This window comes from Plecotus auritus, assembly GCF_963455305.1.
Source record: "Plecotus auritus genome assembly, chromosome: 1".
NCBI classification, from domain to species: Eukaryota; Metazoa; Chordata; class Mammalia; order Chiroptera; family Vespertilionidae; genus Plecotus; species Plecotus auritus.
In genome coordinates, this window is record NC_137770.1 from 189,418,129 (window position 1) to 190,571,561 (window position 1,153,433).

The window sequence follows — 1,153,433 nt, forward strand, 5'->3', positions numbered from 1 at the left end:
GTAATATACAAAATGGAAGAAAGCAGTTCTTTAAATCCTTATTGAATGATAATATTATTATTCATATATAGTGATTCCCTCCTCCGAAGTCTTCCAAAGCTGAAAACAAAAGCAAAATTCAAAACCACAAAAACCTTGGTAAATGCTATTTAATTTATGCAATAAATTCAATGGACGGTAGAATTTGCATCTTGAAAATGAAAAAGGAGCCACAGTCTATTTGGAGATAACAATGATGCATAGTCATTTTCTTATCATTTAATACAGAAATACTAGCATTGGGCTGCATTCTGACTATTATGAATATACCTTCCACATGAAGAACATTTGTGAGGATAATTTGTGTAAAAAATTATGCCACATTATTAAGAAATAATTCCTTAGTTTTATGTTGTCAAAGGACTCTGATAAATGTGCCATTTCTATTTTGAAAAAGCATAACACTTTTTCTTTTTTGTTCATGGCAGAGAAACAAGTCATAACTGTTAGTGAAAAAACGAGGGAAAGTTCTATCATCTATCTATCACCTCCTCAATACTGGGCTGCACTGTGTTCAGAAGAAAGGCCATCCCCATGCAAAAATAGAAAAGGAGGGTGCTTGGTGGATGGTATTTTAGTTCAGTGAGAACAGTTCCTTCAACACTGCCTGGCATTGTGCAGAGGTGCCAGAAATATCACTATTTAGAGATTTGGGGACTTCTATTTCTGATAATATGGCTTAACAGATGTCTGGAGTAACCCTTCTTGTAAAGAACATCTACAATTCCTAGAAAAAATTTAAAATTAATGCTTAGATAACCTATAGGAAAATAGGGGAGATTACTGGAGAAATAACAAGAAAACATGAATCAGGAGGGCAAGAGACAGAATTATTTTAATGACCCCTGAAAAGGGCATGGGAAAACAGTCTTGGGATTTGTACAGGGTGGAAGATTGATCCATAAAGCTGGATTCTCCACTACCACAGTAGGTAAATCAGAAGGATTCTTGCTTCCTGGGGGACTGTGTAGGCATTCTTGTCTGCCTCTGCCTTGGCTCTGTGTGAAGCAGGAAGAAATGAGTTTCTTGAGAAGTCTCCATGAAGCCTGCCCTCAATTGATATTTTTGCCCAAATCCTTGCTATTAGGGATTGAAAAACCTTCAGCTAAAAGCTAAAGTTCCCTCAGGCTTTGGGTATTCCTAGGCCCCAAGCAAAATCAAAGGCAAATCTCTCTGGAGGAAATAATTATAAACTCAATGAAGTCCCACAGATAAAATTCCTATGCATATGAACAGACAATAAAAATCATAAAACATGTGCAGAACCATGAACAAGGAACCACAAAAATATCAAACTACAGAATCAGACCAGCAAAAACTGTGGGTATTGGAATTTATTGAGTGCCAAATGTGGTATGAAAATTTAATATTTTAAAAGAAAATGCAGGAGCCCTAGCTGGTTTGGCTTCATGGATAGAACATCGGCCTGTGGACTGAAGAGTTCCAGGTTCGCTTCTGGTCAAGGGCACATGCCAAGGTTGTGGGCTCAATCCCCAGTAGGGGGCATGCAGGAGGCAGCTGATCAATGATTCTTTCTCATCATTGATGTTTCTATCTCTCTCTCCCTCTCCCTTCCTATCTGAAATCAATAAAAATATATTAAAAAAATAAAGAAGATGTGGGATGGCATCAAAGTTCCATAAAGGACAATAGTCTATCAAAAAGAACCAATTAGATTTAAAATTAGAACAAGAAGGACTTCTAAAAATGAAATATATAATCACTTGTGAGAAACCCAAATGACTGTTTACACAGCAGATTTGACATGGTAAGAAAAGAAATAATGAACTGTAACATGCCCATGAAAATAGTGGTGCTAGCTGCAGGAGGGCATCTTTCTCTCTAGCTAGCTGGAATTACAAGATCTTTTCTCAGTAGGAGCAAAAGGAGGGGAGCGAGGGTAAGAAGGTCAGAAAGTTCTTAATTAGCCTTGCTCAGCCCTGGTTTTCTGGTCATCTATTCCATGCAGACTCACTCTGCTGAACCCTCTTACTCTTCCAGGTGGTCTTCTTGCCAAATTTAAAAGGCTGCAGGCCACTTTCTTTTCAGGTGCCCACCTCTGGAATACATTTACACCTTGGGAACTTATCTACATATCCTTTGGCCTGACAAACTTGGGGTCTTGAGGTCAAGCCAAGGTGGTCACTGCTCCCTTTTTCCTGCCATTGGCGCAACCGTGATTTCTTGCTTATTGGCTTTTTCAGGTGGGAGTCAGCCTCCGGTTCAGTGTATACCCAACTACAGCGATCACATATTATCCTCTCTGACTAGTACTCTTAAAGCGCCTTTCAAGGATTGGAAACAAGGGACAGGCACCTCCGTATCCTCTCAGCTCTCTTTGGTGATGGTGGAGAGCAGACTTACCCTACTTTAAAAGAGCTCTTTAGACAAATTCTTCTCAAAAATCCTCTTTTATTCTATTTCATTGAGTCTACATTGGTTATGTGTTGTTGAATAACAAGTTATTTCCAAAATCAGCAGTTTAAAACAGCAAACAGTCTGAGGGTCAGGAATCGTAGGTCTTTCAGATTCTCTCATGAGGTGGCAGTCAAGGTGTCAGCCAGGTTGCAGTCACCTGATGTTTGGCCAGGGCTGGAAGGTCTGCTTCCAAGATGGCTTACTCATGGGGTTGTTGGTGAGAAGCTTCAATTCCTCACTGGCTGTTAACAAAATACCTCCGTTTCTTACCACGTGAGCTATCCATAGCATTGTTCATGACATAGCAGCTAACTTCCCCCAAAGCCCAAAGTGAGTGACGTGGGGGAAACCCAGACAAAACAGTGGTGTCTTTTATAACCTCATCTTGGATGACATACTCTGATTTCTATCATATTCTGTTGGTTAAATGACACACCCCTGCACAATGTTTGAGGGGATACACAAGTCTGTGAATGCTGGGAGGTGGGGGTCATTGGGAGGCATCTTGGATACTGGCTACCACACAACCTATTGTAAATGTATCATTTATTTTATGTACCACTAAGAAAAAAATGTTGACAATTATGATATACCATTAGGTGTGAGATATATCTAACTTGAGAAATGGTAAAATGTGAAAGAAGTGAGTCTTAGAATTGATGACATGCAAAATACCTTCCTGTAAGTAAGGATATTTAAAAAATAATAAAATTGATTATTTTCATTGAAAACTACATCTTGATCTAGAATATTTTTTTTTGGAATTTTCAGTGATATTTTGGGCACTTCAATTGATACCACCCATTTATCCTATCCTGCCCCCACCCTCTTACCTTTTTCTTGAACCATTCTCATGTACTAATTTTCTGCTGCATGCTTCTAGTTTGAATGCTAGTTATTTCTCTCTGCTTATTTCTTTGGTGTAAACCCCTTTATTATTAAGTACCAACAGAGTGCCAACATTGAGCAGAACATCATGCAGATTATAGTAGGATACAGATACTGTTAAGCAGCTTTGTAATCTCATTTTATAGAGAAGATAAGTTAAAGCAAGCATAATGAAAATATCTACTCAACTGGACACAGAGAAAAGTGCTTGATTTTAAATAAATAATTTGACAAACGTTCAAATATTTAAATTACATCTTTGAAGGTCTGATGAACCACACACTTTTTAATACAACTTATTGAGAAGTGTTTACTTAAGTAAATTCAGGTTGATAGTAATTTCTGTTTTGGTATCATATAACTTGGTCATTTAAAACTACAAGATTTGAACATATTTACATTGGGTATTTGGAACTATTTTTCAAATGTTAGGATGATTTTGTAGGGAAGGGTGTGTGTATAATAGAAAGCATGGATTCTGAATTTCAGCAAAGCTAGGTTGAATGTAGGTTCCACCAATTACTCATGGTGCCATCGACCACAATGTTAGCCTTTTTGAGCTTCAGCTACCTTTTCTGTAAAAGAATAATAATATCACCCTTTCTTTCAGGAAGTAGGGAAGTTTAAATAAACACAACTTACTCATGTAAGTAAAGCCCTAGCCTATTGCCTGGCACATAGTGGCTTCCAACAAATGGTGGTTATTATTATTATTTACCAAGAGGCAGTGCAGAATTTGATGTGTTGTTCTGGCTTCATGTCTGTCTAGGCTATGAGAGTATTTAAAGAGAAAGTGGGAATTTGGGTATTTGGACAAGTTCACAATCTGCCAGTAGTCTTATTTTGAAAAGTACTTAAAAATCCAGTCCATAGTGCAGACCATTTATTTTGAATATGTGTTTTAAACATCATAATAAAAATTGCATTTAAAGATAAAGGAATATAAATGCATTACATTTGAAGAAAAGAGAAGTTCTAGCATCGTATTTGATAAACAGTACAGATGACATACCCGATAGTAATGTAGCATACCATAAATAGAAATAATGAAAACATAGGAAATAACCATCATTGATTTATTATTCCTTTAGATTAAACAATGGTAGGTCAAAATAAGGGAAAGAAATAGAGAGACTTTTTGAAACAGTTGCAATGTAGGAATCTTTAGCATGGCTTGTTTAGACTGAGTCTAGAAAAAAAGAACTTTTCTGCGACATATATTTAAAATATAACACTATGTGACATCACTGTGGAAGAACTGAGTTTAAGTGGAAAAAGAAAACCATAGGCTAAGCACAGTGCTTAAGTCATAAACTGGATGATTTGAGGAAAGATTAGAAAAACTGAAATAACCAACAGACAAAATAGATGTATTTTTAAGAGTCTAGTGAAAATACTAAAGTCTAATTTCCTTTTATTTGGAAAAAAGAAAAATACTTGGAGTCATTTTATATATGACTAGAGGTCCAGTGCACAAATTTGTGCACATTGAAAGGAATTAATTAGAAGAAATATTTTAATATCACTATTCGCCCTTTCTCTATAATAGAAGTGTCAACCAAAATCACGATCGACAATGACAGATGGAAACACATGTGCGATTGGCACCAGCGAGAGCTTTACATATATATAGATGAACTTGCTTAATTAGACCTCTTTCTGATTTAGCTAAACTTTTTCCAGCCCAGTGAAGCACCCCAACTTTTCTTTCAGGTAATTGTCAGCAACACAGCAGTAAATATCAACACAAAGCAGATTATTATTTTAGATCACACAGGGAGAACAAAGGGTGAAATATTTAACTGCAGCAGTGTTTGGCTGTATTCTGCACAGTGAGAAAACCTGAAGTCATTTTCAAGGTCCACCGTTTCTTACTTCTTTTCAGTCAGGTCAAGTTTCTAAACTTTCTAAATCTCCATTTTCTGGCTAATGAAAAGAAAATACGATTCCACCGAGTCTCCTATCTACCTACTCGAGGACTTCTGTGAGAATCAAATGAGATGAGGCACGTGAAAACGCTTCACAGATATTTGGTTAAACTGTAAAATGTTTGCACCTGGCTATAAAGCAAGTCATGTTCCTGGGCTCAAGAAACTCCAAGGAGGCTAATCATTACTAGGGAGAGGAAGCTGGGTGTTGCTACGTGATGTCATTACTTGGTGCCCACAGCCACCATTTCCGGGCTGGGCTGGGCTGTGGGCCACATTTTGCACCATGGGGTCTCGGCAGCATCAGCTGCGATTTGGTGGAGTGTCGCTTGGGGTGGTGGCGAGGCCTGTGTCCCACTTAGGGGAAGCCAAGTGTTGCTTTATGGGTGCCAGGTTTGTGGTGCCATTTCTTTGTAAATATCCAGTGTGCATCACGGCAGCTCCTGTGTTGAGCATCTGCCCCCTGGTGGTCAGTGCACGTCATAGTGACTGGTCAGATAGTCAGAGGGACACTTAGCATATTAGCCTTTTATATATATAGATATATTATTATTTTAATGATGTGATATATATTTAAATTTTTAAATGAATTAAACTAACAGTGATGTGCATTACATGTAACATGCAGCTTCCAGTAGAGATACATTTTAAGATTAGAGATAATGTTGGAACTAATAGTTATTTTGCTTTCAGACTACCACTATATTATTTACTGTTAAACCAATAGGCAATGTTTTGGGAAATTAAAGTATTAAGTAACCCCCCTTCCATCAGTCCTTGTTTTTATTGACCTTGCCATTGTTTTCAGTGACTTTGTTGATTTTTTTTTCCTTTTCTTGGCTTTCATTATCTTGGCTTTGTCAGTCCTTGCTGGTTATACTTCTTTCTCCTGACCCTGAATGTGGGCTTAGTTCTTGACTCTCTGCTTTGTCACAAAAGTCTTTCTTTAGGAGACTCATTGAGATGCTCCTCAAATCTTCTTCCTTGGCCATGACATTTCCCCCCATGACTTATTTCCTCATCTCTATGTGCCAGCAAGACATACTTTTTTTCCTTTTTCATTTTACAGTCAATTATGCTTGAATCATTGAAGTCAGCTTTAGCTTTTCTCTTCTTTATCTCCATCAAATTAGTTACAATTCTTCATTTCGATTCATCTGTTCAGAATGGCAAGTCTCCAAAGCTCTAGACTCTGGTTTCTCAACTATGAGGGAAGAATGGGATGGTGGAGGTGGCCAAGCATAAATCAATAGGTTGCTTCCTATGGTGAAGCCCAAATTGAGGCAGCCAACCCACTAAGACACCTTCACAAAGGTGTTATAATGTGATAATGTAAGTCAATATAAAATGATGGAAGTAAGGGACATAAGACTTGAAGAAATGGGTCTGAAGTGGATAGTAGGAAGTAAAGTTTGGTGGAATTCCATGAGCTGTCAGAATATCATCATAAGCCTTTTTATAATGTATCTCCAGCCTTATAAAGGGAAAGATCTCTTAGAGGCACTTCCTTTATATGAATTTTGCTAAGGTCTCCTAGTTGGTTTATGTCTTTACATTTTCAATACATGCTGTATACTGTTTTCAGGTAACTTTCCTTAAAGCAATATCTTTACCCATGTCTCCTCCCTGCTCAAAATTAGTTTGACTCTTTTATTCCAAGGGATAAAGTACTTTGCCTGGCAATGAAACCTCCCACAGTTTTAACCATTACTTACTTATGGGACCCTAATTCCAGGAAAACCAGGCTACTTAGTACTCACACTACACAATAGGTGAAGCCCCACATCATTCTCTCACTGTCCTTGTATTATTCCCCTCCACAAAAAATAACGCCCACAATTTTATTTGTGAATGTAAGGCCTCCAGATTTCTTCTTTGTCCTTGTCCTTGTCCTTGTCCTCATCCTCATCTTCATCCTCCTCCTTGTCTCCTTCTCCTCCTCCTCCTTTCCTCATCCTCTTTAGTGGGAACAGAAACACTTTGTATTACTGAATAAGCATTACACCAGGATGTGATGTGCATCACATGCAATACACTAACACATTGCAAAGCAGAAAAATATGTACGTTCCCTCCAATGTGGCCAAGCATATACAACCCATTACATACATGCTTTCAAGATAAATAATACCTAGGGTTCAAGAGGGCTCAGTAACACCATTTGTCACACATAGTTCATCCTCCTTTCACCTGATTATTGGAATGACTATCTGTTAGCATATTGGGGTCATCCAGAGGAAAAACAAACTTCTCATGTCTTTATGTCAGGAGAGAGTTTCACAGTTGGAGCAAGGAGCCCACTGAGATTAGGCTTCTACCCTCCCACAGGAACTGGGAGATGGGGTGCTATCTCCCTTGATGGTTTACATTTCAAAAAGATGGCTCCCAGGTTGCTTGAAAAAGACACTCCTGGGTCATAAAGCTGAAAAAAAAGGATATATTTTAAAAAGATGAGAAAGTACATAGACGTTTTCTTAGGTAAATACTCTGAGAAAACAGAGGGGCATATTTTTTCATGCTGAGTGACACTGACACATTTCAGCACAGCCTGGAGACACTTCCCATCACCCTGGGAACACAGTGTGACAGGTGTGGGACGCTGTCACGTAGGTTGTGACAGATTTTCTAGGCCAAGTTACAAACTATCTGTACCTGCTGCAACCTATCAGCTAATTGCTGTAGCCATTAGCAAGGGCATCCACTACAACTGCCAACACGGTTGGGTTTTATTATATTCCAAGTATATTAACTGGTTTAATTTTGTATTTAATCCTTATTTATTATTACTTACTAATATTTTATTAATAAAGGTGAAGTAACCTATCCAAACTCATCCTACTAGTAAAAATCAAGGTTGGCTTTATTCCAAAGCTTCACTCTTTCCTTTTACACCTTATTTCTTTATTATCTAAATCTCCTGGTTGATTTGTTATTCATTGCATATACATATAGGTTCTATGCACCTATCTGGATTTTTAGCTTCTGCCTAAAATTCTTCATAACCTCAGAGTCTAAAGATAGTGTCATATGTGAAACAGGTGCTCAGTCATGAACTGTGCTGTTTACGCAGATGCTTCAATATTTCAAGATTTGGAAAGGCAATCAAAAGTTGGCTAGTTATTTGAAGTATTTTGTTCCACCTGAATTTTTTAATAGAAATGTTTATATGACAATAATGAGAAAAATTCTTAGAATGTCAGTATCACAGATTGCATTTTCTCTTCATAGTTGCTTCTGTAGATAAACTACATTGTACCCTAAGCTATTTTGACTTCATTGTGATGCTAATGTGTATGTAAGTACTATCAGGGGAATATAACTGACATATTCATTGTAGTTCCAAGTATTTCTGAAGTGAGGGACTAGAAAAGGAGAGAACTGATGTTGCCAGTGAAAAAGAATGAAACTAATGAGAAAATAAACTTTAGTTTTCAACCTTTAAAAAGTCCTTTAACAAATAACAACAAAGGCTCAGGAAAAGAATTAAAATTCATGAAAAAATCTTTTATGCACTTCTTAATGTGTTTTGCTTCCTAATATATATTCTGTTTGCTAGGATTTTTCTAATTTTCATTATCTTAATAATCTGTTCTCATTTCAATAATACTCCCAGTTGGATTTTATATATACTCCTATGTATCATATACCCTTTTTTATTTTTATTGAATTTATTGGGGTGACATTTGTTAATAAAATTATATACATTTCAAGTGTTAATTGGTCTAGTCTTTAGGAAAGATTGTTGAACACAAAAGGAAGCATTTTATACTAAAGCTAGAGGCCCGGTGCATGAAATTTGTGCACGGGTGGGGGGGAGCCCTCAGTGCAGCCTACACCCTCTCCAATCTGGGACTTCTCGGGGGACCCGGGTATCAAGCCTAAACCGGCAGTCGGATATCCCTCTCACAATCTGGGACTGCTGGCTCATAACTGCTCACCCCTAACTGCCTCTCCTGCCAGCCTGGTCATCCTCAACTGCCCGCTCCCCCCCCCCCCCCACTGGCCTGGTTGCCCCCAACTGCCCTCCCTGCCGGCCTGGTCACCCCACACAGTCTGCTATTCAGTCATCCATCCAGTTGTTTCGGTCGTAATGGCCCCTGGCTTTTTATATATTAGGGTATTTTGAATAGTCTGTAGTTGCCCATTTTTGCTTATAATTTACTAGAGGCCCAGTGCATGAAATTCGTGCACAGGTAGGGTCCCTAGGCCTGACTGGCAATCAGGGCCAATCTGTGGGGCGACCAGCAGGGTGATTGGGAAACCCCCTGCCCCCCTGCTCACACCTGCCTTGGCCGACCCTGCCCCCCACCACCATCACTGGTCGCCTTCCTTTGTGGGGTGACCAGCGGGGTGATCGGGGGGCCCCCACTGGCACCTGCTTTGGCTGGCCTGGGGCCTGTAGGCTGGGGGCAGCTCCTGCATTGAGCATCTGCCCCCTGGTGGTCAGTGCACATCATAGCACCCAGTTGTTCCACTGTTTGGTCGATTTGCATATTAGGCTTTTGTTATATAGGATTAAGTCTACTTGATGAGTTTCAAGTTACTGCTTTGGTACATTTAATAATAAATGATTTTTCCAAAAGTATTTAATAATCTGTTATTTTAATTACATTCTCTCTCTGATGGGTAAAAATAGAACACTTTCTATAGCATTGGATAAAAACATATGGATTTTAAAAAATGTAAGGTTTGAAGAGAAAACACATTTAGATGGTGATTTAGAAATGGCAAGTACCACATGTTGAGGAAATGAATCCAGATTAAAAAAAAAAAAAACACAACCTCATTTTTTTTCTTAGATATACACTCTCAATTTGCTGTTAAACCATTATTCAACAAGTATTTATTGACTACTGTGTGCCTTTAATATTCACACTATTAATCATAATCTCCAACAACACTTATTGAATATGTACTGTGTGTGATTACTGTACTAAAGGGAGTTAGTAGTTTGAAATGATTAATAGTTTGTTTATTTGCAGTACAGCCAGGCTCCACTGTGTGCTGCTTGGGGCTTGACGTTTCAGTGAGGTAAGCTGTATTATGGTTAGAGAAAAAGGTTGGTTCATGGTCATCTGAAGCAAGGGAATAGCTTTGGAATGACAAAAATGTTTTACATTACACCAAATTTTGAAAACAATACCTTATGTATTTTTCTGTAAAAATTTTCATTCTACTTCTAGAGTGCCTACTATGTATTGTATATGAATATGCAAAGTACTATATGGATAAAAAGATTAATAAAACATAGTAGCCATATACAAAATGCATTTATTGCTTACCTTCCATCAGGATGGTTCTTACCCTATGGCATGAATGATTTTATCATTTTCTTAGAGATTTAGGTATAACTGTTAAACTCCTAGGAGAAAACATAGGAAAAAAGCTCCTTGACATTGGTCTTGGCAAAAATATTTTGGATATGATAGCAAAAGCACAAATAAACAAGTGGTACTACATCAAACTAAAAAGCTCCTGCACAGCTAAAGAAACGATCAACAACATGAAAAGGCAACTTATGGAATGGGAGAAAAAATGCAAGCCATGTATCTGATAAGTGGTTAATATCTAAAATATATAACAAACTCACACAGCTCAACAGCAAAAAACAGACAATCTGATTTAAAAATGGACAGAAAAACTGAATAGCTTTCCCAAGCAGACATACAAATGGCCAACAGCACATGCAAAGGTGTTTAAGATCACTAATTATTAGGGAAATGCAAGTCAAAAACCATGAGCTATCACTCATACATTTTAGAATGGCTATCATAAAAAAGACAAGAGATAACAAGTGTCGATGAAGGCGTGGAGAAGAGAAAGCCCGTGTGTAGCATTGGAGGGAATGTGAATTGGTGCAGCCACTATGGAAAACTGTATGAGGATTCCTCAAAAAATTAAAAACAGAACCACCATGTGATCCAGCAGTCCCACTTCTGGGTTTAGATTCAAAGGAACTGAAATCAGGATCTCATAGAGATATCTGCACTTTCATGTTCATTACATTATTATTATTAGAGGCCCAGTGCATGGATTCGTGCACCGGTGGGGTCCCTCGGCCTGGCCTGTGAGGATCAGTGGACCTCCACGCCATGGCAGCCTGGCCTTACTCGCTAGCTCATCTGGCTCTCGCCCGATGTCCGTGTCGATCCTGCACAGCACAAAGTAGTGCGTGAAGCAGCAGGCTGCCAGGGAGGATCCCAAGCCCGAGCCAGTGTCAGGCCGCTCCTGCTCATCCAGGCCCCACTGTGCCTGTTGCCACCAGGCTTGGTAGGCTTGCTGCCACGCTGCTGTGGTCTCCGCACGCCCATGACCGCACAGCCACTGCTCATCATCGCAGCCTCACTCCTGTGCGGCATTGGAGAAGAGAAGAGGCGCGGGCTCACACCCAGTCAGTCTGGATGCTGGTCCTGATCCTGGTCCTGGTCCAGATGGGGGAGGGGCGCACCAGGGGAGTGTCCATGGGAGAGGCTGCATCGCTGCAGCTGCGCTCACCAGCCAGCTGTGAGCCCAGTGTCTGGCGCTCATCGGTCAGCTGAGCAGCACTCCCCCTGTGGGAGTGCACTGACCACCAGAAGGCAGCTCCTGCATTGACTGTCTGCCCCCTGGTGGTCAGTGCACATCATAGCTACTGGCTGGTCATCCGGTAGTCTGGTTGTTCGGTTGCTTAGGCTTTAATATATATACTAGTGGCTGGTGCACAAAATTCGTGCACCAGGGGGGAGTGTCCCTCAGCCTGACCTACACCCTCTCCAATCTGGGACCCCTCAGGGGATGTCCGACTGCCAGCAGTCGAACATCCCTCTCACAATCCGGGACCACTGGCTCCTAACTGCTCACCTGCCCACCAGCCTGCTCACCCCCAACTGCTCTCCCCTGCCGGCCTGCTTGCCCCCAACTGCTCCCGCCCCCAGCTGGCCTGCTCGCCCCCAACAGCCCCCCCACCGGCCTGCTTGCCCCCAATTGCCCCCCTGCCGGCCTGATCATCCCCAATTGTTCCCCCCCTGCTGGCCTGATTACCCCCACTGCCCTCCCCTCCTGGCCTGATCATCCCTAACCACTTCTGCCTTGGCCCCGCCACCATGGCTTTGTCAGGAAGGACATCCAGAAGGTCTCCTGGTCTAATTAGCATATTACCCTTTTATTAGTATAGATATTATTTAAATTTATCTTTATTATTGAAATTATTACAGATGTCACCTTCTTTTCCCCATTGACCCCCTCCACCCCTTTCCCCATGCCTTCACTGCACTATTGTCTATGTCCATGGGTTATGCATATATGCATATAAGTTCTTTGGTTAATCTCCCCCCCCCCTTGCATGCTTCCATGTCTCTGATCTAATTGTCAGTTTATTTTGTTAATCATATTCCACATATAAGTGAGATCATATGATACTTGTCTTTCTCCGACCAGCTTATTTCACTTCCATGCTGTCTCAAAGGGTAAGAGATCCTTCTTTTTTACAGCTGCGTAATATTCCATTCTGTAAACATACCACATCTTTTTTAGCCACTCATCTACTGATGGGTACTTGGGCTGTTTCTAGATCTGAGCTATTATAAACAGTGCTGCTATGAAATTATTTATAATAGCCAAGATATGGAAACAACCTAAGTTTCTATCAATGGATGAGTAGATAAAGAAGATGTGATATAAATACACAATGCAATACTATTCAGCCATGAGTACGAAGGAAATCCTCTTATTTGCAACTTGGATGAAACTTTAGGGTATCCTTTTGATTATCTAAGAACTCCTTTTTGACTATCTAATTAGTATTTCTCCTTGTAGCTTGCTGCTAAAGTCCTACATGTTAGTCCACCTTGGGATATCTGCTAAATTCTTGCTTCCATACCTAATGAATCCCCTTACTAACCAACTCTAATTGCTAGATGGCAGACTAAATGGTTGGTCTATATCTTCAAAAATGACTTAATATGAAGAATATAGTTTTATAATTCCGAATCAGCATATATGGCCTGACAACTACTCATTTTCTTATGGAGACACTAATAGCTATCTTCTACTGAATGCTGTAGGTCACATGTTATGAAGTGCTTTATTCAAAAATAACAGCAAATATGCAGTGAGTACAATGTGCCAGGATCATTCCAAGCTCTTGTGTGGGATTTTCTTGTTTCATTCACATAAACCATTCTAGGAAGTGGGTAATATCACTATCCCTATTTGCAGAGTGAGCAAATATATACATGAGGATTTGAATCCAGGTATCTTATCTCCAGAACAGGAGCCCTTGACCACTGCACTACTCTTACTGTCTAGCTACTGAGATAGTTTGAAATCAGGACTTTCAACATTTCAGGCTTATGTTGTACCTTCAAGATTCCTTCTAATATCTGTGAAACGAGGTTTTAAAGATTTGCCCTTCTCTGCTTACAGATTATCTTCCTCTGAAAAGTTTTTGCTTCCATTCTTTTTAAATGGGGCTTCAAGTGTCAGGATCAAACTGTCAGAACTCAACTTTAAAACTGAATTTAAAGGGATCATTAAACACTAGTAAATTTATTTCTTTATAGTATATAAAACGAAGAAAGCATCACACCTAATGGGTGATATAGAAGGCACTGGTGAGTGCATTAGCATAGCCAATGAATCAAGCATCGAGAGTAATGGAAGTCTGGGGCCCAAAAAAACAGTCCTAGAATATGTACGTTCATGCTTAGGGTGCAGTTTTCATAGGTACAGTTAATTACAAGAGGAGATTTGAGAGCATTCACTGTCTTGTTTTCTTGCCTTAAATGCTATACCACTCTTTCCTTTATCGGTTGGATAGTATAGTACACCTTGTGTGAAGATTATTTCATGAGAACGGAACAGTATATTGTTCTGGTTCTGGACTTTGATTCCTAAAACTTGACTGGGAATTCAGGGAAGTTATAAAAGAAATAGCTGATGTAGGCTCTGATTTGAGGACTTGACAATGGAAGAATACAACTGAGAATTATAAATTTGGACCCGACATCATGATTATTACCTTGGCTTTGGTATTAAACATCATAGTGATTTTTTCTTACCTTGGGATGGTAAACAGACACAGTTAAGGAAATTGTGATTTATAAGAAATATATATATTTGGTTTGTCAATCAAGCATAAATGGTTCAGGAGGCTTCATTAGAGTTAAATGACAAAGTTTTTTATTTTTTCTTTCTTTATTGATTGAGGTATTATATGTGTCCTTATCCCTCCATTGCCTCCCCTCCTCCCCCAACCCTGATCATGCCCTCACTCCCTGGTGTCTATGTCCATTGGTTAGGCTTATATGCATGTAAGTCCTTTGGTTGATCTCTCCCCCTTTCCCCCCACCTTCCCCTACCTTCCCTCTGAGGTTTGAGCATCTGATTGATGCTTTTCTGTCTCTGGATCTGTTTTTGTTCATCAGTTTATGTTGTTCATTATATTCCACAATAAAAATATGAGTTACAAAGGTTGTAACTCAATATATAGTTGTAACACAGCCACATTTTCTTCACCAGAATCTTTTTTGCAATTCTCAGGTAGGCTCCATGGAGCAGAGATTCTATCTATCTATCTATCTATCTATCTATCTATCTATCTATCTATCTATCATCTATCTATCATCATCTATCTATCTATCTATCTATCTATCTATCTATCTATCTATCTATCAATCATCACAACACTTAAAGAATTTATAAAGGTGACTACAAAAGATTTTGTTTAGAATGACTGAATTCACTTCATAGACTGAGAACTATACACAGCTAAGTTAATTAACTCAACCACAGTGGGCTTCTTACTTTATAATTCCCTCTTTCTGAGGAAAAGAAACTTTTTAGATGTATTTAATGGAAATGTCTCTTTCCTGATCTATTCCAGAGCATCTTCTTTTTGTATTGTATTTCTCATTTAATCTTTTTCTTCTCTCCCACATAGTTCATGCTAGCACTGTCCAATAAAAATATGAGTTACAAAGGTGAACCACATATGTAATTTAAAATTGTCTTGAAGCCACATTAAAAACTAAAGAGGTGAAATAAATTTTAATAGTATATTTTGTTTAATTCAATATATCCAAAATATTTTCATTTCAGTATATTGTCAATATAAAATTTTTGGGACACTTTACACTTTTTGGTACTAGATTTTTAAAATACAATGTGTATTTTAGACTTACCTGGTTTATTACAGTTTGGTCGCCACATGTAGTTAGTGTCTATTATCTTGAGCAGATGAGCTCCAGGCTTTCCATGGTCGAAAGACTGCTTACTTAGGTTTGTCCTAAAAATGTGCCCAATGCACAGACACAAAGGAGAGTGTGATGCATCCTGTGAAACTTTACCCCCATTCCCTGGCACCCTAATCTCACTCAGCCATACCTCTCCCTACCTCTGCAACTACCCTTACCTGGTGATTTAATGTTTAACCATTTTCTTCACAATGATTTAGTTATATCTTGTATTCTTTTGTTCCTCCTGTTGCATTTCTGGTGGTAATACGTCTTAATTCTTGGTTGTTACATGATAGTATGGTTTGTAAAAATGTTGACACGTTAACTAGTCAGAAGTGACAAGGAGAAAGCATCTATTTTAGAGTCAGAGATGAACTTTGGCTAATTGTCCAAATATAGGACAGTTGAATTTTTTTTTCTTTATTGATTAAGGTATTACATATGTGTTCTTATCCCCCCATTGCCCCCCCCCCGCCCCCCCGCTACTCATGCCTTTACCCCCTTGTTGTCTGTGTCCATTGGTTAGGCTTATACACATTCATACAAGTCCTTTGGTTGATCTCTCCCCCTTACCCCCACCCTCCCCTACCTTCCATCTGAGTTTTGACGGTCTGATCGATGTTTCTCTGTCTCTGGATCTGTTTTTGTTCATCAGTGTATGTTGTTCATTATATTCTATAAATAAGTGAGATCATGCGATATTTATCTTTCTCTGACTGGCTTATTTTGAAGTTAGAGATTAACCAATAACATGGATTTCGACTTTAACTGCAATATTGAGTGCTTCATTTTTGGCATGATAATAAAACAAAAGTAACAGCCCTTGTTTATATATGAGCTTATAGAAAGTATCCTTTGGCCTTAACATAGTTTGCATAAAATATTTATTTAATATTGTAATAACATAGTGAATTTTTACTAACTCATTACTGTGAATGAGTATACTTTGAGCTTTTTTCCAGAAGTGGTGGAAGATTTACATGTCCTTTAATTTTGAGAGCAAAGTTTCCCCACAGATTATGATGAAGATATTGATCCTCTCAGCCACTAGAGCAGCTGGGTTGTGCCTGGGGGTGGCCCCCAGCCTTTGGCTGTTGCCTCAGCTAGGGGCAACCTCATCTATTATCCCAGAGCATCTTGTAAATACCATTTTCTATGTGAGCCAAGATTTGGTAAAGGTTGGGAACTCTATCATAGTATATGCAAACTCACTTTACTTTTTAAAATAAATGAGATCCCTCAAGATAGAAATGTGCTAGAATGTTAAACATATACAGAGTTTTCTCACCTTTTATAGGTAATTGTGTCTCCTGAGTTTTCAGGTTCACAAATTAAGTTTGCTTTATCTTTCTCTTCTTCTTAAACCTACTAAGTCACTGTTTCCCAAACTCTAAAGGTCATACAGCACTATTAATCATTGGAAATTCTCTTTAATATCACTTGAAATAAAAAGCATTTTTTGAACTAAAAAATTAGTCAAAACAAGGTAGTTATTTTATTTTAAACTATATACATTTTCCCAATTTGATATATACTTTGAGGATATATCATTTCATTAAAAAATCACTAAAAATGTTTTAGTTTTACCCAGCCGATATGGCTCAGTGGTTGAGCGTCTTTTTATGGACCAGGAGGTCATGCTTTGATTCCCCATCAGGGCATGTGCCCAGGTTGTGGGCTCATTCCCGGGGGGTGTGGCGGGGGATGTAGAAGGCAGCTGATCAATGTTTCTCTCTCATTGAATGTTTCTAACTTTCTATACCTCTCTCATCCTCTCTGTAAAATCAATAAAAATCTATTTAAAAAATTTATTTTTATTGATTTTTAGAGAGAGAGGGAGAAGAATAGAGAGTTAGAAACATTCGATGAGAGAGAAATATTGATCAGCTGCTTCCTGCACACCCCCTCCTGGGGATCAAGCCTGCAACCAAGGTATATGCCCTTCCCAGAATCGAACCCAGGACCCTTTAGTCCATGGGCCAATGTTCTATCCACTGAGCCAAACCAGTTAGGGCAATAAAAACATATTTTAAAAAATGTTTTTTTTTAAGATATTGCTAAACCAAGTATGAATGAATGGCATGTTATTATTTGCTTAAAGAAAGATAATTTTAAATTCTTGTTTCTTATTAGTCATCTGATGTTTTCATTTTTCACTAACATGTTGTAAATATTATGCTCTTAATGTTGCAATAACAGAGTGGATCTTTAATAGCAGAGTGGATCTTTAATACCGCTAAAGAGGTCCTTCACCTTATGTGATTTAATGAAACATAAAGAAGGTAAGAAAGACACTTAAGGTCACATAGAGAGATACAGTAATGTCTCTATTGTTGTCCCTGGTGTCATAGAGAACCTAAAATTAAAAACAAAATTTGTTTTTATTTTTAATCATTCTGTTCAAAGCCTTTGACCAGATTCACAAATTGAATGATAGTGTCTCACAGAGTTTAAATAAAGGATGCCCTTGTTAGCATCACAACATAGATTGGTTCTTTTTAAAGAAGTTAAAAATATTCCTTGACTCCTTCAGAAAAAAATTATAACGTAATAGAACAAAAGCTATTGTGGTAGTATTTAAAATATTCAGCTTGTCAATGTTTGCCTGGTAATGGTTCTTCCAGAAACATTTTTTTTCTTTATTTCTTATCATAAACATTATTGAGTTAAGGCAATCATGAATATTTTTCTAAATTTATGAAAAGTTATAGGCCTGTCAAAGTCTATATTATAATAATCACATTTCTTGATCCTCTAATATATCGCTTTTTCTTTTTATTTGTAAGGTCAGTAAAGTATTTCTTTAAAAACCAAACCATTAATTTGATATAAAAGAGGAACCTTTAAGAAATGAACTTAAATGACCAAAAATTTGAGTTGAATTTATAAATGTCCAGATTTATTGGGTAAACATTTCAAATTATTTTATTAAATGATCTTAACTTTCCAATCAAAGCTATGCTTGAAGAAAACAAAATTCCTTTAATATTTTTCTTTTGGTAAAAGGTCAAAATATGCCTGTTATATCAACACATTTGAGTTTGATTTCTACTTAAAGAAATGTATGGGTAATCCTCATTAAACCTGGACAACGTGTTCTGCCTTGAAGCCAGACTCTGTAAGAACTCACAAAGATGTAAATCTAACTCCCATACCTTGAACAATAGACTACAGGACTTTAGGTTATATATTCTTTGTCTAGGAATCATATATATATATATATATATATATATATATATATATAATACATTATCATAGAATAAACAGAGTGGATATATCATATATATATATATATATATATATATATATATATATATCATACATTATCATAGAATAAAACTTCCTAGAAGTTCTCCTTATACCTCTCTCCATCTACCCAATGTTTCAGACTCATAATTGCTAGAAACTTCTGTTCTGCACAATCTTCTCACCAACACATTGTCACCATCTGGTTCTTTCTCACCCCTCTTCTGTTTTGAAGTAAACTTCCTGCTGCTTGAAGCCTCTTTGGGGAATTCGTTAATTCATTAATTCATTAATTCATCAATTCATTCATTGACTCATTGATTCATTCAGCATTCATTGAGCACTTACTATGTGTTTGACCTCATCCTTAGTACTGATGATATAGTGAACTATGATCCTCATTATCCCCATTTTATCTGTTATAATTTTTTTCAGATAACAAAAGATCCAACTCAAATTGCCTTATCAACTGGACAGAAAAGACTTCAATGGTTTATATAACTGAACAGACATGCCTTGCTTCAAAACTCAAAAGATATCCTTAGAATCCCCTTTTCTACTCTGCTTCTCCTGGGCTGCCTCAGTTTTCATGCTATGCCGGCCCCACTTGCAGAGCTACTGCTCACAGCATTCTAATACCCAATCCAGCCTAAGAGAGACTACACTTCCCCAATGCTGCAAAGAAAATTTTAGAATTGAGCTCACTGATCCTAATTGGCCTATTTTGTGTCTGGTGTCCAGAAATCACCAATATGGCCAGGAGATGAATATGCTGCTTGGCTAAGGCTATGGCATGCTTTGCTCCAGGATCCCAGAGATGGAGTTAGTTTTACATGAAGCAATTGGGCTGAGAATGTGAAAGGGGTGGTTGACCTGGAAGGAAATGTGTCAACACATTCTGAATACTCAAAAGACCATGGTCCATGCCACTGCTCTATTCCTTTACCCTAGAGGAGCCAGCATCTGCCACCCACGTTAGTAAACATCATCTCTCTTGCTGTATATGAATTTTTAGCTTCATCCAGTGTAATTTCACACCCAATGCAGAAATTTCTTTTCCTATATCCCCAATAAATTAAACCTTCATTTGAAGATCACCAGAGACAGGGTTCACTGCCTTAGAGAGGTAGCTTGCCCACTGCCTCTCTTCATTTTCCATTCTGCATTTTGCTTCATGTGGAGTTATGAAAACAGTTGTGAATGCTTAGATAGTTTTATTAATCTTCAATCATAATATACTTAAAAAATCTTCTGTGTATACACATGCATGGCATGACTAAAGATTGAATTACTCTGGCTAATGTGTCTAGAGGGTAAAAATCTAAAAAATATTGGTGGATTTTGTTTCTTAATTCAAATATAATTGTATGTACTAAAACTATGCTTAAGGAAGAGGCTATTAAATGTACAATTAGGCTTGAATATAAATTGTGCATCTTTAGTTTCATCTTCCTCAATTTCATACTGATTTGTGTGTAGGCGTTCATATCTGAAAATGAGCTAAATCTGGAGAAAACAAAAGGGCCTTTCCTGAACAATATTCTAACACATTCAAAAGGTTGGCACTGATAATGTTAATAGGTAAAATTATAAACCTCTCAGAAAGCAGTTGGCAAGCCACAATTTCTCAAAGAGTCAAACACTGGAAGATACCAAGGATAATATAACCACATGGACTGAAGATTGATAACTTGGTTTTCAGGCCCTAAGTATTTTGGAAGGCACTAAATGCTGGACTGCTGGCCTTAGGAGGAGCTATAAGGAGCCTTAACACACAACTAACACCTGCTAGCATGTACATCAAACAATGCTAAGTTGCTAGTACTTTTGGATAACAAAGCTAACGTGTTAGAATCACTAGTTCCAGATGGAATCAAGAAAGTAATGATTTCTCTAGGGTTATATTGAAGTCAAAGGTTGAATTAGAGGAATAAGCTCAGGGCTAACTCTGCAAGAAACATTGTTTTAATCTTAGTCTTCATTCTGGAGGAAATTTATGTAAGGGCACAGATGAGGTTTTATGAAGCTACTCATGAAGGGTAGCTCACAGTAGCTGATTGTTGGAGACTATAAGACTGTGAGAGATATACTCCTGCTTTCCTCTTAATGGGCTGCAAAGGATATGTGAAACGTGTGTGTGTGTGTGTGTGTGTGTGTGTGTCCATTTATAAATCAGTTAAACCATTCATCCTTTGTACTTTGCTTGTCTGCATAAGAACCAATTACATAAAGCAGGTATACAAAAGGGTATGTTTTCTTCTTTCCTAACAATGGGCAGGTGCCACTGTTTATAAAGATGCTTCTAGCTTTAAGCACCTGCTGGGTGGGGAACGTCTGGCCCTTGGGCCATATAAGGCCCTGCCAAGGCATTAGGGGTGAGTTCATTAAATGTCTGACCAAATATAGCAGGCTAATTTTTAACTTGGTAATTATTTATGGCCCGAGAATGATGCTATAAATATCCAAATGGCCCTTGGCAGAAAAAGGTTCCTTACTCCTGATCTAGATGATGAAAGTTAGTATTTGGAAACCTGGCCAGGGAAAATTTTAATATCTGAAAATCAATAGCACAGACATTATTAATTCACAAATAAAACATTTTTGGTCACATAAGATTGCAAATAAATGTTATAAAAGCATCATTTTATAGTTCATGTTTAAAAGTTGCATTTTCTCTTCAACATAATAATCACTTTCTATCTTTTGGAAAGTGTTTTAACAAAATTCAGGTAAGAATCAGGTATATGCTAATTAAGAGGAAAATAATGGACATCTTGATTTAGCCTTAAACTTGTGGTGGTAGCATTTAGTCACAGTGAACTACACAAAACTGTGCCCTGGGTCAAGACGTTTGCTTTTTCCTTTACTCTTCTCAAACAATTTTGTACTTCCTTTTTCTCCCATCAGGATGTAACATTTAAGTTTTGTTCTAGGCATCATGAAACAATGGATTGGTGACTCAATGGAATATGTCACACTCCCTCAGGAGATGTTTTGGTATTTTTGTTGTTGTCTTTATTGGGTGTTACAATGATTGGGGGTTCAACTGGCCTTTAAATGTCTGGGATGAAACAGACTTTGAACTTCAGAGAGAAGGTGGGGGAAGGTGGGTGAGGAGATCAACCAAATAACTTATATGCTTATATGCATAACCCATGGACATAGATAATAGGTTAGTAAAGGCCTTGGGTGGGGGAAGGAGGGGAGGAAAGGGGGGCAGGGGCAGGCTAGAAGAGGTCAATGGTGGAAAATGGGGACATATGTAATGCTTTCAACAATAAAGATAAAAAAATAACTAAAAAATATTAAAAGTAAAACTATAAAAAATAAAGGCTGGGATGAAGGGGACTAGATGTTGTACAAAGTGTGGGCCAGTCCCACACAAAGAAAAATTGTCCTGTGTTCAGTGGTACTTTCAAATGTCACAGGTGGCAACCTTTACATTTTATCAAGGTTTTCATATCTACTAAATTTTCTAGGAATGCAATTACTGTATAAGTAGAGGAGAGAATTTATACAACCTTTTTATATTTTCAGAGTTACTAGGGGTTTGTAAAGAATTAAAAATGTGTTACTGAAGGCAATATCACTTGTGGAATTTGAATTGCTAAAATGGATCATTCTGCAATTATAGCTGAATCCATGTTTTAAAGGACTTCTCTCCTGTATATCCAATTCTGAAGATATTTATTTATCTGTTATTTTAAAATGACAAACATAGAGAAGAAAGGTTGACAATATTCAGTGGAATATCGCCTTTTCTTAAATTCAAATTTATTCATTACAATTGAAAGGAAGCACCTGGCTTTTTCTTTTCTAGTGACACCATGCCTGAGAATTTAAAGACTGAAATGCATATTATTTTGTTATATGCATGGATTTTTATTTCTACCTTATTTCATAGTTGAGGCATATGTTGATTCTTTGAAATTGTATATGTAAGTAGGTTGCATCATCTATAAATTTCACTCAATGGTAGTAAAGGAGGGTGATAAAAGACTTGTTATTAAATCTTTTGAATAGGATTGAAACCGCTGCAATAGATCTACCTACCAAAGTGAGATGCCAAACAAATTGCAGATTTTTCAAAGAAGCTTTCCAATATTTTTTGACATGTTAGTCATTGCAAGAATTTAAAAGGAATCATAGTTTTGTTCTGTTCTTTCATTTGGGACATGTTTCTTTGTCTCCTCATTTTTGGCTGCCTCCCTGTGTTTGTTTGTATGTATTAGGTAGAGTGACTACATCTCCCAGGCTTGGTAGAGTGGCATTATGTAGTAGGTGTCCGGTAGGGTCCAGTGGCACAGCCTTCTCGTTCACCCAAACTGAGCTTGGCACTCCAGGTGAGCCCTCCCTATGCCCCTCTGTGGGCTGTGTACACCTTCCTGTTGTAGTTTAGCCTTGATTGTTGTTGGCACATCAATGGGGGGTAGGGGGTGAATTTACCTCTAGGCTGATCAGCTGCAGAGATTGACTGTGACCACCTTGGAGGATCGGCTGTGCAGGGGCCAACCCCATGGAGCAGGGCTGACCTCAGCGGAGCTCTGGTGCCAGCTGAGTCTGCCCCATGACTGTCACTTGTGGAGGTGGCTGGGTGCTGCTTCAATGTGATCTAAAGCTCTCCACTGGGTGTGCTGGCTCAGGAGGCCTCCTGGTAAAGTGCAGGCCAAGATCAGCTGCAGTTTTGTTCTGCCTGGGGCCACAGGGCATTAGCTACAAAGTGATATGCGGATGGCTTCTACTTGGGCTGGGATAATTAGAATGTGGAGAGGGGAGAGAATTTGTTTAAAAAAAAAAAAAGATGTCTTGGGCTTGGGTCCCTGCCCCATTTCTCCAGGTAATTTGGGTAGAATGCAACCTCCACTTTGTTCCCAGAGAGGCACTTCCATGAAAGCAATTAGAAAGCTTGAAGCGTGTCCCCTGCAGTTGGAGGCATGTATGCATTCTCTAAAGCTAGAGTAGTTGGAGGAGACTGTCAGCAGGATAGAGGTGCCTGTGGTTTGTTTAATTCGCACTCTGTGTTTGTGAGGTTAATGAATACATGCCCAGATGTGGATACAAGGGAGAGAGAGCCAACACAGCACCATCTCCTGTCCTGCCTTAGCCTCGAGGATCACCGAGGAGGACAACAGGATTCCAGTAGGTGAAGGTCTGTGTGAAGTGGACCATGAATGGTGTCTAAGGGCTAGGGGGTGGGAGGGGAGTTGCGAGCCAAAAGCAATGGACTTGTTCGCGTTGAAGAGGATCCACAGAGCCTACAACTGTGGCCACAAGAGGAAGAATCAGCCTTAAAGAACTGGCAGGCCCAGAGTGTGAACTGTCCAATAGGCAGGTAATGTCCTAATTCCTTTATTTTGTCTCCTTCCTCTAATGTGGAGCTTGAGAGTGAGGGAGGAAGTCCATGGGACAGAGAAGAGAAGCCAACCCACAGTCCTTCTGTGAGCCCAGTGGCAGTCAATCATAGGTATCTGCTGGGGGAGGAGGAAGAGAACTCTCACCTCGGAGTCAAGGTTGATGTGCTGCTGAATACCATGGGTTGGACCTTGTAATTCTGAATAGAGACTTTATGTAATTAAAAGTGACTATATGGACTGTAGAGGAGGAAAAGGTTTTTCCTCTACCCTTCTAGGTTATTTTGTCTAGTCTAATAATTAAATTGACCTAAGGCAGATTAACAGGAGAAAAATTAATTACATATGTATAGGGCCCCACAAGAACAGGCTATTGAGGCTTATATGCCATTCTGAGCTAAGGGTAAGGAGTAAGGGTCTGGGCTTCCATGGGGAGCAGGGTAATTCACAGGATGGTAAAAGAACAAATGTCTGGTAATTAGATGTTTTTTCTTGAATCTGCTGGGTCTTGATTGCTTTCAATTCTAAAAAGTCCATATGCCAAAGTGCCATATTTTGAGGAGACTCGCTCTGAACCTTTTCAGGACCATCTATTACATAAGAGTGAGTCAATAAGTAATGAGGCCTAATTGAAACAGATTTCACCCAGGGGCAAAGAAAAAATTTCCCCCACTTAATAAACAAGGGAATTCTCAGGGGAAGAATGTGTGGCAACTTCTTACAGGTCATGCAATAAATTGGGCAAAAACATGCTTCAGGTATAATTTGTGCTTATTCTTCTCAAAGGACTATACTCACATGCTAACTTTATCTCCTCTCAGAATATATCATTATACTTGTTATTTTACTTATACAACACCTTGGTGAAATTATATCAGCAGGTGGGGAAAGGGAAAAATTCTCCCTTCCCTGGTTCTTTTGGCTGGTTGAATAATCAACTCAACATGAAAGAGATTGACAAGAGAAAATCAAATTTAATTTTGTGGGCATAGGAACCCTACACACATGAGAGGTAGAGAGACAGAAAGAGAACATGGGTGTAAAAGACATTTTGAGCTAGGGATGAGGTAAAGAGCTTTGGGGCTTCAGAAGGTCATTTCAGGGAGAGCCCATGTTCAGTAATTAGTAGGTTGCCTTGCCACATAGAAAGGTCAAAAAAGGTTATGTCTGATAATCTCTTACGATGTGCAAGGCCCCTATTTAAAGTTCCTCTAGATAGTTAAGGGGGGTGGGGTAAAAGTTTCTCTTGAGCCTGCAGGCTGGGTTGCTGTTAGCTCGAAATAATCTGCATACCACAAAAGCAAATCTTGGGGTGACTCGTTCTGAACCCTACACTGCTTTCAGTCTCTGTGTCTGTAGAAGAAAAGGCCTGCCTTTTTATTCTCCTTTTCAGGAAGTAGAAGAGCTTTTTAAAAATCACCTACTCCATCAATATATGAGCAAGACTTTAATGATGAAAATGTAAATTCTATTGTAAAGGAATAACACATTCCTGTGTGTCCTCTCTACTCTCAATACTCCACTTCACTTTTGATACCAGATGTGAGTGTTTTCCACACATCAAGCCATTTTGCAACACCAGCTAGTGTCCTATACTTTAATTCAACTTTGAAACTATCTCCCTGAGATAGTATCAGATCCCACAGGTTAAGGGCTCAGTCCCACAAGATTGCTCTCCCCATTCCCAAAACACAGACACTATTTTTATTTATTTATTGATTTAGAAATGTAAGGTCTTAAATAAATTATCTTTTACTTTTTTTATTGTTTAAGGTATTACAAATAGTAGTATATATGTCTCCTTTTTCCCCCATTGACCTCCTCCGGCCTCCCTCCCCCTCCCCCTGCCCCCCACACATGCCCTCACCCCCTAGTGTCTGTGTCCATTGGTTATGCTTATGTGCATGCATATAAATGGGAGGAGGACCAAATATATATTTATTATTATAAATCAAATAATACATATTTCACATCACAGCATAGGGACTTGGGCTCAGGAACAGAAGACACCAGGTGGCCAGGAAGCCAAGTTAAGACCAGGTAGTCAGAAGGAAGTCAGCGTAAACTGACCGAAATAATATCACCACCCCTCAACTCCCTAGTCAAAAACCCAGGAGCAGTAGCTTGTTTTATCTCCCTTCCAACTGCCTGCTTAATCTACGGACCAGCTGATCAAGGTTTGACCACTACCAACCTTCCTAGGGAGGCGGTAATGACCATCATACCCCGACGTGCAGGTAGGCACATAGTTACCAGGCGACAATATTGAAAATGAAGCCACCTAACCTTCAAATGGAAAATTCTGCAAGCTGGCCTTTTTGGAAAAAGCCCGCCCAGCTTTTAAAAGCAGCCAAGCCGAGCCAGCCCCCAAGCAGGTTCAGAGGACCTTCCTGTCCTCTGCGCTGCCTCCCTTGTGCTCGAGCATAAGCTTAGTAAAACCTGCCTGGAAACTTCTTTGGGGTTTCCTCTTTGTTTCTGTCTTGGGGAACCCAAGAACCCAAATGACTGGAAACATATCCTGGGGTGTTAATGTATGTTTTGGGTGTTTCAAAGCATTGGAAGGGAATACACTTAAGAGGTTATTCATGTGTTAATATGTTGGAGGGACTAAAGATCTGGGTATGCAATGAATTTGAGCTCCTATGATCTACTGATGAGAGAACAGCCAAGTACAGCAAGGCTTAGTATTAATATATTCTTCAGTGTAGTAGTTTAAAGAATTTGCTTATAATTTTAAATTATTACCACCCACTAACTTAAGAAAACATTTTTTTTTTCAACCTAAATAAAGATATAAACGGAGGCAAGCTCAAATGACCAAACTTGAATTTATTCAGGAACAGCAGAGAAATTCCAATTGGGAAACACATGCTGGAGCCAGCTAGAGACAAGTCTGTTGAGTGTTTGTGTTGGGCTGTGTTTATAGGCAAAGAGGGGGAAGTTCAGCCAGAGTTCAAGCAGTAAATTCATTGGCTTGAGAACTGAGAGAGATTCTTGGCAGATGTTTATTGGTCCGGATATAAGTTTTGGTCTTCTGTGCATCAGGCAATTAATGGACCAAGAAGGAGTAACATCCCACAAGAATGTAAGAGAATGGAGAAAGAAGGAAAGAAAGACTGGAAGGAAGAAAGGAAGGAAAGGAAGAAGGAAGGAAGGAAGGAAGGAAGGAAGGAAGGAAGGAAGGAAGGAAGGAAAGAAGGAAATGAAAAACCACATCTCTACAAACAAAACATTATCTTTAAGGTGCAACATTAACAGTGATAAAGATCTGGACAGTCCTTGATGGCTTTTGCAGCTTTGGCTGAGGGAGGATCGAGTGAGGTTTCAGAATGCAATAACATTTCCTACACACCCAGTAGAAAACGAATTGTTTTCAAGCCATGGTAACAAGTAACCACAAGGACTGGTTTTCAACCTGGTTAATCAATCAATGACAACTCAGCTCAGTGAATATACTTTTTCAGGTCAACCCACTGTGACAGCCTCTTACTTTTAAAAGTTAGCCAAAATCACTCCAATGAACATGCTTTTGAAGATCAAGCTATTACCAACAGTGTGACCCAAGTAGCCATGCCTCCACAGCTAATGTCAGCCCACTTTTGCTTCTGTAAGTCTGCCATTCCCTGAACTCCATACTTCCTAAAATTCCTGTGCAACATCATAGTCTGTTCTGCTTGTGGAAATTGTGCATAAGCAGTAAATTTAGCTTTATGGTATCATTTTATATCTTGAATATTGGTATCATCCTTTGTTTCTCACTATTGTATCACCTGAGTCTCATTTGTTGAGTTCTATATTTCAATTTTTGCACTGAGAATATTACATGTTATATCATTTTATTCATCCATCCATTTGTTCATGTATTAATTTAACAAAAATTTATTCTTTGCCTACTTTGGACCAGGCAGTGTTCTTGGGGCTAGAAATAAAATGGTGAGCTGTTGTGCTGAATACATTTCATTAATCTATGTTTCCTTTTGAAATCAGAAATGTCGTGGATATAATTTGTAGTATTCATTACCATTTATCTTTGGGTGTGTTCATGTTTACGCTTTTATTAAGGTTACATAATGAAAAAATAATTTGGTCTTATCTTTGTTACATGGATTCAGTTGCCATCCTTGAATGACTTGTTCTACAATAACTTTGGAAAGGCAAAGAAAGCTAGGCAAGTGTTTGTGACATCAAGTGGGGGGTCAGGGATTTCCAGGGCAGTGAGTCACAGATATTATGTTCCTTGTTCTTTTAATTCAAGTTTCTGTAAAGACCAGTAAGTAAAACTCACCTCATATATCATTATCATTTACTAATAACTGAATTGATTCTGAGACAAGCTGCTTGCTCACTTTTATATTTGCACTATTTGGGTATTAATTAACATTTGTCAGTTACTACTTTTAGAGACATATGGAAAAGTTAATAGTCTTATACATTTTTATGTCCTTAGTCATAGCTATAATATTATATAATATTACTCATTAACTGATAAGAATAAGTAAGTTACAATATCATATAGTAACTATGGCATGTTTTATATAAGCCATGTGTGCATTACACACACACACACATATTTTTCTCCTAAAGTAATTGAGGTAAATTATAGGTTACATTATACATATGGTTCTCTAAATAGTGTAACTTTTCTAACATAATCACAGTACAGCTATCAATTTTATAAATTTACATGGATAATCTACATTTGTTTAATAGTTTTATTATTTAAAAATTTTTAATTTTTTCTGCATATTTTGTGTGCATATTTAAAATATTTTAAAAGAGACAACTTTCTCACTTTGTTAAGTAACTATTTTAAACCATTATTTATACTCAAGTAATGATCATATTTTATATAAACAAGAACCAGCTAGATCTAGTTAAAAACATAAACTCTTGATATTAGTAGGAGGTCTAAAAAATAATTTAGAAGAACACTCACTAATTGAAGAACAAAGTCAGTTCAGTTTACTCCTTTCATGTCCACATGAACTATGTAGTCGCCTTTTTTTCTCTTTACTTTTCTTCTATTGTATGAGGAGAGTGAAAACAACTTGCAAACAAGGTGACCAAGGCCTTCCCTTCACTTAAGTTGAATAATGTGCAAAGATTGAATAGAACATTGTGGCCAAGGCAGTGCCAGCTATTCAGAGATAAATGCTCAGGGACCCACTCCAATCCAAATGTAAACCTGGAGGACAAATATCAGGGAATGCTTTTTATAAATCAAGATTCTGGGTGAATTAATAAAATTAAATATTGTGTGATTTGATAAAGCCTTGCACCGAAATAGTTGTTCATTGCAAAAGGAAACTCAAATTTATTGTTTTGAGTTTAATACATGGCAGTTTTAATAATGAATATAATTTGGTAATAATACCCAAGAGCAGAATTGGCAAAATTAAGTTGAATCTGGGAGGAAATGATCTTTTTCTTTCTTTCTCTTCCTTCCTTCCTTCCTTCCTTCCTTCCTTCCTTCCTTCCTTCCTTCCTTCCTTCCTTCCCTCCTTCCTTCCTTCCCTCCTTCCTTCCTTCCTTCCTTCCTCCCTCCCTTCCTTTCTCTCTCTCTCTCTCTCTTTAAAAAAATACTCTTTCAAGGTTCCGAGGATATGCTTTTATTGATTTTAGAGAGAGAAGAAGGAAGTAGGAGAGAGAGAGAAACATCGATGTGAGAGAGAAATATCGATCTGCTGCCTTCCTTATGCACCCTGACTGGGATTGAACCCACAACCTAGGTATGTGCCCTGACCCTGGGCTGGGGGGCTTGATGTGGGGCTGGGAACTGTTGCTTCTCAGGAGGTACCTCTGTATCTGAGATATCCCTTCTGATTTTTATTAGCCACATGTCAGTCTGGGACCAGCCCATTCTACGTCTCCTACCATTCTCAATGAGGCTTCTTCTTTATATCCTTAGTTGTAGGACTTCTGTTCAGCTAGGTTTCAGGCAGCTCTGAATGATGGTTGTTCTGTAATTTAGTTGTGATTATGATGTGGTGGTGAGAGGATGTGAATACCACATTTTCCTATGCCGCCATATTGACCAGAAGCCCTATCATCTCTTGCTTCAGCTAATAACATCCTAAGTTGTTTTCTTGCCTCTACTTTTTTCCATCTAGACTCTGGTCTCCACATAACTCCTTCTCCCAGAGTGGTCCTTTAGTGTGAATCAGGCCCTGTCTCATTCCAGCTTTTAACCTCAGTGGCTTCCCATTACACAGTATATAATTTGAAGTCCCTACCATGCCTTTTGGTTACCCTCTGGCCTCATTTCCTATGGTTCTCCCATTTTCTTCTTGGCCTTTTTGCTATGTTTTGAATATACCAAACTCTGTCCTGTCTTAGGTTCTTGTTCTTCCTACTCTTCCTGCCCTGAATACACAAACTTCTCTGCTTAAATGCCTGTCTATTCTATCCCTGAAATTGTAATGTAACCTGATGTATACAGAACTTGTTCTTGCTATTTTTCCAGCTCTTGGTATGTAGCACATAGGAGGCACTCAATGAAAATTGTTACACGGATGAATGATCTCATGACAAAATCAAAGTTAACATTCTACATTTTGGAAATGGCCCAGATAAACAAAGTAGTGGTGAGGGGTAAGAAGAGCTTTCATATTTTTTCAGTGTTTATAATATTTAAGTGTACCAGAGAAAGTAGTGAGTGTTAACTAGTCCATAAAGCTTTGGGATATAATGATGAAAAAAATGGTATGTCTTCTAGGTTGCTGAAAATGAGAGCAAAGAGATGTGAGGATTAAAAATTAATCAAAGAAGATAAACCAAATTTTTTAATTATTTAGAATTATTATGTTCTTTAGACACACACGTTTGTTTTTTTGCTTTGCAACTGTACGTGAGGTATATCATGTCTATCCATGATTGTCTAAGCTTTAAAAAAATTTATTTGTATTCTTGGTATGTCATCCAACTCTTTGTAATGGTATATACTTGTTTTTGAAAGCAAATTTTCTGCATCTTCTACCTATATCTTATCTATGTTCAAAGGATTGATGTTATAGGCACCTCTCACCAACACCAGAGAGGTGTTACTGGACAGTACAGCCCCCTGAGTCAGTGGAGAGGGCTGTCCTCAACCTTGATCCTTGTCTTCTCATGTAAATGAATTTATGCGAGAGACCTTGACTGCTTTGTGAAAAGCCAATTTATTAAAGCAATTAAAGCATGCATCTTTATTGAAAAAGCACAGCAAGCAAACCTATACGTCTAGCTCATGAAGCACAGACAGATTCTCAGCTAATCTGAAGAGCAAGTTGGGTAGGGGTCTGAGACATTATATACCCTCCTGTCTATAGGTCTCAAAATTCCTCTGCTGAATATTTTGGTACAGATTAATTCTCAAGGTTATCCCCTACCCCCACCCCACCCCACAGTTTTTTTTTTTTTTCCTTTGTTGTGGCCTTCCCAGAATTCATGAGAAGCACTTGGCAACTTTATCTTGCCAAGCCTTGAGATTACTGGCTTCTCTGCATGGGGAGTAAAACTGCTCTTTTTTCCTTTTCCTTTTCGCCCTCCCTTTCTGCATTCTCTCATTAGAGAGGTTTTTTAACCATTTTCTCTGTGTCCTTGGCTGGGGAAGATAATGGCTTGTTAGTTACAAGCTGGTTGCAAATTGTCCACACTGTTTGGCCTTGTTTTAACTTTTCAGTCTCAGTTTCCCTATCCCACCTCCCTGAAATACTGTAACAAAGTCATATCTAGGTGTTTTAATTTAATTATTTTAGTTTAATATTTTATCTTGACACAAAAGTATAGTAACAGTTTATTTTATTTTATTGGTTCACACTTAGGTGATACTCTTCATGACATTAATAAATATTTTTCTTTTGACATAAATATGCTCCATATAAAAATAAAAGCCAGGAAGGAAATTGAGTTCATAAATCATTTATTTACCTGCCCATCATACGCTGAGTGGAAAAGAAAGGCTCAATGGGTTAATGAGAGAATGGAGGTGAGGTGAAAGCTTGTTCAGAGAGATCCTGACAGCCATTTTTGCCCAGGTCACACATCACAGAGCACCATTAAAAGGCTAATGGATTTGCCACTGCTGGCTGCTTGATTTAGAGTAAATATTCAACACTTCTTAGAGGAGCAATTTATTGTAAGGAGCTTGGATTCTTCCAGTCTTGTAGCTAAAAGGAAGGGAAATAAAAGAGTATGCCTTCATGGAAAGGAACGTAATGTTTGTCTGAGACTACCTTTATTTTATTTAATTCGGGTATCTTCTAAGCACTTAAAATTACCTTAATTTAATTCTTATAATAGTTTTATGGGGTATGTGATATCATTATCCATATTTAATTAATGAGAAAACTAAAGCACACAGAGGTTAAGCAGCTTGCTCAAGCTCACAGCAAGTAAGAACTTCTTCAAGGTGGTGTCGAGTTGTGCTGAAAATCTCCCATTTACCCCCCTAGGTCCACTCTCCACCTTTCTTAACCCTTCCCTTTGATCCAGGAGGCTGACCTAAATGGACTACAACAGGTAGTTGTACCTCAGTGGTCCTCAACTGGGGAGCAGATTTGATCCCCAAGAGACATCTGACAGTATCTGGAGACATTTTTGATTGTCACAGCATCTAATGGGATGCTGCTAAACACCTTACAGAAACACCCACCCCCCACCTTCATACAGAGTTACTGACCCAAAATGATATCAATAGTACCCAGGAGAGAAACCCTGTGGAGGGAGGAAAGCAATGCCAGGGGTTTCACTTCCCTGGCTCCTTCAGCTCTCTTCAGCTGGCTGCCTCCCTGGCCTGAAGGTGTCTGCTCCTCACAACATGGACGATTCTACCTGACTCTCCTTCCCACGGGGTCCAGGAATACTAAGTCTTCTACCCTGTGGGTCCTCTACACCTGTATCTTTAGAAGTAATGCTTTTATAGACAAATTCACCTCAAATCATCCTTTTCAGATGTGTCATCTGCTTCCTGTTGGGAGCCTGAGTGATAGAAGGGTGTTACCAGCAGAAGGGAGCTGGAGCCATGGGAGAGAGGTGCTTTTGCCAGAAACACTGCACAAGGCAGAGAGGAAGGGACACACACACTTGGCTTCTCCCTTTCTCTCATCCTCCAGTCTCCTGTAGTGGCTGATCCCAATCTCAAGACAGCTAGCAAGAGCTTGCTAGTCATACTTTCAACAATAAAGATTAAAAAAAGAGTGTCTGAGAAATGCAGGGTACACAAGTCAGTGAAAGACAAGGAATGAATTCAAGGGCAAGTACAGCTGGACCTGTGCAGAGCAGCCCAGAACAAGAACATTTCAAGGGTTACTGCCGTGGCTCATAAGGAGCCTGACAGTGGCTTGGATGAGGGTAAGGGACTTGCGGGGTAGAATAGAGACAGAGAGAAGGGAATCAAGTTTCTCCAACTGTCTTTGGACACAGTTCAGGGAACACAAACTTAAATGCTACAGGACTCAGGCAGGTGGTGAATGGAAGCTGTGTGTGTGTGTGTGTGTGTGTAAGGCCATCTGGGAAGAGCAAACTGTCTAAAGCAGTTACTAGGTAGCCCTGCCGGCATGGCTCAATGGTTGAGTGTCGACCTATGAACCGTGAGTTTGATTCCCGGTCAGGGCACATGCCTGGGTTGCAGATCCCCAGTGTGGGGTGTGCAGGAGGCAGCCAATCAATGATTCTCTTTCATCATTGATTTTTCTATGTATATCTCCCTCTCCCTTCCTTTCTGAAATCAATAAAAATATATTTAAAGCAGTCACTAGGTAAGAATATGGCCCTAATATGCCAGATTCTCAGAGATTTCAAGAGAAGCCAGGAATCCAGATTTTTCAATGAAATCGTTCAATTTTTAAACTGTGGAAACTAAGTCAAAAACATATACTATGAACTAAACTTGATTTGATTCCAGGCTATAGAATAGAGTGTGATGTGTTTACAACCTCTAAGCTACATAAACTAATTGTACTAGTATATGAGCCATAGACGAGAAGTGTCTAACTGTTTTGGTCTCTCTCTCTATCTCTTTCATTCTTTTATAAATCAGGACCTATGAATCTCATTAAAATAGCTACATATTGCTCATTAATCACTTTTACTCTAAATAATGATATAAATCTGCAAAATGCATTATTAATTATACATTGCTTTATAATTTTATACATGGGACTCTGTGTGAGATTTTGAGAAAAAGGAAAAAGAATTTTATTTACAAAATTTAAAAAGAAGTCTAGCCAAAACCGGTTTGGCTCAGTGGATAGAGCATCAGCCTGCGGACTGAAAGGTCCCAGGTTCGATTCTGGTCAAGGGCATGTAACTTGGTTGCGGGCACATCCCCAGTAGGAGGTGTGCAAGAGGCAACTGATCAGTGTTTCTGACTATCTATCCCTCTTCCTTCCTCTCTGTAAAAAATCAGTAAAATATATTTAAAAAAAAAGAAAAAAAGAAGAAGTCTACTAGATAAATGCACTAAAGGTTTGTGATTGAAAAACTGATAACCAGAAGGCCTGAAGCTCAGGACTAAAATGGTTAGAAAAGCCAATTTGTCGTGTCAGTCCTTATCTATGATTGGCCTGATCTCTTTGTTAAGACTCAGGGCAAAGACACAGTTTAGGGCTAAATGACTCCAAACAAAGTCAATAAATAACTGCAACATGGTGTTTCCAGAGATGTGTGGATTCCAGGAAAATCAGACCTACATAGAGGAGTGGCAATTATAAAATTGGAGACTCTAAGCCAACATATAATAGACATTGATCAAACCACACTTTAATAGAAAATGAAAAGAAACCAAACAGCAGCAAAAACCCAAGAGTTCTCACCCTCAACAAATTAAATTGTTTTCACGTTGCCTTTTAGGTATTATTCACAGGCAAAGTGATTTTTACAATATGGCAATGCTGGTAGTAGAGTTGTGATACATGTAGTTAGAAATTTAGATTTCATCCTTTTCAGATCTTAAAGTAGTGACATATTTAGTAGGCTCAGTCTTCAGGAGGATTCTTTGGGCTCTAGGATAAACTCCCAATTCCTTAAAATGGGGAATAAACTATCTGTTCCCTGCTTTTCCATTGAGCCACTCACCACTCAAGCATTGCTGCTCTAGTGCCCAGTGTTCTTGTGCTTCAGCCATACTTAACTCCCTTTCACTGTCTGAACCCACCAGACTCTTTCATGCTACCCTGAACATGTTGTATTGCCTCTTCCTTATGGAAAGTTCTTTCAAGCCTGCGTTCACCTGTTACTTCTTCCTTGAAATCTTTCCTACCTGTCAGATATAACTGTTTTCTCCTCTGTAGTTTTACAGTTTGTACATTACAGGTAGCAATTCATGGGACATACTTAAATTCTGCCCCAAGTGTCTTGAGGGTGGGTTCAGGAGAGATTTATGTGTACTGTCTCTCCTGTGCCTATCCTAAGGCCTGTACTAGTCTTGGGTATAAGGGAAGTGCCAAATAAATATTTAGTGACTGAGTGATATCTTTTTACAGAATTTTCAAAGAGTTCAGAGAAAATGTGTAAGATTGTTGCACTCCTTCACTACATATTTATCTACTGTACCTACTACTTGTCAGACATGTTCTGGGTGCTGAGGATACACCAGTAAACAGAACATTGTCCCTACACTCATACATTTTAGATGGAAAGATAGAAAAAGAACACATAGACATGTAATATTTCAGGATGGGGTAACTGCTATAAAGAAAAACACAGCCACAGAACAAGGGATAGGGTTGATGTGGGACACTATTTTAGAGAGGCTTGTCAAAAAGTTGCCTCTAGAACACCTTTCCACGAGTTGTGAATGAATAGAGAGACAAATAGTACACAGACAGGAAACAGCATGTGTAATCAGGTAGAAGCATTCTTGATTTTTCTGGAAATGGGTTAAGAAGCCAGTGTTGCCTGAAGGGAAAAAGAAGTGAAGGAGAGGAGGGTAGAGAATGAAGTCGGGAGGGAGCCATGAGCCAGAGCATGGGGGTCTGGTATGTCATGATAAGGCATTTGCATCTTATTCTCAATGTGCTGGAAGCTATTGTGTGTTTTGCATAAGGAAGAGATATGATGTAATTGATCACTGTGGATGCTCAGGGAGAGTGGACTATAGAGAAGCAAGAAAAAAAAGCTGGGGGACAGAATTAGTTTTGCTAGAACTACTGTAGGAAAATATTACAGACTGAGTGGCTTACACAACAGAAATGTATTGTCTTACAGTTCTGGAGGCTAAAAGTGCATAATCAAGCTGTTGGCAGGATTGGCTCCTTCTGAGGGCTGTGAGGAAGGAATTGGTTCCAGCCCTTTCTCCTTGGCTTGCAGATAACGGTCTTTTCGCTGGGCTACTTCACATCATCTTCCTTCTATGTGTTTCTGTCTGTGTTCAAATTTTCCCACTCTGTAAGGATACGTTGTCTTTAATGAATCATGGGCAATTCTGTATTGAATTTGGGAATCACTCTGTATTGTATTGACCTCATCTTAATCAATTATGTTTGCAAACCATCTGGACTGTATTTTTCAATAAGGTTGCATTCTGAGGTATTGGTTGGGGGTTAGGATTTCAACGTATCTTTTTGAGAGGACACCATTCAATCTATGACAGAAACTTTAAAACATTTGCTTCCTATTTTGTTCATACTTGATTACTTCATTGATTCACTGATTCATTCATTCAATAAAATTGCATTGAGGGTTTATCAGGAATTCTCCTTGGTATGGTGGATATAGTCATAAATAAACAGGAAACATTTCCGCCCTCATGAAACTTACACTTCAAGATACATGCTCCCTCCTTCTCCCAGTAAAATTTTAGATCACGTAGTCTTTTAGGCTCCGGTCTTTCCTCACCAAGGCCTATAGCTCAACTGGAAACTCCTCGTAGCAGAGACTCAGTAGAAGGCTCTGTTGGTGGTTGTAGCTGATCACTGTTCTCACTGTCAGGTTAGCTCCTATGTAGGTCTTGGGGAAATCACCTTTTCTTTTTCTATAATTCTCCTGGGCAATTGAGTAATAGAGCTCAGACTACCTGTCTGCACAGTTGTCCTGCAAGAGTTGCCTAAAATCAAGGAGAATCTGCATGGCCCTCACCATCAGAGTGCCAGTGCTAATCTGATGAGAAGGCAGTCCTTAAGAAGTGGACAGCCCTAGTTGGTTTGGCTCAGTGGATAGAATGTCAGCCTGTGGACTGAAGGGTCCTGGGTTCGATTTTGGTCAAGGGCACATGCCCAGGTTGTGGGCTTGCTCCCCAGTAGGGGCAGCCGATCAATGATTCTCCCTCATCATTGATGTTTCTATCTTTCTCTACCCTCTTCCTTCCTCTCTGAGAGCAATAAAAATGTATTTTAAAAAAAGAAGTGGACAGACTTCATCAAAGACCTCCTCAGTCTCTGAAGACTGTCTCTTCCATTTTGTTTCAGTACTGTAATTATCATGCAATCCAGACCCCAATACTTGATAGTTGAAGAAAGTGAAATCTGGAGTGCTACTGCCTGCCCAACATCTCATGGGTCATAGTGGAATTAGAATCTCTGTTTTTATTGGACTGTGCTGCTTCTCAACATATATGCAGGATTTGAGATCCATGTTTTCAGCATGCATGCCCCTGTTGAGATCTTCCCTCTTTGAATTAGAGACTTTATTGTTTTTATCCTACACTTACAAACTTATTGAAAGATTGTTTTCCCCTTAAGTGGGCCAGTGTTGACTCAGCAATAAGAGCATGAGCTTCTTTTCAATGGGTACCATGCCTTGGATTTCTTTTCTAAATCTCCAGCACATTGTTTTGTACTTATATGCTACTCAGTGATTTGCTGGTTGAATTGATGTGAATTAAATGACTATAAGAATGTCACATAGCTCTAATAGCTGTACTATTTTTTGCTTCGTTTTCTTGATTTGGTTCTCCATTTCTTGTGAAAGAGTATATCTCTGAATATCTGCTGATCAAGAAGCTGAATTTTCTCTGGGAAATTTCCAGTGAGAATCGCTGATGTTCTGAATAGTTTTCTCAAGTATAGACTGACTTGTAGGCTCAAATTCCTTCAAGATTATTATTAGTTCCACAGTGCTCCTTCAACAGTGCCAAGTAGCATATGATCAACTGCATCTGTTCTCGAGTATACACTTAAAGAACATTATCATTCATGAGAAGATGAACACTTCTGGGGCACTGGACAGTGTTCATAGCTTACAATGTTATGTCAGGATATTTAAATTTAAGTATGGGGTACAACTCTCTTATTGATTATAAATTCAATAACATGTTCAATATTTTTTGAGTGACTCTCATATGCCCAGGGTTGTGCCAGGCACTGTCATATACATTATTTAATTTTGGTTTCACAAACATTCTATGAGATGAATGTTATTATACCCATTATGTCAATGCTGACAGTGAGACATGGAAAGGCTGTGGGATCTGCTCAAGTCACACAGACATGAAACAGCACAGCTGTGATTTAAACAAAATCTGTTGATTAGTCCAGTACTCTTTCCACAACCTATACATATTCCAAATCAGCTTCAAAAGTATTTATATATTATTTAAAAGTATTCTGTACAGACACAAGACATATATTGAATTTATACTGTCATCATGGCTGTATCTTCATGAATTTAGAAAACTTTCAAAATTGGATTCCTAGTTCCCTGTCTTCCTCTCCAATATTACATTCCAATAACGATTGAATGGCATGTTTAGGATACTCTAAGAATTTTTTCGTTAGTAACGTAAAAATCTAGTAGGCATAAGTTGTATGTATAAGTTTATGCTGATGATTATCTGGTTTAAAAATATAGACCAAACCCTCTATTATATTATCAACTCTTTGATCATTTGGATGCTATCACCAGGTATCATTACTCCTTACCTTATTGTTCAATCGTACAGACTGAGAATTCACTAACAAATTAGGCAATTGCATAAATCTTATATCAGTATTTGAAAGTAGGCTCTCTAATATTAGGAAATTTCATTTAGTGGTAATACGTATCTTTATTTATAAAAAGAATATTATTAACCTCATATTTTAAATTTAATTACAAAAGTTTGGCTTGTATTTTGATTCTTGGCCTGCCTCTTGTTTGAGTACTGTGATGGCTAGTCAGAGTCATAGGTGAGAATAGCTTTTATAAATATTGTTTTTTTGTGTAGATACAGATGGACCTTGAGGGCTTTATGTTAAGTGAAATAAACCAGACAGTGAAAGACAAATAAATGCCACATGGTATTATTTATACGTGGGACCTAAAAAATATTGAATTCATAGAAATAGAAAAGTGGTTGTGAGGGGCTGGGAGCTGGGGGAAATAGGGAAAGGTTGGTAGAAGAGTACACACTTTCGGTCATGAGATGAATAAGGTCTGAGGAGCTAATGTATGTATAACCTGCTGAGTATAGTTGATAATATTCTATCGTATAGTTGAAATTTGTGAAGAGAGTAGATCTTAAATGTTCTCATTAAAACAAAACACCCAAAAAACAAACAAATATAACTCCAAACCAAAGTAAATATGATATGTGAGTTGATGGATGTGATAATTAACTTGAAGGGGGAATCCTTTCATAATGTACTATATGTATAAGAAATCATCATGTTGTACATTTTAAATATCTTACAATTTTATTTGTAAATTATACCTAATTAAAGCTGAGAGGAAAAGAAAGAATAGCCCATTTAGTGAAGTTATGAGTGCTGCAGAGTGGTAAGAAGTTGAATTTCTAGGCCAAACTCAAATATAATCCATGGTATCCCCACGCATTGTCATGCTTCTGGGCATGTAGCAAAGCAAGGATAAGGAAAATTGGAAATGCTACAGATGTGCATGGATTGAAGTATAGATAAACCTGAGTATGTCTGGCAAGAATGACTTTCCTTTATCTCACAAACCAGCTTCTGCTGGGATCTAAGAGAAGGAAATTTTCTATTAGAATTGCTGTTCAAAAGACAAATACTCTAATGAGATTTTTTTTTTAAAGCTGTTGCTACTGAGGAAGCTTAAGCTTCTTTGAAAATAAAATTTGCCCTCCATTGTTATTGTTAACTAAAACTAAATCCAGAGTTAAAAAAAAAAGTCTGCCAGGATACTGAAAAACTGTGTATAGTTGACCCTTGAACAACACATATGCAAATTTTTAAAAATAAATATTGTAAATGTATTTTCTCTTATGATTTTCTTAATGAATTTTTCTCTAGCTTACTTTAGTGTAAGAATGCAGTATATAATATATATAACATACAAAATATGTGTTTACCAACTGGTTATGTTATCAGTAAGGCTTCCAGTCAACAGTAGGCCATTTGTAGTTAAGATTTTTGACTGCACAAGGGATTGGTGTGACTGACCCCACACTGTTCAAGGGTGAACTGTACTATTTTTGTTGCAGCATATATTCTGCATTTACAATCAAAGTATGTTTAATCACAAAGGAACATAATTTGGCTAGTTATAGGTGTTCCCAATGGGAAAAAATTTGATGCTTTTATAAGTTTAATAAAAGTTGATTCAAAGTATATATTTTGCCATTAAATTCTAAGAGTAGTGCTCTTTTCACTAGGAAAAACTTTCACCAGACCAATTTTATCTGCTTTCTTTTGATGTGAACATAGTTGTTTCCTGAATGTAAAACTGACTCCTAAGCAACAGGAAAGTTAAAAGTGACTGTAGCCCGGCCAGTGTGGCTCAGTGGTTGAGCGTCGACCTATGAACCAGGATGTCAGGGTTCAGTTCCTGGTCAGGCCATATGCCCAGGTTGTGAGCTAGATTCCCCAGTGTGGGGCGTGCAGGAGGCAGCCAATCAATGATTCTCTCTCATCACTGATGTTTCTATCTCTCTCTCCATCTCCTTTCCTCTCTGAAATTAAAAAACATTATTTTAAATAAATACAAGTGAGTGTAACATGACATTATACATTTGTCAAAACCAGCAGAACTGTACAATACAAAGAGAGAACCTAAAATAAATTATGGATTTTTGTTAATGATAATGTATTAATATTGGTTTGTCTATTGTAACAAATGAACCACAATGATGCAAGATGTTAATAGTGGGGGAAACAGTGTGTGTGTGTGTGTGTGTGTGTGTGTGTGTGTGTGTGTGTGTGCAGGGGAGAGGGGTATGTGGAACTCTACTTTTCTGCTCTGTTTTCCTATAAATCTAAAATTGCTCTAAAAAATAAAGTCCATTAATTAAAAAGATGTGTGCAGAGTTAGGCCCCTTTTCTTTCTACGACATTGAAAGATCACAAGTTTACTTTTATTAGGAACCACTGGTATTTTTAAATTTTATTTCTTATTGGGGTATAACTGACCTATAACATTACATTAGTTTCAGGTGTACAACACAATTATTTGACACCTGGATGTATAGTGAAATGATCACCACAAGAAGTTTAGCCAACATTCATCAGCATACATAGTTACAGAACTTTTTTCTCTTGTAATGAGAACTTTTAAGATCTACTCTCAGCAACTCTCAAATTTATAACACAATATTATGAACTATAGTCACCATGCTGTACATTATATCCCCATGACTTATTTATAACTGGAAGTTTGTACTTTTTGACTCCCTTCACCCATTTCACCCATCCCCATGCCTCTGGCAACCACCAATCTATTCTCTGTATCTATGAGCTCAGTTTTTATTTTAATTATTCCATATGTAAGTGAGATCATACAGTATTTGTCTTGCCCTATCTGACTTATTTCACTCAGCGTAATGCACTCCAGGTCCATCCATGTTGCAAATGGCAAGATTTCTTTTTTTTTAATTTTTATGGATGATTAATATCCCATTGTATAAAGGTAGCACATATATTTCCCTCATATTCATTCACTCATCAAATTCTGTTGGTTTATCTTTCATAATTTTGCTTGTGTTTATCAAACCATTAGCATCCTCTTGTCACTATCCTAAGTCATGGCATAATAACCTAATAATGGTTAAAAGTGTAGGTAGGTGACACTCCTCTTTAGCCACATCCCTGTGACAATGAACACTCTGACTCTTTCTTTTGTACCTCTTTCTTTCCCAGATGGGACCTTAATTCTCATGAGGGTTCAAATCCATTCTAGATGCTGGGATAGGGTGACCAACCTTGGCAGTTTGCCTAGGACTGAGGTGTTGTCTGGGATGAGGGACTTGCTATAAAACCTGGAAGCCGATGGCCAATGGGGACAAGGTAGTCACCCTGCTCTGGGCCCAATTTCAACAATAGACCTTAGTTCCTTCTACTGCTACCTCCCCGCCATGAATGCGCTTGAGGCTTGGATTCAGAAATTGAATTCTTATTTGACATTCTAATTTCACTGACTTGATTCATTTAGGTCCTTCTAGTCCTGAGTCCTTTGCCACTCATTTACTGTTGGAAAGCCAATTCTTTAGTACCTTCATTTCCTGGAGAGTCTGGAGTCCTGAGACTGAGTGATAGTCCCTAGAGTGGAAGGTAGGAATCTGCTTCTCACCAGGTGTCTCTGAACAATCTGTTTTTTAAATTTATTCACACATTTCTATTGATTTCAGAGAGGAAGGGAGAGGGAGAGAGAGATAGAACATCAGTGATGAGAGAGAATCATTGATTGGCTGCCTCTTGTGCATGCTCCCCTCCATTCCCCCATGGGGGATTGAGCCTGCAACCCAGCATGTGCCCTGACTAGAAGTTGAACTCTGACCTCCTGGTTCAAAGGTTGATGCTCAACCACTTAGCCACACCAGCTGGGCAACAATCTGTTTTTAATATCTGAATTCTCATTTCTTGTTTTTCAGGTAAACCTCCATTAGTTGTCTACCTCATTACACAGGGCTTGCTAGATCTCAGATCCTGGTGACTCAGAATCTGGCCTTTCCTATTGCTGGGTCTGCATAATCAGTATTCAAAGTATGGGACCAGATTTGTAGGTTAGGAAACTCTAACTTATTGCTCACACAGCAATTTTCTTCTTGGGAATTGACTGAAAATTTTTTTTATAAACAGCTATTTAATTTAAATAGAGTAAAATGCACTGATCTGTTGTATTCATTTGTAATTTGGTACATGTAATGTGAGTTTAAATAGTGAACTTTTATCTCATATTAGCATTTGAAGTGCTCATGTTGAAAATATAAAACAATAAGGGAATTGATTTTATTCTGGTTGTCTGTTATACTTCATTTTAACTATAAATGGCCTTCCATATTTGCAAGGCCCTATGGTTGACATCTATGTGGTTAACATCTATGGCCATCACATGAGTTAAAAATTATTCTGTATCAAGATGAATCTGATTATAGTTAAGCTATAACTTGTGGGGTCTCCTTCCAGCCCTGTGGATCTGTGACTCCATATGCTATGCACTTAAAATGTGGCAGCTCATGAATCTGAAGACAGGTGCTGCAGTTTGTTCATAATGTGTTCAGTCTATTGTACTTTAAAATCGTGTTTAAATATTAATTAGAATTGTGTTAAAATTTTGGGTTTATTATTAAAGGAGTTAAAACGCAAAATAAAAAGTGTCACACTTTGAAGAGTCTTAACCAATGCTTACACCTATGCAACAACTCACACTTCTATCAAGATGTAGAATATTATCATGACTCCAGAAATTTTCCTCCTGTCTTCAATACAGTCCTCAACTGTGTGGCTCCCCCAGACAATCATAGTTCTTATTGCCATCACCATAGAATAGATTTGTCTATTCTACAACTTCATATAAATGGACTTATACAGTAAATAGTCTCTTGTCTCATTTTTTCACTTAGCATTATGTTTTTGAGATTCATCTATTTTGGTGCATATCTCAGTAGTTCATTTTAAACATGTACTATCCCAAAAGTTTCGTTTATAATGGAAGGGAGGTCTTGCTTGGAGAACAAGAAATATTCCTGAATATCTTTAGCCCTACCACAGACTACAAACATGCCATTAAATAAATAAACCTGTACACAAGGGATACTACATACAATTCTGTGCTTTTGAAAATAAGAACTTACATTTATTTATTTAACTTCTTTCAAAAACTTATGATGATAGTACTGATAGAATTCAGGTCAGACTTCTAGATTAAATACAGTTCCACTTGAAAGCAGTTTGCAAAGAATTTGAAATAGTTAAAGTTCAAATATGTAATATTATTAACAGAAGTTACCTGCTTTAATATTGGATATTTCAAAACTTAACACTTCATAGTAACATATGCTGGTAAAAAGAATTATGTAATCATAGATAATTATAATCTATATATATATAAAAGCCTAAGCAACTGGACCACTGGCCAGTAGCTATGATGTGCACTGACCACCAGGTGGCACACACTCAATGCAGGAGCTGCCCCCTGGTGGTCAGTATGCTCCCATAAGGGGAGCACCACTCAGCTGCCAGATGCTGGGCTCATGGCTGGCAATGCGCAGCTGCAGTGGCAAGAGCCTCTCCCATGGACACTCCCCCTGTGCGCCGAAGCAGCGGCGGGGCCAGGATGAGTGGGAGCAGCGCAGCACCCAGCCTAGGTTCGGGCTCCTCCCCGGTGGCCTGCTGCTTCACGCACTACTTTGTGCTGTGTGGGATCGACGAGGACAGTGGGCTGAAGTCCAATGAGCTGGTGGGTAAGGCTGGGCTGCAGTGGCATGGTGGTCCACTGATTCCTGCAGGCCAGGCCGAGGGACCCCACTGGTGCACGAATCCATGCACCAGGCCTCTAGTTAGCTATAACTGTTTATTGATCACCTACCATGTGTAAGAAGATATGCTAGGTTGCTGGAAAAGGGAACTTTCAGGGAAGACAATCAGAAATAAAGTGGATTAAGTCACAGTCAAGTTTAAGGTAAGATATTATAAATTCATAAAATAAGAATAATACAAAATACATTATAGTAAATACCAAATGAAAGGAAAGAGACACTTTTGTGGGAGTTCACATGGTAGATCAGCATGGTGGAAATGCAATGATATCAATAGGTATCTGTTCTTTTGTGTTCTCACTTTTTATTTAAAAATGTATATTTTTGGAAGTAGAGGCTCTAAAACATATCACGTTGGATTGAGACTCACAATTCAAATCATTTTGTTAAAGGCTTTAAATAAAGAGTTTTGGTTTTACCCAGTAAGAAATGGGATTTATTTTTGTGTTGATTTTTAAGAAATGAACTTGCATTAAATGGGATCTAATTTTAGGAAATTAATTTTTCCATATTATATATAAGGGACTTAAAAGATCATTTTAATCATCCAAGTATTACTGAAATGAGCAGGTTGAGAATTAAAGCCCTAAGTTATAAAATCTACCTCAAAATCTATGAATAATGTTGGGCTCTGTCACTTTTTTGTAACTTGTGCCATTAAGAATTAGCACCTAATGGAAGAAAAGGATTGGTTTTAAGCTATTTATACTTGTCATTTTAAAATTTCTGAATAGTATTCCATTATATGCATATACCATAATTTGAGTTATTTCCAGTTTTTATCTTTTATAAATAGAGCTAGCACAAGCATTTATGAAAAACTTTTTTGTGTATGTGGACATATGTTTCTATTCTCTTGGGTGACTATGAATAGAACTGTTGAGTCATTCTGTGGGTGTATGTTTACCATTAAAAAACACACATTGCCAAACCATTTCCTAAAGTAGTTTTACCAGCTTTTACTCCCACCGTTAATGTAGGAGAGTTCTGGTTTCTCCATATCCTATCCAAAAGTTAGTATTGTTAGTCTTTTTAATTTTAACCATTTTTGTGGGTGTGAAATGACATTTATTACAGTTTTAATTTGCATTTCTCTGATGACCAATTATGTTGAATACTTTTTTATATACCCACTAGAGGCCTGGTGCACAAAATTCATGCATGGAGGGGGGGGGTCCCTCAGCCCGACCCACACCCTCTCCAATCCGGGAGCCCTCAGGGGATGTCCAACTGCCAGGGATCAGGCCTAAACTGACAGTTGGACATCCCTCTCGCAATCCGGGACCTCTGGCTCCTAACCGCTCACCTGCCTGCTTGCCCTAACCACTCTGCATGCCTGCCTGATCCCCCTAACTGCCCTCCCCTGCCAGCCTGTTTGCCCCTATTAACTTTTTTTTTTTAATCTTATCCCCTTCACACACAATTGTATTTGACTTCCTTATTGGCTTCTTTCTCTCACACAATTTTTCTCCCTCCTTTATGTAACACTTTTTCCTACTGACTCATCATTTATAAACTTTTCTTTCCTCCTTATTTCCTACTTCTGTTCCATAATCCTTCCCATCTTTCTCCTACCTCATTCCCTCCCCACATTCCTTCTTTCCTTTATCTTTACCCCTGCCCTCCTTCCCCTTTTCTTTCCTTCTCACCTTAATTTTTTTCTTCACTTCCTTCCTCAGACCTGCTTTGCTCCCTCCCCCGTTTTTGCCTTCTTCCCATTCTCCTTTAAGCTCTACCGGCTCCCCTTTAAAACTTTTCTTCCCTCCCTCTTTCTCTCTCATCCTACTTTTCCCATACATTCTTCTCTACTTTCTTCCACTGTTTTAATATCTATCTGCCTGCCTAATTATTCACTATCATTTATCTTTTTTCTTTTCTGACTCCTACTTTTAAAATCTGTCCCCAGTACACAACTATACTTGATTTTCATTATAGCTCCTACAGTTCACTCATACATCCTCTTTCCTTCTTTAATTCTGCTCTCTACTGACTCCTTTATAAAGTTCTTCCCTCCCTTCCCCCCTTCTTAAAGCTTCTGTTTGGGGGAGTGTTAACCCCCAGCCCAGGGCTCAGCCCCGGCCAGGTGTTCGCTGCCCCCCCCTTCCCTGGCCTCCCCACCACCAGTCCTGCTCCTATTCACTACCTGGGATGCCTGGCCCAGCGAGGGTGGCCGAGGCCTGCGCAGCCTGGGCGCTGCTGCTGCTGCTGCCGAGAAGCAGGAGTGCCTCCACGCAAAGGCCCAGGACCGTCCACCACTCTGTCCCAAACCCGTGGGCACCGCCCTCCTGACGCACCTGCTCCCCGCCCTCCCCTGTGGTCGCCACCCCCTTCCGCGTGCAGCCCCGAGTTTCCTTCCCTTTTCCATTCCTGCGTCTTTTTCTTGTTCCCTTTCTGTATGTCTGTTTCTTCTCTCGGCCTGTCTGCCCGCAGGCCTTCCTTCCTCTCCCTCTCCTTTCTATCACCTCCTATCGTATCCTATCCTACCTGGGCTTTGTAGCCTCCTCAGCAGAGGGCGGGAATACAGCCTACTGATCCGCTGGTGACATGATGCTGTAATGGATAATTTGCATATTTCTCTATTATTAGTATAGATTGATCATTTATAAATCTTCCTTTGCCAAATGCCTATTCAAGACTTTTGCCCATTAAACAAAATTGTTTGTTTTTAGCACTGAGTTGTAGAATATTTTGATATCATCCAGAAGTTGTGTATATGAAGATATTTTCAGATAGGTTTATTAAGAGTATTTTCTTGTAGTCCATGTCTTGTTTATTCATTTTCTTAATGATGACTTTGGATAAGTAGAAGGTTTTAGTTTTGATTTAGCCCTTTGCCTCCCCCCCATTATGATGAGTACTTTGTGTTCTAAGAAATCTTGGCCTACTCCAAGATCAGAAAGCTATTCTTTCTTCTAAACGATACATTTTATTCTAGTAGTTTTATATAGATTTTAGCTTTCATATTTCAGAGTATAATTTATCGTGAATTCATTTTTATGTTTGTAATGTGAGGTAAGAGTTGAAGTTCACAGTGTCCTCTTTGATATCCAGTTATTGAGAACTTACCTTTGATACCCAAACTCAGAATACAATAACTGAAAAGTCTGAATGCCAATTACATTGTACTATGAAGTCGTTTAGCTAATTACTACATATTTTTGCTTGAGACATAGTCATCTTGTAGGTAAGCTAATTGCCAAGACTAAAAATTAACAACCAACTGGTTTTTGTTGAATATTAGAGTAAGCGAGATAAAAAAACTTGTCCAATGGACTAAAAAGACAGAAAACCCATGCAAGACTTTCTTTTTTCCAGATTCCCTCCTGAATAAAACAGCAGCAGCAGCAGCAGCAACCACCACAAAAGCTGGTCTCCTACAGTTTCCTGATGTGTGCCAGTGTCTTAGATCCTTGCCTCATCTATATCTGTCGCATGTTATATCTTTTCTGTTAACATGTGGAAGAAGCTCCATATTCATGTAAGTATACTAGTTCCAAAACATACTGTCGCATCATATAAAATTCAGCACTCCTTGGTTGTAATAGATAGAAACCCACCTCGAAGTTGTTTAGGCAAAAAGGAGTTTGGTTAGGTTCAGTTACTTGAGAAGTCCAAGCGCTGAAGCTGGTGAGGCCAAATATATATTGAAAATTTTCCTTGTGTACGGAAAAACTATTTTTAAAATGTTAAAATTTGGTAAATTTTTTTTTAACAGTGTAAGTAGTCAACTGCTCTCATTCTCAAAAAACCTATTATGTGTAAATGTGAAAAACTGGAGACTTAAAAATATGCTCTAAGTCAAAAGCAGGGCAAATGACTTAAATAAAATGGATATATTTGCCCCAAATAGTAATAATGCAATTTGTATTAGTTTTCCAGAGAATTATCTGCCATTAAAATAAAAAAAAGAGAGCCCTGTTTTTTAACTCAAATGATCTGTATTTTGCTTCCACATTCAAATTGCAGTCTAAGAACCAGTTTATTGAGTTTGATTTAGTGAGTATTTATTTAGGATTTTTTTAAATTAAAAACAAGGGAAACAGAAAAGGAACAGCGCTGTGCAAATGACCTCTGGGTCCGGGCAGGACTTACATGCTCACATCCCCTCAGAGGCTATTACCATCCTTGTCTGCTTTGACGGTTACAGATACTATGTCTCTCTTTGTGCTGTTTGCAAAAAAGCTGAGCTAGTCGAAAAGAAGAGATGGACTGTGTTTCCAATGGTGTGCTGGACTGCGGGCATTTGTTCCTTAGCGGGCTGTGTGCAGGGCCAGGGCTGCATGGAGCGATTGTTTCTCGGGACTGTGCAGACCGGCGGCCTGATGGCGTAGTTGCTGACAGTGGTTGCCAACAAACCCGATTCCTTTCCATTTTGCCTGGTCCTCATTTCGCCGGAAAACACAGTAGCTGTAGCTGCACATAGACTTTTTCCTCGCTCCCTTTCCCCCTCTCCCTCCTCCCTAGACCTCTCTGGGCTTTGACGTCACGTGTGCCCCTTTCAGTTGCCATAGCAACCCCATTCCCCAAGCCCTCTGTCGGTCTCCTCTGGTAGGTTCCACAATGGTACAGGCAGCATCACGCTGCACAATGGTTTCCAGGCAGTGAAAGAGGGTGATTCAGCAAGCCACTCTTCTCCTTCCTTAAAAAACCTTCCCTGTCTTTTTATTTTTTTCATGGGGGCTGGGAGGTGCTTGTTATATGATTACCTTTTGCTTTTCTTTTTTCATTTTTACAAATTTCCTTTTTTCTCCTCTCCCCTCAATTCCCAGGGGTTGGAGTGACTTTAAGATTGGGTTTTCTTGGACATCACCTGTCCATCTTTAATTTTAAACATTTTCCCCACCTCCAAAGAACCTGTTCCTTATCACAGTTTGGAATGTGGTTAATGAAAAACAAGTAGGGAGGATTTGGGGGGCCAACTGCTGGATGAGGACCGGAGTTCTGAAGCACGGAATGGTAGGTAGCTCTTTGCTCCTTCTGGGTTCTAACCTGTGTTTTGGAGGGTGTGGTGATGACTATTACTTGCTCCTGGGAGGGTGGGAGACCCGGGATGGGAGAGGAGGATGGTGCGGTAGGAAGCAGGTTAATGAAGTGAACTACCTCTGAGGCAGGAGCCGCCAGCCTCTCCTGTGCGGAGCATCTCTCCCCAGTCTTGGGCGTGTTGGAACCTTTCTGTTTGGAGTGAGGGTGGGCAGAGGGTGGAGGGAGCCTTCTTCTTGTGACCAGGGGTTTTTAGATCAGTGCAGAGCTACAGAAAGGAAGAGAAAAGCAGGGGTGGAGGGGAGAGGGAGAGGGAGAGGGAGAGGGAGAGGAAGAGGAAGGGGGGGGGGGAGAGAGAGAGAGCTGTGCTTATTGGAAGTGCTGACCTCAGTCCCATATCCAAGAAATGCTACGAGTTCCCTAAAACATTAAAAATCATATCTTTCAGTATGCATTTACATTTACTTCCTGAGAGGTGTAACTTAAATATTTTGGGACATATTTACATATTTTAGTTGAGAATGGTATTTATATATTTTAGTTGCAAAACCAATGGCATTACTCTTACAGAAACACTCTAGGCTAAATTTGGGCTGGGGAGAGGAGCACAGAACAGGGGTCAGGTTAGAATAAGAGGAAGCATTGGCACTGCAGTCGTATAGGTAACCGGTCCCTTTAAGAAAGTGATCTCCTAGTCACAGCAGGCAGCATTTTTTTTTTTAATGGCATGGTTCCCAGGTATTCTGTGCTGGGATACTGTGTCCCCTGTAAATGTCAGAGCTCTTGGGGGGGGGGGGGGAAGATCTATCATCAGAAATGAGCACGGCCATATATTTATCAGAACTTATGTATTTGTGCCTGCAGCAACATAAATGTGATTTATTGGAAAATCTTCAAGTAAATCAAGGTTAGAGATATCTCAAGAAAATTATATATATATATATATATATATATATATATATATATATATATATATATATCCCCCCTTTACTTTTAAACGTAGAGACTGAGTCTCTGCTTGAACCCTCTTCAAGGCATAACTTCCCGGGATACTGCAATTTAGCCACAGAAGAAGAATGGCTTATCCCAAGGCAGTGAGCTCTGAAGCAATCACAAGGTTGTTTACACGCCTGCCTTGCTGCAGAACCGGACCGTGTACAGCAGCCCTGCCTGCTGCTGGTCTGTTGATGGTAACTTTTATGAACGGACTGGAAAGAGGCAGGCTAAGTCATGGGGAGAGGCCACAGTTTAAATGGAAGGAAAATGGGTATCAGTGCACCAGGCATTCCAGCCCAAAGGTCCGGATTCTCCCTCTATCCCTAGACTGCTAGTTGTCGGACCCTGGGAGACTTCATAGAATGCTGATCAATGCGTTAAAAATGGTTGCAGGAATGACCATTAGTCTCAGAGAGGCGTCTGTAAAATTTGTGCCTTAGGTGAGCATGTATGTCATAAGCATAGACAGAGATGCTCATGAATGAGCTCGCAAGCTTCTGACTCCACTCTGGAACCCTGGGATTTTAGGGGTCGGGCAGTTTGGCTGAAGCCCTGTTGCTGCCTCTGGTATGTATTTGCTTCCCTACCTTGATCTCACTCTTGTAATTGACAGGAAGTACTGGATTAGCTTATTTTACCACCTAGAGCAAATTGAATTTTCTCGCCCCCACAACGGAAGGAGAAAATCAGATGACAAAGGTGATATGACCTTAGATATTAAAGACTCTTCATGCTTCCTCATTTGCACATTACTTCCTCCCGTTGTTGCAAAGTATCTTTAATTTGATGGGCTCCTGTTGTTACAAAATCCTCGCAGTTTTGGTAAAAGGATTCTTGATGATGAGGCAGTAAGAAATTATACGTAGAGTGGAAGAATCACTGCCTCCAGTTTCCTGCCTGCTTGCCCCAGAACAGCATCTGGCGTTAGGAGGAGTGTGTTTGCCATGCAGGAGGGGGATGTTTATGAACAGATCCCAGAGGGGCCGAGTGTGTTTTTGCTGTCATTGTCTGGTATGTCTGCAGTTGTTAGTATTTAATAGTTTATACTGCGTGGCCAATATTTTTCAAGGTTAGAATGAACTGTGAATTGACTGTGGGTGCTATAAAATACATGTATATTTTTAGATGCCAAGAAAATTCGTAGGGTTTTTCTTGTTAGTATATCCTATAGGAAAATCATAAGCAAAAGGAATTTGCCTCACCTAAGTAGTGTGTAAAAGCCTCCCATGTCTAAGGGAAGGCCTCCTATAATTAAAGGTTATTTTTTTAAGTTTTATTGTGGCTTTATGTAAATGAGCCTATTTCTTTGGATGTAATCTTATTGAAAAAGTATTTTAAGGCTGATGATAAAAGGCAAAGACTAATTGGGGGTTTTCTGGTTTATTAAACCTGGGGGCAGATGCTCGCCTTTCCTGCTCTAGTTCTGGCTTCAGGTCACATTTGTAGCTAAAAGACTTTGCATGGAATTGGACTGCTTAGTTGCTTATGAGAATAATGGACTCAAAGCAAGAGAGACTTTCTTCAATTTAAATAATAGAAAACAAATGGACATTAATTTTTTCCCCATTGCCCTACTATTTCCTCTTCAGTCTCTTTTAAGCTTTGGTTGGACATTGCAACACTTATGTAAAAACAGGCACACAGTGTCCAGTAATGGCCCGAAAGTGGTACAACGCGGCATGTACTGCAGTCTCAGTGCTTCTCCCTGCCACCCATGGATTCTGACTTCTGAGGACCAAGGGCTTGTGGAGAAAGTTGGGCCTAGAGACTCCTGAGGGAGATGCTTCTTGGTAAAGAACATCTGTTCTCTCTTATATTAGACACATCTAATATAAGAGGGGACATTTGTTTCTCTCTTATATTTATTACATTACACAAATCTGAGATGAGACACTGTTGCTGATTCAGATAAAAGATCAGGCTGCATATTGATTGTTTGAAAGAGAAAATATAACTTAGAATTGGGGCTTGAATTTCCAGAAATTTACCTGTCTGTTCATGTCCCCATTACAAAGTTGTAAGGTTTCGAATAAAGATTTTTCAGCTTGACTACATGGTGTCCTTATGAGAAAAATCAGGGCACAGAGGGGAAGTGAGAAATCTGCATGCTGTCTGTTTTAGGTACTAATTCTCCCCCTCCTCCCACCTTCATTTAATGGAGGGGAGCTTTATTTCTTATTGTGAGACCTCAGGTGATATTGAAAATCTTTAAATTAGAAAGAGATATTTCTGGCTTGAAAAGTGGACCTCAAATTTATACTTATTTTTGGTAAAGGTTTTTTGTTGTTGATTTGATATGTTGGATTCCTAACAAACCACTGTGACCTTTCTTACTGTTCTTATCCCTGGTGACTATGAGATGCAAAACCCAGAGGCTCCTGGGAATGGAAATTAGAGTTTTGAATGGAAAATAAATGACTGAAGGTTCCTTAGAAGCAGTTCCTAACCCCCAGTTGCTCTAAAACCTGATACGGTGTGCAGGTGTGAAGTTCCCCTACAGGGCAATCAGGCATTTGCAGAGTGACCTGCACAGCAATGAACCAGATTTTTGCTACAATGTGTGTGTGTGTGTGTGTGTGGTGTGTGTGTGTGTGGTGTGTGTGTGTGTGTGTGTGGTGTGTGTGTGTGTGGTGTGTGTATGTGTGTGGTGTGTGGTGTGTGTGTGTGGTGTGTGCGTGTGGTGTGCGTGTGCGTGTGGTGTGTGGTGTGTGTGTGTGGTGTGTGGTGTGTGTGTGTGGTGTGTGCGTGTGTGTGGTGTGTGTGTGTGTGGTGTGCGTGTGTGTGGTGTGTGTGTGGTGTGTGCGTGTGTGGTGTGTGTGTGTGGTGTGTGTGTGCGTGTGGTGTGTGCGTGTGGTGTGTGCGTGTGGTGTGTGTGTGGTGTGTGTGTGTGGTGTGTGTGTGTGGTGTGTGTGTATGTGTGTGGTGTGTATGTGTGTGTGTGGTGTGTGTGTGTGTGTGTAGTGTGTGTGTATGTGTGGTGTGTGTGTGTATGTGTGTGTGTGTGGTGTGTGTGTGTTTGTGTGTGTGTGGTGTGTATGTGTGTGTGTGGTGTGTGTGTGGTGTGTGGTGTGTGTGTGTGTGTAGTGTGTGTGTATGTGTGTGGTGTGTGTGTGTATGTGTGTGTGTGGTGTGTGTGTGGTGTGTATGTGTGTGTATGTGTGTGGTGTGTATGTGTGTGTATGTGTGTGGTGTGTATGTGTGTGTATGTGTGTGTGTGGTGTGTGTGTGGTGTGTATGTGTGTGTGGTGTGTGTGTATGTGTGTGTGGTGTGTGTGTGTGTGGTGTGTGTGTATGTGTGTGTATGTGTGTGTATGTGTGTATGTGTGTGTGGTGTGTGTATGTGTGTGTATGTGGTGTGTGTGTGTGTGGTGTGTGTGTATGTGTGTGGTGTGTGTGAGTGTGTGTGGTGTGTGTGTGGTGTGTATGTGTGTGTGGTGTGTGTGTGTATGCGTGTGTGTGGTGTGTGTATGTGTGTGTGGTGTGTGTGTGTGGTGTGTGTATGTGTGTGTGTATGTGTGTGGTGTGTGTATGTGTGTGTGGTGTGTGTGTGTGATGTGTGTGTGTGTATGTGTGTGTATGTGTGTGGTGTGTGTGTGTATGTGTGTGTGGTGTGTGTGTGTATGTGTGGTGTGTGTGTGTGGTGTGTGTGTGTGTGTGTGGTGTTTGTGTGTGTGTGGTATGTGTGTGTATGTGTGGTGTGTGTGTGTGTGTGTGGTGTGTGTGTGTGTGTGTGTGTGTGTGGTGTGTGTGTTGGAAAGCGGGGAGAAAACAACCAGCCGTGACAGAAAAGTACTAAAACGGCCTGCTGGTTTTCAGATGTTACCCAGCCTGGGTGCTCCCTGTGCTCCCCGACAATGAGTGTCTTAAAGTAATGAATGATACCTTCTCCTACGTTGAAAATAGCATTTGAAAGCATTCATAGTGAAGGAAAGCTCATCGTTTGTTTATTTGGTCATGTTCACTCAGTGGCTATTCTACCTCTGTCATAGCATTTACCACACAACACAGTGATTACCTGTCCCTATGTTTTCTGTATTCCCACTAAACTATAACCTCTGCCAGGGACTGACTGCGTCTGTTTGGCACATAGTAGGGGCACAATAAATATTTCTTGAACGAATGTCTCTGAGGTACAGAGTTCTCTGTTAAGGGCTATGGGTGACAGAGTTTGGGAAACTGTAACATAGTTTCTGACATTTGGGAGCTTATAGTCATTTATGGAGATGAGGTTAAATAACGAAGGTGGTATATAATTATATATTAATGATTTAACAATAATGTAATAGGAATTCGGAGGAGAAGGAAATTCACCTCCTCTGAATTGGTGGTAGGTGACCCTGGGGCCATATAGGGATGGCCTGGGGGCAGAAGGTGGTGGGGGAGGAATACCTAGGAGCACTTGTAAGCCTCTGGCCAAGAAAGGGATTCTTATTTGGGGCAGAGAGAAGGTGGTGACTATACGTCCCAAACTAGAAAGCAAAACTTATGTTTGATGATGGGGTAGAACATTGGGAACTGGCACAGTCCTGGTTGTTTTCTCCCCGCTTTCCAACACACACCACACACACACACACACACACACCACACACACACACACACACCACACACACACACACACACACCACACACACACCACACATACACACACACCACACACACATACACACACACACACACACCACACACACACACATACACACACCACACACACACATGGTCTGATATAATGTCGAAAAGTAATAGTAACAGATTGAAGTTACAAATTTACTTTTGTAAATAGGTCAGATTATGGAAAAATTACTTACAAGTCTCTTTCCAACTTCAGACCAACTTTAGTTTTATTTTATTTCATATGCTTCAGTGGTTTTTAAACTTCTCTCAGTCAGTCCTTTTCTTGGTAACTATGCAATCCACAGTTCCAATGAAGTCTTACATGAAAAGCAGAATACAAAAACATGTAACAGTGGAGCTGTCTCAGTTGAAGCTTAGTAGGATGCCTTGTATCAGAAAACCAGATCCATATCACAAAACCAATCAGTCCTGGCTGGTGTGGCTAAGTTGCTTGGGCAGCGTCCTGTGCACCAAAAGGTTGCCAGTTCAATTGGGGTCAGGCCACGTGCCTGGGCTGCAGGCTCGCTCCTGGTAGGAGGCATGCAAGAGGCAGCCGATCAATGTTTCCCTATCATATCAATGTTTCTCTTTCTTTCTCCCTCTCCCTCTCTAAAAAATAAATCAATAAAAATATTAAAAAATACAAATATTATATCACCCAAAGTAGCCATACTGATTGGGCTCATGTTCAGATTATAAAATATCCAGCTATTCTGGATATTTTTGGTTGGTAAAACCAAAGTTGTTGTGCTTGTGATAATTTTACAGAGTGGACTACCTCAAGATGTTTTATTTCTCCCCCTATGTCACCCAGCACCAATTGTCCTTCGCAGTCATTTAGTTTTCTCAGTGCAGGTGAAATTCCCATTTAAATGTTAAAATCAAATTTGTCTGTGTTTTTGCTTTGATTTTTAGGCTAGTATGAGAAACACCACGGGCAGGATCATCTCAGATCTTCGTTATGGCAACTCATGCAAGAAGCTGTTGAATTAGATCCATTTCCTATAGATGAGAAACCAAGCAAGCAGTGGTGAGTTACAAATGTGAAAACATTCCTTAGCAGGAAATGTTTAAATATCTACATAGCCAGTTTAAATATTGCATATGACTTAGTGTATGGATCTGAAGAAATACTGCTCTGAATAACGTCACTAAAGTGAACATTGGTTGGATAGAATGTTTAACTGATGGTACGGTGCTATTAATACCACGGATAGGAGCATGAGGTCTTGGGGTGCATGGGTTCATTGTATAACACCATGATGCTGCCACCCTGGATGATATCAGCCTATGTAAAATGCATGCAATGAACAATTCCATGTGGCTGAGTAACAGTTGGGTAACTGTACTTATCAGTGGTTTTATTATTTGTAACATAATTCTATATTTACCAACTTAACCTTTCTAGTAGAAGAATTGGTTCTGATCTAAATTATAATGATCCATTTATTTCATATATATATTCCTATTTCCTATATATATATATTCACATATATGCACATTCCTGTATAAATAGATAGTAGTATATAGGTATATATAGTAACATAACATTTAGATCTTTAGAAATAATGGGAGAGAAACCACATTGCAGTTTTATAAAGCTCAATTTGTGACATTTTAGCCTAAAAATCAATTTGCTTGATAAAACAATATTAAAAAAAGACCCAATTGCCTTGCTAATTGGAATAATTTTTAAAAATATTATAAAAATAGCATACACAGGCAAAATATATATTTTAATCGAATACTTGATGTTTCATAGTTACCAAAGTCAATAATCAATAGACTCCAGCAGTGATGAACTAGTTATCTGTCAAATTACATCTCTGGGAAATACAATATGACAGTGGTGCTTGTAAGATTCTAAAAGAAGCTGTTTTGAGCTAGTGATCAATAGCTTTCTTTCATTTGCTTAGCGGCTTATATAACTCTGGGTAGATAGGCTACCCTGTGAGTTAATGTATGACCCATGACTGCAGAAGACTGATGAAATTAACCCTATGCTTATTTCACATCATGATTTTCATTACAGTCTTCTTACAGTTATTTTGAGGAAGCAGATATAATAGTCATCACTATTCTGTGCTTAATCAACATGTATTAAATTGCCAATAATCAACCATTTTCTAACTAAAAGAAGGGCAATTTTATATGGCTGAACTTGAGTTATGTATCATGCTAAGTAATGCAGAAAACATACTGCCCCATCTTAAACGTTAATTTGTTGAGCACCCATTTATTGAGAATCTGTGATGTATCCGATTTATTGAGAATCGGCTCTTGGGATAAATGAAAGAGACAGTACCTGCCTTTTAAAGGAGCTTTCAGTGTAAATGTGTAGTTTTTATACAGTGCTGTGACACGGGCAGACATGGGGGCCAAAGGAAGTGCAGCAGAGGAGAGTATGCAAGGAAGGCTTACTGGAGGGAATGATGTTTTGGCTGACTACTAAGGACAGTAAGGTGTTAGCCAGAGGAAGGGGAGCAGTGGGAACATTTTTCAGTGGCCCACAGGCTTGAGAGAGCATACATTTTTGTGGGGGGCGGGGTACTAGGTGTCACTTTGCTGGGGCAAAAATGGGAGTAGTGGAGATGAAGAGGGATACAGGAGATATATAATAAAGGACCTCTAAGAGCAAAGCTAAGGAGTTTGGATTTTATTCCAAAATGAAGAACTTTTAAGGAGGAAATTAACATGACCACATTTATTTTTTAATTGTGAAATATGTCATGCACATAGAAGAATGTGTGAAAAATACAGTTTGAGAAATAATTATAAAGCAAATGTCATATAACCATTATTCATATTAAGAAATAGACTCCTGGTAAGTCTCTGTGTGCTCCTTTAAGATCACGTGCTTTTCCTTCCACTACAGGTTACCCCTAACCACCACCCTGCCTTTTGTCACACTTGTTCCCGTACTTTCCTTTGAAGATTTTCCAACTTGTAATCATCCTAATATATAAAAACCCTGGGTCATAACAACCAGTAACGACTGGAGGCCCATCAACCGGAAGTCAGTGCTGGCCCCACCCCCAAGCAAGCGGTTAGGGGCAATCAGGCAGGCAAGCAGAGTGGTTAGGGGTGATCAGGTAGGCAGACCAGTGGTTAGGGGTGATCAGGTAGGTAGGTGAGCAGTTAGGGGCGATCAGGTAGGTAGACGGCCCCTCGCAGGGCTGGCCCTGCCCCCCAGTAAAGAAAGAGGGAGGCCCAGGCCAGCCAAGCCATTGCACTCCAGCCTGTCGCCTGCAGAAGGAGGCCACCGGTGGCAGGGGAGAGGGGGGAACGCTGCACAGATGGCAAGCAGTGGCAGCGGCGGGGGTGGGGCCAACTGCCTACAGCCTGGGGAAGGAAAGCCCTGATAGGCCCTGATCTCAGGCCAGGCCTAGGAACCCTACCCAAGGGGTCCCGGATTGTGAGAGGGTGCAGGCCAGGTTGAGGGATGCCCCCCCCCGCCCCCCACAAGTGCACGAATTTTTGTGCACCGGGCCTCTAGTATAATATATATTCTTAATCACCTGATTTTGCTAAACATTGTACAATTCTTCCATGTTGATGCATGTAGTTTATTCATGAAAATTGTATAATATTCTGTTTCATGCATATATAGCAAATTTAATTTTCCATTCTACTGTTGATAGACATTTGGGTTGTTTCAATATTACTTATACTAATATATATCTATATTATCTGATTTATATATATATTTAATAAATATATTTATAATAAACTTAGTAAGTATATATATATATAATACTTTTTATACATATATATTATTCCTCATAGATTCTAGTACTCATATATAAGAGCTTCTATAGGATACATAGCAAGGGAATGAACTAAATTTTGGGGTATGTGCACATTCAGTTCTTCTAAATAATGCTAAAATATTTCCCTCAATCGGTGAGATCAGCAATGTATGAGAGGCTCTATGTCCTCATCAACACTTGATTTATAAGTTCTGAAATTTTGCTAATCAGGTAGATACATAATTGCACTTATGGAAGTTTTAATTTGTACTTTGCTGATTACTAATGAAGATGATCTTTTCGTTTTTTTATTGGCCATTTGCTTTTCCTCTTTTGTGTAGTGTCTTCTTAAAGTCTATGAGATTTGTGTTTCAGAATAATACATAGATTTAAGTTCTTACTGTGTAGTAGGCACTGTGTTAAGTACTTTGCAAACATTTCATCTTCATATCATTTTTATGATTCACAAATAAAGAAAGACAGATTTAAAGAGGTTAAATAACTTGCTAGCAGCCACACAGCCAAGAAATAGTGGACTTAGCATTTAAGCCCAGGTGGTTCTGACTCCTGAGTTCTTCAATTTCTCGGTGTCTAGAAAGTGATTAGATTGGAACCAGAGAGAACACTTAAGGTGCTATTGCAGAAATCCAGTTAAAAAGGAATAAAGGCATAAATCAAAGTATCACCTTTAGGACATATGTACAAAGCAACTGGACTTAGTAATGAATGTCGAGGGTGAAGAAGTGGAAGGATTTTTAAAAATTTCAAGTTTTAATACCTGTTGGCTAGGTGGATTCCATTTAGTCATACAATGTACATTTATATTCCAGGTATTGTGATAAGTTTTAAGAATACACTCTATGATTCCATGATTTAATAAGAGATGAATTTATTTCATGGAATCATAAAGCTTAGCATTTAAAGTGTTTATTTGGGTCAACTCTTCACTGTTTTGAAACGTGGAACCTGGTGCAAAAAGAGGTTAAGTGGCTTATTCAAGATCACATGCTACTAAATTTCAGATTAAGAATAGACATCAGGCCTGCAAAGAATGCCAAGAAAGTACAACTTGCAGAACTTTTAAATTAATAAGTAAAAATATAATCAACCTACTTTATCTCCTAAACATTTTTCAAGTCAGTTCCCTTTGAGTAAATCTGTTGTTACTACCATAAGTTAAGCCCTCATCATCATTATTAGCAGGTTTATTTAAATAGCCTAGCAAATTACCTTCTTGCCCATGACCTACCAATGAAGTCACCAGATCTGATTTGCAGTTGTTACCAGGTAACTGTCTTGCTCACTTTGATATGCTCCATTGCCTATGAAATAAATTTCCCTTCCCCTTAAAATATACCATATTCCCATTCACCCCAATTTAGGAATTCTTCTCTCCCATTGCCTGGGACACCAATGTGCTTTATTACAGACACTCAGTGTTTATTACCTCCGTGATTTACTTTACACCGTCTATTCGGCCTGTATTCACCCCACCCATCCTTTACTAACAGTCATTAGTCATCCTTTAAGATCTTGGTCATCTAAGAATGGCCTGGGGACTGACAACATGGGCATCATCTGAGAGCTCGATAGATCCCACCCAGATCTACTTACTGACTCAGAATCTTTCAGACAGGATCCTTAGATGATTTAAAGTTTGAGAGGTACTGCTTAGACTCACTTTAGACTTCATCAAGTGTTATCTTCCTATAGAAAACTTTCTTGACTCCTACCATTAGTCATTCATTTCTTCCTGGTGTTCTCACAGTAGACTATGCACCGTAGACATTGTGTTACCACACATTTTACTGTTTATGGGTCTGTCTCTCCAAACTTGCCTGGGAGTAATTTGAGTCAGATATAAGTATCTTAGACTTTTCCATGCCTAGCACAGTGCATAAATGTTTATTGAATAATTGATGAAAGAAAGGAGAGAGCAAGAGATAGATATATAGAATGATAGAACAGAAGCAGGAAAAGAAAATTATAAGAATAAAATACAGCCAAAGGGACTTTTCAGAGAAATAACTAGACTATAAAAAAAAAAGGCACCAAAGATTGCACCTCTGGATACAATTTGGAAAGCAGCTGACAGAGGGTCTGCAATGTTATTTAAGTAGATTGGGTGATAAATGTGAATACTATTTGCCAAATCCCTCAGAATCCAAATATTACCCTAATCTACACTAACAAAAGAGAAAGATGCAAATTGACCATCATTCTGCTACACTACCAGCCAATAGGAGTGAGTATGCAAATTACCCAACAAAGATGACAACACCCATAGTGGCCAGGCGGCTGGCAACCAGCAGCTCCAAGCCCTGATCAGGGACACAAACCTGCAGGGAAGCCAGCACCCCGCAGCCCCAAGCCCCGCCGGTGCTGGGGCTGCGGTGCGGGGCTTGGGGCTGTGGGGGCTGGATCCGGGACACAAACCCCCAGGGAAGCCTGCAACCAGCAGCCCCAAGCCCCGCCATGGCGGCACGGGCTGTGGGGCTGTGGGGGGCCGGATTGGGACACAAATCCTCAAGGAGGCCAGCACCCCGCAGCCCCAAGCCCCGCCATGGCGACACTGGGGCTGCGGGGCGGGGGGGGGGGGGGCGGGATCAGGACACAAATCCTCAGGGAGGCCGGCACCCCGCAGCCCCAAGGCCCACAGCCGAGGCACTGGGCCTGCTGGAGGGAGTTGAGGGGGGGTGGGCAGTGGAGACACAAACCCGCAAGAAACCTGTAGAAAGGGAGATAAACTATCATAACTTTATTTCCCTTTCCACAAGATGAGAAAACTGCCCCTGGTTTATTTACTGATGTGGCCCCCACCTTTCTACAAGCACAGGGTATGTTATGACCACTCCCAGGAAGGTCTGGTCAGAATACCGTCTCCAGGGAATAACGCTACTGTGGCAAGCCATCTAAGAGAGGAAACAAGCTTTTGTTGGGTTTATTCTGAAGGTCAGAGAACATGCCACCCCAACATATGCTGTGTTGTTATATTGATGATCTTGAGCTGCAGATGCTTGAAAAACAGCAAATGCATGCAGAGGCTTTCACTGAAGTCTCCTGATCTGCCTAAAATCAGACCCCCCAAAAGGAGCTCAAATGTCATAGGTCCCCTTCACAGGAGAAGTGTCATCAGGTAGAGAAGACTGACTCCTGTCATAGGACAGGAGAGTAGAAGTTGACATCACACCCAAACTTTGTTACAAACTATTTCCCCTCACCCCCATTCATCTTTCCTAAAAATCATTTACTCTCCTCTAAGATGTCTACATCTCCTGTCCCCTTTCCCTAGGAAGAAGGTATTTAAATCTGCATTCTAAGCAACCTTGGGGAGTTACTCATTTTCCCTGGGATCTCCCACATATACACAAGGTACACATGTTAATGAACTTTTGTTTTTCCCTTTGGTGATTTGTCTTTCATTACAAGGGCCTCCACTAAGAACTCAGAAAGGTAGAGGAAAACTATTTTTCTTCCTCCATAATTCTATCTTGGGAAATCAAGTCCCCAGCTGAACAATGAGGTTGGCTCAAGTACCAAGCAATGCCGGCTGACGGCAGGGAAGCTTCTAGGGAGAAATCAATGATACTGACATCGAAGTGGGATGGAAGGCACATGCATGGTTGCTGGTGGGAGTTTAAAGTGGTTCAACATTTTTGGAGGATGATTTGGCAAATTCGATAGAAATATTCAAGGTACATCCAAGAGTCTTCTTCTAGGAATCACATCTGCTGAGATAAAGCACAAGTGCACAAGCCCTGGTCAGAACCCAGGATGCTACTGCGGGCTCCCCTTCCATGATAAGAAAACCTGGGAACAACCTGCATTTTCAGGACAAGGTGGCATCTATACTAATAAAAGGGTAATATGCTAATTAGACTGAACATCTTCCGGATGACCTTCCAGATGTCCTTCCAGACGTCCTTCCCGACAAAGCCATGTTGGCAGGGCCGAGGCAGAGGAGGTTAGAGGCAATCAGGCAGACAGGGGAGAGCAGTTAGGGTGATCAGGCCAGAAGGGGAAAGCAGTTAGGGCAGGGGTGGGCAAACTTTTTGACTCGAGGGCCACAATGGGTTCTTAAACTGGACCGGAGGGCCGGAACAAAAGCATGGATGGAGTGTTTGTGTGAACTAATATAAATTCAAAGTAAAGGAGCAGAGGGGAGAGCAAGAGAACCGGATAGAACAGCCGGATCCGGCCCGCGGGCCGTAGTTTGCCCAAGGCTGAGTTGGGGGATCAGGCTGGCAGGCAGGTGAGCTGTTAGGAGCCAGAGGTCCTGAGGGGTCCCAGATTGGAGAGAGTGCACGGGCCTCTAGCTTTTCATATAATAGTTTAGTTTTGTTATTTTTGTTGTTGATAAAATTTTGCCAAAATATATTTTACCTTCCTAAACGAAGTGTCCTACTGTCATTTTAACTTGTCAGAGACTGGGATATTGTGTGAAAGAGGACAGAGGATGCAGGTTTGTTTGGAAGTTATACAGGAGACAGAAATAAGAGACCAGTGAGTAGAGAGTAGGTACTATCCATAAAAGGATTTTCTGGTTATTAGAATTGTTTGTAAGTCTGTGCTTTTTGAAAAGTAGTGAACCTTCTTGCAGGGCACGTATTTAACCATTTTCACGGTTGACCAAATGATACTACTTTACGTGGGAGATTGAACTAAATGACCTCTGAGGTCTAAGGTCTTTATGAATTAGGAGATGATAGTTATTTAGAGAGGTTCAGGAAGAATGAGGGTTATAATAAAGATTTAAAATAGTAGGTAACATTTATTTGAGTGATTATTTCATACCATGCACTGTTTAAAGCACTTTTTGTGCACTGCTTAATTTAATCTTCACAGAATTCATCCTACATGTGATGAAACGGAAGCAAACTTGCGGTGAGGTCATGCAATAGCAGTGGTAGAGCCCAGGGAGTTTCTGTTTTATCCCTAGGCTGTGTCCTCGTCTGAGAGGTGAAAGTTGGACCTGACTAGAGCCTTAAAATATTGATATGGTTTGAATTCCAGGTAAGGGTAAGAACAGGGCTTCTAGGAAATGATAACAAAATAATCGAAGTAGAAAGAGATAGAAATGAGCATAACAGGCTTGTGGAAGCACATACCTCACAGATGAGATGAATAAGAGACTATTCTGAAACTTGTCATGTAAGGCTGCTCTGTCTTGCTTGCTTCATGGTTCCAAGTTACCAAGATGGGAAACTAAATTCTTAGGATTAGTAAAACGAACATCAGTAGCTCTCATATTGTATAAAAATTTAAAGGCCTTTCACTGACTGGCAGAACTTCAGGCTATATTTCCCAGGAAGATGGAGTCAGGACTGTCACTGTTTGAGAGATTCCAAGTAATTTGATGTCAGATAAGGAAAGTAATAATGTTTTCCTTTAGAAGTTGGTGTTTTACTGGTCCGTATGTAAAGAGTGAATCAGCATATCTCAGATTCTTCATAAAGAAATCTGTATTCCAATAACCAATATCAGAGGAACTATTATTAAAATAGAAGTATGAGATATTTATTATTATTACTTTTTGTTAATCTTCACCTGAGGATATATTTTCCATTGATTTCTAGAGAGAGTGGAAGGGAGGAGGAGAAACAAAAAGAGAGAAACATGGGTGTGAGAGAGACACATTGATTGGTTGCCTCCCACACGTGCCCTGACCCAGTTTGGGGACTGAGCCTCCAACCGAGGCACGTGCCCTTGACCAGGAATCGAACCTGTGACCCTTCAGTCTATGAGCCAACGCTCTAACTACTGAGTCAGACTGGCTAGGACAGAAGTATGAGATCTTAATGAAAATTTGGTTAGCCTAAGAACCCTTTTCAGATTAGGGTTTATTGGAAAATGTAGTCTGCAGTTTAGCAGCAATCATTACATGTGATAATCTATTATTTATAGTGTAGATACTAGAAATTATATGCCAGGTGTTTCGAAGTTTTTGGTTTTTTTTTCTCTATCAAATGTGGTTTTTATTCAACTGACAAGCACTTTTCTACAGCTGCACTTGTGGAACATCACATGGCAAAAATGGGAGTTTTTTTCTCTAGACTTCTTTTCCTTTTTTTAAACCTTATTAAAAATGAGGTTGGTCCTAAAAATATAGAAAGAAATAAATTTAAATTCACAAAAAACTGCACATTATAAAAAAGTCACTAAAACACCACATTTGGTTATATAAAAAGCCAAGTCCCTTTTGATGTAAAAGGAATGCGGAAACTTGGTGTTGATGGTGTGGTTTCTTCCTGTTACCAGACTGATAGGGGGAGGGGAAACAAAGGAGTAGGAGTGAGTGTTTTTTTTAACCTGCCTTCCCTACCAAATACTCTTATTTATCAAGAGAAAATCCACCTAGCTCAAGGGGCAGTGAAGAGGAGGAAAGAAAAGTGAGAAATGGCCCCTTTGATCATGCCCTACCCCACTCCCCCCTCAGCCCTTCACTTCAAACTGAGGCTAGGACTCCACCCCACCTTAAGAGAGCCTGGTCCCTAGGAAAAGAGATGGAGCTGGGAGAGGAACACAAAGAAGGAACAACTGAGATAAAAGTTTTCTTTTGACTTGTACTTTTGGAAGGCCTAGGTGGCTTGTTAGTGCTTTATATCCTGAAGGCTCATTTTCAAAAAGCTTCTTTAAACTTGAGAGTGGATAACCTTGACAGTATTGTCTTTAGAAAGTAATTTATAAATCTTAATAAACACAATTGCAATGTAGTTATGATTTAAAGAACTTGCACTGCCCCCTAACTCTCCCCGCCCCCCCAAAAAAAGATTGAATAAAATATTAGGCAAAATTATGTGAAGTAGTGGGAGGGAATGTATTAAATTAAGCTCTTTTTAAAAAATCTTTTAGGAGTTCCAGCCAAATATATTCTGTCATATATCTGTCGACTATTGTCTTGCTAACCAGGGTTCGGGTCAGCAGTGTGGAATATCACAGGCAATCAAACCTAATGTGTTGAACTTCTTTTCTAGTCTTGGTCCTGAGTATAGATGTCTGACTCTGTGTTATAATTTAAGGAGCCAAAATACCCTCTGGTTTGCAACCCTCTGCTTCTGAACCTGATAAAATGTGTGAAATCCCCACTTATTCATTTGGTTGAAGATTGTACCTGTTAAAATTGAAATGTTATGAGGTAAATTTGTTGGCTAGTTACTCTGATAAACTAACTTGAGTTAAGGTGTAAATTGGTGATAATGGATTTTGAATCATAGATAATATCCACCCTTGGATAAATGTCTTAATGCATTAACAAAGGAGGCTAAAAGAATAGAATACATAGGAAATATTTTTATATGGGGAGGGAATCAAGATAGGTCTTGAAGATAATGCTGTGTTAAGGGTTTATCAGATTATTTAAAAATTTTCATTGTACAGTCTCTGGAAAAGGAAGAAACCTTGATGTGAAACTATTATCCATATGGGATATCATCTATGCATAGGCGACCAAACTGACTGTATCTATTTCCCAAATGTGTAAATTTCTTTTTCTGAAAATTGTCTTCTGCTACTGAAAGATGACTGTTCACAAATGTTTGTTCATTGATTTATTTATGAGAATAATCTTTTAAATTCGCCTTTAAAAATCATGGTTTCTAAGCTGTGCTGGGATTTACCAACATACCAGGTGAAACAATTGGCATCTTGATCACTTTAGATGTTATCAATGCAACACATTTGCATGAAGGTTAACAGATATTTTCAATAGGCAGGTTACTGTGGTAGAATCTCTGAAAAATGCATGACACAATTCTCCCTTCCTCCTTCCCTCCTTCCTATGTTCTTCCCTCCCCTCCTTCCTCCTCCCCCCCCCCCCCCCCCCCGCTCCCTCCCTTCCTTTCCTGAAATATTTACTGGCTGCCCAATCTGTGTGAGGTGCTGTAGCAACAAAGATAAATTCTAGTTAGTCGTCTCTTAAGCAACTCATTATCAAACTAGGGGCCTTTGGGTGGGAAGGGAAGGGGGAAAAACTTTTAAATGAGTAAAAAGACATCGAGTTCAGGCGACATTGCAGTTTTTAACAACCCAACTATCACCCAGGCATTCTCACTTGGGTTTCCACAGAAAGACATGAGTCCCGGTGTTCTAAGGCAGCAAGCAATTCTCAGACTTTGTAGTTTCACAATCCCTTTACATTCTTGAAAATTATTGAGGAACCCAAAGAGCTTTTGTTTATGTGGGTTCTATCCATTGGTATTTAACGTATTAGAAATTAAGATATAAATTTAAAATATTTGTGTAATTCATTTAAGGATTAACAGAAAATACATGACATGTTCACACAAAATAACATATCTTTTAACGAAAACTGCTTTTTGCAAAATAATTTAGTTACAAAGTGGCATTGTTTTACATTTTTGCAAATCTGTTTAATGACTGATTTAATAGAAGACAGCTGCATTCTCTTATCTACTTATGCTTTCAATCTGGTGTTATGTCACACCTCATGCAGCCTCTGGTAGACACTACACTACATTTGAGAGAAAAGGAGAATGAAAACAGCAAACATGCATTAATATTATTTGGAATTAGTATTGACATCAGTGACCCTCCCTGAAAGGGTCTTCAGGGGGTCTGTGTACTATACTTGAGAATCACTTCTAAAAAGCGTCTGTTGTGTGTAATGAATTCACATCTCTTTTATGTATCTAGAATGGTACTGCTTGTCCACCATCCTTGGAAAGATGGAAAAATTGTGTGTTTTGTCACTGGAGGTGAAAGGCTGCGAGACTGTCACCTCCATGAAGGCAGAGATTTACTTCTCTTTAGATATCTCAGGGCCTGGCACATAGTTGACTCTGTGACTCTCAGTGATAGACATTCTAATGTGACAGATACACTTTCAAAAGTCACAATAGTTCTGGATAGAATAAGATGGGAAATAAAGGCCAATGTGTGTTGTAGAGTCAAAGGGAGCAGCCATTTTCAACTGAAGTATTAGAAGGGATTCATGGGAGAGATGGCATTGGCGTGGAATTATGAAGATAATTTTGATAGTGTTGGAGTTATAGAGGTTACTTATAGAAAGGGAACAGAATGAACAAGGAGCAGAGTGATTTTGGGGCTCAGAAGTTTAGGCTTGTGGGACCTAGGGCAAAGGAGAAGGCAGTCAGAGATATGGCTAGTAACACAGATTGGGTCTGGATTGAGGGAGGTCGTGGATATCTATGAAGGATTTCATGTCTGTTTCTATAGATTATGAGGAGCTGCAGCTGTTTTCTGAGCAGGTTTAAGGAAATGATTCTGGCCCAGTCACTATGGCTCAGTGGTTGAGTATCGACATTTGAACAAAGAGGTTCCCAGTTCAATTTCTGGTCGGGGCACATGCCCAGGTTGCTGGCTTGATCCTAGTAGGGAGCATGCAGGAGGCAGTTGATGGATGTTTCTCTCTCATTGATGTTTGTACCTATCCCTTCCCATTCCTCTCTCTGAAAAATCAATAAAATATTTTTTTAAAAAAAAAAGTAGAAAAAAAAGGAAAGAAAATGATTCTGGCAGCAATGTTGAGAATGGTTTGAAGAGTGAGAATGGAGGCAGGGTGAGCAATTAGAGGGAAGGAGGGGATGAGAATCCAGCTTGAGAAAGAGACAGCACGACTCAGTGGAGAGGGATCCAATAGATAAAGAAGGCATCCAGGTTTCAGGTAATTTGCAGTAAGAAGTGAGAGACAGGGCTTGAGTCAATAAGGAAGGGAAATAGTGGGTTCTTTATGATTTCACTGCAGGCTCAACCATGGTATTACTAAACAATTACACACAGGACCTCGGGCTTTTGGTTTCTTCATATGCAACATGTAGAAATAGGTTGTTTGCCTATTTGTGTCACAGGAGTCCGTGTGAGGATTAATAAGCTCTTTGACAGAAAGGCTGTCTATTAATCTCAGCTATCAATAAAATAAGAATGTTTGCCAGGTGCTTTTGCTTCTATGTTGAAGGCTGCTATGCAAACATGAAATACCGCCTGGAACTATTGTCACTGTTAATAATAGTAAAACCATTGCCACAAAATGCTTACACAGCAAAGTTTTTCTCTGCCCGTTCCAAATAGGAAGATGAAGCCAAGCATGGACATCCATTCCATTTAGTTTATTATGAATCTTGCTATTTGTAAACTAATTTCCTGGTTAGCAGAGAAGTCATTTTAAGTGTATTTGAATTTCACTGCATCTCATTATTTCCATTACTCTGTTCTGGTAAGGTTTTCATTGCTCTCAGGGACTTAATTATCCTGACTTTTCTCTGTGCAAATGGAGGTTGGGCCACGTTTGATGTGTCCAGTACTTGCATCTGTGTTCCTGTTAATTATGGCTACTTCCATGAATTTAATACAGAGCTGGTCAGGCATGTAAACTCCAGAATTAGACTACCTGGGTTTAAAGCCAAATTCTATAACTTCATATGAGATCCTGGTTAAGTCACATCATCTTTTTTTTTTTTTTCAAATTTTTATTAAGGTATTATATGTGTACATATCTTACCATTGCCCCCCCAACCCCACTCCCATACCTGCCCTCACCCCCCAATGTTTTGCAGCCGTTGGTTACTCTTATATGCATGCATACAAGTCCTTCAGTTGATCTCTTATTTCCCCCACCTCTCCCTAACCTTACCGCTGTAATTAGACACTCTGTTTGATGCTTTACTGCCTCTGTAACTATCTTTTGGTTCATCAGTTTATAATGTTTTTCATTAACCCTAAATGAGTGAGATCATGTGGTATTTTTCTGTCATTGACTGGCTTATTTCACTTAGCATAATGTTCTCTAATTCCATCCAGGTGTCTACAAATGGTAGTAATTCCTTCTTTTTTATGGCAGCATAGTATTCCATTGTGTAGATGTACCATAGTTTTCTGATCCAGTCATCTGCTGACGGGCACCTAGGCTGTTTCCAAATCTTAGCTATTGTAAATTGTGCTGCTATGAACATAGGGGTGCATATATCCTTTCTGATTGGTGTTTCTGGTTTCTTAGGATATATTCCTAGGAGTGGGATTACTGGGTCAAATGGGAGTTCCATTTTCAGTTTTTTGAGGAAACTCCATACTGTTCTCCACAGTGGCTGCACCAGTCTGCATTCCCACCAGCAGTGCACGAGGGTTTCTTTTTCTCCGCATCCTCGCCAACACTTGTTGTTTGTTGATTTGTTGATGATAGCCATTCTGACAGGTGTGAGATGGTATCGCATTGTCGTTTTGATTTGCATCTCTCGGATAATAAGTGACTTTGAGCATGTTTTCATGTGTCTCTTGGCCTTCCTTCTGTCTTCTTTCGAAAAGATTCTATTTAGGTCCGTTACCCATTTTTTTATTGGATCATTTATCTTCCTTTTATTAAGTTGTATAAGCTGCCTGTAGATGTTGGAAATTAAACCTTTATCAGTGATACCATTTGCAAATATGTTCTCCCATACAGTGGGGTTTCTTGTTGTTTTGTTGATGGTTTCTTTTGCTGTGCAAAAGCTTTTTATTTTGATGTAGTCCCATTTGTTTATTTTCTCTTTGGCTTCCATTGCCCTAGGGGCAGTATCACTGAAAAAGTTCTTTTGGCATATGTCTGAGATTTTGCTGCCTGTGGATTCCTCTAGTATTTTTATGGTTTCCCTTCTTATATTTTAAGTCCTGTATCCATTTTGAGTTTATTTTTGTGTATGGTGTAAGTTGGTGATCTAGTTTCATTTTTTTGCATGTATCTGTCCAATTTTCCCAACACCATTTATTGAAGAGACTGTCTTGACTCCATTGTATGCTCATGCCTCCTTTGTCAAATATTAATTGCGCATATTGGTTTGGGTCGATATCTGGATTCTCTATTCTATTCCATTGATCTATATGTCTGTTCTTGTGCCAGTACCAGACTGTTTTGAGGACAGTGGCTTTGTAATACAGCTTGAAATCTGGTATTAAGATCCCTCCTACTTTATTCTTCTTTCTCAGGATTGCTGTGGCTATTCGGGGTCTTTTTTTATTCCAGATGAATTTTTGGAGAGTTCTTTCTAGGTCTGTGAAATATGCTGTTGGTATTTTATGGGGAGTGCATTGAATCTATAGATTGCTTTGGGTAGTATGGACATTTTGATGATGTTGATTCTACCAATCCATGAACATGGTATGTTCTTCCATCTGTTTACATCTTCCTCTATCTCTTTTTTCAGTGTCCTGTAGTTTTCCGCATATAGGTCTTTTACCTCCTTGGTTAGGTTTATTCCTAAGTATCTTAATTTTTTTGGTGCGATGGAAAATGGGATTGCTTTTTTAGTCTCTCTTTCTGTAAGTTCACTGTTGGTGTATAGAAATGCCATAGATTTCTTGGTGTTAATTTTGTATCCTGCTACATTGCCGAATTCATTTATTAAGTCTGTTAGTTTTTTGATAGAGTCTTTCGGGTTTTTTATGTACAATATCATGTCATCTGCAAATAAGGACAGCTTTACTTCTTCTTTTCCAATTTGGATGCCTTTTATTTCTTCTTCTTGTCTAATTGCAATGGCTAATACTTCCAGTACTATGTCAAACAGGAGTGGTGAGAGTGGGCATCCTTGTCTTGTTCCTGTTCTTAGGGGAAATGGTTTTAGTTTTTGCCCATTGAGTATGATGTTAGCTGTGGGTTTATCATATATAGCTTTTATTATGTTGAGGTATGATCCTTCTATTCCCACCTTGTTGAGAGTTTTTATCAAGAAAGGGTGTTGGATTTTGTCAAATGCTTTTTCTGCATCAATTGATATGACTATGTGATTTTTATCTTTCAATTTGTTTATGTGATGTATCACATTTATTGATTTTCGGATATTGAACCATCCTTGCATTCCTGGGATAAACCCTACTTGGTCATGGTGTATGATCTTTCTGATGTACTGCTGGATCCGATTTGCTAGAATTTTGTTGAGGATTTTGGCATCTACATTCATGAGGGATATTGGCCTGTAATTCTCTTTCATTGTGTTGTCTTTATCTGGTTTTGGTATTAGGGTGATGCTGGCTTCATAGAAGGAGTTTGGAAGTGTTCCTTCCTCTTGAATTTTTTGGAATAGTCTGAGGAGGATAGGTTTTAGTTCTTCCTTGAATGTTTGGTAAAACTCTCCTGTGAAGCCGTCTGGCCCCGGGCTTTTGTTTGCTGGAAGCTCTTTGATGACTGCTTCAATTTCTTCCATAGTTACTGGCATATTGAGCTGTTTAGATTCTTCCTGATTGAGTTTTGGAAGGTTATATTTTTCTAGGAATATGTCCATTTCCTCCAGGTTGTCCAGTTTGTTGGAATAGAGTTGTTCGTAGTATTTTTTAACAATCCTTTGTATTTCTGCGGGATCTGTTGTTATTTCACCTCTTTCATTTCTGATTTTGTTTATTTGGGTCCTCTCTCTTTGCTTCTTGGTGAGCCTGGCTAGAGGTTCATCAATCTTGTTTATCCTTTCAAAGAACCAGCTCTTGGTTTTGTTGATCTTTTGTATTGTTTCTTTGGTCTCTATGTCGTTTATCTGTGCTCTGATTTTTATTATTTCCTTCCTTCTGCTTACACTGGGCTTTTCTTGTTGCTCTTTTTCTAACTCTTTGAGTTGTTGGGTTAGGTAATTTATTACCCCTGTTTCTTGTTTTTTGCAGTAGGCTTGTAGAGCTATGAACTTCCCTCTCAAGACTGCTTTCGGTGTGTCCCATAGATTTTGGATTGTAGTGTTTTCATTGTCATTTGTTGTCATGATGTTTTTTATTTCTTCTTTGATCTCTCTGGTAACCCAGTCATGGTTTAATAGCATGCTGTTTAGTCTCCATGTGTTTGATTTCTTTGGGTTGTTTTTATTGTGGTTGATTTCCAGTTTTATGCCACTGTGATCTGAGAAGATGCTTGATATGATTTCTATCTTCTTGAATTTGAAGAGACTTTGCCTATGTCCCAACATATGGTCTATCTTTGAAAATGACCCATGTGCACTTGAGAAGAATGTATATTCTGTGGCTTTGGGGTGAAATGTTCTGAAGATGTCAATTAATTCCATCTGGTCTAGTGAGTCATTTAGGATTGATGTTTCTTTGCTGATTTTTTGTTTAGAGGATTTGTCCAATGGTGATAGTGGGGTATTAAAGTCTCCTACTATGATTGTATTGCTGTCAATCTCTCCCTTGATATCCTCCAGGAGTTTTTTTTATGTATTTGGGTGCTCCTGTATTGGGTGCATATATGTTTACCAGAGTTATTTCTTCTTGTTGTATTGCTCCCTTTAGTATTATGAAGTGGCCTTCCTTATCTCTTGTTATGTCCTTCAGCTTGAGATCTAATTTGTCAGATATAAGTATTGCTACCCCAGCTTTTTTTTCAGTTCCATTTGCCTGGAAAACCTTTTTCCATCCCTTCACCCTCAGTCTGTGTGCGTCTTTTTTTCTGAGGTGGGTTTCTTGTAGACAGCAGATATATGGGTCATGTTTTCTTATCCAATCCATTACCCTATGTCTTTTGATTGGGGCATTTAATCCGTTTACATTTAAAGTTATTATTGATAGGTACTTATTTGTTGCCATTCCTATTCTTTACACCTGTGTTCCTTCTTCGCTTCCTATCTCTTTTTTTTTTTTTTTTACAGCAGACCCTTTAGCATTTCTTGCATTGCTGGTTTGGTGGTAATAAATTCCCTTAGTCCTTTTTTGTCTGTGAAGCTCCTGATTTCACCTTCAATTTTGATTGACAGCCTTGCTGGGTACAGTATTCTTGGATTCAGACCCTTCCTTTGCATGACTTTGTATATTTCATTCCATTCCCTTCTGGCCTGATGAGTTTCTGTTGAGAAATCAGTTGCTAGTCTGATGGGGGTTCCTTTGTATGTAACTTTCTGTCTCTCTCTGGCCGCTTTTAAGATTCTTCCTTTGTCGTTGGTGTTTGCCAATTTAATTATAATGTGCCTTGGCGTCGGTCTTTTGGGGTTCATTTTGCTTGGGACTCTGTGAGCTTCTTGGATTTGTGTGGGTTTTTTCTTCTCTATATCAGGGAAATTTTCTGTCATTATTTCTTCAAATAGGTTTTCTATTCCTTGCTCAGCTTCCTTTCCTTCTGGAACCCCTATTATGCAGATGTTGTTTTCTTTCGTGTTGTCCCAAAGTTCCCTTAGGCTCTCCTCCTGCCTTTTAATTTTTTTTTCTAGAAGTTGCTCTACTTGGGTATTTTTTCCCATCTTGTCTTCTAGCTCACTGATGCGAAGTCCTCTGCTTCTTCTAGTCTACTCTTGATGCTTTTTATTGAGTTCTTTACAGCAGCGATGTCATTTTTCATTTCTTCTTGGTTCTTCTTCATTTCCTCTTGGTTCTTGCTCATATTGTCGAATTTGTCTTCCATTCTTTTCAGCCACCTTATGACCATTTCTCTGAATTCTTTTTCTGGAAGGTTGCTTGCTTCCATTTCGTTTACTTCCTTTTCTGGTGATGCCTGCTTTTCTTTCATATGCGGGCTGTGTCTTTGTCTCCCCATGGTCTCTCTTCTCTGGGTGTCTGGTTATGTAGTTCTCTCTCTCCTGCGTTGATTTAAAGGCACAAAATACAGCACTACCAGGTACAACACACAAGGCACTGAACAGAAATGTATTCACGATATTAATAACCTCCAATAAAGGTGACCACCAGAGAAAGGCAAATTAGGGGATAGTAGAGAAAGAAGAAGAGGAAAAAGAAAGAAAGAAGAAGAAGAAGAAAGAAAAAGGGGGTGTCAAAATGAAATTGGGAAAAGGGGAAAAAAGAAGAAAAAAAAGTAAGAGAGACAAGAAAGAGACTAAGAGAGAAAGGGAAACAGACTATATATATTGGGGATAAAACTCCAATAGAACAATCACTTATCCCAGCAAATGCCAGCAACAAGTACCTGGGGATTAATACAAACTACAACACCAACTAATATTGAGTGAGGCAAGGGAAAACAGAAGCACTAAACAAACAAAAAAATAAACAAAAGAAGAATAAGCAAAACAATCTCACAAAAAAGCATAAAAATTCGATATAATCTACATTCAAGCGAACAACAACAAAAGGACAGAGAGAAAAACAAATTTTTGGATAGTTAAGACAGCGAAGAGAGAGGTGAGTATGGACTTGGAGCAGGGGATTGGAGATTAGATATATAAGTAGGGTGAAATTTTAAAAGGGGGTAAACAGAAAGAATAGGGAAAATCTAAAGCAGGAAAGGGGTAAGATAAACAGGACACTGAAAAGGGAAAAGTGAGGAAGAGAGTGATGGCATAAAGGTAGATTTGAGATAGAGTAAAATGATGCTAAAGGAAAGATAAAAATAGAATGTAGAACATTAATCCCAAAACAAAATGAAGAGAAAATAAAATGACACTTAAAAAAAAAAAAAGATAAAATAGCAGTAGTAATAATACGGATTGAAAATAAAAATATAATAATTAAAAAGGTAAAATCAAGTGAGGAAAAAAATTAGTTTCTTGAGTAAAAGATGCAAAAAATGAAAATAAAAAAATAAAAAATAAAAATAAAATGTGGAGTAGTGAAGGTCATTCACTTCCTCTGTTGTTCTGTTTGGCATGCCTGTTTCTCAGTCCGGACAGTATTGCAGTTCCCTGCGTTCCACTGCTCTTCAGTGATGTAAGCCAGTCCTGATTTTAAGCAGGCGGTGTGTCTTAATTCGTATTCCTTTATTTTTGATTACACAAGAGTCAATTTGTGATTCAGCCCCTGGGTGGCAGTGTTTCTGGATTGACTTCCGGGTTTATCTATGGCCTCTCTAGGGAGTGTTAGAGCCTTCTTTCCCTGTGGCACTCACTACCGGTTTGTGGGAGTGGGCTGCCTCAGAGCTGGCTCTCCGATGGTCACTCCCCGCTCCGATCCCCAGGTTCCAGAAAAACAACTTTCCCCTGCAGTCTCCCAGGGTGTCCCCAACTGGGTGAACCTATGAATTGGGCTTAGTAATCAGAAGCAAGAATTTCAAGAGGAAAAAGCCCAAGTGTGCGCACTCTGTGGCTGCGCGTAAGTCTAGCACACCCCTGAAATTCTTAGGGTGTCCCTGCACTTCAGATCAAAATGGGTTGCTTTTTAGAGAGCCCTTCTGTTAGCAGCTCTGAGGACCCCCTTCCACATTCACAGATCACGCCAGCCCCAGCAGCCACCGATTTTTCTAGGCACAGACTTCCCTGGTCCTCCAGCTCCCGCAAAACGCGCGTTCCTCTCTCGCGCTGGGACCAGAGACCTCACCTTATCCTAGGCGAAATCTGACCTTTCCGTGGTGGAGTGTAGAGCTCCTCTGAACCCGTGTGTTTGCGCCAATTGGGGAGCATTGTTCTGGGGCTCGCAGCTGTTCCGTGGGTGCCGCAGTTGTCCACATCATCTTTTAAGCTTCAGTTTCCTCATCTGTAAAATGGTACTAATAATGGTGCTATTGTGGGGGGGATGAATGTAAAGCATCTAGCATTAAATGCCCAGTAACTGCCAGGTTTTGGTTTTGGTCACATTTATTACCATTAACATTAACAGGTCTTCTTTCCTAATAGGATCTTGTTCCATATCTTGTTAATTTATTATTTGTCTACTAATAGTTAACTTGGGATTATCAACCCTTTCTTTTAAAACCTAGAATGACATTCTGAAGAATCCCCAAATCTTAGATTTTATTCATTGAATCTTTATATATATACTAGAGGCCCGTTGCACAAAGAGATTCATGCAATAGGCCTTCCTTCCCTTGGCTTCCAGCGCCGGTTTTCCTCTGGCACCTGGTACCCAGGCCTTCCCTCTGACCAGAGTCTGCCTTCTTCATCTTTGCTACAGACTCAGGCTGGAGTCTGCCATCTTCGTCTTTGCTACAGACTCTGGCTGGAGTCTGCCATCTTTGTCTTCGCTGCAGACTCCGGAGTCTGCAGTCTTGTCTTCGCTGCGGCTGGAGTGCTGCTCCTGTAGATCCCTTCGCCCCCCCCCTCCCTCTCATAGTAGGCATCCTGCCCCACCTGGCCACTCCGAGCCTGGAGCAGCTGGGCGGCCGCCATCTTTGGCCTTCTAATTTGCACACTCATTTTGATTGGCTGTGGGCATAGCAGAGGTACAGTCAATTTACATGTTTGTCTATTATTAGGTAAGACTAGAGGCCTGATGCACAAAAATTCATGCACGGGTAGGCCTTCCTTCCCCTGGCTGCTGGCACTGGCTTCCCTCTGGCACCTGGAACCTGGGCTTCCCTCCCCTGGCCCCGCCGGCAGGCATCCGGGACCCTGGCTGGCTTCCCTCTGGCCCTGGCTTGGTCAGGAAGGATGTCCAGAAGACATCCGGTCTAATTAGCATAGTATCCTTTTATTATTATAGATATTTCCTATTGGGCTTTCTTTTGACTAGAACATCAAGTATTCAATTCTGCTGTAAATGTAAGGTATTCAATCACTTGTTCTGACTGGTATTTTCCATGGCACGTTGCTATTCTTCCACACAGTCTTTCTATAAAGAAATTTTGCTTGCCTTCTTCCTTATTGCCTCTTGTATTTGACTTAATCTGTTCTCAAGATCTGTACTAGTATGTTTCTGACCTTGTTATCAACCATGTCTTTCTAGACTTCAAAAGCACCTTTCCATATTAGCTCAGATCCATTGAGATCTGTTCAGAACATACACCAAGCCCTTGGCATATAGTGTTGAGGCTCTGTGGATGGTTGGGGCTAAAACCAAACCTGTGCTCTGCTCATCAAACCAAGACTCATTTATCTAATTTGCACTGGTACTTCAGAATTATTGGATTCCTGTAGTCCTGCTCAGTACCCAATCAGCTGTTATTCATTACTATTGATAACTGATGCTTATAAATTCCTGTGAGTTTTGGCTGGATATATCATTGGCAGATTCTCCTCTTGTCATAGTTGCATGGACTGAATATTCATCCATCAGCTCTTGCTACACTGTCTCTAACTTCTATGGGACAGGAACCTAATGAAGGCAATAGTGCTTACAAAAAAAAGTTAACCTATATTTGTTAATAGTGAGTCTATTTGAATTGTGGAGGACAGAATGAAAATGACTATTGAAAATAGCTGCTATTAGAGGTAAGGAAATGATTGAGTAGTAAGGCAAATCAGAATATATTAGCATTTAATCAGTGCCTTCTTTTATGATTCCAGTGTTGAGTATCTGTCTTAATCATTCTGGCTTAGAAATTGTTCAGATGACTATACCAGGAAGAAGTTTCCTTTTTGAAAATTGTGATACGCAATCTGAGGTTAGGTCACCGAGATTTAAATTTAGCACCTCACTTTTACCTCTTTTACCTACTTTCAATGTGGGGTGAAACTTATTTTACCAATTTGCTAGTTGTGTGATTTTGGCCATGTTACCTAATACCTGGTCTCTTGGTTTTCTCATCTGTAAAATGGGACCAATAAAAGCACTGATCTCATCAGACTGATGGTTGCCAGAGGGGAGGAGGGTGTAGGGACTGGGTGAAAAAGGTGAAGAATTAAGAAGTACAAATTGGTAGTTACAAAATTGCCACAGGAATGTAAATTACAGCATAGGAATATAATCCTATCTAATAAAATAGTAGTATGCAAATTGACCATACCTCCGCTACACCCACAAGCCATGCCCACCAGCCAATCAGGAGCAAGTATGCAAATTAACCCAACCAAGATGGATACGGCCACAGAGAGAGCAGGAGGCTTGGGTTTCCCCGGCGATGGAGGAAGCCAAGCTTTCCGCCTGCCCTGGCCTGCCTTGGCCTCTGCTTAAGGCTACAAAGTTTCAATTATAGAAGATAAATAAATCCCAACAAAAATGGCTGTGGCCATGGAGCGAGCAGGAGGCTTGGCTCCACTCAAGGCTACAAAGTTTCAATTATAGAAGATAAATAAATCCCAGATACCAGGGCCTCCACTTGGGTCACCGGGGGGCGTGGCTGGCCTGCAAACCACCACAGGCCCCTCGCCCAAGCTGCCCCACACCCCAAGGGAACCCTCACCCTGATCCAGGACACCCTTCAGGGCAAACCAGCTGGCCCCCACCTGTGCACCAGGCATCTATCCTATCTAATCCTCCTATCTAATAAAAGAATAATATGAAAATTGACCATCATTCCAACATACAGATGGTTGCTCCCATGTGGTCAAAGATGACTGACCCCATGTGGACACAAGATGGCTGCCACAAGATGGCCAGCAGGGGATGGCAGTTGGGAGGGACAAGGTCTGCAAGGGAGGGCAGTTGTGGGCAATCAGGCCAGCAGGGGAGGGCAGTTGGGAGGATACCAGGCCTGCAAGGGAGGGCAGTTGGGGGTGATCAAGCCTGCAGGCGAGGGCAGTTAGGGGTGACCAGGCCTGCAGGGGAGGGCAGTTAGGGGCAAACAGGCTGGCAGGGGAGCAGTTAGGCATCAATCGGGCTGGCAGGGGAGTGGTTAGGGGGTGATCAGGCTGGCAGGCAGAAGCAGTTAGGGGCAATCAGGAAGTCAGGCAGGTGAGCACTTGGGAGCCAGCAGTCCTGGATTGTGAGAGGGATGTCCGACTGCCCGTTTAGGCCCGATCCTGGTAGGATCGGGCCTAAACGGGCAGTCGGACATCCCTCGAGGGGTCCCAGATTGGAGAGAGTGCAGGCTGGGCTGAGGGACACACCCCTCCCACCCCCCTGCCTGGGCACAAATTTTGTGCACCGGGCCTCTAGTCAATAATATTGAGATAACTGTGTATGGTGCCAGGTAGGTACTAGAAATATTGAGGGCAACATTTTGTAAAGTATATGATTGTATAACCACTATCCTACACACCTGAAATCGATACAAAATAATATTGAAAGTAAACTGTAATTGAAAAAAAAGCAGCTATCTCATCAGGTAGTTGTGAGAATGTGATTAATTTTAGTAAGAGATATAAGATATCAGAGATGTAAAGTTGTAAGAACAATGCTTGGCACAGAACAAAACTTTAATACCTATCTCAAGTGTTATCATCCAGCTGAAATAGCGTGAGGGTTAGGAGTTGATTCTGGAATCTGGGCTTGAGTTCTAACTTACTGCTTAGGCAATTTTGGATTCCATAATCTCTCTGAGCCTTTGTTTCTTTTTAACTGGGACAGTGATAGTATTTAATCCACAGTGTTCATGTGAGGAATAAATGGAAAGTTCTTAGCATAATTATCATTGAATAGTAGCTATTATTTTTACACTTGATCTTAGACAAAAGGCCAAGAAGCAATTAGCTATTATTTTTGTAATTCTTATGACATGCATTATATAGTAATTATAATTATAATAGTACTTATAGAGAATTTATTCTGAGCCAGGTAAAGTCCCTGAGTAATATATATATTATTCTTCACAATACCTCACAAGAGGTACTACTATTATTATGCCCATTTTACAGATGAGCAAATTGAAGCACAGAGAGGTTAAGTGACATGTTCAAGGTCCCATACTTAGTGAGTAGCAGAGGAGAATCTGTATACTTCCGAATTATATTCTCCTGCCTCTTCTGAAGATAAAAAGTTGAATGTAATGTTTGGAGGATGAAACTAGACTGTTATGCTAATGATTGAGAGTCTCACTCTGTCCTCCTCTCTTTCAAACCTTAAATCTATTCATACCGTCAGAAAATCCCAGTTAAAATGCAGATTTGTAAGTAGCACTAGAGAAGAAAAGAAGACGAGGCAGTGTGGTGGAGGGGAAACCTGAGGTCTCTGTGGTTGTGTATGCAGGTAAAGCCTCAGTGCTTCCTGTCCAAGATGAGATCTTCTGTCTTGGGGATGAGGTGAGAGCAGGGTTCACAGAAGACTTCTCATCTGAATTAGCTTCAACTTCTCCCCTTTCTTACTGCTCACCTTAGTCACTGCAGGACTCTGTCTGAGGCCCTAAGGAATTGCACACGTTTGCTATTTACGTATTTTAAATTAAAAATGTTATGTTATTGTGCTTTATACTCTGTATGTCCCTGGCGATAGTTGAGATGACTTTGCACTGCAGACTTGCTGATACACTCTGTGTAATAGAATAGGGCCTGTCTGCAGAGTGTGGTCCCCAAGGGCGTCCGCCTTCAAGTCATACAGGTCAGATCCTAATTTCCAATCTGACCTTGGGCAATTAATTAACATTTTTAAGACTTAGTTTCTTTACCTATAAAATGAGCATATAGTATGTATCCCATAGTTTCTGAGAGAACTGAGTGTAAAACATTTTAATATACTGTCTGGCTAGAGAAGAACATTAAATTTTGTTACTTTAACGCTAAAAAACTTTGAAAAAATTGGTTTGCTTTGGATCATTACCAAACAGTTTCATTATTGAAATAATAAAAAGAACTTAGTTGTTATCATAGAAATTCCCTGAGGTACTTTTCAGTAAAATAAAATAAAGTAATTTCATTTTCATCCTCATTAGCATGTGTACTCCTGGGTGACCCCTTCTAGAATTGGGAAGAGCAAGCTGTGAAAAGGGTGTAGCTGGGTACTGTAAGAAAAAAATGAGCCTATAAAATAGTACTCTACTGTTTGTTTATAAAAGTGAAATAATGTGTGTGAATGAACTTTGCAGATTCTCAATTTCTCTGCAAATATAAGATTAAAAAAATAATTTCCATAGACATTCTGAGATGAAGAGAAGTTTGGAATTAGTCAAGGAAGGCAAAGAGAGTAGGAAGTCTTGTATTACATGTTAAGGAAAGTATGGATTAGATTAAAGGCAATTAATATTTGAGCAATTGGACTGTTGGAAAAAGGTAAATAGATAGATATGGGAAAAACATATATGATAAGGATAAAATGATCAGTTTGATAGTAAATGGAGTATTTGGGCAAATCAATGGTAGCTTGAATGATGGGAGAGGATTCTTTTTTCTTTTTTTTTAATTGACACTATTACAGATGTCTGCCATTATCTCCCACTTTGCCCACCACCACCCAGCCTGGCTTCCCTCCCTCTGGCCTTTATCACACTTTTGTCTGTGCTCTGAGATCTGTTAGTCTATTCTATGTGTTCATGCCTTTAGATATATTTTGTTCATCAGTTTATTTTGGTCATTAGATTACACATATGAGTGAGATCATGTGGTATTTGTCTTTCTCTGACTGGCTTATTTCAGTTAGCATAATAATCTCCATGTGCATCTATGCTGTCGCAGAAGGTAACAGTTCCTTCTTTTTTACAGCCATGTAGTATTCCACTGTGTAAATGTTCCACAGCTTTTTTAATTCACTCCTCTACTAAGGGACACTTGGGGCTGTTTCCAGATCTTGGCCATTGTAAATAATGCTGCTATGAACTTAAGGGTGCATATATTCTTTCTGATTAGTGTTTAGAGATTCTTAGGATATTTTCCCAGAAGTGGGATCACTGGGTCAAAAGGCAGTTCCATTTTTAATTTTTTGAGGAAACTCCCTACTGCTTTCTACAGTGGCTGTACCAGTCTGCATTCCCACCAGCAGTGCACTAGGGTTCCCTTTCCTCAACATCATTACCAGCATTTGTGGGTTGTTGGTTTATTGATGGTAGCCATTCTGGCAGGTGTGAGGTAGTATCTCATTGTAGCTTTAATTTGCATCTCTAGGATGGTTAATGACATTGAGACTTTTTAAATTCATCTATTGGCCATGTGTATGTCCTCTTTGGAGAAGTGTCTATTCAGGTCCTTTATACATTTTTAAATTGGATTGTTTGTCTTAGTGGTGTTGAGTTGCATGAGTTCCTCATATATTTTGGAAATTAACCCTTTATCAGATGTATAATTGGTGAATATGTTCTCCCATATGGTGGGTTCCATTTTCTTTCATATATATATATATATATATATATATATATATATATATATATATATAAAATTGATTTCAGAGAGGAAGATACAGGGGGAGAGAGATAGAAACATCAATGATGAGAGAGAATAATTGATTGGCTGCCTCCTGCACACCTCCTACTGGGGATCGAGCCCGTAACCCAGGCATGTGCCCTTGGCTGTAATCAAACCTGGAACCCTTCAGTCTGCAGGCCAATGCTCTATCTACTGAGCCAAACCAGCTAGGGCTCCCTTTTCATTTTGATGATGGTTTCTTTTACTGTGCAGAAGCTTTTTAGTTCGATGTAACCTCATTTGTTAATTTTTTCTTTGTTTCCTTTGCACTAGTAAATATATCAGCAAAAATATTGCTACAAGGGATGTCTGAGATTTTATTGTCTATGTTTTTTCTTCTAGGATTTTTATGGTTTTGTGACTTACATTTAAGCCTTTTATCTATTTTGAGTTTATTTTTGTGTATGGTGTAAGTTGATGGTCTAGTTTCATTTTTTTGCATGTACCTGTCCGATTTTCCCAACACCATATGTTGAAGAGACTGTCTTGACTCCATTATATGCTCTTGCCTCCTTTGTCAAATATTAATTGAGCGTTATGGCTTGGGTCGATTTCTGGGCTCTTTCTTCTGTTCTGTTGATCTATGTGCCTGTTCTTATGACAGTACCAGGCTGTTTTGATTACAATGTCCTTGTAGTATACAGTTTGATATCAGGTATTGTGATTCCTCCAACTTTGTTCTTTCTCAAGATTGCTGAAAGATTGTTCTTTCTCCTTTTTGGCTACATATAAAATTTTTGAATATTTTTTCTATATCTTTGAAATATGCCATTGGTATTTTAATAGAATTGCATTGAATCTAGATTGCTTTGGGGAGTATGGATATTTTAATAATGTTAATTCTTCCAATCCATGAGCACAGTATATGTTTCCACTTGTTTGTATCCCTCAATTTCTTTCTTCAATGTCTTATAGTTTCTGAGTACTGGTCCTTTACTTCCTTGGATAGCAAATATAGTGTAAGAAGTATACAGGGACCAATTAAATTATGAAGAGCTTTGTACACCATATTCATTATAACAGATGAGTTTTTTTTTTTTATATTTTATTGATATTTTACAGAGAGGAAGGGAGAGGGATAGAGAGTTAGAAACATCGATGAGAGAGAATCATCGATCAGCTGCCTCCTGCACTCCCCCCACTGGGGATGTGCCCGCAACCAAGGTACATGCCCCTGACCGGAATCGAACCTGGGACCTTTCAGTCTGCAGGCCGACGCTCTATCCACTGAGCCAAACCGGTTTTGGCAACAGATGAGTTTTAAGCAAAGGGTTGGAAACATGATGAGATTTGAGTGTTAGCTGTATGGAAAATGATTGGAAAAGGACATGGCTGGTGGGGAAGAGACAAGGAGGCTGCTGCAGTGGTCCAGGAGAGTCAGAGTGGTGGTCTGGACTAAGCACTGCTGAGTTAGGAGAGAAGTGGATGTGTTCAAGGACTATTTAGGAGGTAGGTAGAATCTGTAGGACTTGTTTGCATTTGGAAGATGAAGGAAATGACAGAGTCAGACATAATTTCTGGTTTCTGGCTTGGATGACTGTGTGGGTGGTGGTTGCAATTTTAGAGACAAGGAACACTGGAGGAGGAACAGGCTTGGAAGGAATATGGATTCAGCGGTGGACATGTGGCATTTGAGATATCCAGGAGGCAGTAGCATACATCAGTTTAAAGTTTAAGAAATTGGGGTGGGCTGGAAATTATGTTTAGGCCTTATCAGCAAGTAAAGACACTGTAGCTTGTGGGGAGAGAGAATCTAGGGCAAAATCTTGATGAACACCAAAAAAAGAAGGAGTGATCAGAGAAGTAGGAGGGAAATAATAAACTATATATATAAAAGCCTAATATGCAAATTGTCCATGCGGGAGTTTGACCAGAAGACTGATTGCTCGCTATGATGTGCGCTGACCACCAAGGGGCAGCATGGAATGAAGGAAGGCCCTGGCCTGCAGCTGGAAGGTCCTGATAGGCCCTGATTGTTGGCCAGGCCTAGGGACCCTACCCGTGCACAAATTTCGTGCACTGGGCCTCTGGTAAAAGTGATAAAAGCTAAATTGTACATGACATTTGCTATGTGCCCAGTACTTTTTTATATGCTTTTACATACATTAGATCAATTTAATCCTCTCAACAGAGTTTCCCTACGTATATTACTTTAATAAAGCATTTGCCCCTTTGATACAAATGATTTTTACTGTGCTAACAGCCAAATCAATGGTGCAAAACTGAGATGTTACTTACTGCAGCAAGGTCTCTGTAAATCAAAATCTGTGCTTTACATAGAAAGAAACTTTATTTATAAAAATACCATGCTAAGTACAGTGAGAATGAAGCATGGAGCAACAGTGCTTTCTGCCAGGGCCACATGAAAGTGGCTTCTGCTTCGTGCTTGCTTAATGGCACACGTGAAAAGTGGAATAAGGCAAACACTTGAAGAGGCAGTTTTGTTTTGTTTTGTTTTGTTTTTGTAAACTTCTTGAGGTGGAGGGAATTTCCTCTTTTGGGACAGATGCTGATTTGGGATGGCTAAAATCTGATTTTGCCGATGAAAAATATGAGAATCCCAGAGAGGTGAGTGGCTTACCGATGGTCACACAGGCTGTACATGGCAGAGCTGATTTATTTATTTATTTATTTATTTTTTATTAAGGTATTATATGTGTACATATCTTACCATTGCCCCCCCCCACCCCACTCCCATACATGCCTCACCCCCCAATGTTTTGCATCCGTTGGTTTCTCTTATATACATGCATATAAGTCCTTCAGTTGATCTCTTATTTCCCCCACCTCTCCCTAACCTTACTGCTGTAATTTGACAGTCTGTTTGATGCTTTACTGCCTCTGTATCTATCTTTTTGTTCATCAGTTTATAATGTTTTTCATTATCCCCAAATGAGTGAGATCATGTGGTATTTTTCTTTCATTGACTGGCTTATTTCACTTAGCATAATGTTCTCTAATTCCATCCAGGTGCCTACAAATGGTAGTAATTCCTTCTTTTTTATGGCAGCATAGTATTCCATTGTGTAGATGTACCATAGTTTTCTGATCCAGTCATCTGCTGACGGGCACCTAGGCTGTTTCCAAATCTTAGCTATGGTAAATTGTGCTGCTATGAACATAGGGGTGCATATATCCTTTCTGATTGGTGTTTCTAGTTTCTTAGGATATATTCCCAGGAGTGGGATTACTGGGTCAAATGGGAGTTCCATTTTCAGTTTTTTGAGGAAACTCCATACTGTTCTCCACAGTGGCTACACCAGTCTGCATTCCCACCAGCAGTGCACGAGGGTTCCTTTTTCTCCGCATCCTCGCCAACACTTGTCGTTTGTTGATTTGTTGATGATAGCCATTCTGACAGGTGTGAGATGGTATCGCATTGTCGTTTTGATTTGCATCTCTCGGATAATTAGTGACTTTGAGCATGTTTTCATGTGTCTCTTGGCCCTCCTTCTGTCTTCTTTCGAAAAGATTCTATTTAGGTCTGTTGCCCATTTTTTTATTGGATCATTTATCTTCCTTTTATTAAGTTGTATAAGCTGCCTGTAGATGTTGGAGATTAAACCTTTATCAGTGATAACATTTGCAAATATGTTCTCCCATACAGTGGGGTTTCTTGTTGTTTTGTTGATGGTTTCTTTTGCTGTGAAAAAGCTTTTTATTTTGATGTAGTCCCATTTGTTTATTTTCTCTTTGGCTTCCATTGCCCTAGGGGCAGTATCAGTGAAAAAGTTCTTTTGGCATATGTCTGAGATTTTGCTGCCTGTGGATTCCTCCAGTATTTTTATGGTTTCCCGTCTTATATTTAAGTCCTGTACCCATTTTGAGTTTATTTTTGTGTATGGTGTAAGTTGGTGATCTAGTTTCATTTTTTTGCATGTATCTGTCCAATTTTCCCAACACCATTTATTAAAGAGACTGTCTTAACTCCATTGTATGCTCATGCCTCCTTTGTCAAATATTAAATGCGCATATTGGTTTGGGTCGATATCTGGATTCTCTATTCTGTTCCATTGATCTATATGTCTGATCTTGTGCCAGTACCAGGCTGTTTTGAGGACAGTGGCTTTGTAATACAGCTTGAAATCTGGTATTGAGATCCCTCCTACTTTATTCTTCTTTCTCAGGATTGCTGTGGCTATTCGGGGTCTTTTTTTATTCCAGATGAATTTTTGGAGAGTTCTTTCTAGGTCTGTGAAATATGCAGTTGGTATTTTAATGGGGAGTGCATTGAATCTATAGATTGCTTTGGGTAGTATGGACATTTTAGTGATGTTGATTCTACCAATCCATGAACATGGTATGTTCTTCCATCTGTTTACATCTTCCTCTATCTCTTTTTTCAGTGTCCTGTAGTTTTCCGCATATAGGTCTTTTACCTCCTTGGTTAGGTTTATTCCTAAGTATCTTAATTTTTTTGGTGCGATGGAAAATGGGATTGCTTTTTTAGTCTCTCTTTCTGTAAGTTCACTGTTGGTGTATAGAAATGCCATAGATTTCTTGGTGTTAATTTTGTATCCTGCTACATTGCCGAATTCATTTATTAAGTCTGTTAGTTTTTTGATGGAGTCTTTCGGGTTTTTTATGTACAATATCATGTCATCTGCAAATAAGGACAGCTTTACTTCTTCTTTTCCAATTTGGATGCCTTTTATTTCTTCTTCTTGTCTAATTGCAGTGGCTAATACTTCCAGTACTATGTCAAACAGGAGTGGTGAGAGTGGGCATCCCTGTCTTGTTCCTGTTCTTAGGGGAAATGGTTTTAGTTTTTGCCCATTGAGTATGATGTTAGCTGTGGGTTTATCATATATAGCTTTTATTATGTTGAGGTATGATCCTTCTATTCCCACCTTGTTGAGAGTTTTTATCAAGAAAGGGTGTTGGATTTTGTCAAATGCTTTTTCTGCATCAATTGATATGACTATGTGATTTTTATCTCTCAATTTGTTTATGTGATGTATCACATTTATTGATTTGCGGATATTGAACCATCCTTGCATTCCTGGGATAAACCCTACTTGGTCATGGTGTATGATCTTTCTGATGTACTGCCGGATCCTATTTGCTAGAATTTTGTTGAGGATTTTGGCATCTACATTCATGAGGGATATTGGCCTGCAATTCTCCTTCATTGTGTTGTCTTTATCTGGTTTTGGTATTAGGGTGATGCTGGCTTCATAGAAGGAGCTTGGAAGTGTTCCTTCCTCTTGAATTTTTTGGAATAGTCTGAGGAGGATAGGTTTTAGTTCTTCCTTGAATGTTTGGTAGAACTCTCCTGTGAAGCCGTCTGGCCCCGGGCTTTTGTTTGCCGGAAGATCTTTGATGACTGCTTCAATTTCTTCCATAGTCACTGGCATGTTGAGCTGTTTAGATTCTTCCTGATTGAGTTTTGGAAGGTTATATTTTTCTAGGAATATGTCCATTTCCTCCAGGTTGTCCAGTTTGTTGGAATAGAGTTGTTCGTAGTATTTTTTAACAATCCTTTGTATTTCGGCGGGATCTGTTGTTATTTCACCTCTTTCATTTCTGATTTTGTTTATTTGGGTCCTCTCTCTTTGCTTCTTGGTGAGCCTGGCTAGAGGTTCATCAATCATGTTTATCCTTTCAAAGAACCAGCTCTTGGTTTTGTTGATCTTTTGTATTGTTTCTTTGGTCTCTATGTCGTTTATCTGTGCTCTGATCTTTATTATTTCCTTCCTTCTGCTTACACTGGGCTTTTCTTGTTGCTCTTTTTCTAACTCTTTGAGTTGTTGGGTTAGGTAATTTATTACCCCTGTTTCTTGTTTTTTGCAGTAGGCTTGTAGAGCTATGAACTTCCCTCTCAAGACTGCTTTCGCTGTGTCCCATAGATTTTGGATTGTAGTGTTTTCATTGTCATTTGTTGTCATGATGTTTTTTATTTCTTCTTTGATCTCTCTGGTAACCCAGTCATGGTTTAATAGCATGCTGTTTAGTCTCCATGTGTTTGATTTCTTTGGGTTGTTTTTATTGTAGTTGATTTCCAGTTTTATGCCACTGTGGTCTGAGAAGATGCTTGATATGATTTCTATCTTCTTGAATTTGAAGAGACTTTGCCTATGTCCCAACATATGGTCTATCTTTGAAAATGACCCATGTGCACTTGAGAAGAATGTATATTCTGTGGCTTTAAGGTGAAATGTTCTGAAGATGTCAATTAATTCTATCTGGTCTAGTGAGTCATTTAGGATTGATGTTTCTTTGCTGATGTTTTGTTTAGAGGATTTGTCCAATGGTGATAGTGGGGTATTAAAGTCTCCTACTATGATTGTATTGCTGTCAATCTCTCCCTTGATATCCTCCAGGAGTTTTTTTATGTATTTGGGTGCTCCTGTATTGGGTACATATATGTTTACCAGAGTTATTTCTTCTTGTTGGATTGCTCCCTTTAGTATTATGAAATGGCCTTCCTTATCTCTTGTTATGTCCTTCAGTTTGAGATCTAATTTGTCAGAAATAAGTATTGCTACCCCAGCTTTTTTTTCAGTTCCATTTGCCTGGAAAACCTTTTTCCATCCCTTCACCCTCAGTCTGTGTGCGTCTTTTTTTCTGAGGTGGGTTTCTTGTAGACAGCAGATATATGGGTCATGTTTTCTTATCCAATCCGTTACCCTATGTCTTTTGATTGGGGCATTTAATCCATTTACATTTAAAGTTATTATTGATAGGTACTTATTTGTCGCCATTCCTATTCTTTACCCCTGTGTTACTTCTTCGCTTCCTGTTTCTTTCTTTCTTTCTTTCTTTCTTTCTTTCTTTCTTCCTTTTTTTTTTTTTTTAACAGCAGACCCTTTAGCATTTCTTGTATTGCTGGTTTGGTGGTAATAAATTCCCTTAGTCCTTTTTTGTCTGTGAAGCTCCTGATTTCACCTTCAATTTTGATTGACAGCCTTGCTGGGTACAGTATTCTTGGATTCAGACCCTTCCTTTGCATGACTTTGTATATTTCATTCCATTCCCTTCTGGCCTGATGAGTTTCTGTTGAGAAATCAGTTGCTAGTCTGATGGGGGTTCCTTTGTATGTAACTTTCTGTCTCTCTCTGGCCGCTTTTAAGATTCTTACTTTGTCGTTGGTGTTTGCCAATTTAATTATAATGTGCCTTGGCGTCGGTCTTTTGGGGTTCATTTTGCTTGGGACTCTGTGAGCTTCTTGGATTTGTGTGGGTTTTTTCTTCCCTATATCAGGGAAATTTTCTGTCATTATTTCTTCAAAGAGGTTTTCTATTCCTTGCTCAGCTTCCTTTCCTTCTGGAACCTCTATTATGCGGATGTTGTTTTGTTTCGTGTTGTCCCAAAGTTCCCTTAGACTCTCCTCCTGCCTTTTAATTTTTTTTTCTAGAAGTTGCTCTACTTGGGTATTTTTTCCCATCTTGTCTTCTAGCTCACTGATGCGGTCCTCTGCTTCTTCTAGTCTACTCTTGATGCTTTCTATCGAGTTCTTTACAGCAGCGATGTCATTTTTCATTTCTTCTTGGTTCTTCTTCATTTCCTCTTGGTTCTTGCTCATATTGTCGAATTTGTCTTCCATTCTTTTCAGCCACCTTATGACCATTTCTCTGAATTCTTTTTCTGGAAGGTTGCTTGCCTCCATTTCGTTTACTTCCTTTTCTGGTGATGCCTGCTTTTCTTTCATATGCGGGCTGCTTCTTTGTCTCCCCATGGTCTCTCTTCTCTGGGTGTCTGGTTATGTAGTTCTCTCTCTCCTGGGTTGATTTAAAGGCACAAACTACAGCACTACCAGGTACAACTCACAAGGCACTGAACAGGAATGTATTCACGATACTAATAACCTCCAATATAGGTGACCACCAGAGAAAGGCAAATTAGGTGATAGGAGAGAAAGAAGAAGAGGATAAAAGAAAGAAAGAAAGAAAAAAAGAAAAAAGGAGTGTGAAAATGAAATTGGGAAAAGGGAAAGTAAAGAAAAAAAAAGTAAGAGAGACAAGAAAGTGACTAAGAGAGAAAGGGGAACAGACTATATATATTGGGGATAAAACTCCAATAGAACAATCACTAATCCCAGCAAATGCCAGCAACAAGTACCTGGGGATTAGTACAAACTACAACACTAACTAATATGGAGTGAGGCACGGGAAAGCTGAAGCACAAAACAAACAAAAAAATAAACAAAAGAAGAATAAGCAGAACAATCTCACAAAAAAGCATAAAAATTCGATATAATCTACATTCAAGCAAACAGCAACAAAAGGACAGAGAGAAGGACAAGTTTATGGATAGCTCAGACAGCGGAGGGAGAGGTGTATGTGGACTTGGAGCAGGGGATTGGAGATTAGATATGTAAGTAGGGTGAAATTTTAACAATGGGTAAACAGAAAGAATATGGAAAATCTAAAGCAGTAAAAGGGTAAGATAAACAGGACACTGAAAAGGGGGAGGTTAGGAAGAGAGTGATGGCCTAAAGGTAGAGTTGAGATAGAGTAAAACGATGCTAAAGGAAAGATAAAAATAGAATGTAGAACCCTAATCCCAAAATAAAATGAAGAGAAAATAAAATGACACTTTAAAAAAAAAAAAGATAAAATAGCAGTAGTAATAATACGGATTGAAAATAAAAATGTAATAATTAAAAAGGTAAAATCAAGTGATGAAAAAAGAAAAAAAAGTTTCTTGATTAAAAGATGCAAAAAATGAAAATAAAAAAAATAAAAAAAATAAAAAAATAAAAGGTAAAAATAAGATGTGAAGTAGTGAAGGTCATTCACTTCCTCTGATTTTCTGTTTGGCACGCCTGTTTCTCAGTCCAGACAGTATTGCAGTTCCCTGCGATCCACTGCTCTTCAGTGTTGTAAGCCAGTCCTGATTTTAAGCAGGCGGTGTGTCTTAATTTCTCGTATTCCTTTATTTTTGATTACACAAGAGTCAATTTGTGATTCAGCCCCTGGGTGGCAGTGTTTCTGGATTGACTTCCGGATCTATCTATGGCCTCTCTAGGCAGTGTTAGAGCCTTCTTTCCCTGTGGCACTCACTACCGGTTTGTGGGAGTGGGCTGCCTCAGAGCTGACTCTCCGATGGTCACTCCCTGCTCCGATCCCCAGGTTCCAGAAAAACAACCTTCCCCTGCAGTCTCCCAGGGTGTCCCCCACTGGGTGATCCTATGTATTGGGCTTAGTAATCAGAAGCAAGAATTTCAAGAGGAAAAAGCCCAGTTGTGTGAACTCCGGGACTGCGCGTAAGCCCAGGTACCCAGGGAACGCAGGGGCTGCGCGTAAGTCTGGACTGCCTGAAATTCTTAGGGTGTCCCTGCACGTCAGATCAAAATGGGTTGCTTTTTAGAGTGCCCTTCTCTTAGCAGCTCTGAGGACCCCTTTCCACAATCACAGATCACGCCAGCCCCTACAGCCACGGATTTTTCTAGGCACAGACTTCCCTGGTCCTCCAGCTCCCGCAAAACGCGCGTTCCTCTCTCCCACTGGGACCAGAGACCTCACCTTTTCCCAGGCGAAATCTGACCTTTCCGTGGTGGAGTTTAGAGCTCCTCTGAACCCGTGTGTTTGCGCCAATTGGGGAGCGTTGTTCTGGGGCTCGCAGTCGTTCCTTGGGTGCCGCAGTTGTGGATTCTCAGGCTTCCGATAAGCTCCACTTTCTGGATCAAGATGGCGCAGACTCCGCGTCCAAGCCCGCAGCTCCGGGAGGGGACCCAGCCGCAGTTGGTGCTGCCAGGTCAGGGGAACCCCGTTTAGCAGTCCCCCACCTCCTTCTGGAATTCAGCTGTCTCCCAACCAGCCAACAAACACTCCTTGTGCGACCCTCAGCTGTTCTTTCTTTCTGCTCCGGGACAAGGCTCGGAACACGTCTGTGTATTCCACCGCCATTATTCCCTCTCCCCCATGGCAGAGCTGATTTAAATCTAGGCCTTCTGGCTTCAGAGTTTGTGGGCATTTTCTCTGCACTCTTTGAAAGCCATGTGCTATCCAGAAACTCTGGGAGGAGGGTTGCCTAGAGGCCAAGGAAGATCAGGACTGAAAGTTGTTAGGTTTAGTGACATTTGCCATTAACGAGTACTCGCTTGCTGTTGTGGTGGTCTGAGAAGACAGATCTCAGTTGGTTGAGGACCTATGGGGAGGCGAGGAAAGGAAGACAAGAAATATCGGTGATACTGAAGCACTTCAGCTGGGAAGGTGAGGAGAGGAGAGTTGGTGCATTCTAAATGACAGACTTGGACTGGGAAAATAAATCATGGAAATGACTTGATATAGAGGTAGAGTAGAGAGGAATTCTTTATGAGAGGAATACATTTGAGAAACATTGTTTATTTTGGAAGAAGGCAGGTATGACCCAAAATAATCATAAAACAATCCTTGAGGCTAAGTTATAGAATTCGTTGTTTTCCTAAACTCTCTACAGCCATACAGTGATGATTTGACTACCATCACCCACCAGCCAACAGCATTAAATTTGGATGTAAAAACTCTGGCCAGAAACATATTAATTTGCGACTATTGTTTTGAGGACCTTGGGAACAAATATATTATAAGTTTTAACCAGACATAAATGGAGTGCTCTGACCCAGGACAAGCAACAATCATCTTCTAGTACATTTCACTATGCTCACTTCCTTCCCTTTATTACTCTAAAATTACAGATGGTAAGAGTTGCCTTGGGGAAGTTTCCCTAAAAATTATTTTCCTTGTGACTTTAAATCAGGGTTAATTTTGACCTTAGGCTTTTGTTTAGGTCAGGTGGACCACCATCCCTGCCATACGCTCCAGATTATTCAGGAGCTCTGCTGAAAGGTTTTGTGGAAAGTTACAGGGTGAACTGACTTGTTTATTTTTGGGGTGGGGTGGGCATAGCCACACTAGTACTATGTTGTGTCAAACCACAAACAATACCTTCAGACAAAGCTGAACTGAGATGTGTTTTCTGAAATTCTACGTAATTTGATGGGTGGCATTTTTTCTTTTTTCCATTATAAGAAGCTTAGGTTACTGAGGACATTTTTTTAAAAACGGAATCTTAAAGTTTTGTGGGTTCCACAAGTTTGTTCCTTTCCTATCCTAAAGCCACAGCATGAGTTTGATGAGCTTGTGACATTTTAAAACATAATTAAAGAACAGTCTTTCTGATGAAAGAAAATGATTTGCCTAATGATGTATTTAAACATAAAATTGTATTTAACATAATGTTTTATTTAAAATAAGGTTTATTAACTTTATTTAAATGTAAAATGCATTTATATGTAGTTTTATTTAAATACTTTAATTTTGTTGTATCTCTAGTTGTGTTTTTCTGAAATATTCATAGTATATTTGCATATTTTTTGAAGAGAAATACACATGTTCCATACTTAGAACATTTGCTATTTGGGTTAAATGTAAGGTTATTAGTCACTTAAAAGCTCCATTTAGGCATACTATCTAATAAAAGAGTAATATGCAAATTAACGATCACTCCGCTATACCCACAAGCCATGCCCACCAGCCAATCAGGAGTGAGTATGCAAATTAACCCAACCAAGATGGCTGCAGCCATGGAGCGAGCAGGAGGCTTGGGTTTCCCAGGCAATGGAGGAAGCCAAGCTTTCTGCACACCCTGGCGGGCCCAGGCCTCCATCAAGGCTACAAAGTTTCAATTAAAGAAGATAAATAAATCCCAACAAAAATGGCGGTGGCCACGGAGCAAGCAGGAGGCTTGGCTCCGCTCAAGGCTATAAAGTTTCAATTATAGAAGAAAAATAAATCCCAGATACCAGGGCCTCTGCTTGGGTCACTGGGGGGTGTGACCGGCCTGCAAACCACCACAGGTCCCTTGCCCAGGCTGCCCCATGCCCCAAGGGAACCCCCACCCTGATCTGGGACACCCTTCAGGGCAAACCAGCTGGCCCCCACCCATGCACCAGGCCTCTATCCTATCTAATAAAAGAGTAATATGCAAATTGACCATCACTCCAACACACAAGATGGCTGCCCCCATGTGGTCAAAGATGGCTGCCCCCATGTGGACACAAGATGGCCACCACAAGATGGCCAGCAGGGTAGGGCAGTTGGAAGGGACCAGGCCTGCAAGGGAGGGCAGTTGGGAGAAATCAAGCATGCAGGGGAGGGCAGTTAGGGGTGACCAGGCTGGCAGAGGAGGGAAGTTGGGGGCAACTGGGCCTGCAGGCAAGGGCAGTTGGGGGGGACCCAGGCCTGCAGGGAGAGCAGTTGCGGGGGACCAGGCCTGCAGGGGAGGGCAGTTAGGGGCAAACAGGCTGGCAGGGGAGCAGTTAGGCATCAATCAGGCTGGCAGGGGAGTGGTTAGGGAGTGATCAGGCTGTCAGGCATAAGTGGTTAGGGGCAATCAGGAAGGCAGGCAGGCGAGCAGTTGGGAGCCAGCAGTCCTGGATTGTGAGAGGGCCTAAACGGGCAGTCGGACATCCCTTGAGGGGTCCCAGATTGTAGAGGGTGCAGGCTGCGCTGAGGGACACCCCTCCCCCTGTGCATGAATTTCATGCACTGGGCCTCTAGTTAATAAAAGAAAAGAGAAGAGGAAGTAAGATTAGTGACAGAAAATTCAGTTAGCAATGAAGTGAATTTTAGTTACAAACCCAGCAAAAGCATAAACAAAACCAGGTAAAGAATCATTTCGGTACAGTTTTTTGTTTATCTTCTAAGCAGTCCTTGTAGATAATTATACTTACTGAATAACTGGTTAGGTTGTACATTTCCTCACATTAACTATAAAACATATTTCCTGAGGTTCATTTCATGATTGATTTTTTGCTTTTAATAAAAGGTGCTTGAGCCTTCCTCTTTAACAAGAATTCAGTGAGTATTTGCTTGAGGAAATTCTCAGTACCCAATTCTTTGTTGAATGAAAAACAAGGCAATGAAGCCAATTGGGAGCATTTTTCTTCGCAGTTCTGTGAAGACTGTGAGACGGAAGGAACATCTGTGCTCTCCGGTAAGCCTCTTGGCATCTTTTTCTGAGAGTGATAGACATGGATGAGGTTTCCCCAGCCTGGACTTGTTCTGATGAGACTGTACTCCTGAGTCTACAGGCTGATGTAAGGGTGCAGAGGGGGATTCTGTCATCATATTCAAACTTGGCTATACATCGTGTTTGAGAAATTTCCTGTATTCAGAGGAAATCACCAAGTGGGCGCTGTGTTCTGTCTTGCCCGTGCGTCACAAAGTGAGGGAATAGATAGCTGTTCCTCTGTGCTTTGGCTGCTGTCTCCTTGGTAGGGAATGATCTATCCCTTTGGAAAAGGTTGTTTTTCTTCTGGCTCATGCTTTGGTGAGAGCTTGAGAAAAGCTATTGAATATCTTTGATTTTGAGATGTTTCGTGTGGCTCAAGTCAACTTTGAGAGAGATAGTCATTGTTCTATCTTCACACCTCTCTTCCCAGCTTCCCCATAAAAATTAGTAGTTAGCTCACGTGTTTAAAACATATATAGGGACCTGCACTCTATCTCTGAGTTTATATATTTGTTATTGGTCATTTACAACATTGATAAGCTGCTTGTCAATATTTATGTTTTCTCTTTGGTAATTTTTTTTATACAAACCATTATTCACTTAATGAATATTTATTGAGTATTTACATTCTAGGCATTGTGCTATAATTCTGTGAGGAAGATGAATAAGATACAGTTTTTATACCCAAAAGAAATGTCAACAAATGTATTTAATATATTTTAATTAGTTTAAGATTTGAAAATGAATTCAAAATACTAACCCATCATTATAACTATGTCAAATTAACATAGAAATGAAAGCAAACTCCTTAGCAATGATCCTTATACCTTCTCTTAGTCTATTCCAGAGCTTCTGTCAGGTGTGGAAGGACAGAAAGAGAAAAGCTATGACAAAGGTGAAATTGATCTTGAAAGTCTGCTGCTTGCTTTGCTTATGGGTAATTTGTAAATCCTATTAGGTTGAGGCATTCATAAAGCTAGCAGGTACTGAACTTCTTTTTGAATACAAAGAAACTGAAAATAAGCACCATATTATTATTGTATTAATTTCATTAGAAAGACACTGGTTATTCTGAACAACACAACACAATACACCTTTATGTGAATTCTCAGAGATGTAGATGTTCATTTTAAGGGCTAAGGACACATAGATACACACACTCATAGCCATGTACACACATAATCCCATGTGTTCCCTCTGGTGGCCCACCATAACTGAACATTCCTGAATTAGGGATGTACAATTCTATTAAATTAAAAGTCTAGAAAATATATGCCTCTGTTGATCCTCATTCAAGTAAGATTTAATTGTTACTTAATTTATTACTTATGAGATTTATAACTTTGGGTAGAACTACATTTGGAAACAGTAAAAAAACAGTCTTACAATAATATAGGTTTTCTGCAAAGAGTACTTTATTTGTTATTTATTTTTCATTTTGGAAAGGTAGAAATGAGGTAACCTATAAAGAACGAGAATGGGGTTATTCATAAACTAGGGGATAAAAAGGCAAATCTGTGACTCAAAATATCTGCATAGGGGGATGACAGATGGCATAGAGAACAAGGTGATAAGAACAAGCAGAGAGAGGAGGAAGCCACACTGTTGTAAGCCCCAAATTGGAATCTTTTATTGCTGCTGGCCTGGACCAGCTCAGGACCTTGCCCTTGCCCATGTCCTTGTGGCTAGTAAAAGGCATCTTCCTCTGTATAACCAGTGGTGATTTCCTACTTAAGTAAAACTCTTATAGACAATGCAATTTAGTGTCTATATCAAATGTGTTTTCACAATCTCTATAATAGTAATAATATTTTGAAAAAGGATCGAACTAAGAGATTAATGAATTAAAAACTTACATGCATTCATCCAGCTGATTAAAATGTGTTTAAAAATGTTTATATTTAAAAAAATTTCTCTTTCATTTGCTCAGAGAGAGAAAGGGAGAGGTAGAGAGAGATAGAAACATCAATGATGATGAGAGAGAATGATCAATTGGCTGCCTCTTGCACACCCCCTAATGGGAATCAAGCCTACAACCCAGGCATGTGCCCTGGCCAGGAATTGAATCAAACTATGATCTCCTGGTTTATGGGTCGATGCTCAACCACTGAGCCGCACTGGCCACGTTATATTTTTAGAGCACATTTCATTACAAATAGAGTTTATAATAGCTTATAAACTTTAAATAGATATTGAGATTTTAGAAAAAAATAGAATTTAAATATTATTCTATTTAATTACACATTATGTAGGATATTGAGATTATGTTCTTTCAAAGAACTAGATTCAGTGCAAGACTGAAACTTGTGAATGCTTAACCATTTATAAAACTAAGTAGTACAGTAAGCAATAAAGTACTGTAATTAAGAGAAAAGTGTCAGATATTGTAAGATAGAATTTCATGAGGTTTTATTGGTTAAAGCAGCATGTTGGCTCTGACTAAATAAAAAATTCAGTATTTTTTTAAACCTCAGGTGAAATAATTTTTTTTTTAAATCTCCAGGTAAGATAATCTGTGCTTAAAAAAAAAAATCAAGGTATTCTGTATTTGGTAAACTTCACAGAATTTTCAAGGTTTCTAAGATTTGTAAAATTTAATGAATTTGACTTTAAACCAGACAGATTACATACTACATGAAATATAAACACTTAGAGTCTTTGTACATCGCATGTACTCTTGCTAAATACAGAATTATAAAAAGGTTTTTAAAGTAGAGTTAAGAATTCTGAAAATAATATAACAAGGAGCAGGTGGCTAAATACTTAACAATGTAGATTTAAAATCAAGAAACTATGTACATTTCCTATGCTACTTGGCATATTTATCAGTTGTCAGCTTAAACGGTTTACTCAATTTTTCAATAGCGATTTTATCTCCCTATTGGATGTGGTCAATTTCTAGTTTCTGTTATTTATTATTGCTTAATTTGTTTCCCATCAGTGAAAAGAGCTATACACTCGTGCTTGGTAGATTTTCAGCTATTTTATCTTAAATTCTAGTCCAAACTGACCACAAACGACTGCAGGGGCATACTATTCTAAAAGGAATTTGGGCAATTATCCAGTGGTCTGTAAGTCACCCTCCTTCATCAACATTCAGGGGGAGTTGTAAGAGGAAGGAAGAAGCTATGGTGAGCCATCTTGCCATTACATCTCTGACCCTACCTACTGCTCTGGCTCAGACCCTAACCATCTCATGCTAACCCACTGCAGTTATCTCCCTCCTGGTCTCTGCCTCAGCTCTCTCCTCACTTGGATCCACCAGACACAGTGAGGTCAGAATGAATTTTCTAAAACAGATCGAACAGTGTGCTTCCTGCTTACATGCATCCAGTGGGTTCTCCCATAAAGTCCAAATTTATTACCATAGTAGCAAGTCACCTTGTAGTCTTGTCAGCCAGTTTTCTGCCTCTACAAATTAAGAGTCTGGTTATTCCTTGAATAAGCTGCGTCCTTCCATGCATTGCCATCTGCCTGGAATATTTTGTGCTTGATAATCCCAGTCTTTGATTGGGTAAGTCACATTCTTTTCAGCAGTGTCACTGACTCTATGAAGACTATAGGAGTTCAGAATGTGTCACCCCAAGATGTGTCTCTCTGGTATGCACATTATTTGAGGTAAAGGCAACTGAGACCGTGTAGGTTCAAGAGAAACCTCTCTGAACTGCCAGAAGAATTTGAATTTTGGGCCTTATTCATAATCAGAGATTATCAGAAAAAATATATTTTTTGACTAATCTGTATGTCGGCAAATTACTAATTACTGAACATCTATGCTTTTTATCATCCTGCAATGACTCTCTGAAGCCCCCAGGTACCTTGCATTATCTTTAGCTCAGAATGTCATATAGACCTCATTTTCCCTTTCTGTCTCTGAACCTCTTGTGTACATGGGGGTGGGTCTCTGACTCTCTCATGTACGTGGAATTCCCATGCTAATGCATATAATTAAATTTGGTTATTTTCTACTGTTAATCTGTAGCCAATAGATTTAATTATTAGACTAGTCAAAAAATCCTTGAGGGTAGAGGAAAGCTTTTTTCCCTGACAAGATCTTTCTGGACATTTTCACACTCTCTCAGCAAAAAAATAATGCTCCATTTTCTGGCTCTTCATAGCTCCTTCGACTGAGAATCGTCAAGGATAAGGTTATTTTCTTCTTACCAGTCCTCTGGCATGCTGAATATCATACGTGCTCAATTAATATTGGTTGACAAGTGAAAAATTCTGCATAGGGTTTTTGCTTTATAAATTCTTTACGTGCAGTATCTCTGGTGTTGCTTTCTAAAGTTTCAGTTACCCACAGTCAACTGTGGTCCACAAATATTAATTAAAACATTCCGGAAGCAAATAATTGCATGTTTTAAATTGTGGACCTTTCTGAGCAGCATATTGGAATCTTGCACCATCCTGATCTACTCAGCCAGGTTTTTGAATCATCCCTTTGTCCAGCATTGCCAAGCTGTACACTAGTATGCTCCCTACCCAGTTAGTCACTTAGTAGCTGTCTTGGTTGTAAGATTAACTGTGGCAGTATTGCTGTGCTTATGCTCAAGTAACCTTTATTGCCAGTAGTGATGCTAGCTGTTTGGAGATGCCAAAGAGAAGCCATCAAGTGCTTTTTAAGTGAAGAGTGAGTACAGTAGAATAGGTATTTTGAGATGAGAGAGAGACCACATTCATATAACTTTTATTAAGGTATATTATTATAATTGTTCTATTTTATTATTAGCTATTAATAATCTTGTAATGTGCCTAATTTATATATTAAAATCTATAATAGTACATGTGTATAGGAAAAAACAATATATACAGTGTGGTACTGTTGGTTATTTCAGGCATCCCTTGGGGGTCTTGGAACACATCTTCTGTGGATAAGGGGGGGGCTACTGTATTCTTTTCTTTGCATATAGTTTACTCATTTGATACTGATTAAATATGTATTAGTAATTGAGTCATTTTTATCATTGCTTAAAATAAAAAAACAAGATCAAATGAATTAAGGTGAAACATTCTATGCCCATTTTTTTTTAATCTTAAAAACTTCCTTACACTGAAACTATAACAAAAATAACAATGTTCTAACAGGAATTTTATTTAAAAATTCAGATATAGTCATATCTTTTAGCAATCTATTTGAGTTCCTAGATCTGAGCACATGCAGTTTTCATCATAAACACCCATAAACACTTAGGGCCATGTTTTGATAAAATTTGAAATATTTCTAATACCACACTCATTGCTAAGATTGTTTAGTAAGTTATTTGTTGGTGATGTTAATTAAATAAATGAAATATGTGAAGCAGCATAGTATGTTGGTAAAGCAAACTGATTTTAGAACCAAAGTGTCTGGGTTTAAATACTATTTGAATAATTTTGAAAAGTTTCTGTGTTTTGATTTTTTTTTTCTTTTAAATGGATATAATAGTGGTAGCCTTCCTCATGATATTGTTTTAGGAATTAAATGAATTACTTCATGTAAAAGTGCCTGGCCACCCAGTAAAGTCAATAGTGATTATTATTATTGTTCCTTAATTACTTTACTCTCTTCCTCTGTACTCTGTGAAACCTCCCTTATTTAATTACTAGAGGCCCAGTGCATGAAAATTCATGCACTAGAGTCGGGGGGGGGGGGCGTCCCTCAGCCTGGCCTGGCCCCTCTCACAGTCCAGGAGCCCTCAGGGCAGGAGGCAACCTGGCGATCAAGGAAAGGCAACACCCCATCACACCTCTGTTGCTGCCACTGCCAGCAGCACAAGCCTCAGCCGGCCCTAGTTACCTGAGCCTTGGGAGGCCCTGGGCAGCTGGGCAGCCACCATCTGAGGCTTGCCTGCACCTCGGACATTGGCTGGGCAGCTGCCATCGAGGCTTGCCTGCACTTGGGCCGGCCCTGGACGGCTGGAGGGCTGAGGGGACTGGGGGACTCTGGAGGCAGGCACACAGAGTGGTGGCCCTGCATCGCGCCTGCTGCCCCAGCGGGGCTGAAGGAACTGGGCACCGCCACCTTGTGGCTGTGAGTACCATCATCTTTGAGGGTGGGGCAGTCAATTAGCATATCCCTCCTTATTGGCTGTGGGTGCTGCCATCTTTGTGATGGCGTGAGGGTCAATTAGCATATTCCTTCTTTATTAGATACAATTCTGTAGGGTGCTTTATTGTTTCTAGGAATATTTTCCAGTTAAAATTGCAACTTAAGATGGAAGCTCAAAGATAGAAATTGAATTAAAATCACAGTGAAAGGAGAGTTGGAAATTAGAACCTAAACTGAACTCCCTATTTCCTTTGTGTGAAAGTCCTTGTCCAAAACAGTATGCATTTTAGAAGTCAATATGCACAGAGTGCAATGGCTAAACGTATGAAAGCTGGTGCTGACTAGGAACAAAAAATAATCTTTAAATAGACAGGTTTTCCTATGGAGAGCAGATTTTGGAGAGAGAGCGAGAGAATGAACGTATAAAATTGTATGTTTTAGAGGGCACTCAGATTTATAAGTGGGTGGAAGGAGTTCATACACAAGAGTTTCTTAAAAGGGGCTGAATAAGAAATGAGAGGGACCAAATCCTATATAATAAAGAGGTAATATGCAAATTGACCCTCAAACCCTCACATCACAAGATGGCCACCCCCATGTTGTCACAAGATGGCTGCCCCCATGTCATCACAAAATGGCCACCCCCACATCATCACAAGATGGCCACCCCCATGTCATCACAAGATGGCTGGCAGGGGAGGGCAGCTGGGGACGACCAGGCCTGCAGAGGAGGGCAGTTGGGGGGACGAGGCCTGCATGGGAAGGCAGTTGAGGGTGATTGGGCTGGCAGGGGAGCAGTTAGGTGTCAATTAGGCCTGCAGGGGAGTGGTTAGGGGGCTATCAGTCTGGCATGCATAGTGGTTAGGGGCAATCAGGAAGCCAGGCAGGTGAGTGGTTAGGAGCCAGCAGTCCCGGATTGTGAGAAGGATGTCCAACTGCCTGTGGGATCGGGCCTAAACTGGCAGTCCAACATTCCCTGAGGGGTCCCAGATTGGAGAGGGTGCAGGCTGGGCTGAGGGACACCCTCCCAGTGCACGAATTTCATGCACCGGGCCTCTAGTTTATTCATAATGCTCTTTATGATATAACTTTTGCAACAGATTTTATGGATAGTGTGAGTTTCTTATGTTTAGAGATAGAATATTTTATTCTATCTATAATAATTTATTTGATTATTATATGAGAGAAATGAACAGAAGGTAATTCCTCAGAGGAAGGAGAGATGAGTCTGAGTAAATGACACTATTAATATTTTTCCAGCTCTAATCATACTTCAGCCTAAATGTTACTTTCTCTTCTAGACACCTCCTCTAGTAACTACCAGAAGTTGAGTCCATATATTAAATATTATGAAGGTGACATAGTATAAGGGATCTGAAGACAGAATATTACTTCAATTTAAATCTTGATGCTGCCCTTTATAAGTTTTATGATTTGGGCATTTTTAACCTTATGAAACCTCTTTCTATGTAAAATGGGGATAATAATAGTGCAGAAGAGATGGTGGTATTGTGTAGATGGAGATAATAAGTGTATGGGCTTAGTGTCTGGCACACAAGAAGTAATCAATACATATTAGTTATTATCTTCATATCTTGCCAGTCAGCTATTAAACTAGCCCCTATAATGTGTAATGTGCCTCTTCTCTTAGATCCTGTATTGCTACTCTGAAATCTTTTGAACTCTCCACCTTATCTTCTCTCTGGATTTTCAGTTTTTGCTTAGACTGAAAGTTTGTTTTTGCTTAGACTGTTTAGGAGAAATTATTATTGCAAAATCTGACAGACCTGGTTTAAAGTTGGATTCCGACACTCTCTTGTCTATCTATATATATAAAAGGCTAAGTGACCAACCATCTGTCCATCCAACTGTCCCACCGACTGACTGGCCAGTACATATGATGTGCACTGGCAATTTAAAAATAAACATTGACTCGCGCATGTGCGATACATATAAAGCTCTCACTGGTACCAATCCAGACAGAGTAGGAATAGTCCTACCTGAACCCGTTTTGGGACATGGTCAGTTATATATTGCTTTCTCTTGAGTTTGAAGAGCATGTGATGTTAAAATTGTAAATACTTCATCACAAGGGAAATTAGTCAAGCACTCTGAAAGTGTTTTTACTCTTAATATGATATACAGGGAGATATTAGAATAAGTTTAACCAATTTATCGGTCATTGTTTTTATCAATGTTGTTTTTATATCATGTTTTTGTTGTTTTTATATCATGTCTTTGTTGTTGTTATATCATGTTATTGTTTATTTATTAATTAATTTATATATTATTTTCATATACATTTTACTAATTTTTTTTATCTCTGATACTTCTATTATAGAGAAAGGGCAAATAGCAATATTAAAATATTTCTTTGAATTAATTTCCTTTTAATGTGCATGAATCTGTGCACCAGGCCACTAGTTGTATGATATTGGACAAGTTAGTTTCCAAGACACTCAACATGATTTGGTGAGGCATAAATGTGGTTTACACATAAATCACTTAGCTCAGTGCCTGGCACAGAGTTGACAAACACTATTTCCAATTTATTTCAGATTTGTGTGTTGCCTGACCTGCCCTGAATTTATAATGGAAATAAATGTGAGACCGCATTGAGAGATTTAGAGATTACTCAGATCTTCTTCCTGAGGGCCATAAAGAAAAGAGCAGACAGAAAGTTTACCTTTTATCCCCAGCATTTCATTTCCAGCATGCGTGCTGGCTTTCTGCTATATCTCCTGTGATAATAAATGCTATTTTCAAAGTGAGCTTTCTTCTCTGAAATCTGAAAAGTAATATTTTTCTCTCTCCTGGCCTGAATATTTCCAATTTGGAATGACCTTGGTGAGCATTTAAGCCACAAATATTGACTTGAAATTCCTCAGGAAAAAAGAAGGGGGCCTTCTCTGGGCCCAAGGGTGGGTCAATAATAAGGTCTTTTGGTAGTTCAGGGGATAATACTTATCTGATAGAAACCCTCCCTCCAAAACAAGCAACCAACCTCTGCTATTGCAGGTGACATCTCACAACACGGTTATCAGTCATGTTCACGACCAGTGTGGATTGAACTTGAATTCTGCCACGGGAGTGTGTCCCAGTTACTGACTTTTCTTTTTTAAGCTTTGGAAGGAAGTCAGACTTAAATAGAAGCCTCTCAGACTTCTGTATAGGCATCATTCAGGTGGGGTTGCCACCTCCTTGCCAATTAATTTATGCTAGAATTCAGAGTTCCATGTCTCCTTTTTGTGTGTGTGTGCTGCCTTATTCTCCGAGTTCCATAAATAGAATCTCTGTAGAACATGTGCCAGCTGACTAGATTATACTCTGAAATATTTCACATATAAGAAATGCAGTCTCCTGAGAAGTGAGAAAAGAAATTCCAAGGACAAATGCAAATTTTTCTGATCTATATACAAAATTATGACTCAAAACATGCTAGAAAGCCTTTTAAACTATGTGCATTAATTTGAGGCTATATTTTAGTTATTATAGATCAAGACAGGTAATTTTATGAAATGATGAACACTTGATTTCTAGTGGCATTTAAAATTTATCCAGTAATTCTTTACAGAGCTCCATTTAAAAATGTGATATATTACAAATGAGAGTAGTACATACCCATTTTAGAGTTACAAAATAGGTTTACTATTTGTTTAGGATGTTTAGTAAATCAATCTTTATAGACTCTTTCTTATCCCAAACTCTAAGTCACTGAAACCATTCTTTCTGGCAATAAATGTAGATATTCTACTTGATTTGGTATTAAACTATTTGGGAACTTGGAATTAGAAATGAGGTGACTCCTGAAAATATGAATCAGGTTAAATCACTGCAGGCTCTTGTTAAGGTTTGGAAATAGAATGGACTGCAATTGGAATTACTCTCCAATGAGGAAGATGTACAGGAACCTTACCTATTTGGTCTCACAATTTCTGAACTATGAATTGGGAGATACATTTTTGAATTAAAGACTTGTTGACTGGAATGTCATAGGACATCTAGTCTGACACTTGCATTTTACAGATTGGAAAGCACACATTGGACAGGTAACTGATTTGTCCAAGGTCTTACAGCCTCTTGGAAACAGACTCCATGCTTCCAGAAACCATTACATTTATAGAATTTTATTTTACTTTTATTTAAATTTATTATTGTTCTCATTACTTTCAGAAGGGCTTGGGTGGATATAGTTCGGAGGTTATTCCAGAGGGCACAAGAGGGAGAGAGTAAGTGGGGTAGGGGAAGAGGTCTCTGCCATATGCAGTTGGGGCTCATTTTGGTCAAGACCTCTGAGAGGCAAACATTAGGTACCACAAGGTTGTCAATTTAAGGACCCGAGGCAAAATCACTTGGGAGCAGTGGCTGCAGTCCCCGTTGGTTAGAGTTGTCCTGGGGGCATTGACTCCTGCAGCACATGCAGGCTGAGCTTGCTCAGGGGCCCAGCAGGCTTTCTTGAAGTTGGACAAGACCTGGGCCATAGTCTTTTGAAACGTTGAACTGAATAGTGATTGCTGATAGTTCCTTTTGCTACTTAACTTCTGAGACATCCTCTAACTCATTCGTCCAACAATTTAGACATTTTCCCTTTACACTTAGAGTTGGAAGGAACTCTTAGAGATAATCTAGGCAGTTCCACTTTAATTTTTTAAAATATATTTTTATTGATTTCAGGGAGAGAGAGAGAGAGAGAGAGAGAGAGAGAGAGAGAGAGAGAGAGAGAGAAAGAAACACTAATGGTGAGACAGAATCATTGATTGGCTGCCTCTTGCACACCGCCCCTCCCCGCCCCGCCCCATCCCCGGAGATCAAGCCCGCAACCTAGGCATGTGCCCTTGACCAGAATCGAACCTGGGACCCTTCAGTCCTCAGGCTGATGCTCTATCCACTGAGTCAAACCAGCTAGGGCTGACCCACTTTAATTTTCAAGTGAAGCAGTGATTTATAGAGAGGTTAAGTTCCCTGCTCAGGCCCCACAACTAATAATGGCAGAGCTGTGACTAACCCTCAGGGGTCTTTTCATGCTGCCAGCCTAATGTAAATTATTAATTAATGTGAAAAACCTGTAAATTGCAAGCTTCTGGTGGCTGGGGCTAGAGCTGCTTGATTTATGTAACTCCTACAATGGGCATAGTAATAAATAACTTAATAACTCCAGTTGGAGATCAGATGAAGCCCTTCAAGTTTTGCAAGGAAATAAGAGAGAAGGTCATTCTATCATCTATTCTTCTTCTTATTTTTATTTTTTACTTTTCACTTCTTTATTTAATCCTCTTCCACTCAACCTCCACCAACACCTTTAATCACTTGTATAATCCTAAGTACAGAAACCATATCTGTCCTTTTTTATTAGTCTATATGAGACCCAAACAGGTCTTTCTTCATTTTCTACATTTAGCTGAAGTCACTTGGAATGTTCCAAAGTGACTTTATCAATATTTCAGCAATATTAGGAGAAATGGAGATTAGATAAGTAAGCACAATTCCAAAACATAATAATAATCATTTGCAAAACATTGATTTTTAAATTTATTCTTCCTCTTATACTGCCTGATTATTTAGTTTTGCAAATGGATCTTCTTATAGACTACCGAAGCACTAAAATCTATAGATAATTTGAGATGCATGTAATCAGCCAAATTCTATAATTCTAAATTTGTCTTTGGTTTTTCAATTGTATTTTGGTGGGTTTCTCCATGTACCACAAATTACAATAGTCTTTGAAAAAAATGTAAGAAATATGGAAGTTTATTTGATTTATTTTGGAATCTTATTTATTCTATAGTGATTACTGATATTTATAATCTTCATAAAATCAACCTTGAATAGATTAGAAGTTATATTTATTGGGTTGAGTTATGTCCCCCCAATATTCTTGTCTATATGGAACCCATGACTGTACCTTTATTTGGAAATAGGGTCTTAACAGACATAATCAAGTTAAGATAAGGTCATACTGGGTTTGGTTGGGTCTTAAATCTATTATGACTGGTATCCTTAAAAGAAATAGAAAATTTAGATACAGATACAAAGACTAACAGGGGAAAGGCCATGGAAAGATGGGCAGAGGTTGGAGTGATGCATCTATAAGACAAGGGATGCCAAAGATTGCTGGCAACCATCAGAAGCTGGAAGAGGAGGAAGGGAAGGGTCCTTCTTTGTTTTTGTTTTTAAATATATTTTTACTGACTTCAGAGAGGAAAGAAGAGGAAAAGAGAGATAGAAACATCAATGATGAGTGAGAATAATTCATTGTCTACCTTTTGCTCTCCCCACACCAGGGTTGGAGCCAAAAACCCGGTCATGTGCCCTGACTGGGAATGGAACTGTGACTTCCTGGTTCATAGGTCAACAATCAACCACTGAGCCAAGCCAGCTGGCGGGAAGGATCTTTCTTAGAGCAAGCATGTCAAACTCAAAGGCTAACACGGGCCAAATAAAGAAGATTTAAGTTTATGTGGGCCACAAAAAAACAAACACTTCAATTTTCATAGAAACGTAGGTTTATTTCGATAGAGACATGCTGAATACAAAGGGCTGAAATAAATGAGTAATCGTTAACATAAAATAACATTACATTTTAATAAAAAATAATATTTTTTCTTGAACATTAACTTACCAGACACTGAATAATTGCACAAATGAATAAGCATAATGCAAATAAACCTATTTTTCTTGTTCTCTGAAAGTGAAATGTTTCCTGTTGTGCACACCAAACAAGTCAGTCCAAGACTAATGATGTGGCCATCGGCTGCTAAAATACTCACTGCTAGTATTAGTGCAGAGAAATGGTGCGCCTGCACGTAAGGCACATAAGGGAAATGAATGCAACACAATTATAGTAATCAGTCATTAGCAAACGTAGTTCGTTATTAATAATTATACATAACAAGATATTGTAAAAATTAAGTTATGAAATTTTTATTAAAATGTTTCTTACATATCATATTGGCTAGGCCGCAAAAATATTTGTTGTGGGCTGTGAGTTTGACAAACTTGCTTTAGAGCCTTCAGAGACAGGGAGGTTTTGCTGATACCTTGATTTCTGACTTGTAGCCTCTAGACCTCTGATAGACTAAATTTCTGCTGTTTTAAGCCAAGCTTGTGGGACTTAATGGCAGCCCTAGGAAACGAATACAGATGCTAAGGTAGCATGGCAAATAATTTCCAGGATTATAGTATCCTTATTCATCCTGGAAGAGCTATGAGGCCAATCATTCAACACTATTTCTTGAGTATTTAGCAACTCAGTTATCTGTTAGAATGCTAGGAGGGAAAAGACAGAGGTTTAACTCTCAAGAAATTAATAGATGGTTTAGGGAGATAAACACTGTAGAATGGAAAGCATAATTAATATATAATATGGTATTGCTTAGAAGTGCTGCAAGATTTCAAAGAAGGAAGACTTCATGAGGGCTTCAAAGGAAAGCTCCTCAGAAACACAGCATCTGAATTGGGCCAGGGTGGGCAGGTCTTGTAAAGGAGAGCACAGTGGTAGGCATCTTCTCTAAATGGGGAAGAGCATAAACAGAAGCATAGATGTGTGACGGAACCTCATAGGCATGGATGCTAATCTCATGGAGTGGAGGTGAGATAACTGGGACTCTGGAAGAATCTCTGATGGAAGAAGAAGAGTGAAGCAGCTCACATTCATAGTGGTGCTCCAGGAATGACCGAGCATGGTTTTGGAATACAGCTTTATCAGAGAATGCAGAGTGGTGTGTAAGCGGGGAGGGAGGGGCACGCCTCTTGGAGGGAGGAAACCTCTTGAATTTTCCAGTCACTCACTGTGTAACTTTTGGGCTCCTTTATAGTCCTCACATTGGACTAGATCAGAGCATGGAAACTGGTTTACTTTGGGCTGAATTCATCTTAAGTAAAGCTTGTACACTGTTTAAAAAAATCTAAATGTTAATTAGAAGCCTATTAAAACCCATAGTTTGACCCATCATGTAAAATGATAAAATCTGAAACCTTAGGCAGGCATTTCTACCATAGCTACAGCTGGTTGTAGTTATTGCCATTTAAATGGCTCCAGTGCTGTCCAGGTTGCCCAGATCCAATTCGACTTCCTCAAGTATCCAGGAGATCTGTTTAGCCCCTGTTGGCATTTGAATTTGCAACCCCTGGACCAAATTATCTCTGCTTGCTGCTACTGCTTCCTGAGTCAATCACTAGTTTTTAAACTGTGATGAAAATCACATCATCTTATAAGTTTTTGTACATCTTTATAAAAGTAAAATGCTTTCTTTTTCTAGCTTGCTTTAACAAATACAGAATAATTACAGATTCATTAGTACTTTAATATTGTACTGTTTCATCTTGTACTTTTAAAATCTCTGTGTGTGATAGAGAGAGAGAGCAAGAGTGAGGGGGGGAGGGAGATATGTCGGAAAGACACAGACAGATTATATCTTATTGAATTTACTGTGAAATTTCACTGGAAAAGATAATTCTTATGTAGATAACATTAGTCATATGACCAATTTGATTTATCTGTCAATATTGTCTTTTTCTCTCCTTAATAAAGAGTTAGTTTTAACTTGTTTGGTGAATTTAAATGTAGAATAGAAAAACATAATATAAATGCCAGGTTTCACCTCACTGGAAAAATTTTTTCAGATGTGAATGTCTTTTTTTCTTTTTATTAAATTTATTAAGGTCACAATGATTAATAAGATTATATAGGTTTTAAGTGTACATTTCTATGATACATGATCTGCATATTTCACTGAGTGCCCACCACCCACACTCAAATCATCTTCCGTCATCATGTATTTGACCCCCTTTACCCTTACTAGCCCCCCACTGCCCTTCCCTCTGGTAACCACCATACTATTGTCTGTGTCTCTGAGTTTTTGTTTGTTTTTATTGTTTGTTCATTTGTTGCTTTCAGTTTTATATCCCATATATGAGTAAAATCATATGGTTCTTTACTTTTTTCTCTCTGGCTTATTTTGCTTAGCATGATATTCTCAAGGTCTATCTATGTTGCAAATGGCAGTATTTCATCTTTTCTTATGTCTGAGTAGTATTCCATTGTATATATGTATCAGAAACACTTTGGTTATTTCCATGGCTTAACCACCATGAATAATGCTGCAATGAACGCAGTGGTGCATGCACCTTTGCAAAATATGTTTTTCAAATTTTGGGGGTGATACCTAGAAGAGGCGTTGATAGATCATATGGTAACTCTATTCTTAATTTTTTGAGGAGTCTCCATACTGTTTTCCATAGTGGCTGTATCAGATTACATTCCCACCAGCATTGAATGAGAGTTCCTTTTTCAAATCCACGATCTCTTCAACACTTGTTATTACCTACCTTGTTGATAATAGCCATTCTAACAGGTGTGAGGTGGTATCTCATTGTAGTTTTGGTATGCATTTCCAGTGAAATTGGGCATCTTTTTGTTACTGGAGAAATCAGGGGGTCCACTTTCCCTGACAGTGGAAGTGGGACTGGAGTGGCTCCTGTGATATCTTGAGAAATTTAATTTTCTAAAACACACACAGGAGAGTGAATGGTCTTTATTGGTGTGGAATTACATTCCTTGGGTTGCAAAGTCCCATGCCCCTTAACCCTGTCCTGAAAAAGGCGTAGCTGGGGGTCCAGCAGAGCCAAAAGTATGACCAGTGTCTAGAGTGTCTGTTCCATGGTGGAACTGGGTCCAGCAGAACATCAGGCTAGAGTCAGTTCATCAGTCTACTGTGTGGGTCTCAAATGGTTGTGGGCCGCGTGGGCAAATATGGGGGAATGTGCCCCCTGCAACAGGAGTCAGGCACCAAGCAGCAAGAGAGAGAGAGAGCCAAAAGGGTGAACTCTCTGTTCAGGAGTTTAACAGCGGCCGGTGTTTGCAGTGGCCACACCTATTCCGGCCTCTGACTTGTTCCCAGGTGTGACTGACAGGTAAGCATCTTCCCACGTCACCCAGACCTTACTGGGCATTTGTCTATTGTCCAGTCCCTTCCCCCAGTGATCTGCAGGGAATAGACTTGGGGAGTGTTAATTGCAGCTTCTTGGCAAATATAAATGGCATGCCTATATTATCTAGTCTTCCCTTTACTCTTTTCCTGTTATTTAATAACCAAGTTATTATAACGGTATCATTTTCACATATCTATTGACCATTGATATGTCTTCTTGGGAGAAGTGTCTGTCCAGGTCCTCTGCCCATTTTTTTAAATTGAAATTTTTTTTTGGTGTTGAGTTCTATGAGTTCTTTACATATTGTCAGAGGTGTTGTTTGCAAATATCGTCTCCCATTGGGTTGGTTGCCTTTTTGTTTTGTTGATCGTTTCTTTTGCTGTGAAGAAGCTTTTCACTTTAATATACTAGTAGTCCCATTCATTTATTTTTGCCTTTATTTCCCTTGCCTTTGGGGTCAAATTTATAAGATGTTTTTACAACCAAGGTCCATAAGTTTAGTACCTATATTTTCTTCTATGTAATTTTTTTTGTTTGTTTCAGATCTTATATTTAGGTCTTTGATCCATTCTGTGGTAATCTTTGTATATAGAGACAAACTGTAGTCTAGTTTAATTCTTTTGCATGTGGCTTTTCCATTTTCTCAGCACCATTTATTAAAGAGGCTTTCTTTTCTCCATTGTATGTTTTTGGGTCCTTTGTTGAAGATTATTTTCCCATATACATGTGGGTTTATTTCTGGGCTCTCAAGTCTGTTCCATTGGTCTGTGTGTCTGTTTTTCTGCCAATACCATGCTGTTTTGATTATAGTTGCTTTGTAGTCAAGGAATGTGATACCTCTAGCTTACTTCTTTTTTACTCAGGATTGCTTTGGCTATTATGGGTCTTTTGTGGTTACATACAAATCTGATAATTTTTTGTTCTATTTCTTTAAAAAATGTCATTGGGATTTTAATGGAGATTGTGTTAAATCCTAAATTGCTGTAGGTAATATGGACATTTTAATTATGTTGATTTAACTCACTAAGGGAAAAAGAGAAAATATTCAAACAAAATCAGAAATGAAATAGAAGTTACTACAAACATCACAGAAATTCAAAAAATCATACTAGAATACTATGAAAGATTATGTGCCACCAAATGCAATACCTAGAAGAAATGGATAAGTTCCTGGAAATACCTAACCTTCCTAGCCTGAATCATGAAGGACTGAAAAATCTAAATAGAACAATCAGCAGTGAGAAAATTGAAACAACCATCATAATCCTCCCAAAAACAAAAGTGCAGGACCAGATGGCTTCCCCAGTGAATTCTGCCAAACATTCAAAGGATATTTGATTCTTATCCTTCTCAAACTCTTCCAAAAAATTGAAGAAGAGGCAATACTTCCTAACATATTTTATGAGGCCAGCATAACCCTGATACTAAAACCTGGCAAGGATAACACTAAAAAAGAAAAATACAGACCAATACCTCTGATGAATACAGATGCAAAACCCCTAAAAATACTAGCAAATAAAATACAACAATATATTAAAAAAAAATCATACATCACGATCAGGTGGGGTTTATTCCAGGGGCACAAGGATGGTTTAACATATGCAAATCAATCAATGTAATACATCATTAACAAAATAAAGGATAAACATAATATGATCTCAGTAGATGCATAAAAAATTTGATAAAGTACAATCTCCACTTATTAAAACACTTAATAAAATGCATATAGAAGGAAAGTATCTCAACATAATAAAGGCCACATATATGACAAGCCCTCAGCAAATGTCATACTCAATGGTGAAAAACTGAAAGCTTTTCCTCTAAGATCAGGAACAAGACAAGATGTCCACGCTCACCACTCTTATTCAGCAGAGTACTGGAAGTCCTAGTTAGAGCAATCAGGCAAGAGAAAGAAAGAAAAGGCATACAAATTGGGAATGAAGAAATAAAAGTGTCACTTTTTGCAGGTGATATGATTCTTTATATAGAAAACCCTAAAGACTCCACCAAGAACTAGTAGAAACAATAAACAAATACAGTAAAGTGACAGGATACAAAATCAATGTGCAAAAATATACTGTATACCTATATACTAGCAATGACATTTCAGAAAGAGAGATGAAAAAGAAAACAGTTTCTTTTGCAATTGCAACAAAAGGAATAAAGTACCTAGCAATAAACTTAGCAAAGGATGTGAAGGACTTATATTGAAAATTTATAAAGCATTATTAAAAGGGATTGAAAAATTCACAAGGAAATGGGAATGTTATTTTAATGCATCTGGCAGTCATTGATATATGCATGTGTGGCTAAGGATAAGATATGCCACCATTCTTCCTTTTGTTATCTCTCTATCCCTTTTTCGTTGTTGTATGGTGTGGTGTTGGTTTTGTGTGCCTTGTGTTGCCTCTGGAGAAGTGAAAGCCTCAGTGTAAAGACAGTTTTGTTTTATTTTATTTATTTACTAGAGGCCCGATGCATGAAATTCGTGAAAGAGGAGGCCTTTCTTCCCCCGGCTGCTGGCACCGGCTTCCCTCTGACACCCGGAACCTGGGCTTCTCTCTGGCTGCCGGCAGGCACCTGGGACCTGGGCTTGCCTCGTAGTCCTGGCTTCATCCGGAGGGATGTCTGATCTAATTAGCATATTACCCTTTTATTATTATAGATTTACTAGAGGCCTGGTGCACAAATTTATGCACCAGTGGGGTCCCTCGGCCTGGCCTGCGGGGTCGGGCTGAAACTGGCTCTCCAACATCCCCTGAGGGATCCCAGATTGTGAGAGGGTGCAGGCCAGGCCAAGGGGCTCCACTGGTGCATGTTTGGGGCTGGGGAGGGATGCAGGAGGGCTCCAGGGTGTGTCTGGCTTGTCTCATTCAGTCCCTATCGGCCGGATCCCAGCAGCAAGCTAACCTACCAGTCGGAGTGTCTGCCCCCTGGTGGTCAGTGCACATAATAGTGAGTGGTTGAGCGGCCTTAGCATATCATTATCATATTGTGCTTTGATTGGCTGAATGGATGACCGGATGACTGGACACTTAGCATATTAGGCTTTTATTATATAGGATTTATTTATTTATTTATGTTTTTACTTATTTCAGAGAGGAAGGGAGTGGGAGAGATAGAAACATCAATGGTGAGAGAGAATCATTGATTGGCTGCCTTATGCATGCTCCCTACTGGAGACTGAGCTGGAAACCAGGGCATGTGCCCTGTTGGGGAATTGAATTGTGACCTCCTGGTTCATGGATCAACCCTCAACCACTGAGCCACACCAGCTGGGCTAATGGCAGTTTTAGATGTAGAGTATCAGTATTTGTTTACAGAGCATCCCCCAAGTTTTACTGAGATTCAGAAGCATTTCTTAAGAAGATATTACTCTACTAATGGCGTCCATTAAAGGAAAATTTATAGACAAATCTCATTTAAGAAGAGGTGCCCCGGCCCGCGGGGCAGCAACGAGGGCACGCAGGAACCACCTAAGAGAATGAGACAAACAAGGAACACGAAGAACGGAGGCAAGACAAGGTTCCTGATCAAGCCTCGTTTTTTTTATTCGAGTGTTGCGGTATATAAGCACTCAAGAGGGGAGGGGTAGGATAGGAAGTTGCCATGGGATGATTGGTTGGGGACTGGGTATCTGTCCTAGCTGATCTGTTATTCTGATATGGGGGGTTCTTCTGGCCCTTGGGCGCGCGGGCTTTCCTTGCTCAATCAGGAAGTAGGGCTGACCAGGGAGTAAGACCAAATTCTTCTTTTATGGCCCCCGGCATCTCCTCCCTTTCTGTTTTTAAGCGGGAGTGGGCTTTAACCGAGCGAGGGAGTAGTGACCCGGCTCCTCCCGTGGGTTTCCCAAGCCCACAGGTAACGACTGTCTCCTCTTGTCTTCATGGCTGAATTATTTCCTGCTAATTCCTCTCTGTTGCAGGAATCCACATGGTCCTGGAGTTTTTTTCTGAAAATATACAAACATATTCTCGACCAAAAGTTAATAAAGGTGTTTTTTCTATAAATTTGACTTGGGATCCTTTTTATTTTTGCCCAAATAATTTTCCTTTGGCTTATTTTGACACCATGTGTGTTTTTCATGGGTGTCTTGCTGTTAGCATAACAAATGAAAATTAATTTTCAAAGTAAAAATTTTTCTAGATGTAATTTACTTACAAGGCATTTTTCCTTACATAATATTACTCCACTATCCCCCCCTTTTTTGATTTAATTATTAGGAGGCTTTTGGAAAATATAATGCAGCCTTGATAACTTTAAATTTTAATTTTTTGCACAAAAATATGACTGCTTTAGGTTCATTGCATGTTAAGCAATTTTACCATGAAATGAACTACAAATAGAAATTTTGGTTAATACTTTAGGAACAGCCTTTTGTACAATTAGATTTTCTTGAATATTCCCTTATTTCATTTAGCCAATTTAAATTAATCTGAAAACTTGACCATTTTACTGTCAAATTTAATACTTTAACAACAATTTTAGTTAATGGAAAGGATTATATGCATCCTTGAGAAAGCCCTGAGCACTCCTGGATTTAGGCTAGATTTAGGTATAGGGCAGCTGCCATCAACCACTTCTCTGTTGCCTGGGTCTCAGTCTTAGCTGGGCCAAATCTGTTTGTTGCCTGGGTCCCAATCTGAGCTGGGCATGGGAAGCACGAAGCAGCCATGGGGCAGGAGACCTCCCTCAGAAGGGGCGAGTGTTCAAACCCCTATAATGTTGGGGGGGTGAGGATCTGTGCCACACCTCTGTTGACCCCCAAATTCTCTCCTGATGGCCCCCTGTGACTGTGCCTGTCTTAGGTTGCCCCTCCCTTGAGGAGTCTTACCCGTCATTGACTAACCAGCCATCCTCCGGGGCCAAGCAGGGTGATGTGAGGTTCAGTTCTGTCTCCTTGGTAGCCTATGCCCCTATGGCCTCCATGCCCAGCACCTGCCTTGGGATCCCCCCACTGGTGGGGGGCCCCGGCATTGATCATATATCTTGGGGAACCCAGGTTTCTTCTCCAGGGAGGACCCAGCTCACACCATTGTGCGAGAGACAGATCTATGGTACCATCCAACATGAGGTTTCAACCTCAGAATGAACTGAAAACTCAAGCAACAGCTGTGGGCAATTGAATTGTGAGAAGAGGGTTCCTTTTGACAAAAAGGGCCAATATAGAATGCTCAAGTACCTTCCCAAGGGGCCTTTCACACAGTGGAAGGAATTGAATCCTTTCATGTCCCTTTTAAATTGCTGCCAAACAACAACAACAACAACAAAAATTTTTAGATTTTTAAGTTTGTTTGGATTAATTGTACAATATGCTGTTTGTAAAATATCAAAAATTATGACATTGTAGAATAATATCATGTAAGGATATTCTTTGCTCTAAGCCATGACAATTCAATTTCAAACTGGCTGTCAATTTCTTTTTGTATAGACAAGGTCTAGTTACATTTCTGCACCTCTCAAATTTCTCCTTTTTTATTAAGCTGGAATTTTATTTTTTAAGAGTATCCCCATTAGCTAATTTGCATATACAGAGGGACCATGGGAAGCCTTCAGTAACTTTCTTAGAATACTTAATCAAATTGCTTACAAAGACATTGGCTTATTCCAAAGGAAAGGGTTGGCCCCTACGGCTTCCAAGATGGCGGCCCCAGGGGGAGCGGCAAGACATGTGGCCATCATGGTGGCTGTCTAATCCATTCTTTTAAAAGACAGTCAAATTTATATTGCAGACAAACAAAAATCTCACTAGCTGTTTCTGGTCTTTATTAGAATTGTTTATAAAAATATTGGCTTTTTATTTAGCTGAAAACCTTGATTATAATTTAAAAAGCTAATATATTTAAGTAATTAAAGTAGGTATCTTCATTTAAAAAGCAAAGCAAATTTAGTAAATGTTTATGTCTCATTCACAAGCAGCAAATGTTGCCCCGCCTCTAGCTTAATTAAGAATGCAGGCGGCTACCAGTCAGGCAGTAAATGGTGGCTTCTAATCTGTTCTTAAATTTTACTTAGATTCAATTACTTATAAAAACATTGGCTTCTTATGTAACTTAATTTATATGAGACCTTGATTATAATATAAAAGCTAATTTATAAGTTAACTTAAGTAGGTATCTTTAATTAAAAAGCAAAGAAACTTATTCAGTAAAAATTATAAGTCTGATACTTATTGGTCTGATCCAAAAGCATAAACACTGTTCTACCCCAGCCCATTCAAAATGCAGGCTGCTTGTAACTTTTGTCTTTCTTGAAATTCTACTGCTGTTGAAATTTTTGGTTATATTTAAGAAATATATTGATTTTGCCCTTCTCAGAGGTGAAAACCTTCATAACACTTAATATATATATATGTGTGTGTAAAATATATTACTTAATTTTTATTTGATAACGCTTTCCATGCTATTTCAAGTATATTAGATCGGTTAATATTTAAAAATATTTCTTTTAAGAGAGAACAGACTTTTGAAAAACATTTCAGGGCCCATGAAATGTCCAAAAGTTATTCTCAAAAACCTTGAAATATACTTGGAAAGATCAAATATATATATTTATGTATATGTTTTAAAGATTATATACTTAAATTATCTTAAAGAATATCAATTAAATCTATACTGAATCACAGAATTAATCCTCTTTTTAAAATCAGATCAATAAGTAACATTTTTTGAATTCCTAATTATCAGAGAAAACAGTATTTTATTTTCTCAAAAACACGTTTTTATATTTTAGGCATTTAATTACCACATTTATATAATTTCTCCCAATTTAATTTGAACCTTGAAATTTTAGAGCTGGCAAGTCAAATATTTAGTAGTTCTTTATTAATAACCCTTTATACTTTTAAGAATATATTTCAAAATCCAATAATTAACTTTAAATGGACCATGTTTTTTCTGCCCGAGAAGCAAACTTGTAGGTATTCAAAAGTAAAATGGCCTTTAAAGAATGGCTACAGGAGGAAAGCTGATTTCAAAGGAGCCACTTTTTATTTAAGAGTTTGCCACTAAAGGAAAAACTTTTAGGCTACCAAAACAGGTTTTTTGGCCTAGCCGCTTGACCTTTTCAGGGAAGGGTGGCTAGCAAACCTGTAGCCATTTAAATGCAAATTATCATTCTTTAAAGATGGCTGCTGGCGGGAACTGGTCTACCTGTTTTTCTGGGGGAGGGGCGTCTACCCCTTCCTCCATTAACAAAGGGCGTTAGCTTTAAAACCTTTTCATGGCGAGAAAAGAGACCTTAAACTTTCAGAGCTTCAAATTTTAGGTAGCAAATTAAATACTTAGCATTTCTCAAATCAATAATACTTTTACATTTTTAAGAAAAATACAAGACATAATCAATAGATTCAATTCTGTCCTCTAGGTTTTTTATGAGGCAAATTTAAACTTTACTTTTTATTTGCCAGTAGCTCTGTAAAACTCGGTTTGGTTTATTCTAATGTAAATTACCACATTTTTCAAAGATAGTTCCTGGCAGGAAACTAGATTACCTGTCTTCTGCGGGAAGGGTGTCTACCCCTTCCTCCATTAACAAAGGGCGTAGCCAGTTACCTGGGCTACTTAGTTCTTTATAATTAATCCATTATTTATCTATATTTCAACAATTTCTTTGAGATTCTAGAGTCAATTATAATTAAAGCATTTACTTTGGATAAATTCTATAACAGAGACAAATTTATTTATGTTCTCGTAGGCCTTAAAAGTTAACTTTTTTAACAAGGTTCATTAGCATTGTATTTTAGCCGATAGGGCCTGGGGCGGGGCTTTAGTTTTAGTTTAGATTAATAGTTCCTTCTAGGGGGAACCAAGGGCAGGTATCATGAACAAACTCAAAGAACTGCCTAAGGTCTTTTCTTTTAACCCTTATTCCTCGCGCTCTGAGGGATATCTTGACACCGTCAAGGAACATTTCATGGGCACTCAGAATTCCCCATTATTGGTCGACTGGATGGCTCTCCGAGTGACTCCTTCCCCCAAGTAAGCCTCTGGGACGTATAATCCCCGTTCCAGGTCAGCCTGAATTTTCCCGTCAACCCAGGGATTCAGGCGGAATTACTCTCTTTTCGACTCTACCCTTTACTCCCTTGCTTGCGTGAAACAGTCGGTAGGTATAATCCGCCTACACGGATCCACACAGACGGGAAGACCCCTTTTGCCCTTTTCAGGGAGTAGGAATTCCCTTTGTTGAGTCTGTGAGGTGAACGACCTTTTGTTCAAAGCAAGCTCAAGGTTTTAAGAGTAGATCTAATTGGAGAGAATTCGCGACAAGAAAGCCGGGCGACGGTACTAATTCAAGTGAATCAGAGTTCTCACAGCCGGAGATGGGTACCCTTCACTCTTCCCCAAATCGGCAAGTGAGTGCTTATTAGTGGGCAGGAAAGAATCGACCAAGAGAGCCAATAATAGCAGTCCAGCAAAAAGGGGTGAAATGTTCTGAAATCTTGTTTGAAAAATCGTCTACCTACCTTCTTCCGATCTGTCTCACGGCGGGTGGGACCGTGGCGATCTAATGCTGAGTCTTCACTCGCGGGTCCTCGCGGCGACTCTGGGGGGGTGCCTGGCCAGGGCTTCTCCGGTAGACATTCTCGTCGGGGGTCCCCAGGGTGCCCCACGTTGGGCGCCAGATGCCCCGGCCCGCGGGGCAGCAACGAGGGCACGCAGGAACCACCTAAGAGAATGAGACAAACAAGGAACGCGAAGAACGGAGGCAAGACAAGGTTCCTGATCAAGCCTCGTTTTTTTTATTCGAGTGTTGCGGTATATAAGCACTCAAGAGGGGAGGGGTAGGATAGGAAGTTGCCATGGGATGATTGGTTGGGGACTGGGTATCTGTCCTAGCTGATCGGTTATTCTGATATGGGGGGTTCTTCTGGCCCTTGGGCGCGCGGGCTTTCCTTGCTCAATCAGGAAGTAGGGCTGACCAGGGAGTAAGACCAAATTCTTCTTTTATGGCCCCCGGCAAAGAGGTGTAGAGACTTACCTGAATAGAACAGAGAAGCCCTCGGGGTCAAACTTTTTACTGCTTTGGGGAAGAAACTAACATTTTTTCTGTATATATCAGAAGTTATTAAATTTTTTTCAATAAGTCTAGGTGAAGAAATTTTAATGCAATTCTGCATTTGAGGCCGAGGGACTTAAATTTGTACACTTAATTCTGTTTGTTTGATATAGCTGTCTTAGCATCAGAAAATGTACAACTTTACCAAAGTTATACAATTTCTCTTATTTACTTTAGAAAACAACTCTGTACATACATAAGTAAAATTAACAGGCAAATCTATTCTCATACAGTGTTCTTGGAAGGTATTTTACAATACAGTATTTAGTAAGCACTCTAGAAATATTTATTATATTGGGTTTAGTATTCTACCTCTAAAACACATTTTATGTGTGTAATAAAAACTATATAAAGATATTCAACCAGTGTAATTTATTATATCAAAAATTACAAGCAGCCATCCAGGAAGTAAAGAGCCTCACATGTCTACCGTCATATACTCGAGGGAGAAACTCTGAGCTATGGGGTCTATCTCTGTAAAGGGGGAAGATAGGAGCTGGCATCATTCCTGGGGAAATGTAGTCACAATCTTTTGAAGTCACATTAGCGCTTCACAAGTTATTCTTAGTGACAATGTTAAGGATGCAGGTCCTCAAACTCCAAGCAGGAATTATCCTGAAGGTATCTGAAAATGTAACATCAGTGCTATTTAAAAAGTCTAGGTGGTAATGGTGGAAAAATTGAGAATCACAGAAAAGGTAGAGCTTCACCTTGGAATACCTCTAAAACTAATCTATATATATAAAAGTCTAAGCGACCATTTGATGTTTGACCATTTGACCAGTAGCTACGATGTGCACTGTCCACCAGGGGGCAGACGCTCAATGCATAGGCAAGGAAACATGGAACAGACTGATGAATCTTAGAGGGAAGGGGGAAAGGAGAAGGGAGAGAAGAGATTAATCAAAGATCTTATATGCATACTAGAGGCCCGGTGCATGGACCTGGTGCATGGGTCCCTTGGCCTGGCCTGTGAGGATCAGGCTGAAACCAGCCCAGTGCACTGGTGGGGCCCTTTGGTCTGGTCTGTGGGGATCAGGCCAAAACTGGCAGTCTGACATCCCCCTAGGGGTCCCGGATTGCGAGAGGGTGCAGGCCAGGCTGAGGGACCCCACTGGTGCACGAATTCATGCACTGGGCCTCTAGTGAATAATAAGAGCCTTGAATTTCCCATTTACAATTTTTTATCTGCTTAATACTCTAATATCTTATAAGCTTTTTAAATAATGTTGAGCCATTTTTGTTGATCTGAACACATTTATACTATTCAAGCAATATAAATGTGTAATACTTGTTAGCATGTCAGCAAACAGTTTGTTTTTGAGGATAAGTATGTGCATTCATGAGTGTGTGTGTGTGTGTGTGTGTGTGTGTGTGTTAAACTGTGTAATCATATAGTGCTTGGAAATTTGCTTGCCTCATACATTGTTGTTCTGAGACTATTTTTGACCTTGGACTCTCACAGGAACCTATATAACAGCCCATCTTAAAAGTAATGGTCCGACCTCGGCCACAGTAGGGGATACGGAGTAAATAATTAAAGCTGCCTTCATGAAAAGCATTCCACAGCAGGTAAGGGATAAAGAATCTTCCTTGAGAAGAAAAACTAATAAATCACACAGGGAAAAATTAGGGAAAAACAACAACAACAATTGAGAACAAGCCATCATAAATAGTGCCTGAAGGAAATGAAGGAGATTTTCAAAACAGGACTTGAGCTTAGAAAGGTGAAAACATTTCAATGGATTTCTAGGCTGACAGCAATTTTAGAGTCAACTTCTCCCTTGACATTATATACTGATATTTTTACAAATATTGGTATTATATTTATGTTGCTTGCAAGGAAGTTACTAATATTGATCAGAAAACTTCACACCTCATCGATTTACTGAGTCATATATTACTTGGTATATAAATGGATGACCCATATATAAGAGATATATTCTCTGTGCTTTTGGAAAAAAACCAAGATGGGCGGTATTATGGATTTGCAGAGGGTATAAATAACACACTACAACAGTTCAAAGGGGAGTAGTGCAGCAGCTAACTCTTAGGCCTGCAAGGGCCTGGCACATAATTTTGCATAGCGGAGGCTACAGTTAGTAAGCACTTAGTATGTGCCAGGCCCTGCTTGAATTTCTTCACATCTGAATTTTGTGGTTCTTGTTAGCAGTTTAGTGAAGAAGGTTCTATCATTATCCCTATTTTATGACCTGGTTACTGAGAAAGAGGGGGTTTCTTTGCCCAAGGTCCCACCCTTGGAAGGTAATGGGATTTGAACCAAGACCAACAGTATCTGGAGCCAGTATTTTTTTTTTGTTAATATATTTTAATGACTTTTTTACAGAGAGGAAGGGAAAGGGATAGAGAGTTAGAAACATCAATGAGAGAGAAACATCGATCAGCTGCCTCCTGCACATTCCCTACTGGGGATGTGCCCACAACCAAGGTACATGCCCTTGACTGGAATCGAACCTGGGACCCTTGAGTCCACAGAGCCAAACCGGTTAGGGCTAGAGCCAGTTTTAATCCGCTTTATCCACTGAGCCAAACCGGTTAGGGCTAGAGCCAGTTTTAATCACTACAAGTGATTTCCAGGTTATAGCAGGAAAGAAGAAGTCACCTGGGATGATTTTACATTTACATCAGTATTGCTAGGAACGATCTCCTTTATGAAATTGTCTTGCAGGCTATTGAATGTAGGTGGCAGGTGGCTGAAGGCAATGTGGCCCTTGATCCTTTCTTCCTGAGCATAAGGTCCCTACACTTACTGCATTGATGCAATGTCTGAACATACAGGTGTCCACAGAGCCTGTGACAGAGTCCATCGGTTCTTTGTGTACCTGCCCGCCTGCCTGGGCAATGGTAGAGATGTGGACATTGAATAGCATCAGTGGGGAATGTGGGACTGCATTTGAGACTCAATTATTTTTCATTTTAGTTATAGAATATGAAGTAGAGTTTTTAAATAAGGAATCAAAATAACCAAAAACTAAAATAGAGGCCAGATTCCAGTGCCAATAAAGAATACTGTCCTATAAGACTTCGTATTTGAAAGGATTCCCCCCCCCCTCCACTTTAATGTGAGGGTTGTAGGAATATTTTTCAATTTTATCAATGGAAGAAATGTCAGTGTCCAAAGTTTTCAGCTATTGAATGTGATGATGATGATGATGATGATGATGGTGATAGCAGTACTTAAATAGCAGCTGACTACGTGCCAAGCACTCTTCTTTTTTTTTCTCTTCTAAGTGGAAAAATGTTTATACAGCTAAATCCATAGTGCCTAGCACACAGTAGGGACACCACCCATAGCAGACTCTTTTCTCTCTCTTCCCTTCGCATCCCCATCCTTGCACCCCTTCTCTTACTTCTCCACTGATCCATTCTTTGTGAATAAACTATGTGGACCATCCTGAAAGTTTTAGTTGTTATTAATCCTGTAATTCAGTGGTTCTCAACCTTTCTAATGCCGTGACCCTTTAATACAATTCCTCATGTTGTGTTTTCTGATGGTCTTAGGCGACCCTGCTAGTGGTTCTCAACCTGTGGGTTCTGACCCACAGGTTGAGAACCGCTGCTATAGAGCCTAAGACCATCGGAAAACACAGATATTTACATTACGATTCATAACAGTAGCAAAATTACAGTTATGAAGTAGCAACAAAAATAATTTTATGGTTGGGGGTCACCACAACATGAGGAACTGTATTAAAGGCTCGCGGCATTAGAAAGGTTGAGAACCAGTGTAATTTATAAAGTGCAAACATATATTTCTGTGTGTTCCTTTGCATTCATGGTCCTTGGAGTGCAGGGTGTGCCTTATAGATCTGAAGACATAGGAAGATTTTATTTTTCTTCTTCTTTTAAATTCTGTGGTTTCTTTCTTTTTTCTTCTGGACAGGCACTCTTTTAAGGACTTTATATATGTTAACTTACTTATCACCCTATTGAATACTTTTAGTGTTATAAATTCACAGAATAAAATGTAAACTATAAAGAGATAGCTTTAATAACTCCTTCCAATTGCATGTCAGTTATATTAGCAAAATTAGCAGAAAAAAGAGATGGTTTTGATTATTTATTTATTTTATTATTATTATTATTTTGTTAATTCTCGCCCAAGGATATTTTTTCCATTGATTTTCAGAGAGAGTGAAAGGTGGGGGGCGGGGAGAGATAGAGAAAGAGGGGAGGGGAAAGAGAGATGTGAGAGAGATACATGGATTGGTTGCCTCCTGCAGGCACCCTGGTGGGGCTGGGGATGTAACCTGCAACCAAGGTATGTGCCCTTGACTGGGAATCGAACCTGAAACCCTTCGGTGCACGGGCTGATGCTCTAATCACTGACAACACTGGCCAGGGCTGTTGTTGTTTTTTTAAATTCTTAAAATGATTCCCCCCCCACCGCCCAATCCCAGATAGTTTAGAAAATCTCCTTTCTTCTTGGTCAGTGGTACAGGGGTGTTATTCCTCCAGTCTATTCTAACTAAGCTAAAAGTCTGGCGATTATTATTTTTAGAGAGGTGCGCTAAGTAGGCTACTTAACTAAATCATGCCATGAGACACATTCTCACTTGCAAAAAGGGGGATGACCTACAGAAATTCATGCAAGAATAGAGGCACAAAGGTAGTGTATCACCATGTTCTCTTACAAATTTATTTTCCTAACCCTTTTTCCCCCTCTGTAATCTTAAAGTCAAGATAGCAATTCAGCAAAGAAAGAAGACTGTCTTCATTTTAAGCTCTATGTAGAAATATAAGATAATAAATAATGTCAGATGTTTCACCTTTTGGGAAGAAAATGCCAGATAAAATGAATCTATTTTTTGCACTAGGTAAGAAACTAATTCATATCTTTTCCCCCTGCTGAAAGTTTAAGGTTTTATGAAGATGTCCAAAGATCACAAATAAATGAGCCTCAGACCCTATTCTTTATTTTCAAATGCCTACTTAACCTCCAATTTGAAATTTACCATGTTTAGCAACCATTTTCTTCCCCCCCATTTCTTTTTTTTTGTGTACTTTCCCATTAATATTAATCATATCATCATTTCCCTAATGGACGAGGGTCAGAATCAGAGTCATTTTTGAGAGCTCTGTCTCGCTTGATTATTTTACTCACCTTTTTGTACATTTATAGATTCTACCTGGAAAATGACTCTTGCCTTTAAAATTCTGTGGCTAGAGCTTCAGTTAAGGACTCATGCATTCATTGTTTCTTGTCTTGACTGAGATAATGGCTACTTACTGGTGTCCTCTTTCTCTCCTCTAATCCATCTGCTGCAAGACTCTCAGACCACTACTTATAAATCTTTAATTAATTATTCCCTCAGGGCTCATAATTAACTACAACCTTCTCAGCCAGGAATTCAAGGACTTTGCAAGATGGCATCATTCTACTGTTCCTGTTTTACTCCCCCTATTTGTCCAACAAGTCTATGCTTCAACCAAACTAGACTCTTCACCATTTCCTGAACATGAGTCACATATTTCTGTTTCCTGTCTTTGCACTCTTTTAGAGCTATTTCTTTCCCCTGGGATAGCCTTGCTTTCCATCTCTACCTTTCAAAATCCTATTTGTGTAGGTCTATGTGGATCACCTCCAACTCTTTCTCCTTATCCCAACCGCAAGGACTCCCTTTCTCTCTATGAATCTCCATAACCCTATGTGTTTCTCTTAAAGTTCCTTGCATTATAATTAATGTTACATTCTCTAACACTCTTCCAGCTCTGTAGTCCCCATACTCATGCACACGTGTAAGAGCTCCTTGTAAAACATGTTAGTCCAGTTAAATGGAATTGGAGTTCTATCAGAAAAGCTAAAAAGTTTGCTCTTAGCAAATTAAAAACACAGTCTGAAAGTTTATGCAACACCCATGGACTCCCTCTATGACAAGGTAGGCTATGCAAAAACATGTTAATATTCTAATTAAGGACCCTAAATGGGTGTCTTTGGAAATTTAGAGGATTGATAACATAGTAAGTCAGTTGAAGATTATTTCCCCTAGTAGATGACATTAGCTATGCTTCATTTTTTTAGTTCTGGCCACGCTTGTGATACCTGGTTCACAATTTGAGTGACTGCCCAGACTTAGAAGGTCATTAGACCCATGCTTGGATTACAGACTTGAAGCTTACTTAGCCACTTAGAAATATCCAGAATTCAAAGAAGCCCCTCATCCAAAGGCTACATATACATATGGTGTCAATTTTATTTTATTTCAATTTTGATTTTATTTTTCTGCTTCATCATCATATTTCAGAATTACGTTTTTTAAAATTCTTACTCATTTTAATTCTAGTATATGACTACCATTTAGTTACTGAAAATAGTTTCATTAACTTAAAATTTTTTTTCAATTACAGTTGACGTATAATTTATATTAGTTTCAGGTATACAGCATAGTATTTAGACATTATATAACTTACAAAGTAATCATCTTGATAAGTCTAGTATACATCTGATAAAATATATGGTTATTATATTATTACTATATTCCCTATGCTGTACTTTATATTCCCATGACTGTTTTTATAACTGTCAATTTGTACTTAACCCCTCCCCCTTTTTCAGCCAACCCCCAACCCCCCAGTTTTTGTTTTCTTATATATTAGAAACATAAGCTTTCTCAGGGGGTTGTTTCCAGTGATAATTGCTTTAGTTTTCTCAGAGTCTACATGACTTTTTTTTTCTAGATTAGCACTTACAGATAAAAATATGAATAGGAATAGAGACATTTTAAAAGTTTTAGAAAACAAACAGGAGAGAATTAAATATTGGATTAAGAAATATTCCAAAACAAGTCATATGTAGAAAATGCAGACTTAAATAAATGAATTAGGAGTGAGAAAGAGAAAACATTTTTTTAGTTTGATACTTTAAGCTTTAAAATCTCCATGTTTTTGAACGAAGTCTAACTTCTTGCACAGCATGTGAAAGCCTTCACAATTTGACCCCAATCCCCTTTCCAGTATAATCTTCTTTCCATGAATGAAATGACATCTCTCTCCTCCCATAGCCTCATCTTTAGTCATATTCAAGTACTCACTTTCCCATATCTCTTTGTTTTTAAATTTATTTCCCCCAAATCTGGAATACCTCTTTCCTCCATCAGGAAAAATTGTTCAAGACTTGGAAATGGACTAAAAGGATTACTGCATATTGTCTAGATGATCTGTTGGGCATTGTTGATTCCATAGGGGTGTGCAGAATGATTAACTTTCTATTGACCAGATTATTTTACAGCTTTTTTTGTTGTTGTAGAAAGCAGATAACAATACAAATGATTCCTGTTCATAGCAATGCAAATTGATTTTGTTCAATAGAGGATATACATCTCTATAAATCAAATACACCATTTGATACATGCTCATTTTATATATGAATAAGAGTTTTAACTTTTGGAACATTATATTTTAGCACCTTCCCTTCTCAACCACCGTGTATAAAACTCTCAGTTGTTCAGATATAGTGAAAATTCTTGCTTTTCAATTGGACCTTTTCTAATTCCCTAAGCAAAATGACTTTTTACCTCATAATGCTCCCACTGCACCTTTAATCTGCTTCTACACTGTTGCTGAATTGTGTTACATCTATCTATATTTTCCCACCAGAATAGCTCTTCTAGAAGCAGAAAACATGTTTTATTTATTATTGTATTATTCCCTTTTTTGTCAAGCATATAGCACATGACATATAGATATTTGGTAAATGTTTATTGATGAATGAAAGTAGAAGTCACAGAAGAGGGTGATGGGCATGTTTTAGTGATTGTTGATAGGGGGAATTGGCTGCTCACAGCAAAAAATGAAATAACTTTCTTACTTGTAGACTTTATGGGAAAATATGATTTTGCATGAAATTAGGAAAAGTTGAAGGAAGAAAATAAAACTAGAACGAGATCTAGATTAAGAGAGTTGAGATTCAGAGGCTTGCACTCTGGCTTTTTTCCTAAATTGCTCTACTCAAGACATTTTTCTTCTGTCATATTTTGTACATCTGTAATTCAGGAATAATAATTATGGCAATTATCAAGACAGAGGATTTCCTGTAAGGGGATGTTTGAGTCAAAAGTGGGCAGGAGGCAGCCTCATTTAGTTCATGGGGCTGTGACCGAAGATGAAAGAAATGTAAAATAAATATGGCTTTTTTAAAAAACTTGAAATATACAACTGGTTTGAAATAAAAGTAAAAAATGGTTTGGCTCGTTATCCTGAGTTTGGAAGGGTATTTTTCTTGGTGATTAATGTTACCCTCACATTCTCAACATTTTAATTTTATTTATATATTTTTAGGAACTAGTTTTTGGAAAAATATGCAGCTGTAAAAATGAAGAGATAGAATTCTTTCTGTCAAATATTTTGCACAATTAACTTTAATTGTGTTTGGATACTTTAAGACTCAGATATTTATTTGTACAAATGTTTAGGTTATCTATTCTGAAACAGAATGATTTTGAGTGTTTACTCCATAAGCAGGTCACTTATAAATAGTGGACTTAAAGATCAGCAGTAAATTCTGAATTTATGCCCTGGCAGGTGAGAAAAGCCAAACTGTTTACTAACACAGCTCACTGATGTTTCCATGGCAACGGAGGCCCGTTCCTGTCAGCCCAGAGAGCTTTGCAGTTGACTTCAGCGGTGAACTCTGTGTGATGCTGCCAAATGTCTGGCTTCTGTGTTTCCCGTTCCAAGCAATTGTTTCTTATGTTGAATACTAATGACTAGTCTACAAAGGCTGTAGTTCAATTCCACTGAAGATGGGCCTGGGAATCATATGTGGAAGAGTCGTGAGCATTTTGCCGTAGTGAATTAAAACTGTACGTGATCGGGGATTGTTCATTCCCTAACTAGCTATGCCAGTGGTTTATTAATAATATTACCTCGCTAGCATTAGGCAGCTGGGCCTAAATGAGAAATGACAGCATGTCTGTCATCATTGAATCAAACGCTTTTTCAGGAAGACTTGCTGACTTTAGCTGGCCAGCACCTTCATGTAAATCCAAGTGATTATGCACATGTATGCTAGAAGAAAAATGAATTTGCAACCAAAGTGCTTTTTTTTCTGTTAAAAATGTTCACATATTGATTGCTCTGAAATGGAGAAAAAGCAGCTGCCTGAAATGCCAGTGAAATGGCTGACAAATTTGAAATGGGAGTGGGGGTGGGGAGGGGAAAGGCGTTTGAATAAGGAAAAAAGCTAAGCAGTTTTTACTCTTTAAAAATGAAGAGTACCATGGTTTTGAAGTCCTAATTGTGTGGTGGTTATCAGTGTAGAGAATTTAATCTTTGCCTGGTCACACCCTGCAACAGGAATCTGAAGACCAACCTCACTCATCATAGTTATATTTCTTCCTAGAACATAAGTTCCTTGAAGGTAGACTGCTTTCATCATTGCATTCCTGAGAGCCAGCTCAGCACCTGACACACACTGAGAGCCCAAAGGATATGTATTAAATGTAATGAATTAAATGGAAGCCAATGGGTTCCTTGCAAGAAGTTTCTGTTATTTAAGCCCATCAAATTTCCTGGATGAAGCTATTAGACTCTTCCCTCATTAAAGAGCATAAGAGGCCCCACACCATGTCCTTCACCATGAAGTTTCTAATGTGGAGTTTCCATTGGCAGTTACTACGGCTATGACCACTCCAAGAGTCTGTTCCCGCAGACACCACTCAAAGGTGGCTCTTCTCATCAGCATCCACCCATCCCCCTAAGTAGTGGATGAATTAATCATAACTTTTATTGGTATCATTTGCATATCTAACTCTTAGATTGGCCACCCCCTCTATCTCATAACAGTCAAAGTTCTCAGTGGTTGTTCCTGTTCTGGTGCTTCAAGCTTTTTCATGGAACTTGTTCACAAGCCTTTAGAATCATACTCTATGCCCTCTGCTTCTCCTTCCTCCTCCTTTTTTAAGCTTAGCTTGTTTTCTTATGCTTTTAATATTGGCTTTCTTTACCTCACGATGTTGCCATAGAGAGAGAGGGAGAGAGACTCTCACTCTTTGCTACTATTGTCTGAACTCAAGTACTTAGTTATCTTGTTAGTAGCTGCCAATTCCAGGGGGCAAAAAGGCAAATATGCAAACTGAATTCCAGAATAATCAATCCTGAATTTCACACTGACTTTAAGAGAGACATATATAAGGAAAGCTCTACAAATACACCATAGGGAGTTTTGAAGCTACTCTATAAATAATAAATATTTTTAATGTTCTAAAGCCTTTTCCCTTGTAGAGGAATTTTAAATTGGGGTATTTGTGTATTATGTCAAATTCTGGAAAGCAAATGTGGTTCAAAAAGCTTAATATTATTTGTAGAATGGGCATGTTTTTATCTTTGAAACCCCTAATTTATCTGAATGATATAATAGACATTTAAAAAAAAAGAACCAAATTTTTTTTTTAATATATTTTATTGATTTTTTACAGAGAGGAAGGGAGAGGGATAGAGAGTTAGAAACATCGATGAGAGAGAAACATCGATCAGCTGCCTCCTGCACACCCCCTACTGGGGATGTGCCCGCAACCAAGGTACATGCCCTTGACCGGAATCGAACCCGGGACCCTTCAGTCCGCAGGCCGACGCTCTATCCACTGAGCCAAACCGGTTTCGGCAAGAACCAAATATTTTTATGCATGAATATGTGGCTGAAATTTTGGGTTCTAACATGAAAAAGTTAGATAATTGTATAGCATTGGGCAGACTTTGTCAAAACTTTAAGACTGTAATATTGAATTTCACTTATTTAATGATTTCAGGGACACTTGAAGGGACAGAAGCATTTTATCTCTAAAATTATTTACAAACATTAACTAATTAATCCTCATAACCTTTTAAAGTAAGAAATGTATTATTATCTCTCCTGAAAGATTTGAACATTGTTTGCCGTGCTGAGCAAACTCACAAACAGTGATTAAGGGTAGTGTTTCTGCTCTCAGAAGCTATAATTACTAGTAAATCCCCTTTCTAGATGCTTTCTATGTAACTAGAATAACATAGTAATTTTTAGTCTGCCTTTATGAGACTAGTCTTGATTGTTTCAGAAAAAGAAAAATTGGATAATAAATTTACAAAGTACTGAGATAAACTAATATTATGCTGCCAAAATCAAGTCTATAATCTCTTTTCCTTTTAGTTTTATTTAAATACTTTTAAAGTTCCCTTTCATGAATATTTACATAATTAAAATTGCAAAATAAAGTATATTTTTTCTACTTTTATTCTGAAAACCTAATTTTCTTATTTAGTCTCATCCCTATTTTTATTAAATTGATCCAAATTATAGACACATAACAAGAAGGCCATAACCCCATTCAAGCAATTGGTGGGCCTTTCAGGTATCTTTACTTGTAAATAGAAATTTAGAGGTTACATTAGCACCAATTACTAATATTGGCTTCATGGAGGGGGAAAAGCAGAAAAATCTTATTTTGCTTTTTCTATTCTCATTTCCCTAAATTCATTTCTCATCTTTTTAATTTATTTTTTCCATTAAGAAAAACAGAACTAAGCCAAAACCATACTGCCCATCATTTGCTTTAAGTAAGTGTTTTTTGTTTTTTTTTAAAATAGATTTTTATTGATTTCAGAGAGGAAGGGAAAGGGATTGATAGAAACATCAAGGATGAGAGAGAATCATCCCATTGGCTGCCTCCCACATGCCCCACACTGGGGATCAAGCCTGCAATCCAGGCATGTGCCCTGACTGAGAATTGAACCCCAACTGTAACCTCGTGGTTCACGACGCTCAACCACTGAGCCATGCTGGCCTGGCTGCTTTAAGTGTTTTGAAGTTGAATACAAGGGAGAAGGGAAAACAAGAACAAAAGAGGGAGGTGTTGGTGGTAAAAGTTATGTTTAGACGAGTCACTGAGGGGGTTCAGGAACAAATACCCAGTTGGCTGTCTGAAATAACTCTGATCATGCACTCATGGCCAGAAAACAAGGCTTTTCAGTAACTGTGACTAGGTTACAATAGGCAACCAATATTTATTAAGCGTCTACTAGCACTGGGACACAGTGAGGCACAGTCTGCCCTCATGGAACTTTCAGGGCAAGAGAGAGAGGAGCAGTTCTTAATTTCAAGCATTGGTGGGATTTGGTGTCTGCAGAGTGAAGGCATGGTCAGAGAAGGGCTTTAGGCATTTACTACAGCTCAGACTCTAATATTCCTAATGGTTAGAGTAGGGTCTCTGTGGTGGTTAATCTGATGTAGCTTGGCTTATTTAAAAATTATAGAGGATTCAGACCTATGTACCCTTATTATTGAGTTTTATTCTTATATTTTAAAAAGTTTGCATAGGGCCTTTTGTATGCCATGATTTGGGGAGGAATTCAATAATTAATATTGACACAGTCTGTGCTCTAGAAATGTCCACAAACTCTTGGGGAATGCAAATAAGAAAATAGGAAATGATAATTAAGTGTGATGAATATTGTTACAGGTAATCTGGAGTGGTGTGGAGGGGGTTAGCAAGCTGTAGAGAGGAACTGACATCCAAGCCAAGTCTTAAAAAAAACAGATCCAAAAAGATTATGGAAAAAGCATTTTGGGCAGATGGAATAGCAAAGATAAAGGCTTTGGTACAAGGAGAACCCAGAGAACCACTGTGACCCCAGTGATTTACGGGTAGGAGATGTCAGCCAGGAGTCTGGAGAGATAAGCAGGGGTCAGATCATGAATGACCTTCTATGTCATCTCAGGGAACTTAGAATTGATCTAGATAAAAAGAAGAGCCCTTGAAAAATTTAACAGAGGGAAGGGTCAGTATAAGATTTGTGTTTTACATCTATCACTCTGGCTGCAATGTAGGAAAAAGAATAGAGTTAAGATTAGAGCTAGGAAAGATGAAAACCTTGAATGATGTTTATAGAATCCATTACAGGGACAAAATTTTCATATGTAATCTTTTTTATTATAAAAGTATTAAATTTGTATAAACATACAGTTCTCTATAACATCTTTAAGCTTATTGTTTTTATAGAAGTATATAACCAACAGATTTACAAGTTAAGTACCAACCAATTTAAAGAAATAACAAATTCAAAGAACAACATGAGATTGATATGATAGATGGATTTTTTGTTGTTAATCCTTACCCGAGGACATTTTTTCCATTGATTTTTAGAGAGAGTGGAAGGGAGGAGGGGGGAGAGAGAGAGAAACTTTGATGTGAGAGAGACACATAAGATTTTGTTGAAGTCTCAGTCATTTCATTTAATGTAGTGCTCTAAAACTATAGGTATAGTTGCACTCGTTAATATGGAGAGAAGGAAATTTAGGATAGATGGTACCTTGGTAGTGGTGTTCTTGACAAAACATCTTATGCCAACTTAGTTTTATGCATTTGTACCTTCCTCATAAAAGGAGAGGTGTAGAATGACAACCTGGGCAGAGAAATAATAGTGAGTTATGCCAAAATAGTTACGATGTCACACATCACTACAGCCTACTCTGAAGTGGTTTCATTGCCCTTCTCACCTACAAAATCATCTCCTTTGCTGAAGCTGTCCCCACCTTTTGTGTTGCCAGCAGAGTTCAAAACACATTACTTCTATACCCCAAACACGGTTGATCCCAGGAATCTCCCCATTCACTTACTTGAATGCTTTTTCCTCCCATGTTTTGTTGAGAGAATGAAATGAAGATTATGCTTCAACATTTTATGATTTCTTTGCTAGAGATGTGGAGGGAAGAGTTCTGTTCTCTTAATAGTCATTGAGGTCAATATCACTTTCGTGGACATCATTTAGTTGCACACATTTCTGCATGTTCCTCATAACTTTTAATTAGAAATAGAATACTGGACACCATTTAAAAATAATTCTTTAATAATTAGACAAATAGTGAAAACCTTGAAAGTTCCTGATTAGTTTATCAGGATTAATTTCTTATGAATCCACTTCAGAATCAGCATCTGAGAAGTAAGTCTCTCTGCCCAGGGCTCCATTAGTGGAATAACACTGTGGCTCAGCAAGATGAGAGAACAGGTCCAGTGGAATGATCACCTTTCCTGAGGGGCGCATCATGGCCTGAAGTTTTCTTTCACTATAAGTGTAAAAATTTGTAAAATCATCACAGAAAAGGTTATATGGCTCTCCATATATTCATTTACATTTCAGACTCAAATATTTAATTCATAGGAATTTGCATCCTTAGTCCTTGGGAAATGAATTTGTTTTTTGCTTCTGCTGCTTTAACCAGGGGCCTTTTGTTCCTTGGAGTCCTTTTAGTTTGGAAGTTGGCAATATAAAGTCATCTAGGAGAGTGCCGGTACTCAGAAATGAATTATCTGAAAAACTGAAAATTTATACTGAAATGTTATGATTTACATTTTTTAAATCCCAGCATCTAGCTTTCCAGTGTCATGTCTTAGTTTGAAATGCCAAAACTAAATGCATTTCTTAAAAAAGAAAGGTGTAGAGCTCAGTAGACTATCCTTGCTCAATAAATCCTTGTACATTTTCTGTAACCATTGGCCAACAATAGGGTGTGTTTGGATGTTTTCACTAAGAACCATTCATCAGAACATCATATTGCTGCTCCAGTGTAGCTGATGCGAGGCATAGTGTGGTTAGAATTGGCTGATTCAGGACATAGAAAACATTTCAACAGGTGCTTTTTTGAAATACTGATTCATACAGGTAGGTTATAAACCCTGCTAGACTGAATGTTGTAAGGGAAGAGATTGTGTTTCTTTTGCTTATTATATACCAGTGCTTCATGTGGTGCTGAGATGTCAATAAATACTCAGTGAACAAACGACTTAAATCCCAGATCTTTTCTGATGTTGTTGTTCCCCGTTGTGCATAGAATTCTGACCTAGTTCTCCACCTGTCTGGGCCCCCCTTCACTTTCATTAGGCCTCCAGTGGTCTTTCCTATGTTTGCACCTACCATACTAGACTGTAGTTTTCCTATCCACCACCAGACTGAATGTTCTTGAGAGTGGCCTCCCTGCCTTATATATCCATGCATCATCAAAGTCTACTCAATAGTTTACATAATGTCTGGTAGACTTTTAGCAAGCTAATCTTTCAACATTTTCAAGAAATATGCAAATATCTATTCCTTTTACACATTTACTTTTCATTAAAAGAAGATGAGTCTATGCCCAAAGATAAGTTTGATTAAAAAAGAAAAAAGGCCAACTATGATATAGTGATTGATGGGTTTGTTATTTACTTATTTGGTTAGCATTTATTGAGTGCTGGATGCGAACTGGGTGCCAGGCACTGTGCTTGGTTCTGAGGAGACAACAATGAATAAAACATACCCAAATCCCTGTCTTTATGGATTTATTCCAATGATGGAAACAGACAATAATGAAAATATCTAGTCTATTACATAGTGATAAAATGCTAGGGAGAATAAATAAAGCTGGGAAAGGAATATAGGTAACTGGGAGAGTGTGTTGACATTTTTGATAGGGTGAGTGGCCATTGCTAGCATCAACAAGATAAGTTTTGAGTAAAGACCTAAAGAAAGAGATTGCCACCTATGTGAACATCTGGAATAGCATTCCAGAAAGAAGGAACAGCATGTTAAATCCAGTGGTCAGTTCTCAGTTCTCATGTGACTTATCCTCCTTTGCAGCTCCTCATGCAGATCACCTGCTCTCATAGCGCCACCCTCCCAGGTTTCCTCTGGTCTGATTGATGGCTTGCTTCTTTGCTGGTTTCTTCTCATAATTTTGAACATAGTCCTTTTCTTCTCTCTCCATTTCCTGTATCAGCAGATCCAATCCTGTGGCTAAAACCATATAATAAATACATCTAAATTTATATTTCCAACCCTGCCTTTTCTGACCATTTTATTCAGACTTGTATATCTAATTGCTTACATGACATCTCATCTACATGCATCCAAATTAAATATGTCCAAAAATTAAATTTTTATGCTCAGCCCCACTTTCAATACCTTCTTTAACTTATTCTTTACTATTTCAGTAAATGGCATAATTATTCATATAGTTGCTCCAGTTAAACCTTGGGAGACTTCTGTAGCCCTTTTTTCCTCTCACATCTCAGAGAACATTTATTGACTTTATATATTCATTTATTGAAAAATGAATTGAGGTTTCTCTTCTTAGCTTTCATAGCACCCTATTTACAGCCCTCTCATAGCATTTAAAAAACTGTGTTTTAATTGGAAGTAATTTTTCTCATTTATTAGACTGTGAGCCTCTGGAAGGAAAAGACCATTAACATTTATCTCTGATTTGCCAATGTTGGAAAAATGTCTGGGCACATAGGGGTGCTTCATAAAAGTGTATTGAATGAATTAATGATTACTTAGTCTCATTTCTCCCTAAAGAAGCAATTCATGGAATCTCTAGTATCTCCCCAAAGCATTAGGCTAGTGGCATTGTTATGATCAACTACTAGTATCTTGTATTGGGTAAAATGCAGTTCATTTCTGGTTTAGAAAATAGTGGAATGATAGTCTGAAATCACAACATTTTAGATTATAATTTTTAATTGTGCAAAGCATGTAATTTCCCACATGACATAAAATGCAGAATTTAAGATAACATTAAGACAACAAATGCAGAATTTAGAACCTTAGGTTTTGTCAAGTTTGACATTGATGTTCATCTAGTCTAATGCCTTTTAAAATATATGATGAAGTTGAGGGCCAGATCTCAGGAGATGGACAAAACTAGAGTTAGAATTTGGATACCTGGATTGCAGTCCAGTCTTTTTCTCACTGTGTCATTCTTCCATAGCTTACCCAATTTCTTTGATTTTGGTGATCACGTCTCCAGTGGTAACCTCCAAAGACTGTATATATCCAACCTCTTCATTCGATTGTATTTTCTCATATTAGATTTTCTTTTCCATATATTTAGAAGCAAGCCACAGTGATACAGTTCAGTGAGTCACACTTTTATCACAAGGATATGAACAGTGAAGACACATTAAATCCCATTTTAGACAGAGTCCAAGTTATAGCTTGATTTTTATTTTTTTAAAAAAATATTTATTGTTGGAAGTATTACATATATCCCTTTATTCCCCCCAATTATGGTGCTTCTATTTAATTTTTGACCCCCTCCAGCCTGTCCCAACCCTTAGCCCCAGGCCTTCACCCCCTATTGTCTGTGTCCATGGGTTATGCATATATGCATACAAGGTCTTGGTTCATTACCTCCCACCCACCCACTCTCTCCCACCTTCCCTCCAAGCTTGATTTTTAGATATCATCAACATTATTGAAAATCATTCTTAACTTGAATTATATCTTGTGGTGATTAGTTTCTTTAAAAAATGGGTTAGGTAAATTTATGCAATGGTGTGTAATGCAAAGATTCATGGAAGTAATTTTAATGTAAGCATTTAAACAATGAAAATTGCACTATGTCTAGAACATTTAGGGATAATAAAATTAACTTGACTCTTGAGCTTTTTAGAACACCTGCTGTTTAGAGATGTAGAATAGACCTTTACTCCTGACTTTTCTCAAAGGATGTCAGCTGCTTCCTATTTAGTGACAAATACTCTTAAGATTACTATACAGAAAATGGCAAGAATATATTTAAATTTCATGTATCGTTTATAAGACCCATTTTTTGGTTTAAAAAAAAAGCCCGAATCAAAAGGGTTGTGGATAATAATTTTGACAGAAATAGTTAATAATAAATAGATATTTAGAATACTGAAAACTAAGAACTAGAATCACCTCAAATACAATTACAGTGCTTCCATTTAACTTTTGACAAGCGGAGACAACACTTTAAAGTTTTTGTTAGTTGATTATTATGGGGAAATACTGGATCTATTCGTCTATGATTCTAGAAAATGGATTTTGCTATTTTACATTTTCCTCACCCAGCTGAATAAATGCACCTCCTCTGTCCTCCTGTAACACCTGGAGCAATCTTACTACTTTCTTCATTGCATTCAGAATGCTGTGTTATTACACGTTGATCTTTTCTGAATGCATTTTGAGGCCCCTAAAGGCAGATCTGATTCTCTATATCTGTTAACATTGCATTCTACCAAACAGACTCTAACTTGCTCTCTCTCCATTAGTTTCCAAATCCTTTTAGTTTAGCCTTTAAATTTCTCTCCCATTAGACTTTGCTGACACTGAGAAGTATCATCAACAAACCCACATTGTCACTCTGCCTAGGCTGCTCTTAGGTGGGGAACTGAAAGGGGGAGCAGGTTCTAGAGATGATGACCTTCCTCTCCACCACGTCCCTGATGTGCCTGAGGAATTTCACTTGCCCCTCATTCAGCACAGCCTTGAGATTAAGAGTAAGAACTCTGGAGCGTGGTTGCCTGGATTTGGATCTCTGCTACCCCATTTACTAGCCTTACTAGTTATTAGCTGTATGAGCTGGGCAAGTTTCTTCACTTCTCTCTACCTCAGTTTCCTCATCTATAGCAACCTCATATGGTTGCTGTGAGAATGAAATTAAGTAAGTCAATATATATAAAGTGCTTAGAACAATGCCTGGCACAGAGTAAGCACTACAAGTATTACCTGTAATTATTACTATTTATGACTATTCAGTAACACTATCTCCAGGTAGTAATGGGAGACAATACAGAATCTCTATGGGAATAAAGTTGTAAGACAACCTCCCCTACCCCTTCTTGAGAGGCACTGCTTTAAGCTAGAAAACCTAATAATTAGCACTGGGCAAGACGGCTGCAGATGCAAAGAGTGGGAAGCAATCCAGTTATACTCTACTGCTATGTAGATCAAGAGATAGTTGGCAGTGATTTGATTTGTTGGTGCATACAGTTCTTTAAAAGTAGATGTAACTATTTAGATGTTTGGTTTCTCTGAAGTTCATGAATAAAATGACACTGAGTTTACATATCTGCTCTCTTCAAATAAGTAAATATCCTTGAGTTTTAAGTAAGTAACTAGAAAGAAATCTCAGAAGTGTTTTTAGAAGATGCAAATTTTCTTTAAGAATATCTTTTAAAAGCAAGATTCCATGATTCTGGTTCAATATAGAATGTCACTGGCTTTCTCTAATGCATTCATTCCTACTTTCCAACTTACATGTCTACAAAAACACAGGAAAAGAAAAAGTCACAACAGGAACAAAACAAGGAGTGACAATTTACTTTTGCTAAATTCCAAGGGACTTTCCATAGCAAGGCCATTGAAACTAGAATGCAAAAAAGCAATGGGCAACCTCCATGGCAAGAAAGAAAAATCTTGCTCTTGTAAAAGTAGGTATGAGGACCCTTTGTTTCTTTATCACTTTGTACCCTGGTAGAAATAAAGGTCTGCCAACTCAAAGACTGCTTTATAAACCTCCTACTGTATACACACTACATTTTTTAGGCAGTCAAATGTTGTTATCCACTTGTTACTAGTATATTGTTTCTTATACCGCACAGAGGCTGACTCTGTAGAGACTGAATCAATGGGAAAAAGAGCAACAATAATATAGATGGTGATGATGATGATTATCATCATTAATATTCAGTGATCTTCTGCTATGGGTAGAAGAACTTTTTATTTTAGATCATAGTTGTTTAAGCCTTACAATAACCTATCATGAAGGTAGTATTATTCTTAGAAACAGAGGCACAGAGTGCTGTGGAAGACAAACTTGACAGGTGTTGCCAGAATGCAGAGGGAAGGGACAATGGAATGATGATAGAGTAGCTGACAGATATGGAAACCAGGGAACATAGCTCCAACCAACTAGGGAATGGGAATTATTCAGAAGAGTAAATGAGCACAATTTAGGGAAAGCTGTAACCTTCCTGAAGTAATAAATGGACTGATCACACACAGTTCTCTGCTAAGGAAGGAGAGCAAAATTGCTAAAGGTATGCTTTCTGGATTCAAGTTCTTCCTCTACCACAAGCTGGGTGACCTTGGGCTAGTTACTTAACCCTTCTAAGCCTCAGTTTCTTCATTTGTAAAATGGAGATGATAATGATAGTATGTTTCTCTCATGTTTTCTATGAGGATTAAGTGAGTATTACCTGTAAAGTAGTTCATAAAACTGACATAAAGTAAGTGCCCAATAAATGATAGCTATTATTATTATTATTACTAGAGGCCTGGTGCACGAGATTCGTGCACTGGTGGGGGGCGTAGCCTGCAGGGATCGGCCCACTGTGGGAGCGCCACTCATCCCGGTCAACCGAGCGGCTGTGGACCTGCCCTCTGAGCAGCTGCTCCCTGGTCTGGCATCTTCCGTAGAACTGGAGCACTTGCTTCTCCAGGGGGCCCCGGTCGGGTCTGGGCCCAGGGACAACAGCACTGAGAGGCGGCAGAGTAGGCGTCAGTCCCGTGGCAGCCATGAACCTGCAGCCTGTGGGCATCCCGAGAAGGCAGCAGGGAACGAGGAGGAGGAGCCTGGGGTGAGGAGGCGATGATCGCAGCCCGGGTTCCTGCCCATTGGCTCAGGGTTTGTAGCAGGAGCAGCTGCTCATTCCGGTCAGCCAAGTGGCACCCCCACTGGGGTAGCACACTGACCACCAGGGGGGAGCTCCTGCATTGAGTGTCTGCCCCCTGGTGGTCAGTGAGTGGTCAACCAGTCGTCTGGTTGTTCTGCTGTTCGATCACTGGGCTTTTATTATATAGGATTATTATTATTATTGAATGAATGAAAAGAAACGGCAAGAGAATTCATAGTCAGATAATTTAGGGAGTTCTTATTAATTAGGTTTGCTTACCTCACATCTCTTTAGAGCCTTTAATGTGCTTACCTGGATTGTAAAACTTCCAGAGGAGGGTTCTCAGATTTCCCTTTTTTCTCGTGAAGTATAAATAATATCTCATGGGAAACTGGTGTTTTACTTTATTTGTCCCCCACCCCCCCCAGCACTGTTGGTAACTTATATTGACCACAGTCTAGAAACTGTTCTTTGTTTCATACATATTGTACACAAGAATAGCAAAACAGATGTGAAAGTCTTTTATCAATGACCTGTGCTACAAACTAACCATCAAAGAGCTTCTGAGCTTCATAAAACATCATGAATACACTTCTTACTCCATTGTTCAAAATCATATAGATAGGCACTCATACCTTATAATCACTCACTCATGTCAACATCATCACCTTTAACATTGAAAATTTTCTTGGCACCTTTACATAATGTTGTAAAAAAATGAGTAAAATTGGCAAAGCTCCAGCTTCTGGGTGATTTATTTGACCACATTATAATTCCTTCAGAGTGTTTGTGGTACACTGTCTATTATCATGTCACTAGAGGCCTGCAGGATCGGGCCGAAACTGGCTCTCCGACATCCTCTGAGGGGTCCCAGATTGTGAGAGGGTGCAGGTCAGGCCAAGTGACCCCACTGATGCACGATCAGGGCCAGGGAGGGACACGGGAGGTTGGCCAGCCAGGGAGGGACCACAGGAGGGCTCCAGGGTGTGTCCAGCCCATCTCGCTCAGTCCCGATTGGCCGGACTTCAGCAGTATGCTAACCTACCATCCCCTAGTGGTCAGTGCACATCATAGCGACTGGTCAACTGGTCCACTGTCCGGGCCCTGGTGGTCAGTGCACATCATAGTGAGCGGTTGAGCAGCCTTAGCATATCATTAGCATATTACTCTTTGATTGGTTGAATGGATGACCGGACAACTGGACACTTAGCATATTAGGCTTTTATTACATAGGATAAGGTCATTATTCTTTTGAGTTTGGGAATTACATTTCTCTAGTGCCCTACTTTGGTATCAGAGTGATACTGAATTAACATAAAAAACACATTATTCAGAGATTTTGCTTTATTTGTCCCCCCCCCTCCCCCAGCACTGTTGGTAACTTATATTGATCAGTTTTATTTTATTTAATGTTTCTGTGGGTGACAGCATATTTTACCTGGCTTTTAAGAACTAACTGGACATGGGTTTATTTAGAGAGAAGTAGCTTTTATAGGAATTATTCCCATTTTACTCCATTACTATTAAGCTGTGGGGAAATGGAATTAAAAATAAATTCTCCTGCCATCCCAGTGAATTCTCTCTATGTAGGAAAGAATGAAACAGTTTTATTATTGGATAAGAGTTAAAACAGACTGAGTTGCATATCACAGGCAAGCTGTTAAGGAGATTGCAAAAGGAGAAAGAAATCTCATCCTTTTATATAGCTAGGCAGATACAATTCATGATGTGCATATTAATTGTCTTTATCAAAAGAAAAAAATAAAACTTCTTGTATCTTTATGAAAAGCAGGAAGTAACGTTCTAAAGCCATGCACATCAGTTCATGCACAAAGGTATAATTCCCACAGGGACAGGGAGACGGAGTGCCACTCATCCTCCTAGAAGTTCGCACTCAAAGAAATGGCTCTGAGGCCACCAAGAAATATATTCCTGGGATACAGAATTGGCATGAGGCTTATTAAACTTCTACACTTGATCTTAGCCAAAAGGCTGAGGAGCGATTGCTTATTAAACTTCTAAAAAGATTTATATACATCTCAGAGGAAGCATTTAAAATTTCAAGTTTTCTAACGAACATTCTAAGGGAGGGGGAGGAATACTCTTCTCTTTTTGTACTAGGGAAAATTCAACATAAAGTGGTTTTATTTTATTGTTTAATTTAAATTCTTTATTATTTAAAGTATTACATAAGTCTCTTTTTTCCCCTCACTGACCTCTCCCTGGCCGCCCCCACCCCCCAGCACATGCCCTCACCGCCCCTGTCTGTGTCCATTGGTTATGCTCATATGCATGTGTACAAGTCCTTTGATTGATCTCTCACCCCCTCACCCCCCGCCTGATCTCTCACCCCCTCACCCCCCGCCTTTCCTCGTAGATTGGACAGTCTGTTCAATGCTTCTATAACTCTGGTTCTATTTTTGTTCATCGTTTATGTTGTTCATTATATTCCAAAAATGAGTGAGATCATGTGATATTTATCTTTTTCTGACTGGTTTATTTCGCTTAGTATAATGCTCTCCAGTTCCATCTATGCTGTTGCAAATGGTAAGAATTCCTTCTTAAAAGTGGGTGTGTTTTTTTAGGTCTGTATTTACCCAGGCAATTTCCCATCTTGTTACTATTTTATAGTTGCACTACAATTTTTAATGATCTCCATTGCTCTTTCTACTTTTTCTCAGCAGCTTGCAGTTGTGTAAATATCCAGCAAGTCCAAGTAATTATAATAGAATCAATTTTAAAAATTAATGCAATATTCACTTTGAGGGAATATCTTTAAGTATAATATACTAACGGTATAATTTTTTACTATAATCCTTGATTCGTGATTAGCAATGTACAACATTCTCATTATACATGTGGGGACTTTTGCTTGCTCTTTCAAATGAATGGTTTCAGTACTATTTTGTAGCTCTTATGAAATCTTACCCACTATGAACTTAAGGAGTAGTTTAAGTCTGTAATCTGTAGTAGTTTAAGTCATTTAAATTTTTAATTGAGCATTTCTTATAAGACCCAATACATTTCTTCTGAGTTCTCATCAATCACATAAGTAACATGGTAATCTAGGCCTTTTAGTAATCAGTCCACCTTCACAAATAATTTGTTCCACATCCACAACACAAAGATACCATGGCAGTTCTCTAGTATCTAAGTCTTATTATGAGGTGCCCATTGAAAGGTACATACTGAGCTACCCAAACTATGGGCCATTTTTTTTGGTATCATTCCAACCAACAGTTATATTATTATAACAGTCAATTAAATCCCCATGGATAATAGGTAACAACTTCTATTTGCTATTTGTACTGGGATTGGAGAGAACTTGCATGATGGGCAGTTGGGAGACGGCTGAAAGACTTCCTCAAGGATCCTACATTTCAGTGAGGTTTGCTTTCCCTTTAACTTATTGTCTCAAATCTCAACTCAACAAACTTTGTTCCTTTTTCAAAGTGTGATCTGGGGACCATGTTTGCAGAAGCAAGACTGAGGGACACCTCTGCTCCCAGACTTTACAAACTGGGTCATTAGATTACAGTCTCAGGGCACACAGCACATTTGTGGTTCGCTGCAAATAATAGAACCTATGATGGTTCACAGACCAGCCAGAGCCCTGGAGACCCAAGGGAAGATGGCCAGGAAACAAAAAATAAAAGGTAGGCAGTGGAGAGCACAGCGTGATTTTCACCTGGTGAGAATTTGGCTAGAACACTGGGGCTAGGAACTTTCTGTCTGCTTGATTCTGCTTAACGGTACCCCTTTACATGTTATCCTTTTAGGAATCAAAATTCCAGTCAGAATCATCTGATTAGATGAGGCACCCTTCAGTAATGTCAGCTTCATTACAGCAAAAGAGTAAAGCGAGGGAATCATCCCAATTTGCTTTCTGGAATGGGAGACTTTGCTATGCCTCTGAATTATTTTGATATTTCTGTCAAATGGTGCTCACTTTATGCATGCACTGTTCTATGTGTTTTGCATATATTTATTAATTTGTTCTTACAAAACTCTGTGTGGCACATAGTAGTCTTCCCATCTGTACAACAAAGAAACCTGGCACTAGAAGTTAATTTATTTGCCCCAAATCACACAGTAAATGATAGAGATAGGCTCTGAAGCTAGGCACTCAGAATGTGTGTCTTCTCCATATTGCTCAGCCTTGCCAAAAATGAGATGCTTAGTAAAAAAATAGAAAAGAAATATAAAAAAAGAGAAGGTGACAAATCTACAAACAACAAATCAACAATCAAATGTTTGATTGAAAAAATATGTAATATCTATATTGTTAATTCATATATTTTATACACTTACTAGAGGCCTGGTACACTAAATTCGTGCATGGGGAGGGGGTCCCTCAGCCTGGCCTGCACTCTCTCAAAATCCAGGACCCTTCGGGGGCTGTCTGACTGCAGGTTCAGGCCAAAATTGTCAGTCAGACATCCCTCTGACAATCCGGGATAGCTGGCTCCTAACTGCTCGCCTACCTGCCTGTCTGAGCACCCCTAACCACTCTGCCTGCCTGCCTGATTGCCCCCAACTGCTCGCCTGCCTGCCTGATCACCCCTAACCACTTGCCTGGCTGCCTGAGAGCCCCTAACCACTTGCCTGCCTGCCTGATTGCCGCTAACTGCTTGCCTGCCTGCCTGCCTAGCTGATCGCCCCTAACCACTCTGCCTGCCTGCCTGATCACCCCTAAGTGCTCGCCTGCCTGCCTGATCACCCCTAACCACTTGCCTGCCTGCCTGATAGCCCCTAACCACTTGCCTGCCTGCCTGATCGCCGCTAACTGCTCGCCTGCCTGCCTGCCTGATCGCCCCTACCCACTTCTGCCATGGCAGCTTCATCCAGAAGGACATCCGGAATGACGTCTGGAAGGTTGTTCGGTTGTCCGGTCTAATTAGCATATTACGCTTTTATTATTATAGATAATTTTGATGTAATATCAGATTTACAGAAGATTTACAAAGATAGTTCAGATAGTTCCCATATATAGTCTTTACTGAGATTTCCCTAAGGTTAACATTTTACGTAATCACTAGAGGCCCGGTGCATGAATTCATGCACCAGTGGGGTCACTCTGCCTGGCCTGCAAGATTGGGCCAAAACTGGCTCTCCGACATCCCTCAAGGGGTTCTGGATTGCGAGAGGGTGCAGGCCAGGCTGAGGGACCGTACCAGTGCATGATTGGGGCCGGAGAGGGATGCAGGAGGTTGGCCAGCCGGGTAGGGGCCACGGGAGGGCTCCAGGGCATGTTTGGCCCATCTCGCTCAGTCCCAATTGGCCGGACCCCAGCAGAAAGCTAATCTACTGGTCAGAGCATCTGCCCCTGGTGGTCAGTGCACGTCATAGTGAGTGGTTGAGCGGCCTTAGCATATCATTAGCATATTATGCTTTGATTGGTTGAACAGCCGACCTAACGACAAGACACTTAGCATATTAAGCTTTTATTATATAGGATGGTACAAAAAGCAACATTAAGGAATTAACATTGATACATCACTATTACTAACCACAGACTTGAATCCTATTTCCCCAGTTCTTCCACTAATGTCCTTTCTCTGTTCCAAGATCCAATCTAGGATCCCACATTGCATTTACTTATTTTGTCTCTTTAATCACCTTCAATTTGTGCAAGTTCCTCTATCCTTCTTTGTCCTCTGTGACTGAAACTTTGGATGAATAATGGCCAATTTTTTTGTAGAGCATCCTTCAATTTGAGCTTGTCTAATGTTTTCTTATGGTTAGATTGGGGTTATGAATTTGACGAAGAATGCCCTTTCTAGTGCATTCCTTAGGGGAGTATATAATGTCAATAAGTCATACTAGTATTAGTAGTGATGTTAACATTGATCACTTGATTAAGGTGACCGGGTGTTATTTTTAAACTATAGCTTTCTTTTATAAAAGTTAGCTAAGTTAACATTTCTAATATTTAGTAATTTTTATTTTTTTATTAGCAGGTTTTATTTATTGCAAAATGTCTAACTTGTGTGGATTCCTGGACCATACTAGTATATAGTTTGCTCTTGACGTTCAGTGACTAAATTTTTGTGATTAGAACATAATCTATTCCTTAAACCACACAAAACCAAGTGCTCCATCTAATGTGTGAGCCAAGTGAATGATGAGCAGGCCACTGCATCCCTATTCTGGAGCAGACAATACAACCAAAGGCAATCCTTATTCCGATACACACTGTAGTACCGCACTAGGGAGTCAGTGAATTATAGCCAATTCTGTCAATTTAATGAGTATCCAGGCCATTGCTTTCGCTGTTCTTGAAGGCTACATTTGTTAGCAAGGCCTTCAGGCCAATTTGGCTATTAACCTCGGCTTTATGATACTATGTACAGCTCATTTAGAACAAATCCTCCATAAGTAAAGTTGTACATCTGTCTTTCGATAGGAGTGAAACCTAGGGCAAAATGGTGATGCAGACGAATTATTGGTAAAGAAAACACATCCTAATCAACCCTGTGGAAGACCATGATCTTTTCTAATGTGTTTTGCTTGTCACTCAAGTACGTATTGAAAAAACCCATCATGATTTTACACTTTTGTGTTTCACACATGTGTGTGTGTGTGCATACATAAATATATATATATATGTATATATATATATATATACACACACACACAAATATATATATACTAGAGGCCCGGTGCATGAAAATCATGCATGGGGATGTGTGTCCCTCAGCCCAGCCTGCACCCTCTCCAATCTGGGACCCTCAAGGGATGTCCAACTACCCATTTGGGCCCAATTCAGGTAGGATCGGGCCTAAACGGGCAGTCAGACATCCCTCTCACAATCCAGGACTGCTGGCTCCCAACTGCTTGCCTGCTTGCCTTCCTGATTGCCCCTAACTGCTTCTGCCTGCCAGCCTGATCACCCCCTAACCACTCCCCTGCAAGCCTGATTGATGCCTAACTGCTCCCCTGCCAGCCTGATTGCCCCTAATTCCTTCCCCTCCAGGCCTGGTCTCCCCAACTGCTCTCCCCTGCAGGCCTGGGTCCCCCCCAAACTGCCCTTCCCTGCAGGCCTGGTCGCCCCCAACTTCCCTCCTCTGCCGGCCTGGTCACCCCTAACTGCCCTCCCCTGCAGGCTTGATCACCCCCAACTGCCCGCACTTGCAGACCTGGTCCCTCCCAACTGCCCTCCCCTGCTTGCCATCTTGTGGCGGCCATCTTGTGTCCACATGGGGGCAGGATCTTTGACCACATGGGGGCAGCCAGCTTGTGTGTTGGAGTGATGGTCAATCTGCATATTACTCATTTATTAGATAGGATAGAGGCCTGGTGCATGGGTGGGGGCCAGCTGGTTTGCCCTGAAGGGTGTCCTGGATCAGGGTGGGGGTTCCCTTGGGGCGTGGGGCTGCCTGGGAGAGGGGCCTGTGGAGGTTTGCAGGCCAGCTATGCCCCCTGGTGACCCAAGCGGAGGCACTGGTATCTGGGGTTTATTTATCTTCTATAATTGAAACTTTGTAGCCTTGAGCGGAGCCAAGCCTCCTGCTCACTCCATGGCCGCAGCCATTTTTGTGGGGATTTATTTATCTTCTATAATTGAAACTTTGTAAGGCCAAGGAAAGCCAGGGCTGCGGGAGCTTGGCTTCCTCCAATGCCAGGGGCAACTCAAGCCTCCTGCTCTCTCCAGCTCCATGGCTGCTGCCATTTTTGTTGGGATTTATCTTCTATAATTGAAACTTTGTAGTCTTGAGTGTAGGCCTGGGCTGGCTAGGGGGTCAGGGAAGCTTGGCTTTCTCCATTGCAGGGGAAACCCAAGCCTCCTGCTTTCTGCAGCTCCATGGCAGCAGCCATCTTGGTTGGGTTAATTTGCATACTCACTCCTGACTGGCTGGTGGGCGTGGCTTGTGGGTGTAGCAGAGGTACGGTCAATTTGCATATTACTCTTTTATTAGATAGGATATATATATATATATATATATATATATATATATATATATATATATGTTAGTTGTGTATGTTAAGTATAATTTATTGGTATTATTATTTAAACGCTTTGCCCCTTAGACTAGAGAGCCAGTATATAAACTTGCCTTAATTTTGTATAACCTTACGAGTAGTGTTACATATTATTTGTGTGTGTTTGCTTGTTTCCTCTTCAAAATAAATGCTAATATTTGCTCCAGGCCTCCAACAGACCATGCAAATTTCTCATGTTTGGTAAATAATTTAATAAAATAAAATTTATTTTTATTTTTATTTTTTAAAATTTCTTTATTGATTAAGGTGTTACATATGTGTTCTTATTCCCCTATTACCCCCCCCCATCCCCCCACTCATGCCCTCACCCCCTGTTGTCTGTGTCCATTGGTTAGGCTTATATGCATGCATACAAGTCCTTTGGTTGATCTCCCACCCTTACCCCACCCTCCCCTACCTTCCCTCTGAGGTTTGATGGTCTGATCGATGCTTCTCTGTCATAGCAAAGGTAGGAAGAGCATAAAATTCCATCTTCATGGCAAGCCAGTGGTTAGTGTGCTTCAGCTCTTGCAATGCTTTAGTAGTTAGGAACTTGGAACATAGTGATGCTGGTTAATATCCCATTCTTGTGTACTTTGTGCAAAAAGAACTTAGCATTTTTAAAAGTTACATTCTGCTTCCCCATCTAATAACATAATCATTCTTTTTTATCTCAATGCTTAGGCACTTTAAAAAGTATCTTAGCAATCTTAGTATTAAATTTAAGTTTGTTATATGATTGCTTTGAAATAATTTTATTAGTTACTGCTAGGAGAAAATATAGAATCCTGAAACACTGAATTAATATACAGATCTTATCATTAATATATAAGAAACCATAAAAAATTTAAAAATAACTCAGTTTACTTCCCAAGATATATCTATAAAACCATTATTTTCTTTTTTTGTTTGTTTGTTTTGAGGTAGGTGGTGGGGAAGTGAGAAAAGCCACTTAGCATCAGGGAGCAGGATACAAAATTAAATATTCTATAGTTATTTTTTGGTTTCTGACAAATTAATGATCCCTCACTCAGAGAGAATGTGCAGTAGTGGTGTGTTGGAACTGGCTTGTACCAACTTGCAAGAACCAGTTAACTTCTAAGGAATTTTGTCACCTGGTTATTAAACATAGTTATCATTAAAAATTAAATTGTATAAACTCAGAACTAAGTACATGCTATTAAAAACAATGATAATAAAAACTCAAGACTCATCATTTCTCAGTGTTTTAAATTACCATTTTCTGTTTTTATTATTTTAATCATGCTCTTGAGGTTATTTAGTCTGTTGTATATGTGTCGTTGAAATACTCTATAATGGTTTACACTGTGCATCTCTTCCCAACTCAGCATACAGGAACTGCACTCGTAGCTTGATAAAATTATAATTAACATCATGAGTATGTATTTTTGTGAAAAAATAAATTAAATATGATGGTAGACCATGTGACTTGAAATCACTATTCTATTACTTTCTGTCATACATAATAGCTACCTCAGGGAATTTGAGTTTGCTGTTATATTCCATCTGTCTGGAATCCTTTCCCTTCCAATATACACTTGGCTATCTGCTCCTCCTATTTTTATGTCATTCCTTCAGAGAAATCATTTTGATTATCATTTCTAAAATTGCCCACCCTGTCCTGCCCACTCCCTGACCTGGCACATTTGCCTTCCATTGCATTGCCTTCCTTTGTTTTCACTCTAGCACTTACTACTCTCTGGAAGTACGTAGTTATTTGCTTATGTTTAGTCTTTCTCCCTTACTGTAATATAAGCTCCCCAAGGAAAGGAATCTTCTATGATCTTTTTATTTCTGTTTTTTCAATGCCTAAAACAGTGAGGCAAAAATTGATTTAATATTTGAATAGACTATATCCATGAAAAGCACCTAAATTAAAATAGGGTTGAGAGATAGTTAAAGTAATATTTGAATATGAGATAAAATAAGTTTAGTCAGAGTACTACCACTCAAAAAAGAGTCTCTAAGATGCTGAGGTATGCTGTTCTAATCAAAACACTGTTGTTGTTGTTTCTTGGTGTCATTTATGTAAATCAAAAGAGTGAATTTATATTGTTTCTTGGAGGATGGAATTGGGGAGTAGATTATGTCCAAATTCTAGTTGTAGATGGGATTTGTACATTGCATTAACGATGCTGTACTCATCTGTGGAAATAAAGCTTCTACACTAATTACATGAATGAGGGAGGGTTTTATTTTAAGGAACAGCAGCGTATTCAGATTTTTTGTGGCACTTCTCCAGCTACAGAAGCTAACTGTCAAGAACTACTTTCTTTCCCAGAAGACTTTATAGGGTGGAAGCTGAGACTGCAGTTCTATTCCAAGCTAAACTTTGTACAATATGAGCAAATAAAATGCAAAGGAGAGTTTTTAGTGACTTTGATGAAGGTGGCTATTTATATTTAAGAGCCTAGTCAAGTTTATTGTTAACTTAAAAAATTTTTTTTTGTCGATTTTAGGGAGAGGAGGGAAGAGAGATAGAGAGATAGAAACATCAGTGAGAGAGAAACATCAATTGGCTGCCTCCTGCATACCCCCTACCAGGGATTGAACCCAAAACCCGGGCATGTGTCCGGATCAGGAATCGAACCATGACCTCCTGGTCATGGGCCGATGCTCAACCACTGAGCCACACCAGCTGGGCTTATTGCTACCTATTAAAAAGTGTGATTTTGGGATGGGTATATTATCTGTAATCCATGAAGTACTGGAATGTATGTTTCATAAATTGATAAATAAAGGGTAATGAGGATATTGCTTAGGAGGGGTAATATAAGGATTTGCCGGTAATTGGGGAAAGCACTTGTATTTGTTATTTCATTCATTTATTCCACACATAGTTTTTTTTAACTCTAATTATGTGTTAGGCATTGTTTTAGGTGCTAGGAATACAGTGACAGAAATGCTTTCTATCCTTAAACAATCTAACAGGAGAATAAAAACAAGTAAACAAGGTTATTGCAACAGTGTGAGAAGTGGTAGGATGAGAAAGTTGGAGGCCTTTGAAGAGCACATAAAAGAGACAACTAGCCCAGAATTATGAAGTCTGAAAAGTTGACCACATGATCATGATTTAGCGCTGTGAATTAAAAAGTCTGACTGGTATGCAATAAATGAATTGGAGACGGTATGTTAACAAATGTTTAAAACTGGTTCTCCAGGGGAACAGAAAACCCTGATTGGTGGTATTTGCTCATTTCTGCAGTATACATCTTTCCACTATGCTGATTTAGGGCTACTGCATGGTGCCGCTGAATGTGAAGACGAGAAGAGATGGACATGGTTTACTCTAGTAAGCGGATATGGGTAGGCTCTGCATTGAGATGACACTAGTGCTTCTCTGGTCGGAGAGGACAGAGTGGAGGCTTAGAGACCAGTTAGAGGCCACAGGGAAGAGATGATGTGGTCCAAACTATGATGGTGAGATTTGAGCTATTTACAGAGATATTTAAGGGGTAAAGAAGCAGTCTAGAATTCAGACTGTAGACTTGGAGTCAGGTTTTCTCCAAATCCTGGTGCGGCCACTTAACTAGCACTGTGAGGCTGGGCTATCTTTTAGCTTCTCTGGATTTCACTGTCTCACTTATAAACTGGTGCTAAGGATAGTACCAGACTGTTAGGATTAAGAGGAATAAAGGAGTCAATAGGTTATGAAGTGCTTCAACAAGTAAAGGTTATCTTCAATCAACAAATGTTATCTTCAGCAACATAGAAGAGATTGATGATTAGTGTGATGGTGAGTGGGCAAAGAAGGAGAAATAAGAATCAAAATTAACTTCTGGTTTTCTGTCCAAACAGGTAGATAGAGATGTAATTTTTATAATCTCCCCAGTGGACTAGAGAGGATGGAAACCATTGGGTGTGTAATTAAGAGCCGAGGAAGTACAGATGGAGAGCATAGTTGTAGTTTCCAAACTTGGGTACACTTATGATCATCTGGGGGCTTTGCAAATATGGATCCTACACCATGCTGGGCTTACTGAATTGGCTTCCCCCAGGATATCTGTATTTTTAGAATGTTCCCTAGGTGATTCTGATGAAGGCAGGTCATAAAACAGCATGTTTGTCTAGAGGAATCTTCTAAAAATTTAAGTTTATGAAGAGTGTTATAGAAGAAAATAGCTGGAGGGAATTAAAGAATGGAAATGGGTGAGGTCTAAAGGTGTAAATTCTGATGGGAAGAAGGCAGCAGAGATGGAGTATTTGGAGTTACAAGTGAAAGAATAAATGATAGAGGAAGGCTCCTGGAAAATAAGATTAAGTTCAAGGTGAAAGGAGGCTAAATGGGTCCTCCACTAACTGAAGGGAAAAAGAAGGAATGGGTGTGCATCCAGGTACACTTATTGTGGTTTATGGTTAGGGTTAGAATCATAATTTGTGGAAATAATTTGAAAAGTTCCTACCTATTGTTTTGACGGAGAATGGCAAATTGTCTTCTGGTATTAATTTTCTTTTATTCTTTTTTATTTTCATTGAATTTATTAGGGTGACACTGCTTAACAAAATTATACAGGGTTCAAGTGCACAATTCCACAACACATCATCTGTATACTGTGTTGTGTGTTCATCACCCCAAGTCAAGTCTCCGTCCATCACAATTTATCCCTACTCTACCCTTCTCCACCTCCCCTCCGACCCCTAGTAATCACCACACTGTTGTCTGGATCCGTGAGTTTTTTTTAATTTTTATTTTACTTTTTTGCTCAGTCCTCCCACCTTGCTCAGTTCTTTATTAGTAAAGAACTCCCTGGATTTAGGTAGGCATATGGCCTCCTTTGCAGCTAGGTGTGTTTATGTGACTATGTTTGGGCCAGTAGGATGTGAATGGAATGTCTACATTTTCTGGGAAATTAAAGTGTCTTGCCCCAGATTGCCCTTTCTCTTTCTACTTGGTTAGCAAATGACTAAATTGGCAGCCAGTCTTGGACACCGAGATAAAAACCGCTTGTTTTCATCATGTGAGGGCATGTCAGTTTGGGGTCCTAACTGTCCTCCTGACAGAATCTAGGCTGCTTGCCTACCTACCTGTGCATGTTATGTCAGAAGCAAATAAACACCTATCTTCTTTAAATACTGGGATTTAGGACCTCTTTATTATAGCAGCTTAGATTGTATCCTGATTAGTAGAAACCGATTCCATATTCTCTGTGAAGGAGGAGCTGAAATTATTTTCTGAGAATTAGGAGTTGGTGGGAAAGGGCATAAAATTTGAAAAGAATGAGATTAGTTTAAAATTATTAGTGGGTGGAAGATGGGATAATAGAGAGAGGTACTAGGAAAATATAGAAACTTCTAGTGATCTTGAGAAACTTGAAGACCATTGCTCACAGAAAAAGGAAGCATAAATATGAATTAGCTAAGTAAACTCAACACAATAAAGAAAAAATCCCAACCAACAGTTCTAATATTCTATCAGAAATGTTCACATTTCTCAGACTTATAGTTAAAAGGCATTTCATGACAGTGAAGATCAAAAGTATATATTTAATGGTATAATACTTATTGAACAAACAACCTATACACACATAGCTTCTAGGCTTGCTTGACATCAAAGAAGTCAAACAGGCATAGAGTACTAGCTATATTTCATTGCCAAATCAAATTTAAATAAAGTGCTGAGAAAATTGAAATTACATAAGATGGAAAATGCTTTAACTTTATCATGGGAAATTTTCTGAAGGAGATGGCTTTTTAATTAAAACTCAAAATGTGTATGTCTTCATACCTTGGTAACTAGAGCACATATTATTGGTTCTGTGCTTCTACTCTCTTACATCTTTTCTAGACATAGTAAAATCATACTTAACTTTAGTATCTTTTGGCCTGGGCAGATGTAGCTCTATAGTGGTCTTCATAAGATGGCAAGACTTCCTCTGGTATTTATTGCCCTTTGGGTCTTCCACATTTGATAATGTGTGATATTCCCCATATGGATCATATAGAATTAAGTATTTGGACTCACTCATTAGAAATAGACTATATAATTTCCTTGTCACAGACTTCAGTTTTATCTTATCTGAAAAATTATGTAGATTATTTTAAGTTGTGACCACCTTTATATTCTAGCAAGGGAATACCTAGTGGCCCTAGGTTTTATGAAAAATCAGCTTGAATTTCATTCCCTAAGTAGATATGAAAACAAGAGTTTTTAATTTTTGCTTATTTATCAGGCATTATAATTGGAAGTGATTCTTTAAGGATTTATCAGGATTCAGAACTGAATGTTATCTTATGAAAAAACTGATGCATTTTCAAAATTATGATCATGGATTTAATTTTCTTTGTTCTAATCAAGATCTTTCATTTCATTAAAGTGGAGAAACTGTATAATACCACTGAAAGCTGTTTTGAAGACAAGTAAGGTGTGCTTGTACATGTAAAGCCTTAGAGAGCCTCAGTGTTCACTGGGAAAATGTTTTAATTTGGAAGGACAGAGCCCTAAGCCAAATTCTTAATTATCCTCAATTTAATTGAGAAAATTGCTTAGCCTTAGTTTTTCTGGCAAGTTTGATTGACAGATACCTACTAGCTGGAGATACACTGTAGTGCTGAGTAACATAAAATATCCTGAGACTTTCTGAAGAGAGTTGATGTGTATGTAACAGGAACAGAAATAATGTGAGGAGACACGTTTCCTGTTCCCCTGCCTAACCAATCAATTAACTATGTTGATTGGCATAATCTTTAGAGGCTGAACAATAGAATCACGGATGGGTACTTGCATGAAGATATTGTTTTGAGAGAAAAGAGAATAGCCTGGGATAAAAAGGAAGGGGAAAAGGAAAGTCTTACAAAAAATAGAGAAGAAGGTTTAGAGAAGGGAGTTGAAAGTGAGCGTGATGCGAATTAAGGTGTGAGGCAAACTGGAAATCAATAGGAATGAGGAAAAAAATGGTCTTAAAGAAGTGGGTTATAAGTTGGATCTCCTTTAATATTTTTCAAGAGGTAAAACTAGTAACTAGGATTGCTTAAAAACTTTTTTTTTTTCTCACCCAAGGAGTGAGGATATTTTTTCCATTGATTCTTAGAGAGAATGCAAGGGATTAGGGAAGAGAGAGAAACATCAATGTGAAAGAGACACATAGATTGGTTGCCTCCCACACGCACCACACCCAGGTCAAAGGTCAAACCTGCAACTCAGTCATATGCTCCTGACCAGCTTTTGAACTCTGGGCCCTCAAGTGTGCAGTCTGAAGCTCTAACCACTAAACACACCAGCCAGGGCGGAACTAGAATTACTTCTAATTACATTTGGTGGCTGCATTTTGTTTCTTTGAATACAACAATTTGCACTTGGTGTTTGAGTTTTATGTAATAATCACAATTATACATGAACTCCCTATTTTGAAGTACTTTATATTAGTGCTGTATCAAAATAAAATATGATAAAGACAGTATACATATCTGATTTCTCAGAGAATCAGACTTGGTGACTCCTGTCAATAAGACACATTTTTCAATTCTCTGGACATCAGTGACACCACTACAAAATTGTATTGGTTTCTCCTAAAATATTTATTGACCTCATGATCATGAACCTGTAAAAGTTCAAATAAAACATGTTTATTATTGCCGTTGGTAGATTTTATTGACATGATTTTAGAATAGGATAAAATGTGAATTGTTATTTTGAGATTTTTTTTTTTTTAGATTTTGCTAAAAGCTACAGCTTATATCTTGGGTTTGTTAGCTGCTCAAAATAATTGTCTTTCTTTTGTCAGGCCATGGGCAAAGTAAAATCTGTACTCACATAGCTTTTAGTTTCTTTTTATTACAGTGAAGCTTGAGACTTCCCTAAAGTGAGAATGCTGGTGTGTACCTAAATTAAACAGGAATTGCAGTTTTAAAAACATTTTAGTAAAATAATGAGATTCCATAATTAGATATATTAAAGTGTTAGTTTTTAGTTGGTTATTTTATTTTGTAGAATTTTAAAAATCCATGCAAAACAGCATTGTGGTATGTGTGTGTGTGTGTGTGTGTGTGTGTGTGTGTGTGTGTGTGTGTGTATGTGTATTTTTTAAAGAGAACTGCCAGGTAACATTGTGGTATCTTCATTAAAAGGAAGGCTGGTGACTAAGCCATAGATCCAGTATACAGAAGGACAACTGCACACTTTGCAGATGGTAGCTAAAGTGCACTCTGGGTGGAAGGCAAGTCATTGGCAGTGTTAGTGCATTTCATAAGAGCAGCAGATGATGTAATTTGCTCAATGTGCATGTTGACCTCAGGATGTGTGAGATCTCATAAAACTTCCTAAGCTTGGGCCTTCCAGCAAATATCCTCAGAAAAGATGGAGTTTGGTCAAAGACAAATGGCACAAGTGAACCATTTTTAGCCCACTTTTGTTCGGACTATTCTTGTATAGACATGAGCTACATTTACAACAACAACAACAAAAAGAAGGCTGGCAAATGTCAAAGAAAAGATGTCTGTTTTTATTCTGTGACAGTGTGATATTGCAGAGAAATTATTCTTCTGTCATTGTTCAGCACAATCATCATATATGCTTAATCCTTAACTGTCATTTGTATTATTTCATTTTATTTTTTCCAGTTTCCTTGGATTTTAGTGTCTCTATTACTGATTTCCAAGAGCTTGTTTATGACTAAAGATGTTAACAATTTCTTATGCACTGCAAATAAAATACCATGTTTTTTTGTTATTATTTTGCTGTGGTGTTTTACTTTTTGGTTATACTGAAGTTGTATATTAAATATAATAATATTCTGTTTAAAAAATGTATACATATAATTTTAAGTGTGATTTTATGTTTCTCACCCCAAATATTTAACTTAGAATTTAATAGTTGATATAATGTGTGGAAAAATAAACTTATGCTCTATTTCATACCAAAAATTAATTTGAGAGGATTATAGATTTAAACATATAAACTAAAATTTTAAAACTTCTGGAAAAAAATAATGTATTTTATACATTGGGGTGGGCAAAATTTATCAGACAGGAGCCAGAAAGTGTTAATCATAAGAGAAAAAATATGGTACATCAGTCTTAATCAAAATTTAAAAATTCTGCTTGTCCAAAGACAGTGCTAGGAAAGTGAAAAGGTAAGTCACATGCTGGAAAGATTATTTGCAACATAAAATCTGACAAAGGATTTGTTCCCAGAATATATTATAAAACAATTCTTATGAATCAATAATAAAATGACAAAGGAGTTATTTAAAGAAATTAGGCAAAAGATTTGAACAGACTTTTCACAAAAAAAAATATAGAAATAAATGGCCAGTAAGCACTTGAAAAGGTATCAACATTTTCAGTCATTAGGGAAATGCAGCTTGAAATCACAACGAATACCATATTATAACCACTAGACTGCCTACAATTAAAAAGCTGACCACCATATGTTGGTGATATGTGGAGCAATTGGAGTTCTGATCTATTGCCAATGGGAGGACAAAAAGGTACAATCACTTTGGAAAGTAGTTGGGCAGTTTCTTAAAAAGTTAACATATTCCTACCTGTGACCCAGTAATTTCGCTCCTAGATATTTATTAACCCAAGAAAAATTTATTTATGCAAGAAGCATGTTTTAACAAAATACTTGTATTTGAATATTCTTAGCAGCTTTATTCATAATTGTCCCAAACTGGAAACAACCCAAAATTTCAACAATGGTGAAATAAATGGTGATCTGTTTATTCAGAGGAATACTCCCCATTAATAAAAAAGAGTCAACTATTGATGAACACCATGACACACATGAATCTTAAAAACATTATTCTGAGAAGTCACCCAGACACAAGAGAGTATAACACATGATTCTATTTTATGAAGTGCAAGGACAGACAAAACTAATTTATAGTGATTGAATTCAAAACATTTATTTCTTAGGGGGTATGGGGATGGTCTAAAAGTGACAGGAGAGAACTTTCTGGGATGATAGAGATGTTCTATATTTTCACTGAGGTGGTGGTTGCAGGGTGTATATATCAGAAATAATCAAATTATATACTCGTTTTGTGAATCTCACTGTCAATTTTACCTCAATTAAGATTTTAATTATCATGACGAAACCGGTTTGGCTCAGTGGATAGAGTGTCGGCCTGTGGACTGGGGGGTCCCGGGTTCGATTCCGGTCAAGGGCATGTACCTTGGTTGCGGGCACATCCCCAGTGGGAGGTGTGCAGGAGGCAGCTGATCGATGTTTCTCTCTCATCGATGTTTCTAGCTCTCTATCCCTCTCCCTTCCTCTCTGTGGAATATCAATAAAATATATTAAAAAAAAGATTTTAATTATCAACTTTTATAGTGTATATTCAAAATGGCATAAGAAAGTAGGTTAAAGATTTGAGTATGAATAACATTTTTATCTTAAAGCAAAGGTAAACAAAAGGCATTTGGTTTATTTTCTACTGTTTTATCAGTATGAGTCAAGGAATTTAAGTCTTTGGGACTTCTTAGGACCTGGCTCTTCCCCCTTAATTTCAGGTGTTTTACAACTATCTGGATTCTAGACAATTTTTATTAATGTTTCTATATTCTTCTACACAGAAAACTTCTAGTCATACTAGACCATGACAATAATCTGCCTTCCTAAAATTTTGATTGTGATTGCGAAATTTACAGTGGTATTTCCCACATTTTGTTCTATAGTACTCAATCATTTTTGTTCAGACCTTACTTTCCAGTTTTAGGCAAAGAGTACATAAAAATAATCTTCCAAGAAATGTACTAAAATATTGGGTATTCAAAGTCAAATTAATCTCTTCATTTCATGTTTCAGAATGTTAAGCAACTTTTGAACAGTAAAATCCCAAATTTCTAGTTGGAATTAGAATATATTAGAATGTTGTGCTTAAATTGATAATATAATAAATGGAATCATGTAATATTTTAAAAATACTTTGAAGGTATTTTATCATCATATCTGCATTTTTTATTTAAAATTGTTAACTTTCTCTTATAAATTAATATAATATCTTTAAAGCACTTTTATAATTTTTAAATTATAATATTCAATTATTCAGAAAATCTCAGAATAACATATCTTTTAAAATAAATTACTTTAAAAATTTTAAATTTAGGCCAACTCATTGTAGAAATGTTTTTTAATCAGAATTTTCTTTCTTTTTTTTTCAGGTGCAAATTCTTGAATATTTTTTTAAATTGTTTAAAGTATTACATATGTCTCCATTTTCCCCTATTGACCCCCCCCCCCCCCACCCCGCCACTCACACCCCTAAGGGCAAGCCTCTACCACCTCAGTGTTTGTGTCCATTGGTTATGCTAATATGCATGCATACAAGTCCTTTGGTTGATCTCCATCCCTTGCCATTTGTCTCTGGATCTCTCTCTCTATATATATATTTTAAATATATTTTAGTGATTTTTTTACAGAGAGGAAGGGAGAGGGATAGAGAGTTAGAAACATCGATGAGAGGGAAACATTGATCCACTGCCTCCTGCACACCCCCTACTGGGGATGTGCCCGCAACCAAGGTACATGCCCTTGACCGGAATCGAACCTGGGACCCTACAGTCCGCAGGCTGATGCTCTATCCACTGAGCCAAACCGGTTTGGGCTCTGGATCTATTTTTTAAAAATTTCTTTATTGATTAAGGTGTTACATATGTGTCCTTATTCCCCCGCTACCCCCCACCCCCCACTCATGCCCTCACCCCCCTGTTGTCTGTGTCCATTGCTTAGGCTTATATGCATGCATAAAAGTCCTTTGGTTGATCTCTCCTCCTTACCCCCACCCTCCCCTACCTTCCCTCTGAGATTTGATGGTCTGATGGATGTTTCTCTGTCTCTGGATCTGTTTTCGTTCATCAGTTTATGTTGGTCATTATATTTCATATTTTTGCTCATCAGTTTATGTTGGTCATTATATCCCACATATGAGTGAGATCATGTGATGTTTATCTTTCTCTGACTGGCTTATTTCGCTTAGCATAATGCTCTCCAGTTCCATCCATGCTGTTGCAAATGTTAAAAGTTCCTTCTTTTTTGTAGCGGTGTAGTATTCCATTGTGTAGATGTACCACAGTTTTTAATCCACTCATCTGCTGATGGGCACTTAGGCTGTTTCCAAATCTTAGCTATGGTGAATTGTGCTGCTATGAACATAAGGGTGCATAAATCCTTTCTGATTGGTGGTTCTGGTTTCTTGGGATATAGTCCTAGAAGTGGGATTACTGGGTCAAATGGGAGTTCCATTTTTAACTTTTTGAGGAAACTCCATACTGTTTTCCTAGCATTTTCTTATTAAATATTTTCACTACTATTATATAAGAACCTTGATATTATATGACCTTAAGAACTGATGACAAATACTGAACTTCATATAATAGCACTTTGTGTTAGGATGAGGTTTAATTGTTTTCTTGTGATCTGTATTTTGTTACCTAGGAATTTATTGTTAATAGGACTGAAGCTGGGTTTGACTGAGCAGGTGGGAACAAAGAATGCAGTATTTGAAGTGGAAATACTCTCCAAATAGGAGACAAAGGGAGCGAAAGTATGAAATAATAAATGAAGTGAGCTTTTTAGAAACGAGAGAGCAGATACAGAGATGCAGGGCCTTGAGGGCTGAGACTTTTCTCACTCCCTCAATGTGTGTATACACTCCATGTGCTCACAGGCACTCAAGCACTTTCTGAATTGAATTATTGAGACACTGGAAATCAGAGGAGGAACTGAAGGAGTGCAGTGAGGTAGTCATGGTGATAAAAAGGGAAGATTTTAGAAAATGCAATTTGAATTAACTGGAAGAAGGGATTTGAAGCAGTGAGGCTAGCAAAGAGAAATTTGAATTTGTCAAAATGACAGGAAGCAAAAATATTAAGGAGTTCAGGCATACGTCATAATGACAGGGCAATGTACTCACTACGCAGCCTAATAGCTCACTCTAATAGACTAGTGGCTTCTAATGATTTATGTAGTTTATGTTTAGGAAGCATGGAGAGGAGCATAGATAATTTTACATTGCAGTGCAATAATTCATTTATCTTTTTAACTCATAGGATAGGTATTTTATTACTTTCACCTTTTTGTATAGCCTCCATATTTTGAACAGAGAAAAGTGCATTTTAGCCATTTAATAAATGTTGGTAGATGTTATAAAGTCAGTAATCAAATTATTACTGTATACCATGCACTATTTGAGACACAGGGAATATAATGGAGAACAACATAGACATAGTCATGTTCCTCAAGGAATTTATATTCTACTGGAGATGAAAAAGTAGAGGAGACAATTAACTGTAATTAATTAATTAATTAATTCACTCACTCATGCACATACTGATAAGTTATATAAAGCATTAACAATGGGCAATATATAGAAAATGGGAGAGGTGGATCAATAACTGTAGCCAGCACTGACAGGTAAGGGCTTTGGAAGATATGATACTTTAGTTGAGACCTGAATGGTGAGGGGGATGCAGCCACATGAAGAGGGTGGAAAAGAGTATTTGAAGAAGAAAACATCAAAAGCAAATACACAGAGGTTGCCATGAGCTTAGCATGTTCAAGAAAGAGAAAGAAGGGTAGTATAAACCGTGGAGGATGGGTGGTCCTGAGACCTGAGAGACAGCAGAGGCTGTTAGTGCAGAGCCTGTGGGGGGTGATGAGTATTTCAGATTTCCTTCATTTGCAATGGAAAGCAGGGAGGTAGGAGAGTGACATGTTCTGATTTATGCTTTAGAATGATCACTTTGGCTGCTGTACACATGTCAGGATTGGGGGCAGAAAGCAGCTAGAAAGCAATAGTTTAGGAGTAGAAATGAAGTTTTAGACTAGAAATGTAGCATAAAGATGGGGAGAAAATACAGCATGTAAATACATACCCATAACACCAAAGATAGATTTGATTAGGGTTGAGACGCCAAATTTTATAATTTGGGGGAACACACACTGCTTTTTACATAGTTGCATTTTTCAATATTTTATGTTGTCTATGCTTCATTGTATTGATGCAGATTTAGTAGTCAATTCAAAATTCAAGAGGATTATATTAGTTGCAGAGTTGCAAACAGAATGATCTCAAAATCTTGGCTCATTTTTGATTCAGCAAGATATAATTAACACACACCAGTCAACCATGGATTAAATGCACAAGCCTCTTCTGTTACTTTTATTATTTTACATGATTTGAATGGATATTTATATGATGTGTGCCAATTGCTACTCTAATTGACTTGGATGGTAGAGAAAGTAGGAAATGTCTATTAGGCTTGCAGTGGTTCTCAACCTTTCTAATGCCACGACCCTTTAATACAGTTCCTCATGTTGTGGTGACCCCCAACCATAAAATTATTTTCGTTGCTACTTCATAACTGTAATTTTGCTACTGTTATGAATCGTAATGTAAATATCTGTGTTTTCCGATGGTCTTAGGCGACCCTGTCGCGACCCACAGGTTGAGAACCGCTGCTGTAGAGCCTAAGACCATCGGAAAACACAGATATTTACATTACGATTCATAACAGTAGCAAAATTACAGTTTTGAAGTAGCAACGAAAATAATTTTATGGTTGGGGGGTCACCACAACATGAGGAACTGTATTAAAGGGTCGTGGCATTAGAAAGGTTGAGAACCACTGGCTTAGAGGATGCTGCTTGACTTCTGTTTCCAGATGTCTGTCATCAGCCTGTGAGTACACATGGGACCAAATTAAATCACTCAAATATTTGTCATGATTGTTAGTCACTATTCTAACCATTTGTATGAACGAAACCTTGAAACCTCACAGCAATGCTGTAAAGTAGGGACTGTTGCCTCCATTTTACAGAGAAGAAAACTGAAGCCCTAATCATTAAATAACTTGCCAAGGTCATACAGCTATTAAGTGGTAAGCTGGCATTTGAACCCAGGTATTGACTCCAGAGCCCAAGCTCTTATCCTATCTAATAAAAGAGTAATATGCAAATTAACCATCATGCCGCTATACCCACCAGCCATGCCCACCAGCCACGCCCATTAGCCACGCCCACCAGCCAATCAGGAGCGAGTATGCAAATTAACCCAACCAAGATGGCTACGGCCACAGAGGGAGTAGGAGGGAGGCTTGGGTTTCCCTGGCAATGGAGGAAGCCAAGCTTTCCACACACCCTGGCCAGCCCAGCCTCCACTCCAGGCTACAAAGTTTCAATTACAGAAGATAAATCCCAACAGAAATGGCTGCCTCCACCAAGTGAGCAGGAGGCTTGGCTCCGCCCCAGGCTACAAAGTTTCAATTGTAAAAGATAAGTAAATACCAGATACCAGGGCCTCTGCTTGGGTCGCTGGAGGGCGTGGCCGGCCTGCAAACCACCACAGGCCCCTCGCCCAGGCTGCCCCACACCCTAAGGGAACCCCCACCCTGATCCAGGACACCCTTCAGGGCAAACCAGCTGGCCCCCACCTGTGCACCAGGCCTCTATCATATCTAATAAAAGAGTAATATGCAGCTTGACCATCACTCCAATACACAAGATGGCTGCCCCCATGTGTTCAAAGATCCTGCCCCATGTGGACACAAGATGGCCACCACAAGATGGCCAGCAAGGGAGGGCAGTTGGGAGGGACCAGGCCTGCAAGGGAGGGCAGTTGGGGGTCATCAAACCTGCAGGGGAGGGCAGTTAGGGGTGACCAAGCCGGCAGAGGAGGGAAGTTGGGGTGACCAGGCCTGCAAGGAAAGGCAGTTGGGAGGGACCCAGGCCTGCAGGGGAGAGCAGTTGGGTGGGGACCAGGCCTGCAGGGGAGAGCAGTTGGGTGGGGACCAGGCCAGCAGGGGAGGGCAGTTAGGGGTGACCAGCCCTGCAGGGGAGGGCAGTTAGGGGCAAACAGGCTGGCAGGGGAGCAGTTAGGCATCAATCAGGCTGGCAGGGGAGTGGTTAGGGGGTGATCAGGCTGGCAGGCAGAAGTGGTTAGGGGCAATCAGGAAGGCAGGCAGGCGAGCAGTTGGGAGCCAGTAGTCCTGGATTGTGAGAGGGATGTCCCAGATTGGAGAGGGTGCAGGCTGGGCTGAGGGACACCCCCCACCCCCATGCACGAATTTCGTGCACCGGGCCTCTAGTTACTGTTATATTATCTCACACAACGTGGGAGCTCTCAGCTCTGTATTTGCTGAAATTAGACCTCATCTTTCATTTCCGAGGTATTTCTTCTCTTTCCCCTGGTATTTCATGCACCTAGGAAATATTTCATGGAAACTCCAGCAAATCCTCACCTGTTCTCTTGAACTAATCTTCTAACCCTCATACAGTATATCTGCCAATTGTTCCTCTTTTGGTTCCACCTACCCCTTACCCATGCCTTAACTTATGAAGCAGCCCTATTGTCAGATGTGAAAATGCTGAGGTCTGTGTTAAAGGTGCGGAGTTTGGCTGCTCAGAAAGCCATCAGTCCTCAAGGTCAGAGCAGGCCTAGAATTCATGAAGAAGGGGTGATGAACCTTGCCCCCCCTCTGGGTGGCACATTGTCACCTGGACACTGAAACAGCACTGCTTATGGACAGCGTTTTGAAAAAAATCATGAAAATAGTTTCTGCAACTTCTGCCTCTAATACATCTCTCCGTTTGTGCTCCAAATATGCTGAGGTTGAGAGCTCAGCATTCTCCTAATCTTTACATTTCTTCCGTGCCCCTGTACCAGAAACAAATGAAATGAACACCCAAACATGTTTCTTGCTCTGTGACGAAGGCCAGTGCATTTCAAGTTGGATCAGTGGATCCTCAAGAGGGTCGGTCACCCATGAGTTCCTTAGCCTGGCGGGTCATCTTTGGGTTTACTTAGGTACTTGGACTCCACATATTTTATAACAGTATTTTTTTAAAAAGGCTGCTGTTTTTTTTTTTTTTTTAAGCATCTCTTTTTAAATCCCAGGGACAATAAAAACCAAGAGAAGGGTATACGTTTTAGCAGAAAGAAACATACGAAGTAATTCTATTCAAATCTTAAAAGAGTGCAAAGCCACCCTCAGGCACAAATGTGAATGAGATGATGTTTGTCTTCAGTGTTCCCAGCCACCTCCTTTTCAACCATGGAGCCCCTTCCTTGTGGAAACTATCAGAATCAGGAAAAAATGAAAACAAATATAACTAAATTTTAGTCTAATAACTTTTTGCATTTTAAATTTATTTCTAAGTATGAGTTGGTATATATAACTTTTCTTATTACCGAAGGAATTTCAGACATCATTGAGGAGGATTAGAAAGAAGGGCAGAGAATTTAAAAAGTCCTTTCTGGCAGCCTTAAATATCACAATTCACAATCTACCAGCTATTCTGACTTTAAGGCTGCTTCACCTAGTAGGACTTTTTATAAGGATTTTCCTAATGTATCCCAAGAAACTAAGCAGAAGTGTCTTTTCTGTTCTGGTGTGGTGTGAAACCCATTTGCCTTGGAAAGTTTTTCACTCTGTGAATATTGGCACTTTGAAAGACCATATTCTTAATTTGGGCTGGAAACTGTGCCAGATATCTTCACAACTTTACAAAAAATGACTTTAATGTTAAAGGAAAATCATACACTATGAAGGCTGTCATAATATGTTGCACTGATAAGGGAAAAATGGAATCAATATGGCACTTTCTTGTTAACTTCAGATTTCAAAATTAAAACACATTATACACAAGAAATAAGTCTTTTTGAGCATATAACTTTTCTGCTGTTTATAGCTGCAGCAACTAGAAACAATAAAATATTTGTTATTATCTATAAGCAACAATCATAATAAGTAATTGTGCCTGGCCAGCATGGCTCAGCAGTTGAACATCAACCTATGAATTCGATTCTCCATCAGGGCACATGCCCAAGTTGTGGGCTCGATCCCCAGTGGGGGGCGTGTAGGAGGCAGCCGATCGATGATTCTCTCTCATGTTTCTATGTCTCTCTCCTCCCTTCCTCTCTGAAATCAATAAATATGTATTTTTAAAAAATAATAAGTAATTGTGATGATTTGATATTGTGAATTCATAGAAATAAGCAGTGGAAGATTTGTGCAGCTAAACACAATATTAAAATCTCTTAATATAGCTGAATGGATCTTTTGAATTTGAGGAGTGTTTATTAAAGGGGCTCATTTAAATATGGGCAGCAGTTAGAGAAATATCAAGGGATTGTGTCATCTCCTGGAGAAAATAACAACAGGACATTTACCACCCCCCCCCCCCATATACATGTGGGGTGAGGGGACAGTGGTTCTTGAAATCTGGAGATGATAGACAGTGTGGAGTGGACCATATGACAGTAGTGGTGACCTTGACAGCCAACCTCATGCACCCTGCAAGGAGGGAGTTGGAGGAACAAACAGCCCAACCTCTTGCACCTCCCTCCTTTCAATCTCTATGGTGGCTCAACAGGAAGCTGGGAGTCAAGGCAGTCTGTTACTGGTCAGCCTCCTGGTCATAGGGCAGACTGTGGAAAGTTGGAGAGGAGATCAGGAGGTGCAAGTGGAAGTTACCCAGCACAAGATACAAGGCGGAGGATCAATAACTTGATTTAAAATTAAGAAGAGGGCAGAGCTGGGGTGAGAGGAGAGCTAGGTTAGCATCAAATTAAACTTGAGAGACCTGAGGTTTCAGCTTCCTTCATTTATTGTACTGGTGAGAATAATTTATTCATTCACTCATTAAATTATGTACCTATTCATTCAAACATTCTTCATTTTCCACTATGTCAAACAGATGGTTATTGTCCTACGTGTAGTACCCAGTATGAGCCCAGTCATGCAGTATATTAAAAAAGGGCAAGTGGAAACATCTTCCTGGTGCATTTATTAATTTTAATTTACTTTCTGTTATCTACTATTTCTTTACTCCAAACTCTGAAAGCAGGGTCAGGGGGTCTTTTTACATTCTATTAATCAGACTGACAAGGTTAACACCAGTCACATGTGGCCTTGAATTCACTTAGCAGGACCTGGGGCAGGAGTCCCAGTTGGCCAGCAGGGCAGCATCAGGTGTACTACCACATGAGGCTCCTATGGTCTCTGCAGAAGGCATGCCCAGTGACAAGAGTTTAAAGCCGTGATATCCTTCTCAGGTATTTATTGTTCACTTACAGTTTTCCCATTCCAGATTCAATTAACCAAACAGATGATTTTTACCATGAGCAATGCCACCTAGTAACTCAGTTGACATTACTTCTTTTATCAGGTTGCCAAGGGAACAGATCTAGAAAGTGAATTGAGTGTCAACTCCTAAGAGAGAAAGGGAAAAGATTTTGTTAACCCTTTGCCCACATATATTATGCCTATAATTAGTATTTGTTGCATCAAATAGAACCAGAGACAGGCATGAAAACAGCATGGGGCAGTAAGAGTTCCTAGCTGAGCTAGGTGTGACACATTGAAAGACAAATACATCTCCTGTTATAAAAAAATAAAGTCCATATTTCATTTTGCTCCCACAAATGATGTTAGTGACCCAACAGGATCTTGTTGGGGTTCTTTTTCCCAGTCTTACAAAGGGTTCAGCATTCTGGAGAAAGGGGCTGCACGCAGATGATTAAGAAGGAGTCTGCTGACGAAAGGTATTTTTGAAAGGCATTGGGGGTCAGAGGAGCTTCCAGCTGAAGGAGCTAGAAGACTCTACCCTTGACCAAGGACCCTGCTTTTATTAAACACAATTTGTCCCAAGGCAAGGTGGAAATATACACTTCAAAGGGTATGGTATCAAAGGGTTTACAGAGATTGTCAGTTTTGGGAATAGCCTACAGGTGTTCAGGTGTTTGGCCAACAGGAGGCAATAAAATGCCCTGAGCTGTCTGGCAGTTAACAATCATCCTATTCAGGTTTGGGGGAGATGCCATTTAGCCATTTCCAACAGGTAAATTACATATGTGGCTCACCCTTGTTGAGCCTCCCAAGCTTCACCATCCTTTTGGTAAAACTCTTGTAATTATTACATGCTGGAATTGGTTCTCGTCAGGATCTTCCAAACAGATGGTTCCTAATGATGTGATGAATTGTCATTGAAACTATTATTATATAGGGTGGGGCAAAATCAGGTTTACAATTGTATGTGTATTATTTCTTGTATTATTACTTTTAATTATTATATTATTTTTCATACAAACAACAGTAAACTCACTTTTGCCCCACCTTATATGAAAGACAAGGAGCTGGTTCTAGTTCTGTTTTCAGGTAGCCCATAGAATGAGCTGATATCTTAATATTTAGTTCTCAAGGCACAAAACAAGAAAAAGATGGTGTATTTTCTCTCTCATGAAAAATCTAGTAGTGTGTCCATTCATATATGTGTTATTGAGACATATCTCATTGCCTATTCTGTGTCCTCCTATAGCATACTATCATGTTGTGCTGTAATATTTTTTATAAGACTTTTTTTTTCAACTGGACAGTAAACCTTGTGGGGACAATAATCATGTCTATCTAATTATTGCATCTGTAGCATTTTATACAGTATCCTGCATAGCAAATACTCAATAAACTTTTTTGAGTGGGTAGATGAATAAATAAAAGAATATAAGTACAATGAATACTATAGTGGATTTAAACTTTGGGCAAAAATTTTTCTTATGGGACTAAATGTCTTCATTAAATGATATTAAAATTTAAATTCCTTAGAGCTTATTTTTTAAATAAAGCCAATCACTTATTTTTCCTTTGGAGGATGACAGATGAAGATAACCCATTAATTGGTAAATAATATGACAGCTTTTGAGTTGTATTATATATTTTTTTTATAGTGAACCACTATGGAAAATATTTGCCAGGATGCCCTGACTTTCAGTGGACTTTTAATGTTATCTTCAAGGTCCCTGCAGAGCAATTCTCAAGACTAAACGATGAAATTCAATTCAGAGCACCCACTCCAAGGAAATTGCTTCCTTGAGATCCATTTAGGAAGTGATGCTGTACAAATTCCAACTAAACAACGACACCACTACTTGGAGTTTATTAATTTACTGGACTCATAATTCTATAACTTACATTTAATAGTGCCCCAAAGTCTACAAAGTTATATTTTCTTGTTATTTTGATTACATCCCAATTTTTGGATATGAAACCCCAATTTTATAAACCACAATGTCTCAAAACACAATATGGGCTCTGGAGTAAAAAATATGGTTTTGAAACCTGACTACCAACTACAGACTGTGATCTTGAGTAAGTTACTTTACTTCTATGTTCCTCAGTTAGTTCATCTGGAAACTCAGATACATGATGGTGCCTGTTTTATAGGGTTATTGAGAATGGCAGACAGTAAGTGATAAGTGTTTACTATTTTCAACTTGTTTGAAGTCAAATAAGTAGTAAAATTTGAACTCAAGTTGTCACTTTTCAGCTTGTGTTCTTGCCACCGCTCCATACGGTAATTGTAATATTCATTTAAAATGGTGCCTATTTTGCCCATGTCATACTTTCTCTGGCACTTGGAGACAATACTGCTTATAACTGTATAGTTTATATCTAAAATGTGATCATCTTGGTTAAATTTATTAGCTCATGATGGCTTGTTGATGGTTTTCATTTGTAGATGCAAATGGTTTGGATGGTAATGGTTTTTAATTTTATCTTCATACATTTATAACAGAAATTTTAGTATACCTAGTCATTAATTACTTAATGGTTATTCAAAATTACAGAAAAATATCACTGGGGGTTGAGAGCAAAGGCTTCCTTGATCAATGTATAAATGTCTCACTTTCATAGTGTTACAACTGTAAATTTCTTGATGTGGTTTGACTGCTTCCTGGTTACATAAAATGTAGATTCATTTTCACATCCATAGTATCATTAACCTTCACCAGGAGGTTTTAGGTAAAATATTGTACTTATAAATGGTACTTTATTGAAGACATAATTTTCATGCCATTCACCTTCACTTATGGAAGACATATAAGTATAGATCTAGGACCATGTGAGTGATAGCTCTGGTAGGTTGGAGGAAAAAATCATTGGAAGAGAGATTGGATATGTTCAGTTTGAGTTCTCTGTGGGAACATGAGGTATACTAGTAGATGTTTAGGAAGAAGTTAGATTTATGGCTCTGAAATTAAGAAGAAAGATTTGGACTGGAGGTATTTCAGTAGCTAACAAGAAGGGGGTAGTTCAAACTACAGTGCCTGAGATCTGTCAGGGAGAATATAAAGTCTGCAGAGGGAAACGTGGAAAAGGCTAAAAGTTACGGGATATGTAGAGGAGGCTGCAAAAGAAATGGAAAAAAAGCGAAGAGTCAAGAGAAAAGCCAAGGCAGACTGTTGTTCTGGAAACCAAGAGCCTGATTCTTTTGACAAATATATATGCTTTAAACTAGAGGATTTATAAAAAACAAAACATGTGTTTTTATTGATGTTTGGAGTGAGAGAGGGAGAGAGAAACATCTATGAGAGAGAAACATTGATCGGCTGTCTCCTGCACGCTCCCTACTGAGGACTGAGCCTACAACCTGGGCATGTGCCCTGACTGGGAATGGAACCTGCTACCTCTTGGTGCGTGGGATGATGCTCACCCAACTGAGCCACGCCAGCCAGGGCTGGACAAATAATGTCTGAGCTATTATTTGGTGTGGTATGTTGATATGTAACAATGAACACAGTGGGTAAACTTATTTGCTACTGGGGAAATGTAGACAAAGGTATAATAAATAAATTCTATTATTTTGTTAAAAGATGCAAAGTGCAATAAAAATAATAAAGCAATGTGAGAAAGACAGAATGAAGGGGTCAGTGTTGTCATTTTAAATTGTGTGGTCTGGGTAGGTAGACAAGAAGGTGGTGACCTCTGAGCAAAGACATGAAGGAGGTAAAGGGAAAAAGATATATAAATAATTTCAGAAAGGATGCAGTGGTCCACATGTTTCAGAAGGGTAAGGTAAGGTACTGACTGAAAAGTTTCCATTTGATTTTTGAAATTTGGAGTCAATCTGGAACAAAGCATGGGGAGAGGCAGAAGGAAAATTGCAATGGGTACATGAATGAATGTAAGGTGAGAAAAGACAGACAAAAAACAAGGACTCTCTTTCTACCAGTATAATTATGAAGGGAAGGGGAAATCAATGTGGCATCCAGAGACATACATTAATAAAGATCTATTCCATTTTATTATTAAATAGGGGAGACTTGAGAAAAATTATAGACTGGGGGGGTGGGGTGGGGGTGGGGCAGAAGCTAGCATAAAAGGGATTATAGGCCCAGTTTGGCAGGAGGCTGTGATTTTATAGGAGGAAGTACTTGAGGACGTGGGAACTGGGGGAGAGGGAACGGGATATAAATGGTAAAGGAGCTTTCCCACTGGCCCAAAAGTAAATGAAGAAATACCTAGTTGCTTATAAATAATTCAGTGTTGGGAGGAGGCAAATAAAGACTTTGTTTTCTCTATGAAATAAGGAATTAGGCTATTTGTTAAAATGATAAAGTAGGTAATGAAGGAAGAAGGCCTGGGAAGATTTCATATAGCTACTGTGGAACAAAGAATAGGGAAATGACTAGGACTACAGAGCAATTTTGAAGGCCGGGTTGGAACTGATTTCTATGAATTTTTCATGCCATTCACCTTCATGATTGTGCATTCTGTCTTTTCTCTAATACGCCTTATCAGTCTAGACATAGAAGAGGGATGAATAGACAGCCGAATTGATCCAGGCCTGAAGTTTTGCCTGGTGTGTGTGATAAATTGACTGAAAGAATGGGAGTTAATGGGTTTGGTGAGATTGTATTTGAAATGATACTTAGATTAGTCATAAAATAGAAAGGGAATAAATAGGGGTGGGCAGATGAATAGGGACCAGATGAAGACATGAAGGGCAAAAGAGAAGATGGAGTATGTGTGAGGTCATTGAAGATATATGAGGATATGGTTCGATTTGACCTTGGAGTTCAATATTTCAAAAACGTGGCAGTTCTGAGCGATATAAAGCCCAGGCTGTGGATGCCTAATGTGAAGTGGAGGTGGGCAGCAAGTGGAACTGAGAAGGACAAAAACTGTGAGACAAGACTATTGGACTAGTCAACTGCATGGCAATTGAATTTACCCAGCATGATGGCAGGGATAAAAAGGAAACTGCAAACAAGGTATACAGTTATTGCTGAATCTGTGAAAGACTGTCCCGAAGAAGAAAAGAGGGAGGCGAGAAATGAATCACAGGCATCCCAAAGGGAGATTTCATAATGTTTACATTCTGTGAGACTGAAGACGATTGTCTGGGTAATACTTTCTCAGTGGGTATGGTATATAGGTTCAGTATATGCCCTTTGTAAGAACGAATTAAGCTTCAATTTATCATACTTATCAATGTATCATAACCTAACCCAATCTAAAATGATTCCTTAATTAATTGAGCTTTTGCTTCTTTCACTTATACATTTTGGATGAGAGTAAATCACAAGAAAATAAGTTATTATTAAGGATTAATAAAAATGTCATTTTATTGGTCATGTATGGTTTGAGAATATATCCATGCTAGTATCGCATATTTTCTACATTTACTTCTTTAAAACTGTACAATGAGTAATGACCAAAAAAAAATTTTAATGGAACTTTCAGTTTTAAGAATAATCAAAACAGAAACATAATGTTTTAATTTGGGCCAATTTCAAAACAGGAGCATTAAAAGAATGGGAAATTTTATAACTCTATAGCTACAATTTTTCATTGTTTTCAAATTTTTGAAGTTTTCAAAAACTTCAAGTTTTTGACTATGGACAATTAAAATAAATAGGCTGGTTTTAGTTAAAGGTATATTTCCACTCTTCTCTGGCGAGGATATGCAAGCTACTGACACATTCATGCACTGTGATGAAGGCACTGGTTTAGTCTCTCTTTAAATATGGGGAATTTAGTTGATTGTAGAGACGAAAGCTATTGATAATGGTGCTATACAAAATGTGATAAAAATTACCTGTGGAAATAATGAGGAAAATTGGCTCTAGTGTGCTTGCTGTACATGAGGTTCCTATAACTGCCCAATTCAATTATTTTGTTTCTGTCTGATGCCTTGCCATTCTTTCTTTCTGTTTGTCTTTTTCATTCTTTTTCTTTACATTATCTGGCACCTATTTTTCATTGAATAATTATAAATTATGTACTAAGTACATAATAGGTACTTTTTGGTGCTATGAATCCATAGGGAAAATATATTTTTCATCTTTAACCTACATTCCATTGGGAGAAGATGAAGACAAAGAGATCTTTAAGATAAGACATACACAATTTCTGAATCACAAGGTAGTGCTGGGTTACTCAAGAGGCAGATTTTAGTTTATGTTTAGGGATTTGGCAAAACAGAGACAACCCCCTTATTTCATTCTCTCAGAAAAAGAAAATTTAGTTTTGATAATCTTTTCTAGAAATTTTACAATAATAAAAAAAAAGAATCACGATTTTTAAAATATTCAGTACAGGTATAAAATCTTGTAGTTTGAATGAGATATACAGGGGAGGTCTCCAAAGTTCCCTGTACGGCACTGCATAAGAGTAGATGGAATGGAAATGTATTGTCAGGACAGATATATGCGTTGAGAAATGAAGGAAGCCCTTCCATCTGAGACTGTCCCTCTGCCTCAGCACCTTCTTAAAAAGCTTTGAGGAAGAGATCAGCAAGAGAGGTCACCGACAGATAACCTCACATCAGATTCCATTCAGGGTCTTCATTTATCGACACCATGAAATATATTTTTAAATATCTACACAATAAAAAAGCAAGTGCATTTTTTGGGGGGGGAAACCACAGTGAGTTGCTATCAGTAGACTGGAGAGTAGCAATAATCCTAGGCAAAACTGAACCAGAGGGCTTCTCCGTTTTCTTACTCTTCACCCACCCCACCCTCTATGCTACTCAGGCCTCCATTTTAGCCTTTTCTTAAAAACAAACAAACACACACACAAACACACAAACAGACCCCCAGAATCTCTATCATTGTTTTTCTTCAGAAAATGGGATTCCAAGAATATGTCATTCTGGTTATGCAGATTGGTCACCTCAGTGATATTACTCATATGTTACATCTTTGCAAAGGATAAGCATTTGGAGTTAGTTTGTCTTTTTCTGTTGAAAGATAAGCATGGTCATAACAAGTGTTTTGGTACTTTCTGAGAATGTTTAAAAGAACACATTGTGTTTATTTTAAGCTTTTTGAAAACGGCATTTGGTTTAACATTGAGAGTGTAGAGTGCCCTCTTTCTAAATTATTTGAAAAATCAGGATCTTTTTTTAGACTACTAATGTGGGAGCACCTATCTGTTATGATGGAACACAACTCTCTGTGTATTCCTTCACTTTTAGGGGTCATTCCCTGAAGTGAAGGAAATTATTGGCTGATTGGTTCAAAACAACACTTTAACTGCATGATTGAGCTTACCTCTTCCCACCTATGATTTCAACAGTTACAGCATTGGTCACAGAGGAAAAATAACAGGTTCCTCCTACAGTCAATCTGACATGTCGTCTGGCTGTGTTGTGGCTCATGACCATTGGTGAAATTAATCAGCTTGGCTCTTTGAGAGCACATTTCTTTGACACAAGTACATTGTTAAGGCCCCAGGAAGCATTGTCCGTAGCTTGTTTACAGCAATAGCTAAGTTTCCAGAAATTATGTGATTTACATTTCTCTTTTTCTTTTCTACTTTCTCTATTTCATAATAAAGTAAAAATTTAAAGACTGTCAGGGAATGGTAGATGACTTCTCTATGAAACTTAGACATAATTTAATTAAAATTTTGGAAGATAACTTGATTCTTCACTTCAAAGTTGGATAAATGTTGGCTCTTTCTAATTATTTTAATCCAAAATTCTAGACTTTCAGTCCATATTAATAACAGAAACACAGTTTGATGGGAATAAGAGCTATTTTTATGATATACTTTACTTGAGGCTGTAGACTCTCCTCTTGTTAATGTTTAAAATAGAACAGAACTTGTCTGTCTGGGACATCAACAGGCCTCTGATGGGGATACTCAAGATGATCACAACTATAGTACAAAAAATCACTTTGAAATCAGCCACTTGCCTCTGTGATTACTTGAGAGAGATGCTTACTTCAAAACTCTTTGCAGGCTAGATAAACAGATTTATCTAATCAATGATCACAGCTCCTTAGATGTGTTAAATTTCCTGCAAAAGAGTGTAAGGAGTAGCACTCCTGTGAGGCTAGCTAGGCAGTTTACTATGGAAAGACCTTCAAAGTTCACTCAGTCAGTCTTCTTGCTTTTGGACAAAGAGAAATTATGGGAAATGGCCATAGATATTATTTCTAGTTTTCCTACTTTTGTGCACTTGTATTCATCCTCACTTCATGTGATCTCCTCTCTTTTAGAAATGAGGCTTTTTGTAGTACATTCACTTAACATCTCCCTCACTTGTTGCTTTTTCTTTCTTTTTAGTTTGAAACAGCAAGGCTTGCTTATTTCAGATGATAGAGGCTTTGTTCTAAAAAAAATGTTCCTGTTCAACCAGCAGTTCATATTTCATTATTTTCTTGATTATTTTCCATGAGGTTTGAGGGTTTTATTTAAAAAATAAATAAACACAAAGTTAATTTTTATTAGGGAATCTCATTAAAGTTCTTCAGATGACTGCATGTTTGAGCTTACTTCTTCCCACCTATGATTTCAACAGTTACTATACCCTGAGGTTTTATAAAGGGGGGTAGAGAAGCCTTGAGACAGGACACATGGGTCTGAACCCCCAAACTGTGTGACTTCAAAAAGTCACTTAATCTCTCTGTGCCTCCCTTTCCTAGACTGTAAAACTAATGTGTTGAATATGATGGTCCCTTCCAGTTTCAACACTGTTTACCTATATATATAAAAAGCCAGTGACCAGAATGCTGTAACGGCCAGAACAACTGGTTGCTATGACATCCACTGCAGCGAACCAGCCCGATGGGGGGGGGGCGGGGCTGGCGGCCAACTTCCGGTGGCCTTGCCCCCGCCCCCAGCCGGCCCTGCCTCCATGGGCCCCCACCACCCCGATTGGCCCGTAGCCCCTCCCCTTGGCTGGCCCCACTCCTGATTGCCCCTCCCACCCCAATAGGGGGCAGGGCTGGCTGGCCAATCTCCTGAAGCCCCTCCCCCCGACTGGCCCCACCTGAGATGGGCCTCCATCACCCAGATCAGGGTCAGGGCTGGCTGGCCAACCACCTGAGGCCCCTCCCCCTGACCAGTCCTGCCTCTGATGGGGCCCCACCACCCCAATATGCCCCCCCACTCTGATCAGGGACAGGGCCAGATGGCCAACCACCCATGGCCCCTCCACCAGGCCACTGGCCCTGATTGGCCCACCACCCCATTTGGGGGTGGAGCCAGCCAGCCCACCACCCACAGCCCCTCCCCATGGCTGGTCCCGCCCCCAATCAGCCCCTCCATCTCAATGAGGGGTGGGGCCCACCCCAGGACCCACCCCAGGGCCCACCCCCCATCCAGCCTGGCCCTGATCAGGCCCTGATCGGGGCGGGCCTGCTGGCAAACTTCCTGCCATCTCCTCCTCCTGACAGGCCTGGCCCCAATCCCTGATTGGGGTGGTCTGGTCGGACCCCACTCATGCACGAATTCATGCACTGGGCTTCTAGTATATTATAACACCATTGCATATTATGGTAGTTGTTGATTAATATATCTTTCTTATTCCTAGATATTAATTCTCTGAGGGTAGGGACTCTTACTCATTTATCTCACTAAATTAGGGCCTCACAATGCCTGAGACAGAGTAATAAACCTTTTTCAAATGAATGAGTGCCCTGAAAAAGGAATGACTCAGCAGTAAGATTCACAGGGAGTTGATATAAATGTTGTATTTCAGCAGATCTCAGGATCAGCGCAGAGGGAAAACCTGGATTAGATTTAACAACAACTGCTTATGTTTTACAATTTGTAAATACAGTGCATAATTATATGGTATTTGTCAGGATGATTTGGGGTATAAGAAAAAGACACCCTGATTCAAGTTGGCTTAAACAACAAGGGAATTGGTTATCTTATGTAGAAGAAAGTACAAAGAAACAGCAAACATAGAGTAGAGTAAAATAGGGCTCCAGCTTCATGTCTTCATGATTCTTTTGGCTGGCTTTTTTTTTTTTTTTTTCTTCATGTGGGCTTTGCCCTCAGAATGGCTTCCTTCATGATTGGCAGGTGGGTGCCTTCAGCATTGGCAGAAACATGCACCCTGGTTCTGGAGTAGACCTCTCTTCCTACCATGGAGTTAACATCCTTCCCTCAGTCTGATTGATCCATCTTGGGTTGTCCATTACCCTTGGCCTTCATGTTTGCCAAGAAATGCCATTTAATGATTTGCAATGTGGTTGGGATGATAGTGATTACTAATCAGGAGACCTTGAAGTTGTAGAGAATTAACTTGCCCCAGCTAAACAGGCTGAGTGTGGGAAGCATGTAATGGTTAACAGCACCAATAATCCCCCCTGCCTGCATTCAATTCCCATCTCTTCTGTTTACCTGCTCTGTGAATTTAGGCCAGGTAACTAACGCAGTTTCCTTATTTGTAGTGAGGGTGGTAACAATACTTACTTCATAAGCACTGTGAGGTTTAAGGTGAACTAATGAGAACATAAGTTAAGCACTATTGAAGTGTTAGCTTTCACTTTTAAATTATTTAACCAAAACTGATGTTGTGTTAAAAATATAAAAGCAGGGAATAGGTTCAATGTTGGTAAACAATATTTATTACATAATCTTTTTTCTTTAGCAATTTTACTTTTAGGATTATCCAGTTATTTTTGAATGTCTATTACTATGTAATGATGAGTTTCAAATTTACACATGTTGTTGAATTTGTCTTCCATCCTTTTCAGTGACCTTATGACCATTTCTCTTAATTCTTTCTCTGACATATTGCTTGCCTCCATTTCGTTTACTTCCTTTTCTGGTGATTCCTGCTTTTCTTTCGTATGTGGGCTGTTTCTTTGTCTCCCCATGATGGCTCCTCTGGATTTCTGGTTATGTAGCTCTCTTTCTCCAGTGTTGACTTTTCCTAGGCGATATCTGACCTGTGTTTAATTTGCCAATTCTGGGTGGATATTAATCGATTCAGCTGTTCCTTCTCTCTGCTCTGTGAGAAGGCACAGGGCTGGTCCTCATATTCGTGCGGCTTTGTCTCCTTCTGGACAGACTTTCTAGGTGCCCACAGTCAGAGAGGCTGGAGTCTTGGTGTTCCTGAGTTTGCAGCTGAGGCAGCTCGTCCCTGGGGGTTGTGGTTGTAGGGTCCTGGGAGGTATCTGAGGTCCCTGGTTGAAGGTAAGGCTGGGATTCAGATCACCGCCACTCTCCCCTTCAAGATGGTGTGGTCTCCGCAACAGAGCCAGCCGCTCCGGGAGAGATTTCAGCAGCAGTAGATGCTGCCTGGCCAGGGAAGCCCAGTCCGTCAGTCCCCAACAATTCCTTGGAATATAGCTTGTCACAAATATAGACACTCCCCGTACATCCACGCACTCTCCTTTCATTCTTAAACTCACACACTATCTTGCAGCTTGCCGTTCCATTGGCAGCCATCTTGGATCTTCTGAGTTTCAAATTTAAATGGAAGAGTAATCATGTGGAAAAGCAAGTGCTTAACTGCCTATTAATCATGTCTAGAAAGTAAGAAAGAATATCTGCCTTTTTATTTCAAGAGTGTGTATTCTGACAATCTTGTGGTCATTTAACCAATTATAGACAAACTACCTCACAATAATTTAGACCAATGTGTTTTTAGCAGATTCTTAAACACCATCTACTTTACCCTTTCATGTTGAAAATAAGAAAATTTAGACCACAATGAATTAAGTGGACTTGCCCAAGATTCCAGTTTGTAGCAGGACTGGTTTTAGAATTAAAGGTTTTAAACTTCACTCATGGATTGGTTTACTGGTCTATGTAATGTTCCTCTTGAGTGCTAGATCCACAAACCTAAACAATAAACAGAGATATGTTCCTTTTACTAAAAATTAGTACTTGTGCTAGTGTGTGTTCTGAAATTTGTAGTATAAAACCACGTACATAGTTGGCCTCAACAAATCAATGTCTTCAAAACAACTTGACCATAAGCTGCATAAGGGTTTCTTACAGTTAATATCATGCCACATACTAGTACACAGGATTAAAAGAGACGGGCTACACGGGCTACTGGATATGGTTTGTTTAAGTCATGTTTTCAAGGAAGTTGGTTGCAAATACTAGCTCGAATTTTTAGATGTATGTAATGACTTAGAATGTCAAGTAGATTTTCTAAAGAAAGCTATATTAATGTTCATAAAGAGAAGGAAAATGCACATCCAGAACACATTAAAATTCCTAAATATTAGATACTGAAAATATTGTCAGTGTTCAAGGATGGGGGAGTAATCTACAGCTTTCTAAATTTTACAGTATAATTTGAAAAAGAAAATCAGGCTCAAAATGGTCACATGATGCAATTAAAAATAGAAAAGGCAAAGACAATTAATAAGAAGCTCAGCACTTCTCTCCTAAAGCTGCCTTTTAAATCGGTTGCTGACATTTTATTGCCTTACCAACATGTCTTCTAGGAATCACAAACTACACATACACACATTGTGTGGTACTTTATAGTCCCTCTCTGATGTTCACTGGAAGCATCACAAGCCATTTTACAGTTCCTACAGGACACCCTTTCTGTTCCAGTTGTTCCTCAGCTGGTAGTTTACTTTTTCATGCTGAAGGATGCTATTAAGAAAATTTGTGAGTTGAGACACTAGAAATGGTCCTTCGTTTGATGCATAATTAAACAGAGACATAAGATCAAGTAAGTGTTAATGAGCAGTGATATATTTCAAAATCTATTTTAGAGATTGCAGGCATCTCGAATGCAAGAAACTTGACCTTTCATATACTCCTCATTTCACAGGTTTTGCACTATTTGTTTTCATGTTGTTATTCTTTGCTTTCATGTTATTATTAATTAAAGAGGATTTTGTGTGAATGGCCTGTCACGTTGCCATCACTCCAGTAAAAACAGACCATACAGTATTATCTTCACACCTTTCTTCATAATTTCCTTTGATCCTAAAATTTTATTATAGACAAAATAAGCACATGAAAGTAAATAAACATTGAGTAAAAGAAGAGAAAAGGAACATATATTACATTTCTCATTTTGATAACCAGGGAAATGCATCAGATTATTGAAAATCTCCTCCTTGTATTTTGATTTTCTTGTTAGCATGGATCTTGGGTGAGGATTCTAAAACTTACCAATTCATATTTTCTGGTGAAATGTTCAAATAGAACTAAAATTTTGATATTCCTTCAGTGTGCCTTTTTGAGTTATCTCAGGTCTAGATTTTAAAAGCACTTTTCTCAGGGTTGTTAAATTTTCATTCCTATCTGAGCAGATAAAGAAGGTCATTAATAAAACAAAAAGTAGACTGAACAAGTATTTAAAAGTGCAGAGAGTTTTAAACTGAAAATAAAATAGAGATAATAAAAGTGTTGACTAGATGTTATATAATATTTGGGGGTTAAAATGATTGATGTAGTAATATTCTGCTGAAATTTAAATTGCATAAAAATAAAGATGACTAAATCAAGGGTGATTTAAAAGACTAATTTATAAAATAGTGCTATAATAAGGAAATTAGTTAGGTGAACTTGTACAATTTCATTAGTGCAGGGATATCATTAATTTGGATACATAATATTTAAGTAAATATTGGGCTGGTTAGTGATATAAATCAATAATCTCAATGATCCTTCACTTACATGAGAACAGAATATTTACAAAAATACATTTTAGAGATACAATTAGTAGATATAGTCTATTTTATTTTATTATTTTTATCCTCACTTGAAGATATGTTTATTGATTTAGAGAAAGAGAGAGAGAAAAAAACACTGATGTGAGAGAGAAACATTGATGTGAGAGAGACATTGATTGGTTGCCTTCCGTATGTGTGCCAACAGGGGTGGAACCTGCAACCTAGGTATGTACCCTGACCAGGAATTGAACCCACAACTTTTTGGTGTAGAGGATGATGCTCCTACCAACTGAGCTACCCATCCAGGGTGATATAGTCTATTTTAAAAATTAGCAGCAAACTAGGTTATCAGGATATGTATAGGTACCTTACATTCTTTTTGACCATTTCCTTACATAAGAATATTCCAAATCTCTATATGTTATGTGCTATTTTCTTAAAGTGGTACAATTTAAAATCATATGGTATCTCATACACCGACAATTCACATTAATCTTCCATTTAAAATGAAATCAATAATCTTCAAAAATGAAACCAGTATGTACTTAATGGGAAATACACACTGAGTGGCCAGATTATTATGATCTCTGAACGCATAATAATCTGGCCACTCAGTGTATATTCTATATAATAAAGGCTAATATGCAAATTGTCCCCTCGACCAGGAGTTCGACCAGCAGGCAGGCCGGCCAACTGCCCATGTCCCCTCCCCCTGGCCAGGGTGGCTGGACCCCACCCATGCACAAATTCATGCACTGGGCATTATATATATATATATATATATATATATATATATATAGAGAGAGAGAGAGAGAGAGAGAGAGAGAGAGAGGCCAGATTATTATGCTTTCAGAGATCAAAATAATCTGGCCACTCAGTGTATATTTTTAATTAATCAAACTACATGATTAATTAAAAATAGTTTTTTTCAAGAGCATTACATTTTTGGTTTTGACAATTTAAAGTTATTCTATAAATATGGCATTTTCATTTTAATCTGAAAATTATATTATGCATGTGGTTTTTAAATAAAATTGGAAATAGTTGCATTTCTCATCTTAATGAAGTACAAAATAAGAGTTTCTATATATTTTTATATATTTAATCATGTCTACAATGAAAAGCCAGTTGTTTTCCTGCATTTTTAGTGAACCAATAAAAATGCTAATAATTTCCTTCATAGCATGGAATAAATACATCAGTTTATCCTACTTAAAGATGATAGTTTTTATATTCAGAGACAGGTGTTAAAGAAAAGAGAGCTAAGATTCTTACAGAGTTTTTTAAGTTATTTCTATGTGATCAAAGCTTGATAAACATTGACTAATGTAATAGGGTTTCCTTTTTCAGGTGTGGGCACAATACAGGTTCATCTTGATGGCTCTGCACACATATTACTGCCATATGGTCTTTTCATAATAGTTACTTTATGATTTATTTATAACCAAATTTAAGCACATTGAAAATATTTTAATAGTGCATAAATGGGCAGTAGATATGAAGAAATTAAACTTCCATGGGTTCTGTGCTGTGACCTTGCTCTCCCCATTGGAATTTAACTAGGATCTTTATGATTAAATTTACCAAAAGGTCAATGGGATATTAATGGGTATTCTTTAGTTCCCTTGTAAACTCATAGTGGAGATTAAAAATTTCAATGTATGGAGTATTTGCTTAAATTTTTGATTCTTCCTTTCTCTGAAAGAGAGCAAATTTAGAGGTGTTGTAGAACTACAGTTGAATGTTGCTATGTTTTGAACTATATATAGTCTTATTCCTTGATAAAATAATTATAGTTGAAATATGGACTTAAACTGTATTCTGTAGTTACTGTTGCTCATGAAAAACTCAAATGAAGAAAAGAAAGCTATACTGACTGAAACCATACTTACCTGGGAGCCTGTCTTCATTCATTTAACAAATATTTATTGAATGCCTATCACGTTCTTTGTACTGTGTAGGGAGGGTTCTGGGGATACAAACATGAATAAAAGGTATTCCTTTTCTCAAGAACTTCACATACAGTGGGTGACAGACATTTATAATTGCAAGGTAAAGACAGGGATGGAAATGTGTGTATGGTATCTTGGGATCACCCTGGAGCGGCAGTTTTTCCAATCTGGATCTGGTAGGAGTGGTCTGACAAGAATGCTAAGATGCATTTATATATTAATTATATATTAAAATATAAAAATAAATGTAAAAGTAGAAGGATTTCAGGTAGAGGAAATTGCTTGAGGAGAGGGAAAAGAGAAAGAACATGGTACTGTGGAACACTATAAGCAACTCAGTGTTTTTTAAAACAAAAAGTGAGTTGAGATACTATGTAACTCAGTATTTTTAAAACAAAATGTGAGTTAGGACAGGAAGGTGGTCTTAACGGGAAAGAGGTAAGGCTAGAGAGGCAGGCCGGGGTCAGAGCATGTGGACAAAGACACGTTATCTTACATGAGGTGGACAGATTCCCAATATCATTTTGTGGCTTTTTTTTTTTCCTGTGTCACAATGCCATTCTTTGAGAATCTCTGAAGTCTTTTAGTTCGGTTATACATAATCCCCATGGCTGGCCCCAGACTCTACCTCATACTTAATTTTGCTGACAGATGAGGAAATATTCTTAAACCTGAGAATAATACTATGTTCCCCTCGCCAAGTAGTTTTGGTACTCTGCAAAGTAGATATTTACATTTCTCGTCAACCCAGGAGAACAACTATGTGGGAAGCAGTATGAAAGGGCCCCTTCTCACTTCTGGTTCATTGGGGGTTTTATGTTATCACAACTGACAAGACAAATTGTGACATTCACAATGTGTGATTATTGGACATAAAATGTTTTTTCAAAAAGGAAAAGTAATCCATCAAATCCATTGAAAACATGCTAGCAAGTGAAGCCAGGTAAATTGGATTTACAATGCCTTGGGAGTATACATTTCTCAAATGCAGGACCGATAACCATTTGAAATGATATTGGTAAATGTTCAGGGACAGCCGTATCAAACTTTTAAGGATTTCATTTTCACTGTGGAAATAGTCTTCAGTCATTCTTGTAATATAGAGCACAGAATTCCTCAGTATATCATCCTAACATGGAATAGAAAATGAAATTCCAGGCACATATGTCATTTCTTATTTTCTGGAATGATCTTTGAAATTCTTGAGGAGAAATTAAAGTGATGGCTTCCTCCTGGATTCTTACATTGTTGGGTAGCTCATTCAGAAACAGATTGAAATAAAACAAAGTTCACAGAGTGGAATTAATATTTTAGAGGGAAATATATTCTATCTTTGATGCTCTTTATTATACTAGCTTGTATTCTATAAAGGAATTTCAAAATAATCTTAAAACTCTGGCATAATATACTGTAATCATGGCCACTAAACAGTGATATTTTAACCTGTCACTAATAGTATGCTGTTTTTCCTCTATTTTTATATTTAATTACATTTATCTCTATTATACTTGGCATTATCTAATGATTCTAAAATGCACTATGATTTTGAAATATAGCTGTCCACTGAAAGGCTGATAAGTTTGGCTTTAAATTGAGATAAAGCATAGGCTATTTAGACATCCCAGGTGATAGATCAGGAGCTTGCCTCTGACTTAGATCCCCTTTTTATACAATCATGCCTGCCAGGCTCACCTTAATGTGAATCAGTGTGTGAGCTCATGATGAAAGCAAGAAATCCTATGTAATGAAAAATAGTTTTAACATTTTAAAAATGAAATTCCATATTTAACTTGTGTGATACAAGGACCGCTTACATTACCCTGTATGCTGCCATAATCAACAGTTTTTATTGATCTTCTTTTAGAGAAATCTACTGGTAGGAATCTTTGTCTCTAGTCTTCCTGTTTTGAAATGCATATGTCTGTCTGTCTTATCTACATCTATGTATCCATCAAACATTTACAGAGAATATATAGGAGAAAAACCTACCAATGAAGCTTGTATCAGTGGGCACCAAGAATACAGTGCCTTTTGGAAAAATTTCCCAATTTTCCTAAATATGGCTAGGTAAACGATAGATGTTAATATCTTATTAATTTGTATTCAGTATACGAATTTTAAAATAGGAATAAGTGATATATTCATTCTCCTATTACTTAACTGATAAGGTATAAGGCCTGTGTCAGGTATATACCATACTGCCACATTTGGAGATTCACTAGGAGCATTCACAGGTCTTAGGGTCTACTCACAACGAGGACTTATTAAAGTGCAAGGATGCAAAGTACAGTCAGCACAAGGAACAGACTCATGGGGTGAAGTCTGCAGGAAACCATACTGGGAGTCCTGTCCCAGTAGAGTCTCAGATGACATGCCTAATTCTTCCAGCAACCAACTGTGACAACATGGCTCTCAGGGAAGCTCACGAGAGATTCAGTGACTAAGATTTTTATTGGAAGCTAGTCATGTTGTCCACTCTGTCTGGCATGCACTAAAATTTGAGAGTCTCAGAAGGAAAGCAGGGGCTCAGTATGAACTACCTTGTTTATACACAATGTAGGCATTCTTATCCATTGTGGCAATGGTAGGGACACTCCTCAAATCCAAGTCCCCATCAGCCCCCACCAAATTTCCAAGCAGACGTTTTTAAGGATAGCAGTCTCAGGATGGCTAGTAACTCTTTCTGCACAGGAACAGAGTATGTTAAACTATTCAGATTCTTATGTGGGTATTAAAATTCCCCCTGCCCCCCCCCCACACCCGAGTATTAATGTACTTTAGCAGTTGAATTTACACACTAATTGGGAGCAGTTAACTTCAAGGTGTATTTTTTTTTTAGGTCAACTAAACAACTGCTGTCTATAAATTTTAGATTACTGCAAAATAAATGAGGTTTTATTTCATTGCAATAGAGAATATTTAAGATGTTTCTGTAAATCTCATCCATTTTGGATAATTTTTAAAAACTTGCATTTCAGAAGATGAGGTTTTCTGACCTTATTTTCCAACCTAGGAGAAAACACAAGTTGAGGTATACACAGGTCCATGTAGTGCTTATGTCTTCCTACATTTGGGGGTAAGGAAAGGGAAGAAATACATATGTTTATCATTTACTGATACTGGGTTATTGATACTTGATCTTTAACTACAGTACTTTCCTCAATTCATTCTTGCTACTGACTGAAGGTGATCATTTTAAAAAACAAATCTGATAATGTCACATTTCCCTTGAAACTCTTTGATAGTAACAATTGCTCTGACTTTCAGCCTCTCACACCTCTCTATGCTCCTATCACTGTGTGTTTGCATATTTTAGTCCTCCTGCCTGGAATTATCTTTGTTCCCCCTTCCCTCTTTTTTTTGGTTGTTTGTTTTTTAATCTAGTTCACTTCCACTCATTCTTCAGCTTTCAGCCCATATATCACTTCCTTAATATTCCTCACTTCTAGGATGGGTCCCATTCTAATAGATAGGCCACAAAGCATAATACACTCTTCTTCCCTAGAGCTTGTCACAGTTGAAAATGGACATTTCCCGACATAGTTTTGATTGATCTCTGTCTTCCCTATTTCCAAACATTAGACTGAAGTCTCTCCTGTGTCTTTAGTGTGTAGCAGAATTCCAGGCCTGTAGTAAATAATGTTTGTTACCTGAACACTGTGGGAAAGTTTTATTTCTTCATGCCCTCAGATCATCAGAATTGAGGTAGGGATCTAACTTATGTGTATGGAGTTTGGGGTATTACAGAATGGCAACTAAGCCATAGTTTAAAAAAAAAGTATCCTATATAATAAAAGGGTAATATGCAAATTGACCGTAATGGTGGAATGACTGGGAAAAACTGGTCGCTATGATGCACACTGACCACCAGGGGTAGGACGCTCAATGCAGGAACTGCCTCTTGATGGTCAGTGCGCTCCCACAGGAGGAACTTCACTGCCTCCTCCGTAGTGCTAAGTATGTCCGACTGCGGCTTAGGCAGGGAGCGGGCCTAAACTGTCAGTCGGACATCCCCTGAGGGTTCCTGGGCTGCCAGAGGGATGTCTGACTGCCAGCTTAGGCCCAATCCCCCGGGGAGTGGGACTAAGCTGGCAGTTAGACATCCCCCAAGGGCTACCGGGCTGAGGGATCTCCCCCTCCCACCCGAATGCATGAATTTTTGTGCACCGGGTCTCTAGTTTAAAATAAAAACTGTGGCATGTTTATATCATTAATATAGAGGGGTGTTGTACTCACCCTGCAGAGGAAGGGTTGATCCCCACCCAAAATTTGGTTTGGATATTGAGACTAATAATGCTACACATGCATGAAGAGAGTTTGAAATGCTTATTTCTCATAATGAAGAGAACATATTAACCATATCTATAATAGCAAAATATATGCCAGTAACTGATTGGATAAAGTCAATAATTTGCCATATATTTATAACCTTAATTGGTGAGACCACAATGTTATGGTTATAATAATCCACCATGAGGTGCCATTCCTTTTTCTAGGTTTAAGAAAAGGCCAGATTTGGTTATTAATAAAGGAACAGTGGCCATTATCACCCTTTCCCTATTGATATAATAGATTTTATATCAATTCTGGAAGGAGAAGATCCATGAAGTCCTTTTTTTTTTTTTTTTTTTTTTTTTAAAGAAAATTGCAACTGCCCAAGACTTAATTTAATTTCAACTTATTAGTCTTTGTTTCAGACTGTCCATATCTGCTTTAGGATATTTTAGGGCAATAGTTACCATGACTATGGGAAATTTAGGCAAGGCAATATTTCCGGTGGTTAAGGTGAGGCATATCTATATGTCTCTAGTTTATATTTTATAACTTCCTAAAAGTATAGAAATTACTTCGTTTAAATTGAGGGGGATTCCGTAGTTTAAATGTAATTTGAGTCCCAGTATGGACATAGATTATGATAGTTTTGCAAATGATGCATTCCAAAGATATTACACTTATGAACCTATACTGTTGAGGTACAAAAGGCAATCACTTCTCTTTTATCTTTTTGTTATATAAATTTTTAAAGTACAAGTCAGATTTCCAATTGAATCAAAGTTGGGCCTCTTTTTCAGTTTTTTGTTCGTTTATTTGTTTCTACCTCTCATGCCAGTTTTTCTTTGTCATTGTTGTTCTTGTTGCTGTTATATATACCTCAGTGGGAAGGAGGTCCTTGCTTATAGGCTCATAAATTTGCTGCTCATATTTATGTTTCTTCTTTCAGAGAGCCTCAAACCAATATCTTAAGGATTAGGGTTCTCCTCCATGTCAATGGTTGCTTTAGAGGGTTTAAGGAATCCAGGTTGATGTGGGGTTTGAATTAATTCTTTGGCTGTCTCATGTGGCGGGGTGGCGGGGGGAATGAAAGGGGTATCGATGTTTTCCTCTATAACCCTAAGGGTAAAGCTCTTTGTTGATGACAGAGGTATAGGCAGCAGCTGCAAAGGCATTTTATAATGTCCTGGTAAGCCATCTACTTTTCAGCATGCCACATAGTAACTGCTTTCCCCCACCCAACAGACCACCCAGTGGGCCTACAGGTTGCACAGGATATCAGTCTTTCTCCTGACCATTCTACAGAAAGGGCCAATCCCTGGTTGATGTTGGAATCAAGACTACAGAGACAGGTCCAAGATATATGATCCAGGGCCCCTTTAAGGAGGGCCCCAATCCATATTCCTGTCCCTCAATGCCAAATGATGAAACATCTGACATAGGTCATGTGAATCTGTAACAAAAGCTTAGGAGGACTCAGCAAATATAGCACAAAGTAGCACAGCTGAGAGCACAGTCTAGCCAGCAGGCAGCATAGCTCAAAGGGCGTGCTCTTCAGCAGACAGCAGAGCCAGTTAGCAAGAGAAGAAAGATTCCCAGCAGTCGGGTAACTCTCTGACAGGCTTGCCACACCCATTGTTATGGTCACCCTGCAGAGGAGAGATGGATTCCCCCACCCAAAAGTTGCTTCAGATGTCAGGACTGGTGACACCATACATACAACGAAAGGGTATGAAAAGGCTTATTACTTACATATAATGAGGCTTCCTGGGGAGAGCAGACAAATCCCTAAGCAGGTCCCAAAATGAGTTGAGAGGGCTGTGAAAGGAGACTGGGTTGGGATTTTATTGTGGTTAGCGGGGAGCTTGGATGCGGGTTCCTGGGTGCCTGGGTCAATGATCAAATGTTTTGAATTTCCTGATGTCACCGAAAGAGAGAGCATCTGAGCTTTCTTATCAGCTTGCTCAGTTCTGGGGCAGAAGGGGACAGGGGAAAGCTCTAAAGCTGTCAGCAATCAAATGTAAAAAATGGATTCTCAGACTCTATTGTAAGAGGATGGGGAAAAAGCTGCATGTATTTTTCTGTGGGGCCTATTTTGGTGTTTGGGGTATGTCTGTTATAGAAAATGTTGGGTGTCTCATTTTTATGTAAACAATCTTTTTACTTGTGTTAAAAACCATGCTTGAGATAACCTTTCTTGCTCTCTTTTTTAATCCTCTAATTTTATATTATCTGATACAAAGATTAATATAACACTGATTTACTAAGCCTATTACTAGTATTGCAGCCTTCAATTATTATTCCATGAGTACAGTTCAAAATCATGAATTCCATCTGAACTTTACTGTGTTCTCATACAGAATTCAACTAGGAAGTCAGTCAACCAGAATGGGCATGAGCAAATGAGCTTCTCATTTTGGACAGTCATTACAGTTTATGACTGATTTATGACCACATGTGTAGATGGTTCTTACAAAGTTCCAATGTAAAGCTCAACTAGTGGGTCCATTTGTGAGAGTTCTCACAAGTATTCTCTTCTTCAATAGGTGCATGAGCTTGCGGTCAGCTCTGGCCTTGCAGTTTGAAGTTGTGGTTTGGCATCATTTTCCCAGAAGTTGTCTTCTGGCCTCGATCTTCTACTATACTACATTTAACTATATTTATTTTTTAAATTGTCTGGCACAAAGAGGAAGTAAGTTCTTCTCTTTTTTTTTTGGTTTGGTTTATTGATATATCCTTAATGCCTAGAACAATGCAATAATAGCTACTGAATAGTATGTGTAATTGAGTTCCTTGACAAGAAGCACTTTTTATCTCTTTTATAATGTAAAAATGTTAATTACAACTTTCATATTTATAAGTGTAATTGCAGTTTCAGAATCTTGCTGTCCCTCAAACAAAAAATACCATGACAATTGTTTAAATTTATTAAGATAAGTAATTAGAAAAGCAATCCACTAGAAACTTTAGAAGAGATCATAGATAAAGCAATTTATTAAGCTTACAAAAAGTATACATATTAATTATGTTTATTTGGCACATTAGATTTTAGGTATATAGAAATCTCATAAGAGCCCCAAAACAGGATATATATTATAGTCAGTCTTCAGGAAAACTAGATATGTAAGTTCTTATTTTAGAACTAGAGGCCTGGTACACGAAATTCGTGCATGGGGGGGTGTCTCTCAGCCCAGCCTGCACCCTCTCCAATCTGGGATCCCTCGAAGGATGTCCGACTGCCTGTTTAGGCCTGATCCTATTGGGATTGGGCCTAAACGGGCAGTTGGACATCCCTCTCACAATCCGGGACAGCTGGCTCCCAAATGCTCGCCTGTCTGCCTTCCTGATTTCCCCTAACCACTTCTGCCTGCCAGCCTGATCACCCCCTAACCACTCCCCTGACAGCCTGATTGATGCCTAACTGCTCCCCTGCCAACCTGTTTGCCCCTAACTGCCCTCCCCTGCAGGCCTGGTCCCCCCCCACTGCTCTCTCCTGCAGGCCTGGGTCCCCCCAACTGCCCTTCCCTGCAGGCCCGGTCGCCCCCAACTTCCCTCCTCTGCCGGCTTGGTCACCCCTAACTGCCCTCCCTTGCAGGCCTGGTCCCTCCCAACTGCCCTCCCCTGCTGGCCATCTTGTGGTGGCCATCTTGCGTCCACATGGGGGTAGTCATCTTTGACCACATGGGGGAAGCCATCTTGTGTGTTGGAGTGGTGGTCAATTTGCATATTTTTCTTTTATTAGATAAGAGGATATCTTTTTTTACCCCCCCAGGGAACCACATGATTTTGTTTTCTTATGGTTTCTCTTAGTTTCCATTTTCTTGTATCACTGGAAATACTGTGTAAAGAATAAAAATAAGGATTTGATGCCTGGCTGGTGTGGCTCAGGGCATGTTCCCAGGTTACTGGCTTGATCCCCAGTAGGGGACGTGCAGGAGGCTGTGGGTCAATGATTCTCTCTCATCATTGATGTTTTTATCTCTCTCTCCCTCTCACTTCCTCTCTGAAATCAATAAAAATCTATCTGTCTATCATCTATCTATCTATCTATCTATCAAAGGATTTTGGTTTCAGACTACCAGGGGTTGAATCCTGGTTTTACATAAATATGTGACTTTGGGCAAGTTATGTACCTTATTTGTGACTTAGTTTTCTTATCCATAAAACATGGCTGATAGGAGTATCTATCTCTTAGATAGATTGTGAAGATTAAATGAGATAATGCATTTATAGCATTTAGCATAGTTTCAGGCACAAAAGATTAGTGCTCAATAATTTCTAACGTTTACTAAATTTTAATGAGGACTGAAATGTATCGTCATATCAGCATATGGCTCATTGTAGCTTTCTTCATACACTTCCATAACCTCATTTTAAAGCTCAACTTATTCCTTTATTTAACTTATACCATCTCTTAATTGTCCAATTCTAAATTTCTAAGGAAAAATATATGGCTGATCCAGATCACAATTTTGATCCAGACTACAGAGATTGTAGCTGCCTGTCCTAGGTCAGCCCAGGCCAGTCAGCTGTGATGGAGTAAGGTATTGCTTAAAAGGTACAAAATACATGGCTTTTTAGTAGGACTGTGGACCTAATGAGCAACATCTCTAGTTTAGTAGCACATATACAATTACACATATCTGCAAATACTCGTGTATATGTACTAGTTATTTTTAATTAATTGCCTGGATCTACATTCAGATAACATGTAATATCAATTAAACCATTCTATTAAATGGAAATTATCTATGATAAGTCAATGATGTACAATCTATTTATATAACTGGTTTACTTAAAAATTGTGTTTTGTTTATGTGTTTTTCCCCACATTTTGGAATACTTAATCCATTTGAATTTTAAAGTATTTCAAAACAAATAATATTTTTCCTAGTAGAGATTATTTTAAACTTAATTGGAAATATATTTTATATTTAAAAACTAATTCATTGACATTCATTGACAGATTTTAACAAATAAATGAGCAAAATGATAGAAATTAAAAATAGAACTACTGATTGGCCCAGAAATCTCACTTCTAGCAATATATCTGAAGAAGCCCGAAATACCAATCAGAAAGAATATATGCACCCCTATGTTCTTAGCAGTGTTATTTACAAAAGATAAGGTCTGGAAACAGCCCAAGTGCCCATCAGTAGATGAGTGGATTAAGAAGGTGTGGTACATTTATTTACACAGTGGAATACTGTGCAGCTGTGAAAAAGAAGGATATCTTACCCTTTGAGACAGCCTGGATGGACCTGGAGAATATTATGCTGAGTGAAATAAGCTAGTCAGAGAAAGACAAATATCACATTATCTCACTTATATGTGGAATCTAATGAATATAATAAATTGACAAAGAAAATGGATCCAGAAGCATGGATGAATGGAACAGACTGACATATCTCAGAGGGGAGGGGTGTGGGTAGATAGGAAGAGATGAACCAAAGACTTTATATGCATATATGCATTGCCCATGGACATAGATAATTGTGTGGTGAAGGCCTGGGGTGGGGAAGGGACTGGGAGGAGGGGGGCAAATGGGGGAGAAATAGGGGGACAGCTGTAATACTATCAACAATAATATATATGAAAAAGAGCAAAATTGAAGAGATTAAATGTGGCTTAAAATAAAGAGACTGGGAATATGTTAGTTATGCTCTGGCAAGTCAGACTAATGTTCTTTGTTTTCTGTTGGGTCTGTGATAGAATGCATTTCTAGGGCAATTTTACTGTTTGCACTTTGCAGATGAACATTTCCATATCTTCTATATATATAAAAGCCTAAGCAACTGCCCGACCAGCCAGTAGCTATGATGCACACTGACCACCAAGAGGCAAATCCTCAACATAGGAGCGGAAAATACAGGCATGGAAACATGGAACAGACTGATGAATCTCAGAGGGAAGGGGGCAGGGGGAGGGCGGGAAGATATTAGCCAAAGATCTTATATGCATACTAGAGGCCCGGTGCACGGATTCGTGCACTGATGGGGTCCCTCATCTTGGCCTGTGGGGATCGGGCTGAAACCAGCTCTCCTACATCCCCCAAGGGTCCCGGATTGCGAGAGGGTGCAGGCCAGGATTCATGCACCGGGCTTCTAGTATTTGTAGATTATTCTAACAGCCCTCGGTAACAAGACTATTCACTTTATATTGAATTTGATTTTTTTTTAGGGCAGGTAAAGAGTATTCTCTCTGCATTTTTATATTTTTATTCATCTGGATAATATAATGCTAATTTTAATTTTTGAATTCAGGTATCCATATGTGAAAAAAATAAACTAGAAATTTTAAATTCAGGTTGTTATGAAAATGACAGAATTTGTTGAGAATGTCTAACTAATTTCCCTAATGAGATCAACATACACTTGAATAATAAGGGAGTAATGGATTCCAGTAGTAATCTCCAGTTTCTCCTTTAACTTTTGACTGTGGACAGTCTCTGTATTGCTTCTAATTGGACCTCCTCTGGGTACCATCTGATTTTGTTTTGTACAATCTCTACTCTGCAAGGATCTCTCTCTCTGTTTTTGCTGTTGTTAGATTAAACATAAAGGAATTTAGTAAAAGAGCATTAGGTAGTTTGTAGGTCTTCTGGTTGGCTCGAGGATCAGTCAAGAACCAAAGGTGATGAGGCCTAGGTAAGAGCCTGTGCTGGTGCTTCTGGACACCTGCTACCACTGCCCACTCCTATTACCAAATGCTGCCAAGCAGTAATCTCCAACGGACAGAGCAACAGCCACAGCAGGTTCTTATCTGTAACACTTAATTTACCTGAAAGGATACGGCTAGGGCAAGCCTTGAAGGATTTCCCACTCAGTCATTCACAAGGACTGACTCGTGATGTTGAATTTGGAGTGCTATATTAAGCATTAAAAACCTTGGCAAGTTATTTTGGCTCAATTCCTCTATTAATCTTTTCTACTCTTTCTTTTCAACTTGGCTCATGAAGATAGCTTCAGGTTAAATTAATATCTGTAAATTCTTTAAACTTATCAGAAATAAATGCAAATCCTTTGTGAGAAACTATAATAGTGTCTTATTATCTACATGTAGCAAATTAAGGGCAATGGATGGTCATCAATATTCTACATGATCAATTTTCACTAAATATTTAGTGCAGACTCTTGTTAAAATAGTCTGCATTTTAAACAATATATTTATTAATTAATTATGTATTATTTTCTTAGAAAAATTCTATTGTCTCTCTAACAGACTTTATATGTCAAAAAGAAACATAAGAATTGAGCATGACAATAATTAAGCACTTACTTTGTGCCAGACCCTGAACTAGCCTTTGAATGAATTCCTAAGTCTGATCCTTAGCTTTTTCGCTCTCCAGCTGCAGGGAATGAGAATCTGTTTATAGTCTGGGACGGAGGTCCTCTGGCTTAGTCATTGCCTGATGTTTAATCTCCTTCAACCTTTCAATGTTTTTCTTTAATACACTTATATTCCTTAGCATTAGCCTTCCGATTCCATAGTAGTTTTTAAAAATTAAATAAAATTTTTGTTTTAGAATAGTTTTAAATTTACAGAAAAGTTGTGGAGCTAATACAGAAAGTTCCTGTGCTATACTGCTGACTCAGTTTACCCTATTGTTAGCATTCTACATCACCATGATACCTTTGTTATGTTTAGACAGTATGCCTTCATAGCCCTTCATGGTCTGTGACTAGTTTCTTAAACTTTTCTTGTCTTCAGTGCTTGATATTTTTGAGGCATACTGGCCAATCAATGTCTTTGCAGAATGTCCTTCAATTAGGGTTTGTCTGGTGCTTCTCTCATGGTTAGATAGGGGTCATAGGTGTTTGGGTAAAGACCACAAATTTGAAGTGCCATTCTCATCACATCATACAAAGGGTGCATGCAATCAACATGATCTATCACTGAGAACTTAACCTTGATCAGCTTTTTGAGGCAGTGTGGGCCAGGTTTCTCCATTATAATGCTACTTTTTCCATCCTTTTTCTTTTTTACTCTTTAGATGTAAGCCACCAAAGGAGCTCACTCTGGGGAGTAGGAAGGGTAAGATGGTGGGGTAGAAGTTGTTTCACCTCCTAAGGGGGGAATATCAACATAAATTATTTGGAAGCTTTCTGTAAGAACTTGTCTTTTCTCCCCCATTTTTTATTTATTAATAATTTATATCACTGTGGACTCATGAATATTTATTTTACATTTGGGGTTATAATCCAATACTCCATTACTTATTTTGTTTCTTAAATTATTCCACATTTGGCCATTGGGAACTCTTTCAGGCCTGGTCCTTGTATCTCTTTGGCATACCCTGATTTATAGTACTTTCAATTATGATATCCCTTCATTCTCTCAAGGGTCTGAGATATTGCATATGCTAGTACATTCCATCTCAGGTCACCACCTATCAAAGCTATAACAACTGTTTCACTACTGCATGCTAGGCCTTATGACTAGTGATGGGATTGTCCTTGCCAGACAGATTATCCAGATGCAAATCTATCTTAGTCTGCTTCCCAGAACTATTTGTGGTATCAACTTTTCTAGGTTGGATTCCTTGGGAAACATATTCTTAGCCAGAGAGTGATTTGTTGGGGAATGCTTTTAGGAAAACACCTGCCAGGAGGTGGGGAACACAGCCTGGGCACAAGATGAAGCCAAATTACAATGCTGTTGCAACAGGGGTTGTAGCTGATGCCAAGAGCAGCTGTGAAGCTGGAATGAACTTACAGGGATGTCTTGAGTTATGACAAAGGGTATGTATGTGTTGGGGGTTGGGGTGGAGACTTTGTACCCTGCATTCATTGGGAAAAGGGTGTAACTTTGGGTAGGGAAGCTCCCTTTAGTAGTGGATCATTCTTTTTAAAAAATATTTTATTGATTTCAGAGAGGAAAGGAGAGAGAGGAATAGAAATATCAATGAAGAGAGAGTCATTGATCGTCTGCCTCCTGCATGCCCCACACTGGGGATAGAGCCCGCAACCCAGACATATACCCTGATGGGGAATTGAACCATGACCTCCTGGTTCATAGGTCCACACTCAACCATGCTGGCAGGACAGCAGTGGGCCATTCCTAAGAAGAGGCCCACCTGTGGGCTGTCAGCAGTCAAAATTCCCAGCAGCTGGAGAAATGAAACTCAGTCCTAAAGGGAGAATGTGGGCTTTGCAATACAGTGCTCACCATCAATAAGAAATGTGCCTGTTTTATGATCTATAAATATACTTGGTTACTGCAATTTCTCTACTGCCTTGTTTGCTGCATAAGATAAATTAGCAGAGTAGCCATCCCCTGTGGCTTTTTCCTCCTACATTTGGAACTATTCCTGTCAAGCCACTGACCTATAAAAGCTGGTGGTGATGTGCTGGACGGAGTTTTCTGGAAGCAATTTCTCAGGACTTATACTTCTACACTTGCCCTATTTAGGTTGATCCCAACCTGATACTACATCTCGATTTTGCCTCTCTCGCTTTAAACTGGACTTTCTAAATATCTAGATTTTTCCTTGGAGTTTGAACCGTGACTTTCTCAGCCTATTGGCACTTTCTAATACCCTTCTACTCCCTGGACTCTGTTTCAATGGGGTTAGGTGGAGTGGCTTTCAAGTCAGGGAAAGGGAGAACTTTCCTAACCATTTTCTTTGGGGAGGAAGTGATACAAAAAAAAAAAAAGAAGGTGAAGGGATTCCATGGAGTACATGGAGGTGGGTAAGTGGGGGGAGAGGGTGCAGAGGGGGAGGATGGGGACAATGGGGACAGAAAGAGACCTTGCTTGGGGCAATGAGCACACCATGCAGTGTGCAGATGATGTTTTATTGAATTGTACACTTGAAACCTAAATGGTTTTGCAAAACAATGTCATCCCGATAAATTCAATTAATAAAAATTAATAAAAATACTGATCCTCAGGGATACTCAAATGGTTCCTTCAAAAGTGCCTTATGTTGTGAGACAATTAAGACAACTGAATCTCCTGAATATGTTAAAGGATATAGAGAGCCTAGAGATTGGGACAGAAAATGAAAATAAACAGGAAGAGAGACATTTGACCTGATCCAAATGCTAAAACGCTAGCTAGAAATACTGTAACAAATATGCTAGGCTGGATATATCTTTAGAAGAAATTTAAAATATTTTTGTGTTTTTTTGTTAAGGAACACTTGTGAAAGTTTGAACTTGCTTTTCTAAAAAGTGGATTCAATATATATATTTCCTCTAAGTACCAACCAGTTAATTATATGATAGACATGTGTAGAGGAAGAAAAGGAAATATTCCTCTCCTACTTTTCATATGTTAATGCTAAACGGAACTGAAGGAAGACTCATGACATCACTGTCCCTTCTTGCCTGCCTCCACCCAGTCTAGTTATTAAAATGGTATTCCATATCTCTCATTCTTAGATATTTTTGTATTTTCCATCTCTTTATTATTCTGATAAATTCCTGTGAATTTCCTTCCAATTCATTAGCACAACTGTTTGTATTTAACATATTTAACATATTAGATATTTAATTTAAAAGCTACTTTTTTTCACAACGTCTGTTTAGTTCATGTTTAAATCTATCCATTTTTTTCTTATCATAGCGATAGCTTATTTTTATGGCATTTATTTTGTATTCTGACTAATGATTTTACTCATTCCAACTTGTGGTATTTCCAATTGATTTTATCATGTAAGTTCTTGTGGTGGTAATAGTTCTATTATAGTATCTGATGGTTCTCACTTGCGCTGTGTGCTTTCTTTCTGGAAATTTGTAATTCATCTTTCAGTTTCTTCTTTCATTTCTAGTGCCTGGTAACTTTCTTTGTAGGAGAGCTTAAAAATGTTTGTATTATAATTCTTGAATTGGTGAATTTCACCATGTCTACATCTTTTATTTTATCTTCTTAATAATCCACCCCATTTCTTATGCATTTGCCTTATTCCCTTATTTATTTATTTATTTATTTATTTATTTATTTATTTATTTATTTACTAGAGGCCCGATGCACGAAATTCGTGAAAGAGTAGGCCTTCCTTCCCCCAGCTGTTGGCACTGGCTTCCCTCTGGCATGCGGGACCCCACCTGGGAAGCCGGGAATCCAGGCTTCCCTCCAACCACCAGCAGGCACCCAGGACTGGGGCTTCCCTGGCAGCCTCAGCTTCATCCAGAAGTTTGTCTGGTCTGATTAGCATATTATGCTTTTACTATTATAGATTTATTTTAGGGAGAGGAAAGTGGGGAGAGAGAGAATGAGCAATGTGTGAGAGAAACATTGATTGGTTGCCTCCCACATGCACTCTGACTGGGGATCCAACCTGCAACCTGGGTATGTGCCCTGACCTGGAATCAAACCTGCTATCTTTCAGTACATGGGATGATGCTCCTACCAACTGAGATGCACTGGCCAGAGCTGCTTCATTCCCAATTTTTACACTCTAGCGAAGCCTCTAACTATTGCTTAACTCCTGCTAAATAACTTATCAAAGAATTTCTGTGGAAGCAGTTGTCTTGTCACATGAACAATATTTTAAGAGATATATAACTTTTAGATGAAGACAAGTTCAGATTCCTTGAAAGGAGACACTATTAAAATTATTTATTAGAAAATATTTTTATATTTATATACTTATATTTAGAAATATAGTAAATTATTTTTGCTTTCATACTGAAGCTAATGATGTATTTCTAGATGTTTCTGGGTAGAATGCTCTAAATCAGAGGTTGGCAACATTTTCCTATAAAGAAACAGATAGTAAATACTTTATGCTTTGTAGGCCATCCAGTCCCTGAAACAATTATTCAATTATGCCATTATACTGTGAAAGCAGCCATAGGTGATATGTAAACTAATGAATGATTGTGTCCCAATAAGACTTTATTTGCAAAAATAGGTGGTGAGTTGAATTTGGTCCATGGGCCACAGTTTGCTGACCCCTGTTCTAAATGATAGTCCACGGACCTAAGGACTTAATAATATTAATAATATCTTAAAGTGAGCATTTGCACAGTACTTAATAGGAAATTAAATTTAATTCTATTTTCTATATCATTGCCTGAAAACATAATTACTAATTTCAAGGCATATATATTTGCACATAGTTAGGAGATTCCTTTTGGGCATAGAAGATACAGAGTGTTTTTTGTAATTAACAATGAATACTGTATACACACTTGCAGACTGTTAAGAGAGTCACTTGTAATAAATACAAAAATAATTTATATATAATGAGTTTGTTAAATACCAATTCAGCTTAGAAGCTGCTGGAACTTATTTTTTATTTATTTTTATTTTTTTGTAATCAATAGTTCATTTGGTTTTCCCTTGTATGTATTACATTTCAGTGACAAACTGTGGGATCCTGGAATTGCCCAGAAAAATTTGATTTTTTGCATCTGTGAAGGTTCTCAACCCTCCTGTGGTTTAGTTGGCACATCTCGCATACAAAAAAATCTAAGTATTGATCTAAGCTATTAAAGCACAACATAGTTGCATTCTTTTATAGCAGCTGCTCTGTACCAGTTCAACCTAATAAATTCTTAAGTGTATTTCATTCATACAACTTGGCCTACTGCTTTGCTCAGAGCAATCATTAACTCATATAGGCATGTAATGAGGAAAATCTCAGAATAGTACACAGCAAGGAATGCACATATGGGGCTTCTCCCAGGAGAACAACCAGCAATTGAAAGCACTAAACTCCCAATTATTATCCCCTCCCATTTGCAAGCTCCTCACGGGTCCTATATGGCACCAAGATATTGTCACTAATTTCACTTTAGACTAATATTGAGATAATGCCCTGCCATGTATGTTGTTTCTATGCATGGGTGCCAAATGCTCTCTGCCACGCTATCAAGAAATATAATTACCAAACTAGATTTCTGTAATTCACTGAGATTATCATACTGAACATTCTCTCTCTTTTTGTCCCTTTGTGGAGGGTTCTGCAGTGACTGAGTGACTTAGTCATGGTGTTATATTTGAAGTCTTTATAATGCAAACCAGGGAAGGTCAGGATGCTTGTTTTTCTTAGCAAGATTATTCATTCATTAAAAATGAAAATGCATTGCTCACTTCAGGTGGTGGGCTGGATGTTATTTCCCACATGCCCAGGTCAGCAGCAGAGAACAAAGATAGTCCTGCTGGGCAGCACATCTTCCACTGCTGCAAACTCCTCATTCTTAATTTGTTACCATCAAAGTTATTGAAAATCGACAGGTCTCAATATGAGGAGATAATGAAGATACTTAGATTTCTGCTATAGAAGGCAGGTTTAAATTTGATTCTCCTTTTATTTAATAACATTTGCTTGACAGTAACTGTATACTAAGAATAATGCTGGGTCTTGAAGTTGTGAACATGAATAAAACATAATCACTTTCCCTGAGAAGGTAATACTGTAGTATGGAACAGACATATGAATGAAAAGTCACGATAGTGTAAGCAAAGTGCTGTGAGAAGACTGAGGAAAAAATATCCCCATTTAATGCATGCGACAAGATCATGAAACGACAATGGAACAACATATTTTAAATGCTGGAAATGAGCATTAGGAAAATGGAAATGAAATTATAAAACCATTTGTAAAAACATAAATGTTTAAAAAACTTAAAGTAAGGTATAAAAGGACTATAACTGAAAACGTGAATAAATATAAAATAATATCAATGTGCTATGGCATTTATAAAATATGTATAAGTAAAATATATGACAACAATATCAAAGGACTATGCATGGGTGGGAAATTGAAGTATACTATTGTAAATTTTTAAAATTATATGTGAAGTGGAATAATAATGTTTAATGCTAGATTACTAAAAATTAAAAATGCAGGTGATATATCCTAGAATAACCAATAAGAAGAAGATAAAAGAGAAGTATAACTAAGGTGCTATTATATAAAATAAAATAGAAAACAAAAAGCTACACAGTTCTTAAAAAAAAGGCTGGGTAGGAGAATAAATGGATTAAAAAAAAAAAAGAGTATTTTGCTGCCTATGGAGTCTTGTAGGATTTTTATGTTTTCCTGTCTTACATTCAAGTCCTTTAGCCATTCTGAGTTTGCTTTTGTGTATGGTGTAAGTTGGTGATCTAGTTTCATTATTTTGCATGTATCTGACCAAATTTCTCAGCGTGTTTATTAAAGAGACTGTTTTGACTCCATTGTATGCTCTTGCCTACTTTGTCAAATATTAATTGAGCATAATGGCTTGGGTCAATTTCTGGGTTCTCTGTTCTGTTCCAATAGTCTGTATGTCTGTTCTTGTGCCAGTACCAGGCAGTTTTGAGAACTGTGGCTTGGTAATATAGCTTGATATCTGGTATTGTGATGGAATACTACGCTGCTATAAAAAAGAAGGAACTTTTACCATTTGCAACAGCATGGATGAAACTGGAGAGCATTATGCTAAGTGAAATAAGCCAGTTGGAGAAAGATAAATATCACATGATCTGACTCATATGTGGGATATAATGATCAACATAATTTGATGAACAAGAATAGCTCCAGAGACAAATGCTAGTGTGGGGGTGGGGGTTAGAGAGCAACCAAAGGACTTGTATGCATGCATATTAGCATAACCAATGGACACAGACACTGGGACGGTGGGGGCTTACCCTGGGTGGGAATGGCCTGGTGGGGGGGTCAATTGGGGAAAAAAGGAGACATATGTAAAACTTTAGACAATAAAAAAAGAATATAAATATAAAATACAGAACAAATAGTACAATGGTAGATTTAAACTCAATAACATTCATGATTGCCTTAAATGTAAACACATAAATGCATCTGAGGTCATCAGCAAACATAACATCATCTCATTATTTCTGTTCAACATTGTACTGCAATTAGGCAAGAAAAAGCAGACTGAAAAAGCAATTAGGAAAGAAAAGTAAAAACTGTCTTCTCTTGCAGACAGTTTCTGTGCTCACCAAAAATTCACTAGATTTAACACATGAATTTATTGTAAAATATAAGGTCATTCACAAAAATGAGAATTTGGAAAATGAAAATTAAAATTATGCCAATTGTAATAGCATAAAAAATATAAATACTAAATTTCTCGGGCCCCAATTCTCACAGGGTGACTCAAAGAAGGTCAAGTAACAACTGCACATGTAGTTATGTTATAGAAGAGGAACTCCAACCTAAGGGAATCCAAATCTTTTATAGTGGATAGTAAGCATGCCTTATTTTTTGCCCCAGAGGGACACCTTATCTATGTTATACTGGAAAGTAATCAAACTTGGCCTTCTGCTCCAGAGGGAGACACTATCTCTCTCTTCCAAGGCTGTTTGTTGTATAACCACCCTTAAGAAGATTGTCTGGAATAGAGGCATCCAGTGCTTCTGTTTGCAACACATGCAGAAATGTGAGAGGCCCACAGAGGATTATCCCCAACAGGGATGTGCTTTCTCTCTTCCCCTACCTTGTATTCATAACCAATTGTCTCAGCAGGACTTAAAGCACACTTTCTTTTTCCTGAGATATCTTTAATATAATTAGATTTAAGTGACTATATTAACAAAACATAATATAATCACGTTTCCATATATATATGTGTGTTTCCGGGCTCTCGAGTCTATTAATTGATAGTTTATCTCTGCATCAACCCTACATAACTTTAATTACCAGAGCTTTAAGAAACAAATCTCCATCTGTGGTAGAGCAATTCCCTGCTTGCCCCCACCTCCCCACAGACAAATGCCCACCTTGTTTTTCTTCAGGAACGTCTTACAGTTTCTTGTCCTTTTCATTCTTTTTTAAATTTAAAAATCTGCACAAGTTCCAATGTAAAACATTTTTTTCTTGAAATTCAGACCTTCCTTCTGAGATTGTTTAGCTGGCTTCAGAAGTGTGTTTAAAACTTCCTATGGGAAATGTTTTGCAGGGGTCGCCAGTGGAATTTCCCACCACAGGTAGATTTGAAGCTTTGTTTCCTGTACTCTGCATTGCTGCCCTTTAAGAACTGAAGTTCTAGTCTTCAGACATCAGCAGATGGACTGGGGCAAGTGGCAGCTTCAACTCATTGCCTTCTCTGCATTGATCTTTTCACATTTTTTCAGCACCTCAGAATTTTTCTTGCCTTTTTTGGGCAGTTCAATTATGCACTTTAAAAGATATTTTGTATATTCCTTCTAACTTTTTTTAGGAGTTTTGCCTTGAGCGTGGTTTTCAGGATATCTACTCGTTCATATTGCCAGAAACAAGTCTTTTGTCAACGTGGTCTTAAAATTCTTTATCTCACAGAATTGTGTCATACACACAATAAACATTCAACAAAGTATGTTTAATTGAACTGATAAGATTTCATTTGGGTTTCTGTGATGCTGCCTCATCATTCCCAAGTAACTTAGTATTTATACCATTAGATAAATTTTGTCTTCTCCTTAAAACTTTACAGAATTATAAAATATTTTAAACATACAGGAAATAATACAATTGAAATATTTGTATTCACCATCAAGATTAAACCATGTTAATATAGTGCCATATTTTCTTTAGTCTATGGTTATATGGTTATTTAACAGTGATGTATATTATCATTTTGTATATTTTTAAAGTTTACATTAATAATATAGTGGTTTTCATACTCTTTTGAAACTTGCTTTTTCCCCCACTCAGCATCATGCTGAAAATTTTATCTATGTTGATTCCTTAAACTCTAATTCAGTTATTCCAATTCCTGAATATAATTTTATTACAAATTACCTTTTATTTAATAGTCCCTGTTTTCTAGAATAAACATCCTTATATATATATATATCCTCTTGAGACTAATGTTTGAGAAATGTTTAAAATTAGATGCCTAGAACTGAAATTGTTGTATGATAGGATATACTTTAATTTGTTATGTGTACTCAATTTCTTATATCTATTCTTTATGATTGTGATGATGTTGATCATTATAAAAGATAGGTCATTTTTACCTTCTTTTTTACTTAATATTTATAATTTGTGAAAAGTACTTATTAGTGGTCTGAATAAGGATCATGTTGAAATATGTTGTGCATGACACCTTGTGTATAATTCAAATTATATTAAAGTTTGTACAATTAAATAATGGATAATTAGGTGATTTGAAAAGTCACACCCCTCCTTTTTCTCTACAGGTATTTATGAGCCTCCATTTATTGTACTACTGCAGTGAACCAACCTTGGATGTGAAAATTGCCTTTTGTCAGGTGTGTGTTTCTTACAGGTAAAACAAGGTACAGTATATTCCCTTGTATTTCCATTTTGCCATTCCATCTTGCACATGTTCCACATCAAATCTAGTATTTATGTAATATTAAAAGTAGCTTAGAAAGCAGAAGAGGATACTTAGATGTTTTTTTTCCTAGTGCATTTAAGTTAGAATAGGAATGAAGAGATTTCTTTTTAATGATTTTAAATATAGCATTTGATCACATATAAAGTGATTTCTTATTAGGTTTCACTTATACTTAACATTTTTTAAACTTCTTTTCAAATTCTTGAAATGAGGCTGAAGTCTCTGCTACTATTTCTCATCCTAAGGACTGATGAGCTCTGAGTAGCTCCAATACTGAACGTATGTAATAACGTGCAGTTTGCTGATATTCAGTCTAACCAGTAGTTAGTAATAACATTCAAGCAATAATAATGACAAATAAGTAATGAATTTAATAAATAGACTTAATCTATAATGAGTAGTAAGAAGGTGACAACAATGATTGGTAGTGTGAATGGAGCAGGTAGGAATCTTCTTCTTGTATTTATATCAACTCTAGCTTAAGAAAGAGGCTCCTTGAGGCACCTATGCTTGTGACAAATATGCCTAAGGTAGTCCTAACCTAAGCCTGTTGTCAGTGTATAACTAATAGTGCTCCCCTTTACTTTCAGGAATCGTTCTTTGGAAAATACTATAAATTTTATAATTCCATTTATACCCCAAGCAGAGTGCTTCGCAGCAGTTTGTCTGTAATCATTTTTTATTGTATCTTCTCATTTAACTGTGCTGTATTAGGGAAAGATATACATCCATTGAAACAAGGTTTAAAAAATCCCTCTGCAGCTCCTATTATTTTAATACAATCTTTTTTTTTTTTTTTTTAAATATATTTTTATTGATATTTTACAGAGAGGAAGGGAGAGGGATAGAGAGCTAGAAACATAGATGAGAGAGAAACATTGATCAGCTGCCTCCTGCACACCTCCCACTGGGGATGTGCCCGCAACCAAGGTACATGCCCTTGACCGGAATCGAACCCGGGACCCTTCAGTCCGCAGGCCGACGCTCTATCCACTGAGCCAAACCGGTTTCGGCTATACAATCTTTTCTGATTCTATTAATATGTGCTTCTTAGAGAAAATATGCAGAACTATAAAGGGAAAGAAAACATCGGTATATTTATCCTCCCTGAACATAGTTAAAACTGCTATGGAAAAGTAGAATGTGTCACCTGCTGTGAATAGGATTCGCTGATTAGTCTCATCTCCCCAAACTCCAAACGTAGTGACTGAAGCCTTAAGGCCTTTGATAACTTCTCTTACAAGAACTCTGGAGCTGGAGAGCCTTGGCTAGAAAGTGTATCTACCACTTCTCAGCCATTTACTTGTAACCTTGGGCAAGTTAGTTAGCCTCTCTGTGCTTCAGTTTTCTTCTTGTGAAAAGGGGAAAATAATACTGCCTATCTTCTATTGTTATGAGAATTAAATCAGTTAATACAGAGCACTGAGAACAGTGCTGGAATATGTGTTTGTCAAATAGACAACTCCATTTTAAATAAATGTACATTTGCTCTTCTGGTGCTCCCATGAGTCCCAGGGTTTTCATTATTAGCAGTATTGTGAATACTCCTGCAGTTGTATCTCCAACCCAAACCTTTCCCTGAAACTAGACTTGTAGGTTCAACTCTCTGTTCTCCATCTCCTCTTAGATGTCTAATAGGCATATCAAATTACACATATTCCAAACCAAGCCCTTGACCTTTCCTACAAAATGTCTTTGTTCATTATTTCAGTAAATGCTAAATCCATCTTTCCAGTTGATTAGAACCAAATCTTTGGAATCATCTTTTGGGCAACACTTCACATCCAATCTGTCAGCAAATTCTGTTGGCTCTACATTCAAAGCACATCTAGGATCTCATTACTTCTTACTGTTCTCTCCATTACCGCTCTGGTCCAAACTACCATCACCTCTTGCCTGCAAGAGCTTCCAACTTAGCTCACCCCCAAATGTTTACTCTGAAAACATCACCAAGAGTGACATTTGAAAAATATAAGTGAGATCATGTCATGCCTTGGCTAAAAACAAAACAAAACAAAAATCAATGTTTTCCCATCTCACTTGTGGTAAAAAACCAAAATTCTTTTTTTTTTTTTTTTTAAATATATTTTATTGATTTTTCACAGAGAGGAAGGGAGAGGGATAGAGAGGTAGAAACATCGATGAGAGAGGAACATCGATCAGCTGTCTCCTGCACACCCCCTACTGGGGATGTGCCCGCAACCAAGGTACATGCCCTTGACCAGAATCGAACCCGGGACCCTTCAGTCCGCAGGCCGACGCTCTATCCACTGAGCCAAACCAGTTAGGGCAAAAAACCAAAATTCTTATAATAAATACCCAAGCCTTTACCATCTAGCCACTAAAAAACCCTCCCTGAAGTGTTCTTCCTTTATTATTCACTTGGCCCACTCCTTCACAACTTTAGGGCTTGGTTAAAATGCCATTTTTAAGGGGATTTTCCTGACTCGCCTATTTAAAATTGCCTCTTCTTATCTCACACTGCCTCCTCAGCTTCCTTGTCTTTCTTTTTTTCTGCCACAACACTTTTTGGTATCTGATATACTAACCATGTGACAGGTATGTTGCTTCTCTCTCTCCACTAGAATACATTTCTTACTCGGGCAGGATTTTTTTCAGTGGTGTGTTGGAACCAGCTCACATGGGCTCACAAGTATTGATTGTACACATTTCTTCCCAACTCTAAATTAATGATGAGAGGTTGGTAGATTAAAATCTGTCATGAAAAGAGTATTGCATAATGTAAATAAGCAATTGCTACAAATAAGTCCTCTTGCCGCCTCCAACACCCCTGAAATGTTGCACATTGTTGGAATTTTGTCTCATTTGCACACTGCTGCACTGTAGGACTAACAATAATATGTGGCCAAGGGCAGGCTTTTACTAAATATGTACCTAATGAATGAATATATGATACATGTTTATGTAATCAGTTGCAACTGTCATAGTTCTCTGGTGGAAATGAATGAATTTCTGGGCCCTACCACTTCCAGTTTTATGACTGTGATCCTAGCCATTTACTATGGACATTAACACTTAAAAAATAAACAACAAATAGAAAAACTAAGTTCATATTTTACATAGTTCAAGATTAAAACTGAACTTAGCCTTAGCTGGTTTGGCTCAGTGAATATAGCATCAGCCTGTGAACCGAAGGATCCTGGGTTTGATTATGGTCAAGGGCAGTTACCTTGGTTGCAGACTCCTCCCCGGCCCGGGGCCTTGGTTGGGGGTAGTTCGGGAGGCAACTGATAGATGTGTTTTCCTCACACCGATATTTCTCTCTGTCTTTTCCTCTCTCTTCCACTCTCTCTAAAGCAAAAATCAATGGAAAAATATCCTTGGGGGAGGATTAAAAAAAGCCCCAAACAAACAAAAACAAAACAACAACAACAAAAACACCATTGATCTTAAAAATTATTTTAAAAAAATGTAAAAACATCAGCTATTTTTTTAGTCCAAAAAGTCTTTGTATAAGTTGAATTTATTTTCAAATTAGCTCCCAATATTTGAGTAAAGATACAGAATGTAATTCTAACAAGAGCTCTTTTAAAGCAAAGAAATAAAGAGAAGTGACGCGTGACCTTTCTAATGACTCTGAATTTTTTGCTTTCTAGGAGCTTTCAGTAGCTAGAAAATATAATGCATAGTCTATAACTTCCCAAACTTTAAAAATATTATAGCAAGCAGAAACTTTCTATTGGGACTCCATACTTCATTTACTTTGCATGTAGAATTTTTATTTGTTAATAACATTTTTTTCTCTCTCTCTCCTGTAGCACTGTTTTCAGAGACAAAATATGTTGGCATTTACTTTCGAAATGTGTTCTTTGGAAGCTTCTGGTTTCATGAGACATCTCATGGATTCTTGTGCTGTGGTGTTTCATGTAATCACCAGCAGGGTTAGCTTGCTCCCAATTTCTTGCCATAGAGACTATACAAAGACCTAAAGTAATTTGTCAACAATTAGTGATCAAGTATATCCAGACTTCAGGCCTCTTGGATCTTAATCTGTGGCTTTTTTAATATATTACATTTCCAATTTTCACTGTTATCAATAAGAAATCACAGAAAATAAACTTGTCTACATAGTTATTTATCAACAGAAAATATGTATATTATCTGTAATAGTATTAGCCTTATTTCTTAATTGAATTATTTGAAGAAAATGGGATTAAGTTTTTAAACTGCTCAGATTCATTTTGTTGTTGTTGTTTTTATAATCCCATCAAGCAACTTTTGCAAGCAAGCGGCTTCATGTTGTATTCTGGGGAGAAATCTGTCTTTGAAGTGTTAGACAATAAAAGAACAATCTTGAGTTTGCACTGGTATGAATCCTTTATAAAAATATAGACCTACAGGGAGTTGAAACTGCAAAAACTCTTGATCCTCTTGAGAAATAGGTAAGCCTTGTTTTCTCAATTGAACAAAAAAGTATGGAGCTGTTAAATTTTATATGAATTAAAACGTTTTGTGGAAAGTGCTATTTTTGGACCTCTGCTGCAGTGAACAGATGAGTCAGGGTTTTAACCAGGGAATATAGGCACAGAGAGATATCCCATGTTGGAAACCACAGGCATACCCGCTGGTGCCTACAGAATGTATGAGATCCTAATGGGCATTACCATTAGTTGTACAGGTTTGTGTTTTTCTCACTCAAAGGTGACCACCTCGGGGCAGGACTAACACATCCTCATCCTTGACTTCCAAGCCCAGAAATCTGTTTCATTCAGTAAACGTTCAATAAATGCCTTTTGAATAAAAAGGTAAATAAGTCTTAATAGAAAACACCACTTCTGGAGTAGAAAATTGTTTGCTTGCTTTTCAAAATTAAGTCACTTTCTCAATATTTTAATATCTTATAAGTGTATTAGCAATAGATTTCATTGCATTTTGGTTATTTTGGTAATTACAAATCAGTGCTTACCTAACATTTATTGAAAAGTTATTAAATAAAATTGTTAACTTATTGTCCTTTCTAAATGTTTGCTGATGCTTGAGTTGGTTATCAATTTTTTTAAATGATTTCTCAATTTCTGAAAGCCTGAGACACAGAGGGTTCATATTAATGAAGCAACATTTATGAGTTTCAGTAGCACTGGAACTAAGGGAACTGAGCTCAGTGGGTTTCTTTTTGGCTATGACACAGAAACTCTGTGCCTCCTTACATTTTCTATGCAAGTAGATATCTCTTCATTGACTGATTATTATTTGATTCCACCATTTATTTATTCAGCATGTCTTTACTGAGTACCTATAATATGTATCTGTAATTTGCAGAAATTAGGGATACAGGATAAATTATAGGGTTGTTCCCTTCAAAGAGCACACTGCCTGATCTAAAGCACAGTAGAGAGTGGCTAGGCTTATAAACATAAAGAAGACCTACTCCTCTTTGAGCTAAAGACCTCAGTGATAACTGTGGGCTAAACAATAATGGATCAGAAAAACCCCAAGCCCCTAATAATGACTGAATGCTTTCTATGTGTGAAGACTTAAGATTTTTTCTCACTTAATCTTCACAACATTATTAACTATCACAAGGATTATCCAATTATGTTTTATTCTGGAGTTGGACATCTCAGCCATTATACTAGAAAGTCTTTTCCTGAAATCTTGAACTTGAACTTCTTGAAATCTTTTATTGGTGTGCAGTGTTTTGGCTGAAGTGAGTAGCAACTAAATAGAACCAAAATGCTATGATAATTTGCAAAGAAGCCTGATATCCCATTGTTCGCCAGTAGGAAAAAAATAAAGAATTTTATATAAATTCTAAAAGATGAGTGTTATAAATAAGGCTTAAAATATTACTGGGAATATGACAAAAAATAGTTGCCTCATTGAGGAGTTCTTATTGTCAAAATTTTTCTTCTATGTTATTTGAGTTCTTACTGGTTTTTGGTATAGCACCTTTTTTTTGATACATGTGATAGCCAAGACTGAGCATGTTGATTTTTTTTTATAGTTAAATCATGTCTTAGAAGACATAACAAACAGAATAGCAGGCATTGTTTCTGCTGACTGTATATAACAATCTTTTAGTGGCATCATGAAGCGACTCAATATGCTAGTCATAACTATGAAAATGACTAGCTCAGTATCATTTGTGCCAAAAGCAGAATCATCACTTTCGGCAGATACTTTTCACTATCCAAAGACAATACTAAAAGTATATCAAACAGACTGATGAGTTAATTTTCTGGAAATGCATTTTGCAGCTAATTCATTTTGGCTAACCTATTGAGATAGATCAATATAATATCATAACACCTTTAATAGTGCCTGCCTTACAGTAAGTGTTCAATAAATATTTAACAAATAGATGAAATTAGGCCCTTTAAATTTATATTCTGTTCTAAAAATCCAGTTTTCCATTACCAACACACAATTGTCTACTTCAATCCTGAATTGTGAAATGTTCACTTAAATTCAAACTCTATTTTGAGACAATCCTATCTAATATAGAGGGAATATGCTAATTGACCATCACACCCTCACAAAGATGGTAGTGCCCACAGCCACTAAGGAGGGAATATGCTAATTGACTGCCACACCCTCAAAGATTGTGGCGCCCAGTCCCCTCAGCCCCAATGGGGCAGCAGGCGCGGCATGGCCAGGCCCATCCCCAGGCAGGTCTGGCTGCTCTGCACGCCTGCCTCTAGAGTCCCCCAGTCCCCTCAGCCCCCCAGCCACCCAGGGCTGGCCCGAGGCACAGGCAAGCTTCTGATGTCAGCTGCCCAGCTGCCCAGGGTCAGCTCAAGGTGCAGGCAAGCCTTGGATGTCAGCTGCCCAGCCACCCAGGGCCCGCCTGAGGCTCAGGTAACCAGGGCTGGCCAAGGCTTGTGCTGCCAGCAGTGGCAGCAGCAGAAGTGTGATGGGGGCATCGCCTTCCCCAATTGCCAGGTTGCCTCCCACCCCTGAGGGCTCCCGGACTGTGAAAGGGGGCAGGCTGGGCTGAGGGACCCCCCCTCCAGTGCATGAATTTTCATGCATCGGGCCTCTAGTTGTTAAAAGAGGACATGCTATTTATCCTTTCTTTTGATTTCCTAAGCCGTATTCCCATAGCTAGCCTTATTATAAGACACCCACATCACTGTTTTAAATTATTTTAGGTGAACAAATGAGTGGTTTTGTAAAAAAAGAGCACATTGCCCTAGTCAGGCTCAGTGGTTAGAGCATTGGCCTTTGGACTGAAAGGTGTGGGTTTGATTCTGGTCAAGGGCATGTATTGAGGTTGGGGCATGTGTGGGAGGCAAACATCTCTCACATCGATGTTTCTCTCCCTGTGTCTCTCACCCTCCCTTCCACTCTCTCTAAAACTCAATGAGGAATAAAAATTCCTCTGGAGAGGATTAACAAAAAATAAACAAACAAACAAAAAGCACATGTCTTGGAGTTGGATGATAGGATGACTTCATTACATATTAATTGGGACCACTAAGTAGTAGTTCTAAGACTCTGAGCCAATTAACAGCTCATTTCTCAGCTGTTATTAGTGTTAAATATCCTATATAATAAAAGGCTAATATGCAAATTGTCCCCTTGACTGGGAGTTTGACCAGGAATTCGACCAGGGGGTGGGGCTGGCCAGCCAACCTCCCATGTCCCCTCCCCCAAGCCTGCCTGGCCCTATCAGCCCCGATCGGGGTGGGCTGACCAGACCCCCACCGAGTGCATGAATTTGTGCACCAGGCCTCTAGTAGTATATAACAATACATAGTTCACCTTTAGTAAGTAAGCAATTAATACTAGTTCACCTTTCTTTCTTCCCTTGATTCATATGACTCATATGACTCATGGATATATTGCTTAGTAGCTATGGGCACCCCTCAGAAAGCAGCCTGACTAATGTGGAACCTGTAACTGTAAGTGTGGCTAGGGTCTTTAATCCCAATGAGAAACTCTGGTTCAGAAGAAAACTCCCACTATTAAAGAGCTGCTCCCCACAGGGGTTAGCTCTCTAATAGCATTGTACTATGATCATTCATCAAGGGCCGAGGAGGATCCTTTCAGGGTATATGCTAGATGACTGCTTTTCTTTCTTTCTTTAAAAATTTCTTTATTGATTAAGGTATTACATATGTGTCCTTATCCCCCCATTGCTCTCCCCCCACTCATGCCCTCACCCCGCTGTTGTCTGTATCCATTGCATAGGCTTATATGTATGTATACAAGTCCTTTGATTGATCTCTCCCCCTTACCCCCACCCTCCCCTGCCTTCCCTCTGAGGTTTGACGGTCTGATCGATGCTTCTCTGTCTCTGGATCTGCTTTTGTTCATCAGTTTATGTTGTTCATTATATTCCATAAATGAGTGCGATCATGTGATATTTCTCTTCCTCTGACTGGCTTATTTCACTTAGCATTATGCTCTCCAGTTCTATCCATGTTGTTGCAAATGGTAAGAACTCCTTTTTTACCACAGCATAGTATTCCTTTGTGTAGAGGTACCACCGTTTTCTAATCCACTCATCTGCTGATGGGCACTTAGGCAGTTTCCAAATCTTAGCAATGGTGAATTGTGCTCCTATGAACATAGGGATGCATATATCCTTTCTGATTGGTGTTTCTATTTTCTTGGTATATATTCCTAGAAGTGGGATCACTGGGTCAAATGGGAGTTCCATTTTTAGTTTTTTGAGGAAACTCCATACTGTTCTCCACAGTGGCTGCACCAGTCTGCATTCCCACCAGCAGGAGGGTTCCTTTTTCTCTGCATCCTCGTCAGCACTTGTCATTTGTTGCTTTGTTGATGATAGCCATTCTGACAGGTGTGAGATGGTACCTCATTGTTGTTTTGATTTGCATCTCTCAGATAATTAGTGACTTTGAGCATGTTTTCATGTCTCTTGGCCTTCCTTTTGTCTTCTTTCGAAAAGTATCTATTTAGGTCCATTTTTTGATTGGGTTGCTTATCTTCCTTTTGTTAAATTGTATGAATTCCCTGTAAATGTTGGAGATTAAACCCTTATCGGTGATAACATTGGCAAATATGTTCTCCCATGCAGTGGGCTTTCTTGTTGTTTTGTTGATGGTTTCTTTTGCTGTGCAGAAGCTGTTTATTTTGATGTAGTCCCATTTGTTTATTTTCTCTTTAGTTTTCATTGCCCTAGGAGCAGTATCAGTGAAGAAATTGCTTTGGCATATGTCTTGAGATTTTGCTGCCTGTGGATTCTTCTAGTATTTTTATGGTTTCTCGTCTTATGTTTAAGTCCTTTATCCATTTTGAGTTTATTTTTGTGTATGGTGTAAGTTGGTGGTCTAGTTTCATTTTTTTGCATGTATCTGTCCAATTTTCCCAACACCATTTATTGAAGTGATGTCTTGACTCCATTTTATGTTCATGTCTCCTTTGTCGAATATTAATTGAGCATAGTGGTTTGGGTCGATTTCTGGGTTCTCTATTCTATTCCATTGGTCTATATGTCTGTTCTTGTGCCAGTACCAGGGATGACTGCTTTTCTGAGGGACCTGCATGGGCCTGCAGCTTGTGCAGTGCAGTGGTTGAGTAAAATCTCTCACTTTGTGCCTCATTATCAGGAATTCAATTTCATGAGTCTTATTTACCAGAGAATCAAACTCCCCAGGTGCTGGTGGGAGTGAGGTTCTTACGATAACTTCAGAAAATCAATTTTCTAAGATTCGCATGGGAGGATGGGATGTGGAAGAAGGCTTTATTTGTGTGTAATTACATTTCTCAGGTTCCAAAGTCCCCTGCCCCTTAAGCCAGTCCTGGAAAAGGTGCAGCTAGCATTCCAGCAGAGCCAGAAGCAAGGCCAGTGTCCAGAGCTGCTGTTCCATGTTGCAGCCACGTGTGGTTTAGCATTGAAGTTAATTAAAGTTCATTAGTCCATGTGTGGAGTCCAACAGGGCTGTGGGCCATGTGGACACAGGGGAGCACATCCCCCTGCCACAGGAGAGCCAGGAACCCAGTGTGTCAGAGAGAGAAGAAAGAAGGGCAAACTTACGTTGTTTGGAAATTTAAATATTCAGGTTTTGTGAACTTGCAGTGGTCATGCCTATCCTGGCCACTGACTTGTTCCCCGGTGTGACTGGCAGACAGGTAGGCACCTTTCCACATCGCTCAGACCTTTACTGGGCTTGAGTCTAAACAGTCTTTGTCCAGTCCCTCCCCGCATTGATCAGCGGGGAACAGACTTGGAGAGTGTTAAATGCAGCTTTTTGGCAAAGCTGTATAAATGGCCTGCCTATATTATCTAGTCTTCCCTTGGCTCCTTTCCTGTTAAATAATAACCAGGTTATTATAACGGTATCAATATGAAACATATTTCTGTATCCTTTGACTAAAAAATATTGTATCTACTGCCCATTGTTTGATTCCAGGTTTATTATAGAAAGAACTATTGAATATATTCTACTGTAGGTAAGTGCTAGAGAAATTTTACCTTTTCCTATGAACTTCTTTGATGAATATATGAGATCAATGAATCAAAACTTGCCACTCATTGTGGTTTTGTTGTGTTTCCATTATTTTTCCTTTGGCTTTCTGGAAGCATGACACTAAGTTTTGTGCTTAAGGCAGTACATATCCATAACTTAAGACTTTGGGTAAAACTGTCATTTCCCAGGCTCTGCTTTATTTGACATTTGTTTTTAAAACTGGATTTAATGGTTTTAGTGTTCCTATATCTTTTATGGTGAATGGCACAAATCCTTTTCAGAACCACAAGGAATATAAATAATAAATGAATGAAAGCATAAAATGACTTGTTCAAGGTTTCAGAGCTATTAAGTGCAGAAGTAATCCAGGCATATCATTAAAAAGAAACTAAGGAAGCTTAACCTCTAAAAATTCTTAAACCTCAATATTTTCTGCTCAAAAACTAGCAGTAACATAGCACAGTCATACACCCATGAAAATGGGGAGGGAGTGCTTGTGGAATGTAGGTTATTCAATTTGAGAAAAATGCAATCAAGGCTTTGGACACCTGCAGGATAAGATCAGTCATATGAGGCACTTTTCTTTGCAAAACTCCATACCTATAGGCCAGCAACTGAATTGATGATGGAGATTCATTGCACAAGGCCCTTTCTTACAAGCCTACATAAAGTGCAGTCTTTTCACAGAACAGATTATATTTAGAACAGATTTCCTCTCTGCCTACCAAATGGCCAGTGGCAAGAAAGCCTTCTTTTAATCTAGCTTTAAAATTTTTGGCAGATGGGAGATGAGGAGAAATTTGCCTTGAAGTTTTGCAAAAGAAAATTCAATTAAATTCTATTATATTCACATAGAAATAATTATTGAAAGATTTGACTTTGGGTGGTGGGTACATGGTGTAATATACAGATCTTATAACATAGAAACCCACACCTGAAACTTATATGTTCACATTGACCAATGTCACTCAGATAAATTTAATTAAAAAATAAAATCTTTTATTAAAAAAAGAAATAATTGTTGAGATTTAAATATAAGATTAATATTCAGTGGAGGAATTATTTTTAAAAATAATTTGATCAATAGAATAGACTATTCTAAACCTGTAGTTATTTTGAACCATAATGATCTTCAAAATTTACCATTGTGTTGATTTATAATTTTTATATATAATATTCGTTTTTTGTAATTAATTTCCTTCCTTCCTTCCTTCCTTCCTTCCTTCCTTCCTTCCTTCCTTTCTTCCTTCCTTCCTTCCTTCCTTCCTTCCTTCCTCCCTCCCTCCCTCCCTCCCTCCCTCCCTCCCTCCCTCCCTCCCTCCCTCTTCTTTCCTCCCTTCCTCCCTCCCTCCTTTCTTCCTTCTTTCCTTTCTTTTAAAAAATATATTTAGAGAGAGAGGGAGGGAGAGGAAGACAGAGAAACCTCGATGTGAGAGAGGAACATTGATCAGCTGCCTCCTGCACACCTCCTACTGGGGATCAAATCTGCAACCAGGGCATGTGCCTTGACTGGGAATGGAACCAGTAACCTTTTGGTGCATGGATGATGCCCAACCAACTGAGCCACACTGGCCTGGCTGTCATTAACTCAATCAACCTATTAATTTCTTCTCTGGAAAGAGATTTTCTATTTTGATGAGAATTTATGAAAATCTTGAATTTCAGACATTTTCCCCAAGCATTTTAGTATAAATTTAATATAAAGAATATAAAGATATTATGGAATATTTATTTTCATGAGCTAATTGTGAGAACATTGATCAAGCACTCTATTGCACCTATGAGATAGGAAAACACATCCCTGGGAATATGACATCTGGGCCTGATAAACAGGTGCTGATATCAAGGAGAGTCACCCTGGCATCATTTTTAAGTTTTGCATCCTTTGTTTTCCTGATTTGACCTGCATTGCTTCCAGTTTTTGCCTCTCCAAATAGCCCTCTTTAAATGGTGACATCTCCTACTTCCCCTGTTTTCTAAAATAGTTGTTCTGAGATTGATGGTCACCAGAGGGGAAGCAGGTTAGGGGACTGGGTGAAACAGGTGAAGGGGTTAAGAAGTATAAATTGGTAGTAACAAAATAGTCATGGGGATGTAAATTATAGCATATCATCAATAATATTGTAATAACTCTGCATGGTGCCAGATGGGTACCAGAAATATCAGGGGAACACTTCTGAAACTAATACTAAATAATTTTGAATGTAAACTGTAGTTGAAAAATAAAATTTAAATAAAATAAAATATAAGTTCTGGAAGTGTGGAGCTTTTTAGAAATACAAATTCTTAGTGCTACCATAGTTCCACTGAATCAACTCTTTTTAGTGGGGCTCAACGGTTTCCTTAAACTATTGGTCTTCTCCATATGAATTTTTTTGTTTTTCTCTTTCTAATAATCAGCTCTCTTTGTTTTTCTCAGTTCAAATAATAAGTTATGTGACCTAAGCTAAGAATATTCTAAAACATGTAACTGGAGAAATTTTTTTCAGTATTGACAGTATTTTCCTATAGTGTTCTAAATGGTATTTTTTAATAGGCACTTAGGGAAAAGTTTGTTTGAACTTTACAGTCATGACAAACAAGACTGTATGGAAATTGGGGATACAATATACTGTGTTAAATATGGTCTGTCCTTTTTAAAACTCAATTTGGATTTGTAAGCTTAGGGCACAGACGAGATCTGGGGGAAGTTCTTCAACACAACACATTGCCATCCAAGAAAATTTCTAATGCTGTTATCCCTGTGTCTTACTACTAATAATAAAATAGCCTTTTCCCAATTATTTGAGAATTATTACTTTCAAAAAAATCTAACCTTTAGATTTTATTTAAAGTTTAATTCAAAATTAAATATAAAGAGGATACTTGAAAGGTAAATGTGTGTGTGAATTCACAATTACTGTAATGATGATTTTCAACCTTATTTTGAGAAATTATGTGCTCTGAAATGGAGATAAAAGATCACTGAGTAATTGTTATTGTAGAAAATATGCTAGGGTATTAAGTATTTCATTTGAATAGCTTTTATGTGTCTTTTTGACTGGGAAGTCTCTCGTTGTTAAAAGTTTTGCTACTGGTATAAGATCTATGATTGTTTTAACTGCCACCAAGTCTATATATAGTTTCTCTATTAAATGAGAAGTCCTATTGTACCTATGCACTGGGAAAAACCAAGGGGATTTCTCAGGAGTGTGAATAATTGCTAGGACATAGTGGTCCATCCTATTACAGCAATGAGGTGTGGGGTATTCCTTGTCCTAACTAGGACGCCGGTTTCCAGTTTGTGTGCCATCAGTATTGGAATCTGGCAGAACACAGAGACACAAAGTCTGTTCCCTGAGGCAAATGCAGAAATATTTTTTCTGCTGCATAATGAGAGTTTTTCTTTCTAAGTATCTCAGGCAGAGCCGTATGATCTATTTTACAATCTTCAGGGGAAAAACCTTCTGTGAGTGGCTCTCAACATGCATCAGATTACTTAGAGGACTTAATAAAACAGAATGTTGGTCCCATCCCAAAGAATTACTGATTCAATTGATGTGGGGTTGGAGTGAGCATTTGCACTTCTTTTTATTTTTATTGTTGAGACTATTACAGATGTCCTTATCTCCTCTGCCTTGCCCACCTCCACCCAGCACCCCTTCCCTCTGGCCATCACCACACTGTTGTCTATGTGTGTCAGGCATATGAATTCTTTGGCTAATCTCTTCACCTTCTTTCATCCAGTCCTCCCCTCCTCTCTCCCCTCAGACAGCTGTTAGTATGTTTTATGTTTCCATGCCTCTGGTTCTATTTTGTTTGTCAGTTTATTTTGTTCACATATAAGTGAAATGATATGGAATATATCTTGCTCTGACTGGCTTATTTTGCTTAGCATAATAAACTTCAGGTCCATTCATGCTGCCACAAAAGGTAAGATTTCCTTTTTTTTTTTTTTTTTTTTTGGCCACGTAGTATTCCATTGTGTAAATGTACTACAGCTATTTTATCCACTCTTCTGCTGATGGGCACTTGGACTGTTTCCAGATTTTGGCTATTGTAAATAACACTGCTATGAACATAGGGTTGCATATATTCTTTTGAATCGGTGTTTCAAAATTCTTAGAATATATTCCCAGAGGTGGTATCACTGGGTCAACAGGCAGTTCCATTTTTAATCTTTTGAGGAAACTCCATATTATTTTTCACAGTGGTTGCACTAGTCTGTATTCCTACCAACACTGCAAAAAGGTTCTCTTTTCTCAGCATCCTTGCTAGCACTTGTCATTAGTTGGTTTACTAGTATTGATGGTAGCAGTTCTAACAGGTGTGAGGTGATATCTCATGGTTTTAATTTGCATTTCTCTGATAATTAGTGATGTTGACCATTTTCTCATATGTCTATTGGCCTTATGTATATCCCCTTTAGAGAAGTGTCTATTCAGGTCATTTGCCCATTTTTTAATTGGATTGCTTATCTTCTTGGTGTTGAGTTATAATTCACTTGTCTCATGTTTTTGTTGTTTTTTCCACAGGGATTTGACAAACAAGTGGATGTGTCATATATTGCCAAACATTACAACATGAGCAAAAGCAAAGTTGACAACCAGTTCTACAGCGTGGAAGTAGGAGACTCAACCTTCACAGTTCTCAAGCGCTACCAGAATCTAAAGCCGATTGGCTCTGGGGCTCAGGGAATAGTTTGGTAAGTGGAATGGAATATAAATATAAATATATATATTCCACACCTGAGGATATATTTTTATTGATTTTAGAGAAAGAGGTAGGGAGAGGGAGGCAGTGTGGGGAGAGAATGAGAATTACCTCTCATATGCACCTGGACAGAGGATCAAACCTGCAACCTGGGCATATGCCCTGAGAGGGAATTGAACCCATGACCCTTCTGTGTATGGGAGGACACTCCAACCTAACTGAGCTACACCAGCTAGGGCTTATCTTATATTTTTAAAGGGAATACCCTTTGTCAACTACACACACACACACACACACACACACACACACACACACACGTGCGTGCATACAAACACAAACAAAAATATCTATAAATAAACTGCATGACTGGGAGGGAAAATACATGCTACTGAAGAAAAATAAAACTATAAGCATTATTTGTAATTCATTATCCATTTGCTAACAGTATTTACAACTTTACTTGTGACTACTTTTTGTGGTTTCAAAAAATATTTATTACACTATAGCCATTAAAAAACAACAACCCAGAGAACCAGAGGTTTTAGTAGCTGTTATAAGTGCACATAAATTTTATTTGTTTTCACATCAAGAAATGAGGGGATATGTGCTAAGATAACTAGCAAATAAAATTCCCTACATTCCAAAGAAGTATAAATGATATCTCAAATGTCTCTGTGAGTTTTAAAGTTCAATGTTTAAAGTTGTTACCTATTTAAAAAGCTGTATTTTTTAAAAATTTGCTGAATGTTTCCCAAATGGAAAGATTCTGTGATCCTTGGTAACCATTCTTTTAGACATTTTCCAGTGGCCAACTGAAATGATGACAAATCATGATCTAATTTACCTGTTATCTGATTGATAACTATTTTTTTTAGATAGTTCTAACTAGTGTAGCAATTAAATGTTTAGTATGAAATATTTAGTATGAACTTATTAGTATAATAATTTTCAATCTGATAGCTTGTACTTATAAGTGAAAATTTGGGGCATGTATTATAAATACATATATTTATATTTATAAAAGTTATTTATTTATGTCAGTATTTTTATTTGTTATATAACTTATTGCTATATTAGTGATGTTCATTTAAAAACAGGGGAATGGGGCGGTGGGGAGTGACTAATGGGGGAACTTATATGCATATATGCATAGCCCATGGACACAGACAATAGTGTGGTGAAGGCCTGGGATGGGGAAGGTGAGGGGTGGATGGGGCCAATGGGGAAAAACATACAAAGGGGACATCTGTAATACCTTCAACAATAAAAATAAATTTTAAAAAATTATACACACTTTTACCAGATGAGATAAAGACTTTTTGAGCAGTTTTAGGTTCACAGCAAATAGAGAGGAAGGCGCAGAGATTTTCCCTGCATGGATTCCTGCATTATCAACATCCCCACCAGAGCAGTACATTTATTGTAATTGATAAATCTACCTTGACAGATCATAATCACCAAAGCCCATAGTTTACATTAGGATTCACTCTTGCTGCTGTATATTCTATGGATTTGAACAAACTTAAAATGACATGTGTTCATTGTTATGGTCTACAAAGTATTTCTACTGTCCCAAAAATCCTCTGTGTGCCTCCATCACTCCCAGCCTCTGGCAACCATTGATCTTTTTACTGTTTCCTAGTTTTGCCTTTTCCAGAATGATTTTAGATGGACTCAAACAGCATGTAACCTTTTCATATTGGTTTCTTTCACTTAGTAATATGCACTTAGCATTCCTCCATGTCTTTTCATGGTTTGATAGCTTATTTCTTTTTAAAACTAATATTCCATTGTCTAGGTGTTCCACAGTTTATTTATCCATTCACCTACCTTAGACTATCTTGGTTGCTTCCAAGTTTTTGACAATCCTATCTAATAAAAGTGTAGTATGCAAATTGACCATACCTCCGCTATGCCTACAAGCCAAGCCCACCAGCCAATCAGGAGCGAGTATGCAAATTAACCCAACCAAGATGGCTGCGGGCACGGAGCAAGCAGGAGGCTTGGGTTTCCCCGGTGATGGAGGAAGCCAAACTTCCTGGCCTGCCCTGGCCTGCACTCAAGGCTACAAAGTTTTAATTATAGAAGATAAATAAATCCCAGATACCAGGGCCTCCCCTTGGGTTGCTGGGGGGGCGTAGCTGGCCTGCAAACCACCACAGGTCCCTTGCCCAGGCTGCCCCACACCCCAAGGGAATCCCCACCCTGATCCGGGATATCCTTCAGGGCAAACCAGCCAGTCCCCACCTGTGCATCAGGCCTCTATCCTATCTAATCCTATCTAATAAAAGAGTACTATGCAAATTGACTGTCACTCCAACACACAAGATGGCTGCCCCCATGTGGTCAAAGATGGCTGCTCCCATGTGGACACAAGATAGCCACCACAAGATGGCCAGCAGAGGAGGGCAGTTGGGAGGGATCAGGCCTGCAAGGGAGGGTAGTTGTGGGTAATCAGGCCAGCAGGGGAGGGCAGTTGGGAGGGACCAGGCCTGCAAGGGAGGGCAATTGGGGGCAATCAAGCCTGCAGGGGAGGGCAGTTGGGGGTGACCAGGCCTGCAGGGAAGGGCCATTGGGAGGGACTCAGGCCTGCAGGGGAGGGCAGTTGGGGGTGACCAGGCCTGCAGGGGAGGGAAGTTGGGGGTGACCAGGCCTGCAAGGGAGGGCAGTTAGGGGCAATCAGACTGGCAGGGTTGCAGTTAGGCATCAATCAGGCTGTCAAGGGAGTGGTTAGGGGGTGATCAGGCTGGCAGGCAGAAGTGGTTAGGGGCAATCAGGAAGGCAGGCAGGCAAGCAGTTGGGAGCCACCAGTCCTGGATTGTGAGAGGGCCTCAATGGGCAGTCAGACATCCCTCGAGGAGTCCCAGATTGGAGACGGTGCAGGCTGGGCTGAGGGACACCCCCCACCCTGTGCACGAATTTCGTGCACCGGGCCTCTAGTTATAGATAAAGGTGTTTTAAACATCCATGTACAGGTATTTGTGTGAACGTGTTTTAAAGGTTCACTTCATTTTGACAACTGGTTTTAAGTTTACTCTGAATGCTTAGTTAATTCAAATGGTAGAAGTGCAGGTTGGTGCACTTACTAACCCCTTTACTCCATTTAAACCTCATTTATCAAACATACCAAGTTTTTTATGGAAATTTGCCCAGTAAATTTCAGTCTTTTATAATGCTAATCAGTAGTTGTTTTGGAATTTGAAAGATGGAATTTTTTAAGATTTTAACAGTGGAACAAATCTTTCATTTTGAAGATATTTATACAGGTAAAGCAAATTTATTTATTTGTTTGTTTTTTTTGTTTATGGTGCAAGTATGACACAAAACAATTTCATTATTTAGTAGGCAAAATAATGGTTGCCCAAAGATTAGGGTGCCTTGACCCTAATCTCCAGAACCCTTGAATATGTTATCTTACGTGGCAAAACAGTATGTAACCTTAGCAGATGTGATTAAGATTAAGGGTCTCACAATGGGGAGGTTATCCTAGAATATGCAGGTAAGACCAATCTAATCATGTGAGTCCTTGAAAGTGGGAACGTAAGGCTGAAGAGTGGGTCAGAGAGACCCCATGGGAAGGAGAGAGAGATTCTAAATATGAGAGACTTCCCTTATTGTTGCTGGCTTTGGAGATGGGGGAAAACGGTCATGAGCCAAGAAACGGGGTGGCTTTTAGAAGCTGGAATGGCCCTCAGCTGACAATCAGCAAGAAAATGGAGGCCTCAGTCATACAGCCACAGGCCTTATAATCTGCCAACGAACCGGAATGAACAAGGAGACAAATTCTTCTCTAACACCTTCAGCATGGCACTCAGCTGCTGGCACCTTGATGTTCGCCTAGTGAGACCAAGGGAGGACTTCTTATCTACAGAACAGAATTATAAGACTATAAATTTGCATTGTTTCAGCATCTAAGTTTGTGGTGATTTGTTGAGGCAGCAATACATGGTATAGTAAATATTTTACTATTACAAGCAGGCAAAATGAACTATAACGTTTTTAAAGGTTTTAAATGTTTCAGGGTGCCTCTGTCAACCCTCCCCTGTCTAGGAAGTTCCTGCTTTCTTTTCAAGTCACATGTTTAACTCTGGATAATAAGTGACCCCTGCCAGCAGGATAAAGTGTGCATAGGAGGGACTAGTGTTAACGTGTATATTAAATAGAGTAAGGTTTAATTTATTTTCTAGATTACAATATATGTTTACATTTAAATTTGCATCCTACTGGATTGTTTGCGTACCACTTGGAGAGTGGAATCCCCATTTAGGAGATCATTGCATTCATGAAAGACTTTCAAAATGAAATAGAAAATATAATAAGACCAAAAGTTCTTATAAAGGAGGGGAGATGGGAGGAGGAGAAAACAGTGTTACTGGCTGCCTTTTTCAAAACTGCAGAGTATCAGAAAGTTTTCTTAAGGTTCTCAGTGAAGATGCTCAAATAGTTACTGGGATTATTTCATTTTTCTTTAATTAAAACTCCCACAGAGAATGAGGACTGCCAGTGAAAGGAAGCTGATGGTCTTTTAATGATTCAAAAATAGGTCCAAAGCAGAAATTTTGCTCAAAAAGTTAACAGATTTTCCCAGAAAGATTTGAAAATCTACCATTAAAATTTTTGTGGTATGTTTTATAGGACATTTTGGATTTCTCTCCTTGTATAGGTGGGAATCATCCTAGGTCTCTGGCATAGTAATAAAAATATATTTCAATAAGTAAATGTCCTTGAGTAAAATTGTTAACCCAGCTTTACAAAAACTTGCCGACAAATTTATCAGTAAAGGGACACCTGAATTTCAAAATGTTAGCCTTGTAGTTTTCTGAGATTATTATTGGTCTTTTTGTCTATAGCTGAGGGACATAAAACTAGGAAAGACCCAGATGAAGGGGAAGAAAAGAAATAGCATACTTCTCTTCCTATCTTTTAATTCACCACTCATCCAGCATGTTTCTTTCTTCTTCCTTGTCCCTCTTCAATCTGTCACTGAGATATTTTTGTTTAGTTATCAAAACTAAAGTTAGGTCAGTTATGTACCATTTTTCTTATAGATCTACTAGAGGCCCAGCGCACGAAATAGTGCAGGTAGGGTCCCTAGGCCTAGCCTGCGATCAGGGCCATCTTCTGCCTGTTTGCCAGTTCAGAGGCCTAACATTAATCCTGCCGCCAGGGTGGGTAGATTGCGGGAGGGCCCTGCAGCCCTTCCGTCAGTGCTGCAAACCCCAGCAGCAGCGGCAGCAGCAGCAGTGGCGGCAATGGCGGTGCCCCTGTGAGCGGTCCTGAGCAGGCAGTGCATTCCATCAGGGGCCGGCCCAGTGCGCACATGGAGGTGAAGTTGCCGGCGCCTGCTTTCCCACGGCCTGAGCCCCCGAGCAGCAGGGGATGAGCTGGGGATCCCAAAGGCCTGATAGCCAGCCTGGTTCTCCCGCCACCCATCCCGGTTCCCCTGTTCACCATCGCTGATCCATCGGAGCCTGTGGGCCAGGGCGGAGGGACCAAGAGGTCAGCCATTTTGCCCACTTGCCAGTCCCCAGTCCCACCCCACCACCAGCCACCCACTTCCCTGTGGTTCCCCGTTCGCCTGTGGGTGGGGGTAAGGGGGTGAGGAGGTGGGGGAGGGGAGGGGCTGAGAGGTGGTCAATGAACCTCATGGCGACTGGTCGAGCAGTCGTTCCAGTCATTATGTTTATAGTCTCTGGCCTTTTATTATATAGGATTCTCATGTTAATTTGTCCTCTTTTTCAACCTGCCTTTAATTTAATTTTTGCTCTGTGTTTTTGTTAACAATGAGTTCATCCACCTCCCTCACACCAGGCACATTTCCATTCCCAGACATGCCTTCCAAACTAAGCTTAATCATTTTTAGCTTTTGCATTAAAGTGGGAAATATGTGACTCTCACTTTCACTTGAATACTTAGAAGCCATTATAGGATTATTATTTGGCATAATTTCAATATTGTTGTGTCTCGGGAAATAGAGAAGCCTGAGGAGAGGAAGAGAGATGGCGGAATGGCTGGTCAGTGGAGCAGTCAACACACACAATATTTATTAATGTTTGCTGTCTTATATGCACAGTTCATGGCCCCCCAAAACAATTATAGTAGTAATATCAAAGATCACTGATCACAGATCAGCATAATAAATATAATAGTAGTGCAAAGTTTGAAATATTGTGAGAATTACCAAAATGTGGCACAGAGACATGAAGTGAGTAAATGCTATTGGAAAAATGGTACCAATATACTTGTTTGAAATAGGTTTACACAAACCTTCAATTTGTAAAAAACGCCGTTTCTGCAAAGCACAATGAAGTGAAGCACAATAAAACAAGATGCTTGTATTCTGCTGCTCTGTGTGAGCAGAGAAGTTCTCCATAGCTTCCTTGGTGGGGGATTGCAATCTATGAGTTATTTAACAACAGTGGTTGGGAGCCAGATGAATAGAACATTTAAAAAATATATTTTTATTAATTTTCAGAGAGTAAGGGTGAGGGAAAGACAGATAAAAACATCAGTGATGAGAGAGAATCATTGATTAGCTGCCTCCTGCTCGTCTCCTACTGGGAATCGAACCTGCAACCTGAGCATGTACCCTGACCAGGAATCAAACCATGATCTCCTGGTTCATGGGTCGATACTCAACCACTGAGCCACTCTGACCAGGCAACATCTCAGAACATTTTTCCAAACATCAGAAGAGGATCTCATTAGCATTGTTTCTAGCTCCAGAACAAAAAAAATAAAAGAACATAGGGATAAATCAACATTGTCTTTTCTCACTCCATCCTTTTATTGCTTGCTAAGCCAAGAACATTTTCTATTGTCTTATTTCTTTCTCCAAAGATAATTAAAACTGACAGTGAAAGAGGTAGTGAAAGTCAACAACCAAGTTCAGCAGAGAAGGCTTACCAAGTTTGGACTGCTCATTAACTGAAAGAGCTAATTGCATAGTTTTAAATGACAGAATAGAAAACCATATTCTTTCCTTCTTTAGCTTGTTTTCTTTGTCCTCTACATGTAATCATCTTATAAACAGTCCTCATCCAATTTTGCAAAGTGATATTTTACAGGATATTTATATCAAAGATGTAAGCTTAATACTGACAAAAGCATAACAGTGGCTTATTGTAAAAAAAAAATCTGTGCCTAGAAAATTAAGTATTTAGCCCTAACTGGTTTGGTGAGTGTCAGCCTGCACACTGAAAGGTCCCAGGTTCGATTCCGTCAAGGGCATGTACCTTGGTTGCGGGCACATCCCCAGAAGGAGGTATGCAAGAGGCAGCTGATCGATGTGTCTCTCTCAATGATGTTTCTAACTCTCTATCCCTCTCCCTTCCTCTCTGTAAAAAAAATCAATAAAATATATTAAAATAAATAAATAAAATTAAGTATTTAGAATTAAGATGATACACTTTAACATCTTAGCTAAACTTTTCTAAAATTCCAATTAATGCTAGAAGATGGCATTTAATCAAAGTTGAAATAATTGTTGTTATAAAACATTCTCCAGTGGACTAGTTTATCTTAAATTAGATATATAGCCATACGTGTATACCAATATACATAATGAATATATTACCAATTTATAATATATATAATATATACATATGTAAAATATATACATACTAATCTAGTGGATTAGTGTATCTTAATTGAATATATATGCTATATACCATATATATATTTTATGACTATAGGATACTAGTATATATCATTTTTTTTCACAAAAAATGAATGATTATTTTTTTTCTGAATGTCCTTTAGTTAGTGGTTTATAGCAGTGATTCTCAACCTGTCTGCCACAAGAATTTTTAAAACATGCAGTACCTGACTATTTAGTCAAGAGTGCTAATCTCTTTTCTCTTATATTGTCAAGTAAAAAAAAAATGACAACAGCCAATAAAACACCTGTTTGGTGTGAATGAATCAAAATTGGTGTGCCACAGAATTTTAGTAACTAGTTTATGTGTGCCATGAGATAAAAAAAGGTTGAGCCCTAACCGGTTTGGCTCAGTGGATAAAGCTTTGGCCTGCGGACTGAAGGGTCCCAGATTCGATTCTGGTCAAGGGCATGTACCTTGGTTGCGGGCACATCCCCAGTAGGGGGTGTGCAGGAAGCAGCTGATCGATGTTTCTCTCCCATCGATGTTTCTAACTCTCCCTTCCTCTCTATTAAAAAAACGATAAAATATATATTTTTTAAAAAGGTTGAAAATAGCTAGTCTATAGCAATAAGATCCTATGCAGATAATCTAAGATTTAAATTGCCAGGCATGCTCAGCCAAACCTTGAGTGTTCACATATTCTTACTTCACCATCTGCCTTTGATTAATGGAAGTGGTGTGTGTAGAGAACCTGTCTAGAAATATCCCTGTAGCCTGGTGAAGTTAAGGGTTAGATAGACTGAAAGGAAGTCTAGAATTTTTGTAATTTTGTCGTGTGTGTGTGTGTGTGTGTGTGTGTGTATGTTCTACACTGAAGGAAGGCAGGGGCAGAAAACATTCCATAAGTAACATGTGGTACAGGAAACAAAGGTTTTTGTTTTTTAGCATTTTATCCAGTGGGCCCTTCTTTGGACCAGCATCTGATACCACAGCTATATTATCTTGGTACATATATACAGATACATATAGTTTAAGCCTTGTTTACTCCCAAATAGAATTTAAAGTGATGAAAAGAAATAGATGTGACTTAGTGTACACTTAACATGTAAGGGATTTGGGGGAGTGGTGGTTGCCATGTCCATTAGGGTAGAGTCTCTTGAGGGGTACTGATAACATGATAGGAGTCTCAGTTATTGACTGAGGAGCTAAGACCCCCATGCCTGTGATAAAAGGGGTATAGAAGGAAAAGGGGTTTTCTTTGTGGTTTGTTATGTTTTCGTTATTTTAATTGTGGAACACAATTTGCGTTTTGCTTTCCAACTTAGTAGTAATAGGTAGAATTACCTTGGGTAGGCCAGAACTCTCCTCAAAACACAAACTAAATATAACAAAGTAACAGAACCAAAAGCCAAACCAAAAAAAAATCCCAAATTGTTCACATGCTCAAAAAAATTACTGGTAATAATGCCAAATCAAGTAACATTAGTAGAGCAAGCACTATTTGAGGACTATTTTTCAAATAATGAATATTAGCCTCATGTGCATTGGAAAAGAAAATGGTTTGTTGAAAGTTCCTCCTTCTTAATGCGCTCATTTTATTTAAAAAACAAACAAAAAACAAACACTATAGACTCACTGATGCTTTTAGCAGCTTTTCTCATCTTAGTGATGAAAAATTTGAGCTACTCCATATATATTCTGATTTAATCACCCTTGAACTAATAGCACACATTTACAAAATGAATGGCAAAGATTAGGGGACATCTGTATATCTATATATATAAAAACCTAAGCAACAAACCATTCAACCAGTAGCTATGATGCTCACTGACCACCAGGGGGCAGATGCTCAATGCACAGGCTTGAAAACATGGAACACACTGATGAATCTCAGAGGGGTCAGGGAAGGAGGGAGAGTGGAAAGAGATTAACCAAAGATCTTACATGCATACTAGAGACCTGCTGCATGGATTCGTACACTGGTGAGATTCTCTCAGCCTGGCCTGTGGGGATTGGGCCGAAATTGGCAGTCCGCATCTCCTGAGGGGTCCCAGATGATTGTGTGAGGGCACGGCCAGACCAAGGGACCCCACCAGTGCATGAATCTGTGCACTGGGCCTCTAGTGTGTGTGTATATATATATATATATATATATATATATACACACATATATATATATGTATATATATATGTATATATATATATATATGTATATATATACACACACACACATACATATATATATACTAGAGCAAAAGAGACTGAAACTTGGCCATGTTAAAGAACATTATGAAAGGTATTCAATGTTTATTTATTGATGATTATAACTAGGAAGGAAATTAAGTAAATTCTCTGAATTTTATAAAATATTTGCACATATAAAGATCATTTATTTAATAATAGATACTTTAAAATGCCTTATATTATCATTTTCAGCCATTATAGTTATAAATATACTTATACCTTAAAATAACTCAACTGGCCTCGTGCTTTATAAGTGGTAGTATTTAACTTTCAATCTCTCAGAACCTCAGTTTACTCATCTGTAAAATGCAGATAACATCAATATCTCACAGAACTCAAAAAGTCTAAAATAAACTACATACATGACATTGCCTTATAAATCTGATACTATCATGACTGTTAGTAGGTTCAAAGAAGGTGACTTAATGTTGTTCTTTTCTAACAATGGAAAACTGAAAAATGTTAACATACAGGGTGTGGCAAAGGTAGGTTTACAGTTGTGAATACACAAAACACACTTTATTCTTGTATTGTTATTTATTTATTGTATTATTTTCCATACAAACAGCTATAAACCTACTTTTGCCCCACCCTGTATACCACCCAGGAAGGTGCTTGATTTTAACAGCAGCTTAATGACCAGATTGGGCATATTACATGAATGTTATTGTTTGAGAACATGGGATTTAAAAAATGACCTTACTAATATTCCATAAGTGACTCTGGGCAAAGAAGCATCTTAACCTTTTCATTCCTATCTTTCAATCTGAGCTTCAGTTAACCAAGATTTATTACAACATTAAGTTTTAAACATTAGTTTTTAAATTTGCAACATGGCTAAACAGACCCAGCTAACCATCTTTAAGCACAAAATTTGGATGGAAATGTTTTATGGTTGTGAAGCTGATGGTATGAAGAAAGATGGGTAAAATCATCCAGAAGTTTCTCAAAGCCCCAGCTGTCCTGGGTAACACAAAAGAGACTTGATCAGTGGGTCTAGAATGATGATTCTATTTTGTTTCTGGAAACATCACTCAAGAGCCTAAGGCACACTCTTTTGTTAGAGTTCCTAATGAGCCATTGTGCTAAATGATGCATACATCTTTAATCACACATTTCCATTTAGCCCCTGACCAGGGGAAATTATTACTCTCTGACCCACATCTGGAATATCAGCACATTTTGTATCCCTTTATTTTCCATTAATATTACAATTTAGACACTTAATTGCAACCTTCCTGAGATAATGAGCATTGAGTTTCAAATACTGTCTTTTGTATTCAAAGGAGGTTTGAGGTGGTAATGTTCGGTGAAATAGACTAGAGTAAGACACTGTATTCTTCTTGCACATTTTGCTATTCTTCTTGGCTCCTTTGCATAGCTTCAGCCCCAAATATTTATTTACCATATTTTTTGATCAATGAGTAAGACATAAATATCATTTATTTTCCTTCAAAGAAAATGTGGTGCTTTGAGAAACCATGGGTAGAAGTTTGATGGCACTATGCTTATTGGAAAAAGCAAAATTACATAAAATCCTTATTTCTGTATGTTAACCATAAAGTATGTATGTGTTCATATTTATAAATATGTAATTGTCATTGTAACAGCTGATGCTGAAGAGGTTGGATTGCATAATCCTCAAAATTACATTTGATTTTGGAAGTTATTATGGACATCTATTCTGAGTTCTGTCATTCTTCAGTAAATTTATAATTAATATAATTAATTTACATCCATGTAGTAAAAATTGGCAGTAAGAGTTTGTAGCCCAGAAACATTTTTTTTTTTGGCAGAGGGGAAAATTGTCCTTTAAGTTTCTGTAGATAATTATTCACTTACAGATGATTGAGCCTTGTCTATAAATCATTTATTGATATAAAATCTAATGTCTTTACCAGGAGAAATAATTAGGAACACATTATTTATTTTTCAGTTCCTACTTCAATCCCAAAGATTAAATGGTTAAGTGAGACATTTCTTTTAGGACCTGTCTTCTAGGGCATGAAAATATATTTTTATTTGCAAAGACAAGATTATTTTATGGTCCATGTACCATTTTGCCAGATGCATAATTCTTAATTGCTAAGATTAAAGTGTATCTATGGTTATATTTTTTAAAAATAACCTATAACCCAAATATAAATAACTAAAGACTTAATTTTGCACTATTTAGTACATCTTGTAAAAGCCAACATTTCTCACAGGAAGGAAGCAATGTCTTCAATTAAGTTAAATTATGCTGAATAACAGATGGCAATTCCTGTTCCTCAGATTCCAGAAACAATTCTCATTTACTGCTCAAAGAGACCTGTCCATTCTATCTGTAGATAAGGTGGCTTAAAAAACAAAACACCCATAAAACAAAAGGAGAAAGCAGGTAGGTGTTATAAATATTGTAACTAAAAAAAGCAAGGTTGGAGGAGAGTTTTATGAAGCTCAGAAGGAAGGCACTTGGCCCCTCTGTCTGTAGAGTCATGCTTCTGGCCCATTCCGACATCATATTCTGTTTATAGAGTCTGAGCTATCTGTCTTGCTAATCATGAATTTAAATGTGAGAGCTGAGGACAAAGGAAGACATCTTTTGGTTTGGAAGTTCAGGTGAGAGTCCTATCACTTTGCATGTCCAAAGTTATGAATCCAGCACTGAAGCACTGCATTTTCAACTTCTCTGTATGATGGGGGTGGGGGGGGGTCCTAAATCACCATCAGAGAGGGTACTTAGCCACTTTATTTGACACAGTATTTCTCTGATTCAGAGATATATCCTTTAGAATTCTCTTAGCTATGCTCCTTTTCATTTATATTCACCTTTATTTTTTATTATTAAAAACTAGAGGCCCGGAATTCGAACACGGGTAGGTTCCCTAGGCTTGGCCGGTGACCAGGGCTGATAGGGGTCTTCCCCCGGCTACCAGCCAGGGCCTTCCTTTGTTCCATGCCGCCCCCTGGTGGTCAGCACACGTCATAGCGAGTAGTCGAACTCCTGGTCGGTTGAACTCCCGAGGGGACAATTTGCATATTATCCTTTTATTATATAGGATGTTTCCACAGAAGATTTTAATATGTTTATTCATGAAAATGAAGATTTTTACTCCTAATCCAGGGAGTTACAGCACCAAATATATTTTGAAAATTTTTTTTCTTTTGGGTTCCTCCACAACTGGGAAATATGGTTGGGGAATGTGTGCCCTGCACAAGGGCAGGTGGTGAGGGGCCTGTGGGGTCTGGACTCCACCTGACCTTCACCCGCCCAGCAATGTGCCCTGGGGTCCCCTTACCCATAGTAGCTGCCTTTTCCTGATTCACACATCCACACTAGAGGGACTAGTGGCTGATCATGAATGAAATTTAACTTCAGGTGGCCAATGAGAGAGACTCAATTTAACTAGCAAAAACAAAACTTGGAGAATAACTAGTATAGAGACAATCCAGTAAGTTTAGGATGCTAATTAGCTGGCATGGAGGTTTAAGGCACCTAAGAAAATGGAAAGAATCAGGAAGCAGAGGAAAATTATAAGCCAACTTTTTGTCCCTTTCACATGGTCCCTTTCCCACATCCTTTCTCTCCTGTATCTCTTCAGGGCATGATTGTTTCAAGGCCTCCCTGTTCTCTGAGCCTCTCATTCTCCTGCTGGATCAACATTTCCCCTATTTAACCTGGAACCATGAAAGTGATTACAAAGACAGTCTCACATGCTCTCTATTTTTTTTTTTTTACCTCTTTGGCGTCTGCAGCCCCCTGCTTTCCAAACCCTCATTTCGAATCAGCCTGACTGACTGTTTTCTACGCCTCCGCTGGAAGGCTGAGCCCAGCTGGAGAAATCACATCATCATGCTGATTTCCTTCATTATAAGTTTATGAGCTGCATCTTCAGCTGGGCCCTTGTCGCTGCTTAGCAATCCATTTACTGATGTGTCTCATCAGCTTCCTGTCCCATTTCCCATGGTGGCTGTTACAACTTCCATTGCAAGCTCCCAATTTCACTTCACCATCCCTGTTCTTTGCAGAAGGCCTTGCCTCGTACTTCCTAGAGAAAACAGATGGCCTCAGGCATGTGAGCTCTCAAATTTCCCCTTCCACCTCCTGCCTGTCATTTATAGTCTTCTTTACCCAACTGGTTCCTCCATGAGGAGCTCCCCGAGGCCGGCCACCCACCTGTGTTCTTGATTCCATCCCTGTCCCCTGGAGCCTGTCAGTTGTTCTGTACAGTATTTTGCACCAACTGTCTCTTCTTCCCCAGAGTGTCTTCCCCTCTGCTTATGTTGAAGAACTCCCACCAAATTCTTATGTAAAAGATGTTATTTAGAATGTGCCTATTCCTCAAACCGCCTCTCTGACACTCTTTCTTCATCATTAAACTTCTGGATAGAGAAGTCTGTGTTTAATGCCTCCACATATTATTTAAATTCTCATTTCACAGACAGTCCCAATCGTATTACCATTACCCCTCTGATAGCATAGGATGCTATGGAGAGGGCCGCCAATGACCCCCTAAATTGTTCATCCGCTGGCTTATCTTTCAGCCCTCATTTTTTACTTCTCTGGAATGTTTGGGAATGTTAAGTGTTTATTGAATTTTTCTTGAATGTCTGTCTTCCCTTGATATTAAAGCTGGGAATGTTCAAATTTTTTTTCAGTTTGAAATTGGATGAACTGACTGGCCCGTGAAGGGCACCATCACACAGTGGTTAAGAATGCAGACTCTGGAGCCAGACTGCCTGGCTGGAGTCCTCAGTAACTTCTTCTGAAGATCAAGCTAGTAAAAATATGTATGGATAGGGTTGTTTTTAAAGCAAACTAAATTAATTAATTCAGTGCCTGGCTTTAGTAAATAGTCAATAGATGTTAGTTTTCATTAGTGTTAGTTGACCTGGGTCATGGCCAGTTTCTAAAGGACTGGCTAGATGAGAGCTGTTTTTGTGGTTTATTGTGCAGAAAGACAGTAAAATAATCTAATACGAAGCCCCTGAAGATAAGATTGGAATCAGGAGCCAGAGCAAAAGGAGACAGAAGGGCAGGTACTAATTCTAAATCCTAACGAGAGGGAGATTCTAAATGAGAAATAGAATCAAGTGCCTAAAAGCACTGTAGAACTGGATCGAATTGTGAGAAATTTGGGAACAATGGAATGAATCTAGGGCAAGTGTCATGAATGTTATTGGTTTGTGCCTGAGTGGTAGTGATGTTAGTCTGGGTCGAAACCAACTGCTGTGTCCTGGTTCCCTCCTACTTCTATGACCAAACATTATCTGTCTTTTATTGGTCACCTTTCTCTACTCTTCAAATACTTGTATTTTATAAATGTTCTGCCTCCTTTGACTTTTCCTCTCCTTTCACTATACAGTGCCTAATGTCTCCCACATCTATGTCCTTCTGGCTACATCTTATTTTTTATTGATGTACACATATAATTCAATGATATACTGCAAATATACATTTTTATTGAGATATAATTGACATATAACATTATATTAGTTTCAGGTATGCATCATAATGATTCTATATTTTTATATACTGTGAAATGATCACCACAATAAGTCTAGTTAACATCTATCACCATACATAGTTAAAAAACTTTTTTTTTCTTGTGATGAGAACTTTTAAGTTCATCTCTGATAGAAACATTCAAATATGCAATCTAGTATTATGAACTAGAGTCACCATGTTGTGCATTACATATGTTATAACTGGAAGCTTGCACCTTACTTCTAAGTCCATATACTCATTTCTGTACATTTTATCCTTCAGATTGCTCCACAGATATGTCATATTCAATATATATGTGTGTGTATATATATATATATATATATATATATATGATTTCAGACAGGGAGTGGGGAGAGAGAACCATTGATTAGCTGCATCCTGCACACCCCACACTGGGAACTGAGCCTGCAACCCAAGCATGAGCCTTGAATGGGAATTGAACAGTGACCTCTAGGTTTATAGGTCGATGCTCAACCACTGAACCATGTAAATTACAGTTTATACTCAATATTATTTTGTATGAGTTTCAGATGTACAGCATAGTGGTTAGACAACCATATACTTTACAAAGTGTTCCCTCTGATATTTCTAGTACCCACCCGGCATTGGACATAGGTATTATAATATCATTTTCTTTAGGGTCACCACATCTGTGAAGCCTCAACTTACTTTTCCTACTGCTTAACAAAAGTAATTGCTATCTCATCTGTATGGACATAACATCTACTACTACATCTTTTAGCACTGTCTGCTGCTAGATAATGATCTTCTTGGGACAAAGATCCTGACATCCATCCTCATAGTCTCAAGACTTCAAAAGTCTTGATGGAAACCTTAAATGTTAAATTGTTCTATATTAAATCTGCCAATATTATGATGTGTATATCTGTACATATATATATATATATATATATATACACACACACATATATATATATATACATATACAGTATATTAATATATATGTGTGTATATATATGTATATACACACACATTATTATACACACACACACACACACAAATATATCCTATTTATTAACTACACTATATGACCCCTAATTTCAGGAGTACTATAGCAAATGATAAAAATACTTAAAATAGAAAATAGAACAAACTATGAAATAGAAACAAATTCAACTATTTTAATGCAATAATTAGAGTAATTTAACTTTCTATAATAATTATGCCTTTAGTTAAAGAATGAGCTACTAATACCATTATTGACTTTTTAAATTATTTTTTAAATGCTATACTAACTTAAATTTGATCTGATAATATTAACAGCACAGAAAAATGACAAGTTCTAAAAGAATCATTGAAAAGTACAATCCAAGGACTTGATACAAATTTACTGAAAAAAATATTCTTCCATATTATTGTGTCTGAATGTAAGAGATAACATAGCCACTATAAATGAATATTAATGGCATCCACACAGAATGTATTAGGGTCATGAGATTAGAAAATCGGAAACCAATGGCACTGAAACAGCTAAATATTGGGGATATATTCATCAGCGCTGTACACAGGAGAAGCATTGCTGGATTAGGAGGAGAATGACTGGATTTAATAAAATGAAGAACATGCAAATGACAGTGGTTGTCTAGAGTCATTGTTTATAAACCTGAAATAAAGGAAAACTACAAAGTAAAAAATGTAATCTCATCCCTGAGGAAGCTCATTAGTTCCTTTTCATTCAATGAGTATTTGTTAGACTCTGTGCTCTTTCAGAGGGTATGAAACTGAGCAGACAGGGTCAAAGATCCTGCCATTTATCTAGTTGAAAGATGGACATATACACACATAAATGCCATTGTTTTTCTCGGGCTAACTCTTTTGCATCCTTTAATTCATATACATTAGTTAGGATAATTCTGGTGATTAAAAACATGATAGAGGTTCAAATACAATGGATGTTTGTTTCTTATCAGGTGGAGGTGGGATAAGTAAGTGGACAAGGGGAAGGTGGCTGCTCTATTCAGTGATCTGAGGAGCCAGACTGATGCAGCAACTGCCATATTCATCTTTTCCAAACAGCAAAAGGGGATAAAAGCGTGGAGGGAAGAACTTGCACTGTGCCAGCCTGGAAGTGGGGCGTTTCCCTTCTGTTCATGTTCCGCTGGCCAGGACTCAGTTACATGGTCGCTCCTGACTGAAGAGGAAGCTGCAGATGTCAGCCATTTGTGTGCCCAAGAAGAGCAGGGGGACTAGAATTTGCAGACTTCACCCTATTTCACTGTCTATCACCCACTGAAATTCAGTATCTGCCCCTCAGACGTGCTTCCACATCCCTGTTTTGTGTGTGTGTGTGTGTGTGTGTGTGTGTGTGTGTGTGTAGAGCTATCACTCTATTTACATTGTCTCTTTAATGGCCTCATTTCCCACTAGACTATAAACTCTCTATAGGCAGAGACTGTCAGAATTGCTCCCAATTGTGTTTCTAAAGCTTAGCACAGCTCTGGCACATTAATAAATATGTATTGCTGTTAAACTCTGCTTTCTCTTCTTCATCTCCTGTTAACTCCCCAACTCACTGGAATCCACTTCTGTGCATGCCACTCTGTGGGCACTACTCTCACTGAGATACAGGCAGCAAGGACTCTTCATTCCATCTTACTTGATTTGGCATTTGCCACTTTGTTTTGATCTTCCCCTCTTAAAGGTTTGCCCCTGAGTTTTTCAATTTGCCTTCTCAATTCTGATGTGGACTCCTTTTCTGTCAAGTTGTCTTGCAAAGGAGAGCTCTTGGGAGTTAAGTGCTTGCAATCTCACAGATAAAGGAGAGAATATATTTTGAAAAGACAGGAAAGTCTGAGTACCTCATGGGAGAGGAAATGCTGGGTGCTGGAGGTGAGGTGAGTGGAGAGAAAGAGGGAGGGAGGGAAAGGTTGAGAGAGAGAAAGAGAGAAAGAGAGAGAGATATATGGAAACAGAGAGATAGGAATAGCAAGCGAGAAACAGATGACCGAGACACAAAAAGAAGAGAGGAGGTAGACAGACATAGGGACACAAAGAAGCCAACTGAGAGACACCTAGAGAAAAACAGAGAAAGACAGAGAGACTGAAGGTACCAGGAAGGGAAAGTGTATTTGTTACAGAAAAAATTCGGAGAAAGCAGGAAGACACTAATGGGATTAGCTTTGAAAGAGGCAATCATCCTTCATGAAAGGACAGAACAATGCCTTCTTTCCCCTTTTGTTTACAGTGAACCATGTTTGGTATATTGGGTAACATATCTTCACTGGCTTTGCTTTACCCTCAAGTAGAGGTGGAAATTTGAATGGACAAAGAAGTCTTTTGACCATGTAGCAACATACAAAAAGGCATTGAAAGTAGGACGTATATTACAGAAGAGCATTAGTCACAGAGGAATTCCTGTACAATTGCCACTTCTCTGTGTCTTTGAACTTTGAGGAGGATGAAGCTCATTGGTCAAAGTGCCTTATCATTGATACCTTTTCTTTTGGTAAATATGGTAACGGGTAGGGATTAAAACCATAGACTCAGCTACCATGTCCATACAGCTTTTCTCATGGTGCTCACAGATCTTTGCTTTTTTAAAATAGATCATTATAAGTTTTTAATATCTATATTCATTTGTTTTGTCCTGAAAGCAAACATGAAGTTTCTAGATCAGAGACAGGGTATTAATACCAACTACAACAACTGCATCAGCAACCTATGGCCCCTTCACCCCTCTCAGGGCTATGCCGTAATAGCCAGATGTCACTGTACATGCAAAAAGGTATTGGCACTACCCAGAAGAAAGTAGAAAATTCAGAGGTTATATTGGAACTGCTAAACAGCTGCCATTTCCTTTTCTTCAGATTGAGAGAGAGAGAGAGGGAGAGAGGGAAAAGGAGAGAGGGAGAGGGAGAAGGAGAGGGAGGGTAATACCTAATACTTATAATATAAACAAATCTTTTCTGGGAAGAGGTCCCTGTTTTACAATCTTTTGGAATGTACTAGTAAATCACTGGCTCTGGGATTTACCCCTTTGAAGTATAAATATATTTTCTCTGTAAGTCTATATTTATTCACTCTTTAATTAGCAAGATTTGTCCTTTACCCAGGTTTCAGTTTTTTTTTTTTTTACTCTGAAAGCCCTAATGATGCAGAAACATTAAAATACCTCTATGAGGTATGTATAATTATTTACATTAATAATATAAAATTTTAGCCCATAAAGTAATAACATTTCTGGAATCAAATAACTTTTTAAAATAGTTATTTAAAAATAATTTTAAAATAATAATTTTAAAATAATTGTTGTGTCATAAAAACATGCTTATTTTTAATAATGCTCATTTAACTAGAATGTAAGATCTTTTAATATTTAAATTAAATTAAATTAATTAAATTTTAAGTACACATGGTGTGGCTATACATACATATTTGTTGTTCTGTGTGCATATATCAAAATAACCCCATTAAAAGGGACCAGTAATTTGGTACCTCTTCACAGAAATATTGCTAACTTCTATTGTATGCACTCAAAAGTATTAATAATTTAGTTTGGAACACAATAATAATACAAATGATACAGTTGAGATTCAATGCTATTTCACCCTATTATCTAACAAACTATTTTCTTTGGCTATCAAAGAACTTTTGCCAATATAAGAATTTTTAAAGATATGAAATATATCTTTGGAGAATTGGATCAATGTACATTAATAAAATTGGAAAAGAAAGCTATTTGTTATTTTTGTTTCCATGTCTATGTCCTCATAGTGCAATGATTTGCCTTGAAGTCAGAAGCCACATCTATTTCATTGTATTACAATGAATTTACTTATTTATTTAGCACTTAATCTGTTCCAGGCACTGTACTAGATGCTGGTACTCCTATTATGAGCAAAAGTGAATATGGTTCTCACTCTCCTTCCAAATTTTTGCCTAGTAGATAGGATCCAGTTATAGATATCTGTATTCGATATTCGGGTATACACTAAGATACTCTAAAAAAGAGACTTAGAGTACCGTGGCGTAACCACTTCTCTTGCCCATAAAAGTCTAGCTGCTGATAGTTCCAGGGGGTAGTGCAGTTCTGTTTTACAAGGTCATCCATCCAGAGACATGGTCATCTTGACAATGTTTTTCTTGCCCACATGGTCAAAGCCACTGAGTAGGGTCGCATTGCAGTGTGTGGGAAGACATAAAACACAAGTGGAAAACAAGCACCCTATCTATAAGTGTATGACCCAGAAATTGGATATTTCACTTCATCCTGCTCCCATCCTTCATCCTGCACTTAATCACAGGCTTACGTCGGGTACAAGGGAAACTGGGAGATATATTTTTTGTGGAATGTCATGTGCCCATCTATACTATGGAGGTTCTCATAACTATGAGGAAGAAGATAGATCTCGGGAGACCCTTAGTCTCTGAAACAGTAAGTCTTCAGTTTCTGGATTGATAACTGATATTCAGTCCCTCTTCTTGTTCATCTGACTTTGACTTGTGGTCCTGCTGCAAATCACTGTGGGTTTTAGTTCTTGATCCCTCTAAATTGTGTCCCTGCCAGCTGCATTATATGGATTAGGGACAATTGGTTCTCAAGAAATGCCACAATGTAACGTAAGTTATATGACAAATACATGGATTAGTGTCCTGCTAGTCTAATGCAATTGCCCTGCCAGTCTCCTTTACCCTGATTTCCCAACATCCTTCACACGGTCTGGAACACAAGAGGTTCTGAAAAAAACCTCCATTGAATGAATAATGAGCAAATGAATAACATATGTTGTAGTAGTGACTCTGACTTATGTACCTTTTTTTCTTCTTATTTTACTTTTGTGCAACTTTGAATCACATTATTGGGGTCAGAAAGAGGACCAGGCACAGGGCTTTAGCCTGGCTCTGGATATATTTAGGATAAGAGTTATTGTTTGCATTTCTCTATCTTCTGTTTTATATAAGATATTTGAGGAAATCATATACTTAAAATATGTGAAATTATGTCACAGAGGGCGTGTGCTTCTTGGTGCCCTGGGACCAGATTACAGGCAATAGGGGCTGATGTTGTAAAGAGCAGGTGCCTCCTGGACTAGGTTGTCTCAGCCACGAGGTTGTAAATCTTTCCATATGATAGGCAGTTCTCTGAAGGAGGATGGGCTACATTCCGATGTTAGCTCCTGTGCTCCAGGGCGTACAACTCTCAGCAGGTTAGAATGTGCTTTCTCTAATCAGAACAGAACCATCATGGTTAACAGAGCATGATTAATATTTCTTATAATTATAATTAGTTTCCAATATCCTATTTCTGCCCCCTAACATTTCCGTATGTACTAGGTGAATGACCTGAAGTAGGTTACTTATAATCTCTGATCCTTGTTTACAGTGTCGACAGAGAAAGCACACAAAGTGCCCATCTTTGGATACATAGTAGGTAGTTAATTTCTGTACTTTACCTTCTTTAACTATGACAAAAATTATGAAAAACAAATGGATTTTCTCCAAAATTATAAAGAAACAAGCAATATTTTCTGTCTCCTAGGAAAATAAAAATTCTACGAATAACTTTTAAATGAAGAATGCTATTCAATGAAATAATTGTGAAAAGAATAACAGGTCTTTTATATGTTAGTTGATTTTTGGGGAAAGGGGTTGGAATCTCTTAGATTTTTGTTAACTAAAATGGAAGGAGAACTATTTTAGGATTATTTTGGGATTGAACCAGCTTGGGCTCCACAAGGGCAGGATTGAATATTGACTCTCTGGAAGCAGCTGAATCACCAGTCTGGGCAGTTAGTTTGTAACACTATCTGGGTCTGTCTGTTGATGCTTCAAGGGACTGACATAATTTGGAGTCCTAAAACCAAGTAGCCAAGCAGATAGATAATCTAGCTGGATTATCTGGATCATCAAAAGGATGAAATTTATATTACTTTTTTGGTGGTTTGAATGTTAATACCTTCATAATTGAGTTTTTTCCCCCACGGAACAATTAAAATCCAGCTGGATTTGTCCTTGTTCCATGTCAGAAATTATAATTGATTTAGAATGAAGTGAAAATTAATTGATAAGCAGGGAGATCTGGTGACTGGATTCATTGCTAAAACTTTTTCGCTTGAGGTCTGTCTTGTTCAGCTCAAAATACCATAAGATTGGTGGCTTATAAACAGCAGAGATTTATTTCTCAGTTCTGGAGGCCAGAAGTCTCAGATTAGGTTGCTAACATGGTCAGGTTCTGTGTCTGGTGAGAGCCTGCTTTCAAGTTCATAGGTGACCTTTTCACTGTCATCACTTGTTGAGAGAGGAAGCAAGCTCTCTCGGGACTCTTAAAAAGACACTAACCCCGTTCCTGAGTGTCCCAACCTCATGATCTCATCTCATTCTAATTGCCTCCCATGACCCCACTTTCTAATACTACCACATTAGTTTCGATATAGAAATTATTCTAGGGGGTGACAAAAATATTCAGTCTATACCAAGGTCTGTGGTAGACACCCCCTTGTTTGTCAAACAGATAGAACCTGTGACTGACTTCTGGTCAATAAAACATGACAGGAGTGATGGGATAGTCACTTCCTTGATTAGGTTATGTCATAAGAACTCTACCTTATGAGACTCAGTGAGAGATTCTACTGCTGGCTTTGAAAAAGTAAGCGGACCATGAACCGATGACCCAGAGCTCGCCTCTAGAACTGGGTAGGGAATGTCTGACCCTTGGGCCATATAAGGACTGTGAAATAATTCGGTCTGGCCCTGCCAAGGCATTAGGGGTGAGTTAATTAAATGTTTGACCAAATATAGCAGACTAATTTTAAGTTGATAATTTTGTATGGACCTCAAAAGATTTTATAAATATCCAAATGGCCCTTGGCAGAAAAAAGGTTCCCCACCCCTGCTCTGGAAGTTGATAGGAAACTTGTGGATGATAGCTAGTAAGGAAATAGAGACCTTCATCCTACAACAACAGAGACTGAGTTTTTTTCCAACAACCATGTGAACTCAGAGGAGAATCTTGCACTCTCAAAAGTTTCTTCAGCCTGACAACATCTTGATTGCAACTGGTGACACCCTAAGCAAAAGATACAGCTATACTATGCTTAGACTCCTGATTCACAAAACCTGAGATAATGTTTGTTTTTAAGCCATTAGGTTTGAGGTAACTAATTATGCAGCTTGTAAAATTAATAGGAAGTCATCTCACTTGCTCTCCTCAGGCTTCCTCAGGCTTCCTCAGTTGTTCCTTATAAGATCACTAGAGGCCTGGTGCACAGATTTGTGCATAGGTGGGGTCCCTTGGCCTGGCCAGCGATCGGGGCTGATCAGGGCCGTCACGCCCAGTTCTGATAGGGGTGATCAGGGCTGGCCAGCCGGGGTTGCAGGGAGGGAGTAAGGGAGGTTGACCCACTGTGGGAGGTTGGCTGTGGGAGCATACTGATGACCAGACAGTTCCTGCATTGAGTGTCTTCCCCCTGGTGGTCAGTGCACATCATAGCTACCAGCCAGTTTGTTCATCTGGTCATAATGGTCACTTAGGCTTTTATATATATAGTAGAGGCCTGGTGCACAGAATCGTGCACTGGTGGGGCCCCTTGGCCTGGCCTACTCCCTTTCACAATCCAGAACGCTCAATGGATGTTGGATTGCTGGTTTCAGCCCCATCCCCACAGTCCAGGCCAAGGGACCCCATTGGTACACAAATTTGTGCACCGGGCCTCTAGTATGCATATAAGATCTTTGCTTAATCTCTTCCCGCCCTCCCCCTTCCCACCTTCCCTCTGAGATTTATTAGTCTGTTCATCTGTTCCATGGTTCCATGCCTGTCCATTGAGCATATGCCCCCTGGTGGTCAGTGCGCATCATAGCTACTGGTCAAATGGTCATTTGGTCACTTAGGCTTATATAAATATACTAGAGGCCCGGTGCATGAAATTCGTGCACGGGGGGGTGTCCCTCAGCCCAGCCTGCACCCTCTCCAATCTGGGACCCCTCGAGGGATGTGTGACTGCCCGTTTAGGCCCGATCCTACTAGGATCGGGCCTAAACGGGCAGTCGGACATCCCTCTCACAATCTAGGACTGCTGGCTCCCAACTGCTTGCCTGTCTGCCTTCCTGATTGCCCCTAACCGCTTCTTCCTGCCAGCCTGATCACCCCCTAACCACTCCCCTGCCAGCCTATTGATGCCTAACTGCTCCCCTGCCAACCTGTTTGCCCCTAACTTCCCTCCCCTGCAGGCCTGGTCTCCCCCAACTGCTCTCCCCTGCAGAACTGGGTCCCCCCCAACTGCCCTTCCCTGCAGGCCAGGTTGCCCCCAACTTCCCTCCTCTGCCAGCCTGGTCACCCCTAACTGCCCTCCCCTGCAGGCTTGATCCCCCCCAACTGTCCTCCCTTGCAGGCCTGGTCCCTCCTAACTGCCCTCCCCTGCTGGCCATCTTGTGGCGGCCATCTTGTGTCCACATGGGGGCAGCCATCTTTGACTACATGGGGACAGCAATCTTGTGTGTTGGAATGATAGTAAATTTGCATATTACTCTTTTATTAGATAGGATATATATATATATATATATATACACACACACACACACACACATATATATATATATATACATATATATATATGTATATATATATATACACGCACACACACACACACACACACACACACACACACACACACTGCACTGAGTGGCCAGATAATTATGACCACCTGACGTTTGTAGGCAAATTAAGTATCAATGCTGATCAAGTTCATCCTATCATGTTGATGGCATATCCCAATGGAGATGGCTTCTTCCAACAAGACAATGTGCCATGCCATGGTACTCATATTGTGCAGGAGTGGTTTCAAGAACATGAGGGAGACTTTACCTTGCTTAGGTGGCCCCACAATCACCAGATCTCAATCCAATTGAGCATTTGTGGGACGAAGTTAAAAGAGCCATCAAGCAGCTGGTTCCACAACCATCAAATCTCACAGAACTGGACAGTGTTATTAATCAGGCATGGTGTCAGATTACTCGCATCACCTTTCAGCATCTCCTGGAGTCAATGCCAGGAAGAATCGCCACAGTATTGTAGACAAAAGGTGGCCCAACGAAGTACTGATGGGGTGGTCATAATAATCTGGCCACTCGGTATATATATATATATATATATATATATATATATATATATATATATATATATATATATGATCCTTGGAAGGATGGTGCCTTGGAAATGTGTAGGACACACCTATATTCCCATGTCTGGAGGATTTTAGACAAGTTTATGTGTAATTCTTACTGAGCCACTAACTTGTTAGGACTAGAAGTATGACCTTCCACATAGATTTCAGCCTAGACTCTGCCACTTGTTAATGGTGTGAACTGAAGCCCCTTAGAGCTTCCCTTTCCTTATTTGCAAAATGAGGCTAATAGGACTTATATCATAGGATTATGTAAGGTTGTATACGGATTGAAATGCAAAATGTAGTGTATAACACATATTGGATGCTCAATAAATTCTGGTTCTCTTTCTTCCTCCCAGGCCCAAACCAACACACACACACACACACTCACAAACATGTGTGCACACCCACACCCACAGACATAAAAAGAGCTGGTGACAACTCTCTGATCTCGAAAAAAGGTTATTCTCTATTCTGGTCTGGTACTGATTGTTTTTCTAAGTGAGCATTATGTTTATCTGTTTTTCATCACTTCAGTATTATATCAAGACATTGGGTAAATTCTACAGAGTTTTGTTTTCTCCCAACAGCTTTTTAAAATATCTGGGCCTATGCCCTTGTTCCCATAGGAATGGCTTCTCTTTCTGTTTGTTAATTTCTCTTTCTTGCATGCTGTGACTGATAATCTTTACTATCACAAAAAGGGAATGGTGTTTTAAACCTCTTTTGGTCAGAAAGAATAACTGAATAGTGTTTAAATTGAACACAGAAGTCTCTCTACCCCTGACTAAGATATGGACTTCATGACACAATTTCCTCGGGTTACTACAGTTCAGGGGATTATCTTGTGTCACTACATCTGAGACATATGATGTAGCCTGTTCAACAGTCAAATGTCTCGTGTTCACCATGGGACTATACTTTTTTGTAAGATACTAGCATCATCTTTTGTGTGTAAACCATCTTTTTTTGTAAGATGGTTTAAGAATTTCTTCATGTAAATCTTGGTGATTAAGCATGCTGAGCCTGACCTGTGTGTTTTAGTGTGGCTGAACTCTTTAGAACATGGGACAAGATCTTATAGAACCTGGGTCATGAATAAGCTGTGAGATTTGGATACGTTAATTTCACCCTTAGCCTCAATTTCCTTATATCTAAGTAAAATGAGGGTATTGGTTCAATGATTACAATCTTGCAGTTAGAAATTAGCAGTCTTAAGAGAGAAACCAAGATGGCGGCATAGGTAAGCACCTAAACTGCTGCCTCGCACAACAATTTCAAAACTACAACTAAAAGACAGAACGGACACCATCCAGAACCACAGGAAAGCTGGCTGAGTGAAAATTCTACAACTAGAAGGAAAGAGAAAAGCTCACAGAGAATTGGAGGTACCGGAAAGGGTCTTTGTGCGCGCAGAGAGGAAGGGTGGCTGACAGCCTGGCTGACTTTCTCTGGTGGAAGGGGGAAGGAAGCCCCCGACTGCACTGAACCCCAGTTCTGACTGCACTGAACCCCAGTCCTGGACCCAGGCTCATACAGGGGGAGTCTGGTCTGTCAGGTAGAGAGAAAGGCACCTGGAGGCTCAGAGACCCGTGGGAGACCAGGGAGAGCCCCGGCGGGCAGGGGTCTGGAGGCGCGTGTGCCAGTGTGCACAAAGGCTGCGGAGGTTGCCACAGGCTTTCCCTAGCAGAAGGGAGTCAGAAGCTCCTGACTGCACTGAACCCCAGTTCTGACTGCACTGAACCTCAGTTCCAGGCGAGCCCCTGGGGACCCACACTCTTACGGGGGGAATCTGGACTCTCGGGCTGAGACTCGGGAGCCGGGGAAGACAAAGGTCTGGAGGCGCGGGCGTGCCAGTGCGCACAAAGGCTGCAGAGGTTGCCACAGGCTTTCCCTAGTGGAAGGGAGTCAGAAGCTCCTGACTGCACTGAGCCCCAGTTCTGACTGCACTGAACCCCAGTTCCAGGCGAGCCCCTGGGGACACACGCTCTTGTGGGGGGAATCTGGACTCTCGGGCGGAGACTTGGGAGCCGGGGAAGGCAGAGGTCTGAAAGTGCGCGCGCACGCAAGGGCAAGGCAGACTGGAAGCCAAGACTGTCTGCTCCGCCCTAAGACTCCACCCCATCCAAGTTGAGCACAGAGGCTATTGCAATTTGGCAAGTCTAATCCTATAAGGCAGTCTCCAGCACCGAACTTCTCCCAGTGTAGACACAGCTGATCCTTACAGCCAACTAAGCCCCTCCACCCAGCCAACCTCCACAGCCCCCATCAGTCTGGATCACCGGCCAGGCCAAGGGACCCCACCCATGCACAAATTTATGCACTGGGCCTCTAGTATCTAATAAAACTTTGTTTCAAAAATGAAGGCATAACAGACTTCCACAAAACTGAGATAATTTGTTGTTAGAAATCCACCTTACAAAAGATACTAAAGGAAGTTCTTCAAGCTGGAAGGAAGTGATCCTAGACAGTAATTCAATTCTACATGAAAAAAACAAAGAACACCAGTAAAGGTAACTATAAAAGACATTAAAAATGCATATTGCTTTTCCTCTCTACTTCTCTGGCCTGGAGGTCAATTCCTCCCAGTGATACCAACAACAATCAAGACTTAACTACAACAAGGCTGTACACACAGTCCACAAAGGGGTGCACCAAGAGTGTCCACCTCAGGTTAACGGGGGAGGACGACCCACTGGGCCATATAGGAAACCTAGCACACAAATCTACCCTACCAACTCAGGGAAGCAGTGAAAATGCGGCGTCAAAGAAACAGATCACAAACGAAAAAAATGGAGGAAAACAAATGAATGGATATAGAATTCAAAACCATGGTTATAAGGCTTTTCAAGAATATCCTAGAAAAGGCCGATAAATATAACGAGACCCTCGAAGATATGAAAAAGGACCAACTAGAAATTAAACATACACTGACTGAAATAAAAAATATTATACAGAGACCCAACGACAGACTAGAGGAACACAAGAATCAAGTCAAAGAATTGAAATACAAAGAAGCAAAAAACACTCAACCGAAAAAGCAAAAAGAAAAAAAAATCCAAAAAGTTGAAGATAGTGTAAGAAGACTCTGGGACAACTTCAAGCGTACCAACATCAGAATTATGGGGGTGCCAGAAGAAGAGAGAGAGCAAGATACTGAAAACCTATTTGAAGAAATAATGACTGAAAACGTCTCCAACCTGGTGAAAGAAATAGACTTACAAGTCCAGGAAGCCCACAGAACCCCAAACAAAAGGAATCCAAAGAGGACCACACCAAGACACATCATAATTAAAATGCCAAGAGCAAAAGACAAAGAGAGAATCTTAAAAGCAGCAAGAGAAAAACAGTTAATTACCTACAAGGGAGTACCCATACGATTGTCAGCTGATTTCTCAACAGAAACTATGCAGGCCAGATGGGAGTGGCAAGAAATTTTCAAAGTGATGAATAGCAAGAACCTACAACCAAGATTACTCTACCCAGCAAAGCTATCATTCAGAATTGAAGGGCAGATAAAGAGCTTCACAGATAAGAAAAAGCTAAAGGAGTTCATCACCACCAAACCAGTATTACATGAAATGCTGAAGGGTATTCTTTAAGAAGAGGAGGAAGAAGAAAAAAGTAAAGAGAAAAATTATGAACAACAAATACATATCTATCAACAAGTGAACCTAAAAATCAAGTGAATTAAAAACCTGAGGAACAGAATAATCTGGTGAATATAATAGAATCAGGGGCATAGAAAGGGAGTGGACTGATAATTCTCAGGGGGAAAGGGATATGGGGGGGTTCAGGAAGAGACTGGACAAAAATCATACACCTATGGATGAGGACAGTGAGGGGAAGGTAAGGGCAGAAGGTGGAGTGGGAACTGGGTGGAGGGGAGCTATGGGGGGGGGGGAAGGAGAAACAATTATAATAATCTGAATAAAGATTTATTTAAAAAAAATAAAAATAAAAAACAAAAACAGAAAAAAAAGAAATTAGCAGTCTTGATATGTAGACCATTTGCTATTTATAGAAATGAACAATATGCTTTTTTCTTCCCTTTTGAAAATTGCTGCTGACAAGCACAGTGGTTTGAGCGTTTTGTTTCAAGTATTTATTGTGCATCTGGTAGGAAGCAGAGCTTGGGAGCCTACAAAGTAATTACCAAGTCTCCAGTCTCTAGCAGCCAATAGTTAGTTGTGTGTGTGTGTGTGTGTGTGTGTGTGTGTGTGTGTGTGTGTGTGTGTGTTAGTGATGGCAATGGGATAAAGGGAATGTCATTTGCAAGATTTGATGAGTAATTGCCATTAACTGAAGTTCAAGTTAGATATTTTAAATCTAAAATGTAAAATTTATCTGACAAAGGACCTTTTCTACTTAGTGGCATGAATAATTACACTTAGTATGCATAGGAGGGGAATGGTTATTGAATCTAGAGCTAGGGACACTTAATTTGGAGAGAGGTTGACTTTTCAGGGACATAAAATCTTCAAATATTTGAACATACCTGTCTGTGTCTATAAATGAATAAACTTGTTCAGTTTGGCTCCAGAGAACATACATAGGATTAGTAGGAGTTAGATTCTGGTTTGATTTAATAAAGAATTTTATCAGAGTTAGAGCTATTTATTAATGGGTTGTCTTCCTTGTGAAGGTGTAGAAACTGATAGTTTTTAAGCAAAAGCTAGCTGAATAATATACCTTAAGGATGTTGTATTTTACATAAAATTTTACATATTTGTGGAATGTTGGATTAAATGAAATTTTAACTTTTCTTCCCATTCTAAATTTAGGTAGTTTTTTTTTTGTTGCATTGCAAACATTATTTACAGTTATCACACTTTTCAACAGAAAATCTGCTCCTACAAAGTGACTAAGTTAGTCTTATATTTAGAGTTGGAATCCGTTATCTCTTCAACTATTAACATGTAGGCAAGAACTGAGTCTCAGATGGAGCCACAGTGAAGATGTCTGGCTCTACAGCCAAAATATGAATCTAAAATTCTGGCTAGGTATGCTGGATTAATACATGTTAACACCCACAAAAAGAGTATCTGAAAGTTTGAACTCTTCTCTAAATACAAAACTGTAGACACATGTCTTAGTTTATTTGGGCTGCTATAACAAAATATGATAGACTGGGTGGCTTATAAACAACAGATATTTATGTCTCACAGTTTTGGAAGCTGGGAAGATCAACGTGCCAGTAGATTTGATGTCATCCAATTTATGAGGACTCTGTATTCATGACCTACTCACCTTCCAAAGGCCCCACCTCCATATATTATCTCATTGGGCATTAAGATTTCAACATATGATTTTTTGAGGGGAATTGTGGGTCAAATAGTTAGTCCTAGTTATTGGTTGTATTCTGTAGACTGTTTTAGCTATGGGCATGTGAAATTCTATATTATGGACAGGGTACATCTAGGATTTGCTGGGCCTTAAGTTTATAAGAAAGTTTTAAGAAAAATCACAAATATAAAATAAAGAAAATTATTTTTTAGAATAAAATAAGTTACATGAGGGAGGGTAAGGATAAATAGGTGAAACCCGGAGGACTTTTAGGGCAGTGAAAATGCTCTGTGATGATACCATAATGATGGATACATTTTTCCAAACCCATACAATGTACAACACCAAGAATGAGCTATAATATAAACTATAGGTTTGGAGAGATAATGATATGTCAATGTAGGCTCATCAATTGTAACAAATACACCACTCTAGTGGAAGATGTTGATAATGGTGGAGGCTGTGGGTGTGGGTGGTGAAGGGAAACCTCTTTACCTTACCTTCAATTTTGCTGTGAACCTAAAACTACTCTACAAAACTAAAGCCTTAATAAAAAAAAAATTATTTGAAAAAAGTTACGATAACTTGCAAATTGTTAAATAGCTCGCAAATACCACAGAATCATAAAATCCAGAAAAATAATAATTTTATTAATGAATTGATATAATACTTCTTTTTACTATGTTTTTAGCTGCATACTTTTTGAACATGTCTTCATATGACAATTACTTGGTAATATCATTACTTATAGAGAAAACAGTACAATTCAGTCTCTCTCATCATAGTTGGTCAAAATGTATCTTTTATTACTGATAGTTTAGAAAATATTTTTCGGCTTCACAATTCATTACTGATGATGTCATATATATATTTAGAAATTATTGTCAAATTTGGGATAACTCTTTCTAGTTTCTTTTATATATGAGCTGTACTAGTTGAAAAAGTTGTTCACAGACTACCTTCTGGATTCATGTAGTATTTCATACCTTGCTGTGTTGTTTTTTTATCACTACCTTTGTACCTACATACTTTGAGTGTCAGGCAGTGTTCTAATTGGCAATCATACCTATACTAGGAAAAGTTGCAGTGACTTAAATACATAAATGACTTTGAAGCATATAATAACACACTGAACCCAAATAAATACATTCCTAACTTAATTTCCCCTTAGTCGGATCCCAAAATGTTTGTAATCACTTCCATTCTACCTGATGTAAGGGGCAGTTGATGTAAAAGAGGCTGGAGTATAAAGTGGTTTTAACCCTAGAAAATTGGAATGTAAGCTGCATAAGACTTACTCTTTTAAACCTTATACAGGGTGGGGCAAAAGTAGGTTTACAGTTGTGAGTGCACAAAACACAGTGTTTACTCTTGTATTATCCTTTATTAATTAGTGGATTACTAGTGGCCCATTGCATAAAATTTGTGCACTGGTAGGGTCCCTAGCAGTTGCTGGCTGCTGGCTGCTGTCCTGGTTCACTGGCTGGGGCCTCCCTCCCTTCCCCTGGCCGGCCCCGCCCCCTGGTCAAACTCCCAGATGAACTTCAGGTCAAGGGGACAATTTGCATATTACGCTTTTATTATATAGGATTTTTCATACAAACAACTGTAAACCTACTTTTGCCCCACCCTGTATTATTTTTAAGTTAAAGGAATCAAAATTGAGATTAAGTGCAGAAATAGTAGAGGCAATGTTTTGCTGAACTACATGACAAAATAAATCAGTTTGACTTCATAATCTTAAAAATGAATTTTTGATGCTTATTATAGTCAATCAAAAGTTTCAAAAGTCATATATGCTATGTACCTTCAATAAATAAATTTACTTGTTTAGGTGCATTTCCCAATACAAAAAAAAGAGAGTATTCTGCTTGAGTTTTCTTTTCAGCAGTCAATAGAAGGTAATATAAAGTCATTATAAGGATAGTTACTATAATAGTCAATATTTTAACTCAACATGGAGCAGCAATACAATTACTAAAGAATTGTATCCAAGTCTTATTGAAGTATGAAGGATTATTTAAGTTGCTTATTAACTCATTATTTGAGACCTTTATGGGCTAGAATAGTACCTTGTTTTCTAACTAGAGGCAGAAGAAAAATGAGGTGACCGAATGGAGTTAAGATCTAGGTTAGTATTCCATTACGCTTATATTTGATAATCCCTTTTTGATCCAATACACTTTAATTTATTTCCTTACTCTTAGAAAATATTGTTGACTGTGTTTCCCAAGTTAATATTTCAGTCTTATTTAATAATTTTTTAATCCTCACCATGGGATTTTTTTCCCATTGATTTTTAGAGAGAGTGGAAGGAAGGGAGGAAAGGAGAGAGAGAAACATGGATGTGAGAGAAACATCAGTTGGTTGCCTCTACACGCATCCTGGGGTTGAACTTGGAACCCAGGTATGTGCCCTTGACCAGGAATCAAACCCACTACCTACCCTTCAGTACTGAGGCTGACACTTTAACCACTGAGTAACACAGGCCAGTATATTTTGATAGTCAATGTCAGCATTTATGTAAAATTCTATTTGTATTGTCTCATAAACAACATGACTTAAAAATATTTAGTGGCAAGCTAAACACTTTTTAACATTAAAATTTTACATTAGTTACTGACCTATAAACAGGATTTATGCTAAAACAATTGACTAATTGCATTTTTTGGCACAACATCTTGCCAGTAACTTGATCATAAAATTGTGGAATTTCCTTTTTTTCTCATTTTCTACCTTAAAACTTCAATAAAGCTATAGTTTATGATATAAACTGGAAAAGAATTATAGCTTTGTTTTAAAAATACAGTGACTAGTACAGATGCTAAGATAAATCTGTAGCTAAGTAGGTATTTCCCTAACTATGCTGTTCAAAACTAACATATGAGTTTGGATTTTATTAAATCCTCAAATGCAATACCACATTCTACAGTGATAATTCTTTATGATTACTATTTTCTATATTTCTACTTGACTGCTAAACTTCCTGTATGCCTGTTAAGTTAGATAATAAAAATAAAACAAGCAAAAATATCCATTAGATTTTGCTTGTATGTGTTTTCGATGATCAAATTGAAGCTAAATGAACTCTCAATGAAAAATTTTATTTCTGGAAGAAGTGATGCATTTGATTTGATATTAGTACATTATTTTCAATAAATCTTCAAATCCACAAGGGCCTACAAATCTATAATTTGTCATCATTGCTCTGTTCCTGACCACCTGCATGTATTAACTTTCCTCCTTACAAAGCTTGGATGTTCTGTCTCATATTATAACCTATTCTCTAAATAAACTCTCAACTATCTTCTTCTTTCTTCCTTCCTGGCAAAACTCAAATTCTGGTTAAGTCGAACTCCTCTGCACCAAGACAGATGAACATGGCTGGATAGAAAAACACTGAATTGTTTTGACTGTTCATGGCTACATTTAAGACCAACAAGATGAAGTGGGCCTTTGTTACTGCCCAGGGTCTCTAGTCCATTTACATTCCTACCATCAGGTGACAATTTTATCCCTTTACTTTCCCCTCCAAACTTTTACCTCTTCTCCAGCTAATGATGATGCTTTCTATTTTACTGCAAAACTAAAAGCCAACATAAATGAACATCCACAAGCTCCCCTCCACCACCATATCTACCTATATACTGGCATCTGAACCCATTTAATCTACTTTCCCGTGTTGCTATGCACAGTGTTTTACCTCATGTAAACTAATACCTACACTTTGCATCTAGACCCCACTCCCTTTCACCACTTCCACCAATTATCCTCTTTTCCATCCTACATATTTCCTTAACATTAGACCTTTCCATTATCATCTAGTATTTTCTTCTCTCATTTTGGACATATTTCTAGTTTGTATTTTATTTCTCTTCCTTGTATTCCCCAATATTTGAGTATAAGAAACTTGTACATTTTTTCATCTATCACAATAAATATTAGCCAGTTTTTGCTTAACTTTGTAACATATGACATGATCTATTAACATTTAAATTGAACTTTCTTCTATGATGTCTTTTACTTTATCCAAATAAAAATATCCAATAAGTAAAAATAAAGATATGGTAGAAGATCAGTAAATATTTGCTGAGTGAATAAAGAGAGAACTATGTAATAGTCTTACGTGAACTTGATTTTCAATGAGTATCAGTTCATCAGTTCAAATTAAAAAAAGAAATGCTGCAATAGAATTCCATTTCCTTATAGTGCTTAGCCAAAAGACAGAGGTATTATTTTTATAACGCCAGAAGAAACAGAATAGAAGTGGTCAGATGGTTTCACTTATGTATTAGTATGGTGTTCCAGAATAAGATGATTAATAAAAAATGCTTAGGCAGATGTGTGCACGCATGCACACACACAAGCATACATACATACACAATGCTTTCATTTTTACCAATGACAGAAAGAACATTTGTGAGAAGAGAATTGTACTGTTAAAGTGAATCTTGTACATTGTGACCTTCCTCTAAACTCAGGGTGCCTCACAAAAGAGAACATAAATACATCTTTTTTCCATTTTGGTGCTTATGAATGTTGGGTACCTTGTGTTCCTAAACTGAGTACACATGATACCGCAAAAGCAGGATGCAGTGGGAGGGCTGCTAAAACCAGCTGGTCAGGAAATCCATTTGAGGTTAGTAAACAGGCTGTTAATGACATCAACTAACAGGAAGAAGTGAAGAGTACAAGAGGTGGGTATACTTGATTTAGGAGTAAAATCAATACTTGTCTTTGATTGGAGGGGTACTTTTTTTTTCATAGCTGTGCAAAGAAATCCCATTGTGTAGTCTCAAAATGCCAATTTTCTATCACAGTTTAAAATTCTCAGGGACATAGGCTATCTGAGAAGAATACTATATAGACCAAACCTCGTCTGAACAATCATGTTTGTTTTAAACTAACAAGAACTATAAACACTTGCAGAATTTGCTATCTATTTATCTGGCTTTACCACATTTCTTAAATAAATTAGTCTTATAAAAAACAATTTCATGATTTTTTCTATGGTTTTTGCTTTTAGTATTTACTGGAAGCTCAATTTGGTTTCTGTTATAAACACAAAGAGTAAAGCTTCAAAAGGAGAGAAATTGACCCCAAGAGCACTCCTGTACAAATTGTTTTGTGGGTTATTTAACCATTCTGTGCCTCAGTTTCCTTAGCTCTAGTTCACCAAATATCTATAAAAATACCGCAAGTTAATATTTCTATCTGTCCAGAAAATAAATGCAAATTGTAGTCATTATCATGACGTTATTTTTCTATTATCACTCTCTCAGTTATCTAAATAAATGTTACTTAACTATTTGTTGATGGAATGTATAAATGAATGAAAGAATGAATTAATGGTAAGATTACAATCAGAAAGGCTGAAATCTTAGTGTAATGGCTTGCAAATATGTATAGTTTCTACTTTAAAAATAGGGAAATTGTAGAAAATTCTAATAAGTTCCAGAATTTTTTGTTACATATTTATAACAAAAATGTCTTACCTTTCATTTTAAAATAATTTTAATGTGTGGAAAAGTTGCAAGAATAGTAAAAATAGCTATAACAAGACTATAATAATACTCACTTCATATGGTTTTGGTGAGGATCAAGTGAGTCTAAAATGTTAAGAACTATAGAAGCAAATGAGTGGAAGAAAAACTTCTTAGAACTAATAAATACTGATGGTTATTAAACTTTGTTTCGTTTGTTTTTTACTTGAACAATAAGAGTGATAAGAGTGCCTAACTTATAAGATTATTGCATGCATAAAAGTTAGAAACCCAGGGTTTTTCCAGCTTAAATTAATAGCAGCTCAAGGATGAAACCCAATCTTGGTTTCTAGGATTACTGGAAAAACACTACAGTAAAATCAAAATGACTTATGTATAGTTCTCTCTCCTTTTGTGTTTTTACCATTTATTTATTTTTATTCTTTAATAGTCACCATGATGTACATGACAGCCCTAGGACTTACTATTATTATTATTTTTAATTTATCATTATTGTTGAAGTATTACAGATGTTCCCCCTCCCCCCCCCCCCCGCCCCCTTAGCCCTCTCCTCCTCTTCCTTAGGCCTTTTCCCCAATCCCCCCTCTTCCCTAGGCCTTTACCCCACCATTGTCTGGGTGCATGGGTTTTGCGTATATGCATATACATTCTTTGGTAATTCCTTCCTGCTCCCACTCCTCCCCCTCGCACCCCACCCATTTCCCTTTGAGAATCCTCAGTCTGTTGCATGCTTCCAGGTCTCTGGAGCTATTTTGTTTGTAAATTTATTTTGTTCATTATATTCCACATATAAGCAAGATCATGTGAGATTTGATAGTTCTCTTTTGAGCTAGTGTCAACAATTATATCAACTGTTCCCATTTTGGATTTACCTAGGCTTCAAATCAACAGTGAGGATGAATCTAGTTGATTTTGCTAAAGTGAACCTGATAAATGATTTGATATTAGGAAAATATTTACTGGAGAAAGTCACATTGTTGCTATATAAAAATACTAATAAAATTTTGGTAAAAAACAAAACAAAACCCAGTCCATTTTCAAACTGGAGTCTTTGTGCCTCAGGGTGGGCAGGGAGGGGTGCAGGGCAGTGGGCCAGGAGTGCTCAAGCCCCATGATAAACATTGCAGGTCTTCCTGGAACTCACATTTCAAGTCAAGATTGAAATGTTGATGGGAAAATGAGATTTTATATTAAAACAAACATGGATACATATGGAATTAAAATACAGATTTTATATGAATTTAAAGATGAAGCATAACACTTACATACTTTAAAACTATTTGACTCATGTTTATAAAATTCTGAGAGCTATAAATTCACTCTGCTCTACTATTAGGAGTACTTCAATCATCTATTAGTTTACTTGTTTAACAAGTACTTATGTAGGGTCAACTATATGCCAGACGCTAAACTATACTCACAATGCTGAGGTGAACAAGACTCTCATTGCAGCATATTTACAATACCCAACACATGAAAATAAACTAAGTGTTCATTGATGGCTGAATTGTTAAAGAAAATGTATATTTTCCCTGGCCAGTGTCGCTCAGTGGTTAGAGTGTTGGCCTGTGCACCAAAGGGACGTGGATTTCCAGTCAAGGGCACGTAACCTGAGTTGCAGGTCTGATCTCTGGCCCCAGTTGGAGTACTTGCGGAAGGCAACCAATCAATGTGTCTCTCTCACATTGATGTTTCTCTTTCTCCCTTTCACACTATCTAAAATCAATGGAAAAATATCCTCAAGTGATTAACAAAAAACAAACAAAATAAAACAAAAAAAGAAAATGTATATATAATGGAATATTATTCAGCCATATAAAAAAAGTAAATCCAGCCGAAACCAGTTTGGCTCAGTGGATAGAGCGTCGGCCTGTGGACTGAAGGGTCCCGGGTTTGATTCCGGTCAAGGGCATGTACCTTGGTTGCAGGCACGTCCCCAGTGGGAGATGTGCGGGAGGCAGCTGATCGATGATTCTCTCTCATCGATGTTTCTAGCTCTCTATCCCTCTCCCTTCCTCTCTGTAAACAATCAATAAAATATATTAAAAAAAAAAAGTAAATCCTGCCATTTGTGACATGAATGGATTTTGAGGGCATTCTGTTAAGTGAAGTCAAATAGAGAAAGACAAATAGTGTATGATTTACATGTGGAATAAAAAATAACTGAACTCGTCGATACAGAGAACAGATTGGTTTTTGCCAGAAATGAAGGTCAGGGGAGCAGGAGGATGGTTAAAGGTAGTCAGATGTCCAAACTCCCATTTATAAATAAGTAAGTTTTGGGGATGTAATGCACAGCATGGTGACTATAATTAACAATACTGTATTCTTGAAAGTTCCTACAAGAGTAGATCTTAAAAGTTCTCATCATAAGAAAAATATTTGTAATTCTGTATTAACTCTACTTGTGGTCATCATTTTGTAATATATATGTATATTAAATACTTATGTCATACACCTTAATATAATTTTGAATGTCAATTACATCTCAATAATCCTGGGGGAAAATGGTGCCCAAGACTCATTGGCTTCTGCCCTCATGGGACTTACAATCAAGCAGTGGTACAAGTTTTGTTTTTGTTTTTTAAGTGAACCTAACTTAATTTTCATAACAACTTTATGAAGTTTTATAAGTTATTTTCATTAATACTGTTATAATCAAGAGTTTTCTGATAAGGACTCAAATTAAGCAGGATTCTCAGACACAAAATAATATGGCCGTGATAGCCCAATTTAGATATAATGAGACTGAGGATGGTGAAGTATGAATTGGAAAGAAGCACACATTAATGCAAAGAGACCATGTAAGGGGCAGTCTGTAGTACATGTGACAACATGGTAATGGAATGGAGTTAGACTTGGTTTGTATTTGAGTCACGGCACCAAAATAAATAAATAAATAAATAAATAAATAAATAAATAAATAAATAAATAAATAAATAAATAAATAAATAGAGTTAGAATTTAGTGGATCGGGAAATATACGTTGAAGGTAAATATAAGCCATCTTCATGGTTGTATAAGGGGAGGAGATGCGAAAAGAGTAAAACTGAGTTTCCTTCTAAACTTGAACAAATGGGTATTTAAGGGAAAGATTGGAGGAGGGCAATTTAACATTAAGAGGGAAATCAAAGATTTGTTGCTTGGGGCCTATTAATTTTCAGGTATTTCCGAGTCATCAAGTTAGAGGTGTTCAACAGACAGTTATATCTGTGTGTCAGGAGCTTTGAGAAATATATTTTAGCTATAGATAATGTTTTGGCATTTGTGTAACACAGCATTATTTTAAGATAGCTGCTCAGTTTAAACTTTTGTCTCCTTTAGCTTTTATAATGCCCTCTTCCTAACATTTAAATTTCTGGAAATAAATGTTTAGCAATTACAAATATAATTTCATTTAACAAACATGTAGGAGATACAGAGCCAAATCTGTCAGGATTTGGGTCATTAAGGAGCAAAACAACCATAAGGAGCACAACAACTTGGAGGACAGAAAAAACAAAAGCAATAAAAGGCAATATATAAGTATGCCATAATGATGGTACAAATACAAACTGTTGCAGAGTTCAATTTCATCAATATTAGCATGGGGAAGTGAATAAAGATAAATAGTACACAAAGAGGGCCAGAGTAGTAACGGAAAGAAGTGCAGGGGGGCATAAATAATAGCTAATACACATACCTGTTGGGAGATGTTTGGGGCCATTCAGACTGGGAGGGCATTCATAAAGCCAGAGCCTTGTGCTGGGGCAGCCTTGGAGCAAGAGAGTAGGCCCCTGGGCCTGGCAATGACGTTTATTCCTGTCATAACTGTATGTCCTACGGGCAGGAACCATTTGTGATTCTTGTGGGTCACTTAATGGGTCTAGTCAATTTTGCAGGTGTCAAGACATAGTAGCAAACTGTGAGCCAAAGGGGCATCTTATTATCTTTAGTTTGTTAATTTTAGACAGCACATTCTTACTACAAGGCCAACTTTAGTTACTGTTTCAGGGTAGTTACTTGAACAAATTAAGGTGATGTGCTCAATAAACTTCAACTCCATAGTTAAATGACATCATCCAGGCTTTAATACTCACCTGAGTTGCCATGTAGATTGATAGAAAAAATCTTGTTAAAATAAAAATATTTAATTAAGTATGGTGCCAGGTGGGTACTTGAAATATTGGGAGGATCACTTTGTAAATTATATGCTCTCTAACCTCTTGCTGTGTACCTGAAACAATACTGAATCTAAATTTTAACTGAAAAATAAAATTACAAAATATTGAATATAAATCACACTTTAAATTTATTGCCAGGAAAGGACCAAAGGTAGGGATGTAGCAGTAACCTTGGAAAAGCGGTCTCTTGCTTCTGCCTCTTCCATCTTATAGAAACAATGTGCAAAAGCCTCTTTATCCAGAAGCACAATGGTCGTGAGTGGCAGGGGACCATATGAGTTATCTCTAATTTGGGGATGTAAAAATAGTGCTATTGAAATTCGGTTAACTTATTCTTAAAAATATAAATGAAATTTATTTATATTCATTGACTAAATATTAAAAATATAACATGAGAAGACTATTCTTGATATGTCCTCATGTATTTTAATCAACTGAAACTTTCCGTTTAGCCCTATCTGTCTCTAACAGTGTTTTACTGGTATTTTCAGAAGAACTCATTTTTTAAATATGATTTTATTATTTTTAACCTTTGATAATTTCTGGAAATCTTCAAAATTGCATAATATGATTACTAAATTTTAAATAACTAGTGACACCTTCAATATAGATCCTAATATTTTTTATTTAAAAAATAGTCTCCAAATGGGCTAAGATGCCTGATAAGAACAAATATATTCTCAATTCTAGTTTATTTTTGTATTATTACATATAAGTGGTACAGCCCAGGTTTTTTCACAGAAACTGCCCTTCTTCATTTAGAATTCCTTTATCAATTAATAATATTGTAAGACAGAACTTTTCAGAGACGTTGCCTATATTTATGATTTTGTTAATGGTTTGCCAAATTTAGATGTTGGAAAAATATAAGCCTTTATAATATTCTGATGAAGTGCAACATAAAATATTCTGAAATTAGGAATTCTATCAAATCCTATAGAGAATATAAATGTATTATAAAATTAGGAACTCTATCTAAAAATTATTCTCACAAGTTATATTAAGGCATATTTACGGAATTAAAAAATTAAATCTTTTCCTTTGAGAATTCAATATTTGATATGTTCAGTTCCTTTCTTGCCTCATTTTCTTTCAGCACATTTTAGTGTGCTTTTATTGCAAGTTTTGCTTATGATAATAGCTATTCCCTAGAAGTTTCAAGAGCTAAAATATTTTGGTACTCCATTTACTGAATACTATGATTAAAGATTTCCAAGTGATTTTGCAGAAAAAAAATGCATCTAAAAATTAGGATGTGTTTACAAAAAGTTGTTCTTCAATCACAATTATGAAGGATGCCAAGAAAATGGAAATTACCTTGCTGAAGCATCTTTATTTTTAAATTTTTTTTTTATATTTTAATTTTTAAATTAAAGTTTACCTTCATTATTATTTTGCATTCATTTCAGGTGCATAATGTAGTAATTAGATAATCATATACTTTACAAAGTATTCCCCCTTATATTTCTAGTACCCCCTGATATTTCCAGAATCTCTTTGATATTTCCATTGAATCTGCAGATTGTGTTGAGTAGTATGGACATTTTAATAATGTTAATTCTTCCCATCTGTAAACATGTATATACTTCCATTTCATTTATTTGTATCTTCAATATTTTTTCACCAATGTCTTATAGTTTTCAGAGGATAGGTCTTTCACCTGCTTGGTTAAATTTATGCCTAGGTATTTTATTTTTTTGATGCAATTGTAAATGGGATTGTTTTCTTAATTTCTCTCTATGATAGTTTGTTACTGGGTACAAAAATGCACTTGATTTCTGGATATTAATTTTGTCTCCTGCTCTAATTTCTGTGGTGATGATTTATTTAGCATGGTTCCCAACCTTCATCATGTTTTTGTGTGATCTCCCCATCACTAGTTCGCTGAAGAGCTATAAAATACTAGCAGTTCAATTTCTAGTGTTTGGAAGAGCTCTGTTTTGAGCGCTTGGCTTTTGAGCCCCACACATTGCCTAGTTTCAACTGTGTTGTCCATCAAGTGCAAAATGGTTTTAATAAGAATCTGTGTAACTGGGCTTGATCATTTAGGTTAGTTTGTTACACAGGTGAAATGACTTTTCTTGATGTTGAGCTCTGAGTTTTGCTACCTTTTACTTAGAGAAAGATCCAGGTGAACTCCGTGGTTTATTGCTGTATTTGAACATGAATCACTGCTTGTCAAATGTAGTATTCCACAAAAAACACACTTGGAGATGGTGATCACTTGTGAGAGGTTTATTAGAAAGTGTACTTGGGGTTAACTCCCGTGAAATGGAAGGGAAAGAAAGCAGACAGAAGTTTAGCTGCAATGCAATCTCAATAGAAGCCTTATCTGACCCTTCCAGGAGTTCCGAAAATGGAAGGAGCCTGAGTTGGGGTGTGGCCAGGCTGTTATAATTTCATGTTCAATAGTCACTGAATGAAGGCTGCCTATGAAGAGAGCAGAAGCTGTACCTGAAGGAGGGTAAGAGCTCAGGAATGTCTGCAACAGCACTTCCAGCTGCTGGGACAATAAGTCGTTTATTCCTGAGGGGAATCTTAGCATGCATCACAGCACCTACACTTCCCTTTGATGCAATTAATGCAGTTCTATAATTGGCTTTTTTCTCCAATATGCTGAGAACATATTTGCAGAAAATCAGAAGCACAAAGTGCTTGGGGCTCACAAAAGTTATAATGTATCCATGAAACCTGGATATGCCTACTTCTACTTTCTGTTATATAATTAATGTTTTTATTACTTAAGTCACTATTAGTCAGAGTTCTATTACTTGTAATCAAAACATCCCTAACAAAATATAACCAAAATGATACAGCCAATCTATTCAAAGATAAAAATAACCAATAAAAAAAAATCCCAACAAAAAACCCAACAAACAAACAAACAAACCTGAAACTATTGAGTTCTGATGGGGTGAATAGGGAGGGTATCTACTGAGAAGGACACTTGGGCTGAAACCTGAATCACAGGATAGGGCTAGGCAGGAGAAACAACCCTAAGAGCCTGAGTTCACCAGCATGGCTGTCATTGTGGAATCAGTATCTCAGTGGTAATGTTTGGGCATGAAAATAAGATATTTGAGGGCACTGGGTGCACATTTTTTTTATAGTTTTCAACTAATGTCCAGGCCTCTGGAAAAGGTCAAAGTGAGAATGTGGGAATATGGAAAAAGAGCAATAGAGGTGCAGGGGTACATCTCAGGACAGAATTTGGCTTGTTGGGCTATAGCTTATGATGTTTCAGGTACTCCAATGACACCTTTTAAAAAATTCTTTATTGTTAAAGTATTACATATGTCTCCTTTTCCCCCATTGACCTCTCACCAGCCACCCCACCCCCCAGCACATGCCCTCACCCCCCTAATGTCTGTGTCCATTGGTTATGCTTATATGCATGCATACAAGTCCCTTGGTTGATCTCTTACCACCGCTCCTCCCCTGCCTTCCCTCTGCAGGTTACTTCATTTCATGTTGTGCCAAAGCTCCCTTAGGCTCTCCTCCTGCTTTCTAATTTTTTTCTCCAGTTGCTGTTCAGATTGGGTGTGTTTTTCTGCCCTATCTTCTAACTCACTAATTCGGTCCTCTGCTTCTTCTAGTCTACTGTTGAAACCTTCCATTGTGTTTTTTTTTTTTTTTTTTTTTTTTTTTTTTTTTTTTAATTGTAGCTATATAATTTTTTATTTCCTCTTGATTCTTACATAAGTTGTTGATTTTCTCATCTATCCAATTTATGAACTGTATGACCCATACCAGGGGTCCTCAAACTTTTTAAACAGGGGGCGAGTTCACTGTCCCTCAGACCGTTGGAGGGCCGGACTATAGTTTAAAAAAAAACCACTATGAACAAATTCCTATGTGCACTGCGGGCCTGGGACGAGTCGGCTGCTAAGCAGGACAGGCAGCGGCACCCGGTGGGCCGGATAAATGTCCTCAGTGGGCCGCATGTGGCCCGCAGGCCATAGTTTGAGGACGCCTGACCCATACTCTGAATTCTTTTTTGACATATCGCATGCCTCTGTTTCATTTAGTTCCTTTTCTGGCAATTCCTCCTTTTCTTTCCTGGGGAGGTTGTTTCTTTGTCTCCCCATTTTTGCTGTCTCTCTGGCCCTGGGCACCCTGTTTGGGGTTTGAGAGGTTGAAGACCCTGTCAGGGCAATTGTCCAGAAATCATTAGCCCAGAGGCTGGGTCTGCCTTGAGTTTCATGCCTTTATTAACTCTGCTCTGAGTTATATCCCCTTCTCCCATGGATCTGGTCCCTAAGTTGTCTGCTTCACATGCTCAGGGTGGTGGGAGCACATGCACAGTTCCTCTGGTGTGTGACTCCCTGTGAGGACCCAGAGCTTTCTGGCATGCAGTTTGCTGTGCGGCCCCAGCACCTGTGGCAAGGTGGCACCCCAGGTCCCTCTGGCAGCACACTTGCAGCGTGGTCCTGTGGCCCCTGCTGGGCTTGCTCAGGGTCACCCTGGCAGTACTCTTTTGTGGCCTGGAGTGAGGTGTGTGCTGGGTTGCTCTGTGTAGCCCCAGCACCAAGACCCTGAGCTCAGGGTGGAGTAGGCACAGGTTGCCCTGGGTCACTCAGTCCGTGCTCTCCTGCTGCTCAGAGTGAGGTGCATGCTGGGTTGCTTAGATGGCCTCAGCAAGACTGTCCCAAGGTCTGGGGTGGAGCAGGTGCAGGTGGATCTGGGTCGCACAGTCAGAGCTCTCTTGTGACCCTTAGTGAGGCGTGCACTGGGTTGCTCCAGGTCACCCCTTCTGGCCAGGGTGAAGCAGGTGTGGGTTGCTCTGGGTCACACCAGCAGGGTTCCAGGTGTGGAGCAGGCACCAGTTTCTCTGGGTAACACAGGTTGCTCTGGGTTGCACAGTCCCTTCTCTCCTGTGGCCCAGAGTGGAGCATGCTCTAGGTTGCTCTGGGGACCCAGCAGTAGGTCTTGGGGCTTGGGGTGGAGTAGGCACCAGGTGGCTCCAGGTCAGGCTAGCCACACGGTTTTGGGGTCCAGGGTGGGGATGGGGTGCAGGGTTCCCCCTGGTTTGCACTCACTGCAGGATCTTGGAGCCAGATCCTAGGATGCTGGGTCCCAGCATGCTGATGAGGAGGCCTGGTGTGGGAGCTCAGTCTGGTGGCACGTGCATCCTGCAGATGTCTGGAAGCCTGCTGGGAGGTACTGCGCTACTCACTGCTGGGGCGTGGTGGTAGTTCCACATGGGTTATGGCTGGCAAGCGGTGAACTCTAGGCATCCTCTGCCCTTTCTTATTGAAAATTGTCTCCTCAGCTGTGTCTAATTGGTTAATTCAAGGTGGATGTTCTCCAATTTAGTTGCTTTTCTGGCCTGGCCCTAGGAGGAATTGCATGACACTGCTGCCTCTTCAGCCACCATTTTCTATTCTGAGACTTTTTTTTAAGAGATAAAGTTCTCATGATGACCAGGGATTTTGTTTTCTTTTGTTTTGTTTGTTTGTGTTTTTTTGTTTTGCTTTGGTTTTTGTGGTTTTTTTTTCTTAATTAAATGTTAATATGATCAAGAAGATTTTTAAATGTGAAAGGTAAGGGGAACAAAAAATGATCAAATATATTATTATAATGTAGGAAGAAAGATATTTGTACAAGAGGTGCCTGCAATTTCCAGAAAAAAACACACCTGATAAGTATATTGAAAATAAGATTTATCTGCAGGGGTGTATGTGTGTGTGTGTTTATTTATATAAATATATTTAAGGAGATAAACAGCTTTATAGCATCATAGAACTGTATTAAATGGTAGGAGAATGCCAACAGAAGGCTGTATCTTACTTTTATGAATAAACCTGGTAGAAATGAAGCTGACTTAGTACTGTAGGTAAAAAAAAATTCTGGAATATTTTCAGCAAAATTGCTGTGACATTTTATTACTTGCATGAAGATAAAAGAATGAGAAACCACTAAAAGAAAAAAATAAGAGTCTATGGACTAAGACTTAAAAAAAAAGATGACTCAGGAGTAACAAAAACCTTTCAGACATTAATTTCTTACTGTACAGCACCAATGATGCCAATGTGCAGATGTATTTGCTAAACTGCTGCCAGTAATCACTCAGGAATTACAGAAAATGGGAAAGACTGTAGTGTCAGCCTGGGTTCATGGCAGGAGACAGAAACATTTAAAGTAGGCAGAGATTTAACATGGTAAATTGGGTGCTTGCAAAATCATTGGAAGGCCTAGAGAGGTGAGCACTAGTCTGGGTTTCCCAAATGACTCCCAGACATGCCAGAGCAGACTCATCAGGAAAGCTTCTACCTTCGAGACCATGGAGTTTCCAGAATGCCTGATTGTAACAGAGGTTTGGGAATTACAGAGCTGGAACTGTGCACTCATCACCTCTGCTGTTACTACTCCATCGTGCTAGTGACTGCCCCCTGGAACCTGGAGTCCACCGCAGCCTGTGCCTCAACTCCTCCTGCCAAGACTCTGGAGGGTGATGTCAATCATTGCTTCAGAAGAAGATCTCACATCTCCATGAGACCTTGCTTGCCAACCAAGCAGTGTTAGAAGATGACCACCCTCACTTCTACCTACAAATCTTGCATAGTTGCATCAGTGTCACAGGACCTTATTGGAATCCAGAGCTCTAGCTATAAAAGCATCTGCGAATTATATATTTAACTCTTAAGTCTCCTTGATGAAGGCAGACATGATCCAAGGTGGTCAAATGGAAGTTCAATGAGCCAAACCACAGCATTCCACACAACTCTAGACAGGCAATATTCTTATTCTTTCAGAGGGAGGAAAGAGATGATAAGAGATACCTGTTGACATTGGTTCTCTATTGGTTAAAAAAGATAACCCTGTGAACCATTAATCACTGGGAATAGAGAGTTCCTTTAAAAAAACCATACTGGATAGCTTATTAAAGTGATAAGTAATAGAACTGTATGGCTATAATGTTTCTAGATTTTAACAAGGCTTTTGCCTCAAACTTTTATATAATGGGGCAAACTTGTGAAATGTGGTCAAGATAGTGGTATAGTTAAATGGATTTGTAATTAACAGACAGATTAAGAAATGCTGATTAGTAGATAAATATCCAGTTATAACACACACTGTAGAAATTTATGTTGATCTTGCCCTGCATTACACAATGACTCCAGCAAGGACATTGACTTTTAAAACTAGCCATAGTCAGTATTTCTTGAGTGCTCACACTAGGCAAGGCACTATAGATACATGAAATTGTTATTATCTCCATTATAAATATGGGGAAACTGATGCCAGAAAGTGCAAGTGGGTTGCCCATAGCTTTGTGTCAGGTAAGCAGCAGTACTGAGATTCATACCCAAAATTGCTTTAAGGAAGAGGTCACAGAGGGAGAGAAAATGCTACTACGTTTCTAAGAGAAACTGGCCAGTGTCGTGACTGCTCAGAAAGCTGGGGAATTGCCATTCTTAGTTATCCCACAAGAAGTCTAGGGCTGGCCCATTATCTTGCAGGATCTGGTCAGTATCTCACGGACTCAAACTCACATTGACAAGCTTCACTTAAAACTCACATAATAAAACCAGATGCCAATTTATTAAACTACTAGAGGCCCAATGCACGAAATTTGTGCAAGAGTAGGCCTTCCTTCCCTGGCTGGCAGCACTGGCTTCCTTCTGGCACCTGGGACCCTGGCTTCCCTCTGGCCACGGGCAGACACCTGGGATCCAGGCTTCCTTTCGACTGCCGGCAGGGACCAGGTTTCCCTCGCAGCCCTGGCTTCGTCCAGAAGGATGTCCAGAAGGACATCCAGTCTAATTCATATATTATGCTCTCATTATTATAGATGAGAAATGTGACAGTCAAACTGACCAAATATAGACACTATTCTTGCCTGCAACATCTGAAAGAGAGCCTGACAAGCAGAACGTTGATTGCAGAGGATGGAATCAGCCCGAGTAGACACTGATCAGAATGCTAACAGTCTGTAGTCTCTGACAGTCACAACAGGAATGCAAACATCTGATGGCTGGCAGGACCCCTGATCTACCTGGGAGGCAATCTCTTATTTGTCCAGGCAGTGTCAGAATTTGCCTTTCTAACTCCTTTTTATACACTTTTATGACTGATTGCTATTCTTTCTTTAGATATTTTAATGATTTCAACTAAGTTGTTTTGGATTAAAAGTTAGGTGTTTTTTGTGTTTGTTTTTTTTTCTCTAAGGTGATTATTCTGATCAGTTTACTGCTGGTAAAATTACTTAACCTTAGAAATTATAATTTCTGTATTTCCAAATCTACTGTTGTCCTCGTGCACTACCTATAGACTGCAGGTCCATCTGATTCCTTTACCTGTGCTTCCATTGGTAAGTTAACAAGAACAAATAAGAACAGAAGTACCAGTGCTGACATATAGAGTTAAATAGCAGCACAGGTTTTTTTTTTTTTTAAAGGCAACATTTTCATTTCACATATGCTCACTGTTAGTCAATAGTGTGCTATGTGTGGTTATCAAAGAAGCCAGGATAGACTTCCCTATATTAACGTGTCAACATAATGAACGAGCAACTGAATGTCTGAGAGAGTTGATAGCCTTACCCTTCATTGACACTCCATGCCTGGAGTAACAATGTTTATTTAGTGCAGGGCTCACATTTTCAGATGATATTCACAGACTGGAATATATTCCGAGGAAACTGATCAGATGGTGATGGGCTTTGAAATCACATTCTGACAAATGGAGGTAGGACACTGGTGATATTTAGCTTAAGGAAGAAAAGATTTAGGAGAAAAGCTAAGTGTTATTGAGTGCTTATAGGCCAGGCATTGTGCTCAGTCTTTTAACGTACTTCAAGCATTGTGGGTCTATCATAAGGAAAAGGAAATACTTCACTCTAAGTTGCCCTGGAAGGCAGGGCAGACAGTAATCAATACATTCCATGGAAAGACAACTCTGCTTAGTAGAATAATGGCATTTCTAACTCTCAGAGCTGTTCAACAGCAGAAGGAGCTGCCTTAATGTTAAAGGGGCTCAAGTTTTTGGAGATACTCAAGGAAAGACTGGTCAGACTTTTGATGGAGATATTTTGGAGAGGAATAAGTGCTAAATGGAGGCATGGGTCAGAGGAACTCTGAGACTTTGTCCCGCCTTATCCTGTGAGTGTATCATTATCTTACAACACAGTTATCCTTTTTGTTTGTCTTTCAGCTTAGTGGCATTAACCTTAAATGGTAAATGTCACTTCCAATTCAATAGATTAATTGTTGTGGGGACACTAGTTGCTATGTCATTCCTGGAAACTAAGACAACCCTTCCTGGCAACTCAGACAATTCAGCACAACTTAAGAGTTGCGGGGATGGGAAAAACATTTGTGAGTAGGTCATTAGGTATGATAGCAAGAAGAGGCCAACTTCCTCATTTGTCCCAGACCCATGTATTCCGAGAATGGGAGAAACAGGACGATATATTGATTGCTTTTTCAAAGCATGGTAAATGATCATTCTCAAATAGCTTGAAAGCTTCAAATGTAAGTGACATTCATTTCCATGTTTGTATTTAAATAATAAATATTATTGATGCATCTGAAATCCCTTCTGATTGCATTCCCTATTTTGAGCTTTATAGTTAATGAGGGAACTTTGAGTTTCAACCAACCTGTGCTTTCATGGCAACCAACATCACACCTTAACAACTGGTACCTTTGAATGGGGAAAACATGAATGTCCACATAAAATAACCAAAGAATGATGAACCGAGAGAACACCTAACTATCACATAAGATTAGGGGAGAATTGCAAGCCTAGAGAGGTGAAATGACTCGCACACAGTCACGTGGCTAGGGGGGAAGCTGAGCACTTTCTTCTCTTGTCCTCACTCACTGATGCTATTATATGTTGTATTCTTGCCACAATTCCTTTTCTTTCTTTCTTTTTTATTTATATTCTTGCAAGTAGAATTTTTTTATATTGGCCACTCACTTTTTATTTTTAAAAATCTTTATTGTTGAAAGTATTACATATGTCCCCCTTTTTACTCCATTGATTCCTTCTAGCCCTCTCCCCCCGCCTGCCTGCCTGCCCCAGGCCTACATCACCCTATTGTTTATGTCCATGGAATGGATATATATATATATATTCTTTGGTTGGTCTCTTCCCACCCACTCTCTCCTTCCCTCCGAGATTCAAAAGTCTGTTCCATGCTTCTATATCTTTATTCACAGCCTTGTTGACCTGTGATGTAAGGAGAGAGTATCTGAGTAGGATTCTAATATATATATTATATATATGTTACCCATATATATATATATATATATATATATATATATATATATACATTAGAGGCCCGGTGCACGAAATTCGTGCATGAGGGGGGTGTCCCTCAGCCCAGCCTGCACCCTCTCAAATCTGAGACTCCTCGAGGAATGTCCGACTGCCCGTTTAAATGGGCAGTCGGACATTCCTCTCACAATCCAGGACGGCTGGCTCCCAACTGCTTGCCTGCCAGCCTGATCAATGCCTAACTGCTCCCCTGCCAACCCGATTGCCCCTAACTGCCCTCCCTGAAGGCCTGGTCGCCCCTAACTGTCCTTCCCTGCAGGCCTGGTTGCCCCCAACTGCCCTCCCCTGCTGGCCCAGTCACCCCTAACTGCCCTCCCCTGCAGTCCTGGTCCCTCCGACTGCCCTCCCCTGCAGGCCTGGTTGCTCCCAACTGCCTTCCCCTGCAGGCCTAGTTGCCCCTAACTCAGGGGTGGGCAAACTTTTTGACTCGAGGGCCACAATGGGTTCTTAAACTGGACCGGAGGGCTGGAACAAAAGCATGGATGGAGTGTTTGTGTGAACTAATATAAATTCAAAGTAAAGGAGCAGAGGGGAGAGCAAGAGAACCCTCCGCTCTTTCGGCTCCGCGGGCCGGATAGAACAGCCGAACGGGCCGGATTCAGCCTGCGGGCCGTAGTTTGCCCACGGCTGCCCTAACTGCTCTAACCTGCAGGCCTGGTTCCCCCCAACAGCCGTCCCCTGCAGGCCTGGTTCCCCCCAACTGCCTACCCCTGCAGGCCTGGTTACCCCCAACTGCCTTCTCCTGCAGACCTGGTCCCCCCCAACTGCCCTCCCCTGCAGGCCTGGTCCCTCCCAACTGCCCTCCCCTGCTGGCCATCTTGTGGCTACCATCTTGTGTCCACATGGGGGCGGCCATCTTGTGTGTTGGAGTGATGGTCAATCTGCATATTACGTCTTTATTATATAGGATATTACCCATATCCTTAGTTCTGTAGGCAGGAATTCTAAGGACTCTTTTGTTTTTAATCCTGGATTGTTCTTGGATCTCTGCAGTGCTGCATATGATGCAGTCCTTGACAGAAATGTGGCCATTAAGAAGCTCAGCAGACCCTTTCAGAACCAAACGCATGCCAAGAGAGCTTACCGGGAACTGGTCCTCATGAAGTGTGTGAACCATAAAAACGTGAGTTGTTATTTTTAAAGCTCTGATAGTGGGAGTTTGTGAGATGGGGGAAAAAATTAGTATGCCGACTTGAGTAGGAAAAGCTTTCTTTATTTTGCAATTTGTCTTTTAAGGTTGTTTATCCTGTCCATATGCTACATTTAATTTCATTGTCCTCATGGTAGCTTTCTGCTTAAAAAATCATCTAAAAACCATATGGCATGGAGGGGATAAATTTGGTAGATATTTCCCTGTTATGAAATTAACCATATTTGGTTACTGTGCTCCAAATTAAGCAGAGAGCTCCATTCTTCTCCAAAATAAAAACAAAAAACCCCCAAAATATCCTATAGAATAATATGCAATGTTTCTTTACAATTTTAATTTAATTATTAACAGATGAAGATTTTTATCTCCTTTTTCTTTTACCTATAGTCTGGCAGTGGCCCCCACCTGTTCAGTACACATGCTGTGCTTTGGCAACTTGTTTTTGTAGGGCTGCGCAGCCGAGCAGGGAGATATTTGCAAAGCACTTCAGAACAGGATCATCAAAAACATTTCTCCTTGGAACTCGTTAGGGTTCAACCATTATGGGACTTCCTTCACTTCCAAGTATAAGCTTCTTCAACCACAGGCAAAGGCCACTAGAATTCTTTCTATGTTTTCATTCTTCTTAGTAAGGATAAATGGGAGATAATTCATTATTGTAATAATGGCTACTATTAAGAAATAAAATATAATAAATATAGTACATATAAATAAGTAATAAAGTTATCCTATATAATAAAAGCCTAATATGCTAAGTGTCTGGCCATCTAGTCATCCATTCAACCAATCAAAGCATAATATGCTAATGATATGCTAAGGCCGCTCAACCGCTCGCTATGACGTACACTGACCACCAGGGAGCAGACAGTCAACTGGTTGACCAGTCACTATGACATGCACTGACCACCAAGGGGCAGATGCTCCGACTGGTAGGTTAGCCTGCTGCTGGGGTCCGGCCCATTGCAACTGGGCAATACAGGGCTGGACACACCCTGGAGCCCTCCTGTGATCCCTCCTGTGTTTCCACCCTGGCCACTGGCCCTGACCGACCCTGATTGGGACTGGGCAAGACAACCCTGATCGTCCCCGATCGCCAGCCAGGCAGAGGGACCCCACCTGTGCACAAATTCGTGCACCAGGCCTCTAGTTATATTATAAATTACTAGAGGCCCAGTGCACAGATTCATGCACTGGTGGGGTCCTTTGGCCTGGCCTGCAGGGATTGGGCTGAAACCAGCTCTCCGACATCGCCTGAGGGGTCCCAGATTGTGAGAGTGCAGGCCAGGCTTAGGAACCCCACCGGTGCACGATTGGGGCTGGGGAGGGACCATGGGAAGATTCCAGGGTGTGTCCGGCCCATCTCGCCCAGTCCCAAGCAGGGCCGATCAGGGGGAGCGGGGGAGGGCAGCTGGCCGGGGAAGGACCGCAGGAGGTTGGCCAGCTGTGGAGGGACTGTGGGAGGGTTCCAGGGTGTGTCTGGCCTGTCTCACCCAGTCCTGATCGGCCGGACCCCAGCAGCAAGCTAACCTACCGGTTGAAGCATCTGCCCCCTGGTGGTCAGTGTGCGTCATAGTGACTGGTCAAATGGTTAGAGGAACACTTAGCATATTAGGCTTTTATATATATAGATTATAATACAACTGTATAAACAGTAACTATTATAACTCCCTACAAAGTTTTTCTTAAGTAACAAAATCATACAGAATATATGAAACTACAGGCCTGATGCATGAGATTCATGCATGGGTAGGATCCCTAGGCCTGGCCAGTGATCAGGGCCAATCTGTGGGGTGACTGGTAGGGCAATCAGGGGGCTCCCTGCTGGCACCTACCATGGCCAGCCTGGCACTGCCCGTTTGCTGGCTCCGCCCCCTGATAGCCCCACAGGGCCACTGGTAGCCTCCCTCTGTGGGGCGACCAGTGGGGCAATTGGGGGGGGGGGGTGGGCACTGGCTCCCGCCTTGGCTGGCCTGGGGCCTGCGGGCTGGGGACAGCTCCTGCGTCGAGCATCTGCCCCCTGGTGGTCAGTGTGCATCAGAGCAACTGTTTGTTCCTCCGGTTGTTCTGCAGTTTGGTCGATTTGCAAATTAGGCTTTTATTATATAGGATTATCAATGTAAGCTTATAAATAAGTGAATTTGTCATAAGGCTCATCTATCAATGGTACTAAGAGGAAGCAAATATATGAGTGTTTAGTTGAAGGATATTTGAAATACAAATATGTGGATTCAGGCTCAATGGCATTGTTTCTCTTCTCTTCTATTACACTGTTCCAATGACTTTTTAGTTTCGTCATTTGGTAAATATTTGTTGAATGAATAAAATGTGCCAGATATAGATCTAGATATTCTGGGCACTAAGAATAGAGCAGTGAAGATAGCAGAGATGGAGTCCTGCTCATGTGGAGCTCATGTTCTAAGGGCAGAAAGGCAGTCTACCTACCAAGCTGATAGGTAAAAGTATGGAATGGCAAATGGTGATAAATACTATTAAGTAAAACAAAGCAAACAATGAAGATAAAAATTCTGGTGCATGTGGGGTGGAGTAGGGTTACTCTTCTAAATAGGCTGAGCAAGAAACGCCTCTCTGAGAAAAGGAAATATTATGAAGAATGTACCCATCTTTAATTTGGCTATGGAAGGAATATGGTACTTCTAGAAAAGAACATAGAAATGATGGAAAAGATAATTCCTAAGAAAAGTAATTCTACTAAAGCAATTTGTTCTTTCAGTATGTTAAATAAAGACAAGAGCAAGAAAACCACATGACCTATGCAATCTATTTTTATGAGAGCAAAGAGCTTGAGAAATACCATAGGCAATGTGAGATGGATGGACACTAGTAATGAAGCAACTGTGTGGAAAGTTTGACAGTTTGTGTTTTCATATGTTTATATTTTCCTAGTCCTCCTTCCTGCCCTTATATATAATAAATGCATTGCAAAGAAATTTCCACTTACTTGGGAATCATACTCCCCATTCTTGATGGGGAAGTTCACATTTATGTGAAATATGGAGGTTCACATTTATGATACCCAAAAAGAAGTTCCAAATTGAAATGATAATTCGTAAATGGCACCCTACCTGCTACCACCTTTTGTGTGTGTGTGTATGTATGTATGTAGGCATGCATGCATGTATAAAAGTTTATGGAAATAAATTCTGGAACTTGTTAACAGAGAGAAAGTTCACTTACAACCAAGTGTAAATTTCACTTCAGTACTTGTAATATTAAGTAAAAGCAGTCAGAATGCAGAACTCTGTTAATGCTGTGGAAAGTGAAGTGAAACAGTGAAGTAATTCCAAATAAAAATTTAATAACAGAGAAGAGCATCCATTTAGAAAACAAATACTTAATTCTAGGAATTGGTAGCTGGTGTGACTGTGAGGCCCTGACAAACACTGATTTATAGCTGTGCACTTTAAGATACTGGAATAGAGGGGCTGAATCAGACTCCTGCCTGGACATTGTTCAACTAAAATGGAAATACCTGTGATGATCTGTTTCTAAAGACAAGGTTTTAAGTGCTTATTAGTAGGAATTAGAATTCATAAAGGAGCAAAAAAGAAGGAGGAGAAATCCTCAAAAGGAAATCAAAGAAGTTGAAATTGATTTTTTTTAAAGGGCATAGGGAAAGGGAAAATAAGAATAGATAGTGGTGTGAAATTTACCTTTCAAAATAATAAATCTTGATATGGGTTATTTGTGTGTATTGTGTTGTATTTATATGTGTCTTACACCTAGTTTCTGGTGTTTTTGTTTGAAAATGTCAAAATGAATTATATTCTAATATTGATAAAATGCTAGAAAACCAGACCCACTATAAATATGTTCCAATGAGAGATGTACTACATTGACATTTTTCAACACAGACTATAACTAAGTATATAGAATGACAAGGTACTTTACTAACAAGCTTTAATGATAGTTTGAAATGATTTTATTTCTTTATGAATATTCCATACTGTAAGGTTGCTTTAGTAGAGATGATCTTGGGTTTTTGGTATGTTATAACCATTGACATATATATGAAAATAATGGATGATATTGTAATATTTTTTCTCAATAATCCCTCAGCAAATGAAAACTACTTAAGGCCTAAAAGCATTCCTTAGAATTGATTTCTTTTTTTAGATGATTAAAATAATTTTGTTTTATTTTTATTACTTCATATGTTTCTGTACCAGTTATTAAGTTTATTAATTCATGTTTTAAAGTTGTATAAATCTTAAACTTGTACTTACAAAATTTTTGTGAAATGGTTGCATCTATACTGTGACTAGAAGATAGTTATTTATATTTTTTATTTTTATTTCCCATTGGCCATTAGTACAGATTATTTAGCAGAAAGAACATTTTTAGTTATCTGTGTGTGCAATCTATTTGGAAATATGTCAAAGGAGATTTATTTAAAATTTACTTACATTAGAAGGTAAAATTCTTTAATATCAAATATAAAGCCCAAAGCAGGAAACAATAAGTTTAATACTAGTAAACAAACTTTTGACACCTTTTTCCCATTTTCTACTAAATTTATTATTGGTATCATCCCAGATATACCTTTCCCCACACATACTATTGGAACATTAGTTTAAAATAATATTTGAGTGTGAAATAGAAGCAAAAGAAACTAAATTAACAATAAAAAACATCTTGAATTATCTTGAATTAGAGCCCCACCTTGAATTGGAACACCACCCAGCTCACATAGAGGAAAAACATGGCCTTGCTAAGGCTTGTTGGGTGTTTCACTGCTGCTCCCTTTTCTTACATGCTTTTCCTTCTTTGTTTAATGACTTCGTATTCTACCAAGTAGAACCATACTCTAATGCAGTGGTCGGCAAACTCATTGGTCAACAGAGCCAAATATCAACAGTACAACGATTGAAATTTCTTTTGAGAGCCAAATTTTTTAAATTTAAACTTCTTCTAACACCACTTCTTCAAAATAGACTCTCCCAGGCCATGGTATTTTGTGGAAGAGCCACACTCAAGGGGCCAAAGAGCCGCATGTGGCTCGCGAGCCGCAGTTTGCCGACCACTGCTCTAATGTAGTATCACAATTACATATCTTCTCTGACTCTTTCTTTTGCCTAAGAATTTCAGCTTTTTAATTGTATTTTAACCTGAAGACAAACCATATGTCCTTTCTGAGTACATTTTTCCACGTTCTGTGAGAGAGTTCTAGAATTTTTTTCCAACTTTTCTGTTTCTATCATAGCGCTAGAGTGTGACTTTGAGTTGGAAAAATGCTAGTCTAAATATGCTTTTAAAATAACTCATTCTCTCCCTTTTTTCTTTCACTCTTTCTTCTGTCCTTTCCACTGTCTCTTTTCCAGATTATTAGTTTACTAAATGTCTTCACACCCCAGAAAACGCTGGAGGAGTTCCAAGATGTGTAAGTAACAAAACTCATGAAGGAAGGAAGAGCATAGCACTCTAATAACTCAAGGGAAATTGACAAAAATACAATAGATGAACTCCCTTGTAGAGATCAAAGGGACATGAAAGCTGGCAGCAAATGAAAGGGATCTCTAGTGACAGGACAGAGGTTCTGTTTCTGGTGTTACTTCTGATTCGCTGTGCTTTGTTGTTCCATGTTCTTGTTTCAGTTGGAGAAGATATATTATTAATTATGTGTTTTTTGTTATTGTTGATTCTGTGAGTTATTTAGAATAAGTTAATTCCCTTTGAGAAATACTACTAAAGAGAGATCTGATAATAATTATGTGTAATATTTATTTTTATGATGCCTTTGATTTTCTGTAAAAAGAATCTACCTAGAAGTATAGTGATGACAAGCAGAGGAGAAAAAGTGAATCATAGCACCTTATCTTGTGTAATACAGATGTATTGCATTTAGTGGAAGATGCTATTTTGAATTTTCTTCTTATTTATAATCATAACTAGAGGCCTGGTGCACAAAATTTGTGCACTGGGTGGGTGGGTGTCCCTCAGCCCAGCCTGCACCCTCTCCAATCTGGGACCCCTTGGGGGATATCTGACTGCCAGTTTAGGCTCGATCCCTGTGGCTGCTGGCTCCTAACCACTCCCCTGCCGTCCTGATTAACACCTAACTGCTCCCCTGCTGGCCCGATCGCCCCCAACTGCCCTCCCCTGCTGGCCTGATCTCACCCCCAACTGCCCTCCTCTGCCAGCCAATTTGGTTCTGATTGGTCGGTTTCTATGCCAGTCAGCGTCAAAAGCTCCGTCTCCTAGGCAGCCATTGTATCCTCACAGTTGACCCAGATTTGGTTCTGACTGGTCAGTTTCTATGCCAGTAAGTGTCAAAAGCTCCGCCTCCCAGGCAGCCATTGGCTCCTCACCCTTCACCCAGATTTGGTTCTGATTGGTCGGTTTCTATGCCAGTCAGAGTCTCTGGACCTGATCAGAAAGGCGGGGCTGATTAGCAGCCCAGGTGGAGGCCTGGAGAGAAATGGAGGCACAGCTGCTGACCAGGCCTGGAGCTAAAGAGAGAGGCAGTGCTGATCAACAGCTGCCACAGAGGCTACAGATCAGACCCTGCTTCTCTCTTTAGGCCTCTCTCTGGGCCTGATTCACAGCCCCCTTAGCAATCAGTGCTGGGTCACTGTGCCTGCAACCATAGCAGTCAGTGCTGGGTTGCCACGGCAACCCAGCACTGACTGCAGGACTGACTTCCAGTTGGTCCAGCCTCCCGGTCATTGCGGACGTGATGGACTCAGGGTTTTTATATATTAGGATACTTGGGAAAGAGTTTCAGGAAATTCAGGGAAAAGTGAGAACAAGACAAAAGTAGGAAATACATGGGTAGGAACCACACACTAATAAATGCTTCTTCTATTAGCAACGTGTGGTAGAGTTACCATGAGATGCATGCGTGCAAGACTTAGAAATTTTTCATATTCTTGATCCAGTCAAATGTGGAGCTGGGAGTTAGAAAGACTTCCGGATTTAGAAGAGGATTCTGATTTATTTGAAGGATTAAACAGATGATTTGGAACTAAACTGTGGATTTGCCTTCCAGTTACTTAGTAATGGAACTGATGGATGCCAACTTGTGTCAGGTGATTCAGATGGAATTAGACCATGAACGAATGTCTTACCTTCTATACCAAATGTTGTGTGGCATCAAGCACCTTCACTCTGCTGGAATTATTCACAGGGTAAGAGCACCTACTACAGAAATATAATGAAGATGTTTTAGAGAAGAGAAACTAACTGTAGATGATTTTCTTTATGTATGGGGCTTAATAGACTGTCCTTGGTTAAATAGACTGTCCTTCCTCATTGCTTTAATGTTAGAATTGGCACATAATTCACTAGTGTGTAGAAGGAAACTTTAGCTGTACTGTAGTTGATGTTGTTAAACGTTTTGTTTCAGCTCATTGAGAGTCAGCTTCTGAGAAGCCTCATGTCTTCTAGTCCGTGATTGACAGAGGTCAATATGTGAAGTTGAAATAAAACAGTTCATTTATTCAGTTTGTTTCTGACAGACTAGACAGCTGCCCCGATCTGCTCTCCTGTCAGGGCATCATGAAATATAAGCTGAAAAGTTTATGTTGGCATAAGGAGAAAGCTAACAGATGACAATAAATCCCCTCCCCCCACACCTAAAAACATTTTTCGATATGAGCCTAAATTGTAAAGACGATAGTACAGTTCTCTTCTGGGTTTAACAAAGTTTCTGAGGTTATTACAAAAACTCTGAAAACTCATTGTAAACTCCTTTGGGGAAGCAGTCATTTGCATTATGTGGGGCTCTGCAGTAAGGGGAGGGGGCCACCAGTGCTACTGTAGGACTACCATGTTGATTAAGCAAATGAAAATCACAGGTTCCATGTGATGCTGGCTTTTCATTCCCTCTCTTGTTCCTATTGTCAGGATTTAAAACCAAGTAACATTGTAGTCAAGTCTGATTGTACATTGAAAATCCTCGACTTCGGACTGGCCAGGACCGCAGGCACGAGCTTCATGATGACTCCTTATGTGGTGACACGTTATTACAGAGCCCCTGAGGTCATCCTGGGAATGGGCTACAAGGAGAACGGTAGGGATGCTTCTGACTCACAGCCACGGAGACTGTGAAGGAAATGAGTACATGTCTCAGATAGCCAAGAACAATGTTCTCTTTCATGTATATAAATATTATTTTTAATAGGGCTGCCAGCTTTCGCAGTCAGAGGTGTTTTTTTTTTAAAAAAAAACATACTACTAGGAAAACTCACTCATTAAAAATGTGAAGGATGCCTCCGAGAAGTAAGCTTTGCTAGAAGAGCACTAAAATGTTATAGCTGCTCCCTTTTCTTACATGCCTTTCCTTCTTTGTCCAACTAAACAGTGAAGTGGATACTACTGAGCATGCGTGCTTTAGGTACTGAGGAAAATGCTATTTGAGTTGCAGATCAGCTCAAAGTGAGTGAGAAAATAGGAATAAATCTATTACATTTAACCATTTGGCTTTATGTCATATATTAGAGAGATGGCTCTAGTCCTAGGGAAAGACGAACAAAAATACACCAACATCTTTGGAGTGAGAATCTTTACAAATGCACAATGAATACTTGATTTAAAATAATCCAGATTGTTCAAGTTGGATAAGAGTTTCTTTATTGCTTTAAACTGATCTGTATGTAGTATTTAGGGTATCAGTTTTTTTTAATAAATTCCAAAAACCATAGAGAGAGAAAAATATTTTATACTACTGCTTTCATAAAAGAAACCTTGTAGTCATGACCTCTTTAAAAGAAAAGGTAGAATCTTCAAAATGTATCCCAATATGATTTTATTGATTAAAATGAAAGATTTATAAGTACCTATCAGAAAGTATCGCAATATATTATTTTGAAAAGAATTTCTAACAAATAATATAGCATATTAAAAATAACATCTAATATATTTAAGAATTAAAATAGTTTTAAATTACAATTTTTATATGTACTCAGTACCTTTCATATTTATTTTATACTCTATTCTATTTAGTCCTAGCCGTCCATTTTATTAAGTTCTATAAAAATGATTACCGTTGTATTTTTATGTGCAGGTACTATAGGTTAGGTACTTTTATGAAAATTTTTGGGCCATCAAAGTTTTTAAAAAAATTTTGTGTACTTCCAGACTAGAAGAAAGCCAATATTTTTTGCATTTGTATAGAAGAAGAGAAAAAGTCAGCCCCCAGGAAGGTCAGGTTCACTTTGATGGACAATGGAAAAAGTCTGTTACCTTTTGACTTGGAGCAGGCAAATCTAATCTAAATTATTTGGAAAAGTAGATATTTGTATACATTCTTCCCAAGTTACTTTTTAAAATCAAAGGTAAACCAATTTATAAAGTCAAGAAATCAAGGATCTACAGAGGCAGGGGAGGTCTGAATTTGCCTGCTATGGGTTTTCAGAGCTTTGCTGCACAAATGGTGCATAATCTCATCCCTTCTCCTTTTCTCACTAGAAAGGGTTGCAAGTTACTGCCTTAGTTTTTTGGTATCTCTAGATCCATGGAGAAACCACACCTAGCACCTGTGCTGTTCTCCCACTGACGTAGAGGAGGAATGTTATCATGCAGAAAAGCCTGCTTGCTACATCAGGCATGTCCAGCTAACCCGTGCACCTAACCCTGCCTTCCTTCCCCAAGGGTTTTTCAGCCTAATGTTTTTGCCTCCAACTTCCCTTTGTCCTTCCTAAAAATCTAGTTGGAAGAGGAGAAAGACTGGGAAGAGAAGGTGAAGCATGTTTGGTTAACAAGTATGATAAATATATGAATATAACAATTTTTAAAATACCTTTAATACCTTTTTTTCACTTTACTTCCAGATGATTCTATTAAACATGTGCTAATTAATGTTATGTTTTTTAAAAAAATTTCAAGTAGATATTTATTTATGAGAATTATTTATGAAGGAAAAAACTAAGTCCTAAAACCAGGGATTCGAATACTTCTGCCTTAAAACTATGGTTCTGGCCATTCCCTAGTTTCTTGGATTGGATTGCACGTACCAAAAGAAAAAAGTATTCCAGGTAACTGACTAGGATAGAAAATGGAAACAGCCACTGTCCGTGTTGATGAAGGCACTTTTGGTTAGTTGCTGCTTTTCCATGTCACCATTTCCTGGCACTAAAGAGGCAGTCTAAGGCAGTGGTCGGCAAACTGCGGCTCGCAAGCCACATGTGTCTCGCAAGCCGCGGTTTGCCGCTCTGTTGACTAATGAGTTTGCCGACCACTGGTCTAAGGCAATCATAAAGTAATTTTTAAAAATTAAATTGAGCTCTCATACTAGACATTAGACATTGATTATGTAATATTATAGTGCTGATTTTAATTCACCTTTTTGGTCAACTTTTGGTGAGAAACAAAAATTGTACCTTCTAATCAACTGTTCTTTTTCCTTCTCCTTCAGAGATCCATTATCTTAGTTAACTTTACTTTCCTCCCTTTTCTTCACTTCCCTCTCTCCTGTTCTAGTGGATATATGGTCTGTGGGATGCATTATGGGAGAAATGGTTCGCCACAAAATCCTCTTTCCAGGAAGGGACTGTATCCTTGTACCTTTTGCTGCAGCTTTACATGTCTTGTTCTCTCTCCCTTTAAACACCTCTAACAGTTTTACCTGGAGAGTAAAGATAGAAGCAAAAAGTTGGGTAAGTGGTGTAATTGTGATTTTTTTTAAAGTGATGATTTCTATAATCTGACCAGTACTGAAGACTATCTACCACAATGATTTAATTAAATTTCAGTGGGCTTTTTTCTTTTTAAATTATTTTGTATAAATTGAAGTAGCAGTGCTATTTTTTCATAAATAAGAAAAGCAACCAAATCCCAAATTGTTAAAATATACTTACCTTTATAACTAGAAAATAAGCCACTGTTTGCAAGTATTTTCCATCTGCTTTCTAAAACTAATTTATGCTTCTATAACACTTAGGCAAGCTTTTGTCTATAGCTTCATTCATTTGAATTGCTCTTGACACTATATCCAGTCTTAAATAGGTCATTATAGCATTTTCTTCTTAAAACATGAGTTTCCACATTTAAAAATCATAATTATTCAAATTGCTGGGTGCCTGGTGGGTTTAAAATAGGCCTCTCTCATTTGACTTGGATATGTGACTTAGACATAGATAATTACTTTTCCAATGAAATGTAGAATTTTTAAAAGCAGTGTTGATTTGAGTTCTACCGCTGAGTCCTGTACTAGATTCCATCAGAAATTCCTTGGAGTGATATTTATGATCTGGAATTATTAAATGAGCTGGTATATTTCTCAAATGAACAAAAGCTTACTCTCTAACAAAGGCACATATTTGTCATTGGAATATATAGATAATAAAGTTTACATATTAACAGAGAATATACTTTTTAAAATACAGAAATACCCTGCTAATACACAATAGTGAAATATAAGTGCAGCAACAGTTGAGAACTTTCACAATGATAATGCAAGATTGAGTTCAATATATTTACTACATATGACATTTTTTTTGGAAATTACCAATAAACATGTGGCCCATAACACTATTAAATCTTATATTTGACTAATAAGAAGGCTCTATTAAGGAACTCTTTTATGTAAGAAAGATTATGATTGATATTTAGTAGAAATAAAAGAAGAAAAGGCCTATAATAAAAGAAAATTGGATTCAATAAGAAATTAATACCATATTGAGCATATATTTATGTGGACATTTATTTATTCTGCTGGATATTGATGAGATATTCTCTAAATTTCAGTAATAATGTAAGAGTAATGACAACTTCTAGAACTGCCCAGTAGGTAGCCACTAGCAACACGTGGATATTCAGCACTGGAAATTACAGCTAGTCTGAATGGAGATTTGTTATAGGTGCAAAATGTATACTAGGTTTTGAAGGTATAAAAAGGAAGCATGTAAATATCACATTAGTCATTTTTATGTTGATTATGTATTGAAATGCCATTTCATTTTACTTTATATTAATTATTTACATTTTGAGGATCAATTTTTTATTCAATGTACTTGATTTGAATAATATTAAAATTCATATTTGTATTTAAATGTACTGATTTCATACAAAAGTAGAATTTTTTTTTCTTTGTGCTTTTGCCTTTAGGGTATAACACATTTCAGATTAAAAAAAAAACTTCTCAATCAGTACTTAAAGATATCTATTTCTGTAAAGCATTGTTAATGAAATACAAAAAGTCACAATGCCTCATTTCCATGTGACATTGTTGCAGCATCTTTGATTTTTTATTAGCATGGTTCTCTGAGATCTGATTTAGCTCTTCAGACTTTTTTTTCTTTATTGATTAAGGTATTACATATGTGTCCTTATTCCCCCATTACCTTCCCCCAACCTCCCACTCATGCCCTCACCCCTCTGTTGTCTGTGTCCATTGGTTAGGGTTATATGCATGCATACAAGTCCTTTGGTTGATCTCCCCCTTACCCCCACCCTCCCCTATCTTCCCTCTGAGGTTTGATGATGTGATGGATGCTTCTCTGTCTCTGGATCTGTTTTTGTTCATCAGTTTATGTTGTTCATTATATTCCACAAATGAGTGAGATCATGTGATATTTATATTTCTCTGACTAGCTTACCATAGCTAAGATTTGGAAACAGCTCTTCAGACTTTTATCAGAGTTGCTTTTTACTTATTTTAACAGTTTTAATGTCAATAAAATGAGGAGGAAAAAGAACATTTTCAACCCATTCAGAAAACAAGCAAGCAAAAGATAATAGTACCATATTAATAATTCTTTATTCTTCCAAAAATTGTTATCTTGGACTTTTTATTCCCCCTTTTTATTTTAGTTTATATTTCAGAAAAAATGTTTGTAACTGAAAGTAAATTGTGCAAAAATCAATGCATAAAATAGATATCCTTGATAAGTTTGATCCTAGAAATTGAATACATCCTACTACACAAAATTTAGATTGTGATAAGGGCTTGCATTCTGAATTCCTTTATCTCATGTGATGATTATGGAGAGTGGTCTTTGAAGCCTCCTGCCATTTATGATCATGAGCCTGTATGAGGACCTCATAGTAAACAAGGAAGTTACATAGAGACATTTATAGTGGAAGACATTTTGCTTAAGTTAAATTCTACTTAAATATGGGTAAATAATTTTGAGATTGAAACGAGTTAGAACTGCCATCTTATTGAAAATGTATCAGTTTGGATTTAAATCCTTAGTTTATTTTACCTGTAATTAAAATAATAATTTAACGTTGCAAGTCATCGCCACAGTTTTAAAATGAACTAAACCATAGAAATCCTAATTAAACAATGAGCTACACCTACTATGTTTTTTTTAGTGGAATTGTTTCATTAATATTTACATGAAATTATTATCATTTTATGAGTACAGTTTTCTACCAAGAATTGAGAGGTCAGAGCATTGAATTAATTTCACTAAACAATGATGGTCAGATACAAGTTGAGGGGCTAATAGAGATTATGTATCAGAAGAATCATACCAATATTTTAGCATTTAAATGATTCCAGCATGTACTAGAAGGAATATAAAAGATTGGTATATGCTAATTGATACCTTGATTACTTCCATGATTCTTCAGAGACTTAAAAATAAAAAGATCATAGGTTTTCTTAACTTGCACTTAGAATTATTCTGTTTCTCTGAGGCTAAAAAGTCTTTGATAATACTTTATCATCCCTAATCAACATTCAACATTATTCCTCTCTCTCCATAGAACTTCTTAATGCTAATTTTCCTAATCTGAACCTTAAACACTTTGACAAATTGAGAAATCTTATGAAATTGTTATTGATGACTACAGTGTTAGCTACTTCCCTACATTGAAACTGGCTGTATTTGATAAATATTTTGTAGGTTTCTTAACTATTGAAATATGACTCAGATGATATCACATGATAGATTTTTGATTACTAAATTAAAGGGTTGGCTAAATGAACAAGTAAATATACATATTTGCTTTTGCAATTCAATAGGTTGATAATTTTTAATATCCAAAGTAAATAAAATACTTAATATTTATTGTACACTTTTAATTTATATGAATGTATACTATTACACACTCAATTTTCACTATTGTGCTATGATTAAAACCTATTTCATACATGTATGTTGACATAATATATAGTATTAGCCAAAAGTCTTAGACCCATGCTGAATTCAAGCCAGAGAGCAATAGATATGCCAGGTCAATTATTTTCTTTACGTAATCCAAATATCACATGACGTATGAGTGACTTCAACTTTCATTCAGATTTTGTTTCTTTTAATAAGAACTCACAATAAAGCAGTTTTATGATGGTTTGTTTTGTTTTGTTTTGTTTTAGGACTATCTAGTCACTTACTCCCTTCATCTACTTCACACACAAACCAGGGCTTGCCATTTTCTTGATTACTGAAGGCTTGTGTAATACCATTATACTTTTCATGACTTCTTTCCTTAAGCCTGCTTCTTTTAGACATTCTACTTTATTTTCCCTCCATCCTACTTCACATGGTAGCACCTTCTTTGAGCAAGACTTATAATGTTCCTTTATCTAGCATTCTTGGCCAGAGTTCTCTAGACCTGGGTGATATTAAAGACAGGTACATCTTCCTTAGACCTCAAGTATATTATCTCCAATTAATGCTCATAGCTGAGCTGCTAAAACACCACCTCTTGCCGTTCTGTCTGAAGATATGAGAAATTTCAGTTAGAATGAAAAGGATATATACCTATAACCTTGCCAAGGAGCCAAGTTGTTAAGAAACTGGTAGATGATTTTTCAAAATATATTTGAAGAAATAAAGAAAACACTCTCAAAATAATTGTCATATCTTTTCTAAGCTCAAACATGAAAATTAGGAATAATCAAAATAAACTAAACAAAAATTGAAGGTTGTGGATGATTATCTCCAGATAGTGTAGATAGATGATCTTAGTCCTTTTATCTCCTTGAAATAACTGCTTACTTCCTAATAGTTTGCAACTAATACATTCCTATAGTTCCAATCTGTTCCTCAATAATAAGTTAATACAGGGTTATCTCAAACAATATATAATTTTGACTTTAAATAAAGTTGGGAGGTAAAAACCCAGTAGTCATTCTTTCATATTCATAAGCAAATTGCAGATAACCATGAATATAAAGATTATTCATTCATTATTTCTCTGTATTTGTTGAAAATAATATATTTTCACCAATAATATGCTTACTATTCTTTTCTTTTATTAGTTTGAGAAAATCTGAGTGAGACAGGAATCACTAGAATGGAAGCTAGGGATTTTGAGGGATCTGAAAAGATGGAAGTACTTAGTTATAAGAGGAAAATCCCTTCTCCAAGGTAGTTAGAGAAGATCAGAGTCCACTAGAGGGCAGGAGAAGGCATAATGGTCACAAAAGGAGGTTTGAGAGCTCTACAGCAAAGGAGGCAGAAAGTGAGGGAGGACACAGAGAACAGACTTCTGGGATGGAACAAAAGGCAAGAAGCTGAAGACCTGGACCTGGACCCCTTAAGGCCTTGAAGAGGAAACATTAAGTGCTATCAGGCACAAAGCTCCACTAGGGCCCCAGACATTCCCTGTCTCTTGGAAATACGTTTGTAGAAAGATTTAAAAGCATATTGCATATTTCTATCCATCTAAGTTCTATAGAAAGAATAAGTCATTTTTTAAAATCAAGTGAGACATTGAGGGGGGACTGCAAATAATGAAATGCATCCCTTAGCCATTACTGTGACATTCCATTTAAGCTGCCCTTGGTCCATTGGCTCTTAGGATAGAGGTCATGAATGGTGACACCTATTATGGGACTCTTCCCTTCAGCTCTCAAATAAGTCTTAAGCTCATGTGGGAACAGGGCTCCAAGAACTGGCTTCTGGTCCTATTCACTTTTGTCCTGTGACTTACCTCTTACATGTCAATTTACTTTATAAAATACCTTCTTTGCCTAAATTACAGGATTGTGGTGATGAGTCATTTGATACATATAAAAACATTAGATATTTACAAACATACACATATCTGCAAATACCTTCAAATATAAGTAATTCCAGTCTTTATATTATGAAGTTCTTTGGGGGAAACTCTAGCCCAAATAACTTTTAAATTGAATTAGATAAGCTATAAAAAATGAAAATAACTAAAAGGCCATCCAGAGTAAAGAGTAATTCTCTTAAATGATGAGAAACCAAATACCCGTGAATCAGAGAACAGGAAAAGAAAAACAATGAATTAATTACCATTTACCGAGGCACTTCTGCAAGTTGATGTACGGAATGAAGTGAGGACACACTTGGATCTGAAGGGAACATGTGTTTAATTTGGTGATAATGTGAGGTAGCCAGGGCCAGCATTACTCTTTGTTGATCAGAACATAAAATGTTTAAAGTAAAATACCTTTTCACCATTAGTATTTCTTTAAATTATTTACTATATACACCTCAGAATTACATGGATCTTCAAAGATGAAAATTTTTTAAAATGTGATGCAATAAAAACATTATTTAAGTGTTTTATGGCAACATATTTTGTAAGTTCATTAGTCTATAAATTATTTATAATATAATTATAAACCTAAAAGCTTTCTCCTTTATTGTAAGTTTCTCCTTTATTGTAATTTTCCATAGATATTTCTGTTCTGTAAAAAAGAAAGAAAAACCATAAATGATTTTAAATAAAGGTTAAAATTAATAATATGATGCTATATAAGTTATAAAGAAAGAAAAGCAAGTCAAACATGTTGATTCAAGGAGAAAATCTTCCTTTGATTTCCTGGCATTAGAATATTTAGGTTGTGCCTCATGGATATTGTTTATTTTTCTTACTTAGATTCACATGTGCAAAATGTGGACCTTCTAAATTTATTTATGCATACAGTAGTCTTTTATAATTCCATTTTGCATTGAAGTTTAAAACAATGTGCTTTTGGTAAATATCTAGTTGAATTTTTAACTTTTGAAACGTAAGTGTTTCAAAGAAATAGTGTTCTTGTTTTAGAAAACCGTATTAAATTTTGCTATTGTACTTCGAGGTATCCAAGAAAATGTATCAAAGCACATTGTCTGAATCCTATGCCAAATGAAGGTATAATTATGTTAAGGGGAAAAGCAGTGTGGTTTAAAAATCGTGTTACCAGAGCCATGGAAACATTTGTCAGGATGCTGAAACAAAGCTTACATAGTCCAAAAAATATTTTGTTGTGAGTAACAACCCAACTCACTACACAGAGTGCAGAAGCAGCAGTACGTTGCTTTTTAAATTTAGATTTAAGCTGCCAGGGCCTACATTATATTATTTCTATTATCTTGGGTAAAAGTAGAAAAAAGATAATGTAGAATAATCTAATGCCTAACAAATGACATGACACCTGATATTTTTATTACTTGGAAAATTAATAATCATATTTTGTTAGCACCAAAATTTACTATCATTCATTTTAAGGAAAGTGAGTCAGCTTCTGAGTGTTCAACTTGCAAATGAACCTGCTTTCTGCCCCTGGGAAACAGATGATGGGAGGGGGAATGTAATGAATCAGAATAATAAAAGCAACCAGAATTCTACCTGGGTAGCATTAATGTACAAAACTCTTATGGAGACCCAAATTCAGTTTCTAACCGTGATTGGATTTGCTAATTTCTCCTAAGGTTTTCACAGTTGGTATTCATTGGAATATCTTGAAAAGTTTGTAAAATACTCCAGTCACCTTGATAAACATGAAATTTGGTTCCATGGCTTTATTTTGAGAAATACACCTGTCTTGAGTAAATAAAAATTCCTATAAATTCATATGCATATATTCCACTTTTGTAATTCATAATGATAGAGTGCATCATTTCCAGGCACAAGGCTTAGCATGTAGGTGTCATAAGCATGGATAGGAATAATGAATAGTGAGCAAAGTTAAATGGAAATTGGAAAAGTTTCCAAGGTATTACCACCTAGAAAAGATACATTAAAATACAGAAAATGGAATAGAATGTATATTCACCAGTAGTTCAGATATAGAGTTTATATCTGTGCATAGTTTTTATGCAAAATCTTCTATGACTTATTAAGTCTATTTTGGGTTCTGACATGAATATACACTTCTCAAAATGTTCTCCTTTTACTTTGGAATATCTGTATCCAGCAGAGCCACACAAAGGAGAATTGGCAGATATACAGTTACTAATACCAGTTATTCAACCTAGAACTTTCTAGAACCAATTGAGACTAGCGCAACATAGTGACTGAAATTCCATTTAGGTCAATTGTTATTGTTGTTGTTGTTGTTTAAAGGCATATGGGAGAAGTGAAAAAATCAAGGGCTATTAGTCTGAAAGATAACAGTTTGCCAGTTTTAGGATAGGAGTGGTCAGGGATCATAGATTATATTCACATATTTAAAGATTATTATTTGGATGAGGGAACAGGGTGATTAATTCCTGTTTAGATCATGGAGAGAAGTTCCATAGAGTCAACTGTGGTTCAATATGTGGAATGCCTTGCCAAGTGCTTTCAGTAGTGAGAAGGACCATCCAGTGAGTGGTGAGTTTCCCTCATTGGAAAGATTTTTATTATGGTATATAAATATAATATGTAATATAAATATAAAATAAATGAGTTTCATATACATAATTTCAATATACATTTAATTCATGATGATAATGATAACTAACATTAATGGAGACTTACTATGTACCAGGCAATATGAAAATATGTTTATCAGGCATAATACTTTCAAAGTCTATTAAAAATTCTACATAAATGCTATTTATCATTTGCATTTTAGAGGATGAAATTGATATTAAGAGAGATGAAGTAATTTGTTCAAGGTTACAGTTAGAAAGCAATGGAATTGGTTCTGCAGCAGGAAAAAAAAAAGAGAGCATATGCCAAAGATATCACATTGAGTTTTTGCATTCAATAAAAATGTGGAAATAGATGTTTTCTAAGTTGCAAATAGGTTTGTGGCAGAAACAACTTTTCCCCAAACATTTGAACAGATACAGGCAAGGGGAACCCCTGCATACTGAGTTTTTAGCTCTCTATTTGTTGTCTCTCTCTTTCCCAGTACCTATTAAAAACACACAGATACACTGTAAATAGCAACTTAGTCAAACTGGTCAATTTGGATAGTATGATAAGAATACTTGCAATTCAGAAAACAAATATCTTTTCAGAGATCTTTTCCTTTTTTCTTTAAATCAAAAATTCTCACAGTACCAACCTCTTGTGAGACAGATACTATCTGGAATTACAAATGCCTTCATATTAAAGGGGTGCACAACTGTTTGCTCTATCTTTCCCTGATACTTTTGCATGTCACTTGCTTTCCTAAAATGGAAGCAAAATGAATTTGCTTCCTTGGGTATGCTTATCACCTTCAAAGCTGTAACCATTCCTTTGCAGTGATCACTGTTTAGGGAGTTAAATCAAACGGAAAACTTTGAGTGGAATCTGAGTGAGATTTTCATCACAGTGGAAAGAATCTCATGAGGAATTATTTTTTAAAAAATATATATTTGTATTGATTTCGGAGAGGAAGAGAGAAAGAGAGAAACATCAATGATGAGAAATAATCATTGATTGGCTGCCTTCTGCAGGTCCCTCACTGGGGATCAAGCTGGCTATCTGGGCATGTGCCCTGACCGGGATCGAACCCTGACCTCCTAGTTCATAGATCAACGCTCAACCACTGAGCCACGCTGGCCTGGCTCATGAATTCTTTAAGGTCACTGCCAAATTACAAGATGAAATTTGAAGAGTATGTGCAGCAAAATTATAGTGCGCTGCTATCTTAATGTCTTTCCCTAATTGTTCCCCCTTCAACACCCTTTTTTCTTCTAGGTTATTTCCACTCCTAAAAATGACCTCTTTCTTTTTCTGACTTTTCAATAGGAGCAAGTGGGTAACCAACTGTAGTTAAAGAGAGAGATTTCATATTTTTTTGCTTCACCTTTCCCCACTTTGCCCCTCCCTGTGTACCCTCTGCCCGAGCTTCCTGGTTTTAAGTTCTGGATGATAACTGGCAATAACAGACATTATAATTTCACCTTAAATTTAGGTTTCTTTTGATTCACAATTTCCAGAAGAAGTAACAGCTCTCTATCATGTTGTTTATTTCATGTTGAACTGTCCTGTTTTGAAAGCCAGCATTTCTTACTATTACAAAGCAACCATGGTTATAAGGCAAGGCTCCTGTTTAGAAATTTGCTCCTTCGGTGGAACTGAGCCAGCATATTCCAATACATTCATTCTTGAACTACCATATCACTTCATGAAATTTATTCATATTTATAAATGAATAAATGTGTTTTGTGAAAGAAATCCTTTCTTTTGAGTTGCTGGCAGCTCCCCCCACCCCCAATGTAGTATACAAAAGAATAAAAATTAACTGATTTGCACGGTTCCCATATTAACACAATCTAGAATAATTTACAATACAAATCAGTAGGATTCTAGTAGATGAATGCAAATTAGACCTTTTAAATCAGAAGCTAAATTAATCATTGAATTACAATTGCAAAGTAACATTATCATGCATTGGGTAACACTGAGTAGTATTGTTACTTTAATTGCATAGAAGAAAGGGCCCTGGCATTCTCCCCCTTTCACTGTTTTAAAAGACTATTAATGATCATAAGACTGGCCTCTAATTCAATCAGTGAAAGATCGGGCCATTGCTCTGTGGCATGGATAGTCAAGTGTCTTCATTTATTTGCCCTTCTATTCCTGTCTTCTTGTTTATCTCCATGTCATTTTTGTTTTCAGTTGACATGTGGTCAGTAGGGTGCATCATGGGAGAAATGATAAAAGGTGCAGTGCTGTTTCCTGGCACTGATCGTATCCTTCTTAGCAGCCAGTGTTCTCTGGGTGTTATTCTCAATCAATTTCCTTTGGTTTGAATATAGTATTGCTGATGGGATACATTCACTGCCCTTACAGGGCTTCTATGAGACTCCAATGTCAAATATTTACCAGCTAGCATCATGGTACAGTAACTGTGTCTCTTAGCAAAATCTTATGTGGATAATATAGTATCAAAAATGAAGCACAGAGCATGGTATCAAAAGGTCTGTCTTAATTCAGTTTTATGAAACTAATAACAGTGATATACACTTCTCTATTGATTTTTGTTGTAGATGTTTCAAAATCAAGTTCTATTCATAGCTAGATAATAAATGACAAAATATTTAGTTTTAAGATTTATGCATCTAAATCATAGGAAATACTCACTTGGCATAGAAAATTTAATCATTTAGATTTATGTTCACCCACAAATATAATAAGTTTATTTTAACACATATTGAAAAAGTATGCATGTGTATTTTATTTTTAAATTGATGGTCTTCTAAAGTTCTTTTTCTCATTTACTTCATTTATAGGAATGATTGCTCCAATTCCTACTATTATTTTCTTCATGTAATTAACAAATGTAATATGTAAAACCTCATTAATTAGTAATAATTATATAAAACCAGAGGCCCGGTTCACGAATTCACGTATGGGCGGGGTCCCCCAGCCTGGCCGGTGATTGGGGCTGATCAGGGCCAGCCGGTGGGAGGAGGGACTGTGGGAGGTTGGCTGTGTTGAGTGCCTGCCCCCCTTGTGGTCAGTGCGCATCATAGCTACCAGCCAGTCATCACGGTTGCTTAGGCTTTTATATATATATGTATATAGACGAGTGGCCCAGTGCACAAAATTTGTGCATGGAGGGGTTCCCTTAGCCCAGCCTGCACCCTTTCCAATCGGGGACCCCTTGGGGGATGTCTGACTGCTGGTTTAGGCCCGATCCCACAGGCCTATCTGGGACCGCTGGCTCCTAACCACTCACCTGCCTGCCTGCCTGATTGTCCCTAACCCCTCTGCCTGCCTGCCTGATCGCCCCTAACTACCCCCCTCCCCCGCCAGCCTGATCTCGCCCCCAACTGCTCTCCCCTGCTGGCCTGATTTTGTCCCCAACTGCCCTCCCCTGCCAGCCTGATCTCTCCCCCAATGGCCCTCCCATGCCAGCTTGATCTCTCTCCCAAATGCCCTCCCCTGCCAGCCTGGTTCCCCCAAATGACCTCCCCTGCCAGCCTGATCTCACCCCAATGGCCCTCCCCTGCTGGCCTGATCTCACCCCTAACTGCCCTCTCCTGCCAGCCTGGTTGCCCCCAACTGCCTCTACCTGCATGATCGCCCCTAACTGCCTCTGCCTCAGCCCCCACCACCATGGCTTTGTCCGGAAGGAAGTCAGATGTCCAGAAGATGGCTGGTTGACCCAGTCTAATTAGCATATTACTCTTTTATTAGTATAAATAGATTATATAGGATAGGATTGCTTAAATGTGGGGGGGGGGGAAGCCTTTTTCATCAGGAGAAGATGCTCTTGGCAGCCAAAAATACATGATCCCTATATCTGGACTGATAGCCAGCCATATGCACTATACTGCCAAACCAGTCATTAAAAAATTGAACCGCTTTCTTACACCTTACACCAAACAGCTGTTGCCCTTAAAACTCCTCCTCAGCCCCCACCTTAGGTTCTGCCTTAGCGGTTCACTCAGATTAAGTTCTGATTGGTCGGTTTCTATGCCAGTCAGCGTCAGAAGCTCAGCCTCCTAGGCAACCATTGGCTCCTCACAGTTCACCCAGATTTGGTACTGATTGGTCGGTTTCTATGCCAGCCAGTCTCTGGTCTATCTCCCGCCTCTCTGATCAGGGGCTGATCAGCAGCCCCCATGGAGGCCCGGAGAGAAAGAGAGAGGCAAGGGCTGATCAACAGCTGCCACGGAGGCTGCGGATCAGACCCTGCCTCTCTCTCTGGGCCTGATCAGCAGCCCCCTCAGCAGTCAGTGCTGGGTCGCTGCGCCTGCAGTGGCGGCAGTTAGTGCTGGGTCACCACAGCAACCCAGCACGGACTGCAAGACTGACTTCTGGTGTTCGTTTGAACCTTCGGTCATTACGGACCCTGGGTTTTTATATATTAGGATATCTGAAGAAATAAATTTATATTATTTATATTAGTAAAAGACACCCTCTCTTAGGCAGCAATTAGTTAGCAAATAAAAATTCCGAGTCTCTGCAGTATTAAATAGATATGAAATGAACATTTGTCCCCTGTAAATTAAAATGATTGATTTTCATTACTTTCCATATATTTTTATTAAAGAAAATCTGATTGATTTTCACAACTGAATTATTAAATACAAATTAACATTTTTTAGAATCCATTTCTTGGGAGAAGTTGCTGAGTGATTAGTATGTGGGTGTATAATAACTTATTTTTAAGTGAGTTAACTATCTTCCTACACTCATTGTCATTTATGAAAATAATATATCCTCATCATACTAAAGATAACATCTCTGCTTAAATGATCATAATTCAAAACTGAAGTTGAGCCTATAATAATGGGGTTTCAATATTTAATTGAAGTAAATCTAATTACTAATATAGTGTATCCTAACCATATTATGATTAGCCATTTACTTTGAGAGTTTATAATTACATTGATGGTTACACATATAGTTTCACACATACATTCTTTGTGTGTATTAAAGGACCAGTTTACAAAATGACTGAAAGACACTCATTTAATTTTCGTTGAATTAAAGAACTTAACCTAAAATATTTTATTTAGTAAAAATAAAGCTTCACTGTTTTAACTTCCACTCTTATTAAAATCTTCTTCTAATATTACATATGACACACAATTATTTAAATTTTTTTGGTCTATTTGCAGTTGTTTTCTATATATACATTTCTTTAAAACATCTACAATTTACTACATTCATGTTAATGTTAATGCTATTTAGAAGTATGTTACTTGATACGAAACTAATTTCTTTGAATCTGAACCATTTATAAACTTGAGTTTGGCCTTTGGACATAAATATGAAATAGTAATTACATTTAGGCTACTTTTAGACATTTGAGTAAAACAAACTCAATCTGCTAACTTTGTACTCTTGGCTTTTTCAGAAATTCATTGTGGCTGAATAATTGATAAGTGAAATGAATATTTGCCCCCTATAAATTAAAATAATTGATTTTCATTACTTTCCATATATTTTCTTTTAAAGAAAATAGGATTGATTTTCACAACTGAGTTATTAAATACAAATTAACATTTTTTTAGAATCCATTTCTTGGGAGAAGTTGCTTGGGTATCAATCATTTCTGAACTTTGGTACCAAAATCTCTGATAAGTAAAGCTCTAGGCTGCTGCTAATGCTAAAGTTCATATTAGATGCCCTTTCAATGCCTGAACTTGATATTTGATATTGAGTTATTTCTGAAACTCTCATATGGGGATACATTTGTAAATTTCTTGAAGGGCAAATAGGAAATATTTTTTAAAGTGCCTTCTCAGAGTCCAAGATGTGGTCTTTTAATGATTTCAAACATGTTAAAGTTTAAATCAGTGTTTTCCATGAAAACAGTTTATGAACACTGATATCATAAAATTGACCTCTTAAAAATCAAGACAGATTTTTAAAAAATTCACTATTATTATAAATGACTTATCTGAGAGGCAATAAAATTATATCTGAATCTATTAAATAGAACCTTTAAAATGGAACTGGAAATATACAATATGTACACTATACATCTATACAATACACCATAAAGAATCATTATTATTAATCAAACATCTTCACTTATATGAAGATATTCTCAAAGTAAATGATTTCTAAAAAAAGTTCTTGTAATTATAAACTTCACATGTCTTCTTAATATAGAAACTAATGCAACCGCAACACTTATAGCATTGATAAGGTCTTATACCCATTATCTTTCCTGCCTAAAAGAATTCAACACATTTTTTTCAAAATTCAGAAATTTAAATAGGCAATTTTTAAAAATTATATGTATTTATGTGCTTCTTTGTTAGTAAATATATTTTAAGTACATATTAATTAAGTTTTATTTAATTCAAGTATGTTTTTAACTCTACAGAAGGATCAGAAATCAGCTGTTGACATAATTTTCCTTAGAGATCTCATCTAATGAATTTCTTCATAGCAGATATTTTTACTTTAAAAATTGCAAAATACTTTTATACAAGCAAATTAATATTAAATATATAATGTTTGAAAAAGATCAATAAGATGAACATGTATATACTACTACTTAGGTTAAAAAGAAGAACATTACCAATAAATACCTTTGAATCTTTTTGTGTGCACCTCATAAATCATATTCTTTCTTCTCTCCACAGAGATCACTACTGTCCTAAATATGTTTTTATAATCTCTTTTACTTTCCTTATATTTTTACCACATACATTTAGTTATATGTGTTTTACATATTTTATTATCATTATTATTTTGTGACTTGCTTTTTTAAAAGTTAACATTATATTCTTGAAATTTATCCATATTGATGCATTAGAAATAGTTCATTTATTTTCATTTCTATATAGTATTTTAGTCTATGAATACTGTATGGCAGGTCCATTCTCCTAAACAGATTGGGTTATATTCATTTTTTTTGTTTTTGTTTTTATAAACAATGATGAAATAAATATATGTCTTTATGAGAACATGGGCAAGCCATTTTGTTTTATTTTTTTGAAAATGATAAATGCCAGGCTTATAGGTGTGCATATGTTTAATTTGACTATGTAACATCAAATTGATTTCCAGAGTACAGTATATAGATGTAACTCTTTACTTCATAACCTTACTAACTCTTCATATTGACAGATTGGTTTTAAAATGTGTTAACAATCTCTCGGATATAAAATACTATTTCAATAGAGCTTTAATTTATATTTCCTTGACTACAAGGGAGGCTAAACATATTTTCTTGTTTATTGTATACTAGAGGCCCGGTACACGAAATCATGCACTGGGGGAGTGGAGTCCCTCAGCCCAGCCTGCACCCTCTTGCAGTCCGGGACCTCTTGCTCCTTACCACTCACCTGCTCACTGCTCTTTACCGCTCAGCTTGCTGCTCCTTAGGGCTACTGCAGAGGCAGGAGAGACTCCCGCCACCACCGGTGCACTCGCCAGCCATGAGCCCGGCTTCTGGCTGAGCAGCACTCCCCCTGTGGGAGCCACTGACCACCACGGGGCAGCTCCTGCATTGAGTGTCTTCCCCCTGGTGGTCAGTGCACATCAGAGCAACCGTTCGTTTTGGTCATTCCACAATAAAGGTTGCTTAGGCTTTTATTAAATAGTGTTTTCCCTTGGTAAAGTGTTTCTTTGTTCTTGTAAAACACTTTTTTTCTATTGTATTATTTTATTGATTACTAGAGGCCCAGTGCATGAATTCGTGCATGGGCGAGGTCCGGCTGGCTCAGCCCCAATCAGGATGGATTGGGACTGGGCCTGTTGGGAGGAGAGACAGTGGGAGGTTGGCCAGCCTGCCTGCCATGATTGAGGCCTGATCAGCGCCAGGCCGGCTGGGGGAGGGGCCGTGGGAGATTGGCCAGTGGGCCTCGCCCCCATTGGGGTGAGGGAGGCTGATTGGGGGAGGGGCCGGCTGTGGAAAGGAGCTGTGGGCTGTGGGCCAGCCAGCCCCGCCCCCAAAAGGGGTGGGGGTGGCCATCAGGGGTTAGTAGTCAGGGGAGGAGCCATGTAAGGTTGGCCAGCCAGCTCCACCCCTGATTGGTGTGTGTGGGGGGGTGATTGGGGAAGGATCTGGCTGGGGGAGGGGCCATGGCCAGATCCGTGTAGGGGAACCCAACAGGGGAGGTCTAGCTGGGGGGAGGGGCCATAGGCAGTTGGCCAGCCAGCCCTGATCAGGGTGGGGGCGCTGATCTGGGGTGGAGCTGGGAGGAAGGAGGGGCTGCAGGAGGTTAGCCAGCTGGCCATGCCCCCTATTGAGATGGAAGGGGCAATCAGGGGCAAGGCTGGCCAGGGGGAGGGGCCTCGGGAGGTTGGTCGGCTGGCCCCACCCCCCATTCGGGCCAGTTTGCTGGCTGCAGTGGACATCATAGCGACCGGTCGTTCTGGTTGTTACAGTGTTCTGGTTGCTGGCTTTTTATATATATAGATGAGGACATCCTATCTAATAAAAGAGTAATATGCAAATTAACCATCACTCTGCTACACCCACAAGCCACGCCCACCAGCCAATCAGGAGTGAGTATGCAAATTAACCCAACCAAGATGGCGGCAGCCACGGAGCGAGCATGAGACTTGGGTTTCCCTGGCAGTAGAGTAAGCCAAGCTTTCCGCACACCCTGCCAGGCCCAGGCCTCCACTCAAGGCTACAAAGTTTCAATTATAGAAGATAAATAAATCCCAACAAAATGGCGGCAGCCACAGAGCTGGAGAGAGCAGGTGGCTTGGGTTGCCCCTGGCGATGGAGGAAGCCAAGCTCCCACAGCCCTGGCCTGCCTTGGCCTCTGCTACAAAGTTTCAATTATAGAAGATAAATAAATCCCAACAGAAATGGCTGCTGCCACAGAGCAAGCAGGAGGCTTGGCTTTGCTCAAGGCTACAAAGTTTCAATTGTAGAAGATAAATAAATCCCAGATACCAGGGCCTCCGCTTGGGTCGCTGGGGGGCATGGCTGGGCACCACAGGCCCCTTGCCCAGGCCACCCCATGCTAAAGGGAACCCCCACCCTGATCCGGGACACCCTTCAGGGCAAACCAGCTGGCCCCCACCTGTGCACCAGGCCTCTATCCTATCTAATAAAAGAGTAATATGCAAATTGACCATCACTCCAACACACAAGATACCTGCCCCCATGTGGTCAAAGATCCTGCCCCCATGTGGACACAAGATGGCTGCCCCCATATGGACACAAGATGGCTGCCACAAGATGGCCAGCAGGGGAGGGCAGTTGGGGGCAACCAAGCCTGCAAGGGAGGGCAGTTGTGGGTGATCAGGCCAGCAGGGGAGGGCAGTTGGGAGGGACCAGGCCTGCAAAACAGGGCAGTTGGGGGTGATCAAGCCTGCAGGGGAGTTAGGGGTGACCAGGCCAGCAGAGGAGGGAAGTTGGGGGTGACCAGGCCTGCAAGAAAGGGAAGTTGGGGAGGACCCAGGCCTGCAGCGGAGGCAGTTCGGGGGGACCAGGCCTGCAGGGAAGGGCAGTTAGAGGTGACCAGGCCTGCAGGGGAGGCAGTAAGGGGTGACCAGGCCTGCAGGGGAGGGCAGTTAGGGGAAAACAGGCTATCAGGGAAGCAGTTAGGCATCGATCAGGCTGTCAGGGGAGTGGTTAAGGGGTGATCAGGCTGGCAGGCAGAAGTGGTTAGTGGCAATCAGGAAGGCAGGCAGATGAGCAGTTGGGAGCCAACAGTCCTGGATTGTAAGAGGGATGTCCGACTGCTCATTTAGGCCCGATCCTACCGGGCCCGATCCTACCGGGATCGGGCCTAAATGGGCAGTGGGACATCCCTCGAGGAGTCCCAGATTGGAGAGGGTGCAGGCTGGGCTGAGGGACAGACACCCCTCCCACCCCCCGTGCACAAATTTTGTGCACCAGGCATCTAGACATTATATAATTGGTCAGCTAATTTTTGGCAGTTTTATGGGTTGCAAATACCTTCTCCCCTGTAGATTCTTTTTCCATTTCAATTTATAGTGATACTAGAGGCCTGGTGCATGAAATTTGTGCGGAGGGGGGGATGTCCTTCATCCCAGCCTGCACCCTCTCCAATCTGGGACCCCTTGAGGGATGTCCGACTGCCTGTTTAGGCCCGATACCACCTAAACGGGCAGTCGGACATCCCTCTTAAAATCCAGGACTGCTGGCTCCCAACTGCTCACCTGCCTGCCTTCCTGATTGCCCCTAACCGCTTCTGCCTGCCAGCCTGATCACCCCCTAACCACTCCCATGCCAGCCTGATTGATGCCTAACTGCTCCCCTGCAGGCTTGATTGCCCACAACTTCCCTCCCTTGCAGGCCTGATCCCTCCCAACTGCCCTCCCCTGCTGGCCATCTTGTGGTGGCCATCTTGTGTCCACATGGAGACAGCCATCTTTGACCACATGGGGGCAGCTATCTTGTGTGTTGGAGTGATGGTCAATTTGCATATTATTCTTTTATTAGATGGGATAGAGGCCTGGTGCACAGGTGGGGGCTAGCTGGTTTGCCCTGAAGGGTGTCCTAGATCAGGGTGGGGGTTCCCTTGGGGCATGGGGCAGCCTGGGTGAGGGACCTGTGGTGGTTTGCAGGCTGGCCATGCCCCCAGCTACCCAAGTGGAGGCCCTGGTATCTGGGATTTATTTATCTTCTATAATTGAAATTTTGAAGCCTTCAGTGGAAGCCAGGGCAGGCCAGGAACTTGGCTTCCTCCATCGCCTGGGAAACCCAAGCCTCCTGCTCGCTCCATGGCTGCAGCCATTTTTGTTGGGATTTATTTATCTTCTATAATTGATTGAAATTTGGCAATGTTTTTTATGGTTCATGTATTTTTATGTCTAGTTTAAGAAATCTTTGATGCCTTTGTTTTGTCTTGTAAATTTACCATGAATGTTTTAAACTTTAACTTTTTACATTTAAAAGCCTTTAGTCCACTTGTCATTAATTTGGTGTGAAAGAGGGATCCCATTTATTTTATTTTACTTCCATTTATTGATCAAGTATGCTTCCTTCATTGTTCTATATGGCTGTCCATATGCTAAGTTTCCACATATTGTGGGAGAGCTGTTATATTCTGGGCTCTATATTCTGATATTTTTGTCTGAGTCTGTATTAGTACCACCCTTTCTTAATGAATACAAATGTGTACTATGGGCTTATATTAGGTAGAGATAAAACCCCTTTTTTGTATTTTTTAGCTTAGCTATAAATGAATTATTGCTCTTTCATACAAATGTTAAAATTGGCTAGTCAACTTCTCTAAAAATATTTCTGTTGGTAGTTATATTGGAATTGGTTTAAGTTATATTGTGGACAATTGCTATTTTAATTAAGACATTTAAAAATCCTTCTCTTGAGCATATAAGGATATTAGCACACACTAATATTTTTGTTCTCATTTTTAGCCTAATACATTGACAATATTATAATGTTATTGTATATTAGATTCACCCTTTTGATTATTATTTTCTTGGCTTACCACTACTTGCAATTTGGTCCTTTATTTTGAGATTATTTTCTTTCTTCCTGAAGTACCTGCTTTAGAAGACTTTTATTGTGGAAGTCTTTGATGATAAGACTCTATTTTTTAATTGGGTTCCTTTACTTTAAAAATAGTTTAGTTGGATATAGAATTTGAGATTGACCGTTATTTTCTTCCAACATTTAAAAAACATTATTTCACTGACTTTTTGTTTACAATATTGCTGGTGAATTTAGCTATTGATGTAATAGTCATCTTTGGAGATAGCCCCCCCTTTTTTTTTCTGACTTCATTTACAATTCTTTTCTTTTTTTGGTCTTTGGTTTTCTGATGTTTCTCTACCATGTGACTAGGTGTGGGTTTCTTTTTATTTATCTCTCTTAGGATTTACTGTATTTCTTGAATTCCATCCTATCTCCAATTCCTGGAATGTCTCAACTTTTGTTTCTTTAAACATTTTCTCTCCCCTATTTTTTAAATTATCTCCATAAAAAAACTCTGATTGAATATAAAGTAAACATTCCATTTATTCAACAAATAATTTTTGAGCACCTACTGTGTGCTGGGCACTTTTTGTCTCCAGGGATATATCAATAAACAAAACTGTCATCATGAAAATAATGATGACATGAAATTCTTGACATCATGAAATTTACAATAAAATGCAAATATATTAGAAGGTAATAATGGTTAGGGGATATGGAAGATCAAAATGCTAGGATGAGGGTGCATAGATTGTCTTCTGCTTATTTTTTTTAATTCTCACCCGAGGACCTATTTTTCATTAATTTTTAGAGAGAGTGGAAGGGAGAGAGAGAAACACCGATGTGAGAGAGACACATTGATTAGTTGCCTCCCGCATGCCCCCACCAGGACTGGGAGTCTGAAACCGAGGTACAAGATACATGCTCTTGACCAAAATTGAACCCGGGACCCTTCAGTCTGCAGGCCAATGCTTTATCCACTGAGCAAACTGGCTAGTGCTCTCCTGCTTTTTAAAAAAAAATTAAGCAGAAATGTTTTATCAGGTATGCCTAACAAAATAGCATGTGTTGTTGATCTCATACAAACTTGACTGTACCTTCTTAACCTCCCTTTTAATTAGTATTATACCCAGCAATGGAAGTAATCTTCTAGAGAGAGCCTCAGAGATCAGTCACTACAACTCCCTTAAATAAAAATCTATATTTCTGTTAGTGTTAGAAACTATTTGTATAAGCGCCTTTGTTTAAGATCATTTTATTTACCAATGTTAAAAGGACATTGCTATTTTTCAATTATAAAACACAGATGTCAAATTAAGTGATCTCCAAAGCCTCTTCCCAGTTTGAAAATGCAGAGTCAGATCACAAAGTGAGAATGGCATACAATTTGAGGAAGGTGTTATGTACAAAAAATAATATTATAAATACAATATTAAGTATTGCAAGGGTCCTATGCAAATGAGAGGCCCCAAAGATTAACCTTTAATATCTTAATGAGAAGTCTACCATTGTGACACATATTCATTAATATATACTCGATTTGCTTATATGTGAAATGTCACTCTATTTTTTGCTTTATATGTAAATACAGATCATAATAATAAATAGATTATAGTAAGATCCATATACAGTATGTCATGTTCCAAATACCAGCCTTTGGATACTTCATGTCCCACAGTATCCCAATAGCAACCTGCGCCCAGTGAACAAATAGTCTTTTACTCAGATTGTCAGCTTTGAGTTTTGGATGTGTTCTGGCTCATAATATTTCCTCTTGCTATGGTCATTTATAATGAAAATGAGTGCTAGTTCACTACTGCATATTTAATCACTTATCCATACTTCATGTTATCAGAATTTGAGGGGGATTTATGAGAGGAAAATAAATATTTTTAAGTAAAAAGGAAAGAGTAAAAGTATTTTTAAAGGAGCAAAACAACTCAAAACATAATCATGAAAATCTAGATGCAGAACTATATATATATATATATATATATATATATATATATATATATATATATCTCCTGATTTTTAAACTTGTCATCCTCAGAAGAATTCTTTTGAGAGCAAATTTTATCATAGAGAAATATGAAACAATTACTGAAATAAATTGTCAAATATTTTGAACTTTATATTGAGCAGTGTTTGTATTTTCTGTTTGTAGCACCCACAGGTAAAAGCATCATATAATTTCAATCTTTCCCTAGATTATGATGGGTGGAATACTTCTCCCTCTGCTGGGAGCCTAAGTTTGCCACTTGCTGTAGATTCCCAAGGTCTTTTCAGGAAAGTTACATGGGAAAATGGCTTCCTCCATCGCTGGGGGCAACCTCCTGTTTGCTCTGTGGCCACAGCCATCTTGGTTGGGTTAATTTGCATACTCGCTCCTAATTGGCTGGTGGGCGTGACTTGTGGGTGTAGCGGAGTGATAGTTAATTTGCATATTACTCTTTTATTAGATAGGATTGTAAGCATATGGATCTGAATATTTACAGAGTCCAGCCTATGCAGTTATTAAAAAAACAATAAATATGTTTTATATTTTTATTTACTATTTCAGTAAGAAATTTATCACTCTTGACATATTTATCAAAGGCATTTAATAAAAATTAAAAAATATCATTTTTTAGGAGTTATTTGACACTAAATTTCCTCATCTAATTCTAAATTCACTACATAAAAATAGTCATATTACAAAAAGTTTGACTATAGAGTATTTTTTTTTCCATTGCTCCTTCCCACTCTCTAAAAAGCAATGGAAAAAAAATATCCTTGGGTGAGGGTTAACAACAACAAAAAATAATAGTAATGACTTATGAGTTCTAAAGCAACTAAATCCTTTCACAAAATTACTTTTGGCCATTCTTTAAAAAAATATTTACCATGTTAACATTCATACATAAGCACAAAAATCAGTTAATATTTTATATATTTAAAAATGTAACCATGTGGAAATCTGATGATTAAAAATTTTAAAACATGTATCACCTTATTTTTTACTTAAAATATAAATAAAAATTAATTGTTTTAGGTGAATATGTTGACCTGGCAAACTAAGGAGGTGGTTTCAGAGACATTCTTTAAGAATGTCTTGTGACAAACATACCATCAATTTTATGGCCAATTAAAACAATTTCTATCAGATAAGTTTCAAACTTGCTCTTTTCCTTACTGGAATTCTTGCAACAAGCATTGGACTAAGAGTCATGAGATATGACTTCCAGCCTTGGCTTCTATTTGGTTAATAATTATTATAAAGGAAAATCATATTGTGATCCTGTGAACATCTGGGAAAGAAGCACTAACACTTAAATATAATTTCATGTATGGGGAGAAATAACTTAAAATAGATTGGTTAAAATAAAGATACAAACTTTTAAAGATGACTATATCATCTTTATATTTGAAGTATTAATATTCAAGTATTTTATGGACAATAAAGATTCATGTCTCCTTACATTTTGTAAACTATTACATCAAGGACCATTATTGTGTTTTATCTAAAAAGGTAGAAAAATTCATTGAGTGTTTCTGTAGGCTCTAATTATTTATACTAATAAAAGGATAATATGCTAATTAGACCAGATGTCTTCCTGACATCCTTCTGGATAAAGCAATAGTGGCAGGGGCCAAGGCAGAGGCGGTTAGGGGTGATCAGGTTGGCAGGGGAGAGCAGTTAGGGGTGATCAGGCTGGCAGGGGAGGGCAGTTAGGGATGGTTGGGCCAGCAAGGAAGGGCAATTAGAGGTGATCAGGCCGGCAGGGGAGGGTAGTTAGGGGCGATCAGGCCAGCAGGGGAGGGCAGTTATGGGGTGATCAGGCCGTCAGGGGAGCAGTTAGGGGGCAATCAGGCTGGCAGGGGAGCAGTTAGGGGGTGATCAGGCCAGCAGGAGAGCAGTTAAGGGACAATCAGGCTGGCAAGGGAGCAGTTAGGGGGCAATCAGGCTGGCAGGCAGAGGTGGTTAGGGGTGATCAGGCTGGCAGGGGAGAGCAGTTAGAGGCTACCAGGCTGGCAGGGGAGAGCAGTTAGGGGATGATCAAGCCGGCAGGGGAGCAGTTAGGGGGCAATCAGGTAGGAAGGCAGAGGTGGTTAGGGGTGATCAGGCAGGCAGGCAGGCGAGCAGTTAGGAGCCAGCAGTCCTGGATTGTGAGAGGGATGTCCAACTGCCGGTTTAAGAGAACTGCTTGTGACAAACATGGATTGGTTAAAATAAAATTGGTTAAAATGGATTGGTTATTGATATAACTGGCAGTTGGACATCCCCTGAGGGGTCCCAGATTGGAGAGGGTGCAGGCCAGGCTAAGGGACACCCCCCCCCCCCAGTGTACGAATTTCATGCACCGGGCCTCTAGTCTTACCTAATAAAAGAGAAACATGCAAATTAACCATCACTCCGCTACGCCCACAGCCAATCAGAGTGAGTATGCAAATTAACCCAACAAAGATGGAGGATAATTTGCATATACAGGCGCAGAGTGGTGTGAAGCCTGCTATGAGTGGAAGGGGGGCCGCGGATGGAGCTACTGGAGTGGTGCTCCAGACAGAAGCGAGGACTTGTTGGCTCCGGGCTGTCGGGGAGCGGGGACTTGCTGGCTCCTGGGCAGCTGGGAGTGAAGCCAGGGGCCTCTTCTTGCACGAATATTGTGCACTGGGCCTCTAGTCTATAATAATAAAAGCGTAATATGCTAATTAGACCAGACAGCCGAAGGTCCTTCCAGACGTTCTTCCGGATGACTTCTGGATGAAGCCGGGGCTGAGAGGGCTGAGGCAAGCCACCGCGGCTGTGAGAGCTGAGCCCCTTGCATGAATTTTATGCATTGGGCCTCTTAGTAACTTATAAAAAGAAACATTTTAACTGTTCTTGTTTTAATAAATTCCACACTATTTGACTCTCCTTAAACTTTGCTCTAAAAATAACATGGAATAGTTTCAGGAACACTACTTTAAAAGCAATAAATTTTTTACTGAATAACTCTACAACTCTAGTTAAATGCAACTAGAATATAATAGTGGGTTACCCCTTTTTTAATGACACTTTTACAGAAAACATGATAGCTTCTTTGCCTCTATTTTTAGGTTGACATCATCTGTAAAATCCTAAGGAAGTTTGACTAGTGATTAAATGATAGCTTGGTAGGACTTGATAACCTAACTATTTGAGAGTAGACCTCTTTTCATAATTTACAAAGCAAGCCCTTAAGATTTATTTAGCTGTACTAACCTTTTCTATTTTAATATGTTTAAATAGTTCACGCTTAATTTTATCTATAGTACTAATGTAAGGTTTTGTGTAAGAGTAACTTTAATCTTTTGTAACATTTTTAGCTCTTTTATTTCTGATTATTCTGACTTACTACAATATTCTCATGAATAGTATTCAGTTTTTTCCCCTTTCACTTCATTTCTTGATATTACACAATCATATATTTTTTTCATCCCAGTAGCTAAGAGGTTGTATAATAATTTAAATTTTATACAGCCAGATTACAAAGGAGATAGAAGATTAGCAAATTAACTTAATTTTATATCTGTGCAATATCCTATCTACTTTGTTTGCATTATATATTATGTCTGTTAAATATAGTTAATGTTTTTTGTCAGGACTGCTGATCTTTTTTAGTCCAACTGTATTGAATAGCTAGGGATAAGGAGTTTACAAACCTCAATTAAGTAATATTATGGTAAGTTCCCTGAACTGTTGCAAATTACATTAGTAGAAATGAATGAATTAACTTTTTACTAATGGATAGAGTTGTAAAAGAATAAACAATGCAAAGGTATTGAATTTAAGAAGAATTTCTAAGGCTTTTATCATTCATTGACATATGACAAAGGGATTTCTTTCAAATGAGTTTCTTCCAGTTCTTCAGAGTTTTCATTAGTGGTATTTATCATTCACAAAGTTCTGATATAACAAATGCTAATAATAAATGAAAAAGAAAATCTCATTCAGTGTCAAAGAGCTAGCTCCAATTTGGGGGAGTACTAATATTCATAGCAACAATATTTTTCCTGTAGAATTCTGCATGCTTAATGTACTTTTGAAACACACGCACTTGCATGGAATTCTATTATTTTAAATTGAACGTACTATGCTTACCCTCATGTCTTCTTAATATTCAGGGAGACAGGACACGACCAAGAAAATATGAGACTGTGACTACTTTGATAAATAGAAGTTTTTTAAGTCTTTGTTAAGAATTAATGTATTATCTAATAAAAATTATATTAATCCCATAAGTAATGCATATGAGTAGAAAACAACAAATGATTAAATTTCTTATTTGATAGAGAAAGGAAGGAAAAAAATCTTAAGAGGAATTTAAGAAACATGTAAATGAATCTTATTTAAATATTTGTGCATTTGTCATTTTTAGGAAATAAATGATTGAGGTAATTCCATGATAAAATATGTGTCATATTTTTTATCTTTTAAATTGCATGGTTATATAGAAGTTTATCTTACTCTAAGAAATTCTTCCTGTGTTATTAAATACATTTTCATGTTTACAGCCCAAAGTCTATCTCACGATATTCTATTTTGTTAAGTAATGCTAGTTCTCTAATAGTGTATATGTTCCCAAAGTAAATTTAAAATGTTAAGAGGATCCATTGCCTTACAATTCTGATTTTACATTCTTGTCCTTTTTTGCTTGTTAAAACTTCAGTTGTGTTGATGAGTGCTCAGGATTCCGAGGAGCAGTTAGTCTTCAAACTAGTGAAAGACGAGAGGTAGTAGCCTGTACTTTTGTTTGCCCTTGACTATTCAATTCTCAGATATTGACCAGTGGAACAAAGTAATTGAGCAACTAGGAACACCATGTCCAGAATTCATGAAGAAACTGCAACCCACAGTAAGAAATTATGTGGAGAATCGGCCTAAGTATGCAGGACTCACCTTTCCCAAGCTCTTTCCAGATTCCCTCTTCCCAGCGGATTCTGAGCACAATAAACTCAAAGGTAAGCCCACCAGGGACACTTGAGAACCTCTATGTGGGCGTTGGGCTAAACAAGCAAATGATAGAGACACCTCTCTAACGTGAACTATCTAAATTTAAGGAGAGGTATTTCTTTTTTTTTTTTATTGTATTAGAATTGTATTGTGTTGACTATACTTGAAATAATATTGGGTAAGGCTGGAAAATCTTTGTAAGAGTGAGGTTTCCATTATGATGGTGTTTATTGCAAGAGGATCCAAACTGTAATACAATACAATTACCATCATAAATATAATTATGACCGTGTAAGTGTTGAGGGAATGCAGTAGGAAATTAATTAGAGACATGTCATTCTAGGATTCCTCCAAGGGGTGCTGATTGATTCAGGGAGATATCCTGGTTCAGGAGAGGTATTTGTTAAAAGATCTTTCTTACAAAGGGCAAGTGATGAAGGATTTTAGAACTGTCTGGTTATCCAGAGAGAAGGATAATACTGACGTGTGCAACAGTGGTCCAGGTTAATTATTTCATGGGGCTTATTTAGAATCTTAAAACTATTTTGTCGTGTAACTCGAAAGGACCAATGTAACATACATCAAAATCATTGTTCCGATTCTTTTTATTACCTGGAAAATATTTTCAACACAAGTTGTTTGTTGTAAAATCTTGGAGAAGCAGGTGCCTGAGTTTTATTGTATTTTAGGGAAAGCTTAGTCACTTTTTTTTTTCCATTTAGAGTGACACATGGGATTTTACCTACACATTTTGTATTCAATATAAACACTTTCATTAATAAGTATTCTTTCAGCTACTTTGTCTATAGCTGTGAACTTTAGTAACAAATCTTAGTTTCTTCACCCACAGAATTGGGATAATAATGCCTCAGTCGTAGGGATAGAGACAAGGAATAAATTTGGCAAAGTTATAAAGTATAATATAAAAAATTTCTAATTCTTTTTTTAACAGGATATTTCTGAGAATATGATTTTGAAACAAATTTGATTTTTCCTTCGGCCTGGGCTCAAATCCTGGCACAATAAATACTCAATAACTGTTAGATATAAAAATAATAAATGTAATTATTATTATTTAAAATGATTCTATATGTTATAAAAACACACACATACTTTTGAAATTTAGCCCCATATATTCAGGGGAGCAATGTATTAGTTACATATTTAATTTCAAGGCTTAATTTGTAACTACTATAGATTTAAATGAGACAAGGAAACTAAAATGTGGTACTATTATTTCCCAGGCTCTTATCATCTCCTCCAGACTTTCATCTGGCATATCCTAAATGTGCAGCATTGTTTTCGTGTCTGTGACATTACCCAGCTGCATTTCTCCCTTCAGTTGCCTCCACCAGCTCTCCGACTGACAATAGACTAAATCATTACTAAATCTACTGCTTTTAAGATCAACACTGCCTTTATACAGATTGAAGAAGATCTGTGCCTATATGCAGATCTATGGATCATTCTGCAATTTTTTTCCCCACTTAACAACATGTCCATGTGAATATATATATCAACCTCATTCTTTGAAATTGCCAAATACAATTCCATGGTACGGTTGTAGCAGAGGTCATTTGGTTGCTCTATAGATGGAAATGCAGACTGTTTTAAAACTTTTTTATTCCATAACCAATGCTGCAATGAACTTCCCTTCTGTGTGAATTACATGAACATGTGCAATCCTTTTTCTAGACTGGATAAGTAAAAGTGGAACTGCTGAGTCACAAGCTATTCACATTTTAAACTTTAATAGATACTGCCAAATTCGCTCTCTAAAAATCTGCATCAATTTACATTCCCACCAACATGAATGAAATTACTTGGTGTTCCTGGACATTACACCATCTTTTATTTTTGCAAATCTGCTAGGTAAAAATATTTCATTGTTTCATTTTATGTTCCCTAATCACTTGGTGAAGTTATCTGATTTTTGGGATGAAGGTACTAGTTGATCTTTGGTTTCTTTTAAAAAAATATATAAATACTATTTTTATTTTTATTTTTGAATTATATTTTTATTGACTTCAGAGAGGAAGGGAGAAGGAGAGAGAGATAGAAACATCAATGATGAGAGAGAATCATCAATTGGCTGCCTCCAACAGAGGATTGAACCTGTAACCTGGGTATGTGCTGTGCTGGGAATTGAACACTGACCTCCTGATTCATAGGTCAACAATCAACCACTGAGCCACACGACTAGGCAATCTTTGTTTTCCTAATTTCCTCTCCCTCCAACAAATGTCTGTGCCAAAATAAAAATTTTACTAATTATCTTTCTCATTCATCACTTCAGCCAGCCAAGCCAGGGACTTGTTGTCAAAGATGCTAGTGATTGACCCAGCCAAAAGGATATCGGTGGACGATGCCTTACAGCATCCATACATCAATGTCTGGTACGACCCTGCTGAAGTGGAGGCGGTAAGGCCTAAGCTTCTTTTACTTTCCTTCCACAAACCATAGTAACTGGGTGCTCAGCGGTGAAAAGTGAGAGAATTAGAAACCCAGAGCACATCAAGGACCTTCATGAAATTCCTAAGTCACAAACTTATTACTTCCCCTCTAAAAGTTTTCTTCTACCTGTGTTTTAAATGTATTTCTTTTTCAGGATTTCCTGTGAGAGATGGTGATTTAGTCCAACAAACCTTAGCTATCCATGAGATATTTGCATTTGTTTTTGTTAAATTGTTAACGCTTCCTTTGTGTTTAATTATCAACCTCTCCTGAGCCAAACTAAGAAGCAGAAAATGTGATAGAGGATAAGTGACTTTCCCTCTATTTCCTTAATAAGATGCCTTTAGTAAAGTTTAATACTGAAAACATTTAGATTATAAAGCTTCTACCAGGCCATTGGTGGCTTTGTGAAACCTTGCCTGAATTAGATGAGAAAACTGGATATTGCAATAAGGACATTATTTCAGGTTCATTCCAAAATGACTACCACAATGAAATGTATCTCCATATTTTAAATCTAGACATCTATCTAATAAAAGGGTAATATGCTAATTAGACTGGGAGACCTTCTGGAAGTCCTTCCAGACAAAGCCATGGTGGCAGGGCTGAGGCAGAGGCAGTTAGGGACGATCAGGCCAGGAGGGGAGGGCAGTTGGGGGTGATCAGGCTGGTGGGGGGGGAAGTTGGGGGCGAGCAGGCTGGCAGGGGGGGCAGTTGGGGGTGAGCAGGCTGGCAGGCTGGCAGTTGGGGGCAATCAAGCTGGTGGGGGGGCAGTTGAGGGCGATCAGGCCGGCAGGGGGGGCCAGTTGGAGGCGAGCAGGCCGGCAGGCAGAGTGGTTAGGGGCGATCAAGCGGGCAGGCAGGTGAGTGGTTAGGAGCCAGCGGTCCCAGATTGCAAGAGGGTTGTCCGACTGCTGGTTTAGGCCTGATCCCTGTGGGCCTAAACCAGCAGTCGGACATCCCCTGAGGGGTCCCAGATTGGAGAGGGTGCAGGCCAGGCTGAGGGACACCCCCCGCCCCCCCGCACGAATTTCGTGCACCAGGCCACTAATAGCTTAAGAATCCCCTTGGAAGCGTAACTCTATCTTTTCTTTCTTTCTTTAAAAATAAAACTATTTTCCAGCCATTTACTATCTTAAATCACTTTCTTACATCTGTGCCTTTCTCCTTTTCTCTGTGTGGCATCAGGGCTGAACAGCGCAAATGGGGTATTGTTGCCCATGTGTGTTTTATAGGGCTACTATTGGGGATGCCCTTTTGTCCCTCTTTTAATGGTAATATCATCAATATTACCTTGTACCCAAAACATCAAAATCTCTTCAGATTCTTAGAACACCTGTACTAAATGATCTCATTTTCTTTCATATAATGCCTTCAAATTACTTTATTTGAATTAGTTCTTAACCTTCTATTTGGAATGCTCTTTTTGTTTTTTTCTCTTGCATCCTTTCTTGTACCCCAAGTTAGTCTTGCTCCAGCATAGTTTTGCTTTGTTTCAGCTTCATTTCCTCTTCTTCATTGTATGCTTACCCAGGTCAGAGATGCTAGATTCAAACTGACCTAGTTCTTACCCTTTCATTCTTTTTTTTTTAAAATATATTTTATTGATTTTTTACAGAGAAGAAGGGAGAGGGATAGAGAGCTAGAAACATCGATGAGAGAGAAACATCGATCAGCTGCCTCCTGCACACCTCCCACTGGGGATGTGCCCGCAACTAAGGTACATGCCCTTGACCGGAATCGAACCTGGGACCTTTCAGGCCGCAGGCTGATGCTCTATCCACCGAGCCAAACCGGTTTCGACATTCTTTTTTTTTAAATGTATTTTTTTATTGATTTCAGAGAGGAAGGGAGAGGGAGAGAGAGATAGAAACATCAATGAAGAGAGAGAATCATCCATTGGCTGCCTCCTACATGCCCCATACATGCCCCACACTGGGGATGGAACCTGCAACCCTGACTGGAATTGAACCCAGGACCCTTCAGGCCGCAGGCTGATGCTCTATCCACTGAGTCAAACCAGCTAGGGCACCCTCTCATTCTTCATTGGAGAAGTGAGATCTGATGGATGGGAGTAAGGATTAGATAGAATCAAATTTTATAGACATAGTATTTAAAAAGCTACTTTTCATAGTAACCCAATCCTTAAGCAGTCACACATTTCAGAGACAACACTTTGGTGATAAATGAGTCTCCTAATTGTGGAGACAGGTGTGCAGTCCTTGATGATGTTTTCTTAAGATCTGCTCTTCTCAGCAGTTTTACAGCCATGAAACTTCATTTTGTTTCATATTAATTTTTAGTCGCTTAAGTTTTACAAAATAAAAGCCCTAAAATGAAATACTTTAATTATAATGCTCTTAGAACTAAAAAACTACTGTTCTTACAACTAAAAAAATAGAGTCTTTTTCAATCTCTCACTCTTGGGAGAGACTTTTAAAAATGTTCTTGGGGTAGAATAAAGTAATGAAATAAGTAAAATAGAGTATAATGTATATGTATGGGACAGTTAAGTATAGTATAGATTTTTTTCTGTGATGATTTTCAAGAAAATATTTTAGGTTATGTTGATAAATTTTTGAGGCAAACATACATTATTTGAAATTGTTGCTCCTTATTTGTTTTGGTAGTTCAAATCGTGTGGCATATTTTTCTTACATCAAGTGTAATGTGTGCAATCTGTTTTTAATGGATTGTGGCTAGTGTTTAATTGAGGTCATAAAGTCTGCATTTGTAATTCACTTGTAATTATGTTGCCTATAGAAGAGATGGTTGCTGAGAATCTATAACAGTATATTAATGAATAGTTTCAATGAGCTTTTAAACTTATTTTAATTCTTTATGAAAATTCCTTTGGAGGATAAAGAGATGAAACTTAGGGTGCTAAAATGGCTAGAGCCTTTTTTCAACCATGTCAACATTATCCTGTCGGGGCAAGGATAGCAACAACGCAAGACTTACGAATTTTAGGAGAAGGATGTGATAGAGCCTGAAGGTCAAGGAAAAGGGATCAATTAATACATAGAACAAGCAAGTATTTAGCACCTTGACTAAGATCATTAGTCATATGAGGGTAAACATTGTACATCCAGACGTGTTGCAGTGAATAGGTTGGAATCCTGACCCTTGGGCAAGGTTAGGTTATTGCTCTATAAAATGCATCAAGAGGTTACAACTCAGGATGATAGAAGCAGTGATCGCTATGCTCTTGCAATACCCTTAGAATTAGTGCCTTTATTGTTGCCTGGGAATACATATTTAACATATGATGACCTTTCTTTACAGACACATGGCAAAGCTATAATGGAATCATATGTTTCTTGCCAGGACTGACAAGACTATTTTACAAAGTAAACTCCAGTGTGTCTCTGTAATCCAAAAAAATGGAAGTATGAAATAATCAAAATTTCCATGGTCATAAGTCATGAGAAGATCCAAGATTAGACAGTTTTTAAGTAACTTGCATGATGTTAGAAAGAGGAGGAAATCAAAAGATGAAATAAAAATCAGGTTCATTGGAAGTAAATAAAGCAAGTGGAGAGAGGGATAAAGGAGAAAGTGCAAAAGAATGTGATGTCTTCAGAAAAAGTAGAAAGGATAGTAGAGAAAATGTGTGTGCTGATGTATTAATCTACTATCTCATCATGTTTCCAAAAGTGCCAAATTACCGGATGAAAAGAGAAGAGCATATGAATGCTGTCATAACTCTGAGAGAAAATTATTCATGTAATCATGAAGTTGAAAATTTTAAAAGTCGAATGTCAAGGTTAATAGTGATCTATTTGTGTAATAGTCCAGAAAGATTTTAAAGTTATTACTGCTCAAATTATTCACAAGTCATTATTCAAATAATGTTCAGAGTAATAAAATCATGTGCCCCAAAATGAACACAAAGGCCACACTTCATGTCAATGCTATTTCATGAAACAACTGTGGGAGGCACTCTAACTCTGCTTCGGTATTCATCAAGAGGGAAAAGATATCACACACACACACCAATGTAGTGTATTGGGTTGGGTGCATCTTCACAGCTATAAAAAAAATGGGTTAGGTTTAAATTTCTCTTCTGCCACTTACCATCTGGTCAAATTTTTAAACCTTTCTGCCACTCAGTTTTTGTTGTTGTTCTTGTTTTTAAACTAAGATTAGGGAACAGTCCCACTTACTGTGTAGTGTTCTGAGAATTTTAAGAGTTAATGTTCATGAAGTGCTTAGAACAGTACTTGGCAGCCAGGGAGGGTCATATAAATTATTATGATTCTCATTATTATTACTATTATGACTTTTACATACAAGGCTTTACTAGCTTTTGGTATTAGTAAAGATAGGTATGTATATATTCAGGGAAAAAGACCAGCTGCCCATGAAATTTCAGAAATATTCTACAACATTAAAAATAGTCACTGAAAATTATCTAGTTCCTACAAGATTTTAAAATGTTGCTCCTCTTCCTTTTTAGCTGATGTATATCCACAGTTACCTTCCAAGTGTAAGAGAATCCAGTGCCATTAATTTAAATAAAGATAGAGACATATGATACAGTTCATAAATCCTCATTGTAACTATTATTATGAAACTAGGGGATATTCAAGGTGGTTTGTGGGAATCAATTTGAATATTTGCCCTGTACTCTGTTGGAGGGAAATATGGAAATTGTGAGGATTAGTTGCCTTGTTCCTTACCAGATTCTTGAGTATAGACATCCTGCTACGGCAGAGGGTGGTGGGTTTTTTTTTCACCTTGCAACCCCTGAGAGTAGAGCTGAAGAAACCCTTTAAGAGAATTTTCACAAGCTAAGGAGGAATTAACTATGCATCCCTACATAGCATATGAAAACATGAATTAAGAAGAACATGAAATGTGACCATTTTTTTAAAGACACAGTTTTATTTGTCTCAGAAACTCCAGAACAGGCCAAGAAAGTGCTGAGGGCAGCAGCCTTACTAATGGTTTCTGCAGTCGCTCTGCATTGCTAGGGGTGGGTGAGGGAGAGGGGGAAGAAGGAGAGGGAGAGATGTGCTCAGCCACCACATCAAAGACATCAAAACCCCAAGCAATCATCAGACAGAGGCCAATTAAACTTACGGGGCCAAAGAAGGACGTGTCCTTACTCCTCAATTCATGACAAAAAGAAAGGATGACGACCTGATACTAGAAGCATCTAAGAGGAACTGGGAGTGTTCAGTCGGATCCACTGTTGTGTTGATGCCTTTGTGTCAGAGAGGCCCAGGAACAGGCCTAAGTGGTCAAAACATTACTCTGGGAATCTGGATAGAGGGGCAGGTTGAGCCAGCTAGGCAGCTAGTATCTAAGATTCTATTCTTGAAAACCCAGAGGAGGGGTGGCAAGTAACATAAGACCTTCTGTATTGCAGCCAAGTCCATGTTACAGGAGAGAATGTTAGAACAGAGGCTTAGAACATGGGGCTCCAGCTGAGAAGTAGACGGAGGAGAGAGGTTGGGCATGTTTTGGGTGGGAATAGAAGTACATGTACCATTCTTATAGAGACTGAGGGAAAAATTGTAACTAATCCAATCTAACCAGTTTAGGTGGAGCGTGATTTGGAAAGCAAGGCCCATGCTGAGCTTGTTTATAATTTCTTACCTGATTCAAGATTAATTTGGGAATTGGGATATGGCTGGGTGGGACTTTAATCTAGCTGTACAGATCCTGAGGTAAAATTAAAGCACCTATTCATTCTTTCCTCATTCACATCTCTGAAATCCCCAACTAAGTAAAATTAAAGTAAACAATCTGGTCTTCAGATTCCCAGTGAGAGTGTAACCCGATAAGCAGAGTAACACTTACATGTATTAGTGCTGAAGCTGAATGAAAATAAACACTTAGAAAGTGTAAAGCCAGAATAGTTAGTACTGTTACACATTTACTGTTTGTTTATAACATAAGGTAATTAACAGAGTCTTATTATTTCATTACTTTAGGGATTATGTTATTATTTTTTTTTTTGCCTACAGCAAAATAATTTATAGGAACAATTACCCTGATTATTATATTAAGCTCTATTATTGTAAGGCCATCATAGATTTTATGCCTTTTGAGTAGAGTCACTAACAGGCAGTATTTTAACCTTCTTGTATTTTATTGGTCATTACCAAAGAGAGCACATGAAAGGGATGACCAATTATGCAGGAAATGCATTATTTTCAAAATTCTTGTGACATAGATATGTCCATTTTAATGTGTGTATCTGGAAAATTATTTAAGGTAAATCCTAAATGAGAGCTTAGAGATCATTGTAGAATGGATCTGTGCAGCAGTTCAGCAAATATCAATATTCAGAATATCAGCTCTACAATTGGGAGCAGCTACAGGAACCCAGGACCAGAAATTATGATGAAGACAGTAGAATAGGGCTAGACATGGGATTGTAAAATACTGAAAAGAGAATCAGAAGCCTGTGGTCAAAGTAGTACAGCTTCCAGAGCTTGGTGTGAACAGTCCCAAGTGAGAGTTGATGCAGATACTTGGACAAATCCAACAGGTCAAGTGGTTACGACCAGTTCAGAAGAGACATTTGGTTCAAAGTTAGAGATCTTAGCAGATGCCACACTAAAGGGCATTGAAGTCAAGAGCAGATACTTTTAGAACAATCCAGAAATTAACAACAGTAGAGAGCCCCTGCCAACCTTGGAGATGGTTTACTGGAGCGCAGGCATGGGAAATGATGGCCTATCCCCTGGGAGCTGGGATTACAGACCCAGAGGAGATATGGCTGCTTCTGGACAGAGCAATGGAGAGAAATGATCTGGCTTCTCCTCACTCCCTTATCTCCTAGTGATATCTCCCTCCTGTTGGCTGAAACTAGCCCTAAGCCATCTGATAGGTGACCCTGGAAATGTACCCTGCAGGAGTCATCCTTTGAGATACAGAGCAGATAAAGAAAGGATGAGGGCTCTCTCTGTAGGCAAATAGGCCCAGGGTTAGCAAGCACCTATTCATTCTTTCCTCATTCACATCTCTGAAATCCCCAACTAAGTAAAATTAAAGTAACCAAGTGGTTATCCACACTTAATTTGGACAGGAGAAGGCTTTGGGGCCTCGCTGGGCAAAAGTGTAGTAAACATTACCCCTTACAACCCCTAATAACTATCATTTCCTCAAGGATCTTATGATTTCACAAGTTCTATACCAACCTGAGAATCTTGGCATAAGAGTATTTTTCATTGGGTTTTCAAATGAATGTGTGTACTTCTTTCATATATTGATGTTACTTTTTCAGTTTGTTATCTGGTTGATGAGAAGCATATACTCTTCTGCTACCAAGTAGGTAAAATAAACTAAAAAAGACATCTCCTTTTTGTCTTCTCCCTCACCCCTTTATGTCTTCTTTCTCTTCTTAGCCTTTTCCCTATTTTTTAAATCGAGCTCTACAAAGTTGTTTACATAGACTTTATTTGTTTAGAGTTTTAGTTATTTTTTCATCTATTCTGTAAAAATTTATTGAACCCAAATTGTGTGTCCCATACTAACTTAGATGCTGGTGATCCAGCAGTGAATTTTAAAAACAAAACACAAGATGCTTGCTTTCATTGACCTTGGTAGGTTTTTATGTATTTAATAGCTATGGAAATATTTATTGAGTGGGACTCTTATAACTCATTATCTTTGGACATAAATTCCTCCAAATGTGGGTTATCTGTCTTATTTGACAATTTGACTTGTTTAGTATTTAATTTTCTGACTGTAAGAAGAAGCTGTAATAACATCCTCACAATGTTAATTAGTTATAACTAAATTGCAGTGACTACCTTCTAATCTTTAACCAGGTGTGCATCAGTTGCTTTGAATTAACAAATTATGATGATCTATGTCTAGCTATGATTAGAATAAAACAAAACTATTTGGCTTCAAATATATAAATCAATGTGTCCTGACCTGACCAGGTTTTAGTGGGTAAAATGTATAGATTCTTTTTTTTAATTTAAATTCTTTATTTTTTTAAAATATTACATAAGTCTCCTTTTCCCCCCATTGACCTTTCCCTGGCTGCCCCTACCCCCCAGCACATGCCCCCTCTCCCCCCTCTGTGTCCATTGGTTATGCTCATATGCATGCATACAAGACCTTTGGTTGATCTCTTAACCCTTCACCATCCACCTTCCCTCATAGGTTGGACAGTCTGTTCGATGCTTCTATATCTCTGGTTCTATTTTTGTTCATTAGTTTATGTTGTTCATTATATTCCACAAATGAGTGAGATCATGTGATATTTATCTTTCTCTGACTGACTTATTTTGCTTAGCATAATGCTTTCTAGTTCCATTCATGCTGTTGCAAATGGTAAGAATTCCTTCTTTTTTTACCGCAGTGTAGTATTCCATTGTGTAGCTATGCCTTAGTTTTTTAAACCACTCATCTGCTGATGGCCACTTAGGCAGTTTCGAAATCTCAGCTATTGTAAATTGTACTGCTATGAACATAGGGGTTCATATATCCTTTCTGATTGGTATTTCTAGCTTCTTGGGATATATTCCTAGAAGTGGAATCACTGGGTCAAATGGAAGTTCCATTTTTAATTTTTGGAGGAAACGCCATACTGTTCTCCACAGTGGCTGCATCAGTCTTAAAATGCATAGATTCTTATTGAATAATCAGAGAATCCTGAAGCTGGCATTGTAAGCAATAGAAAGATTTCATAGATCCATTTATAAATATTGTATATTTGCTATTTGGGATTCTTAAAAAAAAATTCAAGTGGTTGAAGGTTATGGTAGGGAATTATTCTTATTCTCTACTCCTAATTCTCTTGAATATGTTTTTATAAAAAAAGCTATCATTTGATTATGAATATCATGTATTAACTTGCTCTATTAAACCTACTTCATGAGTGAGTTATTGTTTCATCTTTATTTTCATTAACTTAGCCAGTTGTCTTCTACTGAATTCTCTTGAATCCATTAAGTTTCTAAAATAATGTGATATGGGATAGGCTTAGAAAATGGGTGCAGTTATATGTGTATTAGATACATCTGTATATACATTTAGGATTCAGAAAAAGACTATGAGCTACCATGAATATGAACAGCATCTAATGTTCAAACAATTAATCAGTAGCTGTCTACTTTTTGATGATAAGCCACTGAGTAAATTATATATGTGCTTATTTCAAATATTTTATAATATAGTGAATCTGAGTTTGTGTTATGTAAAACATGAAGTACCTAGAAGAGATCATTTGAATGAGTTATAAATTAAAACAACAGACCCGGAGACAGGGAAGCATCGATCAGACTGTCAAACCTCAGAGGGAAGGTAGGGGAGGGTAGGGGTAAGGGGGAGAGGTCAACCAAAGGACTTGTATGCATGCATATAAGCCTAACCAGTGGTCACGGACAACAGGGGGGTGGGGGCATGCGTGGGGAGGGGTTTGGGATGGGAATGGGGGATGAGGACATATATGTGAAACCTTAATCAATAAAGAAATTAATAAAAAAATAAATGAAAAACATCTTTCTGTACAGGCTGTATCTCTCCCAGTGAGATGAAAGGGGATTGAAGTCTTTGTAATTGACATTTTCCTTCTGTGAGTAATAGCAAAAGGTTAGGGCATGTCTCAGCACAGCTTCTGAATATGTAATCAACCTGAAATTAAGAAATGACTGTTTTTGTTTGCTGATTTCCCCCACAGCATACAGACACATGCTTAAAACAGTTTGTAGATGTTATTTTTGTTTGCCTTTAATGTGCCTGAGAAAGAAGCCAGTTTGGATATGAAGTTTATTATATAAAATTTCATAGTAACTCTCATACTGTAGAAAAGATTTTTAAATATATAAATACATATAACCTGCAATATTTGAGTTAATTAATTATTTTTTTAATAATCTGAACATTTTTATCAAGGAAGAAAAATTCTATTTCACCAAAATAATAAGAAACTAGTTTCTCTTAACATTTAATGGATGAAAAGCCTCCATTGCTTTTCATTAAAAGAAAAAAAGTGTTATGTGTCTGCATATGACCTGAGATTTTACTAGTGAGCTTATTACTAGTTTGCTTTTTGATGCTATATAGCTGTACCCACTTTTAGTAAGAAACAAAACAAAACACAAAAATACTATTTTTTACATCCTTTCAATCACTTTTTTGCCTTGAATTTAAATTGAGAAAACATAAATTTTTTTCATATTTGCAACTACCTGTATCATGACATGTGATAAAGCACATCAATTGAATTTTCTCAGGAAAGCCCTATATGGAGCTTTTATAAAGGAAATTACTCTCAAGTCTTCTCAGATTGTTTCTAGCATTTTAACAATACCAATAAAAAACCTGGCTGGTGTTTCTCAGTGGTTGAGCATCGACCTATGAACTAGGACAGTGGTTCTCAAACTTTCTAATGCCGCGACCCTTTAATACAGTTCCTCATGTTGTGGTGACCCCAACCATAAAATTACTTTCGTTGCTACTTCATAACTGTAATTTTGCTACTGTTAATGAATCGTAATGTAAATATCTGTGTTTTCCGATGGTCTTAGGCTCTACAGCAGCGGTTCTCAACCTGTGGATCACGACCTACAGATTGAGAACTGCTAGCAGGGTCCACTAAGACCATCGGAAAACACAGATATTTACGTTACGATTCATACCAGTAGCAAAATTACAGTTATGAAGTAGCAACGAAAATAATTTTATGGTTGGGGGTCACCACAACCTGAGGAACTGTATTAAAGGGTGGCAGCATTAGAAAGGTTGAGAACCACTGAACTAGGAAGTCATGGTTCCATTCTGGTTAGGGCAAATGCCCGATTATGGGCTCGATCCCCAGTAGGGGGCATTCAGTAAGCAGCCGATCAATGATTCTCCGTCATCATTGATGTTTCTATCTCTCCTCCCTTCCTCTCTGAAATCAATAAAAATATATTTAAAAACACTACCAATAAAAGATATTACATATTTATACATGTAGGACAAACCCCATTACAGAGTGTGGAAAAGGATGGTTAACTATGATACCTGAAACTTGTAATGTTTGTGATTTCACTCCATAGTATAATATAGCATCTGATATATGTTTTAAGTATGACCATTAGTCTAAATATTTCTCAAGTGCCCATCACTAGTCTAGTATGTAATCTCTGTGAAGGTCATGGGTGACTTTTTGTTCTCAGCAGTTGGGAAGGGGAAGAGATTGCTGACTGAGTGCTGCGGGGAGGTGAAACATCATTCCCTTCTCTCCATTTCAAAATTGCCATCATTTAAATTCTGTTTTTCAGACTAAATGTTCCTGTGAATTCTTTTAAATATGATTTTTCTCCACTCACACGGAGTTAATAAATTGGCTGAATCCCTCTCTCAGCTGTTCTCTCCATCTGTCCCGACACAAGGACTCCCTCTTTGAGTCTTATGATTTCTTATTGCAGCATGCAGCATGCTGTGAGACAGCGAGTGCCACACGCCGGCAGGCTTCACTTGAGAAATAGTTTAGTGCCATCTATCTGTCATGGAAGAGCCTTTGAGTATGGAGTTTGTTATACTCAGAATGTATATGAATTTAGAAATAAGTAGGAAGAAACATGGGCCACAATGAATATGAATTTGATGCACTCTAATTACGTGTTTAATTATAGAAAGAGCAATTCATATTTTGTGGTTCTCATTTGCTTGGTGGAAGTCAAATCAATGTCTAATTCCTAATATCTGCCATTTGTGGAATTCTAAATTTCCATCTGCTCATGCAGATGTATTCTTTCAGCAGTAAAATGTGAGCAATTTACTAATTGCCTTCCAGAGAAAATATAACTTAGCATTACATTTCCTATGCCCAGTGCCTCAGCTGGTAAAGATAGCTTTTGAATCACATTGGGATCATTTTTGATGCCATGTATTATGTTGGTAGGAGCTTGTCAAAATGTTTGTTGTAGATAGATTTAGCCACCTGCTTTTAGTGGCCCCTCTCCCTGCATGACTTATAAGAAGAATATGTACTTCACTCAAATGCTAAATCATTTATCTCTAATTTTAGTGAATTATTCTACTGAAAACAAACATTCTTCTTGTTTTCAAATCATTGATATATTCAGAGCCCACTGAAAATACAAGGCTCTGGAGTGACTAAGCTGTGCCAGTTGAATAGTTCATTCTCAGGAGATAACTGTTTTGCTGATGGGTGGAGTCTGTGTTCAGGTTTTGCTTTTCATATATTTGAGCTCTTTCGATAGTGACGACTGTTAATCTCTTGGACAGACAGGCCACTGAAATAGAAGTCTTTTAAAAAGGTGGCAAGGGTGCCCAGCTGGTGTTGCTCAGTGGTTGAATGTCGACCTATGAACCAGGAGGTCACAGTTAGATGCCTGGTTAGGGCATATGTCCAGGTTTTGAGCTCAATTCCCAGTAGGCGGCATGCAGGAGGCAGTCAATCAATGATTCTCTCTCATCATTGATGTTTATATCTCTCCCTCTCCCTTCCTCTCTGAAGTCAATTAAAAAATAAATATATTTTAAAAGGTGGGGAGGAAACAAAAATTATTTTTCTAGAACATTCTACATCTGGTGCTCTCTGAAAGGCTGAGTTATAATGTCCTGTTGGGATTTTCTTTTTTTCCTTCTCTCTTAGTTGATCTCTTAGGTATTGTGAGATCCACTTACTTAGCTCAAGGGAATAAGAATTTGTGAGAATATATTTTCTTTTCTTAGTATTTTAATCCTGGAAAGAAAAATGTTATCTAATGGTGACATCTGTCTAGGGTGCCACAAAGTAGTGTAATCTATAAACTGTGAAAGAAAAAAACACAGCAAACACTGTATTGCTTTTGTCTTGTAGAGCAGCTCCTGAGAGGTAAGCAAGTAAGTCAGTGTGGGAACTTGTAAAGTGTTCTGTCAATGAACAATTACCACACTTTATAGTGATAGAAATAATAAAAAGGGGGAAGACTAGGAGTAGTTCAGAAGAGAGAACCTCTGTTATCTCTTTCACCCTTAGGTAAAGAGGTCATAAAAGTGGCGATTCTCTAGGAAACATAATTTATTAGGTAATTTGCATTCCTGCCTTGTTTGCCTATCTGCACTGCTGCTAAAATAATCAAACTATACTGTCCCCTTCCCACGATGTTTAGTCTCATAAAAGAATCTCCTGTAAACCAGTGTGTATGTAATTTCAAGGGCAGCTCTAAGGCACTCCTTCCCATCCTCCTGTCATTATGTTTTCAACATAGAACCTTTGTTGACAAAGAAACCGATACTTCTCTGCGAAGGTGGTGATGTTTTCTGCAAGGCCCACATGTTAATTATTATACATAAACCTTGTAATTTAAAGGCCACCTTCCTCCTGTTCCCAACAGTAATGTTTATTTGGCAGGTAGCCCCTGTTCACGTTTCTAAATCTGCTCTGGTTTGCTACTTAAAATGTTTTTCTTGGTTCCATCTCTACTGGATTAAATGAGGTTGAATTGCATGATAGGCTCTTAATAGCATATTTCCTTTCTAAAAAGATCAACAAATATACATGTGCCTATTCTATGCAATTCAATATAAAATATGTTTATTGTATCCATGTGCTGAGCGCTGTACCAGAGTGAAGAGGTACAAATGAGGGAACATTTCTCTGCCTTTTGGAGCTCACGTCTAACAGTAAGCTCTCTTATCCTGGGATTCATTAACCCCCTTGGATAGGCCTCTTAGGGCTCCTAAAAACATCCTGAAATTATTTGCTTATAATTTTGTATATACATCTTCCTAGGCATATAGCTCAAGGACTTGGTGAGATTTTTGGAACTTTTACTTCCAAATTTAATTCTCAATATTTTGAAAAGCACTCATCTGGTAGAAGAAGTTTTGGATGATGGGGCTACAAAATTGTGGATAATTTACTGTTAGATAGATACTTAACTGTTATTAGTTATAGACATAATGCACTTCTTAGAAAATTGGCTTATTTCCTTGAGGTAGTTTCATATTTGTATGAAAAGACCTTTGCACCTGTAAAGTTCCTACTTTTTTCAGGAAAAGGATGTAAGGGGAAGTGACAGGTAGATATAAAGCACCGTGCTTTCAATTTTCATTATTATAATTTTTAAAATTTACCAGGTATTGAAAATATGAAAAAGTTTCCTATGGACCGCTGCAAGTTAAAAGTGACATTTCTTCAAGGACTAGAAATGAACAGCTAGTGTCTACTTTTCACATAGCTAGCTCTTTTCTTGTGCCATGAAGCTTTCAAGAGTTCACTTGCCATGTTGATTTGTAGCTTTATGGGGGGTTGTTCTACAATGAATATAGTAGATGTCAAGAGAATGAATGACAGGTCCAACTTTCCTCACAATTTGCTTTCACTTTGTTTCTCCTAATAAAGAACGTATTTCCTTTGCATTATCCATTTTTCTCTGCCATGTTTGTTTCCCAAGATTTTTGTCCATTTTCTAAGAAGGTGGTTATGTTGTATGTTGCAACAACAACAACAACAAAATGAAACAAATGAACAGCAAAAGCACATTAAAAGGCCTAAATTTCTTTACTATGAAGGGGAATCATAGGTTAAATTACTCAATCATTGATTTTAGAAGTCATGCTTAGAGTTGATTATGCTTTCAAAGTTAGGGAAGAAATTGAGAAGTTTCACATTCTAGGGGAGAGGAGAAAATCATTAGAAAGTATAATCCTTAATGATGCTGAAAATGAACATGTGTGGTCATGTGAAAACAGATAATTATTAAACCTGTGTGATTTATTTAGACTTTTTAAGTCCCAAATGAAAATTGTAGAGATGAATTCAACATGTTATCAGAATTGTACTAAAAACAAAAATCTATAGACTGAAAGTTTTAAGAATCAGAAAAAGGAAGTATTCTTAAGTGTTAGATCATGGTAACCTTCAGTTTCAGGATCTGAACATGTTTCCCCCAAGAATAGAACCAATGCTTACGCCCGAGAGCATTGGATATATGAGAGAGGAAGGTAGAACAGACTCATCCAGCAATGAGACAGAATATTGAAAAGGTTACACTCTCTTTTTATAAGTCTATTAAAAGTTTATGGTCTTTCACAGAGTATGTGCTATAATAAAACTATTATGTTCCTTTCTATTGACAAGATGAAGTCATAAGAATGATAAAAACCATTTCCATAACTTGCTACGGGTTTAGTATGAGATTCATAGGGTCATTTGTGTAATATTGGCACACAATATCTTGTAAAAGAAGGGATTTATTGTTTATGAAAAATGCTTTTAATTGATAACCAAAAGAAATTCCCCACAGTTTCCAATTTTGGGGAGAATTTGATTTCCATCTTTATGTGCTTTTGGAAAGCTGAACTCCTTTCATGTTTCTCTGAAAGAAGTGAGAATAAAATATCTATGCCTCAGGCACGTTTTCTGAAGATTTCTTATCTCAGATGTTTGTTATTTTGAATTGAATTCAGTAGGAAGCACTTTTGGTGACTTTAATGACATATGTGTCAGAATGCTGTCTTCATAGTGCAGCAGTCTGTCACCACTTCCTTTCCTGATGAAGGCTTGCTCATGTTCCCTGCTCCATTGGGTGTGACTACCATTCCATCACAAAGAAAAGTTTACTCCTAGCCAGAATTCTTACATATGCATCCACACAGGATCTGAAGTAATGAGATCTCCCCAAATAGAAGGCTTAGCAACAATCTAAATAAAAATGTTGGCTTATAATGAGTTAATTTATAATATTGTGGCATATAATCTAGCTTCCTCAAACCATGAGATTCTAGGCAGTGAAAGAAGACAGAGCTACAGAATGTGGAGACCCAGGTCATGATACAGGGAGGTAGTAGAGCACAATGAGAACTATTCAGGTCCACAACCAGAAGACTCAGACTCAAGACCTCATTCTACCATGGAAAGGTCCACTTTGGTCATTCCCTACATTTTTACTGAGTATCAGTTACACATGGCTATTGAGGATTTCTTAATTGATGTTAACAAAGGACCTAGTTCCTATTATTTAGTATGGTAGGGTTGATAGATAAATAAATGAGAAATTTTTACCACTCTGGTAAATTCTATAAAAAGGGAAGCACAAGATGCTGCAAAAGCCAAAGGAATATTGTACTGTCCACCTTTTAGTAGACAGGAGAGGCTTTAGGAGGAAGAAGAGTCTTAAATGAGACCAAAGCATGGGCAAGAGTTAGCCCAAAGAAAGGAAGGTGGAAGAGTAAAATCTTCTAGACTAAAGAAGCAGCCTGTTCAAGGACCAGGAGAGCAGCAAGACCTTCTTGAAATTTACCTGAGGAATGGTGAGGTAATTGTGTTACCAGAAAGAGAGCACTGGGAAATGTGAACAGAGACCAGGTCAGGGAGCACCATTAAGTCACCCCCAGCAAGCACCTGAGGCAGGGGGAATGATTGGAGAGATGTGTGTTTTAGGTAAACCATTCTTTCAGATTAGTAGGATGATAATGAATATTAGTAGAAAGACCAGTTAGGAAGCTAGTGGAGTAGTTAAGATATGATGATAGAATAAACTTCAGTGGTAGTAGAGATGAAAAAAAGAACAACAGATTCAGAGCTATTTTTGATGGTATAATTGTCACAAGTGATCACCTATAACAGTGGCGGATAAACTGCGGCTCGCGAGCCACATGCGGCTCTTTGGCCCCTTGATTGTGGCTCTTCCACAAAATACCACGGCCTGGGCAAGTCTATTTTGAAGAAGTGGTGTTAGAAGAAGTTTAAGTTTAAAAAATTTGGCTCTCAAAAGAAATTTCAATAGTTGTACTGTTGATATTTGGCTCTGTTGACTAATGAGTTTGCCGACCACTGACCTAGAAAATACCGAACAATGTTTCAAGAGATCAAATATTATATGTGAAAGTGCTCAATAAACTTTGAAAACATGTAATGTTACCAGAGAGGGACTTTTTAGCTTATGGGTATAATTGAAATAGTTTAAAACTAACAGTTTTAACCCACCATGGTACAAGGGAAATGAAAATGTCATTTATTTCTACCTTATTAATGAAAAGCTTAATTAGAATTACTTTCTTTTTAAATTAGTTCTTAAAATATTTCATTACTGAATTAAAGTGTGTGCTCTGTTTTAAGAAAATCCATCATATGAAATGTGTTAATTAATATAAAAATGGGGCAATGGGAATGCCTTACGTTAGTACACAGTTCTCTATGATTGTGTTTGTAAAGAGGAAACTTGTGATTCTCAACTTTTTGTCTTCCACAACATACCTGAGAAAAAGTTATGAACTCATTATGGTTAGCACCTCATCAACACTCATTAAAGCAATGATTCTTGGTGGGATGTATGGGGTATGTCAGATTCATGTGGACAAATTATTAACTAGAAATAATTCCTCACCCTCAAGTGATTCTTTCCCCTTCCAATGACCCACTGGCTCCCAGTACCCTGTCCCCACCACTCTAGGAGCAATTTGAGGATAAGGATTTGGTTTCACTCATTTGCATCATCTATGTAACTATATATTCCTAGCACACTGTAGGTTCTCACAACAATTGTTTGAATAATGAAATGTTTTAATCACTTTCATATTGTCTACTTTATCTAACCTTCCCACCCATGTTTCTGCTCTTTCCATACATGTTTCTACTCTGCATTACTCCAAAAGAATCCTTACCCTCATCTCTGGGTACCATTATTCCTATTTTACAGAATCTTAAAATGACTTTTACATAGTCACACAGCTAAAAACCAAGGTTCTAAGCCAGTGTACATTTCATTATATCACAATATATATATCCTATTATATATTTATAAGAGATAAATATATAATATTTATATTATAAATACCCTATTATTTATTTATTTATTTATTTATTTATTTATTTATATTTTTAAATTGATTTTTAGAGAGAGAAGAAAGGAGAAGGAAACATAGAGATCTGAGGGTGAAACATTGATTGGCTGCCTCCTGCATGCCCCCTACTGGGGATTGAGCTCACAACTCGGGCATGTGCCCTGAGTGGGAATCCAATAGGCAACGTTTCAGTGCATGAGATGACACCCATCCAAGTGAGCCACACTGGCCAGGCTGTCACAATATCCTTTAAAAAGTTATATTTTTCTTCACAATAGAGGCCTTTTAATAATTTATGCACCAACAAAATATAGAATAAAAATGAATTTACAATAATAATGTTTGCCAATTTTTACCTGATAAACATATGTGCATAAAAGTGGTACATGGCCCAGCTGGTGTGGCTCAGTGTTTGAGCGTCAACCTATGAACCAGAAGGTTACAATTCTATTCCTGGTCAGGGCACATGCCTGGGTTGTAGCCTCAGTCCCCAGTGTGGGGCGTGCAGGAGGCAGCTGATCAGTGATTCTTTCTCATCATTGATGTTTCTCTGTCTCCATTCCCCTTCTTCTGTGAAATCAATAAAAATTTATTTTTTAAAAAGTGGTACATGAATATTTTCTTATATAATTAGCCAGGTGTATTGAACCTACATAGATGGAACAAATGGGAATTGATTAACAGAACTCTTCATACCTGGTTGGAAATTTTCATGAATCCAGGACATTTATGTAATGTTCTAAGATTTTTCAGAGATATCCATTATAGGAGAGGGGGAAAAAAGTAAATATTTGCAATGAAAAAAGTAGTACATTTTTAAATTAATAAGGGCATTTTGGCATTGGAAAAAAATAAATTTTAAGTTAAAATCAGTTTGTATTCCTATAATGACAGTTGAGTGTAAGCAAATCACTTTTCCTTGCAACAGTTTCTAATTCTGTAATTCAGTTTCTGTATTTACTGTGTATTCCTATCCTGGGGCTGCTCATTTATGCTAACTAGATCAGTATGCTTTCCCCGGGTAATGTCTCTAGGATGTATTGTTATTGAGTCATGTTCTGATGTAGGAGTGCTGAAATCTTTTCCCTGATCATTTGCTTCTGTTTTGTGAATGTAGGGCAGAGATGCAAATGACATGTGGCTTTGATATGCTGACTCAGCAGTGTTTGTGTTGGATGTGTTGGTTTTCCACCCAGAATGTTTTTCTAGCTCCTATAGAGTTCATTTTTTGTCCTAGAAGGTATCGTTGAGGTTAATGTGGACTTTTGCCTGTGGAAAGTCTTATAATAAAAGCTGTTGCTTGTCAGAATTTTAAGTTAACATATTTTCTACAAAACCTTCCATATGCCATTATCATATCACACATTATGTTGGATTGATCCATTTTTATGTTTATCTCCCCCATATTTACTGCTCTAAAGTTCCTTGGGAGCAGAAATGCAGCTTTGCCTACTGAGTGGCTGATAAATATTGTATGATCAGCACATGCCACTTGAATTTAATTAAACTGTACTGTGCTGAGCACTTCTCTAGTGTTTATAAAAACCCTTTCTCAAATCCAGTCTTATTAAAGCCTCAGAAAAACCCTCTCAAATGATAAATGTCTTCAACCAATGTTACTGAACTCATTCCAACTACTCCACACAAGCATCATCTCTACCTTGGACCATGTAATAGTCTCTATCTTGTCTCAGCTCCATTCTTGTCCCCTGCGGTCTAGTCTCTAGAGTGCCAAGAGCTTTCCTTTTAAAATGTGAAAACAAGTAAGTGATTTCTCAGGCAATTATCTCCAATGGCTTCTCATTGTATTCATAACGAAACTCAAACTACTCACAATGGTTTACAAGGCTCTGTTCAATGTTCCAAATTTTATTAAAACCCACAGTAAAAATGTGTTTTACATTGTGACCCAGCATACATATACTCATTAATACACACACACACACACACACACACACACACACACACACACCCTTCATACTCTGAGATATTCTATCTCAGTCTGCTTTTCTAGGTTACATTAAAATGTGGTAGTAATGACCCACCAATTTGTTTCATGACTGCAGCTTGGAAAGCATGCTCTACTTTACCTGGCTCCTGTCTACTTTTCTGATTCCACGTTATGTGCTCCCCCTTTCCACGTGGCTCCCATGTGCTGGCTTCCTTGCTGTTCATTAACTATGCCAAGCAAGCTCCTGTATCCATTAGAGAGGAAGAGTGCCCTGACCTGGGATCAAACCATGACCTCCTGGTTCATAGGTCAATGTTCAACCACCGAGCCACGACGGCTGGGCTCATTGCACTTTCTTCTGCCTGGAACAGTCTTCCTCCAGATATTCATAGGGCTCCCTCCACCACTTCATTCAAATCTTCGCTCAAACATTTTCTCAAAGAAGCTTTGTGAATGTCTATTATGTGCTATATATAGTGTTAGACTCCGATGAACAAAGACACAATCTTTGTGCTCAAGATTCTGTCCCCCTAGTCTATTGAGAAGGAAAGCAAGTAAATTTTGAGAGTTAGGAGCCCACATTTTAAGCTTATTGAAGCACATAGAAAAACTCAACTCAGTAATGTGGCTTAGAGAAGAGTCCTTGGAGGGACTAATATTTAAATAGAAACATGGAGAATAAAGCAGGAATTACCTAAGTGAAGAAAAACAGGCAGAAGGAAGTGTGGTGCAAAAATCCCAGGGTCAAGAGAGCATTGGGAGAACTGCAAATCTTTGGGGGTGCCTTAATGGAGAAGGGTGAGAAATGATTTGGTCTGCTGAACAGGTAAGGAAAGAGCCTTTAAACACTGTGATGGAGCATGCACTCTATCCTAAGATAACAGGAAACCATTAAAACTAGCAACCAGAAGAATAGCATTATCGGAGTTGAACTTCTAAAAGGTCACTCTGTCTGCAAAATGAGTCTGGAAAAGAAAAAAGGAAGATGGAAGGCAGGGGGATAAATCTAGTAACATAGGTTAGAACTGATGGTGGCTTGTGAGCAGACATGGGCAGAAGATTAAAGAGATGTTTAGAAGCTAACAATCAACATCAATTATAAATAATTAGATTTTGGGCTTAGGGATAGTAAAATTCAAAGATGACTTATAGCATAGAGTATGTTGGTTAATAAATAGGTGTTAAATGAATGAATGACAAAGAAACTTAAGACTTGGCCACTGGGTGCTTGGTGGTACAATCAGTCAGCCTTTTTGATGAAAGAACCATAGAACAATTTAATTTCCAAAGAACGGTAGCTAGATTTTCCATTTTCATGACTTGATTAAATTTTTTGATGGTATAAAGCTAATAAATTTGTGACCTGACATCTGAGAAAGCTACAGAACAGAATGAAAAATAGAGAAAACTGAATTTAACTTTCTTGTCAAGCCACTAAAACATTATTTAATTAAGTTTTCTAATTACACTCAGTTCGTGTTATAATTACAGTTTATATTACTAGCTTTTAAAGGTTGCTCTGGACACTTAGTGCTATGATATCTCTGAACAACATCAGTGCTTTTCATATATAATGAATTATAATACAACTAGAGGCCGGGTGCATGAAATTCGTGCATGGGGGTGGGTGTCCCTCAGCCCAGCCTGCACCCTCTCCAGTCTGGGATCCCTTGGGGGATTGGGCCTAAACCGGCAGTCGGACAACCCTCTCACAATCTGGGACTGCTGGCTCCCAACCCTTCGCCTGCCTGCCAGCCTGATCACCCCCTAACCCAGTGGTGGGCAAACTTTTTGACTCGAGGGCCACAATGGATTCTTAAACTGGACCGGAGGGCTGGAACAAAAGCATGGATGGAGTGTTTGTGTGAACTAATATAAATTCAAAGTAAAGGAGTGGAGGGGAGAGCAAGAGAACCCTCCGCTCTTTCGGCTCCGCGGGCCGGATAGAACAGCCGAACGGGCCGGATCCGGCCCGCGGGCCGTAGTTTGCCCACGGCTGCCCTAACCACTCCCCTACCAGCCTGATGGATGCTTAGCTACTCCCCTGCCAGCCCGATTGCCCCCAACTTCCCTCCCCTGCAGGCCTGGTCCCCCCAACTTCCCTTCCCTGCAGGCATGGTCACCCCCAGGCCTAGTCACAACTGCACTTCCCTGCAGGCCTGGTTTCCCCTAACTACCATCCCCTGCCGGCCTACTTACCCCCAACTACCCTCCTCTGCCAGCCATCTTGTAGTGGCCATCTTTGACTACGTGGGGGCAGCCACCTTGGGTGAGGGCATAAGGGTCAATTTGCATATTACCTCTTTATTATATAGGACTAGAGGGATGTCCGACATGCAGTTGGACATCCCTCTCACAATCCAGGACTGCTGGCGCCCAACCCCTCGCCTGCCTCTGCCTTATTGCCCCTAACCACTTCTGCCTGCCAGCCTGATCACACCTAACCACTCCCCTGCCAGCCTGATCGACACATAACTGCTCCCCGGCTGGCCCGATTGCCCCTAACTGCCCTCCCCTGCTGGCCTGGTCCCCCCCAACTGCTCTCCCCTGCAGGCCTGGTACCCCTCCCCCCCAATTGCTCTCCCCTGCAGGCCTGCCCCCCCCCCAAACTGGCCTCCCCTGCAGGCCTGGTCTCCCCCAACTGCCCTCCTCTGCTGGCCCGGTCACCCCTAATTGCCCTCCCTGTTTGCCTGCTTGCCCACAATTGCCCTTCCCTGCAGGCCTGGGTTCCCCCCCCCCGCCCAACTACACTCCCTTGCTGGCCTGGTCTCCTCCAACTGCCCTCCTCTGCTGGTCTGGTCACCCCTAACTGCCCACAACTGCCCTCCCCTGCAGGCCATCTTGTGGTGGCCATCTTGTGCCCACATGGGGACAGCCATCTTTGACCACATGGGGGCAGCCATCTTGTGTCTTAGAATGATGGTCAATTTGCATATTACTCTTTTATTAGATAGGATGCTTTGCACATTATAAGTTCTCAAGAGGGGTTTGTTGAATTATCTGGAGTGATATTTGTTATACATTTGGATTAGTGTCTTCTTAGATAAAGCAGTATATGAAATCTTTCCCAATGACCAGAACTTATTGCAAACTAAGTGACTTGCCCAAGGTCATTTGTCTTGCTTGGGTCAGAGTCAAGGGTGCTCTGAGCCCTGTGCTCTTCCCATTGTTCCTGGCGGGAAATCTGTGACTTATTAAAGGGGCTCAGAGATCCTCCTAGCTCACTTTGGCTGAATTTATTATAAGATACAAATATCATATCATTTTATTTGTGATTCACAAATTTCCCTGTTTCTATTCTTTTTAAAACCTTAGCATCTGATGATTTCTGTCCCCACAGTTTATTCTATCAAGAAATAGATATCATTGAAGATGAGAGAAAACTAGTTTCTTTATCTAGGATATTTTCTCCTGTATCTATACAAAGAAAGCATACATAGGCAAATGACAAAACTTTGATTACCATATAAATAAGATAGGACAGAGATCTTTATCTTGATTGCATGATAAAATTACGAGGGGGCTTTTAAATATCTTGATGACCAGATCTCACTACAGATCAATTAAATCAGAATCTCTGAGGGTGGCATTCAGGTATCAGCATCTCTAAAGCTCTCAGATGATTTCATTGTGCAACTATAGTTTAGAACCCCTGGGTGAGAGCAACTTGATGAAATAATGAACTCTTGTTAAAGCACCTTTTACTTGATGTTTGTTTTTTTCTAACCACAAGGTGGCAGCATCACAATAGAGCGCATGCACACACCAGTCCCTCTGTTGAATGGACAGGGAAATTTGTGTCTGTAATACTAATTAAAAGCATTGGAGGGTTCCTCCAGACAGCATTGACTTTTCTGTTTCCTGTTGTACTCTGTTGGTTTGCTTGGCTGAGAAAACTTTTAGATATATTTATTTTAACAGCTTAAATTAGCAGGCACTGTAGTTGGGTGGAACAAGGCAAAGAACATGGATTTTGTAATCAGACAGATTTGGGTTTAAATATTGTCTCTGCCATTCACCAATAGTAAATGTAATATCTTTGTGCTTCAGTGTATTCCGAGAAGAGGAGGGTTGTTATAAGGACTAAATGAAATCATATATGGAAATCAACTTTGTATGATATGGATGGTAGGGTGATGAAGATGTTGAAGAGGAAGTGATAATTCTGGGATGGAGCCAGATATACAGAGTCCAGGAAAACCTAGGATACAGTATTTTTTCATGTACAGTCTTTCTTTTTTCCATGTGGGTCTCTTTTTCAACTATGTAAGTTCTATCTTTCACTTTCCACCGGTGCTTATGCAAATATGCATGCTCTTAGTCGCTTTCATTTTAAAGAACAAATAATCAAAGTCAATTTTTGTTTTACTACACCGTTAGCAATGGAAGACGCCATTAGCAAAGGAAATACCTTCTACCTTTATCCTCAAGTTTCTGTAAAAAATTAGCTTATGTTTATTCACAATTATTCTAGTTCACTTCTCAAACCTTGAAACTCTCTAAGATCACCAGTGGCCTCCTAAGAGGCCAGATGTAAAGAAAATTGGCATCTCATGCATCTTTGCCATTTGAGTTAGTGGATAACACCCTCCTTCCAGGTACATTCCCCCTTGACAGCTGTGATGACAGCTCTCCTGTTCCCCAGTCTCCATTGCTGAGTGTTCCCTTAGAATGTGACTCCCAGAAGTTCTCTCCTGTAGCCCTCACTTCTTTTCTCCGTGGAAATCTTACCTTTGACTATAGCTTAATTTTTTATCGTTGTAAGTTTTACATATGTCTCCTTTTTCCCCGCTTGACACCCCCACCCCCAGCCATTCCCACCCTGGGTAAACCCCCACCGCCCCAGTGTCTGTGTCCATTGGTTATGCTAATATGCATGCATACAAGTCCTGTGGTTGCTCTCTAACCCCTCCTCCCCTGCCATTTGTCTCTGGATCTATTCTTGTTCATCAAATTATGTTGATCATTATATCCCACATATGAGTGAGATCATGTTATATTTATCTTTCTCTGACTGGCTTATTTCACTTAGCATAATGCTCTCAAATTCCATCCATGCTGTTGCAAATGGTAAAAGTTCCTTCTTTTTTAGAGTGGCATAGTATTCCATTGTGTAGCTGTACCTTAGTTTTTTAATCCACTCATCTGCTGATGGGCACTTAGGTTGTTTCCAAATCTTAGCTATTGTAAATTGTGCTGCTATATCCGTTCTGAGTGGTGTTTCTAGTTTCTTGGGATATAGTCCTAGAAGTGGGGTTACTGGGTGAAATGGGAGTTCCAAAATTTTTAACTTTTTGAGGAAACTCCATACTGTTCTCCACAGTGGCTGCACCAGTCTGCATTCCCACCAGCAGTGCAGGAGGGTTCCTTCTTTTCCACATCCTCTCCAGCACTTGTCGTTTGTTGATTTGTTGATGATAGCCATTTTAACAGGTGTGAGATGGTACCTCATTGTTGTTTTGATTTGCATCTCTCGGATCATTAGTGACTTTGAGCATGTTTTCATATGTCTCTTGGCCTTTTGTATCTCTTCTTTCGAACAGTGTCTATTTAGGTCCTTTGCCCATTTTTTGATTGGATAGTTTTTCTTCCTTTTGTTAAGTTGTATGAGTTCTCTGTAAATTTTGGAGATTAAATTCTTATCTGAAATACTATTGGCAAATATGTTCTCCCATACAGTAGGCTTTCTTGTTGTTTTGTTTTAATTTTAATGACCACAAACAAAACTGAGATCTCTACATTGTCCCATATAGCTGTCCTGAGTTCCAGATCTATAAACCTCACAATCACTGGCATTTAAATTGGTGTCTCAAAATTAACATATTAAATATTGAACTGGACATATCCCCTATTGACACAAAACCTGCTTGTTCTGCTCCCTCACATTGTACTTTCAATCCAGGGCATGACTTTCTACCCAGATAATTGAGCCAATTCCCTAGGAGTCATTCTAGATTCCTCCCTCATGCCCCTTCATACCCAACTTGTCAAAGCTTATTAATTCTTCACCACCACCCACAAAATACTTTTCAAAGGACTTATTCAGTCTCACAATTTTTTATTTCTTACCTCCCACTTACTCTTTAACACAGCGCCGTTTGACTTCTGCCACAAAACAGTTCTTGTTAAAGTCACTAACTCTCTTGTGTCATTCATGCTTCCCTATCCGTCCTCCTGCCCTTCCTTACCAGGGGTTCGGAGAGCACATCTCCAAATGACCACTTGCATTCGAATCCCCTCCTGGAGCTATGCTGGGGACCAACGTGAAACAGCCTGGGAAAGAAGACTGAATTAGTTCTCAGAGGCAGATTTTACTTGCCTCTTATTCCCCATTGTGGAGTACTTTTAGCTTTTAAGGACATTTACTTCATCTGCAGTATAAAGTGTTTAATTTCTTTTCAAGAGCACTGGCACAGTTCCTAAAACTTGCCTAAGCACATTTTAAAAATCATCAGGTAGTGCCTGAATAGCTGCCATTTGTCTACTTTTAGAAGGCAATGAAATTTTTAGTAATTGCAAACTATATCACTGCTTACTGCATAGTAAATTCACAATATAGATAAACTATGTAACTTTGGAGAATTATATTTAGTGAATCATGTGAATTGTGCATATTGCTATCACACTTTATTAATTTGGCAACTTGTTGCTAAGATTGTTAAGCAAATATTAAACCCTGTTGTGGATAATGAGCTGTTCTTGGTGCTACAGATGATATAAGGTTTTAGAAAAAAAAAATAGACCGTACTAAGTGGTCATTAGCTAAAACTAACTAAATAAATAAAAATAAAAGTACATAGCATCATTGAGTGTGATATAATAATTATTCTATCTAGCTCTGACTGTGTGGCTCAGTTGGTTGGAGTGTTATCCTGTGCACCAAAAGGTTGCGAGTTCCATTCCTAATCAGGCACATACTTTACTTACCTTGCGGGTTCGATCGGGGCACTTATGGGAAGCAACCAATTGATGGTTCTCTCTTTCTCTCTCTCTCTCTCTCTCTCTCTCTCTCTCTCTCTCTCTCTCTCTCTCTCTCTCTCTTTCTCTTTTTCTCCCTTCCTCTAAAATATCATTGGGTCAGATTAAAAAAATAGATTATTCTATCTAACAATTTTTCTAATGAGGAGGTCAAAACTTCAAGAAGTTCTGTTCATGAAAAATTTTAAATTCATTTGGGCCCTGGCCAGTTGACTCAGTTGGTTGGAGCATCGTCCTGTACACCAAGAGTTTGCAGGTTCACTTTCTGGTCAGGGAACATACCTAGATTGTGGATTCCATCCCCATCAAGTTGAATTTGGGAGGCAAGTGGTTGATGTTTCTCTCTCTCTCTCTCACTCTCTCCAAAACATCAATAAAAACATACCCTCAATGAGGATTAAAGAAAAAATTATAAATACATTTGGAAAACTTATTCTATGTAGATTTAAGGAAATATAAAATCAAATTTGGCACCTTTTCTTTTCTTTTTTGAGGAAAGACCTGTGTGTCTTTATTTTTTTTTTTGAACTTGAGTTTATTTTTATTATCTCACTTTTTTAAATTTAAATTCTTTATTGTTTAAAATATTACGTGAGTCTCCTTTTTCCCCCCATTAACCTCTCCCTGGCTGCTCCTACCTCCCAACACATGCCCTCACCTTCCTACTGTCTGTGTCCATTGGTTATGCTCATATGCATGCATACAAGTCCTTTGGTTGATCTCTTAACCCTTCACCCCCTGCCTTCCCTTATAGGTTGGACAGTCTGTTTGATACTTCTATATCTCTGGTTCTATTTTTGTTCATCAGTTTATGTTGTTCATTATATTCCACAAATGAGTGAGATCATGTGGTATTTATCTTTCTCTGACTGGCTTATTTTGCTTAGCATAATGCTCTCCAATTCCATCCATGCTGTTGCAAATGGTAAGAATTCCTTCTTTTTTACAGCATCGTAGTATTCCATTGTGTAGCTGTACCATAGTTTTCTAATCCACTCATCTGCTGATGGGCACTTAGGCTGTTTCCAAATCTCAGCTATTATAAATTGTGCTGCTATGAACACAGGGGTGTGTATATCCTTTCTGATTGGTGTTTCTGTTTTCTTGGGATATATTCCTAGAGGTGGGATTACTGGGTCAAATTGAAGTTTCATTCTTAATTTTTTGAGGAAACTCCATACTGTCTTCCACTGTGGCTGCACCAGTCTGCATTCCCACCAGCAGTGCATGAGGGCTCCTTTTTCTTTGCATCCTCACCAGCACTTGTCATTTGTTGATTTGTTGATGATAGCCATTCTGACAGGTGTGAAATGGTACCTCATTGTTGTTTTGATTTGCATCTCTCAGAGGATTAAAGACTCTGAGCATGTTTTCATATGTCTCTTGGCCTTCTGTATATCTTCTTTTGAAAAGTGTCTGTTTAGGTCCTTTGCCCATTTTTTGATTGGTTTGTTTATCTTCCTTTTGTTAAGTTGTATGGGTTCCCTTTAAATTTGGAGATTAAACCCTTATTGGAGATAACATTGGCAAATATGTTCTATGCAGTGGGCTATCTTGTTGTTTTATTGATGGTTTCTTTTGCTGTGCAGAAGCTTTTTATTTTGATGAAGTACCATTTGTTTATTTTCTTCTTAATTTCAATTGCTCTAGGAGCTGTACTGGTAAAGATATTATTACGACAAATGTCTGCTATTTTGCTGCCTATGGCTTCTTTTAGTATTCTTATGGTTTCCCATCTTACATTTTAAGTCCTTTATCCATTTTGAGTTTATTTTTGTTTATGGTGCAAGTTGTGTCTAGTTTCATTATTTTGCATGTATCTGACCAATTTTCACAACACAATTTATTCAAGAGACTCTCTTGACTCCATTGTATGCTCTTGCCTCCTTTATCAAATATTAATTGAGCATAATGGCTTGGGTTGGCTCTGGGTTCTCTGTTCTGTTCCATTGGTCTATATGTCTGTTCTTGTGCCAGTACCAGACAGTTTTGAGAACAGTGGCTTTGTAATATAGCTTGATATCTGGTATTGTGATCCCTCCAACTTTGTTCTTCTTTCTCAAGATTGCTGCAGCTATTTGGGGTCTTTTTTTTATTATTATTCCAGATGAATTTTTGGAGAGTTTTTTCTAGGTCTTTGGAGTATGCTGTTGGTATTTTAATGGGATTGCAATGAATCTATAAATTGCTTTGGGTAGTATGGACATTTTAATGATGTTGATTCTACCAATCCATGAACATGGTATATTCTTCCATTTGTTTATGTTTTATTCTTTCTCTTTCTTCAGTGTCCTATAATTTTCTGAGTGCAGGTCCTTTACCTCCTTGGTTAAGTTTGTTCCTAGGTATCTTAACTTTTTGGTTGCAGTAGTGAATAGGGTTTTGTTTTTTTTAGTTTCTCTTTCTGTGAGTTCATTATTGGTGTATAAAAATGCCATATATTTCTGGGTGTTAATTTTGTATCCTGCTACATTGCCAAATTCATTTATTAAGTCTGGTAGTTTTTTGGTGGAATCTTTAGGGTCTTCTATGTACAATATCATGTCATCTGTGAATAATGACATCTTTACTTCTTCTTTTCCAATTTGGATGCCTTGCATATTTTCTTAAATGAATTTTCTGATCTAATTTTGTACTAGAATTCATCCTTCTTGATTGAAGCCTTATAATAAATAATGCATCTTTTGTCAATCCTCCAACTGCAAAGGTTAATGAGAAAAAAAAATAGGAGATAACACTATTTTCTTTACTCCAGTTTCTGAATTAATAGAGAAAGCACACACTGAAAAACAATGCTATTTAAAACTCTCATTGACATTTTCAACGGGGCAGCTCAACACAGAGAGAAAAAGTGGAACAAAACCATATTGCCTGCATAATTAGGACAAAAGAAGTGGAATACAAACATCAGCAACTTGATGATTGTCATATGGTTCAGAACATGACTGATTTGGAAAAAATGTTAATTCAGGGCTCAAAGATGGATAAATGGAACAACATTGTACAACTTGGATTTCTTATATCTGTTTCTCATCTTTTTTGAGATGCACGTGTGTAGAGTTCATGATGTTGTCCAAGATATTTTGGCAAACAGCATTGAGGAATATAAGTGTTGACTACTTGGGTGATAGTTGCCAGATCTAGCTACATGTATAGAGTGACAGAAAATTGAAACAGAAATCAGAGTGGCAGACTCACATTTGCCACTAATGAAAGTCTTTTGTAAGTGTTGAATTATTCAATTTAGCATTTCTTCAACCCATAATAACTTTGTTATTCTGTCTTTTTTCTAAGAGATCATATATTTTATTCCTGCCACTAATTAACTCCATGACCATGTTCAAATCACTTAAGCTTTCTGAGTTTTTATATTCTTATTTGCAAAGTGAACAAAGGTGGCATTAGGTAATTTCTAAACTCTCTTCCAACACTGACAATCTATGATGCTGTTGAAAATAGATTTATCTTGAAGATTAAGGAAAGAATCAATTCATACATTTTACTCAATGAAGAAGTATTATTTAAATATATGATATAAAATGAAATCACACGAGAGAGCAACTTGTGCCTTAGGAAAATCAGTCAGAAATTTGAATAGGTTCTGATTAGAGATCTCTTCAGCAAGAAATCATGCCCAGCAACAAGAACCAAGAGAATGCCAACAAAATTCAGATTCCTCAGTCCCAATTTTATTATATAGAATTGCACTCTTTTATGTACTTTCTGTCAAGAGGCATATTTTATAGCTGAGTTTTATATTTCTAAAGATGGAGAAAATGTAAGAAAATGCTGACTTGATATCTTAGGGCAACAAAGGGTACAGCTACAATTGTTGAGACCCCAGTGGTAGGGAAATGTTGCAATTCAGTTGTTTTCTTCATCCTTTAATTACCATATTTGTGAGATCTCTAATATGCCATGTCACAACATTGCCATGTAGGATTCTCACATAATTAGCCCCCAAACATTTATGAGTATGAAATGACCGGGGGCTATTAAAAACTACAAAGATAGGAAGTTGTGGAGTAGAGGGATAGAAGGGATCAATGGGGTAATACTTTCAACAATAAAGGTAAATTTAAAAGAATAAAAGAACTACAAGGACAGCTAGAACAAGCCAGGACTCTTTGGGGGCAAATTGAGACCTACAGTCTCCCTATTGGCTTGTGTTTCAATTCTTGTTTTACTTTAAATATTGTTTCATTATACCTTATTTTAGATCTCAATTACCATTTGCTCTGACTTATTCTTTAAGTTGGGTTTTAAGCAAAGTCTCATCATTAATTAGCTATGTGACTTTAAGATGTTTTAAAAGGAATTTCTTTGAGTCTTAGTTTCCTAATCTGAGGATTATTAGGGCATAGATGGAGCCTAGTTTATATTCTCAGAAAATAAAAGTGCCTTCCCTTAATTAGAGAGAGAACAGTTCTCTATTTATCAAGCCCTCAAAGATAGTTGAGAGAGCAGATATGAGAGTATTATAAATGTATTTTTTTATCTTTTCAGTCTCACAGTCTGTTGTACAGTTCCTTTTTGTTTTATTATATACAATGTCCATATTGGTAAGAGGATATTTCTTCTACATTGTTATGATTATTTAGGTGCTACCTTCTACTAATGTTCCCTACTAAGGACCTATCTGGATCTTTCTAGGTATGGTGGCAGTTTTGAGTTTTGGAAAACTCTAGAAGGTTTAAAGGCATGGTTTATTGTGCCTTGCAAACCAAAATCTTTGTTTCTCTTTCAAGAAACTGCCAATTATTTCCTCTTTTTGAAACTCTCTGATCACAGGACTTCTGTAACACTGCAATATCTTCATTCTCCATGCATGTCTCTAAATGATGCTTTCCTCCTCTTCCTCCTCTCTTTTCTCTTCTTCCTCCTCCTCTTTCTTCTTGGACTTGTGCTCCTCTGACCAACCTTTAACCCTTGGTATCTGACAGGGTCCACTTTGGCTTTTTGCTCTTTCTCCCTGCATTCCCTCCATGGGTGACCTCATTCATCCACTGTCATGATTTCAAGGAACACCTCTCAGATCTGTACATCTCTAGCCAACAACATTCCTGTTTAATAAGGTGGGGAGAGGGAACAAGTGGGCAGTAGAATACTGGCTTCTCTGTGCAGATGGAGGCAGGGAGTGTAATGGACCATGGCATGCTGACGATTGGCAACTAAGCACATGTGTATGTGTGTCTGAATATGACATTACTCTCTTTGGTTTACTGGTCAATTAATATTTTATATTGTTTTGTAAGAGACATCTTTATGTGAATGTACTCTTTCACGGCAGGTGATTGCATCCCTTCTTTAAAAAAAAAAGAAAGAAAGAAAGAAAGAAAGAAAGAAAGAAAGAAAGAAAGAAAGAGAGAGAGAAAGAGAGAAAGAAAGAAAGAAAGAGAGAAAGAGAGAAAGAAAGAAAAAAGGAAAACAAAAAACCCTGAACATGGAGCCCTTTCAGCCATAACTACAATGCAAGTGTTTTTTAAAGCAGCCCTCTTGGGTTTTTTGAAAAGAAAAATATTGGACTCAGTACTCTGCTTTCTTTCTTGCGGTTGTTTGTGGTTAGAATTTATGTACTTTGTAGTTTATATATCAGCAACAGCTGGATGCTGAAGCTCCAAGGAAAACTTCTCTCAAAATAGTTTTGTTGCAAAGAGAAAATGGCATTCATGAACTTTGGCAGGAACTGTACTCTTGAGCTATGTTCAATTTTGAAACTTGAAAAACCCACTGCATGGAGAAGCCAGCCATACAGGATCCTGAGCTGGTCTATTGTTACAAGAGGAAAGTGGTGTCAACAATGCACAGAGCTCCTGAGACCTCTGAGAACTTGTGCACAATGTGTCCGGCAGGGTGCGTAGGCCAGACCCACTTACCACAGAACTACACAAGAGCTCAGGAAGAGGCAAAGCAGGAAACCTGTTACTCTGCAAAGCGTCTTTCCATGACCCGAGTTTGGCTCTGCATTTTAGCTGACTTAGAAGACAGCTTCACAGATCTTCAAAAATGACTTTGTTTTACTCATTAAATCATAACATTCATATAATTTGGGAGTCCTTTATAATTAAGGTGGAAGATCCAGCCTTAGTCAGGTCTCCAGGGCAGTGCCCCATTATCCCAGTCCCCTTACCTTTCAAGTCAGTGTTTCTGTGTTCTCAGTAATGTCGTGGGGTAGGAGGGTCTCATTCTGCTTAGCCCTTTCAGCTGACCACGTCTGAATCACAGCAGCTGGTTTAAAGCCTTAAACCCCAGTAGCAATCACTGTTGTTAAATGAATATCTGGCCTCATCAGTACTTATTGCTCAATAATTCAATTGCCCCAAAACAACTGGTCAGTCTTCTATTTTCCTATCCAGCTGCTTCTGTAGTAAGTGAGGCTGTCGCAGCCTGCCATGGCTAGGACCCCTCTGTCATGATCCATGCTACTAGAGATCTGGATGCAGTAAAGAAGAGCCCCTATGGTTTGTGGGTGCTGCTCGTGGGCCAGAGACCCTTCCACAGAAGCCAGAGCTGTCTCTGAAAACCTTGTCCAAAGCCTTCCTATAACAGCTGTCTTGGAGGGATGTGTGTCCTAATAAGCCTGAGCCACTTTGTTGAGTACCTCTTTTAGTTTCTCACAGAAACTGTTGCTTTAGGTGTTGGACAGGATGAATTCTGGAGTCCCCTCTCTCATGGCATCTGGCATTTCGTAGTTCTTTTCTTTCACTCAATCGTTGCCAGCTGAGGCAGCTCTCTGCCCCTTCTCTCTTTACCTCCTGGAGATTGTTTTTCTTGTCACTTGGCCTGAATTAGAACTACCCTAGGTCACTGTGATAGATCCTCAGGTCCAACCACCAGGACGAAGAGGTCAGGGAATTTATCTTCGATCCTCCTGCCTGGATAAAAATTTCTCCTTTTCCTTCTTTGAACTTCTCATAGCAAGAGGACTGCTGATTTCATGTCAGACTGAAGGCCCTGTCTCATCATTTCTCCCAGAAAGGACTAACAAGGAGCCACTCAGGGTTTCAAAGTGGCCAATCTTTACAGACAACTGGCAGCTTCTTCTGCCTGAGCAGGAGCAGAATATCTAAAATCATTTAACTATAGGGCACAAAGCTATACATAAAAGTGTTTTATTATGCTTCCTGAGACATAAAAGGGTGATTACATCTGGATATTCCTTTACACTGGAGTAGTACTATGGTCTACTGAGAGGTATTAATCCCTCTTTTTCTGGGGGGTCTAAAAATGGAAAAAAATCTTATCTGGGATAGTTTTAATAGGGTTCTCTCATAGGGCAAGTGAATGGATGACATCGAAGCTTCTGGTTTCTTGTAATCAAGTGTCTTGCTTGCTTTTTAAAGACTGGCTGTTGGTTGGGCTTGGGTTTGGAATCAGAACATTTGGGTATATGAGCTCACAAGATTTGGATTCTGCTGCCTTATTTGGTCAGAGCAAATATTGGCATATAAATGAATCCTCGATAAATTTGTGGGAAAATGTTAACTTCTGCACCACTGTAATTACTCCTTATTTTATGAGATTCTGATCACCACCAAAATCAATTGCTAGCAAGGAATCTCATGCATTGTAAGACTTTAGTCATGTTAATTTATTGCACAAAGTTTATTGTTTGTTTTTATTTTTCAGCCTCCACCTCAGATATATGACAAACAGTTGGATGAAAGAGAACACACCATTGAAGAATGGAAAGGTGACTCTACTACTTAAATAAAGTATACATTTTACTTATTGAAACCCCAAAATATTCTCAAGCCTTTTTCTTTTAAAACAACTTAGTAAGAGAGGATTTTCTAATTGCTACCCTCTTATACCATTTTCAAAGCTCCTAAAACTAAATCTACCTTTTCATATTACTAGTAATACTTCATTTACTCAAGAATGAAAGGAATTAAATACTGACACTTTTTAAAATAGTACAGATTATCAAGGTATTTGCCATGGTGGAGGGCAAACTTCAGTTTAACATTTCACAATTAAACATGTCCTGTTTGTACATAAATTTATACAAAATGGATAAAATCATGTCTGAGATGATTTAGACATTAGAAAATAAAAGATAACTAATATATGAATTCATTCACTTGATATGTAGCACTTGAGAATTTAAATAAAAAATACACTAAGTAGCTTATTTTCTTTAAAGTTAGAAAGAATGAATGAATGCATTAATTCATTTTTTCCCAAACACACTGTATAATCAAGATTATACTTAGACAGAAACTATAAAGAATAGTTAAACTAATATAACTAATTACAGAGTAGAATAAATATAACAAAACCAAATACAGATTAAATGAGATCAAAATTAGGAGGAACATAAATGGAAGATCTAAATAGAAGAAATGTTTGTGCCATGTTGAATAAATTAATTCTTATAATTTATAATTAGGAAAATGAAAAAAAAACACAAGGGAAAATTTTAGAATGGGGACATAAGAGGAAAACAAAGGGTAGATATGAGCAAGAGGTATCATAAAGATAGTAAAGAGACTCCAGTGGTCAAGAGGTCATGTTGAAGAATATGGAAAATGAGCATCCTCCTTCCTTTCTGTGCTATTGCAAGAAAATGTAGAATACAAACAGTGGATCAAGTAAAAAAAAAAGATATTAAATGATGGATGGAAAAGACTTAATTTGATCTAAATAAGGACCAGAAGGCACTCTTAGGGGTTTGTGCTGAGTAAATAAATGAAAGGATATAAATATCACTTAAGAAGATAGACATGGACTAAAATGTGAGAAGCTGGAGAAGTAAATACCTGCAAATGTATAAAAGCTGTAAGCCATGTTAAAGCAGGGATGAGTAGCGCTGAGTGATTGCTAGTTAGAAGGGGCAAAGTAAAACAAAATGAAAATATACAAGTTTAACTCTAGTAACAAAAAAACAAAAATAGATGCCAGTTTGGGAATAAACATAATAATTTTTTAATGGTGGGGTTTAGGCAAGTTTGGTTTGACAATTCCAAGAGTTGAGTCTGGAAAAAGGTGAAGTAAGAGTTAAAAAATTGATGGAAACTAATGGTTTGAAGTCATGAGAATGTTATTTATACATAAACACAGTGATTTATTTACAAGAATAGCATGACACCCCTTAAGAAGAGAGTAGAAAAGAAAAATGAATGTTCAAAACTGAACCATTAAAATCCTTCAGAGATAAGTTAGAATGTGTTAGGAATCCCCCAAAGAATTCAGAAAACAATTAAAATGTGTATTCCTCATACATTTATTTGGCCAAATGCTTTATTGAGCAACTACTTTTACCAGGCTCTGTGCTATTGCAAGAAAATGTAGGATTAGAGGAGTAAAGGACTCCCAATTGTGTTCTAATTTACTCAGCCCCATCAAAATGTTATTTGTCATTAAATAAGGAATTTTCTTTGTGGGCTAGGAAGAAATTTATTTTTTAATAACACTGATAATTGTTTCTTACAGAACTTATCTATAAAGAAGTAATGAATTCAGAAGAAAAGACTAAAAATGGTGTCGTAAAAGGACAACCTTCTCCTTCAGGTACTCACTCTCAGTGAATAACCAATAAACCAACACTTGTGTATTTCTCTTGGCCTTGAGTAGGAATTGCGACGAACAATATTGCTTATAGCGCATATATGAACAAGTATCACATGACTTTTTCCTCTAACAAATTTAGTTTTATTCCCCCCACCTTTTGTTAGCTAGAAGAGGCAAAATGAAAACATACAAGTTTAACTTCAGTAATGATAAGCCAAAAATGAATGCCAGCTTGGGAATAAATGTAATAAGTTTTTAACGTTGGTTTTTAGGAAAGCTTGGTTTTACAGATTCAAGAGTTGAATCTAGAAAAAAGATGAAGAGTTGACACATTTATGGGAAATAATAGTTTTAAGTTCAGCATGGCATTCTGACCATTCACATTATGAAGACCTAGCACAGGAGTTCTTTTAGAACTTATTTTAGAGATAAGGAGTCTTGAAGAAATGTTAACATGGGCTGCTTCAAAGGTACCTGCTACTCATCCAAATGCAGAGCTGTAAAGCCCTGTCTACCAAGACAACAGAGAGGTTAAGAAACCCTGCAGCCCAAACCTCTTTCCTCACTCACTCCAGTGTTTGAACTCTTCACAGGGCTGGTGTGACAGTACTTGAAGCATCAACCAAGATGGGCACCAATTAATGTCAGCATGGAAAACCTTTCAGTTTGTGATATTCAGATTTGTGCATATACATATTTTGCTATGTAATGTGCTTTAGGATTACTCGAGATCATTTACTTACACTTATTAATGCTAATATATTTTTTTCTAAGATCTATGTTCTGAATATAAAGAGAATATAAAAAGAGTTCTAGAAAATGTAATGGCTGCCCTGGCTGGTGTGGTTCAGTGGTTGCATGTTATGCTGTACATCAAGAATTCGCTGGTTCGATTCCTAGTTGGGGCACATGCCCAGGTTGCGGCACGTCCCCTACTGGGGACATGCAGGAGGCAGCCAATCCATGTTTCTCTATCTATCCCTCTTCCTTCCTCTCTCTCTAAAAAATCAATAAAAACATAAAAAAGGAAATATATGGCTTATACTCAGCTCATGCTGGGAAGAATGTAGGCTGCAAATGATTAGTTTTAAAAAAAATAGATTTAGTTTTCTACCTTTGATAAGCAAATTTTCCCCAGGATTTTTCAGTTGTTTCAGGAAGAAAAAAAGATGTAATGTGAATTAATAAATTTGGCATACTTGTTCTACTCGGAACAAGTTTGTACCTACAACCACTACGCTGCCCAAATAGATGCATTTCAGTTATGATGTGTTTTTCTCACCTCTAGATTGGAAGCAATGTCAAATTCCATTCCAAATCTTTCCTTTCTTTAAAGAGGGTTAAGGGAATCATTGGGGTTGTGTGCCCACCCTATTCATTGGTCTAGCATCCAGATTGCTACAAGCCTGCACAAGTTGCTTTTAATTTACCTGCATGTTCTGTCTGCTGCTAATTAAGGAACCCAAAGACTGAATCCAATACCTTCAAGATGCCTCTTGCCACGGCAAAAAGACTTCTTGTCTTAAGAATTCCCATAATGGCCAGAACATATTTTGAACATATGAAGAAGCCAAAATACCAGGATCCAATGAAGGGTGACTAGCATCTCAGGCTGGGACTGGACACATTTTAACGGAGTCTCTTCTATTCATCTTTGGTTAAAGTCATCATTAGTTCATCTTCTTTTCTTTTTCCAAAGTGATCAGAATCATGCTACCCACTCCAGGACACCCCATCTTCTGCTATTTTCTCTTCCATTTCCCCTCAGCCATAACCAGGTCTCCACAACAGCTAATCTTTGATGACGTAAAATTCACAATTTTCTCTTTAACACTTTCACAACACTTCTACAAAAATACTCTTATTTCCACGATTCCTTTTATGTAGCTCAGGGAAGGCAAAAGGGGCCTGAGGAGTGTAGAAGTGAGAATAATTAATCATTAAAGGGATGGGATGAGTGGTCTGCCATATGAAGAAAGCTTTAAATACTTGGCAAAGGAACAGAGTTTGTATATAATCAAAGCATACCTTTTTAATCATTAAAACCATAGTTCTTATACAAAAGAAAGTGAGGACAGGTAGTAGTTTCTTTTAACTCATTAATGAAGGAAATGTCAGAATGACAATGGCAGGTTGATGAAGATATAAGAAATTAGGATTTATGTAATCTTTGTGTGGCGGTGGGAGGGGAAGCTATAGATTTGAGCAAGAATTCCACTGATCAGTGCTCTCCAATGGCTTTGCATCACTTATGATTTAAGCTTAGTAACCTCTGTCTTGCTGATATTGATGGCCCTCTATAATATACCCAGGCTTTTTCACATGGCACTCCAATCTAGGGTCTTATATTTTTACTAGAGACCTGATGGATGAAAATTCGTGCAAGAGTAGGCTTTCCTTCCCCCGGCTGCCAGCACTGGCTTCCCTCCGGCCCAGGCTTCGTCAGAAAGGACGTCCGGAATGACGTCTGGTCTAATTAGCATTTTACCCTTTTATTATTACAGATATGGTGAGGTTAACCACCTTTAGGAATTCTGTTCACTCTAAAGTATTTGCTTATTAAATACCACATTGTCCCCAAATATCTTTCATATTTGTCCCAAAAGACTTTTCATAACATCCCAAATGAATAGGATCTTTCTGTCTTATGGGTATTACTAGTTCCCGTATTTTAGATGTTGTCTTATTACACCTTTAGTGATTATAAATTCATTGAGAAGAAAGCCTGTATGTATTCATCTTGTGTACCATGCAATGCCCAATTGCTGTGCCTCTTGCATAATATTAACTTGATAAACATTTGTTAATTTAAAATTTGCTACTCAGGCCCTCCCTCAGCATATTTCTTGGTGCTCTTCCAAAGAAAGAATTCAAGACAGCATCATAACTTTAACACAGTTTGCAATTCAGTATGTTCTGATGCTAGTAAATATTTATTCACTCTATTAATCACCATGAAGATAAATGAGCCAAGAATCAAGTATATGAAGTGTTGCTACTGACATTTGCTTATGTGTCAGATAAAGCTTTGGTGATTTCAGGTAGTTATTTGATTTACTCATTTTTGGTAAATCAAATGTATATTTCTGATTTTTTTTTTGCAGGTCTGTTTATAATGTGTTAATGATTAATTATAAACTATGTCACTTATGCTCTACCTACATGTGAGAAGGCTAAACCACTTTTTAACCACTTCAAGTACTTAACAATCACAAATTATCTACCTTATTCACATGCCTAAATTATAATTATATAATTATTAAATGATTTTATTTTGCTGACTTAACCAATTTATAGGAAAAATGATTATGGATTTAATCTTTCACTTCATGATTTTAATATAAAATATTCATTGCTTAATTGAGAAATCATGTATATATTATGTCCGTTATGAGGTATTTGCATATGATGTATTTGTATGCATAATGCAGAGGCATAGGACAGCCATGCACCAGAGCCTACCCTTCTAGCTCCTGAGAGCCAATTGTGCTCATCTCTCCCAACTACGAGTTTATTGACCTCATATTGGTAGCTTGAAACCCACCATGCAGGATTTAAGACATGGAAATTGCCTAATTCTACAAGTCAGATTTTTTTGGCCCTGGAGAGCCAATTATTACATTTTTATTGGCACCCCCCTGTGTTTTTGTGTGTGTGCAGGCACAATATGTACATATGCAGAAAGCCATGCTGGAAAGAAAAAGCAACTATGCGAAAAGTCAGCTTTCCTGCATTATTCATTATTTATCTGCATATCATAACTTATTTTGTAAATAGCTAAGATGAAGTAATATTACAACACAGACTCCCTTAATACTTAGTCCTGGCAACATTGGGAACTCAGCAGCAAGGGAATAAGTTAATGCAGCTTCTCAGGGACACAATGTTTCTGAAACCCAAAACCATGTTTTAATGATGCGTTTAAAATATAAATAGGAAGTGAAATGTGCATTTGCAGAAAATACATAGGTTTGAAATTTATTTATGGAATTGTTGTATATCAATAAGAAATACATCTAAATTTCAGATACATTTCTAAATAAATAATTGTACTCCCTTCTGCTATCTGATTCCACTTGCATAGTGATTTATTTTCAAGAATAGCATGGCTGCTTGCTTTCTGAATTGATTTGTAAAGACTGCTGAGGGAATTTCAGCTCATGAATAGAAATTAATTTTCTTCTGAAAGCATTTGTCATAGAATGTTAGAGCTAGAACAAATATAAGAGGTCATCTAATCTAAAAACTCTGCTCACCACCTCCATTCCACCTGAGAAATAAACCACCCAGAATTAACAATGACTCACCAAGGTATCGATGCTGAGTAGGATGGATAGAGCTTTAGCAGAATCTCTAATTGAAGATAAAGCTCCACAGATCATTATAATCTACTAGAGGCCCAGTGCACATAATTCATGCACAGGATAGGGTGGGGGAGGTCCCTCAGCCCGTCCTGCACCCTCTCACAATCCAGGACCCCTCAGGGGATGTCTGACTGCTAGTTTAGGCCTGATCCCGCAGGGATCCATGAGGGATTGGGCCTAAATCAGCAGTTGGACATCCCTCTTGCAATCTGGGACTGCTGGCTCCTAACCACTTCCCTGTCTGCCTGCCTAATCGCCCCTAACCCCTCTGCCTGCCTGCCTGACTGCCCCTAACCACTTGCCTGCCTGCCTGATCACCCCTAACCACTCTGTCTGCCTGCCTGATTGCTCCTAACTGCTCACCTGCCTGCCTGATCGCCCCTAACCACTCGCCGGCCTGCCTGATTGCCCCTAACTGCTCGCCTGTCTACCTGATTGCCCCTAACTGCCTCTGCCTCGGCCCCTGCTGCTGCAGCTTCATCCAGAAGGTCATCTGGAAGTATGTCTGGAAGGTCATCCAGCTGTCTGGTCTAATTAGCATATTATGCTTTTATTATTATAGATAACCTCTCCCCCAACTATATTCCACACACCGTGGAAGTGTGTTCTTCCCAATTAGAGTCACTGTTCTAGTCCAATAATATTAATTGTTTTTCTTAAAAATCTCAGCCCCAGACCAGTTGAGGCTTAATGTCATGCAGAAAGAGAAAGAAATATATTTCAGTGACTTTTTTTTTCATTTTAGTATTTCTTATAATTCTTCATGTCTATTTTTTGTGTGTGATAAGTCAGGAAAACAATTTCCTTTAAAAATGCAGAATATTTTTCACTGAAATAACAGATACCTTTTTGCTTGATAACTGTGAGTTGAGAAATTTTCAATGATGTAAGTTTCTTCTTTCCATGAAACGAAAACTTTCTCTTACAGATACAGTTGTAAGTAGCTAGTAGGTGGTATTCCTTATTTGCAACTTGCTAATATTTTCAGTACTTTAAATGCCATTTTTATTTGCAAACATTTATAATTCTTTATTGATATCAAAACATTTCTTTAAATGCACATGTCTACTGGTTTCCCTGAAAGCAGTATAAAAGGAATATTTATCACATTGTTAGGATATCCAGGACAAGTGGCACTATAATCAAATTCAATTCAGTTCAGTTTTGTTTAGGAGATTTTCACAAACTCTTTGGCAGTAAATTAACAACTTGAAGCCAAGGTCCATGTCTTGACTCTTCTATTTGTGTTTGGTTTTATGGTCTACAAAGTTTATTTATTGCCTACATAAAAACAGTCTTAGACGTATCATCCAGTAAAGCCAGAATTGACTACAATCAAGCAGGCATTTATTATAGTGCAATACAGGAAGTCACACAGAAGATCTTTCATAGAACAACGAGGGACTGGTTAATCTTTAACAACTATCTCTTTTAAAAAATCAGAACTGATTATAGTATTTACCAATTTCTGGGGTGTAAGTGTTAGTGTTCTCACTGTGACCAATTTCAGGCTACCAATGTGACATCAATGAAGGCAGAATGGAAAGAGATGCTAATAACTGGCTTTCAAAAGCCACTAAAAGCCAGCCCAGCATGCTACTCTAGTTTTTGCTACCTCCATTCAATATTATTTATAAACTAGTGTCCCAGTGCACGAAATTCATGCACATTAAAAGGGAATTAGAGGAAATATTTTAATATTGCTATTCGCCCTTTCTCTATAATTGCACGCAGGCAGCATCATGTCCGAGGCCGGGGACACACGCAGGCAGTGTCACGTCAGCTCTGGGCGGGGATGCATGCAAGCAGTGTCACATTCCAGGCTGGGGATGCAGGCAGGCAGCTTAACCTCAGTGCTGGGTAGGGACACATACAGGCAGCACCACGTCCTAGGTCAGGGACACAGGCAGGCAGCATCATGTCCCTGGCCAGAGATGCAGGCAGGCAGCTTCACCTCAGCACTGGGCAGGGACGCACACAGGCAGCATGACATTAGCACTAGGCAGGCCTGCGTGCACCTCCGCTGGGGGCGGAAGTCCCCACCCCTGTCCCTGCCCACCAGGTCCTGCCTACATGTGCCTCCATTGGGAGCGGCCTCCACCTCTGAGGCAGCGTGACATTAGCACTGGGCAGGCCTGTGCACACCTCCGCTGGGGGTGGAAGTTCCTGCCCCCGTCCCCACCCAGCAGCTCCTGTGCCCGCGCAGCCTATTGACCGGTCGTGACTGGGACACCATTAGGACCAATTAGCATATTACCTCTTTCTTGTATAGATGTAAATTTGTGTTTTTTCTAGGAAAATTTCCTCAATGTTCTTTGTATAATTTCTCTAGCTGCTAATGTTGTGGTTTTGTGTTTATTTACAATTTGATTAAACATCAAATTGTGTTCTTACAAAGGAGCCTTATTTCAGTTAAGTCATATCTCATCCTTGTTTGAATCAATCCTCAGCTTTCACTGTGACAATTAGAACAGATTCACACAATCAACTGTTTTTGGGCTAAGGAGAAATGCCTATCTCAAGAGAAGCCCAGGACTATTATGTAGAGATACTTTAAAATACTGTTTGGTTTGCATTATTACAAAAATTTATTTTAAAAATTTTAAATTGTTATTTTGTCATAATTTAAATAAAGCACACTAGAAAAAATCTTCCTGGTTACATGAATGTTTTGATTAATTATACTATTCATGAGATGCGTATTTTGTCTTTTGCTCTATTTAGTTTCCAATTCACTGACACTGAAACTTTCTATTCATTAAATCAGCTGTACTTCTACATACTAGCAATGAACAGAAAACAGTTCCATTTACAAGCATGGAAAAGGATAAAATGCTTAATAATAAATATGACAAAAGAAGTGCACATTTTTTACTCTGAAAAATACAAAACATTGTTGAAAGAATTTAAAGATCTAAATAATGATATGTCATTGTTCACTGATTAGAATATTTAATATTGTTAAAATGACAATACTGGCCAAATTGATTTGTAGATTAAACACAATCCCTTTAAAGATTATAACCACCTTCTTTTTTTTCAGAAATTGACAGAAAATTTTTTTCTATTTTTAAAATTTACATGTATGAGACACAGAAAAGCCAAAATGATCTCAAAAAACAACACAGTTGTATCATTCAGACCTCCTGGTTTCAAAACTGCAGTATTCAAGACAGTGGTGTTTGCATGAGAATCCTATGTAGATCAATGAAATAGATTTGAGAGTCCAGAAATAAACCCTTGCATTTATGGTTAATTGATTTTTAGCAAGGATATCAAGGCAATTTCGTGGACAAGAAATAGTCTTTTCTTTTTCTTTTCTTTTTTATAATCCTCACCTGAGGATATTTTTTATTAAACGTTATTTGTTTAGAGAGAGCAGAAGGTAGTGGGGCGGGGAGGAGGGGGATGGAGAGAGAGAGAGAGAAACACCATTGTGAGAGAGTCACATTAATTGGTTGCCTCCTGCATGTGCCCCAACCCAGGTGGGGATCAAACCTGCAACCCAGATCCATGCCCTTGACCCGGAATCCAACCTGGGACTCTGCAGTGCTTGGGCCAACACTCTAACCATTGTGATACACTACTAGGGCAAGAAATAGTCGGTGCTGGACTACTAGCTAGCCACATACAAAAGAATGAAGGTAGACACCTACTTCATATCATATACAAAAATAAACTCGAAATGGATCATAGATTTAAGTAAGTGTAAGAGCTAAAATATGGGCGATAGGAGTAAGAAAATATAGAAGCAAATCAGGAAATGTTTTTTGTTTGCTTGTTTTTTGGTGTGTGTTTTAGATGTGGCTAAAAGCACACCTAACAAAAGAAAAAAAAATAGATAAATCCAACTTCATCAAAATTAAAAATATCTGTGCTTCAAGGGACACCATCAAGAAAGTGAAAAATATTATATAATAAGGGACTCATAATGAGAATATATAACGAACTTTTACACTCAATAATAAAAAGAAAAAAATTAAAAATGGCCAAAGGATCTGAATAGACATTTCTCCAAAGAAGATATACAAATGGGTAACAAGCACATGAAAATATATTCAACATCATTAGCTGTTAGGCAAAAGCACAATGAGATACCATTTCACATACTCTTGGATGGCTATAATAAAAACAACAGGTAAGAAGTGTTGGAAGGGGAGAGGGAAATTGGAGCCCTCATACACTTCTGGTGGGAATGTAAACTGGTACAGCCACTCATGTTAAACATAGAGTTGCCCTATGACCCAACAATTCCATGCTTAGAATAAAACTTTTACATGACTGTTTATAGCCACATTATTCACAATGGCCAAAAAGTAGAAACAACCTAAATGTCCATCAGCTAATAAATAGATTTGATGCATCCATACAATAGAATATTATTCAGTCATAAAAAGATTAAAGTATTGATACATGCTACAGCATCCATGAGACTTGAAAACATCATGCTTTGTGAAAGAAGCCAGTCATGAAAGATCACAGATTGTACGATTCCGTTTATATGATACCAGAGGCCCAGTACACTAATTCGTGCCCGAGTGGGGTCCCTCAGCCTGGCCTGTGTCCTCTCGCAATCTGAAGCAGCAGGCAGCCAGAGAGGAGCCTGGGCCAGGCGCAGCACCGCTACTGCTCTCGCTCATCCTGACCCCACTGCTCTTGCCACCACCGCTTGGTAGTGTGCTGCCGCGGAGGCGGGAGAGGCTCGCGCCACAGCTGCACTCGCCAGCCGTGAGCCTGGCATCTGGTGCCCCTGTCAGCTGAGCAGCACTCCTGCTGTGGGAGCGCACTGACCACCAGGGGGCAGTTCCTGCGTTGAGCATCTGCCCCTGGTGGTCAGTGTGTGTCATAGCGACTGCTCAAATGGTCGTTCGGTCATTTGGTCACTTAGGCTTTTATATATATAGACATCTAGGATAGGCAATTTTATATAGACAGAAAGTAGATTCAACAGTGCCTTGGGGTGGGGAGTAAGTAAGAAACAAAGAACAGGGTTTTCTTTGGGGGTGATGCAAACACTACCGCATTGATTGTGGTGATGGTCGCACAACTATGTGAATATCCTAAAAACCACCAAGTTGAACAAATCTGTGAATTATATCTCAATAAAGCTATTGCAAAAAGGTATACGGGCAACATTTAGTATTTCAAATTAAAATTAAATCTAAAGCATAGCACCATGATTTGAAAGCCATTGTTGTGTAGGGATATATCACCCAGGAGATGAATAAACAGTAAGAACAAAGCAATCTCACTCTGTCAGCCCACAATTGATAGAGTCGTTCTTAGAGTTCTGTGTCTAGTTTTAATCTCTATCCTTTAATAAGGATGTGGAAAATTTGGAGACAGTTCTGACAAGTACATTATAGTGATGCAAATTATTAGAGACCAAAGCTTTTGAAAAAACATGAGGATGGTAGTGTAATTTAATTCCTAATCAGGAGAAAAACAGAGGCTGGCACTTGGGATATGTCAGGGGATCAAGGGTTGTCTGCTAGTATGAGAATCTAGTAAATGTCACGAGAGGAAGTGAACTAGTTCCGCACTATCTCTATAAAGGCTGTAATTAAGTATAGTTGGAATAAATTAAAACCAGACAACTTTACATTACACAATGTTCTGATAATGAGAGAGTGATTATTTATAAGAGTTTTAAAAATCTAGAGACAGCCCTAACTGGTTTGGCTCAGTGGATGGAGCGTCGGCCTGCGGACTGAAGGGTCCCAGGTTCGATTCCGGTCAAGGGCATGTACCTGGGTTGCGGGCACATCCCCAGTGGGGGGCATGCAGGAGGCAGCTGATCGATGTCTCTCTCTCATCGATGTTTCTAACTTTCTATCCCTCTCTCTTCCTCTCTGTAAAAAATCGATAAAATATATTTTAAAAAAATAAAAATCTAGAGACATTCAGCATTAGGAAGTACTGATACTTCTAAGAGTTTAAAGAACATGAAAAATATATTGTATATGAAAATATACATTTTGTATATGAAAATATGTTACAAAAGAATATATATTAAATAATCGCAATTAGAGAAACGTCCTAGCAAAAAAGACAAGAAAGAAATATACCAACTTGAATAGTTCCTATTGTTAACATGATGATCAGTGCACATTATCTTTTTTCTGTAGTTTTTCACATTTCCCATAATTTAATGTGTATATTTAATCAACAAAGAAAAATTTAAAATACATAAAATCTGTCTTGGTTTAGATGTATGGTCCTCTCCAGATACTTTCACATTTTAATCACATTTTTCCACAGGCAGGAAATGTCTACCTCAGAAGCAATCACATGGTGTTGACTTCTCTACTTCATTCAACTATATTTTTTCTGGTTTACTAGATTTAAGTAATAATACTACTATAACTTGCTTTGGATTTATTACTTTTTACCAAATATATCTAGCACACTATATTTGCTCAATGAGGTACAATTTTGAAGACAGTTCTTCACCTCCTATTTTATTAGATGGTTATACTGCAGGTATTTTAAATAGCAAACTTTCATAAAATATACCGTAGGCCACTCATATTGCTTTGGTATAAAGATTATAAGGCCTGAGGAGGGGTGTGAGTGAGGTGGAGGGATTCAATGGGAGAAAAAGAGGGCATCTGTAATGCTTTCAAAAATAAAGAGAAATTTTAAAAATTAAAGAATAATAAAAAAAAAGAATATATAAAGAGAAAAAGTGAATTGACTCTCTCCAGGATGCTGTGGTTTAATTATACCTTATAACACCTCTGGTTCATCTTTCCTTATAGCTCTCAGTTTTAACTCGTACATATTTACTGAGCCATTACCATGAACAGTTTTCTTCTTGGAGCTGCAAAATCATTATATTCCCACATAGCTGATAAATAAGAGAATTATTGCAGATTATTCTAAGTTAATAATTTAGAGTTCTTATCTATAGATTCCCAGGCAAGCAAGCTTGCTGGAAAGTAAATACACAATTACAAGGTGCACTCTGTATTAGGGCCCGTTAACCCCCTTCATTTTAAAAATAATAACAAAAAAGAAGAGACATACAAACTAAAAAAATAGAAGTGGGCTCTGGCTTCTCCTATTTTTTCCCCTTTTGTCTATGGCAACTTTCATCAAAAGTCTTACTTCATTTTTCTATATGGATTTTAAATTTGATGTCACATTAATGACTATGTAATAATATTTACATAATATCCCTTTCTTTCTCTAGAGCTGTAGTCTCTAAGAAACGCAGATATCTGGGCTTCACCTCAGCCCATATTTCTAGGATAGGACCCTTATATGTGTTTGTTTTTAAAAGCTTCCTGCAATAAAAGCATCCAGGTTCAAACAATTACATTAAAGGGCTTGCTTGTCTGCCTTCTCCATAGACAGCTGTCTTCACCCCTTGACTACACAGTTTCTGGGAAGCTTTTAAAAAATGCAAAGGCCTTGGCTCCATTCAAGGCCAGTTATATTACTATATTGGAGGTGCAGGGAGTGACTGGGGTTTTTAGTGTTGTTGTTTTTCTATTTCCAGTGCATTACAGGTGATTTCTAAGGTAAAGTGAGATTTGCCAACTACTGCCCTCGTCTGTGAGAGACTTGTGACCAGGGACTTTGTGTTGTTATGTCTTCGTTTTCTCCCTCCACATGGTGCCCTGTATTAGTTTTGCTATGAAGGCTTGTCAAATGAATGATGGACTAGCCGTCCCCTATTGCATTTTCCCGTGCTGCATCCTAAGAGACATTGAGTCTAGTTCCAGATTTAGTCATGTTGGTCTTCATTTTCTTAGCACAGGTGCAGCAGTGAACAGCAGTGAGAGTCTCCCTCCATCCTCGTCCGTCAATGACATCTCCTCCATGTCCACCGACCAGACCCTGGCGTCCGACACTGACAGCAGCCTGGAAGCCTCGGCGGGACCCCTGGGTTGTTGCAGGTGACTAGCCGCCTGCCTGCGAAACCCAGCGTTCTTCAGCAGATGACGGGATGGAACACACACACCCGCACACACAGACCCGCACACACACAAACGCAGACACGCAATGACAAGAACACAGCAAGGGAGAGAATCCAAGCCTAAATTGAAACAAATCTTTCAGCCTGCTTCTTCTCCAGAGTGCTCTATTGCAGCTAAGCCAGATGCGTATTTAACTTCTAGTTGCTCTTGCTTTGATCTTCTTCCAATGATGCTTACTACTGAAAGCAAACCAAACACAATTAGGGAAGCCTTTTCCATAAAGTGTAATTTTAATGGCTGCAAAACCAGCGACCTGTAACTGCCCTTTCAAATGGCATGACAAGGTGTGCAGTGGCCCCATCCAGCATGTGTGTGTCTCTATCTTGCATCTACCTGCTCCTTTTGGCCTAGTCAGATGGATGTAGATACAGATCCGCATGTGTCTGTATTCAGACAGCACTGCTTACTTAGAGATGCTACTGTCAGTGTCCTCAGGGCGCTATCAAGACATCATATCAAGACACCATCTGGGGTACCACATGGTCCATTTCATGTGATCTATTACTCTGACATAAAACCCATCTGTAATATATTGCCAGTATATAAGCTGTTTAGTTTGTTAATTGATTAAGCTGTATGTCTTATAAGAAAACATGTAAAGGGGGGAAACGTGGGGGGAGTGAGCTCTCTCGGACCCTTGAAGATGTAGCTTCCAAATTTGAACTGATTAAATGGCACCTGTATACCAATTTGTAGAAAGAACATATGTGATGCTTATGTACATTGTGGGGGCGGGAGGGGGTAACAGGCACTAAATGGTTTGGCTTTTAAAGGAAGGTGGGAATGCAAGCTGAGAGTCTTTTCCCTGACAATGTGTGGGTAGATTGACTAGAGTTGTGTTGAGTATGGAGGAAGACCTACAGGGGATTATTGCTCTGTTACTAGGAGACACCGACATCCATGTTTTAGAAAGTAGACCCCATTTGTCCTTTACAAGTTATGTGTCACAACTGGACAGAGAGTAGCAGATGGGGAGGCAGGGGTATTGTGCACATGTCTGATCCTAAGAATTGCCCTCCGGGTGATGTCCTTCAGAACACGAGCCTACTTAGACCATCCTCACATTGTGGGTTGTGTTTTCCCTGAGTGTGCTCCTTCCCAGGGTTATACTCTGCCAAGGTTTTCCTTTGAGAAGAAGTATTACTTTCCTCTCCTGGAATAAAAAAATAAGAATTACTTAAAAAAACACACAAAAGCACAGGGTTATCTTCAGGTTAGCATTTGAAAACATTGCCACTGACATTGTTTCTCACTTCTTAGTATGGCTGATGTTTCCTATTTGTTTATTTTCATCAATTTGAACCATCCAAGAAGGGTTAATGATTCGAGTTTAGTACCGCAGTTGATGCCACAGCAATAACTCCACCCATAGGTTCCTGCTGCTAAACAGCTTTAGCAAAAGGAGTTTGTCCTAAGAGCCAGGAAGCATTGATGTCCGCGGTTAGCAAATCACGAGTTGCGCATCCATTCAGTGAAAGTGCCTCCCGAGCTCCTGAGGAGACAGCGGGCAGCACTGGGTTAGGCACAAGGCAGTGCCAGGGTCACTTCTCAGCAATACTAGAGACCGGTCGAGGCTTCCCTTCTGACTCTGCTGAGCTCACTGTCACAGCTCTGTGTGCTCTGACCATCTTGGTGCTGACCTAGGTGGTGACATTTCACCTGACGAAGAAGTGAAACGCATGAAACCGATGGGTGATGAGTGTGATATGGCTGGCAAGTGGAATCTCTTCAAAATGAGAGCAAACACGAATGCCAGTGCTCTGAACACCGCCTTAAACACACTAGGGGAGCTTTGTCTCTTTTCAAGCAATAGAATCAACCCCCACCGCCACTGTGCAGCAGCGCTGCCGTTTATGGGATTGCTGCACACAGTAGGATTCATGACAAGAGGTCATTTGTTTAAAATAGGGAGAAAAAACATTAGACCATGCAGCTTGTCCCTTAGAATAAAAGTACCCCACTTTCTCTGTCTTGCTACCATCGTTTTTGGTTAATGTTGCAGACAACCTGATTTTCAAAACGTCTCTCATTTTTCCTTCTGTTACACTCTTCCAGCCCCAACCCCTTAAAAAAAACAAAAAACATTTCTTCTTTCTATCCATAAGTCTTTACTTGTCTTCTTCGTGCTCTTCTCTTGCTTCACCTGTGGCCTCTCTCCTCCTGGCTTTATAGCACTTGCGATTAAGTGCAGAGAGTAAGCAACTCTTTGAAAGAAAGAGAGTCACAAGGGGAATTTATTCAGCCACAAAATGACATCAAACGACAGAAGGAGGTCTCCAGCCAGCATCTTAGAAGTGCTTGGCAGGTAGACTGTCTTTCATATGCACAGAAGTGACTTTTTTTTTTTTTTACTTAGATTAAGCCAGGCAAGAACTAGGTAATGTCCCTTCCCTGCTATTATACTACCTTTCCTAAAGTCGACTAGTCTGATCTCCCTGTTGTCTGGCTCTGACCAGCTGATTGCCTTTAGCCAGATCTTCCTTATGGATAAGCACAGATAGAACAAATCCCTCGGTTGAAGTTTCATGTACAAATAGAACTAAGGGTTTGGCTTTTTCACTGCTTATAGGATTAATTTCACTAAGTTATCAAAGCAAGATAGGTGATGTGACAATAAAGAGAATTATGTCAAAAGCCCACCAGCCCTTCACGATGTTGGGTCTACTTTATTATAATATTACTAGAGGCCCGGTACACAAAATATGTGCACTCTTGGGGGTCCCTCAGCCCAGCCTGTGCCCTCTTGCAGTCCAGGAGCCCCTGGGGGATGTCTGTCTGCCAGCTTAGGCCCGCTCCCCACAAAGGGAGCGGGCCTAAGCTGGCAGTCAGACATCCTTAGCGCTGCCACGGAGGTGGGAGAGGCTCCCACCACCACTGCTGCACTGGCCAGCTGTGAGCCCAGCTTCTGGCTAAGTAGCGCTCCCCCTGTGGGAGCACACTGACCACCAGGGAGCAGCTCCTGCATTGAGCGTCTGCCCTGTGGTAGTCAGTGCATGTCATAACAACTGGTCATTCTGCCGTTTGGTTGATTTGCATATTAGCCTTTTATTATATTGGATGTTTGGCATTGAGCCTTTTTTCCCCTAAAAAAAATTCCTATATAGTCACATGTAACTTCCAAAGCACTCTTGCTTTTTAGTCAGGAAAGTGTCAATTCACCTGGACTATGTTCCTGAAAAAAAGGGAAAGTCTTACCTAAGATTGGGGTTCATTTCAGAGTGTGTGGCTGGCACTCAGAGACTTAACCTGTCACTTCTTATAAGGCACTGGTTTTGCAGCACACACACATCCATATACACATCACCCTTCCAGTTCTAGATCAACCCTGGAAGGCAAAACCATGCCAGTTTCTTTGCAAGATCTTAGTGAAATGCTTTGTTGTATTTTGTAGGAAGCATGGCTGTGGGCCTACAGGCAGGAGGAGTTAAATTATTGGGAGAGTTTGGCAAAATCCACCACCATATTGATATAGTATGTTTATATAAATTTTGTGAGTCAGCCTGTGCATTTTTTTTTAAAGATACATTGGCCTTACAAACAAATTTCTTCTTGTAGAATAACTGATAGTGACCTTGCATCTTCAAGAATCTGATGACTGAGCTTTGTGAGAATGTATACCCCAGGTGGACCAGGGCCTGGCCAAGTTCTTCCAACTGGAGAGCTATTTAATCGAGGGCCAAGGGGCAGGGGTGTTTTCTCAATTTGTTATCATCATCAGAAAAACATTACCTAAGGATACTGGTAACAGAAAATAGACCTTGACAAATGGAATAAATAGAATAGATAAAAATACATAAATCTCCCTGGTTGGGGGGAGTGGGTGGGTGAAAGCAAAACTCACTTTTAAATTTTAAATATTCATTGCAAAATCTAAACTATACAAAAACCTATTTCTTTTTACTTCTTTTTTTTTTTAAATTATCACCTGAGAATATTTTTCCATTGATTTTAGAGAGAGTGAAAGAGAGAGGGAAAGAAAGAGGAACATCAATGTGAGAGAGACATATTGATTGGTTGCCTCCTGTACTGACCAGGGCCCGGGCCAAGGAGGACCCTTGCAACCGAGGTATGTGTCCTTGACCAGAATCGAACCTGGGACCCTTCGGTCCACAGGCCGATCCTCTATCCACTGAGCCAAACTGGCTAAGACCTTTTTTAATTCTTTTAACATATGACAATTTAAATCTTAAAAACAATGCAGTTTATTAAGACTGTTGTCTGCCAGCTTTGCTGAAAAATTTTTTTACAGCTCAGAGAAATAATTAAAATTGCTCCAGGAATCTTTGGTCCCAACCACTTTGGGTCTAAAGATAAATTCCACCCCTTTCTCACAATCCTCCCCCGCTCTTACCCCACACACACATTTTAATTATGAGAATCCAACATTTTCCACAGATATCATTAAACCATCAGGAAAACTCCTTACTGTAAAAACAACAAACAAGTTACAATGTAAATAGTTATATTAGTTATTTTCCATGTAATTAAAATATAAGATTTTGTTATGGGGGGAGGGCACTTAGATAGTCTGCTCACTGTCTGAAATGATTTACTTTGACCCATTTCCTTGGTCAGTCAAGCTGAAATGGACTTCTGTATATCTAACCTTTGATTCTGTGGGACCAATGGCCAGTATATCCTAATGGAAACAAATCTCCCAACCCTTATCTAGCATTAAACTGTTCACATTGCCATGTCTATCTTGCAACAAGACCTAACTTGCACCTACCTGTTATTCTGCATGATTGAACTCCCAAGACTATTACCAATGATGAGAATTGTCCTGTGTCAGTGTTTATAAAATGGACTTACAGCATGCACACATTCACACACACCTCACCCTTCCATATTAGGTCAACCCTGGAAGGCAAAACCATGCCAGTTTCTTTGCAAGGTCTTAGTGGTGGGAACTGAAAGTCAGCCTAATGGATCAAATGCAGTCGTAGTGATGTTTAATAAGGATTTGAAATTATTTAATTCATTTCTGTGTTCTTTCTCACTTTTTTTTTTTTACTTCTACTTTTCTTCTTTATTTTCAAATTGTCGGTGGAATAAGAGCGAGAATAAAGGAGAACTTTGGCTTTTTTGGACTCTTTGTAGGTGGATATTGAGTTGATACATTGTGATTTCTGTTTCTTATGATTATTAAAAACCAGAGTAAATCTGCTTCCCTTAACATAAAATCAAATCTAAACCAGACTGTGTTGGAGTTTGCTGTGACAATGGTGGTTGTTCTGCTCGTTGTCTTGGTTTTCCTGTCTTGCCAGTAGTTCTGAAGCATCTCACGTGGTTTCCTAATGTGGTCTGATTGTGCTCGGGAATAAATAAGAAGTGAGGAATGACCCACTTTCTGCCTATGGGTCAAGTGTGTGTGATGTGTATGTGACCATGCAGAAGGCTGTGCTTTCATGTGAGATGGGTTTCTTCTAAAAATGACCTTCATTTCTGCTTGGGGACACTAGTTGTGTGTCTGCAATTCAGTAACTTTTCTTAAATGTACAAAATCAGTGGAGGGGGAAAAATCGTTTTCTGGAAGCATTCTAGGTGAGTAGAACAGGGTTAAATATCCTTGGTTACTTTATCAGAATTACTAATCAGTTTAATTATTACCCAAGAGAGAAGGTAAAAAGTTTTCTTATCTACATGGTAGCTAACTTAATACCTCAAACTGCTTGGTGAATAAAAATATATAATTTTGTGGTTTGATAAAGAAGTCACCAAACTTATGTTAATTTAGCTGGAAATATCTGAACAATGTCAAGGAATGGCCCTTCTATTTCTGTAAACAAAACATTTCATTTAACCAATTAACGCTTAGAAATCTGGAAGATAAAAATACCTATTCTTTTAAGTTAATACAATTTACACCAATGCCTTTTGTTATTTCTGGTATAGCTTCTATTCTAATTTAAACCTCAGATCTTTAGTCTCTTAATAAAATAAGTTGAACAATGGTCAAGTAAAGGTACCTGAAAAGACCCACAATATTAAGAAGGGAAATTGCATTCCACAATATTACTCATGGAGAGAAAGGAGTTATTGGTGCATATCAGGTACCATAAAAGTTACTAAATGTTTGGGGAATTTTAACTCATTTTGCAGTGAGGAGAAGAAAGGAGTCTTGAAAACTACCTTCCCTTATAGCTACTACTTAGGCAATAACCAAGCCAGAAGGATGATTCCCTTTGCTCAGTAACATCACTGGGTTTAACACAGGATGGCAGATTTTGACATTGCCAATTCTTCACAATGGTGTTTTGTACTTGTAAGGTGCCTTTCCTCCAAGGGTTTTGAAAGACATGCCTGGAGAACCTTTGCAAAGTAGTGAACCACACTGAAAATCTCACCACGTCAGATCACTTCATGCAGGGAATCACTGTACGTGGCAAATCATCTCTCTCTCTCAGCTACAGACTGAATCCCATCTGCTCAACCTTTTATTTATTTTTTTATTTTTATTTTTTTTTAAAATATATTTTATTGATATTTTACAGAGAGGAAGGAAGAGGGATAGAGAGTCAGAAACATCGATGAGAGAGAAACATCGATCAGCTGCCTCCTGCACACCTCCCACTGGGGATGTGCCCGCAACCAAGTCACGTGCCCTTGACCGGAATCGAACCTGGGACCCTTCAGTCCACAGGCCGACGCTCTATCCACTGAGCCAAACCGGTTTTGGCCCATCTGCTCAACCTTTTAGATCAGCATGTTCTGATTTAGTTACAGAACACGAGCCAAGCTGTAGAGTGTACATTTCTCAAACACACAAAATTTGGTGACACCTACAAATGAGAGTCAAACGCCCCTTTGGAATTCCCCACACTCTCTGTATCACATATTTCTTGCTTAAATAAATGCTTCTCTTGGTATGAAACTCAACATAAAATAAGTCTGAATTGCAATTTAGAACATTCAAGTTTTACTCCGTGGAGTGGGTGGCTTCACCTCCTTGTCACTGAACTTTGGGTGCTGTTGTTCCCTGGGCCTTATCTGGAATCTTTTTGTTTACTCAATAGTTCAGATTATTTGTAATTTAGAAAGCAACTGCAAGATAGTATTCATTGAAAAAACTCTCCACACTCTTCCTGGAAGAGGGTCTCACACATAATTTGCCTTCCATCAGCACTTATACATTCACATTTGTGAAAATATTATCTGAACAATTATTATGTACAAAATCAATTTTTATAATTCAAGTATATTTTACATGGACAGAGGAAACTAGTAATATTAAAGTATTTCTTTTATAAAAGGAAGACTTCTAAAAAGCAATTGCTCTTTTCTTAATATATTGCAAATTTGGATTTGGTGCAAATCAAGCTCTAAGAAGATTGCGCTGAATTTCTAGTTTAATTTCTGATCTACATTCTTTTTAAAATTTTTCATTTAAAATTATTTAGATTAATAAAATTATTTCCGGTATACAATTCTACAATACATCATCTTGTGTGTTCAGCACCCCTTCCATCAGCATTTATCTTCCCTTTACCCTTATGGACACAGAAAACAGTATGGTGTTTGCCAGAGAGAAGAGGGCTGGGAGGAGGCAAAAGAGGGTAAAGGGGGAATAAATGGTGATGGATCTATATTTTTAAAGAGTACATTCATTCACTTTAAAACATTTATTGAACATCTATCTAAGTGTGTTAGGGGATAAATACAGCATAATCTTCATCCTTAAAATTTTAGAGTAAATAAATCATTCAGTTTAAAAATAAGTGGTTAAATCAAAATATCTATATCTCACTTATTTACTTTCTTTTAAAATAATGATGTGTTCAGAGTAGTGGTGTGACTGAAATGAGTCCATTTTTATTATTCCTTTAAATCAATGAAACAAGAAATCTGCTTCTTTCAATGTTATCGTTTTGTCTAATTATATATAAGTGAACTTAATAAATTAGTATAAGAGAATTTTGGATATTTTCCATGACATTATAGGAGATGAAACCATTTTTACAATTTATTTTTTTTAAAATAACATTGCGATGAAAAATACAAGTAGGCCTGCATTAACTCAATGAGAAAGTATATGTATATTTACAATTGTCCTTTTAATTTAAAGCTAGAGTGCTATATTTTGGTCTGTTTTAAATTAATGTCATTACACAGATAAAGGGAGAAATGTGTTGACATATCGAGACCTTAACCATAACCTGCAATATTTGTATCCTAGAAAAAATAGGTAAAAAGTTTGGAGGCAAAAAAATATTGACAACAACAACAGAATAGCATGATGTTTCTTTTCTGCATTACATAAAGTTGATTGTTGATCTATGTTTTATCTGAGAGCTACTGAGCCTGGATATTGAGTTCAAGGCTCATAATTCTAGCATCACAATCACCAAATCAGCAAACGACATCAAAATGAATACTGGAGTCACTCTGCAGTGACACTGTCATATTATACACAATCTCTGAAATTTATTCAGTCTGTGATGATGGCTGGAGTCCTAAAATAACATAAGGTAAAATGTAGTCATTTATTATTTTCTGTTAAAAGATCCAACTCAGAACAACCCTGAATATCTGAACCAGAAATCTGACATTGCTCTGTGAACATTCACTCAGGCCACAAATTGATTCATGCCACAGATATTGATTGACTGCTTCAGTCTTCTGAGAACTGTTCCTTGTGATGAATTCAGGCACCCTTCCTGCCTTCGTGTATTCTACATCCCAATGGAGGAGTAAGCTAATGGGAAGAACCAAGAAGACAAAGCTGGTTAAGAGGATAAGGTGTCATAAGGGCTGCTATTTAGACAAGGTAGACAGGGCAGGCCTCTCAGAAGGGGTAATATTTGGGCAGAGACACAAAGTAAGGGTGGGAGCCATATCAGTGTCTGAGGAAAAGCATTTTAGACTGAGGGGAAAGGACTAGTAGTGCAAGGGCCCTGGAGTAAGAGTTAGCTTGTATATAGGAATGACAAAGAGACTTGTTGGTGAAGCAGAAAGGACAAGAAAGAGAAAGTGTAGTAGTAAATGAAATTGGAGAGATAGGCAGGGGTCAGAGCATGTCAAGATCTTGGAATTCTAAACTAGAGGCCCAGTGCACAAAATTCGTGCAAAGGGTGGGTGTGTCCCTCAGCCCAGACTGCACCCTCTCCAATATGGGACCCCTCGAGGGATGTCCAACTGCCCGTAGGATCGGGCCTAAACGGGCAGTCGGACATCCCTCTCACAATCCAGGACTGCTGGCTCCCAACTGTTTGCCTGCTTGGCTTCCTGATTGCCCCTAACCGCATCTGCCTGCCAGCCTGATCACCCCTTAACCACACCCCTGACAGCCTGATTGATGCCTAACTGCTCCCCTGCCAGCCTGTTTGCCCCAAACTGCCCTCCCCTGCAGGCCTGGTCAACCCTAACTGCCCTCCCCTGCAGGCCTGGTCCCCCCCAACTGCCCTTCCCTGCAGGCCTGGTGGCCCCCAACTTCCCTCCTCTGCCAGCCTGGTCACCCCTAACTGCCCTCCCCTGCAGGGTTGATCGCCCCCAACTGCCCTCCCTTGCAGGCCTGGTTTCTCCCAACTGCCCTCCCCTGCTGGCCATCTTGTGGTGGCCATCTTGTGTCCACATGGGGGCAGCCATCTTTGACCACATGGGGCAGCCATCTTGTGTGTTGGAGTGATGGTCAATCTGCATATTACTCTTTTATTAGATAGGATAGAGGCCTGGTGCACGGGTGGGGTCTGGCTGGTTTGCCCTGAAGGGTGTCCCGGATCAGGGTGGGGATTCCCTTGGGGTGTAGGGCGGCCTGGGCGAGGGGCCTGTGGTGGTTTGCAGGCCGGCCACACCCCCCAGTGACCCAAGCGGAGGCCCTGGTATCTGAGATTTATTTATCTCCTATAATTGAAACTTTGTAGCCTTGAGTTGAGCCAAGCCTCCTGTTCACTCCGTGGCCACAGCCATTTTTATTGGGATTTATTTATCTTCTATAATTGAAACTTTGTAGCATAAGGCCAAGGCAGGCCAGGGCTGCGGGAGCTTGGCTTCCTCTATCACTGGGGGCAACTCAAGCCTCCTGCTCTCTCCAGCTCCATGGCTGCCACCATTTTTGTTGGGATTTATTTATATTCTATAATTGAAACTTTGTAGCTTTGAGTGTAGGCCTGGGCCGGCCAGGGCAGCAGGAAAGCTTGGCTTCCTCCATTGCCAGAGAAACCCAAGCCTCCTGCTTGCTGCAGCTCCATGGCCGCAGCCATCTTGGTTGGGTTAATTTGCATACTCGCTCCTGATTGGCTGGTGGGTGTGGCTTGTGGGTGTAGCGAGGTATGGTCAATTTGCATATTACTCTTTTATTAGATAGGACTAGAGGCCTGATGCACAAAGATTTGTGCAAGAATGGGCCTTCCTTCCCCTGGCTGCCAGCACCGCCCTCGCTCTGGCCAGAGCCGCCTTTCCACCTTCCCATGCTGCCCAGAGGCCCGCTCAGCACCTGCGTATGCAAATTAACCTGCCATCTTTGTTGGGTTAATTTTCATACCCACTCCTGATTGGCTGGTGGGCGTTGCGAAGGTATGCTTAATTTGCATCTTACTCTTTTATTAGTGTAGATATCAAAAAATGCTGAATAGATGTGAGCTGGAAAATAACATAATTTAAATTTTCTTTTTAGATGGATCCCTCTGGCTGCTCAGTGAACAGAGAATATTAGGAAGAAAGATAAGAATGGAAACGAGGAGTTCAGTGTATGGATGACAGTCTAGAAAGGTGTGATGGGCTTGGGTAAGGAAGTGGAGGTGCTGAGCAGGTCAAGAAGCTGAGTAGCCAAGTTGGGGGGGGGGCATAGTTGATTAGGTGCTAAAATATTGTCTTGAGGCCTGTGCTTCCAAAGAGATTATTAGGGAGAAGGGGGGAGCAAAGGTTTGGAAGCTGAAGCAGAGCAAAGCAAGACCTACCTCTCTTTCAGGCTGGTTACATGCAGGTTGTGGGAAGGCAAATTAGCCATCCTTGAGTGAGCTGCAAGGCGAGTGATGCCATCAGGAGGTAACTGTGTCACTGAGATTTAGGTGATGGTGATGCCAGCTGTAAGGTCTAGAAAGTGTAATGGAAAGGTATAAAGTGGTGAGGGGATCAGTGTTCTAAGCAAATGAGGGAATATGCTGAGGATAAGCATATGGGAATAAGCATTTGGGGAAGGCAAATGACATGGGAGTTTGGACTATTTTGGCAATAGGTACTCAAGGATGAGGTTATGGTGGTGTGGTACATAATCAACGCTAGTGAATCATGAGGAGGCAGGGCATGTATGTGTTGAGAAGAAAGGGCTGGGATAAACATGATGTTTTCACTAAGAACAGGCAGTTCACTGAGAGCCTCCCTCAGAGCTAAGAGAAAAGTTCGCTCAAGGCAAAGTCTCAATTTGACTGCTCAATCAGGCAATTCAGTATTCTCTGTTACTGATACTCTTTACTTAAGAAAGGTAACCCTCTCTACAATGGGCTGAAGCAGCTAAATACACAGTACAGAAGTAGTGTCATTTAGCCCTGGACCTGAGCCACATAAATGATGCATTAAAAAACACAGTTTTCATGAATTAAACTTGCTACTCCAAGATCTACAGTAGGTTCAGGTTTTGGCTTCCTGGGGAATTATCAGTTTTCTAAGTCACTTTGTAGCAGGAGGCCCTTAAGCTGAGAAGTTCTAACTTTCAACTCATCCCCCCCACCCCCCCACTGCCCCCCTCCTACCCCTCGCCCACTTGTACAATTAAGAAGACCACAGAGAGAATCATAGGATTGACCTTTGGGAGCACAGTTCCAGCATTCTTTTCCTGTATTTGTGAGTTTAAACAAGGCAAAATGTGTCCAGCTTTTGCTATTTTCTTTAAATAAAACTGTACAGGCGCCTGGGTCCTAAGTGTTTTCAGGTCTCATCATGTAAGGATAAATGGTTCGGCGCAATGACACCTCAATGGTACAGACTTGATAGTTAAATTTTATTTCATTGAAAAGGCTCCCTAGGGTGCACACCAAAGGCACTGCTCATACTGTTCCATGCACAAGGACAAGGGAGGCCCTGATCCCAAATGGCCACCCTGTCTGATAACTTCCTATTCATCCTTCAGGACTCACATCATAGTCATGGCTCTGCACTGCCTTTTCCAGCCTCTCTTTGTAATCTCTTGCTTTCTTTCTTTTTAAAAAAATATATTTTCAGAAAGGAGGGGAGAGGGAGATAGAAACATCAATAATGAGAGAGGATCATGGATCGGCTGCCTCCTGCACGCCCCACACTGGGGATTAAGCCCACAACCCACGCCTGTGCCCTGACTGGGAATCGAACCGTGACCTCCTGGTGTATAGGTTGATGCTCAACCACTGAGCCAGGCCAGCTGGGCATCTTTTCCTTTCAAAGTCATTCATCTTACGTGATGATTAGCATTGTAAATTAGATATCCCAGGGCACCTGGCTTAGTGCTGGCCTGGCATACGGAGACCTTCAATAACTATTCGTTAATGGTGGTGCTGATGTGAGTCTAGACCTGTTCACTGGTCTATAATTACAGGTAGTTCTTTGTACATATCCTTAGACACTTTTATTAGAGTTCCTGGGACAAGGACTTAAGTATACCTTGTGCTGGTGAGCATGCTAGTCTTTCACTGCTCACCGAATTCCTGAGGCTAGGACCCTGCTATGTTCTTTAGAAACTTAAACACCCTTTCCACAGAGGTAATTTGAGGGTTGACAGCTACCATTTATTGAGCACTTACTATATGCCAGGTACTGTGCGAATCACATCACTCATTCATTAAAAAAAAATAAAACCAAAAACAAAACAACCCAATGAGGAAGGGATACTATTATTATTCTTATTTTATAAAAGAAAATTAATGCCTGGCCGGTTTGGTTCAGTGGTTGAGCATCGACCTATGAACCAGGAGGTCACGGTTCAATTCCCGGTTGGGGTACATGCTTGGGTTGTGGGTTCAATCCCCAGTGTGGGGCATGTAGGAGGCAGCCAATCCATGATTCACTCTCATCATTGATGTTTCTATCTCTCTCTCTCTCCCTCTCCCTTTCTCTTTGATATCACTATAAATATATTTAAAAAAATTAAGACTTACAAACATATGAAACTTTTCTTAAGGTCATATAACTACAAAGTGGCAGACCTGGGATTTGAATCAGGCCTCTAAATCCAAAAGTTCATGTCTGTTCTTTCCTACCATGCTCTTCAATAAGGGTGCAGCTCTGCAATGGAAGGAGCACTGGGGTTCATGGCCAGCACCACAGTTTTCATTCTCCTGATTTCCAAGGTGGAGTAATTATACTAGTGCTTTAAACTGTCCTACCTTGGAATGATCAAATGTTTTTAAAGAAGGCCTCAGCTTGTGAATCAATAAAAATAAATAGCAATAACATTATTTAAATTCCACTTGGGATTTTAGTCATTTCATAATAAAATTACATATAAAAGCTACACTTGAGTTGTCCTGATGTCCTAGGCCAGTGGTCGGCAATCTCATTAGTCAACAGAGCCAAATATCAACAGTATAACGATTGAAATTTCTTTTGAGAGCCGCATGGGGCTCACGAGCCATGGTTTGCCAAACACTGTCTAGGCAATTCTATTTTAAATGTTCTCTAGAGCATTGGTCAGCAAACCGCGGCTCACAAGCCACATGCGGCTCTTTGGCCCCTTGAGTGTGGCTTTTCCACAAAATACCACGGCCTGGGCGAGTCTATTTTGAAGAAGTGGTGTTCGAAGAAGTTTAAGTTTAAAAAACTTGGCTCTCAAAAGAAATTTCAATCGTTGTACTGTTGATATTTGGCTCTGTTGACTAATGAGTTTGCCAACCTCTGCTCTAGAGGATTCCCAGGCATATACACTGAGTGGCCAGATTATTATGACCACCTGATGTTTGTAGGCAAATTAGCCATACACTGCATCATATGGGATATGGAAGCTGAAGGCCTGTTTGAACACCTTTGCTGTCTGCAGTTACCAAGATAAAACGTCTCCAATTCTCACAAAACCAGAAGGATTGGACAGTCGAGCATTGGAGAAAAGTCATGTGGTCTGATGAATCATGTTTCCAGTTGCATCATGCAGATGGCAGAGTGAGAATTTCATGGAAACAGCATGAAAGCATGCACCCCACATGCATGAGTACAACCCTTCAAGCTGGTGGGGTCAGTGTTATGGTTTGGGGCATGTTTTCCTGGCATGATTTGTGCCCTGTAATTCATGTGGAACAACGTCTGAATAGCACAACATACCTAAGTATCATTGCTGATCAAGTCCATCCTATCATGTTGATGGCATATCCCAATGGAGATGGCTTCTTCCAAGACAATGTACCATGCCACGGTCTTGTATTGTGCAGGAGTGGTTTCAAGAACATGAGGGAGACTTTACCTTGATTAGGTAGCCCCCACCATCATCAGATCTCAATCCAACTGAGCATTTGTGGGACGACGTTAAAGAGCCATCAGGCAGCTGGTTCCACAACCATCAAATCTCACAGAACTGGACAGTGCTATTCATCAGGCATGGTGTCAGATTCCTTGCATCACCTTTCAACATCTCGTGGAGTCAATGCCAAGAAGAATCACCACAGTATTGAAGGCAAAAGGTGGCCCAACGAAGTACTGATGGGGTGGTCATAATAATCTGGCCTCTCAGTGCAGTTTGACTAGTAAGACCAATATATTTTTTTCTTTATTAAGGTATTAATATGTGTTCTTATCCCCCCATTCCCCCCCACCCCACTCCCATTCATGCCCTCAGCCCCCTGCTGTCTGTGTCCATTGGTTATGCTTATATGCATACATACAAGTCCTTTGGTTGATCTCTCGCCCTTACGCCACCCTCCCCTACCTTCCCTCTGAGGTTTGAGCATCTGATTGATGCTTCTCTATGACCAATATTATAGACTCACCACTTGTAAGCAAATTTTTTATTCTGAGCTAATAATTTGAGAATTATTGTAGTCAACTGCCCTAGCCAGTGAGCTAAATGGTTAGAGCAGTGGTCGGCAAACTCATTAGTCAACAAAGCCAAATATAAACAGTACAACTATTGAAATTTCTTTTGAGAGCCAATTTTTTTAAACTTAAACTTCTTCTAACACCACTTCTTCAAAATAGACTTGCCCAGGCCGTGGTATTTTGTGGAAGAGCCACACTCAAGGGGCCAAAGAGCCACATGTGGCTCGCGAGCCGCAGTTTGCCGACCACTGGGTTAGAGCATCATGGGTTTGATCCCCAGTCTGGGCGCCTGTGTGAGGCATTGGATTGATGTCTCTCTCTCTGTCTCTCTGTGTCTCTCTCTCTTCCCCTCCCTCCCTCTCTCTTTTCTTCTCTCCTCTCTCCCTTCCTTTCTCTCTAGGATCAATGAAAAAGCATATCCTTGGGTGAGGATTTAAAAAAAGGAAAAAAAAAAGAATTATTGCTGTTAGCCTAAATAGTTTTATTTACTTTTTAAATTGCAGGTTTGATCTGCATGTGTCTAACTGCAGATCAAACCTGCAACCTGGGTATGTGTCCTGACCGGGAATCAAACCCCACAATCTCCTGTTGTATGGGACAATGCTCCAACCAACTGAGCCACATTGGCCAGGACTAACCTAAATAATTTTAAAGAAGTATATATAAGATGTAGCAAATGAATTATTGATACTACCTAAGTACTTATTTCCAATTTATTCTTATTTCAATTTGTAGTTGATATTTTCTAGGCTTTTAGCTTAATTAATAGGAGAATAGAAACTCAGTATCCATTGATTAGAGGTCATCATCACCAAAATCAATAATTAAAATTAATAACAGCATCTCTCATAACTTTTTGCTAACTCTCTGTGCTGGTACTCTCTAACATAAAGGATGGAGAGTGAGAGATTTAAAATCAATAAGATATAATTCTGGTGTCTATTTTTTTTAACCCTCATTCGAGGATATTTTTTCCATTGATTTTTTTTTTTTTTTAAGAGAGAGAGTGGAGGAGAGGGTGGGGGAGAGAGAAAGAAACACCGATGGGTTTCTCATATCGATTGTTTGCCTCTAGCACCCACTCTCACCCTGACTGGGCATTAGTATGTACACAGTGGTTGATATAAAGGACCACCTAAGCTTGATCCTTGAAGGGCTGTAAACAAAAGCAGCGCGGTGACAGGAATGAATGCTGTCAAGGCTACTCTCCCCATTGAAAAAAAGAATCACACACAAACATAGAACCTTCAAACACACCAATCCCATAAACTCAAGTGGTGTTTATTTCCAATTATGCCTTTAAAGGTGAATTTCTGCTTTCCTTTGAGAAAGATGTATTTGTTTGGCATCATAAAAGCATTGTCTTATTGACGTGTGAAGAACTGTTCTCCCCAAACTCTCACTCCTGAGAAACATGAGCTTCTCTAGAAAGTTATCATGACTAATGTTCACAAATTCATCAAAATTGGACCTTGAAGCATTCTCATTTTAAAATTACTGTGAATGACTATGTTTCCAACAGGGAAAAACAATACTGTAAAAAGCAGAAGCAAAATTGTTAGTTCATTTCTTCTGTCTCCTCCTCCTCCTGGTCCCCTTGCCCTCCATCACCTCTCTCTTGCTGCAGCATGCCTTTGCCCTCTGTGTCCTTCAGAGAATCCCAGGTGACAACGGAACAGTCGGCCTGACTGAGAGGAGAATGTCACTTTGTGGTACACACTCTAGTGGTTTAACTGAGAGGGACACAGAACTACTATTTCACTGAGGATGACAAGCCCCAAAGTGCAGTTACCGGGGGGCGGGGGGAGAGGCCTGAGTGGAAGGCAGGTGCTCAGAAAATGGCATTGCAGGGGTGGGGGCAAGTGGTTTAAGCCTTTTTCCTAACTCTCAAAGGGCAGGAAGACTTTCTCAGGTAACCGTCCAGCAGTTACAGAGACTCAGGCCAGAAGGACAGAGTAACTCAAGGCATGACTGGTTAAATGTTTTCTTTTCCCACTTTGCCCCTCTAAGATGCATCCTGTGTAGCAGACCGGCATCTGTGGACCTGGCCAGGCAGACCAGGGGGCTGGAGAAAGGGACTTTTGTCCACGGTCCAACATGTCCTGTGCCAAATCATCACAAAGCAAACTGAGCAGTGTCGAGGGAAGAATTGACAGAGCAGTTCAAAGGTTCCTGGTGATTCCACTGTATTTCATAGAACGTTTTACATTTCTTTTTTTGGTCATGGTAAGGTCTACTGGCACCAATAGCACAGCCACAAAGTATTCTTTTGCTTTTAATAACTCATCTTATATATATATATATATTTTTATATATTTTTATATATCTGCTTATCTTCATTTCCTCAGCAAAAAAAGGGAAATAAAAATATTGATCTATAAAATAAGCTGATGATAACACAATGCCAAAAATAGCTTATGTTAAGTGCAAGGGGTGAAGCTTGAAAGCAAGCTAAATTGCAACAACATATTGAATTAACATTTTAAATACAAGACTTGCAATAAAATAATTCTTGAGATATGCTTCTCATTTTTAGTTTACTTTTCAAAAAACTACTCTATATACACATATCCAGTTGTAACACTTGACAGTAGCATATGGGGTGTGATATAACTTTGGTACACATTGTAGATATGGATGGGTAATGTCTGTAAATGATATTCCTTCACCAGTTAGAGCACTGTACAGCCAGGTGACCTGTCACCTGATCCCACGTAATCCTCCCACAGGAACCCCAAATTCCTTCCCAGATCCGCCAGAGACAGCGGGAGAAAGCCGGCTCACTGGATCCATATCGTGTTTCCTCTCTCGGTTCTCCTGGGTTCCACCGTCAGCTCCCCAAATGTGGAGAAAAACTGCTCCATTTCTTTCTGAAGCATGTCATTTCTTTTCTCAGCGTCTTCTTTTGCTCGCTCTGCGTTCCGCATTTTGATTTCTATCATTGTGAACTTCTTCCTCTCCTGATCCAGTTCATCATGGAGGTTCATCATTTCTGTTTCCAATGTCAAGTTTCGCTGCTCTAAGCTACAAAAGGTTGGGGAGGAAGTAAAAGATAAAGTGATTTTATTCACATGCAATAGGACAGGGATACAAGTATTTTCTAAACTCTATCTGCAAAGCTTAGGAAATTGGAGTGAGCCCTTTTAAATCAAGGTCCAGTGATTTGCAAGGTTTTTGTTGTTGTTGTTTGAGGATTTGCTAAGATGAGTTGCTATCATGTTAACAAGATACCCCCAGACCTGTCTCAGAAGCACTTAGTTGTCATTTGAAAGGTTATGTATAAATGTCAGCACAGAGGAGTCAGAAAACCAATGTCACACAGCACAGAGCGGCAGAAGCAGAAGGCAGCCCAAACCACAAGGCTTCCTGGATCCTTACTGCAAATTGGGCTTTACTACGAGAAAGGGGGAAAGCCCAGTAAAGAGGGAAGAGAAGGGGAGCAATCCTATTTGGTTTCTAGGAGAGGAAAAATAATGATAGTAAAAATATCATTGTTAGATAGAGTCCACTGCTAAGAATGAACTTTCCGAGACATAGGAATCTTAGAAAAGTGGAACCAAAAGTAGCTAACGTACAGGCGGGAGAGTGGTGGAGATAACATGTGGTGAATAAGCAATCCACCTGACATTTTGTGACAGTGGAGTCCACCCAAGTAACCTGCAATCCCTAATTCTCACTGCTTTCCAAGTTACTGTATCTTAGGATCTCTAGATTTATATTTCCATAGATTGATAGCTGTATCCTTTTGGATAATTGTATGATTTTAGATAACTTTCTTGAAAACAGTTTTCTCCATAATCACTAAGCTCCAAAACATAATTTGTTGTTGTTCAAGGAGGAGTATTAAGCACTTGTTTACTATATGGTGAATCTTAATAGTAGTTCACTTTTTTGTGTCTTCTCTTCTGAGCTAATATCCCTCGGATATGTTTAAAGTTACCATAACACTAAAATTTGAATTTCAGAAATATGATTATCTTAATAACAATTTTCAAACTTAAAATATCAATTGTTTTTGTTCTGTAATGTCTCATGTGTTATTTCATCCAGATAATAATAATAACACTTAGAAATAAACCTGCTCTTCTTTTGAAAGTAACTAGGATTTAAAAAGTTATTCTTTATGTTCTCTAATCAGTTAGAAGGCTACTTTGATCATATGATCACATTTTTTTATATGACAACTTGGCAGTGTGCTGGTTGCAACTCAGAATTAGTCTACAACACATTCTCCTTGCTTTTTAAAGCTATTTATTTTAGAAATAAAAATGCTGAAAGAAACTCAAGCATAAATACCAATGAAGACAATCTTAAACAATACTGATACATTATACGTATCAGGCATGAGTATGAAACTTCCAGGACTCTAATGGCCTGAGTGGAATACAGAAGGGAACCCCTCCCACTGAAGACATGGAGTGATGCTGGAAAAATATATAAAAACGTTAAAAATACATAGCAAGGTTAAAAGAAATAAAAGAGCATCTTCAAGTGTCAAAACCGAGAAAGATACTCCAATTTAGAACAGTAAGTGGAAGCACACAAAGGGTATTGATCCTGGATAGAGGTCTGATGCGGGAGCTAGTTTTTTTGTGTTTTTTTTTCACATGGGGGAGAAGAGGTCTCTGGTATAAGAGAGGAAGAAAACAGAGAGATTCAGCTGAGAGCTTATAGCATTAATTATCTTTATACAAAAGGGACCAGAAAAACTCTACTCATGGGCTGAGTGAAGTGTCAGAATTGAATCAGCAAAATAAAAAAAATCAGTGTCAAGTTATACATTTTTGGATATGTCTCCTTGGGCAATGGCAACAAAAGCAAAATGTAACTACATTAAACTTAAAAGATTTTGCAAAGTGAAGAAAACCATCAATAAGAAAGACAACCCAACTGAATGGGAGAAATATTTGCAAATGATAAATCCGGTAAGTGGTTAATATCTAAAATATACCAAAAACTATCAGAAAAGCAAATAATCCAATGAAAAAATGGGCCAAGAACCTAAATAAATATTTCCCCAAAGAAGACATATAGGAGGCCAACGGACACCTGAAAAGGTGCTCAACATCACTGATCATCAGGGAAAAGGAAATCAAAAGCACAATGAGGTAAGACTTCACACCTACAGAAAGGCTACCATCAAAATGACAACAAATAACAAGTGTTGGCCAAGGGTGTAGAGGAAAGGGAACTCTCCTGCATTGTTCGTGGGATTATAAATTAAGGACAGCCGCTATGGGAAAGAGTATGGAAATTCCTCAAAAAATTAAAAACAGACTTACTGTATGATACAGCATTTTATTTCTGGGTACTTATCTGAAGAAAAAACCCAACAATTTAAATGATATATACACCCTATGTTCACTGCAGCATTATTTACAATAACCAAGATATGGAAGCAATGTAGGTATCCATCAATAGATGAATTAATAAGGGAGTGGTACATATATACAATGGAATATGACTAAGCCATAAAAAAAGATTGAAATCTTGCCATTTGCAACAACATGGATGGACCTAGAGAATATTATGTTAAATGAAATAAGCCAGAGAAAGACAAATGCCGTATGATTCTACTTATATATGGAATCTAAAAAACAAGCCCAGCCAGTGTGGCTCAGTGGTTGAGCATCGACCTGTGAACCAGGAATCACAGTTTGATTCCCAGTCAGGGCACATGCCTGGGTTGTGGGCTCAATCCCCAGTAGGGGGCATGTAGGAGACAGCTGATCAATTATTATCTCATTGATGCTTCTATCTCTCTCTTTCCCTCTCCCTTCCTCTCTGAAATAAATAAAAATATATTAAAAAAACACAACACAATTGAAAAAAACAAAATAAAACAGAAGCCAACTCATAGGTACAAAAAATAAACTGATGGTTTTCTGAGGGGTGGAGGGTGGGAGGTGGGAGAAAAAGAGGAAGAGGATTAAAAAGTACAGACTTCCAGTTATAAAATAAGTTACAGGGATGTAAAGTAAAGCATAGGAAATATAGTCAATCTACATTATATAAAAGGCTAAACGACTGTCCGACCATCCGGTACCTATGATGCGCAATGACCACCAGGGGGCAGACGCTCAGCACAGGAGCTGCCGAGCTGCAGTGACTTGGCAGCAGCAGTTCTCAGGTGACGCACCCTGGGACCAGAGAGGAGGGAGCCCAATTCCTCGCGGGGCTGCTCGATTTCACCTTCAGTCGTGGGTTATGGTCCTGGGGCACTGTGGGCCCCAAATCTGGTTTACTGCCAAGCTGCGGTGACTGCAGACACCCTTCAACCATGGGAGGTTGGCTCCAGGGCGTGTCTCCTAGTCCCGCCCGGGCAGCCACCTTCTAATTAATTTCCTTTCAATGTGCATGAATCTGTGCACCTGGCCACTAATAATATTATAATAACTATGTATTGTGACAGATGGTTACTAGACTTGTTGTGGTGATCACTTAGAAAGGTATATAAGTGTTGGATCACTGTGTTGTACACCTGAAGCTAATATAATACTGTATGTCAACTATAATTAAAAATAAATCTTAGAAAAAAATTAGTCAACTGGAAAACAGGTCTGGGAAAATTGTCCAGAATGCCTCACAGAATGAGATAAAAATTTAATGTGAGAAAGAGAAGTTAACAGAGATGGAGCATGGATTAAGAAGGCCCAACATACTTGAATAAGGGTTGTAGAAACAGAAAGTTGAGAAAATGGGGAAGAAGAAATAAAAAGGTGATAGATAAAAATATTCAAGAATTGAAAAATATATGTCCTCAGGTCAAATGAAATTTGAAAGTTAATGGTAAAGATAGCAGAAAGTTACTAATCAAAATAAAAAATGGTATAGCAATGCTAATATCGGAAAAAATAGGCTTGTGGGAAAAACGCATTATTACAACTAAAGATGACCATTACTCAATGATATCAATCCATCAGAAATATATAAACAAGTCTGAACTTTTATTCACCTAGCAGTGTAGCCTCAAATAAGTCAATATAAAATATAACAGAGTTATAAGGAGACATTGATGAATCCATAAACATTAGGAGAGCTTAAGTTACCTTTGTTAGAAGTTATAGATCTATCTGATAAAAATGAGGAGAAATGTAAAAGATTCAAGCAGCTTGATTAACAGACTTGCTCTATGGTCATATATAAAATCCCAAACCAATCATAAAAGAATAGTTTTTATAAGACCAAATAATTGATATCATAAAAATAAATTTCCCTGACTCTAATACAATAAAGGAAATGGGGGTGGGGTGGGGGAAGAGAACACTAAACTCACATGTTTAAAAACTAAAAAACATATCAATAATTGATAAAGTACTATCCATCTATTTTATCTATCACCCAATGAGCTATTCAGGTATGTACATATGTATGTACCATCTACCTATCTAACCTCAATATCTGTGGGAGGAGTTAAAAAGAATTTGAAAGCGAAATGTGTAAGTCTAAGCAGGAATTTCCGTGGCTTGGGCATGTGGCAGCTCCTCTGCCCTACTTTGTGAGCCCCTCCCTTTGCCTGTCAGGTGGTAGGAATGCTACAGTGAAAGGGCCCAGTGAGATGCCACTCCACTGAAAAGTTCTATTATTTTATCAAAGTCTCTGAAAAGCACCATAGACTCAGAACGTAAATGTATCACCAATGTCCTCGAAAAGGAATATGTTCATCTGCAGCCATTCAGAATGATAACTTATTTCCAGGATGGAGATAACAGTTGAAGCTTGCATTATGATGAATGCAAGCTTCAACTGCTATCTCCTTTCCCAGTGCTAAGTGCTCATTTATCACCACACACCAGCAGCAATTCAGAGTTCTGGTGGCCAGTGCTTCTAAACATCACATTTAGAAAGAGGAGTAACCTTAAAGATGTTGATGCCTTTTTCTTCTTATTTAAACTTCCTATCACTCGGCATTATGTAGAAAAATTCAAATCAACTTTCCATTCAGCGAAGTTTACAAAAACGACTTTCGAAAGTAATTTTTCAACTTAACATATAAATAGCATTTTATTCTATATTTACTCTACCATAGCTCTTGAAAATAAGTATCTTTTGGCCTGATGATTGATAAACAGATGGGAAATGATAAAATAAAGTCAAGTTTATATACATAAAAGGAACCATGTGGGGTGTGGAGACATGGAAGCAGTTGAAGCAGGACAAATACTGATGTTCACAAATGATAAGGGTCTTAGAACCCCCAGATGGGGAGAGGACCACCCAACACATAGCCTGAGCCTGGGAGTGAGACCACTAGAGGGGCTCCCTCACACTGAACTGAGCCTCAGGCCTTCTCCTGACTTGGGAGCTCAGTGTTCTTTGCCCTGTACTATGCTGAAAAGGAGAACATAAAAACAATCAGTTTTGCCTGGCCGGTGTGGCTCAGTTGATTGAGCATGGTCCCAAGCACCAGGAGGTCACTGGTTCAATTCCCTATCAGGGTACATGCCCGAGTTGTGGGTTGGATCCCCAGTAGGGGGCATGCAAGAGGATGTTTCTCTCTCATTGATGTTTCTCTCCCTCTCCCTCTCCCTCTCCCTTCCTCTCTCTAAAATCAATTAAAGCAAGCAAACAAACAAAAAACACACACACATGCAAACAACCAAAAAACAAACAAAACAAAAACAGTTTTGCCATTTCTGTGACCTCAGTGACATGTGAATGTGGTGACTTTCAGGACAAGATTATATTTGTGAGCCCTCGGCTCCATTCTCCATGGCCTATCTGACAGTCAGGGCCCTGTGAACTCAGGACACTCAGACAATGCCCCTTTATCTTGCCTGGGTTGCTTTCCTGGAGAAGTTGCTATGCAAACTTCTTCCTGCCTTGGCTATCTGATGAGAAGATGTGAATGGTTTTAGCATAGCTGTTTCCTTATAAATCATAGTTTTTGCTTCCCATTTAGGCTAAAATTTTCCTTGTCCATATGAATATACTTTGTCAACACCTTCCTCAAAAACCTTTATGGATTCTTATCTCAGAGTAAAAGCTAAAGACGTAATCTGATCCCCAAGATCCTATCACCTGTTCCCTGTTCCCTCCCTGAGCTCCTTGCCCAGCCCATCTCACAGCATTTCCACCTGCTCCTCTCCCAGGTGTCTGCACAGCTTCCCCTTTAACCTGTCACAGGCCCTGCACTTAAAACTGCACTTCACCAACTCTCATCCCCCTCTTCCCAGTTTTACTTAGCATAGGACCTATTTTACTTATTTATCTGTCTTCTCTCGTACAATGGAGGCATGTTCCATGAGGACTGAGTTTATATATGTTTTATTAACTGCTAAATTCTCAGGGCCTGAAACTGAGCTTGGCAGATAGCAGACACTCTCAGCATTCAACAATCAAAAGAATAAAAAAAGGCCTGATTATTTTGACAACTTTACCCTCATTCCATCCTTTTCCTGTCAGTGAAAACAGGCTCCTAACCCTCCGTTCATTCCCCTCTCAGCTCCTCTCTAACCAGCCTCTAGCACAAATCCTCACAGCATCATTGAGTACCTCTGCTGTGCAGGAATAAGGCTCAATGGTTTCTTACCTGCTTTCGTGGGAAATACTACTAGTATTTAAATGTTTCATATGAAGAAATCAAGGCTCACAAGAGGTAAAGTTAACTTTCCCAAAGTCCCCCAGTTTACAAATGGTGAAGCCAGGCCTTGAATAGGGGACTCTGGCTCTGGAACAAGCATATTTAACCCCCTGTGTGAGTGTGACCAGTAGGAGGCTCTCTGGCAGTTATGAGCTCCAGATTCTCCTCACCTCTTTATCTTGGACTCATACTCTATCTTCTGCTTGGTCATTTCCTGCTTCAGGCTGGACACTAAACTGTGCAGTGCACTGTGGTTGCTGCTGTTGTTGCCCACAAACGTCTCACTGTTGTCGCTGCTGCTGGTGGCACGACTACTTCGACCTCCCACACTCCTCCGGTCACTTTTGTTTTCATAGTCCCCAGGGTGGGAAAGATCGTCCTGCGGGGGCCCATCCAGAACAGGGTCCTCAAAGTTCCCACCATAAAAGTCTTGTTCTGGACAGGTGGTGGTGGAGGAGCGACAGGAGTTGGAGTTCTCAGGGAGGGAGATTTCACAGGAGGAAGTGGACCAGGTGGCGCTGTCAACACTCTGTTTGTCATCAAGGTTCATCATGGAGAACTGTTGATGGACGTTGTCATAGGTGGAGAGCCTGTTGTGCTGGCCTGACTCTCCCGTTTGCTCTTTCTGCTTGTTATCTCTCAGGGTCACGTAGCCATTGGGCAGCCAGGACATGCCACGGCTGTTCATGGGGTTCCCAAGTGAGTCGCTGTTTAATATGCCCATGCGCACTGTTCCATTCTGTACACTGTGGGTGCCCATTTTGGTGCCAGAGCCCTTCAGTGATGAGGTCCTTCTGGCCTGTAAGCTCCCATTGGGGGTGGTTTGGGCTTTCTCAAGACCTTCTGCATTACTGCTGCTGAAGGACCCGTTGGTGACAATCCCACTGCCCTTATTGAAGGCGGGATTCTTTTTGACCATAAGAGGGGGGCTCCTAGAGACATCCGGCTTGTGAACACTGTTCCTTGGGCTGTTAGTTTTGCTGCCTGACAGAGCTGTGGGGGAGCCATTATCTATGCTGCTTCTCTGGGGAGATTCAGACTTCTCCCAAGAGCACTGTCTAACAGGACTGTCCTTGGTATTATTGTTCTCTTTGTTCTGTAGCTGACCCATGCTGGATTTCTTCTGAATTTCATTGTTGTTGTTGCTCATTCCGTCTTGGGGCTTGCTTTGCAGTTCTGCATCTTTGGGGAAAAGGCGATCATGTTTGCTAATCATCATTGACATCAATTGCTGGACCACCACAGTGCCTAGAATTGCATGGAAAACGAAGTCATATGAGTGAAATAGTTTTGATTTATTTCCCATTTTGAAAGTGATCCTTAAAGGACCACATTCAGGCGAACATTCAACATTATTAGTAGTAGTGCTGAACTATATTTTTAATGATGATAATGGCAACAGAAACTAAAATTTCTTGAACATGTACCATGAACTCTACCAAGCACTTAAACTTTTGTTACAGCAAGTAAAGTAACTATAAAAAAAATGAATAGAAAAATTGATCTATTATCAAAAGCAGTACTTTATTTAAAAATTAACGGGTTTATCAGGTTAATGGTATATTAGCTGAAATTCCAAATACATTTTTACATATTTCTCACTGATTTACAATCTGGGCTTCAATCCCTTAAAACTGGCTGTCACCATAAACCAGGCTTCTAAACTAGTTTCCTTACTTGGGGGCCATAATTTCCCTAAGAATCTTATTCATGTACCCACAATAAAGCAGTTTAGGCTAATGCAAACATCAGTCATCTTTGCTTTGGCTTGAATTATATTAATTTGATGTGTTAACTCGGTTTATATCATGTTGATGAAAGTTTGTAAGACTAATGTCTGATAAGTACATATAGGGAATAAATTTAAATTTTAGTTAGTACATGTAGTTTCTACATAAAATACTTAAACCATGAGATCTGGTGAGGAAAATTATGACAAGGGCTTTTAACAATGCAGATGTCCACAGAAACAGCTGCTAATTGAATGGCTGTCAGACTTACAAACCTGACCTGGGGGGAGGCCACTCTTTAGCTTAAAGCAACACCTAGGCAAGATTTGACTCTGAATATAAGTCAAATCAAATTTTGCATAGGAAAAATGTGTTATATCTCTCTTCATTCTGCACATTTCTTCTGTGATGATTCAAAACAAGAATCTGCCATGTGCCAGGTCTGGTGCTGGATCAATGTTGCTCAAACACTAATATTTATGCAAATTATTTGGAGATTCTGTCAAAGTGTAGCTACTGGGTGGGGCATACGATTTTACATTCCTAACCAGCTCCCAGAGGACACCAGCAATAACAGCACAGGAGCAAGGGCCTCACCTGGAAGCTTCACAATTTCAGGGCCCACGGAGGGCCTTCTGAATCAGAATTTGCATTTTGACAATATCCCCAGGGTGATTTCTGTGTTAGAGTCTGAGACACACTGTGCTACATGGAAATGTTTCACTTACAGAGTCTAAATTAAGTTTCTCAAAAGACTGTGAGATAGGACTTAACATTTTTCACATGAGAAAACTGGAGCTCAGAGAGGTTAAGCTTTTGCTCAGGGCCATCCTAATATATAAAAACCCTGTGTCATAATGTCTGGTAACGACCAAGGCTCAACCAACTGGAAGTCAGTCCTGCAGTCAGCGCTGCAGGCGCGGTGCCCCAAAACTGACTGCTGAAAGGGCTGCAAATCAGGGCCAGAGAGAGGCCTGAAGAGAGAAGCAGGGACTGATCCATTGCCTCTGTGGCAGCTTTAGATCAGGACTTGCCTCTCTTTCTCTCCCAGTCTGGCCAGCAGCCATGCCTCCATTTCTCTTGAGGTCTCCACCAGGGCTGCTGATCAGCCCCACCTTTCTGATCAGTCCTGTTGATAGGCCCAGAGATGCTGACTGGCATAGAAACCAACCAATCAGAACCAAATCTGGGTGAAGTGTGAGGAACCAATGGCTCCCTAGGAGGCGGAGCTTTTGAGGCTGACTGGCATAGAAACTGACCAATCAGAACCAAATCTGGGTCAACTGTGAGGAGCCAATGGCTGCCTAGGAGACAGAGCTTTTGACTCTGACTGGCATAGAAACAGACCAATCAGAACCAAATTGGCCAGCAGAGGAGGGCAGTTGGGGTGAGATCAGGCTGGCAGGGGAGGGAAGTTAGGGGCGATCATGCAGGCAGGCAGAGGGGTTAGGGGCAATCAGGCAGGCAGGTGGAGGCAGTTAGGGGTGATCAGGCAGGCAGGCAGGCAAGCAGTTAGGAGCCAGCGGTCCCAGATTACAAGAGGGATGTCTGACTGCCAGTCGGACATCCCCCAAGGAGTCCCCGATTGGAGAGCGTGCAGGCTGGGCTGAGGGAACCCCCTGCTCCATGCACGAATTTCGTGCACCAGGCCACTAGTATAGATAAAAAGTGACCTAGATGAAATTTGATGCTTCGTCTTCTTACTCCATATAGTTCTTGTTCTACTATATTTCAGCTGTTGTATTTAAACTGTAGTACAGATAAGTAAACTTGATGTTTTTCTAAATAAACTAAATATAAGACAGTTATTAAATCATCATCAATTGTTACAGAGTTGTAGAAGAAAAAAGCCATCTTTCTTCTTAGTAATATCTGAATTTGCCATCCTACTTCCAGTGCATGCAGCAGTGACTCTGATGAAAAGACTTTGGTAGCGTTAAAATGGCTGTCAACACAATCACCATCATGTACTGTGTTTGAAGACATGTCTACTTAGTTCTAGTTTACTATTTGCCCTTAAGACAGGCACACTTTACCATGTCAGCAGGCTCTCGTGTATAGACTCTGCCTAGTACTATGGGAAAATTTAGCTTTTTCCTGTCATTGGAATATTAATATTTGAGGCACCCTTGCTTCCAGTTGAAGCTGTGAACTCTGTGGGGCATTTAATTGTAAAGTGACATCCCCAAGGTCTCCAGGGTAAGTCTGTGGACAGCAACGCCAAAGTGTATCAGCCACAATTGTAGAGTGAGTGTCAGCATCCTGGAGATTTAGAAATCCCTTCTATTTGAGGAGGCTTTGCTTTTATCTTGTCTCTGGGATAATAAATGACAATAGTTTCTTGTAAAGGGACTTCTCCCCACCTCCATTTTTTACAGCTATTTAGGACAGATTAGCTTGGTGGTTATGATGAAGCGTATCACTTCTTTCCCTTTATATTTCCTCCTTTCTGTCATTCTCTTCCTTAGAATGCTAATGAGAAATATGAAACCCAAATGAGGTCAGAGTGCTTATAATCACCATTCTGAAGAGTCCAAGCAAATTCAGGAGCCTCACTGTGCTACACCATCCAGCAATTCCCTGCTCATATAATTTTATACAGGTTGAACTGAAATACTATTTTATGAATTTTTCTTCATAAGCATTGGATAAGAATTCAATTTTCCTTTAAAGTTGCCTTGAAACTTTAAAGTACACTTATGTACACATATATAATATATATTTAGTATATAGTATATATTTAGTATATATAATGTATATTATATCTACATATCTTTGGCATTATTCTATGAAATTTAGTTTCAATTTATTTAGTTTTTTGCAAAGAATACCCTCATACATGTCATTTTGCATGTGTGCAGGTATCTGTAAAATACATAGTGATTTTTGACAAATGCCAGTCCAAGAACAACCACATTATCATAATATAGAAAATTCCCTTGTGCCCCTTTGTAGCCAATTCCTTACCCCCAACTCCCACTTATGGCAACCACTGATCTGCTTTTTGTCACTAAGTTTTTCTATTTCTATAATTTCATGTAAATGAGATTATACAGTGTGAGGTCTTTCATGTGCAGGCATTATTCACTTAGCATAATAATTCTGACATTTGTCCACATTGTTGCATGTATTGGTAGTTCATTCTTTTTTTTAAAAAAATACATATATATATTATTGATTTTTTACATGGAGAAAGGGAGAGGGATAGAGAGTTAGAAACATCGATGAGAGAGAAACATCAATCAGCTGCCTCCTGTACACCCCCTACTTGGGGATGTGCCTGTAACCAAGGTACATGCCCTTGACCAGAATCGAACCTGGGACCCTTCAGTCCACAGGCCAACACTCTATCCACTGAGCCAAACCAGTTAGGGCGTAGTTCATTCTTTTTATTGCTGAGTGGTGTTCAACTCGATGGCTGTAGCTCAGAATTAAGACTTTTCATGACCAGAGCAAATTAAAGCAACAGGTGAGATTACTTTGCTGCTCCATTTCCCCCCTACTCTTTAAAAAAACCTACTTGTCCACTTGTGCACCTATCCCATGTACATATTATTACTGTATGTAGAGAAAATTACTTTTCTCATTGGGCATCAGGTTTCTCAGGGGCAGAAAGAGGCCCAGGACTCCTGTTGAAATGGGGTTCTTCGGTTCCCTAGGAAACTCAGAGCTCATGGTTCTGCTTCTCTCCGGAGCAGCTTTGCTCTCTTCTGTGGCCAATACTGGCAGGGGGAGGGGGATGGTGGACCATGCAATTTTTATAGGACGTCTTCTAAAACAGCAACAATAAGAGTTCAAACAAAAAGACCAAAAAAAAATCACTGACTTCTGGGAAGATGGTGGCAGCATAGTATTGAACCTCCCCAAATCCCCACATAAAAACAGAGCAACTAGTTAGCAAATCCCAACTCGTGGACAACATTCACAATAAAACTTGGTGGCAAGATATCCTCCCAAACCCCATAAAAGAAATTGCTGCAGACAAATCCCTGTTGTCACAAGACATGCATGGTGTTGGCATCTGTGTGAGAGGAAGCAGCAGGAAGAAATAATGGGGCCAAAGAACAGAAAATCCCCTAAGTATAGGTATTTGCTGCAAAATGCAAAGGGCTAATTTAAGAACAACAGGTGAGACTGGGAGGGAGTGTGCCTAATCCCACAGAGACAATCTCTGGGCAAGCCTGAAGAAGTGAGAGCCATCTAGCACCTGTGAACTGTCATCACTGGCAAGCCAGAGCTCCTTCCAAACTCCACATGGGGGGAAACTCTTGCGAGTGGAATCAAAGTCAAGCAGGGAGGACTAGGACAATAAAGATAAAAGAAAGGGAAGGTTAATTAAAACCAAGGATTGGAACTAAGCCAGTACATCTTAGAAAGCAAGCTGCCATATACTAAGCAAGCTGTAGTACTCTGTGAAAAATGGAAGATTTGGCTCTGTGAAATCAAAGAACATAACCTGCATGCTGACCAGATCATCTATACATGCCTGGCTTATGACAACATACATTTGAAAAATTCACCGAGTTATGCAGATCCTCCAGATGTTGGTACCTTTAATGTTAGAGTATCAAAGACATTTAATTGTGTCACTATCAATACAATCTCATCAGAAGAGTAGCTAAATATTAAGAAGCTGTCAAGTTTAAGGTGTTAGATAAAAGTTTTTTACTTGTTCAAATTTCATCAATGACAACACATTCTGTCAGAGATTCTCTTAAAGTAAAAAGATGAACCTAGTTCATTTTTGAGAACCTGTCTGCCAAAAGCTCAAGTCTGCATAGTTTGTCCATTGTTCTCTCAAATAAACATGAAGTACCATGGAAGAACAGTTAGTGTAGCTCTCAACTCAAGTAATCACACAAAGGCATTTCCTTGAACTGATTATTGTATCACCTTAAAAACAGTATGTGGAAGAAGCGCTTTACACAGAGCTCATCTCTCAACTAGACTGTTCTCAAGGCGGGTATTTAGTACAGTTAATATGTTCTACTGTCTCAAAAGAACATTCTTAAGTAAAATTTGTATTTTTTCCTGTTGCCAGGGCATGGCAGTGAGAAATGTAATGTGATGATGCTAGTGGAGTTTGGTACCACTACCTTGATTCCCACTTAAGGTAGTTATTTTTTTCCATCATTGCTTTCACATCATCAATGCAAATGTCAACATAGTGAAAGGACAAAAAATATCTTGGTATAACATCTTAGTATTTTTATGAAGATATGTTTGAACTTGGAAACCTCCGGAAGGCATCTTAGGGGCCCCCAGGTATCCTTGGACCACATTTTGAGAACTACTAGGCTAGAGAGACAATAATGTAAAGAACAGTGATGATCATTAAATGCATAGTTACATATAGAACTAAGACTGGATAAGAACTAAAAGAAAGAGAGTATAGTATCTAATGTGTATATGTAGATATAGTATAAATATCTATATATATAAAAGCCTAATATGCAAATTGTCCCCTCGGGAGTTCGACCAGGAGACCGGGAGTTCGATGCGCTGACTCCCAAGGGGCGGCACAGAATGAAGGAAGGCTCTGGCAGCAGCTGAGGAAGAGAGGCACCGGTGGCAGCTGGGGAAGGGAGGCAGCCGGCAGCCTGGGAAGGGAGCCCAGGACGGCAGCCGGGAGGAAGGCTCTGGCCAGTAACCAGAAGGCTCAGATTGGCCCTGATCGCTAGCCAGGCCTAGGGACCCTACCCGTGCATGAATTTCATGCATTGGGCCTCTAGTAAAAAAATAAAAGGAGAATTAGAAAATCACATATAAAAAGTTTTTAAATGTTTGCAATAATTATACTGCTGTTAATAGTATTACTATTGTTATTCTGAGACTATTATGTATTTGATAAGAGGTGGAGCAAATGATTACTTATCAGATATTTGAATTTTGTAATTTCCAATGTCTTTGAGAACCGGGATTCATATTTGGAAGGAGATGAAACTATAGAGGAGAAAAGAATAAATTCAAACGCTATAGACATGATTTTGAATTGGAAGTACAGTGTGAACTTGGGAGGCAGTTTGTCTTTAACATATGTGTGGATGTATGTATATTGTACATGTAATAAGTATGTCTGTAAGTGGAATTTATATCTACTTGCTCTGTCCATTAAAAGGTCTAGAAATGACCATACTGGTAGCAATGAGCATCACTGGCACCTGTATTTTGGTCTTGAAATATCATTTCCCACTAAAAAAACTTTTTTGGAAATTTGACTCTTTGGAAATTGGTTGATTCAGGTTTGGGGCAGGAAATATATGAGTCTGGGAAATCTGAAATACTAAAAAGAAAGGAAGGTACCAAAAGCAATTCAGGTCATGTCCAAAGGACTGGGAAGGCTAGTTGAAGGGGCTTCCACTGGCCAAAGATGGAAAACAGTAATTACAAGGAACAATAACTACAATGCATTGACTCATGAAATGGATTTAAATACATGAATTCATAATTCTATTTTACAAATAATGTTAATAATAACATTTATAATAGGAAGAAGAATAAGAAGGATGAGGAGGAGAACTCACTGTTAGAGAATGTTAAAGAAGCCACAGCTTGATGGACCTGGAGAGTATTATGCTAAGTGAAATAAGCCAGTCAGAGAAAGACAAATACCATGTGACTTCACTTACATGTGGAATCTAATGAACGAAATAATTCAATATTCAAAATAGAAACAGAAGCATAGACTGATAGCTGTCAGAGAGGTGGCAGTAGGGGGACTGGGTGAAAAAAAAAGTAAAAGGATTAAGCAAAAAATTTATATATATACATAGACACAGAAAACAGTATGGTGATTACCAGCGGGAAAGGGGGTTGGGGAGTAGAAGAGGGCAAAGCAGGATAAATGGGGATGGAAAGAGACTTCACTTTGGGCAATGGGCACATGATGCAGTGTGCAGATGACGTTTTGTGGACTTGCACACTTGAAACCTGTATGGTTTTGTTAATAAATTCAGTTAAAAAACAATTTATTTCCTTATTTAAAACCCAATAAAGGGAAAGACTCAAGCAGCATTTATCCTGTCTTTTATTTATGAAAGCTAACACTGGGTTACTAAGTAGTAGATGAGGAGAAGAGGTTTTGTTTGCTTGCTTGTTTGTTATTTATTTATAATAAAAGTGTCCCAATTATTAAGTTAAAACATTATGATGCTACAATATGGATGAACATTGAAGACATTATGCTGACTAAAATAAACCAGTCACCAAAAGACAAATACTCTGTGAATCCACTTACATGAGGTATCTACAGTAATAAAATTCATAGAAACAGAAAGTAGAATGGGGTTGCCAGGAGCTGCGGGAGGAGAGGCATTTATTTAATGGATACGGAGTGTCAATTTTGCAAGATGAAAAGAGTTGTAGAGGCGGATGGTAGTAACCGTTGCATGACAATATGCATGTACATAATACTACTGAATTGTACACCTAAAAATGGTGGAAATTTTATGTTATGGATATTTTATCACAATTTGTAAAATTGAAAAACAATTATAGAATTAGGATATCACCATTTCAACATCCAGTGAATTAATAGTTTTTAGAATTGCATTAAGATCACAACATAAAAACAACCAGATGTTATGTAACAAGATCTATAGCCTTGCTAATATTATCAGACATGACTTTGATCCAGGTTCTAATTTATAGAAAATAGAGGGCAGAGGACTATGCTAAATTGCATTATGAATATGCAATCAACAAAATTCAGACTAGGGGAAACTATACAGTTCAGATAATCTGATTTTTCAACAAACTGTAGGGATGCTGTATATTATAAGAGACTTAAACATTATATATAAAATAAAAGAATAGTAAAGGGTATGCCGGGCCGGCGTGGCTCAGTGGTTGAGCGTTGACCTATGCACCAGGAGTCGCGGTTCGATTCCTGGCATGCAGGAGGCAGCCAATCAATGATTCTCTCTCACTGTTGCTGTTTCTATCTCTCTCTCCTTCTGCCTTCCTCTCTGAAATCAACATATATATATAAAAAAGCCCCACAGGTAAATAAGTAACATTGTCTTATAGAGGATCATATTTTTCTACCTCTTAAAATCAGTTAAATAAACCAAAATTAATAAAAACATATTACCTTAAAATAGTAACTTTTGAATTTTCTGAAAATTGCATTGGACTCAAAGTGAACTTGAATTTTCTAGTTCTTGTCTAATATTTTACAGATGACTTATAGAAGTTCCATTCATTCTTATAAGGTTACTGAGGAATCAGCCAATTATTATGTTTAGTAAACTTAGAAAAAAGTCTGACTCCCAAAGAGAAGATTTTTTTTCACTTAAAAAACTTGAGAAAATAAGTGGAATTATTATGGATTTACTTATTTCCCTCATTTGCTCATTAAGTTTAGGCCAATCAAGAGACAGTGATTTTTTTTTATGAGGGTATAAGATAATCATTTACTTACCCTCCATTATAGTCAAAGGATCTTCCATTTTGGGGCGCAGGATATTAGGGCCAAAGACAGTGGCCAAGTTCTGCGCACTCATTTTGTTAACTCCCGAATAGGATTGTACTTCATCCAAGAATCTGTTGGGTATAAGAATGTGAACAAAACACAATGAGGCTAAATTTGCCAATGGAATAAAATGAGTCATCCTATATAATAAAAGGCTAATGTGCAAATCAACAGAACAGCGGAACGACCAGTTGCTATGATGTTCACTGACCACCAGGGGGCAGATGCTTAATGCAGGAGCTTCCCCCTGGTGGTCAGTGAGCTCCCACAGGGAGAGCGCCGCTCAGCCAGAAGCCGGACTCACGGCTGATGAACGCTGCAATGGTGGTGGAAGCCTCTCCCGCCTCTGCAGCAGTCGGACATCCTGGACTGTGAGAGGGCGCAGGCCAGGCTGACGGACCCCCACAGAGTGCACAAATTTCATGCACCAGGCCTCTAGTTATAAAATATTTATAAACTTGAGAATGTTAAGCGATGATTATGCAGGTAAAACTATTTAGGAATTCAAGCATCTCTTAATCAAATGTGGGGAAAATATGTTGCAAATTATTAAGAATCAGACTTGAGGAATCGTATTAGATATCATCTCTGGCCTGGCTTGACTTGGTTTCCTCTGTCAGTTACAGAAACAAATGTTTGGATAATACTAATATGGACTTAGATTGAAGAATATGAGTACCCTTCCGATGCCTCAATAAAGTATTAAATATGTGTATTCAATTTGAGAGTTATAAATAAGATCATCTGGTACAATCCCTTATTTCAGAGGGGAAGAATCACCCCTCTTTGTGGAGTAATTTGTGAGCTTTCCATTTATAGTCTATTAAAAAATGAGATCAAACATTTTTAAAATTAAAACCTCATTTCTACTGACATGAAAATTACAAACAGAAATTGTTTCAATTTATTGGGTTCTAAAGAACAAGAGTCATGAAATCAGCCTTTCCCTGAATGAGTTTAGTGGGAGGGGTTGTTTTTGTAGTCTCTCAGCATTTTTTTTTCATTCCCTCTCCCTTCTTCATTTTGGCAAGAACTTCTGTTTTTCATGGCTTACAGATTTAACCGATAAGACAAAAAAGGAAATGATGAAAAATAACAGTTAACTTATTTTATGTTATTTAATACATGTTATTATTATGTGTCAGTCATTGTGCTAACTTGTTAAATTCTCACAGCATCTCTGTGAGGAAAGTACTATGATTGCCCCCATTCTACAGGTGATACACACGAGGCACCAGAGAGGTTAAAAGTCTTTTCCATGGACACGGAGTTAGTCAGTGGAAGAGCTGAGCTTTGAACCCTGGTGTTCTGACTCTAGAGTTCGTGTTCTTCATTCCTACACCATCACTTTTCAAAAAGGTGCCTATTGCTGCATGTTCATTACTGTTAATCAGACTAAACTATAGTAAAACTGAAGGACAAAAAGCCAAACTACCATTTCTTATTTGAAATAGCTGAAATTAAAAGTCTGCTTCAATGTTTCAAGAGAAGTTAAGTTTTTCCATTGTGAAGATAAAGACTTGCAATACGGTTCTCAAAGACTTTCCCCCTTTTACTTAAAGAGACTTTAACCTTTTTATTATCCAGTACAGTAGTGATCATTTAAGATACTCTGCAGTCGTGTCAATCATCAATTTCTTTATTTAAATTTAATATGTTTTGATTTTATGTTTGGCTTTTTTAAACAGGAGCACAGACATGGTGCCTCCCATCCCAGGCTCTAAGTTAAATATGATCACTGAGAGAGAGCTTTGTCAGGCACAGCTATTTTTCTAACAAAGTTGAATTACAAATGTCTTTTCAATGAGTCTGAGGTGGGAGAGGAACTGAAAGAAAATAAAACGCAGTGAGCACTTATTACACATACACTAATTCGTTAAAAATATAATTTAATTTTTAAAACAAATGTGTGAGATGTGTGTTGTTACTATCATTTTACCGATTAGGACTCTTAGATCCAAAGAGAATAAGAAATTGCATAAAGATAAGTAAGCAGTCAGTGGTGGAATCTGGCCTCCCACACAAACCTTTGTCATGCCAAGGAGCATGTTCCTTCTCTTGAACAATAGTACAAGGTACCTGAACAAACAACTTTGATTAAAGTTCAAAGCAACATAGCTTTAATATGTGGAGCTAAGAGAGATTTCAGAAATAACAAATTACAGAATCATGCCATCTTAGTGCTCAGAGAACCTTTGACATCACTTTGTCAAACCTCTTAATTTTACAAAGGCAAACATCCCAGCTCGAAGTAGTAAAATGATTTCATTCACTGTTAAACATAAGTTAGTGTCAGGCTAAATATAGTCTGGTTTTGTTTAGGACAATTCTTACCTGCAAATATACTTGAGGAGATTATAATTGACCACTGGCAAACTCTTCACCTGCTTTGCTAATTCCTTAACGCCCTGAGTATAAAGAAAAAGAGAATAAATATTACCTTTCTAAGTATTAGTCTTGGAATTAAAGCCAATGGGAAAATGAGACATACAGTGCTGTTTGTTTGTTTTAAATTAATTTCACATATTATCAGTGTAGGATCCTGTCCTAAAAACTTGCTACCGTCACAGAGAGAATGTTAGAAATATTTTCAAGGATGTGAAAGGATTTCAAATATTTCCATAAGTACTATTTGTGGAGAAACATATTTAAGTGAAGCCCTTTTAACATTTTAAGCATTTGTTCACACTTGCCTGGAAATGGGAGGTAGCCTCAATTATACTAAGATTATTGGGGAGAAAAAGTAGTGTTGATGTACTGAGCGTCCTTCCCATTTCCAGCATGCCCCAAACATAGAGAAACACATGTCTACAGACAAATAAGTCTCTCAAAATTGGTCATGTCTAGGACATATCATTTGGGGTGGGATGCAGGGCTGGAAAGCCTGATCTTTCTGGAAATTTCACAAAGGGATTAAATGCTTTGTTTCTTCTCATTTTAGAACTTCCTCTGAAATATAAATGGTCCCAGAAAAGCTATCGGATGATGTAATCTGTTTTGTTCTTCTCCCTTTAATGGGCCAGACAGTAAGTATTTAAGATTTCTGGGACATATGGTCTCTGTCTCAACTATTCCACTTTTCTGTTTTGGTGCAAAAGCAACCACAGACAACATTATATAACAAACAGGCAGCAATTTTGATAAGCTTGCCAAGAAAATCCAATAGGAAAAAAGGGATAGTCTCTTCAACAACTGGTGGTGAGACAACTAGATATGCCCATGCCAAAGAATGATACTGAACCCTTTTCTCACACCATAAACACAAATTAACTGAAAGTGGAGCATACAGCTTAAATGTGAGAGCTAAAGTTATAAAAAGCTTAAAAGAAAATATGGGAGTAAATCTTTGTGACCTTGTGTTAAACAACACCTTCTTAGATATACGAATAAAAGCACAAGTGACAAAAGAAAAATGGATAAATTAGGCTTTATCAACATTAAAATTTTTGTTCTTCAAAGGATACCAATCAAAAAAATGAAGAGACAAATCATAGAATGGAGAAAATATTTTCAAATCACAGACCTGATAAGGGACATGTATCTAAATTATATAAAGAATGCTTACAACTTAAAAATAAGATAAATAATTGAAATAAAATGGGAAAATAATCTGTCTATGATGTTTCTCCAAAAAAATACACCCATAGTCAATAAGTACATGAAAAGGTATTTAAAATCATTAGCCATGAGGGAAATGCAACTCATACCTCAATGATATACAACTTTACACACATTAGAATGTCTATGATAAAAAAGAGAGAGAACAAGTGTTGGCAAAAGAGAAATTGGGACCCGCATACGTTGGGACTTTACATGGTGGAGCCTCTTCAGAAAACAGTGTCACATATGACCCAGCAGTTCTACCTCCTAGATATATATACCCAAGAGAAATGAGAACACATGTTTATGGCAGCATCATTAATAATAGCTGATCAGTGGAAACATGTGTCTTGCAACCGATGAATAAATAAATAATGGGATATTATTTAGAAGTAAAATACCAATACACGGTACAATGTAGATGAACCTTGAAAACAGTGAAAGAAACCAGTTACAAAAGACAACATATTGAATGATGCCATTTATATGAAATGTCCAAAATAGGCAAATTTATAGAGATAGCAAGTTGATTAGTATTTGCCAAAAATTGGGAAAGGAGAAGCATGGGGAACAGATATGAAGTTTATGGGGTGATAAAATGTGCTAATATTCTACAATTAGATTTTGGTGACGGTAGCAGAACTCTGAAAATATAGTAAAAAGCACTGAATTGTACACTTCAAATGGGTGATTGTAGAGTATATATATTGTATCTCAATAAAGCTGTTTTTACAAAAACAGGCAGTAGTAGGATTTCTTAGGAGTCATTGCTTGAGGTGATTTAAGAGGCACAGCATGAAAAAGAAAACATGAAGTAAGTCATCCACTTTGTTCATAGACAATTTGGCACCACAATTAACCTTTTAGGGGAGCATAGTGGCAAGGAGTGCTAATTTCATTTATTCAGTCATATTTTTCTTTTTGATGAGAGAAGGGGTTAAAAATGGGACCTGAGTTGTGTGTGCCAAGTCTAAATGTGTGTGATGTCAATACACAGAATAGTGGAACACAATCCAAGAATAGGGCAAAGGAAAGATTATAAAGACAAAGGACCCTGACAAAACCCTCAAACAAAAGCTTTCGTAGAAAAAAATGCAGAGACTTACGGCTTCCTCTTCCTTGCTGAGCAGTTTGGCACATGACAGAAAATCTTCATACTTCGCATAAGGAATCACTGGTTCTGGAAGTTCTCGGAGATACAGTTTGAGAAGTGATGCCACTGTGTGCACATCCGTGTTGCTGTGGAGAGAGAAGTGTGAAGATCATCTTTGGACTGAACTTTATAGTATTTTATTTATTTATTTTTTAATCAAATATATATACTAGAGGCCCAGTGCACAAATTCGTGCATGGGTAGGGTCCCTCAGCCTGGCTAGCAATCAGGGCCAATTGGGGCGTCTCGCCCAGTCTGGGGGGAGGGACTGCAGGAGGTTGGCCAGCTGCAGGAGGTTGGCTGTGGGAGCTCACTGACCACCAGGGGGCAGATCCTGCATTGAGCGTCTGTCCCCTGTTGGTCAGTGCACATCATAGTGACTGGTCAACCAGTTGTTCGGTCGACCGGTCATAACCATCGCTTAGGCCAGCCTTAGGCAAACTACGGCCCGCGGGCCGGATCCGGCTGTTTTATCCAATTCTCTTGCTCTCCCCTCCGCTCCTTTACTTTGAATTTATATTAGTTCACACAAACACTCCATCCATACTTTTGTGCCAGCCCTCCCGTCCAGTTTAAGAACCCATTGTGGCCCTCGAGTCAAAAAGTTTGCCCACCCCTGGCTTAGGCTTTTATATATATATAGATGTGTGCGTGTGTGTGTGTGTGTGTGTGTGTGTATCTAAGTGTCAGAATTATATATGAATTTGCAATTAAATCAGTCAATCCAGCTTTCAAGAAATACATACTTATGTGACGATGCCTACTAGATGCTACCGCAGGTGGGAAGGAAAGAAACATACATAGAAGGACACTTGCAATTCTGTGTGGTTTGAAAATATTTGGAAGTTCAGCATTTTGCTTTTGTGTGTATTTGATGTTAAGCAAAATTGTTAACTTTTGAAAACAATGAGTATATACCAGATTTTAAATAAAATAGAACACAATTTACAAAAAATACCAAGTCTACATATGTGTGAATTTAATGTCAAAATCAATTACTTCTGAATCTTAACTTTATTTCTCAAAATATCTCTCATTCCTGAGAAGACACTGGTGATTGGTTATAGATACCTGAGGCTTGCCATGACATGCTGCAGCTTTTAAGCAGAGCCCATTTTGAAAATGATCAAATATCAGCATGATTGCTTGTCTAATATTCTAAGATAGTTGGGAATGCTTAGAGTCTTTTAGAAAGAAAAGGAAAGTGCTACAAAAATAAACAATGAAAACTTAACATGAAAAGAAAATTTTTATTCTCTGCTGAATATTAGAGTGGCAGGATAATTTACTGAAATGTTATTTTATATTTTGTTTTCTGTATTTCCCTATTCCCAGTTAATCCATGAAGAAGGCTGACAGCAAAGACAGAAAGAGGAGGGGTTGTCTTTTTCTGTAGTTTTGGTTTTGTTTTTTATCTGGGGGCAGAGGGACAGGAACATGGGAAGGGGTGATGGGTGAGCAGGGAGTAAAAAGGTCAGTTCATTCCCAGGAAGTGGGAAGAGTGGTAGTGAACGGGGTCAGGGGTTTTTATCAGTAATGACAACATACACCCACTCCCAGACCTCGCTGAAGGAAGTGGCAAGTCGCCAGAGGGATATATCTGGACAAGCTGGAACAGAGGCACCGAAATTTCCTGCCTCCATGAATATTCTGTTGGTGCAAGAGCACATGAAAGCAGAGTTGACTTCACCAAACTAAGTGGGCTGAGACAATGGGCATTTCACCTCTCAGTTTGGGACTCAGGTTGATTTCATCAGGCATTTCCCACACAGCTAATCTGTATTAGACGTTACAGAAAACACAGTGGCTAGGACCCCAATGAGTTAAAGGAATGTATTATTCTAGCCTGCTTATAACTTAAAACCCAGGGCGGGTGGGAGGGGAGGGACAGCAAATATTAAGCAGATAATGATAAAATTTCATAATCACAAGGTGGTAATAAGAAAAGTATCAGATGCTATTAAGAGAGGACTAACCTAGAGGCTGTTTCTCTGAGAAAATGATGTTTGGGCCAAGATCTGAAGCGTGTGTGTAAGCATTAACTACGTGAAAGCTGAAGAATGGAAGGAGACCTTCCTGATTAATGCAAAGCAGATAAACAGAGACCTAGGTGAGAGGAAGCTGACCTAGGCCAGGGAGACCAGATCTCATAGTGGGACTGGACCATGGACATCACCTCCCTCAGAATTAGGGCAAGGGCGGAGGTTTTCCATTTTCACACTGAAGTGAGTCAAAGGAGGCATTCTGTCAATCATTTTGCAGATACTAAAATAATAAAGGTGACCTGATAGGGCCTGTATTAACTAATTTTATTCTTTCCATAATTAAGTAACTATTTTTTCTCTTAAAATTCTCAACTGATAGACAATATAGAAGTCGTCTCAAAGGCTTGTAAAGAAAATAAAAATCATGTCTTCCAGATGGCTTGAAAATTGTGACCAAACTCATTAATTCCTAAAAATACTTTCCCCCAATTTCTTTTTAAAGTAGACCGAAAGTAGTCTTAATGGTAAGACATGAAAGACACTATTTTTTTTTCCTGGCAAACCACTCTACTTCATGTATATCAAAGCCCTACTGTGTTTCTTGTGCTGTGTTGTAAATCACCTGACCCCTGAGGGTGCAGTCCTCAGTAGTAACAAAACCACGAACTGATAGGACGGGCAGTTCAACCAAGTATTAAAATAAACTATTTCCATCTTTTGATTCCACTCGAATCCAAACCACGCTCTAACCCAACCCAATTTATGTCCGGGTTAGATTGTGTTCGAAGTCAATGACAATTTTGTTAAGTTATAGGTAGATACAGAGAGAAATATAAAAATAAAATATCAAATAAGTATAATTTCAATATATGGAATATATCATGTATAATTTGTATGACCACATAGAATATATAAAATATTTATGAAATAAATAAATGAGACAATAAGAAATAAGAAATACGTATATTTAACAAAAATCTGTTTTAGTATGTCAATGATGAACTATTCATTCCCCAAGCACACTGTTTTTAAGGTAACTTGCTGTTTTTTTGTTTTTTATTTTTTTCATGTTTCTCACTGCCTTTGATCAGGTTTTTATGCAAAATCAGCTGTCCAAAGTGATTTGACCTTAATGGAATAAACAAAGTTAAGTTTAGCCGCAGGCTTCTTTTCTTCTGCGGAGGGTTTCTTTTCTGAGGGCTTCTCAGTTGCTGGCTTCTTGGTACCTGCAGCCTTTTTACTTCCTGTATTATTTTGCTTCTAATGAAGTTGAGCTATAGCACTGAGGACGTTTGAACACTAGATGGCGCGATTGCAAAGTTAGACTAATCGAGATGGTGTGAAAATTGTGAGGGAAGAAAGGCTGCAGAATCATTCTTCATCCGCCAGCAATATTCTTAGTTCCAAAGCTGCAGTAATTTCCCAAGAATAGAAATATTCGAGCTATGAATCAAGGTAAAAGATGTGGACTGGGATGATTATAGTATCCCTTCCCTACGGTAATATGTTACATTAGCTTTTTAGCTTCTAGTATACATAAACCCACACACTATTAAGAAGAAAAATTACAATATATTTTCTTGTTTTTTGATTAGCAGATGTTATTAATTTTTTTTGCTTAAAGGATAAAACTTAAATTTATGACTCTTTTTGGGGCTTTATTAAACTTAAGTTATTTTGTAGGAAAAAGACTTCCACATTCTCATTTTTGGCTTTGTCCTCTCCCACTGAATAGAAGAAGACAATCACTTCTGGACAGATGCCAACATATTTGCTGGTTCTGATTCACTTCAAGAGCTTCACAGTGCATCCACCCCAACTGCCAGTATGCTACCCACTACGAAGTCTGGGGTTTCTCTAAAAAAAGTCACTCTACAACAGAACCACATTATGCATCGAACTCTCCAGCCTGACACCTCTCCCTGATAACTCATTTAACCTAATTTTTTAAAATATTTTTAATTGATTTTGGAGAGGAAAGGAAAGGGAGAGAGAGATGGAAACATCATTGACTGGCTGCCTCCTGCACACCCCCTACTGGGGGTCCAGCCTGCAACCCGGGCATGTGCCCTGACCAGGAATTGAACCTGGGACCCTTGAGTCCTCAGGCTGACACTCTATCCACTGAGCCAAACTGGCTAGAGCATTACTTAGCCTAATTAATATTTTCTTAATATGTGGCCAATTAGGTAAATACCAATTAAGATGAGTTCTATATTGTCTATTCATTTAGAATTTTAAGATAAAAATATTTTTAATTATCAAAAGAATAAAATTAATTAGAAAAGACAAGCCATACCTATCAGATCACCTCTATTATTTTAATATCTGCAACTGTATGTTAATTGCCCAATGTACCTAGAAAAACGTGTTCTCTTTGCCTCAGAGAAATATATCTCAGTCTTCATCAAAGGGAGTCAAGTGACTGCATTATGGCACAAGCTGGTGTACATGGAGAATTAAAATCCCTAACCCAGACAATAATAGTAATAACAACAGCAGTAACACACACCCACGCACATCTCTGTGCATTAGGCCTTCAAAGCAGCTCATTGAATGGGTTCTGTTATTAACTCTCTTTGGGGTTCTTGAAAGGAAATTGCACATTATATAAAATTCTTTTTGGCTAATTACTGATATATGAGGGTTTTTAATGTAATACTCTTTTAGTAGGAATTCAAAACTATTACTAATATAAAATCATTATACAAGCCTCAGGTCTCTTTCATTCACCTGGCAGTACCCTGTGTTTTCAGAAGCTAAGATAAATAACCATGGACATTCTATTCAGTGATAGCAAAGAGGCAGAGCCAGGCCCGGGGATCCTGAGTAAAGGAGCTGTCAGGCCAGAAGCTGCTCGAAGCATATGCCCCTTTATTGATGATCAACATACGGGATTTGTTTACAACCTATATTATACTTGTACTTCTGAATTCTGCAGCGCTTTCTATTACACTTAAAGGAGGGTTCCATGAGACTTCCTACAACTGACCTAATTTTATATTCTCGGAGGTCTCCCTTTGGTCATTCTGGGATTGTTCTAGAAATCACTGCCTCACCATATAGTTTACGAACATTTATGGTGTGCACTGCCCCATGCCACACACTAGGTGAAGCAGAGATCTTTTTTGTCCCTCTTGGTTTTATATCTCTAACCAATCACCAAGATGTTTCCACACAATTTTTCATTCGTTCAGCTTCTTAACATTTTCTGTATATTATAGCTGCAAGTCCCTGCCAGGTCTGTGATCTTAAGAATAGTTTTATACTTAGTGAAAATGACCTGTGTTATTTATAATCTATGCACAATAGAGGCCTCTTGCTAAGCTGAGCAGGGATAAAGGAGTCTGATAACAATCCCTCCTTGCTCATCCTCTCTAGACCCTCCCCTCCTTCTCTGATAAACAGACCCACACACAGAGATCAGTCCAAATGCCACAGTAATTACAAGCATAATACTACACAGGAAAAATCTTGAAACCTTTAAGCCTCAAAATGAGAAATGGAAATTTTCTCTCCAGATATGAGGCACAGAACATAATATAATCTGTTGATTTAACTGAATAGAGTGAATTTCCAATGCACCCACATAGAGAGTTATTAAAAATATCGTGAACTTATTTGCAACCTGCAGAGTGAGATAACCTAAAGTTCACTTGGAACTAAGAAAAAATAATGTCATGTCCATAGAACTCCATGAAGACAAGTAAGACGGAAATCAGTCAGCAGCACTACCAAGATGAATACTGCCACCAGCATGTCTTAAACAACACACGCTCTGTCAACCGAGTTCACCAAGACATGGAAGAGCAAATCTAAAGGTGGTGAATAGTTCCAAACTAAACCAGATGTCTACCAGAAAAGCCCGGTTCTGTTCAAACTTATTTTCTTTTGTATCTGTCAAAACTGGTACACTTTTTGGCAGTGAAACTTGAATCGAGTTAAACTGCCGTGGCTTTTTTTACCGTTATGTAAGTGTCACCAATGAATTATATACAACACCAAAAGACAGTTTTTACCTCCAGGCAGAGTCCTGGACTATGGTGATTTACTGATTGTACCAAACAAGTCTTCTGTGTTAAAAGAAGACTGTGGTAGAGAACTGCATGATGACTCCTGCAATGGACTGAATTGTCCTCTACCAAATTCTGTGTGGACACCCTTGGCTCCGATGTGATGATGTGATGTATTCGGAGGTGAGGCTTTGGGGAGGTAATTAGATTTGGATGAGGTCATGAGGGTGGTTTGATGGGATTATGCCCTTATAAGAAGAGACGCTAGAGAGCTTGCCCCGCACCCTTTTACCCACATGCATATGCAATAAGGAAAGGCTATGTGAGTACACTGGTGAGAAGTTGGCCATTCATAAGCCAGCAAGAGAGCCTTTACCAGAATCCAATCATGTTGGTACCCTGATATCAGTCTATTCTCTAGAACTGTAAAATAAGTTAATCTCTGTTGTTTAAACCACCCAGCCCATGGTATTTTTAATCTTTATCCTCACCTGAGGATATTTTTTTCATTGCCTTTTAGGGAGAATGGAAAGGAGGGAGGGGGAGAGGGAGAGAAGGGGAGAAAGAGAGAGGAGAGAGAGAGAGAGAGAGAGAGAGAGAGGAGAGAGAGAGAGAGATATGACATTGACTGGTTGCTGGGTGCTGGGGATCGGGGATTGAGGATGGAACCTGCAACCCAGGTACGTGACCTTGACTGGGAATGGAACCCAAGACCCTTCGGTGCACAGGCTGACGTTTAGCCACTTAGCCACACTGGCCAGGGCCATGGTATTTTTTATGGTAGCATAAGCTGACTAATACAACCCCCAAATCTGCATTTAGTGATTTTTACCTCAAAACAATTAATGGTTCTGTTAGAGTATTAGGTAATAAAATGTTAGCCAAAAGACAGAAACATGCTTTGAGATAATGTGGATTTATGAAATATTGTCAGATCAACAAGATATGGAAGAAACCAATTCTAAACCCTGATTGTACAAGGAATGTTCTTCAAAATACTGATGGTTGGGTCTTATATATTCTTATATATAACTGGTCTGGGATGAAGCTTGGGCATTGAGATTTTCAAAAAGCTCCTCAAGTGATTTTTATGTACTGCAAGGTTGAGAAGCACCAATACAGAATACGTATTTGGGGTGGAAAACTTCGAATGAAAGGCAGTTCCAATTTTAAGAAATTTAAATATGGCCACTCCACCATCCACTGGAGCCAACTAGCTACATACTTGTCTCTCTAATGTTCCCTGGCAGAAGAATAGTGAGAGGGGTGCTGTTCATGCTTAAACCTGTCACACTGACCTTTTCTTTCCTGCTTCTAGAATTATTAATGTTTATAGAAGAATGTGTGTGTAGACCTCTCCCTTACAATGCTAGTTAATTACATAAATATAAACCAACATACCATATACATGAACATGTGCATGCACACACATGTACACACACACACACCCCTGCATGTGTAAAAGATACTAAAAGTAACAAAATATTCTGCTATGCATCTGTAGGAAGATATTACTTTGAGCATCTGAGTTTTGTGATTCCAAATAACAGACCCCTCAAATGGAAGAAAGTAACTAAATTCCCAAACTAAAAAAAAAAATCATGGATATTTGTCCATTTGCTACTTCTGACAACTAATTCCCATGAGTAAGACTCTCATTTCATTGTGTGTGTTTTTTAATGCCTCACTTGCCTATGGCTTCCATCTCTCTGCCTTCTCCTCTGGCCATCATTCTTACCAGTCAGTTCCCAAGTTCTTCTTCCACTACTGTCTCTATTTTCCTAGACTTTATGCACACCCCCTGGACAAACCCATGAGTCCAACTACCACTTTTCTACAATGACTACAAAGTCTACCTCTCTACACCAGACTTTCCCATTGAATTCTTAGCTGTTCCATATACTTTGAACTCTATACAAACACAGCTGGACAACAACAAAGAAATCCTTGAACAAAATTATTCCTTTACCATATTCTCAACCATAAATGACATCAGCAGTCACACAAACAACAAACCTAGAAGTCAACCTGAATGGTGCTGTTCTGAGACCCTAAATCTATCAGTAATTAGTGATTCTCATACTGAGCTGCACAGTGGAATCACCTGGGAAGTTTTAAAAAATACTAATGATGGGATCCTCCATTTTCTGATGTAATACCTTCTGAATCCATTCCCTCTTCAGCAGTCTCATTGACACAGCTCAAGTTCAGTGTATCATTGACTTCCATTAATATAACAGCATATTAGCTGGTCTCTCTACTACAAGCCTCTCTTCCCAACCCAACCCTCTGAACATGCCCACATAGGTGGTTATCATTGTAACAAATAAATGTAAATAACAAGTAAAATGCCTTGTTACACAGCTTTTGAATACTATATTCAAATACAAAGGGCAAATGCTTAAACATCCTATATAATAAAAGGCCAATATGCAAATTGTCCCCTCAGAGTTCGACCGATCAGGAGTTTGACCACTCGCTATGACGTGCGCTGACTGCCAGGGGGCAGCGCAGAAGGAAGGAAGGCCCTAGCTGGCAGCCAGAAGGAAGGCCCTCGCTGGCAACCAGAAGGCTCTGGCCGGCAACCGGAAGGTCCCAATCAGCCCTGATCACCGGCCAGGCCTAGGGACCCTACCCATGCACGAATTTCATGCACTGGACCTCTAGTATTTAGATAATATACATTACACAGAAACACATAAAGTTATTTTATAGACTAGTCATTAGAGTTGCTATCACTTAGTTTGGGTAAGAATGTTGGAGAGCATTGATTCAGTTTATAAATAGCCATATTCTAATTTATCTAAGTAAATTAAAAATTAAGAACAAAAAATGAAAATAAAATCTGACTTTTTTCATTATAGTACCAAGGTTCTTTCATCAGAGAGAAAAGGCTTAATAGGATTGAGACACTTATAAAGCTTAATGCAGAATATTCAGGAAAGTTCCTTAAAACAGTATAACATCAATATAACTCTATTTTAATAGGCTACCTTGTACATACATATGTACACAATTCCAACAACAACCAGAAACTAATTAAAATCTTAAGTGCTGTTAGTTATAACATTAATCAATATGGCTGTTAAAATTAGTGAATATGTCCCTCCAAGCCTAGTGATTTTGGACCCAAGGTTTAATGTCATATCTAAATGTAATTTAGAAGTACCGTTCGAATGTACATGATACATTCTTGTACTACAAATGACATTAATGTTTTCCAAACTCTTAAGGTCCAAGTTATAAAGATGTCATAAATTCCTCTACTAGAAATTAACTCTAAAATCAATGAAGTCCCTTAGATTTTTCTATTAAACTAAGATCCTATTCATATCAATAATGTATATAATTACTTAGAATAAGTATTGACATAAGGAATTGTTTGAATTTCATCAGTGATAAAGAGTTTATAGATAGCCTGTTTGCCAATCACAGAGATTTTATTGTATACTAGAGGCCCGGTGCATGAAATTCGCACTCTCGGGGAGTCCCTCTGCCCAGCCTGTGCCCTCTCACAGTCTGGGAGCCTTTGGAGGATGTCCAGCTGATGGCTTAGGCCCACTCCCTGTGGGCCTAAACCATCAGTTAGAAATCCTTAGCGCTGACGCAGAGGCGGGAGAGGCTCCCACCACCACTGCTGCACTCGCCAGCTGTGAGCCCAACTTCTGGCTGAACAATGCTCCCCCCTGTGGGAATGCACTGACCACCAGGGGGAAGCTCCTGCATTAAGCGTCTGCCTCCTGGTGGTCAGTGCACATCATAGAGACCGGTCATTCTGCTGTTTGATCGATTTGCATATTAGCCTTTTATTATATAGCACTAGAGGCACGGTGCATGAATTTGTGCATGGGTGGAGTCCCTCGGCCTGGCTGGTGATCAGGGCCAATAAGGGCCGTCTCGCCCAGTCCCGATCCGGGCCCATTGGAGCCAGCCGGAAGGGTGGAGGGACCAAGGGAGATTGGCTGTCCACGGGAGGTTGGTTGTGGGAGCACACTGACCACCAGGAGGCAGCTCCTGCATTGAGCGTTTGCCCCCTGGTGGTCAGTGTGCATCATAGCTACCGGCTGGTGGTCCGGCCATCCAGTTGTTTGGTTGTAATGGTCGCTTAGGCTTTTATATATAGATGTGTGTGCATATCCACATACTATATAGACACACATTACATGCACATATACTACATACATATATATATACTGTTTGTAGAATTTAAAAAAAAACATATCCAATAAGTTCTTTGGTGTGAAGAAAATCAATCCAGGCTCTCCTTGATTATCTCTATGTGTTAGATTTCCTCTCTCCCCAGTGCCAGTGGACCTTCATTGAATTTATTTACTATTGCTTCAGAAGAACGCTCAAGCTTTCGAGGTTCCACAGAGTATCTATAGTTGTCCATGAACAAAGTTAGTTTGCTCAGAGTTTTTAATAAACATAGACATTCTGAATTTAGGTTGGGAATAACTATAGTGCAATACCCACACTTGGGCACTTTCTCTGGCTGTGCTGTGGAATATAATTCCTTAAATTCACAAAATGTAACACATATACCAAGAAATGCAAGAATAATTGAAATGATTGGAAAGTTACTGTCAATTCTGATGACCTATTTTCAGGTGGACATAAATAAACTACTCAAGAGATATGAGAAAACTCATTTACATAAAATTTTAAATTATACTTAACAAATAGCACTTACTATTCAATGAATAACATGGCTATAGTTTGAAAGAGGTGGGCTGGGATACTTCTTGCTTAGTTTGCATTTCTCCCAGAAATGACTCAGAAATAAAGATAACTGGAAGAAATCATATACTGAGTATACTATGATCATGCGATGATCTAATTAGGTTATGTAAATGATGAGCTTTTATTTCTTGCTTAAATGGGATATGCTGTTTTTCCTAAAATTTGACTCCTGGTATACAAACCCTTATATGACTACTAATTTTCATGTCTTTACATTAGTAAACATATGTACCTGAGACTTTATCACATAACCCTTTCTTGCTTCAATTGTACCTGGGACTTGATGTGCTATGGGTTGTAATTTTAGTTTCATATGATTTTCAAAATCTTGGCAAACAGTTCATGAACTTGGCTTAGCTAAAACAGAGAAGATACAGCTGTATTTAGTGACTTTGCGATTTTATGCTGTCTGCCTACATGTTTTTCCTTCACTAAACTCTGCAGATGGAGTTTCAGGAGAAACAAAGGAAATGTAACCATCAAAATACACTCAGCAATTTATTTTTTCTGGAGGTTTCAGATTATGCAGCCCAGGATTTTCTATAGAAGCATTATTGATGTTCTGACACTGAGGAGGTATATTACACTAAAAATATTGTTTTAATTTCCCTAACAGTTCTTAAAACCCATATACATTCTTTAATATTCTACTTTAAAATAAAATAAAGTAAAACAAAATATCACAAATAATTTTTCTAGTGAATGAAGACTAATTAGCAACCAGTTTCATATATTTCATATATATAATGAATATATATAATGTGTTCCTAAAATGACCCTATTGCATGTTGCCCATTTCCTTCTGTAACTGTTACAAAGACTGGAGAATTTTGATGATCTGATTCAGGTAACTAACAACCCTATATACTACAGAGGTAATATGCAAATTGACCATCACTCCAACACACAAGATGGCCACCCCCATGTAGTCAAAGATGGCTGCCCCCATGTGGACACAAGATGGCCACCACAAGATGGCCGGCAGCTGTGGGCAATCAGGCCTGCAGGGAAGGGCAGTTAGGAGTGAGGGGGCTGGGAGAGGAGGGCAGTTGGGGTCAACCAGGCCTGGAGAGGAGGGCAGTTGGGGGTGACGAGGCCTGCAGAGGAGGACAGTTGGGAGGGATCCAGGCCTGCAGGGGAGGACAGTTGGGGGGAACCAGCCTGCAGGGCAGGGCAGCTGGGGGGGACCAGGCCTGCAGGAGAGGGCAGTTGGGGGCAACCAGGCCTGCAGGAGAGGGCAGTTAAGGGTGACCAGGCTGGCAGGGGAGGGCAGTTAGGGGCAATTGAGCCGGCAGGGGAGGGCACTTAGGGGTGATCAGGCTGGCAGGGGAGTGGTTAGGGGGTGATCAGGCTGGCAGGCAGAAGCGGTTAGGGGCAATCAGGCAGGCAGGCAGGCAAGCAGTTGGGAGCCAGCAATCCTGGATTGTGAGAGGGATCTCAGATTGGAGAGGGTGCAGGCTGGGCTGAGGGACACACACCCCCGTGCATGAATTTTGTGCTCCGGGCCTCTAGTAAAGGACATAATGTTCTTTTACAGAAAACTTATTTTTTTATTTTTATTTTTTATATTTTATTGATTTTTTACAGAGAGAAAGGGAGAGGGATAGAGAGCCAGAAACATCGATGAGAGAGAAACATTGATCAGCTGCCTCCTGCACACCTCCTACTGGGGATGTGCCTGCAACAAACGTGCATGCCTTTGACTGGAATCAAACCTGGGACCTTTCAGTCCACAGGCCGATGCTCTATCCACTGAGCCAAACCGGTTAGGGCCAGAAAACTTATTTTTTTCCAATTAGGTAGAAAATAAAACCTTTGTGCCTTATAAAGGAGATGAGTAAGTAGATGCCCAGTTTTACATTTTGAATTTTTACCTCATAGTATTAGGGAGGACTTAAAAAGGATTTTATGGTATATCCAGGTGAGTCTACAAATCAACACCAAAACCACTGGAGTCCATGCAAAACTTGTTCCTTCTCTGAACACTCCAACAGTCTTTTATTACAACACAAAAGCATTCCCAACATATGGGCTAAATGATACCACTCTACTTTATTATTCCTACACTGTTCCTTTTGAATAGGCATACAAACACCAATTGATAGATATACCAAACACCAGTTAAGTGGCTATTTTTATTCATAAGTTAACTAGGTTTTAATGGACGTGAACTCAAACTTATTCGAAGATAAAGTGAAACTTGAGTTGTCTTCCTCCTCACCTGCCTAAAGGAATTCAAACCAAAAAACCTGCTTCAGGAAAGGAACCTATATTCACCTTAGCACATAGGAATTAACTATGACAGACAGGGAGAGTCCAACAAAGTCTGTTAGATTCCCCTCTGTGTCCCATTGTTTCTGGGTGGCCATGCAAGAATTAATTTGCCACATGTTTGTTCTTTCTTAACTACCTGTAAATTACCTACTTTTCCTTTGATTTCCCTGGCCCCTGCCTTCCTCTCCTCAGTCCAGATGGCATATAAGCCTCAATTGCCCAAAGTGCTCTCCAGTTTCTTAGTCTTATGGAACTCCCTGCATGTACATACATAATAAACTTGGTCATTTTCTCCAGGTAATCTGTCTCATGTTAATTTGATTATTAGTCCAGCAAGAACAATTTAGAAGGATAGAAGGAAAATCATCTTTTCATTCCCCACAAGGGCCTGCTTTAGGCAAACTCCTGGAAATGTGTTCTTTGCTTTTTCAACTTTTTATCCACATGACCTTAAGCTACCACTTGCCTTTTTCACCTTCCTCCACCAATCCCTATCTTTAACCTTAAATATTTCATTCACACCATCACACAAGGGCTCTACAATGTATAGTTTGCTACTAAACTCTCAGTGTTTGCTTTCTCAGATGGATCAAGGCATAAAAGTGGAGCGAAGTACTTTTCAGTATGTTCTAAAATTTCAGCCCATTTTAGAAGCTAGCAAAGTATATATTTTACACATGAACTGAATAGCCCAGAAAATAATTTATCTTTCACAGTAGCACAACACCTACCTAGCCTACTCAGAACTAATATGTTGCTTCCAATAATGCCATGAGGCTGATGGTACTTTTTCTCATTTCATAGATGAAAAAACTGAGGCGCATCACTTCAAATGAGCAATTTCCCTTTATCCCACATTCCTGTAGCCTATAGTCTGGCCAATATCTCCCAAGTTATGGTTTGAAGACCAGGCATATAAAACTCAACTCAGGATTTATTTTGAATGCATATTCTTAGGCATTCTTCAATCTTTAAAATCAGAGCACTAGGCAATGGGGTCTAGGCATTTGAATCTTGAGTTATCTTTGTAGGTATTTCTTATTTAAACTAATGTTTGAGAATCTCTACTATGTCAGTAATGCTCCTCACTTTCAAATTCACCTTTTATAACCCTGCTCAGTAATGCTCAATCCTGTATTGCTGCCCAGAGATTAAAACTAAAATGTGTCTGGCTTTTCTGACTTCTAAATTTTCAGATTTGGATTTCCCCCCCATTTTATTTCTGTAGACTTACAGTTTGTTTAGTGGTCCTAATTCAGTCACCCAAACAAATGAAACATAAACAAAAGGGGAGACGCTGAGAAGGAGGAGCAGGGACAGAATGGACTGGGTGTGTGGCAGGGCAGCTGGAGTAGCAGGACAGCAGCTGTTTTATGGGATTCTTAGACAGAATGTGTAAAATCACTGGCTTCACACAGCCTGCTGTCCTTGCTCTTGAATGCTGTGTTGTAAGCACTCAGTTATTTTGTTGCCGAGCAATTAATGCTATGAGAGTGATACCCACAAGGCCATTCTTGACTCTATGTTCCCAACTCTTCCAAAATGAATCTTCTTTAACAGCTGATGCCATGTGGAGAGCTCTGGGAACAAGATAACACTTGGCTTCTAATTCAATTTTACACATTCTGTTTTTCATTGTGCCCCCTCAAAGGGGGAAGCTGAATAAAAAAATATTGAGTTTTAATTTGTTTTTATTCCTAAATAGAAAGAAGAAATGAAGGAAAGAATGGATAGAAACGATTTCTGTTGTTTTTTGATAGTTGACATAAACTGATAAAATACAAAATTTTTCAGGTCAATGTGAATGTCCTTTCTTACAAAATTCATTTCGGTCAAGGAAACTGTGGGAATATGTCATCTAACTGTAAAACACAGTAAGTCATGCATACATGAGTCTTAAACTTGGACCTCAGAACTGTAAAAATAACATTTGATATAATTAAAGAAGAGGAGAAAGTGCATGGTTTATTAAAAGCTGGCCCATGCACTTACAACTCTCTAAATTCAAATAGTGTGTGTTCCAAATTTCTTTTTCTCTACTATCTTTTTCTTTCTTCCACAGGACAAAATGTTTCTCTCATTCAAACACAAAAAATATTTTCTTCCAAATGCATCTATAGTTTCAAAACCACAGGCCGATTTATCAATAAAGACGCTTGTCAGCATAGGTCTGTCTGATGTGTACAAAACATTGAAAACAACAGAGGGGGAATCAAACAAACTGAGGTACTAAAATGATAAATTATTACGTAGTCCTTGAATCATGTTTTTGAAAACTACTTAGTAATATGAGAAGTTGTTCATGATATATGTTAACAAGAAAAGGCAAAATGTAAAAATTGTGTGATTCCAATATTTACATATATATATATATATATATATATATATATATATATATATCTGTATTTTAATATAGCTATATGCCCAAGTCTATATGTATCTATTTATGTTATATATAGCAAGAGCTCTCTGGGTTAATTTTGAAAAATTCACCTTTCCTTCATACATATTTCTATACTAGAGGCTTGGTGCACGAATTCATGCACGGGTGGGGTCCAGCCAGCCCGCCCCGATTGGGGCTGATTGGGGCCGGGCCAGTTAGGGGAGGGGGTTTGGAGGTTGGCTGGCCAGCCCTGCCCATGATCAGGGTAGGGGGGCAGATAGGGGATGCAGTGCAAGTCAAAGCAACTGGTCGTTCCAGTCGTTCTGGTCATTCTGGCATTCTGGTCACTTGGCTTTTAGATATATAGATTATAAATCATATACAAAATGTTATAATTTAAAATGATTTTAATAACATTCAATTACATTTTAATAACACTTTTTATGTTATAGTTTTATAATCTTATTTTAAAAGTTCACTTTAAAAATACAATTTTAGGCCTTAATATTAGTGCTATAATAATAGTAATCCACACTATTAAAATGAGAGATTACCACTGCAGAATTCCTGTGAGAATAATTTTTTCAGATTTTAATAAGTATAAAGATGAAAGCTAACTCCTGTTGACTATTTAGTGAGATATAAGCATTATTCAAATAAAGAAGAAAAATATTTATTTACTCTTGCTCATTAACATATTTTACAATAAAAAACTTTTGTAGTTTGCTTTAAATCCTAATAGTCTGCATTTTTAAAGTATTGTTTTTTTAATCATTCTGATTTTGAACACTGGTGAGATTAACTTGACTAGCAAATGTACATTCTGAAAACAGAAACCTGAGCTAAACTTGGTTATACAAAATTTCAAACTCAGCCAATTAACTAAAAATGTGAAATACTCTATTTGGATATGGTTCTGAAAATAATCTCACTCTCCTTGGGAAGTTATAGATTGTTTATTTCCCTACTAGTTTAGTATACAATTACATTTTGACACAAATATGTTACTCTCTTCTTTTTATCTCACTGTTCATGGATATTGGAATCCTTTTTATTTAATAAACAGAATCTGGTAACTTGCATATCTGCCTCCCTATGACTGGCCTCAAACTTGACAATCTATTTATCAAAACAAGGACATTCAGGTTGTCAGAGTATAATACTGTGATATGATAAGAAATATGTATATATTTTGGTTTTCATCCCTGGCTTCTTGCCAGAGCTCCTAAAACCCTTACAATTTCCACATTGATAAGAGTAATAGAAGTATTTCTTGGTTATAATATTTGGATTTTATCCTCAGTTCTTGCATGTTTAGTTCTTAGTGACAAATATGAAAGGAGAGTCTTTTCTTATTTAGTTTTCCTTTATAGAGTGGCCTTTTTAAACATGTAAATAAAATGACTCATTTACTTGTTAAAAATCTATCAATAGATTTCCATTTCACTTAGAATAAAAACTAAGTGTCTTATTATACTCTATTGGACTACACGGGATCAACATTTTTAATCTCATCTCTGAGGACTCTATTCATCACTCATTGTATTTCAGCTGAAGTGGAGTTATGCCACTCCAGGGCCTTTGTACTTGCTCTTCTACCTGCAATGTGCTGCCATGGTATCTTAGGTCTTATCATTCAAGCTACACCCAAATGTTACATCCTCAGGAAAGAGGTGTGTATCTCCACAGGGCCTGCAGGGGAGGACAGGTGGGGGCAACCAGGCTGGCAGGGGAGGGCAGTTAGGGGTGACCGGGCCTGCAGGGGAGGGCAGTTAGGGGCAACTGGGCTGGCAGGGGAGGGCAGTTGGGGGCGACAGGGCTGGTGGGGGCAGGCAGTTGGGGGTGATCAGGCAGCAGAGGTGCAGTTAGATGTCGATCAGGATGGCAGGGGAGTGGTTAGGGGCAATCAGGCAGGCAGGCAGGCAAGTGGTTGGGAGCCAGCAGTCCCGGATTGTGAGAGGGCAGTCAGACATCCCCTGAGGGGTCCCAGATTGGAGAGGGTGCAGGCTGGGCTGAGGGACACCCGCCCCACTGCACAAATTTCGTGCACCAGGCCTCTAGTATATTAATAACATACTAGGGAGACTGATTAAGAAAAAAATATGTCACAAATTGATAACATCAGAAGTAAAATGGGATATCTACAGACATTACACAAAAAGTAAGATGACAATGAATTTGAAAAGTTATTTGGAATGGACAAGTTTCATGACAGATATAAATGAAATGGTACAAGAAAAAGTTAGAAGAGCCATATCTAAGATAACATCAGACTAGATAATGTCACTAATAAATTTGATCAAAGTTTTATGGGACAAATAATACAAACTCATACACTTTTCAGAAAACGGAGAGAGGACACTTTGCAACTAATTTTGAGGCCAGAATTCCTCTGGTAACAAAACTAGTCAAAAACATTACAAAAAATATTTGGTCAATATAAGTCCAAAAATCCTTAACATATTATTTGCAAGTCAGATATAGTAATATATAACAAGGATAATACATCGCAACCAAATATAGTTTATCATAGGAATATAAAGTCGCTTTCACACTTGCAAATCAAAGAATGTAACTCATGACATTAACATAATAAATGGAAAATATATTGATAAAATACTAAGTTAAAATACACTGAAATAAAATATAAGGTAAAATATATTGAAATAACCCCATTTTCCAATTTTTAATATGGAAAAATCTTTGCTACACAATGTTAAATTAATAATATTAAGATAAAAATTATTTCTTTTTTCTACTAAATTAGAGAAAGGAGGTAATTCACAAAATAATAACCATGTTTAATTCTTAACTTGCTGTATACTTTCTCCTCTGGAACTTCCATTATTTCCTAACTTTCACCATGATATACTTCTTGTTTCTTTGTAAATTTATTCTGGGTTAAGATGGAGGCATCTATTTAAAATCTAATGCTTCTTACTATCATCATAACAAATAGTTATTTTTAATTACATTGCCAATATCCTAATCTTATCAATATTTTTAATATCCCTTAGCTTAAGTAAACAACTTAAAAATCAAACAAGAGAAGACTTGTACTTTAAAAGTTCACTTTTCCACCTTAGCTGGTTTGGCTCTGTGGATAGAGCATCAGTCTGCAGACTGAAGGATCCCAGGTTTGATTCCAGTCAAGGGCACATGCCCGGGTTGGGGGCTCGATCCCCAGTAGGGGACGTGCAGGAGGCAGCCAATCAATGATTCTCTCTCATCATTGATGTTTTTATCTCTCTCTCTCCCTCTCCATCCTCTCTGAAATCAATACAAATATTTTTTTTAAAGTTTCACTTTTTCTATGTTAAATACAGTTTTAATTTAGAACCAAAGAAAAATAATCAATAAAAATGTTTTTAAGGGGGGCCCTGACCAGTGTGGCTTAGTTGGTTGGGCATCATTCCATGCACCAAAAGGTTGCTGCTTCAGTTCCCAGTCAGGGCACATTCCCAGGTTGTGGATTTAGTCCCAGGTCTAGGGTGCTGACTGGAGACAACCAATCTATGTTTCTCTCACATTGATGTTTCTCTATCTCTCCCTCTCCCTTCCCCCCTCTCTCTAAAATCAAGAAAAACATATTAAAAAACAAACAAACAACTGTTTTTAGGGGGTAAAAAAAGCATAGAAGAGAAAAGACATCTGAAGCACCAAATCTTTGACTCTGCAACTTAATAAAAACAATCCATAATTGTGTGACCATGTCATTAACATCATCTAGACTGTTACATCAATGACAATGTCTCGGCTCACTGCATCCTTTCAGTTCAGACTGAATTTCCCAGTAAAGGATGGTTAGTAAAATCTTAAAAGCTACCTGTCAAATGATGGCTTCTCTCCACAGTCAAAGGCATCCTGGAGCTCCTTGACCAGGTTAGCCTGGCCTGGCAGCCGGAAGAGACCCTCTTCCTTCAGCCCCCTCTGTCGGATGAAGTCCACGCACTGCTCCACCAACATGGGAGCCAGGCGGTTCCCATATCTCTTCTCATAACGGACAGTCTCCTCCAGTTTCTGCCCAAAGATGCCTGAAGAAATAAAAAAATCACAATGAATTTAAGAAACGTATCTCTTCCCACTCTGATGCTTTCTTTTAAAACTCAATGTAAAGGAAAAAGAAAGATTGGAATACTAGCAAGCATTTCACATTTGGTACCTCACGTTATTACAGAATCAAGTTCAAGAAAAATAACTGTTGCATGTTCAAATTATGTAATACCCCAGCGATGGGTAGGGAATTATTTTAAATTGCAAAAGTGAGTAAAATAGCGTATCTTTTTTGTGCTCCAATATGGTAATGACTAAACTGTACCTGTGGATGCCATGCAGCGTATCAGCATTTCTCTCATTTAACACTCACAAGACTCTGTGAGGGAGGCACCACCAATATACAATTTCATTGAGGAGGAGACTAAAGCATAGAAAGAGTAAATAATTTGCTGAATGTCACACAGCTAGTAAATGGTGGAGGCAGGTTTGTTTGCGGCTGTAGGATTCAGAGTTATTCTGTTTGAATAACACAGCAGCTGTAACACAATGCTGCGTAGTGTGCAGAATGACTAAAAACTGAGCCATCGAGGAAGTAACCTGCCAGCTTGCTAGCTTGCCTACCTCAATTCTTGTTGTCATACTAGGATGGGTGATTTCTGCTGAGAAAAGGTAAATTTATGAGAAGGTCAGAAAAATAAAGAATGAAGCAAAAAAAACTCTGAATATTTATGAGTATGCTACCCAAGGAAACTCTTTTTTTATGTAAAGAGCTATGCCTACTTAGCAATATCATATGTAAGAGTTACGGCATGTAGACAATAGTTACGTGTATTTAGAAATTCCTGTGGAGAATCATCATTTCTTCTCTAGATCTAGTCTTGATAAGAATGATAATAGATGTACACTTCCCATTCTGTAGCACGGAAACAGGATGTCCCAAATGTCTCTGGCTTGCAATGGTTGGTGTGAGTTAATCTCCTGTATGAGAACTTTTTATGAGGAAAGTGAGGAGGGAAATTATTTTTTTAAATGTTTTATTTACAATTTTCTTTGAGGGAGCAGTGAAACTTTAAATTTTAAAATTAATAAAGAAAAGAACAAAGGTTATAAGCTATTCCCAACTAGCAGCATAGGGAAAAGACATATTGATTAGTAGATTATTAACAGGAATATTCTCTGTTATGTGAGTCTGCAAACAGTTCCAGCTATGCCCATTTAAATTCTCAGTGAGGTTTCATACTCCCTGATAAAATCCTGCCAGAATTTCTGGGTGATGACAGTATGTCATGCATACTTCCCCTAAAAGAACATTGTTGATGTGATAAAGCATTACCCAGGACATGAGTTTTCATTGGACTGAGAAAGAAAATCACACAAGTGAACTTATTATATCTGTGTGAGGCTGTTTAAACTGGAGAGGAGGAGGGGTGGGGAGGGGAGGGGAGGGGATGGGAGGGGAGAAGAGAATCTAAGCAACCTTCAGGGTTTGTGAGATTCCTCCTTTACTGTGATTTATAAACCAAATAGAGGCAGCCAGTGAAGTTAGGGAATGTGATCAGATAGATATATTCAGATTCCATTAATCCTAAAAACAAATAAACAAATACAAGGCAAATCTTCTTGGACTCTGCACCCTGCAGTTTTTTCTTTGCTCCTAGTATCCCAGGTATTACTCTGGCTTCAGTTCATCCCTTTCTATCTTCTTGCTTATCTACTGCAGTTTGGCCTATGATACCACCATGCCACTAAAATAGTTTTTTTAGCCCTGGCTGGTTTGGCTCAGTGGATAGAGCGTCAGCCTGCGGACTGAAGGGTCTTGGGTTAGATTCTAGTCAAGGGCACATGCTCGGGGTTGCAGACTTGATCCCCACTAGGGGTGTACAGGAGGCAGCCCATCAATGGTTCTCTCTCATCATTGATGTTTCTATGTCTCTCTCCCTCTCCCTTCCTCTCTGAAATCAATAAAAATATATTTAAAAATAAATAAAAGAGCTTTTTAAGCAACTTTCTAGTTGCCAAATCATTGACAGCTTAATTTATTTTTGTAATACTTTATGCCTCACTCCCCTTAAAATTATCAGTCTCACTCTTCTTCCTGATACTGTTCACATGTCACATTCTTGCCTTCCAGAATACTCTTCCCAGTCTCCTTATTGATATGCTACCTACTCCCGCTTCTCATAGGTTTGCTGGTTCTCTGGGTTATGTCCTCAGCCCTGTTTTCACCTTACTTGTCACAATTCCTTTGAAGGACTCCACTTAATTTCACTGCATATCAATTATTCCCAGATCTGTGTCTCAATTTGGGCCACTCTGTGGTCTCTAGCATTACATTTCTAAGTGCCCATTAGAACCCTCAACATGGATATCTCAAGCTCAAAATGTCTAAAACTGGCTAACTCACCTTTTTTTCAAAACACGTTCCACTTCCTATAGTTCTGATTTTAGTTATCAGTTCCAGCTATCCACCCCCAAATCATGCAAATGCCATCTGAGAGCCACACTAGATTCCTCCCTCCTTCACTACCCTCATTCACTCACCAGGTTGGTCCCTTCCAGAGTCATTACTACTACAAGGGCCAGATCCTCAATATTTCCTAAATGACTTTTTGAAGAGTCCCAAATCCAAGTGCGTGCTGCCATAGTGATCTTCATAATATTTAAATCGGAGCGTGCCATTCTTTTGCTGCATTTCTTCCAAGGGGGCCTGCCCAATGGCCAACCAAACTCTTTTGCATGAAATACAAAGTCTCCACAATGTGACCTCCGTCTTTTTCCACCGTCTTTTTCCATTAACAATGTTTAGGTGACATCCATTGTGTGCAATGTGCCATATCCACCCTCATTTCTGCGGCTTCTTCACAAACAACATGCTAACTATACTGAACATTCTGTTGCTTTCTTCTAGAAGGTAAGACCTGCAATCACGAGTCAGCCTAGAAAAAGTTATCCTGCAAGATTCAACTCATATCATCTCCTGTGTTAATTAAGTCTTTATTAACATTCCCTCACCCCCACCCCGGAGGCAAAGCTTGATAAATTTCTTCTTTGATTTCTTAACACATTGCTGTGTAAGAATTTCCTTAGATGATTCTCTGTACTGAACTAGTCCCTCAGTAGTCAAAAGAGGATTGTGTTTTCATAATTATTATAGTAAGAGAATTAGTTTACATTTATTATTATTATAAATAATATTGAAAAAACAGTTGTATACTATATATCTATCTTATTAACTTCAGAGGGGCTTAGGTAATCTTTATGATGCCATACACACAAGGAATAAAACGGGGTGGCATCAGATCTGAACGACTCCAAGATTCACATTCCATTCTACCATGCTGATCCGACTGTGTCTGTTGAAAATTCCTATGTTGAAAACCCAAGGCCTGAGATGATGGCATTAGGAGGTGGGGACCTTTTGGGACTGATCAGGTCATGAGGGCAGAGCTCTCATGAATGGGATTAGTGCCTTTATAAAAGGGACCCCCAAAGAGCTCTCTCATTCCTTCCCTTTCTGTCAGGTGAGAATGCAGCAAAAGGCTGAAAATTGGCCATCTGGAGGAGGGTTCTCACAGGAATGTAGCCATCCTGGCCTGGTGTCAGAGTTCAGCCTCCAGAACTGTGAGAAATAGATATCTGAGGTTTACAAGCTACCCAATCTCTGTCATTTTGTTATAGCAGCCTGAACTGACTAAGGCACACAGGCAAACTTTCTTGCTTCTATCTCTGAGACTTAATACTGAAGTGAGTAAGGATTGAGTGTTCTGTAAATATTTGTAGAATTAATGAGTTCATTGAAGCAAATTATTTCACCTCCTCAATTATAGGAAATATATGAATAACTTCCAAGTAAAAGGGAACTCATCAATAGTTCTCAGGTTGTGGCATTGATTTCTATAAAAACTTGAAAATAAAAAAAATCCTTAGTTTGCTGATAAGAAACCAGAAGTTTAAAAGCATTTTACTTATTGCTCCAATTCTCTGTTATCAGTTATTTTTCAGAGTTCACTATTCCTCCCTTCCTATAGATCACATGCTGAGCCATAAAGAGAATTTGCTTTTACTTATTCTTCTGCTACTGTAACCCTGGTAACAGAATAAGTCTTAGTACCAGGACTATAATATTTTTCTATTGAAAATGAACATTCACCCATGGTAAATGGACAAGTCAAAATAAAAGACATCCAAACTAGTATAGAAGCAAAACCAGCTAAGGCTTACTTCAGAATCATCAGCACTTTCTAAGTAGCCAACAGATCTTATATGATAGAAAATGTAACCAAAGGAGCTCAGAATCTGTAATAACCAATAAATTATTGGCAGAATCTTGACTCTTTTTGTAGTCAGAGTGGGAAAGGAAGGGGAAAAATGAAGGCCTGGAAAAATTAAATGTAATAATGTGAACATAGTGACCCAGTGGCCTAGGTCTTAGACCAGCGGAGTAATTACTAGTATAGACACTGTTTACATCTTGTACAAGCCATGCAATTTAAATGCATTTTTTTCATGACACTCACAGACATTCTACAAGGAGGTTGTTCTTCTACAAACAGATTCAGAGATGTTTGGTGACCTAAAGTCACACACTTGGAAAGTGGCAGATCTGGGGTACAAATGCAGGTCCATATAATTCCTCTTCCCCTTTGTTATGTTTATTCAGTTCAGACATACTTTTGCATAGTGATGACCACTCTCTTTTCGTAACTTCCAAAGACTAACTCCGGTTTCATGTAGTTCAGGGAAATCACGGCCTTTGCAAATGAGCCCATAGTCAAGTTTTTGTTCATGGGCTCCTCAGCCATCACCCATAATTCAGTGTATTGCTTATCATAGAGTAATTACTTCTTTCTTTCTTTTTTTTAATCCCCAAGGAGTCTGTGAACTCATCCCCAGCATCACTTGGTAGATGCTTCATAAAACTTTGATATATGAATTAGTGAGCTCTTCATTTATAGTACCATATAAAATTATATGGATTTGGATAATAGCAATCTGTTGAACAAATCAATTTCCATAAGTGTAATTACAACATGAACAACATACAATAATCTTTAAAAAAACATGTTGGTTTTATCCATCGACATTATAAAGACATTTTGCTTTAATTCCTTATTGCTTAAAGACTAGCAGGAAAAGATAGATAAGAATACTACTGTTTGCCATAAATCTATTTTTTTTACATATTTTATTGATTTTTTACAGAGAGGAAGGGAGAGGGATAGAGAGCCAGAAACATCGATGAGAGAGAAACATCGATCAGCTGCCTCCTGCACACCTCCTACTGGGGTTGTGCCCGCAACCAAGGTATATGCCCTGGACTGGAATCGAACCTGGGATCCTTCAGTCTGCAGGCCAATGCTCTAGCCACTGAGCCAAACCAGTTAGGGCATTAATCTATTTTTTACTACGAAAGTGCATACAGCACTTTAAGATGGCTATGAAGATAAGGGGGCAAAGTGGCAGCATATATGAAATATAAGGGCTGCATGGTAAAGAGTATGATGCATGTTCATTAGATCCCAAAATAGAACCAGAGGCATGGATAAATGGAACAGACTGACAGAGGTCAGAGGGGAGGGGGATGGGGAAGACTGGATAAAAGAAGGTGAAGGCATTAGCCAAAGAACATGTATGCTTAGCCCATGGACACAGACAACAGTGTGGTGATGGCCAGAGAGGAGGGTGCGGGGGGTGGAGGTGGGCAAAGTGAGGGGGTAATGGGGACATCTGTAATAGTGTCAACAATAAAGAAAAATATCATTATAACATAATGCAAAAAAGAATATAATGGATGACGAAACAACAGCCAGCATTTTCTTGAAAAGTTTGGATAGACCACAGAGTAGAGAGAGCATCGTAGCAGAGAGGACTCAGTGAACAAAAGCAAAGAGGTGATATAGGAGATGTGTTTAGGGAGAAAGAGTGGGGAAGTCTGGGGAATTGGAGTTTATTCATAAGGAATAATTGTAATTGGCTAGAAGGTCTGATAATTATATGTAACAGGTAGGACTTCCTTTAGATGCAACCAAGAGTTAAGAAAATGTTCAGCTGTGGAATGCCATTGACAGTACTGCTTAGGAATCCCTGTTAGGTGATGCTTTACAAATGGACTACATGCCCTGGCCTGTTTTTCTCAGTGTTTGAAGGATTGGTGAAGTTCCCCGTCTCGGGTAGGTAGGCAACCAATCAATGTATCTCTCTCACATAGATGTTTCTCTCTCTCCCTGCCGCTCTTCTTATTCCTTCCGCTCTCTCTAGAAATCAGTGGGGAATATATCTTCTGGTGAGGATTAAAATAAAAACAAAAACCCCATACAAATGGACTGTATGTTGTAGGAATTTGTGAAGAATGTTGGGGATGGAAAGAAGGAAGGATGGGTGCTGTCTTGAAGAGCCACCTTTTAGGTTAAAGTAAGTTGTGTGCATGAAGCAATAGAGACACAGGGGACTAACATGATGGGAACAGAAATGGAGCTGAAAGCATACAAAGAAGAAGCTAAGTGGTTATGTATTGGGGGGGCGGGGGGGAGGAGGAAGGGGAGAAAAGCACCGGAAAATGAATGATGACTTATCTCCAAGAACAGGGCAACTCAGGACAAAAACAAAACAAAACAAACAACAAGCTAAAGTTAGGGTTAAAAATTTACTTTAGTCTTTCCCATGATCACAATAACCTTAAACCAACCAGCCTATTACAACTAGAAATGAACACTAACATTCATGATCCCAATGTTACCCATCCCCAGGGAATCAAAAGACTGGTTGTGCTTTGAATATTAGATATTAATCTTAAGGAGGTAAAAAAAAAAAAAATCAAGAGAATAAAAACACATTGTAATCTTTATCTCACCAGAACATAAACTCTGAGTACCCCCATCCCCAGCTTCCTGCCTATTAGGTCTTTCTTTTTCCTAGATTTTTAAAACCACTGGGAAACCTTTCAGTGACCTGTATTAGTACCTAAATAAAGACAGAGAACGATGACAAGGACAGAAGAGTCTGAAGAGAAAGGAACCCTGAGAAGGTAGTTACGGCTCACACAGCATGCAAGCTCCAATACCACCAGGGCTCTGGACACGTGGACTCAATGCCACACTTCATTCTGAGGGTGTTTCTAAAGCTGTCAGTCTCTTCCGTCCGCCTGCCCTTGACAACAGTAAATAATATGCCCTAAATGTGGACCAGGAAAAGCAGACACATCACCATTCTTACGTCTGGGCGCTCGGCCATGATTCCTGCCCCTCTCCCTTTGGCTTTCACTGAAATGGCTTAAGCTGATGCTCTCCAACCGGCTTGGGAGAGGAACTCAGAAACCAGGCCCACTTCTTGAACTACTTGAGCGCCCAGGAGATTAAAACAAAGCACAAAGGAACCCTCTCTTCTTAAGGTGGCATGGTTTGGGAATCCAGGACTGCAAAAAAAGTTCGTTCTTTTCAGTGCCAGACCTTAAACAGCCCGTGCTGCTGGCTGCTGCTGACCTGAAGGACTAGGGCAGCAGGAGACAGCAGGCCAGCAGCCTGCAACCCTTCCCTCCGGGAGCCCCACGGAGTCCCGCTCTCTGTGCTTCTGCAGCCAGTGGGCTGAGGGAGGCCGGTGTGCACTGACTGGCTCCGGAGAAAGGGAAAGAAAACTTCCAGCAGAGAAATGCTTCCTGCACCTCCTCTCCTTTATACTTCGGAGAGAAACCAGAATGCAGCTTTGTAAATTAAAAATCTATTAATCCTTGACTCAAATGCTGAGCATTCCTCAGATTACTTCGACTTTGCGGAGGGAAAGACAATGCTTTAAAAATAGCCCGCAGGAGGTGAGAGACAGAAGCTGCTCCCACTCCTGTGACTGCCTTTGCCAGCCCAGGGGAACACTCTCTGCAAGCTCTGCCTCCCCTCACTGGTGTTTAAGGAGAAAGGGAAGAAGGCGGAAGGGACAGCCCTGCAAGCCAGGATGCTTGCAGATCCGCTATACTCCACTATTAAAGGAGAAAAGGTGATACAAATAATAAAGGCCTTGCTCTAGGCTTCAAAAATACATTAATTGTCCCCAGAACGTCTCATGTTACAGATGAAGAGCAATAATCCGGAAACGTAGGCTGTCTCTGGTATTTGGATCAACTCAGTTTCGTGTCTGAGGGGTGAGGGAACTAGAAGAGCGAATGTCTTGTAAGCAATTAGTTCCTAGCCTTCAATTTCTATCCTTGTCTGTTTCTCTCAGTGCTGCTGTCGTACAGTAACCGTAATCTGTGCTCTATCACCCTGTTCTGAAATCTCTATAATTCTCTAAAATGTGAGACATGTACATGTAATTATCTTTATGGATGAGAGAGGAATAAAAATTAACACCTGAATTCCTTGCTGATAACATATGCTAATGATCCTAGCCAGACCTTAGCTGCTGGAAGGGAAAGACTCAAGAAGGAACAAGGTTTAGTTTTAAAAAGTTCCCATTATATTTTTCTTTATATAAGTAAGTGGTTTTTCTTAATTCTCTCTTTGTTGTTGGTGGTGGTGACTAAGTAGAGGGGGTTAATAAGTGGCAGATTAAAGAAAAAAGGGAGAAAGAACGACCTTGGATGTTACTCAGATCAGCTCCTGATTAAATTAGCTCTTTGTACAGGACATTAAAATGATAATTACCTAGTTCCAATTTAGATAATCATTTCATTTATTATTCCCATTTTGAAGCAAAATAAAATGTTAAAATCTTTTGATACGTCATCATTTTCTAGAAACATTCATTTTACCTATGCTGTGCTCTTTAACTCTCCCTTCATTCATTACTTCAGAAATGCCTTGGTTCCTTTTACCGATCATCAATTGTTGTGTTTCCCCACCCTTATTTCTGATAGTTCCTAGCTTTGGCCCCTTCCAGTGCCACCTCTTTGGGAAGTCAAGGTGACTTCTGTTCCTAATCAGTGTTATTCAGTGTGGCTGAAAGCCTCTGGCAAAGGTCACAATAAGTAACCTGATTATTAACATTTTCTCAGCAGGGGAGGGGAGGCAAGCTCAGGCGGTTAGAGCCAAACCTATTTGATGGGAGAACAGAACGGGATTTGAGAGGGACCCATTTCAATGGGTAGCAACACGGCTGCCTGATTTGGGTCTGGGAACAGCCCAAGGTGGTCGTGGCCCCTCCTATCAGGATGGTCAGCCCAGCCTGTTTACTTCTCCATCCGTCAGTCAGTCACTCTAGAGCCCCACCATTCTGTAAGCCCCACCTACCCAGACTATCCGCAGGCAGTAATAAACAGATCAATCTGAACCTTGGAAAATCGGTCTACACAAGCAAAGACGCACGCAAATCACTTCTGCAGAGTTCTAATCCTTTGGTTTCCACACTCCCGTTTTATCTGAGCATAAACAGACCTTAAAGCATCAGAGAATATATGCATACTTTTAAAAAGGACATTAACGTATCATCTACCTACCTTTCCGAAAACTAAAACATCTTTTGATTCTTCTGTATGTAGTTTTAGGAATGAAAGGAGTTGACGCTAAGGCACCTGAGGGGCGCCCCCCCATGTTTCGGTCTTCAGGCATCATACAGGCCCAAAGTTCTGACAGTCTCAGCTTCCTTTAAGACCTGCCTCGGTAGGATACCCCACAGCCACTCCTTCTCATGTTTGTTTATTTGTCAGGTTTTAAGTGCTGACTCCTACAACTCATAGGTTTTTATCCTCCAAGTCCTGAAACAGGGGTAAGTTACCACCTCTCATTTACTTCTTTTTGGCAAAAAAAGCACACTTCCTTTTCTCTTGCCTAATCCAGAGAGTTTTTAAGGTTTTTCTTTTTCTTTTTTTTAAAAATTTCTGCTGACATTCCAAAATATCACAGCAAAAAGAACCGCAGCAAGCAAGCTGCGCCTCCCAAGCAAACAGCAGGATTTTTTAAAAATTTTTTTATTAAGGACTGTCTTCTCAGCTGGAACTGGGGGCACTGAGATTCTTCTGGAAAGGTCAGCAAATAGCCACGTGCAAGGGGACCGAGCGACAATGACAAAAAGGACCCTGAGAAATGCCTCAGGACCGTCCTTGCTGGCTCCTTTCCTCTGAGCAACAGGGGAGGCAAAGAATGGCACCTTCTCCAGAAAGCACTTCAGTGCATGACGGATTCTTTTCAAAGGGCTCCCCTGTTCCTTTTAGAGCACCCCCTCATCCTTGGACGCTCTCTGCAGGCTTCTCTCCCTTTTCCCTTCCGTCTTCAAACTCCGGGGGCTCCCGAGGGAATCGCCACGTCAGAACAGTCAAGTGCTGATTCCTGGAGACTCCTTGGGTCCTCGGAAGAGGCAGCTCTGCGGGGAGCCTCTCCCCTCCTCCGCGCCGGCTCCCTTTTCTCAATGAGAGCTGGGCGGGAGCTGGCAGGGCTGCGGCTGCCTCGTCACCACTGCTGTGGCTGCTGCTGCCTTCCGTGCCCACTGGTCACATGCAGCAGGTGCAGTCACAACAGTGTGCGGGGAGGAGGGGGAGGGCCACCCCGCGGTGTGAACCCCTTTTTCTTCCTTTGACTTTGAGTTCACTTCCTGGCTCTTGTCTGTGCTGCATCTTTCCAGCAGGCTGCATCATTCCCTCCAGATATCCAACAGCACCAAGCCACCCCCAAGTGGGCAACATGTTTGCCCCTTCCTTCCTGCATCTATTCTCTTCCTACACAAGGTTTTTAAAAAGCATGCTTTGCAATTCAGTCTATTTGTGAGTGCTGATTTAAATGTTCAAGCCATCAAAACATGTGATGCGTATGTTATTTGTGAGAGAGAAAATATTCTAAATGTAGTGACAAAAAAACCTGCAGGTATAACCACAAAACAACTCCACTCATATGCATGCACATTTATATATAAGTATATTTCTCTGGGTATGGTTTGAAAACCAATCCTGTTTGCAACTTTCTCCCCTGCTCTTGTATGCACCCTCTGCACCCAGCCCCCAGGTCTACCAACCCTCACTGAGCAACTGACTCCTGGGTTAATCATTCATCCACCTGGCTGTTCCAGGTGCAGATTTGGAATGCCAGTGCTTTAACCCCAGCTGACCCCCCAGGCCTCTGGGCTCCTTCCTATCCATTCAGCGGGAGCTTTCCAAAATTGAGAGGATTACTAATGAGACACTCCCTTTAGAAAATCATTACTCCATGCCCAGGTAGGAATACTTTGTCACTGCAGGGATCATTCTTAGTTATTCATGCCCTATGGTTCAAACATTGTTCTCAGCTGTGTCGCAGCGTGCGGCTATGAAAATAGGAAGTCACAGAGTAAAGCTCAGTACTACCAAGACAGTAGCAGGGTTGGGCCGGGAGGGGCCCTGGCCCAGGGAACACTTCGCTGACCTCAGCACTGGCAGGAGAGAACATGTGGAATCACAGGACTGGAACTGGAGTGAATCCTAGTAAAAACCGTGTTGTCCAATTTTCTTATTTCACAAATGAGGGAACTAAAGGTGGGGGTCATTTATCCAAGACCACACAGCCGGTCTGTGTCAGAGGCCAGACCACAGTGCCTCTTAATTAACCCTGCTGGCCCACACGCCAATGATTCCTTATGAGGATTATTCACATTCAGCAGTTTTACTGCCTTGGTGGGTCTCTGACTCAACTCTTTATATGAGACAGACATATACAGGAAGAGCCTGGTTTTATTGGTAAAGTTAGGCTAATCACACAGATCTCACTCCCCAGACCCTGGGTGAGGCATTTCCATATACCTTGCTTCAAAAACAATTGAAAAGAAACCCAGTGTAAAACAAAAACAAAAACACAAAACAAACAATACCCCTAAACTTTTCCATAGCTAAATCCATGTTTTAACATTTCAACTTTGGGATTTGATTGTCAGGCAGAAATGATGTGCCTGCCCATCAGCATTGTTAACAGGCCATCACAGTTTCTGGGAGACCGCAAGCACGTCTCACAAAGTTGAGGCATCTACATTCAATACCAAACTTTGTTATCAGTCTAGGTTGCTAAGAGAGGAGGTCTACTTCACCCATTCCATTGGTTCTCTTTCCCCATCTAGTTAGTTGTTGTCTAAATTTTTCTTATTTAACAAAAAGGAAAGCTCTACATTTTATGATTTTCACTTCACAGTTTTTAATTTCTAGAGATTGAAAGCTAGGTAAGCTCCCCAGGCTTCTCCTCTATTTTAATCAAATGTCTATTATTGGAGTGGCAAGGGAGGGAATATTTTACATGTACAGTATATGCAACCTGAACAAAGATAAGCTTAGGTGCCTCATGAAAAACCTTTAAGTTTTTAAAAATGCAGTTTATGAAACTGCAATACAGACAATAAAATGCCCTCTCTGTAATAGACATTTAAAATATATCCAAAAGTAGTATACAAAAATCAATACACCAGGGGGACATGTCACCTTCCAAATGCCATTTAATCAGTGACGACACCAATCTTTGAGTGGTGGGAAGGAGGTTGGAAGTCAAAGAAGTCTTCATTTAGGATCAACAGGGCCACAGGTTCCATACAGAGATAAGAGGGGAAACGTATTCTCTTATGTAAGGTATTCATGGCAAAACCCTTTAAAGGAGCTTTATTGAATTATCATTCACATATCATAGATTTTCCCATTTAAAGTTCACAATTAGATGGCTCTTAGTATACTCTCACAGATATATGAAACCATCATCACAGTTAATTTTAGAAAATGTCATTACCTCCAGAAAAGATCCCATATCTTTGGCTATTTCTCCCCTCCCACCCCCTTATTCTCCCATCCCAGCCCTAAGCAGCCACTAATCTCTTTTCTGTCTCTATACTTAGATTTCCCAGTTCTATACTTAACATGAATGAAATAATATGATATGTGGTCTTTTGTGCCTAACTTCCTTCACTTAGCATCATAGTGTTTTCAAGGTTCCTTCACATTATAGCAAGTGTCAGTACCTCCTTCTGGCTGAATAATAATCTACTACACGGATGTCAGTACATTTTGATTATCTATTGTCTGCTGATGAACATTTGAGTGTTTTCACTTTTTGGCTATTAGGAATAATGCTGCTCTAACTATTCATGTACAAGTTTCTGAAGGACATATGTTTTCATTTCTCCTGAGAGAAATAAAATGTTGGGTCCTATTGTAACTATGTTGAATCATTTGAGGAATTGATAGACTTTTTCAAAGCAGCTGCATGATTTTACATGTCCATCAGCAATGTAGGAGGGTTTTGATTTCTACACATCCTTGCCAATACTTATCGGATTTTTGGATTCTAGCAATCATAGTGGGTGTGAAGTGGTATACCATGGTGGTTTAGATTTGCAGTTACCTGATGATTAATAACTGCATACCACCTTTGGATTGAGCATCTTTTCATGTGCTTATTGATCATTCGTATATTTTCCTTTGAGAAATGTTTATTTAGATTCTTTGTCCATTTTTAATTGAGTCAAATTGGGTCCAAAACTTGATTTGTCTTAATTATTGAGTTATAAATGTTCATTATATATTTTGGATGCAATGTATAATTTGAAAATACTCCCATTCTATGGGTTCATTTTTCATTTTCTTTTTAAAAATATATATTATTATTGATTTCAGAGAGGAAGGGAGAGGGAGAGAGAGAAACATCAATGATGAGAGAGAATCATTGATTGGCTGCCTCCTGCACACCCCCTACTGGGGATCCAGCCCGCAACTTGGGCATGTGCCCTTGACTGGAATCAAACCTGGGACTCTTCAGTCTACAGGTTGATGCTCTACCTACTGAGCCAAACCAGCTAGGGCTTTTTTCACTTTCTTGATGGTGTCAATTCAGGTATTTTTGAAGGACTTGATAAACTTTATTCATTCGAATTATCACACTTAAAAAAACTTTTGCTTTTAATATAATAAAGAATATACTATCAATGAGGCATGGACTTGTAATTGTGTTTTTGTTGTTGGTTTGTTTGTTTTTTACTCCTACAGTAGAAGTAAGAGATCACACTATTGGGCATAAAAGCAGGAGGAAGCTCACAAGTCAGGAGACCTGGGTTTTCTCCCTGGTTCTGTTACTCCCAGAGTGCCACTTGTCAAGTTAGTCCTCTATCCTGGGTCTTACCGATCTAAGCCATAAAATGTGGGGTTGAACTAAAACAGTGGTTCTAAAATATTCTTACTGAGTGGGGAACTTATTTTCAATTAAATGTTAAGTGAAACCTTAATATGTAAGATAAGTGGGTTTTCAGTTATATAAATTTATTATTTGAAACTCAAATTTATAATATTTCTGTATAATTCAGTCAATGAGCACAGGGGGATGTTACTGATGCAAACATTTGAGACCCATGAATATGGGTGGCAGTTGGAATCACTGTCAAGATTTAGTTCAATTCTATACTCTGTATTAACTTTAGAAAATTCCAATGCTTAGATAAATCACAAAGGATTTCTTGCAAATTGAATGAGTGCTTTAAAAGCTTGCTTTGCAATCTCATTATACTCTTCAATTAAACAAAGAGGGCAGAAGATTTATTTTTTGGTGCATTGTTTCTGTGATAAGTACTGTATGCCAAAACATCTCTCTTGAAAAGTAAATTTGAATCAAGCATTCATAGAATAAAGTATATAAGCCAATCATCTACTAGAATATACCTTCCAGGTTCATAAATTTGAAGATTCATTTATAGCTTTTGCCCAGTCCCATTGGGATCATTTCTGATACTCTTGGGCTGATAGGACCTCTTATGGTCACTGATTTGGTGAAGCTTGCTGAATCTCATTCATTTTTCCTTGAAAAAAGGACAGACAGAAGAAGAGGAAATGGAGAAAACAGGAAATTTGATGGAAATAATCCCTCACCTCAACAAAAATACCTCCTTCAGCAGATATTAAGGATTCTCCTGAACTAAGACACCCAGAAATCTCATAACAGAGGGTCTCCTGTTTTGAAGTTAGACACATCCGCAGGCTCCCCACAAACCCATAGCCCTGGAGGTACCAGCAACCCTCTAGCAGTGCAGTATGGGTTTCACATGGATAGTCATGTGAAGAGTCCTCTGCTAAGGCACTGGGGTAGGGATCTCAGCCCCATCGTCCTTTTTGAATGTTTTTCATAGTCACTCACCAGACATTTTAGTATATGAATTGGGTGGCCATATAAGTTGTCACCCAAATTGAGACACTGTGAGAGTGAAAGGTAATACTATCAATCATTAGCCTGGGACAACAGTTGTAAACCAGGCTGTTGCCAGGCAAACTGGGGTGAAAGGTCATCCTGGTCAGGAACCAAGTTCTCCCCAACAGAAGGTAGTGCTAAAAAACAAACAACTGGCAGATATGTATCACCAATCTGGCAAAATATCAACATGTCTTCAATGAATCTTTACTATTTTAACCTGAACCTAACTTTTTAATTTTTAAATGAAACCTTTGAAATTTTTCTAAAATGTAAAGTGGTTAGTCAGCCTAAGGGGCCACTGATATGTTAAGGGGAAAATCACTTCTGGAGGAAGGGTACTGACAATACATAAGGGAATATAAAACAAATATGGAACTATAATTATTTTACTAAATATGAATTATTTAATACAATTTGTTTAAACTATAGCAATATAAAATAATTAGTGTGTACATTCTTGGAAACACATGTCGGTTATAGATGAATATTTTGGGGTTATTTTATTGGTTCCATTTACTAAATGTTTAAATAATTTTCCTGCCCATATTATTCTATTTTATATTCCTTGACAAAGATCATTTCTGTCACCCTTTCTTCCTCCTTTTAGTTCTATTCATAGCACCATTTTGTTTATTCATATGGTTATTCTTCATATGGTAAACTCTCAACCCTGTATTAACTAAGATTTTTTTTTACAAACTTATTATCAAATCCACAAACACTTCCCTGATTACAAAGCATTTTTTTATGCCCATATTCATCAGATCTTCATTCACAGCTTTGCCATTCCTTTGTGATGTTACTGAACATCTGGTGGTTTGGGATCTCTTCTAAAGCTACTAGTCATCTTTTTTTTTTTTTTTCCCTCATACCTGCATGTTCTTAACTAATCTACTTTGATGGTATCAGTCTCATAACTATTAATTGTTAGTGAAATAAAAGAATAAAAATATAATCCCTCTTTATAATTCAAGATATTCATGGAAAGTTGGTTATTAATGATAATGCCTCAATGAAGCTTCCAGTAGTTACTTAGATATGTGTTTAGCCATAACATAAAATAGTTTACTATTTATTTTAACATTTATCCTTTGGAAAATAGGAGCTAATAGTAATATTAGCTGGAGGAAAGGATGAACAGGTTTGATCTACTTTTCCATTTTTCCATGACTTAAAAATATACTCACCTCCTCCAAAAGGTCCCCATATGACACGGCGGATGGACTTCACCCAGTCTTCCATATCATTCTGGGTGCTCGCCATGAGGAGGTAGCTCTCATGATTTGCTGTCATCCGTTCTCGATCGCCTCCTGTGAGAAGATAGTCACACATGAGAGTGTGCTCAGCTGAAGATTCCCCATCAGCAGCCTCCCAGGGAGTTCCTGACACACAGAGGAAGGCAGCCCCAGCACTAGGTTCTACCCAAGGAATTGGAAATATTTACCATGATTTCAACATGGGGGCGGAGGGGCGCGGGGAACCTGCTTAAAAAGGAAAAACTCCTATGTTTCCAAGGGAAAGCTGGAAAACAAATACCATTCCCCAAACAAAGCCTGCCTTTTTGTCCTAGCAACAACCCATAGGCCTGCATTAACTCATAAGCCAATCTATGCACACTGCACTGCTGAATAGGGAAAAACCGCAAAAATGGAAGATGGAAACGAGATCTGCAGAGCCTGGGATTTTGTCTGAAGCAAGTGCATGCACAGTGAGGCCACCAGCACAGCATGGGTGAGCTGGGGAGTTCTAGGAAGCAAAAGAGCCACATGAAAAACTTTTGACCCCAAGGTCCTCCTCCATCATTCTGTCCTAGCAGGGAAGACTTCCCCTGAGATCATACTTTCAGGAGGGCAAACAAAGAGGAGAAAAGATACAATGCTGGCCAGTCACAAGGCCAAATCAGTGCCCCCACCCCTATGGGCCCCACACTGAAGAGTGAGATTTAGGAAACCCCAGTGGTGCCTCCATGCAAAAGGTTGGATCGATCAACATTTAATTTTCACTAAGTGTTGCAAAATGTGCAGCCTAATTCATGTCCAAGTGCTTTGTTTTTTTTAAGACTGCTGTTGTTTGTTTGTATTAAGATGCACCTCAATATCTTTATGAGGCGCTTGCAGGCTCCAATTTACAACACTGCCTTTTCTTTCACATCCAGTCTATTTCCCACATAGCTCTGAAAGCTATAGGCATTTGAGTTTGTGACCTCTGAATTCTATACAAATGCCCTAGGTTGAGAAATACAACTATTTTACCACTGCTGCAAATTTATAGAAAAAGTGAAAGGTTAGAAAAGTGAAATAACCTTAAGCCAACCAAAGAAACAATTACATTGGTATTTTACATTTTAATACCACTGGGTGGAAATGGGGGAGGGACTAAGGGACATATCAAATAGGTTTCCTAATGTCTACAGGTCTCTGGAATAAACAAGACTAGCCATCTCATATTTTAAAGAACATCTCACTATTAGGGAAACAATGACACTCCTACACCCTTAGGTGTATGCTAGGTCAACCATCACTTTAAACAACTTTTACCTGAAAAAGCATAGGTTCAGCAATGAAAGAGAACCCTCCTAAGCCCTGGCCCAGTAGCTCAGTTGGTTAGAATATCATCCTCACACACCAAGGTTGTGGGTTCAATCCCCAGTCCAGGCCCATACAAGAATCAACTAATGAAAGCATAAATAAGTGGAAAAACAAATCGATCTTTCTCTCTCTCTTTACTCCTCTCTCTCTCAAATCAATAAATAGTAAAACATTTTAAAAAGAGAAAGAAAACCCTGCTGAAATTGTAATTCTACCTTATATTAGCTGTTGCCTTCTGGGAAATTATATAATATCTGGAAACTCACTGTTTAGAAATAATAATCCCTATATAATAACCTTTCATGAGAATTAAATGCAATAAAGTAGAAATACCAGCACTATGTTAAGCTAAAAGAGAAATTCTGTAAATATTAATTCAGTCTCATTTTACTGCCTCTCATCCCTAAAAATGCTAAAAGGACATATTACACTTAATTTGAACTGAGAGATATTATGTCTAGTAAGTGCTTAAGAACAATTTGTCAATAGTACACATATACAGGGATTTTTAAAAGGCTACCTCTCTTTGATACATAACAATACACATAAAATTGTGTCCTGTATATGTATGTAACTATGCCATACATTAGTATGCATATTCATGGTTGTATGCCATATAAAGCGACAGAAAAAAACTGAATGACAAAAAAAGGTGCTTCATTTAGCATGGCACAGAACTATAGATTTAGTTTGTATTCTGATCCACTTACACTACAGCACTGGGCCAAAAAAAATTACCATTTAAAGTGAGAATATTTTAATTATTCTCTTTGCCAGAAGGATGGCTGGCAATTCGGACAGCAATATCCTGCTGTGCCACTCCCGGCCCAGGCAGAAGCAGCCCTGATAATGAGAGTGAGTGACAGCGGCTGCAGTTTCTGCCTGAAAGCAGAGAAAAAGGAGAATGATGAGCACAACTGGCCATTATCCCCTGACTTTTCATGTGATTCTCTATCTCTGCAGGTGGTGCTGTGTGTCTCACCCTAAAGCTCATTTAGACTGCCAATCACAGGTATGACAGCCCATCTGTGAATTTCACTCATGGATATAGAGCTTCAAGCCTCAGTGTATTAGCAAGAGAGGGGGGAAGACTTAGAAAGACTTTCTCTACGAGTCTCAGTGAGAATGCAGACTCATTGGTAAGAATGCGGTGAAAACAATTGGAGGCATTTATATAGATATAAACTAGATATTCTGTACTAAAAATATGTGATTTCTAACTGGAGATTCTATCTGTTCTAATTCATAACCCTTCAGTTCTAAAGGCCTGCTACTGGTACTGCACCTCACAATGGAGGGGGCTCAAAAACAACTTATTATTAAATACATGGTTAAATAAATGAATAAACCCAATATTGACTTTCAACCATGTGAATCAAGTTTTACTCTTGGTTAATCCTTTATGGGGGTTAATGATCCATTTAACCATTGTGAATCTCAAATTCTTTCCAAAGGTAAAGTTTTAAAAAGCAGTTTTGAGATTTATCACTGGAGGGAGTGTCATTGTCATCTTCAATCCAAATATATGTATGTATCTGTGTTTATGTCTATATTATAGCCAGTATACATTCTCCATTCTTAAATTCTGCTTCAACATAAATTCCTATGTAGTTTTATTTTTATTTTTAATACTGCTTTCTATGAAAGTGGATTGCACACATTTTAAATGACACAATGTATTGGTAAATTATATTCAACTTTTAGATATTAACTCAGATTGGTAGCAATGCTTTGGTGATAGTGTTAATACTTCAAGCATTTGTGATTTGAAGTTAACTAAGTAGGTTACACCATTTAATTTTACTTGTTTATGTATGTAAGTGAAAGGATTTGTACATTTCGTTGGGATCTTCTGTATATTTGGATTAGATATAAAATTTTCTTTCCAGAAATAAAACATATTCTCTGAAAAAAAAAATAATTGACATTTGACTTTGCAAAAATTTAAAGATTAATACAAATATCCATTAATCATATGAATAATCTTATTTAATAAAAGAGTAATATGCAAATTAACCATCACTCTGCTACACCCACCAGCCACGCCCACCAGCCAATCAGGAGCGAATATGCAAATAAACCCAACCAAGATGACTACGGCCACAGAAAGCAGGAGGGAGGCTTGGATCTCCCCGGCAATGGAGGAAGCCAAGCTTTCCACCTGCCCTTGCCGGCCTAGGCCTCCACTCAAGGCTACAAAGTTTCAATGATAGAAGATACATAAACCCAAACAGAAATGGCGGCAGCCATGGAGCTGGAAAGAGCAGGAGGCTAGGGTTGCCCCTGGTGATGGAGGAAGCCAAGCTTTCCCCACACCCTGGCCTGCCCAGGCCTCTGCTTAAGGCTACAAAGTTTCAATTGTAGAAGATAAATAAACCCCAGATACCAGGGCCTCCGCTTGGGTCGCCAGGGGTCATGGCCAGCCTGCAAACCACCACAGGCCCCTCGCCCAGGTCACCCACGCCCCAAGGGAACCCCCACCCTGATCCGGGACACCCTTCAGGGCAAACCAGCTGGCCCCCACCTGTGCACCAGGCCTCTATCCTATCTAATAAAAGAGTAATATGCAGATTGACCATCACTCCAACACACAAGATGGCTGCCCCAATGCGGTCAAAGATCCTGCCCCCATGTGGACACAAGATGGCCACCACAAGATGGCCAGCAGGGGAGGGCAGTTGGGAGGGACCAGGCCTGCAAGGGAGAGCAGTTGGGGGTGATCAAGGCTGCAAGGGAGGGCAGTTATGGGTGACCAGGCCGGCAGAGGAGGGAAGTTGGGGGAGACCAGACCTGCAGGAAAGGCAGTTGGGGAGGACCCAGGCCTGCAGGGGAGAGCAGTGGGAGGGACCAGGCCTGCAGGGGAGGGCAGTTAGGGGTGACCAGGCCTACAGGGGAGGGCAGTTAGGGCTGACCAGGCCTGCAGGGAAGGGTAGTTAGGGGCAAACAGGCTGGCACGGGAGCAGTTAGGCATCAATCAGGCTGGCAGGGGAGTGGTTAGGGGGTGATCAGGCTGGCAGGCAGAAGCGGTTAGTGGCAATCAGGAAGCCAGGCAGGCGAGCAGTTGGGAGCCAGCAGTCCTGGATTGTGAGAGGGATATCTGACTGCCCGTTTAGGCCCGATCCCTGTGGGACATCCCTCGAGGGGTCCCAGATTGGAGAGGGTACAGGCTGGGCTGAGGGACATACCCCCCCCCCCCCCGTGCACGAATTTCGTGCACCAGGCCTCCAGTTACAAAATAATATTTTAAAAATAGTTTTTGATAAACAACTTTGCAAATAATTTATTATTATTATTATTGTTTGTTTTAATCCTCACCCAAGGATATGTTTTTATTGATTTTTAGAGAGAGAAGAAGGGGGAAAGAGAGAGAAACATTGATAAGAAACATCAAACCTGCACCTAGGTATGTACCTTGGCCAGGAATCGAACCTGTAACCATTTGGTGCTTGGGATAACGTTCCAACCAACTGAGACACTGGACCATGAATGCAAAGACTTTTAAAATTTTTAAGACAAGTATTGGAAATGGTGTTCCAACATATACATACTCATTGTTTATAGAAATATGAATAATATTCCTTATGATGCAGTCACTAAATTAGGGTTTTGAAGAATATTTATTAATATGAGTTTTTATTACACAAAAGGAAGTATACAAATTTTATATATGATATTATCTCAATTTTCATATCAGTAGACAGCCAGATAAATAAGATACTAGATTGAAATACACAATAATGTTAATAATGGTTATCTCTAAATGTTAGGATTAGAAAAATTTTTTTCTCCTCTTTTGTTCTTTTCTGCATTTTTCAGATATTTACCATTTGTTGTTACATAATACAGGTGTTATTTCAGATGTTCTACAATATATATTATTTTATTATCATAAAAAATTATTGAAAAGAACAAATAATAGGAATCATATAATCAAGAAAGCACTAGTAAAAAAAAGCCAACATGAGCTGAAGATAATTATTATTAACCTCACTGAGTGTTGCCTAAGATGGCTCACTGTGAACTCTCACTAATTTTCCTTTAACCTTCTCCCTCTCTCCCCCACACTGACCCAGAGCACCTTCCCAAAGGAAGATTTGGGACAAGAGACCGGTGTTGCTTGAAGTGCAGGTGACAACAGGTAACTAGGACCTCCTCAGTAAAAGAGAGACTGCTACTACTATGTGCATTACCTTTCTTAAAAAATATATATCTAAATAAATATTTTATTGAATTTATTGTGTAGAAATTTTCAAAAAATAGTCACCAAAACAGTTTTGTTATTTTTTTCTAATGAAAAATTATTGTAAATTGTCAAAATTGTGAATTAAAAAGCCAAACAATTACTTAGAAGTGATTTATTTATATGTATGCCATCTGAGTAAACAAACCTTTAAAGAGATGCAGAGAATTATTTGTCTGTATTTGAATTTTAAAACAAGTTGCTCAAGGGAAACTGTGGTCATAGGCATTTGGGTTCCTTTCCAAACAGTTCATGAACAGACCCGAGGACATTTCAGCGAATACCTCAGATACTGTTAATAATTTCAAGGGTGTTTCCTCATTCCCAGGTACAAATCAGGTTAAAGCCAGACCTATTATACTCTCAGTTTTATTATAGTTAAGAGAAAAATATTTTAATGTTCTAAGTTGGGCTATTAATTTTCACTCATACAACTACAAAGTCTTTTTTTATTGAAGCATTACTTTTCTCAAAACTTAGTTTAGGTCTTTATTGGTCATAGAACTCTAATGATAAATTACAAGATATAAAGTAAATTCTGAAGCATATCAGTAGAAAATTATTGAGATAGAAAAATACAACTTTCTTTTTATGGAAACCGATACTTGGAAAACAATCAGTTACATGAAATTATAAGCTTCTATGGATACTGTCACTTCTTAATAAATAATAACAACAAAAATAATAAAATAGCACATAATTAATAAAATGATGGCAGAGAAAAAATGGGTGTCACATTCAATATCATATTTAATTTTTTCATATTGTTTTAGATATTATAGAGATATTGTTATCTGAAAATTAATAATGTTGGTATGTTTTCCTAATTAAAATTTTTCCAAGTATTTTTTCCTCAAAGGTTAATTTCAAAAATATCAGAAGGGCAAAATTTCAGTGCAATCTAGTTCATTCAATGCAGAAAAGTTGCATTACTCTAAAATTAGATTTTTGAATATTTTAAAATCCCTAAACTATAATATGAGAATTAAGGACCCAGTGGCATTAATAATCATTCTGTTTGTATTTTGTAGTCAGTACCACACACTAAACAGATTACTAAATATTATTGCATTATAATAAAATTAATGCTACATTTAATTTAATGAGTGCTTTATAATACTGTTTTACATATTTCTTATAACCCCTATACTAGTCATAATCTCTTTGTAAGGAGAAATCATACTACAATATATAGCTAACTTATGTTTAAGGTGAAAGTAGCCATATAATGTTACATTTATACATATATATAACTGCACACTTGTTAACCAGTTATAGATTGATGAGCACTTATTAATTAAAGTAGATTTCTAATAATTAAATTTAGAAATAATTTTGTTTTGGGGAATCTATCTACTTGGCTACAGACAGAAAGCATTGAACTAAGAATTCTATACTATACTAGTTATTTCTGATTGCCTTACCTCAAACTTCACTATAAAAATAATCCAAAGATGTGAGAAAAAGTGCTTCTTGGATCAAATTACAAAAACATATACATGCTTATAAAGAAACTAGAGGTCTGGTGCACGAAATTTGTGCACAGGAGGGGGGTGTCCCTCAGCCTGGCCTGCACCCTCTCCAATCCGGGACCGCTCAGGGGATTTCCAACTGTCGGTTTAGGCCTGATCCCACATTGGCCCTAAACTGGCAGTCGGACATCCTTCTCCCAATCCAGGACCACTGGCTCCTAACCACTCACCTGCCTGCCTAATGCCCCCAACTGCCCTCCCCTGCCAGCCTGGTTGCCCCCAATGGCCCTCCCTGCCAGCCTGATCTCACCCCCAACTGCCCTCCCCTGCCGGCCTTATCTTGCCCCCAACTGCCTGCCCCTGCCAGCCTGATCTCTCCACTTACTACTTTTCCCTGATGGCCAGTTCGCCCCCAACTGCCTCTGCCTTGGCCTCCACTACTATGGTTCTGTTCAGAAGGAAGTTGGACATCCAAAAGATGGCCAGTTGACCCGGTCTAATTAGCATATTACCCTTTTATTAGTATATATACTAAAAAATTACTAAGAATTAGGACAATGAAATGAGATTCTTCAAGTTCAAATTAGTCATTGACTAGCTGTGAGATCCCTCATCTTTTTTTTTTTTTAATATATTTTATTGATATTTCACAGAGAGGAAGGGAGAGGGATAGAGAGCTAGAAACATCGATGAGAGAGAAACATCGATCAGCTGCCTCCTGCACACCTCCCACTGGGGATGTGCCCGCAACCAAGGTACATGCCCTTGACCAGAATCGAACCCGGGACCCTTCAGTCCACAGGCCGACGCTCTATCCACTGAGCCAAACCGGTTTCGGTGAGATCCTTCATCTTTAATTGAGGGTAACAACAACACCTGTCTCATAGCTTTATTATGAATTAATTGAATGAAAAATACCACAAAATATGTTGAATAGTGCTTGGAACATAGGATGCTCTGCTCAGATTATTATTGACATGCATAATAATGTTAATCCCCTAAATTTTTAATATATTAAATATTTGTCATTTGAAGTCTTTAAAATGCAGGAAGATAGATTATCTTTGGGCAAATATTCTGAATATATTTGTAAAGAAAACCCCCTTTTTTAAAAAAATATATTTCTTTATTGATTTCAGAGAGGAAGGAAGAAGGAGAAAGAGATAGAAACATCAATGATGAGAGAGAATCATTGATTGGCTGCCTCCTGCATGCCCCCTATTGGGGATCAAACTCACAACCCAGGCATGTGCCCTTGGCCAGAATCAAACCTGGGACCCTTCAGTCTGCAGGCTAATTTTCTATACACTGAGCCAAGCCGGCTAGGTTAAGAAAAAACCCTTTTATAGGAAATTAATTATTATTTATTTTTAAAGTAAATATTGATTTTCATATTGGTCATGTTTTAAAAAGTATAATTGTGATATACTTATTTATAAATGATTTACAAAATCCTTAAGACCTTGATAGACATAGTTTATATTTCCACTAATTTTTGACATTTCTTGGACTTATTCTTTCAAAAAAACTATTTGGCAGAGCACAATTACTCTAAAGATGATATAATTTATTACATTTTAGATATTTGTTTTCCATAGTGCACTGGGCCATCAATAGGATCTCAATTTAGGTCCAACAATATATTTTGACTTTCACTTATGTCAGAGACTCAGAATCTAGTCACTTCCTTGTCAGCATCTTATTAATTCTGATTTAAATTCCCAAGAGCAAAGGTATCTAGAATTTAAGTCCTCTTCTAATTGATCTTGGCTTAGTTTGGGAGATCAATGAATTCAAAATTTTATCTAATTGCTATAGAAGTCAGACAGGTAGAATAAATTACCTGTAAGAGTCAGATCAGTTTAGTCCAACAAAGATGATACAGACTCGTGTCCCAAGGGAAAGCAAGTCCCAATGCAATAATTTAAAACTTACAATAAATGGAATACCATCCATAGTCAAAGAAACAAGGCAGAGTTTGCTGACTTGGACAAATCAAAAATCAAAAGCATTTTTTCTATGCAGAGCTCCCTTACTGCAAATGATGACTTAAATATTGAGAAACATTAGAAAATTTGGGGTTATTTTTTGATATATTGAAATTTATACTTCCCATGACTATGCCAGTAAACCCTCTATTGCAGTGTTTCTCAAAGTGTGATGCAACTCTAGTCTACATGTCTAGGAAGATAGGAAGCATCTGAGAACTTGTTAAAACTACAAATGCTTGGGCCCAAGCCCAAACCAACCGAATCAGAAACTGGTAGTCAGGCCCAGCAATCTGTTCTTTATAATGCCTGCTATAGGATTCTGATGCAAGCATAAAGTCTGAGAACCACCCTTGTAAGAGAATTCGCTCTAGTAGGCAGAGGCTCTACATTTTAGAATCCATGTATTTCAGCTACATTCATCCTATTAGCTTGTATCCATGTTTTATTCTTTCAGTCTTGGCCAGCCAGCCAGAAAAGTACTAACTTTTAAAGGTAGGGGGCATATAACTTATCTAATTGCTTATTTGCATTGTAAATGATTAACACTCTGCAACTAGCTTTGCAAGGACATGTCATTCAAGCTGGGATTACTGAGTCTAGCAAATCTGTGCGCCTCATGTATTAAAGATACCATACTTTATCAGAGCAAACATTAGAGCATTTCTTTTTGCATTTAAATAGTGTCAATATACGTCTTCCCCTGACACCCAGAGTTTGATGAGTGAAATAGAACACTGAATTTGGGTGAATTTGGGGATACATGCCACTCTTGAAGATCTAGATTAGAATGCTGAAATCCATTTTAAAAATCTCCTAGTATCCCGCTCCTCTGATTGTTTTTGAATAGCACAAACTTGCAAGATTAGTGGTACTATCAATTGACACTGCAGGGTGATTTACATTTTACAAATTATTTTTATATTCCTTTATTCATTTGGTTTTTACAAAACCCCTGGGAGGTAAAGCAGAGTATTCATTCATTTATCCCACACATATTTACTGAGCACCTGTATTGTGCCAGTTATTATTCTAGGTTCTCAGGATATAGCAGTGAACAAAACAAAGGCTGGAGTTTAGAAGTGAGGTCTGGATGGCAGATATAGTCATCAAGGTGATGGTATCTTAAAACATAAATGTGGATGGGGTCCCTTGAGAATACTGTAGCAAGATAAAGTTCAAGTGAACTCCAACATTTATAGAGTGAGAAGAAGAAGAGGAATCAGCAAAATAAATTGAGAAGATGCAGCCAGAAAGGTCAGAAGAGAAACAAGGAAGGCTGGGTGAAGGAGGTGATCAGGTGAGTCAAATGCTATTGAGAGGTTCAATAAAGTGAGAACTGAGTACCCACTACTAGATTAGGGAAACAGAGACTATTGGATTAGGCAACATGGAGATTATTGGCGACCTTGAAAGACTGACCACACTAACACAGAAAACAGAAACAGCCAATATCAACAACTCCTCTAGGCATTTTAATGTAGAGAGAAGCAGTGGATGGGTCTCAGAGTCATGGGGACAAAAGTGTTTAAGATGAGAAATATCATAGCATGTTATATGCTTATGGAATTATTCACTGGAGAGGAAAAAAAAACAATGATGTAGAAGAAATGAGGTTTAAAGATTTATTCACATTTCTTTAACAAAGCTATGCTCATAATCCCTCATGCTCTTTAGAATCTTTAATAAGATCTGGCAATTAACATAATTGATTTCTGCCAAAAATTTGTTAACCATTTGTTAAAAATATGTAAAACATCTAGAAGAGAGATATTGAAAGAAAAAGAACTAGTATTGTGCAGTTAGTTTCTACACAGGTCTGCCTGGGGGCAAAATAAGAAAGGAATGGTGTTAAATTCATAAATTATTTTTCAAAACTAAATTTTGCTATATTAATTTAAACACAATTTTTAATATTTGTGCAATAGGAGATTTTTGGCAACTTAATTTAATTGGGACAATATTATTATACAATATTAGTTTTAATTGTCACAGTGTTAATTGCTAACTTTACATAGCAGCAGTTTTATAGAATGTTTTGATATATACAAAAGAACTCAAAATTTAAAATAAAATACTATGATAGATTGTAATTAAATTATCCCAACCAAGAAATGGCAACTAGTAATTATTCTAATAATATAAAATTTAAAGGAAGTCTTTGATTCAGTTTGAATTTTGTTCTCTTAAGCAATTAAAATTAACTTGGCAATTAGAACACTTCACTGTCTATTGTACTTTAACTCTCACAGTTCATGATTTTCTGGGAGTTGTGAGCTCTAGTGCGCATGTTTGGGAGGGTTAGACATAAAATTTGTCTTATGGGTCTGACATTTGAATTCAGCCCTTCAGATAAAGGTTCACAGCTTCACAGAGTACAATGTGTGAAAACCCCAAGACTTTCAAAAACATTGGTGTTTCAGGAATATTTTTAACTAGAGGCTCATTGCACGAAGATTCGTGCAATAGGCCTTCCTTCCCCTGGCTGCTGGCACCAGTTTTCCTCTGGCACCTGGGACCCAGGCCTTCGCTCCGGCCACAGCAGAGAAGCCAAGCCTCTTCAGTCTTCAGTCGTCTTTAGTCTTCAGTCTTCACTTGGGCCGGAGCCTTCAGTCTTCACCCCGTGCCTGCATATGCAAATTAACCCGCCATCTTTGTTGGATTATTTTGCATACTCACTCCTGATTGGCTGGTGGGCGTCGCAGAGGTACAGTCAATTTGCATATTTCTTTTTTATTAGTGTAGATTCCACTAATAAGGATACTTGTGAATTTCCCTAATTTGCTTGATATAAACACATTACACACTAATTCCATGATTTCCTCAAGTATAAGCCATTTCCTCAATCAGTGTTGAAAAGAGTCTTTATGTTCATTCTGCTAATTTCTTAACCTATGTCTGGAGTTAGGGGACAATGGTATGTAAGATGAGAAGTATTAAAGAATGTTGCATACTTATGGGAATTATTCACTGGAGAGGGAAAACTTAATTGTCTCATTCTATTTACAAATAATTCCAAGAACCTGCAAAAGGCATCAGGGCCACAAAGTCACATGTTCTGTAAAGAATACTACTCCATATCTGCTTCTTAATCCAAGCCCTTGTATATTAATTTAGAAAGGTTAACACTGTCAGAAGGACTAAGTAGACTTTCTCTTTTTAATTCTCAGATTGCTGTTATGAACACATTTTAGGATGACTTCTTTTCAAATAAACACATATGAATATACAATTTAATAACCATGCATTTAAGGTTGCTATGTCAGATAGAAACATTATTATTAAACTAGTGGCCAGGTGCATGAAATTCATGCATGGAGGGGGGTTCCCTCAACCCAGCCTGCACCCTCTCCAATCGGGGACCCCTTGGGGGGATGTCTGACTGCCCTCTCACAATCTGGGACTGCTGGCTCCTAACCACTCAGCTGCCTGCCTGCCTGATCACCCCTAACCTCTCTGCCTGCATGCCTGATCGCCCCTAACTGCCTCTGCCTGCCTGCCTGATTGCCCCTAACTGCCCTCCCCAGCTGGCCTGAACTTGCCCCCAAATGCCCTCCCCTGCCAGCCTGGTCACCCCCAACTGCCCTCCCCTGCTGCCTGATCTCGCCCCCAACTTTCCTCCCCTGCCAGCCTGATCTCACCCCTAACTGCTCTCCCCTGTTGGCCTGATTGCCCCTAACTGCCTCTGCCTGCCTGATTGACCCTAACTGCCATCCCTTGCCTGCCTGATCTTGTGCTCAACTGCCCTCCCCTGCAGGCCTGAACTTGCCCCCGATGGCCCTTCCCTGCTGACCTGATCTCACCCCCTACTGCCTTCCCCTGCTGGCCTGATCTCGCCCCCAACTGCCCGCCCCTGCCAGCCTGATCACTCCTAACTGCCTCTGCCTCAGCCCCCACCACCATGGCTTTTTCTGAAAGGAAGTCAGACATCCAGAAGATGGCAGGTCGATCTGCTCTAACTAGCATATTACCCTTTTATTAGTATAGATAGATTATATAGGATATGATTTATTAAATGGGGGGTAGGGGGAGCCTTTTTCAGCAGGAGGAGATGCTCTTGGCAGACAAAAACACATAATCCCTATATCGGGACTGATAGCCAGCCATATGCACTATACTGCCAAACTGGTCATTAAAAAAATTGAACCGCTTTCTTACACCTTACACCAAACAGCTGTTGCCCTTAAAACTCCTCCTCAGCCCCCACCTTAGGTTCTGCCTTCCAGTTTACCCAGATTAGGTTCTGATTGGTCAGTTTCTATGCCAGTCAATGTCTCTGGGCCTTACTCCTGGCCTGATCAGAGAGGCGGGGCTGATCAGCAGCCGCCCCAGGCTGCTGGCAAGCAGGCTGAACTGCTGACCTCTCAGAGAGAGAGAGAGAGGCGTGGCTGCTGGCGAGACCCGGAGAGAGAGAGAGGCAAGGGCTGATCAGCAGCTGCCACGGAGGCTGCTGATCAGACCCTGCTTCTCTCTCCAGGCCTCACCAGCAGCTGCGTCTCTCTCTCTCTCTCTCTCTCTCTCTCTCTCTCTCTCTCTCTCTCTCTCCAAGAGGTCAGCAGTTCAGCCTGCTGGCCAGTCCCCGCCCACCCAAGCCTGCTGCGCGCGCAGCCTGGTGTTCGGTCATCCCTTCGGTCGTTTTGGACATTATGGACCCTGGCTTTTTATATATATAGATGAGGATGTCGAATCACTTAGATGCAAATCACTTGGTAAAAGGATGGCTTAAAACCAAGTGCGGTATGTGTGTGTGGAATCCAAATAATAGAAGTAAATTTTTGAATTTATAAAAAGAAATTATGAAATCTAACAGCTTGGCTATAAGTGGGTAAGTACTCATTACATTACTTGGAAGATTTTGGTAGATCTCTATGTTTGCCTTGGAAGGTGACAGAAGTACTTGGGGAAATTAAATATATTGTGATTTAAAACAACTCCAAGATTTCAATTAGTGTATAATCAGTGTTTCAATATTGAGAGAAATTTTGTCAAATTCATAAGTTAATTGAATTTTAATAAAAAACAAAAGCTACTTTTAAATCATAACACAAAATTTATTAGTTTTATACATAAAATAACAAAAACTAGAGCTGTATTTGAAGGCTCAGAAAACTCTAGGGTTCCATATCTTTAATTAATAGAATATTAATTTAAAAACAAGAAGTATTATGGAATGTTTGCCTAATAAAAAGCCCTTCTTACACAATTTTTAAAAAATTCAATAGACACAAATTAATTTGAATGTTCAGAAATATATCAAATCCATCTTACTAAAACACTAAGCTTCTTTATACTCCAAATTAGAATCAATTGGGGTAATTACATCAGAATTACTATAGAGGGGTTTTGGAAGGCTTTTTAAAAAGTTAATTTCATAATTTTTGATAATATTAAGTAAGCAAATAGATGAAAATCTGAAATTCTCCCTAAAACTATGACTCCCCAAAACCATTTGCATGTAGCTGAAAACGTAAATATGGAGTCTTACATTTAAAAATTACTTGTAACAAATGAGAACCATTTTAACCATCATAAAGCTGAAAAAACTTAAAATATTTTAGGAATTCTTTCCTATTCAAATATTCCCACCTATTAAAATAATTTGCAACTCCTTCCAAAATTTTAAAAATGGTGACTGTCCTTAGCAAAGAGAATTATAACATCCATTCAGGGCATCAATAAGATGCTCAAAATTCTCATAATTATCCACTTAATAACAAATACTCTAAAAAGTAAAAAAGTCACCTAGCTTTTACATGAACTTTGGATAACTGAATCCAAATGAGAACTTCCTAAAATTAAAGAGGAAACAAAGGCAAGGAGAAGCTCCTAGAAAAAGCTATTAGAAGCTCCTAGAAATATAATATTAAGTAATATTAATATAATTAAGTAATATTGTATCATTTTTATATATTATCTTTCAAATCTAGTACAAATATCTACTTCTTTAAATTCCTAAAGCCCAACAATTTTACTAAACACATGAGATAAATTAAAATTAGATCCTGCCTGCTGATAGATTGATGCTGTGTATCTCATAATTTTAAATTAAAGAGTAATCAGCCAGACTCCACAAGTTAATTCAACTCAGTATACCATTATTAATTAACATTTAATGAATACCCACAAGTCCATGCAGCAGCATTAGAAGTTGGTAAACCAGCTGCTGTTTAGGGCATGTAGTCTGATTCATAGATAATTTTCATCTTAATCTGGCTAAACTCTGAATACAGATTGGCAGATTGATGTGCATACTGTTAAACAGAAGCCATATTCCTAAAAGCATCCAATGAGAAATAATGGCATTCTCTTTCAAATATAATGTAAGAAAGCCACCAAAGAGGTAATAGACACATGTTATCTTTCCTGATCTTTTTTGTTGGAAGGTGGGGGGTGGAAGCAAGGGCATAAAATAAATGGACAGGCACACAACATGTGCATACAGATTCACCAAGATAGAAAAAGAAAAGGCATATAAAGTCATGAAAGAAGAATGTATTGTAGTTGAAAGCAAGATTAAATCAAGGTCACTGAGTTTCTCTTCAGGAGAATCTATAAACACCTCAAAGTTAGCAAACTCAATATTTTAGATATGACCCTATTCAGAAAATGTGAAGGAACTAGTTCAAATAGTTGTTGAAAGATCTTTCTTGAATAAATGAATGGAGATTGAAGAATGATATGACTTAATACATTAAAAGTTATTACTTATTGCTCTTCAATATGCACACAAGCTAGACTTAAAATATATTGAAACTCACCTAGGAAGAGTGTTTGGTGATTGACAACATATTACAAAGGAGACGGGAAATACTCAGTACCAAAACGGGATGTCAGCAGAGAACAACCATAAAAGGGCAACAGTAGGATGGATTGCTTATAGACTATTCAAGGCAAAAGTTATCATATGACTCCAAGATGGAAAGTTATTTTGTTGATGATTATTTTTTTTTACTTGTTAAAATAATTCTTTATTGTTGAAAGAATTTACATAATACCCCCTTTTGTCCCCCATTGACCCATTTTTATCTATAGTTTATCAGCCTAATAACAAGTTATTACTTCATAACCTAGAATGAAAATTTGAAAATGGTAGTCTCTGAGTCTAAAAAGAGTGCTCCTAACAATTGGGCATAACTATTGGCACTTTTTATACATTATTTCATTTAATCATAATCTGTGAGGTAGGAATTACTTTGCCTGTTTTAGAGATTATAAAATTGAGCATCAGAGAGGTTTTATTCATTTCTCAAAGTCACATAGCTAATAAATGGCAGAGTTGGGGTTTATACAGGTTTCAGATTGACCTCCAAAGTCCAAGCCCCCATTACTCTTGGTTTCTTCAGGGTCATGCTATGCTTTGTTACTGAATTCACCTGTACTCACTCCATAGCATTTCCTTCTTCCTTTCTTCATTGGGATCTTTAAAGATCTCACCCAAATGAGAAACCCTGCTGACTCTCCAAGTAAAGTTGTCCCCACCCCTGTCACCCACAGCACTTTGCACCTATCTCTAGTATAGCACATATAACATTATTTTATAATTCAAGTGGAATGGCATAATATAGGCATTTGACTTACTGAATTAAAATATATGTGTTTATTACTGATTTTTAAAAGAAAATAACACCCTTAGTGGCACCAAATCCTATCTAATAAAGAGGGAATATGCTAATTGACCATCACTCCATCACAAAAAATGGCTGCACCCACAGCTGAGGCCAAGTTTCCTTAAGGAACCTTAACGAGCAATCAGCAGGGACCTGAGGCTACGCTCTCCCCCACCCCCGTGGGGCTTGACAGGGGACCTCAGGCCGCGCCCCCCACCCAGCAGGGCTTGACAGGGGACCCCAGGCCGTGCCCCCCACCCGGCAGGGCTTGACAGGGGACCTCAAGGTGCACCCCCAGTGCTGGGTTGGGGGAACTCAGGCCATGCCCCCGCCCAGTGGGGCTTGACGGGGGACCTGAGGCTGTGCCCCCCTGCCAGTGGGGCTTGATGGGAGACCTGAGGCTGTGCTCCCCTCCTGGTGCTGGGCTGGGGGACCTGAGGCTGCAGCCCCCCAAATGGCGGGGCTTGATGGGGGACCTCAGGCCATGCCCCTACCCAGCAGGGCTGGACAGGGGATCTCAGGCCGTGTCCCTGTCCTGGCACCGGGCCAGGGGACCTGAGGCTATGCCCCCTGCCCAGCAGGGCTTGACAAGGGTGGGACTGGCCAGGTCTAGATCTAGCCCAATGGGGGGGGGGCAGCCGGGTCTGGGTCTCATGCGATTTTGAGGCGCATGTGGGTGGGCGGGGACTTGACTCTGGGTCCCGTGGTAAGCCCCAGACTCTGATAGGAGGGAAGTTTTCATAAACATTTTACTAATTTTCTTTCATCTCTGACACTTCTATTATAGAGAACTAGAGACCCGGTGCACGAAATTCATGCACGGGGGTGTGTGTGTCCCTCAGCCCAGCCTGCACCCTCTCCAATTAGGGACCCCTCGAGGGATGTCCAACAGCCCGTTTAGACCCGATCCCACTGGGCCTCACAATCCAGGACTGCTGGCTCCCAACTGCTTGCCTGCATACCTTCCTGATTGCTCCTAACCGCTTCTGCCTGTCAGCCTGATCACCCCCTAACCACTCCCCTGCCAGCCTGATTGATGCCTAACTGCTCCCCTGCCAGCCTGGTCACCCCTAACTGCCCTCCCCTGCAGGCCTGGGTCCCTCCTAACTGCCTTTCCCTGCAGGCCTGGTCGCCCCCAACTGCTCTCCCCTGCAGGCCTGGTCACCCCTAACTGCCCTCCCCTGCAGGCTTGATTGCCCCCAACTGCCCTCCCTTGCAGGCCTGGTTCCTCCCAACTGCCCTCACCTGCTGGCCTGATCACCCACAACTGCCCTCCCTTTAAGGCCTGGTCCCTCCCTACTGCCCTCCCCTGCTGGCCATCTTGTGGTGGCCATCTTGTGTCCACATGGGGGGAGGATCTTTGACCATATGGGGGCAGCCATCTTGTGTGTTGGAGTGATGGTCAATCTGCATATTACTCTTTTATTAGATAGGATAGAGGCCTGGTGCACGGGTGGGGGCCAGCTGGTTTGCCCTGAAGGGTGTCCCGGATCAGGGTGGGTGTTCCCTTGGGGTGTGGGGCGGCCTGGGCGAAGGGCCTGTGGTGGTTTGCAGGCCGGCCATGCCCCCTGGTGACCCAAGCGGAGGCCCTGGTCTCTGGGGTATATTTATCTTCTACAATTGAAACTTTGTAGCCTGGAGTGGAGCCAAGCCTTCTGCTTGCTCCGTGGCGGCAGCCTTTTTTGGGGGGATTTATTTATCTTCTATCATTGAAACTTTGTAGCCTTGAGTGGAGGCCTAGGCCAGCAAGGGCAGGCAGAAAGCTTGGCTTCCTCCATTGCCAGGGAAACCCAAGCCTCCCTCCTGCTCTCTGTGGCTGTAGCCATCTTGGTTGGGTTTATTTGCATATTCGCTCTGATTGGCTGGTGGGTGTGGCTTGCGGGTGTAGCAGAGTGAGGGTTAATTTGCATATTACTCTTTTATTAGATAGGAAGGGCAAATAGCAATATTAAATTATTTCCTCTAATTAATCCCCTTTTAATGTACACGAATTTCATGCACCGGGCCACTAGTTTCAAATATCAGGGTAGGTTCCAGTAAGAGATAATGTGCCAGATTATCTTCATATACCCTTTCAAATACACTCTCTGCACTTTTCCACCTAGCTCCCTGCCACAGAGACTAATTTGTACAGATGATAGTAGTGGGCTCCCATCCCTATAGCTTTTCACAGGATTTGGCCAATAGGCAGCCACGGCAGGAGATAGCAAGGAGGAAGAAACATGAAATAAGGTATTTGTATCCCTGCTCCCTAGCTCTGGAGTTGTCCTGGGTTGGCTCTGTATCTTGATCAGAAAGCAGTTCCATCCCCAGAAGACTGTTCTCAATGGCACTCTTCTTCCAAGTCCTACTAAGACCTCTCTGTCATTGTCCCTTAGACAGAAGCCTGGAAAAGCTCTTTCATTATTATTAGGCCCAGGTTATTCCACTATTGTTTGTAATCCCCCTGCACCTCACCCACACTTTTCTAAGTGATACCTTTGTATAGAAACCTTCTTCAAATTATCCTAATTTGAGTGTGCTGCCTTTTTCAGTTGGGACTGTAATTAATACAATTAAGTTTGGATAGGAGATGCATTTTGCACCCTTTCAATCACAACATTCTCTTTATTTCTAAAAGCCTAGATACGTAGCAACTTCAGTGCAAATGAAAAAAGTAATAAACTTACAATTAGTTTAATACCACACCTACTTAAACTTTATGTACTTGTACTGCCAAGGCACTGTGAAGAATACAAAAGGAAATTCATGACATGCCCTTCCCACTGGGACATTATGATCTTATTAAGCATGAATGAAGAAAATTATAAAGTGTGAACTGAACACAGCTGCAATCCTTTGTGCTACAGAGAATAAAGGGTATTAGTTATTAAGAAAGGAATAAAGACGAACATGTTATCAGGAAGAAGGTTCTGAGACCAGGAGAACTTGAACTGTGTTTTGATAAGTAGTCTCAAAGTGAAGGTGGTGTTGCAGGCCAGGAAGGACTCTATGCTCACATGGAGCTCAGTGTGGTTGAAGACCTTGCTTCTACAGGGAAGTTGTCTTGGGTTGAAGTGACTCCCACAGGCTCTGGACTTCCTCCAGCCTACCTCCATGCTCAGAGAAGCTCCCTTACCCTGCATTCTCTTTTGTCCCATTTCCCTAAGCCTTCCTTAGCTCTTCCTGTATATTGCCATCTTTTCCCAGGATTATTGTTTGCAAATAGCTGTTCCATTATTAGAAAATCCTCAAGATTCAGTACCGCAAGGCATCATTTTTTAGATGAGTTCACCTGGGCAACACTACATGTCAGGCACCACGCTTGTTAAGAGCCATGGATACAAAGATAATTAAGTCACAATTCTTGTTCATAAGTAGTGTGTCATCTAGTGGGGGAAATTAATAAGCATAAGATCTCCAATTTCTAATCCTAACAAAATCAGGGGCATTGTGGGTAAATACAATGCTAACATGCACACACACAAACATATATAGATATACACATCATAGAAATGCACACAGACTTTCATACATATCCATACATGTACACCTTGGCTGATTATTATGTGTCAGGCAGGAATTGATTTACACATGAGCTAATAGGAAAGAGAAAATATATAATGTTGAAATCATCCAGGAAATCAATTTCAAAAAGAGTATAAAGTGCAGGATCCTTGATAAATATCAAGATAATACTTCTTTTAATCAAATTCATCTAAATATGTCTACTTAGGTTTTATAAAATGAGTCGAATGAGAAAATATATTAAAAATTGAGATAGATGTAAATTTTTAAACAAAATAAACTAGATTTATTTGGCTATCCATTTGTAAGTTGGCAGCTACAGAAATGCCAAATGATAAGTTGGCCACAGTGGGGCTTTTTTTCTTAGAACCTAGAAATATATTAACACTAGGAATATATTAATAACTCCAAAGGAACACAGTGGTAATTTGAAAATCCAATATGGGAGCTCAGATTTTCATCAAGACTGAGAGTCCTTATTTCATAGCAAGACGTCTGAGCAAGCAAAATTTCATGCAAATCAGATTTAACTTTCTATTCATTTTGCTTCTATAATAAAAATGAAAAATCAGTCAGCTTCTTGCATATTCAGTGTCCTTTTCCACCAATATGTGCCCTTCTGCCAGAACTTTACACTTCTCCTTATTTAAAATAAAAGTAATTAAAATGACTCTGATTTGTAAAGAAGAGAGTGAACTAGTGGGTGAGGGGATCCTGTTAAATATAGGACAGCACCCATTTTAGGTAGCTTAGCCATGTCTCCCGTATCCCTCTCTTTATGAATTTTGGCCAGGAATCAATTATTAACTTCCAATAATGCTGATAATGTTAATGCCTAATACTATGCACTAAACAACTCCAATGCTAGTAATGATGAAACTTGGAGATCTAAACCCCCATTTCTGCCAAGTGAGCACACACCTGCCTTCCAAATGATGTGATCATCATCATGTAACTGAATATAAGAAATACCAGAGAGTGATATAGCAGCTTTTGTATATGAGTGATGGGTTTTATGATGCTGGAAAAATCTATAATGTACACTTTGCATGCTAGTAGTGGTAAGCTATAATTCTGAAATATCTTTAATAGGTTTTCACTTTCTCTCTTTTGTAAGCCGAGTGAAAAAAAAAAAAAAAAGCCTGCATATTCTCTCTTTATTGTAAGGCTCCTGCATACAATACAGCTCCTGGACTAAACAATGTCTTTGGCCTCTCACACCAGGTTAAATACAGCTTAGCAGTGACCTTGGTGCCAAGAAAATGAGCCAGTGGCTTTATTTCAGCTCTTTCTTGGCAGATGTCCAGTGTACTAATTGGCACCCGGGTGACAGCATCATAAAACCAACCAAGGTGAATCAAATGTGGAAAGTAACCCATGTATACAATATCAGATCATCTACATACTTGAAACCAGGCATATGAAGTTTTATTTTGCTTTGCTTCACTAAATATGAGTGGGAAAGGGATTGCTTCTGACAGTCCTGCTATCATAATTTCAGATAAAATGCTCTTTGTATGTGTTTAAGAATAATGTGCAACAGAAGCTCAGGAAGAAGACAGATGTTCAACAGAAACCGAATGCAGGGGAATGTTCTCTCCACAGAACACAAAGGAGCCCAGCTCTTCCTTTATGTGCTAACATTTTCATGAATCTCACTGGGTGATTAGCACAGGAGTATTTTTAAAAGGGAAGAAAGAACTGGAACAAGTGAGGATGAGGCAGAGGAAGGAAGAAGAGGGAAAGAGCATGTCTAGTGTGCATATAGATCCTACATAATAAAAGCCTAATATGCTAAGTGTCAAGTCATCCGGTCGGCCGTTCAACCAATCAAAGTGTAATATGCTAATGATATGCTAAGGCTGCTCAACCGCTTGCTATGACGTGCACTAACCACCAGGGGGCAGACAGTTGACTGGTTGACCAGTTGCTATGATGTGCACTGATCACCAGGGGGCAGACAGTCGACTGGTCGCTATGATGTGCTCTGACCACCAGGGGACAGACACTCCGACCAGTAGGTTAGCTTACTGAGGGGGTCCAGCTGATCGGGACTGAGCGAGATGGGCCAGACACGCCCTGGAGCCCTCCTGCAGTCCCTCCCCAGCTGGCCAACCTCCCGTGTCCCTCCCCGGCCCTGATTGGGCACCAGTGAGGTCTCTCAGCCAGGCCTGCGCCCTCTTGCAATCCAGAACCCTTTGGGAGATGTCAGAGAGCCAGTTTAAGCCCTACGGCGGAACATCGCTATGACGCACACTGACCACCAGGGGACAGACGCTCAATGCAGGAGCTGCCTCCCGGTGGTCAGTGCATTCCCACAGGGGAGCACTGCTCAGCCAGAAGCCGGGCTCATGGCTGGCGAGTGCAGTGGTGGTGGCGGGAGCTTCTCCAGCCTCTGCAGCAGCGCTGAGGATGTCCGACTGAGGGCTTAGGGCTCCTGGACTGCAAGAGGGCATAGGCCGGGCTGAGGGACCACCTCTCCCCCCGAGTGCACGAATTTCATGCACCGGGCCTCTAGTAGGGTACAAAAGTGTCAATTATCACAACTCCTTTTCTTTAAATCACTCCAAACAATAAATAATCTTTCTGTAAGTATAAGAGGATTTAAAGAATAGCTCTTCTACTTAAATGAAGAATGTACATAATGTGCCTAGCTTAGTGACTAGCCCACGTGACCTAACAAAATGCTGTTTAATAAGTCACCCTTCTTTGTCCTTTTCTGGAAGGTGAAACTGATGATTCTTTGCCTTCCTTTTTTACTAACATTTTGCAATGCTAAGGAACTGCTTCCTTTCTTAGAACTGTGACGGTATCTCTACCTACAGACCCAGAGCTTCTCGACCCTTTCCCTAATGCTAGAAAAATGCAAATTAAATGTAACTTAAACTTCTTTGAGCATATCACATTAAATAAAAAAAACCCAAGTAACTTATTTAGACAAATTCTCTGTCCCCTGAGCATAATTTTAGATTGGCTTTTTAAAAAAATTGATTTGAGAGAGAGAAAGAGAGAGAAACATTGATGAGAGAGAACCATTGATTAGTTGCTTCCTGCAGGCCCCATACTGGGGATCCAGCTGCAAGGAATTGAGCTGCAACTGATGCCCCAACCACGAATCAAACTGACCCAGAATCAAACCTGCAACCTCTCAGTGCATAGGATGATGCTCAACCAAGTGAGACACACTGGCCAAGGCATAATTTTAGGTTTGATTCTACAATTAAAGACAACAATTAAGATTTGTAATTTGTTTTATTTTACCAGTCTATTTTTAAAGTCTTGTGATGTAAGATCTCTCAGCAACAAATACATTTACTTGCAAACTCTAATTCAGCAGATATTTAATAATATTGTGACAAGAGCATTTTAATAATGTTGCTTCACAGAATCACTATTCTTTTTAGGGAAGTGTCACCTAAACCACTAAAACAAGCGAATTGATTGTTTGTTTGCTTTCTTCCTAATTAATTCATGCCATGAGAAGATAAATCAGACACAAGTAGTGTGAATCTTTAGTGTTTCATTTTATGTGCTATGTTCATTAGGCAACAGAAATACTCCATTTACAGAAATACTCTAAACCAAGGTAAAATAATTCTCAGTAGCTTTGATAGTTGTACATTCTGAAAAGCATCATAATCACATTGCATTGAAATGTAGGATTGATGTAAATAATAATTTGGATCTTGTCAAATTTCATTTAGCAGCATTCCTCAAAGGATGTTCTACAGAAAACAGGTTTCATAGTCTAGAGATGTGATGTGATAAAAAAATTGTCCAGAATCAAATACATCTGAGAAACGACAGGTCCAACCAAGTTAAACAGATTTCCTCTTTGCAGGACTTCTCAGTCTTAATATTTAGAAATTGTTCTGAAAAACCTCCAAGAAAGGATAATATGAAGAGGATCCCTTATAGACATGACCATGGAAAGTTTTCTTTGCAAATCATCTCGAGTAATTTGTGTTTTATGGAACATACTTGGGAAACACTGACTTTTATTCCAGTCACTGTGCTGTACAGATGTCTGGGGTCACAAACAGATCATCTGGGGAGGGTTTAAACAACTGGCGGCCCGGGTCCAATCCAGAACAAGTGAATCAGAATCTCTGAGAACTCAGCTCAGAAATTCATATTTTTAAAAAGCTCTTAAGGTAAAATTTTTGATGTTTTAAACACCCATGGTTTTATTTGTTTGTTGCTGTTGTTTTAAGAATGATTCAAACTGTAAGCAGTTTTAAGTCTTCAAGCTGTACATTGCAGTAGTTTCACATTACTAACAATGGAAACTTTCAAGTATATCTCTGTTTATGGTTAATTTAGTATGTTTTTATACTTACTGAACTAAATTGTCCAGTGTCACTAGATTCTGGAAAGAACACACCAAAACATGACCACTATACAATACAAGCATCCCAAGGGGAACAAACTATAAAATTGTTAATAAACATGAAATTAAAGGTTGTTTTAAACTGCAATAGCTTCGCTGCCGTAAAATCAAATCTAATATGTACCAGGGCTCTTAGCTTGCCACAGGTCCAGCAGAGATCAGAGACTTTTAGATTTTAGATGCTTTTGACCAAAGATCAAAGTATTCAGTTAATTAGAAAAATTCTTTGACCTTGTTCCCCTTTCTCACATGAAGTATAAAAGTGTACAAAGTTTCTCATTTTCATTTAAGAAAAAAAATTAAACACAGTGTTTTTGATCTTTACAATACATCAGTAGGAAAAAAAATATTTTTCTAATAAACCCTCAATGACATCCCAGCTTTATTCTTAAAGTACACACGAAAATAACCTGTTTACTGGAGGAAAAGAAAACTGGATTAAGCATCAGAACAATTAAAGCCTTCACCAAAGCCCAGATTAGTTTCAACTAGAAAGTTTTAAGTTTTCATCAAATTTCAAAACTCTGGTCAGATCTGATTGGCTCTGCTCACCTTCTGTTCCAGACAGTACTGATGGGTTTTTAAAAGCAGATTTGTGTCCCAGCCCAAGGGGAACATGTTACAAATGAGGACAACCCCTGGTTACCAGACCATGGAGGTTTTAGTTTCTTCTCTCAGCCAACCTTAAAAACGAGTGGGCAGTTCAAGCTGGACGGTTATTTGAGACAGGGGACTATGGTGCTCTATCAACCTGCATTGGAATGTAAGTGTGAAGGCACTGCAGCCACTCAGTGTTACCATTTGGAAACAAAACTTCCCCAGGAAAAGAAAATATAATCTCTAAATTAGACATAGCAGTGAGCTTCAGTCCTCAACCCTGTGCACTGAGTGCACAGATATTTTAAGCATCCTCAGGAGCCTCTACCACAATGGAAGGCAAATGTAATAAATATACTATTAAATGTACCTGGAAGAATGGGGTTCGGTCAGCATAACCCCAATGCATTTATGGTTCCATAGATTGCCAATAGAATGAAGCATCTTTTTTGGGCTACAATAAATATTTACTTTCTGTTTGGCAAATAAATTACTCCTTGTCTGCAAGCTGAACATTCTTGAAGGAGTAGCACTACAATAAAGTTGTTAAAGCAACTGATAAGCAATTTGGCTTCATTGCTTCCCCATGTATGTCCTCAAGTTCCTTGCTAAGGAAATCACCTGCATCTCTCAAGAAGGCAAACTATCTATTGCCTAGCACGTTGTCCATGCTAGTCAGGTTTTCAATATGTTATTGAGATTCAGGATTAGAAGTTCAATGTAAAAAGCTGGTCATCCAGCCCACGCTAGTGTGGCTCAGTTGGTGGAGCATCATCCCATGCACTGATAGGTCACTGGTTTGACTCCCAGGCAGGGCACATACCCAGGTTTCGGATTCAATTCCTGGTCGGGGTACAATATGGGAGGCAATATGGGAAGCAACGGATCAATGTTTCTCTCTCACTTCGATGTTTCTCTCTCTCCCCCTCTCCTTTCCTCTCTCTCTAAATAATCAATAAAAACACAAGTTTTGAAATCTGGTCATCCAATAAATGTCCTACGTCTACTATTTTATAGGTAATTGGAATATGAGAATAGAGATTTCTTATAGTTTCAAGGTAATCTTGTCAGGCCTCGTGTGCTTTTTCTCCTTGGTTTTCCATAAGGGACTCTGACAAGAAACAAATGGACACACCTTTCTTACAGTGCCTGCTCCTTCAGTATAAAGGAGTAACAGCAAGTTAAAATGAAGGCAGGTCTCTGTGAATAAATAACTGCCTTTTATCAGCCTGCAACTCAGATTGGTAAATCATTTATTTTTCTTATTTTTCCCAATATACTAGTATTTCTAGTACCAAAAACAAGTTAGAAAGTATGCCCTATGTAGAAGAAGTTAAGTAACTGGCCCTGAAAAGATACCCTTTACCCAAGAGAAAATAAGGTGATTGCACTTAACAAGTTTAAGTATGCATAAATAGTGAAAGGGTAACTTCGCCTTTAAGAATGTGGGCCATGGTTGCAACTGAGAGGGCATATTGTGAAAAGAAAAAGTAGTATTTATTGTTTGTCCACTCTGCAGTAAACACGGTGCTCAGCACTTTTGAATATTTTATTTAATGCCCACAATAATTCTGCAATGCATATTCAATATTTAAATTCAAAGTCTATTATATACAGATGAAGTAACTGAGGTTTAGAAATGTTCAGTACTTCAGGAACATCCAAGAGTCACTGGTGAGACACTGATACTCAGTTACTTCATTTCTCTACAGCTGAGAATTAGACTATTTTCTTCATGCTCATGTTGTTTTAAATAAGTGGTAAGTTTTATGAAGAGGTACACATAATGCTGGGTTTGTTGATGGTAATAATAAGAATATGATTCAAGGAAAGTAGCAGCAACTGAATTTTGCTTATACTTAATTTTACTTTGGCTTTTCTAACTCAATGACTCAGAATACCATAAAGTCTCCCTTCATAGCACTTGCCCTATTCTTGACCTTTCCTTCTTTCCTCCCAATCACAAAAGTAGAACTTGCTATCAGCTAAGGTCCTTCCACTCATCTCTCTTCTCTCCTTAGTCAAATGCTTGATGCTTTAATATCTCATTGTCCCTAAACGTCTACTAGATAATCCAGGAATAGAGAGTTGGCAGATGGAGTAAACATGGGATATGTATAACACTTTGCCCTCCTTGAGAGATGCAGAATATTCATTAGATATTGAAAACTTTGAAGTTATTCATCAAGAAACTTGTATAACACTAGTGTTTTTTAAATTTAATTGTCCTGAAAAAAATTTACTCCCTTTTAATTATGGGGAAATGATTTCAGGAACTCAGTTTCACAAATACTAATATTTTGTATAATATACATATCAACGGTTCAAATCTACTGACCCCAAATAGCCTTACACATCAGTAAGACCAAAACACTTACTTGTTTGAATGACACCACCAAAACTGTCCTCAGATAACCTGGTAGGGAGATGTGTGTTTAAGGAATTCATTCATCATATTGTTTTATCAGCAAAATGTGCTGTTGTGTAGAAACTTTAAAGTCCCTTGGTAACTAACTTTGCTACTCTTGGTAGTTCCCAAGTGAGCAAAATTTACTGTATTCTCGATAGGGCATTAGCAACATCTTTACCCTGAGAACTTCCAAGAAGATCAACAACATCTATGGGCAAGGGGGCTTAATCATGGAAACCAAAAATGTAGTTATAGATGACAAAGTTTTGCCAAATAAGCTGAGAAAAAAAGAAAAGAAGAGAAAGAAAAGAAACAAAAAGAAAGACAACAGAAAGAAATAGATGGGACCTTGAGAATGGCTGTTTGCCATCCAGAATATAGTAATTCTGAATTATTTACTCTGCAGTATATGGATGAAGACAATTCCACCTACTTCAACATACATACCTTTAGGACACAGAATTTTGCAGCCTTGACATAATAAAATCAAATTTACAGGAGAATGTCTTCACTAGCTTTTATCTCATCAATGCTTTGGATAACAAATGTTCTTCATTTCCTGCTATAAAACAGGTTTATTATTACTCACAGAACCCTACATTTTGTGGCTAATTATTTTCTGGCATGTCTGCTCACTTCAGCATTCACCAGCTGGGTAAGCTGTGTTTGCTGCCAAATCCATTTATGTAAGTCAGGTTTCTTTCAGATGTCATAAAATATTCAGTTAAGAAACTTGCATAACTTGATATGCACTAGCATTTCCTAAAATTATTTGATCTGATACATTTACTCCTCTGCCATATCTAGGGACAAATGGTCTGTAGAATTTAGTTTCATGAATATTATTTCATAATGTATACAATATAAAGTGTTCAAATATGGATGCAAAAACTGAGAGAGGTGTTTCTGTGAAAACTATTTTTATGCTTGCTACACAGGATTGACATAAAGTTACTATTAAGTTAGATGTGGGAAAAACAGCACCAATTATTGGTTTAATAAAATCATATCTTTTAAAAAATATATTTCTTTATTGATTTCAGAGAGGAAGGAAGGAGGATAGAGAGATAGAAACATCAATGATGAGAGAGAATCATTGATCGGTTGCCTCCTGTAAGTCCCCCGCTGGGGATTGAGCCCGCAACCCAGGCATGTGCCCTTGGCTAGAATTGAACCTGGGACTATCCAGTCCGCAGGCCAACGCTCTATCTACTAAGCCAAACTGGCTAGGGCTAAAATCATATCTTAATATACCTGAATTTAAAATGAAATCATAGTGATCTAAAAGGGCTCACATTACTTTAAAAATTACAAGTGATAAATTATAGGAGCAGCTTCTGCAAAAAAGACAAGAACAGCAATTATTAGACCCCTTATCAAAGAAAAGAAATTGAACTCACATGCAAATTGGCAAATGCATATATACTTAAATATTTTACCCTATATAATATAATATAATAAAAGCATAATATGCAAATCGACCAAACAGCAGAATGACTGGTGGCTATGACACACACTGACCACCAGGGGACAGACACTCAATGCAGGAGCTGCCGCCTGGTGGTCAGTGCGCTCCCACAGGGGGAGTGCTGGTCAGCCAGAAACTAGGCTCACGGCTGGTGAGTGCAGCAGCAGTGGTGGGAGCCTCTCCTGCCTCTGCTGCAGGCTGTGGTAAGGAGCGAGGGGTCCAGACTGAGAGAGCCCTGGACTGTGAGAGGGCGCAGGCTGGGCTGAGGGACCCCCCACCAGTGCACGGATGTTGTGCACTGGGCCTCTAGTATTGATATAAAATGTCTGTGCTGTACATGTATTATTTCACAGTTCCCTACTTTACCCAGATTTTTAAGTGGACTAATTATCTGAACATGTATTAGTCTAAATGTGGTGATTAAGAAGTCTTCAACTGTATGGCTATGATGTTATCCAAGCTTATCTTATTAGTACCTGCTCTTCTTTCTAAAGGAACCTGTCCTTTTCTGCTATTGCAAAAATAAACATTCAAACATAGTTGGAATTTGGAAAATTGATTTTGATTAATGCAAAGACATCAGACCCGGGAGACCAGCCTCAGCATTTCTGGTCCTCAGGAGAATCGCATGACCTCATGGTGCAAAAAACACTCTTCTGTATGAAGAAAGTACTGCTATTAAAAATGATCTGCAGGAAAAGGTGACCTTAAATTCCACACATTACTTAAGTTTTTTTCATTTAAATGCATATTAATTGTGCTTACTACATACTCTATTTCTTCCCAAAGTGTCAGTTGAAATGATCAGCCAATGCTGCCAGACCCATTCTGAATAATTAAGAGAAGAAAATACATGGAAAGAAGGGAAGAAAATATTTGACATAAGAATATGTAAATATATAGATTAATAGGTGGACAGCTGTTATAGACCAACCACTATGTTATGTTTTTTTTCAATAATTTCTGTGATTACTCTAACTTTGCTTTGCAGCACAGGTTGATAGCATAAACATTTTAATAGACATTTTTTATTATTATTCTGGTTTCTTTGTTATGTTAGCCATTTTAATGTTGTAGAAATTATCAGATATTATGACACTAGTATGTTTGTAATCCTATTTATTCTATGGCTCATCACATCTACACTAATAAAAGAGAAATATGCAAATTGACCAACACTTCACAACACCCACCAACCAATCAGGAGTGAGTATGCAAATTAATACAACAAAGATGGCGGTGGCCCCGTCCCCCAGCCACTCCCGGACTCTGGGCAGCATGCATGCAGGCACAGAGTGGCTGGGTGGGATGGGACGCCTGCTGTGAGGGGCAGGGCAGGGGGCGGAGGGAGCTACAGGAGCTGTGCTCCAGCTGGAGCGAAGACTGAAGGTTCCGGCCCAAGAGGAGATGGAAGGCGGTGGCCAGAGCGAAGGCCTGGGTCCTGGGTGCCGGAGGAAAACTGGTGCCGGCAGCCAGGGGAAGGAATGCCTATTGCATGAATCTTCGTGCAACGGGCCTCTAGTTTAAAAATATTGTCTTGAAGAATATGGGCTACTTTTAAATAGTACTCTATATTATAAGTGGAGATACTAAGAATCACGGATATTTTAGGACTTTGAATAGCATTAGAAAGAAGCTAGACTTTAACTTGACTGTTTGAATTAAATTAAATTTTACCTGGGAGTTGGCCAGATACTATAACAAAGTATATTTTGTTTCCGGAACTTATTATTTTTTTGCCACATAGTATCAGTCTCATTCCTTTATCACTGGATACTATCTTAATACTATTTCATCTTTTAAAAATAATTCTTTTGATTCTGTTTCTACATGATAAAAAATTCAAATAAAAAGTAAAGAAAGAGTGACCTCTGGAAGTGTATGGATGAAGCAAAGTTAGGAACTGAAAGGCACCACTAAGCATTACTTGTAACACAGCCAACTTCACTTACTGATTAACTGACCTTGTCCTAAATGCAAGGGAGGTAAAACTCTGTTTCAATCGCCAACGTGATTTTGTTCTCTTATTTGCATTCTATAAATTAATTTCAAGCCATCTATCTAGTCTAGAACACTTTATTTTCTCCAAAACTTTTTGCTTCACAAATTAGAGATTTCCCCAAATGAGGCAGGAGGAGTTTTGACCTTAAAGCCACTTATGAACAACCTTGTGCTTTAAAATTATCAGAACAGTTATCTGATTAATTTTTTTAAATGTAGGTTTCAACACTGTTATACCCGAAGGCACTTAAAAAATGTATAGGTAAATGAAATCCCTGTAAGTCTGAATGGAATAACTCTATAACTAGTTTCTGTATGTTTGTATTTTCTGAAGAGAAGTGGTGAGTCTGAGTCAACAAGATCCCAACCCTGCTAGCTGTTCCACTGTCATGGTTCGATTTGAAAGTGTCAGTCATTATTCATGTCCACATCCTGATATTCTTCTTCGTAAATAATTTACCAAAGGCATTTTTCAATCTCACATGTAACCTAGACTAACTTTACTCACAGTGGGCATCGCATCAACTCCAGTCTGGGGTAGTCATCTTATTCTCTAATCAATGAAGAGCCATGTGGACATGTGTATATAAATACGTGCATAGGAGGCTATGTAGACATGGAGCTGCTAGTGATCAGTGCAAAAGGCCTAAAATACAAATTCTGTTGTCAACTCAGGCAAATCATGTTGGAGTTTTATCAGATTGTCCTGTGTCCAGCAGGCATATAATACTGGGAAGTTGCTAAAACTCCTTGTGTAAAAAAAGTTGCTAAAACTCCTTTTTTTCCACTTGTATTAAAATATAGCTAATAAAAAGTATTATATTCATTTCATGTGTACAACATAGTTATTCAATATTATACTTATCTAGGTGATCACCATGCTAAATTTAGTAACCATCTGCCATTGTACAAGTTTATTACAATATTAAGCTATATTCCCTATGCTGTATATTATATCCCTGTGACTTATTTATTTTATAACTGGAAATATGTACATTTTATCTCCCTTCACTTTTTTGCTCTTGTCTCCACCTCCTTCCTCTCTGGCAACCATCAGTATGTTCTCTATGTCTATGAGACTGTTTCTGTTTTGTAATGTTTGTTCCCTTGTTTCATTTTTAGATTCCACATATAAGTGAAATCATGTGGTTTTGTCCTTCTCTGCCTGACTGATTTCACTTAGCATAATATCCTTTAGGTTTGTCCATGTTGTCACAAATCACAAGATTTCATTATATATATAGATTTCAGAGATGAAGGGAGAGGGATCGAAACATCAATGATGAGAAAGAATCATTCATTGGCTGCCTCCTGCATGTCCCCTACTGGGGATGGAGCCTGAAATCCAGGCACGTGCCCTGACCAGGATTCAAACTGTGACCTCCTGGTTCATATGTCGACATCCGACACTGAGCCACACCAGCCGGGCAGATTTCATTCTTTTTTATGGATGATATATAACTATTTCTTTATATTCATCTATTAATGGACACTTAGGTTGCTTCCATGACTTGGTTATTGTAAACAATGCTGCAATGAACATGTCGATGTATATATCTTTTTAAATTAGTGTTTTTGTTTTCTTCAGATAAAAACCTAGAAGTGGAATTGAGTCATATGGTATTTCTATTTTTAATACTTTGAGGAACCTCCATGCTGTTTTCCATAGTGGCTGCACCAATTTGCAATCCTACCAACAGTGCAGGAGGGTTCTCTTTTCTTCACATCCTTGCCAATGTTGTTCTCTAAACAAAAGTATAATAATTGATTTAATAAAAATAAAAACAACTATACCGATAGTAGTTAATAAGCAGGAATTTCAAGAGAGATAGTAGCAATTTAATGTTTTTGAATCCAATTTCATTTAGAGATCTTTCCTACCCTGCCTCCCATCCCCAAATCAACAAAAAGGAAAACCTAACAACAAAAAAGTGAGTTGTAAATTGCTGTATAGAAACATATTGTATGCCTGCTCCATCTTTATCCCCTTCAACTCAGCAGATTCAGATACACACACACAACTTTATTTTCCCCTCCTGGGCATTTTTTCCCTCAATCATTTGTCTCTCTCTGCCTATCAATTTGACTGCTTGTGAAGTTGAAAAAAGAAAGGAGGAAAATTGGAAAATCATAGGAGAAAGAATATGTGATAAGAAAATATAATTAGAGAATGAGGAAGATAAATGAGAAAGAGCAAATATGAGAGCCATAGGGAGAGAAATGGAAAGCCACTGGCTTCAGTGATAATGTTAACCCATATATTGGAAGCCACAAAATGGAGGCCTCCCCCGTGATCCAGCCCACCACATTAAAATCTAAACCTGTCAGACCGCACTTCCTGGAAACCCTTTGTTGTCAAGGAAATCTAAGATTAATCACCATCAGCCAACTCAGCTTTTGCTAGTTCACCTTACCCTGGAAATCTGGACCTGCCAGTCTCATAAGGAAATCCCTGCCCGCCCAGCCAATCAAGACCTATGTCTGTATGCAGTCGCTAATGCTCTATAAAACTTGCTTTTGTCCCAAATCCCTTGTGAAGATTACTCCACTGTCTGTGAGGTACTGCACTCCCCCAGCCCACGGATGTATCCCCTCAAAGGAAGGATATCAAACTCGCCACTAAATTGCTTTGGTTTTGTCATTTGACAATGGTTGATCACCCTTTTAATTCCCTGTGAAATATTTGTCTCTATTTTTTACATATTTGAGTACTGGCAAATTATCTGACTGGTATCATAGAATCAGTTACTCCTTTTTAAAAAATTAGGAATAATAATAGTAACAATAATTTGTAATTCCTTAACATTAGCCCATAGATAGATGTCTAAACCTGGTAATACCTTGCAATCACATTTACCACTCTAATAAACAACCCATGAGAGAGAAAGAAAGTTAGTACATACATATTCCTTAAGCCAAGCATATAAATAAACAAACAACCAAATAAGAAAAAAAAATCTATTTGTATGCAGTGTACACAGTAATTTTTCCACACATTTGCCTTTTGAATTAATATTTACTTGAAGTGGGTGATGCTTCTGTTTGCAAACTGATCAAGGTTCATACTAGCATTCAAACTAAGAGCATGGCGGAGCTGGAGCTGGGATTAATTTAATGTCATCTTATATCCTACAAGAAGGAATTCATCCCATGTGAAGGGAGACTGAGATACCACATGTGCCCCTGGGAACAGGTGATTGCTGAAGAGGAGGAAAGAATCATGTGGCACCGTGTCCGATGCCTTTTACTCGCACTGTCCTCGGCACGGTGCATATGCAATGCCTAAGGTGAAAGGTTTCAATAGAGACAGAATAAAACCTGAAAGAGATTTTAAAACCAAACCCCATATAAGAGTCTGAGAGTTCATAGAAGCACCCATTCTAGCCAGCATTCATGGGCGTAAAGTTTCACTCTACTATTAGAGCATGATAAGTCATGAAGAGAACATAACTTCTTGAACATCAATGCAGACCAATGCACATTTGAACAGAACAAAAAGAGATAAATGACATTTATAGTGAAAGAGATCCCCAGAGCAGTAGACAATGACAACTGCAGCAATGGGATCTGAGGACAATTGAGCAGCAAGCATGGAACACCACTGGGGCTTCTGAGCATATGTCTTAGGATAGAGGAGCTTTAGCCTCTATCTCCCAAATAAACAAAAAAGTAAATGAATGCATTGTATTTGCTATGCAAATGAAACTTCAAGAAGAGAAATCCGGCACCCCTGTCGAAATACGTGCTACCCATGAGCTACTTCTACAAAGAAATTCTACAACAATGCTGTCAGGGGAGACTTGAGGAGGCTAGAACTCCCCGCCTGGGATTCAGGGTGAAGGGTTCAAAACAAGAGAAATAGTTTTCTCAATAGAAGATGGCCACAAGATAAAGAGATGGCAGTTTCTTTGAGATTAAGGAAGAAAATTCTTTCATAAAGAAGTAAAAATGTAATTAAGAAATAGTAGTAAACCTAGATAAGTTAATATTAACCTGATAATTGCAATGTTGGTTACTTAATATCAACAAAATAAACTATGGAAAATATTTATATCACTTCATTGAAACTTAGAAATTTGGTTTGAATATCCCACCAAATATTCTCTTTATTTAGCTATACCTGATATCAAGAAGTATGTGCTTACTTTGGCATGGGAACTCTTTCTGTTCTTGTGTTTTTGTTTCAATAAAGTAATTATTCTTATGGATTCAGTCACGGAAGCCATTAACTTTACATTGATGTACTCTCTACCATGGAAATTAAAGTAATTGATCACAACAGGCAGTGAGATCTATATACAACCTCTGGAAGAGGGAAATGACCTATAAATCTTTCAGACAAGTTTTGGGAACTGGCATTAAATTTCCATATATTAAGGCAGGCAGCCCAGAAAACATTCAAAAGGCTAAGAAATAAGTTGTGAATGGCCTAGCACTAAACTATTTGAAGCTGGTTTGTAGATCATTAGTCTTCTATATACTAACTAGTTCAGCAAAATTCCCACATAATACTCTTCATCCATATACTGTATCTTTTGTATCCAGAATCAACTCTGATTTCAAAAGTGACAAAGACAGCCCTAACCGGTTTGGCTCAGTGGATAGAGCATCAGCCTGCGGACTGAAAGGTCCCGGGTTCGATTCTGGCCAAGGGCACATCCCTTGGTTGCAGGCACATCCCCAGAAGGGGGTGTGCAGGAGGCAGCTGATCAATGTTTCTCTCTCATTGATGTTTCTAATTCTCTATCCCTCTCCCTTCCTCTCTGTAAGAAAACAATGAAATATATTTTTTTAAAAAAGTGACAAAGACAGAAGTCAGGGTGGATACATATTAGGGGATTAGAAATTAAAAATATGAATTCTTCCATAAAATATTGATTCAGACCAACCAACAGTGAGGGAGAGGGAGAGGGAGAGGGAGAAGGAGAGGTAGAGAGAGAGAGAGAGAGAGAGAGAGAGAGAGAGAGAGAGAGAGAATTGCCCCCAAATTTTTTTCTCAGGAAAACAAACAAAAGATGAAAAACCCAGCTGCTCAGCATGCATGGGACAAATTCATGGTCATTTATATGTGTGTCTTTCAAGAGTGTCCCGCTGGCTTGAGCCCAGGTGATCTTCTTTGGGATAAATGCCTTTAACATGAGAAACTAGTCATAGCCAAGAAAAATTTCTACAGACTATGCCAGTTCTGGTTTTAAACTCGCCAGTGTAAAATTCTCCATGGCAAGCTACAGAAGCTGGCAGCAATAAAAAAGTGTATTATGTCCTATATTTTGATTCCTTTACCAATTCTCTGTTTTATCTCCTGCCTGCTTAATATTTAAATTAAAAATGTCAGGTTTGGTTATCAGCTATCCTTAAATTCTTAAGTCATTCAACTTTACCTAGAGTTGACAAAGGAAGATAACATTTTCTTTTTCTTTTTTTTTTTTTTTATATATTTTATTGATTTTTTACAGAGAGGAAGGGAGAGGGATAGAGAGTTAGAAACATCGATGAGAGAGAAACATCGATTAGCTGCCTCCTGCACACCCCCTACTGGGGACGTGCCCGCAACCAAGGTACATGCCCTTGACCGGAATCGAACCTGGGACCCTTCAGTCCGCAGGCCGACGCTCTATCCACTGAGCCAAACCGGTTTCGGCAGGAAGATAACATTTTCATTGCCACTATGTTGTCTGATGTGGATGAGCCTGTTGTTCCTTCAAAGACCAATAGAAGTACGTTAGTCGTGCTAAGGAGAAGAAGGAGAAGACAGAGAGTGGACTGTATACACTTTCTCTTGAACCTCTCCTTTACTTTCTGCTGTGTATTCCTCATCCTTTCCTTTTGGTACATTTTTCTCTATCTTCCCTACAAAAAGTGACCCTCTTCTTGTGTAAGCCTTTTCCTGAGGAATCTTATTTACTCTTACAAGCTTGGCTATTAACCCTGGTGTGACGGTTCTTAATTTAACATCTCCATGTAAATGCAGTTGAGAGATGTACTTCAAACACAGAATATCCCTAAATTTCACCTCAAAGCCTGTATTTTCTCTTGTCTTTCTTATCTTACTTGAAGTTACTTCAGTTCCGTTGTGCAACTCTTTAATCTTCCCACTGAGGTCCCAGTCCTAATCAGTCATTTACCCCTGTCAATACTGCCCCCAACATCTCTTCCCAGTTCATACCTCTCACCAAACTGATGCCCACTGCCCTGGTTCAGGTGTCTGTTTCTCTCGCCTAGATTACTACAACTGTCTCCTTGGGCTGACCCTTTTGCTGACATTGTCTGTCCGCAATTCCACTGGCACACTAACCCATGTGATCCTTAGGATAGACATTTGTAAAGCATGCACTTCCTGCTTTCTGCCTACTCTGTTCCGGGGATTTAGAAGTGAATGAAACAAAGTTTCTGCCCTAATGGATTTTATGTGCTATTGTCATAGATTTAACTTGATAGATACTCTGATTAAAAATCTTTGCTAACAATCCATCACCAGAGAATTAAAGCCCCAGTTCCAGAGGCACGCAGAGCCCTTAACAATCTGGCTTCAAACACATTTCCAGCCCTCTTTTCAGTCCCAACCTCACTCATCTCTCCCTGTGTTTCTAAGCAGACTCTTTTAGCTGCCATTGTTTGCCTGAACATGCTTTTATTTGTTTCCTCCTGTACCTCTTTATTTACTTGCAAATTTTCTATTAAAGCTTTAAGACCTAGCTGGAAATGTTCACCTTCAGTGAAGTTGTCCTCACTCTCCTAGCCAGACTTCATTGATGCCTCTTCTGTGGCTATGTTTGTTCCTGCCCCTCTCACCTCCCATATTCACAGAATAATAGAAGTCCTTGCCTGCATATCTGTCTCCTTTACCAGGCTGTCATGTTCTTAATTGTAGGGAAAAAGATGTAGTCATCTTTGTATCGTGAGCCCCTAGCAAAACTTATGTCTTGATAAGAACTCAGTAACGGTTTGTTTAAAGAACAACACACACACACACACACACACACACTAAAAAAAAAAGAGTGAATAGAACGTCAGGGGCAGGGAAGTCTTCAGGGTTGAAAGCTTTGGTAATAAAATAATTAACTGCCTTTATTTTACACTCAGTAAATGCTATGGATTAGGTGTCCTTGTTAACTGACAGCTAAGAGGAAAGACACTGATTGTCCCCAACAGACCTTTCATCCATGAAGTGATTCATTTGCTTAGGTCTGTTTTTTTTTTTTTTTTTTTTAAAGCTTTTCTTTCCTACAGCTCTGCCAGCATGAATGGGGAAGAAATTATATATGCATCTTTCACAAGAAAATGAAAATTATAACTGCCTTTTAAGCTCATGGATTTAGGAAATTAATAAAAAAGAGGAAAGAAGAGGCAATAAAAAATGAATGAAAGGACAATAAAAGTCTCAGAGCATCAATACAGGATTCTGCTAGGACTCAGATGACTTATGTACAGATGAGGCATTTTGGGGGATTCAAAAATATTGTGCTGATGCTATTCTTGCTACTAAAAGCTGTAATTATAGAAATACCTAAAAGAATGGCTTTATTAATAGGTTATTTCTTTCTTTCTTTTTTGTGTGAGTTTTTTTTTTTTCCAAGATTGTTAGTGAAAGAGCAAGGAAAAGAGAGAGAAAATTGGAAAATCGATGAGAGAGTGAAACATTGATCAGCTGCCTCCTGCATGCTCCCCTACTGGGGACAGAGCCTGAAACCAGAGCATGTGCCCTGACAGGGAATCGAACTGGCAACCTTTCAGTGCACGGAACAATGCTCAACCGACTGAGCCACAGGGCCAGGGTGAATATTTACCCGCTTGAAGCTTTAACTTTTTTTTTTTGACTGCTGTAAAAATTGCTGCTCAGAGCAAATAACTTAATGCAATAAAAATACATCTGAAGCTATAAACATCACTTGCAAATAGCAAAAATAGAACTTTTAAAATTACAGATTCACTAAAATACACAAAATATTCTAATGAGGGCCTCAGAAGTTAAAGACCACACAAAGTAAGATTTATTTTATTACATTTGTGAATAATTAGAAAAACGCATTATGTTCCAATTTTCACAAAATATATGAAATTACAAAATATAGACTATTTGTGCTAGATAAAGAAGGGAAGGTGAAAGATAAGGGGAAAGAAGATAGAAACAGAAAGAGAGGGAGTTGATTTGCATGAAGAAATTGGATGGGAGTGCTTCCTCTGGACCCTAGGTAAAATTGACTGTAGAAAAAGAGAATATGTTAAGCACCATTCAGACTTGTCAACATGTATCATGTGATCCAGGGAAAATTATGATTCATACATGACCCAGAATATTCTCTAATTGTAAGAGAAAAGGTCAACAGATTATCTATACTAATAAAAGCGTAGGTGGTCCTTGCGCCCTCACGCGATGCCCTCATGTCATCACAAGATGGCCGCCACAAGATGGCCACTACAAGATGCTGGCAGGGGAATGCAGTTGTGGGAGATCTGGTCGGCAGGGGAGGGCAGTTGGGGGTGATTGGGCTGGCAGGGGAGGACAGTTGGGGGCAATCGGGCCAGCTGGAGAGCAGTTAGGCGTCAATCAGGCCAGCAGGGGAGTGGTTAGGGGGTGATCAAGTTGGCAGGCAGGAGCAGTTGGGGCAACCAGGTAGGCAGGCAGGCGAGCAGGTAGGAGCCAGCAGTCCCGGATTATGAGAGAAATGTCCGACTGCCAGTTTAGGCCTGATCCCAGTCAGACATCCCTCGAGGGGTCCCAGATTAGGAGGGTTCAGGCTGGGCTGAGGGACACCCCCCCATGCACGAATTTCATGCACCAGGTCTCTAGTCTATATAATAAAGGCCTAGCGACCATTACGGTGGAATGACCAGAATGACCGGTTGCTATGATGCACACTGACCACCAGGGGGCAGACGCTCAGCTCAGGAGCTGCCCCCTGGTGGTCAGTACACTCCCACAGCTGAAGTGCTGCTCAGCCAGAAGTGGGGCTCATGGCTGGCGAGCACAGCAGAGATGGTGGAAGCCTCTCCCACCTCCATGGCAGCGCTGAGTGGCGAGCCAAGCGGTAAGGAGCAAGCAGGCAGGTGGTCAGGAGCGAGGGGTCCCAGATTTTGAGAGGGAGTCTGACATCCCCCAAGGAGTCCCGGATTTCGAGAGGGTGCAGGCCGGTCTGATGGACCCCCCCACCACACACATTAATTTTGTGTATCAGGCCTCTAGTATATAATAAAACCTCTTATTGTTTCTATAATGACCAACAATAATCGCTGTGCACACAATAAATACTTTCCATGAGTCACTCTTTTTTAAGCATTATCATATCAAAACATATATGAACTATTGTCTTCACATCTGTGTGAGTGTATGGAATTAATTTCAACTGTTTTATTTGTAGTTCTTAGGGAAAATAATAAATGTGTTCTAACTTCAGTATTTTGGCTGCATTATGACATGATTTTAATTTGTAATGTATTTACCTATTTGGAAGCAAAGAAGCTGTGTAGTTCATACTTTCAAAGTTCCAGGAATATGTACCGATTTTTAAAGTGCTGTTAAGAAATAAACATCAAATGACTATCATTTCTTCTCTCAATCAGTGTGAGTAGCATAAACTCAAGACTCTTGTTTTAGCAGCAATTTTAGAAGAGACACATAATCTTGCTCTATGATGTAAAGGTGTAATACTTGCAGGACCATTTCCTGGTGCACTGGTTGTGCATTGATAAAGTGCATACCTTCACATGTCATAATAATGTTAATCTGGAATCAGGATGAAAAATAAACCTGAAAAGTATACTCACCCCCAAGGAGCAGTTCACTGCTGTGTATGAATTAGTTAAGCAACTAAAGCTATAATTTCTACTTCAATTAGGAAAAAGTTTTTATGATTGTTCTGTGAAGTTTACCACATTATAGGAAACAAATTATGTTGTCAGATAACGAACATTGCTAATTACTAAATTTTTGCTAAAAACATGATTTGCTAAAGGGTATTCTAGGTCCTTAAACAACAAACCACTTCTGAGTTCAGACACTGCTAAATTAAAGATGGAGCTGACCATAACCTCCTTAAGGTATTTTGAAATAGCATAAGGTGGTTCAAAATTCTGTGCAGCACTAGGATATTGATGTTGTGACTTTGATTAATATTTATCTTTAATTTTTGGACAAATGCAACAGTGAAATTGATTTTTAACCCTCTATTTCAAATTTCTCTAACTGAGGGATTCTCATTCTAGGCAGTGCTTTAATTATCCAGAATGTTTCTCTCTTAGGCATAAAAATAAAAGACAATCAATAAAATATCAACCAACATAATTTATCCACTCTAACTTTAGCTTTAGACAACGAAAGAGCCCTAATAATTAAGAGAAATAACCCCTCTACTAACTATAATAATGCACCATTTAAGTTTTCCATATGGTTTTACACATGAGAAATTATCAAATATTTGAAAGCATATGGAAGCCCCATGAAAAACTGTTTCCCCAATTTACTAGAGATAACTCAAAAAGATGTAAAGGAGTATTAAAATTAATAATATTGTCTGTTACTTTACAATTTAAACTATATAGTGTCAGAGCAAACAATGCTTTTGATATATTTCACATGTTTATATTTTAGAGACACTGAATAACCTTCAAAAAGATGCTCTTGAAATTTTAAAAAATGACTAGTGCATTCTCTGAGAAAGTTAATAAAACCCCCAAACTGGGTAAGAGTTAATAGTTATTTACAGGTTTCCATAGAAAATGTATTAAGAATCAGAATGCGTAAAAATGGTCCTCACTTGAAGGGCACAATTTAAAGAGACTACAGATAAAAACATGTATTTAGAGCTCTAATTATGTAAATAGACAGCAAGTTTCCAGAAGCAAGTGTAAGCCTAAATGAGGCTCTCCAGTGGATTACAAAACTAAAAGGCTGGAATGGTTATATAGCACTTAACACACTAATCAAGACCACAAAATTGGACAGTAAGCTCTACAAAAGGAATCATGATGCATCTAATATGTACAATGAAGAAACTAAATCATAAAAGGTCTTCCATAAATGCATTGGCTAATAATGAATAAATCAATAAATCTGAACGGACACTGAAGAAAGGCTATTTGCCTTAAATGGGAAAAGTACCCTCAAGTCTCACTTTTTTCTGATTGCTTCTACATGGTGACCTCAGGGCACTCTTGGAGTTTCTCTGTATTTCCTGACAGACATAAAAAAAATCTATGTAATTTTGAAATTTCAAAACCTATTTTCACCATATTTAACTGTGTAGAAAGTAGCAAATTCTAGAGATTATATTTATACAAGCAATTTATTTGTGGAGACACCAAATAGTAAACCGATATAAGACTTTAAATAACAATTTTAGTTAATGTAGCAATCTCTCTTTGCACCCCAAGCCCCCAACTCCCAGCCCAAGATTTCTTTATCAAAGCTTCCACGTATTTCTAATAAGGGGAAAAAAATCAGTGATTTACCTGCCATATTTTCTAGAAGGAAGTCAAACTTTCCACAACTAGACAGTTTCAAAAGCAATCTCCCTTCATTGTGGGTGTGCTTGTGAAAAGTGGGTTCCTTTCTGGACCTCCAGAAGACAGCTAACCAGACTAGAGGTTTGATGACTTCACACTCACCTCTCCTTTTATCAGCTAAGGGTGAGAGACTAGTGACCACACATAATACTTCTGTACCTTCCCTTTAACAAATGTTTAGAAAGCTAGTCTTGACAGAAACTGATTACAAGGATAAAAATCACACCCCCTTGTCCCCTCACAACAAAGGGCTCAACAATGAGAAGATTAAAAGGCAGGCTTTGAAGTGGCTTATGGTCCCAGTGGTCTTTAAAGTCAAAATAGGGACAACTGTTCCCCCTCATTAACTTTTAACATTTTCTGGTTTGAATGGACTGGAATCTTCTGAGATCAGATAGTGCCTACAAGGGATTGTTGATAAAGTTTTGTCTGAAAAATAGGCTATAGAAAATAAATTGGAACTGCCAATTCACAAAGTAATGATTGGGGAAGTTGTGAGTGTTAATGAAATAAATACTAAGCTTGTGTCGTTATCAATTACAACTTAACCTACGTGTTCTTACTCAAGGGTTAAGCATTTTTTACTTTTTGTGAGAACAGATGCTATAAACAAAACTTTCACACACTTACCCTCAAAATGACCATAGGAGTTTTAAGTGAGCAAGGATTTTTTGTTGCTTAAATTTGTACTTTGTAAATATAGAAATTGAGCTAGGTTGTTTTTCACTAAACATGCATAAAAAACTATAGAACAATGTACAATAAAACTAGGAAGAACAGTTTTACTATACTTAATCACATAAGAAAAAATGTGAGGGGAAAGATTACTTAGCTTCTCAATTTGTATTATATTTTCCTGATGTCTTTGTATTTATATGTTTGGATATTTCCACTACATGACCATATCATTTCCCCAGAAACTCTCACCATCCTTGGCTCCCAACTGTGTACTACCTTGTTTTCTTCATTTTTCAATGCTTTGTCATTGGACCTCTTCACGCAATGATTTCTTATTTTCCTTCTCCCACTGTAAGTGTACCCTGCCATCTGCACCAGCGAAACTAGATGGCCCCTAAATAAGCTTGGTTCTTTGTCTTTGAGTCTTTGTTCATGGCATTCCCTCAAGTTGGAAGAGTTTCCTAACACAATGTTTCTTCAAACTCGGTTGCATTTTAGAATCACTAAGAAAAGAAAGAAAGCATACCATAACATACTTAACAAGCAGTTCAGGTGATCTAGTTGATTCTGATATTCAAAAAAGGTTGAAAACCACAAAAACCTATCAAAATTCTCCCCATGACTTCAAACCCTTTTATTAACCCTTTTGACCATATGGTCCATTTCATCTTTTGAAGTTCCTCTTCTTGAAAATTTCCAGTGATCCTTACCAAATTCTTCTTTGCATGCAGACTTCTACAAGCCCTCTTACTCAATGACAAGCTTAAAAACAACAGGTCTCAGTCGCACTAACTGCTCCATCTTTAAATCGCTTTGTTTCCTAGAGTTATTCCTGCTGATTTGCTTAACCTAAACCATTTGAACAGAGAGCAGGGAGTATTTAAATACCTCCAATGTCTTTCCTCACCAATCTGGGTCAACCCAACGAAGTCTTTCTCCCAGATGGCAGCTCCAGGGAGTTGTGTAGTCAGGAATTTTTTCTTCCCGACACTCTGGTCTCCAATCTGCTCTGGGAAAAGCCTGCTTTTTGGTTTCTGCTCAGCTCTCATTGGAGACTCTAATTTCACTCCAGGACCTTACTTCAATGGCTGGGATTTGGACAACCCTACACTGATCTTGGTATTCCGTTTAACGCCAGCACTGTCCTTTATACCGTTAGCTACATTCTAGCCATCTATTAGGAACTCCAGACATTCTCTTGGAAAATCTTTGCAGAATTATTTCCTGAATCCCTTGACATGTAGGCACTGTATCTTGATGTACTCACTAAGCTGATGGTCAGCTGGACCAGCCTCTTGGCAGTTCTAACTGTAGAAATTATGCAAGGTCCCCAATATAGCCTTATCTACCCAATGTGTTTTTGGCTCTTAGAAAGTGCCAGGCATTAAACTTGAGCCCTAATGTAGGAAAGAACTGCTATCTTTGCTGTAACGTCGCACAAAGTGCCTGGCGCATGCTAAGTGCTCATGAAGTATGGTAGCAATCATCTCAGGTAGAAACTGCTGTTTGGGTTCTGTACTTATTTGTTTGCTAAAACAATAGAAAGTTATTTTGATTTTCTGAACTTAAGTATGCTATCCCAATACTCCATTGATGATGGTTTGAATATCCCATTGATTGTGATCTCACTGGTTACTGAAGCACATTCTTCTGGGAACCAGGACAGCACAATTATCCTAAATTGTCTCAGTAGTTACAGATAATGAGTTTCGGTTGACTCAGTGGTCCCGGAATCTGGACAGCACAATTATTCTAAATTGCCCTGGTGGTCCCAGATAATGTGTTTCTGTTGATCCAGTGATTTGTAGATACTTTAGATAACTAACTTGCTCAATTTCGCTTCTGTAAAATGCTTTTTGCGAAACAGGTTCCTCATTCCAGATCCAAAGATGTAATCAATACTTTTGTGATATTCTGCCAATATAAGCCAGATGTGGCAAGCTGTTCGGGGCTGTGAGGTTTGGAGTGCTAAATGGTTACCCCGTATGCCACTGGCTTTTAATAAATGACTCCATAATTTGACTTCTTGAGGCGTCCTTTGTAAGATGGGGGTACACTACAACACTCAGACTGTTCTGAATATTTTATTAAAGTATAAAATACACAAGTTTATTTTTTAAAATTAAATCTTCCTTATGTAAAGTTTCTATCTTTCTCCCTCCTGGTTCATTTCACTCAAACATTTCAATATTCAGAATTTTAAAAATAGAATACAGAAAATCACAAGGATTGTTGTATTTATATTTATCACTTCACAGATCAGAGATGAGAGAACAAAAGTGTCTAATGAACTGGCCAAGATCCTACAACTAGTCAGTAGCAGAGTTGGAACTTAGATTGAATTATCAGGCAGGTCTAATGATGAACACAGAGTCATCGAGTGGAAAACGGGAGAAAAATACTATAGGTGAACCGCATAGAGACTAAACGCTTTGCATATATTTTGCCATCTAATTCTCACAACATCTCTATAGTACTGATAACATTTGCACATTTTAAAGAAGAGGAAACTTATATTCAACAAACCTAAAAGTTTTTCCCCAAACTAACTAAACCAACAAATTCTAGATACCAATTAAAAGCCAAGTCTATCTAGCTCCAGAACCTAAGGCTATTCACTGCTTACCTGACCAGAGGGTTGGAAAGACAATCTAGTATAAATTCGTGATTGAACTCAGAAATTCACCAAATAAAATCCCTGAAGTAGGACCTTATGATTTTTAACTCCCTAATCAAACTCCAAATTCCTATAATATGTCCGAGGGCATTTTCTTTTACTGAGGATCGATATAAGTAAGGAAGACGTACACACCCAGGATTCCAGGATGCAAAGAACTGGCTGACTGACAGTGATGCTCAGTGGCAGTGCCCATGGAGACTTAGCTGTGCTGATATTGGTATGAAGACTGTCATCATTCTCATTTCTGCTCTGTTTTCTAAATGCTCTATGTTTTGAGTAACCTTGATCTAATTTTATGGAAAAACCCAAGCCTTAATATTTTCATTCAGCAATTTTGCAAGGCACTGAATTTTTCAGGAACCTTTAGGAAGCGCATAATTTAATCACCCAATCTTCAAATAATATTTTTGGCATGTTTTGTAATAAAAAGACATTAATACAAATTATAAAAGCACATGCATACATTTGCACTGGACTGCATGGTCCATTTGTCTTATTTTATTTCTTTTTTAACTGAGAGGGAGCACAGTCAAAAATGTTTTGAGGCCACTGATCCAATCTATATGCCCTCACATGGAAAGGAGTGAATAAAAGCAGACATCAACTTTAGTGTGGACAACAGAAGTGAGGAACTGTCAAGAATGGGTCAAGCACAAGACAGAAATACCAGACACATACACTGAAATAGAAATGCATGAAATGATGCCTCATGAAATGGATGCTTGGAAATAAAAAGCAAGACAGACATGGGTCATGCAGCAGATAAGAACGGGATCGCTCATTCTGAACATTCTGAACACCCTGTGGCAACAGAGATCACATTCCACTCCGGTTAGTTTTTACTGCCCTCCACTCCTGTGTGAGCTCTGGGGCCAGTGGACCATGTCTAATTCAGCTCTGTAAATCCTCTGCACTTGGCAAAAGCCCTGGTACATAGTAGACAATCTCAAGTATTTGCTGACGGAATACGTGATTTATGGATAAAGATGTGTGTTCACCTGAAAGGGAAACAGGGCAAAAAGCACGAGAAGAAAGGAGAGATTAACATTTATCAAGTGGCCATAATGTGTCAGAAGGAGAGTCAGGTATTTTATTACCCTAAATTATTCTTAAAGCTCTCCTATGAGGAACATATTTACATGGAAGGAGCTCAGAAGTTTATTTGTTTGCCCAAAATGGACACATCTGGTAGGTAGCTGGCCCAGAGTTTGCAATATGAGCTGATTTGGGAGTCCACACTCAGGTCTCCCTGCTCCCTCCTGCTGACAGTAAGGGGTAGGATCTCCACCTAGAGTAGCTGTAGTCACAAACCACAGCCTTTCTATGCAAAACACTAATGCCAGCCACAGAATTGTCTGAAGTCCAGATTACCAGCAATATTATGGCTAACTATAACTTACCAATCAAGGAAGAAAAATCGGTCATTAGTAACTTACCCTCCCCACCCACCTACCCCACTTTTTAATTATCCCTCTGTATAGCTCAATTTCAATAGATACATTTTAGGTTGTTTGATATATGTTTTCAAACGTAGAGAGCAATTTCTATTTTAACTTGTTGATTGATTCTGTCTCCAAAATGTAAAATATAAGACTTAGGAAATTCAAATGTTCTTGTAAAAAATAAAAAGTTTCCTAAGTTCAAGGTCTCTGGTCTCTAATCAAAACATAACATATTAGATAAAAACAAACACTCATTCAGCATGTTTAAAGTTTGTGAGTAAATAATTCATGTATATTTTCATAGTTCTTGTGGGTATATTGGTAACATAGATTTAATATGTAGTGCACACTAAACCTCGGTTAAATGTCTGGTTTAAAGAGCAAATACTGGCTATAATCATTATTTTTTAATGAAAACTATTTATGCTAACCCTCATCTTAGCATAATAATGTCACCCAATAATTAGGAGTCTGCAGAGATAATATACTGGGTCTCTTTGTTGGTGAAAGGAAGGGTGAATGTGCTAGCACTGCTTTGTCCCTCAAGCAGAGAGGAGCTAATTCTGAAACAAATGAACCTTAAGTTTCAAGGTCCTTGAATTACATGAGCCTTTTCCAGGGTCCTGGATAGGCTATACCAATGTGCTCACATGGTCATATGTTTTTGTAAAATTCACAAAATTAAGATATTTTTGCCACAGTCCATTTCAATTTACCAACCATCACACTTTCCCTTGATCAGGTAATACCAGCATCTTTTTTGTATCCTGATAAGAGGAGTTGTATTGGGGATTCATTTAGCTTAGGTTTAGTGTATATGTACGTATATAGTTTAAGGAAAGGCTGGATTATCTTTTCACTCTTTAGAAAGTGATATTACAAAATAATTTTCAAACAAAGACGTCATTAAGTAAGGTACGAAGAAGGTGTGTTGGGCATTTTATAAGTAACAGTCCTGTATATTTCTGGATTCATGATGCTTCTGGGTACTTGTCAGCTATCAATTTTTTATTTTCGTTTTCATGAATTCTTTTTCATTCTAAAACAATAGTGGATTTCTTATTTATAATTTTATATTTTTTTCTCCTAACCATCACTCCTGAAATGTATAAAATCTAGGGCCCTCAAAACCTGGAATTTCCTAACCTTGGAGAGTAACCTGAGACATTTGTAGAGCTTAAACTCTTGGCTCTTAACAGAGTTATACACATTCCTTAGAATAGATGAGAAAATCAATACCCTTTCTCCCAGCTAGGAATTATTTAAGAGATCTTTATTCAAAAGAGGGAATAAATGGGAATAACAAGTTTAATCTCATATCTACTTGATAATTCCTCCTCTTATTTCAACATTACCCCTGGTCAGCAAACAGAAATACAATTGTACCATTTAGTAGGTACTATTCAGTACAAGGAAACTTGAAGTAAACAATAAAACAGAGTATACAGCCACCTTTAAGACAAAGAAGGTATTATTCTTTTTTGGCCTCCCCTAATCTCTTCTCCTTAATATGCCTGAAAAATATTTCCTCCATACACAATATTAAAGAAAAGAGACCTAAAACCCTCATTAAATAATTAAAGAGTGAGTTTTGAATGTGCTCAGAGCACTAGGTAAATCCTGTAGACATCTATCCTAATGTGCAAAACATTTGCAACTTCTAAGCATGCCTATGTTCATATCACCCCCAAATATGTAAGTTCATGGAAAAGGAACATCTATATTAATTAGTGGACTTTTATTCTGAAAAAGTTAATTAAACTTTTAAAGTTAATTAAATCTATTGCCATAAATTTTGAGGCAATATAGACAAAAGGCCTCCATATACAGACAGAAGCACAAATGAGAGCGTTCACAGATGAGAGATAAAGATCAACAGTGTACTCTGCGCTTACATTTCTTCCTGGAGAGCAAAATCAACAATTGAGGTCAATTCACTTTATAGCCATACCTAATGAGGGAGTTCTACTGCTTAAATTTCACCCTTAGGGAAAGAGAGAATAAAAAAAAAGATGAATCCTATATAGTATAAGAAAATATAAATAATGAGAGCAATTTCATTGTTCTCTTGTAATACTGACATTATTGCTAATGATAATAACAAGGGCTAATATTTATTAAGTGTTTTCTAGTGTCAGGCACTTTTATAAGAGCACTACATGCATTAACTCAATTAATTTACACAACATTTTAGGCAGTTACTATTATCATCACCACTTTTCAGATGATGAAGTTAAGGCACAAAAACAAAACAAAACAAAAAAACATAAAAACTCCAAGATTTTACTCAAAAGCACAAGCCACAGAACTGGCAGAGCAGGATTTCACACCCAGACAGTGTGGATGTGTAGCCCAGGCTCTTTGCGTTTAGGCCATGAGCTGACTTCCAGGCCTTTTCTAAAAGGAATTCTCGCTTCAAATATTCTACCCTGAATCCTTAATACAATTCTCCTGTCTCTCTGATATGTGCCTCATTTTCAGCTTCAGAAAACAGAATTGCCACAAACCCAAAATAATCAACTCCTTTAGCAGATGCTTCTGTTAATCCATAAAAGACAAATAAAATGATTCAGGAAATTCGTGTGAAAATAAATCTGTTCCTTTCCTTCAAGTTGGTGTAAAAAAATATGCTCCCTTTTCCTGTTCATCAAGTGGGTGTCAAATTGGTGAGCTGAAAGCTTCTCAGCTTTAAGATTTTTGTGTTAATGCTTTTCCCCCAGAACAGGACTGCAGTAATTTAGAGTTAGGTGATCACAGCAGACACCACTCAGATGCAGCTGGAGGCATCATCTCCTAACAATGCCTGGGAGTTAGAGCTAATTCACGTGGATTACCGGAGTCCCCTGCAAAGAATAATAGAAACTGCGTGTAGTGCGATCTATTTGGAATGACAGAAGCTGAGGATTGGCTATATCAGCAATTATTGCCTAGCTCCTGATTTTCTAGAGACTGAGAAAGCAGGGCTCTTTGCTGGCATGGGACAGGGCTCTGGGCAATCAGAAGTAAGCAGACAGCACAAGGAGTGAATGCAGGGTAGTGAAAAGGAGAAAAATTTGGCTGTTGGCTCCCTTTTGTTACCCTTCCCTGTTTTGAAGCTACAGTAGCTCATTGGTGTTCACAGAGAAAGCCTAGGAGAATTTCTGAACAGCAAGGGCCACTGAAACACCTCTAATAACCACCCATCCCTGGGCTCCTGGTTAGGTCAGAAATAAACCCCTATCATTTTCAGTATTGTGGTCATGTTCTGTTATTTGTTGACAAGTGCAATACTAATGGACTGACCTTGAGGGAAAAGAGAGGTCAGTATGGACCAATGGAATTGGTAAAGTATCATCCATCGACAGTAGGGAGTAGCAGGTACTGAAACAAGAGCATTTATCATCATACTTGTGTTTAGAAGATGGATCCTGGCAAAATGTGGAAGATGAGTAAAATAAGAGGTTGTGATCTCTTTTCAAGTGACCTAGTTATGGTTTATACTTAAGAAAAAACTTTTAATTTTAGAATAGATTTAGTTGACAGAAAAATTGCAAAGATAGTACAGAGAGTTTCCATGTAACTATAATTAATATCTTAGATTAGAATATCATTAATATGGTACATTTGTTATCAATGAACCAATACTGATCCATCATTATTAACTAACTAGAGGCCCGGTGCATGAAATTCTTGCACAGGGGGTGGGGCGCGGGTGTCTCTCAGCCCAGGCTGCACCCTCTCCAATCTGGGACCCCTCAGGGGATGTCCAACTGCCCGTTTAGGCCCGATTCCACTGGGATAGGGCCTAAACGGGTAGTCGGACATCCCTCTCAAAATCCAGGACTGCTGGCTCCCAACTGCTTGCCTGCCTGCCTTCCTGATTGCCCCTAACCACTTCTGCCTGCCAGCCTGATCACCCCCTAACCACTCCCCTGCCAGCCTGATTGATGCCTAACTGCTCCCCTGCCAGCCTGTTTGTCCCTAACTGCCCTCCCCTGCAGGCCTGGTCCCCATAACTGCCTTCCCCTGTAGGCTTGGTCACCCCTAACTGCCCTCCCCTGCAGGCCTGGTCCCCCGCAAATGCTCTCCCCTACAGGCCTGGGTCCCTCCCAACTGCCTTTCCCTGCAGGCCTGGTCACCCCCAACTTCCCTCCTCTGCCGGCTTGGTCACCCCTAACTGCCCTCCCCTGCAGGCTTGGTCACCCCTAACTGCCCTCCCCTGCAGGCCTGGTCACCCCTAACTGCCCTCCCCTGCAGGCTTGATCACCCCCAACTGCCCTCCCTTGCAGTCCTGGTCCCTCCCAACTGCCCTCACCTGCTGGCCTGATCGCCCACAACTGCACTCCCTTGCAGGCCTGGTCCCTCCCAACTGCCCTCCCCTGCTGGCCATCTTGTGGTGGCCATCTTGTGTCCACATGGGGTGAGGATCTTTGACCACATGGGGGCAGCCATCTTGTGTGTTGGAGTGATGGTCAATCTGCATATTACTCTTTTATTAGATAGGATAGAGGCCTGGTGCACGGGTGGGGCCCACTGGTTTGACCTGAAGGGTGTCCCGGATCAGGGTGGGGGTTCCCTTGGGGTGTGAGGCGCTCTGGGCGAGGGGCCTGTGGTGGTTTGCAGGCTGGTCACGCCTCCCGGCGACCCAATCGGAGGCCCTGGTATCTGGGATTTATTTATCTTCTACAATTGAAACTTTGTAGCCTGGAGTGGAGCCAAGCCTTCTGCTTGCTCCATGGCGGCAGCCATTTCTGTTGGGATTTATGTATCTTCTATAATTGAAACTTTGTAGCCTTAAGCAGAGGCCTGGGCCGGCCAGGGTGTGCGGAAAGCTTGGCTTCCTCCATCGCCGCGGGCAACCCTAGTCTCCTGCTCTTTCCAGTTCCGTGGCTGCCGCCATTTCTGTTTGGGTTTATGTATCTTCTATCATTGAAACTTTGTAGCCTTGAGTGGAGGCCTAGGCCAGCAAGGGCAGGCGGAAAGCTTGGCTTCCTCCATTGCCAGGGAAACCCAAGCCTCCCTCCTGCTCTCTGTGGCGGTAGCCATCTTGGTTGGGTTTATTTGCATATTTGCTTCTGATTGGCTGGTGGGCGTGGCTGGTGGGTGTAGCGGAGTGGCAGTTAATTTGCATATTACTCTTTTATTAGATAGGATGTCCATACTTCATTCAGATTTCCTTAGTTCTTACCTAACCCTTTTGTGTTCTGGGATCCTGCTCAGAATACCACATTATATTCAGTCATCTAGTTGGCTTTGGCTTCTTGTGGATATGACCATTTCTCAGACTTTCCTTGTTTTGATGACCTTGACCGTTTTGAGATGTATTGGTCTGATATTTTTTCTAATGTCCCTCAATTAGGGTTTGTCTGATGTTTGTCTTGTGCTTGGCCTGGAATTATGGACTTTGGAAAGAAAGACCACAGAGGTGAAGTGTCGTTCTCAGATCATATCTCATTAGCTTTCTTAAAAGTAAATGGAAGCTTTTACCCCCTGGGTATTTGAAGATTTGCTGACATTACGAATGACACAGGAACTATCTGGACCAAAACGTTCATGACCAACAGACTACTTCAGCGAAACCAATGGTCATAAATATCCTTCACCCAGGAAAGGCAACAGTATCCCAGACATAAATTCATGAAAAACTCGCCAAAACATATAAGACCATACCAGATGTCACTTTTATATTTGCATTTAGAACCCTTTTTGGTGGTGGAGAGACAACTGGCTTTGGCACAATTTATGATTCCTTGGATTAGGCAAAGAAAAATGAACCCAAATGTAGATTGCAAGACATGGTCTGTATGAGAAGACCTGGAGCAAATAGCAAAAGAAACACAGAACAGAATGAAGAAAGTCAGAGGGACTGCAAAGGCCAATGCTGGTGCTGGCAAAAGTGAACTGGAGACTGGACAACAGAAGGAATAAAGAACCGTCAGTAAATGATTACGGAGATTTCTCATGAGAGCAATAAATTAAGAATTTTTATGTGTCTGCTTGTTTAAAATATAGAAAAAGTAAACGTAAGTGCTATTCCAACTTTGCACATATGATAGTACAAAGGTTGTGGGCAATCCTTCCCCCATAACTTCCTCCCTTCCCTCCCTGCTTAATAGCCATCTCAGTTTCATAACATCTCCCATTGGTCACTATGTCCTTATTGTACTATAGTCAATGGGAGGAATGTAGATGCCTTATAGTTAAAAGGCTTTCCAGTTACAAAACTAGCAAGCATAAAACAGAAAACCAACTTCATCCTACCCACCTGAATTGTAATCACCACCTCTATGTTCATATCAGGCTGCACACTTCCAAGTCAAATAGGACTTTTGGGAAGGGTTACCTTTTGCTGCTGTATATCATATCAGTGTCACATCTAAACTCTTAAGGAAATAAATATAGAACATTTACCTTACCTAAATTACTATTGCCTCCTAATAATAGGACTGGGAATTGACACTGAGAGTTGAATATAAAAATAGGATTCTAAAATAGAATGGGGGCTGAAACTTCTAGGCACTGTTATGTTTCCATTTCATTCCATTCCAAAAAAAGCAATGAGTGATTTATTGAGCAAGCATTATGACCTGTACTATTTTGAGGAAAAGAGGATGCTCCAGCAAAAATTAAAGGAAATCATATGTTTATTATTACTTAATCCCAGGTCAACTACAGTTATTACCATAGGTCTCGTGTTCTTTCAATGTTGACATTGAGCATAAATTTAGTAGAATCCATGACAATAAGCCAAATTATACTTAAATATGTTAAATATGAAGCATACAGCATCTTAATAAAATAATAAATTAGAAGAAAATAGAGCTCTTCAATCGACATTAATTTTTTTTTTTTTAATGAAAATGACTGCCATGTGCCAGGTACTTTACAAAAACATAAATTATTTCATTTCATCCTCTCACTTAGTCCTCCTGAATCAAGTACTTTAAAATCCATTAAAATAAATAAAGGTGAAGTGATTTGTCCACTGATAAAACTTTCAGAAAAGTACAGAGTTAAAGACTTTTCCATCTAAAATTCATATAGCATGTGCAGTATACATTGGGATCCCAGCAGGAAACAGCACACGCAGATTAGGGTAATCCACTGAGGGTTTAATAGAAGACTATCCCTAAAGACATGCACAGGCAGTGAGGAAACCACAGTGGCACTACTCCAGGATGCAGCCAGCCACAGGTGACCCACTCTACCCTCCACCCACACTGAGGGAGTCAGGGAAATTGACACACCACCACTATTCTCCTCCCTCCACCCATGACTTGGTTAGGTTTTCCACAGGCCAAATCCAACCACAAGGCAAGGGGAAGGGAGGTGTAGAGGGTGGTCCTCACAGCTCTGCCCTCTAGAGCAGAGAGCAGTATGGGAGTGGACACTGAGTGCATCAGGAGAGGTGAACAGAATGCTGACACTTCTCTAACTGCTGGTCTGAACACAGAAATAACATGGAATTCACATTCATTTAAGTATGCTAACTGCTTATCCTCCTGAAAAGAGACTTGAAAACCAGCAGCAAGAGACCTTCGCACTGAATCTTTCTAAAGGTATAAGAATCAAAGGTAAGTTCGCTCAAGTGGAAAAAAACAAACCCACAGACAGAAGAAAATGCCAGAGGCTCTAGTAGAGCCTTGGTGGTGGACAAGTTAAGCCAGAGCAAGGCCCTGTGGTATGCAAGATGCTGTTGGGAAGTCGGGAGTCTCCAGGCGTAACTTGTTTAGTGAAGCACTTCTGCACCATGAGCAGTTGTTCCAGGTTTCTGAACTGTGGCTCTGCTCTGTCACTGAGTGGTTAGATGTGTTGAGACGATTGAAAAGCTTTGTGCTTTTGTTACTTTTTCTATCTCTACCACAATGCTGGATACTTAGTGTTGCATATGTATTTATTTATCAAATTAACATTGCATCTGATTACTGTAGAGTGAACAGGTAAGTAAATAGGGCCAGCACAGCAATGAGTGTTAGTGTGAGAACCACAGAGATGGTGAATGACAAAAGATATCATTATGCTAAGAAAACATGAAGCACACTGAGAATAGATGTTTCCAACAAATATACCCATTTTATCTGCTCACTTTAACTGATTTTCCTTCTGGTTTTCTTTTCATTATCTTGTTTTCCAATATAAATTGTCTAAAATCTTTATAACTATACAGGGAATCAGTTCAATATAAATACAACTAATAAAGTGTTAAGCTAACTTTTAAAATTCAATAATAAATTCAATAATCCTTTGAATGTACAGTCATGCACCATATACTGACATTTCAGTCAGTGATGGACTGCATATTTGATGGTGGTCCCATCCTATATGATAAAAATCTAATATGCAAATCAACCGAATGGCAGAATGACCGAACAGCAGAACAACCAACAAAATGACCGGTTGCCATGACACGCACTGACCACCAGGGGGCAGATGCTCAAAGCAAGAGCTGCCCCCAGCCCTCAGACCCTGACCCACAGTGGCAGTGGGGAGCAGGGCAGGCAAGTGGGCAGCACCAGGCCAGCCAAGGTGGGTGCCAGCAGGGGCCCCCCAATTGCCCCACCGGTTGCCCCACAGAGGGAGGCAACCAGTGGTGGTGATGGGGGCGGGGCCGGCGAGTGGGGAGTGCCAGGACAGCCAAGGCAGTTGCCAGTCGCCCCACAGCTCGGCCCTGATCGCCGGCCAGGCCTAGGGACCCTACCTGTGCACAAGTTTCATGCACCAAGCCTCTAGTAAGATTATAATGGAGATGAAAAACTCCTAACACCTAGTGATGCTGAAGCTGTCCTAATGTGATAGGGAAATGCATTATTCATGTGTCTGTGGTGATGCTGGTGTAAATAAACCATCAAAGTATAGCACATGCACTTAGAGCAGTAATGCATCCCGTTTAGGTGCATGGAAGTACACTTTCTGATTCACAGAATAATGCAATAGCCTTATGGCAGCACTTCTCAGAACATATCCCCATTGTTAAGCAGCACGTGACTGTATTACAGATGCTTTCTACAAAAGAATCCAATTTTAATTATTTTTTAATATAAACATTCCTATTTGAAATGAATCATTCCTCCTATTTGCATACATGTTGATTTCAACAGTCCAGGCTTACTTCTAAAGTAAATTAGACAATTCTGAAAAACATAAATAAAATACAATATGTTTCCTGATCATAGTTTTGTGATTTATTAAAAGTAAGGAAGTGATTTTACCTCAACTGCCAACTCTTGGAATCTTAGGATTTAATTTGGCCACAATAATTATTAACTCAGAAAAATAAAAATTTAACTTAAAAAACTTGCTATTCATAAAATGAAGTAGAATAATATTGCAAAGAGATAAATAAGCATTCTTCTGAAACTCAACCCAACAAGAAAGCCAAAAAAAAAAAAAAAAAAAGCTCTCCAAGAGGAAGCAGCCAACTCCATCCACTCATTTCCCCATCTGTGCCACAGGAAGCCTGCAAGTGCTTCTTAATGAGTGTTGGATGGGATCTGGCCCATTTGCTCATAGGGCTGAGACTACACATGAAGCAGGGAAATGGATGAGGCATATGGAACTTACTCATTTCAGATGTATGCATATTCTCAAGACATTATTATAAATGATTTATTTTGAAGACATTTTAGTGAAAAACTTTAGCCAGAACTCCTCCATTCCTCTAACACATAAAAAGAAAAAGCAAACAAAGAAGAAAATTGAAAACTGCCCCTCCCTAACTGGTCTGCATCTCTGTGTACTTCTTACTGCCCTTATCAATAGCAAACAAGTCAGGCTCTTGGTGACACCTCTGAAGGACTCTTACTTCCTTATTATGCTCTCATTTATATGTCCCGACCCCCACCCCAAACTTATATTTTGTGTCTGTTTATAAAAATTATCTGAATTTCCTCCTTTTCAAAAAATTGCTCATTCACCATAAGTTTGGCCTCAAAGTTTTTGCATAAATGCCTTTGTCAAGCCAGAGGAAAATAATTCTCTTTTTCTTAGAATATACTGAATTCAAGACAAATCTGTACCAAATTTTACATAGCTAATTCAGTCCTCTTACATGACTATACTGTTTTCTTTGGCAGGGCTATACTAAAAGTCTTATTCAAAGTTCCTTAACACCGTTCAGATTTTTATTCAAGGAGTAATAAGCTGATTCCTAACAAGTAAACACTCAACCCAAACTCATACACTTAATTTGACAATTTTCCTATGTCATTAACAATGATAAGATAAAAGTATTGAAGTTCAAGTATATGTAGGGTACTTTACTAGACATTGGGGAAGTAACATGTTATAAGACAAAGTCTACAACAATGGTAAGCACTAAGGAGAGGATAATAATCTATGCCCCAAAGGCAATGCTCAGTCAATGAACTAATCCTCTCTGGGCATCCTTTACGCCAGGCACAGTGCTAAGTGCTGGAAATACAAAGATAAACAGGCAGACCTAGTCCTTGACTTCATTGAGCATACATTCCACATTGGTGACAGATGATTTTTTTAAAGGCTACAATATCAAGTAAATAAATAAATAACCAGATAAGTAGAGATTGTGGTAAGTGCTATAAAGGAATTATATAGGGCTTTGTGATATAAAATAATGGGGCGGCGGCCTGAATTATTTAGGGTGGTTAATAAAGGCCTCTCAGAAACTGAGACCTGAAAGAGAAGCCGGCCAGCCAAGATCAATGGGCCTGTGGGGAGGCAAGTGGCTCCAAGTGTAAAGTTTAAATCCTAAATTAAAAAAAAAAAAAAATCCTAGTGGTGTATCTAGGAATTACCACAAGGCCAATTTATCTGGAACATACATGCCATGGAGAGAGTGGCCTAAAATGAGGTTAGAGATGGATCTTTTTATGCTGAGCTTACAGGTCATGAAAAGGAATGTGGACAGTTCCAGGCAGGGGAGGGAAGGGTCTCATGTTTGCTTATTTTAATGGCTGTTTTGTGGAGAATGTGTTTGAGTGGGAGAGAGACATGCTAGAAGGCTATGGCAGCACTCTAAGTAATGGTGGTTTCTGCCATAGTGATAGCAGTAACCATTAAAAAAGTTGAAAGATGTGAAATGTATTTTGGGAGTAGAAATGATAGGAGTTGTGAATGAATTGAAAGTGAGGAATGAGGAAAAATGGGACTCAATCAAATATCAGATGGATGGTGTTGCCACTTACCAAACTAGGAGAAGATAGAAAAGGAACTGGTAGTGGCATATAGAGTTGCATTTTGAAGAACTTATGTTTGTGATGCCTACTAAACAGGAGTTGGCTCCCTGAGTCTGTATATTAAGGGAGAGGGCTGGGGTAAAAATTCAGAAGAGATTCACTCTAATGGAAGAGTAGCTGAAACTGTGTAGTCAAGGAAGAGTAGGACTTAGAGAAGTAGAGAAGAAGGAAATCACCCAGGGTACTTAGAATTATGAGTTGATCTAATTGTGAAACAATAAATGATAAGCTTGGCTGCCATAGAGTTTTCATGTAAAGATATATTGAAAACAAAATGTTGAAGTAATAGTAGGGGCCAGATTGAGAAAACTTTTAAATTCAACCTTATGATTTCTTTTAATTTTAACTGAGTGGAGATGTAAAGTGGGAAGGGTATGTAAAAGAAACATATTATTAAGGTAACTATGACTATCTACACTAATAAAAGAGAAACATGCAAATTAACCATTACTCTGCTTCACCAAGCCATGCCCACCAGCCAATCAGGAGCGAGTATGCAAATTAACCCAACTAAGATGGTGGCCAGCCACGGAGCTGGAGCAAGCAGGAGGCTTGGGTTGCCCGGGCAATGGAGGAAGCCAAGCTTCCCGCCCACCCTGGCCTACCCTGGCCTCCACTCAAGGCTACAAAGTTTCAATTATAGAAGATAAATAAATCCTAGATACTTGCTTCCAGCCAGCCCTGGCCTCCGCTCAAGGAGGCGCAGAAAAAAAAGAAAAAGAAAAAGAAAAAGAAAAAGAAAAAAGGTGGGGCTGGGACCTTGGGTCACTGGGGGGGTGATCAGGCCAGGATGGGATGGCAGGGGCCATTGGGGGTAAGCAGACCAGCAGGGGGGGCAGTTGGGGGTGAGCAGGCTGGCACAGGGGGCAGTTGGGGGTGATCAGGCTGGCGGGGGGCATTTGGGGGCGAGCAGGCCAGTGGCGGAGGGCAGTTGGGAGCAAGCAGAGCGGTTAGGGGCAATCTGGCAGGCAGGCAGGTGAGCAGCTGGAGCCAGCAGTCCTGGATTGTGAGAGGGATGTCTGCCTGTCAGTTTAGGCCCAATCCCTGTAAACCTGCAATAGGACATCCTTTGAAGGGTCCCAGATTGGAGAGGGTGCAGGACGGGCTGAAGAACACCCCCTCCCCCGTGCACAAAATTTGTGCACCGGGCCACTAGTTCATGTATAATTTTTGGAGGTAGGGAACCTTAGTTTGATGTGGGAATCTCTCAAGTCATCATTTCAGTGAACTTGGTGTTAATGAATGAGTGTTTGAGCTAAGATGGTGGGCACAGAAGCAGAAAGAAAAGAACAATACAGTACATAAAAACAAAACAAAAAGATTTGGTTCCTGCCCTGGCCAGTGTGGCTCAGTTGGTTGATCATCATCCCATGCACCAAGAGATGGCCAGTTCCATTCCCAGTCAGGGCGCATGCCCTGATTGTGGGTTCAGTCCCTAGTTGGGGGCATGCAGGAGGCAGCAGATCAATGTTTCTCTCTCTCCCTCTCCCCTCCTCTCATTCTAAAATCAATACAAATATCTTTAAAAAATATTTGGTTCCTGAGATATCATGATGGGGGTGGAAATAATTTGGTAAGTAATCAATTAATACTCTTTTTCTTCCTTCAGTATCCAGTGTACGTTGGCAATGAGCCCAAGTTGCACACACCGAATGCTTTGCTTTATGCTCTGTTTCCTCTGGAATGGCAGGCACTACTTTACAAAGTGGTAACGGTAGACATCAGGACAAAACTGGTCATTGCTGGGCCATAGACATCGCAGCGTAGAAATAAGGAATGTTGTAGGGTCAGATTCACATCTGCAAGATCTGTACATCGATGAAGGAAACGTGTAAAATGAACTGTGTTATACACCCCGCACAGCATAGCATTTAATCTTTCCTTTCACCTTCATATTAGGTGTGTTCTTATTTGGGGAAGGGATGATCACTAAAATGTGAATATTCAAAAGTACACAAAATAAACAAGTAATGGAAAAAATATTGTCACAATCTGAATAGCAAGGCAGATTAATAGTCATTTTTATGTTTTGGCATTCTTATTTTTATGTTCTTAAAACAGTACTTGGCCTTAGGCAATTCTTTCTTTTTTTTTCTTTTTTTTTTTTTTTTTTTTTTTTTTTGTGACCCGGTTTTATCATCTACAAAAGGAAATCATCTAATCTAGTGAAGTTGGAGCGGTGCGTGTGTGTGTGTATGTGTGTGTGTGTGTGTGTGTGTGTGTGTGTAGGCAAAATACCATATATTCTTCTAAGAAATGAAAAAAAATAGAGAGGGATAACATAGATAAAAAAATACTGACACAATGCCTCTTAGCAAAACAATATTAAAGATAATGCATTCCTTTAAAAGCATTTTATTCAAAATATCAGAAAAATTTAATAATATTAATAAACAACCTGCTCACAAAATATGAGTAGAAAGAGTGACTCTCATGATTCATTTTAACAATTAATGAAAAGATAAGATGGATGCCAGCAATTGCCTACTTTCATTCTACTGGTGATGGACAAATTATTTTGTATTGCACCTAGGGTACAATATTAAATCCATGCGTAGTCATTTATCACTTTATGGCTGTCCTGTTCTCAGAAACTTCAGTTATGTTTAATGCCTACCTTCCTTTAGTAATTGGTGTTTCACTCAAAGTAAAGTCATCTAGTCGAAGCTAGCCTTGGGTTTTGAAGAGACACATGCTTCTAGCCCCTCTAGACTATTATGCTGGTGATTGTACCATAATGGATCCTACAATAAATGGTTGAAGAGCTTCCCCTGGCTAAGAGGGCTGACAGGTTTAATATTAAACCATAATGAAGAGATGTCACAAAAATATCATGTGTACTTAGTATTTGGTCTTTGTAGAGACCATCTCTGTAAATCTCAGTTCCTTCTTGGCATCTTCCGTGTTTTCTCTGGATCATGTGTTAATGTGCCCTCACGGGGTTCCATATTTCAACAAGTCACCCTGCTTCCCCCACCTGTCTACACACTTGCTTTTTATATTCTCCATAAATAGCACCTTGTCCTGTAATTCATCTTCCATGCCTCATTCATTCTAAATCTAAGCTTCTTGGCTCTATTTCTGCCGTATTAAAATACTTCCCATGGCAAGCTCATGTTTAAAAAGAAAATCCATTTTTCTGATTCATTTGACATGAGCTTCTGGGTGTTTTTAGAATTTATTGTTCACTCTCAAGTCAATACCTCTATGATACCGTCATTAAATATTAAAGGCTGCTTAGGGCACACTCCTTATCAGAAAGCTTTGCCCTTATAATATCAAGGAGAATGATACTCTCTCTCTCTTGGGAGGAAGCTTGAATTCTTTTTAAACTGTAAGCTCTAAAACTCGGTTTGCCACTTCGATGTGGTAAGGAAGAACAAAGAGTACGGGAGACTAAAAGATAACTAGGGGATTTCAAAAGGAAGGTTGTCCCTGGCTCTCTTTCTGCCTGCTGCAAAAACTGCTTCGTTACTAACCTCAGGCCCTTAAATGAAACAGGAAGTTTGGAATACTATCCTTTCCCACTTCTGGTTAATTCCTTCTTAGAATCACCCTAAGAGGCAAAGCCAGCTTGAAGAACCATAACACGTGATGTTTTATTTTAATGTTTGCACGAATCACTTTGTTTTAATTTATTGAACTCTCTCCGCATGAACACCGCTTAGTTGCACAAAGCATTTATTCATTTTCAGTAAATGCTACTACTGTGAGGGTGAAAAGGAGCAAATACACCACATTAGCACCAGGCACCAGTTACTGGTAACTTGTTACTGAAAAAGTGAGGAATTGCAAAATAAATAGCAGAGAATATTTTGTGTACTAACGTGGATTAAATGAATTGTGAAGGCATTATCAGTCAAGTAAAACACTCTGTGGATGCATTGGTCACCGGACATGAGTTCAGGGGTCTAAAAACCTACTAAGGTATCCCTGCTGCCTTGCTCTTGCTTCACAAATGTTAGAGTTGTCTCCCTACTCCCCAAAGCTTGGAGCAGTGCTTTGTATAATTGGGTATTTAATAATAGTTCTTCACTGTTACATAAGTGAATGACTAATTGAAGAATGGCATGTGTCTATGTGTCTGTTCTATTTATTCTATATTTCTCACAACTCTTGTAGTAAGGAAGAACTTATTTTGTGGTAGATGCTGAAAAACAGGTTAAAAGTAATATCTGTTCTACTTAAAGTGCTTAATTGCAAGCAAAAGAGATTTTAAAAAGTGGCCAAGCCCTAGCCGGTTTGGCTTAGTAGATAGAGTGTCAGCCTATGGACTAAAGGGTCCCACATTTGATTCCAGTCAGGGGCACATGCCTCGGTTGCAGGCTTGATTCCCCAGTAGGGGGCGTGCAGGAGGCAGTGATCAATGATTCTCTTTCATCTTTGATGTTTCTCTCTCTCCCTTTCTCTTTGAAATTAATAAAAATATGTTTAAAAAAATACAAAATTGGCCAAGCAAAATAAGACTTATTAGAATATGTTATGGGCTCAGAATCAATGGGAGGGTGAGGATCAAGCTTTAGAGCTTCAGAGGGTCAGAAAAGTAGTTAAATAGAAATAAAAAGCAAGAATTGAGAGGCATAGTAACAGGTCTACCACAGTAACTAAGCTGTTTCTATTGCTTCCTCTGCTAACTACTGTTCAAGTGTCTAGCTTCCAACTGTTTCTCTCTGTCCTCTGTATCTTAAAACAAAGAGCGAGCACCATATTGTTCAAAATAAATCCATGTGCCTATTCTCTGTCTCCGTAGTGCTGGAGGATTAAGGGATTTTTCTTCTTGAAGAAAAGATGTAAACCAATAATTTTCCTACCACTAAAAGTACAGAGATTATTTCTAAATAGGAAATGAAAGTATTATGAGGAGAGTAAGTGGAATCTAGAAAACCAAAATATATATTCATTTGTTCTTAACAATTAATCTGACTTTATAACCCATGCTTTCTTATTCTTGAATAAACTAACTGTGAGAAATTGAATATATGCAATGCATTCCCATGTTTTCAGAGAGTACACTATTCAAATATCACTTGCTATAGTATGTATTTACTTTTGTATTCATTATAAGATTTTTGATGAAGTTTTTAAAATGAAATTAAATAGTTATGGATTACCTTTGACCTGCTTTCCTCACAGTCTTGACATATCAAGGAAATTTGTTCTTGTTAACAGTTTTGCTCGTTACCCCATACTAGTAAATTCTCGAAGAGCAGAAACTTCGCTTTGTTCACAACTGTATCCTTAACGTCTAGAACAGAGCCCAGCACAAATGCTCAGGAAATATTTGTTGAATGTTGATTTCTTAAGAGCATACATTCCAGGATACTTCCTGCGTCATTGCTTTGATACCACACCGACAAAAATGGGAACTAGCTATGTATCCAGCAAAGGAAAAATAATCAACACATTTTTGTATGTCTGAATCTAAGAGATGTGTATGATATATTACATTTTTAGAATGCGAGTTACCAAAAATACTTATATGGTTTTGTTGAATATTATGTGTATACATAAAAGTGGTAATAGTAAAAGATACACAAATGTTGAGAGCTTATCACTAAGGATGAGTTTAGAAGGGAATAATAAGATACTGTCACTTCTTATTTTATATATATTTTTAAAAACCCTTTATTATTATAAAAGTGTAGCATGTGTATTGTAAAAAAAAAATAAGAAAGTACTAACAAGCAAAACTAAAAAAATTAAAATATCAGATTTTCACCATTACCTTGGTAATAATGTCCTTTTGTAGTGTTTGTCCTTTCAGATCTTTATCTTTATGTATCTATACACAAAGGCATATATATTTTTTACCAATATGAGCTCATTCTGTATATGTGGATTTTCTAGTAAATAATACCTTTTCATTTCAGTAAATTTTCGTCATCTAATATGTAAATATATTTGCAAATTAGAACTCATTGAAATTAAATTTTTGTTCTTAGAAAGAAACAGTTAATTAAACAAAACAACAAGCTCCAGATTGAGAGAAAATATTCATAATACATATATCTATCTGACAGAAGACTTTTACCCATAATATATAAAAACCACTTACAATACATTAGTAAGAAGATATGTCCTTTAAAATAAATGGGCAAAATATATGAACAGTTGACAAAAAAGACATATGATTGGCCAGAAAGTACATAAACAGATACTCAATGTCATTATTTATCAGAGAAATGCAAATTAAAACCACAATGAAATACCACTAAGCTCCTATTAATAACCATAAATTTTAAAAAGACTGACATTAGCAAGTGGTGGCAAAGATGTGAATCAACTGGAACTCTCATATACTAGTGAGAACATAAAATGGTACAAATCATTTGGAAAACACTTGGCCAGTTTCTCATAAAGTTAAAAATATACTTTACAAATCACTCAGCCATTCCACTCCTAGGTTTCCCTCAAGAGAAATCTAAATACAAGTCCACGAAAAGAATTGTTCATGAATGTTCAAAGCAGCTTTATTTATAAAAGCCTAACACTCAATCAATGCTACTAAAAATTGGTTTCATATGAGGGCAGTAAATTACTTCCAGAGGTCAAGTCCAAAGCTGGCCTCTGGACCACTCAGATTCTTCACATAGTAGACTATTAGACTCTCTGAAATTAAGCCTAGATACGCTGACCCTACTACATTTGCTTATTTGATCAAAGGTAGGATCAGCATGTACAGGCTTAATTTCACAGTCTTTTTCCTATGTACGCAGTCATGTTTGATTCCAACATGTTGTATTGAGATTTTATGTGGTTTAGGGATGAAAAGAGTGGATTTAGAGTCTGACAATTTTAGTTTGTTTTTTGGCTCAAGGTCTCTCTATTTCTTACGTACACATATGTACACACAAATAATGTCCAACTATATTGGGCTAGTAATGTAATACCAGCCAACTCACAGGGTTACTATGACTATTAAATGAGATAAATGCATAGAAAATTGTTCAAAATGGAAAGAGCTCCACCAATATTAGGAATTAGGTGCAATCTTCAGGACTGATGGCAGGAGGTTTCACGGTAGGCACAGGAAGTAGCTGACACCTCTTCACCTGACACAACTTCTATGAGAACAAAAAAAACTTACCACAAACCTAGTATCTTGAAAAGCACAGAAGTTTTGTAAATAGTCCTTTGTTCCGTAGGACAATTTCAGACATTTAGAATTACCAAGTGTTGCTATTGTTATTCTTTCAGAGATGCTGCCTACTAGGTGCTGGAACTAATGACAAGCATGGTTGAGCATCTAGTTCCTATATTGTGAAGGCATTCCTGAAAATCCCATGTGAGGTGGCAGTACTCCAGGGTGAAGTGCACACACCATGTCTAAGCTCACTCACTGGCTGGGCAGGAACACCAGTTCCACATTAGAACTGTTCCGGTGTAAGAAGACACGGCCACTAACTGAGGCTTCTGGGCTTTCTAGGCTAAAGGAAATGGGAGAAATAAAAGTAACAGGAAAGAGATGCACTTATGGAATTTTGAAACTTCCCAGAAGGAGCTGTAGAGATTTAGAGACAATGTTTTATAACACCTTTAGTTTATAAATGAGGTGGGAAAGGAAGTGAAATGGAAAGATGGGAAAAAAGGAGTGATTTTCACAAACAAGGTTGACCAATTTGTTACTCTTAGAACTTTGCTGCTTATCTCTTGTGTTTTTTTTTTTTTTAATTTAGAGTGTCTAACAATATACCAGTACCAATATCTAAATAGCTCCTTGAGCTTAAGTGTTGTCTGAACGTCTTCAGTCCATAAGAAATCAATTTTCTAATTTTTCAGTTCTGAAAATGCAATTTGTCAAATATATTTAAAATGCTATTAAACAAAAAAGTTTTAAAAATGCTATTATATATTGCATATGAGGTTTCAATTCATATGGATAAGATTTCTGTAGCAGTTCTCATTTCATAAAACTGTCTTCCTTTTAATATACATAATTTAAAAACATGTATGTAAATACAAAATTTGTCTAATTTATATCTCCTTTGAACAAAATTACAAATGGGAAACATTTCATCTATCAGCTGGTGTGTTTCTATCTTGGCTACTGAAGTGGACACAGCAGATTTGCAATGCTGTGGAGACAGTGTAGTGAATTGGGAGAAAAGGTATTGAACACAGATTAGACTACCAGCTCTGCTATTTACTAACTGTGTAATCGTGTGTAACACACTTCACTCACTTATTGTGAAATGTCTCCATCTGAGAACAAACACAATTCTCCTGCAGTATTGGGAAGCATTGAACTACTAAACCTGTGACTTGAGGGGTGTGTCTTTTTCAGCCTTACCCTCCACATACCACCACATCCTGGCCTCTAAGCTCTAATGCTGTGAATAAACAGATGATCACACATTTAACCAGAGAGGACTATATGTGTGCTCTCATCTCTGACCTCACCCACCCTCCTTGCAGTTCTTCCAACAGGCCAGGTACCTCCCACATCTGAACCTATCCATTGAGGTTCTCTCTGCTGGGGCAGCTCATCACACAGCAGGCTCCCCTAGGCTTCTGCTTACAGAGGGGTGTATCTTGACCATCCTATCTAATAAAAGAGTAATATGCAGATTGACCATCACTCCAACACACAAGATGGCTGCCCCCGTGTGGTCAAAGATCCTGCCCCCATTTGGACACAAGATGGCCACCACAAGATGGCCAGCAGGGGAGGGCAATTAGGAGGGACCAGGTCTCCAAGGGAGGGCAGTTGTGGGCGATTAGGCCAGCAGGGGAGGGCAGTTGGGGAGGAACCAGGCCTGCAGAGGAGGAAAGTTGGGGGCAACCAGGCCTGCAGGGAAAGGCAGTTGAGAGGGACCCAGGCCTGCAGGGGAGAGCAGTTGTGGGGGGGGGGGACCAGGCCTGCAGGGGAGGGCAGTTGGGGGGGATCCAGGCCTGCAGGGGAGAGCAGTTGGGGGGAACCAGGCCTGCAGGGGAGGGCAGTTAGGGGTGACCAGGCCTGCAGGGGAAGGCAGTTAGGGGCAAACAGGCTGGCAGGGGAGCAGATAGGCATCAATCAGGCTGGCAGGGGAGTGGTTAGGGGGTGATCAGGCTGGCAGGCAGAAGCGGTTAGGAGCAATCAGGAAGGCAGGCAGGCAAGCAGTTGGGAGCCAGCAGTCCTGGATTGTGAGAGGGATGTCCCAGATTGGAGAGGGTGCAGGCTGGACTGAGGGACACCCCCCTCCCACATGCACAAATTTCGTGCACTGGGCCTCTAGTCCTATATAAAAGAGTAACCCGCTCCACCCATGCCATGCATTTCCCTTACTCTGCTATATCTTCCTTTACAGTCTTTACTTGCCTGACATACTTTACATTTATTTTATTAAGCATTATGTATTATAATTATATATCTTGAATCTAGAATGTAAGGTTATTGAGGGTAAGGGATTTGCCAGTTTATTTATTTTTTTAAATATATTTTATTAATTTTTTACAGAGAGAAAGGGAGAGGGATAGAGAGTTAGAAACATCGATGAGAGAGAAACATTGATTAGCTGCCTCCTGCACACTCCCTACTGGGTATGTGCCCGCAACCAAGGTACATGCCCCTGACCAGAATCGAACCCGGGACCCTTGAGTCTGCAGGCCAACGCTCTATCCACTGAGCCAAACCAGTTAGGGCGGATTTGCCAGTTTAATTCATTGCTATATTCCCAGTATACTAAGAATAATACTTAACAGATAACATGAATTATGTGTCATAACAAATATTTATCAAATGAATAACTAACAAATCAAACAAATTTTCTAGGGGTTAAAACCATCAGGTGATACTTTAAATTTTCTTATTATAAATTCATTGCAGGTCATCAAGTGAATGGTTAAAATCTAGATATTGAAGCATTATGTTGTTATAAATGTATTGATTAGAATTTTTTTCATGTGCTTCACAAAGTTTTAGTAGAAATCTGATATCCAGAAATTCCCAATGTAATTCATAGAGGTATGTGTCCTCTAAATTCCCCCTGTTGTTTCTAGAACCAGTTGGCATCTAGATCTATCTGAAAAAAAAATGTGTAAACTTAGTTTACTTTGGTTGAATCTAGCCTCTGCAAGAGTTGACCTATAAGCTGGTGGTAAAATTATTGTAAATCTTTCTCTGATATTTTATTCTGGAACATAAATAACAAAATAGTTCTAAAGGTGGCCCCATGACTGAAAGGCAACATACTATTTAACTATATTTCAAAAATTGAACTGTGAAAGTCTGTTTTCTTATTGCTTTTCCTAGTTAAAAGGCCATAAATCAATTTTTCTCAATACCCATGGCATGGTGGTAAAAAGAATACTGGAATCATGACAAATTATCTTTATCCAAGATAACAGGGTAGAGTGAAAGTTGGTTAAACACCACACCGCGATGTCTGAGAATGACCCGATTACCATTAGGGGAGAATTAATTGATCATTTTATAGTTATTCCAATAGGGAATGTAAAGTGTGGACTTCAGAGGGGCACTTACCTAATCCTAATGATCGATAATAGGTGATTTATGTTGTACAGTCTGATTCATTTTACAGCTGCAGCAATTGGTAAAATATTAAAGTACTATTTCTCAACAAAAAACATCATTAATCAAAAACCCTGACTGATGATGGTCAAATGTTGAGTTTCCCAGGCTCTGACTTCAGTGAGAGCAGAGCAGGGTGAAGACAAGGTCTTGTGGGAAGGCAACTTTTATTTTTAATTGTTTTGCCTCCCAACATCAGTAACAGTCCCATAAAATTAAAATAATAAATAAAAAGATAAAAAGATCATATTTTTACTTTAAAAAGTATAATCATCAATCTTTACATCCTCTTAGTAGCTAAATAAGCTTTCTAATGACTGAAATTTTTGCTATTTAGAAAAAAGTAAATCCTAGTGTAACCATCTCAATACCCATCAATAGAAACTGTTACCCCTTCACTTAATTATTCTTAACTTTATGAACATAGTTGGGAACTTCCAATCTGCAATTTAGCATTTATTATTTATGTAAGACAATTGTGTTCCTACTTCTCGCTGAATGAGGTGTATTCTGATAAAAAAAACACTGTTATGTCTTGAGTGTGTGCCCACAAAACTTGTATGAAAGGGAGAAGGAATATTAAAAGCAGAGAAAAATCCTGAGAAGCAAATGCAAATATTGTATTTAAATTCTACAATATTTATACAGATATACAGTAATGTTTCTACAGTTTGAGAGCAAGATAGATGAGTGAGAATGGGGCTCTTGTCACTTGCTGCTTAATCTCTATTGGTCTTAGTTTTTAATCTTTAAAATGAAGATAATAGCAACAACCTCCAAAACAGTTGTGAATAAAATTAAGTAAAAACATAACACAAGTTGGTATTCAAATTTGTGTGATGAATAGAGTTCTGGTGTGCATAATAAAATTTTTACAGATGTTATATAAATTAAAAACAATTCAAATTATGTTTAGAATCATAATTATGATTTAAAATTGTCAGATGTGATAAAGAGAAAGTTAGAATAATAGTGTTTCCTTTATTGCTCAGACACTATTCAATAAATTTGACCTGCAAAAGGAAATATATATATATATATATACATATACATATACATATGTATATGTTAATATATATATGTATATGTATATGTATATGTATGTGTATATATATATATATATATATATATATATATATATATATATATATACTGTACTTGTCACTTGCTGCAAGGTTGAAGTTGAAGTGATAAATCCTATAAAGTATAAAACAATTCAGGTGGAACTAATACCAAACTAGCATTTTCCAACCGCTTGGTCAATGATACATCTGTCAAATTGTTGCCATGCAACAGAACATTTGAAGAGATAAATTGGCCATTGGTTCCATTAACCTCACTGCAATCTCCAATAACCATCTCCACATACATACATCTGCAATGCCCCCTGCCTCCTCAAAGACTCACAAAGGCTACTATCATTTCCACACATTGCAACTGGAGCAAAAATTGAAATTAAAAAAGTGGAATTATGAGGTACACCAACAATGTTATTATACTGATAAAAATGTCCTAGACCTTGACCACCAAGTAAATTATTTAAAATGCAAAGTACAACTGTTATTACAATTTATGTAAGACATATTCAAGCCATTATTTTAAAAAGGTGTAAAATAACCTTTTATCTTCTCTTTTAGATAAATAGAGTGCTTAAGCATGTTTTTAGTTACTAAAAAACTGTGTTTGTGGTGTGGTGTGTGTGTGTGTGTGTGTGTGTGTGTGTGTGTATGTGAATTGCTACTAACACTTGCTAACTAACACTGTGGAATAGAAGGAAGATTAGACATTTTTAAATTTAATTCCCCAATCGCAAAATATCACTGCAAAGCAGCCTAAATTAACACTTTGTAAGTTTTGTACATTCACTCAATGAATATTTATTAATGGCTTATCGTATGTTGGTACAGAGCTGTGTACTAACGATGCAACAGTGAATAGAGCTGGGATCCTAGCCCTCAACTAGCAGACTCTAATGGAGAATCTCTATTTCTTTAGAATTTTGTGCCAGTCTTTATCCATTAAGTTTTCTTCTGTCTGAATTCCTAAATCTATTTTATAACATTTCCCTGCTGCAACATTATGTATAAAAGTTTGTTAATAATACTAATACACCTAATAATAACAATGTTGATAAACATAGGTCAATGTACATTTTGAATCAAAGCCAACATCTATAATATATCGTGAAAGGAATCAATTATATATAGTTAATGGTTTTTAAATGTTGTATTATATAGTTAATGATTTAAATTTCCAACAAATTTTCTAATTTTATTTTTTTTGTAAATAAATGGACTTCCCAAATATTTCACAGCACCCTTTTTGGAGTAAAATTATATTTTTGTCATGATAAAACATAACTTTATTGAAGTTGATTTTCCTGACTTACTGTAATCTTTTCAACTTCATACAACAATGTACATTCTCAGACATTTCTTAGATATGAAGTTGTGTTCATTGGTGTCGAGTATAAGCGAAAGTGATTTGAAAACTAAATCCATAATAGAGCTATATACCTCTAATACAAATTAATCCCCCATCTCTGTAGTACACCTTAATGTGCTAAGTTCAATATATATGTAATCCAATAAAATAAAATGTTTTGCTCTCTTTTGAAAGACAAATATCAGTACACACACACTCCTGTTCCACCCTACTCACTAACAAAACACACACACACACGACATACACATATTTCCACACATACACATATTTCCACACATACACATAGACATCTATCTTATTTCCACTATTGGAACACAAAACAATGTAGAAAATTTTACCCTTGAAAACAATTGAATTTTACTTTAATTACAGTTGCATATCTTTGTAATGTAATAACACTGTAATATCTTCCAGGTCATATTCAATGTCACATAATTAATTCTACAGAACAAAGCATATTAAAGAAAATTTTCTTCCAGTATTAGTGAAAATCACATGAAAAATGTTGATTCATAAGAAAGATTTAGCTTTAAATGAACAAACCTTACATAACATGTTAATCCATCCATATATATATATATACATTTATATTTGTGAGAAAATATTTTAAATTATTATTATTTCTAAAGAATCTTTATTTCTTTTCTTACTTTTATTATATACCAATCTCTAAATTCAGATTTATTCTGTCAGCTGGAATTAGTAATCAAGCAGTTAGTATTCTTTGATTTAAACTTGATTATCTAATTAGCTTAGGAAAATAAACATTACTGTATTTAGAGAATAATAAAAAAACACAATCTGCCTTCTGATCTACAATGGATGAAGCAAAAAACTTAAAGTCCAAAATTATGATTCTATTATCATTTTCTTTCTCATCAGAAGTCCTCTTTGCCTCTTTTATTATTTGCATCTTAATTTTGGAAATTAGCTTTGCCACTTACCTAGCTGCTTAACCCTTCCTCATCTGTAAATCAAAGATAAAAATAGAATCTAGAACTGGAATGCAAGTTTCCTTACAAATGATCCAGTTTTTATTTTAATTCTGTTTATATTTATATTATTAGATAAAGTGAATACAAAAGAAACATCTGACTAACATTGTTAAGGCAGTATTAATCTAAATAGCAAACCTTACTGTACCATTAATCCAATCTTTTTAAATATTAAAGGCAGTCATCAAAATTCTAATGGTATCTTGAATATTTAACTCGATAATGACAGATGTATTACTTTCCATGGGTTCTTATGAACACTTATGAGAAAAAAGTCTTTGCATTTTAAATTTTTTCATGCATTTAAAATTTCTTACTTAGGTACATAATGTTCATCTCTTCCACAGTTTTCCTCTCCCTTATTATCTTAGTAATAAGGATGATATATGAAAAGTTATAAAGAGAAAGAACAAAAATGCAAGTAAAAGACAAAAGAAGCATTTGAGTAAATTATTGATGGCAAAAAACAAACAAGCAAAAAACAAACACACAAAAAACACCCTAAAAGTTAGAGGCCAATTATACATAGCATTTGCTGACTATACAACTTTTAAATATCTTAATGTGAAATGTGGTATTTCTTAATGTGATTTTTTAAATTTTTACTACTCATCCCAACTGGCCAATGATGAGTATATTTAGCATCATTAAAAGCAGCCAATGGTGCGGCCTGATTGAATTTGTAGTCCGAATCCCATTCACTACCCGCAGGTTCTTGGCTGGGTTATTTGACCTCCCTTATCTCTGTCCCCCATGTGTATATCAGGGGTTTTCATACCATCCCACCAGCAAGTGGGGGGAACTAAATGAGACAAGTTACACAATGCACTTGGCACAGGTAGGTGCTCAATGAACATGAGCTGTCTTCCTCTTCCCCTAATGCCAGCTGCTGGCAGACCACATTCAACAAAAGAGGAAGCTATGTTCTTTTTCCAGACAGCTGGTAATCCAACCTCACAAGCTTCTACAAACAATGCTGACTTATTTTTGCCACAGCTGATGTGTATATAATGTGCCTTGCCAGTTTTCCTCATGGGCTGACTTCATGACCACAGAATAACTGACTTGTGTTCCTTTATTGCTCCTCATTTTATGGGACCAGATTGAGGTAAAGTGGCAGTTCTATAATGTTTTACACATTTCATAGACCTGGAGGACTTGTTTTATTGTCTTGTAATAACAATAATAAAAGTGTTTTAAAGTGTTTTACATTTTTCAGTCCTCACCACAACCCCATGATGTATGTTATTAGTACTTCCAATCTGTGGATGAGGCCACTATGAAACACAGGTTAAGTAACCTGCTTGCCATCACCAAGGGAGCAGAGACAGAGTCAGCATGTAACTGAGATGTCCTGACTCCAGAGTCTGAGCTCTAAACTCATAGAAATGAAAGGAGCCTGGCTGGTGTGGCCCAGTGATTGAGCATTGACCTATGAACCAGGAGGTCACGATTCAGTTCCTGGTCCAGGCACATGCCCCGGTGGTGGGCTCGACCGCCAGTGTGGGGTGTGTGGGAGGCAGCCAATCAATGATTCTCTTTCATCATTGATGTTTCTCTCTCTCGCCCTCTCCCTTCCTCTATGAAGTCAATAATAAAAATACATTTAAAAAAGAAGAAGAAGAAATGAAGAGAGAGCTGGATTCACACACAGGGTGAACATGGGCCTTAAACTCTCCTCTGCTTACCACTGCACTCAACTCAGGGGTTAGGATAGGGTATAGAATCCATCTCCCAGCACCTGGATGATATGGATTATGCTTTTATTTCTTCAAGAGGACATGTGCATCTCCTTTATCCACTCAAGTTCAGTACCTACAGCATAAATGTCCAACAAGCAACATGATGATGACATCTAAAATACCCCAATTTCAGAGGCACATTCCTGCTCCTTTTTGTCTCTTTCCTATGGGGAAAGGGACTCAGAAGCAGACTTACATGTAAATGCCTGGAGTAGTGTCTGGTACTTAGTCAGAGCTATATTATGCATTATTTTGTTAATATTTTAATATTATTTATAATCCAGAGCTGTACAGCATAGCGTTTAAGAGCCCAGATTTGGGAGCCAGACTGCCTGGGTTCCAATTCTAAGTCTACTCTTTACCAGCTGAGACCTTGGATAAGTCACTTAACCTCTTCAGTTTCCTCACCTATGAAATGAGAAAACTGGAACATATCTCACTGAACAACAGTAAGAATTACTTAGACGAGTTTCTGGCTTATATAAACCCCATTTGTTATGTTATGTGGCTTGATCCTATTCAGTTCAGTGAATCCTCCCATCCCATGATATATATAAAAAAAAAAAATTGGCAAAGGAGCCACCCTCTCTTTCTGTGCTGCATTAATAAGGACTCAACCTAACCCCTTCTAAAAATAAGGAATTTTGAGTTGAAAGAGACCTCAATGCACTTTGTTTCTAAATTACTAGAAATATTGATTGTGGAAGAAAGTTCCTCTTTTATCTGGTGCTTGGCCACAGATTATTCACTTAAAAAGGTTAAGATTACAGACATTCAAATAGACCCTTCCATTCTTACACCTATAATCCAAATTTAAATGAGGGTGTTTTTCATCATGAGATATTGTAAATTTTTAATATGTGCACTCTAATGGACATACAGAAATAGGCCCTACTAAATGAAAATATCCTACTGAACAATTATTCTAGATCTCATTTAAAAACCAACAATAAGTAGGTCTAAAATGAAACTGAGGTAATAAAAATAACATCTTTTGTGGTTTCTCTATTAGATATTACAGTAGCTAATGTCTCCATTTATTCATACACTCGGGGGGAGGGGGTCCCTCAGCCCAGCCTGCATCCACTTGCAGTCTGGGAGCCCTCGGGGAATGTCCAACTGATGGTTTAGGCCCCCTCCCTGAGGAGCGGGCCTAAGCCAGCAGTCAGACATCCTTAGCACTGCTGCAGAGGTGGGAGAGGCTCCCAGCACTGCTGCTGCGCTCGCCAGCCATGAGCCTGGCTTCTGGTTGAGCAGCACTCCCCCTGTGAGAGCGCACTGACCACCAGGGGGCAGCTAATACATTGAGCATCTGCCCCCTGGTGGTCAGTGCATGTCATAGCAACCAGTTGTTCCATCATCAGGCCGAAACTGGCTCTCCGACATCCCCCGAGGGGTGCTGGATTGCGAGAGGGCACAGGCCAGGCCAAGGAACCCCACTGGTGCACGATCAGGGTGAGGAGGTTGGCCAGCCGGGGAGGGACTGCAGGAGGGCTACAGGGCTCCTGCCCGTCTTTCTCAGTCCTGATTGGCCGGACCCCAGCAGCAAGCTAACCTACAAGTTGGAGCATTTGCCCTCTGGTGATCAGTGCACATCATAGCAACTGGTTGACCGGTCAACTGTCTGCCCCTGGTGGTCAGTGCATGTCATAGCGAGTGGTTGAGCAACCTTATCATAGCATTAGCATTTACGCTTTGATTGGTTGAATGGCCGACCGGATGACTTGACACTTAGCATATTAGGCTTTTATTATATAGGATTTTGTTTTTTGGGGCCTCTTTTATTTTAAAGTTTTATCTTTCCACTTGTCTTCATGTAATATAGGCTCTACAACCACAAATTCTGGCTGAATTAAAATTTTAGGGAAGCACAAAGACTATGGAACAAAAAGACAGAAATAAAAGAAGCAAGAGTTCACATGCTTTTCATCATTTAGAAAGCAATTCTATAAACTCAAATGCCTTTTCCCCAGTACTAGGGGTTTCTTTTTCCTCTATGGATCTCATTTCAGGATTAAGTTGTATGACTCAGCAGCTAGGTCAACTCAAATTGTAGACCAGATTGGCAGAAGAGAAGCAACCTAAACAAAGTAAGTGTAGGAAAAGGAATGTGAGCTCTCTCTGCATATGATGATCTTCTGAGTTCACTTCCAAGGAATAATCAACAGTAAAGGAGATAAATGATAACTGAACCTGAACTCCTAAAATTATCCCCAGAGATCAATATTCTCTTTATAAGTAATGGTGCCATAGCTGTGTTGGAACAATGGCCCATACTTACTTCGTGCACATATTAATGAGATTAATGGGCCTACTCTCATAAACACTGTGCTTTTCTTGTTCTTTACATTTAAGGATAGAGGTTTTATTCTATGATCTAGAACAACTCTTCTCAAAGTTCAGTGTAAAAACAGAGCACTTTGAGATCTAGGTAAAGATGCAAATTCAGCAAGTCTAGGATGAGGTTCGAGGTTCTGCATTCCTCACTCCTAACCAGTGCAGAGGTGACATTGTTGTTGCTGGCCCATTGAGCCCATTTTGAATAGCATGGAGATAATAAAGCAGCCAGTCCTATACTCTGAATTTTCCTAGGTTCTCTCCTCATTGTCACCTTTCTTGAACCAAGGTTATGGATTGAATTGTGTCTCCACCCAATATATATTTTAAAGTCCTAACCCTAGGACTTTAATTTGGAAATAGGGAGGGTCTTTATAGAGATAATTAAATTAAAATGGTAAGTTCTAATCTAAGTACTGGTATCCTTATGAATTCTGGTGTTCTTATAAAAGGGGGGAAATTGAGACACTCATGCACAGAAGGAAGATGGTGCAAAAGACACAGGGAGAAGACAGCTATCTCCAAGCCTAAGACTACTGGGAACTGAGAGAGGCCTGGAACAGATCCTTTCCCAGCACCTTCCCTGTTGACTTGCTAGCACCTTGATTTTAGACTTCTGGTCTCCAGAGCTGAGATAGAATTAAGCAACAGAACATTTCTGTTGTTTCAGCCACCCAGTTTGTGGAACTCTGTTATGGCAGCCTTGTGAAAAGTAGCATAGCTACTGTATTAACGAATTCCCCCATGACACCTCTTCTTCCTTCTCTCTGACACACAGGGAGCATTTCAGTACATCACACAATTTAGGACCATGTGAGGAATGTGAGGCCAACACCCACACACAGATAAGGCAACACAAAGGGCTAGGTCATGTTTCTCAGAGTTGCCTAAGGTGAAAGCCTGGGCTGGTCCTATAGGTGTTGATCACTAAACAGGTTAAATGTTCTGTTCATGGTGTCTGTTGTTAATGCCCCTTAGAAGTCAAGAAAGTTGACTCTAAATACTCTCACGGGATCTATCTTGAAATTTTTGTGAATCTCTAAATTCTATAATATTTCTGTGGAATATAATTTCCTTCAGGAAATGAAGGAGAACTAAAAACTTGGGGTGGCCCCTTAATAATTTTGAAAATACGGGCCTAAAGTAAGTTCTAAAGGCATTGAAACAATTTTACAAATCACTGTGTTGATGCTGCTATTGTTTCACCACACATTTGGTGGATTTATTTTGACAGAGATGACCAATACTGCCAAGTTTGCATTCCATGATTTATTCAACACTGTGATTGTCTATGAATTCCCATTGAATTTACCTCTGCTCATCCTTTGTGCATCATTAGCAGCCGTACCGACGGCTTTTCTTTTCAGAGACATTTTTCTACAAAATCTCTCACATTATGAGAGTTATTAAGCTTGCAATGAACATAAGCATAAAAAAAAACCACCCAATCTACACTGATTTATATGTGAGGGTGTAGGCAAGAATGAAATAAGCTAAACTCACTCACTACTATCCCTACAAATCATCCTCACACCAAACATGATCCAAACACATTCCTCAGCAAAAGGACAAATTAGTTACAAGGTATTGTAGACCTTTGTTCCACTTTAGAAGAGTAGAAAGTCATGCTTACAAGTTCCATGAAAGTCAGGTTCTTGATTGTTAAGTTCTTGATTGCGACCCCTAGCCATTAGATTTCTTTTGAATATAGTTCATCCTATTTTTTATACTCTCCATGGCTCCCAACTGGGGAGTGGTACCACTCCCTCGAGAGGTGTTTGGAAAAGTGTAGGAATGATAGGATGTTTGAATTTCCACAATAAATGGAGGGAGCTATTGGTACTTAATGATAGGAAACTAAATAAAGCAAAGCAAGAAATAATAAATGTTTGCCCCTCACCATTGCCAAAGGCTCTTCTATGTTGAGACCCTCATCCCGTTTGGACTTTTTTTTTTTTTTTAAGATTAATGTTCTTTCCAGTTTAAGCTCTGAGTTCACCTTTTAACTTCTACCAGAAACCATGCTGACTTCATACATCTCTATCTCTCAGAGTTGACAGGTGTGTCATTCCGTTGTGTGTCCAAAGAACACTGGTTTCTCACTCTACCCACGCTATGGACTGTGCTAAAGAACATACTGTATTGCCCTAGCTGGTTTGGCTCAGTGGATAGAGCATTGGCCTGTGGACTAAAGGGTCCAAGGTTCGATTCGCATCAAGGGCACATGCCGGGGTTGTGAGCTCCATTCCCAGTGTAGGGCATGCAGGAGACAGCCAGTCAATGACTCTCTCATCATTGATGTTTCTACCTCTGTACATACTGTATAACCAAAATATCTGTTCTTCTTGGTTTGTTGTCTTGTTTTTTGTTTTTGTTTTCTGTTTTGACTATAATAGATAAATCTGACCAACACAGTATACTTCAATTAGAACGTCTTAGAGGTGTTTTTAAGTATTTTTATGTACCCTTCCAGTTCCCTCCATCATTACTGTTATTATTTAATTCTTTCCTTTATCCATTCATTCTTCGAGCATAATTAAGCACCTACTATGAGTAAGATATTGCATTAGGCCCCATGGAGGGAAGTTATATACAATGATAATCAGATCTTCCTTCTGTGACAGTCAGATTTACTCTGTTTTATCTCTCATTATTTTTCCTTGTTTTGTCTGATAACTACCCAACTTCATCCTTTTGCCTGATGTAGAAAAAACTCATGCACTCATCCACAAAATCATGGCAATCCCATTTGCTAAAATAGCTCTATTCAAACCTATACTGATTAGCTTATATAGGTAAGCCTATATACATATCTTATCATTTTCACCCCCAAATTTGTGATTTATGGTACTATTATTGATGTAAAAACTCTGGCTTAAAAAGGTAAATAACTTCCATAGTCAAACAACTTGTTTGTGGATTTAAAAACAGGTCTAGCTGACCCTAGTGCTTGTATCCTTAATGAATACAAAATAGTCCTGATAATTAAAATCACCTTCCTGTGACTGCCAGTGAACTTTAAATGCCCTACTTTCCCATTTCAGCATAGACACATTTGGCATTCATTCTCAGCGCCCTGACCAAATTCATCATGACTGTTTTAGAAACGGGTTATACCTTCCAAGTTTCTATTGAAAATAAACCAAAAATGCTTAAAAACTTTTCTGGATTTCTTAGCTAATACAAATCCACAAAGCAGAAGTTCCAAATATAACTACGTAGTCCTCTGTGATTTTTCAATGCCTGCAGGCTTTGAAGTGCTGTGGACTTGCCTTAATCTGTTGCTAGGAACATTGCACATCGCTCCAAACAACCTGCCAGTCTGAGAATCCTAGTGTGAGTGACATAAGTGTTTCTTTTATCCAGGTCAGAGGATAGTGTGAGGCGGTATGAGAGGTCACGGGAGGGGAGGCATTCCAGGATAAAGAAATTAACTAGCGGAATAGGAAGTGAAAAAGAAGAAAGAACCCACAGGCCCTAAAGAAAAAGCTTTCTAGCTGAATCCCTTCCGTTCCCCACCACCCACACACCCCTCAAGAGCTTTTGGAATTGGTTCAATCTCCTCTGATAACACTTCAGAACGGCCAGCGCACAGCTGACAGTGTCTGGGTCCCTTGTCTCACCAACGCAAATAACAGATCAGAACCTGCAGATGCCAGAGAGGGATGCCACTCTGAGGCCTCAGTCAAGTGTCAGATTCAGGAATCCGGGGACAAAAGAGCGAGAAATCAATCTATAATTTTCCCTTCACACTTGTCTGGCCGCAGAATAAAAACAAAGCATCGGCTTTACATTAAAAAAGAAATTAGGGATGGACAGTCATACCTTCTTTGCTTGCCTTTACCTCAGGAGCTTAGGCCTCTGGAACATAGAGGATGACGGGGATGGTACAGAGAAAGAACCACTGCTTTGTTTTAGTTTATTTTTAATTTTTGTTTTTCAATTACAGTTGACTGTCAGTGTTATTTTGTATGTGTTTCAGGTGTGCTGCACAGTGGTGAGACAATCATATACTTTATAAAGTGCTCCGCCTGGTATTTCCAGCACCCACCTGGCAAACACACACATTACCCTGTCACTGACTATTCCCTACGCTGTACTTTACATCCCTGTGACTACTCGGTGACTACCAATTGGTACCTCTCAATCCCTTCACCTCAAGAAAGGACACCTCCCTTCTGCTATGGTCACTGCCATGACTGCCACCAGCCCACGCCCCTCTCAGCAGTGGGATGCCATTGCCATACGTGCTCCTGGCTTCCTGTGACATGGTGAGCACAGACAGCATCAACTCCGTGCGAGTTAGCACACCAAAGCCCTCTTCAAGCACGCATGCAATTTCATGTTTTACATCTAAATCTTCATTCAACTCCTTTAGAATTTATTTCAGTATAAGGGATCAGCTTTTCCCCCCTCAAATGGATATCTAGTTGTATCAATACCGACTGTCTCCTCAAACATCCTTCCCCCATTGTTTCAAAGTTCCATGCTTATTACACACTAAATTTCTATGGGAAACTTGAATAACTGAAGTGAAGAAACTAAATAGGGAGAGTTAAAGATTCCATGTCCTTTGAAACACTATATATATACTTTCTCCTCTCCTAAATGTTTAAAAGTGAAAAGAAGAAAGGGGAAAACACCATATTTCTGAGGTTTCTTCTGCCTTGAATAAGGGGTTATTTTCAACACATGCTCATATATTCTAATTTTATAAATTAATTATTCTATTTGACTATAAAGGTTCTTTGACCCATCTGTACATTGCTGCTGACTCCAGGAATAGGGACATTATGAATGACAGTTTTGCCAGTTAGGCTGAAATTGAACTGCTACCTAATTTGTGAATGTTCCTTGCCACATTTTATGTTTGCTTGTAAGGACATGATTGTTTATGGCTGTTTTTAAATAATAGATCAGCTTTTGTTTAAGCAAAATAATCAACGTATTTTACTCTTCTGAACTTCTTTAATATGAAAATCAGACTGGAAACAGGATAAAAAGCTCTTAAGGGATGTGAAGAAAATTCTGCCAATGAGTATGGTTGATTTAATCATTTATTTGTTCATTTAACAATTATTTATTAACTAATGCCTGATGATTCAAACCAAAAGTGAATAGTGAATGTCCAAAGAGAAATTTCCTTTAATGATTCTAGTCTAATGAGGGTTTTACATGAACATGAATGTGCAAGCATTTATTGCCAGTCTCTAATCAAATGGCACACAGCTGTGTGGGACAAGTAACATGTACCTTGTTATTCAGCAGAGGATTCGATGATGGTCAACCCTGTTGTTGTTAAATTACTGAATTTAAAAACAGGAAACAAAGGGAACAAAAACCTTCCTGTAGTTTAGAAGGAGGGGTACCTGGATCACTGGGAACCTTTGGTGACCAGAGACTGTGGTCCATAGTGGACTAACCAGGTGAACACCACACGTGGCAAGGTGATGCCAAGTAGTCTGTTCCTGTTTGGGTGTGTTCATTTGTATTACTCATGCCTTTTTATTTTCTGCATTTATGATGCTTTGACATCTTGGGTCTTGCTGACCCTGGCAAGGCTGGCCCTCCCAGGGCTAGCCAATTCCTAAAGGTAGCAAAGACTCACCTAGGAGCATGCCTTTTATGTACAAATAAACAAATTGCCTCACACCCTAACTATTCTTTATCTGGCTCTCACAAGGCTCTCACACTCTGGGCCACTTGCCATCTGCTCTACACACCTCGAGGCCAGGTATCCAGAAAACAAGAGACAGCCCATAAGGTCCTAGAGCCTGCTGAAATTATTCCAACTGGCCACTCCTAAACCTGCCTACCCTTCCTTGCCTGTCCCTTCCCGAGGGAACTACAATAAAAGCTCTTACCCACTTTTGCCCCTTCCCTCTGACCAAACATGGTACTCCCCACGTGATCCCTTTGTGGCATGACATGCCCCTCCTCCTGGGAACTGTGAGCAACAACCTTTTTCAATGGGAATCATCTCTTGATCTGTTGGTGTCACTCTACCTGAAGAATAATAAAACCTACCATTTAAAAACATAGTTCTTCCATAAACTTGTAAAGAAAAGGAGACACTCCTAAAGGTACAAAATAATCTCTATTAACATGTCAATGTGCTTTTATAAGAGTCCTTAGTCAAGTGAAACTCATTCTGTAAGAGAAGAGCAGTTAGAGAAGGGACAGCTTCCAGTTAGTTTTATAATTTATTAAAAAAATAGTCAAAGCATGCTGGTCGTTAAAATATTCCATCAGAAGAGAGCATATAAAAGTCTTTTTTTTAATGGATTTTGATAAGTTGGAGTAGAATTCTTGAATATTCCATAAAATCCAGTATGCTATAGAAAACTTCAAAATAACTTCCTATTGATGGTTTCTTAGCCATTAGAAATATTTGGAAATTGCAATGAGATGGTCTTAAAGCGACTATTTGAATTGCATACTTATGAGAATCATTTGGCTATTAAAATGTAAAGAATTTAATTCAATATTAGTATTTTTAAAAATTATTTGCTGTGTGTGGTAGGGGGTAGCTATTAGAGGAAGGCTGGTTGGACGTTGGAATCAAATTTGAAGTCTGCCCAATAGAAATGATTTAAAGGTTTGAAAAAATAGGAATTTATTGGTTGTAAAAATAAATATTTGAGATAAATTACTTTGGTTAGCCCTTCCTGTGGTGGCCGAGGATAACAGGTGGTCACGATCTGGTCCCATCTTCCAGCACTCTTCCATTTCCTTAGAAGACACACTGGATTCTGGGCAAATGAGGCAGACTGCTTGAGTAGCCTTACAGAAATGCTTTTTTAGTCTCTGTCTCCAATGGAAAATCGCCTGCTGCCTTCTGCTCCCACTCCCGCTGCCTAGGTCTTGCAGCCCATTGGTCCACTAAAGAGCCCAGTGACTGGCCTCAGAGGGACATCCTACAGAGGAATAGTCATATCACAAACCTTGCCTTGCATGTTCCCTGCCCCAAATAACCCAGGCCTGCTTTAAAGAATCCGGAAGTAATAGTTAAAAGTTGTGTGCCCATTACTTCATCCGAATCTACACTACTTGGGGAGGAGTTAGCAAGAAAAAAAAAAAAACAAAAAAAAAAAACTTACCTTATTGCTAAGGTAAAGAAACAGAAAAACTGCTAATACTGCTTAAGCCAACCCCATATACTATAAGCATAATTAATCTCAATTTATCAAATGTCTTTGTGAAAGTGTAACTATGTCAGTATGTGTAAACAATTGTTGATAACGGTTTCCAAGCCTACTTAGAAATGAGATAGTAAGAAGCATAAAGAGCAGAAATGCTAGGTGAAATAGACAAGACCATCCCCTGCCTGGGAGCCATTTACCCCATTCTTTCCCACTAACAACCCCACTTTTCTGCTCACAGAGGGGGCAGTGAGCTTTTGATTTCAAGGGACGTGGGTCTTTGCCCAATCCCAAGGGACAAATATCACAATTGCTTTCTTGCCCAGGCTGAAGAGATTGAGTGTAGGTCTAAAGAAAGCAGGTTCGGTAAATTAGGGACTTAGTAAATTGAAATTCTAGAATAAGAAGGAAGAAAGGGAGAGAGAACACATTGTGTTACGAAGTTTAAGCTTTTAAAAAAGAGATACTTATCAACTCTATAAATAAAAGCTAATCTTTTTCTTTAACTAGGAAGTTTAATTGCCTAGAAGTAAATGTGTTTGAACAGACTGCCATGTGCTTCGAGGTCAGTACCTATAATCTCTAAACCTTTTTAAACCTCTTTGCATGTCGCAGTAAGCTAGTTATCTAAAGAATAAACACAGACACAATTCAAGGCTTTTCTTGGCTGTTTACATGGACATGGTTCATCAAATAGATGATTAAGTTTCTAGTCTTTTTGCACAGAAGGTAATCATGGGTGCAGAGGAACACCACCTTGGACCACAATCATCACTGAGATGTGGATATTCTTGTGTTTATAAAACAGTGCTCAGAGGCCCTCCATTACGTCATTCCAGTCATGGTGATCAAGGCATGTCACACCCTCAGAAAGACATAGCCAAATGTTAGGTCATGGCAGCAGCAAACCAAGGCAGTACAGGTTCCAACAGAAACAGGCCAACCATCGATCCTTTGTACACCTCCCAAGTTACACACCTTTTTAAAAAAATATTACTGTTCTTAACTTGCAAAGAAAGTGTGACAGGGTTGGAGGTGGGTATTTACTGCTCACCATTCCCTAGTGTTCTAACAGAGTCCGAAAACAAGGAACTATGAAGAGGATGTCCAAGAAATTAGCATTCTGAGTGTATGTAGCAATGGGTGACATTCTAGTTTAGAACATTAGACTCTTCTTTCTAAACTGACATCATTCCAAAGTACGATGAACAACTTTGTTATTGTATGTTAGTTGCTAAGTGTTTTGAACAATTTCAATGTTCACTGCATTGGAATATAACTTATTTTACCTGATTAGTTTTCAAATGCTGCCCAAATGGAGACCAACTTTAAGTACAACTTTTAAAATTGACGTTTTTAAAAAAATTCTAACTTTACCAAACTCAGAAACAGAATTCAACTTAATTACAGACAAGTACTTTCTGCAGGTTGACAATGTGTTTTATTAAGAATTTTTGCTCTTGGCTTCATTTCTGCTGACTCTGAATTTTCTTAAATATGCTATTGTTCTTTCCTTATATCTAAAATTTGAACAGCTGAAGGACTGTTCGGTATTCCATCATAATTATTCCTCACGTTAGCATATTATCTTTTCCCTCCATCTAAAATTTGATAGCTTTTTGAACTTTTTTCTGACCCATTTATACCAAATACGTTTCTCTTTTCTAGGCATGTGTTTCATGAGTACAAACCTCCTATATATTTACTTAGATACAACAATACAATGTATTGTTTATTTTTGTGCAGGTTCAGTTAAGTAGGTAATATACAAAACTGTTGCAGGAAGAAGGCCTGCCAGGTTACCCTGAGCACATTCTGGAATCCTGCTGTGCTGATCATGAGTACACACCTATGTCCCCACATACCTGGTGCACACTGCAACTGTACTGTCCTTGTGCACACATGTGGAGTTCCAAATTCAAATATGCTAATAACAGAGTAATTATAAGTACATCAAAAGATAGCAAAGTATTGTTTGGTTTTCTTTTGGTTTCAAACAGTTGTGTGTTTTCTTTTTAAACACACACACACACACACACACACACACACACACACAGCAATGGCCAAACAGAAGTTTTCATTTTGATAAGCAAAAACATAGAACCTAAGCCATTCCACTCTCTCCAAAGTTTCAAACACTAATATGTGGGTGAACAAATAACATACCACAGCAAGTACTCCAAAAATCTAGCAATTCCAATTTACATCTAAAGCAGTTGCCATATGCTTTCAAGTCAGCACTAGGATCCTGCATATGAACAGCTACATCATTTGGCAGCAGCAATTAATGAAAGAATCCAAGAAAACGGCACCAAACTGATCACATTTCAGCTTAAGAGGAGTGCTAGTCCAATCCGCTGCCACGATTTGACACGATGGAAAGCTGAATGGATCATGTCAGAAAACAAGGGCATAAATAACAGCACACATAGTCTAGGACCTGAATTTGTGGTGATATACATATCCCCAAACCATCAAACACAATCAACAGCAATACCTGGCAGTTTGTCTCCAAATTAACGAAAAAGCACCCAGCTCTCACCTTGCACAAACACACACTCCAGTGGTCAGTGACAAATGCAGGCTGCACTTGCAGGCTGGGAGACAGAGCAGCTGCTCTGTCCTGAGCTGCTTAAAGCACATTTGAGCCCAGCAGGCTCGGTCCTACCCTCTGTTGGTTCGCTGCAGTTTCTCCCATGACTCCATCACCCAGGAATGGAAACCACGGCCCTCTCCCCAGCTACTGAGCTCAGGTAAAAATGCTGAGTCCTGCAAGGTCACCACAAGGTGAACACAGGCAAAAGGGGTGTATGAGGAAGAGGAAGAGGAGGGATCATCAAGGGAAGACCCTAAACTCCAGACACCTTGCCTTTCAAGACATTCTAAACTCCATAAATCAGCTGTGACAATTATCAGAGAAGCAGTAAATTTGATGGCACTGAGCCAATCTTTCTCTCCCTCCCCCGCGCGCGCACACACACACACACACACACACACACACACACACACTTCCACAAGCCATTCTAATTGCCCAGACATCCTTCTTAAACCAAAACATTTTTGCAAGCCCTTTCCAGGTAACAAGGCATAAAGAAAGGTCTTAGAAAATCGAGCGTTTGCCCAAATCAAAATAAAATAATTCTTTTAAGAGCAAAATCATTTCTGATCTATAAACTAATTCATATTATTGAAGTCTTGCTTTTTGTGTACATACTAGAATTATGCAAACACCACCCCCATATTAAAAAGATAGCAAAGATGTATTTATTTCATAGATGACTGTCAGAATCAATTACAATTTCTCATAAAAATTCCTCGCATTTTTTCAAGATTAGTCTTGACTTCTACACATTTAATTTGGAGAGGTTTCAAGAAGGCATTTCTTGTCTAAAATATAAGCATTCAGCATGTATATATTACAGACAGATACAAACATGCATATAAATGTTTCCCTGTAAAGTCTCTCTAGGGTCTTACTTTCCATATTTGGGTTTTCCTATCAAAAGCGGAGAAGTAACAATTTTTAAGCTTGCAAGTATATTAAAAACATTATTTCTGTTAGCTGTATGTGTTTTTTCTTATAGGTATATAATTATTTACCTATATTTAGATCCACAGCTTTAACAGGAAATTATTCTAACTCTTCAGTCACTTTCCTCTCTCCTCCTCCAACCACCACTCTTCACTATCCCTGTGATTTGAGCAATTTATCTACTCCCATGTGTATTAATTTTACAATCTACACAATGGGGATTCGTTACTAGTGTCTGCTCTGTCTACATCGTGGGTTGGTGTGAGGGTGAATAGAACAATGTATAGGAGATAGTACTTCGTAAATTGGAGTGCCAGAAATAAAGGACTTACTATACTTTCCTGCCTTCCATTGTCCTTGTTAGTACTGGGACTACTGAGTTACTTTCTGTGTTTTCAAGAGGACTCGGCTTCACAACAGTGTTTGCTTCAAGTGGGCTATAAATAGAGTTCAGGATTTTACTGCACTGCTGTCCTCCTTGTGGCGGATCTAGATGGCAGCAAGCACATGGCCAGTCAGTCAGTGAGCAACATGCGTTCCATCTGCTCTCTGAGGCAGAGCCAGACCAGCTGAAACTCTGGTAGAAACAGTTCACAGGTCTGGCTGTTTCACAGTTCGCCTGGTGTCGCCAGCACTCCTGGGTTTGAGGGGCTTCCCCACAGGGATTAATGAAGGGGAAAGCTAGGGGATGGAATGCCAAGTTCACTGCTAAGTTAATTCGGTAACAAATGCTTCTGGGCATCCAGGCTAATGTTCCTGCAATTATGTATGCATTATTCAACATTAGGTTGCTTCTGATGGGGGTGGGAGTGAGCAAGAGAAGGGAGACCAGTGGAGAACAGGAAAGGGACTCACAATGTGAGCACCTGTCTCCTAAGACACACAGGGCTGGAGCATCCTGGATGTTACCTCAGTTAATCCTCACAGTAACCATACCAGGTTGCTGAAATTATTGCCATTTCATAGATGAGAAAAATCAGCCTGCACACTGTTAAACTGTAGAGCTCGACTTACAATCAAGGTCAGCATGGCCTAGAGTCCTATATTCAGAGTAAATATGTTAAAGTATAACTTTCTCAGACAGAAAATGAAATAAAATTTGATTTTTAAATAGTGGAGGGAGGAAAGGCAAGAATGCAAGTACCAAGAAACCCACTTGAGATTATTTACTGTATGTTAACCTTCATAGAATGCAGAAATTTTTAGGGAAAAAAAAAGACATACTTTGTTCTTTCAAAAAACAATAAAGTCATTTTAAGATACAACAGACAAACAAACAAACAAAAACCCCACACCAATTTTGTTAATATGTGCTAATAGCTCTTTAACATCAAATAGAATAAGTGAATTCAGAGGTCTTTCTCTATGGCAGAATACCTGTTTTCCAACACACACTCAATGCATTATTTTATTTCAATCTGTTCAAATTACCAGGTCCTTAGGAATGTCCATAGGAAGCGATGCAATCTCCTACCCTTAAATGTAGCAGAGAAGGCATTTTTTAAACTGTAATTGGAGTACTGTAGAGGAGTCATAATTTTCAGTCCTCTGGGTCTGAGGATGTTAATAAAATGCCAGGTTCTTTCTTGCAATGTTATTGGAAAGCTGGAGGCAGAGTCTGACTGCAGCCTACATGGTACACGTGTCTGCTCTCCCCTTTTCCAGCGGCATTCCCAGTTATAAGCGTAACCTTGGAATTGTATCTGCAAGCCAGCAGTCTGATTCATAGCAAATTCTCAGTTTCTGCATTCAATCTCCTTTTTCCATAGTTTTGCAATCTTTTCAGAGAATACCATTCTTTGATCATAACTTGCTTCTGCTTTTAACATTCCCATCTGCAAAGTGCACCATCCAAAATTCCTTCATGAAATCTGCCTCCTCATCCTCCCCAAACCTAGCCTTAGAAAGAAATTCACAAATTTGGAACTCTTGCAGAGAGAAATGGTTTGTTTCAGAAATTTTTATTAAAAAGAGGTTTGTACTGGTATTTGGGCCATTGACTAAGTTAGTAATACATCAAAATAAATAGTGGATAAAAGGAATAAATATGCATACTTTGATCTCAATTTTCCATGTCAAATTGTGAATGAAAAAACCCCGAACACTGGCAGTATACTAAATAACCAATCAACCCTCATAAAAGGAGGTGAAGGGCTTTCAGCTATTTGGTGTTCAATTCATTGCTCCTTTTGCTTAGAATATGCATTTTGACCCTCACTACAACCCACTTGTTCTAGTGGCATCACATTTAACTATAGAACAAGTAAAATATAAAAGAGTTCATCTGCAATGACATACATAACATACAGCAAAGTGGAAAAGCTGCTTTTCTCATTCCCAAATCCATGTTATTCCTGAATGCAGAAAGGATGAAAAAACAACCACAGTCTTTGTTTTTGTTTGTTTGTTTATTTGCTTGTTTTTTGTGTTTGTTGTTTTTTTTTTTTTAATTAGACACTTTTGCACTATGCTTTCAATTATCTCTCAAGTCAGAAATGATAAAAATGAAAATATAGTTTTGGGCACTTTCTTCAAATTATTATTCTGGCCCATTAAGGTGTTTTGTTTTTCAAACACTGCAGCTAGTGTTTCCACCGCAGAAAACAAGAGCACAGGCCTCCTCCCTTTCTTTGTGTCGGGCTCTTCAATTCTTCTGTTGGATTTAAGAGCCTCATTTTAATACATGTTAAAATACATATTTTAACATGTATTAAGATAACAACAACACACCAAAAACACTTGCATTGAAGTTTAAATGAATTAAGAAGAAAGCACATGAAAGCAGGCGTTACCATTAGTAATCCGATGGAGATCAATGTCTTGGTTTCCTATTTGGTTCTTGCTATCTTGTCCAATGATAATATCTTCTAGATTGTCCTAGTGGCAGTGTTTACCTTCACACAGATATTCAAGGCAATCGGGCCTGAAATCCTTTGAATCTTTCCACTTAGGATGGAACTGGGTTCCCGGGTGAGTAGGACAGAATTGTTTCTGGTTTGTAATCTAATGAGAAAAGGTGTTTTTCTAACACATTTTTCCTGCCGCTCCCTTCAGTTTGATTCCTTTTCTTATGCCTTAGAAACAACTCCCATGATAATATCTATAAGCCATGGAAAACAAATACTGTTCAAACACTGAAGGTCTTCAGGGAAAAATTTAGAGTAATCTGAAATGTGCAAGCTTTTAGCATTCCAGCCACTTTGTAGGGATGCTTAAAGATATGTGACCTCTCAATCTTTATATAGTTAAAATCATAAAACTGAACATTTCCTGTGCAGTCATAATTTACTGTATCTTAAAAGATAACTTTGCTTTTTACTGGATGGTGATTATATTTTTTGTTTGCAAAAAGATCTATTAATGCCTTTCTTACTCTAAGATGTGAAGAACCACTGTCCTGGTTTTCCTGAAAGCTTTCCTAAATACCTCCGAGTGGTTTCAAAAAAGAAATACTTGGGAGTATAAATAAGGTGGAGAGGGGAACCTAAAGATTATCCCTTCTGAATGCAGACAAAGGGATTTCTGGGCATTTAAAGTGATATAAAAATGTACAGTCAGGCCCTCGTCGGTTTGGCTCAGTGGATAGAGCATTGGTCTGTGGACCAAAAGGTCCTGGGTTCGATTCCAGTCAAGGGCATGTACCTCGGTTGCAGGCTCTTCCCCAGCCCTTGCCCTGGTCAGAGCTACTGCAGGAGGCAACCAAGCGATGTTTTTCTCTCACTTTCTCTCTGTCTTTCCCTCTCTCTTCCACTCTCTCTAAAAATTAATGGAAAAACATCCTCAGGTGAGGATTAAAAACAAAAAATGTACAGTCAGGATCACTGGAGATACTTAAAAGTTTTGTAAAAATATAGTCTTACAGTATAATTGCCACCCTTCACAGCACCACAGAACATCATAGGCAGGTAATCTGCACAAAGGGCTCTCAGCCACCTGGCCCCCGAGACTGGTGATCACAGCCTCACTGTGTTCACCCAGAGTCCTTCAGTAAGAGCTCCTTCGGGAAGCCTGGGACACATAGGAACAAGGGTGCTCCTCTTTTCCATCAAGTGAATCCTTGAGGGAAAAATCTTCCAAAACTTCCAATGCCCCTGATATATCTTAAGATATATCTATATGCCATGGTATAATAATGATTGACATTTATAGCACCAAGTTAGGACTTTTAAGACTCTTTATTGTACATTTACTGAGTAAAGCATATTAGAAAATAGTGTGTGCAATGTTATCTGAATTTTGTAATAAATGTTTAATAGTATAGAAAAATGTGTAAAATATACATAACAATGTTAATAATTTTATCTCTAAGTAGTGAGATTGTAGTAATTTTCTTTTCTTCTTGATCTTTTTCACTTTCTAAATGTTCTGCAATGCCTATTACTACCAAGAAAGAAAGAAAGAAAGAAAGAAAGAAAGAAAGAAAGAAAGAAAGAAAGAAAGAAAGAAAGAAGAAAGAAAGAAAAAGAAAGAAAGAAGAAAGAAAAAAGGAAGGAAGGAAGGAAGGAAGGAAGGAAGGAAGGAAGGAAGGAAGGAAGGAAGGAAGGAAGGAAGGAAGGAAGGAAAAGAAAGACTACTAACTCTAGTTCAAGACGATATTTGGGAATCATTTTTTCTTTAATTTAACTTCATTGTTGAGAGTATTACAGATATTGCCAATTTCTCCCTCTTTCTTAAAAATACATTTCTTGAAAAAGCTAATTCACCATGCTTATAATCTTTGCAACTCTCACCATCTGCATTAAAAATATTCACGAGGACACATAAAACATTTGAGATGCTATAGTATTATATATAACATAAGGAAAATATAGATTAGTTGGTTTTATTGATTTTTAGAATATAAAAAAGGGAGATAAGCAACATAACAGATGTATACCTGTATGTAAAAATATAGAGAGAATGGATATGGTACAAATATAAATAGCATGGTATATATTCATGAATACATAATCATAGTTTGGGGTCTCTACTTATTTCTGAAAGGGGGAAAGTAAACAGACAGTATATACATGACCAAGAAAAGCTATTGTCTTCTAAACAATGACCTAGCCTTAGCACATCTTTCAGGGAGATCTTTTCGGTAATGGCAATACTAATGTCTTTGGGGGTAAGCAGGGTGCCTGGCTGAGAGATTGCATTGCTGATGTTACTTAGGCCTTAGTTGCACCTCCATTTGTGTTCTGTATACCTGTCTGTCCTAATTGGGAGCCAACTGGTAGAGAACTTGGGATTATAAGAATATCCAAACATCATCCTGTTAATTAAATGGCAGACTCCAGTCCTCAGTGTGTATATTTCTTGGGGATCAGAAGTGTTGAGCACAAAACTCTGGAGGCCAGTGAAGATTATTTGGACTCAGCCTAAAATTCATCCACCTGCTAATGTTTTATTTGTTTGTTTTCTGAAATAGCATTTGAGGAACTGAAGAAACAGACTTAATCTATAACTTGAGCATTTAACTTTTTATTAATTAAGTCATAGTCATGTGTTTATTTTTAAATTGAAATAAATTTTCTTAACATGCTCATATGGAGAAAAAGGTTCATGAGCTGAGCAGGGTTCTACTTCAAGAGAATGGGTTTTACTCTTTAAACAAAAAGTCAACACAAATGAAATTGAGAACTCACTATGTTCTTCAAATATTACTGAGCTAGAGGCTCAAAACTATGAAAGTGTGGCATTTTCAAAATAACAATTTCCAATAAATTATCTTAAGGAAAACACTAAATAGTACTTTTACTTATGTTCTATCTTCATTCAGACTGTAACTAAACAAATTTCTATTTGCATTATTCTTACACTTTAGTTGGCCTACAGCTAGAATTTCAGTTATTTTTGGAAGATAAATAAAGTTGGAATACACTTATATTTTATTTGTATGGAATGAGCTAATATAATTTATTAACCTGCCTTTTGGTTGATTAGAAAAACAATTGAAAAACTCAATTTATGCATTCATATAGAAATAATAGTAAGATACCTGTTTTATGGATTCATTTTATCATGAAAAAAAGATTTTTTTTTAGTTTAATCTATTCAAGGGGAATAATCACTCTATGTACCTGTTTAAAATTTAACAGTAACAGTATTAAGGACAAGTTTCTGCTTAAAAATAAGTATCTTAATATTAAAGAAAGTGGTATCTATATCCCTTTCACCAGTACAGTGTTTGTGTGTATCTATCTACATACATATATACATACTAGAAGCCTGGTGCATGAAATTCATGCACGAAGGGGTGTGTCCCTCAGCCCAGCCTGCACCCTCTCCAATCTGGGACCCCTTGAGGGATGTCTGACTGCCTGTTTAGGCCCGATCTCAAATGGGCAGTCGGACATCCCTATCACAATCCAGGACTGCTGGCTCCCAACCACTCGCCTACCTGCCTGCCTGCCTGATTGCCCCTAATCGCTTCTGCCTGCCAGCCTGCTCACCCCCTAACCACTCCCCTGCCATTCTGATCGACACCTAACTGCTCCCCTGCTGGCCTGATTGCCCCTAACTGACCTCCCTGATGGCCTGGTCGCCCCTAACTGTCCTCCCCTGCTGGCCTTGTCCCTCCCAAATGCCCTCCCCTGCAGACCTGGTCCCCCGCAACTGCCCTGCCCTGCAGGCCTGGTTGCCCCTAACTGCCCTCCCCTGCCGGCCTGGTCATCCCTAACTGCCCTCCCCTGCAAGCCTGATCACCCCCAACTGCCCTCCCCTGCCGGCCATCTTGTGGCAACCATCTTGTGTCCACATGGGGGTGGCCATCTTTGACCACATGGGGGTGGCCATCTTGTATGTTGGAGTGATGGTCAATTTGCATATTACCTCTTTATTATATAGGATAGATATGTATTTCAAGCTTTATCCATGTGTAGAGTTTTATATGGTTGTAGTCATAGTTCCTACACATATATATTTATATCATTTGATTATTTTATTAGCATTTGCCTTGTATCATTAAAATAAGATTTTGGAGAAAAAACTTTGTAAACTGCAAAATATATAAATAAAATCATTACTATATTTGTTATTTTAAATGCCTGTATAATAATATTTTGAATTAATATGATATAGGTTATTTATTCATTCTTCTATAGTTGGGCTCAAATTTTGTTACCAGTTTTTCTAGTAAAATTACACTATTATACTATTCAAAATATGTTTTTCTGTACATTTCTTTTTTGAAAGTCTTCTCTTAGAATAAATTTCTAGAAAAAAAAAAAAACACTAGGTCAAAAAGTCTATTCTAATTAAGAGCTTTGTTTTTTAGGTGCCAAAAATTTGGTATACATTAGTTTTACAGCATCTCTTTATGGGATGGAGGATGGGTGAGTAAGTACATTTATAATTATTTGTTATAGATTGTGTTGGATATTTTAATCCACATGCCAATTTTCTGAGTTCTATTGGTCCAAGTTGTTTGTACAAATTTTATAACCATGTTTCTCCTTATCCCTAGAACAAGGATGAACAATAAATATTTTATCTCAATAACACACTAAATATAGGTGATACTGATCTTGTGTTTCATTTCTACATACTGATAAGTTCTAAATAACTACTTATACAGTCTGTTTACCAAAGCATATATTTTACTCAAAGAACCCATTGTAATTTTTACTTGGTAAATTACATGTGTGGATTCTTTGAAGCTTGCTGTAAGCTTGCTTTCCTAAACTGAACTTACTTCGGCTATTTCAACAAAGAACTTTTAAGGAATTAAACTCAAAGATAAGGCAGTATTTTCATTTAATAAGTCTACAACAAAACAGGTCACAGTGACATAAAATCTGCATATGCACAGGAACTTCCTTAACACTGGACTCATATTGCAGTAATATTTTTATTTGCTTTGCTTTTCTCTACCATTGCCAATTTGCAAGGGGAATTAGAGAATTAAGGAGAATCTAAAGTATCTCCAAGAATCAGCAGCAAATAGAGAGATATCCTTTTTCAGTGGAAAGAGACCTGGCATGGGGTCAGGTGGACTCTACCACTTACCAGCTGAGCAACCCTTGGCAAATCACTTCTCCCTCTCTCTCATTTTCCCTACCCATCAAATGAAACTTAAATCAGATGGGATGTTGAAATGCCATATAAACTGAGAATCTAAAGAGTTGTTATTTTGTATGATAATCTACACTAAATTTTATGAATTTGGTGTTACATTGATTTGGAAATGAACTCCATGATTTTTGTGGCTAGTCAAGTATAAATAATAACACAATATAAAGATACTAGAGGCCCGGTGCATGACATTTGTGCACTGGTGGAGGGGGTGTGTCCCTCAGCCCGGCCTTTGCCCTTTCGCAGTCCGGGAGCTCTCAGGGGATGTTCAACTGATGGCGGCGTGGGAAGTGGGCCTAAGTCGCAGTTGGACATCCTTAGCGCTGCTGTGGAGGCGGGCCCCTGCGCTTGCCAGCAGTCAGCCTAGATTGTGGCTGAGTGGCGCTCCCCATGTGGGAGCACACTGACCACCAGGGGGCAGTTCCTACATTGAGCATCTGCCCCCTGGTGGTCAGTGCACATCATAGTGACCAGTCGTTCCACCGTTCGGTCAATTTGCATATTACCCTTTTATTATATAGGATTACCCATCATGTCATACCAATATTTTATTCACAAAGCAAAAAATAAAGGAATGATGCATTAAAAAAAACCTGAATTTATAAGTATTTCCATGCAGCTTTGCAGTTGCACAACTTTCAAACTGGCTAAACAGTGGTTCTCAAAATATTTCTTCTGGTAACTACTTTCCTCCTCAGGTCCCATGACATTTCCTATTAAAACAACAACAACAAAGAAACTATATAATGGCAGACAATCTCTTGTGAAGAGGGCTACTGTGACATCTTGAGAGAGAGAGGGGAAGCCTAGGAATGAACAAGTGAGCACAGGCTCTACTGGAGGCAATAAACATCTCTACCCACCACAGGGGATCAATAAATGTTGTTAACTGGCTGCAGAGAAGAAAACAAACAGAAGAAAGATTTCACCGAGGTGGAAAAGGGCCTGCTGTTCTTGAGCCCTATTTCTCTCTAATGAAAAGATATATTATCTAAAATTAGTTTTCACTTTCTCACCAAAGTTCTAAATGTTATGGTCAGCAATATTAGAAGCAGAAGGATGCATTTCAAGGGATCTGCTGGCACCCAATTGAGGTCCTTTTGATGATAAAACCAATCACTCCCTGCTACCTAAATGTCTTAAATGTTTCCTTTATGATTTACATGGTCACAAATTAGGCTAAAATGGACAAGAAAATGAAAAAACCCATGTGACATCAGAAGTTTCTTCTTGACCTTTCTGAGAAAAAACAAAAACAAAAAACAAGACACAAATTATGGAGCAGTGACTTACTGAGTATAAACATTTTAATTTTACAGATAAGAAAAATGAAGCTTAGGAAATTTAGTATCCCTCTGTCAATACATTAATATCATTCAGTAAGTGTTCAATAAAGCAACATTTTCTTAGATCTAGTCCTAAGAGAGATACGGGATTTGGATTTAAATATCGAACATTATGGTAATATCTGATACAGATCATGCTAACTAAGAATTTTATCAAAACAAAGCAGTTAGTCAACTGGGACAGATTTTAACCGATCTGGGGTACAGAGCTATGATTTTGTATTACATATCTCATTAAAAGTCTTTACATTGAAAGGATTATCTCCACTTGGGTTTATACTTGGGTTTAATAATATGATCAGATGTAAAACTCCTAATTCTAATAAAATAAATTCTGTGGGGAAATTTCCACTTTTCACAATTCAGTAAGTTTCCCACAACTATATTTCATGAGTTCTCTCCTAATTTCAATTCAGCATTTACTCCCCATTTATAGATATAATGAATATCCATCAAGTAAGACTTGTTTAACTGTTTAGGAAATTTTCACTTTAAAGAAATAGACTTTAACTCATAGATATGAAAAAAACTTCAGGGATTGGACATTTGAGGACACTAACACCATCAAGTAAAGTCATATATATATATGAGCATTTAAGTCCGGCCTAGAAAACACAATGAGATTTTCCATTTAGTTGTTATTTCTACTTTACTACAAAGTTCTGTCTCATGATTTCTACTCAGGTAGTTAGGTTGTTTATTCCCATTGTTATAGATCAGTTGCTCCAGTCAGTCAAAGCAAGGCAGTTTACTGGTATAGATGAATAAAAAACACATGATTCCTGTTGCTCCTATGCTTACCTCCTATGTGAACTTTGACCCATTGAGGTGAACTGAGGTGGTTACTATTCTGTCCTGGTCTTTGGTCTTTCCAATGAAGAGCTTGACTTTTTTTTATTTTTATCATCCTGGAATGAGGTAGTTTGTTCTTTCTTTATTTATTTAAAATGTTTTTATTTATTTCAGAGAGAGGAAGGGAGAGGGATAGAGAGATAGAAACATCAATGATGAGAATCATTGATCGGCTGCCTCCTTCATGCCCCCTATTGGAGACTGAACTTGCAATCAGGGCACATGCCTTGACCTGGAATGGAACCATGACCTCCAGGTTCATCGGTTGATGCTCAACCACTGTGCCACACCAGCCGGGCTGAGGTAGTTCTTTAAAAATAAATAAATAAATAAAGCCAGAGAGAAGCTCTCAGAGTAGAGGAAGAAATTATTTTCTGGTTATCAGGCTTAGTTAGGTTGAAGAATATGAATGTCTAGAAAGTCTCCTAAGTGATAGGCTCCAAGATGGTACCAGCTACATCAAAACAGAGGAGAGGCCATGGTGCAATGGGGGCAGGTCACCCTGGAGAGCAGGTGGTATTTCATGGCCTGTTGTTTTCCTTTGTTCCCATGGGTCCTTTGTAAGATCCCAGTCTTATATGACGTGTTCCCTTGGTTATAATAGGGAAGGCTGTATTGAAAACTATGAAAGCACGAGGTCTAATGTAGTCCTCATGGGGTGACTACAAAGAGCTAATGCAAACACATCTCCTGAAGGGAAGGAAACACTCAAAGCTCTAAGGAAAAGAGAGTTGAAGCTGCGTGGCCCCATATGAGATAGTCTTTTTATTGACGTGAAGAATCTGGTTTTATTGTGAAGGTTGGGAGTAGTTTCCATAAAGCAAGGGAAGATATTTTTTTGTTGTTGTTGGGGGAAAAATTCAGTATATATATTCCTATTATGTGTTAGATTTAGCTAGATTTTGAAGGAAGTCTGAATTAGTTTTTCTGAAACCTAGTTGATGTTATAACAATAATCATAACTTTAAGATATTTATTTCATAGTTATTAATGCCCTCACCATGAACCTATATTTGACAGAAACAAACAGCCAAGTTTATTTTAATTAGCTATTGTTATTCAATAATCATGGCATAAAATATATAAAAATTATTTTTTGGAAATTCTCACTTACTTGGAGCTCTGATTCATTTTGTTGAAAAAAACACACATTTATTATAAAGGAAAATACTAATTATGTTACCAGCTTTTATTTCTTTCTCTCTCTTGCACTAAAGAGTGATATGAGCATAATTTAAAAAGATGCTAAAATTAATTTTGCATATAATACATGTATTAACTTTTCTCTAGATGCTCCTGATAATTTGGTACTCATCTACATGATAATAACACATGTGAAGATCTTCTCCAATCTGTAAATACCAGTAGCTGCTCTTAATTAGGGCTGCATCTTCACTATTCATTTTTTATTTTACTTTTTACTACACTGTAAGTGGAATAAAATGATAAACGTTTAAGAGATGGCAAAAGGAAAACAAAATTTCATAGTAGAACCAGCCTAGAAATTTTGTCATAAAGATCAAGTAGCATGAATATCAGAGGCAATAGATGTGGCTGATAATAGGGTGATCTTGCATACCGAGTCTCTTTGGGCTGAGCATTTCATTGCCCTTGACTAGGATTCTGTTTCTCTCCATATACGCCAGCTGCTGGATCTCAAGTTCCAGGGTGAACTCACCCCTAGCAAGAGGAATAACAAGGAAACATCCACTAAAATTTACATAACTTTAAAATTACTAAAAATATTTTATAGCATTTACAATTCAGCATCTTGAGACATTCTTTTTGACCTATTTACTAGCTATATCACTAGAGGTCATTTCAAATGCTGACATTTTTAATAGCCAATAAACTTCTCAAGGAACACATAAAAATCTTAGGATCTCAGCATTAGAAAATATGCCAGTGGCCAAATAATTCAAATTCCTATCTCATTATTAAGTTAAGAATATGATTGAACAATATTTTTCCAGTTCACTATAGTAGACCCTTAATATTGGAAGAGAGAATTGTTCCCACCAAACCTTTCATGAATACAAAATGTTTGAACAGGTATTATATTTCATGAACCTTCAGGGTCACTTATAAAAAGTAAACCCACCAAGTAAACTTTGAGAAGGTATTGATTAACGGATGCATTACCTTCATTGCTCTTCTCTGTACTAACAATTTTAATAACATTTAATTTTTGTGAGAATAACTCAAATTTCTCATGAACATTTGTGATAATAATTTTATAGGTCTCTAACTTAAAGAGAAATGGCACATTAGAAATGTTTTTGTTTGATTGGGGTGAAAGAATGAAATGTTGGTATTTAGCCAGCTTGTGTTAAAACTTTAGTATCTTTATGAAAACTATTTATTACATTTGCTAAGTATAGCAACACCAGAATAGATGATATAATAGAAATTTGAAGATTTTCTCAATAAATCATTAGAAAATTGTGCTAAGAAAGTCCAGAAAACAAAGAAACTGAGGCACAAAACAGCTCAGTGACTTGGCCAGGATCACTCAGCCATGTAATGTAGAGGAATCCATGAGTAGTAACAGTTCACCTGGCCCTGGAGTTCACACTGCTGCTGTGCTTTGCTACATTAGGAAACACTGATGCATATGCTTGTACTTGGCTATAATCATGATCAAGAACAAAATGGATAGCATGCTATTAGCACCATGTCCTTCAGAGCTCTGGCACTACTCAAGATATTATCTCTGTTATTGCACATGGGAAGAAATTGAATCATATAAAGGTTAAGGGCATTTTTCAAAGTCACAGCTATTTTGTGCTGAATATTAAAGATCAAGAAGATATTGTCTAACAAAGTTGGTAATTCACTGATATCAAAGGCAAGGCTAAAAGTTTAATAAAGGAAATTTCAGTAGTAATGTCTATCACTTATGGGGCGATAGTTAGGTTCGAAGGACTTTACATACATTCTTATTATTCTCTCATCAGCCCTGAAAGGTAGATTCTCATTTTCTCTCATATTATAATCATGTTACAGATGAGAAAAATTGAGTCTCAGAATTTTAAGTGGCTTGCCCAAAATTATGTATGTAGCAGGTATCAATCAGGATTTAACTCCAAAGACCATGTACTTTCAGATGTACCTTTGGGGGACCCCAAATGATATTCTAATGCAGGAATTGAATACAGGTAAAGATAAATCACTTACTAGGCACACCTGTTTTTTGCAATCTCTCTTTGCCATCAATCCCCCCCACCCCCCACCCCATGCTGCTGATCCACTTCTACCACTTATCTCTCCCTCTGGTCTGTAAAACTCTATCCTTGTCATTACATTAAAACCTTCCTTTATCTTTTAAGGTTGCCTCATCAGAGTGTTCTGTGAGCCAGAAACTTTATACAACAATAAAGGATGTTAGAACTAAGCACTGGAGAGTCATAAAGTAGATTCAATCCCTGAAAAAAAGAAAGGGGGAGGGGGATGGGTGCTAAAGAATGATAAATAAACTTTTAAATGTATGACTATATTCAGGTATATTGTAACATTTTGTAAGTGATTAAGCCTTGAATGGAATAAGGTAATTCTGTCTTACCTGGAATACTTGTTTAATGAATTGCATGAATAATTCATTTACAGGCTCTGTCACTGACACCTTGACATATCAGTCTCTATATAACTAGCTAGATATTATTGTCTCTTTTATTAATTTTATAAGAATATTTTTATTCTCACCCAATTCAAATAGAAAGGCTAACTTGTTTTTGAATTTTAATTCCTTTCATTACCTAATACAGAACCCCACAAAATGTTAATCTTGTTGATAATGGTGGCTACATACTTGTCAAAAAATGCTTATAGTGATGACTAAGGATCTGTATTTAACCCTGTTTGAAACTATATAAATAGAAGGTCCTTCTGTCTAAGCCAGCTACCTTTGGGGCTGTCATCTCCCTTTGTTTACCCCAAACTGTAATAGGGTATCATTATGATTTTCTACCCAAGGCTTATGACAGTAGCTCATCTTAAGTCTGATGAAACGTGGGAGGGGTTGTGTAAAGGATTCTTTAATGATCCTTCCTATGACCTCCAGGAAGGCGAAGTTCCCAGTTCATATGGAACAGAATTTGTTTTCTGTCTACAGATTCATTTTTCAAATCACCTACCTTCTTTCTTTCATCAAAGAAAGCCACTTTTTTTTTTTTGTATTACTTAATTGCTATTCCTTTGGGGTCTTTTTCTTTCATAATTAAAGCAGCAATTACTACCATATGGACATGGAGACTGCAGAACGGGAATAAAAAACATGTCATTCAAAATATCGAAACAAGACTGGGAAAGAGCTGCCTCACCAGGGCCAACTTTCTGTAACTCTAGACCCATACTTCACACTCTCAAGATGATTTTTCTTGATCTTCCTTCTTTCTGACAACATTTAAGAATAAAATATTATGAACAGAGGCAGAGAGAAGATGAAGTGAAGGTATTACCTTAAAATGAAAAGCTGGTAACCAACAGTATACTAGTAATTCATTTTACCTAAAAAACCCCAAACAAAATACTTCTGTCTGAGGCAACTGAAGGAACATTGGAGAGAATAGGATGTAAGGAGTGAGGGATTCCCAGTAAACGAAGAAAGGTTAATGTGGTAGAGTGGTTAAAGCAGCTGAAAGGAAGTCAATGTAGAGCCCATTGCTGCTCAGAGGAGGAGAGTCAGCGCCTGCCTGGATACTGAGTTAGAATGGCAAGGTCTGAAAGTGTCCATTTACCACGCCTAGGACTTAACATTGAGAATCTTGCTTTCTATTGATGCCTGCTACATTTTTTTTTTCAAAAGGATCACACTGAAATAAAAAAGCACATTTTTGGAATTGACGGGAATACACAATAACGCTGACCATCGGGTTTCTTTCATTATAAGAAGAAACAAACAACTATGTAAAACTGTCAACAAGTAAATAAAAATATGTATAAGGGTTAGTTAGGAAGGAAAACTCTTCTGCTCCCAAGAAAGACAGATCAACATTGTGTTATAAAGGCCCAGAGAGAGGAAAAATGTTTGGGGTTGTCACTGAGGGAGGAGACAAGAGATAAAGAGAAGTACTTGGAGGGATACACACCAAAGTTGCTGACATCAGGAAGGATAAAGTTGCTGGAATAGTGAGGCTTAAAATGCCCCAGGGAGTGAAGACCAGAGGAGAATGATGACATGATATAGCTTTGGGGCCAGCCCTGAGACCCCTGTCTCCAAGGCTGGACAGAGCCTGAAGCCCCTAGTGAACTTGTAACAGAAGCAGCAGAGACATCTGTCATCAGAATATTATATTGACCATTTTGGCCTGCTTGGGTTAAAGACCTGTGAGTCCTCTCTATGAAATTTTAACACAGCCCCAGTTTGGGAGGTAGGAAAGATGGCATGAGGTTATTTCTTACATATCCTGGTCACTTGGATTTCAGAGGTTGAGTTAAAATAATCAGAAAAACAATGGAACTATTTGGCACAGAATCAGCAGTGGGGTAAAAATTACTCTGTCACCGATAGTTTTGTTACTGGCAGTGTTGGAGGCAAAATTGGACCTTGGCTCTTGAGTTTGGCAAAGAAAGAATGTAGAGGCAAAAACTCAAATTATAAGAGAAAGTTTATTTAGAAAGTTACAGAGGTAGAAGAAGTGAGCCAGCTGGGCTGCATAGGATCAGGGAACAAGTTGCAAAAACAAAGAAGGGCCCTTGGAACACAGGCGAGGGAAAGCAAAGGTCATGCGCCTTGCGGGGGAGGAAGAGGAGGAAGGGAAGGCATGGGTCCTGGGTCCGTCCTTTTGAAGGTTTTAAAAGCTCAGTGTTTAGGGGATGTCTTAGAGGAGGATCTCAATAGAATGTTCATCAGCTTTATGAGATTTATTCCCTTGACTTCATTTCTCCTTTGGTGTGGTTGGCACAAATGGCACTAATTGGAGTTCTGTGATCTATCTCCCTGAATAGGGTGATTTAAGCTTTTTACCTTCTAGTTGGGGAAAAGAAGTAAAAACCATTTACTCTTAAGTGTCCTTGGTTAGGGAAAATAGGATTTTGCAATTTACCAGATGGCTGTAAATTGCTTGGTCATTTAATTATCTGCCTCAGTTTCCCTATTCCACCTGTCCTGGGTTAGTAGCCTGTCTTAGTTATACAATTCTTCAAGTGAATTTATGAAAATAATAATGTAGCCCAGCTGGCATGGCTCAGTGGTTGAGCATGGACCTATGAGCCAGGAGGCCATGGTTTGATTCCCGGTCAGGGCACATGTTTGGGTTTCGGGCTCAATCCCCAGTGAGGGGCGTGCAGGAGGCAGCTGATCAATGATTCTCATCATTGATATCTCTCTCTCTCTCTCTCTCTCTCTCTCTCTCTCTCTCTCTCTTTCTCTCTCTCCCTCCCTCGCCCCCTCTCGTTTCCTCTCTGAAATCAATAAAATAGATTTTTAAAAAGAAAATAATAATTTAATGAAGTGGTGGAAAGTTTTTCTTTCATTTTTAAATATGTTTTTATCGATATCTTTAGAGACAGAGGAAGGGAGAGGAAGAGAGAGATAGAAACATCAATGAGAGAGAAACGTCAACATGAACACCCTCTGGTGGGGATCAAGCCCACAGCTGGGTATTGTGCCCTGACTGGAAATTGACCAGCAACCTCTTGGTCCATGGGTCAATGCTCAACCACTGAGCCACACCACCAGGCTCTTTCTTAAAAGTTTTTATTTCTTTTTATTGATTTTTTATTTTTATTTTTTAAATATATTTTATTGATTTTTTTACAGAGAGGAAGAGAGAGGGATAGAGAGTTAGAAACATCGATGAGAGAGAAACATCGACCAGCTGCCTCCTGCACACCCCCTACTGGGGATGTACCCGCAACCAAGGTACATGCCCTTGACCGGAATCGAACCTGGGACCCTTCAGTCCGAAGGCCGACACTCTATCCACTGAGCCAAACCGGTTTCGGCAAAAGTTTTTATTTCTTAATTCCCATTTTTGTGCTTGTGTTATCAAATATCAAGGGATCAAGTAGCAATCTTATCTTGAATTACTAATCCAGCCATCAGTTAAAAAAAAAAAAATCGCTTCCACAGGGAATGATTATTACACAATTGAGTATGTCATTTGCCTTGGGCATGTTAGAACTGTTTCTTAAAGCCTTCACTTAAATGTACTGAGAAGTAGAATATCTGACTTTAGACTATGTAATTAAATTAATGATTGTCAAACAATATTGCCAAATACAAAACATTGTCAATAATGACCCTGCTATGCACACTAAAGGGCAAAGAACTTTCACTTTATTGGCAGAAAGCATGACTTCCTTGCTAAAGTGTAGGTAACAGAGTACCCTACTTGCATCTTCTCTTAAAATCTACTTCAAATTCCCTCTTCACCTTAAATAGATCAGTGGGGGTTGGGGGGTCCAGAATGAGTCACCCCAAGATGTGCCTCTGTGATATGCAGATTGTTTTGAGCTAAAGATCACTTTAGCCACATGCTCAAGAGATACTTCTGTCCCTCTTGAATTAGGGGCTTTGCCCATAAGAGATGATCAGAGATAACTTCTTTTGATCTATCTGAAGGGCAGCGCAAATATATATATATATATATATATATATATATATATATATATATATATTTTTTTTTTTTTTTTTTTTTTTTTTTTTTTACTAAATGTCTGTTCTTATCATCTTGCAATAATCCTTTGAAGCCCCTAAAGTAAATCATTACCTCATCCCTAGCTGAAGATATCTTACATACTTCAATTCCCCATTCCTATCTCTGAACCTCTCCTGCATGTGGGTCTCTCCCCTACATATGTATGTATTAAATTTGGTTCTTTTTCTCCTGCTAATCTGTCTTATGTCTACTGATTTTTAGAGCAGCCAGAAGAACCTCAAGGGCAGAGGAAAGTTTCTTCTTTCCCAACTAGTGGAAGCCAAAGATGATGACTTGCAACTAATTTATCACTCCTTCCGGTAAGGAGTGAAACTTACTCAATTGGGAACCATCAAACTGACCCAAATTGGAAGAAGTTCAGCTTCTAAATTCAAAGTTCATGTTTGCTGAGAAACCCTAAAAATCTGGTCAAATGAAGCTGTTAAATGAAGCAGGCTGTTGGAATGTCATGGATACAATTCCGCATGTGCAAGAGATAATTAAGACTGTGTGTGAAAAAGAGATATTTAATCTAGGATTCACAGGTTTAGCATAAATGGTCTTCAGAGAGTCCCCCTCTGAAGAAATTGTATTCACAATTCTGTGGTTATGTACACAAGTGAGTTTTTCTAGGGAGATCATTGGGAATTTACATTAAATTTCTAAATACGTTTGTTAGGAACCACTGTCAAGGATTTGGGCATGGCTGGTTCTGGGTGACCTCTTCTTGAAGCTCAAAGTTCACCAACATGACTCTGTGGAGCTTGCGAAAGTAATGAGTGCTAATGGGGCATTAACAAAAAGCCAAAGGAAAAAAAATTTGAAGCTCAGGAAATTTACATTTTAATTCTGGAACACCTGAACAAAGTATTTCAAATCATAAAGCCTTTGCTACTAACCCTACACAGCAGAAGAATCTTTGGGGATCAAGATGAATTTTAATATAGCCTCTAATCAACACAGCTGAGGAGAGAATTTTACATCTTTCTATTCCAGATGGTGCCATTTTATCAGCGTTCCACCCCTTGGTGTGCTTAGTTAATTAAAGTCCTTACTGTTTGTTAATGACAGATTTGTGCAGCAAAAATTACTCTGGAACAGATGTCGGCAAATTTATCAAAGTGGCTAGGTAATCATCCTAACTTGTCTGAAGGACTATTCCAACTCATCCACACTGAACTTGCCCAGGGCCTAAATATCACCTATGCCTTTACCGCTTTTCAAAGGGAGGCAAGGGGAAGAAGAGGCAATGGGAAGGGAAGACCAATGGCAAGCTCTTTGGCCAAAGTTACCTACTTTGCAAAGGAGTAATTAGTAATGAAGGCATTGCAGCCGTTTCCAAGGCAACAGTATCAAGATGATATGCAGGGTGTCCAAAAAAATGTATATACACTTTAATAGCTGATAGCTCAATTTAAAAATGGAAAGTATTTTAATAAACACCGCCTTTATAATTATTCAAAGTGTGTGTATACATTTTGGAGGGTTACTCAATATATACTACATATTTATCTATTTGTGGATCTAGTTTTTTTTTTTTTTAATTAAATTTAATGGGGTGACAAAGGTTAACATGGTTATATAGGTTTCAAGGGCACTTCATCTATAGAGTGCATTGTGTGTCCACCATCCAAAGTCAAATCTTCCATCAACATATGTTTGTGTATTTTACCCTGTAACCCCCTTTCCTCTGGTAACTACAAAACTGTTGTCTGTGTCTATGGGTTTTTATTTGTTTGTTTTTCTTGCTTATTCATTTGTTACTTTCATTTTTATATTCCACACATGAGTGATATCATATGGTTCTTAACTTTTCCTGCCTGACATTTCACTTAGTATGATAGTCTCAAGATCCATCCACGTTGTCACAAATGGCAGTATTTTGTCTTTTCTTATGGCTGAGTAGTATTTCTTTAAAATAATTTTTTTTTTATTGATTTCAGCGAGGAAGGGAGCGAGAGAGAGAAACATCTATGATGAGAGACACTCACTGATCAGCTGCCTCCTGCACGCCCCACACTGGGGATCAAGCCTGCAACCCAAGCATGTGCCCTGATTGGGAATTGAACCGTGACCTCATAAGTGGAGGCTCAACCATTGAGCTATGCCAGCTGGGCTGGCTGAGTAGTATTTCAAAAGAACTCATACAAAGATTACCAAACAATCCATTTATACAGTGCGCAGAGGAACTGAACAGATGCTTTTCCCTAGAAGACGTACAAATATATATCTGGTCAACAGATATATTGTAGATAGCGCCTGGGAAGGCACATGGGCATTTCTTTAATTATTGTCAGCTGAACTCAGGGCGATAGGCAGAGCCACGCCCTGGGAACATGCTTCCTCAAAAAGGCTGGACATGTTATCAGCTTGGCCTTCATATCAGCCCAGGTGTCCGGAGCGGGCTTTGATGTGTAAATCCAGGCAAGCACCAGGAATGCTAGGGCCTACTCAAGAATGCAAATAAGCTCCTTTGATCCTAAGTTTTGGTGTTACTTCCTGGTATTTGGGGGTATAAAATAAATGCGCTGCCTGGGCTGGGGTCCCTGCCTCTCCATCAGGGGTGGCAGCGGTTCCACACAGCTCCCAGCTTTTTAAATCTATCTCTGTGTCTTATTTCTTTCTTTCATTCTTTCTTTTATTTCTCAATCCCTGGCTGCCTCCACTTAGAACCGGTTCGTTCATCTCTCTTTCCGTGCTGTGCTGGACGCGGAAAAGGGAGATCCACGCCATATCTGGCCCCCGCCGCATCTGGCCCTCGCAATATATGAAAAGATGCTCAACTTCACTAGGTATTAGGGAAATGCAAATCAAAACTACAATGATATACCACCTAACACATGTTAGAATGGCTACTATCAATAAGACAAGAGATAGCAAGTGTTGGAGAGATTGTGGGGTAAAAGAAATCCTCATTCGCTGCTGGTGGGAATGTAAACTGGTACAGCCACTATGGAAAACAGTATGGAGGCTCCTCAAAAAATTAAGAATATGACCCAGCAATCCCTCTTCTGGGTATCTACCTGAAAAATTTGAAAACATTTATTCACAAAGATATATGCACCTCTATGTTCATTGCAACATTATTCACGGTGGCCAAGATGTGGAAACAATGGAAGTGACATTGGCTAAATGTTTGGATAAAGAAGATGACATATTTTTATGAAACTCTTCCAATAAGTCCCACCATAGGCTTTCTAATCAACTTACATTCCTACTTGCTGTAAACTAGCAGCTCAAGTAAACTTTTATCTCATATCTTTGTTCCTGTTTTGTCTGTATATACCTGCAACTAAAATGGCAGCCTAAAATAACCAAAGATCAAAGGGGGGGGGATGGATGAGATGCCATTAATTAACATAATTAACACAATAAACAACCAAAGTTATGAGAGGTACCTTGTCTCACCTCAAAAGCTCTATGGATCTCTGAACTCAAAATTGCAGAGGTGGTGGTGGGGTGTGTGTGTGCAAGCATTTGAATACTGTCTGTTCTTTGGCAATTTCAAAACACTGTATATAGCTAATGCCTTCAAAAGAAAAACCCAAGAAAGGGTTAGAGTAGGTAGTTTTCATTAGGATAAGATAGAATAAAGTGATTTGAAAAATATAAAGCCTGTATAGATGTCAGATATATATTTTTTAATCACCTAGCTCTCTTAAAGGGAAGACATTTTAGTGATTCATATAAATCTTGTTTCATATAGAATGTTATATTTAAAATTTGCATAGAATATATTGTATTTCAGTATATATTTATTGCAGTTATTGGCATAAGTACAGGACATTATACAAGAACCGTTGTAAAGATGAGGAAGAGCTGCTATGCAGAGACACTGAATTACCGTATTCACCAAAGTTACTGGGGCCGAACAACAACTAGACCTTGAGTTGCTTCCATACCAAGCTATCCTATCTAATAAAAGAGAAACGTGCAAATTGACCGTACCTCTGCTACACCCACAAGCCACGCCCACCAGCCAATCAGGAGCAAGTATGCAAATTAACCCAACCAAGATGGCGGCAGCCATGGAGCTGGAGTAAACAGGAGGCTTGGGTTACCCCTGGCAATGAAGGAAGCCAAGCTTCCCGCCGCCCTGGCCTACCCTGGCCTCTGCTCAAGGCTACAAAGTTTCAATTATAGAAGATAAATAAATCCCAGATACCTGCTTCCAGCCTATGCTTGGGTCACCAGGGGGTGTGGCTGGCCTGCAAACCACCAAGGGCCCCTCGCCCAGGCCACCCCACACCCCAAGGAAACTCCACCCTGATCCAGGACACCCTTCAGGGCAAACCAGCCAACCCCCACCCGTGCACCAGGCCTCTATCCTATCTAATAAAAGAGTAATATGCAAATTGACTGTCACTCCAACACACAAGATGGCTGCCCCCATGTGGTCAAAGATGGCTGCCCCCATGTAGACACAAGATGGCCACCACAAGATGGCCAGCAGGGGAGGGCAGTTGGGAGGGACCAGGCCTTCAAAGGAGGGCAGTTGGGGGTGATCAAGCCTGCAGGGGAGAGCAGTTGGGGGGGACCCAGGCCTGTAGGGGAGAGCAGTTGGGGGGGACCAGTCCTGCATGGGAGGGCAGTTTGGGGGGACCCAGGCCTGGAGGGGAGGGCAGTTGGCACGGGGACCAGACCAGCAGGGGTAAGCAGTTAGGAGCAATGAGGCTGGCAGGGGAGGGCAGTTATGGGTGGCCGAGTCAGCAGGGGAGGGCAGTTGGGGGGGACCCAGGCTTGCAGGGGAGAGCAGTTAGGGGTGACCAGGCCTGCAGGGGAGGGCAGTTAGGGGTGACCAGGCCGGCAGAGGAGGGCTGTTAGGGGCAATCGAGCTGGCAGGGGAATAGTTCGGCATCAATCAGGCTGGCAGGGGAGTGGTTAGAAGGTGATCAGGCTGGCAGGCAGAAGCAGTTAGGGGCAATCAGGAAGACAAGCAGGCGAGCAGTTGGGAGCCAGCAGTCCTGGATTGTGAGAGGGCAGTCGGACATCCCTCGAGGGGTCCCAGATTGGAGAGGGTGCAAGCTGGGCTGAGGGACACCCCCCCCAGTGCACAAATTTTGTGCACCAGGCCTCTAGTTTATTATAAATCTCATAATAATAAACTCTACAAAGCCTTAGTAAAGATTTTTCTAACTCTAACAGTATGTATAATCCCACTCCATAAAATCATATTTAAAGAATTTGTCTATTTATAAAAACAGCTTCACCTGGGACTAGAAAGAGAGTGCTTACATTTATTATAAATAAAAATGTTTCAAAGCCATTGGGAGCCTTTTACTCTAATACAAATATGCAAAGAGCCAGAGCACACTGCTTTCAAAGTCACGTTATATGACCCGCCCTGGTCGGGTGCACAGTAAATCACGCAGAAAATAGGTGTGAACTGCCTTTTAAATTGCCAACCTGGGCAAATGGCAGAAGGGATATTGTGGCTATAAATTTAAGAAAAAGAGAATCTCTTAACATTTAAAAGGTTTGGGGACAAATTAAGCTTCAAGCTCATGAAACATAAGGAAATATGTGCGAACACAAAGAGTAAAAAAAAAAAAAAGCAAAATGAGTATCATAAAAATATATTAAAATTGTTCACTTTGTAGGTATGAAAGTATTATTCTAGTTCGCTGGTGGTCTAGTGAAAGTTTTCCTGCCTCTCTTCCTCTTCACCCCCACAATGGGGACAGAGCCCTGGAAGGGATCCATGATAGAGCAAACTCATTGAGCTCTATTTTAGTTAAGGAAAATGTTACAAGCAGGTAAGCACACCTTTCTATAGCTCTGGTGTTTTCTAGTATTTAGAAAACTCTATTCATGAAGAGCTGAACTAGTAGAAGAGGTGACTGTAACTCTCCATGTGCTCACTTATCAGCCTCAGTCAAGCACAGAAGCCAGATCCACTTGTGTCCTCTTGGTCTTCCAAAGTTTGCATGAACATACCTACAAATACAGCGCTAGCAACCACATGTTGAACCCCTATTGTGTGTCAGAAAATGTACACACCTTCATCTATCACTTGTTTTGCCCTCACTCCATATTTTTTAATAATAATCCATGTTTTACAAATGTGGAAACAGAAAGTCACGAGTGATAAGTGATCTCTAGAAGCTTTGCTAAGGAGCTGAGTCAGGAATTCCAAAGCCAGTCAGTCTAACTCAGAGCCCCCTCATCTTTTACACTCCAATGTGTTGCCTATTGAAATGGTCCAGATTTGCCATACAAATTATTTTTCAAACTGGATATTAGCTACTTTAAGTTTAATTGTCTTGATTCCTTCCATTTAAAACTAAAGTACTGTTATTCTTTAGCCACCATTTATGAATAAGTCAATAATCATAAAACATGACTATTTTTCTGAACATGGGCCTATTCAACTCTTAAGTTAAACTCTGCATGGGTCTACCTGAGCAATTATTCTCTTGCACAAAAGCAAAGAGCTAAACCAGTATTACAGGGTTTATTCTAAGTTTCCCCGTTGCTTTCAGTATAGCACATTTACCTGGAGATGAGTACCTGAAAAACCACTTCTTAGCTCAGCTTTGCATCACTATAATTTTGTCATTTCAAAAATTTCATGTAAAATGAAATCATGCAGTAGGCAGCCTGTTGAAACTGACTTTCCCCCTCAGCATAATGCCTTTAAGATCACCACATTTTTTCTGTATATTAGTAGGTTATTCCTTTGGATTGCTGAATTGTTTCTGATGACATACATGGACCACTACTGCTGAGAGAATGTTAAGTGAATATGGCTTCTCATCTTTGATGAAAACCTTACATTTATAACTTTTTGACTCACTTTGAACAGAAATCCTGGCTTTAAAACTTAATGCTGACACTGGTTTTTTTCTTAGCTAAAGTTAAGGCAGGTGACTAAACTAGATGGCCTTTAATTTCATTCAAGCTCTCAAACTTTGCATAAAAATGATCTTAGAAAATGAAGACGCTCCAAAATATGTAAGGCATATTTCTTAAGGCATACAATACATGCTTCACCTTTAGTACATCTGTTATCAAAGTTGTTTTGGCCTACCTAGCACAACCCACCTTAATACACTAATAACACTCGGATTAGGGCATGGATAGGAAGTATAATACAGATGTGGGGGGGGGGGGATCACACCCCTCCAGCCACACTGGTTTTGGGGTGGCATGTGGCACAAGTCAAGCTACTCAGAGTCTACAATACTCAATAATGGAATTTTGCTACAATTGCTAAGAAGAGAAACTCTTTGGTTGCTAAATCACAATTTGGAAGCAGCCTGACTACAATGAAGCCACTCCAGAGGAAAGTGATACTGAGAAATGGAGAAAAAAAAATTCTGTTGACACCATTTCAATCTTTGGAGTTTGCCACATTTGCTTTAAATTCATCCTTTTTGCCTGCTCTGTGAAAATGGATATGCTCCCTTTAATACTTTTTCCTTTGCCAGCTGGCACCATGCTAAATTCTGTCAGTAGGGGGCGTGAGGGAGACATTGCCGAAAACAATAGTTTTTCTGCTTCCTGGTTCCTGGGTGTTGGCTCTGCAGGCTCCTGCAGAAATGCAGCTCCCAGCACCAGCTCCTCCAGGGCACACATGGCTTCCTCAGTGCCCAGCAACTTCAGCACCCACAGCCTCTTTAGCATCAGGCATCTGCCACTGCACACTGGCCCGAACATTCGGTGGCCAGCTGCTTCCCCCTGGACCTCAACAGGCGGCTTTGCAGCAAAGTGCCTCCAGTGAGACACCTCTCCATGAAATTTCTGTCACCAGAGAGTGCATTCCGGCAAGTCCCAGAGAGAAAACTTGCAGAAAGTTCTTCTTGTGCCCCAGCAGCCAAGTGACTGCTCAGGGATGCAGTGAGGCAAGACCATGCTTTCTCCATCAAGGTGTGAATCTCAGCCTGGGAGGTGGGCTATTCCTTGGGTGCTCAATCTCACCCTGGAGTTGTGGCTACTCCTTATATCTGCTATGCCTAAATTCTCGAGAGTTCTTTTTACTCCCTACTAGCCAATCAATGGATATGCTAACTTCTTGTTATAGTTAATAAATCTTTATATTAAGCTTTCCCTGTTCAAGTTACTCTGTGGTTTCTCTCTCCTGATTGGACCCAGATAGATACGCCAGGCCTCAAGGCTGAGCCACCCTTAGACGTCTCAATTTTATGATCTGATAAGTTCCATTTTTGCTGATGTTGGCTGTAGTTGGGTTTAATAACTGGAACTGGAAAAATTTTGATACAAATAAGATCTATAAAATTAATAAGGTTAATACAGAGAAAATGACCTTAGAAAGTTTTATAAATATACTAGAGGCCTGGTGCATGAAATTTGTGCACGGGGGTGTGTGTGTCTCTTAGCCCAGCCTGCACCCTCTCCAATCTGGGACCCCTTGAGGGCAGTCAGATATCCCTCTCATAATCCAGGACTGCTGGCTCCCAACCGCTCACCTGCCTGCCTGATTGCCCCTAACCACTTCTGCCTGCCAGCCTGATCACCCCTAACCACTCTCCAGCCGGCCCGATTGCCCCTAACTTCCCTCCCCTGCTGGCCTGGTCATCCCTAACTGTCCTCCCCTGCAGGCCTGGGTCCCCCCAACTGTCCTCCCCTGCAGGCCTGATCACCCCTAACTTCCCTCCCCTGCTGTCCTGGTTGCCCCCAACTGCCTTCCCCTGCAGGCCTGGTCCCTCCCAACTACCCTCCCCTGCTGTCCTGATCACCCACAACTGCCCTCCCCTGCTGGCCATCTTGTGGTGGCCATCTTGTGTCCACATGGGGGCGGCCATCTTGTGTGTTGGAGTGGTGGTCAATTTGCATATTACCTCTTTTATTATATAGGATTTTATAAAAGTAAATTGAAATTCAAATTTAATTGGTACAGATTCCAATTCTAGCAAACTTTTTCTCAGCTATACAGGGATGGTATTATATTGATAACTTGGAATATGTTCTAAATTGTGTGTTTGTTTTTTTTTAAGCTACGGGTAAATTTCATAACTTTGAAATGTGAACATTCGGTGGCCAGTTGCTTCCCCCTGGACCTCAACAGGTGGTTTTGCAGCAAAGTGCCTCCAGTGAGACACCTCTGGGGCTTTAGTATAAGGGACCAGTTTCATTCAACACACCTCACCACATGCAGTGAAGAACCTGTCTCTCAGGAAACTGATAGAATTTCTCTCTTGTGGTGAATCAATGTAATCAAGTAAACATTAAGAAGTTAATGCACTTATATTGATCCAGAGACTATCCAACATGAACATGTCTGAGTGAGTGAAATAATTTAATATAAGATATAGATACAGTAAACTGAGTATCCTTAAGCAAAGAAATACTACAGGTTATTTTTAATTTTGGTTTGTGCTTTTATTATTATTTTATGTGTGCACAGAAGTTGGTTCTTAGCTGATTTTTTTCCACTATGCCATATTAATAAAAAAAATCTGTCCTATTTTTAGAATAGACATAAATGGTGTAGCCAAATTAAACATACAAAGATAACAAGTTCTAAAAGATAGTCTCCTAGTGAAAAAATAGCATTCAAATAAATAGATTTTTTTCAGATTCTGAGAGCCAAAAAAATAGGAAAGAACACAGTGATTTGTATATAAATACATAATCATTATTGCATATCTTCAAATTTCCAATTAACTAAGATGACAACAAGCAAAAGTGTTCTAGATTGAAGTAGCCATTGAAATCAGGTCAACAAATATTTCAAAACTTAAAGAAATATTGACTAAAACCCAAATAGGTAGAGTGTAAAACTCCCATTCACAAGCCTTCAGTGTCTGCTGTCAATAAAGAGTGGGTGGGAGGAGTCACCAGAATTTTAAGAGTCTCAACCCAAAGCCCATGTTTCTATGACTGATACAAAGGGCACAGAGAGCATTATATGACCAAGAATTAACAACACTGGACTTCCATCTCCTTCAAAAATAGATAAGGGTCCAAGAGGTTCTAAATTATTTGGATTAGAGGTCTTACCACTGAAGTTTGGGGTAGGATAGAGGTTGGAATACTACTGAGATTTGATGTTTTCCTGGCTAATAAGAAGTTCTGTTTTTAAGAAGTAACTTGATTGGGTTCTGCCATTAATATCTCTGAATTTTATAGATATTTAGAAAGAATTCATGCATTCTTCTCTTACAAATTCTTTTGATGTTTTCAAAGAAAAGTTAAATTGATATTTAAACTGAAGTGTTGGATACTTAAAACTTGGTCTTTATTAATCAGAAAAAAATGAATTAGATAGTTTTCCTTTTCCAATCAGTTAAGAATATATTAATTTAGTCTCATATCACTATAAATAGAAAGTTTATATTTCTGTTATCATATTGTCTTTTTTTTTTCAATTGCAGCCTCCTTAATCTAACAATAAAAGGGAAGTTACACGTTACATGAGGGGATATGGAAAAATAAAACAAGGAGTTCCAGCAGGAGAATTGGGCCTGGTGCTCTGAGAACACTGGAAAAGGAACCCAATTACCTTTATTACACTTATGCTTCCCACTAAAAACTTGACATGTGTTATTTCAGTAGGCTCCACAATGGCCTTGTAACAATAGCATTATTACTCTTCTATGGAGAAAAAAACTGAGGGCCAAAATAGTTAGGACTCTCGTTCAAACCCTAACTTGTCAAAATCCACAACCCATGGTCTCTCCAATAAACCATGTTCTTTCAGTGGGAGGAAGAGGAAGAGGTTAGAAAACAGAGCCAAGATAGAGAATGATGAAGAAAAGGTCATTAGGTTGTTACCATATTTTTGCCTGTGGGTAACCTTGATTCCTTTGTATGAACCTTGTATGAATTTCTATGTCAATGGACATATCAATTCTGAGACAGATACCAATGTTAATAATGTTAAAGCGTGACAACCGGTAACACGGAATGAAGAAAATGTGATAGTGAGAAGTGGCATCCTTCTGTTTACCTGGTGGAGTTTCCTTGCAACTGGATGCTGTCTACTACTTATGAAAAGAATTTTTGGCTAATTAAACAACTCTCCTTTGGCCCAGTCCTTATACCTCTCAGGCTGCTCTTTGAGGGGGATAACCTGAGAGGTGCTGGAGGGCAGACCTTTATTTTTGTTGGCTGGAGAACAACATTACACTAAGTCACTGATGAGATGAAACAAGAGGGTCAAACCTGGTTAAAGGCTGTGTGACTCACTGGAAGGATCAAAATGGGAATTCTCTAAGATGGTCAAGATAATGTTTAAAAAATATTTTTGCAATAAATAGCATATTTTAAAAACACATACTAACATTTTATTTGTGTATTACTTGTTATCCTTTGTTCTTTATTGATTATGCCACTGCCTTCACAACTAATGTTACAAAAGGACACTACAAACATCAGCAAAGTAATCTTTGGTGGCAGATCTCTTTTACATTCTACCACACAATTATTTCAATGGAATTCAGATATCCTCTAGAATCTGTAAACTGCATTACAAGACTCACTCAACTACCTTCAGTAGATTCAAACAACTCTAAAAAGAGGAGATTATTTCCCCCCAAAGTTCCAGATTGCATGGTTTTATCCCCTCTCTATGATATGCATTTAGATTGCTTCATTACGCAGTTGGACATGCCTTTTCCCCTCAGCATGAGGAATACTGTTGCCTAAAGAAAGTGGCAAGAGCTAGATGGTCCTCTTAGTCATTACCTCATACTGTTAAATAAATTACATTTCTTCTCAAGTGAAGCCTAAGTACGTTTCTTTCAAAATCCCATTATTTATACCCCTATCATTTTGCTCTTCCTCTCTCGTGTTATACAAGCTTACAGTGAATCATAAATTCTTAAAAAGAGGACACTGTTTCGTGTGTGTTCTGGGCAGCACGTAGGGAACCATGGATGGGGATTAATACTGAAGAAAACATACTTAGGATCTTACTTGTTTCTTCTTGTCAATGTATGCACAAGAACATTTTATTTTTGTGACAGGAAACAGCCAAACTTCATCCCATCCCATATTTTATTTGAGATAAAAAGGAGCATATATAAACTGAGGGCCATAATTTTAAAGCTTGGAAGATTTGTTTAAAAATAGAATGTGATGGGAAAGAGTTTGCCAGGTACCATAAACAGAACTAAAAGAGGAAGAAATCTCCTGTATTTTTATTATTCTGTGGGAAGTAAAGCTTACAATGTTTAGCAAACCCAATTTGAATTTATCTGAACTATGTTTTTCAAGTTTGGTATAAACCCAACCCCAATATTTTGAAACTATGGCCCCAAATCAAAGCATACATATCTAAGAAGCAATTCTTTTATCAGTGGTCGGCAAACTCATTAGTCAACAGAGCCAAATATCAACAATACAACAATTGAAATTTCTTTTGAGAGCCTAATTTTTTAAACTTAAACTTCTTCTAACTCCACTTCTTCAAAATAGACTCACCCAGGCCATGGTATTTTGTGGAAGAGCCACACTCAAGGGGCCAAAGAGCCGCATGTGGCTCACGAGCCGCAGTTTGCTGACCACGGCTTTTATGATCTGGGGACAAAAGACAAGCTCAACTTTGTTTCCTTCAGGATTCCTCATTATAAAAGTTATTGTAAATGAGCAGTTAGAATTATTGCTGGCAGTTTTTGCAGTATACATTTTAGAGGTATTTCATAGTCAAATAAGTATATCAAACTTGTTATGTAAAGCACATATATTCTGTACTACTTCATGCTCATGCAAGTAGAGGGTAGTGAATGGTGTGTGCTGCAACATTTATGACCTTCTGCTAAGACAAAATTTCATTCTTTAAAAATTTATTGGTGCTTTATAACTGGGAGCTAATTTTGCTTCTTTTATAGCTGTCAACTCCCTATTTATCTTACTGACTCTAATTTATGAGGCTAGGAAAATATTCCTCCATTTCAATAAAAATGTCTTTCACACAGAAAAACAGTGATAACTCTGCATACTATGACATTTTTGAGACTAATTACTAGTAAATGTACAGAGAGCCTAAAAAAAAAGTCCAAATATTAGCTGATAGGTGTAATTTGTTGATGTACTTCAGTGGTGTATGACAATGAGGTTGACAGAGATTTGAACTGTACTATAAAAAATCAACTTTATGATCTTAGATTTCTGAAACAGGAAATATAGAAGCTCTTGGACATCAGATATTTCCTAAGAAACTAAAGCCAAATAGGAAAGATGTTGGGAGAAAACACATATAAAAAGTGTTTCCTGGATGAATAGCATTTTGGAACATTATTCATAAAAATGTCATAATATCCCTCAAAATACCATCAAGGTGTGTGCTAAAGTATATGATTTATCTTTTAGCTAATTTTACCTACTTTCAAGGGGAAAACCAAAACATTAATTTTAAAGAGTCTGTCTATGCAGATGTAACCAATGGGGTACTCCCACAGGTAAGCTAAGGCTGATTTCCTGAAAGCTCATCCCTCTTAAATGTGTAAAATATAGGAGGGGATATATCTATATCTATATCTATATCTATATCTATATCTATATCTATATCTATATCTATATCTATATCTATCTATATATAATTTTTATTTATTATCCCCTTTTGATAGCTACAGAGCATTTTGTCTTTGACTCTTGAGTTTTTTCATTCCAAAGAATACTGAGAGTCCGCCTACTCCATTCTTGGCTTTGGTTGAACAAACTTGGGATAATGGGTAGAGAGAGCTGAGAAAATCAAGGAGAATAAAGTGCTTGAAGAAGAAAGGGGGGATTTTTAAAAGTAGGAAAAGAAAAAGGAGCGGGGTGAGGAACTGGATTTCAGGAAAAACAATTTTGAGAGTCAGACAGGCTTTGAGGCCATAGCAAAAATGAATTTTAAGAGATATTACAACTATTTCAGAATGGAAACATACTCTAATACACTTTATTGAACTTAAAGATATATTTATACTGAGTGATTTTTTTAAAGCAGTCTATGCTATGCTGAGACCATGTGTGCCTGGATTTTTGTACAGATAATGTGGATGTATCATGCTCCATTTTTTTCCATATCCTTGATTTTAGAATGTTCCTTCAGGAACAACATATCCTGAATTCTCTTAATCCTGAGAAACATGTTTTCTCTGAAATATAGTTTTAAAAATTATTAGAACTTTAGCCCGGCCAGGGTGACTCAGTGGTTGAGCATTGACCTATGGACCAGGAGGTCAAGGTTCAATTTCCCATTTAGGGCACATGCCTGGGTTGCAGGCTTGATCCCTAGTAGGGGGTGTGCAGTAGGAAGCCGATCAATGATTCTCTCACATCTTTGATGTTTCTCTCTCTCTCTCCCTCTCCCTTCCTCTCTGAAATTAATAAAAATATATTTTTTAAAAATTATTAAAATTTTAGATTTTTATTGGGGGCATAGCATTAAATTTTCCCATATTTGTATTTTTAAGTATAAAACTGCTTCAAGCTTATTTGAAAAAAATGAATGTTAAAAAGCAAAGTACAATCTCCATTGCATTCACCCCCATTCTCACTTTTCTAATGTCATCATTATTGACAGTTTTGTTGTATATTTCTGCTCTTTCATATCCCATACTGAAAAAAATAATCAATACTATTTTTTGCATTTTAAACTCAAACCTGATCTTACAAGTGAACTAACAATCACAATTCTTTCTATTAGACTAGTTCTAGAGTTCCTTTAAAAGATCAACAATGCACAATCATACATATTGATAATCTTCAGCTTTACTTGGGAAAGCCCCATTTTCTATCAAAACACTTGAAGTGGTTTTTTTTGTTTTGTTTGTTTGCTTGTTTGTTTTTTGTTACCATGTTTATGTTTTTACTAGTTAGGGTTGGCTAAGTGATGTTGCATTAACAAACAATTCCATAACAGCATTTATTCCTGACTTACACTATTGTCTGTTGTGGGTCAGTCAAGACCTTCGCTCATCAGAGTCATTCAGGACCCAATACTATGTGTTTCTACAATCCCAGAGCAGTAGGAAGGGCACACGATGATCTGAACAGTGGTATCTAAACTCCTACCTGGAAGTGAGACACGTCACTTCTGCTCCTTTTTCATTGGCCAAAGCAAGGTGCAAGGCAGGGACTAATTTCAAAAGAGGGGAAAAGTTTAATTCTGATGTGTGACAGGAGAGCACAGTGCTAAAAACTTTGGTGGGTATAATATATGACTCAGTATTTTTTTGGTTCAACTCTCAAGTCCTAAGTACTTTTGGTAAGGACCAATATTTTACATTATTGCTTCCTATTTTCACCCTCAAATATGTATTTTTGCTCTACATGAATATGTTTTAGGAGGAGAATTTATAACACTGAACATAAGGTCATTATCAAAAATGTTTTTATTGACTTAAATTCCAAAACTTAAATTCCCCAAATCTCACAGATTCCCCAAATACGAACATTTAATTCCAATTCTATCTGCATTTTTTAGACAATTTGCTTTATATATTATCTCATGGAGTTCCTTCCTTTCTGTAATTCTTTATTTCTTTGTTGGGTTAAAAACGGTAAACAACACAATTTTAACCAGCATTGGACTCTCAAAGCATGGCATAAGCTTCCTATTTGATTCGTATAGACCTTAGTAATAATAAATGTTTACTGATTAGTGGTTAAATGCCTGATGTATTTATTTTTAGACCAGGTTTTCATTTTTTCCAATCTAGTTCGTGGAGAGCAAAATCATATGTGAAACAGTCACACTGAACTTGGCCAACAACAAAAGGCTATGACTATAGTGCCTGGAAGAATGCTTATTCGTTATTCCCTAGACCAGCATATTTCTCAGCAGAGACAAGAGCATATACTGTAGCTATGGAAAATCTGGGGAACTGGAGCTCTTGAAAATACCATTTATGCTACATCAAACTTGAGCCTACTCAGGCAATGTAAATCTTTCCCATATGTGATGACTGCTTGCTGCCCAGCTTCCAATTCCAAAGGACTCGTAAACATCCCAAATACTCCTTTTTAATTTCTACCAGGACTCTGCAGCTATCTTATGCTTACAGAAAAAAAACACACAAAAAAGTTCTCTAATAAGCTAGAAAGAGAGATATTTCACCCTGGGAAGAGGAAAAAATACAACCTTATAATTCAGGTATAAATTTAAGACATTTTTATATTCCAGGATAGATTTAAATTTCAATAAAAGTAAATTGCCCTTTAAATTATAGGTACAATAATATTAAAGATAGCAAAAGCACTATCTATCTTGAATCTGAATTGTATTCTAAGACTCTCAATGTTTTGGCCCAGGATATAGGTATGGGGATTTTCACAGGCCAAAATCGAGATATATGGTGTGAGAAAGAATGACTTGTGCTACTACATGGGGAGAAAGAGGCAGTCTGAGAGATGTAAAATGGCCAATGAATTGGTGAATTTCTCAAGGCATTTAGATGACTTAAAACAGTGCTTCTTAAAGTGTGGTCCATGGACCACCTGTCTCATAATCACCTGGAGTTTCTGTTAAAATGCATATTCCAGAGCCCCACACCAGGTTAACTGAATCAGAGACTGGGCAAAGACCCAAAATCTGCATTTTAAGTTCTTCAGGTGATTTTTGCACCTGCAAAAAAAATCTAAATCCACAGATTTATTGAAAGAAGACAGAAGAAAAGAATATTTTAAATTAAAGCCTTAAAAAGACGGGCCAAAAATTCAGGCAAAGAAGCAGTCTTATCTTAAAGCAAGGGGAAGTAAGAATCTCGTATTCTTGGAATAGCAAATGCTATACTGTTGGTTGAATAAGACATCTCGAGGGAATTTTAAAGTATCCTTAACATCACATCTCAGGCCCAGCAACAGTTCCCATAGGGAATGCATTGAAATCCTGTCACTGACTTCCCCATCCCTGCTAAAGTCATCCAATAGTCGACCATGACTATCAGAAGTTCAGAGCAGACATACTCCTGCAGACTACCTGGCTTTCTCTGATTACCAATACCTTTAATTTGCTTCTTTCTGCTACCACACTGCTAGTTCAGCCCTACCCCACACACTCTAGGATCAGATTTGGGGTTTCCTACTATAACCCGAGTGTTTTGCTTTTTCTGGTGTATTTCTATCTAGTATCTAATTCCCAGTTGTTTAATGAAACTACATCTTGCTTTCCATTTCAATCTTAAGAAGAGTCCTCTTCTGAACTCCAGCCAATCTGCTGACTGATTTCTCTGAAAATGAAAGCAAAGCCTACTGCACCTGTTTAGTATACCTGATCTTTGCCTATCATCTTGCTCTCTGGCTGATTGGATCGCATTTGCCACATCATGGTACCCCTAACGTTCACTGCTTTCCCAAATTAAATCACAATGTTGTTAAACCTGTGGGCTGCCATGCCTGGCTTTTCAGAAAAGATTTTCATTTAGAGCCTTCATTTGCATATAGTGACAATTTCCCACCACGCCCATGTACACAAGTCTACTTCTGCATACCACCCTTCCCTCTCTGTCTACACCCTGGGTAGCAGGAAACTGGGCCACACCCAGTCAGCTGCCAAGTTTTGGCCAAGAAATTCCACAGATGTCCCAGAGGACTGGTGAAAACCTAAATAGGCCATGAGCTTGGAAAAATCTCACAACAGTAAGATGAGTAAAGAACTTCTCAGGACTTAGATCTTCAGAGGGACGTTCTGGCAAGTCCAAATTTAGCCTTTACTCTGTGAGTAAACTGTAAACCCCTCAGAAAGCCAGTAAGTGATTTATTTTTTTTCTTTCTGTTTTTGATCTCTTTGGAGTCCATAGACACTGAGCAGATGTTACTTTTTGGGCAGTTTAACTGTGCTTTAAGAACATGAGTAAGGATCACTCCTTACCAATAAGGGCTTGTTTTATAAGGAACTTTTAACCAGGCAACAATCCTTCTGAGCCATTTACCAAAAGATCAGCATTTGCTCTGTGTCACTTAAGATAACTTCAGTAAGGATTAGAAAGATAGCATGTTTCTGTTCCTTAGAGATCAGAATATGGATGAAACAGAAGCTAAAGTATGAAGCTCCATTAAGATGTTGAGAGTAGAGATTTTCCTATAAGATTACTCTTTTCATTCCCTAATCCTTTCACCTCTATGCTCCAGACCTAAACAAGTCAAATCCTACACTTTGTCTTTCTAATCTTGATATTCCTCCCTTCAAAGAAAAAGAAGTATAATTCAGACTTTTTATAAGATTATAAACCATTATTTTTACACTAGCATTTTACAGAGTAAAATAGATAGCTAAAATAAATTGGTTATATATATACTAGAGGCCCGGTGCACAAAATTCCTGCCTGGCCTGTGCCCTCTCGCAGCCCAGGAGCCATCAGGGGATGTCTGACTGACAGCTTAGACCCGCTACCCCCAGGGAGCGGGCCTAAGCTGGCAGTTGGACATCCTTAGTGCTGTCATGGAGGCAGGAGAGGTTCCCACCATCGCCACTGCACTCATCAGCTGTGAGCCTGGCTTCTGGCTGAGCAGAGTGCACTGACCACCGGGGGGAAGCTCCTGCATTGAGCGCCTGCACCCTGGTGGTCAGTGCACGTCATAGCAACCGATCGTCCTGCTGTTCAGTCCATTTGCATATTAGCCTTTTATTATATAGGATATCTTACATAGCAGGAAGGAATGAATACTGGTCTGCAAAATCCAGTATATAAAATGTAACTTTCTTTCTTTTTTTTTTTTTTTTTAATACTGTTTGATGGCAAAGATGGCAAAAACTTAATCTTGGTTAAACCAGGGTCTCCACTTTCCTGGGACCGTATAACCTTGGGGATCTCCAAGCTTCCATGTCTTGGATGGGGGAAAGTGGGAATTCGTTCCATAGTCATCATCTTCCACACATGGGCATCTCTGAGATGCTGTTTCCCCTTCCCTTCTGTTCTTGGACACCGGTCCACACACCCAGAGACTAAGTCTTCCTTGCCGTGACTCCTACCTCCTCCAGGTTTGGCTCTCACTGCCCCTTCTCTTCCCCTCTTGGCTGCACGCAGGGCATGGGGATGGGTCGAGGGGGGGCAGTTTGGGACATGTCTGCCTGGATACCCATTTCTAAGGACCTGGCATCAAGCAGAGCAGCACTAAAAAATGATTCTGAGTTTTTTAGCCTTCATGCACTTCACACAGGAAGTGATTCACAGATTCCTATGCTCTTAGATCTCCCCAGTCTGATCCAATTCTTCAGTTCTGTCTCCCACATGCAGCTCAAGGAGTGGTGCCAAGGGTGGCAGTACATGGGGCCTTTACTCAGAATCCCGTCATCCTGCAAGAGCTTAAGGTCACCTTGTTCCCTCTGATTCTCCCCTCTGGCCCCACTACCATGAGAATCATTATCTGCTCTTAGCAATGGGATAAAGAGATCTGTTTTATTTGGTTGTTGTCATTGTAGTTGTAATTTAAACTTTAGATTCCGAGGCTTAATGGAGTTTAGCCTTTTGAATCTCAAAACTGTTTTAAACAAAAAAAATCCAAAGTACTTTTTTTTTCTGAGTCATTACTTTCTGAGGCAGTATTTTTGTAAAATAAATGAGATTTGAGCAAATGTAAGGAACAGACTCAGTGCTGACATTCAAGAAATATTTTGAGATGTTTACTCGTGGTTTAAGTTTCTGTCATGTGGAAGGGCTGCTGAAACTCTGACAAATGTGAGCAAGTTAAGAGAAGCAAAGTTTAATAAAACACTAGAATGCTCATCATCTTTATTTATAATAATAAAAGGGTAATATGCTAATTAGACCAGATATCCTTCCGGGCGTCATTCCGGACATCCTTCTGGATGAAGCCAGGGCCGGAGGGAAGCAGCCCAGGTCCCGGGCACTTGCCGGTGGCCAGAGAAGGGAAGCCCGGGTCCTGGGTGCTGGAAGGAAGCTGGTGCTGGCAGCCGGGGGAAGAAAGGCCTACTCTTGTACAAATTTTCATGCATCGGGTCTCTAGTTATGACATAAAATATATGTAGAGCAGAAATCTGAAGTATTTTGCCAAGTGGGAATAAAAGTAAGCTTGTGTTTTTTGTCTCTGTCCTTTTACATCCCAGTGACTGACCAGGTGTCTAGTCTGAAAAGTTGACCAATACTTGAACATATCCTTGAGTGAGAACACCTCACACAGGATTCATACTCTTTTGTAACAATAAGGCTACAGAAATATTGGGTCCTCTAATTGGCCATTCCGGTGTCAGGCACTGTGTTAAGCACTGGTCATACAAAAATGGAAGACCAAGTCCCTGTCCTTACAATGTAGCTGAGCTAGGAGAGTGGGCCATTGAAGTAAGAAGTTAACATGCGAAGGGATGGGGGCCATGGGAGATACTGTGGGAACAAGGGACAGAGATGGAGCCAGGAAGAGCATCCCAGAAGAGGTGATGATTTCCCAAGGACAAGACCCAGCAAGCAGTCTAGGCTGAAAAATCCCCGGCATGTGGCAAAGAACACAAAGGGGAGGCTGCAGAGAAACGCTGAGCCTAATGTTTGTATGAGAAAGTGGCAGAGGAGGTTATAAACCCAAGGGGAGAAAGGGAAATGTTCACGCTTATCAAGTTATTATCCCAAGATGTTTCCTCCCAATATCTGTGTGTATGTGTGTGTGTTCATAAGAAATACGGCATTTCATATTATAAAACTGCCATGACATAACGTTAATATTTTTGAAATGTGTAAGTATATCTCTGATGCAGAGATTTACTTTACTTCAAAGAACACTGTGGAGCATTGGGAGTTGCACTTTGGGGATGATCCTAAACATTTCATTATTTCACTTGTGATGTATGTCACACGCTTCCATTTCAGGAGCTGAAGAAATTTAGTCAAGCAAACAGTGTTTAAAAGGCTTTCTCCACCAAAAGCAGCTCCTATGAATGAAAAAGAGGATGGATCTCTAATATACACACTGAATTCCAATTATGGAGAGAGAAGTAAAGAGAAGACTAGGGTTTATTTCTATTGTAATTGTGAGACTATCGAATGCAATGAATATTCCAACAAGTTGCTGGGATCATTGTAAGGCACATGTTCATAGAGAGGAAGCATGTTGTAGTCTTGCTCTATGACCATTGATAAATCACTAAGCCTACTTTGGACTGTTTGAATCATCCTATCTAATAAACAGGAAATATGCTAATTGACTGCCACACCCTCAAAGATGGCGGCGCCCACAGCCACAAGATGGCAACGTCCAGTCCCCTCAGTCCTGCTGGGGCGGCAGGTGCGGCACGGCTGGGCTCGCCCCCAGGCGGGTCTGGCTGCTCCGCACGCCTGCCTCCGGAGTCCCCTCAGCCCCCCAGCCACCCAGGGCAGGCCTGAGGCACAGGCCAGCCGCCCAGGGCCAGCCCGAGGTACAGGTAACCAGGGCTGGCCGAGGCTTGCACTGCCGGCAGTGGCAGCAGCAGATGTGTGATGGGGGTGTCACCTTCCCCTGATGGCCAGGTCGCCTCCAGCCCCTGAGGGCTCCTGGACTGTGAGAGGGGGCAGGCCAGGTTGAGGGACCCCCCCCTCCAGTGCATGAATTTTCATGCACCGGGCCTCTAGTTAAGAATAAGAGGAGGCTTAATTGCAATATCTTTGAAATCCCATCCAACTCCCCTACTGTCATGATTTATGCAACTTCCATTTATAAGTAATTAATGAGTTGATTAAGGAAATGAAATAAGCCACAGAAGCCTTTGATGCTAAGAAAGAACGTAAGTTCTGTGACACAAATAACTTGGCAGTTTCTGGGGGACAGCATTAGAGCAGACACTAATAATAGCTTTAAAAAACCATATTGGATACTAAGGCATATGGTCAGTTTGTCTACTCAAAGGGACAGGCACATGTTGATTTGGAAAAGCTAAATTAACCTATTATTCCAGGATCAAATTATAGTGAAATAATATTCCTGGCATACATCTGAAAACCTGTACTCATTACTTTGGAGTATTCCCACTTAAAATGTAACTGTTTTGCTGCATGGGTTCTTAAATTCAAAGAAAAGCAGTGTGCAAATGAAGCAGAGAGCCTGTTCAAAAAACCTGGGATTGATTCCTAGCCACTCCACTTATTTGCTTCATGACTACAAGTCTGAGTAGAAAGAAAAAAAAAATAGAGAAAACCCATAGAAACATTGAATAAAGAAGTATTTATTTGCATCATCTGTTTGTAGTTATTAAAAAAATGTTTTGTTTTACTTTTCTTGCTCCCCTTTCTTAAAAGAAAAAAAAAATGGGAAAGAAGATGCCTTTGTCTCAAAACAAAATAAAACACCCACTTGCCCTTGTTTGACTACACTTGCAATTGGACCAAGGCCATTGGTATTACCTGGGTTTAACTTTAGCGTAGACTTCTTCAAAAAGCACATCGAACTCATAAAAAATAAACCAGTCTGTTTAATATTAATTGGATTCTATATTTTTACAATGTTAATAAAGTGTGCTTTTTGAGCACTAAATGAAGGGATGCATTAGAAGTGCACAGAGAATTGGGGCTGGCACAAATAAGGCTTTGATACATGTTAACCATTACTGGTACCCTGATTTTATGTTAAAAGAAAAAATGGAGGTTTATAATTACTAAGTAACTTGCATAGGATGATACATGTTAAATGTGCCCAACCTAAAATTCAATTCCATAGCCCTTAACCATCTACTAAAGACTCATTGGAATTTTGAGCAAGGTGATAGCCATTTAATGAAGAAAAGGAATGCCGGAAATATATATTTTAAAATTCTGTAATAATTGTCACCTGGTGTACAGGAAGTGAGGAAAAAGATAAAAATGAAGGGCTGGTTTGAGTTCACAAACGGTGTTGAGTTCGAAGCACAAGAATACTCGAGACAACATAGTACGGGGGCTCTGGCTGGCATGGAAACTATATAAGGTGGTGCCATAAAGTGTGGGCTGAAATGCAGCCCAGTTCCCTGCCAAGCCAAAGGTCTTGATGCATATGCTGTGCATCCAGCGGGAGGGGACCTTCACGACAACTCGCACAAAGTGTGAATTAGAAAGGGACTTGCTAACCACAACTCTAGATTGTGCTTTCACTCGAAACCATAGGTCTGGATGCAATCTTCTGAGGAAGAAAGTGTAAAGGGGAAAAATGAAACAAACACATACACTCAGAACCAGAACCAGGAGGTGGGAGGAAGACAGGAGCCCTCTAAAGAGAGTGAGGGAAATAGAGGCAGAGCCAGAGGCTAGTATAAGATCCTTAATGTCAAAAGACCAGAAGAACATGGCAGTAAACAGTGTAAAAGACAGAAGGAGCCAGGCTGAGCACAGGGATAAAGAGCTGTTGGGTTTCACAGTTCATTCAGCCATCATTAGCAACTCCTGAGAGGTGTTTTCAGTTTTACGGTAGAAATAAATGCCAAACGGCAAAGGGTTATAGAGTCAGAGGGAGGTGAGGAAGCAGAGAAAGAAAAATACACATTTTTCTTGGCATCAGGAAGAGAAAGGTTGGATAAGAAAGTTGAGTGTTTGTTTGTAGAGCTGCAGAGGCTTGTACATTGGGTGTGCACTGAGGAAAAGCAAAAGATGCAAGTAAGAGAATATAATTTCTGAAGCAAGTCCTAGTTTCATTTTCATAAATATTTTGTTAAAAAATTCCATGAACAACAGTGGCCCAGGAAATGCTTTAGCAAGTACTCATTAGTGAAATGACAGCTGTTTTAAGTGTTCCCATAGCTGCTGTATGTTTATCACCCCTTGTGTAATAAAGACTCTGGCATGGAATCTTGAGTTCTTCCTTTAGTATGAGAACCCTTCCGTTCCCTGAGGAATTTTCAGAGAATAGGGTACATGGTTGACCTCTTATTCAGACAGAAGGAAACTGTGCTTTCACCTCTTGCCCCTGAATAAATTTATCACCCAGTCATTACTTCTGGATGGATTTAGACATTAGACTGAAAGCTGGAATTCTAGGGTCCAGACGAGTAATATTTCTGGACTTATTTTCCTTACTTTGTGAAAAGAGGGGTTTGGACTTGTGAATTTCGAAGTCATTACAGCTCTAAAATAATCAAATGAGCAAAAATCATATGAAAATAAATGGTTCTCCTTATTTTATTATTGACAGAACACACTGAAACAATGTAGATCCTTAACATGTGCCACTATGTACTGTATAGCCATAGAATAGACTATTATGCAGTTGTAAATTTTTTCCAAAGTGTTCTGAACGATATAGAAAAAGTTCCCTATAAAATGTTAAATGAGAGAAGGTAGAATCCAAGTATGCAATATTAAGCTAATTTTATAAAAATAAGATAAAAGAAAAATTGACACCATATTATAGACACAGTCACAGAAAGAAACCTGACAATGGGAATGAATCCACTACAGTGTGGAATGGGTGACAATAACTTATTTTCCTCTTATATTGTCACTCTTCATAATCATGGTTGTTATATCCCTTACTAGAAGCCAGATGCACGAAAATTCGTGCTAGAATGGGCCTTCCTTTCCCTGGCTACCGGCACTGCCTTTCCACTCTGGCCCAGTCCCGGAGCCACCTCTTTCTGCTCCGGCCCCGCCTTCCCACGCTGCCCAGAGGCCCCGAGAGACCGGGGGTGGGGTGGAATGACTGGGTCATCGCCATGGCAACGATGCAAGCATCCTGCCCGTCCTCAGTCGCTTGGCACCTGTGTATGCAAATTAACCTCCATCTTTGTTGGGTTAATTTGCATACTCACTCTGATTGGCTGTGGGCGTAGCAGAGGTATGGTCAATTTACATGTTTGTCTATTATTAGGTAAGATGGGTAATGTTCGGCATTTTACACATGAGGTTTGCAGGAAGGTTGTATTCAATTCCATTGTATTCAGTTCTACTCTTAATGTTTTCAAGTGTGGGGATGGACATACAAGTGCTATCCTCCCTGTGGGACTAGCATGTGCCCCAGAGGACACCCTTGGTATTAAATGTAGTCAAAAGAACGTGGGCTAGAAAGAGAAGCTAAAGCAAAAGGAAATTGCTCCTTAGGATTATTTTTATTTTTTGTTAGTTTGGAAAGATATCAGTGTTTACCTAGAATTGTATAACTTACACAATCTTTAAAAATTACTCTGTAAAATTTTAAGATGACCAATATCATATTTGTCTTAGCCCAGCCAGTGTAGCTCAGTGGTTGAGCATCGACCTGTGAACCAGGAGGTCACAGTTCAATTTCTGGCCAGGGCACATGCCTGGGTTGCGAGCTCCATCCCACGTGGAAGGCATGCAGAAAGCAGCAAATCAATGATTCTCTCTCATCATTGATGTTTCTATCTCCCTCTCCCTTCCTCTCTGAAATAAATAAAAATCTATTTTAAAAAACTGTCTTAGAATCAGCCATAAGTTTATTCTTCTAATTTACCCCTACTTTTTTTTACCAATAAAATAACAACAAAAAATAATATCCTACATAATAAAAGCATAGTATGCAAATTGTCCCCTTGGCCAGGAGTTGTCCGGGAGTTCGACCAGGGGGCAGGGCTGGCCGGGGGAAGGGAGGGAGGCCCTGGCTAGAGGCTGGCAGCTGCTAGGGACCCTAACAGTGCACGTAATTTTGTGCACCGGGCCTCTAGTTAGTAAATAAAATTATAGCAATATCTGCTTGTAGCAAGTGTATTATAAATTCCTTAACACTTTCAACAAAATATACCAAATAAAAGAATACAGAAAAAAAAGCAGACACTTTCATGTCCTCCAACTCTACTTTTTAAATTATTATTGACTGCAGGTACTAGATGTTTTTTCTTCATAGCAATTTACAGTTCCAAATTGTGTTTGCTAATAGCAATTTCATAATTTATTAAGTAGCATTGCTTAATGAAGTCTTCATGTTTTATCATGACCCAGCAGAAAACTAATATTTCAGTAATAACAAACACTTCAGTAATAAAATATAAAGTATAAAACACATAATTTTAGTATATTTTATTTGTTAATGCCCCTTTTTAAAAAAATATATATTTTATTGATTTTTTAGAGAAGAAGGGAGAGGATAGAGAGTTAGAAACATCGATGAGAGAGAAACATTGATAAGCTGCCTCCTGCACATCTCCCACTGGGGATGTGCCCACAACCAAGGTACATGCCCTTGACCGGAATCGAACCTGGGACCCTTCAGTCTGCAGGCCAACGCTCTATCCACTGAGCCAAACTGGTTAGGGCTGTTAATGCCCTTTTAATTTAAGGATTGCATTCAACAAAAATGTATTGCATGACTTAGATACACAAAAAGAACTTTGGTCTTTAATCATATCACCTCTTAAATTGTCCAAAATACCAATTCAGTACATCAAACAAAGGCATTTCATATAGAAGGACAGACCTGAGTCATTTTGAACATATTTTCTGAAAGGTTGTAACTGAAAATGTGCTAAATGTGGATTTTTATGAGAAGAACACAATTATCTTTCCCTGTTCAACACCTTCAGAAACATCCATAGCTTCTCTCACCTGTCCACACCCTCCAGTATTCAACTTGACAGCCCCTGGGAAACCATAAATCTTGCTCACTGAATTCTGGTTCATAAGTGGGTAGGTTCTGAGGCTTTGGGTGAATTCTTGTGAGGTTGTGTTAAGAGGGACCTTAATTTATTTCAGTGGTTTCTTTTCTAATTTTAAAAAGCATTTTGTGAACAGCAATGTGTATTCATAATGGCACTGAGTTTTCAGGAGGTTTATATTTAGGCCTGTGGTAGTATAGTTCTGTACATGCTCCTTCATATGTCAAATTCTAATTAGGTATGGATGAAAATTAAGTTTTGATTAAACTGAAAGACTCAGTCAAGTAAAGAAAAACTTTATTGCATTGTCTCAAAATATATATTTTTAATTCTAAAGAGCTGTATCTTAATTGGAATAATATTTTATTTTAAAATAACTCTTATTGTCTCTTATTCCATTTAACAGAAAGAACAGGGAGTAAAAATAAGTGAAATCTCTAGCTTTTAGATAGATAATACTTCCAAACATATGTAGACTCTAAATTTATTGTTGCATACAAAACAAAGTCCCTAATTCATTATTTGAAACAGAAAGAGTTGCCATATGCACTGCAAGAGGCTTTAACAGCCAGAAATAACTTTTACAATGATTATGTGAAATGTGTATTTAAAAAATTACTTAAGCCAAGCCCTAGCCAACTTGGCTCAGTGGATAGATCGTCATCCTGCAGACAGAAGGGTCCCAGATTTGATTCTAGTCAAGGACACATATCTCAGTTGCAGGCTTGATCCTGGGCCCTGGCAACCAATTGATGTCTCTCTCTCACATGGATGTTTCTCTCTCTGTCACTCCCCCTCCCTTTCATTCTCTCTAAAAATCAATGGGAAAATATCCTTGTGTAAGGATTAACAGCAACAACATATATATCCTATATAATAAAAGGCTAATATGCAAATAGACTGAACGGCGGAACAAGTGGAACAACTGAACAACCAGTCACTATGATGATGTGCGCTGACCACCAGGGGGTGTGCGCAGAACATGGTGGGCGTCGGCCGTGGTGGGATGGTGGAGCAGGTGAGTGGGAGCACCAGACCTACCAAGGCGGGACACCAGTCGCTGTCTTCGAGGTGAGTCTCTGGTGGTTACTGAAAATTCTTTGCTCCTGCATGCCACAGCCCCACCCTGCTCTTGCACCTGCTGCTGGCACCGGCCCCGCTCACACCCACTGCCGACGACTGGAACCAGCCCTGATTGCTCGGTGCCATCAGTGGGTGCGAGTGGCGGCTGCTGGCCCCAATTGCCCCTCAGGGCTTCTCAACCTCCCCCTGCTCCTGCAGGGAGATCGGAGCCAGCAGCCGCCTCTCACACCCGCTGCCAGTGATGGCCCTGCTCACACCCACTGCCGGTGCTGGAGCCGCCACTCACACCCACTGCTGGTGCCTGGCACCAGTCTCGATCACTCGGCACCATCAGCGGGTACAAGAGGTGGCTGCCGGCCCTGATCACCCCTGAGGGTTTCTCCACCTCCTCCTGCTCCTGAGGGGCGATCGGGGCAGCAGCTGCTGCTTGCATCCACTGCTGGCGCCGGCCCCAATAGCTTCGCACCTTCAGCAGGTGTGAGTGGGGTCAGTGCTGTCAATGTGTGGGAGCGGTGACAGCAGGAGCAGGGCTGCTGGCAGACAGGTGATGGGGGCCACAGCAGGAGGGCCAGGCAGGGGCGCAGAGGATGGGCGGAGACCCACCCCTGTGCCTACCACAACCTCACGGCCCACAGTTCCTTTCAAGGTGCACTAATTCGTGCACTGGGCCCCCTAGTATGTAAAATAAAAAATAACAAGCCCAAAGGGCCTCTAACACAAAGGCCTCACAACATATTTCTGAAGCTGTATGATCAAGTAATTAGCAATGGACTCTAATTAAATTAAAGTTGGGACTTAGAATTATTTTGGAATCCCTTTATGGTTTCATGTATTTGTCTAATATATGCAGTTTTTTCTTGTGTAGAGTGGGATTAATACATGTGACTTCCAGCATTATCAAGATCATTGAGAAGCTAGTGATTCCTTTTGTTCCGAAATGCACAACATAAAACATATTGAATATAAGGAAACTTATATGGTACTACTAAGTTCAATGTACACAGTTTATAAAATTGCTTTATAGTATTTTAAGTTTAAAAGAAATTACTTATAAGTAAGGACACCATTTAAGAAATCAAGATTAACATTGAGAAAATTAACCTTGCATTATTTTTGTCCCTAAGGCATAATCTCCATACAGGGGAATTATACAGACTACAGGATAAATATTTTTCCTTTTCTCTCTTCCCTACAAAGCATTATTATGGGATTTCCCAGCCACGTATGCATGTGAACAGCACATGCCTGAAGTGAATGGGATTAAAATAAAACACTTGGTACTTGATTAATATTTAGTCTGCCCCTTGGGGCTTGATTAGTCACTGATTCCTTAACATATACCTCCAATAACTTTATAAAAAGGAGAAGAACCAGGATTTTCTGTATTAGATGCAGCAATGCCTTACTTCTCCCAAAGCCACATCCATGGCAACTTCTACTACAGAACACAAGTAAGAACTTGGACACAAACCAAAAGTCTCCTGAGCACCTAAAATAGATGTCGCTGTGTCTATGCACTTTGGTACATGCATTTTTCTCATAAAAGAATCTCATGGGCCCTTGGAGAATGTTATTGTCTCTCATTCCACCTATACTATTTTGTAAACCTTTTTTTTCTGGTTTTCTTGTGCACAGCACAAAATAAATAATAATTATACAGGGGTAGTTGAGATTGAAAGGAGTTGTTCAAGGAATGCAAACTGTCCACACTGATAAAAAACAACAACAACAAAGTCACACTTCCATATGAATGGTGCACACAAGAGAAAAAAAAAGTCCTATAAACATAATACAAGAATTTTGAAAAGCACTGGGATTGTGTGATCTTTTGACATAAGAAGTACTAGCCTTACACACCACAGAATAGGCCCCCAAAGTACATTACATTATCGAATAGTTCCACAGTATGTATACACAAGGAGAATGCTGAGTAATTCAGAAAACATTGAATTAAATTTAGTTCCCTCTAGAGAGAGATCAAAATATAGAGTGGATCTCAGAAAGTTAACTATCCCAAAATAACCAAGTTCTTTCTAAAGCTTTTGGATTTTTAGTGGTAAACTTGTAAGCTTTCTCTTTTCTTGCAAAGATCACATATATAGAACTCCTTAATTGTCTCTATTATTTGTGTTTTGATCAGCAGCAAATGGTATAAATCAGCTATCTGGTTCACTGGGAAAAAAGTGGCACCGTGGATGACAGGGGTGGAGTCCCTCCTGTCCCCTGCACTGCCACTGTGGGCTATCCCCTTTTTGCTCCCAGCACTCCTCCAGAGTTCAGTGATTTGGAGACTTATTGCAAATGTCACTCTTCTTAGGAATGTACTTCCTTTTAAGTGGATGAGCTTCAATAAGACAAATTTCATTTAAAAAAAAGAAAAAGCAGGCTTACCATTTTTTTTTTTTTTGCATAAATGGGAATAAAAGGAAGGGTTAAAATTAACAATTAAATATAAAAGCAAACTAGAGGTTAAAACCCCAGTTCAAAAATGTATGTTTTCCAGGTCAGATCCATGAAGTATAGAAGGGGTCAGTTCGCCTCCACTAAGTCAGTTAAAGTGCCTGGATCGTCTCTGCCCTAGTCCTCTTATCTGATTGGCTCTATATTGGTTCTATACTTCAAGTTGAAGATGCATTAATCTATCCCTCCCCTTCAGTCGAGAACATTCTGTACATTCTGTAATGTTAAAGCATCTCCCTCTTTATCCCACACAAACAATAAGCACCGAAACCTCCCATGACAAGAAGCAGCAGCAGAACAAAGCTCAACTCTGCTTTAAAATAAAATAGCAACAAAGATCATTTGGCTCCTGAAAGCAAAGCATAACAAAATGAAGTAAAATCCTAGTAGCTTCAATTATCAACAACCACAAAACACTGTCGTCAGAAAAGATAAGATACCTTAAAGAGTGTACTTTCTCTCAGAATAGAGGTAAGGTGGAGGAAGAAGGTCAAATGACCACGGAGTACGTGTGCCCAGAAACAAATGACCCTTGAAGGAGATTTCAGTGAGTAAAAAACAGTACCTTATAAGTAACTGGTCTTGTCTACTCACAGCTGTTCCCAGTGCCGACTCTTGTTTAACTGTCTACTGCCTTCAGTTTAAAGTTTGTTCTGTTGGCAAAAAAGTACAGAGCTTGTCTGGAATATGCTGTTTGGACATAAATCATTCCTTTTAAAGCGGTGGTAGCTGTATTCAGGCTTTCTTGTAGAGGGGGTTACAAACTCTTCCTGTAGCTAATTTTCTTCCTCCTCCTTTCCTTCAGACTTTCTCAATATCCTCCTATCCCATATATTGAAGAAAGAGACAGAGAGAGGAGAGGGGGGGAAAAAAAGAACCACTAGGAAATATACCTTAAATAATGTAGTAATTGAGCACTTAGAAAATAAAAAATAAAAAGCAATGAGAAACATAGAAAGTACATCGGAGTCTTAAATATAATTTAGTCCTAATGACCTCATTTTATAGATAAGGAAACTGATGTCCAGAGAAAATAAAATTTGAACAAGGTCACTCACATAGCTAATTAGTGCCACAGCTAACAACAGAGACAGGGTTTTACAACTCTCAATTCAATGCTCTTTCCACTACATTAGTTAACTGAGGGGAAATGGTTTACCTTTTTCTTCTGTATCCTTGTATAATAACCAAATGAACTGGCAGGGAGCAGTAACACAATTAATAATATAAGAACCATCTGTTCCAAGAGAAAATATTTATCTCTGTTTTAAAATTAATACTGAGAGTTTCCCTATAATGTTTAATTTCTTTGTATACTTAGGGTATAATCTTTTTCTTCGCTGATTTTCCAGAATATTTGTTGTTGTTGATTATTTATTTATTTTTATTTTTCAATTACAGTTTACATTCAATATTATTTTGTATTGGTTTCAGGTGTATGGCACAGTGGTTAGACAATCATGTACTTTCCAGGATATTTTTATGTCTTGGGAGTTGTTACTTTTCAGGGGATGTTAATAAAATCCCACAGTCCTTAACAAGGACTACTTCTCTAAGACTTGTTGCTATGACAGGTGTTACAGTAAGTCTTTAACATTCCTACCCAATACCAGTGATATTGTTACATGGCTCTTGAACTAGGAACATATTACTATTTCCACAAATGCCCACTTCCAATTTTCAAATTTTTTAATCACACATATAAATTATTTCTGATTATTACTGATTATATATTCTTTTAAATATAGAGAAGCAGCATAATAATTTTTATTTGCTGTCTTTCAAATTAAATGTCCTACTTACATATAAAAAATTACTTCCTCTAACTGAAGAGGGATTGTCCTTAAATAATTTTTTTAAAGTTTTCCTTTCTGAAATGTATTCATTCACTTATTTCATAAATTGAACATTTATAAACTTACCTCATCCTTCCATTGTGGAATATAATAACTGACAAGCAATAACTTTTTAAGAGAAGTGCATAATTTTCAAAGAAAATCAAAGGGTTTAGATAGGAAATAAGGCCAATTTTCTATAACTACCTTTTTATCCATTCTCACACTTTAAGCATGTGCTCAAAATTTATTTATATTCTATCCACTGAGTGGCCCACTGACATCAATGTACATCCCCAGATGAGATAAACCAAAATATGAAGTGGCCCAGATTGAAATTGCTCTGGTCACTACTAACCTTTCTAACTGATTTAGTTCCTTAAAATATTAAAGCCGGAAATCCGAGAGACATTACCATCTACATTTATACATAACACTAATATGTCACATATGACAGGAGTTTGGCACACTGATAGACATTGCTTAGCTTTACTAAAAGTATTTTGTATTTTTCTTTTACTTCTTAAACTTTACTTTTGACTTGAACCTTTTGCCTTTTGTCCGTTAAGAGGAGCAGGAAGGAAATATGAGTAAAACCTTGAAAGAGATGTAGACGGTGAGGAGGCACACAGAGATTTAGACGGAATGAGTCAGGATGATTCAGGGTTGGCTAGTGGACGCAGGAAGGAAGGTGTAAGGAGGAGTCACGTACGAGCAGGTTTTTTAGAACAGAAGTGGGCTGAACCACAGACAATAGATTATAGGTATTGAATTCAAGAACCAGATTCTCCAAAAATAGGTTAAGCAAAGAGGGAACTAGCAATTTTGGTGACCAGTGCAAGCAATAGGAAATTGGCCCTCAAACGTACTTTGTAATTTATGACACGGTTCATTTCTACCCATTGGAAGGGAGGCATGTGCTGTCAAAATATGTGAATTCAACACAATCCAAAATAGCACAATGATATACAACCATTTAAAAAAGTTGCCCCTCTATATTTAGGTCCCTTGGACATACTCCAGGTTGCCCTACATACTCCAGGCATGCTCTGGATTTCAGAGTCCTAGGGTAGTTTGGAGGGGAATAGTTATTGTGTTATGAAGGCTGGACCTGTGGAGTTGAATTTCACTGATGGGAGAAGTACTTAGAGAAGAGGTGAACTCCAGGGCAGACTATATTAACACAGGCAAGGCAGTCGGAATTCTCTAACGCTTGATCTCCTCCTCTCAGTTTTCACGTTTACAGTAACACTAGAAGAAGGCTTTTACTAAGGAATCCCAGAGAGCAATTTTGTGATAGCAGTGAAGGGAAGTGATTGCACAAACAGCTACTGGGTTATAATATTCTGTGCTTGGATGGAGATTTCTCACATGGAAGTTTTTAACCATCCCAGGAAAAAATGCACATAAAAATCGCAAGCATCAACTCTTAACCAATTCAAGCTCATGCCTACTTTGTTGCTCATCTCCTCTCATAATCCATTCTCCAGCAGCCAGAGTGATTGTTCCCTTCTTCATACCCTCTGATGATTTCCCATCATTCCCCTGCTTTATATCTCCCAATGATTTCCTATTATTCCATTTCATACCCTCTAATGGTTTCCCATCATTCACTTCTCTCATATTTCCCAATGACTTCCCATCATTCCCCCGTTTAATCCCTACAATAATTTCCCATTGTCCTCAGTATAAATCCAAATGCTTAATTATGGCCTCCTAGGCCCTGCACAATTTTGCCTGTTTATCTTTCCTACTGATTTCTTAACATGATCGACCTATCATTCTAGAATTTTTCTCCCTCATATATTCACAGGACTACTTCCTTCTCAGCACTCAAGACTCTTATCTCCAGCCCAGCCAGCATGGCTCAGTGGTTGAGCAGCAACCTGTGAACCCGGAGGTGAGGGTTTGATTCCTGGTCAGGGCACATGCTGGGATTGTGGGCTCGATTCCCAGTGTAGGGCATGCAGGAGGCAACCAATCAATGATTCTGTCTCATCATTGATGTTTTTATCTCTCTCTCCTTCTCCCTTCCTCTCTGAAATCAATAAAAAAATATTTTAAAAAAGAGTCATCTCCAGTGCTACCTCCCCAGAATAAAGACTTCTTGACCAGTCTAGCTAACCATCTTTTCCCCCACATATACTCACTCTCTACCCCATTTCCCTGTTTTGACTTTTCTCCATAACACTTACCACTATCAAAAATTATCTTTGGTTCTTTTTTACTTATTCACTAATTCAAATAGTTGGTTAGTTAGTTTAAATATGTTTACTGTATCTCCTCTAGAATAAGTTTTATAAGATCAGAACTATATCAGAAGTTAGAAATAAGATTAGAAGCACAAGATTTAGGGTTTTTAAAACCACATTATTCCCAGTGTTCAGAATAGTGTCTACTATAAAATAGGCATTTGACAAACATTTCTGGAATGAATTAATTATATTTCCTCTCTGGGTTACTACTCTTCAGTCAACAAATAACTAACATAAGTCCATAAGTGTGAAGGCAAAGATGAATCTATTTCTGCAATTGGCTTTGCAAACCTCCCTATGGCTCAGAGCTAGGTATCACAGGAAATAAGAGCCCCCACTGGGCTCTAGGCATTTATATCTACACAAGGTGCCTCTCAGCCCTTGGATTTTGCCAACACAAAGGCCAGAATATACCCTTGACTTGCCAGAATATTGTCTTTAGTTATTTGCACCTAAGTAGATAAGTGATTACATTTGCTAGAAGGTCCTAAGAGCTTCCGGACATGTCCGTTGTTTCCTGAATCTGGAGTAGCTGCCATTATTGAAACAGCAGATATCCTAAAGTTAATTCTATCATTTCCAGGTGTTTTCAAGAAGTCGCTCTTTGCTGCCAGCTCTTTAGGAGCAGAAGTAAATCCTTGCATTCACAGCGTATGTTTCTAAATGAAAAGGGTACCGATAAAATAATTTCAGAGAGGTGAGCTCACAGATAATAGAATCTCCCACCTCAGTTCTCCTCCACACTGATTCAGAGCTCTCCAGTGAGCTGTAAATTAGATTTCCTCTCCTGTCTCATGTCCTACAGCTTCCTAATTACCTGCACTAGTGAGTCAGCCTTTCTGGACCCCACGGCTCAGGAACATTGTGGGATAATGTGACTGGCTCAACGCACCCGGGGTCCAGCCACATCAGAAAGGTGGCTGTGTGATGGCAGGCAAAAAGAAAGTGATTTTTTATTTGGAAGACAATTATTTTTTCCTAAGCCTCAAAGCAGCTGTGTTCCCTAGGATACCCAGGAAGAGGAAATTTCTTGACTGAACACTCCTGCTGCTCAGTGGTACGTAAAATAATTAAAATCATTCCTGCAAAAAGTGCCCTTTTTATGGTATTAAGTGCATATTAATCTCAGTATATAAGTGGCATTTACTTAGTCAATGAAACAAAGCTACAAATATTTATTTATTTTAAATATATTTTTTATTGATTTCAGAGAGGAAGGGAGAGGGCGAGAGAGAGATAGAAACATTAATGATGAGAGGATCATTGATTGGTTGCCTCCTGCATACCCCCTACTGGGGATTGAGCCTGCAATACAGGCATGTGCCCTTGACCAGAATCAAACCCAGGACCCTTCAGTCTGTAGGCCCACGCTCTATCCACTGAGCGAAACCAGCTAGGGCTACAAATATTTATTGATTGTCTCCTATAGATAAGGCCTTGTGAAAGGCAATGATATTTGTATAAATATTCCTTGTTATCTCATGGGATAATATTTTTTCTTTATCTAGAATACAAATTTATCTAGGAAAATAAGTAAAAGTTTCTTCTCTCCTTCCATCCTCTCTCTCTCTCTCTCTCTCTCTCTCTCTCTCTCTCTCTCTCTCTCTCTCTTTCTCTCTCTCTATTTTCTCCCTTCCTTCAATTTCTTGAAGCCCATGTATATGAGTCCATATAATGTGTAATGCTTGGGTATAAAGAAAGAGACAAAATCCTTTGTCAAGAAGATTACCCTGGGAGGTGGGAGTTTATAGACTGTTGGGGAGACCAGCACGGGGTTATAAAGAAGCCTGGACTTAAGGTGGAAAGGGACCAAAGGAGGCTTCGTTGAGCAGGTGAAATCAGAGCACATTTTGAACACAGGAGTGGGAGAGGATTAACACGCCAGGCTGGAGAGGGGGCACACTTGGAGCACTTCAAGTAGTTCTTATAAAGCTGGAATGTAGAATAAAAGTTATAGACTAATAGATAAAATATGCAGAAGAAATATAGGCAAAACTCAGGTTCAGGAATTTTGTTTTTATCCTAAGGCAGTGGTTCTCAAACTTCCTGATGCCGCGACCCTTTAATACAGTCCCTCATGTTGTGGTGACCCCCAACCATAAAATTATTTTCGTTGCTACTTCATAACTGTAATATTGCTACTGTTAATAAATCGTAATGTAAATATCTGTGTTTTCCCATGGTCTTAGGCGACCGCTGCTGTAGAGCCTAAGACCATCGGAAAACACAGATATTTACATTATGATTCATTAACAGTAGCAATATTACAGTTATGAAGTAGCAACGAAAATAATTTTATGGTTGGGGGTCACCACAACATGAGGGACTGTATTAAAGGGTCGCGGCATCAGGAAGTTTGAGAACCACTGTAAGGCAATAGGTAGCTACTAGAGGATTTTAAACAGGAAATATTTCATGTGTAGAATGCTAAATGAAGAAAGAATTTAGAGACAGGTGGTCTAAAGGTCTGCTTAAGAGGTTGTTTCTTTACCCAAGTAAGACATTGTGGTGGTTTGAAATTGGGCATTAGAGAAGAGAGACGAGATAGCCTCAAAAGATATTTAAAACTTTCCATATGTAAGAAGATGTGAGAAAGGCAAACTTACTTCCAAAATCTCTAGAAGATCATTACAGAAAAATGTATCCAGTTATCAGAATTGCATGGAAATGTAGTAAGTCTTCATTACAAAAAAGACATTTTTCATAAACACTCTCCATTTGCAGATGTAGAAGCTGAGGCACAAACTTGAAAGAGTGACAGCAGCACTTGACTCCTGTCCATCTGACCACAAAGCCCATGTTCTGTACACTAAATTTCTCTTTGAGGTCATACATTTTGAATACCTTTGAAAACTTGGGTGACTGGATTTGAAGAGATTGGAATATAACTTGGCAGTATCGTAAGATATTCCTTAGGCAGAACCGCTTACATTTTCTAAGCATAATCATGTTCATATTGGAGATCTAATGTACATACAATTTGTATTTGCACTCTTTCTGTGGAACTATATGTTTAACTACCATGCAAGACACAAATCCTTCATCAAATTCCTCTAGAAAATCTAATTATTTTTAAGCTTGGAAGGTTTATTCACACTCTATTAGGACAGCCAGTTGAAACGAAAATAAAAGTGGACTTGGCAGATCAATCAAGTCAAACATTGAGTCTTGAGTAGAATAAAGTTTGGAGGACAACTGTTTCAATGAATCTAGGAGGGCAAGCAGTAACACTGTTAAGACATTGAAAACAGAAAGGAACAAACATAGCTCAAACAGGAAATGATGCTGAGATTTGTCTCAAAGGCTGGAGTAGGAAAATTCCTTCTCTAGCATATTCTACATCTACTATGGGTAGGGCTACCACACACTTTACTGCCCAAACCTTGACTCTTTGAGAGTAAAAGGAGGTGCTATTATTAATTAAAATGGGAAAGCAGGCAAAAACCAGGACTCATATAGACAAACCTGGATATATACCACCCTACCTAGAGGTCGGCACTAAAGCTGACCTTCAGATGATGACAGTATCAAGAATGAAGTCTGCCCTAACTAGTTTGGCTCAGTGGATAGAGCGTCGGCCTGCCGACTGACGGGTCCCAGGTTCGATTCCGGTCAAGGGCATGTACCTTGGTTGCAGGCACATTCCCAGTGGGGAGTGTGCAGGAGGCAGCTGATCTATGTTTCTAACTTTCTATCCCTCTCCCTTCCTCTCTGTAAAAAATCAATAAAATATATTTAAAAAAAAAGAATGAAGTCTTAGGTCTTAGAGTAACTGGCTTCTAAAGCGAGGCAAGACACGCAAGTCAGAATTCTTATACATCTTGGACAAGGTATTCAATACAAAGGCCAGATCAACTGCACCATTGGGATATAATAATTATTTCAGTTCTGTAACTTTATTAAAAATGATACAAAACAATGAAAAAGGCAGTCACAGATAATATATATAGTATCTAGTAGTCTCAAATAAACTAATGTATTCATATTAACATTTTGGCTACAAGTGATATTGGTATAGATGGGTGCCCCTAGCTATTTTGATTATTTAAAAATAAGCACAAGCTTTATTTTTCAATGTATTAACCATCAGTGAATCAATATTAGTAAACGCAAAACTGTCCAAGCCAGAGTGGCTTAGTGGTTGAGCATGGACCTATGAACCAGGAGGTCAAGGTTCAATTCCCAGTCAGGGCACATGCCCGGGTTGAGGACTTGATCCCCAGTGTGGGGTGTGCAGGAGGCAGCCAATCAATGATTTTTCTCTCATCATTGATGTTTCTGTCTCTCTCTTCCTCTTCCTTTCTCTCTGAAATCAATAAAAATATATTTAAAAAAAACAATACCACCAAATGGAATCAAATCTTAATCCACTCTTCTGCCCCACACCTGAATTATTTCCTGAAATGAGCATATCCTTCCTTATATGGCAAGGTTCCTTACTAGACTGGAAAAGAGAAGAATGAGCATAGGACAAATAGCCAACATGCCCAGGGACAGACAGCACACAACAGCCAGAATTAATTAGGTTTCCAACTTCAGTTCTATCAGCAACTAGCTGTTTGACCTTGGACAAAACATTCCACTGAGACTTATTTTTCTCGTATATAAAATGAGAAGATATCATAAGATTACCTCAGAGATTCGATCATATGTGAAACTTAACTATTATCTGAAATAATTGGCTCCCATATGTTTTACATTTGCTTAAGGTTTATTTATCCATGAGAATTGGGATGATGTCTGTTGCATCCTGAAGAAATTTAAACATCCAGTTATTGACAAAACAACTGTAATAGTAACAATAATAATGATTTTTTAAAGACTCCCAGGAATATAAACATAGGCAATGGGGAGGCATTTCATTTTTTTTAAGCGTATAATAGAAAGATATTAGGATTTTCTTAGGGGAAAAGTAATCAGATGTAAAATGCTGAACCACAATGTGCTTTATAGTTTTGAAATAGTAAGCTTCTTCTTTGGGCTCCCAAAACACACCGAAGATCAAGCTTTGTAAGTTTATACAGAACAAGAAGGTTTCCCTCAGAAGCGTCAAGTTGTTTCCCTATGCTGTCATTTTTCACGAGTAAAGGAAGAATCCACATTTATAGGACAGAATGTTGGGAATGATTAGAGGAAGCACCTTCCTGGGTTTAATCTTTGACAAGTCCCCGGCACTCAAGCATGGTTCAAAAAATAATGAAAACAAATTGCCTGTTGATCCTGTGTTATTGGGCTTTAGGTGTAAATGCAACCAAATATAAGGAAGCTGGACTTTTCCTTCATATTATTTTGATTTCTTTTCAAACAGAAGTAACATATTTCCTTATTAAAATATAAACAACATGAAATGATATAATGTATAATTTTAGCTTTCTTACCCTCTCAACCCTCACCAATATTATTTCTAAGAATTAATCACTTTCAACAGTTTGCTGTGCCTTCACCCAGGCTTATCTATCTATCTATCTATCATCTATCTATCTATCTATCTATCTATCTATCATCTATCTATAACTATCATCTGTCATCTTTCATTTACCTATATCCATCCACAAAGGTGTATATTTGTACACATACATTCATGTGTACATCCACAAATCTGTGTTTGAAAAAGAAAACATTATCTTCCCTTATCCCAATCTTGACACAGTTATTAAATTTATTGACTTTTACAGCCAAGTCAGCAAGCATAGTAATAAATCTGTCCCTTTTCCCATCATAAAATCTCTGCTCCATCTTTAAACCCCTGGACCTATCTGTACAACTATCAGGTGGCAAAGAAAAAAATTGCAATGTTATTTTTACTAGCAATCAAGATGCTAAGCAAAATGAGTATCTAATGAATGAATGGATGAATCACATCAAGGACCCTAATCTCATCCATGTGGGAGAAGCTGCCAGGAAACAACTAAATGTGAATTGACATCCATAGTATCCATTTCTCTTTTTATCAAGAGTTCAAAATTGCTTTTTTGAATGTCTTTTAATCATTGCTTTGTGTGAGGATGCCTGTTTCAAACCTGAATACTCTATTTTTCATCCTCACTATATGACTACTAAACAATAAAAAGTGTGACTTGAATAGATTCCCCTCCTTCATCATAAATTGGTCTCTGTACTGTCTCCATCATTTTAATCAACACTTGGTCGGGTTTATCAATCCCACTATCCTTGGTGAATTTATAGTGTCTTATTTATAAAAGATGCCAATGCATGTTTCCCACAGTCTTTCTAGAAAAATAAAGCACTACTATAAGCTAACCTTTAGCCAGCAGTTATTGAACTGGTAAGCTTATCACTGGCAGTTTTAGCCTATCCAGAAAATAATTTTATTTTTCTTAGAAATTTTAGTCAGTATATTCTTTATGTTTTCACCCTTGGTGATGGAATGAACTTCAACTCTTAAGACTTTTTCTTCACAATAGTCAATGAATCTATCATCACTTATGTTATTAATATCTTCCTATGAGAGAATATATATTTCAGTCATGGGGAGAGTTGTCATTGTAATTTGTTATGGAATGTTACAGTGTTTATATTCTTCAAACTCAATTTGTTATTAATAAGTAGATGCTATTTAAAGACATAAGACTGATGAGATTGCCAAAAAAGTGTAGTTGGAAAAGACAAATAAGGACTAAGAACCATAGCACTCCAATGAAATGTTAGATGTGTTAATAGTGTGTATGTGGTTTATAAACATATGAATTAGATATAGTTGCAGTGGGATATGTTGTTCATTGAAACGTCTGGAGATGCCTGCTTTCACTCCATTGAATGTGATAACAAAAATAATTGTGCAAGGGTAGAAGGGCTATAGTAGAGGTATGAGTCATTGTTAGGTTTTGTAACACTTTATTTTGGAATAATTTCAAATTCACAGAAATATTGTAAGAATAATACAAACAAAACCCATATACCCCCCCCCCCCCGTTTAGTAATCTTTATCTACCAAAATATGTATATGCATATATTTTTTTCTGATTCACATTAGTGAGTTAGAGACAATATATAGCTTTATCAGTACACAATGTGTACATTCCAAGAGCAAGAATATTTTTGTTCATAGCTTCAGTATAATTCTCAAAATTGTGAAATTTAACATTAACACAATATTATTACTACTCTACAGTCCATACTCAAATTTCTAAATTGCCTCACTAATCTCACTAACGTTCTTTATAGCCACTATCTTTCCATTTCAAGATCTAATCTATAGTCACACATTGTGATTGGTGTCATTTTTCTATATTCTCCTTTAACCTGGAACAGTTCTCAACTTTATCTTTACCTTGAAATTTTTAAAGGGTACAAGCATATTATTTTATAGTCTCTCTCTCAGTTTGAATTTGCCTAATATTTTCTCATGATTAGATTCAGGTTACGCATTTTTAGCAGAAACGCCAGAAGTGATATTGTGTCCTTCTCAATGCATCCTATTAAGAGGCACATGCTGTCAGATTCCCTGATATTGATGAAGTTAACTTTGACCCATTTTCTCATCATACTCTCACTGAGTGGTTTTAGCATCCACTGATGGATTAGTTAATTCTTTCCATTCCTTCTATATACATTAGTTGGCACTCTATTGTAAGAAAGAACTTTCTCATCATACCAAGTTTTTATTCATTTAGGTTAATATAAACTCATGCATTTTATGTTATTCAGTTCGTCAAACCAATTATTTTATTAAGTGCTTTATTAATTTTTTTTGGAAAAAAGTATTTATTACTTACAAGTCCTGGAAATGATATGGTACACCTAGGAGAACTACACTGCAAGGTCCTGAGTAGAAAGAGAGAGAGCGAGCAGGCCTGGCTTCTGCTTTCACTGGGGTCGAGGTGGATTTAAAGTGCCACAAAAGAAAAAACAAGCAGCCCCGATGGTCAGTTATAAAATCAAACAAGATCTCTAAAACAAAAAAGAGGTGGGGGCTGGTTTCTTATTAAATATGCTAGTACTTAAACTATTTTAGACTTAGCCAGTAGGAGCCCCTCCAGGCTGGTTTCTGTGTCCTTTTGCTATGTCACTATCATTTTTTGAGTACTTCCTTAATTGTAGGCTTAGTTATACTTTCCCTGCTCCAGACTTCAGTCAGTCTTCTCACCGTGATTTATTTTAATGCAGAATGCATTTAGAAACCAAGTGCTGAACATTCATGACATTGCTTCTAAACCCCCTCCTCAGATAGCGTTACTAAACATTTATATACATACACACGCATACACATTTTATATTTCAGTTTTTTTTAATATATTTTTATTGATTTCAGAGAGAGGAAGGGAGCGGGAGAGAGATAGAAACATCAGTGATGAGAGAGAATCATTGATGGGCTGCCTCCTGCACACCCCCTACTGGGGATTGAGCCCTCAACCTGGCCATGTGCCTTTGACCAGAATCAAACCCGGAACCCCCTCAGTCTTCAGGCTGATGCTCTATTCACTGAGCAAAACTGGCTAGGGCTTATAGTTCAGTTTTTTAATCATGTATTGAGTTTTGGCAATATGATTGCATTTTCAGGTTTAAAATATGGGACATTATCATATATATTTCCTCCCACCTCCTCCTACACTTTTATTATATATAAATATTGACAAAATAATAAGGTTATATCTGCTTTTTGTTCTATAACCCTATTTTTGCCAGTTGTTTAATCTTAGTCCCATAGTTATATTAATTCAATGTCACTGTGAGAATTTTGTCATATATTCCCATCCCCCAGTTTCTTATTAGATTCATTTTCAGTTTCATGAATTTCACATTGGAATAATTTTTTCAAGGAGGCCTGGGTATTGACTGTACAATTGCAGCAGCCACTGTACCTGGCCTTGATGCATTTTCATTGGTATCACTTTATTATTCTCAGAACTTGCAGTGTCTTCTGGCAGTCAACATTGCTGTGAAGAAGTCTAGGTAGGTATGTTTTTTACCCTTTGTCTGCAACTTGATTTTATCATCTGAACGCCAGCAGAATTTTTTCTTTTCCCTTATTCTAGATAACAAGGATATGTCCAGATACTTATGTTTTATGTCAATCTGATGTGTCCATTTAATCTGCAAATTAAGGTACTCCTTTTACTCCACTTTTTTTTCTTTTATTATGTCTTTAAATATTTTCCTTAGTTCATTTATTGGCTTTTGCACTTTAGGGATACCAATTATTTCCTTCTTGTCTACTTTCTTTCTTTCTTTCTTTTTTTGCTAATTATTCTAATCTCTGTATCTCCCTTCTGCTTTCACCACAATTATTTCAAATATTTCTTTCCTTCCTGCCAGTGATCTCATCTGCAGTTCTGTCTTTCTATCTTTCTTCATTCTAATTTATTTTTTAGATTTATAAAGGTCTTTTTAAGTTCTTAATTTATCCCTTCAACTCAGAAGTTTTTTTTTTTTTTTTCTGTTGCTTTATCTCTGTCTTTGAGCTCACATCTATGGAATTCGTGGTTTCTTTAGGAAATTAATTTTCTTTTAGAATGCATAGCATTGGGTACTTGTGGAGGACTTTAGATTTCTACTTTGTTTTTAACCTCTATTGGATATTTTTCAATCTGTATTTGGCATGCTATTCTCATGTTCTTATCTTTGTATCTTTTTAATTATTTTATTTTTTATTGTTGTGATTTTGCTGTAATACTGCTGCAGGCGGTCATGCCACTTCATTTCACTTTGCTCATGGTTAACAAAGCAGTCGCTTCTAGACAGTCTTTTCCCTGACTCTGTGAGGGTGAATCTCTTTGGCACCCTCCCAACTTTGTAAGAACACTGTTTATCTTTCCTTCAGAGCAACGATGATTCTTCACCAGTGGGTACATTTCTTTGGCTGTATCCTCAGAATATCTTAAGCTTTTCAACTTTACAGCAGTTCCTTTTGTCAACAGCCACTTCCAAGGATAAACAAACATGAATAAGGTAGTAAGCATTGTAGCATTAAATATACAAACACATGCTGTCTTCGCCAGTCATTTCAGTCGCTCTTTTGCCAGACAAAGCAAGGATAACAGAGTTGAACTCCTACCAAGAATGTCATGGTTTGGGAAGAGCCTCTCTTTCTCTCTACATCATATTTGACACTTGGTAACATCAGCTACAAATCCTCTACCACTGCCCTGACTAAAATATAATAGTGAAATTTGAAAGTATCTTCTCTCTCTTCTTCAATAATTTGCCCATCTAAAGAAATCTATACGCCAAAGAGCAGATGTCATTTCCCTTCCTCCCTCCCAGGTACTCAGGTTGGTTTTGTTGTTGCTGGGATGCTCTGCTCAAGTCTGCAGGGCTTTAGGTGTATCTGGACATGCCTTCCTCCTCTTCTACAGGAATGTCATAAACTGTGCTGTGGGCTCAGAGCATGTATTAAAGGTGGTGAGGCATTTGCGTGTGAGTGTGTGTCATGCTCATAGAACACATACATAACAAACACATAGACGTTCTAAAAAACACATACCTATATGGAAATGGACAGAAGCAGAGCAACCTGGAGAAATAGTTAATTTATTCAAATCCAAGACATTAAAATTTTAGAAGATGACCTTGTAGGACCAACACGCCATTTAAAACTCTTTGTCAAGCATTAAAATTGTGAGAAAGTTTTGACTTTGAGAAGCAGGAAAAGGCAAGTGGACTCAGTGTAGTTTACTTTTTCAAGTTAGAGCTAATAAATGACCTTAGTGCTTTCTTGTCTCATGGGAGGCACTTGGCACAAGTGGGGAATTTTGCATTTTCTCTTAATTATGTTTTGGTCCTAGGAGATTTTTCTTCTACTTTTCACATGCTGTTTCCTTGTTTGTGGTCCTAAGTCATGCAGAAACAAGCGCACGGTCTGCCAGAAGACACAGGGCCATACAAGGCTGTACTTCTTAGTCTTTAACAAGTATATGATCACGTAAAATATACGCTCTATCTAAAATACAGATTCTGATTCTGGCTGAAGGATGGGGTGGAGACCTGAGAATTTGATTTTCTAACAATACTGCTCATCAGAGGGGTACACTTTGAGGGATAAGGGATATGCACGCTACTGGTTTTAAAAGAATGGTTCAATTTTAAGGGTCTAGAGCAGTGGTTCTCAACCTTTCTAATGCCGCGACCCTTTAATACAGTTCCTCATGTTGTGGTGACCCCCAACCATAAAATTATTTTTGTTGCTACTTCATAACTGTAATTTTACTACTGTTAATGAATCGTAATGTAAACATCTGTGTTTTCCGATGGTCTTAGATGACCCTGCTAGCAGTTCTCAGGTTGATGGTCGTCTAAGACCATCGGAAAACACAGATCTTTACATTACGATTCATTAACAGTAGTAAAATTACAGTTATGAAGTAGCAACAAAAATAATTTTATGGTTGGGGGTCACCACAACATGAGGAACTGTATTAAAGGGTCACGGCATTAGAAAGGTTGAGAACCACTGGTCTGGAGTCACTGCAATGGCCAAGGAGCAAGGAGTTCTTTCAGGGTGTTAACTTGCATCTCGGACCTTTATGTAAGTACAATAGATTACAAAAATCTTCTTCCAATGTTTTATTATTCTCTCCTTCCTAATCTTTTTCCTTTCTTTCTTCCTTCCTTTCTTCTCTTTTTTTTTTTTTCTTTCTTTTTTTTTTTTTTCTGGTCTCCACTTACTTCTCTGATCCCAGCCCCCACCCTCTTCTCCACTTCCTTCTTCTATATATAGAAGGATAACTGAGTCACAATATTCCAAATTAGGAGATGGGACCATTGTTTTTATGACTTTTTCCTCCAGAGCTTTAAGTATTTTGATTTTGCACTATCATTGCTGATGTTATTTTAGGCTGAAAATGGATTGTAAAGTACAAGAACTCACACTCAACAGTAAAGTACAGCAAATCAACAACTTTAATGTTTGCACAAATTGTAATCTGTAATTCATAAGTGGGGGTGGGGGGCAAATACATGCTGGAAAAAAATCAACAATCCCAACACAAAAAAAGTGATTCCACATTATTGTGAGTAAATTTATTTCTGCTCTGTTCTCAACTTTTCTTTACCAAAGGATTATGCTGTATATGAGATTTCATGTTTCCAGAGTATGGCCACTGCTTTTATTTATTTATTTTGTTTGCTAATCCTCACCCAAGGATATTTTTTCCATTGATTTTTAGAGAGTGGAAGGAAGGGATGGAGGGGGAGAGAGAGAAGAGGGAAAGAGAAGAGAGAGGGGGAGAGAGAGAGAGAGGAGGAGGAGGAGAGAGAGACATTTGAGAGATGATACATAGATTGGTTAACTCCTGCATGCACACCAACTGGGATCTGGGATCAAACCTGTAACCTAGGTACCTGCCCTTGTCCAGGAATCGAATACGCAACCCTTTGGTGCTCCAGCCAACATCTTAACCGCTGCGCACACCGGCTAAGGCATGGCCACTGATTTTTCAAAAAGTATTTTCCATCTGGAAAAGTTAGCCTCTGTCCTTGAAACCTAGAACTAGAAAGGCTTTCAAGGCAAACTTTCATAAAAAACAAGCACATCCATTCTCCTGACCTATCCCCACTGTCTTCCATAGTTATTTTTCTAATTTTTGTCCTTCTGAAACTGCAAATACGTAGTAATTTATTTTACTTAGTATATCAGAAGCTTGCTAATAAAAAATAGATGTTCACAGTTTTTTTTTGAAGCTGCTATTGTGCTTTGAGACTGACCTAAGCAAACATGAAAACACTTTCACCCTGAAGAATTTTTCTATCCCTCCCCCAAGAATATTTTTACATATGTACCTTAGCAAACCTTTTGACCCATTTTTTCTGGTGCTCATTTTCTAAAGATTATTCATTCTGAATCCATAGATAGTACTTATGTGCTCTGAATTAAATCCATGAATCAATAAAAACAAAACTTCAATATTCTACTAACAAGTATGTTCTTTTATTCCACTCACTACATAGTATAATTCACACAGCATTAACATAATTTTATTAACTCAGTCTCACCAAATTAAGTTGAGGAGCTCATTTTTAAGTAATAGCAACCTCTGTTAAACTCTTTCTAGACTATGCAGTATATTTAAGAGTTGACTTTCATTTAAACATTAGCTTAGAAATTAAAGCTTATGGGTTGATTTTCCATGTTATCATTCATTAAAAAGCTAAACAAATATTCTTTTACTATTGTATGGAAGCAGATTCTTATCAGACTTTTCAAAGATTATCAGCTATTTGGGCCAACAGGCAAAAATCTGTAGGTCTTTCCTATGGTAACATATGCCTTTCATAGGGCAATAAGTAAGTGTACCTGGTTTATTCAAATACAAACACATGTAGAAGTAGTATAAGTTTTCTGAATTGGAAGGTACTAACAAGGAGCTGTATAATGAGAAATCTTTGAGAGTAATAAAACAGAAAAAGTGATGTACTTATGCCACACCAAAACTATTAATATAAAACATCTCCATCCTTGTGAACATTAAGAATTTGTCCTTGGTTTCTCCTCTCTGTTAGGTGATGATTAAAAAAGCAACAACAAAAATAACACACACACACACACACACACACACACACACACACACACACACCCCAATTACTTTGGGGAATGGAGAAAAGGAAAAGAATGTAACTCTAGTTTCTGTCAACAGCTCGACACTAGAACAATTTCAGTGTCAGATATTGCTTCTCAATCAATACCAAGCTCTGTGGTTAAAAGAACTGCATCAAACCAGTGTTTCATCTGGTTAATGATATCAGTAAGGGTTATCTCTACACAGAATGAAAAGGTCACTGATCAAATAGCAGTGACTCCCTCACATTGTTACTGCTCATTGATTGTTTAACGACCCCTGTATAGAATCTTCTCCTTTAAGGCACTGAGTATGGCAGGGGAGAAAAATAACCAAATGTTGCCTCTTAAGAGCCCTCACACTAGACAGAAAAGTGGATCTCATCAGCCTATCTCTTTATAATAATGTACCTAAAATAAAGTATGAGAAGGTATATATTAAAAAGAAGCTGAAGAAAAGAAACTCTGGTTAAAGATTTCTTGATAGTAAAGAAACTAACTAACTAAATAAATAAATATTCCAAGAAACCCTTAGTGTTGTTAGTAAATTCCATGGCATTCAGCTAATATATGATGCTGAATTCTATACTTCTTAAACAAATCACAAATCTATTTCCTCACAGACCTCAAAATTAAAAAATAAATGGATATGGAAATGATAGGATTCTGACTTTCGGATTTTACATACAATGTAACAGAAATAGCAATCCTGTTTATTGCTGCTTTTGCATCTTGTAAAGGCCTTTAGTTTTGTCATGCCTGGCAAGAAAGTGCAAGTGTGTGAGTGCTTAGAAGGTACTTTATTAGCTTTATCACAGACTTCCGAAAATTTATAGTAATTACACCCCACCAGTAATATTTCAGAAGGGTAAAAGAGGAGTATTTAAAACACTCTGTCCTTTAAACTAAATAAATGAACAAACAAATGAAGTATAAAATGACTAAGCAGTCCTGATTCCTCCCTCTGCCACTTGAAGGCTCTGGGCTCCTGGCCTTTCTTCCCTGTTGGTGGTTGGACACCTACCCTTTCATCCTTTCAGGCCTCTTCCCTCCTCAGTGCCTTGCCTCTGGTTGGTAGGTGCACCCTGCCTGAGGGGACTCAGTTATTTCAGTGGCACTGGGATGGACCTAATGATTTTTCTGTAAGTTGACAAACTACTAGGTTTTATCACCTGAAAAATAGAAGCCACAACTGTTTATGTAAGTGCCCTAGGGACCATAGTTAATCATTCTTGCAAGTAATATTACATGGGATATAATTCGGGTTTACTGCATTCACTGTTTTCCCCAATATAAGAAAATAATGGCCTGGCCAGCAGAGCAAAGCACCAGTGATTTATCACAAATGAATGCTATACTGCATGCTTTTTAGAACTAAGTAACTGTGTCAAATCATTCCACTGGAATATTGACTTCCTGCAACTATAAAAATACCAGAATCTGGCAGTAGGTATACATTCAAAATACTGATATCATGTTTGCAAGATTCAAAAGTGACACTTTTTAAAATACTTTATTTTAGGTAGTAATAGGAAAACCAGGCATTAAAAGATTTAAACTATTATGTCATTAAATTTTAAATATGTACTTAAAAAAATCACAGATACTCTAAGTTTTATACCATGTCCTCTTGGTTTTCCTTTCTTTAAAAAACAATGGTATCTCCAACCATGTTGATCTTCACAATTCTGCTAATTTAACCAATGGTATCGAGTGAATCTATTTTAGACACACAGGAATTCTTTGCATAAGTGTCATAGGAAATTGCTTTCGTCTCTTTGGTGGGCCTGCTGTTGGAGGAACTTCTGGCGAGGAAGGCTGCAGAGCCTAATGTGGAAGCTGGGGCTTCAGAGTCAGACTGACCTGGACCAATCCCAGCTCATTGCTCCTGGGGTGCATGACATGGGCTTTTGTTTCTTTTAACCATTTGGTTTTCCTCACTTGGCTCATTTGTAAAATAGAGATAATCTATCTCACAGATTTGTTTAAGGAATCTATAATAATAAAAACGTAATATGCTAATTAGACCGGATGACCTTCTTGGCGAAGCCAGAGCTGCGAGGGAAGCCTGAGTCCTTGGTGCCTGCCAGTGGCCAGAGGGAAGCTGGTGCCTGCAGCCAGGGGAAGGAAGGCCTACTCTTGCATGAATTTCATGCATGGAACCTCTAATAATTCAGAAAAAATATTCAAAGTACTTAGCACTGTCACCTTTAAAGAAACCATCATTTTAATAATAATACTGTTTGTTAATTTATGTTAATTAGCTTTGGTACAGGGAAGGTTGAAAGAAGTGGAAGACTGGCAGCAGGGCATCATATATTTTCCCTCAGATCCTTCTTTAGCCACCTTCTCATCTTCCCTTGTCATTCTCATAGAAAAAAATACGATGTGATTTTCTGGACATGAGAAACATGCTCAAACAGGGTCAAATTTAATGTATACATATAATTGCATAATATAGTTTATAAATATAGATTCAAATTTCTTAATGAATTGTTCTGTATTATATCTTAGTATTGGGACAACTATTTTGAGCAAATCACCTTTCCTTAAATACTGTGCTGTATTCACCCACAGCCATATGACATTTCAAATGGAAAACTGAGCTTAAGCAGAATACTGCAAGATGAGTTTGCTGATGGGATGCCTTCATGCGCACTAGCAATGCAATTATATCATGGCCACTGGCCAACTGGCTCAGGTCTTGAAGAGACAATAGAAAGGCCGTGAGACATAAACAGGAACTTTGGGGAAAAAACAACATAGCACTGTTGATCATAATACAGCCGTTACCATGGACTCAGTCTTTCCTCTCTCTACACAAACCTTAAATGCATTTGTTGGTTCACTGGAACTTATGCTCTGTCCAAGGAGAGAAGAGCCAGCACTCAGAAGGTTAAAACTTCTGGTATGACATAGTGAAAAGGGGTCACTTCTGCTGCCTGCTCCTTGGGGTGTTCTCTGCTTCTGAAACTCACCTTCATTACTGTGCATAGAGAGAACGTATGTATGTGTTTCAGGCATGTTTTTTTGCTTACTCTGAAACTCTAGCCCTTTCTCTTACTGTATTTGTTTTTCATTTGACCCATGCATCAGGACCACATTATTTTCTCTTCCTTTAATAATATCCTTTCTCAGTCAACTCAGGTTTCCCAATAGAACTTCCATTGGTTTCCCTTTAATTCCTTTTTCTCAGTTTTATCTCTCCCTCCTCCCCCCCCCCATTTTGACTGTAAATTCCAGCTTGGATGAACAAAGAGGAGAATTCACTTGTATAAACAAAAGGCCAATAAAGATTGGCATGCTCCCAGTGGGGCTCATTTAGGGTGGGAATCAGGTGATGGTGAGAGATGAGATTGGGAGAGGAGAGCATTCTCACTACTGGGAGGTGTTAGCACATGGGGAGACTAGGGAGATATCATCACAGAAATGGCTCTAGAACTATCTTGGTTGCACTGATAAGACTTGGGTGCATGTTTCTTTACATGCACTTTGATAAAGCATGAGACAGAATCAGATTAGGAAGAACTCCAGCTATCTCCAAGCTGTTGTCCTAGTTGGGGAAGTAATTTCAACTTCAATACCACCATGAAAAAAAATGAGAACCTGTCCTCCCAAAGTAATCAGAATAATGTTTTCCTTCATTTTTTCCTGTTGACATTGCAATGCCTACAGAGATCTCATTACTGTTGTTTTCCATATTTGAATTTTAAATCATTGATAAGCTGTAGTAATACTGATCCATGACTAAAAACAGGCAGAGGCGGGGAGCTAAGAAATATTTTTCAGAGAGCAATTGGAACACTGCAGATATGCATCTGTCAAAATTGGAAGGCAGAAAATGTACATAAGACACAGTGGGCTGTTCAATTTGTGAACTACTTGAGGCAAGTCAGATCTCTTCCGAGTATAATTTATAAGAATCACTAATGTGATGGGCCTTGAGCTCTTCCAAGCTCTGTCCTTCTTGGCTTAGGGCCTTCTGCTCTTCCTGCATCTCATCACCATAGCGATTACAGTCCAAAAAAACATCATATGGCAATGATTTAATTGGCTTCAAGTCTTGCTCCCAAGGTGTCACAGGTGTTTTGGTCCTATTCCCCACTTTTCCCATTTAGAAGCAGATTACTCAAATAGCAGAAAGAAAATGTCATTTCTGTTGCCATATGGGAAGCTCAGTGCTATAGTTAAAGAAAAACTCAAATAGAAAAGTCTAAGTTTCTTAGACCTGAAAGTAATATTCCATTGCAATATAAATGTCATATCATATGATTGAAACATTTATTAATAAGAAGTATAAAAGCATGTTTTAAAAGTTTCAAGGTGACAACCAACTCCCTTCCTTTTTTAACATCTGTCTGGTTTATCCCCTCCTTCCAATCCCACTGCCACTGAACCATTGCCCACAGACTCATTTCCTCAGACCTACTTCTTAAGTAGGCCTCAAGTGCAATTCTGTTCATATAGCTTTGTGCCGATACCTGCCAAAGAGACCACAGAATAAGAGTTGAATTTCTTAACACTCTGCATAAAGCCTTTCACAAGCTGGGCTCAACCACTATGCCAATATTACAGCCATTAGTCTGTCTTCACCAACCAAACAAGTATCAATAATCATTTTGTTCCTTCTTGCTAAATATTATTTCCACTACTTTGATTATAAAAATCCTATCTGTATTTTGAGAACCTGTTCAAATGCTGTTTTCCTCATTACATCTTTCCCGATTCTTCTGGCAGAAAGTAATTTTCCCCTTCTTTATGTTCCCCTAACATTTGGTTTTATCTTTCTCCTATAGTCCTTATTAAATTATTCCCCCTAAAATTACTAGTGTATAACTATCAATTCACCCTGCAGGATTCCAATGCAAAGGGTCCCAGAATGACACATAAAGCAAAATTGGGATTGAGATTAATATTTTTCCATAATATTCAGGTTGAAATCAAAATTCTATAATGATCCTATATTATAAAACCCTAATATTCAAATCAACCAAATAGCAGAACGACCAGTCACTATGATGTGCACTGACCACCAGGGGGCAGATGCTCAACACAGGAGCTGCCCCCTGGTGGTCAATGCACTCCCACAGGGGGAGCACTGCTCAGCCAGAAGCCGGGTGGTGAGCACAGCAGTGGTGGCAGGACATCCCCTCGGGGCCCTGGACTGCAAGAGGGTGCAGGCCGGGCTGAGGAACCCCCCTACCCCCCCACCCCCGTGCACAAATGTCATGCACCAGGCCTCTAGTATGTTATATTTATCTTCAATGAATATCTGGTAGTAAAATTTGGATATTAAAGTGATTTTTTTCCTGTTAATTGTAAACTAAGTTGTACACATCATGCCTTCCTGTGGGATACACTGGAAGGGATATGGTAACAATAAAAAGAATAATAAAAATAATTTTTATATTCAAGTCTCACTAGCATAATTATAGCAATGTCTGTCCACTAACCTCCTTTTCTTAGGAGGGTCCAAGGGTGGCTCATGCATCATTTTCCTTGACAATGTGCTTCTCTTCCACACAGGGTGGTCTCTGTGCCTTTCATGCTTACTGTGTGGTACACAATGACGCAAATCATTCTTCCCTTTGTGCCCCCCTTGTCACCTTCCAAAAAGTTGTTCCTTCTCATGATGTCTTGTCAACCTGCTCACTTCCCTCCCTCTATTGTGCTGTGTGTTCCGAGGTGCTGGGTTCCCCTCTCACAGCATAAAACTGCAAAACAAGGTGCTCACCCTCCTTATCCAAATTTCCTTAGAGGACTGTATTGGAAGAGAAGGGAAGGGATATTCCATCGGGGTGGAGCTGGGGTATTTGGGCTCCTTCTCTTCACTTGGTATCCCTTGTCTCCCTGTTACCCCAGTCATTGTCCTTCATTTCCCACTACTGGACTTTAGGCATCTTCCCTCCAAATCCCCTGAGCTGTGGCTTAATTCCTGGTGTGAACACAGAGAACAGGCCCCTTTGGGATCTACACCCCCATAGGGATACAGCTGTCTCTAGGAAGTGCAGCTGATGCACACCTTAGAGTTGACAGACTTTTATTATAATGGCTAGGCTATATTTCTCTTTTATTCACAGTGTGTGTGTGTGTGTGTGTGTGTGTGTGTGTGTGTGTGTGTGAAAAAACACACTCTCATGAATAGATTATTGACATCATTGCATTTTATAATGGAAGTGCAGTGAATAAACTTTTAAAAAACTTTTGAGCCTTTAAAAACTTTTAGAGCCCATAATACAGTTTAGCACTTTCCTCAAGTCTTGGTTTCATTGACCCCTTGCTGCCCTCTAGTGAGTGTCTGGTATATCCCCCTCGGCTTCCAATTGGGATGAAAGTAGACCTGGGGAAAGAGAGGAAGCCTGACTCAAATGTGCTAAATGGATTCATTTTAGGTTCAGAAAGGTCATCCAGCCTCTGGAGAAGAGCTGGATTCCAGGAACCTTCAGACACTGTGCTACTTTGGTCAGAGGACAAACAAGAAAACATGCAAAAATAACTTTGGAACATAGTTAACATTACTCAGGGCCCAGTAATACCCTGAAATGCATTTGCCCCTGCATCATTGCTGTAGAATTAGAGCCAATTCAGCCACTGAGAGAGTCCTTCCATCCTAGTTTGAATTCAAATCCCCTTGGTCAACAAGGGACTTTGGAATTATGCTGCTGTTCAGCAAACACTTCTGGAGTCTTGGAGGCCAACCAAATACAGCCAACTGCAGGAAAGAGAATGCCTTGTGATAGCAAGCAAATAATAACGAAGTGTAGTAATGGGGCTGGCACTGACTAAGGTGTGATTGCTGAGAATTTTCTTCTCTATACAGTATGAAAACTTACTTGACTGAAAGTTATTAAAGTCTTTGAAAAGTTTCAAGTCATTGAAAACAGAAAAGATACTAAGAGAAGAGCTCATTCAGTATCTAGAAATATTTGTTCAAGATCCCCCTCCTTTATTTTTTACTGACTCAAGTGAGAAACTAGGTTCTGTAAGTTCTTCTCCAATAAATACAAGTGAGTGTTAGTTACTAATACCCAGAAATTATATTATAATAAAAAGCTTTGAGATTAAAGTATCAACATTTTAAAGTCAGATGTAGAATCTTAAAGCTCTAATTTTTAGAAGGTAATTTAGGTGTGAATCATAATGTCCAATTCCTAAAAATATATCTTATTTGATTAAATGTATAGAATGGTTTAAATACTTGCAATTATTTTGTATGTGTATGGGACTTTTAGTTTAATCAGTTCTTTTATTGACTATTAAGAAAGAATTTAATGGATATGGATATACTGTATCATCTGTTGGCTATTGTAATCTCAAATATGATTGCATTTCTTAGTGCCTTATCTTTTACTAGAAGGGGCCCTGAACAAAAACCTAGTGTTCCCAATTATAACTGATATAAAATACTGGAAGCCTCCCATAGTTCAGTAGCCGAAACAGTGTTAACACATAAAGGAATAAGTTTACTTACCCCCCAAAATTAAGGAAGAAAACATGCTATTCAATTGTTGAAGAATTCAGAGTTGTGAAACCAATGTGTTGATGTTTTTATTTCATGTGTTGTAACACTCAATACCATACAAGCTTTGACGTGTCTACATTCTGATGTCTGACATCAAATACACTTAGAAATGCACTGCACTGAGATAAAAAATAAACTTCTTCATAATAAATGTTTACCTACTATGTTTAAAGGCTCTTCCCAGGTAAGCAAGTTAGTTTACATAAAGGAAGAATTGTGCCCATAAGTATGCGGAGATGGTAAATGAGGAAAAAAGTTAGATTTTAGGGTTCTAAGAAAAAATGTGAAATAGCCCACCTCCCAGAAAATTACAGTGGAAGATTCACCTCCCTTCATTCATTTGTTCAGGACTTAATATAGTGTTCATAAATCAAAGACATGATCTTTGTCTCAAAAAGCTTACACAACTTAAAATAGAGGCCATCCATACCAAGGCCTTGCATCTGAATAGCACTTTAAAGCTACAAAGCTCTTTCACATGCATCATCTAAACTTTCTTGCAACAACCAAGAGAGTGAAAACAGGACAGAAATAATAATCCCAATTTTACAACTTGAGAACCAAAAATTAAGTGGCTTGCCCAGTATCACATGATTCACAAATGTTTCAGCCAGGACTAAATTGAGTTCTTCTGACCTAAGTTCAGCACCCTCTCCAGAATTTCTGGCTGCTTTCAGTATTTGGCAGACTCTAAAGCTTCTTACCAATTGCTCTTCCCCATCTTTACAAGTGCTCAGGAGTCAAACCTAGACATTACTTGCTCACAAGAACTTAAAATTCAACGTCTACCCAACTATGAAGTATTAAATTCTTTATGGATTCACAGGATTTTAAGCAAGACCATTAAAATTGTATTGTCTAACATATATCTATCTCTCCTCAGAGGACTATATCTATGTGAGGCTTCTAGGGAATACAATGAGCATCTAAATACTACTGAAATTATTCTAATAAGAATAATACAGGAGAAAATTCTACTGTGTACTGTCAATAGAAGTCATAATTTGAAAGTTAAAGTTAAGTGAAAGATATTGCTTAATAAGACATCCTATATAATGAAGAAGTAATATGCAAATTGACCGTCACTCTAACACACAAGATGGCTGCCCCCATGTGGACACAAGATGGCCACCACAAGATGGCCAGCAGGGGAGGGCAGTTGTGGGCGATCAGGCCAGCAGGGGAGGACAGTTGGGGGGACCCAGGCCTGCAGGGGAGGGCAGTTGGGGGGGACAAGGCCTGCAGGGGAGAGCAGTTGGGGGTGACCAGGCCTGCAGGGGAGGGCAGTTGAGGGCGATCAGGCCGGCAGGGGAGGGCAGTTGGGGGTGACCAGGCCTGCAGGGGATGACAGTTAGGGTGACCAGGCCGGCAGGGGAGGGGAGTTAGGGGTAATCGGTCCAGCAGGGGAGGGCAGTTAGTGGTGACCAGGCCAGCAGGGGAGGGCAGTTGGGGGTGACCATGCCATCAGGGAAGGGCAGTTAGGTGTCAATCAGGCTGACAGGGGAGTGGTTAGGGGGTGATCAGGCTGTCAGGCAGAAGCAGTTAGGAGCAATCAGGCAGGCGAGCGGTTGGGAGACAGTAATCCTGGATTGTGAGAGGGATTTCCACCAGGATTGGGCCTAAACAGGCAGTCCGACATCCCTCGAGGGGTCCCAAATTGGTGAGGGTGCAGACTGGGCTGAGGGACACACACCACCACCCACTCCCCCACCTGTGCATGAATTTCGTGCATTGGGCCTCTAGTTACTAAATAAGCACATTTCTAGGAAAACGGTTACTTGTTCAGAAGAATGATTGCTTATCTAAAAATAAGCCAGAGAGAACATTCCTCTTTTTCAAAACCAACTTAACAGACAACTGTCTGTGGAAGCCATCAGCTAGTGCATCAAGGCTTATTTTGGGGCCCACAAATTGTTCTATGGGTACCTTGGCTTCTAAACACTATTTTGAAACACATCCTGATTCAAAGGCTAGAATGATACCATGGAGTTAGGAGATGGGTTTCTTAGCTCTTGAAGCAAAGGTAGGTCTTATTAAACTTTGATGTGTGCATGAGATTTTGAAATGAATGCCACACTAAATGACTACCTTACTACCTAAGAATTTAATATATTTGAGTCCTCCCTCCTTCCTAGGTTGAAGTCCTATGAAAAGCAGTTAACATTTCTAATGATACCAAGTCCACTATGCCAATAAGCTAGAAGAAGAAGAAAAATAGAACAAAAAACCTCTTCAATTATCAGAACATGTTCCTACAATAGTAATATCTCTATACAACTCAAACCTGTACTGTTATTCTGAAGGGGGCTTTCTAATCAATAATGGTAGCTTCTAAAAAGGTGCATTCTTTCTTTTGTAAAATGTTATTCTGTATTTTTTATTTTATTTTATTTTTCCATCACCATTTATCCCCTCTTTGCCTTCTTTGACCTCCACCCACTCCCTCCCTCCACAATCACCACATTGTCATCCGTATCCATGAGTTCTCTCTTTTTTTTATTTTTTTTATTTATTTTTTTAAATATATTTTATTGATATTTCACAGAGAGGAAAGGAGAGGGATAGAGAGCTAGAAACATCGATGAGAGAGAAACATCGATCAGCTGCCTCCTGCACACCTCCTGTTGGGGATGTGCCCGCAACCAAGGTACATGCCCTTGACCGGAATCGAACCTGGGACCCTTAAGTCCGCAGGCCGACGCTCTATCCACTGAGCCAAACCAGTTTCGGCCATGAGTTCTCTCTTAAAAGAGGCTTTCTTTCTCTTCTGTATCAGTGACAAAGAAATGTCATAAGATATCTTTTCTGTTCATTCTCCTATCTTCTTTTTTTAAAATATATATTTTTTATTTATTTCAGAGAGGAAAGGAGAGGGAGAGAGAGAGAGAGAAAGAGAAAGAGAGAGAGAGAGAGAGAGAGAGAGAGAGAGAGAGAGAGAGAGAGAGAGAGAGAGAAACATCAATGCTGAGAGAGAATCATTGATCGGCTGCCTCCTGCACACCCCACACTGGGGATTGAGCTTGCAACCTGGGCATATGCCCTGACTGGGGATCAAACTGTGACATCCAGGTTCATAGGTCGATGCTCAACCACTGAGCCAAGCCGGCCAGGCCTCTCATCTTCTTATACCAATTTAAAAACTTTTCCCAGATTAAACATCAATCAGGTAACTGAAAAAAGTTCAGTTGCTAGTACTGAAAAGAATATTTTAATCATTGCAATCTAAATTTACTTTGCCTTATCCCTGGCAATCCAAATCCGAATTCTGGGAGTGTTCAAAAGCAAGGATTTCTAGGGACAGATCACTCTAGAGAATCATACATCCAACTTAACATTTCTGTAGGGCTTCTTTGTGCCATGCAATCAGTCACCCACATTACATCTCTCAAGTAATATGGGAGAATACAACCCAGCCATTTTAATGAGAGTTATTAACCCTGTTTGATAGAAAATGAATTTGATGAAACTGATGATCAGAAAAGTGATCAGTTTGCTCACAGAATCAAGATACTAAGTGCCAGTGTGAGGATTTAAACTCAGGCATGTCTCTTTCCGACTACTGGGGTACCTCTTCCATGAGTCCAAACATGTAAGCACAATGTCTTTCTTCTCATCTGTAAAAGAATGATGGGCCTTCATATTTAATACCAACTGATTAGCACTGAATGACAGCCAACTCACAATATGGAACAGTATTCACATTTCTTGAGTTAACAAGGAGATTAACCACAGAGGCAGCTGAGTATAACAAAGGGCACTGAAGTAGGAATAAGGGCTTCATGGAGTTAAGTGTTGCTCTGTGGAAACTTGCTCTGAGAGAAGATGCTTCCTGGTGTGTTTTGCAAGTGGTGGATAGTAATGTTGGGAAAGTTGTCTTTATCCACTGAGTTCCCCACTAACTATACACTGATTGGGCCTCAATGGAACTTATCCAGATCCTAAGGTGCAGACATTGAGGGCACTGCTCTTGCCAGAGACCCATAGGGGGAGGTGGGCACCTATCAGATGACAGAAGTAGCTCAGTGCCTATCTCTGAGACAGAAATGGTTCCTGAATGCATGATGATGCTTGTATGGCTATGTGGCCCAGAGAGGCTCTATTCCTTGCCATATCTCTGTAGTTTGGAGATTTAGAACACAGAAGTGAAGGAGGGAGGAAGATTTGACTTATTAAGCAAGAATTTAGGATCATATACTATGCTAGTCAGTACTATAGAAATCATCTCATTTATTTTTACGGTAGATATTATCTGTATTCATTAGTTAAACCAAGCTAGAAATGTGAATGATTTACCCAATGTCATTTTAGAGCCAGCCCAGAATATACCATAGGTCTGTATTTTCTCCTCTCCCTACCTAATTTCTATAGTGGCTCTGGCTTTGGCACCGCAGGGAATGGGAAGACAGTCTTCTGGGAACATTCCTGAATGAAAATGTCGGTCTAATTAATAGAAAACTATAATTTTGTAGTGATAACAATCCATATAGTTTTCTCACTTTATCCAGCATGGCTTAGATATTTCTTCTCTGTTTCAACAGCTATTAGAAATTGAAAATAAACAATGTTGGACTGAAAGTACTGGGGAAGATTTTGACAACATTTATTAGTTTAAACTTATAAAATTCCCAATATTTGACCAGTTTTGATCCATAGGCCCTGGAATTTTTTTCTGTATAAATTCAGTATGCATACACCAATACTTGAGCCAGCTAGTATGCCAAGATGTATTTATGAGAGATTACAGTTTTGTTTGCAATAGCAAACACCATAAACAACCTAATACATATTAAGAGCAGGATAAAAATGTTAATTATCTGTATCTGTACAATGAAATACTATGTAGCTATTAAAAATAATAAAGTAAATCTATATGTATGGATATAAAATATATCTGAAATAAATTATTAAGTGAATAAACAAGATACAGAACAAGAACCATACATCCAATAAATTTACAACTGAATGTGTGTATATGAATCATACTTATTTACAAATACACAAGGAAGTTTGTGTACATTCATGTATATACATCTAGGCAAGAAGATTGATTATTTGAAGTCAGTAAAACATTTATTTTTATGTATATTCTTTTGTAGCATTTGCATTTTTTACTGTCTGTGTAGTACTCTGATTATAAATGATTATAAAAAAGCAGAGAAAACATTCTTTGAACCACAACAAAAGAGTTAATGTTTCCAAGAAAGAAGGGGAGGGGAGAACTCTGAGACTTCTGCCCTGACAGGGAGCAGCAAAGGGGGAAATTTCTGAGTCAAAGAAACAAAGATGGAAATAGAAAGGGAAGGGAGGACGGGAAGAATTAAATAAAGATCATATATGCATATACACATAGCCCATGAACATAGACAATAGTGTGTTGAAAGCCTGGATGGGGTGGGGGCTGGGTGGAGGGGACCAAACCGGGGGGGGGGGGGGAATGGGGAATATCTGTAATATGTTCAACAATAAAAAACCCATCCCTATATTTGCAGGACCACAGTTTTCAAACAACAATAAAAAGGAATGCATAGTTTGACAATCTGACAAGATTATGTAAAAGTAGAACAGTCCTGAAAAATATCTGGTGTGCGATTCCCATGACCTCTATAGAAATTAATAATAAAATTTCCGATGCATGGTGTGTTAATCAGTTTTTCACTGACAACTTTTTTCCTTTAGGGAGGGATGGAGTGAGATTTTCCTAAATCCATACAATGTGGTATAACAGAGTTGACACAGGATACTGTATGTTTTCTGAATTCCAAATGTCAACTCACAGGCAATCATTTATTTATTTGTTTGTTTGTTTACTTATTTATTTTTCAGGCAAACATTTAAATGTAAAAGGGAGATTGCTTATGGAGCAAAAATTAAAGGAATCCCTAAATTCTACCTTTAGGAAATGACATGAGGACAACACGTTATGCCTATATTTCTGCTGCACATTTCTCTCCTGATGGCTACAGCTGGTTAGCCTCAACTGAGCATCTCATCCATGTTGCAAAGTGAATTTTATAAAGGAGCTTAGAAAAGGACATTCAGTATCTCCGTGTGACTAAAGGTGTACAGCTTCCTTAGAGCTGTGGGTAGCCATACTCTGCCACGTGGAAGAAGAGACCATCAGCCTGATGGAAAGACGGGAACGATGCAGATGTACCAGAACGTATAAGGACAAGAGCAGATACTGGTACAATTACTGCCTGGGAGACTTTCAAGTTAAGTGTTTTTATTTATCCTGAAACTTAGTGGCAATATTTTCTTGAGGTCTGGAAAATAGCCCCTGAATTGCTATAATAGTCAAACTAATATGAGTTGAATTCTGCTACTTACAGCTAACATCCGAGTGAAGGTAACAGTTGAACCCTCAGTCTCCACAGAACCTACATATACTCTTAAGAATTTGTATAAATTAAGAAAACTTATACAAATACTTAACCCTGAACATAGTAATATAATAACAGCAAATACTTTTTTACTACTTATAGTTAACATTTAATTTCACAACTGAGGCTCAGAGAGTTTTAGTAATCGACGAAAGCTCACGTGATATGTAACAGCACTGAGATTTGAACTTACTCCCATTCTGCTCTCATGCACCAGAAAATCCTCCTTTTCTGCACCATATTTGGGAGGTAAAACAAATTTCTTTTTCTAAACATTTTTATATTTCTATAAGTCTTTTTGCAAAATTTTCATATATTACATCATATGATTATTAGTTTCTTACTGTTTCTCACATGCATCTACAATTAGAAATGTTTGCATATCTCATTTAAACACCCAAATATTTGGCCTAGAAGCTAGTTTGAATCGGATACTTTGTCTCCTTTTTAGTTTTAATTAACAGGAAATACTGATTTTACTCTCCTAATGCTTTCTTGACTGCAAATAAGAAAATGTGGCTATGAAGGAGCATCACTGTTTTCAATCTTAAGCACTTTCTTCAGACTTTATTTGTTCCACTGCCTTTCTAGCATAGCAGACTACTTTAAGTTCTGTGTGACACGTGTATGAGAAAAGGAAGTACTTATTGCTCACTGGGTCACAGAATGAAAATCTTTTAAGAATGTTTCATATCATATAGTCATAGAAACAACCAGGATCATGTATCTCTTCTAGATTATTTGATTTTATAGGTGGGCATCACGCCCACCGATAAAGGTAGGGGGATGGCCCAGGTTGCTTACTGCTATGACAGACATCAGAAGCAAACACACTGGAAGTCTTCGATGTAAGTTAGGGTTCACTTAAAACTCACTAGCCATTTACACACTTGAAGACATGACTGTTTTACAGGGAAACTGCAGAGGGCAGTATTGCTGTGCATTTTGTATATATTGATTAAGACACTTTCCACACAGCCCAACAACCCAGGCATGAACAAAAATAGGCCTGCTGGGTTAAGCGTTTAATCAGTTCTTTTTTTACAGTCCTTATATATTACTCTATTTTAAAGTCACTCACAAAACTTTCAAACATTAGATGTCTGCCCACCCACCCATCCCCCAAATCCTCTTCATTTATTCACATCACCCTGTGTATTGACTGTTCTGTCTTAATGACTATATTGTTTTAATTAAAAATTATTCTGTTTCAGACTCTCAGATAAATGATAAATGTTCAATGTTTGGCTATTTTAATGTCATGTTGTGGTTGGTTTTGTTGTGCTCTTGTTTCATGCTTGGTGCTTCTTTTTGCTCAATAGAAGTTTAAATAATATCCTCTGAGATTACCTCTCAAACAAGGTGTTTTGTGTTTTTTTTTTCAAAAAGTAGTATTAGTTCTGTTATTCTATGGAAATGTTTTAATATTGCCACACTTTATAACATAACTGAAACCCAAACTGATGCTAAGAAATAAGAAAAGCAAAAAATAAAAGTGCTAATATTAAAAAAGAGATTTGTTTGTGTTGCTCTCTAGGCATTTCCCTAAAAGTGGAAAATGTTCTTTCTAATGCTGTTTATAATGATTCTAAATGAAATAAAGAAGCAGCTATTCTAAATATGCATAGATACTGACTGGCAATGGGGTTCAAGCCATGGTTTGGTCACACACAGATAAGGATTCTGAGGTTCTATATTCAAGCCAATCAACCATTCTTAGAGCCTCTCCTATTCAGGTATGTTGCTAAAAGACACACAGAGATAATCCATACCCTTGCCCCAAGGAACTTGGTATCTATCTGAGAGGTGAGGGTATGGGATAAATGAAAAAAGGAAAAGAAAATTATACAAGAGAAAAAGAAAAATCAGCCCTAGCCGGTTTGGCTCAGTGGATAAATCGTCGGCCTGTGGACTGAGGGGTCCCAGATTCGATTCTGGCCAAGGGTACATGCCCAGGTTGTGGGCTCGATCCCCAGTGGGGGGCGTGCAGAAGGCAGCCAATCAATGATTCTCTCTCATCATTGATGTTTCTAGCTCTCCCTCTCCCTTCTTCTCTGAAATCAAAAAAGATACATATTTTTTTAAAAATCAAATACAAGAAATGTCACAAGAAAATAATGTAGCCCAATGGTTCAGGGATTGGTTATTGTGAGGTTTACTGGAGAAGGACCTGGGCCGAAAGGATGGGTAAATTTGTAAAAAAAAACACAGTAAAATGAAGAATGGGACATTTCATGAAGAATCAGCCTTGTACTCAAAGGTGGAAGAGGACAATATATCACCATTTTAATATATGAGTCCCTAAATGACAGTTCTTGAAAAAATAGCAAATTTCCAGCCCAGCCTCCTCATGCATGGTTATCAGACCATTATGTCCCCAGTGAAGGAATTAGCTTACAATTCCTTCACTTACCATCTTTTTCCCATCTGAGAAAAACACAGTGAAAAAATGAGGCACCTCCATTACTGCTTTCACTACCTCCTCCTTCACCACCCCAAGGAAATCTCTATCACTGCAGGAGAGCAAAACAAAACAAACAAGCAAAAAAACTATAACCAATGGACACAGACACCAGGGGGTGAGGGCATGAAGGGGGGGGGCAATGAGGGGATAAGGACACATATGTAATACTTTAAACAATAAAGGAAACAACAACAACAACAACAACAACAAAACCACCCTTGATTCTAATTAAGTTAAAGCAAAAGTGCCTTTGGCATGCATTGTGACCATTTGCTGACACGCTTGCTTTCTTAGTTTCCTGGACTGTTAGTCTCCCCGGGAAGGGAGTGGGGTGTGGAATCATAGTAACCAGCATCGCTCTAGGGGGCCAGGTGAGGCACTGCAATAACCTGTAGAACTTGAAATCATACAGATTCAGCCTCCAGTCCAGTCCAGGGATGGAACTCTTCCTTCAAGGGACTCCTCCAGTATTTTATTTTGCACAGAGAGCATTCTTCTATCTTATATACTTACTTTGGTACATTGCAGCCAATATATATATAAAAAGCCTAAGTGACCGTCCAACCGGTAGCTATGACATGCACTGACCACCAGGGGGCAGACGCTCAACGCAGGAGCTGCCAAGCTGTGGTGACTTTGCAGCTGCGGTTCTTGGGTGATGCACCCAGAACCAGAGAGGAGGGAGCCCAATTTCAGGGTGTGTCACCCAAGAACTGCCCTCTTGCAATCTGGGACCCCTAGGAAGTCAGAGAGCTGGTTTTGGCCCCATCCCCACAGGCCAGGTCGAGGGACCCCACTGGTGCACAAATCCATGCACCGGGCCTCTAGTTAGATTATAAAGGTCTTGAGTTTATGTTATTACATGTTTTATCCATTTCTTACATCTTCCACATTGTGTATTGTGCAAGCAGGTACATGACAAGTACTTGCTGAATGTATAAGATTCTCCTCTATATAAGGTTCACCTTTCGTAGGCACTGATTTACCCATATCTGACACTGACAGCCACTTTGAAGATAAAAGCACCTTGCTTTAACTTCACAGCCATACTTAAACATTGTTTAGAATTAATAATGGAGAATACTGAGAATAGATTAAGGACTGGGAGGCTTCTGAAATGGAGGGCATATTTAGACTTGTCTGGCTGTGTAATGGAGTCTTGCATATGATATTCTGTACCACCTGGCTAATTCCCTCTAATGACTAAAATACCTATTAAGAATTCTCTGAAATAAAGGCTTAACAAAGGACATTTATAGGGATATATATTTTTTTAAAAGACGAAAGAACTATTTTTAAAAAGCAAGCACTACATAATGGAAAATATCCCTGAACCAATGTGAAAGATGATTCATGTCCCTTTTGTTACAAGTTATTCTGTGGTCCTGTCAGTCAGGACTGTCAGAGCTACAAGCTACTATGTGGTTTTCCCCTAACTACTTGTGGAAGGTTTACTGGAAACCTTGGTCAATCACTTCTTAGCCTCAGAGAATTTCTCCCCGCGCCCCCCCCCCCCCCCCACCACCACCACCGTGTCTCTCTCTCTCTCTCTCTCCAACAGTGAATTATCATTTAATAGCCAATATGCTAAAGGCATATTCTCATTAAATTTTCACACAGAGTACTAAATTTCATTTGGGAAATTCTATTCAGCCATTCTGTGTTTTGGGCCTTATATCTTTCTCTCACACATAAAGGATAAGGATATGACTGAGATTACCAAAATAATTCTAAAAATTTATAGATTCAGGGACCATGGGATGTGAAGTCATGCGAATAATGATTCCAGGGAACACAAGCCAGGCTCCTGCCTCTCCAGGGTTAACGTTTAATGCTGAACATGGTTGAATTGTGGCGTTACCTGTAAAGTACTCTGGGGTCTTACATAATGAAAAGCATTTTTTAAGTGGAAATGGCTCCCATGTTTTTCAATGTGTATTTGGAAAAAGCTGAATTCATATATGATAATCAAAACAAACACAATAGAACCACTGAGGAAAAATGCCTTTATAAATGGATGGATTTCTTTGAAAGAGATGCTTTAAAAAAAGATATTGAAGGTGAAAATCATCTACTGAAAAACAATTCAGTAATGCTTAGGAGCAACCATCAGTAAATTTTGGGATTCAGGAGCTGGAAAAGAGTCTACAAGTTAAATAATTAAGCAGTTTTCAGCTTTCATGTGTTTGTTGTGTCATGAACTACTTTGCAACCCAGTAGGAGCTAAAGATCAAGTAGTGGCATTTGTAAGAGATTTGCTTATTTATAATTAAAGTTGATTTCAGGTTACTTTCCCTCAAGTTCTGCAGTGCTTCCTTGAATGGAAGAGCAAGGGGTGGAATTACATAGAGTCAGCCTTTCGTATTAGCTGATTGAACCAACACTGGATCAAAAATATAGGGTGTCCCAAAAACATGCATACACACTTTAGCAGCTGATAACTCAATTTTCACTCCTTTTCAGGCTTAACTGATTTGAAGTAATGGGTAAAGCCAGACTAAGTTTTAAACAAAGAAAATTTATCTATTACACTTTTTTATGGGTATACACAAAAGATAAAATTTATGGTACAAAACCAACAGCTGTTGACGAACTGAAGGCGCACAAATACCGAATGAAATGATTCTTGATGTGTATGAGTCCATTGCTTCGTGTCATCAGTAGTGCCTCGACCAGAATGTCATCAGTTTGAAAACAGGTGTTGACAAAAAATTTAGTCATTTCTGTAGGTTCTTTTAAATTTTGAAAATGAACTGTATGTTAATAAACACTGATTTTACAATCATTCAAAGTGTGTATACATTTTGGGGGACACCCTATATTTGATTTTAAAAAGTTATATTGCTGCTGATTGTATTATGTAGTTAGGCCTATGGTTGTTAGCTGTCACGATGCCTGTACTGAACATGTACAGTTTTCCTCATCATTAATCCCTAAAAAAATATAGCATGGCAATTATTTATATAGTGTTTACACTGTATTAAGTATTATAAGTAATCAAGAGATGATTTAAAGCAGCGGTTGCCAAACTTTCGGACCTCACGGACCACCAGTGGTCTGAAGACTACCAGTTGGCAACCACTGATTTAAAGTATGTGGGAGGATGTTCATAGGTAATAGGCAAATACTACACCATCCATATATATAAAACCCTAAGCAACCGATCAACAAGTCGACCATTTGACAGGTCGCTATGATGTGCACTGACCACCAGGGGGCAGATGCTCAATGAGGAGATGGCCCCTGGTGGTCAGTGTGCTCCCACAGAGGGAGTGCCACTCGGCAAGTTTACCAAGCGGTGGTGGCAGGTGCAGTGGGGCCGGGATGAGCAGGAGCAGTGTAGCACCTGTCCAGGGCTTGGGCTCCTCCTTGGCCACCTGCGGCTTCATGCACTACTACATCCCCCGAGGGGTCCCATATTTCGAGAGGGCACAGGTCAGGCTGAGGGACCCCACTGGTGCACGAATCCATGCATCGGGCCTGCAGTTTTATATAAGGAACTTGGGCATCTGAGGATTTTGGTATCCACTTCAGGGTCCTGGAACCAAGCCCCCACTGATACCACTGGACATTGCACAGTCATTGCACAGTCATTGCACCCGGCTCATCTATGTGTCCCTGTGGATATAGCAGAAAAGATTGACAATTGCTACTCCAGGGCAGCACTACTGTGTCTAGTCCCCAGATGCTTGGTTTCTTTGATTCTTTCTAACATTTAACTTGATGTCCCTTAGTCTTCATCTCAATTTCACCTTCTAAGTCCCAGACTTCTTTTACTCTCCTAAATATCTTCTTAATGATAGGAGATAGCTTCCATTTAAATTTATGATTTACTTTTTCCAGCCAGGTAACCATACACAGTAATTTAACAACATAGTCTTCCGTGTGTTTTCAACGTCTTCCCAGCAAATCTGAATTTCAAAAACATCCATCGTTGCTCAGAGATTCAGATTCTCTCACTTTAACTGAGACCCAGGGACCATGATACTGCACTGAAACCTTATCCTATATAATAAAGACGGAATGTGCAAATTGACCATAACTCTGCAACAAAGATGGTGGTGCCCACAGCCAATAAGGAGGGAATGTGCAAATTGGTGTGACAAGGCAAGAGGCGGAAAGGTGGCTCCAGGCTGGTGTGAAGGCAGAAAGGCAGCTCCGGGCTGAAGCGAAGGTGGAAAGGTGGCTCTGGGCTGGAGCAAAGGCAGTGCAGGCAGCCAGGGGAAGGAAGGGCAAGTCTTGCATGAATCTTCATGCATCGGGCCTCTAGTATAAGCCATAATTATTCCAGACTTCAGACTCTGGGTCTCATGTAAACCTTGAGGTCCACAACATTTAAAACAATCACAAAAATGATTATTTGTTGTTTATAAACTATTTGTAAGTGGCACTGAGATATAACAAAAATTAAGATGTTCTCCCCTTAAGAAATGTATAAGCTAGCTAGTGATCCATAATAATAAAAGTGTAATATACTAATTAGACCAGACAACCTTCCAGATGAAGCTGGGGTTGCGAGGGAAGCCCAGGTCCCGGATGCCAGAGGGAAGCAGGTGCCAGCAGCTGGGGGAAGGAAGTCCTACTCTTGCATGAATTTCCTGCATTGGGCCTCTAGTATAATAATAACTTGACAACAGTGAATAACAGAAATAATATAAACACCGAATGACAGCACACGTTTGAAGTTTTATAAGCCAGAGACTGAACCTTGTCACAAAACTTAGTTTCCACATCTTTATTTTTATTTTTTTAGTATTTTATTGATTTTTTACAGAGAGGAAGGGAGAGGGATAGAGAGAAACATTGATGAGAGAGAAACATCGATCAGCTGCCTCCTGCACACCCCCTACTGGGGATGTGCCCGCAACCAAGGTACATGCCCTTGACTGGAATAGAACCTGGGACCCTTCAGTCCACAGGCCAACGCTCTATCCACTGAGCCAAACCGGTCAGGGAGTTTCCACATCTTTAAATTGGACCTAATCAAAGAACCTACCCTAATGGCATCACTTTGAAATTTACTAATAGGTCTTTGCCTGGTGTAGATTAATTCAATACATATTTATATCTACATCTAGTTCTATCTACATATTATGTATGTGTACACACATTTTTCATTATCTTCTTTCTCTTACACTTACAGTAATTTGGTAATTCTGTTATTTATTCAATTCAGAAATGCAGGTTGCCTATGCCATTAGTGAGCAAAATCAATCTCAAGCTTAGCTGAATGGCCAGGCAGAGTTAGTAAGTATTCCTTTTCTTTATTTTCCTCCTTCCCCTCTCTTGGGCCCTCCCTAATTTTCTCCCAGTTTCCATGTTGCAGGATATGAAAGAGACATCATCACTATCTCAGCTCAATGACTGCCTATCTCTTCTAGGAGAAACAGACTTTTGGGTCAGCTGCCAGCTTCTGCCTCCAAAGTCAAGGACAATTGCCCACTCTGTGCCCTGGTGACCAAATCCTGCCAAATGGTGGCAGATGGCGTCTTCCCTGCAGACCCTCTAAGAGTCACATGGCAATTGGCCCGGGTGACTTTTCCAGCTCCTCTATCACCAGTCCGCTCCACTCCACCCGACTTTTCCATTCCCTCCCCAATGCTGGCAAACAGAACAGAGACTTTTAAACACTGTCATTTTTTTCCATAATCCCCTCAATGAAAAGGAGGCTTTTAAAAGAGATCTTTTTATTTGTTTTTGGTCTTTGAACTACATAATCAGACCACGTGGCGTGGTGACTGCCGCCTTGTAAGATTTGACAACCACATAAAATGTGAATGAAAAGGCACCAGGGCCCGCAAAAGCAGTCACCTCCTCGAGGTGCACTTCTTTCCCCTCCTCACACTCGTGGAAACGGAGCTGTGATTTTGTAAAATCAGGCACCCAAATGTCACTGGACACTGAAACAAATCCAATTTCCCTCTCAACTTTCAGTTGGATTCAATGTCATTGCCTTCTTCCAGTTCCAAGGGAAGAAAAGAGCCCACATCCAGCTAACTGAGGCGATCCTTTGCCACAATGCTTGTAGCAATCTAGCAGCTATTTGGCATTTCTGTCTATCTCCAAGCCATGCACATGCCCAGTTGAAGCAAACTGAACATAGACAAATAAATTAGTCATAAGTAGAGAGCAAGGAGTTTCACACATAAAATGACATCAACTCTCAAACTATTTGCATTCAGAGATATTTCTGAAAAAAACAAAACAAACAAAAACACACAAACAACACCACACAAACCTGCTTATATTTTTAAAGTCTCCTTTTTTTTCACTTGAGTTATTTAGTAAGCTATCACCATAGAAGCTATCCCCATAGATGTTCTCTAAGATGTTCTCATCTTTTTCTAACAACAAAAGCCATTTGAGCACCATCTTCAGTATGATCTTGATATTCTGTTCCATAGTATATTTTCTCCTGTGCCAAAAGGGGCACAAACATCCACCTGTCTGGTATGGAAGGGAGAAAACCCCCCTGTGAGTATCTTTTGTCCTCAGCTCCTTCTGAAAGAAGAGCAAAATGATTATGTGAAAGGTACCTTGGTCTTGCCGTTTTGCTAGCTGATGAGCAACTGATTCTACCTTGAAGCTTTCAGTTCTATGTAAAATGAAGACAGTAATAGAAACTACCTTATAGTATTGTTAAACTAAATAAGAATTCCAGCATAACAGAATAAAAGCTCAAAAAATGTTTGCTGTTACTATTTTTCTCTTATGCACAGAGAATTTGTGTTTCTAGGATAACGTGGGACTGGTGCTGGGCAGCTATTAGGTAGGATTATATTAGAAAATATCTCTGAACCAAGGATAATGTTGGATGAGGTAGGTACTTGTTTCATGATAAACTAAGCCATGAGCTAAAAAATGTGGCAAAGAATGACATCTTCTTCCACTCACATGAAGGAAAAATGGGTGAGAGGAAGGAAAGAAAGATGATATGAAAGTACTTTCTAATATTTGATTATTTGTTGTATGCCAACTATGAGCTGAGCCCACAGAATATAATGGTGAATAAAATAGGTTAAAAAGTTAAATCATTAAATCCAGAATATAAAACTCTATGACAGATGTGAGCAACAAGACTGATAATGAATATCAGATCAGAGGTAGCTACTTTCAATAGGAAGTCTCCTCTGAGAAGACATTTAAATTGAGATTCAAATGACAAGAAATTACCAGGAAAATACAGTCCCCCAAAATCTCCAAAAATGGGGGCAAGGGCATAAAGACATAATCCAACAGGCACAAAAAGTCTTACATCTGAAAAATCTGGGGAGTTTCATGAACTACAGGGCAAGCCAGTGTGGCTGGAGAGTGGTGGGTAAATGGCAATGGGGAAGCGGGGCCCTGCGGGGCTGTGAAGGTGTGCATGGAGTTCAGACAATATGCTAAGTTCGATGGGAAGCTGTTGAAGGCTTCATTCGGCGCAGACTTGGTTTAGCTTGTTTGAAAATGATCTTTCTGGAATCCTGGAGGAAAATAGAGTCCAGAAATCCAGGAAAGAGATGATATGGCCTAGACAAGCATGAGAAAGGGGTAGAGAGGAAAGGACAGCGTGGAGAGTTTTGGAAGAATAATCCGCATGACATGCTGATGGACTGGCTATTGAGGGTGACGAAGAGAAAGGATTCCAAGGGTCATGCCCTGAGTTATGAAAAGTGTTAAGATTTTTTTTCTTTCATTGTTCATTTAATTAAATGCATATTGGCAACACACTAGAAGAGGCCTGAGCAGACTCAAGTTATCAAGGCACGGGGGAGGCGGGAGGGAAACGGGCAGGCAAGAATAGAGTCAGGGGAGCATTGGCCATTCTCCTGGCTGGAAGCTAGCAAAGGGGCAGTGGCCACATGAAGAAAAGCAGTCAACAGAGCAAGCCAGGTGAGGCACAGTCTCTAAATGCTCCTTTTATTTTCAAGGCTTTAAGAACATCAAAAGGCAATCTATGGTGATCCCAGGCTAGAGCTCAGGCACTCTCCCTGGGGCTAAAGTAGACAATAGGCAGCAGACAAGAGAATTATTGAAAATTAAAGAATGAAGCTTTTTAAGAAACATGCTTGGTCTTGTGTTATCTGCAGCTGACTCAACCAGAGGAAGAAACCCTCATAACTTTAAAAAAAAAAAAAAGCACACACACAAAGAAACAGTGCCAAGACAATCTATGGGGGAAAAAATACTCTTTTCAACACATGATGGCTAGAACAACTAGATATTCACATGTAAAAAATGTTGGACCTCTTCCTTATACCACACACAAAAAACTAACTCAAAATGAATCATAGACCTAAATGTAAGAGCTGACCTATACCCCTATTAGAAGAAATCATAAGAATAAAACTTGAAGACCTTGATTTAGGCAAAGTCTTCTTAGATATGACAAAAAGTGACCCCCCAAAATAGATACATTGGACTTCAAGGACACCATCAAGAAAGTAAGAGGGCCCATAGCTCAGTGGTTAAGAGTCAGTCTATGAACCGGGAGGTCATGGGTTCGATTCCCGGTCAGGGAATATGCCCAGGTGGTGGGCTCAATCCCCAGTGGGGGGTATGCAGGAGGCAGCTGATCAATGATTCTCTCTCATCATTGATGTTTTTCTCTCTATCTCCCTCTCCCTTCCTCTCTGAAATAAATAAAAATACATTTTAAAAAAGAAAGTAAAAGGACAACCCATGGAGTGGGAGAAAATATTTGCAAATCCTATATCTGTTAAAGAAAATCATCTCTAGACTACATACTAGTAAAGAACACTTACAAGTCAACAATAAAAAAAGGCAAAAACTTTGAACAGATATTTCTGAAAAGAATATATATAAATGGCCAAAAGCACATAAAAAATACTTGATATCATTAGCCATCAGGAAAATAAAAATCAACAATGACATAATTTCTCACCCACTAGGATAGCTAATAATAAAAAAGATAGATAAAAACAAGCATTGGTGAGGATATGGAGAAGTTGAAACCATTAAATATTGCTGATGTGTATGTAAAGTTATGCATGTACTTTGAAAAAACAGTTTTGCATTTTTACAAAATGTTAAACATTAGAATTATAATATGACTTAGCAATTCCATTTTTAGGGATATACCCAAAAGAAATGAAAATATATATCCACACAAATACTTGAAAATAATAATGTATGTTCATAGCAGCATTATTCATAATAGCCAAATAAAAATAACTAAACAAAAAACCTTCCAACAACAGATGAAGGAACAAAAGTATATGTCCATAAAATTAAATACTATTCATTGATAAAAATAAATGAATATACAATACATGCTACAACATGGGTAACCTTAAAAACTTGATTAAGTAAATAAGACAAACATAAAGACCATATATTATATAATTCCAATTATATGAAATGTCCAGAATAGGCAAATCTATACAGATAGAAAGTAGATTGATGGTTATCTAATGCTTGGTGCTTGGGAGAAATGGGTAGTTACTGCTAATGGGTCTGAGGTTTCTTGGATTAATGAACATGTTCTAAAATTGATTGTGGTTATGGCTGTATAACTCAGTGAATATACTAAAAGTTATTGAATTATATATTTCAAATGGGTGAATAATATGATAATAAGGTTGCTATAAACTAAAATCAAACTTTTTTCTGATAGAACAGTTAGGAAATCAGGAGTTAATAATATGTTTGCCCACACTGAAGTTAATATAAAATAATACACTGCCTTTTAAACAAGCCCTCAAATTTGTTACTTTACACTAATTAGCTCACCATTTAAGAAATATAGTTAGTCCTCACTTAACATCATCAATAGGTTCTGTTACTTTAAACAAAATGACATATAGCAAACCCAATTTTACCATAGGTTAATTGACATAAATAAGAACTAAGTTTCTAAGGCTCTCAGCAATGTTATAATGAAACTAGAGGCCTGGTACATGAATTCATGCATGGGTGGGGTCCAGCCGGCCCACTCTGATTGGGGGCTGATCGGGCTGGGCTGGCTGGGGGTAGGAGACATGGGAGGTTGACTGGCCAGCCCCACCCTGTACACCCTGCCTCCATGCTGACACTGAACAGTACTACAACAATATCTATACATAGGATCGGTCAAGGAAGGGAAGGCTTCCCATTTTTCTGCTTTCCCCAAAGACACAGATACAACCACCACAGTACTGGCCACTCAGTAGGTGTGCAGGGTGAGGCCCTTAGCCTCTACAGGAGATGGGTTGGAGATAAGAGCAACAGACAAATGAACTCAAACACTCATGTTTAGAGTAGGCATCTCTTCAAAACCTAACACCATATCAAACATTAATTTAGCAAGAAAAAATTCTGATGGCTAATATGGAAACAATTCCCTATTAACACATATATAAAAATAACAAAATATTCATTAAAATATAATTACAGTTAGCTAAAGATACTATGTTCCAGAGAGCTAATAAGAGTTCACAAATATAGAGTAAAGTACAAAATGTTAATTTCTCTGATCATTTTCTAATGCTCATCCTAAATAAACTAACTTTGGGAAAAAACAACAACTTGGATCTGAACTCTGTGTCACTCACTAGTTTTGTGAACTTAGAAAGTTCCGTACACTTACTATCCTAACTCTATCATGTGAAAGAAAACCACAATATTTAACTCATAAGAGTGGCAAAATTAAATAAAATAATCCCTATAAAGGACAATACAATACTTAGCACATAGAGCACATCAAATTGTAGCTATTATTATGATTATTAAATTGTCATTGCTATACTACCAAAATCAAGTGAACTAGGGTGGCAGTAGTCTTGTCACTTAAACTTGAGAAATCACAGAAAGTTAATATTAATATAGACAAAGAGAATCTGGAAGAGTAGAAAGAATACTCAACTGGGAATATGGGAATTTATACAAGATTGGGCACAATAACTTCTCTGAGACTCATATTCTTCATCTGTAAAATAAGCAGAATGATCTGTGATGTTCCTTACAACTTCTATAAAATAAGGTGAAGGGACTTACTGATTTTCATTTTCCTTACAATATTCTTTTTTTGCCTTAATTTCAGGCTCAAACTGGTTTATTTGAAAGCCAACTCATGTTTCCAGTAAAGTAATGAAGACAATAATAGCAACTAACACAAACTAGTGGGAAATATCTTTTAATGAATTTAAATCTATAATCTTAGGAATATTAAAAAAGCCTTATTACTCATCCGTTGGTTATAAAAACACCTTGAAATAGTCAGGAGTCCCCATGAATGAATCAAAGTTGTAAAGTCTTAAAACGCAAAATATCTTATGTGATCCAGACTGCAGATCTTTCAAAAATAAAAATAGCACACTAGTCCTGCTACTGCACTTTTAGCCACATCTAAAAATACAGACAATCATCTCTCACCAATCACTTCAATCATTATAATGTTTGCTAGGTGAGATAGTTTTATATAACGTATGTGGCAGGTATGAAGAAATGTCAAGAAGCTACTTTTTATTATTGTTATAAAACAGAAAATAGTAACTGTAATTTGGAACACATTTTGAGTTCAAAAAGTCCTTTCAAAAGTATAGAATATTACTCATATTGTCAAGGAGTTTTATTTTAAATCATGTTGAGCTTTTAGGGACAAAATTTTATTTCCCCCATTTGATTTGCTTTTGCTGTTAAAGATAAAAATCTGATTTTACTAGGCGAATCTTAAGGTCCTATTTAAAAGTAATTTTCAGTATTTATTTGGTCAAGGAATTCTAAATATTCAAGTTTTGCTGAAAGGGTATTAACTCCATTAATTGCATCAAAGATACATTGTGCTTGCTAGAGATCCAGCCCAACTTGGCAGATAGCATATTCATACAGGGATCAGTGTCTTAGCAATAGAAGCCAAACTATTAAGTGGGAGTCATCATCATTCTTTTCATTGTGGACCTCCTATTCTAACCCTTTTAGTACTTTTTTTTTTACATTGTTGGGGTTGTCAAGATTCTATGCTCTGTCACATTTTCAAATAAGTAATCTGAAGGTGTGAATTTGCAAATGCCATGGAAGTGAGAGCATGGAAAAGCTCCAAATTCATTATCTGAAAAAGAGACCTCCTAGTTATTTTGAGGAACAATAAGACGGTCACATTGCACTTTGAGAGGAATGGTGTTTTCAGCCACTATGAACATACTGAGCCATTGTGCCTGGCTGTTTCTATGTAATTGAGTCAGTGATCGGTAGACTGAGCATGCAACCAGACTGCTGACTGCAGTTTCCCAGGCAGGATTAGTCCCATCACTAGCAGTTCCATCAGTAGTTATCATTTATGCCCTGAGGCTTTATGTTCCAGACCTCAATGAAAAGGCACTGCTGGCTGCTGGAAAGTGCAGAAGGAGGCATTCATCTCAAAGGAAGCAGCAATCAAATCTACCGGGGTTCACAGGTTAGCAGCGATGAGCTGAGCAGAATTAGTGGGTTTAACATTTGGGTGCCTGTTCTCGTTGACTGAGGAGAGGTGTTATTGATGGCTCAGGTCTGGACTTTTAGAAGAAAGAGAACACAACTGCATAAAAGAAATTCATGTTGTACACTGGCACACAGATCATCCCTTTATCTGCTGAGTCCTTTCACACCATTTGATTTTCACACATCACATTAACTAGAAAAGAAAATGATGGAGCCTGATGTTACCAAGACAAATTAATGGATTCTAATACATAGAAATAATGAGGTGCTCCTTAAAGAGAGGTAAACTGAAGACAAGTTAGACCCACGAATGATGGTAGACTAGTGGGACTAATTTATACAAGTCACTGTGCTCATTTGGATGACACTAGTTTTCAACATTCACACACACGGTCTCCTCTAGAAGTTCCATGTTGTAATGATGAGGAAATGGATGCCATAGGGATTAGAGGACCTGCCTAAATATATAGCAGGAGGAGGAATACCATCTCCCCCACCTGCTGGTTCTGTGAATACTGAACTGCTCCATAAATGGACTTCATCAGCATTACCCAGTGTGTTCACAGGAACTCTGCCCCCAAGGATGTTCCCTGGGATGAAAAACCACAGCTTCTCCAGAATAAAACTTGATACATAATATCTGGCCCATGGCTGGTTCTTACTAAATGTGTGGTGAACTAAACCAAACCTTGAGCTTGAATTGAGTCATAGAATCAGTATAACACTGAAGGCTTCTGATAAAGGCTTCAAACTATTTCTAGATTTCCCTGACTTCCGATGTCTCCCTTTCCCTTTATTTTTCACTCTTCCTCTCTCCCTTCCTTTCTTCTTTCTTTTTTAAAAATAGTTTTATTGATTTCAGAGAGGAAGGGAAAGGGAGAGGAAGATAGAAACATCAATGTTGAGAAAGAATTATTGATTGGCTGCGTCCTGCACAACCCCCACTAGGGACTGAGCCCACAACCTGGGTAAGTGCCCTGACTGGGAATCAAACCGTGACCACCTGGTTCGTAGGTCAACACTCAACCACTGAGACATGCCAGCCAGGCCCTTCTTCCTTCCCTTCCTTCAACAAGTAGTTATTAAAAGTCTGTGAAATGTCAGGCAGTTTCCTATGTGCTAGAAATAAGATAATGAGCAAAAGCAGAATTCTTGCTATTATGCAACTCACATTCTGGTGAGGGAGATAAACATCATTTATATAAGAAAAATGCTAAGAAATATAAGTTATGGGCCTTCAATAGTATGTTAAGACAGACTGTTAGGTTTCTCTGAAGTAGTAACTGAGGTACTATGTGAGGGATGAGTAGGAGTTACCTTATGAATCTTGGACTGAGTGGAAGGAACCATTTAAAAAGGAAAGAACAGCATATGTAAAGATTCTGTGGCTGGAGTAAAGCATGGCACATTTGAGAAATTGAAAGGCTGCTAGTGTGATATGAGTTCAGAGAGCAAGAAGAAAGAATGAAACATACTGGGATAGTCTATTTAGGAGTCTGTAGGCTGTGATAAGATTTTTTTAAAATAGAAGGTGACTTGATCAGATTGGAAAATAAAAAGTTTAACTGGGCATATGGGAACTCTCTGTACTTTCTGCACAATTTTTCTAGAAACCTAAAACTAGCAAAAAAAAGGTTTATTAAAATATCACTCTGGCTACAGTAAATGGGACAGAAAGGAGTGAGGGATAGGGTCGAGTCTGAGAACAAGCTAGGAGAATACTGCAGTTCTCCAGGACAAAGAGGACCAGGACCCGAGCCCCAGGGCCCTCCTGAATGAAGAGGTAAAGGAGAAGAGGAGGGACAAGTACTGGTGACTGAGAAGATATGGGTGGTGAGGGAGGAAGAAAACCAGAAAAGTGTGGTGTCCTTGAAGCCAAGGTAGAATGCGATCAAGAAAGCTGATCAAATGCATCAAATGGCCTGATTGGACAATTATTATGAGGGCTGAAACTTAGTCTTTAGATTCAGGCAAAGAGGCCATCGATGACACGAATAAAGAAAAGCCTGGTGGAGTGGGGTGAGCACAAAAATAGATTAAGGCAAAACAGGAATTGGAGAGAGTATATTATAGAGTATAGAGCCGTTTTGTTGCAAAAAGAAGCAAAATATAGTAGGAGAAGTGTGGTCAGGAGATTATTATTATTTTGTAATCAGAGGAATAATAGCATGACACTCATATGTATAAAACTTTAGTATGCATAAGATTAATTTGCTTTTTTAAATAAAAATGCCAGTTCCCAGGCTACTCCTATAAGCCCTGGGAATAATCCAATATAGAAGATAAAGATACATAATAATACTGAAACAATATAATCAGATTATAGCTCCTGAAAAGGTAGGAGTGGATAGAATTCAAAGACAGATGAAGGACTGGACTTAGGAAGCAAAAGGGAGCTTCACTCTCTTTTAATAGAGGGAAAGAGGACCAAATGTCACATGTAAGTAATTTTGTATATTTGGTATCAGGAAATCAGGATAATTTCCATAAAATTAAGTTGGCAGTAAAGTTATCTGTGGGAGAGAGAGGTTGATCACAAATAAAATACAAAATAACTCAACGATTCAAATGATAATTGATTTGCATCAGTTACATCCACATCAAAATGAGTTATTTGTCTTTCAATCAAAGAGCCCATTGTGACAAATCACAGCCCTTAGATTAGAGCCAAAGACCCCCCCCAGCACAGTTCTGTTATTATCTCCCCTGTGATTCCTGTAAGCAAGTGACACATCAGAAATAATGAGTCATGTGAAGGACAGTGTAATTGGTGCTGGAGAAATGAACCCTACATTATGTCATGCCCCTGCACTAATCATTTTCTAAAGCCTTAATTGCCTGTTTTGATACTCCTAGCTCTTCTACACCCTGAATGACAAGTTGGTAATTCACACAGAAGGCTTGGGCAACTGGATAAGATGTACCAAGGGCTCCCTTTGGCTTTCTTGCCCTGACTAAACACATCACAGTAGTATTTAATGCCTGAGTGTAGCACTTTTAGAAAGGAGTTTGTTCCCAAATAAAAATTAGCCTGGACTTAAAACAAAAAATCTAAAGATAATGACACAAGGCCAGATGTCTAGTTTATTTCCTTTAGGCAAAGTGTTAGAAGTAGAACAACAACAACAACAAAAACCTAAAAACAAAAATGAAGGAGATTTTTTAAAATCCAAGGACAGGATTTAAATGTGCCGGAAAGACTAGCTATATAAAACATTTGTTCTTGCCTGGCCGGCATGGCTCAGTGGTTGAGCGTTGACCTTCTAAATCAGAAGATCAGAGTTAGATTTCTGGAGAGGGAACATGACTGGGTTGTGGGCTTGGTCCCTGGTGGGGGGCGTGCAGGAGGCAGCCTATCAATGATTGATGTTTTTATCTCTCTCTCCCTCTCCCTTCCTCTCTGAAATCAATACAAATATATTTAATAATAAATAAACAAAATATTTGTTCTTTCTCTGGGCAGCTTCCATTTCTGTTTCACATGTCCTCAGTTAATACTTTGCTTCCTAAATCATTCAGGTTTTCCTACATGTGTGAAAAGATTGACTGGAATTCTTGACTGTGGCTTAACGTATAAACAGAAAAATCTGAATGGCTGCTTCTTTCTTTAAGGAGTAGAATGGAGCTCAAGTAGTCAGTAGTAAACATGAGGAAGAGTCTGCTTCATACATATAAAAGCGAAGCCTTTGGGAGAACAATGATATCTCATCTCCTTTTATACTCGGTTGTGGGCTGAGTTGCGTTTCTCTGAAGTACACATGTTGAAGTCCTAACCCCTTGAACCTCAGATCCTGACCCCATTTAGAAATAGGGTCTTCAGAGACCCCATATAATTTCAATTAAGTTAAAATGAGGTCCTGAGGGTGAGTCCTAACCCAATCTGACCAGTGTCCTTACAGAAAAGAGAAATTAGGACACAGATGGGCACAGAGGCAAGACCATGTGATGATACAGGGAGAAGTGGCCATATACAAGGAAAGAAAAGAGGCCTCAGAAAAACCGATCCTGCTGACACGTTGGTCTTGGACTTCTAGCCTCCAGATAGTGAGAAAATACATTTCTGTTTTTTCAGCCACTCAGTCTGTGGTTCTGTGTTGCAGCAGCCCTAACAAACTAATAAACACTCTTTCTACCAATCCCTTTTTCTTGTCACAGACACATAAAATGTTATTTTTTAAATAGTGCTGGTTAGTAGGAGCTCAGGGGAAACCTTCTGCATGGACCCGAGGATCCTTAAACCAGTGCCACTCCACTGCAATACTCTAGTGTCCTCTTACATTGGTGAGACTTATTAGACCCACAGCTGATCTGATGAAATTGAACGTAATATAGAAGTTTGAATTCAGATTTATTACTCTGATGTTTGAAATAGAAGCATTGATTAGCATTTAGCTGTATATTTTCACAAAATTAACTGATTGCCAATGTGGGGGCAGCCTCATGTCGGAACACTGCCAAATCTCCTAGGACTCAGGGCTCCCCCGAGGTGTCCCTGTCAAAGAAATAACCAAATGGCCACCTCTCCAGGACATCCTGGATCAGCAGGTATACACATGAGTCACACTGCATGTCCCCAGCACATCCCCATCTTACTCCATCAGTACCCCTGTCTAGTCTCAGAACTTCCTTCATGCCTCCTCCAATATTTGTTCAGCCTGTGATTTGTAACACCATCATCAGCAAATCAAAATCCTGTGGGTTCTTTAAATTCCAGGGGCCGACTCACCAACTCTGGGAAGACTTCCTTGATTATTCTAGTCCCTGACACTGACCTTTTGCTGGCTAAATTTCACTGAGTTTATAATCCCATCTAAGACAATTCAGTATCCAGCACTTATTTATACACAGCACTATTTAAACCACTGTTCCAGAATGTTACTACTCATCACTAAGATTTACTTCGGGCCAGGCAGAGTCCGAAGTGATCCCCATACCCTTGTCTCTTTACATCCTCAACACAACCTGAAGAGGGAGGTGTTCTTACTTCATACTTGCTAAGAGGAAACTTGCTTGGAGAGCCTAGCAACTAGCTCCAGCAGCACAGCTGGGATCTGACCTAGTCCTGTCTGACAAAGGAGTCTCAGACCTCTCTCCTCTTCTTTAATTGGCCTCCAGGGAGGCTCTCTCTGTGTTCTTTTCTCACCATCAACTCTTAGCCTTCCTCCCGTAGGCATCTCTCTTGGTAAATCACTGTGAAAAAGGGCCTTTTCTGCCCTACTCTCAGATACCTCAAGAAAATAGTTTTGCATTTGGCAAAGTATTTAGCGAAGCACCTGGGATAATTGGGGTTTTATAAATCTTAGGTGGCTTTGCCTTATGTTTCCAGCTTTCTTATTTAAGGAGTAGAGATTGGACCCTACATTTATTTCTACAAGATCCAGGACCCTTCAGGCCTTCCTTGGCTTGGTATAATGTGGTGTGAAGATGGAACATTTTTAAGAAAAGCAGCATTTGAAAAATGGACAAGGCATATGAACCCACAGACTAACAGACAAAGACAATTCTTTTATATTATATTCTGCCCTCTAACGTTTTTATTACAGAAAAGGCAATAAAAATGATACAATGGTTTCTCTCCTAAGTTTGTTAGAACATCATATTAATATGACACACAACTCATCTTAACTTTTTGATACTAGATTAAAATTTATTAAAGTATAGTTGATGTACAATATTGTATTAGTTTCACATGTACAACGTAGTGATTCAACATTTTATATCTTACGATGTGGTTGCCACAGTAAACCTAGTAACCATCTGTCACCGTGCAAAGTTATCACACTATTATTGACTATATTCTCCTTCATCTTTCTTACCCGTCTGTCCTTCCTCCCTCTTTCCCTGTAGCAATCATCTGTTTGTTTCTTGTTTCTATGAGTCTGTTTTTGTTCTGTTTGTTCATTTGCTTTTATTTTGCTTAAACCAGGAAGTCCAAAAGCCCCAAGGACACATTATTGGGTTGCAGATGGTCCTTCAGGTCTTGCTTTTTGAAATATTTAGGACCACTTCAGCTCAGTTTTGTATAACAAAATAAAATAAAATAAAATAAAATAAAATAAAACAAATAGGATTTCCCTGGTTCCCTGAGGGTTGGCATAGGACTTAGTGAGATGCCAGTTTCCCCTTGTGGCCAGCTTCTCTCCACCCCAAATGATCAGTGTGTTCTCTGCTCACTCACCTTTCTCCTTCTGATATGTTCTTTTTCCTATGAAGTATACTTTCGCTTTCTCATTCCCTTATCCTTTCCAGTCTACTGGTTTTTCTGTCCACTGGCCATTGACTCATTCAAACACACTCTCTCCCTAGCTAAGATACAGCTCAAAAGAGCCCTACCACAGAAAAAGAACTGCCCAGAGAAACCCTCTTTTCATAATAACAGTGACTGACATTTGCCTAGCACTTTACTGTCTATTTTCTTAGCTTGATTGGATTGCAAAACCCTTCCCAATTATTGGATAAAAAAAGACAGGTGAACACAAATAGCCTCTGAATGCATAATGAAACCATGCCACAAAACACAGTGGGGAGGAGGATCACATCTGCAGCAAATAATTTGCAAATGAACACCTTCTGTTACCAAAGTACTGATACTATTGGTTTTAGGATGAGGAAATGCAGACTACTTTTTAAGGACTGTGGTCTGTGAATTAATGAAAGTCTCTAGTTTCTTGTCTTCTAGGCATTGCGAGAAAGAGCTGCAATCAAGTTAAATGATTCAGAGTGCAAGGCTATGTTGATTTTGGCTAACCCAATACAATTATTACACAGACTAGAGGCCTGGTGCACAAAATTCGTGCACTCGGTGGTGGTGGGAGAGCCCTCAGCCCAGCCTGCACCCTCTCGCAGTCCGGGAGCCCTCGGGGGATGTCCACCACGCTGTGGGGAGCAGCGGGCCTAAGCCGGCAGTCAGACATCCTTAGCACTGCTATGGAGGCGGGAGAGGCTCCCACCACCGCTGCTGCATTCACCAGCTGTGAGCCCGGCTCAAGGATTCTGGCTGAGCAGCGGTCCCCATGTGGGAGCGCACTGACGACCAGGGGGCAGCTCCTGCATTGAGCATCTACCCCTTGGTGGTCAGTGTGCAGTCATAGCAACTGGTCATTACGCTGTTTGGTCAATTTGCATATTAGCCTTTTATTATATAGGATGATAAACTGAGGCTCAGTTTACTCATTAATTCAACAAGCATGAATTGGGCATATACTAAATGACAGTCACTGTGCTAGACACTAGGGATGGAAGGCATTGTTTCTACTTAAGAGCTTTAAATGTAACGGGAAAGAAAGTGAATACAAACACTTTTTAAGATGTTGAGTCTCATGACAGTGGAAGAAAATGCAGAGTACATGAACTTTTAAAACCTTAATCTCATTTCTTCATTTGTTATCCTTATGTCTCTTAATTCTTGGATTTTCGGCCTCTGTTTGATCTAGATAATAAACCTATCCATGTTCTTACTGGTAGAAGAAAGCTGTAGCATGTGGTGGTTTTGTGGGCTCAGATAGGTGTGAAGCTTAGTTTTAGCATTTGTTAGGAATGTGAGTTTGTAGCATTGTTTACCAATGAGGAGGATGGTATCTAACACAGGCATAGTCATATTAAGTGAACCATTGTAGATAAAGCCTGACATACAAGACTACAGGACCTGACACAATTTCTGTAAACATTAACTACACATATTAAGGGAGTGTTTTTCATATGGATGTTACAGAACTGGTGGGTGAGGGGAAGAGATGTTAATAAATGCGTGGTAGGATAAATAAACCACCTCTCTGAGAAAATTAATTGGTTAATTTTACCAGTGAAGACAGTATTGTCCTTTTCTGTATGATACTTGGATCTTTAAAATATGTATATTGTAAAAAGGAGAGTTTTGATGATACTTCAAGCTATTTGATCTTGCAAAAAATGCTTCCTTTTCAAAATATGTATGAATATCTCCATGAACTTGTGTAGACTGGACAAAGTATGGGGAATTTTTTTGAGGCTAGGCACACCCAACATCCTATTAATGGTATTCATTTCTTAAAAACTCATAAAACAGAGTTTAGCTCTAGTCAGGATCAGGAGTTCTAAATGAGACAAGACATGGTTTAAACAGAGAATTTCAGTTTGGTCACTAAAACTTTTTTGGTTCACCCTGGTGAAAAAAAAATAGCATTCAATGATAGAGCTGCTAAATAAAAAGATTGGCAAGCAGCTCCTGCATCCTGATTCTGAGGCAGCCAGGGGGTAATGCCATGGCCTGGGGAGACAGGCTGTCTCAGAGCTCTAATTCTGGCTCTGGCGGCACCAGCGAGGATTAGTGATTTATATTAGTATCCTCAGACTCCTTTTCATAGGTTGGCTTTTTTTTAATCTCGCTACAGGGGTCCACAAGCTATGGCCTATGGGCTAAATCTAGCCCACTGTCTATTTTTTACATTTTTAAGCTTTAGAAAAAAACTGAAAAGAAGGATATTTCTTTAGATTTGAAAATTATATAAAATTCAAATGTCAGTGTCCATTAATAAAGTTTTATTGCAACACAGCCATACCCATTTGTTTATGTTACAACAACAAAGTTGAATAATTGTAACAGAGACTTTATGGCCTATAAAGGCTGAAACATTTACTCTGTTGTTGTTTTTTTTCTTTTTTCTTTTTTTTCAGAAAATATTTGCTGACCCTGATCTAGCATGTCGAGTGAATGATAAAACTAAATGTGCACGGATCCACATGTCCACAAACACTGAGAGAGCACGCTGCACTCAGCACTTCTCATAAGAGCGATCAGGAGATCACACTTACAACTGGTTTATAAATGCCCCAAATGCCTTCTGGTTGACGAAATATTAGCCAGAATTTCAAGAGATTACAAACATTTTAAATGTCCTTTACCCATTTTAATAGCCTCTTTTAAATGTATGTTTTAAGGCGTTTTAACTAAAAAGGGAATGCAGAAGCAAAAAAAAATCCCAAATACATTTTTTATATGAAAGAATACATAGTAGCTAAAGCATGTTGATTTCAATGCATTTATTTAACTCATGTTCAGAACTACTTGTGTATACAGAATTATGTTTTCATGCCATAAACAACTCCTACTCACATTCTCTAAATAATTTGCACAAATTAACTAAGCAAAAAAGAAAAAGAAACTTTTAAAAAACACAAGCTTCAGGGCAGTCTACAAACTTAGGCAAATAAAAAATATAGTTGCCTTTGGATAACAAATACAATTGCATGATTTTAACATACTGTACTAACACAAAAGAGAAAGATAAGATAAAGAGAGTGTTATAAAAGTAAATGTTGCAGCAGCATATTTAACTAATGATCAAGAAGATGACGTTGATGCTAAAACACTTATAATACCCCCACATTTTCATTTAAAATAGAAGCACCAAATGGTTTTGATTTTTGTTGTTGTTGTTGTTGTTGTTAATCCTCACCCACTGATCTTTTTCCCATTGATTTTTATAGAAAATGGATGGGAGGGAGGGGGAAAGGAAGGTGGGAGAGATGGAGTGGAGAGAGAGAAACATGGTGCACACCCAGATTGGAGCTGGGAATTGAATTTGCAACTCAGGGACATGCTCTTGACCGGGAATCAAACCCACAACCTTTTGATGTGTGGGTTAATTTCTAACCACTGAGCAACACCACCCAAGGCCTGGTTTACATTTTTAAGTGACAGAAAATTAATATATCCAATGACTTCATTTGTTCATCCTAGAAGAAGTTGCAAATACAGACATGGATGATAAATTTTAATTGCTGTTTGTAACATCAGTATCTCAAAAACTCAAATATTGGCCTATTATATAGCACAGCTGCACTGACCATCTAAATCAGTTCAAGTTTTGGGAAATTAAAATTTTTACAGTCTTCAGACACATAAAATGTTTTATCTAGGGAGTTCTTTTGTAAATGCATGAAATAGGTCTGTAGAATTATAATCATAGGACCAGGAGAAAACTAAATCTGAGAGGTAAAAGTAAAAACTAATTAACAATATAGCATGGAATTGTGAATAATAGAAAAAAATTGTCATATTAGACATGCGTGTATATAGATGAAATAAATAGATGCATAGGAAATAGAGATAATGAGCTAAATATGAAGATAGATAAAGACATCCACATTCTCTAACTTTTCATTTAGCTCCTAAAAATTCTTCTGGAAAGTAATTAGAATGAAAAAAATGTTAATGAAATTTACAGAAGTAATATGCAATTGTCTGAGATTATTGAAATTAACCTCATGGGTAGTCATGGGTAATGGTGGGGAAAATGACACCTTCACTTTTTTTGAAGGGCTTAATTTCATTTCCAGGCAGATGAAAATCACTTTAGATTACCCTTCAAAATTTTTTTTTTCTTTGTTTCTATAGCCAACATTTTACCCCTCATCCTATTTTCTTGTGTGTTCTTCTTTTCTTTCCTTGGGAGAAGGAAGAGGATGAGAAAACCTCCACGTTCTAGTTCTTACTAATTTTGGGCACTGAGGCCAATGGGGTTTTGAGAGTTTGCAATATTGGTAATTGCTTTTGAAACTCATAATGGGTCTCTGCTTGGATAATATCTATGCAGGTCAGTGTACTGATTGCCAACAGGAGCGTCTGCTGCTGGCTAGAGAGTGATAACTTGGCCAGTGTATGGAGCAAATTGGTGAAGAAGCTGAGACGGTTTCTGCAATGTGAGTTCTGTAATGAAGAGACGTGAACCCCAGTGTATCAGTTTTCTGTAGGGAAAAATTACAGATGTAGATTCTTCCTTTGGCATAGTTATTTACATGTAAGGACGGACACTGTGGACAAGTGTATTTCTCTCCCCACTTTTTCATGACAGTATAGTTTGGCTTTAGAACATACATTCAAAAGCACTATGAGTAGGCATCTTTACCAAGTGCCTATTTTAATGATAGGCATAAACATACAAATAACTGCAAATAAATGAAAATGCCTGTTCTCACTTCAAGTGCTGAAACTCTCATTTTTGATGGAGGAGTTAAGAAGAGATCCAAGTATATCCATTTCAGCTAATAATAACAAAAATATTCACATATTCATATTTCACAAACTATGCTCAAAATTCTAATACCTCCTATTTCGAAGTCAGATTATATATATATATAAAACTTTAGTTTAATTTCTGGGAGCTTTACCTTGGGAAAGGTAAATCAGTGATGCATACACACACACACACACACACATACACACACATACACACACACACACGAGTATATATTCACTAGCAGGTGTTAGCTGTTTTACCTTGATCAAATTACTTCTCTGTGCCTCAATTTCTTTATTTGGGAATGGAAATAATACAATAGGCTGCCTCCAAGAATTGTAGTAAAGATGAAATAAAGTGATTCATGCAAAGAACCAGGACTTGCCTGGGATACTGATAGATGCTATAATGGATATTTAATGCTCTAAACCAGTGGTTCTCAATCTTTCTAATGCCGCGACCCTTTAATACAGTTCTCGGCATTTATGGTGACCCCCAACCATAAAATTATTTAATATCTGTGTTTTCCGATGGTCTTAGGCTCCACAGGTTGAGAACCGCTAGCAGGGTCGCCTAAGACCACCGGAAAACACAGATATTTACAATACAATTCACAACAGTAGCAAAATTACAGTTATGAAGTAGCAACGAAAATAATTTTATGGTTGGGGGTCACCACAACATGAAGAACTGTATTAAAGGGTTGCGGCATTAGAAAGGTTGAGAACCACTGTACCCTAGAGGCTGGGATATTGACTGCTGGTGGCTCACAGAGGCCCTCATGGAACTGTTCTCCACTGCAACAGGATACTACTTCACCCCAGTTTATTTGTCTCCCCTCTTTCCAATCAATGACTAGGTAAGCTGATGCCAGGAAACAGGTCTGGTCCCTCACTTTAGAACAACTCTGAGGGGCAACCCAGCTCCAGGGCTCACCATACCATCAGCTGAGACTTCAGTTGCAATGATGTCATGAACAGCTTCTCCCTCTGCCCATCCTGTTTTCCTCACTTCCTCACAGAGGAAGTATCTTCAGAGAGCACTCCCCAATAAACATTTGATCATAACTCTCCATCAGAATGTGCTTCCCCAGAATCCAGACTAAGATTTTAGATAGCTATAGAGTTTTAAAAAAATGTCTTTCCCTGGAATTAGTAAGATCTAAATATGAATTTAAAAAGTGCTAAAAACTAACATTCCAACTTGTAAAGAACAACGGAAGTTGTGCCAAGCCACTTCCCTACAGGGTTTATAGAGAGAAGGCATTTCAAAGAAACCCAAACCCCATTTTCCTGTCCCTGACTACTATAAGAGGAAGACTAGAAAAGAGGAAGTGCTGCTTAGAGACAACAATTTTCAAGATAAACACTATTTTTTTTGACAAGGAGGAAAAGAATTTCTCTCAACCATCAGAACAAATCAGGAAATCATGAGAGAGTTGCTCACAAATTTTGAAGTGTGCTGGAATGGCCACCCACCACTTCTCCAAGCTGAAGACTTGCATGAAGGTTGGCAAGACACTGAACCCACTGGGTCTGAAGCTCATACTCCATGGAGACAGGGGCAAGGTGATGGGTGGAGTGAGGCAGCAGCAGCAAAACAGCCTGCACTACTCTTACTTGGCAGGTACATGGGATTTCTGGTAGCTGAATAAGCACAAGGAAAGCAGCTGGCCTTTGAGCTCCTTTGTTGGCATCCCATCCAACAAGATCATGCCCAAGGTAGAACATCTTACCATGTGTGGTGAATTTCCAATTCTAGGGATGGTGAAAAATCCCCAACTGCACTCCGTGAGAGAGTCAGCGTTTGGAGAGACATGTACTAAGCAGGCAGTACAAGGAGCTATATCTCTGCAGAAGCTTTTGGGTAGGAAGATTACCTATTTCCATCTTTCTCTCAGTATCATTACCAGAGAGGAAGGCAGAGAAGAGGGAAAAAGAATGTGAGAAGTTGCCCACCACTTCAGCCATGAGAGCCACAGAGGTCTTAGCTGCACCAGGGGATGGAATGATCCTACACAGCAGGAAGTAAGAGATCAACATCACTGAGTTGGGAGTAGTGGTAGCCAATCAACAACAACAACAAAAACAACAACAACAACATTTATATGATTGAGATTCCTCCATAAACCTGGTAGATACATACACTTCAACCTTTTTCAGCACTTTGCATTATGCTGTACTAGGTGTTAGGGTTGAAGTAATGAGGGATAAAGGTGTGGTTCCTAACTCCATGGAGCACATACTCCCTTGTCTCTCTCTACCGGACTCTGTCTTTGAACCACTATTGCCTTTTCTCCGTGTGACAGACTATTCTTCTGGGAAAGTTAAGGCATCATCATTCCATTAATTACTCTGTTAATTTTTTTAAACATCACAAGAAAAACTTCCACAGTACACATTTTGAGAGAAGCAAAGCTCTTTCTTTGAGCACTATACATTAAAGGTCTGCCAACATTCTTTTCTCAACCACATTTCCCAAAAGCTTAGCACTTGGCCATAAAATGTAATCCAGTCTAAAATCTGGCATGTCAGACAGTGAAGTATTCAAATACGCCAATTTGGCTAACACCTCCTTTTTTAATAACAAGTAGAGAAATGGAAAAAAAATTGAAGTGAAAGGCTTTAAATCACGGCATTATTCCGAGATAATTCATTTTATGAGACAGCAAATCTATAAAAAATTAATCCTAAATTATGGTAGATTTTTTCAGGTAGGTTTTTACAAAAGCTTAAAGCCTGTACAGAAATATACTACCCAAAGTAATAAATAATATAGCCTGCCTCATAGAATTGTAGTAAGATGCCCAATTCTATTGAAAAAATCTTGCTTTTCTTATTTGCACATGATTAAGACTTAATATCATAAGGTATTTTAGACTAAAGCAAAAACAAAACAAAGATCTGGGAACTATAAAGATATATATACACATATGTCATAAACTCTTTCTCCCTCTATATACAGGGTGGGGCAAAAGTAGGTTTACAGTTGTGAGTATGTGAAACACAGTGTTAATAAAGCTATTGTAGTCTGATCTGCATGGCTCAGAGGTTGAGTGTCGACCTATGAACCAGGAGGTCACAGTTCAGTTACCAGTCAGGGCACATGCCCAGGTTGTGGGCTCAACCCCCAGTGTGCAGGAGGCAACCAATCAATGATTCTCTCTCATCATTGATGTTTCTATCTCTCTTTCCCTCTCCTTTCCTCTCTGTAATCAATAAAATATATTTAAAAACAAATCTATTGTAATAATCATAACCTGCATTTTTTTCAATATGAACAACTGTAAACCCACATTTGCCCCACCCTGCCTGTGTACACACACACACACACACACACACACACACACACACACACAAATGTGTATGTACATAGTACTATAATATTTGTCAAAGGGCTTCCTGGAAGCTATTGCCAGTTTTTTAGATACCATTAGAGGCAGGTGGGATTAAGGTATCCTATTAATGGCTATTCCTTGGGTAGTTGGGCTTAAGGTGCATGTCCATAAAAACAGAATAGTGCTGGTTCTGTAAGCATCATCTGAAACATGGGTTTTTAGAAGTGGTGATCAAGAGAATTTCACAGAGAAAGCAATGTAGAATAAGTATGTGTTATGACGACATGCCTTCAGTAAGAAGAGGATTCTGTATAAGGCACTCATCACATTTTCACCATCTTTCCTGTCTCCTATCCTTTCTGATAAAAGAAAACACTATTGCACTTTTCAGGCTCCCCATGTCAAACTATTTCACAATTGGAAATCTTAGAAAGTATTATTGTGTCATTCCCATTTGCAAAAAGAAATCATGTCACTCTATTCCTGAGTAATCCCGATTTTGCAAAAATTGATAAAAATCATGTGATACAGATCCCCACATTTTCATACAAATACAGAAGCATTTGCCAGAAGTTCCATCCTGATGTCAGGGACACACCAATAAACCCCCAATGACCAAGATTAATGGCGCAGACACTGAATTCTCATTGTGGCCATAGTGATTTTACAAATCCCTCTTCAAAGAAGCATTTGACACAATTCTCTTGTCACTTCAGAATTATAAATCCTAATTTAGAAGCTACACATATTGGACTAATGATTCAGGAAGCATCTTTTCAAATGAGCTGTGGGCTCATTTGTTTTGAAAGAACAACCTTCAGATTCCACATCATAGAATCTTGAGCTTCTTAAGCTTTGCTCATCAAAAGCCATTATTTCATGTGCACTGCATGTGCAACACATGCCCTAGAACAGCAATCTTGGAAGGGAGGTTTCATGACTTCCTGAGCTCGAAGATACAGCTGTCTCTAGAAGTCTTGACAATATCCATTTATATTACATCAGAACAACAGAAAGATGAAATCTCTACACAGTAGTAGACCTTTAGAATTATTGGAGATAAAGAGCCAAAGCTGTCAGTTTCATACCATGCTCATTTAAAAGCCAACAGGCCCTAATGATTGAGGATAAACAGGGAAAGAAATTTCCTCTACTGATACTTCAAAGACTTTGCAACATCTGGAATTTGATTCTATACAGAGTATTCCACTAAGAAGTAAGTATAAAAAAGCTCTTAATAGGGCAAACAAGATTCAGGTTTCTTGCAATATGTTCTCCTTGGAGGGAAACAAATAACACAATGCATCTGACTAACTTTTCTGCACTTCAGCTGCATTAATTAACATTTAGTCATGGATTCCACTGTGAGCCAGATGAACTCAATGCTACAGCTGTTTTCATTGAGGGGAAAAATATGCTTTCACATTTTAGATTCCCAACATTTATAAATCTGGTGGAAATGTTTTGTTGACAGCCTCTGTGCCAGCTTTATTGATATGCATTACATATTAGTCACCCAAATAAATTAAAACTCACCTTAGCTATGATTAAATCAATGCCAATAGCACATCAACTGGGTCAGTCAGCGTCAATGCTATAAAAAGTACATCCCTCTTTTTTTCTTACATTAAGGATTAAGAAAGGGCTAAAAAACTCATCCAAAAAGTAGATAATGGCCTTGGAGAAATTGTTGCTGGGTGAGTTAAAGGTCTAAGTGAAAACCAGGTACTCTGAGAGGGATGAATGAAGATGACTAGAAAAAAAAATGAACAGATGTTGAAGAAATTTAACTGCAGGATCTGATAACTTGGCAGAGGCATCCTCAACTTTACAAGCTAAACATATGGAAGTGGTTGGTTGGGAACAAAGTTGAGGTACAGAACTGCAACATTTTGTCAGTTGTTGAAGGAGGTTTTTTCTTTTCTTTTTATAGCAAAAGCTTCTTGACAATGTCATTTTATGAGGAAATTATGGCAGTAAATCAGCTGACAATGCATTCTACCTGTAATACCTTGCCAAAATTTTCATATTGCAAGAGCACTGTAAAGTCAACTTGTCTCCAATAGTGTCTTAGCGATGTTGTGTCATGACTTTTGGTCACTGGAGTCTGTGGACAGATGTGTATCCATCCAATAATCATGTGGCCATGCGTTTGTGTGGGGGGGGTTAACGTTCATTTGTATCAAGTGGAGATACCTGGAATCATTATCTCTGAAATATGAACCAAATTTGATTCTTGCCTCCTCAAATTAATGTGCTCAGCCATGAATAAAGCCTGTCTGACTTGTTTTCACCTTTACCAATATAGAACAGCAATAATGCAATCAAATCAGAAAACTGTCTTACCTGGAATTACTTCAAAAAGAAATTTCCCTGGACTCTCTTCATTGCAGGGATGTTCCAGGACTTTATTTCCAGGCAGAAAAATAGCACCCTGTGAACACAAATGCCCAAAACATCAACATCATCAGGTGGCAAATATTAAATATTATCCTCATCATAATCATCATCAGTGAATATTTAAGGTGCATCTATAACCAGTGTATCGTAACATGCATCAGACTCATTTATATTCCCAATAATAAAAAATCATGTAATAGAATCATATCCATTCAACATTTAACAAATATTTGTTGACCATGTAGTATGTATGAGATAGTGTTAGGTGCTGGATCCATTTTAAGCTCCAATGTATAAAATGCATTCTGTATGCCAAACTTTTTACTAAACATTCTATCAACATATTATTTAATTGTTAGAATAATCTTATGAGGTAGGTATATTTTCCCCATCTATAGTTGTGAAAACCAAGGCAGAGACAATAAATAACTTAGTCAATGTTACCATAGCTTTCTCTTAATTATCCTTTCTCTTTTCTGTTCAAGTTCTGTCTCTTTAGCGGATCATTCTCATGGTTCTGAGACATGTTTAAAAGTTTATCCAGGGTTTTTATATATTAGGATAGATTCAGTGTAGATAACTATGCTAAGCAAAAGGATTAAAAGATGATAGCTAGAGGGGGAGCTGGAGTCTAAATTATTTAATAGGATAAACTTTTTTTTTTTTTAATATATTTTATTGATTTTTTTTTTACAGAGAGGAAGGAAGAGGGATAGATAGTCAGAAACATCGATGAGAGAGAAACATCGATCAGCTGCCTCTTGCACACCTCCTACTGGGGATGTGCCCGCAACCAAGTTACATGCCCTTGACCGGAATCGAACCCGGGACCTTTCAGTCCGCAGGCTGACGCTCTATCCACTGAGCCAAACCGGTCCTGGCTAATAGGATAAACTTTTAAACATGTCTCAAAACCATGAGAATGATCCGCTAAAGAGAGAGAACTTGGAACAGAAAAGAGAAAGGATAATTAAGAGAAAGCTATGGTAACATTGACTAAGTTATTTATTGTCTCTGCCTTGGTTTTCACAACCAAGCGCTGCCATGGTGACCCAGCACTGACTGCAGCACTGCGGGCACCTCAGCTGAGGCAATCCAGCACTGACTGCTGAGGGGGCTGCGATCAGTCCCAGACAGAGGCTGGGAGAGAAAAGCAGGGTCTGATCACAGTCCCCATAGCAGTCAGTGCTGGGTCAGCGTGGTGGAAGTCAGTCCTGCAGTCAATGAACATAGGTTCAATTAACATTAAGTGAACATAGGGTCAATTAATATCTTTTTGAGAGGAGCTGAGAATATAAAGTACAGTGTAGAGCAATTACTTATATTATTTCACATAAAACTCTTTTCAACTAAGATATCTGCCTTTATTTAAAATGTGTCTTTATTGTTGAAAGTATTTCAGATGTCCCTTTGTTTTAGTTTTTTTTTTTCTTCCCCCATTGATCTCCTCCACCCTGCACCTGCCCCTTCCAGACTATTTCTGTGTCCATGGGCTATTCCTATCTAATACATAAAAATCTAGAAATATTTAGAGAAAATAAAATAAAATATATGCCAGGTAAATACTGAACAGAAGAGCTGAAGTTGCTGCATGAATACTGGATATAGGCTTGAAGCCAAAACACAACTCATGAGATAAAGTTAGTCATTGTAATATAACAAAAGGCTCCTTTCACTAGAGATAGGATGGTTCCCAATACTTATACACATAATAGAACAGTGTGGGGGTTCAGAATGAGCCTCATCAAGATGTGTCTCAGTGATATGCAGATTTTTGAGCTAAGGGCAATTTTAGCTTCAGGTTCAAGTGAAAATTCTGCCCCTCCCTTTGGCTACCTAAAAAAAATTGAATTAGAGGCCTTGCCCATAATAACACATTATCCTATATAATAAAAGGCTAATATGCAAATCAACTGAACAGCAGAACGACCGGTCGCTATGACACGCACTGACCACCAGGGGGCAGATGCTCAATGCAGGAGCTGTCCCCTGGTGGTCAGTGTGCTCCTATATGGGGAGAGCCGCTCAGCCAGAAGCCAGGCTCATGGCTGGTTAGCACAGCAGCAGTGGTGGGAGCCTCTCCCACCTCCTCAGCAGCGTTAAGGATGTCCTATGGGGAGCGGGCCTAAGCCATCAGTCAGACATCCCAGAGGGCTGCCAGACTGCGAGAGGGTGCAGTCCAGGCTGAAGGACCCCTGCCTCCGAGTGCACAAATTTCATGCACCGGGCCTCTAGTATTCTTATATGTTTCCACTATACTCTAGTTTGTGCACCCATAATTCCAATTACATGATTCTCACAAGATTCATGCTTGACAATTTTCAATCTTCAGTGAACTTGACCTCACAGGAGCTTTCAGCACTATTAACTATTCTTTTTTGAAGCACCTACTTTCCATGGCTTCTTGGTATTTTTCAATACTTTTTTTTTTTTAAATTACTAAATACATTGCAAATATTCAGCATAATTAAGACTTCTTTTATAGATAGGTTTGAAATCTATATGATTTCTATAAAAAGTGATAAGATCAGTTTTTTCAATTATAAGTTTATTTTACTTAATTAGATAATCTTGTGAAGTAATTAAATTTGTGATTTAACTTAGTTTTAGAACATAGCATCTAACCTTCCAGGTAGATACAATATTCATTTATGCATGCAGGTATGTGAATATGTGGTTATATATGTCTCCTGTTTAATACTATGCCTTCTGGCTCTGCTTAGAATATTAAACTGTACATGTGTTTTATAAAGTAAATTCAAGCCACTCTCCTGAATAAACAATTCTCCTCCATGCCCCTCCCCGTCCCAGGCCACCAGATCTTCCCTCCACTCATCCCTCTATTCTGTACCTCAGGAGACAACTCTATAAATTGCAAAAAAACAGGCTGCAGGTTGGGTTTGACAGGCCATAGCAGGAGGTCAGAAGACAAGATAATTTTTGACTTGTCTTCTCCATGTGAGGCAGCAGTTTGGCCCTCGTTACCTGGGCAGCTGCCTTAGTCCACATATCCTTAAACTTGCAGGCTCCCTAAGGTTCTTGTAGAGCTAAGAGTGGTAATGGGTTCCTCCCTGTTTTTAGCCCCAGGATGTTTTTCACTGTCTGTTAGTTTCTATTAACCTTTGCAACACTTTGTCACAAACCCTCCAATTACTACTTTTGAGGTGGAGACATCAATTTCTTGCTGGGATCATAAGTGACAAATAGCCAGAGCACAAGTACGCTGAGTTTTCTAAGAAAGAGCAGATTACCCCATGATATTCAATATGCCTCACTACAAATGATCAGAATGAAGAAACTCAGGAATAAAAAGGGATGTAAACTTTATGATACGAGTTCAATACCTATGGCAATAATTAAATGTCAAGAATTAATCAGCATATTCAGAATGAAATCATACTTTTGTCCCTTCTGGGGACTATTCCTTTTTATAAAGAATCTTTAAAGTTTGAAAATGGGATACTATGTTTAAGAAATTATTTTATAGTTTGACAGCTAAGAGTTGGCAAAAGAAACAGAATTTGGAACCACACTAGTATTTTGTTTCCAGCTAAAATTGCTACTAGAAAAGAAACTCATCTCTAGTTAGTGTCAGATCACTGAACCAAAGCCACATGACTTGGGGGTAAGGCTAGATGATGTTGAAAATAAGCATAGTGATCTTATTCTCTGACATTTGGATTGGAAAATGTATTCATGTGCAGTAGCTGTGTCAGTTGCATAAGCACAATGATGAGATATTCTTTCCAGCATGAACAATGATTATGAGCATCACTTGAAACTAGGTGAAAAGTCTGAGCCTACATAAATATATACATTAGCCCTAGCTGGTTTGTCTCAGTGGATAGAGTCAGCTTGCGGACTGAAGGGTCCCAGGTTAGATTCCAGCAAGGGCACATGCCCGGGTTGTGGGCTCAATCCCCAGTAGGGGGCATGCAGGAAGCAGCCAATCAATGATTCTCTCTCATCATTGATGTTTCTATCTCTTCCTCTCTGAAATCAATAAAAAATATATTTAAAAAATAAATAAAAATATACATTAAAACATGTATATCTATAATGCAAATTGAGGTTTAATAAAATGAGGTCAAGGTGAAATAAATATTATTCAACCATTTTTATTCGAGTTAGTTAAGTTGGTGTAATTTTTTGTAGCAAATAATTTCATTAATCTATTCAACAAATTTGTATTAAACAACACCTGGTATGTGCCAGGCCTTATCCTAGGCACAGAGACTATAATAGTGAGAAAGTCCAACAATGCCCTTTCTTGCATTTCTGGATTTTAAAATCACTCAGGGAAGACAGAAAACTAAAAAAAAAAAAATACAGATACACCCCCAATATGAAAAGAAAACACATTGCATATGATTATTGAAGGGCTCTGGCCACTTAATAATCAACCAGTCATGATGAAGTTTGTGTTCAGTAAATCTATTCTGGAGTTGAGCTGCCTAGCCTCAGATTCCCACTCTACACCCTTTAGTGAAGTGACTTCAGGCAAGATACTCAAACTCTCTATTCCGCAGGCTCTTCATCCTTAAATTGGGATTAAAGGTAGAACCTACTTCATAAGTGTGAACAAACTAATATCCATGTAGTTTGTAGAAAAATGCCTGATACAGATTATTTTTAGCTGACAAAAGATTTGTTAGTATTTTTAATACTGACAAAGAATATTTCTTATATTCCAGAAGGCTCAAAGATATTTTAGGACCACATTTTGCTAACCCCCAAATGATAAGGTGATTCTCACATAGATTCTATACATATCTGCTAATATTATCATCTAGTTGAGTAAACTAATTAGAAATTTTGAAGTCAATTTTTACTGACCATGTTTGCAAAGCTAGACTAATCAAAACAAATGAACTTATAATTAACAACCATAATATTATATAGCATGGCATAACGATGTTGATATGATGATTGCTAACGTTACTTGACTACTACTTTGTTAAACAAATGAGTATGCCATTATATCATTAATTCACGCAGTGACTCTGTGGCATAGGTATTTCTCACTTTATAGACGAGAAAAATAAAGCTCAGGGAGCACCTAACAAAAAGCCTGGCATTGTGAACTCCTAACATATTTGTTTGAACAAAAAAAAGGTAGGAACAAATGAATGCAAGTTGTTTTAAGGATTTTATCTTTAAGTATTAACCCAATTTATATTCCTACTAGATGCCCGGTGCACAAATTCGTGCATGGGTGCGGTCCCTCTGGGTGACTTGCAGGGATTGGGCCAAAACCCACAGTCCAATGCCACCTGCAGCTCCTACCTGCCACTCCCACTCATCCCAGCCCCACGATGCCTGCTGCAGGCTCACACCCAATCAGTCCTGATTGGGAGAGGCTCGCGCTGCCGCAGCAGCACTTGCCAGCCGTGAGCCCTGCGTCTGGGGCCTTAGCAAGGGGAGTGGCCTATGGGATTGGGCTGAAACCGGCTCTCTGACATCACCCGAGGGGGCCCAGATAGCGAGAGGGCACAGGCCAGACTGAGGGACCCCAATGGTGCACGATTGGGCTGGGGAGGGACCGCGGGAGGGCTCCAGGGCATGTCTGGCCCATCTCACTCAGTCCCAATGGGCCAGACCCCAGCAGCAAGCTAACCTACCGGTCGGAGCATCTGCCCCTTGGTGGTCAGTGCACGTCATAGTGACAGGTCCATCGGTTGACTGTCTACCCCCTGGTGATCAGTGCACATCATAGCTACTGGTCGACCAGTTGACTGTCTGCCCCCTGGTGGTCAGTGCACGTCATAGCTACTGGTCGACCAGTTGACTGTCTGCCCCCTGGTGGTCAGTACACGTCATAGTGAGTGGTTGAGCAGCTTTAGCATATCATTAGCATATTATGCTTTGATTGGTTGTTTGGTTGTTCTGCTATTCAGTCTATTTGCATATTACCCTTTAATTATGTAGGATTTCTAATCAATGACTGTTATTGAAAAGAGTTTGAAGTTTTATAGTTACCACGTTTCTTCTTGCCCTCTGAAATTATTTACTCTCCTACCTGGGATGCTGCCAGAAAGACAAGAGAGGGGAAACTTGCAAATTGGTATAATTTTTGAATTTACTGAAGTAATTCTGATGTGAAAACTGTTTGGGGAATACTAAACTAAGCATTGTTATAAGTTGTCTTTTAGAGAAAATAGCATGATATTTATATCATGTGCAAACTTTGCAATGTACTATTTTTCCTCAGTTAATAAGACGCATAAGAGCAAGTAATGCACATAATATTGTTCAACTGTTATTTAAATTAACAATGACAGACATAATAGCATGAAGTTATTTCTGAATAAATAGAAATAAACTCTCTATAGAGATGTCTCATTTTGCTGTGGTTTTTTTTTTAATTATTATTATAAACTGCAGACTTAGCACTTGAGAAGCATTTGTCATTCTGGGTTCATTTTAATTTTAAAACAATATTTGCATAATATTACATATGTTCAGATCCTAAGAAGCTAACAGGATGCCACTAATTGTGATGGATAAAAATATGTACAGTATTTGGATGAAATTATTTAAAAGCTTTTAACCCTTTATTTTCATACACAAGGATCCCATACCCCCTGTGAACTCTCCCTCTCGACAGAACAGACGTACACAAAATTCCTCCTGAGTCCTTCTGCGTAACAGTTTCCCTTGGAACATAACCACCACCATTCTAGCTACATTTAAGTCACTTCTATTTGACTACATGTTTTTGATTTCTTGGAAAATGGGCAAATTCCTTGGTTGTGGGGGAAAAACAGATTAGATATATGGGAAAGGAAGGGATTATTATTCTAAAACCAAAATTCTATAATCACACTCTCAAAATTTGTGGAGACCTTAGAAACTACCTTTCTCAAGCTTATGTAACATATGAATCTCTCATACCGAAGGCATTCTGAACTTGCTCAAACCATCTCTTATTTCCTTTCTTAAGGTGTCCCATGCCATTTTGAAAGATAGCAATTGGGGAAAAAACTTAAATGTTGATACAAAATCCAACCCCCCAACAATTTCTACTCCACATTCTTCCCTTCAGAGTGAAATCCCCCATTTCTATCGTGGATCATCACAGCCAATTTCTACTGAGACTTACTATGTGCCAGGACTGTGCTGTACATAGTAATCTTCTGAAACCCTATGTGGAGGGACAATTATAACTATTTTACAGAATGAGTGTGGAAGCATAAATAAGTTGAATAGCTGCAGCTGGTAAAGCACAGAGATACAATTTGACCCAAGCTCCCTCCCTAAGCCTGTATATTCCTTATGTGAGAGGAAGCTGCAATGTGATTTATTGGTTCATTCACTTATTGGTTTATTCATCAACCATAAATATAATAGATATTATATGTTGAGGATGCCAAATACTTAGGAAAAAATTAAACTGTTAATATAGGTTATCCTTGAATAGCCAGGTCATAGTTTTATTTTGCTAAGTTTTTCTTATTTTTTTTAAATTTCAATAATGAGCACATATTGTATAATAATAAAAACATATGAATATTTTTTAAAGCAAAGAAAAATCACAGAAGGAGGCAAGGTTGGATGGGGTATTTTTTTTCATCTCAAAATTAGGCTTCTGCCTTGAAATAAAGACGGTGGAAGGAAGTTCTAGAAAATGTCTAAATATAGTCCAGTACTCTGAGTAATGGCCACCCATAGATATCAAATCCTGATCCCTGGAATATATAAATGTTACCTTATCAGGAAAAAGGTCTCTGCAGACATGATTAAATTAAGGATTCTGACAGAGTTATCCTGGATTATCTGGGTAGACCTTAAATCCAGTCACAAGAGCCTTTATGACAGAGAGACGGGGAGACTTGATGCACACGCAGAGGAGAGGGCGAAATGGAAATGGAGGCAAAAGTTGGAATGACACAGTCTCAGGCCAGGAAATGCTGGCAGTTACCAGAAGCCCAAGTAGTTCCCTCCTAGAGCCTCTGAAGGGAGTCTGGGCCTACCTACACCTTGATTTTGAACTTACAACATACAGAACTGAGAATTAATTTCAAAGGTGAAGACTGAGGAATCTCAGAGGGAAGTGGGGGTGGCAGGAAGAGAACAACCAAAGACCTTAGATGCTTATATGCATTACCCATGGACACAGACAATAGTGCCCTGAAGGGCTGGGGCGGGGTGGGGGAAGGGAATAGGTGGGGGTTGGAGAGGGTCAATAGGGGGAAAAAGGAACATCTATAATACCTTCAATAATAAAAATAAAATTTTAAAAAGAGTATATGTCTTCTGTTTTTAAACCACCAAGTTTGTGGTAATTGGTTACAGCAGTCAATACAAATACAACATATTTTGAAACAAACCCTTCAGTGACCCCTTGGGAGGAGCCTGTAAACAGCTGAGGTTTTAAAAGGAGTTCACTGCTCATTCTCAAGTGCTGGTGAGTGGGTCTAACTTTTACTTAGCCAATGATTTTTGGGAAGAATCCACATTGTTCAAGGCACTCAAATAGGCTGTAGCCAAAGAAAATCCCTCCTCACCCGATCCTCAACTCTCAACAGGAGAAATGAACCCAATCAGTGTCACATTCTCATCCTGGACAGAAGACCTGGGGCAAAGTTAGGAGTCCTTATTTGGAGAGAACTGAGCTCAGTTGATAATCTTTCTCAATCAATTACTGGGCCCTTGACCTTGCATTTGGTATCCAATAACACATGCCATTTGATAACATTTATTATTTCTCAACTAGGAAATGAAAGGTCAGCTGCTCAGGGAATGGTAAATGCCAAAGATTCAAAGTGAAGTCTATGGCAGTAGGAGAGAAAAAACAAGAAAAGTTTTTGCATATGTCTTGTTATAAGACACGAAGAGGGAAAAGTCATCTATAATAATAAAAGGGTAATATGCTAATTAGACCAGACGTCATTCTGGACTTCCTTCTGGACAAAGCTGGCTCCGGAGAAAAGCCTGAGTCCCAGTTGCCCGCCGGTGCCCAGAGGGAAGCCTGGGTCCCGGATGTCAGAGGGAAGCCAGTACTGGCAGCCAGCCAACTCTTGCATGAATTTTGTGCATCAGGCCTCTAGTAGCTATGTAATAATATTTGTTAGGGAAAAGCCTGGACCTTAAGGAGAAGGGTATAATAAGCCATTATCAATGGAACAGAAAATTGATGATAATTACAATAGCCCCATTTAACCCTTTATCCTAATTAACTAGTAAGCCCTTTGTGTTTTTAAAAACTGAAAGTGAAAAGGACCTAAGTTTAATCTTGGAAGAAACTATACAATAGTTAAATCTATAGTACCAAAATAATGTGGGATACTAAATAAAATGACCTTGAAAATTTTCTTACAACCTAGTAAAATTATTTTATAGTTACTTTGATAATTTTCCATACAGTTGAATTTTAAAATTAGGAAGTGTAACTGGGAGAAAAAAGTCATTAGCAAAAAGAAGAAAACTTAAGACTTAATTGCACAGCTGTTTTGGACATGCTGAGCTTCTTTAAAAAAAAACGACAATCTCTCCTTTGCCTTATGGTTCACCTATTTCTCTTGGTATTCCTCTACTTCTTTGACTTACAATCAACTATGTTTGATGTAATTCTTAAAATTTGTTGCTGAAATTGCAAATGCAATGTGATATTTATTTGTGGAAAGAAAACATGCTCTTGCAAAATTCAGTAAGTTTGACAATATATTCTGTTGGTAAGAAAACAGAACTCTCATATATTGGTAATAAAAGGGCAAAGTAATTATTTTTAAATATTTTTATTGACTGTATTGGAATGACATTGATTAATACAATTATAAAGTGTACAGTTCTATAATACACCTTCTGTACACTGTATTGTGTGTTCAGCATCCAAAGCTAAATTCTTATAGCGGGTACTTTGGCAATATTTATCACACCCACACATATAAGGAATTGTTTATTTCTAAGTTTATTTTCATTAAAACAGCATTGTTTGAAAGGCAAGATTTGGAACAAGTCAGGTGTCCATCACTAAAAATCAATCACCATCATATCAGGTGTTTTATATTATACTAGAGGTCTGGTGCATGACATTCATGCCTAGAGGTGAGGGTAGGGGTGAGGGGAGAGTCCCTCAGCCCAGCCTGAAAGTCAAAGTAGAGAAATACCAAGAAAAATATGAATGAACTTTAATATATAAAAATATTTTAGTAGATATAGCTTATCTTTTTATAGCTGCATAGTACTCCATTATACATGTTTCCTATATATGATCTCTACAGGAGGATATATTATAAAGAGAAAGGATAGTTTAGTTTAGAAATATACATTCATATCTATATTTTAAGTAGGAAATAAATGATACTATAAAATATATTTGCATTTGCCTTGACACACATAAAAAAAAAAATCACAGGAAGAATACACATGAATCTAGTCAAAGTAGTTACCTATCAGGAATGTGAGGGCAGCAGAATAAGAATGGATGGAAAGTAAGACTTTTCTTGTGAACATTTACTACAGTTTTGATTTTGAAATTTTATGAATGTTTTATGTATTCACAAATTAAATTAAAAATGAATATAGTATTCAAATAAGAAAATTTCACAAAAATGTTAGTAGTTTTCTCTATATAGTTGAATTTTAAAAAATTCTTTATACATTTCCTCCATAATTTCTATAATGCAAGAATATTACTTTAAAATTTTTTATTTTATTAATTTTTTACAGAGATAGGAAGGGAGAGAGAGAGAGAGAGAGAGAAACATAGATTTGTTGTTCCACTTATTTATGCATTCATTGGTTGCTTCTTATATGTGCCCTGACCAGGGATTGAACCTGCAACCTTGACATACTGGGACAACACTCTGGCCAGGAAAGAATATTACTTTTTAAATTAAAAAAAAAAAAACAACACCCTTTTGTATTAAAAGTGGTTTTAATTCAATCACAGTGTTAAAGACATAGCTAGTGGACTCTATATTATTCTAGATGTATGAAGGCACCTACTTGGGAGCTGAGAGAGAGAATGTTTTTAATTTAATTTTGACCTTTCTGGCAAGCAGCTAGTTTTCTTGCTTAAGAAAATAATCTCAGGAGAAATATCAGTGACTAAAGTTTTGGATTCAATGCTCTAATATTTTTCATCTTGTAAGTTCCACTGGTTTTATAGTTGCTCTCACGCAATTTGTTTGTTCCTGGCTCCTGCCCTAACCCATTCAAATGTCATTGATTTTTTTCATCTACCTTCAAAATACTGACTTGGCTCCTATCATTAAGAAGCAATGTGCTTCAGTTCCAAATAATTCCAAATATTCATTTCCACCCTGCTCCTGTCAGATTAATCAGAAACTGAATGTGGTAAGGCAATTAAAATTTAGTTTAATTTGCAATAGTTAAAATTAACATGTCTTCCCCCTTCTAAAATATATAAAATTAAAATTATTTCTTGGGGTTTTTTTTAACAGCTGTTTTAACATGCCTTGCTTTCCTATACTAAAGAAGGCACTGTAACAGAACACAAGTATCCAGCAAGGCCAGCTATCATGACAATGATAAAATCAGAATGCCACATAAATTTTTATTGCATTTCTCTAGGTCAGACAATGTTTTGAGTGCTGGAGATAAAGCAGCATAGAAAGTGAACAATGTTCCTGTTCTCACAAAGGTTACATTTTAATGAAGGAAGAAATAAATATATCCATTCATATATAAATAAATTAAAAAAAACACATAAGGGAATTACTCATGCAATGTGCTGTGTACTATAGTTAATTAAAATAGGGTGTATGTTTGAAAGTGCCTGGGTAGTTACTTTGGAATGATTATTCTCTGAGCTGGTGACATTTTAGTTGAGATCTAAAAACTAAGGGGAGTCTATCCACACAAAAATGAAGAGTGGTTTATCTCTAAGAGGAAGGCAGGGGTGATCAGGACCCCTTCATAAGCTAAGGTTGTGTTTGGATGTTTATTCTAAGTGCAATGAAGAGCCATTGGATGAGTTTGAGCATGGTATTATCTGAATTTTATTTTGCAAAGAACAAACGGGTTATTGAATTGAAAATGGATTGTTGAAGGGTGAGAGTAGAAACAGGAATCTAGGCTAGTTCAGGATAGAGAAGATGGGCAGCCATTAAGATGAAGACCAGTGGTTTTATTTGGATTATATTTTGGAGGTAAAGTAGAGTTGGTAATGTCTTAGATGGGAGGCTTAAGGAAAGAAGCGAAACAACTATAATGCCTAGAATTTTGTTTGAGCATTAGAACACTGCATGGTCCAATGATAGGAAAGATAGAGAAGGGGAGAAAGAGGATTTGGGGGGAAATTAAGAGTTCAACCATATTCAGTTTGAAACACTCATTAGACATAGGAAACTGACAAGTAGAAAGTCTGATATATAAATCTCAAGTTTCAGACATAGATCCAAGAGATTTAGTTTTGAGAGTCATCAAACTTTAAATTGTATTTGAAGGCACACAGTTAATTAAAGTAATCTAGTGAGAATGTGTGGACTGGTGAGGTAGGGAGACCAGGGAAGATCTCCAGGGCATGCCTATATCTAGAGACCTATAGAGGAGAGGGAGCCAGAAAGAAGGCTGAGGGCGGAGGGGGGACGGAGGCAGAGAAATAGGAGGGGCAGGCACAGGATCCTGAAAGCTGCATCTTCCTCCATCATCTGTTGAACACTCCAGTGAAAAGGCATTATCTTGAAAAAGTTCATTCCATGATGGTAAGCTCTGGTCCTTTCCAAGTTGTACTTTATACCAAGCCGAAATCTGACTCCAGAGATCCTCTGTCCCCTCAACCCCCTCCACAACCATTGGTTAATAATACTCTATGGCTCTAGACATCTTTACCATGCCCCTATTAACCCCCCCCCCTTTTTTTGCTTTTGTAAAAATTAATCTTCACCTGAGGATATTTTTTCCAATGATTTTGAGAGAGAATGGAAGGGAAGGAGAGTGGGGAAAGAGGAGAGAGAAAGAGAGAAACAGCGATGCAAGAGAGACACATCACTTGGTTGCCTCCCACATGCCCTGACAGAAACCACATCATTACCAGGGGCTGAGGGTGGGGAGGAAAAGATTATGAAGGGACACCGGAATTTTTGTGGGGTAATGTAACTGTCCCATACCTTAACTACAGTGGTGATTACATAGTTGTATGTAAATAATAACTCAATAAACCTGACATTTTAAAAAGGGGGGTAAGAGATCAACCAAAGGCCTTGTGTGCATGCGTATAAGCATAACCAATGGACACAGACACTAGCGGGGTGAGGGCTTGTGCTGGGGGTGGGGGTTGCTGGGGAGAGGTCAATGGGGGAAAAGGAGACATATGTAATACTGTACCTAATACTTTAAACAATAAAGAACTTAAAAATAAAATAAAATGGTCTGATTTACACTATTGAAAAAAAAGTAAAAGTGCAGTGTCACTGATGTTCTGGGGCTTGGAGAGCTTCTCACTGCTGCCAGATCAGTCACCTCATTTCTAGCCCAGCGTTGAGGATCCTCTGCAATCTCCCACTGTCCCTGAGCACATTACTTGTGGTCGCCTCTGTACACATCTCTCTAACCAGAATGATCTACCCCATCCCTGTGAAATAATTTTGTGAAGTTTTTCTAACAGGAATGCTCAATTACTCTTTTACTCGTTATTCTCATCTAAGTAATATGCTCAAAGACAGGAGTTATGAGCATTGTGCATTTTGCATAATATCTATCACACTCCATGCAGAGAAAATAATGTCATCAGATGGTAGGTACTCAAAAATATTTGTGGAATGAGTAAATAAATTGAATTTAAAAAACACATGATTGACCTTATTATTGAACTATGGCTTTTGGGTGACCAGGCAACTTTCACTTGAATTTTCTTCCTATCCTGCCTTGATAGGATCTGTTTGTAATATAAACAAAAGATAAAATTTCCTTCCCAGCTTCATTTTTGTCAACCATGATCCAGTTGTCTCAGGCATAATAGTGGTTGGAACTTTAGTTTACTTTTATTCATTTTTCTCCTTTATCCTGTCCATATGCAGGCTTCTCTTCTTTTTTCGTTCCCACATGTAACCTTTCCTTTTACACGTGTCTCTGATGATCTCACTGACAGCTCCTGACCTACACTTTATGTCATGCACTACTGACCTTACACAGAGCCAAGGAGAGTCTTCATGAACATATCTTGCACTTATAAGACTCAAAGAGTGGCCTTTAAGGGTCATTTGTAACAAGTTAAATTTGTGTTTATGCTTATGCGCAGGCTGGTAAAGATGCTGGGCGGGTGTTAGTTTGTAGATACTAGAACTTCAACACACAAATATAGAAACCTAAGTCACATCAAAATAAGCATAATCTACATTTTCACAATAATGAAAGCTGAGGTTAAATGTTCAAAACTGTGTACAAATGTTGCTGTAAATTAAATGTGAACTTAATTTTGACTGTCTAGTCATGTACTCTAAGAACTATCTCAATTATAATACATCAAGACTCACAAACCCTTATCCGGCCAGCTCAGTGGTTAAATGTTTACCTATGAACCCAGAAGGTCAGGGGGGTCACAGTTCGATTCCCAGTTAGGGCACATACCCGGGTTGTGGGCTCCATCCACAGTAAGGGGTGTGCAGGAGACAGTTGGTCAATGATTCTCTCTCATCATTGATGTTTCTATCTCTCTCTCCCTCTCCCTCCCTCTCTGAAATCAATAAAAATAATTTTTTAAAAAAGGGGAAAAAAAGACTCACAAACCCCCAAAACAAAGAAATATAAACATTTATCTATCTGATTTTTTTTGCATTATACTGAAGAACTTATTGATGATTTAGGTAAAAAATACTAAATTGAAAAAAAATATTTTTATTATTTTTTATCTTTTCTTATAATAATTTAAAATCTATAGAAACACTAATACAGTAAAGGATATTGAAGTATTTCAGCTAAAATACATTTAAGAAGTATATTTCATAAAACACATGTGAAAATCAATGACTAAATTGATATCTATTTACTATGATGCTAGGAAGTAACTTGAAATGATCATTTTATTGCATATATTATTCTGACTTTAAGAAAACTGCATATGTAAATATAAGGTACATCTGTTTCTGTTACCAAAATAGAAGAGTAGATGTTTTTTAAAAACTTGTTTCACTTCTCTCTTTCATCCTGCCTCTTTACCAAAACTAAAAGAGTATATACTTCCCTTTTTAAGTTCCTCCTCTCCCTTCATTTCATCTATATACTCATGTGTAATAGTCATAAAGAGAGGAGCTTTATTACATTTGGGTAATTATATTTCATACACATGCATGTTATAACCAGAGAGAGAGGAAAAGAGAGATGGGCATATTCACAGACTGAATTTGGACGAGACAGAGTGGAGTGTAGATGAAATACCCTTCAGAAGGAGAAATACGCACAATGGAACTGATGGGACTTTTGAACAGCCTTCTTTAGGCTGAGGAACTGGGTCCAAATCTCTGGTTATTTTGTCCTCTCAGACGAGACATGAAGGAAGTGTGATATGACCACACTGCAGATGGTTTGGATGATCAGCTTTCAAAAAAGAATTTGATTAATCCACCTACCACATGTTTTCAGTCATATGGAGCTCTCATTTTATTATACAAACATACAAGTACACATATGCATATGTACAGGCATGTAGATGTCTATGGATCCTGATGTCACAAACCCTATAGTTTGTGCTAATGTGAGAGTTTTCATGGTTGCTAAACATCTGTCAGAACCACACAAGAAATTCTCAATCTTAAAAAAATTGCAATCAAGGAAGATCTGGCCAGATAGAATATGAGATATAAGGACAGACTTTTCCTTTTATGAGAGCTGTTCCAAATTCTTGATTTATAGATGTTATGCATTTTACAGAAAGATACATCCATGCATAATACACAGCTTTTTTAAAAGATGCAAACAACAAAAATGAAAACCAAAAGTAACTGTTGCCAATACCTAATTTCAAACTTCCAGCATCTAAAACTGGGAGGAAATAAATTTGAGTTGTCTTTTAAAAAGTAGCTAATGGTTATCAGGCAATAAATACAACAGCTGATGACTTCATAAAGATAAACGAGGTATCAAGTCTAGTGTGTCCATATTTAAGAAGAAATATAAGTAGCTGATAGAGATAACAGAAGTGGTTAGTCTTAGCTCCACTCTCTATAAAATTTTTCTTTGAAATTCCTGTAATTATACTGACAGACTAATAAAATGCCCCGAAGTTTTTCACATTTTTTCTTACAATGGGATATTTATTCCTCTCCTCATGATCTACACAATTATTTTCCAATAAAAAAGTTCTATAGGAATAAATATTACAAAGTATAACTGCATCAAAAAATAATACAACAGCTTATAATTATCAGAAAGAAGTGGTTTATTTTTCTTTTGCCTACTGAGAGACTATAAAAGGGAAATTCACAAACAGGGCACATGCCAAAATTTTCCATTTTTTGCCTCAATTGTATCTTAAAATTAGCACACATGTATAGTTTACTTTGCATCAAACTCACAATAAGAGAAGTTTTAAAAAATGAAATCAATATAAAATTCTTAATTATTAAGAACAGAAGCAATGGATTCAAGTACTTACTTATCTCCACTTGGATGTCTGACTAATTGACATTTTAAAACTCAACATGACCAGGACTGAGCTCCTCACCCTACCCCCAATCCACACCCCTCCTGCCATCACCACCATCTGCAAAGCAGGTCTTGTAATCTTTCCTATCTCAGTTGAGGGCAATTTATTTGGTCCTTCAAGTTGTTCAACCTCAATCCCTAAAATTACCCTGGACTTCCCTCTTTTACACTCACATCCAGTGCAAGGACAACTCCTATTGACTTTGTCTGCAAAATATAACCACAATTGGCCTGCTTCTAATCACCCATACTATATAATCAGTTCACGAAAGTAAAAATCATTGTTTTGAAATCTTAATTCAGTTTTACAAAATAGGGTTTTTAAATAATTGTTAATGCTCATTTGATGTATATCCTTTTTATCTAGTTGTACATGTGCTCATTCAATTATATAGAGGGAGTGCCTGCTATAGAACAGACACCATCCAGGTACTTTATATTAGTGAGCAAAATAAAGATCCCGACCTTGGGAATCTTACATTTGATGACTGGAGAAAGGCAACAAATAATACATAGAAGAAATACATTATGTAGTATCTTAAAAGATAATAATGACTATGGTGAAAAGAAAAATACAGTCAGTTAAGTGAGTCAGGAGTTACTGGGAGGTGGGGAGGGTGTTAGTTTACAGTATTAATAGGGTAGTCAGGATATGCCTCTTAGAAAAGTAAAAACTTAAATAAAAACTTGTCAGTCTGATTCCCTTCTGCATATCTAACAAGAGGATTAATAAGGAAGTAACCAGAAGGAAATGACATATCCTGCCCTTGTCTCTGATTCAAGTCTTTCTCCAAACAATCAGCTAGAAAGGGAGAAAGCAAGGAATGGAAGGGATGGGGAATAAGAAGAGACAACCAAAAACCCTGTTTGTTATGGACTGAACACTTGTGTCACCCCCAAATACATATTTCATATATTGAAATCCTAACCCTAATGGGAAGGTATTTGGAGATGGGAGTCTTTGAGGGGTAATTAGGTTATGAAGGCAGGGGTCTGGTCTGATAGATTTAGTGTCCTAAGGAGAGACCTCAGAAAGCATAAATGTATGCCAGTTGATTAACTGAGTTGTAAAACAATATCCTATATCAGTGGTCAGCAAACTGCAGCTTGCGAGCCACATGCAGCTCGCGAGCCACAGTTTGCCGCTCTGTTGACTAATGAGTTTGCCGACCACTGTCCTATATAATAAAAGGCTAATATGCAAATCGACTGAACAGCAGAACGACCAGTCGCTATGATGCTCACTGACCACCAGGGGGCAGACACTCAATGCAGGAGCTGCCCACTGGTGGTCATTGCGCTTCCACAGGGGGAGCGCCGCTCAGCCAGAAACCAGACTCATGGCTGGCAAGTGCAGCAGCGATGGCAGGAGCCTCTCCCGCCTATGCAGCAGTCGAACATCCCCTGAGGGGTCCGGGACTGTGAGAGGGCACAGGCCAGGCTGAGGGACCAGCCCCCAGTGTATGAAGGTTGTGCACCAGGCCTCTAGTAAAACTATAAGACCCTGTCTTCTCTAGCTCATCTTGATTTATCTTCCAAAGATCTATAACTCAAAAGGATTTTTCTTATGTTTCCAGTTGTAGCACATTCAGCCTTCACTGTTATTGTCGTCTTCAACTATATGCAAACTACATCCAAATGCAGCCTATTAGGAAATCTTCTGTCATTACCCATCCCTCCCACTGCTTCTTTTTCCATTGGCAGGGCAATTTATCCAAAACCTGATAAAAATTCCATTTATCTCATCATTTCTTCACGGTGTCCTTTTCTATAAGTCAACCAGGTCCTCTGGCACCTCCCCCTTCTGACCAACTGCAAGAGCAGCCTCACCTCAGCATGAGGATGACTTCATGGGAACTTTTAGTCACAATGAGCACGATCCAGTTATGAGTTAAATTGAAAGAATTTGCTTGAGAAATAAAGTGCTTGCACATGTAATGTCAATGAGTCCTTTCCAGCAAACTGAATTGTCACTTAATGCAAAATTTAAAACTGTATAAAAGGACACCCAACTGAAAATAACACAAAGCCATTACAGGCATTAAAAGTGGAAATACAATGTGTTAGCAAAGGGAAGGAAACAATAAGGTTTAACTCAAAATCAAAGGTTGCCGGCAGGAATGTGATTTTTTTCTATCTATGGTACAATTAGGCATTCTGGTTATGCTTCCTGGGTTGTAAATAGGGTTGATATTTCTTAAATAGACATTTACCCTTTCCTCATTCTCAGGGTAAATGTATTGTATAAATATATTTTCTTACAATTATTTAAGTTACCAATCTGAATTTAGACTCTAGTAAAAACTGATGATGAACCAGGAAGAAATGAATATATTCAATATATATTCTCTCTTAGAAATTAAAAAAACACACACAAGGTATTTTAGGACTCATTTTCAATAAAAACAAAGAACTCTTGGCCTCTAAATGAGACCCAGCACTCCAAAGTAATTCATATACTCTAAAAAATTACAATCATTCTAGTAACCGAAAAAGCTAGTCTGCTACAAAATGCTACATAATGTTTTATCTGTGTATGACTAAACATAGATGGAAACAAAACTGTCCTTCCTCTGATTACTTTAAACTATTTGTAACTTTATCATTATGTTTTCCTTCAAGAAAATAAATTCAAGTTCTACTTTATCAGTATATTTCTCCTATGGAACTTATTTGCTTTTTTATACTATTTGTGTTAGAGATAGGAGGGAGGGCTTAGCAAATATATTATACCAACTAACTTGCTCCCTTTCAAATAAAACAGATTAAGAGGAAATTAAGGATTTTACTCTAATGATTATTAATTAGTAGTAGTAAATTTGAAAACATTTATCTCTAATTTATTTGACTTGCTGCTGTTCTAGCCCATCAAATGACTTATGTGTGATTTACTTAGCTTCAAGTTGTCAGTTCATAAAGACATACCTCAGACAAGAATGTGATTTTTTCTATCTATGGGACAATGGGGGCATTCTGGTTATGCTAAGGTAAGTATCGCTTTCAACCTCTTCCAATTGGATAAATGAACCAGGAAGTAGCTATACCCTCCTCCTGCCCCTGTTACAGACAAGTATCTTAGGTGAAGACAAACCTGGTCTTTATTGTACATATCCTGTGGCCAAAGAGAATATGGGCCAAGGTTTTTTGAGGGTGGCAGAGATCTAGCAAAATCTGGTATCAGGATTATTTAATTTTTTATGTGAAGATGGACAAATGCAGCAATGAAAATATTCTGTTACTTTACTTTTGACAGTAAGAAGTACAGAATAAGCCACAAACAAACTTATCTATATAATAAAGAGGTAATATGCAAATTAACCCTCATGCCCTCACAAGATGGCTGCCTACGACCAGGCCAGCAGGGGGGTTAGTGAGGGATGACCAAACAACTGAAGCAGACTGTGTAGGGTGACCAGGCTGGCAGGGGGGGAAGTAGGGGGTGATCAGGCCAGCAGGGGAGGGCAGTTGGGGGCGATCGGGCTGGCAGTGTAGCAGTTAGGTGTCGATCAGGCTGGCAGGGGAGTGGTTAGGGGGTGATCAGGCTGGCAAGCAGGTGAACGGTTGGGAGCCAGCAGTCCCAAATTGTGAGAGGGATGTCCAACTGCAGGCAGTCAGACATCCCCTGAGGGTTCCAGATTGGAGAGGGTGCAGGCTGGGCTGAGGGACACCCACCCCCTCCCCCCAGTGCACGAATTTTGTGCACCGGGCCTCTAGTTTACATATACTTGTCTAACATATTCTTTCTTTGTAGCATGGAAGCTAAAGCAAAACTGAAAAATGCATAGTTACAAATATGTACATGTATTCATGTATGTATATATTTATTCTTTAAAATACACACATGGTGAGAGAGACAAATTTAGTTACTTTAAGGCCAAAGAGGCTTTTCATCATTTATCCAAACACTTCAGACATTTCCTAGTCCTTTAAGATTACAAAAAGTAATATCAATAGTACTATAATCTTCAATAACAATACTAAAACTTTCATTCAAAAAAGCAATTGTACTGCTCTAGGACCTGGTACACTGTGGGGGAAAAGATAGATAAAGTCCTACTCCATTGGGGTTACATTTGGCTGATGACAGAGTGGGTGAGGTTCAGACATGTGCCACTGCAGGCCTGATTCCAAATCCCTGCTCTTCCAGCACCACCTAGGTGACTCTAAGTCCCGCCTGCACTAACATCCAAAGATTCTCCCCTTTCTGAGCATCTCATGGTTTCTCAGAACTTAGAGAAAAGCAAACACTATGGACAAATGTAGGGAGTGGCTATAGGGTTAAGCCTCCGATTGACCTGTGGCAGAGCCACAAACAAGTCCCAGCTTAGAGGGCAGAGCCCTCTTAGCATAATTAAGCTTGACCTTGTGACGACTCCCTAGATCTTTCCTGGGTAGCTAATGGACTGTGGGAGATGCAGCAAGTGCTGCCAAAACAGGTGAAACTCACAAGAACATTGTAACTATGTTGACCACTACCTTGTTTTCCTCTGATTATAAAATAAAGCCTCAGCTTACAGGCTGGGGTCTTTCTGTGTCCTCATCCAGGCATGGGAGATCCACCGAGCCCCAGCGACATTCTCTTTGTCTTCTTTAATCCTTCACTGCCCTCCCTCGGGCTCACGGAACCCTTGGCCGTGCTGGCCCAGCACAGATAAACAAGCCAGGTACCACTCTAATCTAAGCTGTTTCCCAACTGAATTGCCCTCTGCAAAATTTTAAGTTTTTCCTATTCATTTTTTCTTAAACAAACATTTTAATTAAATTAAAGTATGTTCATATCTACATATCTACCTATCTACCTATGTCCTACCTAATAGAGGTTGGAAAATTTTTTAGAAGTTTACAAGCAATCTTTTTCCCCAGTTTGATCCCTGCCCTGACAAGAGGCAACTGATAGGAATGCAAAGAGGTTAATATTAAGAAAGATTTCTACATTGAGCAAGGTCTCTTTTTCCTTCTTCTAATGGAAATCTCTCTGAAAATATTTGCAATGCCCATATCTACTGGCTAACGATAGACTAATTTTTATAATAAAATGATTTTGTTAAAAATCTTATCCTCTTCTTTTAAAGTCCCCCTCACCCCTACTCCATGCCCAGTGAAGTCTTGTGACTTAGGGAGCTAGAGGATAGAAGTATGTTCAAGTTCCACAAGAATATCTGGATTTCACAAGTGAGGTTTTCTTTTCCAATAAGCAACGGGGCTCAGAGACTTGTCTAATGTAAGCAGGACGTTTCTCACAAAGAGAAGGATGAGAGAGTATCTCTCTCACACACACACATAATATTCCCTTCCCTAACATATTCCAATTTATACCTATAAAAACTGCCTTTTTTTTTTTCACGATCAAGACTCACTGCCTCCTATCTACACTAATCTTTCTCTTACTCTCCCATTACTCCTACCCTCCCCCCTCCCCACACACACACATACACACACACACAATTGCTGGAGGTTAAGAGTTGGCAATGAAATCAGGGGGAAGTGAGATATTTGGCCATCCAAGTTTTGAACCTCAGTCTAAGGATCAGCACAGGCATAATTTTCTCTCATTTCTTGGAATTTATAGTGCAGAGATAGGAGAAAGATCATTTCTGGCAGAGGGAGATTCATGAGCAAATATACAGGGTAGGACAAAAGTAGGTTTACAGTTGTTCATATGGAAAATAATATAATCCTATCTAATAAAAGAGTAATATGCAAATTGGCCATACCTCACCTATGCCCATAAGCCACGCCCACCAGCCAATCAGGAGCGAGTATGCAAATTAACCCAACCAAGATGGCTGTGGCTATGGAGCGAGCAGGAGGCTTGGGTTTCCCCGGCAATGAGGAAGCCAAGCTTTCCACCTGCCCTGGCCTGCCCTAGCCTGCACTCAAGGCTACAAAGTTTCAATTATAGGAGATAAATAAATCCCAGATACCAGGGCCTCCACTTGGGTCGCTGGGGGGCGTGGCCGGCCTGCAAACCACCACAGGCCCCTCACCCAGACTGCCCCATGCCCCAAGGGAATCCCCACCCTGATCCGGGACACCCTTCAGGGCAAACCAGCCGGCCCCCACCCATGCACCAGGCCTCTATCCTATCTAATCTTATCTAATAAAAGAGTAATATGCAAATTGACTGTCACTCCAACACACAAGATGGCTGCCCCTATGTGGTCAAGGATGGCTGCCCCCATGTGGACACAAGATGGCTGCCACAAGATGGCCAGCAGGGGAGGGCAGTTGGGAGGGATCAGGCCTGCAAGGGAGGGCAGTTGTGGGTGATCAGGCCAGCAGGGGAAGGCAGTTGGGGGTGACCAGGCCTGCAGGGAAGGGCAGTTGTGGGGGACCCAGGCCTGCAGGGGACAGCAGTTGGGGGGGACCAGGCCTGCAAGGGAGGGCAGTTGGGGGGGACCAGGCCTGCAGGGGAGGGCAGTGAGGGGCACACAGGCTGGTAGGGAGCAGTTAGGCATCTATCAGGCTGGCAGGGGAGTGTTTAGGGCAGGGGTGGGCAAACTTTTTGACTCAAGGGCCACAATGGGTTCTTAAACTGGACCGGAGGGCCGGAACAAAAGCATGGATGGAGTGTTTGTGTGAACTAATATAAATTCAAAGTAAAGGAGCAGAGGGGAGAGCAAGAGAACCTGATAGAACAGCTGGATCTGGCCCATGGGCCGTAGTTTGCCCACAGCTGGTTTAGGGAGTGATCAGGCTGGCAGGAAGAAGTGTTGGGGCAATCAGGAAGGCAGACAGGCAAGCAGTTGGGAGCCAGCAGTCCTGGATTGTGAGAGGGATGTCCAACTGCTCGTTTAGGCCCGATCCTAGTAGGACATCCCTCGAGGGGTCCCAGATTGGAGAGGGTGCAGGCTGGGCTGAGGGACACACACCCTCATGCACGAATTTCATGCACCGGGCCTCTAGTAATTAATAAATAATAATACAAGAATAAACTGTGTTTCATATATTCAAACTATAAACTTAAGTTTGCCCCACCCTGTATATTATGTATCTTTAAAAGTACTTAATGTATTAGATAAGCATGAGATGCACTGTCTACATTGGTGATAGACAGGAGCAATACTACTCCTTCAAAGAAAGTTCTCTCTACCCTGTCTCTTTTGCCCCAAATGCAATACTGTTAAGATAATGAATACAGTTTTCATAGTACCTGTTTCTGAAGGTCCATTAAGAAGAGGTAGAGTGTGTTATGCAAGCAAGGTTCAATGAACCACAGAAGTGGTGGGATTATTTTTCTCTTGATTATTTAACTCCAACCCTGAACTTTCGCATACCTTAAAAGCAACTTATTAAATTCTGCTTCTGGAGGCTGAACAGATGATTCTACATTCCCATAGCATCTCTAGTATCTTTCTTCTTGCTGGCTCCCCAAACAATGCCGTTTGGTTTACATTGTGGCCATGTAAGAAATTTGAGAAGACCGCAGCAGCTGGAAGAGCAGGATGGCTGCCTTTGGGTTCCCTCCATGTATTCTAGAGGGTTCACAGGGTAAAGCCGCATTGCCGCTACGTTGTAAAAATGCACAAGTCTGAGACAACCCAAATGACTTGCTATTCTCTTCCAAGTAAAATACTGAGGCTTTCTGGTAATATTGTAAATTATCATATTATTTTCAAATGAGAGCACTCTGTTGGGATAATTATAAGGTCACACAATGTAACTATTCAGGAATACTTGTCTACTGGTATCTGAGGCTAAATTTACATTTCTGTCTAGTTTTGTTCTAATGTAGTGGCAGTAGACCACTAGTACTGGTACTTAGAGAACATTGTCCAACTCAACTTCATGAATATTTCCTGAAATAGATCCTCCTTTAGAGCAGAATGTGACATGGTAGTTAAGAGTCCTAACTTCAGTCAGACTGATGTGAATGCTACTCTAGACTAGTTCCTGACCTTGGGCAAGTCTCTTAACTTTGTACCACTTTCCCCATCTATAAATTGAGGATAATAATAGCACCTATATTCTAGGTGTGTTTTTTTAAATTAAAATATATGTACTTCATCAAATCATTTAAAATAGCACCCAACACATAGTAAATGCCCAATAAACCTTAGCTGCAATTTTAGTTTTCCCCTACCCTTTTATAAGAAAGCATTTTGTTATTGAATTAAAATTACCACTAAGATGAAAATAAGGGTGTGAATAATAGACATATATTAACAAGGCTCACTGTTAATATCACTTGTTAGTATCACTTCCCAGCTGGAGAGTTCAATTTCTTCCATGAAGATCATGTAAGGACTGTCACCTGTTACTTCATATATGGATCTGAATAGATAGATTTGATATTTTTCTGAATCAGTATGTTTAAGATTCATACATATAAATTTTTGGACTCTTTCCCAGAAAAACTGAACCACTCTTTGGGGTGATCTTGTGATTTCCAGATATATTCAGACAGCTCAATGCAGCTGTTATCTTCTCCTAACCATCCACAACTGGCTTTAAGTTCTCAAACAGGACGGAACCTGGGAGGGAAGTGGGGAGCTGAATGTTATGTGAATTAGCAAAGGCTTTCTTGAACTTACATCATGTTTAATTATATCAAATGCTGTTCATTATGTGGTTAGGTTTGTGGTGCTTCTTGGAGGAAGGAGCAAGGAGAAAAATTACTGGCATCTGAAACAAAACCATAAATCTCTGTTCACTGGGGATCTCAAATTAGACTTGAGTCATGGGATTGTCAAGTTGCTCATGCTGGAGTCAGCTGGGCTGATTGGCTTCTTATAACACAACACAGGCATTCTTATTTAATCTCATAAAAATTAGGAAAAAACATTCTCATAAAGCAAGGTTTGGGAAGAGTTAGGACATCATGCTGGTTTCAAGTCTTAAAATTATACTAGAAGTTTTTCTACATGTTTGAAGGCTGTTGAGCTTAAAGAAAATTCTATGGTAACTCAAATAAAAGCTCCGGTGTATTCATACAAAATATACTCCTGGGGGCCAGAAGAATCCTTTGAACAAGATGTGTTTTAAGAGTCTTTCCTATAGTTTCTGTCACTTTATCTTTAGGAAATCATCAGGACTATATAAATAGAAAGGCTCATCATTGAGATTTTTTTTCATTCTGTAAAAGGGTATTGTTAAGCTTTGGGAAACTTGGGATACTAAAAATACACATCCTAATTCATGATATATGCAGTGTTACATCCATCCATAAAAATGAGGAACCATGGAAATGTATCCATGCATGTGAGCCTGGCTTCAGAATACTTCAATGTATTTTTATTTCACCTCTGTCTCTTACTACCCATGTGACTCTGGGCTATTCATTTAACCCCTCTAATCTAAATTTACTATAAACATGTAAAAATAACATTTATCTCACAATTTTCAAATACCGTATGAGTGCATAATGCACTGGGGTGAAGAAGCCATAACCCCTATGCCCACATGCTCACAGTGTAGTAGCACCAAAATTTGAATGAGAGAAGATACATGAAACTTCTTTGGTATGTTTTGACTCCCTGTATTAACTGGTTTCAATTCAGTAATACCTTTCAAATCTGCAGTTTTCTTTGACAGTATGGCATTCAATAAAAGATTGATTATGCATTGGGTGGTAGGCAGGGTTTTTTTTTTTTATAACCTTTCTTACTGTTCAGTTTCAATAATTAGATGTTGGACCATGGATAGGCAGAAAAAAACGGGAAGCCATCAGAGGATATATTTCAACAATAAAAGGAAGATTTTTTTAAAAATATATATGAGTTTTTCAGACAAAACAGACTCATAGGTACATAGAAGAGACTGGTGGTTGCCAGAAGGGAGGGGGGTTGGGGGACTGGATGGAAAGGTGAAAGGATTGAGAAATACAGGCTGGTAGTTAAAAAGAGTCATGGGGATGTGAAATACAGCATAGGGAACATAGTCAATAATATTGTAATAACCATGTATGGTGCCAGTTGGGTTCTGGAAATATCAAGGGGAATACTTTGTAAAGTACATGATTGTCTAACCACTATGCTACCTGAAACTAATACATAATAATGGTAAATGTAAACTGTAATTGAAAAAAAATTAAAAAGTAAAAAATAAAAGAGGTGTTCAAGAACAGAAAGGGAAACAATGGGATGCCAGTAGTTTCTTGTCAATGGTACTTTAAAACAGAGGCACTGCTTGTGTCAACCAGATTCACAGTATTGAGATAACTGCCGGGTGATACAGGTGTCAGTAATGCACTTCTCCTGAGCGTCCTCATTGGCTCATGACAATGCCACACTTGAACCACTGGAAGGACCATTTAAACTCCTCAGAGGGGAGTCAAATCAGAGAGGACAAACTTCAGGTGAGTAGCAAAGTTCTAAAGCTTCAGATAAGAATCCAACAGGAAGTCCAATGAGGCAGAACCACTATATTTCCTCTTATATATGTCCTATTTCCACTTTGTTATCTAAGAAAACTGACATTTATTTACAATTATATATATTTGCATGTCTCATTGTTTGAGAAAAAAGTTCTTCAAAATCTTTACAGTAATTACCTCAGAGCAAGAAATTTTTTGAGATAGTTTCTTATTTATGTTTCTCTAGATTTTTTTTGAAGTGTTAACATGATAATGTAACATCTATATCATAAAGGCCTGTGGTCATGACACCCTAACGGTGGAATGACCAAACAACCGGTCACCAGGAGGTGCATGGAGCACCTCTCACGGGCGGGGGCTCGCAGCTCACATGGCAAGGAGGAGCTGGCGCAGTGGAGGCAGGGCCCGTGGCTCGCGCAGGGTGGGTCTGGAGTCCCGTGGCTCACACAGGGCACGCCTGGGGTCCTGCGGCTCATGCAGTGCGGGTCTGGGGTCCCACTGCTTGCGCAGGGTGGGTCTGGGGTCTCGTGCGATTTTGGGTGCTGGGCCTCTAGTTTCATAATAAAAATATACTTTCACTTAAAAAAAGTCAATTATAGTTTAAGATAATATATGCCTCGAAAGTCTTTCTCACTGTTCCTAAACTCAGTTTGTATGTTCGAATTGCCAAGGAGCTCTTACAACATGCAGGTGGCTTCCTAAGGGTCACATCTGACCTAATGAATCAGAATCTCCAGAGCTGAGCCTAGAAATCTAGACTTTGAAAAGCTTCCCAATTAGTTCTGCTGGAACTGAGTACATTTGCCCTTGGGTCAGCATTCAGAAGCCTGTGACTTGGAAACAGCACCTGCAGGCCTGGATTGCCCAGGTGTGGACTCTCCCTCTCACGGCTGATGTGCAGGCTGTAACTCTAATGACGATAAATAGCCACTTCTCTGCAGTTAGCTGCTGCCCAGGAAATTTCCTAAATGCAGATACCTTTAGTTGTGCCGCTCTGCTTATTTTGAGAAGAGTTACTGAAGTCTTAAAAAAAGGTTGAAATCTGTGATGGAAGGGCTCCAGTCCTCATCATTCCAGCTGAGGGCAGCGGCCAAGGTCTACAGAGGCTGCCCTCAGGCCCAGCATGGAAATGGGATCAGTCCTTGTTCCAGGCAACCCAGGAGCAGAGGCAGGAGATGAGACCAGCAAGTTGAAGTCATCCTGGGTGAGAAGACGATGAGCCTTACAGCATCCTCGGCAGCTCTGCTGAGATGCTGTCCATTTGTGAGGACTTAGGTTTAAATATTAACAAATGCCTTCTGGTTGCTGACTTTTGTTCAGAAAAATTGTTGTTGTTGTTGTTTTATATTGAGTTTATTGAGGTGACATTGGTTAATAAAATTATATAGATTTCAGGTGTACATTTCTTTCATACATCATCGGTATATTGTGTGTTCATCACCTCAGGTCAAGTTTCTTTCCATCACCACTTACCCCCTTCACCCTTTTCTACCTCTCCCACCCTTCTTTTCCTCTGGTAATCACCATACTGTTGTCTGTGTCTATGAGGTGTTGTTTTGTTTTGCCTTTTTTTTTTTTTTCTTAATCCCTTTACATTTTTCACCCAGCCTCACAAAATCCCCCTCTCCTCTGATCTCTGTCAGTCTGATATCTTCTTGTAGTTTTAATTTAAATCTCTGAATCTCTAAATCTGTTTCTATTTTGTTAGTTTATGTTGTTCATTAGATTCCACATATGAGTGAAATCATATGGTACTTGTCTTTCTCTGACTGCCTTATTTCACTTAGCATAATGATCTCCAGGTCCCTCCATACTGTAGCAAAAGGTAAGAGATCCTTCTTTTTTATGGCTGAGTAGTATCCCACTGTAGTAGTACTAAAAAAAGAACATAGTATTCTAAATGTCCCACAGTTTTTTTATCTTCTCCTCTACTGATGGACACTTGGGTTGCTCCAAATCTTGTAAAAAATGCTGCAGTGAACATAGGGGTGCAGATATTCTTTCAAATTATTGTTTCGGGGTTCTTCAGAAGTGGAATTGCTGGGTCATAAGGCAGTTTCATTTTTAACTTTTTGAGGTAATTCCATACTGCCTTCCACAGCAGCTGCACCAATCTGCATTCCCACCAACAGTGCATGAGGATTCCCTTTTCTCCACATCCTCCCCAATACTTGTGGTTTGTTGATATATGGATGATAGCTATTCTGACAGGTGTGAGGTGATATCTCACTGTCGTTTTAATTTGCATCTCTCTGATCATTGGTGAAATTGAGCATTTTTTCATAAGTTCATTGGCCATCTGTATGTCCTCTTTAGAGAATTATCTATTCAGGTCCTTAGCCTATTTCTAAATTGGATTGTTTGGGGTTTTCTTTTGTGTGTGTGTTGAGTTATATGAGTTCTTTATAAATTTTGGATATTACCCTCTTATCAGACATATCATTGGGGAATATGTTCTTCTATTCAGTGGGTTGTCTTTTCATTTTGTTGATGGTTTTCTTTGCTGTGCAAAAACATTTTAGTTTGATGTAGTCCCATTTTGTTATTTTCTCTTTGGTTTTCCTTGCCCAAGGAGATATATCAGAAAAAATACTGCTATGAGAAATGTCCAAGATTTTATTGCCTGTATTTTCCTCTAAGATTTTTATGGTTTCAAGTCTAACTTTTTAGTCTTTGATCTCGTTGCGTTTATTCTTGTATATAGTGTAAGAAGGTGGTCTAGTTTCATTTTTTTGCACATTATCTGTCTAATTTTCACAACAGTCGCCATTTATTGAGTAGATATCTTTACCCCATTGTATGTTTTCTGTCTCCTTTGTCAAATATTAATTGACTATAAAGGCATGGGTTTATTTCTGGACTTTCTATTCTGTTCCATTGACCTATATGTCTGTTTTTATGCCAGCCTATTTCCACTTTCAGCAAGATTAAAAAGAAATATAGACTTGGACCTATAATGAGAGAACTGAAGGAGAAGCAAGAGAGATATACAGGTGACACTTGTGTCCTGATAGCCTCAAGCTTAGGCTCAAGGTGAGTTTGTCTAGAAAGCAAGTGTTAGGACTTCTCACCTCATCCCAGCATGGTGCAGTATCTGCAGAGTATGGGATCCCAGGGAACATGCAGGAGCAGTAAAATTATTATGTGTCAAATGAGGGCATGGGAGTTAGTTGAGAGAACAGAGGGTTTGGTATGTTGAGTAAGACAGAAAATTCGTGGACTGAAGGCCAGGCAGTAGTAAGACCCAGGACATTATCTTAACAGACACAAGTATGCAGAGGTAATTTCTATGAAGGAATGATTTCCAGTAGAGTGGATACCAAAAGGGTCTACATACCTCTCCAGTGCTCTAGTACCATGAACTCCCTAGAACATGATAGAGAGAAGGAAGAAAAAAGAAAATCCTGTCTCAGCTGACTATAAATCTAAAATGGCTAGGAATTGTGTGAATCATATTTTATGTATTAGTCAGGATAGGAATTTGAAATTTAGAGGAATAGAAATTATATAAAATATAGGTACTTTTTATTTTACACTAAGTTTTGTACTCTGAGAAGTAAATACTGCCTAACTTTACAGTTAATTCTTTTCAACCCTGAGTTCTAGAATTATAGTCTGAATAGGGTGAAGCTTTCTGGTATTAATTATATTTCTCCAACCCCTTTATTATTTGGATCTCGTTTTTGATGTTTTATTTGTCTGTGCCTTTTATTATATGCCTCTTAAATTCTTTTTGAAAGTGTTATAAATAAAAACAAGGTTTGGAACTGGAACCAGATTTCTTGCTGATTATGTTGAGCTTTGATATGGCTTTTCTCATTAAAATAACCTTTTAAAAATAATTTAGTGAAACACAATCTACAAAATTGAAAAATTATACATAATACCAACACACACACAGTTGGCACACATTTGTTTCCCTGACATTTGATAAAAAGTGTATCCCTGACTTAAACAGACAATGTGTACCCATGGCATCACCTGTCAGCTAGCAAACCTGGCCTTTATTCCTTTGGATGGAAAACCAATACAAGAAATTAAAAGATCAAAGGGATTTTACCATTGAACTGTTATCAGAGGACTCACAACAGTTCACAGTTAAAAACTCACTTCCCCATCAACAGCAGCAGCAGCAGCAAAAATGGATACATCATTAGCAGCATGCCAGGTCCAAAGGCTAGCTGGGAAAGATTCTGAATGTGAAACAGACTAATTAAGCCCATTGTTCCCTGCTGCCACTGGAACAGCAGGGACATACAGGCTGTGTGCTCAGCTAGGCTGAGTGGCAAACGTGAATCCCTTCACCTCCCTAATGTGCATATAAAGTGTGGACTGTCTGCCAAGGTCAGGAGTACAAGCTAAATCTCTGTATAAGTGTGCTAACGCAGATATGGAGGATTAAAGGCGCATTAAGATGTTGTGAGGAGGATGAAGAGAGAAGACCACAGCAGAAGGAAGAGCAATGACTGGTGCACGTGTGTCTTTTGCTAATGACCTTTATCTCTTCAAAGCTTCTTATTTCAGTGGATGCCCATTCTGCTTGGGAGCAAAGCTGCTATTGTAAAAAGCCCGCACAAAATCACCATTTCCCCCAACGTGAGCGCCCTGCGAGGCCTGGAAAAGTCATTCCACTCTGTGTGGCAGAAGCCTCCATTCTGGCCTTGAGGAGGCAAAGCTTGCTCCTCTCATGTGCTGCCACTTTACAAATCTTGCTGGGACTTGTGTCTTTTAATGACATTGGAATAGGAACGTGGGAGTCCTTTCCTTAACATGCTATTGTACTTCAAAACATGATTTCTTCTGACAGAGTTAGAGGACAGTGTGTTTAGGGAATGAGCTGACATTGCTCTGTTCGCCGCAGCAAGATTTTCAGAAGATGAATAAGCACTGCACCATCACACACACACACACACACGCACACACGCACACACGCCAGCTGGACACTGTCTTACTCATAGCCCTGCATAGAGGAAGGGCACTGCACATTCCAACAATGGATTCCCAGGAGCCAAAGGCCACCAACTAACAGTGGGAGAACCAAGACACAGGTTTAGGATTCTCGACTCCTTGTCCAACATCCCTTTTCCACTTCACTGGAGTTCTGACTCTCTACTCACCCAACCCTATTAACGCTGCCCCCAATCCCTAACCCTCAACCCCAATCAAGCAGCAGATGTCAATATAAACTCAGGGGGAGCTTGCTTAACAGTTGTTGCTGAATTCTAATGTAAAGATCAGTACTGCCCTGTTTAGAGAATTTTGCAAAATGGTCTGTTAGAGTTCCTGGAAGGCAGCAGCAAAGCAAAATGTCAGCATTAATTTGATATGGCTTTTTGTTGGATGCAGAACAGTTCATTAAAACCTTAAACAGGTGGCAGCTTTGGCAGCTCACTGTGTGTACGCCACGGACAGATTTATTATGCCTTCATTGTAAAATATTTATGCAGAAACAGACTCAGTGAGATAAATTATCTTGTTCACAAGAGCATTCTATTTGAGGCTGCTAAGATACTGCCATATCAATCAAATGATGCAATGAAACTTACCATCCATTTTATAATCATCATCAATTATTTGTAACAGGAAACTCTTTTCATTACTTCTCCATTTTAATTTCGGAGTCTTCAAGGCAGCTCTGACCTAACTGTGGGGGACAGTACCACAAAATGGGGATTGTAGGCAGGACATAACCCCACTGCTGTTGCTGAGGTTCAGGGTGGGAACGGGATGTGCATTTCAAAGCAAACATAACTGTGTGTGCATCGCATGGGCTCTGCCCATCCTCCGTGATGACAGTGGGTGAGAGGAAAGCATGTAAACATCAGAGGCATGTTTGAACACTGAAGTTCTGCTTCATCAACTGAGGTGTGCCATGAGCCAATTGAAGCTCCAATAATGTCAAGTGAAGCAAAGTACACACTCAGAGTCACTAGTGAGTCCTTGAATAATTGCAATGACTCCACAGGCCCACTGTCATCACCTTTCTAGGAGCTGGAAGTTTCTACTGATGGCATCTGCCATTTGGGCAAGGTGAGTCTCATCAACTTTAAATACAAGACATTTTTCTGCAAGAAGGGTTTCCAGATGTGGATCTCCCACAGTCCAGTCTCCCACAGAACTTTCCAGATTCTTTTGCTCAGTGCCATGTCTGGAGTATCACACACATTAATCAATGCAACATTCTACCAGCTACTTTCTAGTTTCACAACTGCAGGATGCATGCTGAACCCTCCATAAGCACACTTTATTGTGGAAAACATTCAAAGCAGAATAGAAAGGGAAGGTAGTTCTTATTTGGGCACTTGCCTGATTTCCATTAACCCTGGTTATACCCACCTACTTTCTTAGCCAAGTATCTCAGGAACACAGGCATCTTGGTTTTTCAACTGGCTTCTCACTTATTTACTTGCCCTCATCTTTGTGCTACATGCAGCCTTTAGTCTTCACTCCTGCCAAAGGAAGAAGGCTTACTGATCTTTGCTCACTTTCCTTATCAGAAGTGCCCTCTCCTTCTCTATCATAGACAACATTAAGTATCTTTTCTCAAAACAGTGCTCAAGAATAACCTTTATGAAGATTTTTCAGCCTAATTCTGATTACAAATTATTATGGCTGCCCTTTTAGCACCTGCAAATAGTTCTGTACAACTTTAATTGGATAGTGGTACATTCATTTGTGGTTATTTGGGGCTTTGCTTTTGTCCCCATCACCTATTACAAATTCTCAGACAAACAATAGCAAAAGCCTACCTCAAGGCAGATCCTTCAGGTCAATTCAAGATGGTTTTAAAAGTCTTGGAATGTGAATATTTAGATCAATGTTTACGGGCTAATCCTCATATATCCTGCACAGCCAATATTATGCAGACTGACACATTCTATATGACAATGAAAGGTGCCCTGAGGTAATTGATTTTCACTACTAGGCTCTCAAAAGGACATAGGACTTGGAGTCAGAAAAACTGAGTTCTAATCCTTGCCATCTGTGCACTTACTAGCTGTGCAATTATAAGTCCCTTGTGGCCTTAGACAAGGCTCAGCGTTTACATCAATAAAATGTGCAAAATGACATTTGCTATGGAAACCTTAAAGGGAGGTTGACTTAGATAAATTATACATGTATTTATTTATTAAAATATAAAGGGAGATATAATATTATTGTTGCCACCATATATCAGTCAAAGAGATTTTGTATTATTCTGGGATAAAAGATAAAATAATACAAATTATAAAATGTTCTTAGCCCTGACCGGTTTGGCTCAGTGGAGCGTCAGCCTGCAGACTGAAAGGTCCCAGGTTCGATTCCGGTCAAGGGCATGTACCTTTTTGTAAGCACATCCCCAGGAGGGGGTGTGCAGGAGGCAACTGATTGATGTTTCTCTCTCATCGATGTTTCTAACTCTCTCTCCCTCTCCCTTCCTCTCTGTAAAAAATCAATAAAATATATATTTTTTAAAAAAATGTTCTTAAAAAGATGAGTACACTTGTCCGGCAGGTGTGACTCAGTGGTTGAGCACTGACCCATGAACCAGGTGGTTTGGGTTCAATTCCCAGTCAGGGTACATGCTCAGGTTGTGGGCTCCATCCCCATTGTGGGGTGTGCAGGAAGCAGTTGATCAACGATTCTCTCTCATCATTGGTGTTTCTATCCCTCTCTCCCTTTCCCTTCCTCTCTCTGAAATTAAAAAAAAAAAAGATGAGTACACCTTAGAAAATAGAAGATAAATCATCTGAGTTTAATATTAGCAAGACATGTTGAATTTGCCTGCTTTAGCAAGAGAAAGAAAAGCTGCTACTTCTGCTAGAGCAGTAGTTCTTAAAATGTGATCACTGGTCCCACAGCACCAAAAGCATCTGGGAAGAGTGTTAGAAATGCAAATTATGGAGCCCTACCCCAGACCTACTGAACCAGCTCTCCAGGTGCTCTGATGAATGAGGGAGCTGGAGAATCACTGCCCTGCTCAGTAGTCCTGGGTTTTGTCCAGATGCCATGAACTTGGGTGAGCTTGGAGCCCATGTTAGGATAAGACATCATGAGAATATGTGCATTAACTGCAGCAATAAATTATCCCAGATTTTCAGTCAATGCAGATTTATTATTATGTCATCATTTCCATTCAATATGAGCTAGGCAAGAAAATGTGATTTCGTAAAACTTTGTCAGTCTTTTTTTTAATATATGTAAATTCACGTTGCTGGTTGTTTTTTTTGTTTGTTTGTTTTGTTTTGTTTGTTTATTTGTTTTATTTATTTTTATTTTATTTTATTTTTTATTTGTGTGTGTACATTGCCAGACCAGAGAACCAGATTTGTTGGTTCCAAAAATATGGCCTCTGCAGTTACAGGGGAAAGTCTCTGACTTTAGGTGACTTGCACTAGCCCACATTTAGCCATCAGCTCTCAGAGTGCCTTAAGGCAAGTCAGCCTCTCAATGCTTAGAGACCCCTCTAAGTGAGATAAAGTGAGAGAGTTGCACTAAAATACACCCTATGTGCTTCTTCAGCTCTCCCTGTCTGAGTTGTAGCCCTCCTTTCTTTCTTTCTTTCTTTCTTTCTTTCTTTCTTTCTTTCTTTCTTTCTTTCTCTCTCTCTCTCTCTCTCTCTCTCTCTCTCTCTCTCTCTCTCTCTCTCTTTCTTTCTTTCTTTCTCTTTCACTCTCATTCTGAAAATTGAATTCTTAAGACTAGAACAGAAGGCATAAAGGAAGGGCCAGAGAAAGAAACACTAGCTGAGAATCAGAGGAAAAAGAAAGTATAGAAAGGACTTTCATTTAGCATACCATGAATCAATCGGGATTAAAAAATCATAAAAAGTAACTAAAATTCAGCTGTAAAATAAATATGAAACAGTACCAGATTTTAAGAATTACATAATTAACTGTGTTCATCCTTTAAGAGAAACCTGCAGAGAGGGTAGGAGGAATGCCTCAAGGAAGGGGATCATGAAGGGGATGAAAAACTGTGGGTGCAGATATGGGACTCTGCAAACCCAGTCCACTGAATGGAGGTACAGTTTGAGCAAAAGGGAGGGCCAAAGGCAACCCATTCCCTGTCTAAATTCATCTTTACAGTATTAAGGAAAAACCTCTTCTCCAGCTTATTCTGTCAAAACCAGGCCAAAGCCACTGGCTATCTTTGTACAATGAAACTCACACCCCGCTAATCCTAGAAAGGAGAACTGAAGTAAAGGTCTATAAAAAATCCAGTGCCCTTAGAGAAAGAATGACGTATATTAGTGAAGGGAGCATGCTATTACACCATTATGGCTGCCGAACATGAAACTAGCAGACATGAAGAAAATAAGCCCTCCACAGGGGAGATATTTAATTACACAAAGAGGAACAGCCAGACTCTGAATAACAGAATTCACCATTTTTCATTTCCACTTTCTAAATGTTCTTCAATAAAGATTTCCCCCAATCCTCATCCTGATTGATACTCAGTAGAACATGTTTCCTTGCCATAAAGATAGCCACAGAGCCAGCTTTTTCCTGAACCATCAGAACTCAGCTACAACCAGGAGTCTGCCTCTCTTTTTTTGTTGGGCACCAAACTTCACTGCTACAACAGATGGGTCAGCTGACTGGAGAGCCGATTCTTATCTGCTGATACTGAGCAATAATCAAGTCGCAATGGGAAAGATCCACCTTAACTTACTGCCAAGACCAGTCTCTCCAAGACCAATGGAATAGGTGGGCAAAGGACGCTCAGTACAGTCACTCCCATTTGGCGGGTCCATTATGACATCTATTACATCCTGGAACAGAGTTATGAAGTCTCAGGGAGTTGGGAAACCAATCACATACTCCTAAAGGAAAGATGGCCTAAAAGAAAGCACAAGTTAAATAAAATTTCACAAAGAAGGGAGATTTGTAAATGAAAGGCCCCATCTTGTCACAACATGGCTCAGTTAAACATCTTCTCTTCCTAGTTCATTCCAACTCTACACAGATTTTCTCCTAGTGCTCTTCCTCTGTGCACAAGGCTAAGGATTTTTCAGAGAAATTCAATCTACAGGGTTTCTTATTCATTGATAAACATTAAAACACATCAGAATAGCAGCAGAACAGCTACTGATGTGCAAAAAGCTTTCTGGGCCTGTTTCCTCGTTAGGAATGGAAAACTGCACTGTGTTTATATTAAACTCATTCATCTTTTTATTGGTTAAAGTTTTGCTAAAAATCTCAGGTCACAAAAGGACAGAATATGTTGCAAGTTGGTAACTCTGTTCCTTAAATGGGGAAAAAGCACTTCATTCAGACCCTAGGTCTTTTGAGGTTTCCCAGGCATGTCCTTAAAGATTTTTCTGCATTTAGTCAGTGGTATATTTGCAGCACATTCTCATTTTAGTAGACGCATCAGCAGGTATTCGTTTATATAGGCAATCCTACTCTTCAACTATAATTTCCCAGCCTTAGAATTCAGCATAAGAGAAGTTCTACAGAAAGCTCTGCTTTCAATCACATAAATGTACTGGGGCATATTAAAAGTGGTTTTGGAGACTCCAGAAGAAAAAGACGTGTCTTCTTAACAGATAGATGCCCTATACTCACAATTTACACATAAAAGGCTGAAGCAAAAGCTTGTGTGTGTGTATATATATATATAATATATATATATATATATATATATATCTCCCAGTTTCCTCATCCACTAGCTTTATTGAATCACTTCTATTCATTCACACATTCATTAATCTACTCATACTTTCATTTGACAAATATTTATTTCACTGTATGCTTAGACCCAAATTATTGGAAAATAGAAATTTAAATATCATGTTTTATTTCTTAGAAGGAAAAATGCAAACAAAAACAACAATCCTATATAATAAAAGCCTACTATGCAAATTGTCCCCTCGGGAGGGAGTTTGACTGGGAGACCTGGAGTTTGACTGCTTGCTATGATGGGCACTGACCACCAGGGGACAGCATGGTACATAACAGGTGTTGGCGACTCAGTGCTGCCAGCGGGAGGCAGTGGAGGCGCTGCAGGCCCTGATGGGACCCGACTAGAGTGGGACCATGACAGGATGGTAGAGCAGGTGAGGAGATGGTGCCAGGCCAAGGCGGAGTGCCAGGCAGCGCTGCGGGGCTGCGAGGCTGGGGGCGCAAGCTGGGGCCCCATCTCTGCAGGCCACCCCAAGGGACCCCACCCATATACAAATTTGTGCACCAGGCCTCTAGTATGATAATATGCATAACAGATCTATGGAAAAGACATACAGAGAATACAGAAAACAGACCTTATAATTCTTGCTGAGAAAGGCAGAAAGGCTTAAGAAAGCTAAACTAGAAAGACATGTAGGCTTTTTCCAGGTGGATGATTCAAAGAAAGGGCTGTCTAGTCAGAAGTAACATCTAGTGCAAAGGCACTGAGGAATAAAGGAAAATGTGTTCAAACTAAAAGTTTAGTACTGAGGAAGCAAAAATGGATGATATAATCTGAGAATGTCTGAGGCAAGAAATAAATACTGAAGGGCTCTATATGTCATACAAAAAATTAGATTTTATGTTGTAGAACAGTTGTTCTTAACTGGGGATGCCCATTTGAATGACCTTGAGATCCTTCTCTAAGCATCCACCTCAGCCCTAAACCAAGAGATTTCAATTTCATAGGTCTTGGGTAATGCCTTTCCCCTATATTTTCTTAAAAGTCCACAGGTCCTGTTACATGTTATTGTTTCAGAACTGCTTTAGGCTCCTAGGAACCAGTGAAGGACGGGAAAGCCTTGATCAGCTTGAGTGTTGATAGACTTCTTTGTGGAGCATGTGAAGAGATTTTTGCAAGTTATAAAAGAGAATCTAGGCAAGGCATAGTTTAAGAGGCAATACAAACTGTCAATCAAGAACAAATGAAGTCCTGAGTTAGGACATGGCAAGAAGCAAGGCAAGTGGGTTTGAAAGAAACAATGGGGATTAGATCACTAGGAACTGGTGACCTAAAATTACATCCTCTCCCTAGTTTATGCTTTGCTAACACCATTCCTGCAAGACATGGAGTGGAGGAGATAAACAAGTGAGTTCAAGTTCTCATCTCCTGAATTGATTGGGTTCAAAACATAATGATGTTGTAGGAGACTGAGAAGGTATTGATTTAATATTCCCTAGTGCTTTCTCCTCTGCAATGTTGGTAATTTAGGCGTGGTTTTGTTTAAATTGGCTAACATAGCACTTATTAAGGTTTCAGAATTCCAAACACTGTTGGCGAGTTGCAATTCTAACAACTTATAACAAGTAAATGCCAAATAAAATCACCCCATCCTCCTCTGAAGATTGGAAGGGCACTTACATGGCCACCTCATAGACTTGTCCTCACTTCCCAATCTTTTCTGTCTGATGGAACCACCAGGCACTGTGGTCCATGCTCATCTTCTTCATGCAGCCAAACAAGCTTAGTATTTTATTGGATAAAAAAGTGGCTGAGTTACATAATATTAAAGTAGAAGAAATTGTCTAGGATAGAGTCAGATTTGCAGCCACCCCATGTCAACTGAGATGAAAATTACTTTCTCCAGCCTCACATCCCTCTTCTCCTCCCTTTACTTTTCCTGGCCCCTTTCCAAGGGTCTGTGATCTTGGGATCTATATTAAAGCCCCAATAAAAGGCATTGACATAATTTCCTATATAACTGGTGAACCTAGTTGCCAACATCCTGGATTTATTTTTCCTGGATTACTGAGAAGATCTATCCACTTGATTGTAGTTTTTTTTTTATAATATCCCTATGTGCAGAAGTAGATGCATTAAAACATTTTTCTATCACTATCTTCTGTGGAGGGTGCAGTCCACTAAAATATATGATTAGATTGAAATTTCATGTATCACATAGAAACTGTGTTCTATGTTTGAAAGTGCAAGGCCAAGGCAATCTATCTTTTTATCCAGATATTATCCAGTATTGGCATTTTGGGGGGTATGGTTTTATTTGAATTGGCTAACAGCACTTATTAAGATTTCACAACTTCTCACACCATGCATAGTCAACTTGCAATGCTAACAATGTATGTCAAGTATATTACATACAGATTTTAACTGGGTAATAATACTTGCATATATGATACCTAAATGTGTACATTTTTATTGCTCCTCATTTCCTTTTTTACAGAACTCTCTCCTATCAAACACTATCTCTGTACTTCTCTTCCCAACTTTCTCTTCTCATATGTATAGCAAAATATAAAGTGTGACTGCCCCAGAGAAATTAGGATGGTCCTATTTACTTGTTTTTATCCCCCCATTCTCCAAATAATTTTTAACTGCATGTGTTGTCACAATATGTTGACAATATGGTCCTTCTAAGAATTTTTAACTGCATGTGTTGTCACAATATGTTGACAATATGGTCCTGAGACCTATGTCAGTCTTATAGCATAGTCATATTAGGGTCAGACTTCTTCAATTAAAAACAAATCATGTTGTTTCTCTAAATATATTGCTTTGGAAATGAAGACTGAATTTTGAGAAAATTATCCTCTGGGTGTTAGTATAACAAATGGAATTTGAAGGCTCAACGTTCTTGAATTTTGGACACCCAATCGTGAATAGGAAGCATGGCCACTGAGCCAGAAGCTGTGACCACCAAACATTCCAAGCAAATCCTATCACTCCAGGAAGAAATGCATCTAAGAGAATCATAAGAAGTGCATCTAAGAGAATCATAAGAATCAATACAAATGGCAATGTTAGAAATGCTACCACTTAACATAGACTCTAAATCTGTTCACTTTCAGCATTGAGCTTAGTTTAGACAACCAACATCTCTCTCCTTGAACACTTCACCAGCTTCATAATTGACTACCTGGTCTTTCCTCCTCCCTTCTGTTCTGCAAAAGTAGAGCCAGTGTAATCCTTCTAAAGTGCATATCCAACACTTTTAACTTCCAGCTTAAAACCCTCTATGACCCTCCCTTGTTCTCTGGATTAAGTTCTAACTTTTTAACATGGATTGTAAGACAGGGCTCATCATGAAGGACCACTTTTTACACCCATAGCTTTGTTTCCTGAAGCTTCCCCTCTCAAACTCACACAAGGCAAGAGGTTCATAATCCCAGGCTCTTTGCAAGGACTGTCACTTCTTTTCTCTTTCTAGCTAACTCCCATTGACCTTTTGATCCCTGACTAGAGGGTATTTCTTCTAGGAAGATGATATTAGCCCCTTCTATATGTTACTATACTAACTATACTTGCTTGTATTTATATAACACTTCGAAAATGCACTATAATTGTCTATAACTTCCTGTTCTATTTCATTTGTGCCACCAACTCCTGTTTTATTTTCTTAGTTGCCTCTGTAGCTGGCTCAGTACCTGCACATAATAAGTTTTCAGTTACTAGTTGTGGAAGAGATGAGTGTGTAAGTGCATCCATGAATGAATAAATGAATAAATAAAGTAAAACTGTACACTGTTTTGTTTTGTTTTAATGGTCTTTGATCTGATGGCAGAGGGGAAAAAATTGCAAGTCTGGTAAAAGTCTATAAAAAAAAGATTACGGTAAACCAACTGAAACCCTGAGGAGAAATGGGTCAAATGTTCTTTAATATGAAATTTATTATGCTCTGACTCTTGTTTCTTTTCCCTATCATAGTGTCAAGAAGTGCCACCAAACAATAGGGTATTTCAAGAGCATCCCAACCAGTGTTTAAATAAATCTTGAGATGTGTAACTTTTCCATATTTAAAAAATTGTTAGGATTTATATTACTCATCCATTTATGGAAACTTATTTATTGATTTATCCTTACTAATGATGATTCTTTGGTATTACCAAACACTTTAATTTTAAGTGTATTTCTTCTTTGTTTCTGAACACAGATGAGAAAAAATAATAGTAGTTAAACAATTATAAACCTCATGAGAATCAGACAAGCCAATAGGTAATTTAAGAACCTCTTTCTGCCCGGCAAGTGTGGTACAGTGGTTGAGCATCAACCTATGAACCAGAAGGTGGCAGTTCGATTCCCGTTTGGGGCACATGCCCAGGTTGCCAGCTTCATTCCCAGTATGGGGCCTGCAGGAGGCAGCTGATCAATTGTTCTCTCTCATCATTGATGTTTCTGCCTCTCTCTCCCTCTCCCTTCCTCTCTGAATTCAATAAAAATATATTTTTAAAAAAGGAACTCTTGGAGCAAAAAGATGGCGGCTGGCAGGAGGTGAGGGAGAGGAAGTGAGTGAGTGAGGGAAAGGAGAGTGTGTGGATGTGCGTGGTGTGTGTGTGTGTGAGTGAGGGAAAGTTAAACCTCACAGGAGCAGCAAGGGCTGGCAGACAGGCTCTCCTTGACAAGGAGAGACTACCACCACTGTGGGCACTCACCTGACGGCGGGACTCCAGCACAGAGCCCACGCCATCTTGAAGGGGAGAATGGCCTTTTTTAGGAACTCATCAACACCACCAACCAGACAGGCCTTGGAACTGCCCCGCAACCCAGCAGCCACTCCAGCCAAAATCCTGCTACCCCAGCTGCAGACCAGCGGACCCTGGGACCTCCACCTCCAAAGGTGCACCGCTTGGCAGCAGTAAGTGCAACCTCCCCCTCCTCAGCGGCAGAACCCTGGATTCACGAGTATCCTGATTCGCGCGTTCGTTTCCAGCCGCACAGGGCACTCCACTCCTTAGGCAGCCCTTGGGAGCCACTGAAAGCCCCCGAGGGTGTGATTCTGCACAGACAAGGGCGTGCAGCCCCGCAGTAGAAATTCTGAATTCCCTCTTCCTGGATAACTGCCCACATTCACCCCAGCGGGCTCAACCGGTGCCAGGACCCCTCAGAGTGCATCAGAACTCTGCGCCCCAGCAAGCGCACCTCCACAGAGACGAAGTTCCAACAGGCAGGCACCCTGAGCCCATCTACCCACAGGGTGCTAGTGGGAGCCACTGTGAGCTCTCCCTGGGTGCGATCTTGAACAAGCGGGGGCACACTCCCCCCCCCCCCCCCCCAGCAGTAGAAGTTTTGAATTCACTCATCCTGGATACCAGCCCACAGGCGCCTCAATTGCGCGGCTACACTGCCAGGGCCCTTCAGAGTCCTTCAGTGTGCCTCACTGGCAAATGTACCGCGGGTGCTCCTGTGAGCCGCCACTGGGAGTAAGTGCCTATCCACCACAAGTGCAACAGCAAAAGCTGGGTCTGCCCACCCCAATACTGCAGAACTCTGGGCACCACAGTCATGCCTTTCCAGAGAGCAGGCCCCCTGAGCCCCATCACCCCAACAGACAGTTCCTGGGTGCCACTGTGAGTCCCTGCTGGGCATGCGTGATTTCAATTAAGGATGCAAGACAGCAAAAATTGGGACATTCCCCTCCATGCGGCTGACTTCTAGACACCACAGTTGTGCCTCTCAAGCTCGCAGGCCTACATCAAGAGAACCTAAATAGCTCAAGTAGGGAGCTACACTAGATTAACAAGCCCAGGAGAACTGAGAGATTATGCCAGTAGCACCATCCCCAAAAGAACCTGGGTAGCAAAGCAATTGGATCTACAATTAAAACATTAAAGGAAAACATGGGAAGACAAAAAGCAAGCCCCAAAGGAAAGAAAAAGAGGAACCACCAGAAAGGGAGTTAAATGAATTCGAGGCTAGCAGCTTATCAGAGATAGAATTCAGAGTAATGGTTATAAGGATGTTTAAACAGATGGATGACAAATACACACAACTCAATGAGAACTATAAGGAGCTGAATGGGAATGCAACCAACATGAAAAGAAACCAAGAGGAGATGAAGAATGACATAGCTGCAATAAAAAACACAATGGAAGGCCTAAACAGTAGACTAGAAGAGGCTGAGGACCGCATCAGCGAATTAGAAGACAAGGTAGGAAAAAACACACAAACACAGCAGCAACTGCAAAGAAGACTTAAAAAGCAAGAAGAGAGCCTAAGGAGCTTTGGGACAACACAAAACGAAACAACATTCGCTTAATAGGGATACCAGAAGGAGAGGAAGAGAAGCAAGGAACAGAAAACCTGTTTGAAGAAATAATGACAGAAAACTTCCCTGATATTGGCAAGAAAAAAACTATGCAAGTCCAAGAAGTACATAGAGTCCCAAACAAGTTGAATCCCAAAAGACTGACACCAAGACACATCATAATTAGATTGGCAAACACCAACAACAAAGTAAGAATCTTAAAGGCTGCCAGAGAGAGACAGAAAGTTACTTACAAGGGGTCTTCTATCAGAATATCAACTGATTTCTCAACAGAAACACACCAGGCCAGAAGGGAATGGAATGAAATATTCAAAGTGATGCCAAGCAAGGGAATGAATCCAAGAATACTATACCCGGCAAGGCTATCATTCAAAATTGAAGGTGGAATCAGGAGCTTCACAGACAAAAAAGGGCTAAGAGAGTTTTATCACTACCAAGCCAGCAATGCAAGAAATGCTAAAGGGACTGCTGTAAAAAGAAGAAAGAGAAAGGCAAGAAGAAACACAAACACTAAGGAAAAATATGACAACAAACATGTACTTGTCAATAATAACATTAAACGTAAATGGATTAAATGCACCAATTAAAAAAGGAACTTTTTTTCTGCCTTTCTGGTAAGTTTTTATTTGTCTTTATGGGTAACCTTTGATTTTTTAGGATATTGGATAGAGAAAAACACAAATATTAACCTTATACAGAGTTCAGAAAGATAATTTATGGGTGTTAGGGGAAGAACAGAAAATAAATGGCAAAGTTAGGCAGAACCTGTATATTTGATCAATTAAGTCACATTTTTACATACTTTATAGTTTCTGAAAATTAAACTAGAGTAATAAAATAAAGTAGAACTTAATAAGCAAGCTGTAATAGATTAACATCTATGGGCTATTTCCTTTTGACCACCGGAGAAAGAGAATCTGGGAATTGGGTTGCCCTGCCTCTTCCTTGTTCTCTAGAACAAGCATGTCAAACTCAAAGGCTAACATGGGCCAAGTAAACAAGGTTTAACTTTATGTGGGCCACAAAAAAACAAAAGCTTCAATTTTCATAGAAACATAGGTTTTTTTTTTGATAGAGACATGCTGAATACAAAGGGCTAAAATAAATGCGTAATCGTTGACATAAAATAATAGAACATTTTAATAAAAAATAATATTTTTTCTTGAACATTAAGTTACCAGACACGGAATAACTGCACAAATTAATAAGCGTAATGCAAATAAACCTATTTTTCTTGTTCTCCAAAAGCGAAATATTTCCTGTTGCGCATACCAAACAAGTCAGTCCAATACTAATGACGTGGCAATTGGCTGCTAAAATATTCGCTGCTGGTATTAGTGGAGAGAAACGGTGTGCCTGCGTGTAAGGCGCGTAAGGGAAATGATAGTCATCAGTCAGTAGTGAACGTTGTAGTTCATTGTTAACAATTATGTATAACAGGATATTGTAAAAATTAAGTTGTGAAATTTTTATTAAAATGTTTCTTCCATACCATTATATTGTCTGGGCCACAAAAATATTTGTTGTGGGCCGCGAGTTTGACATGCTTGCTCTAGAAAGATTCATTACCCAATTACCCAATTTTAGTAACTGGACTATTTTCCTTCTTTTCTGATTATTAACTAGTCACAATCTGTATTTTTTATTTCTGACATTATCTATTCATTACCTTCAATTCCAGGAAGATGCACCTACACATTAATTTTGTTATAAAACATGTTTACAGTGAAATCCTTGCACATTCCCAATGACTATTCTAGATTTGCAACACACATCAATCATCCTTGTAATGTTTCTGATCAAATGTCTGAATTTAGATATCTTCATAAGAAATAATAAAATAGAAGCCATCTGCATCATAGCATTCGTCTAGTACTATTTCTATTTCTGAAGTCTTAATAAAAGTGAACATGAACCGAAACTCTCAAAATACCAAATGGACCAGAAATTGAAACTCTAAAAATAACACAGACAATTATGTCTCACCAACAGCTTTCTAAAGAAGCCCCATGTACAGATTTTCTTTGAACTTAATTCAGCCAATTCCTCTCCCTTTGATGAGTCTCACCATTTCACTACTTGCAGCCCTGGCATCTGGACAATTGACACCAGTAGCTTTGAATTAATTATCTTGACTGTTTTGTTCTAATCGCATGGAAGATGCATTCTAAAGCTACTTTAACAAAGTATTTCAAGAGATAAATTGACATTTTGGAAATAATAAAAATTGGAAATATTGAGCAATGTTAACTAAAGTGTGATGATTAATTTAATCACTGGCACATATATTTTTCTTGCTTCATGGCTGGTGAGCAGGTCTAAGGTATTTACTGATTGGTGAGCTTCCCCCAGAGAAAGGAATGCACATAAGGAGAGAATGACAGGAACAGTCACAACTTAGAAGTTAATTAAAAAATTCAATTTTAGACACTCAACTGCCAAGTCAAAAGACTAAAATCATAGCATAAGCACATCCCATTTTTTCCACCTTACCCACCTAGCTTAGGAGAGAAGTAACAAAGTCAACTTCCCCTAGCAACAGGTTACACTGCCCTTATAGCTGCTGTTCAGCTGCACGCATTCTGGACTTAAAGAAAAAAGAAAACTATTTTGAAGGCCTAATTGGTAAAAAGGAACCAATTATATTTAGGGGTAGCATGAAAAGAATATTTTCCAAGCTACCAGAAATGTTGCTTGGAGAAGAGTGTGGCACTAGCTCCAGATCCTAAGCAAGAAAAGAATGTCCAAGGGAAAGATCCTTAAGATAATCTTTTTTTTCCCCCCACTTTTCTAGCATGAAAATTTTCTCTTCATAAAAATCAGACTGAGCAAGGGGAGAAAAATGTGCTAGGAAACATATTAATTATAATTGTCATATTTTAGCTATGAAATTTGTTTATCTGAATGATGAGACAAAATTTTCTAAGACTAGAATTATATCATTTTAAACAGTATGATAGAACTGGCAGAGAGAAAATGAATATGGCCACTATATTAATGATTTTTAATTTATATTTGAAATACTGAAACCTATGTAAAGCCCTTTGAAGACAGTAAAAGTTTGAGACACTCTTTCTATTCTACAGAAATTTAATTTCTAAAGGCACCATTTAAAAATAACTTCTTAAAAGATAAACTTTAATCTTATTTTTATCTTATGACATTTTAATATTTGAAATTGGTCTCCTAAAAACCTAAAAAACACGCAAAGAGACAGCATTCCTAATTTCACTTCCTTAAACTACTCCACTAGTAGCCTCTTCATTCTGTTCCAGGCAACTCTATCCTTCTAGCCGCTCAGAGCAGCGTTTGCCAGCTTCAGCAGTATTGTTGATATTTGGGGCTGAATAATTCTTTTTTTAAAATATATATTTATTGATTTTAGAGAGGAAGGGAGAGGGAAAGAGAGACAGAAATATCAATGATGAGAGAGATCCATTGACTGGCTGCCTCCTGCACATCCCCTACTTGGGATCAAGCCTACAACCCAGGTATGTGCCCTTGACTGGAATTGAACCTGGGACCCTTCAGTTCACAGGCTGATGCTCTAGCCACTGAGCCAAACCAGTTAGGGCCTGAATAATTATTTGTTAGCGAGAGTTGTCCTATGCCTCTTAAGATGTTTAGCAGCACCTCTGGCCTTTGTCAACTAGACACATATAGCGCCCTCCCCAGCTGTGACAACCCAAAATGTCTCCAGACATTGTCAAATAGTCCTGGGGGCCCAAAACACCAGACAGTCAGATACTGCTAAAATTTTATAAACTTCTCCATACAACGTCTTCCAGTGGATGTCAGTCTCACAATGAGTAAAAGCCAAAGTTCTTAAAAAGGCTTTTCTGATGTCATCTCATTCCACTCCAATAACACTGACCTCCTTACTCTTTCTGGGGCGCTTCAGGCATGATTCTGCCTCAGGGCCTTCATACCTGCTATTTCCTCTGCCTGTCAGACTCATTCCAAGCCTTTGCTCAAATTACCCCTGAGTTAGGTCATCCCTGACAACTGGATTTAAAAATGATGTGTCCCTCTGCCCCCATTCTTTATCCCTTCCCTTGTTTATTTTTCTCCAAAGTACTTTTCATATTACTGTGTCAACACACTTAGTTATTTTGTTTATTTTCTGGTTCTTCCCACTAGGTTTTATGTTCCATAATGACAGCACTTTCTACCATTTTCACTTAGTTCTTGTGGACAACAGTTACTGGCCCATTATTGAGAGGCTGTCAACCAAAATAGATTGAATGAATGGCCTCTGCAGGGTTACTATTGAAGACTATCAAGGAAATCTTTTGGAATTTTCAAAATCATTTATTTACATTTGATTATTCAATTTGGAGAATTATAATGTAAAAATTGTGTTTGTGATCAGTGTGTGTTCAAATTTTTGAAACTATTTTGAGGTATTAGGAACAACTTTTATTATGTTCCTGAATTTGACAAGCAAGGTGATAATATGAATTACTGCCCTCACAGAAGTCCAAAAATTGTTTTTCAGATTTTATTAAGCTTGTTAGTTAAAACTCTGCAAATCTTTAGGAAAAACCATTTAGTCAAAGTTGAAACTTAATATTTTTAACACAATGTGGAACCACAAATTTCTTCATTACTTCATTCAACCTATATCAAATTGTAAACTTCAATTATGTGCAAAGTATAATGCTTGATGTTGCCAAATGGTGCATCTTATAATTTGAGAAAATCCAACTTTAATTTCTTCCAAGAAGCTTTTTCTCATTTTTGCCTTGGGTGACCTGAGCGGATAGCAATGTGATTGATACTTATCTACATTGGGACCATTCTTTTCTTGTTAATTCTTTTTCTAAATCAAAGTAAATAAAGAGGAAATATCTTCAATTGCTTGAATGTTGAAAACACTTGAGAATAGTTTAATTTTTCATGTAGTTTGTTTATGAGGGAATATACTTATGTTTAATTAGTTTTACTCTTAATTTCCTTTTGGGAGTGTCATATATGAGAGGCTGGAGGTCTGGAATTTCTCCGCTTACCTCACTGGTCGGGTGAGACTGTCTTTCCCACGTGTGCTTGCCAGCACCATACTCAGAGAGCCTGTTAAAAGGAGATCTATGACTTGGCCAACCACACAGAGAAAAAAATGGCTTCAAAGATTCCCCATGGCCCATATTTATTACTCAGCTGTGTGAGAACATGCTAATATAACAGTGAAGATGGTTCTGGGAAAATGAGTCTAGTGTTATGGTGCTGAACCAAATTACGTCTCACATAATCAAATACTTCTCCATGCAGAGTGGCCTTCTAATATAGTAACTTGGGGTTCAAATAATATTTATACAAATGTTTCTACTTTGTACCAAAAACAACAAGTTGATAATAGCAATTTTTACTAGGGCAATTTTCTAGCAAATGGTTAAAAAACTTTCTGAAAAGCTCTCTTAATTGGTTTCTATGGAAAGAACACTATAAGTGCTGAACTTAGCCTTAGAGTCTCAGGTAATACATTTTAAAGAAAGACCAGCTGTATGTTCCTTTGTTATAGGCAGTTAGGCAGACGTGAGAAGAACAAGGATGATGGGCCAGGTATAGAAGGTCACCAGGGTGGAAAGCCGTGGGTACTAGCAAGGGACAAAATAGGAAAAACAAGAATCTCCCCCCAGGGTAACCTTTCCTTCACTAGAATATCGCTGGTCATGTGGTTTGGACCTCCTGACCTTTCATATGGCTAGTCATGCGGATTAGACCCCCTGACCTTTCCTCCCTAAAGATAATATCTAGGTCTCAGTTGTATTTCAGCTCCAGGCTCAGAAAAGCAGCAATACCAGACAAGTGATGCTGTGGCTGCTTCAGGATCCCCTGCCCTCATACCAACCAATCAATGGAGACTATGACCCTGAAAGATCACACCTGGAAAGCTGAAGAATATACTATTGAGACCCTCCCCTGAGATCTCCCCTAAGATTCCCACCAGCAAGAGAGAGATAAGCACCCTCAACATAAAGGACCCAGCACAAGCTCTCCTCCAGGGGAACATGCCCTTGCCATTACCTTCGCCCTCTCCTTCCCCACAAGGCACATATCCCCTAAACTCTAAGGGACCCCAGGAGACTTGTAACTAGGGGAGCAATGGGCAGTGGCAGTTCATTCCTGGCTAACCCCTTGAACCTGTCTCCAAGCCCCCCTTTTCTTTGACTTCTCAGTGAGCCAAAGCAGCCCAGTCTAGGCTCTCCTGTTGCTTCTTCTATGCCCTTCCTTGTTTCACTGCCCTAAGTGTGTTTTTGCCGTGGCCAATACATTCTTGGTTCCTTTGAGGCATTTTGACTCTTGATTGAAATCGTTCCTTCAAGAAGATAAGAACTGAGATTTCATCTTGCCAGTAAACCTTTACATTTAATAATTTTGCTTTGCTTGCTAAGAAAACAAAGGGTGGGGGTGGGGTAGTAGATCCAAGAGTCCCAACAGTGATGACTTGAGCTGATTTAGTTATTGAAAATGTATTCTATAGACACTTTATATAGGAGTTTCTATAGACACTTTACATAAGAGCAGCAGAGAGGAAAGAGTTTGTTCCTCCTTTATGTCAGTGACAAAAGAAAATCTTGACAAACTGAGCAGCAAGAATGCAATTATAAGTGAAGAATAACTGGAGCTGTGTTATTTTGTAATATTTTTATTTTGTAGTTATCATCTACCCCTGAAGTAGTTGTACTTTGCCAATCAAATGAGAATATTATTCCTCTGTGAAAGTGCCCTAGGGATAAAGTCATTAATTTGCCTAATGTCCTATCTCCTTGGGCAGCCAGGCTGACATAAAGTGTTCTAAAGATTACTGTTTTGACCATTTTCTATGCCAGATTTCTGTAAAGAACTATTAAAAGTTTCACTAATAGCTATATATTAAAGATTCACTGTTAATTTCAGCACACAGGTTCTGAGAAGGAAGGTTTAACAGAGAGAGGAGGTGTTTCTCCTTTCCTTGGAGAAATTCTTCTTAAATCTATGGAACTTGAAAGGAAGAAAAAGGAAAGGTAGGCCACTGAGAAGGCATCAAAAGGTTTCAGTGTGCTTGATGGCACTTTATTAAAATACTAGAGGCCCCGTGCATGGGTTTGTGCATGGAGGTGGGGGAGGAGGGCTCCTCAGCCTGGCTTGCACCCTCTCACAATCCAGGACCCCTAGGGGATGTCCGACTGCCAGTTCCTGCAGGTATTGGACCTAAACCAGCAGTCGGACATCCCTCAAGGGATGTAGCAGTGCACCAAGTGGCAAGCAGCTAGGGAGGAGGCCAAGCCGGAGCTGAGCACTGCACAGCTCGCGCTCATCCTGGCCCACTAGGCCTGCCGCCGCCACTCGGTAGCACTGCAGCAGAGTTGGTAGAGACTCCCACTGCTGCAGCTGTGAGCCTGGCTTCTGGCTGAGTGGTGCTTCCCATGTGGGAGCACACTGACCACCAGGGGGCAGCTCCTGCGTTGAGCGTCTGTCCCCTGGTGGTCATTGTGCATCATAGCGACTGGTCGACTGGTCATTCCAGTCGTTCTGGTTGTTCTGGTCGTTCGGTCGTAACGGTTGCTTAGGCTTTTATATATATAGATAGCCATGAATAGAAATTCTTCCCATTGTATACTTTCATAAATTGAGACTTGAAAGATGAAAAACTTCAGTCAAAGCCCAGAAAAAATTTAAAAGGTAAATGAAAAAACCAAAATCCAGCTATATTCATGTCTAAAAACAGAGACTAAAATAAAGACAAGACAAAAATTATTTCCTTGTTTTATTCAATAGAAAACTCTTCCAAAACACTACTGAAATGTTGATTTGTGTTATTTATGTCCTTTTTAATGTTGACCCAATTTTGCAATATTTTATTTGAGCTGCTGCAAACTTTCTTACCAATCTATACTTTCGCCAAGAATAAGTTTCAGTGAACTATTGAAAGAAGCAAGGTTTGTTAAACACTAGACCTGTAAGCTAGGCCACTAGAGTGTGAAACTCATATGATGAGTATGGTTAAATGTGGACATAGGCCATGATTATCATGCTTGCATTTATTAAAAAGCCAATTACTTAATAATAAGCTTATTAAATAATTCACATGAGCTAAATTAATTGACTCTAAAATATGGTCCATCTTTCTGTAATTTTATGTATTGAAGTATTTTTATGGCAAAACATTCCAGGCAAAATAAAAAATTCTCATTTTCTTAAAATGTCATTTAAATTTCTTCATTATAATTTCAAATTCAGTGGTTGCACAAATTGTTTCTTGCTCTCATTTTATAACAAGCAGTATTTTTAAATACATCTCTGAATTGCCTCTAAAGAAAATCAAGTAATTTTTGGTTTATGGTTTCCACCTTATCTTATATAAGTAAATGATTCACAGAATATGCTTTGACCCCAGCCTATGGGATCATAAGTGTCAGCAGGCTGCAATAGCTGTAGGGAAATTCTAAACTGAGATTTGCAACTTGAAATTATCCAGCAATACAGGAGATAGCATATTTATTCTATTGAGAAGCAGCTCAATAAAAGATTTGGCATCAGCTACTGAGTGAAACTGCTTTATTTTATTTTGATAAAAAGTTTCAAACATCTTTTTCAAGTGTACAACACATTGATTCTCTAAAGGCATAGTCTAAACAAACTTCCATTTTAAAGCTTCACTTTCTGTGATGGAGAGTTATGCATAAAGAATTTCCTCTGGCAGTTATTAAACTAAATTATTAAAATGAATATGAATTAAAATTCCCTATTCAGTTCATCTCATATAAAAGTTACTTTGCAGTAGCAAGTCCCTAAAGGACATTACTCAACAACAATACTAAAACAATACGATTGTATAATAAACTTAATAAAATGTCCATCAGATACAACAGGATTTACGGAAAACAGTTACCTAATTGTAAGGGCATTTATCACCCTACGCCCCTGAGCACAGTTAGCTCTTGCAATCTGACTGTTAGTAATCTAGTCTGAATACTGTGTTGCAGCAAAGAATGTTCATATGCTCAATGGGCTTAAAAAAAAGCTGCCAAAAAGTTATATGTTATTAATAAAAAATATCCCCAAAATAAGAAATACTTTAAGAATAAACATTTTAATTGAGTTAAACTCTTTCCTGCAAGTAAATGAGAGAAAAAAAAGATTAAAAACAGACTACCTTATAAAATTATAGCTGATTGTATATATTCAATTTAATTTTGTATGAATTACAATGTATGCAAATTTTTCTTATATTCAAAACTTGTAGACTCTAGTCTTCAGTTATTAATTCTAAGGCAATATTAATGTACACATATGTCCATGTATACATTTACATCATAATACATCATATCCATTGTCATGAATCTGACTACATAACAATTTTTTCCTTTCATTGTATCCTCATATTTTTTAATTGTGGTTAAATTGGTATATATGGTTATATATATTTCATGTGTACAACATTATAAGTCAATATTTGCATACACTACACAGTGTGCATCTCTGTAAATCTAGTTTCCATCCATCACCATACAATTAATACCCTGCACCCCTTTTGCCCTTTCCTCTCACTCTTCCCCTTTGATAACCACCAGTCTGTTCTCCATCCATGAGTTTTGTCTTGTTTTGTTTATGCGTTGCTTTGGTTTAGATTCCACCATAAGTGAAATCATACAGTATTTGCCTTTCTCCGTCTGATTTATTTCACTCAGCCTGATACCCTCAAGGTCTATCTATGATGTCACAAATGGAGGATTTCCTTCTTAATTCTATATATTTTTAAAGTATCCATGGCTAGGATAAGAACCTGTAGCCAAATGCCCCCCAACCCTCATGCTCCCATTCGGTAAGATATAGGTTTCCATGACTTACATAAGTAGCTTCAGATTTTCTATTTGCAAAATGTAAATTAAAATATTTATTTTTATTCATGAATCCATTTATAATTAAAGTTTATATATAAGAAATATCATGGTATAAAGCATGAGAGAGGCCTGGATTTGAATCCCATCTCTATCTACTAATTTTTTCATCATGGTTTCCTCATGTGTAGAGTAATGAGACCTACATTGTAGGACTTTTTTAAGCATCCATAAATGTTAAATCCATACATATATGTTAAAATATGTATGTCTGATGCATACTACAGTACCAAAATGTTAGCTTCATTTGTATTATAATTATACTTATGATTAAGAGTAAAATAAGAGATGAGGGAACATGTCTAAGTTGTATCTAGAGAAGCAATAGAATAGAATAGAACAGAATAGAATAGAATAGAATAGAATAGAATAGAATAGAATAGAATATGCCCAATAGAATATTCTGTTATGATGGAAATATTTTGGAATCTATGCTGTCCATTTTGTAACGACTAGGCATATGTGACTATTAAGCTGTGAAATATAGACAGTGCAATTGGAGAACTGAATTCTTAATTTTATATAATTTATTAATAAATTGTTTATTCTAACAAATTATGTTTATGTTCAAGCAATTTATGTGTAAATAATCACATATGTCTAGTGGTGACAGTATCGGACAGCTCAAATCTAGCATTCTTACATCTACTCAAGACTTTCATAATGTTCAGCTTTTACTAACTTTTTCTACCACATAATACATAAAGGGACTTCTCTAGATCCGTTTATAAAATTACCATAATTAGGATAAAAAATTCTCCACTGACTTTATCATTATTCATACACATAAAATATAATATAACTTCTCTATCTACAACAGTGATGTGTTCTTGTTTTATTCAGTTATGTATAATCAAAGGTCACATAATTAAATATAGTAATATTGCATTGTATCTTAATATTTTTATTTGGAAATTTTATCAGATTCTCCCTTGCCTTTTGAACATAATTTAGCCTTGTTTGAAGTCATTATGAATATCATTTATGAGAGAAAATGTTTTACTATCATATATTTATCATGTGTCTCAAGAGTGTTTAGAATCTTGAGAAAAAATAAAAATTCAAACAAAATCAGCACTAAAAAAATTAAAAAACAAGGATGAAACTTATGCTCAACTCTAAAATAAACAATATACAAACAAAAAAAAAACTCACAAAAATCCTTGGTTACAATTATCACATAAATATATGGGTTCTTTCAAAGTTCCCCCTTTACCCAACCAATCAAGATAAACCAGTTGTTTATACAACAATTACCCTTTGTAGTGGAAGCACACCAAATACACCACCAACCATAGATTTTTGGCCTTCCAAAAATCTATGGTTTCCGCATCCCTCAAACAGTGGTGCATCTTTCTGTTCACTTGTTTTACATTATTACATGGAGAAAAGGAGCATTATCACTCATGTCTATAAGAACTGGTGCCAGAACGTCTCAGGAAGTTTTTCCTTTATAAAACTTAAATTTATCCTTCTTCATTTTCATTGTCATTAGTTCCTTTACAGACATGAGAATTTTTGCTATGCCTTAAAAAAAGTGTTTGCCTTAAAAAAATTTTAGGCACATAAAATGGGAATGATAATATTAATGACCTTGAAAACCACAATTTGCATTCTAATGAAGATTAACTTCTTATGGGTTTCTTCAATAAATAGAATTTCATATTCTGAATTATATCCTATTTCATAGGCTGAGTCAATAAAGTAATATTGTAGGACAATAAGATATTACAACTATTTCTAATCAATAACTATTTTCTTATGTGGAGTACTATCACTCTCACTTTTGTTTGTGACATTTCACTAAGAGTATTATAAAGTTAAAAAGTCAAAATCATTTAATCCCCCTTTATCTCATTATTGAATAACATATAATAGAACACTTAAAATCTCTAATATGAACACTGGTCATTATTTTTTTCATTGTAATATAGCATGCATTATAAAGACATGTTTTGCTGTAACACTAAAAAAATATTTGCTGAAATTGAAGAAAGCAAGAAAAACAATAGATCAATTTCATCAGCATTTTAAAATTTCAAGACTATAAGATGTGCTAAGAAAAGAGTTTTCTGAGAAAGACATTAACTTATTCACTATCAGAATTTTTTAACAATTTTCATAACTCCAAGTCCATCTTAATATTGTGTCTAATTTTGGAAGATCAAAACCATCCTTTTAAAAACCAAATCTGGTTTATTCAATGATCCTTTTCATTAATCTTAATGAAATAGCTAATAATGAAAATGGCTAATTTATTAAAGATATGACCCTGAGGGAATATATATATATATATATATATATATATATATATATATAGTCATCAAAGTTATTAAATTACATAAAGATGCAAAATAATGTAAGGCCACTTATATGACCTATTAATAAGTGAAAACAAAAAATTCAACTACGTATATACTATATTCACTGTTATAAATACTACACATTTGGATAAGGCTAGAAAAGAGTATTGAAAAATAAAACCCTAGTAATTATGATACATTTTAAAAATTATATTTTAATATTTAAATATTATTTTTATAATTTTAAAAAAGTAACCTGAATCACAAACACATGACTTTTCCATTTTGGTGAATACAGAAAAGAAAAATATTGGGGAAAAACTAAGAGTTTCCTGATTCCCCTGTGGTCCTCATGCCTCAGATCCAAATAAATCCATCAACAAGTCTTGGTGAAAGAAAACTTTATATACATTAAATGCCAGAGAGAATACTAAGTCATTAAGGAAGGGGGCTGGGTGTAGTAAAATAATCCCTAGACTTAGAATAGAAATACCTGGTCTGGGGTTCTTGTGCAATTTATAACTGTCAGAATTTTGTATAAAAATTAAACACATTGAAACTGTTTCCTCAATGCTAAAATGGTCAGAAATATCTCACAAGACTATTGTGAATTTTAAATATGATAGTGTGTTTAAAACACAATACCTAGTTAATATGCTAATTAGACTTGCTAATGAGACAGTCAAGATTTGGGAAACTGGCTACTGAACTGAAGCCATTCTGGACTAGGGAGTGGATTGTTCTTATAAAATGTAGACGTTTAGTAAATGTGTGGAATTAAAGTACATAACAAAGAAAGTCCTTTTCATTATATCTGCCAATAATCACCTAGTTCATTTGCAGCCATTTTTAGCATTTTACTTTCAGAAATAGAATCCTATATAATAAAAGGCTAATATGCAAACTGTCCCCTCGACCGGGATTTTGACTGGGAGTTTGAACAGGAGTTTGACCAGGGGGCGGGGCTGGTCAACCACCTGTGGCCCCTCTCCTCAACCCGGCCTGATGATCAGGCCTGGCCGGCCAGACCCTACCTGTGCACGAACTTGTGCATTGGGCCTCTAGTATAAATATCTTTATCAAAATCCAGAGTTCTGAATGCACATATGTGACACAGTTGTAAACTCCTTTTAGGAAAGTTAATTTCTAATTGGCAACTTTTTTAAATGCCAAATTTTAGTATTTTCTATTTTAGGACACTTTTTAACTGCTTGTACTGTTAAAATACAAATATGTAGGGAAATTGAGTGGCAGATATTGAGAAGCTCCCCAAGGATACAATAATTAAGTTCCAGGAGGCAATGGTGACTATTTCCGGAAAGAAAAATAAAGCTAATTTTTTATAAATAATTAAAATATATCAAACTGGCAGGAAATTCACAAGCTGAGGCACACTTTTTAAATTTTCTGTTCATAAATCACTAGCTATATCCTGATGGAAAATCTTCCAATTAAAATCTCAGGACACAAATAACAGTTCTCACTTGCCTAACACATTTGGTTTTAGAATATCCTATCCAATAAAGAGGGAATGTGCTAATTGACCATCACTCCGTCACAAAGATGGCTGCACCCACAGCTGAGGCCAAGTTCCCATAACAAACCTTAACAAGCAATCATCAGGGACCTGAGCCTACACCAGGGGTGGGCAAACTTTTTGACTCGAGGGCCACAATGGGTTCTTAAACTGGACCGGAGGGCTGGAACAAAAGCATGGATGGAGTGTTTGTGTGAACTAATATAAATTCAAAGTAAAGGAGCGGAGGGGAGAGCAAGAGAACCCTCTGCTCTTTCGGCTCCGCGGGCCGGATAGAACAGCCGAACGGGCCAGATCCAGCCCGCGGGCCGTAGTTTGCCCACGGCTGGGCTACACCCTTTCTCGCCCCCAGTGCCAGGCCAGGGGACCTCAGGCCGCGCCCCCCACCAGGTGGGGCTTGACAGGGGACCTCAGGCCACGCCCCCCACCAGGTGGGGCTTGACAGGGGACTTCAGGCCACACCCCCCACCCCAGCACTAGGCTGGGGGACCTCAGACCGCACCCCCTGCCCAGCAGGGCTTGACAGGGGACCTCAAGGTGCATCCCCAGTGCTGAATCAGGGGAACTTAGGCCACGCCCCCGCCCAGTGGGGCTTGATGGGGGACCTGAGGCTGCGACCCCCTCCCGGTGCTGGGCCGGGTACCTGAGGCTGCGCCCCCCACCCAGCAGGGCTTGACAGGGGATCTCAGGTCATGTCCCCCACCTGGCGGGGCTTGACGGAGGACCTCAAGGCATGCCCCCCGCCCCGGTCTGGGCTGGGGGACCTCAGGCTATGCCCCCTCCCCAGCAGGGCTTGACAAGGATGGGACTGGCTAGGTCTGGATCTAGCCCAATGAGGGGGGGCTGGCCAGGTCTGAGTCTCATGTGATTTTGAGTTGCATGTGGGTGGGCAGGGACTTGATCTGGGTCCCGTGGTATGCCCCAGATTCTCACAGGAGGAAGGTTTTTATATACATTTTACTAATTTTCTTTCATCCCTGACACTTCTATTATAGAGAAAGGGCAAATAGCAATATTAAATTATTTCCTCTAATTGATCCCCTTTTAATGTGCACGAATTTCGTGCACCGGGTCACTAGTATGGTAATAAATGGCAATATTACATCTTTTCTCTTCAAAGTTGTCTGTTCTGTCATTGGTGATCTATGAAGTGAATCTAGTGTATCTATTTGAAAAATCCCAATGTATAATATATAAATATTCCTATGTTTGCAAAGAATACTCACTGCCATTCTTTTTATGTGTAAATCTTTTCATTTCTTTCTCAACTGGTTTTAACTAACTGATGTAGAAATACACCCCAAACTCAGTGCAAACTATATTAAACTCATTTCTATAAGTACAATTGTATATCTAAGAATAATATGAACTACACAGTAAGATGACAGCATAGCAGAGAGAAAGTGATCTCATCTCAGGACTTTTCTTGGCAGGACCTCTGTAAGACACAACTGACAAAACTTTACCTACTGCTCCTCCAATGCGGCATGGGGGCAGGAGTTTGTACCTTTAAAATAACTAGGTTAAGGCTTTGTTGCTGGAGATAATTTGTAAATGCATACATATTGCCTAGGTTGGGTATGAACAAATCAGCATAAAGGATATTCAGCTGACTACATAGACAGACATACCTAGAGTCATTTATGCACTTATTCAGTAAAAAAAAAAAAATATTCAAATAATGACAGTCACTTTCCCAGGCAGTAGTGATATAGCAGTGAACAAAGTAGAAGAAAATCCCTTCCCTCACAGAGCTTACATTCTAGTTGGGGATAAATAAGTAAAATGTATAACAGATGGTGGTAAGTTCCATGGACAAAAATAAAGCAGAAAAGGATAGAGTTGGTTTCATGGAGAGGATGGCAATATGAGCAAAGATCAAGACACTTGGCATCTGAGTATTCCGTGCATTGCCATTGTACCACCACAGCCCTGTCACAGTGGGCAGCACCCTCATCATCAACTTTTATGTAGTTGTTATGATTGAAGATCATTTTTATAGCCATTCTTGTATTTTATTCTTTGAGGTAGTTATAATTTTCTATTAATTTTATATGTGAAAATAATAGAATGACGGATGTTTTAATAACCTACACTTGGGAAAGGTAGGGTTAGGACTTCAACTCAACTCAGGTTGTTTGACTCTCAAGCTTACACCCTAATTACTGTACCACAATGACTCTGGGGGTAGGTCACCACAGCTGAATGTCTCAGGACATTGTTAAGTGACAAACTCAAGTGAAGGACACCAAAAAGAAAAGTGAATGAATTTTGGATAATTTTGCTACTTTGCTATGATTTGGTTTATTTGTTTTCACAAATATACCTCAATAATTAAGTAGAGTACTATGCAAAGTAAACACACTTTATAAAATGCTAATTATAATAATTAAATCCAATTTCACAGGTAGAATAATTAAATTACTTAACCCTCTGCAACTAGTCAGTGATATAGTCAGACTCAGATCTCAGTCTTAAACCTAATATGATATTCTCTTCATTAAATAAAATTACCTCCCCAAAATAATAATTACACCAATATCTGATAATTATGAAGTGGTTGCCATGTGCCAAGCCCTGTTCTAAGCTCAGCTCTTTACTCATTTAGTCTTTACAAATCAGGTAAATCAGGTAAGTACTAGTTTCACCATTTTGTAGAAAAGGAAACTGAGACAGCAAAATTTAAGTCATTTGCTGTTTAGATAACTAGGAAGACATTGAGCTGTTTTAGACCGGGAATGATGGCTCCAGGGTCCTTGCTCTCAACCAATAGACACTACTGTATTTAATAATAGATACATTTCTCCTCAAGGACTTCACTAAGAGTGAAGTCAAATAGGTACCATCTTTGACTGAGATTAACCTCCAATCTGATACTTAATAATATTATAATTAAAGATAATTAAAGCAGCCTTCTATCTAATCTTCCTGGACTTATTTGGGAGACTCAAACTCACAATTGTCAGTGACAATTTACAAATAATGTTTAAATTCACATTGATTAATTCATTAACTTGTCCATCCCTTTAACAAATATTAAAAGCCTACTGTTAACCAGAAACTTTTACTCTACTAGAGAATGAAACAAAGATTTCTGCTCTCATAAACTTGTGCTGCTATGTGGGGAATAAACAATAAACAATAAACACGATAAAAGTAAATTTTGTATTATATTTTAAGTTCACAAATAGTGTGAACAAAAAAAGAAAGAAAAACCTCTAGCTGGTTTGGCTCAGTGGATTGAGCATCAGCCCATGGACTAAAGAGTCACGGGTTCCATTCTAGTCAAGGGCACATACCTTGGTTGTAGGCTCGATCCCTGGCTGGCCCTGTAGCGGTGAGTGCGGGAGGCAACCAACTGATATTATCTCTCTCATATCTACGTTTCTCTCTCTCTGTCTCTCCCCCTCCCTTCCACTCTCTCTAAAAATTAATGGAAAAATATCCTTGGGTGAGAATTAACAAAAAAGAAAAGTAGAATTTGATAAGTGTGGGGAGAAGACAGTTTGCAATAAAAAAAAATCACTTCCTTTAATATTCAAGAAACATATAACAAACAAAGAAAGCTCTCAGTTCCAGTGTTGGTAGTTTAGGGAAAGTCAAAGAAAATTAGCCTTTCCAGTCTCCTATGGAAAAAGGGGGTGAGAGGACTCAGAATATCACTAGTGTGATACAGATGAGCTCTTTGGTAAAGTGACATTTGAGTAAAGACATAATGAAGGAAAGAGAGTTAACCATGGAGAAGGAGGGAAGAGCTACTACAAAGCCCACAAGTATGATTATGACTGGAGTTCTGATCCCAGGCTGTAGAGGCATCAAGGGAGAGAAAAGTGGGAAACACTGTCAGAGAAATACATATGGACCAGATGGTGAAGGATCTTGCAGGCCACCACAAAGACCCTGGTTTCTGTTTAAGTACCACAGGGAACATTGCAAGATTCTTAGCAAAGGATTGACATGGTCTGACATTAAGTTTTAGAAGAATCACTCTGTCTGCTTTGTTAAAAATAGACTGTAGTGAGATAAGAACAGAAACAGGGATGAGCAAGTGGGGTTTTGGAGTAATTTAGGTAAGAAATCATAGTGGTTCAGACCAGGGCAGTAACAGCAGAGTTGTAAAAGTGGTAAAGTTTTTAATATATTTTTAAGGTGGAGCCTACAATTTTTTAATGTCTTGGGTGAAATATATGAAATATGAAAGACTGAGAATAACCAAACATGACTCCAATTTTATTTAACTGAATAACTATGAAGGGTGGAACTTCCACTAACAAAAGTGAGGAAGGCTATGGTTGAAGCTGGTTTAGGGGTAAGAGCAGTAGTTCAATTTTAGGCATGTTAAGTTTAAGATATCCATTAGTCATTGAGTAGATTGTTGGAAGCAGATGAATAAATAAGTCTAGAAGTCCAGGAGAAAGGAATTGATTGGAAATTTATATTTGGGAGCCATTGAAATATATATGGAATTAAAACCATGGTTCTGGACCCCAATAAAAAGAGAAAATAGAGAATAGAAGAGTACTGAACACTCACTTGCAATATTATGTAGCAAAGTGGTTGAGTAAAAATTAAAAAGAGAATTGGCAAAGGAGACTGAGAAATGAGATAGAGGAAAACCAAGGGATTGTGTGACCTGAATGCCAAGTGAAATTTATAAATTGTGTCAAATTCTGCTCATAGTTCTAGTAAGAGGGGGAATGAAAATTGACCATTGGACTTAGCCTCATGGGAGTATTAGTCACTTTGACCATTAATGGAATGGCAACAGGTGGAGCAAGAAAAGCTGGATTTTAATATTATTTTATTCTCATTATTAATTTCATGTATATGTCTCCTCATCAGTTTTTGGGCTTATGGAGAAAGAAGTCATACTTTTTTTATCTTGATATTCTTCAGGCTTGATAAACGGTTTTGGATCAATATCAAGTGTTCAGGAATTTTTTACCATTGAATGGATGAATAAAAATATTTGTGTGTCCGACAGTTTTATCTTTAATGAAACTTAACTATATAGTTGGAGAAACAAAAATCTGATTAAAACTAAACTATTATAGCCGTTTAGAGGAAGGTGCATTCTTTGAGGACTGGGTGGTTAATAAAAGAAATAGGATTTGAGTTGGACTTTAAAGAAGTGTGTCATGTGCAAAAAACAAACAAACAAACAAACAAACCCTTTATTTACTCTCAAAGACTATGTGCACTATCATTTTGCTTAATGACAATAACCTCTCTCTCAAAAAAAGGAAGAAAACAAATTGGCATTTATCATTTAATTTGCTAAAATATTGATTTTCTTTAAAACTCTATTGCAATGCAGTATGGGATGTACTAGAAATCAAAAAGAGATTAACAAAAGAACTTATACGTATATATTCATAACCCATGGACACAATCAATAGTGCAGTGAAAGCCTGGGAGTAGATCAGGGTAAAGGGGTTAATGGGGGGAAGAAGGGGATGTTTTTAATACTTTCAAAATTAAGACAAATTATTTTAAAAATGATAAATAAAAACTCAGATTCACGTCTTACCTTTAGGTCAACAATCAGATATGTAATATGTTATGGGCTGAATTTTGTCCTCCACTCCTCCCTAATCCCCAAAAAATAAACTCCACAAATTCATGAATAAGTCCTAAGCACCGGTATTTCAGAATGTGACTACAGTTTGAGATAGGATCTTCATAGAGGTTATTGGGGTAAAACGAAGTCATTGGGTGGGCCCTAATTCAATATGATGGCTGTCTTTATCAGAAGAGAACATTTGGACAAAGACATGTACAGAGGGAAGACCATGTGAAGACACAGGGAGAAGATGGCCATCTACAAGCCACGGAATGGATCCCCTCTCACAAACCTCAGAAGGAACCAGCTCTGTTGACACCTTGATCCAGGCTTCAGAATTGTGAGAAAATACATTTCTGTTTTTTAAGACACACACTTTGTTACAGAAGCCCTAGAAAACTCACATAGAGCATAAAGCTAACATGGTTCCTCTTTTGTATTTATCTACAAAAAGAAAGGAAGATTCCCCAAGAGCATGGAAGGTAAACTAGGAAGTTATTAAGTTTCTTCTGTTAGCAATGACTTTCCTATTTGCCTGAATGCTGCAGTCCTGATTTAGCTTGTACAGTATTCAACTGTACAGAAGTTGTACACCCTGAGAAGGAAGATTCATTTGATGTGAACCCCAATGAGAAATTAGTCTGTTGAGATGGACTCTCCATTTATTATTTATAAATAATGAAAGTCTAGTAGCCATTTGCTAATAGGTGCTCCTCACATACTCTGTATACCTGGGAAACCCTCAGACTGAACTGTGGAAAGGAATGGGGGAGGCAAGATAAGCAAGTTGGGGATTAGCTAGATTGGATAATTTCAGTGGGCTCGGGGGTTATAAAGGCTGTTAGTGGTTGTGTGATACCTGGCTCTGGGGTGATTAGGACAAGGGGATAGTGGTCTGGAGTAGAAGAGTCTACTATAGGAGGTGGTTGGGTGTGGGTTCTGGATTGGTTTGTTTGGATTGAAAGGAGTGCTCTGGGGCAAGTCCTGTACTAATTTGAAATATTAGCTAATCCAAGGAGGGGCTGTCCCTCCAGGATCAGCAAGGTCTCTGATGTCAAAGTAGCAGAATACATAAAATAAAAAGACACGCTTAATACATAGGAATTGCTTCCCTTCCTAGTAATTATCTTAGTGTGGACAAAATGAGGGCCACATACTAAACCTGACAAAGTCAAGAGAGGTCAGCATGGCAGGCCCTACAAACTCAGAGATTGAAAGTAACCACATAGGATGGTCTCAACATAAAAATTCCTAACTGAAAGCAGGCCATGGCGGGTAGTGACATCCTAAGCCTGTAGCTTCCTTGACCAAGGTCAATCTTTACCTTAAGTGAGCCTGTCTACTGTCTTTTTGCATCTAAGATAATATACCTTTGAAATGTCAGAGTAATCTTTTCCAGACCCTTTAGGGCACAACCACCACACCAGAGCAAGAGACCACAGAATGCCTCATTGTTATCTCATTCCCAGCATACCATCTCTATGTGCTGTAAATGTTCATTGTTAACTATCCTGTACCCACCAATGTAAAAGAAGTATTTGTCTCTGTTTCATTCTTTATCCAACCCCAGAGATTCCCCCATTTTGCTTTCTCCTGTCCCCTTAATCTACCACCAACGGACATCATGTAGCCTTCTTTACCTCTCCTCCTTTTATTCTAATGTATACAACTGCCATTCTCCGGAGCATTTTTCCAACACACAGGAAACCAAAGGAGTGGACACAATGGGAACTTGAACACCAGAACCCTTTAAGAAGCAAAGAGTTCATTATCCAGGAATATCTGTGCTGATGCCCTTTACCCTAAATGGCCAAGCTCCCAGGTCCTCCAACTAAATCTTGCCCCACTAGCATTTCCACATACCTGTTCCCCAGGAGTCCTCAAACTACAGCCCGCGGGCCACATGCGGCCCGCTGAGGACATTTATCCGGCCCGCCGGATGCCGCTGCCTGTCCTGCTTAGCAGCCGACTTGTCCTGGCCCCGCAGTGCGCATAGGAATTTGTTCATAGTTTTTTTTTTTAAACTATAGTCCAGCCCTCCAACGGTCTGAGGGACACTGAACTGGCCCCCTGTTTAAAAAGTTTGAGGACCGCTGCAACCCTTAAAAACTGCCCGAACACAGGATAGGTAGTTTGGGCTTTTGAACATTAGCTTCCCTTCTCCTGGGTGGTGCCATTCAAAATAAAATAGCCCATCTTTCTCTGCCGTAATTCTTGGTCTTCAGTGTTTGTCTCTGCTATTGCCAGGTGGATCAACTCTTTCTGTTTAGTAACAAATTAAACTATGTAAATATCTTAGAGCCAACTTTGAGAGTTCATTAGCTATTTAGGTTTATTGAACACTGGACAAAATATAAAAAATTCCATTTTCCTTCCTGCTTTTGCCTGATGTTGAGATCAGGTGCCTTTGCTTCAAATACCGTCAGGATGATTTGTTTCTTCCAATGAAATACTCAGGATAACACCAGCCATATAAACATAGGCTCTGAAAATGTATTGAGATTATAGAATTTACTGAAATAGAGAATAGTACTGAGTTATCCCCAGTCAATCTGTCCTAAAGCTGCAGAGTGAGAAGTAGGTTTTATCCAAGACTGTGATTAAAGATAAGAGAGTCATGCCTGATTCTCAGTTTCATGGGCTACATTCCCATCTTCTGGGTGATGCTAGGACAAGTTGAGAAATAATCAACAAAAATAGAAATTTCTGGTATGGAATCATAAAATAGATTACTGTTTCATTAGGTATACATTAGAATCAACTATCTAAAATTATTAAAATTAAAATTATTCAGAGATATACCCTGTCTATGATAATATACTCTTGTAATAAAATGCAAATTGTAATTTAATTTTTAAAAAAAACTCTGGAGACTAGCCCTAGCTGATTTGGCTCAGTGGATAGAGCATTGGCCTACGGACTGAAGGGTCCCAGGTTCGATTCTGGTGAAGAGCACATGCACGGGTTGGGGGCTCGATCCCCAATAGTGGACATGCAGGAGGTAGCCGATCAATGATTCTCTCTCATCATTGATGTTTCTATCTCTCTCTCCCTCTCCCTTCCTCTCTGAAATCAATAAAAACATATTTAATTGAATGAATGAATGAATGAATGAATGAATGAATAAATAAATAAATAAATAAATAAATAAATACAAACTCTGGAGACTCTTTGTGCTCACTGATCTGGATTGACAAGGTGCCCCACACATTGTGGATGCACACAAATATACATACAAACACACATGCATGAAATTAAAATAAATGTTAATGCTAGAGGGGAAGAGAAAGGAGAAAGAAGACAGAGTCCTGTATTGTTAAATGCATTGTTATGGAGTGTCTCTGAGTTTAAAATAAGCTGCTATCACTTATAGAATTTCTCTTCCCATAACTACTGGAGGGTTTTGAAGAAGCCACATGTCAGTTGAAAAATGTATCCCTTTACTTTTTCAAGTGGTGCCAAAAGGTGTTAAGAAAGAATATTAAATTGCAACAGGCTCTTCTCTAAATTCATTAGAACAGCTGAACTAAAACCACTAAGTCAAGCAGAACTTCACTCAGAAGAAGTATCATATTACATGTACAAGTCTAGTATGTATCATTAAATATGGTATTTATATTTAAAATAAAGTACCAAAGACTAGCACAAAATTATTTCTCTAGCTAAATAACTACTGCAGTTCTTCATAAATCAAGGTGAAGCTGGAGTTATGAACATACAGAAGGCCATCATGATTAGTAAGAAGGGGTGGAGATGAGATAAGTTACTGCAAATCTATGCCACATTCCTGGCCTGCCATGGTACTGATTACTAAGGTTATGGACTAGGACAACAGTGTGGTGTGACTGAGATGATGTGTGGTGTAGAAGAAGCTTCTGTTCAGGAGATGAGGCAAAGGGAGTGTAGACTTTGGATAAACCCTCATAGGAATGTAAACCACAGCCCTAGGTCTTAATAGTCATCTTCTATGTTAATATGCGTTCCTATTTGAAGAAAACCTCAAATATCTCTTTGATCTAGATCAGCACTCTCCAATAGAAATAGGATGTGAGCCAACTTTTTGATTTAACATTTTCTAGTAGCTACATCAATAAAAGTAAAAAAGAAACAAGTGAAATGAATATTACATTTTACTTAATGCAACAAAGCCAAAACATTCAACATGTTTATATGTTGAAATTATTGAGATATTTTATCTTCTTTTTTTCCATACAAAGTTTTGAAATCAAGTGTTTTGTTTTTTATACTTAAAGCACATCTCAATTCAGATTAGCCACATTTCAATCCTCAATAGCCATATGTGGTTAGTGGTTACCATTTGTGGCTATTGACAATACATATATAGATATTAGAATCTATTTTGAGGAATCCTTAGAAGGCAAATGTATGTTTTAAAAAGAAAAACAAGTGAAACCTAATGAATGTTGTATATCAACCTAAAACTTCTACTCTTGGTGACACGTACCCCATATTTGTTGCCAAAATTTGAGGTTTTGGAGATTATAAAGTTGATATAAAAGATCTTTGGACTCTCACCCTGACTCTAACCTTGGCTGAGATCAGATTCTTTGTTAGTGGATCTGAACTATCTATGATTATGGTTATACTACCCAGGGAGATGATCCAGGGAACTCATCCCAGTATCAGACACCTTATGTGTATGCATTGATTCACAATTAAACCCTTAAGACCAAACAAAAAAAAATACATTGACTTCTAGGTAACACTGATTATCTACACAACTCATGCATTCAATTAATGTAACTTGTACATTTTTCCAGTTACACTGGGCTCCACATTCAATATTGCTGACACATTTAACTATGCGGAAAATTATTGTGTGTCCATAACTGTGACACTTTGGGGGCTTTTAAAGATTTTAATCTTTCCTCCCCTCAAAAATTTATTTAAGCAGTGCTTACCATGTTCATAGATAGCAAAACACTGAGAGCAAGACAAGAGAAGTTGAACTTATGTCACTGGTCACTTACAGTTTGGTTTAGAGGAAGATACACATCAAATTAGTGTATATGATTAGTATAAAAGAAAACTGAATTCATTAGCCTTGGATTTGTCAGGAAAGACTTCATGGAGAAATTCAAATTTATAATGGTCACAAGGATAATTTGGTTGGATTGACAATTTAGGACTGTGGAAAGAGTTTCAATAGAGGAATGAAATTGAGTCTTTCCACTCTATGTTCAGTGGATGGTGATAAGAACAGCCTAATTTAACTGGAATTTTGTGTCAAGGGATAATGATAATGGCTAGTATTGAATATATATATGTATGAATGAATATACATATGTGAATATACATATATGAATGAATATATACATATATTCACAACAAGCCTATAAAACCTACTATTAATATTTTCCTTTTATAGATAAAAAACTGAAGTACAAAGATGTTAAATATCTGAGGTTTTTTTTAGAGCTGGAAGATGTATAATGAGTTTGGGTTGGCACTTTGAATTCAGAATAATGGTAGAAAATTCAAGTGTCAAAGGCCTGTGTAATGAGAACATCCATATAAGAATGAGACTAGAAATGTTATCTTGGGAATAAAGTTTATATTATTAATTCACTATAAGAAAGCCTTTAAAGAGAAGAATAGTGAAGGTCAAGGTCTGTACTATGAAAAATGTTCAAAGTTAGAAAGGGAATTAAAGAGATAGGAAAGATAGATGACCCACAAGGAAAGTACAATATGATAGAAGCCAAGGAAGGAATAATGGAAAACTATATCAACTAGTGCATGAAGACCAAGAAAAATAAGTTAAACACACACACACACACACACACACACACACAAAAAAAAAAAAAAAACCCATGGGATCTATTTAAAAGAAAAGAGGAATTCAATAGAATGTGAAGGCAGTTCTCCGTGAAATAGGAAAAAAAGGAATGTAAGTAAGGAAGCAATGAGAGTAAACCTTAGTCTTAGAATTCTGGTATGGTACAACAAAGAAGAGAAAGAAATAGTGACACCTCTGAAAAACTTCACTAACAAACTACATCACCAAATAGTTGCTGAATGGGGATGAATGTGTTAGCTAGGTCCTCCAAGTTACTTCCTTAAGCACAGAAAGAAAGATGAAAATAAAAGGTAGGAAATGGTGGTAGACACATTAGTGAAAAGAGGGAAGTCTATGCAGCCTGTAGAGAAAGTATGCTTTTTATTTTTAATCTTCACCTGAGGATATGTTTTTATTGAATTTTAGAGAGAGGGGAAGTGGGGGAGAAAGAAAAAGATATCAATGTCAGAGAGAAACATCGACTGGACTGGGGGTTGAACCTGCAACCTAAGTATGGGTCCAGACCTGGATTGAACCTGCAACCTTTGGTGTACTGGACAATGCTCCAATCAAATGAGCCACCCAGCCAGGGTGAGAAATTTAGTTAAGAACCATTGAGTGGGATTGGGAAATTATTTGATAAAAAAACTGATAGAGAATTGATATGAATAAATAAGTTATTGTTGAATATTGGGAAATGTTTAATTGTGATTTGATACCATGCTTTCATAGTAGGTAATGTCTTCATGGCTTTCCATTTTCCCCAACAAAAGTTTCAACAAGAAATGAAAAGAGAAACTGGCAGTTAAAAAATAGTTCACCCTGAGTGGTTGCTCAGTAGTTAGAGCATTAATCAGTGCACCAAAGGGTCACAGGTTCCATTCCCAGTCAAGGGCCTGTACTGGGTGGGAGGCAACCAACCAATCTCTCTCTCTCTCTCTCTCTCTCTCTCTCTCTCTCTCTCTCTCTCTCTCTCTCTCCACTTCCTTCCATCCCTTTCAATTTTCTAAAAATCAATGGCAAAATATTCTTGGATGAGGAGTAACAATAATAACAAAAAGTTCATGTACTCACTGTAAAAAAGCCTTATATAAAGTAATCATATAATGATCTAGTAAGCAGAAATAAATAGCTGACAATCATAGGTTGGTTTGAAATATTATGCTGTTTTATTCTCCACCTGATCTGAAGATGTATTCATCTAAGGATTCAGGGATGTTTGATTAGTTTTTAAGTGTATGGTTTATATTTATTTGAATCATAGGAGAAGAGAATATATTTTTAAGGAGGTAGGCAAGTCAAAGGGTAGGAATAATTCTGAGTATCTCAGGGTCTGTCACTGAAAAGGTATTTTTGGCCCATGCACAAACCCTGAGATGTAAGATTAAAATAACAAAGAAAAAGAGTGAAACTTGAAAGATTTTACATTAGTGGTAGTTTCCTGAGGATAGGAATATCTTAGGAACACAGGTCAAGTTCAACACTACTGGATTGTCAGTAGTGATATGACAAATACGAACAACAGTGCCTTTTGTGAGCAGAATTACATGTGAGAGATGACGCAGAGAGAAATGCAAGAGAGGAAGAAATTGACAGTATCTATTTGAAGTCAAAGAAATACCTCATTGAACACACTTTAGACATCTCCTGAGAATAGTCATGAATCTTTGGACATATTTGAAGATGCTAAGGTTCCTGAAAATCAAGAGAAAACTGAACTTTTATTTGACTACCTGACCTTAATTACCTCCAGGCTTAAATTAGAAAATAAGTTAATTAAGCAATATTAGTGGTAATTAGAGGCAGAAAAAAATTATTAATCTGAGTAACTACAGAATATTTGGCATAGAGATCATACATTCTTAAAACAAAACTGTTAATACTTAGACAATATATCATTTTATTTCTCCATTTCATATTAAGTACATCAATATACAAAGCTCACTGACTGGAAGGGAACCAAACCACTTGTTAATTTTTTTTTATTTCTTAGTTAGACTGCTAATTACTACATGCAAAATATCAGTTGCACAATTACACTGAAGTATAATGTCAAGTCACTTATACCAAAGAAATCATAAAAATAGTAATCTATATCTTCAGAAGGATGAATGCTTCTGCAGTATGCAGCTGAGGAAAAAATTAAAGACCTATCTATAAAAAAAAAAATCAAAGAAAATAAAATCAAGTTGATTTGTAAGGGCCAGAACCAGAAACATCTGGTTGCCAATTAAATCTAATGAAACTTGGAACTTAACTTTAGAAAGGAGGAAAGGCTCCCAAAATCATTTTAGAAAATCCATAAAAATTACACCTATTCTAAAAGTATTTTTTGAATTGTTGATTTATAATTGTTAATTAAAAGAGAATAAAAACTATGGTTTTAAGCTAAAATTACATTCTACCTTCCTAGATCTTGGTGAGTGAGAAGTAGAATAAGGTAAATAGGTAAGAAGCCAAAGGTTATAAATATCACTCTGCTAGAGAAACTTTTGGGCTGAAATCATGTATTTCATATAAGGCAAAATAAAGAGAGGTCAGTTCAAGGAGCAATTGCATTAAAATTTTAGAACTTTGCAGATGCCTTGAGTTGTAAGAAATTGCCCAATTTAAACACATGGTAGCACAGTTCTATACTAATAGAAGAAACTGAGTAAATACTTATTAAGGAAAGACTAGATCCCATACTAATTTGTCCAAAATGCCTTCCTTATGTGTATAATTTATCATTAGATCAACAGATAACCAAAAAGATACACATCAAGAGAAAAAGAGACTCAGAGAGGCAGCCAAAGAAATGCCAGACAGTGAGAAAAGCAAAGGAAAACACAGACAGCCAGTCAGATAAACTGTTAATAAGAGGAGTGCCAAGATTTCCATATGGGCAGTGTGGTAATACTGTATGTAGACGTACACTAAGCATTTTAATGGCCAAATTTTACTAGAAACTGAAAACAGTAGGTACTAGACAACAGTGTGCTCATTATTATTTTCTTTGAGCCAAACACACATATAAAAGGCGGGGGGAGAAATGCTATCCATTGGAGCAAAACCAAAAGGGAAAATTTTTAATGAGTTTAATATATCCCAAGTAAACAATACTTTTCCTAGAATAATTAGCATCTTAGAACATCTGTTATCTCATCAGAGAAAACAAAATCTAATTTTATTTCCTGATATTCTAAAACATGTATAAACCTCCAAATGACACCTTCGTGCTGTGAAGGAATATACAGTGCAAGGTAATTGCAGTTGCAAAGCTAAATGGAGCTGGGAGAGGGAAGCATGTTATTGGACATTGCTATTAGACATCAATTTGCTATTAATTAATGCAGACTTGGCAGCTGGGCTGCATACCTGCGAGTAAAAAATTGAACCCTAAATCCCTATTGTGTATGTATGTGATAAAATCTTAAAAACACAGTAAGACCACAGGAATGTTTTCATTTTGCATGTCCTTTAACAACTTGTGTAACATACCTTGAGTTCTCTCATTATGTAAAATCCAGTGAGATGAAACTCTGAGGCCTTGCACCTCAGAGACGCAAAAACATGCCTCCTGTCCCAATAAAAGATGGTAGTTCTTCAGGTAACACATGTTCCCAGTCCCCCAGTTATGTGACATTTAGCTTAGGACAAGAAAAACTTTCTCTACAGAAGGCAGTCTTAAAGGTAAAATGGCTAATTGTCTCCCAATATGTATTTTCTCATTCTTATAAATAGTAATATAAGCCAAATTTTATATGGGCACATGGCTATATAAGAGACTAGAGAACAGATGGTGAGAAAACAAAAATAGATAGATCATGAGCTGATAAAGTTCAGGAAAGGAAGGGAAGAAAATAATAAAAACACCAGAGAAATTAAGACAAAATTAGACACTACATTGCAAAGCATGGGAGTACTGGAAGATAAAAGAAAAAAATTTTAAAAGAGAGTGCAATGTGTTTTATGAAATGATATATATGAAAATCAGACAAAGGAATACGCAAAATATTAAAATAAAATTATAAAGAAATTTTCCAAAAATAGAGAAGGAATTGAATTTATGGATACAAATGACATACCATATATCAGGACCATTTCATAGTGAAATGTATCATAGTTACATTATTGTTTTGTAAAATCAATAAAAATTCTCTAGGTTGGCAGGCAGCACATCTGAATAATTTCTATGTGGCTAAATATCAGTCTGATCTCAGTTTTCTCTATGACGATATCCAACATAAAAAAATAGCAGAAAAAAATGATGACAAGCTCCACAAAAACAATCAATCATCCAAAAATTAACACCCATATTTTTGAACAAGCAAAACCAAGGAATATTGCTATGAGCTCATCTTGACAAAGTGACTTGGGTAATAATTTTTCCAACAGGAAAAAAAAATGGGAAAATTACAGCAAAGTGATTAAAATAAACATTGACTCTATTTAACTAAAACATATGGGAAGACAGGGTTATAGAACTTTTTATAAATGTTATACATATCAACAATGTAATAGTTGAGCAAAATAGGCAAGTGAAGAAAAAGAGAAGATTGGAATTTTTTTTTTAATGTAAAGTTACTTTTCTTTTATAGCTAGTTAAAAAACTCTATACCAGGGGTGGGCAAACTTTTTGGCTCAAGGGCCACAATGGGTTCTTAAACTGGACCGGAGGGCCAGAACAAAAGCATGGATGGAGTGTTTGTGTGAACTAATATAAATTCAAAGTAAAGGAGCGGAGGGGAGAGCAAGAGAACCCTCCGCTCTTTCAGCTCCGCGGGCCGGATAGAACAGCCGAATGGGCCGGATCCGGCCTGCGGGCTGTAGTTTGCCCGCAGCTGCAAAATCAATTAGTTGGATAAGTTTCAGTTTATTTAGCAACATATAAGTACACATTAAGAAATACAACACAATTAGCTAAATTGGGTGAGGAGAAGGAGAAACATGATAAAATAATCATTGTCCCTTCTAGAGTAAACAGCTATTTGTGTAAAATATAGAGAATTAAGGATTTCACAGAAATTACTGGGTTAAAGGTATTTTCTTGAGTAAATGAGAAAATTTTGTATTACCAAGAGAAACACATGCAAAGCAAAGACCAATCCAAAAAGCAAAATACATTAAATAATCCTATACAAACTGAAAGCATAATGTAAAAGAACATGAAATAATTACATCAACCATAAAAACATATTGTTAATGGGTTAAACTCAACTATTACACATGAAAGAAACTAACAAATAGGAAAACAAAGTGAGACCCAATTGTATGTTGAACCCAAGAGATTTCCTAAAAATAAAAATAAAAAGTATCAACTGCGCAAAACCCTCAATATGTTCCAAAAGAATATAATGTATATATAAAGTATTTTCCAATAACCATTAAACAAGAAAATAAGGAAAAAGAACTAAGAAACTAGAAATGTAAAACAAATCACCTTTCTTTTCAAAAAACACAAGTGAAAGATGAAATCAAAACTAAAATTTTAGAATATGTAGATACATATCAGTATTAAAATAATTGCCTAGCAAAACTCATGGGAGATACCTGGTAAAGCCTTGAAGAATAATTCTACTTTAAATATTTATGTTATAACAACAAAATTAAAATAAAAAACTACATATAAAAATCTTTGAAAAAGCATAGCAACAAAACCCAGGAAAAGCAAAATTGAGGAATTAATAAAAATACAAGTTGAAATAAATGAACTAGTAAAACACTAAAAAACTACTAGATAAAATTGGTAGGAATCATTATTGGAAATAGCAATAAAATAAAGCATTAGCTAAATGAAGGGGGGAAAAGATTCATGAGAAATTACTTAGCTTAACTTTATGAAAATACATTTGAAAATCTGGATAATGTGATTAATATTCCAGATAATATAATTTGTCAAATGTCATAAAAAAAAATAGAAAATTTTAACCACTCCTTTATATAGAAAATATAAAGAAGGCTGTCAGAATGCTACCATGACAATAGTAACTAATGGTTATACAAGTCATTCTAAAGGTGGTTCCAAAGTGGTTCACTAACTTTAGTGTATATAAGAATCATTTGGAAAGCTTGTTAAAACACAGATGGCTGACCCCAATCCCAGAGATTCTGACCCAGTATGTCTGGGATGAGGCCATGAATTTGTATTCCGACCAAGTTTCTATATCAGTGGTTCTCAACAGGTGGAGCTTCTGCCCAGCAAAGGCCACTTGTCTATGTTTGGCAATTATTTTTTTGTTGTAGTGATGGTGTGGGAGGGTACTAATGGCATTTGGTAGGTAGAGGCCAGAGATGCTGCTAAACACCATACCACACATAGAACAGTCCCTACAACATAGAATTATCTGGCCCAAAATATTAACAGTGTTGAAATTCTATGTGTTGCTAATTCTACTGGTCTCTACTTACACTTTGAATAGTACTGTTCTAGAGCAAGAGTCAACAAACGTTTTCTCTAAAAAATCAAATGGCAAATATTCTAAGACTTGTGGGTGACATACAGGTTCTGTTGCACGCTCTTTGCTTATTTTTACTATCTTTTAAAAACATAAAAACTATTCTTAGCTCACAGATTGTACCAAAAAAAGATCTTTTTATAAATAGTAGGAATACAAATTTGGTTGTAGAATATAGATACAAAGAATATAAATTCTTCCATAAAATGATAAAAATATATTTTACACTTAAACCTAGTTATCAAGATTAATGCAAATTGTAGCAGGTCATTAAAATTAGAGACAATAAAAGCCCCTTCATTATCACCACTTTTGTTCACATTTCTAGTGATGGTAGACAATGTATTGGTAGCCAAATTATTCTTCTAAAGGTTGTCAAGCAAAATATAGTAGAAACAGCTGGATGATCACCATATCTATTTTTTTTTACTTTTCTTGTGTACATATATAAGCTACATTTCCCAATAGGTAAGGTCATATAATTGAGTTCTACAAAGCAGAACATGAGCAGAAGTGAGGTGTACTAATTCCAAGTCTAATAAAAACATTCCAAGTCATCTTGATTCTTTCTTCCCACATCTGCCTGCTGGATACAGAAAATCCAGTGTAGCATTCTGAGGCCTGAGAATGGGAGTTGGCAAACTATGGCTCATGGGCCAGATTTGGCCCCCACCTGTTGTTAATTAGGTTTTATTGCACAGCCATGCTTTTTCATTTACGTATTGTCTGTGGCTGTTTTCAAGCTACAACAATTATTGAGAAGTTGTGATAGAGATCGCATGGTCAGCAAAGCTTAAAATATTAACTGTCTGGCCCTGTACAGTAAAAAAAATAAAAATTAAAAACCCATGCCCTAAGATGATAAAAATAGAAAATAGAAGAAGCCTATATTCCTGAATTACTCCTTGAGTAGAGCTGTCTGACCCTATCATACTGTATTTGTGCATGTAGTAAAATAAGACTTTATTTAGTTAAGTCACTGAGATTTACTGTTTATTTCAGAAGCCAGTTAATGATGACTATATTGGGAAGGTAAACTTATGAGCAAATATGATTGCTTACCTATAATATTCAAGGGAATCAACTGAATGTTTATGAAAAATGAGAAAAAATATATGAAGGCAACTGGATACAAAATTAATTAAAATAATCAATGCATACATACATATATAATAATCCATTATGTATATCTAATCACCAGTAATGGTTAAAAAAAAGAACCTTCTCCATAAAATTGCAACAAAAATAAGAAGTAGCTACATTAAATTTAACCTGAATTTGGAAGATCTATTTGAATAAAACATTGCTTGGAGAAGAATTGGGACATATATCTTGATTAAAATATTTAAATTATTTTAAAAAGTCAAATTTTTTTCATGTTCCTCATTGTCTTTGATCTGTTTTTTTAATCAAAATTAGCTGTCCAAAGTGATTTGACGTTTATGGAATAAGCACATGCCACAGGTTTCTTCTCTTCTGTGGTGGGTTTCCTTTCTGCAGGCTTCTCAGCTGCTGGTTTCTTGGTAGCTGCAGCCTCTTTTCCCACCAAAGGCTTCTGCGTCGTAAGGCCAACAGCCTTCTTTCCTTTCATCCCTACCACAGGCTTCTTGCCTGGAAACCCCTTCTCATCTGCTTTGGCTTCTAACGCTGTTGCTGCTGCTTTATCAAGCCCGAGCAGTGGTTCTTGGCCTGGAGAAGAATGGGGTTCCGGTGTATGGGCCGGGGTTTATAGAGACTTAGCTTCAACATGATTCTCAGATTTTCCAGTGGGTTCTTCTTCAGGACTCTGCGATGAACCTACTTGTGTGGTGCTTGGTGGGCTCTTTGGGTCTCCGGGCTTTTCAAGATTCTGCTCAGGTCTGTATGGGGCATCTTGTGCATGGGAAGGTGGTAGTTACTCTTGAGGGAGGCAGCTTTACTCCAGGTGCCATACAAATCCTCTAACTTGCTGGAACCACTTTCAGTCCAAACTCAGAAACATGCCCACATGCCTCCAGGAGCAAGTTTCAAATGTTCAGTTTGCTTAACATTAAGCAGAGTAATCCCAGGGATGTTTCTGAAGGCTTTGATGATACCATTGTCTTCCTTATAGATGATGCAAAGTCTCCTGCACTGGATACAATGGTTTCTCATGTTGCCCTTGCCAGCTCTCATTCACGGAGGAGCAGAGACCTTTTTGATATCATTCCAGGCCTTAAGTTTCTTAAGAAGCATAAGAGCCTCCTTGGTTTTCTTGTAGCCTTCAACTTTATCTTCAACCACCAAAGGACGTTCAGGAACTTCCTCAATATGATGACCTTTAGTCATGACTAGTGCTGGTAGGGCTGAGGCAGCCGGGGCAGAGCAGATGTGTATTCCTTCTGTGTTGTGTTCACTCTGCGGTGCCAATGGTGCCAGGTTTTGGTTGGTGCAAACATGTGGCCCCCACAACACACATCCCAAATCACCCTGGCCATAATGATGAATCTCACCACCATGAACTCTGGGAGCCATAGCTCTGCCAGTTCCCCAAGACTCAGCATTGGTTTGATGACCTGCCACTTCACTGACCAGATAGGGCTGTCTATTTATTTTGCGCAAATTGGTGAGAACAAAGTTCACAATATCTGATCGAATGGGAGTCTTGAACAAAGCAGGCTCTGTGTACACTAATGTCAATGGATGAGCACACGTCATGGTGTGGAGAGAAGGCCACACTCCTTTCAACTCGGTAGCTCCCACAGAAAAAGGCTAAAGATGTCAGTTTTTACTAAGTCATTGCAGAAATTTAACTTCTTGGGCTATTTCCCCCCAATTAGACAAGCTTATTATGTACTTTATACAGAAAAAGCAACATGCAGAAGTAATTAGCCTTACATTTATACCAGATGGATCAATGAAGTTAAAGTGGAAAAAGAAAACATAAAAGTACTGGAAGAAACCGTGAAAAACATCTTTTAATAATTTCAGAATTTGAAAGACAGATATGATACAAAACTCAGAATCCACAATAAAAGAGGGAAAAAATGAAAATTTCAACTCTAGAAACAACACCAATATCTGTCTATCTCTTTCATATATACATGTAGAGATAGTACATACACACATACACACACTCACCATACACATGTATGTGTGTTATATAATAAACTGTCAAAGAAAAACAACAAATTAGATAATATATTAGCAATAGGTATCATAGACAAAGGCTCATTTTCTTAATGTAGCAAAAGTTCCTAGAAATCAAGTAAAAATGAATATTTTAAAAAGGGAATTAAATGTGCAAATATGCAAAAGTTTAATCTCATTTATAATAAAAATATAATAAATGGCTTAAATATTTTTCCATCAATCGAATTTGCAAAAATAAAAATTGGGACAACACACAATGTTGTAGAGGGTATGAATAAAAATACTCATATACATGGCTAATGGTAGTGTAAAAATTGATGAAATTCCTACAGGTGAGTATTTGCAAAAATCTATCATATTAAAAATTACTTTCCATTTTTAGGAATGTATCTTAGTAATACATTTTACATGTGAAAAATTATGCAAAAGTATCATTTGTAATAGCAGAATATTGCAAATAATCAAATGCTCATCAAGACAGGGCTGATTTACTAAATTAGGGTACATCTATATAATAAAATGTTATATAGCAGCTATAGAAATGATGAAGGCCCTTGTATGGAGATAGATCAATAGATAGATAGATAGATAGATAGATAGATAGATACCTAATAGATAGATAAACACAAACTCAAAGACCTATTTTTTGGGAAATAAAAACAAGGTGAAGAATAAAATCTGTAGTTTGCTGCATCTTTATAAAAAAGAGGAAAAACACACATGTATGTCTGTGTATACACTGACTAGCTCCAGAAGGATACATAAGTAAGTACTAACTGGGGTTGTCTCTGAGAGGAAAACTAGTTGGCTGAGGAAATATTTCACTATATGCTCTTTAGAACATTTAAAATTTTGTTTTAAAAAGTTAAATATATTTAGATATCCCTATATACAGAATAGACTTAACAAGTAGCTATATTACATTTAAAATTGATATATTTAACATAGATATGTAGATACACGAAAAAATTTTTATGCTTTCTTATAACTCATTGGTATGTAAATATATGCACAGGTTTGCTTTTTATAATTTGAGATTTACAGAAAAATAATTTATTTCTAAAAGGAAGTAAAAATACAAACAGGCAAAGGAGAGAGCCTTTGCAAAACTGAGACTAAAAGACAAAAATACAAAACAAAAAAAAAAAGAATCTTAACATCTATAACATCTATCTTTCTAGGCCTTATCATCTATCTTTCTAGGCCTTATCATTTACAAAAAGTCATGGCCAACAAGAGAACTGGAGCCAATGATATCAAGTGGCCTCAAACATGAGAAATATCTAAAAAGTTATAAATAAGAGAGTTATAACAAGGCACCATCACAAACTGTTAAGATTAATTTTTTCATAGTTCAAATATTACAAAAACAATTTCAGTAAAGCTAGAACCCACAAATTCTTTGCGACACATACACTGTGCTTTACATAACTGCCCACAGTCATTCTGATAACAACATTACTTGGAAATTTCAGGAAAGCTGTTGCTACGATAACTTCAATTCCATTATTTTAGATATGCCTTTCATGCTAGAAAATAAGACGAAGAATTCAAGGATGCAGAAAAGACATAGAAGTGTCTCTTCCTTTAAAGTCTCTTCCTTTAAAGGTAGCTATTTGTGGTTACTCAAACTCTGAGGATCCTATGAGTCTGATCTGCTCTGAGCATATAATTCAAACACCCACCCTTCCCGCTTTAGAGAAACACAAAGACACAAACTAGATTTTGCCCCAAATCAGTAAAAGACAATGTCTTGAAATAGATACTCTAATAATTGTGTTTCCAATATAAATATATAAATAATATAAATACTCTCAATGACCACATAGTTTTATATGTTCACACAAATTAAAAATACTTGTTGACTAATAAAATGGGTCCTTTCAACTGACTGATTTGCATGAATTCCTTGTGAGGAGGATTCTCAAATTAGCTGTTAATTGGCAATCAATACTAGCAGCTGTGTAATCACTGGTCTGCTCTCGACAAGTCTATATTCGCTCAAAGTTTCATAATTACAACATAGTTCATTCTACATCATGGGTTTATACGTATATCCTCAGTGTTTTTTGTTATCAAAAATATCATCTAGCAGTTTTAAAGATGGCTATGAGCTATGATACACGTCTTGAGTTAACTGAGAACTGGGGAGAAGGTTCTGGCACCCACAATATGCAGACCAGACGAGCAGCAAGCCTTGCACAACGGTGCCCTGGTGAGCTTCAGGTGGGCAGCATATTAAATTACTGAATATCAAGACAATCAGTATCAGTGATTATGATTTCTCCCAGTAATCAGTGATAAAATTTTACCTTTCTTTGTTTTAAGGAGAGTTTAATGTAAGATTTGTTTTAAAGATTAGAAAATAGAGCAAAGTAAAATAAATAAAGGTAAGATGGTTGAGATGAAAGAAAGTGAGGAAAGGAAAACAAAATGAAATACGAAGCAAGTTAGTATATACCGGTACTATACATTGCATGTCCTCAAACCTGTGCACTAATCAAGAGGTAAATGTTTTAGAAAACTGATAGTGTCTGTAAAGCGAATACAAATTGATAGTCATGTAAAGAAAAATTACACTCTCTTTTCTTCAATGAAACTGAAGAGAAGTTTCTTCTGTGGAGTGTTTTTGAGAATGAAAATGTAATGTGATAAACAACATCCTGACAATAAATACAGTGACAAGTTCGTTTTCACGGGTCTTTTTCTTACAGTGTCTCTAGATATAGACATGTGATCATTTCAAATTACATTTCAATAAAAACAACGCTGCAATGGGAAGAAGAGCCATCTATTTACAAGTATCTATGTTACTCTTTATGGCCTAGTTTAATCATAGGATCTATGAGCATTTTTTAATAATAACAGGGTTATATAGGATGATTAATCTCCTAATATCTGATGTTATCAAAAGGAGTTAATGTGACATTTAAGTACTTTAAAGGTATGGAAAGTTTATCCTGGGGCATTATATAATGGAGAGCAATTGACCAAATGTCCTATCTAATAAAAGAGTAATATGCAAATTAACCATCACTCCACTACACCCACAAGCCATGCCCACCAGCCAATCAGGAGCGAATATGCAAATAAAACCAACCAAGATGGCCACAGCCACAGAGAGCAGGAGGGAGGCTTGGGTTTCTCCGGCAAAGGAGGAAGCCAAGCTTTCCGCCTGCCCTTGCAGGCCTAGGCCTCCACTCAAGGCTACAAAGTTTCAATGATAGAAGATACATAAACCCAAACAGAAATGGCGGCAGCCACGGAGTTGGAAAGAGCAGGAGGATAGGGTTGCCCACAGCGATGGAGGAAGCCAAGCTTTCCACACACCCTGGCAGGCCCAGGCCTCTGCTTAAGGCTACAAAGTTTCAATTATAGAAGATACATAAATCCCAATAGAAATGGCTGCCGCCAAGGAGCAAGCAGAAGGCTTGGCTCCGCTCCAGGCTACAAAGTTTCAATTGTAGAAGATAAATAAACCCCAGATACCAAGCCCTCTGCTTGGGTCACCAGGGGGCATGGCCGGCCTGCAAACCACCACAGGCCCCTCACCCAGGCCGCCCCATGCCCCAAGGGAACCCCCACCCTGATCTGGGACACCCTTCAGGGCAAACCAGCAGGCCCCACCCATGCACCAGGCTTCTATCCTATCTAATAAAAGAGTAATATGCAGATTGACCATCACTCCAACACACAAGATGGCTGCCCCCATGTGGTCAAAGATCCTGCCCCCATGTGGACACAAGATAGCCACCACAAGATGGCCAGCAGGGGAGGACAGTTGGGAGGGACCAGGCCTGCAAGGGAGGGCAGTTGTGGGCGATCAGGCCAGCAGGGGAGGGCAGTTGGGAGAGACAAGGCCTACAAAGGAGGGCAGTTAGGGGTGAACAGGCCTGCAGGGGAGGGCAGTTAGGGGTGACCAGGCCTGCAGGGGAGGGCAGTTAGGGGCAAACAGGCTGGCAGGGGAGCAGTTAGGCATCAATCAGGCTGGCAGGGGAGTGGTTAGGGGGTGATCAGGCTGGCAGGCAGAAGTGGTTAGGGGCAATCAGGAAGGCAGGAAGGTGAGCAGTTGGGAGCCAGCAGTCCTGGATTGTGAGAGGGATGTCCGACTGCCCATTTAGGCCCGATCCCAACGGGCAGTCGGACATCCCTTGAGGGGTCCCAGATTGGAGAGGGTGCAGGCTGGGCTGAGGGACACACACCCCCATGCACGAATATCGTGCACCGGGCCTCTAGTGTATAATATACTCTGTGGTTGGTGCCTAGGCTCAGAATCAGTGTACATGCATTCTGGCTCCTGGATGGCCCAGGATAGATGGTCCTGAGGAAATTAGGGCTATTCTGAAAGGAATACAGTGGAACCTTCTATGGTTGATCAGAATAAAGCTGGCTAACATTGAGTCATGGTTTAGCGGTTATGGATATAGAAGGTTAGACTTTGGAACATTATTTATCCTGAAAGGTCCTCCACGGCAGCTTGCAAATGGTGATTTGCCTTCTTATATAAGGTTGTTTGTCCCTTTTTTAGAGACAAAATGAAGTGTGTTCAGATGATTCACATCTCAGGAAATAACACATGTCTGCTTTTGCAAAATAAAATGATGAACTAGACACCAAAGTAGACTTTTTCTTAATCTCTTCCTATATTATCCATTTCTCCAAAACAGATTTTAGTCTTCTCTTCAGTTTCATTTTCTCTACTTCCATGTTTCACAGTTATAAGGTAGCTTGCATTGAATTTTCTCATTACTTGGTCTCTTTTTTCTGTTTAAGGAAATACAAAGAAATATCCCTTATTTTTCTCTAAAATTAGAGTTAAGTTTCTGTGATTATTCCACTTTAATGGTTCCTCATAAAAGAAAATACTTAATTGAGAAAGAAATACGTTGTTGTCAAAATACACAGTAAAACTTTTTTTTAAATTTCCAACAGTTCTTATTTCCAATGACTCTACCATTTTCTCAGAAGTCATGAAAATTTCAGTACTGATTCTGACATTTTGTATATTCAGTGGTTATCACAGAAGCTAATCCTAAAGTCCAGTACAGTTTAGGCGCCTGAGTGTGAATCTCCTCTTTCAAGGAAGGTCAGAGGTATGCAGGTATCTATTTGGCAGTCGAATAGATTATATCAGATTCATACTGTTCATGAGTTCTGCAGCACATGAAATCAATCTCAACGACCTCTGCATATTATATTTTAAACTAGTAGCCCATCGGCTACTACCACCGGGAGCTGCACTGCTTCCACGGGAGGCAGGAGGGACCCACATTCATTCCGCAGGTGGGCCCACTGTCTCCTCTCCAGGACTGTGCTTGGCCACAGAGGTGGCAGGCCAGCCCCCCTGTTCCTGTCCGTGTCCGCTCTGGCTCCGGGGGGCCAGCCCAAGCCGGGCGTGGCAATAAAGCAAGCATTCTGCTAGGCTGCTCACGCTGCCCGCTCTTCACGGCTGGCCCCCTGGGACTGGGGGACTCCAGCGGGGCTGAGAGGACTGGGTGCTGCCATCTTGTGGCTATGGGCACTGCCATCTTTGTGACGGAGTGACAATTAATTTGCATATTACCCTTTTATTAGATAGGATGACCACCCCTACCAGAACAAATGTGCCAATATGCAGCCAACATAGGATACATTCTTTGCTAATCTAATCAGACACCTCTGGTGAGTTGTCCATAAACACGCACTGCTCCAGTTTCACAAGCATTCTTTGTGCTTTCTTGTTTATAACATATCGCTAATCATTTTATTCCTATCAAAGAAGAAATTTGGGGGCCTAAGATTTTTTTTCTGTTTTCTTCCTGAAGACTCCTTTGTGAACAGAGAAGGCAGAGTTCTTTATTGATGCACACCAGTTTCATCAATATAATAATATTATATGTTTTGCCACTGACATTTTAATGAAGAGGGGGCAGCCACATGCTTGAAAAACATTAAAAAAGAAAATGAAAATTCAAATTTCTTATTCTGACTCTAAGCTTGGTCCATTAGTCTTTCCTGTCTTCATTTTCTTTGGTCCCAAATGGATAATTATGCTTATCTGTTTCTCACAAGAAAAGCAGTGAGGATAACCTGCTTTTATATGAGGATACATATTACACATACTAATTAGTACTACTATTTATTAGTGCTATTATTAGTAGTATTAATGTTCTATGACTATGTCTAATTTTTTTACATTAAAATTTTGGGAAATAATTGAAGTTGTATGGTTTTTGGAAGAAAGAGCATAATTCTGGAAACCTACAGATATGGATACAATTCCTGGCTGTTCTGCTTCCTAAGCAAATTAGTTACCTCTTTTAAGTCTTAGCTTTCTTGTTTGAAATATGGAGCTAATGATACACAGCTCATGATGGAGGCCAGAGAATTATGTGTGTCTGTGTAAAGCACCTATTGCCATATCAGGCACACAGGAGGCAATCAATTAAAATATTCTTACCTCTTGTAGGCTATCACATTATTTTTCTTAATTTTTTACTCCTCCCCATGTACATCATTTGCCATGAGACTTTGGGTACCCTTTCCTGCCTCTTGACCTTAGGCTTTAACCAATGGGATGATAGCAGACATGATGTAAACAGATGATGCTTGTGTTACTAATTTCTTTGGGGCTTCTGTGATTACCAAGAAAAGGTCCAGTCCCAATGAGTCCATGGTCTAAGGAAGAAAAAAAGGCATGTGGAACAGAACTGGATTCAACCTGCAGTTTGCAATCCAGCCTAGCCAAACCCAGACTAGAGCAGCCAGTCTCTAGCTGTAAAAATCCAATCTGAACGCAAGAATGATTGATGATTGGTATAAGACACTGACTAGTGTGATGGATTGTTATGCAATATTTTGGCAAAATATCAGTATATAGAAATGGGTACCTAGAATTAAAGTACTGTTATGCCAAAACCCCAATATATGTAGCACTACTTTTCAGATCAGGCGGTGAATGACAATAAACTACTATAAGAGGCTAGGAAAAATAGAGAATAATTTCATGTAGTAGTAAAATATTTGTTTAAAAATGTTGCCTGTTATAACTTGGAGATATAAAATATGCCTAACAAATTTATGAACTTAGGGAAGCAGATGTCCAATTTGAATATTAGAAGAATGAGCAGGCTTCTGGTAGGAGTAGTTACCAAAGTGCTCCAGGAAATAGACAAACTTGGCAAAGAACTATTCGTTTGCAAACAGATTAAGAGGACATTCAGTAAGCCCAGAAATGGTAGGTTTTGCTGGGCAGAAACATAATTTTTTTTTCCTATTCTAGCCTCATCAATCAGTAAAATGCCATCAAATTAAGGTTTAACCTGGGACAAAAATCAAATATCTATCATGATGCCCGAAACTAGGAGGCATTCAATAATTTAGGATCTCTTGGCCCTGGCTGTGTAGCTCAGTTGGTTAGAGTGCCATTTCCAACATGCCAAGGTTGTGGGTTCGATCTCCAGTCAGAGCACATATGAGAGTCAACCAATGCATGCATAAATAAGTGAAGCAACAAATGAATTTTTTTCTCTGTGTGTGTGTGTCTCTATCTCTCCCCCCTTCCTCTCTCACACTCTAAAAAATATTATAATTTAATATCTCATAACAGGACTGGCTTTATGTAATGTAATATTATAAAGCACTGAAAATCAATGAACTAAATTTTAAATGTATTAACATTGATAAAATTTTAAAACATAATGCTGAGTGATAAAAGCAAACTCTGAAAGGAGTTATAAATCATGATGAAATTTATTGAACTTTTAAAACATACGCTTAGTTGTTTATGGGTACACACACATATATATAAATATATTAAAAAAGCATGCCTGGATATTAAATACACCAACTTCAGGTGTAGTTAACTCGAATGTGAAAAGGAGAGGATAGAGCTTTCACTGTGTTTGTAACATTTTATTCCTTTACAAAAATGCAATCTGAAGAAAATATAGAGAAAAGGTTAATTCTGTTAAATATGGGTGGTGAGTACATAGTTAACTTTTAAATTGGTTTACATGATTAAAACTAAAAATAATATTAAGTGGAAAAGAAGTAAAGAGCATGTCTTTTAGTATGTAGCTTCAGAATAGTCATTCATAATTAAGATAATATTCAAATATTACATTATGCACTTTGCCTCTTGGATCATTTTGCTGTACATTGGTCTTAAAATAGAATTTTCACAATCTGAGACAAGGGTCTAGAAATTAGCATACTGTCCCTTGCACACTGTGTGAATGTAATGGAAGAGAACTCAATTTAGCCATATATTTGACTGACTAGCCACCAACACCAAACAACTATAACCCTAATTATTTTACCAGTTATTTTTTAAGGGTCTCTTGCTAGTACATGCAATCAGGTACCACATACCTACTGGTAACTATAACAAAACCTGGAGGAAAGCACAGGTCCAGTAGGGGATTATAATTAAATACCTGAATGAAGAAAGAATGTGTCTGCCACATGAAGCCAGGAGAGAGTTAGAAAACAAGCAAAGCTGTTGTGCTCACATTTTCCCTGCATAACCCATCGAGTTTCAACAAGTAGACAGTGCATACTTTCAGCAGACTTTTACCACTGACTCATGAATAATCTCAGTTTTCAATCGTACTCTGCATTTCCGAGACTCATGTGCCTGAACTGTTTTCCTTGGGAGAGAACGTTGAGAGAGGAAGGAATCAGGCCACGGAAGGAGGGAGAGAGAGAGTAGGAATGGTACTACCAATAAACAACTCATGTAATGAGTTACTGACTTTTGTAGTGCTGATGAATAAATTCAAATTTTTCCATAAACTAAACATTTTTTTTAAAATCGGAAGAGCTAAATGCAATTTCTAAAGACTTAAAAATGCAACACTTTTTAAAGCCATCATTTTTCTCAGGTAGATGAGTGTCTTGGGATCCAGTGGAGATGCATGCTTACTATTACATAATGGCTCTCATTTACCCAATATTATGGAAAATGTGTCCTGTGCATATTAGTTTGTCCACACAATAACTTCAGGCAAGTCTTTTTCATTTGAAAATTTATTGTCCAAGTCCCTATGCCTACAAGGTCACATCGGGCAGCAAAGCGTTTGATAATACAAAATATTCACTTACACACTGATCTGAAAGATCAATCCCCATTCAAATATTCTTCCCAGCTCCAAAAACAGCAGTAACACATAGTTATAAATATGAAATGTTTCATATTAGACAAAATATACTCATTTACATAACTTTATTTCAATACAAAGTCCTAAATCACACTTGTTTGTTATTATAAAACTAGAGGCCCGGTGCACTAAATTGTGCAAGGGACTCAGCCCTCGCAGACTTGCCTTTGTCCAGAAGGTCATCCAGAAGGTCATTCGGCTGTCCGGTATAATTAGCATATTATGCTTTTATTATTATAGATGAGGTTCTTCTTTTAAATCAATTGACCTTTTTCTATGTCAAATTTTCTTTAATAATGAGCATCCTCTGCTCTAGTATTATCATAATTTTTAGATGAATAACTTGATGGCAAAGGCAGTCTTTCTCAATTTCTCTCATATTCATAGAACACTACCCCAAGAACCTTTACAAATCCAGACCTAACTGACTTCCAAGTTAATGCTTTCAAGCATTATGTAGTCTAATTTTCCAGGAGAAAATAATAATAAGAGCCACCATATGTAAGGCACAGTAGTACAGGGTCCTAAAGAGAGTGAAACAGACAGTAATTGTGAATGGAAACCATGGGAGCTACTAACATACACACGACCTTTGAAACTGAGAACACCTGCTCACCATAGCAGCAAGAATTACTACCAGTATGCCACTTTTTCCTAAGGAGCTGGAAACCAATTTGAGAGATTGAGTTCTGATATTCTTAAATTCATCTTCACCCTTTGCATCTGATCTACTTCTGTTGATGATACTGAGCCAAATCCATCAAAATGTATTATTCTGTCTGGGTAACCCATAGGTGTTACCAAGGGCATAGCATCCTATGTTACCCCTTCAATTCAACACACCAATGCAAACACTCTGCTAGACATGAGCAATAATAAATTGATTCAGATTTGATCTATGCCCCCAGGGTGCTCACAGAGATAAGCAATGGTCACTAAATATCCCCATGCCCCAGTCACTATGTAGCCTAAAATATGCATTATGAAGAGGCTAAAAATTAGATAAGCTATTGCAGATAAAGTACAGTTTGATGACATTTAAGCTGAAAGTGCCACAGTGCTAAGCAATGAAGGATCTCTTTTTAGTTCATAACCCAATCAAAAACTTCATTGTACTCTGCATTGGTTTGTCTTCCACACTATTGTAAAGGAAACAACAGAGAAGGCACAAAAGCAAAAACCACTCAAGTTTGAAAGAAATGAAAGCATTCCCAGGTTAGTTTTGTTTTTTGTTTTGTTTTTTAAGTAAGAGCATGCATTTCCTGGACATGTCAAAGGAGAACACAGTTGCCTTAGAAATTGATAAATATTGGACTGACAATAAACTTGGAGCATTTGCAGAAGCAGTGACAAAAACTCAGCCCCAAAACAAAGTAACACTGCTATTCCAGAAGAGGGTGGGGCATGCAGAGGAGGATCAATTAGACTAAGACAAAGCAAAATGTTCTGATTAGAACAGAAATAATGTCACTGTTCCCACTGGCTAATGGTATTCACCAATTTCTCAATGAAGAAAAAATTAAGTTTATAGCAGCACCCAGTACATAGTATTAATATTATTCAGTCTACATGTAATGAAATAGATCATTACATAGGGTTCTCATTTTAGAATGTGACTTATTCAATTCCTAATTAAATAACAGTCACCATTATTCTAGTACTTACTGTATGCTAATCACTTTTCTAAGTATTTTTTATACATAATTTATTTATCACTATAATCCTTTGCTGTAGGCAATACTATTTTTCTCAGTTTATAGATGGGAAATTGGAACCACAGAAAGGTCAAATAACAAGTTGAAGGTCACAGGTAATGGGTGGAGGAACCAGGGTTCAAACAAGGCAATTTGACTCCAGAATTCATCCCTTCACACTGTACTGCCCACCTTTCTAAAGAAAATCCACAGGTTTGATTACAATAATGAATTAATCTCAAATATTGTGTTGCCTGCCTTTTTAAAGAAAATCCATAGGTTTGATTAAAATAATAAATTAATCTCAAAATATTAATTGAGCACTGTCAGCCAGATATTATACTAGGCATGTGGCTACAGAGATGCATATTACTGGGTACATGTTTATATGTAAACAATAAATGCAAAAGGTCTCACTATATATGTGACATCAGTGCAGGGAATAAAGGAGAGTGGTCAATGTATTATAAACTGTTTGGCTACTTGCCCTGACTGTAGTACTTAACTCTGTTGCCTCTATTGACAAAGATAGGGGGGCATTAAGTAATTAGCATTCTTTAAAAAGTTCCATATTAACATATTTATTTTCTTAGGTGCTACATATTACAACAGCCCTCTTCCCTCCCTCATTTGTTTTGTGTCTCCTTTCCTTTGTCCTCCCTTCTTTCCTTCCTACTTAAAATCACATCATATTTCTTGAGCAAACACTAGAACAGACCCTTTCTACTTATCCTATATAATAAAAACCTAATATGCAAATCGACCGAATGGCAGAACAACTGGTCACTATGACGTGCACTGACCACCAGGGGGCAGATGCTCAATGCAGGAGCTGCCCCCAGCCCTCAAGCCCCAGGCCAGCCAAGGCGGGTGCCAGCGGGGGCCCCCGATTGCCCCACTGGTTGCCCCGCAGATCAGCCCTCATCACCGGCCAGGCCTAGGGACCCTACCCATGCACAAATTTCATGCACCGTGCCTCTAGTTCATTATAAACATGTAACACAATCTGTTAAAGACAAAAAAAAAAAAAAAAAAAAAAAGGTCTTAGATAGAAGACATCTTTAAATAGTTCAGAAATTTTCATTTCATTCTTGGCTTTCTCTTACTCCTGACACATTTTATAGCTTCCTTTTTATAACTGAAGATCCACAGACAGGAAGAGGAGGCACACCTGCAGAAACACCAAGCCCGGAGCTTGGAGCTGGTTTGCAGCCAGGACCAGGCCTCCTGCTCTCATATTTCCTCTCACTTGAGCCCCATCAACACCTGAGGGAAATCACATGGCCCAAGAACGAAACCCTGAGAAACTTGGCAAGTGTGGCCAGGGCTGCAGCACCTGGGCTGAATGAGGAAGTATCGAAATTAATATGCAACCGTTTTCAGAAACTTTCCTTTTCCTTTCCTATGATTGAATATTCATATCAAGGAGGCTGAAGAGAGACAAATCCACAGAGAAATATATAGGCGATATTAAAATGAACTGAATTTACTAAAGATATTAGGGAAGGGATACAGAGGCAATTGAAGGGTGACCTTTTTTAGTGATATTTGATGACCTGATACCAGTGAAATTTGAGGTTGTGTGGATTTTTGTTTGGGGAAAATTCTTACTTTTGGGGGGGAAGATATTTATGGTTAAAATAGAAGGGACCTAAAGGGGCACTGATGCCAAGAGCACAGCTGCCTAGAGGGAGTGTTATCATGTGTACTAGTATTTCATTAGATTCACTTAGGCAGAATGGAAATGGCCTGACCATTCTGGCTCTGAGAGAAGTTCTATTATTCTCATTCCATTTATTTACAATGTCTACTCCATCTCCCAAGAGAGAATGCTCTTAGGTAGAGGAAGCTAAACTCAGGCCCTATCTTAGAAAAGGCATAAAGAGCTTAGAGAACTACAGAGAAGATACCATTTTACATTTGCAAAACCCTATCACACAATTCTAACAACCCAGTGAAGGAAGTAAGGCGTTTACTATTATCGTCTCTCATTTCCTTCAAGACTTCCTCAACTGTCACCACATTGGTCTTTCTTTGGCAAGTCTTTATAAAACAGCAACCATCTTCCACCTTGCCTTCCAGCCACTCCTATTTCCTTGCTGGTTTAAGTTTTCATCAAAGTGTTTCACTCCATCTGACATATTATGTATTTATGTATTTATATATTGTCAGTTTCACTCTACTAGAATGAGAAGAGTGACTTTGTTTTATTCGCTATTCATTTATCCTTGAGGCTTAGAATAATTCCTGTCAAATTTAGTCAATATTTGTTGAATGAATAAATGAATGAATATAAGGACTCAGAAGACTTTGACTTGCTCAAGTTATAAAGCTAATTGTTGGAAAACTCTAGACTCAGACTTTTGTCTTAGAAATCTGTATCTTATGCTCTTTCTATAGAAAACATAAATGCCCCTTGAGGCTTGACACCCCAAAGGGCGAAGATATTTCATGATGTGTTTAACATGTAGTAAGTACTCAATAAACGTTGCCTCTGAATCTGAATAACTGAGAATGCTACCCACCATATAAATGTTATGATTTTCCACTTGCCTGAAAGTCTTTGAAAGAACTTCAAGGGAATAGTGGTTTGTAGGGAAGTCCAAGGTGAATAAGAAAAGAATGTCAGCTACTGCAAATACTCTAAAATTCTTGAAGGAAAGCATTGCAATCTCCATAAACACCCTGGTGACTGCATATACCCAACCTGATTCTCCCTAGTAATTTTTTCAGGGTGAAATGTACTTTTGTTGTTGTTGAACTTAATGCATGCTTTTTGTAGAAATTCAGAAATGCACAGAAACACATGGGAGAAAATCTAAATATCTTGTATGCAATTTCTCTCTTCAGGAAAATAACTATGACACCCCTCTGTATATATTTTCATTTCTACCAGATACATGTATGTAATGCATTAAGATTTTCATGTACATACTGCTTCACACCTGCTTTTAAAAAACTTAATAATGAATCATTACCATTTTCATTTCATTGAGTACTCTTATAACATGAGTTTAAATGACTGCTTATAGCTTTTTTTGTATAAATGCAATATATTTTATTTAACCATTCCATATTTGTAGATATTTTACTGTTCCTAATTTTTACTCTTATAAACAAAACAATGAAAGTGTATTATAAATAAATGTTTGTAAAATTCTCTGATTATTTTCTTAGAATAAAGCTTCTGTTTTGGAATTGCTGGCTGAACACTTTTGAGGTACACTGTGGACCTTATATCTATCTGGGAAGATTATATTACCTTAAACTCTCTTTAACAATACAGTTCCCTGAAGTTTTACCAATATTTTATTATTAAAAATATATATTTTCCAACTTGATAGGCAAAAAATAATCTCTCATCCTTTATAACTTTTTTATGACAAAAAATGTGTTTTTTTCAGAAAACATGAATAATCTAGTCATGAAAAAGAATAAAATAAAAATTACCCATATTCTAATACACACAAACAAATACTGTTAATACTAGCATGAATACATTCAGCTTTGGTTCTTTGTGTGCATATATGAAGAGCTATAGCCATGTATCTAAATACAATAACAATTGTTAAGTGGGATGGCATCCATATCTTTTAAACTGGTAATATCACGAACATTTTCTCCTTCCTATTAGTTGCTCATCTGTAAGAACATTTTAATGGCTGCTTAGTGTTCCAGCATACAAAAGAATTTAGCTTTCCAAGTCCCCTATTACTGACTATGAAGATTAATTCCAATCATATCATTTGAAGCTTACTTAATTTTGATAAATGGTTTTTTCATAGATTTAGTGACCATAGGTAATTCTTTAGTGATTTGCCACATCTATATTTTTTTTTCAAAAGATATGCCCATTGTTTTCTTGTAAGCATTGGGTAGCTGGAGATCCCTAAACCAGGCAGGATAAGCAACAGGTCACGGAGGCGCTTTTCACATGGACATGCAGAGGAGAACAGCATTGTAGTCACCCCCATTCAGAGAATCTCATTCAAGCCTAATGAGTCATCTAAGCCTGTTACTGGAAAACAGGAAGTTTCCATTTCCAATCCAATTTTGACATCATCTGCTTTAGTAGTCTAAGACAACATCTTGTTCTACAGACTTCATTCTGCCCAATAGATGGGATAGGTACTAAACTGCCTTACCAGGATTTGAAAAGATGTGCACCATCTTTTTAGCAGTCCTAAAATACCAGGAAAGGTGAATGAGTCTCTGCTTGCTCAGTGTATTACCAGATATCAACTTAAAAATAATAATGTTTCCTAATGGAAGCTTCAACTTTGAAGACAAAAATTATATGGATACCTAATTGATTCAGAGAGACTAGCCCATCATCCCTAATAACCTAACTAACTACCTGACTTTGAAAAACAGAAGAACAGTCCCTACACAGATGCATTTTGAAGGTAGTCAACCACCTCCAATACGTTCTTACATTTTCAGCCTTCAAATAAATGTCATTATCAAAGTATTTATTATGTACATTTTCTTATCCCCCAAGTTAATAGTGGACAAAGGGCCATGTTAATTAAATAAAAATTTAACTTTAGTTTCTTCTGAAAACGGAAAATTTTAGTTTGCTTACAATGATTAAGCAGTTTACTTCCTCACAGTGCCATGAGGTGTAACTAAATAAATGGGCTGGTGCATTTGGAAAAACAGCACCTTGTCCATAAATGTGGCTGAAAGTAGGTTTTTATGAGCTTGAAATAGAAAATAATCCCTAACATATTAGACATTTAAACAGGACAGCTTGATGCAATGAGGTGACAATGATTCATCAAAGATACTTTTCTCAATTTCATGACAAAATACTTACTGAAAGATTTCTCTCTAATATCTGATATTTGGGACATAGAATGAAAGTCCTTTTTATCAAGGAACATCAAGAGAAAGATAATCAGAACTTTCAGTGGCAACAAAAGAGAGGCTACTGTGTGATTCCCCAAAGCAGCTGAATTAAAAATACCACTGAGGATTTAATATAAGACAATAAATTATATAATGTTGGATTTATTTGTGCATTATTGTGCCATTTGCTTTCACTTATAATACCTTAATTTAAAATCATATTGTAAAAAAATTTTAATATAGACTAATATGTGAACTACATGAGTTAAAAAATAGTATTGTGGTGAGCAGGGAGGATGTGGTAGCAACACTACTAGATTTTTGTATGATAATTAGTCTATTGAATGCCAGTAACATATTTGTGTAACTTAACTCTGTGTTTGAAAGCAGCCAGACATTCTTACAAAATAGAATTATGATTTCTTCCTTTACTAGTAAAACTTGTAAAACAAAATAGTTAGTGGAAGAATGATTAACAGTGTTGTAAGCTTTGAAGTCACTTTCTCTCTAATGCCACTCAAATGTTTCCTTAAACTTCTGTGTTTCTTTAGAAAAAGCAAGCCTCATAAGCTATCTATCTGGTCATTTGCTTTGATGATCACATTTTGCCTTGGAAATTATGTGAGATATGACATATTTTCTCCTTCAAATGCTACTTCCTTTTTCATGTTTAATGCAGAGTTTTATCTGGAAATTGTAATATAAACATCTCATTAAAAGCCCTATTACACAAAAAGATTCTGGCTATCTTCCCTTATCCTTCCTTAGAAAAGCCATGCTCCCCAACTCAATTTATAGATTCAATACAATCTCAATCAAAATCCCAGCAAGTCATTTTGTGGATATCTACAAATCAAGTTTATATGAGAGTACAAAGACCCAGAAAAGCCAATACAACACGATACTAAAAGAGAACAATAAAGTCAGAAGATGGAGACTACCTGACTTCAAAACTGACTATAAAGCTATGGTAATCAAGACAGTGTGATATTGGCAAAAGAACTGAAAAAAAAACAAACAATGGAACAAAATGGAGAGTGTAGATAGAAATAGACTTCCAGGAACATAGACAACTGATCTTTGACATGGGGGCAAAGACAACACAATAGAGCAAGGAGTCTCTTCAAAAAATGGTGCTGGAACAACTGGACATCCACATGCAAAAAAAAAGTTACTAGACACAGACATTATACCCTTCACAAAAATTAACTCCAAATGGATTACAGACCCTAATGAAAAACAAAAAATTATAAAATGTCTAGAATTCAATATAGGAGGGAACCTAGATGATCTTGGGTATCATCATACCTTTTTAGATACAATACCAAAGACACAGTCCATGAAAGAAATAATTGATAAGCTGAACTTCATTGAAATTAAAAAACTTCTGCTCTGTTAAAGATAATGTAAAGAAAATGAGATAAAAAGCCACAAACAGGGAGAAAATACTTTCAACAGACACATTGATAAAGAAGTTACCCAAAATATACAAAGGACTCTTGATATTCAACTGTAATCTGATTTTAAAATGGGCCAAAGATCTTAACAAACACCTCACCAAAGACATACAGATAGAAAACTAGCCTATGAAATGATGCTCCAAATCATAAGTTACCAGAGAAGTGCAACTTAAAGCAACAATGAGATACCACTACACACCTCTTAGTATAGCCAACACTGACAGCACCAAATGCTGGCTGCACTGTGAAGCTCTCATACACTGCTGCTGGGAATGCAAAATGGTAGTCATTTTAAAAGACAGTTTTGAAGTTTATTACAAAACTAAACATATTCTTTTCATATGGTCCAGGAATCATGCCAAAATTTCACGGAAAATGACAAAATTCAGTACAATGACAAAATGCCTCAGAACGTAGGTATTTTCAACATTGTTAATATGCATATCATGAAAATAATTATTTAAGAGTTCGCAACTGAAGGCACTTGGCAATGTCTGGAGACATTTTTGTTTGTCACAACCTGGGGAGGGAGTGCTACTGGCATCTGGTGGGTAGAGGCCAAGGATGCTGCCAAACACCCTGCCATGCACACACAGCAAAGAATTGTCCAGCCTCAAATGCCAATACCACTGAAGTTGAAAAACCCTGCTATAATATAAAGCGGGTTAAAGGGAGAGAGGGGGTGGTTCAAATAGAAGAGGGTGCTTCCTGTAACACTGGGCAAATAGTTATATAGTGAGTGAGTTTTGACATAGGAGGAATATCAAACTTTGTTTCCAAGTGTCCATTTAGTCACCCACTTATCTAACAAATATTTTTTGAGCACCTATCATGTACCAAGAATTCTATGAGTTCCTAGGGATACAACCTTAAACAGAATATAACAGAATACAATTTTGCTTTCACAAAATTTACATTTTAGTTAAGAAATAGAAAACAAAATAATAAATTTAAAAAATGTTGACTATAATGAATGGCATACAGGATAGAAACAAAAGGGGCTCTTATAGAATGTTGAGAAGAATTAGTTAAAATGAATAAAATATGCTCACCATGTCGTAATATCACTGCAGTGTTTGGGTAAAATAAATAGATTTTTTGTGCTATAAAAGCCACCCTAACAGCGTATTCACATCTTATTCACAACTTACCAATAACCTTGCTGAGGAAGAAAGGCTGATTTGAGCATCCCCCTCTTAAATCCTTTTATAAATGATCGCCAGAAAGCAAAACCAAAAAGACTTTCCAAGCCTCGCATAATTTGAATACATTGCCCCAGGAATGTTAAAAAAAATATTTTTGTGGGAGTTGCTAACAGAGTTGAATAAATATAGTATATTATGTGCGCCTTGCATGAAAAGCATATTGATTGAAATCACATTACCAGGGAGAAACAATACAAGTTCTTCAAGTGAGTAGCTCAGCACAGAAATGCCTGACCTATGAATATACTTCACACATGGGGTTTTGCCTTCCCAAGAAAGACAAGTGCTTTCTCTAAGGCACTTCAATGCAAAGATTATTCTATGTCAAATTTGAATGTGCTGTGCCTTCTAGATCTTTCCCTGTGATAGATACAGGCCCCATCTCTTCTCTCCTCACCCAGAGTTGCAAAGTGGCCTCCCTATTTCTTGCTTTTCTGAAACCCATTCTCCACATAGTAACTACAGTAAAATTTTTAACATAAATTGGATCATATCATTTCCCTTCTTAAAACTCGTCAACACATGTTCTTGTTACATAATAGGAAAACAAATATTCTTAATGTGCTTAACAAGGGCTTAGATTATCTGGTCCCTGCCTATAGCTCTAGAGGCTTTTGCCCCTGCCGCTGAAGTACTCTGCATCAGTCACAGTTATTTCCTTTCTGTGTCTATAACAAATACCCCAACCTCTTTTCCACCCCATGGCCTTTGCACCTGCTGTTTCCTTTTACCATCTGAACCTTAAATCTGCGACCCCATCTCCTAATTCTTTATTTCAGTACACTGGTTTCTTTTTCCTCATTACAACACTTAACGCAATTTATAACTATATATTTATCATCTGTGTTTTCAAATAAGATGCTAGCTCCATGAGGCAGAAACCCTGCCACCTGATCCTCAATTTTACTCCCAGCATCTAACAGGCTGTTGGGTATACCATGAGGGGGAAATGTATATTAACTTAATGAATTCATTTTTTAAAAAATGGTGTTACCTTTGCAGAGCACAATTTGCAAAACATCTACCATTACAGAATGTATTAAGGACATCCTATATAATAAAAGCCTAATATGCTAAGTGTCTGGTCCGCCAGTGACGAGTGGATGGTTCAAGCAATCAAAGCATAATATGCTAATGATATGCTAAGGCCACTCAACCCCTTGCTATGATGTGCACTGACCACCAGGGGGCAGACGCTCAGACCCATAGGTTAGCTTGCTGCTGGGGTCCGGTTGATCAGGACTGAGTGAGATGGGCAGGACATGCCCTGGAGTCCTCCTGCAGTCCCTCCCTGGCTGGCCAATCTCCCGTGTCCCTACCTGGCCAGCTGGCCCCAATTGCCCCATCAGGACTGGGAGAAATGGGGCCAGACTTGCTCTGGAGCCCTCCCGAGGTCCCTCCCTGGCCCCGATCCTGCACCGGTGGGGTCCCTCAGCCTGGCCTGCGCCCTCTCGCAATCCAGGGCCCCTCAGGGGATATCAGAGAGTTGGTTTGGCCCAATCCCACAGGCCACTCTCCTCGGGAAGGTGCCAGGCTCACAGTTGGGAGTGCTGTTGCAGCAGCGTGAGCCTCTCCCGATTGGACTGATTGGGTGTGAGCCTGAGGCAGGCTCAGTGGGGCCAGGATGAGCAGGAGCAGCAGGTAGGAGATGCAGGCAGTGTTGGACTGTGGGTTTCCGCCCGATCCCCGCAGGCTATCCAGAGGGACCCCACCCATGCACGAATTTGTGCACTGGGCCTCTAGTACTATATAATAGCAAATAGAAATAGTATAATTATACTTGAATTTTACATGTAGACATTGTGATACATATAATACAAAACTATACTCCATTTAGAGCAATTCACATGTGTCTCTTAGGGGAAAATGTTTTCTTTCAATAAAATCATGAGGTTCAATGTTATTACATCAATGTTACCAAAGTATGGTTCTTCATATAACATCTATTATGAGGGGTCACCTGAGTAAACAAATCCAATGAAAGTTTTCCATTCAATATCCAAGGATTTCCCTGTAAGGTAAAGAGGACTCTATGAACCTGTGAAGGCCCAGGTTAATTTTCTGACATTGTTTACTGATTTCTTTTTCCCAGGGAAGACACACAGTACAGAGGGAAAAGGACTAAAAGTCCAAGAGGAGCTGAGCTCTGTTTCCAGCTCCATCACTCTATCCATCCAAGCGCTTGGGCAGGGTGCTCAACACCACTAGGTCCCAATACCCTCATTTGTGAAATAAAATGTTTGTCTTCATGTGTTTTAATAGTTAAAATAGCACCCTATCCTAAACATGTCTCCTGAGTAAGATAAATATCACTTCCTCTCTTTAACTCCTCCTTTCTCTCACTGCTAGCAACAGGACAGACCATTAAATCTGTATTGTCCTATATGGTAACCATCAGCCACACACAGCTACTGAAAATTTGAAATGCGGCTAGTTGAAGTGCTTTGTGTGTAAGATACACACAGATTTTGAAGATGGAACAAAGAAGAAAATGTAAAATATCTCAATGATTTTTATATTCATTACATGTTAAAATTTTAAATTTTTAGATGCACTGGATTAACTAAAATACAATAGTAAAATTGATTTTGCCTGTTTATTTTATTATTTTAAATTAGGGTCCTAGATTCAATGTACTCCCCATTAAAATACAAATGACATCACAGACGTAGAACGGACTCTCCAAAAATTCATATGGAATAAGAAAAGATCCCAAATAGCTGCAGCAATCCTGAGAAAGAAGAAAAAAGTTGGAGGGATCTCAATACCAGATATCAAGCTATATTACAAAGCCACTGTCCTCAAAACTGCCTGGTACTGGCACAAGAAAAGACATATAGACCAATGGAGTAGAATAGAGAACCCAGAAATTGACCCAAACCACTATGCTCAATTAATATTTGACAAAGGAGGCATGAACATACAATGGAGTCCAGACAGTCTCTTCAATAAATGGTATTGGGAAAATTGGACAGATACATGCAAAAAAATGAAACTAGACCACCAACTTACACCATACACAAAAATAAACTCAAAATGGATAAAGGACTTAAACCCATGATGGGAAGCCATAAAAATCTGAGAGGAATCCACAGCAAAATCTCAGACATATGCCGAAACAATATCTTCACTGTTATTGCTCCTAGGGCAATGGAAACTAAGGAGATAATAAACAAATGGGACTACATCAAAATAAAAAGCTTCTGCACAGCAAAAGAAACCATCAACAAAACAAAAAAAAATGCACACTGCATGGGAAAACATATTTGCCACTGTTATCTCTGATAGGGTTTAATCTCCAACATTTACAGGGAACTCATACAACTTAACAAAAGGAAGATAAACAACCCAATCAAAAATGGGCAAAGGACCTAAATAGACACTTTTCAAAAGAGGACATACAGAAGTCCGAGAGACATATGAAAACATGCTCACAGTCACTAATCACGGAGAGATGCAAATCAAAACAACAATGAGGTACCATCTCACACCTGTCAGAATGGCTATCATCAACAAATCAACAAACGACAAGTGCTGGAGAGGATGTAGAGAAAAAGGAACTCTCCTTCACTGCTGGTGGGAATGCAGACTGGTGCAGCCACTGTGGAGAACAGTATGGCTTTTCCTCAAAAAATTAAAAATGGAACTCCCATTTGACCCAGTAATTCCCACTTCTAGGAATATATCCTAAGAAACTAGAAACACCAATTAGAAAGGATATATGCACCCCTATGTTCATAGCAGCACAATTTACCATAGCTAAGATTTGGAAACAGCCTAAATGCCCATCAGCAGATGAGTGGATTAGAAAATTGTGGTACATCTATACAATGGAATACTACGCTGCTGTAAAAAGGAAGGAACTCTTACCATTCGCAACAGCATGGATGGACCTGGAGAACATTATGCTAAGCAAAATAAGTCAGTCGGAGAAAGATAAATATCACATGATCTCACTCATTTATGGAATATCATAAACAACATAAACTGATGAATAAAAACAGATCCAGAGATGAGAAGCATCAATCAGATCGTCAAACCTCAGAGAGAAGGCAAGGGAAGGTGCGGGGAAGGGGAAGAGATCAACCAAAGGACTTGTATGCATGCATATAAGCCTAACCAATGGACACAGATACTAGGGGGGTGAGGGCATGAGCTGGGAGGAAGGAGGGGAAATAAGGGAATAAGGACACATATGTAATACTTTAATCAATAAAGAAAAAAATTCTTTATAAAAAAATTTAAATTCTTGATGTGGCTCGCATTTGTGACCTGCATTATATTTTTATTGAATAGCCTGAGTGAGATAGTTTTTTTGTTTGCAATTGTTTGCCTTGGGAAATGTTGTAACTAATATGAAAAATTCTTACTAAAATGTCTTCAAACTTGAATATCCAAGTTTCTATAAATCTATGCTTATATAATCAAATGGGATTATTATTATAGGTTACTATTAAATACTATAAAAGTCCAACACAAAATTCAACCTGCTAATTGATCCTATTCATCTCATTTTTTTTTCAAATAATCATTTCAAGCACCAAAAATCAAAAGTAGTTTCCATACATTATTATCTTGATGAGCTACTGAGAAACATCAAATTACAGTTTGGCCAGGAAGTAAACACACAGACACACACACACACACACACACACACACACGGCATGCCACTAAACACTTTGGGGCAAGATATTTATCCTTCTGAGCCTCAGTTTCCTTACATAGAAAATAATGGAGGTGTTTAGGAGGAATTAAAATCAGCCACCATAAGTCTGATATTTCTACGTATGAAATGAACAGTTAGAATGGAATATATACTAGTAACTGTAGAGTGTGAGAATGCCACCATAGTTGGACCTAATGACTTCAGACTCTTTCGGTAGCTTAAGACCTTATATTCATTCATTCATGGGACAGTATATAACTAAAATTTTACATCATTTATAAAATAAAACAAATGTATTTTCAAAAATAAAAAGATGACTTGAAATAAAATTCATCTTTTGAAAAGTCATGACATTTCTACTTTTTTGCATTATAATGTGGCTGCATAATAAGGATTTTTGTGATGTTGTATATTTTAACATATTCATCCCTTGGGATAGCTTGAAATCATTCTCCAAGTTAAAATGATGAAAGGTACATTTGATAATTTCTCAAGTGTCATCTCAGTTGTCACAATACCATCATCTGCCATAATTATGAATTTACAAGTCCTTAGATATATTTAGTGATCTTTTAATTAGGAAATTTGCTTTATTTCATGTTACATCTAAAATGTGGTAGGTTTAATTTATAGAATATTCTGAAAGCTAAATTTCATTTATCAAGATACTATAATTATCAATCTACTAGAGGCCCGGTGCATGAAAATTCATGCACTGGAGGGGGGTTATCCCTTAGCCTGGCCTGCCCCCTGTCACAGTCTGGGAACCCTCAGGGGTGGGAGACGACCTGGTGATCAGGGGAAGGCGATGCCCCATCACACCTCTGATGCTGCCACTGCCAGCAGTGTAAGCCTTGGCCAGACCTGGTTTCCTGAGCCTCGGGCTGGCCCTGGGCAGCTGGGCAGCCGCCATCTGAGGCTTGCCTGCGCCTCAGGCCAGCCCTGGGCAGCTGGGCAGCCGCCATCCGAGGCTTGCCTGCACTTTGGCCGGCCCTGCTTGCCTGAGCCTCAGTCAGTGGGGGGTGCAGGAGGACCTGAGGCCCCCGGCAGGGCTGAGGGGACTCCGGCGGCAGGCACATGGAGCAGCTGGCCCCACCCCGCTGGGGGTGCCACCATCTTGTGAGGGCATGATGGTCAATTTGCATATTAACTCTTTATTATATAGATTGAAAAACCATTCCAGATGGAAACTACCAAGGTATTTATGATAACAGCTATAATAATCCACTTCTTTATATATATAATATTCTCATTAAGAAAACATTTATTGAATGCCTCCTGTACATCAGTGTATACACAGAAAAAATATTACTCCCTAACAGAGCATAAAGTTTATATTTTCAGAGATTCCATGTAGCCCTAGCCAGTTTGGCTCATTGGATAGAGTGTTGGCCTGCTAGAAACTGTGTTAAACTGTTTTATGTATAAATTTTATTCCATTTGTATTTCAGAATAATATTCAAGATTTCAGCCCCTTGGGTTTGCCATTTTCTATTTTAGAAAACCTGGTCTTAAAATTGAAGGACAAGTAAGATTATGGGGATGAAAATGCATGCAGAATTTTAACTGTCTCCCTTACAGCCACAGGCATCCCAAGCTAAACCAGAGAAGAATTCTTTGAAGCTGTGAAAAGTCTCTATCTTTCTTCTCTTCTCTTACCTCATCCAGCACTCATCTAACCATCATTGGGACACAATATTTTTTAGGGTAGACAAAGCAGAGACTGGGAAATGCCCACTCATCTGTTGCTTTTAAATAGCTATATTTCAGGGCTGAGGACCTTGAATCCTAATCTTTTTGGCTTCCCACTCTCTACTTAATGCTTGACCTTCAATGCTGTCACAATTCTGGCTCCATTCCCAAAAGCACAAAAGACTGCAAGGCATGTAGGCCTTAGCATCCCTGAGTAAAACTGGACTCATAAATATGCATCACAGTTTTCTTCAAAGAAAATTAAAGCACATTTCTGGCATTATGTGGTTTATACTTGTAATGTTCCATTCTGTCTACACCAAAAAGCTTTATAAGGTCACCAATGGTGATACTGTAAATGTAGAAAAACTAAGTTTTCATGTGCAAAATGATATTACATTTTCACATACATAGATGTTTATTATTGCAGTGATAAATACTATGAAACCAGGTTATGCTAGTTTACTTGGAGGGATTTACCCAGGTATTGCTAATGAGAACAGCAGGATGGAGAAAAGTAGACATGATATGGTACATTATTTGATAAGGAACATACATCCCTATATTCATGGATACTATGAGTACTGATAGGTATGATTATTCATATATTTGTGTGAATATAGAAAAATATAAAAGAATATGCACTAGCTTGTTAACATAGGACATTGTTCACTGGGGAGAAGATGAAAAGAAAAAGGAGAGAGGAGTGTCAAAAAATGTCGTACTTCAAAAGTCACAAACATACTTCCTATCATTGGAAAGTAAACATGGAGGACCTTGCTAAGAAAAGATGGGAGTGTGGTGATGGCGGGATGAGGAAGATTCCATATATATGCATGCTAGAGGCCCGGTGCATGAAATTTGTGCACTGGGGAGGGGGGGTGTTCCTCAGCCCAGCCTGCACCCTCTCCAATCTGGAACCCCCTTAGGGGATGTCTGACTGACGGTTTAGGCCCGATCCCTCTCACAATCTGGGACTGCTGGCTCACAACCACTCACCTGCTTGCCTGCCTGATTGCCCCTAACAGCTTCTGCCTGCCAGCCTGATCACCCCCTAACCACTCCCCTGCCAGCCTGATTGATGCCTAACTGCTCCCCTGACGGCCCAATTGCCCCCAACTGCCCTCCCCTGCTGGCCTGGTTGCCCCTAAATGCCCTTCCCTGCTGGCCTGATCACCCACAACTGCCCACCACTGCCAACCATCATGTGGTAACCATCTTGTGACCACATGGGGGCGGACATCTTATGCAAGGACATGACAGTCAATTTGCATATTACCTCTTTATTATATAGGATGTAAAATTACTAGTATGTACACAGGCATATTTACAGAATTTTTAAAAAATGTGACAAAAAAATTGCCCTGACCAGTTTGGCTCAGTGGATAGAGCATCGGCCTGCGGACTGAATGGTCCTGGGTTCCATTCCAGTCAAGGGCATGTACCTGGGTTGCAGGCACATCCTCAGTGGGAGGTGTGTAGGAGGCAGCTGATCGATGTTTCTCTCTCATTGATGTTTCTAACTATCTATCCTCTCCCTTTCCTCTCTGTAAGAAATCAATAAAATATATTTAAAAAATGTGACAAAAAAATAGTGTCTTTAGTCTTTCTGTAAAATATCTCAGCAATGTCTTCATTGAAATACCAGTGGTTTCATACTAGTGTGGCTGTTTAGACCCATTAGTCCATCCTCCTTTATTGTATTTCTCTGCCAAACCCAGTTATTCAACAGAAACTTTCCATTATGATCCCCAAAGTCTTTTTACATAAACCACAGAGGAAAAGAAGGTACTGATTTTCTAATTCAGCAGTTATTTGCATTTCTAAGCAAATGCTACACACTGAATTTCAGTAAAATATAAAACAACTAGAGGTCTGGTGCACGAAATTCGTGCATGGGGGTGTTCCCTCAGCCCAGCCTGAACCCTCTCTGCCGGAATTGGGCCTAAACCAGCAGTCAGACATCCCTCTCCCAATCTGGGACCACTGGCTCCTAACCACTGACCTGCCTGCCTGACTCACTGCCCCTAACCACTCGCCTGCCTGCCTGATCGCTCCTAACCCCTCTGCCTGCATGCCTGATCGCCCCTAACTGCTTGCCTGCCTGCCTGATCGACCCTAACTGCCTCTGCCTCTGGCTTCATCTGGAAGGACATCCAGAATGATGTCCGGAAAGTCGTTCAGCTATCCAGACTAATTAGCATATTAGCATATTACGCTTTTATTATTATAGATGAATCTCAACATAGGTAAGCTTGGCTTGGCTCTTTAAAGAAACTTTGCCACTTTGCCCCATGCCTACCAGATAATTATAGCTACTACCTGATTTGTATATACTTAAGTGTTTTATGTTATCACTTTTTAAATGCAATATGAACTGGGCACAAAATAAACAACCTACCCACTGTAGCCAAGAAATACTCATTTCTAGTGGGATCTTCTTCTATTGGGTGTCTGAATGGAAAGCAGCTTCCCATTGCCTGATATACTTGATCAACTTGAGAAAAAGATTATTATTTTGTTGTGTTTGGGTTAGTAGTCCAAAATACACCAGTTATTTGATAGGAGGAACGTTTCCAAGTTCTGCAATACATGAGGTACATTATTTGTTCAAGCCACATACTTTAGAGAAAATGGGCCACTATTACTTTCTGATGAACTCTTAGTGTTTTCATCCTTGTACTCAGAAGAGATGGACATTGTTTTAGCAAGTACTCTGAAATAAAAAAAAAAAATAAGATTCCTTTCCTTATATATCGATTAAAAGGTCAAGTCGATGTCTACTAAATCTAAGTCTAAGCAGGCAGATAAATATCATCTCTCATTCAAACTCTAAGCAATTTTCTTTTAAAATCCTTACCTGAGGATATGCTTTCATTAATATTTTTTTAGAGAGAAAGGAAGGGAGGGAAGGATGGAGAAACAGGGGGTGGTGGCGGGGGGAGAGGAACATTAATGTGAGAAACATCAACCGGTTGCCTCCCGTGCATGCCCTGACTGAATCCACAACCCTGACTGGAAATTAAACTCACAACCTTTTTATGGACAGGATGATATTCCAGCCAACTGAGGCACCTAGCCAAGGCACTCTGACTGTGGCTGTTCTGGAATGTTAGATTAAGAAAGATTTCAAAGGTATTTATCAGGCTAATGGAAGGAGTGCTTAGATGGAGTAGGCAAGTCTGCCATGGGAAGGAAAGGACAGGTGGGACCACATTTGCAAAACCGAGCCTAAGATCATAGGTTAGGTTGTATGTGTGGTGAAAGGTTTTCAAACTTGTTTTTTGTTTCTGCCTTGATACATCTAATTGACAGTAAAGCTAATAATAACGTAAGTTTGTTGTGTTGTTGTAGGTGGTGATGCTAGTTGGATGTGGTATGGTAATACTACTAACATTTACTTAATATTTTCTATATTCCAGGTATTACATACCAAGCAGTTCATTTAATGCTCAAAACAATCCTTTTACATAGTGGCCATAGCTGCAAGTCCTTCCCCCTTTCTCCCAGTGAAGAAATGTCAGAGTGCAAGTGAGTATCGCAGGGATAATCTTGAATGCACTGAAATTTATAAAAAGTAAGTTTTCCTGAAGTTTTACTATTTTAACTAATGACATGGCATGCCTCATAACTAATTATGACAGGCGAGCATGTGGACCCCAAAGTTTTGCACTCCAGTATTATTCTTTGCCATTCTGGTTTTCCAGATTCGCTTGCTAATTCCAAAATGAACGCCATGGAGATGTATGTGGTTTGATAAACATGAAAGATGATAATTGGTAGAAGTGTGATTACCAATCCCCCAACCATGCTAGCAAATCAGTTAAAATTCCAGATCCTACAGCTGAGTGGGGCCGCATGGAGTTTTATAAAATTACCTCTGTCAATTCTTTTAATGTTGCAGATGTAAAAACTAAGAACAATGGTTTTCATTTATATTTGATTACTCTTTAACTTTTTCCCCCATACACGTTTCTAAGAATTGTGGCAATCTGGTTGAAAACAGTGAGGGCATTTATATTAAATTTAAATAAACATATATTAAGGTCTACTTAAAAATGCATTAATAATTTTGATAAAAGTTGTAGTGGGCTTCTAGCAGTAAAATTAGTCTACTCTAAAGAAGGTCTCCTGAAGGATAAGCATGGTAGATAGATGGCAGATACTCCATGAATATTCATTTTAGTTTTAAAAAGAAGGAAGGAAGGGAGAGAGAGAGCGCTGGAAGAAGAGAGAGAGGAGAAGAGGGTTGGAAGAAGTTTTCCCATTCAAAACAAAATAAAATCTTATTTACATTAGATAGTCATTTTCTAAACATTAGCATCTTTGAACTAACAATTCAGTGTCTTGTGGTCATACATTAAGCACTGCCTTAAGAAGGAAGTCTTCCTCTCTTCTTAAAAAGGGAATAATCCAAATTAACATGCAAAATATGCATTACAGTAATTGGCACAAAAATGGGGTGTAGTATGAAAATTTGTAGCAATGTCTTTGAAAAATAACCAGACCTAACTTCCAAGCTTATAACTGGAAGGAAACATTTGTCAAATAAAAGTCCATATTTTATTTTTTCCAACTCCTGAGTCTACTTTGAAAGCATGCTTTAGCATATAGAATTAATATGTGCTGCATATGTGTATCAAAATTTTTTTTGCTAATTGCTGTCTCAAAACTAAAACTTCAAAGAAAAGGTACAAAAAACCTCACAAAATACAAAATTTCATCCCAAAATTCACACGGTGTCCTGTACTATTGCTGTGAAGGATAAAATCCTCTGTGGCAAATTAACCAAAAAAACTTGTTGTTGAGTTGGCTTTCCCTGAATCACACCCAGCCTCCACTCTAACCAAGCCAATATGTCTCTAGCTATATCTAAAGACGAATTATTAAGCTCAAAAGAGAAGATCAAAGGCAAGGATAACTTGATATTGTGAACCAAAGGAAATGAAAGCTTTATACATCTTTGGCTAATGGATTAGCCAGAGGTGCAGATGCTATTAACAGGAACCAGATTCATTACCTAGTTAGTTTTCAGACATGCCCCCAAACTGGCAATTATCATGATTACATGATAAAAAGAACTTGTTCAAATATTAAATTAAAAAAATAAAAAGTCCTTCCCTCAGTCAAGTTTACCAGTGCTACAATGATATCCTCTGGCTTTTTTTTTTTTTTTTCATTAAAAAGGTAATAGAATTCATAGAATATTAATAAAAGGTATATTTCAACAGTTTTCAAAATTAAAACTAGAAGAAATATTTGATGTTTTCCAATGCAACCTATTTCTTGTTTAAGATGAGAAAATGAGGCTCTAGAGTCATTAATTGTTCAGGTTTTAAGTAACAGAGTTAAGACTAAAATCCAGGTCCTCTGATCCCTGCTAGCCGCCAATTTTATTTGTTATCTAAAATAATTCACATCCATTCAAATGCCCACAGAAGCTTCAGAAGCTTCGCTCTGCAGAGCTAAAAGGAGGTGGTGAGTTGACAGAATCTCTGTCCATCATATGCCAATGCCTCTAAGGCCCAATGCAATTTCTTTTACAAAGTCATCTCCCCTGCAAGCTTCACCTTGCAGGTGATTTATGTCTAAGAATATCACTTGGTGACCTTTAGAGAGGAGACAGCTTCTCATGCTTCTCCACTTTAAATCAGTTAACATTAAATTAGAAATTTTATGTGTCAGAAGGAGAAGTTAAGAATTCAAGGTACAGAAACTTCCATAATCACAGACTTAATAGTCCTTCCTAAGGATGTTACAAACCTCGCATTGACAATAACATATAAGGCTAAAGTTTTGTTTGTTTTTAATATATTTTTAGTGATTTCAGAGAGAAGAAGGGAGAGGGAGAGAGAGATAGAAACATCAATGATGAGAGATAATCATTGATTGGCTGCTTCCTGCATGCCCCCGACTGGGGATCAAGCCCGCAACCCGGGCATGTGCCCTGACCAGGAATCGAACCCTGGCCTCCATGTTCATAGTTCGATGCTCAACCATTGAGCCATACCAGCTGAGCATAAGTCTAAAGTTTTAAAACTTTGGAAATGAAATGAAGATTTAGTTTATTTGAACTCCCATTACTAATCTCAATTGTAAAAGTGGAGAGTCATCACTTTGAAAAATGTGTACTCCTGCATAATTCTTTTTATAACTGTACACTTGGAAGAACCAAATGGTCATGTCGAATATGAGTTTATGATTTCTTCATTCAATAGACGTGAATTAAGTACACACTGTGTGCCAGACAGTGTGCTACGTGAGAAGGTATTTGGACTCAAGGAGTCACTGTAAGACAGGATGTGCTATCAAACAGATGTTCACTGGATTCTACAGGAATTCACAGGAGGAAGCCACTAATTTCCACTCCTACCCCCCAAACTGGTCAGAGAATATAAAAGGGAATTGTGGAAGAGCAGAGTGATGTGATACATACTTTTATTTTCCCTTAAGCAAATAAACAAACAGAAGCTGTTACATTAAAGGACAGCACAAGGAATTTAGCAAGCGGGAAATCACCAATCTGATTCAAAAGCAACAGGGGGCTTTAGTGGAGAGTCCAATCATGTGCACACATAGCATTAAGTGACTGGCTGATGGAGAAAAGCAAATTGCCTGTTGGTTGGGCTGAAACCATTTCCAAGATAAAGGTAGTGATAACCAGAAATCCCTTGCTAGCAAAGCTATTAGCACACAGGCCTGTTTTCCCTCTTCTCTTTGCATGACTAGGTCTTTGTCATTGTTCAGCACCCACCACCACCACCACAACTACCATATATCAGTGTTGTCTCTCTACGTATCTATTCATTTCCTTCACACAGCATTTCGCTGTCTCCCTCATCATAGCTGAGCTTCACAAGGCTTGTTTTATAGCAAAACTACACCTGGCATATGTCATCATGCATACATCTATTCATGAATTAATACAGAAGGAGGGAAGGGAAGGGAAAGGAGGCCAAGAGTCCTATTCTATCAAATCTGAGGGATCAATCCAACTGCATTTATTTCACCCATTCACATGTTGCTTTCTTAGATCACTATTTGTCAGATAGATGTACTTCCAAAGGAAAACAATTTTAAATACAGGGTGGGGCAAAAATAGATTTGCAGTTGTAAGTATGTAAAACAGTTTATTATTTCTTGCTAGAAATGCCCAAATCTATTTTCCAACACCATATCATCAGGTGTTTAAGCCCCATGGCCTTTTTGTCTTCTAAAGCCATAACCCTAAAATGGACATGCAGTTTAAAAGAGCACCTTTCCCCTGGATCCTTTCGGGCTCCTTTCAGCCACCCAAGATTCATTTCAGATTTGTTTCCAGAGAATCCACAAAAATGAGTGAGAGGTGGGTTTGATAGACCAGTACATGCCCTCCTCAGTTCCCTGTCACATGGCCAAGAAGACCATCCCAGGTACATGTCCTTATTTGCCATTTCTATTTTAGGTATCATAGTAATTTAGCAGACACTCATCAGCCACTGCTATGCATCACTTTTGTCTTGTGTCAGAAACGGAATGCATCACATCTGCTTTGTCCATGAATACTCTTCACTGTATGATTTTGTAAAGACAGCCAGAGATAAAGCCCAGGTTTATATTAGATGGCGCTGATGGATCAGAGTGGTGTAATGTGAAACAAATACAACCGGGGACCACCTGCAAATGCCTACAGAGCTAACAGAGGTTCCTTTCATGAATGGCTGCAAAAACTAAGTACTAGGTGTAGGTAGATGTATTTTAGCAGAATCTGCAGCTGATCATAGATACATACTCTTTGAACATACCGCCAAATCAGCCAATTATCATCCACAGAAGGCCAACACTCCTCTCCTAGAACTTCTTGCTAAAAATTATGAGTTATTAACATAATTCCTAGAACTCTGTGGATGCCACTAAATTGTCATCTTTATTTAAAAAGTATAGGGTTTTGCTTGGCCGGCGTGGCTCAGTGGTTGAGTGTCAACCCATGAATCAAGAGGTCACTGGTTCAATTCCCTGTCAGGGCACATGCCCAGGTTGCAGGCTAGATTCCCAGTAGGGGGCATGTGGGAAGCAGCTGATCAATGTTTCTCTCTCACTGAAGTTTCTATCCCGTTCCCTTCCTCTCTTTCTCAAATCAATAAAAACACTTTAAAAAAAAAAGTATAGGGTTCTTCTCTATGATAACTATATTCCTATTTATCAAAGTAAGTGTCCATGTCTTCGTTTTGCTCTCTTATTTGATAATTATAAAAACTCAAAAACCTCTTGACTATAGTTTGCCCACCTCCTCAGAACATTTTTCCCCCCTTCCTGGCCTTATATTATTTCCATCACTGTTCTTCCTAGTTTTGTCCATTGTTAGCCTTGGTGCATATATTTTTTAACCCTTCCAAAATGTAGTCTCTGCATCTATAAAACAAACAAACAAACAAACAAACAACAAAAAAAAACCTACACATAGTACTGCTGTGAGAATTAGAATTAATAAAAGAATAATGTCAGTAGAATACTCAGCACAGAGCATAACATAACAGTTTGTAATAAACATCTACTCCCTTTCATCTGCAATTTTTATTAGTTGAAACTATTTTTAATTGCCACTCTAGTAAAAAAAATTAAGGAATGGCTTGAGTTAATTATACTCAAAAATAAGAAAGCTTATTTTCTTATTAAGCTCCCAAGATTTCAGAAGAGTGCTAATATATTTTACAAGAGAAAATCTGAAAATCTCACTCATCAAAACAGAAAGTTAGAAAAGTAATAACTGTGTGAAATCCACATAATAAAAGTCCTCAGGGATAGACAGCATTGCACAACTCCTGTTTCGCAATCTAGAATATAAGAGGGAAAAAGGTCAGAAACAAAAATGCAATTTCTGTTGAAGTTGCTGCTCAGAGACACGTACATTTGAAAAGACAAAAATATTGCTTCTAAAAATTATTATTCCTATGATCAAAACAAATTATGTGGTTCAAATATATCTATTAAAATATGATACAATTTTCAACCCAGGCAATTACCTGACATACATAAGTATTTTGAGGGTGTATTTATCCCCCATATTAAAATGTGTTATAAGAATTGGAAAATTAATGCCCTATATTTAAATTGACCCAATTGTAAAGGTTTTGGATAGTGATATAAAGAATGTCCGCAGTCTTTGCTTTGAAAAATGAATTCATTGAGCCCTAACTGGTTTGGCTCAGTGGATAGAGTGTCAGCCTGTGGACTCAGGGGTCCCAGGTTTGATTCCGGTCAAGGACATGTATCTTGGTTGTGGGCACATACCCAGTAGGGAGTGTGCAGGAGGCAGCTGATCGATGTTTCTCTCTCATCGATGTTTCTGGCTCTCTATCCCTCCCCCTTCCTCTCTGTAAAAAAAATAAATAAAATATATTAAAAAAAAGAAAAATGAATTCATTGATAGAATTTCAAGCAGTTAACAACAGTCTGATGAATGACTTAAGTATGTTTTTAAAAAACCAAACATGTTTCCTATATTTTGTATCTCATAATTTTGGAAGGAAAGGACTTCAGAGTGAGCAAACTCAGTTGTATCTTTAGAATATTCTCAATCATTTTTTAAAAGTCAGGAAGAGAAACATTTCCAATAAACACTGCCTTTTTATTATAATTGCATGTGAAACTATGAGACTTTAAAGAGGATGTTTTGAAAACTGAGTATTTTAGATAAGCAATTATGTCACTGCCTGTGATAATGACTAAAACTGCCTTCACCAAAGATTTTTGCCTAAATATTCAAAATGCAGACTAACATAAACCACTGAAAACATTTGTGAAATCTTTGTGTAGTTTGAAAATGGATTTGCTGCTCATTTTCCCTCAGGATACTCTAAAAATAAATTGCCCATTTCTAAAATAATCTATGGATATTACAATGCATATTTTACAGGCAAATGCAATGTGTTAGGAAATAAAAGTATTGGCTCACTGGAAGAATCATGAGACTACACTTTAGAAGGCAGGAGTGTTTGTGTGGCTAAGCAAAACTTCTAGAACCTTGGGATCGAGAAGCAATGTAAAACCATTGATGTCATCTCTTTATTTGATAGAGAAGCACAGGAGAAGTTACTAATGCAAGGTGATGTACTTCATTAATGGAAGAATAAAGTCATAATCCAGGAGAGCCTTTGGCTCTTGTACTACCATGTCTATTATAAAAAACAAAAATTAACAAAATGTGGAAATGTCCTTTAAAATATAGAGCAAAATTTACACACAAAAAAAAACACACTAAAAAAAGATTCAAAATTGATAAAGGAATCTGCACCACAAAGCTATTTGAAAATGTATTAGCATCTTAACTGCTGATGTTTCCTGTCTTCCTTGGAGGAGATTATAAATGAATGTTAAGTAACACAATTAAATTAGGATTACTGTTGGTTTATTTAAATAACCTGTGCATACTGCAAGCTAGGCCAGGACTATAGTATATTTAACCCACAACTAGGGCACTGAACTGATAGCTACAGATTCGTTTCTTTATTCTAGTCATCCATATTACAATTTCTTAAGATTGACCATTGGTAAATCAAGTAAAAGTTGTGCAACTATCTATCTAAATTTTTTTTTTTTATTTTAGTGAGGGATGATGTATTATTTAAGCATTTGTGATCCCATACTTAGAAAAATATTTTTACATAGAAATCCAGGTTCACAAAGATGAACTGAGGGTTCTGCTAATAAATGAAACTGATTCTATTAATCTCTTCTAATGACTGTGACACAAACAGGATCAATGAATTAGAAGAAAATGTTATCACAAGTTAGAATCTATATCTTTAGTGCTTTAGAATTTTACAATATTAAGAATCATACTTATGTATATGTCAAGGTACTTGGCTCAAAAATGGAACAGAAAATGTTTCAAGTTAATAATCATAGGAAATCAGACACATGAAGGACTTGGACAATCTCTAGAATCTATCTATCTATCTATCTATCTATCTATCTATCTATCTATATATATATGGCTAATATGCAAAGTGTCCCTGTGGGAGTTCAACCCAGAGCCAAGGAGTCCTATTGCTTGCTATGATGTGTACTGACCACCAGGAGGTGGCACAGAATGAAGGAAGACCCCAGGAGGTAGCTGGCAGCCAGGGAAGGGAGGCCCCAGCTGGAAGCTGGGGAAGGGAGGCCTTGGCCGGCAGCTGGAAGGCCCCAGTTGGCCCTGATCACCAGCCAGGCCTAGAGACCTTACCCGTGCACAAATTTCATGCACCAAGCCTCTAGTTGTTAATGAGAGAACGTTAGTCCCATTTATCTGGGAGAAAAATGAATGTACATTTGACTGGGAGTTGTAGTTGAAAAAAAAACGTAAAAGTATAAGTTTTTATAATAAGGTGCTGAGTAAGAATTATCCTATTGTCCCAGAATGATTTCTGCAATATAAAACCAGAAATAAAGATACACTAAGTGCCTTGCTGTTCTAAGAGACAACAGAATAGAATCCAATCCAACCAGATACCACCACTGTGGCCAGCACCACACCTGTCTTCTGCTTCCCATCTGTGAAAAGATGTCTTTGGGAAGCCCTGACTCTCTCAGGTCAAGGGCAAAGAAACACCAGGAGAATCACTAGCAGCTGGGCAGTCTGGCAGCTCACTCCTCAGTTTGTCATTGCTTGGGCTGCTCTGCACCTGTCCCTGAGTAATGGATGAAAGAACTAGAGAAATATGCAGGGCAGATAAAATTCTGTGGCCATGTGGAGGAGGCTGCAATACCACATTTGTCATGGCAACCAGGAATGAATTTCCAGGAGCTCACATTTAATCAGGGAAGGTAGGTCTCCAGGTAATGAGATCCCAGCAAGTGTACTGCCCATTCTGAGAGCTAAAGCGGGGGGAAAAGGTCCACTCAAAAACTTGTTTGTGAATGTTCAAAGTATTATTTATAATACTCCAAAAGTAGAAACAACCCAAATGTATGTCAACTGAAGAATGGATAAACAAAATGTGGATTGTTGATACAATGGAATATTATTCCACCATATAAAGAAAGGAAGTATGAATACATGCTACAACATGGCTGATCCTTGAAGACATTATGCTAAGGGAAAGGAGCCAAATTCCAGAAAGTGGGAATAATAACTCTTGCATCTGGGATTTAATCCTTTAACATAAAATGTGATCAAATGTTTTCTAAATTACAATGTATGTAGTTTACAATTCATAAATTGCCATTGAATGAATGAACATATGGTAATAGTGCTAGTGCTAGAGAAAATAGAGAGCAGCTGGATTTGGAAAGGATAAAGCTAAAGAAGAAAAGACAGGAAGATAAAGTGCCCAAAAGAAATCTAAAAGAATAAGCAGCACTATTCAAATATTCATAGGTTAGGGGAGGATAAACCAAATAAACCAATAAACATATATGCATAGCCCATGGACAGAGACAGACAATAGTGTAGTGAAGACCTGGGGGAGGATAGAAGGGGTTAATGTAGAAAAAAATGGGGACATATGCAATAATACTTTCAACAATAAAGATTTTTTTAAAGCAACTTTTTAAAATACATTACTCTAAACACTAAAAATGTAAATGTTCAAATTGCATTTTCACTCATTCTTTTCCTCCCAAAAACTTTTTTTCTCCACTACTTGGGATAACTGAAATATGCCTGTTATTCTAATAAGATAAGGAAAGTCCATCTATGGACTATTTGGTTCTGTATATTGAACTGCATCACAAATACAAAAGTCTTCAGTCAATATGAGTAAATGTTAGAAGCAGAATTCAAGGTACTCTGCTCCAGTAGTTCTTTATGCAAATTGGTATTGAATAGATACATGTGCTTACTTGGGTACATGCTGTGCATGAGGCAAGAAAACCAGGGCTGCCTCTCTCTGGGAGGTCCAGTTTTGCAAAGGGAATCCTTCAAGTCTCTTTGGCTGTCATCATAATCATTTTAATAAGCTTTGAAGGAGCCCAAAATGTAATTTAAGCAAAAAAAAATAAGACATACTACAAAGGTGAGCATTGTTTTTTTAATACTCTTTCCATGAGTTCAGTGTTTTGGCAGCATAAGTCACAAGGGAAAACAAGTTCTCCTCTGCTCTGAGGTTAGCATTACTTACATGAACTGATCATCCGTTATTTCCTTCATTATTCAAGTAACAACGTGTATATTACAGATCCTAACTTCTAAACTGCTGTGTCAGGATATCCTTATGGTCAAAGATGGTAAAAATGTTGGTGATGATAATGATAGTAACAACAGTTAATATTTATTGAGTGTTTAATATGTGGATAGGTAGCATGTAAGTATTCTGGAAACATCATTTCATGTTTGCTAACAATTACTCTGTGAAATGGGTATTATTATTATTTACATCTTTCAGAGAAGTAATTTACCAAGTAAATAACTAGTAACTAACCAAGGCCTATAACTAGTGATGGAGTTGTGAGATAATAGAAAGTAGATATATTGGCCTTTGCCCCTGGTTCCTGGCACAGAGTTCCTAAAACCCTTGTAATTCCGTAAGTGATAAGAGTACTAGCAGCATCTTTTGTTATAATATTTGGGCTCTGACCCTGGTTCCTGACAGGAATTCTTGTAATTTCATGGCTGATAGAAATGTCTCTTATTCTAATAAAGCTACTCTGGATAGGCTTCTAGATGGCTTCTGGATGGGGCTATTGCCAGAAACACCAAGCCATGAATGGAAGTTTAGAATTTTCAGCCCAACCCTCTATCCACTAAAGGGGAGATTGGAGCTTGCAATAAAGTTAATAATTGATTAGGCCTGCATGATGAAGCTCCCATGGCTGTTCATCTGTATCTTTTATTATATCCTTTAATAAACTGGTAAATGTTCTTAAATGTTTCCCTCAGATTTGCAAGCTGCTTTAGCAAGTTAATCAAACCCAAGAAGGTGACTTATGGGAACTTCCCATTTGTAGTCAAGCCAGACAGAAGTTGTGAGTAACCTGAGGACCTACTCCTTACAATTGGCATCTGAAGTGGTAGGGGACTAGGACACCCAGATGGTGTCTTAGAGAATTTCTTGGTGTGGAGAAACCCCCAACCCCAAATTTGGTGACCAGAAGTGTCAGAAATGAAGTGCTCTGTGTAAGTAATAAAGGACACATTCTGGTGGAAACCTGAGTGGTATTCCTCTACGAGTCTAGACTGAGCCCAGGCAAGTCTGACTCCTGAATTCATATATAAAACAACTGAGCTCAACTGCTTCCCAGGGAAATGCCCATTCTGGATCAACAGTTCTGGAGAGAATTATGACTATGATATTTCTCTCACACTGCGGTCCCTCTGGCCACCATGCCCCTCCCATCAATTTCTGCCTCTGTCCAAGAAAGACATCCCCTGCTGCTCTTCACCAACGGTACCCTCTCCAGAAGCCACAGAGCTTCTCAGTTCTTCCTCCTACAGTCAAAAGTGACTTGGCCAGCATTCCCACAATTCTTGCTTAGATAATAAGAGGTGCTAGAAGCATTTATCTGTAGCACAGTTGCTTTATAATCATCTTTCCAGAGATTATGTCATAAGACAAAATAGACAGTACTAAATAGGAACACCGGACAAAATTGCAGGACTGTCAGAGGAGGCCTTTTTGGATAGGTGGGCATTTTGAATTCCTTCACAATAAACGATACATAGAATGTTCCCTATATTAAGTGCTAAGCCATTAAATCAAGGAAAAGGGCGCATAAATGCAGGGGAAATGTAAAATGTCAAGATAAAATATACAATCCTTAACATGCTTTACTGGACTCATACTTTCTGTGCTTACTTCTCCAAATTTATCTCTCATCACTGCTTGTCTTATTCTTGAGTACTGAAATACTTGACCATTGTCAATTCCCCAAAAATCTACTGAAGGACCATGGCCTACACCTTTTAGTCTGCCACATACCCCATCCCCGCCAAAAGCTTGTGATAAAGCTCTATCCTCCTCCAATTCTCAGGTTGAATATATATTCTTTTGAAAAGCTCTCCCTGAACCTTAAAGTAGTTATAAGTGCCTCTACGATGGCCTCCAATGGTTTCTTGTATTTTCCTTATTAAAATACTCAATGCATTGTACAGTAACTGCAATTATCTATAACATCCTTTGGAATTTAATACCATCTTCATGGATGTTTGGAATGATTTGATCACCTGAGGCAGAGACTGCTAACTCTTTTTCAATACCCATGTTCTCCTCTGCTCCCAGGATGAAGCTAGGCTACATGTCCAACCTCCTATGCCGTTAGGTATGATCATGTGACTCAGTTCTATCCAACGGAATGTGCACAGAAGTGATAAGGGCTATCACCATACCTGGTCCATCTAAACCTTCCATGCAATACTTCCTTTTATATCCCCTCTTCTAAATCTGAGAAGGAAATGACCCCATGGTGAACTTGGAGGCCAAAAGTTAAAATTGCAAAATCACTGGCAGTCTAAGTTTCTAAACAATCATTTAAAACAGACTCCCTTCACTTAACCTAGAATCACTTAGGACTTTCACTTGAGAAAGAAATAAGCTTCTTCTTTTAAAATCTTTATAGCATTGGTATGCACATTAGAAATTTATAAATATATGATGAATAAAAAATACACACAAGCCAAAACCGGTTTGGCTCAGTGGATAGAGCATCGGCCTGCGGACTGGGGGGTCCCGGGTTCGATTCCGGTTAAGGGCACGTAACTTGGTTGCGGGCACATCCCCAGTGGGAGGTGTGCAGGAGGCAGCTGATCGATGTTTCTCTCTCATCGATGTTTCTAGCTCTCTATCCCTCTTCCTTCCTCTCTGTGAAAAATCAATAAAATATATTTTAAAAAAATACACACAAGTGGATGAATGAGTAGTTGAATACTTTAAGAAATAAATTATATTTTTGTCATAGTAATAGTATAAAATGGCTAATATTTATTTTATGCTTATTATGTGCTACTGCTTTCTAAGATCCTTTGCATAAATTATTTTATTTAATACTCTTAATGATATCCCAAGGTATGTATTATTATTATCTCATTGTAAAGTTTAGTAAATTAAAGCTTAAATCGGCTTATTCAATGCCCAATGCATCAGAATTATTAAGTGGTGAATTAAGATTCAACACAAACAATTAGACTCAAAAATCCAAGTTTTGACCACTCCAAAATAAATAAATTCCATGCCTAAATAACTTCTGCAAGCAATAAAAATTGTCCAACTACTAACTGAATAAAATAATATTTTATGTTAATAATACTCTCTCTTGATATAATCATATTCAGGAAAGAACTAAGAATGATGATGCAGAATACCATCTTGTGTGTCCTTTTAAGTACAAGAAACTTAAATGATACATAAAAATTCAGTTTTAGATTTGAAGATAAAATCCAAGTTTTAAGGTTTCTAGTGTTATTTTAATCACATAAACTGGGTTTTGGCTTCTTCTGGCTCATATATTTTAAAAGAGAACAGCAGTTGCCTTAGAGAATTCTAGATTTCATTAACTCACCAGTTTCATTAAATATATATAAAATTAGAGCTTATTCTTAAATCAGTAATCAATTCATGGACATTTAGAGGTCAGCCCTCAGGTTAAAATTCATTCAAAATCACTTTGTTCTCTAAGTTAAGAAAATCCATTGTGATCTAACAGTGTCATCTTCATCATGTCCAGAAAAAGCCTCCCCACACAATTGGATCAATATCTATTGTAGAAAGTCTAGACTAGATTAATTGGGTTGGTGCCTATTTGGATTTTAGTCATTTTATTAGGAGTCTCAGACTGGCTTCAAAAAATCAATCCTTTCCAGCGTCAAATTCTAGTACCAAGGGTATGTCAGAGACATTCACTAATTTGATACTTAGCTATTATTTAAGTAACAATACATATCATGATAGAAGTAAAACAGATGGTTCCAAAAAGGCACTAGATATTTATCACTGTATTCCTTTAACAATACCTACACTTATTTAGGATAAGTATGATAAACATACTTTATCTCTGACTCAGTTGATTCACACACGTTATAGTGTCTATAATTAAGGCCACAGTCATTTCTTATAATTATTCAAGAAAACAGCCAAACAGATATTGTCACAAACCCAGTTTAAATCTGTTTTTAAAACTGTTTAAATAGCTATTCAAAAACCTAAAGGATGCGTAGGTGGATGGGAAAACTTTATTTTTAATGTTTTTATTGATTTTAGAGAGAGAAACAATGTGAGAAACATGGATGCCCCCTACTAGGGATTGAGCCCACAACCCGGGAATCAGACAGTCAATATTTTGGTGCATGGGGTGCTGCTCAACCAACTGAGCCACACTGGCCAGGGTGGGAGATCTTTTTAAAATAGATTCTTCTCTATAGTATAATTTTAACTTGTATTTTCAAATATAAATATGACTTTATATTAGAGATTAAAAAACAAAATAAAATGTTACCTAAATGCTGGAAAAATACAGTAGTGTAAATTCTTATGATGGCGGCCTATGAGTGACAGACATTATGAATGCATTAATGTATGTTCAAAAATTGGCTACATATGGTACATCATTTTTCTGTATTTGGTTTTTCATAAACAACCAAAATCAACTTTATTTTTAAAATCAGTTATGAATAAAATCTGTATCTATGTAAGTGTAAACACTGTAGAAAGTGGTTTCTGGGGAGAGTTTTGGCCCTGAAGAACTGAAGTGTTTTCTATTTTTCAAATTATAGAATACTTTGGAGAAACCAAGATGGCAGCATAGGTAAACACCTAAACTGCTGCCTCGCACAATAATATCAAAACTACAACTAAAAGACAAAACGGACACCATCCAGAACTACAGGAAAGTTGGCTGAGTGGAAATTCTACAACTAGAAGAAAAGAAGAAAGCACATTGAGACTCAGAGGAGCTGCAAAAGGCTGAGGTATGGAGACTCGCACGCGGAGAGGACAGGCGTCTGTGTGCATGGCCAGCTGAGTGTGCGGCTGGCTTTCTAAAGTGGGAGGGAGAAGGAAGCTCCCAACTGCACTGAACTCCAGTTCCGGGCGAGACGCTGGGAAACCAGACTCATTCGGAAGGAATCTGGACTGTCTGGAAAAGAGAAAGCACACTGAGACTTGGGAGCTACAGAAGGCAGAGGTCAGGAGGCACGCAGAGAGGACTGACTGCTGTATGCACGGGAGGCTGAGTGCACGGCTGGCTTTCTAAAGCGGGAGGGAGATGAAAGCTCCCACTGCGCTGAACTCCAGTTCCGGGAAAGGTTCTGGGAACCCCGACTCATTCGGGGAGAAACTGAACTGTCTGGCAGTGGGCGAAACTCGAGGGCGGCTTTCTCTCAGAGGTCCTTGCAGCGATTACCATGGGACATTGAGACACAGGGGCCTATTAGGGCAGGGCTGACAGGAAACCAAGGCTGTCTGCTCCGCCCTGAAACTCAGCCCCATCCAAGCTGATCACAGAGGCTTTTGCAATTTTGCAAGTCTTGTCTCATAAGGCTGTCTCCAGCACAGAAGTTCTCCCAGGGTAGACACAGCTGATCCTCACAGCAAATTGGCCTGGAGGTCAATTCCTCCCAGTGATACCAACAACAATCAAGACTTAACTACAACAAGGCTGAGCACACAGTCCACAAAGGGGTGCACCAAGAGTGTCCACCTCAGATAACTGGGGAGGCTGAGCCACTGGGCCCTAGAGGACACCTACCACACAAAGCTACTCTACCAACTCAGGGAAGCAACAAAAATGCAGAGACAAAGAAACAGATCACAAACGAAAGAAATGGAGGAAAACAAACGACTGGATATAGAGTTCAAAACCACGGTTATAAGGTTTTTCAAGAATATCCTAGAAAAGGCCGATAAATTTAGCGAGAACCTTGAGGATATGAAAAAGGACCAACTAGAAATTAAACATACACTGACTGAAATAAAAAATATTATGCAGAGACCTAATAGCAGACTAGAGGACCACAAGAATCAAGTCAAAGATTTGAAATACAAAGAAGCAAAAAACACTCAACCGGAAAAGCAAAAAAGAAAAAAGAATCCAAAAATTTGAAGATAGTGTAAGGAGCCTCTGGGACAACCTCAAGCATACCAACATCCAAATTATGGGGGTGCCAGAAGAAGAGAGAGAGCAAGATACTGAAAACCTATTTGAAGAAATAATGACTGAAAACTTCCCCCATTTGGTGAAAGAAATAGACTTACAAGTCCAGGAAGCACACAGAACCCCAAACAAAAGGAATCCAAAGAGGACCACACCAAGACACATCATAATTAAAATGCCAAGAACAAAAGACAATAAGAGAATATTAAAAGCAGCAAGAGAAAAACAGTTAATTACATACAAGGGAGCACCCATATGATTGTCAGCTGATTTCTCAACAGAAACTATGCAGGCCAGACGGGAGTGGCAAGAAATATTCGAAGTGATGAATAGCAAGAACCTACAACCAAGATTACTCTACCCAGCAAAGCTATCATTCAGAATTGAAGGGCAGATAAAGAGCTTCACAGATAAGAAAAAGCTAAAGGAATTCATCACCACCAAACCAGTATTATATGAAATGCTGAAAGGTATTCTTTAAGAAGAGGAAGAAGAAGAAAAAGGTAAAGATAAAAATTATGATACATGTCTATCAACAAGTGAATCTAAAAATCAAGTGAATAAAAAATCTGATGAACAGAATAAACTGGTGAATATAATAGAATCAGGGGCATAGAAAGGGAGTGGACTGACAATTCTCGGGGGGAAAGGGGAGTGGGAGGTGCGGGAAGAGACTGGACAAAAAGCATATACCTATGGATGAGGACAGTCGGGGGGAGGTAAGGGCATGGGGTGGGGTGGGAACCGGGTGGAGGGGAGTTATGGGGGAAAAAAGGAGAAACAATTGTAATAATCTGAACAATAAAGATTTATTAAATTTAAAAAATTATAGAATACTAAACATTTTAGCTTGGTTTATCTTAAATATAAAATAGTTCCATTTGGGGGCACCCTGGCTAAGGTCTGGAAAGTCTTGTTTACAAATCCGGCACTCTCTCCTGAGAGAGGAGAACCTAGAATCACTTTTGACTTTTGCTCAAAAAGAACGTACAAGAAAAGTGGCCGTGAGACTTTCTGGGTTCTCACACTTGTGCAAGTTATGGAATATTTGGAGACCAAGGTACAATTTGAAAAAGAACAAGTAATTAAGTATATAATGCTGTAAAACAGATACATTAGTTTCTAGTAGACATAAAAGTTGGTGCTCTAGGTGGGAGGAAAACCTAAGTGAAAAATTATATTCATCAGCATAGTTTTACAACGTATTAAGTGTTATGGACTGAATTGTGCTCTCCTACCTCAAATCACATGTTGAAGTCAAAATACCCTTAAGTGGCTGTGTTTGGAAACATGGCCTCTAAGGAGATAATTAAGTTAAATGAGACATTAATGGTGAGGCTAATCTACTCATATTTATGTCCTTATAAGCAGAAGAGATATCAGAGCTATCTTACTCTCCCATGCTCAGAGAAAAGGCCATGTGAGGACACAGAGGGAAGGAGATTGTCTGCAAGCCAAGAAGAGAGGCCTCACCAGAAACCAACTCTGGAAGCACCTTGATCTTGGACTTCCAGCCTCCACAACTGTGAGAGAATAAATTTCCGTTAATTAAGCCCCCAGTCTATGGTATTTTGTTATGGCAGCCTTGCAGACTAATACAACAGGAAACAGCCGCCATCATTTCTTTCTAACAAATCAGTGCAGTTTTGTAGCTTGAATACTAGCACAGGTGTTATGAAAATAACTTTGCATTGCCCACCAGAGAATCCATTCTCTTTGTGCAACACATGCATCCCATTGTGTCGTGGCTCCACCTATCTCTCTAACCCCATTTCTGTCCTTTCACTACTGCCGGAAACCAATCATTCTATCACTAATAGAAAGATGTGGACAGGAAACTGGGAAGGCTGGTCAACAACCTTAATTGTTTTGATCACTCACTGTTTAGTTGAAACATTGTTAGCTGAAGCAGCCTCCACCTCTGTTTCTCCTATGTAAATTTCTGTTATTGGAATTTCCTGCCTAAAGGTTATGGGCGTATCCCATAGTCTCAATAAAAGGGATTGCAAGGCCAGAGCAAAGGGTAGTCCTTCCACTAGAGTTGGGCTCCCGCCTGGCCCCCAATATTTCCAAATTAATACTTTTCCGAATCTCTTTTCATTTGTGTGCGGCCTTCTCCAGAACCCGAACCCTGAACCGGAACCCTGAACCATGCGGGACGTGAAAGGGATTCCCACATCTCAATATGGAACTACCCACGGATGTTAACTTTACAACTCCATGTCTTTCCTCTATTCTGAATTCTTTTCCAAATTCATGTATCTGGAAAATGCCCACTAACCTTCAACACTTCAGGTAAGGGTCACTCTTGCTTTGTGTAGCCTTTCCCAGCCTCTTTAGACAGAGTCACCCACCACTCACTCCTGGCACTAATAACACCTGTGTTTTCAGAGCCTTCAGTACTTACATGGTAGCCTGTCCAATTATAATTTTGCTTATACAGGGGGAGGTAAAACTAGGTTTACAGTTGTGAGTATGTGAGACACAGAGTTTATTCTTATATTCTTAGTTATTAATTATTGTATTATTTTCCATATGAACACTATAAACTTACTTTTGCCTGACCCTATATGTTTTCCTCAACAGCTGGGTAGTTTTTAGTAACAAGCGTAATGATAGAATTTCCTCTCTTTATTGAGTTGTTGAGAAACTCAATGAAAGTTCTATTATAATTCTAGTTCCCCATCTGCCATTGATTACTACCCCTTGGTCAATACACACATATATACACACAAACACACACACATTAACTCATACATACACTGAAGGCTTTTCTGACAACTACTTATTTCCCAATGTAAACATTTTTCACGGTGTTCAATTGTTCTGCATTGAGATGACCAATTCTTTAAATGTTATTCTATAATATATCACTACAGAATTTATTTAATGTGATTTAAACATCCTTGTTGTAAATACAGAGTTGTGATTTTGATGTATGAAGCTGAGAATAGTCAATACTACTCATAGTACCTAGTTCTGGCCTCCCCCCACATGACTGTAGACTTTTACTGACTCACTCACCAACTAATCCAAAAATATGTTTTAGCACTTACAGTGTGACAAACACCTACCCTCACTTAAAGAATCTACTTTAAAGGAAGGAATTAGTCCATGCATAGGCAAGTATATGGTTATTTAAACTAAGTGCCCTCTGATATAGAAATTGCTGGTTTTTAATCTGATTCTGTTTGCACGTGTTTAAACATCAATGTGAAAGATTAAAATTTAAAAGTACAATGTTAAAATTCACAATGCTTGTACTGCTGTGAAATGTGATCAAATATACAGTATATATATATACTATTTATCCCATGTGTATAAGTTATTTATCCCAAAATTTTACTGCTTTAGTAGCAAATCTTTAATAAATAATATATAGAAAAAAATTAATAAAACAGCACACAAATCACATTGACCACTGGTTCTGCTTGCTTTAAGCAGCTTGGTGATCAATACAGTTCTTGAGGCATTTTACAGAGACAGCACTGTGAATGTGCCACCCCTGTCCCACAGCTGCCCCCAGGGCAAAGTCTTGACCCTTCCCGTTGGACCCAAAGGATTGGGACTTGACTGGACCTTGAACAGTGGAACCCTTTAAGAAGCAAAGGATCCAGGAAGATCCAGTGCTGAAGCGCCTCACCATAAATGGTCAAGTTCCAAAATCTTCCAATTAAAACTTGCCCCACCAGCGATTCCTGTTCTCTGTAACTGCTTAAAACCCTCTGATAGTAAGCCTTCAGAAGTTCAGGTTTGAGCAATAACTTCCCATTCTCACCTGGCAATAAAGCAACTCCAATTTCTCCATTGCAATTCTAGGTGTTTAGTGCTTGGCCCTGCTGTGCACCAGAAGGGAGGAACTCTTTTTCTGTTCATTACTTAAGAAAACTTTTTGGGGAATGATGGTAGGCTATGATTAGTTTGTATAAGAATCAGTACTTTCCTGTCAATACAACTCTATTTTGTGCATTTCAGTTATTATAAGTCTACAAATAGTAGTGGCATACTAATATGAAAAAACAACTTACCTTAGACATATTATAAAAAGTAATTTTCATTTGAGGCCAATTTTCTTTTGCATTAATCAGAAGTTTTTGCATTTTCTTATTTATATTTTCAAAATTTTATGAAATTTAAGGACACTGCATGGAATACTATCTGTGATGAGACAGACCTGAGAAATTACATAGAGAAGCATGGCCAAGGCAATAAGATGATACCCTCTTTGAACAGCTTGGGGCAGAGTTCCTCAAAGGGGGGGTTCATTTACATATTCTCTGAAACCTGAAAGTCCTCACACTTTAGAAACATTGAACTCAGGCTTGATCCATTGTATTCTACCTTCAGTACTAGAAGGTACATGAAGCTCACCAAAGAGAACTTTTGTTAGGTCTGCTTTCATTTCTCCACTCATTCAGCTCCTGCATTCTCTGTTCTCTCCCCTAATCCTTTGTTTAGGTCCAGGATCAGACCTAATTAGTCATTTAATTCATACCCACTCTGGTTAACAATTCAGTTCACCTGAAAAGTTCAGGAGATAAAACATTGAATCTTACTCATCCGCCTTCTATTTATTTCAATGTGTTCTTCCATATCAAAGTCCCCATATTGGATCCCCGAGGTTCTGTGATTTTTCACATTAACCTGATCCCTTTTTCTCCGTTTAGTAAAACGATTATATGTTCAAGATAATATATTTATATGACTATTATATAGTATAAAACATGGTGCAATGAGAAAAGAACACTTGAGTATGAGATGAGAAACAAAAGACTACTGCTTTGCTTCTATCTCTACAGATCTTGGTTACATCACTTGCTATCTCTATTTCTTCATCTGTAATGATAATCCCAGATTCTCTACTGGTATGCTATGATGAATGCAATAACAGGTACAGAAATGCGCTATAATTGTCATGATCCCAATATGAAATATTTTCAATTATTTATGAGGTCTTTGGCTGAGGCCATAGGAACCTAGATTTAAAGACAAAACTGTCTAACTTTGGGTAATCTGCATTGTATCTAAACCTTGGTCTCTGAATGCCTACATGGAGATAATCCTACCTCATAGAATTATTTTAAGCATTTCATAAAACAATATAAATAATTCTTAGTCTAATGCCTGGCTCTGGTAAATGCTCAAAAAATAATAGTATTTTCAAATAATGACTGAGGCTTGGAGTATGTATTGGCATTACTATTTTTATCTAATTCAATCCTATCTAATAAAGAGGTTCTATGCAAATTGGCCACCACAAGATGGCCGGCAGGGGAGGGCAATTGTGGGCGATCTGGCCAGTAGGGAGGTCAGTTAGGGGCAAACAGGCCTGTAGGGGAGGGCAGTTGGGGGTGACCATGCCTGCAGGGGAGGGCAATTAGGGGCAATTGGGCCTGCAGGGGAGGACAGTTAGAGGCTACCAGGTCGGCAGAGGAGGGCAGTTAGCGGTGACCAAGCTGGCAAGGGAGGGAAGTTGGGGGTGACCAGGCCTGTAGGGGAGGGCAGTTAGGGGTGACCAGGCCTGCAGGGGAGGACAGTTAGGGCTGAACAGGCTGGCAGGGGAGTGGTTAGGGGGTGATCAGGCTAGCAGACAGAAGCAGTTAGGGGCAATCAGGCCGGCAGGGGAGGGCAGTTTAGGGTGACCAGGCCTACAGGGGAAGGCAGTTGGGGGTGACCAGGCCTGCAGGGGAGGACAGTTAGGGGCAACCAGGCTGGCAGGGGAGTGGTTAGGGGGTGATCAGGCTAGCAGACAGAAGCAGTTAGGGGCAATTAGGCAGGCAGGCAGGCGAGCGGTTGGGTGCCAGCAGTGCTGGATTGTGAGAGGGATGTCTGACTGCCCGTTTAGGCCCGATCCAGTGGGATCGGGCCTAAACGGGCAGTCGGACATCCTCTAGGGGTCCCAGATTGGAGAGGGTGCAGGCTGGGCTGAGGGACACCACGCCCCCGTGCATGAATTTTGTGCATCGGGCCTCTAGTTAGATTAATAAAAACCATGAAATTAAAATGTCTGAGGAATTTAAAATACTAAAGCAGAGCACTGCTTCAAATTACTTAAGTTATTGAACTTTAACACAAGGGAACTAGCCACAAGAACATACTATTAGGGATACTTATGTAAACTAATCTAAAATGTTTCTTCTCTTGTTCATATATCTTACTAGAGGCCCAATGCACGAAGATTCGTGCAAGAATGGGCCTTCCTTCCCCTGGCTGCTGGCACTGCCTTCGCTCCAGCCGGAGCCACCTTTTTGCTCTGGCCCAGAGCCACCTTTCTGCCTTCCCACGCTGCCCAGAGGCCCTGAGTGGCTAGGGCAGTGCAGAACGCCTGTGTCCCACCCCACCCCTGGCCGCTTGGTGCCTGTGTATGCAAATTAACCCACCATCTTTGTTGGGTTAATTTGCATACTCACTCCTGATTGGCTGGTGGGCATCATGAAGGTATGGTCAGTTTGCATCTTACTCTTTTATTAGTGTAGATAGATGTAAAGGAAGGAAAAACACATAGAGTGATGCAATGCCTCAGTTCATATCTCCTTTCATCAACTGATAAGCAATGATCAGAGCTAAACAAAAACCTTGTAGCTACAGAGAGAGAATGAGATTTTTCTTCTCTCTCATTGCAGCCTAGAGATTTGTGGCTGAGAAAATGACTAAATAAGCAAGCAAATAAAAGACCACTTAGGAACCACAAAGAAAAATAGAAACTCTTCCCAGAGTATATTGTGTATGCTGGTTGGATGTATCAGCATTGTTCACTTTAGCTCCACATCCATGTTTTATATGAGTTAAAGTGGAGGGAAGCACCCCAGAGAATTAATACTAAAGGTGTCCCAGAAATTACTGAAAGGTGCATTTACAGTCTTCCTTCACTTCCAACTTATTTTTGAGAAAAGGAAAGATGTTTGGCTACAATATGTCTGTTCTAGCAGATGTCCATTAATATTTTCTCATGAAATTAGTTTGCTTGAGAGACTCAGACATAATGGTCCAGCTTTGTAGAAATCAAAATTAATATTAGACAAATATAATTTGCCTCTTGGCCTCAATTTGTAAGTTCATCATCTTGAACCAAGGTAAACAATGAGAAAAAGTATGAAAGATGCCAGTGAACTGAAGGAGACCATCGGTTTCAAGCAAACCCCTTTACTTCTTAAAGTGCTTGGACCCACAGTGCTTTTTATTTCCTTACTTACCAAGGGCTTGGTTTCATCTTCATCTTTGAAATAATATAGCTGATCTCCCTTGAGCACAAACCAGCGGGTATGCCAAGTCTTGACAAAGCCTCCTTGCTTCCTCAGCCACCCACACTTGACTGCATTATTCCGCCCTTGGCCTTGTTGGGGGTTCTCAGCGGAGTCATTGTTCTCCTCCATTATCAAGCTGATGGACTTTCCTATTTAGCAAACAAACAAAAGAAATAATAAGGTGCTTGATATATTCACTCCTGAAAATCACTCTTATCTCTTTTAAAAAAAAAAATGAAACAGGATGAGGAGTGAAAAATGTATATCAACTCACTTGCCAAGTTTCTAGAAGCAAACCACAGACCTGACAACATTGTGCCTGCGGAAAACTTGGAGAGAGTTCGTTGTGTATTCCTTAAGTGAGCTAGTCAGCCGGGCAATAACATCCCTTTTTTACTAAGTAGAACTGAAGATGGGAAAGTTATGGAGGTAATGTGTTAAGAAGCAATTTTTTAAAAAACTAAAACAACCAACAAAAACCATAAGTCTCATGATAATGGGCCTCTGTGTCTGGTGTGTACTGACTGGGGCCCATTTGCACAGGTCTGATTATCTGAGCAAACACTAGCCTGACACATGTTAAAGTTTAAAGGGACTATTTTAAAAACCACAATGGAAGACATTTGTTTTACATATGTGAAAATTTCTCAAGATGTATCTGGCCCCTTTCCCCAAAGTGTATCCTGTTTAGAGTTTCTTTGGCTGGTCAGGAATTAGTGCAGCTGAAAAAGTTTAGGGAGAAAAAAATAAAATAAAAAAAAATAAAGACCCCAGCTCAGCCAGTTGAGTTTCCTTCAAATACCAGGACTAAGTCAATTGCATGATGAAGAATGCTGCAAGTTTATGTGTGAAGGAGTATAGGACTGTATACACTATACATAGCAAGGAAATGAGTTTATTGTAGAGAAAAATCTTAATCAACAGGGGAGAAGCTAAACTGCCACAGTAAAATGGGGAAGTGGCTTTCTGGGAGAACCAGGGACAAGTGGCCAAGAATAAAAGACATTTTCCTGCCCCAAAGGCTTTCTGCAAATTCTACTAATATTGCATATTTTCATGAAAAGTCCACCCTTACCCTTGTATCTTTGATGAACATATAAAGATACAGACTAAGTAATAAAATAGAATATTCCTGTTCTGGCATATCCAGGCACAAAGCTCCTACTTTTCTGCTTGATTCCAGAAAACAAGCTGACTTTTTGTCTAGTTCTTCTTTTCATCATTGATTTTTTTCAATTGATTTGTATGTACACAGTCCTAATTATAAATTCCATGAAGTTCCCCTTGTCAGCCCTTAGTTATTTAAGTTTCTTCTTTGAAAGTACAGGGTCAGACCTTTCATTATCGGGCCTTTAGTTTCTGACTTTAGTCCTGCCCTCCCTGTTACAGAGATGAAGCAGAATTTTGCCTCCAATTAATCAGGTTGTGAGCACCTCAACCATCTTCTCAGTAGTTTTGCCTCTTCCATTGGAGATAGCTTCCTCATACATTCCAAGCTATCTCCATCCTTGCTTTCATCTCCATCTCTATAAACCATCTTTAAGCTTCAAGTAGGCCACTTGACCACCATCTGTCTCATTCAATATTCACTTTTTCCATTATAAACCGAAACATCTTTCTCACTAATAGGCCCCCATCTCTATAAAACATCCTGAAACTTCCTTTGCTGCATAAGGCATTCCCAAGACAGAAACACCTTACTGCAGGAAGCATTCCTCCATCGTGTGCGTGCATGTGTGTGCACATTGGATCATGCCCGATGCTTCAGTTTGTTATGCCCTCAGGGCAGGAACTTTCATCTCTTCTCTTTTACGTTATTTGACCAAATATAAGGAGCCATGTAAAGCTCACTCTAAATGAACAACAAATGCTTAACATAATTTAGATAATAAGTATGCTTATTTAGACCACTCTAATCATTTTGGTCTCCTGGTATTTAAATTGTTCAAATCTACACAAGTTGTTATTTCATCAGCACCTATTTATTCGTTGACCAAATACCTTAAGTTATAAAGTTGAACTTATAAAGGTATTCCTTAAAACAAACATTCTAACACACACACACACCTAGAATTCATGCACAATAGACTCTTTCCTTTGGCCCTTCTTTCTTTTTTTTTTTTTTTCTTTCCTCTTATAATTCATGTTTTCTATTAAGTTTGAAAAATCCCCTCTAAAATTCTTCAAGGTAATTAGGAACCTACCATCAATTATGTAAAAATACAACTGCCCATTTTTGTTTATATCTACCATTAATGCCTTAGAAAAAATGTGTGCACATTAGAACATTGTTTATAATCCTTCTTACATAAGTTGTTTACAAGTCTGGTGAAACCAATGACAGCATCACCCACTGAAATCCTGGCTATGATGCCTCTAATTTCATAACTTCAGAATGCATCAGCAAGTATTTTAATAGTACTAATTGCAACAATTCATTAAACAGAAATGAAAACAAATCGTATCATAACTCCATGAGAAAATAATGCCACAACTATTGCTAGATGAGTAAAACTAAGGTTTACTGAAATAACTATGATTTTTATAGGGGAGTCTTGATATTTCTTCAGAAATTAAATGGCTCAAATTCTACCCTTCACCTATAAAATTACAATGCTGGCCTGATCATTTCTAACTATTGTGCCTTCCAGCACACTGAAATCCACCACCTCTCTAATTCCATACGCTTAAGGACACTAGATATCCTCAGCACTTCATACCATGTCTGGCATATGGTAAAGCTCAATCAATGTTTGATGAATTAATAAATATTGCAATAGGTTTGGTGCTAGATATCTAAAAGTGAACATGACCTCCCTCTGAAACCTGCCCCTGCCCCAAACCTGATCTTAGTAAATGGCACCATGATACACACAGTTGAAAAAAATAATCATCTTTGAGTCCTGATTCCTCCTCATCATGAATATCAGATCCATCAGTAAATTCTGAAATATTTTCAAATCCATCCCGTTGGATCCATCTCCATTTTCACCCTATGAGCCAAGCCATCATTATCTTTGACTAAATGATTCTCATAGCCCTCCAACTGGTCTCACAGCTTCCATTTTAAACCACAAACACTAAGACATGGGCACATGCTCACACATATTTTATTCTCCACAAAGCAGCCAAAGTGAGCTTTTAAAAATTTAAATCAGGTAATGTTTCTCTACCCTTAAAATTTGGTGGGATCTGATTATGCTTCTTTTAAAATCTGGAGTCTTACCATGGCTTATAAATCAGGAATCATGTGGCACCTATTTATTTATTTATTTATATTTTTATTTATTTCAGAGAGGAAGGGAGAGGGAGAAAGAGAGACAGAAACATCAATGATGAGAGAGAATCATTGACCAGCTGCCTCCTGCATGCCCCACACTGGGGATCAAATCCACAACTTGGGCATGTGCCCCCAACCGTAATCAAACCAGGGACCCTTCAGTCTGAAGATTGACACTCTATCCACTGAGCCAAACCAGCTAGGGCGAGGCACCTATTTATTGATCTAACCTCATCTGACCTTCAATCCCCCCATTCCAATACACACACACACACACACACACACACACACACACACACACACACACACACCACACACACACTTAAAAGCTCTGATGCAAGCAACCATACCAGCTTACTACCAATTCTGGAAACACCCAAGTCCTTTATGCCTTGGTTATTGATACTTGCTGATCTCTGCCTAAGCCAGTGGTCGGCAAACTCATTAGTCAACAGAGCCAAATATCAACAGTACAACGACTGAAATTTCTTTTGAGAGCCAAATTTTTTAAACTTAAACTTCTTCTAACACCACTTCTTCAAAATAGAATCGCCCAGGCCATGGTATTTTGTGGAAGAGCCACACTCAAGGGGCCAAAGAGTCGCATGTGGTTCGTGAGCCACAGTTTGCCGACCACTGGCCTAAGCTACTCTGCCGCATGTTCTTTGAAGGTTGACCCTTTCTCATTCTTTAAGTCTCAGCCTGAAACTACCTCCTCCCAACAAGGCTTTACTAATCACCCGGGTAGTTACTTATCCTTTTGTTATTCTCTATCATTGAACTCTGTCCTCTGTCTTCCTGACACTTCTTTAAATTGGTATTTCTTTAGCTGTTTATGGCTAATGATCCCTCCAGGAGAGCATTAGCTTCAGGAAGCTAAGGACTAGCTTTTCCTTACTGGAGTTTACCCAGTACCTTTAAGAGTGCTCACTTGGTGTTCATTAAACAATGTAAACTTGGTGAATGAAGCCATGTAACAACCACAGTAGAATTCATACAAGCATATTTTGGAGAGTTTTTACACTGCATTAAATTTCTTAAAGAAGATTGTATACTTTAAGAACTTGATTTATTTTTCTCTGACATAGGAGACTTTAGCATCAAAACTGTTCTTAAACACAATGTCAAAATCTTCAAACTTAAATGAACCTGAAACAGTCTTTTATGAAGAAATATAACATTCAACATTTACATGTGTTAGCCTTGTAGGAAATGCATGCAATCAATAGTGGTTAAGCATGAAGAAAAGCATAGTGTACTCATTCAACTTCTCAGAGAATAATCTAACTGAATCTCCACTGAGAAAGGACTTTCACTGCATTGGGGCAGCTGGATGGTACCTGAAATTACAGAATAGAACTATCAACTAAGGTGTTTAGCATATCAACCTAACAATGACAATATAACAATAACATAATTTTTTACTCTAAACTAACAAAATATAATTGAAAAGTTGTGTCTTCATATCAATCTTAGAAAAGAGCCTTAATGGTGGCTACTGTGCCATATCAGGGCTTAGAAAATTACCATCATTTGATGGGTTTATAGCTTTGAATTATTTTCCAGGTGTGGAAACTGATTTGTACATCTATGTGTATGGTTCTTTTTTGCATCCAGAATACACAACAGTATTCCATGGTGCAATCTGAGATGAAATTCCTGCTCCTAACAGAGTTTCTAAAAGTCCAACAGCCACACACATTGCTATTTCTATTTGTGACTTCAACAGAGAATATATAAACATGCATGTAATCAAAGATGTATAAAAATAGAATGCCATATGCCATAGAGTTGCAGTGTGTTTGGATTCATCTATGGGACTACACATGTCTAGCAAACACAAGAGACTGACAAAGAAGGAGGGGGAAAGGGAGTCGGTCAGAGAAAGACAAATACCATATGACTTCACTTATATGTGGAATCTAAAGAACAAAATTGAAATAGACTCATAAACACAGAGTGGACTGGTGGCTGCCAGAGAGGAAGAGGGTTTGGGGACTAGGTGAAAAGGTAAAGGGGTTAAGAAGTACAAATTGGCAGTTACAAATAGTCACAGGGATGCAAAGTGCAGCATAGGGAATATAGTCAATAATATTGTGATAACTATTATGTATGGTGCCAGTTGCGGTAATGGAAACATTGAAGGGAACGCTATGTAAAGTATGTGACTGTCTAACCACTAAGCTATACACCTGAGATCGACACACAATAAAATTGAAAGTGAAAAAAAAAAACAGGAGGAGGGAGCTAGATGGAAAGAGAAGGGAGAGAGAGAACTTAGAGCATAAGCAGTTTCACCATTAAGGCCTCCACTACACTCAGTGAACACATGGTCCCATGGATGGGAGGCGTGTGCTTACAGCCAGTGTCAGTTCCCCGGGCCTCTGTGGGGTGTGTCACTGTACAACGGTGACCCTGGAGTTTCAGAGTTCACATGATTTCACATGGGGAGGCCCTTCAACACAAACTACTCCAGTTGTTGAGTGAAAGAACAGTGATCTGTTCTATCGCTCTGGGAGAAAACAAAAATAAAACTGGCAGGTTTGATAAAATACTGCAATTTGTGAGAGATGTATGTAACTTTCAAGTGTAATTCTGTTCAGATCCAATTGTTGCCTTTTGTTGACATTAGAACCTAACTCCTTTGTAAAATGAATGTGATTGCACTGTTCACAAAAGCCAATATTTATCTGAATTCTAACCTTTCTTATTTTAAAAAAAACAACTTTGTCTTGTAGCTGTTGCTAACATGCTGGTTTGTCAGGCAGGTTTGTACATTTTATTGTGCTGTACATCTCAGTGCTAGCATATATCCTTTCTATGGGTAATGGTTCACAAAGCAAAACATAAAGAAGGAGTGAGATAATGTGTGCATGTGTGCATGCATATGTTTATATGTGTGTACATGTGTGTGCATACATGTGGGTATGTGTGTGTGGAGTGGGTATGAGTATATATACACTGTGTGTGTTTTCTCCCTAAGGCAGAAAATTCTTAAAAGGCAAAAACATTTGTTGAGATTCTTTTCTCATTTTTCCAAAACTCAGTTCCATGCCACTGGAAGACATGTATGTATATTCCTTCAGATCCCACATCCTTTGATGAAGTAAAGAACATAAAAGAGCTTCGCCACTCAATGTTCACGGAATAATCTAATCGTGGTATATTACAGTCAACCCGTAAACATATAGATTTATTTTTATTATTTTCCAGGACATTTCTTCAATAACTACAATTATTTATCTAATTTAGAACTTAATATTCTAAATATTTAAATAATTTCAGGCTTGATCTGGCTTTCTCTCTCTCTGTCCCACTCCCTTTCTTCCGGCAGGTGCCAAGGGAAGGCTGTGTGAGCACGCAGGGGAAAGGTGCTCCCTGCAGGCCAGGAACGAGCCCCACCAGAGCTTGACCTGCTGGCCCCTCAATCTAGACCTCCAGCCTCCAGAACTGTAAGGAAAAACGTGTCTGTCATTTATGCCACCCAGTCCATATGCCATTTGTTATGGCAGCCAGAATAGATGAAGGCAATGCACATCTACGAAAGAGATGTATAAGAAAAAATTAAAAGAACTAAGTCTTAGATGCTTGTTGTAAGGTAACTGCTAACTAAAGAAAACTGATGAGTGAAGAACAGTTCACTTTCTGTCCCTCACTCTTGACCACATTGCCTCTTCGATTGAAGAATGAATCAAACCGTAGTGCCTACAGGGAATAAGCACTCTAGGTCTGATATTGCAGAGGCTCCGGTGGAAATTGTTTTAGCTGCAAAACCAGTTCCAAGAGCCTAAGTCTGTTTTCAGGATGCAATTGTGTTTCTTAAAGCACCTTGGGTTGCCTCGCATGGCTGGTTGTTCTCACTGCCAGCATTTCATGGTTAACTTTTTTTTAAGGTTCATTTCTTTTATTTTTACTTTTCAATTACATTTTGCATTCAATATTATTTTGTAATTGTTTCAGATGTACAGCATAGTAGGTAATCATATACTTTATAATATTTGATATTTCAAGTACTCACCTGGCACCATACATAGTTATTGTAATATTATTGACTATATTCCCTATGTTGGACTTTACATCCCTGACAATTTAGTGACTATGAATTTATAATTCTTTTTTTTAATGTATTTTATTGATTTTTTACAGAGAGGAAGGGAGAGGGATAGAGAGCTAGAAACATCAATCAGCTGCCTCCTGCACACCCCACACTGGGGACGTGCCCACAACCAAGGTACATGCCCTTGACTGGAATCGAACCTTGGACCCCTCAGTCTACAGGCCGACGCTCTATCCACTGAGCCAAACCGGTGTGAGTGAATTTATAATTCATAATCTCTTCACCTTTTTTACCAAGTCCTCCAATCTCTCTCCCATCCGGCTATCATCACTCGGTTTCTGTATCTATGAGTCTGTTTAAATGTTGTCTGTTTATTCTGATCTTTAGATTCCACATATAAGTGAAATTATATGGTATCTGTCTTTCTCAGACTGGCTTATTTCACTCAGCATAATATCCTCTAGGTCTAGCCCTGCTGTAGCAAATGGTAAGATTTCATTCTTTTTTATGGGTAAGTAACATTCCATTGTATACATATACCACATCTTTTTTATTTATCCTTCAGCTCCTATACAAAAGCTTCTCTATTGCCACTGCTATCCCCTACCTAGACATCCCCCTTCCATGAGAACATCATGATTACGGACATCATCTTTATCATCTGGTCATATGCTTATTACTTTACAGTTTTCTATACCGTAATTCATTGATGATAAGTGCTCCATGGAACCCACCAAACTAACCAGGATATACTGAATACACAAAGGTTTGTTCAATAATTGTGAGTGAATGAAGGAAGGAATGCATGTAAAATGCATAAGTCAGCCTTTGGGGCCTACTAGAATTGACCACAAAGGCCTCAAAGTTCCCCAAAGTACAGTGCAAAAAGTCCTAAATATTTTATTATTAGACAACAATGCAAGCACTTCAGTCCAAATTCTCCCACCTAAACCTAATCCTTTCAGTTTGTAGTAGATGAAAACTAAATTGAACTTCAGAAACTACTGAGTTTCTGTCTCACTGGTGATGCTAGCCCTACTCATAATTTGAGTTAAAAATAAACTTTTTTTCTTAAAACTAAAGAGTTTAAGCATGAAGAGAACAGAAGAATTGAGTAGAGTACAGTTTAAAGTAGTCACCAGAAGAGCACACCTGGGAGAACTTTAACAGTAATAATTTTTGTAAATGTGCAGTTATTTTCCTGAGGAAACACTAAATATCCTGTTGCTTGATTCATTTGAAATTATATTGTCCAAAACTTCAGGAAATATAAAAAATGATGTATATGTTGGGATGAATCAGGAATGCCAATTTACATTTTATATTTTAAGCTTCAATATTTTCATATTCATTTGGTAAGAAATCAGAATGACTTAATGGGATTAATTACTTACAAGAAAACTTCTTTTATGCATTTACTTTGTTTTTGTTGTATGTAAAATGCCTCATACTTTGTAGGAAGGATCTTCTCCCTCTTAAGGAGATTTTCATTCAATAAGGAGAAAAGTATTTTAATATATGCTAAGATAGGTTCCCCACCTCCACATCACTATGAGAGGGAGGAGTAAAAATGAGAACTATTGGAATTCCCAATGCTGATAACCTGAGTAGAAACAAAAATCAAACACTTGGTAAAGTGTTTTGATTGCAAGCTCGTGTCAGACATCGTTCATTAATCACAGTTCTTTTTCCTGCAGAACTTAGATACACTCCCAGATGCCATCTCAATACAACAGCTCTAAACAGTCACATCAATCAATTGCCTAGGAAAAGGAGAGGGAGACTGTTTGTTACTTCAATCCTTTAACAAACCAAGAACTAATATAAAATAGAAACTCATGTACTTCCTAAGAGAGAATGCCATTTGAAATGGGAAAAGAAGAGAAAATCATCTCCTTTTTCTTTCTTTCTTAAATTGAGTTAAAATTTACATAACATTACACAGTTATTCACCAAACATAACATTATATGCAGTTATTCACCAAATAACAACAGGGATACACTCTGAGAAATGAATCATTGGAGATTTTGTGTTTGCACGAACATCATAGGGTACACTTACACAAACCTAGATGGTAGAGCCTAGTTCACACCTAGGCTTCATGATATAGCCTATTGCTTCTAGGCCACAAACCTACACAGCATGTTACTGTGCAAAACTACACGAGATAAAACCAAGCACAAGAAAAAATGAAGCAATCAAGAAAAATGGGAAACAAGATGTATGAGGCTACTGCCAGCATCACACAGCATACTGTTTTACAGCAATTAGTAGAAAGAGTGCACTCTAAAATAATGATAAAAGTATAATATAGAAAATATAGAAACCGATAACATAGTTATCATTGTCAAGTATTATGTACTATACATAATTGTGTGTGCTGTACTTTCATATGACTGGCATTACAGTATGTGTCTCACCAGTATCACCACACACACGTGTGTAATGCGTTGTGCCATAATGTTAAGGTGGCAATGCCATCACTGTAATAGTAATTTTTCAGTTCTGTTATAATCTTACTAGAGGCCCGGTGCATGAAAATTCATGCACTGGAAGGGGGGGGGTCCCTCAGCCTGGCCTGCCCCCTCTCACAGTCCAGGAGCCCTCAGGGGCAGGAGGTGACCCGGTGATCAGGGGAAGGAAATGCCCCATCACACCTCTGCTGCTGCCACTGTTGGTAGCGCAAGCCTTGGCCGGCCCTGGTTACCTGCGCCTTGGGCCGGCCCTGGGCAGCTAGGCAGCCACCATCCAAGGCTTGCCTGCGCCTTGGGCTGGTTCTGGGCGGCTGGGGGACTGAGGGGACTGGGAGCCACCAACTTGTGACTGTGGGTGCTGCCATATTTGAGGGTGGAGCAGTCAATTAGCATATTCCCTCCTTATTGACTATGGGTACTGCCATATTTGCAATGGTGTGAGGGTCAATTAGCATATTCCCTCTTTATTAGATAGAATGGGACCGCCATCCATCAGATCCATTCTTTTTTTTAAATATATTTTTATTGATTTCAGAGAGGAAGGGGGAGAGAGAGAAAGAGAGATAGAAACATCAATGATGAGAGAGAATCATCGATCGGCTGCACCAAGCCCGCAACCTAGGCATGTGCCCTTGACCAGAATCAAACTTGGGACCCTTCAACCCCCAGGCTGACACTCTATCCACTGAGCAAAACCAGCTAGGGCCATCAGATCCATTCTTGACTAAAATGTCATTATGTGTGCATGGCGGTATTGCAAAATGATCATCACAGTAAATCCAGTTAACATTTGGCACCATACACAGCTACAGATTTTTTTCTTGTGATGAGAACTATCAAATCCACTTTCCTAGCTACTTTTAAATATGCAATGCAGTATTATTACCTATAGCCACTTGCTCTACATTATATAAAAATATGGAATGCTTCATGAATTCGCCTGTCATTCTTGTATAGGGGCCATGCTAATCTTCTCTGTATTGTTCCAATTTGGGTATATGTGCTGCTAAAGCGAGCACAAAAGTCACCTTCTTTTAAGGAAGAACTAATAGCTTGCTGAGAGCTCAAAGAGGGCAACAGTCATTGCATCACAAAAAAAACAGGTCTGAAGCAGAGAAAAGGAAATAGGAGTTGGATGTCCCTTATTTTATTTTAATTAGTCCAATCTATTACTAGACCCTTAAAAATAAGATCAGAAACCCAATTTTATAAACATCTTAACTTTTCAGCTTTTGTGTGTCCCTCCCCTCCTCTTACTCATAGTTCAAAATTTTGTTTTGAAAAGCTGTCTCAAGAAACAAAGAAAAGAGGTTTTCCACACCTAAATCTGAAGAGTAATGGGATAATACCCACAGGATGGGGAAATAAGGGCAGCAGTGAAGGAGAGCTTTTGCACACAGTGGGAGGAGTGTGTAAAAGGGGTGGGCGATTTGCAAAGCTGAACAAGTGGAAAGCTGAGAAAGACAGTCCGGCTGAGGTGGGGAGAACCCGATCAGCTGTGTCCTCTGCTCACAGTAGAGAAATAACCTCCGGGCCTGTCACTTACAGAATTTCTCTATCTTTGTCCCCTCATGGTCACATTTTTAATCTCAGATAAAAATGCAGACAATAGGGTGGTGAAGGCTTGGGGCAGGGCAGGAACCAGGGGTGGAGGGCAAGAGGCGGGGAAAGGGGAGATATCTGTAATGTTCTCAACAATAAAGATTTTTAAAAACTTGTCTGAAATAGTTGTTTAAAAAGTTATCTTTATTGTTCAAAGCATTACAGATGTTCCCCCCTTTTGATTTCCCATTGACCCCCTCCACCCTACATCGGCCCCTCTCAGGCTTTCATCATGTCTGTGTTCATAGGCTATATATATATGCATATAAGTTCCCCATTAATCTCTCCCCTCCCACCAACCAACCCCTGTCTTCCTTAAATACTACTTTTAATGTCAGATTCCTTTAATGAATCCAATGCAGGAAGATCAGATATGCTGTCAATTATATTATCATTTCAAGGCTGTCTATGGAACCAGCTTTTTATTCAACCACACTTTACAAGAAGGTAACTTTGGCTAAGATAGTCATTCGTCTACAATAAACTCTCAGATTTTCTCCTTCAAATGCAAGCTGTAAGGTATTTAATGATTTCCAATAAGGACCTCTTCTTTATCAATTAATCCCATGGGTTGAACATCATCAGCCTTCTTTAATAAGTTCTGGAAAATCACTTTTCACTCTAAATATATTGAAATACTGACAATACAATTCTTTCATTAGAATTTAAGGTAAGTGGGGAGATGTCAAAGTGAAAAAAAAATCTGACTGCAATTCTCCTTTATTCAGCATCATTCCCATTATTATTCACTTTGATGCACTAAACTTTGATCTTTGAGGAGGTGTCATTATTCTCATATAATTTGAACATATTATAGTTCTTCAAAATATCTAATTAATACACACTTAGTTTTAGATAAACTGAACAGAAACCTAGCTTTCATGTACTTGAATATATTTAATCAGCAGTTCAATGAAAGATAAAGAAATGCTATACATAAAAAGATATTTTTAAAAATATGAAGCTCAGTGGGACATATGATTCGGCATGTCCAGAAGCCTGGGAACACTCTTTTGTGCCATGCTGTTTCCCTTGGTCGCACTATCCCACTGCCAGAATGTGGATCACACATAGGTCCTGAGCTGCCTAGCAACAGTGACCAGCCAGGGAGTGGACATGTGACTGAAGCAGTACCAAGTGGGGTACTTTCCTAGGTCAGCTATAGAGACACATGATGGATGAGCATCTGAGGCTGAAAGCAATCATCTCCCCCGCCCAGTAGAGGAAAGCTGTCTGCAAAATGAGGCTCTTCAGAGACAAGCAGATGTGAGAGAAGAAAGGAGAGAGCTCTGGAATATCCATCCTAGTTCTAATTCCTGAAGTCCTGGCCTGTGTGTACCTTCCTTGGATCCTATGAGGTATCTTATTATTCTAAGCAAAGTGAACAAATAAATTTCTGCTTGCTTAATCTTGTTTGAGTTACTTACTACCCTAAAGAATCTTGATTAATACAAAAAAAAAAAAAAACCAACACAACACATAAAATTATTTCTGAAAACTTTTTCTTTAAAATAATAGAATTCTAGGCTTACAACACAAAGAGCTTACCCTACTTTGCATCAAACACAAAAATTAATTTAAGATAAATATTAAACCTAAATTCAAAAGCTAAAACTTCTAAAAGAAAACTGGAAAATAAATCCACAACCTCAGGGAAGGAAGTGATTTTTTAAAAAGAATACAAAAATAACCATAAAATTTATAAATTAGACTTTATTAAAAATAGAAATCTGTTCATCAAAAGGCATCATTACAAATGAATAGGCAAGCCAGACACTGTCAGAAAATACTTGCAAAACATATATCTGCCAAAAGAATTACGTCCATAATATATAAATGCTTCCTATGACTCAATAATACAAAGACAAAAGACACAATTTAGAATAGAAAAAATTCATATAGGCACTTCACAAAGGAAGATATACAAATGACCAGTTCTCATGAAAAAGTCCCAGCATCCTTATGCATCAGAGAAATGTAATTAAGATCCAATGAGATGCAATAACATAAACATGTGAATGGTTAAAATTAAAAACAGACTGATAACACCAAATGTTGGTGAAAATATGGAGCAACCAGAATTTTCATATATTGCTGGTAAGAGCATAAATGGTATAACCACTTTAATAAAAGGTTTGACAACATCTTGTAAAGTTGAACATATGTCTGCCTATGACTTAACAATTCCAACCATAGATGTATAAACAAGAGAAATGGAATTCATATGTTCACAAAATATTTGTACAAAAATGTTCATAGTAGTTTTATTCATATTAGCCCCAACTTGAAATAGCCCAAACAGTGCCCATCAATAGTGAGTGGATAAATAAATTTAAAAGCTAAAACTTCTAGAAGAAAACCATACAGTGAAATACTCCTTGGTCAACCACAAGAACCAAATTATATATACACGTAACACCATAGTTATTATGATGAGTAAAATAAGCCAGATACAAGAATATACATTTCATGATTCCATTCACATGAAGTTCTAGAATAAGCCAAACCAGTCTCTGGTTGTAGAAATCAGAAAAAATGGCTACTCTTCAGGGGGTGGATATTGACTGTAAAGAGGCACAGGGGACTTTCTACGGTTATGGAAAAGTCTAGTATCTTGACAGGACATGAGTTACATGAGTACAGACATTTGTCTAAACCAGTGGTTCTCAACCTTTTTAATGCCGCGACCCTTTAATACAGTTCCTCATGTTGTGGTGACCCCCAACCATAAAATTATTTTTGTTGCTACTTCATAACTGTAATTTTGCTACTGTTATGAATCGTAATGTAAATATCTGTGTTTTCCAATGGTCTCAGGTGACCCTGCTAGCGGTTCTCAACCTGGGGTACGTGACCCACAGGTTGAGAACCGCTGCTGTAGTTAATTCAATTAACTATATCTCTAATTCCAATCTCAAACCACAAGACACATTCTTGTCTTCCCGTTTCCATATTTGTAACTTCCTTTTCCAATAGTGACAAACCTGGCTTTCCATTAGTTCAACATATATATGTATTGGCTCAACTTGTAGACATTTGTCTAAACTAATGAACTATACACTTCAGATCTGCACACAAATTATGTTGTTTTAATAACTTAAAAAACCCTTGGAAATATTGAATTCTATTTAGTAGGCTTGTTTTGTACTAATTGTTATGGGTTAACAATTCTGAAATTACCTTCTGTGTATTTCAAGTCAAACAAATAAATATACATGTTGAACATAATGGGAAGCCAGGTTTCTCAGTACTGGAAAAGGAAGTTACAAATATGGAAATGAGAAGACAAGGATGCATCTTGTGGTTTGAGATTGGAATTAGATGTATCATTATGAACATATGGCATATAACATGATTTGTTTTATACACACACTAGAGGCCTGGTGCACAAAATTTGTGCACAGGGGTGGGGGGGGCGCCCCTCTGCCCAGCCTATACCCTCCAATCCAGGAACCCTCAGGGGATGTCCAACTGCCGGTTTAGGCCCAGTCCCAGGGATTGGGCCTAAACCGGCAGTCGGACATCCCTCTCACAATCTGGGACTGTTAGCTCCTAACTGCTTACGTGCCTGCCTGCCTGATCACCCCTAACTGCCAGTCTGATCACCCCTAACTGCCTCTGTCTGCCGGCCTGGTTGCCGCCAACTGCCCCTCCTGCCAGCCTGGTCACCCCCAACTGCCACCCCCCGCTGGTCTGGTTGCCCCTTACTGCCCCCCCTGCCAGCCTAGTCACCCCCAATTGCCCCCCCGTTGGCCTGGTCACCCCCAACTGCCCCCCTGCTGGCCTAGTCTCCCCCAACAGCCCCCCCGCTGGCCTGGTTGCCCCCAACTGCCCCCCCTGCCAGCCTGGTCACACCATGCAGCCTGCTGTTCAGTCATTTGGTCATCCCTCACTAACCCCCCTGCTGGCTGGTCACCCCACACAGCCTGCTGTTCAGTCATTTGGTCATCCCTCACTAACCCCCTGCTGGCCTGGTTGCCCCACACAGCCTGCTGTTTGGTCATTACTGTTACTGTGAGGGCATCCCAGACAATTTGCATATTCCTCTATTATTAGTATAGATAGTGAAGTGATGACTACAGTCAAGCTAATTTATATGTAACCTTATCATATAGTTACCATTTTTATGTGTGATGAAAGAACCCGAAATCTACTCTTAGCAAATTCCCAGTATTCAATAAAGTATTATTAACTCTAGTGATCAAACTGTACATTAAATCTCTAGAATTATTCACCTTACCTAACTGTAGGGTGGTTTTTAACAAATAGCTATGTAGACATAGAAATAATATAGATGTACATTTACTAATACTATTAACTGAGAGGGCCTAGAAGTAATGGCACACCAGTAACAATGAATAAATACACCTGTGTCCAAACATGGACTTGGAGTGCCATATACTATGAAATGGAAGCATGACTACTTGGATGAAAGGTTAATTCCAGGGGTTGCTCAGGAAAAGTATCAGATAATCCTAGAATAATATGTTCCAGAAAGTCAGGAAATACTCAATAATCATATGGAAATATCAAAAGGCTACAGAAGTTAGTTTGAAGTAGTTTTCACTGGCCAAAATGGGACAGTTTGAGAATCTAAATAAATAATGACAGTATGGGTAATAACCATAGAATAAAAGTTAAGACTGCATCAGTTCTATTTATATAATAAATAAACAAATAAGCAATTAAACTAATAGAAGATCCAAGAAAGCTCTTCTTTTCAGAACATCAAGTAATAAATATATGGAAGCAATAACAAAGTTAAAAAGTATAAATGGATGCAAAAACTAGTGCTAAAATTTTGGTGGGTAAAACATATTTACATAATCTCCAAATATCTCCCCACATACTATTTAGAAAGAGTAAAAATAGTAACTTTACTGTGGAGAAACCTGGCAGATCCAACACAATCCAAGTTTACACCATCAATGCTGGAATAAACTGTCATTATGTGCCTCCTGATGTGATGTTCTAAGAAGGACACACTATCTTTCACTTCTGTGGTGGTCCTGCCAAAAATGCATAACCTGAACCTAATCTTGAGGAAACACTGCACAAACCCAAACTGAGGAACATCCAACAAAACAACTGGTCTGTATTCTTCAAAAATCTCAAGGTCAAAAAGACTAAAGAAGGTAAAGGACTGTTCATAATGAAAGTACAATAAAGAGACATGACAGTCAAACACAATGCTTGACCCTGGTTTGGATCCTGAGTCAAGGGAGGAAAATACAGAGAGGGCATTATTGTAAAAATTAATAAATTTTAAATATAGACTGTGGCATATAAAATATTGTTGTATCTGTCAAATTTCCTCATTTTGATCATTGATAATTGCAGTTATGTGACAGTGTACTCATTGTTAGGAAATATACACTCTAGTGTTTATAAAGGGGCAAGATGTCTCTAAACAATTCAGAAAAAAAGCATGATAAACAGATAGATATATAACTGGAATGATAAAGCAAATGGAACAGAATGTAAACAACTGGTGAATCTGGGTAAAGGGGGTTTAAGAGTCCCTAGTTCTATTCTTTTAACTTTTCTATAAATGTGAAAGCATTTCAAAATAAAGTGTTACAGAACACATCTGGTTTATTGTAAGATGACACAAAGAAGAAGCAAGTTCTCTTCCAGTGAAAGAACTCTGAGCCCCCAAAATAAAGAGGTTGAATAACTTTTTGATGTCTAAGATTTATGCTAATTTTAAAATGTGATTCTTAGAAATTCTTAGCATTTACTTCTAGAGATAACATGAGTAGTCGGAAGATTTCCTACTTGTTACTGTTAAGACTGCTAGAGGTAAAAGGACGGTGACAGAGCAGAAGTTTTGTTCCATTCCTGGCCCTTGTTATTGAACTGCCATGCCATTTTAGTTTTATTTTTTGAAAATGTCATGCCTTAATTTAAAGACTATAAAAGCCATTAACTACTATTGAAAATCTATATATAACCTTCTCCATGCCATTAGATAGAAATGATTTTAACTTGTTTAATAAATAATATATAGTGTTTACTATGTGCTCACTATTCTGATATATATGTATATACACACGTGGATATGTGGATATGTGCATGTATATATACTGTATATACAGATGTACCAGTCACAAAAACTCTATGAAGTATGATTATTATCCAGTTTATAGATGGGAAAACTAAACTATCGAAGGGTAGCTATAGTCCTCCTGCCAATAAGTGGCTGTTTAAAAACAACCATGCATTCAAACCAAGACAGTGAGGCTGCAAAGACTGTGTTCTTAACCATTGCTCTACACTATCTCTCAACGATCACATGAAAATAAACTCTAGCATTGAATAGCCCAGGAATTCAAAAATTCCATGAGAAACAAAGTAATCCTGAATTATAAAACTATTTACATATATATAGCCTCAGTTTCCAGGTCTATCACTAATATATTCCTATTTTGATATTTATGCACACATGTTCTGTTCTGAGTTTTTACTTTAAGTTCTAATACTTGGCAGACCCTTCTACGTGAGACATTAGCGACATTAATTTGCTACTCCTTCCCCTTCAGCAGCTTGAAAGTAGTCAGGTGAGAGCTCAGAAGCTGCTGCTTGTCTATTCTTGGCAGAGGCCAGCAAATAAAGCCAGCCAGGCTGCAGCACACTCAGTATTCTCAACCCAGGGGAAAAGAAGTCTCATGTGCTTGGTCCTTACACAGAGAACATTTGCAGTGAAAGTGACAAATTCCTTTTTGCCTTTAAAAAAAGAAACTATCCAGCACTATGTCATTTTAGTTGGAAAAATACAAAGTTATAATTCCTAAGGATTTTATCACAGTAGAACTAATACATTTCCCTTCTCTCCGGGTGCCAATATCTGTAGCCACCAGTTCAGTTCACTAAGGCCTCCCCAGATGCTGTGAATTACTCATGCAAATCCCAAACTCATCTTTCATGCCTAGATTGGAGTAAGAGATAAAGCTGGACAACTGTTAAGAAAGGGTGCATTTAACTGACAACAGAATTACCGGAAAGACATAAAAGATGGGACTTATGATAAGAGGAAGAATTAGAATACATTATATTTTAACATGTCTAACACATTACCTTGCAAAAAACATAATAATCAGCAACATTTATACACAGAGATTCTCATAAATTCCACATACATAATCTGAATTTCATAAATTCCATATAATCCATATAATTCCATATGTTTACAGAATCCACAGGATAAGATGACTTGCTCAACTCATAAATCTAGCAAGAATCTGAGCAGGTATTTTTTTTACTCTGGATCCTAAAGTGTTGTTTTTCTTTCTTTTCCTTTTCTTACCCACTGAACTATACTGCCTCATACTTACACCATTACCTGATATAAACTACTATCTTATAACTACTAGCATTCCCCTCAATGAAGGAATGAATGAAGTAATAATGGAACCAAGAGTAAGCACTTAAATATTTATTATAGCTTAACACTTACAAAAAATGTATAAGGAAAAATGAATAGATAATTGAAAAAATACTTTAACAGTACTTACTTTTCATAGAGTTGCTTTAGGATTTAAACATAAAATTGAGACATTACATGAAGGGTCTTGTAAAAATTCAAGTATTAGAACAGCTTAAATTTCAATCTTAGAGTGAAAAGGAAAATAAAACATTTTAAGAATTGTAGGAAAATTCTGCTTTCTAACATGGTTATGAAATGTCACACTCAGGTTAATAAGAAGTCTAATAATTGTGTATTTTATAATATGAACAGATGGCCAATTTCCAATTAGTTGGAAAAAATCATATTTATCATCAAAACTATAATCAACAAAATTAAGGCTTGCTTTGGGACTCAGAAGCCATTCAGGATCTTGTAATACTGTAATCAGTATTTTTGTCATTTACAAAACACTAATCCAGATTTAATCATCATTCTCTCTTTCCCAGCTGTACCAACAGTTGATGATATCATTCTTTCTATTCCCACAACTAAAATATTCTTCTTTTCTAGCCTCTTCATTCCCTCCATCATAACTAGCTTTGTTCTATCCTCACTACCACCCCTTTGCCTCACAACTAGATAATGACTTCATTCTAACCCATAGTGTCATGCTTCTAAGGCCCCCTCTCTCAATGCTACTGCCAGACTGTTCATTATTTTATATAGTCCGGAACCTTAAATGGCTGCCAACTGCATAGCACATTAATTTAAAAATTTAGCCTCATTTTCAAGGTGTCATAATATAACCCAGTTTACCTTTCCAAATGATTGTTTATTATCCCCCCAACAAGCACCCATGAAGGAATCATCCAAATCTGTGTACTCAATTTAACCCAGACATGCAGTGCTTATTCTTACCTCTTTCTTCTTAGAAATTACTACAACTAAAATCATCATCATCATCATCATCATCATCACCATCATCGTCAAAAGCAAACATATAAATTACGTATTATGCACCAGGAAATGTCATTAAGTGCTTTAGACATTTTAACTCACATAATCTCTGCAATAACCTTGTGAAAAGATACTATTTTAATCATTCTCATTTTGCAGAAGGTCCAAGGCAGTCAAGTAAGTTATGCAAGGTCACACCGCTAGCAAATTGTAGAGCCAGAATTCAAACCAGCAGTTTGGTTCAAGATTCTATATTTAACCACTATCTGTATGCCTCTCGATTACCAAGTAATACAATTTATTGTCACTACATAATCAGCTATGAATTTCACGTATGCTCCTTTATCTTTTTAATAAGTTAGGAAATTACCCATGTTTTATTTCTTTGAGGAGCCTCTTAGTATTAGATAGAGGAGCCCCAAATAAGTGTCTCTAAGGAAGACCATGTTATTAAAAAGTAAATATTATAAAAGGCAAAGATTCAAGAATTATGTTTAGTCAAAAATGTATAGAATTAGATCTTCTGTTACCAACAAAGTCCTCTGAGCCAGGACTTCCTGCAGCAAGAGTGCTGAGAGAATGTAGACTGGAGCGTGAGCTGGCAGAGCTGCTTGCACATTTCTCATCAGAGGCTGCGCAGCAGCTCTGCTTGCAGGAAAGGCCAGAGATTCCTAAAACTTGCTTCCGAGCTATAGTTGCCCAACAAGTATACTTATTTAGATTAGAGGTTGTAAATTAATAAAAATAGCTCTCTAATGACTGATATAAAACATTTTTGTTAAATTTGAATATTTACAATAACAGAATGAGTCCATACATTTTTTTACTTCTATTACGCTTTCGAAAGACTTTATTAAGTCATGGTAGCTATGACCTCAAATATCAAATCATAAAAGTTCCATCACATATGATAAATATAATCACCTGTCCCACAGCCCCTTGATTAGATTGAACCATACACAAAATTTCTAATGTTTGATAGATTTTGATTTGCAAAAATGGTAATTTTATCTGATTTTGTGAAATATAAAGTCAAAATGGTAAAATGGAAGTAATCAGCACGGAACACATTGTATTCAAAATACATTGTTCCTTTCATTGCCTTTTGTAGACAAGTTTATTTGCACTGAAGACACTGTAATTTTTAACTTTCTTCCTTGAGCCCTGATAATAAAACTGTTGAATAAAAATTCAGATCTAAGTGTTTACATTACTACTGTTTCCTGGCCCACTTTATACCTCAAAGTCCTAGAAAGAAGAAAACTATGAGAATTTTATTGGGTGAAGGGAGGTGTCCCCTTAGTTATTAATGGTTACCAGGGTAAATCAAAATTTGCTGTTTTCTAAAGCAGCAGGGATGATTTTTTTTTTTTTGCTTAAATTGCTAAATTTATTTCCCAGATGTACATCTTCCCTAAATAATCAAGCCACCTTTCAGACCTGGGACACACATCTGCACCTTTAAGAAAGTACCTCTTCAGTAGAAGTCACTGGGGGAAAACCCTGACACCAAAGTACAAGTGAAATGTTATTAAGTTACTTGTACACACCACAACCTATGCTTTCTTTGAATACATTTGAATGACAATTTACAAAGTTATCAATTCCCAAATTGTAAATAAATCTCTAGGGGTACAAGTCCAACAATTAAAATATTTCCCCCTCAGTGATATGCTGGCTACTAATGGCCAGGTAGTATTTCCTGCAAAGCATACTTAAGTGATGCCAAGAGTTTATCACAATCTTAAAGAAAGTTTTCTGCAATTGTAGATGCCACAGGTAAACATGGGCACAAGAAGTGCTTAAGAACTCAAATAAACAATACCTTTTCTAGATATTAGAACCCAGTTTGCCCTAGGTGGAAATTTAGATGAAATAACATCATTTTTCTCTACAGGAATATCTTGGCTCTACATGGAGTTTTACAGTTGAATAAGTTTTTGCTCATATTTTTTCACACCAAAGTCCTATATTCCCTTCCATTGCTCAAATTAAATACTTTTTGCCCTGGACTAGAGTTAATAGTCAAAAGAGGAAGGAAAAAATGAAGGATTCTTGGAGTAGGAATGGCTGGATACAAAAGAGGAGACATTACATCAGTACTTGATGTGTTTCTCTTTGTGTCTTAGGCCTGATCACTATCTTAGCAACCAGATAAAAAACTTCTCAAGGTCAAGAATTGTGTCTTATAATCCCCACATGCATAGCTCAGAACTGAACATGGAGTGGATACTCAATATGTGCCTATCTAATGATTGAAATGTAAATAATAAAAAGGCTATTTAACAACCGTAGATACAGAGTATCTAACATAGCATATTAGAAAAGATAATTTTCCTTCTTTGGATTAATTTTCCTTGAGCAAAATGGAAAAAAATAATGAGACTCTTTCTCACAAAATGTGTTTGGAGTACCATGGTCTCCTATATTGCCCATCATAGAAATGCAGTAAATTCTTGTGGTTTTGAATATTGATTTTTTATAAATCACTGTGTAAAATTACCTATGACCTAAAATGTTCATAAGATATATTTTTTAGTGAGAAGTTATTAATATCCATGCATATACACCTCAGTGAGTGTGTACACACACATGCATATTTTCTAAGTTACAAAAAGGCACTATTCTTCAAATTTCATCAGCCAAGTTATACATTAACTAGAGGCCTGGTGCATGAAATTTTTGCACTGGGGGGGTATCCCTCAGCCCAGCCTGCACCCTCTCCAATCTGGGACCCTTTGGGGGATGTCTGACTGCCGGTTTAGGCCCGATCCCACAGGGACATCCCTCTCACAATCCGGGACTGCTGGCTCCTAACCACTTGCCTGCCTGCCTGCCTGACTGCCCCTAACCACTCTGCCTGCCAGCCTGATCACCCCTTAACCGCTCCCCTGCCAGCCTGATTGACACCTAACCGCTGCCCTGCCAGCATGATTGATACCTAACTGCTCCCCTGACGGCCCAATCATGCCCAACTGCCCTTCCCTGCAGGCCATCTTGTGACAACGTGGGGCAGCCATCTTGTGACAATGTGGGGGCGGCCATCATGTGACCACATGGGGGTGGCCATCTTGTGACAATGTGGGAGTGGCCATCTTGTGGCGACCATCTTGTGATGACGTGGGGGTGGCCATCTTGTGACGTGAGGGTGTGAGGGTCAATTTTCATATTACCACTTTATTATATAGGATAATAACTTATCATGGACAGATTTATCAAAAGGCAATTGTTCCTGACTATTCCTCATTTTTCTTCAACATCTTAATTAGGTTCACAAAATTTGTCCAAAGTCTACTATTATAAAAAAATATTGTTTGTCATAGTTGTCATAGACACTCTTACTTAACAAAATAGCTATAATTTTTGATATCTAAACATTAATTTTTCTTTCTGATCAAAAGCTCCCATACCTGCTTTTGTTTACAAGTAAAATCACTGAAACAGTAATCTATTGTAATTAGGTAGATATGTTGATCAGAGTTTGACTTAATAATAAAAAGTTATTTGAAACAAACTTGAAAACAAAATAAGAAGGACCATGAAAGATAATCATGATACCAGTATATTTTCAGTAATATGTAATTATATCGTTTAGAGAAAACATGTTCATCAATAGCATATACACCATCTATGCTTGGTATGTATGGCTTGTATAGTACATATTTGAGGGTGCTAAACAAAATAATGGTAGCATATTTTCTGATGTATCCTCATGTCCTATACTAAGGATATAGTGTAGGGATTCTATAGTAGGGATGGAAATATTGAAATCCCACCTATCTAAATGTAACACTCCTGGACACCTCAGCTATCATGACACAACAACTGCACTCCCAAACAAGGCATAGGTCATCTGGAAACAAAATAATTTATAGGTGATGCAATGATCTTCAAGGATTTGTCCAAATAACTGGAGAATAAAACATTAACTTCCTCAGGAAAGCATTTGCTAATCTCTCTGATAAAGCTTTAAGTCTTTATAGCACAATATATATATCTCTTCTGTGACACCACAAATATAATTTTATGTTTATTTCTGTGGTTCTTTTAGTAATGTCTAGCTGCCCAAGTAGAGTCACCTTAAGCTCTCTGAGAGTAATTTCCATGTCCTTTCTATGTGTGTAGGAGTAAGGGTCATAATTGTATTACTTCAATGGAAACAGTGCCTGGTACATAAGAGATAGTCAACAAATAACCCTGTCAAATTTGTTGAATGAATGAAACACAGGTGAATGTTGAATACTATAAATGTAAAGTTATGGCATACATGCTACAAATAACATCATGAAACACAAGTAATCACCAAGTGGGAAGCCTGAAAATAGATCCCTTCCTATTCTCAATATTCATGAGTTGAGCAATGGGAGAATGCATGGAAGAGATGGTTAAGGAACCAGAAGAACACTTAGCCTTTAGGACAGGGGTATAAAGGAAGTCAAGGAGAAAAAACTGAAAGAGTGAGTGATGCACCAAGACTAAGTACTAATAGGTGGGAAACTGAAGAGGGGCCATCAAGTGTGACTGGAAGTGACTAAAGAGTTTAAGCAGAAAGCATTTCAAAGTGATAGAAACAATTAAAATGGAAATGGGAAAAAATAGGCTGGTGACTAAGGAATAGCAAGTTTACTCTACCAAGAAAATCAGTAGTGAAGAAAATAGAGAATTAAAGCCATGGGTTTATTAAACTGTATAAGCGACTGGGAGACATATTCATAGACAGATAGACAACAAACTATCATAGAAGCTTTCTGTAAACTCTATCAGTCTTTTCTGGGGTGCTGAGGGGTAGGTGAGAGAAGAGAGGTAATGAAGAATTTGATGGACAATAGGAAGAGCTCTGTGAGTCAGATGTGACAACATTTTTTTTTTTTTTTTGGAACTGACTGTTCATCACAAACAAATCTCATCTCTTCTTCTGAGTTTTTATGGGTTCCTGTGTTATAATCATCACTAGATTGTTAACTAAGGTAATCAGGGGACTCATTTATATCTAAATCTCCTCTGAGCCCTTCCTGACTTTCATTTAATTTGTGTGCTACCAATAGCATGGTAATTGCCACCTTCTACATTCTTAAGTATTTACCACTTACCTGATTCCCACATTTCAAGTAGTAGTGTTCTATTTGTTAACTTGAATGTGTACTCTTCATACATAAGTAGAAAAAAATACTTTGTGTCTAACTTGCAACAGTGAGGAGTAACTTGGATACTATAAATTTTTACTTTAGCATTTTTTTGGTTACTTTCTTCTCTTTAACAAAAATGATATGATTTATTTACCATTTATTAAAATCTATAAAAATAAATGGAATTATATAAATAATGCATTTTTGCCTCTAAACATTACATGCAAAAATCTATCAGTATTTAAATTTGAGGCATTTTGCAATTTTATTTGCAATGAACTCAAGGAAATAACAATTCGAAGTGAGTTGGGCTGTGTGTGTGTGTTCCACACATTTCAACTCCTTCTCTTGAGAGACATTCAGATCCACTTAATGAATGCAAAGCTTTAGGGAGGTTCTTGTCTTGGACTTGAAAACATGGCCAACAGAAGCCCAGCAGATATTAGCTGGGTGTGTTTTGAACTGGAGGGAGAACAACCAGAGTCCCTTTATTCAGTCACTTTCATCTAATGCCCTGAGGCCACTACTAGTGATTTAAATTAGGTTAGAAAAGTAGAGAAGTCAAAAATCTGATTCCACTAATGTCACATATGTCTGAAACTGGCAACTGGAGGCTTTGTACACATAATTGTACCTATCGCTAAGCATTAAGATAATATGAGGACCAGCTAATACACCCTTTTCCACTCAGCATTCTGGGCTTTAAGACTTTTCACTAATATTTTATTGTCACCTTCTTTTAACCCTCACATATTTCTATCCCTTAGTTTTCTCCAGCTGCTTTCTCTCCCAGCCAACAGACCAACTACCCTCTGCCTGTAATCAGGCAAATCTGTTACCACATCAGTTCCTTTTGTTCTCCCCAACCACAGCCCTTCCACTAGAGGAGGTGGCAAGAGGAAAGACCTCAGTGGTCTCATAGACAAGACTTGTGTGAGAACTCCAGCCCAGCCACTTCCTAGTTCTGCAAATTTAAGGAAGTTATTAATAATAACTAATTATTAATACCATAAAGCCTAAGTTATTAATTATTCATAACTTTAGAAAGTTATTTTTAAAACCAAACTTGCTGATTATTGTGTGATTTGCATGAAATAAGGTGCATCAAAACCTAAAAAAACACAACACCTAAATTAATGAAGTACAGTCAATCCTCTGTACTTTTCTTCTTCCTTTGGTGTCTTTTTCAAATTACCCCAAATTTACCTTCTATGACTGGCAAAGCTTTCCATTTCCACATCTAGTTATCTATATCTATATCTACTAGTATATCTATCTCTATATCTCTATATCTCTATATCTATATCTACTATATCTATATCTATATCTATATCTATATCTATATCTATATCTATCTATATCTATACCTATACCTATATCTATATCCCTATATCTATCCTCTGCTATGACCTCCATTCTAGCTTCACATACTTCGCTGGATTAGTTCTATCTCCATCAGATCACTTCACTCATTCCCTTGTCCATGACTTGCAGATTTCTCATCCCCTAATGACTGAGCTGTCATGTACATGTTCAGCAAACTCAGTGCTGTATTGGGAAAAAGTATCTTAACTGAAGTTCTGATATTCCTGTACACCTTCTGGCTCCTTGGAAGAGAACAACTTAACATAGGCTAGCTATTTAGTTAAAATCTAAGCGTTTTAAATTAGTGACTATCACAATGCATTCTAGTATATCTAGTGGGGTTTTATTGCATTTGAACGTACACTGATTTATGTGTGTAATAATATTTATGATCACATAATAATCATATCTACAACAGCACAAAATTTGCTAATGACATCATCTTGATTTTTTTTCTTGTATTTGACAGCTAAAACAGAAACTGAGAGATGTATTTCAAATAATATAAATAGTACCTTCATACGCCCTCTGTGAGGGAAGATACCCCTTTCTCTCAGGGGTCCTCAAACTACGGCCCGGGGGCCACATGGGCCTGCCGAGGACATTTATCCGGCCCGCCGGGTGCCGCTGCCTGTCCTGCTTAGCAGTCGACTCGTCCCGGGCCCACAGTGCGCATAGGAATTTGTTCATAGTTTTGTTTTTGTTTTTAAACTATAGTCCGGCCCTCCAACGGTCTGAGGGACAGTGAACTGGCCTCCTGTTTAAAAAGTTTGAGGACCCCTGGTACAAAACACTTTAGACCAGCGGTCAGCAAACTGCGGCTCGCGAGCCACATGCGGCTCTTTGGCCCCTTGAGTGTGGCTCTTCCACAAAATACCACTTGCGGGTGCACACGTACAGTGCGATTGAAACTTTGTGGCCCATGAGCAGAAGTCGGTTTTCGGCTCTCAAAAGAATTTTCAATCGTTGTACTGTTGATATTTGGCTCTGTTGACTAATGAGTTTGCCGACCACTGCTTTAGACTATAAAACTATTTACTAGTAAGTGCTGAAAACTACATCCTCAAAGATGTGGAACAGGAAAAAATTCATTTTAGAGAATATTTTCACTCAAACTTTGATTCCTGAATGCATATAAACTAAAATAAACTATTAATACAATGCAATTTGACTGGCAGAAGCATATAAATGTAAGCCAAAAGTTAAAATCATAAAAAGGAAAAATGTTAAATGAATTTCCCTGAAGAACACTTACCTAGCTTACCTGGCTTGGAAACTAGAAAATTACTTTATGAATAACAAAAACAAGAGAAACAAAAGGATAAAAATGTCTTCTCCCTTAAGATGAAGGTTTAGCCCTGGCCAAATGGTTCTGTCAGTTGGAGCACTGTCCTGTACACAAAAGGGTGGTGAGTTCGATTTCCTATCAGAGCACATACCTAGGTTGTTGGTTCAATGCCCTGCCAGGGCGCTTGTGGGAAGCAACTGATCAATGTTTATCTCTGACATCAATGTTTCCCTCTCTTTCTCCCTTCCTCTCTCTAAAAATCAATGAAAACATATCCTCAGGTGAAGATTTAAAAAAAAAAAAAAAGATGAGGTTTTACATGGAGGTTTCTTTGGTTAAATAGGAAACATTTGACTTTAGAATTAATACTATAGGCCCACACATAAATATAACTAGTAGCTACTTTTAAAACTCTCCCTTAAATATCCTCACTATATATTTTATCTTAGACTGTCTGTTTTATAGCATCTCACATATAGAAAGGAAAACACTCAGCCATGTTCTTGAAGGTGACTTTGTTGCAGGTGTCACCCACAGAAAGTTTCCTCTCCCAAGTCAGCGCTTTCTGTTGACAGAATTGGCTTTTGCCTATATCAGAAGCTGCCACTGATCAGTGACTAGAAAGAATTCAGGAACTTAGAAGCTTTCCATCACTGACAGAGAATGGTAGGCAATATAAAAATAGCTTTATACACTAAGGATATGTTGAGGCTTCTTAGCCGTGACAGGACAAGAATAGCCACACCACGAAGTTTGTCTTCATGGAGCAAGATATGGAAATGGCAGAGTGCTCATGGAAAACAATAAGCCACTAGGAGAGCTGTTATCAGATGCTAGTGTTCAAATGTTTATGGTGTAATCACAGATTGTGATTTTTTTCTTTCCAAGATCACAAAACATTATGTTTGGTATTAAATATTATATAGTCTTTCATGGACAGACTAAATTCTGCAGGCTCAAATTGTAGATAAAAAAATGATGTTTTTATAATACCAATATTATCCTTCAATTGTTTATATGGAGGTTTCTTTGATTAATGGGAAACATTAATATCTATCTGAAGAAAATCATATAGATAAATATGATTATAGATACAGATAGAGAAAATGTTTCAAAAATTAACTATACTATCCTCAGTATAACTATTTATGTTAATCATTCCCCATTTGCCACCCACCCTCCCATAGAATAATTTTATCATTCTGCCCTCATAAGGAATTAATTCCTCAAAATCTCTTTATTTTAACCATCAAAGGTGAATTTTGTTTTCTCACAAGGACCCTAGATGAAACACTATCACTCACAAAGAGACAAACTATGAAACATCCTACCACATAATTCTAAATTTTTAGATCACAGTTCACCTCACATTATAACTTTTAAAAGGACTCCTGAGAACAATGGTATCCTAACCTCCATCACCACTTTATTTGGCTGAGTTGTTACTGTAGCTTGATAAACATTTGTGCTTTGCAGTTTCACTATATAGACACTATATTCTAATGAGCCCAGCAACCCTTAGGACTCTATAGTTAACAGATGCTCATTATAAAAAGAACCACAGAGTTTGGCCACTCACACAGCACACTGTGGAGAGGGGATAGACTTTGAAATAAGAAGCCTAGGGATGAAGTCCCAGATTGCATAAGTGATCCTGTACAAATCTGCTTAACCAATTTTGTTTCTTCACTTATTAAATGGAGGAAATAAAAACTCATTTTACAGGATTGCTGTGAACCACTAATATGAGTATTTAATGAAAAAGCAAAGTAATATACTCAGCATAGTTATTAGCTTATACAGGGGTGAACAAAAGTAGTTTACAGTTGTAAAGTTCAGAGTTTATTCTTGTATTTTTGTTTATTTATTAATTTTGTATTATTTATTATTATTATTAACCTACTTTTGCCCACACCTGTATTTAAACAAAGATAGTTGGAATACCTATCCTATCTAATAAAGAGGGAATATGCTAATTGACCCTCATGCCATTGCAAAGCTGACAGCGCCCACAATCTATAAGCAAGGAATATGCTAATTGACTGCCTGACCCTCAAAGATGGTAGTGCCCACAGCCAATAAAAAGGGAATATGCTAAGTGACTGCCACGACCCCCAAAATGGCAGCGCCCACAGTCACAAAATGGCGGTGCCCAGTCCCCTCAGCCTTGCCGGGGTGGCAGGCACACGGCAAGGCCAGGCCCGCCCCCAGGTGGGCCTAGCCCAGCTGTGGGCAAACTACAGCCCACAGGCCGGATCCGGCCCGTTCGGCTGTTCTATCCGGCCCACGGAGCCGAAAGAGCGGAGGGGGTTCTCTTGCTCTCCCCTCTGCTCCTTTACTTTGAATTTATATTAGTTCACACAAACACTCCATCCATGCTTTTGTTCTGGCCCTCCGGTCCAGTTTAAGAACCCATTGTGGCCCTCGAGTCAAAAAGTTTGCCCACCCCTGGCCTAGCCACTCCACATGCCTGCCTCCAGAGTCCCCCAATCCCCTCAGCCCCTCAGCCACCCAGGGCTGGCATGAGACACAGGCAAGCCTCGGATGGCAGCTGCCCAGGGCCGGCCCGAGGCACAGGCAAGCCTCAGATGGTGGCTACCCAGCTGCCCAGAGCCGCCTGAAGCTCAGGTAACCAGGGCCGGCCTAGGCTTGTGCTGCTGACAGTGGCAGCAGCAGAGGTATGATGGGGAGTCACCTTCCCCTGATCACCGGGTCACCTCCTGCCCCTGAGGGCTCCTGGACTGTGAGAGGGGGCAGGCCAGGCTGAGGGACGCCCCCTCCAGTGCATGAATTTTCATGTACCGGGCCTCTAGTATTAAATATTTAATAAAACTTAAATAAGTTCTGAGGCAAGAAATAAAATATAAGGTATTGAGATGTTTCTGTTTTCCCACAATTATCAGTCTAAAATCAAAATGATTTGGAGAAGCTATAAATTGGTTAGACCTGGAAGGTCACTTGTGCGTAAGAATATACTCCTCATTCCTCCAAAACACATACCATGTCAGTCAAAGTCCTGTGCTTAGAGAACTCATGTTATTCTATATCACTCATTTATTCATTTACTAAACAAACATTCATTAGGAGTTTCCTATGTTCCAGACACTGATGTAAGTACTGGGGACAGAGCAGTGAACAAAATACCATCAATATGTCTTGGCAACAATAATGTCATCTCCCACAATTTGGTGTGCATTTCTTTCATTGAAATTTTCATTTTACCTTCAGAATATATGCATTGCTATGTTCATAGCAGCATTATTTACAATAACTAAGATTTGGAAACAGCCCAAGTGCCCATCAGTAGATGAATGGATAAAAAAAGCTGTGGTACATATACACAATGGAATACTATGCAGCTATAAAAAGAAGGATATCTTACTCTTTCAGATAGCAGGTAGGGACCTGGAGAGTATTATGCTAAAGGAAATAAGCCAGTTAGAGGAAGACAAATATCATATGATCTCACTTATATGTGGAATCTAATCAACAAAATGAACTGACAAATAAAATAGAACCAGAGGCATGGAAACATGGAACAAACTGAGGAATCTCAGATGGAAGCGGGGCAGAGGGACAGAAAGAGATTAACCAAAGAACTTATAAGCATATATGCATTGTCCATGGACACAAACAATAGCATGGTGAAGGCCTAGGGTGGGGTGGGAACCAGGTAGAGGGGGGCAATGGAGGAAAAGAGAAGGAACATCTGTAATACTCTCAACAATAAAGATAAATTTAAAGAAAAGAAATCTTCATCTTCATTTTATCTTCTACTCTTTTTTACCTCTAGGTCAGGGCTGGACTTACAGAATTTTGTCAAAGAGTTGGCATGCAAGTTCCCATTGACATCCTTAACACATATACTCTAAGAAAGGAAAGACAGAATTTTATAAAAAAAGGGAAACCAACTACCTGGTCCATATAATTTGTGTTTCTAGAAATTATAGAATACTACCAAATTGCATAAAAGCTACTTTTAAGACCCTATATCACCCTGCTTATGGAAAGTAATTCCTGCACTTATGCAAATAAAAAACCTAAAGTTGAGTAAATATTAATTTACTCAATTATTTCTTTGTACAAAAATTACAAAGTGACTACTCTCTCAGTCTTTAGAATGAGTTTCCTAGTGATCCTTGCATAATTAAATACATAAAATAATACCATTCAGGAAGAGAATCTACATTCCTGAGAGATTTCTGACCCTATTCTTATACTGAAAAATGGTAAAGAAGATAAGACAATTTCTAATTATAGAGAGCTTACAATCTATTTGGGAGACTGAGATATTATAATGGGAACAATTAGTAAAGCCAGTATTAAATATATCAGTTTTATATTTTCTCAATAAAGTGTTATTTAGGTGCTTATTGTCAAATCACAATCCAGAATTGCATTCCAAGTACTTTTGTCCTACAAAATGAGGGGTTTAAAAATGTACAGGAGGGAGAAAGTTCTCTGATCCACTGTGATCTTGGAAACTTTAAAGTAACAAGCCCTCTGGACATTAATAAGACATTCTTATTAAAGTTAAATATCCCAGTGAAATAGTCTAGACCAAATATCCACACAGAAGATCTGATAATACACACTGTGAAGATGAATTGCTGATCATGATTCTCATTCATTTAGAAAATGAAATATGCATTTGTTATAATTTCACTGGCTTCATATATAATGTTTTTTTATTATTTTTAGACACAAGACCCCTACACAAGACCCCTACATTTTTTTAAAAAATGAAAAGTACCTTGGAAATGTTACTTGTTAACTAGACTGGGAGTAGTATAAGTCCTGGAGGCTAAGTCCAGCAGGTCATAATGAATGGGAGAAGTCCTCAAAAGGTTGAATGGACATTTTCAGCAAGGCTGAAAATCTGCATGTTATTATCTACTGCTGGAATAGCCGAAGGCAATTCTCCTAACCTGATAATCTTTTCCTGTTTACCAAACCTTACCTTTGATAGGTATATTTGCTGTGCTAAAGGGAAAAATGTGTGAATAAAAAGCCTTGGGTTTGGAGATTCGGAGAGCTTAGTCACTAGAACTAAGTTTCTGCCTGGCTTTCCCCTATGCCTTCAAAATTTATATTTCTTGTCTAGTTTATCCATTTACGTGCAGCCCCTTCTCCAGATTCCTGGACCCTTGCAGCTGCAAAAAGACTGCGGCATATAAGCACTTCATTATTTTTAAAAATTAAGAAGCCGACCCCCTTTGTAAAGAAATTAAAAGATAGATACACATGAGAGTGAGGCCCATTGTTCCATACTTTCATATATCCAACAAATATTGACTGAATGCCACTCTAGTCTTTGGCATTGCAAATATAATATGAATAGGCTTAAATTACCCATTTTTCAAAAGAAACAGAGTAAAGTAGAGAGAGATTATTTTTTTAAAGAAGCATAATGTTCATATGGCTGAATACAGAAATGAAGAAATTAGCATCATAGTCAACCAGATGGTACATTGGGTTTTGCTTGGTTGAGACCTTCTAAATGAAATAACTGAAATATTAATAAGCCAGTAAAATGATGTGGAAGAATTACTTTTACCATATTATCCCTGAAGAGATAAATTTATTGCCTGAAGACAGCTAATAAAATAACTGAAATTGTTCAGATGAGCCCTGAGCAAATTGATATTTTGGATGCCTGACTCGGAAAAATTACATGTTTTGTATTTGTTAATCATCATTTAGAACAGTTGTTCTCATTTAGGAGTAATCCTCTTCCACCCTACCCCACCCACACTCCTCAGGAGGCACTTGGCAATATCTAGAGATACATTTGGTTGTCACTAAAGGAGAAAGGGTTTCTACTAGTATCTAGCCGCGGATAGAAGCCAGGGATGCTGCTAAACATCCTGCAATGTACAGATCAGACAGGACAACAAAGAATTATCTGACAAAAATTTTTCAATAATTCTCATTATTATCCTAATTTAGGATGTCTAAGTGGTGATGAAAAGCCAAAGAAAGAGTTATCTAAAGAATTTCAGGACAATTGAACTTAAGTGCTCTGACAGGTTTCATCAGTATTTTATTCTCAATCAGCAATAGTTTTACACTTAAAGTCTAAATATTAGACCAAGTCAAGCAAGTCTTTTCATACACCAAAGTTAAACAAAATTCAATTATAAAAAAACAGGTGTTTTATTTAATAAGACTTAGAAGTAGCATGCTACTGAAATATGTATCACAATGCACTTGCCAAAATCTATAATTTTATTTATGATGCATTTAGAACACTGTAGCTCACCGTCTCTTCTTGGGAACAAATTTGAGTTCTAATAGAATCCTTGATGATAACCATAAAACCATTTTATATTTATGTGTATATACCTTTAAAATATGTTCACCCCTGATGTGTTCCAATTACTACTACATCTTATGCACGTGAAGGATTTTGACATCACTGAAGAAACCAGCTGATGAGCAATCAAGGTGTTATTACATACTTGATTCAGAAGAGCAAGACTTGTGTCTACTTTGATAGTATTGAATAGACAACTATTTAGTGAATATTATTATAATTATAATCAACTGAAATGAGCAGTTTTTTATTAGTGCCTATTCAGAGAATTGACATAGATACAAGTCAGGTCCAATTACAACAATCTAGGACTCAAGCATAAGCAAAAGTCATACAAGCAATATTCATCGGTGTGAATCTTGTTTAACAAACACATAGTACTTACAAGGCACTATTATAATAGCTTTGAAAATATTAACTCATTTATTTAATCCTCATGCAAATCCTATGAATTAGATGCTATTATAATCCAAATATTTATGAGGAAACTGATATATGGAGAGGTTACTTCTCCCACCCATGTCATTAGAACCTAATTATATCTTTCTACATTATCGCTACAATTGCCAACTGATCATCTACCCGCCCCCCAGTCTTTTTCCTTACAATCCACATTCTATTAAAAGAGAAATATTTCTATTTTCAAAGTGATGCCAGAGCCATTTTCCTATAGCATATCTACTCATTAATTTCTTTGCTTAAATATCTCCAATTACTTCTGATTTCTTATTGGGTTATTATGATTAAAAACAAGCACTAGTATTTTTAGCAATAATAGCAATTTTTTTCTTGCTCACTTGCATTAATCATTTTACATGTGTTATCTTATTTAAACTCAGCTGTTATGGTAGGAAATTCTGGTATGCCACAATCTGACCTAAATCTACACCTTTTCCCATGCTTCTTTGTCTTTGTATAGATTGGTTCCTTCCTTTAGTGACTCTCTCTCTCCTTTCTTTCCAGCACAGTCCTATTCTTCAGCTCCTCCAGAGCTAGGCATTCTATTCTTTGTGTTCATAACACACCTCAAGCAAACACTGATATTATAGCATTGATTATGTCATATTATAATCTATTGTTCATACACCTGTCTCCCTTATCAGTATTTGAGAAACTCATTCCAGATTTGTTTACGTTTCTGACATGTAAAAAGTGCTAAACAAACTCACTGAATAGATGTCTCAGAAAATCAGGAGAAGAAATTGTTTTTCTGTTGTCAATTTTGAGCAGCAGGAAAATCCATATCTACTTCTTTGATCAAATAAAAATATTCTGTGCATAAGGTGAAATTTCAGGAGTCATTTAAAAAATGGAAAAAAAAATACTTGGCAGGTTTGAGAGATAATATTTCTGTTTTCAAAGTAATGCTTGGGAAACAGTACAAGAATGAGTGTACAAAAGAAAGCACTATGTTGTTCTCCCTTGGACAAGAAGAGAACTAAACTATAAAAGATGAGTGAAACAGTTCAACACACTCAGGTAAATTTTCCATGTGCAAAATAAAGGTCTCTGAGTGGATAAGACTGGAAATGGAAAACATTCAGGAAGAAGAGTGGCTTCCTCAAGTTGGAAATGAACTTGCATATGTCAACTTCTATAACACTCCCATGGAAGTATTGTGGTTCAAAACTTTTAATTTGCATTTCTTATTCTCCCAAATAGGAAATAAGCCCTGTTCTCCACTTTTACATGGGTTGTTAGAAATAAATATATTGAAAAAGTTTTTGGATATTTCCTTACTACCTTTACATAATCATATTGATTTTACTAGGCTAACATAAAGTAATCATACTGCTGCTTCCTCATTATTAATGCACAAATTGTTATACCTGAAAATGAATATGAATTTCATTTTCACATTATCTTTTTATATTTGACGTCTAGTGTTAGTAATGCATATAACATCTACAATCTTTGTATCATGTAAGACAATATAAATGTAGGTACTGACAGACAATTCACCTTGTAAACAGACAACATAAACTTACAGTATCGAGAAATACTGTATAGTACAGTATTTAAATGTATTTTTCTTCATTTTAATTTTCTTAATAACATTTTCTTTTCTCTAGCTTATTTATTGCAAGAATACAGCATACAATATATGTATTATATAAAATACGTGTTAATTAATTGTTTATGTTATTTGCAAGACTTCTAATCAACAGCAGGATATTAATTTTTGGAAATCAAGTTATACACACATTTTCAACTGTTCAGAAGTCTGTGCCCCTAAGCTCCTCATTGTTCAAGGGTCAACTATACTCCATAGTCTACCTAGTGCAGATTTTGATATAATGAATGGCCAAAATGTGTTTGCTAATTGAATAGAAATCACAAGTGAAGTTTATGAAGGGGTAGTGAAAATATGCTGGAGTACACTTCAATGCAAGAAACAAAAAATTACTTTGTATTCTAACCTCAGAAAAGGCAGTAATGTCCCCTCAAACTATTTCCACTTCAGCTTTCCCTACAATAAAGTAACAATATTTCTATCACACCTTTCTCTTGAACTCAGAGTGCCTATATCCATTTCATTGATCTATCCTACGTCTCTTAAGAAAATCAAATGTTCAGGATATCATTGACCCATAGTAGAAAAAGAAGTGAGTACATGTTAAGAATAAAATTACTGTGTGAACTTCTGAGAAGTAAATTACACAACAAATGCACAGATCATGCATTAATACTCCTAAAAGTAAAATGTTAACACAACATAATAGACTGTTCTCTAATTACATATATAATATAAATGAGCTGAGCACTATTTATCTTTAAGGATGATAGAAGGATATTTTCCCACCTGTGCATATCTGTATAAAAGACACGTAAGTTTACTACTGATACTCAGCTGTTCAATAGGAACAATTAAAGTAGTATTTACTTTCATAATTTCAGAAGCTATCCAAAGCAATCTCCAATAGAATCCTAAGAAAGAGAGTACATCAAAGTGAGTTATTAAGCAGTAATAATCACAAAAAAATGATCCTACAAGTTCCCCATCCCTTCATACAGGAAGAACGCCTGTGATATTCAGTAGTGGCCTCAAGATAGCCCCATATCATTAATATCTAACACTTAAAATCATTAAGGTTTTCCCAAGCAACTACTTTTTATCTCACAATCTGTTTCTCAGAAAGCTATGTTGAGCTATGGGGAAAACAAAAAAAAACACCTTTAAAACATATTTCATGCTCTGTCCAGTCAAGTTAGTATTCATCAATACAAGTTCATCAAAACAAACTCTGAATGCATGAGGATCCATAATCTCTCTTTCAAAGGAAGGAAATGGAACAAAAGAACTCAAAGCATACATCTCTGAGAGCAGGCACCCTGGGTGAGTATAAAGGCCCCTATGTGAAACCTGATTCCATTTTTCTAACATAAAGAATGAGCACAAAATAAAAGGCTGACCGTCTAAGAAAACAGGAACATAGGGAACACCCACTACTCTCTAGGAATCCCAGGCTGTGACTCATTGTATAGGTGATGTTCATGGCCAATGCATTAACAGCAAAATGTTTGCTGGGATGTTCTTTTTCTGGAAATGGTGAGAGTTTTGTACTGAAGCAGCCACAGTATATCTATCACCTATTCCCCTGGAAAGCAATCTCCAAAAGACTGACTATGGTGGTTACATTTAATAAGCTAAAAACATTCAAAGAACATAGGACAGAACGTGACACACAGTAGGTGCTCATTAACTAGTATTACTTGCTTATACAACGTTCTTGACTCAATAACTGAATTTTCTGAAGAATTAGCAATGTTTTTTGTCTAAAAAATTGATGGCTTTTTTTTTTTTTAGAAAATTCATCATAATCATTTTAAGCTGACTTTTTAAAAAATGGGATGATTAAAACCTCTCCTGGTTTTCTGACATGAGTTCTATTGGCGAGTGTAAGAAATGCTTGAATCAACTATAGTAAAATATCTAAAAGGTGAGGTAGGTATAAAAAAATGTCAATATATAGCATGAGCCACAAACATGAGCTACTTTGTTTTTAAAATGCTGATAATACATGGGCATGTGAAACTATTAACAAATATAGCTATAGAAAAAAAGTTCAAATAGATGTTGAATATTTCATAAACATTACAGTAGTGTGATATCAAAGATATAATTTGGATATTAATAAAATAGTAGACATAGTATATATGTATATGAAGCCAAGTCAAACTATGCTGGACTCTAGCTAAAAGGTCACTAGCTCATAGGTTATCCTCCATCACAAAATAGGCATGTAGAGCCACTCCATTTCACAAGAACCCCAAAGGCAAATAAATCAATAGAACAGGGCAATCAATAAACTATCTCCTAAACTATCTCTCTCTCTTCATTCCTATCACACTTACTGGATTTTAGTCTGTTGCCTAACATTTTTTTGTGCTTATAAGGTCTATATTATCAAGCCTTAGAATTTTCTCAGGACAAGTGTCATCTCGGCTACCACCTATAGTAATTCAGGAAGCTCACTGTACTGAGGCACCTGATGGAGAGAGGAGAGGTGACTCTACCTCCTGCCCTGAGCATGCACCATGGGCCGCATCTTTCTGAAGGATGAAGAGACTTTTTCTACTTTACATAAATGTGCTATATTAACTAGTGGTGGCCCTATGCATCACCATAAACTGGCAAATGGGCATCTGCCATTGTGATTCCATACAGGCTTTGAACTAAACCATATTTGGATTTAAATCCTAACTCCATCTCTTACTTAAGTGTAGCCTTATCCAAGCTACTGAACTCTCTCCAACTTATCTCCATAAATAAAATGAGAATAATTTCATCCACTACAAAGGGCTGCAGTGAGAATTACAAATATTGAGTGGCCATGGGACATCATCTTATGTTCAGATGTCAAATATGTGATAGCTACACTATTGTTATTAATTCTACAGTTCTGTGGTAGAAACTTTCTTAACTATATTAAATTCCTATTTATTAAGAGGTTAAAATCTTATGCACTGTTTATATAATGTTTACTAATCACAGACTAACAGTAGAAGCAACATTAAAGAATAAAATGCCAAGAATATGGTTATTAAATATTGAAATCTTAAGATCACGCAAGAATTTGGTAAAAAAAATATAGCCCCTTCCCAAGATTCTGATTCAAGGGTACAAAATGGGGAGTCAGGATTCTGCAGCATAGTTCTCTGAGTAATTCTGACATAGGTAAACCATATTTGCAAAACTATGCTACCTATAGAGAATACTGTTATCTTAAAAATGAGCTTGTGAGTAATAACTGATAAATTATCCAATCTCCAAAAGACAGGCTAGATGCATAAATGTAAACCATAGGCAGAATAGGGTTGCTCAACAATACCTCTATAGAAAATGACCAACCTCTATAGGTTAATCCCCATCACAGTGTAATCTTGCCAAGTACACAGGTTTTAGGGTCAACAAGAAATATGTCTATTGATATGTCTGTTTTCTATAAAATTTTAATTCTGATATAAGAAAGTCAATAGAATCAAATTCCTTCAATACTTTATCTCACATCTTACCAAGAAACTTTCCCTGAACAGAGAAGAAAAACAATTGTTCTTCCTGCCAATTCATGTACAAAGTATTTCTTTGTTAGCAATTTGAGCCTAGTTGCTAACTATATTTACATATTATGGGTGATAATTCCACTTAGAAATCTGTGCTCCTTTAAACATGCTGAAAACTCCTAAAATAACATTTTCAACTTTATGCCTTCAATTGTTCCAAAATTACACAACTATCTTTAGTTACTAGTACAAGTAAAATTTTGGTAATTATGACATTTTCCCATCACTTACTCTTAAGGTATGGAGAAAAGTGTTGCTGAGTTGTTTTGTACCTTGTGTTTGTAAAGCCATTTTGGAATCTTGAAAATTACAGAAAGTATAATCTCTTCAGCTAGATTTATAGGAAATAACAAATAAATTTTGGCTTGGTTTGAAAATGTTACCACTTCAGAAGGCAAATTATGCCAGAAGCATTTACCCGCAGTCCTCACATAAGTTCCAAATATGAATACCATTATAACAGTGGCCAAGATAATGGGCCTTAGGAAATACCAACCTTTATTCTCCTTCTTCCCTTTATTACTATGTTGTATCATAAAGAGAGAAACATCACATACATGAGCTCCGTGAACCCCACAAAGGGTATTTACTGAGAAGCCAAACACCCAGCACATCACATGATCAGAGGGAAACAGAGATCCCTGAATCCCAATAGTGGACATGACAGGGGAAGACTTTCAATTCCCTCTTGCAACAATGACAGAGCAATTAGTGACTCAACTAGAAGTCCTGGCCATGCTTGCATTATGAATTAAGGAAAGGGAAGGCATAACTACAGTTCAGTATCATTAGGAAAAGTCTCATTTATGCTAATGAGGCCTTGAATGGCACAAATAATAAACATTTATATTTGTTTAAGAAATGCTATGTTTATCTCCTCCAGAGTTACTACCCTAATCATATTTTGATTAAGTCATGTCTAAAACTGATTTACATTCTCTTAGACATACCAATGGATGGTAATGAGAAGCTACTCTGGGCCTCTATGGTTGCAAGCTATAACTGTAAGGTTTTCTTTTAATTAGGAAAACCCAGGTCATGTACAATACTCAATTAAGTACTTCAATTATTCCCTAAAGAAAATTTTAGTGACTTCATACATTATTTTCACCTTACAGTTAACAGTGAAATAAAAGGACACATGGGAAAGTATTAGACATGTAATCAGCATCTATAAATAGTAGAGGCCTTCCTTACTGTCTGAGAAAAGAATGTGCTCTCCATTTATGTATAGACCTTTGTTCTCAGTACTGAATAGCTAACATTATCTGAATACATCAGATACCATTCTAGCATGTCAAAGCCTGTCAGAGCCACCTGGATGTGTGTCAATCATCAAAGGGCCAAATGACTGGCCCATCCGGCATGTGGTCATGTGAATAGCTAGCTATTTTACATACACACATCAGGCAGAAAAATATAAAAGCAGCCAATTATTTGAATAAGCAGGGGAGAAGGCAAGCCAAAACAAAGTGAGAGATTATTTTATGATCTGAGTTCAAATACTAACTCTTCCAAAACATCCTATCTAATAAAAGAGTAATATGCAAATTGACCGTACCTCTGCTACACCCACAAGCCACGCCCACCACCCAATCAGGAGCAAATATGCAAATTAATCCAACCAAGATGGCTGTGGCCACGGAGTGAGCAAGAGGCTTGGGTTTCCCCAGCAATGGAGAAAGCCAAGCTTCCTGCACACCCTGGCCGGCCTGGGCCTCTACTCAAGGCTACAAAGTTTCAATTATAGAAGATAAATAAATCCCAACAAAAATGGCTGCAGCCACGGAACAAGCAGGAGGCTTGGGTTGCCCTGGTGATGGAGGAAGCCAAACTTCCTGGCCAGCCCTGGCCTTCGCTCAAGGCTACAAAGTTTCAATTATAGAAGATAAATAAATCCCAGATCCCAGGGCCTCTGCTTGGGTCGCCGGGGGTGTGGCTGGCCTGCAAACCACCACAGGCCTTTCACCCAGGTTACCCCAAGGGAACCCCCACCCTGATCCAGGACACCCTTCAGGGCAAACCAGCTGGCCCCCACCGATGCACCAGGCCTCTATCCTATCTAATAAAAGAGTGATATGCAAATTGACCATCACTCTAACACAATATGGCTGCCCCCATGTGGTCAAAGATGACTGCCCCCATGTGGACACAAGATGGCCACCACAAGATAGCCAGCAGGGGAGGGCAGTTGGGAAGGATCAGGCCTGCAGGGGAGGACAGTTATGGGCAATCAGGCTGGCAGGGGAGCAGTTAGGCATCAATCAGGCTGGCAGGGGAGCAGTTAGGCATCAATCAGGCCAGCAGGGGAGCAGTTAGGCATCAATCAGGCTGGCAGGGGAGTGGTTAGGGGGTGATCAGGCTGGCAGGCAGAAGCGGTTAGGGGCAATCAGGAAGGCAGGCAGGCAAGCAGTTGGGATCCAGCAGTCCTGGATTGTGAGAGGGAAGTCCGGCTGCCCATTTAGGCCCAATCCAAACAGGCAGTCAGACATCCCTCGAGGGGTCCCAGATTGGAGAGGATGCAGCCTGGGCTGAGGGACACACACCCCCGTGCACGAATTTCGTGCACCGGCCTCTAGTGAATTATAAGACCTTAGGTATATTACTTAAGCTCTCTGAGCTGCAGTCTCCACTTCTGAAAAGTTGGGATAGCATCATCTGCCTAGTGAGGTTGTTGTGATGTTTACAGATAATCCTTGTAAGCAGTAATAATAACACATTACTTATATGCTATCCAAACCAGTACCTTCACTTCTGTTGCTGCTATTACTACTATTACTACTACTAATACCAGCACCAATACATATAATTATAGAATATTATGGTGCATGTTATGAAAATAATGATTTGTAGCAAGCTAGGTATTTTCTATTTTGATGTTTCATCACCTGAATTGAAAAACAAATAAAAAAAACTCTGAGATGTGTGATTGAGTTGGACTAAATTTATTGGTTTTGTTTTATTAATGTCATTTAAAGAATATTTATCTTTACAATGGTCTTTAATAAATCATAGGTCAATTAAATATCTTAATTTTTTTTCCAGACTTAGCCTATACTCAGGTACTATTAAAACAGATGTCCTAGCATTTTTCTACTCATTACTCAGAAAGTGGTGTTGTTTTTTTTGTTAATCCTCACCAAGGATATTTTCCCATTGATTTTTAGGGAGAATGGAAGGGAGAGGGAAAGCCAGAGAGAAACACCGATGTGAGAGAAACACATTGATTGGTTGCATCCTGCTTGCACCCAGACCAGAGCCTGGGCCAAGGATGAGCCTGCAACCAAGGTGTGTGCCCTTGACTGGAATTGAACCTGGGACCCTTTGGTCCATAGGCTGACACTCTATCCACTGAGCAAAACCGGCTAGGGCAGTGGTCAGCAAACCACAGCTCGCGAGCCACATGCGGCTCGCAAGCCATGGTTTGCCACTCTGTTGACTAATGAGTTTGCCGACCACTGAGCTAGGGCATTCATAAGGTTTTAAACTGAACACTTGTTAGAACAGTTCACACAAAGTGTGAATCCAAACACAAGCTGAATTGAAAACTGGCACTGTAATACATTAAGATACATATCATTTGTTTCCTTTAAACTTCTTAGAAAGCTCTACAAAACAGATCTCAAACATATCAATGATTTAAGGAATGACAGCTTAATGGCTTGATAGTTTTAGCTTTCCACTGGTATTCTGATGTAAACCATTTCTAGCATAACAGCTTGCCATTACCTTTGGTTAGTGTCCTTGATTGTCACTAATAAATGATAACTATATTGGCCTCTTAAATGGGTCACAGTAAGAGAGTTCCTCTGAAGTTTCTTGTGAGACTCATGAAAAATGTGTGCTAATGCTCTTAATAGTTCTTCAAGCAGGTGAAAATTAGTTAAAATGAACATCAAGGGCAGTTTTAATTAACTGAACAGATAGTATATTAGGATCAGCAGTAGGTAGTGATGTTGAAAGGGAGAATAGTAGTGACTGGGAGATTTGGAGCTTGGAAATGTCACAGAGAAGAACAAACAGTCTGAGGATGATGTGTGACAAGAATGGTAAGGTGTCTAATTGCAAAGTTTCCAGTTGGAGAGCTGCCTGTATTGACTTGGGAATGAGGATAGGAGGATGTGAACTAGAGGGTGATAGTGCATGAGTGTGAGTATGTCTAGATGGAGGTTATAAAGAAATGGTGCACTATATGTAATATTTATATCAATATTTCAAGTTGTTCTTAAGATCATCTGGCAGCACCTTGTCCTCCATTCACCTGATACTCACTCTCAGTCACTATGTAACTTTCAATGCCTTGTCTCAACACTATTAGAGACCTTGATAGGTTAGTATTGGGGTGGGGAATTGATAAGCAGAGTGTCAGCCAAGAAAATGGGATAATCTCTTTGCTGCTTATGAGTGAAACAGAATGTCATTTTGAGAGCCAATGTATTGAGGCTATTGTTAAAGGGCTTGGAAAAAGACCATTTACCAGTAAGTGGGCATGTTATACGTTCACTAATGGGATCCTTTCCCTGCGACCCATCCTGTGACTTGCAACCAGTTACTTTGCTGAAACAAAGGTCTGATTGTATCACTGCCCTCCCCCCAAACTTAGATTCTTCCCTGATGCATACCAAATGATATCTAGACTACAATTGGGCATAGTTTTTCTTAGTCAAATTTTCTCACATCCCCCTCTAATCTATTTCCCATTCCTCCAATGTACTCTCTAATTGAGTACTAGTAATTGTCATCTACCTGTGTGTTTCCCAAGTACACCACACATTCTCACCAATTTCAGCGGTCAAGTCATTAATCTTGCTCCCTTTTCCCCATATTTGCCCATCCAGGTCTAGTCAATGTTGATTCACATTTGCATCCTGAAGATTTCCTGCACCAAGCATTTTACCTACTCAGCTGAATATCTCTGAATCAGCACTGGAAGAATTGGGCACGGCATGGATGGCTGCAGAAAGGTGACCTGGATGAGTTCAAGAACTTACAAGTAAGAGAAAAGTCAAGAGATAATGCACAATAACTTAGAAGACAGTGGAGAAACAGGAAATTTCTCCCCCCTTATCTTTGTCCACATTTGCAAATATTTATTGTTGATAGAGTACCCATTGTTTTCTTGGTACTGCATTATTAAAGGCTGTATGTCATAACTGACATTCTCAGAGAAAACATTACCTATATTTACTCTTTTTTTAAAGGGCCTCTTATATTAAATGAAATTAAAGAAAAGAATGTAGCTCAGTTTCAGCATTTGCTATATTCCCTGAGAAAATGGTATTGTAATCTAAGTAATCTGTCAATGCCTCTAGTGACTTATCTGCATCTCTCCCTCATCTGGGCATTGAGATTTATGGGTCACTTGAAAAGTTCCTGACAACCTTTTCACCTTTTGCATGACAAAACTGCATAAATCTTACGTTTTTCTACACTGAAAGTGAAAATTAAACCACTTTTTAACTCACTATTTGTCTTGCTTGGCTGGTTTATGGTGAGAAAGAAGGCCAAAAATATTTTTGAAGCAATAATTCGTCAAGTATAAAGGAAGGGCATGCAAACAGCTTCATCTTACTAGGTAAGCATGTTTTTTAAATCCTCAGAGGATACAACGTCATACCTCACCAAAGGTGAAGCGGGGAGGAAGAAGATAATTAAATGGATAGAAAAACAACTTGCAAAAACCATCATCACAAAAACATTTTTCTTGTGGAGATGGAATGTAAAAAATGATGTAGGAGAACATTTGACAACAAAACACAGACAGGGAGGGCTTTGAAGACAAACAGCTTTCTTTTGTTTCTCTTTTATAATCAACAAGATTAAGGGATTTCCAGTCCCAGTGAAGAATTCAGTGGGAAAGGGTGAGAGCCCATCTAACACATGACCACATACAGTGCCTTCGATCCTAATGTCAGGTAACAATAATTGTATTTCCCCCCAAAAAACAACAACAACAACAAAAAAACAAAAAACACACGCACAAAAACACAAATAGATCCTAAAAGAATCTAATGCTACTTTGTAAAGGTTTCTGGGCTAACCTAGTTGTTCTAAAAAAGGGCATTAAATGGCAGACCTTAAATTATAATTTGATTGAGATCTTGTTTCATATGTAAGTGCTGTTTCTCCAACAAAATTGTAAACCATGTCACTCACTGCCAAACTCTTATTAATAGTTAATAACTTCAAATACTTAATTTTCTGATTTGTTTGGCAAGCAGTGAACCAAGTCTAGGATGACACTGTACCAGGTATCATGAGAAAAGGATTAGCTATGTGTGTGTGTGGGGGTGGGGGGGATAGAAGGGCATATAGTCCTGGGTTCAAAACCAACCTTGGGTACAGAGCATAACTTCTCTGAGACTTTGTTTCTGTCTGGGCAAGTGGGATAAAAGGTGGGTTAAAAATCAATATCTAGAACAATGACACCCAGCTAGCATTCAGTACCTGTTAAAAGTGGCATTAAATATTTGAGAAATAAATCATGATCATTATTCCCAAGGTGTTCAGAATATAGGAAGTCATACAAAAGAGGCAACAAATAATTTTTATAAAATGCCATCTAATTGGTACCTCTGGGAACAAGTCATTCTTCACAGTCAATTCTGGTTATGAATTTTATGCCTCTAAGGACTATTATTTTAATTATATGAGTTAGAAATGTCTTAGAAGCACCGTATGTTTCTTTGCTTTTCCCCCATGATATCCTAAACATCACTTAATATTTTTGTAACTCTGCAATTGCTTTATGGACATCAGTCTAGGGCACTTTGAGGTCTGTTTACTCCACCTTCAATAGTGTTAGAATGCTATAATTTTGACAATTTCTGTGTGATAATTTTAGAAAGTCTCTTGTCCTTTCATTAGATGTCACTTCTTAAAGCTGTCAGGGTCCATGCCTGTAACATCACTTCTGCCTTCTAATTTACTGCTAAAAACCTACATTAGTCCAGGAAAGACAATTACTAGACAAGTTAGAATTGGTTTATATTTTTATAAATATTGCATATTCATTTAAAATTATAAATATACATTAACCCTATGAATGAAGGTAACTTTAGAAATGACTAGTGAAATAATAAAAGCAAAAAGTCACAATTTTTCAAACTAAAGTTTAAAATATCAGCCTGACAAAATACAAATAGCATTAAAATTTAATAAACTGGGTAAGCATTGGAATAAGCATGATTGATGAAGGATCAATATCTTGATATGAAAGTTCATATAAATCAATTAAAAATTGAAGAAAAAAGCAACATGAAAAGCAAGTCACAAAGGAATGATGATTAGTGAATGACCATTTAGAAAAATATTTAATTTTTAACAATATAAAAAATGCAAAGTAGCCTTTAGTATTAAAGTAATAACCTTTTAATATTTTTAAATTAAAAATGTTAAATTCTGTGACAGCTGTGTATCAATTATAACATTTTGGAAAGCAAAATGACAACCTCTATGAGTCATAAAAATTTCCACAATGATATATTTGGAAAAGCTATGTGGGCAAATATCACACATTCATGTTATTTGTTGTTAAATTTGGAAGGAAAATCCTAATTGTCCAAAACTAAGGGATAGATAGATATAATTTTTTTATTCTTACCCAAGGATATGTTTATTGATTTGAGAGAGAGAGAGAGTGAGAGAGAGAGAGAGAAAGAGAGAGAGAGAAAGGCCGTTATGAAACATTGATGAGTTGCCTCCCATAGGCAGCCCAACCTGGAGATCAAACCCACACTTTAGATATGTGCCCTGACCAGGAATCGAACTCACAACCTTTGGGTGTACAATACCCCAACCAGCTGAAACACCCAGCTAGGGCTGGTTTTAACTTTTAAGTCATATAAAAGATTTACCACTCAGAAAATTCAAAAGAATAAAAAACAGTATCCCTCTGCTTAGGGAAGTTTTTGGATCATATGAGCTCCTTGGCCCATGCACTCAGGGCAGAGAAGTTCTAAAGGATAAAGTTTCAGAATCCAGCTTCCTAGATGAGTCAATTCTGAAGAATATTCTACATCACCTCTCAGAGGATCCCCAGCAGAACTGGGTCCCAGTTGCCCAGAGCTATCACTCCATAAACTCCCTTCACTGGCTTTTCCTTCTCCCCATCTGGCTTCTCCACTCCTTCACCATGCTTCCTTGTACCACCTACTGCCCAAAACTACTTTCATTCTCAAGTCCCTTCAGTTGCTGTTGAGGGTACCCAAACCAAGACAAGTACTATCACTTTCATTTACAAATTTAGTGCAATTTTTGTATTTTCTATTAATGCAAAGATAACACATGGTCCGTTTAAGCCAGTATAAGTTTATGGTCAACAGGTCACTGGGCAAGAAATTTAGACAAGTTTAATTAAGAGTTTTCTGAAGTTGGGAATAGTTGGAAATAAATGTGACGGTCTCTCTCTACTTCTCTTTTCTCTCTGCCACTCCTGATTCAAATGATGAATGAGTCTACAAGTGGCCAGGGATCTGAGAAGAGAGCCCTGTGTGGCCGCTTCCCTGAGGCCTAAGTGAGCTCCACTTGTATCTCTTGGTCTCTCAGAGCCCAAAGAAGGAAATGACTAGAAAGTCTGAGCCCCCCAGGCCCTTGAGTCTGGGAGACTAAAAAGGAAGAGTGAGCAAGGAACCTTCTTTCAGGCATCATAGCAGGAGAGTAAAGATCAATTCTCTTCTTCCACATTGAGGATGGGCAGCTGACACTTAGGGATTTCAACAAAGGGACCTGAGCCCAGTGAACTGATATTAAAAATGTCCAAAAGGAGCTCTAAGAAGAAAAAAACAAACAAACAAAAAAAAAAAACAGTGTAAGGACTGGAATCTGGGTAAAATGGGCAATAAACCATATATTTTCTATGGGTTTTCTTTCTATTATGAATGGTGTATTAGTTTTATATTTTGCTATAACAAATTACCAGCAACATAATGGCTTAAACCAACACAAATTTATATCTTAGAACTTCTTATTTCTGAGGTCAGAAATCTGAAATTGTTATCATTGGGCAGGGCTGGGTTCCCTCTGGAGGCTTCTAGGAAAATATCTGCTTTCTTGCCTTTTCTAGCTCCTAGAGACGACCTGTGTTCCTTGACTCATGACCCCCTTCCATCCTAAAAGCCACCAATGGCAAGTAGAGTCTTGGTCATGTCACATCACTCTGACACTGTCTCTTCTCCTGCTTCCATATTTAAAGGACACTTGTGATGACACTGGGTCCACCTGAATGAATAATCCAGGATAAAACATAATTTCACCTGTAAACTTAATTCCCTTTTGCCAACTAACCTGACATAATCATGGGTTTTAGGGTGAACATTACTGGCAGGTCACTATTCTGCCTACCACAAATGGTGATATTTTCCTCTGACATTTTCTAGATGGCTGGTTGGTATTTTTCTAGGAATACTATTTTATAGATATTAATCTTGAGTCCAGTGAACATGCCAAACTCATTTTTAAATTTCTCCAGTGATGTATCTTAAGCCTCTCTTGGACTTACTATTTATTTAGTCGATTTCACATTTATAATTTTTTCTTTCCTTTTTAAGTCCTTCTACCTCTTATTTTTCTTTCCTTTTAAGGTAGTACAATGATAAATAATGGGGGTAATCTCAGGAATTCTTATCCTGTGCTACCTTTAATAGGAATGTTTAAAAATTTTTCTAAATAACTGTACAGTTTTAGAGTGATTTCAGATGAATATCCCTTATCAGAATAATGAAAAAATGTATTCCTAGTTTACTGAAAGTTTATAAAACAAATGAGTGTTGAATTTTCTTGGATGCTTTTCCTCCATCTATTGAGATATCTATGTGGTGTTTTCTCCTAAATTATGCAGATATCTGAATATTAAACCATCCTTGCTTTTTTGGATAATTATTATTTGACTATCATGTTTTTTATACACTGTTGAAAAGATTTTGTCAATATTATATTAAGGTTTTGCTTTTATATTTATAAGTAAGAATACACTATAATTTTCTTATTCAAACTTTACATCTATTTTAACCTCAAAGTTGCACTTGTTGTACAAAGTGGTTTGGTTATATTTTCTGTTTTGAGTATCTAATCCAGTTTGCTTAAAATAGGGATTTTCTGCTTTTACAGGTTTTTTTAAACTATGCCTATAAATACCTGGGTTTGGTGTCATTTGGAGATTGGGCAGGGGGGAGCATTTTTAGCATTAATTGTATTTCTTTAATGGTTACTGATTCATTAATGATTTCCATTTTTTCAAGGCTAAGTTAATAATTTATATTTTGCTAGAAAATTATCCATCTTATCTAAAATGTCAAATTTATTGCCAGAATATGATCTTACTACTCTCCTATAAACTTTAAGGTCCCTTTGTATCAGTAGTTTTAATTCCTTTTAATTTCTAATGTTGTTAATTTGTACTATCTCTTTTTTCTTGCTCCATCTGTGGGTGGTGATTTCTCCTACAGCTGTTTGTAGGTGGTTCTGTGCAACAGACAAATACTCCTGTGGAAAGGAGTTGAGTGAGGGACATTTGGGAGAGGAGTAAGTAAAAGGTCAAATCACCTGAATGAGGCTGCTTCTCCCAGCCAAAAAAAAAAGAAGATGCAAATGAACTTAGAAAAGAGGACAACATTTAGCAATGTGAATAAGTATCTGGGGAGCAGTCTATTGAAGTGGGCCTCTATAAACTATCCTCTATGAATATGGAAAGAATACTACAATATCTTTGTTACCCATCTAACTCCATAATTTATCTTGTATTTTCAGATTCTGGTAAATATTTAATAAAATGTTACTGACATGAGAATTTGAGACAACATAAATCTATTTATGTAATAACTGTAAGAATCACTGGTGACTGACACTTTGCATAAGCAATACATAAAATTATAGATTGCATTTAATGTATTGCTACAAAAGGCAATCCGAATAGCTCATTCTTAAACTCATTAAGAAACACATGGATTACTTATAATAGAACTGCTGGGATATGATCAGTTACTGAATGTGGAAAAGGTGAGCGATGTGACAAGGAATTAATATAGAAAAAGGAGAAAATATACACTATGTGTGCAGTATTATGCCAAAAGGGAGGAATTTGTACCATCATAGAATACAAGTTGTAGAAATTTTAATACAATAGATCATTCCACAAAACTTTTAATAAGATTTATGAAGAACTAATTTCTAGAGAGAAAAAAATGAATGCAGGTATTTTATAAGAGAACAAGTTGCAGGTAAAGGCAACATAGGACCCCTGTCATGACAGCTCCTAAGTAAAGCAAGTAAAGACATTGCAACTGTGACTGAGATCAAACCTCTAAGACAAACACCAGAATTACAGGCAAAACAGAATCAGCCTATCAGAAGAAAGAAGATAAGAATCCATAACAAGGGGGGAAAATTCATGGAACAAACAAGAAAACAGTAGGTATGAAAACATTTTACAGTATCAGATACATTGGGCATTTATTATTTTAGCACCCAAATATCACCTATTCTTTTGAAAGATTCTCCTTCACACATGTGGCTCTGGTGTTAGCTGACTAGGTCTGATTCCCACCTACTGGCTACAATGCACAGATTCTATTGAACTGAGCTAATCAGAGCCTATTGAGGAGATGGATCAATATTGTAGTAGACGAGAGTTATTTTCTTTTCTCATTATCAGGCTGTAGGAACAAGAACGAGGTCTTCCCATAGATGGTTCCATTACTGGTGCAGAATGCAGTCTCAGAGAAGAAAGCCACCATGCTGAGAGAAAAAGATGAATGTAGAGAATCCTGACAGTAGTCATTCCCCAGTTATAGTCACCCCTAAAACTAACTACATATCAACCCTTCCTATAGTTTGCTTAAATGAGCCAATAAATTCCTCTTTGTGTTAAAACTATTTCATATTAGTTTTCTGTCTTTAATAGACAAAACTCAGGACAAAGAGACCAGATATACATGTCCTAAAAAAAAAATACAAGAAAGTTTAAAAAAAGAAAAAGGAAGTAATTCTAAATAGGTAGTATTTAGGAAGCTGGATAGGAGGACTGAAAATTGAGCAAAAAAAAAATGTTTCTTCTTAAATGTAATGTGCTATGATTTCCCAGTTTTCATAAAGGGCATAAAAATTATGGTTATCAGACAGGTAAGTGTGTGTTAGAAGTCCCAGGGGCCAAACTGAACACTAAAGTAGGATTCTCCACATGGTTGAACATGGTAGCAAGATGGAAAAGATTTATGCTTCCTCCAGTGGCTGATCTTGCTGAAGAATTCCTGTTTCCTAGTCATTCAAAGTGTCTGTTGGAGGTTTGTCAGTCATGTCTGAACTGACAGCACCAGAACAAACTTCTTTCCAACCTCTTTTGCAGTCAGATGGAAAATTCTACCTTTAGTGGAATATAGTATCTCAACCACACCATAGTTGAGTATCCCCTGACAGCATTTTCAACATCCACAGTACACAAATCATAATGGCACTGAGTGACTGATATTCAGCATTTAAGGAGCAACTACACTGGGTCAGGTACTAAAATAGGATGTCCCTTACACTATAATGGCAATAAAAATAACAGCCTAAATAATTACAACTAAAAGAGTGGTGATGTACGTATGATGTGGTAGGCATTTTGCGAAGCATTATCTCATGTAATCCTTACAGCACCATGAGGTAGGAACTATAATTATCTGCACATCACAGCCGAGGCTCAGTGAGGTTAAGTAATTTGCCAAAGGTCACATGGTTAATTGGCAGAAGAATGAAACTGAAACCCAGGCTGCTTGTTATGGTTGAATTGTGTTTCCCCCAAAAAAAGAGGATATATAAGTCGTAACCCAGAATATGGCCTTCTCTGAAATACAGTTGTTGCAGATAGTAGTTAAGATAAGGTCATGTTAGAGTGGGTGGCCCCTAACCCAATGTGACTGATGTCATTATAAGAAGATGGCCCTGGAGACGAGAGACACAGGAAGATGCATGTGACAGTGAAGGCAGAAACTGGAGTGAGGCCACTGCAAACCACAGGTACCAAACTTCAGGCAAAGCACCAGAAGCTGGGAATAGGCAGAGGGCGATTCTTTTACGGGTTTCAGAGGGAGCATAGCTCAGCTGACACCTCGTCTTCAGGCTTCTAGCCTCCAGAACTGTCAGACAATAAATTCATGTCGTTTTAAACTACCCAGGTGGTGGTACATCGTTACAGCAGCCTAAAAAACTAATATAATACCTAACTCCAAACCCTTCAGAGTGCCATGTTTTATTACCACATGAGCTTGAAGTCTTTCCTGGGTGAGAGAAGAAACATTTAACTACATCTAAAATAGATATAATTTTCAGTTTTATTAAATTCTAATTACATGAAGATCCATTCAGATAAATCTTTTTAAAATCAGAAGTCCTATTTTCTGCCTCAGCTGTGGTAAAAATCATTTTTGTAGTTATTTTTAGGTATTTTTAAAAATAGCTTAACTGTATTCTTTTAAATTACTGAAATGGCCCACATCTATCCTGAAGGGATTTTCATTTTCAAAAAAGGAGTCTTTGTATTTTGTGGGTGGCTGCTAGACTTTTTTATTTGAATTACCACACTCTAAGAACTCATCTAGAAGATATAGACAAGTTTACACAAAACACAGACCTTGTGCAGCCAGTATTTTACCAGAGAACAGACATGGCTTTTCCTTGCAAAAGAAAGAAGTAGTTGAGAGAATATAGACTTAGAGGAGAGAGACTAGAAAGGCATAGTCAAGATATATTGTCATGGAAGTGATAAAGAAAGAAATGAACAAAAGAGGAAAAGAAATGACAGCTGAGCAGAGGAAGAAACATGAACCTGAAGATGGGAGAGGAGGCAGGTGTGACAATCTGGGACAGGGAGTGGAAGGAGGGAAGAGGAAAGGGAAGGCAGGTGGGGGGAGGGAGAAAGAAATGAGGTGGAAAGGAGAGCAGAGGAAGAAAAGTGTGCTGAATACCTGTGAAGATGTGAATTGTTACTTTTCTTTTTATCAATATGCACAGCAGACATTTTCTTCAGGGTTCTGGTGCCATCTTAAATACAATAAAATGAGACACATTTCATGGCACTTTCTCATAATGATAAGTATGCAGCCAAAAAAAAAAACAAAGGAGGAAAATACTCTTATAAACTGTCTTTTTTTTTTTAATCTTGGAAGTCTTTTATCTGGAACAATAGAGCAGTGTGCATTCCTATCACTTTATTTTGAAGAGTCCCTTTTAACAGCCGCCACGTCACATGCAATACTTGATTACCATCAAAGGCCAAGCTTTCTAGTGCCAAGAGCCAAGTGTGCTGCGGTCTGATCTTTGAGAAATATTTCTGGATAGTAAAGATCAAGGGCCATAAATGTGGAGGCACATATTGTCACCATTCTAATTTGTGAGTATATGATATTTATTAAAAGCAGGGCTTTCCCAGTAAAAGGCACAGTGACAGCAGCCTTATATACAAAAGTAGCATTTCAATGTAGTATATTTAATTTATAACTAATTTAAAATTTTAAATCCCATGAAATGTCTCAGGGTTCAAAGTAAAAATCATTCTTTAATATAATCAAGCCAGGAAAAGCATCATGAAAAATCAAAAAGAAAAGTTGGCAACATTATAGTTGCAGATTCTAAACAAGGTGTTTATTTTGCTTCCATAATAACCATGCTGTCAGGTTAGAGCAAATGAGCATTTCAAAATACATGGGTAAAGAGAGAGTATCTCAGAGAGAGTACCAGTGTTCTTCAGGTACTACTTCAACTTTCGGTGCTGGGAAATGTTTATTTAATATATTAATAATTTTGTCCTCTTTCTGTAACACATTGCGTATGCTTTTAAGTGGATGCATGCCTTTTTATAATCTAGACATCCGTTTCTCTTGTACTTTTGGGTGGTTTTTTGTTTTTGTTCAATTCAATTAAGAAATTTCCAGTTAGGACAATGTACAAATGAAAGTAGGATTTTATAAACGATAAAATCAATTATATACCTAGAGTTCTCTAAAACTTCAGACAGAGGAGTGATCACTCATTGCAACAGCAGATGGGAGGAAGGGTTCATCAAAGACTAGAACTGGAGCCAGGCATGGCAAGACTCAGACAAGAAGAGAGGATGGAATTACAAGCAGGGAAAGGCCTAAAGAAAGGAGGAATATTGGAAGATGAGAGGAGGACAGTAGAAAAGGCAGCCAATGGGGAAGAACATACAGAGACATAAGGTCGACTGGGTCAATTATAACTGCAAAGTCCCAGCAAGAGAAGGCCAATGCAAACTGCTGGAGCGGGGGAGACATGGAGAAAGCAGTGGACAGTAAGACTGAACTGGCACCAACATGAAAGATGGACTTAATTGCAGCAAAGGCCAAAGACAAACAGGTGAAACTGCTGCACAAAACAGCAATGATGCAGGTATCCAATGGAAAGGGCCTGAGGGAGACAGCAGTGGGAGTGGGAGAAGGAATATTACACAAAATGAACTATCGGAGCCTGGAGACAGGGTTGTGTTTGTCTTGGGAGGCAGTAGCAAAAACATTTTGGTCTTTTTGACCTAGGTCAAATGCTTACAAATCAAATAGAGAAACACTACTATAAAAAAAAAAAAACTTTATCAGGCTATAATTGACAAATAAAATGTAAGATCTGGAAAGTGTGCATCACAGAAAAACACTCCTTGAAGACTATAATTTAAGAATGGAAGATCACTCCTATAACCACTCAATTCTGCAAATATTTTTCTTAAGATGTTACCTCTCCTTTTCTAAGGTTAGCCATTTTTTAAAATATATTTTATTGGTTTTTTACAGAGTAAGGGAGAGGGATAGAGAGATAGAAACATCGATGAGAGAGAAACATCGATCAGCTGCCTCCTGCCCATCTTCTACTGGGGATGTGCCAGCAACCAAGGTACATGCCCTTGACCGGAATCGAGCCTGGGACCCTTCAGTCCACAGGCCGACGCTCTACCCACTGAGCAAGACCGGTTAGGGCTAAGGTTAGCCATTTTAATGTACTGTTTTCTTTAATAATGATCTTGCCCCAAAATTATTTTGCTCAGTTATATTTGAATCGGGATTTGGGAAAATACTTTTGTTTGTCCTACCTGCTTCCATAACAGAAACCATATAAGCAACATGAAGGTATATTTTAATTGAAGTATGCCTTCTATACAGCAGAAAAACTCAATCTTGAGGCCATATATCTACAAACTTCAAAAATCTTAACCTATACTAATTACCTAAAAATAACACAAAAAAATTAATAGTGCTGAAAAGGCAAAGAGATATGAAAATATTCACAGACTTATACCAACTTTATACATAAGTAAAGAGTTCAAGCTTCTCCTCAAGGTTCAAACAGAATTTAGACAATAAGAGTGGCTGTCTGCATTTTCAAGAAGATGTAAAATAGAAATATAGAAAGTGGCAAGGGTAGGGACTTTCCATCCATTCCCTGACTCATTCATTAAATAAGTGTTTATTGAATATGCTTCTATGCAATGAGACAACCACAAAGATGAATAAGAACTTGCCTCAATTGAAATCTTGGCTTTATATAGGACACTATAGTTTATCAAGTCATTTCACTTAATGTGTGAACATCTCCAGCCACCCTGGGAAGTACGGAATCATTCCACTAATTTAGAATAGAAAGTAGAACCGTGAAAGATCTGTTGCTACTCACATTCTGATAATGCTGATACCCATCACTGTTTCTTTGGTAATTTCCTTTCCTCTGATGAGAATGTTCTCATTTATTCATTAAGATATGGATGCCACTCATAAACATAACTGGATATTCACTGTGTGGCAGGCACCAAAAGTGGGATGGGGAAGGTAAAATAAACAGAATCATTGTCCTCAAGAATTTCACAACTCAGTGAGTAAAAAGGCAAGTAAACAGTTATGGAAAAGTAATCAATGGCCCCTCTCCCCAAAAAGCCCACTGTGTCAATGTGCAGCTCTCCTCCCCAAGTCTGTGCAAATTCAGGCTCAAGTCCCACTTTCACAGTATAGCCTTTTTTACAACCTCAGTTCACATTTGTTGTTCTCTCCCTAGTTCCCGAACAATTACAATCTACCAAACTTAGTCCTTTATTATAGGTGTCATATTTATAATTTTTAAAATGTGTTTCTTACCTACTATACCAGATTTCTAAGTTCTACAGGGGCAAGGATGAAGTCTCATGGGCTTCTGTATACCACTCTGAAGCCATAAGAGTTCCACATCTGAGTTGATGATTCATAAATATTTATCACTTGATTTATAGACACCGTGTAATATATTGGAACAATATATTTTGCTTAGCTAATTTTGACTAAGATATATATTTTTTAAAGTTATGTGAAGGAAATCTTTAATAAGAAAAGTATTTTGGTAAACATTTATTCAGTCCTCACTATAAATATTCCTAATTGTTTTAATGAGTATCTATTAGGTTGCCATTAACTCCATTTGGTTAATAATCTGTGTTCTTAATCATAGAGTAGTCAAAATATTTTATAACATTATAAAGTTATTTATTGTCATTCGTCCAATAATATATTTTTAGTCCTTATTGGAGCCATGCTGTTAAAATAAATGCCATGGAACAATAGACTTCTCAGTACTCAATACTATGGAAATCTGGGCCCTCGTAAACATCTTCAGTGGTCGGCAAACTCATTAGTCAACAGAGCCAAATATCAACAGTACAACAATTGAAATTTCTTCTGAGAACCAAATTTTTTAAACTTAAACTTCTTCTAGCGCCACTTCTTCAAAATAGACTCGCTCAAGCAGTGGTATTTCGTGGAAGAGCCACACTCAAGGGGCCAAAGAGCTGCATGTGGCTTGTGAGCCGCATTTTGCCGACCACTGATCTAGATCATTGCTGTCCTACAGAAATATAATGAAAGCCATAAAATTTTATATCTATACTAATAAAGTAAAAAGAAACAGGTGAAATTAATTTTCATAATGTATTTTGACTCAATATATCCAAAAGTTTATCATTTCAACATGTAAACAACATAAAAAATATTAGTGAGATATTTTGCATCATTTTTACTAAATCCTGTAAAGCTAGTATGTATTTAACATTTATAGCACATCTCAATTTGGAGGCTAACTTTTTGTCAGAAATACTTCATTGGTATTAGGTGTCATAAAAATTTCATTTTAAAAAGTAGATTATCAGAGTCAACCTTGGATCTGGGAGTCAACCCTGGAATGAGTTCCATTCTCATTCAAGAACTGCCTATTATCATGGAAAGATTAACAACCTTGTGGCTCAAGCAATGGAGTCCCGCCTCAGCCTCCTAATTAAGCCTGTAATCTCCACTTCCCCCTGTAATCTTTGTCCTACCCTATATAAGCAGCTGGCTTGTGGGGAGCTGCAGAGCAGATTTTTGTGGATGACCTGATGCTCTCCCATATTGCGGGCAGTACTGGAATAAACACTCATGTATGATTTAAAAAAAAAAAAAAAAAAAAAAAGGTTTCCAGAACCAAACTATTCCAAAAAAATACTTAATTTTTTTCAATCATTGAAAAAGTATGTTTTCCAATTTAAATCTAGGTTAATTAAAATGAAATAAAATTAGAAACAAACTAAAAACTCAGTTCCTCAGTTGTATATTAGGCCCATTACAAATGCTCAAGAGCCATGACTACTATTCTGAATAGCACAGATCCAGATCAATTTAAGCCATATGTTTCTGGGTCTTATTTTTTTTTTAACTGCTTGGTTTAGTGGGGCCCTCCATTAAGAGGTGATAATAGGAGATAGTCATAGTCACTAATGCAGTGGAAGGGCAGTTTCTGAGTTCAGTCAAGGGTGCAAACTAAGTGGGAGCTCTCTTCAATTGAATCCCTTGAGAATGCTCCTTAATTTTTCATGGCTTCCAATATTGAGACCTTGAGTCATTACCATGGACAGATGGAAGGAAAAGAGAATAAAGGAGTGACAAGGCTTTTTAGGCTTCTAGGTGTTTCTTATTTGAAGCCATGTGAGTACCTGTTAATGACAGTATTGTTACCTTCTGAACAACGAAAAGCAGAGCATTTCATTAAGTCTGAACATGAGCTTTTATTATAAAAATATAGTCTTGATTATAAAAGCTTGAAATTTTCATAGGTAAACTGAATGTATATCTCTAACCTATCATTGATGATTTTTTAAATCTAATCAACTTAGAAGACTATCCATTGTAACAATGCTGTCATTACCAAATATACTAGTATATGTTGATATATTCTTTCAAATATTGATATGTGCTCTTACTCTAAAACAATCGATCTTATTTAACTTAGGAGTCGTTCTGAGCAAGATGTAGTTAAGTAGGGACTTGCATTTTTTAAAAAATGTGGATACATGCTTATTAGTTATAGATTTTTTTTTCTTTTTTTTTTAAAAAAAAAGGACCATAGTAGGGGTTGGACTTTCTAGTAAATACTTTTAAACTTAGGGTACATAATACTCACTTGAAAAATGATTAGAATGTAGATTCCAGAGCCCAATTCCAAAGATTCTAATTCTTCTCCAGAGGAGAAAGACTCCCTTGGCTCTCTTCACTCTCTGTGGCCACAACAGTGTATCAGGCCTGTGGATTTCCCCACTTGAGGGAGCGTGTTCTCACCCCCTGGGCAGTTCAGCATGAGGCTCAGCTCAGAAATGAGGCAGAGAATCAATTTGTTCTAGGGCTTTCTTCTTTTTCCCATTAGTAAAACCAAAAACTTCAGAATACCAAAGTAAGCGCGTCATAGAGAAAATAACAACACAAGCCATTTGAGCTGCTTTCTGCCTAGCATTGTATTAAAGCAGCAAGGTTATGTCTGCAAACTTGAGTAGAGCCTGGCCCAGCTCGTAGGATACAAGTCACATCAAATTTGGTATTGAGAGCCAAGCCAGGTATTAAAGTTGGCCATTATTTTACTGTGTCCTTAATTCCCCCTGTAGTAGGTATCTGGAGGAGACTCAAGATGTTAGTCACCTTTGACACATTAACACTGATTCTACACAAATAAGTATTTTGTTTCCTCACAAAAATCTCCTTGTTCCTGTCACCAAAGAAAAGAAAATAAACTATTAGCCTGCCTCATGGCTTGTGCATTTATTTTACTTGGAGAAAAGAATGGCACACTTTTCTTTAATCAACTTAAGGGAGAAAGGAACTCAACCATAACTGCCTCTTGGTTCATTTAAAATAGAAATTAAAAAGATGAAGAATGGAACTGAATGCTGGCAGGACCGAAGAGTATGGCAAAACTGTGGTGCGCCCAGAGACCGCTACAGCAAATATAGACGCAAAAACAGACACACCGAGTTTCATTTTTTAATTTAACATAAAGAAACTGGCTTTGCAAATATACATTTTTAATGTTGACAATTAACAACAGTAGAACACAGGATAACAATACATTTTGCACTTATAGTTATCACAAAGTGACTTCTCCCATTAGTCTTTATAAAATCTCTGAAAGTATTCTTTTTCAGAATTTAATACTCACAGAAGTCATTTTCCCAACGTTACACACATGACTGACAGTTGAAACATGAAACCATATATTTAGGTTTCACAAAAGCACATGATTTAATACCCTGATTGGGGTACTCAGAAATGCATGGGGCAGAGTAAGACTTAGTCACTAACATCTGTGACTAATACACTCGGTTGGTTAGGGTCTTTCCAACCCCCTTCTCCTTAACCTTCTTCCATAATAGTCACCAAGTTTAGTCATTCAAACCCTCTCATAATTCTTGACTCTATTCCTTCCACTTCATCAGCATGTCCAAATTCATCCTAAACTCCTGGACATTTAACAAACATCTCTTAATATTCTTATCACACCATTGTTTCTTTGTATATAGGTTTCTCCTTGCCTGAAATGACTTCCTTCCTTTCTTATCTACTTGTTAACTTCAGAAAATGACTTCCTTCTTTGTCTATCCATAAATTTCCTGCTCATCCCTCAATATTTGTTGGTAGGATCTTTCCCAGGAAGGATACACTTTCACCAAAAGACATTTGAGTAATATCAATTTCCCAAAATGTTTTAAACTTGTGACCAAAATATGGTGCTGATGACTATAGCTAGGAATATGGAAAACTCCCATGAAAATGTGGCATAACCCATGAACTATGGAGCTCCGAAGGCTGAGCTTCTTTATTATTGCAATTGAATATACCCTGGATCTTGAGTGTTTGTCTTCACATTGTTGCACGGTCATCTTAATTAATATGTTGTTGAAATTTATCCTTGTGATTAAAACCTGTCCGATATGACATGACATACACTTGTGGTCAAAGGTGATCAATAAATTATGCAAAAGATTATAATCTTGTCAAAAGCCAGAAGGGAAATAGACTTCTCCAAGGAAGGAGTTCTTTACTTTAGGTTATAAAAAGTAAACAAATAAACATTCCCACCATACCAAGGATTCCCATGCACAAATCAACAATGACCATGAGGGACCGATTCTTATTGCTAATGGCCCTGTCACATGGTGATACTCTCAAGCTGTTGCTGTTTTGCCACTGCTAAGCCAGAAAGGCACATGCAACCCAAATCTCTCTTATATTTCTGCAGACAAAGGATAGCAATATCAATCACTTTCTTATTAAACCTCAGTAAATAAACACCTGAGGATCTTCCTTTTCATGGTTCCCAGGGACTCTAAACAAGCACTCTGCAGAAGCCAAGAAGTTACAAAATGTTGGCATTTGTATAAAAGAAAGAATTTTGGAATCACTAAGTATGACTAATTGGGGGAAATGTATTCATTGAAGGAAAAAGTTTACTATGCTATGTAAGATAACAGATCAAAATCTCACAACAAGAATAACAGTAGTCTGACTAGTTCATACATTTCCTAGGGTTTGGAAGTGACCAAATCAAAATGAGATACAAACCTATATACAATCAGTGGCACTATTGAAAGATTAAAACTTTCTTTATCCAAGAGAAATAATGCTGGCCCTCATAAATTATAGGGAAGGAGAGAAACCCTAGCACTTAAATTACTATCATACCTCTATCTAGGCATCAGAAATGCTTGCCACACCTATTGTATTATACAGTACTAAATTCTGAAACATTAAAAATTGACATTCTAATAAAAGTTAATTTATCCTCATAGCTGTTAAATCATTGTTACCAACAATAAGTCTTTTCTGGGCTTAACTTTAGCTTGATTTGGGCTCCTTCTCCTCTCTTTAGCTTTTCCTATCCACCCCCACCCTGCTGTTCCAGTTCCCTTCCCTCTTACTGGAACCCAGGAATAAAGCAGGGAAAAGAGACTATTACACCTTGTAGTTAAAGGTCTCATCTTCCAGTAGGACAAAATGGCTTGTCAGGTTGGAGTATCTATTTTTGGACTAGGTTACTTCTTATCTTGGGGCTTTTATAAAATTTTATCTTATTGTACTCAGTTACAGAAATTTAAAAGAAGACTATTTACTGACATTTTACTTCATATGTGAAGGACAAATCAATAATAAAGATATTAAGATAGTGAGAAACATATACAGTAGTAACGTCATATCACTTATTCTTTAAAGTTACCTCCTTTTTCACTACATCCTCACTAAGGGACTGAAGATGTCTAGTCTTGACTCCTTGTAATGCATAACTATCCCACTCTTTATGGTGATTGTATATCTCAAATATCCATGCATCTAGTAATCTAGAAAATGCAGGTATGATGAGGGGAGACCCAATAAGAGGCATGATGCACAAATAACTGTAACAGCAATAACATTTAGTGAGTGCTTACTATGTGCAAGGAATGCTTCTAAGCACTGTATGTATCTAGTAGCTCATTTAAAATTTACAACAACCATGTAAAGGAGTCCTATTTTTGTTTTCATTTTCCAGAAAAAGAAACTAAGGTAAATAGAGATTAAGTAGCTTGACCAAGAACCACATAGTTGATGAAGTAAGGATTAGAACCCAATTAATCGACCCAGAGCCTATGTGCTCTGAGCTACTGTAATATGCAGATTCCCAAAGAAGGCAGATGAAGAAGGTATTACTCTATATGGAGGAAATGTAAAAGTTCCACATTCTTAAAGGAAATGGAACAAACATTTCTATGAATAGTAGAAAAAGAACATTATATGTGCTGTCAATCCCACCTAAAGTTACATGGATTTTTTAAAAGAGGCTAGGATTGGGGTTGAGAGAGGCCTGAATATCAGGTATTAGCTAGGATTTAGTGGTATATCAGCCTTTCAAGGTTGAGCTAAGTAACAAATAACCAAACTTTCAGGACTTCTGAATTTTATTTGTTTGGGATCTTTTGTTTTTTTTTTTTGTTTTTGCCTTTCTAGCAAATGAAAGTTTTGGTACATACCTAAAATGACAAAAGGTATGTGCAACAGAAAAATGTTTCTCTTGTCTCTTTCAATATCTCTTATGCAGATTATAGGAACAATATAATACATTCAGTGATGTTAGAAATGGCGAATGAGGCTATGAAATTGTACAACTCCATCTTTACAACCTGAAGCTGATTCAACTCTCAGTGTAGACAAAGGAAGAGAATGTGGAGTTGGGGACATTGCAAAAGAACCAGGACAATGAGGATAAGACTTAAAGAAAGAGGCTTGAAATAGCACCACAACTAAACTATTGTTTATACTATTTCCTAACCAAATTCTAGCAAAAGCTATAAAAACTTATCAAAATTTTCAAATAGGATGATATACAGTTTCCATGGGGCTTTACATTTTCCTAATTGTGTGCTGCATATTTGCCCAAATTCCACAAGAACCTGAAAATATATTAGAAATAGGAGGTTTCCTTTTCATGTTGGTAGCAATACAGATATAAAATTAGTGTATAAAAAAATCACCTTGCTTTATAGGTTACTTGTTTAAGTATGTAAACATTCAAATCAAGATAACATTTACATAGCTTTCTATGTAGGCCATTGTGTTTTGACTCCATACTCTACTAGTAAGGCTAAAGAAAAAAAATAACTTTACACAAATATTTCCCTTTAGTTAGCAAATTTGTTTTTCATAGAGATAAGGGTTAGCAACTCTGAAAGTCTTTTATGTGTATTGAGTCTTGAGGAAATAAGTAAATATATTATAAGAGAAAGGAGCTAAATTATTTTCTGAATGAGGGCATCTAACAACCAGATCTTGGTTTCTAAGTATCATTCTTCAATAAAACAATTGCTAATTAGAGGGCTGGATCAGAAAAAGTATAAGATGAGCCTGGAGCATCTTGTGGTACCAGAAAATAAGAAGTGTTCTAAAAATGAGGGTGAATGAGGAAAGGACACAGGTACCAACTTGAAGACTGGCCATATGACCAAATCTGGACAATTTTAGCAACAAAAAAATACCAGTTGTAATGTATTATAACTCACAGATTAAAATAAATATCCAGGAGTCCATACTGATATACATAAATAACTGAATAAGTACATAAGTGGAGGAAAAGGGAAAATTCATTCTTACCAATGAATTTTAATTTACAAATGTTGAAGGAATCCTATATCATAAAGGCTAATATGCAAATTGTCCCCTCAGGAGTTCAATCGACCAGGAGTTTGACCGCTTGCGATGACGTGTGCTGACCACCAGGGGGCAGCGTGGAATGAAGGAAGGGCCCAGCCAGCTGCCGGGGGAAGGAAGGCCCTGATCGGCCCTGATCACCGGCTAGGTCTAGGGACCTTACCCGTGCATGAATTTCGTGCACCGGGCCTCTAGTTATAAAATAGAAAATCACTATTTGACAAACACCACAATGACAACTGCTTCAAACAGGGAAATTTGTGGTTGAAAGTAGAATGAAAAACTGGTCATTTACATAGTTTCAAAGTATCCCCCCACAAGATGCTTAGTAATTGCATAAATGAAACTAGCCCCTTAACAGTGGAGAAAACTGGCAGACCTGAATTGAGGAATAGAAGTTGACATATTAGTAGACTCCTTGATATCATGTGCTTCCTGACATGAACTGAGAGGGCATAGCATCATTCCACATTACTCTTGCCAAAATGCATAACCTGAACTTAATCATCAGAAAAAAACAAATTGAGAGACATTCTCCAAAATCAAAGTGGTCACTACTCTTCAAAAGTGTCAAAATTGTGTAAGGCAAAGAAAGATTGCAGAACTATCCCAGATTGGAGGAAACAACTAAAAATATGTGTGATTCCTGTTTGTATCCAGAAAAAGGACACTGGTGGTTTAATTGATGAAACTTGAATAATATCTATAGATTGCTTAACTTTATACCAAAGTTAATTTCCTGGATTTAATAACTTTAAGATGCTAACATCTAAAAAAAAGTTACATGGGTATTCTTCATGCTACTTTTGCAAATTTTATATTTCTGAAATTATTTCAAAACTAAGTTAAAAATGAAATATAAATTTTAAAATGCTCTATGATATTGAATGGTGTGCTTTTTAATAGTAATTCTCAGTAACAATAACTAACATTTGTACCAGGAAGCACTTTCTGCTACATTATCTCATTCGACCATTATCCCCATTTTATAAAATATTTTAAGTGACTTGTCACCACTAGTGAATATCAGAACTGACTCTCAGATACAGAGTGCTTTGAACCACGGACCAATTTAACATTTGCTGAATCAGCTGCTATTTAGTTTTACATTTCTACAAAAGCTTTATGATGATGGAAATAGAAAGGAGGAGTTAATCATAATAGGTATAGAGTAGTTCCCCTTTATCCTCACAGGATATGTTCCAAGACTGCTAGTGGATGCCTGAAACTGCAGATAGTACTGAATCGTATATATATCAGGTTCTGATATACATACATACATATGATAAAGTTTAATTTATAAATTAGACACAATAAGAGATTAACAATAAAATAGAATAATTTTAATAATATACTGTAACAAAAGTTATATAAATGTGGTCTCTCTCTGATAACCTATATAATAATGGAGACAGCTACTAAGTGACTTTGTGGATAGCATATATAGCATGGATACGCTGGACAAAGGGGTGATTCATGTCCTGGGCAGGATGGAGTAGGGTGGTGTGAGATTTCAACACAACACTCAGAACAGTGTGCAACTTAAAACTTATGAGTTGTTTATTTCTGGAATTTTCCATTTAATATTTTCATACTGTAGTTGACCATGGGCAACTAACCTTGAAAAGCTAAATCACTGATAAGGAGGGATTACTGTACAACAGTTTGTTGAAGCAGTTGAGATAGTTAAAGTGGATTATTTAGTGCATGGATTTGTCCCAAATGAACAAAAATAGCAAGCAATGCAGTATATCCTGGAAGTGCCTAACTGAAGAAGAGAGAGAACCAGAAAAACACCCTAAGCAATAGTAATATGAAAGACTATGGGAAGAAATATGAGAGGTTTTAGGTTGAAAAAGGAGATGAAGCAAAAAAAGAAAGAAAATGGAAAAGGAAAGAAAGGAAAAAATGGTTCGAGAAAGGATAGAAGCAAGACATTGGACTTTAAAGAGGGAAGGACCTATTATTTTGAATTAGAACAAAAGTGAGTGGGCTGTTGGCGTGGTGGCTAATTCAGAGCTGTCACCTGCTCAATATAGTTTCAAATTTATTAGAATTCAGAACATGAAGCAGCTGAAACTTACACGGGAATTTAAGGTTAATTCTACTGAGATGTCATTACAGGCTCCCAGAAGCACTGGGGACTGTCATCACAGGACAGTCTTTGGTCTTTGGTTGATAGTGTGCTCTGGCAAGTGCCTCTCATGGGGCAAGAAGCAAGTGTAGATTCATGGCAAAATCTAGATGAAAAACACTGGTTCCCAGGGCCCACTCAGTAAGTACCCAATCCACTCCAATCTCTCTTGGGACCCCTGCCCAAGAGGGTGTGAACAGACTCCAGGGGTCTGGTGATGTTGAGATAATAGTTAAGCGGAAATAAAGCCTGCTGACTTAATACAAACAAGTGCAAAAGTCACAGAAGTGGCAATAAACACCAGAAGCAACCAGTCTCCATTACTTATTTTTATTGTCAAATTTGAATCTCATATTTAGAGTGAAACAAAAAATTAGCAGAAAAGATGAAAGAGAACAAAACTGTATTTTTTTTTCCTTAAAGTCTCACACTAAGTGGAAGAAATGTACCAAACTAGTCATCAGTGAACTAAAATATAAACCATTATAAATTAAAAACTCATTAATTATGAAAAAGTTATTAAATTAAAATTAGTCTAAGAAAGCATTGTTTGTTGTGATAAATTATAAGACATTTAATACCCTAATTTAGTCAAAAGTTTGATAAGAAGAGAGCAAGATAATAGATCAAAGCAGAATATCAAGTTTTGTACTAATACTTATGAATATCACTCACTGGTAAAAAAAAAAAAAAAAGTCAGCCATGCTTGAATATCAGAAAAATGTCAAACTAAACAAATCTATTAAAAAAAGGCATATTGGAGTCTGCAGAAGGAAGCACTTGTGTTGAACTACAAACATAAAGACTTAAAAAATCTAATATCCAATATTATATCAGATGGTCTCAATAGGGAATTAACTCATTAATTATACAATAATAAAGACTTCTTATTGTTGACACTATTACAGATGAGAGCTTTTATGAAATCATGCCACAAAAGTTCTGTCTTGAAATTTTTTTCTCAAGCTATCAAATACTAGTTAGTGACCACTTATCTGCCATAAACAAAAAGTGCTATACTCAACTCATAGGCCTGCAGAGGTAAATGTATCATTTTAATAGGAGCTGGGGCTGCCAGATTAATTCTTAACTTTCCAAAAGCAGCCAGACAATCATTCTATGACTGAATTGTTTATCACAGTTTTTAACAGTCAAAAAATAATGGTCGCTCCTGCCTCTGATTAAAATCAAATACAGAATCAAAATCAGTAGCTCAGAAAGCAGGTAGGCTGGCAGGTAGACAGGTTCCTGTGTGAATGCATTTTGAAGAGAATTCTCTGGAAACCTAACAATGGAATAACAGGAAGTTGCAAGGTAAAGACACTATCACCTCCAGAAAAACAAACAAACAAACAAACAAACAAACAAAAGCCAGTTAATACCTTTGTTTCAAATCAAAGGCCTGAGATAAGATGAAAATAGCAGGCCAGAAGCCTTCCCCACCGGTCCCCAAGTCTGTAAACTGGGTCCTAATTATTCTCATTATAATTTATGAGTCAACATTGGTATCAGGAATCAATCTGGAATCTCTTAAGCAGGCATAGGATCTATTCCCTGACAACCTTGACAAGCTGCAACACCAGCTCTAATTCAGTATATGCAGGCTACTAGGAAATCTCGCTAGCAATTTCAGTGCATTCCACCTTAGCATCACACAAGCATTTATTTATTTTCATTATCTATTCCTCCCTCCCTCTTTCTGTCCCTCCCTCCCCCCCTTCCTCCCTCCCCCCACCTCTCTTTCTCTAACCCTCTCTCTTCCTACTCTCTCCATCCCCATCCCCTCCAGATTCATGGTAATATGACCTTTACATATCATTTATTCATTCTGAATTATTTTAGCATTTCACATTACTAATACAACTCATAAGTGATATTGCTTGGCATTTCCACAAAATAGTACAATATAATTTTATGTTACTTAATGGCTCTCTCTAAGACATTAAGAAAAATCTTTATTAAATCATACAAACAGAAAACAGCAGTAAAAAAAAAAAAATACACCACTATTATCACTACCATGCATTTTGTCAGAGTATTTCTACTAAACAAATAAAAACAAACCCTCACAAGCCTCTAGTGTCCCCTTCTTGTTTGAAAATAAAGAGATTGGAAGCAGAGGCCCAGATGTGACACCACTGAACGGCACACAAAGATCTCAAGGGAGTCTAAGCATTTAGCATTCTCTCTATAGAACCCTCTTATTCTGAGGTCACATCCTACCCTTCAGAATTGCCTGCACAGGTATGTGGAGCAACATGCTCTGGCTTCCCACAGCTCAGTGGCACACAGGTCTCACCTTGCTCCTGATGAAGAGTCGCCTCCACCAGCTGAGCCATGTGCTCTATTTGTCCTCCCCTGCTTCTAAAAGGAGCCCCTCAGAGCCCTCCAGCCCCAGTCCTGGGCTCAGGTCAGGGAAGCTAAGGATACTCCCTGGAATGTTCCACAAATTAAACAGTAGAGGATGGGACCGCAAACAGTGAGATAATAAAAGCACCGCACAGAAAGAATTCTCGATTCTCAGCCTTACACAGCAGCTATAGTGAGCTGGAGCCTCCCCTCCTCCATTCTCTCGCTCACCTTTAATGATTATTTGATTCAAGGCAGAGCTGTAATCTCTTTAGAGATTAACCAGTTGTTTTTTTTTAATGTTTTTTTTTTTTTTATTTTCTACATGAAATCTCTTAACTGTTAAATACCATCGGGCTTACTTATTTCTTTGTTTTTCAGGAATATGAGCAGGAATAAGAGAACAATGTATAATTATAGTGTAGTTTGAAGACTAAATTGAATGAAAATCTACAGCACATTCACATTAAATGAGTTCAACACAATATTATAAGAGATTAGCATAAAATGTACCAAAAAACAAAAAGTGTGACAAGTTACACCTTGATTTTACTCTGGCATATTTTTCAGTTGCCTTCAGAGTTAATCCAGGCTCAATAAAAAATGCTTTTTAAAATGTTAGTTACAAATTCACTTGCTGTACTCTCAGCCATAACTCCTTACCCAAACAATAGAACACAGAAAATCATGACTCTTTTTCAAGTTTGCCAGATGGTACTTAACTAATACCCTTCAAGTTGCAGACCACAGGAAGTAATTCATTAAATGCACTGGATGCCTTATGCTAGCATTTGGTTTTAATTTTATTTTTTAAATTGTTTTATTTTTTTTGTTTTAATTTTTAATTGGTTTTCAGGTGTTGTTTTTTTTTTTAGTTTTATAAACTTTTCAATTTAATTAATTTTAAAAATATTTTTATTTTTAAATTGGGTTTAATTTAGCATCTGGGTTTTATTTTCGTTTAATTGTCTCAGAGAAAGGTAAACAGGGCAGTAGAATAGAAAAACCAATCACAGAAAATCTGTATTCTGTATTCTGGGCTAATAACCTAAATCACATTGAACTCATTTGCCATATTAAAAGATTGTGGTAAGATGGTTATACCTATTTTCTAAGTGGGATTTTGTTCTGAGGTCTAATAAATTCATTCCAAGGGGAATGTAGCATGTAACCTCCAATTTGTTAATTGTGGAGGCCTTGCACAGGTAATAAACATGGAAGAATACCCAAAACATGTTCTTAATTCTGTAATTTCAACCTTCTCCTGAAATCTAAATTTGTACCAAATGTATAGGAAAAGAAAAGTTACACAGGATTTCAATATCACCTCCTTTCCCTTCAGAGGTAGTTAAGGCCCACATTCAATCAAGAAAGGAGCAGCAGGGGTTCCCTTTCACTCCTGGAAAATACCAAGTTGGCTTTGGTTTGTTAGACAATTTTATCCATACGCCTTCTATACTCACACTATCTAAGAGCTGAATATAAGCAGTTACAAATACACACATTAACTAACCAAAAAACTTGACAAATACACGGCGGAAGATGAGAGAAAAGTAATTTAAGGAACTGATCCTATGATTTAAGTGATTCCAAACAAAATTCACCTCAAATTTGCAAACATTACCTGTGTTCTTGAGACAGCCCTGGATGAGTCACTCTTACTGACTAGGCTCTACTCTTACCTGACCCAGAACATATAAGGCCAACCCAAGTGCAGCAGGAGGTCAGAGAAGGAACAGGAAATGCTCGTGTCACTCATAACCAGGCATAGAGCTGTTAAGCAAGTGGTACTTCCTCTAGACTAGAGAATCAAATCTATGCATTTAAGACCTTAATCATGGTATTTATTTGAACACAAGAAATGTCTAGTTACATTGAATGGAAATCTCAGAGCTGAGATTTTGACTGTTTTTCTTACTGCTTAGTCAATATATAGCGCAGGGAGCTAGAGGCTGTTCTCTCCCATGCATAATAAACACCAGTTGTCATCTAAGAATAGATGTTGTTTGCATTTGTGTTACTGAAACAGCAGAAAGTATAAGACTTCACTTCTAATTTCCCACAGGACTACAAAAAAATGGAGTTGAAACTCTATCCTTTAACTTCATTAGCTAGTTTCTCAATGGGGATGTGCTTGGCATTTGGGGAGGGAAAATTCTTTGTAGAGAGGGACTGTCACACACATTGCACTAATGCACCCCTGGGCACTAAATGCTAGTAGCTTCATCCAGTCATTGTGATGACCAAAAACATCCTCAGGAATTTTCAAATGCCTCCTAATGAGTGGCCCACCCATGGCCCCAAATCCACAGCTGATGAAAACTAGCCCATTGGCAAATGAAACTTGTTGAGGAAAGGTCTAGCTAAACTTTTTCATGCAATCTATATGGCTTCCAGATCCTCATTCCTCTCTCAAGTCATACATCCATTTTTTGAGCCCTGTCAATGTATACACATAGCCACATTTCTATTAAAAATGCCCCAAAAGAACACACTACCATTTAGCAACAGAGGCTTTTTCAAGACTGGAACAATCTTAGGAAGGATCTACTCCAGCCTCCTTATTTTACAGATAAGGAGCTTAATGTCCAGAAAAACTAAGCGATTTGCCCGAGTTCAGATGCTAATTAATACCAGAAGTAAAATCAGAGCACAGGCCCTCCTCACTGTTTCCCCTTTCCACTCTTCTCCAATCATAGAATGCAAAGTAGAGAAAGATCTTTCAAAACATATCTCAAGCTACTGATTCAATAAGAAATTTTGCCTGTGGTGAGCCAGCAAGTAGACTTTCTTACCTTGAAACTCTTTTTTCCTGACACTTTCATCCTGAAAAATATTTTCACATACCACTAAGAAAAGTTCGTGGATACCTATTGAAAGCTGCTTTTTAGAAATCCAAGTGAATAGTATTTTTAATGAAAAAGTAAGTTTTCAATTCTTCTCTAGTGAATCTGGATGCTATATTTTCAAAGAGGATACTGAATTTATTGGGGTGACATTGGTTAATAAAATTATATGTTACAGATGTACAGTTCTATAATATATCATCTGTACAACGTATTGTATGTTCACCACCCCAAGTCAAGTCTCTTTCCCTCACCATTTATTCCACCTTTATCCTTTTCCATTTTCCTTCTTCCCCACCTTCCCCTCGGGTAATCACCGTACTGTTGTCTATGTCTATGAGTTGTTGTTTTTTGCTTAATCCATCATCTTTTTCACCAAGCCTCCAACCCCCTGCCCTCTGACAGCTGTCAGTCTGTTCTCTGTATCTATAAGTCTGTTTCTATTTTGTTAGTTTATTTTGTTCAATGGATTCCAGATATAAGTGAAATCATGTGGTACTTATCTTTCTCTGACTAGCTTATTTCACTTAGTATAATATTCTCCAGGCCCATCAAAGAGGATACTCTTAAGTCTTAAAATAAACACACCCTCCAACCAAAACATTAATTACAACAGTAAATTACATTAAAAACAATAATGAACAAATGCTAGTCAATGCAATAGTACCTGCTTTGTCTTTAAAGTAATGGTATACAACCAATAAATATCAAACACATTCCCTGGTTTAAAATTTATCTCACTTCCATTTTTACCAAAAATTTTTTTATCATCAGTATTAGTTGCATATTCATTAGATTGCCAATATCATCTTGTCTGTATGTGCTTTTCAAAATAAATATCTCAATTAGTAAAATATTGAGTGCAGTTTTTTAATGAATTCTTGATTTAATTTCTAACTTTACAGCTGTTCAGGCATCTGGACTTATATCACTAAAATGTTTCAAATTGAACACAACTTAGATATTCAAGGCTCAGGTCTACTCACAAAGAATGTTAAGTTTTTATCTTGTAGTTCTAGAAGAAAGCACTAATTACTCAGTGGCCTCTTACCTATAAACTAATTGATGTCTGGGAGGCTTACCCACCTGCACTATGAGCAGGCAGCATAGAAAAGTAGGGAAAACAGCTACACAAAACCAAAGTTACACAACACAGGATAGCATTCTGTGGAGAAATAATTTTTTAGTCAGTCCAGTACATCATGTACTTTTAACCACTCACAAGTAATGTAATATACCCCTACCTATTTTTCTTTCCTGATTTCCAAATGCCACTTTTGAATATGTAATTGTCCTCAATCACCTGGAGGTTTTGTTAAAACTCAAATGGCTAGCCTTGATGGGGCTTGGTAATGTGCCTTTCTAACAAGTTCATAGGTGAAAGTAATGCTGCTGGTTCTGGGACCACACTTCTAAAACTGCTACTTTAAAGCATTTTGAAAAGTCCTTTTTTTTTTAACAGCTATCAATATCAGAAATACATTTTTCATTTTTACCCAGTGTGCACACACGCACGCGTGAGTTCACACACACACACACACACACGAAAATTAAAACATTTGAAACAACTCTTACTTTTACTACATGTAATGAATGCTGATTTCTTTCTATTGTATTCCATCCTCGTTTATTCCTTTTCACTTAGGAAGAAACATTGATCATGAGCCCCTAATTTGATATCATGACCACTGATAGACCAAGACTTACAGTATGAAAAATACTGCTCAGTACTCCCATGTTCATCATTTAATTTAATAATGATGACTGTTTAAATACCAGGTGCCAGATAATCTTCTAGTTTCTGTACATGCATTGCTCACCTCATAAATTAAAAACTCATAATAACACTATGAAGTAGGTATTATTAAATGCCCATATTCACAAAGAGAAAATGTGTGGATCAAATTAATGCAACTTGTCCAAGGTTACAATATTTGTGCATATCAGAGCCTGGTTGGAACATAGGTCTAATTCCAAAACATAATGGTAAAGATTGATAAGGGAAATGAAATATTTTAGTTTTGAATTCCAGATCTACCATTTAGTGGCTGTGTGGTTTTGGTAAGTTACTAAGCCTCTCTAAGTTTTAGTTTTCCCACCTCTAAAAGAGAGATAATAATAGAGCCTACTTATGTGGGAGTTGTGAGGATTAAAGAAGATAACTCATGACAAGTGCTTGGCATAACTAGCACATAGTAAGCCTTTGATAATTGTTATTTATCATTAGAAAGAAACTGAATTATTAATGGCCATGCCATCCACTGCCTCCCGTACATTGGCTTCTAGTTCCCAGTACACTCTCCTGGTTTGCCTCTTTTTCTGCTTCCTTGGCTTCTAGCATGTTATCCTATGACCTTGCCTCTGCCCTTCTCTCATCCATCCTTCTCTTGAAGCTCTATCTGCTGTGCAGGAGTGCTTGGAACTCTGCACCCAGGTAATTCTTTGTGGCCTCCACCCATCTCAAGGCACCAAAGACCAAGGTTCCCCCATGGAACCTGCCGAGTTGAACTTAACACCATAGATACATAAAACTTATTCCATGATGAAAGTATGAATTGTTATCAAAAAGTGAAGGTTCTAATCGCAAAACAAAAAAGAATGCTAGAAGGCTGGAGACTTCGGTATCCCCCATAGATGCATTTATATAAATTTATCAGCATTGCACTTCACCATTTTACAATAACAAACCATCATGAGATACCAAAATCAAAATGGAACTCTGAAGGCAATACTAACATAGCTAAAGCCTAGGGTTATGAAATTATGTGCAGCAAGTTAACCGCAGGCTCTTTTGAATCCCCTGGCTCATCTTTTCTTGCTGTAAGTTCCTTCATATGGGAAATTTTAAAGCCAGATACTCCCAAAACAATAAAACAATCAAAGATGACCTTCAAAGAAGATGGAGATTCCTTCTCAGGGTACTTTTACAAACAGTATTGCAATGTACACCAACAATTCCTGTGATAAATGCCCTTCCTTGAGAAAGTCTGGCTTGGAAATTTTTTTCCCTGTTGTTCATTTCATTTCTGTGTGCCCAGTGAGTACTGCCACCGCTAACTCAACTTTTCTCCCCTTCTCAGTTGTTATCCCCAACAAGATCACCCTCTCCTTCTATCTTTCACCTTCCCCACGTTGGATCTCTAGTCCTCAGGCCAAGGACTACTGTCCTGTCTCATTCTCTACTTCCACTGGTCACACACAGTGTTCCTGGAGCATATGTTCCCATGTCTGGGAATTTAATAATGGGGATAGATCACAGAAGCCCCAGGACCATACCTTTCTGTTTACTTTTCACAGAAAATAAAGTCTGGCCAGGCTGATCATTGGAGATTCAGTTATGAGACTGTAGCAGCTGGAGTCGCTTTTCTCATAAGAGAATCTTGACAGTGGTAACCCATCCCCAGGACCCTAACTCCTGTCAAGAATGCTGTCACCTAAAAGAACCACAAGAGAAGTCGAAGACCAGTTCATGGAGATTAAGTTGAGACCAGGGTCTATACCCACAGAACACACAGATTATAATTCTCAGGTTAATAACTGAAGAGAAGAAAAGCATATGAGGAAGGTAACACAGTAAAAATAGCAGATTATTTGGCTTCAGGTAGAACCTCATTTTGATTCTCAACTCTGTATCACTTACTACTTACATTACCTTGGGTGAGCTTCTTTATCTCTCTGAGCCTCAACATTCTCATACAATAGGAATAATAATATCTGAATTAGATAAAACATGGTTTACTTCTAGAATTACTAATTATTAGTACTTCTAATTACGTCTGGAATTACAAGTAACATATGAAAAACACCTCATGGAGTGCCTGGTACTTAATAGGTACTTAATTCATTAGAGCAGAGATTTTTCAACCTTTTTCATCTCATGGCATACATGAACTAATTACTAAAATTCTGCAGTACACCAAAAATTATATTTTTTGCCAATCTAACAAAAAATAGGTATAATTTTTATTCATTCACACTGGGCAGCTACTGTTGTGTTGGCTACTGTCATTTTCTTATTTGACTATCTAAGGGGAAAGAGGTCAGTGCCCCTGACTAAATAGTCAGGTATTACATGTTTTAAAAATGTATGCGTGCACGCTAGTTGAAAATTGCTGCATTAGAGTGATTATCATTATGAGAGTCTGAAACTCAAAGAGAGAGAAATTTTTCAGAACAAAAATAAGACCATTTCCCCCACCCTGTTTTGGGGAATTTGAAAAATTACTTTGTTTTTCTGAAGACTCAATTTCACAAGCAGAAAACAGCCCCAATTACAGCTCTGTAAGCCTCAATTTATTAATATATTTCATTTGTAAGAAAAACAAGGCCCTTTTTATTGTTTCTCAGATATATCTCAGGCCAGTCTTCTATGCATTTGTGATATACATATTGAAAAGAACTAACATGTTTGGCCTTATAACACTTTCAAAATAAACATGATTTTCCTTATAAGGTTTTTCAATATAAAATTCAGGGCAAGGACATTTGATTTATCAGGGAATACAAAAACAGTACCTAGGATGTTTCAAGAAACCACTAAAAATGATCAGGAAAAAGTACTAACTCTAAAATACTAGCCTAAAACTAAAAAGTAGAACTTTATACATACTGAAGTACAAGTCTAAAAAAAGAGTTAAAAGAATACAAAATGAAGGTAATTCTACCTGTTTCCATAACGAATTGGAGCTAACTTATTTAAAAGGTATGGGTATGACAGGTACATGAAAGCAAGGCAAATTATGTCAGAAAACCTTGACTAGGACGCAACTGAGCATCAAGTTTAGTTCAGCTTCTTGGATGACAAGCCAAAAATGAGGAAACGGGTGATTTCTTAGTCTCTTTTTTCTAACAAAAGAAACACCACCAATTAATCAGAAGAGACATGCTTTTTAAAGCAGTAAAAGCAAAGATGAATGTATGAAGATTATATACGGAATATTGAAATACATAAAAATAAGTGACAACATATTCCATGCAGCCCATCTCTTATGCATTGACTTTCAGCAAAAAGTAGAGTATTATAGTAAAGCACAGTGTAATGAAGATAACGTAACAAAAATGTGTTGTAATATAATTAGGGTAGGGAAATTTGTGATCATGTAATTTGATAAAAACGGAGAGCATGGATGGTTTAGAAAACTGAGTAGACTATTTCTCTCAAATATCAATGCTTGCTCTTCCAGTCTTCTCAAAGATATTTTACTACAATACTTTGAGCTTAAGATACATGACTAGTGCTGGAGACACAAGTAGTATGTATTCTTAATTGAAAAATTATCCAAATGCTAAACAGCAGGTATACAAGTGACAGAAGTATCACTGCTAAAATAAAGTACAAACCCCTACTATATGGTAGGCAGCAGAAATAACTGTAGAAAAAACAGTTGTTATTGTTTTTTTTTCATAGAAACTTTGAATCTGCCTAAGTGCTTAAATGAGATGAAAAGAAAATCAATATAATAATGAATTGGTAGCATGAAAGAAGGTGGCCCTCTGAATTTCCTCTTCTCCATCCTCCACATTCTCCTTTAATTAAATCCAGTTTCCCTCAAGCACTAGCACTCAAGATAATTATTAAATAGCCAAAATTAGTATTTCTATTTTGTTTGATTAAGATTATTGCCCATTCCAGAGGCAACAGAATCTCCCAATTTAACTCCATCATCGGTCCTCACAGCCAAATCCAGGACCTCCCATTGGGATTTGATAGATGACAGATTTTACAGTATAATATAAAAAACAATTGTGGAAAATTTGTATCTGTTATAACTGTTTCTATTATCTTTAAGCTCGAGTATGTTTTGTGATTTCCAGAAGAAAAAGATAATTCCACAGTAGCTTTATGTTATGTTTTGCTTTATAATTGCAAAACACAATATTTCATCTGTTGTAGGAATTAAACAGGCATGTGGAGACTGGTCCTGAAATTTAGATATGTTTTGTAGCATTGTTACTTTTGGAAAATAAACTGTAAGCTCAAATAGACATTTTTCAAATAAACTTTTGGGAAATAAGTATCTGCATAAAGTAGAGTCCACTAGTACTTTATTCATTCATGACTTTGCTTGCTCATTTATTGATGAAACATTAACAGGTGACTACTATGTATTTCAGACACTGGGCTGGACACTAGGATACAGGTGGGTCCTCCTCCACCAATCCACCCATTAAGGAACTCACTATAGTTAGTAAGGGGGAAGACACAAAATTATTATTCAAAGTGTGTTCAAAACACCATGGAAACAGACAAGATGAAATGATTAATTCTTTCTGCATGGAACTGGGTACATTCTACAAAAAGAAATTCCACTTGTAATTGACCATCAAGAATCAAAAGGGACTTTCCAAGAAGAGAGAATTCCAGGAGAATGAATATCCATGAGCAAGAAATCAAAAGTGTGAGCAGTGAGGGGCCCTTGATATGAAGAGGAAGCTTAAAAGGAAGGGCTTTTAAGAGCTTTTAGTCACTATGCTAAAGAGTTTAGAGTTAACGTAGTTCATTGGGATCCACCAAAGGTTTTAGAACAAGGGACTTACACAATTAAATCTGCACTTTATAAAGATGAATTGTAGCAATGTCACAGTAGGGTGAAGATGCTACTTAAAAGCATACACGTACACAATAACTTCCAAAAACTGAACATTCTCTGCCTCCATCACAATAAGCATTTCACTTACAAGTGTGCCTTCACTTAGCTGCTAAAACCATCATAATCTTGTAAAGTTTGAGTTCGTATGGCAGAGACTGAGACACTCAATATAAGGCTCCAACTCTTCACATGAAGAGCATTAACTTCATGACTGAGTTGACTACTTACAATTTCGTTTTTAAATACCTTTCTCTATTTAGGAGAAATCTTTTAGCCATGAATTTTGGAGCAAACAAGCATTTTTTTTTTAATTTTAACTCTCTTCTGCTTTTGCCCTCAGTGTAGGATGAATGCTTCATATTCTTATTATCATCAACTTCCTTCCCATCCATGTGTAACCAATCGGATGGTGGTCCCTTCTACTGGGCTCCAAACTGAAGTTCCATCCACAACCTCCATCGTCTTTTTCCCAAAGCACACCTTTACCAAAAAAATGAAACATGATAGAAAAAAGGAATCAGCATTACTTAAGCCCAACTCATGGGAAAAGAACCCTTTACCAATGGCCAGAAAATACCATAGAAGAATAACCACAGGTAACTAAGATGATCCAATGGCAAACACTAAGAACAGGAACCTAATGCTGGAATTTACAGCAGCACCGCCAGCTTTCAGCCCTGAGAAACCAACCTGGGCACTAAGAGAGCCAGAAAGAAAAACTCACTTCACTTCTTGGGCCATTAGGTCACAGCAAAATGACTCGGAACAGTGTTTGTAAACATCTAGTAGACTTTTGTCCAAGACAGCAATGCAATCAGAATCAAACCACTCAGTACCACCTGCTGCACATTCCTCACCCTTCCTGCCCACTTCCAACTTCCCTTAACCCCTACCCTTCACCCTGGAGAGCCCAAGATCACACATTAAATAAAATCGTGCCTGGATGAAAATTCTCAGAGCTGTGGCCATTACTATCCCAGGCAAAACCGAAAAGACTTTCCCTGGGGATTTCAGCCACAAACATTTTTTCAATTTTACACTTAAATCTACACTCTTGTCTGGAAGGATGCATTGCTACCAGTATTTGTTCTGCAGTGAATAGTTTTTTCTTAAGAACTTAATTCTTCCCCACTTACTCTCAGGTTTGTAGTTCCAAGATGGTTCAAATTCACAGTATATACTACACCCAAAGAGCATTACTGAGAAACCATCCCCCTCTCAAATCCAAACCCGTGAGATTATGTAAGAAAACCAAGTAATGCAATTGAAAGCAAAGGACAGACTGACTTTCAACAGCCTTTCACATGTAGAAAGGATTATAGATTTTCTTTCCTTTTATCATGCTACCTGTGTACTCCTTACTCCAACTAAATTCCAGATTTAAAAATTCAGTTTATCCTTCTTCCCACTTTAAAGTCTTCCAGCAAGAGCATCCCTCCTCTGAGTGGTAGGAGGATATTATTTATTTTTAAGTTTTGTCAATTCTTTGACACTCAGCAATGGACCTAACAAGAAAAGATTTCTGGACTTGCTGCCTGAAGGTCAGGCATTCAGGGAAGGCAAAAGGAGAACTGTAGTATTGGGCTCTCTTAGAAGTTCAAATATCCTGAAAGGAGAGGAAGCATTAAGAAATTTAAAGGGGAGACAGAGATTTTAACAAGTCTTATGTGGCTTAATACCTGTTTTCTGGCTTTTTCTAATATAGTAATTCTGTGTGTTTTATGTTTTATGATGTCCAGTTTAATACCAACATCCATTCTTGCCCTTAAGGGTTGGTTTACGTTCTAATGAGAATCAGGGGACTGGTTGAATTTAATCCATCTGTCCATCTTCTTCTGGTAATTGAGTAAACCTCTTAACTCCACTGTGAATATCCCTGGATTCCAATTAATTTGTCTTACTTAGTAGACCCAGCAGCACATATTGTTTTACTTATGGAAAAGCAAACCCTTTGTAACTTTTATATTTAAAATACCCAGCATGATATATTTATTTCCTCTTTTTAGAAAGAGATGGGATAATGATGTCTTGCCAGGTTGTTGGTTTTTTTTGTTTGTTTGTTTTTAAAAAAGAGTGACAAGATAAACCAGGATGAAAGCATTACTTGGACATGATCTTCTAATTCAAATGAATTAAAACAGATTACAAGGGAGTCTGGTCTCTCCATTGCTAGTTGGTATTGAAAAGTTAAGAAATACAGAGTAACATTCTCTCCCTTCCTATTTGCGGTCTTATAAAAGAAACGCAGTCTAAAGTATCCTTTTTAATGAGAATATATTACATGTTTGTCCTCAAGAGAGGATGGCTACTTCCTCAAAAGTTAATGTTTGCAAAATCTAGACAAACCCTTTTGGGTGTCTTAAAATTCACCAACGATTCCCTAACGTTCTCTGTTCGCAGTGAAAGTGTGTTATTAAAGCCTACTTGTGTATGTCTGTTATCCGGGAAAACTCTAACATGAGACACTAACGGAAACAAGCAGGGAGAACGGGAGGCTGGATAGTTTAGTAAGAGAGGGCACTGCTCTATGCAGGTTTTGTTTTCATTAGTTCTATCAATGTAAACACATACTACCAGCTTGCGCCGTTTTTATCCTTTTAAAAATAATTTTAAAAGGAGCATTGTTTCCCATCACGTGCGCGCGCGCGCGCGTGCACACACACACACACACACACACACACACGCCACACACACACACACACACACACACACACAGGAGCACCAGCACACACAGGATCCTCCCTCGCCCTCTGCCCCCTCCCCCCGCCCCCTGACTCCCCTGTCGCTGGCAGCTGTGCCGCAGCCCCCGCGCGCCCCCAAGGCCGAGTCCCAGCCTCCTGAGGTGGCTCCGGTGCGCACCCCAATAGCCCGGTCACCTACCCTGCTCCTTGCACCCGACAGACGCTGGACGGAGGAAGGAAAAGGCTCCGAGGACCAGCCGACAGAAAAGCAAAAGAGATAAAGAGGATGGGATGGCTCCTTTACTTCCCACAAGAAGAAGTGTTGCGCGCCATGCACTTAGTTGCTCTGCAGCTGTGGTTTCGGAGGAAATTTCTCGGGGCCAGAAAGCTGCGGCTGGGGTGGAAAGTTGTGGGTGTTTCCCCCGCAGCTGCCTGAGCCTCGATCCTCTCCTGTCCGCACCGCAGCCTTGACAGCTCCCGGGGCCTCGGAGACCCTCAGGAGCCCTGCGGGTTTCCACCGGGAGCTGGGCTGGGTTGCCACATGCACTTGAGAAATCCTAGCAGTTGCGCAAATCAGAGTCCCAGAAGTTAGAAAGAGTGATTGTGTGTGAATGAGTAAATATACAGTACAAGAGGCTGGAACAACTGAGCGGGGCCAACCCACAGACGCAGCTCAGGGTTTCAGATTTCATTTGGCAACTGGCAGCTTTAGAAGATTCGAGCCCACTCAAGCCACTCTACAGGGGAAGCCAGGAGGAGCCCTGCGCTCATCCAACGCCTCCCTGCCTTGTTACCTTGGAGCCTGTGTCCACCGGGATCACCAGGCAGATCCGGAGTCCACGCTGCCTCGGTCCCTCCGCAGCTGCCATCACTCATTTCATTTCATGTGTAACACAGATATCCTTTGATCGCAGATCTGAGGCTGTGGGTGCGTTTGAGAAGGATGGAAAACCCATGTCTGCTCACCTCTAGGCGCTCTACATTTCTTTGACCAAACTCCACACACCGGTTTTACTTGCTTATCCTCCGCTCTCTGTGTAACAATCTTATTTCTCAATCAGATCTCCCTGGTTCCTTAAACCTGAATTCCTAGAAATGCTTATTGGATGCCCACTAGTTAGATCCTTAGAGAAATTCTTCCTTGTCATGGTTTAAGAGCCCTCAGAATCACACTGTATGAACGAGAATTAGTAAACATTTGAAGCCCTCTGTCTTCAATACCACCACCAAAAATCTAATTTCAAATCTATATCTTACAGTATTAGTGACCTGGAATGCCAACACAAAGCTTTACAAAGCTCCCCGCTTCAGATTATTTAGAAATCATTACCAGATTTCTTTAAGATACAAAATGAGTGGCCTCGTTAGATATTGCCAGTGATATGGAAAAAGAGCACAGATTTAAAAAGAAGAAGAAGAGCACACATTTAAATTTAGAAACACCAAAAATAAAAGTCTTAGTGGACACCGAGATTTTTTTTTTTCTTTTTTATCTTCTTTCTCCAGTTTCTTAGAGTCTTTCTTCCTAGTGAACTGCCCCATCAAGCCTTTGGAAAAATGTGTACAGAATTCTTAGCTAGAAGCAATGTAGCTTATTTTCTAATTAGTAAGGAGTAAATGACCTTCATCAACTGATGAGGCTTTAGGTGTTCTAGAGGTTTTAGATGAAAGCTGGAATACAATGAAATTAACCAAAATGAAAACTTCACAGATGGACTCAAAAGCCTTAGGAAGACAAGTGTTACTAGGTATGATGCTAGATGTCCACATTTTAAGAAAGACAGGGAACCTATTATGTCAGTATCCTATTTCAGGATCTAACTATTATTACTACAAACCATGTAGACTCAAGACAATACAAAATTGACAGGGTGGTTAGATCCTTACTGGGTGGTCCCTAATCCAAAAGATTAAGATACGTCTCTATGGCACACCCTTGTGTCCAAGGCCTTTCCCTTCACATCTCCTGATTGTCACCACCCTTCCCATTTGACATCACGTCATTGACCTGTGTGATGAAAGTGATGATCTTAAACTGGACCGTACAATCCTATATAATAAAAGCCTAATATGCTAAGTGTCTGACTGTTCTCTTGTTTGACCATTTGCTATAACGTGCACTAGGGGGCAGACATTCAGACCGGTAGGTTAGCTTGCTGCCGGGGTCTGGCCAATTGGGACTGGGCAAGACTGGCTGGACATGCCCTGGAGCCTTTCCGTGGTCTCTCGCTGGCCCAAATTGTGCACCGTGGAGTCCCTCAGCCTGGCCTGCACCCTCTCGCAATCCAGGACCCCTCAGGGAATGTCAGAGAGCCAGTTTTGGTCTGATCCCCACAGGCCAGGCCAAGGGACCCCACCAGTACATGAATCCATGCACTGGGCCTCTAGTTTAAGGATAAAAAGATTGTCACTTGGGGATTAAGCAGTAAGGAGGTATATCTACTAAGACAAGCCTCCTCTTGTCCTCCAACATTTCTGCAGAAAGAGAAGGGCCACTGTATTCCTTTCTTTGAAGCTCCTCAGGGATTTAGCAAAGATCTTTGTTACAAGAGAGAATAACCTGAAATAGAAACACGAGGTTGTTCATAGGACTCAGACTATGTTATCTCTCTCTTATCTGTGGACTAATTGGGGCTGGGAGACATTCCTCAAATTTAAAGGAGAAATAAGTTATTAAGCAAGAGACTTGAAAGATTCTAACTAGAGGACAACCTTGATGCGACTGATACAGACTCCAGGGAAGGGGTAGCCGTCATTCAATTCCCAGAGTCTCTGTTAAGAAATTGCCCAGGGCATCACTTGAAGCTAAGTTTTAGCAGTCAGTCAACTCAGTTCTGAGGTTAGGTCAAATTCAGATGAACTCTACAAAACCCACCAATATTCCCAGGGTAAGGGCTAATTTTCCAGGATTCCAAATTCATAGATATCCTCAGAAGAAGGGTCTATAGCAGGCAAGGGTTTGAGGAGCCTCAGATTTACAAGGGGAATGTGTAATACCTCCAGGACCAGATGGATTTCAGGGACCTAAAAATGAGATAGGAGGAGGATGAAACCAAGGAAAAAGAAGAAGAGGAGGAGACAGAGGAAGAAGAGGAGTGAAAAATGACAATGGCTTCACTACACTTGGACAAATTGTTTGAGCATCAGCATTGCCAGAGTCAAGGACGGAAAAGCAGCCAAAGCCCCTTGGACATTGTTGTTCTCAGGCCACTTTGATTGGAATTCAGAGGGAACTCAGCAAGAGTTTGTACAATCCCTTTGTCTAATATTTTAAGTAATAGGTCAAATGGTGCTATTATACAAGTATGGATTAAAAATGTATTCTAATGTACTTCACTAATTTAAAAATTACAGTTTTCTACCAGATTCCTTGCCAGATTCTTTGAAGATCTTAACATAGAGTAATATATTGTCATGTTACCCACTTTCCCATTAATATTAGATACTGGAGTTCTTTAATTATGTTTTCTTTTGGGAAAACATAAATTCCTAAGAGGGCAAAAAACACAGTAACAAAACAGAATAGTCAAGAATTGCCAGAATCCTAACCTTTCCTCCAGGCTCTCACCAACAATGCACAATTTGTGTGGGTACTGAAATATGCCAAGATCTGATTTCAGGGTTAAGATAGAAGGCATCTCTACTGAAAAACATTTATATTTTTATGTGTATTTCCTGATAGAAGTTCCTTTTTAAGAAAGTGCAGTTTTGTCTTAGCAAAATAAGGTGGAGAGCGATTGAGGGGCTTTTGTGCCCATCCTCCCCTAACACTTTGTATTACATGATTCAGGGAAAGGGGATGTACTGCTAATATTGGGACCAAATCAATCCAGCTAAATCCATGTGAGAAAGATAAGGAGACAAAGAGCAAATCAGAGAAGGGCCACTATAGCCATGGATTCCTTCCTAACTCCATCAAAGGCCTGATATCAGCCAGGAGTTTCAAAAATGAAGCATGTTCTGTAGCCATTTATATCCTGAATAGAAGATAGCATCAACCATCACTATATTCTTATTCAATTGACATAGTCTGTTTTTTAAATCCTCACCCGAGGATATAGTTTTTTTTTATTGAATTTTAAAGAAAATGGAAAGGAGGAGGACAGACAAATATCGCTGTGAGAGAGACACACCAATGGGTTGTTTCCCTCACTCACCCCAACCTGGCCCATGATGGAGCCTGCAACCAAGGCACGTGCCCTTGACCAGAATTGAACTTGGGACCCTTCAGTCTGAGAGCTGACACTCTATTCACTGAGCCAAACTGGCTAGGGCCAATTGACATAGTTTTGTTGGCAATCCAAGTCACATTTTTTTCTTTTTTTAAAACATGTATTTTTATTGATTTCAGGGAGGAAGGGAGAGGGAGAGAGAAATAGAAACATCAATGATGAGAGAGAATCATTGATCGGCTGCCTCTTGCATGCCCCCTACTGGGGATCAAGCCCACAACTGGAGCATGTGCACTTGATGGGAATCAAACCCGGGACCCTTCAGTCCACAGGCCGATGTTCTATCCACTGAGCCAAACCAGCTAGGGCCCAAGTCACATTTCATCATCCCCTAGACACCCAGAGTAGATAGTACAACAAAAAATCCACAATTAAATTTATTTTTGAAAGTGCTGTTTTTTCTAATTACAAAATTAATACATGTTCAACACATGAAATGAGGAAGCTATAAAGAAACATAAGAAATTAAAAATTGACATCTTCTCACCATTCAGAGATACTATTAGATTAAAATTAGACATAATTTGAACATGTCTAATTTTTCTTCACCTCTGTTTATGTGCCTATCTTTTTATTTTTCAACCACAGTTTACATTCAACACTATTGTGTATTAGTTTCAGATGTACAGTCTAGTGGCCAGAATATCATATATTCTACACACTGATCATCTGGTATTTCAAGTATGAACCTCACAGCAGACATAATTATTACAATATCATTGACTATATTTCTTAGGCTGTACTCCACATCCCATGACTATTTTGTAACTATCAATTAGTACTTGTTAACCCCTTTATGTTTTTCACCCAGCCCTCAAAACCCCTTTTACCTGGAAACCATCATTCAGTTCTATCTATAAGTCTGTTTCTATTTTGTTTATTTCAGTCTTTAGATTTTACATATAAGTAAAATCACATGGTTATTTTTTCTTTCTCTGATTTATTTCACTTAGTATAACATCCTCTAGATTTATCCATGCTGTCACAAATGGTAAGATTTCACTTTTTTACGGCTAAATACTATTCCATTGTATATATGTACCACAGCTTTTATATGTACATGTCTATTAATGAGCACTCGGGTTGTTTCCATATATTGACTATTGTAAATAACACTGCAATGAGCATAGGGATGGATAGCTTTTTTCAAATTAGTGTTTGGGTTTCTTTGGATATGTACCTAGAAGTAGTATTGCTGGGTCATGAGGCAGTTTCACTTTTAATGTTTTAAAATATGTTTAAAATGTTCTTAGAGAGAAAGAGGAAGGAAGAGGGAGAAAGAAATATAAAGAACCATGGGTTAGCTACCTCTCGCATGCCCTCTATTGGGATCAATCCTATAAGCCAGGCAAGTGTCCTGACCAGGAATTGAACAGATTACTTTTCCATGAATGAGATGACGCTCAACCAACTGAGCCACACCAGCCAGGGCTCATTTTTAATTTTTGAAGGAACCTCCATACTTTTTCACACTGTGGTTGCACCAGTCGGCATTCCCAACAACAGTGCAGGAGGGTTCCCTTTTCTCAATAACCTCCCCAACACTTGTTAGTTGATTTACTAATGGTAGATATTGTACCAATATTGCATTCCAGGAGTGAATCCCACTTGATCATGGTGTGTGATTTTTTAATGTTTTGCTGAAATCAGTTTGCTAATATTTTGTAAAAGATTTTTGTACTTATGTTCATCAGGGATATCGGCCTATCATTTTCTTTCTTACTAATGTCTGATTTTGAAATCAGGATAATGATAGCCTTGTAAAATGAGTTTAGGAGTCTTTCCCTCCTCTTGAATTTTTTGGAATAGTTTGAGAAGAATAGGTGTTACTTCTTTAAATGTTTGGCAAAACTTACCTGTGAAGCCATTTAGTCCAGGACTTTTGTTTGTTGGGAGGTTTTTTATTACTGCTTTGATTTCATTAATTGTAATCAGTCTGTTCAGATTTTCTTCTTGACTCAGTTTTGGAAGATTGTATGCTTCTAGAAATTTATACATTTCTTTCAGATTGTCCAATTTTTTGGCACCTAGTGGTTTGTAGTATTTTCTTACAATCCTTTGTAATTTTTGTGGTGTCAGTTTTACTTCCCCACTTTCATTTCTGATTTTATTTATTTGGATCCTCTCTCATTTTCCTTGATGAATCTGGTTAAATGTTTATCAATCTTATCTTTTCAAAGAACCATCTCTTGGTTTCATCGATCTTTTGTTTTGTCTTTTTAGACTCTATTTCATTGATTTCTCTCTTGTCTGTATTCTGCTCTTTGGGCTTTGTTCTTCTTTTTCTAGTTACTCTAGGTATATGGTCAGGTTGTTTATTTGAGATTTTTCTTGTATTACTATTAAATTTCTTCTTAGGACTGCTTTCACTGTGTCCCATAGATTTGGAATTGTTGTGTTTTCATTTTCATTTGTCCAGAATATCTTTTGATTTCTTCCTTGATCTCATTTTTAACCCATTTATAGTTTAGTGACATATTATTTAGCATTCATGTGTTTGTGTGTATTTTTTTCACTTTTTTTTTCTTATAATTGATGTCTAGTTTCAGCATGATGTGTTCAGAGGATATGCTTGATATGATTTCAATCTTTTTAAGTTTATTGAGATTTGTTTTGGGGCCCAACATGTGGTCTGTCCTGAAAAATGTTTCATGTGTACTTGAAAAGAATGTATGCCCTGCTGCTTGGGGGTGAAAAGCTCTAAAAATATCAATTAAGTCCATTTGGGCTAGAGTGTCATTTAAGGCTGCTATCTCCTTATTGATTTTCTTTCTGGAAGATGGGGTGTCAAAGTTCCCTACGATGATTGTATTACTATCTATCTCTCCCTTTATATCCATCAAGATTTGCGTTATATATTTAGGGCTTCTATGTTGAGTACATATAAAACCATTACAAAGGTTATATACTCTTGTTGAATTGATCCCTTTTTTATTACATAATGTCCTTCTTTGTGCCTTATTATAGCCTTTGTTTTAAGGTCTATTTTCTCTTATATAAGTACTAGAGGCCCAGTGTCGGGGGAAGGGGAGGGTTGTCCCTCAGCCCAGCCTGCACCGTCTCCAATCTGGGATCCCTCTCACAATCCAGGACTGCTGTCACAAATGGGTAATTGGACATCCCTCTCACAATCCAGGACTGCTGGCTCCCAACCGTTCACCTGCCTGCCTGCCTGATTAGACCTAACTGCTTCTGCCTGCCAGCCTGATCACCCCATAACCACTCCCCTGCCGGTCTGGTCACCCCTAACTGCCCTCCCATGCCATCCTGGTCACCCCTAACTGCCCTCCCCTACAGGCCTCATCCCCCCCAACTGCCCTCCCCTGCAGGCCTGGTCCCCCTCAACTGCCCTCTTCTGCAGGCCTGGTCCCTCCTAACTATCCTCCCCTGCAGGCCTAATGCCCCCCTGCCAACTGCCCTCCTCTGCCGGCCCAGTCACCCCTAACTGCCCTCCCCTGCAGGCCTGATTGCCACCAACTGTCCTCCTCTGCCAGCCTGGTCACCCCTAACTGCCTTCCCTTGCAGGCCTGGTCCCTCCCAACTGCCCTCCCCTGCAGGCCTGGTTGCCCCCAACTGTCCTCCCTTGCAGGCCTGATTGCCCCCAACTGCCCTCCCCTGCTGGCCATCTTGTGGCGGCCATATTTGACCACATGGGGGCGGCCATTTTGTATATTGGAGTGATGGTCAATTTGCATATTACCCTTTTATTAGATAGGATTGCTACCCCAGCTTTTTTTTCTCTTATGTTGTGAGGCCAGCCACCAGGTGTGTTGGTCCTGGGGCCTCTTAAAGGGAACTCTTGCGCAGGTCAATGTCAGAAGCTGCCTGTGATTAGCACCAGTTCTCAGTCTAGGACATTCAGTAAAATCTCAGGATACACCAAGGCCAGCTGCTACCTGCCTGGGGCCTACAGACTTGCAGTGGGGCCGGATCTCAGGGAGTCATCACAGTGGGGCCAGTAGAGTTCATCAGGTTAAAGCAGATTAAGACTTGGTCCTGTGGAGGGAGGGTTCTGCACAGGAATGGTGGCATCTGTCCAGAGTTTTTCAAAAGAAAGACTGCAATGTGGGTCCAAGCTGTCCACCAGCTGATTCCTCTGCTGGGCACTGAGAGCAAGCTTGGCAAGGTGAGACTTGGGAATCAGCAGGGAGGGGCTAGTGCATCTCCCAAGGGTGATGCCTTAGGGGGGATGGGGTTGGGCCAAACATAGGAAAAGAGGTGACAGTGGGTCATATATTAAGAGAAAAAATGCCCCCTGCCTGAAAGACATACAATTCAATCTCTTCCTGCTTGTCCCTGGCAACCCCTGAGTTTGCACTTTCTTGAAAGTTTTTCAAGAAAGACTGCAATGCAGCCTGCCCAGGCTGGCTGCCAGGAGATCCCTACACTTGGAGCAAGCTTGGCTAGATGGATCCTTAGGGAGTTAGCAGGGAGGGTTTAGTGCATTTCCCCAGGTTCATGTCATGTGAAGGGGATTGCCTGAGCCAAGAAAGACTTGGTCCTGTGGAGGGAGGGTTCTGCCTGGGAGTGGGACTCAGCACTGAGAAATTGGCAGCTGTCCCTCCAGCCATCTCCCCAAAGCCACACAATCCAAGTTCTCCCTGTATCACTCCAGTTCCCTCTGAGCTGCCGTCCCTCCATGGGAGTTCAGGGTGCACGTCTGTGAGATTTTTTTGTGTTGGTCCATTAAGTGGACGCCTGGGTTTCCAGCATTCTTCTCTCTCACCCAAAAAGATGGAATCCCCTATGATTTTTCTAGGCAGATATTTTATAGGTTCCTCTTCCCTGCAGTGGTGCTCTGGGATGGGGAACTTGGCTCCTCTGAGGGGAGCTCTGCAGCTGAGATAGACCTCCAGATTCTCAACCACTGCACTTGGGTGAGAGGGGTCAGCCCTTTTTGCATCTCCGCCTTTCCTGCCAGTCTCGGTGTGACTTCTCTGTATATCCTTAGTCATGTGACTTCTGTTCAGCTAGTCTTCACATGGTTATCCAGGTTTATTGTTCTATAATTTAGTTATAATTTCTATATGGTCCTGTGAAGAGGTGAGTGTAACTTCCACCTACTCTGTGGCTGTCTTGGATTCTCTGTGTTCCTATCTATACTAATAAAAGGGTAATATGCTAATTAGACCAGACATCTTTTGGACATCCTTCCGGACAAAGCCATGGTGGTGGGGGCTGAGGCAGAGGTGGTTAGGGGCAATCAGGCCAGCAGGGGAGAGCAGTTAGAGGCGATCAGGCTGGCAGGGGAGGGCAGTTAGGTACGATCAGGCTGGCAGGGGAGGACAGTTAGGGGTGATCAGGCCGGCAGGGGAGGGCAGTTAGGGGTGATCAGGCTGGCAGGCAGAGGCGGTTAGGGGTGATCAGGCCAGCAGGCAGAGGTGGTTAGGGGTGATCAGGCAGGCAGGCAGGAGAACAGTTAGGAGCCAGCGATCCCGGATTGTGAGAGGGATCCCAGATTGTGAGAGGGATCCCGGATTGGAGAGGGTGCAGGCCGGGCTGAGGGACCGCCCCCCTCCGACCACATGCACGGATTTTATGCACTGGGTCTCTAGTCTTATGTAAAGTTTTGGATCATATTACAAGCCAAGCAAGATCCTTTTGCCTGGGCTCTAAATTCAAACCTCAGTTTTCAATTAAAATAGGTTTTTTTAATGCTATTTAGACCTAGACTCAAGAGTTTACTGGATTCTTGTTAAACAACTAAATTCTCTTTTCCAAGATATGCAGATCCCTCCTCCCTCATCAGCTCCCAGAAAAATCTTCTGCTTTATACTTTTAGTGGCCATTTATAGATCTCTCACTTATTCTAGAGTTTCTTTGTGTTTGCTGACACAATTTTTCTAAGACAGCCTTTATTTTCCTGTCACTAACATCTCAACTCACCACATCCTCTCTATCTCTACTCACCCATGAGTAGACACGTGAACACACACACACACACACACACACACACACACACACCATGCACATTCACATCACACATGCATACCCATAAAGTGAAATGTTCCTCCAGCTATGCGACTACCTACTTGTGGACTTAGCTCTTAGTATAAAACTGGCATGAAACTTCAAAATATTTTAAAATGCAACTCCATTTGAATACCTGAATAATAGCAAAATTAGCTTACTCTCAAGACATACCTTTGTGTAGATTTCAAGTCAATTATCATGTTGGAATCATCTCATTAAGTTTGCATTTTTTAGAAAATTATATACTGCCATAGAAATAAAACTATTCTGCTCCTAGGAATTATTTTCTAATAGACTATGTAAATTATATGTGATTTTAAAAACAGTTTCCTATGCCTAATACTCAAGCAAACAGAGAGGAAATTATCAATAGGTTCTTTACATGTGTCTAACTGCAGTGCCATGTATATTCTAAGCCTTATCATTTGACTAGAAAAACCTCATTTCATCCTATTTTCATCAGTCTAAGCTTTTCTTCATTTCATCTTATTTTCATCATATTTCAAGATCTTTAAATAATGAATGGTTGAGGTTTTTTTTGTTTGTTTGTTTTTTGCTTCTGCTTCCATTTTTCCTCCCATCTACATCACCTGCTTTATCTAGTTTCAGATCATTTGAAACTTCAGGAGAAGAACCTTTACCTCATTACAGATTCTTGTCCCAATGCTATAAAATATACAGTCAAAATAAAAAGTTGAGCTATTAAGGCTGCTAATGGACTTGTATACTAGGCAAAATTGATTCCATGCTTGAGCAACTGTAATTTTTTTGGTTTGGGCTATATCTTGGTTAATTATAGGGACTGAGGTCATAACTTTAAGTCACTTAAATCCAATTAAGTTATCAAAGAGAATAAAATGTTTTATTGTTACAGAGCACAGATGTAACCATCAACTTGCATAAAATCTAAATAAGAAAGTGTAAGTGAATAAAAATAACTTATTAAAATACCATAATAATTATAAATAATAATATTAATAATAGGATTAGTCCTTATGGTTTTCAAGGTACCTTCCTATACGTGATGTATTTTCATTGCAGCAATCCTATGAAAATGACATGACTGCTTACATTTTACAGAAGAAAAGTACAAAGAGAAACAGTGTATGCACCTTGCTCAGAATCACATAAGCTCATAATACATGAAGATAAGATTTGCATTCAGGCCATTTGAGTACAGATTCTGGACAATTTTCTCTACTATGTTAGCAGCAGCATCTCCCTATGCAAAGGACAGCAAAATTTCCCTTTAACATATCACTTGCACTGGTCAAATGCTTGACAGTAATTATTATCAGTACATTCTTTTGTGAGGAGGAAGATTGTCAGCCTCCTACAGATCAATTCTAAATCCCATTTTAGGTATTAACTTTAATGTCCTATCCTACTAATCTTTTATGCAAGTTTCCAACAAACAGCAAAATGAACGGTTCTCTCGTTTTCTCTCTGTGCGCACCATCTGTTGAAGATGCTAATGAACATTGAATTGGCTAAAAAACAGGTGGAAATATCAGAAAGAACAGCAAGTAGTTTAGATAATTTACAAACTTGAAAATTGACTGAAAAAAATAAGTATTGGCTTTAAGATCTTGAAGTGACACTAAAGACAAATTAAAATAGTAAGTTTGCTTTTCAAGACAGATAAGATAGACAGGCTAATCATGTAAGGAATAGAATTTAGAATACTTACTTTTTCCATATTTCAAAATTACCAAACAAACTTCCTGGGAAATCAATGAAAACAATGTGATTTTTGAAAGATTTTCAAAAGAAACTAAGAAAATAAGCTAAGAAAACAATGATCAACAGGCAATTCAAGATGTAGGCCATTAAAAAGATAAAAAAATAAAAAAATAGAACTACAAAGTTATCCTCTCCAGTTATTTCCTTGTCTTGTCTCCAATTTTCCAACTTTTTCAACATTTAAAAATGGTGGGAAGCAAGCTTTGTGAAGGCTTACTTAGCAAGAGTTAGTCTGGGGGTAACATGGAACTAACATAGTGGAAACTGAGGAGGAGTAATGGTGGAGTTTCAAAATGCTGAGAAGTCTGTTCTAAATTACTGCAGTAGAAGACTCTCTGCCCTATGTATTTTATTCTATAATGGAGAGACCCATAAAAGAAGCCTCTAAATGGCTCCAGGGGGAATAGTCCCATGAGGTGGAAATGAAAGCCCCAAGACTTCGCTCAAAATGCTGATACACTTTGAAGAAAGAAGGATGCTTTTGGATGTGACATCAGACATGTCCATTCAAATGTTCTCAGAATCAAACTTGGGGAAAATAATTTCAAGTTCCTCAAGAAAGGAAATCTCAAAAACAAACCAAAGACAGAGACGGAGACCACCCTTTGGGGAGCCCAATAAAATAATTTTAAGATCAGCTTATAGAAAGCCTCTCTATCTGGGGTTCTCTATAGAAGCAATCAGCAGCAAGAGCAAGATGAAATCCAGCGGTGCCTTCCAGATCCAGCACTGGGGCAGACTAAAGCCACCAGGTAAGAGAGTGGACAGCAGTCCTGAGATCTGTGACAGGAAAACATCACTAAGTCTGAAGGAGAGGACATAAGCTACTTCATACCCCATGAGGGGGAGATGGGAAGCTCCACTGGATGGGGATTTCCATTGATCCTGCTGGGCATAGACTCAGAGCCTAAATGTAATGCCTAGACTTAACCAGTACATACATGTTCATCTTTAATGTAAATTTGAACCATATCCCTGCCTAAATCCCTTTAAACTTCTGTTGATACTCACATACTATTACAAGGAATTAGAAGTACAGAGGGGAAATAGTTAACTTCCATAATAGTAATTTTACGGAAAAAAATTATATTTGGAGAAATGAGCAAATTCAAGAAAGTAACTGGTTGCCATGTAGATAAATGGTTTCTTTATACAGGCAAAAAGTGTGTAACAACTCCCAAACACAAGGCTTGTACAAAATGCAATCAACTCAGACATTACCTGTGCCGTCAAGACATTTATCTGCAATCACTGAGAATGAGGGAACTAAAAAGGTTCAGAATGTCAACTCCAAGAATAAACCTACCTGTTGAGAAGACTCCTGGTAGCCTTGGCCAGTGTGGCTCAGGTAAAGTATTGTTCTGTACACCAAAAGGTGGCAAGTTTGATTCCTGGTCAGGGCACATGCCAGCTTGCAGCTCAGGCAACCTATCAATGTTTCTCATGTTGATGTTTCTCTCTCTCTTGTTCTCTCTCCCCCCTGGTAGCTAATTTATTGGTAGCTAATTGGGCTGAAACTTATGAAGAATTTAGTAGCCCTTGAAAAACATGCACCTCTCATGCACTCTGTGCTTCAGGGAGAAGTGGCACTGAGCCAAATCTTAAAAATGAGCTCCTAGGCCCATAAATCAACCAATGGGTTGTAGCTCTGCCCCCTCAGTCAGGGCTGTGCAGCTATATCCTCATTTGCACCAATCAGAGAGGCTTCATTTCTACCAATTAGGATGGTGCTATTTGGACCAATCAAACTGTGAGGTCTTGGAACACTTGCATAGAAAGGACCAATTAGGGACCAGGGAAGGGCACTGTTCTCTATATAAATCGGCTTCATCTCTGTCCTCAATGGAGCACACTTGAAGTTTCCTTCAAAGTTACCATATTAAAAGACCTGTGCCTCCTTCCCTAACTCATTTTTCCTGAGCCACTTCACCTGAGCCGCCTCTTTCTGGCTGCTTCAACTGAGCTGTTCCACAGCCCAGCCTGCTCACAATTGAGCTATTATTCAGCTCACAATTGAGCTAAATTTCACCGCACCCCAAAATGGGGACTCCTGTTGGCATTAAATGGTGGCAACAACCTTAAGTTGACAAGAGTAAATTTTCCATTTTTCCTCTAAGGTAATGCAGAGATGACGCTACAATACAGACATTTATTACTGACTCATATGCAGCCTCTGAAACTTACTACTGGCATCATTTTCACATGCAAACAGAAGACTGACTCTTCTTATGGAAATGTTATATCATTATTTTAGGCAGACACAAACCTGGACTTTAACCAGTATGTAAAGACATCTTGACATATTTTATATTTTTGCTCATTTGTTCTTTAATTTCTCAACATATTGCTCTATAGATCAGGAGATAATAGGCATATATAGATTTTAATCCTCACCCAAGAATATTTTTTCCATTGATTTTTAGAGAGAGTGAAAGAGAGGGAAGCATGGGGTGCGGGGAAGAGAGAGAGAGAGAGAGAGAGAGAGAGAGAGAGAGAGAGAGAGAGAGAGATGTGAGACAGATATATAGATTGGTTGTCTCCTGCGCATGCCCCAATCAGGGCCAGGGATCGAACCTGCAAGTGAGGTATATGCCCTTGACTGGGAGTCAAACCCAAGACCCTTTGGTTGGAGGGCTGACACTCTAACTACTGAACAAAACTGGCCAGGATTACAATAGGCATATTTAATGTAAAGATTTTTCAAGTACTTACTGGGTGGGTTTTTCTTAGCATACATTGCACAGAATCTCTGGTTTTGAAGTTGTACAATAATAGAAAACACACTCACTGTTTTTAAAAATATGACCAAAATGTAGTGATAGTATCAAATCTTGAAAATCAGTTAACAAAAAAAACAAAAAAAACAAAAAGAAAACTGAGGTCCAGAGGAAAAAAAAAAAAAGAAAAGAAAACTGAGGTCCAGAGGGGGGAAAAAAAAAAAAAAGAAAAGAAAATCAGTTAACAAACATTAAAATATTTTTTGGATTGAACACTACACTAAGAAAGCCTAACAAAAACAACAAAACCCTTTTATGTTCATCTTTGGCTTTATATGATTATGAAATTCTAAAACCATGTATATTTGGGCTGAAGTTTCCCACATATACTTAAACTCAAAAAAATTTGGAGAAATGTAATCTGTGGGCTTAAAAGTGATTCAAAATTAACCTCCCCTGCCACCGCCATTTCTCTTTTCCTTTCTGGGGATTATTGTAAATATATTATTTTATTAGGCCTTTTGTAAATATAATGTTATAAAACAAATATTTAAGATGAAATGACTTGCCATGTATAAAATGACTTAATTCCTCACATGTGCCCTATTGGATTAAAAAATAGAATCAAATGGATACTTAAAATAATAAACTTTGCACACAAGATTATATTAATTTAAAATTTTTGATACTAAGGATTTATGTTAATATTTCAATGAAAAGAAAGAAGTATAGCAAAGTTGTTCTTTAATGTTATTAATTTAAAATGCCAAATTTAGAACTAATATGCTTATCTATGGTTTCTTTTAATAGCTTATTATATTCAGAGGCTATCTTGCAAACAAAATGATTTCTAAACATAAAGCACAGTAGGCCAAAATTTAATACTATTAATATGAATATGCTCTTCATTGCCTCTTGTTATACCATGTTGACTTTATAATTACTGGTTTTGTTTCTAAAATATACAGTTTTGTACAATATACATTTATGTGCCACATTAGGATGTTTCTGTCAATGATGGACTGCATTTATGACAGTGTTCCCATAAGATTATAATGGAGCTGAAAATTTCTTATCACCTGCTTATGTAGTTGCTGTCCTAACATGGTACCACAATGGATTACTCACATGTAAATAAGGATGCTATATACATACATGTGGAGAGAGGCTACAGTGTTTGGACAGGTCCAAGCCTCAGACTAATGAGCCATAGTTGTAAGCTTGACCTTATGGTCCGAACCTGTGGTCCCACGTGGCTGAGTGATATGGGCTTCAGGAGGTGCAGCAAGTAAACAAAGCTTGATCAGGTGCATGTAATTGAGTAGATTCAAAAACCATGAGAACATTGTAAACATCTTGACCACACCCTTACTTTGCCTCATGGAATCTGGCTATAAAATAAAGACTCAGCTTGCAGGCCATGGCACAGTGTCTCTAATCAGAGGGCAGTGTCCCACCTAGCCCCAGCTTTATTCTCTTGTCTGTCTTTTCTAATCCTTCACCACCCCCACTCAGGTTCACCCATGGCCGTGGTGGCGCGGCACACATACATAGCACATACAATGGTGTACTATACACATATATTGCACATATCATTATGTACAATATGTAATACTTTATGATAATAGACAACTGGTTTATGGATTTACTATACTATACCTTTTATCATTATTTTAGACTGCACTCTTTCTACTTATTAAAAATAAAGGTTTGCAGTAAAATAGTATGCTGTGTTACACCAGCAGCAGCCTCATATACCTCATATTTACTGCATCTCTTGATTGCATCATCTTCTCTTGTGTTTGATTTAATCTCATGTTTTGTTCATCATGGCCCCTAAGTGTACAAAATTTACTGCTAATGTTGCCATTAAGACACCATGTTGAGTGATTGACCCAGAAACAAAATGAACAGTGATTAAAAACTATGAAGGTGGAAATTCAGTGATGGTTATGGCTCAACAGTCAGGCATGTCTCACTCTACCATATCTATGATCTTGAAGAACAAGAACAAAGTGATGAAAGCTATTAAAAGACCTTCTTCAATGAAGGTAATAACAAAAATTTAAGAAGGACCTGTATCAGACATAGAGGAACATCTAGTGACCTGAATTGAAGACCAAATACAGAAGGGTGTCACTCTCAGCACTATGACAACCAAACCAAAAAGTTCATAATGTTGAAAGAATATGCTGAACTCACTACAATGTTCAATTAACTGCTAGCTCTGGATGGTTTAAGTGATTCAGAAATTGTTATTCATTACATAATGTGAGAGTGAATGATGACTTTGAAAGTGCTGATATGAAAGCAGCTGAAGAATCTTTGGAAATTCTAAAGCTGATTGTGGAGGAAAATTACTTGCCAGAGCAAATCTTCAGTATGGATGAAACCAACCTATTCTGGAAACAAATGCCTAAAAGGGCTTTCACCCTTAAGGAGACCAAGTCAATGCCAGGTTTCAAGATGCTTAAGAACAGAATAAGTCTTGCTTGGGGGCAATGTTGCAGGCTACAAATTGAAAATCTTGTGATCTGGCACAGTGAGAACCCCAGGGTCTTCAAGCATATCATTAAGCACATGCTGCAGGGACAATAAGAAGTCCTGATGACTCAGATTCTCTTCCAAGATGCCCTTCTGAACTGCTATGCCAGTGAAATGGAGAAGCAGTATTTGGAGGATAACATATCTTTAAAGATTTTGCTGATTGTTGATAATGCTCCTCGTCACCCTTCCTTTATTGATGAAATGTATCCCTATATTAAAGTAGTGTTTCTCCCTCCAAACACAATTTCTTGGATCCAACCAATGGATCAATGAGTTATAGCAGCTTTTAAAGCCTACTACCTGAGGAGAACCTTTGCCTAGGCCAGTGGTCGGCAAACTCATTAGTCAACAGAGCCAAATATCAACAGTACAATGATTGAAATTTCTTTTGAGAGCCAAATTTTTTAAACTTAAACTTCTTCTAACGCCACTTCTTCAAAATAGACTTGCCCAGGCCATGGTATTTTGTGGAAGAGCCACACTCAAGGGGCCAAAGAGCCGCATGTGGCTCGTGAGCCGCAGTTTGCCGACCACAGGCCTAGGCCATTGCTACAACTGAGGAAGATATTGGAATTCTGGAAGGATTACAACATGTATGACTGCATCAAGAACCTTGCTTTGTCTTAGGATGACAGCACCAACGAGTAAAATGAATGGCATCTGGAAGAATACACTCAAGAGGTTGGTCCATTGATTTTCAAAGAATTTTTTAAGAATGAGGAAATTGCAAAAGTCAACAAGGCTATAGTTGAAATGGTAATCAACTTTGACCTAGGGGTGAATGAGGATGACATTCATGAAGAGTAAAAGAAACAGCAGAAGAAAAAGAAGAACCCCCAGGAAAATTCACAATAAAGAGTATAGCAGAAGCTTTTGCAAATAGACTTCAACAAACTCCTTAGAAGTTTGAAAACATGGACCCCGACACTGAAAGGTTTTCATTAACAGAGAGGAATGTTCATGGTGCATTATCTACTTAAAAGCAAATGTATGATTTAAAAAAAAATAGAAAGAAAATAAAAAGCCAAGCAAATTACCATGAACCTATTTCTGAATAGAGTGACACTCAGAATACACTCAGGTAGGTCCTTTAGGGGGCATTTCAAAAGAAGGCACTGTTATAATAGGTGATGAAAGCTCCTGAAGACTTTCCAGTGGGACATGATGTGGAGGTGGAAGATAATGATATTGAAGATTCTGACCCTGTATAGTCCTAGGCTAATGTTTGTGTGTATCTTTGTGTCTTAGTTAAAAAAAAAAGTTTAAAAACTAAAAAATAATTTTTAAGATAGAAAAAAGCTTATAAAATAAGAATATAAAAATATTTTTGTGCAGCTGTACAATGTGTTTGTGGTTTATTACAAAAGAGTTGAAAAGTTAAAAAAATTAAAGTTTATAAAGGAAAAATGTTATAGTAAGCAAAGGTTAATATATTATTGAAAACAGAAAATATTTTTATAAATGTAGTATAGCCTAAGTATACAGAGTGTATAGTGTCTACACCAGTGCACACTGATATCCTAGGCCCTCACATTCATTCACCACTCATTCATCAACTCACCCAGAACAATGTCCAGTCCTGCAAGCTTCATTCATGGTAAGTTCCCTATGTAAGTATATCATTTTATCTTTTATAGCATATTTTTACTGTATATTTCCTATATTATTAGATATGTTTAGATTCACAAATACGCATCATCCTATGTAATAAAGAGGTAATATGCAAATTGACCATCACTCCAACACACAAGAATGCCACCCCAATGTGGTCAAAGATGGCCACCCCCATGTGGACACAAGATGGCCAGCAGGGGAGGGCAGTTGTAGGCGATCAGGCCAGCAGGGGAAGGCAGTTGGGGGCGACCAGGCAGGCAGGAGAGGGCAGTTAGGGGCGACTGAGCTGGCAGGGGAGGGCAGTTGAGGGCAATCAGGCCGGCAGGGGAGGGCAGTTAGGGGTGACTGAGTTGGCAGGAGAGGGCAATTGGGGGTGACCAGGCCAGCAGGGGAGGAAAGTTGGGGGCAACCAGGCCAGCAGGGGAGAGCAGTTAGGGGTGACTGAGCTGGCAGGGGAGGGCAGTTAGGGGTGACCGAGCCGGCAGGGGAGGGCAGTTGGGGGGGTGACCAGGCCTGCAGGGGAAGGCAGTTAGAGGCAACCAGGCCTGCAGGGGAGGGCAGTTGGGGGCAACCAGACCTGCAGGAGAGGGCAGTTGAAGGGGACCAGGCCTGCAGGGGAGGGCAGTTGCGGGGGATCAGGCCTGCAGGGGAGGGCAGTTAGGGGTGACCGGGCCAGCAGGTGAGGGCAGTTGGGGGTGACCAGGCTGGTAAGGGAGGGCAGTTAGGGGTGACCGGGCCAGCAGAGGAGGGCAGTTGAGGGTGACCAGGCCATCAGGGGAGGGCAGTTAGGGGCAATCAGGCTAACAGGGGAGTAGTTAGGCATCAATCAGGCTGACAGGAGAGTGGTTAGGGGGTGATCAGGCTGGCAGGCAGAAGCGGTTAGGGGCAATCAGGCAGGCAGGCAGGTAAGCGGTTAGGAGCCAGCACTCCTGGATTGTGAGAGGGATCAGGCCTACACAGGCAGTCAGACATCCCTCAAGAGGTCCCAGATTGGAGAGGGTGCAGACTGGGCTGAGGGACACATACACACCCATGCACAAATTTCATGCACCAGGCCTCTAGTTGTGTATAATTGCCTACACTATTCAGTACAATAACATGCTGTACAGGTTTTTAGCCTAAGAGCAATAGGCTACACCAGATCCTGGGTGTGTAGTAGACTACACTGTCTAGATTTTAGAATGCATCCCTATCTTTAAGCATCACATGACTGTATATAGATAAATCCATTAATAATAAAAAAAATTGCATTTGTATTTAATCAAGGTAAGACTAGTGACCTTATGATTACAGTTTTTTAATTGAATAACTGCAGGGATCCCCCATAAAAATAGCCCTTGTCAGGGTGAAGCATACTGTGCTCAAATGTAAGCTAATAGTCCATGAATACACAGCTATTTTAAAACTTAGGACACTGTGACAAACTTAAATAATAAGTTGTTATTAGGCTACTAATGAGCTCCAATAAGTCAACCTATGGATATTTATCAGAACTTTTGTGTATTTTTTGAGCAGCCATGACGCTTTACAATAAAATATGTCATTTACTTAAAAGGCTGCAATAAGAAGATAAATAAATTATCTACATTGAGTGATGTTTACTAGCATCATTGGTCATTCCTGAGCCTAATAAAGTCAAGATTTGTTTAATATATAAACAAATTATTATTTGCATAAAGTCTCAATATTGACAGACTTAAGACAAAGATTAAATATCCAGCTTATTCTTCCTTTAACTTTATTTTGTTCCAATTACAAATATATAAAATAGAAATTTTTAGTAAGTTATAAAAAAATTCTCATGAAAAAGCAAGTAGATGTCAAAAGTTATTATGTCTACACCATAGTAACCTATTTTCCTTCTCCCCAGTTTCTTGCTCAGATAAACACTCTAAGGAGAAGTTCCAGTAACATGAGGGCCTATCTTTTCTACTCCAAATTTCAAATACCAATGACCTTATCCTAGGCAGAAAGGGAAAGGGAAAGACAAGAATACAACAGCTTTGTCTGAGAACAAACATCATAGACTCAAACAAAAATCCACTTATATTGCCCCTATGCATGTAAAAGCTGTGACTAATAAAATAAAAATTATTACTGAATTCATAGAGCTTTTGTGTCATTATGCCTTTGATTAACCAATAGGATACTAAAAATACAACTATTTATATGTGGGGAGACTTTTAAATATTTTGGCCTTAAAAAGAGTTCCCAGTAGCTGAGAAAAGACTGGGGAATTGTTCCTTAGACTGTCTGCTCTACTTTAGTGTAAACATTTTTCTTTGAAGGTGAAATAGTTACGCAGGGAGAAATAACACGCTGGTTGTAACTACTCTCAAAAGCACACCTAGCATTAATTTATTACAGAATCCATGGCAGAGTAGTTAGGACCACAATGATTTCTAGAGTTCACTGTCTAAATCTCCTGCTACTACAGTTTACCAATGGGGACATGAGAGAAATGTGCTCAATCGATTTCTTATAAAAAATGTTAAGCTGGTTTCAAAACAACTGAATTATTATTGCTACACTTAATGGAACTCATTAAAATGGCTGCTATGAGTCTATCTAGATGTTTCCACTATAATTGAATTTTAATTAACTCAATCATTTTTAGTAAACTAATAAACAAACTTGCTCCAACCTTATCTTAACCTTGAATCTTTCAGTACAGAATTTAGAAATTTAAAGTTTTCTTTCTTTTCTTTTCATTGCCATAGTGATACTGAACCAACTGCATTATTAAAATTATCTAATTCTTGTTACCATCAATTAGTCTTTCATTAGCAACCTTCAGTATATTTATGTTCCAAGAGAGTTTCAACTGTACTTCTGCCTGACTACTATCTTCATATTACAGCACACAAGAGTTCTGGCATAAATAACGCATAATGGGTATTTGTACATTATAACTATATGCACAGGTTCAAACATTTTGTAAGATGCTCATAGACTGATCAGGCATTTTGATCCTTTGGAAATAAAGAGAATTGCTTAAAAATGGAACTGCTCAAATCTCTTAGTTCAATGTATAGTGTAATTTGGATCACTATTAATATTATGATTTTATGAGATCTAGAATATTATACATACCAGAATCTGCATAAGTGCTTCTTTCAATGCTAACTATCTTCCTGGAAACTCAATAGGAAGCTAATACACCTCTTATACAAGAACCATAAATTTTCTCTGGAAAACCTTATTTTTTGTTAGTGTTTGGTACCAGTTTCTTCAATAGTCTATTCTTCACTTGCTGACTGACCTCTTGCTATTATTTAATAATGTTCTCATAATGCATTTAGTCTTGCTTGGTCCTTGTTAATCAGTGTTCTCTTCACCAGAGTTTTCCTTGTCAGGTATCAAGGCCTGTCTCCCCATTTATCCCATAAGTATGTCCAGTCCAGGTAGGAGTCATTAGTGCCATAATGCTACACCACAGAATTGTTTTGAACATAAAATGAATTCTTACATGTGAATTAAAAAGCACTGTACCTGACACATGGAATGCACAATAAACGGGGGCTCTCAGTATCCCTACCATTCAGCCTTAGACATCTTCCTTTGATTTTTTGCTATGTGAACACCCTAAATAAAGGTGAGTCTTAATTCAGCCAGTTATGTGACTAAATCCTGGTGTGAGTGAGGGGACAGCATGTAATTTCCAACCCAATGGTCTACTTTTAGAGGTAGGTCTAACACGCTGACTTAGGATTAGAGCACAGGTTCTTCCCTGAGACAAAACCATAAGAGGACCAGAACTAGACCTAAAAAGGTGATTTTCTTTTGCATGTTTCCAATTTTTGCTAAAAATGAACAAGCAACAACAACAAAAACCCTACCTATTAACTTCAGAGACAGGGTATAAAGTCCAAAATTGCAGACTGTTTAATCACAGTCCATAGGGGTAAGATAAATTCTTGTTGAAAGGAGAAACTACTAGTAGTTACAAAGAAAATGAAAAGTCCAAGAGAGAGCAGCAAAACAAGGCAGGAAGCAAGCCCCAAATGGAGTAGCATCTCTGAAGGCATTTAATTGCCCAGGTTGCTCTGGGATCCTCATCTGCCCAACTCAGAACTAGGAAAGTCTTTGGTCATGTGAATAGGACACTGGGAAGCAATCTATCCTTGTGTTAGACTTACAGCAGTACATACTACATTTCTAATAACTTTGATTGAAATTATAAATACACTAGAGGCCCAGTGCACGAAATTTGTGCTGGTAGGGTCCCTAGAGGCTGCAGGCTGCTGGCCAGGGCCTCCCTCCCTTCCCCCAGCTGGCCCCGCCCCCTGGTTGAACTCCTGGATGAACTCCCAATGGAGGGGAAAATTTGCATACTATGCTTTTATTATGTAGAATTATCTCATATAAATTTTGTTCACATGTTGGATAGGTCCTAGAGTATTTCTGTGTGATAGAATTACACTTATATAATGAGATACTATTTTTGAAATAGTAACCAATGCATTTTTATTTCTAGTATTCCCTTCTCATCTGTGCCTTCAGTCTATGAATTCATTGGCCTCAGACAAGGGATGACACATTTGCCTCAAGCAAGAGATTGTGACTTAGAGATAGCTTTTTAACTATAATCTAGAAAAATATTCCCCAATGCAGAGAAATAAAGATGATGAAGGAGATGTGATGAGAGAGTATGACAGACAAAGGAATGAGACATTAAGCAACACACAGTCTTGGGCAAAGTTATTCGCCTGAGATCTCTAAGTGCACCTAAGTAAGCATGTCTGCTACTTGCACTCAGGAGTTCCATGGGACTGAGTTCATAGATGGTCCAATTTCCACCCAGGAAGCAATGTACAGTGTGCACTAAGAGAAGCTATGCTAGTCTTTCCCCCTGATAGTGCATCATTCTCTACCCATTCTGCAGAAAAACCAAACCTATGCTCAAGACTTTGCTCAGTTATTATGTTACCTTATTTTATCTTCCTCCTTTCAATTCTAAACTTGTAAGTAGGTAAAGAGGCAACAGCCAAAGGCAAAGATAGTTTTTCTGGAGAACTGAATAGTGGTGATGGGTAGGAGGGAATGCCCTACCAAACCTGTACATCATTATGGTTCATGTACCTTAATGTGTGAAATCAGACAGTATGGCCATACTTATAAATTTTATCTTCATCCTGCGAATTTTCACTTCATTCTAAGATACCAAAGGGTCTAAGAAAGAAATGGATGTGATCAAATGTCTGTGTAGAGCTGTGGCCATATAAAGAATGAAAGGTCTGATAAAAGAGGGTATGGGTCACTAATATTTATTAGGAGGTTATTTTGGTCTAAGACTTATGCTAGACTCTTTGTGTATATTGTCTCCCTTGATTCTTTGACCAACAATATGGAGTCTGGAATAAACTAATATCCAGAGATGTTAAGAGGCATGTCTAAAGAGATGTAAGCAAACAGTTCTGGGGTGATAACCCAAGTCTGTATAAAACCCAGTGCTTTTTCCTCTAGTCCATGTTCTCTTCCAACTTCACCAAGCCTAATTTAGAAACAGGCATTAACAACCTTTTCACAAATTGGTGTTTGGTTGTCATGGACACCAGCCATATTATACTTTGTTTCCAGTTTCAAAAGAACTCCCTTAAGCACTGTTCCTCATTACCAATAATGATCCAATCTGTAATGAGTCCTTAATGGTAATCAGTCTTCTCATACCCAAATCAAGCACACCTCATTTCAAGGCATTTGAAACAGGTATATAAAGACTGAAATTCACATGATGAAGCACCATGGAGAAAACTGGAGCAAGGCAGTCATAACCACAGGGAGAGACTGCATTTTATAAGAATACTCTTGGAGAGGATGCAGTAATTGCAGAGAGGTAATTCTGAACTTTAGTCACCTAAAAGCACCTTGCTCTCTATTTTCTTTAGATCAAGGATTAGGGCTTCAAGACTAGGTAGCGGTCTCCGTGTGAACAAGAAAGGTAGGCAGCAGCTGAGTCCAAATTCAAGTAGGCAAACAGCCAAGAGCAGAAGGTGGCAAGAAGCTCAAAGTCCATGCAAACAATAAGCACTCAGGAGATCCTTACAAGTTGATAAAACAGCTAGAAGCATGTGGTCAAAGAGCAAGAAATGGTAAACTACTAAGGGGTAATTGGCATTGTAGGAGTGAGGAGAAAGGCAGAAAAACAGCCCCTATCATGGGGAAAATGCTCTTAGAAAAGGAGAGTTGCCCTACAGTTGCTCAGTGGTTAGAGCATCGGCCCGTAGACTGAAAGGTCACAGGTTCAATTCCAGTCACGGGCATGTACTTCGGTTATAGGCTCAATCCCCAGCCCCAGTCAGGGTATGTCGGGAGAGGCAACCAGTCAACGTGCCTTTCTCTCACATCTATGTTTCTCTCTCCATTCCTTCCAATCTCTGTGAAAATCAGTGGGAAAATATCCTCAGCTGAGGATTAACAAAGAAGGAGGAGGAGGAGCAGGAGGAGGAGAAAGAAGATAACCTTCAGTCTGAAATTCTCAGTGGGAGCCTAGATACTGTAGTCTGGAGATCGAGTCCTTGAAAATAGAACACCACTGTGGCAAAGATATTTTCAAATGAGGAAGGAGACAACAATCATGCATGCAGCCTACAAGGGAATACCATTCAGTGTAGCAGCTATTGAGCTTGTGAGTTGCTTTTAGAAGGATGTCAATGAAGTCTAAACTACCGGTCACAAATTTCAGCATCATCATCTGCATATACAAACCTCAATAAACAGATATTAACACTGTTTTGCATAATTTTGTGGTTATTTCTAGACCCATCCACAATCCCTTGCCATGCCCCCCCCACCCCACCCCCCCCCCACACACACATTTTAAAGTATTTTGGAAAGGCTGGACTAGAAATTTAACCCAGGAATTAATAAAATATTATTTAGTGCTCAGTGCCTATAAATCAGTAGTCAAGTGGGCAAGAGTTTCTGAAGAGAAATTTGAAGGGACTCCGTGTCTGGGAAATGCTGGGGAGACTTAAAGTAAGAAAGGGCTTGATTTTATCAGTTGTCTGTTCTTCACTGGAGAATATTGTTCATTTTGTTGGGTTCCAGGATATGGGAAAACAAGATGATCTCCAATGACTACATGGCCAAAAGAGCAGGTAGGGAGTGAAAGGAAAAGAGACCAGCAGCAGTGGCCACATGTGTTCTAGCCTAAAGAAGGTTCTGTGGTACATGTTGCTCTAGGAAGATTTTAACCTGGATTATGTCTTTTTTCCTTTTCTAATATCTTAGAATCAGAAAGCTTCACTTTTCTGCTGGAGCCCATAAAAGCAAAGGAAAGAGTTGGCCTTGAACTATGGTTTGCTATTCATGACTTTTGACATGTGCTTATTCTGCAAAAACTCACTGCACTCTCCTCCCATCATAGATTCAACCACCACTGCCAAATCATATAGTAAGAAGTCAGGGTTTGCTGTTGTTATTTCTTTTTAAAAAATATATATTTTTATTGATTTCAGAGAGGAAGGGGGAGGGAGAGAGAGATAGAAACATCAATGATGAGAGAGAATCATTGATCTGTTGCCTCCTGCACACCCCCTACCAGGTATATGCCCTTGACCGGAATCAAACCAGGTATATGCCCTTGACCAGAATCGAACCTGGGACCCTTTAGTCCTCAGTTTGATGTTCTATCCACTCTGCCAAACCGGCTAGGGCTGTTGTTATTTCTTAACATTTTATCTTACCTACTATTTAATAATACATTTTGAAAATGAATATCTAAGTACCTCTACTGTGCTAAAGTGAATATGAGAAGAGATTTTTGTTGTATTATTGGCCTGGAGAAAGTGGGGCAATGACACAGAATGAAGTAGCAGAATCAATACATGAGAAGAAAACTTAAGACAATGTCAGAGTCTGACTGAATGCAGTCCCCTCTGTCATAGCATCTCCCCAGGGAACTTGACTCATGTGCTGAAGTGGAACAATATTGTATTTTGTACAAAAGGGCCAGTCCATTCATATAAATTTAACTCTTATCTCAATAAGACTAAATAAAATAAGCTCCTTAAAGCCAACCACATTGACATATTTGTCCTGTAAGTTCCCAAATATCTACCACATTCATCAGTACACACAATTATCTATATATATGAAACCCTAATATGCAAATACACCAAACGGCGGAACAACTGAACAACCAAACAACCGGTCGCTATGACATGCGCTGACTACCAGGGGGCATGTGCGGAACATGTCAGGCTTTGGCAGCAGGTGGCAGAGCACGAAACATGGTGGGCATTGGCCGTGGCGGGATGGTGGAGCAGGTGAGTGGGGGTGCCAGACCAAGGCGGGGCGCCAGTCACTGTCTTCAGGGCAAGCCTCTGGTGGTTACTGAAAATTATTTGTTCCTGAGCACCGCGGTTCCACCCGGCCCTCATACCTGTGCCAGCGCCAGCCCCACTTGCAACTGCTGCCGGCACCTGGCACCGGCCCCAATCACTCGGCACCAGGAGCAGGTGTGAGCAGCAGCTGCAAACCCCAATCACCCCTGAGGGCTTGTCCACCTCCCCCTGCTCCTGAGTGGTGATTGGGGCCAGCAGCCAACTCTCACAAATGCTGCTGGTGCTGGCCCCAATCGCTCTGTGTCATCAGCAGGTGTGAGCAGGGCCAGTGCCATCAGCATGTGGGAACAGCGGTGGCAGGAGCAGGGCTGCCCACAGAGAGGGGACTAGGGGCTATGGTGGGAGGGGCCAGGCAGGGGCATAGAGGATGGGCTGAAACCTGCCCCTGTGCCCACCCCAGCCTCATGGCCCCCAGTTCCTTTCAAGGTGTACGAATTCATGCACTGGGCCCCTAGTCTATATAATAAAAGCCCAACAACCATTACAGCGGAACAACCAGAACGACCAGCCGCTATGATGCACACTGACCACCAGGGAGCAGATGCTCAATGCAGGAGCTGCCTCCTGGTGGTCAGTGTGTTCCCACAGCAGGAGCGCTGCTCAGCCTGAAGCCGGGCTCAAGGCTGGGGAGCACAACAGTGGTGACCGGAGCCTCTCCTGCCGCTGGGGCAGCACTAAGGAGCAGCGAGCCAAACAGTTAGGAGTAAGTAGGCGGGCAGTTAGGAAAAAGGGGTCCCGGATCGAATCATATTAATGAGCATGAGAGGTTGTGAGCAGCAGCATCTAAATGTAAGTTCTCATTCAAGATTGTGATGATTCTGGGCATCAAGGACTGCAATTGGTCACGTTAAAACAAAGCAGAACCAAGATTCTAAATAAATCAATGACCAAATATGCCAGAGCAGCTATATAAGATTCAATAAATTAAATGCCAAACAGATAAAGACACCACATTAAATTAATAAAGTGAGGAAGTCTAGGTAATCAGTGAACTTCATAGCATTCAGTGTCGGTTAACAACATAAAGTTTCTAAGAAAAAAATAATATTTTAAAAATTCATTTTCTTTAAAAAAATATTGAAAACAAATCGACATTCCATTTTAAAATTAACATTTAATATCTGGGTAAACAGAGAGTAGAATATTTATTTGTTCAACCTGATACATTGAGATCGGAGCGGGGAAAATGTGTTTCCTAGAATCAATTATCTGTGATGGTTAGATTTCACAGAACCAGGTGGCTCTGACTTCGAAACTGACAAAGTATTACTACCGTTTCTTTCCAATGACCCCCTTAATAAGAACAAATAGTGCGTCTGTGCTGTGGCTCTTTTGAACTTTCGGAATTTCTGCTACTAGTAGTCAGCCATACCTGAATCCTCAGTAGTTTACATTTTCCTCCTTTTGACGGCTTGCAATCACTTTAAAGTAAGTGTACTCTGTTCATTCCTTTCTAAATGAAGCAGTTTATTGGTCTAAGGAAAACTGTAGAACATAGAAGGCAATCCAAAATTATAAATTAAAATATGTGTGAAAGAATGGAATCTCAGTTTTTCTCTCAGGCCTATAGTATTTTGCACATTCATTCAAATGCATAGATAGGAGACAATCTTCAATCAAGTACAGGGTGGGGCAAAAGTAAGTTTACAGTTGTACACAAGACACAGTTTATCTTATTATTTATTGATTATTGTATTATTTTATCGTATGGACAACTGTAACCCTACTTTGCCCCCCCCCCTTGAATTATGGGTGAATACTAATGCCCTCTCAGTAGGTTTAGGTAAAAAAAATGTCCTATACTCCACTTCCTTGGAGATCTCAAGGTTGTCACCAAAATATTTTGATTTCAAAAATAAACAGAAAAGGGGCTGTTCCAGCAAGGAAGTCTATAATACGTTCCTGATCTCTCACTGAGAGCCTTAGTAAATATGACTTAGCATACAGTATTTACCGGAGTATTTCCCAACCTACAGGAGATTAGAAGTGGCAAGCTAAAGGTGTGATCAAAGAGGAAGGAAGGAGAGATAAGTGGGCTTGAGAAAGTCTGAGAAAAACTATTTGAACAAGATAAAAAGCCAAAGAAACAACAGTTCCAGGCCTCATTGTACTGCTGTGAGTAAACAAAACTTGCACTAAATAGCGTTACTGCACTAAGTAATAATTTTTGTTTGTAATGTTACAAACATAGACAGCCAAAAAAATCTCATACTTTTTAAAAGAAATTTAGAAAGTTTTCTTCATAATAAGTAAAATGGGCAGGGTTTGGGGGAAAAGCAAGGCCCCAAAATTTGGAAAAGAACCTGGTGCTAAGCATATAAATACTGAATAAAATCATCCTGAACTTAGGGAATTAGAATACTCAGGTTCCTGTTAGTTAAACAAAACCAGGATTTAAAAAAAAAAAAAAAACAGATTGAAATAATTGGGTTCTGTAGACAGGCAAGAAGGTAGAAGGGAAGTTACACTATTGAGGGGACCAAAAAGCCAGTATACCATTGGAGAGTTGATGTATGTATCAAGTGTTAACAAAGGTATTTTGATTAGTTGAATATGAAGACAAATTAGGTATGCAAAGAAAATGAGATCTGAGAATCTAAAATTATCACAGATAGGAGAGAAGGGCAGATGTAGGAAAATTTGAGTCAAGACAATTGATAGAGAGAGCTCACTTTTAAAAAAAATATTAATATGGGCCTCTTGTTTGAGAGGCCAAGAATAAATATTGAAAGAAGTCAACTTCTAAAGGAGAATGGGAAAAGGGAGAAAAGCCCTCTGTCTGACTAATACTGAGTGTCTGTTATGATTGCTAAAAGTTGGTCTGAGTTGGTCTGGAAGACATTATGGTTTTACAGCTCTGTTTCCAACTCCTTCTGAAAACAATTTTCTGTCTCTACAGCTATTAACCCATCTCCTCTCTTTAGAAATAGAAATGAGACAGAGCACAGCTGTGTGAGGTATTTGGTCCTTCCAGCAGCATGTGGTTGAGGAAGACTAGATCTCTCCTGAAATGGATACTGAGCAGTGTACCACAAGATCATCACACCAAAGGTGTGTAATTTGCTTATAAAACCAGGGTGACACACCCATGCAAAAGTGTGTTCCTACTGAGACTAGAAAAACCCTGACAACTGACTGTGATTGCATCATGGTCGTTTATATGCACCCTTTCAGAATGCTGAGAGAGAGCCCCCAGCAGCTTCAAATTTTGCTCAGTGGAATGGGTGTGTCATCTTAAAAAACACTAATCCAATGATAGTACATATTTGAGCTCGAGGTTATGCCAGTTTTTTATCATCAAATGAAATAAAAATAGCCATCTAGTGAAACACAATAGATTTAAGAAGTGAAAAAATTGCTACCTGGAGTCATTTTAACTGCAGGAATAAACATTTAAAGCACGATAAAATTTTAATATGGTAATCTTGACAGATAAAAGAATGTTAGAAAACTCAAGATAATCCTATATAATAAAAAGCCTAATATGCAAATCAACCGAACGGTGGAATCACTGGTCGCTTTGAACTGACCACCAGGGGGCAGACACTCAATGCAGGAGCTGCCCCCTGGTGGTCAATGCATTCCCACAGGGGGAGTGCCGCTCAGCCAGAAGTCGGACTAACGGCTGGCGAGTGCAGCAGCAGTGCCAGGAGCCTCCACAGCAGCACTAAGGAGCAGCAAGCTGAGAGGTAGGGAGCAGCAAGCAGGCGAGCAGTAAGGAGCGAGGGGTCCCTGACTGCGAGAGGGCACAGGCTAGGCTGAGGGACCCCTCCCCATCCCCAGTGCATGAATTTTGTGCACTGGGCCTCTAGTTAAGTTATAAGAATGTCATCTGATCAGAATTTCAAAATTCCAAGGCCCTTTGCTCAGCTATTCACATTCATTGTCCAAAGGGCAATCATTCAATTATCTGTGAGGTCTCAACCTGAAAAGATGCCAGGAAAATGAAAACATGAGCAGTGGATTTTGTGGTCCACTCTTTTTTTAAGGTAGATTATTGAGGAAGGGGGTTGCTGATTTAGTATTCTCTGGTATTCCAACAATATCCCCCTCAATCCTGAGGCCACATTAGCTGGTTTGGGGATTTACCTAACAATAAAGCAGATTTTCTTTTCTAAAATATGTTGGGCCAGCAGGCCCATAGACTCATCAATCCAGGGAGTCCTTAGATTCTAATTAAATTTCCATACATGACTCCCTGTCCTCTTTAATGCCAGCTCTGCACCAACCTCCTTGAATTTTGGTCAGTGGGACATTCCACTTTTTTGGCCAAAGTATAGTGAACACATAAACCCTCTCCTGCAGACCTACCCATTGTTTTTTATTTAAACTGGAGTGCCTGTGTTGCCTTAGTATTTTGCCTGGAAGAATCCTTAATCCCTCAGGAAAATAGATACATCAGAGTCAGCCTTCACTATCTTCTGGACGTGCTGAGGCACTACCCACATCCCAGAGTAAACAACACAGTTTAGTCCCTAGTTGGAGCTTCTGCTGCACTTGCATTTCATTAACTTTTATATATTAACTAGAGGCCTGGTGCACGAAAATTCATGCACTGGTGGTGGTCCCTCAGCCTGGCCTACCCCCCCCTCACAGTCCGGGAGCCCTCAGGGGATGTCCTACTGATGGCTTCCCTCTGCAGGAGGCAACAGGGCTGACCAGGGAAGGCGCCACCCCCATTACCCCGCTGCTGCTGCCACTGCCGGCTGCGGCGGCTGCGAGGCCTAAGCCCTGGGCCTCACAGCCGCCGGGGCTCATGGCTGCCTGAGCCCCAGGCCTTGTAGCCACCAGGACTCACAGCTGCCTGAGCCCCAGGCCTCGCAGCCACTGTGGCTTTGTCTAGATGGACGTCCAGAAGACGTCCACCCTAATTAGCATATTACCCTTTTATTAGTATAGATTATATAGCATCAAATACATTACTACATGAAGACTTGGCTTCAATAAATATAGGCTATAGTCCAGCTTTGGTGAGCTATACCTTCTAGTGACTACAATTATCATTCAGACTGATGGTAAGCTCTCAAAGAATTTAAACATTAATTTTATTTTATTTTATTTTATTTTATTTAAACATTAATTTTAATTTAATTGATTTTTAAAATATACATTAGGCAGCAATTAAAGAGAAAAATAGAATTCATTTTAAAATAAAGTTTTCATTGTCTCTCAGTGACTGCCATTTATTTAGTACATACAATGGGCCAGGCACTAGGTTGAGCTTTTAAAAAATTTAGTCAGGTAAGCCATGAAACACCCTATTACAGATGAGAAAACTAAGGTTCAACATGGTTAAGCAACAAGGTCACAGCTGATTATAATAGAAAATTTAGAAACTCTCATAGAGAAAAGAAGAAAAATGGAATTCCCTCCATTTTGAACACTTTAATATATTTATATATCTAAAAATATACGTTTACCAACTTATTATTCTACTAGAGGCCCGGCGCACAAAATTCACGTGCGGTTACGGTCCCTAGGCCTGGCCTGCAATCAGGGCCATCTTTCCCAGCTGCCCACAGCTGACCCTGCCCCCCTGCCGCCACCCACCCATGGTTCCTTGTTTGCCATCAGATGATCAGGGACCGAGAGGTCGACTGTTCCTGCCCACTCGCTGGCCCTGCCCCCACCGCAGGTAGCCCTGTGTGTGGGGGGTGACCAGTGGGGTGGGGGCCTTGGCCTGGCCCTGCCTGCATCCCCTGCCACTCACCCCCACTTCTCCACTCACCATCGAGCAATCAGAGCCTGATGGCTGCGGGGAGGGACCCAGAGGTGGTCAGTGCGCCTCATAGTGACTGGTGAGAGGTTGTTCTGGTCGTTCTGCCATTAGGGTTAATTTGCATATTACCCTTTTATTATATAGGACTAGAGGCCCAATGCATGCAAATTCATGCACTGGAGGGGGTTCCCTCAGCCTGGCCTGACCCGTCTCACAGTCTGGGAGCCCTCAGGGGCAGCAGGCGACCCAGTGATCAGGGGAAGGCGACACCCCCATCACACCTCTGCTGTTGCCACTGCTGGCAGCTCAAGCCTCAGCTGGCCCTGGTTACCTGAGCCTCAGGCAGCCCTGGGCGGCTGGGCAGCCACCATCTGAGGCTTGCCTGCACCTTGGGCATCGGGTAAGGCAGCCACCATCCGAGGCTTGCCTCAGGACTGCCCTGGGTGGCTGGGGAACTGTGGGCACTGGGGGACTCCAGAGGCAGGCAAACAGAACGGCTTGACCCACCTGGGGGCGGGCCCGGCCATGCCGCGTGCTAGCCGTTCTGGCGGGGCTGAGAGGACTGGGCGCCACCATCTTGTGGCTGTGGGTGCCACTATCTTTGAGGGTATGGCAGTCAATTAGCATATTCCCTCTTTGTTAGATAGGATAAAGGCCCGGTGCACAGGTGGGGGCCAGCCGGGCTGCCCTGATGGGGGCCCTGGATTGGGGTAGAGGGCCACACTGGGGGGGTGGGCCAGCCGGGTCTAAGGGCTACGGGGGGGTGGTTGCCAGCCAGCCATGCCCCTGATGGGGGTGGGGGTACCCGCTGCAGGATGGGGGCAGCTGGGTCGAGGGGCCATGGGCCGTTTGCAGGCCAGCCACACCTTTGATTGGGGTGGGGGTCCCCACTGGGGGGCAGGACCTGCCTGACCACAGTCATTCTGGTCTCTGGTCATTCTGGTCATTTCACCATTTTGGACACTGGGTTTTTATTATATAGGATCATTCAGAAATATATTTGAATGGTTAACATCATTTTTACCTACTGGTTTTGCATTGTGTGGCTATACTGTGATGTATTTACAGCAGGCTGTTGTTGGACATTTAGGATACTCATAGAATTTTAAATGCTCAGAGGAGGAGGCTGTGTCCTAGTGCTGGATATACCAAAACATGTGGTTTACTTAAAAAGGCATGACATTAATGGAAGGGTTCTCTGTTTAACTTGGTGGGGTACCTTGGTCAAGACATTTACCATTTGAAGTCTGTTTTCTCATTGTAAAAGTAGATTATTACTCTTAATTTTTTAAAGCATTAGAGATAACCTCTGACTCAGTGCCTCATATAGAGCCTATGTTCACCAAGCTGTCCATATCAGGACCACGTTGCTAGATGGAATGCTGCCAGATTCATGAATCATTCAATAAAGACAATTAGATATTTAAAATTTATGAATTGGGGAAAAAAATGGCAGCAGAATAGACAGATGTGTCCCGAGCCTTGTCCCAGAGCAGATAGAAAGAACAGCTGAAGGTCTCACGGGGAATGTTTGTTGGTGAGTTGAGGGACAGCTATACTCCAGGAGATGGTGGGGGACTGCTGGACAGGGCTCTCCTGACCAGGCAGCCACCATTGCTGCTGGGTTCCCTCCCGGAGCGACCAGCTTGGACACAGAGACCAGGCCATCTTGAAGAGAAAAGTGGATGTTATCGGAAGCCTGAAAATCTACAACTACGGCACCCACCGAACAGCTGTGAACCCCAGAACACCAGCCCCAATTGGCGCAAACACGCGGATTCAGAGGAGCTCTACACTCCACCACGGAAAGGTCAGATTTCGCCTGGGATAAGGTGAGGTCTCTGTTCCCAGCAGGACAGAGAAACACGCACGCTGCGGGAGTGGGAGGACCAGGGGGAAGTCTGCACCTAGAAAAATCCGTGGCTGTTGGGATGGTGTGATCCATGAATGTGGAAGGGGGTCCTCAGAGCTGCTAACAGAGAGGATCTCTAAAAAGCAACCCATTTTGATCTGACAGCCTAAAAGTTTTATAGGTGTGTCGGCTGCTTAGAACCAAGGGGGAAAAAAGACTGCACCGACTTGCGCGCAGCCCTGGAGTTCACACACTTATGCTGGCTCTTTTTTTTTTCTTTCTTTTTCTTCTTTAAATCCTTGCTTCTGATTACTAAGCCCAATACATAGGATCACCCAATTGGGGACACCCTAAGTGACTGCAGAGGAAAGTTGTTTTTCTGGAACCTGGGGATCAGAGCGGGGAATAACCATCAGAGAACCAGCTCTGGGGCAACCCACTCCCACAAACCGGTATTGAGTGCCACAAGGAAAGCAGGATCTAAGCACTGGCTAGAGAGGACCTATAGACCCGGAGGTCAATCCAGAAACACTGCCACCCAGGGGTTGAATCACAAATTGACTCTTGTGTAATCACAAATAAAGGAATACAAGAAATTAAGACACACTGCCTGCTTAAAAATTAGGACTGGCTTACAACACTGAGGAGCAGTGGAACACAGGGAACTGCAATACTGTCCTGACTAGGAAACAGGCATGCCAAACAGAACAATAGAGGAAGTGAATGACCTTCACTACTGCACATTTTTATTTTTTTTTATTTTTTCATCTTTTACTTAAGAAACTGATTTTATTTCTTTTTTCCTCACTTGATTTTACCTTTTTAATTATTACATTTTTATTTTCAATCAGTATTATTACTACTACTGTTTTACCTTTTTTTTAAAAAAAAAGTGTCATTTTATTTTCTCTTTATTTTACTTTGGGATTACTGTTCTACATTCTATTTTCATCTTTCCTTTAGCATCATTTTACTCTATCTCAACTTGACCTTTATGCCATCACTCTCTTCCTAACTTTTCCCCTTTTGTTGTCCTGTTTCTCTTACCCTTTTCCTGCTTTAGATTTTCCCTATTCTTTCTTTTTACCCCCTGTTAAAATTTCACCCTACTTATATATCTAATGTCAAATCCCCTGCTCCAAGTCCATTCACACCTCTCTTTTCTCTATCTTCACTATCCAAAAAATTGATTTTCTCTCTGTCCTTTGGTTGTTGTTTGCTTGAATGTTGATTATATCAATTTTTTATACTTCTTTGTGAGATTGTTTTTTGTTTGTTTTGTTTTTGTTTGTTTTTTGCTTCTTTTTTCCCTCGCCTCGCTTGATACTAGTTGTTGTTTGTAGTTTGTATTCATATCCAGGTACTTGTTGCTGGCATTTGTTGGGATTAATGGCTGTTCTACTGGAGTTTTCTCCCCATATGTATAGTTTGTTCCCCTCTTCTTTCTTATTCTCTTTCTTTTCTCTCTTACTTTGTTTTTCCTTTTCCCAATTTCATTTTTGCACTCCTTTTTTTTTTTCTCTTCTTTCTCTTCTATCCTCTAATTTGCCTTTCTCTGGTGGTCACCTTTATTTGGGGTTATTAATATTGTGAATACATTTCTGTTCAGTGCCTTGTGCGTTGTACCTGGTTGTGTTGTATTTTGTGCCTTTAAATCAACACAGGAGAGAACTCCATAACCAGACACCCGGAGAAGAGAGACCATGGGGAGACAAAGAAACAGCCCACATATGAAAGAAAAGCAGGCATAACCAGAAAAGGAAGTAAATGAAATGGAAGCAAGCAATTTGTCAGAGAAAGAATCCAGAGAAACGGTCATAAGGTGGCTGAAAAGAATGGAGGACAAATTGGACAATATATGTAAGAACCAAGAGGAAATGAAGAAGGACCAAGAAGAAATGAAAAATGACATCGCTGTTGTAAAGAACTCAATAGAAAGCATCAAGTAGAAGAAGCAGAGGACTGCATCAGTGAGCTATAAGACAAGGTAGGAAAAAATACCCAAGTAGAGCAGCTTCTAGAAAAAAAAAATTAAAAAGCTAAAACGACAAAGTAAGAATCTTAAAAGCGGCCAGGAGAGAGACAGAAAGTTACCTACAATGGAACCCCCATCAGGCTAGCGACTGATTTCTCAACAGAAACTTATCAGGCCAGAAGGGAATGGAATGAAATATACAATGTTATGCAAAGGAAGGGTCTGAATCCAAGAATACTGTACCCAGCAAGGCTATCAATCAAAATTGAAGGTGAAATCAGGAGCTTCACAGACAAAAAAGGACTAAGGGAATTTATTACCACCAAACCAGCAATTCAAGAAATGCTAAAGGGTCTGCTGTAAAATAAAATAAAATAAAATAAAATAAAATAAAATAAAATAAATAAAATAAAATAAAATAAAATAAAATAAAATAAAATAAATAAATAAATAAAATAAAATAAAATAAAATAAAATAAAATAAAATAAATAAATAAATAAAATAAAATAAAATAAAATAAATAAAATAAAATAAAATAAAATAAAATAAAATAAAATAAAATAAATAAAATAAAATAAAATAAAAATAAAAATAAAAAAAATATAAAAAAATAGAAAGCAAAGAAGGAACACAGGGGTAAAGAATAAAAATGGTGACAAATAAGTACCTATCAATAATAACTTTAAATGTAAATGGATTGAATGCCCCAATCAAAAGACATAGGGTAATGGATTGGATAAGAAAACACAACCCATATATCTGCTGTTTACAAGAAACCCACCTCAGAAAAAAAGATGCACACAGACTGAGGGTGAAGGGATGGAAAAAGGTTTTCCAGGCAAATGGAAATGAAAAGAAAGCTGGGGTAGCAATACTTATATCTGACAAATTAGATCTCAAAGTGAAGGACATAACAAGAGATAAGGAAGGCCACTTCATAATACTAAAGGGAGCAATCCAACAAGAAGAAATAACTCTGGTAAACATATACACAACCAATACATGAGCACCCAAATACATAAAAATACTCCTGGAGGATATCAAGGGAGAGACTGACAGCAATACAATCATAGTTGGAGACTTTAATACCCCACTATCACCATTGGACAAATCCTCTAAACAAAAAATCAGCAATGAAATATCAATTCTAAATGACTCACTAGACCAGATGGAATTAATTGACATCTTCAAAACATTTCACCCCAAAGCCACAGAATATACATTCTTCTCAAATGCACATGGGTCATTTTCAAAGATAGACCATATATTGGGTCATAGGCAAAGTCTCTTCAAATTCAAGAAGATAGAAATCATATCAAGCATCTTCTCAGATCACAGTGGTATAAAACTGGAAATCAACTACAATAAAAACAATCCAAAAAAATCAAACACATGTAGACTAAACAGCATGCTATTAAACAATGACTGGGTTACCAGAGAGATCAAGGAAGAAATAAAAAACATCATGGCAACAAACAATGAAAACACAACAATCCAAAATCTATGTGACACAGCGAAAGCAGTCTTGAGAGGGAAGGTCATAGCTCTACAAGCCTACTGCAAAAAAACAAGAAACAATGGTAATAAATTACCTAAGCCTACAACTCAAAAAGTTAGAAAGAGAGCAACAAGAAAAGCCCAGTGTAAGCAGAAGGAAGGAAATAATAAAGATCATAGTGGAAATAAATGACATTGAGACCCCCCCCCAAAAAATACAAAAGATCAACAAAACCAAGAGCTGGTTCTTTGAAAGAATAAACAAGGTTGATGAACCTCCAGCCAGGCTCACCAAGAAGCAAAGAGAGAGGACCCAAATAAACAAAATCAGAAATGAAAGAGGTGAAATAACAACAAGCCCCACTGAACTACAAAGGATTGTTAAAAAATACTATGAACAACTCTTTTCCAACAAACTGGACAAAATGGAGGAAATGGACATATTCCTAGAAAAATAAAACCTTCCAAAACTCAATCAGGAAGAATCTAAACATCTCAATAGGCCAATAACTATGGAAGAAATTGAAGCAGTCATCAAAAAGCTTCCAGAAAACAAAAGCCCGGGGCCAGGCAGCTTCACAGGGGAGTTTTACCAAACATTCAGGGAAGAACTAAAACCTATCTCCCCAGACTATTCCAAAAAATTCAAGAGGAAGGAACACTTCCAAGCTCCTTCTATGAAGCCAGCATCACCCTAATACCAAAACCAGATAAAGACAACACAATGAAGGAGAATTACAGGCCAATATCCCTCATGAATGTAGATGCCAAAATCCTCAACAAAATTCTAGCAAATCGGATCCAGCAGTACATCAGAAAGATCATACACCATGACCAAGTAGGATTTATCTGAGGAATGCAAGGATGGTACAATATCCACAAATCAATAAACATGATACATCACATAAACAAACTGAGAGATAAAAATCACATAGTCATATCAATTGATGCAGAAAAAGCATTTGACAAAACCCAACACCCTTTCTTGATAAAAACTCTCAACAAGGTGGGAATAGAAGGATCATACCTCAACATAATAGAAGCCATATATGATAAACCCACAGCTAACATCATACTCAATGGGCAAAATCTAAAACCATTTCCCCTAAGAACAGGAACAAGACAGGGATGCCCACTCTCACCAGTCCTGTTCGATATAGTACTGGAAGTATTAGCCATTACAATTAGACAAGAAGAAGAAATAAAAGGCATCCAAATTGGAAAAGAAGTAAAGCTGTCCTTATTTGCAGATGACATGATATTGTACATAAAAAACCTGAAAGACTCCATTAAAAAAACTAGTAGACTTAATAAATGAATTTGGCAATGTAGCAGGATACAAAATTAATGACAAGAAATCTATGGCATTTCTATACACCAATATTGAACTTACAGAAAGAGAGATTAAAAAAGCAATCCCATTAACCATCACACCAAAAAATTAAGATACCTAGGAATAAACTTAACTAAGGAGGTAAAAGACCTATACGCAGAAAACTACAGACACTGAATAAAGAGATAGAGGAAGACGTAAACAGATGGAAGAACATACCATGTTCATGGATTGGGAGAATCAACATCATTAAAATGTCCATACTACCCAAAGCAATCTATATATTCAATGCACTCCCCATTAAAATACCAACGGCATATTTCACAGACCTAGAAAAAGCTCTCCAAAAATTCATCTGGAATGAAAAAAGACCCCGAATAGCCACAGCAATTCTGAGAAAGAAGAACAAAGTAGGTGGGATCTCAATACCAGATTTCAAGCTGTATTTCAAAGCCATTGTTCTCAAAACAGCCTGGTACTGGCACAAGAACAGACATATAGACCAATGGAATAGAATAGAGAATCCAGATATCTACCCAAACCACTATGCTCAAATAATATTTGAGAAAGGAGGCATGAACATACAATGGAGTCAAGACAGTCTCTTCAATAAATGGTGTTGGGAAAATTGGACGGATACATGCAAAAAAATGAAACTAGACCACCAGCTTACACCATACACAAAAATTAACTCAAAATTGATACAGACTTAAACATAAGATGAGAAACCATAAAAATACTAGAGGAATCCACAGGCAGAGAAATCTCAGACATATGCCAAAGCAATTTCTTCACCGATACTGCTCCTAGGGCAATGGAAGCTAAAGAGAAAATAAACAAATGGGACTACATCAAAATAAAAAGCTTTTTCACAACAAAAGAAACCATCAACAAAACAGCAAAAAAGCCCACTGTATGGGAGAACATATTTGCAAATGTTATCACAGATAAAGGTTTAATCTCCAACATCTATGGGGAACTTATACAACTTAATAAAAGGAAGATAAATGATCCAGTAAAAACATGGGCAACGGACATAAATAGATTATTTTTTAAGGAAGATAGAAAAAAGGCCAAGAGACACATGAAAACATGCTCAAAGTCACTAATTATCGAGAGATGCAAATCAAAACGACAATGCAGTACCATCTCACACCTGTCAGAATTGCAATCATCAACAAATCAACAAATGGCAAGTGCTGGTGAGGATGCAGAGAAAAAGGAACCCTCATGCACTGCTGGTGGGAATGCAGACTGGTGCAGCCACTGTGGAGAACAGTATGGAGTTTCCTCAAAAAACTAAAAATGGAGCTCCCATTTGACCTAATAATCCCACTTCTAGGAATATATCCCAAGAAGCTAGAAACACCAATCAGAAAGGATATATGCACCCCTATGTTCATAGCAGCACAATTCACCATAGTGAAGATTTGGAAACAGCCTAAATGCCCATCAGCAGATGAGTGGATTAGAAAACTGTGGTACATCTATACAATGGAATACTACGCTGCTATAAAAAAGAAAGAATTCTTACTATTTGCAACAGCATGGATGGACCTGGAGAGCATTATGTTAAGTGAAATAAGCCAGGCAATGAAGAAAAATACCACATGATCTCACTCATTTATGGAAAATAAAGAACATTATAACCTGATAAATAAAAAGATTGATACAGAGGCAGTAAAGCACTGAACAGACTGTCAAATTACAGTGGGAAGGCTGGGGAGTGTTGGGGAGGGAGGGAAATAGATCAACCAAAGGACTTTTATGCATGCATATAAACACAACCAATGGACACAAGGCACTGGGGGGGTGGGATGAGGGCATGTGACAGGGGGTAGGGGAGGCTGGGGGAATGTCAATGGGGAAAAAAGGAGATATGTACTAATATATGTAATATTTTAAACAATAAAAAATTAATTAATTAATTTAAAAAATAAAATTTATGAATTCTTTATTTCAGGAATTCTTCACTGTTGACCACATGTAAAGAAACTGTGGAAAACGAAACCTCGAATATGGGAGGACCACTGTTCTCACATGGTTCAGGGAGGGAAAAGGTAGAGAACCAGTAGGTGAGAGGCAAATCAAGTGTGTTTAATACCAAAATGTTTCATTCTGTTCCAAGACCAGAGACCTTTCCTATCCAAGCACTTTCAGCATCTGCAGGAAAGCACCAAGGTGACTCTGTGGAGACTATAAACAGATCGGTGTAAATCTGTTACTCATAAAAGAGAAATCCCAAGGAGCCATGGCTTATCACAATGCTTTGTGCCTAGAAGAACAGCCTATTTATACCTAAATTCAAAATATGGTTAGCATTTTACTAATTTTTAATAAAACACTTGCTTATGCTGCTGGTGGAAATGCAGACTGGTGCAGCCACTGTGGAGAACAGTATGGCATTTCCTCAAAAAACTAAAAATGGAGCTCCCATTTGACCCAGTAATCCCACTTCTAGGAATATATCCCAAGAAACTAGAAACACAAATTAGAAAGGACATATGCACCCCTATGTTCATAGCAGCACAATTTACAATAGCTAAGATTTGGAAGCTGCCTAAGTGCCCATCAGTGGATGAGTGGATTAAAAAACTGTGGTACATCTACACAATGGAATACTACACTGCGGTAAAAAAGGAGTTCTTAGCATCTGCAACAGCATGGATGGAACTGGAGAGCATTATGCTAAGGCAGAGAAAGATAAATATTACATGATCTCACGCATTTATGGAATATAATGAACAACATAAACTGATGAACAAAAATAGATCGATCAGACCATTAAACCTCAGAGGGAAGGTAGGGGAGGGTGGGGGTAAGGAGGAGAGATCAACCAAAGGACTTGTATGCATGCATATAAGCCTAACCAATGGACACAGACAACAGGGGACTGAGGGCATGAGGGGGGGGGATGGATAATGGGGGAATAAGGACACCTATGTCACACCGTAATCAATAAAGAAATTTAAAAAAAAAATAAAACACTTGCTTATATCTTAACATTTGAAATAGAAAATAGTGCAAATGTCAAATGGTTGAATGGGCCCACAGGAGAAGATTATGGTTTACATGCAGCTGCAAGAAGGTAGAGATGAGGAAGTGAAGTAAGTATGTGTTTATTTCTGCAAATTTGTGACCTTTCTGGTACTAAAGTTTGAGGATTTTTAAAAAAATACAAATATTCGCCAAAACCGGTTTGGCTCAGTGGATAGAGCATTGGCCTGTGGACTGAAAGGTCCCGGGTTCGATTCTGGTCAAGGGCATGTACCTTGGTTGCGGGCACATCCCCAGTGGGAGGTGTGCAGGAGGCAGCTGATCGATGCTTCTCTCTCATCGATGTTTCTAGCTCTCTATCCCTCTCTCTTCCTCTCTGTGAAATATCAATACAATATATTTAAAAAAATACAAATATTCCCAGGATACAGACCAATTATTTTTATTGGTAAAGGGACTTGTTGATGACAGGGAAAGGGTGGATTTTCTGAAGCTTCCTTTGATTAAACAGCAGACACTCGAGTTTATAAGGATAGCATTCAGCAGTGTAGGGAAGTGAGAGAGAGAGAAAAAAAAAAAGACCCACACCTGCATTTTGTTTTGTGTAACCCCGGAAGAGAGTTCCAGAACAATTTAATGAAATCATGTCCCATGCCAGAAGAATGTGTTTGCAAGGCTGATGAAAATCTGATGGGCATTTTGCCTGGAAGATTGTAAGGAAATGAACAAATGTTTTCTACTATGATTATCAAGTCAACAAAACTCTAAACTCTAACTTTGGTTCACAGAGGGGGGATACACAGAATATTGACACAATTGGTAATTTGTAAGATATTGCACTAAATCAATCCCCTTTCAGGATAAATACCCCAGAATAACATTACAATTTCAATTTTACAAATAAAGCTATCATGGAAGAGAAATAATGTCCTTGTGCCACATCAGTGCTTTTTTTAATGGGTTTTTGTGTCTTAAGTCTAAATAGAATCTCTATCTTTTGAGTTCTTTTTCTTCCCCTTAACTCTAGGGAAAAATGTCAATTGACCAAATTCTGCTAATAACTCTTTTCTATTTCCTAGTATCATTTATTTATGCAAGTGTTTAGCATAGGTTATCTGAATATTTATGTTGCACTAGGAATACAGAAAGGTATTAACATTTAGTCACAATGACTAAAACCTAGCAGGTGCTCAACAAATACTGGCTTTTCTCCCTCAATAGCTAAGGTGTCAACTTAAGGTGTGAGCCATTCAAAGGATATTTTCATTTCACCAAAGATTCTTGAGTACCCAAAGGAACAAAACAATTAACAGGAAATGGCACATGGGGAGGATAATATTTAGGGCAGGGGGTTAAAGGCTAGGTCTCCTTCCTAGGCCTCGTTTACCAGCCAGGGTACCCACTCCAGCTGCAGTGAGTCTGACTGCTATGGCACACAGCTGCCCTCTTCTCCAGAAAAGTGTCTTCATTCAAAATCTGACTGTCCCTGGGGTACAAAAGGTTGTCCTTGTTGCCTCAGGTGGAACTAACTCTGTGGTGCTATTGATGCTTCTGAGTTCTCTGTGGGATTAGACTGAGGCTAGAGTTCTGAGAACACATCATTGCTTAGCTTCCTCCTCTATCCAAACTGGCTTCACTCACTCCCTTCCTCCAAGCTATGTGTATCCAAATCCTTATCTCAGGCTCTGCTACTGGGGACCTTCACCCAAGGCACTACCACAAATGGCCCTGTGTATCCAGTTACCTAGAGGGTATATTTTTCTTGCTCTAAAATCAACAAAAACATATAAATGAAAGTAATGCCTAAATCTTGAGAAAGATAATAAAATTGCTTAACAAATCCAAACATTCATTACAAAGATATTTACCCAGTGACACAAATGTCAACCCCCTAATAAAGTTAGAGCAGTTTCTGATTTTTAAGTATCCAAATAAATAATAAACATAATCTTTTTTATGTTAGCAATAGTACAAAATTATTTTCATCATTTATCCTGAGAGAAATAATAAGTAAGCCAGGATTTATTTTACACATAAGTGAAGAAACAAAACAATCCTACTGACAATAATAAACCTCTACTCTTAAGATAATTTTAATTGGCTTTACTCATTTTAGACACTGAAACTGAAACATCAGCAATGCTTACCAAGGGATACAGAAGTCTCCTGATGTTGCCTCATCATCATTAATTTTGTAGTGCTTTAAGTTTTTAAAAAATGTTAAAATATACTATCTATTGATCTTCATAATAACCCAGGACACAGAAATTTTAGTTACCTTTCTTTTTAATCAGATGGGAGTATTGAAATCCAAATAATCTGTAAACTCTGATTGCCCATTAGAATCACAATGGGGAGATTTGTAAAATTATGGAGGGCTAGACCCTATGCCAAACTATTTAAACCCAAGCCTGGGGGTAGAGAGGAACTCAATAATCATAATTTATAAAATTGTTGGATGATCCTAATGTGTCATCAAGTTGAAAAACACAAGATTATAAGTGGTGTGGCCAAATCTCTACAGCTGGTGAGTCCTAGACTTATATCTGAATCCAAGTTTCCTCAGCCCCATCTGACTTCCTTTCAGTGACTCCATTTCACTGGAAATTTTTCATTTTAACTGGTATTTAAAGAATGTGAAGTAGACTATTTGCATTCTACTGGAAGGCAAAATATATGAAAAAATCAAAACAGATTTGGTTTTTCACTAAGCAGTTTTGGATGGGTAAACCATCTAGGGATGTGCAAATGAGATTTCCTTTCAAACATAAAAGGTTTTATAAATGACAGAAACTGCTTAGCAAAACATAAACACAGTTTGGCTGTTTACCAAGTGTTTATAAAACACAGTAGTTGAGTTTATTTAGCCTAAAATTATTACATCACAGTAGTTGAGTTTATTTAGCCTAAATTTATTATATCACTGGATCACCAATTAGACATTTGTCCTTTTTCCCCTGTAATATAATATTTTCTTCAGTTTATATTTACATTGAGCTTAGTTTATAGAAACATTTTACCAATCACTTAGAAGTCACTGGTGAGAAATCCAGTGTGTACAACAAGGTTTTTAAAGAGTTTTTATTGTTGTTGTTGCTGTTTTTAGGAGTTGGGTGTAGTCTGCTAGCTAGACTATACTCAATGTCCATGTTGGTGAGGGAAAGAAAGAATAGATTTATTTTACAAATAAGTAAAGAAACAAAACAATCCTACTGACAATAATAAACCTCTACTCTTAAGATAATTTTAATTGGCTTTACTCATTTTAGACACTGAAACTAAAACTGTTAAATTGAACTCTGGGGTCCTGAACTGAACTCTCAAATCTTATTTGATTCCCACAGGGCTGATTTCCTGCTTGAAGTGGAATCCAGCTTTCATAGAGCCTGGCTGAATGGAGTGCTGAGCCCCAGCCAATACCTACTAGTTCCCAATCCTTTAGGTCAGTGTTCCTTAAATGCAACTGTGCTGTGAACTCCTTGGCAGTCTGATAAAGCCCATAGACTCTTTCTTATGTCCCTCAGGATTATAAAGGAAACCAATTATATTGAAAAACTGTTCTCACCATGGAAAATCACCCCTAAAAATATAACCATGGTGTTCATTTGGCATTGAAAACCACTGCTTTTTAGAAGTCCTTTCTTACATGTATGATGCTTGAGCTCTTCATTTGAACTGCTGGAGCCTCAAAGAGAGAGAAAGTAGCCCTCAGGTTGGCTCAGATATTTTCCTCCACCAGCCTCCTGGGAACTACAAATTCCAAGCATATCCTGAAGCCACAAGGCTTATATTCAGCTGACCATCAGAGAGAGGCTGGGTGGGTCATACTGTGATTTGTGTTTCGAGAAATTGATCAATTTAGGTATTTGTTTATGTCAAAGATGCTACCTATGCGATAAAGAGGAAGATAGGCTCTTTGATTTTTTTAAAATGACATTTAAGACAGAACTTGACACTTCATATTTCTTTTCTATTAAGAATATGGATATCAACTATTTTGGTACCCACCATCACCATTAAAAAAATCGCACAGTTGATTTAGGCAGGAACAAAAATGTTGATTGTTGATTAGACTGCTAGACCCCCATGATTTAAATCCTTACTTAGGATCATGGATTTATATTAATAGACTATGTATTTGTCTTTTTCATTATGAACTTTCTCCAGAAGTTACTCTTACCTATTCTTGCAAATTATGCACAGATTTCTTAAATTATTTTGGGAAAGAGTGCACCAAAAAGAAAGCACTTTTCACTTTTTAGGATACAGAGTTTGGCTTTTTTCTTCTCATTGATATTCACTGAATATTTAACAACCACCTATTGCATTGATAACACTTCCCAAATGTCCATCAGTAGATGAGTGGATAAAAATGTGGTGGTACATGTACACAATGGAATATTACTCTACTGTAAAAAGGAAGAAAATTTTACCCTTTGTGACAGCATGGATGGACCTAGAGAACATTATGCTAAGTGAAAGAAAATACCACATGATTTCACTCACATTTGGAACTTAACGAACAAACTGAATTCCCAAGCAAAATAGAAACAGACTCATAGATAGAGAGTAGGCAGACAGCTCTGGTGGCAGGGAGGGGAGCGTGGAGGGATTGAGCAAAAAAGAATAAAGGAGAGAGAACTTATGGGCATGGACAACCGTGTGGTGTGTGGTGATTGTGGTGGAAAGGGGAGTGAGTGGAGGTAGAAGAGAGCATAGAGGGGATAAATAGTGATGGGAAAAAAATTTTTGAATGCATCATTTATTTAAACAGTCTCTCTCAAAACATTTGTTGAGCAAATGCTTTCCCCCCACCCCCCAGGGGCTGAAATAGCCATAATCTTTTTGAAATAGAACATTCAAGTCTGTAAAACATTTAAGGAAGCAGCTCCTTCAGTCATTTGCCTATTAGTCACTGCCTGTAAGTTCTTCCCAGCCAACATGAGGCCAAAATTACCAGAAATAATGCTGTTAAAAGCCACTTTGGACCAAATGATGTAAGATAAAGGTCACATTTTCATTAATGTAAAGGCCATGTGCTTTGGAAACACAGGTTATTGTTTAGAGCACATTTTAGGTATTAATGTTTGTGGGAAGAATTTTAAACTATCAAATAATTTAATAAAAGTCTTCATTCCATCTTTGATAATCATACATTAAACTGAACCTTAATGCTGTAATCCATTATAACTGTTTCTGCTTTGTAAGTATCTCTTTGATATGATTCATGCCTCCCAGCAAAAGGGAATAGCTGACCAAGCTGTTCACCCATGTTCTGACTTTAATTGTGTGTTAGGATAGACTTTAATTGTGTGTTAGGACAAAATTTGTGCTCCTATAACAAAGAGACTTCAATGCCATGGCTTAAGTGAGAGAGATGTTTAAGTCTTCCCTGTAACAGTCCATGTGGTCCAGGAATGTGGGGCCTCTTCACTCCCAGAAACTCTCCAGTATTCCAGACCAAAGAAGCATCTCTCTATCCCTAACACAAAGCTTCCAAGTATGGGGTAGTTGTCATCATGCTTCAGAGGGGAAAGGGAGGCAGCTCGGAGGAGTGCAGGGACAGTGCTTGAAGGACAAGACCTGCAAGGGGCAAACTCACTTCTGTTCCTCTTCCATTGGCGGGCACGTCATTGCATGGGCATGCCAAGCTACAAGGGAGAATGTGGAATGTATGTTCTTGCTGGGCAGCTGTGTAACCAGCAAAAAGTCTGATGAGGAAAAAAAGGAGAATGATTTGTGAAATAACTGTCAGTCTACCACCAGCTGGATTTGCATTTCAGTTTCCATTTTCTGTTTTCAAATTACTAAAAGATGCACAACTAGCCGTTATCAAATATGGCCGTGGTTGGCAAACTGCGGCTCGTGAGTTACAAGGGGCTCTTTGGACCCTTGAGTGTGGCTCTTCCACAAAATATCATGGCCTGAGCAAGTCTATTTTGAAGAAGTGGCATTAGAAGAAGTTTAAGTTTAAAAAATTTGGCTCTCGAAAGAAATTTCAATCGTTGTACTGTTGATATTTGGCTCTGTTGACTAATGAGTTTGCCGACCACTGAAATATGGTATGTTGGCAATAGGTCACAACCTTTCCATTTGATGGGTTTAAATGAAGTGGGAATTGTATGTAAAATATGCATTTTTAGTGTTCAGACCCTTCAAAAAATGTGTTCTATTATGACAATTGATATACAAAATATAGGGAGAATTTTAGACTTTAATTTCTGCCATGTGTTCAGAAATGTTGCCACATTTTCAAATTTACAGATTTAATTATTATACAGAGTTATGAGTAGACTAGAGGCCCAGTACATGAAATTTGTACCCGGGGAGGGGGTGGTCCCCTCAGCCCAGCCTGCACCCTCTCCAATCCGGGACCCTTCGGGGGATGTCCGACTGCCGGTTTAGGCCCGGTCCCAGGGATCGGGCCTAAACCGGCAGTCGGACATCCCTCTCACAATCCTGGACCTCTTGCTCCTAATCGCTCACCTGCCTGCCTGCCTGGTCATCCCTAATTGCGCCCCCCCCCCACCCACCTGATCATCCCTCACTGTCTCTGCGTGCTGGCTTGATCGCCCCTAACTGCCCCCTGCCAGGCTGGTTTCCCCTAACTGCCCCCATGCTGGCCTGGTTGCCCCTCACTGCCCCCCCTGCCAGTCTAATCTCCTCCAACTGCCCCCCTGCTGGCCTGGTTGCTCCCAGCTACTCCCCCTCTGCCAGCCTGGTTGCCCCTAACTGCCCTCCTGCAAGCCTGGTCACCCCCAACTTCCCCCCCTGCTGGCCTCGTCACCCCAAGTGCACCCCTGCCAGTCCGGTTGCCCCACACAGCCTGCTTGTTCAGTCGTTTGGTCATCCCTCACTAACCCCCCTGCTGGCCTGTGCATAGGCAGCCATATTGTGAGGGTGTGATGGTCAATTTGCATATTACCTCTTTATTTCATAGGATTGGGCCTCCTAGGATTAAATGTATAAAATGTTTTAAATTATAAAAAATATATTAACTACAACCATCTATGAAGTGATCTAGTGTTTGGGTTAGGTTCATTATATATTTAATACACCTCAAAAAATACACCTTAAAAAGTAGGCACAGCCCTAGCCGGTTTGGCTCAGTGGATAGAGCGTCGGCCTGTGGACTGAAGGGTCCCGGGTTCGATTCCAGTCAAGGGCATGTACCCTGGTTGCGGGCACATCCCCAGTGGGGGTTGTGCAGGAGGCAGCTGGTCGATGTTTCTCTCTCATCGATGTTTCTGGCTCTCTATCCCTCTCCCTTCCTCTCTGTAAAAACTCAATAAAATATATTTAAAAAAAAAAAAAAAAAAGTAGGCACAATGTCACCCAGTTTTGCAGATCAGAACACTTAAATGCAGAGTTTAGATAAGCTGGCCTAGTTCCTTAAGTGGTAAAGTAGGGATCTGAAACCAGAGCTGTCTGATTCTGAAGCATTCTCTATTCATCATCTCACTTAATCCTCATAACAATTCTTTGATATAAGCAGCTGGTTGTTGCCTCATTTAATATAGTAGAAAGTAAAGATCAGAAAGGTTAAATGACTTGACAAATAAAGTTAAGTAACAAAGTAAGAGTGTTTGATTCTAAAATTCTATGCTCTTTGAATAACTGCTTTTGAATTAAAATAATTGTATTTACAATCAAGAACTTATTCAATCAAGCATCATCTTCTAATTGGGTGATTTGGGGAAAACTACTTAATTACCCAATATTGCAAGAATGACAATAGGCTTCTCAAACTGCAGTTTTAGAAATTAAATACATGTATGTAAAGTGCATGCAAGGAACTTGGTGACAGTAGGTGCTCACTCTAATTTTCAGCTCTTTCTCTCTGAATCTGAATTTAGGTGTAGCTTTACAGAGACTTGTATATCCATATTTAGAAACAATGCATGAAATAGAAAATGGAGCTTTCCAAAGTTATAATATTAATTAATAGGCCTTGGGATCCTGCTAAATGATAAGGTTTAAAGGTATTAAAGAAGTCAATTTGAAGCTAAGTACAAGAAAGCATTTTTTCACATAATTTAGTAGGTATAAAATACAATTGTCATTTACTTGTACCTTAAGGAGAAGAAAGCTAGAAGCCAACTAACATCACTTTCTCACCTAGTTGGTCTTCTGACACCTTTGTGATTAATCCTTATATTTAATAAAACTCAAAAATTAAGGGAATTCCCTCTCTAACTTCTTTGTATTCATTAGTATTATGGATATCCTACATTTTTTTCCTCTTTGTCTCTGAATTTACTTTCTTTATTCTGTTGAGGCCTGTGATATCAGTAGAATAGTCATTCTTATGTCATACAACATGAGTGATAAAGTTAATAATTACTGTAGCCTTAGTAGTAATTTGTTTATTTAACAGTTTATAGATACACTAGAGGCCCAGTGCACAAAATTAGTGCACGGGGAGGGGGGGTAGGTCCCTCAGCCCGGCCTGCACCCTCTTGAAATCCGGAACCCCTCGGGGGATGTCCGACTGCTGGTTTGGGCCAGATCCCACTGCGGATCAGGCCTAAACTGGTAGTCAGACATCCCTCTCACAATCTGGGACCACTGGCTCCTAATTGCTCACCTACCTGCCTGCCTGATTGCCCCATCCACTCTGCCTGCCTGCCTGATCACCCTTACCTGCTCGCCTGCCTGCCTGATTGCCTCTAACCACCTCTGCTTTGGCCCCTGCCACTGTGGTTTTGTCCGGAAGGATGTCTGGGATGATGTCCGGCTGTCTGGTCTAATTAGCATATTATGCTTTTATTATTATAGATTTGGCCTATTAATTCTTTTAATTAACAACCACCCTACTAGGTAGGTACTATTTTCTCTACTTTGCATATGAGAAAAATGAAGTGCATAGAGGTTTAGAAACTTGTTAATGGTCCCACTGTTAGGAAGAAGTGGAGTGAGGTTTCCAACCATACAATCTAGCACTAATGGACCCTGGTAACCACTACACTCTCAGGCCTCTCCACAAACTGAGTAGTTGCACTTGTTAAAAGGAAAATATTTCAGTGGGTTCTACTACTCCTTTTAAGTGATCCTTTCTGATAGAGGATAATATTGCTATATTCTTTTATCAAATTATTTTATTGGAGAGCCAAATTGATTTATTTGTAAAATTCTTCTTTAAGACATCAAAAAATCTGACTTAAATATTTACAAGTCTGTCTACATTTAACTCCCCCTTTCTCTTTTTTATGATGCAACACAACATTAAACTTCATTTTATTTGCTGTTGCCAAATTATGACTGTCAAGAATGGCATCTCCCATTTTTTAAAGTAAGCAACCCAGGTCTGGTAATGCTGAGTCTATGCATTCTGACAGAAAGTAAATATTAATTACACAAGTAATTCCCTGTAACTCTCTATAGAATAATTTCATTTTAATAATGCATAAGCATAGAGAATAAAAACACAAAGACAAGAGAGCTGTAACTCAAAGCATTTTTCTTCTTCTACCTCCTATTCTGCCAAAGACATGATGACAGGAATCATCTCAGAATCAGTTTTTCAGTTGTCTTTTGATTTGTCTTAGGCCTTGCGATGATTTGGTTTTCCCTCAGCTGGGCAGTAGATTTAGGTCTCAGTCCATGGGAGATTCAGAAAACTAACTAGGATCCTCCAGGCTGGACTTGGCTGCACAGCGAAGGTGAAAGTGTGCTTTCTTCCCCTACAAGTTTTCCAAGCTTAGTTACTGCCACTCTCTCTCCTGTGATCTGAGGCCTCTAAAACCCCCATGGCTTCCAAATCTAAATAATCACCTCGGCTTTGAGTTATGCCCATGCTGTTTCATCCAAAGTCATTTTCATCTATATTATAAAAAGGCCTGTGGCCCTAATGCCATAATAACCAAAGACTGGCACAGGTGGGTGGGGCTGCGCGCGCAGGTGGGCAGGGCTGCGAGCACAACGAGGCCGCCCGGGTGAGTGGGGACATGTGATTTTGTGCACTGGGCTTCTAGTTTCTATATAAAAGATAATGAGAAAGTTGGGTTTAAAAAACTCTCCTGTCCTCTAACACATTTTTGATACTTGTATCCCTTGGACTGGGAAAATAGTATCTTAGAGAATGTTATTGCATGTTCCCGATGACTCCTCAAATGTCAGTATGAGGCAACTTGTAAAGTTTTGAGGTACTATAAGAATGTATCTAATGCCTTCACTGATTGCAACTGCATAAGAAACTTTTAAAATTCATACCATTGGGTTTGATATATATTGATTTGTGAGTCAAGAGAAGACCAAAATAATTGCTATAGAATATCAATGCGTTTGTCTATCCTCTTACTTTGTTTTATTTTTCTTCGTAGCACTTATCATCTGAAATTACCCAAAGTAGTAATTTATTTGCTTTATTGTCTACCTCACCTACTAGAAAGTAAACTCCATGAGGACAAGGATTTCTGCTTTCTTCACTGCTATATTCCCAGCATCCATAATAGAGTTTGGTGCATGGTAGACCCCTGGTTGAAATAAATGAATGTATGTGTCATGTACATATGAATGAGTGCACAGTATCTGTCACACAAATGGTTATTCAACAGTCAGGCTTAGAAGAAGTGACTTGCAAAAACAGAACAGGAATAACTAAAAGGAGCATATTCCATAAAACCACTGGGAAATGGGAAGTTGCTATCATCAGCAACAGTGTGAATGGCAAGAGCTTTGGCAACGATGGCAGCCCCTCCAGTGCCTTCAACATTAAACTTAAGGGAACTAGGGGCAACTATTGGCCTTGGGCATGGGCAGCTCCAGAAGGGCGGTAACACCTTCTGCCAACATCAGTGGTATATCTGACACTTTTGGCATTGTAGTAAGCAGGGATTATCATGCTAAGTCATGATAAGCAAGTAAGATAGTATATGAAAGGCATTGATTCTAGACTTTCAGCTCTGACCATTCTTGATTTCCCCCAGACCAGTGGTCAGCAAACCGCGGCTTGCAAGCCACATGTGGCTCTTTGGCCCCTTGAGTGTGGCTCTTCCACAAAATACCATGGCCTGGGCGAGTCTATTTTGAAGAAGTGGCGTTAGAAGAAGTTTAAGTTTAAAAAATTTGGCTCAAAAGAAATTTCAATCATTGTACTGTTGATATTTGTCTCTGTTGACTAATGAGTTTGCCGACCACTGCCCCAGACCAATGTTGAAGGAATTCTAGAGAATTTAGCGTTCCTTCAGATTTTGTGAGTCAAAGCTATAGAAACACTAATTTGGTTTTTTTTATGATTGTTATTGTAATTCTGTTCTTATAACTGACTGCCTAAAAGCACAATGAGTATAATATGCTTTTTATATGGGGTGAGGGGACAGATATTAAAGGACTGACTAGGCAGAAATTACTTTTGGGGGGAAAAGGAACAAGTGGGACCAAGAAGTAATTTTAATGGGGGCGGGGAGGGACAGGTGTCACAATCCAACAAAAGTGAGTAAGAGAGAGCAAAGATAATTTGGCACTAGGAGCCACAACCTGAGCATCCATTAGGTAGAGCATGGCTCCAGAATGACCCATGATGTACTCCCCAGAGGTTGCCAAGTGCAAAATGTAGCTGCTGTCTCTAAGATCACTGAGAAACCAGGAGGAGGCCTGGGAGTTTTCTGCCAGAATGGAGTAAGACCTAAGAGAGGTTTGAGCTATGGAATGCAGATTACATAGGGCCAGGGCTTTTTAGGCCATAATAAAAATTTGGGATTTTATTTTGTGTAAAGGAGAAGCCTCTGAGGAGTTTCAAGGAGAAAAGTGACATTTAAAAAGAATCACTAACATTTTAAAAGAATCAAAGACTGCCAATGAGAAGTAAGGGTGGAAGCAGGGAACTGCAGTAACCTAGGCAAGCAATAATCTAGGCAAGCAATAAATAATCTTTTGACTGGAAGAGTAACAGCAGTAAAAAAAAAATTAGCTAGATTCTGGAAGTATTTTGAAGGTAGAGAAAACAAAATTTGCTGATGGTATAGATCAACGATTTACAACCTTTTCATCTTATGGCACACGTAAACCAATTACTAAAATTCTGTGGCACACCAAAATATGTATTATTTTTACTGATCTGACAAAAAAATAGGTATAATTTCAATTCATTCATGCCAGGCTATTGTTGTGTTGGCTGTTGTCATTTTTTTAATTATTTTATGATCTAAGGGAAAAGAGATCAGTGCCCCTGACTAAATAGTCAGGTATTGCATGTTTAAAAAATTTTTTTGCAGCATACCAGTTGAAAATCTCTGGTTTAGATGCATGGTGCTAAAGAAATTGTAGAGAGGATGACACCAAGGTCTTTGGCCTGAGTAACTAGAAGGATATAGTTCCCATTTGCAGTGATGGCAAAGGTGCAAGAAGAGCAAATTCAGTATAAAGATTAACAGTTCCTCCCGGCTGGCGTAGCTCAATGGTTGAGTATCAACCTATGAACCAAGAGGTCATGGTTCAATTCCTGGTCAGGGCATATGCCCAGGTTGCAGACTGGATCCCCAGTATGGAGGAGGCAGTGGATCAATGATTCTCATTCATCATTGATGTTTCTAGCTCTCTCTTCCTCTTTGAAATCAATAAAAATACAAAATTAACAGTGCCTTTTGGCATGCCGAATAGACATCCAAGCAGAAATGGCAAGTAGTACTTGGACATATGAGTCTGAAATTCAAGTGGTGGTCTAGGCTAGGGTTCTCACCAAGAGATGGGTTTAAAACCAGAAGACTGGATGAAATCACTTTGAAAGTGAGTGTAGATGAAGAAGGTGCCTGATGATTGAATGAGAAGACTAACATGTAGAGGTCAGAAAAATGAGGAAGATCCAGAGAAGACTGAAAAGAAACAGCCAGAGGATAGAAGGAGAACCTTATGATAAATATGTATATGTGTTCAAATGAAAATATAGAAGATAAAGGAAGAAAAAAAGGAAGGAGAGAAAGAAAGAAAGAGAAAGAGAGAGAGAGAGAGAGAGAGAGAGAGAGAGAGAGAGAGAGAGAGAAAGAAAGAAAGAAAGAAAGAAAGAAAGAAAGAAAGAAAGGAAGGAAGGAAGAAACCAAGCATTTGATAATAGCTATTTCTAGGCACTGGAATTGTAGGCATTTTTATTTGCTTGTTTGTGCTCTTCTAATTCATAATGTCTTTTGTTTTGTTCTTCAAACTTCTTATAAAGAAAAGTCTTGAAAATAAGAATTTGTATTATAAAATAAAAAATACAAGTTTTAAATATTTAAAATACAGTAAGAGAGCAAGATTGGGACTTCTCTGGACTAGATGAAGGATTGTCTTAAACATGATGAAGTAGACATTACATTCCTGAAAAGAACATGAATGCGGGAACTATGGGCCCAGCTGTTGGGCCCTGGGCCCCTTAAGCTCTGCTGGATGAGCCGATGAGGTTATGAAGAGCTAGACTGGCTTCTTAGGAAGAATGGCAAGCTAGAAGCCAGAAAGAAAAATAACAACAGAGAGAGGATGTAAAGAGATCTCTAGAGTAGACGAGGCCAAGAGAGAAAAACCTCCAAAGGCCCTAGGATAAGAGAGACAGTTTACAGAGCGGAAGTGGCAGGAGGTAAGGGCAGACACTGACTGCTCAGGTACTAGGTTGCCACATATTGGAGACCAGGAATAAGAGCCTGAAACCCCAAGAGGCTGAGAATAAAGCCTACACAGCAGAATACAAAGTCAAATTCCCAAGAAAAAACTGTATTCTGACAGCATCATTAGAGCTCCAGGATCAAGCCATGACTGAAGTTACCCGTGGATTGTTCAGCTATCATCTAATACATTTCCTTTTTGCATGACAGAAACTTTGAGTTGGATTTTCTATCATTTGCTGACACAAAAATCCTGACTGACAGGATAATGACATTAAAATCTAAGTTGATACTCCCTAGCAATAGATTCTTTCAAGAAACCATTCGTTTTGAAGTAGGCTGCCAAAGGTGACATTATAAAGTGAATAAAGCTAATTAACATTTATTTGACACCTAAACATATGTTAGACTGGGTTCCAAGTATTTTACAGATTTGATCTTCTTTAATTTACCCAACAATGAGACAGGTGCTATTATTATCATTATTAATTTTATTTTATAAGTGAAAAACACGGAATAGCTGAAGACATTTGCCCAGCTTCCCACCGTTGAAATGACTGATGCAACATAGAAATTCTCTACAAGTTCAGAGAAGAATGTATTCTTGAGTGACAGTTTCTAATGTTTCAGTCTTTGGTTGGTTCTCAGCCTAATAATGCTTCCAGGTCATGTGACATTAAATTCAAAACAATACATTTTCATCTCCAGGCAACTTAGCTTTCTTCCCAAACCATTGTATTTTGTTTAGATTTTAGTAAATGGGAATGAAAAGCCCCTCCCATGTTTCACCCATGCCAACCAGACCCTGTAGTTAAAATTAAAAGTATGACATGAAGAATTTTTCCTTTTGATTTCTAAAAACCATTTGCTCTCAAGATGACACCAAAAATGGGATGTTTCTTCTGGTTTATAATAGAAAATCCATAGAAGGCATGTCTCTTCCTTTCACAAGTGGTTGGTTCTGTGAGAGCACTGAGGCAGAAATCCTGGGTCCTGTGGAAGCACTAAGAGAACTCTCCAGATAGACAAGACATGCCTTCCACTCCTTCCACTTAAATCCATTTTCTTTTTCCAGCTTTCTGAAAACCCTGACCTAAATTTCAACTTGCAACAAGATTGTGTATTTGCTCAGCTCCTAATTTAAAATGTTTCACCAGAGACTACAAAGTCGATATGATGATGGTGTTGAGATTGAACTGTGGCTCATGGATGGTCAATTCAAGTCGGTGTGTTTTTATTAGCCTGGCTGAAAATGGCTTTTGTGTTTATGAATTTATTTTGCAAAGACTCAGAAACTATACCACTTTACTTGAAGTTGCCTCAGGGCACAGATGCACATAAAACTTTGTTAATTAAAATCGCAAACTACCTAGGTTGTAGATAAGGAGCTGGGAGCTGTACTGATTATTAAGCATAGGCTGCTAAGAAATCAGGGTCTCCAAGCTGAGCTAGTCAGACTAAAAGTACAATTTTTTTAAATGTTTTACTGTGACTTCCTAAAGAAAATTTTGGAAGAGGTATGAAAAGGTAGGAAGAAATAGGAGCATATTATATAACCAGAGGTTCAAGCCATTTTCAAGCTGAACTCTATAGACTGATGTGGACTCTGTAGACAATAGAAACAGTTTTTTGAACCTATAACCAGGGATAATATGGCACATATAAATTTAAAGCTTGGTTGAGTGGTTTGGACTGTAGATATATATATTTTTTAATTTTTTAAATTGATTTTTAGAAAGAAAGGCAGGGAGAGGGAAAGAGAGAAAGAAACATCCATGAGAGAGAGAAATATCGATCAGCTGCCTCCTGCATGCACCCTACTGGGGATCAAGCCTGCAACCCGGGCATGTACCTGACCAGGAATTGAACCAGCAACCTCTTTGTGTATGGGATCATGCTCAACCAACTGAACCACACTGGCCAGGGCTGTAGATTGATATTTAAGAGTTAACAGCATACAGATGCTATGTAAAACCAGACTTATATGCAAAGTCAGTGGGAGAAGAAGGAGCCTAGAAGAGAAGAGAGGAGGAGGGGAAGAGAAAGGAGAAAAGAAAGAAGAGAAGAGGAGAGGAGAGGAGAGGAGAGGAGAGGAGAGGAGAGGAGAGGAGAGGAGAGGAGAGAAGAGAAGAGAAGAGAAGAGAAGAGAAGAGAAGAGAAGAGAAGAGAAGAGAAGAGAAGAGAAGAGAAGAGAAGAGAAGAGAAGAGAGGAAAGAACCTTGGAGTTAAGACAACCAATGGAATTACCATAACAAAGATTAAGATTGTGCCTCTTCATCTATATATATAAAACCCTAATATGCAAATAGACCAAAAGGTGGAACAACTGAACAACCAAACAATCGGTCGCTATGATGTGCACTGACCACCAGGAGCATGTGTGGAACATGGTGGGCATCAGCAGCAGGTGGCAGAGCGTGGAACATGGTGGGATGGTGGAGCAGGTGAGCGGGGGCACCAGACCAAGGCAGGGCGCTGGTCACTGTCATCCAGGCGAGCCTCTGGTGGTTACTGAAAATTCTTTGCTCTCGCACGCTGTGGTCCCGCCCGGCGCTTGCACCTGCTGCCAGCACCCGGCGCCGACCCTGATCACTCAGCGTTGTCAGCAGGTGCAAGTGGTGGCTGCTGGCTGTGATCACCCCTTAGGGCTTCTCTACCTCCCCCTGCTCCTGAGGGGTGATCGGGACCAGCAGCCACCTCTCGCACCTGTAGCCGGCGCCTGGTGCCAGTCCCAATCTCGGCACCATCAGTGGGTGCGAGTGGTGGCTGCCAGCTCCAGTTGCCACCAGAGGGCTTCTCCACCCCCCCCCTGCTCCTGAGGGGCGATCGGGGCAGCAGCCGTCACTCACACCCGCTGATGGCACCAGCCCCACTCACACTCACTGCTGGTGCTGGCCCCAATTGCTCTGCACCGTCAGCGGGTGCAAGCGGGGCCGGCACCATCAGCATGTGGGAGCGGCGGCCAGAGGGGGGCTGCCAGCAGACAGGGGACTGGGTCCTCGGTGGGAGGGGGCGGGCAGGGGCGCGGAGGATGGGCCAAGACTCGCCCCTGTGCCCACTGCAGCCTTGCAGCCCACAGTTCCTTTCAAGGTGCACAAATTCGTGCACTGGGCCCCTAGTATTAAATAAATTTAAAAAACAATTACTCAGATTCTTTAAAACAACCTATTTATATTCAAAATGATGGTATTGAGTATAAGAGCATCTTTTTAACGTGATTTGCAGCTTAACTGAATTTAACTATTCTTCCAATCAGTTTGAATGTATTAATGATCATGCTAAGGTTCACAATAGGCAAAAGCTCAAGACATAGCTTCTGTTCATGTTCTGAGTAAACAACACTAACTGCTGAATTTATTTGCTATATATTTTATTTTATTTTATTTTTCCAAATAAGCTTGAATCCTATCAGCCCAATTTTTCACACCAGGGATTCAAACTCAGTCACCACCCCATCTGAGGTTAATAGCTAGCATTTAGTCCTTTGAATTAAAGCACAAAAAGAATGAGAAATGAATTCTTAAACTTATTTTTACTTTTATTATTTTATACGTCAGTCAATGCTTTGTCTTATTTTTATAGTGTTGATAAAATTGAAATCTATGTCTAAAAAAAAACACTGGTTGACTTTGTTTACTTAATGTTTTTTGGAAATTTATGTCTCTGTCCATTTCTCTTTTTCTTCTCCAGTTGGCATTCAATGACTTACAAATTACTGTTTTATATTCAAAGTTGCTCTTGATCTTTCTCCCTTTTTTCCCCACTGCTGCTACCATATTTTTAATATATTTTAATTCATGTATAATTCATAAACAAGAAAATGCTCAGGTTCTAAGTGTACAGTTTAGTGAGTGTTAATATATGTTAATCCCTGAATAATGTTCACCCAATCAACATACAGAAAATTTCCACTTCCTATGCGATTACCTCATGATCCTTTTCAAATAATCTGACCCTCAGCCTCATTCTTAAAGCAACCATTGCAGGGGAGGGGAGGGGAAATATTTGAAGATGCTATGATGTTACACTGCCAGGTTTGAAGACAGGGTGACAGAGGGGCCCTGAGTTAACTAGTGCAAGCGGCCTCTAGAAACTGGGAAAGGCAAGGAAACCAGTTCTCCCTTAGAGCCTCCAGATGGAGCACAGTTCTGCCAGCACTTTTATTTTAGGGCTCCTGATCTCCAGAACTGTAAATTTGTGTTATTTTAAACCACTAAGTTTGTGGCAATCTGTTACAGCTGTAAAAACAAAACAAAAATCACATCTTCAAAACCTACCTATTCATTCTGCCATCACAAAGATAATTTTGACTTGAATATTGGATTTTCTTATTACCTTGCCAAAATTTTTTCTCCAGGTTTAAATCAAAATGCTAGCATATTACATAAAGCTCCTCAGTCTCATCCCCTACCTATCTACCCAGTCTCCCTAAGAATACTTTGCTTCCTATTTAGCAATCTGTTCTTGATTTCCCAACACTCTTTCCTGTGACTTCTGCCCCAAAGCTTTTCCCCTTAAAGATTTAGCAAGCAAATCTCTACTCATTCTTTTGTTGTTGTTGTTCATTCTTTTTTTATTATTATTATTGATTAAGGTATTACATAGGTGTCCTTATCCCCCATTGCCTCCCCACCTCCCCACTCATGCCCTCACCCTCACCCCCTGTTGTCTGCGTCCATTGGTTATGCTTATATGCATGCATACAAATCCTTTGGTTGATCTCCCTCCCTTACCCCCACCTTCCCCTACATGTCTTAAATCTATCATTACCTTTACTGCAAAGTCTTCCCTGACGTCTTTAGTCAGGATGCAGACCCTCTCTTTGAAAATATCATAAAGACTGTATTGTGACATTTGCATAGTATATTACACATTTTCCCTTGAATATCTGCCTCCAACTAATCTGTGAACTTCTCAAGGTCAAAGTTCATGGCTCTCTCTTGGTATACTCCCCTTTCCTAGTAAACATTAAGTACTCAATCAGAACTACTGAGTAAATGAATGAATATATAATTTAATATTCTTTTAATCATAATACAAAATTTCCAGTTAATATTTACATACACTTTTATCATCTTAAATCCTGCCAATATTCTCATTTATCATTTTGTGTTTAATGTATCCTTACATACTTAAAGACAATTATTATTCCAGCATTAATAATCAATAAAATGCTAACAAAAGAGAATTCTCTCATTCTGGAAAAAAAATTAAGTATTTTGGATCATAAGTTTTAAAAGGCACTTAAAAGAAAAATACACCAATATATAATTGTTTTCATAGTAGTCTTACACATACACATTTTGTGTCATGATATACAAGCTTCTGAGGTTCACTCTATAATCATGCATGCATGCCTTGGGATGTTGCATTGAATTAAGGGTATTTTCAGTTCTAATAATAATTTTGAGTTCATGAATGATTCCTTACTTGGAGTCAGTAAAATCTATATGGTCCCAAAGTTGACATGATAAAACTCTTCTGCCTAGAATAAAGTTCAGAGCCACGCCCCCTCCTCAAGGTTGGCTTGAGAAGCGCCATCTGTGAGGGGTGGACCCATGGACCTCTTAGTCACTACACAGGTAGTGCCAAAACACAGTGCCCGAAATTCAAATACTTGCTGATTTAATAAGTGAAAAAAATTCTATAAGATGCCTTGGAGCTAGAATGGAGAGAGAATTCTAAGATTGTTACTTGGCTTGAATTCACAGTGGACATAATAATTAAAATAATCATTTTTAGGTCTTTACTACCCCTACAAACTTTTCTAAGAAGGATTTTCTCCCTGGCGGTCACCACCAACCTTCTATTATTTCTCTATTTCCTGCATTGTATGAAAATCCCAGTGAAGTTCATTAATTTTACTCACAGTGAATAGCCTCTTTCCACCTTTGCCTGCAAATCCTACTGAGATGCTGACTTCCTGCTTATTTTAAAATACAGATTACAGAAAAAGATTGCAAGAAAGGGAAATGAATCAAGGAGCGTAACAAAGGAAAATGTGTGCTATTCTGTTGCCAATCCCAAGCCCATGTCACTTGAGCCAAACACACTGAGGCTTATTTGGTCCTTCCGCCTCCGCTTGCACACTCCAATTGCCCACAGAGGTTCCAGTTGTTCCAAAGTTCTCTCCCTCCATCTGCAGATCTCAACTGTGTGCTGCATAACCTCCCTCACCAATTTCTCCCACCGCCAGTCCTACTCACTCTGTTTTGTGCCTTATCTGTTGCCAGAGTCCTGATATTTCTCTGCATTGGGCTTCCTCCGAGAATGCTGACTGGCTGGGAAGAAGCTAGAATGACACCAGGAAACTGGACCCCAAAACTCTCATGTCACAGAGAGCAGCAGTTTTCCTGGTGGCCCTTGACAACAGAGACCTACAGAGGATGGATAGAACTACAGTTCCCATGCCGCTGTGTTGTTTGAAACCGTCCACACCAAGTGTCTGAAATGCCCACACACGGAGTTCTGTTTTGTTTTTTATAGTCCCATGCTGAGTAGTATCTCAGTGCAGGAGACTTCCTTATACCCTGCCCTCCTTTCGGCACATACAAAATAATACCTTCCTTTTAAAATGGAAATTCTTTTTAGTTCCAATCTGTTATTAATGGATGCACTTGGAAGATATGGTACAAATAATTTATCAGAGTGTGTATCCAAAAAAAAAAAAATTGCACCTGTTTTATAAATTTTAATTAGCTCCCAAATGAGCATCTGATTATGGGTGAGTTTCTGCTAAGTCACCTGTTCCAGGCCACGCTTGGCTTGGCAAAGCGGCTCTGATATCTTAATAGCAGAAGGTATTGGCGGTATTAGTTTAGCCTCTGTCTCCATGGCAATCCCTTAATAACACAACACAGCACAGCACCATATGTACTCCCTCACTGATAAACAGCTTTACCTGCAGGCAATTTAATAAATAATACAGGATGAAGATGATGATTATTAAAATTGATTAAACAAATGCTGATGCCATCCACAGCTCCAGCAATGACTGAGCATCCCTGGGCCTGGGGCTGCACTGGGCCCCTCAGAACACACTAGAGGCACTACTCCCAGTCCTCCAAGTTTGTTCCCAATAATGAGGAAAGGAAGAAAAGTTCCTCCCGACTTTTTCCACAGGGTTAGGGTTTTATGGATAGTAATAAAAACAAGACAAAATCAGGTTCCTTTTTTGTATGTTAAAAAAAAGTTCTTATAGTAGAGAGAATTTTCTAGGTCCACTCTCTCATTTAGTTCCTCCCAGTCCATATAACTTTTGAGTAACAGACTCCAAAAATTATGTGCTTGCCAAATTTGCCTACCTCTAGGTGCCACTTAATCAGCTTCTCAGATCCTGGAATCTTCACTCTCCTGCCCCAGTTCCTCATTTATCCTCTTTGGAATCTAGAAGCCAAAAGCTGACGCAGAGCCAGGTCCTGCTATAAAGACTTCCTCACCTTTTCTAAAAATCGGGAAAAGGCTCGCTTGTGAAGAATGTGTTTACAGAGAAAACAATTGATTGTCCCTGCCCAGGCTCCTTCCATTCCCACCCCCCCCCCTCCACCCCTCCACCCCCACTGGCTACCTGGCTCCACCCTTCTCTCCCAACCAGATCTGCAACTGACTAGGCTGGATGAGCCCAAGACTGCCCCAAGCAGATTCCTCAGTCCTTCCAATCCATAACCTGCTCCCAGCTCTCCTCCCTGACAAACCCAACCTACCAGGCTTCTAGCTTCCCCCAGTTAAAAATATATATGCTTTTCCTCATCAGCTCCATCCCTTACCAACTTCTCCGGGGTGACCCTCTTAAAATAGAAATTAGATCATTCTTTTGTTTAAAACCAATAGCTTCCAAGTGCATCTACAACAACATACAAACTCTTTCCCACAGGCTACATTAAAAGGTTCTCGTGGAGCGACCTCCCTCACGCTCCTCTGCACATGGGCTCTGTGGCCTGGCCAGTGGCTCAGTGGTTGAGTGTCAACCCCATGCACCAAGTGTTGCCTGCTCAGTCCCCAGCAGGGGGCGTGCAGTTGTCTTTCTCCTGGAAGTTTCTATCTCTCCCTCTCCCTATTAACAAAAATCAATAAAAACATTTTTTTTAAAATGGGCTCTGTGGCCTAGCACCTCCGTTCCCGCCACCTGTGATCACTCCCGCAAGTTTCCATCAGTCCACAAGCCAGTGGCACACTCCTGGTCACCAGGGACTACTTACTACCTGTGCCGCCTGGTTCCACTTACAGTGACAGCTCCTGTGGAAGTGCCGTTCCCCACCACCAAGGCTGGCTAGCGTCCCTGGCGGGCAAGCTTCTTTTTCGGGAAATCCATGCCACAGTGTTGGAGTCCCCAGAGCACTCGGAATCTCCCAGGCCTCCAGCAGCACAATCACCTGTGACCTGGCTGGGGAAGCCACAAGGAAGCAGCCTGGTGGCCAGCCCTGCGAAGCCACTGCCGGGCCCCCATCCTGAGGGGCCACCACCCCCATCCTGAGGGGCCACCACCCCCATCCTGAGGGGCCACCACCAGCCAACCAGATTTCCAGAGGCACTAGGTTCTTTGAGCGCCTCCCCTCCCTCCCCTCACCTCACCTCATAGACTAGGCAAGCAGAAGCAGTTGGGTTCTTCAAAACAGCAAACACCAAAACGAAAGTTGAGAGAGCCCCGCTCTTTACTACCCAAGCCGCCTGGGAGCCTTCCTGACACCCCATAACCCTGTGCCTTGCACCAAGTGGAAAATAAACCACAAGCAGCCAGCAAAAAAAAAAAAAAACGGGGGGGGGGGCGATCCCCTCCCTCCCTATCCCTTGAACCACTAACTCTCTACTAGCTTACACACACACACACACACACACACACACCCTCTTACATGACTAGCTACTTCCATCTTTCAGGTCTCAACTCCTCAACATCACTACGTAGTGAGTAGGCAGAATAACAATCACCCAAAGGTGTGTTGCCTCCTAAGACCTGGAACCTGTGACTGTTGTTACATGGCAAAAAAGACCACAGATAGATTAAGGTTGCTAATGATCTGATTTAAAATTAGGAGAGTTATCGTGGTGTTAGCAATGTAATCACAAGTTCTTAAAAGTGGAAGATGAAGCTATGACTGCAGAAGAGAGAGCCAGAGATAGAAAGAAAGTAAAAACAGGGCCAGGTCCCAAGGAATGTGGTTGCCTGGAAGCTAAAAAAAAAAAAAAAAAAAAAGGGGGGGGGGGGAGGCAAGGAAAGTGATTTGCCCAGAAAGCCTCCAGAAGGAATGCAGCCCTGCTACTGCACCTTGATTTTATCTGAGACCCATTTTATACTTCTGAACACCTGAACTCCAAGATAAGTGTGTGTCATTTTAATTAAATCACTGAGTTTGTGGTAATCTGTTACAGCAGCAATAAGAAACTTACACATACATCTTTTCTGACTCCCACTAATACATACACCCCCTCCTGTTATTTGCCAGATTTATTCAACCAATACTTTATTTTTGCAGCTCCTGTGTTCAAATGTGGCTTTTGCTCCTGAAGATATACCCTGTGAACAAAATAGACATAAATCTCTTCCCTCATTATGCTTACCATCTAATTCATAAGCCCCATGTTTATTTTTGTTTTTCATCAGAACGTGGTTTTTTTAATGTAATATTTCACAAACTGGGTTTTTGTTTGGGGATATTTTTTTGCTTGCCTCCCCCATGAGAGACATTGTTTCTACATAGCTCATCATTATGCAAATTCAATAATGTCTGACACATAATGTGTTCAATAAATAGTTATTGAATTAATAAGTGAGTGATAATACATATTCCTCAGAAGTTCCTCTTCTCATTATTTATTCTCTCTCTGGTTCATTTTGTTCCTATGCATTTATTAATCAAAGACCTGTGGATCAGCCATGTGTAAAGGAACTACGGCCCAGAAGAGTCCTAGCAGTATGGCTGTCATAAACAGTTAGGGCTGCTATATCAAGAGTACCATAGTCTGGGTGGCTTAAAAAATAGAGATTCATTTCTCATAGTTTGGGGAGACCAGAAAATCCAAGATTAAGACACCAGCATTTCCTGTGTCGGGTGAGAGCCTTCTTTATAGTTGCCGATGTCCATTTTCTCATTGCACTCTCACACAGCAGAGAGATCATCTCTCTTCTGCCTCTTCCTAGAAGGGCACTAATCCCATTCATCCCTCATGACTTAATTATCTCTCAGAGGTCCCACCTCCAATTCCATCACATTGGGGATTTATACTTCAAAATATGAATTTTGGATAATACATTTAGTCCAAAGCAACAACTATGTGCAATTTGGTATGTTTAATCCCCCTTAGCTGTGATAGCTGTTGTTTCTTAATTCTGACATTTCCCTAGACTGATGTCTCTGAGAGGGAAGAAACCATGTCTTATTCCTTAACTGTCTTTATGATTGTTAAAGTAGAAATGTTGTTTGATTTTAGTTAGAAATTAGAAATACTGTTAGAACTTAGTTAAAAATCATTTTACTCTGTGTGACTTAGGAATTGACGTGAAGCAGCTGACAGGACTGGGCTCCTGATAACCATGTGTGATGACGTGTACTCCTCCCCCTGAGAGTGAAACAGAGTGTGTTTACTGATATGCCCATTGGAACTAATGTTAAACTTGCGATCTTGTTATGCATTCTGTTTACCAGATTTCCCCTACTCCCTAATGGACTTCCGTGGGTACTACAGGCTATTTAAAGGGTCGCCAAATACCATTAAAGATGATTATTGCTTGATCGCTGATCGCTCTGATCCCAGCACTGCACTAGTGGCTGAGCGCTGGACTGCCTTTGGCATCGCTGATCGCCCCTGGTCTGGGTGCTGTCCCCGCTCCCGCTCCGCCAGACACCAGAAGACTGGCTGAACCTCCGGTCCACCCGCGAAGGGTACCCGCATACCTATCGCAGAGGCCCGGACAGGGACGCTGTTTCTCCAGACCAGACCTGACCTGACTCCGCCAGCCACCGACGGCACCGAACGCTAACTTGAGAGGACGCCACAGTCCCGGGACCCGAAACTAAGCCTGTACCCACAGCACCAGGAACCTGTATGTGAGTAATAAAGTGTGCTGTGTGATTTGCAACTGCATACTTTTCTGTGGCATCATTCCTCCGGCAGTCTCTATAAAATTACTCTCGTGTTTTAATTATAAGGTCAGATATTAACGCCTGCCCTCGGTCCTCTTTGCTGGCAACTATTTAATGCCCGAACACCTGCATGGTTAAGTTTATCCTAAGGGACGCCTGGGATAACACCCCTCCTTCCTCAGACAATGATCCTATCATTGGTTGCTGTGCTTGGAACACTCAATGGATGACTGTTGAATGAAAGAATAAACGATGACTATATGTGTATTTCAGATTACAAATGTTTATAAGTTGAAGCTTCATATAAATAATTGCTTCCCTCCACTCAGAGGATGTACAGCAAAATAGTGACTTGCTATAATTATAGCAAGATTATACATGAAAGTACGTGGACACAAGTCTAATAGTGTTTGGCTTTTATTTTGCAAGCAGGGTGGTGAGTACATGGAGTTCTTTTCCATATTTATGTAAGAGAACAGTAATTTGAGTCAAGTATTTGTTGAATAGTTATTTAATGTCTACCCCTCTTCAGGGTGGTCATATCCTGTCATCTATGGAAATGCTATTTAAAAAGTTGATGTCCTAGAAAATTTTTCAGACTGGCCTGTAGAATATTTCAACCCTAGTGCCAGGAACACTTAGACAGATACAAAGGAAGACTGAAGGACAGGCATGGTGGAAGGTGGGGGTTGAGGTGGGGGGACCATGATCAAGGCCATAGAGAAGGCATTAGCAAAACATAGAGATGAGAGGACTGTAAAGTCTCTTAGTTTAAAAATCTCCCAAAGTGATAAAAAATGAATTTCTTTTTATAAGTGCATGTCATATGAGGATATATTCAAGAATGATTACTTTTGAATGAAAATAAGTTGTCTTCATATATGAAAATATATTTTTAGTTTTTTTTAACCTTTGCATATTTAGTTTTCATTTTAAAGACTAGAATGATATAAACATGACTGTAAAAAAAAAGTGAATATTTAAAGGGCTAGTCTTTCCTTTTATGAAACTTCCCAATTTATTCCTGCTCTTTTTAGAATAATATCCCTTTCACTTATTCTCCATTAATTTACTTTAAAAAAACTTTCAACTTATAATAATGTCCCAAGTAGATCCCAGGAAAAGATCTGGGTGTTTATCTAAGGCATCCCTTGAGATAAACTTTAACCGTGCAGGTGTTAGGACATTCAAGTAGTTGCTAGCGAAGAGGCTACTCTATGCAAGCAGGACCAAGGGCAGGCCTAGGACCGAAAAGACCAGAAGTTTTAATTTCAATTTTAAGCGTATGCAAAATGATTCAATTAACTGCCGGAGGAATTACACCACACGAAACATATGCAATTGCAAATCACACAACACTTTATTACTCACAAAAGTTCCTGATGCTGTAGTACAGGCTTGATGGGATCCTGGTGGTGCTGTCCTCTAGGGTCTGACAGCTGGGCTGGTCTGGTCCAGATGCAGGGGACCAGCATTCCTCACCCTAAAGCTCGGTTGCATCTCGATAGGGAGGTACTAGCCGTTCTTCTGTCATCTGGCAGGGAGAGGAGCTTGGAGCGGCATCACTTGCCTGACTGACAAAAGGACCTGCCTTTGTGGTGGTCTCGACAGGCGAGCACTGTTGGCTGGTCAGGACCCATTTTTAAAGCCTGTTTCGTACCTGCAGCAGTTCAGGTGGCTATCAATAAATTATGTCAATGCACACATGTTAATCTCAAACAGGGCAAGGGGCTACATGTGGTTATCTAGGGAGAGTACATCACTCACACATATGGTTATCTTAGCAAGTCACTTCTAAGTCAGTAATTGAAGTTCAAATCCTTATGTATGGGGTACACACGCTTTAGGGCAGTGGGGAATGTGTCCTTAATATCACACTTTAAGTTTCAAGAAAGTTAACTCAAAACTTTTAAAACCTTTTTAACATTTTTAGGCATTTTAAAAACATTTTTAAACATTTCTATATATTACTATAACAAATAATCTTTCTGTTCTCTATTAGAAAATATTTAAACTATCTCAAATATTAGGCATACTAAAGTCTCAAGTTTACATTTTTTTCTAGACTCACTTATCCTAACACTTGAATTTTTCACACTACAATTTGACAATTGCATTAGGATTGCAATGCCTCTGTCAGGTTAAAGGTACAACACTTCAAAATCCTTAACCAAAGCAAGTAGATATTAGGATGCAAAGTTAATTTTCTAAGAATGAAGAGTACTCTTAATCTTGTGACATCATGAATTATGTACTCGATTCAAAAAGCCTGGCTGTTGTTGAACAGACCTTTAGTGGCTCTTTGTGTCAGTGCCATTTAAGAGATATTGGGTGATGTCTCAAAACATTTACCTTCTGAGTTGCTGATCTCTAAGGATACCCAGTCTTTTCTCTTGTCTCATACCACCTCATTTGAGCTCTTGATTTTCAACCTACTTTGGGCAATAGTTTGGGGATAAATTTAGCTTCACGCTTCTCTATTAAGAAAAATCTGTCTTTGCTAGTGTGGGAGTGAATAGTGGTGATTGCAGGGAACAAAGGGAGTGATTACTCAGCACCCATGTCCAGTTAGTGCTCACATCTTTGAGTGATAAAGAGATATTTTGACAAAGGAGAATGATAAAGGTTCTGCCTTAATCTAGTCACAGATGCCTCAGGTTCTTCCTGCTTGTAGAATGAATTTATCCAAAGCCCTTCTTGAGTAAGAAAGCCCTTCTCAACCGCAAGTTCATATTGCTTTGCTAACTAGATATGCTCTTACAAAAGTATGTATATAAACATATTAAATGTCTTTAATATATAATTTAATATAAGGATATATTTTTAAAAAAATTTTGGCATTTGAGTTTCCAGAGTCTAATTATTAATAGGAAGGAATATCCAAATCTGGAAGCTGATGGTTATACAAATCAAAAAGATGTTGTAGGGAATAATGAGTTTATAATGTGTTAGGGCTCAGTTGACTAAAGCATGGCATAAATGATGCCAAATCACTGACCCCAAACCTATAGAGCCATTTAGTGTCACACAAAGAAAGAAGTTGCTAATTAAGGAACCCTTGGCCTTGATATTGAAATGTCTGCTATTGGTCACAAACAAGACAGCATGAACATTTTAATGAGTCTCATATTCCCACTGGAAAAACAGGTCATATGCATTATTGAAAATCAATAGCATTACTTTTATGACTGTATATAAAGAAAGAGAAACTCTTTTAAGTGAAGAACATAAACAAGCCAACCAAACTCCCCATGTAAGCCAGTAATGAATTTAAACACAAAATTATTAGGATGTGGTTTTAAATCTGTTATGACACTTATTACCTAGATATCACTGGACAAGAATCTTAAACTTTTCTGCTCTGACACATACATGCATAGGATTGTTGTGAGTTGTAAATGTGCTATATATGAAAGTACTTAGAATATAGTAGGTGCTCAATTAAAGAGAGCACATCACTGTCATGTGTTAATTACTTTCCCTAAATAACCACCACCCCATAGGTACATGGGCACAGGGACCTTTTAGTCATCTCTAATTTGCCAGCAGCAATAAACCCAATTCAGTTCAAATATGGATTGTGTCCTTACTCTAGGACAGGTGCAGTAGTATATATCAAAGATAAAACAAAAGACAGGGGCCATGCCTCAGGGAGTTCAAATTAGTAAAATATTCACAGACATTTCACAGTAAATGCTGGTTGAATTAATAGATGCATAATAATAAATAGACAGCTAATGACTACTGTTACGTACCTTCTGTGTTGAAAAACAAAACCACAGCATATTTATGCTTTTTGTCATAACTGCTAAATTAATAAGTTGGTGAATGCTACTAACAATTTAAGATGAAATATGAGTAGGTTATCTTTGTTGTGTTTCACTCATTCCAAAAATGACTATAATGACAACTCCATTAATTAACTGTGGAAAAACCAAGGCAGAAATTTATATTGAAGGGAGTTAAATTTGTCCAAAGAATATTGAATAGTTTGTGTTTTCAGCAGCAAGCTAAAGAAAGAGCAAACATGTACTCTGAATTATTGATTCTCAAAAACACATTAAGTAAAGCTATTTTCTACAACTGATGCTATTCTGATACTGGATGTAATATATACCTTCAGGATAAAAATAGCAGTTTTTCAAACTTCATAATTGTTTTAGACGTACTATTTTCTTTTGACCACATACAATAGTCCATCCCTCTCACCCCAATCAACCCTTTCACATGGTAACTACAAGAACAAGAGTTTTTCTCTTGACCCTGCTTCAATAGCATGACCCAGAGGAGGGACTCAGGTTGAATCAATGGGGGGTCTTCATAGGAATCTGGATTTGGTACCAAAAAGAGAAAATCAGCCTAGATTCCTTCCATCAGCCAAAGTTATAGATTGTTAAAAACCAATCTGAAAAGAATCTGTTACTATGCACATGGGCATACATTTATATGTATATGTAGATAGATCAATTTATAGATATGTATGTGCATAATCTGCTTTCACAATCAAAATGAGATGTCTCATAGGAGTTCTCCTTGTTCCCAAGGTCATCCTTTTTCCTGTCTTCAGGCTCCATGCATTATCACAGTACCCTTGGAGTAAAATAAGCTATTTGCTTAAATTGATTCAATTTGGGTTTCTGTCGCTTGCAGTCAAACAAGTTTTAATACAAGATTGTATCATCAGTGCTTCTCCAGTTAAAATATAGGAGGACCAAATTTAAGTAAGAAAAGAAAAAAAGAAGATTCAGTCACAGATCAGAAGACAAATTTAAAAATGTGTAAAAGATGTCTTTCAGTAGGTGAATTGATAAACAAACTGTGGTACATTCATACAATAGAAAATTATTTGTCAATGAAAATAAATGAGCTATCAAACCACAAAAAGATATGAGGAAACTTAAATGCATATTCCTAAGTGAAAGAAGTCAATCTGAAAAGGCTACATGCTGTATAATTCCAACTATATGACATTGTAGAAAAGGCAAAGCTATGGAGACGATAAAAAGAGCAGTGGTTGCCAGAGGTTAAGGGGAGGGCAGGATGAATAGGCAGAGCACGGAGGACTTTTAGGGCAGGGAAACTACTCTGTATGATACTATCATGGTGGAAACTTGTCATCATGCATCTGTCCAACTTTATAGAATGTATAACACAGAGTAACCCCCACCCCCATGAGCTTTAGTTCAATCATGTATCAATATTGGCTCATAAATTGTAAAAAAAAAAAAAAAAACCAACAACTATATGCCACTCTAACACAAATTGTTAATAGCAGGACAAGTTGGGGGTTAGCTGAGGGGATTTATGGGAACTCTCTGCACTTTTCACTCAATTTTTCATAATTTTCTCAAAAAATAGTGTTTACCTTCAAATCTAACTCTGCCCCTCTGGAAGCAAATTTTCAAAGACCCTTTAATATGTTTTCAATAACAAAAATACTTATATTATACCTTATCAGCACTTGAAAACAGGGTTAGTGTCTTGCAACGCTGCATAATTCACTTGTAATTCAAGACAGAGTGTTTATATGTGGGAGGTAGCCAATAAATACTTGATAAATAGCAGATAGATGAACAAGTATGATACTGTCAACAAGCTGATACGTAATCTTCAAGTATTAAAAATTGAAATAACTTTCTCAATTAACTCTTGGTTTTTCTTCCCTTCATCTTTATATAAACCATTCACATTTCTAATGTGTCTAAAAGTATTACTCAATTTAAGTTGGCTTTCAAGCTACAATTTTATTCAAAAAGAAAAGAGAAAAAAAAACCCATGATGTTTCCAGTTTGAGATCACTCCATTTCCCTTTGATTTAAAATTCAGTCCTTCAGGGGCAAATACTCTGTCAAAGTCAGGGTTTCTGTTTTAACCCCTTGTCCCTTAAGATAATTTAAGTTATTCAAGGGCTTACATGTCATCCTGTGAAGGAGACTGGGTCTGGCCTTTGCCCTTCCTGGATCACACTGAGGCTTAGCTGCCCTCACCTTCAGCCATGGCAGCCAGACTCTGTCCCCACTGCATGTACACCATTAACCTCGGCAGGGCCTCTGGTGGTAGGTGTGTGGGGCTGTTGTCTTTCCTTTCAACCTCAAGCTTTCTCCTGGCCCCCGGCAGACTGCCAACTTACCTTTGCCCTCCTGGGGTACATGGGAACTTCAGGTGCCTTTCTATGTGATTTGTAGGTACCCTGGGTGCTGTGATGCTGTCTAGTTTTATTTTCCAACCCCTGGAGGCCTTAGGCTTGAGGCATTTGTACTAGCTCTTCCCTCTGTCTGGGAGCTCTTCTCCAACACATCCATAAGGCTCACATGGCTCTTTGTTAAAATGTTGCCTTCTCAATGAGGCAATCCCAATCACCCTTTAAGTTTTAACATATTCCTGCATACCGATTCCCCTTACTAATTTTGCATACTATTTTTTCACAGTTGTTACCACCTTTTAAGGTATTTTCATTTTTTATTATGTTAACTGCTCGTGGTCTGCCCCCTTCTCCCATCTCTAATGTAAACTTTATAATAACACAGATTTTTTTTTCCTCTTTTGTTTACTGACTTAATCCAAGTTCCTAAAACAGAGCCTGGAATAGAGTAAATGCTTAATAAATAAGTTTTGGATAAATGCATCTCTAGCCTTTTAAATAAAACTAGTCCTCCATGTGATATAGAACACGTCTGTCAATACCAGCCATAAGGAACAATGCCTGTCCCTGTCATTCACACACATTCTACACCCTCTACCATCCCACCTCCCTGCCTGCCTGTAGTCTCCTTTTCTATTTATCCAAACCTCTCTAATCTCAGGGTCTTTTCTCATATGTTCAAGATCTGTCTTTGGTCTTTCTCTTTCACTGGTGACCTCTTCGTACTCCTTTCTCCAGCTTATCTGCCTTGCCTCCCACTTAAACTATGGTTCTGTAAACTGGGGTAAGTAAGACATAATTTATCTACCAGTCCTCATAATGGAATTTTCATTGTACCTTGTATTCTCATCCTCTTTGCTTCAGATAGTAGAGCTGGCAACTGTCAGTATGGGAATGAATACAACTTCTTAGGAGGACAGGATAGAGTGAGACATGCTTCAGTATGGAAACCTGGAAGTACTAGTACTATGAGAAAAGTCAAATAAGTGAGAGGAAACTAAAAAGGAGAAATAAATAATATTAAAGAAGTAAAGAACTCTTGGGAAGCCAATGGGGAAATTTTTTTTCATGAAGACAATGGCCATCATTAGTACCAAAGCTGAAGTACGTCAAGTAAGATTAGATCTGAAAATTCTCCATTGGTTTTAGTAATTAAGTAGGTCATTGTCATCAGTTTATTTAGAATTGAAGAAGTTTGGAGCCTGTACACCAGATAGCAAAGAACTGAGGGATGAAAAGGGGTTTCCCCAACCTATTACCAGACATTTGTGAGTGAGTCCATTTGTCACCAGAGAATTGCTCAGCCAAACCCAGTCTAGAGCACTGAGCCATAGACTCATGAACTAAATGAATGGTGTTGTTTTAAGTCACTGAATTTTGAGTGGATTTTTATGCAGCAAAATTGATATTTGAGCAAGACTTCATCACCTATAAAATGGATGGGAAGTAGTTTAGAAAGAGAAAGAATCTGAGAATTTAGAAAAAAAGGGGTAATAAAGCAAGGTACACAGGGAGTGTGAAAGAGTGAAACTCCAAGCAAATCTGGAGGCATAGGTGTAGATTGAATCACATCCTGGAGACTCACAGTCACAGCCTGGAGATGAGTCCTGAGGAGAGTTACAAAGCTCTGATAGATTCCCTCTTAATTAATGCTGTTGCTAAGAGACTGTGTACAGTCGCACTACATTTATCACTGTACTCTCTCCTCTCCATCCATTTCTGAATTACCTAGCAATGAATACCACACATTATTTAAATCACTGCTTACTGGGTGGTTTTGCCTATATATTTGCTATGCAATGGTAATCCAGTTGTAACAATTCTATAAGTTTTTCAAATTTAGTAGCTAGGACACTATATCCATCTTAGGGTTCCTCTTCTTGTTAGCATCCTAAAGAACAAAGATTAGACTACATATCCCATGACCATTATTTGAAGTTCAAGTACAGTGCTTCAATACAAATCTGACTTAATCAAATGCCAGAAAAATAAAAATTATTTTCATTTGGGAAAATGAGGGGTAATGGGCTGAATTGTGTGTCTCCAAAATTAATATGTTGAAGTCTGAACCCTCAGTTCTTTTAAATAGGACTATATTTGGAGATAGGACTTTCAAAAGGGCAATTAAAGTACAATGGAGTCATTAAGGTAGGCCTCACTCCAGTATGACTAGTGTCCATATAAAGATGGGAGATTAGGACACAGAATACACAGATAGAAGAACAAACATATGAGGACACAGTGAGAAGGCAGCCATCTGCACACCAATAACAGAGGCCTCAGAAGTAACTAACTATGCCAACACCTTTATATTTGACCTCTAACCTCCAGAATTGTGAGAAAATAAATTTCTGTTGTTTAAGTCACACAGTCTGTTATTTTGTCATGGTGGTCCTAGCAAAGCAATGCATGAGAGGATTTTTAAATTATAATTAGGTCAAGGAATAAAGTAAATGCTTAATTAGGCTTGGAAAAGTTATATTCTCTAAACATGCATCAAGAGGAATGCCAGCAATTTGAATTTGCTGAGTGAGAGAATAAAGCCATGAACTAGAGGAAGCAGACTGATATTGGTGCAGGTAATAACCAATCCTGGTGAAGGACGAACATCCAACAGTGGCAAACAGTAACCCAATGTGTAAGCAAGAAACTCACTTGGATGGGAGGAGGGCTAGTCTAAAATGTAGAGAACCCCAGCTCATGCACAGGTATAACCATGGGGCAGTGCTAAAAGTCAGGTGGATAGTCTTCTATTTGTGATGTTAAATGCATACAGAGTAGACTATATCTATCTGTAGGTATGAGAACAGAGTTCGGTTCCTGGACAAAAGATGGTTTGAAAAACTAGGAAAGATAACAAAGTTCCAATCAAGGTGACTAGACAGGAAGGTAGTCAAATCCCATATGGAAACCAAAAGGTTCAGCCAAACAGCCTAATTACTGGGCCATCAGAGTTCAGTCAACTGAAAGGTGGTTATTGGAAAAAAGTCATTTGGTAGCAAATGAGAGTTGGCTCAGCTGGAGTATGACTAACTCTATAGCCCCACCTGCTGGTTGAAGCCGGAGGTGGTTAACGTATGGCCAGCATTTGCCAGGGCTGTCCCATGAACCAGATTGAGCTGACCCTGCCAGTGTGGTCAGTGTCCTTAGCTAAAAGAAGTGTAACAATGTCTGCTGGAGGGATTTAGATATGGTATGGAAGCAGCAAGGTGTTTTGGGATCAGAAATTGCATTAGATTCACTAAATCGGTCTTTTTACTCCTGAAAAAGGGATTAAAATGTTACTCCATATTTCCACATTCTTAGAACTCAGGTATCTAACATAACTAAACTTAGACTGTATTTCTAAATCAATATGTCAGGCACTATCTCAGGACTGAATATATCATTAAAACATTTTGTGTGTGTGAGGAAAAAGAAGGATTAGTTCCAATAATCGTTCTTGCTTTTTCTTTGAAGGTCACCTCAACAGAGGGATACTTCCAAAAGAAACACAAATCTTACCTCCAAAAGCTTGGGTTTATTGAGATCTTGCAGAGATAACCACATCTCTTTTAGATGCATCCATTATTATATAAACCTCATAGAAAGACAAATTCACAAAGGAAAATTATGCTCTAGATATACTAGCCAGAGTTCTGCCACAATAATACCAACACACAACCCCCAAAATCTCAGTGGCTAGCAACAACAGACCTGTATGTCTCTCTCGGGTCTTCACATTGTTCAGAATGGGTCTACCTCAGGTTGCAAGTCAAGTTCAGTTTCAAGTCTGCTACACAAGCCTCTTATCCTGGGACCAGTGGCTTCCCAGAGCATGGTCTTCTCATCTAGGTGGCAGAAGGACAAGAAACCACACCTAATCATGCAAACGTATTTTGAATCTCAGTTTATGTAACATCTGCCAATATTTTATCGGCCAAAAAGTCACATCACCAACCCTGAAGTCAGTGGGGTGGAGATGTATACCCCACCTACTCTACTGGGAGGCAATGCAGAGGCTGAAAATGTATAGTTTATTACAGAGCGAGAGTGAAGTTGGGAAACAAAAATCTACCATAAAGATAGCTTGTCAGTAGTGGTAGCTATGGCATCTTCAAAAGTACTAGGGCTTGCAGGGAGGGCACGATGGGAGAAGTCTAAAATAAAGTCAACATTAAAATTTTTAATAAAAATAATTTTTAAAAAAACTACGTGAGCTTAGAAATGAATTTCCTGATGCCTCAGTTTCTAGGAACTTAGGCCATACATTATTTTTACAAACAGAATTTGTACCTGTTAGCAAATTCTGTCTTCACAATGGGATATATAATTCATCAAAAGTAATATGTCTAAATTCTTTGCTTTTAGGTGATTAAACTATGATATAAAAATAATTTCTTTGACTTTTTTTATTTAGTGAATAAAAGTAATCTTACTTGTCAGCTGCATAGTTAAAACATTTCCAGGCAGCCAATGTAATATAACAGAAATTTACAAAACTATCTCTAAGGGTCATCACCATATGGTAGGTCCGAGAAGTTTACTTTGACCAGTGATTTGTAAGAAGAGATCCCAGACACAGAAGTACTGGCAAATCAAAGAACCTGAGTCTTAGAAGAGATAAGCTCTTGCATACCGATACAGTGCTATGTCCTGCTCAGTTTTTAAACAAGGCTCTGAGCTCCTTCCACTGAGAATCTCCCACTAGTTCAAGCACCAGTGACCACTGCAATTTGTACATTTCTTGGAGAAGTAGGAGGCATCAGCGCATTACTCTTGAGATCTTAGTTGTTAAAAAGCATGAAAGCAACCTTGACCCATGTCTGGTTAGTCATTCTCGTTGTCAGTCTTCACACTTGGACCAATTCCCTAGTCCATGCCATTTGTAACAAGGCTTCCTTTCACTGAGAAATTAGTGAAAATTAATATGTAAGAATATATTAGAAAAAATAAAAACTAAGAAATAGTAGAAGCTGCTTAAGATTCTAGCAGTTAGGAAGTTTGAAATTTGTACATCTGGACACCAAGCATCAGTATTACTAACAGGGTAAGAATAGAGACACCTGTACTTCACAGGAACACAAGTTTTCCAGTAACCCAGTGTCTGATATTGTATAAATGTCAACTCAATATTGCAGATCTTATTCCTTCTGAGAACCTGTTACCATTTTTATTTCTTGTTAGTTCTTAAAGTTGTGAAATGTAGAGACATTGGCTGAGATATCCCATAGAGTTTTGGAACAATAAAGTCTTGCCTTATTGAAGGCCCCTAAATGAGCTGACTTATCCATCATGATGCACATTCAGACATAAATAAGGAATTCAAAGTATTTGTATTCCCTGTTCTCCCTGAGAATTCTGAGTTAAAGGCAGCCAAGGCAAACTGCAGCTGAACTGTGAACATCATTATGATGTCTGCATAGTGACTCCTGAGAATATTAGACTCCGCCAGGATGAATGCAATTCTGAACACTTACTAGAGATGCCAGAAAAAAGAGCCTACTTTTTTTTCACTCTGTATGGATACAGCAGCACCTGCCTAGAGCAGAGGTAGGAAACTCTTGGCACAGAGGGGTCCCTGAGTCCAGCGCTTGGTGAGCCAAGCTGTGCAGGAGAGGTGAATGCCTTGTCCTCCCTTTTGATTGCTTTCTCTTTTCTTTGACATCACTCCCTCCACTCACAACCCCCTTCTAGTTTCCTCAAGCAATCTCCAAATATCCTATCTAAACATTCTAATTTCTTTTGCATTTCCCCTAACAGCAAATGTCTGATGTGGTAACTTGCCTTTGCCCTCTTTCTTCTCTCTCTTTTCTCCATATCTTCCATTCCTTTTAGATTCTCTCATCCCCTTTATTTTCCTTATTTCCACTCTACCTTCCCATGAGTTTGTATATTAATTACTTCCATTCAAATTATGAAATTGTGTCTGAGAAGGAAGCATAGAGACAACCCAGGCAGAAGCATTCATTTCACACATGAGGAAGCTGAGGTCCAGAAAAAGTGTGACTTTCTCAACATAACCTGGCTTGTACCTGAACTCAAGGCTAGAAGCCAGAACCACTGACACCCAGCTCATTCTCTTCTCGCAATGGCTAGCAGAATTATCAGCAGCTCAGGACAGCAACAGCTTTCTTCCATTTTTCTCATGACAGCTCCTATTTATTGGCAACCAACAATGTGATATTCCTTAGCTTTGAACATGATGCAAGTCCAGATATGTCTGCCAACTCCACATTAGAATCAAACAATATATTAGTCACCAAAAATTCACCCCAACTGTATACCCTTCTCCCACCAGTTCCATAGGTCGCCATGTCTAATCTCAGAGGCATTGCCCCTGTTCTTTTCTAGGCACCAGTGTTGCCAGAGGATTGGATTGGTGGGATTTCTCCATCACTAGTGGGAGTGGGGTGGCTCTTGCAATATCTTCAGAAAAGAAATTGTCTAAGACTTGAACAGGATAATGAATGGTTTTTGTCTGCAAAGAGTTATGCCCCTCAGTTTTGCAAAGTCCCATTGTCTTTAAACCAGTCCTAGAAAATATGTAGCTGGGGCTCCGCAGAGCCAAAAGCAGGGCCAGTGTCCAGAGTTTCCATTCCATGGTGGAGCTGGGTCTTATGTAGCATCAATCTAGATTTAGTCCATCAGTCCATTGTGTGGGTCCCACATGGCCCTGAGCCATGTGGGTGAATATAGGGGAGTGTGTCTCTCAGGAGTCCCAAGAGAGCAAGGGGGCCAAGAGTGAAAGGGCAAGAGAAAGAGAGATCCTGTTGTTCAGGCGTTTAAATATCAAATCTTCCCACATTTGTAGTGGCCACCCCGCCACACCTATTTTGGCCAATTCCCTGTTCTTAGGTGCGACTGCCAGAAAAGCACCTTCCTACATTATTCAGACCTTACTGGGCATGTGTCCATTGTCCAGTCCCTTCCCACAGTGGTATTCGGGGAACAGACTTGAAGAATGTTAACTGCAGCTTCCTGGCAAAGCTCTATAAATGGCATGCCTATATTACCTACTTTCCCTTTACTCCTTTCCAGTTAATAATAACCAAGTGATTAACAGTATCACCAGGACCACTCCTACCCACAGGGCTCTAAAGTACAGGAAATGGAATCATAGTGTGAACGTGGATCAGGCAGAGATAGTGACAAACTCTGAACCATACATTTCGGCAGCACAGGGTGTCCTGTGGTGGACAAAGCTTCCCACTATTAGAGAGCCTAGTTTGCAGCTAGATAGACTATTGCCTGTCTAGCCTTTAGCTCTTAAATTACTGTTCTTGTTGCTGTTACTGCTGCTTGCTTTGTTTGCTTGCTTGCTTGCTTGCTTTTTAAATCTCAGAAATTGATCAAGGCAGGCTTTCTGAAATAAAATTAAAGCTAAGAATACTTTCTGACTTTCCTTCCATTACATGGGTTGCACTTCCATAATTTCTACTTCCAGTAATCAAAAGAAAGAATAATGATAGCAGGCATTTACTAATGGCTTATTCTGAGGCGCTGTGCTTAGTCTTTACATGGACTACCTTATTCCATCTTCACCGAAGTTTCATAAATTATATACCATTATTAGCTGTGCGTTACAGATCAAAGAGCTAGCAATTAGAGGACAGAAACCCAGGCAGTAGACTCTGGAGCTGACATTCTTGAGTTACTTCCACAGGGAGTGAATACAGCCACTGCAGTCATTTCCGATTTAGTTTATGTTTTGAAGTACTTTGAGTCTGTCTGGAGGCTGCAGGAAAGCGGTAAAGCGTTCTCTTGTCTACAGAGCTACACTTGAACCCTAGCAATGTCCTATATATATATATACTTTATTGATTTTTTACAGAGAGGAAGGGAGAGGGATAGAGAGTTAGAAACATCGATGAGAGAGAAACATGGATCAGCTGCCTCCCGCACACTCCCCACTGGGGATGTGCCCGCAACCAAGGTACACGCCCTTGACCGGAATCGAACCTGGGACCCTTCAGTCCACAGGCCGACGCTCTATCCACTGAGCCAAACCAGCTAGTGCAGCAATGTCCTATAAATTAAAAACAACAATAACAAAGGATTATGCTTTATGCTGTTAACATTATTAATCTGATCTGAATTGGCCCAGCAAGTGTACTTAAAATCTGCTGCTTAGCCATTTCTTCTGTTGGCAAAGAATAGGGGTCTTGTTTACCCTTGAGCTCATCATTTCCTCATTTGCATTTCATCTCAAATTGTTGATCTAATAAAAAAGTCATTTGTAACTTATCCTTGTCAAACAGATTTAATGTAGCTGGCCTCATATATTGTTTTCAAAATTGCCAAATATCAACAACCAACAAAGAGCTAATGCTGTGGCAATGGGACATGTCCTCATCTAAAACAGGTATTGGAGCTTTTCCATAGATGTTTTATTGTTATGCACAGAATTTCCAAATTAAAACATAAATTCACAAGCCAGCTTTTGCATTTTAGCCTGAACATCTTCTCCTTTTGAAAATTACAGCTGTGTCCTTTCTAAAAGGAAATCTGTAAGTCAGAAATAGAACCTTTGAAAATAGTGCCAGGTAAAAATCTAAGACAAATAGCAGGTGTTGAGGGCTGACACTGAATAGTCCTTAATTGCAAATGCCACATGCAGGAGAATAAATCCAGTTTCTCGAGCACAAAACACAAATAAAATGAAGGGATTTATTCAGCACATTCCTTCTAGAATCTGCATTTACTTACAGAAGATTTTGCTTTCTCCCATTAATAATTTGTATTCTGAAATTAAAGGAAAGTCACAGAAAAAATATCTTTGCAAAGATAACCCTTCCAACTGGGAACTCTATGCCATTCCTACCCATTTTCTATCTCCCTCTCTACTAGCTCCCATTTATTTAGACTAATTTGAACATATCCAGATTTCTTCTTTTGTTTAAAAATAGTACTTTAAACAATGCTTTCTCTCATATTTACTAGAAAAACAGCCTACTCCTGATGTCTTTACTTCTACTTTAATCTATTCATTCATTCATCCATTGTTTAATACAACAAATATTTATTAAGCATCTACTATACATAAAGCCTTATATTACGTGTTGTTGGAAAAATATATAATTATGTTCTGTGTTTCTCCTAGCAACAGAAATTATACATTAAGACTACATCATTATAATTTTTTAATAATTGAAAACACGTAATTTCCTTCCAGAAATTTGCATCTTTTAAGGCTGTTCATAGCTATGCTTTAACTTCTAATGGTGGCATTTCAGGCACCAGGGAAGAATGTGTTTTGAAAGGGACGACTGCTTCTCTCTGTTAGGCATTAAATGAGAGGTTAAACAATAGAGGATGTTAGATGGAAGTGGTTGAAAGGGGGAGACAAAATAAGATACAGCAAATTCAACCAGCATATTCAATCAGGGGTGATACTGCCTCTCAGGAGACATTTGGCGATGTCTACAGACATTTTTGATTGCTACACGGGGTGAGTGGAGCACACGGATGCAGTTAAACATTCTTAAATGCACAGACAGTCGCCATGCATTTAAGTCCCCATAACAAAGACTTATCTAGCCCCAAATGTCAATACAGCTGAGATTGGCAAATTCAGAATTAGAGAAATTAATATATTTTTTTTCCTTACACCACAGCAATGATTACCAGGTAGCAACTTGTAAATGACTGGGGTGGGCCTGCTTGGGTATATAAGAAAACCAATTGTTGAGCAAATATTTTGCAAAGTGCTGTCATCAAACTATTAGTCTCAGGTTTATTAGTGTGTTATTAGAAATGCAGAACTCTCAGCCCCACTGCAGATCAACCAAACTCTGCCCCCCTCCCCAAATTCTGTCAATGTTCAGAAAACAGTGCAATTATTTTCATTAAAAGGAGGTGGTGTTAGAACTAGCAAGAAGGGGAGTGAGTAGCTGTGATGTTTGGGAGAGAGCCCTGGTCTGCTCCTCAGAATACCTGGGTTTGAATCCAGATTCATGTTTGCAAGACTTTGTGACTTGGGCAAGTCACTAAACCATCACTAAGACACTTTCCTCATCTGTGAAACAATCTGACAGGGAGAAAACTAGAACAGATAACACCCAAGAATGTATCTAACACACAGTAACAATTACATGGCATATTCAGGAGCTCTTACCATCTGACATTGTTCTAAGTACTTTTTATTTATTAACTAATGTAATCTTATTACCAAATTCCTGTAGGTAGTAGTGTTATCACCATTTCATCAGATAAGGAAATTTAGGCTCAGAGATGTTAAACAACTTGCTCAAGGTTGAGCAACTGGTAAATGTTGGGACAGTCAGGCTCCATAACCCACACACTGTCTCACTAAGCTTTTCCAAAGTGTTGGTTGATCTGTTGCCTCAGACACTGAAGATAATCAAGTATGAGGTAGGTTATTCAGTTAACAAATAATTCTTAAGTGTCTACTATGTGCTACTTGCTAGAGATAGAATGATGAGCAAAACAGTTATCATGCCCACCCACTTAGAACTCACAACCTCAGTCAGTGTGTGCACAGAAGGAAAGCTTGTCAAAGACTCGGATTCCCAGGCTCATCCCTGAGAGGCCAGTTCCGTTGATCTGCAGTGGGGCTCAGGGTTCTGAGTTTCTAATAAACATACTAATAAACCTGAGACTAATAGTCTGATGACAGCACTTCGCAAGATATTTGGTCAACAATTGGTTTTGTAATGTGTGTTACTGGATTAAAGCTGGGACCACATGAGTTCTTTACAACTCAATACTATCTACTGGGAAAGCAATTCAAGATATACGCCAAATGCCAAAGAGTTGACTCAGAGAGAGTGCCAGAGCAGCACTTAAGCAAGAGATTACCTGATGGGCACTAACTCCTAACAAGAGACCAGTTAGAAGTCGGGAATGCTCAAAGCCCCTTTCCAGAAGGAAGGCCTCCTGCTGTTCACATAAAATGTGTCCCCTAGTTAATTCCTCTGAAGGTCAAGCAGGGCAGAGACTCACTGTGGCACAGACTGACTGTGAATCAAGGAACACAAAATCTAGATCTCAGGAGTAGCTTTTCATTTCATTGCTTACATTATTGAGCCTCTGCCTGTTCCCTCTTTGCTCACATACTAATAGGGAATGAGACCCACAGACTTTGCATGTATTATTATCTAAAAAATAGAAATGTAATATACATTTATATTCAAAAATACTATATAGTTACAATGACAATCCTTATGTAGCCCAACATATACACTGTCCAACCGAAACATTAAAAATGAATGCCATAAGCATAACCAAGGGACGCAAGACACTAAGGGGGTGAGGGGGGAGGGAAGGGGCCTAGGGGTAGGGGAGGCCAGGGAAAGGTCAATGGGGAAAAAAAGAGATATATGTACTACTATTAGTAATACTTTAAACAATAAAATAAAATTTTAAAAAATGAATGCCATTTAATTACAGCAATCACTAACATTGAGAACAGAAGAATCAGAAGACCTGGGTTCTAAGCCTAACTGGCTGTTAAGATTGTAAAATCTACTTAATTGCTAAGACTATCCAGTTCTTCTATAAAATGAAAGATTAGTGAAGGTGATCCAATTTCTGTTCAACCATATATGAAATATGAAATTAGTGAGTCAAAACTGAATAAAGAATAAGTGCTTCCCTACAGTAAGTGTAAGTATTGTTAGTGTGTGTGTGTGTGTGTGTGTGTGTGCATGAAAATTTTATGTTAGACATACCTATATAGACACTGAGTCATGATGTAAAATGTATTTCTTATTGTAGGCTTTAGTCAATTCAGTTGGAAAGCCACTGATTTATAAGATCCCTTCCAGCCCCAAAAGTTCTCTCATTCTGTGGTTTCACCTCACCCATTGGTGACCTTGTAAATCACCACATGATGCTAACTAATCCAAATTTGTTTCTGCTTAGCTTCAAGCACCAGATGTGTTCATTATCAGCATATTCTGTAAAATATTTATGTACACTAGGAGGTCACTGACCAATCTCCTGTGGCTATTTCTTCTCTTTTGAGCTGATTCTGGTATTTTCCACTGACCAACAGAGCTAAGAGAACAGTAGGCTACACAGCTACTGCTATATCTCTACAATAAGAGAAAATCCTTTTTAAAAGAGGTAAAAAAAGTATCATCACACCACCTACTCCTGTGGAATGAGAAAAATATAAAAGCCCACCTGAGACATGATCTCAGAAAATTGAAGGGTATATAATTAAACTTGGTGTTTGGAGGAGCCAGATTAGAGAGCACAATAAAACTAGGATGAACTAAAACTCTAGAGAAATTATAAGCAGAGGTTTCCCAGCCTTACTCCTCAAATCTCTCACACCCATTCTGAGAGTTCTGTTGTACCTACTTTAATTCCTGCCTAAGAGTAATTAAGTTGGGCACATGGTGTTATAACTTCAGATTTATGATAAATCCTCTTTAATGACAATGATTTTTTTAGTATAGGATACAGGGTAGGTACCCTCCCCAATATCCACATTTCTCTTTCATTTCCACTTCCTCTATTCTTACAGAAAAGTATATCAGAATCACATGAGAGAACGTCTTAATTACACCTATCCATCCAGAGATTCTAAGAATCAAAGAGTATAAATGCTCACTTTTCCACATAAAAAAGGCCATCCCCACTGAGAAGTACAAACTGGAATTTCTGAGTTATGTGACACCTTTGTATCATATTCCTCCCTGCCCATAGCTAATGGTATCAGCTGATTTACACCAGTGCTGAGAAGCTTCCCAGACATGCATATAAACATATCTAGGAGACCGAGGACACAGGCAATGAGGGACTAACAGAAGTAAATTTCCAGTAGGTAAGTAGGGGCAGAGAGAATTAATCTCATGGGAAAGGTTGGGGAGAATTTGCAGAGTTTGAGCATCAGAGAAAGGTGGTTCCAGATACACAGCTACTATGGGAATTCTCCCCACCTAGATTCTGGGTTGGTTTGTATACACTCTAAAAAGGTTCCATTTTGCTAAGGAAAGGAAATATTTCACTAAATTTTTAACATCTTGAGGTTTAAGCTACCTTGCTAAGAAATCCCCACAATTGATCAAGTTCTAGACTAGAGGAAGGATGCCACTCCCATATCCTCTCTGTAGTGGGAAAGATGGCAGCTGGGTGACCTGAGCCATCAGCCTGGCTGCCTGCACAGGCCGCAGGACCTGTTTGGTGGAGGTGAGGCTTATAGCACTGCTTGGCAACCACAGCAGTGGACCTGCACCTCCAGCTCACAGAGCACCAGTGGTTGCACATCCCTTGACTCGGCAAAAGAAGCAAGAGCAATGGTGCTATTGAATCTTACCTCAACAGCATGGACTGTATGTCTGGTTTACAGACCAGCCACAGGCCGCCAGCAGCTGCAGCATCAACAATCAGGACTAATTTGGGGCACATGAAAGATGTCCCTGAAGAATCTCAGATGTACTGGGGAAGACCTTTGCAGGCCTGCAATGCCTGATATGGCACGGGCTTTTAGCCAGTAAAATTTGGATTCACCGGCATTAAAACATTCTCACAAACTGGTGAGGGCTACAGATTTTCATTGCATACAAAAGGGAGTAACTTCATTTTAAACAATCCCAAACAGAAATCACTAAAGCCATTTCTGAAAGAAGAGCATTGAAAGATCATCATGGTGATCTTTGCAGACAGAGAGTAATTGCAAAGAAACTTCATCTATAGTCACAAAAACAAACAATTACCACAAACAATAATAATGGGGCAGCCCATCCATTAAGAGATATTCATCCAGTGTTTCCTTTTTTTAAAACTTATCTTTATTGTTGAAAGTATTACAGATGTCCCTCTCCCACCAGCACCCCCCACTTCACCACACTATTGTCTGTGTCCATTGGTTATGCATATCATCCATTGCTTTCAAGGTACACTCTACCATGCAAAATGTTGGGAGGGGAGCAGAAATTCACCCATTAGGCTTTAGATGCTCACTAACATCTCTTGGAATATCTGACTTAAATTTTGCTGAGAGTAAAAAGCACAGTAGTTTATAGTGATTTCAGTGAGAACTAGAGTTTTCTCTTTACTTGAGAGGTGGAAATAATCAATTCTCTCAATAAGCTTTTCTGGGAGCTGTAAACAGTTTAAGCAAAATTAGCATTGATTAAACTTGAAAAACATTTACCTAGTGAATCTCAGAATGAATTTAATTTCCCAGTCTTTGTGCGATATCAATTCCAGACTAGCCCTTTATTTAATGGAGATGTAGTAAGTCCAGCACTGCCTCAGGCATTTGGACATTGCACTAAACATTGCTGTGGCTCAAAAGAGGGCCAAAAGGGCACCCCTTAGTTCTTTGAAAATCTAAAATCTGGCTGAGAAGGAAAATTATACAAAATGAAACAAATCAAGATTATAATTTCCACAATATTCCTTTGATGTTCCTGTGGAAGATCTACGAAATCCCACAAGTACTTCCTTCTCACACAATATGCGAGTGAGCATTTTTAAAAGAATTATTTGATATACCCAGGAACATAAAAAAGATGAGTAGATCATTCATATAAATAGTGTCTGTAATGGAGGGAGAATCCTTTTTGGACAAATACCTCAGCAACGTTTGTTGATTTTTGTAATTTAAATTCAATAATATGTCCAATATCTTATTATATATGACATGTCATAAAAATAAAGGTATTTATAGAATAAAAACTTATTCATAGAAAAAATAGACAGAGAAAGTGGGAAATGGGGTAATCTTTATTAAAATTAGTCCAGAATAAGGCTGCTATCTTTTAGGTAGCCAGAAACTAGTGAATATGTCAGTGTTATATAAATACCTATAGTCAAGACATTGCAAAATACCATCAGTTGTCAAACTTTAAAAATAAAATAACCTTTTCCCAAATAATTGGTTTGCTCCTCAAGAAATCACAAACTAATAGAGCCTCTGAATTAGGAGAAAAATGTTAAGTTCCTTTTAAACATCCACCTGAAAATCAAAGTCCTTATATACTGTTTCAGCAAATGTTTGTCTCTTCAGCCTGTGGTTGTATTCCTCTATGGAGAAATCACTGGGTCCCAGGACATAGGTGCACACTGATGCATACTTGTCTCATTTCTTCTTTATTATTGTCAGTGTCCATTTATATGACCACTGGCAATAAAAATACTACTTGTAGACAACTTACCACCTCAATTCACTGTTCTATTTCCCTTAAATGAAGTATTGTCCATTATTTCAGTGACATCTCATTTATGATAGTGTTTATTGTCATAAAGCCTATATGTTGTTATCCTTCATCCAACAGCAAAACTAGAAGATACTCCTTACAAATATAGACAGGCTCATTTTTTTTCTCATGTCATCCTTAATATTTGACTTTTCAAACATTGCTAGTCATAAAGGATATTATTTAAAATACAGACTAAGTATTACTGTGAAATTAAATTTCTAAAATCTAAAAATTACAAATGCTGTATAAAAATTATGTCATTTTTATATTTGAGCAGGAAGCTGAGGCCCCACATGCAATTGGCAACAGAAGAGGTATTCTGAGGATTCGTGGCCAAATAAGCTAGTGGGGCTCAAAGGCATCAATCTCTGGGACGTGAGACTGCAGGCAGATGCTGGGAACCCAGAAACATTGGCCAATGACTTGCTGCTTTGATAAAAAGAACCAACCAGTATCAAGATGGCTGAAGTCAGACTGAGGAGTAGAAAGCTAGAATGAGGAGTAGATCAAAGCCCAGACTGAGTATATAAGCAGAACTAAAAGCCTGTTGTTACCAGGACATAAGATAAGAAGAAAGCTCCTCCAACTGTAATGTAAGTTCATTGAGTATAAAACGTATGAGTGTATATATATATATATATAAAAAATCATTAACCCCCATCAGAGTGGTCCATTAATGTTTGACAAAGAATGAATAATTTGCACCAATGGTTTACTTGAGAACCCAGACCTCAACATCAAGTCTTCTTCCATTTGATTTTATTTTTACTCTATATTAATTTTACGTTTTTAAATTGAGATATAATTTACATGTGGATCTTAAGGGTTCAAATCAATGACTTGATAGATACATAACCAAAACCAGCTTTCTGGGTGTGCAATTTGTGCAGTCATACAGGGACCTGAGCTTAGAAGGGCTCTGTGCCTGGCTTAATGGTCTGTTATTGCCAAAAGTACATTAATAACTTTTGAAAAAGGAGCCCACATTTTCAATTTGCACGGGGCCCTGCAAATTACATAATAAATCCTGTGTGAAACCCACACCTCTATCTAGATGGCTCCCTCATGCCTTTTCACCACAGATTACTTTTACCTATTCTAGAACTGAAATAAACAGTGATCTCTCTCTCTCTCTCTCTCTCTCTCTCTCTCTCTCTCTCTCTCTCTCTTACTCTCTCTCTCATACTCACTTGCAAAGAATCTAGCAGCAGAACAGATCTTGAAATATAGTTTCTATGTAACAGGTCAATGACCAATCTTTGGTAGTATCTTTTCATAATCTCTGGTTTACCTGGAATATAATGGCAGCTTAATAACTTTGCATGAATAAATAAATTAGAATTATAACTGTCCATTCCCTAGGTTTATTGTAAGGATTATTGGGATAATTCATGTAAAGTGCCTGGCACAAAATAAGAGCTTTGTGAACATTAGCTTCTATTACCATTAGGTTATAATTTAACCAAAACACAGCATCTGCAGAGCCTGATGAACTTGCCAGGCGGGTGCTGCCATGTAAGTGCGGGAGCCAGGACTCTAACCCAAGTCTAACTCCAAATTCTTGTGCTTACTCTAAAATGCGCTTCCCTGGAATGACCAAATATGTACTTTGCAACTCAAAACAGAAATGGTAATTATGCATTTTTTTGTAAATAGACAAATAAATTGTTCTTTATCAAAATATTTGCCTACAGCTTCAAGTGTGCTTATTGTATATTTGTTCTCTAGTGCCAGGATTTACTCTGAAAGTCTAAAGCAACTTGTAGCATACTTTTCAGCAATCCGTGAACCAAAGATAGCAACATTTTCTGACTTTCTTGCTGGGAAGTACTTCATATGAAACACAACTTGAGACTAATTTAGTCGCATGCAGAAGCCAAGTTAGTCAACAGTTTAATTTGATTCAAAATCTACCAGAATCTGTCCTTTCTGAGTTGTATTTCATAGTAAGAATGAGCAACATTATACCTACCCATTCAAATGTTTCTGTTCTTAAAAATACCAGAAGGCTCTCCATGCTTGTCTCTTTAAACATAGCACAATTTCACAGATCCTTTGCCTTTAACTTAGAAAGTTTCCACTTGATAGTGTGGGATGTTGTGTTGGTATTTTCTCTTTGCCCCTCATGGCCACCCTCACCCTTCTCAAACCCGGGGTGCTGACTGCACGGACTACCCTGGAACTACCCTGCCCTCTGGCTTATAGCGAGGCAGCTAGTGGCACACAGAGGAGGCAACTACAGATTCAAAGGGAGGCGGAGGGAGGAGGATCAGGCACTTATGACCTTCTCTCCTTCCAGCTGGGTCACTTCAGGTTGACTGCATCTTGCTCCCAGAGGTCACATCTTGCCACACAGCTGTCTGTAGTTTCACTAGCCCAGGGGCAGTAATGGCTCTGTGATGTTATGACCCAGGTTCATCACTCTCCCTTGTTCCTTCACCTACGTTGATCCCACATATTTGCAAACAGTCCCATTATTAAATTCTCCTTTTATTTCCCAACCCTGATTGATACAGGTGACTCCATGATACACCTGTGTCTCATCTAAAGTAGCTACAGCAGCTGCCATCTGGCATGGCTCAGTGTTTGAGTGTTGACCTATGAACCAGGAGGTCATGGTTCGATTCCTAGGCACATGCCCGGGTTGCAGACTCAATCCCGTGTGGGGTGTGCAGGAGGCAGCCTATCAATGATTCTCTCTCATCATTGATGTTTCTACCTCTCTCTCCCTCTCCCTTCCTCTCTGAAATCAATAAAAGTATAATTTTCAAAAATAAAGTGACTACAGCAGCATTTCCTAAGGATAATCTTGACTGAAATAATAATAATAAAAACTTTCAGTGGCAGATTAATTTGAAAGAATGGCGTAAGCAAAGTTAAATGGGGTTCTTTTACTGTAGAATCTCACACATTTTTTATGTATAAATTGTCACTGAAAAGCCCTAAGAGGAGAAAATTACAAGCAGCATTTCCTACATTTTACTTTTCCCACAGAGCAGCTTCTAAGACTGCAAGGACAGAATCTAAGCAGGACTGTAGTAGAATGATAAACGAGGTGGCGATGCAGAAGGCTTTGCGGGGAGAAGCAGTCAGGTGACCAGGCTCCTGTCCTGTGCTGGTTGGAGTGCCTCAAGTAGGACACTGTGCAAGTATCAGGGGAGGCAGAGCTATGCTTGCCAACACAGCAAGGGATCTCTAGCTGCTGGAGTCAGCTAATTGGTATTTCTTCTGCCTCTTCCCTAGTGAGAATTTCTGTTACTGGCTGTCAAATCTCATCACGTCTCTCAAGACTATTAATTGCTTTTTTCTCTTCTGGCCACATTATATTTTCAATGAGAGTGGTCAGTTGTCTTTCTGAAAGAAACTAGCATGTGGATTTTCAAAATATCCTTTCATTATTCTTTTCTCTATTAACCCTCTTATTTCTCCAGGGCTTCTGGGCTTACGTGCCAATGAGAACTGAGTTTTGTTGTAATTATTCACCAAAGAAAAATGCTTTTCCTTTTTGCCATTAAGTGAAAATTTTGCCATCAAATACATTATGGGTTAATTTTATTGTTTTGGATTATTAGCCATTTTGCTTATTTTCATATTGATTATTATTTTTTAAAGTGAATAGTGCCACCTGGCTATTTTGGCTTAGTAGTTAGAGTATTGGCCCATGCACCAAAGGGTCACGGGTTTGATTCCCGGTCAAGGGCATGTATCTGGGTTGCAGGTTTGATCCCTGGCCCCTGTCGGGGCACATGCAGGAGGCAATTAAACAATGTGTCTCTCTCACATCCATTTCTCTCTCTCTCTCGACCCTCCTCCCTCCCTTACACTCTATAAAGATCAATGGAAAAATAATATCCTTGGGTGAGAATTTAAAAAAAAAAAAAATGAATAGTGCCAAACATGTGAAAGTCAGATAACTACCCAATTGTACATGCTATTTTTATTTTGCTCATTCTGGTTTGATTCAATTAAGTTCATTTTACTAAATGCAGTTCTCTTTTGAAATATGCTGACACTCTAATTGATTTTGAATACCACTAACTACTGTCTACATCCACTGATGTATTTTTACCAGTCTTAGATGGATACATTTATTTACAAAGGACATACAACCTTAAAGCTTGAAACCTAAACATAGCAATGACTACCCCCTGTCCCTGACTTTTTGCCCCATGGCTCTCAATTCCCATAGTTAGGGAGTCAATCTTAGCCTATGATGTAGGACCAGTCCTACACTAAAACATCAATGATTTTGCTGCAAGACAGGCTTTCCCCTGGTCCCACACTCATATTGAACCCCAGTTGTTATTGTTTTACTCTTGCCTTATTCTTCCTGCGAGGCTCCTGCCTCCTCCTCTGATTACAATGGCTAAGCCTCGGCTCCACAGAGGAGCACACAGCAGTGTCTGATCTTGGTGATGAATCTGGTAGCGTGTAGTGCTAAAGGTGAGGGCTTTAGGGCCCAACTGCTTTAGTCTACAGCTCTGGTCCCCCAATTGCTAGATTTCTGTGCCCCAGTTTCCTCATTTGTCTAAAGAAGCTAATAATAGCTTTCACCTCATAGGTTTTCTGTTAAACCAACACACAATAACAGCTCAATAAGTGTCAATTATTGTCTTGGGCCCTTTGAGACGAGGGTCCTATCTTTTTCCTCTAGTTATAGTAGTTGAGTACCTATAGGAAACAGAATCTCACTTAAAATATTCAAGAAGTTTGAATTAAGTTTGATCGTTAGAGGAATGGGAGCACAGTTAAGAGAATCACCTAAGGCTTTTGAGACACCTAGACACTAACAACAGAGGGAGCCATTATCACATCATTTTGAAACACTGGGATCCAAGGAGAACCCAAGCTGTGGAGGAGGGGTGGCATGAAGAGCTACAGTTGCACTTATGGAAGGACTGATTCACTGCCAGAAACACTGCCCAAGCAGAGAATAGGAAAGAAATCCTGTTCCTTTCTCTTCCCCCATCTTCAATCACTACTGCTACCTCCCAATGGAAGCCAGCTGGCAAGGGATTGTGGATAATGTAGTCCATAGAAGTAGACCTCTTATGGCAGACAATGAGGCCACCAAGGATGGAGAATGGATCTAAGGACAAGGTCAAGCTGAAAGCAACCAGGAAGCCAGTCTTTAGTGAGTTTTTTGCTAATCCAGTTCCCTAGATTAGAGCTATAGTTGCCACATTTGCCGATGCTCAGCCATCTCTTTTGACTCTGTGTCTGCTCTAAAACTGGGCCCTAAGGTCTCCAGACCCCAACTATCCTCATCAGGCTTTACCCCAGGCCGACTTTACTCCACACTCAAAGCCTAGGTTCTGAGAGAACACATTTGGCAGTAGGGTGTTTCCTACATGACTGTTATTTTTTACAACCTTAACAGCCAATGTGCGAACAAATGATCAGGTCAGTTATAAAATGATCCAAAATGACTAACAGATTGACCATTTTTCTCTCTGTTGGTTTTAGGCATAAGTACAAGGTGATACTGTGGCAGGAGTACTGGAAAGGGAAAAATATATATACTGAGAAATAAGCTGTTGAGAGATATTCTCCATGAGTCTTATGCATTTCTGAATGTCTTAAAAGCAAAGGCACAGATAATCCTTTGATGCAGGCCATATTTTTAAGGATGCTTGTATAGTAAGTAGCTTTGGAAGACAGAGACAGTTTTTCTCAAAAGCAGAGCATATGTTTGCTCACTGCCCATTATAAAAGGTTGTTGATGCCTAAATTCAACATCCCTCTCCTGTAACTCAGCCCACTGTGTGTGTAGGTGTCACTGTGGGATTCACATCACCCTGTGGGAAATGGAACTTAGGGAACAGTACAAAATGCTGATTATCAAGCTACAGGTATTGGCTTTGAGTAACAAATTGTGTTACATCACTAATCTAGGAGACTTGTGTCCAACCTAGTAGATTTGTATCCCTACCATTAATTAACCTGTGGTGGGTTAACTTGTTAGGTTATAAGTAAGGTAAAATCTCAAACATTTCACAGTTCTTGATATATATTTCTAAGTAGTTTAACAGTATAGGCTCCTTTACATAAGGACTTGTGTCAACTGGTGGCTCTATTTTAAGAGATTTTGTTGGCTATTTCCAACTCTTTTATCAGTTCTTTCTCTAAGACATAAATTCAAATTTTAAAATGATACAAGATATTTTTACTTAAATGCTATAAAAGCCCACATGAAATCTAGAGATTGTTTCATCATTGAGAAGTAATACATCGGCTTTACACAGAGCATTTCTGTTAGGCTAAGAAAGAATCACCCCATCCCTAAAACACACACATACACACAGGCACATACATGTACATATATATACATGAATACGTGCACCACATAAACATACATGCACACAAGCACATAGTCTATGAATCTAGATTATGTTATAGATTTAGTTATCTGAAGATACAAAATATGTTTAAAAAACAAGGTAACCTCAAAAGATAGCAGCAGATGTGGCATATCTCAGCAAAATTTCCCTAGCTATGAGATTCTATAATAAGAAACATAAGGTATTAGTGTCATATTAATGCAATATGAATGGTCTCATTGGATCCAGAAAGCTGAATTTTTACCCCGCTACCACTTTTCTATTCTTACAATGCACATCATCATTTTAGAACCACTTGTAACAAAAACCAGTGCTCTGTATTCTAAGGAAATATTTACAAGTACAGGAAATATTTACAAGTACAGGAAATATTTACAAGCACAACCACAAGTGGATTCAGCAAAGCTTCATCCTGATTATGGGGTAGTGGGTTGCGTGGGTTTGGCAAGGAAGGGGACTCATTTAGTTTCAGCTTTCCAGGTAAGCCCATTCCCCCACAGTCATCCCCTGTGTGAGGAAATTAGCCAAGAGACAAGATTTAGAATGTTTCAGGCAAGTGCCCAATTCCCCCAAAACCAGAACCAACAGTGGAAATTCTGAAATTTATGATTCATCCACTTATAGTAAGCATTACCTGTGGCTTATATTCTTTTTATAAAATTGTCATAAATGTTTTCGTCTCCAAGAAAAATAGATTAATAACTTCATGCGTGGCAGAGCCTGTGGCAGCATGAGGGAACTATTTGCCTATAGTGGAAGGGAGGGAAATCATGAAGATATGAATGTAAACATAAAGAAAATAAATCACAGAGTACAGAAGATTTTAACCATCTTTGATCAAAATGGTGAAATCCTCCCATTGTCCCTAGGAAGAGCCAATCAAGAAAGCAGCATGATGTAATGGAACAACAAAGGCTCTGCATTTGGAGTTAGGCAGTGCAGGCTTCTAATCCTAGCTTCCTTTTTATTAACTATGTGACCTTACTCACGATACTTAATCTATCTGGTCTCTAGTTTCCAGACCCATTAAAAAAAAAGAGAAAGGCTTTTTTAAAAAAATAACCTGCTACTAAAAATTACTGAAAACATAAAATGATAGCACCTGGAACATAGTCAGCATTCTCTAATTGTCAGCTGATGTCATTATTATCTTTTCATTATCATTAACCATTACACTATATCACCCAGAAAACAATCACTAGATATCAGTTTCCCCATATTAAAGCATATTTAAGTAATGTGGTTGATTACAAAAATAGATTCTTTATACTTGCATGTTGATTCTCAAATAGAGTGAAGCAATGATGAAGTTTCTCAAGTATATATATGAATATTGAAGAAGAAAGGAACATGCATGTATTTTGTCAAAAGAATGTTTAATATACCTGTTATTTTTACAACACAAACAAGAGAAATTTAACTATGACAAAATTATCTTGGAGGTTGATGGTGTGAAGAAGATAAAGGGACAACAGAAACAGCATGGATTAAACATGGTAAGTTTGAGGGTACATGAATCTCAGAACTGGAAACCAGAAGTCCCTCATTCCCACTATCTTGATAAAGACATGTAATTCCCTTATGTTTCTGTGCTAAATTTTCTCATTTAATACAAACAACTAGTTCATGTTATCCAGTCATCAAACTTAAAGGAACACACACATTTATTAGATTATGTACAATTTCCAGATGGAGAGGTTACCTCCCGGCCTAGCCTTCCTGGGAAATTCGGGTTCGTGTCCTCCCATATGCATCCATTTCCCAGCCCACTTCATGTAAATGGTCCAGGCCTGACAAAAGGACTGCAATTTATCTCTTCCCACAAATAACCTTGATTCTATGAGTTAATGGATGACCATGGCTATAGATGTGAGAAATGATGCCTGTTTTCTAAGCCAGACTCTAGCTGTTTCACAAGTTGTAGACCATTCACTGTCTCAGGGGTTTCTTGGGAGAGAAGTTTCTGTTTGTTCTTCTTTATGTAGTTTAAATGTTAGTATTCATAAAACAGATGTCTGCAAGGCAGTGCCAGTTAGCTTAAACACATATGAAATCAGTCATTTGTAAAGCAGATTCACATATTTCTCTGATGGGCTGCAAGACTCTGATTTTGAGTACTAATTCATGTGTTAATACATTTCTAGTGGCTCTTGAATTAGCTTTTTAGCCAAGCATCATGGACTATTTTTGGCTCATTGGACTACTAATTCTAAGTACAAAACAAAATCCTATGAGAGAATGGATAAAGAATTTGTCCTTGAAGTCACACAAAGAAGCAAAAATTCCCTCCAGGAAATTAATACTCTAATTATAAACTTTCTGGTTGAGAAAGTCTTGAAAAGCTTTGTCTCTTCTATGAAGTCAGAAGTCTTTGGTTTGGCTTCATTTAATGTTTCCCATTCAGAACATATGGGAATATTCCTGAAACATCAGAGCAGCTGGTCCTTTCAAAGTCAGAACAACTTTTCTTTCTAAAGCTACTTACACTATAGAAAAAGGAATCCACTCTGCTGGCAAAACAGCTGTTCTTATTTCTGAAGGACATGGCAACGGCTAAGGCAACATGTTTTCCTGCTTAAATTACAGTTTTGGAAAAGAAAAAGATCAATCATTGTTTATATATTGAGTTGTAATAATATCAGTTCCCTTCTTTTAACTTAGCCCATTTAGAATGTTTCCAAATATTGGAAGCATTAGCACACAGCCCACAAAGTTCACATTTTGACTGACTTTCTCGGTTGATATTTGAATAGTTGACACCTTATAATAGAAACAACTTTTCTGGAAGTTTCCATACTGCACTGCATTTCTCCCAGTATTTCCAGTTGTATATGAAAGATGTGAAGAAATGTTAATGATGAAGGAAAAAGAGGCAATTAAACAACTCAAAAAAATATGTTCAGAGTTTAAGCAATATTCTTAGTCATATATGCCCCCAGTAGCAAGGTAGATCACTCTAGTCTGTGATCTCTTGTTCCAGAGAACACAGGACCATAACAAACCTCAAATGTTCTCTTGACAACTCTTAGCTTTCTTGCTCAAATGTGACAATTTTCCTATGCAAGGTTTTCACAATTAAAAATGAATCTATATAAGTATTTCTATACCCTTTTAGGGAAAGAAATATAAACTTCTTAGCAGAGTTGAGTAAAGGCTAAAAGGAAAATTATTTTCCTGGATTTTAAAAAAGGTGCATTATAACTGAAGCTTGACAAATATTTGATTAAGAAAATATTTAGAGATTCAAAAATAAAGAATCTATGTGGCAAGTCCCCATCTCAGGCAAAATCAGAGAAACTGCAATTCCATGTCACAACTTAATTGATATGACCTGCAGGGCACCAAATGTTGCTACTGATCAGTAAATTCCCAGATCAAATTTCCTAGTTACTGGTTTAGCAATACAATGGGAGCCATTCTCTTTGTAAAGCCACTTAATCTGTGTCATCTTGTACAAAAATAACTACTTTAAGCTCCTACTATATGGAGCTCAATGCTTTACAGACATGATTTATTAATCCTTGCATTATGCATATGGGTTTGGTGAAATTATTACATTTTACAGAAGAGCAAGTGAACTTAGAGAATTTTATAATATCTCTCATTTATCTTAAAATTCTTCAGCACAGACAATGTGACATACACTTTTGATATACACTGAGTGGCCAGATTATTATGATGTCTGAACGCATCATAATCTGGCCACTCAGTGTGTGTGTGTGTGTGTGTGTGTGTGTGTGTGTGTGTGTAAATATATATATATATATATATATATATATATATATATATATATATATATATATATATATTTATTAGAGGCCTAGTGCATGAATTCGTGCATGGGTGGGGGCTGGCCAGCCTGGCCAGGGGGAGGGGATATGAGCGGTTGGCCAGCCTGCCTGATGGTCAAACTCCTGGTCGAGGGGACAATTTGCATATTAGCCTTTAGGATATACACTGAGTGGCCAGATTATTATGCATTCAGACATCATAATAATCTGGCCACTCAGTGTATAGTTTTATTTTATTCCCTAGTAACATGTGAAGTACCTATATGGGAAAACATTCCAGGGTTAGTCAGCACATTAAAAGACTAATCAAAGTCACAATCCAGAGCCTGATATTCTAAATTCTTCATTTACCTTTCAACAAATCAGAGCTTTTCTTAAGTAGCATAATGGAGGATACTAACATTTACTAAAGAAGTGCAAATGACCAAATTGATTTGGGTCAGTTCACAAAACTGGTTACTGGTTACATAACTTGCTCAAAAAGGTGTAGCTGGGATTTGTTTTTTGTGGGTTTTTTTTAAATCATCACAGGGGAATACTTTTTCCATCAGAGGGAGGAGGAAGGGGAGAGAGAGAAAGAAACATAAATGTGAGAGAGATACATTGATTGGTTGCCCCCTGCACACTCCCGGACCAGGACCAGGGAGTGAACCTGAAACCAAGGCACATGTCCTTGATGGGGAATCAAACCTTCGACCCTTCAGTCTGTGGGCCGACACTCTTTATACTGAGCCAAACTGGCCAGGGCATGTGGCTGGGATTTGAACACAAGTTTTCTGATTCAAATAACCCTGCTTTGAACCACTATGTTTAATCCCGCTGGCCTTATCTTCTAACATACAAAGTACTCACTGAACCCTTGATTACTAAGGGAATGATATACAAGAAAAGTAAGGAGAGTAGGAAAAAGGCAAGAATACTCCTCTAAATCTATCACACAAATGACCCCACCACAAAATTCTTGGCAAATTAAGGTCCTAGCCCTTTCCCTATCCTCCCACATTTGGCATTTATATTAATTTGCTAGGACTTCCATAACATAATGCTAGAGACTGAGCAGTTTAAATAAGAGAAATTTATTTTCTTATAGCTCTGAAGTCTAAGAACAAGGTGTCAGCAACATTGGTTTCTCCCGAGACTTCTCTCATTGGCTTGCAGATGGCTGCCTTCTTGCTGTGTGCTCACGTGGCATTTTTTTTTTCTGTGCATGTGCATCCCTGGTGTCTCTGTTTGCCCTAATCTCGTCGTGTTATAGGGACACCAGTCAGGCTAAATTAGAGCCTACCATAGGGGCCCCATTTTAGCTTAACTCTTTAAAGACCCTATCTCCAACAAAAATCACACATTCTGAGGGGCTAAGGATTAGAGCTTCAACATATGAATTAGGGTTGTGGGACACAATTCAGTCCATCACAGTACCTTATAAATCTCCAAATCCAGGACATTCTACTGTCCCTTCCTCTTCATTGGAATTTTTGTTCCCTTGGTTTAGGTTTTCAGTATGTCCCACCTGCCCAGTATAACAGCTTTCCACATCCTATCTCACACACATTCACAGTGTTCTTTACACCAGTGCCCGGCTGACAATTGTTGATAAAGCCTCTTTTTTTTAGAATAAACCCCAAATACATATGATTCTTGGTTTAACAGAATGACAAATGTGATTTGATTTTCTTTATTGCCTCTCAGCTCCAAAGGATGAGAACCACTGCAAAAAGAAACCCATGCCAAGATCTCAAAGAAAGCTGCTAAACCACTTACAATAATGTGCTAAGAGACAGTAAACTTATTCCTCAAGAATTAGAGATCACTCCTCTCCAGTCACAGAAAGGCTGCAATTATTTTGTAGTTTTGAGAGTGCTGTGGAGCAATTTCCACCTTCCAGGGGGAGCTCTTTCCTGTCTCACAAGCCAAATGAGAGGTGCTTTGAGGATACCAGTCACATAGCTAAAGAGACAGGTGTTAGCGGTTTAGGGAGCTTAAAGACTAGCACAGGTGTTTAGCGGTTTAGGGAGCTTAAAGACTAGCATGAGATGCTGAAGTTAGATCAGCTGCAGATGGAAGAAGAGACAGAGAGAAAGAGAGAAGGAGAGAGAGAGAGAGAGAGAGAGAGACAAAGTGTTAGAGTGAGCTATACAGAGGGGACTATCCTAGGAATGGCCTACATTTTCACTTGTCATGGGGGTGAAAGTAAATATACATATGGACCAAATGTGAGGGAGCTGGCCTAGGGACATCTTGAAAGGGTTTCCACCCAAAAGGGCTAAAGTAACTCTGCAGAAGGATGGAGTTCCAGGAATCAGAAGGGCTGATGAAGAGTATAGCAAGTGATCTGCTGAAGGAAATCAGAAGGGCTGATGAAGAGTATAGCAAGTGATCTGCTGAAGGAAAAGAGGTATCTCATGTGGTAGAAACTCCAGCTACAGCAGGTCTGAAAGGATGAACCTCCAAGAAAACACCAAGAGCAACTCGTGACAGCAGGAATCCATCTGCATGGCCATACCAAAGCCAGATCACAAGTGTAGTGTACTCACTATGCTTCACCCTTCATCTACTCCAGCCCCTATATATGAAGAAGAGGAAAACAAGGACAGAACAGCAAAGACTTTTGCCCTCCAGTATCCTATGAGGAAGAACACCCAATGTAGGGGAGAGGAGAAAGCATTAACTTCAAATGAAAGTATTGTTCTTATTATTGCAAGGATTTGGCATTTTAACTCCTAAAATTACACTGAGTGGCCAGATTATTATGATCTGTGAACGCATAATAATCTGGCCACTCAGTGTGTGTGTGTGTGTGTGTGTGTGTGTGTGTGTGTGTGTGTGTGTATATATATATATATATATATATATATATATATATATATATATATATGTATGTATATGAGGCCTGGTGCATGAATTCGTGCATGGGTGGGGTCCAGCCAGTCTGGCCAGGGGGAGGGAACATGGGCGGTTGGCTGGCCTGCCTGCTGGTCAAACTCCTGGTCGAGGGGACAATTTGCATATTAGCCTTTTATTATATAGGATATACACTGAGTGGCCAGATTATTATGGGTTCAGAGATCATAATTATCTGGCCACTCAGTGTATACTGTACTTTTCCCTAAAAGTGATCAGAAAAGCAATGATACCTGCACAAAATTTCATCAAGTAGTAGGAAATTAACCAGCCCAAAGAGTGGGTTAAAAAGTGAAAGAGCCCTAGCTGGTTTGGCTCAGTGGATAGAGCATCGGCCTGCGGACTGAAGGGTCCCAGGTTCGATTCCGGTCAAGGGCATGTACCTTGGTTGCGGGCACATCCCCAGTGAGGAGTGTGCAGGAGGCAGCTGATCGATGTTTCTCTCTCATCGATGTTTCTAACTCTCTATCCCTTTCCCTTCCTCTCTGTAAAAAATCAATAAAATATATTTTTTTAAAAAAAGTGAAAGAATAAAGTTTCTTTCTGATGCATTCATCAAATTGAGCACAATCCAATAGTTCTGTTTTTTAAAAGATATATGACAAGCATAAATATAAGCTCTAATATTTACTTCTCCATGGGCCCTATAGCAAGGACCACTGCCACACTGACTATGTGGCTGTTTTTCTAGGCTGGCCTGGTAAAGCTACTGCCCAACTTAAAATCCTAGATGTGTTTTCATTGCCTGTGGTTGATATCTAATTTTTTGATAGGAACATGCAAAATTTGCATGCTTTTCTGGTCTCCTCTGCCTACCTACTTACAGTTGAAAGCTACTGATGGGCATGCAGTTCCCTACACAGACATTAAAGACATCTTTCTGCACCTATTCTTACTCCATTCCATTGAATTTGTCTTCCTTTTCCTGTTCCACACTTGGTTTTTAATTCTATTTAAAACTTAGTTCAGATGTTACATTCTCCAGCCTCTCAGCTCATCCTTGTTCAGAATATCATACACAGACGCTCCTTGACTTACCATGGGGTTATGTCCTGATAAAATCATTGTAGGTTAAAAATATCATAAGTTATAGATGCATTTAATACACCTAACCTACCAAACATCATAGCTTAGCCTAGCCTACCTTAGCATGCTCAGAACACTTATAAGCCAACAATTGGGTGATTATGTTGAGTTTCATCTTAAGAGTAACTGCCTTCCCCTTCTTCTCACCACAATCAGGAGACACAGATAGATGTTTTGTACACATGATGGGATGTGAAAACACAATATTCAAAAACTGCTGGCAACATAGTACACTATATTGGTTGTTTACTCCAGTGATCCCATGGCTAACAAGCTGTGGCTCACTGCTGCTGCCCAATATCACGAGAAAGTATTGTACCACATATTGCTAGTTCAGAAAAGATCAAAATTCAAAGTACAGTTTTTACTGAATGCATATTGCTTTCTCACCACCTTAAATTTGAAAAATGGTTAAGTCTAACCATTGTATATTGTGGATCACCTGTAAACATTTCTCTCTTTACCACAGTTTCTACTACGAAGTTCTTCAGCTTCTATTACAAGGATAAGCAGTAAGGATTATGGTTGTCTATTTATTTTTGCTATTTCATCATTTCTCAAGAGACCCAATAAAGTAGTAATAATTTTGTGGAATTCAATACACAAATGAAGATTGCTCTGAGTCTGGTCTAACAGAATTTGATCACTGAACTATATGGAATAATTTTTCATATGATCTAGAAGACCCAGTAAAACTGCCCCTGAACTCCTAAATCCAGTCATGTTAACCCTAAGAAAACTAAATTTTACAAGGGATATTTTTTCTTTGATCTTTTTTCAGTTAATTTTTTTAACTTCTGGGGTAAAAAAAAAGAAAAGTAAATAAGGCTCTTTTTGTCAGCTCTTTTTATAATAAATTTTACTCAGTAAGATAACATTGAGGACAAAGGTTTGTTCTGAGACACACTGTCTGTGGGATGGTTTATTTTAAGCACATGGTTATTCACAGAGGCATTGATCAATATGCTTTTGCTCCTGACAGCATCAAAGCACCAGCCTGCCCATTTCTCCCTAATCCTTTCCTCAGCCTCATTTTGCATGAGAGTCCATGGCACATCGCATATTACAATGCAGTTTTATTTCAGTCTCTGTAAGTTGTATTGAGCACAGAGGCCTTTGTTATGGAAAACATCACAGTGGATGGAAAATGTCATTTCAAAATATTTGTAGATTGTTTTAGCAATTTATCTGGAGGTATTAGAAGCTCTGCAGTGATGAAATTTAAAAAAAAATTAATTCTATCAGCAAACAGTTGATAAAGTCCAGCAACTCATTGAGAAAAAGAGTAGGTTGGAGTAAATGGCTTCATCATGCTTGACTTTCCTCTAAAGACAGAGGCTCTGTATTTCCCATGAAAACCAGATTTATTTTTCATCAACAAAATTCATATCACTTAACTGTCAGCATTCAAAAGTTAATAAAGTTCATTCAACCTTACTACCATTAATAAGTAACAAAAAGGAAGAGAAATAACATTAAATGAGCAAAATTTTAGTTAATTGGAATGCTTAATGATTGTCAAGGCACAATGAAGGATATATCCTTTTAAAATATAGCTGTTCAGAGTAAAATTTTTTTTAAATATATAAAGTCAAGAGACTTAAAAATACTAATACTGTAACCTAAGAATTGTACATATAGAAATTTGGCCTAATGGAAAAAATATTTATTTCCAATTGTGTTCATTACAACAGTATTTACAATATCTTTAAAAACAGAATGTTATTAAATAAGTACATGCATAGGATATAATATCCAGTTACTAATGTTTTAAAGAGTAATAAGCAAGAACAACTCAATGGCCACTATGTGCCTAGTACCACTTTAAGTGTTTTGCCTCAAAAGACTCAATCTTTATAACAACCTATTAGGTCTCACCTATTGTTATTCTCCATTGTATAGGTTAGTAAACTGAAATATAGAAAGTTAGCATGCTCATGATGATAAACCTGTCAGAAGAAGAGTTGAGATTTAGACCCAAAACTCCTGGTCTATTATCCACACACTTCATCACCACACCATGTGTATTACTTTGCTAGAGCTGCCATAACAAAAGTGCCACAAACTAGATGGCTTACACAGAAATGTATTGTCTCAGAGTGCTTGAGCCTAGAAGTCTGAAATCAAAGTGTTGGCAGAGTTGGTTCCCTCTCAGGGCCATCAGAGAGAATCTGTTCCATGCCTCTCCCCTAGTGTCTAATGGTTTTCTGGCCATCTTTGCTTGTAGATGCTTCACACTAATCCTTTTTCATTTTCACATGGTTTGAGTGCCTGTGTTCAATTTCCTTTTTTTTTTTTTTTTTTTTTTTTTTGTAAGGACACCAGTCATATTGCTCCAGTATGACTTCATCTTAGCTATACATCTGCAAGGACTCTATTTCCAAATGAGGTCACCTTCTGAGGTACTAGGAGTTAGAACAAACATGTTTTTGGTGGGCCACTATTCAACCCATATCAAGAGTTTCTAATTCTTTTAATATTCAATGGTGAGAAAACAAAAGCTGAAAATAAAAATTTGTATACATTTTGATCCCAGTTTAAAACCACACACTAGGAGTTGAAGAGGAGTGAATATACCAAATAAAAGCATCACAGGTCTTAATTTTTCTTTATTCTTATTTGTATTTTATAATAAGTACTTGATACTATTTTAATAATTCAAAATGCAATAATGACTATCACATCTGAAAAGAAGCAGAAATATTTTTCCAAATTTATCAAGTTTATTTGTATCATGTGGTCCCAAAAAGCTTTGTGTACACAGGTCAAGGCTACATCTTGGGAATTTTAACTTCAGTGTCCATCTTTCTTATTTTACATCCTCCAAATACCGTGTTTTGATACCACGTCTTTCCTCCCATGCTATTTTCTCAGCTCTTCAAAGAATAACAGCTTGCTGCAGTGTGGCCTCAGTATGTTATCTGATAAGACTCTGGAAATGTGGCTCAAGCAATCACACAGACAAGCTTTGAAATGTAAAAAGCTCTCCCTGGTAGTCTCCAAAGAGCAATGCACTCCAGGTGTTGTGCAAGATAATCCATTTAGGGTATGAGGACAATACTAATATTTAGATACTGATATTTATAATACAGGGTTACCTCACTCAGTTTATATTCAGCTATGCAGCATTCAGGTATACTATTTAAGTATCCTCTGGGAAGAGTGGGACAGTTACAGGGTAGAGGAGTGGACCTGACCTGTATTTGTCTCCTAGGGTTGTCATAACAAATTGCCACAAAGTGAGTGGCTTAAAACAACAAACAATTATTCTTTCATAGTTATGGACTACAAAGTCAGTAGCTCTATGTGCCCTCTAAAGACTGTAAGGGAGAATTCTTCTTTGCCTCTTGTACCTTCTGGTAGCTACTGGCAATTCTTGACATTCCTTGGCTTGTAGATGCATCACTCCAATAGTTGCTCTGTATTCTCTGTGTCTTTTTTTCTGTTACGTATTTGATTTCAGGCCCACCTAATCTAAGATTATCTCATTTAGAGATCCTTATCTTAATTATATCTCCAAAGGCCAAATAAGATTACATACTGAAGTTCCAGGTAGCTTATCTTCTGGGGGTCCACTATTCAATCCTACAGGGCCCTAAAGTGCTATCTTGCTTTCAGAGTAACGAAATGCCCTTCTGTATGCATGAACATGTTTAGGTGGATTTATATTGATCATATTATCCAGGTTTAACCGAGTTAATTTTCACAAATAGACAAATGAGTCAAAATTTTCAGGCAAAAATAAAACCAAGAGATTGAACAGCATAAGAATAATGTAAGTCCAAGAGAAAAACAAGAAAATAGAAAGGCTGACACTTTTTTTCCAATCCTTTATATGAGCTCTTTATCAGCCATAGCAAACTGCAATGAATGGGGGGGACCAGGCCTGTAGGGGAGGGGAGTTGTGGGGAACCAGGCCAGCAGGGGAGGGCAGTTGGGAGGGACCAGGCATGCAAGGGAGAGCAGTTGGGGGTGACCAGGCCTACAGGGGAGGGCAATTGGGGGCAACCAGGCCTGCAGGGGAGGGCAGTTGTGGGGAACCAGGCCAGCAGGGGAGGGCAGTTGGGAGGGACCAGGCATGCAAGGGAGAGCAGTTGGGGGTGACCAGGCCTACAGGGGAGGGCAGTTGGGGGCAACCAGGCATGCAGGGGAGGGCAGTTAGGGGCGACCAGGCTGACAAGGGAGGGCAGTTAGGGGTGACTGGGCCAGCAGGGGAGGGCTGTTAGGGGTGACCAGGCCGGCAGGGGAGGGTAGTTAGGGACAATCGGACTGGCAGGGGAGCAGTTAGGTGTCGATCAGGCTGGCAGGGGGCTGGCAGGGGAGTGGTTAGGGGATGATCAGACTGTCAGGCAGAAGCAGTTAGGGGCAATCAGGCAGGCAGGCAGGTGAGTGGTTGGGAGCCAACAGTCCTGGATTGTGAGAGGAATGTCCAACTGCCCATTTAGGCTTGATCCCACTGGGATCAGGCCTAAACAGGCAGTCAGACATCCCTCGAGGGATCCCAGATTGTATAGGGTGCAGGCTGGGCTGCGGGACACTACCCCCGCCCCCCGCCCCATGCACAAATTTCATGCACCAGGCCTCTAGTCACAGTATAACTAGACAAAATAGGTAGCTCTAGGTAGAATTAAGGGCCTACTTAAAGTTACTATCATGAACATACAGTAAGACCTCTCAGTCTATGATGAATTAAACATTACAAAGCAACAACAATATAACAAGGGAATTTTATCTTTCTAGACAGTTTGAAAAATTTGGCCCATGGCAGCTGTTGTCAACTTTTTTATTTCTGGATCCCTTTAATGGTTTCAAAAATTATTGATGGTGAAATATTTTATGTAGATTATATCTATTGATATTTATTGTGTTAAAAAATTAAAACAAAAATTTAAAATTATTTTAATCCAATTAAAATAATAATAAACCCATTAGATGTTAACACAATATAATTTATAATAAATATTTTCAAAAACAAAAAATAGTAAGTGATGAAGGGCATTGTTTTACATTTTGGCATTCTATTTAATGTCTGGCTAAATAGAAGACAGCTGGATTCTCATATCTGCTTCTACATTCAATCTGTTGTGATATTACATGTTATAAAATTTGAATAAAACCATTATGTAAGAGGAAGTGTTTAGGTTAATAACAATGAGGAAAACTAGTTAATTTGACTCTTTACAGAGCATTAAATATGATGATGCCAAAGGAGATCTAGGAATTAAAATGCTTCTGATTTTCTCCTTGGTCTGATTTCTGCTCATTTATATTTAATTGATTATAATGACTTTATTACCAGAAGATCTGGAAGATGCTAGCTAGTCATGGTTTTCTTTTTTTTCTTTTTTTACACTATATAAATCCCCACCTCTGATACAACAGGCCAAGAAATTAAGCATCCCAATCCTTCAGGAAACAGTCAATAGTTTATAAAATCTAGACAGTGATTGACGTGTCTGGTTTTATTCTCTGCCAGCTATTTGTAGCAAAGGTCAGAAAAGAACCATAAGTCAACTGAAACTTCAAATGAGCTTATATCTCTCTTTTTCAGACAAATGAGACCCCATGCTCTCAGGAATGTGCAGCTTAGAAATCAAAACGCCATCTGTGGCTGAGCTACAGGAACAGAGAATTGGGGATTTCAAGTACACCTAAATGCTACACTTAGGAAGGTTTTAAAATAAATCATATCTGAACCTCAGACCTAAAATAAAAGGCAATTACTCTTGCTCAGTTTTGGCATTTCTAAAGAGCTCTTAGGAAAGAAGGAGGAATAGGTGATCAGGACAAGAAAACAGTCTAGAGACCTCCTGGTTTCACCAATGAAAACATTATTTAACAGAACAGGAATGATTTGCCAAGATGACATTCACATTCCCAGAGTAATTAATTTTCATTCCCATCATTGAGCATGAAGAATTAAAAAGTACATGAAGCAGAGAATTATAAATGTTCCTGGTGAAAAATAAGGAGTACTTAACAGTATTGGTATTATTTAACACTCGGTGAGCATCAGAAATGGGCTGGGCATTGTCCAGAACAAGGCAGTAACATGCCATAAAGTCCTGTGAACTGCTGTGGAGAGCCCAAGCCCCTGTGTTTCACCAGTAATACTATCTGTCAATCTGGATTAAGTAGCAATTTAAATTCTGGCCATTGTTTGGGAATGCTTTGTTAGAAGATTTCAGCAACGACATTACTGCCATTAAACAAACTCAGCAACTGATTGGTTGTATGCCTATTAAGGATAATTTCATGTTGATGTATGATACCTACGTTCTGTGTACTGAAGAAGAAGAAGAGCTATAGTCACAACTTACAAATTTACAAGCCAGTTTACCACATCATCCTCCCTGCCCTACCTGCAGTATATTGAAGGACTGTAAATGTGTGTGTGTGTGTGTGTGTGTGTGTGTGTGTGTATATATATATATATATATATATATATATATATATATATATATATATATATATCAGATTCAATTCTGATCAAGGGCACATGCCTGGGTTGTGGGCTCAATCCCCAGTAGGGGGCGTGCAGGAGGCAGCCGATCAATGATTCTCTCTCATCATTGATGTTTCTCTCTTTCTCTCCCTCTCCCTTCCTTTCTGAAATCAGTAAAAATATATTTTAAAAAAAATGTGTTTCTCTTATTAAAAGAAGTGTCAGAAAGAAAAGTAGATGTATAAATGTTTGTGGGTAAAGAAATCAATGAACATTTACCTTATTCAATTCCCATTCCTTACACACTCATACCCCAGATATGCCATACAATGTTGGTTCTTCCTTCCATGGCTAAACTAAGAATAGCATTTAAGGTATTGCATCTCCTTGTTTCTATGCAACAGGTTCCAGCAGATGTGAGAATAGTAAGGCACAAGTTAGAGAGCTTATCACAAGAAAGAACAAATAATGGAGTACTAAAACCTTAAAGGAAATAATGGATTTCAACATAACCATAGCTAGTATCACAGTCTTAACAGGAAAAAGAGAGTAATGATCTATGCTTAAGATTCCTTCCAGAACTCCAGAGAAACGCAGAGAATGCCAGCTGTGTGTCATGGAATCATGTAATAGGAAGTGGGAAATTTTCTTTCATTGATGCTACCTCTTTCCCCAGAGCTAACATGTTTCGTCTACAACATAGCTGTATGACACCTTGACACAATCTAGACAAGCATGCCCCTTTAAAATAGTACTTCAAAAAGAGCAAACTAAAAGCCTTTTATCCATTATGCTCTTCTCAGCCTGTAATATACTATTTTTGATGTATATCTCTAATGGTATTTTCCAGCCTATCTCTCTTAACTCTTAAGATGAAGCGCTGCAGTTAGATTGCTGACTAAAGATTTACTCTAAGATGGTGCCATACTGTTTTGGTAAATGGCAACTACTATAATAAGTTTACATTAAGCCCCATTCACATTACCTTCACAACTATGTTAGTAAGGGTCTAAGAGAGGAAACACTTTTACATGTACATATGTTTTTCTATAATTTTTCATTCCACTTAATGTGTTTTTGTCAAATGACTATTAATGATTGGGCATGCCCAAGGTCAATTAATTTGCTTATTTCATTTATGTCAAGTTCAACAAGATATAGATTTATTTCAGACTCTGATCATAAATGGTAGTATTTTAGATAATCATGCTAATTCATAAACTAATCCAACTTTAATTTTTTCAGGGATGTAAGTAATATATTATGTCACCATGAGCAAAAAAGTGATAACAAGGGAAGTGATAGTAAAAAAGAAAGATAAATAACAAAGACTATGACTTCAAGCAAATTTTCTCATCTAGATAAATTATCCTATGTTTAAACAAGTGAAGTACTTCTAATATGGATTGTTTGATGTTACAGTTAAGCAAGGGGATAAAGTAGAGAATAATATAGCTAAGTCAGCCAGAATGATTTTGTTCCTGGAAAGCTCACAATGTAGCAGAAATAATGAGTTTTGTGGCTTCTTGAAATATTTTCAAAGAATATTCATATCTATTATCTCATATCATTCTCATCACCAGAATAGTATCAGTACAACGAATACTTTCATCACATTTGATAAAAGAAATTGAGGTAAAAGTTTGTCCAGAGTTATAGCTAACTCAATAAATATTATTTAAAAATATAAAGATGAAAGGAAGGAATGAAGAAAGGAACAAAGAAAAAGAAGGAAGAAAGAAAAAATAAATGGCAAAAGGCAGGTAGGGGGAGAGAGAGGGAGGGAGGAAGGAAGAGAGAGAGGGCAGAAGGTATTATGAAGGTTCCTGAAAAATTATTTGGAAGATAGATTCAGACATACCTTTTTATAGCCAGCCCCAAACACCATCTCCTACCTCTTAATGAGCTGCCAACGTTCTTATCCACATATGCCCTTCCTGTCACATCACCATTGCTGTAGTCCCACCTTCTCTACTGCTATGCTCTAAAAGAAAATATGTGTTGAAGGATATGAATGCGTATGAAATATATAAAATCTAAAACTTAAAAGCCTGTGTTCAGTTTCTAAAATGCCTGTAGTAACACACCATTTTCATTTGCCTCACCATGCCTTTCTCTACGAATCAGTACTTATGCCATGGGATTGAGTCAAAGATTAATTTTAATGATGCTTCATTGCTATGTCTAAAATTATCTCTCCTCATTGGTTCATAACCAGAATATACCCCAAAGCTTCAGGAACTTGATTCTCTTTTTCTTTTTTACTTTAATTTTTCTTCAATTAAAGTTGACATACAGTATTCTATTAGTTTCAGGTGTACAACCAGTAATGAGACATTATATAGCTTACTAAGTAATCATCCCTTAATCTGGTACCCATCCGACACCATACATAGTAGCTCTGAATGATGGCTGTTCCGTAGTTTAGTTGTAATTCTGATGTGGTTGTGGGAGAATGCGAGTACTGCCTTTACCTATGCAACCTTCTTGACTGGAAGCCTTGACTCTTTTCTTTCAGTGTATTCATGATACCACTACAGATATTAAGAGTTGGTGCTTGATCTGATCACTTAAGGATCTTAGTGTAGGGTCCGTAGAGGCAATATCTGTCAGGCTCCAATATTTCCAGTCCTTCTCTTTCCCCAAAATCTCCTGGAACCTATATGCAAATAGAACTCCTGATAACCATGTCATCAACTCTTCCAACAAGCTTAGACATAGCTTTTTTTAACCTCAGACTCTTACCCTTGTGCCTTATTCTATAGAGAACTTGGAAAAAGGTCGAAATTGGCAAACACTTTTATAAATGTTTCATTGGTGAAGAGATGTTTGAATGTTTTATGTCAGAATAAAGCCTTTAAATTGCTATAGCTACAACTCTTTTTTAGAGTATGTAGTTTACTGTTAGCTTATTTATGTGAAGGAGATACACAAATTCATTTTGACTAAAACTCAATGGGCATGCACGTTGCATTTCTTTTTAGTAAAAAGCTTATAATTAATAGAAACAATATAAGCTAGTGACAAGGCAATTAGTTTGATGGTTGTTCAATTAATAGTTGTCTTGCTGTAGAAAATTTAACTTTAACAATAAGTTAAACTTCTTTTTGTTGTGCTATTAATTATAACTCTAAATTGCCTCCTAGTTGAGCTTAAGATGTTGGTGGACATTCAAGTAAAAATGTCTGTAAATAATTGGAATATAAATTAGAACATAGTTAAGAGGCCATGACCAGAGAAATGGATTTAGAACTCATTCATAGAGTTAATAATTGAGCAAAAGAATTGACTATAGAGAATAAGAGAATAAGGCCTTGGAAAACTTGCTGTTGACAAACAACCTAACAAAAAAAGAATGAAAAGTCAGGAAAAGAGATATTCACCATGAGAAAGATTTCTGGAGAGCAAGGCAACTCACTGTCATTGAGGCCAAAAAGTATGTCTTCTTTTACAAATCTCCTTTGTGCCTAGCACAGTAAGTTCTATGCAAATATTCTACATTTACATATGTGTATGAGAGTGTGAGTGGGTATGTGTGTGTGTGTGTGTGTGTGTGTGTGTGTGTGTGTGTGTGTGGTAGTTTCTCTGTAAGTATTTGATGACTGTATAAGTAACAGGATGTTAAATCAGATATCACAGCTGAAGTACATTCCAAATTTAGGTCTAACTACAGACAAAATTAAAATCATAATTTTAATGTTCAAACATAATAGAAATTTACTTCTTTATATAAAATCTAAAATGTGTATTACTGGTGAGTTTTTCTCCTCTATGTATTGGCTCAAGAACTCAAACTCTTTTTAACTCATGGCTCTGCCATCTTAAAACCTGGCTTCCAAGATATTGGGACACCTAGCTGTGCTCATCTTCATAGAGCTACCCAAATGAGAAATTGGGAGATTTCATTCCCTCTCATATTGAATTGGCAAGAACCAATCTCCTAGACTTACTTAGATGCAAAAATAACTGGAAGTATGGACCCTGGCTGAGCATTTCTCTTAGACAACTACAGTACAAGAAAGAGTACACTTTTTTGTTGGATAACTAATCATCTACAAAATGAGCTGAAATTTTTGTTTTGTCTTGGTTTATTTATTTATAAAATCCAAGTTAGAAAAATTAGCTTGATTAAAATTATTGTCATCCAATGCCAAGTAACAAATTTCCATTTTAAAGAAAATTTGACAGAATGGAATATGTAGAAAGATAGAAATAGTATTTAATGAATAGCACAATGTTTATTCTGAGGAGAAAATTCTCCATTTGGTCATCAAAACCATTGGATGGTGCCCAGCTGGCATGGCTCAGTGGTTGAGCATCGACCTATGAACCAGGAGGTCATGGTTCAATTCCCAGTCATGGCATATTCCCCAGTTACAGGCTCAGTCCCCAGTAGGGAACATGCAGTAAGCAATTGGTGAATGATTCCCTCTCATTATTGATCTCTCTCTCTCTCTCTCTCTCTCTCTCTCTTTCTTCTTCTTCTTCTTCTTCTTCTTCTTCTTCTTCTTCTTCTTCTTCTTCTTCTTCTTCCTTCCTCTCTGAGATCAATAAAAATATATTTTTTAAAAAACATCATTGGATGGTGCTGCTGATAGTGGTGGTGGTAGTAGTGGTGGTGATGATATAGTGGAGAAACTAGACATATCTGATCAGAAACTCATTTCTGTAGTATAGAAGTGTTGATTCTTCAATTTTACTGGTTTTCTCTCATAAAGTAGATCCCTTCCCAACCTCTCCAATAAAAATATACATTTAATGTGATATCCTTCAGTAGATTATACAGGAATTTAAGTAGAGACAAAAACACAATGGAAACAGCAAGAATATTAATAATACATGAGATTTTGTTTATCCTTTGTTTTATTGTAGCTTAGAAAAATAATAATGGCCAAAAATCTGCCTTTCTATGTAATAGTTCCACTACTATCATCAACCAAGCCAACAGGTTAACAAAAAATGTAATTATTTGCTCTGATTGATATATTTGTTGAGATTTAGATACTGTGCTTCATAAATCTAAAGCTACCTCACCCTAGCTGGTTTAGCTCAGTGGATAGAGCATTTGCATGTGGAATGAAGGATCCTGGGTTTGATTCCAGTCAAGGACACATGCCTGGGTTGTGGGCTCAATCCCCAGTAGAGGGTGTGCAGGAGACAGCCAATCAATGATTCTATCTCATCATTGATGTTTCTGTCTCTCTCTCTCTCCCCTCTCACTTCTCTGAAATCAATAAAAACATATATTTAAAAAAATTTTTAAATAAAGCTACCTAAAAGTACCACCTGGTATTAGTCATAAGAACAGAAAATATAAAGCCATATAATTTCTTAGCTCCAAGGGGTATTTCCTACCTGGGAAGCCACTTGGTCTATGATGATAATATTGTTAAACTCATCCAACTAAGGGGACTTAACTGAACAATACATGAATGTGATTTATCAATAGTGAATTGCATTCTTGAGAAGGCCTTGAAACTAGGCAATAAGTGATTATTGCCTGGATATGTAGGATAGTCTTAAAAACAAACAAGCATGCACACACAAAAAAAAAACAAGTAAAGGGACTTTGGGACTTTGAAGTTTAGAATCACAGGCTGTGCCAAAAAGAAAACCACAGAATTCTATGACTATTTGTCATGTTCTATGGGTATGTGCATGTCCGTCATGCTGAGGAAATAATAAGTAACAGCCACACACAGGTTGACATGTAATGGAGTAAGTGAATAAAAAGCAATATAAGAGCTGACAGACATCTGAGTAAATGCTATGCTCTAAACATATGTTGATTGATGAGCCAATGATGTCAGAGACACTATCTGAATCTACTAATTAATTACTGTTGTAAAATCCTTCCCAGTGTTCACCTCTCCTAGGTAAATTTCCTAAACAATTTCTCTAAGTAGAGTTAGACATGGCCATATATCTTTATTCTTATATAAACTATGACCTAATTTATCTTCCACCATATTTTGTATCTGACAGTGACCAATGTTTCCAATCAGTATTTGAAATCCTAATACTTAAAGAATATCTTGCTTGTTCTAAGTTGAGAAAAGAACAGACGAACTGCTGATTTAAAAATGTATTCTAATTGTCCATTTCAACTTCTCTAATAGGTGAATTAAGATGCTGTTGGATCATTTTTATCTTTTTATTCATTTGTTTTTTGTTTTGTTAAATAATTCTTTATTGTTGAAAATATTACACCTTTTTCTCGCATTGTTCCCCTTCCACCAACTCCCCCCCACACTCTTCCCCCTGCCCCATGCCTTCAGCACCCTATTGTCTGTATCCATGGGTTATGCATATATGCATACAAGGTCTTTGGTTGATTACCTCCCACCCTCCCATCCTCCCTGTGTTCCTCTGAGATTCCACACTCAGTTACATACTTTCATGTCTCTGGATCCACTCTGTTTATTCATCAGTTTATTTTGTTACATAGATTCCACATATGAGTGTGATCATGTGATATTTGCCTTTCTCTGACTCACTTAGTCACTTAGCATGATACTCTCCAGGTCCCTCCATACTGTCTCGAAGGGTAAGAGAATCTTCTTTTTTACTGCTGCATAGTATTCCATGGTGTAAATGTACCAAAGCTTTTTTATCCACTCATCTACTGATGGGCACTTGGGTGGTTTCCAGATCTTAACTATTACAAATTGTGCTGCTATGAACATAGGGGTGCATACATTCTTTTCTGATTACTGCTTTGGGTTTCTTGGGATATATGTGCTAGTATAATTTCTGGACTTTGGGATTTCTTAGACCCCTAAAATTTCCCTGCATAAATTTGGAAAACCAACATTCCTCCTATCGTACTGTGAACTAGTGGAACCCTTGTCACTGACAAGCATTGGTCTTTAGACCAGCACTTGAGAACCACTGTTTCGAGGAATCAACACTAAAACTATGATCATCATGAGTATATGATAAACTTGAAGTTATCCCCAGGAATAAGGCCTTGTGCCAGAGGCTAAAACCAACAGTAGATAGCATATAAATACAAAAAGACCCATCAGAAGGCCAAAGGACTTTGATATTCAGCAGGGCTGAAAATCAACATAATATTGCCCTGCTGTAGGCTCAGTGGCTGAAGGCAATTCCCTAACCTGATAATCCTTTTATTGTTTACCAAACTTTACCTTTGATATGTCTGTATGCATTCCTAAAGGGCAAATGTGTATTCAAGTGAATAAAAGCTGACAGGGTTTGAGTGAGCTTCTCCACTAGAGAGAAGTTTCTGCCTGGCCCCCCATGCCTTCTAAATTCATATTTCTTGTCTAGTGTTTTCATTTGTGCATGGCCCCTTCTTCAGATCCTGAACCCTAGCATAAATGGATGCGGCAGCCTTGGTCTTACTGATACCAAGAAACAAATCCAAAACGGCATGTGAGCCCAGAGACCAAAAAGTTTGAACCTTTCTGAGCCTTTGATCTTAAAAGATAGCTAACATGAACCAACTGACAAACTCTTAGTGGTTCTCATACTTCTCCTAGCTTGCACCATCCTCTCAGCAGATTGCCCACATCCTTCCATTCCCAGGAGGCCCAGACATATTGATAAAAGAGGAAGTGTCTATTGATAGTTTGGGGAGACTGATATTCTAGGACAATGGAAGCCACATCTAGAGATATTTTCCTGAGACATTCAGGCTCAGACTCCATTTTCCACCCCGGTTAGCATTGCTAGCTCTGAGTTTGGTTCATGAACCAGGGAACCTGATATATTTTTTAAATCCCTTAACCAGAAGACTTAGATTGCTGGGTCAATAATGAAATGTAAACTTAAGTAGGAAAAAGCAGGGAAGTGCAAAAATTCAGCTTATTTTGCAACCCTAGAAAGATCCTAACAGTCCAGAAATGTTACAAGCATAAAGAATCTAGGAACAAGAGAAAAACCTTACCCAAAAAATGCCATCTTTTTCTGCTCTGCATAGCTACCTCACTTCCTTTATCCTTGGCTAGGATTAGAGACAGAGGAAAGGGAACAGAAGAGAGAGACAGAGAGAGAGACAGAGAGACAGAAAGAAAGAGGATATGAGTGTGTGGTGTCTCTCCTTGCCAATTCATATCCTAACCTGCTACACTATACATAACCCCTATTTAGGTATTGACTGACTGTTAAAAATTGGTTGGCAAGCTACCAAGTCCTGAGACCATTCTGTAAAGTACATAGGAAACATGATTTTACTAACATGGATAACCATATAGGTGTTCAGAATGCAGGTGGAGTCTTATTTTCAGCAGAAAATTTGATACTGTGGAATTATATCATCCAATTAATTATAACGTGATCTCAGCAAATTCATTAATTCCATATGTGCATAACTCCTCACCTCCACTTTGGCCAGAGGGCTAGGAAGAAATAAAGCAAACACTGGAGTAGTTGAGCTCAGGTTACTCTGACTAACAGTGTTATGACAACAGCCACATGACTAAATAACTCTGTATCTAAACCCTTATACACTGGGAAGTTTAAACAGAAAATAGCTAACAAAATATATTAACCATATTGGCAGATGATATGAAAATGTAAAATAAAGTCTCTAGCACACGTAATCATTTTAACTTGCCACTCATGAGAAATAGCATATTGTATGTGGGGCTTAAAGCAGAGCTTATGAAATGTGAAATGTCACACTTATTTAACTCTGGCAGTTGAATCAAGTGCTCTTGGTTTTGTGGTCCCTTTCAGAAGCATGTATTTAAAGTGACCCTTTCTGAATTTTTAACATAATCAGGATTGGAAGGGTGTCATGCAAAGTAATAATGGAAAAAGGGGACTCTATATGGAACAAAATCTTCTGTAAGAGGAATGTGCTGAGTCAAAGGAGATGAAAGGCAGTGATGAACAGAAAGTAAATAGAGTTAAATCACATTGTTGAGCTAAACTCAGTGCCTTCAAAGTTATTTCAATCTTCAAAAATACTATGATTTTGTTATTAGCTTCTGCATTGTCACATATGAGGAAATGGATTTAAAAAAAAACTAAGGTCACTTGTCCAACTTCACACAGTTGGTAAGTGGTTGAGTGGATTTTGAACCCAAATTTTTTGCATTGTTTTTACAATGCATACTTGGCTTATTCTGGTATAGTTGGGAATCTGAGGCCTACTCACCATATCTGAATTTCCTCCTTTATCCTTTTCATCTATCCAAATTGCTTTCATGGTGCACCTGAAGAAACACACCTTTGATAAATATTTCCTTGGATGTTCCCAAGTTCTAGTTTCTTCTTCCCTGTGTGAAATCCTGTAGCACTTGTTTGCTCCACCACTTACACATCCTACATGATACGATACCTAGTTCACTAGTCCACCACTACACATGTTTTATCTTTTTAATTCAATTATTCACTGGAGGGCAGTGACCATATCTTAAAGATCTTTGGCTTCCTCATTTACAGGAATGCAAAATAAATTTCTTCTTTCCTGCCACTTTGGGCAATTAGTGGTTGCTGCCTAGCATGTCATATTAAAAACCTTATACAATCATTTGACTGATTGGTGATGGTGTCATGGGTGCTTTTGAATGAGAAGAAGAACAGGCAGAAAATGATAGCACCCATATATGTGTTTGCTAAACCTGCCATAGTACTGCAAATAGAACTATGTACATTTTAGATTGATGATTTCAATAAAACTAATCCAGATAAATAAAGATAACATGTCTAAAATTTACATCAAAATTATAAACCATTAATTAAAGTAAATTTTAATTCAAGTTAAACATGGAGAGGAAATGGACATTTTGTTATTGTTGTTCTAACAAAGTTTAGCCACAAATAATCTCTGTGGTTGATACCCTAGTGAGGGAGGTGAGAAAAATGAACTCTCCATTCCAGATTAAAGCTACGAAATTAGAACCAAATCTAAATGAACTATGGGATTCATTTGCTCTGGATTAAAATTCTCAGTGTCTCTAATATTTTCCTCCTCCCTCTTCCTCTTTGAGGAATCTACAGGAGTAGAGAATGGTAGCACAAATGTCCTTGTGGGCACTGTGGTTTCAATGGCATTGGTAGAAATGACTTCATGCTAATCCTCCTGCTGTCTACTGTTCTAAAGGGCTATGGCCTTTGTTGACCTTGCCACTATGAGCCCTGCTGGCCTCCTTTACTGCAATTTACAGCTGCTGATTCATGATTCAGTCTTTTGGCTCTAGAAGCACTCACAGGAAGCCTCAGCCACCTAACTGTTACCAACTCAATCTGTTTTCAGTTCTCCATGGCTGCAACTCCTGGGTCTATAGTCCCTCCTTCACCAGGCCCGGGGTTGAGCTGTCCATTGACTCAGCCCAGGATTTGTAAACTTCAAGGTATCCATGTGATCAGTGGTACACACCAACTTTAATGTGTGTAGCCTCCTCCCAGAGACCTAACATGTACTAGGTTAGAGCCCCTAACTTTCTTAGGGCTCCTAAATTTAGTGAGCTACAAGTTTAACCCCAGTCAAGGCTCCAAAAGAAACTGGGACACAAATACTTAGTCATTTTCTTTTCTTTCCAAACTTCTCATGCAACTACCTGGCCCAGCCTTGGGGAGGAGGGGGCGGGACCTGTCATAGAAGGAAGGAGAGTCTTACACTGTTGGAAAAAACAGTGGAAAGAATCCTTTAAATCTAACCTTAAAATGTTAAATGAAGTGATAAAGAAATTTGGAAAACCTTTTTCAAGGTTAAGGTAAGATTTGCAAGGCTAATGTGTGGCATAATTTTATTTTGCATGTCAAAAGGTGAACACTAACTGTCTTTCTCTTTGTATTCTAGGTTATCAGTTCCTAATATAGTCCCAGGCAATGTCTACCCCCTGGGAACTAGGACAAAGGTCTTATATTCAAAAAGTCAAAAGAGAAAAGCATATTAATAATTTTCAAACTTTATTATCATTATATCTGAATGTCAGTAATACACAAAATAACTAGTGCTTGGTGTATTCCGTTGTTCAGAGGCCTAAGTCAACACTCTGATTACCTAAATGACCTGTTTGCTTCAGTAATTTATTCTTACAGGCTTAAACTCTAACTTCAGGCAATCATTCTATAATTGCTTTTTATAAAAGCATAAAAAGGGAGCAGATAAACAATTATGGGTAAATAGTACAAATTCTCATCATAATTAAAAATTTAATTATAAAACATATGCCCTCATGATGCTGATCATTAGTATCATCATCTTTATAATGTTTGATTGAATCAATTTAAATTTTGATATGCTGAGCCCATAAAATAATAGGGCAGTATTCCTCTTTAAGAGTATAGTGATTTCAGTTCTTTTCCCTAATTTAGGCCTACTGTTGAAGTTATATGAAATTGTGTTTCCAAATTAATTAGAAGTTTTTCTAGTTTTTACTTATGTATTATTTCCGAAGGTAAAAAAAAATGGTGTTCAAATAAACCTAAATAGATCTTTTTTAAAATATGAGCCAAAAACTCTTTCATCACTTTGTAAATAATATCTGGATCTTTAAGTTAACAAATAGCCAGATCTTAAGATATCTCAGAGATGTTTCTAAATCTTGTCATTGATCAAACTGGTTTGGGATTCAGTGACCGTCCAATTAACAAATGGATGCCTATTTATGGCCACTTTCAAATGAAAAGGCACAGATTGCCCCACAATTAGAAACACAACCCGGTGCTTTATTTATTCATGCAGTGTTTCATTCACTCCATGCAAAGAGTGCAGGATCAGACACCCATTAAAACTCAATGGATTATAAAGGACAAAAAGTAGGGCACTGAAATTTTGCCTCTGACAATGACAGCATAAAAAGAAATGAACTTACTCCCTCATGAAAAACTAGAAAATGGAACAGAATACATTCCAAAACTGTGTTCAGACTTTAGACCACAGGCGGGGTAAGCTAATGATCCTTTAAAAAGGTGAATAAATGAGGTGGTCCCTACAATCTTCCCAACTTTCTACCTCATGATCCTATTCAGGCCATGGTACTGAGTTAAGAAGACAGAGATCTGAGTGCAGTGAGGCTAGGTGACCAGAATTTGAAAGGCTGAGTTCTAGACAGAAGCACTATAGAGCAGCCAATTTCAATCTTTTTCATCTCATGGCACACATAAACTAATTACTAAAATTCTGCAGCAAACCAAAAAATATATTACATTTTTTGCTGATCTGATGCTTTGGCATTCAGGAGAAACTCCAAAAGGAAAATGTCTTAGTAGTAGGTCAAAACTAGGCATAGATTAAAAGCTATTTTAAACTCAAAAGTCAGTATTACTACAATAACAAAACCAGAAAAAGACACTACAAGAAAACTTCAGATATGTGTCATAAACACAGATGAAAATATTTTTTAAATATATGCAAAAGTTTGCAATAATCTCAACGTTAAAAATTTTTAATAAAAATAAATATATTTTAAAACTTTTTAAAAAAGGAATAGTGAAAGGAGTTTTAGGGGTAAAATAGGCAGGTTTAGGGAGTTTTTGTAATTAGGGGGTCCATGGGGGATGAAGGCATAGTTGGGGGCTTGGAGCTGCCAAAAGACATACATTCACAGAGAGGGAAAAAAGGTGCCACAGGATAAAGGGAGAGGAAGACATCCATTCACAGAAGATAGGGAAAAGACACAGCATATGGGGAAAAAGAATAAAAACACTTTCACAGAGGAAAGAGAAATGCTAACAAATGGGAGAAAGAAGAAAACAGATTTTTCACAGGGGATAGAGAATTCTACCACTGAAGGGGTAGAGAAAGGGGGAGGCACCACATGGGTTTTGAGCTTTGAAGCTGTTTAGTGACCAATTAGAAGGGAATATCAAGAAACAGAGAACTGCATCCTTTATAAACCTTAGCAAAGAGGAGCTTGGTGGGTTACCCCCTTTGAGACCCCCTCCCTACATGGGAGTCTGTACTTGTTTCCAATAAATTTCCACCCTTTTCATCTACCACCTTTTGTCCGTGGCTTCATTCTTTTTTTTTTTTTAATATATTTTATTGATTTTTTACAGAGAAGAAGGGAGAGGGATAGTTAGAAACATGGATGAGAGAGAAACATTGATCAGTTGCCTCCTGCACACCTCCTACTGGGTATGTGCCTGCAACCAAGGTACATGCCCTTGACCGGAATCGAACCTGGGACCCTTTAGTCCGCAGACCGACACTCTATCCACTGAGCCAAACCAGTTAGGGCCGTGGCTTCATTCTTAAAATGCATCTGGACAAGAACTCAGGAAATAAATCATCCTTGCATCCTGCTTAGGAAAAACCACCCAACTCAATAGAATCATGACTAAATGTGATTAATCCCAGAAATGTAAGGTTTGGTTAACAATGCAAAATCAATTGATGTAATTCAGTATATTAGCAGAAAAAGTTATATGTACATATATAAATTTGACATATATATATATATGACAAATACCTAATTGAAAAGCAGGCATTTGAAAATATGCTCAATATTATTTACTGTCAGAGAAATGCAAATTGAAAGCACAATATCACTATATATTAGAATTTCTAATATTAAAATATATTGACAACTTAAAATATTCATCAACCTATGAACCAGGCTCCAGGCTTGATTCCAGGTCAGGTCACATGCCCAAGTTGTGGGCTAGATACCCTATAGGGGGCATGCAGGAAGCAGCCATTAGATGATTCCCTCTCATCACTGATGTTTCCATCTCTCTCCCTCTCGCTTCCTCTCTCTGAACTTAATAAAAAACACTTTCAATTTTTTTTAAAGAAAGAAATGGAGGTGGAGAGAAAATGGTAGCTGAATAGGCAGTAATGTCTTGCACCTCCTCCTAAGGCCAGGCCAGAAAAGCAACTAAATAGGAGAACATCCACCCTGAATTAACAAATTAGACACAGCTGAGGAGATAATTTTCAATAAGGAAGGGCAGAGGACACCTAGAGAATGCTGCTTACCAGCTATAACCCACCTGGAACAACCACCATGCCCTGGCAGTGAGTGGTGCAGTACCTCCAGTAGGCTCCCAGACGTCTGCAGACCTCCTCACCAGCCCATTGGAACCCAGAGTCCTAGGATCCAGCTCCAAGACCCCACAGGGAATGCAAGTGTGCCCCACCCCTACCCCAGAACTAGAAATGTGCTGCTAGCCTCACCTGGAGCAACCCAGTGGCCGCTCCACCCCGAATCCTGGGACCTGCTGCCGGGGTGACCCAGAGCAACACAGAACATGCCTCACTCAGGGCCACAGCTCTGACTGTGCGACCCAGAGCAAGCCGCACCTGCTCCACCACAACCCCCAGGACAGTCCTGCCAGGGCCACCCAGAGCAACCCAATGTACCCCACACTCCAGGAGACAGAAGAACACAGACTGAGTGACCCAGGGCAACCACCTCCGCCCACTACATACTAAGGAGGGGCAAAATGGAGCAACCATGTCACTCTGGGCTACAAGAAAGCGAGTTCTGTGTGATCCAGAGAAACATGCACACACTCCACCCCAAGCCCCTGAGACAGTCCTGCAGGGGAGACCCAGAGAAGCCAGTGTGTCCAGCCTGGGGCCACAGGACCACACTGCAAGTGCACTGTCAGAGGGACCTAGGTTGCCACTCTGCTACAAATGCTGGGGCCCACAGCAAATTGAATGCCAGAGGGCTCTGGGTCCTCACAGGGAATTGCACACCAGAGGAACTGTGCATGCACTCTCACCACCCTGAGCATCTGAAGCAGACAACTGAGGGACCAGATCTGTGGGAGAAGGGGGTAAAACTCAGAGTGGAGTCAATAAAGGCTTGAGACTCAAGGAAGACCAAGCCTCTGGACTAAGAATTTGCATACCATTGCCTTCATAGGGTCTTCAACCTCTCAAACCCCAAGGAGGGTACCCAGGGCCAGAAAGAGAGAGCAAAAATGGGAAGACAAAGAAACAACCCCCCAGGGAAAGAAGAGGAATCGCCAGAAAAGGAACTAAATGGAACAGAGGCATGCAATATGTCAGTAAAAGAATTCAGAGTAAGATTCATACAGATCATAAACCAGTTGGATGAGAAAAGAGGAAATAAAAAATTATATAGCTAAAATAAAAACCACAATGGAAGGTTTCAAAAGTAGACTAGAAGAAGCAGAGGACCAAATTAGTGAGTTAGAAGAGAGGGCAGAGAAACACACCCAATCTGAACAGCAATTGGAGAAAAAAGTTAGAAAGCAGGAGGAGAACCTAAGGGAGATTTGGAACAACATGAAACGAAGTAACATATGTATAATAGGGGTTCCAGAAGGACAAGAAGAGGAGCAAGTATTAAAAAACCTATTTGAAGAAATAGTGACAGAAAACTTCCCTGATGTGGGGAAGAAAAGGGTCACACAAGCACAGAGAGTCCCAAACAAGGTGAACCCAAAAGGTCCACATCTAGAAACATCGTAATTACAATGGCAAATATAAATGACAAAGAGAGAATCTTAAAGGCTACAAGAGAGAGACAGAGAGTTACCTACAAGGGATCTCCCATTTGATTATCAAATGATTTCTCAACAGAAACACATCAGGCCAGAAGGGAATGGAATAGAGTATACAAAGTGATGCAAAGCAAGGGACTAAATCCAAGAATACTCTACCCAACAAGGCTATCACTCAAAATTGAAGGGAAAATCATGAACTTTTCAGAAAAGAAAAAGCAAGGGAGTTCATCACTACCAAGCCAGCAATGCAAGAAATGCTAAAGGGACTGTTGTAAAAACAAGAAATAGAAAGGAAGAAGGAACACAGGCATAAATAATAAAAATGACTACAAACAAGCACCTATTAATAATAACCTTAAACGTAAATGGACTAAATGCTCCAATCAAAAGACATCAAGTGGCTGAATGGATAAGAAAACATGACTCATATATATGCTGTCTACAAAAGACCCACCTCAAAACAAGGGACTCACACAGACTGAAAGTGAAGTGATGAAAAAATATTTTTCAGCCAAAACCGGTTTGGCTCAGTGGATAGAGTGTCGGCCTGCAGACTCAAGGGTCCCGGGTTCGATTCCGGTCAAGGGCATGTACCTTGGTTGCGGGCACATCCTCAGTGGGAGGTGTGCAGGAGGCAGCTGATCGATGTTGCTCTCTCATCGATGTTTCTAGCTCTCTATCCCTCTCCCTTCCTCTCTGTGAAATATCAATAAAATATATTTTAAAAAAATATATTTTTCAGGCAAATGGAAATGAAAAAATAAAATCTGGATAGCAATATTTATATCTGACAAAATAGACCACAAAGTGAAGACCATAACAAGAGATAAGGAAGGCCACTTCATAACACTAAAGATATTAATACAACAAGTGGATATAACTCTGGCAAACATATATACACCCAGTGCAGGAGTACCCAAATACATAAAAACCTTCTGGAAGATATCAAGGGAGAGATTGACAGCAATACAATCATAATAGGGTATTTTAATACCCCATTGACATCAAGGGATAAATCCTCTAAACAAAAAATCAGCAAAGAAACAGCAATCCTAAACAACTCACTAGATCAGATGGACTTAATCAACATCAGAACATTTCACCCCAAAGCTACAGAATATACATTCTTCTCAAGTGCACACAGGATATTTTCAAAGATAGACCACATATTGGGACACAGGCAACATCTCTTCAAATTCAAGAATATTGAAATCGTATTAAGCATCTTCTCAGGTAACAATGGCATAATATTAGAAATAAACTACAATTTAAAAATGCAAACACTTAGAGGTTAAATAGCATGTTATTAAACAATGATTGGGTTATCAAAGAGATCAAAGAAGAAATAAAAAAAAAAAACATCCTGAAAACAAATGCCAACAAAAACAACAATCCAAAATTTATGGGACACAATGAAAGCAGTCCTGAGAGTGAAGTTCATAGCTACGATGGCCTATCTCAAAAAATAAGAAAAAAACAGTAATAAATTATCTAACTACACAGCTTAAAGAATTAGAAAGAGAGCAACAGGAAAAGCACAAAGTGAACAGAACAAAGGAAATAATAAAGATCAGAGCAGAAATAAATGACATAGAGACCAAAAAAAAAAAAAAAATACAAAAGATCAATAAAACCAAGAGCTGGTTCTTTGGAAAGATAAATAAGATATATGAACCTCTAGCCAGGCTTACCAAGAAGCAAAGAGAGAGGACCCAAATAAACAAAATCAGAAATGAAATAGACAAAATAATAATAGACCCCACAGAAATACAAATGATTGTAAAAAAAATACTATGAAAAACGATATTCCAACAAACTGGTCAACCTAGAGGAAATGGACATATTTCTCAAAAAATATGACCTTCCAATATTCAATCAGGAAGAATAAAAAAATCTGAATAGGCAGATAATTAAGGAGGAAATTGAAGCAGTAATCAAAAACTTCCAGCAAACAAAAGCCCTGGTCCAGATGGCTTCACAGGGGAGTTTTACCAAAAATTCAAAGAAGAACTAAAACCTATCCTCTTCAGAATATTCCAAAAAATTCAAGAAGGCAAACTTCCAAGCTCTTTCTATGAAGCCAGCATTACTGTAATCACAAAACCAGATAAAGATACTACAAAGAAAGAGAATTACAGGCCAATATCTCTAATGAACATAAATGCTAAAATACAAAATTCTAGCAAATTGGATCAGCATTACATTTGAAAGATCATACAACAGTGGGATTTATTCCGGGGATGCAAGGATGGTACAATATCCACAAATCAATAAATGTGATACATCACATAAACAAATTGAGAGATAAAAATCACATAATCATATCAATTGATGCAGAAAAGCATTTGACAAAATCCAACACCCTTTATTGATAAAAATTCTCAGCAAAGTAGGAATAGAGGGATCATACTTCAACATAATAAAAGCTTTATATGACAAACCTGCAGCCCACATCATACTAAATAGCCAAAAACTAAAACAATTTCCCCTAAGAACAGGAACAAGACAGGGATGCCCACTCTCACCACTACTGTTTAACATAGTGCTGGAAGTGCTAGCCATGGTTTTCAGACAAGAAGAAATAAAGGGCATCCAAATTGGAAAAGAAAAAGTAAAACAGTCATCATTTGCAGATGACATGATATTGTACATAGAAAACCCTAAAGACTCCTTCAAAAAATTACTAGATTTAATAAATGAATATGGCAATGTAGCAGGATACAAAATTAACACCCAGAAATCTATGGCTTTTTTATACACCAATAATGAACTCAGAGAAAGAGAATTAAAAAACCAATCCCATTTGCCATTGCACCAAAAAAATTAAGATACCTAGGAATAAACTTAACTAAGGAGTTAAAAGACCTGTAACTCAGAAAACTACAGGACATTGAAAAAAAAAAAATAGAGGAAGATTTAAACAAGTGGAAGAATATACCATGTTCATGGATTGGTAGAATCAACATCATTTAAAATGTCCATACTACCCAAAGCAATCTATAGATTCAATGCAATCACCATTAAAATACCAACGGCATATTTAACAGACCTAGAACAAACTCTCCAAAAATTCATATGGAATAAAAAAAGATCCCAAATAGCTGCAGCAATCCTGAGAAAGAAGAACAAAGTTGGAGGGATCACAATACCAGATATCAAGCTATATTACAAAGCCACTATTCTCAAAACTGCCTGGTACTGGCACACGAACAGACATATAGACCAATGGAACAGAACAGAGAACCCAGAAATTGCCCCAAGCCACTATGCTCAATTAATATTTGACAAAGGAGGAAAGAGCATACAGTGGAGTTAAGACAGTCTCCTCAATAAACGGTGTTGGGAAAATTGGACAGATACTTGCAAAAAAATGAAATTTACACCATAGACAAAAATAAACTTAAAATGGATAAAGGACTTAAATGTAAATCAGAAAACTGTAAAAGTCTTAGAGCAAACCACGGGCAGCAAAATATCAGACATATGTTGTAGCAATATCTTTACAGACACAGCTCCTAGGGCAATGGAAACTAAAGAGAAAATAAACAAATGGGACTACATCAAAATAAAAAGCTTCTGCACAGCAAAAGAAACCATCAACAAAACAACAAGAAAGCCCACTGCATGGGAGAACATATTTGCCAATGTTATCATACCTAATAATAGACAAACATGTAAACTGACTGTACCTCTGTTACACCCACAGCCAATCAGAGTGAGTATGCAAATTAACCCAACAAAGATGGAGGTTAATTTGCATACATAGGCGCCCAGCAGCCTGGGTCCCGGGAACTTTCTGAGCACCCAGGTCACTCTGAGGTAGGCCCCAGTGGGTCCTGAGCAACCTGGGAAGGGCCTGAGCCAGGGGGCTCCTGGGCAGGGGCAGAGCCGGGTGATCAGGTGATCCAAGGGAGCTTGGGGTCCCCTGCCCAGGCCCCAAGCCCTGGCTAGAGGCTTGGGGCCTGGGCAGGGACGGAGCTAGGCGATCAGGCGATTGGAGGGAGCTGGGGGTTCCCTGCCCAGGCCCCAAGCCCTGGCCAGAGGCTTGGGGCCTGGGCAGGGGTGGAGCCAGGCGATCAGGCGATTGGAGGGAGCTGGGGGTCCCCTGTCCAGGCCCCAACCCCGGGCTAGAGGCTTGGGGCCTGGGCAGGGGCAGAGCCAGGCGATCAGGCGATCGGAGGGAGCTGGGGAGCCCCTGCCCAGGCCCCGAGACTTTAGGCCTTGGCAGGGGTGGAGCCAGTGATCGCAGGGAGCTGGGGGGCCCCTGCCCAGTCCCCGAGGCTTTAGACCTTGGCAGGGGTGGAGCTGGTGATGGGAGGGAGCTAGGGGGCCCTTGCCCAGGCCGGGAGGCTTTAGGCCTTGGCAGGGGTAGAGCCAGAGATCAGAGGTGATTGGTGTGAACTACAGAGGAAATACCTTTTCTGACCGCTCATTGGCTAAGCTCCCTGTTTGCCACTGGTAATATTCTTAGTAACTTGGGTATAAGAATCCAAGAAGGTGATCTAGGGTTTTTCCACCACATTCCTGGAGAAAAAAGGGAAAGTCTGCTGCTGGAGGGCTAAGAAATGTCATATCCTGCCCTAGCCAGTTTGGCTCAGTGGATAATGCCTAGGCTTGCCAACCGCAGGGTCTGGTTTGATTCTGATCAAGGGCAGGCTCCTCCCTGGCTAGGGCCCAGGTCAGGGCTCATGCAGGAGGCAACCAATCAAAGTGTTCCTCTCACTTTGATGTTTTTCTCTGTCTTTCCCTTTCTCTTCCACATTCTCCAAAAATCAATGGAAACATATCCTCAGGTGAAGATAAAAAAAAAAAAGAAAGAAAGAAAAGTCATATCTTATGAAAGACACATCTTGAAAATGCCTAAAGAAAGTTGTCATTTTTTCATGGTGAAGGGACTGGAGTCCGTGTTGATGAAAACACCTTGGTGGCTGCAGTGACTGGCAGTGGCTGCAGCAGTGGGGTGATGGGGCTGGTGCCTTCTCCTGATCAGCCCGGTCGCCTCAGTAGGACTTCCCCTGAGGGCTCCCAGTATGTGAGAGGGGGCAGGCTGGGCTGAGGGACACCCGCCCCCCCAGTGCATGAATTTCGTGCACTGGGCCCCTAGTATTTGATAAGGTTCTAATCTCCAAAATATATAGGGAACTCATAACATCTTAACAAAAAGAAGATAAACAATCCAATCAAAAAATGGGCAAAGGACCTAAATAGACACTTTGTGAAAGTGGACATACAGAAGGCCAAAAGACATATGAAAACATGCTCAAAGTCACTAATCATCTGAGAGATTCAAATCAAAATGACAATGAGATACCATCTCACACCTGTCAGAATGGCTATCATCAACAAATCGACAAGTGCTGGTGAGGATGCGGAGAAAAAGGAACCCTCATGCACTGCTGGTGGGAATGCAGACTGTTGCAACCACTGTGGAAAATAGTATGAAGTTTCCTCAAAAATTTAAAAATGGAACTTCCATTTAACCCAGTAATCCCACTTCTAGGAATATATCCCAAGAAATCAGAAACACCAATCAGAAAGGACATATGCACCCCTATGTTCATAGCAGCACAATTTACAATAGCTAAGATTTGGAAACAGCCTAAGTGCCCATTAGCAGATGAGCAGATTAGAAAACTGTGGTACATCTACACAATGGAATACTATGCTGCTGTAAAAAGAAAAAGGAACTCTTACCATTCGCAACAGAATGGATGGACCTGGAGAGCATTATGCTGAGTGCAATATGGCAGTTGGAGAAAGATAAATATCACATGATCTCATTCATTTATGGAATATAATGAACAACATAAACTGATGAACAAAAATAGATCCAGAGTCAGAGAAGCATCAAACAGACCATCAAACTTCAGAGGGAAGGCAGAGAAGGAGGGAGGTGGTAAGAGATCAACCAAAGGACTTGTGTGCATGCATATAAACATAACCAATGAACACAGATACTAGGGGGGTGACGACATGTGCTGGGGGATGGGAGTGGCCAGGGAGAGGTCAATAAGGGTAAAAGGAGACATATGTAATACTTTAAACAATAAAGAATTTTTTTAAAAAAATAAAGAAATAGAGCATGAGAGAATGATTTGAGGCTATATCAATGTTTTCTAAATCATTTTGGTGGTGATTATACAAGAGTACTCATTTTTCAATTTATCTAAATATGAACTTATGATTAGTGAATTTTACTGCGTCTGTAAACTATAGCTTAAAAATGATCACATATACTTTTCAAGTAAAAAATATTGAAGCAGAATAGTAATTTACTAATTATTTTTTGCATTTTCCAAGTCATATTCATGAGACATTTGCTCAACCTTGAATATATACCTGATAGTCCATAATTAATAGTAGTCTACTATTGGTTCTTTCAGATCTTTGCAATATAAATTCTAGATATTCAGATGATATCTCCTAATATAATGACCAGCTTCAAGATTGCTTTGGAATTGCCTTAAATTGATGACATAGGCAGATCAGAAAAAAGACTGAAATATAGCTATGAGCTGTTACATAACTATGGAGAGAGTTACTAAGGATAAAATGAAGGAGAGTGATTTGCCATAGTAAAATTTCAAAAATGAAGGCAGGACATACATGTAAGTCTAGCTCCCTACTTGCTTACTCTTGAAACTTACAACATCATCTTGACAAAGAAGTGTGTAGGATTCTTATTGACCCTGGATTTCTAGAACCACACGATGCAAGCAGAAGTGTGAGGATTTTAGTACAACAGTAAGCAGGAAGGATATGAGTTATCATCTTTGTTGTGTTAGAGTTCTAAGAGAGTTGGCAAAGGTAAATAAATGGTATTTTCTTCTAGGGGAAAAAACACGTAAATGTTTTAAAGTTAAAAAGTAGAAAATTTCCTTTGACTGTATCTGAACTTATTTAATTAAATACCTTTTTAAATTATAAAACTACAAAAACTGTCTTTCTTTGTATTGGGCAGAGAGAAAAATCAATATTTGCAAATGTAAAAAATGATCTTAAATGATCATTTTTAAATGCAGCCTTTAAAAAAACACCCTATTGTTCTATTTGTTACTGAAACAAGCATGGATATCTTAAATGGCTGAGAAACATTATAGGGAAAATATTACCTAATTCTCTACAGCTAGTTTTCTTTCTCCAACATAAATCCTTATGTTGTAAGAAACTTCTGTGGCCTTCTCACTGCCCATAGGACAAGTTCCAAATTCTTTGGTATGGCAATACACGGCCATTTATACTCTAACCCCATCCTACCATACTAGCCACATCTTCCATTATTCTCTGCCCTGTGCCTTCCCTAAAACAGAGCCAATCCTTATTTCACACATATCCAGTATTCTTTGCATCTCTTTGTACATATTCTTCCCTCTGTTCACCTGTTCTTGACATCTTTCTGTAAGGCCCAGATCAAATACCGTCTCCTCTTTATGGCCTAGCTTAGTCCTCTGGGTTTCCCTGGTCCCTGGCATGTAGTTCTATTGCAGCATGTACCACAAGACACGTAAGTTTGTATGCCAGCCTCCTTGATGGCGATAGAAGATACTTTTTTCAGGAACAGAACTATATTCTATTAAATCATATTAGTTAGCTTCTTAATTATTATATTTTCCATTTGTTATATGGTCATTGTGAATAGTGTGAACACAATTAAATCTGAATTGAATTTTATTGAACTTCAAATTGTGTTTATTTTGTTTTTGGAGTAGGTGACGTTATATTCCTATGTTTCCTTTTTTTTTTTTTTTTTTCCTTCTTTGACCTCTCTTATTTCTCTTGAGTGTAATGTTTTTTCAAGAGTGATAAAAAATACTGTTAATTTCTAGTTGGGCTCTTTAAACCTTCTGAGGAAGAAAAAAATTCCTTTCTCACAAAGAAGTGATAAGAGGCTTAAATCATCACTCCTATGGAAAATTCCTGAAAGTGCACATACCTTTGAGAGAGGGTCAGTATTTAAAGGCAATATATTATGCAGAAAATGCTAAGGTTTCCAAAAGCTTTTTCTTACAGCACACATTTCCACCCAGATTTTATCCATATCTTCCTGAAATGTTATCGTTATACCAGAGGCCCGGTGCACAGATTTGTGCACTGGTGGGGTACCTTGGCCTGGATCACGATCCAGGACCCCTCAGGGGATGTTGGAGAGCAGTTTTGGCCCGATCCCCATAGGCCAGACCGAGTGACCCCACCGGTGCATGAATAACGTGAACTAGGCCTCTAGTATACTATAAGATCTTTGGTTAATCTCTTCCTGTCTTCCCCACTTCCTCCTTCCCTCTGAGATTCATCAGTCTGTTCCATGTTTCCATGCCTATGCATTGAGCATCTGCTCCCTGGTGGTCATTGCATGTCATAGCTATTTCTGGCCAGTCAGCCAGTTGCTTAGGCTTTTATATATATAGATATTTTTATTGTAGATCTAAATAATTATAAATTCTGAAACCCTGAAGTGGAAATCACTGCTCTAGAAATTCAAGACAGGATTTTATTTTTTATTTCAGAATTCCTTAAATCTGTTTCTGAAACTGTATTGGACTGATTAAAACTCATTCTCTGAAATCATTTCTCCACATATCCAAATAAAAAAAGTCAATTTACTCAATTTAGTCACATAATCAGTTAAAAATAATTAGATTGATGAATTTCAGAGGGAATGTGGGGGTAGGGAGTATGGGGTGTGGAGATTAACCAGGGAATTTATATGCATACTAGAGGCCCTGTGCATGAAATTTGTGCATGGGGGGGGGGGGTCCCTCAGCCCAGCCTGCACCCTCTCCAATCAGGGACCCCTCGAGGGATGTCTGACTGCCCATTTAGGATCCCGGTAGGATCGGGCCTAAATGGGCAGTCGACATCCCTCTGACAATCCAGGACTGCTGGCTCCCAACTGCTCGCCTGCCTGCCTTCCTGATTGCCCATAACCGCTTCTGCCTGCCAGCCTGATCACCCCCTAACTACTCCCCTGCCAGCCTGATTGCCTCTACTCCCCTCCCCTGCAGGCCTGGTCACCCCTAACTGCCCTCCCCTGCAGGTTTGATCTCTCCCAACTGCCCTCCCCTGCAGGCCTGATCCCCCCAACTGCTCTCCCCTGCAGACCTGGTCCCCGCTAACTGCCCTTCCCTAGGTCCGGTCGCTCCCAACTTCCCTCCTCTGCTGGCCTGGTCACCCCTAACTGCCCTCCCCTGCAGGCTTGATCACCCCCAACTTCCCTCCCTTGCAGGCCTGGTCCCTCCCAACTGCCCTCCCCTGCTGGCCATCTTGTGTCCACATGGGGGCAGCCATCTTTGACCACATAGGGGCAGCCATCTTGTGTGTTGGAGTGATGGTCAATTTGCATTTACTCTTTTATTAGATAGGATAGAGGCCTGGTGCACGGGTGGGGGCCGGCTGGTTTGCCCTGAAGGGTGTCCCGGATCAGGGTGGGGATTCTCTTGGGGTGTGGGGTGGCCTGGGTGAGGGGCCTGTGGTGGTTTGCATGCCGGCCACGCCCCCAGTGACCCAAGTGGAGGCCCTGGTATCTGGGATTTATTTATCTTCTATAATTAAAACTTTGTAGCCTTGAGCGGAGGCCAGAGCAGGCCGGGGGATGGGGGAAGGGAAGCTTGGCTTCCTCCATTGCCGGGGAAACCCAAGCCTCCTGCTTGCTCTGTGGCCGCAGCCATTTTTGTTGGGATTTATTTATCTTCTATAATTGAAACTTTGTAGCCTTAAGTGGAGGCCAGGGCCTGCCAGGGTGTGCGGAAAGCGTGGCTTCCTCCATCACTGGGGAAACCCAAGCCTCCTGCTCACTCTGTGGCCGCAGCCATCTTGGTTGGGTTAATTTGCATACTCGCTCCTGATTGGTGGGTGGCCATGGCTTGTGGGCATAGCAGAGGTACGGTCAATTTGTATGTTTCTCTTTTATTAGTGTAGATATGTATAGCCCATGGTCAGAGACAATAGTGTGGCAAAGACTTGGGAGGGACTGGTGTGGGGAGGAGGTGGTCAATGGGGGGAAAAACAAAACAAACAAACAAACAAAAGAGGACATCTGTAATACTTTCAACAATAAAGATAAATTTAAAAATAATCAGACTGGGTATTGGCACCATAAAATATCCTGCCCCCCACCTCTCAATTATTCAACAGATATTAAATTGGCCTTCAATTTTCAAACACATATAGGGGTACATCCAGGCCAAACTTTAGTTCTCTATGACTATGAAAATGGAAAGCTTGAGCAATTTCCATTGAATCCCTTCTATGGCACTTTCTTCCTGCATATAATGATGAGATCTAGATAGAGGATGACTTTATCCCAGGGGATATAACCTGGTGGGAGAGAGCTAGTTTACAGTACAAAATCACACCTGGCAACTTATATACAAAGCTAGAGAAAAAGTCTTTATGATACAGATGGAAACTCCAGGTCTTCACACTGAAGGTTTTTCCAGGCAGAAAAGACTCTCACAGTTTTCTCATTTTATTTAATAAGTATATATAGCACTAATTACAGACAATGCTCTAACTGATTTATAGATATTAACTCATCTCCTCATAACAAAACTCTGAGACAGGTACTATTGTTAATGCTATTTTATAGGTGAATGTGAGGGTAAGTTAGTTGCCCAATGACTTATGTCAATTCAGTGACTGGACAGGATGAATCCAGTCTGGTGACACAGTTTATGATCTTAACCTAATTTCAACACTGTCTCTACCATAATTCCCAGACTTCTATGAGCAGGGCCAAGATGCCTTGAGGAATTCTTTCATGGTTCCCATGAGCAAGGAGTATTAACTTACCACTAACAACCATATATGGAAGAGTTGGTAAAGAAGTCACCATTGATGCTACAAGGTTGCAATGTCCTTACATAAGGGTCCTTTTTGTTTTAAGTTGGGTTACATATTCAGCCTTCTAAATTTTTTTATACATATGAGTAACTTGTAAGATTATTGTTACACTTGCAATCATATAAAATTGACCCAAACACCATTGACTCTCTGTTCCATTTCTAAGAATGTAAATGTCTTTTAGCAATCCTATTTAATAAAAGGCTAATATGCAAATTGACCAAACAGCAGAACTACCGGTTGCTATGATGCACACTGACCACCAGGAGGCGGGTGCTCAACGCAGGAGCTGCCCCCTGGTAATCAGTGTGCTCCCACAGGGGGAGTGCCACTCAGCCAGAAGCCAGGCTCACGGCTGGCGAGCCCAGCAGCTGTGGCAGGAGCTTCTCCTGCCTCTGCTGCAGGCGGGCGGTAAGGAGCAAGGGGTCCCAGACTGCAAGAGCCCCGGACTGCAAGAGGGATGTCTGACTGGGGATCGGGCCTAAACTGGCAGGCAAACATTCCCTGAGGGGTCCCAGACTACGAGAGGGCACAGGCCGGGCTGAGGGACCCCCCACCCCAGTGCATGAATCTTGTGCATCAGGCCTCGAGTTTCTTAATAATTTTTTAAATTCTCAGGTGTTTGAGCTATCACTAACCTCTACTTCTGATGCAAATGACTTTCTTTCTTTTAAATATTGCTGCATAAATTATTCAAAAACAATCCTGGTGCCTTACATGCATTATTTAACTTCAAAGAGTTGTTAGGAGCTAAAATTTCCTTTTCAAATAACCTGTCCTAAAAATCAGCACCAGTTGCAGCCTTAAGAAATCCAAAGATGTCTGAAAATTTAAGTGGGTTTAACACAACAAAATGAGAACAGTGGGTGGATTAGAGGAGAGTGGAACCCCATTTGATGGGGCTAGACTCCCCCAAAATAATCAACAGTATTGCCAGAGGCTTTAGGAACTGAACTACCCATATCTGCAGAAGGATTTGAGAAGAAGCATGACTTTCAATTTACCTCTAAGCTGGGTATTCAGACATTTATAAAAATAGGTAAATTCAAGTGAGTCCGTGATAGTGTTGGGTCTTACTAGTTTTCAAATTCCAAAAGATTTCATAAGTCAAGAAGTCTGTCAGGCCTGGGGAGGAGGGAAAGAAGAGCCTTTAGATTTCCATTTCTGACTTCTATAATACCTTGACTCGCAGAAATAGGTGGAAACGTGAATACATCTACATCCTCCTAATGATTGAGAAGGGCCAAAAGGGGAAAGTGAAGATTTGACCAAGGCAGTGGTCGGCAAACTCATTAGTCAACAGAGCAGCAAACCGTGGCAAGCGGCTAGCGAGCCGCAGTTTGCCAACCACTGGACCAAGGCATAAAAATAATTTCCAAGAATAATTATCTGAAATTATATTATTTGTATAGTAGCAATCAGTGCTAGAAGTGCACATAAATACACATATACATGACAAAGTTAATGTGTGTGTGTACAGAGAACTATGTAGATGCTAATATTAATGGACAGCACAATGTATTTTTGAAAATAATAATGGCTATTCTCAAATAGGTTAAGGGCTATTACTAGGGAAGAATTAGACCTATTATAGGTAGCTTCAAAGAGTAGAGCTAGGATCAAAGAGTGAAAATTAAAGGGAAACAAATCTGAACCCTGTGAACAGAAGCTTCTAAAATATTGACCATAATTCACTTTCTTATATTTTTTTCTGAAAATTTTCCATCATTTCTACTATAGTTTACCTTTGTATGGCACCTTTATTAACTTCCTTGTGATTTCATAATGCTTGATTTTCCAAGAAACTAATTTGTCAACTCCAAAAAAGATCAGTTTCTATAGCCAATGTAAATGTATTTTTAAAAAGTAAGGAGTATTTCTGGTTAAAACAAAGGTCTGATTAATTTTACGGTGGTTTTATAAGGGGTATTAAATTAAATTATTTAAAGAATAATTATCTTATCCTATGATGAAGTATAAAACAATATGTGTCACAAGCATTTAATTGGTTTTCTCAGTAAATAATGATGCCCTTAATTTCTTGGCAGACACCATCAATGTAAAATATTTGTAAATAATCAAAAACAATGTCTCCCACTGGTCCCTGAGGAAAGAAATATAAATATCATTGCTGTCAACAGACAGATTTTTCTAAACATTGAACTATAATAGAGATTTAGATATGCTTACATCAACATCTGTACAACTGCTCCATTCCAGAGACCTGAAAAGGAGTAAAAATATTAGCAAATGACAAAAAAAAGTATATAACTAGCAGATGGCATCCTTGATCTTCTCTCCTGTTTAGGATGCAAATCCCTTCCACTATGAGGGAAAATATAATATGAAACTACTGATTAATATCTGTTTACCTTAGGCGGAACTGTGTTTTCTTTCCAAGTTAATGTGCAAAACGAGATTAAAAAGACACACGCATCTCAATATGAGCCCGCAGGCCCTTGAGATTTGATCTAGTTAATTTTAGTGGGCCGCTTTCCTTTCTGTGGCCTGAAAATGTTGAGTAGCCTTCAAATGTACTTATCTTCATCCCTTATCACTGTCCACACAAGATGAGTCAGAGGATATGAAAACTATTGTCTGATTTTCCACAGACTCTGAAGAAGATTCCCTGTTTTGAAAGACTTGTATTTCAGATTGTTGGCTCCATGGCACCACTGTTTCCAGGCACTAAACTAGAGAACCCGACTGTTCCAGTCCCACACAATCAGATACCAATTTGCGTCCAGTCTTAGCCATGGTGAGTAGTCAGGCAGAGCAAATGTAAATAGCATTTAGGCCAGTGTTTCCTACATTTATTTGAATATAAACCATTTTGCCTCTCAGCATTTTAAAACCTCACAGAACTAATGCTTCATGAAAATGTTTGAGCCCTGGCCAGTTGCTCAGTGGTTAAATCATCAGCCTGTGGAACAAAGGGTGCCTGCTCAATTCCAGTCAAAGGCACATACCTCAGTTGCAGGCTTGATCCCTAGCCCGTCAGGGGCATGAGGAAGGCAAATAATCAATATGTCTCTCACATTTATGTCTGTCTCTCTCTCTCTCTCTCTCTCTCTCTCTCTCTCTCTCTCTCTCTCTCTCTCTCTCTTCTCTCTCTCTCCTCTCTCTCTCCCCCTCTCTCTCTCTCTCCTCTCTCTCTCTTTCTCTCTCTCTCTCTCTCTTCTTCCTCCCTCCCCTCTACTCTCTCTAAAAAAAAAGAAAAACAATGGGAAAAAATATCCTCAGGTAAGGATTAAAAAAAACAGTTTGACAAACACTGGCTTAGTCACATTCACACATTCATACATCACACACACATGCACACATCTCTAAATAGTAGCAATGAACTGACTAATATATGGGAGTACAATGACATTTCAGGGACACACAATCCTTCTAATAACAAATGCTAAATTGTAAAGACAAGTTAGAAAGTTGGAATAAATGTGTGTCAACACTGAATAATAAATATTTGCCAGAATGGCTTAAAATATTCATACTCTTGAGCCAGTAAATCGGAAAACTGCCTTGAGAAAAAAATACAAAATTCAGGCAAATATTTATGTACACCCAATTTTTATTGTAGCATTATTTATAATCCCCAAAATACCAGAAGCAACATAAATATCCAACAATAGGAGAATCAAATAAATTAGAATATATACATTTATTTGGAGTATTCCTCAGTGATTTAAAGTTGTTTCCTAAAATATATATAATGTGGGGGAAGATGTTTATGATACAACCCAAAACTGTACAGAAAGTATAATCTAAATGTGTAGATGTATGCACAGAGAAAAAGAGCAGAAACATACCAAAATGTTAAAGTATTTCTTTCTAAAGAGTAAGACTATGATGAATGTTATTTTCTTTATATGTACTGGTACCAACAAAATTTTCCATAATTGACACATAATGCTTTTATTAGCGTGAAGCAAAAATAAATTCCTCGTAAAGCTTTCAGTAACCTTCCTGGAGAAGCACTCTCTAGGTTTCTTTTCTCATAGCTCGCTGCTTTTCTAATGACATTTCCCCAAAATTTAATTGGTAATTGTTAAAATGGGAGGCAAAAATGCTAAACAGAAGAAGGTGGCCTCCAAAAAACACCTTTCTTTTAAAGGGAGTTTTGATCGCCATGACAACTCTGGGGTAACTTGACCCTTCAAGAGGAGAAACTTTCTCCTCAGAGCAGCATAGGGCAAACCCAGTCGTATCTCTTGGGATCTCTGGCTTCCTCTCACCTCCTTCCAGACATCAATCAAGTTCCAGATACACTTGGTGAAACTGAATCTAAAGCAGACCGTTATTAGTTTGTCCTGCCAGCTCTGAGAATGTTAGGCTCTCTGGGAATTAAGAGCCATGAGGTTGCTAGGCACTTCTGGTCTCATGTGCAACTTCATTAACCGCAGGTTACACAAGGCTAGAAACCACGCTCTGGAAAGAATGAAAAGGCACAATTTCTCTTTAGTCAGCCTGAAAGGTTTGTGTTTTTTTTCTAAACTGTGGGGTGGGGGGCAGTTCTAGGCAGCAATTTGGATAAATATTCATTTATAAATAGTGCAGTGCAACAGTTAGCAAATATATAGAAATCTCCCCCAATTACAACTATTTCTTCCATTCAGTCTTCCCATGAACCATAATACAATTGTGTATATGTGTGTTTGAAATTAAGAATTAAGAAAAACATATACAAAATCTCACTTTCTTTGGCTTTACCAGTTCCAAAAAATGTTCATTGCAAAAGCTATTTGTGGACAACACTGCATACTCGGTGGAACCATGGAGACAGCAAAGAGATAGATGAGCCAAATTTCTCTTTTGGTAAAAAAATACAAAAAACAAAAAACAAAACTAAAGTATCCCCTTCTTCTGTACTTTTCTTCCATATATATATTTTAGCAGATTACTGGTCTCATCAAAAATGACTAACGAATAATAAACAGAAATGAATTATTTTAGGACCTATACATAAAAGCTTCAGAAATGACTGAGAAAGAGATGAATAATCCATGCAAAGATCAAGAGTTTAGATAAGTCATTCAATAATTTTAAAAAATGTTTTAAATAATTTTAAAATAAAAGCATAATACCTTTTTTATGATAAAAAAAATTGAGCTGACTGTTCAAAAATAGGGGGAAAAGCGAGGGTCAAAAACAAGCATAAACGTATCACACAAAATGAAACAGAAATTATAAAGATGATATATGTAAAAGGAGATAAAGTGGTCAGATATATAACCAGTGTTCATAATGTAGAGAACAGAAGAAGAGGAACAGAGGAGAAAATTTTAAAAATATCATAGGAGAAAACATTATAAAAATTAAAACTGAAATGGCTCACCATGTACCAAGGGGCAGGGCCGGCGGGGCGGCGGCGGGGGGGGGGGGGGGGGGGGGGGGGGGTGGGGGGAGGGACGGACAGGTAGTTATCAAAATTAGGATAGGTGTCTAAGAAATCTGACACAAAAATCTGGTGTAAAATGAGCAACATTAAGATATATTTAGTGAAAGTCACACAATTACGAAGATTAAAAAACAAATAAGAGATTCAGAAAGAAAAAGCCAGGCACATATAAGTCCAAATGAGGAAGTAGGAAAAAGTGTGAACTTGACAATTAATTTCTTCACCTTTTATAGTACTATCGAAAGTGAAAATGTAATTAAATATTAGCAAGCAAAGAAATAAATGAGCTCTCTAACTTTTCTTTTTCTGTTTTGCTTGTTTATTTTTTTAATATTTTAAGAAAAACGATCTTAAGTATAATAATGTTACATGCAATAAACATTAATATTTCAAAAAAAAAAGGATTTTAAGTATAATGATATTACCAAAACTGTACTAATAGTATGATATCACAAAACTTATAGGAAATATTTAAAACTTTTTCTTTAGCTTTAAGCTTTTTAAGGTGATATTTAAAGACCCAATCAATTTCTCTTGTCATAGCATTTGGCTTCAGATAAATCAGCAATTCATTGTTATTTCAGAGAATTGTACTTTTGTTAAATGTAATTAAAATAAAATTTAATCTTTAAAAATTGAATATATCATATAATCCACTTATTTTTCTAAAATTACCTTAAAAATCTATCTGTACATATGGGTAGACATTTGAAATAATTATATCAAATTATGATTATTTCTTGGTTGTGAAATATGAGCATTTTGTTTTTTACTTTACTTTCTTCTTTTTAAAAATATTTTTTATTGATTTCAGAGAGGAAGGGAGAGGGAAAGAGAGATAGAAACATCAATGACGAGAATCATTGATTGGCCACCTCCTGCATGTCTCCTACTGGGAATTGAGCCCACAAGCCAGGCATGTACCCAGATGGGGAATCGAAGTGTGACCTCCTGGTTCATAGGTCTATGCTCAACCACTGAGACACACCGGCCGGGATACTTTACTTTCTTCTTTATACTTTTATACATTGCTTGATTTTTAATGGAATATTTTTATGAAAGTCACAATTATATATTAACAAATAAGAAAATAATTTTAAGTTCTTTCTCTAGAAAAAAAAATAATTTGCATGTATTTAATGTGGCCAATGGGAGGATCTTATAAATGTCTGCTGAACAGGTGTCATGATCATAGGCAGTCACTGAACTGAGGGCTCTGTGCAAAGAACATCACTCTATGAATAACATCAGATGAAAGACAACACAGGAAATGCAGGTATAACTCTCTACATGTGTCAATGCAAAGATTAAAAATATTTGCCGCATCAATGCCTTTTAATCACTCATTTATACAGTACTGTGAGGTATCCTGGATCATTTTTCTTTCTTTGGCTATTTTTATTCAGAACACTGAAGCTGCTCTAGAAATAGTCACACTTTGACATTAATCTATATATACCTGTATCAGACTCAGAGCATAGATTTAAAAATCACAGTGAATTGAGGAGCGTTTTGATGAGTGTCTTCAGTTTAAGGTTACATTATGGATGCCCAAATAGGCACTCTTTTCTTAATCTTTTAACAGTTTTCTTGATTGAGACTGTCAATTCTAACTAAGACTAGGGGTAAGCCTCCTAAATGACCCTCCCACTTTTCATCTCTGTCCTCTTCTCCAAACCCCATCCCCATTAATCCTCTATGGTGTTTATTATTTTACTAGAGGCCCAGTGCATGGATTTGTGCACTGGTGGGGTTCCTCGGCCTGCCCTGTGGGGATCAGGCTTAAATTGGCAGTCCGACATCCCCCGAGGGGTTCAGAGTGCAAGAGGGCACTCTGCAAAGTTGCTGTCGCTCAGCAGCTCCTACATTGAGCGTCTGCCCCCTGGTGGTCAGTGCACATCATAGCTACCAGATTGTCAGCCAGTCAGCCAGTCGTCTGGTCACTTAGGCTTTTATATACAGACAGTCCTTGGGTTATGTCGGACTCGACGTACATCATTTCGTGGTTACGTCGCCATCTCCCATTTATTTATAAAAAAAAAAAAAAGTCCTGTCATTTCGACGTATGTACATATGTGCTTTATGTTTTTTATTATTTATTTACCACAAGTAAAGGTCAGGAATTGTTATCTTTCTTTTAAATTTTTTTACTGTTTCACTTCATTACTGCTGTGTATGTGCTCCATGTGAGTGACGTAGGTGCTTATGGAGGTGGGTTCTGACTTACGGTGAAAATCGTGTTAAGTCACCATAGGAATGGATCTCTGACGTAACCCGAGGACCTACTGTATATAGATTATTTTTTTATTGAATTTATTGAGGTGATTTTGGTTAATAAAATTATATAGGTTTCAGGCATATAATTCTATAATATATCATCTATATATTGTATTGTGTGTTCACCACGCCAAGTCAAGTCTCCTTCCATCACCAGTTATGACTCCTTTACTCTCTTTTACTGCCCCCCACCCTTCCTTTCCCTCTGGTAATCACCATACTGTTGTCTGTGTCTATGAGTCGTTTGGTTGTTTTTTGCTTAATCCATTCATCTTTTTCACCCGTTCCCCCAGCCCCTCTTCCCTTGGTAAATTCTTTTTTAAAAAAAATATATATATATATATATATATATATATATATATATATATATTGATTTCAGAGAGGAAGAGGGAGGGAGAGAGAGATAGAAATATCAATGATGAGAGAATCATTGATCTGCTGCCTCCTGCATGCCCCCTAATGGGGATCAAGACTGCAATCCTGGCATGTGCCCCTGACAAGAACTGAACCCAGCACCCTTTAGTCCGCAGGCCAACGCTCCATCCACCAAGCCAAACCAGCCAGGGCGTGTAAATTCTTTAATAGTTACCCATCTCCTTTCCTATAAAATCAAACGTGGTTATGTCATTGAAAGTCCATTTTGACCTGACCTCTGCCTCCCTTTATAAATAAGCTTTAGAGATAAAAATGTCTCCCTACTCCACATTTTCATAAGGAGGGATTTTTTCCCTTAAACACAAGACTAACATTGCTCCACCTTTTATTCAACCCAACCTGAGGCGGTAGAGATCTGATTGGTAAATTCAGGAAAAACAAACTGGAATGCTCAGTGTCATCCTTCTCCCGCTAGGCAGTGAGCTGCACATGGGGAGCACGATTTCTGCTCCTCCACTGAGTCTGTCTGCCCTGATCCTTTGCTTCTTTGATTGGGCCCGGAAATCCAATCTGTCTGGGCTTCAGAATTATGGAACTCATTTCTTTGGCTACCAAACCAAAGCCACTTGCTCAACCAAGCTTCTCTCACTGAAAAAAGGAAATACCATGTCTCCATTTGCTACTTTTCTTCCTTTTTATTTCTCAACTTTTTCAGAATCCTGGTGGGGGGAAAGGATACTATTTACTGAACACCTTCCCCAGAAGACCCCAACACACGCTCACATTTCATTGAGGGATTGCACTTGCCAAATACTGTGTTGGTGAGTGTTTAATGTGGGTTATGTCATCACAACTCGCCACAATCTCTGCTACTTAGCCCTTGGCTCCTCAACCCCCCTCACCACCCCACACCCTCAACCTCCATTTTGTCTCAACCGAGCTTGGTATGGAAGGGAGGAGTCCCTGCTCGGATCTATAAAATAAAGATAGAAATTTAAAGATGATCAAGAGACTGAACTGGTAAAGCGCTTCACGTACGCTGACTTTCCTATAAAATGTAAAGTTCAAACAACATTTAGTTATCATACACACCTTCTTGAATCTTATTCTCCTACGTGAGAAATGTTATAATGCAAATGGTCATTGGCTCCGAGCTCATGTTTCTAGTTTGGTGATTAAGGGTTAGTTGACAGGAAGCTGTTTTCCTCACTATAGCTGAGTTACTCTGGGGAACCTTGAATCCAGAGTTTCTGATTAGGAATAAAAGAGCACTTGAATCTTTTGCTTTTTCTCTAGTGCATGCTATTTGGCCCTCAGTAAAAACGAGTTATATATTCCACCATGAAAAAATTCCACTAGGCTTTGGACCCATGGTAAGATAACATTATATATTTTTTGAACTGTTTTTTTGCAAAGGACAAAATCTCTCCCTGAACAAAATAAATAAGTATACTTATCAAAAGAGTGAGGCAGTAGGATTCCTAAGAAGAGTGTTTCCTAAAGGGATTTACCTATTATTTGTTATTCTTTAAGGTATATTTAGAGACATATTATAGAAAAGGGAGATGCTATGTTGGCATAACCTATTTAATACTAATTGTCCAATTTTCTTATTATTCTTTGTTCCCATAAAAGAAATGTCATTGTATCATTACATGGTCAGCGCCTGAGATTTAGTCCATGGTGGGAGTTTTCTAAAATCTCACAAAATACCATATTGCTGTCTTTTCTGATTCTTAGTCCTCTTATTTCTTCTGTGTTCTATTTCTGATATAGGATTGGTGACCCTAAAAAAATAATAATAAATAAAATAAATAAATAACTCCTATTAGCTCTTGGAAACAAAATGTCATTAATTAGTATACCTATAGAGCAATAAACATAAATTCAGGTAAGAATAAAGTTAAAGAACTTTTTGCAACTTTCACATTTTTAAATACATTCTTACTGATTTTAGAGAGAGGAAGGGAGAGGGACAGAGAGATAGAAGCATTGATAAGAGAGAAACATCGATCGACTGCCTCCAGCACTCCCCCTACTGGGAATCAATCCCATAACCAGGCATGTGCCCTAACCAGAAATGGAATAGTGACCTTTTGGTTCATGGCCTGACGCTCAACCACTGAGCCACATCGGCTGGGCACATCTTTCACATTTTTGAAGCAATACTGTATATTAAAGTAAATTATAAATAAATTGAGAAATAAAAACTACCTTTTACATAAAATATTAAAACTTGTATTCATATTTTTTAATTTTACATAAGTGCTAGAGTTTTACATTTTATTTCTTATAATTGTAAACACCCAGATAAAAGACCTATATTTAATGACTCTATTAAAGTGTATCACAAACTTGAAATGTAGGATTCTTATTTCATTAATTATTTAAAAATATTAGAGATGAAATTGATAGGTGTAACAGCCAGCCAAATAACTTCTAATTTGTAATAAGTGAGACAAACATCTTCCAAGGAAATATAGTTTCAAAATCAAATCGATATCTCATTTTAGTTAAATTTTTTTCATTAAATATGAAATTAGTAGTGAGTGTCAGTCAGCATGCCAATATTCAATTTAATCTGAAAGTGCTGTTTTCTGAAACTAGAATCTCTGTCAGTAGCAGCAGAATGGACTGGGAACTTTCTATTAGGTTAGCCATCAACTCAGGGATTAAAGAGATAATTTATTTATTCCAAGAGAAATCATATCTCTCCAGTGAGAACAGATTTTATTAACCAGCATCTAATAAGAGTAATCAGATACATCTTTCTTGACCTTAGTCAAATTACTGAGAAGTTAAATATAAAACTTAAACTTAGTGTTTAAACATAAGCACTCAGCCGTTTGCAGAAATGTGCTTCTATGACAGACAGAAATAAAAGCTCTGAAAAATGACCAATCCATTACCTAAATCACCTCAATAGATGGCCTGGACTTTGCAGGCAAAGTACAATTGCACAACTATCAGTCTCTCAATGTGGCTCAATAAGCCTCAAGTAGACCACATCTGAAACTAAGCAAATTCATGACATTTAGATCAGCATTATATTCACTTTGAGCTGTGTAAAAAAATGATTGATGATGATTACACCAACTTTTAACCTCTTTGATATACTGTAGACTATAATTCACATAAAACAATGTATGATATATTAAAACAGCACATCTAAATGGTGGATCTAAATTCCTGAGGTTGGTCTGAAAAACATGAGGGTTTTTTTTTTCATTTCTTTTTGTTACTGATCTAATGTCAACCTTCCTGAGTTTCAGGTTTATTTTTTGCTAAAATGTTGCTAAATAAAGAGCAATTAGGGAAGATTATATTTTTCAAACTTTTTGAGTTTCATAGAAAAAAGCTTCTATAAAAATCCCAAGTAACAGTATTACTATTTATAATGTACCCAAACACAAGAGAAATAATATTCACTGAAAATAAAAGGAGCCTGTCTAAATTTGATAACAGAAAATGGTTTTCAATGGATTATCTAATAAACTCGTGAATGTTTCTGAGTATACTGTAGCAAATACTCCACAACGACAAAAGTTAAAACATAATAATATCCTATCTAATAAAGAGGGAATATGCTAATTGACCCTCACACCATCGCAAAGATGGCAGCACCCACAGCCAATAAGGAGGGAATATGCTAATTGACTGCCCCGCCTTCAAAGATGGTGGTGCCCACAGCCACAAGATGGTGGCGCCCAGTCCCCTCAGCCCAGGGCTGCCCGAGGCTCAGGTAACCAGGGCCGGCCGAGTCTTGCACTGCCGGCAGTGGCAGCAGCAGAGGTGTGATGAGGTGTCGCCTTCCCCTGATCTCCGGGTCACCTCCCATCCCTGAGGGCTCCCGGACTGTAGAGGGCGCAGGCCAGGCTGAGGAACCCCCCCTTCCACTGCATGAATTTTCATGCACCCAGGCCTCTAGTACTCTTATAAGTAATGATTTATTTTACTTAGTTTCACAAGTTCAGATGAACCTCTTTCACTTAAGTGTTAGATACAAGTGTTTGTATTTTTATGATATGCTACTAAAACATTTTAATTCTCCAACTTATTCACTCAAAAAACAACTTTTATTATTGGGCACCTGTTCTGTGCCAAGCAATGCCCTGTTATCCATAGGGTGTGATTTAAAAGATGACACATAATCAGGGCCAGTACATAATTTGTGGGTGCAGTGCAAACTGAAAAATATTAAATCCTTTGTACAAAGTTTTTCAAGAATTTTAAGGGTACTAACTAAGGGTAGGGCAAGTACACAGCCTGCATGCCCAGGAAGCCAGCCCCTAATGTGGTTTTAGCACTGAGCCTTCTTTACTCTTTTCAATGTGAAAAAAAGAAAAAAGATTAACGTGCATTTAGAATGCTTTAGGAATTATGGAATAATAGGATGGTACAACCAAACTCTCCACTTTCAGTATCTATGTTTGTAGAGCCTGTAATGCATTTGCATAATGTTGTTGCTCAGATATTTCATTTTTCTGGTTACAGAACAGAATACATCAGAGATTAAGAAGTCCAAGTGGTAGTCTCTGGAATGTGATTCTAGGTTAAGAATAATATCTTTTTCAGACATGGATAACTGGCTAATTAAGCAGCCTGCCTACAAGACCTATAAAGTCAAATATAGAACTACTGCTAACTATAAGCACAGTAGAGGAAGACCTTAGCCTGTGGTAAACAAATCAGAGCTAGAATAAGATTAACATAAACCACATATGATTGGTTCAACAATCACTTAATTGAGAGCCTTCAGTGTACCAGATACTCTTCCAGGGGTCAGGGGTACAAAGGTGATGGAAACAAAGGTCTGTGACCTCATGGAGCTCACATTCTCACAACTGAAGGCACAAAAGATAATCAGAGAGTTGACACCCATTTGTTAATGTGTAATGTTTCTTTACAACTTATTGTAAAAGAGTTTTCTCTTGATAATACCTTTAGTTTCTATTTGTTTATTCACTTATTCATTTGACAAAAAAAAAAAATTACCAAATAGCTCTTAAGATCTAGGCATCATGCTGGGATTTAGAGTTGAATTTATAATTATACAGTCACAATTGTTGTAAAAATATGTCATTAATCTAAGAAAAGTCATTGATTGTAACCTGGGCTTATCTCACTAGTCTATTCTCTATGCTTTCTTGTGGTCCAATTGTCTTACCCAGAGATTTCAAATATATGGCATCTATTCCACTATTCTCTCTTTCACCCAAGAGCGAAGTCACTAGTGAATCTGGGCTCTTTATTCCACTGAATTTAAACATAGCTTCAAAATTCTTTAAAGGTTAACCTTTCAGCTTTCCAAAATCAATCCTACAATTGGTTAATGAGATGAAACCTATTTGCCACTTTTGGTTTAGCCTGTTTTTCAAAGCCCACAGTTGATTTCTGAATAGTAAGCTTAATATTAGGAAGAATGATAAATCTACTAACAAACTGTATTGCTCAAGATAAACTAACAGCTCCAAAATATCTTTAGACTAACACCATAAAATTAATTTTTCATTCACTTCACAGTCCTAAGCAGAATGCCAGAAGCCATCCAGGGCTCTCCTCCATGCATTTGCTTGTAGAACCAGTATTTTTTTTTAAATCTAGTGTCTCTGCCATTCTCTACAGAATTGAAGTCTTCCACAGAATCCTTCAAGAGCCATCCATGTAAATGGGGTAAGAAAGAGTGTGAAGAATGGTAAGAGAACCTTATGTGTCAGGCCTTGAAGTGGCATATTTTATTTTTGCCCACATTCCCACATTCTGTTGGTCAGAACTCACTCATATAAACATGCTCCCTAAATGCAAGGAATTCTGGGAAGTGTACCAGTAGTTTAGTCTGTGCCTAACACAGAAATGAAATGGGGAATACGCATTATATCTGTACTACATCAGCATCAAACAGGATGAGATGGTAATGCATTTCATCAAATAAACTTAATTTACTAACAATAAACAATTATCTGCTTATAGTACTCAGCCATTTAACATTAATACTTGAATTTGGTGTTAATGACTGGTACCTCTAAATACTAGTAAATTTGTAAGACTGATTATTGTTATGAAAACCCTTTTATTATTTGGACCAATAGTTACTACTAGAGAATTTTTGTTTTCAGTTTTAGTACAATTATGATTATTTTTGTACACTTCTATTTTTTTAAATTTTCCTATATGAGCCCACTGAAGTTTGGAATCCTAAGGAAGTCTACGTTCTGAGGAAGCTGTATCCTTTCCAGGTCAACTTGAGCCTCCAAATTCAATTAGGACTGGGAGTCTGGTCTGATATTCTATCTCTGAGTCTAGTTAGGCCTGTCAACCAGTAACATACTTCTTGGAGGTCCCAAAATATTGTTTCTTAATTTTCTCAAAAATCACACAAAATTTTTCAGAACCACCAAGATGATATCTAATGAGAATGAATTCAAGGATACGATGATCCCCATGTGTTTATTTCACAGTATTCTGAAAATGAAAGGCCTACATCTAAAAACAAAATACAATATCAATAAAAACTCAGCTTTTAATATTCCATATGAAATAAGAAATTTTTAAGCTGGATGGAATCCCAGAGATGATAGAATGTGTTGATGTGCGTTCTGAAATCCATAGGCCACAATTTGGCCTTTCTGACTCTTTGGTGTGGCTCAGGAATGGGGCTTAGAGAAGGCCAAATTATGCTTACTGTTTTCCAGCCCTTAGAAATCACCTGTTCATTAATGTTTTGTGGTTTTACTCCTTGGGTCTAGCTATTAGGACAGAATAAGTTTTTTGTAATTACTGAGCAAGCAACGTAAGAAATTATCTGCTCAGTGTGGAGTACAGAAGGGAAAAACAGCAGGTGGCAATGTGTGTGTGACAGGCTGTTTTCTAAATAAAACATAAACTACTTCTATGGCCACTGCCAAGAAGAGAAAAGTGACTGATGAAAATCATATGTTCCAACATAAGGAGCCTGGGGAATAATATTTTTTAGATTAAAAACACTGATTTTTTTTCTCATTAACAATGGGAAAATCTGATTTTGAAGAATACAATATCAAGAGTCCCTAGATGCTGAACCACATTTTCAATTAAGTGGTTTAGAAGGCTAGTAGGAAGGCAAAATAAACAAATTTCAAAAACAAATTTAATTCAGTTTCAAAATTCCTTCATGACAGTGCTTTATTGTATTTCCTAAAATTTAATTCAAAAAATGAAATTCTTTATTCACAAATAATTAATAAAAGAAAGCAAACATATAGCTGCAAATATTTCATTTCCTGATATAATACATAATTTATGATATCTGTATTTTATTTGTTTCAAAGGGTAATTCTTCTTGATGTGAAATTCATACAAAGTATTGTGCTCACAACTGATTTAATCCAATTACTCCATCATAAGAGAGAGAAAATGAATATCTGGAGGTGGGGAAGACTTTCTCAAAGCCACAAAATGGGCTTATCCAACTGAAACTACAAGTCTCCTGAATGTGAATTCACAGTTTTTACTATTGAAATAATAACCTCAAATGATATTTTTAGTGTTGCTTTGTGTCTGTACCAAGCATGTGATGGCTGCTAATTATAATTACTACATATTCTAATCTGTACATTATTTACATTAAATTACATTTTAAATAAAACTATAAATCAAAGCATACAAAATAAAATGAATACCAACTTACTAACTCTTCTCTACTAGTGTTTTAAATATGATTGCCTAGGCACCTCTGAATATATGGAATAAATAATTTGAACACAAGAAGAGTGGGATGATCGTGGTGTTTAATAGTAAAGAACAAGATAGCTTAGCCCCCTCTCAGAATTTAGAGATCTGACTTCAAGAAGTTTGCATGGTGGAACTCAATATAAATAGTTATAAGCTATAATACTATCTAATAAAAGAGTAATATGCGAATTAACCATCACTCTGCTACACCTACGAGCCACGCCCATCAGCCAATCAGGAGTGAGTATGCAAATTAACCCAACCAAGATGGCTGCAGCCATGGAGCGAGCAGGAGGCTTGGGTTTCCCCGGCAATGGAGGAAGCCAAGCTTTCTGCACACCCAGGCCTCCACTCAAGGCTACAAAGTTTCAATTATAGAAGATAAATAAATCCCAACAAAAATGGCTACAGCCATTTCAATTATAGAAGATAAATAAATCCCAGATACCAGGGCCTCCACTTGGGTTGCCGGGGGGCATGGCCAGCCTGCAAACCACCACAGGCCCCACGCCCAGGCCGCCCCACGCCCAAAGGGAACCCCCTCCCTGATCCGGGACACCCTTCAGGGCAAACCAGCCAGCCCCCACCCGTGCACCAGGCCTCTATCCTATCTAATAAAAGAGTAATATGCAAACTGACTATCACTCCAACACACAAGATGGCTGCCCCCAAGAGGTCAAAGATGGCTGCCTCCATGTGGACACAAGATGGCTGCCACAAGATGGCCAGCAAAGGAGGGCAGTTGGGAGGGACCAGGCCTGCAAGGGAGGGCAGTTAGGGGTGATCAAGCCTGCAGAGGAGGACAGTTAGGGGTGACCAGGCCGGCAGAGGAGGGAAGTTGGGGGCGACCGGGCCTGAAGGGAAGGGCAGTTGGTGGGGACCCAGGCCTGCAGGGGAGGGCAGTTAGGGATGACCAGGCCTGCAGGGGAGGGCAGTTAGGGGCAAACAGGCTGGCAGAGGAGTGGTTAGGGGGTGATCAGGCTGGCAGGCAGAAGCTGTTAGGGGCAATCAGGAAGGCAGGCAGGTGAGAAGTTGGGAGTCAGCATCCTGGATTGTCAGAGGGATGTCCAACTGCCCATTTAAGCCCGATTCAGACACCCCTTGAGGAGTCCCAGATTGGAGAGGGTGCAGGCTGGGCTGAGGGACACACCACCCCGTGCACAAATTTCGTGCACTGGGCCTCTAGTCTACACTAATAAAAGAGAAACATGCAAATTAAACATCACTCTGCTACACCCATAAGCCACGCCCACCATCCAATCAGGAGCGAGTATGCAAATTAACCCAACCAAGATGGCCACCAGCCACAGAGCTGGAGCAAGCAGGAGGCTTGGGTTGCCCTGGCAATGGAGTAAGCCAAGCTTCCTGCCTGCCCTGGCCTCTGCTCAAGGCTACGAAGTTTCAATTATAGAAGATAAATAAATCCTAGATACTTGCTTCCAGCCAGCCCTGGCCTCCGCTCAAGGAGGTGCTGAAAAAAAAAAAGAAAAAGAAAAAATGGAGGGGCTGGGACCTTGGGTCACCGGGGGGTGATCAGGCCAGGTTGGGACGGCAGGGGCCGTTGGGGGTAAGCAGACCAACAGGGCGGCCAGTTGTGGGTGAGCAGGCCGTCAGTGGAAGTCAGTTGGAGGTGATCAGGACAGTGGCGGGGGAGAAGTTTGGAGTGAGCAGGCCAGCAGGGGAGCAGTTGGGGGTGAGCAGGCCAGTGGTGAGGGAAGGTGAGAGAAAGCAGGCCAGCAGGGGGGGCAGTTGGGGGCAAGCAGGCCAGCAGGCAGAGTGGTTAGGGGCAATCAGGCAGACAGGTAGGCAGGTGAGTGGCTGGAACCAGCAGTCCCAGATTATGAGAGGGATTCCGACTGCTGGTGTAGGCCTGATCCCTGTAAACTGGCAGTAGGACATCCTTTGAGGGGTCCCAGATTGGAGAGGGTGCAGGCCGGACTGAGGAATACCCCTCCCCCCCCAATGCACAAATTTCATGCACTGGGTCACTAATTAGACATAAAGGGAGAAAACCTATATAACAGTTCCTAAATTAGGAAAACTAATACTAGTGTTATAAAATAAATCACTTCTGTAGCACAGAAGTTAATTATTAGTCAAGTACACAACACAGTTTTAGGGATAAAATTTTGTAGAATGCAATAATAGGAAAGAATTCCCTCTGGCATAGTAGCAACTAATGAAAAATGGGAAAAAAAACCTGAATTTAGTTTGAGAAAAACTTGTATGGCATTCAAATACATTTCCTTTGTTTATAAAACATGCTCCTTCCCTTTAAGGGCAAATCCTTGGGCAGTTCATGGTCTAGTTGGGAGGGAAAGAGAAAATATCTGTTAATTACATATCTGATTAAAGGCTTCTATCTTGAATATATAAAGACCTCTTAAAACCTAATATTAATAAGAAAACAATCTTAATTAATTAAAGCAAGAGTTTGAACAAACACTTCACCAAGAAACAGATACAAATGGCAAATACTTAATGAAAGGATTTTCATTATCATACATCATTAGATAAATGCAAATTAAAACACAATGAGATTCTATGCATCTATTAAAATTGTTAAAATTAAAATACTGACCATACCTAAGGGTAGCAAGATGTGGTGCTAATAGAACTGTCATAAGCTGTTGGTGGGAATATAAAATAGGACAATTACTTTGAAAAACAGTTTTGCAGTCTCTTAAAAAATTAGGAAAAATGGTGGCCGAATAGGCAGATGAGTCCTGCACCTTGTCTGGGAGCAGATAAAAGGAACAACTAAATTGAATAACATCCACCCGGAATTGGTGAATTAGACACAGCTGGTGAGACAATTCACAGCTGGAAAGGGCAGAGGACACCTGGAGAAGGGTAGGATCCGGGATCTGGGCTGGAGAGAGATGTGCCAACATTATCTGACTGTGGGAAGCAGGCAAAACAACTAACTATGGAAAGGAAGTCCACAGGGATCTGGCAGCTGGGGAATCTCGGTCTAAGTCCACAGCCAGGAGAAGCTATGCCCAGAAAGCCGGCCTGAAGAGCTGCCCAAGCCGCATGGTGCCATGGGGAGAGAAACCCACAGTTGCGTGGTTATTTTGCCTCTGTTTTCTTTGCTTTTATTTGTTAAGCCCAGTTCATAGGACCTTTCAATTACAAACACTCACTTGAGGCTGTGGTGCAGGTAGAGGTGCAGATTTGTAGTCTGGGGAGAGGCTGTGCAGGGGAGCAGAACAGGAAGAGGTGACCAGGGATCCGGCACTGAAACATTTGTGACCCTCCAAACATAAGTAGCCATTTTTCTCTGGAAGAGCCAGCCCCTCCCAGCAGCTAATACAGCCACACCGAGCCTGTACCTTGAGCTTTACAAAGGAAACAAAGACTCTGAATAGCCCCAAAGAGCCTTCATGGACTGGGTTGAAGAGGTGCCATTCAGTCCTGGAAAGCAATACAGCACCACCCACACCTAAAGCCTTTCAGAAACAGACACTTGAGTGATTAAGATTGACAGCAGGCAGACAGGCAAAGTAGGCAGATTGGTCCCACCTGCTTGCAGACAAGGCTGTGGAGACAGACACAAACAGAGGAGCGTGGATCACTTGGCACATCAACCCAATGCTGACTACCTAACAGGAAACTGAGAAACGGCAGACAGAACAGAAGAGTGAGGTCTTAAAAGAGCCCCCATAGGACATTAAAACTCAGCTGAAGCGAATGACACTTCACTTTTTTATTTTTTATCTTTTATGTTGAAATTTTGTTTTCCCTTTTTTTGTATATTTTATATTTTATTTTTTGTATTATGTTTTCTTTATTTTATTTTTTTGTTATTTTATTTTATCTTATTTTCCCAACCTTTTCTTCCTCACTTATCCCTTTTTCATCCTATTTTCTCTTCTCTTATTCACCCTTTAGATTTATCTTTCCTTTTGTTTTACCCATTGTTAAAAATTGATCTTCTTTATCTGCATTATTGACATTTTTATTATTGTAGTCTCTGTTGGCTTACTCATATATCTAATTTCCTCTCCCCTTCCAAGTCCATGCATCCTTCACTTTTCTCTTTCCTTGCTAGTCAATTTTTTATGCTTTTGTTTTTCCTCTCCTCTCTCTCTCCTTCTCCTAATTGTTTAATTAGTTTCATTCAATAAACTCAAGCCTATCTGTTCTCTCCTCTATTCTCCTTTTCCAAAAAATAAATTAAAAATAGATAAGGAAAGCCACTTCATAATACTAAAGGAAGCAATTCAACAAGAGGATATAACTCTGGTTAACATATATGCACCAAATACAGGAGCACCCAAATACATAAAAAAACTTCTGGAAGATATCAGGGGAGAGATTGACAGCAATACAATCATAGTAGGGGACTTTAATACCCCATTGACACCACTGGATAAATCCTCTAAACAAAAAAATCAGCAAAGAAACAGCAATCCTAAAAGACTCCCTAGATCAGATGTAATTAATGGACATCTTCAGAACATTTCACCCAAAGCGACAAAATATAATACATTCTTCTCAAGCACACACAGGACATTTTCAAAGATAGACCACATATGGAGACACAGGCAAAGTTTTTTCAATTCAAGAAGATAGAAATCATATCAAGAATCTTCTCAGATCACAATGGCATAAAATTACAAATCAAATACAATAAAAACAATGAAAAAAATCAAGCAATTGGATGCTAAATAGCATGTTATTAAACAATGATTGGGTTACCAAAGAGATCAAAGAAAAAAGAAAAAGCATCCTGGAAACAAATGACAATGAAATCACAACAATACAAAATCTATAGGACACAGTGAAAGCAGTCCTGAGAGGAAAGTTCACCACTCTACAGGCCTACCTCAAAACAAAAGAAAAAATGGTGATAAATTATCTAACCCTACAACTTAAAGAATTAGAAGAGAGCAACAAGAAAAGCCCTGAATAAGCAGAAGGAAGGAAATAATAAAGCTCAGAATGGAAATAAATGACATAGAAACCAAAAGAACAATACAATAGATCAATAAAACCAAGGGCTGGTTCTTTGAAAGGATCAACGAGATTGATGAACCTCTAGCCAGATGCCCCAAGAAACAAAGAGAGAGGACCCAAATAAACAAAATCAGAAATGAAAGAGGTGAAATAACAATTGACCCTACAGACATACAAAGGATTGTTAAAAAATACTACAAACAACTCTACTCCAACTAACTGGACAAACTAGAAGAAATGGACATATTCCTAGAAAAATACAATCATCTAAAACCCAATCAGGAAGAATCAAAAAAGCTGAATAGGCCAATAACTACCGAAGAAATTGAAGTAGTAATCAAAAATCTTCCAGCAAACAAAAGCCCTTGTCCAGGCAGCTTTACAGGGGAGTTCTACCAAAATTTCAAAGAACTAAAACCTATCCTCCTCAAATTATTCCCAAAAATTCAAAGGAAGGCACAATTCCAAGCTCTTTTTATAAATCCAGCATTACCCTAATCCCCAAACCAGATAAAGACACTACAAAGAAAGAGAATTACAGGCCAATATCCCTGATGAACATAGATTCTAAAATCCTCAACAAAATCTAGCAAATCAGATCCAGCATTACATTAGAAAGCTCATACAACAGTGGGATTTATTCCAGGGATGCAAGGCTGGTACAATATCCTCAAATCAAAAAACATGATACATTACATAAACAAATTAAGAGAAAAAAAATCACATAATCATATAAATTAATGCAAAAAAAAGCATTTGACAAAATCCAATACCCTTTCTTGACAAAAATTCTCAGAGAAGTGGGAATAGAGGGATCATACCTCAACATAATAAAAATTTTATATGACAAACCTATAACTAATATCATACTCACTGGGCAAAAACTAAAACCATTCCCCCTAAGAACAGGAACAAGACAGGGATGCTCACTCTCACCAGTCCTGTTCGACATAGTACTGGAAGTGTTAGCCATAGTGATCAGACAAGAAGAAGAAATAAAAGGCATCCAAATTGGAAAAGAAGAAGTAAAACTGTCCTTATTCGCAGATGACATGATATTGTACATAGAAAACCCCAAAGACTCTATCAAAAAATTATTAGACTTAATAAATGAATTCAGCAATGTAGCAGGGTACATAATTAACACGCAGAAATCTTCGGGTTTTTTTACACCAACTAGAGGCCGGTGCATGAAATTCATGCACAGGGGGTCCCCTCAGCCCAGCCTGCACCCTCTCCAATCCAGGACCCCTCAGGAGATGTCTGACTGCCGGTTTAGGCCCGATCCCACAGGAATCAGCAGTTGAACATTCCTCTCACAATTCAGGACTAACGGCTCCTAACTACTCACCTGCCTACCTGCCTGATCACTACTAACTTCCCCCCCTGATGGCCTGGTCACCCCCAACTGCCCCTTCTGCCAGCCTGTTTGCCCCCAGCTGGTGGCCTGGTTGCCCCACAAAGCCTGCTGTTTAGTCATTTGGTTGTCCCTCACTAACCCCCCTGCCAGCCTGGTTGCCCCACACAGCCTGTTTGGTTGTTTTGGTTGCAATGGTCCCTTAGGCTTTTATATATATAGATAATGAACTCACAGGAAGAGAAACTAAACCATTCCACTTACCATTGCACCAAAAGAATTAAGATACCTAGGAATAAACTTAACTAAGGAGGTAAAGGATCTGTACTCAGAAAATTACAGGACACTATAAAAAAGAGATAGAGGAAGACATAAACAAATGGAAGAATATACCATGTTCATAAATTGGTAGAATCAATATCATTAAAATGTCCATACTACTCAATGCAATCCCCATTAAAATACCAATGGCATATTTCACAGACTTAGAACAAACTTTCCAAAAATTCATATGGAATAAAAAAAGACCCTGAATACCTAGAGCAATCCTAAGAAAAAAGAACAAATTTTGAAGGATCTCAATACCAGATATAAAGCTACGTTACAAAGCCACCATTCTTTAAACTGCCTGGTACTGGCACAAAAAGACATATAGACCAGAAAAACAGAACAGAGAACCCAGAAATTGGTCCAAGTCATTATGCTCAATTAATATTTGACAAAGGATGCAAAAGCATACTATGGAGTCAAGACAGTCTCTTCAATTAATGGCATTGGGAAAATTTACACCACACACAAAAATAAACTCAAAATGGATACAGGACTTAAGCATAATACAGGAAACCATAAAAGTCTTAGAAGATTCCATAGGCAGCAAAATATCAGATATATGTCATAACAATATCTTTACCAATACAGCTCCTAGGGCAATGGAAACTAAAGAGAAAATAAACAAATGGGACTACATCAAAATAAAAAGCTTCTCCACAGCAAAAGAAACCATCAACAAAACAACAAGAGAGCCCACTGCCTGAGAGAACATATTTGCCAATGTTATCTCCGATAAGGGTTTAATCTCCAAAATTTACAGGGAACTCTTACAACTTAACAAAAGGAAGATAAAAAACCCAATCAAAAAATGGGCAAAGGACCTAAATAGACATTTTTTGAAAGATGACATTCAGAAAACCAAGAGACATATGAAAACCCGCTCAAAGTCACTAATCATCCAAGAGATGCAAATCAAAACGACAATGCGGTACCTTCTCACACCTGTCAGAATGGCTATCATCAACAAATCAACAAAGAACAAGTGCTGGAGAGGATGCGGAGAAAAAGGAACCCTCCTTCACTGCTGGTGGGAATGCAGACTGGTGCAGCCACTGTGGAAAACAGTATGGCGTTTCCTCAAAAAATTAAAAATGGAACTGCCATTTGACCCAGTAATACCACTTCTAGGAATATATCCCAAGAAATCAGAAACATCTATGTTCATATCAGCACAATTTACAATAGCTAAGATTTAGAAACAGCCTAAGTGCCCATCAGCAGATGAGTGGATCAGAAAACTGTGGTACATCTACACAATGGAATACTATACTGCTGTAAAAAAAGAAACTCTTACCATTTGCAAAAGCATGCATGGACCTGGAGAGCATTATGCTAAGTGAAATAAAGCCTGTCAGAGAAAGATAAATATCACAGATCTCACTCATTTGTGGAATACAATGAATAACAAAAACTGATGAACAAAAACAGATCCAGAGAACATAGAAACATTGAACAGACAGTCCAACCTCAGAGGGAAGGAAGGGGAGGGGGGGTGTTAAGAGTTCAACCAAAGGTCTTGTATGCATACTTATAAGCATAACTCATGGACACAGACAGTAGTGGGGTGAGGGCATGTGCTGGTGGGTGGGAATGGATGGGGAGAAGTCAATAGTAGAAAAAGGAGACTCATGTAATACTTTAAACAATAAAAGACTTTAAATTGAAAAGAAATAAGTACACACCTACAATATGACTCACTCATACTACTCCTTGGCATTTATTTTAGCCAAGAGAAATGAAAGAAGACATCTGCACAATAGCAAGAAAAGGACATGAACTACTAATACATGGAACAACATAGATGAATCTCAAAATATTACACTGAGTGAAAAGACAGATGAAAAGAATACATACTGTATGATTCCATTCATGAATACGTCTTGAAAATGGCAGCTAATTTATAGTGCCAGAGAACATATTAGTGATTGAGTAGATGCTAGTGAAGGCAGGAGAGAGGGATTACAAAGGGGCACTAGGAAACTTTTGGCAGTGATGGATATCAGTATGTTCACTATATTGATTGTGGTGATGGGTTCACTTTTATACCTATTTCGAAATGTAATCAAAGTGTGCACTTTAATTATGTGGAGTTTATTGCATGCCAATTACACCTCAATAAAGCTGTTTAATAAAATAAGAATTTATAATAGGACTGAAACAACTTATAAAGGCACAGTAGAGACAGACTTCTGCCACCCGGAGAACCTAAATACAAGAATATTTTCTCCGTGAGATAGAGGCTCTCAATCATTCTACATACATGACAAGTATGTAAGAAGACACATGAAATTTTCTTTGTGGGCCATTTAGCTGCCATAAAGGTAATATAATGCTGGGATAAGCATACTGAGCCTTCATTAAGTACAAAGATTTACTATTTTTTCTCATGTTAACTCAGTTGAAATTAAACACATGCTACTGGATCTGGCCTGTCACTCATTCTGCTGCTATTATGGGAGTTCTCAGGCAGCTGAGGCCACAGAGGGCAAAGATGCCAACAATTTACATATCATATTAAGCATGTGATGACAGAATTGCCAGGCAACTCTAATTTTTCATTCCACATGTACTCGAAGGTGCAAGACAGAAAAGGGAAGTGCATTTTATGTGTTGCATGGGGAAATATACACTATGGAGCATTTCAGAAATTCCCTTGTTTAAAATAAATACATAACGGGGAAAGACTTGAAAACTGTAATGGTATAAGCTCTGGGGAATAGAAACAAGAGAATAGAAAAAAGGTTTACTCTTTGGTATGGCTTTTTAAAAAAAAATTATTTTCATTGATTTTTAGAGAGAGAGGAGGGAGAGCGAGAGAGAGAGACATCGATCAGCTGCCTCCTGCATGTCCCCTACCAGCAATTGAGCCCAAAACCCAGGAATGTGCCCTGACAGGGAATTGACCTAGTAACCTTTCAGTGCCTGGGATGACAGTGTCCAACCAACTGAGCCACACTGGCCAGGGCTGGAATGGCTATTTATATGCTTGGAAGTTGTCATGAGCACAAGTTACAATTTCAAGAGAAAAATAAATAATAATTTTTAAATGAAGCCCAGTTCTGCCACTGGGATTACCTGTCCTAGGTCAATCCTAGGAAATGGGTCAGGTACTAGGGCTTTCCTCTTCAGATCAAAATAGTCCTCTTTTTATAATTTTAATTTTTATTATTTTTAAATTTTACTACTGCTTCTACAAACTCTATTTCACATATTAAATTGATGAACCACTTGCAGAGATAATTGGGGGATGGTGGCCGGTAACCTAGTAATTACAAATGAGGGAGGAGATATAAATTATTAGTGCTTAGTCTGACCCACCATCCTGGCTACAACAGCTATGGAAACATGGGTTGATCCAATAGGTTGTTTTTTCATCTATAACTTGAGGGCTATCTTTATCATTTTATGTAGTTGGAGCTAATTTACATTCACTTGGCATCTTCTGAAAATATTCATCATCTGCAGCATTAATGTTAACTTCTTTCCATAGAGAAACAAAATGTGCAGTTATCCATCCTCAGCCATGTCATTGAAAAATATTTTCTCTGTCATTTAGTAACTTTGCATTCTATTAGAAAAGCTACCAAAATGTTAGCAGGCACCCATTATCAGATTAAATGCCTCTGGACTTTCAATATTTCATATGTATCAACTGAAGAATGGTATAAATGTTCTCCCTATATTATCTCTTGATAAATTCTATTAGAGAAAAAAACATTGCTTATGTTCAAGAAAATCTAGAGACTTTATTTTTGTGCAAGCACCCACAGAAAAAGCATCATCTGTGCTTACTTTCTTAAAAAAAAAAAAGAAAGAAAGAAATGAAAAGAACATAAAATTTGTTAACTATTCTTTACACACCTGAATAAACCAGATTATACATAACTAGAGGCCTGGTGCACAGATTCGTGCACATTGAAAGGAAATTAATTAGAAGTGGCCAGCAGGGTGGGACTGGGTGAGACGGGCCGGACACACCCTGGAGCCAAACTCCCACTGTCCCTCCCCAGCCGGCCACACCTGGGGCAGTGCCAGGGCTCGAAGGGCGTCTGTAGAGTGAGCAAGGTCCCTTCAGCAGGTGGGGTCCCTTGGCCTGGCCTGTGGGGATCGAGCCAAAACCGGCAGTCCGACATCTGAAGTGAGAGAGGGCACTCTGCAAAGTTGCTGTCACTCAGCAGCTCCTGCATTGCCTGCCCCTGGTGGTCATTGTGCATCATAGCTACTGGTAGGAGTGCCTGCCCCCTGGTGGTCATTGTGCATCATAGCTACCGGTAGGAGTGCCTGCCCCCTGGTGGTCATTGTGCATCATAGCTACCAGTCAGATGGTCGAATAGTCAGATGGTCGCTTAGGTTTTATGTATATATATAGATAATAGCATAATCTCTTTTACAGTACCTGTGTACTCATTTTAACAACAATGTATTTTTAATAAAAATGTATTACTTTTCTTTACAAGATCATCAAAAGGAACCTTAGTATAAAATTAAATTGTTCACCCTTTCTGGTTTGTCTCAGTGGCTAGAGCATTGGCCTGCAGACTGAAGGGTCCTGGGTTCGAGTCTGGTCAAGGGCACAAGGTACGGTTGCCTGTTGAGGCAACCAAGCGATGTGTCTTTCTCACATCCATGTTTCTCTCTCTGTCTCTTCCTCTCCTTACCACCCTTTCTAAATATCATTGGAAAAATATCCTCAGGTGAGTAATAGCAACAACAACAAAAAAACTGAATTGGTCAATGGCTGTAGTTCCAAGAGCAATTTTTTGGTACCAAATCTATTACCAATTATTCTTAGACATATCTGGTTTCAAATTCAGACTTCATCACTGACTAACTGCAATTTTGAACAAGAAACATAACCTCTATGATGCTCAATTTTCTCATCTATAAAATGGGGACAGTAATCCATGCATCATAGGCTTATTGTAAGGTTTAAATTAGATGATATATGTAAATACTTGGAATATGGTAGAAATTCAACAAATGTTCTCACCTGTACCCTTGGAATTATAAGCAGTAGACCCAACTCAGCCAAATGTTTTTAAAAGGAAAAAAATTGAAAAATCCCTTTCTATTAATGGTTCGATCATACCAAATGAATTTTGTTTAGTGGGTCATTATTAGATCATACATGTATATTTATAATATTTTTGTACTCAGTAACTTGGATCTTATACATTCTATTATTGAAAACAGTTTCAGAACACCAACCTTAAAAATAAAATTTTTCCTAAGGAGTAATAGTTCATTTTGACTACATAATGTGACTATATATGTGTAAAAACATTTTTAAGTTATGTTATTGCTTCAATACTGTAAAATTTCTAAGATCCAGGAAACCATTTACAATCATTTGTGCTGAGAAAGTACAGGAAAATTTTTTCAGAGTTAGGCTGAGTAGAATCCTGATCACCACAGGTTTAGTATCCTGGTGAAAAAAAAAAAGACCCAAAGTGATTAACTGGCAACCAGAAAAACTCCTTCATAAAGGTTTTCTCCAACCAATTCTACTAACACATAACCAATAATAAAAAATCATACTATAACTATTCGACACACACACAAAGAGGCATGGATATTGAACAGCCTTAAACAATTATAATCATACCATTCATCATTCAACAAACTTTTATTAAGTGTGTACCAGGTACCAAGCTTTGGAGACCCTAGATTAAAAGACATGCTATTTCCCTCCCGCACCCCAAAGAATCAAGTTTCTAGTGGCTGAAGCTGTCAGACATGTAAACAGATAACACATGGTGTGATAAGACAGGTACTAGAGAGTAGTATCAGAGTGGCACCTGGCCCTGAGCACAGGTGTGAGAAAATCTTTAGGGACAAGACAGTCCTTGAACTGTGTCCAAAAGGGCGAATAGGAGTTAGCAAAGCCCAGACACAAGGAAGGAGCCATCAAGGCAGACACCCCTAGGACCCTGTCTAAATGAAGGGATGGCTTTTAGATGAAATGCTAATAAACTTTCTGAAAATCTGCCTCGTTGATATTAGTAAGGAAGCCTTAAAATGAAGCACAATTTCTTTGGAATCTGACAAGCTATTTCCTTGCCATCTTAAAATTATAAATGTGGCCTGCCTTAATACTGACGGAAAATGTCACCCCATGCAATTCCATCTTTATTAATCCAAAATTCTCAGGCAGCATATTTCAAGAAGCTGTGTCAGCAACCACCAACAACCAATATAGGCAAGCAGAATTATAAGATTTGCTTCACAAAGAGAAAGCAGGCAGTGTGTTAACTAAAGAAAGAGTATGCATCCAAATGAACTCATTACTAAGAACCTAACAGCTGCCAGATCACTACTAAGAAATGAAGAGCCTGTTGAAATGTAAACCACAAGAGAAGAGAATTGAACAAGTGGTAAAAAAAAAAAAAAAGCACAAGAATATTCCCAAAAAAGATTCCAAAAATAAATCAGTTGGCATTGCTTAATTTAAAAGAATAATACTTCCTGCAACATGGAAAGTTCCCATGTTAAAACAAAGGCCCAGTTTTGTACTTGCTATTTTTTGCATTCACTAACATGGACTTTATATATTTTATGTACTGAATGTATTTTAGACTCAAAGCATCAACTCTCATAAGTGACCAAATCAATCCAGGTATTTCAACATGCCAGAGGCATAGACATCATGTTTATTATATGAAGAAGCATATTATTAGAGTAAAATATTAGGTATTTCCACACCTCTAAGAAATCATCATTGAAACTTACTAACAAATTTCAATCTAAAAAAAAAAGTATGTTGATGCACATTACTTGCAATTACCAATGAAGATTGGGAGAGTCCCCTTTGCCTCAAAACCACTCGATAAAAAGCACATTTTCTTTTAGTCAAAGAGATCCTGCAGTCATCTCATTATCTATATATATAAAAGCCTAAGCGACTGTTGCAACCAAAACAACCAAACGACCAAACAGGCTGTGTGGGGCAACCAGGCCGGCAGGGGGGTTAGTGAGGGACGACCAAAGGACTAAGCAGCAGACTGCGTGGGGTGACCAGGCCAGCGGGGGGGGGGGGGGGGGGGCAGTTAGGAGTGACCAGGCCAGCAGAGGGGGGCAGTGAGGGGCTATCAGGATGGCGGGGGGGGCAGCAAGGGACAACCAGGCCAGCAGGGGGGGCACTTGGGAGTGACCAGGCCATCATTGGGGCAGTTAGGGGTGATCAGGCAGGCAGGCAGGTGAGCAGTTAGGAGCCAGCAGTCCCAGATTGTGAGAGGGATGTCCTGTGGGATGGGCCTACACCGGCAGCCAGACATCCCCTAAGGGGTCCCAGATTGGAGAGGGTGCAGGCTGGGCTGAGAGGACCCCCCCCCCAGTGCATGAATTTTGTGCACCAGGCCTCTAGTATTTTATAATGCATATTCTCAGCATGTTTTGTCATGTCAAATTTGTATATTTTCCTTCAATATAAGTACATTCATCATTTGCCACCATGCAGGAAAATATTTAAGCATACTATCTGAAATTGCTTTAAGTTTACCCCCCATATGTTTTCATATTAATTGTCCAAAGCATTTTAAAAGTAATTTAGGTTCACACTGGTCTGTGTTGAAGATTATGAACAAATTATTCTTCATGGAAAGGTTAAGCATATAGTGGGGAAAAAATGGCCTGTGAGCTAAATGTTGTCTACAAGCTTAAAGTATGTCTATTTATAGCTTGGTATTCTATGGAGCTCAAAATTCACTATCCAAATATGACTGCAAGCATGTTTTTGGTCTCTATTGTATTTAGGAACAAAACTGTTGATATATTCCTTATGTGAGAAAGAAAGATGTGTCTCTTACTATGATAGAACCAAGTAAAATATTTCTATTCATGTTATCTATGAATATTCACTTTGCTACCTTGTATCTTCAAGTGAATGTCATGCCTCTAGAAATGTTGTAACAAAACCATGATTTCTCTTTTCTTTGTAATGTTCCACAGAACCTGGTGTAATGTTCTGCAATAAGCAAATAATCTATAATCATTAATAGTTTGTTGGCTAAACTTTTTAAATTTAGAAATAAGCCCATAATCAGTCTCATGAAGTGTCAAATGCTTGGTAGGAATTCATTGTGATCAAGGAAGAGTTGTTCAAAAGTTAAATAAATAATAGAATGGGAACAATTTGGGATTTAACTGTCTCACCCAGGGCTACTAGAGAGAGTTACCTTGAAGGACCACAAGACACCCATTTGTAATTTTTATGGAGGACAAATTTAATTTCTTGGAATCTTGCAGAATTTCTGACTGCTGAGTCTGAATAGCAGCTGTTTTGTTTTAATTTAATTATTACAATATCTTACTGTGGAAATATACACTGAGTGGCCAGATTATTATGATCTCTGAACACATACTAGAGGCCCAGTGCACAAAATTTGTGCACGGGGTGGGGGTGTGTGTCCCTCAGCCCAACCTGCACCCTCTCCAATCTGGGACCCCTCGGGGATGTCTGACTGCCTGTTTAGGCCCGATCCCTGACAGCCCACAGGGATCGGGCCTAAACAGGCAGTTGGACATCCCTTTCACAATCCAGGACTGCTGGCTCCCAACTGCTCGCCTGCCTTCCTGATTGCCCCTAACTGCTTTTGCCTGCCAGCCTGATCACCCCCTAACCACTCCCTTGCCAGCCTGATCGACGCCTAACTGCTCCCCTGCTGACCTGATCATCCCCAACTGCCCTCCTCTGACAGCCCAGTCACCCCCAAATGCCCTCCCCTGCATATTCCCTCTTTATTAGATAGGGTTTTTTCTTTAACATATTGGACAGCCCTAACTGGTTTGGCTCAGTGGATGGAGCATCGGCCTGCAGACTCAAGGGTCCCAGGTTCAATTCTGGTCAAGGCCATGTACCTTGGTTGGGGGCACATACCCAATGGGGAGTGTGCAGGAGGCAGCTGATCGATGTTTCTCTCTCATAGATGTTTCTAGCTCTCTATCCTTTTCCCTTCCTCTCTGTAAAAAATCAATAAAATATATTTTTTTAAAAAGAAACATTTAAGATTCCTCCATATCTGCCTGGCTTGTGTGACTCAGTGGTTGACACCCCAGGCTGGGGCTGGGAGGGGATCACTCCCTGGGGCCACGCGCCCCTCCCAGACTGACACCCCAGGCTGGGGCTGGGAGGGGATCGCTCCCTGGGGCCACGCGCCCCTCCCAGACTGACACCCCAGGCTGGGGCTGGGAGGGGATCACTCCCTGGGGCCACGCGCCCCTCCCAGACTGACACCCCAGGCTGGGGCTGGGAGGGGATCGCTCCCTGGGGCCACGCGCCCCTCCCAGACTGACACCCCAGGCTGGGGCTGGGAGGGGATCGCTCCCTGGGGCCACGTGCCCCTCCCAGGCTGAGACCCCAGGCTGGGGCTGGGAGGGGATCACTCCCTGGGGCCACGCGCCCCTCCCAGACTGAGACCCCAGGCTGGGCTGGGAGATGATTGCTCCCTGGGGAGTGAATTTGTTTTTGTTTTTCATAAAGGGTTAGGAGGGCCTCTGAGCAGCATTCTGCCAGGCCGCTTACGCTGCTGGCTCTCAGTGGCATCCCTCCCTGGGACTGGGGGACTCCAGCAGGGCTTAGAGGACTGGGTGCTGCCATCTTGTGGCTATGGGAGCCGCCATTTTGTTGTGGAGTGATGGTTAATTTGCATATTACTCTTTTATTAGATAGGAGATATATATATATCTCCTATCTAATAAAAGATATATATGTATATATATGTATAATAAAAGATATATATGTATATATTAGAGGCCCGGTGCATGAATTCGTGCATGGGTGGGGTCTGGCTAGCCTGGCCAGAGGGAGGGGATATGGGCAGTTGGCCGGCCTGCTGGTCGAACTCCTGGTCGAGGGGACAATTTGCATATTAGCCTTTTATTATATAGGATATACACTGAGAGGCCAGATTATTATGCGTTCAGAGATCATAATAATCTGGTCACTCAGTGTAGTTGACCCTTGATCAACATGGGTTTCAACTACTCAGGTTCACTTATAGTGGATTTTGTTTGTTTGTTTGTTTGTTTTTTTATTAATTACAGTTAGCCCTTCCTATCTGTGGTTTTGTATCTAAAGATTCAACCAACCACAAAAAGAAAACAGTATCTTCACATTTCCATCTGCATTTTCTGAACCCTGGATGTTCCCCATGTTTGGTTGAAACCACAGATGTAAAGTAACAACTGTAAAGTCAAAAGTTATTCATGAATTTTTGGCACTCCTGACCCTCGCATTATGCAAAGTCAACTCTATGATTGGGGTTTTCAGATAAGTTTTAGGATGCATCCCTCACACATATCTCCTGCCTCACTTCTTGTCACCCTCTTCCAAGCCTTGCCCACAACTACTACAATACATTCACACACCCTACTCCCAGTCACAAATTAGAGACCTCCAACCTTTCTTCACCTTCTCATGTCTATATTCCTTTATAATGGGGAGTCACTTGAAAGGTTTAAATAGAGAAATAGCATAAATAGATTTATATTTCATAAAAGGCACTTTCAAAAGTAAGTTTTCAATTAGGTTTAATGAAGTACCTCTTTTCTCTGTTCTCATTTAATCCCAATTAAAGATTTCAGGGACAACAAAACCCAGATCCAGAAGTCCCATAGCTTCTCCCTTCAAATCTTGAGTTCTTTTTACTATATGGCCTCTTTTAGATGCTTTCCCCAAAATTATATGATTCTAGCATTTTCAATAGCATCAAGAAGCCACTTCCTCTTCCAGGAAAGATGGAGTAACAGGGGATGGATTCATCTTCTTTTCTGAAAAAAAAATTTAAATGGCCAAAATATATGAAATGACAACTCTATAGATACTTAGCAAGAGACAATGAAAATAAGTGATTTCTAAGAGATATGAAACAAAGTGAATCCTACAATTGCCTGAGCTTAGTGTTTAGGGAGTTTGCAAACGTGATTCAGGTGGGAGAATCTATGCCTGAGATAAAATGACAGTGGAACCCTCTTCTCTGCGCTTCCTGGAGTGGTGTGACTTTTTCCTTCACCAGGTTAGAAAATATTTCAGTCATATTTTCAAATAGGTTTTCAATCCCTTGCTCTCTCTCTTCTCTTAGTGGTACCTCTATAGTGCAGATGTTGTTATGCTTGATATTGTCCCAGAGATCCCTTAAACTATCCTCATTTTTTTCAATTATTTTTTTCTTTTTGCTGCTCTGAGTGGGTGTTTTCTGCCTTGTCTTCCAAATCACTCATTTGATCCTCTGCTTCTTATAATCTGCTGTTTATTTCTTCTAGTGTATTCTTCCTTTAAATTATTGTATTCTTCATTTCTGAAACCTACTGAATGGAAGAAGATATTCACTAACAATACATCCAATAAGGGATTAATATTCAAAAACGCATAGAACTCAAAAAAACCCACAAAAACTCATGGAGTTCAACACCAAGAAAACAAACAATCCATATGAAAAACAGGCAGAGGATCTGAATAGACACTTCTCCGAAGAGGACATACAGATGGCCAAAAAATCTTCAATGTCACTAATCATCAGAGAAACGCAAATTAAAACCACAATGAGCTATCACTCCACACCTGTCAAAATGGCTATCATCGATAAATCAATAAGCAACAAGTGTTGGCAAGGATGTGGAGAAAAGGGAACCCGCTTGTACTGATGGTGGGAATGCAGATTGGTACAACCACTACGGAAAAAAAGTATGGAAGTTCCTCAAAAAATTAAAAATGGAACTGCCTTTTGAGTCAGTGATTCCACTGTTGGATATTTATCTGAAGAAATCCAAAACACTAACCTTAAAAGACAAATGCACCCCATCATTGCAGCATTATTTATAATATCCAAGATATGGAAGCAACCCAAGTGCCCATTAATAGACAAGTGGATAGAAAAGTAGTAGTACATATCTACAATGGAATATTACTTGCAATAAAAAAGAATGAAATCTCACCATTTGTGACAACATGGATTGACCTAAAGTGTATTATGTTCAATGAATTAAGACAGTCAGAGAAAGACAAATACCATATGATTACACTTGTATATAGAATCTAAAAAAAAAAAACAAAACAAAATAAATGAACAAACAGAGACAGACTAAGAGATACAGAGAACAAATTGACAGTAGCCAAAGGAGAGGGGATTGGTGGGGGGGGGGGGCATGGGTGAGAAATGTGAAGGGATTAAAAAGTAGTGATTGGTAATTACAAAATAGTCCTGGGAATGTAAAGTACAGCATGAGGAATACAGTCAATAACATTGTGATAACTATGTATGGTGCCAGGTGGGTACTTGAATTACTGGGGAATCACTTTGTAATTGTCTAACCACTGTAGTGTATATCTGAAACTAATATAAAATAATATTGGATGTCTACTGTAATTGAAAAATAAAATTAAAAAAAGACATGACAGTGGGAGTTCAGGGAAGCCAAATTCATAGAGAGAAAGACTGGTGAGAACTGTAAAGACTACCAAGATCTGAGGAGCATCCCCTTCATGTCTTCAGCTAAGTATTGATTGGCACAGAAGTGTGATTATTCCACCCAGGACCAAGGAAAGAAACATCCAAAAAGATTTGGGGTCGGGGGGAGCCAGAGTTTACACTCATCCCACCAGCCAGAATTGAAAACCTCAATAAGTAGGATTTTGCTTCAATATTGGGGACACTCTGCAGGGAGCGGCGATAGGGTCAAGCCTCAGACTGACCTGTGGCAGAGCCACATACAAGTCCCAGCTTGGAGGGCAGAGCCCTCCTAGCACAATTAAGCTTGACCTTACAGTCCTCCCTTGTTCCTAGGTAGCTAATGGGCTGTGGGAGGTGCAGCAAGTGCTGCCAAAACAAGGCTTGAGTAACGAAACAGATTTGAAACTCGCAAAAACATTGTAAACATGTTGACCACTCCCCTTGCTTTGCTTTGTGTGATCTGACTATAAAATAAAGCTTTGGCTTACAGGCTGTGTCACTGTTTCCTTATCTAGGCACAGTGATCCTACCTAGCCCCAACTGTATTCTCTTGTCTGTCTTCTTTAATCCTTCACCGCCCCTCCTCAGGTTCACCCCTGGCCTGGCCGGGCCGTGCTGGATGCGGTTCAAAACTCAGCCTCAGAATCAGTGCTGCTCTACCTAGTTCTACCTAACAAAGCTTAAGAGCAATACTTTAAAATGATCAGATAAATAAGTAATTCAGTTGTGTCCCAGAATAAAACCGAACAGTAATTTTAGGAATACAAAACTATCTAGCACCAACAATGTAAAATTCACAATGTAGGGCATCCAATAAAAAATTAACAAGCATGTAAAGAAACAAGTAAATTTCACCCATAATGAGTAGAAATAAAGAGCCTATCAGTTAGAATTGACATAGAAATTACACAGATGATACAAAGAGTACACAAGGACAATAAAAGAGTTATAACTAACTGCATACCATCTGTTCAAGAAGTTAAAAGGGAACTGAGCATGTTAATGAGAGACATGAAAGATACAAAAAATATAGTGACATTTCTAGAGATAAAACTGCTATGCTGGCAAAGAAAAACACAGAAATCACTATAAATAAAAAGAAAAATAATTAAAAGGACTAATAATCTCAGAAGAATCTAAGATAGTTATCATTTTTATAACTTTTGTGCCTCGATTAAGAAGTAATTTCTTTAAAAAGTATATGACCTAAAATAGTTGGTTTTTGCTTCTACTCTTTCTCATTTATTTTCAGTGTTTCAAAAATTGATGTTTATTGTTTACAAATTACCCAGTCTATGGTAATTTGTTATAGCAGCCAAAACTGACTAAAACAATAGTCCAGTGATTAAATTAGACATTAAAAAATTCAATCTCATGGATTTTATATTTTAGTCTTTTCTTTATCATTCTCATTATAACTTATATACCCTTTAAAAAACTATAATCATATATTCTCCACTAGTAAAACAATAGAAGCAAATATGTCACTTCATAATCCTAGTGTTCTTTTCTTTGTGATGGATTAGCAAATTAGGCATCTGTTTGGATCCTATGTAAATTTTCAACAACAGAATTCAATGGAACTAGAAAACCTAATATCTATTAGGAAGTATATCTTGTGTGACATTTTGGTGGATGCTTTGCAAACTGAATGTACACAAATGAGTCAATTTCCCTTTATTGCCCATAAATGTTATGTACAACTCAGTGTTTCACTGTTTACCTCTCCTGGTTTATAATTTTTATGCAAAGTATAGTGATTTAGATAACCCTTAACTACTCAATTATAAATTATAAGTAGACAAAGATATTAAATGTCATTGCAAAGAAAAATATAATGAACACTAATCTTTCCAACAAAAAATATTCAAGTTAATTTTTTAAAAGATGTAAGAAAAGAATACTCTATTTTATCAAATAATGATTTACAAAGATCTAGGATGACAGACACAGTACTATAATTTAGAAGTATGAATATAATTACATACAATTGTGAGACTATTTTAAAGTCTGTTTCTTTAGAATGTTTTCACCTCCAAACAGCATGCTTTGCAGAAATGACTTAAATATTTTCCTACTATAATCACCACAATTTTAAGGTGATTGGATACTTTTTAACAGAGGGCTTAAGGTACCAATACCACTTTGCCCAAGGTCCCATGAAGAGTTAATTAGTTAACTTGTTCATTCATTCAAACATTTATTAAATCCTACTGCATATAAGGTATTCTGCTAATAACTAGATCAATATAATTGAATAAAAAGTCTTTCCCTTCAAGTTGTTTACTTCTGCTATGGACTATTTGTGTCTCCCCAAAATCCATGTGTTGAAACCCTAATCCTCAATGAGATAGTATTTGAAGGTGGGACCTTTGGTAGGCAATTAAGTCATGAGAGTGAAGCCTTCATGAGGAGATTACTGCCCTAATAGAGACAAAAGAGAACTTGCTTTCTCTTTCTGCCCCTTCTCCACATGAGGATGCAATGAAAAGAGGGGCATCTACACAACAAGAAGAGTGTCCTGATCAGATCTGCTGGTGCCGTGATTTGTTTTTCCCAGTCTCCAAAACTGTGAGAAATAGATGTTTGTTGTTTACAAATTACCCAGTCTATAATTATTTGTTATAGCAGCTCAAACTAAGACAATATTCCAGTAGTTAAATTGAACATTCATAGAAATTAAATCTCATGGGTTTTATATTTAGTCTTATTTATCACTTTATTCTAACTTATATACCCTTCGAGAAAACCTATAACCATATAGGCAGTGCTCGGGTTATGTGGGACTCCACGTACGTCGTTTCCTGGTTACATCGCCATCTCCCATTTATTTATAAAAAAAAAAAGTTCCGTCATTTCTATGTATGTACATATGTGCTTTATGTTTTTTATTATTTATTTACCACAAGTAAAGGTCAGGAATTGTTATCTTTCTTTTAAATTTTTTTACTGTTTCACTTCATTGCTGCTGTGTATGTGCTCCATGTGAGTGACGTAGGTGCTTATGTACGTGGGTTCCGACTTACGGTGAAAATCGTGTTAGGTTGCGCTGTAGGAACGGATCTCTGACGTAACCCGAGGACCTACTGTACTCTCCACTGGTAATTGTAGCCAATCATTATCATTTTAATTAAAATAACAACAAAATATAATCTAATAATGGGTAGGATACCAATAATTATTAATGGTATTATTATAATAACTATATTATTTTGAATAAGCTAAATTCTACTAAAAAATACCATAAATTTATACTGACTCAAACACAATGGAAGTGTATTTTTTAATAATATCTGTTGGGTGAATGAATATGTAGAACAATCATTCTACAGTCATTCAGAGATGCATGGTGATAGAGGTTATGCCAACTTGATGGCTTCCAAGGTATCCTTGGATATCATCTCTATACTTGACAACCAAAGGGAAAAATAAATGGAGGACACTGTTAGCATGATTTTAGGGCCAGACCAGTGCACATTTCTTCTCACAATTCATTGACTAGAACTCCATCATGTGATTATTTCTAGTCACAAAGGAGGCTGGGAAGAATACACTACCTGTACAGACAGGAGGAAGAGATTTACATATCTGTGAGCCTCTTCCACAAAAATAAAGATGTCAATTCCCTATAAGTAAAAATCAAATTGTGAATTACAGTTGTCTTGCATAAAGCCAATTTTTTCTTATTTCTGAAAGTAAATTAGAATATTTTACCATAATAATTATCCCACATGCAAACATTTAGAATTACTAATGACATGCTGATACTTTGTAGCTAAGCATTCAAATAACATATTAATTTCATAGTTTATCATAAATTTTCATAGTTTATCATAAAATTTATCATAAATTTTCTAAATTATTTTACTTTTCAGCTCTAAAATTTCTGTTTAGTTCCTTTTTTTAAAATAAATTGTATCTCTTTGTTTATGTTTTTTGTTCATATATTTTTTTTCTAATTTCTGTAGGTCTTGGTCCATGTTTTTCTTTAACTCTTTGAGCCTATTTAAGACAGTTGTTTTAAAATCTACGTCTAATACAATGTCTTCTTCAGGGTGGTTACTGCAAATTTATTTTGTTCCTTTGAATAAGAGTGTTTTCCTGTTCCTTTGTAAACCTTGTGAATTGTTTTTGTTGTTTTTGATAATTGGGAATATGAAAAACCAGACACCTCTCTCAGTGTTTGCAGACTTGTTATGTGCCAGGACAGTCCTGCAGGTAGAGCTGGATCAAAGTCTTAGGTTCAGCTCATGACTTTTCTAAGCATGCATCTTACCCAGGCCTGCATGGATTATCTCAATTCCCCTGTATTCCCAGATACTTTTTAATGTATTAACTTCCCAAAGAATTTCATTCCAGCTTCTCTTCAGGACCATAGATAATCTATTGTATTCCCCACCTATAATCTCACCCCAGGAGTTTGAAAATCTGTAGGTTCTCTGCAGATTTCACTAGAAATACCACTGCTTTTTTTCACCTGAGGACCAAGTTAGGAGTGACAGAGACCACTTTTTCAGGCATTCCTCATACAGGCTAGAATGCTGCAAATAAGATTTGCTCTGCTCCTTCCAGTTCCAGGTAGGTGTTATGGACTAAATATTTGTGTCCCTCCCAAATTTATGTGTTAAAGCCTTAACCCCTCCCCCAATGCAATGATATTTTGAGGTGGGACTTTTAGGAGGTAATTAGAGTGAGATAAAATCATGAATAGGAATTACTGTCCTTATAAGAAGAGACATCAGAGAACTTGCTCCCTCTGTTTTCCTTGTGAGGGCACAGAGAAAAGGCAGCTGTCTACAAACAAGAACCTGAACATGCTGGCATCCTGATCTCAGATTTCTAGCCTCCAAAACTGTGAGAAAATAAACTTCTGTTGTTTAAGCTGCCCAGACTATCATTTTTTGTTAGGGCAGCATGAACAGATTAATGTAGCAGAGAAGTAGGAACTGGGTTACCACTTTAAACAAACCAAGGCCATACCATGCCAGGGATGAAGTGGGACAATATTGACTAAAAAATCACAAAATTTTCTATCATTCTGTAGACATTTTTTCCCTTAATTGGTTTCTGCAGATCCTTGACTATTTTACAAACTCCTATAAAGTTAGTTCAGCCAGTTTCAAACCCTAGTTATTTTTTTATGTTTCTGTGGGGGAATAAGGACCAGGAGTTTCCTAGCTTGCCATTTTGCTGACAACCAGCCTCAAATCTTTTTAAATAAAACTTTATTTAGTCATCACTATTACTTTATGTATATTAATCAGGAGCTATTCTCTAAGTCAAAAATTTATAATAAGCAAGATACACTGTTTTGTTTCTAAATATTTTGTAAGAATGTGGTAGCTATAAAATTCATCATCTCACTTTTAAAAGAGAGTCACATACTATTACTAAATTAAACTCTTACTAATAAAATTTGTAGTTTTATAATTAGTTCTTAATAAATTCAAATATAAAATAACCTTGGAGCCATATGCCTTAAAAAAAGAATCAATGTACAATAACTTTCTTTTCCTTTCTTCAACTGCCTATGAAAGATTTCTGATTTGCTCTCAAATGGGTTATAATTAGCCTTTGTTTTCAGATTTTTTCTGCTTATTTTGTTGCCTTTTATGTCACCCACTGGCATTGTAATTTGAGCTTTATTTTAATTAAATACTACATATTTTCTAAATTAGGATGCAATTCAACTTGAAAGATGGAGATTGTTATCTAGAATCATAAAAGTATTTGTACTAATCCTGGCTTTTGAGATAATATAGATCAATGTCTTCATGGTCCAGATGTGGACATGATATAGCAGATTAATGCTATTTAGCAAGTTAGTCCTAAAGTCATAACACAAAAGAAAAGCCCCTTTAGTGATAGCTTTATGCTTTTCATTATTTTATACTTTCTTTTTATCTGTTGTCTCAATTACTCTGATAAAAAATAAATTGAACTATTTAGTATGGTCATTTTCAGGGTGATACTAAAAATGTTTGCAACCAGAATGGCTGGAGCAGAGTTCCAGAGGAGAGCCTTATGGCTCCATATCCAACCTTTCAGATGCAGAGGGTAGAAGTTGGCTCAAGAAAGGGAATAAAATAGCTAGGGATAAAGAACACCCTTCTGGATCAGAGCAGTGGCTACTTATAAACCAGTATGGATATATTTCAATCTGTATCAGTGGTCGAGAAAAACATTACAATGATTGAAATTTCTTTTGAGAGCCAAATTTTTTAAACTTAAACTTCTTCTAACGCCACTTCTTCAAAACAGACTCGCCCAGGCCGTGGTATTTTGTGGAAGAGCCACACTCAAGGCACCAAAGAGCTGCATGTGGCTTGCGAGCTGTGGTTTGCCAACCACTGATCTATATAATAAAAGCCTGAGCAACCGTTACAGTGGAATGACCGGTCGCTATGATGCGCACTGACCACCATGGGGCAGACAGTCAATGCAGGAGCTGCCCCCTGTGGGTCAGTGTACTTCCACAGGGGGAGTTCTGCTCAGCCAGAAGCCGGGCTCAGGGCTGGCGAGCACAGCTGCCATGGAGGGAGCCTCTCCTGACTCCACGGCAGCAGGTGCAGTGGGCCGGGATGAACATGAGCGGCCCTGTGCCCAGCCCGATTCGGGCTCCTTCCTGGCTGCCTGCCGCTTGGCGCACTGCTACATTCCCCAAGGGGTCCTGGACAGTGAGAGGGAGGTCTGACTGCCGGCTTAGGCCCGATCCTGCAAGGGACCCCCCACCCCCAGTGCATGAATTTCATGCACTGGGCCCCTAGTATTATAATAATAGAAGTAGGGCAAACTGGCTTAAAAAAAATCAGGTCACTCCCTGACATTTTCTTTGTATTCCTAATGTTTCCAGGGTGATTTTTCAAACTTTAGAATATGTTTAGGTAAGTCCAATCTCTTCTAAAAATGTGTAAAGTAATTTACTTAGCAACCCTGCCTGCTTCAAGAAGTTGATGGGAAAACTGGTTGCTAGGCAAAAACTAATTTATTTTACCAGAACAAAAATGAACAGATCACCTTTTTTTCAACAAAAACAACGCCTTAAGCCTGTAGAGAACTGACCAAAACCAAGTTTGGAGGCTTTCATTGGGGTCTCTTATGAACACTGTCCATAATTAGATAACTAAGACTCATTCTTATTCAAGGATGCAAAGGAGAAGCTGCAAAAAAGCTGATCACAACACAAATAATGAGAGAAACAACATTCAGGCAAAACTACAAAAATGGAACATTAAAATCACCTTCTCTTCCAGTACTTTGCATTTCAATGTCCAAATGTTAGAGATACTATATTATTCAAACTAGGATACTGAGTGGTATGCCAAATGTTATGTTTCCACAGGATAAATAAAACATATCCTTCTTGAGCATCCATTACCTTTAGATAGACAAATTCTTAAAATCATTTCTGGATAAAATAAACATAGGTGTGCCATTGAACAGAATCCAAAATCACACAAGCTGTTAAGGAAATATGAGACAATGAAATTTTACAATTATGGAGTGGACATTTGGATTATATTTCAGTCTTAGATTCTCTGGAGTTGAGAGCTGTACTCCTTGATTATCCTCTACCCTGGTTGTTTCACTGATCTCTTACATTATATATATAAAAAAAACAACACTAAACTTTAGTTTAAAATAACAATGAGTTATTATTTCTCACAATTCCATTGCCAATTTGAGCATTTCTTTCAGTCTCACTTGGGATCACTCATGTATCCCGTAGTCATTTGGCAGCTCCACTGAGACTGGGACCAAGGTGGCCTCACCTACACAGGAGGTTGGAAACCTATTTGGAAGCTTTGGTTTTCCTGCATTTGGCTTCTCATCCTCAATAGGATAGTCTGAGTTCTTCACAGGATGGTGGTTTCAAGGTTCCAATAAGGTAAGAATAAAAGCTATAAGAACTCTGTCACTTGTGTCACTTGTGTCACACTCTATAAGTCAAAGCAAGTCACAGGCCAGCCCTAACTTACAGTGCATAGAAACAGATTCCACCTCTTGCTTTGGAAACAGCTAATTCACAATGCAAAGGTGCATGGATACTAGAGGTTGTGATTTATTGTGTTCATTGTTGTAACAATCTACCATGGGGTATTTCTGTGAATTAAGCAGACTCTCGTGAACTGAATGTCATCCACTTTATAAGTCCTTAGGAGTGCAAATCCTTCACTTAAGGGAAAAGAACACCAATTATTTGGCATAAAATATACCCTAAAGCCTGATTGTATTTTCAGTTTGGGAGGTAAAGGAACACAGGAAAGGTTTTTGGTAGCAAAGATTTTGTCTTTAATTAAGGCAAAGTCAGAAAGAACAGTTGCTAAGATGCTTTTCAGAAGCCAAAAGCCCCAAATCTAAGGAATACTAATTCATAAAGGACCAAGACCATGATTGGTGGAAATATTAAAGATTTTGAAATATGTAAACCTTCCAAAATATGCTATTTTTATTCTTTGTTCTTCAAACTGTCTAAAAATAAAAGTGTACATATGCTTATATACCTTTGGTATACCTTTCTTGGAGGATAAAAGTTGGTGTGGATAACAGATTATTATCCACTAAAAATCAGACTTATTCATCATCTGCTCTGGTGCTGTATCCTATCATTCTTCTTCCTCAGAACTCTGAGTAAAAAAAAAAGAGAAGATCATGGATGTCAACCTATGCCTTAGCAGGGAACTTAGAGAACAACCTTCAGTTAGGAGTCTGTGTCAACTAAAACTTACCAATGCATTTTCAGTGCCTTTTTACATCAATTCTTCTTTCATGCCCTCTCAATGCCATTGTAATTAGATAATTATTAATAGGAAAGGCGCAAAGGGAAGGCCAGACATTATAGGCATGTTTCCTGCAAACACCGGGGGAATGGCTGGAAAAGGGGAAGATAGACGCATGCCCAATAAAGCTGGGATAACTAGGGAAGGTGGGTTCACACCTGGGGAGAAGTCTTTGGTCAGAAGGGCGTGGCCACTGCAAGCAGAAATTTGGGATATATAATCCCCTGAACAAATAAATTCATTCTCTTGGTTCCTCTTGGCATGCTTGGCTTTTGGCTCATGGCTCATGCTTGGCTTCATGGCATTCTCTCATGTGGCCCATGGCCATGCAGACCACCCCCCCCACTCCACACACACACACACACACACACACACACACACACAATGGACTAACAGACTACAACTGGCCTGATGCTGTAATGGACCTGTCTCCAATATGGAAAGGAAATTTTGGTCACTGGCTTTGCTTCTAGCTTTGCTGAAACTCCAGCTATACTTCTTCTATGACCAGACTAAGGGAAATGGGACTTTAGAAACACAGGTATTTAATTCCACGCAAATAAAAATTACTTGTTCTCCTGTGCAAGACCCAGAAATTCTCTTTTTCTTGGGACATCATAAGAAGTCCACCCCCAGCAGTCCTTCATGTGATATCACCCCAGCATCAGCTAAATGACCAAGAAAACATGATCTTAAGCATTCTGAGGACTCAGTAGGTAACTTTTAGAACTTCATTACTGGCTCATTAAATCTAAATTATATTAGCTTTAAAAAAAACACAGAGTAGCTATGCTAATTGAAAAGAATCAAAGATAAAGTTTTAAACAGGAAAATTCATTAAGAAAATAAATTTGGCAATATGAGTATCAGTGGGAACCATGAACACATGAATGACGTATTTTTCTAACACCAAGGCCTTACAAGGCTTCATTTCATATATAGCTTAAGACTTTTCACATTACAGCATTGTAACCTATAAATAAAAATCAGTAGAAGCCCATTCACTCTCAGCATTACTCAAGGCAATTCTGAGCATTATTGTGCCAGTGAGAAATTATATTTTCTTATTATTCTTCCCATGTAAGATGATAAAAGAAAATGGAGCTAGAAAAGCTGATAACCTTTAAGGTAAATCATATTGGAACCTTCTATTTTGACATCATGGTTTTATTTATTAATATTTAACTTACATAAATATTGCATTATTATAGCCACCAAAAATGATATGTGAGAATTAAGTGACACAAATAAGTTATATATTGATCATGAAATCTCTATAATAAGAATTAGCTGCAGAGAACAGTGTTCTCCCCTCACTGTGTATTATAAAAAGGTTGAATCTTCTTTTATGAGAAAATGTAAGCCTAGAAAATATATCTTATAAGGGGGATACAGAAAAAGAAGTGTGTATATGTGAATATGCTATACAGGATATCTTGATATTGAGGTGAAACAGAATAAAACAGGAAGGGAACTTTTGGTTACTTCTTAAATAACATTGGATAATGAGTTGCAAAATGGAAACTAAAATAGAAAACTAAAGCTAAGAAACTTTTGACAAGCCTAAGTAGCTGACAATCTCAAACTGGTTCATACCTCCAGATTCAGTCTCCTTTTCCCAGCTAGATCCTTAATTCCCCTTTATAGAATTAATTCTGTCTCCAGTGTCTAAAACCAATTCAAGTCAGAGTCACAGTTCTATGGTTTGGGAGTGAGCATCAAATCACTCCTGAGGAAATATACAAGAGTGGCCATAGAGATGTGCTTCTTAGCCCTCCAATTACAAAGAGAGTAACCAAGAGTCTTAGTTGCTGTGCTCTGAGATCCACTGCCACCTTGACATGAAGGCCAGGCTCTCCCACAGGCTCCTACAAACCAGTGACTGAGCATTGGGGCAGGCCCCCTCTTGTGAAAATAGGGAGCCTCTTCTATTGACGCTGACTTGAGGATTCCCAATGGTCTCGTGGAACCTTCATTAGGTTGTATGGCAGACTAAGGAGTTTCCATCCAACCGTCTCTTTCTTTCCCCTTCAGGATCAGATTTACATTGGACCTAATGGCTACCACAGAGTTTTGCAGTTCCCGCCTTCATTTTCTCTCACACAGCCATTTCTTCTAATAAAATTCTTAAACTTTTAATTCTGCCTTGACATCTGTCACTCAGAGATCCTGAACTAACACATGCTCTACAGATATGACAAATAGATTCCTACCTTTTTCTCAATTCCTAATCTCTTCTAATGAACCTTAATTTTTATACTTGAATTTCTTATGTCCTTGAGTTCCCATGTAATAACCTACTAATCAATGTGTCAATAATAATTGTGGCTTTTATGTCCAAGTATGAACTTTTTAGACGCAACTATTTGTTAAATTAATCTTCAATCTAAGTGTCGATCTCTTTCCATAAAATTTACTCTGACTAAACTGGATCCTCTTGTTATAATAACACATTGCTTCTTTTTTTTTAAATTCTTTATTGTTGAAAGCTTTACTTATGTCTCCTTTTTCCCTCATTGACCTCTCCCTGCCCACTCCCGCCCAGTACATTGCTTCCTGTAATTACCCCACTGCCGGTTGAATTGTGGCCAGAAATTGATGAAACCCTTAGATATTGTGTCTGATCAACAAATGGATCCCATAACCAGTGAGCTCTGTAGGTTATCTGCAACCTCAGTGTTTATCCAACTTCAGTGATTGGGTCCAGTAATTCTGAATCACACTCTATACACGTCTCACCAAATCCCAGGATATGACATCAGGCATTCACTTAAAATTCCAAAATAAAATATTTATTGGCTAAATATAAAACGCTTACCTAATTATGAATAAGGAATAGCAGAGAAGAGTGAATATACCTCCTTAGAAGGAAACTTGTGCAAGGAGAAACTCAGTTATTGGACATGTGTATTGATTGAATTGAAAACAAAATGGTTAAAGTATCCTAGACATGATGTATTTGAAGACATGATTTCCTAGCTTTCTTTGTATTAATTTGTTTTTGTCAATGTAAAGTTTAGAGTTACTTATCACAGAACAATTATTAAGGCAAAATGAAATACGGGTTTACTTCTTATAAAAATTAAACAGTATTACTCTCGTGTTACTCAATTATGGCTAATTTCAACTGAATCTTCCTCTGGATCACACATGAACAAAACATGATTTATTGCCCTAGCCAGTTTTTCTCAGTGGATAGAGAACCAGCCTGCGAACCAAAGGGTCTCAGGTTCAATTCTGGTCAAGGGCACACGTAACTTGGATGCAGACTCAGTACCCACCCCAGCTGGGGCATGTGCAGGAGGCAGCCAATAGATGTTTCTCTCCCTCTGTCTCTCTCCCTCCCTTCCATTTTCTCTAAAAATCCAATGGAAAAAAATATCCTCAGGTGAGGATTAACAAAAAACAAAACAAAACATGCCTTATTGACTGATTCAGACCCAGGACCTAATTTTATCCAATCCTTAGTCCCATTGAGGAAATCGATGGTGTCTGCATGGGGAATAATGCCACATTACCAACAATTCAGTATTTCTGAATCAGTGACTGGTTTTCGTGTTAATAGTAATGTTGCCCATTTGCCAGAGGGTGGGCAGAAGAAGGGAACTAATTGTTTGTTGTTTAACTTCATGAAAAAAAAGTCATACATTTTTGGAAAGTAAGATAAAGAAATAAAGGTTTATTAAACACATCCTCATCAAGGAAAGAGAACCACTGGCTCAACGTGCCCATTTTGCAAATATGTGGGCTGTGATGACTGACCTGTACTATGCCAAATAGTACAAAGAATTCTATTGAAGCCATTTATAAAAATACCATAATTCTATGTATAAATATCACCACATGTTTTTTTAATGTTATAGCAACTGGAATCAGATAATGTCTGAGCAGATTGCTAGACTATTTCAACTGATTAAACTTTCATTGGAAATGGAGATTTATCTCTATAATCAAATTCTTTTTGACAGCTCTCTACAATACTTTTTTGTTCACTATTTTCTGGGGTAGACTTCAACAATTGTAAAAAAAACAATTTTTTTTCAGGAGACAGCTTTTTTTTTTTCTCTATGAAAAAATTTTCTTTTGGTCCACAGCTTTAAACAGAAGAAAGCCTTCCACTATTCCATAGTTGAGCAGAGAATCAGACATTTCTTGGGGGGAAATATGAGCATGGCTGAGAATGACAAAATTAACACACAAATAAAACAAAACAAACTACATTTACCTGAGTGAGTGCAAAGGAATTTGACTCTATCTAGGGATAGAGAGATTTGAAAATCAAAAACAAAAACATCTTCTTTGACTATTTGGTAAATAAAGAGCTTATAAGCCAACTAAATATTGTACATGATAAATCTCATTAGAGAATCAAGAAAAAACAAGACTACAAAACTGTCACAGATCTGAGGTGCCTAAGAAAACATAACAGCTAAATTCAATGAACTATTCTTGAATGGATCCTGGAAAAGTAAAAGGACATAGTGGAAAACATTGAGTCATCCAAGTAAACTCCGGAGTTTAGTTAATAGTAATGTACCAATGTTAATCTCTTATTCGTGACAGATGTATCACAGTTATGTAAAATATTAACATTAGAGGAAGCTTGATTGTTCAAATAGGATTCACTTGGCAGAATTTTATACTAATTTACTCTATTTCTTAAATATCCTTTTTTCCAACATGTGGAAAATATGGACCTGGAATAGTGACAGTTCCAAAGCAATATTTTCATTTATAATAACTCATGAATTCTCAAATTATCTTGCATTCAGTATGAATTTTTATTAGATCATGTGACTGTTCTACCTAGAACAGATATATCACCATGAAATAAAATCAGTGCTACCATGCTTACCTATTCAAACAAACAGCCTTCTTTTACATAGCCAGTTTCACTTTGTCATTTAAAATAAGAAAGGGCACAAAAATTAAGCTACAGGAAGTATTGTCAGAAGGAATTTGAGAGTAGAATGATTGATATCTTGAGAAATTAGCACCATGGACATACATAATTTTTTACTGTGTTTCAGTAAGCTAGCTACTCAAAATTATACTTTTGTAGTAAAAATTCAGCTGTTATTATTCATACTTATAACAATCTTTTCACCCTGAATTTCAAAGTCTTTTACTAAAAGGAATTCAATAAACCATTCTTGTGGAAACCCCTTTCACATCCCACGTGGTTCAGGGTTGTGGTTCAGGGTTCCGGTTCAGGTTTCGGGTTCTGGAGAAGGCCGCACACTAAAATGAAGAGAGAGACTAGAAAAGAGTTAATTTGGGAAAATGGGGGGGCCAGGCGGGAGCCCACCTCTAGTGGGAGGACTACCACCTGCTCTGGCCTTGCAATCCCTTTTATTGAGACTATGGGATACGCCCATAACCTTTAGGCAGGAAATTCCAATAACAGAAATTTACATAGGAGAAACAGAGGTGGAGGCTGCTTCAGCTAACAATGTTTCAACTAAACAGTGAGTGATTAGAGCAATTAAGGTTGTTGACCAGCCTTCCCGGTTTCCTGTCCACATCTTTCTATTAGTGGGACAATGATTGGTTTCCGGCACATTCTTAAAAATGGTTTATCACAACTGGGATTTTCTAACACCGGACTCTATAGAATCAAGGCTAATGGAATTGTGACTTGATACAAGAAAAGTAGACAGTTGTGTAAGATGTGTAAGATGACACAATGCCAGCTTAGGGCAGGCAGAATCAGGGGTATAAGGTAAGCTCATAATAAATCCCCTTCATATGCCATTTGGCATGTTCCTGACCAGAGAGTCCTAGAATCTAAGGTGAAACATTCCTAACAGACAACTACTCACAGTGACAACAATTGTCACAACTTCCCTAACCTCATATAACCATTGCTTTATAGCATTTGTATACAAAATGACTTAACAGGAGAAGCAACTTGACACCTTGAACAATTAACACCTTCAAAGATATTTACTTGTCCAGGTTTATTGGAAATCTAACTTTGTATGTGCCTTACAAATTCAAGTTTACTACTTTGAATTGTAACTTCTTGGTCTCACAATATATGTGCTTTTATGAAATTATAAATTTAGAATTCAAACACTTTGAATATCTTGTGATATTTTAATTAAAACGTTAAAGAACAATATTTTTAAAATGTTAGAAATAAAATTTATAATTTCAAAATATATATTTCTTTACACTCAGTATTTTGCTACTTTTATAAAGTAGGTCATGAACATGAAAAAGTAAAATTATAATTGTATAAAAAGTCTAGTCTCCCCTCTCAAATCCCTTTCTCTGAGTCCATTGTATAGAATTTTTAATTTTGGTTATTAGATAATCTGGTGATGTCACTGTAATTCTGAAGAATGTGTATACTAGCGGTCCAGTACACGAATTCATGCATGGGTGGGGTCCTTCAGCCTAGCCGGTGATTGGAGCTGATCAGGGCCAATCAGGGCCAGCCGGCAGGGGGAGGGGAGGAAGAACTGTAGGAGGTTGGCCGGCTGGGGGAGGTTGGTTGTGGGAGCACACTGACCACCAGGGGGCAGCTCCTGCATTGAGTGTCTGTCCCCTGGTGGTCAGTGTGTCATCATAGCGACCGGTCCACTAGTTGTAACAGTTGCTTAGGCTTTTATATATATAGATATCTCTTATATATGTATATTTCTTTCTTGGTGTATTAGGGCTCTTTAGAGAAACAAAACCAATACATGGATAGATAGATGATAGATGATAGATAGATAGATAGATAGATAGATAGATAGATAGATAGATAGAAACTTATCATAATGAATTAACCCAGCCTAATGATTAGGCTGACAAGTCCCAAGGTCTTCAAGGTAAGTCAACAATTGGAGGATCTAGGAGAGCTGATGGTTTAATTTCAATCTGAAGACTGGCAGGCCCAAGTCCCAGGATGAGCTGACATATCAGTTTGAGTCCAAAGACAGGAAAAAGTTAAAAGTCCCATTTCGAAGGAAATCATAAAGGACAAATTATCTCTTACTCAGGGAAGAGTCAGCCTTCTTGTTCTATGCAGGCTTCAACTGATTGCATAAGGCCTACCCACATTAGAGAGGGCCACCTGCTTTACTCAGTCTACCAATTTAAATGTTAATCTTACCCCCAAAAAAATCCTCACAGAATCACCCAGAATAATGTTTGACCAACTGTCTGGGCACTCCATGGCCAGTCAAGTTGACACATAAAATTAACTATCATAGTTGGTTTATCCACTTTATCCACTTATTCTCTTTATGAATCAGGTATGGTACTGATTGACTTGGCTAAGAACTAATTCCCTTATATCACTCCCATTTTCCCTGCTCCTTCCCCCGCTCCTCACTACCTAGATGTATTGGTTATATTTTCTTTTTTTTTTTTTTTTTTTTTTTTTTTTTTTTTTTTAAATATATTTTATTGATATTTTACAGAGAGGAAGGGAGAGGGATAGAGAGCTAGAAACATCGATGAGAGAAACATCGATCAGCTGCCTCCTGCACACCTCCCACTGGGGATGTGCCCGCAACCAAGGTACATGCCCTTGACCGGAATCGAACCCGGGACCTCTCAGTCCGCAGGCTGACGCTCTGTCCACTGAGCCAAACCGGTTTCGGCTATATTTTCAATTTTTAGTTCTTCCTTGATTACCTGCAAAAGGTTATATAACTGAAACTTTTTACTTGCTCTTTCAACTTTAGCCACTGTTTCTTAACATCTTAAGTACCACTCTGCACTAATCCTCTGTCTCCACCTCCTGACCCTTGTCAGCTTTATCAACACATGCATATTTTCAACGTTTAGAATATTCACATCCCATCCTGTAAATATAATTAAAATCTCGGCACTTCATTTGTAAAATTAGAACCTACTAACTAGCATTTACAACGTGATGATTATGTAGTAACTATTAATTCTAAAACTAGTTAATTGAGTAGACCCATAGAAAAAGGGAAGTGCACTAAACCCCTGCAGCTATTTAAAATGTTACACTCATCAAGATCAAATGGATTCTTGTTCCCTTCACTCCTCCAAGTGCTCATATTTCATTTGCTACATATTTTGCCATGACTTGCTTGTATATTTGCTTCTTTTATTTGGACTTCAATTTGCTCTTCTCTTGTTGCAATAGATATTTCTATTCCACTATGTAGTTAATCATATTATCCATTAAGAAATAGTATCTTATTCTTTTTGAAAGACAGTCTTAAAGAAGCCTTCTGATTTCACATTCTAATCTGGACTGATTACTTTCTAGAATTGCTGTATATCTGTCATTCTGGGATTTCTTTTTATTATTCTACTAGAGGCCCAGTGCATGAATTCGTGCACCAGTGGGGTCCCTAGGCCTGGCCTGCGGGATCGGGCCAAAAACAGCTCTCTGACATCTCCTGAGGGATCCAGGCCAGAGGGTGCAAGAGGGTGCAGGCCAGACCAAGGGACCCCACCAGTGCACAATCGGAACCTGGAAGGGATGTAGGAGGTTGGCCAGCTGGGGAGGGACTGCGGGAGGGCTCTAGGTCGTGTCTGGCCCATCTTGTTCAGTCCCGATCGGCCAGACCCCCGCAGCAAGCTAACCTACTGGTCAGAGCATCTTCCCCCTGGTGGTTAGTGCACATCATAGCAACAGGTTGACTGGTCGACTATCTGCCCCTGGTGGTCAGTGTACGTCATTGTGAGCAGTTGAGCGGCCTTAGCATATCATTAGCATATTATGCTTTGATTGGTTGAACAGATGATTGGATAACTGAACACTTACCATATTGGGCTTTTATTATATAGGATTGAGTATACTTTTGTTTCTGGGCAAATACTCTTCCTTTTTCTTGCAATTTTAAAAAATGTCCTGCTCCTGAAATAATGCAGGGTAGGGCAAAAGTAAGTTTACAGTAGTGAGTATGTAAAACACAGAGTATCTTCTTATGTAATTATTAATTACTAGGGGCCCAGTGCATGAAATTCGTGCACTGGGTGGGTCCCTCAGCCCAGCCTGCCCCCTCTCATAGACTGGGAGCCCTCAGGGGATGTCCTACTGATGACTTAGGCCCGCTTTCCCCGGGGAGCGGGCCTAAGCTGCAGTCTGGCCTCCCTCTGTGGGAGGCAACCAGGCTGATCAGGGGAAGGCACCAGCCCCATCACCCCACTGCTGCAGCATTCAGGGTGGGGGTCCCCACTGGGGTGCCTGGCCAGGCTGAGTGAGGGACTGATGGCTGTTTGCAGGCTGGCCAAGCCCCCCAGTGGGGACCCTCACCCCATGAGGGCGTGGCCAGCCTGGGTGAGGGGCTGAGGGCTGTTTTCAGGCTGGCCATACCCCCTTCAGGATGGAAGTCCCTGCTGGGGTGCTTGGCCAGCCTGTATGAGGGGCTGATGGCTATTTGCAGACTGGCCAAGCCCCCCAGCAGGGACCCTCACCCCATGGGAGTGTGCCCAGCCTGGGTGAGGAGCTGAGGGCTGTTTTCAGGCTGGCCACGCCCCCCAGTGATCCAGGCTCCGAGCACTTCCTTTTTTTCTTCTTTTTTTTTGTTTCAGTGCCTCCTTGAATGGAGGCCAGGGCTGCCTGGAAGCAGGTATCTGGGATTTATTTATCTTCTATAATTGAAACTTTATAGCTTTGAGTGGAGGCCAGGGCTGGCCAGGGCGGGCGGGAATCTTGGCTTCCTCCAACATCAGGGGCAACCCAAGCCTCCTGCTCGTTCCAGCTCTGTGGCCGCCGCCATCTTTGTTGGGTTAATGTGTATACTCGCTCCTGATTGGCTGGTGGGTGTAGTGGAGTGATGGTCAATTTGCATGTTTCTCTTTTATTAGTGTAGATTGCATTATTTTCTATACAAACAACTGTAAATCTACATTTGCCCCACCTTGTACTGAGGTAATTCTCCCCTTCCACACCCCTGAGGAAAGGATAGTGGAAGAAAGAGTTTCTGAATTCTTGCACATTGTAGACATTTTTATTTGTTTCCTTATCTTTGGTTGGTAGTTTGGGTTGGTGTGAAATTCTATGTGTGAAACCACATTCCATCAGAACTCTCAGTGCATTATACTATTGAAGAGAAAGAAATCTGGGGTTAACCTGATTATCATTTCTTTATACAGATTGTTTTAAAATTTTCTGATATTTTTTATCCCTGCTGTTCAGACATTCACAGAAATATACCTAAGTAACTTCTTTAAATATATTTAATCTGATTAACTTCAGAAGACACTTTCAATATGGGTAGGAAGGGGTACCATTGTTCCTCTCAAGCTTACACTGAGCTAAACTAAAGCATCCTATATAATAAAGAGCTAATATGCTAATTAGACCAAACAGCAGAACAACTGTCCCGACAACATTCCAGACCACCGTCCGGGCGACCTTTTGGATGAAGCTGGGGCTGCGAGGGCCGGCTGAGGCTGCAAGGGGCTGTGAGGGCTGGCTGAGGCTGCAAGGGGCTGTGAGGGCTGGCTGAGGCTGCAAGGGGCTGTGAGGGCCAGCTGAGGCTGCAAGGGGCTGTGAGGGCTGGCTGAGGCAGCCAGGGCTGCGAGGGCTGAACCCCTTGCATGAATTTGAATTTTGTGCATCAGGTCTCTAGTATGATATAATGCATTACTTTAGCATTTAAGAAGCTTTTATTCATTTAGAGTATTTATATGTTTATGTTGTTATGAATCCAGGTAAGTCTTTTTTTCTCTTTAAAGATTCCCCTTCCTTGGATATACACATGAAGCTACAAATTCTAACTGGTACCGACAAGTGCACAAAGGGCTTTAATAGTAAATTCAAAGAAATATTTTCTAGTTTCCCACTAACTTACATCTGCCAAGAATGCAATTCCTAACTTGTGTGCTATGCAGCTATTCAAAAGAATCCTAAGATCTAAATCCTCAAAAACCTTTAGCAAGGTAAGCTGTAATACATTTGTGTGTATGCATGCACACACACACACACACACACACAGAAGTAAAGAATCTTGAGAAAAACTATAAAAATTAATTATGAAAAAATAAATCTTGTTTATAATTTTGTCTTATACCTAAAGCAATATCAATAATTGCTTCCTTGCCAATAATGAAAATGGTAAATTATTTAGTCACTTTATTTGTTTTTATTATTGTTATTATCAACTTTTGGCTATGATCTTCTTTCTATTTCACTTTATTTACCTGTCATTATAAATATCACTGTTGAGTTATGAAACTGGCTAAAATCAGCATGAGTTTCAAGTGTTTTTATTATGAAACCTGACAAATTGACTCTGTTAATCTCTCCAGAGAACTGGTTGCTGTAAAATGAGCATGGCAGAAGAGCAGCAAGGATAAGCAAGATCTGCACGGTGCCTGGGCCAGCAGTGGAATTCCTGGAAGACAAATTTAGGTCACCTGGCATCCCTTTATGTCACTCCATTGTAGCACCCCGTGAACTTTCTAGTGCAGCCTGTCACTACCTGCCTCAGTCTTAGTATGGAGGGAGTAGAAAGGAAATGACTATTCTAAGTATGTATTTTATTTCAATTTGGTGCTTGAAGGATGAGGCACAGAGCATGTCTCTCAACCCTGAAAGTCTGTTATATCTATATTGAAAAGTTCTAGGTCAAAACCAAGTGTTTGTTAAGCAGGAAAAAATAAGTAAAGGAAACAACAACAAACAAAAGAACTCCATATAGACACAAAAAACATCTATAAGTCCAAGTCATAATCATAATCAATTCTAGTCATTTATCAGACATTTATTTTATTTTACACCTACTATTTGCAAAGCTCTAAGGAAGACACCATGAGAAATATAAAGATATTGAATATACTATTTCTATACTCAAAGAGTTCATAGTAAATAGGAGCTATAAAAGTCATTACTACCCATAAATAAAATTTTAACTGGTGAAGTTTCCATAGATAAAATTTTAATTGATGAAATTAGGTATAGATACAATAATAGTAAGCATTTGCTAAAATTAGTTACTGACCCAGGAGTTTGGTCAAATGGGAATAAGAAGGGCAACAAAGAAAGATAGCTTAGGGATTCAGACCAGAAAGAAGCCTAATCTAGAGTGCCATTTAATAAGGAAAAAAATGGAACCTAGCCACTGTAGAAGAAGAATCTTTACTCCATGGATTCAGCTTTACCATGCATTGTCTTTGGAAATAAGTACATGTAATAAAAGTCTATGACACTCTTAGTCTGTAGCATAGGTGGAAATTCTGCCCCCATCACTAACATTATTGTAAACCAAAGTCCCACCAACCTAAGCAATATAATATGTACTAACAAATAGGGAACTGCTTCGGAAAGCAATCTCTGGGTAAACAGTGTTCTTTTGTGGTTTTATTTGTGCTTTCTTCCATAAAATGTAAAGTAAATGAAATGAGCTATTATATCATAGCTATAATCTTTGTCAATATAGCCTGGTGGGCATCAAAGGAGGATGGCAGCTATTATCTAATTTCTATGTAAACTCAATACCTTTGAGACGTAGTAGCTTGAAATTTGGAGAGCTACTAGATACACATAAAATATTTGTGAGATGAACTAATAAACAAACAATTAGCAATTTGAGAACTTTGACCATATGGTCCTTGACATATCCAAATGTACCAGGCTTTATGGCCATTAATTGAAACTCCAAATTAAGAACCCAATAACAATACACACATATGACTGAAGGGAAAATTATGTTTGTCCATATGGATATCTGTGTTTTATAAACAGAGTGGCAGCTTTCCAAAATGTTGTAATTTGCTAGGTCCTGGAAAGTCACGTGACTCAAATGGCTCCCCTACTGGCCTGCTAACCACTACTAAATTTCCTCTTTAAGATTTTTTTTTTGTTTGTCTTAAAATTAAGAACAAGCTCATTTAAATAAAGTGATTGTTCATTGTGCTAGAAGTTCAGAAGGAAATAGGGACTGTGATAGGGTATAAAAACATTTAGTTATAGGAGTATAAGGAGATCTGAGGGAAAGGCTTCTGAGGTAAGATCTGAAAAAGAAGATGCACACGGCTATATGAAGAGGTGAGAGGAAGCTTCCTAGGCAAAAGGGACTTGAGGCTTAACATTTGGAGCAACAAAAGAAGGCCTTGAACACAGGGTGTTTAGGGTAAGTCATGGAGATTAAAATGGAAAGACAGCTCTGGGATACATCGTGGAGGGTCTGCATGGCCAAGAATTAATTGTTCTGGCTTGAACGTCAATGTGCAGCCATGTCTTTAAGACATAACAATCCCCCAAATCTTTTAGCATGCTTTCAAACCCTGCGGACTTCGATGCATCTTCCCAGCCTCTGAATCTTACAAGATCTCTCAGTACAACCTATCACTCCATGCCTTGTGCTGCATTACTTATGGCCAACTCAGCATCACCACCTCCCCTTTTTAAATTTCTTTGATTGCAGAGGGCAAGCTGGATACTATGTTTCCCAGATTCCTCTTCCCTGTATTTTTCTCAATTAGACCCTGTCACTCACTGAGACATAGAGAAAAGAGAGATCATACTTGAAAGGCAGGTTAAGCCACGTGCTATGAGATTCAAAGGAGATCCCTGGTAAGCTCCTCTGCTCTTCCAACAATTGCAGGAACCTCAAGTTCCTTATCCCAAAACCCTTCAAATCTGGGCCATAGAGAGTGGCTTTTATATTTGATACCAGAAAACAGAACTTCAAAAGATAGGAATGTGGAATCAAATCTATGGGCTGATTAGATTTAAAGGCAGGAATAATGGCACTGCTGGTGAAAAAAAAAAAAAAAAAGGAACTAATGGTAGATCATGTCATGCAGTGACAAAAGTTAGTTACTGCACATATCAATCAAGTGCTTAAAAATGCCAGTTTCAGAGAAACAAACATACTGATATGGGCACCTGAAGTTAATGTTTCAGCTTGAGAGGACAGAATGTTTGCACCACTTCACTTAGTTTACTGGAATATAGACTCAACATTGCCCTACATTAAATGCAGGATAGTATAATACACTGACCTGCCATATTCTAAAAGGTAGCTCTGAAAGACAAAATTTGTATAGGCTTCGAATGAAATCTCCTCACCTTGACAGAATTAAATCACATATACTACTAAAGTCAGATTTAAGGAAAGCAGACAGCTCAGGACAATTCACCAGAAATAAAAATAAAATAAAAAATTTCCTGCACAAAAGGAACATCTTTTTAAAAAGCACCAAAATGTCCTCCTTATTCTCTGTGTCTAAAGTTCCCTTGTCTATGGTTATTGGATTTGTTAGATAATCTGATTGTTAACTTTTTAAATACCAGCTTGGGGTGATAGCTGGGCATTTAATTTTGTCATAAATAAGGTGAATTCTTCCAGAGACGTTCCATATATTGGAATACTGGATATTGTTATCACTTATACCACTCACCAGAAAGATTTATCCTAAATATATACATTACTTCATTGTTAATAATAGTGGCCTCAATGTGCTATATCTTAAAATACATAAATGATCTGAATCAAAAGAAAGTTATATTTTATTTTATTTTTTTTTCAAACTTTTATTAAGGTATTATATGTGTACATATCTTACCATTGCCCCCCCACCCCACTCCCATACCTGCCCTCACCCCCCAATGTTTTGCATCCATTGGTTACTCTTATATGCATGCATACAAGTCCTTCAGTTGATCTCTTATTTCCCCCACCTCTCCCTAACCTTACCGCTGTAATTAGAGACTCTGTTTGATGCTTTACTGCCTCTGTAACTATCTTTTGGTTCATCAGTTTATAATGTTTTTCATTATCCCTAAATGAGTGAGATCATGTGGTATTTTTCTTTCATTGACTGGCTTATTTCACTTAGCATAATGTTCTCTAATTCCATCCAGGTGTCTACAAATGGTAGTAATTCCTTCTTTTTTATGGCAGCATAGTATTCCATTGTGTAGATGTACCATAGTTTTCTGATCCAGTCATCTGCTGACGGGCACCTAGGCTGTTTCCAAATCTTAGCTATTGTAAATTGTGCTGCTATGAACATAGGGGTGCATATATCCTTTCTGATTGGTGTTTCTGGTTTCTTAGGATATATTCCTAGGAGTGGGATTACTGGGTCAAATGGGAGTTCCATTTTCAGTTTTTTGAGGAAACTCCATACTGTTCTCCACAGTGGCTGCACCAGTCTGCATTCCCACCAGCAGTGCACGAGGGTTCCTTTTTCTCCGCATCCTCACCAACACTTGTCGTTTGTTGATTTGTTGATGATAGCCATTCTGACAGGTGTCAGATGGTATCGCATTGTCGTTTTGATTTGCATCTCTCGGATAATAAGTGACTTTGAGCATGTTTTCATGTGTCTCTTGGCCTTACTTCTGTCTTCTTTCGAAAAGATTCTATTTAGGTCCGTTGTCCATTTTTTTATTGGATCATTTATCTTCCTTTTATTAAGTTGTATAAGCTGCCTGTAGATGTTGGAAATTAAACCTTTATCAGTGATACCATTTGCAAATATGTTCTCCCATACAGTGGGGTTTCTTGTTGTTTTGTTGATGATTTCTTTTGCTGTGCAAAAGCTTTTTATTTTGATGTAGTCCCATTTGTTTATTTTCTCTTTGGCTTCCATTGCCCTAGGGGCAGTATCACTGAAAAAGTTCTTTTGGCATATGTCTGAAATTTTGCTGCCTGTGGATTCCTCTAGTATTTTTATGGTTTCCCGTCTTATATTTAAGTCCTGTATCCATTTTGAGTTTATTTTTGTGTATGGTGTAAGTTGGTGATCTAGTTTCATTTTTTTGCATGTATCTGTCCAATTTTCCCAACACCATTTATTGAAGAGACTGTCTTGACTCCATTGTATGCTCATGCCTCCTTTGTCAAATATTAATTGCGCATATTGGTTTGGGTCGATATCTGGATTCTCTATTCTATTCCATTGATCTATATGTCTGTTCTTGTGCCAGTACCAGGCTGTTTTGAGGACAGTGGCTTTGTAATACAGCTTGAAATCTGGTATTGAGATCCCTCCTACTTTATTCTTCTTTCTCAGGATTGCTGTGGCTATTCGGGGTCTTTTTTTATTCCAGATGAATTTTTGGAGAGTTCTTTCTAGGTCTGTGAAATATGTTGTTGGTATTTTAATGGGGAGTGCATTGAATCTATAGATTGCTTTGGGTAGTATGGACATTTTGATGATGTTGATTCTACCAATCCATGAACATGGTATGTTCTTCCATCTGTTTACATCTTCCTCTATCTCTTTTTTCAGTGTCCTGTAGTTTTCCGCATATAGGTCTTTTACCTCCTTGGTTAGGTTTATTCCTAAGTATCTTAATTTTTTTGGTGCGATGGAAAATGGGATTGCTTTTTTAGTCTCTCTTTCTGTAAGTTCACTGTTGGTGTATAGAAATGCCATAGATTTCTTGGCGTTAATTTTGTATCCTGCTACCTTGCCGAATTCATTTATTAAGTCTGTTAGTTTTTTGATAGAGTCTTTCGGGTTTTTTATGTACAATATCATGTCATCTGCAAATAAGGACAGCTTTACTTCTTCTTTTCCAATTTGGATGCCTTTTATTTCTTCTTCTTGTCTAATTGCAATGGCTAATACTTCCAGTACTATGTCAAACAGGAGTGGTGAGAGTGGGCATCCTTGTCTTGTTCCTGTTCTTAGGGGAAATGGTTTTAGTTTTTGCCCATTGAGGATGATGTTAGCTGTGGGTTTATCATATATAGCTTTTATTATGTTGAGGTATGATCCTTCTATTCCCACCTTGTTGAGAGTTTTTATCAAGAAAGGGTGTTGAATTTTGTCAAATGCTTTTTCTGCATCAATTGATATGACTATGTGATTTTTATCTCTCAATTTGTTTATGTGATGAATCACATTTATTGATTTTCGGATATTGAACCATCCTTGCATTCCTGGGATAAACCCTACTTGGTCATGGTGTATGATCTTTCTGATATACTGCTGGATCCGATTTGCTAGAATTTTGTTGAGGATTTTGGCATCTACATTCATAAGGGATATTGGCCTGTAATTCTCTTTCATTGTGTTGTCTTTATCTGGTTTTGGTATTAGGGTGATGCTGGCTTCATAGAAGGAGCTTGGAAGTGTTTCTTCCTCTTGAATTTTTTGGAATAGTCTGAGGAGGATAGGTTTTAGTTCTTCATTGAATGTTTGGTAAAACTCTCCTGTGAAGCCGTCTGGCCCCGGGCTTTTGTTTGCCGGAAGCTCTTTGATGACTGCTTCAATTTCTTCCATAGTTACTGGCATATTGAGCTGTTTAGATTCTTCCTGATTGAGTTTTGGAAGGTTATATTTTTCTAGGAATATGTCCATTTCCTCCAGGTTGTCCAGTTTGTTGGAATAGAGTTGTTCGTAGTATTTTTTAACAATCCTTTGTATTTCGGCGGGATCTGTTGTTATTTCACCTCTTTCATTTCTGATTTTGTTTATTTGGGTCCTCTCTCTTTGCTTCTTGGTGAACCTGGCTAGAGGTTCATCAATCTTGTTTATCCTTTCAAAGAACCAGCTCTTGGTTTTGTTGATCTTTTGTATTGTTTCTTTGGTCTCTATGTCGTTTATCTGTGCTCTGATCTTTATTATTTCCTTCCTTCTGCTTACACTGGGCTTTTCTTGTTGCTCTTTTTCTAACTCTTTGAGTTGTTGGGTTAGGTAATTTATTACCCCTGTTTCTTGTTTTTTGCAGTAGGCTTGTAGAGCTATGAACTTCCCTCTCAAGACTGCTTTCGCTGTGTCCCATAGATTTTGGATTGTAGTGTTTTCATTGTCATTTGTTGTCATGATGTTTTTTATTTCTTCTTTGATCTCTCTGGTAACCCAGTCATGGTTTAATAGCATGCTGTTTAGTCTCCATGTGTTTGATTTCTTTGGGTTGTTTTTATTGTAGTTGATTTCCAGTTTTATGCCACTGTGGTCTGAGAAGATGCTTGATATGATTTCTATCTTCTTGAATTTGAAGAGACTTTGCCTATGTCCCAACATATGGTCTATCTTTGAAAATGACCCATGTGCACTTGAGAAGAATGTATATTCTGTGGCTTTGGGGTGAAATGTTCTGAAGATGTCAATTAATTCCATCTGGTCTAGTGAGTCATTTAGGATTGATGTTTCTTTGCTGATGTTTTGTTTAGAGGATTTGTCCAATGGTGATAGTGGGGTATTGAAGTCTCCTACTATGATTGTATTGCTGTCAATCTCTCCCTTGATATCCTCCAGGAGTTTTTTTATGTATTTGGGTGCTCCTGTATTGGGTGCATATATGTTTACCAGAGTTATTTCTTCTTGTTGGATTGCTCCCTTTAGTATTATGAATTGGCCTTCCTTATCTCTTGTTATGTCCTTCAGTTTGAGATCTAATTTGTCAGATATAAGTATTGCTACCCCAGCTTTTTTTTTCAGTTCCATTTGCCTGGAAAACCTTTTTCCATCCCTTCACCCTCAGTCTGTGTGCGTCTTTTTTTCTGAGGTGGGTTTCTTGTAGACAGCAGATATATGGGTCATGTTTTCTTATCCAATCCATTACCCTATGTCTTTTGATTGGGGCATTTAATCCGTTTACATTTAAAGTTATTATTGATAGGTACTTATTTGTCGCCATTCCTATTCTGTACACCTGTGTTCCTTCTTTGCTTCCTATTTCTTTTTTTTTTTTTTTACAGCAGACCCTTTAGCATTTCTTGCATTGCTGGTTTGGTGGTAATAAATTCCCTTAGTCCTTTTTTGTCTGTGAAGCTCCTGATTTCACCTTCAATTTTGATTGACAGCCTTGCTGGGTACAGTATTCTTGGATTCAGACCCTTCCTTTGCATGACTTTGTATATTTCATTCCATTCCCTTCTGGCCTGATGAGTTTCTGTTGAGAAATCAGTTGCTAGTCTGATGGGGGTTCCTTTGTATGTAACTTTCTGTCTCTCTCTGGCCGCTTTTAAGATTCTAACTTTGTCGTTGGTGTTTGCCAATTTAATTATAATGTGCCTTGGCATCGGTCTTTTGGGGTTCATTTTGCTTGGGACTCTGTGAGCTTCTTGGATTTGTGTGGGTTTTTTCTTCTCTATATCAGGGAAATTTTCTGTCATTATTTCTTCAAATAGGTTTTCTATTCCTTGCTCAGCTTCCTTTCCTTCTGGAACCCCTATTATGCAGATGTTGTTTTGTTTCGTGTTGTCCCAAAGTTCCCTTAGGCTCTCCTCCTGCCTTTTAATTTTTTTTTCTAGAAGTTGCTCTACTTGGGTATTTTTTCCCATCTTGTCTTCTAGCTCACTGATGCGGTCCTCTGCTTCTTCTAGTCTACTCTTGATGCTTTCTATCGAGTTCGTTACAGCAGTGATGTCATTTTTCATTTCTTCTTGGTTCTTCTTCATTTCCTCTTGGTTCTTGCTCATATTGTTGAATTTGTCTTCCATTCTTTTCAGCCACCTTATGACCATTTCTCTGAATTCTTTTTCTGGAAGGTTGCTTGCCTCCATTTCGTTTACTTCCTTTTCTGGTGATGCCTGCTTTTCTTTCATATGCGGGCTGTGTCTTTGTCTCCCCATGGTCTCTCTTCTCTGGGTGTCTGGTTATGTAGTTCTCTCTCTCCTGCGTCAATTTAAAGGCACAAAATACAGCACTACCAGGTACAACACACAAGGCACTGAACAGAAATGTATTCACGATATTAATAACCTCCAATAAAGGTGACCACCAGAGAAAGGCAAATTAGGGGATAGTAGAGAAAGAAGAAGAGGAAAAAGAAAGAAAGAAGAAGAAAAAAAAAGGGGTGTCAAAATGAAATTGGGAAAAGGGAAAAAAAGAAGAAAAAAAAGTAAGAGAGACAAGAAAGAGACTAAGAGAGAAAGGGAAACAGACTATATATATTGGGGATAAAACTCCAATAGAACAATCACTTATCCCAGCAAATGCCAGCAACAAGTACCTGGGGATTAATACAAACTACAACACCAACTAATATTGAGTGAGGCAAGGGAAAACAGAAGCACTAAACAAACAAAAAAAATAAACAAAAGAAGAATAAGCAAAACAATCTCACAAAAAAGCATAAAAATTCGATATAATCTACATTCAAACAAACAACAACAAAAGGACAGAGAGAAAAACAATTTTTTGGATAGTTAAGACAGCGAAGAGAGAGGTGTGTATGGACTTGGAGCAGGGGATTGGAGATTAGATATATAAGTAGGGTGAAATTTTAAAAGGGGGTAAACAGAAAGAATAGGGAAAATCTAAAGCAGGAAAGGGGTAAGATAAACAGGACACTGAAAAGGGAAAAGTGAGGAAGAGAGTGATGGCATAAAGGTAGATTTGAGATAGAGTAAAATGATGCTAAAGGAAAGATAAAAATAGAATGTAGAACATTAATCCCAAAACAAAATGAAGAGAAAATAAAATGACACTTAAAAAAAAAAAAAGATAAAATAGCAGTAGTAATAATACGGATTGAAAATAAAAATGTAATAATTAAAAAGGTAAAATCAAGTGAGGAAAAAAATTAGTTTCTTGAGTAAAAGATGCAAAAAATGAAAATAAAAAAATAAAAATAAAATGTGGAGTAGTGAAGGTCATTCACTTCCTCTGTTGTTCTGTTTGGCACGCCTGTTTCTCAGTCCGGACAGTATTGCAGTTCCCTGCATTCCACTGCTCTTCAGTGATGTAAGCCAGTCCTGATTTTAAGCAGGCGGTGTGTCTTAATTCGTATTCCTTTATTTTTGATTACACAAGAGTCAATTTGTGATTCAGCCCCTGGGTGGCAGTGTTTCTGGATTGACTTCCGGGTTTATCTATGGCCTCTCTAGGGAGTGTTAGAGCCTTCTTTCCCTGTGGCACTCACTACCGGTTTGTGGGAGTGGGCTGCCTCAGAGCTGGCTCTCCGATGGTCACTCCCCACTCAGATCCCCAGGTTCCAGAAAAACAACTTTCCCCTGCAGTCTCCCAGGGTGTCCCCAACTGGGTGAACCTATGAATTGGGCTTAGTAATCAGAAGCAAGAATTTCAAGAGGAAAAAGCCCAAGTGTGCGCACTCCGTGGCTGCGCGTAAGTCTAGCACACCCCTGAAATTCTTAGGGTGTCCCTGCACTTCAGATCAAAATGGGTTGCTTTTTAGAGAGCCCTTCTGTTAGCAGCTCTGAGGACCCCCTTCCACATTCACAGATCACGCCTGCCCCAGCAGCCACCGATTTTTCTAGGCACAGACTTCCCTGGTCCTCCAGCTCCCGCAAAACGCGCGTTCCTCTCTCGCGCTGGGACCAGAGACCTCACCTTATCCTAGGCGAAATCTGACCTTTCCGTGGTGGAGTGTAGAGCTCCTCTGAACCTGTGTGTTTGCGCCAATTGGGGAGCGTTGTTCTGGGGCTCGCAGCTGTTCCGTGGGTGCTGCAGTTGTGGATTCTCAGGCTTCCGATAAGCTCCACTTTCTGGTTCCAGATGGCGGCGACTCCGCGTCCAAGCCCGCAGCTCCGGGAGGGGACCCAGCCGCAGTGGGAGCTGCCAGGTCAGGGGAACCCCGTCTAGCAGTCTCCCACCTTCTTCTGGAGTTCGCTGTCCCCCAACTTGCCAACAAACACTCCTAGTGCGACCCTCAGCTGTTCTTTCTTTCTGCTCCGGGACAAGGCTCGGAACACGTCTGTCTATTCCGCCGCCATTTTTTTCTCAAGAAGGTTATATTTTATTCCTTCCAGAAATATGAACCTGATCATACCCTCACCCTATTTAAAACACTTCTTTACTCTAATTAATTGTTTATAGTAATGGCTGAAACTTTTTTCAAACTGTCTTCCATGAAACACAGATATCCATCAACATATTAATAAAGATTCCAGAAGCAAAATTTCCATGGTTAAGTAAATTTGGGAAATACTATGTTAAACATGGTAAAATAAGCCCTTACTGTGGGATTTTTCTGAACCTTTAATGTGTCAATATATACTGTGAATGCCTGACAGGAATATACTAGTACTAGAGGCCCAGTGCATGAAATTCGTGCACGGTGGGGGGGGGGGGTTCCCTCAGCCCAGCCTGCACCCTCTCCAATCCAGGACCCTTTGAAGGATGTCAGACTGCCAGTCTAGACAGGCAGTCGGACATCCCTCTCACAATCCTGGACCACTGGCTTCTAAGTGCTCACCTGCCTGCCTACCTGGTCGCTCCTAACTGCCCCCTCTGCTGGCCTGGGTGCCCCTAACTGCCCCCCCCACTGCTGGCCAGATAGCCCCCAACTGCCCCCTCCCTGTTGACCTGGTTGCTCCTAACTGGCCCCCCTACTGGCCTAGTCACCCCCAACTGCCCCCCCTGCCAGCCTGGTCATCCTTCACTAACCTCCCTGCCAGCCTGGTCGCCCCATGCAGCCTGCTGTTCAGTTGTTTGTTCGTCCCTCATTAATCCCCCTGCCGGCCTGGTCACCCCACGCAGCCTGCTGTTCAGTTGTTTGGTCATCCCTCAGGCTGGCCCTGGGCAGCTGAGCAACCGACATCCGAGGCTTGCCTGTGCCTCAGGCCAGCCCTGGGCAGCTGGGGGTCTGAGGGGACTGGGGGACTCCAGAGGCAGGCGCACAGAGCGGCCGGACCCACCTGGGGGCGAGCCTGGCCGTGCTGTGTGCCTGTCGCCCCAGCAGGGCTGAGGGGACTGGACACTGCCATCTTATGGCTGTGGGTGCCACCACATTTGAGGGTGTGGCAGTCAATTAGTATAATCCCTCCTTATTGCCTGTGGGTGCTTCCATCTTTGTGAGAGTGTGATGGTCAATTAGCATATTCCCTCTTTATTAGATAGGATAAACTGCATTTTCCAAACCTTTTTGTCCATAGTCTTTGGGGGAAATTTTTCAGTCTACCAAACACTTGCATTCAGTAAAACACTGGCTTCCACAATGAAGTGCCCACTATTTAGCACTGTGTTTAAATCCTCCTTACCTTCCATCTGGGTATTGGTTCACCTTTCCTGCCTTATCTCCTACCATCAGCTCCAGAATAACTATACTCCAGCCATGCTAGATGGCTAGCCACTTCCTAAGCATACTCCCTGGTTTCTCACCTCTATACTGCACCATTTTACTTACTATGCCTGTTTGTTCTCTGTCAGCCAAATCAACCATACTTATCTTCCCAGGTTAAAGTCATCACCCTCCCAAAACCATACAAGCCAAATGAATCCCTTAGACCTCAGTGCTCACAGAGCATCTTTGTGGACCAGTGTACATACAGATGAGATGAATTGTGTGCATTTAGGAATCTAGAGTAGAAAGCATAGTAAGTACTCAATTTGTTATTGTAGGAGTTACATTAGCTGTAATTTACTTTTAAAAGCATTTACTATATTTCTTGGAAAGTCAATAATCTGTATTTTACATATTAAAACATTTGATGAACTGCAAATTCTTCATTACCTAATTATGCTGAATAACAATTTGATACAAGGCATTCTGAAATATTTTTAACATATCCATTAATAAGTCACTCTAATGGAAACAGACCTATCAAACTAAAAGTCTTCTACTTACAAACTGACAAATAAATTGAATGTGAAGAATGAACATGGATAGTTTTACAATTACCACCCAAATTATTGGTAGAAAGTTACAGTCTTGGATTATGGTCCATAATAGGTTATGAGTAAGAAAGGGACTTTACAAAATAATGCCTTTATTTTACAAATAAATCATCTGAACTTTTATTATAGTACTTCAAAAATTATATTTTCAGGAAGAAAAAAAACCTGGCAACATATGAGTGCTAGGTGTTTCAACTATACCTTTTCCCCCTACTCTCACAAAAAGACTTGAAAAAAATATTATTTTCTAATCCAGTTTTTACCATCTAAGATGCTTAAAGGAAAGCACTTAATACTTCTCCTTTACCCCAAAGTCTCATCCTTCCCACCATATATCTGTGCTTTTTTTCTTAATCTTTTTAAGGTCATTATCTGAGTGAAACCAAAGGAAAAGCATGTGGAGCAAAGGAGCTCAAAAGTAGTGAATGAGGACAGGTATTTTCAAGGGAAAAAAAAAAACCTTTAACTTGCATTTCAGAGGTCTACAGGCAAATAGACTTCAAAAATGTGAAGTTAAAAAAAACAGACCTCTTCTGCATCCATTCCCCATTCCTCCCTCCCCACTTCCCTCTTTTCTCCTCTCTCCCTTCCTTGAACATTGCAGTCTGAAAGGCTTTGAGATTGGATAGAGTAATTCAGATAGTCATGCAGAGAAGCTTGATATAGGGTGTCAGAACTCAAACTCTATGGTGAACTGAGTATACCATCTACTGATCATAAAATTAGAAAGTTAGAAAGTTTGTATTCATTTTATAGTGTGAATGCTTTCAGCGGGGGAGGGGAAGGGAGGTAGATACATCCATAACTACTTTGGCTATAAGGTAAGATATTGAGGGCCTTGGCTTTGGCTGACACCAAAGCTTCAGAGGAAAAGGAGAGATGCTTTGTTTTGAAATTTTTTTTTTTGCAAGAAAGAAGAAATTTGCTTTTGACTAATTGTTTTTCTTGTTTGCTTGCTTACTCCTGAATGGGAGTTTTCTGAAAGGTTAGAAGGAAAGAGAAAAAAGGAGAAGCTAATAGGGCAAGAGAGACTAAGATGATTTGAGGTTCTTCACCCTGTGAAGGCAAAGGGTGGATATTCTTTAATGGTAATTCCTATGTTGACAGTTAAAGTCAATTGTGTCATAGTAATACTAGTATAAATCCTTTCTGACTCCTCCATAAAACCCTCAGTAAATTCTTTTTTTTTTTTTTACATTTAGGTTTAGTAAATTCTATTTCTTAATCTATGTTTTATATGGGTGTTTTGGGGTAAAACTCAGAGATAACATACTCTAGGAATTGAGAGTTGTTAAAAAAGCCATTGCAATATAAGACCCCTAAAAATTACCATAAATCTAGGTGTGAGGCTCTGTATTTTCACAAGTCATGGTTTTAGTAAACTTTGGATCCAGGTATACCCAGTTGGTCTTATACCCTAATTTGACCACTTACTAGCTATGTTACCCTGGGTATACTAGTCAACTTCTCAGTCTCCATTTTCTTATTATGTGCATGGCACTTAATAAGTATCCATAAACAGTTAGTTATATCAACTTTAAATTGCTTATCAAATTGATTTGCCAAGAGTTACAGTTCTTGAGGAGCCAGTGCTATAAAGTCAAAATATCAGCACTTTATTGAAAAAATATTTTAAACCAACATGAAATTTCTTTGACAATCAAGTTTCTCTTGTGCTCTAATGCTGTCCCATTGTGACTCTCATTACAACATGAAAGAACTGTGATGTTCCAGGGATTCCTTCCTCTTAATCTGTATACTTGCCTGGGTACTTACAGAGACTGCAGGACGTAAGAGGGGAGAGTTAATTTGTCTAAGACTGATTGCCACAGGCTGTTCATTCAGAGAGGAAGTTGTATAGCACTAAAGAGACAGCTGGAGTCAAGTTCTACAGGAAATTCCCACAGAATTCTGAGTTGGTGGATCAGGCCCATGGACCACAAAGCACAGAGCTGCCACTACTAGGCTGGGGCCCCAGCCCCTGATGAGGCCTAGAGAAAAGCTGGTGTTCTTCCAACCTGGTGTTGAGATAGAAAAATGGGGTCAAGGACAAATTTCTCTGATGTGATCCTTTATTGTGCCCCTGATTATGCCAGGGCAAGCGCACAGTTTATTATCAACTCACAACTGGGCTCCCTCTCCTACAGTCTGATGTCTGGTGCTACCAGATCAGTTTGTTGCCCCAAAGTACAGGGGGTCAGGGGGGCCCATTCCTGCTATTCTTCCTATCCCTGTGAGTTGCTATCAATAAACCCAACTCCAGAGAACTTGAGATGTGTGTGCCTGGCCATTCATCAATGCTTTTTTATTAGGGCTCAACGGAGTAATCTAGTCTTTGAACATTTTTTTCTATAATATTAGCTCTACTGTTAATTGAACATTCCTTCTGCTAATCCTAAAAATAAAAAATGAAGGGAAGCCTAATCCAATGAGAAAGTATGAAGCTGGTTGCTGACAGCTTTCTGGACAGTTTTACACAGAAGACTGTCTGATGGGTTTACATTCAAAAGCAAAAGTAAATGCCACTTTGCAATTACTAGTCTTGAGCTTTTGTTTTCACTGAACCATTTCCACCTCCTATATATCTTCTTTCAATTGTCTTGTCTAAAGACCATGACCATTACTTTAAATAGCTCTTTTTTTACTATGATTAAGAAATCCCATCTTAAAGAGAAAGAACTGGAGAGTTTTATAAGTTTACTTATAAATGTTAACAACCCAAAAAAAAAAACTAATGAATAAAGGCAATAACTAGGTCTATACAGTATTTGGAAGGGTTCTAGGTTATGCCCAATATGGTTTAATTGATAAACATGGTAAGAATTCCTCCCCCCATTAGAAAGTAATAATTATAGATCTCACATCTTTAAGGACATAGAAAAGAATCATAAGAGGGATGTATAAGCAAAATAAGAGAGTGTTGGCTGAGATCTGAAGGCATCCATGCAATTAGAAGGAGAAGAGGCAAAAATATTGCACTATTTGAGGTAAACTCATAAATTTATAGTTATATCAGGAAGATGAGTTCTCTTGTCCACTAGGGATCAAGTGTTATATACTGAAAACAAAAGTATGAGGTTCTTAAATAAAGATTCTCACATGTCTTGAATTTGGATTTTTCCATGTACTCTTCTTAATACCCAAAGCCCTCGACCAATCACTATAGGTGCCTGATAGGGTAAATGTGACTATTATCGCACTAATGTCACCCTGTCTTTTGCTTGTTTAGGGTCAGGTTCAATTCCTGCTCAATAATAAGTGTACAAGTTTATGCCAAACAGAGCTAATATACGCAGATAATTCTGAAAATTGAATGTGATTCTTAAAGTACCTATACCTTTTCATGTGTAGCCAAAGGAAATAGGTCTGCCCCAGCATAGGCTTAATGACCATCCTGAAATAGATCTTTATGGAAACTCTAGAAAAATTTGTTTTCAAAATATATAATAGAGATGGTTTGAAATACCTTTGGAAATCCCCAAAGTAAATCAGATTTGATCCCAAGACTTACAGCTAAAGAATCTAATGTGTTACCTTAAATTCCCTTTGGTGCCATAGCTTCGCAAAGTATTCTGTTTTAAAGATACCAGTTTTCACACACCCTTTCTTCCTCCTCCCCCCACTTTTTCCCTTAAAACTCTTTTGAGAGCTTACCACTTATGAGATAAATGTACGAAGATAATGTGGATGTACAAGATAATGTACTAAGGGCCATCTGTTTTCAATATCTTACATGAGATCATCTCCCAGGAGCCTCATAAATGTCAAGGTTTCCCAAAAGTCTTATTTCCTCATTGGAACCAAGGTTTCAGTAACCAGCAGAGGGTTCTGAGCTAAAGATATTAATTTGGGATTCATCAGGGTATAATGACTTCCAAGTGAATATCATTAACTCAGAACCCTCTACTGGCTGCAGACACACATACTGAATTTTAGAATAAATAACTTCACTATGGATATACCAAAATGAATGTGTCTAAAATAAAACATAATCTTCTCCCCCAAAACCTATTCTTTTGTTCTGCATTTCCTATCTTGTGGACTAGCATCACAAACCTGTTGATTCAGGGTGTGGAAGACACACCGTAGACATCACTTTAATGTCTCTGTAATCTGTCCCTTCTCTACTCTCACTATTACTGCCTTAAAGTTCTCATCACCTTTCCCCGGCATATTGCAGTAATATCATAATTAGATAGCTTACCCTCAGGCTAGCCTGCTTCTGTTGCTCCTCCTAATTCCTGCCAAAATGATGTTCCTACAATGTAAATATCATTTGTCTCCTCTGTTTAAAAATCCTTTTGTATGTCCCTACAATTTTCACTTTAGATTTCAAAATTCTTCACCAACACACAAAGCTCTTCATGACCAAGCACCTACCTACTGTAATTTTTTTCTATCCATCCTCATACTCCTTCCCCTGAGTCCCATAACAATCTCTCTATATAAAAGCCCAGCGACCAGAACAGCAGAATGACCAGAATGACTGGTGGCTATGATGTGCACTGCGGCAGCCAACCAGCCTGATCCGGGCCCCTTTCAGCAACCTCTCCCCCCAGCTGACCCAGCCCCTGATCGACTCCCAACACCCTGATCAAGGGCAGGGCCGGTGGGCCAACCACCCATGGCCCCTTCCCCCAGTTGGCCCTGCCCCCGATCGGCCCCCATAGGGGCTGGTGGGTAAGATCCCACCAGTGTACAAATTCGTGCACCGGACCTCTAGTGGATTTATAATGATCTAATATATTAGATTTAGACTTTCCTCCATTCAAACGCCTTTTCCTCTCTTTTCAAGTTAATTCTTACTCACCCTTTCAAATGTCAACTCAAAGGCAGCCTACTTCTCAAACCCTTTCAGAATCCTTCTTACTCTCATCTGATTTATGTTCTCATTGAGCATGCTTTTATCATAGTCTTTATCCAATAGGAATCTCCCTTATTAGACTGTAAGCTCCTCAAGGCCTCAACCACATCTACCTCACTTATCTTATTAGTACCTAGAACAGTGCCTGGCAAATTCATTAATCAATACAGAGCTGATGAATTAATTGTTGAAAGAAGGGGTACAAAGCATGTGCCATATTTAGCAAAATGTTTAGACTTTGTGAAGTAAACTTTACTCCAGGAAAATATTTTAGGAAAAAATTGTATGTGACATATTAGGCCAGGTTTCTTTTTCCTAAGAAGATAACTACATTTAAAGGACATGAGAAGAATCTTTATCAAGATTTTAGAAAAGTTAAAGAAAAGTATTTCAATTTATATATATGAAGTCCAGAGAATGTAATATAATAGCCCAAAGGGAAAAAATGAGCACAAAAGAATAATCAGGGAGAATGTTTTTTTAAATAATCGTTAGGTATATTTCTCCCTTCAGTCACATAAGCACAATATAACACTCAAGAGAATTAGGAACTTTGAGGGGGAAAGTATAAATAATGAAAGTCACTACTCTATTAGATTTTTGAAAATGTTCTCTAAAGAAAACCTATGCATAATAAAATAGTGGAATGGAAGTTTGCAAGCTCTCAGTGGAATCTTTGGACCACTGGCACTGACATTTGGTTCCTGGTGATAAATGAAACCTCTAGGACATTTCCTGAGCACAAGTACATTTTACTGTAGCAGAGCTAGTCACTCCATTGGCTGTTAGAGGGATAAAGAAGTGTTAAGAGTCTAGTTACTACTTCAAGAATACCCAGGCAACAGGTGCCTTCCACAATACCATAGTCATAACATTCCCATTCATTGCACACCCAATTATTTAAATTGAGGTATAACAATTTACAGGTAACTAAATTACTTGCCCTTAAAAATACTCACTTATCAAATAGATAAAGAGATTACATTTGAATGAAGCCATTTCCATGTAAATTATTGGTTCATTGTTTTTGATGAGTTACAAAATAATATACATGCTGGAAAAAATAATATTGTTATGTTGAAGTCATTCTATGTCTTAGAATTTAATAACTGTCCCCAATGGTCTATTACATTAACTTAAAGAGAGAAAATCCAACAGTAAATGGAATTTCAGTATAATTTGGTGACAGGATCAGGAAATAATATTTCACCTTAAAAGTTGACCATAAATGGTGTATATGGAAACTCTGTACTTTCTGCTCAATTTTGTTTTGAACCTAAAACTGTTCTAAAAAATAAAGTCTATTCTTTTTAAAGTTAATATCTTGTTACTTTATCAAGATATTATTTTGTGGTATAAGTTGTATGTTCTCCAATAATGCAAATAAATCCATTTGATGGCTAGATTATTGATAATAATTAAATCCTCTTCCACTTGAGGCCTTTAGAGGTTTATATTCTACTCTCTAAGCTATAAAGAAAAGCAAAACCTTCCAAAACAACCTCTTTCAAAAGCAGTCAAGTTTTTCTATTTATAAATCAGTACACTTTCATTTCCAAACAAGTGTGCCACAAAATTAACAAAAGAAACAAATGGGTGGGCCTCTGAGGCAGGACACACATAGATTGCTTCACTATGGTAACCCTGCATCAGAATGAAAAATGGGCATGTGTCCCACAGTGGTAAAGTTCCTCAAAGCCTTCTTCAGTGAATCTTGTTGGAGCATAAAAATCTCAAGTAGTTTGCTTACCATCTAATGGGTAGACTAATACTGTTTGCCTTTGGTAGAGAGGTGTGTGTGTGTGTAGGTGTGTGTGTGTGTGTGTGTGTAGGTGTGTGTGTGTGTGTGTGTGTGTGTGTGTGTGTGTGTAAAGGGGAACGGTTATCTACTGAACAATCAGCAGAATAAATTCACACTGGTGGAGAAAGTTGGAATATCTATTCTGGATCATTCTGTGGGACTTGGCATGTCTTGGGTGACTGAACTCTCTTTGGTGCTATTCTTTTCCAAGTAATTCAGACAAGAACAAATAAACTTCTGAGGGAACCAAATGGGTATAGGTCCTGATGTGAAACCAGTCCCTATGGTTAGGAGAGGAGCTATCTTCAAAGATATTCAGAGAAAAGGTCTTCTCACATGGAAAGAATTTAATATGCAGGAGCAATAGAGCAGGGTACCCTCTGAAAGACTGAATGTCTTAGAACAGCAATTTTCAACTGGTGAGCTGCAAGAGGCACACTGGTGTGCTGCAAGAATTCTTAAAACATATACTACCTGACTATTTAGTCAGGGGCACAGACCTCTTTTCCCTTAGATTAGCAAAAAGGACAACAGCCAACACACTAGCAGTCTGGTGTGAATGAATCAAAATTATACCTATTTTTGTCAGATTAGCAAAAAATATATTTTTTGGTGTGCTACAGAATTTTAGTCATTCGTTCATGTGTGCCAGGCGATAAAAAAAAAAAAGGTTGAAAATTGCTCCTCCCTTGACCATGGAAAAGTTCTGTCTGTAATATAGTTTCCATTTCTATCATTTACACTAGAATTCAACATAATTACCCAAATCTTTGAGTGCAGTTTTATAAAGTCATACAGCTTTATGTGATATTAGTGTGGAGCATCAAAGGCTTACGTTTCTAAGGGAACGTTCATGGAGGCAGCAGCAACTGCTGAAGGGATTGTGTCTAGACAAGCCAGAAGGCGACCAGCAGGGAGAGAAGAGGTGGTCCACCTAGGAATCAGAAGCAGCAAAGAAGCACACCTGGAACCAATGAGCAAGTCTGCTGCCCCTCAGGACAGAGTGAGACCCTCCACCAACCCATCCTTTGGCCACAGGAAGTATCTAATTACCGAAAAGCCATGGTGTGATGTTCAGCTCAGATTCTGATAAGAAAGTGGCTTTTTTAAGAGGGATAAACATCAATGTGAAAGAGAAACATCAGTCACTCGCCTTCTGCATGTGCCCCAACTGGGGATCCAACCACAACATGAGTATGTACCCCAACCAGGAATGGAGCCCACCGCCTCTTGGTGTACAAGACAATGCTCCTACCAACTGAGCCACACTAGCCAGGGCAAAAGTGACGATTTTAACTGAAAAGGAGCAAAATAAAGTCCTGCCCTTTGTCCCTGCCCTCCAAAGAGCGTGCAGCTGGCTATGTGAACACAGATGCAAGACAGAACATTGAGATTAGAAAGAGAGGGGCACAGCCAGGCAAGCCAACAAAAGCTATTCTTCTATAAACAAACAAAGCATTCCGCCAGGATTTCCAGAGCAAATTAGAGAGAAGTGTGGCATTTTGTAGAAATCAATAAGTAAACAATTTTGTATTAAAGGAACCACAAAGTAAGGGACAATGTGGTAAACAGTAAACCCTGATACAAGAACACAGCCAAGGTAGCGTGTATTCCACAACTGTCACCAATCTCCCTTTTTGTCAATAACAGGACCTTAGTTTTAGCTGAAAGACAGCTCTTCCTAGCCTTAGTTCAAGCATGACTAAGTTCTGGTAAGACACAAGCAGAAGTGTTGAGTTGGTAGGCTGATTAAAATCAGTTGCCTATTTTGAAAGAAAAAGTCCCTATTATCACTTCTTTTTTCCCCCTTCTATTTCCTTTGGTCTATAACTTGGACACTGTGGCTGGTGCATCAAAAACCTTCTTAGTCCATGAGGTGGCCTTGAAGTTGGAGGCATATGCTAGACACATGGGAGAGCAAAAACTGAGAAAAAGCCTGAGTCCCTAGTGACTACTGAGTTAACACATCCATCCTGTACTGCCTACCTCTGGATTAATCTTGCAATAGATAAGAACAAACAACTTTGTTATTTAAGTAACTGTTATTTTAGGTTTTCTGTCTGTTTATATTTCCTATTTATGTCTCTATTTAGGTATTCAGCTACACCTAATCCTAAGTGATACACTGAGAATCCCATGATAGAGCCTGTAGGACAATAATGCCAGTAGTGAACATCAGCATAATTGGAAAGAGCCAAGGAAAAAAAGGGTACAGATCACAAATAAAGCTGCTAATTTGGATACATATTGTTGTTAGTGATAAATATTTAAAGATAAGATTTAGAGTCATTGTACATTTATACATAAGATAAATGTACAGTCAACTGTGTACAGTTTTCATTTCACAGCATAAATTCAGTCTGAACAAATGTTTTTGTCATCGTTATACAGTTTAGAGATAAAGAAACTCACCAGTATTTATAGGGACTGAGACTCTCTAATACTATTAAGTGTCTGGTACCCACAGTGACCAAAACAGAGCAGCAACACTAGTGATGTAACACTGACATTTACAAACTTGTCCCTAAGTGTGACACAAGTCATTCAAGCACCTTAGAAAACAATATAATGCATAAAGCATGCTATCTGCCCTTAACCTTACATTTCACAGTTGTTTACTGAGCATCTACTATGCATGGGTCCTATACTAGACACTACAGACAGAGAGGTTAATAAGACAGATGTTTCATCCTCACGAAACTTACAGGTTAGAAAGGGACAAAGAACAAGTAGACAGTGTCATGAAAGGAACGCGTCCTAGTGCTCATAGGAAGGAAACAGTAATGAATCTTCCCCCTGAAATGGCACTTTAGGAAAATTCAATTATCAGGCAAAGATAAGTAGAGGTAATGTGGGGCAGACCCAGGCAGCAGGTGTCATATGTCAGTGCAGGAAGATTAGAGAAAGGGAGGTACTTCTAGGGTGTGAATGGTTTGAAAAGTTTTAAGCAGGAAAGTGAAAAGGTCACATTTGCATTTTAGCAAAGATCATCTGGATGCCTCTGGGAGAAGAGATTAAATGTAAACAATGCTGGAAACGGACCAGTTGTAGAAAGCATAGTAGTAATTCAGGCAAGAGATGACAGTCTGAACTGTGAAAAGATGTCAGGAAGTTGAAGGGGACAAGTTGAGTCAGGAAGTTGAGAAATTGACATGGCACAGGACTCCACCTTTACATGTTGAGGAGGCAGGTGTGTGTGTGTGTGTGTGTGTGTGTGTGTGTGTGTGTTTATGTGTGTGTGTAAAAGGGGAACAGTTATCTACTAGACAACAGAATAACTTGACACTGGTGGAGAAACTTGCAATATCTACTCTAGATTGTTCACAGATGACACCTGGTTTGTGCTTGAACACCTGTTTGGATGGTGGGGGCACTCACTGTGATAGGAACCATAGAAAAGAACACATCTGGTGTGAAACAGGATGATTTCAAACTACAAGAATAACACTAGCAATGCAAGTAGTAAATAACATGGAGCAAAGAAATGGCACAGTCCCAGTGCCATAAGGGTTCAGAGGTTTTGGGTCTTATGTGGGCAGAAATGTCTTTGGGAGGAACAGATTTATTTTGGACCTCTAAGATCATGAAGGAGGCCAACAGACAGAGAGAATGTCTGAGGGCATTAAAGGTAAAACCACATGAGCTAAGCATCACAGAAGCCAGAGAACCCACATGTTGTAAAACTGCTACCACACAAATTGGTGGAGACTGTGGTACTTAGAAACCTAGTGGAAATTAGCTAAGATTAGACTTTTAAGAGCAGACATATTCAGAATACACATTATGCAGATCTTGGTTAAAACTACAAATTGGGTGGAGTCACGAGGTAAATGTGTTTAAATATCCATGCAAATCATAATATTTCAATCAATATCCAAACGTGTAAAATAAGACAGTAGGCTTTCCATTTTACATCCTCACTGAGGAAAAGCAATCTCTCTCTTGGCTTATGATATTCAGTATGAATAGCACCTGGCCAAGTTCACTACATTTTGCCCTACTCGCCCCTCACAAGAAGGCAAGTCTCTTTTCCTACTGGCAAGTTGATGATGATGTCTACTAGGACATCAGTGAACACAAGCAGGAGCAATGCACTAAATGGGAAAGGATATAAGGCTTTTTGTGTTTTTGGTGTTGGTTTTTTTTGTTTTGTTAATTTAATCCTCACCTGAAGGTATTTTTCCATTGATTTTTAGAGAGAGTGGAGGGAGACACAGAGAGAGAAACATCAATGTAAGAGAGACACCAATTGGTTGCCTCCCAGGGCAAGGGATGGAGCCTGCAACTGAGGTACATGCCCTGACCCGAACCCGGGACCTTTCAGTCCATGGCCAAAGCTCCAACCACTGAGTAAAACTGGCGAGGACCACTATAAGGCTTTTAAAAATACTCTTGCCCAACTAATCTTCCATTATTCTTACAAGGAAGGGAGAAACAATAAAACAAGTAAATTGCTTAATGAAGACTACTTTGAGAATTTAAATTAATGTGGATTTGTAGTGCAAAAGATACTTTGTCATGAATGGCGAATTGGTTCAATGTCAGTAGAAAAAAGATAGTGATAAATAGGCATAATTTTTAAACTATTGAGCACCTTTTCTGTCCCAGGCGATTAATATACATTCATTTAATTTATTACATCCAAGAACCCCATGGAAGAGATATTGTTACTGTTGTCACTAGTGTGATGATAAATGTGAAGGCTGAAGACCAAAAGAAAACCTCTGATTGAGTCTGGGGAGGATCACATTAATTTTATAAATCAAATAGGACTTTTATGGGAAAGTAATTTTAAAAACCCATTTATAATCTGAAATTATAACCTGTAAAATCTCTGGAATGTTTTTACCAGAGCATAGAAGGTAATGTTACTTCTCCAAATTCAATATAATTATTTCTGTTTAAGTAGCATTTACCTACAAAGTATTGACGTTTGTTAATTATATAAAACTAGAGGCCCAGTGCATAGGGTGGGATCCCTCAGCCTGGCCTGCACCCTCTCACCATCTGGGACCCCTGGGTGATGTCGAAAGCCTGGTGTATGGATTTGGCCTGATCCCCACAGGCCAGGCCGAGGGACCCCATCAGTACATAAATCCGTCCTCTCCCCGCCCCCCTTCCCTCTGAGATTCATCAGTCTGTTCCATGTTTCCAAGCCTGTGCATTGAGCATCTGCCCCTTAGTGGTTAGTGCACGTCATAGCTGCCAATTGAACAGTCAAATGGTCAAATGGTCGAATGGTCGCTTAGGCTTTTATATATATAGATTTGCTGTCAAATTTATTTATTTATTCATCTAAAAGATGTTTATTTTTTATTTTTATTTTTTAATTTATCTTTATGGTTGAAAGTCTTACAGATGTCCCTCTCCCCCCTCCTTTAGTCCTCTCCAACCCACCTTTGTACTCCCCTAGTCTTTTTTAAAAATACAACCATACATGAACCAAAATATGGCACTATGAGCAGAGACATTTTTTTCCATTTTCCCTGTGAAATTTTCATTAACTTAGCTAATAATAAAAATAAAAAAGAATTCCATTGGCTGCATCCAGTGCTTTAGAATGCTTTTTCACATTGCTAAACAATGCTTTCAAAGGGAATCCAGATTATTCCCTCAAAATGGAATTGTGAGGTGGGCAGGATGAATCTATTACATGTATCTAAAAAGAAATAAGCAGAGTTCTGATAAGATACTGATATAGTAACCCCAATAAACTTAATTATTTGAGACAATTTCTAAATTGGCTACCAAGCTCAGCTAGGACTAAGACTTTACAACCCAACTCTTGACAATCCAAATTTTTAATGTGTGTGTTTTTTTTTGTTTTTTTTTTAATCTAAAGTCCCCTGCAGGGCATTCCTGCAAATGGAGCTAATCAACATTGTTAGGCTGCAATGACAACTACATTTCAACAGCACTGTGTTTTTGCTTACAGCCTCCATTTTATGTTATGCTCAGTGAATATAGGAATACAGAGTTAGGGGAAAATCAGTTGGACAAACACCACAATAGCTTCAATATATCCGGTTTCATTTTTTAATATATTTATTTTCTTCCTAAACTTAGTAACACACTCAATTACAGTGGATAACATCTTTCTAATTTGAAAAATATAGATAATTACCACTAGTATGTGATGTTTCACAAAAATTGGAAATTCTGTTTTAAAATATTTCAGAACATCTAGAAGGAAATGTATCACAATAGCATATATCAGTACAAAGAAAGAGGTCACATGTCTTCCAATTGATGTTAAAGAACAGGTCTCCTGGAGGCTCAAATGTATTCAAATCCAAATATATTAACAACAACAAATAAAAACAATGGGAGGTGATTATGGTAACTATTTATTTCAGACAGTAAATAAACATATTAGAGCTCCATCTTCCTTGTTTTTATCCCTTAGAGCAGTGGTTCTCAACCTTTCTAATGCCGTGACACTTTAATACAGTTCCTCATGTTGTGGTGACCCCCAACCATAAAATTATTTTCGTTGCTACTTCATAACTGTAATTTTGCTACTGTTAATGAATCATAATGTAAATATCTGTGTTTTCCGATGGTCTTAGGCTCTAGATCAGCGATTCTCAACCTATGGGTCACGACCCACTGGTTGAGAACCACTAGCAGGGTCGCCTAAGACCATCGGAAAACACAGATATTTACATTACGATTCATAATAGTAGCAAAATTACACTTATGAAGTAGCAACGAAAATAATTTTATGGTTGGGGGTCACCAGAACATGAGGAACTGTATTAAAGTGTCGCGGCATTAGAAAGGTTGAGAACCACTGCCTTAGAGAAAAGTCTCTCCTAACCTGCTTTCCAGGAATAAGGCTAGCACCCAAAGTCCAAACCTGGTAAATACTTAAAAATACTGAAGCCCTGAAAAGATCATTATTTATTCTAGTTGAGCTTCTAAAAATAAGTTGTCATATACAGTCTCTCTGCTCCGTATATCTTCTCTCTGAACCAATGTCTAATTCTCTCACTTGTGCACACATGTACAGATGTATATGCTCCTTCTTTTAATTTTTCTCATGCTATTAACCTAAATCCATTTTATTTTGAACTAGAGGCTCAGTGCATGAAATTCGTGCATGCGGGCAGGGGGAGTTCCTCAGCCCAGCCTGCACCATCTCCAACCTGGGACCCCTCGGGGGATGTCCGACTACTGGTTTAGGCCTGATTGGGGAGATCGAGCCTAAACCAGCAGTTGGACATCCCTCTCACAATCTGGGACTGCTGGCTCCTAACCACTTACCTGCCTGCCTGCCTGATTGCCCCTAACCACTCTGCCTGCCAGCCTGATAGCCCCCTAACCGCTCCCCTGCTGGCCTGATTGACGCCTAACAGCTCCCTGCCAGCATGATCGTCCCCAACTGCCCTCCCTGCAGGCCCAATCGCCCCCAACTGGCTTCCCCTGCAGGGCTGAGGGGACTGGGGGACTAAGGCTGGATGAGGCTGGATGCTACGGGGAATGGGTGAGGTGGGCTGAGGGGACTGGGGTACTGAGGCTGGATAAGGCAGGGCTGAGGGGACTGGGGGACTAAGGCTGGATGAGGCGAGGCTGAGGGGACTGGGGGACTGAGGCTGGATGAGGCGGGGCTGAGGGGACTGGGGGACTAAGGCTGGATGAGGCAGGGCTGAGGGGACTGGACGCCACCATCTTGTGGCTGTGGGTGCTGCCATCTTATGAGGGCATGGTGGTCAATTAGCATATTCCCTCTTGATTAGATAGGATGAGGTTAGACCTTATAATCATTTATTTGTTCTATTTAATCCTTTCCCCCCTGTTCCTGAAAAATTCTTCCACTGCGTAGCGAGCAGTTGAGGGGTGTGTGGGGAAGGGCTGGGTTGGGGAGGAGGTCTCAATCCTGACCACAATTAGTGGTGGCAAACACTCGTACCCTACTCACCACTGTCCCTTCTCTATTGCAGTGAGTATAGCCACAGACGAGTGGACGTGAAGAGCATCACACAGAAACGCATAAAGCACTTTCATAGCCGTTACCATGTTTCAGCCTCAAAACAACTCCACAAGTGTGGTAGGTATGTAACATTTTACACATAAAAAAGTAAGGTTTAGAGCAGTCAAGTAGCTTTACTCATATACAGATAGCTACCGTGTTTCCCCGAAAATAAGACAGTGTCTTATATTAATTTTTGCCCCCAAAGACACGCTAGGTCTTATTTTCAGTGGATGTCTTATTTTTCCATGAAGAAGAATACGGTACACATTTATTGTTAAATGAAAATAAAGGAAATTTATTACCTGTATACAGTACAGTAGTACGGTAGTTGTCAACACAAACCAGACAAACTGTGAATCTTACAGTATCAAGAATTTACTCATTTATTCAATGACAATCATGTCATCATCTTCTGGAACATCATCATAACAATCCAATTCCTGAATTTCCTGGTGAATTTCTTGTGACTCCATTTCTTTCAGAATCAGTGGACCAAATCTCTCATGTTTAGCAATAGCACTGTCTTCAAATGAGTACTTCTTGTCAAGGTAGCCTGCTCGCAGTGCATTTGCAATGCAACTGTCAGTGATTTTCTCCCATGAATTCTTCACCCAAGTCACAACTTCTTGCAGTTCAGGTTTCACAAAGTTTCCACGCTGATTTCTCTCCATTCTATTTTCAATGTAGTCATTAATTTCCATGCGCAAATTGTCTTAGAATGGCTTGTTTATTGCAATATCAAGAGTCTGGAGATAGGCCATCATTCCTTTGGGAATCATTATCTTATCTATTTTTCTTTCGTGAAGAAATGTCTTCATGTCTTTAGCGCGGTGAGTTCTGGCTGCATCCCAGACTAGCAGACCTCTTTGGCTCCCTCACATAACAAGCGGCAGCATTAAATCAACCCACTTCCTTATAACTGCTTGTGTGGCCCAGGCTTTTTCAGTTTCAAGAATAAAAACGCCCAAAACACGTTCAATCTTTTCCTTCTTGCCCTTAGAAATGATTAAAGGTGGGATTTTAGTGCCATCCAGACGAATTGCCAAAATACAGGAAACACGTGCACTTTCGTAAGCAGTGGAGGGAATGTACGCTAAGGAAGCACCCCACTGTTCAATTGTTGTTTGAGATGATTGGCCCATAAACACTGCAGTTTCATCCATAGCAATCATGTTGGAAAGATTGTATTTAGAGAAGTCAGCATCATCAATAAAGGACTTGAATGCAAGTGCTCGCTTAATAACTTGAGTATCTTCCAACCTAAACAATGTTGTAGATCTTCTTAAAGACAGTTCACTTCACTGAAGGAAATTATCCAGCCAGTGTTGTGATGCTTTGAAGTCTTCGGGGGCTATGTCAAACTGTGGTGCCATTGCAAGGGCAAATTCTTGAATCTGAGCCCTATTCACAACCAAAGCCTTTGTTCTCCTGTCAACAACCCATTCGCAGATCAGGTCTTCCAGCTCGGAAAATAATGGTTGCCGACCTGATCCACACTTGCGCTTTTTAGCATTTCCCTTGTCCACTTGTTCAATGAGGTTACCATACTCTGCTCGCCATTTTCGGACCAATCGGATACTCAACATCTTCCCTTTGCAGAAAGCAGTAAGATTTTGGCCCCAAGAGTCTTCCACGATTCCTTTCTTGTACTCCACGAAGTAGCTTTTTCTTTTTGCGCTCATTTCTAGGGGTAAAAAAAAAGGAATTGGGGTATCAAGGTGGGGGGAGGGGGATCACTCAAAATGACACAGGGGGGATCAGAGGGGGGAATCAAAATGGCACAGGAGAATCAGAGGGGGAATTACCATTTTAGTAACCCCTTCTGATCCTCCTGTGTCATTTTGATTGTCCCCTCTGATCCTCCTGTGTCATTTTAAGTGATCCCCCTCCCCCCACCCCTGTGCCACTGAACACCTTCACCAGACATCCCCCCTACCCCTTTATCAGACATTTACCCCCTAGGGCCTGCCTGGGGACTGTCACTGGGCTTGCTGGGGCCTGGATCTGGGCTGGAGCAGGGTCTGCCACTGACTGAGAACCTTCAGTCATCATGAAGCGGCCGCGAGCATCAGGTAGTGTCACCAGAGACAGACCAGCACTCACCACCTTCACCGCGTCCCGTCCGCTCTAATCCTCCTGTTCTTCTACACGCATCTGCGAAAGTCTCCTCCTCTCTCCCGCCCCACGCTCACCGCTCACTCCGACCTCCGCTCCGCCTCCACACAGCAGTGACGTCAGGACTCCGCGTAATGTCACTGGTTGCTAGACACCAGTCGGGGCGGCCCTAGCGACCAGTTTATGGTAAATTAATTTTCATTCTGAGACAGAGCCTGGGGCCCTTATTTTTGGGGGATGCCTTATATTCCACTCAGAAGGAAACCTGTGGGTAGGTCTTATTTTCGGAGGATGTCTTATTTTGGGGAAAACACGGTAGTAATCAGTGAATTCAGGTGCTTTCACACCAAATTTAGTGGTCTTCTAGTAAATTACAATGTTTCCCTAAACTGTTACCAAAGAAAGGATCTCAGCCTGAGATACCAAGAAGTGGACTTGGGGATTGACCCTATGTGGAGGGTGAGGAAAGGAGAAGAAACTGAAATCCCAAATTTTCACCTGAGCAAGTTCTCCTTAATTGAAATGGGGAAAGCCAGGAGGGAGGAGCAGTTTTGATGATAACAATACAGGCAGTCCTCGGGTTACGTGGGACTCGACGTACATCGTTTCGTGGTTACATCGCCATCTCCATTTATAAAAAAAAAAAAAAGTTTAATCATTTCGACGTATGTACATATGTGCTTTATGTTTTTTATTATTTATTTACCACAAGTAAAGATCAGGAATTGTTATCTTTCTTTTAAATTTTTTTTACTGTTTCACTTCATTGCTGTTGTGTATGCGCTCCCTGTGAGTGACGTAGGCGCTTATGGAGGTGGGTTCCAACTTACAGCGAAAATCACTTTATGTCACAGAGTAGGAACGGATCTCCGACGTAACCCGAGGACCTACTGTAAATATATTGTACACCTTACGGATGGTGATTTATATTATTTTGATTTCTCACTGTTAATTACAACACTTAATATGTATACACATATATCTGTGTTTATTGGTTACATAGAATAAATTTTTAGAAATAAATTGTAGATTGGTAGTGCATTAAAAATATAGTAAGGCTTCTGAAGCATAATGCTAGGTTAACTTCTAGAAATATTATAATCACAGTTCTGGAGGCACTGAATAAGAACATCCACTTTCTAAAACTATTCTACCACCACCTATTATTATTTTAAATCTTTTAATAATTTATGAATACAAAATAAAATGTTATTGCTTATTTGGTGTTTCTTCGATCACTATGGAGATTGAATATTTTTACCCATGTTTTAAATCATAATTTTTATGTGTTTGTGTGAATTGTTTGCTCATATCATTAGCATTTTTATGCCAATAGAATTACCCTTTGTTAAATTATAGACTCTCTTCATATACTTGGGATAAAAATGCTTTGTTCAACTCCCTGCCCCCCCCCCAAAAAAAAAACACAACTATGTGAGATGATTGTGTAATAATATCTTCTAACTACTTCTAATCAATAAAAATATTTTACAGGGAACAATTGCCATGTAAAGAATCCCTTATAGTACTGAAGAGAGACCCTCACAGATACAAATACAAACAAATGAGGACACATGTAAAGCTATTAATATCTTGTCTAAGATCACATAGTTAGAGTAAAAGAACTGATGCTTTTACCGCTATTGGAAACAAGAAAGAAATCCTTGGAAATCATAATATACCTAAAGAGAGTGAACATTCCCAGTCTTTCTACAGAACTAGAATAAGTTTTTATTCACTCCAGTGTCTTCCTCCAGAGAAGTTCGCATTGTTTAAATTTGACAACCATGCTTGTTAAATGCCCTAATTTGTGACTTTTTAGAACAAGAGGCTACATGTGCAAATAATTTCAATGTGGGAACCACTTTTAACCTGGCATCCACATTTGAAATTACAGTATAAAGAAGCATATGTGCCAACTGTCCCTGTTAAAATGCGAGAGCATAAAATAGAAAAATATTCTAAATATTGAGAAACCTGGCAAAAATTTCTAGTGAGTCATAGACGATTAGTGTGAACATTGCCAACAATTCATAAATGGTAAAGGCTTGGGAATAGAATGCCAGATGGAGAAATAAGTGGAAAGCAGCAAAATTGGCACAACCATAAATGATAACTATGCTGAGGAGATGGAATCTTGCCCCAGAATTAAGGTTTGGTATATAGCACTCATAACATTTTGGAGGCATCTCTCAAGATATGTAGCATAGGAGAAATTACATCAGCTAAAACTTGGGAGTAGGCACTAAAACACATGAAACAACTAAAAGTTAAAAAGGAAATCCTTGCAAAAGGGGAACTGTGTAAAAATACCTCTCAAAAAAACATTTTCCACCACACAAGTCAATGGTGCCCAAGGGCTTTCTTTAAAAACAAAAAATACCAACAACAATAAAAAAAGAATTCATGCTACTGCTGTAGAAGCTAGAAACATAACATAAAGACAAGAACATGGGTTTATTTCAACGAACTGGTTTTCTGTACTGAGCAATTGAGTTAAATGGACACCAGTAGAAAAAAAACCTTAAGACTGAGGATGCAAATTTCAATGTAACAACTTGTAGTTGTGAGATCAAATGTAACTTATAAAAGAAGCCAAGAAATGCAAGAGATTTTTCAAAGACAATATCCAGTACTATGAGCAATTTTCAGACAATCAGAAAAAGCCAATCAACGAGCCACTTGATTCTAACAGATAAGGAAATAGGCAATTTTTAAACTTTTAGAATAAATTAACATGCTTAGTATCACCCTACTAATTCTCAGAAACAAAATAAATTTATGGAATAATAGGTTTTCTTATTTCTGCATATACAAACTGTTAGGTTTAAGGACATTTTTCTACCAATTTAAATGCCCAGTTTAAAATAAACAAAAACACATGCTATCACTGTTTTACATGAGAAAATTTGTTCCTTGAAGGCAGAGGTTGTTTTTCACCTCTGCATTCCCAAGTAGCTAGACAGTAGCTGACAGAGTTGGCACTCAATTAATGTTTATTAAATAAGTAATTGAATGCTTTCCAAGAAAGAAATTCTATATCATCCAGAAAGAGATAGTGAATTTCACTAGCTCTGTTTGGTAAAGCATTTTCCCAGATACAATTCAGGTTTCACTAACCTATGACAAGTCACCCAAAAATCATATGTAATACAGAACTTCATTTGTAAAAATCCAATAAGGACTTCCTTGTATAAGCACAAGCACTCTTTTAGGTTATGGGACATTAGAAACAGAAGACGTAGATGGGACTTAGGCAGTTTCTGCTTCCAGAGCTCACATTCTAGTGTACATAATAATAATAATAATAATAATAGGAGAGGGAATAATGGCGGCGGAATAGACAGACGTGTTCCGAGCCTTGTCCCGGAGCAGAAAGAAAGAACAGCTGAGGGACGCACAAGGAGTGTTTGTTGGCTGGTTGGGAGACAGCTGAATTCCAGAAGGAGGTGGGGGACTGCTGAACGGGGTTCCCCTGACCTGGCAGCACCAACTGCGGCTGGGTCCCCTCCCGGAGCTGCGGGCCTGGACGCGGAGTCTGCGCCATCTTGATCCGGGAAGTGGAGCTTATCTGAAGCCTGAGAATCCACAACTGCGGCACCCCAGGAACAGCTGCGAGCCCCAGAGCAACGCTCCCCAACTGGCGCAAGCACACGGGTTCAGAGGAGCTCTACACTCCACCACGGAAAGGTCAGATTTCGCCTGGGATAAGGTGAGGTCTCTGGTCCCGGCGGGAGAGAGGAACGCGCGTTTTGCGGGAGCTGGAGGACCAGGGAAGTCTGTGCCTAGAAAAATCCGTGGCTGTAGGGGCTGGCGTGATCTGTGATTGTGGAAAGGGGTCCTCAGAGCTGCTAAGAGAAGGGCACTCTAAAAAGCAACCCATTTTGATCTGAAGTGCAGGGACACCCTAAGAATTTCAGGCTGTCCAGACTTACGCGCAGCCCGTGCGCTCCCTTTGTGCCTGGGTTTACTCGCAGTCCTGGAGTTCGCACACTTGGGCTTTTTCCTCTTCAAATCCTTGCTTCTGATTACTAAGCCCAATACATAGGATCACCCAGTTGGGGACACCCTGGGAGACTGCAGGGGAAAGTTGTTTTTCTGGAACCTGGGGATCGGAGCGGGGAGTGACCATCAGAGAGTCAGCTCTGAGGCAGACCACGCCCACAGGCCGGTGGCAGTGCCACAGAGAAAAAAGGCTCTAACACTGCCTAGAGAGGCCATAGATAGACCCGGAAGTCAATCCAGAAACACTGCCACCCAGGGGCTGAATCACAAATTGACTCTTGCGTAATCAAAAATAAAGGAATACGAGAAATTAAGACACACCGCCTGCTTAAAATCAGGACTGGCATACAACACCGAAGAGCAGTGGATCGCAGGGAACTGCAATACTGTCTGGACTGAGAAACAGGCGTGCCAAACAGAAAAACAGAGGAAGTGAATGACCTTCACTACTTCACATTTTATTTTTACCTTTTATTTTTTTATTTTTTTTTATTTTCATTTTTTGCATCCTTTAATCAAGAAACTTTTTTTTCTTTTTTCATCACTTGATTTTACCTTTTTAATGATTACATTTTTATTTTCAATCCGTATTATTACTACTGCTATTTTATCTTTTTTTTTAAAGTGTCATTTTATTTTCTCTTCATTTTATTTTGGGATTAGGGTTCTACATTCTATTTTTTATCTTTCCTTTAGCATCGTTTTACTCTATCTCAACTCTACCTTTAGGCCATCACTCTCTTCCTAACCTCCCCCTTTTCAGTGTCCTGTTTGTCTTACCCTTTTACTGCTTTAGATTTTCCCTATTCTTTCTGTTTACCCCTTGTTAAAATTTCACCCTACTTACATATCTAATCTCTAATCCCCTGCTCCAAGTCCACATACACCTCTCCCTTCGCTGTCTGAGCTATCCATAAACTTGTCCTTCTCTCTGTCCTTTTGTTGTTGTTTGCTTGAATGTAGATTATATCCAATTTTTATGCTGTTTTTGTGAGATTGTTTTGCTTATTCTTCTTTTGTTTATTTTTTTGTTTGTTTTGTGCTTCAGCTTTCCCTTGCCTCAATCCATATTAGTTGGTGTTGTAGTTTGTATTAATCCCCAGGCACTTGTTGCTGGCATTTGCCGGGATTAGTGATTGTTCTATTGGAGTTTTATCCCCAATATATATAGTCTGTTCCCCTTTCTCTCTTAGTCACTTTCTTGTCTCTCTTACTTTTTTTTTTCTCTTTACTTTCCCTTTTCCCAATTTCATTTTCACACTCCTTTTTTCTTTTTTTCTTTCTTTCTTTCTTTTTTCCTCTTCTTCTTTCTCTCCTATCACCTAATTTGCCTTTCTCTGGTGGTCACCTTTATTGGAGGTTATTAATATCGTGAATACATTTCTGTTCAGTGCCTTGTGAGTTGTACCTGGTAGTGCTGTATTTTGTGCCTTTAAATCAACCCAGGAGAGAGAGAACTACATAACCAGACACCCAGAGAAGAGAGACCATGGGGAGACAAAGAAGCAGCCCGCATATGAAAGAAAAGCAGGCATCACCAGAAAAGGAAGTAAACGAAATGGAGGCAAGCAACCTTCCAGAAAAAGAATTCAGAGAAATGGTCATAAGGTGGCTGAAAAGAATGGAAGACAAATTCGACAATATGAGCAAGAACCAAGAGGAAATGAAGAAGAACCAAGAAGAAATGAAAAATGACATCGCTGCTGTAAAGAACTCAATAGAAAGCATCAAGAGTAGACTAGAAGAAGCAGAGGACCGCATCAGTGAGCTAGAAGACAAGATGGAAAAAAATACCCAAGAAAAGCAACTTCTAGAAAAAAAAATTAAAAGGCAGGAGGAGAGTCTAAGGGAACTTTGGGACAACACGAAACAAAACAACATCCGCATAATAGGGGTTCCAGAAGGAAAGGAAGCTGAGCAAGGAATAGAAAACCTCTTTGAAGAAATAATGACAGAAAATTTCCCAGATATAGGGAAGAAAAAACCCACACAAATCCAAGAAGCTCACAGAGTCCCAAGCAAAATGAACCCCAAAAGACCGATGCCAAGGCACATTATAATTAAATTGGCAAACACCAACGACAAAGTAAGAATCTTAAAAGCAGCAAGAGAGAGACAGAAAGTTACATACAAAGGAACCCCCATCAGACTAGCAACTGATTTCTCAACAGAAACTCATCAGGCCAGAAGGGAATGGAATGAAATATACAAAGTCATGCAAAGGAAGGGGCTGAATCCAAGAATACTGTACCCAGCAAGGCTGTCAATCAAAATTGAAGGTGAAATCAGGAGCTTCACAGACAAAAAAGGACTAAGGGAATTTATTACCACCAAACCAGCAATGCAAGAAATGCTAAAGGGTCTACTGTAAAAAAGAAAGAAAGAAAGAAAGAAACAGGAAGCGAAGAAGTAACACAGGGGTAAAGAATAGGAATGGCGACAAATAAGTACCTATCAATAATAACTTTAAATGTAAATGGATTAAATGCCCCAATCAAAAGACATAGGGTAACAGATTGGATAAGAAAACACGACCCATATATCTGCTGTCTACAAGAAACCCACCTCAGAAAAAAAGACGCACACAGACTGAGGGTGAAGGGATGGAAAAAGGTTTTCCAGGCAAATGGAACTGAAAAAAAAGCTGGGGTAGCAATACTTATTTCTGACAAATTAGATCTCAAACTGAAGGACATAACAAGAGATAAGGAAGGCCATTTCATAATACTAAAGGGAGCAATCCAACAAGAAGAAATAACTCTGGTAAACATATATGCACCCAATACAGGAGCACCCAAATACATAAAAAAACTCCTGGAGGATATTAAGGGAGACATTGACAGCAATACAATCATAGTAGGAGACTTTAATACCCCACTATCACCATTGGACAAATCCTCTAAACAAAACATCAGCAAAGAAACATCAATCCTAAATGACTCACTAGACCAGATGGAATTAATTGACATCTTCAGAACATTTCACCCCAAAGCCACAGAATATACATTCTTCTCAAGTGCACATGGGTCATTTTCAAAGATAGACCATATGTTGGGACATAGGCAAAGTCTCTTCAAATTCAAGAAGATAGAAATCATATCAAGCATCTTCTCAGACCACAGTGGCATAAAACTGGAAATCAACTACAATAAAAACAACCCAAAGAAATCAAACACATGGAGACTAAACAGCATGCTATTAAACCATGACTGGGTTACCAGAGAGATCAAAGAAGAAATAAAAAACATCATGACAACAAATGACAATGAAAACACTACAATCCAAAATCTATGGGACACAGCGAAAGCAGTCTTGAGAGGGAAGTTCATAGCTCTACAAGCCTACTGCAAAAAACAAGAAACAGGGGTAATAAATTACCTAACCCAACAACTCAAAGAGTTAGAAAAAGAGCAACAAGAAAAGCCCAGTGTAAGCAGAAGGAAGGAAATAATAAAGATCAGAGCACAGATAAACGACATAGAGACCAAAGAAACAATACAAAAGATCAACAAAACCAAGAGCTGGTTCTTTGAAAGGATAAACAAGATTGATGAACCTCTAGCCAGGCTCACCAAGAAGCAAAGGGAGAGGACCCAAATAAACAAGATCAGAAATGAAAGAGGTGAAATAACAACAGATCCCGCCGAAATACAAAGGATTGTTAAAAATTACTACGAACAACTCTATTCCAACAAACTGGACAACCTGGAGGAAATGGACATATTCCTAGAAAAATATAACCTTCCAAAACTCAATCAGGAAGAATCTAAACAGCTCAACATGCCAGTAACTATGGAAGAAATTGAAGCAGTCATCAAAGAGCTTCCGGCAAACAAAAGCCCGGGGCCAGACGGCTTCACAGGAGAGTTCTACCAAACATTCAAGGAAGAACTAAAACCTATCCTCCTCAGACTATTCCAAAAAATTCAAGAGGAAGGAACACTTCCCAGCTCCTTCTATGAAGCCAGCATCACCCTAATACAAAAACCAGATAAAGACAACACAATGAAGGAGAATTACAGGCCAATATCTCTCATGAATGTAGATGCCAAAATCCTCAATAAAATTCTAGCAAATAGGATCCAGCAGTACATCAGAAAGATCATACACCATGACCAAGTAGGATTTATCCCAGGAATGCAAGGATGGTTCAATATCCGCAAATCAATAAATGTGATACATCACATAAACAAATTGAGAGATAAAAATCACATAGTCATATCAATTGATGCAGAAAAAGCATTTGACAAAATCCAACACCCTTTCTTGATAAAAACTCTCAACAAGGTGGGAATAGAAGGATCATACCTCAACATCATAAAAGCTATATATGATAAACCCACAGCTAACATCATACTCAATGGGCAAAAACTAAAACCATTTCCCCTAAGAACAGGAACAAGACAGGGATGCCCACTCTCACCACTCCTGTTTGACATAGTACTGGAAGTATTAGCCACTGCAATTAGACAAGAAGAAGAAATAAAAGGCATCCAAATTGGAAAAGAAGAAGTAAAGCTGTCCTTATTTGCAGATGACATGATATTGTACATAAAAAACCCGAAAGACTCCATCAAAAAACTAACAGACTTAATAAATGAATTCGGCAATGTAGCAGGATACAAAATTAACACCAAGAAATCTATGGCATTTCTATACACCAACAATGAACTTACAGAAAGAGAGACTAAAAAAGCAATCCCATTTTCCATCGCACCAAAAAAATTAAGATACTTAGGAATAAACCTAACCAAGGAGGTAAAAGACCTATATGCGGAAAACTACAGGACACTGAAAAAAGAGATAGAGGAAGATGTAAACAGATGGAAGAACATACCATGTTCATGGATTGGTAGAATCAACATCATTAAAATGTCCATACTACCCAAAGCAATCTATAGATTCAATGCACTCCCCATTAAAATACCAACGGCGTATTTCACAGACCTAGAAAGAACTCTCCAAAAATTCATCTGGAATAAAAAAAGACCCCGAATAGCCACAGCAATCCTGAGAAAGAAGAATAAAGTAGGAGGGATCTCAATACCAGATTTCAAGCTGTATTACAAAGCCACTGTCCTCAAAACAGCCTGGTACTGGCACAAGAACAGACATATAGATCAATGGAACAGAATAGAGAATCCAGATATCGACCCAAACCAATATGCGCATTTAATATTTGACAAAGGAGGCATGAGCATACAATGGAGTCAAGACAGTCTCTTTAATAAATGGTGTTGGGAAAATTGGACAGATACATGCAAAAAAATGAAACTAGATCACCAACTTACACCATACACAAAAATAAACTCAAAATGGATACAGGACTTAAATATAAGACGGGAAACCATAAAAATACTAGAGGAATCCACAGGCAGCAAAATCTCAGACATATGCCAAAAGAACTTTTTCAGTGATACTGCCCCTAGGGTAATGGAAGCCAAACAGAAAATAAACAAATGGGACTACATCAAAATAAAAAGCTTTTGCACAGCAAAAGAAACCATCAACAAAACAACAAGAAACCCCACTGTATGGGAGAACATATTTGCAAATGGTATCACTGATAAAGGTTTAATTTCCAACATCTACAGGCAGCTTATACAACTTAATAAAAGGAAGATAAATGATCCAATAAAAAAATGGGCAACGGACCTAAATAGAAGCTTTTCGAAAGAAGACAGAAGGAAGGCCAAGAGACACATGAAAACATGCTCAAAGTCACTAATTATCCGAGAGATGCAAATCAAAACAACAATGCGATACCATCTCACACCTGTCAGAATGGCTATCATCAACAAATCAACAAACGACAAGTGTTGGCGAGGATGTGGAGAAAAAGGAACCCTCGTGCACTGCTGGTGGGAATGCAGACTGGTGCAGCCACTGTGGAGAACAGTATGGAGTTTCCTCAAAAAACTGAAAATGGAACTCCCATTTGACCCAGTAATCCCACTCCTAGGAATATATCCTAAGAAACCAGAAACACCAATCAGAAAGGATATATGCACCCCTATGTTCATAGCAGCACAATTTACAATAGCTAAGATTTGGAAACAGCCTAAATGCCCATCAGCAGATGACTGGATCAGAAAACTATGGTACATCTACACAATGGAATACTATGCTGCCGTAAAAAAGAAGGAATTACTACCATTTGTAGGCACTTGGATGGAATTAGAGAACATTATGCTAAGTGAAATAAGCCAGTCAATGAAAGAAAAATACCACATGATCCCACTCATTTGGGGATAATGAAAAACATTATAAACTGATGAACAAAAAGATAGTTACAGAGGCAGTAAAGCATCAAACAGACTGTCAAATTACAGTGGTAAGGTTAGGGAGAGGTGGGGGAAATAAGAGATCAACTGAAAGACTTATATGCATGTATATAAGAGTAACCAACGGATGCAAAACATTGGGGGGTGAGGGCATATATGGGAGTGGGGTGGGGGTCGGGGGCAATGATAAGATATGTACACATGTAATACCTTAATAAAAATTTGAAAAAAAAAAAAATAATAATAATAATAATAATTAGGAGGAGGAGGAGGAGGAGGAGGAGAAGGAGGAGGAGGAGGAGGAGGAATCAGAGGAGAAACATTTACTATTCCAAGCACTGTTCTCAATGTGTTAATTCATTTCATCCTTGAAATAATCCTATGAGCCCTAACTGGTTTGGCTCAGTGGATAGAGCGTCGGCCTGCAGACTCAAGGGACCCAGGTTCGATTCCGGTCAAGGGCATGTACCTTGGTTGTGGGCACATCCCCAGTAGGCGTTTACCTCCAGAGGCCATACTGCTACACTGTCTCTCAAACACCTGGGCAAATAATTATGAAAGAGTATGGTAAGTGCAACAGAAGAGGCACTGAGTGCTTGAGAGCTTAAAAAAGTACCCTAAGCCCGACCTGAAGGATCAAGGAAGACCTCCTGGAAAAGGTAATAGCTGCACTTAGCCTTGAAAAATGCATCCGGTGCACCAGACAAGCAGCATGGGGAGAAGATATACAGGTTATAATACACAGTACAATAGGCATGGCTTCAGTTAGCTTATAAAGAGAAAATGAAGACAAGCTCTCCCTTTTTCCTTATCACCCACAGTACTCTTAATCTCATATTCCCTCTAATTAAGTCACTAACAATTATCTAGATTTTCCACTATAAGATGAATCAATGACACTCCACATGCAGACATCTGTTTACAATGTCATTTCATAGAAGCACAGGAGCTTCCTGGGTTCCAGCTACAAGGACACAAAGAGGAACATTTGAGTGGAAAGACTATTGTGTTTCATTTATATGTTTTACTTAGCTAAGTGTACTTAGCCTTGTTTAAAAATAAACTGAGGACGTTTACAAAAATATCTGCCATACAAGATTTTTTAAAAATATAGAGTAAGATAAAGGTAGAATGAAGACATTAAAAGTGGGAAACAAATTGGGCTCTGAGATTATTAATGATTTATCCAGCAAGGGAAACACAATTAGTTACTCGATATATATTTTTTTCTAACATGAAAATAAGCAGTAACTGTCAAGAAGCAAAATTACCTTCCCTACTAAGCCTTGGAAAGAGTTTCTCCCTTGATTTCTTTTTTTCCCCTTGGATTCCTTATAAAGAATACAACTTGAACCATATGATTCCAGTCATGTGTAGAATAAAAAAGAAAGCAAAAAACAAACAAGCAAAATACAGAGACAACAGAAGAGTGGTTATCAGAGGGGAAGGTAGGTGGGGAGAGGATGAAGAGGGTAAAGAGGGTTAAACATACGGTGATGGAGGGAAACTAGACTTTGGGTGGTGGGCACAAAATGCAATACACAGATTACTAGTATACATCATAGAATTTTACACTTGAAACATATAATCTTATTAAACAATGTCACTCCATTAAATTTATTTTTTTAAATAAATTCCAGGTGTTACTTCTTAAAATATCTACCCACTGAAATTTAGTAAAAGCAATTCTAGAAGGAGATAAAACAATTCACTCTAAAATACATACATACCTCTCTGACAGTCTGGCATCATTCAGGGATAAACTCTCATGTCTAAAATGGGGGAAGGATGGATTATATATCACTCATTTAATCCTGAGGCTGGGAAAATGGCTCGTCTCAACTTCCAAAAAGCAATATGTGGCAGTAAATTCAGGAGAATACTCTCTGACAAACACCTGGACGGCAGATATTATTTTTTTCCAATCAACTCAATCAGCTGAGAGTTTAACTTCATTCTGTTAATGCAAAGAAGCTTAATCATAATATAGTGTAAGTAAGGGTGCTCTTAGAAATAATTAACCACTAATAACATGTATGGCATAATAAACCAACAGTAGCGTGGAACAGGTCCCCGTAGTCCTCCTACTAAGTCAAATCTTAACCCTTAAATTGATGCATTGTGGGTAGGTATGAACACTTCTGGGATAAGAGGCTGGGGTGAGTGGGGCAGCTGGAGCAGCAGGCAGGCAGGCACTCAGAAAGCTTGGAGGCAGCAGCTTCACTCTGTCATGTATGGAAGTGTTTTAACAGCCTCTATCGCTGTACCAGCCAATGCTGCTGAATTTCAGTAATCAATAAATTCCACTCTTGTAAGGACTGAGTTCAGATAAGTAAAAATTTTAACACACCACAAATACTGGGTAAAATTGTTCTTTTACATTGAAATGTTTTCTGCAGCAGTCCTCGTCATTTTGGGACTCCTTTGTTTCTCCCTATATATAAAATTCTTCTAATACTACTTCTTTAGCTCTGCTTACCCTCAAAATAATATGTTTAAATATGTTTTTTAAAAATAAGTTAAGGAGATGCTGTTGCAGCCCAGAAAAGGAGATGCAGGCAAGGGCATGGTCACCTGGGATTTTTAGCTGTATTTGAAGCTGTGCGTGGGCAGGGGAAATGTGAGGCTTGGCAAGGAAGAGCGAGTGAGATGTTTTGAGCTCAGTTGATGTTCTGGAGGACACACAGAAGTGAAAGATATTAGAAAACCAAGAAAAAAAGATTTTGAAATGTTAAACATAGACTGTGATCTGTGGAAAAATATCAAGCAGATTAATATAAATGTAACTAGTGACCTGGTGCACAAAATTCGTGCACAGAGGGAGGTTCCCTCAGCCCAGCCTGCCCCCTCTCACAGACTGGGAGCCCTCAGGGGATGTCCTATTGACGGCTTAGGCCCGCTCCCCTTGGCCACCTGCAGTCTGGCCACCCTCTGTGGGAGGCAACTGGGCTGATCAAGGGAAGGCGCCAGCCTCATTACCCCGCTGCTGCAGCTACTGCCAGCCACCACAGCCACCAAGGTGTTTTCATCAACACGGACTCTAGTCCCTTCACTGTGAAAAAATGACAACTTTCTTTAGGCATTTTCAAGATGTGTCTTTCATAGGGTATGACATTTCTTTCTTCTTTTTTTTTTTTTTTTTTTTTATCCTCACCTGAGGATATTTTTCCATTGATTTTTAGAGAGTGTGGAAGAGAGAGGGAGAGACAGAAAGGAACATCAATGTGAGAGAGACACATTGATTGGTTGCCTCCTGCATGAGCCCTGACCTGGGTCCTGGCCAGGGAGGAGCCTGTAATCCAGATACATGCCCTTGATCAGAATCGAACCCGGACCCTGCAGTCGGCAGGCCGAGTCTCTATCCACTGAGCCAAACTGGATAGGACAGGATATGACATTTCTTAGCCCCTCCAGCAGTGGACCTTTGTTTTTTCCTCCAGGAGTGTGATGGAAAAATCCTAGATCACCTTCTTGGATTCTTATAAACCCAAGTTACCAAGAACTCTGCAAGTGGCAGTGTATAGGGAGCTTAGCCAATGAGCGGTCAGAGAAGGTATTTACGCTCTAACTGGTTTGGCTCAGTGGATAGACCGTCGGCCTGCAGACTGAAGGGTCCCAGGTTTGATTCCTGTTAAGGGCATGTACCTTGGTGGAGGCACATCCCCAGTGGTGAGTGTGCAGGAGGCAGCTAATTGATGTTTCTCTCTCGATGTTCCCGACTGTCTTTCCCTCTCCCCTCTTCTCTGTAAAAATCAATAAAATACATTTTTTCAAAAAAGAAAAGGTGTTTCCTCTGCAGCTCATGCAGCAGAGGACCTCTTGCGTTGTGTCCACTGGGCTAGGGGCGTGTTCCCCCGGGTGCCGGGCTGGGGGGTGTGCGGGGACCCCGAACCGCATGGCGGCGGCGGCCGCCGGGGTCTCCACATGCCCCCGAGGCCGGCAGCCAGCCCCACGTCGTGGGCGCTGAGCTGGGGGCGTAGACCCAGACCACCGCTTGGTGCTGGTGCACGTGCAAGTGGCTGGGGGCGGGGCCTGTGCCCGTAGGCCCGGAGTGGCCAGGGGACATTCTAGGACCCCTGCCGCTCAGGGTCTAAGCGCGGACCTACAGGCTAGGAGCGGCCTGGGTCCCAAGGATGTTCCCGGGATCCAGGCCGCTCAGCGCCTGTGTATGCAAATTAACCACCATCTTTGTTGGGTTAATTTGCATACTTACTCTGATTGGCTGGTGGGCGTAGCAGAGGGACGGTCAATTTGCATGTTTCCCTTTTACTAGTATAGATTATTTAGTTGGTTACTTTAGAGATCACAATATTAATTATTAACTTCTTGCAATTTGTATCTCTTTCTGTGAAGTGAAAAAAAACTTAATGATAAACTTCCATTTACCACAATTAAAGATGGGCAAAATACTTATACAGACACTTCACAACGGAAGTTATATTAATAGCCAGTCGAACCATGAAAATGTGTTCAACCGTTATTAGTCATAAGGGAAATGCAAAGTAGAAGCACAATGAGCTATTACTACACACCCAATAGAATGGAGGGGGTAAGATTTACAGTGCGCAATGCTTACCAGGATGTGGAGCAACCAGAACTCTTCTATATTGCTGGTGAGAATACACAATGTACAATAATTTGGGGAAACTTTTTAACAATTTCTTGTAAAGTTAACCATATTCAGACCCTACAACCCAGTAATTACATTTCTAAGTATTTGCCAATACAATAAAAAACATATGTCCACAAAAAGGTTTGTTTAAGGTTGCTCTGAGCAGTTTTATTCAAAAGGGTACAAACCTTAAATGTTCTATATCTTGATAAGAATAGTGCATTTGTCAAATTCATTGAACTTAAAATGTATATTTCAATGAAAGTAAATTCATACTTTATTTTAAAAATAAAAAATTTACTAATAAAAATTAAAACTAAAAATGGTCAGTTCATGTATTACTCCCACTTAGAGGTAAGAAGTAAGTGAGCCATGCTAAACTCAGGAACAAATGTTTATTTAATGCCTATGATGTTATATTTTTATTAGGGGTTTCTTTACCTATCCTGTACTTCAACTATATTTACTTTTGCCAGTCCAAATCACTAAGTGTTATCTTTGTTCTAAATTATATGAATAAATTCAAGCATAGTCAGAACTTTCAAATCAACTTGTAACCACATCAAAAACTACATCAACATAATCTATATATCTGAACATCAACTGAAGATAAACTAGAAGAGTGGCCTTCAGAATCCCCTGCAGATAAAAAAAAAATACTCAATCTGCCCAGCCGGTGTGGCTCAGTAGTTGAGCTTCAACCCATGAAACCAGCAGAGGTAATGGTTTGATTCCTGGTCAGGGCACATGCTCAGGTTTCCAACTCGATCCCCCAGTAGGGGGCGTGCAGGAGGCAGTTGCGTGATGATTCTCATCATTAATGTTTCTATCTCTCCCCCTCTCCCTTCCTTTCTGAAATCAATAAAAACATAAAAAATACTCAATCCTGAATTCTTATAACATGAGAAAATGAAGTGTCCCTTATCCATAGGTTATTTATTATGCAATGGGAAAAATTAAAACCATGACAGTAATCTTAACAATGTTTTTACACTTGATCAAGGATAAATAATTATCTTTGATGTCCACGAAGATAATGTGTCACCTTGCATTGCCCCTAGTTATAAAACCCCGTAGAAGGCAAGAGGCATTAATATTGTCCTGCTGCTGCTTCTAATTTTCCCAGCACCACCAAGCCATGGGAATTCTGTTTCAAACATCTTGGCTGAATGTGATTAGCAAGAGCAGTAGCATAACCTCTCTACTGTAGTGGTGTAATCAGGGACAGAAGCAGCGGTTCCCTTTCTAATAATGACACTTCCTTACATTGGACACCTTGCCAGTCTGCTTATTTCTGCTGGTTTGTAGATATTTGTACCACATCTTTAACATAAAGTAATAATGAAGGATGACTATTTTTTAAAGTATAAAATAAATCTACCATAACTTTTAAAATCTTAAGGTCCTTAAGCTCTCTATGTTGTAAAAAGCAGCCTTGAGCCACCTCCCCCATGGTCCTGTTACAATAACATAATTGATTCTCCTTAGAAAATGTTTTATGTCTAATAAACATAAAGAAATTTCCCATAGTCCTAAACCCTATATCTTTAAGAATAATAAGGGGGTCTCTAAAAGCTAATGTGGATAAGTAATATTGCATATTCTAAGGTGGTGCTAGTGAAACAGAATGTCACCTAAGAAGATCAGCATCTGTCAACAAAAGACTTCCAAGGTGGCTGTTTTCCATGGTAAATCCATTGCAGGCAATGACTGTGCAGGAGAGATACCTGAATTTGTGATCACAAATGAGGATAATCAAGTTCTCAGGGGAAGACCACATTAACCAAACTCTCAGAGGCTAAAATGACAATTGGACCAAATCAGGACTTTTTTCTCTATAAGCAAGCTACATGAGAATATAAATTATCATAATTTGCTTAGCAAGCATATTTTCAAACAAGGGGAGTAAGTTGATAAGATACAGCTCTCAAGTAAAGGATAGATGTGCCAGCATGATTTCTTCGTGAATCCATTCAACATGTATTAATTGGGAACCTCCTATGTGCCAGTAAATAAGAAATGCAGAGTTTCTGCTCTCATGGAGCCTACCTTAAAAGATACATATTTACTTGGCCATTCTCTTCACTAGGCAGTGCTTAGCTGGGCAAATGTGATTATCAAGATCAACATTGACTCTTCTGACTGTTATATATAGTGCATCCACGGCCCATCCCTGACTCATGCTCTCCATACTGAGCCTGAAATCATTGATGAGGTTTCCTCTCTCCAATTACAATCTCATTGTCATACTGCCTCCTGTCAATGACTCTGCCCAGTTCACCTCTATTGGTTTTTGGTTGTTCCCTTACTCACTGGCCACAAATTTGCTCTTACAGATAAGTATACCTATTATATTTGACTTGATTAGTTTAATGCTCAGAAGAAAATCTAAATTTCTAAGTTCTTGGAAGATACTTCACTGGGTCTTCAATCCTGAAGAAAAAGGTTAACTTTTCTACACTAAATAAATTAATCATACACTGAGTGGCCAGATTATTATGATCTCTGAACGCATAATAATCTAGCCACTCAGTGTATATCCTATATAATAAAAGGCTAATATGCAAATTGTCCCCTCAACCAGGAGTTCGACCAGCAGGCAGGCCGGCCAACCGCCCATATCCCCTCCCCATGGCCAGGCTGGCCAGATGCCACCCATGCACAAATTCATGCACCAGGCCTCTAATATATATATATATATATATATATATATATATATATACACACACACACACACACACACACACACACACACACACACACACTGAGTGGCCAGATTATTATGCATTCAGAGATCATAAGAATCTGGCCACTCAGTGTATATTTTTGCTTTGTTTTATAATTATCTCTATCAACCTTAACAAATACCAGACTATAGTGTTCATTTAAAAAAAAAAAAAGGCAGTTATTCTCTTCTCAGAGATTAAACTGCATACCACCTGCCACAGTTTGGTCACAAGAGAACCTCATTCTTGGATGATAGCTACATTCTCAGGCCTTTCTCTGTGTGCCTGTGGGGTCGCAGCAGGAGGCCGAATACCATTGAGCCTGAAAACAGTTTTCATGTTAAAGGGCCTATCGCATGCATGGAGAGTCTCAAAATCATCTCTTCTTGAATAAATATTACTTGGCTATGGCTGGAAACTTTCATGCACTACTTACCAAATTGTGTTCATATGGGCAGGCATTTATATTGTGCAACCTAATCACTACTACTGGTTTGATGTCTCAGCAGACAGAGGTAATGTACCTATAATCACAGCCTGATTGCACTACCCCTCACGGCCTTCACAGCACCACTCTGCATCGATTCATCATTCCCCTTTCAAGAGAGGACCTTTGCTGCTTTGTTTTTATATGATCTTGAAAGCCTGGCTGTTTTCCACCAGATCAGGAGTAGAGATTTGGATTATCCCTTTGATAATAAATGATAGGACCAGTCTTAAAACATGAAAGAGCTTTTCTGCTGAAAGGAATTGTGCTTCCTTTCTATACTTGAAAAGTTAAAGTTCCTTATTACAAATCTAATTCTTAGGCTTTGTAGGCAAGGAAAGAACACTGGCAAGTAAGATGGTATAGGCAGTTGTTCATCTGTGATCAGAGATACCTTTGGAGTGTCTTAGGGTCTTCCTCGAAATGGGAAGGGAGGAATTAGTAGATTTCCCTGAGCGTGGCTCCAGCCCCCAATTCTACCCATATCCCCACCTCAACCAGGAGAGCTTAAATGTTTCTCACTTGCACAGACCCTTCCAAGACACCTAGCAATATTTACATGGTCATATGTTTATATGTTCTGTAAAACTTGTGAAAGTTAAAAAAAAAAAACAACTACAATTAGTTAAGGCTACTGTCTTTCCATTCTAACTTCCCCTGGTTTTAACTGGCACTGAAGTAGTCACAGGCATTTTGGAGGATGAAGTTAAGGAGAAATTTGGGGGTATATTTTGTTTAGGTGTAGCAGAATATATATAAGGATTAGCAAAAATAGGTTTACAGTTATGAGTATGTGAAAGTTTATTCTTATATTATTATTTTATTAATTATTCTTTTCCATATGAGCAACCATAAACCTACTTTTGCCCACCCCTCTATATGAGCTTTACAGTCATGCCTTGCATGACTGAGCTATTGTTAACTATCCCAGTACAGGGTTGGTTTCCAGGAATGTTTCCCATCACTCCTTGTGCCAGCTCACCCAGCGCCATGACACAAAGGTATAGCACCAGAAATGCTCTAGTGAATGAGCACATCCTAAGGAAGGCACCAAGGTTTGACGTGTATGAAGCCATAGTTTGTATAAAATTTATTCTATCATCAGACATGTAAAAACACAAATAGACCCCCTAAATTCTCATTTATGCTTAGTCTAAAGCACAAGCTCTATACTTGTAGAGCAAGGGATAGAGAGATAATCAATCAATAAACAAATCTATAGACATAAAATCAGACAAGAATACTTCTATAAAAAATAAAGCAAGAATGGATAGTAGGGTTGAATTTTTAAAGAGGAGGATGAGGAAAATAAGGTACCATTTGATCTACTATTTCATAACCAGATATGGAGTACGCCAAGCATCAGTTTTTATTAAGTGTCTGCTATGGGTTAGACATTACTGATACCACCGTGAACTATGTATGAATAATCCTGTTTACTGGAGCCTCCAGAATAGAGGGTTATACAGCCAGTAAACAGGCATCTGCAATTTAGTGTGTCATGTACTACGGTGGGGAAATACTTTAAGGAGCCACTTACTTGACTTAAAGGGTAATGAAATTCTTCTTCATAGAAAACTTTTATGCCAAAGTCTAAAGGATAGGTAGGAGTTATCAAAAGTGTGGTGAAAGGGAGGAAGGATACTGCTCTAAGTATAAAGAACAAGATGCAAATGGCCAGAGACTGAAGAGATTGTGTTCTGTGCCGGGAGCTGAAAATGGTATAGTAAAAAGCATAAAACAAAACAAACAAAAAAACACAAAAAAATGAGGTTGGACAGAAAAGCAAGCTGCATTCAGATCAAAGCTTCATTCACCATACAAAGGATTTTGGACTTCAGAGAGGTTTTTAGCAGCAACAGATGAGGATATAATAAGAATTATATATTTTTAAAATTACTCTGTCAAATGGAAGAAAGAGTAGAAGAATGCAATATTGGAGGGAAAGAAACCAGCCAAGAGGTTAGTGCTATTATCCAGGAAAAAAAATATAACAATGGCCAAAAGTTGCAAGTGCAGTTAAGATTTATAGGAGTGATAAATTTGAGAGATATTTAATAAATAGAATCAAATGTGACTGCTTGAACTGAGAGGGTAAATAGAGAGTAGTGAATGGCAATATCTAGATTTCTGGCTTCTGCTTTGGCCTGAATTGTGACCTCCAAAAATTTGTATGTTGAAGTTCTAACCCCCAGAACCCCAGAATATGACTGTATTTGGGGACAGGCCCTTAAAAGATTAATTAAGTTAAAATGAGGTCATTAGTGTGAGCCCTAATACAATATGACTGATGTCCTTATAAGAAGAGGAGATTAGGACACAGAAACACACAAAGGGAAAACCTGAAGACAAAGAGAGAAGACAAAGAGAGAAGACAAAGACAAGCAAAGAGAGAGACCTCAGAAGAACCAACCCTGCTGATACCTGACCTCAGACTTCTATCCTCCAGAATTGTGAAAAAATAATCCACCCAGTCTGTGGTGCTGTGTTATGGACAGCCCTAGCAAACTAGTGCAGTGCCCTCATTAAGACAGAGAATATACAAAAAAAAAGAAGCAAGTTTTGGGTGGAAGACATGATGAGGTGAGATATTAGGATGTACTTGTCTACAATGCAGTTGGCGCCTCTACCAGAGGCAAAATTGAAACAACTGATGGCATTCTTCCATAGAGCAGAATATTCTTGACTCCTGTGAAAAACTTCTTGTGAAGACTAGCTCACAAGGTTACAAATGATACAAGAAAATAAAATTCTTTGCCCAGTTGCTGTGACTCAGTGGTTGAGTGTTGACATCTGAACCAAGAGATCACAGTTTGATTCCTGGTCAGGGAACATGCCTGGTTGAGGACTCAATCTCTAGTAGGGGTCGTGCAGGGGACAGTTAATCAATGATTCTCTCTCATCATTGATATTTCTATCTCTCCTTCCCTCTAAAATCAATACAAACATATTTAAAAAAAAAAAAACTCTTTGAAGGAGCCACCTAAAGCAATGGAATGTGCACACCAAAAATTGATATAATAGTCTTACCATGAGGTAAGAATGGAGCAGTAAGAAAAACAATAAATTTGAAAAAATAAATTCATGTTAGAACTGAAAATTAATCATTGAAATAAGTAATTCATTGCATAGGTTAAAGAGTGGGCTAGATATATCTAAAAAAAGAAAAACTAGTGAAATGAAATAAATTTGAAGCAATTACACAAAATACAAAGCAAAGGGACAAAGAGATGGGAGATATAAATGACTATCCAAATGGCATATAACAAGTAGCTCCAAGATACGTATGATAGGAGCTCTCAATGGAGAGAATATAAAAATGACAAAAATATATGTATTTAAAGGAACAACTGAAATTTTTGCTGAATTAAGACATGAGTCATCCTCAGACTGAAGGAGCACAATGTGTCCCAAAAAGGATAATCAAACACAGATCTGCATGTAGAATATCAAAGTCAAAGAGAACATTTTACAAGTTACCTGAGAAAATACAAATTATCTACAAAGGAATAACTACAGTTTATCATTGTAATACAAATAAATAATACAATAATAAATAGTAATATGAGAATAAAGTCTGTTTCCTGTACTCACAACTGTAAGCCTACTTTTGCCCACCCCTATATATTGATAGGAAACCATAAGTAATAATACCCATCAAAAGACAATTTCAAAGTGCTGAGGAAAAATCACTATCTATAATAATAAAAGTGTAATATGCTAATTAGACCAGACAACCTTCTGGACAAAGCCGGGGCTGTGAGGGAAGCCCGGGTCCTGGGTGCCAGAGGGAAGCTGGTGCCGGCAGCCAGGGGAAGGAAGGCCTATTCTTGCATGAATTTCGTGCATCGGGACTCTAGTTAACTTATATTCACCTAAACTATCATTCACAAGTAAGAGTGAAACTAAAATATTTTCCGACACATTAAGTCTGAAATACTTGCCACTCAAAGACTTTTGCTGAAATAACTAAGTAAAGAACTCAGCAATAAGAAAATTGAACCAAGAAAGAAGGCTTGGGAAGCAAGAACCAATAGTAAGCAAAGAAATTGCTAAATATGATGAAAATTTCAATAAATACTTTGTTAAAATAGTAATAATAATCTCTGATTAATGAGGATCAGAAAAAAAGCTACAACTAAAAGTAACTCAACAATAGCACTGAAGTTGAAATATGGAAGCTCAGAGTTCAAGTATTTAATTTTCTTATATTGTTTGGGCTTCACCTGTAGAAGATGCCGGCAGCATCTATCGTGGGTTCTGCCACCAACTTGTTCAGTGCACTCTGATGTTGCCCATTGTACAACCCTGCAGGCCTGCACTATTGTATTCAACCAACAACCACAAAGCTTAATTTAATCAATGCTTTTTGAAAATTTATACCAGAAAAAAAAAAGCTGATAGAAAGAAAAACAGAAAAATCTTTTTAGGATCTATTGCTCTTTAATAAACTACCCTAATATAATCAATTAACAAGTAGCAAAAAGTCAAAAGATGAGTAGTGTATATTAAATTAAAAGGAAACAAAAGAAGAGGAAAATTCTCCAAAGTAGGTAATGCCTTAATAATGAAGAATTGACTGTACTATTTATTTTCATTTCTTAGCAGGGACAATAGGTATTATTTATATTATAAGTGACTCAACTGATGTATAACAGGATCATACCATTTTCCTGTAGCACAACCAGAAACTTCATAATCACTAAATAAGACTTCATAATCTCTAATTTTAAAATCCAGTTTTCTATCTCATTGTATAGCCTCAGTTATGAGATCTAAAAACACTGATTTAGTCCTAACTGGTTTGGCTCAGTGGATAGAGCGTCGGCCTGTGGACTCAAGGGTACGAGGTTCGATTCCAGTCAAGGGCATGTACCTTGGTTGTGGGCACATCCCCAGTAGGGAGTGTGCAGGGGGCAGTTGATCGATGTTTCTCTCTCATAGATGTTTCTAACTCTCTATCCCTCTCCCTTCCTCTCTGTAAAAAATCAATAAAATATATTTTAAAAATAAATAAATAAATAAATAAAAACACTGATTTATTCTTTCATTGCTTTACATTTTTAAAATGTAAATATTTCTTCTATTTCAAATAATTGGATTACTTTCTAGGATTCCAAAATTTTTTAGTTATATAAAGCTGATAGGTTGTCTAGTTTTAGAAGTCCTAGAGTTAATCTAGCAAAAACTTTACATATTCTAAAGAAAAGAAACAAGCTGATCCTTGACTTATTCTTCTAACCTTCAATTCTTTCTTTATATTGTGAACTCTGATTGGCTATGTAATTGCTAGGAAGTATAAGAAATTTTTAGCACTCCATTTTATTTTTAGCACTCCAGTTTATACTCATGAAAGGTAAAAAAGTAAAACTATTAAAACGAGTTAAAACCAGTGTCCAAAAGAATTACAAAAACTTTCTACTACATTGCAAAACAAATGACCTTACTGTGACCTCTTTACAAATGACCAAACACAGCTCTGTAGCAGAACTCAATCAAGGACACACATGTAATCCCATTAAAGGTGAAATAAATTTTATCTTACAAAGTCTAACTTTTTTTCATTTTTTTAAATCCTCACCCAAGGACAGGTTTTTATTGATTTTCTTTAGAGAGACAGGAAGGGAGAAGTGGGGGAGGAGAGAGAGGGAGAGGGAGAGGGAGAGGAAGAGGAAGAGGGAGAGGGAGAGGGAGAGGGAGAGGGAGAGAGAGAGAGAGAGAGAGAGAGAGAGAGAGAGAGAGAGAGAGAGAGAGAGAGAGAGAGAAATGTCAATCCACTATCAGTGCACGGGACAATGCTCCAATCAACTGAGCCACACTAGCCAGGGCTGACTTTAATTTCTTGGAGTCAAAAACTGTTTTTTGTCATTCAATACATGTATAGATATGGATATAACTTTGGTCAAGCATTAAGAAATTTATGAGACAGCCTCAGAAACTTTTAAAAGAACTTTAACAGCATTATAACATATTTTAATTGCCTACTTTCTTTGTCAGTACCCCTTAAGTTCCAAGTTTCTCACCATTATGTGCCAAGAACTTAACACAATTTCTGGCATGTCAATGTTTGACAATTTAATTAATAGCATATGCTAGAGAGAGTCTAGTGGTGGCTTATAATCTATACAGTGAGGGCTTTCATTTCTGCATTTATTTATGAGCTTAAAACTTTTATTAGAAACTGCTATAAATCAATAAGCCTTTGTAGCAACAACAAAGACAAACATTAAATAGACTTGTTTTAATATGTTGATAAATAATAAAGAGAAGTGACTGAAATTTGGCAAATATGAAGTGCCATTCCTATTAGAGTAATTGAATGTGCCATTCTGCTAGAAATAATCAACAACATAATATTTAAAGGAAGGGGCACAGCAAGTATCTGCTGAATATCAAGGGAACCCAATGGTTGCTAGCAAGTGCCAGTAAAGAATCTTCAAAATATTTTTCATTCATTTCTTTTCTGAACACTTAAGTTGGTTTAACTTTTCAATCCAAATATTCATGCTAAATATTACAGTTAAATAGTTTAATTCTCTTGGTTGACTAATATTCTTTCTAATATTTTATTACTCACTAATCATTTTATATGTTATATAAGTGGAGGAAAGTAACACAAAGCCTGAAATCCAAAATGTGAAATTGTTTAGGTTTGTTCTATTTTCCCCTAAATTTGACTCCATATAATGGTCAATGTGATATGTCACCTTTTCATTTATACCCTTTTTTCAGTTCTTCAGATTCAAAATTCACAATCTACCTTTTTTACAGGAACAAATTATGTAAAATTCTATAAAGTCAGAAAACTTTCTATTATATGACTGATACTTTTTTCTGTTAATTTTTTAAATGTTTTGAGCATATTTAATTCTAAAACAAATTCCTAGCAAATGAAATTGAAAAACAAAGTGACTGGTTAAATCTGGAAGTTTCCACTTCCACATGATACCAAAATAGTAGTGAAGTCTGATTAGACTTCACCTGATATTTCTTACTAGAAGAAGTTTACAGACTCCCGATCTATCAAAATATTTATTCATGCCTGGGCCACTGTTGCTCAGTGATTGGAGTGTTGGCCCATGCGCTGAAAGGGTGTGCAGAAACTGGAAACTTCTGCATTGTTATTGGGAATGTAAAACAGTGCAACCACTGTGGAAAATAATATAGTCAGTCATTCCTCAGAAAGTTAAAAATAGAATTATCATATGATCCAGCAATTCACTTCTGGGTATATACCCAAAGAATTCAAAGCAGAGCCTCAAACAGATATTTGTACAGCCAGGTTCAGCCATGTTCATAGCAGCATTATTAACAATTAGAGGCCTGGTGCATGAATTCGTGCACCCGTGGGGTCCCTCAGACTGGCCTGCAGGATCAGGCCAAAACCGGCTCTCTGACATCCGATTCTGAGGGGTCTTGGATTGTGAGAGGGTGCAAGCCAGGCTGAGGGACCCCACCAGTGCATGATCGGGATCAGGGAGGGACGCAGGAGGTTGGCCAGCTGGGGAGGGACCACGAGAGGGCTCCAGGGTGTGTCCGGCCCATCTCAGTCCCCACCGGCCGGACCCCAGCAGCAAGCTAACCTACCAGTCGGAGCATCTTCCCCCTGGTGGTCAGTGCACATCATAGAGAGCAGTTGAGCAGCCTTAGCATATCATTAGCATATTATTCTTTGATTGGTTGAACGGACGACCGGATGACCGGACACTTAGCATATTAGGCTTTTAATATATAGGAAAGCCAAAAAGTGGAAGCAACCCAAGTGTCCATTGACAGATGAATGGATAAACCAAATGTTGTATATACATACAGTGGAATATTATTCAACTTTTAGAAGAAAATTCTGACACATACTACAATATGGATGAACCTAGAAGACAGACATTATGCTAAGGGAAATAAGCTAATCATAACAGAACAAATATTGTATGATTCCACTTATATGGGGTACCCAGAATAGCCAAATTCACAGAGACAGAAAGTAGAATGGTGGTTGGCAGGTATTAGAGGAGGGAGGAATGGGGAATTAGTGTATAAAGGGTGCAGAGTACCGACTGGGGAAGATGAAAAAGCTCTGCATGGTGGTAATAGTTGCACAACAATGTGAATACCCTAATGCCACATAATTGTATATTTAACCATGGTTAAAATGGCAAATATGGTGTTATGTATATTTAGCACAATTTAAGAAATGAAAAATAAATTTTAACCCATACTAAAAACATAACTGCAGCATTTTTCTTTTTATTGAATTTATTGAGGCTACACTGGTTAAAATTATACAGGTTTCAGGTGTACAATTCTATAATACATCATCTGATATCGTATTGTGTGTTCATTACCCTAAGTCAATGGTCGGCAAACTGCGGCTCACGAGCCACATGCGTCTCTTTGGCCCCTTGAGTGTGGCTCTTCCACAAAATAACACGTGCGGGCGTGCACGTACAGTGCGATTGAAACTTCATGGCCCATGAGCAGAAGGCAGTTTTCGGCTCTCAAAAGAAATTTCAATCGTCGTACTGTTGATATTTGGCTCTGTTGACTAATGAGTTTGCCAACCACTGCCCTAAGTCAACCACTATCAGCATTTATCCTCCTTATATCCTCCCCCATCTCTCCCTTCCCCAGGCAATCACCAGAGTGTTGTCCATGCCTATGGGTTTTGGTGTTTTTTTCTTCTCAATCTCTCCATTCCCTGTACCCATCCCCTCCCCACCATAACTGCAACATTCTTGATATATAAGTTATAGGTGATTTTTTTTTGTTTCATATATGATATTACTGATGTGATAGCAATGGACAAATCTTCTATTCCTCTCTCCTCCTGGACATAAACTCTGCCAAGTATAAAATAGTCCCAATCTCAAAAGATGTTTGAAATAAAGGAGGTTTAAATTTGTAATCCCCAGGATGCACTCTCTCAATGAAAGCTTGCATTGATCCTTCACAGTTTTAAATCCTGGATACTATTCACCACCTCATCATGTACATTCTATCAGCATCTTTTCCTCAAAATAGAACAAGTCATCAGTTTTGGGTGAAGAACTCTCCTTCTTCTAAGAATTTACAACATTTGCACTTGCAGCCTCTCTCTTCACTTTGATGTTGTATGGATTCAATTATCCTATGATCCAGCAATTCACTTCTGGGTATATACCCAAAGAATTCAAAGCAGAGCCTCAAACAGATATTTGTACAGCCAGGTTCAGCCATGTTCATAGCAGCATTATTAACAATTAGAGGCCCGGTGCATGAATTCGTGCACAAATGGGCCTGGAGCCCATAGAATTAGCTGTAGCTTGTGGTGATAATTTCACCAACCTCACTTTCACCATGCTTGGCTTTACTTCTTCCAACGAACTGCTAGCTGTCTTCTGAATGTACATTAAGGTAGTAAAAATTCAACTTTGATGCTGATCCTCTAGCTTCGCAATAAAAAATATTAAATTGTCACTTTTCCCATTAACAACTGCATAGACCTAGCACTTTTCACAAAGAGTAAATGATCACCTCTTGTTCTTCCTAATTGTTTCTACTATGAAATGATTCATCCTATATACTATGTTTGCATGCAATGTTTACCTTTTATTTTTGCTTCTTTCAATTTTTAACCACTAATGGGAACTTAGCTAATGATAATAAATGCCAGCCAGGTATAGGTGTTTAAAATGAATAGGCTATATATAAAATAGATTGCTGGGTTTATAGCAAAACTGACAAGTTCATGCTCACCTAAAAGCACACAAATTGAATTTAAAAGATGTTTAAAAGCACTGAGTTGGGTCCTGGCCAAGTGGCTCAGTTGGTTGGAGCATCATCACATATACAGCAAAAGGTTGTGAGTTGGATTCCCAGTCAGGGCACATACCAAGGTCACGGGCTCAATCCCCAGTCAGGTCACATATGCATATAGGAGAAAAACCAATTGATATTGCTCTCTCTCTCTCTTCCCCCTCTCTCAAATCAATAAAACATATCCTCAGGTGAGGATAAAAGAGAAAAAAAAGCACTGAGTTGGTAAAATAAGAAAGTTTACAGTACAAGGGCTACCAATGTATGATTAATGCCTTATAGTAACCAACAACACATAGCCAACAGGAAAATGACTGCAGACCACTACTAATTCTATTTGTTGATGGTGAGTAGAACAAAAACAATTTGCTCTGGAACATATCTCTGTTCATATCTATGAAAGTTCTGAGCTGACTATAAATAAAGTATTACTGAAATAGCATTATTACCACAAGGAAAATGAGTATGTGTGTGTTTTTTAACAAAACTAAACCAAAAAAATGCTGTTGCTAACTGCATAAAATGGACAAAAAATTGTTGACCAGCAATATTTTTTTTATCTTTTTTAGCCTATAATTTTATTCTCAATTGGGTAATATATTTGTCTGGACATGTACATTTTCATGGTTTTGTACTTCCATTTTAATCAGATAGAGAGAAAGCAAATATGATTCATTAAAGTGCTAGGATTCCTTGAAGACTTACAGAATATACAATACATGGAAAATAAGGAATCTATATATTACAATTGCAAGCATCCACTAAGTTGCAATGATCTAAGTTAAAACTAGACTCTATTTTCTAAATGGGAAACACAAATAAGTAGGTTAATACTATATAGTAATTAAGAGGCACTTCATGCTGTTTCACAAATAAGATAAAATTGTTGACTTGATACCAAAAGAAAAAAGAAAGAAAAGAAAAAAGTCTTTCCTGAGTGCAGTAAAATGCAAATTTGTCTTCTGCCTTGCAGAGTTGGTGAGCAGTAGGTTGAACACACTGAGAAAACCTGTTAAAAAGGTGCATAAGGTCATCTTATGAGGAAGAAACAGTGCAGTAAAGGTAGGTGTGTGCAAGAGGGAGTTTAGAAAACTGATGACTATATTCTCTGAGTTCAATTTTTGCTGATGCTTGTTTTGTAACTTGAGTAAGATTTGTATAATGTATATCTAGTTAACCACTATACAATCCCAAATGATTACTTTTTTTTCTCTACATGAAAATTTCCATGTTCCCTAGACTCACAGCTTGCAACACAATAGGAATTCAAGGGATATGCCTGAATTTATAAATAAATAAACAAATACTCAAAACCTGGGAATATGTAAAAATAATAAATAATGACTAATCTAGTACAAATTTTAAAAATTATTCCCATTAAAAAAAAAAGAATTACTAGTGTACTAGTGAACATTCAACAAAAACTGAGGGTCCACTTGTAAAATATAATCTATAATTTCAGCATTTTTCTAGAGTATTATTTTGTCCCACTTACATCAGACCTGCAAAAAAAGAATTAAATGAATATGTCACAAATTTAACACTTATCATTATTTTTTAACTTCAGGATTGTGACTTTAATTGTTGCAATAAAAATCCAGTAGCGGGGGTGGGGTGGGGAATGTTCATTTGTCATGTATAGGTTGAACCTTATGAAAATGTAGGCAGATTTTCCTGATATCAGGAAAGCCACATGGAATCACCAACCTAACACAATTACCTTCCACAATACCTGAAATTGCTATATTGCCATCAATCTCTGGGGGTTTTTTGCTCCCCAAGTGTCCTGTAAAATATAGATAATACTGTGGAAGCACAGAGAGACTTGTGTACACACAAGTGAGATAGCATATAGGGTAGGTAGGTTATGATGATGGGAGTGTGGTGAGAGAATTGAAACCATCTAGAATGTGGGCACGCCAAGAGACCAAGCATCCAGGTAACCAAGAGAAGACTGGAGCTTGGACAAAGCTTAAAAACCTCAAAATTTTGCCTCTCCTGCATATAGCTGTCAAGGAAGTACTACTATAACATACAACCCTGTCCCCCCACCACTAATAAACACAGTTTTTAACTGAAGGTAGGCACTCAATAAAGTTTGTGGGTGTTTTTATTAAAGACTATAGGCCCAGTGCACGAAATTCATGCATGGGTAGGGTCCCTAGCAGCTGCCAGCTGTCGACCAGGGCCTCCCTTCGCACACGTCTTAGCCTGGCGCTGCCTGCTCACCTGCTCCACCATCCTGCTGCATCATTCTTGTTGGGGCCCATCAGGGCCAGCAGCACCTCCACTGCTGCCTGCTGCCAGTGCCACGTTGCTGATGCCCACCTTGTTCTGCACCGCCCCCTGGTGGTCAGCGCACATCTAACTCCCAGTCAGTTGACCTCCCGCCCATGGGGACAATTTGCATATTAGCCTTTTATTATATAGGATTCTATACATAAGGTACAAAACAAATCATTATAGAGACTCACTCATGTTAGATTCTTAAAAACCCAAATACCATTTAGTCAAGTCCAAACTGAGCAGAAAAATAGCCATATTAATATAAGAAATTAAAACCAAATTAACTTCACCTTTAAAAAATCAAGTTTTTTTCATTTGTTTTTGTTAGAAATGAACTTATATGTAAAATACTAAGTTAGCAGTATATATACACACAATCCAATTACATATTTCTTTTTAACTTTGTAGGTAAAAACTAAACATTGATTTTTTGTAACATATATAATCATTTGTTTTATAAGTGACACTACTGGCTATTAAATTTGTATCTCTTAGGAGGTTGTGTGTGGGTTGTTTGTTTTTTTTTTGTCAAACTTTCTTTTGTGTGTGAAAACTTATCCATACACTCTCAGCTGGACTCTCCATTAGCCAATAATCTCTATTTATAACACCAGCCAAGTAATTTAGGATAAGAGGAGCAGTCTGTGATTATGTATCTGGGGACATAAAATCAATACCATTTGATTTATTTATTGATATTTTCCAGAACTCAGAAAATCTGTGGCTATTTGTGTGGCCCTCTCAAACTGTAATAGTCGAAACAATACTGATATGTATCAAAGATGGACAAGGAGAAGAAGTGAAGTCTCCTAAACTTATAAAGAAAAGGGACTTTCAGTCAAGATGGTGGCATAGGTAAATGCAGTACTGACATCCTCCTACAACCACATCAAAATTACAACTAAACTACAGAATAATCATCAATCAGAACTGCCTAAAATCTAGCTGAATGAAAGTTCTACAACAAGGGATTTAAAGAAGAAGCCATATTGAGACCAACAGAAAAGGCAGAGACAATGAAAGGGCTAGTCCCACACCCACGTTTGGCAGATAAAAATTGGAAGGGATATCTTGGTTGTGGAGATCTCCCCTGAGGAGCAAGAGGTCCCAGCCCTACAGTAGGCCTCCCAGCCCAGGTTCCAGGGCCAGGAGCAAAAGTCCCTGTAGCTTCTGGCTATACAAACCAGCAGTGATTGACACTTAGGGAGCCAGAGGGCTGCTGGAGTTCAGGAAGTTCCTCTTAAAGGGCCCGGGCACAGACTTACTTGAACTCACTCTTTCTGAGTTCCAGTGCTAGGGCAATAGCTGGAAAGAAACCAGGAACATACAAGAAGGAAATGAATTTTCAGGCATCAGAGCACGAGTTGGAGAGGCAGCTTTCTGTCAGACAAAAGTGCTGGTAGAGGCCATTATTTCTTTTTTGAGACACCCCACAATAGAGCCAGCAAGTTGGTGACATCTGAGTCTCCATCAACCTGACTCACACTGTTCACTCTGCCCTGGTATTCCCTGAAATCCTGCCCAAACCAACTTACAGGCCCACCCATTTCCAGTAGCTTTTACATACAAATGACCTATCTTGGCTCATGCTTCAGACTTTCCTAAAATCTCTCAAACAAGAAGTATCTGTGTACCTCCTGTCTCTTGCTAAGTGGCCCCAGGCCCAACACTAGCAGCAGGGGGCCTTGGTTCACAGCTTGCCTTGCCTGGGCATCTTCAAGCCTAGCACAATTAGTAGCCATCTGCAGATTACTCTGTAACTGGTTCAGGGTGATCCCAGGCAGTGCACAGACAGGAGGCCCCAGAATGCATACACCCAGTGGACAGCCAGATTATAGACTACACCAGATTACAACCCTTCCACCTCCACAAGTGACACACTCAGGTGAGCACTAAAGCCCCATTGGAGCAAAGTCCTGCTCCATAGGGTCAATTCCTACATAGCAGCTCTCCACTGTAGATATAGTTGGTCCTCATAGTTGATCACCATAGAGCAGTAGTCAGCAAACTCATTAGTCAACAGAGCCAAATATCAACAGTAGAACGATTGAAATTTCTTTTGACAGCCAAATTTTTTAAACTTAAACTTCTTCTAACACCACTTCTTCAAAATACACTCGCCCAGGCTGTGATATTTTGTTGAAGAGCCACACTCAAGGGGCCAAAGAGCCACATGTGGCTCACAAGCTGCAGTTTGCTGACCACGGCCCTAGAGGGTCAATCCCTCTCAGTGATGCCAACAGCAATCAAGGCTCAACAGCAGGAGAGTGCACACAGCCCACAAAGTGGCATACCAAGAGAGCCCAGCTTGGGTGAATGGAGAGGCTGTGCCACTGGACTCTACAGGACATGTACTATACAAGGCCACTCTACGAAGTTCAGAAGATGTAGCAGCTCTACCTAATACATAGAAACATAGGGAAGCAGCCAAAATGTAGAGACAAAGAAACAGTTCCCAAATAAAAGAACAGGAGAAATCTCCAGAACAAGAACTAAATGAAATGGAAGCAAGCAAACTACCAGATATAGAGTTCAAAACAATGGTTATATCACCCTGGCTGGTGGCTAAGTTGGTTGAAGCATCATCCTATACACCAAAGGTTGTGAGTACAACTCCCAGTCAGGGTACATAACTATGTTGCAGGGCACATACAGGAGGCAACCAAACGATGTTTCTCTTTCACATCAATGTGTTGTTGTGGTTTTTTTCTCTCTCTCTCACTTCCTCTCTCTCTAAAAATCAATAAAAACATATCCTTGGGTGAGGATTAAAAAAAAAACAGTTATGGAGAAAACCAAGATGGCGGTATAGGTAAACACCTAAACTGCTGCCTTGCACAACAATTTCAAAACTACAACTAAAAGACAAAATAGACATCATCCAGAACCACACGTAGGCTGGCTGAGTGGAAATTCTACAACTAGAAGGAAAGAGAAAAGCACACTGAGACTCAGAGGAGCTGCAGGAGGCAGAGGTACTGAAACGCGCACGGAGAGGACTGGCAACTGAGTGCGCGGCTGGCTTTCTCAACTGGGAGGGAGACAAAAGCTCCCTACTGCACTGAACTTCAGTTCTGGGCATGACTCTGGGAACCCAGACTCATACGAGGTGAAACTTGACTGTCAGGAAAAAGAAAAGCACACTGAGACTCAGAGGAACTGCAGAAGGCAGAGGAACCGAGGCGCGCACGAAGAGGGTGGGAAACTGAGTACGCGGCTGGATTTCTCAAGCAGGAGGGAGACAAAAGCTCCCGACTGCACTGAACTCCAGTTCCGAGCAAGACTCTGGGGACCCAGACTCATTCAGGGAGAAACTGGACTGTCTGGCAGTGGGCAAAACTCGAGGGTGGCTTTCTCTCAGAGGTGCTTGCAGTGATTACCATGGGACACTGAGACACAGGGGCCTATTAGGTCAGGGCTGACAGGAAACCAATGCTGTCTGCTCCACCCTGAGACTCAGCCCCATCCAAGTTGAGCACAAAGGCTTTTGCAAGTCTTGTCTCATAAGGGTGTCTCCAGCACAGAAGTTCTCCCAGCGTAGACACAGCTGATCCTCACAGCCAATTGGCCTGGAGGTCAATTCCTCCCAGTGATACCAACAACAATCAAGGCTTAACTACAACAAGGCTGTACACACAGTCCACAAAGGGGTGCACCAAGAGTGTCCACCTCAGGTAACTGGGGAGGCTGAGCCACTGGGCCCTATAGGACACCTAGCACACAAAGCCACTCTATCAAATCAGGGAAGCAGCCAAAATGCGGAGACAAAGAAACAGATCACAAATGAAAGAAATGGAGGAAAGCAAATGACTGGATATAGAGTTCAAAACCACGGTTATACGGTTTTTCAAGAATTTTCTAGAAAAGGCCAATAAATTTAGTGAGACCCTTGATGATATGAAAAAGGACCAACTAGAAATTAAGCATACACTGACTAAAATAAAAAATATTACACAGAGATCCAACAGCAGACAAGAGGATTGCAGGAATCAAGTCAAAGATTTGAAATACAAAGAAGCAAAAAACACTCAACGAGAAAAGAAAAAAGATGCACAGCAAAGGAAACCATCAATAAAACAACAAGAAAGCCCACTGCCTGGGAGAACATATTTGCCAATGATATCAACGATAAGGGTTTAATCTCCAACACTTACAGAGAACTCATACAACTTAACAAAAAGAAGATAAACAACCCAATCAAAAAATGGGCAACTGATCTAAATAGACACTTTTCGAAAGAAGACAGAAGGAAGGCCAAGAGACACATGAAAACCTGCTCAAAGTCACTAATCATCAGAGAGATGCAAATCAAAACAACAATGCGGTACCATCTTACACCTGTCAGAAGGGCTATCATCAACAAATCAACAAACGACAAGTGTTGGCGAGGATGTGGAGAAAAAGGAACTCTTCTGCACTGCTAGTGGGAATGCAGAATGGTGTAGCCACTGTGGAGGACAGTATGGAGTTTCCTCAAAAAACTAAAAATGCAACTCCCATTTGACCCAGTGATCCCACTTCTAGGAATATATCCCAAGAAACTAGAAACACCAATCAGAAAGGATATATGCACCCCTATGTTCATAGCAGCACAATTTACCATAGCTAAGATTTGGAAACAGCCTAAATGCCCATCAGCAGATGAGTGGATTAAAAAACTGTGGTATATCTACACAATGGAATACTACGCTGCAGTAAAAAAGAAGGAGTTCCTACAATTTGCAACAACATGGATGGAGATGGAGAGTATTATGTTAAGTGAAATAAGCCAGGCAGAGAAAGATAAATATCACATGATCTCACTCATTTGTGGAATATAATGAACTGCATATACTGATGAACAAGTACAGATCCAGAGACTGAGAAATGTCGATCAGCACGTCATACCTCAGGGAAGGTAGGGGAGGGTGGGGGTAAGGTGTAGAGATCAACCAAGGGACTTGTGTGCATGCATATGAGCCTAATCAATGGACACAGACAACAAGGGGGTGGGGCATAAGTGGGGGGTGAAGGGTTATGGGGGAATAAGGACACATATGTAAAAAATAAAAATTTAAAAAAATTTTTTTTAAAATTATTTAAAAAAATAAAAATAAAATATTAAATCTAATCCATACTAGTGTTCACCATAACCTTAAGAGAAATTGTTTCATGTGACAAAGATTTTTAAATGAAACTCTCTGTAGCCCGAAAATTATTTTGGAAGGAAACAAAGAGAAGTTTCCTTCAAAAGTAATAAGGATTGTAATTGAAAGTAAATATATTTGGCCTCTTGAACTAAAGTAAGTAATTTGTGTTTTTGCCTCCCTGACAAGGTTTATATAAAGTTACAAAAAGAAATTGACAGCCAGTTTGAAACTGAATTGCCATGGCCTAGAGCAAAGAATATCCTCCTTACATGATATTATTCTACAATGTCATTATAATTTTAGATATTTTACAACAGCATATTGTACAATTATCCCAAACAAACTTACAAACTAATTCTTTGAATGTTTGGCAGCAATTTAAAAAAAAAAGGACATGAAAGGATTTAATCCCTTTCAGAAGGAATTAAGGCACTGGGAAGGCACTTGAGCATTCTATATTGGCCCCTCTTGCCTTTTGTGCCAAGAGGGACCCTCTTTTCACAATCCAATTGCCCACAGCTGTTGCCTGAGCTTTCTGTTCACGCTGAGCTTGAAGCCTCGTGGTGGCTGGTACCATGGATCTGTCTCTCGCCCAATGGTGTGAGCTGGGCCATCCCTGGAGAAGAAACCTGAGTTCCCCGAGATATGTGATCAGTGTTGGGGCCCCGCCAGCAGGCCAGGGGATCCCAAGGCAGGTGCTGGGCGTGGAGGCCACGGGGGCATAGGCTACCAAGGAGACAGAACTGAACCTCACATCACCCTGCTTGGCCCCGGAGGATGACTGGTTAACCAGAGACGGGTAAGATTCCTCAAGGAACAACCTAAGACAGGCACAGTCGCAGAGGGGCCATCAGGAGAGAACTTGGGGGTCAACAGAGGTGGGGTACAGACCCTTACCCCCCAACCTTGCAGGGGCCTGAACCCTCACCCAGTTTGAGGGAGGTCTCCTGCCCCCATGGCTGCTTTGCTTCCCACGCCCAGCTCAGATCGGGACACAGGTGACAGACAGTGACTTGGCCCAGCTCAGATTGGGACCCAGGTAACAGACAGAGACTTGGCCGACAGCAGCTGCCCTATATCTAAATCCAGCCTAGCATCAGGAATGCTCAGGGCCTACTCAAGAATGCAAATAATCCTTTCCACTAATATTTACAGGGTAAACTAAGATTGTTGGTAGAGTATTAAATTTGAGAGTAAAATAATAATCAAGTTTTCAGATTAATTTAAATAGGCTAATTGAAATAAGTGAATATTCAAGAAAATTTAATTGTACTGGACAAAAAGCTGTTCCTAAAGTAGTAACTAAAATTTCTATTGGTAGTTCATCTCATGGTAAAATTCCTGAACATACAAAGAACCTAAAGCAGTCATATTATTGTGCAAAAAATTAAAATTTAAAGTTACCAAGACTGCATTATAAAATTTACAAAAGCCTCCATTAATCAAAAAAGGGGGGATAGTAGGATAATATCATGTAAGGAAAAATATCCTATAAGTAAATTACATCTAGAAAATTTTTACTTTACAAAATTAATTTTCATTTGTAATGCTAACAGCAAGACACCCATGAAAAACACACATGGTGTCTAAATAAGACAAAGGAAAATCGTTTGGGCAAAAATAAAAAGGATCCCAAATCAATTATATAGAAAAGATTCCTTTATTAACTTTTGGTCGAGAATATGTTTGTATATTTTCAGAGAACAACTCCAAGACCATGTGGATTCTTGCAACAGAGAGGAATTGACAGGTCTGCTCCAACCACGAAGACAAGAGGAGAAACAGTCCAGAGATGGAAGACGCTGACAACGCCTTGCCACGCTAGCAGTCAGCAGCTGTGCATCACAGCAGGTTGCCTAGGACCAAACCAGAGAGGGTCAGACCTGCATTGCCACCATGTGCCCACCATCCAGATATCATTGCTGACATGTACACATAAGGAAATGTTTGACATTGAAACGGGGACTCAGAACTGTTGGACATTGAAATTGGGACTCAAACATTTTTTGTTATTATATGTTTATTTCTAGTCTGCAGAGGCAAGAATTTTTAAAGGAATGAAATGAGGAAAAAATAGATACAGAGGCAAAGAAGCATTGAACAGACTGTCAAACTACAGTGGGAAGGCAGGGGAGGTTGGGGGGGGGGCGGCTGTAAGAGATCAACCGAAGGACTTGTACGCATGCATATAAGCATAACCAATGGATACAAGACACTAGGGCGAGGGGAGGTAAAGGCATGTACTGGGGGTAGGGGAGGCCGCAGGGGAGGTCAATGGGGAAAAAAAAAAAAGGAGACATATGTAATACTATTTGTAATACTTCAAACAATAAAAAAAATAAAAAATAAATAAAAACCTAAAAAAAATAAAGAACATAAACCTCCAAAAAAAAAAAAGAAAAGAAAAGAAAAAAGAATCCAAAAATATGAAGATAGTGTAAGGAGCCTCTGGAACAACTATAAGAGTACCAACATCCGAATTATGGGGGTGCCAGAAGAAGAGAGAGAGGAAGATACTACAGAGACCCAAAAACAGACTAGAGGAACACAAGAATCAAGTCAAAGAATTGAAATACAAAGGAGCAAAAAACACTCAACGGAAAAAGCAAAAAGCAAAAAAAATAAAAAAAAATCCAAAAAGTTGAAGATAGTGTAAGAAGACTCTGGGACAACTTCAAGCGTACCAACATCAGAATTATGGGGGTGCCAGAAGAAGAGAGAGAGCAAGATACTGAAAACCTATTTGAAGAAATAATGACAGAAAACTTCCCCCACCTGGTGAAAGAAATAGACTTACAAGTCCAGGAAACGCACAGAACCCCAAACAAAAAGAACCCAAAGAGGACCACACCAAGACACATCATAATTAAAATGCCAAGAGCAAAAGACAAAGAGAGAATATTAAAAGCAGCAAGAGAAAAACAGTTAATTACCTACAAGGGAGCACCCATACGACTGTCAGCTGATTTCTCAACAGAAACTATGCAGGCCAGACAGGAGTGGCAAAAAATTTTCAATGTGATGAATAGCAAGAACCTACAACCAAGATTACTCTACCCAGCAAAGCTATCATTCAGAATTGAAGGGCAGATAAAGAGCTTCACAGATAAGAAAAAGCTAAAGGAGTTCATCACCACCAAACCAGTATTATATGAAATGCTGAAAGGTATTTTTAAGAAGAGGAAGAAGAAGAAAAAGGTAAAGATAAAAATTATGAACAACAAATACATATCTACCAACAAGTGAATCTAAAAATCAAGTGAATAAAAAAATCTGATGAACAGAATAAACTGGTGAATATAATAGAATCAGGGGCATAGAAAGGGGGTGGACTGACAATTCTCAGGGGGGAAGGGGTGTGGGGGTGCAGGAAGAGACTGGACAAAAATCGTACACCTATGGATGAGGACAGTTGGGGGGGTAAGGGCAGAGGGTGAGGTGGGAACTGGGTGGAGGGGAGCTATGGGGGGAAAAAGAGGAACAATTGTAATAATCTGAACAATAAAGATTTAAACATAAATAAATAAAAATTTAAAAAAAATAGTCATGGGGATGTAAAGTACAGCATAGGGAATCCATATATATAAAAAGCCAGGGGCATTACGACTGAAACAACCAGATGGACGACCAAACAGGCTGCATGTGGCGACCAGGCTGGCAGGGGGGCAGTGAGGGGTGACAAGGCCAACAGTGGGAGTAGTTAGGGGCGACCAGGCTGGCAGAGGGGGGAAGATAGGGGTGACCAGTCTGGCAGAGGGGGGCAGTAAGGGGCGACCAGGCCAGCAGAGGGGGGCAGTGAGGTGTGACCAGGCCAGCAGGGGGGGCAGTTGGGGGATACCAGGCCAGCGGGGGGAGAGGAGTTGGGGATGACCAGGCCAGCAGGGGGGGCAGTGAGGGGCGATCAGGTCAGCAGGCAGAGGCAGGTAGGGGTGATAAGGCTGGCAGGGGCGGGGGCAGTTAGGGATGACCAGGCCGGCAAGGGGGACAGTGAGGCACAATCAAGGTGGCAGACAGAGGTGGTTAGGAGTGATCAGGCTGGCAGAGGGGCTGTTAGGGGTGATCAGGCAGGCAGGCAGGTGAGGGGTTAGGAGCCAGCGGTACAGGATTGTGAGAAGGATATCCAACTGCCGGTTTAGGCCCAATCCTTGGGATCGGGCCTAAACCGGCAGTCGGACATCCCCCAAGGGTTTCCGATTGGAGAGGGTGCAGGCTGGGCTGAGGGGACTCTCTTCCTCCCCCCCCCCCCCCCCCGTGCACATATTTCATGCACCAGGCCTCTAATGTAGACAATAATATTCTAATAACTATGTATGGTTCCATATGGGTATGAGTTTTATTGGAATGATCACTTAAAAAGTTGTACAGCTAAAATAAATATAATATTGTATGTCAATTGTAATTGAAAAATAAAAACTGATTTAAAAAATAAATAAACTATAAAAAATAATCTTACAAAGAAAAATTTAGATTGTGAATTAATAATAAACCATGAAGGGTAATATGTCATTTTCCAAGACCCCTTCTTCAATCCAAGTGTGTGTGTGTTTTTCTTTTATTAAAGAACCTAAAACATAATAGTCAGATTTGTTTCTGTTTAAATACAGGAGCTGTCATAGTTATCCCTTCTCAGATGGACAAGTAAAAGAAACTTAGGCAAAATGAAAGTGGCATCTGTCTTTCTGTCTATCTAGAAAAAGAGTTAATCCACATGATTCCTGCTCCTTATGTGGGCATTTACCACAGGGAAAACAGCAAAGGAAGATCTGGTCATGGTCTATAATGGACTAGCAAATATTAAAAGTCAAGGCATGAAATCCCTTGGCTAAGAGGTTAGTTAACTTAATTGGTAGATACCAAGGGTAAAAATAAATCCCTCGGGAACTTTTATGTCATCTGTCAATCCAGTCCAAACATGTTTTCCATCTTGCTAATTTACAAAACAGCTTAGGTCCTCTAAAGAAAAACATTTTAAAGTAACTTTTCAACAAAAGTTATTTTAAAAAATATTGACTTTTTTCATTACAGGAAGTGAAAAATAGTTATTGTTTGGCAATGAGAAAAAGAAGCTCTGAAATTAAGGCGGGGCCATAATGGCTTTACACACAGAAAATTAATTTTGCATGTTCATTGAACATAGTTTAGATAGTGCGCCCACTGAGGAAATCTGAACTGAGTGTACCAGGGAAATTTCAGGCCTCCGGCTTCAGATGGAGGGTGAAGTCTCTCCAGTGCTTCTCCTTTTCCCTAGAGGTCTCCTGATTAATGGCTCATGAGGATTAACTATTCCAATCTATCAGAGGCCTCTCTAGGAAGAGTGATGTGTTATTTGACATCTAAGAATAATACGGACCAACAATCAAAGCTTATTTTGGAAATGCTGTTCTGTATTAAACAAGTAGTACAAGATCCTCTGTATCTATGAGGCATTCTACATAAGACTTAGTGAAGAGAAAACAATGCACAGAAAAAAAAATCACCTGTTTTTTCCAAATAGATATTTACCTTTATGACCCTTTGTAACCATTGCTGTCTGTGAGAAGTTAATTTAATTCCAGGGTCAAAGCACAGAGACCCAAAAATAGATGTACACAAATATACCGATGTTCGTTTGTTTTTAATTAATGAACATTGCATTCATTGTTACCCAAGTTCACTGTGTTTTTAAGGATAATACTTACTGTTTAAAAATTGAAGCATGAATAAAAGGGTTTATTTTAAGACAATATCATATTTAAGACCCCAAAATTTATATAAATCTGTCATGTTATTTTTTCTTCCTAAAACCCTTTAACAGCATCCAATTTCTCATGGGATGTACAATTTTAGCAATGACCTGCAACCTCTTTAGTGATCTGACTCCATTTATCACTGTAGTCTCATATCTTACTATTTCTCTATGTAGTCTCAAGGACATTTATCAGAATTATTCTCAGAGTGTTATTTTTCATCATATCTAATATGCCTTTAATTATAAGGTGCTGCATTAGAAAACAACTAAAAAAGAAAAATGTTGATCATTAGATTTGTATACTACTCATTTAAGATACATCTCAATTTGAAAAATATTAAAATATGAAAAAAATTAATGGCTTAAAAATTTATGAAATGTGGTAATTGTTGAGTAAATACAATGGATATTTATAAAATATGTGTAAGATATGAAGAATAACAACACAGTGAGTTGAACTGCCATATTTCAACACATTCCTACCATCATTCCTCCGTGCTCCCTTTAAAGGGAATACTATCTTGAATTTATTTTTAAATCATTCCCTGCTTTTATCATTTTACCACATATGTTTGTATCTCTAAACAGTATGTTGTTTATTTTAGCATATTTTGAATTTTACACAAATGTGTTCTTTACATATTCTAAAATGTATGCATTTTTCTCAGTATAATCTTTCTGAGATTCATCCATATTAGCATTATAACTCATTTATTTTTACATAATTCATATAAGTATTCCATTACTTATATTTAGCACAATGTTTCTATCTGTTCTACTGGCACTGCTGCTGTGCTGATGGTGAACATTTGGACGTTTGCTTTTTGTGTGTGCCATTACACACATGCTGCCATGAGCACCCTTCCTCTTGTCTCCCAGAGCACGTGTTAAAGGAGTTTCTCTAGGGATCATATCCAGGAGTGAAATTGTTGTATCTAAACTAAGGTTGAACAAATGTGATTTTACAAGATAATAGCAAATTATTTTCCAAAGTATTTGCAGCATGTAAATATTCCAGCTATGCCAGTGGGTTCCACTTTCAATTAGTTTTTAAGGTATCTGATTTCCCCTACCATCAAAAACAATAGTCAACTCTCAAGTCATCTCTTCAACAAAGTATGTACCTTGAGAGTGAAAGGTAGAGATTTTGAAGTGAAACTACTTCATAGATTGCTATGAAGATTAGGTAATACATCTAACATGTTTAGACTGATTCCTTAGACATATTAAGCAAACAATAATTGTTAGGTGGTATTATTATATTGAATTACTTACAGAATCCTGAAAACACTTAGATTGTAGTGTATTGTATCTTGGTGTATTTGCACATATGACCCCCTGATACTGAAATGTCCTTCCCTCCACATCCTCCATCTAAACTTCATTCTTCAAGAGCAGTTCTGCAATTCATCCTCAGATACATGCAGAATTGGTCATTCTTACTTAGGGCTACCACTGCCTCTAATATATGACCTATCACATTGCATTCCAATCATTTAGTTACTTTTTTTCTTCCTTACTACCATTTCAGTTATTTTGCAACTATACTCTTTTGTTTTTATTCCTTATTTCTTGGTCTTAGGAGCCCCTTAGTAAATGCTTAATAAATGAATGGATGAATAGATGAATGAATAGTTTACAAACAAGTGCAACATAGGAATACCCACCCACAAACAATTATTTAGCTTTGCAAATTCAACTGGAATACAAAGAATTAAAATATATATACCACCATGTTCTCCTAACAGAATCTTATTAAAGGAATTCAATTATTTTAAACATCTGAAGATAGAAGGATAGAAGGATCTTTAACAGTGACCTTTTTATCTTTTTGCAACCATAAGAATCTTTTCTCTAACCAACCTTGTAAATTAATATTCTCTTTTCTATGAGAATTTCACTCCACAGCACAACTGACAGAAAAATGCCCAGAGCATTGGAGCACAAAGTCATTTTATGGATCTACTTCTTCCTCCAGTTTTAGTCTTTAAGTTGATTTTAAGAATTAAAACATTGGTTTCTTTTTTGTGTTGTTTTTTTTTTTTAAGATTTAGAATGAAGAGGTGATTAGCTGCTCAGATGTTAATACCTGCGAACCTTATGCAAGCAATAAAAAAAGTCCACTACTTGTTCATAGGAGTGTCTTCTGCTACTTCCCCATCATCCAGCCTTGGTGTGAACAGCTCTCATTCACACCAGATAGCTCCAATTATTAGACTACTAGAGGTCCGGTGCACAAAAATTTGTGTATTCAGGGAGGTCCCTCAGCCTGGCCTGCACCCTCTTGCAGTCAGGGAGCCCTCAGGGGATGTCTGACTGTGGGAGGCAACCCAGCAGGCCGATCAGAGAATGGCGCTGGCTGGCGAGTAGCCAATCCCGCCCCCCCCCCATCGCCTCTCCACTGCCACTGGTCACTGCAGCCCCCCCACCCCGCCCCGCAATCACCATCCCCTCCCTCTGCCCCCTGGCATGTGCCTTGGCTGGCCTGGCACCACCAGCTCGCTCGCCCCACCCCATGCTGACTTGTCATTTCTCCGTTTGGTCAATTTGCACATTATGCTTTTATTATATAGGATTACATTTTATAATGTGTCAAGCCTTCCTACCTAGTGTTTCCACCTAAATGGCCTATTTTTTATATTGGTATTGGGCAGTGAGGCCAAACACTGCAAAGCAATTTTTTCCTAATTGTGACTACGTCCTTTAATACTTTTTCACATGACATAGAATTAAGTTTATCTGGTTGACTAGTGTTTAAAATATAGCACCTGAATTGAACACAATAGCCTAGATATGACATGAAAAGTTTACAGTAGATTATCACTTATGCATCTATTCTTCATCTTTACAACCATGTCCTACTACATCCCTTATTGTATTGTACATTTGCATTAATGGACCTTAAGGATATAGTTGATATTGAGAGATAACCATTATATACTATTAACAGACACCAAGTTTTTTCACACAAATTTATTTTTATTAAATTCATCTCTTTAATTTTTACATCATCATTGCCAGTTCAATAATAAGAGTTTTTAATTCATAAAGTTCTTTAAGGAGATGCCTGACAGACAATGTCATTTGTGTGCTCAGAGCTTGCCACAATGTCAGGTAATAATAGGTGTTCAATATAAATTGAATGGATTAATTCTTGAAAGAATGAACATTCTTTAATTTAAAAGTCAGGTTAAAGACCAAGCTTATCTACTTTCTTTAAATGTTTTTATTTTTTCCTATTTTCCTGTCTCATAAAATCATTCTTTCATATTACCCGAATTCTAAACCTTGGAGTCATTTTAGACTGCAGCTTTTTAATTTTACTCCCAACATCCAAACGTTCACCAACCCTCTATCTACAATGTTTATTACATCACTCTTGCCCTTTCTGTTTTAATGAGGGATGCTATTTCAATCCTTCATTAAGAACAGTGACATTAATAGCTTTTATTGCTAATGAGATACTTGTCTCATGATATTATAGAATCTTCATTATGAGTTATACCTTGACTTACTAGAAGTCTGTTATTTGTAGTGTATTCCCTTTTCCAATAAACCATCACATCAGTGAGCACATTTGCTCAAACACCTGTACTTAGCAGCAGGAATCACACATGCCACCACAACCGTAAATCTGCCAAGTACCTACTGATAGTTTTATATGCTCAGGAAAGAAATAAAGAGAATTACAATTACACACCCAAAATGTTTATGCCTGTTTATTCATGTATACTCCAAATGTCAGGCATGTTCTACACTTATTAACTGAGAGCCAACTGGTCCAAGCACTGTGCTATTTGCAAAGTGAATGAGATACAGTTCCTGTCCTCAAATTCACAGTCTTGGGAGAAAGACTGACATGGAAAAAAAAATCAACATGAGCAAATAGGTACAAATCACAGGAAAGGAAGTATTATTTTGCTAAAAGAATATTTTAGAAAAAGGTACAGAAATGGAATTAATATTTACCATGTTCCTCTTCTATATCAAGATCTCTGTTACAAGTTTGTTCATATTGCTTTATATATAATAGGAAATGTATCAATAACTACTGCTAAAGGTTTCTTGGTGAATGGAAAACAATGCTGATGTCTTTCAGCAAGAAAAACTACAAAGCCAAAATTAATGACTACTAGTCAAGATGAAACAGTAAGCTATACCACTTCTGCTCCAAACACACAGCAATGATAGATAAAATATGGACAGATAAAGCCAGAAAGACAGGATTGAAACAAGAGAAATACCTGTTTTAGCCTGGCCTCCCAAGAATGCATAGCCTTGGACAAAGGCTTACTATTTTATTAGGAAAAACCACTTCAATGTATTAATTATGACTGATTGATCATCTCCTTAGGCTATCCTCTGAGAGGCTATATCAATGACTTCCCAATACATGAAAGAAAGGAAGAATTTATTTGAAGGCTTCCATCTCCCACTGGTTAAAGCTCTCCTACACAGATATTTACCTCTCCCCCAGCCACCCTTCTCACACATTTCTGGGTTGTACATGCTTGAGATCACAGCCTCACCTGCCTGTCTTTAACAGTCTCCTCCCTGGCCCAGGCCCTGGTCGGGGCGCATGCAAGAGGCAACCAATCGATATTTCTCTCATATCGATATTTCTCTCTGTCTTTTCCTTTCTCTTCCACTCACTCTAAAAACAAACAAACAAACAAACAAAAAAAACAATGGAAAAATATCCTGGGGTGAGGATTTTTTAAAAAAAGAAGAGTCTAATAAATAAAATTTAAGAAATTAAAATATATATCACTATAGAGATACTATTATGTTAACAATACAAATTATTTTCATTTGGAATGTGCTGTAGTTATTTGAGCCCTAAAGTCATGTTTTAGTTGAAGATATTCCCATATAGTTTATTTTTGAAAAAAATCAGTATGATTTAAAGAACTATTTCTTGTTGACAAACACCAAAAGAAACAGGATACCTTTATATAGTACATTTCTAGCTCAAGTCAATCTTTAAAACACCATTAAAAGAAGTCTGAAAGGATGGCCTGTATAAAGCCCATACCCAGCCCCTCCATTTTTACCTAGATTGCATATGGTTTGTCCTATTCATAGAGTTATTTAGTAAATAAATGAAATGAGAATCAAGAGCACCAACTCTTCCTTTTCTTTTTTTTTTCTGTTAATCCTCAACCAAGGATATTTTCCCATTGATTTTTAGAAAGAGTGGAAGGGAGGGAGAGAGACAGAGAGAAACATCAATGTGAGAGATACACATCAATTGGTTGCCTCCTGTACATGCCCCGACCAGGGCTGGGATGGAGCCTGTAACCAAGGTATGTGCCTTTGACCAGAATCAAACCTGGAACCCTTCAGTCTGCAGGCCAACAGTATATCCACTAAGCCAAACCAACTAGGTTAAGTCTTTCCATTAATATGTTCTGCCTTTGTGGCTCTCCAAGAGTGTGTTGATGTCATTCTATTTGGAAACAGGAGCACAGGTGTGCAATGCCTCCTCCAATCTTATACCTCTTCCACTTCTGTGCTTTTATACCCTAAACCTATGAAGACTCATTTTGTTCTTTCACTCTCAACAGTGCACTTTAGATAGAAGTTGTCAGTTTTGTTTACCAACTTAAAAGCAATTAAATGTTTGAACATTTCTGCTAAACAAAACTCATAGTATATAGTGACCATTTAATCTGATCAATCTCCTTTGGACAGCTCAAATTAGATTACCTTTCTCAGTAGAATACTCATCATACTTCCTTTAGTATTGGACAAATCAATCTCACTGATTGTTTCAGTCTTTCTAAGCTAATCTTTGACCAGGTTGGAGACAGGATTACTTTAAGCCTCTTTGACAACACAGGAGAACCACAACTATAAATATAATTAGTGGCTTCTTTCTACATTTTTTTAGGAGATGATTTCTGTCCTAGAAGATTGGATGCTAGTAACAAGCAGAGAAGGAGGGAGGAATGGAGAAAAGGAAAAGCTGACACATTAAAGGTAGAAGAATGAGGCCATTACAGTGACTTTCAAGCTCTTTGCAAAAGCAGCTGAGCAATGTCATATCTGGATTATTTGACACTGAGAGAAGAATAATTTTCAATGCTTTCCTACTAAGTACAACAAAATTATCCTATATAATAAAACCCTAATATGCAAATTGACCAATTGGCAGAAAGACCTGCGAAACAACCAGTCGCTATGATGCACACTTACCACCAGGGGGCAGACACTCAATGCAGGAGCTGCCCCCTGGTAGTCAGTGCACTCCCACAGGGGGAGCAGCGCTCAGCCAGAAGCCCCTTGATGGCAGCACTAAGGAGCAGCAAGCCTGGCTTCTGGCTAAGCTGAGCTTCCCCAGAAGCCGGGCTCACGGCTGGCAAGCACAGTGATGGTGCAGAAGCCTCTCCCACCTCTGCTGCAGGTGGGCAGTAAGGAGCAAGGGGTCCCAAACTGCAAGAGGACATTGGCCGGGCTGAGGGACCCCACCCCCAGTGCATGAATTTCATGCTCTGGGCCTCTACTTTTCAATAATAATCATGAAATGAATGAGTGATAGGCAGAAAAGATATAAAGACAGTGAACCTTTCCTTTTATTAAATTTTGTGTATCTATAATTGTGCCAGTTTTTAAGTGAATGTTAATAAAACCAAAATATCTGAAACTTCTAAGTCATACTGATACAATGTTTTGTTTCCTTGACTAGTTCTTTAGTTTTAAAAAAATTAAATATAAGAAGAGTAAATTTTAATTTTGAAAACATTATTTGAATTTAATAAAACATTTCATATAAGAATTAAAATTTGTACTTGCCAAACAAAAATATTACTTCTCTCAGTCTTCAGTATTTCACTGTTTACACCTTAAACACAAAACTCCAAATTGTCACATAGAAAGACAAAATGGAAATAACTCAAGTCTTAGTTCATCATCTTTACCCTTGCTGTTGCCACCACTGTTTATTTTTAACCTACACAGGACTATGTACTATCACAGAGGTTGGAGACAAGCAAGCTGGAAAGAAGCCAAACCTTTACAAACAAACTCTACAAACAAGGCGTGTTTCACCTATGTCAAAGGCCAACTGTATAAATGGGATTCTTCCATGGAGAGCACAACACAAAATACAATGTTTCCTTAGGGATACACTTTAAAGAAGTGATATTTTGCGATTTAAAACTTAGACCAAGAAAATATTTTTTAGGAAGGAATATTTTATCCCTGACATAGTTTTAGAGTTGCCAATGCATGATGAGAATTTTTTAAAATCAATTTTCAATTAGTTTTATTAATCTTTTTAGCTTTTCTACAGACCATTCACCACCTCATTGACTGTTTCTAGTAGTTTCACTGTTCCACCTCCACTCAAAGTTGTATCATAACTTTTGTTTTATTTAAAAATACACACATGTGTTCAAATTAAAGTATGGTGGAACAGAAATGTGAATGCAAATATAAATGAGGTACAGGAAAAGCTTATATAGGATTCCTGTCACAATGACCAAAAAAATAAGCTTGATGGCCTTTAAGGAACAGTCTTGAACTAATTGGGTAACTCCCTGGGGTGGATATGAGTGGGACTGGTTGAGAGACTCGGTACTTAGAAGAATGTTCAAAGATGTATATATTCTTTTATTTCAGGTGGATATCCTTTACAACAATAGCTGCACATTGAAATCACCTGGGCACCTTTAAAAACTATTGATGCCTAAGCTCTCCCTTGTCAGATTCTGCTGTAATTGGTTGGAGGTACAGACTGGCCACAGGGAATGTTAACCGTGCCCTTGCTGTGACTCTCACGTGCTACCAGAATTAGGAACCATGGCTTTAGAAAATTTCTTCTCTGTCCTTGGCTCTTAAGTGGCAGCTACAGAATTCCTCTTTAGGAGGGACTTAGATAAAGCCAGCTGGCGAAAGCTAGGTGACTTGCCAACATATCCTGAAGCTGTGCCTGCATAACAAACTCACAAATTTTACTTAAGTTATATTATTTGGAGGTGTTATTTTGATTGGTGGAAAACAACCCCTGCCACTAACCCTGTGTATTACCCATGTAGAGAAGAACTTGGGACTCAAACATATCCTGTCCTGCATTATGACTGTGGGTGGCCTTAGGGTGCACTGCTCTGATCTCCCCTTAACAGCATCTTCCCATGGGATCACAGTTGACAGGCAGCCTCCTGCTATCTACACCTGAGGCTCCAACTTGGCGCTCACAGCGTTCATGCTTCCCTGGGGCTGCTCCCAACCAATGACGGAGTACAGCAGCTGGACTAGAGCTCAGCCATTTCTACCCAATGCAGGACTCCTCTAATGAGCATCTTTTGCTCAGGGAATCCCTGAGGCACAGGTTTGGCTGAGTCTTTCTTAGACTCCATGAAGTTCGAGTCTCTTCCTACCAATACCTCCTTTCTTTTCTCTCTTTCCCCAGGTGCCAGACCTGCACCATGATACCAAGACCCTCCTAACTCCCTCCTTTAACTTTCACAAGCATTCCCCTCAATAAATCTCTTGTGAATCTAGTCTCATCTTTGTGTTCACTTATCAGAGGACCCAAACTGACACATGACTCTAACGCCACTTGATATTGGAATAGTTAATGACCTCTCATGAGCTTCAGGTTATTCATCTGTTAAAATGAAGAGTAAAAACTATAAGGGATATTGTGAAGATTGAATAAGACATATTATCAGTGAACAAGGAGCCAACTTCTTGGAACATAGAAGGAAGTTAATAAATATTAATATCTCCTTTCGGCTTTTATGAACAAATACATTTCCATCACATCATTGAACATTTTGTTCTATAACTTATGTTTTATGCACTGTGGCTGTACAGGGTGCATATGATGAATGGTATAAGGAGTATAAAAAAACAAAGGAGTTTCTATAAAAAAAAGATAAATATGTGAGGTGATGTATATGTTAATTAACCATGTGGGAGAAATCCTTTCACAGTATATATGTATAGCAAATCATCATAATGTACACTTTAAATATCTTATAATGTTGTCCAATAAAGTTTAAAAAAGGGGTTTCTAAAGACAATAACAATAAATATCGTAGTAAAAGCATATACCATAGATGTAATATGGTTCACCTGGCCTAAGAAAGATACACAAAATAAAAATAAAATCCTGAGGAAAATTTTTTCATCTGTATAATTCATATGCATATTTAGTAAATATCATATATGAAATTTTTTACTGCAAATTTTCTCTCAAGTTCAAAGCATGGAAAAACAAGGACACATGCCTACCACCAATTAATATCTCTGAACCTAAACACAGACTCCTGCAGGTTTCTCCCTGGTTTCAAAGGTGGATATCTGCAAAACGTGTTCATAGTCCAAGTAAATGCAGACAGACTTGTTTCCCACCGAAACTAGCCAGCAGATTACTTTGCAGGAATCTTGCAATAAACTAACAGCACTATCAAAAAAGGCTGCAGGGAGGGAAGAAAAGAAGTAGAGAATTGTATTACTTATTGCTCCAAAATAGAAATAAAGTAAAAAAAATGAATTTAAAATCCAGTCAGTTCTGCTAGATACAGCCTCTGCATTCCTTAAAATTGCCATGCTGTGTAAAATCATGCCATAAAAAACTACAGGGCTTAAGAGAAATGGGGTTAGGGACCCAACACTCAGAAATCTCATCAGTGACACTTTTTAAATGGAAGGGACCTAATAAAAATGGTTGCACAGTTTTATACGCGTGAAATGATTATGGAATACATAAGTACTACAAAAAATATGACACTTTACCTTGGGAAAAAACACCTGAAGTTTGCAGAACAGTTGCAACTTGTGAATTGATGGAAGGAGGGTTATCTGAAAAGGATCTGAAAGTTCTAACAGATGTGTGTGGGCGTGGCTTATAATACATGTGGTGAACTGAGGTAACTGGTAGATATTTAGGGGTATGTGTGTGTGTTATAAATTCCTGTGCAGCTGGGTTCAGTTGGCTGCAGTCTACTGCATTCACCTTGAGTTTCTTAGAAACACAACTGTGTGGAAGCAATGTGAATTTAGTTCGCTTTCTAAAATAAATACCTTCAATAAATATCTCTCATTTGTGGAATATAATGAACATAAACTGATGAACAAAAACAGATCCAGAGACAGAGAAGCATTGATCAGATTATCAAACCTTGGAGGGAAGGTAGGGGAGGGGAGGGGTAAGGGGGAGAGATCAACCAAAGGACTTGTATGCATGCATATAAGCCTAACCAATGGACACAGACACCAGGGAGGTGAGGGCATGAGTGGGGGGTGGGGGATGGCATAGGGGGATAAGGACACATATTTCATACCTTAATCAATAAAGAAAAAATAAATAAAATCTAAAATGTTCACAGACATGTCTCATTTTCGGTTCTTATAAGTGTATTTCTAGTATCACATGATCTCACTCATCTAGGGGAAATAATGAACAACATAAACTGATGAACAAAAACAGACCCGGAGACAGGGAAGCATCGATCAGACTGTCAAACCTCAGAGGGAAGGTAGGGGAGGGTGGAGGTAAAGGGGGGAGATCAACCAAAGGACTTGTATGCATGCATATAAGCCTAACCAGTGGTCACGGACAACAGGGGGGTGGGGGCATGCATGGGGAGGGGTTTGGGATGGGAATGGGGGATGAGGACAAATATGTGATACCTTAATCAATAAAGAAATTAATAAAAAATAAAAATAAAAAAATTAAATGTTCACAGACAAAAATAATAATAAAATAAAATAAATACCTTCAGTTAGTGCAAAACCATCTTGTAAGCCAGACAAGTAGCTCCACTATAATTTGTTCTTATGCTGTCCAGACAACAGAACAACCAGTTTCCTAAACTTGTAGGCCATAGCATTCAATGGATAAAATAACCTACCCTTCCCTGCTGGTCAAGTGAATACTGAAGTCAATGTTTCACGGAGAGGAGGATGCAAACTGTGGCAGAAGGAAAGACAAAATGCCCCACAGTAAGAAGGCAGAGAAGATGCGCTTCAGACTACTCCAACTCATCCAACAAATCCAAACACAGGGACAGCTGTGATGCACAGGTTCTGCTATTAGAAGCCCAAGGGAGCCTGGCTGGCATGGCTCAGTGGTTGAGCATCTACTTATGAACCAGGAAGTCACAGTCAATTCCCGGTCAGGACACATGCCTGGGTTTCAGGCTCGACCCCAGTGTGGGGCGTGCAGGAGGCAGCCGATGAATGATTCTCTCTCATCATTGATATTTCTATCTCTCTTTTCCTCTCCCTTCTTTTCTGAAATCAATAAAAATATATTAAATAAATAAATAAATAAATAAATAAATAAATAAATAAATAAGAAGCCCAAGGGGAAACAATGAGAGTGGAAGGGGTAGGTAAGCAGTAATCGTTAGTTGGCAAGTGCCATGGGCATGATGTAAAACAAGACTATTCATTTTCTTACAATATAAATCATACCTCCTCCTCTCAGAGTTAAATGAAGATGAACAACTCTACAGCTTTCTCTTTCAACCAATATCTATTACTTCAAGACAAACCATTCTTTTTAAATGGAGGTGGGGAGGAGGATAGAAAGAGAAGTCTCAGAATTAAAGAACCTGAGACCTCCCTTCCATCCAATCATTTTAAAAAATTTATTTTGCAAAATCAAAGGCAAAAGTTGTGTCATGCTCAAAGTTCCCTAATATAGCAATTGTGTGGAAAATATTTTGCACTTTCAAAACAAGCATTATAGCAGAACTTACAGTACACTGTAATCTCCTAAGGAAATTATTTTTCATTGAAAGGGGATAGATATTTTATTAAGATATAAGGGAATGCATCACTGAACTAACCATTTAAATACATTGTTAATTCATCCTGTGGATAAAATCTTTATGTATGCTAATTTTATATAGGAATAGAAGAACTGGACAGATTGGGGCCTTCTATTTTATCATTTTGTCATTTCTTTTTTTAAAGAAGCTATTACTTATCAAATAACTTCCTAACTTTATGAAAAAAGAAAACAAAAGGGGGAATTAATTCCTTTTAGGTTCCAAAATGTACATCTCTTTTCCTTCATATCTAGAGCTGATGTTACTAATTTTTTTCTATGCTCAAGTTTTCATCTTTGTTAGGGTCTAATTCCCTGGTGGCTTGCATTTCACATGAAACTAGGCAAACAGAAGATTCTGGCACTTGTTATTACCATAGGACACAACAACCTCTCTTCTGGGCATCTACCCTAAAATTTGAAAACATTTATTTACAAAGATATATTCACCACTATGTTCATTGCTGCATTATTCACAGTGGCTAAGACATGGAAACAACTGAAGTGTCCTTCAACAGATGATTGGATAAAGAATATGTGATACATATATACCATAGAATACTACTCAGTCATAAGAAAAGATGAAATACTGCCATTTGCAACAACACAGATAGGCATTGAGAATATCATGCTAAGTGAAATAAGTCAGACAGAAAAGTTAAGAGCCATAGGAGTTCACTCATATGTGAGATATAAAACTGAAAACAACAAATGAACAAACAAGAAAAACAAAAATTCATAGACACACACAGCAGTATGATGGTTACCAGAGGAAAGGGGCTAGAGGTAGTAAAGGGTAAAGGGGGCCAAATATATGGTGATGGAAGATGATATGACTTTGGGTAGAGGGCACACAATGCAATATACAGATCTTGTATCATGAAAATGTATACTTGAAATAATTTTGTTTTCTTTTTTCATAAAGTTAGGAAGTTATTTGATAAGTAATAGCTTTTTAAAAAAAGAAATGACAAAACAATAAAATAGAAGGCCCCAATCTGTCCACGTTCTTCTATTCCTATGTAAAATTAGCATACATAAAGATTTTATCCACAGGACGAATTAACAATGCATTTAAATGGTTAGTTCAGTGATGCATTCCCTTATATCTTAATATTTAATCTTATTAACCAACTAGAGGCCCAGTGCATGAAATTCGTGCACTGGGGGGTAGGAGTCCCTCAGCCCAGCTTGAGCCCTCTCACAGTCCAGGACCCCTTGAGGGATGTCTGCCTGCCAGCTAAGGGAATGGGGCCTAAGCTGGCAGGCGGACATCCCTCTCGCAGTCTGGGATCTCTCTGGCAGTCCGGGACCCCTCACTCCATACTGCCTGCCTGCTCATTGCTCCTTACTGCTCGGCTCACTGTTCCTTAGAGTTGCTGTGGAGGCGGGAGAGGCTCCCGCCATCGCCACAGCGCTCGCCAACCATGTGCCCAGCTTCTGGCTGAGCGGCACTCCCCTGTGGGAGCACAGTGACCACCAGGGGGCAGCGCCTGCATTGAGCATCTGCCTCCTGGTGGTCAGTGCACATCATAGTGACCAGTTGTTCTGCCGTTCAGTTGATCTGCATATTAGGGTTTTGACATATATTATATGTCACCCCACTGAATTTAATTTAATTAAAAAAAGAGAACCAAACTTTCTTTGGTCCCACTTGGCCATTCGCTATATTGATTACCATAGACTTTAAGGCTTAGAGAGAACATTTACCACTTTAAACTAAAGTTTTACCTTCATATGGTGTTTTACAAGTTTTCCAAGTGCTTTCACAACTATTGCATCATTTAACTTAATGTAATTACATATCCCTGTATCAACGTGCACTGTGAATCGTTTCCCTATTCATTCCATTTTTCCCCATTCATGTTATTTGAAATCTTTCCAACCTGCTCTTAGAAAACAAGACTTAACCAAGCATTCCCAGAAATGTGTTAGATTGAACGGTTGAAGAGATCAGTTACAGCTAACAGATGTAAAACACCTGGGGAAATTTCTGCAGCAGAATTGAAATTGGTGGTGCATCCATTGAGCCACAAAAGTGTTGAACTTCTCAGCTACTTAGATTCTTAGAACACATAAGTCTTTTGTGTTTGTTTGGTTTGGATTTTTCATTCCAAAGAGTGGAACTGGTTTCAAGTACAGGCTATCAAAGGAGGCCACAAGGGGTAAATCTAATCAAGTTCTGCTAAGGGGGAAGAGAACTTTTCTCTACTCTTCTGCTGTCTATGAGGAGAGATTTGTCCTAAATACCTATAGCTTCTCACGCATGAAGGTGGGGTAAGTGACCTGATTGGTGAGTTTCAGAAAGAACTGGACATGAAAAGACGAGGTCCTTTAGCCCACCCCTCCCGATGATCCAGCTAACTACAGAGTGTAGTCATTCAGTTCTGCTATTCCAAAGCCCATTGTTTACAGGGCAGACTCTGCTTCTGCCCACAGCTTGGAAATGGAATTTAAGGGAATGTTAGGATATGGTGTCTTGAGCTGGGAATATTGAGGAAGAGACATGGTGAGTGAAAATAACACTGAATCTTAAGGCATTAAGTGAGGTCAGGCTATGTCAGTTGTTGACTTTTGTTGAACCTTGCAATTGGTTTTCACAGTTGTGTGTTATGCTTATAATCAGTGCAGCCTACGTAGCAGCTTTATATCTTGGACTTTAAATGGGTAGATTGCGATGGGATTTTGTATTTAGTGGGTAACTGTAGCTTATAGTGGCTTGTCCACAGGTGTATAGCTATGTCTACCACAGTGAGAGGCTGTTTTCACACAGAGAGGGCTTTCCAGGCCTTAAATAAAGTCACATGGGCCACAGAGACCTTCAGAAGCTGGCTGCTATAAGCATGACCTTGTACTACCTATTGTGTGTGGACAATAGATGAAACAGTTTTTGTTGATTTTACTGTTTCTCAACCATGTACATAGGCATTGTCTTTAAGTGTACACGCGTCTAAGTTCTGTAAGTGCTTTCAGAACACAAGTGTGAGGTCCTAGCGTTAATTTTTTGGGGGGTTGTGAGGGGGCAGAAACCATTTTCTTGAAGAACACAGGAAGGTAACTGTTTTCACTTACCTCCCCTAAGGCTACAAGCTTCCAGAAATAACAATGACTGTGTGAGTTCAGAAATCTGCTGAAGATGTTTCTCCAGCTGGAGCGAGGATGAAGTGGAGAAACTCTCTCTAGGCGAGTGAGTTCCTGGAGCCGAGCAGTTTCACAGTAAGAGCAGTGGAACCACCCACTATGGCCCAGAACAGCATGTGGGACTTGTCACTAGAGAGAGTGCCCACTAAGTCATCATAAGAATGCAACCAAACAAAAGGCCCCCAGGCATACCAGATAAGAATACGGAAACCCTTGCAAATTCCTCAGCTTGCCCAGCATGTCTCAAATATCCCTTTCCAGAAGAGGTCATTTCACAAATGGATTTTTCTCTCAAGTCCTAGTAATTCCTAGGGTCAAAAGTAATATGTTATATGTAATGTCTCTCAACTGATTCAAAGTTCCCAAGTCATATAGGTTCTGGAAAACTGGCACAGATGGACTGGCATCCTGATAAGACTAAAATCAAGACGTCCAGTCTATTCTCAGATCTCACTGGGTCTCTTCTAGAATCTTTAACATCACTAAATACTGAGTTTGAAGAACACAATTCTTCCTGGAAAAACTACTCCAGGGGCTTGGGATTTATTTATTTTTTCTAAATTTGGTGGAAGTCAGCCCGGTGCTGTAATAATCTTGTGAACCCTTTTTTACAAAATTAGGTACATCAGAAACTTGGCAATGAATGAATGCAATTTCTGAGTCTATAAAGGAACTACACCCACTCCATGAGAAATAACCCAGGCTGCAGCTGCTGAAGGAAACTCATTCTCTCTGCCATCAGGACTCCCTGCTGACTAGGAAATTGGCAAGTATGGAGTTTTTTTTCACTAATTTCTTTGAAATCACAAACGTAAAATAATTTGATTCTGGGTTTTAATTCATTTGAACTGTAAAATTCAAGGGAGTTAAATTAGTACTTTAATTTTTATTGAGGGATTTAATAATGTGCAGAGATTTATATTTAAATTTAAGACATTTCCTTTCTTGGCATGTTCTTATTGAAATAGCTCTATGTGATCATTTGATATCATTGTAAAACCTCTACTAAGCTTAGACAATGTAACTGGGTCATAATTTGGGTTGGAAATAGAGAGAATTTTCAGCTTTAGCACAGACTGACCCCTTTGAACCCTTCTAGGGGAATACGATGTCTCCCTCACCTGTGTCCTGGGCAGACCCACAAAAAGTCAGACTGGTGGTAGGATAGCAGCCTCGTGATGGTGAAAGCAGGCTGTCTTCATAACCTGAAGATTTTCTCCTCTAAGACCACAGCACCAATTCTACTTTCCACAGGCTTGATGGTTAAGCTTCATAAATAAGAAAACAAAACCCTGAAGCATAGTTTGAGGTGTGGGAGGTGGAGACATTTTTCTCCCCGCCCCCCCCCCCCAGGTTTCTATAATGGGTTTTCCTAACTTTTTCACCCCAGAAAGTCAGAGTCAGTTCTCTGACTGATGAGTTTGGGAGAAACAGGTAGGCATAGCTCAGCCCCTTCCCCTACATCCCCAGGAAGCCGGCTGCCCTGAGAAGATACACTCTCCACCCTGCCTTCTGGTGAACCAGGGGCAGGATGTTTCAAGCTGCCTATCTCTGGCTAAGCCAGGAGTTTGGTGTCAGATGCTATTGTTGCCCATCCTCAAGTCACATTCTACAATATTAATTTTACCAATCATAAACAATAAAGGTTAGGCAAAAAGATAAAGATTATATTTTGATCTCTTTGATTTCCATCTATCTGAATCCATACATACAGGTAAGATTAAAGCATAAAATACATGCATGTATATCATTAACTAAGGCAGAGAAACCATTTGGTTTCACTTATTGGGCTTGTTTAAGGAAATACAATGCAAAAGAAGAGGATCCCCTCACAATATTAATCCAGTCAGGTAAGAACGGGAAGCCTACATCCAGGGTTTGGGGAGCAATGGAGCTGCGCCAAAGAAGCTACTGAAACCTTGTTCCCTTCAAGTTTCCAAGTGAGAATATTTGAGCAAAAAATATAAGTTCCAAGTACAGTATTTCCAATTCATAGCCACTTAGGTTTTAAGTCTATAGAGGGGATCCCATGGAATTATTGAGCGTCCACACTTAAGAAGCCAAGAATACAAAGTACCTTAAAGTAACAGTTGGGTCGTAGAAAAAAGTTATGAAGAAAGCAAAAGCACAGTGTAGGGTATTGGCAGTTACATTGAATGTTACATGAGAAGATAAGCTACTTTTTTCTACCTCCCTCATCATCTACCTTCAGCATCGGCTGTCAGGCTGAAACATTCGATATGGTTATTTGCAAGATAGCACTGGATAGAATGAGAAGTTCGAATGCTGAAGAAAATCAAGTGGGAAAACAAGTAGGGTATTTTCTTAATAGTGTTCAGTTAATCTAGTAAAGCCCATTTTAATGACTACATTGTCACAGATCAGGGCAACAGTTCTATTGGCCTTTAGAGTTTTAGGGTGCTATTTTACACATTACTAGCAACAATTCTGTGATGTAAACCAAATGCAAACTATTCTTTCATACAAAAGCCAAACAAGCAAACAAACAAAACTAATGCTGGGTCATGTCCATGGTTTATTCAAGGTAAAATCATTAGCCACAGTTAGGAGTGACATATCAGAACATATTACAACCCCCACCTTCCATTTCAATATTATTTTCTGTAATACATGCATTCAGACAACTGGCAAATTGAAATAAAGTTATTTTTCTCGGTATAAACTCTGTCCATACTTGATAATTCCCTTTCTGATAATCCAGAGAAAGATAAATTAGAGTTTCTTTACTCCCCTAATATAGACAATGAGATAGCCCCATTTCATTTTATTCCTCTCTTCAAATGAACTTAAGGTAAAAGAAAGACATGATCTACATTAATGAAAAGCATAGAAGAATGTGTGTGTGTGTGTGTGTGTGTGTGTAAAAGTTCCAAGTACAGTATTTACTGTAATTCCTGGGGTCAAAAGTAATATGTTATAGGTAATGTCTCTCAACTGAATCCAAGTTCCCAAGTCATATAGGTTCTGGAAAACTGCCACAGATAGACTGGCATCCTGTCTAAAATCAAGACGTCCACCCTATTCTCAGATCTCACTGGGTCTCTTCTAGAATCTTTAACATCACTAAATACTGAGTTTGAAAAACACAACTCTTCCTGGAAAAACTACTCCAGAGGCTTGGGATTTATTTGCAAGATAGCACTGGATAGAATGAGAGGTTCGAATGCTGAAGAAAATTAACGTAGATCATATATATTAGTGTCACCCAATTGTTGCCAGTCTCAAATTCTTTGTACATGATTGAAGAGTGGAATTGAAAACATCTCAACCATAAATAATAATCAGAGCCTCCTGACTCTTCCCCCACACCACCACCAAAAACTACCAAACTCACAAAAACTGTTCCAAAATATAAACAAGCTAAAGAAGCTGTGTTAACACTAAAAATTCAAGTAGGATAAGACTGAGTTCTTGACTTACATGTTCTTTCAAAGTTGTAATCAAGAGTGAGTGTGTGGGATACACACACACACACACACACACACACACACACACACACACACTATGAGCCAGTATTTTATATTTAATCATTAAATCCAACCCAGGCTATTTTTTAGTTACCTTAGCTATAAGGAGTTCAAAGACTTGATGAGCTAACTCTTACAGATAATTCTGTCTGAAACTTTTTAGTTGTTCCTTTCACTTACACAAGTCAAGTCAAAAAGCCCTTCCCCCACACATATTTCAGAAGTAACATGTAGTATGAAAAAAATCTCTCAGAAATCTAATTCCTCTATCAGAGATCCAAAATGTATATACTGAGAACCCCCAGTTTTTGTGTAGTTCACTTCTATTGGAAAATTAGGATTCTTTTCGATTTCCCCATTTATTTCTTCCTCTTGTCCAACTACTGACAATCTTCTTCGATCTCTATCATTACTTCCTGGTCAGCTGAAAAGACAACAGTTTATCCGCAAAAATCTTTTTACTAAACCCATGCTGACTTTGTGTTGTCCTTTGATAATTGGTTCTGCAAAGATGCACCTGCTGCTTAATATAAACTATAGGCTAAAGGCTATTATTCACAATTGAATCTGCACTTCATACAACCTCTCACCAACGTAACAATCACATGAAACCCAGAGTAACAAAAATTAAGGTTGCATAATTAGTTTAGCTGCACCTTACCCACCTGAATATATTTATAACCTTTAAATCACTGAATATTATTTTTCAGTGTGCAAAATTAATACAAGATTGTCTTCACTGATCCTTAGAATAAAAACTACCAAAGACAGAGGAAATCACTCTACCAAACTTAAAGCAACAGATATCTAGTCAAACCAAAACACACATACTTAAGGCAGCTATCTCGCATAAGGAAAGTCATATAGCCTCACAATTTTGTTTGATAAGAAATATTCACAGCTTTTTTATAACAGAATTGGTATAAGCCTTAACTTACAGAAAGGACTAGGGTTATATTTGATTCAACTTTTGTGGCTTACCTAAACTATTGCTATTTACTTCTAACATAAACAATAAATGAATAAATTGTATCCGGATACTCACAGCAGAGAGCTCAGTTCTGGCCCCTAAACAATCAGCCTCCTCGGCTGCAGACTGACTGCTACTGTTGGGAGGTGCTTTTATTTTTCTAACAAAGTAGCACCCTCTAGTGGCTATTCAAAGTTATTAAGAGGCAGATGCCAAGCATGTGACATAATTTGTTTACTATCCAATTACGGAATGTCAAAGCACTCAGGTGAGAACAAAAGCTTGCTCTGGGCATTTCAGGAAACATACTGCAACCTCATTCTATGTTTTCTCTAGGGATGATGACTTCTAAAGGAACAAATGTTTAAAGATCATTTCTATTTCACATCTGTAATGTGCCTGAGAAAATATAACCTTCCCTGGTAATAATAGTTTATTATTACTCTATTATAATTCCTATTGTTAGTAGTATCATCATTGCTATTAATATTAATGAGAAAAAATGCCATTTACTGAGTACTTACTATATACCAGAAAACATATTCATTGTTTTATACATTGTGTCTCATTTAAAACTCACTACAAATATATAACCTAGATTTATCCTCATCCTGTATTATGGATGAAATAACTGAGGTCAGGTATGTAAATTGCCCAAGGCAACTATCTAAGAAAAGATAAAGAAAAACTGATATTCAAACCCATTTTTGTATGTTTCAAAGACTCTTACAACACTGATTTAGAGAAGCAGAAATTATCAGTAGCTTTCACATGTATCCAGCATCATGAAAGTATAAATCCAAAGGAATTATTCAGTAACAATGAAAATAAGATTGAAAATCTATGTAAATTCTTTTAAGTTCATGTTAAAAATTCTCCATAGTAAAAAAAGTCAAACACCAATTCTTGGATGGCAAAGCAATAGTCTCTAGAAAGCCAATTTATTTCTTTATATTTTGCAATACACCTTACATGATTTGTTCAGTCATGATATTTTTATAAGATCAAAAGAAGTATATTCATTCAGTTAGGCATTCAACAAAACATATAGTGGATGCCTCTAGCATTACCTCTAGTTCTGATAGTCAATGAACCAAGATTTTTGAACTAAGCAAGTTGTTGTGTGAATATCAGGAATTATCAGGCCAAAAAGACCCTTAAACTAAGCATTTTTTTATGGTTGCAAAATTTATATATTCCATCTTAAATGTTGAGTGTCTGATCCCCAGTAGATAAAACTCTTTTTGATATTTACATAAGGTTTGAAGTTACCTAGAGAAGCAAACAGGAAAGAATGTTTACTAAGCATCTACTAGATTCTCGTTGATAGTTATGCTCTTCACATATATCACTGTGGCAGTCTTCAAACCTATTTCCTTTTCTTCTTAATTAGAGTTGCTTCATTTCCATTTCCAGCCTACTTTGTACTTGGATGTGACCATGCAACTGGATTCCAAACTTTGGAATGTGAGCAAAAGCAAGGTGTACCACTCCATGCATAGCCAATGAAAACCTCCCTCATGAGGTCCTCCATGTTCCTTTGCCCTTCTAGATGACTGGAATGGAACTAGTTCCCAGGTAACCTTGGATACCATGTATTGTAGATAGCAGAGCCACAAGATTTAAAGAAGGAGACTAGATCCCTGAATGATTCATTACCTGGAGAAAAAAAAAAAAAACACGGTCAGGATCGTCTATTTTGCAGCTTATGTGAGTAAAAAAATCAACTTCTATAAGTTCTGAGTCATTGTGAAGTTTTGCATTTGATTTTTTATTATATCAGTAAGCATTACATTAAAGCAGTTATTTAATCTTCATAGCAATATTAGTAAGTGATGTGGGTTTATTCCCATTTTATATATGAAACTAGAGGCCCATTACATGAAGAGATTCGTGCAATAGGCCTTCCTTCCCTTGGCTTCCAGCACCGGTTTTCCTCCAGCACCCAGCACCCAGGCCTTGGCTCCGGCCAGAGTCTGCCATCTTCATCTTCGCTGCAGACTCCGGAGTCTGCAGTCTTGTCTTGGCTGCAGCACTCCACTCCCTTGACCCCCTTCCCTCCCTCTCATACCAGGTGTCCTGCCCCACCAGGCCACTCCAAGCGTGGAGCAGCTGGGCGGCAGCCATCTTTGGCCTTCTAATTTGCATACTCACTCTGATTGGCTGTGGGCGTAGCAGAGGTACAGTCAATTTACATGTTTGTCTATTATTAGGTAAGAAGACTGGAGGTCAGATAGTTTAATAACTAGCCCAATTTTTTACAACTAATAAAATCCAAACCTGGGTCAAACCCATATCTCTTTAACTCCAAAACATATGCTCTATGTTATACTAACAGTTAACCAAGCTGCCTTTTAACAGTATTAAATTACCATGTTCCAAATATTAGCTTAGGTACATGCTGCAGTAACAAATTACCAGGAAAACCTGAGCCTTTTGCAATAATAATGCCATTTCTCTCTGTTTCTGCTGCATTTTTTCTTTTTGGGAGCCAGGCTTAAAGAACAGCCTATTTTGATCTCATAACAAAAGAAAAAGAATAATGGTAAAAGTACATGATGGCTCTTCATTGTTACTGCCACTCACATTCCATGGGCTTAGCAAGTCAACTGACCAAACCTGATATCAATGGGATCAGGAAGTGTAACCCTCACACAGAAAAGGGGAAAAAATAAGTGATAAAAAGAATATATTTGACCATGCCATCACTCTTGGAAATTAAAAATTAAGAAGATGGTACAAGAAAGTTATAACAAACTTAAGAGAAAATAAATTTAACTAAATTACAAAAAAATAAAAGAAAGCAAAATATCAATGAGATGATATACTGACCTTGATCACCACCTCCCAAAAAAAATGTAATAAAGCTAAGAATTAAATTATAAGATATGGCCTGAATCCAACTTGTACACTTGAACAGAAATTAGATTTCTGAATCATCTCAATGGGTATATTAAACACACACACACACACACACACACACACACACGTAGATATTCTAAACTATAGATCGTGGAATAATTCATGTCAACACAGAGAACACATTACAAAATACACAAAACAAGCAAGCCAATGAATAGATGTGATGGGGGGAGAAATATGGGTGAGGGTGTGGACAATGATTGAGGGAAAAAACTGCATAATTTGCTTATAAAGCCATGGACAGGAAAGTCATGGTTCAGTTCTGGCTGGAAGGTGACGTTCCCTCTTCATTTCTTGATTTCTATAGTCTTACCTATGTTTTAAAGAAAATTACTTTTTAAAATATGATCAATCTGTCTCATTATTAGTGTCTTATTAGTGTATTTAATCAGACACACTGACCCAAATCTTTCAGCTCAAATATTTGATCCAATTTTCAGTCAATAATGGCCAGTCAAACATAGAAGAAGTATTATCTAACACTAATCAACTCACCTCTGTTGCTTTATAAAACAAAGCATCCCTATCTTTTCTGAAATCATCCTGTATATTCTAGTCTTGTTGAATATTTGCTAAATGGATGAATGAATGAATTAAATAAAAAGTCTACACTTTCCAACATGATTTTATGACATTTAATACTTAGGAAATTCTACAATAAGACTCAGTATTACATCACTCTCTGGGACCCAGTAAAGAAAACCAAGATGACACATATACAGTGAAAATAGCAGTGCACCAGAAATAAACACCAACTTCTAATAAAGTGGAAAGGAATAAGAAATAAATCAATAATAGAACAGTCAATTTTAGCAATCATTTGCAGAATACCAATGAATTAAGTGCAAATACATTTTTGTGTTGGTATTCATCATTACAGTGAAGCTCTAAAGACCATGAGATTAAGATCCATATCTGTTTTAGCTGCCCTATCCTTAAAACTTAGCATAGGCACTACCACAAAAAGAGCTCAATAAGAATTCCTCAGGATCCATGAATGTAAGAAGGGTTCCATAATTCATGATTTCACATAAATTATCTATTAATCTTCAGAACATCCCTGGAGTTGGGCTTATTGATTTCAGTTGGTTGGGCGTCATCCCGTGCACTGAAAAGTTGTAGGTTCAGTTCCCGGTGAGGGCATATGCGGGGTGCAGGCTTGATCCCTGGTTGGGGCACGTACAGTATACAACTGATGGATGTTTTTCTCTCACCTCGATGTTTCTCTCTCTCTTTCCCTCTCCCTTTTCTCCCTCTAAAATCAATAAAAAACAAGACAAACAAAAAAGAATGAAAGAAAAGAAAAAATAAAATAGTTGCCTTGCCTTTGCTGTTTTTTCAGGTTATAAAAAAAAAATCCATAAATGAATGTTCTTTGTGGATAAAGTCTAGCTACTACTAACAGATGGAATAATAGGATTAGAGTGTAACCTTTTTACAAACCTAATGAAATAATGAATCTAGTCAATAATCATCAATGACTGCTAAAACCAGTAGATGAAGGGAATTTGGAAAGTTAAAATGAATGGATCAGCTGACAACATCTGGACTTACTGATCAATTATCACAAAAAGAGATAACCAGACAACATGAGCCTTCTGTGATGATTCAATGAAAAATACATAGTACCAGTAATGATGTATTCTTGCCACCAAAGCAAATGTGAATCTGATCAAGCCTCTAGACCTATCTGCTCTTTCACTGAAAATCCAGGGATGAGAGGAACATGCTAAGTAACACCTCCTGGAATGCAATCAGCTACAACCAGGATACAGGGAATTCTAAAAATCAATAACCTGCTCTCTTCAACAAGTAAATGGCAAGGGGAAAAAATAAACAGGAAGAAAGACCTGTTATTAAAGAGTCATACTGTGCTCTGTCAGCATATAAAGAGATATATCCAGCAATGTGGACTTGTTCAGGGCCTGATTCAAATAATACCAACTGTAAAAGATATTTATGATATAATCAGGAAAATTTGGATACTGGATATTTAATGATATTAAGAAAATATTATTCATTTGGGGGAAGTGAAATTCTGTTAAAAATAGTCCTTTTTCGGGGGAGAAACCAAGATGGCGGCATAGGTAAACACCTAAACTGCTGCCTCGCACAACAATTTCAAAACTACAACTAAAAGACAGAACGGACACCATCCAGAACCGCAGGAAAGCTGACTGAGTGAAAATTCTACAACTAGAAGGATAGAGAAAAGCTCACAGAGAATTGGAGGTACGGCAAAGGGTCTTTGTGCACGCAGAGGGAAGGGCGGCTGAGAGCCTGGCTGACTTTCTCTGGCGGAAGGGGGAAGGGAGCCCCCGACCGCACTGAACCCCAGTTCTGACTGCACTGAACACCTGTTCCGGGCGAGCCCCTGGGGACCCACGCTCTTGTGGGGGGAGTCTGGACTCTCAGGCGGAGACTCGGGAGCCGGGGAAGGCGGAGGACTGAAAGTCTGCTCGCGCCAGTGCGCACAAAGGCTGCGGAGGCTGCCACAGGCTTTCCCTAGCGGAAGGGAGTGAGAGGCTCCTGACGGCACTGAACTCCAGTTCTGACTGAAGTGAGCCCCAGTTCTGACTGCAGTGAACCCCAGTTCCAGGCGAGCCCCTGGGGACCCACGCTCTTGTGGGAGGAGTCTGGACTCTCGGGCGGAGACTCAGGAGCCGGGGAAGGCGGAGGACTGAAAGTCCGCTCACGCCAGTGCGCACAAAGGCTGCGGAGGCTGCCACAGGCTTTCCCTAGCAGAAGGGAGTGAGAGGCTACTGATGGCACTGAACTCCAGTTCTGACTGAAGTGAGCCCCAGTTCTGACTGCAGTGAACCCCAGTTCCAGGTGAGCCCCTGGGGACCCACGCTCTTGTGGGGGGAGTCTGGACTCTCGGGCGGAGAATCGGGAGCCGGGAAAGCAGAGGACTGAAGGCACACACGTGCGCGCAAGGGCAAGGCTGACGGGAAGCCAAGACTGAGACTCCACCCCATCCAAGCTGAGCACAGAGGCTATTGCAATTTGGCAAGCCTAATCCTATAAGGCTGTCTCCAGCACCGGACTTCTCCCAGCATAGACACAGCTGATCCTTACAGCCAACTGGCCTGGAGGTCAATTCTTCCCAGTGATACCAACAACAATAAAGACTTAATTACAACAAGGCTGTACACACAGTCCACAAAGGTGTGCACCAAGAGTGTCCACCTCAGGTTAACTGGGGAGGCAGACCCACTGGGCCAAATTGGAAACCTAGCACACAAATCTACCAACTCAGGGAAGCAGTGAAAATGCGGCGTCTAAGAATCAGATCACAAACAAAAGAAATGGAGGAAAACAAACGACTGGATATAGAATTCAAAACCACGGTTATAAGGCTTTTTAAGAATATCCTAGAAAAGGCCGATAAATATAACGAGACCCTCGAAGAGATGAAAAAGGACCAACTAGAAATTAAACATACACTGACTGAAATAAAAAATATTATACAGAGACCCAAAAACAGACAAGAGGAACACAAAAATCAAGTCAAAGAATTGAATTACAAAGAAGCAAAAAACACTCAACCGAAAAAGCAAAAAGCAAAAAAAAAAATCCAAAAAGTTGAAGATAATGTAAGAAGACTCTGGGACAACTTCAAGCGTACCAACATCAGAATTATGGGGGTGCCAGAAGAAGAGAGAGAGCAAGATACTGAAAACCTATTTGAAGAAATAATGACTGAAAACTTCCCCCACCTGGTGAAAGAAATAGACTTACAAGTCCAGGAAGCCCACAGAACCCCAAACAAAAGGAATCCAAAGAGGACTACACCAAGACACATCATAATTAAAATGCCAAGAGCAAAAGACAAAGAGAGAATATTAAAAGCAGCAAGAGAAAAACAGATAGTTACCTACAAGGGAGCACCCATACGACTGTCAGCTGACTTTTCAACAGAAACTATGCAGGCCAGACGGGAGTGGCAAGAAATTTTCAATGTGATGAATAGCAAGAACCTACAACCAAGATTACTCTACCCAGCAAAGCTATCATTCAGAATTGAAGGGCAGATAAAGAGTTTCACAGACAAGAAAAAGCTAAAGGAGTTCATCACCACCAAACCAGTATTATATGAAATGCTGAAAGGTATTCTTAAAGAAGAGGAAGAAGAAAAAAGGAAAGATAAAAATTATGAACAACAAATACATATCTATCAACAAGTGAACCTAAAAATCAAGTGAATTAAAAACCTGAGGAACAGAATAATCTGGTGAATATAATAGAATCAGGGGCATAGAAAGGGAGTGGACTGATAATTCTCAGGGGGAAAGGGGTATGGGGGGGTTCATAAAGAGACTGGACAAAAATCATACACCTATGGATGAGGACAGTGTGGGGTAGGTAAGGGCAGAAGGTGGGGTGGGAAATGGGTGGAGGGGAGCTATGGGGGAAAAAAGGAGAAATAATTGTAATCTGAATAAAGATTTATTTAATAAAAAGATCTGCTGGGCCTCAAAAAAAAAAATAGTCCTTTTTCCAATACATATTGAATTTTTAAGTATATTTTTATTGTTGATAGTATTATAGGTATCTCCCATTTACCCTCCTTTTCCCTCCTAATACATATTGAATTTTAACAGATAAAATAATAAGCTACCTGAGGTTTGCTTCAACATAGTCCATTGATGGGAGAAAGGGGGAGTATAAAGATTATAGTTGACATAAAATTGGCCATATGTTGGTAATTATTGAAACTGGGTGATCAATATTTTATACTCCTCTCTTCTAATTTTTAACTTTTAAAATTTCTATATTGAATGATAGAGAGATCATGTACTGTAGTTTACAGAGAATCGAGAACCTACTATGTCCTTATGAACTTTCAAAGTGTTATGAGAAACCAGGAATAGCCCTGCAGTAACTGGTTGAGTCCCTATCCCTAGGAATATAGATTTAGGTTCATACATGATATGGCTGCAAGACCAAAAGGGATTTTGGGGGAATAATGTCTCACACATTATTAAAGTTCCTCTTGTCTCCAATACGTTGGCTGATTCTGGCTTCCTGAGAACCTCCTGGGCTCCTGGCTATCATACTGGTATCCCTTTTGGAAAGAATATTTGGAATATTTATGTCACAGAACCTGTGCCTTAGGAGGAGGGTCACATTGTCATATTTGGACCTGGACCTGCCTAGCCTGCCTAAGTATTGCTCACCTCTGAGACCCTCCCAAATGTAACCTGCCTACCTAGCATCAAGATTGCTTACATTTTTTTTTCTTACTCCTGCTATTTGCCTAGTTCTGCAGTCCTGCCTGCTAATCTTTACCCTAATGATTTTTAGTGGTCAACTTTTACTCAGATCTATTAAATCCTCTTATCCAAATGACCTAAATTTTGAAATAGTGAGTAGACACACAGACAGCTTCTACCTTTTGGAACAGTTAGCAAATAAAAAGGCAAGACTTTAAGGAGCACTTGTCTTTCTTGTTTCACAGCTTAAAAGCTGCCGCTTGTGCTGGGGTTGGAAGTGAGGTGGCAGCTGCTTCCCCAGCCGCAAACCCTTGACCTGCTGCCACCCATTATCCTGCACCACAGCATGACAGTAAACACTGCAAATGCATAGCAACCACCGTGGTGCTACCCCGACAGTGGGAAGCTCTAGGAAACATTGGTTGGTGGCAGTTATGACAATTCACTGCATATCTGGCAGTGTTCACCACTGCCCACCCTCACCTAAGCCTTCTGTACTCAGTTCCCAGTGACTTCAAGGGGATCAATATGAGAAAAAAAAAAAGATACCCCAACAATCCGGCCTCTCTTTGTCCAAGAATGTTGATTTTAGAATTACTGGCAATACGCTTTAGGGGTAACGCCTCTTTTTCTCTAGCGGAAAACAGCAGTATACCTGTTGCCACTGTTCATCTGCAGTAGAGATTACTGGGGGAAATGGCCAGCCAGTTTGGCAGCCGCAAAGAGGCAGAGCTTTCTTTTAGGCAACGCTCAGAATGGAAATATGTTTTTATTTGGCAAATACATAATTGCTATATAGAGCTGCAAACAGCCTTGGGAGACTAGTTACCCAGATATCAGGGGATAGATAATATGGTACACCATATCATTAAAAAGAAAATCAGAGGAAATGGTTGTTTTGAATCAAGTATGAAAATCTGGAGAACACCTGCCAGACTCAAGAAATCTTAGTTAGGCTACAGTCAAACAAGAGATCAAGTTGAAGAGGTCACAAAGAAGACAGCTGAAATGTATTCCTCTGGTGATATCAAGTGATGTTTTATATGGGTAGGAATATTTATAAAATTGTGTTGATGAGTTATTTGGGGATAAATATTGTGTGACATTCTACATATTTTAATTTATACATATATTTTACATTTGACTTTTTCAAAGTTAATGTCACACTAAAATGGAGCCAGACCATTACTAAAAAGCAAAACTATGATTAGAAATCTAAATATATTTCTATTTGCTCTTAATATGTACCTTTCAAAAGACATTAAACCACTATAAGGAACTGCCTTTAAAAATTAATTAATTCCAAAGATCCACTTGGAAACTGAGATTAGCTAACAAATCTTAGAACTACCATTTGCCTGACTCTGGAGGAATAATAATATCTCATAAAAATCGATGTGGGGGTTGGTGAACACACAATATAATATATAGATGATATATTATGGAATTGTACACCTGAAACCTATATAATTCTATTAAACAATGCCACCCCAATAAATTCAATAAAAAATACATTAAAAACGAAATGAATCCTTTTACTGCATTTCATTTCACAAGTGTTTGAGGAGAGGGTAAAGCATATTTTAATGCAGGAATTAAGGGAAAAATAATTGGGCCCGAAAGTTAGAAAACATAGGATGAGTTCTACTGACACTGGCAGTGAAGGGTCTGGTCTCTAGCCAGGTTCAACTGCAAATTAGCACAAGACTATATTTGCCAATTAGCTTTTCTGAGCCTCAGTTTCACATAGAAAGTGTAAGATTTGTACTTTGGGCTTCAAAATGATTTGCTGAACTTGATAAATTAAAAATATGGTAAAACTTGAGAATTCTAGGTTTGAAAAATTCAAAGGAGAATGATGACCATCTAGAAGGATAAATGGAATTAGCTCTTACAAGATTTCTGAAAGAAACTAATTGCTGGATTAAATTAATTTTTCGTTTTCTGGGGAGAATAATTTTTTTAAAGAAGAACAAATTCCAACGGACACCAACAGGAGGGGTGAGGGCATGTGCTGAGGGGTGGGGGCAGCCAGGGAGAGGTCAATGGGGGAAAAAGGAGACTTATGTAATACTTTAAACAATAAAGAATTTAAATTTTAAAAAAATCATCAGCAAAAACACCTTATTCCTGGAAATAAATTAAATAGGAGTTAATTCATCTCCTGACTGTACTAGAGAATCTAACATTGTAAGAAAAAAAATTGCCATTTCATTAATTAGCTATATAAGTGGCACAGAAATGTCACTCACATGCAGGTTTCAATTATAAATTCTCTCAAAAAGACAGCAAAACATAAAAGGATTCTGGGATGAGATTCTGTGGCCTAGAAATGCTGTTCCCTGATTGCTTCACCAAAGAATGGAAGGAACTCTTTCTCAAATATCAGCAGTCTTAAGAGAACTTTATGCTAAGCAGCTTTATAGTCTGCATAAATTTTCTCTACCTTCATTTCTGTTGCATCTAGGCTGTGATGGTAGCTGAGGATCAAAACATATGCTTTAGATATCAGAGATAAGGGGGTAAACTATCCATTTTGTTATGAAAAAAAGTACCAGCATGGCCAGTATTTTGCCAACATAGTAGGCTAACCTGCTCTATATGTACAGAGATAGACACCCACCCACCCCCCAAGTTGAGCTCATTAAATAGGGACTTGAAAACTGTCCAAGTACCTGTACATGTTAACTGTACAGTGCAGAAGAGCACTTGTCCATGCAACAATTTGTAGGAATGGTTTTATTTTAGATAAATAACCCTTGATCTGTGATTTCTATCATTTGTGGTTAACCTCCTTTATGGTTCTTTTATCATATTGACTTATTTTTACTTTCATATTATGAATTACATCAGCCATTTCCTTTATATTCCTAGGTTTCTGTCCTGTTTTCTGTCACATCTCCTCTTTTCTTCACTATTTTTTTTAACTTTGATCATCTGAAATTTATTTAATACATGATGCAAGAAAGGGATCTAACTTTGTTTTCTTCCTGACAATTTGTCAATTAGTAGAGCATCTTTATTAAACAATCCTAGGTTGGCACTACTGGAAATCTGTTTTATTTTTTATTTTTATTTTTTTTAAATATATTTTATTGATATTTTTACAGAGAGGAAGGGAGAGGGATAGAGAGCTAGAAACATCGATGAGAGAGAGAAACATCGATCAGCTGCCTCCTGCACACCTCCCACTGGGGATGTGCCCGCAACCAAGGTACATGCCCTTGACCGGAATCGAACCCGGGACCCTTCAGTCCACAGGCCAATGCTCTATCCACTGAGCCAAACCGGTTTCGGCAATCTGTTTTATTTTTATGTAATTGGTATCAAGTTGTTCCCTAGGAGATTGCTGGCCAAGAGCACTAGTTGCTTCTTGAAACTCCTTCTACTTAGACAACAAAATTATGCCACTGGTTTAAATTATGATGGCTATCTTTAAGCTTATTAAAAACTAAGATGCTGAAAGACAGAAATCACACCTTATTTATTCTACATTCTGCCACAATTCATGGTTTACTTTGCATATATTAAGCATTTGATACTATTTTTAAAATAAACACTATGGAATAGAGCACATGTCCAATTTATTTAAGAACCCTGGGGCGATTTTGGAAAGAGAAAAGAGGCTCAAACACAACTGCATATGTAGCCATTAAAGACTCATTTTGCATGATGTGATAATATGTTTACCCACTGTACTTAACAGGAAATACCCACAGATTTAGTATATAATTGCAAAATTTGAAAAAAAGGAATCTACAACATAATTGAGCATGATAACAAACTGAGAGATAAATTGGTGATTATATGCCCAGTAGGAAGGTCCATTCTTCCTTGATAGGAAATCAGACTTTTGTTTGGGGCTTCATTCTCTCATGTCAGAAGGTTAATTCTTTTTTCTTTTCTTTTCTTTTTTTTTAGAAGGTTAATTCTTAAAGGGTGAATTGTAACTGTTGCCAACCAATCATGGTGTCTCATTTCCCTTGATAGGGATTGGTTCAAGCATGGGCATGGAACCCAATTCTGGCTGATGAGACCTATAGGCAAATCCACTGGATGATTTCTTAGAAAAGTTTTCTCTGAAAATAACTTGGAATTCAAGAGAAGATAGAACCATTTTCTTTTTCTCTGGTTGTTGTTGATCTGTCTTGCAATCACAAGTTGCTAAAAGATTAAAGGGGCTTAGGTTCTTCAGGATATTGTTGAACCAATAAATCAACCAATCCTGGAACTTCCCCTAACCCTATACTCATGACTATCTGGAATTAAGCCCCCTTGTTGTTTAAGTGAGATACATGGAGTTGGATTTTCCTACTTACAGGTGACAGCATCATAACTGCTATATGCAATACAGTAGATCAAACCCTAGCTTCAACTCATGCTACTTTTTATATTGAGACTGAAATAAACTTGTATCTAGTTTCTTCTACCTGGTTTTGTTTTTTGCAATTGAAACTAATGCCAATTAAGTCTGTTAATCAATGAAACAGATAATTATAGACAAAAACAAAAGAATACACATATACATTAAACATTGTATTTTCATTTAGAAACAGAATTGGATATGACCTCAAAGGAACATAAACCCTAAATGGATGGGGGATTCTTTATGTCCCAAAATTCCCAGTTTGTGTCATCTGAAGCTGGGCGGTAGGGTCATAAGGTATAAACACACCCACTAAGCTCATACCTTTACTTGAGTATTTCCTGACACATAAATAAGTTTAAATTAAAAAGAAAAATCAGGCAAAAATAATTTTAAGAATTTTTATCTTTATATATCAAAAAAGTATTATGTAAACATACAATCAATTTTCTAAAATTAATAAAATGTCTTAAATTTTTTCATACTATCAGTCCATATCTATTTGGACTAGCCACATATAAAGTGACTAATAGCCATATGTGGCTATTAGCTACCATATTGGACAGTTCAGAGCTGAAATATCACTCAAATATGTCTATTATAGCCTTCCACTGATATGTGAGAAAACAAAGATGACAACTACCATTTGTAAATCACATTACAACCTAAGAAATGTTTTTATATTTTATATCCTAAAATCCAAAACAATAATCTATGGGGGTAGTATGACAAATATTATTATTATTATTTCTAGCTAAGATTACAATCCTAGTAATAAACTTTTTGTTTTGGTTTGGTGTTTTTTTTGTTTTGTTTGTTTGTTTGTTTTTTAAACTAAGAATTTTGTTTTAACCATGTTCAGCTAGAGAAAGCTAAAAGACACATGCAGCGAAAATGTTGTGTAAGCTGTCATAGGTATGATTCTGATGTTCAGGACAGAGTTCAGGGCTGTACATAAAAATTCGGAGCCATCAGCACAGGCTCTCCTGAGGAAAGTGTAGCTAGAGAAGATTAGAGGGCTGGAAAAAATAAAGCCTGGGCAATCCAACATTAGAGATGTGCTGAAGAAATGGAGCTGGCAACCTAAGAGAAATTTGAGAAAGCAAATCGATCGAGAACACAAGCCAAGAACAATAGAGAAGAACAGGCAGAGTACGTGGCTATACACACAGTCAAGTGATAGAAAAATGAAGTATTTCTTGTTGATCAGGTCTATTTTCTCTAGGAAATATAAGGACAAGTCATCAATTGGGAGGGAAAAAGAAAAAGCTGTTTGAGACTGGAGGGGAGAAGAGAAGTTATGAAACGGTCATCTAGGGGATGAAGATGAGTTTACTAGAAAAGTGAAATAGGGTTTTCAGACAGTGTTCAGTGCTCTTGAAATCTAGGGCCATAAATCTGAAGCGAGGCCCATCAGCATTATAGTGTGACTAGAGGCCCAGTGCATGAAAATTCATGCACTGGAGGGGAGTCCCTCAGTCAAGCCTGCCCCTCTCACAGTCTGGGAGCCCTCAGAGGCAGGAGGCAACCCCATCACACCTCTGTTGCTGCCACTGCTGGCAGCGCAAGCCTTGGTCGGCCCTGATTACCTGAGCCTCGCCACCATCTGAGGCTTGCCTGCACCTTGGGCCAGCCCTGGGCGGCTTGGGGGCTGAGGGGACTGGAGGACTTGGAGGCAGGCGTGCAGAGCGGCCATGCCTGCCACCCCAGGGGCTTAGAGGACTAGGCACCACTATCTTGTGGCTGTGGGCGCCACCATCTTTGAGGGCGTGGCAGTCAATCAGCATATTCCCTCCTTATTGGCTGTGGGTGCCACCATCTTTGAGGGCGGGGCAGTCAATTAACATATTCCCTCCTTATTGGCTGTGGGCACTGCCATCTTTGAGGGTGTGACAATTAGCATATTCCCTCCTTATTGGCTGTGGGTGCCACCATCTTTGCAATGAGGGTCAATTAGCATATTCCCTGTTTATTAGATAGGATTATCTAGCACTGGTCAGCTGCCCTGATACAGGGCAAGGATACACAGATAACTGGGCTTACAAAGGACTGAAGTTTGATCAGGTGCATACAATAGAGGAAGAGAAGGTCAAGAGAGTGAAAGATGTCGGCAGAGGAATGGTTATAGTGCACAACACGGACTCTAAGTTGGGTAAAAAGGGGAGAAAGACATTAAGAGGTTACAAATAGCAAATATGTGGAAGCATCAGCTGATGCTTTAAGAGCTAGAATGATCAAAGTGGGAGTGTGAAAGTTAGGAGTTAGCTGGCTGGAAGGCAAAGTTAAGGAAGAAAATGGGACGTTGGAGATCATACAGTTACTAGTGACACCAGGTTTGGCTATACCAGATGTACCAGTTAATAATGCGGATTTTGTAATCAAAGAAAACACGATAATTTCAAGAGAAACATCAAAAGTGCTTTATTCAAAGTAATGTCCATTGCTAGCTACACATTTCCCCAGCTTTCAGGTAATTTGTAGATACCGTCCCAATAGAACATTTCTTGTTTTGAGACAAACCATTCAGAGACCTAATTTTCTACTTCTTGGTACGTTTTGAAGTGCTGCTCAGAAAGTGTGTGTGCCATCGATCGGAACAAGTGGTAATCTGAAGGAGCAAGGTCCAGTGAATACAGCAGGTGGGTTAATACTTCCCAGGCAAGATCTTTTAACGTGTCTTTAACTGGTTTTGAAGTGTGTGATGGTCCGTCATCATGAAGCAAAATTACTTTGTCGTGTCTTCTAGAACATTCTGGTAGTTTCATGATCAAAGCATGGTTCAAATTGATTTTTGTTGTCGGTAGCGATCAGTATTAATGGTTTCACCCTGGCTTTAGAAGCTCATAATACATCACACCTTCCTGATCCCACCAAACGCATTGTCTTTTTTCCAAAGCGATTTGGCCTTGCAGTCGATGTTGATGGTTGACCTGAATCAACCCATGATTTTGTTCATTTGGGATTCTCAAATCCACTTTCAAATCATAGCCGTCACAATTCGATGCAAAAAAGACTTTCTTTCGTGCCATTGAAGCAACATTTTACTGATGACTTTTCAGTTTTCCATTTGTCTTTCGTTCAGTTGATGTGGCACCCATTTTCCTTCCTTTAAAACCTTTCCCATTGCTTGTAAATGATCGGAAGTTGTTTGCTGAGCAACGTTTAATCTTTCTGCAAGTTGTTTTTGAGTTTGACATGCATCTTCATCCAATAATGCTTGTAAGTGTTGGTCTTCAAACTTTTTCGGTTAACCTGGATGTTCTCTGTCTTTCACATCGAAATCATCACTTCTAAAGCATTTAAACCAGCGTTCACAAGTGTCTTGAGATGGAGCATGTTCACCATAAGCTTCCCAAAGTATACGATAACTTTTTCTTCAAAATAAAGTAATGAATTAAAACTTCCCACAAATTCTCTTTTTTCGGCATGAAATTTGACATTTTTAAGTGTAAAAATATCTATGATGTTAACACCTTCAGCAAATTTGACATATGAAGTTTTGAAGCTTGCTGTCAATACAACAAAATAGCATATATAACAAATCGCATATATATCAACATATGTGTAATACCATCTATTGAAAAAAATCCGCATTATTAACTGGTACACCTAGTAACTATATACATGAGTCAGGAAGGCAGGCAAGATGGAGAGGAGGAAGAGGTTCCCAGAGCTAAAATGTTAAGCGACTGAGATAGGGGACGTGAAAGAAAGGAGCGAGCCATGGTTATAGTCACCTAGTAAGAGGAAGCAGCTGGGAAAAGGGTAGATAGCAAAGGGAGGTGGAGTAATGGTAGAATCTGAAGTCATTCACTAAAACAAACAAACAAAAACAATACAAGTTTGAAAAGAGAAGGGAGGGAAGGTGTGTAAGCAGTGAGAAAGGGTAAGAGACCATCGATTTGCCCCCAGGTCTTAGAGTTCCCGAGGAGTATGAGGGAAAACACAGCAGCCTTAGGAAGGACTGCAGACCAAGTGGTGTCAGTAAAACTGGTGTCACCTGAAGAGGAATGTGATGGGAACAATAGAACCAGGGGTGGAGGATGCTGAGCAGTTCACAGGTGACCCACCCTGTGACCCACCAAGGGCAGTGAGGGAGAGTCGGGGTGGACAGGGAGAGGCAGGCAAGAGATAGCATTAGATCAAAGTGTGTCCTGAGGAATAAGAGAACTTTTGAAATGATGGATCATCTGGAACACCTCATCTTTTAATGATAAACAAAGTAAGCAGAGGTGTGAGGTGTGTTGGCACTGGTCCTGGGAATCTTGGAGCCTCCGCTCAAGCCCACAGGAAAATACACTGGCTTCCCAGAGCACTCGATGGTTCCTGCCCACAGCGGAGGAGGTCAGGTAGTGTGTTCAGATTCTGTTCTTTATAAATGCTTTTTTCCCCCTCATAAAAGAAAAAAAAAAAAACAAGGTCTAGGTTGAAAAGTAAACAAGGCAATAACCTAGGGTTTGAGGCGCTGAAATGGAAATAAGGGAATATTTAGGAACCTGTTCCAGGATACCACTGCCTCCAAATGTACAAACTGATTTAATTTACAGTAAGAAGGGAAAATGGAAGGGGGAGGGAAAGGAGAAGGAAGGAGAGGAGGAGGAGACAAAGACAAAACTCCCTAAAGCCCAAGTCTGTTCTTCTCGAATAGGAAGTCTGGGGAACCTGTGCTGGAAGGTGAATAAATGAATCATGGACTTTCTCCAGCCTGTATCCATTATGACCCATTTGCTGCAAATTTCCTTGGCATTGGTTAGTACTTATATATAAAATCTTTACATTTTCAAATGCAAAAATAACTATCAAAGACTTGTTACTAAATTTGGGGAGAGGCCAAAAAAAATGAGTGACAGGAAGTAAACAACACAGAAAGGTATAGTATCCATACTTTAAGTAAATCATTTCCTTTAGTAAAAAATGAAATTGACCATCAATTTTATGTTTTAAGTGACATAATGAGATCTCCTATATTTGTGTTGAACAAATTAGTTTTCCAAATGTAAAGGTCACTCATTTCAATAGTCAAATTTTCTGACTTTTTCCAATTATCAGAGCAATGCATGTGGAAAATAAGAAAGAATAAAGTCCCATTATGGTAATGTTATATGTATTACAGGAAAAGGGAGAAAGAAGTCTCTTGGGAAAGTCAATAAATAGGCAGCTTAATTAAATGATATTACCCTTATGTTCCTGTCTAAGCCATATTTTTTAAAAATTGGAAATGCAAAAGTTAGCTATAAAGATGGTTATTTTCTAAAAAATTATTTTACTCAACAATTGCCAAATAATTAAATTTACACAGTGATATGTGCTTATCCAAATGATCTTAAGGCTGGAGGAGCCCATCATTGGCCCAACACACTGCTTGGAATCAGAATGACCAAGGGCTTCAGCCACATGCTGCCAGGCTCACTTCCTCATCCTGTTTCTGAGAAACTAATTCCAGACCTAATTCCTCCATGAGCCACACAGGACCCGATATCACGGTAAATAGTTTTCACCAAAGGATGCTCCCACTGTAACATGCACACACACCTAGTGTTTCCTGTAAACAACACCTGGAAAGGCATTTATGTCACTAGTTAGTGCTAGAGATGTTGTTCTTTTGATGTATTAAGCCAAACATATTTCTCATACGCCAAGTTTACTACAGCTCAGGCAATACCCAATTACAAAATGCAATTGGCCACCTATTATGTGAAACAAACAGGTGAATTCCTTGTTTAAAAATTCAGGGAGTTCACAAACTCCTAAAGGAGATAGATAAAATACAAGTAATTTTGACACCATGTGATTGCAGTAGACTAGTCATTTTATAACCATATATTTATTCCCTTAACTGGCCAGCAAGTGAGCCAACTTTATTGCTGGTTAGAAAAATTGAATGGAATAATGAATATGAATTGACCATTGTAAGGGGAGAATCCCACTCAAGCTATGAGAGAGAGAGGGTATTTTAAGTTTACATCCTCAAAGTATCTAAATAAAACCAGGACTCCCATGAATTAGAACTGGATTGAAAGCCAGTCAATATCAACTCTCCAACAGGCAGCAGTCACATAAGGGTGAACTTAGTCTTTACTTCTTTCCTCTGCTCCCTCTCTCTCCACAACTGTGTGTGGCCAATAAGGCCACACACCCCAAGTTTGCATGATCTCCTGGGTCCAGTGCCTACCACTGTTTATTTGAATCAAGTTCTTGGTATCCCAACTCCAAATGCCAGTCTTAGTACGGGTGTGACATCTATCCATGGTCCAACAGCCACAGCAAGGAGGATTAAGTCATGTGATGCATAGGGCCACTCCTTTCAAGGATTAGAGAAAGGGAGTTCCCTAAGGAAGGAGTGTGTGTAGGGAAGAGACGATTGGCATCTCCACTGCAAAAGCATTTATTCTTCATGGTCCCATATGTCCCAGTCTCTGCACTTGGAAAGCTCCCAGCACACCACCGCATTCAACGATCATTAGTTCAGGGGTGAGCACACAGTGGCAGTAATGAGCCTGGGCACTGCTTTGGGAGAGTGAGTAATAAAAAGCCTCCATCATATGTTAGGGTGTGTGAGGTCACAGAAGTCTCTCTTTTGGACTCTTGCTAGTGGTATGAAACTCTTGCCACATTTCCTATAATAATCCCAATGGGAAGTCAAATTACCCCGCTGCCCTCTTAAGGGTATCTTTTTAAAAGCAACAAAGAAAAAAGCAATAGCTTTGCTACAAGCAGAAGAAATTACACACATTTATTGTTACGTGAATGCAAAATAAAAACAAATAGGTGTCATTGGTTAGTGAGTGACTTCCTTCATTCTCTGAGTCTGAGTATTTCAGCTCATCCTCCTGAGGTCAGTTTTTCTTTCTATCCTTCTGAAGTCTGCATTATCTCAACACCCCCAATATTTTTTCATCTGATCCAAACTTTCTCTTTCCTGTCCCTCTTTTTTAAAATATATTTTTATTGATTTCAGAGAGGAAGGGAGAGGGAGAGAGTGATAAAAACATCAATGTTGAGAGAGAATCATTAATTGGCTGCCTCCTGCATGCCCCACACTGGGGATCGAGCCCGTAACCCATGCATGTGCCCTTGACCGGAATCAAACCTGGGACTCTTCAGTCTGCAGGCTGACGCTCTATCCACCGAGCCAAACCAGCTAGGGCTTTTCTGTCCCTCTTTATCTCTGTTGTAATTGACAATTCTGGCTCAAAGTCTTCTCTGTTTTCCAGATCCATAGAGATCTCCGAATTCTCCTTGAGCCATTATTCCAGAGGGTTCAGAGCCACCGTCCTCCACAGTGTAAGTGAAACAGCTTGTTCCCTTTTTCATTATAGTGCCTATTCACTGGTGGCAGTAAACACTTCATTATCAACAATAACACTGGGAGTAATTAAGCACCTGATTACTGGCCTGGATAGTAATTAAAATGGGAAATTTCTAATTTTGTCTTTAATTTATTGGCACTCTGTGTCATCAGGTCAATATCATCATAATCAGCTCTGAAAGTATTTTGTTAAAAGTAGCATCACATTCTACTTTTTTTCCTAAACATTCAAGCAACAAAATCCTTTAAACTATTGGACCAAATAAGAGCATAAGAAGACAAAGGTATTTTGTAAAGACACAGACCATGAAAAAAAATATGAGAACAAATATTAGATGTCCTGTTAAGAAATGGCAACTAAAAAAAAGTTACTTTCATAAGTCAAAGCAATGCTATCCTATTCAGCACTCCAAATAATCATGATTCAAAGTAGAGCAGACTCCATTTCTTTATAAATGCCATTCATAAATGCCTACCTTATGAGATGCTATTCAGGACAAATTAAAAATTAAAATTATATCCCTTTGGAACCTTAGAATCTAATTGAGAATGGAATGCATAATAAAGAAAAAATGATCACTCACAACCTTTACCCTAAATACATTCTATCATATTTTAACCAGCTAAAAGCAATATGCCTTTTTTTCTACCCACTTGACTGATAGTTTTACTGAGCATAGATTGGAAATCATTTCATTCAGAATTTTTAATATGTTACTCCATTATCTTCTAGCATCTATTGTGGCTCATGAAAAGATGTGTATAATTTTTAATTCTGTTATATTTTTTTTCTCTTCAGCTTTTGGGAGTTTCTCTTTGTACCCATTTTTCTACAACTTCATAATGATGTACCATAACATGAATCCTTTCTTATCTTTTGTTCTGTGGTCCCTCAGTGGTCCTTATCAGTATGGCAATTCATGTCCTTCAGATATGGGATATTTTCCTGATATGCCTTTCCAATTGCTTATTCCCATTTTCTCTGTTTATTCTATTATCTGGATAGAGGACCTCTTGAACTTTCTTTCTAATTTTCTTAAAATTTCCTAACTATTTTTTAATCTTTTTTATTATTTAACTCAAAAAATTCCTCAAATATATCTTTCATTCTACTGAATTTTAAATTTCTGATCCCATAGTTTTTGTTTCCAAGTATTCTAATTTGTTTACTCAATGTCCTTTTTTGTTTCATTTATGGAATATATTTTATCTATTTAGGGATATTAATTGCAGTTTTCTTATTTTACTTTGTTCTTTACATTTTTCATTTACCCTGTGTTCTTTATTTCTACTTATTTTGGTTTGGCCTCCGCAACTTAAGAGCCTTCCTCTAATGTCTATTGATCCTAGACTGTCTGCTCATTTTAATGGTGCACAACTAAAAAGCTGAGTAGATGCTCTGCCTATAGATGGGATGATTGATGGCTTCATTGATGTGCATCTGATGGTGCCATTTCACTGGACCCCCAAACCATCAACATTTGTAGACATTATCTCACGGATTGGTTAATTTTGCCAGAGAAAAACCCTCCATTTCTTAACTGAAGAGTCTGCCAGTATTACAGAGCTGATTTCAGAAAAGAGGGGAAGAAGTAGATTGCATGACACAAAACGTAGATTTTAATTTACTATCTTTGTTTTTTGTATAGTTCCCTGAGTTTAATTGTGCCCAACTTCAGGGTCTGTTTGGTTCAACTTCTCTGGAAATTAAACCTCTAGCCCTCTATAAGTATGGAGGTGGGGGGGGTGGGGCTCATCAAGCTGTGGGAGGGGGTCTAACTCATTTCATTTATTTAAATGTATCCTTATTGTTGAAAGTATTACAGATGTCCCCTGTTTCCCCCCTATTAACTTCCTCCACCCCACTCTGCCCCCTTCCCAGGCCTTCACTGCACTATTGTCTGTCCATGGGTTATGCATCTATGCATATAAATTCTTTGTTAATCTCTTTCCCCACCCCCTTCCATCTGAAATTCGTCAGTCTGTTGCAAGCGTCAATGTCTCTGGATCTATTATGTTCATCAGTTTACTTTGTTTTATACAGATTTTCAACCAATCCTTATGTTTTTGGCCCTGCTTATGCCTCTCTCCCACTTTTTAGAAGAATCTGAAATTCCTGAACCTTTCTAGGGCGCTGTGGCAGACTCAGCTGACCTCTGTGTTTCCCTCACTGCTGGCTTGGCTTTTAGATTCCTCTGGTCTTCTAAGTCTGTTACCAATCACATAACGAGGCAATAGATTAAAGATGGCTGTAAATGTTTTGCCCCATTTCTCCGATTGAGAAGACTACTCTGACTAATAAAATAAGGCTGAAAGGAGTGTGCCAGTTGTCAGACCCAGGCCCTAACAGTGTGAGCCTGGATATCCTGTCTCTTGGACACTCATTCTGGGAGCCCTGAGCTGCCAGGTAAACAATGCAGCCACCCTGTGTGAACGGCAACACATGAGGCCTACCTGAGACTGCGTGGGGAGGGAAGAAGACCCCCTGAGCCCAGACCCCATGCTGTCTCTGCTAAGGTGCTGTGTAAAGCAGTTGTGGGCACTCCAGATCAGCCCGGTGGCCAGATAAATACTCTGAGGGATCACAGTCAATGCCAAAGGGAGTGGAAGAATCACCCAACTGAACCTTGCCCAAATTTTTACCACAGAAATTATGATGTTTAAAAATTATTATTTTAATCCATTAACAATTAAGATAATTATGCAGCAATGTATAACCAGAAATTTCTGCTTTTTCCCCTCTTAAACTATGTTGTATTTTTCCCCTCTCCTAGTCTTTTTGTAACTTTTTAAAAAAAATCTATTGTCATTTTATGAAGCTTTCAGTAGAAGTGGTGGTGAATGTATATGTGCTATCCATCATGCTTAATGAGAAGTTGTCTCGTTTATTCTTTAATCTCTTTTATATTCTGAAGTATGATTTATTTTTGGTATATTTCATTTTTAGGTTTTTGTTAGATTTTCAAAACCTAAATGGAAATTTTGATGGTATAAGCTATCTCTTCCATTAATTATACATCCACAAACCAAAGTCATTCTGATAAAACAATTGCATTCCCTCTAGTCTACTAACATGCTTGCAATATTAAGATTGAGCCATATTTCTAATAAAGTTTAGCATTCATAATTCTTCCCAGAAAAGCCTGTGACAGATAACAGCAATGAATTTAATGGCACATGTCAACTCATTTTACAGAACTAAAGAGACTGTCCTTTTTTTTCCTTAAATCTAGTTAAGGAAATGTCTAATCTCATTTTTTAACCCTATTCCTAACAGGATCCATCAGTACACGGTAAAAATTGAATCAAATTAATGCTTTCTGGTATGCATTAGCAGCCAGCAAGGTCATTCATTAGTGTGTGAAATACACCCAGAATTTCAAGTAGAAAGAGGTGCCATTTGAAAGGTAACATATTAGTGTTTAATCCTAGTCATTCCTGCATGCCGACCCAACTTATAATGCATGATTCTCTTAGGGAGCATGGCATTAGGTGGGAGTATAACCAATAACAGAAACTCCAACTGGTATTTCCCCGGAAGGCAGCATGCACATAGGCTAAAAACAACTACAGTGATTGAGGGATGTGTGAGTCACTGACTGCTGTGTCATAAGCCTGATTATGACAGAATCTAGGAAGAAAAGAGAACCCTCGATATGTCTGTTTTACAAGGTGGGTACTCAATAGACATTTGTTCTTTGCCCATCTCTTCTGTCCCCCTGGAACTATCTGATGAACACAGTATATGGAGCCCACTCAGGAGAAGGGGGCACTATGATTCCAGAGTGCCTACAGTCCAGTGCTTCCCAGACTTGCATGTGCAGATCTTCCCAGACCTTGTTGAAATGCAGATCCTGACTCAGTTGGTCTCCTTGGTGCTGAGATCTGCATTTCTAACACAGTTCAAAGTTATCCCAAGCCTGATGTTCCATGAGACACACTCTGAGAAATAAGACTATAGGCAGATACTATTATATATCTCTTTCCTCATTAAATTTCAGAATTTATCCTTCCAGTGTAACAACAAAATTCAACAAGTTTGCACTAAAGGTTTAGGGCAAAAGAGCACAGCATAGCAACTTAAAAACTAAGCATTGTACGTATGCCTAAATACCTCATTATTTTTGTTACGGTTTTTTTAGCTTTATAAAAAATGTTATCATCTACTGTATAATTTTCTGCAACTTGCTTTTTTCCCCCCAACTTGTTTCTAAAATTTATCCAAAGAGTTGCACCTTCAACAATAATGACCATGTTCTGATTCTTGGGCTGGGTGGTGAGTTCACAAGCTATTCTTCAAAAATTAAACATCAGTATATGTTCTTTTATATGTATTAAGAATTACATTCTGAAAACAGTTTTAACTAAATATTTTGTACCTCTGTTCTTAGAGTTTCTACAGCCAGTAACACTTCCAGCAACATCTTACTTCTTATCACTCCTTCCAGGGAGCCCAGTCAAAGACCATGTTACTTGGCTCCAAACTCCCTCCCCCACTCTCCTCTCATTTGCTTTCCTCTAATTACAACTCTTAAGCCTTCAGTCCCTATTACTGATTTTTCAACATGTGTTATTCAAGATTAACTTGTGATAGACAACCCCAGTGTCTCAGGAGCTTTAAACAATATTCTTGCTCATATAAAATCCAGAGCTAAAGTTCTCGGCCAAGGAATCTCCTGGGAAGTTCCTCCTAGTGGTCACCTCAGGATTCAGGATATTTCCTTGTGTGTTCCAACATCTCAAAGCCTTCCTCTCCTAACATGTGGTTGGGGGAAAGAACGAGGAAGATTGCACAGGGACTTTCCATGGGCAGGCCTGTAAATAAAAATATACATCACCTCCCCCACCTTCCATTGGAGGAGCTCAGTGACACAGACCACTGAGATCTAAAAGGATACTGAGAAATATATGTCTTCCTCTGTTCCCAAGAGAAAAGTAAAATAGTTTTGTGTACTAAAAAAAAAAAAAAAAAGTATTCACTCTCCCTGCCACCACCATGCATATCTATACCTTAAAAACTAAATTTGTACCCAGCCAGTGTTTTCCAGTGGTTGAGCATTGACCTATGAACAAGGAGGTCTTGGTTTGATTCCCAGTCAGGGCACATGCCCGGGTTGTGGGCTTGATCCCCAGTGCAGGAGGCAGCCAATCAATGATTCTCTCTCATCATTGATGTTTCTATCTTCCTCTCTCCTTCTCCCTTCCTCTCTGAAATCAATAAAAATATGTTTAAACTAAATTCACAATAATGTTTATGAAATAAATTGGCAATGGATAGTCACCCATGAAGAGGAAAGTAATCTATTTATATATACCTGGCTCCTGAGTACCTGCTAAATGTTTTAAAACTCCATTTTCTTTTGTTGGTTAAAACCTTTTGCCTATATAACAGAAAATAAATAAAATACTCATTGAGAACTACATTAGGACATTTGGGTAATACATAAAGGAAATCATATTTCCTATTCTTTAAAGGCATATAATCCAATTAGGAAGAAAAGATACTAGCTATGCAATAATACAGAATCTGAAAATCAATTTTAAAATAACACATTAGAAGACCAATTGCCAAATGATTGTTACAGATGTTATAGAATATACATTTTGATAAGTGGTAAATTATAGCTAGGGAAATATGGAATATTTTGAAAAGATGAGAAAGAAAAAAGAGAGAGATAGGGATAGAGAGAAGACCCTACTCTCCAAGAGATGCAAGACGCTCTTATGATACACAGAAATGTACAAATAGATCAAACTTAATGTATTTTTATTTTATTAGCTTGACCTATGCTGCAATAGGCCCATTTATCCTATAGCTCAGCTCCTAGTATACTTTATGCCCCAGTAAAAACAAGATATTATATTCTACTCTAGCTGTCATACTTCCATTTTATATTAAAAATCCCTTAGGTAATAAGAAAACAGGCAGTTTCATTTACCCTGCAGGACCTCTAAATTCAGTGGACAATATCCTGTATTGCCCTTAAAATTAATCACTTCCCAGAGTGCCTCAAAATGAACTTTAGCAAATACTGCAACTGTGATAAAATTTGCATATCAGATTCACAGTGTATCCAAGGCCTCTATTTTCCTTCATCTCAGCACTTCTCTCCTAAATGAGATTGTACATGTCTGGTAAGAGCAAAGATGCAGTGCACGGAGAACAACGTCAACCTTACTAAGAGAAGCAGGTATGTAACTTCCATCCTCTGAGGCCATGGTAACAGTGTTTAAGCAGATGGTGAAGCTATAGTTAAATTTACAGTTGTGGTTTGGGGCAAGACACAGGTTATTTAGCAAAATCAGATTTCCTCTTACTGGCAGTTTTATAACATTTAGAATTATTGGAGGGAAAAGTGTGGCTCATATTAATAAAAGTCAATACCATCCAAATTTCTAAGATATGAGGACAAGCCAAAGGTATTCCCACCCTAATATTTCTGTGACTCCTCCCACCCCCATAACCAACTATTTTCTCATGCTTCCATTACAAGCACCCAGCAGCCTCCACTCTCTTCTTCTATCAACATGTTCTCTTAGAAAGAGACCTGCTAGCAGCAAGTGAGCTCTGTACCCCAGTGCTGTACTTTCCAAGGAAGAAACGTGGAATGGAAAGCAGCTGCTGGGAAGCAGAGTGCCCATAGATACACAAAATTTCCGAGTAAAACTCTCATCCTACATTGAGAAAGTCAACTTGCTTCAAAGTAGAAGACCTTCCTATTAAAACAAATTATTATTTTTAAAAAATAATAAATTAAATAAATAAGTAAATAAATAAAACAAATGCATGACCTTGGCCGGCATGGCTCAGTAGTTAAGTGTCAGTCTATGAACCAGGAGATCACGGTTCAATTCCTGGTCAGGGCACATGCCCAGGTTGCCAGCTCGATCCCCAGTGTGGGGTGTGCAGAAGACAGCTGATCATTGATTCTCTCTCATCATTGATGTTTCTATCTTTCTCTCCCTCTCCCTTCCTCTCTGAAATCAATAAAAATATATTTTTTAAAAAACCACACAAACAAATGCAGAAGCAGAGTACCATTTACATTTAAATTAACTCTAAAGATAAACTCTCGATTTATAGCAGATTGCTTCTTGGTCCATACCACTGTTTCCTCCAGCTCAGGTACAGATGCATTGTATATGTTTACCTTCCTCTGCCCTGATGGAGACCAGGAGGAAATGTTTGACAAGCACTATCTCTACACTTACACTATTTGGGGATGTACTTTAATTTTCAGCCCAGTCTTGATACTTTCCAAGGAGTCAAGAAGCAGATCTGTATAGGAAGCTCTGATCTCCAGAGAGCAAAGCTTCTCACCTCTTTTCTGCATGTATACACACTTGGGGATAAGACACTTCCATGAGTAACTCTTACAGAGAGTGACTCTCAAGCAGGCTATCAGGATCTTGGGAAAAAGTTGATTCTGATCATTCCCTCAGGAGGAGGGTCTCTATTACCTCACCCCATACTTCTACCTATTTGTTTAGCCAATAAACATTACAAGTCTGTTCTCTGTTAGTCAAGCACTGTGCAATCATTAAGAAACATATGTTTGAGGTTGGGGATAGGAGAAGACAGTGAACCATCCATTGTAACATAAAGCAACAATCAAAATGTATGGCCCTTTGGAAAAAAAAAAAAAAAAAAACAGTAAAATGCATCTAAATATCAAGAGAATAAAGAAAACAATCAAAGAAGACCCAGGGATGATTCAGATCATAGAGTTAGCAGAAAGGTTCCCTGGTCTGCACCCAGCATTGAGCGTCATGTAGGAGACCAGGAAACACAGCCCACAGGGCTCAGGCCCCAGCATATAAAACAGAACACAGTATACCATGAGGAGGGATCTGAGGACAGATAGTCCCTGGACCAACACAAAAATAATATAGAATAAGGACCATGGAGAGGTTATTAAGTTTGGCAAGTATGAAGTCAATGATAACCAATCTTTGTGATAACCATGATGTACTTAGGAAGAGTTTGTGGGTAAGAAGACAGAGAGTAAAGCATACAGTCCTGGGGCATAGAGAAAGTAAATTTAAGAGCACAAATTAAAGTTTCAATATTGGGTGATAAGGGTCAAAATGTGCACAAATTGAAATGTGCAAAAAAAATTTTAGTGTACATTTATTTTCATAACTAAATTCATTCTGTTTAGCCCCATTCCTGTATAGTAGCGAGAGAAAGAGAGAGAGAGAGAAAGAGAGAGAGAGAGAGAGAGAGAGAGAAGAAAAAAGAAATTTTTATTTGTCCATTTAAGGTATCTCAGTCTTTTTTTTTTTTTTTTTTTTTTTAAGATTAACCCAATTTCTTTCAGATTAGTCTTCGGGGATCACATACTTAGATTCTCCCTTTTCTGCTTTATCTAAATCTTCGGGAGTTTCCTTATTAATTGGGACATCAGTGTGAGGAATGTCTGATGTACATGGGTTCCTGCTTTTCAGATCTTCACCTTCTCCTTGAAAATCTCTTATTTCATATGTCTGCTGCACTGGCATCTGCTAAAATATGGCTGATTTTGCACAGTATCTCTAGCATCTCTAGACCCCACACTCTACATCCTCCTGGCTCAAACCACAGGGCTCTTCAGGCTACAGTAGACTTTATTATCCCTATGGGAAGCCCTGTGGTGGGGTGTTTCTTCCTTTTCTGCGTCCCGCACGGAAAGGGAAGAAAGACAGGTTCCTGAGTGGAGGAGCTGGGGGTTAAGAAATTAGAAAAAGAAAGAGGCAAGAGACAGAAATAGATTCAAGCTGGGTGCCGGGTGGCTTCCTGTCCTCTGATAGAGAGACAGTCACACTCACCTCAAACAACACAGCATATTTATTGGTTTCCAAAAGGGATTTTATGATAAAAAGGAGTTTCAGGTGTGCCCAAATCCTATTCATCAGGATCTGAGTAAGCTCCTTATTTTGGGTGGGTCAAGGTCCTTTTTGTTCCTCATTCCAAATACATGGAATCAGTACTGATAACAGGATTCTGCCAGTGCCCTTGGGCTCAGCTGAATAAGAATTAAAAAAGTATCCATGTGCCTTCCCAGACGGCCCTCTACATCTCCCCCATTTTAATTTTTTAAAAGAAATCTTGCATTTATAAACATATAAGAACAAAAAATGTTTAGGTCCCAATTTCAATGTTCAAAAGTTCCGAGTCCAAATTTTAATGTCCAACAGTTCTGAGTCCAAGTATCAATGTCCAAAAGTTCCAAGTGTACACGTCAGCAATGACATCTGCATGGTGGTCAAATGGTGGCAATGCAGGTTTGACCTCTGGTTTGGTCCTGGGCAACCTGCAGCGACAGCTGCTGACTGCTAGCATGGAAAGGCGTCGTCAGCGTCCTCCATATCTGGACCGCCTCTCCTCTTGTCTTCATGGTTGAATTATTTCCTGCTAATTCCTCTCTGTTGCAGGAATCCACATGGTCCTGGAGTTTTTTTCTGAAAATATACAAACATATTCTCGACCAAAAGTTAATAAAGGTGTCTTTTCTATAAATTTGACTTGGGATCCTTTTTATTTTTGCCCAAATAATTTTCCTTTGGCTTATTTTGACACCATGTGTGTTTTTCATGGGTGTCTTGCTGTTAGCATAACAAATGAAAATTAATTTTCAAAGTAAAAATTTTTCTAGATGTAATTTACTTGCAAAGTATTTTTCCTTACATAATATTACTCCACTATCCCCCCTTTTTTTATTTAATAATTAGGAGGCTTTTGGAAAATATATAATGCAGTCTTGATAACTTTAAATTTTAATTTTTTGCACAAAAATATGACTGCTTTAGGTTCATTGCATGTTAAGCAATTTTACCATGAAATGAACTACAAATAGAAATTTTGGTTAATACTTTAGGAACAGCCTTTTGTACAATTAGATTTTCTTGAATATTCCCTTATTTCATTTAGCCAATTTAAATTAATCTGAAAACTTGACTATTTTACTGTCAAATTTAATACTTTAACAACAATTTTAGTTAATGGAAAGGATTATATGCATCCTTGAGAAAGCCCTGAGCACTCCTGGATTTAGGCTAGATTTAGGTATAGGGCAGCTGCCATCAACCACTTCTCTGTTGCCTGGGTCTCAGTCTTTAGCTGGGCCAAATCTGTTTGTTGCCTGGGTCCCAATCTGAGCTGGGCATGGGAAGCACGAAGCAGCCATGGGGCAGGAGACCTCCCTCAGAAGGGGCGAGTGTTCAAGCCCCTGTAATGTTGGGGGGTGAGGATCTGTGCCACACCTCTGTTGACCCCCAAGTTCTCTCCTGATGGCCCCCTGCGACTGTGCCTGTCTTAGGTTGCCCCTCCCTTGAGGAGTCTTACCCGTCATTGACTAACCAGCCATCCTCCGGGGCCAAGCAGGGTGATGTAAGGTTCAGTTCTGTCTCCTTGGTAGCCTATGCCCCTATGGCCTCCATGCCCAGCACCTGCCTTGGGATACCCCACTGGTGGGGGGCCCCGGCATTGATCATATATCTTGGGGAACCCAGGTTTCTTCTCCAGGGAGGGCCCAGCTCACACCATTGTGCGAGAGACAGATCTATGGTACCATCCAACATGAGGTTTCAACCTCAGAATGAACTGAAAACTCAAGCAACAGCTGTGGG

General features: G+C 38.7%; 2 protein-coding genes and 1 pseudogene across 33 annotated transcripts; 1 reads left to right on the plus strand and 2 right to left on the minus strand.

Annotated features, from left to right (window-relative positions):
- The first annotated feature begins 49,197 nt into the window (after positions 1-49,197).
- MAPK10 (mitogen-activated protein kinase 10) lies at positions 49,198-362,705 on the plus strand. Of its 28 annotated transcripts, XR_013961555.1 has the most exons (16): positions 49,244-49,662; positions 56,209-56,323; positions 190,571-190,716; positions 205,107-205,205; positions 220,182-220,351; positions 272,053-272,182; positions 277,549-277,607; positions 279,216-279,354; positions 280,073-280,238; positions 282,647-282,822; positions 292,898-292,969; positions 308,895-309,077; positions 311,366-311,490; positions 345,836-345,899; positions 347,642-347,719; positions 359,849-360,764. XR_013961555.1 is itself a non-coding variant. In XM_080686685.1 (15 exons), exons 4-15 carry the CDS (start codon positions 205,113-205,115, stop codon positions 359,989-359,991), a joined length of 1,395 nt encoding a protein of 464 aa, XP_080542811.1. In that variant the 5' UTR covers positions 49,214-49,662; positions 56,209-56,323; positions 190,571-190,716; positions 205,107-205,112; the 3' UTR covers positions 359,992-362,135. The 28 variants fall into 28 exon arrangements, 26 of the variants coding, with proteins under 26 accessions (XP_080542800.1, XP_080542811.1, XP_080542812.1 ...); XR_013961554.1 differs by lacking the exon at positions 190,571-190,716 and having other exon boundaries at positions 49,214-49,662; XM_080686685.1 differs by lacking the exon at positions 292,898-292,969 and having other exon boundaries at positions 49,214-49,662; positions 205,107-205,178; positions 282,647-282,718; positions 359,849-362,135.
- Positions 362,706-377,518: 14,813 nt separating this feature from the next.
- On the minus strand, positions 377,519-844,040 carry ARHGAP24 (Rho GTPase activating protein 24). Of its 4 annotated transcripts, XM_080685258.1 has the most exons (10): positions 843,612-844,040; positions 762,844-763,043; positions 633,366-633,453; positions 435,218-435,340; positions 418,763-418,970; positions 399,492-399,624; positions 397,120-397,193; positions 394,735-394,856; positions 384,753-385,830; positions 377,519-378,023 (listed from the first exon to the last, which is right to left on the minus strand). In XM_080685258.1, exons 2-10 carry the CDS (start codon positions 763,021-763,023, stop codon positions 377,780-377,782), a joined length of 2,250 nt encoding a protein of 749 aa, XP_080541384.1. In that variant the 5' UTR covers positions 763,024-763,043; positions 843,612-844,040; the 3' UTR covers positions 377,519-377,779. The 4 variants fall into 4 exon arrangements, with proteins under 4 accessions (XP_080541384.1, XP_080541386.1, XP_080541387.1 ...); XM_080685260.1 differs by lacking the exons at positions 633,366-633,453; positions 762,844-763,043; positions 843,612-844,040 and adding an exon at positions 570,883-571,153; XM_080685261.1 differs by lacking the exons at positions 633,366-633,453; positions 762,844-763,043; positions 843,612-844,040 and adding an exon at positions 521,506-521,631.
- Positions 710,193-711,463, minus strand: LOC308255701 (large ribosomal subunit protein uL4-like; annotated as a pseudogene). Its single transcript has one exon. The product of its transcript is annotated as a large ribosomal subunit protein uL4-like (transcript).
- Positions 844,041-1,153,433: the final 309,393 nt, after the last annotated feature.

Coding starts and splice junctions, on each gene's coding strand:
- MAPK10 (XM_080686674.1), top strand. CDS start 205,113: ATGAGCCTCCATTTATTGTACTACTGCAGTGAACCAACCTTGGATGTG. Junction 277,608..279,215: donor CTGGAGGAGTTCCAAGATGT/GTAAGTAACAAA, acceptor TTTGCCTTCCAG/TTACTTAGTAATGGAACTGA. Junction 345,900..347,641: donor CACCATTGAAGAATGGAAAG/GTGACTCTACTA, acceptor TGTTTCTTACAG/AACTTATCTATAAAGAAGTA.
- ARHGAP24 (XM_080685258.1), bottom strand. CDS start 763,023: ATGGAGGAGAACAATGACTCCGCTGAGAACCCCCAACAAGGCCAAGGG. Junction 399,625..418,762: donor GAGAAGCCATCATTTGACAG/GTAGCTTTTAAG, acceptor CTCTCTCCACAG/CAACACGGATGTGCACACAG. Junction 378,024..384,752: donor TATGAGTCCAAGATAAAGAG/GTGAGGAGAATC, acceptor AACCTTTTGTAG/CTTAGAGCAGCGAAACTTGA.